Raw genomic sequence first — 1,153,433 nt, forward strand, 5'->3', positions numbered from 1 at the left:
AGTACATTAGGAGAAGTACAAGAAATTTATTCCTCAGAAAGTCACCAGATCAGCCCAAACTGACCTGTAGCTAAAGGCTGAGATACAGGTAATATTTTTAGCTTTCAGGCCAACTCATAGAGTCTTATTCGCTAAAAGAGGTGGTTCATGCTCCTCAACATGAGGAATGTGTGATTCATGGGTTCAGTCCTCTTGGGCTCCTTTACTATAATATCTACTGTACAGGACCATCATTTCTTGGTGTCATGAATTTCACCCTCTTCAGTAGTCTAGTTTGGTTGGTATAATTTGGCCGATAGGGCTGCTTTCTTTTTAGCCAAATAGAAGTACAGAACATACTTTATAGTAGTTCAGGGCATTTTTAAGTCCTATGTGGACTCTTTTGAGAAGCACTAAAACAAGTTATTATTGAGGTAAATAGTACATGGGGGAAAAAAGTAATGTTTTTAGATTAAAAGCTGAAACTGATGGGAAGGTGGAATTTTTCAGCTTAGTTGAAGAGCTGCACTGAATTCAGAATTTGATCAGACAAGCCATCCACATTCCTACAACAACGTCCCTATTCTCATTCATAATTTTGCCCTGTCCTCTCTCAGTCCTAATGGGCTCTTTTATAAACAGAACTTCTGTTTTAACCAAGAAAGGGGCATTTTCACAAGTCCAAGCAATAATTTTCCCTCTTGCAGTCTACAAGTTGTATTTTTCCTTATCATTGAATAATAAAAGAAAGTACCAACATTATTTCTTTCTGCAGTTTTGAAAAATTTGTTTCTTTGTGCAAAATAGCTGGCACCATCATAGTCTATGATACTCTGGGCCATATCCGAAACACCTGACAGGTTAGCTCCATTCAGTAGCTTACCCTTTCATAGTATTTTCACTTTGCTTTTGTGAAAGTAACTCAAGACTGTCCCCTGAAGCTTTTTTTCTTTACAGTGAATAAAACTGTATGATGGTCAGGGAGTACAGATTATTTATGTGATCTCTTTGAATATTTAATTATCCTGTATTTCTTCAGTAGGTTCCAATCAAGGCATGAACACTTTGTCTGGTTATCAAACAACAGGAGATAATCTATGAAAATATCATTCTTGATTATTGTTACACTTCAGTGATACAGTTGTTAAGATCGCTTCAGAAGGAAAATTTCCTCTGGGGATTTCAGAGTCAGCCAGCTGCCAGCCATTTCTTATAGTAATTTAAGACATAGAGTTAGTTTTAAAGGCTTGTATTTCATACTGATGTTTCTTTCAATTAGATATATCCATTCAAAACAAACAGTTGTCAGTTATTCAAATGCTGGAAAGTGTAATGCAGATCATGTTTCTGTTCAAATTAACATGGCTCAATATTTGCAATATTTTGTGATCAGATTATAAAGACAGCTGGAGGAGCTTATACCAGAATGCCTTCAGCTTTAGTTCTCTAATATAGTTTTTTCAATGACATAATTTCAATTTATTTTAGCTAGAAATAACCTTACACCATATGATACTGTGTTAAATGTTGGTCTCTATGTTTATCTTTAAAAATGCATCAAACATAAAACATATAAAACATTATGAAAGTGTAAAAGAGCATAATAGTTCACAAATTAGCAAGGTTTTGTAGTTAAGGCTATCTGGTTAGCTGTTTTACTATGCAGCCTACTAATCCCCAGCACAAAGCTCCTAAGTAGCATGTGGTTTTTTACACAATTTAAAGAGATTGGCCTAAGTTATGCAAAGACTTAGCCTATGTGTGGGTATGCAGCAAGCATGAAATGACATCTGAAACACTGCTATCATTAAGCTGCATGTTTTCTTTATTGTATTGCTTTTTATATTAATAGTGGAGACTTTTTGCATCACCTCCTCACCTTCACTGCATGGGTTGCCAGAGCAGCTTCTGGGCAGCCAGGCTGTTGTGCAGGAGTCAAGATTTCCCCTGGTAATGTGCATTTCCACTAGACCCTTCTAACCAGAAATCTCTGAAATATTGCAACCTTATTTGGTATGCAGAAGGAAGGCCTAAGATATCAATCATTTTATCAGTTACAGTAAATTTTTTGTGTCTTAGCTTGTGTTGCCCAACCCTATTTTCTGTCTCTGTGGAGAAGGCAACAGCAGCAATAGGAGCTGCCAGCCAGATTCTGCCTTTGGGGCAGAACCAGCCCTGTAGATGCTGAATTCTGCTCCTCACAAGAGAACATGCTTTGTAGCCTTTATTTCTCCTTGCCTTGTCTAAAGCAAAAAATTGTACAAGAATTTCTTTTTGTAAACAAAATGTTTGCTTATGTTCAGAAGGACTGAAACAATTCCTCCGTGATTCTTTTAGCTTCTGCCATTGAATTCAGCCTTGTTGTACAGCAGTGCCTATACAATGCCAGTATAACATACAACCCTGTGAACCCATTCAGGGAACATCTTGAACAAGCTGGGATGTTTCTTTCATTCTCCACTACAAGCCACTTGGAATAAATCCTATTAAAATAATGCAAATTGCTGTCATTAAGAAGATAATCCTGTTTGGCCTATATAGAGCTCATATTTTTCTCCAGTAAAACATCAGAAATTATTGGTTCATTCATCAAACAGCATATAGGCTATGCTACTGGAGCTGAAAAACAACGCAATATCCACTTTTCATTTTGTACCCACCCTCAAGTTATCATTGCTTTATGCAAAACCACTGTAAACCCTGGATTTAACCTAGCAGAGTTCGTGGGTGAGAGTTACCTGAAGCAGGGATCACTGTTGGTCTGACACTGACCTCAACAAACTTGTGCATATTCATTTTATTTCATAGTATTTAACACTAATATGTTAATCCTGGTAATATATTATACTACACATCATACAGTCATTCATAATGAAATTTTGTTGCTGGGGAAATGACAGCAGATCCTATGACAAAAGAATTTTAGCTTATAGGGCTTTGGTTTTTTTGGAAGATAGCACACTCTGTCCAAATGAAATCCAAAAGACTGGCACCCCATAAGAATAATTCACAGTCCTAAAAATACCGTGCTGTCCTTTCTGAAATAATGTAAACCATCACATTAACTCATTTCAGAAATTCCAATGAAGGGTTTGGCTCAGAGATGGAATAGATTAAGCAGGCAAATTGACTGCAAGTACTTCAAACATCAGTTTTATTTAGAAACAGGGGTTTTCAGCTGATGCTCAATGCATATTATTAAATGAAAACTTTAAAAAATACTTTAAATGACCTGCTTGTGACTCAAGATAGCTTTGTACATATTCTTCATTCAGAGCACCAAGAGTACCAAGTACTTTCTCAGAGTTCCTGGAAATTTGACTTATATGGAATTATTAAAAATTTTGTGCAAAAATATCTTATTGAATTAAACATGATATATTGTATTTATATATATGGATGGTAGCATAATGCTTTTCTAATTGTTTATTAATACCTTAAGATCCAGCTAATACAACAATGTTAATAGTAACTATCAAACTTGTTTACTAATTCTTTCATTTTCTTCAGGCTACAACAACTCTCTTCTTAGGAAAGTGCCTGAGCTACTGGCCATAGGCATTTTTAGAATAAAGGGATTATTAAAATTCCCTGTCATACCAGTGCACAAAGAACTGCAAAAGAGAGCACACAGGCAAAGCCAAACATGGATTCACAAACAGGAGGTAAAGCTTGAAAAACATGATGTTCCTCTATGAAATAGACTGGCTTGGTAGACAAGGGGAGAGCAGGTGGTTTTTTCACCTGGACTTTGATAAAGCTGTCTCCCACGGCTTCGTGATGAGTCAGATGGATTTCTGTGCTACACAGTCATTGTGCAGGCCAGCAGCTGGCAGTGTACCCAAGGGGTGACTCTGCATGTGTACAATTCTGCTCAGTATGGTCAGGGTGATCGGGGAGAGCGCGACCTCAGCAAGTTTGCACCAAACTGATAGCAGTGGCTGATACACCAGAGGGGTCCTGACTGCAGAAACGGGATAACAGGGACATCATCCTGGTGCTCAGCAAGGGGAAGTGCAAAGTCTTGTCCCTGGAGTAGAAAAAGCCCAGCACCAGAACTTGCTGGGACTGACAGGGTGGAAAGTAGAAAAGGATTTGGGTGTCCTGGTGGAGAACACATCAACCATGGGTCAACAACTGTCATTGTGGCAAAGAATAATTATGTATCCTGTGCTGCATTAGGAGTGCTGCCAGCAGGCTGAGGGAGGTAATCCTTCCCCTCTAATCAACACTGGAAGGGCCACCTATGAAGTATTGGGTCCAGTTCTGGTCTCTTCAGTATAAGAGAGACATGGACATGCTGGATGGAGTCCAACGAAGGGCTGTGAGTAAGATTAAGGAGCTGCAGTATCTTTCCCATGAGAAAAGGCTTGGAGTGCTGGAAAGGTTAAGCCTAGAGAAGAGATGGCTCCAGGAGATCTCATAAATAGATGAAAGGAGCATGCAAAAACAGAGCCAGACTCTTTTTAGTAGCATGCAGTGACAGAATCAGACTCAATGAGCACAAACTGAAACACAGGAGCTGCAGGCTGACCATCACCTTATGTGAAGGTGACTGAAGTTCAGCAGAGGTTGTGCAGGGAGACTGAGGGATTTTCATATTCAAAGACCACCTGGACACAGCACTGTGCAACATGCTCTATGTGGCCCTGCTTGAGGAGGGAAGTTGGACAAGGTGAACTCCAGAGGTCCCTTTGGACATCAGCCCTTCTGTGGCTCTGTGATTCTGTGAACCAGAACTCCATTGTTACGGTCAAAAAGAGTCAAGAGAGGAGTTTTCATGTCTTCTGCAAAGACTAACTCTTTTGCCCAGTGATGGTGATGCTGACAAAGTTGCCCCTCTCATTGGCCATACTGAGGCAGTCCCAGGAGCAGTGAAAAGCTCAGACTTTAGTGATCAGCCTCCTGATAAAGCCTACCCCATCCAGACCTCAGTACAGACCTCAGACAAAAGGCCAGGTAAAGATTTTTACTTGGAAGTTATTTATTTATCGAACTGTGATAAACATCTGAGGATAATAGACACAGATTCATTACCTTTCCATGCCATAATTTGTGTTTCTCAAATGTTATCAATTGTTACAAATGTTTTTTTTGTTTTCCTCACATTTGTTTAACAGATAATCACATCTTAAAGACCTGATCCTAAATGTTCCCTCCCACAGATGTAAGTTCCATCATCACAGACTTTCAGTCTGTTTTCAGACTCAGGATCTCTTCTTATCAGGTATTACATATTTTTATTATGTTTTAGAAAGAGAGAAAAAGTATTGTTTTTTTCACAGTTGGTAAAAATTAGTCAGTAAGTCAGATTTCAATGCAGCTTTCAAGTTTTCTACAGATTTCAAGTGCTAAGGGGATAACTCCCCATTAAAAGATTTTTGACATTGTTTCATATCCACAGTATTAATGTAGTATTTATTTCCATCAAGGAATATGGAACTTCCATTTCCTTTTTCAGTTACTACACTGACATGAAAAAGTATGAAGTTCCATCTTTATTCAAGATGACAGTAATATCAGTCCCTATAGCAAGGTTCTTTTGTCATTTTATGACTTTAAAAAATCCGTTTAAATAAACAGCAAGGAAGAAGTCTCTAGAAAAATTAGTAACTCACAAAAAAATAGCATATTTTCTGTGAACTGCCGTTTACAAGTCCCTAGGATGGTTGTCATCCAACTGTGATCATAACAAACCTTTCCATCTCTGTATTTTTCTATGAGAAATCTTCATCAGAATTATTCCCCAAAGGCCTTACAGGCTCAAAAATCTCAACATAGTTCCATCATTCTCACGGGAAAAGTGATAGTTGAAGAAAAAGTTAAGAGTTTCTTAGGCTTTCTCGGACATTCTAATGAGTAAATCAACTATATTTTTTCTTTGAAAACACTGATGTTATCAATACTATGTCTTGATGTTCTTCCAGGTTCTAAAATGTGTTTTCTTGCACACAATTTTTATGGAATATTTGTCACTTCAAATCTTCTAAATTTGACAAACTTTATAAACCAGGATGATTATTCTGAAAAATAATAGTTCTACATTTTTATTTGATTTCTGTTATATTTCCTGGAGGCTCCAAAAGTTCTCCCCAGAGAGTTGCAAATTAAACACATCAGTATTCCAGAAATACTGGAATATTGATGTAGGTAAAATGAGGCCATAAGAAAAAGCCTGCTGTTTCCTAAAGTATTTCTTGTTCATGTCAAATAGTTGCCTGTGGTGCTGGATACAAACATATTTGACAAGTGATTTATAGCAAAGTCCCAGAGAAAAAGAACTTATTAGAAGAAAAAGATCTAGATATACTGGATCTCAATTCTGTTTTAACCTTAAATGGATCATTTGACTTCTATTGATGAAGCTGGAACAGCTATAGTATATTGCAACAAAATTTTGTATATAAAGGAAAGTTATTACAGTTTCTTGAAACCAGGATCTCAGTGAAATGAAATTCAGGAAAGCACTTCAGTGCCACTTCATCTGAACCCATCCTTTTTTACAGAACTGATTTGCAAAAATGAGGTTTTGGTGTTTCCTGGTTCAGTGCACAGTTCCCCTCTGTTTCAGAAGCTTGCAAGTGAAGAGGGAAATGGAACTAAGGGAAAGAGAACCTTTCCAAGAAACAGGAAGACTGAGGAGGTGAATAAGCACTACCTGAAAAATGCATCACAGTTTCTTTTAAAATAAAACATATTTTAAAGTAGGCCATCCAATAAAAATATGCCTTTTCCTTCTTTCTACTGAAATAAACACACTGAAAGAAAAACATTTAGGTAAGTTTTAAACTTTAGGAGTGTGCCTAGGTGAGGCCCTGAGTAAAACAGACCAGCAGAATCAAAGCACGACACAAGTAGGGAATTGCTTTTGCAGGAAGTAGGGCTTAGTTGGAAGAACACAAAGACAAGCAATGTCTTTGAAAATTGAACAAGTGTCTGAACTGGACAGAAATATTAATCTAAATGAGATATCTGACTTAATGCTTTTATTTATCATTCTCTTTTAAGTCAGCCAAACAAACATTTTCATATTGGATCTACCCTGCAAATCCAGTAAGACACGTTTCTCATGTGAGGCACTTTGCCAACAATGGAGCACGAAATTGTGTGTCCTGTATCTAAGAGGTAAAAGAGGCACTCTACCAGGGGACATCAGTAGGAACCAATATCAAAGAAGGACATAAAGAGTCAATCAGCACAGGAAAAACAAAATCAGACACCACAGCACACAAGCAGCACTTAAACATTGGCCAGTGCATTCCAAGGACCAGAAACAAACCCCTAATTTAATGGGAGATGCTGTCATTTTCGCCACATGATAGAAGCACATCAGTCATGTGTTGATGAAGGGGCTGTGGAGGGAAGGAACGAAGCAAGCAGGGAACACATCAGAGGCTGGCAAACCGTGACTTCAATCTCCATCCCACTCCTCGCCTTGAGGGAACTTGGAGGAGAGGCAGCAGGAACAGGCTGTGGGCTAAGAAAACTGTTAGGCAGACTGTATCCAAATGATGGGTCATACTGTGGGCTAAATTATCAGAGTTTTAAAGAAACAAATTGAGAAGCCTACAGGTGCTGCTGAGAAGTTACATTTTTTTACAGTGCTGCTTGTCAAAGAGAATATAGCAGCACCTTCTTGTTCTAATAGACTGTATTGAAGTCGTATATTCAAGACAGTACTAAAGCAAATTGATAAAATAAAGGGAAACTAATTCCATATGAATGCATTTGCAGTGCAACTGAAATGGAATTTGAGATATAGTCTTACCCATGCACTGGGACATGTAAATCAGAGCTCTTAGCCCTCACACTGGTCTCCTGGCTGATTTTGAGACAATCCTTCCACCATCCCACACTTCAGTTTCTACAACTCCAAAACTCTCATACAAATTAAGTGATTTTGAGGTCTGATTTTATTAATAAAAATTGAGATGAACATTTAAAAGGAGATGCAAGCAGTTTATATGATCTGTTGCTAAAATCTTTATTGGAGGTTTAAATTTAAAAAGTGTTTTACTGCTCTTTTAAGAAAACATTCGAAGGGTGAACCCAAACTTACTGATCAAGAAGACTTGATCCAATTCAAGGTCATTCTAAATGCAAGAAAAAAGTAAAACCAAATAAAAAATAGCCCAACTATGGTTGTGACAACAGAGCTACATAATTTAAAATAAAAACTAACAAAACACAAATAAACAAGATCACGTGTCTTAAATCTATTGGAATTATTTTATTTACAGACAAAAGACAAAATAAAGGAGAAATTGTTTATATTTATATATTTACTAGTTTTACTGTGGTTCTGGACTACTGAACCTGGAACCTGTGAGAGAGAGATGGTTTTTGAAAGTTCAAGGCACTTTCAGATGGAATGCCACAGTGATGGATTCTAGGTTACCTGGAACCATACAAAAAATTATCTGGGGTTTGGAAAGCTGGAAAAAATAATAATAGTAACAATTAAAAAAAAAGGTAGGTTTCATTTTAAAAGGCTTAGAAAATAACCAATACTTCTAATCCACATCCTTTACTAGCCTTCACAAATTACTGTGTGGAGATTTGGAGGATCAGACAGAGGATGACTGTTGGAGAGAGGGAATGACAGCAGCTCTGAGCAGAGGCTGCTACAGAGAGAAAGGGTCTGGGCACAGGTCTTCTCCTGTGTGTTCATGAAAACCCCTTGCATGCTGCTAAATTGCAGTCCTTTGCTTCAGATAGCCTGCAGGCCCTACTAATGAACTGCAGCATGGAGAGAGCTATAATGTCATCACAGGCATTAACACCACAATTTCCCCTTCAACGCTGTCACAGAGCTCATGAGTAAAGCTGTTTAATTTCCAATAATTTTTGTGATCAGTCTGTAGTAAGAGGTACCTTTTTACACTCAAATTTTCATATTGCCACAATAAATAGGCTACAATTTTCTTTCAAGAGCTAATTTAATTATTTAGACTGGTAGAATTGCAAGTAGTGCTATGCCTATGAAATTTGGTGAGATACAGTTTTCGTTTCTGGAAGAAATATTTTAGGAGACTTTGCAAATACATTTCTGGGAGCTGTGATTTGATTTTAAAGATATTTTACAGAGAGTGGGATGGGGGAGTGTGTTGGACGAGATGAATAATATGGAAAAAAATTATATCACTGCACCAAAATGCAGTGGTTTCCAAAGAGGAAGGTGATCCTCTGTAATGTATTTTATAGGAACCCTGTACTCAGCTGAAAGTTTTTCTGATGTCTAGGGGGGTGCAGCAAGTAAACAAAAGTGTAACTTTGATGTTTGCTCAGCATTTATACAAGGGATTGTGCACTGTGATACACAGCAAGAAGGATTGGATTTCTGATTTCATATTGGTAGGTCATGAATACATAGAGCTCTTATGAGCAAGGAACCATGATGATTACCACCAGTTCCTAATGAATTCCTGAATTTTCTTTAATGCACAGATTTTTGTTTCCTTGATAGGAATGTTGTCAGACTAGGTTTCATTAACCATGTTTGCTTATTCGATATCTTTGCTCATTAAAAGCATGAGTTATTTAAATGAGTCCCAAATAGTGAAAAAATATTCTGTTGAAAACAACACAAAATGTCTGGCTGGAGAGCCCCTAACGAGCTAAGATATTGACAATAGAAAGAAAACCCTTGCCCCTGTGCAAGATTTTGAAAGGCATTTTTAAGGATGGTTTAATATTGCATTAAATAAAAGAAAGAGAGCAGCCTGAAAGCTCTTTGCTATGGTATTTTTTTAACAGCAGAATTTGCCATAATTTTGAGACAGTCAGGTTTCCCAAATTCCAAAAGGGACCTGAGTGTTTTCAGCCTAATCTTTTTGAGGTTCAAGACTCTGCCACAAAGCACAGGTCTGTATCATTAAGAGAGCAGTTCTCAGCAAGTGACAGAAGTATTTCCTTAAATACATCAGCAACAAAAGGAGGCCCAACGAGAATCTCCAGTTCTCACTGGGTTTGGGGGGAAGCATAGTGAGTGACAAAGGATGAGCTACTTAATGCTCTTCTTGCTTCAGTCTTTAAAGGTAAGACCATTGAAGTGTCCACCCTTCTGAGCTGGAAGACAGGGACAGAGCATCATGAGGCCCTCATGATCCAAGGGGAAATGGTCAGTGGCCTGCTGCATCACTTAGAAACAAACAAATCCATGGAGCTGGATGGGATCCACCTAAGGGTGCTGAGGAACTGGCAGAACAGCTCACAAAACCTCTTCAGCAGCAGCCCTAGGTAACTGGGGAAGTCCAAGTTGGGCAAGAGTGTTGATCTGCTGGAGGGCAGGAAGGATCTACAGAGGGATCAGGTCAGGCTGGACTGACGGGCCAAGGCCAGCTGTATGAGGTTCAACAAGGAGAAAGGCTGGGTCCTCCCCTTGTGTCACAACAACCCCAGGCAGTGCTTCAGGCTGGCAGCAGAGTGCCAGTGGAATTTGCTCAGTGGAAAAGGGCCTGGGGCTGCTGGTTTACAGCCAGCTGAGCAGGAGCCAGTGCGTGCCCAGTCCTGGCCTGGAACAGCAATAGTGTCACAGCAGGAGCACGGCTGTGACTGTCACCCTGTACTCACCCTGTACCCTGCACTGGTGGGGCTGCACCTCAGGTGCTCTGTCCAGTCCTGGGCCCCTCACTGCAGGAAAGGACAGTGGAGGGTGAAGGGTCTGGAAGGGTGAAGGGTCTGGAACACAAATCCTGTGAGGAGCGACTGAGGGAGCTGGGGGTGCTCAGCCTGGAGAAGAGGAGGCTCAGGGGCAACCTCATTGCTCCCTACATCTATCTGGTAGGAAGTTGCAGCAAGGTGGGGTTTGGCCTCTTCTTCCAATAGCAAGCAACAGGATGTGGCCACATTTCTCTTCACAGAGAAAAACAGGGCCCAGCTTCCCAAGGATATTTTCTGGGATTCACATTCTCTGAACCACAGAGAAAGAGGAAACAATTCTTATCTCATTTACTACTCCTATGTTTTAGAACAAGTAGAATGCATTGTAGAAGTTTGTTTACCTAAAGGGAATTAGTAATTAGATTCTGGTGTGAATGTTTTAATTCATTGACCAATTGAATCTATGTGTGTGTGTCGGGACTGTCAGCAGACAGTCACAACACTCTGTACAGTTGAGTAAAGTTGAGTGCTTGTGCAAGTTCAGTTTAGATGTAACACAGTATAGAATAATATAGTATGATAAAGTAATTCATTAGCCTTCTGATATAAAACCAGATAATTTCTCCCCTTGTTGGGTTGCCTTGTTTTTACCATAATAGGACAGGAGGAAATGGACTCAAGTTGTGCCAGGAGAGGTTTAGATTGCATATTAAGAACAATTTCTCCCCTGAAAGGGTGGTGAAGCACTGGAATAAGCTGCCCAGGGAAGTGGTTGAGTCACCATGCCTAGAGGTATTTAAAAGACATATAAATGTGGCACTCAGGAATAGGATTTAGAGGTGGACTTGGCAGTGCAGGGTTAGCAGTTAAACTCTATGATCTTAAAGGTCTTTTCCAACCTAAACAATTCTACAGTTCTATGATTCTGTGAAATAGCACCTGACTTTCTCAAAAGAAAGACAACCAGCATTTTCTCAACTATTTTAAAATGCCTTTAAAATAAATATATATTCCTATTTTTTCCAACTATAAAAAATGATGGTCATCTTCCCTTACACTTTTAGAAATAGTAGCATGAAATTCTATTCTATTTTAGAATAGTAGCAATAGAAATTCCAGCATGCCATGGCTAAAGCACACTGATGCTGTCAGAAATTATTAGATCAGTGAATTAAAGATGTCAAAAAGTATCTCTTAACTGAAGGGAAAGAAATTTAGTGTGAGATATTTTCAAGACAGGAAATGACCACCTTTTCCTTAAATGAAAAAATGCTGTTAACTTAGAAATCCTCAATTAAATTAGAAGCTTATTGCAACACAGCAAAGAGATGGGCTACAGAGAGACACCTTTGTTAAACAGATTTTATTCATACACATTGTGCCATGTACAAGAATGACACAAAGGAGATTTTTGTTAAGGTTTATTTAACATAACAGCAATTTACCCATGGGATCAGTGCTTATGTGAAAATCACATCCCCACCATTCCTTGGTGGGGGATTAATTCTCCCAGCAAAGTCAGGAGATGGCTCTGTCACTGCCCTCTGTGGGCAAAATCTGTATTTTACCCAGGTTGTGTAGGAGCCAATAGCACAGAGCATCTCAGCCTCTGTTCCTCCCTGAATGGACAGCACCCAGTAAAGGTAGGAAATGCAGACAACACTCTCAGGGTCCAAGATCTGGAACTCATCCATGCTTTTGTTCACAGTGCACCTTTCTGTCTTTCTCCAGACCAATTTAGTTTTGTATTATTCTGTATTCTGTCATCCTTATCTGAGAAAAATAATAGAAGCTAGTCTTTTCCAAAAATCCACCTCAGAGTCTTACATTTTTTCATTAAAACTGAGGCCTCTATTAAAAGGATGTTGATATTAAATTATAACTATGCTCCTAAGGAGTTACATACATTTGTTTGAGCACCCAGAGACAAGATTAATGCGATTTCAACCAACAACAAGGTAATCCAAAATGAGTATTACCCTCACATATGTTATTTTTAGAGTATCTACACCAGTAGCAAAAACATCATGGGGAACTGGGCACAACTTTCACAAACACAGCATAAGATGTGAAACCTAAGAAAAATATATTAAGTTACTGGCATCTGTTTGTCTAGAAATAGAATCATCTTACAGTATGCTCTGTATTGACAAGGAAAACACACACTTTTGAAAATGAATCAACATTTTCAAAAAAACCACACTGTTTCTGAGTGTGTGATGTTCTGGTTGTTCAGTGTGGATACATGGATGCTGCTTTGCTCCTTGAACATCCCCCCACATTTCCAGCCCTCCATCCATGTGTTTTCTGTCACATGTAAAATGGAAAGCATGACCTCATTTACTTGGAGGTCCCAGACACCAGACCCCATTTATTTCTCTCCCTGCTTGGTATCTGCCCAGTGCTGGCAGAAAATAACCATTTTGAAATTTGTTGATTTTAACTATTCATTTCTCTTAAATGTTGGAACTTTTACTTTACTCAAGAAAACTCCTATGAAGTGATACCTGAGACCTACAAAGTTTCCCAGGTTGCTGAAAGGCAAGCTGTCTTACAGACCACAGAAAAAAAATATTAGCATGATCTCCAGAAATTGCAACTACAGTCACAATATGAATATGCATATTACTAGTTTTCTTAAGGTTCACTAAAATTTTCAAATGCAAAACTTGTGTCATGGGGTAGGATACAACTGGTAAAATCTCAGGAAAATCCTTTTTTCATTTTTTTCATTTTCAAGGTTAGTTAAGTTTCTACAGAAAAGCATTTTGTCAGGATGTTAATGCCAACAGCTTACCCAACTCCACAAGACATGACAGTGTGAAGTTGTATTTTCAAAATAAAGGTAAAGACTGTATTCTGTGTTTCATGATATTACCAAAGGGCATAATTCTTTAATTCATGTTCCTGAGACTCTTTTGAAAAGTTCTGTGTGCACACATTACAGCTCCTATTAAAAATATCAAATTATTTGTATTTAAACAGAAAAAGAAGAAACCATGCATAATATTGGATATGAAGGTTAGGCAATAGATATTACAGATTTCTACTTATTTTATTTGCTTGTAATATTTTATCATGAAAATTCAACTGAAATTCTGGTAGCAGTATATTCTCATATATTGGCTTACATCTTCCCTCACACATTTCTTTACAGCTCCAGCCCAGGGAAGCATCAATGTGAAAAATTCCATTGAATTCAAAATGATGAAAACACAAGTTTAAATTAAAACATATGTATGAGTTTTTACCTAAAAAGAGATGGATTTGTTTACCTTTTTATATAATTTTAAAGGAAAAATTACATCTATTGCATTATTTTGTCTTATACCTTACTATCTGCTGAAGAAATAACTGCGTAGGGTCACAATACCCGTGCTAGGGTAGGACTCTGCAAAAGCCTGGAGATAAGCTGGCAAACTCAAGTTCAATTGTAAGTATATGGAGATGAAATTTGTAAGTAAAATTACAAATTTGTCAAATAAGATGAATTTTACTGTTTGTCTTTGCATCATATTAAGTTTCATCCTTTCACCCTAAATGCAATTCAGTCATGACAGAGGACAGCATGTGGATACTGTTCTGGAGCAAACATTAATGAGAACAGGGTTTTTCAAAAAGACTGTCCCATTGTCACAGTGGAGCTGGGTTTTGTCACTGAGAAGGGTTTTGTCACTTGACTTGCTGTCAAGTCCTGCAGCATTATAATTAGAGACCAAGGGGACCACTGATAATCAATATCACCAAATGAAATTATTCTAAAAGGTTTGGAATGTAATGGACTATGATAAATCATTGAAAATTCCATACACTGGGTTAGAACAAAGTCTGGAGGAATGCTCCAAATTAAATTCTGTAGAACTTTATCATTATGTGTGGATCATGTTTTACCTGTGGAATGTTTTAAATGTTGTCTCATAACTTTGATAGAATATTGCAAAAAGCAAGGTAACCCTGTTCTTTTGACTCAGCAATTTGTGTACCTTCTCCACATGTTTTTATGTAACTGTTAATCTATTTTCTGGACAGAGTTACACCTATGAATCTTTTTCTAGCAATTTTCTTCAGCTTCAAGTAAGTATCTCATGTTCAAGTCAAATTTGTATAACCGAACCGTGTTACATGCTCTGTTTGATTTGGTTTTCCTAATTGTTTCAGATCACTGTTGATTGGTTCGTAGGCCACAACCAGAAATATTGGATTATAAGTTCAAAATACTCATTTCTGCTCCTCAGCTGGAAATTAACTTGTGAGAGACAGCTCAGAATATGGAGTGTAACATCTTCTCAGAAATAATCAAAGTCCCAAAAAAGAGTCTGGAATAGGTTTTCATTCCATCTTCCATAAGTTGAAAGAGGTGTTAATGAAGGATTTTAATTTAATTTTCCTCTGCAATAGTTCCTGGGAGAGTTATGTTGATGATGTAAGGTAAGACAGCAAACTTCAGTCATGTTCAAATTATTGAAAAGTCAAAAGTAGTCCCAGAATTTTGTTTCTGTTATAATTTATTTTTATGAATGTTCTTCCATTACAGTGTCAAAACTGCACATTAATTCACAAATTAATTAATTCCCAAACACTAAACAGTTAAAACTTGGGCCAGGTCTTCTATTTGTATTAAACTCACATGCAAATTCATAGATTCATGTCAAGTCATTAAAATGTTGTGAACAACCAAAGACTATGTCTCTCACAATGCCTTTAGGCCTCCATCTTACTCTGCAAAATGTCATATTTAGGATTCATTTGTGGCCCACAGTTTTTCTGCATCAAATCTCAGCCTTACTGTTAAAGTAGGAGACGGATGGATGGATGGATGGATGGATGGATGGATGGATGGATGGATGGATATTATTCAAAAACGTGAAAGTTTCATCTCAAAGAATATCTGACATGAGCTATAAAGCTGATATGTCTAATCCTTTCTGATGCTCTGCCAAGTCATTCTTTATCAATTACATGGAGAGAGAGGTGCCACCCATTTTGCATGACTAAAAACTCTTCTAACAGCAGTTTGAACAACTGTAGAGGCCAGGGAAGAGGAGAGGGGGGAAAGCTGACTTGTGCACCTTCATCTGCTGCACTGCTACTGACACAGCAGAGGCAGTTCTTCATCTCAAAACTAAAGAGTACATTTCTCTACAACTGATGAGAGACAAGCATCTTCATGTTAAGCATTCTTCCATGAGCAATGTTAGACTGGGATCTCCAATCATCCATCCTTCATTCTATTACAAAGAAATCAATTTGGTTTGAATTGCATCATAATAAACTCAGTTTTGCTGTCCTTTCTCGGGCCTTTGTAAATAAGGTCCCTTTTTTGAGTAATCATATTTTAGACATAAATTTTAATATTTTTTTCTAACTCTGATGTCACTTAGCTCAGGTAAGAGAAAAATAAAGTGTAAGATGGATTGTCAGATTCATCTGACCTAGTAACCCTGGGAATGTTTATGTGTTAAAAGCTTTGAAATGTTTTATACCCTTCCAAAAAAACCCTCACAAAATGTAAACTTGGACTCTAAGTCAATTTTTATGGTGACTGATACAAATAAATGAAAACTCAATACTTTTTTCTCATCTGCTACACTTCTGTTCACTTTGTAAGTGAAATTCAGGCTGCACTGACACAACAGAAGATTTGTCATTGATTCACTAAGACCAAAACTCTTTGGATTTTTTGCAGCTTCAATGGCTGTTTTCTTAGTTACCTGGCTATGGTGAGAAAATCATATAAAGTCCACATGTGTATTAAAAATATGAGTTTTTGTACAATTAAATTTGGACCAACCTTCTGATTCAAGTATTCACTATTTGTTTGTTGGTTTATATAATCAAGTAGTCAAATTGCCATTGATACAGGATTTCCAGAAATTGAAAAAGTTGAAACTTGCCACCTTCCCTAGCAAATACTAGAGATTTCAATTTTAAAAACTTTGTTGCTGTTGTTGTTGTTGTATCAGATTTTTAACAGAACACTTTATTTTTAGACATTCTACTTTATGGGCCAAGTTACTGATATCTCAGTAGACCTTACAGCTCTAAGTAAGGGAGTAGTGTCATCCCTTTTTCCCAGGGATATAAAATTTTCTCACTCTAACCTCCCATATTTTCAGGCCATTCTGTTCCATTTAGTGACTCCCAGACTGAGTAGAACAACTTATGGCCTGAAAAGAAAACTAGAATGTTGTTCATCTCTCTTTCAGAAGAATTAAAAATGATGAACTGAAGCAGAAACAATGAACTGTCATCATGAAGATTATATTGGAGCTGAATATTGAACTTGGTTCTCCTGGGTCTGTGCTAACCATGCTAACACCTTACCCTCCAATGCACTCTACCCAAGGCAGCTTCCAACAAAAGAAAGACAAAACTTCTTGAGATTTTAGACAATGTTAGAGCTCATGAAATGCTCCAGACTAAATGCCACTTTCTCAAGCTTCGAACTTTGCAAAAGAATCACTCATGCTGAACTCCTGTTAAAATTCACCTAAACACAAGTGGTCTAATTAAGACACTGGTCAAGGGCTTTTCCCATGGATTGTTTACAAAATTATAAACTACAGGCAATCAAAGGTGTAGGTTCCTGATGATTATGAAAAATAGGTAATTTGTAGAATTTCTACTCGGGCGTCCTTTTCTTGTCATCTGACTTAGCAAATACAGCCTCGTGCTCCTCTTCTTTCACAGAATGTGTACAAAGAGTAGGCTTCCAACTCACCTTATGCCAAGACAAAATTCTGTCATACACCAAGTTGCTTCATTCCTGGAAAAATTCTGCTGGAGGGGGAAGGTAATCCCAAACACCCATCTATTCTCCATGCAATAACAATGCAGGAGCATCATGTTTGGGAGGTAGAATCTACATCAGATTGCCCAGTCTACTGTGTCTTTGCTTGGTGATCCTCAAAGGGCACAGTATTTGGTGCATATCTGAGAGGACATGAGAAGCTTGTTCATAGCTTAGCCTCTGTCTTTGTAAATCAAAGAGCAAACTTGCTCTGAAACACACACAATCTGAAAAATAACATTTTCTCAGGAAATGAAAAGGACTAAGTTTTTGTATTAGAAAACTATATCAGTCTTAACCTCTATATTCTACCAGCAAAATGTCTTCATCAGGCTAAAATATTCTCTGCATCCGGTTGAGGAATGTGGCTGGGCAATGGGGAACTCTGTAGGAGAAATAGAGAATGATATTTTCCTTTTTTCCTTCATATACCAGTTCATATTATCTGTTTCCATGCTCCCTTTCTCCAGAGCAGCAGGAGAAATAAACAAAACAAACAAAGAGAAGAAATGTAGCCCTTAGTAAATCTAGTGATACCTAACCAGAGAAAGGTTTTCATTCCAAGGAGGGATTGTAATTTCTCTCATATAAAGCCCTGAAGTGGTGCAGAGAAGATGTTGCCACTTCAGTTTAGTAAATAGACATATGGGCTTTTTTCTTCCTTAAGCCATCAAGGATAGGTACAGGTTTGTAAAACTTTGTCTTGTAATCTTTGCAAGTACACAGGCAAGACAAATTTTAAAAGCTGAGACTGCCTAGAGTCACTTCAGCAGACTGCAGCTTTCCACAAAGGTGTTATACATCAGCTGAATAATCCAAAGCCAGCAGGAGGTGATCTGCATTTTTCTACATTCAGAAAATAACTGCACAAAATGAACTTAATTGTTCTCACATTTGCCCAGTTTTCATATGAATTCCTGTATGATTTCTCTTAGAGCATCCTGAATGAGAATCAAACGCATGGTTTCACACAGCAGCAATGGATCCAAGTAAGCTGTTCTGCCTCTCAACAGTGGTGAAAATGGGCATACTATTTTGGAACATGCTATGCAGCTGCTATATATGTATTATATGTCTACATGTATAGCCTTCAGTCAGAATAAGGGAAGGTTATTTACAACAGGTGGTGCTTGTGAGAGGTATCAACTGTACCAGGTACACAAGCCCTTGTCCCACTCCCCCACTAGGCTGGGAATTACACAGAATGCCTCTGCAGGTCCATCCTGTCCTTCTCTTATTGTATTTGCTGGGAATGTCCCAATGAAGACAGGAATGATGAATCTGACTCCATGTTCTCAGAAGGCTAATTATTACTTTAGTATCATTACTATAGTATCATTATTACTTGATGATACTATACATATTAAAGAATACTATACTATACTAAAGAATACAGAAAGGATACTTACAGAAGGCTAAAAAATCTAATAATGAAAACTCGTGATTTTTTCCAGAATCTTGACACAGCTTGGCCCCAATTGGCCAATGAGTCAAAACAACTCACACCACAATCCAAATAAACAATCACCTGTAGATAAACAATCTCCAAACATATTCCAAAGGAGCAAAACACAGGAGAAGCAAATGAGATAAGAATTGTTTTGCTTTTCTCTGAGGCTCCTCAGCTTCCCAGGAGAAAAATCCTGGGTGGAGGGATTTTTCAGAGAATGTGAATGCCACACTTCTCTCAGTCCTTCTCATAGGAGGTGGGATCCAAAGCAGCACTCCAATGCAGCAGCTTAGGGTCCTGAGGAAGTCATCCATGGATGTCTGCCAGAACTGAGAGCAGCTCCTGTGCATGTTTGCAGCTGCACAAAATCCAGTTCCTATAGGAAACACCAGAAGCAATTGCCCTAAAAGCATCTTTATGGAGATTTTTTCCAGGCAGCCTTTTGGGTAGAAATGCTTCTGAAATACAGCAGAGGCTTTTCTTGCAAAGAATGCTCAACATATTCACCTCATTGCCACTGGAAACTGCTCTTTAGTACCCAAGAGCTGTTCATGAGTGGATCTGTAACTCTTTGCCTCTCTCCTCCCATGAGCATTTGTATTTCTTCTCAGCAGTTAACACCTTGCTTAATTTTCCAAGATTAGAAGCAATACCCTAAGAATGACAAATGACAAATGCTACTGAAAATAAAAAGGAAGAATTAAGAAGACAGACCTCGAAAACAACATCTGTTTTTCTGGGATTTGGTTCTGCTGAGGAATACTTTGTAGTGGATAAGAATAAAAGTCATCACCTTTTCCAGATGATAGGAATGCATAATAGCTAAACTCTTCTGAGTCTCTTCTGAGTATCTGCTCTTTACTTTTTTCCAAATGAGTTCCTTTTAAAAATGTCACATTGTAGTGCTGCTCAAGGGCTACTTAATATTCTTCTTTTCTTAAAAGAACTGTATATTCCCTGACATCTGAGATTTCTCTAATCAGCTCTGAAAATGGCCCTTCTTCTACATTGTTTTTCTTACTAAATTGGAAGGAAACACACAAAAAACCCTCTCTAATCTGTATATTTCCCATTTGATATGGGGAAATAATGAGCTTTGGAAGTAACATTTTAATTGTTGAAATTTTTGTGTTGACTAAAATATTACTAAAGGTAAAGGATTTGCTCTAGTCATGTTTTTAAAAAGTACTTACAAATCTAAGCACTGTACAGAATCTGACTCATGGTCTTCAAGCTTAGAAGCACCAAGCATATCATTATGAACTTCCTGCTCACGATATGGAACAGTATCAGGTTTGAACTGGTTTTAGTGGCATCTTTCAAACAGTGAAATAAAACATGTAAGAAAACAGAATGTGTAGATCAGTGGAAAACACTATATTTCACAGTCTTTTACTCTAAACAGGGATAAAGATGTAAAATCAGAATTATATTTATGCAGAAGTAATGATTCCTTAATATTGGAACACCTACTGTTTTACATAAGAACATTAGAAAATATTGATATGAAAAATATTACATTAAAATGGATATTTAGCATTCAAATCTACAGCGATTCAAAATTATAGTTGAACTGAGAATTTTATCCCATAAAGATGAGCCATTTTTCTTCACTTAGATTTAATTAAATTTAATAAATTTAAATAAATTTTCTGTTAAAAATAGTAAAATATACTTTACTAACACTTAAAAATTAATAAAACTATAGTCAGAAGACGTTTAACCAAAAATAATATGATCCATTTTAAAGTAAAATAATCCTTTAAATACCTGCACAGGTGCAAGTTTTGTTGTATATTTTGAACCTGTAAAACTGAAATGGGCCAGAATTTTGCATGTGTACAATTTGAAATAGTGTGAACATACCTCTTAATATCCAAAGCTGCAGGTTAGGACAATAACTGTATTTAACATTGCTTATGGAGGAACATTAGCACTGTTGAGTGTGCTGAACTAATTTTAAATGATTTTTTCCAAAAAAGTCAAGTCATTTTCCTTCCCTCCACAAGTATATCTAGAGCTCTGGAAGGCAAAAACTTCATTAGATATGTGCTACAAAAGCCCTGAAAACCACCAAGCGCAGAAGCTGTGATGTACAGATGCATCCCATGACAATCTGTTGGAGCAAAGAACAAAAAGCAGGAAAGTGAGGAATGTACAGGAGCATCACGGATCTTTGCAGATTCTGCTATTCTCCAGTACAAAGTTTGCTTGAGTTCTAAAATAAACAGCAAACTAGGTTCCCCTCTACTCCTGCAAACTGTGATGAAATTCCCTCCATGGATCCTAATGAAAAATTCCACATTGCTTCCCCAGAAAAATGAAGAAGGATTGTATCAATAGTCTCAAGTAATAATAATAACAGCATAGTTGAGACAAATTATAAATTCCATTTTAATATTTTATAATTTAAACTAATATATGTTTAATTATTTGTCAATTTTCTCACAAGTATGAAAATTGTAAAAATAAAACTTTTACAAATATCTTTTCCTTAATTATTACATTTGTGTTTATGAACAGGTGGTATTCTATAGCTGCCATAATTTCAAGAGTTACTTGGTTCCTACCAGAACAGCTCCATTCTGATAGGTATGAAAATCAAGGCAGGAAGTAAAATCTTTGTGGTTTATTTCAGTCTTTACAAGCCCTAGACATTGAATTTCTTGTAAGCTGAAGGGAAAAGGATGATGAAAATTGCAAAGATCATAAGGATGTTTGGTCTGTCTGAATGAAAATGTCACAATTCCCAAAAGACAGGAAATCTAAAGCTTATAAAGAATTCACCCTCAGTGAAAGAGATGAATACTTTAAAGACTCATCAGCACCTCTCCTGTGACATGCTCTAGCCTTGAAATGAACTTTGGTTTGGCTGAGCCGCAGAAAAATTGTGTAAGTACTAGAGGAGGAGCAGTGAGTGGGTTAGTAAAAGGGAGAATAGGCAGCAAGCAGGGAAAAGCAGAGGCATTTATACATATTATTTATTACATATATCTAAGATAACCTAATTCCACCCAGTACCTGCCACAAAGCACTGTGGGGGATCTGTGGGCACCCTCAGGGCTTGAAACTGATGTTTCTCTTTTATTGAGTTCATTCCCAGTCTGCTGTTTCTTCAATTTCTGATACACAGCACTTAACCATGTGCAGCAGTGGGAACCTGAGTTTAAGTGAGCAACGAATGGCTTCCTAAAATTGTGTTAGGTTTGTCACTTCAGGGAGGGGTGTACATACATTCCATACAAAAGCATTTATCAGAAGCACCAGGAGCTGAAGCATAGCACATTAGACCAAAGAGGGAACTAAAAGGATAAACTTCTCTGAAGACTTGTTTTTCTTTTGCTAAGCATCAGGTCATATAATTCTCTTTTTGCCTCTTGTAAGCACTTTCAAACCATATGGGCAGTATAAAGTGCTTCAGTATTATTTTGAATAGATTCTGTACCTCTTTAAACTTTGAATCTAGTCAAAAGAATAATTCTTCAATAACAGTGCTGCATTTCTTCCACCTTCTAATCATCTCCAGAGCCAGACTATTTGTTGCATGATGTTCTGTAGCTCAGTCAGAGCTATCAGCAATCTAGAACCATTACAGCAATCAGATGTGATCTGCTTTATCACCAGCAAAGGTGTTGCCAGAAAAATTTCAGATTACCACAATTTTTATACTAAGTCTGTGAAATTTTACATGGTATTTTAAATTATGTCTTTATTTTCAGTTCTGTTGTTGTACTTTCAAGCATGAAATCTGTGTGTCTTAATTAGCAATTTTGTTTTATTCAGTAAGTGCATATTTCACCCAAATTATGAAGGTTGAATACAAAACATCAAGGTTGCATTTTTAGCAAGAAAATTTCCCACATGTAGCCAAAAGCAAAAATTGTAAGCTGATTTTTACTGCATGATGAATTATTCAAAAATTAGCTGTGGCTAAAGAGAAAATTTTGATCATGCATCCTTTTGGCTGAAATGTCTACTGACCCCTCCTGTGCCAGAGCAGCCCCTTTTACTGTGTTCCCACGACTCCCTCTGGTGGCAAGCCTCTCATCCGAGCTGCAGGACAGCAGCTTCCCTTGGTTTTCTCCCTGATGTTTCACGTGGGCTCGGACACATGCTGGTGGATTCTCAACTCATTCAGGCACTGGAAATCCCATTAAAGTTTTTTTGCTTGAGCTTTAAGAACTGTGGTTTTTTCTTAATTCCTGTAAGAACTACCTCTTCAACCTAATAAAGAAACTACCATTAAATATGCATAATTTTGAGAAGGCTGTATAATAATGCTAATTTGAATAAAAAATTTGTAAATACAAATAAGATTTCTGGATTACATACTTCCCTTTCACGTAGCCCACCACTATATATACACCTCAGAAATGCTCCTGGTTTTTCTCAGGCCAGGCTGCTAAGGGCAAGAGCCTTATCACAAATGCAAAGACAGAACTTGCCATTCCCCGTTACTGTCATGCTAGGAAAATCAAACCTGTGTTTGCTTTCTAAGTGGGGAAATTTGCAGGACTCAGTTATAGAAAAGAACCTTAATGCCTATTAACTCACTTCTGCTTTAAAGGTTCTTCCTCCTCCTCCTCTGGAGACAGCACTGCCCACCTGCTGCAGCCCTTGCGGACCATCCATCCCACCTGCTGCATGGCAATGTGGCAGTGGAGCCTGGCAGCCTCTGTGTGTAAGAAATCCCAGAAACATGGGAGGAATCTGATGGCAGAACACCTGCCATAGCCTGGCTGGCCAACCAAACTGATTTGGTACCAAAATCATCTTACATAATTAGGTCACTCTAATGATGGCTAAAATAATTTGTTAATGTTGAATTTCAACTTCTTTTCACTTGTGGCTTGTTCTTTCTTGTGCCCATCTGACCTCATCAAGTGATCACCCTCAAACTTGCAGCTGAAAAGAAGATGAAAACACTTCTGTTTATCCTGCTGTCAAATCAAGTGTTTATTGGTTACATTACAGAGATCATTAACAGGGGCTTTTGCAAGGGCACTGTGTTGGCAAGTCACACTCCATACCCAAACCAAATATGTAATTCCTCCTCTCATCGTGAATAAATCCTCTTAGCTGAGAACAAAAGGATGATGTGCAAAAGCAGCATGACTGACCCAAAAGGCAGAATGGTAAGAGGTATGTCTGAGAAATGAGGGGAGAATGAGATAGGAAGCACTGTAATGCAGGGTGATGATGTACTGGTGCTCAAAACAGAGCAGGCTGCTGCTAAACCATAGTGTGCATTACTGGGAGCCTAAGGAGGTCTCTTTATGTTACCTCTGACAAACAGGCTCCTTCTATTTTTATCATTTTAATTCAGGTTATAATTCAGGTCTCTCTTGCAGACACACATGCATCCCTGCCGATATGTATGCCCACAATATGTGTGACAGAATTTTCCTTTGCCTAAAGTGGAAATTTTTATTCAGTGATTTCTTATTCCAAGGCTGTTGTTATTCTAAAGAAAGGTAATTCCAATTATGATCTTAGTGAATTCAATATAACTTAAACTCTGGTCTTTATTCTGTAAGTATCTATGCATGAGCTTTTATGCTTGAATTTTATTTATTATAAATGAATCATACCTATTGCAGCTCCCATGAAGCAGAAGCATGCCTCCTCCAGTGATGTGGAATGAGAATAATGGTGCAAATGGAACCTGAATACGAGTCCTGTACCCTGTCTGACAAACTAGAGTAAACCCTTGCAACATGTTTTGTCCTCTTCAGTTTGCCCTGTATTAGAGCTTCTTAGAGTAAATTGAGGACTGCCAACCATAAAAATAAAGATGGAAACCAGAGACTATTCCCAGAAGCCAGTCCCATACCAATGTCATAATAATTAGGTTGCATTTTTCCATCCTGAAACTTTTTTCTTTGTCCAAGTGGATGTTTTTCTAGCTGCAGAGTGATTCAACTACAGCTGAAGGCAGAGCTAACTGAACCAGCTGAAAAAAGAGCACTCTCCAGGTAGAGGGACAGTGTGGATCCAAACAGCTACAAATGCAGGAATGGGTAAAAATCAGAATTTCCTGTCCCTGGGTAAGTGCTTCCAAATGTCGCCTATAAGTATGACCATGTTGATAATGAATTAAATAACAATATTTTCTGTGAAGTCTCTGGATTTTGTCTCAAGCATTCAGTGCTGGGTTCTCAAAACTGAACTGCTCTGCTCAGTGTGGAGTTTTTGGCATCTCAGTCTGGGAATGGGAAGAACCGAACAGAGAAAACACTGTAACAGTGGGAATGATGCCATGGCTTAAATCCAGAATTTAGAAGGAAGGTTATGGAAGATCTGGGATTGTTGGTGGAAGTCATTATTAGAAATATGGGTATCTCAAACACTGCTGCTAAGTGGGTAGGATCTGTTATCAATATCTGGGGTGGTAAGACAAGAAATAGGAGGATTTAATCGGATAGTTGGGCTAGATAAAAGGCACATTTTCTTACAGCAAGGTAAATATGCACTGGAACAGCTCACCAGGGGAAACAATAAATTCTCCATCACCAGAATTCTTGAGCTACAGGTTGGATATAGATACAAACTCATCCAGCCTGGTGCTAGCAGAGGGTTTGATGACCCTCAGCTCCCATTTCTAATTATATTTTTCTAGGTGTTAGGATTTTCAGAGCACATCTGAGGGGTGAACTGAGGTGAGAAGTCCCCTTAACTCTGGATTGCAATAGATATTCTTCAGGGAATATATTTTGCACATGTCCAGGTGAAGTAGATGCCTGTATTTAGGTGCCTGAGGAACTCTCAGCCAGGATAAGGCAAAAATGCTCTTTGCAAAGATGATTTAGACACAATGTAAACTGAGCTGATCACAGTAATATCCATTCACAGTGTATTGGCATGTGCCAAGCAGAGAATTTCAGACTTCAGTGAAGCACGACTAGCTAATAATAACAGTTGCATAGTTTAGTTATGGATGTAAATTTTTGGCGTGGGTTCCTCAGGGCCAGTAAAGCCAAGAACCCAAAAAATTTTCTTTTCCCAAGTCTGCAACAAAATCATGCAATTATATACACAAAAACACACAGTTAATTCTAGATGGATAATTTCTTACCCAAGTGGTAAATGTGTACAACTCAGGCTTAAATATGGTATAATTTAGGCACAAACTCCTTTCCATACCTAAGTAAGACTAAGTAGCCACAGTCTGTCTGTTCCACTTTTTCTTCCTGTTCTGCTTCTTCATTAACCAGTCCAGCACTTACCCTGAGTGCTCCAGAGGCAGCTCATCTTTTAGATTCTTCATGAATTCAACTTTCTGAATGAACAGAAACCATAATTGCCTATTGTACATATCAGGATTTCCTTGAATATACCTGTTTTTAAGTACAACATTGATGGTACATCCTTAGGTAAAACTCCAGTGTTCAGGATTACATACACTTAACAATTTCTCAAAGGATAGTGTAAGTATAGATTCATGGTCTGAGACATCCAGGTATTTTTCTCTGCAACTCCCTGAGCCATTACCTGTCAACACACTCTTGGCAAAAGCGGATCTTGTTAGTGGATGCAATTTTTTGTACAAAAACACATATATCAGTGGCACCATATGTAATGAAGACACACAGAATATCATTTGAAGGATACTCTTGTTCTTCTGTGACTTTATTCATCCAAAAAGTCTTGTGGAAGAGACATAATTAGCATTGCTCAAGTACTTTATTTCTTCCCGCAATTAAAGCACTAATTGTCACATGACACCCCAGCCATTACTTCTAGCCCCAATCCAATCTCTCCTTACCCCTACATTCCTTCTCTTTCCCCAGCCAGAAGCTGCAGCCCAGCTGTAGAGATGGGAGAGCAGCTGGCTGAGGGGAAGGGCCTTGCTGCAGGTTTGCTGGCACTGTGGAAGGGGACTTAGCCAGGCCCTGGCCTCATTCAGTTCCTTTTGCCAAGCGCTTGGTCTCTGACCATGGCTCATTCTGCACCAGGATGCTGTTTCCCTCTGTGTGCCCTCTTCATGCCTGGGTTTTTACTCCCCAAGTCAGAGTTTATCCTGCACACATGGCCACGGGTTGCAGCTGTGTGTGGGTGGATGCTGGAGTGCCATGGCAAACCAAATCTCCGTCTCATTAAGACTTGTGGTCATTCCTCTAATGCAGCAATGTTACTGAGACACTTGGAGAAGGGTGGTTTGTTGACACATTGCAAAAGCATGTACTTTTGCTAACAGGTAGTTAAACTATTAAAGGCAATGTTCTCATTCCTGTAAATGAGCTCATTGCCTTAGTCTAGGAGAAACGATGCATGTAGACAGGAAATTGATTCAACAATTTCTCTTTCTTTTTATAAGGTCCTATTAGTTTGCCAAGGTTAAAGGATCATATTTATATGTGGGTTGGTTCTGGGAATAGACTTTGTTTGAGTTTGTGGCCAGATAGGACCAAAATCTGCTTCCCATAGGTATGTTTTCCTATCCATCGGGGTAACTTCTTTCCCTAAGTTACTTCTGAATAATCATTTTTCATCACCTTCTTTTCTCTATTTTTCTCCGGCCACTGGATACTTTATTTTTCACTTACTGCAATATTTTTCATGTGCATTTCGAATCTACTTCTTAAACTCCTTGGTGATTTAATGAAATTCATACGACTTTGATTTCTTTCCAGAATTGCAGCCTAAAACATATTTCCTATCCTCTCTTTGATGTTTTGCTTTAGGGGAATGTTCTTTAGATGGACTATTCTTAAATGACACCCTCTGTGGAGACTCCATTCCTTTCTGTAAGTATATTTTAAGTTCCTTCTTAATAGTGAACTCTAGTATTCACCTTTAATGTCACCCTGCTTATCACATCAAAGTAGCGTTTGTCCATAGCACTCCACTGAGGAGTAAGGAGCAGTATGTCAACAAACATCCAAAGATGTGCATGTGAGTACATGTCAGTGGGGTATCTCCTGAAATCACATCCTACCTGAAACAGAACTAACTGCTCTCCTTTCCAAATTGGAAAATTTGTGTCCAAGCTGAAATAACGGGATCTCTTACCAAATTCCTGTCCAGAGGAATAAAACTCCTCAGAATACCCTGTGGTGAGATACATGAAGCCCAGAGAGAAGTGAAGCCTTGTCGACTGTCTCCTGGGTGCGGATGGCAGGGTGGAGCAGCTCTGTTGGTCAGCACTGCCTCTCCAAGCACAGGTCATGGAGGCCCCGTGCTGCTGCTCGTGTGGTGACTGTCCTCTGTGCTGGAGCCTCGCTATTTTTGAATCATGGGAAGGTCAGATATTTCAGATCACAATCTTACTAGAGATGACTAAGTGTTTTCATAACATATGCATTCCTCAGTAGCCTGCTAGCACTGTAATTCATGCTGTTCAACCCCTAAAGACTGATTCTGAAATAGTCTCTTCCCCAGGCAGGAGTTCAGAGCGCGCGGGCAAGGGCAGAGCGACGAGCGCTGCTGCAAAGGCACCTTCAGGGATGATGTGTTTGACATTGCTTTGCTTACACTTGCTGCTGCAAATCAAAATGACACTTAGGAAAACAATATACAAAGCCCCTTTACTGACCCACTCCACCCCGTCAGCAGCTCAGAGACCAGCTGGGAACACTTGCTCGCCAAAGCTTCCCATTGGCATCATGGAAGCATGAAGCTTTTAATCAGATCACAAAGAGAGAATTTTTCAACCTCTTTTCCCCACACCTCCTCACTTTTCCCTCACCAGTGTTTCTGGCCTTGGTGTTTTGTAATCCAGTAAAGATGCATTCTTAGAAAAAATTGCCAAATCCATCAAATTCTAGTGCCCCATTTGAAACCATTCTAAAAACAGCATACACGAAATAAGGGTTTTCATTGTGATTTTCAGTGATTAAATATATATCAGAAGGATGCCACAGGGACACTGCACCAAAAATTTAATGTTTGGAGGGGAAAGTATATAATATATTCTTTAATAGAAGATTTTCCCTGCACTTTGACCATACTACACTTATTGGTAAAGATGATTTTTCAAAAATAATTGCTATTGGACCTGTTCATAGTATTAGTTTTCATAAATTCATCCAGTTATAATTAATATGTGGCTTTCAAGGACCTAAAAGGGAAGGCATTCAATATTTCTTGCCTCTAATTTTAGTATGATCTGATTTTCCTCTGGTTGCCTTTCCAAACACCTGGGGCCAGCCATATGAGTAAATTAGATTGTGCTAAAATGCATATTAATGAAGCTGAAGCAATGACTCCCTAAAGGGACAGTAAAACTATATATAGCTCCTTTTTTTCCCCTCTCTTGGTTAATGTGCCTTTCAACACATTTAGAACCAAGTAAGATCATGCCATTCTGGAATAGCCAAACAAAACAAAAAAACAAAAAAAAAAAATCCAAAACAAAAAACCAACAAAGAAACTGAGTTTTGTTTTAAAACAAAAACTGAAAAGCACGTTTATTTGAAGTGTCTAAATGATCACTCCTTTCAATACTTTCCTGTTAAAATTGTTTCCTATTAAAAATTAATTTTCTATTAATTGTTTTATTCTATGAGAAAAATAGAATCTCAATACTTTTAGGCTAATAAAAAGGGCCATACTTTTAAATCACCTATGGCAGCCTTTGCATTCTCTTTTCCATTAAAAAACCCAATTATTCATTATAATGGATAGCTGTGGAGGGCAACAAACAATTAGCACATGACAGAGACTGAAGAGTTTTGGAAAAGGACACAGTTCTAAATCCCAGTTCCTCGAGAAAGTCCAGTGGGGCTATCAGGGACTGTCAGCAACAGCATTTTGGCCTGGACAAGGTGGGTGTTTTTTAAGTGGATCATTGCTGACCTTGGTTCACACCACAGAGTGGTCAAAGAGCACATGGAGCTGATTCATGGAGGAGAAACTAAACTGGAAGATAGACTGAAAAGGCACATTGAAAATGCCCTGACTGCTAACAGGCATTCAGCTCACAGAAAGAGACTGAGTGAAGACTAAAATGGAAACCTCCTAAATGTGTGGCCACTGGGTCCTCTGAACCACCACTTTTCCACTTTTAAGCCAGGTAGATGCAGAGGAAACTGCTTGAATGACTAGGGATGCCCAGGTTATCATACCAGAAAAAAATTGTGTTGGCTGTTAAAAAGAAGGATTAGAAAGGATGTGACTCACTTATTAACTGCAGGAAGGGAAGAGAACTACCCAGTCACAAAACAAACTGACATGAAAACAAATATTAATTACTTACATCCTAGAAATTAGAAGGAAGATCTAAACATAGCTCTAAGGATTAGAAAGAATATCTAAACAAAAATGAACTTTTGCAACAACCTTTCAACTGGAATATCATGGCTCATGAGAGCTCCAAATGTTTTTAAAATGCAGTTTGTGGAAGGAATTGTATAATATTTTTTTATTTGTATAAGTGTAGGAGGCAGAATATGAGAGTTTAATCTGTTTGAAAGTGATGATTCATTTCTAAGCATTTTCAAAGCACTTGTCTAAGTTCTCCTTCTTTCCATAATCAAACCACTTTTTAAACACGTTCAAGTAATTTTAAATGACTTTCAGTGTAAAAAGAGAGGGAAAATAGAAGATAACTTACCACAAAAAAAAAAAATGGAGCAGATCTTTAGGATGAAGAATAATATCTCTGCTAAACTTCGTATTTGTTAATTGCTTACAGCAATATCTGCATTTCTCTCATTTTAGGGTACTGTAGTACCTGTATGTAATGGATAACAATTTCAAACATTGTCTTTACAAACAGTGCAATGGTCATGCAATTGCAGCCTGTGGATCTGCATGCCAGTAATTACCAGTCATCAGTCCTGCCCAGTTATGTATTTATTTTTATTGCACATTGTAAAGCATATCAGAAGAGGCAATCAGGAACAGTGACACTCAGATTCAGTTGCTACTTTTCCAAGAGTTGCCCGTCAGCCAGAGGCTTTGCCATGATGATTTTCAATTAGAAAGAGGAGATGTGTATTCAAGAACCTTCCACAGAGTTATTCAGGTTTTCATTTTCTTCTGAGCACCCCTTCAGTCAACAATTGAAAACACAGGCTAAAACCTCTCTCTGTATTTAATGAAATTTACTTCTTTCATTCCACTCCTCTCTCTCAGTGAAATGAAAGTTTTAACTGTACCAAAGCCTTACTTGTTACTTTAGGAACAGCATTCAATTTTACAACTATTGACATTTCATTTTGAGAGTTTTATTATTACCATTATTTGCTTTCTTCCCCCACAGCTTGTGCTGTTTCCTTCTCTCTCCTCAAACACCCACCCTCTTGCTTTTCTCTTTGAAGACAACCCCAGCCTTCCCTACCACTGTGGGTAACCTTTGGAGTCTGTTGGTTTCCAGCACCAAGAACTGCAGGAGCAGGAATCTGCTATCTGCCTCCCCTCTCCTCCTCACTCCTACTTATCTCTAGGAGCAGGCAAAACATGTCTGTCCTCTCCTGGGGCTGAGCAACAGCTCTTGGGGTAGGTGTCCTGGCAGGAAGGGATCATTTGTTTCCCCTGGACACCCAGGACACTGGCAAAATTTGACTCACTTACATGAACACTTCTGCGCTATCCATCACTGATCTGGATAAAACTGGACTTAACTCTGTCTCCTCCAAGAGGTAATGATTTTGCAAAGGTGTTGGCATTACTCATGATGAAATGGGAAAGGAAATGGTAGAACAAAGTCCACCCACTTATAAGTGCACAGGCAAAGAATTCTCTCACACAGTCCATGGGCACTATGAAGGAAAATATGCAATTTCAGTATGTTCTCCCAGGAGTGAAACATTAAATCAGAGCTCTCACAGAGTTTCCTGAGACTCTGCTCTTATTCTATAACCATAGGATGGTTTTATTAGGCTTTGTAAAATTAAAATGCCAAAAAATAATTTTGTGCATATATCAATAAATGTAGAATTTCAAACTGAAAATAGTGGAAAAGCAAGATTTAGCTAAGATTTTTTTACTACATCTGACAGCATCTTTCTATAAAAGTAACTTCAGGTCAGTTAAATTGCTCTTGGAAAAATTGAAACTTTTGCATAAATATGTAAGACCTTTAACTTCTCATCTTTTATGTTTTAATTGTATGGCAAAACATTTTGCTAAAGGAATTTTGTGCATTTAACTTTGAAGCAGTTTTAAAAAGTCAATGACATGGTTTTAAAAAATAGCACATGAAACGATATTTCCATCAACATGCAGCAGTTGCCATAAACAGCCTTAATTTCCAGTCTAAATTAGTGCTCTAAATATATTCAGACAAATTAATGCAATGGAAAATTATAGAACTCAAATTGTATATTAATTTATTGCAACATGTTTCACTTGCATCTCATCTGCCATTCATACAAGGTTACTTCAAGTTTAGTAATTTTTCCCCTTTTCATGCTCAAATTGAGAGGAAGACATGTCTCCAAATGTTCATAACTGAGTTGAAAAAGCATATTTTGGACTAATGTGGTCACTAATCAGCAATATTATTTCCTATATATCATACATTATAATTTAATTTAAATTGTTACTGCTGTGTTCAGCTGTTTAAGACTTTAAGTAAGTCAACAATAAGTAAAATTGCTTTTTCAGATTATGTGTGGGCTGGTTTTGAATCAGCCAGCTCTAGAAAGCGAAATGAGGTGCAGAGAATCACCAGTACATGTGCAGGGTTTTTTTCACTGTCTGTCTCCTGGTAACAGCTTTGCAATTGGTTTTGGAGTGGCACACAGTGCAGGCACTACTGACACTGGCTCCACTGAGAGAGGGTGGTATTCTTTGAGGACAGGATTCCTAACAGCAAAGAAAACCCTCTTAGATAATGATATACCATTGATCACCTCAGATTGGGACAATAGAAAGTAGATTACCTCCCCCAGCAATTGCAAATGATGAAAATCAAAAGTGGTGAGTGGTAAAATTTATTTCATTGTCCTAAAAAAAGGGAAGGCTTTTACTATATTACAAAGTAAGGCCTGGTTTCTATGAGACACCAGACTGTCCTCTGATTTTCCAGATTATTTTAAAATGAAGCCTCTTCTTTTAGACATTGAGCTTACTATAAACAGAAACCTTAATTGTTCAGTATGCCACCTATTTGACAGAAGGGAATGAGGATCAATTGCTGGCTGTGGATTTCACATGGAGCTGGAAAAGACAATGAAAAATGAAGCAAATTAGGTTTTATATGGGAAAATAAAAAGAAACCATTTATGAGCACCAGAATTAATAGCTCTCTTTGATATATATATATTTAATCATGTCTCACAATTGAATCACAGTAGCCTCACCTTCTTTCTGGTACTTCTCAAACCTCTCACTTGTCACACTCTGACATGGAGTGGGGAGCTGGGGTGGGAATGGGTACCAGCACACTGAGGATCTTCTGCCCCTGCATGTGCACGTGAGCCAAAGAGAGCTGCTCTGTTCATCCCAGGGAGGAGAAGGCTTTGTGAGCAAAATATGTTGTGTGCTGGTCCCTTATAGGAACCCCTTAAACATCATTAAACTGATTGCATTCCCAGACGTGGCTAATGCCAGTTGAACATGTCAAAGGCTGGTTGTGAGGAGCTGAAATAACCACAAATATGAAACTGGGATAAAAATGCAGATATAAGAGAATAAGATACATATAGTAATGATAAATTAATTACAAATACCATTGAGTCACTGCAAAATCTGCTGGCTCTTCCACATCATCTCTGTCCCTTCTTCCCATTACTTCAACAGTCCCTCTGCCTGATTAAAATACTCACTTTGTGTCATGTCTGACATCGAGTATGAGGAATTTGGAAAATCCCACCCAGGATTTTTTGGTCTTTTGTCAAGACCAGGTGCCTCCAAAATATCCATACTTGCCCTGGACACTAATTGGATTTTGAGATCCTCAAAACCACAGAAAACTTGTGGTGAATGACTTCAAGCTGGGAAACCAATGGCTGCCTTTCTCCAATCTCTTGGAGCAGTGAATTTATAGCAAATAAATAGCTGCTGTCTTGCAACTTTGATATTAATATCCCATCTGGGGAAGTCCTTATTGGTTGTGTGCTTTCCCACAAAAAGCTGGAAGAACCATTACTCCCAGCAGACAAGTCAATCATGGGCACAAAAAAAAATATTTTTATGGGCAGCATAGGGCCACCCAGCTTTAGATGTATAAAACCTCTTTTTTCAGATGCCTTGTATGCAAAAGCATAAGGAAAGCTATGTCCCATGGGCTTTTCATGCTGTGCATGGGATTAAATCTCACATTATCTCTGATATCTCTGATATATCCTAGCAGCAGCTGTGCTGCCTTGCAGGTCTGTCCAAACCAGTGCCCAGAGCCAGACTTTGCAGCCATGGTCTGGTCAAGAAGGTCTGAGTGAGACACAGTGAATCACACCTCACACCTCTGCCCAGGGTTACCCTTGCTTTGGCCAGCAGCAGCAGCAGCAGCAGGACAGGGGTTTGTGCCCAGGGAGGACTCCAATGCTCACCAAACCAGGGTAGCAGGGCCCTGACAAGAGCTGGAGAAACACACTTTCCTGTCCTTCACGTGTTCTTGTGCAGGTGGCACACTCGGGGAAATGAACTCCAATTTTAACCACCAACCATGGCAGTGAAGATGACAATGAATATCTTTCAATTGAATTTCCTCAGGAAGAAAAGTTGGCCATGGAGGAAAATAGAGCTGGGTTTAAGCCTGAAGAAATTATTTAAAGAATTTTTTTTTCAGGGTTTGCAAGAAGTCATAAAAGCAGGTACATAAGCAATGTACAGCAGCTGCCATAACATTTCAGTCTTTCACACATGCCATCCTAAAGTGCTCCAGAATGGTTTTTCCCCTTAGAAAGGTAAAACAAATGTACCAACATCTCTTAAATACAAAACACCTTTCCCCAAAACCCCATAAAGAAAACAAGCTTGAAAATGCTTTTGAGATGGAGCTCCACTCAAGTACACCACTGTGGTAGTGGGTTGATCCTGGCTGGACACCAGGTGTCCAGCAAAGCCTCTCCATCTTCCTCCCCCTCAGCTGGACAGGGGAGAGAAAAAAGAATGAAAGACTTGTGATGAAAAAATGAAAGATTTAAAAGAATGAAAGATTGTGATAAGCAGAAGGAGAGATCAGTCATCCACTACTTTTATGGGCAAAATCACTTGACTTGGGGAAATCAGCTTTATTTATTGGCAATCAAATCAGAGGAGGATAATGAGAAATAAAACCACATCTTTAACACCTCTCCCACATTCTTTTGTTTTTCCTAGGTTTAATTTCACTCACAATTTTTTCTCCATCCTCCTCCACAGCAGCACATTGTGACAGAGCATGGGTGCTGTGGTCAGTATTTCCAACATTGTCTCTGCTTCTCCTTCCTCCTCAGAGGGAGGACTCCTCACACTCTTTCCCTGCCCCAGGGTGGGATCCCTCCCATGGGAGACAGTTCTCCACATACTTCTCCACAGTGATTCCTTCCCACGGGCTGCAGCTCCTCACAAAATGGGTGCAGTCCTTCAGGAACAGACTGTTTCAGCTGGGGTCCCCCCCAAATCCCAAATCCTGCCAGGAGCCTACTCCAGCACGGGCTTCCCATGGACTCTCAGCCTCCTTGGGACATCCATCTGCTCCAGTGTGGGGTGCTCCACAGGCTGCAGCTGGCTCTCTGTGCCATCCTGGACCTCCATGGCTGCAGGGGGACAGCCGGACTCTGGGCTGTCCCCAAGGGCTGCAGGGGGATCTCAGCTCTGGTGCAGCTGCTGTTTGGGCAGGCTTTTTGTCCTCTTAAATACACTATCCTAGAGGCACTATCCCCATCACTGATGGGCCTGGCCTTGGCTAACAACAGGTGCGTCTTGGAGCCAGCTGGCTTTGGCTCTATCCAACACATGGGAAGCTTCTGGCAGCTTCTCGTAGAAGCCACCCCTGTAGACCCCAGCTACTGAAACCTGGCCCTGCAATCCCAATTCAGGCATCTTTCCTGCCTCCCACCTCCCTGCCCCTCTAGCTTACCCAAAAACAACATCCTGGGGAAATGAGTCGTTCCTGTAGCTGCTCTTGAAGATTGTTGTGTTTAGGTTTTTGGTGAAGTATGGCAGGAGACATAAGAACCACTGGATATTTGAATTAGTGTCAGCAGGTCAATTACTACAAAGATTTTCTGGTCTAGTTGCTTGCAGAAAGATGTGCACTTCTTAAAATCCCAGCTATTTCCTGTTTAATTTATTTGCAAAGCAAGACAGAACAGGGTAAAAAAAAATCAGTTGAGCACAACAATTTTATTGGAATTCACCTGCTACAACAATGTGTATGAACACAAGGCTTCTAGCAAGACAAACAAGCAATCCTGGAGCTGTTTTCAAGGATATCTGCTGTTTGCAGCAATGTAGGATGAGCACACAGTCAGTTTAATAGGTTTCCTTCTTGATCAATTATTTAGTCTTTCCTTTTATTTTCCTGAAACTTAGGGTTTGTTTGTTTGTTTGTTTTATTTAGTACAATCGCTGCCTTTAATAAAGGGTGTATCTCTGCACTTCTGCATGTTTGAGTTTGGAACACTATAAATCCCTGCTTTCTTATCCCTTTTGCAGGGTTCCTCTCTATCCCCAGTAGTTTGTCAGGGAGGAGAAGGATGAGAAGTCAATAGAAGTTCCAGCAGATCAAAAAATAAGCCATGTCAGGTCTCCACTGCCTCCACAGCCAATATTGTGCTGCAGTCCCCAGGGGCCAAAGCAGAACCTTTTATATGAGAACTTGCAGTGAAGAAGTTCCAGAATGCCAAAAAATGGATGAAAGCCAAATACAGTCTGTAGGCCTGGGATTCACAGGAATAAGGGGAGAATTGCACACAACCAGTGTTGCTATATTAAAAAAAGGATATAGAAAATAAGATGTCTGGGTAAAGTTAGCTAAAACTGCACTGTAATCTTCAAAAGAAAAATAGATCCTTTGAAAAAATTTCCTTTCATAAATCTTGTATTTATTTCCAGACTTTTTCTTTGCTTTTATTCAAATACTTTATATATACTTAAGATGCAATTGATATTTAAATTTTTTTAAATCCCTATGAGGTTCAGTAGACAGAAGCAATTCAATCAGAAACAGAGAATGATGTGAAAAGCAGTGAGGGAGTGCCTATTCATTCAGTGCACAAAAAAATTTACATCCACAGGACAGCTGTTAAATAGGGAAGATATTTTTTCATTGCTTCAATACTAAAAACCAGACCGATTTTGCATGAAGCAAGCATTATGTACTCAAGAAAGATGGGTGACAGCTGAAATTTGCTAAAAGGCGGTGCAGGGGAAAGTGTTCTACTTATTTGAAATTAAAAATACTACAGAAAAGGACTAAAGCTCTTACTTTACTCACATTAATAACTTTTGGTTTTTTATAAAAAGAAACAACATGATTTTGTCAATAGAACAATGCACAAATCTAGCTGCACGCTTGAAAAGTAGACAGCGCTGAGTAAGATGTAATAATTAGTCAAACTTACCAATTTATATCCCCAATTAGAAGGAACTTATAATTAATGATCAGCAATTAAGTAAATAACCCAGATACAGCCTTCCTTAAAGACCACAGGGCCAACACTAGTGGAGGGAATCAGGACAAGCAGAGTAGCAACAGAGACACAAGCACTCTGCAAAAGCTGCGAAGCCGCAGGAGCCCCCAAAGCCAAGCCAGGAGCTCCGAGCTGGGACAGCAGGGGCAGAGCACAGCAGGCACCAGCCCTGAGTCCCTTCCCTGCAGCTCCTCTAAGCTCAGCATGGCCAGGGCTGGGACTAAAACGCCAGAGAGTTACCTGCCACCTCATTTCTTGTCAGAGGAATTTCTTGTCAAGGTGCTGCAACAGCTAAAGCTGGAAAGTAGAAACAGGAGAAGCCCCAGGCTGGGGAGGACTTTTCCAACATGTTGAGCAGAAACATAGGTCTGGTTAAAGCAACTGGCTTCTTTGCAAACTCTGAATGGTGAGAAATAGCTGAAACCCAAACTATTCAAATATCTTCATCTTCTAATGCATCGCCATGGTATACCTTATTTTCAACAAGAAGATTCTGCATAATGAATTTATGCGCCTTAGTACAACTGTCTGAAAAGAGAATTTAGAAGGACGGGCTAGGAAAAATCCTCTCCACAGCTCCAACACAGACTGGGGCTAAACCACCTTTTTCCCATGGGTCCCAAAACTTCTCACAACATCGAGGCCACGGATCAGCCAATGCAACACCAGATCTGAACTCTCCTCCCTCAGAGGGAGGACAGCATTTTCAGGACAGTATAACAAGAAGTTTCATTACTAGTTTGAACTGGGAGGAGAAATATGGCCCATTGTTCCTCATCATCTAATCAGTGCTTCTGCCAGTTGAGGGCATTAAAATTACAATGTATCTGCCTCATACTTGCATCAAATATAAAGAAGACATCAGCAGAAAAAGCTTATATTCTTCTCCATACTACACTAGAGCAAATTTCCTATATTATGGAAAAAGAACCCATAATTGCCACATAATCCACAATAATGAAAAAATAAATTTAAAAAATAGATTTTCCTCCTAAGCCTAAAATGAAATATGGAAAAACAGTTGGGGTGAAGTTGGAAGGGAACATTTACATGAAGTACTTTTTCTCAGAAAAGTGACAGAAATTTAAAATAACATCTGAAATTCTGCTCTTAGAGTTGCATTTCAGTTTCTCACCCATTTTGACATACTAATTATAAAAAGACAAGTTATTTTAATTTAAGCTTGCGTATGAAACTTCCTATAAAATGTACAGATGTAACACCCTGATGTGTTACAATGGTTTATAGGATGGTTTGTTTTGTGTACAGTGATGACATTATATATGACATTTATATTCTAATAAAGTGGTTGGTAATAATAACAAAGCCTCTATAGCCTCAGTTTTAGGGTTGTTTGATAACATAGTGTTGTTTTGAAAGCTTTATAGCAAATCTTCATAGAGATAGTGTGCTGCCAAATGAAAATGGGTATGTGTTTTTGTTTTGTGGCAATGCTATAAAATTGGGGGCTTTTTAACATCCTATTTCTGGGCTACACAAGATTTTTACTTTTTACTTTCTGATTTTTTGTTTTGTTATTATAAGAATACATAAACAGGAAAAAACCTTTTTTTAAGTACATTGCTTTCATCAATTTGAAGATGCATATATCCTCAGTTAAGAATATACAGTGCTGATAATACTGATAAGTAAGTTATATGTATATTTCTTACTCTTCTACTAGAGATTAGTTTTCATGAACAAGAAACTATGGGAAAATTTTCAATTTTTCATATTTCCTAACCAGTTTGGAGAAGAATGCAGCCATGCTGCCACCTATTAATTTTTATACTGTGATGGAAACAGGAAAAAAGTTACAATTTTTAACAGGTAAGGAAAAAAACCGCAATAAAAACCAAATCTATAAAACCTAAAACCCTGAATGCAGCTACAACACTATGAAACACCAGCCTTTCCTGACAGTTTAACAGCTGAAACACAAGTGAGAAAAGAGAGCACGTCAGGCACAAGTAATCAAGGGAGATAATGTAAGGAAAGATAGCTGATGATTGCCATGTAATCATGGCTGGCAAAAGCCAGACAGCTTTCACATCCAGATTTCTGTTGACTGGAAGACCCAGTGAAGGCCCAATTCAGCCCAGCTGATGGGATCTGTAAGGAGGAAGAAACCATGCGCAACACTGACTGTGCTCCCTGCTAGGGCAGAATGGATGCGCAGCAGGAAAGGACAGAAAATCCCAGCCCGGCCCCCCAAACCCCATGCTGAGTGCAGGGCCAGCTGCTGCTCCACAGCTGCAGCACAGCTGGACCTGGAGGGCAGAAGGACATTGCTGCAGGGCACTCCTCACACACAGAGCAGGAGTGGCTCTGGGAAGCAGCTGCTTCTCCTTGCCAGGGAGGTGCCAGCATGGCTCAATCGACTCTGTGCTTCAGATGGTGGGTACCAGAGGGCTCTGGAGCCCAACACCCACCTAAACCAGGTACAGAGAGCTCTGGAGCCCAACACCCACCTAAACCAGGTACAGAGAGCTCTGGAGCCCAACACCCATCTAAACCACGTACCAGAGGGCTCTGGAGCCCAGTGCCCATCTAAACCAGGTACCACAGGGCTCTGGAGCCCAACACCCACCTAAACCACGTACCAGAGGGCTCTGGAGCCCAATGCCCATCTAAACGAGGTACCAGAGAGCTCTGGAGCCCAACACCCATCTAAACCTGGCACTAGAGAGCTCTGGAGCACAATGACCACCTAAACCAGGTACCAGAGAGCTCTGGAGTCCAACACCCATCTAAACTAGGTACCAGAGGGCTCTGGAGCCCAGTGCCCATCTAGACCAGGCCCCTGACACACAGAGCCCATATGGAGACGGCCCAGTGGAGCTGGAGGGAGCCAAACAGAGCAGCTAAGCCACCTCTCCAGAGACAACAAGTTATAACAATCTCTCTGTTCCCATAAATACATAATTTTTAACTTTCATTGGTGAGGTAAACTTAAAGATTTGCTTCATTTGCAAAAAAAACCAAAAAAAACCTAAACCAAAAAAACCTGACAAACTCTAAACTCTTTCCCAAAAATTCTGGGATGATTATTTGAAAATAAAGAAACTACAATTTTACTGCTCTTTTACCTTCTCTCTTTTGTGTCACACAAAAATTATCTCTGGAAAATTTTTATATAAGTTAAATAGAACCAGCTATATTCATATACGAAAATGTGTCCTTTTGATGCATCCCTTTTGAGTTTCACTGAACTTTTTCTTATGAGCTGGGAGAAGTTAGAAACAAGGATGTGTCCTTTTTAGAACAAGGATCAGCAGATTTATTATGACTCCATTGGAGTATTCAGAGTGCCTATTTCCCACTATATAACATTTAGTTTTAATAAAATATATGAGGTTACTCAAGTGCATTAAAAACCAACAACACAGATCCAAGAGTGGGAGAGGCCTGAGATGAGGAGGTACCACAACAGTTGTTTATTAATTAGTGAGAAAACAGAGCCATTGAACTCCAGCAAGCTCAGATTTCTGTGCCAATGAAACAAACCCAGACTGTAAGCCAGGAAAGTTCAGTTCACACTTGAGAAAAGTATTAAAAGTTCTAAAAACTGATTTCAGAAAATTTTACTGTTAGATGGGTGATGGCAAAAAAAATTAAATGTTTGAAGGGAGAGCCTGGCTGAACAGTCTTCTTCCAGTTACTTTTAGCTAGCAAGATATTCTGGCAAAATGGTGTCTGCTAGAATCAGATGTAAAATATGTTAATTCTTGAATTAATTTTCTACACAAGCTGAGTGGAATCTGAGGCATAAAATAAATGTTATACCACCCTTTATGAACAGTCATTCTTATTAGGGCACAAAGCAATTTAGGTGATAGGTTGAAAATTGACCAGAGCAGAATGCAGATAAGACCCAATTAAAACAAGAAGCAATTTGAGTTTACTGAATAATCTATAAGAGCAAATGACAAATTAAAAAAGGTAGAGAAAATTATATGTAGGTTTTGCTATCAGTGCACAACTTGAAGTGCTCAAAGAAAACAAACAAAACATGACCAAATAATTAGAGTGGGGTAACTTCAGTCTTCAATAGTGAAGGATAGAAAAGGTATCAGCAATTTAAATAGGTTTCTGCATTAACCCAGCTGGTTTTTGTTAAACACAAGAAAGCTAGGACAAACCAAAGGGCCCTGTCAGGTGGCACAGGTGGCACCTACACCTTGAGCAAGGGCAGATGAAGACAAACAATAACTCAAAGCTGTGACTGAGGCAGGCTCATGCTTCAAGATTCATTTTCCCTTTGCCACTTTGCTTGGAGACAAGGGAATTCCTGCCATGAGAGAAATAACTGATTTGAGTTCCCCCAAATCAAAAATTAACAAAAAAACCCTGCCATTTTCTTTTTTAACTGGAAGATTTAAGGCATGCCCACACTTGTGTGCCCTGACTCTTGTGTATTATCTCTGAGGCGGCTCCTGCATGTTCAAGAAACACAGACACTAAAATGAAGGTGGCTTCTACAAACTCACTGATTTCAAGTCTTTCTTGCCACCATCAGAGCCCATAAGTGTTTCATTAATGTGTGTCTTTGCTCCATCACTATTAATATTAGCAGGGCCAGTCTGAAATACAGTATCCCAATTCATCACCTATGTACAAAGCTACGAAAGCATAATAATATTATTTCTACTTTGGCATGCACATTTCACACCATTCTAAGTAAACTCTGAGTGCTCAGTGGGCACTTACTGGAATTCCCAAAGGCACTTTGGTGCTTTGGCTGTTAACTGAAAGGATAACTTCACAAGTTTGACTGCAAGTCAAGCCAGGAGTCATTCTTCAGACCTTTATAAAGTTTGCACCACCATAACACAAGCAAACATTTTCTCATGCAGCATAAAGTCTGCAGGCACAAATATAACCCAGAGGGTTCTTTTGAACTTGCAAGGCTGAAGCATGACTAGAGAGAAAACAGAATAGGTTTTTTCCTTCACAGTTCTGAAAATAAGTTCTAATAATTTAACTCCTAGGTAATAAATTGCTATAAGTGAGTAAAGATCAAACTGAAAAGACACAGAAAATGATAATTTGCAACAGGATTATCAGTTGCTGATTTATCTTTGAATATACTTTGAATAAAGTTACAACAAAGAACAGAAGTCTTTAATGTTAACATTTTGGTATCTATTTCTCATGGGAAAGAAGCCATATTATTATTGAAGTACTTAGTAGAATATTCACTGCAGTTGCTTATTTAATTTCTATTTTAGCTAGGTCTTCCTTTACCAGAAAAAAAAAAAAAAAAGGTCCAGTAAGAAATGCTTGTTAGGGCCAGGAGCTTTTTGGAAAGAAATATAATATGTGAAATTAATTTAGTCTCTTTCTGCTTTGAAATATGTTGCAAACAGATTGTGATTTTCTTCAACACATTACACAAAACTATTCAAGGATTCATTTCAACAATAATTGACATTGTGAACCTCATTAGTAAGTAGTTTGTTGCCAGTAGTCAGTATAAAAAATGAACTATTTCAATAGATTTGTCATGTTGCTTTGTTGGGCTTTTTTTTTGTACCTTTTATACATCTTGATTGCACTGATATAAATCAGACCATAAATTTACCCATGAGAAGACAGGAATTCAGTACTGGGTTTCGCTAATATTTTTCAATATTCAGTTATTCTCCATTTTGGCAATTACTCCTACTAGCTAACTTAATTGCCATCTCTGCAGAAAAACCACCAAGCCACTATGGAAATAGGCTGCATGAGTTTCTTAACTAAAGCATCAGCCAATCTTAAGTCACTGTGCAGTTAAATTAATTTTTGTTGGTTTTTTTTCCATATTGTGTATTCATTTCCATGAACATCATGGAGGTATCACTTTCTGCTTGTAGAAGTGACTGCAGTGGTAGAGGAGGCAACACCAGGTTTCTCCACTTGCAGCCCAGAGCAGTGTTATCAAAAGCAGAGCGGGGCTTTACAGTTAAAGCAGTGACAAATAAGGTAACTCAACAGAAACAGGAGCTCTCCAAGAGGGTATTCCATAAAATCCTATTCAGTTTCTTTACTTTTATACATGTAACTTCTGGAGAGCCATGCTGTGCTGGCTTTTCTTCAGAAGGAGGGAGGGAGCTGCAGCACTTCACCTTCTCTGCTGTTGAGGCTTCAAAGAGCCCATTAAGAGCCCACGCAGAGCTGTGCTTTGATAGCAGTGCCTGGCTCTTGAAGATGGGCAGACAATGGGCTGCCCTCCAGGTCACACAGGCAGAGTGCCTCTGGATCACACAGACACACCTGCCCTAGGTCACACTCTGGGAAGCTGAACTCTGCGGCTTCTATTATACATTGCAATTTTGCTCCTTATAAAGTTACTGCTACCTTACTAAAACCTCAGCATCCCAAAAGTCACTCCAGTAGCATGAGACTTACTGGGCTCAGTGAATGCACTGCCTGTACAGGAGCTGTTTATTGGGTGGCCAAACACAAATCTAAAATGTACCACAGGATTATGTTTTGGTCACAGTTTAAACAGGTAACAGTTTCCATCCTCTCTCTTATTAAAAAAATTAGGAGAGAAAAATAGGATTTTGCTTAATATTTAATTGTGCTGTTGTTTCATTGGGGTTTTTTTGCATTCTCACAAATATCTGGAGCAACCATTCAGTCATGAGGACTTAGTAATCTTCATCTGCACAGGGAGGGTTGCCACATTTTAGTATTCCTCCTTGTAGTACTGTAGTACTCTGTACTTCAGGTCAGTTGTGAGCTGAAGTTCACAAAAATTAACTGGATGGGGTCACCTAGCAAAAATTTCACATAACATTTCCCTTATAACTTCTAGGAGGCGGTTCATCTCTTCTCAACAAAACACTGTGAAGCTAAAAGAAATCTATCAGTCTTTACTGTTTCCTCCTGCTAAGATGTTTTCTTCTTCTGTTACTCTCTGTACTGGAAGACAGCAATTAGATGTTGAGCCATCTAAACACTGATGTAACACGAAGCAGCCACATGAATTACAGCTGTTCTGCAGGAGAGGGTGTCTCCCCATTCCTCTCCCAGCCCCTCATTGTGGAAAGTCAGAGCTGCAGACTGGATTTCAGCTTCTCGTGACATGACTGTGCCAGCCCCCTGCAGGCTGCACAAACCTGACCTTTCAAAAGCAAAATTAGAAAACTGAATTCCCTGAAGAGAGAATACAGCTAGAATTTGAGGCAGGAGGATATTTATTTTGTTTTCCTATCAATTAAATAGATTCCTTAGACTACATATGCCCTTCAAACTCTCTTAAATTAATTACATTAAAATCTTAATTGATAACCAGCCCTTTCTACTTCCCCCAGGCAATTACAACAACAGAATTAGACTCAGGTAACTCAATTAGACATTAGCCTAACCCAGCACTCTCCAGGAGGTCTCTAAGCAAAATTCTCCATGAGGCTGATGAAAACAGCATTAGGATTGCTTTGTTGAGGTCAAATAGCACATGCTCTCAATAATCACTGAAGGCAAAATGATGCCTCATTTTTTAGTCTATAAACCTCTCCACTTGGCACTTGAATCTCTCATCCCTTCTCACAGAGAAATTGTGCAGATCTGCTAGGTGCACTATGAGGCTGACCTTGTGCATTTTTCCCTTCAGTCCTGGTTCTTCCCCAGAGAACACTGCTTCATACACATAAATGAAGCACAAGGGGCCAAGTAGAGGCAATCCTGAGCCTTATTTCAGCAACCTGCCTTGCCTTTCCTCTTCTGCACATCCCCCTCTTGCCACTTGAATGCAGAAGCAGGGTTTACCTTACATATGAAAACACAACATGAGCATGAAGGAGATGTAAAAAAAGGGCAGCCTCAAACATCTGCAGAGGCAAGGCCTCAAACCTCAGTCTAAGCAAACTTTGGCCATTTTAAAATGAGTCCTTAGTCCCTTGCCTCTAAAGGAAGCTCAGATAAGGCACAGAACCATCAGTGCTATACATTGGGAGAGGCAGGTGCCTCCAACCAGACATCCTGTTCCCTGAAAACATCATGTGTTGCATGTTGGTTTACATTCACTAGCTAAAACCCTGTGACTTTCTATGGAACAAGAATTTTCTTGTCTTGGGGAACCTCCCCACCTCTGAGCTACCCCCCTAGACTCACAGCTATCTGCTCTCCAAACACCTCATGGCTGTGCTCCCTGCTCCCTGGCATGCCATACCTGCAGAAGGGGCAGGAGGTGCCTCCCCTGGTGAAACAGCAGTAACCAGCGCAGTTTTCCTGCCTGAGAAAGCTGATGCCCTGGGCTTGCTCCCAGTCCCTGGGCACTGCTCCATCTGCTCAGCTGTTATGCAGAAAGTAGAAAGCATGACCAGACAGAAGGCAAGGCTTCTAAAATTATGTGTGTTTGCAGACACCCAAAAATGGGTTGGAGTTCTTGATACAGGCTCACAACCTCTTTTTTGAGGCTAGGCATTAAAACTCCAAAAAGTTCAGACATAACTCTGTACTCAACATCCCCCATCACTAACTCAGAGGAGATTCCTGTTGCACAAGGGCTGGTTCAAACCCCATCTCAGGCACTTAATTCTTCCTGTTGCCTGTACTAGGAGCTTGGATGCTTGAATATATGATTGCAATTTACTCCAAGCTCTTAGAATTCAGGCACTGGAGCACCTAATTCATGGGTATTAAGGCCTTTATTATGACTGCACACCATCAGTAATTTATTGACACGAGCAAAATTGATATACACAAGGGTTAAAAGGATTGATAGAAACCTACACTACAGATTTGTGCCAGATGAACCAGATTGATTTTTAAATTCACTTGATTAAATGGATGTACTTTTTCAAGACTGATTCATTTAGCAGTTTCTCCCTTTAAGGCTTCACTGATATTTCACATACAGTGACTAATTACTTTTCAGAACACTGTGTACTTGTTCTCTGCTTCTGTGGAATTTAGTGATTTCTGCACAGTCACTATGTCTGGGTAAAGTGGGTATAAAGTACTATTCTGCTTGACAGTATTCCATAGCACTCTGCAGGGGTGTGTGAGGGATCACAAAAGGGGCAAGAGAGTGTCTGACAACTGCTGTTGGAGGTGGAGCTGCAAACAGTGGGAAAATACATTGCCAAAGCCACTCCAGTTGGTGGGGCTGTCATACTGGCTCTGTGGGGTGAAAAAAGCAAAGCCATGGTGGGAACAGAGCCTAGAGGTGGTTGAGCCCCGGCTGTGGAGAGCACAGAGGAGGAGGAAGAGGCGGAAGAGGAGGAAGAGGAGGAGAAGGTGGAGGAGGAGGAGGAAAGGGAAGAGGGAAGGGAAGGGAAAGCTCTTCACCACCTGCCCACTGCACCACCACTGTGCCATAGGGCACAAAGCTGTGTCCAGGATATCAGCAGGATTTGTGATGGACACAGATGACAAGTGATGATTAAATACCTGCTCTTCTCCTTTTCAGCATTCTATTTATGCTAAACTCAATAACTCTCTGCTCTACCACTATGTCTGGGGTTTATTTCTCCCCCTTTCTTAACTTCATAAGCAGTTTTTGTGCAGCTATGCCTAAGGTTTTCATAGCTTGCTTTTTTCCCCATACTTCCCTCATGTACAAGTGGATTTCATTATAGAAGTCCACCAAGTCTTCCAAAACTCTGCTGAACATTTCAGCAAGTGAACATCAGTGTAAAAGTTTACAATGTCTTCTAAAACCTTGTAAAACTCCTTCACAGCAATGCCCACAGAACCTGGGCAGGCAGCAGATTTGGCTAGCAGTTACACCGTTGTCCATTATGCTCACTGCCAGCTTGTGCTCCCCGCTAGTATTTTTTAATTTTATTTATTTTTATTTTTTTATTTTATTTCTGTGCTGTTCTTTAATTTACACATGAACTGTTTACTTCATGGGACAGAGGCTGAATTCATGTTCACAGAATTGTAATAGTTTTAAGGTACCTCAGCTATGAAATACCTGGTTTTACCCATCCACTGTTTCCTTATGCAAAAGGCATGTACTCAGATGTTCAGATGCTCCCCTTCAGAGGAAAACAGGGTTGTGGACCAGTGTCAAAGTGTGTTTGTAATGGACAGTTAGTCCAACTGAGAAGTCACTTAGGCTGTGCCTGCTTTGGCAGGCAGGGAGATTTGCCTTCACTCCCCTCATGCTTACCCCAGTGGCAGAAGCACATAGGATGCAGTTCTGGAAGAGCTGACACAGCTGGCCATGAGCCAACACAGGCTTTAGCCATCACTTTCTTGTCTGCCATGGGCACAGTAACTACCCCAGACAGGGCTCCAACAAAGACGTTCAGATCTCTGAATGCATCCAAGTTATGGTAGCCATGTGCTGCCTAAACTGATCATCTCATTAAAATTAATGCACCACCAATGTATTTATCTAACACAGTAGTCTTATGCTGCCCATGCTGTCATGAGCAGAAGGAAGAAAGCCCATGGTTGAAAGAAGCCCCATAGATACAGAAATGTGTACAGAGGGGATCTTATTTCTTAAACTCCATCACTTTGCTTACTGTAGTGGTTAACCTCACATGCCCCAGAATGACAAGAGAAGCAAAAGTGGGAGAAAACCTCCCCAGAGATATGTCTCCAAAGCACTGAGATACATTCTTTTGCACTCTGTTCAGTGTAAGAAACCTGGCTGATGTGCCTGACATCAGCACCAGCTCACCCAAGCTCACACAAGAGGGGCCTGGTGTCCCTAAGCCTTCCCAAGCCAGACTGCTCATTTCAGAGCTGATCTTTGAGGTCCAGCTACTCTCCTGCTTTGGAGTTCCTAGAAATGTTAAAATTCACTTCAGGTGGGTGCACAGATCTTCTCATAATGTTCTGTACTTGACAGACAGAACAGTTCTCTGAAAAATTCATTTTAGCTTTCTTCCATGTAGCCAGGCAGTATAGACCTACAACTCCTCTGTTACTTGAAGGCAGCTTGAAAACATTTTTGAAATTTCTAGGGCTGTTATGCTCCCTGCTAAAGATGCAGGAGCCATTTGCAAGTATATGTGACCTCTATTCTGACCAGCACGTGGCTCAGTCTACAGGAATAAACAGTAATAGTTCAGTGAAGGAGAGATACGTGCCAAGACCAGCTCCAACTGGACTCTGCTGCTGACTGAAGGAGTGAAGTTCCTGTTCCAGAGTCCTCAGCTACAGGAGGAGATATCTGCCCACACTGGGGTGATGTAATGCTTACAGAACAATGTAACAGTGTAAACCCTTGTCATACTCTAATAACTGACTTGAGCATTAGATGAATAACATGTGAATCATAGAGGAAATAAGCATTTCTGAATTGTTACAAACACTGAGCAATAGAAAGAAAGGTAAGAAAGGTCATGCCTGACCTCAAAGAGATGGAGCTACAGAGACAAGGACTTCTCAAGGTAATGTAGCTAGACAGGACTGGAAAGAGAGGATGTGGATAAGGGGGAAAAAGTATGAAAATTTAACAAAGAAAGGAAAAAAGCCAAGAATAGGAAAAAGTTTTCAGAGGGAAACTTACAAACTTTAAAAACCCCAAAATGTTGAGGAAAGTCAACATATGCCAGTTAAAAAAAAAAAGAAACCCAAAACCAAACAACAACAACGACAACACCAAAAAAACCAGCACAAATAAAAAGAACAGAAATAAAAAGCTCCACAAACATTTACAAGTGGTTTTCCCACAATTCTCTTGGTACTTCCTGTTAACACTTTGTACTCATTGCTAATGTACCTTTAAAATCACAAGATCTGGTTAATCAAATATGGATAATATAGATATCTTCCTTGCTAAAAATCCCAGGAAAAATACTACATAAGTTCTAGAATAGGACTGGTATCTGCTTTTCCCATTAGTCTCACAAATATGAAGAGTAAATGAATATGATTTCAATACATAATGATTTTATTCTCTTATTCCCAACCAACCATCCATTAGAATTCCTGATCTATTTTGTCAGACACCGCTCGTATGAGTTGAAAACACTTGATAAAAGAAGACACTCATAACATTTAAATAATCACTGTGTGAATAATCTCAATTTTGAGGTTGTTCTCCTTTATGATTGACAAGGTTAGCACTTCCAAGGTCCCTCCTCTTTGCATTCTGATTGGACTATTGACTTTGACATGACATAGATTTTGCTGTCCTACTTTCTACTTCAGCTAGGAACTCACCTCTTCCTCCAACAATTAAGATTTATCTTGGAAAATTACTAAACTATACACTACATTGAACATAAGTCAAAACAATTTTCCATTCAGTTTGCAGGCCCCAGAGGAAACTGCTAGCATGTGCATATTGCACTCTCCATAAATGAGTGCATGAATTATACATCAACATTATACATCTCAATTCTTTTTAGATTATGAGGTTTTTTATAGAGTACATTAAGATTATACAGAATTTAGCATGCAAAGTCACACAGCCTTGCTTACTGCATAATAAATGTACTGGATCATATCTTCAGAGAATGTCACTATACCATTTACACAAATAGAAACAATGGAAAGCTTCAAAAAGCAAAACACAAGGACTTCACCTGCATACCAGAAAAGCTCCAAGGCCTCACTGATCATCAACTGAAAACAGCAAACATAATTGCATCATCACAGGCCTAAAGTGTATGAGTGACTATCTAGTCTAGTCTATTAAACATCTAAACCTCACTCCTTTCCCTGAAAATCTGTGAATTCATGTTAGTAATGCTGGGCAAACAGAAAAGAGGATTATGAAGAGCTTTACCACATACATATGTGAAAGAGTAATAGGTTGAGGATTGGGGCAGAAATTACCAATGGTTGAGAAATTACTACAGTCATTTGATATTGAACAGGGTCATGAAATCCAAGCCTGTGTTAAGAGAAGATGAGCCATTAATATAAGTAGACAAATTCAAGTAAAAGAAAACATGAGGACAGTCACATTTAGATGACACACTGGGAAAAGAGAATTTGACTGCTTTTTCTGTATTTAGGGAGAGCAACCATTGAAAGAATGAATCTGAAAATAAGTCCCCCTCAAAAAAAAGGATTCAAAAATCAATGTCAGGTAGACAAAGACCCTTTCAAACTATGATCCCCAAATGTCTAATTTTAGCATTCATAAGAAGGACTGTCACTAATTTACGAATACCTTTAAAGTAAATAGATAAAGTGAACAGTAGAGATAGAAAACATTTTTAGAGATCAGAAATTACAAGTGGAAAGGCAAATCTTGAAAGGATTGCAATTGGTTTGAATTAAGTGAATAGTTTTAATGGTTTTTTAATTAAAACAATTGACATTCCAAAGTTACAGTCTCATTCCTAGTCAGAATGATACATTTAATGTAGAGTATATCCGAACAATTTTAAATGTGTTTTTATGCTTGCCCCACAATATCCATTACTCACAAAAGTCTAGTAAGTACCTTTCATTCAGAGGAAGGAAGGAGTAATTAAATATTCCCATGTATGATGACACCTGAAACAGAAACTCCTGCCTAAGGTTAAAGTCAGTATTGTAAGCAGCTAAGCCAGTTCAGTCAAAAGGCTTCTCTGATTTCTCAGTTGATTGCCAGGTAATGGGTAGAGGCATAGATGATTTAGTTCTGCATTATTAGAGGCTGAGGAAAACCAAAACACCAAAAGCAACTCAGCATACAGCACAAACTTTGTTCATTGGGAGCAAATGCAGGGCTTAGTGTTGTACAGAACCAGTTGCAAAGTCGTACTTGGCCACCATAAGTTAAAAAATTGTTTGTGGAAGTCTGTTTGTATACTGTGTTAGGGGAATTAAGCTAGCAGAGCTGCAAAAAGTAATTTCCAAGGATTATCAAAATCTGCTAATTATTGAAGGAAGCCAGAAGAGCTTCAATATTGGCAACCCATTTATGCCAAAGGACAAGGAATTACTATGAAGCCGTTGTTCAGAAAACGTTGTTCATTGCATCATATGAAAAGGCATAAACTCCAAGAAACAGAACCTTGCAGTCCTCCTCTGAACTGACCTCTTAGGTCACAAGGCCCCCATGAAAATGCACAGTGAAGGGGAGAAAGATGCATCTACATTTTTAGCAGATATTTATGTTTATGTCTGTGCAGGACCTTTGCTTCAGCCTTGGACCACGCCTTTGAGAAAAGACAACTGGAGCTAACAGTAGGCCTGGTTATTCAGCACCATTCAAGTTTTTATGTTTTTATTTTTTGTGCCATTCTTTCTTATCATAAGAAACAAGGAAAAAACAAAAAAAAAAAAAACAAAAACAAAACCAAAAAACCCCAAAAACCAAACAAACAAAAAAACAAAAACAAAACCAAAAAAAAAAACCACAACCAACCAACCAAACAAAAACCCAAAAACCCACAAACCACAGCATCTGTCATTTACAGTGTCCATCCCATTTTTTGCAATAAAAGTTGCATATGTGTTCATTCATAATCAGGTCCATGAGCTTTTATGCATGAAGGCAGGCCTCAAGCTCCTCTTCTGTCTCGCCCAGAGAGTAATGAGATCAGAAGTGATCCTGGATCAGTGTCCAGGAAAGTGCTGCCTCATCTCCTGACTTTTGTGTTTTGATAGTTAGATTCTTTGTACCCGAGTTGACAGCTGCTGTCTTAACCCAGATGTATACCATAAAATGTCTTTAAGGGCCTTATAGAAGAGAAAGGTTGCCTTGAACTTAATGTATTTATTTAGTGGAGAGAAGTAAAACTGTGAAGGTAAGACAGGTCACATGCCCATGGAAATTTCTGCACTTGATGAGATGCATTTTTGACAGCACTGAGGAAGTCAGGAGAACAACCCCCCTGTCTGGGATTCAGCCACCAGCAGTGATGCATAGGCCCTCAAGGACACAAAATACCAAACAGCAACAAGATTCTTACTTTCTGCAAGCTCCCACTTGTATCACCAGGAGTAAATCTTTCATGATATTATCCCTGCCTTTGTTGTAGCTTGTGTGGAATAGAGGAAGTGCTGGGAAAAGGATGTCATTAGAGTTTGAATGCATCTAACATAAATGTTACTTCTCTTTATAAATAAGATAAAAGAAAGCTTATGATTGATTATGTTCAATCATAATTGAAAAAATCAAAATATTTGTTTTCTTAGGAAAAATATCCTCCTCAAAAGGAGAAGTTAGTAATTGAAACTTTGTTCAGCTTTTCAACAGTGTTCTTTTCTAATGTAGAGACTTCTCACAAAAACAGAGTTTTTAATTCACCCATTGGATATTTAATAAGAGATTATTATTTACTAACTACTTAGGCCTAGAAGTAAAGATTTTTGCTTTCAGTTATCAATTCTTCTTTTGGCTTCTTCTCTTAGAATTCGGAGCAAAAGTCTGTAACAAGAGCATGCAATTTAAAGGCTGTATATTTTTCTTGGCATTAGCCACATAACCTGTACTTGCTCACTAAAGCAGCATCCAGATGTGCCTGGCATCCTGTTGGTATTTGGCATCTATGATGTTTTGATTTCCAGAAGACATATTAGAGATGTAAAATCAGACTAGGTAAGGGTCTGCTTTTCCCAAATTACTTGTAAAGCAATTGGACAAATACATAGCTTAGGTTTTTGGGGGGGGGGTTCGTCTCTTGTTATAGGCAGATCCAGTATTTTTATGCATTACATACTAAAACCACCATAAAGAGTGTAAATTCATGAAAACCTATGAAAACTTTGAAGCTGTTTGGAGTTAGTAGATGCATTCAGTCTGGCAGCTCCTAATTACATCATCAGCTCTTTGCCTGATTTTAATCCGTGATGTTAACATCTTACTACCCTAAGCAAATTGCTAGCAAACATATTGATCTTTAGTATTCTACCCATCTCCTATACTTAGTTCTAGACCTCTGTTTTTAGGTAAAGCACATTTCATGACTGATGTACTGCTATCTCTATGCATGGTTGTATGGAAATTGAAGGAAATATGCTTATAGATGGAAAGAAATATGCATTCTTCATTTAGGCTTGCTCAGTAGTAGTAACTCACATGTTGTAAAATTATGGAAAAGAATAACTTGTATTTTTAAGATCTGCCGTCAGACAAGCTGATATGGGGGAGTTTAGTGCCTACTACCATCCTGGTATTGATGCATCTGTGACAATTTTCTGTGATGCAGGAAACACTTCACGGGCCTAATATGGTACATAAAACCACTCTTGAAAGAAGGCAAAATCACCAAAGCTCATTTAGAATTAAATAGTGGGACAGTTGTTTTCATTTCAGAACATCCTCTTTGTTTTACATCAGCAACAGTCTCACATGACTGAAATATCATAGGTTATTCCAGGATAAGGAACCAGAGTAAAACCTCAGCTTTTTTCTTTTTAGACTTAAATTCCTTTTTAATTCCATAGGAATGATTCCCCAAACCCTCAGGATTACTGTCAGCTGTCCAGGATTCCATCAAATTTCAAAATCATTTTTAAGCTGGGACACAGCATTCCTAAGTGTAAGCAAAGTTGCATGAAGCAGAATTATTTTCCTGTCCTTAAAAGTCATGTTCTATTTATATATCTGGTACAATACTAATTTTTTGCAACTTCATCACATTGTGAACTCCTGTCTCATTTGCTCTCCATCACCCTCAGGTCTTCCTCTGCATTTCTGAAATTTATGATTAAGGAAATAGCCTTTAGTAAAAATAACCAACTCAGTCAACACTTACCCAGAATTTTGGGAATTCAGACAATCTAATAGAATATTACTCAACTCTCCCAACTCCATCTTCTCTAGTCACACTGCAAATAAGCACATTTACTCCCACCACACAGCAATCCTGTTATAATTACTTCTCAGAAAACCTTTGCTGTGGGTTTTTGCTATTAAAATAGTTTGCTATTTTCCTCTTTGTTGAGAGGAAATAGAGAAAGACATGTAAAAAAATGAGCCAGAGGCTCCAGTCCTGTTAGGGATAGGTTAAATGTTCCTCCAAGCACCTGCCACAATCCTGCCATTCTTAACACCTCAGAGTAGAAATAAGAACTACTGCATTATTATCCTTTGCTCCAGAACCTTTTCATTAACAACTCCTCTCTGAAGCATTTAGTTGCCATCTCTGGTTTCCCTCCAAGCCCCTCACAGCTGGAAAATTCCTGCTTGGTGGCAAGTGGACCGCTTTCTTCTGCTTGGCAAGGGCCCTACGCTATTAAATTTAGAGTATGTTGAAGTTATATTTTATATTGTATTTCTGCAATCAGCAACATCACAAACCTACATATAAAGCAGAGTAAGATGACATTTTCAGTTGACATGATTCTAAAAGTTGATGCTTCATGAAAATCAAGAAAATAAACACCAGTTTACAACAGGATTTACTTTTTATCAAGCTTAACTGCTGCACATTTAACTTCCTGATTGGAAAGGCAGTCTCTCTTCTGCTGATTGCATTCCTACCAAGCAGCAAACCTGTGAAAAAGGAAACACCATGGTCAGCTTGTTTCTACTCTTGGTACACTGCACATGCTGATAAAGGCAAAGGGATCCTCATCCCTGGAAGTTTTCCAGACTTGGCTAGACAAATCCATGGCTGATCTGATTTAGTTCCAAGGTAAGTTCTGCTTCAAGCAGGAGATGGAGTAGATGGCAGCCACAAGTTCTTTCCAAACATTCCTGGGAATCTGGTCTCTCTGTTAAAATGGTAGGAAAGTCAATTGTATCACAGTGCTTTACTGATGTCAAATACTGAATAAGGCAAGAGGAGAAAACTCATCTAAAAATAAAAACAGAGTCAAAGAATGTTTTGTTTTTCCTGTCTCACAACAGCAACAAGAGCCAGGAGAAGGCAGAAAATACAAAAGATCTTTTTCTCTCTGGCAGCTTGAGTGGGTGACTCACAGCAAGTAATGAACTCCTTGCATGCTGCTCCTGTCAGCATTGAGTGAATTCGCCTTTGAGCCCTGACCTGAGCCGTGTAACTGCAGACAGAGAGAGGGAGCTTGGCTTCTTCCTAGAAGTTTCATCAATAAGACAATGCCAAGGACAGCTGAGGACAGCAATCACCAAAACTTAGACTTTGCAAAGCAGCTAAAAACCAAGTGACGAGAAAGCAGGTTGAGAAAATTCCAGCATTCTCATCTCCCACAGCTGCTCTGAATTGCAGCATGCTGAGTCTCTCCCAAGACTTCTTCCCAGAACTCAGAGTGCCTTTGGATCCTTTTACACCTACCTACTTCAAGCCAGAAAAATATATGATGTGTGTGTTCTCATACTTCTCTAGCAGCTAAATTCCCCAAAATTTGCAACTTTCCTTGTGACTTCTAACTTAAAACCAAACCTAAAGACTGAACAAAGGCAGAGGTTGCTTGTAGGAAGCAGGACACAGGATTTGAGTATGATTTTGTAATTAACTCATTTTTGTCCAGCTACTATATAATGTAACTGCACACAATCACTGAGGCACTGATGGCACATTTCCCTGGAAGTGTCCTGCATTTTCACAGTGCTTACACACCTGGAGAAAGCTGCTCACATTCACACTTTTCCTCAGTAAAGGGAAGACAAGGTCTAGCTGTAAAGATTTGGGTTTAAATCTCCACTTGTGTCTTCCAGAACTGATGCACTTGTGTATCAGCTAAACTTGCTTTAGATTTACTAGACACACACAGTTTGATTGTATTTAATTTCACTCATTTCATCCATGAGTGCTGAGTCTCCATAGCTCAGACACCACCATACTAGTGTCTTGCTTCTCCATGTAAATAGGATTTTTTCATACATATGTAAAAGCAAGGAGCAGCATGGCTGTCACATCTGTTCCAGTGCAGCTGTGGCTCCAGCTGATTTTCTTCCCCCAGGTAAATGAACAGCACAATACTTAGATTCTGAGGAGGAGGTGGTGGGAGGGTGAGTTTACTGTAGACAGTATCTTCATAAAGACCAATCATATCACTTATGTGTTTTCAAACAAGTTGTTTCACAAGAAGTATAATTTAAGAAGCATTTACACAATTTCTCTAGCTTAAGAATGACAAATCTGGGTTTTCTAGTCTTTACTGCACCCAATGTGTTACTGCTTGCACACCAGGCAGAACAAGAGCATCTTTTGCCTGATTTGCACAGCTCAAGGCTAAACACAACCATCTCTACACTGTGCAGCTTTATAACTGGAAGTTTCCCTGATGAATTCACCAACACAAGGACCAAAGTGACTCTTGATATTAAATGCAGGGCTGGTGGAAGCTTTTAGGTTCGTACCCTGAAATGCATCCTTCTTTCCCACATTCTGAAAATGGCTCAGGAAGTGGCAGCACACTTTCCTCTTTCCTGAAGATTCCCTTCTTTATATTAAAGAATAAAATATTTTGTAAAAAGAGGTGCTTTTATTATGTGCTGAAACAGTCCTTCCTAAGAAGACCCTTCCTCACTTAGGCTAACTCCCTACTTCAAATCGACTTCAGTTCAGTTTTAAGAGCAGCAAACTTCAGAGTTGCACATAAGTAGGATGACCTGTGGATGCTGAGCAGAGCACACATATCCCAGGCTCTCCTGTGACGGAGGTGAATGAGTCCCACTGACACAGTGTCCCTCTTCAGCACCCCCAGACCAGCCTGCAGACACCAGTAGTGACCCAGCTGCCAGGCAGGCACTTGTCCATTTGAAACTGTCCCTGACAGATATGAAGCTACTGAAAACCACTAAGAAATTAATTCCTTTTTCATTCCAGTTAGGATAGGTCTGAATCTGTGACTCTGGCATGAAAGAGAATGAGTTCTGTGAACTTCCTACAGGAAGTTCTAAGGAAAGCTGCAGGATATCAGCGGTTGCCTCCTTTCTGGCAGCCAGTCCCTGTCCCTGCTCAAGGTCAGGTAAGGGCAAAATAAGTGAATACAAAAGTAATTGTTTAAGGGAAAAAAGAGGCAACACCAATGAGACTTGGAATTTTAACTGACGTGAAAGGAGTTTATGATTATCTTAAAGATGCAGATGTTGGTAAATAAACACATATGTTTGCATTTGAAGATAGAGCCATTGATCTGTTTGCCCTTGCTGTGTTGTCTGATTGACCACATCTGGATGATTGGATTTAATAGTATTCCTGGCATGGGATCTTTCCTCCTCTTGGTTTCCATTTCTCAAATTTTTACAGCATATTAGAAAACAGTTTGCAACTCTTTCTTTCTGATTGCAGACCACTCTTCCAATAATATCTCTTGTTATTTTAAACACATTTTGAGCTTTAGAAAAATGTTCTATTCCTCTGTTTTCTGTCTCTACTGTATTTTTTTGGTCACTTTCCATAAGCTGGTAAGAAATCTACAGTTTTTACTTACAGGAGATCTGCAAGTACTATAATTCAGCTTCACCAGTATAAATCAAAAAAATGCTTGTGAAACTACAGTCTCATAAGGATTATATTCACTTAGTCTATAAATTTAAAGTAAGTCTGGTGAAATCTAGAAAGACAGATATTTAATATAAGTTTTAATTTTTGCTCTTCTTCTGTGGTTCATTAGGTCACTTCCAGTCATGTCCCATTGTAAATTTTGGGTTTTTTTAAATAATACTAGGCTAAAGTTACCATTTCAAACTATGTACTCTTCAAAAATGAAGTATTACTTGCAATTAAAGTAGAAAATTGGGAGTCAGAAATTATTATAGAGTATCAAGACCAAAAAACTGATTTATGGTAAGTTGCTCTTGTAGCACTCATGACCGCATTAAACACAATTACAGGAAAGGTGAAAACAGTGTAAAGTGCCAATAATTTGTATATAAGATCAAAAAATTAGCTTGGTATTTTTTTGTTTGTTTTATTCTGTTTACAAATCTCTTCTGATTGCAATCTCTTCTGGTCTTCTTATTTAAGGGCACAACTCTATAAGTTTATAAATAAATTTGCACTTACTTCTACCAATGTGAAATTATAAAACCAGACAAGAAACAGTGAAGGACTTAAGTGAAAATATAGTTCCTCTGAACATACTGACTACTATTCCTGCAACCACAATTGCAGCCTCTTCCAAAACAGTGAAGCTATTTTGCCTATTTATCAATCAGGATTTACACATTTACACACCAGATGCCAGCATGTGATCTAATGGCCATTACCAGTTTTGTGCTAGAAAAAAGACTGATTACATTATTCTGGAGCCAACTGCTTGTAAAACTGTTGTAAAAAGAGTATATGCAGAATATATATATATATATATATATATATATATATATATATGTATGTATGTATATCTTATATTATTAGTATAATTAGTATATTGTATATATTAGTATGTTACATAATTGATGAGTAATATATAATTAATTATATTAATTATATATTATTTGTTACAATTACTAATTAATTAAGTTATTTGTATATTGGTATATATTTTAGTATATGCAGTGATCACAAGTCACCTATTAACCATATTGACCCAAGTCTTGCTCCTGACTTTGAGAGAATCAAATTTAGACCTGATAAGCACCTGCTGTCAGAAGTGGTGGCTGCAAATGTCAGTCATCTCCAAGACCCAGCAAGCACATGTGAATTCAGCAATCCCCAGCAGCAAAAGAAGACCTCAGACTATAGTCATTTGCTTGTCACCTTTATTTAGGTGCCAGGTTCTTCAGGAAGAGGAGTCTCAGAAACATTCACAGATGATCTGGCAACTCGATATATCAGAACAACAAGTATTACAGTCAGTGAGCACGTATCCCAGAGTGGAGAGAATTTAGAAGATAATTTGTTTAATATAAAATTCTATTAGAAATGTGACTCAGTGAATATTAGCCAAGTCTTTTGAAAGTCTCTTACCCTGTAACAGTAACAGGCATTTTGTAAAGTTTCTCTCTTCATAGATTCAAAAATCTCACAAAGTAGATCAGATTGCAAAAAGGAAATCCCAGCAATGAAATCTCAGCAACTAAGAGCTTTAAAAGTTCACCCTTGTGTTGGTATTTCTCTTGTTCAGGATAAAAGAGGAAATTGAAGAAATACAATTCAAAATAGTAACAGGATCAGCCTCTGTATTCCTTCCCAATAGCCCAAAGATTACATGTTCCTATTACCTTTAGGGTGTGTTAGAAAAATCCCTTCTTTGTAATTTCCAGCTAAGCTTCTTCAGAAAGAAGTCTAGTTCCTGTCCTCCAAAGGCCTTAAGTAATGTAACTTACAGAAGATCTAGTGTAGGAGATCCACAGGCAAGGGCAATTCACATCACAGAAACATTTATGTAGTGCTCTTAACTGCTAATGTTGGCAGACCCATTCTATCCCCAGAAGCAAACGTTTCTTCCAGCAAAACAAAATTGGCTAAGGTCCCATTCATGACCATCTGCACGAAACAGCTATTGCAAAACTAACAAGTCAGGTATGAATTTGAAGTACAATGGCCATTTGTCCTGTTTCTCTCACTGCTCGGTCTCCTGCAGGTTACACTGGGGTGGTTAGAGAAGCTGCTGTTCACAGCTGTCTCTCATTCAGAGGTTTCTCCTCCATTATTTGTGAAGTAACAGCTGGGCCACCACAAATTATGTACAAAAATTAAGGAAAAACTTCAGGCAGAAATCGTAACTGAGAATGCATTTTTGTCCTGGGTAATCCTAGGCATCCTAAGGAATGTTAAGACCATAGAATAAATTATATTTGTAGGTAGCCTGGAAAAAAAAACCTGCCAACAAGGATTCACAGGATGCCTAATGCTGGATCTGAAAACAAGGTGAAAATACAAGTGACCCCTTAAGTACTCGCCAAACATGATCTAAATATGACTGGTGTCCATACTAAATCCAATGTCTTTCACATTCCACCTCTTTTGAGATTCTTCTTTCATAAATGAGCCTTCACAGGCCAACAGAATTCTATTTGTCCTACACAGGCAACTTCTTTTGAAATAGCTGATTGTGTAGAAATAATTACTCACATGGACAACCCTCCAACAACTGTAAGGTCAGACAGATCTTCTGATATATCTGTTAGTCTTTAGACTTCAGTCTGAATGGTAAAAAAATGGATGTAGCCTTTTACCAAAGGAATGTACAATCGGCAATATTTTTAAAGCAAAAATTTCCTCCCACCTGTTCACACAGGAATGAAAAGAAAAAGAAAGAAAAGAAAAAGAAAGAAAAGAAAAAGAAAAAGAAAAAGAAAAAGAAAAAGAAAAAGAAAAAGAAAAAGAAAAAGAAAAAGAAGTTAAAAAAATACTGGCTTCAATATTATTTTTAAAATAGATTTTTGCTTCTGCTTCTAGTTCTGGTTCAGGGACCTTTTAGGTAATGATTGGTAAAATTCACCTTCTTGAGTACAAACAGAAATTGAAAGCTCACAAGTTATTTCAGAAGATTGGCCACAATTACTTTTTTTGCTGTTTCAAAAAAAGAATTATTTCTATGTCTCCTAAGAAAATACTGTTTCTATTTATGTAGAAAAGCCTGCAGGAAACCATTCTACCTTCTAAAAAAGCAAGGACATCAATGCTTCAAGTCCCTGTCAGGCAGTGTGATAAGCCACAGGCTGCATTTTGCTGATCATGTCAGGCTCTGAAAGAGGCAAATACTTTAACTTTATAATATGAAATTATGTTCCTGCTGAGAATACGTCCTGCTAGCTGACAGCTATTTCTCCTGGATTTAAAGGAGTAATTCAGCAAAAGTCCACCTGTCGTGTTTCAGCAAGCAGGAGGGCTGTCTCTGGTTCTTACAACCTTCTTACATTACCTCCCATGTTATAATTGTATCTGTTTTGTAGTATGTTGTCATAATGGCTTCCAAAATGAAGTTTTCTCCTTGACAACCAGTGCAGAGAAGTGAGTAGCCAAAACAGACATTTTTACTTTTCAAGCATTCTTTATAATATGTCCCTATAATGAAGTTCTCAACATTTGTAAGGAGCATTTGCACTGTTTTGGAACCGTTTCTGACAAAGAATGTTACATGCAATATGTTTTGAGCAACATGTGAAACAGCAAATGTGAGGACCTCAATACTGGATCCCCAGCAAAATTTAGCCTCTTTTGAAAAGCAGAACATATTTTCTGTAAAGACAAGGGATTCACTAGATAACCACAACTCTGAAGAAATCAAGATGTCCTGCCCCTGGAAGAGCTGAAAAAATATGTAGATGTGGTGCTTAGAGACATCACTAGGTGGTGGACATGGAAGTGCTGGGTTAATAGTTGGATTTGATGAAATAAGAGGTATTTTCCAATCTAAAGTTTTTCTAGGCATTAATAAGATGGGTAATGTCCAGGAACACCTTTACACATAGAGAGAGGATATCGACAGTTTTACCAGGCAGAAATCTGAAAGACTTTAAATGTTAACTAAAATCTGAGCACTTGTAAGAAATGTATGTCTTCAGTAACTGCTACAGTACTTTTCTGTTGTATTTCCTATCTTTTTAAATATAGCAGTCTATCATTGTATCCTCAATAAATTGAAATGGTTATTTAATTTTATCACTACTCTACCTAGCTTTAAATAAGCGTTTCAGAACTGCCATCTTCTTCTTCTACAGTTTGTAGTATAATTCATACCTCAGGGCAGCTGCTCTCAGATCATTCTTAAGCCATAGTAATGGAGATAAATTTTTGACAAAATCTAGTGTGGAGGATGCTCATTTCATGCTATTTGTGTCACAGACATTTTTTTAGATGTTCTGGAGAAATAAAAAGAAACTATTCTTCAAACAGATAATATTTATCTGTGGTGCTCATACGGGAAAATTACTGCAAACCTATGTGTTCTTCCAGTCAAAATTTCTGAAGCAGCGTTAATATTAATTACTTCATTTTTCCTACCACCATTCTTTAGACTCCTTCAAAATGATGAAGCGAATACTAGCCTTTTTAATTTTATTGATAACATCTTAGATACTACTGTCACTGAGGCCAGACTTAACCAAGCCTAGCACATGATCTGTGCGCAAACCAAATACCATGTGTGCAGGACAAGCTAGAGCTTTGTCATTCCTCGCTCTTCCTGAAGTGTATCATACTGCCTGCAATATGCTGTCCTGAAGATAAAGCTCTGTTTGATGTTGTATGAATAGACTTTGTTGTTGCTCTCTCATCTGCTTAGCAGAAAATTGACTTGAACTTAGTAGAGTCCCAAATAAGCCAAATGACAGCATTCAAGAGGCAGGAGAGATTTAAAGGAGTTGGGCAATCATTGGAACAGACAAGAACACTTTATTCATTCTAGAGATGTATTTCTTTTATAGGTCATATCTAAAGATACCTAAAATATCTTCTCCCACGCCCTCCCAGGACTTAGGAGGGGAAAGAAGGAGAAAAGTGAAATGACACAGCATACCCTGATCTGTATACAGCATCACAGAAATAGATTATTCCTCACAAATTTAGTTGTTTTCCTAACTCAAAAATTCATATGAACCTTAGCCTTTCCCTGTGCAATTTTTTAGCATACACTACTCCAATCAGACTTTGAGGTCATAGTTTATGAGTCAGGCTATCATACCTGCAATACAAGATTACAGGAAACTGCAGTATTTCCCAAGTTGAAAATGACCTACTGAACAGCTATATTGCTGTTGAGAGGTACTAAAAGTATACACACCTGACCCATATAGGAAGGCTGGAATTTTAATCCCAAAAATTGACTTTAGACTATCTAGTCTTGGTCTTTAAGACTATTAGGTGTCGCAGACACACAAACAATTGAACATAAAAGTTTTTGTACTAGTACCAAACTTTCTTAAAGTTACTATGTCTGAATTGATTATACTGCAAATTTATAGATAGCAGCTGACAGAAACATGAACCTGTGCTAAAACCACATACTATTTTGAATGACACTAGAAGAAAACCAGTTAGACCTGCTGGATGTTTTGACATCTCTTGCTAAATCGAAGTGATTTTCTGAGTTAATCCTTCATGGCAGCAAGAAACCAGCTAAGAAACTCGATCAAGATAGAGTGGCTAGTACTCTTTGTTAAAGTTATCATGATACCAGCTCTGGTTATTGAATAATTCATACATTCCAAATAACACAGGAATGTGCTCAGACTAAAATCTATTTTAAAAAACCAACCGATTTTTAAGGGAATTTAGGATTGATTTTCAAAAAATTATCATCATTATTAATCATCTTTGTTACTAGAGCATTAAGTATGTTTGTGATGCTCATGTTGAAAGGAGTTGCAATGAATACAGCAATTATCAAAAAGTGCATTGTCTGTTCTCAGCATTAGAGGCTTGTTTTACTTTTTACTCATGCACATAACATCCAGGATAATTTAGGTATAAAGTGCTTTGCTGCTTTTCAGTACACATTTCAGTAGTTGCCTGAAATTTAACTCCCACTTTACAATTACACAAGTAATAGTCTGAAGGGACTTACAAATTCATAACTTTTCCCTCCTGTGTCAAAAGAAACAGCTCCTTTCTGTGACAGTGGTCACAGGGGTTTTCAGGGGAGGGAAGAGACGAGAATGTTGACTCCATGTTCGTAAGGCTTGATTTATTATTTTATGATATACATTACATTAAAACTATACTAAAAAGAATAGAAGGAAAAGTTTTCCTCAGAAGGCTGGGCTAAGAATAGAATGAAATGAATAACAAAGGTCTGTGTCTCAGACAGAGAGTCCAAGCTAACTGGGCTGTGGTTGGCCATTAATTGTAAACATCCAAGGTGGGGCAATCACAGACACACCTGTGATAACCATTGTTTACATTTTGTTCCTGAGGCTTCTCAGCTTCTCTGGAAGAAAAATCCTAAGAAAGGATTTTTAATGAAAAGATGTCTGCGACACCTTTTCACGGACAAAGACAGACGCTACCGGCTGGCCAGAACAGAGATAGAGAATGTACTGTTCATCAGAAATGCTGGCTGCTGTTAAAACTATTCCTGTCATTTTGCAACACAAGCTAGCAAGTAAAAGACACAATTTCAATCAATAAAAACTTTTATCACCATCTAATTCTCATTATCTTAAAGATAGTTAATTAAATTCCAGAATGAGCCCCTATTTGGGAAGTATTTTAACCCTTCTACAAGCTGGGTGTCTCTAACCACTTGAGGAGCAACTTTAATTTGTCCTGCAGTAGAAAAATACTCTGCTTTCCAAGGCAAAATGTTTATTTATGTAAATATTGGGACTTCAGATGCAAACCAAAGTCAATATCACGCCTATTTTTTTCCAGTAAAATACACAGGGTACTAAGTAAAGGGACTACTAGGTGTGTACTTACTTTTAAAGGTGTCAGTCTCCAGAAATGGAATCCAAGATCTGTAGTTATAAAATTATTGTTATGGGGTAGCAGTTTTAATTACTATGTAACTTTAATTACTAAATTACTGCAGTGTGTAGTCTGGAGAATGCAATAATGGACCAATTCTAAATAACTGCATCAGTACAAATTCAGGGATGGGACTCCCACTTTTTAAACCATATTATGTTATTTTCATGGCTTATAAGACTCCACAGTTAATGAAGAAGAAAATCTTAATTTCAACCCAAACATTCTACTGCTGCCTGTCTGCCATTCAGATACATATAGCAAAACCATTTCCACATCTAACAAAGAACATTTTATTCCTTTTAAATCACACCGTGTTTCAGGTTCCATTAAAACAATCACATGCTTTCAGTAATATTTTTGCAGATTGCATTGCATTAGAGACTCTTATGATGATGTCATCACACAGGACAGAAGAGGCTGGGGAGACTTGATTGTCAAAACTGCCACTGAAAAAGATGGAAGCAAAGCGTTGCTGAGTCACAGCTCATAAAGTTTCCATATTACTTTTCCTCCTCAATTTCACTGGGAGAAAGACTGAAAATACAGGCTACTTTCACCCTTCCCTCAGGAAGGCAGAGCACTTCCACTTCATATAATCTCATGGGGAAGATGTGGGTTCAGATCCCTGTGGGCAGAGCAGAGATGTGAACTGGTTTTCCCACATCCTCTGTGAATATTCCAGCCACACAAGTACTGGAAAGTGCTGTCATTATTCCTCCTCCAAGTCTTTGAACCAAGACTTTTGATTCCAATGTTATTCATGAAAAGTGATGGGCATTAAAATATTTCAGAAATGTCAAAAGAAACTAGTTTTCCCTAAATTGGCTTTTAAAATTAATTAATTTATTTAGAAAGTAACTAACACATAGAGGGTCATTAATCCATTTTCTACATCCAAGGTAGTAAGTCCAGCTGCTCAAAACCATTCTTTCCCAGAGAATGAAACTCCATCACCTCTATCAGGACACGAGTAGTTTACTGCTTTTATCCCCTTGGAGTAATGCATGCATCCTTCTTGCTCATTCTATTCTTATGCCTCAGGGACAAATACATTTATGTTCATCTTAATTTGTTCCTTGAGTCTTCCTGTAATGTGTTCAAGAAATGTATAGATCACACATGTTTTTTTCTCCATCCTGTCAGAGCACTGGGACATCAGTTCCATCAGGTCTTAGAGAACCAGTCCTGCTTTAATTGTCCACTCCTTTGTCCACCAATATTTCCATGCAGCACTCCAGGGAAGCACCATCACTTATTCCAGGGAAAATATCTGTGTGTCTTGTGACTGCAATGGCTCTTCATCACATATTCTTTAATTCTCATGGCTGGAAAGACTTGACATGCTTATTGAAACTAAACTTCTGTGTTACTTCATTGTGAAAATTTAAAACTACTTTGTATTTAAACCCACTTTGCTAGTTTTAGAAAGAAACCTTGAGAACTGAAAAACAACAGTGATAACATAATTCAAATAATAACTTATTATTCTGAGAGAGTATATTTCACACAAGTATAATTTCAGTCCAGTTTTCCCATTCTGCAAGTAGATTTCCAATTCTTCAAATCACACACACACACTCATATTTTGACTGTGCAATCTACATTCCAAGTCTGGAGGCTCATGACTGGGAGTGTTGATGCCACAGCAGTATTTTTCAGGCATCCTCCAAATGCCTCCATCTCTCTTCTGTCACTCTGATACTCCCACTCTTCCAAGATGCCTCCCTCAGTGCTCTCCTGGTATGATGCCACACACAGAACACTGGCTCATGCTTTTCCTCCTCAGCCTGTGCTTCCCCAAATCCTACACAATGGAAAAATGTAAAGAACATTAACCACAATGTAGGCTCCCTGTCCCAGTAATTATCAATGTAATCTCTTTTTACATCATCTTAATCCTTCTTAGGTGGACTTGCATATAAAAGTAGACATAAAAATATTTCAGAAAGACATAATTAGCCCCAGCATGAAATTTTATTTCTGATTCAGATTTAACTTCCTGAACTAGTTTGGTATGGAATACAATAATCCACACTAGAAAATGACTCTTGGATGTTTTCAAAATCAAAGTAAAATTAATATACAGTGGTGTGTTTTTTTCATTAACACATGATCACTTACTTCAGTTTCAGAACTTAGGAAGGAAAACGTAACTAAAGGAAAAACTCAGTCACTACATTGATTTTTTTCTTTCTTATTGCTGATATTAGTTTAAATTCTCCTTCCATTATTCTCCTGTTTTTGAAGAAAAAAACCAAACCACCCAACAAAACAAAATGGAAATACTCATACAATAAAATACATAACACATAGTGATGAAAGATCCAAAATATAAAGAAGTTGTTTAAACACTCTCGAAAAAATATCAGCACAGAAAAAGTTGCACCTTTGAGCATTACATGGGCACTTCAAGGTGATGGGTGAAATCAGTATTTGTGTACCTCACTCAGAGTGAGTGAACAAGGGGTGAATTTGCAGTTAGTAACAATGCAAACCTGCTCTTTGGACATTAGCCTTTTGCCTTGATAATTGCACCTTCAAAAGAATTTTATCAGAAACGCAGAAAACCACTGTGTTCTGCGATTGGCTGTAATTTTTTTTCTGGCAGGAGCATCACGGTGCTGATAGGAACCTGTTATACATCCCACTGCTCAAAGTCGTGTGTCACAGACTCCTCGTCAGGATGAAATCTCACCCCTACCTACTGTCGGATTCGGCACAGATTTATTGTAGCCGCAACTTCGCCCTTCACGTTTTTTAACATCTTCAAAGAAAACAATTAGCGGCTTCTGGCCATGTCAAACAAGCAGCTTCATGCCATATTTCCCTGCCATGATCTCGTAAGGACTGGTTTTGTCCATCTATTTCCAACAGCTACCAACAGAGAGAACTGAAGTGCTTTGGGTTTGGGGAGGGGCAGCAGCCGGGCACAGAGAGCAGCATCCGGAGGTGCCCGCTGCGAGGGGCAGCTCTGCTGGCTGCAGGTGCTGCTCCTGCTCCGGCAGCGCCTTTCCACCCAAAGGATGCCAGAAACAGGGCTGCAAAGAGAAAAGGCCCAGCAGCTCCATGAACACATAAAATAGCTGAACAAAATTTGTGTTCTTCAAGCGCCCGCGCCCACACCACGGCCACGAAGCCGCCCAGGTTTGCTCGAGTATGTTCTGAATTCAGGTTTTTTCCGCAAGGTTGTTGGTAGGTGGGGGATGTGTTTTGCCACCCCGCGCCAGACGGGCTCCAGGCCGGCTCTCTCGGGGGTCTCTCGGGGAGGCTGCCAGCCGGGGCGAGGCACACAGCTACAGGGGAAGCCGCACTGCCCCGGACACTCGCTGTGTTTCCCGCCTCACTGTTTTGCTCGGCACGGCGGAGTGCCCCGCTGCAGACGCGCGGATGGGAAGCTCAGTGGGCAATAACCCGTCCCACAGCACGGGCCGCTGCCGGCGCAGCGCGGCGCCGAGCGCACACGGGAGCGCGGGGCGCGGCCACTGGGCGGCGGGCCCGCGCGCGGACTCCATGTCCCGGCGGCCCGCGCGGCGGGGGCGGAGCGCGCATGCCCGCCCCGCGCAGCCCCGGCCCGGCGCGCGCCTCCCCCTGGGCCGGGCGGTGCGCGGCGAGCAGCGGGAACACCATGGAGGCCGCTCCGCAGCCCCGGCCCGGCGGGGCCGCCGCCGCCCCGCCGCCACCCCCGGAGCAGGAGCGGAAGCTGGAGCAGGAGAAGCTGTCGGGGGTGGTGAAGAGCGTCCACCGGCGGCTGCGCAAGAAGTACCGGGAAGGTAACGCGGGGGAGGGGGCCGCCCCGGCCGGGCCGCCCCGCTGCCCCCGCCGGCCGGGGATCGCGGTGTCCCCCGCGGGCGGGCCGGCCGGTGTCGGGGCAGGGCGGCCGGCAGCAGCTCCGCGCTCGCTTCCTGCTCCTCCCGGCAGAGCGGGGTCGGCGCTGCCGTGGGCTGCCCGCAGCCCCGCCGAGGGCAGCCGGGCGGGTCTGCCGGGGCTGTGCCGCTTTCCGGGGCGGCTGGCAGCGGAGCCCCCTTCCCGGCCGTACAGCAGGGCTTTCCAAACTGAGGATCTGCGAGCGTGAGAACAGTGGATGATGAATGCCAGAAGAGATTGAATGGTGATGTGGGAAGGACAGGTCTTTGTGGATTATTTGTGCCTCCTGTCTTTCAGTCGTAGCGCACTAGTTCAGGCAGGAGCACTAACCGAAGGGCTTGGGGTAAAGCTGTTGTAATTACTCGTAGTCTTTGAAAAATCTACTTTGTCGTCAGTTTTAATGCCCTTATGCAAGGTTTTTATGGGTGGTATTGGAATGCTTTAAAACCTCCCTGAAGTGCTAGCGCAGGTCACAGGAAATTCATCCATCCTTTCTTTTGGTGAGCCTGCAGCTCACCTCCAGAAGAACGCACACATGAAGTGGGAGCTCTTCCTCTTGTAGGCACAAGTTCTTGCCTCTCCTCTGTGTTTGCATATGACACTTCTGTGAAAGAAACAAGGTCATCCTGCCTTCTGGACTCCCAAAATCTCCCCTGGAGCCAGTTCATGGGATTTGGGCACAAAAACCCACCTATCTAGATGCTGATCAAAAGTCGCTGTTTATTTTGGCCTTGGTCAGGCAGAGCTTAAGGGAGGATCTCCCTTTACTCAAATGTTGGGAGAATGAACATAGTATATTTAAACATTCCAGTCATGGCAAAGTAGCCCAGCTTTTAGCAGTACGTGTTTCTGTGTTATTTCAGAGCGCCTGTAGATTAAGATAGACAAGGATTGGCTTTGTTAACTTTTTTTTTTTTTAAGTGAGCAATCTCTGTAGCAACTGATTTTATTTTTTTTTAGATGAGAGCCTAAATAATGAGGAAGTTTTTGTAAGTCTGTTTCTTAGCAAAAAACAAGTTTGTGCTCAAGGGTAAGGTGTGTGCAGCTGGTTAAGTGAAAGAGCCAACAGCATTTTCATTTACTTCCTATGGCTTGTAAAGCATGTGTTAATGAAAACTTTACAATGGTTTTTCTAGTCACTCCAAAGTAGCAACATGATATGTAATTTCATTGAGGGTTAGAACCATTTCATTGAGTTAAAACCAAACAATTCATCACATCTGTGCAACAAGAAATGCTCTACCCATTTCCCACTCATCCAATAGCAGGTAGTACTTACAAGTTACTAGTGCTTAGTAGCCGGTAGTACTTCCTATGTTAGGTTCTTTCAGCTTGAGAATTTTAGTTTTGGAGTCTTTTCTACCTACATCTGCCTTTGCTTCTAAAGGCAGATTTGAGAATCTCCTTCTTAAATGCCTTTAATGTCATTCAGAAATTGTAATACTGGGACATGCTTGATCTCTGAAAGGTCTTTTCTTGGAATTTTGTTTTGTAATACTTAGGCTGACTGGCAAGTATGTTTTCCTGACAAAATTCAAGTTGAAAGTTAGTTAAATAGAAGTAAAAAATCAATAAGTCATCTGTAATTTTGCTGTACAATTTGAATTATAGCTTGAGTATAGAAAAGCAAAGAGCAAAATCCCTTCATCCTTGCTTATGTTTTTACAGCTTTTTACACTGGGAAAGCCTCTTGACTCCACATTTCAGTGTTCTCACCTGCATATGAAACAGAAACATAATTCTGCATTATTCTGCAATCTTTTATTTTTTTCTATTTTCTTCTTCTACTCTGTCTTCTCATGGTTTACTGGAGTTCTCTGAAGCTAATTTCCATTTTGTCTAAATAAGCAAACTGTGCTAGAAGTGCTGTTGCATGGATTTCAGTGCTTTGTCTGTAGAAGCTAAAGTAGAATCCCGTATTAATTTTGTTGGTAGATGAAAAGTCATGTTCATTATCCTAAAAGCTATATGGTTATTTTGTACAGGGTAGATAAGTCTAAGAAAGCCCTTTGTATTGTAATACGATCCTAAGTTACTGTCTTCTGTTAGAAGTGTTGAAAGGAAATAGATGCACCCTTGATACACTGAGATGTGTGCCGATAGATTTTATTGGGACTTGATTTTAATAAGCTGATTTCTTTGCTAATTCATTTGCCTTGCTGACGGTATCAAGGTTTGTGTTTTAATGGGCAATTGTAACAGGCACGCCAGTACTGAGGTGCTTATAACTGCACCATTGTTAAAATTTTATTTCATCTTCTGCAATGGTTCCCTTCTTTTTTGAAGATGAGCCAGTAAAAAAGTGACAATATGCTCCAAAATTGCAAGCCAACATGTTTTTGAAGAAGTTGCATACTTGTTAGAAGTGCAAGAGCAACATTTCTTAACTAGGGAAGCATTGCAGCAAATTTTTTGCAGTTACTAGGGAATTACTAGAATAAAGTTTAGCCATCATGTCATGTACAGGGTTTGATTTTGATTTTTTTCCCTGGTGAAAAACTGGAGATTAATCAAAGCTGAACCTTGGCTATTTTTCTAATTTCTGCACTTACTGAATCAGTTATACTTATAAGTATGGTGCATGGATTTTACATGCAGTTCTGTACTGTGCCTTATGTCATATCATAGCCCCATGCCATTCATGACAAGCACTTACCATCTTTTAAATGATGCAGCTGAAATGCTTTTGAGTTTGCACTGAAATACATTTTTTTGTTTTCTTCAACAATTTTAGGTTTTTTCCTGTGTGACTAGTACTTATCTTTTCTATTGTTTGAATATTCCCAGTATGACTTACAGTGGGAATATTTCAATTTTTTTCTCCTTTTTATTCTTCATTTCCTTTTCTTCCCCTTCCTTTCCCTTCCCCTCTTTGTTGTTTATAAGAAAATAAAGGGAATATCATGTCATCATAAATGCCATGGCAGATTTGGTTTTTTGAAATTGTAGGCTGCTTTTTTTTTCTACTGTGAGTTCTGCAGTAGTATTCTATGTGATATTTTGAAATTATTTAATGAAGTTTAGCAAATGAGTGTAGGTTTTAAATTAAAGTGGTTGGTTCTTATCCACACTGAGTGAATGTGTCAACTAAATCAGCAAACCATTAAGAAGTTGTTTCTTCTTAATAGTTATTGATAGAGAAACAGTACTTATATAGTAGTTCCTAAAAATAAACATAATTCCTGAGGTTAGCCTATAAACTTTCTCATAATAAAGAAAACATTAAGTGAGAATAGCTCTGAGATGTAACATGTTCACTTAGGAGTCTCTCTAATTAGTATAAAGCTCATGGGATTTTTTAGTTGTATTCCTGATTCCTATTCAAACAGAGTAATTTAATCTTTATTATTTTACACACCACAGTAAAATCCAAAAGCTGAAACTGCTCTCAAGTAGTGAGTTATTCACTTATCAGAGCTTCACAGTGGTTCTGGATGCTTGACACAAGCATTTAGAAAGTATAGAAATTAGGATTTTCCATAATGTTTGAATTTCTGTTACTACATGGAGATGGGGCAAAACCAATGTTTGATTTAGTTGCTTCCTGTTGGTTCTGTTGCTTGGTACCCCAGGTGACCCTGAGTTTCACAGAGCTTTCCTCAGTGCATCTTTGGGCACCTGCAGCCATGGGCTGGAGCGTGTTGCATGCGTTGCATGAATGTTTCATATGCTGCATGCAGGCTGATTGTGTTGAGCCTGACAGACAGACAGACCTGGAAAAGCTGATTTAGTGGTTCCTGAGGAGCTGCACAAGATCTGCTGAACATCTGCGATGTGATGTATGTTTGTTCGCTTCCAATTGCTTGTAGTAACTAAATAGGTTCAATTTTTGCTGGGATAAAAATCCCTTCCCCTGATACAGAGGCATCCTGTTTTTCTCTCAGTTGTTTATTACCTTTGTAGTCATGCAGAGCTGTATTTATCAAGTAAACGTTTTCTCTGTAGCACGAGCCTCAGTTATAGATGGTTGTGTGTGTAGTCTGAAAGATGATTTACAAGACTACTTTTCCCTTAAAACTCTATAAGAAGTACAAGTGAAAAAAATTGCTGAGGTATCTGTAAAGGTATTTTATGAAATGTTTTCCTGTGTGTTCACTAAAATAGTTCATTTCTCCTAACATATGCCTGCTAAGGATGCTGAGGCTTAGAGAATCACACAGAAATGTTGTTTGTCCTGTTACTAGTTACCACATCACAGAAGCTGACAAAAACACTTCTAGGTGGCAGTTTGATTCCTTAAAAGAAGTATTTGTTGGAACATCAAAGAAAGGGAACTTTTTAAAAGGTTTTTTCAGAAAATCAGGGAAAATTTACAGGACCCTGCCTGATGATAATAAGTAACCCAAGTAGGTAAGTGGTTCAGACATTTAGACAGAAGGGTTGTTCTGAACATGAGGTCTCTTCATCTCATGTTTTTCATGAAAAACCGTGAGAGAGCTTAAGTTCTTCCTAATGTGCAACAGGAAACATTTTGAAATGGTGTCATTTTTCACAGGACAGGAAAAACTTTGTCATTGAACTCTACACGATAAGTTAATAGTTGTTACTCCTTTTTGTTAAATATGACTGATTTACAGTAGAAATAAACTGAAGTTTTCAAGGTATTAATTTGTGTTTTACCACTTGAAATAATTTCTTGGAAGAGGAAGACTTTTGTAATAATAACTGTTGAATTTTCCAGCAATAGAAACTAAATTTTATTTAATTAAAATGAAAGCTGATTCTAGTTTATGACATGAGCATTGAGGTATAATTGGCCTTACAGTTTGCACACCACAGTTTTGCAACAAGTATTTCATTAGAAATCACATAAGATTTACATTTTGGAGAGTTTAATTAGTACTGTCATTTACTAGCTTGTAAATTTGAAAAGTTCTGGCTACAGCATTTGCTTGCACTCACTGAACAGACAGGTCTGTGACACCTTCCCTGCTCCTTTGCTGCTCTGGCAGGGAAGATGGTGTTCCTGTTACAGGGTCAGCATAATGAAATCTGTACCTATGCATCAGCATAAGTTTAGCTCCTGCATTTGCAAAAATTACCAAAATCAGTAGCTTCTGTTGACATGTTCATGTCTATGTTGGCTGTGTTAAGGTACAGCACATAGTCCATCCCAGAAAGTCAGGTTTGGGAAAGAGGAGAGGAATGAAGTTTCCAGAAGAGTAGATCCAACACCTGGGGGCAGTAATTGCTTAAACTGTCACATCCATGCTGTTTCTGTGATGGCCATCAGAGATTTATAGCAGATCAGAGACACAAATTATTCTTCAGAGTGATCTAAGCTGACCTCCAGTAGATGCTGAAATGTCAGCTGGGGCCTCAGAGTCTGTTTCATGGAAACAGATGGATAGGAAGTTTACCTGAGAGGCCAGATGTAGAAATCTGCATTTGGTCAAATAAATCCAAGTAAGTTGAAGGGAGGAGCATTGATACTGAGATAAAGTTAGATTCTTGCACTTGATTTTTTAAAAAATATTTTATTCTAAAATAGTTGAGGTAACTCCTAAGAAATGTGAAGCAAATACTAGTCAGACATGAGAAGGAAAATGCTATCTCTGCTTGAACTTTGTCCAAGATGAAGTTCATGTTCTGTATGTAGACATGTAAAATTGGAAAACAGAGAAGCCAAAAATACTCAATGTTGTTTGCAAGGAGTGCTGAATATGCTTTCAGTAAGACAGATGTTCAGTAATTTTATCTTGTATACAATGAAAATTATGAATTTCATAATATTTGCTGATATTCCTCATGTAATTAATTTTTCTTATCATTGCCACAGCATCCATACATTAGCAGGGCAGCTAAATCTCAATTACAGTGTTAATGAGGAAATTTTGTCAGATGTTAATAGGAATTTGGTTTCAGTTTTAGCCTAGTGAACAGTGTAGGACTGCTTTCCTCATTTACTGCTTAGCATGTTCTAGAAGCTAGTTTACTGTTTCCAGCAAGTGAGAGGTGATCTTAAGAGGATGAGAATGAGATAAATTCTTTTCATTCTGCAGTGCATTGCATCAACAAACTAAATAAACCCTCAATAATCTTGCTAGGCATTGCTATGGCTAGAAGCTGGTCATGTAAAGTTATCCAGCATTGTCATGGGCACTTTTTAATCGTGGGGATTTGTTTCCTTCTTACCATTAAGAAAATTTAGTAATTTTTATTAAGGTAGTGTTAATATTGTGCAAATACTAACATGTCTGTTTTGGTTTTGCCTTTTGTCGTTATTATATATATTGAGGTCATTTTCTCTTCTACCAGAGCCAAAGTTCTGGTAGAGGAGGAGATAGAAAGGCAGTGTATTGTTGAATGAAGGTATTGAAAAGGGAGTGGATTCAATCTGGCTTTCTACATTACTAAGTTATCTACCAGTATGTAGAAGACTTCAAACCCTTAAACACTTGGGGATGGGTTTTGGTGTGTTGGGGCATTTTGGGGGTTTTTGGAGGGTTATTTTTTGTTGTTGTTTTTGCTTGTTTATTTTTGTTGTGTTTTTTTTTTTTTTCCAATTAAAGCTGCCTTGAATTGAGAGAATTTTATTTTCCCAGAAGAAAATAATTACCCTTTTTCTCAAGGGTTTTGTTTTGTTTTTTGATGGATGAGGTTGGGGGGTTTTTGTTTGTTTGTTTGTTTCTGGGGTTTTTAGAGGTTTTTTAGATTATTGTTACTATTTTTTAATTTCTTTTTTTGGAGGAAGTTGTTGCTTAAGATCTAAACCTGCATTACTTGTACCTGAAGACTTAAATGCACAGTATCAGTGCCAATTAACTTTTGATATGCTAGGTCTTGTTTGTTGATGGATAAAGTATTCTGTAGTTAATTTTGAGATTGTAGAGATGACTGCACTGTTTTTCCAAAGAGCACCAGTGGACTCATGGAAAATAGTAATTACAAATCTCTTCTTGTAGGTGCAGATAGTATTTTTGCAACTCTATGTGATAACTTCTGTGTAGCTTGATAAAACAGAATTATTCAAATCAGCTGGTTTTGATTTCATCCCATTCCAAAATGAAAAATACTGCCTTTAGCAGAACTGTGCTCTATTTCTTTTATATTACAGAAGGTTGTGTTTTCTTAAAATACCAGTTGATGTGATTTGTTCTGTCAGAAGTTGAAGGAAAACTGCCTAATTATTTTTTGTTTATTTTATAAGCATATCTTAAATGACAGTTCAATTTAACACTCTACAAATAAATTACTTTTTAAAACAATTTTTTTAATGGGATGGAAGAAAGCTGAATTTTTTTCCTTAATAACAGACTACCTGGAGAGAAGAATTACAGTGTAGGTTTGGCTCACCAGGAATCGCAGACCTGATGTTCTGATGCTGCTCTGACAACCTCTGATAAGGACTTGTAAATAGATGCAGAGCTAGGGGAGTTCTTACTAATTTTGTATGATTCTTCTCTTTTAAAATATTTTTGGTTGTTAAAAGCTACAGCTGACATTTGGTCTCTATTGCTGTTACCCACAATTAAAATTATCTTGAATTAGGATCATTTAAAAATAACTTGTACATGCCTGACCTGTTCTCTGTGTGACAGTATTCAGCAACTGCTGATACATCTGTGGTTGAGTTCAGGGTTATGACTTGGATATTCTGTGGGCAATATTAATGTGGGTGGAAATTACTTAGAAGGATTCATCTGTTCTAGGTAAGCAGTGTTGGATTTTTGTTACTGCAAAGGCTGTGTTAGGAAGAACAAGTCTATCAGTCACTTGTTCAGTGACAGAATTCTAGGAAGCAGTGGGCTTTGACCTTTTTTGTTTTTAAAGGAATAGTTAACCTTCAAGGTGAAGAGTAGGTTATTTATTTGTTTTCTAGGTAATTCTGAATAAAACAGAACAAGCATTAATTAATTTTGAAATAGCATGGGTATAGTGCTTTGAGAGGTGTGTGGAACTCCCTGTTGTGAGCTAGTTTTGCCAGTCACACTTTTCAGCGGGACAGTGGCATATCTGGCTCCTTGCTGGAGATCTTAGGTCCATGAAGATCTCTGAAGGTTCAGCACTCAAAAGAGGTTTTAAACTGCATAAAAGGTAGTTGGTAAGTGTAACTTCTGCTTTATGTTATGGTATGGTCATGAGTATGAAAAGTTTAATCCACAAAATGAAATCTTGACTTTAGGATGTGGTCAAAGATCCAAAATTCTTTTCTTTTTATTCTACTAGATTTGCCTACCACAAACTGCTGTTTAATTTACAGTTACCGATTACTTAATAGAAGACTTTATGGATCTTATTTTTCTAGTAACTACTAGTTTTGTCATAAAATGTTCCTGCATATTTTACTGCCCATTTGGTTACATAAGCAAAAATTTATTGATTCACAAATAAATGTTTACCTCTAGAGTATAGTGTTAATGCCATATTTGCATTAACCTGGATTATAATGTATTGCTTGAAAAATTAGTGCACAGTGGATTATAATATACTGATCGAAAAAAAATTAATGCATAACTTCTCTGTTGTCTGGATATCATTTTGAAATTGAATGCTTCAAGACTGGTTGTAGTCACTATCTCAAAATCTCATAGGTATCAAAAGTCTCATAATCTCTTATAGATAGGAAGGACAGTTTGCATCTTCAGGTCAGTATTGGAGCATGATTGGAGCATGGATTTCAAGTTCCTATATCTGGTGTGCCTGTTTGTGTCTTCTCAAAGCTCGCTATGTTAAAGTATGGGGGAGCAAACACCACAGCAAAACAATGCACTGCCATGCTACTTACTCAAATGAAATTAGATGCCAGACTCTTTGAAAGGCCCTGCACAACAGTGCCAGTGCCTTAAGATGACCCATTATTTGCAGTTGTTTGTAGCTTGTATCCACGAAGAAGCAGAGGAATGGGCATCATATCAAAATCAGTATTGACAGTGGGTAAACAGCAGATGCTTAGACAAGAAAAAGTGAAAAATGCTGCTGGAGTATTGCTGTGCTTGCTTACCGTTCTGTCTTTTTGTGATTTTGTGGTCTAGGAGCTCCTGAGTTAGAAATCTTGTCTTTGAATATGGTGTCTGTCATGGATTTTCTTCCTGTAGTTTGCCCAGCTACATGAACTTCATGAACTTTAGGCTTAGTTATACATTTTATGAGGGAATAACTTTTTTTTTCTTTTAAGCAGCCCTTTCTGTCTCATATTATTGGAACAGCCAGAAGTTGTTCCATATTGTTCCATATTTACCTTCCCTCTGTCAGTTTTGATCTTGTGGAAGTCCTCTCCTTGTTTTATCTGCCTTCTTCTATTTCAGTGCTCCTCATACAAAAGCAGGGCTGCATCTGTCCCATGTAGACAATTTCTGTATCTCTGCATTAGTAAATGAAAATAAACCAGAAGTGCTCACAGAATTAACTTAATATAAGATGTGTGACAGAATTACTTTGTGATGAATTTTTCACTTTTGTTCTGCATCTCTCTCCTCATGGTCTGTATAATTCAATTTTATTTTCTTGTCAGCTCAGAGCCAAGATGCCGTTACTCTTATAGGCAGCTCTGTTGTAATCCAAAGTTCCCGTCCCAGTGTGCTGGTGGTCAGCTCTGGGTCTGTTGCTGTATGTCTCAGTTTAAGACCCCTCATCTGTGGATGCTTTTAACTCTCATCTGACTTCCAGGAACTGATGCAAATCTGATTTGTTCAGAAGGAAATCAGAGCAGCTGCTATGAGAGCAGGATTTGATCTTAGAAGGCATTTTCTGTTGCTAAGGGTAGGCTAGTTAAGAACATCTGGTCTTTGCATATGTCTTCTTTCCCATTCCCTTATTTCTTAAGCTTTAAGGAAAAGGGGTATTTGAAAATAGAATAATTGCTTCAGGACAGACCAGATGAAGTATTGAAATAAAAGAACAGTAATAAACTTCAGATTTTTTTTTTGTGATACTTTCCTTCAGTACGTGTTCATTGATTACTTTTTACCTTTGCCATCGGCCACGTGCTCAAACAAGTCTCTAGCAACTGCAAGTCACTGAAGCATTTCACAGCTGTCTGGAGCATGCACAGGACTCAGACTATTGTGTTGGAGAAACTGCAACACTCTGTCTAAGCTGCACCAGAATTAATTTGCTTTTGAGAATCACTTTGCTAGTGATCTTTGCTAGTGCTCCGATTGCTAGGACTTGTGTTTGTTTTGCCCTCTGTGCTGGTAGGTCACTGCTGCCATGTTCTGCACTGTTTTGTCAGTAGGGTATGTCCTGTTCTGCATGTTTGTTTCTACAGAAGGCTCTCCTGAAAGCTCTGGAAAAGTGCCCCACTGGTTTTAGCAGAACCCCCTGTGGGGATTTGCCTGCAACTTGGGTGTTTTCTCTGCTCTGGTGGTCAGCTGGTGACCTTGCTAATACCATTTCTTATAAAGCATACTCTCTGAACTTGGATCCTTTGGAAAATAATGAGGGATGTCATTCAGTATTATACCTTTTTTTTTTTTTTCCCAGTGTAATAACTTTCTCATCTATGCTTGTTGAATAGCAAGTAGAATGAATAATTTCTTGCACAGCTTCCCCATTTTGGTAACATTAAATTTCGGCCACTCCCATCTCAAATGCCATCTCAGACTAGGGAGTATAAACACCTAATTTTAAACATGACTCACTTTGATGATTGTACAAGTGTACTAGATGCTTATTTCTGAAAATTGCTATGACATCCCTAAACCAAACCTAAGTAGGGAGTAACCTGGATGGTTGATTTAAATCTTTTAAGTATACATCTATACTTGTCCGTCAGGGCCAGTCTTTCTGTAAGCAGAGGACAAATGAGGTGAGGATTGTCGCTGCTTTGCACAAGAGGGAACAAATAAAAAGGTTGTCACTGGAAAAAACCCTTGATTTACTGCTAATTGAAACAAAATACATCAAAGGAATTGCCATAAGTGTGTTAGAAACAGCAATCTCTTACTGGTGTGAGGACAGGTCATACTGTAAGCTACTTTCAGGCTTTAACAGACATTTATTATTAGGTTATGGCTGTTATGCTTTCAAAGTATTTCCTTCTCATACAAAGATGCTACAAGATGGAACCATGTTGTGAAAAGTGTGTTGTTTGTCCAAGTTAAAGCTTAAAATATAACTGTGTTCTTGAAAAGTTATTTTTAGCTGTATTAGCTTGTAAGTTCAAAGTCAGTACATATTTTTTATTCTGCAGATTGGCATATATTCTAGATATGTACCCACATTAGTGGTTAAGCAACACAAAATAAATTAGTGAACATCATACCAGGAAAGCATCTTTCTTTGGGCAGAAATATCCTTTCAGTAAGGTACACCAAGGGTTTGCATGCTGTATAGGAAATGGGGCTAGCCATGACTAGCGTTTATCTTGGGTTTTTTTAGCAGTGCATTATGTAAAGCAGGCTAGGAGAAGTGGATGCTTTAATAGCAAACAAGGAAAAACATAATGTGTAATTACTCTGAAGAGCCAGAGCTTAACCTGCGAGACTTCTTTTCAGTGAGGTGAGGAGCATGGAAATAGATCTGTCCCGAGAGATCAGCAAAGGAATTTGTCTGAGATTTCCTGATCATAGTTGATTTGATTCTTCAGTACTAGATGCTAATTTACTGGGCCTGGCTGGATTAGACAGCAATCAATGAGAGTTTGAATTTCTTTTTCAGTATACCCAAAGAAATCTATACTGTGGGTTTAACTTTCATGGCTTTTTCATGTAATGTCACCTACAGAACTTGCCATGGATGTGAATGCTAACAGAAACTTTTAAATCTTTCATTTCTAAAATTTTGTCGTGTTAAATGCTCATGCACAGAAACCTGAAAGCAAAACTTCCCAGGGACCTTAATGTCACAAACCAATGTACTGATATTTCTAGTTTCTCAAGTACCTGACAGCCCCTTCCTGCCCCAAAACTTGGAATTTTGTGTTTATGACTACAGAAAGGAGAATTTGTTTTTGTTATGTGCAGGTAAAGTAAGCTCTTGGTGCATTATGTAGGTTTAAACTGGACGGGGATTTTGCCATGGAGATAATGAGAGACTTTGTATCTGATGTGCAATTTTTTTATTTTGTTTTGTTTAGTGGGAGACTTTGATAAGATCTGGCGTGAGCACTGTGAGGATGAGGAAACGCTGTGTGAATATGCTGTGGCAATGAAAAACCTTGCAGATAATCACTGGGCAAAAACTTGTGAAGGGGAAGGCCGAATTGAATGGTGTTGCAGGTAAATAATGTATTTGAAACATGCAATTGCACACTTTTACTTGCAATTATTTATAATGCAAAGCTTAATTGTTTTTTACTTTTTGCCAATATTTAGCATTTGTCCTATAGCATATTAATAATTTATTGCTTTCTTAAAGAAATACCTTCTTAGTATTCCAGCTTACTAAGGAAATAGCTTTTTAAGTGTTTTGTTATTAGGTGATCCTGTTTTGAAGTATTTTCAGCAAACTATTTTTTCTCAAATACTGAAGCTGTTTGCAGATAAATCTATGAAGTAATTTTCCATGCTTCTGAACCTAAGCTGAATAAATGCAATGAGTGTAAGTGAAGTTTAATTTTCAGGGGTTTGGTTTGTTTTGTACATATAATAGTGTTTCATCTCTACATGCAGATCTCTGGTGCTTAATTTTCAGTTCTTAATCTCCTGTGACAGATTTTAACCCCTGTGAATATTGTTTTAAATGTGTTTGAAACTCTAAAATTCCTATTAGTCATAAACATCCAGTTTTTGTTGGGCTATCTGAATTGTCAAGTCATTAAATGAGGCACTAAACTATTTCAGTCCCTGAGGAAAATAAAAAGTAAAAAGAGGAGAGATGTTGGTCATTCAGAATTCCTGCATACAGTTGGCGTCCAAGACATACCACAGTATCTGTACAGCAGAATAAAACAAAATGCTGCTGAGATTTAAATGGGAAGAGAATGTATCAATGGTCTTGCCATTGGGAAGGGAATGACTTCAGAAAACCAGAAAGTAATCTTGTGTGCCAGTCTGTAGCTCCTGCAGGTGAGTGTTGCAAAGTGCTGAGCAAAGAGCAGTAGATGTGGTATTGCTAAATTTAAATTCTCTTGAGCCCATAAAACAAAAAAGAGAGGAGGGAATTGACTGTGAGACTGTTGATCTTGGTGGCAGCTTAAGCTCTTCTGTGGCTTCTGGAGATGGAGCAAGCTGAGGTTTTCTCCCTGTGATAGACTGGTAAATATTTGAAAACTATTCCTTTACTTACCAATGTTTTATTCTTTAGCTTAGAAAAAGAAGCCATAGCTAAGTGTTTCTTTCTAGACACCTTTGTGGATTGCTTTGTGTATCTGTATCCCAATTACATGAGAGGTGTCTCAGTTATAAAGAACTAAGCCCAAAAATGGACTGAGGGTTTCAATGGCTTTGCAGGGATAAATCAAATAGATTTTATTGAGATTGTAGTAGACTCTCATTTATGCTATTGACTTTGTTTGGTGGGGGTTTGATATTTTGTTGGTTTTGGGTCGTTTGGCTTTTTTTGTTTTGTTCTTTTGTTTGTGTGCTTGTATGGTTTTTTTGTAATTGGTATGGCGCTGACTTTTGCTCCTTTGTGATCCCCTGCTGCCTATTTCTGTGTTCCAGGCTTCCTGAGTTGCTAGTTGTTTACTTGTATTTGTGCTATTCTTTACTTCTGTGGAAATGCTGGTACTTATATTTCTCTTTACTACATTACACTCCCTTGAATGATATTGAATTCTAATAGTGCAATTTCTTGCAGCATCTTCCTCCCACCCTGCCCTGATTTGGCATCACTCTCAGATCATTTATGAGGAACTGAAACTGACCCACAGTTCAGGTTATCTGTAAAAAAATTAGTTGTACTGGACCCAGGGCATATTCCATTGAACATTGCTTGGTATTTTCTTACAATTTGATTGTCAGCTAATATTTGAAACATTTTAAATAGAGCTGTGTGTTACTTTTATTTCAGCTAAGCAGTAAGCATATAGCTTGTGGCAAGTTTGTCCATTATCCTGTAGGACAGGATAATGTTTCTTGTGGACAGTGATGACTTATATATAGAAGGTTTTGGGGCTCCCACTTGGTTTGTGTTATAGATCACTTACAGAGTAAACATTGAAGTAAATGTCCAATTTGGGCTTTGCAGCCTGAGCTCATATTAAGAAGAAAATCCACCCACTAAGAGATGCTAAGATGCTTTGTCTTGGTATAAAGCTTGAGATAAAGCACGTAGCTTTTCAGTTTGCAAACTCAAGGGATTGGGAGTCTTTACATTAGTAGAAAAAGAGAGAGTTCTTTTAACTTCTCAGATTATACAGAGGTCTGGATTGCTAAATACCAGAATATATCAGATTGACTTTGTGTTCTGCAATTTTTTGTTCCTTCTGACGGGGCCAAGATGTGTGCCACACAGGTGGCAGGTCCCATTGCTGTTACTCCGCCTTGTGCCCGGGTGCAGAATTGCATGCAAGAGAACTTGGCCTGAGACTTAGGTGAAAGCTTTTGCTCAATGCTTATTACTATGTTACCATGACAGCAGGAAGGTAGCTGTTTCATATTAGATGAATTTTAATTTGTGAGTGGAATGCTGAAAATAGATTGGAAGCACCCGTGTATGTCTCCTGAAGAAAGAAGAGACTGCGTTTTGTTTTAACTTGAAGGACGATCTTTTCAGTGATCTGAAACGGAGAAGTGTTTTTTCCACTAGTTAAAAGGAAAAAAAAGTACAAAAGACTTTGAGTTTTTGTTCTTTCCTTCATTTTCCTTGTATTCTCCTAGGAACTGATAAAATAAATCAGATAGCATAGAATAATCACTAGAGAAGCTATGCATGCTTCTCAGGATCAAGAATAACAATTTTGTTTTTCTTTCAAAAGCCTTTTTGTTAAAGACACTGGGAAAAAATCTGATATTAACTCTTAAACCGGATGACATAAAACTTACTGTTTTACTTCTTCATTAGTGTTGATTTAAAGAACATGTATCCAGACTCCAGAAACTGTAAAAAATGGAAAGCAGTACCTGATAGACTGTGCTGGTGGCCATATGCTGAGTTGTATAGAGCCAATTTTGTTTATTGTTTCAGGAACACATTACAGAACTTTTAAGTGGGGAGAGGGATGGGGGAAGAGGGGTTAAAACTTTATCTGCTTTCAGATCCACATTTGTGATCCCCTGAGTGGTGGTGTAAAAAGCCTGGGCAACACTCAGCTGTTTCTTCCTTCCTTCCTTTATATACATTTAGAAAATTGAAAGCGAGTAGCAAGTGATATTTGCAAATTAACACTTCTGGTTCTCTTTCATTTACACTACAACACAAAACTTAAAACATATTAGGGTAATGTTTACTCTGAATAATTGTTGTAACTCTTTGATTTTTGCTGGCATACATAGGCTGGTGAACCTTTGTACACACAATGAATGCCAGCCTGTTCTGGTTCTAGTTAGAACAGAGTAAGCCAGACCAGCAGGTTTGCTTCTTTCTGTTGCTTTTGCCTCAGTGTTAAGACTTGTGTTGACTTGACTGGTTTTTTTAAAGAGAAAAAAATAAAATCTTCTAATTATCATGACAAAACACTATCTAGACCTGCACTTTTTTAAAAAGTCTTTTGACTGTTTAATGAGTAAAGAAATACAGTTCTGATGAAATTAATGACAGGTGAGTACAGAACTGTTGGGAAACATTTGCCAAGAATAGATGTGAGAAGCTTATCTTAAAAATGTGATTTACTGAGAAGGATTCTGTCAGAGTGTGTTTCTGTATCCATAACTAATTAATACTTTTATTAGCAGTCTGCTAGAGTAAAGTGTATTTATTAAATTTGGAAATGAGACCAAAGAGAGAGGAACTGTCACTCTGAGAGCAGAATTAAAATCATTGCAGTTATAAACTATACTGGACATTATCTACTATATTAAATATCAGCTCTACAAATAAAGGCCAGGGAATAATTGATTGTGTCAATCTTTCAAAAAACTATTTGGATTCTGAGTATGAAGTGGTCATGGGATGCTTTTGCAGTAGAGGCAAATATCATACTTAAGTGTGTTAATGAGATTGTCCACAAGATATGTAAAGTACTACTCTGACTTAATTTAGCATTGCTCTTAGCCAAAATACCACCTTGGCCACTGCATTTAAAAAATAACAAACAGCAGCTCAACTCCAAGAAAGATAAAGAAATTATCAAAAGCCTTCTATTTTTTCCACAAAAGCCTTGGTGTTCTTTTCTAGAAACTGGAGCTGTCTGGTCAAAAGAAGAGAAGGCCAAGTAATCTGTTAGAGGATCTTTGAGAATAACAGATCTCTGCTAGAACTGGAAAGCTGATCCTGTTTAATAGGAAGATTAAATGAAGGAGTGTTTGCAAGTCCCTTCCACAGTGTTTTGCAGGTTTTTTTGATGATTGCAATTAGTTGAGCAATTCACTGCAAGGAGAATGGAACTGAGGAAGGTGGAAGAACCAGCAGGAGGGGAACCATTTTAAATGGGACAGGACAATGTTCAATGTTCACATTTATATGACAGTCTTAACTTTTTGCTGTTAAACACATTGTTTGCTAATGATAGTAAATTGTGAGGAGCTGTTAACTCCCTTGAATGCAGATAGGCTCTCCAGAGAAACCTCAACAAATTAGAGGGCTGGGCAATCACAAACTGTATGAATTTTAACAAACACAAGTGCCAGATTCTGCACCTGGGATGGGGCAACCCTGGATGTAAGGATGGACTGGGGAATGGCATCCTGGAAAGCAGCACCGTAATGGGAGCTGGGGCTCCTGGTCGATGGCCAGTTGAATGTTTGATTAACAAATCATATGTATCATATTGGCTTTTTCTGATTTTTGTGTCCAACCCAAATGGCAGACAGCGGGGGAGTCAACTGGAACTGGTTATTTATCATTTGATATTTGAAATACGGAAAATTAGTTTCACTGAGGAAATACAAAGATTTTATTTTTTTATTTCTTTTTTAAAGCAAAGACATTAACTTCACACTTCATCCAGAAACCTAATGTGTCACTCATCTAGGAAACTGAAACCGTTTAGACCTGAAATATTTATTTTGCAGTTTGTGTGAACTGTAGCAAGTGTCAGCTCAGATAGCATTTACATTGCACAATTCTTCACAAGCAGTTGTGTTAATTGTAGAGCTAATATTGTGTAATCACAGACTGAATGTTTGTCAGTTAAAAATGGAGCTGTGTCAGATTTTAGAATTATAGATTCCTTCATTTTTGCTTTGTAGATAATTGAGATGCTCTGTTTCTTACTTGAGACAGTTGTTAAATGTAGAGTCTTTTATAACTGCAGACTCAAAACCAGGGTGATCAGTGATGGCTTTAATGGCTGTGAAGTTCAACATCTGGCTGCATCAGCACATTACCTTGGGGTAAACTACAGAGTGCATTATTTCTGCTAGCTGCCAGTGCAGTGAGTGCCCATGTGCTTGCTGCTACCCCACAGGAAGTGTGAAGGTCACTTCTACAGGAGGAGTACATAGGCAACTCCTCTGAGAGCTCAGGAGCCAAAAGGGCAACAACATGTGGTAATCGTGCCAGAATGACTGTGACATCAGAAAAGTGTAAAGGGAGGATAACCCTCAGTGGCTATGAAGTGCAGTGTGATCTGAGGTTTTTTTTGGGATTTGGTGGATTTGGCTGGGGTTCCTTGGTACCCTGTGGTACTGCACCAGTATGCAGACCCTGGGATCTGAATGTGAAGAATGGTATCCATTCTTGGGCCTTCCTGTGGCATTGGCCAGTTGTCCACCAGGGAAAATGAAAAAGTAGGAGATGCTTCTCTTTGTTGTTAACTTGGTAGTGTCTTATGTGCAAATGAGGAAGGTCTGTTATGAAACATACAGAATCATGAGAACTCAGTTGACATGGTTAGAGGTAGAAAGATGGATGAAACACTCATTTGCATCAGTACCAAGAATGAGGAAGAAATGGCTTCTCAGTGACAAGATGAATTGGCACTTTACAAGTAGGTGGTTCTCCCGTGCTCATTAAGTGTTAAGCTGGGTAGCATACCAGATTCTAGGGAATTAAAAGGTTGATAACATGAATAGTTGAGAAGAAAAAGAAAACATTCCTCCAAGCTTGAGAATTCTCTCATGTCTTGCATGTCGGTGCAACACTACTTAAACTGCTGTTGATTCTGGATGTTTTAAGATGCATAATGAGAAAAAAAGACTTAGAATAAAAATAGAGACTACAGGGTGCTAACAAAGTGGTGCAGTAGCTGATAAATGGACAAAATTTTTTTTCTTTTCAAGCTTCATTTCTTGGACTAATTGATACACAGAACTAAATAGTTCTAAATTGATCATGTGCTTATAAATAAATAATACAATGTGTAAAATACACTTTAATTAGTATACCAGCAGTAATGCAAGTGTTTTTTTCTGGTGTTCTCATTTGTTTATTGATCTCCTTAAAATCTTTTTCCTGCTAAGTGACTGGCTTGTTATACTTAGTTTTAGAGTTGTTGTCTTTCCATATGTGCAGCCTCTAATGGGTGAAGTTGCTATAATTTTGCAGTCTGTATGTCTGGTAGTATTGCAACCTAGACTGAAGCATCTGTCTTATGAGGAAAGGCTGAGGGATTTGGGCCAGTTCAATCTCAAGAAGAGACAATGGAGAGGGGACCTCATCAGTGTCTATCAATATCTGAAGGGAGGGTGGATCCAGGCTCTGCTTGGTCATGCCAGCCAGTGGGACAAAAGGCAACAGGCAGAAACTAATACACAGAAGTTCTACCTGAAACAGAGGAAGAAGTTCTTTGTTCTGCAGGTGACTGAGCACTGGAACAAACTGCACAGAAAGGTAGAATCTTCCTCACTGAAAATATTCCAGAACCCTGTGGATGCAATCCTGTGCCATGTGCTCTGGGATGACACTAATTGAGCAGGAAGCTTGGATCAGATGACCCTCTGAGGTCCCTTCTAACCTGACCCATTCTGTGATTACACAGAATTTCTGACTCAAGGCACTTCTTTCCTACCTATCTTGGGGTAAAGTTATTTCTAACTGTGCCTGTTTGTGTATGTTTCCATCTAAGAAACTCAGTGCCACTCCAATGACTTTTTTTTTTGTTGTCCTTCACATCTTATGTGATGAAGAGACTGGGTATATTTGATGCCTAAAATATCACCAAACCTTAGATTAGCCGTGTGTATTCCAAGTCTTTGTCACTATTTGTGATTTAAATGCACCATTTTACCAATGTGTCCATCCTTAAATCTTTGATGTGGAGTGTCATTATCTTGTTCCTGCTTTGTATAAGATATTATTAAACTACACTTGAATTTACTTTTTGTGGAATGTTCCTTCAAACTTCTGCAGTTTTGGTAGAGGAAAATGGTGTGAATTTCAAGAAAGCACCATAAAAATGAGTTGTTCACAAAAGATTATTCAAACAAGGGTTATTTCTGTTGAAATTTTCTTGCAAATACTTGGATGGCAGATTTAATTTATCTGAATTGTGCAGGGTGAATCCGGCTTTTTAATTTCACAGCAACAATTTTTTCCAGTTATATTTTGTGGATGAAATTCAGTTTTTCTTAAACACAGTGCTTGCTTCTCATACACTAATGCTGACTACTGATTGAAGAATACAAGTGCTGTTTAACTTCTTTTGTAACATTAATTTCTTTAAACTGGCTAATATTTCTGTTCAAGTATGATTAATTATTTTGTTCTAGTTCCTCTAAGAAAAATAAGTAAATATGGGGAAAAACTGAAAGCTAAAATAAGTCTTTGACAGGAATACAGCTGCTGTCTGTTATTTAAAAAATGTCCAGTCAAACTCAATTAAAATGAAAATGTAAGTTTGGGCATAAATCTGGATTAGGTTTCTTTTCCCCTAGTTTATGTGCCAGCAAGAAACACATTTCAAAACCTTGTGTTGACAGGGAGCTAGTTCATAACTCTTTGCACTGTACTGGAGAACTGAGCTGAAGTTTACCTTCTGGTGATGTTCTGACAAGAATTCTGCTGTCTTACTCTAAATGTCTATCCAGATTAAAAAAACCTTAAATGTATACTCAGCTGTGACTTATGACATAATTTGGGGGGAAAAACCCACCAACCCACCACTCATACTGTTGGATGTATCACATCTTTTTTTAAAGTTGATTTACCAAATTTGAAATAAAACTTAGATTTGTTTAAAAGTTGACAGCACTTGATCTCTTAACCCTCTGGTATGTCTCTTAGCTGTAATAGTGACTAACAAGAGCATTCAGTTTTCCTGGGGAATTTTTCTTTTTGTCTTTTCAGTGTATGCCGAGAATATTTTCAGAATGGTGGAAAAAGAAAAGCACTTGAGAAAGATGAAAAAAGAGCACTTCTTGCTTCTAAAACCACTCCAGCTTTAAATGTTCCTCAGACTCCCAAGATTGAAGATCCTTTGCCAAACTTTGGCTTGACAAATCATGAAGCTGTGACAGAAGAGTAAGTTTTACATGTTTTGACTTTTTTTCCCCTTTTTTGAGTGTTAAAACTTACCCTGATGTCCTTTACCCAGAACATGTTCGATCAGTCTGATTTATTTTTAATAGCTAAGAAAGGCAATTTTCATGTGAATATATACATTTCAAGAGCTGTTTATGTTGTAGTATATTTTGGTGAATGCCATAAAAAATTGCTTGAGAATGACAACTTAGTCATCTTCATTTTAGTGCTAAAGCAATTTCACTTTAGTATGTCATTGGTGTGCAGTGCAATTTATATTAAACCTTGAGGTGAAATAAGGGAGATGTTAATTAAGTTAGAATCTAATGGCTGTTCAGCACTGTTGAAAAGTCAATTGCTTATGTAAGTACTAAGTGCCAAATGTAAATATCAGAGTACTTAAAACTTTCTCTTCATAAATAATTGCAGAGAAACTCTTGATTCCAATTACACACTTCAAAAGCAATTTGGAATTACAACCCTTAACTTTTAATGTACTAGCTTCCTGATGACTGGCTCTGCAGAACTTGTAGTATCCTTGAGGTATTTTCCAAACAACAGTTTTAATTTTGTTTGTGACCTTCACTCAAGCAAGAATTTTATTTTTGGTATCCAAGACCAACTTTATTATTTCTGAAGTCCCACCCTCCATTTTTTTTCCTAAATAATGTGTCATGTTTGTGACTATTCATGTGTGATGGAAAAAAAATCATATTTTGCAAGTACAGTGAAATAATGAATGCATAAGCATAGAATCTATAAAAGTTATACTTATTGTTTCATATTCTTTATAGTTTAGTTCTTAGAACTTCCTCCAGTAGTGTTTTTTCTATTGTGTAAAGAGGTTTTTTCCTTTATTGTAGAATGTCTGCTGTGATCAGCACTTACTTCAAGCTAGGTGTAGGATAAGTTAGGGAAAGAATGACATGTTACTAAATGTTATTAGTAGCTATGTCTGTCCTTAGGAGCTGGTGTCTTCTGTGTCTTTCATGTTTGTTTAAATCAATAGGTTTGATGATCATATTTACTTTAAAGCTCTCTAGCAGTGGGAGGCATTGTCAGGATAAAGCATTGGTTCTCTCTTTGCATCTCTTTGGTCTCTCTTTGATCTCTGTCTCCATACTTTCTGCAGGTAATAGTGGCTGTTGCAGAGCTAACTTCACCTGCTTTCTTGCTACCAGTTGTTTGTAGCCTTCCCTTTTGTTATAATGTGTACAGAAAGAAGTTAATAGACAAGTTTTATAAATTATTTTAAAGTATTTGTTAGTATAGTGAGTGCTGATGATTTTTATTTTCATTCTCAGAAGTTTAAAAATATACACACGTCGTAAGACATACCTGGCAAAGGCAGGTTTTATAATATCTACCTGAGTAAGCTACAAACGGTAGTAAGTTCTTAGTAGCCATATAGACTTTGAACAACAAGGCATAACTGGTCTAAGTTACTGCCCAGAGAAATCAAAATTCCTTTTTTTTTTTTCTTGATGCCTTGCAGAAGAAATTACAGAGTTTATCAGAAAGAAAATGGATTGTGTATTACATAAAACAGAGATCTCTCCTGAAATGCTTTAGCATGGAGCTTCACTGCTCTGTAGTGAAGTCTGAAAGTTGGTACAGGGGATACGGGGAACCCACAGAGTGTTCAAACACTGTCACTCCATTCTGGTCATGTAGCACTACAACAGTGTGGGGTTGTCTATCGGTATGACTAAGCCTGTGACTCTTTGTTTTACTCTGGTAGGTGTGAAGACAATAATTCTGTTCATCCCACATATAATCCTCTCTCAAGTAATTTATAAATATATATAAATAAGGCCGTTTTTGTAAATAGGAAGACAGAATGCATCATAGTGATCTTTTCTCTGTACCATAGGTGAAGTGACTGTCCTGGAAATTAGAGGCTTCTGGGATTTGCTGCTTCATTTCAATCTGTATAAGTATTTCATTGAACACTTTAAAGGGAACATGTTTAGATCTCTAGAGGCTCTCTCTTTTTCATGGGAAGTCCTGTCTGCACCGTAGTATCCAGTTTTCTCTTGTTATGCTTCCTGTGGTCCCATGTGTCCATTGATTTGATCTTACCATATTAGACTCTCATATAGAATGTAAGCATTCATGCAGGCATACATTTTTGTGTTTGAGTGAGGAGGGATCTGCCATTAGTGCCTCCATTTGCTAGACAAGGAAATACACTGGTCTGAGAAACCACAAACTACCCTTATGTGGGAAAAGATCTCTGATTTGACTTCCAGCCATGTTTGTGATTTATGGCTACTAGGATCTGCCTACACAGTGTCCAAATTCCTGTTCCAAGTCTGGAAAAATTGTTGCTTTCATCTTCATTCTGTACACTCAGTACTGATTGACTTAGGAGGCAGCTTGGTAATGTTTGCAGCTTTAGCTTAAAGGTAATTGTTGCACTCTTTGCCTTGGTCATGGTGGTATTTTGAGAGAAGTGTGCCCTGGATATCTTCTGTTCTATGCAAAAGCAAAATGTTTAAATTTGCCATTATTTTGCCAAATGCATCAAGATGTTTTATCTTGCTTTTCCAACATCCTCTCTCTGGTAGGTTACTGGGAATCTAGAAGGAGCCCAGATCTCTTACTGCTGCTGAGGCTTTTCTTTCCTTTCTGCTTTGTTGTTGCTATGAGTATAGCCATGGCTTGGTTTGACTGCATTGGCCCTGCACCTCTGTTTCTGAAAGTTTTTTGCAGTTATCTGTCTCTCCAGGGCTGAGCCTTTCCCAGAAACATGACAAGTTACATTTTGGAGATGCCAGTTGGTTTTGGCTACAGAAACTTGAAGCAAAAAACATTTTATTTTTGAAATGTTATTAGCATTCTCATCTTTGTGAAGTCCCTGTGAAAGCTGTGACTTTGTTTGCCTCTGTTAATGGATTTTGGATATTCCAAGATGTTACAAATCATCATGGAATTTTTTTAGATTGCAGCCCTGTAAATGGTGCTGTTTATGTAGTTGTTGTCTGTTTCCCTTTTCAACTCATGAAACTTTAATTCTGGTGTCCAGTGTGACTTCAAAATCAATAAATACTACAAAGTTAAGTGAGAAACACAAAACATTATGAGAGTCTGTCTAGTAGACACACAATTTGCCATTTTATTTACTTGCTACAAGTGCAAAAGTGCATAGTTTATTGCACCTTCTCTGAACAAAACTCTTCTGCTTGAGGACCACCTGCTTTTATTGATGGATCTTGGTTCTTTAGGTAACTCAGCAATTGAAGTAAGGCATTCACCTCTATCAGTCACTGCTGTGGTGTTCTCTGAGAATCTTTTGTATTAATTGCCTGAAATTGTAACTCAGAATACAGCTTTAAAAGTTACATTTGATAAAACTTAATTCTTGCTGCTTCTTAGGTTCCTTCACTCCCTGGGGAAGATCAGATTACTTGATGTTGGTAGCTGCTTTAATCCATTTCTGAAGTTTGAAGAATTTCTGACAGTTGGCATAGACATTGTTCCAGCTGTTGAGGTATGTAATGTATGCTGTATTTAGTATAAACTTGATCCTCAAATTTGTGGAATGCCTCAAAATAACTGTAAAAGAGTATGTTTAATACTTACACACTTTTTAAATATTTGCTTTAGTAGGAACTAAACACTACATCCTTTTCCATGAACAGGCTCTAAAGCCCTAGTTGTGTTTTCTTTTAAAAATACAATTTTTTCCCAGAACCATGCCTTTATAATGGCATTATTAATCTTTAAAATCTGAAAATTTTAGTAGCCATCTTTTAACGATATTTCAGATGACTCCTTGGATCTCAAAAGGTATAAATAACAATTAAGTAGGCTTGTGCTTAGACAAGAGCTTCTCAGAAGCTGCATTCACTGACAGAAGGAAGTGATCAGTGACTGTATTTGGTGAGATTTTCTGGGGAGATTTAGTATTCAGACGTGCACTATAAGGGAGCATTTATGTTTATTGCTAGAAATATTTTTGAGCTTCCAAAATCCAGAGGACAAATTTATCGGCATATTTGGGGTAAATTACTTCGTTTTCCCTAGGCAGTAAGGTTCTCAAATGCCTGAATTCTGCTGTAATTATATCTTCTTTCTGTCTTTTGCTCTTGACCCAATTTCTGTCAGCACTAATTGCATTTATCAACCATGCAAAAGGATAAAGTGGAATAAATATGTTTAAAAAAGACACAGAAATACATTCCTGAGAAAAAACAGAAAAGCATTTGACTATACACACCTTGACTACTTACAGTTAAAAATCAGGCTCTATTAAAATCTGTGGCTTAAGGTAACCCTCTTTAGAAGTGAAGAGGTGAAAAGAAGTATACAGGTGAAAAAATACAGTTAACTGGAAAGTAATGTTCTCTTATATGCTGCAGTGTGATTTACATGCTAAATGCCTGGTAGTTTGTTGTTGTTACCATATTTAGTCCATTAACACCTCATTTGTATTTATGCATATATGCTGAGAGATACTGAAAGATTCTTTAAAAATTTGAGCCTGATAAATTGCTTTTAAAAGCAATTCAATGTTAGTTCTGTCTAAAACACAAACTTTGAGTAGATTTTGTCTTGCCTAATTTGAAACACAGGCATCATGATTACTTTCCACCACTTTGGAGGCTGTAGGACTGTAAAGGGCTGTTGGGCATGACACAGGAGGTAAAAAAGACACATGCCACTGAAATAGGAGCCTGTGGCATTTAAAATGGTAATGCATGGCAAGTGAATTTCTAGCTATGATACATAGATCCTCAGTGTCTACATCTCAGGTTCTAAGTTCTAATTACAGTCAGTGAAGATCTACTAGAAATAGTCAAACCTAAATATCTGCTGTTCTTTGATGGTGAGGTGAATTGGGTCACTGTGTATTGACTAATTCTCCAGTGACTATAATGGCAGATACCTAACATTATATGAGTTGAACCTAAACATTATTTTTTGAGTATGCCTAGTTAATATTTTTCTGTCTACTAGTCTGTTGTTCTGCTTTCCTAAGAAAGCTACATGTCTTCTCATGAAAATCAATTTAAATGTGCAGTGACCAAAACCTTTATTGGGAAAAGTCCTGAATGCAATTTCTGTGTACTAACCAGTTCTTTAGATTCTCTCCCAGCAGAAGGGAACAGTAAGGTAATTGATTTCTGGTTGTCTGACATGGTTAGTACCACAGCTCCATGGGAGGAGCTCCCAGAGTGCTAATGTACAAGTGGTGACACACATGCTTGCTCTGGGCCTGTCTCAGGCTCACCAACATCTTTGATTATCTTGGATCCTTTGGTTTGCTCAGGGCACCTTGAAGCCTGGCTAGCGAGTGTTCTTGGAGGGACAGGGAGTACAGTGTGAGCAGTCAAATGCATCTGCTAGAATAAGCTTCGTCCTACCTCCAAAACAGAATTAATGAGCCCTGATGTACTGAAGATGACTCCTCTTTGAGCTGCATCAGCACCATAACCTTCTGAATAAATTTATCTCTTAAGGCCAGAAGTTGCCTGGGCTGATTTAAGGGTTTTGGAATAACAACCAGAGGTTAATTATGGTAGTTAATGTAATCTCCTGACTTGAAAAAAATTATTTTGAGAAGTTGTGGTAAAAGCTGAAAAGAAAATAAACTGGTAAAAATTTCTGATTTAGCAGATTTCTTAGGTGAGACCCTAAAGTACCTTTTAAAACAAATTGAAGCACAGAGGCTTCTTACAAAGCCAGTTTCTTAAATAATGTTGATCAGAGGGTTAAATAGTTCTTTCCTTAATAAAAAAATGTCATCCACCTTCATATAAAATGCTTTGGATATAGACTAAGTACCTGAGTAATACTTCAATTAATTTGGAGGAATAAGAAGGATATAATTGTGGAAATACAAGGAAGGGAACTGAAATGTTAGTTACGTAACTAAAGCATAAATGTCTTCAAAAGTTTTAGAATCTCTGTTTCACATACAGAGAATGCAAACTGTTGAATATGGAAATATATTTCCATTGATGGGTTTTGGGTTTTGAGAGAGAGGGAAAATGCTTACCAAGAAAAGATTAATATTTTCTTTAGTTAAGCAGCATGCACTCACTTTCTGGTGTCCTGGGGTAAAGTACACTGAGGGAAACATGCATTATTAGATGGTAGGAGGATAGAAACTGAGACTGGCATGTGCAGCAGATGCTGTCTTGGAGTAAATATAGTCTGAGACAAAAAAAAAAAAAGTAAAAAAGAGGTGGAAGGGTACTGGAGTTAAAAATTAGAATATATATATTGATACTTGAGCGTCCCTTCCAACTCAGAATATTGTGTGAAATATCTGTGCAAATTATCCACATAAGTAGGTTTGTGTTCTTAAATGTCAGTAGATGCACTGATAACTGTTCTTTTAGTGTCTGTGAGGACTTAAACATTAGTTCAAGACTTGTATATCAAAAGTTCAGTAGCAGATTTGTCCTAAGGTGATTACAGATTCCACTTGAAACATACCTTAGTCCTGAAATTGTCTTTAACATTATTTCTGCATTACTAATTTGTGTTTCTCCTCTACTCAGAAATGCAGCCTAAATTGTTTTTTTTCAACTGTATATGTGTGACCATTAACTTTTTAACTCTTTAAGTAAAGTTAGTAAAGTTTACTCTTGAGTAAAGTTAGCGCGTCACTCTGAACAATCAGTTTTAAGGGAATAATTTATTTTTCTGTGGATTTTGGTTGTATTTGCTCTTTAAACTAACCTTGATATTTGGTTTTCTGTTTTTGTCACTCCACCAGAGCGTATACAAATGTGACTTCCTAAATCTTCAAATTCAGCAACCTCTTCAACTGGCACAAGATGCTATAGATGCCTTTCTTAAGCAACTGAAAAATCCCATTGATTCTCTACCTGGAGAACTGTTCCATGTTGTCGTTTTCTCACTCCTTCTTTCTTACTTTCCATCACCCTATCAACGATGGATATGCTGCAAGAAGGCACATGAACTTCTGGTATTAAATGGCTTATTGCTTGTAATAACTCCTGATTCATCTCATCAGAATCGCCGGGCCATGATGATGAAAAGCTGGAAAATTGCCATAGAGTCCTTGGGTTTTAAACGCTTCAAGTATTCCAAGTTTTCTCACATGCACCTGATGGCATTTAGGAAAACTTCCCTGCAAACAACAAGTGACTTAGTTAGCAGGAACTACCCAGGGATGTTGTATATCCCACAGGATTTCAACAGTATAGAGGATGAGGAGTACTCCAGCACTGCCTGCTACGTTCGGTCAGACACAGAGGATGAACAGCTAGCTTACGGTTTTATGGAGCTGCCTGATGCTCCCTATGACTCAGACTCTGGAGAAAGCCAGTCTAGTTCTATTCCTTTCTATGAGCTAGAAGATCCTATATTGCTTCTGAGTTAATGTAGTCGATGAAATGCCCTTTCAGTCAAACTTCTTGCTTAACTAATTTTGCTATACTAACGTGGGCTCAACACAGAAAAAATGGTTTGCATAAAGAAAATGCAAAGGTTTACAGAGTTTGCTATTTTTTTCTACTTTTGAATTTTAAAATTTATTCTTGTATGAAAGTGAAAAAATACAAGTTTTATGCAAATGACTCATGTCATAGCATAAATTGCTGTTACTTTCTTTAGATTTGTATAACTATTTTTTTTTTCCAGAAAGGTACCATTCTTTTCTTTAGTGCTGTGAAGTGTGAATTCTATTTAATTTGTTAAATGTTGTTTCAGTATTTTAACTCAATGTGGTTGAGCTTAAGGCACTGGAGTTGGTGGGCTTCTGAGAAGTATATGTAGGAAGAAATAACTTGCACTTTAATTAAATGTGCAGATAGGTTAAGACACTTGGTTGCAAATGTCCTTTCTTAATTATGGAACAAAACTTTTTTTCTTCCAAAATTTGTTTCACTCTGGTTAAGCCTGGGCTGGAGAAACAATAATGCTTGCACATTTGACTTTGTTTATTGCAGCCCTTGTGACGTGACACCAAAACACTGGAATATATGCATCCATAGTTCTACATACTGTGTAATTTCATTGCATAACTAGCAATTTCTGAAGAGGCTTTTCCCCCAGAGGAGTATGGTACGTCTAGACAATTATGTTTCACTTCAAAGCTGGAATATGTTTTGCAGTTTTATGAGTATACAAGCACTAATGTGTATCAGTATTTGCCCAACTATGGTGTTCTGTATTCTTTTCCAACTGGGTTTTTTGGGGGACAGAGTGGGTTTTGTCTTTTTTTAAAAGTAAATTATTTATGCATTTTAAAAAGAAACAGCTTTTTCATGAACTGTCCTTATTTGTAGACAGGGTCTACAAACTGATTTTGTAAGAAGGAGCATAACTCTACAAGTTTTTCAAGGATACACATATTTGCATAAAGCCATGTAATTCAGACCACACACAAGAATTTAACACATGCTTTTTGTTTGCTTATTAGGACCCAGCTGACTTCTGTTCAGTTCAATAAAAACTCCATAGCTGACTGAAAATTGGTCTGCACTGTAAAGGGATTAAACATCCATTTTTAAATCTATTAAGTTTTTAACTTGTGTAGTGAACCTGTGAGTTTTTGCAGGAAAAATAAATTCTGTTCAGTGGTTAAAAAAGAGGATTCATTATTAGTTTAGCTTAGGTTTTCCTCCATTTAAAAATAATGGCCAGAATTTTCAGATTTGGATGTTAGGCTCTTAAATCTATATGTAAGTGCCTAGTTGTAAATTATTATAACTAGGTGCCAGATCATGATTTATTTTGGACTTCTGAAAATTGGTAAAAAAATACTAATACAGTTTCTCAGGCTATTATGATCTTACAAGATGAAATATCTTCCATTAAACTGCCACCTTGTATTTATAATATGAAAGTTGCTAGATAAATTGAAGTTGTAGTGTGGGGTTTACATTGCTTGCTACAAAAATGAAACTTACTCCTTCCATTGAAGTTTTGCACTGAATGTGTCACAGTTTGTCCTACCTGTTTTTCTTTTATAGTATTTCCTACATAGAGTAATCACATTGGTCCAGCTTACACTCAGTTGTGATCTGGACTGTGGTGCTGTATTCTTTAACATAAGCTTTTTGTCTCTTCTTAACTTTAAAGCATTCCCAAATTCCTAATTCAAATTTATTATTCAATCTGAATGATAGAGTTATACAAACCAAGCAGTTATACTGTGATGTGTAAAAAGAAAAAAAGAATTAAGGTTAGACATACAAGAGTCATGGTTCACTTGTTATTTTTTGTTACAGAGAATACTTCTCTAATGAAGTACACAATGGCTTCAAAATTGGCTTTTAGTATTTTCATTCAAATGTTTGTCATTGAAAGCCTTTCTTCCCAATTAACCACTGGTTCCAGCAGTGCTCATGTTAAAATATTGCTGCTGTAAATTCAGCTCTTTATCGGAGGTTAGTAAGTGCATTCTTCAAAGTATACATAATATTTTAACTGATACTCTGTTAGAAACAGTACACCATCAAACATATGTTGGCATTGATTAGTGTAAATTGGTTTGTGATTCATACACCAAGAAGTGCAATTCAGATGAAGATTTACCCCCCCCAAATAGCTTAAATACTAAGGTTTAAAGTTTAATCCTTTTTGAGAGGTTGGTGACAACATTGTGGTTTAGGGACCTGAGATTGATAACAGCTTGGTTTTCTTGCTGATCATTCTGAATGCCCAAAGTGGGTTTATTGGTTATTTGGTTTTGTGGGTTTGTGGGTTTGTTTTTTTTTTGGGTTTTTTTTTTTTTTTTTGTTTTGTTTTGTTGTTTTTTTTTTTTTTTTGGGTTGGGTTTTTTTGGGGTTTTTTTGGTTTTTTTTTTTGGTTTTTTTGGGGTTTTTTTTGTTTGGTTTGTATTGGTTTTTTTTTTCACAAGGGACAGTAGATGGTGGTGAAGGAGGAAAGTGTGATTTACATAAATACCTACATTTCCCTTAGTAATAAAGTGGTGATATCAGGAGTTGTTGTATATTTGGCTTTGGTGCAAGAATATTATTTCTAGGTTATGAAATATTTGAAAATTATGACTGTGCAAGGTGCTGGAGAAGAAAAAGAAGAAAACATGTGTTGGCATCTCTGTTGTCTTTTATGTCACTACTTTTGTGAACAAAGCACATTTATTAAAAAAAATTTGAAAAATCGAAAACATGTTTTAAAATTCTTGGGGATTCAGCTGTTGTCTTTTTCTCTTTCTGTGCAATCTGTTTATGCTGAAATTCAGTGAAATCGATGCAAAGCTGTTTTCTTTTTCAACTATCACATTTTCAAGGAGATAATTTATAACCCCTAAGGATGTTAAATTTGGTACTTGAGTTTCAGCTTCTACATCTCAGTGGTGGTCTTTGCTTTTCAGAAGGGTTTTTTAAGTTCCTCCAGTTGATTCTGTTACCACGCTGCTTTCCTGCCCACTTAGATGTGACCACTTTCTAAGCACTTCTTCTCATCTACCTCTACATGTTTTTAATTTCTTTTCTATCTCACTGAAATACTTTTACAGCTCCCATTTTATGTTGTCCCTTTAACATCATTATTGTACTTTTCTACATTGTGATTCTGAATACTGGAGGGTGTTGGGAAAAGGATGGCAATGGGAAAAGAAATCCAAAGAACTGAAAATGCAAGGCTCCTGCTCAGATACAAGTTGTAGGAAGACTGGATTTCAGCAGAACTGAAGTGTGTCCCTAGCACTGCACAGCCTACCTGGTACATTCTGATCTCTTAAATGAGAAGGAAGATGACTAAATAGCATTTCACATAGCTCAGTGTTGCTTCCTGCACATCCTTTCTGCCTCATTCTGTTTCAGGAGGACTGCCTGAGTGGCTTTATCAGTGTGATCATTCTAAGGCTTTTTAATCATATCTCCATGTGTCGGCAGCAGGTTTTCTGCTCGTTTTTCCTTCTCTTTCTGTTTCCCTCAATTGTTTTCAACCTGTAGAAGAGCAAGTTGTCTTTTTAGAAAGGGTTCATTTCACCAACTTGCCCAGAAACTTAGTTGGGTTATTTTACCCTCCAAGTAAAACATTCAAAAAGAAGTTTCCATAGTTGCTTGAGGAGTATAACAAGATAATAGTTGTATCAATACAGTACCAATCAATTGTTGTCCATAATGCTGGTGAAGCAGCTGAAGCATGTGACCCTGACTAGGCAACTGAGATTTCAGATCTCAGAAATATTTATTTATTAAAGGAAAACCTCTTAGCTTGTGGATTTTTTTGTTTTGTTGGGTTTTGTTTCTTTGGGGGGTTCATTGGTTTTGTTAGTTGTTTTTAACCCATGTAACTTTTAGGCCTTAGAGCTAGTTTTAGCTAATATTTCAAGAGGTGTAATAATTTGGGGGATGTCTGAGCTTCTTGTGACTCTGAATAATTGAGTCAGGAACGACAGAGGGGCAAGCTTAGATGTTTATGCTTCTTGACTAGGGGCAGAAGGTGCTGTTGGTGATGGAGGATTACAGGAACAAAGGCTTTCTCAGCCCATCTGCAGTTCAGAGAGTGCCTCAGCAGCACTGTCATCCAAGCTCCTGGCGTTTTGCCCCTCCCGGCCAGGCCGTGGGGTTCCTGTGATCCAGAACCTTCCCGCTATGTGCTCACCTGCCTGCGAGAGCCAGTGAAAAATGTGCATTTCCAACACCGAGTGCGGAGCAACGCACTCCGAGGCCGAGGAAGCCGGACCACAGGCTGGGGAGGGCTCAGTCTGCCTTGCAGTCCTGATTTAATCCTGATTTCCCGCTTGCGTGCCTAAGAACCCGAGTTTATGGGTTTGGTTTATGGGTTGCCTGGTTGGGCTTTTCCACAATTCCAACCGGCAGCGCCGTGGCGGCGCGGCGGTGTTTGAGCCTCGGCGCGGCCCGTAGCGGGAAGCGCCGCGCTCGGGCTCGACATGGCGGCGGGCGGCGCGGGGGGCGGGCAGGCTCCGGGCCGCCCGGTGAGGTGAGAGCGGGCCGGGCGGGGCGGGGGCGCCGCGGGCTCTCACCGAGCGCGGCCGGGCGGGCACCGCCAGCACCGATCGGCGTGGCGGGGAGGCGGCTGAGGGACCCCAGTGCCGGCACTGACCCTCCCTGGCCGGGCCGGCCCCGCAGCTGGAGCTCCCGCCGGGAACGCGCCCTTCCCCAGAGCGGCCATCCCCGCCGTGGGCGCGGGGTTAACATCTGACAACTAACGCTGCCCTTCACCGGGGGTCAACTCTGATGTGTTTATGTATTAGCTAAATAGGACTTTTTGTTTTAAAAAACCGTCTTGCAGAATTGCTGCAAAAAAAAAAAAAAAAAAAAAAAAAAAAAAAGAGAAGAGTGCTAAACTGGAAGAATAAAGGTGAAGGAAAGTGGATTCACTATTTTAGATAGATCTCACCTGGGCTTAACTACTGAACCAGCTTTGGGGTTTGGTTGTTTTTTCAACTTTCTTACACGAGTTAAGGTTAAAACTACATTGAGAGACATGTAAGATAATACATAATTTGGTCTCTAAATGTTAATGAGGCTCCAGGTTTTCCTTGAAATTATATTTGCAAAAGTTGACAAATAGTTAAAAGTGGGTGTCTACGTTCTGTTTGCAATCTAAATGTGGTTTGCTGAGATCTGTAAGTCGTGCCCAACCTTAAAGTCATTAGTTTAAAACAAACACAGCAGCGCTATCCCCTCCCCAGGACTTTGAGCACTCCCTGTGTAAACAAAGAATTGACAGAAATTACTAGCAAATAGGTGTGTTTTAGAAAACAAAACAGTTATTGATATTTCTCTTTAAAATTTAATTGCTATTGTCTTTTTGTTTGATAGTACCTGTGCGATGGGATACTTTAATCTTGAAAATGCACCTTTTCCACTTCACAAAAAGTCAACCATATATTTTGGTTAGGAAAATGCTAATGTTTAATAGTGTGGTTTAGTAGTGCACATTTTTGCTAATTGGCTGGAAGGTGGAGTGAGGAAGAAGAGATTGCATTCACAGACTGAGCCGTCATTTTGCAAATCCTTTTCACTCCTTGTGCCCAAGTAGATTTTGTGTCTCTGCAGTAGGAGCAGACACGTTGCCCCATTTGTTCCCCAGCACCTGGCAGGGGAGGGGCAGAGCAGTTTCTCTTTCATGTTTCTGTGCTGTGCTGGCAGCAAAACTCCACACGAGCTGAGGCAGTGAGAGTTGTGTTCTGTCAGTGGCTCGCTGCTTGCCTAGAGGGGAGTTTGCTGCTGTCAGTGATCCCACAGAAAACAGTTCCCTGATTGCAGCAAAATTTTAAGCCGGGTGTGAGGCAGGAGCTTTGCTGTTTGCTCGTATGCAAAGGGCTCATTCCTGCTGCTTTCTGGGGCTGCTGTCCCACTGAACGTTCATAGGGTTAGCCCGTCCACTTGGAGGGGTTCCAGAAAGGAATCCAGATTAAAAGGATGTCATGGCATATGTTCTTCAGAGCAGCCGTAGTCGCATGCTGGTGCTGTGGGTTGAAAGGAGATGGGAAGTAGTTTCTCTGTATTCATGGTTCGAACTAGAGAGAACAGGAGGCAGGGGGAGGGCATGTGTAGCAGCTGAAATAAATGGTTCAAGTTGTCCACAAAATGAATATTGATTGTAGTACAAGAAGCAGTGAGATGCAGTTCAGTGCTGTGAAACCTAAACCTGGAATATGAAAGCTAACTCACATTTGAGTTATCTGTATAATAGAAAAACAAAAGGGTGAGAGGAACAGAAAGTAAAGGAAGAGATATTGTGAGATGTTAAGCTTCCAGGCAACTCAGAATTTAGTCAATATCTGTAAAACACTACTAACAGTGAATACTGTGAAAATGCACAGTTGACATCCAAAGAACTTTTAACTTATAATAACTTCATGTAATAGCAATTTGCTTTAAATATATGGTGTGTATTCTGCTTCAGGTTAACAGATTTTTAATGCATAGATCTTCCAAGTAATATCTGCATTGTTGTTTGGTATATAGCATAATTTGAAAATATGTGTTACCAAATAGGTAATTTAAACAATAGGATTTCTTAGGCCTGGTTTCTCTCTCCAGCAATTACTGAAGCTGGTTTTACACTGTGTGTCAGTCTTTGAATCTGCCAAAACTTAGGGGCAAATCAGTCAGTTCACTTCATCATTTGTTGTTCTCTGGTTTAAAAAATAAAAATTTAAAAATCAAAAGAGAAAAAAGTCTAAATTCTGCATTTGAGTCAAGGTGTCTTTTAACACTTCCCCCACCAATATAAATAAAAGCAGTAAGCTATAACCTAGCACTGAGTGTTCTTGGCACGCTGGTTTCACTATCATACCAGTCACTCTTCAGAAATCTCTCTAAGATGGGCAATTAGTTAATTAATTAAAAAATTATAGAGGCTACATGTGTCTTTTTATGTTTTGGAAGCTCTGCCCATAACATTAGAAAATGCCCCTTAGAAATACTTCTGTCTGTTTGTAACTATATTAAAAAGAAAATCACATCAGTTAAATGGATCTGAGTAGGAGGTGCTTGTGTTCTAAATATAATATTTATCCTGATCAACTTGTTTGTTTTCTTGTTTTTGGAGGGGGGAAAACTGACTTGAAGGGGTGCAAATGAAGGCTTTGATTTTACATTATAAGAAATCTCTGAAAATCACACCAAATCAGTTTTTATATCTCTGTGTCCACTCTCCTTTTGTGAAATTTGGATAATATCTTTTTTACTCTGGGTTAAGCTCATTAACTGAGTGGGAAGTTCTTTTTGTGAATCATATACTTATTTGACTGCTAAAAGGACGTCTTGCAAAGCATGCTGAAAAGATTTAATAGAAAGTGAGAACTTATCAAATGTAATGGTGAAATAAAATAGTGTTTCAAAAATAATTATGAAATGTTCTAGAAGCAAGTGGTTATCATAGAAGGGTTTTGGATATCCACACATATCTAATATAGATACCTAATCAATGAGTTTTGTGGAAAACAGGCCAGGATTGTTTTCCTCTCATTCAATTTATAAACATTTATGCAGAACCCATTTTATATTGGTTTTCACACTTAATTGGTCTTTTTAATGTGTTCTTTTTACTCTAGATATTAAACTTCTTCATGTGACAGGATGGGTCATATTTATGTTCTGTAGGCTTACAAGGAATTATTTGGCACTGAAACTTTTCTTAATTCTCTTCCAGGGCTTCAAGGATTCTGGACCACTGTTACTGAAATGACATTACAGAAGGCAGCAGCTGCATTGTGTTTGTTGGATGAAACCCGAATATTTCCTGTCGCTCAAGTGGGTGAAAGCCCTGCCTGCAGCTTACATGTGTAGGTCACTGCGGTACTGTGTCAGTCACTGTCTCTATGCAGCAATGACAAGGCTGGAGGAGGCAAACAGAGAAGTGAACATGCACTCATCAGTCAGATACCTTGGCTATCTTGCCAGAATCAACCTACTGGTTGCCATTTGCATGGGCCTTTATGTCAGGTGGGAAAAAACTGCAGATGCACTGATTTTGGTAATATTTATTCTGGGGCTCTTTGTTCTTGGAATTGCCAGCATACTGTACTACTATTTTTCAATGGAAACAGCAAGTTTGAGTCTCTCCAATCTTTGGTTTGGTTTTTTGCTTGGCCTTCTCTGTTTTCTCAACAATTCTGCCTTCAAAATGGATGTGAAAGAAGAAGCTACAAAATATTTGCTTCTCTCTGCCATTGTTTTAAGGATATTATGTGCTTTAGTTGAAAGGATTTGTGGTTGTGTCCATCATCGACCAACTCTGCTGACAACAGTTGAGTTTTTGGAGCTAGTTGGATTTGCAATTGCCAGCACAACTATGCTGGTAGAAAAATCTCTAAGTATTATTCTGTTGGTCTTGGCTTTGGCCATGTTGATTATCGACTTACGTATGAAGTCTTTTTTGGCAATTCCAAATTTGGCAATTTTTGGAGCCATTGCATCCCTGCTCTTTTTTCCATCACTGCAGATCCCCACAAACCCTTTTGCCTTGGCGTGTTTCTTCAGCTGCCTCATTTCAGATCCCCTTCTTGACGTTTACTTCAGCGGACTTTCGGTTACTGAGCGATGGAAGCCGTACCTGTACCGTGGTAAAATCTGCAGGCGGCTTTCTGTCATCTCAGTTGGAGTCATTGAACTCATCTTTTTCATTCTTGCAGCCTTTAAACTACGTGATTTGGACCTCTGGTATTTTGTGATACCTGGTTTTTCTATTTTTGGGATTTTCTGGATGATCTGTCATGTGATTTTTTTTATAACTCTTTGGGGATTTCACACAAAACTCAATGACTGCCACAAGGTGTACTATACTCACCGAGCAGAAAACAACAGCCTGGACAGAGTCATGGCATCTAAAGGAATGCGTCACTTCTGTTTGATCTCAGAGCAGCTGGTGTTTTTCAGCATTGTTGCCACTGCTGTTTTGGGAGCAGTCTCTTGGCAGGTAAATAATAATCTCTTTATCTTGATCTCCCCTTGACAATAATCCTGAGAATTGCTGGATCCCTAAAATTCCTAAAATTTGATGGTATGCTGTGGGTTAAGTTGGAATGCGTGGTTTCACTGTCATGGGCTTTGCACTTAACATTTTAAGCTGCCTGGTCTGTGACCTGTTAGAGCAAGTGCAGCTTACCAGCTTCCTTATGTTGGCAGCATGGGAAAAGGTAAGTGCTTTCAGGGCTAAGGAGGTGAGCAAAGTGTTTTGCATTTATCTACATTAGAAATTGTTTTGCTTTTGAATTCATTGTGCCATAAAATTTGTTTTTAGAATAAATCACTGTGTTAAACCCTAGTAATGCTCACTAATTCTAGGGCTTTTGTTGTGGACTACTTTGATTAGATTGAAATGTATTAAATAGTGTAATTTTCAGTAATGTTGGTTTGTTTTTAATCAATTACATGGAATCCGAGATCAGCTGATAAACTGATAAATCGCTGGTATAACATGAGCTTTAAGTGTCTCACTTTCAAATCTGATTATGCACCCCAGGATAAGGTATCTGGAAGACCAGTCATTAAAATCACTCAGTGTCCTTTGACTTTTCTTCCCGTTTATGAGTTAAGGATGTTGTCTTTTCTTTAGCAGAAAACATACATTTCTTTCAACATGTTAGTTCAGTGCCCAAGTTAAGACACATGGTGTGTTGTCATAGTTGCAACAGGGCATTTCTTTTTCAAGTTGATACAAACCTCAATAACAAATTTGTGTCCATTCACCTCTTCTATAAATTACAAACATATAATAGTGTACATAAAATATTCTTTTACAGTAGATCAGGTTTACAGACATGTGTTTGTACTTTTTCCAGAGCATTTTCCTGCCTGCTCCTTTGGAATTTCTTATCCTGCAGATTTTCTCAGATTAATTACCTTTGTGGATGAATGGTATTTAAGAAATTGGTGGAAGATTAAATTAACAGTTACTTTGTAACTGTGTTGGGTTTGGGGTTTTGTTTTTTGTATGAAGAGCATGAGAGGTTAACAGATGAGTCCCCAAGGAACACTGGGCAGTTTTGCTTTTTTTTTTGGAAGATTATCAGCACTCACAGCTGTGGTGTTTGGACTTGCAGAAGGGACAGAAGGAAACAGAACCATACAATCGGTTCAGTGCAGAAGTTGAGGGGAATCAAGTTGGCAAGAAGCAGGTTGGAGCCAGGTAGGCAGGAATATTTCCTCATATGCTGCTGAGCTCTGGGGCTGTGTATCATGGCATGCCATGTGGGGTGCCCCATGATTGAAGAGGCCCAGGAGGAAGCTGGACAAAATTCACAGGGCTCTGTGTACTCTCTGGAAACCACATCTGGCTCAGGGAGTTGTTGTGCCACTAGTGGTTAAAGACTCAGGAAACACGTGTTTTTTCTGTCCTTACATCTCTCCTAGGCATGAATTTGGCCTCTTTGGAGACCAGACATTCTTCTGGATGGGCCTTTGGAGCAGATCAATACAGCCATTCATACATTCTTATCTTAAGGAATTTTTTTTATACTTTACATTTACATTTTTAGCGTATTTTTCCTTACAGTTTCTTAGGAATGCCAAGTATTCCTTGGTCTCCAGTTCCTGATAATGTGTTTGCTCTTCTAAAGATTATTTGAAACATTTTTTGCATATGTAAGATGTAAGAATTTTCAGTCTTTGCAACATTAGTTTGGGATTTCTGTAGCTATTTCAGTATGTGTGAATTATATTTGAAATCTGTTGAAAGTGACCTGAAAGATGAATCATTTTTTGTTTATACCTTTCCTCACTACTGAAAGCTTGTTTAATGATAGTGCATTTGATAAAAAAGGTGCCTTAAAATTACTTGTGGTCTGCCATTTCACCTCCTATGAATAGAATTGCTAAAAATCTGAGCCTTGGAAAGGTTCTTCCTAACAGTCAGCTATAATAATTAGCAATAGCTTATAAAAAGAGCTCAGTTATAGCCAGAAATGGAGTAGTGGGAAGAGGGGGATTCCCTTTCATGGAAAATGTTTTGCAGGCACATTATATATGCCCTTTTAACATTTCTAATAACTGTAATATCTATGCTTCGTGTGAATTTCATGTGTATGAAAAGTCAAGACCTAAAGCACCAGTTGTCTGTTAATTGGTGTCTAGAAATATCCTATTTTATTAAAATTGCCAGAAAAATATCAAATCTCCTTTTGTAGAAAGGTTTTTAAAGTAAGGTGAATTAACTTGCTGTAGCAGGGACAGTACTGATGCAGAGCTGTTGAGGCTAAAAGTCCTGTCAGTCAAGGACCTCCCTTGAAGGGGAGCATATCCTTTGTAATGAGACAAGGGTTTGAAGTCTCTGTCTGTGGTACTTGGGTATGTGCTTGGGGAGAGCTGTAAAAATAATGTGTTAAAGTTGGGTGCATTAAAAAATGGGGCGTGTTTCAGCAGACATGGTCTGCTCCTGAGAATAATCCTTGCTATAGCTGCAGAGGAACGATGTTTTGTGTTGTTGGTGAAAATGTACAGACATTTTCTTTGCAGAATCTGCAGGAAACGGTCAGCACCTGCCTTTACATTGGTGTGAGTAATTCCAGTCAGATCAGTAGACTCTTTATTGCCAGCTGATTTCAGCAATTAATCATGTGCCTGATCATAATTAAGCCCTTGGACTGGACAAGATCCAGAAGAAGTCATGCAAATGACTCAGATATTACTTCTTCAAGAATCCAGTAAAATGATGAAAATTTTGCAGATGAAGAGCTTTTAATTTTCAGACAAAGATCTTGGAAAGGTTTGGGGCACTGTTTTTCTCAAAAACTTAAAATCAAATTTTGTTAAGTGCTCCATGCCAAGGTATCTACAAGTTTTCTTACTTACTGGCCAAAGAGAATTTTTATTCCTGGAAGGCTTGTGTTTAGTATTACCAGGAGAAAGATTAACTATGTTAGAGCCAGTAAAGTAATGGAATGAAGTACATTATTCAGTACATTATTCTTGGTTTTAGTGAATTTTATGAGCTAGTAAAATAATAGTATTCCTTACATGCTTGAATACTCATACTTAAATGGACAGTACCATTTAACTTGAATTATTTATAGGAGACAAAATAAGTTTACTGTATGTATGAGTACTTTCCTCTTTTGGGGAGAGCTAATGATTTTGTAGTTTTTATTCTGGTGTGGTTGCCCATATATATAGCAACATCTATATTTACTTAGACATACTTTTATTAACATCACAGGTTGAATAACTTGTATGTAAATCATATCCAGTCTTTTTCCTTCTCTTTACCCCTGCTTTTCTTCCTGGCTTGTATTTTTAATCCAACCTCCTCAGGCTTTCCTTGTTTGGAACTATTTTTTGTTGTTTCTGTTATTCCCCCCAGAGTCTCTACTGCATCCTCTGGCCTCTTTCCATGTTTTGTCAAATGTGCATGCCATTCCTGCCTTTTTTCATCTGTCTGTCTGCTCATGTTTAGTTCCCCCCTTTCTTTTCATCACTGAGAGCTTTTCCTCTTCTTGCTGATTTGCCTTCAATACTTTTGCTTTGCTGTTACTATACTTTCCTGTTGAGTTTCTTTTCTAATACCTTTATTCCCTCTTTTCCTACTGTTCCATCAGCTCTTAAGCTGCATCCTAAGCCCCCTAAGTGCTCCTAAGTGAGCAGTTGCTCACTGCTCACCATTTCTTCTCAAGCTCACCCTCTATCATGTGTACTTTTGCTGCCTATCTTCCTCTCTCCAGTGTGTGCTCAGCCCTCCTTGGCTCTGTTCCTCTCCAGTCCCATCCCGAGGGCTCCCTCAGGTTGCCTGCTGAAACCCACAGTGGCAGCACACCTTGCTGCTGTCACCACCACTTGGAGAGCTCCTCAGTCCTGAAGGGGATCTCTGGTGACAAGTATTCATTGTGAGTCTGAAGAGTCTATTTTGTGTTTAGCTTGCTGTTAAAATTTTGTTAGTTTCAGGATTCACGTTTTTGTATTTAAAAACATCAGAGCTTTTAGCTTGCTTTTAAACTGATAACTGCACGTGGTTTTGCTGGAACAAATGCTAGATAAAAGCACAGGCTTTCCCATGGCTAGAACAGGAGTCAGGGATGGGAAACACAGCACATTAAATCTATCTGCCAGTGATTGTGACAACTGTTTTCTGCAAACTCTTTCCTAGATTTTCCCACTGCTCTTCTCATAGTCAGAAGTAAAGGATTATTTATTGATCTCCATAGACTGTCTGTTCAGTAACTTGTTATAAGACTGTTTCCTCTGGTAGCTGATGTACTTTGTAGCTTTACAAATTTTGTCTTTAAGCTTTTTTCTGTCTGTAATATAGATGGTATCCTCATTTGAAATAAGCTATTCATTGAATGTTAGCGTGTTACCCTTTTTCTCCTGAGCCTTCTCTGTCATAGAGGGTGTTCTTTTATTATACTTTGTTTGTTTGGGGAGTTTTGTGTATCTTTGTGTGTCTGTGTATAAAAACAGGTAAATATTCAGCTTGGATAGTGGAAAGCAGGACAGTATTTTTGCTTGGAAATGCACAAAGGCATCTTTGCAAGATTTCTCAGTTACTGCTCTGTTAGATATAATCCCAGGCACCTGCTGTGTGAGCAGTGGGTTGGACCAGACAATTTCCTGAGGCTCCTTCCAACCCCAAACATTCAGTGATCCTGTGGCCATCTTAGTTGACATATGTTTAGTGTTTCATTTCTGTTTTAAACAGAAGGGCTCTTCTATAGGTCTTTGTAATTGGCTTCCAATTTAAACTATCATTTTATGCATTTTGGGGTTTTTTCTTCAGTCACACATCCATAATTAAGTACAGTTCCAGAGTTATTCTGCTTCAAACAGTGGTTATTCTTTGGGATGGAAGTTGTCCTATCCATGAGTATAAAATGACATCTTGGCTGTAAAATACCTCTAAATTCTTCTGGTGTTCTAACAGTTACACTTAACAAGAAACAGTACTCAAAAAAAGAGAAAGTGGAAAGACACTACCACTAGTGAAATTTCACCACTCTTTTATTATTTATTGTCTGTCATTCCAGTCATCAGAGGCAAGAAATAGATTTTTTTCTTTTACCTTTTCTTTATTTGAAATGAGACTTAATTGTTAATTCCTTTAGAACAAGACAGAAAAAGGCAAAAAAAAACCCCAAAAAACCCGTGAAGATTAAGAGATAAAATGATTTCTCATGGGTTTTTTTCAGTAGGATTGCCTAGATGGTCCCTGTCTTCTGTTTGCTTTTTGAGCAGTCTGTCTGGAATCAATGGGCGCTGGGAGTTCAGGGACGTACTGCAGGTTCACATTGCTTGTGCAATTGAAAACAATGAAAATGGGTTGAACACATGAAAGAACAAAATCCCTTTCTGGCTCTGCCTGTGCATCCATGGCCATCTGCTCCATTAAGGACCATTCACCAAATCTTTGGGATTTAATAAAGCACTGACAGTTTCCATCTGGAATTTTAGCTGTTTATCTTAAGGGAGGAACGTGTCTTCAGTTTTACTGCAATAACTAAATCAGATATTTTTGCTATTTGAAGTTCTTCTTGTTTAGGTATTTTTAAATGCTACCAGTCATTTTTCTGCTGTGCTGGATTAAGATATTCTATTATCCTACTATAGGTTTGTTCTGATCATCATTAGGCATTTTTACATTTGTGTCATATTTCTTCTAAATCAAAACTGTTGAAAAAGTGCTGACAGCAAGTGCAAGCATCTTTACATTAGATGGATGTCTACAAATATAAAATATCCAACATTTTCCTATTCCATGGCATAAAATGGCCACTAAAAGACCAGACAGTTGAAATCTCAGATGGAGCTGAGTTGATTCGTAATGTTATAGAGCTTATTTCCCATTCCTCTTGTAATATTTGGTACAAACTCAAAGCAGGATAAGAGCAAGATGGATCACTGAGATGATCCTTAGTGCTTCTGTGTGAGACCCTTATTTCACAAGAACTTGGGGATTTTCTTTGCCAGTATCTTCATATTAGTAGAAGCATTTTCAATAATTAAATGTAAGTATTTTTTAGGAGTTAAACTCAATCAGAGTGAGTCTTTGTGATAATTTCGATTTGTGTTGTGGCAGAATGCTGTGGGCTTAATTAGTTGCATATGTTTAGGGGATTGGGCAAATGCTGGGAGTATTTAGAATGAGAGGGCATTGTTGTAATTGTACTACAGTAAAATTAATATAAGGTAATATTATAATAGTTTAATAATTATTTAGGATATTATGATTGCTCTTGTTTTTATGGGCAAATGTATTTTTTATTTTGTAATATGTTCACTGTTATCGAAACACTGATGCAATATAGGAGTAGTTTGCTTTAGCAAAGTCCAAGAAAATATATTTATATGTGGTGTAAAAGCTTAACTCATCACAAAAATACTTCCCTTTTTTTTGCATTACCCTTCTGGAATTTACAGTTGGAAAACTAAGTCTCCAAGACTTGAAATTAATTTAGCTAGAAAACTCCACTTTTTCAACAAAGTCTTATACTTCATAAGGTTTCTACAGAAAAAAAATATAACCAGAGCTTTATAAGTTTTTGTTATTGCCACTTTTCAGAGTGTGTTGGGAAAACAGAGCAACAAAAGGGAACACTTGCTGCTGATACATTTGAAACACAAATTATATTTCCTTAGTTAAAGGATTTTTTTCTCTGTATTAACAACAAAACAAATTGAGGTGTTAACCATAATACAGTGTTTTAAGCTTTCCTTTCTTCTGGTGATTTCAGGTAATTTATGCTATCAGTTGGTAATGCTGTCAGTTAGTTATTATTGAATATCAGATTCTGGTGTTTAATTGCTGTCACCATTTCAAGGAAACAGGTGAGATCCTTCCATCAGAAGTGTGATAGGACACTTTTTAAAACCAGGACAGGTAGCCAACTATTCTTTCTTAGTGCATTAGATGGGTAAAGCTCTTCTTTCAGGCTAAGTAATTGTGTTTAAAAACTGAATGTTGTTGTGCCATGTGCCAACAAGATCTGGGTTGGTTTAGGTGTCATTTTTTTCAGTATAATATCATTTCCAAATTACTAATAGTGTTGACTTTGTGTTAAGTTGAACTACCAGTGCCCATCAAGTCACTGAGTCTTACACAGTAAGGCAATATCCAGATTAAAAAGAAATAACAACATTAATATTGTAGATTAGTACAAAGAGCACAAATAAAACATAGAGGGGGTCAGAGACCACAGGATTCTTCTCAAGACAGAAATCTCTAGCTATGAGTTTCCTTCCTTTGCCACATAGCAAACATCAATATTTAGCAAATGCACCATGGATATTAAAGTTCTTGTTTAATTGTATATTATAATACTGTTTCTATCTATCCTGAAAAATTTAATACCTGATTAAACCCATTCACATCATGCTTAAATAACTAAAATGAATCCTTATCTGTTTTGCCTCTCAGAGATATCTGGCATTTCAGAAGTCCATTTTTATTTTACTAGTACTATTGATTGAGATGTAACTGTTGAAACTTCTTGTTTGATTGTTTTTTACAGAAATCAGCTATGTATTAGTAAGTGTAATATTTTCCAAAACTGCTTTTTTCCTTTGAAGCAGGAAAGCTTCATATATGGGGTATTGGCTCTGTGAATGCTGTGAAGTCCTGTAGAGGATGTTCCTTTACTCATGTGGTATTTATGTAACTGACAAAGAATTGTCTTTTTTACTGAAATAATCACAAATGATCTCAGAATTCATCTCTTGTGTGATACATAGTATTCCATAAGTTAAATGTATATTTTTAATGATCATAGAATGGCTTAGGTCGGAAAAGACTCTTCAATCATCACATCCAGCACTGTCAAGTCCAGCACTAAACCACCTCCCCAAGTGTCACATATACACATCTTTTAAATACCTCCAGGGATGGATGCAGTAAACCAGGGTGCTGTCATCTGATGCTAGACACATCATATCTGTGCTGTACCTCACTGATTAAGGCTGACCCTGCAGATGCTTACAGATCTTCTTATTTTATGCACATAGTTAGTTTTGTGGCATTTGATTTTCTTGCCTCAGTTAGTAAACTAAGATATGATCACAGTTTTTACAGCTAAATACTGTGCTATCAGTGTTTTTAAATGCATTCTTTTCAAAAGAGTGATCCTTGCTTACCAGCCACCTTCTCCCCAAGCTTTTCACTTGTCTTTATAGTAAATCACACTGTAATACATGGGAAAATAAATATACATTACCAGTAATACTTTGCATGTTTCAGGGCCCAGTTATGTGGGATCAAGCAAAGGGATTTTCATACAATGCCTACATGTCTTCATTTTATTTTTAGCCAACCAATGGGATCTTCATGAGTGCATTTCTGATTGTTCTGCCTTTGGAGTCCATGGCTCATGGGCTTTTCCATGAACTGGGAAACTGCTTGGGAGGAACGTGTGTCGGGTATGCTGTTGTGATTCCCACCAACTTTTGCAGGTATGGTTACTGTCCTTTCCAGCTTCACAGTGTGAATGTGTTGTTTGCTCATGGAGGCAACTTGGATTTTCAACAATGAAATACCAATTCAAATAATTAACAGATTTTCTATTTCTGCTCTTTCTCACCCTGGAATGAGTAACTCCAACTTTCTGTCTAGGTAATTTGCTTTTAGGAAGCTGATGAATACAGACCAGCTGTGCACAGGCAGATTTCACAGCCCATACCTCATGCAGAGGAGCATTGGGGCATTTGACTGAGACCAGGTACCTTACATGAGGAGATTGAATAAACCAAACAGATCAGTTCAAAATAATTTTGAATTCAATTAAATGAGGTAGTGTCTACATTTAAAGTTCATTAAAATTAGATTTTCAGATGAACTACATGTCATGTATTGGTGTTGAGAATTTTGAAGCTGTTTTTTGTTTCAACATAAATGTTACCATATGAGAAATGAATTACTGTAAAGGCATTATACTGTTATTATTTGCCCATTTGTGTGATTTTCTTAAAAGCTTTAAATTGCAAATGCTGCTTTTGCCATAAAATTAAAATCAGTGTGTGCACATTTTTTGTAAGTGATAAAGAAGAGCTATATAAATTATCTCTTCAAGTCACAAGAGAAATATAGTAAGTTGATATGAGAGGCTTCAAAATAGAACTGCCCAATTTATGAAAACTTCACAGCTTCAGTGTGTGTAATGGATTTAGTGGATAAGGAAGAACTTAACATCAAAGAAACCGAAAATAGTATGCTAATCTTAAATAACTGTATCTTAAATATTGTAAATAACACATTTTCTGAGCTTCTGATTTAGTCTTTCAGCTGTGCACCCTAAAAAAAATCCTTCTCAATTATTGTTACAGATTTGAAAAACAGATTTTCAGAATTTACATTACAATAAAAATAAATTAATTTTGTTTCTATGGTAACATTTTAATTCTTTCATTGTATTATATTATTCTGACACAGGCAATTCCCTCTAATTTTGAGCAAATGAGATACTCTTGAGCAACTGTTTAGGACCTGACAGAACTAAACTTCCTTATTAACAGAGCTTGACTGTTTCAGTGATCGACTCAGTCTTCACTTGCTCAGACAAATAGTAATGATGAGCTATTCAGTGTAGCTGTAACAGTGGAATAATAATTTTCATAAAAGCCCTAGACAGGTGAGAAGGTGCAAAATTTAATTAGCTAGACCAATAAGGAGACTAGGTAGCTTACACATTGGCTTGCAAACAAAATACATGAAGAATACACACATATATACATATATAGGGAAACAACAATAATGTCATGTTTTGTATTAGTAGAGTAAGTAAAGACTTATGTCCATATTTTCACTCCCAAACCCTCTCCATGTCTGTAACTGAGCATAAATGAGGCCAGTTTGGCCCAGCTGTCAGTCATGTTCCTTATCATTACCCTTGTTACATCAGCTGAAGAATGATGAATGCTTTTCTCTTTCTGAAAATATATTCTGAAGAGCACTCCCCTAGCTGGGTGTCTTGCAAGACCAAACTTCCTGTTATTATGATTAATGAATAGCTGTGTAGACCTAAAAAAAGTGTATTTTTATTCGATATTTTAGATACCATATATATTTGGGGTTATTTATTATATATTTATCTATATTTTATATAAAATATAGATAACAATGCAAATAAAATTAATTTTGGAGCCCAGGGACTCTTTTATTTTTCTTATATATCGAATTACTGTATTTGTGTGAGATCCATGTTTCAGAGTATCTGAGCAAAGTGTGTATGTGGATTTCTCTTTCATCCATTATTGGAAACTAGTTTGCATTATGGTTTGTGCAGATTGGCACTCATTTTCTCTGCACTTCTTCCCAGCAGTTCATGAAAACGTGCCTGTGTGAAGGCATGAAATTTTTGGTGCCTGCCTTCTTCCTATCACAGCTTCCTTCTCTCCCTCTATCTCTCAGTTGCAGGAATAACATAGGGCTGAGTAAGACTATGCTTGGAATTGAAGTGTGACAGAAGGGAGATACTGGTCCCTCACTCAAATGCAGTAATTTGAGTTGTTTATAAACTGTAAATTTGAAGTAAATTTGAATTTAGAACAGTGCTACGTCACAGCAGACAGAATATGCACAGGGGAAAATAGCAGCAGCTACTAGAAGTCCACTTAGCCTTAAATAATTATCAGCCGTAATCATTAGCTGTTCTCCTTCTCTTTAGTCCTGATGGCCAACCAACTCTTCTTCCACCTGACCATGTCCAGGAGTTAAATCTGAGGTCTACTGGCATGCTTAATGCCATCCAAAGATTTTTTGCTTATCACATGATTGAGACATACGGTTGTGACTACTCTACAAGTGGGCTGACCTTCGATACCCTTCACTCCAAGATCAAATCTTTCCTTGAGCTTCGGACTGCAGATGGACCCAGACACGATACCTACATCCTGTATTACAGTGGTCACTCTCATGGCACTGGTGAATGGGCACTGGCAGGTAAGTGAGCTGGGGACTTTTTTTTGTTAATTGTTTTGGATATTGATAACCTTTCACAGTCAACTCATTAATTCTGTAAAAAATCATACTGTATTGCAAAACTTTGAAGTTTTGAATGTGCTTACTACTGGATTGTTCAGAATGGCAAAGAACAATCAGTCTTTGGAGAACAGTTTGATACAGCTTCCTGGCAGGGAGGGAAGAAAGGAAAAGGTTGTAGTATTACAGAGCATGACTGTTAAGAGATTCAGAGGCTACAAGAAATTGAGAAAACAAGCCAAGTTGCAGGCTGACTACCTCTGCTAGTGGAGAGAATGGAGAAATGCAGAAGCCCCTTTGGTATGCAGGTAAGTTATTGTTAAGAGGTAGCTCTTTCCTTCCCTTGCATTGTATGGCAGTCAGGTATGTTACTTCATTAACTTGTCATTTTAGTATTTACTGACTTTGATAAAAATCATTTTACAGCAAACTAATCTTCCACTTATTCTCAAAATTGTCTAATGTTGTTGACTCCAAATATATTCTTTTAAGTTTAAACACAGTTTCATATTCCCCTGATTTTCCTTACACATGGATTTTGTATTCAACAAATTAACTTTAAAGATTGCTTTTTTCCATGCATGGAATTGAAAGTGGAAATTACACACTCCTGCTCTATAGACAGATTTCCCCCAGTATTTTGAGGAATATTTGTTCACTGTAATGAACAAGCGTAATCTATTTTCATTCCCTGGACATGACAGAAGGAATTACAGAGTGTTCTGTGACACTGTCAGTTGACTGTCATGAAGGACTGCATTTATGTCTTTAAGATATGCTTTGCTTTTTTTTGTAAAAGACAGAATCAGTAAAAGAAACAGGAGGCAGATACACAATTCACACTACAAAAGCAGGTCTTCAAACATATAACAAACCTTGTGTCATAAAAACAGGTATGATTTGGTGACACTGTGGACTTCGGGAGTGATTGTGGGCATAGTGTAGCCTCAAGATTGTAAACCTCTATTTAAAGTGCCAGTTTAATGCCTTGTCATATTCTTGGCATAGACTTCACTATTTCCCCCCTTCTTGACCCAGTTGTTTGGTAAACTTAATGAAGTTGTCAAATCATTGCAAGGTTTAGCCTTGCTCTGCTGCTGTATGGAGCTGAGGTCACTGTGTGCAGAACGGGAATCTCATAGTAAGTACATTTAAAATTTGTAGGTTTTTGCTTCCCGGGATAGAATTACTTCTGTTGGATAGCACTTTGCCTGTGAGCTCCAGGCTCTTTGTCAGCAGCGTCTCTCCAGGTTCATGTGCCCTTCAGTAGGGCATGCCCTTCCTTGTGTGCTCAGGCTGAGGTGGGTGTTCAGGCACAGATCAGTTTCCATCCTGAGGCTCTGTACCTGTTTTGGTGCAGCTCCATCCTTGAACTTTTAGACCTGCTGAAGAGCAGTGTGTATTTTCTCTCAAGGGCTTTATCTGTATCACAGATTTTTAAAAGCCACAGCTTTTACTGTGAACTTAGTGCAAGTGGTGAGCTACAGTGTATGTAGGGTGGCCAGATTACTTCTCTGAGAAGGGGATGGTTTGTCCATAAGAGCAGCTGCCACCCTGTGCAATTGCTGAGTGTGTCCTCACCTTGGGTGGAACAGAGTATCAGCAAAACTCCACCTCCCACCTGTGCTCCAGCCAGCAGCATAGACAAAGTCAGCTTCCTTGCATGTGTAGAGCCAAATGTTGCTGCAAAAATTGGACAGCTTTCACCCCAGACCTGGCTTACTACATCTAGCCACCCTGGAGTGTGACTGGGGCCTCAGGTCCCTCTGTAGCATGTAGGTAGCTGTAACCTAAATTGATATCTAGCCTTTAGGAGAAAGGCCAAGGAAACTGTTTAAACTTTGAGTGCTGAAAGATACAGTGTGTAAATACAGTGGTGTTCAACTTCCTCACAAAGCTCCTTTTCAGTTCTCTGTCCAAACACATCTTCAGCTTCTACATGGATACACATATAGTCACATAAAGGAGAACAGGCAGCTGTCAGAGGTCTTGCACACTTTGTTTGTGATTGATTTTAGTTAAATGCTGGAATGTAATGTGATCCTCCTTCCAGATATCACTGCTCCTGCATGGAACTTGAAAGTATAAACTGAAAATATAAAGGCTGTAATTGTGTCCCATGTATTGGACACTGGCATTTTGTGACAGATGGAGCCTTGGCCATCAGTTCCAGTAATGTGTACTGTCCTCTGACCTGTAAAGAGGATGAAAGGAGATGACAACAATGAAAAAAACCCATTCATCTGATTAAAAAAGTAGTTTCTCACTGCTGGCTTATGCCATGGTACAGCAGAGTAGTAGCAGCGTAGTCTTTGCTTTGTAATGACATATTGCAAAAGAGGCTTACTGAATTAATTAATTCAGTAATGATGCTTCTCTGTTGTTGGAAGCTGAGATAGAGCACAGTGCTGTATAAAAGAAACTTAACTAGTCATGCATGAAGTATGAGCAGTCAAATGACCTGGGGGTCATGTTGTCTGAGTGAAGGCAAAGGCATGAGCTGGGCTAATAAAGCTTTGTCTCTGTTCCTGAAGCTGTTGGCGTACCTGTTGTCCTGCTAAACCTGCCAGAGAGCCAGAGGTGGCCAGGTACCTGCATTTCTTACACAGCTTGGTGCCCAAACCTTGTGCTGCATGGCAAGCCCACGTGTTTAGGTCCATAGGGTTGGAAGCCAAGTCTGTCTTTGCTTGTATCTGTGAAGGATGAGATGGTTTTCTTTGGGTGATTCTATCCAATTCTCTTTTGAAATCACATGCACTCGTACACAGCTGCACTTTAATAAAGTTTATTGATAAGCCTTTAAAATGTGAACAAATAAAGAAAATTTTACAGATAATTCACAGAGAAGATGTACCTAGAAAAAGAAAACTACTTCTATATAATTTTCTCCTGCAAATAACTGCAGCAATTTGAGGATCATGTACCAAGACAAGTCATTACTTTTTGTTTGTATCCTAGAGATTTTCTTTGGTACTAAATTTTCCAGTTTTTTATTTTCTTGGAGAAAGGTGCAGCCCTGGAATTTTGCTTTTACTTTTAACTACAACAGCATGCACAACACTTTAATTCTGAGATATTAATTTGAAACATTTTTTGTCACCCCTTACAGATAGAACTGTAAGTGCTGAAATATGCAACTAACAACATTTTAAACACTGCTTCATTATAGTCACTAGTGAAAAATCACTCTGGAATTAAAATTCAGTTATTTTAAATACCTTTCTCCTTTTTCTTCTTTTTTTTAAGTTGATATTTGGAAACTTCAGTATTTTGTTGTAAACCTGTATCATAGCTTCAAGTAGCCAGAACTGAGGCATACCAGTTCCTTACTTTATTATCACTGGGGAGATGATGGAGAGTTGTTTGCAAGATGTTGTCCTTAGTAAGGTACCTGAGTATGTAGTCTGCCTTTCAAAGCTACATAGATCCTGCAGCATCCAGTACACTTAAGCAGAAAGACTTCCCACTATAGATAACATTCCAGGTTTAATTACAATCTCCTCTTTCAAAGTGCTGTTGGAACAGGAGCTCAGACAGAACACGAGAAGTTGGACACTAGTTGCAAGGGTCTTCTGACCTGACAAGAAAAAATATTGTGGAAAAATTCCAATGAGATTTTTGTTTCATTGAGTTGTAAATTGATACCAGTTTTCTTGAAGCTCTGAAAACAGCTATCTCTAGAGAGAATCTCTTCATTCCTGGTCATGTGAATTTTTGTGCTTGCTTTGATTCCCACGATTTGAAAATGTATTTTCTTCTAAATTCATCTCTTAGACGAGCCTTTTTTTAATATTCATAAAAACATACTAAAAAAGAGTCCTATTCCCATTCCTAAAATTATTACTTTATTTCAGATTTTTTCAGTTTATCTGTATTTTCCAGATTTCATCAGTTGGCTATAATTTCTTTCACTCTGTAAAGGAATTCCTTTTTTGTTATTGTTCATGGGTTTTCTTTCTAATCAAGAGTTAAGTTAATGGCTTTGTCTGCCACAGCAAGTCAGTTAATACCTCTGTGGAGATATGAAACATTTACAGATGGAAAGGATGAGTTGAAAACATCTGTTATATCTGCACATATTGTTCAAGTAAGGGATTCTCAGAACCAGTCAAAGCAGTTAAAGTTCTGCAGAAGTTTCTGTTTCTTCATCCTGATGCTAAATCTTTTTGTCCTTGTGGCAGGGGGTGATGCTTTACGACTGGACACGCTGTTGGAGTGGTGGAGAGAAAAGAACGGCACTTTTTGTTCTCGACTGATCATTGTTTTAGACTGTGAGAACTCTCAGCCTTGGGTGAAAGAAGTGAGAAAAGTAAATGACCAGTATGTGGCTGTGCAAGGAGCAGAAATGGCCAGAGTTGTAGACATCGAGGAAGCAGACCCTCCACAGCTTGGTGACTTCACCAGGCAGTGGGTGGAGTACAACTGTAACCCTGACAGCAACATCAGCTGGTCTGAGAAGGGCCGCACGGTGAGAGCCGTGTACGGCGTGTCAAAGCACTGGAGCGACTACACTTTGCATTTGCCAACGGGAAGTGATGTTGCCAAGCACTGGATGATGTACTTCCCACGCATCACCTATCCATTAGTACATTTGGCAAACTGGTTTTGTGGGCTCAATCTGTTCTGGGTCTGTAAAGCTTGCTTTAGGTGCTTAAAAAGATTGAAAATGAGTTGGTTTCTTCCCACAGTGCTGGATACAGGACAGGGCTTCAAACTCGTCAAATCCTAATCAGCAACCAAAGACAAAATGAAGTGAGAGCTTTGTGAACTTTCTCACTGTACCATATTTAAAACTTTTTCTATTACTATCTTTTTCTCTGAAAAAGTCTGCTCTACTCACTTCATTCAGCTTTTTGAGCAGCTACAGTATATGCAACAGTTAGAAATTGCAATCTTAAACAGAAGAGGGTAGAACTATGATATTTTAAATTTTGTTACATGTACATTTGTAAGAGACTTATTTAATATGACCATGCATTTTGGAGACAGGTCCCATGTTCATATGTCTTACTTAAGGCAGCCTTTGTTAAGAGACACCAGTTTGATGGACAGGAGTGCCTGTGAATGTCACACGATGCTGATCTGTCATTTATGTTCACTATACAGTTTAAATACAAGAAAGAAACCAACCTAATACCCCAATCAATTTATGTGTGCTTGAAATTATGTGGTGGGATCACTGAGCCAAAAAAAAAAACAGAATATATAGCTACTGTATGTAAGTAGCTACCAAAAAGCTTTAGTTTTATTTGCTTTTACATGTTGTGCCCTGCCTCAGTTCTCTACTGCCATCAGTGGAAATTTGCCACGGAAAACAAGAAAATCAAACAACCCCCTAATGCTCTGATACTTCTCAGACAGTTTTGAAGTGTGTTTTGAAGTGAGTTTTAAAAATATTCAGTGTTACTTTCAGCATAAAATATCTTGCTGGTGATCTTTAAGCATACATTCCCAGAATTTAATTTATATATGGAATAAAAACTGCAGTGAACATTTTTCCCTCACCTGTTAGGTGATTCTCAATTTTCCAGGCTCTTACTAGTTTGTATTTTGAAAAGCTAATCTGAAGAAACAAAGCAAAACAAAAGCCAAGGAATTTAACAAAGAAAATAATCCTTAGATTAAAAAATGGGAATATGAGTGTTGCCTTGCTTCCATGTTTATCTGAAGTCCTTGTTGTGGCTAAGGTCTTGATTCTGTGAAGTTCTGAGTACAAAGTTGGACCAGTGAGTTTGTTATCTATTAAAACCACAGGCAAAGTTTGTTTGAATTGATTATTCCCTTAGGAGAAGAGGGAATCCTCAGTATTCCTTAACTCTTTTCTCCCACCCACAAGGTCCTGATTTTAATCCTTCCAAAGCTGGATGGGACTCTAGAAATCCTTTCCTTCAGTCATAAAAGCTGCATGGCTTTTTTATGTCATTTTTTCAAGTTCAGAGAATTAGGGGTGAAACAAGTAAGTGGCTAAGACAGTACAATTTGTGGTCATTTATTTGCATATGTGTGTGCAATTCAGCAGACATACAGTTTACTTTTTCCTGTTTTCATCAGTATTTTAATAAAAGTGTTAAGAAAGCAGCTGATATTTGTCTAAAATATAACTTATTAAATTTTTTTTATTTAAATACATGCAAATAGTATGTAGCTCTATAAGTCTTTGCCATCACGGCTTTTTCTAATGCCATTTGAGGTTTTTAGCCAGCCAAGTTAAAAATCTGCTAACACTGATACCCATCAGTAGCTCCTGAAATAAATAATGAGAGCTACAACAGCCAAAGCAATTTGTACCCACCAGATTCAAAATGGTGATTTTCTCAGATCTACAAGTGGCAGCCACTAAGTTTCTTCATTAGTAAGTATTACACAATGTTGTTTAGCCAAGGCACCACCTCCCACACCGCTTTCCCTTTCTCCATCCCCTTCCATAGTGTGAGAAGGGGATTAAAAAATAAGAGTTACATCCTATGAAGACTAAATGCCTTTGGGTCTTCTCTGAATAAATGCTGTGATTGCAGCTCTGTCAGGGAATCGAGAGGTGGCAGTTTTCAGTGAGGACAGAGGGTTCTCACACCACCTGACTTCAGGTATGCAACTTCAGGTCCTAATGTGGGAGACAGAGGTAGGAGTCATCTCATTTAAATTCAGATGTTCAAAAACCAAACACCTAAATCCATGCTAGTGACCTGAAATGCTCCACTGCTCATTAGCAAGTAGAAGTAAATATTTCCAGAGGAAGACTGGTTTATTCTCTATTCTAGGATGACTTTTGAGGGCATTTTTTTTTTGTTTTGCTTTCCTGTGCCAAAGGTCAAGCAGACAAATCCCTTACATCTCTTGAATAACCTTAGAGCACCTCTAAGCCATCCTCTGGAGCCTGAGCTGGGTACCTAAGCTCCTTGTTCAAGCACATAAAGTGGATACTTGGAATTGGGTTGAACAAGGATCTGTCAGGTTGCAGAAAAGCAGTGCTGCCTTCTGCAGAAGTCACTGTCTTCCATCCCAGGTCATCAGCTCTTGAGTATAGATGCATAAAGACTCCTTTACACTTGGTTTGTAAAATCACCATTGTTTTGACTTCTCTTTCAGTAGAAGTTCACCTGATTGCATCATAAACTGTTAGAGCTTGAGCCTTAGAAATTTTAGTAAAGTCCCCATAAATACCTCATAGCAATCCTGTGAACATTTTGAACATTTGAAGTCAATAAGTTAGTTCTTTCTGTTCTGGAAAAGCTTTAAATATCAACCATAACGCCACTAATTATAATTGACAGATCTTAATGGGTAAGATTCTACCTGCCACTGTTACATTTTTATGAACATCACCTGTGTCTTTCTTTTTGTACATGAAAGGGAACAAGCAAAGTGTGGGATTCCTGACCTCTCCTGAATCTGTGAACAGGAATCTGCTGTGTAGTGCAGTGACAGACTTAGCTCTGGGCAGAATAAATGCAACAGTTTGTCCTGTTTTGCCTCTGGGTATTAAATGGTTTCCAGCTTACTTACCAAAGTTAGATTTTTCTCCTAGGATAGACTGGATGTTATTTAGCTGTTTGCTGAAAGGCACATAAAGAGCTGAAAAAGAGAGCAAAAATACTATTTGCAAAACTAATCATGTGTTTGCAGATTTGTTTCTATTTTCTCAATTATAGACCTCTGATTTTCTAAATTTGAAGTAGTTCTAACATGAGCTGAGGTGCTCCTACTTCTGATTTTGTTACTGCAAAGGCATGGTGAAAATGCTAACTTTAAATTAATGTTTACAGCTGTTCCTATTATGAGGCCTTTTTGGACAAAGAGACTGTCATGTGTTTCAAAACACTTACCAAACCAGGGCTATGGATGATGAGGAATTCAACATCATCAGTTCTTCACTTCTGCACTGACTTCTGTCAAAGCATCCTACAGTGACCCACGTTCCCAGGTGGAATTTTCCTCCAGCTCCTGGTGCTTATGCCTCTCCACAGGTCTCTGCCCAGCCTTGGGCACGTGCCTGAGGGACGAACACTGGGAGCTCCTGTGATCTACGTGAGTTCTTCTGCTATTCCTGTATGGAAGGCAGGGCCTGAAGGAAATTTCAATCTAATTCCAAAGAATGTTGCATATGCTATCAGTTATGTACATGTTGTTTAGTGGGGACGTGTACAGGTTTCTGGGTAGAGAGAAACATTTTTGCAAGGTTTGTCTCTGTACTGTATATTCAGACATTTTGCTATAAAGTTTGTTATAAACTTGTGTCACAGCATGATTTTATGTTGACTTTGTTTCATTTACCTCCTGTATAGTACCAGCCTTGCTGAAACATGCAAATGCACTGAGTCCTACAAAGGGGTTCAAATTGCATATTCACAGTGGTGTTTTTCTCTGAACAAGTATTGGGGAGGAAAAAAGCCATTATTCTTCATTTTTGCACTACTAGAGTGATGTACTTGCAGTTCCTTATGCTTTGTATGCCTTGTAGTTGTTGTCCAGTCTTCAGTTCAAGTTTCTCCCAAAATAATTTTGTATATTTTGTAAAAGCATAGTTAATGCTTTGCTAGCAGTAAAGCACCTCTGTTGCCAGCAGTACACAACAAAATCAGATTAATTTTCTTGTTTATAAATACCTTTTGTGAGAGGATTTTTACTGAATATACGGTTTTTAGATATGTAAATAGATTTTTTGGAGTGTATTTGTGATACTACTTAAATATATTTTGCTGTTTTGGATGCTCATTTCAGTTTCATCTTTTTGTTTGTGTCTTGATTGCTTTCCAGATTTCTGTGCTCCCTCTTGAATTACATGAGGGTTTGCTGTACAGCTTGCTTCACAAGAGGTTTTTTATAACTAGAAATTGCAACAGAGTTTATGGAAGATAGAGTATTTTGAAAATACTCTAAAGGAATATTTTTACTTTAATAATTTAATAGAAATGAGAAATACTAGCTTAAATTATTAATGCCTTTCACCTTGTCTTTTTTATCACTTATTCAACAAGCTAGTAAAAATGCTGTTTATACTTCAAGACATAATTTTATAGAGATATCATTGAAGACTTCCTTTACATGAGTGCTTGTAGTTAGTTACATTTCTTATCTCCAGTAAGATCAAGGTGATGGAGGGTTCCTGTGTGAGATCAAGCCTGGGAGAGGAAGTAGAAGGAAACTGTTGCTGCAGAATGGTGAGGAGGACAAATCCACACATCTGCTTCTCACAGAAATTACTGGGGAGGTTCCTGCACTTGGTCCTCATGGAACAGTCCCAGCATTCCTCTTAACAGGCCTGGACTTGTTAAGTGAGGATTTTGGCAGGCAGTGGAGAAGCAGAGTGGTGCTGTGGTAAGGGGTGATGGCTATCTCAGTGGTAATCCAGTGCCAGAGCTGCCAAGAAGGCATGACCAGTTCTTCTGGCACATTGACTGCCTCAGTACAAGGATAATTTAGTGGCACCTCTTGGGTGGTTGGAGTTTTTTAACAGGAGGAGTTTAATTTTGGCTGTTGTACTTTGTGATTTAATTCATTAATTTTGTAATTTACTACTCAGTGTTCTTTCCTTACTAAACTTGTGTAGATGCTTTCTGTTCAGTCACAAATCCAGAGGTGACCCTAGAGGACAGCACAGCTCACCCTCAGTGCTGCCCTGCAGATAATGCTAAGGCTCTTTGAACGGAGCCAGACAACCCAAGACATGTCTCCATCCATGGCACTGGGTTTGGGGGTTTTGCTAATTGTTTTTGGTTACCTAGGGAATAAAAGCAAATAGCTCTTTCAATGTTGAAAGAATGTTTCTCCTTAGATGTTGTTACAAAGATACATTATTATTGGAAAACAAGCGTAGCAAAAATTTCAACCCCTTGATTTGGGGCGAGGAAGGCGCCAAGGAGTTGATCACAGTTCCCTGCCACACCAGCACTGCCCTCAGCTGGTGTCTGTTGGCATTGAAAAGTCACAATAAAGCTCTTACTGCTGGATTATATTGGAGACCAGAAAGCTGGCTCAGTAAAGGCCCTCAGTATTACAGAGCTCACCTTTACAAACTCAGGCCTTGAAGGAGTCTAAGTTCCTCACACAATCACAGGCACACAGCTTAGGTGTTTGTGAGGGGTTGGTCACCCTGCAAGCAACAGTCTAAATATTTAGGATACTGAGGAGGAAGATGATATTCCCTAGAGGTGCCTGCAGCATCCAGCTCCTTACTAGCTCCAGCTAGTGACATGGAAATTTAAAATTTCCCTCCTTGCCAGCACTGAATTATTTTCCCTATGAAGTAATTATATAGTCACTTCAAGTGTAGTAAAACATTCTGGGCTCTTACCTCAGATACCACTCTGCACAGAGCTAAGGATGTGCCAGTGGACAAAAGCAGCCAGCTCTGCTTATTACTGTCAGTTTTGTAGTTAATAACTGCTAAAACAAATCCCAGTGAACCTGGTTTTACTATCCCAAATGCAAAGCCAGGATACTGTAAGACAGTCTGTGTCAAGAGTATGAAATGGGCAACTTGGCTTCCTATGCAAATCAAAGAGAACAGATTCAGAGATTGGCAACAGCCAGAAGAGAAGTAGAAACCTTTTGCAAAAAAAAAATGTTTGCTCTATAAATTCTTCATAAGGTCCCTAGGTACTGTGGTGCTGACTGCATTATAAATGCATAAGAGATCCATTAAGAAAGATGGGGGATGGGGGGAGAAGCTGACAAATTTGGTTTTTATAGCTGAAAACCCTAAAGATTTCTTCTGCCTTGCAGAAGAGTAGAAATGGTGTATTTCATATTGTTGTTGCTATCATATTTCTAGAGTCCCATACCTTCTGGGTGGTTTTCTCACACACAGCTCTTCACAGCAGTGTTGCTCCTGCTTCTTCATCAGGGCTCCTCCAAAGCTCTCCCTGACCAGCCAACCCACCCCCTTTTATCCCAGTTATCTTCATTAGCCACATCTGCTGCCCAATTAAGGACATCACAGCTGCAGCCCATTTAGAATAACTAGGATCAGGGCAAGGCCACTTATACAATACAGATATTTTACTAGGACTCCTACTATATAGAAAGATTTTTATCCTTTGATAAAGCTTACTTCTTTTCTCAGGAAGAAAGGAAGGGGCCAAAGAAAAGGAAGTTAAGAATGAAGAAAACAAAAAGCCTAGAGAAAAAGTAGTATTATCAGGTGGGTCATGGAAATCATGGAATCATGGAAACTAGAGAAAGGCTTCAGGACTAATCAGTTTAGTTTCTTGTGGAGGCAACCTGTGTAACCTCACACCAGAAGTATGCTGTGGCCCATCCTAACAAACTGACAGGATGGACAGACAAATTTCCATCTAGGCTCATGTCCTGGCGCCATTTAACATTCTGAGGATGGCTTCTAAAAATTATTATCTGTGGAATACACTGCCTGAAAACAGGTTTGGGTGAACAGCTACAGCTGGCTGAGCAGTGGGGCTTTTGTAGTACAAGGCTATAGTGGATGTTCCCTACTCCTGAGCACACTCCCCCAGTGATGTTTGTGCATGAAACATCTGCTGCAGCACTGAAGGAGGTTCCATCTTCTGCCATGCCTTGTGAGGAAGGTAGCTCAAACCACTTAAGCTGGGTCTTGGTTCTCTGTTTCTGTTTCATTTTAACTCTCAGGTGGGTCTCCAGATGCTTCTCTGGACGAGGAAACATGGTAATTCCAGCCTGAATTAGAACCTTATTAGGTTTCTAAGAAGAAAAAGTACTCACTAAACTAAATTGTTTAAAGACTGAGCGTGTTGTGGTAAAAGATTTGAGAAAGGAGACAGAATACAGTGCTGGCATCCATGGACAAGGTATGTGAACTGGAGAAGGACAGAAAGGAGGGCTGGGAAGAGAGCCCTATAAAGGAACAGCATCCTGCTTGTCTTGCATCCAGACATACCACAAGACTGCTTGAATCAGGAAGTTAAGTATTTTGTTATTCCTGCTTGTTTGGCATAGGTGTGTAAAAAGGCATAAAACTGAGTACCAGGAAGGATTCAGATGATGGACCTGCAGCCTACCTCAGCTACAAACACAAAAGGGCACAATGGGCCAGGGCCACTCAGGAGCTTGCCCTTATCTGAAAAAGCCAGAACAGACTGGTACCACCCACAGAGGAAAAAAGGAAGAGGAAGTTTTTGGACCAGCCTGCTCTTGATGCGCAAAAATGTGTACATGAACATGAAGATTAGGTGTTGGAGACTTGTAATAGATGTAGAGAGTCTTTCAGGCATCTTCACTTTGGGGCAAGCAATTTGGGGATGCTAGACTTAAGCTTAGTAAATGTGGGGCTCCTGAACATCTGCTCCAAAATGTCACTTGAATATTACAAAATTGTGTTATTTAGAGACAATTTCTGCAAAGGGGACAAAAAATACCCGAAACCAACCATCAGACCAAACCCAACCATTTTCTGCAATTCATTGCTGTGTGTCAGGTGCCCTGTGGCTCTTTTGAGGAAACAAAAGAAATTGATGGCAGCTGGGATGTTGCTACTCACAATTGCACAATGAACTGTTGCCAGAGAAAAGTAAACAGCTCTCACTTATACACACCCTGGGGAGAAGTTTTGTTGGTCATTGCATGATTCTGGATATCAAGTTGCAGCTGGAGTATTGTTACCGTCGTTCATTTTCCAACTTTTTTACCCAGCTGTTCACTAAATAACCTTAATAGGGTTAAATTATGAGTCCTGCCAGAGGATGGTGCAGATGCTTGTATTGATTTGAGAGATCTGGGACAGATTGATGGGGAGAAGCTGTACCCTGGGCTCTGAGACACAAAGCTAGTAACCTAAGATCAGGACTGTTTGAACCGTTCTTAAAGCTTGTCCCACTTTGGTCACTCTGAGAAACATGGTGCTGGGCTAGATGGGGCTCTGACCAGTTCCACTGCAGCTGCTCTCACTTTACATCATCCTTCCCCCCGGAAAGCCTGCTGCCCTCCTGTCTCCAGAGTGAGCAAAGTATGAAACAGCCCCCAAGACCAGCACACTGCTTGGTGGTTGCCAAATGGCATCTACAATGTGTCACCTCACAGCTGAGCTGCACTAGCACGTATCTGTTTGGGGATCCCAGGATCATTAAGATCCATCAGTAAAATATTTTCATCTCTAGGCCCATATGAGATTGTAGGACAGTCACTGTGTGACCCTAAATACCCAAAATTTGTCTGTGTGCTGGTTTGATCTGTAATGTCAAAACTGAAGTAAATACCCAAAACCAGCACTTTGAGAAATCATTCCCTTCTCACTGTCTCTTATCTTCTAGTTAGTTACTGCTCTTTGTATTTCCAGTGAAGCTAGGGTGGTTTTCATTGGGTTAGTTAGACTTTTGATGTCTTCAGAGTTTATGAGGCTTTAGGCCACAAAAAGAAAATAAGTCAAAACCAGTCACAAAGCTGTCAGATCACAGCTCATTCCAGCTCATCCATCTTTTGCTTCTCATTTATTTGTGTGGTAGTATTTCCCACAGCAGAAATTCCCAGTCTGAGTGCATGGCTTAGATGCAGCTCCTATTCAAGCTATCACAGACTAACCCCAAACCCCACTCAGACAAAACCATAATGAGAATGGCACCAGCAGAGTAACCACTGAGCTTGCAGGCAGCTGTGTGAAGCATCCCAGTGCTCTCCTGGGAGAATTCTGTATCTGTAAAGCTCTGGACACCCACATCAATGCTTTTGCCTACAGGTTGTACAGTCTTAAGAAGCACTGGTTTATTTATTGACAAGTCAAAAGGAAACATTACAGACTACAAAATCCCCCAATTTTGTAGGATACGTGGTAGGATTCAGCTAGCACTTTTCCACCAAATGTTATTCTGACACCTAAACAAATTCATCTCCACTTTCAGCCCTCCATTTGGGTTTTATTAGTGTATAGCAACATCCTCTTCCTTCACCTGAGCTGTGTACAGCCTCACATGCATTGCACAGCAAGGCTGCACCTTCAGAGCTAGAGAAGAGCTGCCCTCTGGAGAAACACTGCTGGCCATTTCCCCTCCTCCAGGAGAAGGGGGGCCCTGCCCCAGAGCCTCCACCTACTACCAGCACGTGGGTTGAAGGTGCAGTAGTGCTACCCACACCCAGCATTTCAGGAAGGCAAGGTGTGCAAGGATCTCTGAAGCCATCAGCAAGGCAGGACAAGGCTGATGGGCCCTGAATAGATAGAGTGGCTTTTGGTGGGCACTTGGCCTCCAGCTGGATTGTGTCAGCTGGATACAGTCTCCTTATAAAGCTCAAGCTTGTAGTTGTGATTAGATAAGACCTCCAAACGTGAGCTCTATAGGAGAGCTGTAAGAGGGGAAAGAGACTTTCCTGTTTAACTCAATAGTAGGTTCCTGTATCCACTGAGGGCACTGGAAACTGGCTTTGATTGCCAACACTCCAGTTAAATTCAACAGTATTTTAAGATACTTGTGATTAGGTTTCCCCACTCAGGAGAGTGTGATGCTCCTGAGTACAGCACATCACTGTCCTGGGTGAGCAGCCCACCACAGGGTGTGAGATGAAACACTTCTGCCATGAGGACTGGGAAGGTGCTCCACAGAGACTGCTGTAGCAGCAGGTAGGAGGTGCTGCTCTCACTGAGCAGCCTCAGGAAGTGAACTGTGACCACCCACACCACCAGGGATGAGCTGTAAATACCAAGTTTTGGGTAAAAAAGAAAGTTCCTGTCTCCTTGCCAAACAGCTGTTGCTTTAGTAGGACAAGGGTGTAAGATTCCAGAAGCAGCTTGTCCTTGTGTACAACAAAATCCCATCCTGTATGGCCTCACAGTGTTCACAGGAAAACTAGCAGTATTTACTTACCACCCTTCATTCAGGAAACCAAGCATGAATGCAAGCATGGGAAGCTGCATTTTAAATGCCAAAATGTGCTTTAAAAGCTATATCAGCTATACTTTTCCAAACTAGAAAAATACCAACAAGAATAATACAATGCAAGAAGAAATTAAATTACATTTTTCTCTTTTCCCTTCATAAGCCCTACTCTTCTGAAGTCCAGCACTAACATATTAAAATGTTTTTCACCAGTGGCATTTTGCACATCAGGAAGAACTCATAATTTTATTTTTAATTAGCATTTGCATATTCAGTTAGTCACATCTATTTCCTCTCATGATTAAGCATGGTGTATAATTGATATTCTTCTTCCCTGTAGTGTGACACAGCATGTGACTCAAAACTTGCCTTCACAAGGATACTCATGAATGCTAAAGCACAACACATGCAGAAAAACATATTGCATTCCCATATTCTCAGGCTGCAGGAAAATAGATGAAGTGCTCCCTGACTTAGCTTTCTTCAGAATGAAGCCTGGGTGGTGTCTTTGATCTTTGATCTGAGAGAAAAATATTTGCCAGGAAATACCAAGAAAGTTCTCTCCACTTGTAATTTTGTGAGTTTGAAGAATGTTGAGAGAAATGAGCTGATAAGACTGAGAATGTATCAATTTCTTGTAAGAAGGTCAGCAACACCAAAGACTGTTTTAGGCTTCTTTTTCATGGTTTTTGTTGGGGATGATTTTTAAATATTGAAGTTGCTTTAGGAAATGAGCCAAACTTATACTTAGAGAGTTGCTTCAAAAGTGCACAGCCCTCCCCATGGGGTTTTTGCCCTGTACAGAATATGGAAAACAAGAACAGAGCTCTCTACTTCATCAAGCATTTAGAGAGGTGTCACATGCCCAGCCACCTTCTCCCTGTATTTAAAACTTCTTCCACCCTAACCCAGACTTTTCAAACTTTTGCTAATTGAAAAGTAAGCCCCTGGCAAGTATAAATTTTTAATATTAACCCAACTGAGGCATCCAGTGAAGAAGAAAAGTTTTTAAAGAAATTGAATCTGAGGAAAGGATACTTGCTGAAGCAACCCCTGGAGTAAGTGAAAATATTTGCAAACCAGGACCCAGATGCTGGCCACAGGCTCAGAAGCAGCTCTGCAGTGCTGGGGCAGTGTGCAATGCAGTCTCCACAGGCCTATGCCTACCAGCCCTCAATGTCAGCTGTATGTGTTTCTCCACTTCTTAGCAAGCCTTAATTTCTTATTCAGATCAATTTCTCTAATTCTAAAATGATTCATAATACCAGGCAATGTCATTATATTACAAGACAGCTTAATTTACAAGTTCATTTCATGCCAAGAGCAGGGCAGTAGAATCCCTAAGTCTAAATAAGATCTATTTTATGCCAAATATCCTTGCCAAGGCACTCTAATGAGCTGGCACCAAATGGCTTCACAGGAACATCCTACTGTCAGCAGTGTTTTGTGTTTTCCAGGCATTGCTGGCACTGTATGCCAACTCTTCTTTTCCCTGCATGTGATTGTCAGTTTGTTCTACCCTTCTCCAAGTAGTGAGCATGTGAATTCCCTCTCTCAGCCACTACACACACTAAAAAAGCAGGTCACTTCAGTATGTTTTATTTCAGCTTTGTCATGTCTGGAAATATTTAACACTACAATTGAATATTTATATATTGGAGCAGTTCTGTGACTGATAGAGAAAGTGGTCAGTGCTGGAGTCTGAATCACAAATACCAACATGACAGCTCTCATTCCTACACAGACAAGAGAAAAACTGTGGGATTCAGTTGCTCCAGGTGCTTACATGAATTGTCCTGAAAGAACTTAGCCTGAATGCTCTTTGCCTGTGAAAAATCTGAAGATGGCCACTCCTTGGCCTAGTAGGAGCTGAGAATAGAATACTTTAAGGCCTCTCTGGACTAGTAAGTATTTTCCTTAAAAAAATTAAACCACAGCACTTCTTTATCTCTACTTATTTAGTCATAGTGAGACAGATTCTAAGCTACTTTCTTACAAAACTGCCATTAGGAGAAACTTTTCCTAAGAAGTAATAGAATAAACTCCAGAAAGAATCCCAGTGTCTCTCCCCATTGCCCAGCAAATACAACACATCCCTGCAGCAGCAAAACTTACTGCCCCAGTGTTTTAGCATTACAGGTATAGTACTGTTACTCTTGAGTGGTTGCACACATTAATTGATGCTTTGTTCTGCATTGCCATCCACAGGCATTGACAGCTGAGTATAACAAAACATTTAAAAAAGAGAAACAAGGAGAGAGAAATAATTTCTTTGGATGCAGGGTGGATGTGTTTCCCCACACCTGCCCCAACTGAGGAACCTCGTAATGGGACAGATCATGTCTCTAGAGATAGAATAAAAAGCCAGCAGAGCTGGGGAAGCAGCACACCAATTCCTGGTTCCTAAACTCTGCAAAAGCCAGTCACACCACCCAGAAACTTCTGCTCCTCAGCCAGCACCTGGGCAGGTTTCCTGCTGGCTGGGGGTGGGACTGGCCTCTGATAATGTAAAGAAAATTCAGCTGGTGCAGGTAGGACATGATGTGATTTCAAAAGGAGGGAAGCAATTAAAGAACCTTGTTTGCTCCTCCTTGCTGTTCCATTGTGTCTGTGTTTTAGTAGAGCCCCTTTCTCCAAAGGATTGTTTAGTGCAGTGATATGTTTGTGAGCATCAATGCCCTGTGCTGTAAAGCACCTACTTCTTCCCTCAGCTTCATTAATTGCTGTAATGGACAACTTTCCCCCTGAATATCCACCTTATCCTCCACTTCCCTGATCAACAAAGCCTTGTCCTGAATGGCTGATGAGCTAATGTCTAATTAGCTGCAAGGTAAAGATGAAGTATGAATTTAGATAACCAAAAGGTAAGTTGTATGGTGGAGACTTTTAGTTAACAGGCTTAAATATACATGAAGGCACAAAGGTAAAAGAGCAGCTAGAAAGTTGCTCTCTCCAGAAGAACTTTCTGCTGTCTCTGATCAAGGCTGTCAGATCCCTGCTATGATGAAAAGGGGTTATTTTTAATAATTAATAATTTAAAATAAATTCCACTGAAGCTGCAGCAATGCTGTCTTCATGCTTTCTGTAATTCTGAATGGCCAGCCTATAAACAGCTGGTGAGAATTTAAGACCTATTTTGTGAATCTTCTGCAAAACATTGCTAGTCTGCCTTTAACAAAATATAAGAAAAATTAAGGAAGATATCTGTTTTCTTGCAGATTGGAAGACAATTTATATTTCTGTGATTTATTAAGCTTGTGGCTTTGATGGGGTTTTATTATGCTTTAATGTTGTATGCACGTTGCTATTAAGTGAAACATAATGAATATTGTAAAATATGGGGTCTGAAGAATTCATGAAATGCAGCATACAATTTCATAAAAACTGGGCATGTGTTGTCTTGGAGTATGCCCAACCTAGAACATATTTCACTGAGATTTTAATTATTTTCATTATACACTGGCATCTATATTTTATGAAAACTTCAGGGAGTCTTTGTAAAATACTTTAGATATTTCATGAAAATTGCTGAATATGAGAAGAGAACTTCTTTGGCTGAAAGTTATGTTTTTATAGAACTTTTTTCAATTATACAGATGAAGAATCCTTCTTCATTTTAGAAAATGAAGCAATGGTGCTCACTCATCTTCTTTTTCCAATCCCATTTGTTTATGGTGAGATTTTCTTCAGTTGTAAGATGGTTAACCCTCGTCTTTCTCTTTCCTCCCTTGTGAGATCCTGAAAGCAACCTTGAAAACACTTGCTGTCAACACCTTGGAATCATGGAGTGGCTTGGGTTGAAGGGGACCTTAAAGATGATTTAGTTCCAACTCCTCTGCTGTGGACAGGGGTGCCTCTCCCTAGACCAGGTTGCTCAGTGATCCATCCAGTGGCCTTGAACACTGCCAGGAACGGGGCATCCACTGCTACTCTGGGTGACCTGGTCCAGTGCCTCAGGACCCTCACTGTAAAGAACTTCTTTCATAGATTTCTAGTCTCAATTTTCCCTCTTTCAGTGGGAACCCATTATTCCTTGCCCTATTACTTCAGTTCCTGATGAAGAGTTCTTCTCTGGCTCCCTGTAGGTCCCCTTCAGGTATTGGAAGGTTGCTATGAGGTGTCCATGCAACCTTCCCTTCTCCAGGCTGAACAGCCCCACCTCCCTTAGCCTGTCCTCATAGGGGAGTTGCCCCAGTCTCCTTATCAACTTCGTGGCCCACCTCTGGACTTCAACTACCTACTATGTGTTGTTCAATCTCTTCCCCGTTTGATTCTTCTCTCCTTCTTGTTCAGAATTGCCAAGGAGGAAATTGTGCTTGACAGCACAAATGGCTCACATTGCATTACTGTGAAAAGCAGGCAGACTAACATCAGCTTCTTATTTGGATGACTAAAAGATACAGTCTCCCTCACCTTTCAGTTAAGAGAAGTTTGCATCTTCCTAGACTGGAAACAAAATTTGTTTCCCCACTTTGTTTTCCACAAGTAAGCTGCCATATGGTCAGGAATCCTCTCTGTGTTCTCCCGTGGCATATGGCCAGAGGGGGCAGGTGGGTGATTTTTTGTTGAGGACCATTGGTCAAGAAGAGCTGACCATCAGCAGAAATAGCTCCCATCCCTTCAGCAGGAAAGGGAAGAAGGACTTTGAGAGGATGTTGGCAGGAGAATGCTTGGGAAGGCCATGGAAGAAATGTCATGCTTTGAATGCCTGCAGGAAATAAGCTAACAATTGTTGGGTGGTTTCCACTTGCAGACTGTGTCTAGTGTTAGAGAGCACAGATGTACTTGTTCAAGAAGACAAATGGAAACTCAGTGAGACACAAGGCAGATTGATTCCCTCACAGAATGCTGCTGGCATGAAAGGATATATCTTGATATAGCAGAGCAGATGAGAAGGGAATGATGCTTGGCAGTGTTACAGGTGTGCCTTCCGTGTATCCTGCAGATAGGTACAAAGTACATTCACCAGTTACAAGAACCCCTGTAGGATTCCCTTGTAGAATTACATTGTGAGGCAATTAAATGCTCTATCACTGTGGCATAATGCTTAGTCATCTGTCATAGGTGTCATTTCAACAACCTAATGAAAAAAGTGAATCAAACTGCTTTAAATGACACTTTGCTTCTAGACTGGTCCATAAAATTGCTTTCACTTGCTAAATCTGGCTAGTGGCTCTCTAAAAACACTGTTGGAGCAGATAGATTGGCTGCTGATCCAGTCTGATCTTGGACCTCTCTCTTGTCAGCCCTCTGCACAAGAAGCTGTCCTCAGCTCTGAGGGCCTGGCTTTGTCAGCAGCTGAGAGAGGCTCACTGTGGGCTGCTCTCTGATGAAATGCCACCCAGTTTGTCAAAACAACAGTAAAAGTACTGCTGGACATCTGGAGTCTGCCCAGTTTCCTATGGCAATGACAATTAGTAACTCTGTAGATGCACAAGTATGTTCTCAGTAATCAATATAAAAATTGTTTCATCAAGTTAGAGATGTTAGGTTCCTACAGGAAGTAGAATGCAGAGGAGATGGAGTGGAACCTTTAATGAGCACCCCTTCTTGAATGAAAGGCTGAGCCCACTTCGGGTGCTGGTTACTGAATAGAGGAGTAAATACATCCTGACTATCCTATTGCCATAGTGTAAAACATGGCTAGTGTCATCAAATCATTAGAGGGTCCAGCTAGGAGATTCAAATCTGCAGGTAACTAATTTCTTTTTGGTTTTGCTACTCATGAAACCTGCTACTTCTTCTTTAGAGATTCTACAATTTTCTTTTACTCACTGGTTAATACAATGGGCTAACCCAGATGCCTCTTGGTTCAGGTACCCCTTCATGGGATACTTGGGATACTTCATGGGATACTTCATGGGATACAAGTCTGTTTGCAATCTTGCTTTTTTCCCCAGAGTCACAGCAGTCTGACCCTTGCTGGCTGACACAGTGCTGCAGTACCACTGCTGTATTCTGCTGCTGAAGCCAATGATGTGCAGGTAAAAATGACCACAGTTTCTCCACAGCTGGATAAGGCCTGAAGGCAAAAGAACTACTTGGTCCTGTTGTGAAGCACAACAGAAGAGCTGCCATGCATTAAGGCTTATCTTTGCCGTACTACATCAAAAAGCAGTGAACTGAAAGTAGCTTCAAAAGAACAAACAATGCCTTGGCAGTCAGCACACTCTAACTGGTTTGCATTTTTAGTTCGCTGTGGCTTCTTTTATGAGCAGCGGCCGAACTTAATGCGAAATAAATACCCTTATAAAGACACATCTTTAGTTTTGGATTTGGCATCTCATCCAAAATGTTGCAGTGTCACAGGAAAATAGCCATTTTTAAACATTCATTCTCTATACCACTTTCTTGAACTGTTTTGTAAAGTAATCTTCAAGGCACATTTGTGCGGCTGTTAATGGTATCCAGAGGACTGACTTAGCCAAAGCAAAGCAGGTACCCTCAGATGGGTATTTTTACAGAGTGGGTAATGCAGTATCACAGCCCAGCTCAGGAGAGCCCAGAACAGCCCCCATAACCCAGCAGCAGCCCCCTGCCCTCTGCCCCCCCAGCTGGATGCTTTGTGCTGAGCACCTGCAAGGGAAGCAGGAAGCTGGAGCCTGCCAGCATTATTCTGTACTGACAAAACAAAAGTGGCTGGCAAAAGCTGAAGGTTGCTTTGTGGTGTCTGATGCCCTCCCCAGTTTGCTCAAGGTGGAGCCTGGGACATGGAGACCAAGGTGATCAGAGGGTAAGTTGAATTAAGAGCTCTGATGTCAGGTCTCACAGAAGGACACCAGGTTCACAGGCTCATGGTGGATGGGTTCTTCCAAGATCCTGGTACACAGTAAGAGGCAACAGACCTCTATCCCCTACAAATCCAGTTCCTCCTATTTCTCCAGTTTTACACAGCTGGTCATTCTCTCAGAGTTGTCCCAAACTTCACTTTTTTCCCATAATTTGTCTTTTTCTGCATTGCAACCCCAGGTTTTCTCTTCCTCAGCTTTTCATCCTGTAGTCTCTGCCTGTGGCAAACATTAACAGGTAGTTTCTTTTTGAACTATCTGACTTGTAACTCATATAAAGCAGATCATTTCATAGGGTATTTCCTTTAAATAAAAATAAGAGATGGACAGTTTCCTCCAACAGTCCTTTCTAAATTCAGCACTTTGAATTATTTCTGTCAATGAGAAGCATGAGCGTTACATGAACCCGATGGTGTTGCAGTTCAGTGGCCACCCTGTGTCACCACCAGAGTCATTGTCAAATGGAGATTCACAGGGCCACATTTTATTGACCCAAGAGGCCTCCTCCAACACCTCTAAAGAGAGGATTAAGCTCTCCATGCAGGTCCCTCAGAACTGCACAAGGTGCTTTGCTCTGGCTAGGATAAGTGCTGAGTAAAGAAGAATATTTAGGATATAAATAAATTAATGATTTTCAGTTCACATCTTCACAAAAGGTGGGACCTTCACTTGCACTAAAAAGTCCTGGTTTATGAAGTGGAAAAGGAATCTGAGGACTGCTGCCTGTATTAATTCACAAGTGCTATTCCACCTAAGTACAGGACATGCTAGATTTCAAGGTAGTCTTGAGTACATGTGTGTAATTTAGATTTCAAAAAACCTCACTTTTTGCATTTGAAGGGCATGCCAGCTTCATTCTAGCAGTCAGCACTGTAACATGATCTGCAGATGAAGCTGAAGACTAATTCATGAATGCACACCTTACCTATTATGGTGACTTAACCTCTTGGAAGCTTAAGATGACCTGCTTCACGTGTGCCTCAGCTGCTAAAATGTCAAAGATTTGCAGAGATTACCCATGAAGTGCAACCTTTCAGTTGCTGGAACAGACACATCTGAGACCACAATAAAAATGGAAGAAGCAGGGCAGAAAACAGGAGCATGACAAGTCTCTGCATTACAGCTACAAACTGGATTATACTGACCAAAAAGATTCATGCATTTCAAAGAGGTTTCCTTGTGCCTACAGAATCTCTGAAAACTAGGTCACATTTTAGTGGCTAAAGTTAAGAATTCAAATACCATCAGTTTAAATAAATTACACATGAAATTTGCCTTCTTATTCTGAACAAACCTAGCACAGACTTACTGTGTTTAGATCCCTTTCTCTGGCTGCATTTTCTGGGTGCAGGCTGACTTGGGAGTCTGTCCTAAATTGCTGCAATGTAGTTTAAAAATTCCCATCTGTATTTCTGGGATCCCATCTGGGACAGGTGAGGATGAGTACAAGGTTGTGTGTGCACCTTCAGGACACATCCTGGCGGAATGCTTAAGCATGAACCAACACATGCAGAAAGGCAGCCAGATTTAACTTCACACTGTGATATCCAAGATCATTGTGATGCTACAAGTTAGATTAAAACCTGAAACTTAACAATAAGATAAAATCCTTTTACTATAAATTTTACTGCTGCTTTAAAAGAAGCTAAATACCTGAAATTATTTGAGGTCTGGTAATTTTTTATGAGTATTCACAAAAGCATGGAAAAATATAGCTATGCCAAAATTCAATTTAACCTTTGTTTCTTTTTCTTTTCATTTACTGCAGGTTTCCCACATAAACAAAACTTATAGTCTGTGAAAAAAGGACAATAGAAGCTTTATAATATTCTCTGTCTGCTCCAGGGATATATTCCACCTGGAGCAGACAGAGATCTCCAGAGCAAGAACAGGGAGAGTGCAGAAGGTGGTCACTGAGTAGCCACAGTAGTTATCTGAGCTATTTCCACTGAGAAAATTAAAATAAAATACTCTGATGCTACAATAATATTTCTTTTCAGCAAACTTAAATAGCCATTAAGCATGTGATAGGTTAACAAGAAAAATAGGATACAGCCTTTGTAAATCTGTTTGCTTTTCATTATTTGTTCTCTGAATCAACAGAGGATCATGATTTTGCTGCATTATGGTCATAACTTTGCCTGTTAAAAATGAAGTATGTGCATCTAGGCTTGGATAAAAATAAGTGACTGAGATTATTTTCTTGTTTAGTATCATCATAGATGGATATCTATGTCACAGGAACAGTTAAATGCAGTTAAAGATTACGGAGGTTTTGGTTAAAAGTCTTCCATTTTCTACCAAAAAGGGAGATTTGCAAACATTCTGGTTTGGCTTCTTTTTTTATTAGCAGCAATTCTAAATACTCTAACGGTGCCACAAAAAGAAGTGAAATAAAAGGAGAAAACTATAATGTTTTAATGCTTTGAATATAATGATATAATGATTTTGAGACCAATTTTTCAAGACTGCTTAGCTTCCCCAAGGTGTGTATGAAAAAACAGCATTCAGTGCCTCCTTAGGAGGACAGGTCCCACAGCATAGAGTCTGGGAATAATGCAAAGCACTAGCACCTCCCAGAGGATGCTGATGCTACCAGCTCTGGAGCACCCCAAACACTGTTCTCCCAGGCAGTAATCTCATTTTAGGAGCTCAACTGCTGATGGAGGTGTGACGTATTGTCGCAGACATCTTTTGTGAAAAATCCTTTCTTGAGATTTTTCTCCCTTCTGGGAAGCTGTGGCCTCAACAACAAAATGTAAACAATGGTTATCTGCTGCTGTGGAATGCAACAGGTGGGTCCGTGATTGGTCTCGGGTGGATGTTTGGATTTGCTGACCACTCACGGCAGAGCTGGGTCTCACTCTCTGCTGAGACACAGATCTTTGTTATTCATTCCTTTTCTATTCTTAGCTTAGCTAGCCTTCTAAAAACTTTTCCTTCTATTTCTTTTTAGTATAGTTATAATGTAGTATACATATATCATAAAATAATAAATCAAGCCTTCTAGTCATAGAATCAACATTCTCGTCTCTGTCTTCACCTCAAAACCCTTGTGACCACGGTCACAACTTGTCTTGCAAATACTACACAGGAAGACCTCAGGTGGAGCCCTCCCACGAGGTACACTGCCTTCAGTCACACCCAGGGAAGAATGTTCTGGTGAAACAGGGATCTTCCCAATCCAGAAACAAGGTGTAAAAGCTTCAGAAACCCAGAGCATTCCGCTCATGTTGAATCAGGAGTGTAAAGCAGACGTTTCCATTTCTAAGTAGAAAATGTTTTAAAACAATTCAGTGCTGAGAAATTTCAGGGGAACTTTTGATGTTCCACCTTACTTGAGTTATAAGTTGTACCATTACTTTTGCAAGAGGATGAATATGTCAGAGGCTTAATCCTCAAATTTTTAAGGAATTAGGTTAATTAAATTGCATTCAGAACTGGTGTGTGAGTAAGAATAAAATATTCCCAGTCCAGAACTAAAATTGATATACATATTACTGCAGAAAACTTGTTTTATTTTCCTGGTAATGACTAGACTCAAAAAGTGCAATTATTTAGAGTGCTACAATTCTACAGTAGTAAAAAATCTTAAAATCTTCACCAGATTATCCGTGCCAATAATCCAGACATTTTTCCTTTTAAAATGCTCTATGATCATCTTACTTTAGCTGACTGCTGGCACTGTACCACACACATTTCAATATATTCTCCCCTTTCCTTTTTAATCAGATGGATCTAAATGAAAACATAGGCATGATGAGATTAATAGAGTATTTATTACCCAACCCTGAACTGCAGGAAGCATATTCCGTGGTGAGATAACAAATACTTCCTGTTAGAGGATGATACTTCTAAGAGTAAATCTAGTAATATTTAATTAAATGCTCTACGAGCTTTGAAAGCCAGCAAAATCCAGATGATCCAAAAGAGTTCAAAGGAATTTTTTCCTTCTTTAACATCAGAGAAACAAATTTCTTATCATTCAAACAAAACATGGGAACATTCCTATTCCCATAGCTGCTGATTTAAATAAAAATAAGACAGGAAATCTGAAATACGAGGTGTTATGTGCTGAAAGAGTAGGAGTTCACAAGAGCTGTCTCAAACTTGAAGTCAGGTAGAAGAATCAAGACATCTAATGCTAATTAATCAAATCACATGCTTGAGCTAAATTGAAAAAACAGTATAAGTTTATAAATAGCCACAAAGGCCATACATGTGTGCAATTGCAGAATTTCAGTATCTCCACTATGTGTCTTCAGTGCTGAGGCCCAGAATTTAAATTCCTAAACACTCATTCCGCTGTTGCCTCTGTCAGGAAGCATTAAACTCCTGTTTCATAGAAGAATGTAGGTGTCTAAAGTGGAATTTAAATCAAACACATCTACTTAAATCCAGCAGTTCCAGTCAAAACAAGAGACCCCCACATTTCTACCAGCACAGGAGCTACAGGAAACAGTGAAACAATCCAATCACAGGGCATTAAGCTCAAAGCCTTGCCTTGTAAAACACATTCTGTCCTTATGGCCCAAAAAATATTTAAGTATTTCATTTTTAAGTGGAACAATTTCGAGTTGAGATTCCAAGCACTCTTTCATTGAGAGTCACAGTGGGCTGTGACAGTTAACAATGCATTCTTAGACACAAAAAAGATGCAGAGAGAAGAGTGTATTTCAACACTTTTTATCTATCACTGAGCTAGTCTCCTGTAAGACTAATCTTGACTCACTAAGTGGAAGAACACATAAAGAACATACACCTGCAAAGACAGTCCAGAGAAGAAATGGAAAACAAAGCTGGGAGGGACATCTGTGTGAGAAGACAACCAAAGGATTGTAATAATTGGAATCAGAGAAGAATAAAAATACTGTAGAGGGACAAGAAATAATGACACAAAGGAGGAAAGTTTCTAGCCACTTGTTCTTAGAAATACAAGAAATAACATATAATATTTTTTATAAATATAATCATTAAGGTTTTCCATTCCAATGTAATAAACCCCAAGTGCTCGTCATCAAATTTTCTTTGATTTGCAGCCGTCATGAGGAACCCCAGCTGAATTCAAAATGTCCTGATGCCTCATGTTGGGGCAGTCCTGTTCCTCTTGCATTATATAATACTATACAAGATTGCAACAGGAAGCTGTTTTAGCCATGGAATCCATAGTGAATCATCTTCATTTCTGTAAAGTAAATACCTATTCTTTCTTTTTCAAGTATGTTTCTTCATGGATAATGAGATCAGTAAACAGCAGCTACAAAACTGCTATTCAGGTTGGAGATTTGTGGGGAAAAAATAAATTTCTTATATTAGTGAATATGAGCAAAGCAGTTCAAATTATAATGGAACAGGGTTGTTTCATAATAGTATTTATCACAGTAAGATAAACATTTAAACAGTATTAAATATTAAAATCTTGACCTCTAATGTGTTTGTAACAGGTCACAAAGCCAAAGTGAGTTCCAAAGGATTCTGTCCTATCCAGGTTGTCTTTAAGACCCGTGATCACATCACTGGCTAGAGTCTCTGCATTTTCCTAGATCAAATTGAACTTGTCTATGAGAAAGTTAATTAACAGTAAAAGCAAAGATTAAAATTAAAAATTATTAAAATTAAAATTTAATTATTAAAATTAAAAATTATCTTTGGTAGGATATAAAAATATTAAATTATTTAGGAAGAATCTGTTTTGCAACTAACAATGCCATTTTTCCATAAATTTACATTAATCGTAATTGTATTTTCCTCCTTCAATTGTGTAGTAATCCACACTTTTATCAGCATCCCTGGTTTTGCTCAGACCAATGTCAGAAAAGTCTTCATTGCTCTACAGAACGTTCCACCTAATAAAATAATTAACAGATATTACCTATACCTATAAACATTCATTCCCTTACAATCTCAGACTACCACTACCAGTTCAGTGTGACTATTACTAGATAAGAGTCTACAAAGTACACCATTATCTTTAAAGAGTATAAAGCTGTAGGGTCTGAAATGAAAAGAATCTTGGCAGAGTTGAGACATGTAGGACCTGGATATAAAAAGCCTGAATAGAGTAAGAGATGTTCTAACATCTCACTGGGGCAGCTGTGAGAGGGAATTGATGAAGCTTTAGACTTGATGCAACACAATCTCACCTGTATTTCAGAGATGCAAGTTGCAGCTTTAGAGCTGTTGCTCCAACAGAACAGAGTTCCTTCATTGCACTTTTTCACTGGAAAGAGAGAAGAAACCCACAGAGATCCAAGCATTTTGAGCTAACCAAATTTCAGGCATTATTTTTTGGCAGGTAGTTGTTGCATTTGTTATCTGGGTAAGCAGGTCTGTACCTACTGGGCTTGTTTATGTCTCCTCCACTGATCATTAGGTCTTGCCACTATTCCTGCACTGGCAGGGCAAACTGCAAACCAAAGAAACAGTTCTTGCCTGCAAAACCAAGATGGAGCAATAGAGTAACATGATTCTTCTTCCTATTTACTTTTGCCTTTTGAAACCTATGTATTTCTGTAAAGCAGCCTCAGTCAACATCCACACTCATGGTACAGGGGCCTCTGGAGAAGCCACATGCTCTGCAGTAAACCTGAATTGTCATGACTGATGTTTATGTCTAATCAGTCTAGCAGATGTGACAGGATAATTCAGCATGAATTGTTTACTTTCAGCAGTCTGAGTCATGTAAGGTGTCAATTTTACTGAAGTTAATAAAAAAGATATTTAATTCTCTAACAATTCATATAATGAATCAGACTGAAGAAACAGGATTAGTTAAAAAACAACAAGCAATAATTGCCTGTATTTAAAAAAAAACACTCTAACAATTTGAAATCTAGTTCAGTCTTATTTTCCACATGCTAGTCAGATTATTTAAATTCATGAATAATGGATATATCTCTTCTATGATGTCTTATTGCTTTCTATAATTTGAAAAGACAAATATTATGCAAATGTAGTGTCTTAAAAAGTCTCTTGTCAAATAGTCATCATTTTAATTTTCTGTTGCTAATATAATTGACAAAATACTTGATACTACTGATTATGGCTTTTCTTGTAAATCACTTATTTGATGGGCTTAAACAGCTGTGGGTTTGCTTCTATGAGTTTGAGAAGTTGTAACCAGGTTACAAAAGAGCAATAGGCAAAGTCTTAGGCATATCATCCTACCAGCTGGTAAACAGCCTTTCACAGCAGTAAAGGTGTAATTCAATAACATTGCTACATTTCCAAAAAAAGGGAGAAGGTTACTATTAGTCTCCCCTCCTCCTTCCCAAGCAGTCAAACCCACGTGAAATGAACAGAGATTTAATTTGCAAATCTGAATATAGATGTGCTTGATTTATATAGAATAACTTAAAGGATCTGCAAACATCTGTCACTATTAATCAATCTGCATCTCACCCTGGGACTCCTTCAGTCAATTTACCTCTTTTCAAAATTTCTTATAGGATCCCTCATATCTGATATAAAATTAGACTGAAGGCTAATGCAAACATAGTGTCTTTCAAGCTTAGAGAAAAGAAGGTTTGAGTTAAGACATGTCTTGCTCATCACTACATTACACCATTTCTGCAAGTGGAGCCTTCCCAAATTCTACTGCAATAAAATGATTACAACCAAGAGGAAAATTCTGGCCAAAGATTTTGTTCGGAAATGCTTACTACAAAGTTATTTGCCACTAGATTACTTCAAACTTTTCAAATACCACACCATATTAATTCTACATTATTTTAGACACTGAATGAAAAATTCTATTCTCAAAAATATCAGTTTCAGTTTGACAAGACATTGGGGATCAAGATAAAAGAAACATCTGTTCAGCGCCTGAGATAGAGAAATCAGACATCATGACAAATTGGAATCCAACTGGCTGAGGAGCAACCCTGCTGGAAAGCTTCTGGGGTCATCGTGGTGGGTCTCAGGCTGTACAGAAGACAGAAGAGTGCACTCACAGAAAGCAAAAAATGCACACCCTGGGGGGAGTACGGACACCAAACTGCAGTGGTGGCACCATCTCCCTGTGCTTGGCCCTGGTGAGACACATGGGGAATAGTGAATCTGCCTTTGTGCCGCCTGGCTTGTGCAGAAAATGAACATAACTGGAGAAGGGACAGGAGAGGGCTCATGAGGCAGAGGACACATGGGCTCTTCACAGAGGGCTGTGAAGAGAGGTTGAGAGAAAAGTTCTTATTTAGTCTGACAGGGAGGAGAGGAAGGCTGAGAGGACCTGACTGCAGCCTACAGGATGTATCTGAAAGGGGTCACCAAAATGGTGGTGTCAAAATTTTTTTAAATGGCCTCAATTTTACATTAACACTGGTCACTAAAAAATGCCAACACCGGTACATCAAAGTTATTTTGAATTTTGTCTGGGTTCCCAGACAAAACGACCCCTAATATCTACACAGCCATCTGTTGGCCTGAAAGTACTGGCATGGGTTATTATGGCCCAAAGCCATTTCTTTTATATTTCATGATGGCAAAATGCGGAGGAAATGTCAGGAAAGGAATTATATAAAACTGCTTAGTCAACTCTGCTGTTTTCTCCTTTGGAACAGCAAATTTTGATAAGCCTATTTTGGGCTCATGAAAACAGAAATATCATCTTACCTGCACGTTAGTGCTTAGAAAAACTAACAGCGCAAAACAATCTGCAGAGAAACAACAACAACCAGAAATGAGTTTACATTTGCACTTCAATTAGTTTACATTTTTTTCCTCTGTTATTTCACTCTTTGACCTACACATGCAAATGCATTCTGTATTTGGAAAAAAAATCTTTGAACCTTCCCCATGGTTATAGTACTTCTTCCTCATGCCTCTAACTAAAAGATGTTACTATTCTTTAACTGTTTTCATTCAACTTGACACATTCAAGGAAAAAAATCAATTTGACACATTCAAGGAAAAAAATCCTTCTCTGCAACTGAGCTTAAGAAAAAAACTCTACTCCTTCTAATCAGCAACAGTATTCCTGGTAAGTATCAATGAAAAGCATTAATTTAGGTGCCAGGATCTATGCCAGATTTTGAAAGTAATAACTTGGTCATTTGCCTGCAGTGATTTTATTTGTTTTATGCTTATTATATTTTACAGATTGATGGAAATGTAATCTATCTGTCTTGAAAAGCCACAGCCAGGAGCCTTTCATTTCCCACCTGTTCATTTTTTCCATATTGTCAATTTTTTAAAAACCCAACAAAATAAGCAAAGAAACTCCAATAAGAACAATAGTAAAAATTATAGTAATATTAGTAAAATAATCCCATCAATCAAAAATATTTCCAGCCCACACTTTGTGTAGGTGATAAGTAGAACTGTACTTTATTTTCCATAAAAGCATTACGTACTTCTGTATTTACCTAGAAATGCTTCTCAACAAAAATAACAGAACAGAAATTTCTAGGGGAAAAGAAACAGGCCTTTGGGAATAGGCCTTCTGGTGTTGCACCCAGTTCCTTCATTGCCTCCACATCCGATGCAGACAATCCTCCTTGAAAGCGCAGTGTTGTCTGGATATCTGGTTGGAGTGCTGCGCTTAAAGGCTGCACTTTTTAATGCAGAAGTGGTTCAGTTGCATGCTTTCTCCTTAATGCTGCACTGAAAGAAAACAGGCTTTCTCAAAAAAAGGAAGGATTTAAATATTTTAGTAGCATGTTTTACGATTCAGAAACACATTCCTTGAAAAAGTATGTAGTAAAATCTTCAGTGAATTCAGAGCTGTGGTGTGTAGGGAGCAGAGCTGAGAGTGTTAGCACACTGACATGTATGGAACATGTTAGTGACCAACAAACAAAACCATAATAGATCAAAGATTTTCCTCATGGGTCATTTCAGATAGCCTCTTTATTCTCTATACAATCAAATGAGTTCTCACTTAGCACAGAAATATGCCATTTTAAGACTAGAGGAGTCCTCATTATCAAAAATCGGGTAACTTTTTTGTTGAAAGGCCTGTTAAGGGAATAGAAATGAAATTTTACCTAGACTATCAACCACATAGGATTAAAGTTATAAGAACACAGTGATGATTCCTTGAGTAAGCTTGAGCACGTGGAGAAGCTATAGATACCAGATTCCAAAATCATCCCTCCTGATTCCTTGAGGGATTATTAATAATAACCTGTGTCCACCCAGGCAGCTTTAATACACATGATGTCAGTGTTGATCAAGAATCACTTACTCTGTGAAGACCAGCCAGTTACAAACTTTGCCAGTTACCTGAGCAAGTCTTAAAAACTGAAGGGGTCTTCCTACAGCACTGGAATCATGAGTCTCAACAGTTCCACTAAAAAACTTTTTATGGGTGGACCTTACATTTCCACATCCTCTGTCTCCAAAGCAAGGACAAACCCTATTGGAGAGGCATTTTTTGAAAGGCAGAACACATGCTCATTATGCTATATTCAGAAAAAACAGCAGCTTAGAAAAGTTATGAAAGTGCCTAAACTAAAGCTTAATTTCACCTTATGTTTTCTTTTTTTTTTTTAACGAAGCATAAGAAACAAAGCAAACTAAAATTCCTATACATTTTCATGGTCTTAAATGAAACGTTGTTTGTACCATGATTACTTACAGGATTTGCAGATTTCTGCTGTACAGTATCACAAACATCATGTCTTGCTTCTTTCCAATTTTTTATTACCAATGGAGAATATGCAACAGAGAGTAACAAATAAACTGTGGAGATTTTTCTTTTGAACAGAAATTTTTAATAATGACATCAGTGCATTTAATACATACAGTGTGACTATGCAATATTATAATTTTTAAAACATGTCCTTGATAGTTTCTAAAAGTCTTCTTTTAAAAATGTGAAGTTTGCTTTATTCGAAGTTGAAGATGCCATGAAGTCCCCAATGTGAGAAGCATTTCCCCCAGAAACTTCTATGCCTTGTACTGAGAGCACTCCTATCACTGAAAAGTAGTGCCATATTATACTTGAAGCACATAAATCTGTGTAACAGACTGCACAAGTCTAATCTTGCTCCAAGATTGGTTCTGAAATTCATTAAAAGTTAATACAATCAAATTTTCAAACAATGTGTTCTAAAGGCTGCGTTTATGCAGTGAACATTTTACATTCATTTTTGCATAAACAGAGGATGCTTTCAATTATATAAGTTGCTTTACATACAAGTTCCCTAGCATCTATAAAAGAAATCTCATGGAAGATCAATTACCTCTCAAAAATATATTGGCTTAATATTTTTACCATAATTTTATTCATATGATATTGCTGAGTTTATTCTAAGGGAATATATTTTCTATGAAAAAGTAATATTTTTGAAGTATTTTCTACTATGTCATTTGTACATGTTAAAAACAAAGATTGAGAAAAATCCCTAGAGTAGTCCTTTTTCAGATTAACTGTTTTCATTTTGTATTTTAAACCCACACTTTACTTTCCCTGCATGTCAAGGAGGGGAGAATAGCTTGGAGTATCTCTGGGAATTAAGTACTGGTGAAGAAGATACTGCAAGAGAAGAAAACCATCGGGCTGCCAAATTCACATTGTTCTCAAGCACAAAGCAGTGTAAGACCCCTTTTGCACCACCTGCACTACTGAATATGGATGACCAGCAAATGAACATATTTTCATTACCCAACTTCCATACCTTTTCTAACACTCTGATTATGGTAAGAAACAGAAAAATTAAAAAAAAAATATTATCCCCCAAAAAAATTTGCAAATTTTTGAACGTCAAATTCAATCTATGTCAACTAAATTGAACCAGAGTTCTAGAGGATCTCAACACATTTGACATGTGCTTTCCAGCCAAGTGCTGGAGTTTGGACAGATGTGGAAGCATGGCCAGCCTAGCACACCCTCTGAAGGAAAGACACAGCAGATCATGAACTATGAAGTTTTGATTTAAGCAGCAGCATTAGACTACATGAGTCTCATTACACCAAGTAAACAATTCCATTACAAACTTAATGATATTCTTGAGACACCCGCATTAGCACCACTGGTCTTTTATTTATTTCAAATTACTGTTCTTATTTACCTCAGCAGGGCTCTCTGTGATTAACTCCCCAGACTGCTCAGACTCCTATGGGGATGATTTATATTGTCATTCCAATATAATGTTTCCCATAATTGTACTGTGTTTAAAAAACATTAGAACCTGAGGGGCTAGACAAGGAGTTATAATATTAACAGCATGCTCATATAAATCAATTTATTCCCCTGGAGGGGAAAAAATTGAAAAAAAAACGTTAATAAGATTACAGAAGAAGTACAAAGCCAATGCAACTGCTTTAAGTGAGTTTAATCAATAACTGTAAAAGCATCCCAGATAGTGCCTGCAAACACAAGCAGGAATCCATTTCCACATGTGTAGTTCTATTCCACATCTGTAGTTCAGCAAACAGATCACAAGAATTAGAAAAGACAAAATTTCACAGAAAAGACTCAATCCCAGAAAGGAGTGAGCGCCCCCAGTACTTGCACAGTATTTTTAAGCACTCTCAGACTCTTGTAAGATCAGCCTGACATTAGTGGCAGACATAGATTTATAAATGCATCATTTTAAAAATTCCAAGTGCATTGCAGGTATCAAAAGGTAACCCATGATTTCAGAAAGTGACCATTAAGGATAAAACCTAATGATAAGTGTTATGTAGGTAGAAAAGCAGGGAACCTAAGTCTCTTTTCCATTACTCACTAAAATACCTCATTTTCTTTTAAAAAAATCTCACAATTCAATTTTTAATATGCTTAATGCTGTGTGCAAGCATAACTTAATACATTCAGAAGATGGATTACTTGTAGCTCAGTCTGACCTGAGCCTCTAGATGCAGTATTGTTTATTACATTCACTGATCTAATTTTGCTGTACTGTAGCTATATTCTGACACCGTTGCCAATCACTTTAGAATAAATAGAGTGTAATAAAAAACTACAAGCCTGAAACACGACAACAAATATTTAAAGAAACACTTTTCTGATCTAATCGCTGGTTGAAAATGTAGCAGCTCACTGAACCCAGGATGTTCTTCTCCCCACAAAAGAGCAGGCTATTATGCAATGAATATACCATAAATCCTGCTGCAGATGTACCTTTAGGATAGATGAAAGTTCTATTGCTTTAGTGAGTTCATCTAAAGCCTCTTTGTGATGATTCCATTTCTGTGAGGCTACAGCTAAGTGATCAGAATCATAACTAGTTTTTGCCTAAGTTTTCTTTACCCTAATGAAAACTACTTTTAATTTTTTTCCTGTGCAGCCTCTATATCCAAACATCTGTCTACTACAAATGCCTCCTCTGAGATGCTTTCAGGTGGTGTCAGTCTTAGGACAGACACTTGCTCTCTGTAAAGCCCTCTGCTCTATGGTATTAAATGGGAATATGCTGCTTCACAGCAACTGAAAACAAAATCCTTCGCTCATTAACTAGAACAATGAAACTTGCTGCTGATGTAAGATCTAAATTAGTATCTCACATTACAAAATCTTTGGAAATAAAGGTGATGGTTTTTAAATCTGACAAGTTAATTTAAATCTTGCAAACTTAGCATGGTACCAAGCCACACAAAAAATATTATTTACTTCAAGCTTGTAAAAAAAATTATTATTATGAACAGCAAAAGAAGGGACCACTGAAGAGATAATTCCAGACCTAATGTAAGAGATAAATGGAGGGGCACTAGAGCAGATCAGACAGAAGGGAGTAACAAATTAACTGAGTGTTGGTTGGTATCAGCCAGTAATAGGGGAAATTGGGGTTCCTTCCTCCTGCACAACTGCTTTCTGAAATCAGGTTAAAAATCTGGCTTGAAAAGGGGTGTCCTTCTGAGCAGCACTAAGACCTGTGCATTTTCAGCTTGGCACTGCCCCATCCTGAGAAAAATGAAAGCACAGCACAAGACTAATAATGGTCATAAAACTACCATCATATATGTTTCCTTCCTTAGGAATAAACCAGGTAAATCAGAATTAAACACACATAACACTTATCCCAGTCTTTTCATAGTAGGATTTTAATTTTTTTCCCAAACCAGTTTTAAAAGCCAAATCCATTTATAAGCATGGCACCATTCCTTGGAAAGTGCAGTTTTTCAGAGTCATCTGTGGATTTTGTGATTCCTGGCTTCTAGCTTTCATTAAAACAAGAAATTAAGAGCTCATCTTAGCATGGAGACCCACAACAAATAATTTAAATGTCTGAATAATTTAAAGGACATAGAGTATATTTTTAAATTTTAGATTGCTACAGTGTATTACAAGTGCTTAATCATAAAATCCTCAAAATTATTATCTTTTATTTTTAAAATGCTTCTCTAAAAGTATTTCTCTACAGTGAGGATGGCAAGAGGTTAGAAGGATGTAGGGAAATACCATTTTTCTGGGGTTTTTTTTCTAACCTATTTTGTCCTGAATCATGTACATGTTGTATGGTTAAGCATCAGGCTGCCATGGTTTTCCCAAGTGCAGCTGCACACTCCTACAACAAAGAGCTGCCACATTAAAAAACCCCAACAAAACAAGTCTTAGGAGGGAAATTATTCCTGTTTATTCGGGTTTTTTTGCATATTCATTAGCTCTGTCTAATGACAAGTCATGAATGCATAAGGTCCCTTGCCCCTGTCCATATTTAGTCAATGTAATGTGTCCTGGGCACACCAGAGCTGTGCAGAGGCTGTGACACATCCAGGTGTGCCAGTGCTTTTCACAGGAACCATCCTGGCTAAGATATCTGGATAATGCAAGAGGTTCTGCACTTTCTCATTAAACATAGGACTGCTGCAGTTGTCTCCAGTCTGGACAGTTAAAATTAGTGTTTGGCATGGCAGAAACATACTTCAAACCCCCCTGTGCACAAAAGGGCAATTTGGGAATACATCAAAGGGACCTCGTATGTACCTGCTGCCATATGTACCAGCAGTCCCAAGCATTTGACCCAAAGCTGTCATTTGTCTGATGCCAGGTAAGGCAGTCCATGGAACCAGCTCGGCAGCAGGGTGGAACTGCTTCTCTGCAGGACCACACACCAGTGCCAAATGAGAGACAGCTGCAGCACACAGAGTAAAGAAGGGAGCAGGGGTGAAAAACCAGAACTGTCTGGACTTGCAGCAGCTGCTTCAGTTTAGCCATACCACCCTGTAAGCAACAGAGTATCTAAAACTGACAAGAGAGATTAAATGCAGATTAGGAAATCCAATATCCTATTACCTCTGCAGAGATTATGCTCCTGAGCTAGCTTTCATCCACAGAGGCAGCAAAGACATTCTCTCAAGAGCTGGTACTCACAAATGCCATTACCAAGAACAGGGCAGGGCTTGCTATTCTTCTTTTTACATCACACTGAGATATATTTATTAGTGAAAGCAGGACAGTAGTATGTAAAAGACCAATATGGAAACCCCTTTTGCTCACGAAGACGTTCAGACCACATCTTCCATTTTCTTAAGTAGTGCCCTCTCCATCAGGCCCAATTCTGAGCAGAATAGTAGGCCTCTCTCTCAGTTCCCAGTGAATTGCAGGCTCTAATCCCAAGCACAATAAAAATAACATTTTCTTCAGCTGTCCAAAACAGCAACTATAGCACACAACAAGCCAGTTTGAAACTATCAGCCCATCTAGGTTCAGAATCATACCACTGAAATGACAAAATAGAAGTCCTTTTAAACTCAGGCTGTAGAATACATGTAAGTCCTAACTCATAACAAAATGACATTGTATGAAAAATAACCTTCATCACAGCTGTTATTTTACTGTTCATAGGTGCTAGAATTATCCACAAAAGAGGTAATTCAAGTAGAGTTACATAAAAGTGAACAGTTGTGTGCAGCAGCTACCTTTAAAGATGAAAATGCTTTGGCTTTTACCAAAGATGAGATCTGTAGGAGAGAGTCACATTTCCCCAAATTGTAATGTAGACCTTGAGAGCACAGAAACAGGTGCTGTGAAACATGGAAAGAATTTGCCCTGGAGCAAAAAAGGTAGACAGTAATGACAGCCCATTTTATGCCCCTGTGAATGAAGAGGCGATTAGGTTAAAAAAATTTTAAAAATTATATCATGGTTAGCAGAGGCTCTGAGACCTGAGCTTTACTTCAGGCTACTGAAAACACTCTTTGAATTATCCTTTGTCTAATCCATTCATATTGTTCCCACAGAGAACAAAGGGAAACAGGCAAGTAAACATTCCATGCTTTCTGCTCTATTCTGTGATCGATTCTCCCAGTACTTAAGAACTGATGTGGCTTAAATTCTCACTTCCAAGTGAGGGGGAGAAATATCAGACATATATTTTACTCTAAGAACAGAAGTTAATGGGGAAAAATCAGCTACCTTATATAAACAAGGAGAAAATTTTGATTGTTCCAATTCTGAATTGCTGATAGTTGATGAATCTGTAAGTGATTTTTAATTAAAGTTATCTGGTGAGATTTCAGGTAAATCCAGAAGGAGAATATAGGCACTAAAGTCTATGTATCACCAAGTGACAAAAGCAGTGGCAGGGTTGCTGTTTTCACCCCTCTTGAACCAGTATAAATGTGCAACAAATTCATGAAACTAGCACAGGAGGAGATGGGATGAGCTTGAGTCTCACGAACTGATGGTTAGCAAAGCCATTATGGAAGGAGACCTTGAAGCTCATTGCAACTAAAGCTCATATTTTATTGTCTGCATTTTATTTCACATAATTACATATAAGTGAAGAATACTAGGTGCAGAGACAAAAAATCTGGAGCATCACCTGTCAGGTCCCAACTTCAGAGCCTTTTCTTCAGTTGCACTTATGTGATCTCTCAGGGAGTTTGAATTTTTCTCTAGATGTCTGCAGTTTCAATGAACAAAACAGAGCCACATGCAGTAACCCACAGGCAACTGCACCTTTTGTTTTTTGGGGTTTTTTTTGTGGTGGGAGATAAAGTTTTAGCATCTCACAGGCCTCAGATTGGAGGGAGACATGGAATAGGTCTCAGCTGCCGAACAGATATTACCTGTGCTTCAAAATACAGCCACAGCCAGCTCCATGAGCACTAAGTGCTGTATTACACAGCCTTCTGAAGTCAGCCTCTCTTGGGAACAGAGGGGGAAAGCTCAGTTTCTGGTTAGGCTGAGGCTGGAGTTGCTCAAGGAACTTCAACAGCTGCATGGTTCTGACCAGCTCTGATGCCCAGGTGCTGGCATCCTCTTTAAGAAACACAAGCTTCTTCTTAATTGCCTAAACTCTCACTGAGCCTTACTTCCAACCCCTAATTCCTCTCTCAGATCAAGAAAATTGTTGTGCTATAGAGATATACAATTATTAAAATATATCTATAAAAAGCAAGGAATTTTTTATAAAACTGAGAGTAAAATGTTTTCTAAAATTAAAAATATAGTTCTAAAAATTATAGAATGCTTTTATTTACAAAATCAAATATTTAAAGTCCTAGAGTTGATCCCATAGTTCAAGTAAAATTTGAGCATCTCTAATTGGCTGTCTGCAACATTCTCCCTCTTCCTCTCCATGAAGAATTAAGAGAATCAGGCCTTTGACGCTGAATTCAACAGAGAATCTACTAAGAAAAAAATAAGCTCATTCATATTCCACTAGGAAAAAAATAAGTGCATTCATATTCTGCCTAAAAAACAGCATAATAAGGCCTTGTGCTCCTCTCTGTAGATCATCATGTTTTCCTATTAAATCTTAATACACTGAATAACTGCTTCTGTCATATAAAATAAACTAAAAGATTACAACTCATAGCAGAGAGAGTAGATGGCTAATTTAAAAAACTGAAAAACGGTACCTACATCATTTTGAGAGATGCTGTACTGTGCAATCCAATATTAAGCATTATATGCTTTTACTTTAAAAATATAAACACCTTCCACCACTTGTCAGTTTTCAAAATAGATTCACATAACATGTTCTATTGACTTATGGAATTCTGGTCTGGAGTGTGGGGAACATGATGTTTAGCCTATTTTCGGTATGAAACATAAATGCAAGAGCAGGGAAAAAGCTATCACAGCTTTCATCTGACAATACAGAATGAACTTAATTCTTTCACTTTCTGTGACAAAAAAGAAAAAAATTGCAGTTTCTAGATTTCCATTATCAACATAGATCTTGCAAATGCTGTCAGAGGCAAAGGCCATCTGTGCAGAGACCTTGTGCTCCCATACAGCTGCTCTGAACATGCTTTGTTAATGAGAATTAGAGGGCATGAAAGATACTGCTGTAGGTTCTAGGCTCCCTTGTCTTACAGCAAAGGAATCACATAACAGGATATATCTATACCTAATCCCATTATCAAGTAGCAAAAGCCTAGGACTGGACTAATAATCCTTTGTTGCCAGCGTTAATTACCAGTGGATGCTGGAATTTTGCTCCCCTAAAAGGATGCTGGTATTTTTCTCTCCTGATAGAGAAAGAATCAGGTTGTGAATCTGAGAGCCCTTTACAGACAACTTTCAGCTGGCAGGTGTTGGTGTTTTCAAACAAGTAATATTACACTGTTAGTGCTGTCGCTGCCGCAGTCATTCCAGGACCTCCAGTGCATAAGGACACAGAGAAAAATCCCAAGCTGACTCAGGAGCTCTTTGGCTCAAAGCCAATGTCTCAAACTGCATGGGAAAATAAACACACATTCCACATCATGAAATACTTGTGTTATATGCTCTTGGAAAATAATTAGGCTGCTCATTTCTCCACAGCATCACTTTCTTTTTAAAGACAGAACAGTAAAAAATATATCACAGGCCAGCATTTAACATAAGAGTTAGGCACCAAGGTCTTTCTCCAAAACAAATATTCATAGCTTACTGGGCAGCAGAAGCAGAAAATTCCTGCATAGATCCTGCCTTGCTTAGCTAAGAGCAGCAAGCAATATGCAATTTTCCATAAATCAGAACTTTAACCGCAGCTGTCAATCACACATCTTTAAAACACAGATGTTTTGTTTTCCATACCTTCCAGCAGGTCTCCTCACCTTGGTCCCATTGCCTCAGTCCCAAGTACTGAATTGCAGCCCCCCGCACCCCTGTCCTGGGCAGAACCTAGAACAGGGAAAGTGGTGAACAGCATCATTGTAGTAATACTATATAATGCCTTCTGGAGAGAACATTAACCACCCAACTCCATGGCTGTTTTCTCTAATGAAAAATGGAAGATTAACTATTTCAGCCACACTTACTGCAGTGGTTATTAGAGGGTTAAAATAGTTCAGCACAATTAGATGATGAAGCTAACAGAAAATGAAAAATCTATTGCTTGGACAGGAAGGAGAAAAGATATACATATTGGTATTGCATTCCAGTTAAAAAGTGATTAAGAAACATCACGATAGCAGTTATCTCCCACTGTGCCTCCTTCCTTTCAGGTCAGTTTCTGGTACTGGAGATCTTTTATTTCTTCTTGAAGTGTGTAAGACTGGAAAACTATATGCCAAATATGGGACTGAATTTCATAATGCTACATTGTAAAAAAGCTCTTGTCTCTCCAAAGCATTGGTATCTAATCAGATGTGGATCAGGTTAGATTACTTGTAGATTGGATTCCAAAGCGCTAAATACTCAAAATTCAGGTCAAGTGTAATGATCCATTTGTCTATTTTTTATGAGCTTGGTTATCTGCCATTTCAGACTGTTATCATCTCAAGGCACTACAGAGAAATTTCAAACTTTGATCAGCCATGAGCTCATGAGTGAACTCAGTCTCCTGAATTCTTATTCCTGCTTGCTTTCAGGTGCCATGTCCAGGTAAATATTTAGTCATGTACAACATTCCTTCTTCATGACACATCTCTACTATCATTTTCCCAATGACATTTTATCATGAGATTGTCTCTCTTAAAACTAATCTTCACCTCAAATTCTGAGAACCCCCACTTGGTCATTTTTGGTCTGTTTTGTCACCTAGATTAACAAGGCTCAAACTGAGAGATGCCTCTCAGAAATTTAGGTATTGAGAATTCTTCTTGAAGATGTAATGTCTGCCTAAGGAAGATTATCTCTAATAGACTTTCCCCAAAAGCATGAGGTCTCTGAGAGGAAAATCTACAGTGATGCACAGCACTTTTCTCTTAGTACCCTGATTGCCCCTATGTTCTTCTCTTCTCTTCTCTTCTCTTCTCTTCTCTTCTCTTCTCTTCTCTTCTCTTCTCTTCTCTTCTCTTCTCTTCTCTTCTCTTCTCTTCTCTTCTCTTCTCTTCTCTTCTCTTCTCTTCTCTTCTCTTCTCTTCTCTTCTCTTCTCTTCTCTTCTCTTCTCTTCTCTCCTCTCCTCTCCTCTCCTCTCCTCTCCTCTCCTCATTCCATTAAAATTTTGAAGCTGAGAGACTGCCACTCCTCAGGAGCAACCTATCCTTCAAAAGGTGAGTGAATCCAAATAAAAACCCACAAAAGAAATGTGTGAGTTATTCAAGCCATCATTCTCAATTCAGTGTTGGCAAGCATAAAGAAGCAAAAAAAATTTCAATTCCAACATCCTGAACGGAATATCTGCTTGTTTATAGCACACATCTGTTCTGAAAAAGATTTATATAAGCAAAAGGATCAACGTACCAGTCTCCTTATGGAGGCAATGCTGTGGAAAGGGTAGAAAGTCAGTGGCATGCTTCTACAGAAGATCAGTCTGTCCACCTGGGGAGCAGGAACACAGTGCAGTTTCAATCTCTGGAGGCGTAAATCATGGTAGAAGATGCATTTTTGAAGGTGGTTGTCTTTTTCTGGCACACAAGAAGAAAACTGAGCATTCAGGCATGAGCAGCAGTAGCAATAAATATTCAGCACTCCAATATTTTATTCCTAAGCATTTATAATCTAAAACAAAGTTTTTACCAACAATCTGTTTGGGCATGGTCCCAATTCTTATCAATGACTTCCAATTGCAGATGAACAACTAGAACACCAAACAGTGTATTACTTCTGGAATTATACCTTTGTCATTCTAAAAAAAATTAGTTATCCTTCACCATGAATAAACCAGTTTTCTAAATGTTTAAAAGTTGAGCAGGAATGATCCCAAATTCTCTAAGCCAATTCCACTTTTTTTTCTCCTCAGAAAAGACCAGTTACATGAAGCTAGCTTCGTCTCTTTCTTACTTTCCTCTATTTTTCTCTGTCTGTCTTTCTCTCTTTCTTTCCCACTTAATCTCTGTCTCCCATTACAACAATATTGTGTAATATGAGATTGGTAACACTCGAGCCTAGCTAAGGCCTAGCCAAGGCAATTCTACACGTGCTATCCCCCACTGGAACAGCCACTGTTGTTTTAAGGAAACCATTCTCCCAAGAGAAAAAAGTACTCTATCTTTTCATTACACTCACAATTTCTGTGGCAATTCACTGATCATCATCACTATTGTTTTCATCAGTGGGGTTATGTTTATAGGTCTGCTTTCACTGAATCATTTTCTTCCATTTAATCTCTCTCCAAGCTGCAATATCACTTGAGCTGTACAACAGAAAAAAGGATGGATGGTCAGCCAGTAAACCAGACATTCAGAGGTCTATATGCTCTTTCAGGAGTAGTCAACACATAACATGCATTCATAACTTAAAAAATGGTAGTTGTCTCCTTTTAAATTTCCTGCTTTTAAATGCAATAAGTTTAATAATGTTAGTCCCTCAAAATTACTTAAAATATAGGCAGCTCCACAGATGACATTGTATATAAGAAAGGTATCCTGGAAAATCCTTTTAAGCAGTACATAGAGTCTCTTTAAATATATGAGTTTACAGGGCCAGTAAGAAATTATGAAAACAGTAGGTAGGGTCTTGTATATGAACTGAAGTATCTCAGGCTATATTTCATGCTGTTTTCCAAGCAGAATTTAGATGAATGTAGAATCTGTCACTGAACAACTTTAGTTATTCCAGAACAAGAAACATCAACGTTTTAATAAATCGTATGGTGACCTGCAAAAAGACACTCTGCTAAGAACTAAATACAAATTGTGCTCTCACAATTGGGTTAGCCTTATCAAAACCTTTGGCCTTGGACTAAACATAGAAAAGCATTTAGGTAGAAAGCTTTGCAGAAGGAATGCAATTAGTAAAGTTAGATTTACCAAATAAAGGCTCAAAGCACATTTGGGGACCATAAAAAAAGGTAACTTAATTGATTGTATTATTTTCATGTTGTCATTTCTTCTTCAAAAGACAGTAAGTTATAAAGACTGCTATCCTTTTTGACAGATACATCATACAGAAAACACCTTAGACTCTAGCAGAGTCAAATTTAGATTTTGCATTAGACGATTTCCAGCAGTAGGTCTTATTAAAATAGGAACAAGAATAATTCACTTTAATAAAAATTAAATCCCAGGAAATGTCTTAAAAGGACACATATAATGGAACTTCACTATGCTGAGCACTTGGGACCTTTCACCATTTCAGATGATGGAAATTTTCTGGTGCTAAAATGTGATTGCTACTAGCATAAGTCTGTGTTCTTTTTTTAAAAAAGAATGTGAGGATTTTGAGCTAAGATATAATATGCAATAGCTTTAAAATGAGTGTACTGAATGCATACAAACACAGGGCTAGATTAGCAGCACCAAGGTAATGCTTAGCTGAAATTCAAAATTTGCTTTCCATGGCACATTCTAGAAATGGTTAAGACAGAAAATAAAAGGATTTCTCTCTTGCAGTTATGTAGCATGGACAGGCATTAGGAACGAGAAAGAAGTAGCAGAGGTGACAGGGAAGCAGAGCCCACAGCAGTGTGTTTTATCTTTCTCTGCACTGACCGGCCCAGAGCCCACAGCAGTATTCATGAGAAAAGGACATGACTTTTGGTTTTGACCTGATGCTCCAGTCATTACCCTGTACTTTCTGTAGCCATGTCTACATTTTTAACTCCCTTTGCAGAAGTTTTAATTAGGTTTTATTAGACTGAGTACTTTAGCCTTTCTGCATCCGCCAATTACACTGGTGGCACCAGAATTTGTACTCTGCTTGCACTGATCACCACACTTACTGGGTTTCTTATTCATAAAACAGAAATCCAAACATTTCCTTTTTTTAAAACACATAAGATGCAACACTTATTCCTCAAATCTACATCCCTTTTTTTCTTTACTTTTTTTTTTTTTTTCCACAGTTTCAATGCTTTTAGGATATAAAAATAAATCCATGAGTTGCTTCCTGACTGAGATGTAATTAAATCTGAGTTTTTTAAGACTGCTTTTATGTTGCATTAAACAGAGTATAACAAAGACACTGAGTTCACACAATTAGAATTTTTAAAAAAATGTGACTAGATCTTAGTTAAAAAAGTAAATTACAATAATTTATGTTATTAAGATTCTTTTTTAATTTTTGTGTGTTCCATATCAGGATAAATTGCTCAGCTCTACCAGTACTGAACTGTGTGTGTTTTTTCTTATCCTTTCAAGGATGTGGCTAGAAATGTATGTATATATATCTGTATGTTTGTTCACAAATAAAAGTGAAGATGTTACAAAATACTTTAATAGCTATATATAAAGTCTAGGACAAATAAATGCACAAGAAAATCTTCTTTGGACTGAATAGATGGGACCCCAGGTAGAGATGGTAGATCAGACTGTATATTTGCTAACACTTTTTCTCCACCAAGGCACAAGCAACTGTGTTAACAATTTTTTAAAGTGCAAAGAAAGCAACATGTTGCCTCATTACCAATTCTGATACAGAAGCATAACCTGATTCTGTTCTCATTTGGAGACAAAAGCTGTTTTTGGGTAAACCATGCATAACTTTCCTGAAATCAATAGGTTTAAAACAGCGCAAAATTGGGATGAAAGAGAAGACTTCTATCTTTCAGCTGCATAGAAAAACCATTTTCATTATGTATTCCATAAATTCCTAGGAAGCTTACATAAAATTTTCCATTTAGGCAATTTCCTGTAGCATAGCTAATTACTGTCATCTAACTAAGGGGAAACATGTAATTGCAATATGACTCACTAGAACATTAAACTACTCGGCAGAAGATACAGTTTGCATAAACAATCTCAGCAGCAAATTAATCTTTGAACAATACTGTCCTCTATTTATTTCAATATTTTGCAGAGATATTTAAAAACAGAAAAACTGCTCTATGGTTAAAGCTGAAGACCAGGAGAATGTGTAACAACTTATTTTCTCAATGTCAGTGCTGAGTTGCTGTAGTAGACCTAGGATTTTAAGTATAAGGTTTTCCATGATAATATCTCCTGCATCGCCTACTTCAATGCCTGTTTCTGGGCAGGCTGAGATATGTCTTAATTTTGATAGAACTCAGGAGCTCCACCTTTTAGGGACCCAGAGACAGGCATTTCCTCTATGCTGCCCATGGGATGAATGTTCTCACCACCACTGCCAAGTCAACACAAGGTAGGAGATAGAATCCTTCCCTGAGTTAGACACACACAGGGGATGCAGAACACCTACCTAGTGTTGGGAAGGATGAAAGTTTGACAAGAAAGTCTCACAGATATGTATGCTCTTACAACCTAGGCTTCTTCTCCATATGAAGAAAAGAATGTCATTGCAGAGCTCCAGCATGAAGTTCTTCTCTGTGTAGGTTAAAAGTGTTGGAGATCTTCACTCTAAAACCTTTCGGTGGATACTCAGTTTTACTTAAAGGTTAAGTCACATCTGTCAATTGAAATTTCCTCAGATCAGAACTCAGATTAAGTTGTGGCACTTTCAGGTATTCCAACTGTATTCAGCCTGTTGATAGAAGATGTCACCTTTCCCTGCCACCTCACATGCCTGTGTTCCCTGGCTGTAACAGTACTGCTGTGGTGCTGAGGTGTATGGGGAGCATAGGAGCACAGGACTGCAGAGCCTGTTTGGTGACAAAGCACTCAAAAAGTTTGGAGGTAGTCAGATAGATACAGTCAGAATATTACTGATGTCCACAGATTAGAATTCCTTTCAATACTGGAACAGAATGAACAGAATTGTCCTGTAAAGCTGCTGGAATCATTTTGATGCAGTGCACAGACTTTGAGGATTAAAACTGTTAACACAGCTCTGTCACAATATGAAATTCAATAGTTGCTTATAATCTGTCAGTTCTGCTCCTGAAGCCTGCTAACTGTCAACTACCATTAAAAACCTTTTGTTCTCTTTATCAAAGCACAGACAGCAAAAGGGAAAAATGAAAGCAGTAACAACTGAAAGTATTAAGCATTAATTATATGCTTTCTTTACAATTGCCTTTTAGAGGGCAGTGGTTATCCTATTCAAAGGGCAATAAGGAAACGTTACAAGGATTGCAACTGCAGCTGCAGTTATTGCTGTTGAAATCTAATTTTGTTTTGTGAAGATAAAACAAAACAAGCATGTATAAAGCAGGACAGAAAACCTAAGATAACCTGCAGCTTTTTTTTTCTGTTATTGATTGGTTTTCAGTGCTGGAGCACCTGGTCTATCAAACATTCCCTCAATATTAATTGCTTCTCTGGTAGCAGATCTGATATCTGCAGCCTCTTCCAATATCTGAACACAAATGCTCTTTTCGAACTCTGCTTTCTCAACTACCCAGGTGTGGTATTTTTGGTATTTTTCCTCCTCCCATCATGAGGAGGAAAGATGAATCTGACTCCATGTTCTTAGAAGGCTAACTTATTATTTTATGTTGCTATATTATATTAAAGAATGCTGTACTAAACTATGTTAAAGAATATAGAAAGGATACTTACAAATGCTGAACAAGATATTAATGAAAAACTTGTCACTCTCTCCATAGCCTTAATACAGCTGGCTGTGATTTGTCATTAAGTTAAAACAATTCCCATGAAACCAATGAAACAATGACCAGTTGGTAAACAATGTCCAAACCACATTCCACAGCAGCAAAAAGCAGGAGAAGCAAATCAGTTAATTATTGTTTTCATTTTTCTCTGAGGCTTCTCAGCTTCCCAAGAGAAGAAATCCTGGCAAAGGGATTTTTCAGAAAATATGACAGTGACACCCAGGTGTGTATGGTTCCTCATCTTCCACATGAGGACCAGAAGCATCCAACTTTGCCATGTGCCTTGTACTGAAGCTCTAAACAGGAGCTTCCTGTCCTCTTTTTCCTTGTATCAGTGCTCAGAAGGACACAAGCAGGGTAAAATGAAACCCAAAAGGCATTTCAGTTAGTAGGGACTGTCCTACATGTTCTTCAGTTAAGGGGCAATCTGCTGGTGCAAGTAGCCAAACAGACAAGTGAATTTGTCTTAAGCAGGGGACTAAAAAGGTATTTCTGAACAATTTGGATAATTATCCAAAAGGCCCAGCAAACAAAGGAACATCCAAAACTGCTAAGGGGATCCAGACCAAAAGGGGATTTATTTCACTGCACCATCCTGGGAAGCTGAGCCAGGACAACTAGACCGAATCCTTTCCAACATGGTGGGTACTTTTTTTATAGCATAACTTACAGACCAAAAGAGAGAAGATTCTTAAGCACTGCTTCAAAATAATGTTGCCAGAGCTTTTTGTTTTCCTATTTCAGTGCCAGATACGTGTCACGGGACACTTAAGGGTGTATCTAAAGATAAGAAGGCTCCAGTGCTCTGCCATCCAACTTTGGTCTGCTACATCTACTCGGGTACACAGGCTGAGCCTGGGCTGGTCTAACATGGCCCTCAAAAGCCATGGAGATGAGGGAATCCAACCTACTTGGGGCATGCCCTGGACACCACTTGATGCTGATTATCTCCAATTAGAATTAGTACTTGCTTATTTCTGTAGTTCTTGCATGCTTGTTTAATTTAGATCTGTATTGTTTTCGGAATGTAACTTGACATCTATAGGCTGACATTAAGAGGAAAGAAAAAAATATTAACTTAATACTATAATCAGAATTTAAAATAACTGTAAATTCATTCAGTATATTGACACCTCATTTTTTATCATTAAAAAGTTTGAGGGTTTTACTGAAAACTGTTTCCTTCTAACCCCCATGCAGATTTGCTCATCACAGACAAACTAGTGACTGCTTTGTTCTCTAGAATTACAAACATGGGAATGTTTAACCTGATTTATGGATATACTTTGAAGACACAACTGTTTTTCATGTATAAAAATAAGTAACAGAAAATAATTTCAAAAGAGTACCAATTTCTCAAGCATTCCTACAAATTTATCATTACTAAAGTTCACAAACAATACTAAATATAACCACAGAAAATGAATGCTCACATACAAATAGAAGAATGAGTTTCTAATTCTGCAGCTTCAGAAAGATTTTATTGGAAATAGAATGTAACTCTAAATAGAATAAGCCTCAGCATAATCACCATTAATTGCTACTAGATAGACTTACAGTTTTCTCACACAGCTCAAAGTGTGAGGGACAGCAGCTGTTATCTATGCATCTGCTAAGATTACCATGTATTTTAATGGATTTCCTAATGTGATTAAACACTGGAGACCTCCACCAGAAAAATACCAGATTTGTATTTTTTCCTGAATATCTTTGCTCTTTGAAGAGAGTTATATAAAGGACATTGGAAATGACCAGTGATCAGCTCCTAAGATTGCTGGTTATGTGTCCAATAAAATACAGAAAACACTATGAAGTGTTGTATTTTATTCTCCTTGCTTACAAAAATGTGTTTAAGTCAATGCTTTCCTGAGGAAGAATGGCACAACTGAACCTCAAGCTGATATATTGTAATATGAAGATATTTCCTCTATTGTAGGACATTCTCTTCTACCTAGCCCAAATGTAGTTTATGTTACTCACATTACCCTTTCCACCTCAGCATTTCCCGAGGTGACCTGCATGGTGTGAGCATGAAGGGGTAATGATCAACATCCATGTGTACTGACCAAATGACTACAACTTGCACAGGACACTGAAAAAAAAGGCCTTATTTTGTATTACACATAATTATGCCTTTCCCAAATGTTCTAAAGTAAAAGCAAGCACAGCACCACTCCTTAACAGACAGCAATCTCTTTTGGCTGTAGCCTCTCTGTTCAAATCTAGTCATTTCACAGACACACTAAAACCACAAAGCCCAGTTCACAGCTGTTACTTTCAGTGCAGCTCCAGTAATTCTGCACATAAAAGTGGAATTACACTGGATGTTGCTGCTGCAGAGTGAGCAGAGCCTGTTACTTGACACACCATCAGGGAACCTACTGATTGTAACTGATTGCACAGGCACCTCCTCTGCTGCTCTGCACAAACTGTGCTCAGTGCTAGGGTTTGAGGAACAACAACTTGGGCCTGGACAGCTGCCACCTAATTGTCACTGGAGTCAGAGGATCCATCAAAAAGGAAGAAGCTTTGCTATGTAAGGACAGCTTTTTCCTCACAACATTTGTCAGGAAGCAGGAATTGATACCAAAACTGGAATTTCAATTAAACTGTGCCATTTGTATTCAGCCTGAGGTCTCTCAGGATGTTTGCTATGCATGACATTTTTAGATCCTTCAAACTGCCAGATTAGAGATAGTTGGCATGGAGAAATAATAAAAATATAAAACTGAATCAGGTCTTTTCATTTGTTTGTTGTTTAAAATTCAGAAGGCATTACTAGGCTTAAAGCGATTGAGCTTCTAGGTTATTTCTACATAAAAGTCATAGATGGTAAAACATTGTAAAGCAATAACCTGCAGCTAAGTTGTTCTTCATGCTCATTTTCTCTCTTTTGTAACAGTTCACATACTGTGACTGATTCAACATCCCATTCTAATATAACTGCACTTCATCATTTTTAGCCAATAAGGTAGAATGCAGTTTTGGATAAAAATCCCATAATACCAAAATACCACTTTTTTAAAAGTAGATTTGAAAAAGGAGAATCAATCTCAGCCTGCCTTGATTCCTTTTTATTTAGATTTGAGTAACAGTACTTGATAAAATTTCCAGGACTTCCAATATATAATAAATTTACAATCATATATACAATCACTTCAAACCTTAAAAATCTTTATGAAATAATTTCTGGCAAGATATCAATAAAATGGAAGCCTGGAACTACAGTCCCAAGTGAGATTTCAGAATGCTAAAATATTCTCTTCAGCACTGAGCATTTTAATATATTTTTAACATGCTCTGAGTTTCAAAACAGCAGAAAATGGGCAAAGGTTCAAGTTTCAGATCTGAAGAATGATTTTATTTATATACTCAAAATATTTTTTATTATCAAAACTTTCCCAAAAATCACATCAAAGTGATTGGAGATCTTGCAGAATTTGAAGCTCTTGCAAAATATTTTTATCAGATGAGCAGGTGCACTGAGACAGTACTGCAAAAGTTTGGTTTAAGTCTGTTCACATGATGAACCTGCTGCTTACACCAGTTTTTCTTATAAAGAGTGAATGATGCTAATATCCAACATGAGACAGTGCATAAAACAATTTGGACTGCACTGAAGTTGCTCTGCTCCTCTGTTTCACACACCTGTCCCAGTAATACAGTCATATTCTTCATTTCACCTTTGCTGTTGGACCTTTTGTTTTCTCTTTCCCTCTAACACTGTTCTTTTCTGTAGCTCTCGTGCCATGGGGCATCTTAAGACACTGTAAATTCTGGACAGTGGTCCAGAATAGGATTCATCCTTTTCCTTGGTGGATCTGAGGGCAGTTTTGTGGGGTAAGCCTGGAACCCTCCCTCCCTCCCTGCTGCTGGTCTCAAGTTACATTCTGAAAACAATACAAGTTGCACTCAGCTGTGTGTGCGTTCCTGGCACCCTGAAGCCAAGGAGCTGAATTTGGGTTTGCCTGCCCTGTTCCTCAGTCCCTGGGGAGTGCAGAGTTTAAAATAACTGTAAATTCATTCAGTATACTGACACCAGCTGGGTGCTGTCTCTACAGGGCTACAAGCAATCCACACTGAGAGACATTCTCCATCCTAGCTGTGAAACTGGGCATTCATACCAAGAGTGAATATTTAATGGTTCATACACAAATTCAGAACACAAGGCTGAAAAAATGCACGCAATCATCAACCTAGAGCGTTGCTACCAGGATATGGAAGATCCAGCTCTTAGTCCATAGTCCTCCACAAGGAGTGGAGCAGTTTTTATGTACATTGCCTCACCTGACATTTTCCTGTATCATTTCAGGCAGAACTAACATTCCCAGGAGCCGCAGGGAGACAGATACAGCTTCAGCCACTTGTCAAGTTTCCAAGAGCTTCCAGGCACATATCTGCACCCAGTTCTAAACATGACTGGGTGAAAATCTCTGAAGTCAGGGGCAAAACTCCCATTTGTATCCATATGGGAAAAATATTACAGGAAATAAACTATGTGCTCAGATGAGTAGAAATTTTTTCTGGCTTGGACATAACAAAGGAAAAAAAGATAATTGTCACCACCGCAGCAATTTACAGAAGGCTTGATGCAAACTTTTCCTCACTCTTTAAGCAGCTGGTGCCAGTAGCCATGTCTGTCTGTCCTAGCTTTGTGATGGCTGGTGGCTGTGGCCTTACACATGACAGCAATCTGTACAAAAAAAGAGTTTCAAGTTATTGTTGGTATTTGTTGAGACTTCATAGAACAGGACTGAAAACCTGTGAACAGGTTAAAGTACTCTTGCTGTCTGTGGGCACAGGCTTTTCTCTTCATTCCTATGGTAAATTCAGTTCAGGAGGGCTATAAAATTGAAAAAAAATCATGAAATCAGATTCATGGTAGAAAGAAAAATGGTAGAAATTGGAAAAGAGGATATTTTCACTACAAGAGTATGTGATTCTGGACCTTGAAATATAGGAAAATTCCTCCTATAACATGTTCACTCTGCAATTTCCCATTATTTCAGTGTCAGACATAACACTTTACACTTGGAATTTGTCTCCTGATTACCAAGCAATCTTCCAGACTAGTGTAAAATTGCCCCATTGGATAGAAGTATTTTTTAAATTAACATTAAATGTGATCACTCTTCTTAAAAAAGTACATGTTAAGATGAAAAGTTATATCTGTGTGACCTTACATTTCTGGATTTTTAATCTGTTTTTGTAACTGTATCTGTAAGAACTAAAGCATCTAAGAGGAGCAATAACATTTTTTAAAATTTTCTATTTTATGTGTTTAGTTGTATGTGAATTTAATACAATTTGCATGTGTGCATTTGGGCACATCATACACATGCATATTTCTGTGTGTAATATAAAAAACTTATGGCAAAAAAAAATTCAGATTCCTATTTCAGGCATTCAGAAATCAGAAGATCCTAGAAGGGAAGCTGTTGGTGCATCAGCACTAGCTCCCTTATCCAGATGTAAGAATACTAATAGGTACTTTTTCACTTTTTAAATGTAATTTCTGTTTCTCCCCAAAGTGTGACAATACTCTTCACAGACACACAGAGATTTCTACTGGTTCCACTCATGAATAAAACACTCTTGTCAGCCTCTCAGAAAACACAAGCATGCACACAAATGATACAATTGTATTATTATGTTATGTTATGTTATATATAATAATTGTGTTATATTGTACATACAAGTGTATTATTATTATCCTTGTCATTAATAATAATAATAATAATAATAATAATAATAATAATAATAATAATAATAATAATAATAATTTCATAATTTTATCTTCAATTCCATATTCATACTTTTATTTAAACAAGTATTACTGTTTTCCTTTTCACACATGGACAGCCATGTAGAATATGGGAATTAGGAGAGTACAATTATTCCTCCATCAAGTTTCCTTCTCACTTTCTACCAGTCCTTGGTTGTCTTCCCAGTTCACAGCTCTGAAATTCCTCTTTTGCCATAGTGGTAAGAATTACAAAAATCACAGCTCTGAAGCAGCCAGGCAGAGGGATTGGCTTCATAGCACTCTAATATATGAAGTGCTCTGTCCTCCAGGCCTTGCTCTCTTTGTCCTTCTTGCACTAAGGGAATTACAATATCTTCCAATATTGATGGATGCTGATGCGTGGATGTGTTGTACATGTTTCTGAGTTGAATATCATTCATTTGGTTTATGATGATTCCTAAGACCACCTGAATTTGAATTTGCTTTGTTCTAGTCAAAATACAAGATAAAAATCTCAGCACCCACCACAAAGAGCTTACACTGAAAATAGACACAAAGAAAGGGAACATATGCACCACCTGTCCATAGCTTGAGCAAGTACTTAATGTTGGGAGCTACCTAATCACACCAGGCATACAAGAATGGATAAAAATCTCAGTTTCTTCAGATTGCTGTTGTGCTTATCTCTCTTCAGAGTTACAGCGCTGGTGCTAGAGAGATCCCTAAGAAGATTTTCCAACAAATCATCTCATGCCATGCTGAATTCAGTGATCCACAATCTCTTGGGAATATTTCATCCTGGCAAACTGACCTTGGGCCACCAGAGTTACTGGCAGCGGTGTTGCCTCTCAGAGTTGAGTCAAACTGAAGACTACTGCACTGAACACTTGTTTTGTGGTACATCTAGGAATTAATAATGACAACAATCGTGAACAAACAAAATCCTAGGATAACTAGGATTGGAAGATGTCTCAGGAGGTCTGTAGTCCAACCTTCTTCTCAAAGCAGGGTCACCAGTGAGCTCACAGCAAGTTCCTTAAGGATTTATCTAGACAGTTTTTGAAAAACTCCAAGGCTGAGATAGTGCAACCTTTCTAAGAAGCCCATACCAGTGCCTGACTGCTCTCATGAAAAAATTGCCCCTTACATCCAGTCAGAACCTCTCTCACCGCACTTCATGCTCCTTGTCTCAACATCCTGCCATGCACTGCTTTGTGGGGGCTGGCTCCCTCTCCTTGACACATTCCCCTCACATACTGGCAGGATGCTGTTAGGTGCCCCCAAAGAAGCCATCTCTCCTCCAAAAAAAGCTGAAGAAAAGTACTGCAACTCCTGCATTTTAATCATATTGTCCTGGCTGGAAGTCGCCACATAGAGAAGAAATGCTTTGGACTGCTAATGTGATGCTGTGTAATAGGAGCTTCTAAAATAACCTTTATGTAAGTGATACCAGATTTTTGAGGGTGAAGGATAACATTGCAAAATGAGAGACCTAAAATTAGGTGCAACATTTAATGAATAATAGATTTCTGGAAACTATTAGACAGTATCTGTGGAATGCGGAAATTCCTCTCCCTATATATAGGCAGAACAGAAAATAAGGCCATCTTGAGTTCTCCAAAAACTTAACTTTTTGAATGACACCCCAGAAATCAAATAAAAAGGGGATATCCATCTCCATTATTAGAATTTTCAATATAGTATCTTTTGCTGTGGTTATCAGTGGTCCATAAAAAACACTCTGAGAAAAAAATGACTTAAATTAATAGGAGAAAAATAATCTAGTTATGATCACACATGTCTACTTTTTGCTAGCTAACAGAGGTTTGGTGTCATTCATCACCATAGCACTGCATTTCAGGTCTGAGCTGGGCATACCATTTTAGTGTATATGTAGCCAGCACACTTGGATTAGACCTCAGATGAGCAGCAAAAGAGTATTTATCGAAAAAAAAAAAAAAAAAAAAAAAAAAAAACCCAAAAAACAACCAAACCTAAAAATCTCTCAGAAAAAGTAGATCAGGTTCAGTAACCACCCAAGTCCATGAATGATGAATTCACTGAGAAGTATGTTACACTGCTTTCAGAATAATCACTGTATGCTCCCCTCATATCTGGCAATCAGGTAGGAAATGTAGCCAGGTATCCTGGCACACCAATGTGAAGCTAGTCTAGCTCTGCACACACTCCCTGCTTGCAGCATCACTGCATAAACCACAGTCAGAAATCATGGTCTGACCCCGGGAGTGAAGGAAAGCAGCGTGGAAGAACAGTGCAGAGGCAGGAGCTTCAGAAGATGGCAGGGAAAATGGTGCTGGTCATACTGAGGAATGCAAGGTTTATTCAGCGGTAAGAGCAAGAACCACAGCCACTGCACACGTCAGTGGGTACCCATGGAACGTGGAGGCTGCTCAGGGATCAGACAGGCCAAGGACAGAGACCAAATGCATCAAAAATCATGTTCCCTGGCAATGCCATGGAGAAGCACAGCTGGTATGACCCTCACTGGCAGGACAAAAAGAGCACTCAATAACTGAAGGTATCTCATATTTTTAATTTTTTTTTTCTGAAATGGAGCTTTGATGACTTCACCTCTGGGATGTCTTGCTGAGATAAGAGCCATGAATTTCAGTGAAAACAGTACATCCTCAATGGCTTTGAAAACTCTGATAGTTGCTTTCATCTTAAAACATGAATCATATGTCAGGTATGTCTTGGGTGAAGCTTTGAAGGAAAATGCATGAAGTCAGCAAGAGTTGTATGCTGGTGCTCTACTGGAAGAGTTACCAAAGCCTTGCTCCTGCTGTGATGTTAGCACCAGAGCACATGCTTTGTCTCTGCTGTTCCAGCCATGAACCATGCCAAAACCAACACAAAATGGTGCAATTTTCAAATCTGTTGTTAAATAATTGATTGTTTGCCTGCCACCATGAGGACACCTTTAGAAACAGCGCTTACATGGCAGCAAGTCCTGAGCTGTGAGAGATCTATGATGCATGTTAATTAAAACTGCTAATTAAAAAAATTTATTTTGGCAGTTGAAGATAAATAAATGCATGAGAGATTTATTTCCTGAGTTCCTATGGTCTGAAATTACAGATGACAGTCCTTCTGTAGAGGGAGAGAGAATTCATTTCAATTAAATTATCCTTTCATTTCCTTTTCTAAAACATCAGAAAACCTCCCTAACTGACATTTTTGCCTTTGTGTCGGGGATAACATAAAGAATCATTTTCTGTGACTGTCTCTTCAACAGGCAGAGAACTCATTTTAATCGATACATCATAAGCTGTTATTACAGCTATTTTCTATCTTAATTCAGCCTGCCCTTCATAATTATGTGGGTTTTTTCCTGTTTTTCAAAGCTCTCGATGGTGGCAGATTTCCACCACCTAGTGGGAAAAGGATGTACTGTCTCCTAAAAAGCTTTGCTCAGATTTCCCCTTAATGCCTGTTTTAAACCTTCCATTGTAAGACCTTTTTACCAGCACTTATTGCCAAAGTATTTCTCTTAGGCTTTTTTTCACGAACTGGTGAATGTGTCAAGATGTACAAAACTCTCCTTGAAGGTTTCATACATTATATACTCCACAAAAAATATGTCTCAATATAGAGGAACCGTATGTCTGTGTTTTCAATTCAGTGATTTTTAAAGTGAAAGGAAAACTGAAAACATAAAAAAATTGAGGAAGAGCTGCCAATGAATGTCACTGCTTCCCTTCCTCTGCTTCACAGGAACCCCTCATTCCCACACAGGTGTATTGTCAAGTGCAAATTAATCCAAACCCCACTGTATTCATTCAGGCAGTCACCTGTGTCAGGATGCTCTGTGTTTTAGGTGCCAAGACTGAAATGCCAAATCAAGTCAGGGGAAACTTCCAGAAAGGAGAAGGTTAATGAAAGGCAAATGCAATTGCTACTATCCCCTCTTCCTCTTTGCTGCCAGGCAAGTCTTGCACACCTATGGAGTATCCTCTTCCTTCCCACCTCTTCCAAAGTGAGCAAGATGCTTCCTTTGGCCTTAGAAGAGAAAAAAATGGTTTTTGGATCCAGCTTTGATCAGCAGTAAGAGTAATAGGGTTAAGAAGCTCTCTTCCTTTTACATCATACAGATAGAATAATGACTGTGCCCATTGATCCTAGTAGGGTTTTTCCTTCTGTTTTCCCTGGGAAACCCAAGAAAGCAAACCCCAAAAAACCACAAACCAAAACAAAATAAAAAACCACCAACAACAAAACACCACCACAAAACCAAACCAAACAAAACTATGCCATTATCTGATTCTTATCACTAGAAGCCTCACACTATTTAGCTTATCCTGATAATGATTCTTTGAATGTTATCATCATGCAGCTTTTTGCCAGCACCTTATTTCCAGCTGTCACTTCATTCATCTATGTTCAAAATCCAGATCTTCAAAACTCCAGCTAATTTGTAATGGAACTTTGGAAATATGCAAACCCACCTTTGCAGTAGAAAATTTTCCTGAACATCTAAATAGCCTCTCCTGGCAATAGTGGTCAGTTGGCACCTAGTTCACAATCAGAAATTAGTTGTTTGTGCATCACTCTGTCCTACCCTACCCAGTCTGCTCAGGTGTTTAGAGCACTTCTGATGAATAGTGGTTTACACAGGACAAGAAAGGCAGTGGTAGTGTCATTGTCCCCTCTCCCACTTTGTCCACCAGCTCAACAGGAGGCTGCTCAGCTATCCTGTGGTAGCTGTAAGGAGATTTCAGCTATTGCTTCCTATTTCCCAGGTGAAAGCTCAAATCAGAGGGCATTTAAATGTTGCTCTCAGTGACAGCTATTAACCATGTACCATTTACACGGAAAAAATACATTTGAGAAAGGAACTGTTTAAAGTAGAAGTGTCAGCAGTTAGAACTGCAATGGGACAAGAGGCAATGGGCAGAACCTGATGGACAGAGAGTTCCACCTGAATATGAGGAAGAACTTTACTGTATGGGTGACTGAGCACTGGAACAGGTTGTCCAGAGAGGCTGTGGAGTCTCCCTGACTGGAGGTATTCCAGAACCATCTGGATGCAATCCTGTGCCATGTGCCCTGGGATGACCCTGCTGGAGCAAGGAGCTTGGGTCAGGTGACCCTCTGTGGCTGCTTCAAACCTGACCCAATCTGTGATTCTGTGACTTTCATATGATGTTTTTTGCAGAAGGAACAAGAAAATACAGTGCATGAATAGCTGGCAAGAAATTAACAGCAGGTGAGGAGTACAGTCTGTGGTACTCATAAAAGAATCCCCTGAGAAGAGGCAGCTTAATTAGAAATGAGAAACCCCATTGCTTTTTTAGATATCTCACAAAGAAGTGGAAGTAAGCTATGCAACATAAATTGTTGGAAACGACCATGAAGACTTTTTACTTGTCAAGGACACCTGGAGCTGGCAAGGAGAACCTGGATGGAAAGTTTTCCAAATAGTTATTTCATGCCAAGTAATGGTATTAGTACTTGCTATTCCTAAGTAAAGGATAGAAGATTATATCAACAGTTTGGGAAGGGTAAGTGTTCCTTCCAATTACACCGTGTAATACTTTTATGGTTGCAAAAATGTGAAATCTGCTGTCCTTTAAATGGAGAAAGAACTCTGCACTGAGATGCACAGAATCATCATGAAATCTCTCACAAATAAGGTGCTTCACTTCTGCCAAGATGGATAGCTAAACTGACTATAAATAGTAGTTACAATTCCTTATACACTAGGCTGACAGCTTTAAGGAGACAAGCAAGAGTTTATCTTGAAATATTTTAATCTGCAACAGGTTTCAATTGCTCAGAACAAAGAAATCAGTCAGATGGCAGTGATCCAGCAAGGACTGAGCCCAGACCAGAGGTCTCCTAGGAGGAAATCTGGATACAGAGGAAACTGCATCTCTCAGATATGAGAGGACTGGCCCCTTTTGAACAGACCCAGTTCCCTCTGTAGTGTTTAACTACGTCTTTCAAAAGCACTAAGAGGCAGTTTGTTGGCTATTTTGGGAAGGCAAATATTGTATAATATCATATTGAGACAGATAGTGCAGCTATTTCAGTAGGATGATAGAAATTCAAACTACAAATCCCAAATTCCTATAGAGGAAAAGGTCCATAAAGCAAAGTGGAGGACATTTATTGAAGGAAATGGATTCATCATTACTAGCCCTATAGTGTACTGGGAAGAGTTCTTAAAGTGGCATAAGAAATTCTACATCTCAAAATGAATGAATAGATCATGGATATAAAACTGCCTCTTGTATTATGATAATTTTCCAGAAGACCTACATCTCCCCCAAAATAATGCATATGCCTAAATGCATGTGCCAAAGTGTGTGCTTCTGTGATTGTGCAACAGGCTTAGCAGTACATTCTCCATCAGCCTGTGAATGGCCATTCCAGTCACTGGCAAAATGTCATTTTATCACAAATCTAAAGAAAGAAAAAATGGTGCTGAATAGACTAGTGCAGATCCAAGTGAAGCACCCCTCAGGAAACATAAGCCCAGCTCCCAGGCCTGGCCAACGCCACAGGCTGAGAACAGGGCTCCTGCTTTGCCCACTCCCAGACAGGGCAGCGTTTCACACGGGGGCCAGCACAGACCTTCCCCACGCACACAACAGGCTTCACTGGCCCAGCAATGCCCATTCCCCACCTCCAAAATGGAATGAGGTTCCTCCTATGACAGTCCCCACACCAGCTGTGCCCCATACATGGCCAAAGCAGATATTTGAGAGGTTCATGTTTTCCAGGATCATCAGACATGATCCCTCTGTCCAGCTTCATCTTCCAGCCTCACCTGCCTGCTTTCTTGCTTGCTTGCTTCTTTTCCTTCCTTCCCTCCTTCCTGCGAGGGGGAATGCTGAAAGGCTTGGGCACATTTCGAAGGTCACTTGCTTGTTTAATTACTTTCTAGACTTGATTTGATCATGACCCCCCTGGGTGCACTGCTGTAGGCCACAGCAGAGCAGCTTCACAGCCTCTGGTAATGGAGTCAGCTGAGACTGGATTGCAGATACTGAAAGGCACACTGACACTAGTACGTGTTCATGGTACACAGTACATGTGTACTAGATCATGTTTCTTGCTCTTCAAAGTAATGTTTTTGACCAGCTGCATTTTTGCCGAGCCTTCTTGCTCTTCATCTGCAAGTCTGGTGAGTACATGACAACTTCCATTAAATAGCAATGGGCATCTCAAAATTAATGAAAAAGGCATTAGGGCTGGTGGTGTGTCGGTATTGCTAAGGTGGTGCCTGAAATAAACACAGGCAGGAGACCTTTCTCCTTTTCAATGCCCTTATTAAAAGTGATCAGCTCGGATGGGGAGAACCGACAGGTCCGCACTCACGCTGCCACTGCTCCCAGGAGTGACTCAGACGAGGAGGAAGAGTGCAGCTTTGTCCACTGGTCTGTGGGCAGAGCTGGGGTTTCCATCCTCATAAAAGTGTCAGGAAATCCTTTACTCTTCTGGTTTGATCATCAGAGTCCTGGCTCTAGCCAAGGTCCTCCTTGGCTAGGGAGAGGGGCAAAAAAGGGTCTCAGCATTTCCGCAGGCTCTGGACTTTGTTCCTCACATCCAGACATCACTTTGATCTCTTAATTCTGTGTTAGCTCGCTGTTTTTGTGGTCTTTTTGGTAAGTTGGTGGGGTGGCTTTCCCGTGGCATGCCGGCTCTGAGATTGTTTGCATGCTCTCCGTTGTCTCCTCCTTTCACTGTCCAGAAGGGTCATCCACCTGGCAGCAGGCAGGCTGGTACTGACAAAAGGAGGAATTCTTAACCATCAATGACAGGTAGTAACCAAAACGACAGGTGATTACAATAACAAACAGCTAGAACTCCACTCTGGCAGCAACTGGTCCAACCTGTTCACTCTGCAACCTTTCAATAAAAAATTGGCAGCTTTTTCTACTCATAACAGTACCAAGGTGGTGCCAGGGTGGTACCAAGGTGTCCCTGGGGTCCCTCACCCCACCAGGGATAGCCAGCAGCGCTGCTGCCGGGCTCAGGCGGCTTTTCCAGCCGGGAATGCCCCACTGGCCACCCCCACTGCCCCGTGAACAAGGGCACAGAAGCATCTGTGCAGGCTGGAGGCTGCTTCTCGGGGAAGAACAAAAAATGTGAACAGTGTTTGGGAAGAGGTTTCAAACTCAGGAAGCTTTCCTCTTTTATCAATGTGTTGTCAGTACCACCCCTCCTCGAGGAGAAGGCCTTAAGTCCATCAGCATTTATTTATAGATGCTGAATCAGTTCCCTGGATTTCATTCCCTGCCTGTGCACTTCAGCGAGCTGACTCACAGCCCATAGCTGGGAATCCTCCTGCTGCAGATTTCTGCATGAAGCTGAATGTAGTCTCAAGCCAACTCCTAACCACTAGGGCCTCAGGGAGCTGGAGCATTGATTCATCATATGCCTGCAATAAGTGCAGCCTAAAAGCTGTTTCAGATCAAAATAGCAGCTCAAGCATACCAATCTGAATGCATGAAAAGACATAGAATCCATGTTCATACCTTCTGTTAAAAAATCACTGAAAATATTGTTGTTATTACCTACATACAGAATCATAGAATCATACCATGGCTTGAGATTTTACTGATCATCTAGTTCAGCCCCCTGCCATGGACAGAGACCCCTTGACCAGGTTGCTCAATACGTCATCCAACCTGGCCTTGAACTCTGCCAGGGATGGGGCATCCACAACTTTCCTGGGCAATCTGTTCCTTTGCCTCAACACCCTCACAGTAAAGGATTTCTTCTGTATATCTAATATAAATTTTCTCTCTTCAGTTTGAACCATTAGTCATTGGCCTATCACCTTAATTCATGATGAATATCCACCCATATAATTTTGAGTCCTCAGGGAGATTTCTTCTGAAGAAAATGTTTCAGTGTTGCTTTAAGAAAAAACTAAAGCTTAAAAAAAAAATAAAAACCAAAACCAAACAAACAAATGACACCCTCCCCCCCAAAACCACCAAAAATTCCAAAAAACCAAGAAAAACAATGAACAAAAATTCCAACCTAGAAATGGGAAGGTAATGAATTATCCATGAGCTTTTGCTGAGGAGTAAAGGGTGTCTGGGAGTTTCAGCATTTTGTGTCACCTTGTAGACAGACACTGTTTTCCAAAGTCAGTTATGTGATGAAGAAGATATTAAGATTAAATGAGCAGTGCAGAACTCAAAAGCAAACCCATAATTATTAATAGATATTGAAATTGGCAGGCAATCGATTTTTAAATTGTCCTTTCACCCTTGTGTGTAACGCGGTTTGCTCACAGTGACAAATTACAGCAGCACTGTGCTGTGACTGTTTCTGCTGGAAGGTTCTCATTACCATTCAGGGGTTTTGCTGGCTCACCAGTGAATCGTGGACAGCATTTCCATCACTGAAGTGTGGCCCAGAAACCAGAGAAAGGATCGGAAACAGAGTCTATAAAAGCCTTTTCTTAAATTCTAAGATGCATTGGGTTCTTGAATAGGACTAAGTTCTTTGGCCTCATTGTTATTATTTCTCATGTATCCCAGAGGAAGTGACAGTACACTCACCCCCTCCATCCCTCTCTTTAAATCTTAGTATTCTTGTTAATCCGTCAGGAAAATAAGAGCAGTAACATGTAATGGACTGAAGGTGCTTTTTTTTTTCTTAATTGAAAAGAACAATCCCCTTAATCCCAGTAGCACTGGGCTGGGATCGGAGGTTTCAATCCAACTTTCATTATTCACCAACATCTCCAAGATAATTATACTAGCAGCCTATAAGAGGACCAAGATAAGCATCTTCTCAGACAAATGATTTTCAGTTGCTAGTCAAAACATGAATCTATTTTGCAGTTGCTACTTGGCATTTGTTTTATAATTTCTTTTTCTTAATCAGAGTTCTAATTAGAACTAATTGCATTTTTGTCTGTCAAAATAGATATTTTTAAGACAGTAAAGCTTTCACGGAGCACATTGCTTTGCTACCATTTCCTATGGCGTAGGTTCAGTATCTCAAGAACACAAACTCCACTGAGACAGGGTGAAATCAATAAGAAAACTTAGAATTTTGGACCTTAAAATTCATATTTGTAGGCAGTCTTGTGTAATTTTACAAGATTCTGTTTGATAAAACAAAAGTAAATATGAGGTCTTCAAAGACTTCAAAACTCGATGCAGTGGGTTTTTGTTCTTCATATACTTCATGTTCTGACAATAGTTCTTGTCTTTGTTCAACACAATTCCACTCTGCTCATTTTTCAAATACCTTGACCATATTTAGGATTCCTGAACAGTTTGGATTTTGTGCCACACACAACAGATCACCTTTGAGAGCGTGTGTTCTAACAAACTTTTGCCGCTTCTGGTATTTTCTTTTTCCACGTTCAGAGTTCTCACATCATCGTTACTGTTTTTTATAACCTGTGTTCAGCTTTGTATTGTTACCAATGAACAAAGCATGTGAACTGAACTCATACTAGACTTTAAGAACAAATGCTAGCTTAAAATTCCAGGTATCTTGGAGGGCAAAAAGGCCTTCTTAAGGTTTTAACCTTTTTTTTTTTCAAGAAATTAGTATAATATCAAATAAGTGAAATTATGGAAGGTACAAACTGTTTTACATGTTCACAAGAAATTGGTTGGTTGATAAAGGGCTTAAATTTCATCAGGGAAAATTTTAGTTAGACTTCAGGAAAAATAGATTTAACCATGTTCATTTAGTTGCACATTAGAAGGGGAGGCCTGTGGACAGTCCACTATTTGAATATTTTACAATGTGAATAGGCAAGCCTCTGTCAGGAATTGTTGGAGTAAATTGAATGCTGCAGTCAAGCAGAGGGATGGATTTGATTGTCTCTCTGATTCCCTCTTTATTGTCTGTGCCTCATTTTCAGTTGAAGGTGCCCACTGTTCAGATTTGTGCAATCCTTGACATGGACATGTGTCCATAAAGGATATTTTGCCCTCAGTTCTTACATGCTGTTTGATGTTGAGCGTGAGCTGTTTCATTCTAGCGCAGCACAAGGCCAAGTACAAGCTGATATTCTCAAGGTAACATGACCCCAAGCAATGCTTACCCCAGCTGACCCTCTACTATTCAGTAATGCATATTCCCCCCAGAGATACTGTCAGACACTATTTTCTTGTCAGATGCTCTCTGATGGTTGGATGTTAACAAGAGCAAGGGCTGATGTGGATATCTGGAACAAAGGAGTGAATTTATCAGCAAGCTAACCAAGGTAAGAAAGTATTTTGTCTACTGATATTACCTAACAACCTGAAGATTCATCCAGCCCTTCAGGGATTGGCATGATGATGCCTTTGATGGGAGGTGGAGGTATATTATTCGTTAAATATTCCATTTTTTCTTCTTAGTTTACCAGCATTTTTCTAGCATTGTTCAGATTTATTCAGCAGAAAATTTCCTGAAACCATGTTGTCATTTCAGCAATGATGGTACTTGCAGCAGGTGAGTGTCAGGGGCATGTTGTGAAATCTATCCGAACCCTCTGTGCACTCTTTTCAATTACAGTGGAATTACTGAAAGGTGAATGAATTACTTTGGGTAGATACCTCTACAACTTGCAAATAAGAGAAAAAGGAAAGAAGCAGTTCTACCAAGAACAGCTGTGATTATTGTAAGATGAAGCTGTCAGATCACCTTCCTCTGGTTGTAACACCAGACATTGCAAAGGCCCTTGAGATGTGCAGCTCTGCAGGAGCAGATCTTACCCACATCTGCAGGAGACATCAAAACATCCATGTACAGCACAGAGGTTACATCACATGCAGCTGGAGCTTGGAGCGTACTTAGCTGCTTATTTGAGATAAGGATTATGGGCCTGTGAACTGAGCTGAAATTTGCTTCAGGGTCAGATTTGTAGGAGGTTTTGAGTCAAATATTGGTTTGTTTGGGACTACTCAAATGTCAGTAGATTAGACAAAGTTCCCTTGAAGGAGATTGCAGGGGGTCCTCCAGGAAGTGTTGAATGAGGGATTGTGGTACTCTGCTCTCAGCCCTTGCTCTGATGTCATAAGAAGCAGTTCTGACAGTAAATGGATATTGTTAAATATTGTTAAATTGAGCTGAGAAGCCAAAGGCAGCCTTAATCACTGCTACCGCGCACCCTCTGTGTCTGCAAGTATCTCCCAACACTGGGTGTGTTCTAGCAGCACTAGCAGGATCAGCATTTTACCTTTGCACCTCTTCAGTCACTGATCCTAATTGCTGATCACAGCATGTGAAGAAGCAATTAAATATGAAAAAGGTCATTTGAAGCCTCAGTCCTGTATGACACTGAGCATGCCTGTGCATTCCTCTGACTCAGCTGGTCACAGGTCTGGGCCAGTTGAGATCACTCACCATCTTGCAGGATGAAACCATGGAATCAAACAACAACACTTCTAATCAATAGCAGAGACAGAAAAAGTGGACTAATTCTGAGCACTGATTGAAAAACCAGATTAAGAATAATTGAGGACAACATCAAAGAGATGAGGAAACTTTTATACCTTTGGGACTGCTTCTCTAGCACACTTTTTTTTACAGTTTCGTGCCAGGAAAAAAAATCTATTGGCTTTTGGTATCAGTTTTAGCAGACCACAGACTGCTCTGATAACTGCTGTTGTAAAGAGGGATGTGACAAATCCACATTTGAGATACAGTGAGCGCCAAATACGGTGTTTCCCCCTGACTCACAAGTATGGATGTGTGTCAGTGCAAGGCAGAGCTCGAGAGCAGTTACAGTGGCTACAATGGGAGTGGGAGAGATGAGAAATTAATGCTGTCACTAAAAAGCAGGTCACAGCTCAGAGAAGAACAGAGAAGCAACACTGCAAGTGTCATTATTTTAGTCTTAAGATACCTTTTCTTTTATCACTTAATAGCATTTACAGAAAGATATTTGGGTTACACTTTCAGGGTTCCTTTCCTTACAAGTTTTTATACACTTATTTTTTCATTCTCTGATAGCTGTATTAGAGTCACCTTTGTAAAAATTACTTGTGATGTCCAGAGGAGATAACTAAAATTGCAGCTGGGAAGTAACAGTGGGAGTAATGAACTCTTGAAACCAATCTTCACCATTTTCATGTGAATAACTTGACAGTAACAGATCAGGAAAATAAAAATCAGGAAATAGAAAGAAGATGATGTAAAACATAAGTGTAAAGGAAATCACTCATAATAGCAGGAATAGAATTGGTGGGCCAATCCAGGTAGAGTGATACCAAGAAATTCTCCTGCACTTAGTTCTTCCCTTTGTTGCAGACAATGAAGTGGTCATCACAGAAAGGAATATAATGAATTCTGGAAGACTGCAATGCTAGCTGTTGAGTTTGGTGACTTTTTTTGTAAAACTGTCCAGAAGAAATAAGAAAGAATTGGATGAGAATGAGAACTTTAAGTGAAACAAAAGATGTTGGACATATTCCATAGTGTCAGCTGCCATTCCACTGCCATGTGAATTCAGAGAGGGTGGCTCCTTTTAGCCTATGAGGTATCACTCAACATTAAAACCATGAAGGTTCCAGCCATATTTTATCTGGCTCTTCTCTGACGGTGCCCAGCAGGAACTATAGGGAGGAGTACAAGGACAAGTAGTGCTTCCCCCACATCACTTTATAAAAACACTTGGGTTTCACCTGCAGATTGTGAGTACAGTGTATTGTCATTGCTATGAGATAGAGTGCTTGTGATGATGCTGTGGCATTACCAGACTGAGTCCTCTAAACACACTTTCCATGTAAAGCAATAGGACACTCACTCTGTCAATACAAATTTGGGCTGATTATGGCATCCTATGAAAGGGTTTGCTGTTATTCAAGTTTGGATGATTTTTCACAAAAAGAGTAGTATATCAGTATATTTATGTGCACAGAAGGGAAAACCACAAAACTCTAGAACAGAAATGGATTTATTTATAAGTTATGAAATCCAAAGTTATCCTTAATTACAAATAGCAATAGAAACAAACAGAAAGCTTGTACAAAGGTAACAGAAGAATGAACAAGTGAACAAGGTCATGCTGGAATCATGTGAATAGAACTCGTTATTTTCTGTGATCATTAACTTACAATTAAAGTGATTTACAATGCACAGGGAATCTGGAAGTTTTGCCCAGACTGACAATCCATTGTTTATTGTGAATCCTATGGGCTTGCTATTACAAATCTATGTTCACAAAAAACAGGGTAAAATACTAATTGCTAATGTTTTTCATTCAGCTGGCTTTTCCAGCAATGTTTCAGCAAGCATGTTTCAGCAGCTTGTGTGCCACATGTGAACATGTCTGAGCTATGAATATGCTGAATTTCTTTCCAAAGAAAATTTATTCTCCAGGGACTTTGAGCTCAGCATGGGTGAAAAAGTAAGCACGAAGATCAGAAGGCTTTTCCTTAATTCTGGATTGATTCAGATGCTTTAATATAATATTGTTAAGTTTCTTCAGCTCTTCTATGTTCTTCTTTTCAGATAGTAGTCTGCTTGATATTTGGTCCACCTCATTTCTAGTTTGAACTTGAAAAGGAGAATGTACCACATTAAATTAGCAACATTTAAGTCAAGAGCATGACTACTCTCACTTGTATTCCTGTGAGACTTTGTAAGGAATTATGATGACTGAAAATATTAAACAGGAAAATAACTACAAAACCTAATAATACGAAGTCATATATCTGGTAGGCTTACCTGCTCACTGCATTCTTTTTTGCTTATTTGCTAGATTCTTCTTTTAGTTTAGTGCAGAGTAATAAAATTATATATGGATCAGATAATTTTTGCAGTTTTCAGAAACATATCCATTAGCGTCAACAGGGAAATTTATCATTTTGGGGCTCAAGACCCAATTTGTGGCATGTATGTGCATCTATTTTATTTTAAATAAAATAAAAATTCTTGCAAATACTGGCATTTCGAGGCCAGCCTCCTCTGGCATGCCAATATGCACTCTTGGAGCTATTTTTATTTTGGCCTTCTGAAGTTAAAAATTTTACCCATGGGCTTTGAAGCTTAAGTGCAATAGTAGCAAGGCTAAATGAATCTATGCCTGTGGGTTGCAAACATCTCAGATTATAGAACACACTATATCTTTATGTATCTAATAAAACATTGTAACATAAACAGAAATACCACTGGAAATCAGTTTCAAAAACCCAGGCCTCCACCATCCTGAGTGGAAGCAAACTGCTTTAATTTTTTAAGTTTTTTTTTTTCACTTTAGTTTATAATTTTTCCACTAGAGCAACCCAGTACTAATTTTTCTATACCAAGGCTCTACTTTTAGCAGCTTCATGTTAAATAAATCTGAAATTCAAGTATGAGATATTTCAATTAGGCTTTTACAATCATATTACTTAAAATCTGCATTATGTTCTTTACTTGTCTGATATTCCTTTGAGAGCCTGTAAAAAAATTTAGTCAAGGGTTAAGATTTCCTGGCCTAAAAGAAAGATCAGGATTTTCGCTATCTTTCAGCAAATTCCCTACTACAGGATATAAGAAATCTTGATTTCATATGGGTTCCAACTCTTTCAAAATAGTCTTGTAAATTGAAATAATGCACCTCAGATTCTATTCAATATTCTTAGCTCAGAAAACCCCAAGATGAGAAGGGTTCCATTAACCAGCCATGTCTTCAGATAAACCTGTCTGAGCAGCCCTAAAAAACTGGAACAGTGATTGTGTTTATAGACCCAATGCTACATGCAAATCTTGATAAATATCTAATTCTTTTTCTTATGCTTAAGACTTTCTTAGTTCCAAATCAATTTCCAGGCAGTATTTTGATGACAAAGGGTCAGGTCTTCCTTCAGGTAGCCTGATTTAAGTGTTAGCCTGGGTGGAATTCCAGGTTCAGTGGAATGACCCCAATACTGAGTTTTATCTGGAAAGGAATGGGAGGCACATTGCCAAAGTATCTCACTGCCTTACAATTACCTTTAAATTTTAGTTTCATTTCCAGCCAGCATTTTTAGCAAGACAGTATAATGCTGCTGAGATAAATTCTTCACAGCTGTTGAAGCTCACAAATCCTTAGCACTAAGAATAAAATCATGCCTTTTAGCCCTGAGACAGTGTTATTTGCCTGTGCTTCTGCCCCAGCACCACGACCCAGTGCCCAGAACCAGCCAAAGCCTTTGACCACGCAAACACAGGAGCAGCATGTTACAGGGTAGCATGACACATTTCAGCAAAGTTATTTTCCCAATTGGCCCTACATTTTCAAGAACTACTCTTTGGTTTACTTACATATTAAGAATATTACAAATGAAACAAGCGCCAAACTGACGGTCAGAGTAAGAACAAAGGTGACGAAGAACAAACGCTGGTTTCCTGCGTTGCTCCCTGCCATACTTTCTCCAGCACCACCCGTGTTGTCTTCCTGGTCTGTTAAGAGATGGCAAACCATTTGGTGATACAGCTTTTTAAGGTTGGTTAGGGTAAGCATGACAAAATGCTTCTGGCATCACGAAATTATGCAGAATACATCGTATATTTGGCCAACAGGTTTTATTCTGTGATATTTCATGAAAGGGGAAGAAATTAGCTTTAACTCAGCTTGAATTTGGAAATGTAAAAAATTATACATCTGTTACAGCTGTTAGAATACATTCAACAAAAATGTTTCTGTGTTGAAATACAGTGTTTTGTTGAAGTTGACCTGTTTTACAGTTCAGAGTTTTACAGCTGTTGTACAAGTACAAAGGTTGCAATGAAGTTTTCTTCGGGCAGATTTGTAAGGGCTTGATTGTATTTAACCTTTTCAAAAGGGAAGAAAGCGAAATTCATATTGAAAACCAAGGTACAGATTCATCATACACATTCATCCTCTAGATATGCTTCTTTTTCTGTTTAATGAGAAGTATCCCTGGGATTATTAATCTCCCAAAGTACACACCTCAGTTAAGCCCCTAATGTTGGACAGAATGAATTTAGGTCTTGACTGTTTTATCTTAAAACAAATGTTTCCAATGTTCTTCTTCATCTTTAGGATCTGTTGGTTTCATTCCAGTAAAGAATGAGGCACCAATCCTCCCAATTGTCAGGAATGGAACAGACTCTCACATAGACTACAGATGTTGTCCTTAGAGCACAGGAAGGATGAGGGGAAAAAGAAAGGCACTTTCAGTGCTCACCTTGAATCAGCTCAACAAGCCAGTTCATTGCTTTTTAAAGAATGTGTTGCATATATAGGGAAATTCTGCAGTCAATGAGAGGTGGCAGTAAGCCCCAAAGATAAGTCAAGTGAACACCATGAGGAAATTCATGTGAATGTAAAAAATTTACACTTGAGCCATATTTGTTGAATCTTAAGTTTGTACACCGCTGTAATAACTTACAAAGATTTGGGTTTATTTTCTATTTTGGAGGGAGGAGAAAGCTAATGTAATTTCACTTTGGTGTCAGTCTCATACATATCAAAATTACATGCAAATTACTGTAATTTATCCTTCTGTAATTGCTCTCTTGCCATTCTGAAAGGGAGAGTAGAGTGTGCATCTGTGAAAAATGTATTTCTAGGTCATGTTCTTGTTTTAGCTGGTGGAATTCTCTGAGGTCTTTGCAACTGAGCTTGTAGTGACAAAGCTGAGGAAAGGCTGCATATGCCATTACAGGACTTTAATAATGACTCTACCTAGGGCTGAGCAATTCACTGAGCTGGTAGTTTTCTGGGAATATTTCTGGTTTTCCTTATTTTTGTATTTAACACACTCCTGTCTGTGAGTAAGCTGAAATATTTTCTTGTTTCTCCTTTGAGGTTCTATTCTTATTTGCTTAGCATTCATAACTAATGCACCATATAATAAGTGTCTGCACCAATATTGCTTTCTAATCAGAATAATAGGGATGGCCAGGGCCTGATTCTGCTGCCTGCCAAGCATCCTAAGTTATCAATAGTGGTCTCAAAAGTGGTCTGAGCTAGCTCTGCCTAATGAATACTTCTTACTATTTCATCAGGCTGAACGCGCCAGGCTACAGTGTTGTGAGGAATTGGTGAGCATACATTCTTGTCAAACTGCAAGCAGTGGGAATATTTTATCACCTAAAACATGAAATTACTGCATGGCTCCTACCGAAGAAACTAAACAGCAGATTCATTTCAAACAGCTTTGGATATGTCTCTGATTTTCTGGCAAGAGAACCAGAGTTTTATGCTGCTGGGTAAGTTAGCTGACAGGATGAGATATCTACAGACTTTCTAAGCTTAAAAGTTACATTAGAAGAATAATCTTAGAAGGAACCAAAGGATCTTACAAATTTATTAATAAAATACTTATTAAGCTACCATTTTTTACTGCTGAAATGTAGGGAGGGGCATGCATGTGATTATTCCAGAGAATCACATATGTTCCCACAGAACCTTGTATATTTACCCTAAAAGTAAATAATACTGTCTAATAAAATTGCAAAAGAAAGCAAAACAGTCACACTGAAAGGAGTTTCTTAAAATTAAAATTTATATATGCCATTGTCTCATTTTCCATGTGTAGAAGTGACAATATCAAGTTAATCTGTTTATGAGAAATTAGTGCTTTATGTCTAAAATATTTGCCTTAAATGCAGAAAACAGCACCACTCAGCTAGTTGGATTAGGAAAAGTTGGGGGACTTGGAAACAGAAGTAAGGAGAAAATATTTAAGACCCATAATGAGACGCATGATTAAATCATGGCCACATTTTAACATGGCTGCTGATCTATAAATTTCTTCACTCAAATTTGCCATTACAATAAGGGAAATAAAAGCAGACTCAAATATTGTTATGTGGAATGTTGCTGATGAGCTCCAGGTTTTAAGATATTTTCATGTCACAAAGAACTCAAATTGTAGCTATCACTGGGTGAAAATATTCTTGTTGCTGCGAGAAATCAAAGGCAAAAGCCTTAGCAAACCAGTAGAAATGTGAGAGCCATAACTGAAACTGTGAGTAAAGAAAGTTCAGAAAGTAAAATGCTTAAAGGTTTCACAGGATATTTCAGGTAACTGGTTTGAGTTCTTAGGAGATGAATCTTAAAGGAACGAGCAGAAATTCTCAGGTGCTTCTATTGCCATGTATGAATTTTAGTGCTTGGGAAGAGCTATGATGCTATTTATATAGTAGGTGTATATTGGGCATCACTAGACACATTATTCTGCAAGAGATCACCTCATAAATCCCAACTGAAATAGAAGATAAGATCAGGTTTGAAAGCAAATCCCTAACTAAATGCAAGGATTTTCAGGAACCTAAAGCGGAAATACTCAGCTAAATCATTGTCTGATCTGTCTAAATTATGCCATTTTCAATCTTTTCCTTTTCCTACATTTTTCAGTACAGAGCTTGGCATACCTATTGGCCTATTAGGCTGTTGACATCAGTGACACACGATATGGATTGTATGTACAGAAATCCACAGATCACCTATCATACACACCTAGTGAATGTTGGGACTCAGCTGGACAAACATTTAGCTTGTTTAGGTTGTTTAGGGAATCAACTACATAAAGTTTTCCTTCTCCATGAGTATCAGGCAGGTTAAATTCCAAGGAAGGCCTCTCCATTGTCTCTAAAAGAAACAATAATTTAAAAGGTAAATTAACATATGGCTGTGGGAAATAACTTGTAACAGCTGGTATCCTTTTCTAAGGAAATACTGAGCGGCCTAAACAATTCCTAAAATACAGAGACTTGAAGGACTAACACACTTATTAGATCTTGAAGGCAGGGACAACTCAATACATAGCACTTATTTATTCTTGAAAATCTTCAATAATTAAAACATTTTATTTTTGCATTGTATTTGTTCACATACATATGTGTATGGGGAAAGAGAGAGAAAGAGAAGTCAATTTGACTGGCTCCAGCATTGATTTGAATGGTACCTATTTAGTGTATTATCCTTTGGTTTGGCGAGTACGTGGTAAGAGGAGGTGTAAGATCCTGACCACAGTAAAAGCCAAACCTCCACTAACACCTCTAGGAAAGATGTCACTCAGGTCCTCTTCTTTCAGCATCAAGTAATTGAGACATAAAACAGGGAGAGCAGGTATGAATGTAGGAGATAAGCAACGAGAATATATATCTGTTTATACCTTAGAATATCACTGTGAAGAAAGTTTATATACCTTAGAATATCACTATTATCTGTGAAAAAATATAGTCTACTTTACACTTTTGGACAAATTTTAAAAGCTTTTTCTTCAGACTGGTACCCCTTGCTTTAAAAAAGGCACTGGAGGAAGTTCAATTAGTAAAAGCAATTTCTCTGCAGAGTCTAGGTGCATGAACTCAGTGAATGATTCTTAACATAAATACAGTTTTGAAAGAAGATTATATATAGAAAAAAAGCAATACATAGGGAGGCGGCTTCTATGTATTGCATATTATTCCTTATCAGTCTTTTGCTTTTCTTTACACTACTGTGATTGCAAAAATGTCTTCCAGAAACAACTTACACTTCTAGGCATAAGGAGATGCAGGCATTCTAAGTAGCCATGTTTGTCTACAATTGTCACTGAAAACTCCCTCTGTAATTATTAAAGAAAAATATATTGCTCCAGGTAATATCCCTCTTATTCTAAGATATTCCTTTCTCACCTTAGAATCACAGCCTAAATGTACATTTTTCTTGCTAGTGAATGTAAGGAGGGTGCCCCCACAGATAAGTTTAAATTTGGATTAGAATGCATCTTACCCATTTAGTATTTTATAAAGCTCCCAAGTTCAATTTCATCTGCCAACATAAATCAGCACTTTGTGGGATGCAAACCTCTCTTGATGACTCGTGTTAAGCACCTAAGGGTGATTTCTGAATCCTAGATGGGTTAACTGTCCTCTTGACATGCTTCTGAGCCTTTTCTTCCTCCCCACGGAACACAGAACACAGTGTGACCAGATTCCTAATAAAACACTTAAATTAAAAACCTAAAATTTGAACCCTAATTGTTTGCAGAAAATCCTCACTCCTTCCCTCATCAAACCAAATGCAGAAGATCGCTATAATTCCCCCAAATCTGAGCACACTGCGAAGCAGACACTCAATGAGCCTCTGCAGACTAAGCACTGAAAGCAATCCTGACAACAGGACTTGATCTCCTGCTAGTAGAGGCTGACAGGACTATAAGGATACTTTCATATTTCTCTTTAAAAGCCCATAAGAAAAGACTACAACTTTCTTCTTTCTCTGTTCAGAAGTGTTGCTTCAAAGTGCAAAGAAAACGTAGAAAAGCTGGCATGAGAGGGGTTAACCTTACCTAGTATATGATCTTTGGGTGTGCAGCAGTAACTTCAGGACAGATGGCTGTGTCCACTGTCCTTCCTCTAGAGCATGGCATGGCACCGGGCAGCAGAGTCTGAGCCACATCCCCACCAGAGCTGGCTCTGCCCTGCTGTGTCCCCACAGGCACATCCTCAGCCTACACAGTCATTTTGTGTTTGAGCAGTGTGCCAAAAGTCACCATTGCACGCACAAAAGCTGCCGGTTATTTTTAGATTCTGAAGAGCAGTTGTTTCTCTCTTTTGATTAATACCTCCCTGCAGCTCTAGGGAAGACTCTTCTTAACAGCTTGAGGTGTAATAAATGTGACTACCTTTGATTCATTAGTATTATGAATTCTGTTTTTCTGCACTTATTATTTAAGTATTTGCATATGTAGACACAGTGAGGACTACCATTATTAATTAAAGAAAGTTTATATTACATTTGTTTGATTCCATTGACGTGTCAAAGGAGAAAGGATACAAATATTAGTGCCACTGGACAAAAGTGTTGATTATATTCCCAACAAATCAATCTAAACATTGGGACCTTTGGATTCATTGTATCTTGTACTTTGACCTTGCCTGAAGACTTTTTTCCCCAATACAACTTTTAAATTTCTTCCTAAGAAAAAAAAAACTTGGAACGAAAACACACTGAGAATTCTTCACAGAAAGAAAAAGTAAATAAAGTCTAAAAGGTTAAAAAATATGAGAATGAAACATTACTTACAACATAATTACACTCAGGTAATGTGCCAGTATGGAAGAAATCAGCCAGTGAAAATCATGTGAAGAAAACTTGTTCTGCAGTTCCTCTCTCTACTTTTAGTCCCATAGGAACCTTTCAAGTCCTGCAGTACCCATAAAAGATAGCTGTGAAACAGACTGCCCCTCTCAGTCTATATTTAGAGTTCAGCTTGGCCAAGTATGCTCACTTCTCAATATTGATCTGCTAAACAGAAAACAGCACATACACAGCTCATTTTTATTATATTGGAATTGATAATATCCCACCATGGAGAATGAAGGTTGTTACTGATGATCAGTATTTCACTAATGTTTTGGTTAGTGCCAAACCTCTTGGCTTTAGTGCTTGTCTAAACTGCATTTGCTATGCAGAAGAGTCATATCTACAACACTGTAGCTATGAGTAACCAGTGTGCTATGCAGAAGAGTCATATCTACAGTATTGCAGTCATGAGTATTTTAAAGTCATAGACCAGAAAAACCAGGGTCCTTCCCCCTTCTCCTATACACTTCATGAAATCAAGTGGGACAGTATTATGTGGTAGACTAATTTGTCTGGCATCCTTGGCTGTTCAAAGATTAAATGCTGATGAACTGGTGGTGAGCAGTGCTCCTTTGCTGACAGTTCTTATGATCACTTTTTTCTTGCTGACATTGCAGAAGGCAGTGTTACAGCACATCATACTGACAGGCAGCTAACAGGCAGAGGGACTGCAGCTCAACACCACAAATCCTTTCTGAAGCTGTCCCCATGTCTAAAATTTTGAATCTCTTTAAACTGCCTATAAACATATTTCTCTCTGAGGAAACAAAAGAGAATAAATCACCTGACTCATATTTCTCACCCTAAGCTGACATGTTCTACTGCTCAGAATTGCTCCCTTTCTGCAGGAGTCTCCTGAAGTCCTCCCTCCAAATAAGGATGTGCAAGCCAGGAGAAAAAAAAAAAAAAATCTGTGTGGCATCCATGCCCAAAAACTCCTGACACCAAAGTACTTGTAAGACAAGGACCCAGACCTCTCCAGCTGAAAAGGTCTGCAAACCCAAGGGATGTCTGCAGGGCTGCAGAAGAGCCACGTGGGTCACTGTGGGTGGCAGCTGCAGGGTACCAGGGAAAAGGGCAACCTCCTGCTTGGCCCCCTGCCAGGAGGCGCTGCAGAAACGCTGGACAGGAAGCCACCAAAAGTGCCTGGCAAAGGACACCAAATGCGACTATGCAGCAGCTGCAGGAGACACCAACAGGCTCAAGGGAACAGTTTTGCTCAAAAGGAATGTCTTTGGCCAGGCAAGTACAGGCACACAGCTTCACCTCATTCAAGAATCAGTTTTTGCTCTACTTGGATGACACATAGTCCATCATCAGTTTTCAGTTCAAGGTTTTGTGTAGTCCAAGTGATCAGTTTTGCAAGCCAAACAAGTTCTTATATAGTGGATTTTTGGGGAAAAAAACCAGGTTCAAGCAGAAGGTATAGTATTCATTGACCTTCTTGAATAGGTTCAGCTGTAATCAGAAACTGGGAGGGTAAAAAAAAAAAAAAAACACCACAACCACTCCACCCCAAACTCAACTTTCCCTTATCAGAGCAGGCCACAGTTTCCAGAGGCAGTGTTGTTTTCAATGCAATGTTTGCTTCATCTGGTGACAAACATTTTAAGAATGTTTATTTAAACAAGCACTTTTACAGATCTTCAGGTTCAGAAGCTCCAGCTAGCCAGGTTTCAGTGCCTTTATTACATAACACCCCCCACCCTGCCCCCACTATTCCTAACTCAGTTCTCAGCTACTGGCAAATTTCACTCCTATAGAACCAGAAATTAAGGTTAGAAGAGTAGTTTTCAACATGATAAACACAGGGAAGCTGGAATGGTTCCTCTAAAATAAAGGACAACATGTTTTGCAGCACCAAAACTAGAAACCGTTTGACCATTAGAGAAACAATAGCAAATCAAGATTAGGTGGTTGTGCAGAGCACATGCAAGTATAAGACCCCTTTGAAACACAGCAAAGGTGACTTGCACGGAGCATCTACTAACACACGGAGAATACCCAAGCAGGTGTTTGAACCAGCAAATAAACCCATCCCTTTCAACCTTTAGTTTTGCCAATGTTACAGTGTTTCATTAATGGAGTAATTGCTTTTACACAGAGAGCAGGCAGTGAGAAACATTTTTATTCCAAAAATTAAATATTCAATTTCAGAACACAAGAATCTTACTTTTATTTTACATGGAAGCAAGTATTTGTCATTCACTACTTGACAGTCAGTGGAAGTTACTGAACTTCATAGTCCCTGTCAGGATAAAGTTATACTTACATAGGGATTTCTTGCCTACCACTAGAGAGTTTTAAAAAGTTACTAAAATAATTTCACACAAACATGGTCATCTTCTCATATTCTTACCAGAGCACTTAGTCAATGACTTTACCTTTATAAAGAATCCAATCTGACACAGCATTTGACTAGTTATCCACCCCATTTAATGTATCGGTTACTACATAATTGACTTGGAGCTAGTGGGGGGCTAATGCAGAGCATTACAATATATCCCTGCACCAAATGTTACATCAATCTATATACAATGTATATGAAACTAAGCAACAACATGCATTATATTTACAGACTATGTAACAAACCCGTGCACAACTGCAAACTGACTACAGAAGTTAAAAAATTCATTTAAAGGTTACAAATTTATTTGAATTATGAAAATTGAATCCCATTGAAAAGGGAATCTAAAAAAATTCCCCCACATCTGCTCTTTTATCACGACATTTACTTCTAGCCTTTGTCCGAGCCTTGAATGCTGCAGAGTTGTACAAGTGCTATAAAACAAAAAACAAAAAAAGAATTACATAGTGTCATAAGGTTTATGCCTTTCAGAGACTTTTCATGTTACAAAACAAATGAAAATATCCTTTTATTAATCTTTGAAGTTAACTGGTAGGCCTTCTGAAATTTATAGTATGTTATCTTTGCACCAAAGGCTCATCTGTGTGTGTGTATACATATATATACAGACAGATATTTAAAAGAAACTTGGCCTGTGTAAGAAGGCTGAACTAGGAGTAGTTCTGGAAGCCAGTCAGTCTTGAACATCCAGCAGGTATCATGTAGGTTACATTTACCCTCAGATTAAAGTTGACTGCACTGTTCCCCAAACTATATGCAGGTTTAATGCATTCACTATCAACAGACCAAGGCAAACCTCCTAGTGCGCACATCACATTGTTGAGTTTGGGACACTGTCTTTATAAAAACTCAAGTTTCCACAGCTTTCTGTAGGTCCCTCCCCAAAAAATATGTATCTCTCAGAAGAGACCAAGTTTCACATATGTGGAGCATGAATCTAGTACCCATCAGCAACCACATCAACCTTGAGACCCCTTGGAGAAAACACAGAAGCAGACACATGCCCAGTGGAAAATTTAAGGGTCCATAGATGCATATAAGTAAGCCTGGGTTTCATTCAGGACAATATGAGGCACTCTTAGAACTACAGTGTAACAATGACAGCTTCTGAAGTGCAGGAGTAATTAGAGTAGGAAGTAAAGAAAATTCATTTCAGTGCAATAACCTACCCTTTCAAAACGAGATATCTTCATGGTTTTAAGAGTTGCAGCATCCAGCATTACTGGTGGACCGAGCTCAAACACATTCCGAAGAAAGTCATTTGACTAAACAAGAAATGCACCAAATGATTAGCTTCCCTTCTAATTATCAAGTCTCTAAAGTTCACTACTGTAAAATATTAAGTATTCCAGTAAGAAATACTAAGATTTGTGTCAAATTGCTGCTATCTTTTGCAATTAAGTCAAGAACACTTCCTCCTTCAACCAGAGAAAAGCTAAAACAGCCACCTTGAAATGACAGACAGCTCCTCCTGCCTCCTTTGATATTTTTGTCCTAGAAAATGAGACACTCTTCTGTTCTACACAAAACCAGGCAGCTGAACAGACCTGTATGGTTTCACAACACACAAGTTTTAAAGTATCTGTCTGTGAAAGTAGTACTTGAAAAAACTGAAAAACCTGCTACATGTCTGAGCTGCCTTGGTCACACAGGAATTCATTAACACAGGACTGAAGATTTTAACCCCATGATTATCACAGCAATTTGGGAGCACATATTCCTAAACTACAGCTCCTGCTTCTGTTACATATGTAAACAGATGACTAGTAAACAAGCAGTTCCCAGAACAGAGATAAAGATTTATGCCTTCCCTTCTGGAATGCTGTCACCACTGGGCTGCAAGCTGTGTTCATTATTTTTGACTAAAACTTTGCCTTTCTTTTATAGGTTTGAACAGGAAGGGTGGAGGCATGCAGTTTCATAGCAGCCAGACAACTATACCACTCTGCTGAAAGAGAGCATAAGGATTCAGGAAAAACCCTGAAGCAAAAAACATATTCAGCCTAAATCTCTTACTTCTTGGAGAATTCGATTACTACGCTAGCACACCCAAGCACCAACTCAGAAGCAGCTTATCCAGACAGCTGTAGCTCACTGTAATTAATTTTTTAAGAGCTGTCTTTAACATCTCAAATACAAGGCTCATCACTAAGTTCTACTCAGGATTTTGTAATTCCATCAAAGAAGCCAGCCACAGAGGAACACAGTCTGAGCAAGTGTCAGAGCAGCTCACCTGCAAATGGTACTGCATCCCCGAGCCCAGAACCTCCTTGAAGGTCTCGTAAGTTTGTTTTTTAACCCAGCAGTCAATATACATGCGCTCAGGCCCAAACTTCACCATCTCTGTAGGGAAGTCACGCTCCTATGCAAAAGTCAAAGGAAACAACATGTATAATTTTAAATTAAACAGTCTTTTGTACTAGGAATTTTATACATCTTGGTGAACTTTATTCTGACTGACAAATTTGGCACATCAAAACCTTCCAAGTAACACAGTGTATGTATGCTAAAGATTGTATTTGTTCATAAAGCAGATGCACACCTACAGTCAAATCTCACGTAGAACTTTTAGCTAATATTCTTCATGATTACAAAGTTTTTAAAAAACAAACACTGAACTTTCATCTTTAAAATTACTTTAGGAATTGGACTTATCACCAGGAAAACCAGTTCCAAGTACAGAAGTCACCTTTACATCTGAATATAAACCTCATTTAGTCTCTACCTTACAGGTATTTGGGACAATGGAATGTAACAAGTGCTAATAGGTGACTCAGATCCTTCTACAGGCAGAATCCCAGAGGTGACTTCAAATTATGCCAATCCTTCTCCTTAGCTTCCACAATATTTAACTATTCCCAGTCTTCTATCAACATTCCTAAAAAAAGTTCTAGTCCACATATGTGATCTGACTACCAATTCTCACTTAAAATAGCTTTTTCCTGTTTCTTTCACTGAAACAGTAATTCTGTTTAATAATAAAATTGTTTTCACTGAATTGCACACTATATATTTTGAAGGTCTAGATTGTAACTAAGACAAAAGAATCACCTCAACAGCCCGCAGAACATCTCTGAAGACAGATCTCTGCTTTCTTTTATCCACTTTGGCCCGGTGCTTGTTTCCATCAGTAGCCAGAGCTCTTAGCTTCTCTGTTAGAAGGTCCATATCTTCATAAAAGAAATCCTAGGTTACCAGAAAAAAAAGGTTTTTAGATTTTAGTTTATTTGATGGCCTTAACCTTTTTCCCCACAGCTAGAAAATGGATCTCTTTAAATTTTGGGCATGTAGATCTCTACAACCTCTTACTTTATTTAAAAAGACAGAGAGTGCTTCTGCAGTTCCATTTGCCGCATGGAAACCAGCAAGAACAAAGTCACAGCACCCAGTTTACCAGGAAGGGCACTAACAAAGTCTGTTTGGTCAGCCATGTAACCCATACAGCTCCATCAGTGTGCATGTACACCTGCCAAGCTGTTCTACTCTAACTCCAGCAATTCCAAGGGACTCAAACTGCTAAACAGATTTGCTGAACCACTCCTGCCAACAAACTCAGGGCACTTTCATGTTGTTATCACAAAATTCCTGCTTCTGGAGGCAAACTGTGAGACACCACTGGACTGAGAGTATGGAATATTTAGCTATAAGTCTTGTATGAAATGGGAAATTAGGAAGCTTTTTTTTAATGCTTAACAAAACACTAAGTAAACTGTGATAAACAGCTTTGTGTTTTTCACTGGAATTAATTAATATGTGCTTTACATATATTGAAATATTTTCTCCACTGCACTTAATTCAGCAGTAGTTCACCTGGACTAGTAAGAATGCATGCAAACTTATGTAAAAACAAGTTTTGGTGGCTTCTAGGTTTTTTTTTAATCTGAATGTTTTGTCATTTCAAGTGACTAGAGTGAGCTTACTGCAAGCTTTCTGAAAGGAACTGGTCAAAGGCAAATACATCAAGTATTTTTAATTTGCACTGATTGTTAAGGATTCAATGAGAATCATCTGTAATGATTAAAGGGGCATTTCCTCAATGCAACAGCAGATATAGTGAAGTCTCATTTGTCAACATATTTTAACATTTTAGTTACTTGCAGTCAGCTTGACCAAATAAAGGATCAAGTTTTGCTTTCCATTTACTTTTTTTCCTTTCAAAGTTGACTTCCATAGCCAAGAGACTCAAATCCACACTGCTTGCATTTATACAGAAGCCTTAACATTGTTTCATATTATGCTGTGCTAGTGTGTCATGATTCCTGACTTAAGTGGAGTTATCCTTTCACTTTAGGCAGCATTCTGGCAAAGCGCAGCAGCCTTGATTGAGTTGGGAGCCCTTCAGGCAACTCTCCCAAATTGTGCCATGCGTAAGCAGAGGGAGGCTGTTTCCTTCAGTGCTGTCAAGAAAAAAGTCTGACAATTAATAAGGCATATTGAAGAACGTAAATGCAACTTTAGCTGTGGAAAGCTAATATCAAGCAGTTTGCACCTAACCAAACTCAAAAGCAAACTCCAAGAAATTTCACCAAATGAAGTATTACTGATATCTGTGTGAAATTTGTGCCAATTCTTTAAAAACCTCCCCCTTAAAATGACTGCCTAGTTCTTAACTCACTAAAATAGTCATGCTGCACAACCATCATGCAATACCAGTTATTCTTCTCAAGTTACCTAGGTAAAAATACTGAAAAAACAATACTTAAAGTCAACTTGTTTTCTACCGGATGATAGATTTTGGCTGAGAGCAGAATTGTGCAGGCTGTCAATTACTCAAACTTGTCTGCATAAGCATCTGATGAGTGATCCCACTACAGTAAACAATACTGTTTCATTCTGGAATCTCTCTACAAGTGTCTTTTTAAAATTTTATTTGAAAAGCGGGTGTTGGATTTAGATTTAAATCTTGCATTCCATATTTCTAGTTGCTATTAAGTAGCATTTGATGCATTTTGTTATATTGGCCCTGTTTTGCAATATAGAAATGAAGTGTAAAAAATGATAGCTATGAATTATTGCTGTACCCACTTAAGACTGGGGCAGACTCACTAGAAGGAACATAAACCATGGAATTTTTTGCTACTTGTTGAGATCCAGGGTGGAGTGCAACACAGGTTTAAGTAATTTGTCTCATCATTATCCCAATGAAAGAAGGTTTAGCTGCAGACATCTACTTACAGCATCTGTTTCACGTGCCAGTTCAAACAGAAGTGCTAGTGTTTCTCCAGCAGCTATTCTCATGTTGAGATCATCACAAGACAGCAGGCTTGGAAGTTTATGCAAGTGCCTAAGGAGTAAATCATAGTCCATTAAGACCTAAATTTTACTGACACTGTTTAATTGCATATAGAGTCATTACAAATTCTGCTTTCCAAGAAAGATACTCACATTTCAATTTTCTTCTTCACTTCATTCATTGGACAAATGGTCAACAACAATGTCCATGCCAAAAGAGCACTGACGTGAAGCACAGTATTATGGGTACTTGACACACCATTAGTGTCTCTATCCCGCTGATAGGCCTTCATGAAGATGTTTTCCAGGCATTCCATAGTAGAGTAAAGCTCCTGTACAAGTGAAAAATACAATGGAAGTGGTTTAGGAGTCACACATTTTCATCCTGTCAGTTTATTGCATTTGAAAGGTATCAATCATCCTCACCGTAATGTCATCAGTCACGATGAAACAGCAAATCCCTAAGCAGGTTGCACACTGGACACAAAAGAAAAAAAAAGTGTCAGTATTTGACAATAATGTTACAGTTTCAAAGTTGGGACCCTTGAAATTTAACATCTGGAGCAACAGAAACTTGAGATAAAAACCTGAACAGTCTAGAAGTCCCCAATTCTTAATTCACCTTCCTTTTAATACTTAGTTCCCAAATTCCCATCTACTCTCAGGATGCTTTTACAGCATTTGCTACTCACAAGCCTTCACCTTTCCATGTATTATTATTTTTAATAGCTTACAAAGCCCTTGAAAAAGCTCCATGTGGCACTGTTTTCACCCAATGATTTTAAATCTCACTAGGATTTACAAGCAGAAACTCTGCTGATAATTATATATTTATTAACAGCTGTGGGAAATAGTTTCTCCTTCTGATCTCTATTTCAATTAAATAGCATGGAAACTCTGTCCTTGAAAAGCTGCTCCTACAACTTTTCAACTTCTCCTGCAGATCTGTTTCCTATGCCCCATATTCTAGTCCAGTTTCTCTTACAAAGAATAAAGAGGAAACCATTTGAAAGTGATATTTGCACCAACCACACAGGACTCAAAACTACATTTGAACAGGACAAACTTCAGTAGCTTTTGTTTGTAGAAATAACTATTGTTGAACTAATACCACCTCCTTTTTGCAGCTGACAGTATTTGCTGTGCCATAGCTTGACTAAGAGTAGCCAGCCACATAACGATGAAGGAAAGGTAGAAAATGTTAGCTGAATCTCTGAAGTTTAAGCAAAAGTAAAACTTCTGGCAAGTGCTTTGGACAATCTTTCCTCACTATTTCATGCATACTGCTGATGTATAGGTGAGATGACCAGGCAAAAGTAACTTAAAAATACATTTGGTAGAATGGCTGTATTGTTTATGTAGTTTCCAGATGTGCTATATGTGATTTTACCAAAAATAAATGTAAATGCTTAAGCAACATTCCTGTGCTGTTTAAGAATAAAATTAAATTTCAAGAATAAAATAAAATTAATACAGGAAGGACATATCACTCAGTAGGAAAATGTTTCCTAGGACCCCGACATCAGTCCCCAGAAGTAAGGAAGCTTCAATACAGTGAGTTCAGACACTTGACAAAGCAGTACATGTAACAGCTGAAGAAGACAATCATGTTCAGCTTTCAGGTGGAACTTTTTAAGCCAGTGAAAACTGCTATGCATCATTGAGGGTGCATGTCAACATTATGAGTACACACTAGCGTGGTAACATTTCGTCCTGGATTACACAACAGTGAGCTGGCCAGAAGCAGCCCTCTGTCCCTGGCTGGCAAACAAACATGTCATACTTACAGCCTGTCTGGCCTGGATACTGGCTGTTCCATCACAGACAATCTTCTTCAGAACTGGACCAAGGGTCTTAAAAATCTCCTCGCTTTCAATTCCTGACCCCATCTGCACACACAGCAGACAAGCCAGCCCAGCAGCTGCACACTGTTCATCGCTCTTACCTACGGATTAATAAACACAGTGATGAGCAACCACCTTTTGCCCTGCCTGCTTCCTTTAATCTTTTAAAGATAATAGTCTGAAAGCATGTAAGTGGAAATTCAGAAACCAAGAGATAGAAGATAATTTCAGTTAATTTTCTAGGACAGTTAAAGTGTGACACCTGCATTTACAAAGTAACATTACCTAAATTATTAAGCACTCTGTAAAGTACTAGAGAACATTCACAATCTTAATTTCTTTTAAACAATGTGCTATTTCATAGGGATTATTGCTAATAGCATGCATGTTAATTACCTTTCTTTATGCAGCGCTCAATGCTATCAGTTAGGGTCATTCTCCTCTCCATGATAAATTCATATAGTATTTTAGAAGAAAATGCACTTTTCAGACTTTCAAGGGCTGCTTGTCTTGTCTTTGCACTGTTAGAAGAGAAAAGGAAGACCTGAAATCAGCACATATCAGCTAAACCCCACCCTTGCTTTATGGTGATTTATATTTGCCTACACCCAGTAGTAAGAGTAATCCACAGAAGTACTATGAAGAAATGAAATGCTCTGAATTGCCTTCTTACTCATGGACAGCAAAATTTTGTTTGGAGACAGAGTTCACAGCAGTATTGCTGGCCAGAAAGAAAGTCACTCTACTTCCATATATTAGGAAAGGAAAGCCTAACCCATCCTAAAAAATCAGTATAACAAAAAAGGGTTTTTTTAGATCCAGAAGTCCTCCCCAGAATAAAAATCTCAGTATTTTCCTTATTAAATCAAGCAAGAAAACAGTGAACGAATGTGTTTCTTCAAAGCAGACTATACCTCTTGTCCAATGTAAGATCAATAAATCCCTTCAACTTGTATTCTAAGTCTTCTTGAGTAGCTTCTTCATCAACTTCGGGCCCTAATCCAGAAGAAATAATTTAGTCACACTGATACACATTTCATTAGCAGACAGTAGTTCCAACACAATGCTTTTAACATTAATAAGGAAGCAGTCTAATATAGACAACACCTTCAGAATTGTTCAGTATCAGAGCAGCATAATGGTGTTAAACCTACTACATCAGACTGTGCCCTAAAATACTCCCATAAAAACTGGCCTATTGATACATTTGTGCAGCTCCTAGATCTGCTGCTTACACATGCCAGGAATGAATGAGGGAGAGAACCAGGTCTTGCATAAATGTTCTCCATCTGATGACCATCAGCCAATCCTGTCAACACATTGCCATCCAGTCCACTACATCTAGCCCTGGAGTACTGTGAGGTGCTCACAGCTGATGCAGTGAGTCAAAGCAGCCTGTCCCACAGAGCATCAATTCAGACACCTCTGCAACAGAGCTCAGTTAAGAGCAGCATGTACCCAAAGATGGCTCCCTGCTTATCCCCCTGCTTCAGGCTTCCAGGTCCCCTCCTCTCAACAAACTGACATTATAGTTGTCCAGGTTGCAAAGATGGGAAAGCAGACAACGCACAAATCTAGCTCAAAACAGGCAAATGTGACTCTTCCCATCTTAAACTCTTCTGCAGTTCTTACTGCTTCAACTACCTCTTATAAAAATACATGTCATACAACTCATCTTAAAATTTTTATTGTCTCTATAGCAGTACTCTGTATCTTATTGTCTCTATATCTATATTCTATTCTAGTAGAATAGAGCCTGATAGTTTCACAAGGCTCATGAAACCTGGAGTATATATTTATGTATATATAAACCAAACAAACAAAATGGCCACTGGATTAGCCATCACAGTGTTACTATAATGTCATTATTTCATTATTGCTACTTCCAGTCTTCTACTTAAAACTACTAAATCAGCTCAGGTTTTGTGTTTTTAAAAGATGAACAGATATAAATAAAAGAATTTACCATCCTCAGTGAAGCTAGCAGGATCACTGAAGCCACTGCAGTGGCTCATGGTTTCAATTGAAGCATCTTCATCACTAAAAGGCTGCACGTTTCTGGGCTGACCACCTTAAGCAAAGATGAATACAACAGTTTGGTCAGTTCTCTCATACAGAAAAGGAAGATCTGAGCACCAAAAGTAGAACTGATCCCTCTCAGAGCAGATTTGCTTTCCCTGACCCAACCACAGAAAGAACATTTCCATCTGCTGGTTCCTTTACTCCACCTACTCTGAAGACTGTCAGTTCTGTTCTGGAAGATCACTTGTGAGCAGCGAGGAAGGGCTCACCTAGTACTGGTCCAATTCCTACCCTAGAAATTGGATGAATTCCTACTGGAAAATTAGGATCTTTCTACAACTTCATGTTAATGCAGTTTTCTGTGACTATGCTTTAAAAATACGTTAATTTAACTGTTAGAATGAGTGCTTTAAAAAAACTGCCATGCAGTCTTTATTTTTTAATTTTGAGGAACTTCAAGACAGTGTAAGTCAAACCTTTGGGCAAACATACATCACCCAGTTCAATGCAGGATATATGGGATTAGATGGAGTATGTGCAGGATCAGCTATGTCTAATTTTTTTACTACTGAACTACATTTACATCAAATGCTTCAAAGGGGGACAGAAGTTTTTCCCTCTCAGGACAAAGAAGGCCTTGCTGCAGCAGCTTTCAGACTTTTTGATGAAAATAGTCTTTTTACCAGTGTTCACCTTACTTCTCCAACACTTCCGAAAGCATCATTTGCACAACTCTGAATTCTGTTCTTTCACCTATATTTTTTTCTAAATTATTTAGAAGCCTGCACACAGGGCTTACCAGCTTCAAGCAGGCTCCCTGACTACCAAGACCCCAAAAAACTATTTTTATCTAGGCAGAATCACCTTTCAGCTGGATCAGCGCCCAAATACTTTCCAATTATGTTAGTCACACTCCGGAAGTTTTGCTACTTTTAGCTGTATCCACTTGTATCATTAACCACAACCCAAAAAAACCCCACCAGACAATGCACGAGCGAACAAACTTGGAGGCCCGTAGCTCTCACATGGCCACCCACCGTCGTGCTGCTATCAAACAGGGATACAACAGAAGTGGCAAGAACAACAAGCCCCTCACAAACTAAAATACGAGCAGTTGCAGAAACACTCTACAAATTGCTCACTTCCTGAAAATTGGTATTAGAAACAAACGCTGCACACAGCTATGCTAGCTTGGAGGGCAACTTCTCACCAACCCACAAAATCTCCGTTCTGTCCCAAGCATGAACACCTCAGACACGCACATTCTGCATTTGTTTATTTTATAATATCCTATTTCAGGCTAGAAAAAGGATTTTTTTCTATAAAGACACAGCAGCCTTTCAGGCACGACACGGCGGCACCCAGCCGGCGGACCCGCGGCCGAGCCGCCGCTGCCCCGGGCCGCTCCCGCCGCCGCCGCCAGCGCGGCCGCGCCCGCCGGCCCCGGCTCCTCGGCGCATGCGCGCAGCGGCGTGAGGAGGCGGTTTCAGGGACGGCTCCTGTCACCCGCCCGGCCCGGCCAGCGAGAGCCCCGCGGCCGCGCCCGCCCGTCCTGCTGCCCACCCACCGCCCCGGGGAGGCGGGGCACCGCCGGACAGCGCGGCCCTGTTCCCGCGGCCACGGGAAACGCCGTCTGCACCGCGCGCTCCTTCCCGCCGGCCCGGCCGCACTCACCGGCTCCGCGCTGGTGGTTGCTCCCCCGCTTCTTAGGCTTGGGCATGGTCGCAGCGGCGCTCGGCTCGGCTCCCGCGGCCCCTCTCCGGGTCTCGGTCTCCCTGCTCCCCCCCGCCCGGGAATCAGCGACAATCACCCGATAGAAGAGCAGGAGCGCTTTTTACTCCAACGCCTCTGCGAGGCTGACTTCTCGGGCCGGGGCAGCGGGGGTGATTGGCGAGAGCAGGCGGAGGGCGAACCGGCGGCAAAGGCAGAAATCCCCGTGGAGGCCCGTGAGCGGAGTCGATGCATCTTTCTCCTCTCAGACACCCGGGGCTAAAGGCGCGGAGGGGGCGCCGGAGCCGCTTTTATAGTCCCACCGTGCTGCGGGGGCGGAGCTCCGCGCCGCTGCAGCCAATGGCCGGGCGTTGCGACGGTGGGCCGCCGACTCAGCGGCGCGAGCTCGTGACGCGCGAACGCCGCTGCCCAGTGGCGGGGCTAGGACGTCAGCGGCGCCTCGCGCGTCGCGCCGCGGTGCACGCCGGGAGCGGCGGCCCCGGCGCCAGCCCCAGCCCAGGGGCGGTGCTGGGGGCGCGTGAGGCCGCGCGGGGCGGCGGACAAAGCGCGCCCGCCGTGCCCGGGCGCTCCCTCCGTGCCCCTCCGTGCCCCTCCGTGTCTGTCCCTCCGTGCCGGCGGGGCTCGGCTTCCGGCCCGCGCCATGTGCGCCGCTGGCTGTGGGAAGGGCAGGCTCGGCTGGGCCGTGTGCAGCATTGTGGGTGTGCGGTGCCGCCGCCGGCACTGCTCGCCGTGTAGGCGGGGAATGCCGGAAGGGTTCACAGAATCACACAACGGTGTGGCTTGGAAGGGGCCTCTGGTGATCCTCCAGTCCAACCCCCTGCCAAGGCAGGGTCACCTGGAACAGGTGGCACAGGAACGTGTCCGGGGGCGTTTGAATGTCCCCAGAAGGGAGAATCCACAATCTCCCTCCGTGGGCAGCCTGTGCCAATGCTCTGCCACTGTAAAGTTCTTCCTCATGTTGAGGGGGAACTTCTTGTGTGTCGGTGCATGGTCACTGCTCATCATCCTGTCACTGGGCACCTCTGGAAAGAGTTTGACATAATGCTCTTGGCACCCACCTTTGAGATACTGACATGTGTTAGTGCGATCCCCTCACAGCGGTCTCTAGACTAAACAGGCCCAGCTGCTGCAGTCTCTCATAAAAGAGATGCTCCACACCCCAAATGGTCTCTGTGGGCCTCCACTGGACCCTCTGCAGTAGCTCCTTTCTTGTACTGAGGAGCCCAGAACCACAATGTGGTTTCTCACTTAAAAACAGATGTGCTGGATAGATGCCTTACTCCTTCATAGCAGGTTTTCTTCCAATGCAGAGAAGAGTTTTGTCAATTATATCTTCCAATGTAGAGACTTACATTTTTTAATCCAAATTTTTTTTTATGTTCTTTGCTAAACATCAAATAAATAAATTAATTAATCGGAATGCAATAGCCTTGCTGTCCACCAAACGGAGATTGGTTTATGTTTCTGAGCTCTGAATGTTTGCAAGTGTTCACTGATAGGCCATATCAGATCTGCAGTGTTTGAGGAAGGGAAGGCAGTTTTGCAGAACTTGCTGAAAGGTTACATAAGGCACAGTTGTGATTACACTGTTTAAATTCTGTTGTGTACAAAACGTATTCACACTGACTTCCAGAAAGGCACACTTCCATAACAATTACCTGTATATGCCACATGAAAAACAAAGGAGTTAGTGACCTTAGTGACCCATTTGTGCATGCTGGGTCAGGAAATGCTGGAAGTGTCTGTTTCTAGTAAATGGCAGCTGGCTGTACCTGAGCCCAATGTTTTCCATCGCTGTGCAGTGTGAGACTCCTGGTGAACAATTCCCTGGGCGTGGGAAGTTCAAATCCCTGGAAAGGCTTAAGTCAGATCTTTTAGCATCCCGTTTAAGAAGAGCAGACACAGACGTCACTATGTACTGCATCTGTACAGGACAGCACCTTAATGTCTCAAGGGCACTACTTTTTCTCCCTCAGGATGAAATGTTAGAGCAAAGGACAGCTTTACAGGTAAGTTGGCAAAGGAGTAGCAATTAAATGCAGAAGGCAAAGCTGCTCTTGGGTACGCAAGGCATTATTAGAACAAGGGAGCAGCGCTGGGCACACTACAACACCCAATAGGGGCCAAGCAAGTACGGTGGGAGTATTTGAGCTGTGAGATGCCAACACCACTCGAGTGAGAGCAGCCGTGTCCTGGCAATTTCCTGTATGTTGTATGTTCTCGTAATATGCAGATTGATTTTGGGGTGCAGGCTGACTGGCCTCAACAGAATTGAAATTTCTGCCATCCAGCTTATAGCCCTGTCTCACAACTGCTGTCTGAGGCTGCCAGCAAGGATTTAGTTTAATGCTGAAATCCTGGCAGGTGTGACAGTCTGAATAATATGCCGAACTGTGCATGTCTGTGTGGCAGCTCAGATCAACAACAGTGCTACCTCACAGTGGAGTTGGAAGAGTTAAGTGTTGTAGCCTTTGTATACTTGAAGATGGTCCTGCCAGGAGAGGTGTAGCTAGTGTCCTGGAGAGAGAGAGGAGAGAATGCTGCAGTTGAGGTGGGAAAATCAACAGCTAAAATATGAAATGCTAGTGCAGATTTAGACAACTAGAATAAAATACAAAAGGTGACAACTTGTGACTCCTTTGGGTTTGTGGTCATTTTGCATCTGCTTAGGCTGTTGAAATATGATGTCTTCAGGTTACTGAGATTCCCTGATTATTTGACTAAGAGTTAAGTGAGGCCACATAAGAGGAGTTGTGTATCACTGCTTAGTTTTGCTGTCTGTCTGTGACAGAACAGACTCTTTGTCTTGATTGCTGACTTCTTGCTCACTCTCCTGATTTATCCTATTGGCAGGAATGCATGGCGCCAGTAGGCTGGCTCAAGGCAGCTTTCTAACAAAAATCTTTGGCTAAAAGGAGAGTCACATGGTGTCTGCAATCCATGTTCCTATTGTCTGGCTTGTGCTAGAGCTACTGGTGTCAGGAGTGTCACAGTCCCAGTGGCACCAGTGATACCAGTGGTAGGTGAGAGGTGACATCCTTTGGAGAAAAGTGTTTCATGGAGTAGCAAGGCAAGCTGGGAGTGGAGGGTGACAGTAAGGCATGCATGACAGTGGCTTTACTAGCAAGTGCCATAGCACCCAAACAAGAATAGCAAAGCAATTCTGGTGGTGGCTAGAAGTTCAGCCAAGAGTACAGATCACCAGTAACCATCCCAGTGAACACAGTGACAAGGAGATCTGAGATCAAGCAGAAAAGCCAAGCCAGTGAGTCAGGGTCAGAATGAGGTTCAATGACAATAACCAGGACCAACCCACCACCAGTCTGGTCATCATTAGACAAGCCCACAGTGATGGGAGGGATCCTAGATCATCTCAGCTGGGTCAAGGTCTGGATCAGTGTGTGTGGCCAGACACAGTCATACCTGTAACATAGCTGAGGCAAGGACTGAGGGAGAGTGCTTCAATGTAGGCACAGCTCTTGAGCAAAGTAGGTGGCCCTCAATTCTTGTAGCTCTTTTTCACACAGCACTCTAATCCAAGGTCACTCAGCTGCACCACGACAGAGCTGCCTTTGAGCACAGGCAGCTTAATGCTGACTAGGGCCCCAAGAAAAGGTCTAATTAAGAACTTCACCCCAGCTGAGGGACATACATATGTGACTGACTCAGTTTATGTAGCTTAGTATTTGTGTGCCAGAGTTTATTTTGAAGACATGTAAACCATCATAATTTATGACCAGCTGGAGGCATGGCCAGGCATACTGTCTATACACTATGAAATGTTGTAAAGAATTCAGAATTGAGGGAATCATATGGATCCTTGATTCATATGGGTGTATTTTCCTCCTCTTTTGACACTATGCTCCTGTTATCTTGGCATACAAAATTCTTTGGATTTTCTTTTTCCTTTCTGCTGGGCCTTAAGACATGACTGTCTTTGAATTCAGAAGAGGATCCCAAGCTCATCCAAACCTGGAAAATGAGCCCTTCTAAGGCATTCCCTGAACAAATATTGCAAAATGCTTGTGGTTTTAGTGACCTACTAGGATTGACAGGCCTTCAGAGTGTGTGCCTCAAAGCAGTGCTGTGGTCCTCTCTCTGGAACACTTAATGCTACAAATGCTGTCAGCACTGACATGTAGTCACACTGCTGAAAATAAATTGCCTATGATAAATTACTGCCGCAGCCCCCTCAATTCTGGCTACAGTTGCTACAGTGAAACACTTGCTTGGGGGCTGACTTGACTGCAGGCAGAAGGAACTCATTCACCTCCTTTGCATGGGTAGGGTGCCCAGTCTTGTGTCTCGGGAGAAAAACTAAGACTTAGAAGGGAAAGCTCATGTCAGGTCTTCACTGGGAAGGTGCTCAGATGAATGCATGTACTTCCAGGTGTACATGCAAGACGTATCTGATCAATTCTCACAGAACTCCTCTTATTTCTGATATAGGGATTGCAAGTGACGTGAATTTTTAGCATGCAGCAGTAGCCAAGAGGTGCAGCTTTTTTCCCTTTGAATGCTGGAACACATATTGGAGGGTTAAGCAGCTCCTGATATAATACTTCAGGAGTATTACACTGTAGCAAAAAATACAAACCACCTGTGTTGGAGGTCCTTTCAGATTTACATTACTTACCTCTTGTCTTGCTTATATTTGGAAGCCTGACCAGTTGTGGTCCAAGCACATCCAAGAACCCCAAGAATAAAATAAATGTGGCAGCAGGCTCACTACTAGAGTTACTATTATTAGTTGCTGAGGGAGTTTTGATCTTAGCTGATGGATTAACTTCAGACTCTGAGGGAAGCTCGTGATGTCTATAGGTGGCTGAAGTCCAAAGCTGCAAGATGCAGGCACACAGTTTGTGGTGATTGGGAGTGGGGCTGCTGCCCAGCCCCATCCCCAATGGGCACAGCTGTGAAAAGCAGGTGAGCAGCACTGACAGCCATGAGCCATGGAGTGCCCAGGGGCACTGACCAACCACCAAAGGGAGCAGAGGGCACACAGGTGCAGTGCATGAACATGAGGGTATAAAAGGTTGGGCTAAAGAACAAGGAGGGCATCTGCTTGAAGCCTTCTGAAGTGGTGCTGCTCTGTATGGGCTGATGCTTAGAGCCTTCTGAAATTGTATGGTGTTACTCTGTGTATTGTGCTTCTCAACTGCAACATATGCTGTGATAGTAAGATGGCACAAAATCGGCTCATCCTTTTTTCCCTAATTTCAGCAGCACTGTGTGTATGGACACACAGAAGACATTTTGAAGGGAAAAGAAAACAGTCAGGAATGAAGTTCAGTTATTTATGATGAGCAGATGGATTTAAAAAGTCTGCCTGCTGAGACAGAGGCATGACTCTGCAAATCAGGTAAGTGCTTAGTGGTCACAGATAAATCCTCTCTCCACAGCCTTGGTAATATCCATACTATATGTATGGTGATAGAGATATATTGCACTCAAATTTACAATCCTTTTTAATTTAACAATTTCTGCAATAGGGTATGTGTATTCTTTATGAAACACTGGGTATTTATACAGCTGAGCACATCCTCAGTGGCACACTATCCTTTCTTTCCTGGCAGAGGGTTTTTAGCTGCCTTCATAATCCTGATATTTTGTCTCTTTTTATCTAGGTTATACTGATACCTCCATTTTCTGAGGCTCCATAGATATGATTTATTCATGCTAAGCTTTCTTGGACCTCAGTAAGAATTTTTCCCAGTAAGTCATGAAGAAACAATGCATACTTAGGCTCTCTGGTACATATGCTGTTATTATTTTCATGTCTAAATTTGGTTACCTGAACTTTGACTGTCACTGCTAATAGCAACTGACCATAAACATTATCCTTAACAGTGTTACAGAGTAACTGTGACCCCATGGAAAAAGAAAGATAAGACTGACAAACATAAAGCCCTTGCAAACATTTTGCAACAGCTAAGATTTTGTTGGAATAAGGATTACCACATTTTTTTCAACAGAAAATGTACATGACTCTATGTTTGTCTCTAGCTTATTGTTTCTTGTGGGGCAAGCTGTAAAAAACAAGTGACTTTGAATAATGAATGCAATTGCTGCTGTAAAACTGTTGTAAGGTTGTGTATTTCACGACTCTTAAGGCCTTGTGTGTTGTCAGTTTGTGTCTTGCTTCACTTGGTTCTCTGTCTTTTGCAAAACTTTGTTTCCTAATATCAACCACTAAATTCATGCTAAGAATTACCCAGGAAAACCAGCTACCTTCTGCTATTCTGAAATGAAATATATATGTAGTTTTAGACACAGGCTCAGGTTTAAACATAAATTTCAAAATTATTCCTTCCAAGTTATTTAATATACCAGGGTTGCACAGAATGAGGGGACTGTGACTCAGCTGTTCTGCAGCATGCAATACAATAATCAGGGGTGTGCATCTTGTTTCTTTTAGCACACATTACTATTGCATTACAATGCTGCTGCCCCAACTGGTTAGCCAATATCAGTGTAGGAGAATCTGATATTTCTCTGATTCTGCCACATTGTTAATTGTCAGTGTGCAGAGAGGGTCATTCCATTGGAAACCAGGAAGAATCAAATAACAGGAGACAATGCTTCAGTCTCATTTCTACCAACGCACCTGCCCAAATCCTTCTATGCTTACATTCCCATGTCCTCTTCTCTCTGTTTGCCAGGCCCTTGGCTGTGCTCTCCCACCCTGTTGGCAGTACACAGCTGTGATCAATACTCTGTGTTTGTATTTGCTGGGGCACTTTAACTGCATGGGTCAAGCACTTTAGGCTTGTGTGTGGAGCTGGTCCATGGACAACGAGTTTCCATTGCTGCAGTAGCCATAAACTGGAAAGATACTAACTTGCCATCAGTTGTACACCTTACTGCACATGCTGCCTATGCCAGTGACACCTGGGAGCATGCTGATAGCATTTCTGTTCCTTCCAAACAGCACCTTGCCATGCATTTGCCCATTACTTAGGAGATCTGGCCTCCCATGCCTTGGGCAGCAAGTATTTTGCTCAGTTTGCTGAGTGTAGGTCAGTTGCTCAGCTGTAGTTGTTTTTTGTTTTGGTCTGGTCCCAGGAAACAGATTTTTCTCTCCTTCCCCTTGATGCAGATGGAGAAAGACAAGGCAGCAACACCTTCCAATAATTCCTTTTCAAAACACATTTTTACAAGAAGTCCCTTTTATCCCAGCATAAAGGATTAGTCCTATTTGTATTCAGTAACAAAAAGTCCAAATAAAACAGCATAGCAAAACAGATGAGACAGGAACTTTTTGTGTCTGCCAGTCCAAATGTTTGCTCTTTCAGCTATGTCCACCATAGAACCTCTTAAATGAACACATTCAGCTGCATTTTGGTTCTAGGCAAGTATTTTATTCCCCCATCTACATATGGAAAGCTGTTTCCAAAGATCAACCTTCTATTTATCAGAAAAATTTGTTTGTGCCTAGCACATATCAGTTTGTCTTGCTGCTGAACCTCACCTTGACCTCTTCTGTGATGTTTACATTTCTGTGAGCAGCTGGTTGCTTTCTGACCCTCTGTTTTTCAGGGTGCTATACACATTCCCTGGAGCAATATGCTTCCTTTGTAGTTAGAGTATTTAAATAAATCATCTCATTTAGAAGCCAAGTCAGAACTTAGGTAGGCTGAATGACTGGAGGTGACCATCTCTTTCCATTGACTACAGGAGACCCTGGTGACTGGGCTCCAATTTTGTGTCTTTTGTGGAGTGCCTGAAGTTGGGCAGCATGAATCTGGGCTTTGGTGCTGTTATCTCCTGACTGGTCCTGAAGTCTTTCTGCACTGGTTCCCATGGCAATTCTTCTTTTTTGAACATGGATGGCCAGTATTCCAAATGAATTCTCCTAAGTGTCATTGATAGCTTTCAAATCTCTGTCAATTGGAAGTACCCTGTCTGAAATAGTTTGCCATTATGTTTATTTCAAACAGGTCTGAAATTTGTATTCTATTTCCTTCCTCCCTCCCCATGATATAGAGTTCATTATCACCCTAGCTGACACCTGAAATGCTTTTAAATCCTGAAATCTGTGATGTTTCACCATGGGTTATTAATTCTTACTTTATTTCCGTCATCCTGGACTTCATAGTCAAATCTTCCTAGGCAGTATTTAAAAGCTCCTTTGTAAAGGTACCACCTTCCAATTTACATGGCAATTTTAAGTTCCATTAACAACCCCTTGTTTCTGGTGTCCTGGTAATTAGTGGCAGCATTAGGGTGCTTCCCCTGAAGAGCAAGAAATTCCTGTCAGAAGTCCACATTTTTGCATAGTTGCATAGTCACCCACTTGTTGCTTATACATTTGCCATGCTGTTCAAATAATGAGTATTGAAAGGCGTTGTTTCTTAATCATATTTCTGTTCTTGAAATGGAGGGAAATGTAACAATAAGGCTGTTGCCATCTACCATGTAATTGCAGTTCTTTTTCCATTCCATCATTGGCAACTGCTGCTTGTTTGAAAGATTATTTAATTGCTACATATATGAAAGGTGATTTCTCACTGCAAGTCACACTGAAGCTGTGGGGACTTGCTGAAGCTTATGTTCCACACTCTGAATGATATGTAGACTTCATGCTTCTCTTTGCTCTGAAAATTGAATATATGAAGAGTGGTTTATTGTTGGAGACAAAAGGGTGTATCAGCTGCTAGCTTACAGAGTGCTGATTAAGCAAGATAGGGAGAGACTTGTCAAGGGTCATTTCCAAGGAAGGGAGAGCTGGTCTTTTTCTGTGGTATCAAAAGAGATGGGAGCTACATGACTTTTGTTCTACCAAAGTCAAACATGGAAGTACCAGGCTGTATGCCTTATGGTTACCTCAGGATCAAAATCCTGTCACATCCCATATACTTCTGCATTCCTGTCTTTCTCTTCCCTACAAGATGACTGTGTAACTCCCTTCTCATCTCTCTATTCACTGTATCCAAGCTCTCCCTCTCTCCAGGCCTTGTATCCCTTATGCATCTGGGTGCAGTTTTCCTTCTTCAAGTGATTCAGTGTTCCTTGTATCCTCTTCCCTCAGGATCAGGGAAGGACCACAAGTCTCCTTTCTTTCATCCTGCTCCCCTTCTCTTTCACAGAATTATTTGAATATTTGGAACTTAAACTGAGAAGATTGATATATTCTCAATGATTTCATCAACTTATTTTCTCAGAGGTGGCCTATTCCAACTGCTGTTGGAAGTGCTTACATGCTTACTAGAGGCTCCAACTACTGCTTTCTGGTTGAACTGGTCTCAGAACCAGGCAATTCCTGCCCAAGGATGTCTGTAATATTCTTTCAATACTCTGTAAATGATTGAATGCCAAGTTGTACAATGACCCTATTTCAGGCAAACATATATAAGCAGGCATGGCTGTGAAGGGATTTTGAGGGCCCTGGCTTCATCTCTCAAAGGTGCATTGCCATTTCAAACACTGATGTATAAAATTAAAAGAGCCAAATTGCCAATGCTAAGTAGTCACCATTTGCTCAAAGAGGAGCTATACAGAAGAGCTTTTACAGCAATAGGAGGAAAGTATGTATCCAGCAGGAGTTGGAGAGCTCTTTGCAAAAAAGAATGCTCTCAGATGCAAATAGAGAAAAGAGCAGAAATAGGATGCGACCTATACAAAAAACTACTGTGCAATCTATGCAGTGCAGAGGATGGACAGCGCAAGAATGTTTAGATTTCCCAGTTACCGTCAATGCTGGCCAAAAATAATGACTCATTCAAATGTGCTTAAGAGCTGCATTTTAAAATTAAGAATCTGGACAGACAGGTACTGACATGGAAATGTACACAACAGTTTGTTTAAACAGTGTCTTTCACAACTAGCTACGCAGTGCCACGTGACAAGCCACAATACTTTTGCCACGTCAGTTGCCTATGCCACACGTCCCAGCTTTGTCACCTTGGTGTGGGTCCATGCTCAGCATGGCCACTGCACTGATGTGCCTGTCTGCCACACAGATCTCATCTACACTGAAGCATTTTTCAGACCTGAGGACACAGAAGAACAAACTCTTAGGGCACCTGATGTCCCCGTTCTTTCCATGTTTTTCTATGGCATATGAGCAATTTTTTTAGGTTGCTTAAGAAAAGCAAAATTTTATTATGAGAAGTTTTGTGTAAATATCCATCTCCAAGAGAAACTTTTGGAGGATACATGTGTGTTTGCTGTCAGAAATACTGAATTTCATTTCAGGTCTATGGGTAAAAAAATGCTGTCTTCCTGATTATTCACAGCAAAAGAACCTTAAAACAGAAACAGAAAGAGGAAACTCTGTTTAAAAAAAAAAAAGACATAAAATGTGTCCCTGCATCAGTTTCATATTGAGTATTTGCACATGTGTACTCCACATGGGTAAGATCTTCTGCCTCCAGCAGCTTGCTTCCTCATATAAGAGAGAAAAAGACTGCACACAGAGCCTGCTGGACCCTCATCATACACTGAGGAACATGGATGTGGCATCTCTCAAACAATGTGCCTGCAGACTCAGAGATTCCTTTGGGGCCTCCACGCCACCACCTCTGATGAGTGTCCCTGCAGGCAGCAGCATGGAGGGATTGTACCCCCATCCCCGAGGGGGTTCAAAATGCCCAGTGCTGAGAGTGTCATGAATAGTGTAGCAGAGACACAGTGGAAATATCCAGAGATGAGTGCCTTGTGAGCTGCCTGGTTGAGGTGGTAATCACAGTGTGTATTGCCAGCAGCATTCCTCTGCCTTGAGGTCAGCACCCTAAACCCGTCAGACTGATGCCAACAGCTCACCACACCTGCCAGTAATGTCATTAAAAGCCACATCCTCATCTCCAAAAGATCAGCACTAAAGCTCTGTTCACATCTTGACTGCCTTTTGGCAGCCCTACTCCCAGCCATCAGGCACATCCATGGGGATGGGGACAGCCTAAGGCCAGGCTGGGACATCAGCCTGCCTGTGTGACAGGGTCAGGCCTGGTAAGGGGTGTCCTTACATCTAGCAGCTACACTCCACTGCTCTCCCTGCTATTTCTAGGACAGAGACAACGGGGTCAGGACTGAAAACAGTATGGACAAGGCTAGAATGGAAAAGATAAGATATTGCAAGATAAAATACAGTACAACGTAGTACTGTATTGTGTAAGAGATTACTGCTGTGGTTATGAAAGTTGATCAAGTGACAAGGCAGGACAAGGTCATGCTGTCAGGCTGTTTTCCATTTGTGTCATTTTTGTTGGGTTTTTCATGTGGTTTTTTTGGTTGGTGCTAGTTGGTTTTTTTGTTGTTGTTAGATTTCACTACTGAATTTAGAGAAAGCTCCCTTTTCCTGGTGACAGCCTATCACTATTCTAGCCTGTATAATAAATCTGCTTCTAAATACAGGCATCTCAGAGGGCATCTCATTTTTAAAGGAGGCTCACAGAAATGTTCTGTGTTGCTACTATTAAAGGCAGCCAGCACCTACACTGAAGCAGGGAGAGAGGTGGAGCTCACAAGCCTCCGAGGTCCTTTCCTCCTCCTGCAGGATGAAGCTGATGGAGCAAAAAAGCCAGAGCAGGCCCCTCGTGGTCCAGGACCTCCATGATTCTCTGTGATAGCACACCTCTCCAGGCCTTTTTGGTCAGCATGGAGAAAATCTCCTCAGAGGGCAGTTAGGCTCTGTTTTCCTCTTCCTGTATCACAGAATCGTTCTATTTATAATTGTACCTAGAATTATTTAATATCTTAAAATCTTACTAGTTTATTTATGTGTTATGTAATTAGGGCTGGAGGAATGAGGCCTATCCTATAGATCAACAACATACCAGTAATGCTACATGTACCTTCCCTTCCATTTTTTATTTAAAAGCACCTAAGACCTGTAGGATAACATGCTGAAAATATAAATCATGTTGCCTTTTGATGCAATTGAGGAGCTGGAAATAAGGAAGAGAAACACAGTATTGTAGACCCCCGTATGGTGAATACTCACTGTAGCTTGTAGTAAAATTTTTAACACAGGTAGTAATAGGACATAATTGCAATCGAGGTGTTTACAAAGGGTGCTTCTCATACAAACTAACCACAGGAACAATTAGAGGTGCAAAAGTCCACGTTCCTCATGTGCTCTTAGTCACATAGTATATTCAACTATGAACAAACCCAGAGGTTGTGATCTTCTGTTCTGAAAATCAACTAACCTCATAATTACAGGTTTTTATATAACTAAAGGAGGCTTCTTTTGATCTGCATTTCTTTTAGACAGTTTTGCTTTAGATCAGAATAATCACTGACCTGAGTTGCAGAGGGGACATCTCTGAGCAGTATAAGTGAGACTTTCTTGCAATAAAGCTCCCTTCACCCTGAGGGTTGTGGATTTTTAATTTGCAGAAGGCAAAATTGTTTGGAAGTCTCTACCATGATTGAAGTGGCTTGTAGTTTCAAAAACCATGTATTCCTCCTGGCAATATTGTCATTTTTTAACTCAAGCAAGCCCCATAAAACCTTAGAATATAATTTGTTTCCAGTAGTCACAACTAATTTCCCACTAATGGAAAGAGTGCAATGCAGGACAGATTGATTTCCATAAACATGATTTATTGTGTTATCTGTCTCATTAAAACAAGCAATTAGCCAAAGCTTGAAGTGTTACAGACTTTTCTGTGAGGATGCATTGATGATTAAAGCACGTTTGTTCAGGATGGGAGTTCCCTTTCATTCACAAAGGCAGCAAGATGACTTATAGCCCCAAATTTGACAGGAAACATGACAAGGAGCTTTGTGTTTTCTCACCACTTCAATTCTTTTTTCAGGAGAGCACATAACTAGCAACATTTTCCTCTTGACCTTTTGTGGGGACATGTGCCCATGGTTGTCCTAACTGTGCTGAAAGGCATGGGCCAGGGCAGAACTGGGACTTTGCCACAGTCCCCAGCTCCACTACTCCTTCTGCTCAGTGGCACACAAACATTACCCCCTGGTGGGGAAACTCATTTTACCCATATGTTCTTAATTTTGGGCAATAAATAAATAATATGCTTGGAACAAAAGCTTGTAGCTGAGGCTGAGACAGTTTTGCATTTATCATGCATGATAAATCCTGGCTGTAACACAGCCATCCATGCCAGTAAATTTAGCAGCTGTATTACCCTGAAGACTGGTCTGTATTTAGAAGGGTAAATAAGATTCTTTTTTTCCTCAGTGGTTGCTGACAAAGTTTGTAACAGGTCTAATAATGCTTGTGTCCTGTGGGAAATATGTATGGTAATTTGCCTGTGTAAACTCGCATTTCTCCTAAGTAGATGTTCTGTCTGGCTCTGCATGTCCCTTCACGTGTTTTATAAAAACAGTTAAATAAGCAGCTTGCTCCCTGTGCCTCTTCTCACCGTACCAGAGACATGGGGCAAAGTCCAGCAGCTCCAAACGCCATCTCTGACCTTTGTGATGTTTTTGCAGACTCTCCCCAGCCCTCTGCTGCTCTAGACTCAAATGCTTTCTCTGCTGTGCCGTGAAGAGCAGATGAATTAAAGCTACGTCAGACCTTTTTGCTCATGGTAGCCTGGCAAAGTCCTGCCTGCCAATGGTTTTATCTACTGACGTCTATCTGTGGCCTTTGGAACTTACGCGGTGAAAAAATGACCTTCAGATCCTGGGAAGGGATCCCATAGTTCCTTTCATGTTTCATAGCTCTTTTTAAAATATCTTTCGGTGTCTACAGCTGTGAAGACTGCTTTGCTTGATTTTTCAAAACAATTTTTAAACGTTACTTGATAATCATGCTGTGGTTGCTGTCGCTCAGCACGGGAAATCATTTCTGAATGGAGGGCACTAAGTGGTTTCCATTGCTGCCATCTCCTGGTACAGTTAATGAACTCCCCACAGCAATAACAAAGGCACATTAGCAGGGAAGAGAAATTAAACAAACTAAAATAGCATATAAATTTTCCTGAAGAGAGCTGGTAGATGCCAGGAAAGCATCTTAAAAGAGAATACACACCAGAAGGACCACTGCCAGATGGAAATTTCAATGTTCTCTGGAACTGCCTTTCTTGTTGTTGTAGTACCAATGTAACATCCATGATGATATTAGAAAACATATGGAAAAAAATTGTATTTCTCTGTGTTTTGGTAGGCATTTGACACAATGACTCTGCAATCAATTTTATGGTTTTGCTGAAGTAATTTCTCTGCTGTTTGAAGAGCTCTTTCAGAGTAGGAAAAAAAGAACATTTTGGGGTTTAAGCAGGTGAATGCTTAATGTTTTAACAATGGAAATTACGCATGAAAGTTCAAGGAGAGGTGCAAGGTTAGAAATATCTTTAATTAACACTTCTGGAATGGATCAGCTGACAGTGTCCCTATAATTGCTGCTGTTTGGTAACTGTGGCAAATGAAAGAAAAATTAATAAATCTCCTGGAGTTTAGTAAAGGCAAAATAAGAAATTCAGTGAGCAATAAATACATAAATAAATATCTTTAGGTGCTGTTTTTGCTGCATACTCAACACATTTCACTGCAAAAATGAATAGGCTGTGCTGTGCTTTGCAAAGAGAGCAACTCCATGAGGTGCACAGCTGAATCCAGCAGGAATCCATCATACCAATAGAAAATACAGTGAATTTCTGCCCTTCTTTTGTGAACAAAAGCACAGAATTCTGTCTGTATTCCCTTCATTCATGCCATATTTCAGATTTTTTAGAGTTTTCTCATTGCTTTGGCTTGCTTGCGAGTTCAAATAAATTTTTAATGATTTAAAAATGCAAAAAAACACTCAATATTTCCCGACATCACACCTATACAGTTCAACTGCAAGCTTCACTAATCCTCAGACATTCATTATGGGAGAGATGGAGCACTTGATAGCTTTTTGATCTCTTCCACAATCGTTAGTCCATTCATCAGCCAGCCAGCTGGCTGCATCAGCTCCCTTTGGAGCCCCTTTCCCTGACTAAGCAGTGCTGCCATAAAACTGCATTGTATCCCTGTTCTCTGCCCTTCCTCCACAGATGTTACTGTTTCAATGGGCATACACAGTCCCTCAGCAAAGCTAAAATACTGCTCTGCCAAGTTCCTCTTGGCCAGGATACTTCCTGATGCTGATTTTTTTTTTTTTTTTTTTTTTTGTTTCTAAGAGCTTCTGCAAACCATGTACCTTTCCCACTCCAAGGACAGAATATCTTTGATTTACCCTGGCTGGCAGCCTGCCAATATGGCATCCAGGTTTCTGGAGTTAGGAATGGTTTCCATACGATCAGACAAAATTATTTTGGGATCAAAAAAGTTTTGGCAGTGCACAGCACTCTTTGGAGCATAGTCATTTATACTCAACAAATATTTTCATCTATAAATGAATGTAAACCTCAGAAATGTAAAACTTAACCTTTTAGCTGAGCTATTTTCTTTGCATTGTGGAGTAAAGTAATATTCCTCAATAAAATGTTCTGTAGGAATCCCTACCCCATGCTATGAACTAAGTCATTTTACCTGCAAATCTCTATTTTTTTTGATCCCACTATCAATTGCCATGTGAAATACAACTGGCTCTCATGAAACTGCGCAGGAATAACCATGATCAGAATTTGGACTTTGTATATGATATCACTGCTGTTCAGAATAAGATAACCAAGGATGTGCTTCTCTTTGCTCTACTTATGGCCTTCCTAGTTCATGTGTCACAATAAGAAGGTGTGGACAAGAATAAGAATTAGCACACATTAGAGACAGGTGTGACCTAATGAAGAATTCATGGGGAGGCACAGGATGGGCAGGGACTGCACAGGAAGTGCGCTGTCACAGCCATGGTGGTGGGCGGGTGCCTGGTGTGATTCAAGGCTGCTTGCAGCAGTGAACATCAGATTTATTGCCTTCTCAAAGAACAGGTGAGAATGAAGGTGCACAGAAAATATAAAATATTTATTGTTTATTTGTTTTTTCATAACCACTATATATGGCAGGCATACCTGTGAGAAAACTGCCCCTACCTTTGTCATAGGCAGATGGCAGGGAACATTTGTGGGTGGATCACAGCCTGAACAGAGCATTTCAGTGAGCTCTGTGTGTGCATGTGGAACAGGAGGAATGCTGGAAGCACACACATTTAAGTGTAGTGGCGCTGCAAGTGAGAGTCAGAGCACATTCCAAAATGTTTCCACTGTGTCGCAGACATTTCTCCACAGAAATCCTTTCTTTGGATTTCTGCGTCTTCAGGAGGCCAGAGGCCCCCGAAGAGAAGGTAAACAATTATTATCAGCTGCTGTGGAATGCAACAGGGACACCTTGATTGGCTCATTTCCTATGTTTATAATTAAGGGCCAATCGCCAGGGCAAGTGAGGGGACTGAGTCCCTGGACACAACTTTGTTTGGGATTCTTTTCTATCTATTCTTAGCTTAGCTAGCAGCTCTGCAAACCTCTCTCTATATTCTTTTTAGTATAACTATAATGTATAATATCCTATATTAATAAATCAAGCCTTCTGATCAAGATACAAGATTCACCATCTCTCTCTCACCAGCAGCGGCCCACACAGGTCGTTGTAATACCACTGCACTTACACTGCTCAGTAATTTTAGCGTTGACCCCAGGATGGAAATGGGAAATAGGCTCAGTGAGCAACAGGCTCATCCTTCCCTGGGGGTATTTTGTACTGCTGGGGCAAGTGTTGACTCTGTGTTGCTGTTGACTCTGTTATACCTCTCCCCCATCTAAAGAAGGGACCAGGGTTGCCACGTTTTCCAGCCCAGCAGTATTCCCAGGCACTCAGTTTCATCAACACAAGAGTTAATTCCAAGTGTTGGTTCTATGCACAGAGTTCCCACAGATCATTTCAAATGATCCTCCCACCCATCCTGGTCACCTGCTCACCATCTCTGCACTCGCCCTCATGTAACACTGGCCAGATTTCTGCTGTATCTCTTACTCTTTCCCTCATTTCTGTACATCATGTTTTCACTAATTCCTCACTGGTGGTGGTGCTTTATCTTCCTCTCTTGCCTCTCTATTTTTGGCAGCCCAAGAGGCAACATATGCTCTGTGGGGTTCAGAGCTCCACGGGGGCTGCCCTTTGTGCCAGCGAGCTCATGCTGCTCTCGCAGCGGAGCTGTGCCTCCTGCAGTGCAGGAGGGCTGGGCTGCCCTTTCCTCTCCTCCTCCAGGGCACTTCCTCAGCCTCTCTACCAGTCACCTGCGTTTTTTGATCTTTGTAGGAACTAAATATCTTTGAGACTCCTACTTCTTTGGCAGATTTGGTAAAAATAGCAGGATGGCTTCAGGAGTCTGCACAGTGGGGAGGCAGATAGAAGGAGAGGCAGTCACTGCAATTATACTACTACAATTCCTTAGAAAATAGAGCTATAAAATAATTACTTTGAAAAATGGATCATAAGGGACTGGACTCAGTACCCTCTCCTTTTGTCTGCATACCACACTTCTTGTCTCTCATCCTGACTTTCTATCACAAGATCCACAAGCCAAGAAACATATTTTTGCTCTCTGTTTTCTCTATTACAGTAAAAAAATAAAAGTAGTAGCAGATAGAAATACACAGGACTTGGCTGTTTTTTTTTCTATATGGCAATTGCTTTTTACAACTGTTTTTAAAGCCCCAGCACATGGAGACAAGGAACTGAGAACTGCAATATGATGAAGATGCTGCAAGATGCCCCTTGATCTCTTCCCCAGCTGCTTCCCCCTCCCCCATACATTGTTGGTTTGGTTTGGTTTTGGTTGGGGTTTTTTTGCTGCAGTGACCTTCTGTCACTCAGCATGCCAGGTCTCCATTCCAAATCTGTTGTCATGGAGATTTGGGCCAGCACTCCTGGGGGACAGTGTGCCTCTCTCAGCCATCCCAGTGACAAGTCCTGAGCAAACCTGGAGCATGGTCCCCAGCAATATCTGCCTGCAACACGAAGCCTGCTGGCACCACCAGGGAAGCTCCTGGTGAGTGTAATGCAAGGAGACAAACCCTGAATTGTTAAAAACACAGGGTTTTTCCAGATTTCCCTGCAAATCTGCCAGCTAATCACAGGAGGTCACCCTCTGGCTGGCTGCACTGCTGCAGCATTGTTATACTGAAATAAAAAGCAAGAAGGGCTGTGTTCATAACAATAACATCTCTAGGGGGGCTTGAAGAAGATGAAATGGCTGAAACTTTGCCTTGATATTCTCATTGTCAAGGGACTGAGGATGAGTGACACCATAAAATAATGAGTCAGCTTAGAGTTAAATTTTCTTTCTTTTCAGTTTGAACAGTAGGATAAGCAATTGATAGTCTTACATGTTACAAGTGGGACAGAAAGACAGGGATTAGCTGACACGGGAAGAAAAGACAGTCTTAAATGTCTCATCAAGATGAATATATGAAGAACACTGAAAACAGATAAGCCTCTTCTCAGTGGTTTGAAATATGGCAATATTTATGACTGCTCTTCAGCAAATTTGCCTGTCTCAGGTAGCTTGTCAAATGGAAATTAAAATTTCTCTTTTTCAAAAGTAGTAGGCTAGAGCTATGATGCTGGATCACCATTCCCACTCTTCTGTTCCTGTGTTGAAGATCTTGCCTGCTCCTTGCATGTTAAACCATTCCTTAAATCCACAGAACTCATTATGTTCTGCCTGTAATCCAGCCCCGAGGCGACAGAGGATATTGCTGCTTGCACCTGCCAAAGCAGAAGTGAACTGGAGCTGGGGAGTTTCCCAGAAGCTTTGTTTCTGTTTTTATGCACTTTGGATACCTGCTGTTACCCTTAGATTGAACCCAATAACTGTGATGGTTGGCGAGAGGACAGATACAGATATCACACCAGAAAGGCCAAGGGCTCAGCCATCTAACTGCACGGTATTATTGGTGCTGGCCCTTGTAAAGTTACCCATCAAGACTCTCTGAATGCCAAAACTGCCCCAGGGGTAGCTGGAAGCCCCCAGACAAAGTACCATCTCCTGTGTGTGAGCCCAGCAGAGTGGCAACGCTCTGCCTCAAGCTAGCTCGTAGTATGGGAAGATGTAAAGTCCTGTCTGACTGTTAATTAGAGAGGGTGGGAGGAGCTGATGTGCTCTTTGTTCAGTGTGGACAAGGGGGACATCTCAAGGGACTTGCCGGGTGTGCTGCCCCTTCCCAGCCCTGGCTGGCTGGTGGATGCCACGGCAGGCAGTGCCCCGGTGAGCATGGCCTGGTGGCACAGAGACACATGGCCAAGGGCTGCAAAGGCACAGGGAACACCACAGGAAAATCCTGCTGGCTGCTCTGGGCTGGGCCTGGCAATGAGAGCTGCTTTTGCTTTCTGCCTCCAGCTGCAAGGCCAGCTGGAGTGCAGGCAGGAGGAGAAGGTTCCTGCTGTAGCTCCTGGGGTATTGCCTGGCAGGAAAACTCCTTATTTCTGTCACTTTGCAAGTCTAATCATCCAAGGACCTTGCCTTTGGAGAGGTGAAGAGGTGTAGGTTTGAATCAGGCTGGTGTGGGAGCTCAGCAGCCCCAGGGGCTGCCCAGAGACCCTGGTGTGCTGTGGCCACCCCTCTGCCTGCTCTCCTGCTGTCCCCATTCCCTCTGCCTGTCAGTCTCACTGGCAGCACACAGCCAGCCCTGCAGTGTCCAGCAGCTGCCAGCCTGTTCTGTTAGGGCAGGTGGGCTCCTGAGAGAGTTTATTTCTGTGACTGCAGCCTGCCTTGCTTCCCTGTGTGGCCGTGGTGCACATGTGAACCTCACTGCAGTTCGCTCTATCTCACACTGAATTTGCTTTTGCCCTGTGCAAGGTGGGGAGGTTCTGAAGGCTGCTCTAACACTGCAGCCTTCTCTCTGTCAGGGTACCAGTTGTCAGTTTCTCTGGGTCTGGATTGAAGGCACTTGAGACATTAGTTCATGTTTGGACTCAGGTATTTATTATTTCTTATCAGTAAAACAGTCTCACTACTGTGAGTGTGGCAGCTTTTCATTAGAAGGCACAAAATGGCTCACAATCTCTTGTTACAAAGTCTTTTAAGACTAAACTATCCAATTAAGAACTGACACCTAGATTATTTTCCCTTTTAACTCAATAACTGATCCCAAAGAGCCCACAATGCAGACTTTTCTGCCCAATTACAAGATGCCACCCAAACCCACAAAGAAGAAGGAAGAAGAAGCGTAAAGAAGAAACCCAGGATGACACCCTGTGCCCTCCATCTTGCTTCCATCCACAACATACTAAAAATCCCAAAACCTCAATTTTTCACCAAGTGACACACCTACACTACTGTCTATAATATATTTCACACTTTTGTGGATTCTAATATATCTTGAAGTCTGGGAAACTTTCTCCATTAATGAGGGTCAAAGGCAGTGCTCCCCTGGGGGTCAGGGCACCCCAGAGCAGACAGAGAAATATTCCCAGGGCTCTGGGTTTCCACACTTGCTGCATTGCCTTTTTTTGTGTACTGCTTGCAGTGCTCCTAGGAGAGTTGCTCTCAGTGGGTGCCTGAAGCCACAGCTGGGGTGGGTGTGTGGCTCTCACTGCCCTCCTTGCCTCTTGCCTGGCGTGGTGGCAGCTCTCTCTTTCACTGTGTGACAAATGGCTGCTGGGAGGAAGCTGTCTCCTGCTGGGGGCTACACACAAGTGCAAGAGAAAATGAGAGCAAGAAAATGCTGAGGTTTCTCATAGAAATTAGTAATTAAACATGCAGCCTTTGAGGCATGGCTCCTGGCTGTATGCATGTGTTGAGCTCTGTCAGCCTTTGGAGAATAGCAGATCACAGCTGCTGACACAAACACTCTTCCTGGCTGGTTTAAACACTGTGTAAAGCTGCCCAGAGCAAGGGCTGCTTTGCATTCAAAGGTGAGGAGAGAAACACGTGGGTCTGTGCTGGTAGGAACCCTGCCTGAAATGCAGGACCCAAGAAAAGTCACAGGAGATCATGTCAAGTCACATGCTTAAGTGACAAGTAGGTACTTGGATGCTCAGGCATGTACAGCTTATATTGCACCCTAGTTTAAATTGCAAGGAAGTAATGAGACAAAGAGTCACTGAAACCTGTGTCTTAAACAGAAAAAGCCCAATCCTATCTGCACATAATTTCTGATATTATTGCAATACATTGGATATAAAATACTACTGTCAACAACTATTAAAAGACTCTGAACATCCTATAACCCATTCCCTTAAGGTGCTAGTCCAGAAGTTACTGTAACCAGCTGCTTGTCTTTGGTGCTTATTTCTATCCTATTTAGCCTTAGGGTAAGTCATTCAGGCCAAGACTGATTAAAGGAAAGGCCAGGCAGCACCAGGAGCTCTCTGCATGTGGGAGGATGGGCAGTAGCATGGGAGCAAGCAAGGACAGAACAACCACTGGCTGATCTCTGCATTCACTGGGAAGTCCCCTCCAAAAAGGTGGTGGCACAACACAGGCAACCTGTAGGAATGGATGAAGAATGAACTGTTAAGACCTATGACATATGGGAAGTTACAGTCTTGTGTGAGCACTGAGTCAGTGGTTCAACAGGATTTTGCAGCCTGCTTGGGCAAAGACTGCCCGATGAGTGTGCACTGTTTCCTGGCTTAGCTATGAAACACTGCTAATGGCATAGGAACATATGACCAAATAATCAGCAGGGTGCACGGGCAAGGCTTCTCTGCAGAGGAGTGTCCTCACCAAGGATCTGCCTCTGAACCTCTCTGATTTATAAGACGTGATGTCCCTGATCCTGCTGTCTACTTCATGGTGGCATTGTGACCGCACATACACTGCCTCCTACAGCCTGCCAGACCCTTGGCTCTTGTGTCCTTTGCCTTGGCCCCCTTCCAGGATGCTTGCACTTCCTCCTCTGCTGGGAGGCCACCTTGATGTCATCTTTCTGAGCTAGAATGAGTTCAGTAGCCATGTACTTAGGAAATAAGGCTGAATCAGGCACATCCTTCCTCACCTTTTCTGGAATTTGAGTTTCGGCACCAAGTTCCCAAAATGTTGTTCTCCTGAACGGACTCTTTCGTAGACATCTGAACCACATGAGCCACACTTTTGAGTCACTCTTCTAATGATTTAAAACATCCTTCTTGCTTCTTTATAAGTAACATGAAAACCCGCTTTCCTTTTCCTTGCTTGTTGATTATTTTTTGTTGCTTCCATGCACTGCCTAGTGAGTGAGAACACTTCAATCACAGCTGCTTTTCTAACTTTTTCTTCTCACTTCTGTAGGTCACACTCTCTGTGCCAGAATGAGTTTCTTTTTTTATCTCACCTGTCTCTACATTGCATTTGGAACCAGCTTGCCTGAAATAAAGGTTTAATATAAAAGAAATTGCCTCACATTGTACTGAGAATGCAGCTGGGCTTTCATAACACCACAGACCAACAGGGTGCAGTACCACACTGCACGCTGTGCCTCGCAGACACAGTGCATACCTTGGCTTATTATATGGGCAGAAAGTAATTTTCCAGTTACAAAACATGAAATTCACTTGGTTCTCCCCAGCTTAACAGCTATTTCTCAAGCACATGCCAGCATTCTTAACTAAATGAATCTGAGTTGTGCATACATAAGAGTGGGCAGATGAAAAAATGGCTTCTTTTGTAAAGGCACCCACATACTTTTTACCTGTTCAGTGAAAACGCTCACAGCAGCAATTACCCACAGTGTGTTTTCCTGGCTATACAGCCTCAGCAAATAGGCATGAGTCTTGACACACCCGTGCTGACTGCAAAAGGGGTTTAAAGTGATCTCTTATAAATACTTAATACAGGGTAAATGGAGTATAAAGAAAAAGAATTGCTAAGCAGGAGAAGGAGAATGGTGTCTTACTTATGCATGGCACTTGAAGTCAGCCTGACTGCTTTTACTCTACCACAATACACTAATTTCACTCATGGCTTGCCATTTCAATCTTGCAGCTCAGCTAATACCACTGCCTGAAAATTAGAGGAGCTGCAAACCCATGTTTGCCATTTGCATCACAACATTCTGGGGAGCAGGCACTTGGGCTGCTGTGGAATGCATGGTTCCACTGAAAACCAGAGAAAACCTCTCTGGTAAGGCACTGCTCTCTGTTTATGGTCATGCCATAACCTGCTTGGCATGGCCAGATTCTTTAGTTTTCAGTCTGGAGGTATTTTAATTTCCCTTGACAATGAAAACAAAGAGCCAACAAGCCTGTGTGTGAGCTATCTAGAAACTAAATCCCATGATATTTTTTTTTTCCGTCTTCCAAATTCTGAAGGCTAAAGCTACCTATAAATCCCCTGCAAGTATATGCAGCAATACCATGTATTTGGGGGTTTCACTTTCACTCATCATTTCTGGGGCAAGCAGAGAGCCCTCCAGCAGCAGGAGCAGCAAGGCTGGGAGCACTGATGGGGAGCAGAGTTCCTGGCCACAGCACCTGTGTGGAAGAGATCTTCCTCCACTGTTCCACCAGCAGCTGGTGCATTTGGGTTGTGCACACATGCTGAAGTTCAGCCCTCTCCTTGCACAGCCCACTCGTGTCTCTGCTCACACCTGCAGAGAGGCTTGGGCAACCAGCCTGGGTGCAGCCACACAGGTACCACCACAGCCAAAGCAAGCTGCAGGAACCTGAGCAAACTGTCCTGAGTCAGTGCCTTCCATCCTGCTTGTGGCAGAGCCTGAAATGCATCTCTTTTGTGTGGAGGCAGCTCTAGCTAAATGATTGCTCTGCAATGAGTACTTATTGCTACTTTCAAACAACCACAAGAAACCTGCGTTCCTCAGATATTTCCTTCATTTTTAGGTTGGGCTGAGGAGATTTTTTGAAAACTTGTTAATGAATAAGGAAAATGGTGATTCCTACTAGCATTCTCAGATATTTGCAAATAACATTATCTCCCTAAAATTGTTTTGCCCTGTTTCCTTCCTGGCTTCCGTTCACCGACATTGGTAACAAGCGGAAGACAAAGGATGAGGAAGTGAGAGTTCAGTTGTTCAGATATGAGATCATCCCCAAGGAGAAACAGCCTTTATTTTTGTAATCTCCTTCCTTTTCTCCTCTAACTTATCTTCAGCTTCCCATTTGTTCAGTCACAGTGCACTGCCTGAAGCAGAAAGAAGCCTTTTAGTAGAGTCACTGTTGTGTCCTTCCATCTCTTGGAGCTCCTGACCTTTCCCACCATTTTTTGCCCTATTGTTAACATAGACTACAGTCAGCAAAACTTGCTGTGGGACCAAAAGGGGAAATAAAAGCACTTTAGGAAGAAAAGAAAAAAACCAAACAACTGTTAGGCACTTTCATATTGGCAGTATTAGAAAGTTTTAAAATAAAATTTTAGAGTGTAAGTACAGGTAGCAGTGAGCATTGTCTAGGCAGATACCAAAGGGGAAAAGGAGTGGGGAGACCAAAACCTACTGGAAAAATTACCCATGGGGAGTTCTGATGATTCAAAAAGCTAAGACAAACAAAAGCCAAGCCTGTTACTCATATCCCTCTCCCCTGCTGAGCAAACCTACAGGATTTGGCAGAGAATCTGTGCAAAGATGTGGGCAACACTCTGGTGGTTGTTGGAAGGAGAAGTGCCACAGAACTCTCCTGAGAGCACCAGTGACATCTTTGATGCTGAGGAAGTATTTAATTGAGGAAGATTGTCAGAATACCAAAGTAGGATTAAATGGTTCTGAAAAACTTTTGAAAGCCTTTGTACTGTTTCTAAAAAAAATATTGTGCCTTTTTTCCTTCTGTGCTGTCAAACCAACCCTTCAAAAGTCATAGTCACGGAGTAGAAGTGGATTAAAAAGCTACTTAAAATCCATTCTGTTTTCTGTTAACTTTTCTTAATTTATGTCTTAGGTGCATCCATGTTGTGTTTTTATGCCTTTGATCCCTAACACAGAGTGTAAAGTCACCCTCACAAAAAAGGAGATTTTAATTGCAAAAACATGCCACATTGAGACATGAGCAGAATATTTTCAAAATTTGTTAAGGGAATGGAAGTTCCTGTTGCTTTGTCCTTTAATATAATGCATTCATGCCTACCCTTGTGTCAGCTCCCTTTTTGCCAGTGGTGAGAGGGAGGCCAGCAGCAGGACCGAGTTCACACCGTGCTTTGCTGTACCCATGCAAGCAAGTGCTTCCCCCATCCCCTGGCTTTTAACCCAGCACAAAAACAGTACCCCAGAAAGACTCTGCCTTGCAACTTGGTCATTTCTCCATAACAGTGCACTGAATTTCACAATGAGACACAGATGCTGGCAAATATCAGTTTTAAGGTGCAGTTACATTTTCTTCATTACCTGTGGGTTTTTTTGTGCCTTGCAACCAGACACCAGCTTTTGTAAATAGGGGGAAGCCCTGTACCCCCAGCAAGCCCTGCAGCATCCTAGTTGCTGATGACAAACCACTCTGATCTCCTCTTTTTGCCGAGTTCTTCTCAAAACTTGTAAAAATATGATGGGGACTTTCAGGCCATCAATGGAAGAGAGTGACTGCAGCAGCAATACAAATGATTAGGTAGGGTAGGCAAAAAACTAGTGAGGTACCAAAAAGTACCAAGCTGAAATATTATATCTACTTCTTCTTCTACTTCTACTTCTTCTAATTCTCTTTGAGGTAAACTTGGCTCCTACCTAAACAGTGTCTGCAGCGCTGACACCTCCAGCCTGAAGGATTGTAATGCAGAAACAATAATTTATGAAGCACTGTGCTGTATTTGCTAAATCTTGCCCGTATCAAGGTATGTCACTCGTGCTACATACTAAGTAACCTGGATAAAATGTGGAAGCAGTGTCTTGGAAAGACATTTCCATTGGAAATAAAATACATGAAACTAGGATGAGCTTGTCACAGCAGAGAGATGAATTCTGCAGTATTCTGGATTTCCTGCATGAATCATTTTCTGTGTCTGTGTGTTCCTCTTTGGATGATGATGCGGCAGAACAGAAGGAATGAGTTGCACATATTTAAAGCTGGTTTGAATTCTGCTCTGGGTTTCCATCAGCATTACAGTTTGTGCAGTTTAGTTATTCAAGTGACAGTGGTTTACATGGAGGATTAGATTTTTTTTCTTTGATCTTAAGCTTTCTCAAGTGGCCTGTCCAGCATAAGGTAGTTGTGTCAGCAGAGAAATAGACAGATTATGGTCTTTTGATTTATTCTGATAGTAATTTTAGTGGTTATGAAATGCTGCAGACATGAAAATCATGATCTGTTGTTTGTGTGATCCTGTCCATGACCAGGGTTAAATTACCTCATTTTACAAAAAAACTGGACCACCTGAAAGGGCAAAACACACAGAAAGTAGATTGTTAAAGATACTATAGCAGATTATTAGGTCTGTCTTGTAATTGTTCACCCAAAGGGAAAATTATTTGGAACCACCTCTGCAGACACACTGATATGTTTTAAACCAGTTATCACTGTCCTGTCTTCTGAAGCTTGTATCAAGGAACAGAGATGAGACCAGCTTCTCCCTTGTTGCAGCCTGAGAAGACTTGGTTTAACACACCTAAATCTGAGCCAACTCTGAGTCTCTGTAGTTATGATGTACTTATTATATTTGACTGTCTATGTGTTTTTGCTGCCAGATTCCCAGAGATCTCCATGATACAGAGAAGTTTGCAGCAGCCTCAGTCCTGGTGCCTTGGTGTGGTTGCCTCATGCACTGCCTTGTGTGTGCAGCCTTCATCCTGACATTCAGCTTTGAACTGAGGAAGCTGATGGGGCAGTGGTCTCTGCTTGGCCATGAAGGACCATGTTCTCCTCCTCATATCCACCAAGCTCTTCCCCAGACATGACTTCCTGTGATTGCTCTGTTGGGAAATCTTGGTTTTGCACCCTCCACTCATGACAGCTGCAGTACCTTCCACTTTCCATGCAGTTTTTAACTCCTGAAAATGTGCTACAAAATACATACTAATTCCAAAGAAAGACACTTCTTTTGGTGTATAGTCTACTAAAGATGTATAGTCTTTTTATAACATTAGATATCTGAAAACACAAGCATCTTAGCACACAGCCATGGCTGCAGACAACCAGATGGAGATGGGGCATCTTCCACTGTGCTAGCTGGGAAGTGTCAGACTCTTCTTCTGAAGAAAACAAAGGAAAGCTCAAAGCTAGGCTTGGCTTTGGCACAGTCCTGAACAAAGCCTTTTGTGCTGTGTGTGGAAAAGCCCCTGACAGGGACTGGAGAGGTTCCCAAGCTTTGGTGCTACAAGGACGATGAGCTGATGCAGGGAGCTGCTGGGACAGGTGGCAGCAGCAGGTGGGTCTGTCTGGGCTGGCCAGTGGCACAGTGTGATGCTCTCCAGAGGGGAACTAGCTTAAGAAAGATTTTCATTTCCTTTTCTTTTCCTGGCGTGGATGTACAGCCTGAGACATGGCAAAGTTACTTAAAAAAAAAAAAAAAAAACAACAAAAAGCCAAACAAACAAACAAACAAAAGTGCTTCCTTCTAACACTAATGTGAGCACTTGGCTGTTTTGGGCTGTTACTTGAAGCATGAATGGGCAAGGCTAGGCTGTGTAACACAGCTTTACATCACCATGTTTTTCCAACAGTTTACCTGATCAATATTTCAGATTCAAGTAACTGCCTGTGGAGAATTTATTTTAGGCTTATCTATTTCAACCAGCTCAGCAAGTGTTTCAAAGCTTTCTTAGACATGATCAAGCTGAGATCCTATTTTTTAAGGAAAAAAGGAAAAATGTCTTTCCATCTTTTTAATGAAATTAGGTCCCAATTGCTACATAGGTTTCAAAGTAATTGCCTTCTCTTGCAGATATAGATGATGCCCTAAACAATACCTCCAACACTCAAAGAAATCTGCAACTGGCAAACCCACTGCTGCCAGCAGGGACTGAGGTTGTAGGGGGTTTAAATATGTGTGAAGATCCAAAAGCAAATTAAGTAAGAGGCCTGAACTCTGGATCCTTGAGCTACAAATGTGGGGTTGGTGTTTACTTTTTTGCTGATGCTCCCATGGCTCTGCTTCCCGTGAAGCAAGAACGCAATGTTCAAAGAAAAAAGAAATCTTCAAGTGGCAGAGGTAGACAGTGGACTCAAACCTGAAAGGGAAACGTCATAGAAAAGAAGAAGCTGGCATGGAGCCTGTTTCCAACAGAAGAGTTTCACAAGCAGTCAGCCAGGCTGCCCCTTGCCTCACTTGTTTTCTTGACTTACTTCTAGCCTTGTAGAGTCTGATTTGCAAAACAGCAGTCTGCAAAAGGCTGTGCAGAGCCCCTAACTTGCATGTCTGATAGCTGGAAATGCCAGATTTTCAGGGCATTCACAGTAATTGAGGATTTAACTGAGCCCTGCTGTTGTACATGAACTTTTGAGTGCAGCCCTGGGCAGTTATCAGGGCTTTTTCTCATGTCTGAGGATCATTTTGTGTCTCCAACCATAGCAGACTGCTCAATGGGATTAGTATATGAATGATTCTTAAAAAGGGCTTGACAAGTTAGGGTTTAACCTCTACCTCCCTGTCTGTAGGCAGAGATCACAGGCAGTATTTCTGGAATGGCCCTTTCACACCCTCTTACTGTGAGTGAAGATTTAAAGCAAGGATGTTTAGTCAGCACAAACTTCTAGCAGACCTTGCCTTGGCCTTTCCCTAACACAGACATCTTTTAATGGCCGTCCCAGTTTTAATATGCACAATTTTTGTAGCATGCAGGCACCATGAAACAATTGGCACAGCTTGAGGATTGTCTGCAAGGCATAATAGCATACCCAAAAGCTCTTATGTGGAGGTGACGTGGTGTTTCTCTACTGAATTGCCTCATGCTAGAGATGTACTCCCATATGTTTTGAGTTGGAAAGGTTTCCAAATTAAACTCAAAGCAGACTCAGGTCAAGTCAGAAAAAAAAATGTTTGGATAAAGAGACTAAAAATATAGCCATGGTTTCACAGCTGTCCTTGCAGAATAGCACAATTATTGTAAAGTAGCAAGCTTTTTTCCTCCTCAGATAATGGAAGATTCACATAAGACCCCATGTGTTTCAATGACAGATAGAAATTGCAGACGGAAGATTAGAAATGATTCCTCATTCCCACTGGGTAACTATGGATTTTCATTCAAATTCCTCAGCTCCTGTTGAGCAATACCTCTCTTTGGAAGAAGCTATTCAGTATCTAGTTAGTAACACTGCAGAGTATTATCCCATGTGAATGCAAATGAATGTGTATTGGAAATAGGAAAAGGTTTTCAGGATGATATCCTAAAATAATCACTGCAAGCAGACACACAGTGAGCAAAGATGGAGAGCAGGTTCCACCTGATCCTGAAGGATTGCCTGGGACTCTCACATCATAATGCACAGCGTCTTTCTCTGTTGCCCAAAGTTTATTACCATATACCTATGGTGCATATTGCTCTATTGTCACCATATTTGAGTATTTTAGCATATTTAATTCAAAGAGCTGAAGAAATGCAGTGTAATGCTTAGAAATGCTTTTCATCCTCACAGCCAGCACCGCTGTCTCAGCCCTTAGGTGGACCCAAGAACAAGTGCTGGAAATTGTGGGAACAGTGCTTGCCTCCCTCTCCAATTAACAGCCTTAATGACAAGTGCCTTGTTGACTTCCAAGGAATTCTGGAGAACTTTTCCTCCAAGGGCACAGCTTTGCACTTGTCTCCCGCATTTAAGGGTTACATCTTCATCTAACAGTTACAAAATTTGCTCTGCAAGAAAACATTCTTGGCAAATTGTTCCAATGCAGGAAGTACAGTCATACTGATAAATGATTGTCCACTACAGTGGATGGGGAACTGAAGTCCAGCATCTTTCTGTAAACTGTCCAGAAATTATCACAATGTTACCTAGGCTGCTTTTGCCCTTCTGTTTGCAGTTTTATCTAATACAACAGCACTTCTGTCTTCCTTTCCCCCTGTCGCAGACATTTTTTCACAGAAATCCTTTCTTTGGGATCTGTGCATCTTCTGGGAAGCAAGGGCCCCAGAAGAAGAATGTAAACAATTGTTATCAGCTGCTGTGAGATGCAATAGGATGCACCTGTGATTGGTTCATTTTCCATGTTTGCAATTAAGAGCCAATCACAGGGCAAGCTCTCTGGAACACAGGGACAGAGAATTCTCTTGTTTTTGGATTCATTCTAGTCTATTCTTAGCTTAGCAAGCCTCTGCAACTTCTCTCCTTATTCTTTTTAGTATAGTCATAATGTATCATATATCATATATCAATAAATCCAGCCTTCTGATCAAGAAAAAAGGTTCTCATCCTTATCTCACCCCAGTGACCTCCTCAGGTCGCTGTAATATCCCCCCCCAGTTTTTCACTAAAAAAAGCCAAATGCTAACACAGAAGTTTTGGGTAGCAAACTTCTGAGGCTGGAATAAACTGCCTTTCTAATACAAAGGCACAAGTATAATGAGAAATTTTCAATTCCTTTCAATTTCCCAGAAGAGCAAATGCAGCTGCTTGGCCTTGTATGCTCTTCTTAGATTGCCTGACCTGCATTAAATTGCATTGCACTCAAGCAAGTTGGAGAGAGACTGTCTGACATGTGTCCTCACAAAAATGAGCTGGAGCTGAGTGTTCTATGAGGCTGTTGAAGGAAAAACAACTACCAGCAGATAATGTATGTGCTTGATTTGCTACTCTGAGTACAAATACAAATATTTGCTAAAAGCATTCTCAAACCCTCAAACTGATTTCCTGTAAAAGAACCTCTGGAAAGTCAGAGAGACTAGAATTTATTCCCAGGAAATTAATTACAAAATATAAAAATGCTAGACACTAAGGGGAGAAGGGCTGAGGCCACAAGCTCCAAATGCCTCCTCCAGTAGGCCTACACTTGTGGTGAACCCCTACATACTCTCTCTGCACGTGTTGCCTGCAGAAACCATTGGGGTGGAGGTGGTTCAGATGCCACATCTTACCTCCTGGGTATTAGCAGAACACTAAAAAGCAGTGAATATGCACATGTTTAACATCTGAAATTAATCTCCTGGAAGCCAGGAGATGCCTCCAGACCAACCGTCAGATATTACAAACTTTCAGCTCCTGATATAAACTTTCAGCTCCTGAATGCAATTTAACTCCCCTTGAGCAAACAAGTGAGAGACAATCAATAATGCACAGAAAAGAATGAATAAAAGATCATCAGATGTATCATTGGTTCAAAACAATTTGAGCTCTTCTTTAGTATTACTGGGCTGAAGTGCTTGCAGAATGATCTGAGTTCAGTGACCCAGATTGCTATCTCTGAACATTTACTTCATTAAGAAAAGCAATGCAGCAGGAATGGTGAAATGAAGCACTGCACAGCTGGCTTTCAGCCCCACAGCTCTTCCTGCCCTTTCACCTCTGCCATTTACCTGTTGTAGTCTATAGGAAACTTTTATACCACTGAACGTATTTTCACACAAAACCCACTAATTCTCATTAACCAGAAAGTGGGACACACTTAGTCCTTTCATTTCTTCTGAGAGTTCTGTCTGTGGTTTCCAGCCAGGTGCTCCAGTGGCAGCTTCCAAAATGACAGGGAAAAGCAAATACTTATCCTTCATGTGTGACTCTGTGCATGTCACAAATTTCTAAGCTGAAATGAACAAACAGGGTTGAATATTCCTGCTCTGTACTATTCCTGTCAGCCCAGGAAGCTGGCATTTCAAGTTTTCTACTTCAGTGACAGCGGTTTTGTCCATCTCAGGTAGAACTTGCCTTGCATGCTAAGCAATATTAGCTGTCGAAACATCACATCTGATTTTTTCATAGGAAGTTGGTAGCATGTTGCATGGAAGCAGATGTTTCTACCTTTCTCTCAATGTGTTAAGTGACAGTAATGGATGCAGAGCCTAAAGCCTCAACTTTCTAAAGGTGAGGCAGTTCGCAATCTGTCACTGCTGACAAAACCAATTTCAAGTAAAAACAGCAAAGCTACACAGAAAAGGACAGGAGGGACCTCTGCAGCTTGTTAATCCAATAATGGCAAACTTGTGGCAGTTGTGTGCTTTTTACTTTTGCAACAACTACCTGCAGGACTTGGAGAATTTAAACAGCACTGAAACAAAAATGCTGCCTTGAGCCCCAGAGTGAGGCTTATTAACTCACTGTGCAGTGGCCCAGAGAGCCGAAGCAGGTGAGCCCTGCTGTGCCGCAGCGTCTCTGCTGCACACCCTTCTTCCACTCTGCTCATCTGGGGGGCTCTGGGGCCCTTATGAGCAGCTCAGATGCTGTGTAACAACCCTCAGGTACCTGGCCTTGCCACAAAATACAGATCTCCAGCTGCTACCTGCATTCCCTGCCCAGTCCATAGCGACACTAAAACAAAGCCCAAAGCAGTCAGCAAAGAGAGCCAGCAGAAAAGATGTTTGCATCCGCTACCATATAGTTACCTGTATGAGGGCTGCAGAAATTCCTTCTAGGTGAGATATGGAGCTCACAGTCTTCCCTGGAGGTTGTTTTCATCTGGTTTTAAATTATTGAAATATGTTCATTGATTGCTTTCATGCTGTGGGAGGAAATGCTATGTAAGAACCTAGTTAGTACAGATGCATAGGGAGTGGGGACTTGGTCTGGCACCTTCCGCTGCCTAAAAATGTTTAAAGTGGTTTTTTCACAGGCAGCCTTCTCTTATTTTCAAGTCTCATGGATGTTTTGTCACAAAAGAGATGTAAGATGAATTTGGCACCAAAACAGGCACAGATCTAAACCCCCATCCTGAGGGCAGTTGGTCTGGAGGGACAATTTCTGCTTCAGAGAATAGCATAAAATCCAGACAAACAGTCACTGTAGTAAAACCCAATAATTTGAATCTTGCTTACCTCAGTTTTAAAGCACCCAAAACCTTACTTGTATATAACCCTGAAATTCAGAGATTTCACTGAAAATAATCTGTGCATATGTGTGAACTTCCGTATCAGCAGTCATTGGGCAAAAAAAATATCAGTAAGTAGTGTGTTAGTCATGTTTTTAGCTGGCATATTAGTTATTGCCCTCAAAAGAAAGGAAGGATTAAAGAAATCTGGAGCCTGACAGTGAACCATCTGCCTGCAACCCCTACACCACCTGATGAGGCAGGGATAAAAATGTGTGCTCTGCCTCAAAACAGAGAAGGGTGAATATAAACAGTGTGCTCTTGGAAGAAGAGATCAGGAGGGTTTCTCATTCTTCTGGCTGTCCTTGGATGATGGGGAGCTCATTACCTTCCCCCACCACAGGCAAAGCTGTATTTTGGACAAGGCAAGTTGCCAGTTGGCTGCAGAACAGGACAGAAGTGGTGTCACTCACCTGCTGGAGATGGGAGGGGAGAAAATTAGTATCTTTCCCTTCCTTGGTGTCTTTGCAAGCACTTGTGTGGCTCTTTGTCATATAAACAGGCACTGCTCCCTAGAAAAATATCTTGTAGTGTGACATATTGCAGTTCCTGGCTGCAGCAGTCTGCAAAGGGAGTGAATACATTGGGTGGCTGAATGTGAAAGACACTCCTGGCAACTCCCATTGAAACCATGGGAAACCAAAGGCCCTCAAAACCTTCCAAGATTTGAGACATCAGGACTAATAGGAGGGTGGGAAGGGAAGGAGAATTTCTAGGAAGGACTCATGAGGTCTGGGAGGTTTTAATTCTGGTGGTCTGCCTATTCCTTGGTATTCAAATGTAAAGAAGCTACATCTACTTCCTAAATAGGCCTTCTAATAATTTCTGTGTGATAAATATTCTCAATGTCTCCCATTCCTGAGAATTAAAGTTAAAATTCAGAAAACAAAAAATTAATTTCAGATTTTTGCAAGATTTCTGATTATTCAGGAAAAAAAATGCATTTATTGGCATGCCTTCCACATTTTTGGAAATGCTGCATCTCAAGCTGTACCACTATTACATGGCTTCTGCCTTTTCTTAAATTTATATTTCCAGGCTCTAAGCCTCCTGTCTTCCATGTTATGTGATACAAAAATAAAGTAAATGAAAAATAATTAATAAAAAAATTAATAAAATGAATGGAGCTAAAGGGTATTTTAATTCAGTCACTGAAAATGAGATTTATTGGACCCCTTTTTAAACAGATGGCTGCCTTATCACCATGTGTCTCATCAAGGACCACTTCAATTTCTATCAAAATTCAGAGGGACAAGCAGTGTTTACCCTAAATACCTGGACAAAAACTTCAACTCTCTTGAATGGACATAGCCTTCTCACAGGAAGACATAAAATATTATTTGATTCTTTGAAATTAGAAAAAAACCCTAAAATCCAGATTTCTTTTTCTATTTGTAGTATATGCTCTTACCAGAGCATCAATTTACAGCCTGCACAGCAGATGACACCAGTCATCTGTTTATATGATGCTCCAATATTATGTCCAATAGATTAGTACATACTTTATCATTATTGATTTAATAAAAGCCCTTTTACAAGACAAGTAATGTTAACTACTGCTTTTTACAAAGACTATCCCATGTACATGCAGAAAACTTGTTCTTGCCTTTTACTTCATGACTAGAGAACTCCAAAACATTTAACTCATCTACCTTTCCTCTGCAAAGCCCTTAGTCTGCATAGGAGGCATTCTGCACATGTATGAAAATCTAAATCCTTAGCTTGGAATAATATTGGAATAAGATTTAGTCGAGCTTTCAGATGCAAGACTGCAAGGTAAACCTGACTGAGGAGTGGGAGGTGGCCAGTGGTAATGGGAGGGATGGTGGCAGAGATGAGGAATAAAGCAGTACAAACAAGAGAGGGCAGGCTCTAGAACTGTACTATTTTTAATCAGCACAAAGCCCCAAAAATTTAGTACATAAACACTGTCACATGTATTAAGGAATGTTTGTTTTGTTTTTTCCAACCAGAAACAAAACTAAACACCAGGAAATCTTTGCTCGGTAGGATGCTAACATTCATTTTAGGTATTGATTGGAATCCTATCTAACTGGCTTCAAATCAGTCTTTAGGGGCATTTAAACAACTCTCCCAGTGTCACCAAGTCTAGGAGGCAGAAGCAACAACGTCTTCTTCATCTTTAAAGATCTGTAGGGACAATCCAGCATAAATGGGAAAATGGTCCATGCTGTTGCATTGAAGCATGGATCCCAGCATGAGCCCTTTCACAGATTGCTAACTTGAAATGTAACTGTTTGCCTGAGTGGCTCAAGGCAAAATAAAAAACTCAAGCCTCTTGTAAAGATGGCAATATTAACAAAAGTACCATTGCAGCAACTTTTAAGAAGAAAACATCCAAATATCATCTCTAATAGTGAAAAGAAGTCCTGTTGTAATCAGAGACTTTCCTTCACTGAAGGAAAGGCGAGGCACATGCAATAACAAGCTTAAGAGAGTCTGAAAATTCTTACCTATCTTACATGTATACTTTTTGAGAAAAATACTAAACCACCTGAAACTTTTAAAGAGCTAGGATTTTAAATAGAGACTGCTTATAAAGAAATGGATCAATTGAATGAATCTAGGGATGCAGAGCATTTTGCAATAAATTTTCTTTCTTTAATCTCAGCAAACTCATGGGTTTATACCTTTTAAGGCTAGAGCAGACCAGCATGGACGACTTCTCTCATCTGTGCCAACCATGGGTACTCTATGCTATGCAGTCATTTTTCTCTTACAGGAAAACAATTTTCCTTAGAATGCAACTGAACACTTGGAGTATCTGTAACATGACTAAAAGCAGAGGACCTTCTAGAAAATATACATTCTCTACTTGAAAATCTCAATTGAAGGCAAATTGGAAATATTCTGAAGCTCTGATTTGGAAGTTAACCCTTCTTTAAAAAAAAGTCATTTTCAAAATGGCCAACATTTCTTTCCTGATGGGAATGTAATCCCAATATTAAGTTTCTTCTTTTTGAATGATTAAACCTTTTGACTGTGATCTAGTCACTTTCTAACTAAATATTTCAAATTTGAAAGCCTAACTAATGCAGATAAGCTGCATGCATACATTGGAATCCTGTCTTCTATGTGTGGTTTTCTTCCTAAAAGTTGTTATATAATCACAACCTTGCTGTTTAGGAAACTGAGGCAGAGGGAAGGAACAATATTTGTCAAAGAATGCATGGTAAATCACTGTTTGTAAAAATCCATTGCCACATACTCACAATCCTTCTTCACAAATGCTAAGCCCCATCTTTGCTTATCTGCTCTTCATTTCACCTTGATTCTAACAAAAAACAGTTTATTGCAACAGGTCAAATGTTTGTGAAGATCCATAGCAATACTTCCATTAGTGGTGTGAAGGCACAGATATGCATCAGAAAGTAACAAAATGACCTCAGTACAACTGGAAGCATAAATTTAAAACCACCTAAAGGTTAAAGCAGTGCTTGGCTCTGTAAAGCTGTGCAGGCAGTTTACAAAGACAGGCTCCCTAATGAGCAATTAGCAATTCCTGCATTATTTATTCCTAGATTGTTTTGCTATTTCCAGAAAGCATAGAAATAAAAAGTAAATCTCCTGACATTCAATGAAGCTGTGGCTGGAGGTGATACCAAAAATCTGCCTGCAGTTATTGTGAGGGATTTCACTACACACTCATAAGATGTGATGTGACAGACAAATGCTCTGTATGACCCCCACAAAATGCGAAATTTTGAAGCATTTGATTATACTGAGAATTACAATTGAAGCATATCAGTGTTCTAGCAGTAACACTAGAAATCTGCCACTGGCACTTCTTTAGGGTGAGCTGAATGACTCTAGGATCCACAGACTACATTTACTGATGATAACGCAAGGGTGGACATTAGACCCATATGTAATCTACACATAGCCACCTTTTCAGTCTCAAGATCATAAACCAGATAGAGAGAATTGTGTTCAAAGGTACATTTGTGGAAGAAAAAAAGCACTTTTATTTTTATCCAAATTTATGCAAACAAAACTGATGTATTTTTAGTTATAAAGATCCTTAATTCCCCCGCTCTTCTTATTATTATTTTAGAGAGTGAATTTATCAGGGATTTAAAAATAAAATGTGATTCAACTAAAGGGTTACATTTTAATCACAAAAATAGTTACTTTGTCTGCATCTTCATGACCAAGAGTTTGGCAAAAGATGTAAAATCCAATTCAAGAAGCAACTGAAAATTTCTTCCTGGTGCAAGAAGTCAAATTGAGCACAGCTTAGTAGGAGAAAACTTCCTACAGAAAGGAAAAAAACTGCACTCAAAAGAACAGAACATTGAATGCTCATGAAAAAAAGGAGTAATTTTACATGCAACCACTGCTGCATCTATTTCTACAGCAGCTGATTTTAAAGACTACTGCATGGAAGCAGTAACTCCTGCTAGGGCTATAAGTTACCTCTTGCATGTGACAATTGTTATCTAACCAATTTTGACATACCTGGCAGAGTAGACAAAGGCATAATTTGATAATTTGACAAACAGATGCTTCAGTTGTTGTTATTGTTACTAAGCCTCAGAAAGCATCCCGACTTAACAAAACCTCCTGGGGAAACGAAGTATTTTTCATGTTGCCAATGTGAATTACAGCTTTTCCCCAGGGATCATTGATTCTCTTCGGCCTCTGTATACATCTAAGTAAAATGCAAATAATGCAAGGACATTTAACACAGCATCAAGTCATGAGCAAAGCCAGGGAATTTGCTGCTGTTCATTGGCAGTAGACAGTAGATGATGCCAAGGCCTATGCCCACTGTCTGCTCTGGACCTGAATTTGAGAATGGACACTGGTAACCTTGTTTACTTCCCCTCAAAGTTCAGCGTCCCACCTCAGATTTAGGTCAAACACTGTTAAATGGAAGAAGGAGAGAGAGATAGATTGTGACAAACACCTCAGTCACTGGTAAAGATCTGACTGGAATTCAGAGGCAAAGATGACACTGAGAAAGGACAACAGCAGAGAGACTTCTCAGAGCCTTAGTCTGGTGTTTCTCACATCAGGTACCATTTAGGCAGCTAAGAGAAGATGCTGACAGCTCTCACAGCATGCCAGGCAAATGTAGACAGAAACAGAAAACAGTGTCTTAAATGGAAGCCAACAACCATTAACTCCTTAAGTCAGATTAAATCTGCACAGACTTGTCAGACTAAACTGAGTGTGGAGAAGCATCAAAGATATAATAAAGATATTTGTAAAAAGGGCAGGAAAGATTACCAGTCACCTGGACACAAACATTTTTCTTCCTTTAACCCAGATCCTTCTAAACATTGCTTTAGACACAGAAAAGTGAGTTGTGTATAAGGAGTCCAGGTCTAGACTAGGAAGAATTATTGTAAGAAATGTTCATTGGAGTTAAACTAGTGCAGATTTTTTCATACCAATTAGAAGTACTCATTCTCATGATCTGACTCTCTCAAGAGCATTTGCCAACCTGAACTCTGTCCACTCCAAGAATTAAGGCATTATTACTTTAGTTGCAATGCTTCCAAAACCACTCTTTTTTTAGAAGACCATATTTGCCCCTAATAACTGTATGCAGTCATTACTGTGTCCTCTATTTATGACAAAAAATAGCTGCAGTTTTAAAACAGATAAGAGGACAAGAATGCCTAGGGAAAATTGTGGGCATTATATGAAAAAATAAGTATGCTCCAGCAAAATGACAAGCATCATTGTGCTAAATGAAAGTGCTCGATTTTTACCCTAGAGTCCATAACTAACCCTCTCTGTGAACCTACAAAAGACTTAAACCTAGTTTGTTGCCTGTTCATAACTGAAGTAACAAGCTCAACCATAATCTGATTCCTCATGTTCCTGATATTTCAAGTAAACAGTTATACACTGCTTATGAATTCTTCCTAAATCCCTTTTTCTTTTCACTCAACATAGACAGCCAGTCTGTGTTATGTATGCAATTTCTCTTTAGATAGTCTCTTAATTGTACACTGAAACATTGCTTTTTCAAATTTCTCTTAGAACCAGAACAGCAGTCATTTCATACTGCTGACATTGTTTTAATTTGGTAGGGATTTGAATGACTCAGCACCACATTCCTTATGATTAGGAAATGTTTTGCCATTTCACTTTATTATATATCAGTAAAATTTTATGCTCCCCTTAATGTGCCCTCCTGAGATGGGCTTGCCATAAAACTCATTATGTGCTGTTGCCATAGTTCTTTTGCTGATTTTTTCCATTGCTCAACACACATCACTAATGTAAGCCCCATTAATTCTTATTCCCTCAGCTAAGAATCTGACTAAAAAGCAAAGACTGAAATCAACTTCTAATTTAGGAAGAAAATAAATGCTTGGAGAAAATTAGGGGGCAAAAAAAGCAGCAACACCCATTGCAATTGCTGTAGGAAATTAAGAATTTTATAAATGCAAGAAGTACAGATCGTAGCTCATTTAAGATGGTCAGGACATTTCAGTTCAAAAATATTTGGCTTGTGCTTGCTCCTCCCAGATTTTTGTATCAATGCAAACATATGACTATGACTGTTCCCTTTTTCTGTCTGTATTCTCAGCACCTGCTGCACTTCTTCCATCCCATTTCCCCTTGACAAAGTCAGATACTGCTTCTGTCTCTGTTTCACTCTGCAGTTATGTGATTGATCTTACTCAGTGCATTTTCAGTATCCTGTAGGTCTAATTTATTTCCAGAGCACCCACACCTAAGAAAAAGCAAAGAGAGGTGCTAGAGGGTGATGTGTAATAGTAGGAGAAAACCAGTCCAGTGCAAATGAAAAGAAACTGATGCAAACGAGAGTGCAGGGTGAATTAGGGGGACATAGAAGCTTAGCAGAACATGGCTAAAGATTTGCACTTTAGCCCCTGCTCTCAGGGACTGCTTTATAATTCACAATCACCATAAAAAGACAAACAACAACAACTCTTATTGATAGCAAGGAATTTCAGGTAATGAGGGCTGTGCAAAGGCAGGAAAGGGCACTGAGCCAAGACTTAATTCTTTCAGCCAGTGCTCTAACACTGACCTGAAGAAGAAACAAGAATGTACTGACACTTTTGAAAGAAGTTATACATATTATGGAAAGAGAAACCTGAATTCTGGAACTACTTAACATTTCAGGAATACTTAGTTTGGATCATCCTAGCAGGACCTATGCTCTGAGCAGCTTTACCCTTTCAAGATGGAGATTCTTTCTGGACATGCTGAAGACCTACTGCCCCTTTGAGAACTTGAAAAGGAAATACGGCAGCTTTTCTGGATTTGAGATTTTTAGCATTTAATTTGGATTATGTGTCTGCAATTCCCTAAGTCATTCTTTAACATCTCAGTTCATAATCATACCAGAAATATATTTTAAATAATTTTGATTTTTGATGCAACCAATATTGCAATTATTCCTATAATAATTAGACTTTAGATTGGCAACTTTTCATGCAGTCAGATATTCACGGGGCAGGCAAAGCTTTACTGATGTTTCTGAGCTAGTTTTGAGAACAGGCACCATGTGTCTTAAAAACTGATGATTAATAATAAAGATATACAGACATTTTTATTTTCCAAAAGTTTTAAGGTAAATATGAGCAGGATTTCCTCCACACACGTAATCAAGAATTGTATTTTCTGTCTGCTCTCTAACAGCAAAAGCACACAGAAGATTTACTCACTGGCTTTATGTATCATCTCAGTTCTTCTCAACTTTCACAAGGTGGCCTTAAAATAGAACTCGTATTCTGATTCATTCAGGACAAATTAAAAAAAGATGAAAAAATTGTAAATAACACTAATACACTAAGGGTATTTGAAGATCCTAGCAGAAAATCAAGCATTCAATTTTAAAATAAAGCTAAAATTTAAAGGAAGATACACCAACAAAGTTAACACTTAAATTTTTATTTAGGATTCATTCTTTAATATTTATGTTCTCATAATGTTATCATTTATGATATATAATGTTATCATAATATCCCATGATGATAACATTTGTGAGTTTAACTGTATTCCAATAGTCTTGAAAGGTTTTTTTTTCATCTTGCAGAAAAAGCACAAAAGCACTAAAGGACAGCCACTGTAGTTCCAAATCAAAATTTCTCCTGATTCTTGTTCTCTTTCCACAGAAGCTGGTTTAAAACACTGCTCTGTTTGAGAGCTTTTAGACTGGATATGTCTTCACTTACAACAGGCACTTCTTCACTTTGATCCTCAACTTTTGCATCTTCACTGTCTGACAGCGTACACAGGAGTGTATCATTTTCATAGGTAGGAAAATAATACCTGAAAGCAACAAAACACAATTACTAGACAGTCACACATTTTGTTTGAGAGGCTGAGACAAGAATTTTAGAAAGGAAAGATGAGCAAGTCTGGTTGTCTGGAATGAGAGTAAACAGCACACCCAAAAAATCAACTTCACAGTGCAGGTATCAACAGTGTAGAGGAGTCCTAGAGAAAGCTGACAACAGATGAGCCCTTCCTCCTATTTCTTCAACCATATGATACTACAAAAGAGACTGCAGATCCATATTTGTCCCCCAACAAAGGCTGAACTGAGGTGTTTGAGTTAGAACACTCCCTCTGCTCTACCACCTGGTAGAGAGCATCATTCCTGGACCCATACAGCCTACTTAGAGTCTGAACCAGTGCTTTGTTACACTGTCTCTCTATTTTCCATGGAAAAAACTATGGGTAAACTACCAATTGGTTTTGATGCCTCAAGTTAGGTGGACATCATGCATATATGTACATTAGACATGCAAAAGAAAGGGCCTGACTTGGTTCTAGAACAATTTTGCAACAACAAACTTCTCTAGGATAGTGAGTTGAAAGTGCAGATCCCATGTATATGAACACTGCATCCTGGATGCAACTAGAAGAGGAGTAACCTATGTTCATTTTATCTTCAGACTGTATAGAGATTTCTAATTCTGAGTAGTTCTGAGAGCATTTATTATTTTATCTGAGCCACTAGAGTTAGGGAGCTCAGGGCACTGTTGTATTTGTAAATCCCAGAACCTTCAACTTACTGTTTCACAGAAATTATCAAGTAAAAGTATAAATGCTGGAAGAAATGTATTTGCCCTTACTGTGGTTGATCCCATGTAGACCTGGCTGGCAGGAATGCAATGTGTTTGGTCTCTTCCATATGACTTATCAATCCTCCTTTGGATTCAAATTTCTCCTGGCAGTTGTAACAACGACAATGATGGATTTCTCTTCTGATGAAATTCACTAGCTTTACTTGCTGATAGAAGTTCAGACCTGGGAGAGATGGTAGTGAACAAGTAACATAAGTCTTAATTTAAAATGCTTGCTTGGATTAAGCATAAGGATTGATAAGAGTTTACCAAAGACACCACTGCCTGCATGCTGTATCTTCGCAAATTAACTGAATAAGTGTTTACTCCCAGCTGCTGGGAAACCAACCCTTCTTTTAGTGCAAGAACTACAAACACTTGGTTTCCTCTCAGTCTGTCTTTAGGCTTAGTGACAGAGGTTCAGGAGGAGGCAGGTAGGTTGAAGAATCTTGGGAAATGAGAGAGAGACTGACTATAGGCATTGTAGCCTGGCTTCCCTGGGCCAGCCTCAGCAGGCAGACAGGATGCACGGTTTGGAGCATCCCCTGCCCTCCCTGAGCACAGTGACTTCAGGGACAGGGGCAGTCCCTTTCAGCAGACCTGTCTCCTCTGTGACTGCCCCACGTCCCCAGGTGTGACAGTTGTGAGCCCCTGCAGTGGAACCCAGCAGTGATGAGGACAATGGCTCACCCAGCACAGACATGCCACCAGGGTTAACTCAGCCTGTGCCCTGCAAAACAGCTGCTCCCATAAGGAAAAAAAATACAGCTCATTGTCACAGAAGGTTCCCTGTTGGAGGGGATGAAGGCCAAAATGCCAACCAGGCTCACTTTTAGGGGAAGTCTGCTGCCTCCTTGGGGCTCAGGTTCAATGTGTGATGAGAAACCTTCCTGCCCTTATGGGTGTCTGTTAGTGATTTTTCAGGTGGGCAGTAATGAAGTTGAAACAAGAAATCCCAAGTCAATCAAGAGAGACTGCAGGGTCTTGGGAAGACTAGTTAAGGGATCAGGAACATAAGCAGTGTTTCCCTCTGTCCTTCCAGTTGCAAGGAATAATGAGGGAAAAGCAAAAAGAGCCAGCAGATCAATACCTGGTTCCAAGCCTGGTGTCACTGGAAGAATTTGGGGTATTTGGATCATGGGTGTGTGAACATGACCCCAGGCCTACTGGTGACAGGTGAGACACCTGAATCAGAGGGGGAAAGGGATCCTTGCACAGGAGTTCGCAGGGCTCATTGAGACAGTTTCAAACTAGATTTGAAGGGGGTAAGGGATCCTTGAGTCACCATGCCTAGAGATATTTCAAATAAGTGCAGATGTGGCACTCAGAGACATGGTTTAGTGGAGACTTGGCAGTGCTGGGTTAATAGCTGGCCTTAAGGATCTTAAAGGTCTTCCACAGCCTAAATGATTCTATTCTATAGCAGAAGGCAAACATTGGCCAAACAAAGCTCCTAGCTTGCAGGCAAGCATTAACAGGTATAACAATAATAACAACAACAATAATAGTAAAAATAGTAATACTTCCAAGTCTTCAGCAGCCAGACCTGGAACTCATAGAGCAGGTATTTGTAGAAGCTACTCTGCAAAAGAATCCAATGGGTCTAAAGAAAATAGCACACATCCTTGGCAGCAGCGACAGCTCCATAAAAATAAAGTGTTCTTGGCTTGCTTTTGTAAGCTGGCAGAAACAGTTTCCATTATGGAAAAGTTAAATGTCTCTACAAAAATAAAACAGATAAACTTGTTTTCCACTATTCTTATGATGTGGTTTTCTCCACACTAGTGGCAAATGCTGACAATTACAGCCCCTCTTACTCACCATGCTCTGACTTTATTTTAGGAAAGTGAAATCCATGTGATTTCTGGAGGAAAAAAAAAGGGAAGGAAAAAAAAAATCTTATTTCCACTACTTCTACTATTCCAAGTTAAAAACAGCTCAGCTTTTCATGGGCTGACACAGACATATACATGAATACACATACACAAAAGCGTGAATGCATGAAACAAACCCCAGAAGTCTTGGTTCATCAGAAACTTTTGCATTCATATTTAATACTGTTAAATAGTTTATTAAAACTGAAACACAGATGCTAACCATAAGATATATTAACATCTTTTACATCATAGTGGTTTCATGATTTATTTCTTTACTGCCTGTAGCAGTCTGTACACTTACAAGTAATAGCTAGTCATACTCTTAATGTAAAGCTTGACTTCTCCGCATGTTTTAAAGAATAGATGCTGGAGGTCCTTTAGTTCTGTGCTGAAGAGGGCATTTTAATGCAGCAGCTGATTTGACCTTAATAAAGATGTTACAACCACAATTTTTAATTCCACACTGATGAAAAAGCTGTTATTTAAAAGAACTCTTACCTGCATGTGAAGATAGAGTTTTTCTGTGGTGTCTGCTTGCTGTTCACAAAACAGGCAAACTGCACATACAGGATGCTCTTCCCAGTCAGACCAATCTCTTATGAATAAAAGTCAAAAAGATTCATTTAGTCTTAGGAAAGAGAAGAGACATTTTGAGAAGGGCAATTCAGATTCTGCTTTCACAACACTAGAAATAAATCCAGAGAAACTGAATATTTTAAAGGGGTGGAAAAGACAGCGTGGATTTATAGCTGGATACATGATTACAATCTGGTGTAGAGTCTAAAAAAATTAGAAATTTGAGAAAGACTGAGCAGTTAATATTGGGTAATTTCTATGCAGACAGTCATTTAATCCTACTTTAAACTGTCTGCACTAATAAACAGAATCCTAACTTCAATTTCTATCCAGTTTGGCAAGTCATTTAATATTGCCTTCAGTATTTATTTTTCTGAGGTCTTTTAAAATTGCTGTATACCTTTCTAATCTTTCAATACACCAGCCAAAGTAATAACCATCAGGCAGAGCTGACTCTAAGTGTTATTTACTTATGAAATATTAATTACTCACTTATGCTACATTTAGACAAGTACACAGAGAATACTTTACCAAAATATTTAAATCCTAATGCTGCTGAGAGATAGAACTATTACTGCACCAGGCAGAGTCAAGTAAAATTACCCTCAAGTCACAGAGAGAATCAGGAAGATCAGGGACCTTGATTCCCATAAATTACTCTCTGATTATTCAATTTGCTATGGCCAAGGAAATCACCTCTGCAGTGATCTGAGGGCCTGGACCACAGAAGAACGCAGAGGAGGTGGATGTTGCCCTGAATCAGCACTGCTGAGAGGCTTCCTTTGAAATCCTTCTTTAATCTCTAGTTATTACTTTTTTTATCAATTTTTAATACAATTTCTTCTTCATACTGACACTTCTGATGCTTACTTTTAATTTTTAAATTTGAGCAGAATCTGTTCAAATGTTTTCTGGTGCAAAATTAAACAACAATGCTTTTTGTCTACATCATTACAAAGACAGAAGGCTCTTGTTTGAGCTCTAAGGAAACAAAAAACAAGCTTGTGGTTGAAATATGGAAATTACAGCGCTCATTGCTGAAAAGTGTTTTTAATGAGGACAATTTGGAGCTGATTTGATTGGCTTAAATGAATTTAAACTGTGTACTAACTGTGCACAGCATTTTCCCTGCAACTACTTAAAAAAATAATGGTCCTGCAAGTCTGTGTAATGGATACATAAGTAACTCTTACTCTTCTAGGCTATCCAGTAATTCCCGGTCATCCTCTGACTGCACTTCCTCCCAGGACTTTCCAAATTCCTGGGGGGAAAAAACAAAAGAAAAGACAAAAACATCTCCTAATTCTCATCACACATTTTCACTGAACTGAATGAACATCTCAGAAGTCACAATCAATGTCTTATTTTGGATCACTTCAGTACTGCTGTGAGTAAAAGGTAGTCATACAACACTACTTTAGTAAGAATTTTTAAAGTAAGAATTATTTTCATCATTTAACAGGGCACTTCCCACACAGAGCTGAGAGGAAGATGATTCGGCACAGAGTTCTCAAGAAAACCAGCGGTGCAATGCTGTCATTATATTGCAAAGGTTTCATATTCTTGTCTCCTTATTGCAAGAGTTTCATACCTCCTTAATGTTTCTCATGGGCATCTCCTCTAAGCACTGCCTCTGTTCTTCCTGCAGTAGCTAACCAACTCCACTTCCCCTCAACCCACCAATCCACTCTTTTATAACACTCTTCTTCTTATTGGTGACAGCTGTGGCCTGTGAAAGTCAGGCCTGCTCCTAACCTCTAATAATTAACCCAGCTGCAATTCCTTGGGGGTAAGATTACTTTCTATACTACCTTTATTTTCTTATATTCTATCCCCCTACAGTGCAACACTTCCCAAGTGTTCCTGAGGCAGGTATGTTATCAATACCTCAAGTTTGCCCTCCCATCTGCCCACCTTGCCTTTCCAGCAGCAGGTGCTGCTCCATGCAGCTGCCCCACGTGGGGCTCCAGCTGCAGCACTCAGAGCTGTCCTTGCCAAGGCTGTGCCAGTGCAAACAAAAAACATTCCCTGCAACTACTTCAGCTTAGCTGAAGTGCTCCAGAAAGTGCTCCGGTGTCAGCTCAGCCAGTGTGCTCCAGAAAGCAGGACAGCCAGGGCACAGAGCTCCACTTTGTCTTCTCTCCTCTTCTCAGGCATGAACGTAAGCACATCTATTCATGGTGTTCTGTTCCTCCTTTTGCTTTCTGTGTTGTTTATTTATACCTTAAAGACCTTCAGCAAGAAGTATATCACAATACATTTGTGCAGCCTTCAGCACAATGGGAGCACTCTCAGCAGGACTGAGATGTAAATAACAGTCAATAAAAAGCTGAAGGGCTCTACTCAAATACCAGCAGTGATCTTTAGCTAGTGTTTTTCTTTCTTGGGATTCTTCTTGCCTTAACAAATAAACCCAAGTAAACTAACCAGTAATCAGAATAGTATTTTTGAACCTGATGGCTATGGAGGATTCACAAAGATTACAACTGATGATCTTGTCCCATAAAAAAAAAGACAGCTAATAAAAAGATAATACTTTAATTGATTTTATTGAAATATCCCTACTAATAAATATATTTAATAACATTCTTAGTAACAAGTGTGATTATTGCCTTCATGGGTGTTTGGAAAAAGAAGGAAAAGATATCCATCATTTAACAATTTAATGAGAATTTTTAAAGTTGTTAGTGTCTATCAGGAAAATGATAAACAATTGTCCCTAGACAGCTCTAAACATAATGTCATCATATATTACAGAATGAAAATTGTGTAATTAATTCAGTGATACTACATGGTAGTGTGTAAGCTCTCTGAGTGAGAGGGGAGACTCATTAACGTCACCATTACTGTGAGATATCATGAAGCCATTAACACCTCTCACCACATGTTCTCCCAGCTGCACACTCCTTTCCTATGTCTGCTAATGCTAGCACCTTAATGAGCACATAGTGGCTCACAACCACTGCAAAATGAAGAGGAATGCTCACCATGTTTCCCCTTACCAGCTCAAAGTGTATCAGCACAAGAGAGTATGTTCAAAACAGCAGCCTTAAGCTTCACCTTTTAATTGAAGGTGAAAGGGAAAAAACATGCCTGAGCTTTGTTATTGCTGATGTTTTTAATGGTGTTTCTGTGAAGAAGGCAGAGATGGAGCTTGTAAGATGTCTCTGTTTCCCTCATCTATTTATATTCAGAGGTGAAAAAAGAAAAGGAAAAAGCTAAAAGCTAACCAGGTCTTGTATCACTGGAAAATTGCATGGTGAATGGATAACTAGGAACACTGTGATGAAAGTGGCAGGAGACTGAATCTGAGCAATTGGGTGGAAAAGAGTTCTTTGAAACATTCCTAAAAATCCTTCAGGTTTTTCTTCTTTTTTTTTTAACACTTTTTCAGTTCTCCATCTTGATGGGCATCTGGGACCAAGGGTGCCTTTGTTAAGTATTCAATTTTCTTTGCTTTTTCATCCAAGATGCAAGAGCTGCCAGGAATGATCTCTAGAGATTCCCAAGAAATTCTTAACAAAACCAGAGAAAAAATGAGACTTGACATTGCTAATAGTTCAAACACTAGAAAATGCATAATTAAAAAAACCCTGCAGGCCTTGCTATATATTCAAGAAAAAACAACTTTTTCTTTTAAATACTTTCTGTGTGCCTCACAGAGAGGATGATGCTATAGAAAAATGAGAACATGCAAATGTGTGTGGTTTGATTAATTCCTCTTCCAAAATGTAGTCTAAATGCACAGAGATGAAATGCTTCACTGGCAATTTACCTTTGCAACTACAGTGCTGTTCTACAGGAAGAAAGTCTGTGTGCCTCACTGAGGCAACACATCCCATCTTGAAAAAAGTGCAGAGATGGGAGAAACTAGAAACAGCAGCTGGTATCTCAAGCAGTGTTCCCTAAAGAGCAGTTCCCAAACTACATGCAAATGGAGATCCAGGCCTGGGCAGCTCACAAACTCCAAACATATGCTGATTTCCCCTGCAAATTTTCCCTTTTTCTCACCTGCCTTGCTGTGATGATCTGAGTTATGTTATGTGGTTTATATTGCTGCAGGACTCGAGATGGTGCGTCAGGAAGAGGAGATGGCCTTACCCCAATGTTAGTTAATCCTCATTGGATGAATTTCAATATGAAGCATTCCCCAGTTGGGGGATTTTATTAAATCTTGAATCATCACCAACTTATGAAGAGTTTCCCTTTACTATTTTACAAAATAAACACTACAAATCAAAAGAGGTTAAATATAAAAAGTGATTCCCATAATAAAATATTCTTCCCCTGGCCCCCAGATAATAGTGATGACCTAGAGCTTGGCAATAAGGAGAAAATATCTTTTTGTTTTTGAGGAAAATAAAGGCTTTATGAAACAAGCTTTCTAGTAAGTAGCAGGTACCATTTCTCAGCTGCCTAGTTCAGTTGTAAGTGTATTAATTCACTGATGCTACATACTGTATATAGATACATGCCATTAGTCAATTTGAAAACAGACATCTGGCCTTCCTACAAAGGATACTCCATACCTAAAAGTGCTGCTGGTAACAATCAGGTGAATACAAAAAGGAAGGTCTTGTCAGTCTGGGTTTGCCTCTGTTCCTCTGGGAATAAGAGAGTTTTAATACTGCCTTCTGTTCTTTCATGGCCTCCAGCAGGCACCACATTACAAAGTTCTTCTCTCTCCATTTTTACTTGGCTCTTTGTGTAAGGTGTGCCATGGGGCCACAGGATAATACACACAGAGAAGCAAGGAAATTAGGTGTTTTTTTTTTTAAGAAAAGAAAATAAGGAATTCTACATCTGTATATCATAAATACGTTGTTGCTTAGTTCTTTGCACTCCAGTGCCAATTCATGTCTCTGAATTAACACTTCAAGCCATTCTGTAGGATTGGTATAATCTTCCACACTTACACAATACAGTCAAAAGACCTCCAAATCCACTGGGGAATCATTTCAGATGTGATATGTAAACCATGTTTGTGTCTTTGAAATTGTATAATCCCCTGGGCATTTACAGCAATGTGAAACACACACCTCTAACACTCATTGGGAAAAATGAGTAAATCTTGATAGTACACATTAAAAATCATTCTGGTAAGTTGTGAGGTGTTAGGGGAGAGAAAGAAAATCACTACATTGAGCCATTACAAAAAGCAGATCTTGTGTAACATCTAGAATTTACTGAATATAGCTGCAGCTTGAAAAAAATCCATCCTATCATATTTAATATAATCTACTGTAGAGCATGTATGTGCTCTACAGAATATCTCCTCCTTAAAATGTAAATGCCAATCTACTGAACTCCTAGTGAAGAAACTGAGGTTGTTCCTTTTAGTCTTCCTGTCTCTGTGCAGAAAAAAAAGGGTTATAAAAGGCTGTTTGGAAAGCAAACACTTTCCATTATGTAGGAACATTCCAAAAAATTTCCTGTGTGCAAACATGTATTTTATTAGTGAACCATCTTATAAGTGTTTAAGACAGAGTTTTTAGTCTGTTTTTGACCTTTAAAAAAAATTCTTCCTTTAAAAGAAGAAACGTCAGAAATTCTGATGTGGGTATAGTCAGAAGGATCAGAAAGGCTGAGCAGAAACAGTCCCCTGAGTAGACTGTAGTGGAGACAACTGAAAATGTGTGGAAAGACAATGTGGCTGTAGCAGAGCATGTAGAGCCAGACAAAGAATTGTGATCATTCAAGTATGTCCCAGAAGATGTACTGGCGCAGATCTTGCATATGCAGTACCCACTGCCCAATTTTAAACATTTTGGTGGTTTGACATAGCTTATCTGAGTCATATTTACTGTTGTCTGTAATTTCCAGAACATGAAGGAATGCATGTCTGAGTGATGCTACTCAGTGACCAGCACCTGAGCTGGATCAGGCTGGCACAGGAAGGCACCCTGCCAGGTGCTGGCCAGAATCCCAGCTGCAGGCAGAGGGGACCAAGGCCCTGACTGTCAAAGTCTGCATGGTCTGGGGCCACACAAGCAGCAGCATCACTCAGAGCACACCTGCATGTGGGTCAGCAAGCAAAGAACACAGACCATCCTCAGGTGATATGGGCAAGACCACCAGCTTTGGAGCAACTGGAAAAAACAGGTTAGGTATGTGAATATCAGCCTTGCTGTCATATTTACTTTGGCATATTCTGCTTATTAACATGGCACAGCCATTGTGTCTGTATCCATGTTATGACCTCCCTGTCTCTCCCATGTCTCTCAGATTTCTCAAGTAGTGCTTCATGGTTCTCAGAGATTCTGGGGAGTCACCCAGCTCAATTTCCTGATCTAAGATGGAACAGATTAAAATGTAAACAATGAATGCAAATGAGAGACAAAAGATCATTTAAAAAGATGCCAAGTTCTGAAAACATAATATTTCATGCAGGACAAGCAGAGAAGGTAGAAACTATTAAAATCACTTAAAACAATTATATGAAATTAAAATCTGTTAACTTCCAAAGGAGAAGTAAATGCTCAGTTCTGTGAAGGATCTAAGAACATCTACCCTACACAGCTTCACAACTTTTTCCTCACTGTGTAGCAAATACAGGTCAGTTTTCAACATTGAGACATTTGAATATCTAGGAAAAAACCTCCAGGTCTCAGATCACTGATCTTTGGAAGAAAAATATAAAATGTCACCAAGGGAAATCATTCTGTCTTGGTTAGAAGGGGCTTGGCAGAGCATTAAACATATAAATTTTTGTTCTCAGTATTAATATAACACCCATGGAGAGAAATTAAAAGGAAAGAGTAGGTAAAACAGTCATGAATGCCTATTTATAACCTGGATATTAGCACATGTAGAAGGCACAAAGACTACTTCAGGTGAACCACAGTTATTTCTGGGACAGAACATAGCAGCTTTTGAAGCAGCTCCTATATTCATAAGTTGAAGGCAGCAAATGAAAATCTGTTACATACACATGCACACTCTCTCAGAGGTCTGAGATAAAAAAATATTTAGCAACATACACCTACCTGGAGGCTAAAAACTAACTGTTTTTCTTTCATCTCTGTGTCTTTCATTTTCCTCCTCTTTGCATTTAATTTATCCTCTGAAGAGCACTTCCAGCTTCAGGTTTGTAGAAAATGAGCTCGAAGCCAACTTGCTTTAAGTTAGGCCTCCATTTACTTAATTGCTCAATCTCACCTTCCCTTCTGTTTTTAAAGCAGAGACTGAGCACTAATGACATGATGATTAGTGTCTCTTCAAGCTACACTCTTGCATCTCTCAAAATCAAGTCTCAAGAAAAAATGTTTACTAGTGCTTAAGTTTGACAATTATCCAGAATATCACACCATAAATGAGCATACTTCTTAAGAATACTTCACTTGATTTTTGACCTTTATACTAATTGCTAGTTTGGATTTATTCACTTTTAACCAGATAATGTCTGTATCTCTTTAGTCAATTTGCTAATTATTCACAGAACTACTTACCAAGTAATTAATGATATAGAATTTGTCATATTCTTTATTTTTGGCATTGATTCTGCGATGCTGCTTCTTTCTCATGTGATCTTTAAGTGTGTTTTTGTCTCTGAAGACTTTTTCACAGTATAAACACTGCAAGCTAAGATAAAAAGGTAAACAGGTTAAATTGTTAAACAGGTTAAACATGTTAAACTGAAAATAGTGTAAAATAATAAACTTAAATAAGCTGGAGTTATATATAATATGATTAACCTAAGCATGTCACAGCAAACTAAAAGAAACAGAAAGCTTATTTGAAAAAAAAATAATTACAAGATAATCTTAGATCACAGTAGAGTCAAACAGAAATAACAATCACAAAAAATGATAAATATAGATAACAAAAAATTTTACTATTTGCCCCATATGCAAAGTGGGAGAAAAGTCTGATTACCCAAAGCAGGCACAGAAAGGCTGCTGATTGCTCACTGTGTGAGCTCTGTAACTCAGCATGGACTTACACTAACATCCAATCCATCTGTAATTGCTCCTTTGTAATTCAGATTGAAAAGAAACAAACTGTGAACACACTACTTATCTTTTGAAACAATCTAAATTAGCTAAACAGAAAGTTTTTATAGTTGTACCTCAACAGGGAGGGCAAATGAAAGTTTGCCAGGATGGTCAATGGGTTTTGAAATCCTAAGTAAAATTCTGTAAGTAAATTCATATCCACACAGACAGAGTAGTAAATATAATTCACAGACAGACATACATACACATAGGTACCTGCATATATGTATGTACATAGACAGGAAAGTATTATTTAGGTGTATATACACATTACTTAAGAAGGTGAAAACATTCATTAACAAATGAGAATTTTACCACAGTATGTATTTCAGAGCAATTCAAACAAAACAGAACATGCATTGCCTTAAATCAGCATCATAAAACTGTTTTGTTTCCAGATTCCCCTCAGATATTTTGTGTGCAGCAGGAATTCAGGATTCTCAGTATCATTCTGCCTTTCAAGACATTTAAGAAGTTTTGAGCTCTCCCTATGCTTGCAGACTTCAAATCAAGATTGCCTTGCTGGGGAATCATAGGTCTGATGCCAGAATACATCTATGAATTTTAATATCTGCTTTGCTCCACCTGCTAACAGCAAAGTGTTTGCTCTACTTGAGAAAGGCATTCCCATGAAGAGTACAGAAGGCTTTCTGTCAGCATACATAATGCAGTTTTATTTGCCTGAAACAAGATTTTTCTCCTCTAGTAATTTATTCTCAGGTACTATTCTACTAGCATAGCTAATATGTTTATTCTCAGCTGTAGGGGGAGTGGCCTTTCACTCCTCTGGACACAATTTCAGCATGTGCATTAACTATAGAGAGGATCAGGTTTGAGAAAACCGCCTTGAACTGAAAGCTTCAGGTCCTACTGATGAACAGTAGAGCTGCAAATTATCAGTGAGCATGGTAATTCAGTGCATTCGGCAACACCAATGATAAAAGAGAAGGCATTCTTAAAATGTCTTCTTTTCTGGGAAAAGTTAACATGTATCTATCCCCTTCTGCTCTGGGTTGGCTCTCTAAGCAGTACAAAAGGGAGAGAGCAAACATCCCACAGCGATGGTAGATGGAGGCAAAAGAAGACTGGAACAAGGACTCTGTATTCAGCAGTTAAGGAGATGTTTAGCAAAAAGTTTGTCACGATGAGAAAGAACATTAATGCTAACAGTTATGAGAAAAAGGCATGTGCTATTATCGATGTCAAACTGTGCAACACCTAAGTGAAACATGGCACTTGACTTCATACTATTTATTAACTGTTTGGAACTGGCTTTCAATAAGGCAACAAAAAGACTTCTAAGAGGACTCATAATAAACTTACATGTTCTCTTTGCTTCTTCTTAACTAGTCACAAATGTGGAATTCATTTTTACTATTTCCAAGTTAAAAGAAATACAACCCAAGTTTATTGAAAACAAACAAAACTCTACTCACTTGTCAAGCTTTTCCTGTAATACAGCCAAAAACTCATAGCAGTTCACAATGTTATCTGGCAGCCCAATGTTAAAGGCATGCTCTCTTGCCATATGATTGAGAAGAACAGATCTACAAAAGACATTCAAATAGAATGTTACATATTCTTGCATATACATAAGAATAATTTAATTACTTATTTAAAATACACCAATGGCTCTAAAACTGCATAAAAGCCAATGTTAAATAAACAGTAATAGTCTTGCTGCCACTGCTAGGAAATAAGAATGCAATTTTATTGAAACAGGAAGCTTTTCATTTTCAGCTCTGCTGAATGTTCAGTAACATTTCAACTGCTCCATCCACATGCATGAAATATAATCCTTTAAATGAAAATTACAATATAGTTTATTTTGACCCTCGCTGTTAGCAAAGCTCATTCATTACTCTGTATAAGCAAATCACATTTCAAACAACCCCCTTGAGAAGCATTCCAAAAAGCCCTTCGTCAGACTTCTCTCTGCTGGTTAGCAGAGCAGAAATTCTTGGATGCAATGTGCTTTTACATCAATATTGCTTCACACCAGCAACATGAATGGCACTCAAAAGTGTACACAAAATAATGGATGTTTAAATAAGATATTCTTCTGACAGACATATACTGGTAAATTCCTTAGGTGCCCAACCTCTCTATATGCCTCAGCTTCTGCTTTTGAGGACTAAAGAAATATTTGAATATTGATGCTTGGTTTTACCTGGTCCAGGCATGATTTTCAAACATGCCCTCTGCCTGTCAGACTCAGGAGGAAGCAGAGGATGTCACCAGGCAGTAGAGAGGGACACTCACAGAACACTGGGATGACCTGCAGGAAAATGACCCCTGGTGCTTCTATCTGTCCAGATTTACCAGAACTACCCATGCAAGCAGACTTACCCTCCCCAACTGAAACTGATTTACTCTGAATAAACACAGTTCCTTTGGAGCATGCACTTCAGTGCAATTCTTGCTCACACTTGACTGATGTTGTAAAGCCCTCTGCTCTCACTCTAATTTTCCTCTCCTCTTTTTCATTTGATATTCAAATTCACACTAGTTAGGTGAGTTTTAAACAAGAAAGTATACAACTGGATGAAAAGTTTTTTTAGCCATCACACTAGCTTACACAGCTGTCCTTGTCACTAAAACAGTTGCAAAAAGAAGTTTCTCTTTAAAATGGTTTGTTCCCAACTCCAGCATACTGTGTAGTAGAAATAATTGCACTGGAATAAATAAAAAAGTTTGAGAAGACAGAATCTATTTAAAATGCCACTTCAATTGAAAGAAATACATAAACTATACCTTAAAGTTAATTCTAGCGTCTGAGTCCTACCATTATGCATTAACTGGTTCAATGACATTGAAAACATAAACAAAGATGCCGAGCAGGTATCAAAAAATAAAACAGAAGCAAACAGGGCAATAAACAAACCTGTTTCCTGTGAATTCTTGATCACAGAACATACACACACTATGAAAACTTGTGTCATATCTCTCTTGTTGTTGCTGTTCTAGAATTTCTCTCTATGAAAAGGAACAGATATAGTTATTCAGAGAAAACCATAATCATAAAATCATTCCATCACATAAGTTTATTATACATATTTATCCTTACTTGTAACAATGAACATATAAAATTGAAATGTACTGCTGGCACAAACCAGATGTTAGTATGTTTTGAGTGAGGGTTCTCACAGATATTCCAAATTTTTCCAAAGGCAGTATGTGTCCCAGCTAAGCTCCAGTAAAATTATCTTAACTTTATCTACATGGTGCATGGAAATAAATACAGTCCAGGGTGAGATCTTATGCAACTATTTAAATAGTTTTGTATAAAATGTATCAGTTTAATGTTTCTAGCTGTGATTCAGCTTCACCTCTGGTATCAATGAGCAGGTTTATGGGTAACCACCTAACACCCCATGGATTGGCAAATTCAGTCCTACACAGCTACTTGCAGGCGACCTAGAGGGCTTTTTCCTGGTAGAGGACACAGCCCTGGCAGTTTCTGTAAGAAGCTGTGGCACATGCCACAAGCACTCCTGATGTTGCATTACACTAAACTGGACTAACACCTTCTTCCCCTCCAGTGCATATCTTCAACCTCCTGAACCTTGTCTCAGCCTCAGATTGTGACAAACTGGGGATCATACACAAACAGCTCTTCCTGGGAAGCTGGGACAGCTTGCAGTCTTGGTGAAGACTCCTCTTTGGGGTCTTTACTTACTGGGAGAAAGAGAAGCTCCCACCTAAAACTACCAGTCAGACGATGGGTGAATATCTGTATGCATGACAGCAGGACAAGGTCAGTGCTGTTGTAGGAAGCATGTATTTTCAAAAAAATAGGTCTGGGGATGTTAGTTTTTTTATTTAAAGAAAACACCCAGGTGCCTTATTCTGACACTGCCCCTCCATGTATCCTCAGTTTTGCTGCCGGTACTTCCTTGCCTGGCAGTGCTTCACAACTAGGAAATCTTTGTCAAGACTGTGTTTTTCCAAAAGACTGTATCTGTTTTGTATTTCACAGCCTTGTCAGCTATTTCAGCAAGCTGTGCTCTCTAACCTACTTCAGGCTCATTCCTTGGACTCTCTCAATACATCACAATCACCATTATGTCTCTGCATGACATCCACCTTGGCTAGCTCCCTGCTGCAATACAGCCTGAAATATTCCTAAACTGCAGTTTCAAAACTGCAGAATGAAATGCTTCAGGCAGCACATTTTAAAGACAGCATTTGTCCTTGTTTGGGCTTGCTGTTGGAGACAGCAGTGAGGATTCAAAGGATGCAGAAAAATCACCAAAAGTTGTATAGTTCTGGTCTTTATTCTACGCAACTCACATGAGCCCATTTGCCAGCTCACTCTTAATTGCTGGACTTGTCTGGAGGTAAAGGCTTTACAAAGCAAAATATCTATTTAACTTGCAAGTCAACACTCAGATTGCAGCAAAGGGAAATGAAAAAATAAACAGACTTTATTGCTGTAACTAAAGAAGTGACTCCATTAGCCCCAACTACAGCTGCAGCTCGATTTCACAAAATCCTTCTGTAAAAACCGAGGATACAATTCTGAAATTCAAAACAGTGATAACTGCAAATGATTTTGCACCAAAATAAAAATGCATATTTCTTTCTTTCCTAATTTAATTACTCTGTAAACAAAACCAGCACTTGCTTTGGGTTAAATTCTCCACTCATTCCAGAGTTTGAGGAAATGTCTACTTGCAGAGCAGATGAGATTGCTCACCTGCCAACAGACTCCTCATGCCCTTGGCACTGCAGTGGAGAGAAGGCTTAGTTGGTACAGAACTGCATAGTAAGAAACACCACAAAATCAGAAACAAATGCCCTTTAAAAAGCAAAAAGGTACACTCCAATTTATAGCAGCTAGGAGATATTATTTGTAATAAGATGGTTCTATGTAAACATCAGCTGCACACAACCCTTTTTCCTCCCTGAAAGCCACAAACATGACATACACGTGGGAAACAAGTATCATTATGACACTGCATGCCCACATGTCTTTCACAAACCCAGAAGTTTTGTAGAAAACTGTTAAAGATACAGAGAAGTGCAGAAATTATGCACTGTGAAGAACCACTAAATAGCATTCCTCAACCTCAAATCACTTAATCATTGAGGTTGCAAGGATCTCTTGAGAGCAACAAGTCCAACCTCTGTGCCCAAGCAAGGTCATCTCTACCTGGCTACCCAGGAGTGTGTTGAGTTTTCTTTTGACTGTGCACAGGGGAAGAGTTTACAACCTCTCTGGGTAACTTGCTCTAGTGTTTGACCACCCTCCCAGTAAAAAAAAAAAGTGTTTCTTTGTTTTCAGGGGGAATTTCCTGGTTTTTAATTCATGCCCATTACCTTTTATCCTCAGGGCTCAGGTGAGAAGAATCTGTCTCCTTTTTCATTCGTCAAGTATTTATACACATCAGTAAGTTCCCCTTAGTGAGCCTTGTCTTCCAGACTCAACAGTCCAAGCTGTCTCAGCCTCTCCTCCTATGCAGGATGTCACAGTCCCTTGAGCATCTTTGTGCCCCTGCACCAGAGTTGCTCAAGGAAGTCCATATCTTTCTTGTACTGGAGAGCCCTGAGCTGGATCCAGCACTGCAGATGTGGTCTCAGCAGTGCTGAGTAGAGGGGAAGGACAATCTCCCTTGACCTGACTGCTACACTCTTCCTAAACCAGTCCAGGATGTTGTTATCCTTCTTCACCATGAGTGTGCCCTCCAGCACAGGACTAATGAAAGACAGAATGTAAGGCAGATAAATCAGGAGACAAGTCACGAATGGTTTGGATAATACTAAGGACAAATTCTTCACCATCTCTTCTAATACAAAAACCTGACAGGTGTGACATGACAGGTTCAAAATGACCAAATACAAGGCTCTCTCCCAGTGTGTGGTCAAGCTGCTGCACAGCTCACTCCTGCAAGTAGTGGGGATCCTGGAAGGTGTTGTGGGTTCAGAGTTGGAGGCTCATATTACTGAATTCAGAAATTTTTGAGCTGCCAATTGCAGGAGACAAAGTGAGTATTTTGGGAAAGGATCACTACTAGATCAGAAGACAGCAAATACCAGAGACACTTAGCTGCTGTCAAGGGTAAGATTTTGATCCAGACAAACCTTTTTTATTGATCCCAGACAGCTTTGGAAGGGAAGCATCCTAGGCATGACTGCATCAGCTGGTTTTTTGAATCCATGCTAATCCAGTGGGCCTATATAGAAAGGCAGGTTTCAGCTCAGATAACTCTTAATTCCATGGGAAATCTCCAGTTGAAGAACTACCACCAGAATTTCTCCTTTTCAGAAGCTGGGATCCTATGGAAAGCTGTGTAAGACTTGTATATATTCCTCGAATTCTGGGGATTCACTAGTCATTCACTACTTTAAGCTGAAGAATATTACTGTTGCCAGCAAGCAGGAATAGCACTCACAGAGTAGCTGAACCAACTGGATTTTGCCTGCCAATCCCAATTTCCCTAGGACTAGAACTTGGGTTTTGTAAGGTTCTCCTTCATTCTGAATGCACATCACTTACTGTGTCTTTATTTGCATGCTGTGTATGTACAAACTTGTAATATAAACATACCAGAAGAAACAGCACAACAAAGGGTTAAAAGGCCTGTGTTGACAGTTCTCTGGACATGGCTGCCAGCACTAAACTGAGGAATGTAAAGACCCCAAGGCCTGCACTCTCACATCTCACAGTGCAGACACAGGGTATTGTGCATCTCCAGTGGAATTCCCTGCATCCTAACATGAGGAGATGGTCAACAAGGCTGCCATGTACCATGTAACATTCATTTCTAAATCAGCCCAACAGCAAAACCTGACTCCAGATGTCTATTTCAAACAAGAAACCAGGAAAAACCCCACTGCCCAAAAATCTGGCCCAAGACTCCTGGAAGCTGCTCAGCAAGAGTTGAACTTGAAGAACTGACATACATTCAGAACTGACAATGCCTAACAGCTCAGCAAGGTCTGCCCACAGTACTAGGCTGGCATCAGGCAAGAAGAACCAGAATGGCTCATGTGGACCCAAGAGCTGGCATTTCATGTCCTTTGCATCTCACAGAAACAATACTGGCCAGACTTTCTCCACTCACACACCACGGTGCTTGTGAGTATGAGACTGTGAATTAATGAAATCTGGGAGAGAGAGAATGCACAAAAACAGCTTGCTCAAAGGTTTTGTAGGTAAATGTCACCTTCTCTGCTCACCGTATCTCACACCAAGTTCTAGTTTGCTTATTTCCCTAGATGTGTATTATTTCATGAAAGAGAGTGTGTCAATGCATTGCAGATCCTTGCAAGCAGAAAAATGTTCAGCACACTCAACCTTTTTCAGTGTTCTGGGTGTATCCTCCACTTGTGTGGAACACTGACACACAACCTGTACATTTATCCCAAGGAAAAATCTATAAACAGGAGATTTGTGTATGATTGTGCAGCAGCTAGAGAAATGAGCTTAAAAAAAATCAGAATTTTGCCATCTTGCAAAAAATGCTTTCACTTTAAAATGCCTGCTAAGTTATTATATATTATTTTATTGGAGTGTTTACCTTAAAAAATGAAACAATAACTTCTTACCAGTCTCTTTTGCTGAAGCTGTTCTCGAAGTAACCTGTCTTCTGGTAAAACATCACATAAAAGAAAATAATTGTCCTGTTCCTCTGTTAAGAGATTAGAAAGTGTGAGTAAGGAATGGGAAGTTGCAGCTGCTTTGGATACTACTGGCAGATAATTTGCTAAGACTTTGGAATACATTAACAATGTAAGGATGTGATTTTTAACCTACAAAAGTCAGTTAGTTTAATTTCATAACTTAATGAAACATGTTTAAATATTTGTGCATATTTATATTGGAGTATGAAGGCGAAAGTCCTGCACAGCTTTTCTCCACTACCAGCTTTATTCATTTTTGTGATGGTTCTTCTGGATACATAAAACAATTAGCATTTACATTGGTTACAGATTAAAGTCAGCATGAAAGAAATTTGAAATACCCTTTAATTTTATCTTAACAGTTATTTCCCTAAGTAACTGTCAGTTTTCAGAAGCTATCATAATTTGGTATATCCTCCTCTTGCTCTGATCTATCACATTACCTTTTACCATCAAATATTTTTCCACCTGTGGATATACACAACTGTTCAGTACCATACATTGAGACTTGCCTAATCTATATTTTTAATTATATATTTTATAGATATTTTATCTTTAGCAAACTTTTTACTATTTATGGTCACATCCAATTGAAGAATGCAACAAATTTTATTCAAAGGAATTACAATTACTCAGCATGTAGGAAAATACAAAAGAAAATGAGTTAAGATAAGAACAATTTTCTGGAGGGGGAGGGAGGGGTGATGAGGGGGAGAGAGGGAGAAGGCTCATTGATATTTCATAATTCTGCTCTCCAGGTGCTTGATTTGCAGTTTTCAAACTGAGTGGTAAGTGTTTGTAAAAGAAACAGAATTATGATTTTTGGAATGATTTTCATGTTTTCCAGAGCTACTTTTCTTTAAATTACTTTAAATAATTGAAAAAAATTACTTTCATCCATTTTGTACTCAGTTTCCACTTTCTAACTATCTCTCACACCATCTGTATGCAGTGTTTCCTCTCTTTTAAGGTCTCAGTTGAGAATTAAAGATGCAGAAAAGCTCTAAAGTTATCTATTTTAGGTAAACCGTGTTTTTCTGTTAGAAAAGGAAAGCCAAAGTAATGCATCAGAGCTGTTTCTGAGAAAAACACTTCCTTCACACAGCCAACACTGTCCCAAGGATGGAATATGCCACCCCACCAATGCAGCAGAACAGTGAACTGTGGTTTCAGACTTGTGCTGGAGCCCAGGAAACTGCACAATTGTGTGGCTCCTGTGAGGATGACATCTCCTGGCACAGGGAGCACTGTGGCAGGGGAAAGGAAGGGGGATGTGGCCCTGATGTCCAAGAAGAATTAGCAGCATCAGTGCAGGAGGTGGGCAGGGTGAAGTCAGCAAAGGCAGCTCACTGGGAATGCTTCTCATCTTTTTGGAAGGACATCGCTGATGTTTCATGGGTACCAAGGTCTCCCCAGGCACGATGTGAGCAGCTCTGCTTCCAGGCCTTGATTTGCAGCAGGCCCCAGTTCACAGCACATTTAAGCCTCTATTGATCTCATCCTCACTCAGCACAGTGCTGAAGCATGTGTTGCAATCCTTGGAAAAGGTAACTTTAGATATGTGCCTAAGAGTTAAACATTACTCCTGTGTTTTCTGCCCTAGTGTCAGACACACTTGGCTGATCAAAGCAGCAGTATATTATCCAGAAATTATGCCATGATCTGCCCATCAGAGAGTGAGCAAGCAGCATACTTACCTAGTGGAGCTTTTGAATTTGTTCTTATCACACTACAAAAGTCTGTGATGGGCTGTTCTGCAAACCTCCTCTTCCAGTACAGGATGTAGCTTTAAAAATAAGGGGGAGATGATCAGTGAAAAAGGAAACACTGAAAAACTTGTAATAAAAAATTGATTAGCTCTTGTTTTTCTCATGCTCTAAATTCTTATGTGTTTTTGTTTCTTTAACTCCTGTGTCCCTTTTTTCTTTCTTCACATTAGTTTTCAAATTTATGAAATTAATTCAGTTTCACTTAAACTGGGTTTAACCATGCTGACAAAGTGAAGAACTCAATAAGCAGATTTGCACCAAGCTTTGCATAAACACTGTGACCTATTCACATCTAAAGACAGAAGTGCCACTCAGATGCATCTTTACTGAAAAGCTATATTATAGAGCATTCTCAAATTCCCAAAATATTGTGCTCTGTGTTCTGCAAGACGCAGTCAGGAAGCTGAAACTCAATAAAAAACAACAACTTGACAAAAGTGAGGTTTTGGCAGGTCTCCTGTGGAGTTACAGTGAAAGCTGTAGCTTGGCAGACAACTAGAAAGACAGAAAAATGAAGTCCCTGAACACCTGGGGGTAAGACAGCAGGCAGAATAAGAAAAGATCTAAACATATCTTGAAAGTTTAACCCATCAACTACAGTGTTTTAAAAACCATTCTGTACTATCTTTGTTGGTATTACAGCTGCATCAACAGAACACAACTGAGATGAGATTTCCACTGAACTAGGAAGCTACTGTCGAACCAAGGAGAAATCATCACTTCATTTATATGATAAAGGGAACCAAGCAACTCTTGTGCTAACTAATCAGAATTTTACTCTAAAAAATAGTCTGAAAATGTTTAAATGCTTGCTTAAATTTGTACTCATGTATGATATAAATCATGTGAGAGTTGGTAAGGCAAAGGCTATTCAATGATTTCTTCTTATTTTGTGCCACCAAATTAGGAAAAAGATAATTAAAAAATCAGTTTTCATTATTATGAGAGCATTTTTAAATAGCTGCAGCTTTTAATACTTGTGCAATCTGTAAGTTTGCTTGCCACAGCTATCACACCCCATAGTGTTTCACGCTGCCTCTACCATTCTCACCTAATATATTTGAGGACTTCACCTGCAGCAGCCAAGGAATGAGCACATCTTTCTCTCTCTCTGCTGACTCTGACCTGCAGAGGACTGAGCGGTGGTACAGCAGACAGCTAAACACAGTGGAGCCAGCACACGTGGCTGGGGCTCCTTCAGCAGCATCTCAGATGTCAGTGAGTGAGAGGTGAGCCTTTCCTTCTCCCCTGCCTGCTCCTGTTTGCAGTGCTCACTGAAAGAGCTGCTACACAGAACTGCAGTTCTTCCAGACTAAGTCATCCTTGAGCTTTTAGGGCATAAATGTGCAAATGGAGAGATTTAATAAATGTCTCTATCTTGCTCTGACAGAAATGAACACAGGTACAAACTCACCTGCCCACAACTGTCTGTGTCACAGAAATTACAGTTAAGGGATTTCATGTCATAAGACTTAACCCAAATAATCAATGACCAGATAAAACCAATGGCTTGTGATACTTCCAGGGAGACAGAATGAGTGATCAGGTTGAGTCATGAAGCAGAAGCTTATTCTCCTTATCTCTTTTCCCTCTGCCCTTATGCCAACTTATCTTTATTCTTCAAAGTTAAAAAGAAAAGAAAAAAAAATTCCATTAGCATTCGTCCTTTATGGATTATCCACTTCTTGCAGTTCCGTCAAGAAATGTATTCCTAAGACTGGCTGTAACTCATTGCTAAATATAAAAATAATACTATCTTTACAGAGTTGATCCCTGTATTTTCTTCACCTCAGTTTAACACTTCAGAATATATTCTCTTTTTTGTGCATAGTATTAGACTATTTTACTAATACAGCAAATCAGAGAAAGCACACTTCAGAGCAACAATTCCATCATTTCATGTCCTGGGGCCACTTTCTGTAAGATTTGGCTACCTTCCAACTGCATTAGCAGCAAAAATAATCTAAATGGGCCCTTTTTGAAGGGGTGATTTTAAAATACATTTCTATTAATGCAAAATAATTCCCCCAAGCACGCTTAGACTGGTGGTCCATGACTGAGCAGCTCTGATTCCTTCACTTACCCAAAGATACTAGTACTATCTCCAAAGAACAGTACATTCTCCTTCTGCCTGCCTTCAGCAGAAAAGCTAACAAAAACTACCATCAGTTTTCAATTTTAAGCAACATTAAGCTCATACATTTGATTAAGGATTTAATTTATATGGCTTACATTTCTCTTCCTAAATTATATGGTATTATTTCTTTTTTTCTTTGAGTCTTGATAGAAACAAGGTCTTGATTTTGACTTAGTAACTAGTGAGAGAAGACCTACTAGAAAACCCATTTTAGTTGAGAATTTTCTGTCTAACACTTAAATACTACAGCAGAAGTATCTACAGACTGGCAGGTACTGTCTAGCCTTCCTCCTGGCCCACACATTACTGTGGAAAGCAAAATGCCAGGCAAGAACCCTGTCTCTGAAGTTCCAAGCCAGCTGGGGCCATGCCAGCTACTGGAGAAGTTAAGAGAGAGAAAGCCAAATGTGACCCTGATGAGATGATCAATGACACAGCTGTAGGAGTCACAGTTGTGTGTAGATCACAGTACTGTAAAGCATAGTTAAGGATTAAATGTGATTTTGATGGGGGAATACTGTCCTTAAAGTAGCACAAACAAATTTCATCCCAGAATGTGAGAGATCCTGTACTGAGCACCTTCTGTGTACAATACACAGCTTTAGGACATTGTACAGGGATAGAAAGAGTTTTGCCCTACACAAATAAAACCCCAGAGTAAGAAAGCTGATTGTCTGGAATGGGCTTTGCTAAAAACCAGCTTTCTAGTTTGCACACAACTTGTTGATCAGTGACAGGACCTGAGAAGACCCTTGGATATATTAAAAAATGCCAAACACAGGAATTGCCATGTATTCTAAAACTGAGCTCACTAGTCCCAGCAACATCTAGGCACTAGGGAGAGGAAAGGAAATAGGAAAACAACCTTAGAGCCCAGCAGCAAATTGCTCATAAGAAAAGTTAGCAGAAATCCTCCCACAATGTCTTTTTAAAAAGATGATCTCTACTTTTCCAAAGCTTTCAATAACATCTGCACACACACACACACACTCATTTAAAATGACATAACCCTTACCTTCTAAAATCTGCCACCAGTTTCACATCTGCTATGACGAGCTTGTGTTCAATAATCATGTGCTTCAGGAGCTGGTTTTGGTCTGCTAAGACATAGCATTCTGTGCAGAAAATACAAGGCACATAGGGAGAACTTTCTACTGCATCAACACCACCTGGACTTTCTGGCAGAGATAGAGGCTCCAAAATACACTCGGTATCTAAAATAAGAATAAAAAAATTAATTTTGACTAAGTAAATAAATGTACATCTCTTGGAGTACTTTTAGGTAGTACATGTAAAACCTGTTTGAGTCTTGGTTTTGTTCATGGATCACTTGAGGAGAAGATGCTTGTAAGCAGGTTGACTGCATTGATTCCAAGAGGGACAGTGGGAGGTCAGGACAGGACAGTTCTCAGGTGTCTTTCTCAAATGAAACTCCCAGCTGACACCAAGTCAGTCACATCCAAGTGGTCTGCTTACCACTAAAGAAATTTTATGATGGGAAACCTACTTTTCTTCTTCTCACTATCCAATCTACCTGTTGATATTAATGAAACCACTCTTTGTGGCTCCCTGATACTCTGAGCCACATTGCTCAGTGTCAGGAAGGATTTAGACTGCATACCACAAACTGTTTTGCATGTTAATTTTCCCAATTATACTTTTATTTTTTGCAGAATACTTCTATAATTTTCTGACTGACTCTTGAAGATATGTATTTGTCTTGCCTTTTTTTCACATTAACATCTAATTCCCTGTTCTATGACAAAAGACTTTCCTTGATCAAGATTACTGCCACCAGATGCCTCTGCCCACTGGAGCACTTTCTAAGTGTACAGATGCTGAGGAAGGGGCAGCCAGGCTCCATGTGGAAAGGTGAATGGCCCCTGTTTGTACCACACTGTACCAGCCAGACACAGGTTCCCCAGGTGACACCACACAGAGGTGACTCACTGCCACATGCTGTCCTGGGGTTACATGTGTGTGCTCCCCATTTCAACAACACTGGTCTAAACTCATAAGCTCTTCCATAAATTAGTATAATTCATTAAGACACACTGACCAAGAGAGTTAAACAGTTGGCCCCATTAGCCGAACCAAATTCCAGCTGTCCAGAAGTAAAATGTGGTGTTCATTTTCCAAATTAATCCTACCTCAGTCTTGGGTTAGGGTCTATCTTGGAAGCAAATGCCAATTTCAACAGGTATCTTCAGTTTTAGATACATCAATCTTGGATAGCAAAAAGCAAACAGAAAAAAGCTCCCATGTTCCTGCCCTCTTGAAGTTGAAAATTGAAAACATGGGTGTTCTGTATTATGAAGTTAGTTTGTGCAGCAGGAGAATAAGCTCTGTCTCTGGACTCCTGCAGTGCCATGAACACCTCTGTAGAAAAATGAAATTTCACAGAGTGACAGATTGGATGAGATTGGAAGGGACCTCTGGAGGTCAGCTGGTCAAGGAGGATCCTCTCACAGGACCATGCAAATGGCTTTGACTCCACAACCTCCCTGGGCAACCTGTGCCAGGCTCAGACACCCTCACAGTGCAAAACCATCTCCTGCTATTCTGAGAGCACCTCCTGGGCATCAGTTTCTGAAGATACCTGAAGAATTAAGAAAAAGGCCTTCTCTCAAGTCTGTTATTTTGTCACACATGAATTTTAACATACACGTGGTTAAAGGAACCTTAATTTTTACCAGATAACTTTCACCCAACAAAAATCACATATATATGTTATACATTAGCAAGTATACTAAATCTGACAGTCTGGTAACTTGCTTACATGGAAAATTTGAAAAATAATGAAAAAAATGACAGTAATTTAGCTTTCTTCCTAGGAGAATATGTTAATACATCAGGGCTCTACCCCCCATTCTACCAAGACACTGAAATAACTAAAGAAGGGCTGGAGAATCCCATTGAGAGGCAGACCTGGGAAGCCTGTGTGAGTTCTGTGACAGATCTGTGTTCAGGCAGAGGAACAGGAGCTCCACAGCAGCCACAGCACAGGCAGTGGCTCAATGGTGGGGCTGCCCCAGGGGGCTGAGGGCAAGCTGGAGCTGCTGGGAGCCACAGGTGGTAAAGGGGATAAAAGCAGAGGAACACAGCTTTAGCAGCTCTATACTGCTCCTGGAACAATATATATGTATTTTATATATATACATATGTCCTGCACAACTGTTGAGGCTTCTATTTAGGACTTCTGAAACATAGAACATCCTGGAAAGGCACTGCCTTGACTGTACACTGATGGCTGGGTTACACTGACTTCAATTTCTCACATAAAACCAAGCACTGAGGAAGGATGGCAGCACACAGAGCATGGTGTTACCTGGAGCAATGCAGCTGCTGTGCACAACCTAACATTTTTTTTTCTCATAATTTAGTCTACACTTCAGCTCATTCCCTTCCCTTAGCAATTTCTTTATTAAACTGGCATTGCAGAAATTGTTCCATTTTGCCCTATTTTAAGAACAGCAGTGGCTACACCATGTGCTAGAGCAATCCTCATGAAAGGGTCAAATCTCCCAAGCAAAATTGGTGGTACCTGCAAGAGTCCAGCTTTGTCCATTCTTACAGTCAGTCCTGTGGCCTGAAGAAGCATTACACCAAGTTTACTGAGAAAAGCAGAACTTAATTTCCTTTGCAATTGCTGATGCCAAGTGAACTAAGAAGACATTCTGTCAGCCAGTTCAACTTAACCCAGCAAAGAGCAACACTGCTTTTTGCTAATGTTTGGTATAGCTCTCTTGTAATAACCTATTTAAACCATTAGAAATCCAAATAAATAAGCACCTTTCTGCCTCAATAAATCAACTTTCAACAGATAGGTGTGTGCAGCAGGAACTGGTACAAAACTTGGGCAAGGAGCCTTGTTTAGTAAGGGTACTTGTGAATAGCAACTGCTTGGGCTGGAAAAACAGAACTGCTCAGTCTTTAACTGTAGTCACGAGTTGATGAAAGGAATAAACTGGGGTGAAGGGTTTTTTTGCTGCCCAAACAGAGTAGCTAATGCTACAAGAGAATAACTTTAGGCTATCAGAGCAGTTTGGCAAATGCAGAAGCTTATGCAATTTCTTTCGAAGGCACTCAAAAGAAGAGGCGAAGGAAAAAGGAATCCATGTAAATATCTTTATACTCATCTGCTACAAAAAACACTGAACAAGAGAATAAATGCACAGAGCTGAACAAATGTACAGCCTTTAGCACAGCACTTACTGGACTAATGTAGCACAAACCTCAAAACAGCACAAATAAATCCAAGCATAATATTGAAATCTCTGCAAAAGCAGCTAATTTTGTTTCTATATTTGGAGCAGAGTGGCTACAGGTACTGAATAAAAGCTGTTAACTATAGCACAGCTCAGGGCTAACAGGGAAATAAAAACTCTCAGATGTATTCTCAGACTCCAAGACTCCTACATGCAGAGACATTTGAAAATGAGGGAAAAGTAGCAAGCTTTTCTCTTAGAATCTATTGCAATGAGAATAACTTCACAGAGAAGGATTAAATACTCCCCTGGTGCATGTGCCCTGGCTGACAAGGGTGAGAAGCAATTACCTAGGAATGGCACAAAAATAGGGCAAACAAACAGAAATCACACTAACAGAATAGTCTTCCAGAAGTCTGACTAGGGAGAGTTTAAGTCAAAGGCTATATGAGCCCCTCAGAAAAGCAGCTTTTATTTTTTTTTCTCCATTGACATATTCCTGCACTATTTGAAATTCTTGTTTTTTTAACACCGACAAAAACTTGCATCAACTTTTCATATTTTTGTAATGATTTTATGAAATTTTTCCTTTATTCCTTGATGTCCTGGTTCAACTCAAGGCTAGTTCTACTCTACCCTTCATGTAACGTGGAAGAGGTAGCCTGAAAATGTCCAAGAGTGGAAGAAAATTTGTTTCTAAATCAGCACAGATTTTTTTCTTTTTTGATCTCTCTTCTATTTACCTTTTATTTCTGGTATTTCACTTGCTTTTAGGATCATTGAATTAACCACTGAATTCTCTTCTGATTCAGTCTCTTAAACTGTAAATCAGGTGTGAATGCACAAGACAGTGGTTATACTCTTTGTGTGTTCACTCCTGTGTTACTCTGCATTTGTTAACATTGCATAGCACTTTTTTGGGTGCAATTTGCTCAAATAACATGAGATTTCGTGCAATGCTTCAGCTGGCCCTCCTGCTTACCACTTAGGAAAATAAAAGGTGTATTAACAGCAAAATATATCACCTTTGCTTATTGTGTCTGTGATGAACAGCACAGGACACATGAGACTCTCTGTGAGAAGAGAGCCTTATAAAACCCATCCATTAAATTTTGGATGAATCATGTTGTTGCCCCTGAGTTTTTCCTCTCTGTCTAATAGAACAGCAGCATGACTGTTATGCAACGGGACATCCCAAAGGCTTCACAGAAAGCCCCCTGAACTCAGAAAATAAGAAAATCCCTTTCTCAGTCACAGAACTGGCAGCTGACACCACGTTGCTCAACCTTTAACAGGACAGATAAAACTATGGTCTTTAACACCTAATTCAGAGCTAAAAAAGGTAGATTAGTAGAATGAAGAGAACAGAGGAACACCTTCTTTGAAAACTAAAACTAAGAAGTATACCAAGTTCTTCAGGGGAAAATGCAATAAATACTTTGAAGGCATTTGGCTTTGAAATTATATGGCTTTATTTTATTTTATGAATTGTTACAATATAGACTAGTTAATCTTCACAGCTAGTGAACCAACAAGATGAAAATGGATTAATTTTCCTTACTGGAACATCTTTACTTTTGAATACAATTATTCTAAGCTCCAAACCAACGTTGGTTTGCACAATTAAGTAAATGTTCCACCCACACAGTTATAACACAGTTACAGCAGGGCAGGCAGTGCACTCCACCTGCACAATCACACATGCAATTATCACAAAGCAATATGCAAGGCAATGCTATGGCCAACACAACAGATATTATTATCAGGAAGAAAAGTAAGGAAAGATTTGGCTTTTGAATGGGAGCGTTGTAAGGCAAGGTCCCCAGAGATGGTCCCCAGTGTAACCACTTGGTGCCCTCAAGAAGCACAGGGATGTCTCATTATCCTGACTTTCTCCACCTTATCCCACCACTCCTACCCATCTGCCATTGCCCTTCTGCTTGTGCTGGCTCCCAGGCTTGCCAAATCCTTGGATGAGTCACTCCAGCTCTTTACCATTATGAACCATTCCTTCCTTCCTTTTTGCTCAAGAATGTTGAAAATGCTGCCACAAGAGTCCACCAAGGGCAAGAGCCAACTAAGGGGTGCATGGTGAGCAGCAGTAGGGTGAAGCAGAACCTCCTTAGCTTTACAGCCTCAGCTGTCTCACACAATTTTAGCATAAGCCTGCCACAGTGTGCGAGTCACAGGACCAGACGAAAAGGAGGTAAGTCCAAAGACAAGGGGTTTTAACTAGGGAAGAAGAAATCAAACTATTTTAAAACAGATTAATCGATTTATTATTAAATGAAGAATACTTTGAAAATTCAAGGCATTGCAAAGTCTGAGAATTGAAATTATGAAAAAGGAATTAATCAAAATTTGCTTAAGACATATTTATGGGTTTCCTGTCATTTTTTGTAGTCTATGGCACAGCAACAAGGCCTTAGGCTGAGGACTTTATGATGTAAATATCCCACTGTTGGTAACACAAGGATAATGAAACAAAATAAGAACATCTGCTGGAATGTTAAGTGTCTTTCTAATTAAATCCAATAGTTGAATGGATCAATTCATCACCAACAAATCTGGTTTATTATCTCATTAATACAGCTGGTTAATATTATGAGGAGATCAGCATAAGAACTTGAAATGATCCTAAAACAAAAATGAACATAACAAAGACATACTGGTGAACACAGGAGTCCAAATAACGAGCAAAAGACAGGTTTTTAGACACATAAAGAACAAAGGGAAGAAGGAATGACAGGAAAACAAAAGACACCTAGCAAACCTGGCACTGCACACTGGCAGCCCAACAGATGCTGAATGGAAAACAAAAAGGCTGAGCACCCTCCCCCAAATTCTCACTGACCACATGGCAAAACCATTTAGTTGCCAAAATGACCAAACCCCACTGGAGAGTACATTGGGGAAACTGGCTGTATTCCTATAGGTAATTCTGCACAAAAGAGTGCTGCATTTAAAACTCTTTAAGAAACGAGCAGTTTTAAAGCTTTGTCTTGGAATCAATTGTTTTTGAGATGGTGCAAGAGTATGGAGAAGGATGGGCTTGACACTTGAAATACATACATGACAGCTTCCCTGTTTTGCAGCCTTGGCACTGCAGCATCTATTTGCTGGCACAGCAGCATTCCCTAATTTGTGGTCATATTCTTGGAAGCAATTTTACACTGATTACAGGATATTTCCTTTGTTTTCCAGAGCACAAAAGATGGATGACTAATGACTTGCCAAATAAACAGTATTCAAAGCCAAAACTCAGAATAATGAAAATAAAACACCCTGTCATGGTCCTCACCAATACTACATGCAAATATGCTTCCTAATGAAAGAAGAATTGATGTACATAATCATCTCCTACCTCAATATATTAAAACCCTCAAGTACTTCTATTAAGTTGAATTAAGTCTGAGTTCATGAGGAATTATTTACCTATTACTTCTGCTTGTTAACACACTATGAATGACATTTAGTTAAAATGTCCATGTGCTCTAGGGGAGAACACATCCTGTAGCTTCCCCCAAGATCAATCAGTCCCAGCCCTGCCTGTTTTTTCATTGAATGCAAATGAGCACTTCAGAAGAACACTTAATCCTACAGCTAAAGCTTGTCAGTTCTACAGACACTGTACATATTCTGTAGCATTTGCTGTCTAGGAATATGAGAATTTGATTCCAGTTAAATGACAGCTTTAAGAAAAGCTGTAAGTTACCGAATCCTAATAACTCAGAACAGAGTTTCTGCAGAGCAGGTGTCTGCTGGGAGCTGGAACCAACAGAAATACAACTGTGCTTAATAGCCATATTTAACAGGGCTGCTCTGTCGGGGAGCTCAGGATGGTGCAGTTTCATTAGCATTAACAAGTGTTGCTATGGCACCGCAGCACAGGCACCAGAACACAACTGAATAGCACTGGGAAAGTGATTAATAAAAATGTGAAGTGCTGGAATTTTAATAAAACAAAACCAATGTGCTTGCCAATAAGATCATGTTTAAATAATAGACTAGATTATTGCCCAGTTCAGCAGCAGATACATGCCACTGCTTGTTGTCTTTCGGCTGGAGCCCAGACAAACCCCCACATCTGTAAAGACCAGAGCAAACCTACTGCTCTCACACAGAGGGACACACATGCCCACACACACACACTAATGGAAGTGACCCCAGTAAGTATTCATAACAGTATTTAAATGCTGATGTTAATATGCAATTTATAAATATTTAACACACTACAGCAGGTTCAGAGCTGTATAATGCCTCATTCCTGGGTAAATGACAGAGACTTACATTAGGGTAACTAAAATGAGGGTTTTATATTTTGGTCACAAATATGAAAGAACACTTATCTACTTCAGCATTATATACTGAATAATTGTATTATACTCTTTAGAGCTTCTGTGATTTCTTATGGCCATTGTTAAACAAATTTTCTGTTTACCTTTCCTTGTTTAGTGTGATCATGTGACTTGGTAGACATGGAGAGCTGAGATCCACATTATCTACTAAAATAAGGGATTAGAAGCAATGATTAAACCCTAGACTATTATCTGGAAAGATTAACACAGTAATTATGTAGCCTGAATCTCAGAATGTTGAGTTACAAGGAAGATGAAGAAAATATCCAACAGAAGAATCTGAAATGGAAGGACAAAAGGGACCATCCAGGTTCTTCTTTTGTACTTATCATCCAAATGTATCTAACAAAAATTAGCAGCTTTTTGCTGTTAAACTTGCTATTTAGTAAAAAGATATACCAGAGACATCATAATAAAGCATAAACAATGCTGTTTAAATTTAAGGTATAAAGATTGCATTTCTGCTATTTTCATATGAAAACTCCTGGGGAAAAAAAGAAGAGAAAAAAAATGCACAATTTTGTGTCAAGGTGCTCTAGACTATAATTAAAAACATGTTAAAAATACATACTGGAAGGCATCACAAGTAAAAAAATATATATGCAAATGTAGTACTTGTGTATGTTACCATTGCCACAGTTCTGCTTAACCCTCTGCAAAGAGCAGCAAGCTGGAACAAGGCATGTCTTACTTTACATATTCTGTGTCTGTGACCTCAGCTCTCCCAGAAAGGAGGGGTCTTAACAATGTGTTTAACATGGATAGTAATACTTCATTGCTATAATTTGTCTTTGCAGTGCCTTTAAAAATACTGTATTGAGCGTAGTAACTTCTATGCCAGCACTGCTATGTAAAGCAGGTTAATTACTTTACTCTTCTTTTTATTGTGATCATTTAGTAGTGATCAATAATGCTTTACTCCAAGGATTTTCCTTTTCTTGTCACATGTTCTTTTCCTCTAGGAGGATTCAATTTCCAAGCACGTTGATCCTTCTGATGTTAAAAGAATTGCCTCGTGGTCTTTTTAAACAATTACTTTACTCTCTGTAACTACAGGAAAGGCTGTGTGATTTGCCTTAAAAACATAAAGCCTACTTTAGCAGTTCCTGACACCCCCATGTCATTATGATGGCAATTTCTGCCATGCTCCTAACTAAAACATTTGCATTGCAGTGTTTACAACTTTTCCACTGGTAGACTTTCCTTGAAAAAGGCAACTATGTGAAAAAAACAACTGCAAATAGTGTGAAACTTTTATTTTAAATAGCACTTAAATTTTTTCAGACTCATACAAATTAGAACTAACCTCAAAATGCATCCTGAGAGGTCTCGTTTCTAGCATCCTCGGGTGTGTGGGTGTCATACTGACAGAACAGGCTGAAATCTCTCTCAGATATTCTGACTGAGCTTCCTGACACACAGAGAGCCTTCAAGGCTGAACGAAGTGAATTTTATACTTAATGAAGAATCTGTATGAAGAAGAGGCCCTGTGATGTTACAATCTCTGTGGTCTGTTGCTGCTTTCTCAGTGAACTGCAGCTTTTCCAGATGGAAAGTAGAAAAATAAGTTGTTTCTACTTTTAGAATCAAACCTCCATAAACTGGTATTCAAACTGGAAAAACAGTGGCTCAAAGGGAAAGTTCATTATAGTGTGCAGTGATGTGAATCAACATACTTTAGCCTGATATCATGATTCAGGAAAACAAAGCTTTGATTGTACTTCAAATAATCCACTATTTATACTCTTTGCACATACACTTTTGAAAATTATTTTGAGCGGAAAGTATTTTTAAGTCAGGGCTCAAATAATTATGTCGTATAGATCCCAGAGACATCTCACAGCAAGCTATATAAAATTTCTATGAGATTATTCCTTGTCCCACAGTTTGAAATAAATATTTTTGTGATACTGTCTCAGCGCATTTATTAAACATATAACACAAAACTTGACTTCCTAAGTATGATATTTGCTTGCTGATACTACTAATGCAGCTCGTGGACATGGATGATACAATAATTGAAATTAACTTTATCAAGAAACAGAATTAGAATGTTTGAATTAGTGATACAAGTTGTTCGTATTTTCCAGGCAACATTTTACTAATTGTATAAATACATGTAGGGTCCTGAATATTAAATTAGTACAGTAATAATAAATAATAAAAATACAGCACAGACTGCATGTTTTCATTCTGTATAAGACAAAATCAAATTAAAATCTCCAGTAGGATGTTTTTTTAACATACTGGTCTTTAGAGAAAAAGCTCTACCTCATTTATTCATGCATTACAGAGTCATAATAAAATTCGGCGCTGGCACACTGGTCAGGACAAATGCTAGCAAAATGCTCCTCTGGCAGCAGCATCCCTTAGAACTGCACACATTTGTTTCACGACCCGCTGTTTGTATTTTGTGAGCCTTGTGCACTTCCACCACGGGACTCACAGCCATACCCTGGGGCACATGCCAGGAACTTGGCACGAGGTTCTGGGTGGGAGGGTGCTGTGCCAGCTTCCCCATGCTGCCCACCAGCCCTGACTCTGCTCTCGCACCCCTGACCCTCACAGGAGTCCTGCAGCCCCCGTCACTCTCCAGCTGCTTTGTGCATTGGCTGGCTTTAGAGACCAGCTTCAGAGCATGTGAACAGGGTTTGTTTGGAGCCCAGGTATATGAAAAATGCATCCCAACCCTGAACAGAAATGCCTGGATCTAAACCAAGGGGCTGTTCCGTGTGGGAGCACTCACTTCACGTGAGCAGAAAAGCCAAACTGTGCAGTGTAGTTGCAGGGACTGTGGCACCTTCATCTACTGTGCCTTATCATTTGTTCAGGTAACAGAGCCACAACATACCACAAAAAAACATGAGGTAGAAACAGATGGAGTGTCAAGCTACAGAGCTTCTACACCAGAAGGATAAAGAGAAGGTGTTTAACTTGCTACAACCACACAGAGCAAGTGGCTACTCCTTGGGTACAGAGTCCCCAAAGACAAATGGGAAGATGACATCTCAATGAGCAAGAATCAAACAAAACCAGCTGGGCCATTTCACACTGGCCACTGCCTGTGAGTCGTAAAAATATAAGAGAAAAATACACAAAATTAAAAAAAAAGACCAATTGGGAGACAAGTGTCCAGTGAAAACAAGGGGCAAAAAAATCAAAAGGCAAGTTTCAAGAAACAAAGTGGAAATGTATTACAAAGGACAGGTGCCTGTGGACCACTGCAGCCACTGACAAAACACCTACTACAATTTCTAAGTTAAAGATCTACTACAGCAGCATATCAGGACAGAATGGCAAACAAGCAGTGATCATGGAAACGCCTGCTGGAAAATCAGGTCTTGGGATCAATGACTGGACCACTGCAGCTATACAATTTCCTATGGAAACATTAAAATTAACATGTACTGCTATTGTTTGGGTTGGAAGGGACCTACAAGAGCACCTAGTTCCAACCTGCCCCCCAGCACAGGCAGAGATGCCACAGCACAACTTTAGTCTGGTTTTGTGGTTTTAGTGGTACTGACTAATGCATTATTTAATACAACAATCATCAGGTCATTGAACACTAGTCTTTTCCTATTCAAGAGACTGTAATTAATTATTGACTGACAATAACTCTGCAAAGAACCCAGACTTTTACAAACACATTTCCCTGATTTCAGTGAGACACTGCTCAGGATGATGTGCCAAGCTCTTCAGAGGCACAGACCTGCTTTAAAGCTGTACAAAACTCACCACATTTTTTTTCTCCTGCTTCTTGAATGTCTTGTTCTTTCCTCCATTGTGTGAGGCTTTTATTGATGCAATATTTAAAGCTACTTTAAAAAGCCCACAGAAAGACATTCAAATGCTTTCAGGCTTTTCTCCCAGATTCAGCCTGCTGGGAGTTTGTGGATGAGAATGTGAAGCAAAAACCTCAGAGAGAGACTGGGAACAACTGCAGTTTTAGGATATAAATGGTCACACAAAGTTGCAGAGTTCTAGCAAAGGTTTCAGGACAGGACATGGTGGAAGGAAGCACACAGAGCTGGGAAAGGTTATGAAGGCTCTTTGGATAGACAAATTTACCCTATACTGAAGTTAAGATACTTAACGCTTGTAATTTCATAATTAATAATTTTTCATTTCATTCATCAATTCATTCAAATTCATTCAATTTCATAATAAAAAATTAAGTTTTTTCTTCCTTTCCTACTGTTTGTATATACAACCATGTGCTAGTTTAACCCCTACACCCCTTCATCAAGAAAGCAGGCTGAAGTCTCAAAGGGTGAACTCTAAGATCTGTTTATATGTCAGGCAGACCCTGTGGCAGTCATCATTGCTACAAGAATCTACAACTTTGTGCTCTTCCAGAAAACCAGCACTCGCCAGGAAAAACAAAGCAGTGAACAAGTTGTTTCAAGAGGCATAACAAATTATCCTGGCATCTGTGTTACCCTCAGAACATTCAGAACACTTGAAGCACCTCTCTAGCCTATACCTCTACATCTAAATAAAGCATGTCCACATCTATTATTTGTTCAAGTGATGAGAAACCCTTTTTTGGGGTAAGAACTAGATATTTTCCCATACAGAAACAGTTTAAAGGTCCTCATCAGTCTGAGGACTGATGGAACACCACTCATTCTTACTCCACTGCTGGTAGCTGCATGACTGAGCAGAGGTTTCAAAGAACTGGGAGGCTTTAACACAGTAAAAAGTAAACAAGTTACCATATTTGAGCTTGTACCTGCTCACCAGGCAGTCTGCAGCAGCTCACTTCTAAATGAGCTCTGGTTAGGGTATAGAGGAGCTGATACTCTCTAGTTTGTTCATGTATCAAAGCCTTTACCTGCTACTGAGAGGGCAAGAAGCAGCTTAGCACACCAGAATGAAAGATAAAGGCCATCCATCTTTGCTTTTAAGCTATGAAAGTCTTCTGAATTCAGAGAAAACCAAATAGCAAATCTTTATTGGGTGTTTTTGGGGAATACAACATATCCTATGCCTTGTGCTAACAGAAATTATGCGTTCATGCTGAGGTGTGGGGATGCCCCTTGTCTTCAGATAAAATACACTGCACATTTACAACACAATTATTTGTAAAATTATGGCAGCAATCATGGGCACTTCAGATCTCTATTACCAACCAATACAATCCATCACTTATTTTATTAAGCCATTATGACCTGTTTAATGAAATATTTAGTTTCACTTGTATATTCTTCCATCGTCAGTTATTTAAGAAATGTGATGTGAAGGCTAAAACCTCTAAAATATTACTGCAACAGTTACATGAAAGGATTCTGCCTTTTCAATTTTAAAATGGAAAAGCACATAAAAGGTGATTTTTGCAACAATAATTTATAATTTCCAGTCCTCCAAAAGATCCACTTGCTTATCAGGTAAATGTTTAAAATTACATTGAGATTGGATTTTTAATTAAAAATCACAAAAAAGGCTCTTTAAACATTTTTAAATAATACTGCTTTAGGAGATCCATTCTGGTAATCATATTAAAATAAATTGCGTTTCACTTCCAGAATTAATTAGTGAACCTATCCTCCAGGTGTAATTGCTAATTGTTCAGTTCACAATGATTAAACTGCATCCTTTACAGAGCTCATAATGCCTACTAGTAAAAGGACTCTCTTCTCTCTCTGTCCAAAATCTGCAGTATGGTGGAAGCCTCAGGTCTTGAAATCCTCTACTGCACACAAAGATTTAACCTGAGAAATCACCAGTGGTATTCTGGATGCTTCAAAGTGCCCTGGGGGAAAACAATGAGGATGCAACCCCATGTGTGATCATCTGGAACAGGTGGGGGTTTTCAAGGAAGGGTACTGAGAGGACATCAACCTCTAAGCCCATGAGACAGAAACGGGCGGATACACGTGGGCTGCTCATCGGGCCAAGCTCTGAGGGTCTCTTGAGAAAGAGGAGATGAGCAGGGGCAGCTCTGTGCCCAGGGGCAGCTCTGTGCTCAGGGGCAGCTCTGTGCTCGGGGCAATGGCTGCTCTGTGCTCAGGGGCTGCTCTGTGCCCAGGGGATGCTCTGTGCTCAGGGGCAGATCAGATCTGTGCTCAGGGGCAGATCAGATCTGTGCTCAGGGGCAGCTCTGTGCTCAGGGGCTGCTCTGTGCTCAGGGGCAGATCAGATCTGTGCTCAGGGGCAGCTCTGTGCTCAGGAGCACATCAGATCTGTGCTCAGGGGCAGCTCTGTGCTCGGGGCAATGGCTGCTCTGCGCTCAGGGGCTGCTCTGTGCTTGGGTCAGATCTGTGCTCAGGGGCAGCTCTGTGCTCAGGGGCTGCTCTGTGCTCAGGGGCAGCTCTGTGCTTGGGTCAGATCTGTGCTCAGGGGCAGCTCTGTGCTCAGGGGCTGCTCTGTGCTCGGGGCAATGGCTGCTCTGCGCTCAGGGGCAGCTCTGTGCTTGGGTCAGATCTGTGCTCAGGGGCAGCTCTGTGCTCGGGGCAATGGCTGCTCTGTGCCCAGGGGCTGCTCTGTGCTTGGGTCAGATCTGTGCTCAGGGGCTGCTCTGTGCTCAGGGGCTGCTCTGTGCTCGGGGGCAGCTCTGTGCTCAGGGGCTGCTCTGTGCTCGGGGCAATGGCTGCTCTGTGCCCAGGGGCTGCTCTGTGCTCGGGGCAATGGCTGCTCTGCCACCTTGCTGGAGGTTTCACCCACAGACACGAGCAGCCAGCAGCTCCCCACTCACCACCGTGCATTCTGTGGGTATTTTAGAGAGGAAAGAAGTAAAGCACTCAGCCTGATGTGAATAGGAGTGGTAGAGTAATGAAGCAGGGGCTGGGGAGGCATCTAGTCCATCAGTTATTTGGTTAAGGACTATTCAGTATAAAAGAAACAACAACTAACAAGAGACATGGTAGATTGCACACAAATGTTAATGAGCAGGTGAAAACAGACAGTAAGTTGTCTCTGCCAATATGGGAACTAATGGCATTAAAGGAACTACTCACACATACTTGAACAGGGTCAAGATGAACTTTTGTCACTGATAGGAAAGGGGAAATGTGTGACATATGTACTATGGTATTTTCGAGGGTGTTTGCGGATGAGATCAAAAGGTGATAGTGAAATTTTGTATACTTTATGAAATGGACTTAAACAGACTTAAGAACCCGCACTAATACATGAAGTGGCCTGTGAACATGGGAGTGCTCGTGAATCTAACAAGGAATGCATCCATTAACCTGTATGGAGAATTCTTTTCCATACATGGGACTGCCTCTCAGTGACCAGGAAAGAGAAAAGCCTGCATTCCAGAGCCGACTGCATTGAGCAGCTCTAATAGCATCCTTAACAGAACTTAGAGAGTTGAGCAAAAGAAGCAATGGCTGTACTTTCAGGAATGAACCAGCTTTCACTGGAGTATCCTCTAGGTAGAACAACAACAAAAAAAGCAGACATGTGCAAGACCAGTCAAACTTTTGTTTTCCAGAGCAAACTGAATATTCTTAAAAATGGAGTATGAGAGAGATACATGGAAGGAATCAAACATGTTGTGCTTGGACATGGTGCACCCCAGCAGCATGTGTTCAAAAGCACTTGAGCACAAGAAGAACTTGAGTAGGAAACTGTAACTGTCAGATTACTGATGCAACAATGAAAGACACACTTCCAGAAAAAATACTCATTTTAAAATCCTTTAACAGATGCTGAAAGAAGTGTTGATATGCAGACTGAACAAACTGTACTGCGGACAGCGATATATTTATTAAAAGCCACTTGGTGAAGGCTGCTGGAAGGAACTAACGAGAAAGCAACACTGTCATGGATTAGAATATAAAACCACAGGCTTTCCTGTAAATAGAATCAGCAAGCCAGGAAATAGTATATTATTTAATTTTCCTAGATGCTGCCTCCAAGTAAGTGACACACCTCAGGTGCACATGCAAGTACAAGATGTTGCTAGAGAGACCAGTTTTGTAGAAGTTAAACTTCTGAATGAATAAATATTTTGTTCAGAGGCAGAAAAATAATAAATATTAGGGTGGGGTATTTATTTGCCCATTGAAAATGTGATTTATACTCTTGAGATCTCTTGACCTTAAGTAAGTGTGTTGCAAACAAATAATTTTGAAAAGGCTGGTAGAGCTATTGGACATGCTTGCCTTTGTCCAAGGGAAGGTTGTTAATGCTGAAGTCAGTCATGGTTAACATGAGAGACAGCAGCTACAAGGCTGGAGCAAAATTTTATGACTCCCAGCCAGCATGCTGGCAGACCTGTTTTATGGGGAGATGAAGCACATGGATAGACATGAAAGTCTACAGACTGACATAAAAGTTAATTTAGCCTGACATCTATTATTTTGATTCTCAACAGTCATTTTTACATTTTTCATTACCTAGAGACTCCAAATGATCTGCCAGGAAATGCAAAGCAAGTTTGGGAGCAAAGACAGAGAAAGTCCACTAGTCATTTCAAAGAGTGTTTGTGCTCAATAAAAGGAAAACAGCACAGGCCTCTGAATTTCCATTTTCCTCAAAAAAAATTCCTTTTTTCCTTTGAACTGGTGCCAATATCTTTACAAGAGTTATCTAAAAAACCTCAGGGTAACCTCATCATCTCTAGCACACAGACCAATGTATACACAGAAGAGTTGCACAGACTCAGGCACATGTTCTTTCCAATAGTTAGAATAGCACAGCTTTGCCTCCGGGTGCAATTACACCAGTGTGGCAATGCTCTAAAAGGGTCTGGCTTTTCATGTATGACGTTCATGCCAACATACTCTTACACACAAAAAAGGCAAGAGTACTGCTCTAACTACTAGCATAAATTGATATTACTTTTATGAATAGAATAAGGACACACACTAAACAACACAAATGTCACTTGAAAGACCACTCACTATCAAAGGCCCAAACACAGAATAAAAGTGCTCTAACTCTAGATTTGAAACTGCCTCCTTGTACATGACTTCCTTTCACTGTGTCCTTCACACTATTAATGACTTGACAGTAGAAGTTAAAGTCAACTTAAACTGAAAGCTACTCTCTTCAAAAACATTAAACTACTTTTTTCATTTGGATCAAACCAAAGAAACCCATAAAACCTCTAGATACCACTTCAGAATATCGATTTCATTGGAGGACACTTTTCTAAAACCAGACACACTCATTTTAGAGATAACTTGTACCTGGTAAGCCCAGCAAAGCAGCATCATTGTCATTGTTTTTCTCCCTTTTTTCTGCGTGTGCCTTTCCACAGGATCAGAAGATACAACCCAAGCTGTTGCTCCTGCCTCAAAACACTCAGCTTTCTCTTAGAAGGACCAGTGTAGCCTGAGGATTTCTTGCGGTTTACCCACGGTGAGCTCTAGCTAAGCTCCTTCCAGGAGGGTGCAGACAGACATACAGACCTCTCGACAAGGACACAAACCCCAAACCCCGCTGTTCTGGCTGCTTACGGCACCTGGCTTATCCCTGCAGTAACTCCCCACGGATCATTTGTGCTCCTCGCTGTGCACCGCCGGCTTTGCACTATCTCTGTGCATGTATGCGGTGACAAACGGATTTATGTGAGGAGCCAAAATGCTCCCCGGACCATCAGCCCCGTGTCCCACCGCTCTCCCGCGCTGCCGGCACCAGCTCCCTCTCCACTCGGACTCGCTGTTGGAAACTCTCCTTGTCCCCTCAGTTCCGTGTGCCAAACGCGGAAGGACGGGCACCAGTAGGACCAGAGCGACTCAGGTCGCTGTAACCAGCGGCAGGAGGGCACGGGGCTGTCCGTGGCTCTCTGCGGAACGCCGCTCCGACGGGCGACGAGCGAGCCCCACCGCGCCGGGCCCTGGCGCTCCGGCTGCCGCACACGTGTCCGCCGCTCCCCATCCCAGGGAGGCGGCGCCAGCCCCGTCCCCCCGTCCGTGCGGGATCCCGGAACGGGGGAGCGCAGCGTGAGACCCGCACGCCTCCCGCAGGGCACTCACCTCCCCTTGCCGGCGGTCCCGCAGCCCCTCGGGACTCAGCCATGCCGCCACTGCCGCCACTGCCGCCGCTCGGCCCGCCCGGCACGGGGCGGCCCCGGGAGCCGCGCCCCGCCCCGCTCCGCTCCGCCCCGGCGGGGAGCGCGGGGCCAGACGGGGCTCGTAGTCTCTCCGCGGCCGCGGGCGGCGAGGGGCGCGGCCGCATCGAGGCACTACGTTCCCCGGCGTGCAGCGGGACGGGGAATATAAGTGGCTGGCGGCGAGCGCGCTTCAGTCAGTGCGCCCGCCCGAACAATGCCTTCGCCGCTGGGGCCGGGCAGCCGCGGCTGAGCGCGGCGGGAGCCCCGGGCAGCGGACGCGCTTGCCGGCCAGCGCCGCTCCCGGCGGAGGGGCTGGCGGGGGAGCGGGCCCTCGCACGCCGCGAGCATGTGGATACCCACGGAGCACGAGAAGTACGGCGTGGGTGAGTGCAAGAGAAGGCGAGCGGGGCAGCGCGGGGGCGAGGAGCGGCGCTGCCGGCGGGGAGCGCATCCCGGGCACAGCGGGCTCGCCCCGCGGGGCGCTGCTGCCGGCTCTCTCCCGCTGGAGCCAAGGCAGCGCCCTGCCCGTGTGGGCGCCCTGCGCTGGGAGCCCAGGTCCTGTCAGGGCACGGGGGTGCGGCCCCTTCCCGGGGGCACAACAAAGGGCGGCCGATGCCCGAGCCGCGGCTCCGGCGTCTCCCGCTGCTGCCAGGGGATGGGGCAGGGGCCGGTCCCCGGTCCCCCAGGCGGGCGCTCGGTTCTCCCCGCCGGCGCTGGGTGCAAAGGCTGGCGTTTCACGGGGAACAAAGCAGCCTAAAAACATCGCTGAGAGCGGAGACCCGGTGGGAGACGGTGTCCGCCGGCGGCCCGGCAAGGAGCGGCGACGGGGCCGCGGGCATTGTTCGCGCGTCGGGGGTTTTGTCGCTGCTTCGCTGGAAGCCAGACAAAGTGTCGCTTGTGGGAGCCGCGCTGCCTCGCCTGTTCGCTCCCCTCTGCCCGGTGCAGGGCTCTGAAGCCCGCGGGTTTGACTTGCGGAGCGATCGGAGAGGCTCGCAGTGATTTTATTTTTCTTGGCATCGCCTACGCCAACACCCGTGAGCGCCGGCCGCTGGTCCCGGAAAATAGCCCCCTCTGACACGGGTGTCGCTCAACTGTTGGACAGACCTGCCGGCGTAGTAGGCAGCTCTCCGTGTGTTTATTTGAACGCGGAGTTGTTCGTGTTGGAGAAAAGCGGGAGGAGCGCGGAGCTCTCCTTTGTGTGTGTGTGTGTGTATAGCAGCGCTGTGGCGAGCCGAGAGCGCGGGGCCGCTCCGTCCCATCTGGAGTTGAGCCCAGATGTTGCCGTCCTCCGAATGCTAAATGACACAGATCATCGATGAGATTTTTTTTTTTTCCTTGACTTCTTTATTTGTCAGGTCACAGCTGGGTTGCAAGATATTGATTAATCCTGCCACCCGCCTTTCTTTACAAGGATGGGCAAGAGGCTTAAAAATCACTCTGGGACTCCCTGGAATGGCATGCTGGATATTAGCAGTCAAGTATTTCAAGCTGCAGCCCTCCTCTCTGTCTGTTTCTTGTTTATTTTTATTTTTGATCCTAGTGTGCTATTTCACAACTGAAAGCATTCTCCCCCTGCCCCCCCATAAATGAGTTAAAAATCACTATCTTTCTTATACTGAAAAAAACAGATTAAACTGCCCCCCCTATTTGAATAACTATCCCATCGTTGCTAAACAATTAAGAGATATCCTTTAAGTAAGCTTTCCTACGTTTAGTAACCCTTTTCAGGCACTTAGAGGTGAATTGAATTGCCCTTCAGCTCTACCTTGCTTACCAGAGCTGGTGCCACTGAAATCTTACTCCTGCTAAAGAGATACAGTTGCAATTTCTCAACAGAGAGCTTCCTTTGCATCAACCAGAAAATGTGGCCCACTACAAAGATTGTCTTTCTTTGTGCAAATATAATATAGTCACCCAAACGATGCGTATTCTTATTTAAATTAATTTCCTGGTTTTCTGTGATTTGGCTTCCAAAGGCTATTCAAGATAGTAACAAAAAGCCACTGTTCAAATTGGTTTCTCTGTACCCCTTGAATGGGAATGATATTATAGTTCAATATGACTATTGCAAAATGTTGAAATACTAACCTAAAGAAATTTGATTTTTCTCTTGGACTGCTTTTTGTGCTGTGGGCTCACTCACCTGCATGATGAGTGCTGTCTGCAAAATTTTCACACCCAATTACCCTGTAAGCTATTGTACAACATAGCTGTGGAGGGGAGGCAGGAGGAAGGCTTGTATCTTGCTGCATAATTGTTTAAACTTTATATGAAGTGGACCTCATAAATCAAACTTGCATTTTGCACCTAGACCAACGTATGTGTTTTCTTTTTTTTTTCTTTGTTTTGCTGATAGAATTATTACATTTCCAAACAGCTATTTTCATACTTGTATGTTTATCTGCTCTGGAAAAATGGGTGTGTTAGGAAACACCTTTGAGAATCCTGATTAGTTGTAGCAAGCATATGCATCCTTTATGCAAAGAGCTCAGGACTTGCATCAACATCAGACCTCATCTGCATTTTCAGTCTGAATTCTGCAGCACATGCTGTGTGCTGCACATTTCTACTGTGATGCCAAAATGGATGAATAACCAGACAAGAGCCACCTGGTTGCACTGAAGGGCTGCTGGTACCAGGTGGCTGCTGCGCACTGGCACAGCCTGACTGATCCCACTTTGAGGGACAGGTAATACAAGTCACAGCATTCTCTTCTATATTTTTTTAACTTCTGCCTTCTAGCTATTGATAATATCTGATTGATTTCTTTCACTGACTGTGTTGCTTAACTCACAGTTCATTTACTAATAGGCAGACACATGCTTGTTCATTTCATGGTAGACATTCATGCTGCTATGAGGAAAACACTACTGCAAATTTGTGTGCCACCTTTTATACTACAGCTGTGTGTTTTTTATTTCCAAGGCTGAAGATTTTGTCAGTTATGTTGTATTATCCATCAGGATGCTAAAAGTGAAATAGGAATATTTCTCCAATATTGAGAACTTGCTTTGTTTGGGTTTGGATATCTGTATTTTCACAACAGAAGGTTAAGCCTGTATATTTCACTTTGAAATTGCATATGTTTTGAGTCACACCTTCAGCTGTGGTGGCATTGTACCAAGGATCCTGAGGTCAGTTATGTGGAGTATTTAGCACAGAGAATGCTGATTAAAGGGTAGGAGAGGTAAGATTTTTTGCTGTTAATAATGTTTAAATGTGGTAGATGTCAAATGGATTTGGCTTGCATGAATACCATATGCTGATCTATGTGAGTTCAGAACCCAAGAGAATCACAGACTCATTTAGGTTGGAAAAGACCTCCAATATCATAGAGTCCAACCAATGACCAATGTTGTTTAGAAAAATCATCAAATGCTTTGTTAATATGAATAATTTAAGATTGCCTAGCTTTGGATGCTCTGCAGGCAGCAAAGCAGTTAGTGTAGCTTTCAAAAGTGACTCTTACTGGTTGGTGTGTACTAGAAAATTTCAGCTGTAATAAATTATTTAGTTCATCACTGGACTAAGTAATTACTTTGTAGCTGCTGTTTGGAGAAAAGTAGAAGTTCTGTTTCATCCTTTATATTCAGGATATCTGTTTTTGTATCACCAGATCTGCATATTGCCAAATCATCTGATTTCTTTGGTTTACCTGAATCTGTAAGGGTGCAGTTGTTTTTTCTGCAAAGTAGGCCATTTACCCTTTTCACTGAGCACAAAGTTTCTCAGCATTTCTCTGCAAGGCATTTTTTGGATTAAGGTGGAAAGATTAATTAAGGAGACTAATTAAAAATGGTTGCTGAATGTATCACTCAATTTATAAGCAGAATGGTATTCCGGATGCTGTATGGCAAAATATACCATTTTAACTCTGCCAAGCTGAAATAGTGATTGATATTTTTAGTGTGGTTAAGCCATAAACGTGCTTTTCTGAGAGGGCCATGAAATTTGTGCATCTCCTAGTTTATAGATGGAGAAGTGTAAGGTTCAAATGGCTTTGTGCTGTAAGCTGAGGTTCAAAGGAGGAAAAAGAGGCCTATTAGTTGATCACGGGAGCAGTATTGACTTGCACATAGACAAAAGCCACATCAATTGGCTTGTGTCCTGTTCTGAGTTGCAGCCAAACTAGTCTTGCTAGCAGTCCTGTTGAAACATAGCAGAGATATCCTTATCTCCATGCTGCAATCCCCTTTCTGGCTGCACTAACTTTACTGTAAATGAACTTGGTATAATGTGTTTTGTTAAACATAAACACTTCATTTGCTTTTCCTGTGTGCCTCTTCAAACAATACAAATAAAGTCTTTAATCAAGCCTTATTTCCTCCATTCCTCTCCATTAATTGTGCCTCACATTTCTATGTGGAATTCACTTTGTATTTTTGTCTTAGACTAATACATTTACAGAAAATGGGCTATATCCAAAACTTCTATCAAGTTGTCTAAATAACTATTGAGAGTTGAGGCAGGGCAAAATATAATGTATTTGTGGGTTCATTTGAATGGGGGCAGTTGAAGGGTGATTTTTGCTTTCTAGTTACATCTTGTAACTGTTCGTATGGCTGGTGACTTGAAACCAAGTGAAGGTGTGAGGTACCATGGGGCTCCAAGAATGAGGCTGGCAGATACCAGTGCTCCCTTGGCCTCACTGGGACAGTGGGAGTCCATTATGAAATATTCCCCCATTTCCAGCTATCCGAGATCAGAGACCCACACACTTTCTATAGGAACTTTTTGACACATGACACATTTGTCATGGAGGCTTTTATATCAATTTAGTATGTCAGTCAAATAAAGGTGGTATTTTTTTCTAGTCTTTTATATAAGCAGTAACTTTCAATGTCTTTAAAAAAATGGAATTAACTTGCAGCTTTTGGACAAAAAAATCCACTGACTGTGTTCTGTTGGAGTACAGAACACAAAGTTGAGATTCTTAAGTAATTTTGGGTCATAAGAATAGTCTTAGACCAGGCAAATTAGGTGGTGAAATAAGGCTAAATCAAGGTTTTAAAATTAATTTTAAAAAGCTGCCTCCAAAAATCTGTAGACTTCCTTATGGCTTTGCAATGTTTTGAATGTCTTCACTATTTCCCAAGGACAGCTCAGAGCTGGCTGGCTTGTTAGCATGATATATAGTGCCCTTCAGAGACCAAATTTTTTCGTATTCTCTACATATCTGGAGCTACTGAGGAAAATTTCTGGTGGTTGTTTCATGGTTAGCTGTATACTGATGTCACTCTTTCTTCCTCTTTTGCTGTATTGAGGGTTTTTTACCACAGTTCTCACTGTTGGGCTTGTGAGGCTACTAGCTGGGCTGGATTTATCCAAAATGTGATAGAACGATGGTGAATTAAATGATGTAAGCCATGAAGGTGAGACTGTGTTCTCCCTGTGGAAAAGGAGATTTTGTTTGTTTTTTTTTTTAAATCTAACATAGGCTAATGTAATGTGTGATTGTTTCTGCACGCTCAGGCAGCATGAGATGGAGTCACTAACTTCTCTGTTAAGGCAGCTATAATTGGGTACTGGACTCCTACCATGCAGATCTCAGCAGCTTTTGCACTGCTGCAAGAGTGTCTGCCATTGACTCATCTCTCTGCTTCCCTAACCTGCACCCAGAAAGGAAACTTCAGAATAAAATTGGGTTTCATGTTTGCAGCCTGGTACAATGTTTTCTATGATGTTCCATAGTTCCCAGATAATTTCTGAGTGTAATTCAATATGTTTTGTACTATAAAGTTCTCTGTAATTTGAGTTTTGGGATTGGGGAAAATCCTGAGGAGAGCATTTGACTGCTTGGATCATTTGTGACACTTGAATGTATTCAGCAACTGAGACATGGCACTTTGAGCAGACAGTTTGCACCCTTGGGGAATGTGTTACTTCATTTCTTTGGCTTTTAAAGACTTTGTGTTGTGAGGGGTTTTTTTTGTGTGTGGTTTTTTTTTTCTTTTAACTGGATTTGTTGGTTCTGTGAAAGTACAGGGAAACAAACTTGATAACCCATCAAAGCCTGGTTCTTCACAGAAGGGTTGAAATGCAGAAGTTTTGCTTCAATTTCATGGAATTTCTTTTGTTACTGTGGCATTTTTTTTGCATGGAACTGTACATCATTGAGTAACCTTTTGCTTTTCTTTGTTTTCTTGCTATCTGTTTGTGAGGAGCTGGGCAGATTGACTTTGAGGTGACCATCATCCACTTCACAGTGATTTGGAAGCCAGGTGACTAACCTGGTGGGAAATGTCTCTATTTGTCACATGCATTTAATGTGTCTTAAAAGCTTCTAGCATAATGTAATACAGAGGATTGCTTTTCAAGTTTCTTTTTTCTTGAAGATGATCAATAGAAATATAGAAAAATGTTTAGGAAGAGTTTTGAGAGATTTAATTATACTGCTTTCTCAAGGCCAGGTCAATTCTAGCTGTCACTTCTGGAGTATGTTTGCCAATATGTTTTTTAAAATGCTGAAAGCAGAGGATCTGCAACTTCTGTAGTCAATACTTAGCAATTTCACTACCTAGTAAGTGTTGAGCACTCAGTTTTCCTCTTGAATGTAAAATTAGGTGTACATGAAGACTTGCCAGGACTTTTCTTTGTATGAAGTAGCTCCAGTCATTTCATTCTGTCCTTGTAAATGATATGTTCTTATCTATCACCAATTGATCCACGTTCAAAACTGGGCAGGGAAACTTTCTCAGGTAAAGCATGAGAATCTTAGTGTGTGCTTTAGGTGCTGTGTCCTGTGTGCTTGTCACTCTGGTGTGCCCTTTGTTTGATAACTGTGGCAGCGGCGCTGCACTGAGTCACGTTCTGTGGGGAGCTGCTGATCAATCCCTCAGATCCTTTTCCGGAACGCGCTTGTCTAGACGGCCCTCCTTCCATCCTGCACTTGTCAGCTGATGATTTCTGCTTCTGTCTCCTTACTGAATGGCACTTCTCTTTGATGCTATTTATTCCATTTGTCAGCCACACTGACTCCCAAATTTCCCTTCTCTCACATGCCTGTTGGAAGCGCCCTGCTTGACAGGTTTGAGAGATGACATTTAGGAACTGTAGTCACTAGCAGAAGCAGATCTTTTTATGAGAAGCACAGCATGATAAGCAACCAAAGATGCTTGGATGCCACAATGATTTGCCATTAGTTTGCATTTGTATGTTTAAAGGAATGTATTTTTCAGAGTTTTACAGTGACAAGACACCAAAGTCAGCTGCTTGCAGTTTCTCTTTATAATGCATTTTTCTGGTTACTCAGAATTTATGTTCCCAGTTACGTAGTTTAAAGATGATATGGTAACTTGTCAACTTTGCATTTTTAGGCACCTGAAATGTTTTGTTTAGAAATAATGCTGATCTAACTTCCAGATGCTCATGGGTGAATAGGAGAGCTGCAAACAGTGTAGCTGTGAAAGTCACCTATGCTATAGGGACAAAGAAACAAGCTTGGATTTTGCAATCTGTAATGCATTGTGCTTGCTCTTTTTTTGTTGTTGTTTGGAATAAGAAAGTAGGATAAAAATTAGTTTTGCAGTATTAAAAAATCAAAAGTCTTACTGTAGGAAAAAACCCCTTGATGATACTGATTGCATCTTTCATTTTTCTTCAGTTAAGGAACCAAGTCAACTGATTTTTTTGGGATTCAAATGCAATTATTTATCTACTTTAATAGTAACTACTGAAATCACTTCAACTAAAAGTGAGTAAGGTGTGTTTACTCAGTACAAAGAAATTTGTTTTCTTTATAGTTTTTGTGTACAAAACCACACTAGTAGATGAGGTAATAAAACTGAAAATGGAGTTGTTAATTACCAAGCCTTAGTTAAGGTGTTTGAGGAATAAATTTATTTCAGTTCTGCTTTTTGTGTTACTGGATTTCAAGTGTGTGTTTTTGTGCTTTCAAGGCTCTGGAAGGAGGTGGTGGCTGGTCTAATGCAGTCACTAGCTAAATCATGTGCTTGTTCAGTCCTTTCTGTAGCAGAGAAGAAATTTGGTGCCATTTGAAATCCGTTGCTTGGGATTTCTTGATTTGAATTTTGTTGTTGTTTGTACTGAAATTATGATTTCTGAGTTTTATTTGGAAGTGCAAAATAAGGGTCTATACTGAAGCATTGTCATGAATACTTACCATGTAGTAAGTGAGAATCTACGTACACTGTGGACAGGACATTATAACTGCGTAACAGGGACTCTTCAATAATAGAAATGATGGAATTCTCCTTCATTGTTTTTAGAGAAAGGCATTTTCTTTTATTATCATAAATAATTTACTACATAATAGGGTATTACATAAAAGAATATTGGTTTATTCTTTTGCAACTCTTTAATTACAGGTTACAGTGCAGAAATTAAATGATTACTCCATAAAGTCTTATTTTAGATTTTCTCCTGAGTAGTGTAGTGAGGTGAGTATGTACAAGATGTTGGACAGGTTGGAACAGGATACACCAATACTTGTGATGCTTTGTTTTGTTCCATGCCCTGAGTGCAATCTTCTATGATTTCATTGTTTTTGTTATAGAAACCTAATGGATAACAGCTATATCCTTGATCAAGCAGGAGTTGTGTTATAGACTATATAAGTGTGCAGTAGTTGTGTTTTTGTAAGGTAGCATTCATACTTCTGTAGGTGATGTTACCTATAAAATAAAGACTATTAACTTTTTTTCTTCTGAGAAAAGCCCTGTGTGAAGATGGCTATTGGGTTTTAAGTGCATTATCTATCTTTTGGAGAAAAATATAGCATGGGGTGACTTAAATGTCAGCAGAGGTATCACTATGAACCACAGAATCCATAGGTACAACTATGAGGAGCACTCTCAGACATATTGGTGCAGCTCTGAGGTATGCTGCTTGAAACTAAGCAGGATAGAGATGGGCCACAGGCTGTAAATGCTATTTTTTGGTAAGTGATAGTGGTAGCTTTGATAAGAAATAAAGTTGGATAATATTTTGTAACTTTGAGGAATATGCCTCTTTTCCTAGTCTGCATGGTTCCTTTCTTCGTGTCTGTACTAGGCCTGTCAGTACAAAGAGGATACAGAGCTTGACATGCAGTTTGTGTCTTTGCATGGGATTTAGAAGTGCTCCTTCTGGTGTTAAGATTGTTTCCTCTTAGTCTGATAAAGAAGAAATATGAGTCTGTATTTTTGAAACAATTTAATGGACAGCAGTTGGCAGAGCTGCTCTGTTATTCATGGTTAATAGTGGAAACTTCTTAAACATTCTTAACTTATCTGTTTCTTCCCTGTTCCTCTTTATTCGCCCCCTGCCCCCAGCTTCCTTCCTTTTTTTGGTCTGTAAAGCTTAGGACAAAAAAAGAGGAAATCCTAAGGTGGAAAACAGAAGATCCCTGTTGTTCTGTTTCAGTGTAAGAAGCACAAGTCACTTCTCTGTTGGGTTTGTAACCTCTATTCTTCCACCTACCCCGATCAGAAAAAAATTACTATCTGATTGTAAGTCAAACCATCATCATATTGATATCCTCTTTTCTCATTGGGCCATTAGTTCTAAGTTCTCAGTTGTGTTGAACAATGGGCTTATTCCTGTTGCTTGCCAGGTGAAATAGGTGAAGTAAGGGCAGATATATCTGCCTGCACATATTTTGCCATTTTGTTTGTCGTGGTGAAATGTGCCAGTGGTAATAGTAAGCATGTCAAATTACAGATTCTCTGATTGTTTTCATTACTGGAAAGCTCAATTAAATCATTTAAATTTTGATTAGGTTTTTTTTTCCCAGATTGAATTGGAAGACAAAAGACAGCAGACAAGTTAAGCTTTTCATAATGATTTAATTATCCAAAGACAATTTCTTTTCACCAATTAATTAAAAAAGCATTGTAAGAGATGCTGAAAATATGTAAAATACCAAATTAATGTGTTTTTCCAGGCAAATATGTGATGTTCTTGCTTGTGAGACAGCTGTTGGTTTAATCTTCTTTGGAGATAGTGTTTGGAAAGGTAACATGGTGAGCAGTATTCTGAGGAATCTGAGGTAATGGATTCTCCAGCCTCAGACATGGTGACATGGAAATCACTTATTCCATAACTGCCTGCAGTGTTACTTCTTTTAAGCTGCTGTCAGTGGTTGTTTCTAGAAAACACTATTGTTTTATTTTTTAAAAAATATGAATAGTGGCTTTATCTCAACCTGAGCAATTATAATGTGCTTCAAGAAGCAACACATCAAACTTGTTCTCTTGATGAAAAGCCTTGGCTTCCTGGTGGCATGAAGGATGAGCAGTGTCACTCGTGCTGTTCCTACCTCTCTGTTGCTCAGCGTTGGACTGAATCTATTGCTTTTGTATCTCCGAGCTTAAGTACTCTTGCTTGTTTACATTCAGAAAATTCCTGGGGAAGCCTTTAAGACTGAAAGTTGTTGATCTTTAATGTGTTTGCATGCAAAGAAAAGTATTCCTTTGTTTCACTTCTGCAAAGACTTGATTCTGCCAAATTGGCTGGGGTTGAATAGCAGTGCCTCTAAAACTGCTGCCATTTAATACACCTATTAAATATACATTTTTAATGGCTGAGATACACTTTATCTGTCAAGTAGGCACAAATTATGTTGGTCCCTGCTTTCCCAATCTAATCTGAAAAATGTAACCTAGTAAATAGGAAAAGTGCAGCTGCAACATTAGAAAAATTGCATTGGTTTTCATCATGATTCTTACAAAGATGTGTTTGGATTTATATTGATAAATATTGCCTCTAGCTCTTTTTGAGCAGTCAGCTAACAGCCTCATAATTGACATGCAAATATGGTTGTACAGATGATAGAAATCTGTGGTCATTATCAGTGTGCTTTGCCTCTTTTTGAGTTCCCCAGCAAAACAGTGACCAAATAGAAAGGGACTGGGCTGATGAGGAGATGCCTCTTTTCAAAGAGGAAAAGGTCCAGAATAAATCTATTTAGCTGATATGTACTGAATGGACTCTTAAACTAGCAAGTTAGGATCTTTTGATTAGTCTACGAAGTGGATTTATTGTTTGCTGAGCCATCATAAGTTTGGCTTGTTAATAACCTGTGTAAAATACCATTTATGTTTTTGTGTGCCTTATGCAAAACCTTGAAAAGCACTCTGCAGGCTACAAATAGCAGGTTTTGTGTAGGATATATGAGTATGCACAGCTACCCTACCAAATGTTAAAGTAATCCAGGAAACTCAGAATAGCATATTGAGCAGAATTTAATTGTCTGGGAGCCATGACCATGGCCAGGCCAGCTCTGGGGCTCACCCAGCTCTGGCCATGTGCTTCCCCCCATGTCTTTGTAACAGCCTCTCTGATGAGCAACTGAGAGAGCTGATCTGGCTGGAAGCTAATCACTTTTTTTGGCAGGGAGGTATTTACACTGCATTAGCTCCTCTAGCTGGGTTTGGATTGTCTGCCAGAGTGTGCCAGAGTGGGGGGAGTGAGAGGGGGTGCAGCTGGGAGCACAGGGGATGGCAGGACCCCAGCACTCTGCTTGTGCCTGCAGGCACATCAGATGAGGTGTAACAGAAAGCTACAGCCTAATGAGGAGTTTAGGTGGCCTATTGAGAATATATCACACTTTTCATGGGGCAGGAGCAAGTAACAAACTGATACATAAACTGTATGGCATCTTATCCAGCTGCTTGGTCTGGATTCATGCGTGGTTTGTTTACACAATCCACTGTTATTTATAAAACTCTTACACACTTTAAGTTTCTGCCAAGCACAGTAAGTGCTTTCTTATTCCAGAGGCTACCTTGTGAGCAACTACCTGTTTTTACAATCTCAAATTTTGTCTTCCTTGCAACAAGCAGGACTGTCCAAATATGTTTTGGACATGAAGTTGAGATTGATTTTTGTGAGCCCTTAGCAGGCTGCTAAAATAGTTTGAGTGTCACAAGATCAGAAAATAAAAACTCTAAAGATGTAATTTCAATTTTGTGGATGTAAGACTAGTCAAATTATGCCATGGAGCAGAACTTATGGAAAAAGGTAGAAAGTGACAGAACTGAGAACTGCTAAATGTACATCAGGAGTCCTGTGAGATGTAAATAACACAGTAAAATAAAATGAGCACAGATGTCATGCTTCTAACATAATTATGAGAAGTCTTTGTCCTACTGCTGCATTCAGAACTTAAGCAGGTAAACATAAGGTACTTTCAAAATCAAAATAAGCAAAAGAAAAAATTAACAGTTCTGCCTGGTGTAATAACAATATTTGATATTTGACAATTTCACAATAAAATGTTTGTTATACAAATACTTCATAATAAGTATTTTGTAATGATGACATATAATAATGTGGTTGTTATGAGAACTTGAATAAAAACTGCTGCTTCTCCAGAATGATGGCTCTTAAGCATTGCCATTGCCTCTTCAGTCAGCGTAGACTGGGGAATAAATTTGAGGAAGGAAATTTCTTCTTCCAACTATCTCTACTAGTCTTGTCCCATTTCTTCTTTGCTGTGGCTATTTCTGTGTTAGCTCTCCTGGAAACCATCAGTGGAGTGCCTGGGCCACAGTCACGTTCCCTTCTGGCTCTGCTGTCCCCCAGCTCATTTGTCTCACTTCTGGCTGTCTGAAAACTACAACTCAAGCTTAGAGAAAATACTCTTTGGTTAATTATGCATTGTTTGTTTTGTACCAAAATAAGTTTTGGATACATAACAAGAACCTTCAGCACAGGAGGAATTGTTTGATTTGGCTATGTTATATGGGTACCAGACTTCTCAGTGTCTGTTAAGTACAAAACAGCATCCTTATTTCTGGTATGGTAGCTGTAAAGCTGGGACATCACATATGTAGCATCATACTGGAGGCATTTTCTTCAGTGTTTTCTCCCCTTTTAAATTAGTCTAGTTATGAACTGGCTTTTACTGTGTTCAATGCATTTTTAAAATCTGAAATGCCCTCTGGGAGTGGGTGTGTTTAATGTACAGAAATGTATGAGAACAGGAACTGGAATGCCATACATAAACTGTGAATATTTTTTTCCTCAGTTTCCTCAAATTGTCAGTCACCTGGCTTGTGATACTGCAATTAAGTGTGCTTTTGACCAGTTGTCACACAAGGTTTTCAATGTGTGTGTCCCTACTGTCCAGCCCTACCACAATGAACTGGGAGGGGAGGAGGAGAAAAAAGGAGCTATCATATGTCCGATAATTGTTGTTTGGCTCATATCCAGGGTTCTGTTTATAAAGAGTTCTGTAGTGTGATCTTAAAATATGTAACTTGTCTGAAAATGTCAATATTTACTTTTGTCATGAAGTCTTGATTTGTTGAAGAACCTTTAAAATTCTAGGGGCAAATAGTTATCAGGCATTGGTGTTCCTTTTGCTTTTTGCAAAGAGAGTTTAGATAACCCTTAGCATTTTCATCTGTATGCATGTTACTTTTTTGGTTTTTTTAGACAACTCCTTCCTATCAGTTTGCAAAAGGAAGTGTTTGGTGAGTGATATCTTTATGGAAGAGTAGATACAAAGGATGCTTCATGATGAAATACACAAGTGGTTTTGAAAGGAATAGCTTGGTCTCCTCAGATCTATATTTAATAGGAAAGCTGTTTGGACAGGTCTGGTTCGGCTTCTTTTTAGTTACAAAGGCTGGATACTGTGTAATTCCATGATGCAGTCGTTTTTCTTCCTCTCTGGAGAACTTTACCTCCAGAAATTCATCAGTGTATAGTTCAGCATAAAACACTTCTACTTTTCCCTAGTATTAGTTATTTTGTGCTAGCTACAAAGAAATTTGTGTTCTGTGTGGATGTTGACTTAATGAATACATGAGGCATTCCTGCAGCCTGTGGTATGTCACAGGGGCCCTGGGGAGGTGAGAGGAATGCTGGAGCTTCAGATACGGCCCTGAAACGCTGCCACTGCTGCTGTGAAATGCTGCAGCACACAAACAGCGTGGCATACCTGATTTAAATACCTTGAATTCCTCAAGCTTACAGATGGAGCAGAATTTCATAGAATTTGCTTTGTAATCTCATGTCAAGCTCTCCTCAAGGCAGCATTATACACTCGTGTGTGAGTGGGTGAATAGCACTTGGCAGGCTTTGCTGGCACTTGGCTCTTCTAACATCTCCTACAATAATGACTTCAGCTGAACTTCTACCCTTCCCCCTGCTTAATTTACCCATGTGCTTCTCCCAAATACGATGTTTTTTGTACTTTCTGTACCAAGTCAATTTCAGGCACAATTGGCTAATGTTTCTCCTAATGGGAAAAAGAAATTTACCTGCACAGCTGTGTGGAGATGCAAAGACCTAATGCTAATTGTTTTGTGGTTGCTTGCAAACTGCTTTTGTCTAGAAACCTTTTGCATGTTAATCTTGCAAAGGTGAGCTGCTATAATTCATGAGGTGACCTGAAAAAAGTTATGTTAAGTGTGTATTTTATTTGTATTTTTGGAAGGGCTTTTTGGGTAAATATGGATGCAAGTTATTGTAGCAGTTTGAATTGGAAGTGAAGGGAGACTTGGACACATGTGCCTACAAATTTAGGCTTGGCAGACCCAGAAGAAAATTGAAGGTACTGGGTTTCAGAAGAGACTGAATGAGGGATTATGGAGTGCAAGTGAAGTGACAGGCAGGGGCAGAGAGGTCAGAACTGCCATGTGGTTTTATCAGGGTTTACTAATGAATTTACAGGAGAAAAAGCTGGTAGTCAGACACAGAGAGTAAGGAGGAGTTATGGCTATAGTGAAATGCAGAAAAATAAAGTGTGGAAAAGTTTGTAGGAAACTTTTTTTATGCTCCACTAATGGCCTGTTTTGTGGCATCTGCTGCCTGCCTTTCCAGTAGGGGAGTTGTAATTAAGGTTTGCTGCAAAACTTGCAGAATAAAGACAGTGGGAGAAGCAGATCTGGGGAGTGTTTCTGGATGATGTGTTTGTCAGGGATTATGGTTTGGAAACCATATACATAAGATTACTTCTGGTGCTAGCTGGATCCTGCTAAAGTACTCTTCAGAAACAAGACCGTGTCAGGATTCTGCAGTACTTGATTCAGCTTGAATTTTTCTGGGATCATGTTAGCTGTGTGATTTTAGGTAGATTTGAGCTTTCTGTAATCTCTTGTCTGTATCTTAGTTTGTAGGTCATGCAGGTTTTAGTTTGCTAGATAACGACTCTGAGAGATTCTTGAATGTTGCTAATGAGTTTTGGGCTAATCAAAGTCCTTGTCCTCTGTCTCAGGGCTCCCTGCTATCTGAGCAAACTGTTCCTGAAAATATGCAGTTTCTCATTTCCAGAAGGCTGCTTGGAAACTTTTGGCTCAATACTTAATTGTGACCAAAGAAGTGACTGAATTGAGAGCTCAGGGGTAATGCTGTTTGCTGTGTTATGTGCTCCAGCCACTGAGGTGCTGTTGAATTTGCTGGGAATAGGCAGCATGCAGCTGCAACTTGAGGATTCAGTCACTGTGTGACCGACAAATGACAGAGACAGTGACAGTGGTAGATGCTGAAAGAATTAGACACTGCAGATCTCATCTGTAAGATGTTCATGCTTTTTTACCAAGGTAGTGGATTCTGTCAGTGTCCTGTGTCTGCTGGGAATCGAGGCTGAATTAGTTTTTAAGTATGGTTTCGCCACTTGGAAGTTATCTTGGTTAAATTACACATTCACTTGGCTTTAAAAGAAATGCTTTGTTTGCTGTACAATACACTACCATTCCCTGTATTGTCACCTCGTTTAATAAGTGGTATTTTTTAGTACACAAGTTCTACTAGTCTGTATTTTACTGAGGTGTCAGTAAAGTACAGACCAGTAGAACTTGTGTACTAAAAAATACTATTTATTAAATAAAATGAAGAGTATGTATTTGTTCAGCAGTGTAGGAAGTGATGAGTGACAGTTTTTTTGTTAAAGTAAGATGGACTGCAGGATTTTTTTTTCTTTCAAATTCTTTTTCTTTAATTTTAATAGGTTTCCATGTAGAATGAGCCTTCAGTGTGCTGGCAGGCACTCTTGGTTAGAAAACACGGCAAGCATGTGTGAGTACATGTATACCAGTACTGCTCAAAATATCATCACAAGGGGCTGTGGCAGAGAGTGATAGGAGTTGAGTCTGTATCATCATGAACTGTGCAGCAGAAGTGTGATGAATGCCTATAGTGTTTGTCTGATGTCATACTGTCATACTTCTTATTGAAAATAATACATGTTTCATAAAAAATGAATAATTGTAGTTGAATGTTTTAGATGTCTGTTCTTACATAGTTCACTTCTAAAATCCTAAATACATGTTTGGAAGTGCTTTCTGTTTTCTTATCACAAATATGATTTAAGTTTTCAAATAGTGCAGCTGTGTGTGTGGTGGAAGACACTGGTGACCTTACTGACGACTGAATTCAGGCCATTCGGCTGCCATCCAAATGCTCTGCCAGCTTAGCTACTTGACCACCTGCTTCTGTTTTTCCATTCCCTTTGCAAATGTAGGTTTTGTTCGTTTTCTGGCATCTCATCATTGCCTTTCACAAAAAGAAATCAAATTGTGAGGTAAGGTCTGTACTGTAGACCACTTGGGTGTCTTTGTGACTCTTGTAGTCATTTCAGTTTTCATCAGCCATTCAAGCGTGGGCTTGTTGGAAAAGAACAGAGGATGGTGCCTTCTTGCAGCTCCATGCTTGCTTTCCCCAGCCATGCTCCCACACTTTGGATTGCAAGACTCAGTGGCAGCCATGTAATTGCGTTCAGTCTCGCTGTAGCTTTCCTGCTCTGCATGAGCCTGGTGGCTGTCCTCAGTGGAAAACATCCAGGTAATGTCAATGTGCTGTTGGAGTGTGTGGATATAGCTTTAATTCTCAGAACAAGCAGCTTAAATTCTTTGTCTTTGTTCATATCTTTTCAATATGTAAAACTGGATAAAAGGAAACACTAGTCATAAATATATCTTTGAGACCTAGTGGTAAATGCTTTTGAGTATGAATCCCTTAATAGCCCAATGTAACTGGAGTGCTGAATGGGGAATCTTCAGTAGTGAGTTACATTCCCACATCTACTGATCTGCTCATTGGCTACGTCCAAATGACCTCAGTGCCTGGTTTGTAAAGCAGCACTCTGAAAAGCAGGCTAGCACTGCTGACTGAAGGCTTGTGTACTTGTTTCATCTGGCATAGCTGAGATAGTTCAGGAGTTACGTCTGTGGTTAGTTGATGAAAACTAAAGGAAAAATGGATGGCTGTTCTGTGGCTTCTCATGCGTTAAATGCTGCTGGTGATTTCTAAAGTTTTTGCCCCATTTTTGTCAAGACATATAACCATGATGCAGTGATTTGGGTGCACTAAATTTTAAACTAGAAAAATCATAATTTACTTCTGGTTTCAGTGTAAATGCCAATGGTTTGTTTTTATCTTGCACCTTAAAAATGCATCAGTCAAGGGAAGAAGTTGTGTCCTGCTTTTTTCTATTGCATCTGAAGGCTGCATTTGGTGTTCCCACAGGCTTGGCCTAGTGGAGTGGATAGAGTGAAATAGGAAGGTACAGCAGAAGCTGTGAAAATGCTTGATGAACTCTCACTTCTATTTTTGTTCTTGTTTCCAATGCACTCTGTAATACCTACAATAGATGTCATTTTTCAAAAGGTGGCTTGACTACTTGGACTGTCTTTTGCTCATGGTTTAGGCAGGAGAAAAGAATGAACTGAGCAGGCACTGGCTGTGAATCTGATCTAAGTATAGTCAGCTACGCACACACTTGCAGCATTGTCTGAATGAGTGTGATTTTTGTAATCTGGCAGTATTAGTTGTTAGACAGATTAGTCACTTGGCAATGCTGAAGTGGGAACTTTGGTCTGGGAGGCAAAGAGCCTGGGTTGGGAAGTCTCCATGTTCTGCCATTTGGGAAGGTATTTGGTGTGCTAAACCAGGGGATCTGGCATCAGGATGTGGTTGTGCAGCCTCTGCTGTGAGATGCTGAGGGTCTGCATGAGCTCTGTGTAGGTGTGGGGCTGGATCCTAGAGGATTGTCAGGAGGGTCCTAGTTAAGGTGAGTCAGTGCTGTCAAGAAACTGAACTTCCTCTAAGCTGTCATGCTACAGAGGCTTCAACAGAAATATTAAGAATCCTTTGAGCATATTTCACTGGTTTTGATAATTTATTTAACCAAAGTGGAATAATTGAGCTCCCACTCTTAAGCTTTCTACAGTAAATATTTATTATCTCTTTTGATTTTTATCTCTTGGGTACCAAAGATGAACTTCAGAGACAGTGTTCATTCATTTCTTTGCTTTCCTGCCTTTCTTTGTAAAAGAATCTACCATTGAACAAGCAACATGATAAAACTTTGTAAAAAAAAAAAACCAGCAAACAAACAAAACCCAAACAAACAAAAAACTCACCAAAACCAAAAGCAAATCCAAACCAAAACTCCACAAAAGATTCCTACAACAAAATGCAAACCAGTTCAACATGTACCAGTTAGTATCTAGTATTCTGCTTTCAGCACATTAGAAAGACAGTGCAATTAAACAATACACATGGGAACAATTTTCTTTAGTTACTTGTGAGCATTCAGAACCAAGTGTAGGGATAAATGTCTAGCTTGGTGTCATCTAATACAGGGGAAGATTTCTGTGCATCCTGTTTATAGAGTTTTTGCTTCCCAAGTGGTAAAACACTGTGTATTATAAAGATGGGTTAAGGAAAGCATTACCTCTTTGACCATTTGCTGTTGTTGTTTTGTGCAAATCACATGCTGTCAGCTGTTTGGTTTTTTTGGGGTTTTTTGTGTTTTTTCTGTTCACAGTAGTGTCCAGACAAGTAGTGGATTGCTGTATGCCAGCAATGTGCCACTGCAAGTCTGCAGTGGTAGTATCTGGATTAGGATAATGAATAACAGCTCTTCTGGTGTATCTTAGGGAGTGTTGGTAGAGCATCCAAGCTCTCCAGAGATTTACTTCTTTTTTAACTGGCTTTGTGTTCACCATACTCAGGTTTTAGCCTGGATAGACTTCAATGCATATCTGCTAGTAAGAGTTAAAAAAGGTAATGAGGAAAAACGAACATTTTGTTTTCAATTGTAATTGTAAGTGATCAACATAAAGCCAAGTTATGTTTTTATGCCTGATTTAAGGCTTTGTTTCTCAAAATAAATGCACAGATCTGGAAATTCTGTGATGCAATGCCTGTTTTGTCTTTTTTTCTTTAACTATTTGTCATGTATTTGGATTAGAGATGCTATCAATGTCAAAAGCAATTAGGTGTAGTAGCATCAGGATTTGAGACCATTTTTACCTTGTTAGGTTATAGAAAGAAAAAACAGGGTCAATATTCTCTTTGGTGCTCTCCAGACAGTGCCACTGGAGAAAGAGACTGAGATTTAGCCTGGTTTAAAGATTTCACACCTGACTTTGTTGTGCCACATTAACTATGATGTGAATGTGCTATATATGAGCTACTGATAATTTTTGTGTCATCTGGAGAAAGAGTGGTCTTGGTTCTCAAGCTGCTCTCAAGACCCAGAAGAGTCTTCAGTGCATGACTAAATCATCAGTGAATTAGTTTTGCTGTGGCAGATGGTCTTCAGTGTGAATGGCCAACGTTTTGTTGAGGGCATGGTGGATTGGGTTTGCATGGTCAGGTTTTCCTAGCAGCACAGAGGTGGGACTTTGTGTTGCCTTGTCTGACACAGCCAACTTCACGCAGCTCCAAGACAGAGCCACTGCTGGCCAAGGCTGAACCCACCAGTGCTGGTTGGTGGTAGTGCTGCTGGGGTAATGTATTTAACACCAGAAGAGTTGCTACATGGCAGCAGCTGTAGCCTGAGAGAGGAGAGATTACATGAGAGGAATGGCTCTGCAGACTCCAGAGGCAGTGAAGGCAGGCTGCCCCAGGTGCCACAGCATTCCCATGCAGACCTGGTCAGTCAGGCTGTCCCCCTGCAGCCCATGGAGGTCCATGGTGGAGCAGAGATCCCCCTGCAGCCCATGGAGGTCCATGGTGGAGCAGAGATCCACCTGCAGCCCATGGAGGAGCCTGTGCCAGAGCAGGGGCATGCCCAAAGGTGGCTGTGACCCTGTGGGAAGCCCATGTGGGAGCATGGCTCCACAAGGCTCCTGGCAGGACTTGTGACCCTGTGGAGAGAGGAGCTGGAGCTCTGTGCTGGAGCAGGACTTGACACCCTCTGGGGGCCCCATTGCTGAATCAGTGTCTTCCTGAAGGACTGCACCCATGGAAGGGACCCACGCTGGAGCAGTTGGTGAAGAGTTACAGCCTCTGGAGAAGTTTGGGAAGGACTTGTAGGGGACCCCCATACTGGAACAGGGGAAGTGTGTGAGGGTCTCCTCCCTGAGGAGGAAGGAACAGCAGACACAACATGTGTTGAACTGACTGCAGCCTCCTTTCCCAGTCCTCATAAGCTGCTGGGGGAATGGATAGAGAAAACTTAGCGTGAAATTGAGCCTGGGAAGTGTGGGGAGGAAGGTGTTTAAGATTTAGTTTTGTTGTTATCCTACTCTGTTTAGATTGGTAATAATTTAAATGAATTTTTCTCCTGGCCAAGTCTGTTTTACCCATGATGGCAACTGGTGAGTGTTCTCTCCCTGTCCTTACTCTGACCTACAAGCCTTTTGTTCTATTTTCTCTGCACTGTCCATCTGAAAAGGGGAATGATAGAGTGGCTGAGGTGGACACTTGGTCTCCAGTCAGAGTCAACCCATCTCAGAGGGGAAGAGGGGCTGATGTGTTTGGAAATACTTATTGCAAAATAAAAGGAAATGGTGCTGTCAGGTCATTGATTTTGGGTCAGTATTTAAGGTTCTGTAAAGTGTGGACCTAGAAAGGCCTTGTTAACAAAGGCAGACTTCTTGACTGACAGATCTGTAGTTCCTGAAAGGACCCAAACTTTGATTACCCATTGCTATCAGTCAGACTAGAAGTTTCTTAGCTGCTGGAGGGGAGCAAGCAGATGTAGGAAAGGAAAAATGGACAAGGTAAAATTGGAATTTCTTCAAAAATGTCCACTTATTCTAAGGTATTTTTAAAATGTGTTTAGATCCTAATGGTATTTCTGCTGATATGAAGATTTTGATTGTATCAGTTATGCAGAATTGGGGTTAACGTTTTCAGCTTGACCAGAATTGTTTCCTGACAACAATACTTCCATATATTTCTAGATTTGTTACAGTAATCTTAGAAATCCTTTATAGGCTCAATGAGGTATATATCCCCTGAAGAAGCACCTGCATTTGTAAGAGTAATGGCTTACTTTAAATATTTTTAATTGCATGTTTTCCTTGGTTTTTTTTTAAGGTGCTTACACTATCCTGTGTTTCAGATAGCCCTGAGATTGTGTCCTTAAGTATTTATATGAAAAACCTGTTAGTTCTCCCATTTTACTTGGAAATGAGAGATTTTTCCCTGTAGTTAAAGGAATACAAAAAGGCTGTTGGTTTTGAGCAACACTCAACAGTTATCTTTAACATGAAACAGTTATTTCTGAAAGTGATAGATAAAAGGAGCCCTTGAAGTGCACCACTGTTGAAGTTCAGATGTTTCACCTTCCTTGAGACTTTATTAGCTACATCCATTATTTTGTTATACTCTGCACATAGTTTGGACATACAAAGCAGTAACAGACAGAAGAGGAAAAATGGTGGAAAACCTCTGAGTTTGGTAGGGTGAAGCCAGAGCACAGACATGTAAGAATGGGAGCTTGAAACCATCAGGGAAAGTATTTGAGAGAGAAGACCTTGGTGCAACAGAAGTAGGATTTGTGGGGAAGGACTGACTATGGGGGAGCTGTCTGCCTTTGGCTGTTTTCAAACTCTTCCTAAGCCCATGGATGTGGGAAGATAATTGAATTAGGAATGTCACCTGTTGTCTGTGATTTATCAGAAGCCTCATTATTAGCTATTTTAAAGTAGGGGACAGTGGGGATGTGATTGTGCAGCTGGCACTGCCAGGCTGAGAATGTGGGTGCTCTGATTTGTGCCCTGTGCAGGCATGTTGTGTTCTGCTGGATTGCTACTGCCTTTTGCAGCCTGGGCTGAGCAGGTGTGCTCAGCTCTTTTATAACATCTTCCTCAGTTGATTCCCAACTTATGTCCTTGTTTCCAGCTCTCCTCTTCAAGCTGCATGCCTTGCAGCAGGTTGCTGTGGAGAGAGCTGGTGACAAGAAGACAATGAGACTGATTTGAGGAATTAGAAAAGCAGAACTGTCACGGGCTGGAGCTTCAGGAGAGGAAGTGAAAACAGACAAATGGGCAGATGGCTGTCCAGGACTCCTTGTTCTAACCTGTTTGGTTATTTTTCATCCACATACTCTCATCCCTCTGGTGCATGTACAGGAGCCCAGGTCTGATGGAAACAGACTCCTGTTGCTTTTCCTCAGTTTCTGATTGCCTGGCAAGTGCTGAGGCATAGATGTACCTCTCATCCCTCAGGCCCTCTCTGTACCAGCTTGGAAGGTGGAAAAGAGAGGTGCAAAGACAGTTTTTCCTATTACCTGCATGTACTAAGAAAAGTGTTTCCAATGTCCTTTGATGCAAAAATGGAGAAGGCTTCAAATTAAGTATACCCTATTACTTTCATGTCATAGCTTTTAGAGTTCCTAGAGGACTTCAGTAGTGGTGGCTTAAAAGCTCTCATGAAATATATTTGGTACCTAGCATGCTAAAGTCCCAAGGACTTCAGGCTCCATTGTGACAGAAGTAATGGCCTTTATTGTGGTCTTGAGGTCTCCACCCCCATTCATACCCAGTTGTTATGCCTTAAAATGACCACACTTGTCTTCAATATGGATTCCCTTTGACCTGCAGTCACAAAATATTAGTGGATTGGTGTAAAGTGTACTTTGAGAGCTATCTGAGCTCTGTCAAGCAGTGGATAACTTGAGGCTGCACCAGGTAATTGCTGAGAATAAGTTCAGAAATGCAAACCTCCCAAGTCATGATGTGAGAACTCTAGACTTGAACTTGAGAATGCTTTAAATATGTCGTCAAAGCACTTTTATAAACTCCAAATAATTAATTCCGGGTTAACATTCACTGCATACTTGGCTAGACAATACACATGTATATGGGCAGAGGTTTTTGTGTGTCATGCAGTGTAAAATTTTGGAAAACTGCTATCCTGGGCTAGCAGGGAGTTTAGTAGGTTAGTGCCTTTGTCAAGCCTCAAGGCTGTCTGGCACATGAGGACAAAAAAGATTTCCAAGGGGCTGTCTCACCCTTGTGAGAAGCGGTCATCTTTCCATGCTTCACACGACACCAAAGACTGTGACAGTTTTCAGCTAGTCTCAATGCATCTGGGTGTGGAAGTAGTGGAGTGAATACCATTCTTTAATGTCAGCCTGAAGTAATACTAGTGAAGATATTTGACCTTACCTAAACCAGAGTAAAAGAAGGAAGGACTTGTCTTTTTTCCTTACACACCATGCCAAGTGCTTTTATTTTCATAAGCAATTGATTATTTTTAATAATTCATTTATATAAATGTATAGTAAAAACCGGATCTTTGGAAAAAATTATTGGCGTAACTTCAAGTAGATATATTATTTTAACAAGTAGTTTTGATGAAGTGTTATAATTTAATTGGCAGCTTCTCATAATTAGCAAATAATTTCATTCTTGCCTAAATAGATTTTTTTTATATTAATGAATGTAATGTTAATCAAAAACACTAACTCATAAAAGCAAGCTAGTGAAAAGAAATAATTACTGGAAGCTACAAAGATTCTGGCTCCTCAGTTAATTTTAATGACTGCTTCTGAAACTCCTGGAAGAAGAGCTTGGAGATCTTTTTTTATCATTAAACTGCCTCCATTTCTCTCTATACAGAGAATAGACAGCTATGTGATAATTTTCAAAACCAGTTGTAGTGATTTTTTTTTTCCAATGTGTCTAGCATTTCTTGCTGTGTCAATGTACATATAGTACAGTCATTTTTTTGTACTGGACTTGTTTGTGCTCATGATGATTCAAATGATTGACAAAATGAAGTAGGGCCTTTGTATTTTAAAAAGAGGAATTATGTTAGAGAGGAGCCTTGTTGAAGATCTATCCTGTCTGGATTTATTAATCTGTGCCAATATTTCTGCAAGATATCAGAGAGCCTTTATCTTACGGAGGAATAAATGCCAGTCTCTTTTTCTACAAATTCTTTGCAGAGAAAAATGGTTCTTTTAGAGTAGACAGTGCTTAATGTAATAATCTAAAACTCTTCTTATGAAAGGTGGAAGCGGTCTTAAATTTTTGATCTACTCTAGAAGCAAAGTGATGTTTGCTTTCCTTTTTTCCAGAATCATTGTAAAACTAAAATGTTTAAAGTATCTATTTACCTCAGCAAATATGTTGGATATAATTGAAGAAAAATTACTGCCCTGTACAGATTGAGAGAAGACATTCAGAGCAGCCCAAAAGAGAAGCACTTGGGATTCTCATGGCTGAAAATCTGAGATGAGCCAGCAGTGTGCACTCAGAGCTCAGAAAGCCCAAATGCGTCCTGGGCTGCATCAAAAGCATTGTGGGCAGCAGGTCAGGGGAGGGGATTTGGATGTTCTTCTCTGCTCTGCTGAGACCCCACCTGAAGTGCTGCAGCCAGCTCTGGCGTCTTCAGCACCAGACAGACCTGTTAGAGTGGGTCCTGGGGAGGGCCATGAATATGGATGGAGGGCTGGAGCGCCTCTCCTACATGGACAGGCAGGGAGAGCTGGGGGTGTTCAGCCTGGAGAAGACAGGGCTTTGGGGTCACTTTCACTACCTAAAGGGGGCTTAGAAAGAAGAGAGAGTGACTTTACACAAGTGGATAGTGTTAGGGCCAGGGGGAATGGCCTAAAGGTCTAAGAGATTTAGATTAGATGTTTTAAAATAATTTTTTTATTTAGAAGGTAGTGAGGCATTTGAACAGGTTGGCCAGTGAAGCTGTGGATTCCCCATCCCTGGAAGTTTTCAAGGCCCAGTTGGAGGGGACTTTGAGCAACCTGGTCTAGTGGGTGGCATGCCTACCTATGCTCTTGGGGTTGGAACTCTATGATCTTTAAGGTCCCTTCCAACCCAAGGACGTTGGATTCTGCTTCTATTATCCTATTTTTCCTCCTGCCACTTTCTGCAAAGAAGTGCCAGCATAGGTTGGAGTTCAGCAGACTTTCTATTTTCTTTCTTTTATTACATGTCATAAAAAGTTTTATGCTCAATGAATATTGGCAAGCATGTAATTATACAAATCTGTTAAACCATGCAGTTACTACACCTTGCATACTAGCATTTTTGCAGCAAGTTTTCTTCAACTCTTCATTGCAGTCCCTTCATCACCTTTCTGACCTTTTGTTGGGTGCTTTTCAATGTGTTCATGTCTGTTGCCCTGTGGAGCTCAGAAATAGGTATAGTTCATGTGTGGCCACCCCCAGTGCTGAAAGGGGGGAAGGATCACCACTCTTGCTGGCAATACTTGGCACCTCAGGGTATCATTGTGCCCACAAGGGCACACTGCTGGTGTGTGTTCAACTTGGTGTCCACTGAGACTCCCAGATACTTCTCTGCCAAGCTGCTTTCCAGATAGCTGCCACCACCCCCTGCATATACTGGTCCCTGGGTTTGTTCTCTCCCAGGTGCAGGGCTTTGCAGTTCCCATGGCTGAGTTTCAGGATGTTCCCATCAGCCCCCCCAGATGCACTGCCTCCAGTTTTGTGTCATCAGCCAACTTGCTGGGATTATGCTCAGCCCATGTTGAACAGGGTTCTGTGTAGTGTTGGCTCCTGGATACACCTCTAGTTAGCAACCTGGCTTTGTGCCACTGGTCACCTCTCTCTGACCACAACTCCAGGGCCTGGCCATCCATACAGCTTTCATCCACCTTGCCATTGGCTCATCCTGCACTTTATCAGCTTCTCTGGGACAGTCTTACAAGACGTGGTGTCCAAGGCCTTACTGAAGTCCAGGTGGACCTTGCCCACTGCTCTCCTCTTAGCTACCAGGCCAGTCACTGTGTTTTGTAGCAGGATGTTGTGTAGGTTTGTGCCTGTACACATGTGTGTTTGTAGTGTTGAACTTGTGACTCTTGAAGCATTGCTCTCACTAGGTTTGTTTCAGAATCTGCACTGTATAGACCATAAATCACTTCCTGGGCTTCTGCACTTGAAGCTATTAACTCTACGAGCTAGGATAAATGACTACTACTATGCTCAATGGGAATAAATATATTTTATTAAATCTGGAGTGCCTTGATGATAAATTTCAAGCTTTGGGACATCTTCAAGTATTTAAAATTATTTTTAAAAAAAATCATGAGAAGTACCTAAAGAGTGATCTGCCAAAGCTATTCTTGCTTAGTCCCATCATACATGATTAAGCTGATTTTAACAAGCCTTGCACTGTTCAATTAAAATATAAAATTTTAAAAAGTCCTACCACAGCTTTCTGCCTAAAGGCTTAATATTAGCAAATCTGAAATGAAACTGAAGCTTGAGAATAGCATTATATTTTTCCCCATCTGTTAAAAACAAATAACCTCCCCCCAAAGCATCCCACAGTTGCTATGTTGCCATGGAAACTAACTTCTTACTGTAGGGTTTCAGAAATGGATGTGGTTTATGTACACACTTGAACTGATTTAACTGCAGCAAAAGTAAAGGTAAATATACTGTGTGAAGATAACCTTAAACTCTTGCTTATGTGCTTTTTGTGTAAGTCTTAACAATGACAGAGTTTGTGCAGTAGTATTGTACATAATATGCAATTATGTTGTACTTGTCATACAGAACAAGGGTTTCTGTTCTGGTGACTGGCTACCTGCTTTTTCTGAAGTTTTAGAAATGACAGAAAGAAGGTGTTGCAGATGAGATTGCCCTTCTGTTTCTTCTGTGACCCATGACAGTGTTTGAAGCAACTAAGCTCTTACAATCTCCTCTTTTGCTGTCATTTGGCTCAGTTTTGGCTTTTTTATTCAGTAGTGCTCTCACTGAGTTTTCCTGGGTAATTTCATCTTATGGGCTTTATTTGAGGACATGTGTTTGTCTCTTCACTGAATTTGTAGGAGTAAAACTAAGGAAAACTTAGTTGACAAAGTACTTTTGTTTTAAGTATTTTAGGTAAGGTATCTTCACTTTGCCACAGTAGCGAGCTACTGAATTTATAAATAAGTTGAAGTATGTAAGGCATGACTGAAAGATAAGGAAATCTGGAATATTTGCATTACTATGTAGAAATGAATGCCCTTTACTCTTGTAGGGGAGTTTGCTAAGCTGTAGCTCGTGGTCTGTGGCACAGGGTTATGTCTTCCACAGCAGAGATACACCATCTCCTAAAGTCCTGCTTGTCAGATCTTGGACTTTAGAGGTGGCCATCAGGCACATGGGGATATCAGTGGGGATACCTCTCCCCACACTGCCTTGTCCCCAGGCTTTGAGTGTGTCCGTGGAAGGTGATGCATGCATCACCTTTTGAACATCTAATAATCCTGATTGCACACAAGGGAATAAACACCAGATTGTTATCTCAGCCACTGATGAACTTCAATGCCTTTTTTTCTGTTGGCACACTCAGCAAATAATTCAGACTTAGTAAAGAAGCTGTCCTTTGTAGCATCAGATTCAGAAAGGATCAAAAATTTTCATATTTATAAAAAGTGGTTTAAAGATCACTTTCATGTTGAAGTGGGGGAAGCATCTCTTTTTATCTTTGACTTAATGCCTTCAGTAGATGGTGCAGAAGATGTGATGGGCCAGCTGCTTGCTTCAGTTCTGCTTTAGCTGAGGTTAGCTGGCTCCAGGAGTGCCCTGGACAGCCCCGAGTGCTCGCATCTGTGCTGGGTGATGGGCCAAGAGCATGACTTCATTATGTACCCGTTCCCAGAGCTCCTAAAGAGCAGGTCTGAGGAAAAGGCTTTGGGCAGGGCCCTGTCAGGCGTTGTTGTAGCTCAAACAAAGGCCCAGGAATGGTGAGGGTTGCTGTGTCTGTGTCTAAGTATTTGTGCAATATTTAATGTGCAGGTTTTCCAGGGGATCGAAGTATTTCCCCTCTACAAATGAAATGTTTGTTTAGAGTTGGTCTGGCGGAGATTCTTAGAGTTGCTTTGGGACACCTGACAACTGTAGACCAAGTATAGAGTCAGATTTGTGATTAATCAGTTAAAACTAATCAGTTTGTGATTAGTATTTAAACCTTAAAGTCTTTATCACAGGCTTCTTATTTCAATATTTAATGGAGACAAAACCTCTAGTTGCCCTTTTCAATTTTGATAAAACCCAAATAAATTTCTTTAGGGATTAAAAAAGGTATTTTAGGGACTTCCACTGTGGGATTTGCATTGTTCATTTATGTCCTTTAATTACTGTCTGGCTGCTGTCAGCCACAAATTGCTTGCAGTATAGTTTTAGCCATAGTAATTATGCCATAATGTACAGGGCCTGGGGTGAGAATAAGGAAACTGTGCTCTATTTCTATCTGTTCCTCAGTTTAGTTTTATGACATACAGCAAATCACCAGATCCCTTTGGGTACTCATTTGTAAGCCTAGGAAAAAAATTCTATCCTTACATTTGTGAATTATTAAAATTTACCTCAGTTAATTGATATGTACTGTATGTATTTTTTACTCCTTCCAAATGTCTTTTTTTCTATTAAATAAACTTTGTTTCAGAGGAAAGTAATAAATTAAACTCCTAATTTTTAGATTTTTGTATGAAAGGGAGTTTCTGGATGTCATGGTTGAGATAAACTATAAATAATATGTAGTATGGTGTTTTGAAATGTAGTTGTGTGTAAAAGTACCTGCTTGCTAAATAATCAAGACAGTAAACAACATTTGGTATATTTTAGTTGTGTTCCTCTCTTTTTACAATGTATAAGTAGAAAAAAATTATCCTGGTATTAAGCTTGTGTAATTGTATGCACTTACGTATATAATTTTGGAATGTCTAGAAATGACATGCCTTCAAAAAAAAAAAAGAAATGTGATAGCTTGTTAAGTCATAATTAATAGAAAGATTTATATTTGACAAGATAGGTTGTATTCCCAAGATCAGTTGTAATTATTTTGAGACAAACTGCTAAATCCAGGGTTTTCTCTATTTTTTAACTTTAGAGTATAGGTTACTTGGGCAAATTGGAAGGAAGAAAGAATGATTCTTTGTTATTCAGTCCTATTTTAAGTGTACTTAGTCACTTTCAGTGCAAGGCTTTAATTTGGCTCTTGCTCAGAAGAAAGTGAATTATTTTGGTCAGAACAACAGAAGATTTGTGGTGCCATGGAACCTGACTCACAGGGATGAGCTCCCTTCTGTCTGAAGTACTTGATCACTGCATAAGATACACCATATTAACATTTACCCAGGGAGTCTATTATTCTGGAATGATTGCCATGAACAAACCCCAGCTGTATGTGGATGCAAGGAGCCATTGTATTTACATGGCAATTGTTCTTTCTGAAGGCGTATTTTGAAGTAGCAGAGTTAATGGAGGTCAACTGCTTGGCTGCTGGATACAGGCACAGTTCCATTAACTTGAGCTTCTCCTCTGGTAAACTTACCCTTGGATGATAAAAATTTATGGCCCTAAGGCTTTTTGTTTTTTAAAAGGATTGAGCGTGGACATTGATATGTGCTTCTTTGCATAGAACAGGGAATTTTCTTTCTTATTTGGAGCTGTTTGGTTGTTGCTTGATGGATGGAGTGGTGGGGAGAATTCTTAATGTGGTCACTTACGTCACAGGTAAATCGCATTTTAATTTATTAGCTGAATACGCTCTGCCTGACCTAGTCAGGCTTCACTGCCAGCCTCCATTTTTCTGTGGTGTACCCTTAAATGTGAGGAAGAATTAGAGCATTTTCTCAGTGCTCAATAGCGTTTTTGTATTTCCTGAGTCCTCCACAAGAAGTAGGGTTGAGGGGAACGTGCATCTCTGAATTTGAACTAATAGTGCCTGTGGCTTGGCTGAGTGGCAGATCTGTAGCTCCTCACAGGGTGGGCTGGGGCTGGGCAATGCGTCCTTGGCTCCACAAAGGCAAAGCAGCTTTTGCACTTGGGTGTTGGTGGCTAAGCCCTGAACTGTGACTGAATGTTTATTCATGTTAAAACAAATACATTTTATGCAGAGTATGAAGTCAGACATTTGTACTAGAATAAAGCAGGGAGGGTAAAGAGAATAAATCTTTCATTTTTATTGAATGGTATGCCATTAAATGTTTAAAAATTTCACTAGATCTGATAAGTCAGCATGTAAAAGTTATAAATGTACTGTTTAAAGGGGTATCTCCACTCTCTATATCTGCTTCTGCTGGCAAAGGAAAATGAGATGAAGGACAGAATGATGGATGCTTTAAAAGACTATATAACTTCAGGTGATAATATTTAAGCCATTTAGCAAACTTACCCATTCTATTTTTATTGTGCCTAGTCTTATTCTTTGAACAAAGCAATTCTTGAATCCCTTTGTAATACGTTTTGGAAAAAGAAGTTAGGGGTTTTGACTAAATTTCAATACTTGGGCCCATCCTGTCTGAAAGAAGAGCAGTAACTGTCAAGTGATAAGAACTGTACAGGAAGTATCACAATTAATTTTACTAATATTTAGCTGTGTTGGAAGCTATTTCCTTATTTCTGTAATGAATTCATGATATTCAGCAGAATTTTAGTTTTTTGAGTAAATTTCCATAGGTCAGGATGTCAGTAGATTGATATCAGTTGAATTCTTAATACAGCTTCTGTCCCTAAATTTTTATTTAATTTAGAAAGATGTACATGGCATTATTTTCTTGTGCTTTGTACTTTAAAGATGTTTATGTGCTACTTGGGTACAATTCAACAGTGCCTTACCTAGCCATTTAGGTTTCATTTTGTCCTTTGAAAATGAGAAATGCCTTTTTCCTAAGAAGGCTTTAATTTCAAATGTGGGAATTAGCATTTAGATAAATTTACTTAGGTTTATAACATACATTGAACTAATGTAGAACACTAAAAACTTCCTTTTGAATTGTAATAATTGTGTGTGTGTATTTTATGGTCTGGTCTTAAAGATCTGTTGTCTTCTTTGTAACATCAAATGTTTGGTGGTGATAATGAATTGAAAATGTATATGGAGGGAAGTATTACTTCTTGGTTTTTCTCTTGTTATTTTTCCTTTTAAGAATTGCTGTTGAAGATGTTCTTGGAAGGAAGATATTTTTGGGTTTTGTCACTGAGCAATTTCTAGGATATTGAGTAAGAGTAGAAGAAACCATTCAATCTTTTGACATGTTATAATGCAGAGAAAAACAATACCAGAATAGAAGAAAATACTAAAAGGAGACTTAAATATGTGATTTCATGCAAAGTGTGTGAACTAGGATGTGCTTTTTCAAAAGGTGCCAAACTTAATTAAAAGAAGTAACTTGGTAGACTAAGGCCCTTTGGGAAGTTATCCACTTCTTTTTTTGTATGACTCTTCTAGGTGACATTTCACTCTTTTGTTCCCATTATACTTATGTTTCCATGATTAAGCAATCACTTTGCATACAGCTTCTTTAATGTAGGTTTGCTTTTACATTCGCACACTCTGCACGCAAGGAAAAGAAAACAAATATTAAAGACTATAAACAGTAGCAGAAAGCTGAAATTACTTATTTGTTGCCATCTAGAATAGTGATTCTCAAATTAAGTTTTAGAGGCCTTACTGTTCTACTTCTCTATCAATTGCAGTCTCCATGTCTAACTGAACAAATTTGAATTCTGAATTCTGCAATAATGGGAGATTCTCAATGACACTTCTCAAGGTGGCAAATTTTCTGAATCATTGGGTGACCTGGGGATAATGGAGCTGTTTTTAATATTTATGTCATAGAAACTACAGAGTTGGTGTTCATGTGGATGAAATTTTTGAGTAAGGGCAGAATTTTTACTTCCTTTAGAGTTTTTCTTGAGTGTCTGTTCGTGAATGCAGCTTTTCTACTATTTTTTTCATTTTTCCTTACAATTGGGTGTGTCAAATGTATAAAAACAGACATTAAAAAAGCAGTTTGCAAGATGACAAAGACCAAGCCAGGCAATAAAAATGTAAGGAATGAAATCTGTGGAGTGAATAGCTGGTATTATTCATGGTGTTTTGGGATATAGGAAGTGAAAAATTCATGTTATGAATTTTGATGGAACTGATATTCATGACAATGGGGGCTAATACAGACTGGACTGCAATATAATAAATGGTAAAATGTATTGAGGAGGTAATTTTCTGGGGAGTTATTTCAAATTTTGCCACTGAACAGTTTGAGTTTTGTCACTTGAGATATGTAATTCTTGGTTTTGTGAAAATGCTAGCTTAGTGTAGTGCATAATAAATGAATTTCAGCACAAAACTCTCCCAAAGTAATTTCTTCTTTTAACACTCCTGCTGCTCAAGTTAATATCTTTCAACTGTTCAGTTTTTCTGTTTGATACGAGGACTTTAACCTTGCCATATGGAACAATCCCTTCCCCTTATTTTCCTGCAGTTCAGTAAAGTGTTGTGTGTGATCACTTTGAACTGTTCCCCGTACCTACTTTGTGTTCTTGGGCTAGAGATTTGGCTACTGGAACAGCAATAAATCACTTTAAATTAACAGAAATCAGGAGTGTTCAAGTAGGGTGTAGTAGGAGCTCAAGAAAGTAATTATCCATCAGAGTTTTATAGACTGCTTCACTTCTACATGTTAACATGTACAAAACTCGAAATGCTTCCATTTGTGACCTAAACATCAAGAGTATAAGGCTGAAAGCTTAGAGAGGTTGACTTGTTCAGCTGTGTTTATTCTGTTTTTCAGTGTCCTTGAAAGTTTGTACAGCTAATTATGAAACCACATTGCAAGTTAAGTTAATAAATTATGTAGGCATGGCAATGTTCACTTTTTAGTAAATGAAGTTATGTGGAATAGCCGGCAACTTTTCTTTTTATTGTGACCCCCACCACCAAAATAATAATCTATAATTAGAAAAAAATTGACTAAGTCATCACCAAAAATAAAACAAAATTCTCAACCTAGGTGCTGACAAGAAATGGAAATAGAAAAGTTGAGGTAGAATGTGTATATGACAAAATGCTTTATCATGGTTAATGCTATTATTGACTGAAAAAAAGACCTCTATTTCAGACATGCTAAAAAACAAATGAGCTTTTTTCTTTTTTGCACACAAGAAAATTTTAATATGGAAAATTATTTCTTACAGATGGATCATGTAGACTTTGTTTAAAGTATATGGAAACTGCATTTTTAATTGAAGGAGTGATTAATTTCCAATAAGCCAGGGTCTGTTTCAGTGGGAGGTGTGAAGAGAGCTCCCTGGGAAGAGACACACAACCTGCCAGTGGGGAAAGGCTCCTTGCTTGTTACAGGGTAATGGTTATCACCTAGAGCTGGGGGTTTGTGTTCTTTCAAAATACTTGTCATTTTAAATACTACATCTTATGCTGCTGAGGACCCTTGCAAATATCCAGTTTTTTGGGGTCAGTTTTATTAAGTGATTGCCTTCTGTTTCTTGTAATTAGAATAACTATTGTATAAACAAGTATTTCTATATAAAGAGAGTTTTTTTCTGTTACCAGTATTAATTTAGTTGCATTGTCTACTCTTAATTTAATGAGAAATGTTGAATAGATGTTCCTGACCTACTTTTCCTGTGCTGTTCATTACACTGTATATCTGTACCATGTTGCCTCTTTAGGGACTTTATTTTCAGTGCGAACAACTCCTTCTCTACCCCTTCATTGGATTACATTTCTACTGCCCTAATCTAAAATTTGCTTTGGCTAAACTAAGAAGCTGTGGTCTCCCTATTGTCAGTCCTCAGAGAACATTATTTTTCCTTTTTGGCTACTGGTAAGAAAGCTTTTGAAAGGAGATATTTTCTCCAGGGAAATATTCTCTTCTGCTTTTTTCATATTTCACTGATAAAACATGGTGCTGTTATGAGTGGGAATACCTTGCTGTAGGTGGATTCTCTCATTTCTAGATACTTTACCACTATTTCTCCTACCCTCTGGCAAGATAAAGATTTTTTTCCAGGACAGAGGAATGAGCTTTCCTGTATTTAGATACTGAATTACATGTGTGCAATTTTCCTTCTGCCCTCAAGGTAAGATCAGTCATAGCTAAAAATCACAGCATGCTGTGACTTTGACTATTTTCCTTATTTCACAAGTTTACTTCAGTAGAAGACTTATGGAAATGTGAACTTTTTTCTGCCTCTTAAGAGAGTTTGCTTACAGCTAGGAAAGCTGGCACTTAGATTGGACCTAAGCAGTGGCTGGTGTTGAATTTGGGGGTTCATCTGGAGGTACTATTTACAATGCTATTTCAGGTGCTACTTCAGTTCTCTAGACAAACCCTGTTCTGATAATGGCTTTCTCTGTCCCACAGATGCATTAGAATATATGGATGGTACTCATTCACCAACTCTCTCTACTCAAGGCACCCTTTCAGTGGATGTTTGGTAGGGATCTCAAATTCACATGGCTTAGTTTTGCACTGTCACTTCTTTGTGGCAGACAGTAGTTACTCTTTGCTACACATGGCTTAGTGAGAGCTGGTATGGGCAATAATTCTTTATTGGCAGTGTGGAATTTCTTTTGGCTTTTGTGTAAATTCGCTGTTCAGGACAAAAATTACTTATGGTCACAGGAATAGGCATGGATGCAATTAGGAAAAGGGACTTCTCTTTGTGTTTCTATGTATTGGGAAACTAAACTAATCATGTGGGTAATCTTTTTGCCTGATCATGGATTGGACCTGCTCATCTCTCAAAATCTCAATATGTAAGAGATTATAGATGTTAGATTAGGTGAAAAATTCAAGAATGAAATTTAAATATGAAAGCAAGCTACTTGCTTTTCAAAAGACAGTCCATAACAGGAAAAAAAAAATGTGTTTAACTTCCAATTCAGAAAATATTTGGAGAAGAGAGGGAGGAAGATACCCACTATACCTTAGTTTAGCTCCTTAATTATTTTCTGGCTGGTTGCATGTGTGAAATAAAATCAAAAGAGATGCTCAAGAAAATAGACGAAGAATTACTTTAAAAATACTCTCTAGAGCTCCTTCTGGGAAGCCATGGAAAAATGGCTTCCTGTCAGTAATCATGTAGTTTTGTTTTCTAAAACCAAAGTCTGAGATCACGAAAAATATTATGCTATTCAGAATTGCTGCCTGGAACAGATATTCTGAGATGGCAACACGTCTGTAAGCAGAGTGCAGCAGCTGCTGCATTACTTGGAAGTCAGCAGGGCAGGAGACAGGGCAGCACAACAGGGGCAGGGGCCAGCAGTGCCACTGCATGTCTGTCTGTGTTAATGTTGGCTGCCTGGCTTGGATAGCCACAGCCATGGAGAGAGAAGCTGAGGGACCAAGGGTCCCTTGTAGCCTTTCCTGCCTGGTGGTGCTGCTGCACTTGTGTGGCTGTGTGGAAAATTGACCTGGAAGCAGCTGTTTGTACTTGCTTTCGCAACACAGTAAGTGCAAGCCCTGAAAAACTGTCATCCAAACAGCAATTGCTGATGGCCTCTGAGTGGCAGTCATGTCCCCTGTCCCAGTTCATGTATGTTACTGGGTTCAGTCAGTTTTGTGTCTTGGGCCTGTGCCAAGTGGTAATGGTGAGCATCTCACCTTAGGAGGAGAGAGGCACACTAGAACCCTATCATGGTATGAGAGATTACAAGGCAGTTTAACTTATTTCCCCAGTAATCCTGGTGGGAGCTCAGAAGTGGGATGTCCTTCTGAAGAAATGTAGTTTGAAATCAGGTGAAATGTGAATTTTATGCTGTAGAGAATGCATCTATAGGGCTGTCATTTCAATGCAGTTCCATGGGGGAGCAGGGAGCTTGGGGGTGCAGCTCAGCCCCCAGCTGTAATGAGCTTCTGTAATGATTATGAAATACTTCTTCTGTCTTCCTACTCCCTCACAGGGAGTGATACTGACAGTGCTGGTTCCTTTTTTCCCATCATGGCACATTTGGAAACCAAAGTATTTTTAGAAACCATTTTTCTCTTGTTTTCTTCATCAATGTAGCCTATCCTTTTGGAACATGTAACCATGTTCATATGCACTGGAGTCCTTTGTTTTTTTTAAAGGGCTGTGGAAAATGAACTTTTAAGGGGGAAACAGAAAAACAGTAAATTTTAATTTTTGAAAACATTTCTTTTTGCTGCCTTCATTTTGTTTCCTGCAGAAGACAGGCTCTGAAATCTGAAAAAGCTGAAGCTGTTGGGACAGAACTCATTCTCCCACTACCAGGGTTGCTTTTTGCAATAAGGTTTATATGAATATGCAAATTCAGAATAAATGTGCATATGAAGAAGAAACAAGGCAAGATGTAAAGAGTGTGTAGATAAACACTAAATCAATCCACAGCTGAGTCAGTGGCTACAATCTAAAGAAAATCTCAGCAAAATGATATTGTTTACTCCTTCCATGCAGTTGACATGGAAGTACAGGAAATAACAAGATTGTTCAAGTTCATTGTGTCTATGATACCTCCTCTCTGTCCCCTTTAATGTTAATTTTCTCACTTAATATGGAGTTACTGTTACCACAGTGGTAATAGCATTCACAAAACAAATGCTAGTGAGACTTAAAATATGGAATGTCTGTGCACTTTCTCCCTTGTCTGTCTAGAATCTACCAGTCTCATTCATGAAACAATTTTTTTGCTGTATTTTCTGAGATAGGTTGGTGATGAGCTGTGTGTTTGAGTGTCAGTGGCCTTGTTGATGTGCCAGTTGGTGAGCAGTCAACAATGTGTGCAGTTCAAAGCAGCTCTGAACATTGCGCAAGGGGCAACATTGACATAATTGAGAAATCTGGTTGAGTGTTGTCTGACATACTTGGTTTCAGTCTCAGAATTTTGGTTTTTTTTTTTCCTTGAGTACTAATTTCATTTCAAGTATTCCAGAACTTAGTTCCTTCTGACCAGTTTCTGCTTATTCAGAAATGGGGGAAAGGCCAAACTAATTGTTGACGGGTGCAAAATGAGTTAAAATCTCTCATGTGGCTAACTGGAGACATAAGACTTGGGAGATGAACATATTAATAAAAATTGCTCTTGAGAAGAATTAGAGAAATTGATTCAAAGAATTGATGAGATGTAGACAGAACTCCAGCTTGAAGTCAAGTATTTGTTACTACACTTGAGCTAAATATAAATGCAAAAGAAAGATACTTCATCTGATATGGGAAGATAAAGATTTTGGAAAGAATGCCCCATAAACTTCTGGAATTATTAGTTTTTTTCAAATATCAAAGTACTGAATGAAATGTATGAGAAACATCTACTGTTTTTATGAAAAAAGTCAGTTATCAGTTATGCTCTAGAAATTAGAAGTTGTCTTTATAAGGTTGAAAAATACCTGTAAGACTCTCCTTGGCTTAAAGCTTCATTTGAGAATTAGGAGATGTGTTCCACACTACTGCACACTTGATGACATCAAGTGTCAAGTGGAAGATACCAAAACTGCTCTGGTAGAAAAGGAGGAACAAACAAAAAGACCAACTATGAAACAACACTTCCTATGATGCATACTTATTGCAATTCACTGTTTGTCAGTTGTTTCCAAGGTCTCTAGAATCATGCTTTAGAAATAGATTGCAGGACATCACGCTGATCTTTTTCTGACTGCTTGGGGGATAGTATGTGTGTGCATCAGGAACAATCAGAAATGCACAGCTGCTTCCAAGAGGATATTAAGGAGTTGCCTCAACATATTATTGTTTTGAATCAGTTTCTTCAGTAAGTAGTGATTTTGATCCTCACTAGAAACTCTTTTAAAACTAAAATAGTTGTTTTGGAAATGAAAGAAGCCATTGGTAGACAATGTCCTCTTGGTTATAAATGTGAACTAAGTGTTGTTACAATCGATAGCTGGCTATCCAAAAGCGCGCCCCCTCTATTTTGTGTCACAGTATTAACATTATGAAAGAACTAAATACCTCTTAATGTGTTAATTGTAAACAAATTTCTTTTGTTAAAGCTTGAGAAGACCTTCTTCCTGCTGTCCAGCTAGATTGAAAGTGTTAGAAATGCATTAGAAGGAAGCTTGGCTTCAAAGCAGAAATTTAATAAATAAAGGAAACACTGAACCACACACTTTTTCTTCTGCAAATTTTACACTTGTATAAAGTGTTCTTCTGCCTTCTGCAGTTTATCTTTCTGAATGAAACAATCTTCTGCACAAGTATTTTCTGTTGCTTGATGTGTGTGTGTGAATGCACAGGTACCCAAAATCCATTTCCCTGTCTCTTCTGCCTTTGAGTGTCGTTGCCTTGTGTGTCCACAAGCACAAGGGATGCTCACAAGAAGGTGCTGGCCAGAATACAGCAGGGTAAAGGCCAAAAAACTGCTTGGTGTAAAGGATTACTGAGACATTGAAAATGGTAATTTCAGAGAAGAAATGAGTCTCTAACTATGCTCTGTGTGTGTGTGTAAGAAGAGATTTGGTCTTTATGATAAAGTTCTGTACCAGTTTGAGCTAAAAAGATTTAAATGAATATTTAGTCATGGCTAACTTGTCTAAACTGACTGTTCAACATAATTTCCATAATGGAGAAATGATTCAAGAAAAGATAATTTGAAGTAAATAGCTTCTCCAAGTATATTAGGTGTACATTAAGTTCTATAAAAAGGTTAAATGATGGGTGTATTGAGACATTTATATGAAGTAAAAATTTAGCCTGGAACCCTGAATAATGCTTCCTATCATATTAAGTCGGTGTCCATTCCAATTCAGAATTGTTATTCTCTGCAGTAGGAAAATATTAACAAAATCTTAGTTGTTCTGTGTATATAGCAGATGAAAGCAGCTAAAACCTGGTTCAGGTAGGTCAGACAGAGGAATTAGTATTTCAAGAAAACTGGTACTAATGATGTATTGGTGTGGTGGATTGACCATGGATGGGTGCTGGATGCTTACCCAGCTGCTCTCACTCTTTGCCTCAAGCAGGCCCTGAGGAATGTAAGATGCAAAAGCTTTTGGATGAAGGCAAAGATGGAGCAGAATTACTGTTACAGGCAAAACAGGGTTGACTTGGAGAAAGCTACTTTATTGCTTATTGAAAATAGAGCAGGATAGTGAGAAACAGTGGCAAAAGTTTTACCACCTCTTGGCAGTTGTCCCTCTTTTCTTCTCAGGCTCAGCTGCATTCCTTCATTCCCAACTCCTGCATCTACCCAAGCAGTGCAGGGCAGTTGCTAACTGAATAACTCCATGACAGCTCCTTCCACATTTTCTCTGCTCCATTACGGGTTCCCTGCAGGGCACAGTCCTTCAAGAGCTGCTCCAATGTGCAGCTGACTACAAACAACCTGCTCCTGTGTGGTTTCTCCATGGGTAGAAGCCTCATTCGGGACACTTCTGCCTGCTCCAGTGTGGGGATTCTCCATGGGCTGCAGTGGTACAGCTGCCTCCCCATGGTCTTCTGCAGGGCAATACCTGCTCTGGTGTCTGGAGCATCTCCTCCCATTCCTTCACTGACTGGGGTGCTGCTTTCCTCCTCTTTTAGTTGCCCTCTCCTCTGTCCCTCAGGCATTTGGCCCTTTCTGAGGTGGCTTCCCTGAGTCACCCCGACCTTGGCCATACCCTGCCCAGGTGTGTTGGAGCTGTCCCTGGCTGTGCAGCCCAGGCCTCTCCTGGCTGAGGCTGCCCGACAGCCAGCTCTCACCTCGGGCACCCTTGGGGCTGTTGGGTGTCTCAAAAACTTCTGTCAGATTGCTTGGAAAAAACCCCAAATAAGCAACTATCTCTGGTATGTTAAACCACTGTTTAGCAAATCCTACAAATACCCTGCTGGGGCTTTTTAGGACACCTTGCTGGGCAGATGGGGTAGCTCTGGATTAAGGAGTAGTGAAATCTGGGTATGGAACCTGTCAGTGCATCTATGTGTATTTAAAACTCTGAGTGCTTAGTGTTCTTCATCTGGCTTTTTCAAATTTGATGAAAAAACTTGCTTAATGTGATCTAATAAGTAATAATTTTAGAGAGACCTTGCCTTGAAGAAGTGTGAAATATTTATGACCATGTACTCGCTTTCATGTGGGTATGAACACCTCTGAGCTTTTAACACAGCCTTTCCCAAGCAGACTGCAGTTGTGTGTCTCTTCCTATTGAAACATAAGGAAGACTTTGAACACCAAAAGGAGTGGAATTCATCACCCTCTGTCACAAACTTAAAAACCTGTCAAATTCTTATCTTCACCCAAAATAGAATTTGGACTTTGGAGTCTGTCTAGAGAGTCATTAAATTTGGGGTCTTGCTGATCAAAAATGGCATTAATTCAGGGGCAGATTTTCTGTAGGAAAAGGCTCATGGGCAGCCCATACGCAACACAATTGAGAGCAAGTGCTTGGGCTTGAGCAACTCTGCTGACTGTCTTTTGTGAAGCATGCAAAAAAAGGATTTAAAAAAAAATCTTTTTAGAGTAAAATACAATTTGTGGTAGGTATTTTAAAATGCAGGGCCCTAAAATAAAGACCATGCAGTTGCAACTACTGGTATTTCAATCTGAATCAGCTTTCCAGCAATGTAGGTACATGATGTCCCTTCCCCTTCTCTGAAATATTAATGTAGGACTTAGTGGATCTCTTAGCTTCAAATATTCTAGACTGCTCTGTCTACACTGGGAGCTATCTCAAAAATTATTGCTATTTATTGTTCCTCATATAAATATTTGGAACTATGCAAGAAGCAGAAACTTATTGTGCAAAATCCACTTTTTTTTTCCTCAAAGCTGTTTCTCCCTATGCCTCTGGAATCCAGACTGTGGATTCTGTGTGGTTAACTGTTGAGCTGCTTAAATACTTACTGTGTTACAATGAATACTTTAGTTTGTAGCCTTATTGTACCTGGTAGTGTGTGTCTGAAGTAGACTGCCTGAATGGAAGAGCCAAAGTTCCTGGAGAAATATTCCCCTGAATGCATATGTCTTATTTCTCATTATTTTCATAATCATCTTCTTTGCTGATACATGTAAATCTGTAGCAGATGTTGCAGTATGCATATATAGATATAGAGTAATGGAAACTAATTCTGCCTAGGCCCTTTGGACACTAATTCTTGTACATGCTCGTGTCTACAGCTGATAGGGAAGGCTTGAAAAGGAAAGCTTTTCTTAGACTTCTAATATATTGGATATGAAAAATCAAATCATGTTAATTTTCTCTTTATGGCTGAAACTTCTAATATGAATCTCAGACATGTCATGATGAAGACATTTTCTCTGAGTCAGAAGTTATTGACAGTGTATTGTAAATAACAATTTAAAAATCCTCAAACACAATTTTTTAATACGTTAAAGTATGTCAAAACTTCTTCCTTCACTTCATCTTTCAGGCAGGCTGTGTGCTGTAGCCCATGGCTATGGAAGCCAAGTTGCCCAACAGCAGTAATTGTTACATGTTGAGGGCAGGCTGTGAAATGATGTGAGCTAATGAGATGTGACTTCAGTGTAAAGATGCCACCTTCAGGAGACCAGCCCTGGATCTTGCACTGAAATACTATTGTTCCTCCTGAAGTGAAGTCTCCAGTCTGAACATGTTTCTCTAACTGTTTATTTTAACTGGACTGTGTAAAATGGGTGTACCCCATAGAAGCCAAGAAACTAGGGAGTGCTAGGAACATAACACAGAAACACCTAAGTGACTCTGCAATATTTGCCTCACGTTTAATGGGATTTATTCACCACCATTAACCACGCAGGACTCGAAGTGACTTTCAAATCAAACCAGTGTTGTTGCAGTGCTCAGGCTGTGCATGGGTGCAGCAGGAATACAGGGACAGCAGGGACCTGTCACGGTGCCCTGGCAAGCAAAGCTGAGCTGGAACTGGTGTGCCTTGGAGTTCACATGCCCTGGCTATGCTTGGACAGACCTGGAGAACTTGGGCATTCTGCAGCCTGGAGTCCATAGCAATTCAAGGATTATGTTCTTAGCACGCCTGAGCTGCTTCTGCATAAAACTAGCTCAGCTTTATAGTCCAAGTGGGTAGTAAATTTTCCAGATCCATGCTGGTACTAGAAGTGATACAGCTGTTAATCCAAGCCTGTGATCATTCTTCTCTCTGCCCCCCCTTGCCATTATCACTTTGTAACAGGGAAGTTAACTAGGATGCTTGAAAGCTGACTCTGTCTTTGAAAATGTTCTCTAGGTCTTCTATCAGCTTTCTTCTAAAATTCAGGAAAATGTTGAAATCATAATTGTCTCATCTTGCTATTTAGTTGTACATAGTGAATCCTACATAATTTAGCCTTATTTTTCTGGCTTGCTTACTGATGCTTTTTCTTTAAAAGAATTGTTCACACTCGTCTTAAAATCTGAGAGAATTAGGATTGCATTCTCTAAATTCTGTAAATGGCTGTTCTGCCACAAGAGCCCGTTAGAGCTTCCCACTATGTCCATGGAATTTGAACTTGAATTTAAAAGAGGAATCTTCTGTGCTAAATTAAGAGTAAAATACAAATTAAAACTTTAACACTTGTGTCCTGTTGGTCTCTCTCCATGTATTGAAATCTCAGTGATTAAAAAGGAATCCTAATAAACAGCTATGGCAATATATTTAAATCAGGTATTAAACCCCCCCTCTCCCTGTCAATCTTTTGATGCTTAGTGTTTAAAATAAAAACTGAGTGAACCCAGCCAAAACTAAGAGAAGTCCTGTAAGAAGTAGTCATTGGCTGTGCCTCTTTTCTTTCATCCCCACTGCTTCCCAGTTGCTGCCATTGTAAGGTCATTCTCTTCAGGATTTTCTACTTACTCCAGCAATTCATTATTCACTGCCTTTTTTAATTCCTGTTTTCTTTTTCTTGTCCCTTTTCTCTGTGCTTTCCCATCCCACTCCTTGTTTTGTTCACAAAGTATTTAATTTTGTAGACTATCAGAAGCACTCATATTTTAGACCAAATTCTTCTCTACAGGCTCAATCATATTTCATCAAATCTCAGCATCTGAGGATGTCTGGTTTTTATGGTTAGTTATGCAAATTGTGTGGATTGTACCCCTGACCTTTCATCCTTAATTGCAGCTTTTAGGGATGTGATTTGGCACAACATTTAAATAGCACTGGTACTCTTAAGGGCTTTGCTGAATTTTGACATGGAACAGAAACCACAAATGTGAGTGAATGAGAGAGAACAGCAGCAATTCCAACCTTGGAAATATGGGTAGATAACCTGGAAAACCCTAGTCTGGGTCTATTTCATGTTCCCTGCAAAAGGCCTTTTTTGGTGATAGATGGCTTTGCAAGGATTTAAGATTTATGATAGAGCTGTACTAGATGTGGTCTTCTTTTTCCACTTAGCAGCAGCTTCTGTTTATTTTGAAAGTACACTTTTGACACTGAAAGATTTTTTTTTTAACATGCAAAAAGCTTAATGGAAGCAATCAGTCTGGATTGGAAGCAATAAAGCCACTTCTTCCATTATAGTAAACTTTTCAAAAGCTCTCTAGTTTTCAGCTACAGGTCTAAGTTAACAGGCTTTTCAATTTCTTCTAAGACAAATTGCAGTCTCTTCAATATATATTTGCATGTTTTCCCTTTCTCAGTTATGTGAGAGCTGTAGGACTAGCCTCTGCCATCATCAGTTCTTTGTTAGAAATGAAGAAGCAGTTGATGGAGTGTATTGGGTTTAATTCCAACTTTTCTATGACAATAAGCCACTGTCTCGATAGTAAAATATGTGGCTGTACTGCCATTATTTATATTTTGAGGAAAGGAACAAAGAAATGCCATGTAAAGTATGTTCATTCTTTTAAGAATTTTTTCTGTCTTGTTTTCTGTGATCACAGCTGTAGCTGCATCTCTGCATGTGATGATGCACATAAAAACAAATCTTGTGGCATATTATAAACCACTATGAAACATTTAGAGAAAGTCATCTGGATCTCATTTGCTTGTTGAATTGCTGTTCCAGCCTGTGGTTCCTACTGTGAACTTCACTACTGTGAAGATGGATAAGAAGCAAAACAAAACAGTAATTTGTATGTCATCCAGAAGGAGCACTAAAAACAAATAGTTAAAGCATGCAATCTTTCTCATGTGGCTGATGTAAAAATCCTGCTGAATTAGCTCTCTATTACTGCTGGAAGTCTGAATGTAGCAATTTGTTGTATTTCTGTGAAGACATACAGTGTTATCTGCATTAGCTGATGTACTTTGTGTGTTTCATGTTCAGAAAAGTTCACGGTAAATTATTTTACTGTTCAGCAAATAGGAACTTAAAACTCAATTTTTTTATGGCATTTCTTTAGATCTGAATTTGTACTTGATGCAGTTTGCAAGTGTTTGAAGATGGAAAGATTTCGGTAAAACTACTAGATATTAAAATACCCAAATTCTTTAATACTGCATTCAGGTTATGTTTTTTAGTCTATGAGGAGTTCTCACAAGACTGACAGCATAAACTGGAATCAAAGGGTTAAGGTTAAATTGGTTCTAAAAGGAAGAAATGTTTGGTTCTATTTTGCATCCATGTCTGGATGACTTGTATAAATAATATTAAGAAATACAGACATCTGGCTTGATATCTTATGCTTTTCTGGAACTGTATATGTTTTATTAAACAGTTTTACTGCTTTAGTTCAGTCTGGAGGATCATAAGCAACATCAACAAAATTATTTCAAGTAAATACAGTTTCAAAAGCTACTGCTATTAAGCAGTGGGTTTTTTTCTGGTTGTGGTTTTATGTGCTGAAGACTTTTGAGCCACCATCTCAGTCTCTTATTTTGAGATCTGGAAAGGATGGTTTAAAATGTGACAAATCTGCTTTTGGCTCTCTTGAAACATCTTTTACGAGTCTTGTGCAAGAGTTCTTAGGAAACAGAATTGTTGGGTTACCTGTTAATGTTGCTGTAAATGTCTTGATGTCACATATTATCAGGTGAATGGTGATTAAATGGCGCGGCTGGGACTAGTACTTACATAATAAATATCAGATGTTGATATAACTTCCTTGATGTTAAAGCAATCATTTTAGTTTATAGGATGTTGAGCTAGCAGAAGAAGATAGGTATCTGAGTTAATGAAAAAGAAAGATTGCAGTGGAATTATAATCCATTTATTATTGCAGCATTTTGAAGATTCTCATAGAATGCTTTTAATACCTGCCCACAGCTTTGCTTGAAATTGTCATTAGAATTGCAATCAGCAGTTCCCAACATTACTTTCTGTAACTCTTGAGATGTTCAAAGCCTGCTAATGAGACTTGAGACTATTGTTTTCCCTCTAATAATTTCAACTTTGGTTACATCAGACTGAGAAAAAATGATCAATTTTCCTCAAATAACATCAGAGCCTGCATTGATAACATTTCATTCAAAGCACTTGTAAAAAATTTTGAGTTGTTTATGCCTACCAGTCTCTGTTAGTTATGCTCTGCCCTCGGCTTTTACTGTTTTCATCTTCCTACTTGTCCCTTTCTGTTAAACCTCCAGAAATCCTTCAAGTTCAATTCTCATGAAGTATGGAGAATTCATTTTTTCTTCTCCATCTCCCTGCACAGCCTGCCTTTATGAATTCCATTAATACTTGATGTAACACTTCCAGATGTATAAACTGAATAAAAGGTTTCCAATTTTAGTACAAAAAAAAGTGGTAGAATTACAGTTGAGAGGTGGAACCTTAGCTTTAAACTTGCTAGTGGCTGTATTGCTCTTCTGGAGATCTTGTGTTTATGACTAACTTCAAGTCAGCTTCATTGGATGCAACGAGCAACTGAACTAATGTCTCATTAAAGTTAGGTTTTCTTGATTGCCAGTGATAAGTAAACTTGTGCTTAGATGGGATTATAAGAAGGATCTACCAAAACATCTTTAAGTGCTAGATAAAGCCTTTGTTTGATCTGGCTGCCATGAACACAAACATGCACACATGAAATTTAAACAACTTGTGGGAGAGTGTTGAATTTATTCACGTTCGAACATCATCAGAATTGTTAAGACTTAATTATTTCTGCCTGTAAGTTAGCTTCTACACCTTCAAAGACTCTTCTAACTGATTCAACATGCTAATCTTCATTTTTGGCATGGAAGAAGAAAGGCAGAAAAATGCAGAGAGAAATGAATGGGAAAAGGGTATTTCCTGCTAAGCAAAATACTGTAGTGTAAATAATTCTGTTGCATTTTTTGAACTAATCTTTAAACCCACCCCCACTTTTTAATTGAACTACTTTCCCCTGACTTCTTTAAAGGCTTTCATGTGAATTTTTTTTGCTCCTGTAGGTTGCCAGTTTAATTCAAGCCTTAACATTACTCTTTGTTTCTCCTTACTCTGTTGTTGCAGAGGGAGCCACAACCCTGAGCTGTGCTGGCACAGTACATTAGCTGTAACATGACTGCTGCGCTCTCTTGCCTCTTAGAGCAGCACAATGCTTTCCAGTCTTTGCCAGTGCCTCTCAGAAAGGCTTACCAAGAAAATGCTTTCATCTTGCTGACTTGTGTTCTTTTTTGTCATATTCATGGAGAGGAAATGGAAAGGAAATTTTGGAGAGGAAATTTTGTCTCCTGGACCCAGACTGGGTGCAGCAAAACTGATCAACACAGATCCCTGTGTCCAGTCAATACTTCACTTTGCTCAGGGATCTCAAAGACAGTGTAGCCACATATAATAGTACTCTGCTTTAGCACTGATGGAGGCTAAAGCTGGCATCATGGAAAATAAAACATCATGCTTGGTACTATAGAAGACCTTTCAGCACAAAACAGTGTTAGAGTGCTCTGTGGTTCAGATTTGTAGTGAAGTAGTACAATGGTACAGCTTGTGGAGGAAGGCTCTATTTTGTCTGATATTTTGGTGTAACAATATTTGTCATGGATATGGTGTATGCTAACCTGAATTTTGTTTTAACTTATTATGTTTGAACATTCTGGTATGACTGCAAGTAATCAATAGATCATCAATAGAATGAGATGGTGTCTTTGTCTATCCCAGGCTGAAAGGTGATATGGAATTGTGCTCCTGCCTCTGTGTTTGAGAGGGGCCAGGAGTCCAGAGCTAGGATTGGACCCCAGAGGTGCCGAGATCAATGTTACACCTCTGGTCCATGGCAACAAGACCAAGTCAGTTCTGGATTGCTCTGCAGTCATGTTTGGACATTTGTGTTTGGATGGCTTCTGGGGCAACAGTGGGACTTGCTGTTCCCTGTTTACTAGAGGTAGATCTTTTTTCTGGAAAAACTTAGTGTGTTGTCTTTGGCTTTTTGTTTTTTGTTCGTCTTCCGGGATTTTAAAAACATCAGGGAGTTTATAAATCTGATTTGATATAATTTAATGTGCTGCAAATACTTGCAAAATAAATGTAGAGGTTTCTGGGCTTTGTTGTTGTTACTTTTATGTTTGATGTTTTATTTTTTGAAAATAACTTTCCTTTTTTGCAGGAGGGATTTCTACAGTTATAAATTTCAACCTGCAGCTTTCCTATTTACTATGACACTGGAATGCACATTGCTGCTGCTGAGTTTGAGAAGCTCTCTAGTGCTTTAAAATTTAGAATTAGGAGTTATTCTTATGTTAAATTTCTTTTGTGCATCCCAAACTAATTAAGAATCCATTAACATGAACTGTTTTACCACTTTTTATTGGTCATAGGCCTAGAGGTGTAGAATAAAAACCTCAAAGTGTATTTCACCTTCTAAATAGAGTCTTTAGGAAATAATTTCTGAAGTAATATTCCAATAATGGTAGCTCAGCACTTGGAGGCTGGGTACACACACATTTCAATATATTGTAATAATGTGGGAGCTCTGCATTAATGAGTTTACTTCTTCTTTGATCCCATGCTCTGGGTGTGTATACTTGTGTAAAGGCTTTTTCATACTAGGTGTGGCTTTCACTTGTTCCTTTTGCAATTAAACATCTAGAAATAAAACTCTCTTGATGATTTTAGTCCTCGCTCAGTGTTGTAAAAGGAAAAAGAAAATCTGTGTAGTCCTGCAAGTTCCACACAGAAAATACCCATAAATATAATTTAATTACTATATTCTGCAGGATATTAAAAATGTGCCTGTAATATAACCAGTGAGGGGAAATGGCAGTGATGTAGAAGGTGTGCTTTCTGCCCTTCCTACTGCATTATTACAGTAATGCTCAACATTCCTTAATACAACGTATATGTAGGTAATGAGCCCTGAGCCTTATGAGGCTTTTCAGTCAGTGTGGATTTGCATAGCAGTGTAGATAGCGGGTTCCTTGAGCATCAGGCTGAAAATCCCATAAATCCTTGAAGAAAACAAATTACTTCCATTATTGTCTCAATTTTTGGACACTAAGCAATTGAGATAGAGATCAGACATGAGATTAGTTTCAGAGAGTTGATATTGCTGTGTTAGACAATCAGTGTATCATTTTGACAAGTATTTTACTTTATTTAAACTTAAATCAGCTGAGTTCTTAGAGTTCTTGAAGCTTTTTAGTCAGATTTGAGGACAGGCTTCTTTCTTCCTCCTAGGTGCTTCCTGCTATAGTAGAAGACATTCTTTTGTTGGATGCTAGGATGCACTTGCACTAGCACACAGCAGCCATAAAGACTGCAGGCTCTTTTGCAGCTGAACTTAACCACCCCCCCCACAAACAAATAAAACCCCATCCTCAAAGAAAAGGCCAACAAACCCCCACAAACCTGAAGTAATTTATTGCTTTAAAGAAGCTGAAGCAACATCTGCAATGTAGGAATCATTCAAAAAACGTTTAGATACACATAGTAAATGTAGTTTTTGGAAATCATCCATTGATTGTAATTGAGCTTAATAGACATACTTTCCAATGGCCGCCTTGTTTCCTATTTTTAGATTAATTACCATAAAGTTAATTTTTTTTTTCACCTGAGGTGTATATGTTTAATAAGTTGGTATTTCTTGTTTGAGATATTTAATTTAATAGTATTGTATATGGGTTAAATATGGGTTATGGATTGAAAGGTTCCCAGAGTAGTGGGGAAAAGGCAGGAGGTGATCAGGATGCCTTGGCTCCCCAGCCACACCCATCCCAGTGAGTGGGAGAAGATGCTCTGCTGTCCCTGGGGCACCTCAGTCCATGCCTGGGGCTACAGAGTCAGGTGCTGTGGGCACCTTGTCCTGTGAAGACCACAAGCTCCTTATTCCTCTCTCACAGAACTTAGTGACACTTTTTGCATTTGCCTGATATTTGCTACTCCAACACACTGCAGATTTCTGGGTTTTTTTTTGCCAACTGAGCCAGACTTCTGGGGATGGGGAGGAAACTTAAAAGGAGGCTTGCATTGAGCACATGGCCTGTGACTGGTCATTGTGCTTTGGAAATCTGCAGTTTTTCAGAAGCTGGTGGGTGCTGTCAGCAGTATTCAGTGACCCTTTTTTGTTATACTTGTGGCTTCTTTTTCTTTAATAAAAACTCATGCCTTTTGAAAATTCGTTGGATCTGCTGCCCTCATTTTCCCTCCCCTTCCATTTGTTTGCACTACCTTTTCTCATTTCCATTCATTTACTCCCTGGCTCTGCAGATTGTGGCTCACTTCGCCTTCCCAGTAGAGCTTTTCATTTTATAGGGTAGGGTCTGGAGCAATCCTTGCTGCAGACTCCTGGGGGCAAAACCATTATGAACAGCATCATAAGCCTCCTGTTTGAAATGGGAATGAAGGGCTTTTCCCTCCTCTTACCTGTTTCCTTTCTGGAGGGAGAGGAGGAAAACAAAGAAAGGAGATTGCTGCCATGGCCCCAGCTGCTACTGCTGCTGTCATGATCATTTAATTGCTGCAGCCACTCTCACTGCTAGCACATGGGAGAAATTAACACTGATTAAAAAAGTGAAGCACACCCCACTTTACATATCTCCATGCACAGGCAGTAAATCAAAATGAGAACTCAGCAGAATTACACAAAAGCAACTTGCTGCTCTTGGCTTAGTTCTTGGAATGACAAGCTTGGGTGGTTTTTTGTTTGTTTTCAAACATTAATTGGTAATTGAAAGCACCATATACTGTATTACTACAGGAGTAAATTATTAATGTAAACAAGGCCCTCAGCTGCTTGTAAAGCATCTCTTATAAAACTGCACTGCTGGCTCTAAAGGCCAGTGAAGATACACTAATTCTACAACAAATTACTCTAATTTATAGAACTGCTGAATTATATCAAAGCTCCAATCAGAAGCCATCATTGTTCTGTAGCCCAATGTTAATATATCTGTTTTTCCATTAATTGCATAATGACTGTTAACTTCATCTACAACAGATCAATGGTAGTGAACTATGGAGTATGTTATTTCTATTGAGTAGTAAGTGAATGGGGTATTTGATCTAGCTTAGTGCTCTGTTGAAAAGAACAGCAATTGATTGATGTGGAAAAAATGAGAGTAGCACTACAGAACATGTGCAGATTTTTTAATGCTCTTGCTATGATTTTCTGAATTTTCATTAAAGCTTTGGGTACCTGTAGGTCTCATGCAGAGGTCTGTGAAATCATCCCTGTCAATCTACAAAAATTAGATGCTGTTTGCTATTTTTTAAAAGTGTGACATTTCCTCTGCTCAACTCTTGAGGCCAGCTCTCCCTTGTCCTATACAGAAAAAATAATGTAATTATCTTCCTATGACTCAAAATGCCAAGTAGCAAGAAGTTAGCTGAAAAATCCATTTAATTGAACTGGAGCTTAGTTGTTTGAACAGCCAGTTTCAGGCCCTTAAAATTATTTTTTTTTTCTGTGATTCCTTTTCTTTTTGGTTTTTTAGGAACCTTAGCACTAAAAATGCAAACAGTCTGAGATTAGGTGTGGGATTTAAGGACTGCTACCAAGAAGAGTTGCAGCTGATGAGTCCACTTCCTCTTTCTGTCAGAAGATTACTACTGCTTAAAATTAAAAATTACTTTATGGCACATCATCACCTAAGCTACGTGTGGCACTTAATGCAGTGGAGTTTTGAGCATGTCTTCCAACTTCTGCGCTAAAGAATTTTTTGTTTTATTTTATTAAAATACTACCTTTTCTTTACGTTCTTAAAGAGGCAGTTAGAGAAATTTACTGAGATTTCTGATCTGGAGCTGCTGAGCAGGAGTTGATGGTTAGCAGGGAGCAGGGAGCCTCTCCCACCGAGCCCTGGTGAGCTGCTGTGAGGAGTTACTGTGATAATGATAATGTGTTATCAAAACAAAGAGTTACTGTGATAGTGGTAACGATGGTGTCTGAGAGGGGAGCAGCTCCAGTGTACCTGGCTGGCCAGAGAGAGCAGAGCAGACTGCCAGCTGCCTCTTGGTACGAAGCAGCGGTAAGGTACAACAGTTCAAGGGCTGAAAAATATCTGTGGCATCTTTATATCTAAACTTACCCTCTTCAGCTGTCAACAGGAATTTTGATAAAGGGAGGTACAAGAACACAACATTCTTTTGACTAGTGTTGCTACAGTAGTTGGTAATTGTTCTTAAATTTTGTTTTGGTTTTCTTGAGTGATTTAAACATTGAAGGAATGCAAATGAGTACCAGTTTGAGAAAGCAGAAGGAATATGTAGGATATAGACTGTGACTGAAATATTTTGTTGTTTTATTTTATAAAAGCTTATACTAAATTTATAGATATGTTTGTAGGAGACCTGATACTCTTTTAATATTTTTCAAATATTATCTAATAGGAGTACAAAAGTCTTACAGTATGCTCATTTTCAGTAAGGTAATATTCTTTAAAACAGTCTGAAAGCCTGCATGCTTTGTTCTCAGAATTCACTGATTGTCAAACGTTATTGCTTTAAATTAGGCTCTTTTATCATTAAGAGGTTGATGTAAGGCAAGCAGCCTTTTTTACTATTAAGAAGCTTTTCAAGAATTCTGGAGCTAATAATTGTCATTGGCTGTATAAGGAGCATCTGATGTCTTAAGTGGGGTAAGAATTGCTATCACTCATTGCTAAGCAGTGGAAGCTGGTGCTAGTAAGGCACTGAAAATGCAGGTGCATCACACTACAGTGATAGGATGCATTTAACAAATGGTTTTGATGTTAACTTGAATTAAAAAAAATATTAAGCTCCCACTGGCTTCTAGTTGCTTATTCAGACTACTTGTTTTTGTCCTCCTTTGCCTTTCTATCTTAATGTGGTAAGAGAGAACATAACTTTCTGTGAAAAGCTTCTCAAAACAATGGCTTGGTTGATGCTTAAAGAGCAGTAGGTTTGGAAAAGTCTCCATGATATCCCATCCACAATCAACAGGAACATTGCCTTGCTATTTCTGACTTTGTTTTCTGTGGTTTGGAAACATTTAGCAGAGACAGAACACTGCTGACCTTGTGTAACTGTACAAAAGATGTAGGGAAAGGAGAGAATAAAGTCCTTTGGTATCATCACTAGATCCAGGAGCGCTGCTTAGAGTGGTTGGTAGTGGCAGCCTTCCAACTTATGTTTCAGATATCAAGCCCTTTGGGACACAAGAAGAAAATTTGCAGGACTATCTTGCTTTCTTTGTGGCAGTGTAGCTGCATTTGTGCTTATTCTGTGAGTTAATTAATCACAAGTCAAGAGTTTTTCCTCAGAGACTGACCAGCTATTCTGTTTGTCTAGATAGTGTTCTTTCATGAAAATTGGGTTTCTTCCAACTTTGAACCTGTGATAGCTGAACATTCTATTGTGGTTAGTACTTCAGGTTGATATACCTTATGTCAACAGGAAGAGATCATCTTTCCCTAGCTAGGGCTCTGATTGGATCAAAAGAATGGTATCCTTAGGAGCTACCATGCTGGGAATGCTGTAGCTTTGACCTGGATTCTTGTTATGCCATGATGAAATAAAATTGTGTCCTGCCATTTCCTTTCAACATCTGTTATTCATTCCACTCATAGCAAAGTCGCTCATGTTTATCTGGTTTTTGTTTGGTTTTGAATGGTAGAAGGAGCCCATCTGTACAGATGTGTACAGCTTTCTGACTCACAGCTGTGCTTTCTTCAGAGATCACAGAATCACAGGAGAGCAAAGGCTGGAAGACACCTGCAGATCATCTTGTCCAATCGCTCTGCTCAAAGGAGGCTCAGCTGTGGCACACTGCTCAGGGCTGCAGGCTGTTGGGTTTAAAAAGCATCAGTACTAGTTCAGATCGGGTTTTCTGTGAGCAGAATGGCAAATTGTGTTTAAGTCATGGTGAGATTTGAAGATTGAGGGAAGGCAGTTCGTTAATGCTGTACCTGCTTGTTGTTGCCAGTACCTGGTGTGGGGTAACACTTCACCAGCATTCCAGGAGCTGACAACTTTCTACTCTGGTAAAAGCTTTCTGCTAATAGAAAAAAAAAATTCCAGTCTTAAAGTATTTTTTCCTTTTGTGTCTGAAATACTTTTATTGAAATTAATTATTAAAAATTACATTTATTTTGTGCAACTTGATCTTTGCATTGGCATAAGATATTACTACACTTGGTTAGGAAGATGCTTCAAAATGCTATTCAAGTATTCTCATTAAATGATAGCAATATGAGTCATAGTATTAAAATACTATTTTTATATGAGTAATTTCTATAACTTGTGGATTTCTGTCTTTGCTTTTAAGTGCTGAAAACAGGTGAGGACCCCTTTGTGTGCCAAGCAGGCTCCCCGAAAGGGCCTGACGGTTTTGCTGACAGCTGAGCTAACCTACTTTAGCTGGAAAGTGGGACAGGGTTCAGTGGTGCAGATCGTTTCTCACACTGAGTTATTGACTGCATTCATCTCCTCTCTCTGGGAAGTTTCACATGAAACAGAATCAAGTGTATATGCAGTGTCCAAAACCCAAAAAAAAATCTGAAAAGTACCTGAGGTCTCAAAGTTTTGTTAAATATTGAGAAATAAAGTGGTAGCCAAATAATTTCAATACTAGATTTCCTGTACTAATTTTGATTACCATTCTTCAACTGCAGGAAACAATCTAATATCTGCTAGAAATAGTATGGTTAAATGTTAGCAATCAATGCATTTATTTGTAATGCTTTATCAGTTTATCTGATTATTGTTTTCCTAGGTATTTTGGAAGTTTATTCCGTTTTTGTTTTCCAGAGACTGAAATAACTGAAGATTTTATTTCACTGTGCACAGGGCAAGTTAAATTGCTCTCTCTCTAATTTAGGCCTTCATGATAGGCATGTCTGATGTCGGGAGTTCCCTGGGAATACAGAGAGCTTACTTGATCTGCATATATTTAATGGCTGAAAACAGAACTTCTTAGTGACACAGGCTCCCCTAAACATTGAAGAAGTCTGTGTTGCTAAGATTTTAATGTCATGGGGATAGAAAGGCACTCTCTATTAAGAGAAGCCCTGATTTATTATTCTTTGACTTACCATAACAGGAAATTTTTTAGTAGACTTTATATTTCTTCCTAGGGAGAACTTTTTCCATCAAATTTGTCCACATGAGGATGTGCAGTTAGAAGTAAGAATGGCTTTTCTTTTTACTTTGGGCCAGGTAGACTAAGTAGTCCAAAAATAAATACTAGGAATGCCTTTTGCTTGTGGCATTTGTTCAGACAGGACCAAGAGGAAGAGAAGTGCTTTCATTACTTAGTGACTTAGGGACTATTAGCAGCTGAAGATTCAGGTTCCATTCAGCCAAATGCTGTAACAGTACACAGAAATATATAACTGCAGTTAAGTAATCTCTTTCCACTCCACACTCTCTTGTCTTTACTTTTTTATTTCTTTTCTATGAGATAATGTCTGGGAATGTTAGACTTGCAATTCTGTGAAGCAATTGTAATTGGTACATTGGAGCTTACTGCACTAGAAAAATGAAATAAAAATGATTTGCTGCACAGATATTAATGTGAGCTATGAAAACCCTCTCCACAGAAATGTCTCTGAGGCAGGTGGCCATTAATAATGCTGAGTTTTGTGATGATTTGAAGAGAGCCTTTTCTCTGCCTGCCAGGGGAGACAGCATGAAGATTAAAGCATAAGTGCCAAATGTTTCATAGCTTTTCTCCCTCAGATTTTATGCAAATTCCATAATGGATCAATTTGCATAGTCCCAGGTAGTTTGCCTATCTTGTTTAAACGTGTGGGTTTGTTCTGAAAGTTAAGCTTAGTAAATTAGGTTTATTGTTTCAAAGTGAGATAGGGATTGGACAAGGCTATTACTCTGCTCATGCCTCACCTTGATCCCAAGGCCATGGGCTCTTTTTTGAACAAGCTGACAATTTGGGCTTTCATTATCTGGCTTATTTTTTGCAGTTCTGCTAAGCACTAGATGCTGCATGGAGTTTATGTGGTGGCAGTCATCTCTGCAATCATGTGCTTAGGAGGTGCCACCGAGCAGACAAATGACATCAACACCACCACTCACAACACACTGATGTGTGTGGGCCTGCAGTAAATGTTCAGCTGAAAGAAGTGACACTATAGCTGTAAAAATGCAAGTTAAGAATTGAGATCCACCTTTCCTGTCAACTGAGTTGAAAGCACAGTCTGCTACAGGTCTGAAACTGTGGCTCAGCAGATGCTTTTGATTTATGGGGGAGAGCAGTCTGAGCAGTCTGGTGAAAACCCAGCACAGCCACAGAAACATTGATGCACAGGTAATAAAAGCCTATGAGTTGAAGGTATGGGTAGGATTTATCTGAGTTATGTTTAGATGAGCTTTTTCAGGATTTATTATAAAGTTTGTAAACCCTATTTTGTTCTTTATCATTAGATTTTGTTTGGTTTTCTTTCTTGTCGCTGAGGGCTCCTGAGCTATTTGTTATCCCAGCTTTACATGCTATTTTCTCCCCATAATTGCTTGTAACTGGTGTTACCAGTCTCCCCAAGACTCCTTAATCCCATGAAATTATTGCCTCTAGAATCTTCCCTTGCATTCATTATCTGTATTGAATTGGTATTGGACAGAGCTGCTGTAGTGGAAAGTGTTGCATGAGCTGAGCAGCTTTTACAGCCCTGTCTCAATATACATAGTGAGAGGAAAAAACAATGGGATGAAGCAGTTTCACCTGAGGGATTGTGGAGGTTGGTGGAGGATGGCTGGCAGTGCAAAGCAGGAGGATACTACAAAGAACAAAACTCAAAGATGGAAATTTTTCCCTGTCACTGGTGTCTAGAAATTAAATACACAATATTTGGATTAAACAGCACAGCTTTTTCCAATGGAGTATATGCAATCAATCATCCCTGGAAAGTGCTATTGACTGGTGTCTAAATTAGATTGAATGAAACATTGTTGTGTACTGCAAGATATAGTATTTCATTGGTACAGGAATTCACTAGTGACCCCATAGATAACTTTTCTTCCTAACTATCATTCACTTCAAATAGAGGTGTAAAATGTAAATTCTTCATTGAGGAGTAATTTGGGTAGAAGAGAAGGTAAGACTTGCTTTTTTTCCCCACCTCTAGCTTGACTTCCTGGCAGTGTAACAGCCCACTCTGTATAGAACTGTAAGAATTTCAGATATGAAGTTCTTTGTATACAAACAGGATCACCTCGTCAATATCCAGCTTTTTGGGAAATACCTTGTTACCATATTTGATTTTTGTTTGTATGTTTTCATTGATGCAACTTGATGATTGTGTGATGGTGGGGTAGTGGGGTTATTGGGAATTAGAGTGGTTTTTCATGTTTGGGTTTGTTTGTTTGAAAGGGAGTCAAACTTGAATGCAAGATGTTACTTAATGGGCCTCTTTTTCATCAGTCTCCTAGTGAATAATTTTGTTGTGTTACCGTCTCAGTTTCCCAGACTCAGCCCATTACCAAAATTTTACATATATTTCTATGTAGTTTATAAGTGCAAAAGTGAAGGAACTTCTGCTTTTCAGGCATTATCTATTTGATACTTTGTTCTGTTGATGGTTTTTGAGGGATAGGTGTTCCTTTAATGCATTTTCCCCCATCCTCCCCTTTGAGGTGATAGATACAGTCTCTCCTTTTGTTACTTTTATTTTAGTACACTTTTAGCAACGCAAAGTGAGGTGAAAGGTGGTTCTGTTTCGTTGTCATGAAAAACTGAAATCTAAAGTCCAGATGTCTGGTTCTAGCTCTACTTGTTGGAATTTGCCATTCACTATTCTACTTTTAACACAGAAGTGATTTTATCCATTTCTCTGGTTTTTAGGGACTACTTTTTTCCACAATAAGACTGTGCTTATGCTTATTTTGTGCTAATTCAGGATGTACCATACTTTCTAAAAATGTTATTGTCACTATTTACTATTATAATTTTTATTTACATCTTCCTAATTTGTTGTTTAATGTATGCCTATTTTGTTGCAGTATGTGCAGTAAAGTGCAGATCCAAATAACTTGTATGTTGTCTTTAAGTCTTTCCCTCCACAAACCATTTATATTTTGATTTTACATGGAGGGAAAGGTGTTGTGTATTGCTTTGGATATATCTTGAAGATTTCCTAGGTGGCCTTCAGTAGTTAGACTGTTGTTACATCTTTGTCATTTTGGATATCAGTTCTGTCACTAACAGCAGTGTTTGCTACTCAGATAGATGTACATGAGCAAGACCTGGGAGTGCTGTTGATTCTAGTGGTTCATCAGAAATTCCCCTTTCCCTCTTTGAGAGCAGGGCTCAGGCAAACCACTGCTCTGAAGAGCTTCAGGCTTTATCTAGAGAAGTTTGTCTTCATTTAAGTACAAGTTATATTCACTGTAGTCTCATCTCAACTGGGTACAAAATGTATCCAGGAACAGCTTTTAAAGGATTTTGTGGGAATACTGAATAACAGTTTTTTCTTCCTTATTTTGAAGATCAAGCAGATTACTCTTAATGTTGCTTCTGAACATGACAGCAGCCAGGAAAGCTGTGATCATAGTAAAAGGATTCTTCAGAATTTACTTGCTTATTTGTTTCGGGTTTCTTTTATAATTTTCATGCATGATTTAGAAATGTATTCACAAACTCAGCTTGGGAGCTCAGAATAAATCACAGCATATTCAGGGTGGAAGGGACGTCAGAAAGTCTCTAGTCCATGTTTCTGCTTGAAGCAGCATCAGTTGTGAGATGAGACCAGGTTACTCAGCGCACTCTCTGGTTGGTACCCTTGAAAACTTAGAGTACAGGAGACTGCACAACCTTCCTGACAACCTCTTGCTCTGCTGTACTGTCTTATTGTGACAGTTTTTCCTTATATCCTTTCAAAAGTCAGATATAAAGAATCTAGAATTTCAAAAGGAGAAGGAATCTATCTCATGTTTCCTATCTCCATTCTTCTCCTTCATAACCTTTGCCCTCTTTAGCTTCTATTTTATCCTCCTCCCTCCTACCTCTCCTGGTGTCACTGATGTGATGTGTCCATAACCTTTGAATCTCCCACAAGCACTGCTCTTTAAAAGTTTGTAGAGATGATGACAAAAGGAACCAGAAAAGGAAACTAAGGTAAAGAATGCTTTCATGGTTGCATTATGTATAAAACCATAATGCTTCTTTGATACTCAAAGCCTGGTACAAATGGAAAGCAAAGGAAGATGTCATGGTTATTTTGTAGTTCTTTTCTGTTTAAGGATAGAATAACATGAGTTAAAAGTGTATTTGAAAGATTATACTGCCACAAGCAAATAGGCTTCTTCAGCTCTTCTGAAAACAGATAGGCAAAAGTGTGGAAAAGATATCCATTGACATGGTGATTTGCCTTCAGCCAGAGTAGTAGAGTTGAATTCTAATGTCACAACATAGACTGAAGCAGGCTTGATCAGTGAATTGAATCTATTTCTTGTCAGAAATCAAGTTAAAATGGTTGTTTATAGTTTTGTTATTGGGACAATATGAAATTAGAGATAAGCCAAGAACTAATTGGGAACTGAGAAGTAGTTTTTTTACCCAGATGTGTAGATGGTACTTCAGACAAGATGAAATTGGAGATTATCTAGAAATATTGAAAAAAATAAATTGGAAACCAGGTCATGTAATGCCATTCATCTCCAGGAATAATTTGAATTTCTTGTAAGAAGTGATTGGATAAATTAAAGAGATTTAAAAGTCCTTCAAAACAAATAAGCTCCCAGGTGATTTCATACCATTCAATGCACTATGGAAATCATTGTAACTGGTCTTGTAAAAGGCAAATTTAGTAAGTAACCTGCAATATTCATCATAGTGTACTAAATGGTGAGCAAATCTGCTACATGAATATCATTTTTTCTTTTCTATTTTTTCTTTCCTACAAATCTGTCGACATAGCAAAGGCCATTTCTAGGAATAAATGTGCTTTTCTTGATAAATGTGACCTACAGAAGAGGGTGAGAGCTTGAGACTTTGTTTGCAGGGTAACAGTATTTAATACAGGTAAAAATCTTTTTGAGGGTATGTATCTTATTAAAATTGGAGTAACCATGCATTTTTAAGAGATAAAAAGTACTGAACTCTAGAATAGCAAAAAGTTTTCATCAGAAAGCTAGAGTGGTAAGTGGGAAAAATGCATGCAACTCTGCTTACCAAGACATAGTTAATAAAATCAGAGAGGAGGTGTCAAGCTGTTTAAAAAAGAAATCTTTTGTTCTAACCTGCTGCTTGTATCTTTAAGCTGCAGATAAACATTTGCTGATCTGTATTTCTAGTTTTGTAACAGATTGTGCTATGTATGCAGTGAGTTCTGAGGTTTGAGCTAATTTGCTTATCCTCATTGCTGTTTTGCAGAAGCCTTTAATAAATTTTAAGAAGTGAAGAAAGTCCCTTTGTACTTCTGTGTGCTTTTGTGTTTTAAATAGGCAATGTCTGCTTTTGTTCCTTTGTTAATTGTTTGTCATAATTGCACAGTTTGATCTTCTAGTTTTTGAACCCTTGCTTTCTACCTCAGTGTTATTTCTTTATTCCTGAAGGTGTGTTTGGTGGGTGTGCTTGATAGGTGTTTGTACTACGTGTTTGTGTAGGTCTTGTGATAATCAAGATCAGCATGTGGAATGGATTGTGTGGTTCACAGGATATGTCATAGTTGCTGAATTTCATGCAATTATGATGCTTGTTAGTGACTCTTAATGGTGCTCTCTTGCCAGATCTCAAATCTCTGTATGTTCTTGGAGAAACTGGAGGACTTCAAGACCTCAAATCCTTAATATATTGAAATAGTTCAGGTTTATATCCATGCTTGATTTCTTGGTACTTTGTTATGCTGTGAGTGAACTCTGTGTTTCATGAATAAGGTAGTTTTTAAATGAAGGATTCCCCATTTTTTTGTAATGAGAGCATTAAATAGATTGTTATCTCAATATCTGAAACCTCATTTACTAGTAACTAAAGGGGATGTAAGATATTCAAGTAGGAACTTGCCAGAAATACTTATGTCAGTTTAGTAAGAAAGAATAAAAAGAGGCTTATTTAAAGTTGCATTTTATAAGAGCTTTAGTTCTGCAACATGTGAGCAGCAGTGGCTGCAATGCCAAGTGTGCCCAGCTCTGTTCCCTCCCAAGGTTTTGTGCACTCCCAGCCTCAAGGCCTTGATTCTGTGTAAGCTCTGCTCAGCAATTGCTGAAACATCCCTATGTTATCCACACAGTTTTCAGCACTAATCCAAAACACTGCCCCATATGAGCTGCTATGAAAAAAAATGAACTTTGTCCCAGTCAAAACCAGCACAAGATATAAGCAAATAACTTGCTAACTTCTCTTTTTGGGTGTGGAGGCTCACTTTCCATATTTCTCTTGGATCTGCAGGCTGGCAAGGTTGGTCCTGGATAAATAAATAATAAATTGAGTGACTAACAGTATGCCACAGCTGGAAATTAGGAAGCAAAATAACTTGTTTTGCCTATGGTAGCCTCATGTTTCTGTCTCTTACATTAAATTATTTGGCAGACTCCCAGAATGTTTGTTCAAAATAATACAGCTAGGTGAAAAACCATAGCCAAAACCATCATGTATGCCTAAGCAATAGTTATGAGAAAAAATACTGGAAAACTAATTCAAGAATACTAAAAGCTTTATCAATTTGCCACTTGGTAGCTGGATCTCACAAAGGCTGCTTTGGCTCTGACATGTGACCATGCCTTCTGTTTGTTCCAGGTATAGTAACTCAGAATGATGCTTTGTTGCAGGTCTGTCAGATGAATGAAACAGTATTAATTTTAGAGACTCACATTTTTGACAGTCCAAACACAGAATTTTAGGATCAGCAAACACTTTGAGCTCAATTGAAGTTAATGAGTTTGCTTCAGATTCCTGCTTTTCCTTGCTGAACTTTTAAAGATGTCTTATAATTAATCTCTTTAATGTATTTTATCTGTTTTAAATATTTTTATAAGCAAACCCAAATCTCTCTGGACTCCTGCACTATGCATATTGAGCTGTCGACTAGGGCCTTCTAGATGTTAGAACCATTTCTTTGGGCTTGTCTTAACTGAAGGCTTGTTGCATTATAAATACCTTTGTAGGTACTAGCTGATGTCCTTTTGTCCTTTAAAATGAAGTAGATAATTATTTTGTAATTGCTACTTCAGATTTTGCTGGAATGTTTAGTCTGGGATAAAGATATTTGCAATTTACTTGGACGTGTCTATCCTGATCTCTAGAATAAACTACAAATTTTTCAGTTTGGAAGAAAAAGCAGTTTGAGTTACCTAACTTTGACGGTTTTATTTATGGCAGTATAATTTTTTCAGTCATCTTGAGTTTAAAATATAGTGTAATGTGACAAACTTTTTTAACACATGCTTAGAAAAGGATATGGGGGAGGTAACTGAAGAAATGAATTGTCATCCTTTGGGACTGAGATACTAATGCAAATCTTGTGGGAAGGGTTGTGTTGGTTGCTGGGGTTTGTGGGGATTTTTTTGTGTGGGGTGGTTTTTTTTGATTGTTTGTGGGGTTGTTTTATTTTCTGTTATTACTTCCTTGTGTCCTAAAACAGCCTTTAAAATCACAGTTACCTCGGCTGTTTTTCTGAAATACTTGATTTGCCTTGTTTTTTAATTGCCTATTTTGAAAGGAGATGCTCAAGTTCCACCACGAGTAGGACAAAGGGCTGCTGACGAAGAGGGCAGGAGGTTCATCATGGTGGGCTCAAGCCATCAGAGTGAAGCCTTGTCCCATCTGCAGGCAGTTGTCCACCATGTCCTCAAAAAGCAGGAATTCACAGGGGTTAGCAAGATCTTCCCTGCTCATGGAGAGGAGGAGCTTAGCTACAACCTCTCTTCACATTTCTCACAGTATCTCTGAGGTTTTCCTCCAAAAGAACGCTTTTATTGCAGCTGTGTTGGGAGGATGTCTCTGGGGTTTTGGGGATGAGTCCTGGTGGGGTTTGTGCCCGTGGCAGCTGTGAGGCTGCAGTGCCTCTGCAGGGCTGCTCTCGGCACACTGACCTAGAATACTGCCCTAGATCTGCTGCGCAGCATTTCTCTAGCTTTCCCCTCCTAGCTTGGCAGAAACCCCCTCAGGATGGTAGGTGGTTGCAATGTGATAAATTAGCTGCTAATTAGTTTTCTTCTAGAAACATTATTTCTTACCTTTTAAATATCTTTTCTTCCCTTCGCATCTTGACACTTTAATTTCTCTGGCGCATCATAATGTTAATTAATCTCCTTAATTCATCTGTTTGTGTAAATACAGGTCCTTTAGGTTAGTTTGTTGCTTTCTATTAAATTTTAGCTTTGTACAACTATAAACCAACAATTCATTGTCTATAAGATGTTGCAGACTTTTGCAGTGTCCCTTCATCACCAATTTTTTTGTTTATTGCAGTGCTTTTGTCGTGATAAATTGCAACACTGAGGCTTTCATGCACAGTAATTACTATCAAATCGCTTCATACTGAAATCTGTCAAATATGAAATGGTGACTGCATGTTATTTTGGCCTCTGCCTAAATAAGAGACAATAAATAATGTTTTGAAACAGGAAGGGATGCTGGTGCCTAGTCAGAAGGGGCATTCACCTTTGAAATGGTCAATCTAGTCCAGAAATCATAACAATCTGCTCCTTGTTTAGTGGCTTACATGGAATGATTCTTCTGGTCTTAGTCCCATTCTCTGAGAACAAATGACAATATTATAAAAAAAGCAAAAACAAGACCCCCTCAAAACTCCCCAAACAGCATTTACACTTGCTGATTTTCTTTGGGGCAAAAAGTCTGAGAAGCCAAAACCAAAATGCTTTTTTTCCCAGCATTTCTTAATTTGGCACCTCTCTTTTTTATTCCAGTTTAGGGTCCTTTGCAGTTTCCTTTATAGTAGCAGTTAACTTTCTGTCTGAATAAATACCAAAATCCAGCTCTGTGAGAGTGTAGGCTTATGTTAACGTTTTTGGGTGTCACTTCAGAACGACAGCCTTAGAGTTTCTCAGGTTATGGTGGATTCATCCAGTGCTTCAGCTGTACTTGCCTAGGGTGGGTTATCTGTATTCTGCTTTTTCATGAAAGCAGGTCCTGGGACCATCTCTGATTTGATGGACCATTCACATTCTCAGAAGAATTCTGTCCTGAAAAGGTGCTGGTGTAGCCGTACTGTTGGCACTGAATGTTCATGGTTGTCTCTCTAGGCAAATGTTCTATTGAAAGGATACTAACAATATTTAAGAATATGTTCCCAAAAGATGTCTCACATAAATGTTCCATTTCTCACAGGTGACATATTTTAACATTTCCTCCCTGCCTCAGTTTTCTAACTTCTCTGATGCTGGCTTTCTTTTGCCTACATTGGAGTGTTTGAAAACCTCATGCCTATAGGCATCCATCATTCTCTCTCCTGCAGAACTTTTCTGCAACCTCTTCAGATTTCTCAGTTCTTCCACTTCCTTTTGTGCCTTCCTCCAAATCTCTCTACCTTGGCTCACCTGAGATCAAGATTTAGAAGAACTTGCGTTATTAATTTACAAAATTATTAATGTCTTGGAGTATTTTTCCTTTACAACAGACATAGTCTGGTTTTCACAGAAGTCATTGAAGTTTAATGTTGTTGATTCCCATTGGCCACCCAAAGGTCATTTGGCAGACACATGTCACCAACCTCTTAGCAATAGGAAAAGTACTTATGGCATCACCTGGGCAGGGATAGACAGATACTCTAAACTGTGGCAGTTGTTTTACTGAATATTTAGTCTTGTTAAGTGATTTTAGGAAGTTCTATTCCAGCACTTTAAATAAAATTTGGGTTTGAAAGATTTTCTTACTTACAATTACCTTGATTACAAAGCAGACATTTGAAAACATGACTGCATATTGACAATAAATGCAAGTATTGTACTGGAGCTCTTAAAATCTAGAGAACAAAACTCAAAATTGAACACACATGGTTTCACCTGGTCACTGTATTGTATCCAGCATAATTTTCCCTACTATCACCACTTATGTTTTGTCCTTTTTCTATCAGAGCCCTGCCCTGTAAAGTAATGAAGTCTGAAAACATTGTTTTTAAAACAGGGTGTAAAGAAATAAAGTGTTTTTTGGCAGGAGGAAGATGATTTCTTGGGTATAATAATGTAGAATAAGATTGATATGCTGTGTTGAATGCAGAGTTGGTGCAGTAGCATTTCACTGTTAAATGAATATATAATGAGTGCAATGCTTTATTCCCAGAGTGAAATCTGAAACCTTGAGCTGGAAACAAAATTTCTAGCTGCTAGTTGTCTATCAGAATATGTCTTTCAGATTTAAGAATGTGATTTTGGAGCTGCTTATAGGAATTTTACTTAAAACTGGAGAAGTTTATTATCAAGCGTTGATCTTTCCTTGGACCAAAGAAAACTGTTTTGAGCTTCTGATATCCTAAATTTAGTCCAAGTTAACTTGTTGGGCATAGGGAGGAGACAATTATCACCTAGTTACTAAGTGTTACTAAGTGTTAAGCATATTAAGTGCTGAAAATCATAATTACAGAATGTAATCAAGCCAGACACTTCGCAGACTTTTTCATTCCTGTTTAATTTTTCTTTGTTTTACCAAAAAATATATTTTTCAGGATGTGCTGAATGTTAAGATAAATTTGGTTGCACAATGTTTATTTACAATTGTTACTCTAAAAGAAATAACTGTTGTTTTCCTCTTTACTTTTCACAAGAGCATAATGTAATTGAAGTTTGTTTGGACATACTTCTGTGCAAAAGTAAGGTTAAATTCTCCTAAGTTGTGAGAGTATAATTTTGTGGGGGGCAAAAAAAGGTTTTTATAATTATGTGTGTATTTTTAACTAGGATTTCAATATCATGTGGCTGGTCTTTTTAATACCTTTTAATCACAATATTTAAGATAAAACTGACCAGATGTAAATCAGTAATTAAGGAAAAATAATTACTGAAGGAATTCTAGATCTATTAGACATGGTTTAAAAGCACATGATTTGTCATTAGTACCTGTTTTTCATGGTGTGTTCATAAATATTTTTCTGTTTTCAGAGACAATGAATCCTTTTGTATTTGAGGCTTTGTCAAAATCAAGGGGGGGAGGGGGAAGAAATATCAACTTTGCAAAGAAGGTGATTTGCATGCTATTACCCCTTATTCTTTGCTTTTTGTCAGTTTTTAAGCTTGCTGTGACCTACTTTAGAGTCTTATGATGAGATTAGGAATTTCAGTAAATTCCCTGTTGCAGGATACAGTAGTTTCAGCACTTGTGTTTGTTACCACTTTGTTTTACTGGGAATAATGCACAGTTTCTCATCGCAAGCTTCTGATGAATTCCTTGATACCTTTCCCTTGACTTTATTTTGATTTTCCGTGATTTTTTTGATTCTTGGTTTTTCATTTGTTTGTTGTTGTTTGAGGGTTTTTTATAATTTTTATTGTTCATTATGTAAGAGAATACTGTCTTGTTTTCATGTTTTTAAGTTTCTAACATATCAGACAAAATACAGCAGCTAAAGGCTTTGAACTGTCCTCCCAGTGTCAGCCTTATGAATTCCTGGGCAAACTCAACTGGAAACATTTGTCCTGTGCCAAAATGTTGTAGGTCATTGCCAGAATATTCTTCCTGTCACCACAGCTTTGTCAAAATCTGGTAGTTGTTTTCATTTTTGTCATTTAGGTACTCTGGAAATACAAGAAGAGTAAAACCCACATACATGAACCATAGCCTCTCTGGCATTTGGATTTTTTGTGACTCTATGGCAGAGTGTAGTGTCTTGCAGAGACACCAAAATTTCTCTGGAAGAACTTTCTTGATAACAAATTTAAGATTAGATATTTTTGTGTGATAAGTAGGCAGGAGTTAATGAGCCTGCTGAGAAATGGGTGCAGTGTAGCATATATGGATGCATTGCAGGGTATTTTATGTTTGGACTCAGTCCTAAGGGTCCCTTTCAAGCTAAGTGATTCTATGACTCTGATAGTGGCTATTTTGCCACTGGTGCTACTATTTCAAGCTACTTCAGTAGGAATCAGAATACATGATTCTACATGGGTCATGTCTTGTAGTTTATGAATAATTCATAGCTTTGAAAAGCATAAATTATTAGTTCCTTTTCATTATCAATTCTATAGTTATCAGTTATCTATAATTCTATAGTTATCAATTCTATAAAATTAAGTATGAAGTGCTAAATTGCAAAAGATACACTTCCAAAGGTAGAAAGCAGGGTTTTAATAAGGGAGGAGACAAAACTGGAGAGTTCTTTCTCATTAAGTACTACCCTGAATTAATGAGGAGTAAGATAAAATACGTCTATCTGAACTGTTCCAGTTTTTGCTCTGCCATACTTTGGTTAGCTTTTCTATTGCTAAAACCAGAGACCTTGTCTTTTTTAATAATTTTGGAACAAATTAGATATATTTTAAGCATTACTGAAGGAGAAAAACCTACCCCAAACCAGAAAACTCAAAACACCCTTGATCTGTCACCCAATTCCACTTCCTAGTCCTAGCTAGGCAAGTTTTAAATAGGGCTAACTTTGATGAAACTGGGTCAAGCCTGAATATTTAATGTAAATCCCTAGTCCTGGATGGAGTACATTCAAAACCCGAACAGTTTGGACAAAGCGAGTTGGAAGGTTAAATGGTTGAGATGGTCTTTGGCAGGTACTTGCCCTACATTACAATAATTCCATTGATCAATTTAGTATTTGTAGTGGTGACCAGTCTTCACAATTAAGGTCACGTCCTTTCTGTGTCCCAGGTACTACTTTGCTGATTTTACAAAGCCACAAATGAAAGATGTCTTCAATTTAATTTAATTTGTCGATCACAACCTGATCACTCTATGTGCCAGTGTTGGTGTTTTTTTCAGTCCTTAAAATGACTAAGGGAGGGTGAGGAATTGAAACAGTAAAATAGAAATTGTGGAGGGACAGAATGTAAGAAAATAAAGATAGTGCAGAAGGCAGTCTCACACCTGAGGAGTTGCAGCTGTACCAATCACCAAGGATTAGGAACAGGCCTGCCCTTAATGGGGCACAGCTGTGCCCAATGAGAAGACGAGTGCTGCAAAAGAGTGGGGTAGCTGGGTGAGGGGAGAGATGGGGTTTGTTGGTTGTTGTTTGTTTGCTGTGAAGAGAGCTGGAGTTTTGTTGGTTACTTTGTGACGGAGTGAATGCTGTGAGGAGCTGACCATGAGAAATCACCCAGAAGGTATGGAACCTTTGCAATAATATAACAAGAAATGATAGCGTTAAGATGAAAATAGACTTTCAGAAAAGGTGAAACATTGGTAGGGATATTTCCAATTAAAATTCATAGTGTGTCTTCTCACTTCTAATCCAGCTGAAATGTAAAGGCTGCAAATTCCTCAAGATGTACTTGAGCAAGAATGTTCTGTTTTGGCTCACTTGACATCTCCTATCCTTTTGGGATACTGAAAATATTAAAAAATCTAATTTCAATACATTTTAGAAAACAAGTGTGAAAAGTCATAACAATTCAGTGATTTTGCTCATATTTAATTTTATTTCTGTGACACCTCTGTGGTTTAAATGCCAGCCTTCAAGAATCAGATGGGATTATGTTTGTCACATAATGGTATCTCTTTCTGGCACAAGAAGTAACCAAATCACCAATGACTCTAATTATCACAGCCATTAACATTACTGCTAGCTGGAAATAATGAATTTCAGTCTGAGCCCAGCAGTGATTGTTGGCTGACCTTTCAAGCAATCCTACTGAAGTGGAAGAGAGGTTTCTTTTAATTTGGATGGTAATTTTAGAGTTAATAAATAACATGTTTTTAATAAGTGAGTTGGAATTGTCTAAGGAAGTTAAAAGCAAGCTGCAAGCCTTGGTGTGCCTCTTACTTTCCTTTTCTACCTCAAGTTTAACTGTGTAGGGTGCTGCAAATCCCTTCCTGCTCTTTTTTACTCCTGCTTTCTTTCTGCAAGGAAAAATGACATTTTTCTTTCATTTGGTCCTTTCAATTTGCTGTTAGGAAAAGTAAGCCCATTGCAGGCTAGGTCTGTTTTTGATTATTTACACATCTGTAATTGTTTTAATTACTGAGTGGAATTAGGATACGGATCAAATCCAACTGCTGAATCAAATCCAAACGGTGTTTGTTCATGTATAGTGCTCCAGGGGTTCAATATTTCATAGAATCACAGAATGTTAAGGATTGGAATGGACCTTAAAAATCAGGACCCGCAGATGAATGTCCTTGGGTCCCACGAACTTGTGCATAGTCTAGATGACTCTATCTGTCTGCCTGTCTATCTATCTCTTGACTAAAATTCAGAGTTCTTGGGCAAAAGATTTTTTGAGAGAGGGGAAGAGAATAATGCAGAAATACCAAATCATGCAGTTTTTCTAAAGTCGCTATGACTAAGGCAAGTTACTGTTTTTAAGTGTGTTTGTGCTTAACCATATTCAATTTCTCCATTTGATTTCCTTCTCAGCAAATAAATTTTTTTCAGTGCCTTTGGAAGTCTTTTCTTTAAAAAGAATTCTCCGTGTAGTAGAAATGCCACATAATGTTCATCTTATCAGTCCTAAGGACTTGTTTCATTTCCTTTCAAAACCAACCTTGCAGTAAACTGTTTGCCTAATTTACTAATGTTCAACACCTGTGTTTTGCTACTGAAGTTGAGATCAGAAACTGCTTGGTGGAGTACAGACACTGAAAAACTATCAAGCTGAACCAAGACACTAATATCTGCATGGGTTTCATATTCTTGTTTCAGAAGGTCTTTTCAAGCATGGGAGAAAAACACAATTTTGTCTTTCCCTTACTTTAGCTCCCGGATGAATTCCATGTGCTCTGTTATTCTATTTGGAGGCTATTAATTGTAGGGAAAATCCTACAGTGTTTATGAAAATGAATGATTTTAAATCAGTGTATTAATTCTGTCAGGTGTGTGATGTGATGGCTCTCTGAGGCCAAGTGCAACCCTGGAGCTGCAGTTTGTTTCTGTCCCTCCTAGGCAGCTCTGCATTCCTTGCTGAAGGTCTTGCCTTGACTTTTCATGTCCCCTCATTCCCTGCCTTGTCCATGCCACATCCAGGGAAGTTTGGCAGTGGCTTTTTCTTTAACTCTGTGAGTTTTGTAGCTTGATTCAGTGCAAAACAAGCACGTGGCGTCTGGCTTATAGGTGTGGACAGTGGCCAAGCGGATAGATTGCAAATCTCCTTAATTTGTGTTCGCTTATTTCAGTGTTGTTCCTAACCTGCTGGCAGACACTGCGTTGACACAAAAATCTTTTTACCTGTATTTGCCAATTTTTCTTAGGTACAAAAGGGAGGTTTTGTGTTTAAGTTTCAGGAAAGAGTCCTGTATGTACTTTCAACTGGAGAAAGGTTGAAAAATGCATTAATACTTAAATACAATAAGTCCCTGTGTCTGATTTGCCTGGAACTGCCCAATTGCTTGTCAAAACCATGATTAGTTTCCCTCAGGAAGTATTTTATGGTTCCAGATGATAGTGTGTGTCTTACAGTACTAATTTCTTAGAACAACATCATTGTTTTTCATGTTTTTCTGCACTTGTGGTATCTGAATGCATTCCTGGGCTTCTGTGGCAAATCTAGAGGAAAATTAGAACTGTTACAATCACAGGGATTTTTAGTGACTTTTCCAAGGTGTTAAAAAACAAAGGAACTATCTTGTCTCTTGAAATACTCTTACAGAAAAAAAAAAAAAAGATAAAAGTTCAGATGAATCAATGAATCATAAGATAAACCTTTAAAAAGGGCTGTTGGCTCATATACCTCCTTCTCCCATAGCATCAAACAGAATCTCCCCCTTGTCAGCAGCCTTCATTATCTTAGTTGGTTGCATATACTTTTCAGATACATTTTTCTTATGTTCTTTTGTGTGTTTATAAGCAGTTGCCAACTGAACCTAAACTCTCTTCACCCTTAATTTTGGAATAGTAGGTACGATTCTTAAACAAGAATGAGCAGAATGTGAAGGTTCTGACTTGCCAAGAAACCCTACGCTTGGAGTTTTGAAAGTGTACTGTGCCACAGAAACACTGTTAAAATACATTCAGGTAGTATTTTTGGAGCTTTGAGTAAGGAAAATAGTGTATGCACTTGTTATATTTCTATTTGGTCACACATTTTAAAATAATTGTAGGATTTCTTTAAATATACCTGAAGTTTTAAATTCACAGAGATTATGGATTAGTGATGAAATCCTGCAGGGCTAAATACACTGAATTCTGCTGGTTCAGCTGTTGAAATCAGGCAGTGGTTATTTCCAACCATTAAACCTAATAAACCAGCTTAAAGCCAGAGTGGGATGTTTAAACTTGCATTCAGCTGTCTCTGAGGATTTTCACAGGAGGAAGTAGTTTTGCTTTACTAGTCCTGATAGCTGTGTTCCAGTGTGTTTGAAATGCCTCTCAATTACACTGGATTAAGAAAGTTCTGCCTCATTTAAGATAAAAAAGCATATGCCAAGGTACTTGTAAGTGATTTGTAATCATCTTCCTTAGTTGCACTTAATTCCACACCTTGTAAAATTTTCTTTTCTTTAAGGAGATTTTCTGATATTTTTATCATCAGAGAATTGGCTGATCTGTGGGACAGGCTAGAGAAGCTCACAATTCCAGTTTATTTTTTGTGTTAGCTAAATTGCACAATTTGCATGTTGAATAAATTGGTAAGGTTTTTCTTTCGTTTCTGAAAAATACAATATCGCAATAATTTTTAAAGTGCAGCAAAAAATTCTATTTAATAAGTGTTCTTTGTAAGTAGCAATGTGGTTAAGGCTCATAGCTTAGAAAAGCAGGACAATTTATTTAGTTATAAAATGCCATAGAGAACATGGCATGAAGGCTAAAGACAAAGTAAACAGAAGTCTTATTGTTAAAAAGAAAGTACTTGAAATACATTTATAATTATATGGTTGAATATCAGAGAAATGCAGCTTAGCAGAAGGCTAAAACTCATCTGAAATACAATACCAGACAAGCTGAAAAACAATGCCATTGAAAATTGCAGGCTGTGTTGATTTTTTTGTATGTTTTGTGTTTGGTTTTGTGTGTATGTGAGGTTTCTAGTGTGTTTGGTTTTGGTTTTATTTGTCTTCCACTGATGGCAGGTCAAATATAGAATTAAACCCTGCTCTTCCAAAGGAAATACAAGACCGCATACAATACATGGAAAGTGTTTCATCTCAATTGACAGACCTGACTTGGTTGTGGAGGAAGGGTGTCCTGTCTCTTGTATTAGTGAAGAAAATTAAGCTCTGCTTTTCTTGGCATTCCTGGAATGCTATTTATTAATTGAATGGGAGCAAACAGTGCAATTTTAAGAGGAAGCCAGTCTCATTTACCAAAGTCTTTGATAGCAAGCATGTGGAGTTTGAGCTACTGCACTGTTGTCTACCCGTGTTCCTCTTGGGTGCCTCTCAGCTGGTGAAGAGTAATTCTTGCACAGTGGTTGTCCTTTTTTTTCCAGTCCATAAGACTACAGCCCTTCTGAGCCTGAGTTTGCATGGTGTTACCCAAAGTTTGTTCAGGGCTCTGAAATTATGTCCCCTGAGTTCAGAGAAGCACGTTGTGTTATAATGTTTTTGGGGAGGAAAGAGGAGAACAGAGAAATGTGTGGTTATTAGACTTTGGACCATACCAACTGCTCTGTCATTATTATTCAGCATTCAATTGTAAGCACATACTCTTGTATTCGAAGCCTTCTTTGAAATAATTGTTATCCTATTATTCTGGAAAATTTAATTGTTTCCTGGAAGATAACACCTGTGTTTATAATCATGTGAGGCTTTTAATTTTCTGCTTATTTCTGCTGGCTTTGTAGGGATATGACATGTAGCCAGCAAACCCTCTGGCAGATACAAAATTACACTATAGATCTGTATTTTAAACATTGTACAACTTTGTGTCTGAAGTTTTTGGAGGTTTTGGTGGGCTTTAATGAGGAACAAAATGTACTGAGGAGTTGCTGTGAGCTCTGGCATATGCAGCTTTGTTGGCTGTGGTAGGCCTCAGATGATGCACGTGTGCTGTGGATACATCACAGAATCATTTCAGTTGGAAAAGATCTGAGATTATCAAGTCCAACCTTTGTTCAATCACTCTCCTCTCAACTAGATCAGAGCAGTAAGTGCCATGTCCTGTAGTCTCTTGAATACCTCTAGGTATGGTGACTCTACCATCTCCCTGGGCAGTCTTTTTCAGTGTTTAACAGCCCTTTCTGTGAAGACATTCCTCTTGAATTGCAGCCTGAACCTCCCCTGATGCAGCTTGTGGCTATGTTCTCTCATCATCCCTTCTTTATCGTACCTGACACTTACATGAAGTTAGAAAACCCCTTGCTGGTTTATTTGATTTTGCTCAGAAACTGTTTCCTCAGAGGCTATGAATGAAGCATAAATACTTTTCCAAGTAAATAGTTGTAATTCTTTTCCTTGGTCATGATATTAAAAATTAAAGCAATTCCTTGAGAAAGTTTAAAAATTATTAAAACTTTGGAAGTACTTAGTCTTAATAAAAGACATTGTTATTTTAAGCTAAAAGAGGTTGTTCTTACAGATAATGTCATTTGAACATAGCCTACTTTTTTCACCTACTCCTTTCTACTAGCTGGATTTTTAAGTTGTTGCTATTTCCAAGTAATAAAAGAAAATCCGCATTTAATCCTTCCTATTTAACATGGCAGTCTTAATGCATCTCTAGCTCTACAGAAAAGAATTAAAGTGAGAGCAGCTGGTTGAACTGGCTGCAGACTAGTTCGTTTATCAGAATTTGATTAAATGCATGAAGACTACACCTGTTTGTATGGAGTCCACCTTGCCTTCTTCCATGTCTCTGGTGGGTTTTACATTGACATTCCTTCTCTGTAAAGGACATTCCTGACCAAGTTCGTGGGAAGAGTTGGGCCATTTATTCATAAACTCTTAAGTTGTACTAGATTTTCTTGACTTGTAAAGAGTTTTTTGTTTTATTTTCTTTTTACTTTTAAATTTCTTGTTCCAGAACTAATGGATAACAAGAAAATGCTCTTAGCAGAGACAAGACATAGACATAAAAATATATCAATCAGGATTTCAAGGAATATAAAGGGCTTAACTAGATGTTTGATAGAAGAAAGAAAACAATTAATGGCATCTCATACCTGCAAGGACAGGGACACTGGTGGTGCATGCTGAAATATTGCAAAAAATTCTGGTGTTCCAGATGGACAGCTATTCTCAAGAGCAAATAGGTATCACCAGCCCTTGTTACTTTTAGTGCTCTGGTTTTATATATAGTCCTAATACCTAAAGCAAAGAGTGAACAAAATAGTTTGCAGGTATTGAGAGAACCAATCAAGCTGTCATCAAAGAGATTATAACGTGCCTGCCTGTAGCTGAGATGCAGGATGAGGAGAGCTTGACACGCGTTCAGACATTCACACTAAACTGATTATCTGTGTTAGAATTGTCCTATGGTTTTTGGCAGCACTGTAATCAGGGATTTGAAAGTGATTACCTTGCTGAATTCAAATGTTGAGCCAGGCACAGGAGGGAATACAATCTGCTGCAGCTTCATGTCCTTTGTGTATTTCAGACTTGGTATTTACCTTATCTGTACAGGTAGTCGGTGATATTAGCAGTAGGAATTCCAAATTTTTGTTTCACAGCCATCTGAAGATTAGTTTTCTATATCTATTCTACTTTATATAGTATTTTCAGTATTATATAGAGCTTGGACATTGATGCGAAGTTTTTTGATTATTTTTCATGTGCCTAGACATATATTCATGAATAGCTGTTCAATAGATATCCATGTTAGGAAAATTCTGTGCAAGCCCTCATCTCTTAAGAAAATTCACATTTAGTCCTGACTGCTTCATGTGAGCAGCACTTGAGATATTCAAAAGTCACACTGAGCTGTCATTATCTGAACTATGCATTTGATCCTTTTAATTGTGGTGTACACAAACAAGAGAACTCACATTCTTTTCAGTACGAATTTAAAAATGTTTATCCTCAGTACAAATTTGAAAGTGTTTATCCTCGGGAATCTGCAAGAGATTTAAGGATCGCTTCTGTTATTGAAGCTAACATTTGTATATATTGTGTTTATTGAAAGGAGATTAAATTGATTCCCCACCCCGCTCCCTCTCTCTTTTCTGTCTCTGTCTTCATTAGCTTGTTGCTGGTCTGCAGCAGCCTCCTGGGGTGGCTGTAGGCAGCACAATGCATTATGAACAGATGCCCGAATTAACTCGTGTGTGAGAAGCACGAGTGTGTAGCTGTGCTGTGGTCCTGCTCCATCCAGATCAATTCATGTGTCGGCAAAGCTCAGTGCACGTGATGGCCTTTTACAGTCAGCTCTGCCCATTTGGCATTAGGAAAGCTGCATGCCTCCATGTGTTTCTGCTGCTGGAAATCCTACCTATTTTGAAACCTGGAAAGGTTCTTCAGCTTCTTTTGAGGAGGAAAAGGCTTCATCCTGAAAAAAGTACAGCAGAGAGGGTGCCAAGAGATTTTGTATTCAAACTCTCCCACAAGAACAAGGGCGCAATAAATTGCACTGTGAAATTAAAGGAAGACTTTTTGTTGCATGAGCATGCTTCAGCTGGAAAGCTTACTGTGAGTTTGTGGACACTGATATTATGATGCATGTAAATTCTAGTTAGGAAAATTCATAGAAGAAAAAGACATCCATGGTTGTTAAACACAGAAATACCATGTCTGGCTCAGGAGAACCCCGTGCCACAAAATGCTGACAGTTGTACTGCTGGATTCTTGCATTGCTTGCCTGTGGCCAGCAGCTTCAGGCATGAACTTACAAACAGTATGCTCGGGAGTGTTGTTGACAGATTATTATTCTTTTTGAATAATGGCTGTAGTGAAGATGATGTTGCACTTTCTGCAGCTGCTCACAGTGCCAGATGTCTGTTGTATTTACTATGCATAAGGCCATATCAAAGGATAGTTTTTATATTTCTGCAAAAAGACCACTGAATTTGAACCTTCCTCAAAGGTAACATATACATATCATTACTCATTAAAAAACTAAAAACTTGCATAAAAGCAAGGTCAGTTTTCCGTCATCAAGTCAAAATGCTATATTGACTGTTTTAACCAATATAATGACTTCGTAATGTTAGAAACATGCCAATTTCATTTGTTATAGATTTTTTTTTTTTCAACTGCTGAACAGAAGCAAAGCCCCTTGAAACAGTTGTTCCTGAAAGTCTCAATCTCTTAAGAGAATGGCACTTGGAAGTCCAGAATAAAAACTTTAAAAATTGCTTTTGCTACCAAGAGGACCAGATTTCAATTATAGCAGATAATATCTGGAATCAATAATAGCTTCTGGCCATCTGTTAGGAGGAAAAGAACAACAGTGTCTGCCTCATTAGTTCTTATATGCAGATCTCCAGTTATTTCAGGCATAAAAATTTTAAGAATATAACCCCAAGCAAAACTTTGATGTGGGCCAACCACCCCTGTTGCCAGCTAATCAATTCCTTTTCTATCAGAGCATCTTGTTCCCTGTCAAAGCCAGTCCCTCTGACACGGTGTTCCCATCCTCCAAATCTGATCATCTAGTGTGTACTTACCACATTTCTGTGTGATTTGTGTGCCTCTCTTAATTGGGGCATCATGACTTAGGGCATTGAACTAGAGTCTATTTTTTACTCAAGTATTTTGCATGTGGATATGGCCAAGCAATAATTAAAGTAATTTTTGGTCTTATACCTCACATCTTTTCCCCACTCTTCAGTTGAAAGACTGTTTTTTATTATGTGAAACCCAAATATGCTTTTTTCATACAAGTGCTAATTTTTGAGCATCAAGCAGTTACTGTAGATATCACTTCTTTTCATCCCCTTTTATATGGGGGTGTATGTCCTGCCACACAGCCCAGAACTGAATGTAATGTGTCTCCTTTTGTGGTGTTGGCCTTAATTCTAACTTGTGACGAGGTCATCTTGAGCACCATGTCAAGTCTGTACCCTTTGTGGGGAGACGTTTTCATCTTGTAAACATAAAGTTAAGCCAGCCTTGGAAACAGCTTGCTCTGGTTGTCTCAAATCCTCTTTATAATGCTAACTTGTAGGTAAGGCTTGTATCTACTAATTGCAAGCAGAAAATTATCTTGAGTTTTTAGAGCAGCAGTGCTATCAGCACTCTACATGAGCAGAAGCTGCACCCAAACCCCCCACTTAGTTTAGGCTTTAGTTAGGACCTTGGGCTTGGACAGATCTTCTCACACACCAGGCACTTCCATACGTAAAACTGTCCAGCAGTGAGCACGTCCAACCAGAAATTTTGAATGAGAGCACAAAGATGAATTTTGTTTTGAGAAGCTGAACTTCAGAGCAGACCAAAACTGAAGTTGCTTTAATGTTGCATGTGGCTATAGTTCTCACAGTATAGTTCTCACTGTATGATTTCACCTTCTGTATAGATTAGGTTTTTGTATCTTGTGTTGTTGTCTTGTTTTCTTATTCTCTGAGCACCCTTTGCAGCCAAAAAATATTTAATAATGCCAGCTGGCTGCAGTATTTGAACACAGTGTCTAAAATATTTGAGGACATATCCTGCTACAAACTTTTATTGTGGAGTTACAAATTTCTCCTGTGGCCAAGAGGTGATTGAAGAGGACATCAATCACTGTGTGCTTGAAAAGGACATTTATATGACCTTAAGCTACTACAATGACAAAAATATATCTAGATGTGATTTTGATACATAGCTTCCTGGGGACATGCATGTGACTGTCCATCTGTGAAGACTGCAGGTATTGGTAAATGATCTGTACTCAGAGCAGCTTTTTCTTCTCCTGTCCATCTTCCTTCTCAAGGTGTCTGGCATACACTTGCAATGAAGATAGAGAAAGTGATAGTCACAACAGCTGTTGTTGTTAGAAGAATTAAATTGGGACATATATAATGCAAATGTGACAGTGAATGCTCTATATAAAAAAAGTCTGGTTCTGTGAGTATGATAAATATGTACTGCTCCTAAGTTAGATTGAGCCACATCTTAAGCCATGGTCACTGCAGAGTGATTAATTATATAATTACTGTTACTAGAAGAAAGAATTAAGGAGCATCTGCTTTTGCAGAATGATGTGGTCATTGGAGAAAAAGGTGAGATGTTTAGGACATGAAATTTGTGCTATGGCTTGCTTAAGAGCTCTATGTCCTTGCTGAACCCTGGGATCTTCTCTGGTGGAACAGCAACTACCTCCTTCCATGCCTTAATTTTTATCCTGCCTGTATTCTACTTATGTATCTATAGCCCAGAAAAACTAAAAAGACATGAATCATAGAACAGATTAATCTATGGATTCTGTACAGTTCTATAGAATCTACAAAATCATAGGAGGAATGGAAGGGACCTTAAAAATCATCTTGTTTCAACTTCCCTGCTGTGGGCAGGGACACTTTCACTAGACCAAGTTGCTCAGAGCTCCATCCAAAACCTTAAGTGTTCACAGGAATCCACATCCACAATCTCTCTGGACAGCCTGTTCCAGTGCTTCACCACCCTCAGTAAAGAATTTTTTCTGTTGTAGACTAAACTTACCCTCCTTCAGTTTAAAGTCATTCCCCGTTGTCCTATGGCTACATGCTCTTGTATCTCATGTGAGATAATAATTTCAAGTATCTTGTTGGTTGCCCTTTAAGACCAAGGCGAAAAAGTTGTTGGGTACTTCATCCCTCATCTGTTGTTGCCAGTTGCTGTAACAGTTGTTGTGTTGGCCACTTTCTGTCTTGGTCCCAGTTCAGTTGCATGATTTGATTTATTACAAAGTTATCTGAGTCAACATTTGTAAGGTAAATGTATCTGTGGGTTCCTGTGCTTTTCATTAAATCCTCTGCTGCTCTGCAATGCTCTTTATTTTGCTTTGATTGACACTGCTGAACACCACAGGCTCCCTGTTTTGAGCCTGACCTTACACCACAAGAATCCAGGGAGTGTTTTTCAAGCGTATGAGGTGAATGTGCTTAGAGGTAAAGATGGTGCCCTCATTTCTTTTTGTCTTTTTCTGGTACTCTGCAGGCCATCTTTCTAGGAGATATTTCAGGGTATAATTTTGTTCTATACGTGCTCTAAAATGATTTCTAGCTATTTTCTACACTGTGTCAGATTTCAATCTCGTTTTATCCTGAAAGTTAAAAAAAATAAAACACCTAAAAAAGAGAAGAGAAAAAGATCTTTAACATCTCTAGTAACTAAGTAATAAAAACTGAATGTCACAGAAAAGTCAAATCATAACAATGTGACAGGATATATTGTCTCATAAGGACAAAATTACTGTCCCTTTTTTATTTCATGGAGTTTAAAAATAAGACATCTCATAACTGTAATAACAAATGAGGGTTTGGTTTGTTTTGCATACTTCTTCAGTTAATTCCTTAATTTTATTTTGGTTGCTGTGCATGCTGTTTTGGCAGGCTTCATATTTAAATTTTGAGTCTTTCAAACTAGAAAGGTGACCAGAGTGACTTCTGTCATTCCAGTGCCACACTAGAATATAGATGCACTTTGCATTGATATTCAGGGAGTTTGCTTCTTATTTTTATTTCTACATAGGTAATAAACTGTTTTAATTTTCAGCTCTTTGTAAAATAATTAATTAAAGAATTCTTGTTATTGTTTTGGGTTTTTTTTAACTCTTAGACAAATTTTCTCACTGTACTAATGCTGTCTTGTTACTGAGCTGCTGCAAATGATCATGGTGCACTTGATCATGGTGTGGAACCAAAGCAGCTTTTTATTTCTTGCTGCAAATCTCACAGTATTCAGTTCAGTGTAAAAAGCTTGAAGAGTGGGGATAGCCCCAAAACAAATAGAGGTTGATTCAATACACATTCTTGAGGAGGATCAATACTATAAATACTTGTCTCATGTTGTGTCAAACTTTTAGGGACTGTCCAGGGATATAATCTCACAGGGTTTTTTTAGGGATAAAGACTGTGGGTTAATCACAGTGATGATTTTCTCTTGAGTGAAATGATGAGGGAATACAATGAGTTTTTGAAGTCTTCAAATTCTGGAGAAGGATTTGGCAAAAAAGTACTTTTTGTGCATTTTTAAATGTGCTGTCGTATAGCATAAACCATATCCTGTAGGTTTACTCTTAAAATCCCAAACTTTCTTCTGAAGATTCACAAATAAATTTTCGGTTTCTGTGGTTGCTGCCAGCTAACCTCTCCTGCTGCCTTTGATGAACAATGTGGCAGGCACAGATGGTGGATGACAGGTTATGTTGTGTTTGAGCGTTGTGTCTGCTTGTGGCAGGGGACACCTCCAACAGAAGGCAAGAGCGTATATATGTCCTTGCATATATGCAATTCCTTTTGCATATTATTTTGAAATTTTCTTGTCATGCCTCTCACTTAGTGGGGTTTCCTTTTTTGCTATTACATTTGAGGTTTCCTGTCTGGATGGGTAGATATTTGGCAGCAGTAAGACTGCTGTTAGGCTGCAAAGTCTTTTTGTGCATCATGCCCTGGTGGATAGGCTGTTTTCCTCTTCCCCTTTAAAATTCAGCTCTGAAAGAGGATTACAATATAAAAAACCAAAAGCACTATTGCTTGGTCTCGTGGCTTGAATTAGGCAATATTTTAATTGAGCATTTCAAGTACAGAAAGAACAGGATTGAATAGCTGAATTGCTATCTAACATATTAATGGATTTTTAGCACTTTTAGGAGTGAGCTCTTTGAGTGGCTTTTGGGTATTCTGTTTTAATTCAGAGTGAAATAATAGCTGACTTATTGTTTTAGAACTAACAATTTAAGACTTACTATTTGGCCATTGTAAATATTTGGGACCATCACTGCTCTGGTGGATGTTTTGTTTTATCTCCAGCTCCATTTCTGTAGCTCTTGTCCCAGCCTGAGCTCATGACCTCCCTTCAATGGCTTTGGTGAAGCTGCAGGGGAAGCTTAGTGTGCCCTGGATGTATTGGAGTGAACAACATGCTTTAGTGGCCTCCACCCCCTAACCATTTCCTCACATTTGGGATTTTGTGGAGTGCTGGGTCTATAGCATCCATTAAGCAAATGTGAAATAAGGTTTTCTTTTCATGGTGTGTGAGTGGTATGGATGACAACAAAAATATTGGCACTTTCAGCTCACAAAATTCTGAGGTCTGATGCGTGTTAGTGTAAGCATTTGGAATAAAACACTTTCTGTCCTTCGGGGTACTTATACTAGCTAATAGTGTTCTCCAGTACAAGCTTTCCATTCATGTATCATAAGGCTGTGTTTAGGTTTATTTCTGAGTCCTGTGTTTTGAATTTTCTGCTCATAAAAGTGGCTTAATTATTCTTTTTTTTTTACTTTTTTCACACTTTATTAAATTTGAGTAAGCCTGTTTGTTCTAACATGTAACTTCTCATGATAATATACTATTTCGTTAACAATAGGAATAGTTTATATTTTAATGTTGTGAATAATTGAGGCATATTATATTTTTCAGTAATTGCTGGTTTTCGAGGGACAGTCCCACATGGCCTATCACTGGAGATTGGAGACACAGTTCAAATATTAGAGAAATGCGATGGTGAGTTCACAGGTGATTCCAGTGAGAATTTGTGTATTGATGGTTTGAACCCCATTAATATTAATTTATTTTCTTAAAGTAACACATTTTTGAAATCAATAATATAATATATTTTGGCCTCTTAATTTTTTTCCACAGTTCCAGTGAGCTCTAATCTCTATAATAAATTTGCAGTACATTAATTTTTATTTAATCTCTCTTTAATAAACATTTACAGAGGATAAGAATTGTAACAGAAAGAAAGTCTCTCATGATTCTTTTGCTTTCTTGGTATTTGTGAGGGAAACCTGGCTGCCATCAAGACATTTTCAAATTCATTCAAAGTCACAACTTAAAATCTTAAAGCAGTGTAAGCATTGTCATCTGCTTTGCATTAGAGAATGCAAATATAATTTTAACAAATGTCTGTTGCTCAGGTTAGAGAAATAAAGTTGCATTTTCTTTTTATAATCTGCCTCCCTAACATCTAAAAATCAACACATTGATTTTTTTTTTTTATCATTTGGGATCATATAGGGTTTGGGGATTTTTTTGTTGGTGACTTTTTTTTTTTTGTAATATCGTAGCAGGATTATATATGGTTAACCTTGTAAGAAATGTTCTTTTAGAAGGCATAGGATCTATTCTGTTGAATCAGGTATATTATTAGTTTTATATAGCATTCTAGTTGATAGATGTAGAACCTCAAGTCCAGAAGTGATTTGTAAATGTTTTGAGTTAGTAAGAAACTATTTCTGTTTTGACCGCTGTGGTGTCCAAGGCAGAATTTACCTAGGTTATATTGTTAGAAACATTTAGGGTTTAGAGTAATTCCTGAAATTGTGTGAATGAAGTCATCCAAATATGAACTAGTTTAAATGAAATACCTTTCACTGTATGGAAAATCTTTTAAATTAATATAGTCTGACAGCACTGTGAAATTGTCATATCTGTCCAAAATGGAAAGATGAAATCTGTATTACATATGTAAATGATTTGCACTCTTTAAAAACCAAAATGTGCTTTCTTCACAGGGTGGTACAGAGGATTTGCCTTAAAAAACCCCAATCTTAAGGTAAAGGTCAATTGCAATTTTGCATTCTTGGGCAAAAATATATATTTACTTTTTAAAAGTTGATAATCTGCTTGTAAGTGTATGATATTTACTCTTAAAAGAAAACCATAGCTTAATGTTAAGTATATTATTGGTACTACTTTAATTAGATTTGGACATGGATTACCCTTTTGAAATGCTTCTGTGTATTAGGATAATACACTTCACAAACCCAGGTCTGTGGTGAATTTTCTTTCATTTCCAAACTTTAGATTTTCCACTCAGAGGAAGCTGAGTTGAAGGGAAAAGACTATTGAGAATAAAAAATGTAAAAACTGTTGGAAAAGTTGGTTAAACTGTGCCTGTTTTTCTTGAAGCTACGAATGAATTTAGAGCAGCCAGTGGAGACAGCCAGTTTATAGGAGCCCCATGCCGGGTATCAATTGAATAAAACATATGTGCTGCCATGTAAAATAGATGCTCCATTTGGGTTTTCTTGGATGTGTAGTCTTTGGTTTCCATAGCAGCATAGTATTCTAAACCAGACTTCACTGATTTATTTCTTCTGCATTCAGACATGAAAACTTATGGAAATTTATATTTCAGTGTCTGTTCATGTTGTGTGTTTAAGCTTTAGTTGTCTTTTTTGTCTTTCTATTTTCTTAACCTCTCTTGTTGTCTTGCCTCTGGGATTGTACTGATATTTTTTTCATGAGAAAGAAAGATCCTAAATTACTGTTCATCCTTTAACCTGCATTATAAGCTGTGCTCTTTTTTCTGTCCTCATTTCCAAGATGATTCAGCTGCAAAAAAGGCACATACACAATAATTTTGAAAAGTTTCAAGGGCCTTATATCCAATTATTGGCCTTTTGTGCCAAGGCCTGTGGTCTCTAATCACATAAATTTCCTTTCTTTATACAGAAGGTCGATTCAAACAATAAATTTAGCCACAGAGTCTAATTTGATGTTTACTACTTTGACCTCATTGATGTATTTTACAGTTTGATTTATAAGACATGAGCAGTTGTGGTTTGTTATTGCATCTTCTGTGTCTTTTGTTGCAATTCTCACCACATGCTTGCTGTCAGTCTTGCTTTGTGGTCTGTCAGATGTGTGATGGAAGTTATGAATAGGTTTTCTAAACATGACTTGATGTGTGAAGAGATGAGATATATATTCTCTGTTTTCCTAGCGTGAATGCAAACAGTTTTTCTGACTTGGATTTTTGAAGGGAGTCTCTCCAAAAGTAAAATCAGAAGAGCACCTTGTACCTCCTCTTATTATTGGTAGTGCTCTGTAAATATTCTTGCCTTGTTATTGTGCCAGCTTTGACACTGGAAGCAGTAATGTGTGGCAGCTGGTGTGCAGTAAGGGTGCATCTGCATCCCTGACACATCCCTGTTGCACCTGCAGGGCTCTGTGCCCTACTGTCCTTGGGAGATGCTCCCCTCTACTGCTTTGCATTACAGAGGAGCAGGAGCATTTAAAAGGGTAGCTGTCTCTACACTGTAGATTTGGTTTTGAAGGTCTAATGGTTGTGTGAAAAGAAAATGGGACACCATCATCACAAAGGAAAGCTGTATGCAGCTGTGCTTATTATGAAGACACCATATATGTATTTTCTCTCACTGCATGAGCTGTAGTGTATTATCTTCCCAGCCAGAGGCTTGGAGCTTGCTTCATTTTGCTCATTGTGATTTGTGCAGGCCAGTGTGCTGTGGGAGCAGTGGCACTGTTGCAGCAATGCTGGGTGCTCGCCAGGATGGTGGGGAGCCTAAACAGCTGGGAAGGGGCTGCTCCTGGCAGGCACAGGCGCTGTCATAGGCATCTGCCACAACTTTCCTTGCACTGCAGGCAGAGCAGCCACCAAATTAGACTCTGTTTTTATTTCCTCTGTCTACTTGACTTTATTTTCATTGAACATTGTTAACTTCGTTTATTCTGCTTAATTTAAAAAATCCCTTTCTGAAAATGCTTATTTTTAAGATGCAGTTGATAAGACATTATCCCCCAACAGCTGGTCTGTTTCTTATCAAGGTGGAAATAATGAATAAAACAGTCTGCCATAAGGAAGCTCTCAAACAATCTCCTTGTTCTACATGAGTTTATCTTCTAATTGTCTGAAGTGTTGAAGATTTTAAACTCTACTAAATATGGCATTTTAGTTTCTGTTAGAGCTCTACTGAGTATTTGTTGCATTCTTTCCTTGTGTTTTTTGTTAATTATTTGGAGGACTTTGAATTCAGCATGTATTTGCTTATTGAATTATACTAAATGGAATGCCAAACTCATGTAAGCGGACTTTTTACCTAAACTCTTTTTATTTTTCAGGGCATATTTCCATCTAACTACATTCACTTGAAGAATGCATGTGTTAAGAACAAAGGGTATGTGTGAAATGTTCTGATTTCAAATATTTAAACACGGCCAGTTACTTGTACCAAATGTCTTTTGCTTATAAAGTAAATAATTTAGTTATGTTATGATGGCTCCAGCCTACTGCCAGAGGACTTGAAATGGTTGTCTTTACCTAACCTGATACTCCTGCATAGTCATAAAATTGGAATGCTGTATCCAGAAGAGGCACTGAATGCAATTGGGAATATCACTCTGTATTGCTTAGAGAAAAGGGGAAACAATTATGTTACGTTTGGCTTGAAAACGGCATTGCCTTATTTTGAAGAAATTGTTCTGTACATAAGCTGTCTTTCAACCTGCTGTTTAAGATTAGCTCTTTTCTTTGAGGGCTGTAGCTCTACCAGTTGCCATTTTACAAAAAAAAAGCGTAAAAAATGTATCAGTTTAATGGCAAAAAATTTTGCTAAACCTATAAATGATTAGAGAAAGGTTTTCCTTTTTTTCAGGTGATGGAGAGCCAGTATTTATTTTTGACAGCAGTTGATGTTTTTTCACATTTAGAAGAATAAAAACCAGATAAAAACCCGAGTCATTGGTTAATATTAGGCTTTAAATTTTGTTTTGGAATACAAGTTGTCTGACTTAAAGAAACAGTGATTTTTTTTTTAATGTATAAAACTTGATGCCTTGGTGGTATCACTTTAAAAAATTTAAAACTTAAAAATTGTCAGTGAATTTAACAGTTTTTTCACAGATTTACTTAATTTGTAATTGTTCATATTGTATCCTTCATTTGGATTTATTAGTAGAGAACTGATACAAAACAGTTTGAAAACTGTTTAGGTAAGGACATTTCTCATAATAGGTGGATGCCTGAACATGAAGTGACCCTTTTTTTTAGGAGCATAAATGAGTGTGTTGCAGATCCATTATTCATAATGGGCAGAAATAATAATGAAGACTGTAATAATATTAAAACAAGTTTCATTCTCACGGGTGAAAATGTCCCCATGTTACTGTTAAGCTCCCTGTTGTCCACTATGAAGTTACAGCCCCATGTGATTTGTCATGCCCTAGGATCCCTTTTTCCTTTTCAAGTTGTAACTAAAACTGAAGGCTCGGTGAAACAAAATTGTAAGCCATCACAATAAAATAAAATTTAAAGGCAGAATACTTTTTGTTAGTGGACACCATGAGAATGTTTGCATGGATTTCAATCTTTATTGCATCTATTTCCTTTGTTAGTTAGTTTCCCATTCAGGCCATGTTCCCTGCTGCACATCATGGCCAAGAGCTGTCACATTGTTACGTTACTTTAGCAAGAGAGACAAGATATCATGAAAAAAGTAATCCAGGCATGAAAAGCTGAAGTGTCAAGATCCCTCTGGAAACTATGGGATTTATTCTGCTATGAAAGTTGGTTTTTATATGCTTATCTCATAGTAGAAAAAACTCACCTTGACTTCTCTGGGGCCAAGACTTTGCATGGGGATTAAGCTATTTTCACCCAAAGTTTTTCCATGGGGATTCAATAAATGTACAAATAAAAAGTGTCATGGTCTGAAGGGAGCACTCATGTAGGTTGACAGATATCACTGTTGGCAGTAGGAAGTCTACATATTAGTAACTGCAATGGGATTAGTAATGCTTGTGCAATATCATGTGTTCTTCTGCATGTTACAGACAATTTGAAATGGTTATTCCAACAGAAGATTCTGTTATTACAGAAATGACATCCACTCTAAGAGACTGGGGAACAATGTGGAAACAACTCTATGTGGTAAGTATCCTGAATACTATTGCTTTGACTTAATAAATGTGATCTCAAAAGGTGTACTGTTTTTAGATGGTCTGGTTTAGTTGAGGTATATATTTCAGAAAAAATCCAAAACATTCAGGTTTTTTTTAAATTGTTTTACTAATGCCTTGAAATCTTATTTTATTGTTATTAGTGTGTCTCTTGTATTCATATGAATAATAATAATATACTTAAGTAGAACTTATCAGATACCAGGACCAAAGATGCACCTGAATTACTGTTTATCCAGTTTGGTTTTTTGACTGCAGAAATGAAAGCTCTATAGCTTTAAAGCTCTATAGTGTCTGATGGAAAATTGTGAAAACATACTGTCAGTATAGCTCTCTATAATGTTCCTACAAAGTCCTTTTTGTCTCCTGTTACTAATGCTATGACCTTTTTTCCCTTGGTTTTCTTTTACTTAGAACATTCATATTTCCCTGTTTTTGTTGCAGCAGTTGCACAGCTCTTTTTGGCAAAAATTTTCTTCACTGCTGTTGTTATTGCATGTTCAAAATTACCCTGCTTTTCTTCCTTTCCAGACAGAAAGCCAAGACAAATAATAAATTAATGCCCTTTTAGTAAGCTTATGAAGTGAAAGAATGTGAAGTAAAAAGAGCAGATCTATCAAATTGTGATTTTTCAGAGTGCTTGGAATATAAAAGTTGTTGATGGAGAGTAATGGTGCTTCTGAATGAATTTTAGGTTTAACTTATGCAGCAGAACTAGCTGAACTTTATTTTTATGCCTTTTATTCATAGGAAGAAAGCAAAGGGAAATAGACTTATGGTTTTTGGCGAGAATTAACAGAACAAATCTTAACAGGAGTGTTTCTTCAATTTTGTGTGATGAATCACTTAGATGAAGGTTGTAGTAATTTCTCAACCTAAAGGTTCTAAAAAAAAAATGTAAAATTACTTAGAATTAGTGAAGGAAGAGTTAATAGATTTTTCCAGAACAGAGGTGCATTTATGGGAAATTGTTATGCCCATAGCTGGTATATAATTAGAGTAGGAGGATGTGGTTTCAAAGCAATCATATTCACGTAATTTCTCCTACTTCACAGTTAGATAAAGAAGAACTGTGTGGACAAGATTCTGTCTGTGTGATACTATTTATTTATGATAAGGTGGTAGTATGTAAAGTTATACCAATGCAAGGGAAAGTTAAAATAAATTAACTCTGTGGTTCAGTGTTTGAATGCTCAGAGCTATTGCTTTTTCTATCCCTTATGCGTATGAGTTCAAGTAGTCTTGAAATATAGATGATGTTTTCAGTTTGGATGAGACAGCAGCACAGAGTGAACATACTCTTGGAATAAAACAATGCTGTGTCATGCAACACGTGAACGTTTTTTGTTGAATTTTTGTCATACCTGTCATGTACATTAGATTAGGTTAAATGTAAGGGAGACACAAGGAGTTGGACTGGAATATTGGGATGGGTGTGGTGCATAGACAAGGTCTGTGGCAGGTCTGAAATTATTTTATATGCACACGCTCACATGCAGGTAAAATGGTCACAGTGTGATGGGGAATAAAAGACTAAGTAAGGGGAAAAGGGGGTTTTCCTTGTTTCCTCATGTATATATTTATTAGGATTATCAGTCTATAAGCTGGTATCCTGATTATCAGGTCATGCAGAGGCAATCATGTTTGTGTCTCACAGAGGAATGAGGGGGATCTCTTCCACCGGCTGTGGCACATAATGAACGAGATCCTGGACCTGCGGAGGCAGGTCCTCGTTGGCCACCTCACCCACGACCGCATGAAGGACGTCAAGCGCCACATCACGGCTCGGCTGGACTGGGGCAACGAGTGAGTCAATGTACAGACATCAAATGTGGTCAAACTGCAAAGCCAGCTCTTTAGGCTGGTTGCCAAATGGTGAAATAAAGAACAAATTTCTAACAAGTGTTACTTTTTTTTCCAATGGACTTTCTCCTTCATTGTTTTTCTGTCCACTGTGTTTTAACAGCGAAAAGTGGATTATTTTGTTCTGCTTTTTTTACATCTGTGTAAGTTATGTAGCAGTAGTACTATCTATAAGATAGTACTTATTCCAATTCCAGTACTTATTCCAATCTGAAGCAGCATTTTACATCTTTCTAATACACATGATGCCTGGATGATGCATTCAGCAGAGCTTTGTGTTCTAACTGAAACTATGTTGGTTGACATTGCTTCTTTTCTAACTTGGTCACACAATTTAGTTCCTACTTGGGCATCTCTAACATACATTCAGCTACTGCGCTCTGCATCTTCCTTTAGTCTGAATAACTAAAATGAGCTTACACAAGTTTTATTGTCTTACTTTTTTTTTAAGCAAGAAAATGGTTAAAATGCCCTCTGGTATTTAGGTGCTGTTTCCAAAGTCTCTTCTTTAGCATATGTTTGTACAGATAAATGCTAACTAAAGGAAGCAATATTCAGTAGTAGGATTACCTCAATTTCCAGAGTTTCTACAGCTGTCTGACAGCATAAATATCTAACAGAGTGAAAGGGTTGTGAGTAAATGTGTATGATTACCTGTCTACTTAGAATTTTGCAGTAACTGAAAGAAATTAATTGTTAAGGTTTTTTACATGGAGAGTTCCTGCTCCTTAAAACATATGTTTGAAAAACTTTATAATCTTTTGAATTTTCCTAAATTGACTAAATTCCTAAATTCCTAAAATGACTGCCTCCGTGTCCTTATGCATTCTTAAACATTATTGCTTGCCTGCTCTGCTGGAAATAAATTGTGTTGCTGTTGATTCAAGCTCATTTCCCTATTTTGTTCAGGGGATACAGTCTAGCATTTTTGATACCATCCACTCCAAACTGAAAATAAGCTGATGTTTTAGTATTTGATGGATTTTCTTTTTATCTTCCTTTCCGTGGTTGTTATTCAAGTTGACGGTACTAGTGCATTCACACTGAAATGCTCACAATAGTACAAAGGACAATGTTGATTGCACATTGTCCACTCTGTGAAACAGATTTTAAAAATGTGGGAAAACATTGTATTAATGTTGCAAAGTGGAGAAAGGGAATGAGTCAAATGTGAATGGTGGTTACAGCCAAAATGCATCAAAATAAAACCAAAGTCAACTAATTCTAGAGTACAAATTAACGTGTGCATTGTTTATTCAAATAAACAACAAATGCATGCAGAGCTAATTTGTTTCTTTTGAAAGTAGAAGCTACTTACTGTTATTCCATTTCTCATACAGACAACTGGGACTTGACTTAGTTCCAAGAAAAGAATATGCTATGGTGGATCCTGAAGAGATCAGCATTACAGAGCTCTACAGGCTGGTAGGTGAATGTAATGTTTGATGCTTCTGCTCTCAAATTACGTATTGAAAGTCCACTCTTCTATTTAACTGAAACTACCTTTTTTGATCCAATATATTGGCATTTCATAATGCAATGAGTTTTACTATAAGGAAAGAAATTTTTTTAACAGCTATGTCATCCCTAAATATGTATGAAATTCTTTGATTTGATATTAAATTTGTCTTTGCATACATGCTTAAATATTATTTGTTAAAAGTTTTGGTTTCTCATATACCTTTAAAATTATGCTAATATGTTAATATGAATTTAATCATCAATAAAAGCTTATGGGACTCTTTATCATTAGAGCTTTACCTGGCTTATGACCCTGTCTAGATAAGCTTTGTGGAAATATAATAATGGTATAATATTGTCACAATTAATCATACTGGGCTCTTGGTACTTTCTAATATATTAATGTAAATAGCAGTTAAATTGCATAAGAAAGCTTTCCTTTGGGTCTAAAAGCCCATCTTGATCTACTAAAATCAGCACTGATATTTCTCATTCTGATTAAATCTCCAGCAAGGTCTAAGAAAACTTGCCAATTCATTTATGTTGGCTTTGGCTCATATTTAAGTACTGCAGCTGCTACAGATACAGAGTTCTGAGCTTTATGTGCTTAAGACTAAATTTGTATTTAAGCTGAATTTTATTTATTACAACTTTTGTATTTAAGTTCAAACCCCCCAAAACCATCAATTGCTACAACTTTTGTGGATCTGAAATAACGACGTATTTTTGTAATAATTTTTAATTTGTATTTTACTTGTATTGTTGACTTGTAGGGTCAAGACAAATAGTAAATTCTTTGTGCTGGAATCAGTATACCTTTGAGTAATTTCAAAGGGATTTGTGATATTATGGAATCCTGTTGAAGCACTAGATGAAATATGGTGAGGAACCATTAATCACAAGAGGAAACATACAGAGGAAAAATGACCCAGAAAACTAGTAATGGCACTCATGGAGTGTACTTGGGAAAAAGATAACCTCAGTATGAAGACTATGTAACTTAGAAAGATTGCTGTTTAAAATTATTTTTGTTATACTGGAAGAGAGGGATAGTACAACTTAATATTGTCCTTCATTTAATGGGTAACTAAAATGCAGAAGGTATAAACTGTGACATCAAATCAAGACAATTTATTAGCTTGTACAAAGCAGTTTGCCAGAGATCATAGAATGCAGGTATGATTGCTTTTCCCCAGTTTAAAATACTGGTATTTAGTGTTCTGCAAAAGCATTTTTTTAATGTGTTTGAATAGTGGAATATCAGATCATTAACTGCTTAAACCAGCTAAGAAATACTATGTTGTTATAGCACAAAGCTTTAAAGTGGCTCCACACTTTCAGAGGAAAAAGAAAAAAACCAAACTTCTAGAGATTACTGTTTTTCACCTAGAGATAACTATGATGAAATGTAACACTGGGAAAGTAAATTCCCTGTGTTTTCCTTCTCAGATGCAAAAGAAAAAAAAAAAGAGAAAGGAGAAAATACAAGTTAGTATTAATTTAAAAAAATACTAATTTGGAATAAGTAAGTAGTTCTACGTTACATATTTTACCGCTTTTTGTTTTGAGAATTTTGTAATTGACTCAAACTGGTCACTGTTTTTCTGGTGTTTTTAGATGGAACATCGCCATCGGAAAAAAGACACACCAGTACCAGCTAGCAGCCACCATCTTTTTGTTCAGATGAAGAGTTTAATGTGCTCCAATCTGGGAGAGGAACTGGAAGTAATCTTTTCACTCTTTGATAGTAAAGAAAATCGACCCATCAGGTACCATATGATTTCTATTTAAATACTGATTTTACATAAGTTTTACAATAAAACCTGTATATTTTGATACAGGTAACAAATTCCACATTTAGAAACAAAGGCAAGGTGGGTTTCTTTCATGAGAATATTTTGCCTCCTTCTGAAATTCAGTTGCTATGTCTAATGGTTTGTAGTGTTATTTAAGGTATTCAAAAATGTATGTATCTGTCTTGTTTACTTATTTCACTTTCCAGTTGTTTTTTTTCTTTGTAGAGAAGTTTATATACATATAGAGAATGGTAATTTTTAAGTATCCCTATTTTCATCTCTCCTAATCAGTGCACATTCAAAACTTTGAACTTTTGCTTTCTGTGTAATATTTATAAGAGAAATTCTCCTCGGTGCGTAAGATTGGAGGGCTCCAATAAATGCTTAGTCAGTGACTTATGCATATTTTTTGTAAAAGGGGACTTTGCTTCTATGAGAAGGTGCTGGTTCTTCAGTGAAACTGTCAAAATCAATCTGTCCTGGAGTTTAAATTCTGTGAGAGACCTGATAACCTTTGATTTTTAAAATATTCAATAGCTACTTCTATTTTCAGAATTCTGGCTAAGAGAGAGAACATGGGAGTGATTAGTAGTGAAGCCACTGTGCATTTAAGAAATATGAGCACAGGAGGAGAGTACAGTTAGTGCAAGAGCTCAGCGAGTTCCCTTTGAGGAATAGGCCAGGACGTCTGAACCATTGAGTGGCTGTGCAGTGGTGATGGGTGTGGTGGGTTGACCCTGGCCTGCAGCCAGCCACAGCCACCCTGTCACTCCCCTCCTCATCTGGACAGGGGACAGAAAATAGAACAAAAGGCTCACGGGTCAAGATAAGGACAGGGAGAGATCACTCACCAATTAACATCACAGATAGAACAGACCTGACATGGGGAAAATGAATTTATTACCAATCATATCATAGTAGGATAATGAGAAATAAACCCAAACCTTCAAACATCTTCCTTCCCACTTCTCCCTTCTTCCTGTGCTCAACTTCATTCCTGATTTTCTCTCCTTTGTCCACCCTGGCAGTACGGGGGACTGGAAACTGGAGCTGTGGTCAGTTGGTCACACATTGACTCTGCCACTCCTTCCTCCTCCAGGGGAGGACTCCTCACACTCTTCCTCTGCTCCAGCCTGGGGGCCCTCCCACAGGAGGCTGTTTTCCATGAGCTTCTCCAGTCTGAATCCTTTCCACAGCTGTTGTCTTAAATATGGCAATAGGAGTTTGGGGAACTGTGTGGAAGTTGGGCTGAATTTGACAAAATTATGTCTGTGCTTTGCAGTGCAGGCAAAATAAGTAACCAGTACTTAGAAGGAAGAGTATATTCAGTACATTAATTTTTATGGTTAGTGAGATCATGTATACTCAGCTAGTGTTACAGTGTTAGCTGTTAAATACTGACATTTCATTCTGGTCGGCATTTCAGACAGTCATCACGAAAATTCAGTTTCCTGTTGTTTCTGAGAATTAAAAGTGCATCAGGACATGTTGTTTGTGTTCACTCCAATGAATGCCACAGCAGGTGATAGATTTACAAGAGAGCTGCAGACTTTGATAGAAAACAATTTGGGGTGATATGGATTGCTGAAAACAAGGTTAAGGCAGTGGTGGTGGTGAAAGCAAATGGATTTGATTTCCTGTTACATGAAAGCACAAATTCTAGAGCTGTTTCTCACGTGCCTGCTGTGATCTGACCTTTAGCTATTGATTCCTGACTCCAGCATCTGTTTTCAGCTGCTGTAAACTTCCTCATCCCATTACTGGCAAACCTTGAAGAAATGTGTTGTTACAAATCCAAACTGCCTTCTCTAGGGTATGGGGGGAATGACAGGATAAGCTTTGTGAAGGTAGTTTGCACCATCTGCAATTCAAACAAACATACCAAACTCTAACAAAAAAACCCCAACAAGCATAACAAAAAAACCCTCCCAAGAAACAAACAAAAACTTCTTCACGTACTGGAAAAGCTAAACTTAAGAGAGCTTTCACAAGAACAAATTAAATGCAAGGTATATCTGTATCACAGAAAGAACTCTGGATTGCAGAGTTGTCCAAGATTGGTCCTTATATGATCTGTCTGGACTAGATGTGGAAGTGACTTAACTGGTTTATTACAGACTTAAACCAAAGCTGGTTGATTGTGGTGCACAACAGTATGGTACAATGTGTATTTTTTATTCAGTAGAAATGGGCGGGAGATCTTTAGGCCCTTGCTGATGCATGTTTGACATGAACAATCTCCTCAGAAGGATGCTGATGCATGAGAGGAGTCAGTGTCCTCAGCCCCCACAGTTCACACCCTGCAGTGATGCCAAAGCCTACGGGCAGCAGTGGAGCTGAGGAGGATGGACACTCGACTCTTCTGATCATTTCTAGCAAAAGGGCTGGTCAAAAGCTGGGTGTACTGTAGTACAGATCCTTACACCTTAGGATCTGTCAGAACCTAGCTGTGTCATTTGTCCATTGGTTTCCCAAGTCATTGTTTTTGGTCCTGTGGAATAATGTAATGAAAAGAACAGATGAAACTTTTTTACTAGCCCAGGTAAAGATATATGAATATAAATGACTTAAAATTTATTTCTCCAAATCATTGCTTATATTATTAGAATTGTTTGGACTTTATTTCTTTGGACTTTGCTACTTTATATGTTAAATTTTGCAACAACTGTATGTGTACCAAGCTTTCCTCAGGTGGGTAATCCTGTTTATTTTAATGAGACTGTTTGAATGCATAATAGAGTGTTCATGGTCTACCTCATATAAGTTGACATAAGTCAGCTTTGTAGCCTCTTAAAGAGTTCTGTTGGAGAGAGTACAGAATTCAAATTTAATAATACAATTTTTTAAAACTAACTTAGCTTCTTCTCAGGTGGACCTGCAATTGTAAGCTCTCTGTACATCAATATATCTATCTCTAATAAATCTATCTTATTTTTTCTATCCTCAGGTATATGCACTGAAAATAGCAGCTTTAAAAGATGGTTGGAAGACTAAAAAAACATTGTCTGTTTACTTCTTCCATTGATTGGATATCTTTTTCCACAGCTTTTTGTTGGTTTTATGTTATCAGTATCATATATTCAACTGTTCGAACAGCAATATTTGTTCAAGTATCACAGTAAACAGAATAGCAATTGTGGATACTGAGATGAGGAAAGTCTCTCCAAAAAGGAATAATATTTCCAGTCCAGACTAGTGCCAGAAAAAGCCCTGTGGAAAAGTCAATGCTTTGGAAAGTCAGGTGAAAGGAAGGTACTTCATAACGTAGGGAATGCATGGTTTGATAGCTGAGCTTTGTATTATAGCACAAGAATAGGATTTTACTTAGCCCATTTTAAACGATAATAAATATAATAAGCAATTTAAAACTATTTTCTTGTGCAATATTAAGAAATTATCAGACTTAGAAAATATCCACTGAGCAATGAAAGATAGTTAAATCTTTTCTTGTACAGTTATAGATTCTCTCTGAAAAAAAGCATTCTGTAACAACTGAGGCAAACCAAGGTATGAGGAGAAAGCACAGTGTGTTAACAGTTCTTGTGTTGGCTTAGTGGGACCAGAATTGAGTGTCTAATAAGGAAATATTGTATCATTACTTGCTAAAAACAGATTAAAAGAATACAGATGTATAAAGTGGAAAAAAACTAGATATCAAATTGAAAGCTATGCGCCTGAATGTCAGCACAAAACTTCTCTCTAATTCTTGTGACCCATATGTTTTGCCACAGGAGCTACATTTAGTAATTATTCTTGGCAGAAGTGTAATCTAACATGAAGCAATGTAGGTACTGTTTGTCATTGTAGAGACAAGCAGATCAGGAAAAGGAGAACAGTAGTAATTTTAATTCCTTTTATGGCTTGTAAAATATAATAATATAGATTACTGTGGCTTAAGAGTTCAGATTCTTTGGCAGATAGGAGGTGTAAGTTTGAATATTCAAAGGCAGAGTGAGAAATCGGGCATGCGTCTTTTTTCTCTTAAAGAAAGAACCACACCTACTAATATAAATCTATTCTTCACCTACACTGCACTTTTGTTCCTCTTTATTAAAAAAACAAAAAAGGAAAATCCCCGAAGTGCTTTATAATTAAATTCAGAATTTGCTCTTCTTCATCATCTTTTGTTCCCCTGAGTAGTTGTGCATCGCTAGACATGAATTAGTCCTGAAATGAAGTACAAGTATGTCTTCAGGTGGATGGCAGGGGGAGGAGCAGACCACCAGCATCACCTCTGGAATCTGTGTAGATGGATGTATCTTTCTGCAGTCACAAGTAAATGTCAAGATTAAGACATAGAACCAATGCTTTCCTTTTTGTCTGATTTCAGAATGATGAATCAGTGGACTTTAGGATTGGAATCCAGCCCCAAAGACGTCTAAACTTAAGATCTTTGTGTGAATTGCATCTCCAGTAACTAGTTGCTAGTTAGAGTCAGCAAAGCCTAGAAAGCAATTCAGCTGGTGAAATGTCTGCACCTTCTTTAGGACATTTTGGAAAGCTCCTTAGGATCCATAGATGGTAGTGATTAAGGAGCTGCTCAGTGTGTCCTGAAGTAATTTTGATCTGAATCTAGTCTACTACTTTTTGTTTTCTGTATCACTACTTTAGATCTCAGTAAAGTTTGAGGCTTCAAGTTCAGAAGAAGTTGATATTGAAATCATACAGGATATAAATTCTCAGTATTAGTTATCTGAGTTTTTGACATCAGCCCTCTAGAGTGTAATCTATAGGAAAAAACACCCTGAATTTGCTCTTAAATATATGCAAAGGATTTAGGATAGTCAGATCAAAAAAACCTGATAAAATATATATATGTATACAAAATTACTGTTTTCAGTATGTGGTGGTTTCTTTTTTTAGTTTAAGTAGAGCAGATATGTTGTGGTAGGCAATGTATATGGTTAAGGAATATTCTCCTAATTAAACATAAGCATTAGTGCTCTCATTGTGGGACCTACCAGTGCATCTTTGGGATACCAGCTCTTAAAATATGTAAAGAGATGGAAACTAAAGCCATAAAATCATTTCCTAGTTATTCTGGTTTTGATAATGCTTCTTAGTATTCCTTTAGTGTTTTGAATAGATCATTGTTAGATGATCTTTAAGGTGTGCTGTAACCCAAACCATTTTGTGATTCTATGAATAAAAAAAATAAATTAAGTATATTTATAGCTAGATAACTCTCTATTAAATATTTTTCATCTTTAACAGCATGTATAAATGCTCATAATTTTTGTAACATGTACTGAGAATTAGATAATAGGCTTTTCATGAGATGTGAAAAACTGATTTTGAAAGGCATTAGTAACTTCCCCAGAGCAGATATCTGGTATCAGATAGTGACAGAAAAAAATCAGAGATGCTTCAAGGTTTTTTTATTTTCAGACTTTGTGTCTAAAGATTTCTCTGGATTCATATGAGTTGTTATGCCTTGCTTACACCTAACTTAGTGAGATCAGCACCCACTTTGGGCCATAGGAATGGTTTTCTATACATTTTACTAATCTAGAGGTAAATACTCTTTTTGGATAATTTTCCATTTGTTTGGGACAGGATGAGACTGTACTTTTCTCCAGACTGTTCTTTTGTTGCTGGAAATAGCTGTTAAAAATAACTATTTCTAAATATGTTGGCATCCAAAATAATGGATTGTATTGTTAGGGGTAATAATAAAATTCAGATTTATCTGTGACTTTATTCTTCCTGTTAATAAACAATAATAATATTGTTTTCCAGACTGTTCCTATATTAAAATAATTGTCTAATATGGGCCTTCCCACTTTAAAAGACTTTGTTTGAATTTGACTATTTACTTCTATGGAAGCACAAAAACTGTCAGTATTTAAGTCAAGTAGTTAAATCTGACTCATGACATGCTTATGCTTGTTAAGGCTACAGTTGTAAGTCATTCATTTTCTACTTAATTGGTGCATGCTAATTTCACTTGATCTGTATGCATATGTATATATCCATATTTTCTGGCTAAACTAGCTGCTAGGAATAATTTTTGCTATTGCTTAAATTAGCAATAAACAGCTGAAGTCAGCCCCTGATGGTTCCTAGAGTTTTCCCTGGTGTGTTTTTGTATCATGTTCTATTTTTCTCCCCTTCCTGCTGCTTTGCTAGAACAGTAATTGCCCCTGAGTGGGGTAGAGCAAGTGTGAGTGGCACTGCTTTAACATGATACAACCGTTTGGCTTTTTCCAGTAAAATTCTTTGGCTTATGTGCTGTTTTATCTTCTAATCATGTGTTTCTGTTCCTCTTTTATTTCTGTTAAGTTCAGAAGCCCAGTTTTTGTGTTCCTTGGGTATTTTTGGTTCTTTAAGAACCAAAACACTTTTACTTTAAGAAAGTAAAATACTCTAATGATGACACCTAAATTTTATAAGTAATTTCACTAGTGTAGAATCCTAAAGGAAGCATTTTGGCATGTGCAGTTGTAGAGAGGTGCTGTTACTGTAGTTGGAAAATGAAAGAGATCCATGGTCACATCTCATGAGATTTGTCTTTTAGTTCAATCCTATTTTTCTGGCCACTGCTGAGCTTTTGCTGTCTACTTGAAGTGGTTCCTAAAGTATATGAGCTCAAACATACTCTGTGGGGGTCTGTACTGGTGCTTCACGCTGGTAAAGAAATGCTTTTATAAAATCTGTTCTGGAATCATGTATGTTGCACAAATGTTTGAGAAAAGCAAAATCAGAAGGACTTACCAATGTGGTAAAGAGCCTTGATGATTTGCTTTTATAGAATCTAATTTTGTTGTCAGCAAATCAACAATTTGCAAGTCCAAGACTGCTGTTTACTTATGCAAGTAGTGCCATCCTGTAGGAGTGGATTTGTAGAGCAGAACTTCATGCTAGACTCAATGTTAATGTGTAAATGTTTACTGTGGACTAAATCTGTGGTTGTGTGGACTGAGTGGCAGCAGCATATGTTCTAGTTTGGACTCATAGCTCTGGCTTGTGAATCAAAATGTGGAGATGATCAGAAGATTGTCTTCAAAAGCACCTAATTCAACTTGATCATGTAGATCATAAAATAGTGCTTGTAAGATGGATATTGCAGGATCATAGTTTGGATGGGGGAAAGTTCTGTAAAAGAGAGTAACTCAGCTGTGCTTTGGGACATAATTGTTTACAATCACATTGCAAAAACAATTTAGAGTTCAAAGGGATTAGGGAACTCTGAGTGCAAGCAATGAGAAACAATAACTTTAGGTAAGAGGTAGGCCATTGTTACAGCTCAAAAAAACTGGAAATCTGATTGCAACATTTCAGCACACTGCAACAATCCTGTGTTCTGATGTTTTTTATTAGCATCCCTTGTAGTGTGTGTGGTCACTTGTGAAGTTTTAGAAGTTTTTCTATTCCTTGGAATATGAAGGTGAATATACAGAGTCCCAGCTTTAAGAGTACTGAAGAGTGGGTGTGGTGATGATTGTTGGCTTTGGGGATATCTTTTTCTCTTACCCAAACAGAAGTTAGTGAAACAAACTTTTCTTTCAGCAGTAAGATCACACTTAAAAAGCCAGTGATAAATACTTCAAGCGGTTACACAGTTACAAATTTTGTAGCGGTACTTTTTCAAAGAAATTAAAGATTATGATGGCAGTCTGTGCTTTCTGTACAGATGTACTGTCAGCTACTCAATACAGCATTTTTTTTCAGCAATGATGACCTTAGTATAGCCAGGGGGCCCATTTACACTGGAGCTCTAAGAACACCAATCATTTAATCAAAAATATAGATTTTTTTTTTCTTATCAGATCCTGGAAATATCTCACTTATTAGCTTTTAATAGAATCAGTTTAACAAGTGGCAAGGGACAAAATAAGAGCTTAGCTGTTTTCTAGACAATGTACATTATTCACCAAGGCAGTGTTAACTTTATTTGTTGCTATAAGAATATTCTGCTGCTATAAAAAAACAAAGCCAAAAAGCCCAAGGATAATATTTACCAGATGACTGTGTTCAGAAAATCAAGTTATCCCCATGTCCTCTGAAATTCCCACCTTTCCAGTGCCGATGCCATAGGGCTGTATTAATATATGTAGCACATTACCATCTAGAGATCTTGCCGGGGTTTTTTTTCAGGAGAATTTTGAAAACACCAGCAAAACTGGGTAGTGTATTACAAAAAGGGAATGGAAGGTGTTAAGGCTGCTGCCTACATTTGTTCAGTTCAGGCTGTGGCCCCTGTTCCTGGCATTGAAGAGAATGCATAAAAATGCTGCATCATCTCCTGCTCAGAGTCCTGCTTGCTTTGCTGACCTTTACATTTATGTAGAGTTTGTGCCTCTGTCTTATGCCAACATACTGCTGCAGAAATTCTTAAATCTGTAATATGACCCATAGTTCTTAGATAGCATTCTAAAACATTTTCTTTTTTTCCAAATAGCAGTACTATTAGTGGGAAAATTTCAAGGCAGCACTTCAGTTAGATGGAGCCTGTTGAGATTTTCTTTCATTGATATACATTTTGTGTCTGTGTCAATATGATATGAACATCTTATCAGAAATGATTGATGCCTCTGGCCCCATCTGTGTGGGGAGCAGAGATAAGTTGGCATGCTAATCCTCCTTTTGCTATCACCTTGAACAACCTTGTTTGTAACTATCATATTGCCCTCAAATGAGAAGAGATTCTTAAACACCACAGAATAGGCTGTTTATCCAAGGCCAGTGAAAGCAAACTGTTTGGTTTTTTTTTTGTGAGCTTTTGATTATATCCTTAATGATTGTGTAAACTCCAGACCATACCAAAGGATAAGATTACCCTTCCTTTGTTGTACTCTCAATGTCACCCTTTTAGCGACACCCACATCATCAATCTTTTTAGCCCTTTCCTATTTCAGATTTTTTATTCATTTAATTCAGTGAAATCACTTGCCAAAAGCTAAAATCCACATTAATTAGTCAAAATATTCACTACTCGGTGTTCTAGTTTTTAAAACAGCATAACACAACTGTTTATAAAACAACATAACACAACTGTTTATTCAACGGTTTTTGAAAAAGCATACTGTCATTGTTCCCCCTCATTCCACAACAATGTTAAAAAGATTTTGGTATAGTAAGAGAATGTTTAAAGACATATTTTGCAATGTCCATCAGCATCTTCAGACCTGAGAGCTGCTCATCTCAAAGAACTGTTCTTTTAGCCATCACTGAGTAAAGTTTACTCAACTCACTATTACCATTCGCAACAGCAAAGACAGGGCTTGGATACCTCTAGAGTCAAGCTAATAATGCATTTTCTCTAGCCTGAAGGTTCACTACTAACAGCCCAAGATGTCTTAATATATCCCTATGATCTCTCTTCTAAAGGAGCTCAATGATTCAATATTATTTTAAGCACAGAAATGGGTTACACTTGACTTTCAGTACCTCGTTTACTTAGAATCAGTACTCCAGACATCAGCACTCTAAATGCAGGAGGCTCAAATAAATTCTTTGTTGCTTCTAAATAGTGTTGAACTCTAGACCACAAAGGAGATGGAGATCGTATTTGTGAAGCTGTAGCCTTGCAACTTCAGTGCAAGACTACAGAAGTTGATAAAAAGGTACAGTACCTTCAAGTTTGACCCTCTGGCTCACAAAAAACATGTCACATGTTGTTGTGAGGGATAGTTCATTAATTGTAGTTATTTGGAACTTCTGGGGAAGCGCACAAGTGGCAGAATGTTGCATCATGGCAGTTGCTAACTTTCAGAGGTGCAAGATGGAAAAGACTGTAGAAAAACATATTTCCATAAAGACCCAAATGACCTAGCTGGCTGTCTGGGCTGCCTGTATGTGGTACTTGCACATAATCACAAAATCATCGAATGGTTGAGCTCATAGGAAAGTCCAGAAGTCATCTGGTCTAACTACTCTAGAGCTGATTTCCCAGAGTCATGTCTGGATGGCTCTTGAGTATCTCCAAGGACAGAGATTTCACAACATCCCTGGGCAACCTGTGCCAGTGCTCAGACACCTCTGTCAGGGAAGAATTTGTTCCCTGATGCTTAATGGGGACCTCCTATGCTTCAGTTTATGTCCATTGCCTCACTTAGAACCACTGAAGTTTGCTTGACTGTCCTCTTTGCACCCTCTCTTTAGATATATTCCAATTTATTCATAAGATCCCCTCTGAGCTTTCTCTTCTCCAAACTGAACAGACCCAGCTGTCAGAGCATTCTATCCCGTCCTTAATCAAGTCCAAGTGGGGTATAACCAGTGCTGAGTAGAGAGGAAAAGGATCGCTTCCCTCATCCTGCTGCAATACTCTGTCTAATGCATCCCTGGGATATAACTGGCCTCCTCTACTGCAAGGGCACATTTCTGGTTTACGTTTGACTTGGTGTCTATCAAGATGCCCAGGTCTACAATGTGTGAGTCTGTTATCACTTTCCATCTTCTTTTACTGCTCTTGTTTCTTTATTTCATTCTGACATCAGAGATGAAAGCAAATTGTATGGAAAATAATTGTGAGGACACTTTAAGTCCAGACTTGGAAATAATTTCAAATGGTGCAATGTATCTCAAGTACAAAAGCTGGAGAGAGATGGTGAAAAAATTTTAATATATGAGCATACATGCATACACATTAGTTGGTATTAAGATTTTCTGCTTCTGCATATGGTTTCTTTTTCTATATTTGATTGTTTGATATTTAAGGTTGACGCAGCACCACATTGCGTCTCTGAATGTCATGGAAATTCAGGGGCTCTATTTTAATAAATAACCCTGCATAAAGACAGGGGTTTGTTTCTAGCATTATCTATGAGAATTAGTATCATTCTGGGGGGGGAAAAAAAAGTGTATGTGGTATTTTTGAGTTGTTTAAGAATGTGTTTTAAATGTGCCTCAGACATAATTAACTGGTACCAATAGCACAGAATTTCTGGGAGGTGTGAACAATGACTAAAGGCAGAGCTCACGCTGGACTTTGTTGTACTTTTTCAGCAATATGAATTCGTTATATTAGGAGCACAATCCCGGTGCTCCCTAGAATTTTTAATCTATCATTAGGTGATAATCTACTCCACTTATTTCCCATAAAATACTATTTTTAGTGTGTTTAACCTTCATTCATACTGTTCCTTAGAAATTATTCCTCAGATACTTCCACATTATCCACGGATGCTTTTTGCCTTGAGGTACTCTTGGATCCTTACTTTTTCCATGCAGGTGTGCCTGCTAAGCAGTGCAGGGATTTAAGATAAAGGAACTAGCAGCCTTTCTGATAAAGGGAACACCCCATGAATTAGCTCAGAGCTACTTTTCTGTTACAGTATTTCCACAAAAGCATGATTGCACTCCTAGTGGGTCACAGCTTAGGGTAGTTCAGTGTTGTTTTCAATTTCCTGTGCTGTGTTCACAAAAATATCTAATCTTGCACAGTATTAAAACTGCGCTACAGGGAATTACAGAAAATCAATGCATGTGCGTATTTATATATATGTATATATGCCTCATAGATGCAGGAGAGATGAAGCATCTTGGTTTTTCTGGCTAGCAGATGCTTAAAGGAGTCCTCCATTGTAGTTTAGTCACTTACTGCTCTTGTCACGTTGCTGCTCCTTAGAAGGAAAAATTGAACAAAACCAGCCCAGCTTTATTTGTGTCCTGCGAATTCAAGAGTTAGTCCGAATTTTAGCAGGAAGGTTAAAACACCTCAAGAATACGTAAAGCTCACTTTGACAAGAGAGCAGCCGCTACTCTTGTACCAATCTTTTATGCGTTTGGAATAAAAATACCCCTTTAGATGGCTTACTTGGTGTATACATTGCTGAATGTGGTTACTATTTTTTAAAATGATATCCTATATATTGATATATGCTTATATATACACAGTATTTAAGTAGGCTTAATTATTTTGTTACTAGCTTTAAGATATATGGTAATATGCACATTCTTGTGGACAAGAATATATTAGTACAGCTATAATTTGGCTTACAAAAAGCACCTTTAAAAAGAAGCTGAAGTTCCAGAAAGTTAAAAAGTTTCCCCTCAGAAAATATACTTATTTTTTCCAGTTACTCATTGTGAGCAGGAAATATAGTCAGGTCATATAGAAGCTGTTAACCATTTCTTGGGAGGAGTAGTGTAGTAGTAAAAGTCTTTCTGCATGGATCCTAGATGTGGTGATATTTTGGAGTGGGAATTACCAGTGGAGATTGGCAAAAAGATTGCTTCTTGGTCCCAGTCAAACTAGAAAAGTGAAGGATGTGCCTCAATTGAATTCTGCTTCTTTGCTTGAGAGAACTGTCTGTGCCTGCTGTGGAATTCCTCCACAGGCAGGAGCATGGAAGCACTGGCCCAGTCAGTCTGTGTGCCCTGTGTAGCACGTTGTCATTTGTTGTTTTACATGGCAAAACAGTTACTGTAGCTATTATACTGACCTGTAATGTAATCAGCATTCCATAATCAAACATAGGAATTGAGCTCTTACGTATCCCATGGGTATTCAAGCTTGCTTGTCTTTTCTTTCCCTAAGTCTGATTCCAGGTTTTGACCTGAAATCTGTTTTGGATTTAGAAACTCCTGACAGGAGCTACCAGGACCAATGAGAAATTTCAAAATCAATGGGTTGGTATGTTACAAATATTTCTACAGGTCTGTCCTGTTTCTCCTTTGTACTTATTGGTATTTTAATTTTTTAGTTTTCAGATACCATACAGTCATGGAAGGGTATCCAAAAGATCACATAGTTCCATCCTCTCTGCCATGGGCAGGGATACCAGTATCAGTAGCAAATATATGTTTTTTTTCTCCCTCACAATTGACTAATTCTACTCATAGCTCAGTTTTACATATTCATTAACAGCAATAGTATAAGTAGATAGGATTCATCTAGTGTGAAGGAGATGCCTGAAAGGAATGTTTATTGTATCCTCCTGCTAAATATTTGGCTTTATGGTAGTTTCTGTAAAAAGATATTTTCTACAGATTAAAATTAACCTTCATTGCTGGGTATCTTGGTTTAAGACAATCTAAGGTGTCCACTCTAAAATGAGTTTACCTCCCCTGAGTTTTAACCAATCCCTTTCCACCAATAAGGAGGAAGTGTGAGTTGGTATCAGTGATGAAGTAACAGTTTACTAACAAGTGGAACAGCAACAAAAAAAACCCTCAGTAAATAATCACTAGATACAAAATTGCTAAATCACAGAAGGGGGAATAAAGGGGGAATGAACCCAAACTGGTGGGGTACCACCGTCTCCTGAGATGGTGGCCCCCACTGCTGTCCGTGTAGGGACACAAAGGGAAAATGGCATCTGAGGCTTTCCAAATGGTGCCCACCCCAGGAATGCAATGATGGTTTGGGTTACCCACAACACCAGGAGATCAAACCTGCTTTGTAAGAGGTTCTAATAGTTTCAGTAATACTTATGTTTTGTGCTGGTTTGGCTGAAGTAACATTCATTTTCTTTACAGTAGCTGGTGTGGGGCTGTGTTTCGGATTGGTTCTGAGGACAGTGCTGGTAGCACAGGGATGTTTTAGCTATTCTGAGCAGAACTTATACAAGGTTGAGTCCTTTTCTGCTCCTCACCCTGCCAGTGAGGAGGCTGGGGGTGCACAAGGAGATGGGAAGGGTTACAACCAGGACAGCTGATCCCAGCTGACCCAGACACAGGGGTGGATATCTCACAGCATATGACATGGACACACCATTTCAGCGTAGAAAGCTGGGGGAAGAAGAGAAGAAAGGCAGTGGAGTAATGGTATTCATCCTCCTTACTCACTGTTACCTGTCATGGAGCCCTGTTTTTCTGGGAAAGGCTGGACACCTGCCTGCCCACGGGAAGTGGTGAATGAATCCCTGCTTTGTTTACTTGTATGTGTGGCTTCTGCTTTATGTGTTAGGCTGCCTTTACATTAACCCACAACTTTTGTGACTTTTACCCTTCCGATCCTGTCCCCCACCCCACTGTGGGGGAGTGAGCTGGTGATCGAGCTGCTGGCTGGGGTTAAACCACAGCACTTCTATGAACCATTCATTTTATCTGACTTTTTGCAGTGCTGTATAATTTGTTGTCATTAATGAGACAGTTTTGATAAATTGCCCTTTAAATACTGGCCATTCTTGAATTGCAAGAGAATTAACATTTTTATTCAGGCTAATTCAAGTATTTTTTGAGGAACTGATGTTTCAGCAAGTGTGTTTCTTTGGCCTGATGGCCTAAACTGTCCTATTCAGCCTGTGTATGGGAGCTGCTGCATGTGATTTTACAACAAATTGCATTTGTGAATAAATAAAATGAGGTAGATGTGGTATGAATAAGCTCCTAAAAAAACCCTACAAGTCTTGTCTAGCAAGAAAATGCTTCTGAGAAGGTTTGGTTTTGCATTTTATGGGTAGACAGAGCCCCATTTAATTACACCTTCCATAAGCCTTCCCAGGAGTGAGGGTGTGTTATAAATTAATTGTATTTCATGATGTAGTTCAGTTCCTCTCACAAAGAGCCATTTTCAGTGAAACAAATCCACCCTCTTATCCACTGTTTAAAGATTCTTTCTCAAATATCTTCTACTTGCTGTAGTTGGACTAAGGATGCTAGCTGATATAGATCTTTGATCTGAGCTTGTATATAGATAGACACATATTTAAAGTAGATAAACACAAAGAGGAACCCGTGGTATCAATTATGCTGCTCAAATGCGTTAACAAATAACCCTCTTACAGATTCTGTTGTAAAAATTGAAAGCTGTCAGGAGAAATAACTCTTTTTTAAATGTGATGATGAAAACCCTGGAAGAGGTGACCTGTCATGTGTCTGGTGGAGCTTAAACAATTAGCTACATTCAGAAATAATGTGGTGTTGGAGTAGGAACATGTGAACCAGCCATGACATGTGTGCACTAGATTTAAAGATCTAGATTTCAGTAACTGTGAGCTATTTTGAGCCCCAGTGGTGTGTGTGTATGTGTATATATGTGTGTGTGTATAGTTGGTTTAAAGATCATCTCATGAGGAACATATTGCAGTCGCACTGGCTACCAGCAAAAAGCATGTTAGGATTGACACAAAATACAGGCTTGCTCTTTGTAAACCTCCAAATGGTGTTGAATACATAGGAAGCCAGAAGGTGTTGGAGGAAGGGGAATTTTCCTAAATGTTGTTTTTTCCCTTCACTTTACCAACTTCTCCTGCTCCCTTCAGGCTTAATCTTTGGGGAAAGATACTGCAAATCTGCTTGTATCCATGCTGTTAGCTCAGTCATTGACTAGGATAATAATCAAGACTGTAATTCAGCTTAAAGGATCTGTAGGTCTGTGTGCTGGTAATGCTGTGATGCAAAATGTTTATCCCTGGTGGCAGACTAAGATCAGTGAAGGCTTCAGCTTCTGGTATATGTTTTTTCTTTAGTTGTAAATACATGCTGATAAATTCCTAAAAACACTTTTCTGTTTTAAAACTGTCATCTTCCTCTGGCTCCTGGTATGTCATGAAAAGTAATCTAAAGTTACTGCTGTCTAGCTCTTCTAAGAAATGTATGATGCCATCTTTCATTTAAAATACAGGTGCAAATATCTAAAATAATATAGGTTATGTTCATAAAATCTGTAAAAAAACTAATTTCTCTAGGCTATTTTCAGTTAATAAAGAGGTAAAAGAGGATGAGAGCATGAGCTTGATTTAACTATGTAAATCTGTTTTGCTTTTCCTCCAATCCCCTTTTCTGCTTTCTTTTTTCCTTGTTAACTGTACAGCTAGCCAAGGGAAATTAGGCTTCGCTGCATAAATCTATAAACATTCTTTGAATGCTTTTTTCTTCCCTCGTGTTGTCAGCATGGCTAGGGTACAGAAAGATAAGCTTCGACGTACCATAGTAAGATTTTTTTGTGGTTTTTTTGTTGGTATTTTTGCTTTGATCTTTATCTGAAATTGGCTGACATTTTTATAGTAGTCATTCTTCCTTTTCTGTCCCCCTTTGCTCATTGCCTTGTATTTTACAGTGAGAAATTTGAGAATGTTTTTTTAAGTACATAACAGATGCAATACAGGACCTGACTTACTGTGAATCAGCTGGTACTGCTAAGTCATGTTGGCACGTTTATCATTCAGTTATTCTCTGGTTAAGGATATACTTGAAGACTTTATGATCTTTCAGTAACTTAAGATATGTTGTACAACATTCTTCTGTATTTCACCACTAAATGTGAGGGTAACGTTTTGTGTCTGATCTGGGTTTTACGAAACCACTGAGCTTTTAGCTGTAAATGAAGTCAATTCAGATTCAAGTTCCTATTGAACATCCATTGACAGTGTTCTGGAATGTAATAAACTTGAGGTGGTGAATTATGTGGCAGAATTCTCTTATTGTTCCTCATTGTTTACTTTGGAAATCACTGTAACCTATTTTCAAGTAGAGAGCATTTATAAAGATGTCTGAAAGTGGAGCTGTACTGAGAATTATGACTATTTGATGTCATAGTTTTGCCACAAGAATATGCCATGTGGTATAAATCTGGCCAGATTTTTTATTTTTGATAGTGTGTTTATAAATCATAGAGCAAGCAATCTGTCTAGACTGGTACCATGTGACTGGTAATATTTTCCTGCTAATACTAAGGAAATAGGGGTCACATATGAAAATAGAACAGTTTTCAGCCATGTTCCTTTAAAATGCATCTGTTAAGCTTGCAGATTTGGAACATGTTGTTACTCTGCTAATGCATGAGAAGTTACAGTACAAAAATCCCTTGCTGACCTTCTTAAATTAATCTCTCCAGCATTAGTTATTTCCTTATTTTCAGTAGGAAGACAGCTGAGTTTAAATGTGTACGGCATGTTTAAGTGGCGAGATTGGTGCTCTTGAAAAGCTTGTTGTAGTCTAAATTGAAATCAAGTTGTCTTAATACAAAGAAGAGGTATTTCTGTTGTGTGGTACTGCTGTGTATATTTGCTGTATCTATGTATGTGTGACTGAGAAAACTGCTGTGCAGTAACATACTAGCTCTAGGTTTAACCCTCTGAGATTTTTACTGCTGTTTGATGCCAAGCTTTCAGATCCTGGGAAGTCTGTCTTCATTTTGTTTGATGAAGGCTGTTTGCTTTCTTTAGCACTTTTTCCAGCCTGCTGGTCTCTACAGAAATCCCTTGAAATGGTATATAAATGCCCATGCTCTATGTACGTAGATATAACACTGCCATTTTCGTCTTGTAATCTCGCAAGTCTAACTGCTTGCATTTGCTCCCTGGAAATGTTCAAAGATAACCATTTTAACCTGAGGTGTAACTGGTTCTGTCATATGTTTCTAGTGGAAAAAAAAAGCTATGATAAAGCACCAAGCAGGGATTAAGATTTGTTGTTGTTTTTGGTTTGCTTTTTTCATTGCTTCACTCTGCTTCAGTGAAAGAAAATTTCAATTGCAAATGAGGAAAGTAGATCTGCATAGCCATTACATATCTGTTGCAATCAGTGTATTTCTTTGTGGCATGACACAAGTCTTTGGCTTTTAGTTGTGTTGTGAATCATAATCTCATGATCTGTGAGTATAAGCAGAGCTTGAAAATTTTGTATTGTAGTAGATAGTGAATATGAAACCTTCAAAAGATATGCCTTTGTTTGTGTGGAATATAAACTTAAATACATTTAATTGGGAGTGCGTTCTGTATTTTCCAGTTAACAGGTAAACTATGAAGATGGCTTATGAATGGTATTTCTCTTTGAACTAACATATCTAACATTTGTTTTAAAGACAAAAACATAGTGAGATGTGATGTGTATGTATGTGCAAATTGCTTTCAAATTGCTATATAGCCTGAAGATAAAGTGGTGAAAATCGGAGTCACCTTTACTAGCCAAATTTTTATTGACACATACCAAGTGCACAGAAGCTCTGTTACTTCTGGAACAGACTTTTTCATTTCTATCCAGTCTGGAGTGGTGCCACACATAATGTGGTCCTAAAACTTTAGCTACTTTGACAATATAATTAATAATTCTTGTTCAGTGTACACTAATTTTGTGTGAGCCCTATAAACAAAGCTCTACACTTTTTTTTACTGTATTTTTCAATATTGCAAATTAACTCAATTCTAAATGAAAAGGCATAATTATTTTGAAACCAGTTGTAAATCAACAGCAAAATACCAGCTTGTTTTTCTGTAAAAATACACTTACATGAACAGACTTTAAAACTCAATTTTATTGTTCTGATGGAGACCTAAGCTGCAGAAGTTTGCTGTATCATAAAAAGGGAATGAGAAAAATAGCATTTTGTTGATAAAATACCATTTTCGTGTACTTTGGTATGTGAGCTCCACTCTACTGTTACTTAGGTTCTGCCTTTTATTGTGTTTGATAAAAAAGCTGTACTGATGGATTGCATAAAAGTTTTCAAAGAATCTGATTAGGAAAGTTTTAAATATGTAGTTGATCAGCCTGGATAGCTGGCACATAAAAGCATGGGGAGTTCTCCAGAAATAGCTCTCAAGAAGTGTGCTCTAGAGTGTTACAGCATCTTGGGTTGTGTCAACAAGAGCACAGCCAGTTGCTCATGGGAATTGATCATTCCCTGCTCAGTGTTGGTCAGACCATGCCAGTTCTGGGTCCTGCAAGACCAATATTGATGAGCTGATGTGAATTCAGCAGAAAGCCTCATGTTGTTTGTGGGCAGGAGCTCCTGCACTGGGAGGCCAGGTTGAGGCAGTGGAGCTTGTTCAGACTGGAGAAGAAACAGTTTAGAGGGGAGCTAAATCACATAATAATCTCAGATGCATAGAATGTTTTGGGTCAGAAAGGGCCTTTAAAGGTCATCTAATTCAGCCCCTCTGCAACAAGTGGAGACATCATCACAGGATCATTAAGGTTGGGAAAGTCCTCCAGGATCATTGAGCCTTGGAGTCCTGCTGGTCAGCACTCCATCCAACCTGACTATTTCAATGGTGGGACAGTGAGAGACAAGGGATACAGACTGAACAAGGTGTGCATCTGGATGTAAAGAGAAAGCTGAGGACAGTCAGGCACTGGGATGGGTTTTTTTCAGAGAGTCTTTGTGGTTTCCATAGCTGAAGGTTTCCATGGCCCAGCTAAAGCTCTGATAAGCTAACCTGTCCTGATAGCTGACCCCAGGCTGAGCAGGAGTTTGGACCTAGAAGCCCTTTGAGGTCCCTTTTAATGTGAATGACTGATTCTGTGAGTGATCAATGCAGATTTTCTACAAGGCAAATGCTGGTGAAATAAAGATTTAATTAGTCTATTGAGATGGATCTTATCCAACATATTCCTAGTGATTTTCCAGCTGCGTTTTGAAAAGCTATGCTTCATATAGAGCAGTGGTAAACCATGTTTAGCTTCTGGAATAAGGAGAAGATGTGGATACAGCTGAGAAAAAAATATATGTGGACTTATGAAATGTTATTTCTGATTGAGCATTACAGGACATCCAGACTCATGTGTCTGGCCTGCTGGGGGTGAGAGGCTGAAAGGAAATGTCTGTAACACTTACTTGCCTTTTCCATCTTCCACATCTTTCACTACAGAAATATGATTGTTACATTTCTTGTGAGGCTAATTTTCTTAGAGAAAATTTTCCAAAGCATGGAAGGTTGCCTTTTTCATAATATTACCATGCAAGAATTGCCAGGTTTGCATAGAGTTTAGAGTTTATCCCTAAATCCTACTATCTAATGGAAATATTTTAAAAAATAATTTCTCTTCCAGTGTGCTCTAGGGCCCTCTTCTATTTGGAAATAAGAATTCTCTGCATCTCCCTACTAGCAGTATTAATACTTGTATCAGCTGTAGCATTTAACAGCCCACAGGGTGGGGTGTTGATTGCAAAACAGGATTTCAAAAATGAAATTTGCCCTGCTGGAACTTTAAGACTCTTATAAAACTGTGAAAATCAGTGTTCTGTAGTAAGAGGTTTTAACAGAGCTGTGTAAGTAAAATGTGTCCTACAATCATCATCCTACATATGAAAAAGAATGTTGGTTGAATACAAACATGGCGATGTTGACATTTGTTTAACAAGAATCAATACCAACTTACTTCACATCTAATTTTAGTTCTAGGATAAATGGATTTTATTGCTTGTGTTTCTCTGTGTACTAGGATGTACAATATCATTCTTCCAAATGACAATCAGTCTTCTATTTTGTATTGAGTTTTTAGTAATTTTCTTAGGTGATTAAGTTAATCACCACCCTTCACTAGCATCTCCCTTTTTTTTCATTCATACATCTGAGACTTTCAGAAAGAAATTATTTCATTTGTTTTTATCTTGAGAAAGGTTGAATCTGGAAATAAGATCAAAATGAGATCTACTTTTGCTGTAGTGTTGTTCAACATATCTGTCATATTTGTTTTCTTACAGTGAAAGATTTTTTTTAAGACTGAATAGAAATGGTTTGCCAAAATGTCCAGAAAAGCCTGAAAGACACTGTTCTCTCTTTGTGGTGAGTTCTTCCTCATCTCAATCTTTTTTTTTTTTGTGCTGGATGTTGAGAATAGAAGTTGGATTAAATTGTTATTGTGTGGTTGACTCAGGGCTGCTCCCTAAGCTTGTACCTTGCTATGAACATCAAATCTAAAGGCTGGTTTGAGGGGCTGAAGGGCATGGGTGAACCCCCAGTTTGGATGTTTTATGGCAGTGTGTGGACACTCATTGAACTTCCATGTAGGCATATGTACCAGTCATTCTCTCTGCAACAAAGACCAGCTATGTTTCCTCCTTGTACTTTTTACACCCAAACAATTGCTTGTGCAGCACTCTCTGTACTTCCAGAATATTTGGAATTGCACAAATGCATCACTGCTCTTCAAGGCACACAGCAAGTCTGTGTGCCCTCCCACTGATTTTGCTACATTACAGCAAATCCTAACCAGGATATTTTAGGACACTCATTTTAAACACATGGCTGCCAATTTAAAGTGTTGAAGTGATTTGTTAATATTGTATAAATGAACTCACTGACAGTGAAAGCAGCGTGTACAGGTCTCTTTAAATGTTGCATTTTAATTAGGAGTCATAAATAATGAGGTTCTGATCTTGTGCAGGATTTGGGTAGCAGTGAACTCAGGAAGGACATCTATATCACTGTGCACATTATCCGAATAGGTAGGTATCATGTTTTATTTGTTAGACATTTGGCAGTAGATAAAAGAAAACTGCTTGGGGCTAGCTTTTGGATTTGCTATAATAGCTCGATTTTTGAATAAACTTTTGGAAAAGAAAATGCCTGTTGTTTGTTGGAAAAATTGCTTGGAATTCTCAGCCTTGTTTTACATTATTTATCAGGTATATTGCTAACTGAATGTAGATGCAGTGTACTTTGTCGCTATCACAAAACAAAATGAAAGGGTCAAAGATGAACTGTGTTAGGATGATGGAGTTGTCATTGGGGAGTCCATTCTTATTCTGAAGTGTAATTTCAAGCATCCTTTGAACATAGAAAAGCTTGTCTGGGCATTTAGTGTACCTCATTGTATCTAATATCTGATGTATATCTGATACTGTTCAGATGAATTTTGTCTTCTCCCTGACTCCTTGAAAAAGGAGGAGAGGGGAAAAATGGACAATATTTCATAAACATTTTAATCTCTAATGCTATAGACAGATATCAAGTCCTCTAGAGAAAAAGTGGAGAAGAAGAAAAGTGTATGCTTGTGTACTTATTTTAAGAAGTCCTCTGGGCTGTACTGATGTGAAGCAATAATCTTTGGGTCTGCTTCTGACCTCTTAGATATGTTTTCTTTGTAAACTGCCTCTAGTTGCTTCGGTGCTGTACTAAATATAACTTTTCTTCCTATTTTTGAAAGGCATTTTGGTTTGAGGTGTAGTCACTGTAACTTATGCTGAGTTCAGAAACAATTTGATATAAAGTAACAAATTGTTACTGAATTGTTTCTTTATTTTACAGCCGTGAGAAATAACTTTCCATGCATTTTTATGCTAATTTGGTATTTCATCAAAATACAGTGTTTTGGTTTTTTGACAAGATTTTAGAATATATATGGTAAATTCTGATGTAAGTACAGTTAGAAGAATAAATGTTTTAAAAATATTAAAGAGTAGGATTTTTCCAGTTGTATAAGTTTCAGATATATTCACAGTGAAGTTCATATGTGAACCACTGAAATATGAAAAAGTTGAAGCAACATTTATCTGCTTTGCGGTGGGAAAATGAACAATTACTCTTCAAGCTGCTGTGACGCATAGGGATATTTGGAGGAGGCATTGTCCTGCAGCAACTGCAGCCATAGGTGTTTTTGACAGAAATAAGGACTTGGTGGGAAAGATAAATAACTGCTAGTGCACAATTGAATAGAATTGATAGAAAGAGGGCAGCTTCAAATGCCAGAACACAGTGAGAAGATTGATAAATTGTATTCAAATCAAATAAAAAAGGCTAGAAAAAAAATTTTGTTTTGCATCTCTTTTCTTTGACTGCCTTCTTTCTTTCCTTGCCATGAATTGTTGTTCTGCCCTTTTTCATCTTTTCTCTCTGTGTTTCATCTCTTTATTTTTCTGCAACTGGTCAATTATCCCCATGCTTTCCAGTTGCCTGTAAGGAAAGAGCGTTTGATTACCAAATGGTAATGGTTCAATCACACTTCTGACATAAAGGATAGGTAGCAACAACCGCAGTAAAATAATTCTTACCAGACAGTGAATGTTGAACACTCTGTCATGTTTGAGCTCTAAATTTAATTTGATAGTGTCATGAGGATTCTATGACTGGGTGTTACAAAGTGGTGTTTGCTGAGTGAGGGTCATGAGAGGATGAGCAGAACCTCTGGTCTGAGACCTTTCAGGGTCACCACATGCTTAGTGGACTTGCTGTACCATTTGCTGTCTGAATCTAGCACAGAGATGGACCAGGTATTTTCCCAATGGGAGCACACTTGGCGTTGTCTGAGCTGGACTGCTTGCTGCCTCCCTCCTGTGGTTTGGAGAGACACAGTTCCATGGGTGATGCACCAAATGTCTGTTTTGTTTGGCAGGACGAATGGGAGCTGGAGAAAAGAAAAACGCCTGCAATGTCCAATACAGGCGGCCCTTTGGCTGTGCAGTCCTCAGTATTGCAGATTTGCTGGCAGGAGATTCAAAGGATGACCTTGTCTTAAAAGTATACATGTAAGAGATGTTTTTTCCTTAATTTTTGAAAGTACCTTCGAGTCATTTGCATCAGAATCAGTGGTGTTAAATGCAGTGTGACTGGACAGCTCTATCTCCTTTCTTTTCCAAAAATGCACAGTTGCTAGGTTTTTTGGCTTTTTTTCTATCACAGTGTGGAATTTTTGGCTAGTTCTAGAGGTATGCTTATAAAGTGGGATAATAGTAAAGGTAAAGGTCACATGCTTTGAGGTATTTGTGTATATATCAGCATTTTTCACATTATTCTGGAGCTCTCTTATTATGGCAACATAAAGTGCTTTTTGGACTAATTTTAATGCCTTGTGCTGCCAAGGGATCTAGTGGAAGTACTTTGTAGCTACAGAAAAGAAAAACAAAACAGCAGAGTATCTTTTTATGAAATGAAGCAACTATATAATAGGAATAACAAAAATTCTCCAGAAGACAGTGCTGGAGAATGAAAAATCAAAAGTAGATTTAGAATTGAGTGCTTGATTAGGTAATGGATTTTGGCTGATAGCAATTGGCAGAAAGTTCAGTTTTCTAGTAGTAACTTATTGCATGCAACTTCCTGCTGATCTTGGACTTTAGAGTAAGAACTGTTTTGTAGAGTGGTCTGGGACACGTATTGTCATGTGTGTGATAAAGCTCTGCCCTTCCCAGGGGTAGCACTGAAATCTTGAAGGCATGGGTGTCTTTCCTCTGTCTACATCTGTAGTGAATTAGAACTGCTGGAATCCGTGCTGCAGAAAAGCAGCTTAGTGCAACACTGGGCAGGTGGGCTGGCTCTTATTTAGACTCCCAGAACATTAAAGTCAGATAAATGTTCACTCTTGGTTAACAGATTGTTAGTTTTGTCTACCAAATATATTTTGGGTTTTTCACAAAATTTGCCTGTTAGATTTAAGATAACAAAAACAGTGGAAGAAGAATTATCACTAGAAATCAGATCATTAGAGTCAGGTTTTCATCACAGTCAGGTTTTCCTTATGGAAAACCAGCTATTTTCTAAATGTATACTGAAATGTAATTTGCTCTTTCATTCACTACCTCCTGAAGATAACAACCTTTTTAAGTAACTTTGAGGCACAGATTTTTCTGTTTACTAAGACCATCTCTGAGTCCTGTGTCTCCTTTGGAGTGTCACAAGACAGATTTCTGTGTGGGTTAGCCCTGAAGGATAGATCTATACAGAAATTAATTTGGTCATGGCTGAGCTCCTCAGCATAGCTGTTCCAATCTTTCTCCTATCCTTTGCCACAGGAAGCAGGTGTTTCATGGTGCCTCTCTCAAATGGCAAGGGCACTGTTTCCATTGAGACAGGCGGTTCCATGGGGCTTTGTTAGCTCCCACTGTGTTAGTTGATTCATGAGCTAAAGAGGATTTATTTAGGGATATGTTGGAAAGTCGGTCTGATGAACTTGTGTTCCCATTTCAGAATTTAAAAAGTTATAATTTTTCTAGGTGCAACACAGAGAGTGACTGGTATCAGATCCATGAAAATATCATTAAAAAGCTGAATGCACGTTACAACTTGACAGGCTCCAATGCAGGTGAGTCATTTGCTGCCTTTCTGTTTGCATTCTTAGGGGTTTTTTAGTTTGCAAATTAAATAGCTCTATTGTAGAAAGACTAACATCACTAACATCTATGAAAGAAACATTTTTGCACATAGAGAAAAATAGTCAGATGAAAATGTAAAATACTGCTGTTCATGTGTGCATTTAAAAATAACAAAAATAAGTTAATTTTTTTCAAGGAGCTATATAATATAAACTTTTATTCTGTGCTGAAGACCTACAGCTTGCTGGAGTTCTGTTTAGTTCTGGAGCTGATCAAATTATTGATCCATATTGCTTGACATTTCTTCTTCACATTTTCACCAGGAGTATAAAATTTGCCATGGACATTGCTGTCGTGTTTTAGGAATGGTATTCCCCAGTTTAGTATTCACACTAAAAAGCAAACCACTCTCCTGCCCCTTCTGGTGGGATATACGAAAGGCAGAGATCCTGAGGTGGCATAAAAACAATTCACTGGAAAGAGCAATGAGATAAGAGAAAGAAACAGAATCAGCAGCAATATTAGTAACAAAAGTGTACAAAAGAGGGTGATTCACATGCAAATGCTCACCAAGGACAACAATCAGCAATGGTGGATGAGTTTCCCCTCCCTCCAGGTTCTCTCTTGACCTCTCCTTCCTGGAAGCCAGAGTTCCTTACTTCCACACCATCCATGATGTAGCTGCTCTAGAACAGCAACCCAGACAAGCCCACAAGGCTCCAGACCTCACCCCTCATGGCCAAAACCAGAACAATCATCTATTACACTTCAGAAGAAAATGGAAGTGCAATTTGCATTCCTGCTGGTAGCTTTGCATTCCACCTGAGCAAATGCAAAGAGTCGTAATTTCAGAATTTACCAATAGTCCCCATGGTCAGCTGTATGTTACTGGAACTGTCTGAGATAAGTTGGGGTGTGAGACTTAAGGAATGGGACACGACTGACCTTTGCTATTAGGAGATGGTGGTTTGACTCACAGGAGATGATGAATTTGTGTTTTTTGTTTTCTTTTTTCAATATCAACTTGCTAACTTTTTCTGAATTCTGTCATTCAAAGGGGCCGTCAAACTTGAAATGAAACCTGAAATGTAGGCTTATGAGTCTATTGTCCCTGTATTCAAATGTTGGTTTTCCCTGTGAAATGTCAATTAGTTGAAATATGCCCATAGAGAAATCTCATTTTCAAGGTTTCAGTATATTGTATTTGTAATGCCTTTCCTGTAGCAGACTTCAGGCTTCTTTAACTGTATTGTGCATTGCAGGCTTCTTTAACTTGATTTCAAGCACAATGTTTGTCTTGAAAATGTATGTTAAGCTATCTTTAGAGCATAACCAAGAAGCACATAAAAGCTCATTTATCAAGACTGAAGTTATATATTTAGCCATTTCTAATTTGATTATTTTCTCATAATAGAATCTAGCCCAATATATGCATATATTTAAGGTTTAGAATATCATGGATCTTATTGGACAATAAGTATGAAAATCATGTACTGAAAATAGACACATTACTGAGTAAGTTTAATGTTTGGCTTCTTAAATGTGTGTTAATCATATTCATCAAGAAAAATTTATTCTTCATTGTTCTGACTGTCCATATAATGTGTGCTTACTCTGTGATACATTGCTAATCCTATTCTTCTCTCATGAAATTAAAGTTCACAGTTAAACGTGCAGTTCTTAGGAGACATTGGATACATTTGAATATTCTAAATTATGTGAATATTCAGCATGAAAGATGTGGCATGTGAATGTTTTTACATGTTGCAGGAGGCTGGAAACTAAAGGTAGCAAATGGAAGATTAGCTGCATTTTGAAAAGAATTTTCAGGGTAAGGGAGGCAAAGAGGGAAGAGCAGCACAGAACTCCAGCAGTGGATGTGAAGGCTGGAGAGAGAAGGAGGAAGTGAGCAGTAATGCCACTTCCAGCACTGAGCAAGTGAAAGATAAACTATGGAAGGTTATTTATAGCACACACATGAAATTCTTTCTCCTGTGACTCCTTAGCAGCCTGAAAAAGCACTTGCAAGGTTTTAGCAATATGTTCAGATACTTCTGCTGACACCTCATGGAAAATATTGTTGTTACACTACTTTTTATTTTTTATTTGCTGTCTTTTTCTGTGGTAGTGTTCTGTGGCTGGTTCTGAAGCCTCATTAGCTTTGGCTGCCACCTTGTTGTTGTCAAAAAAAGATAACACCTTGCATTACAGGAGAGAGATGTCTTTTCTCTCCCTTAGGAACTGTTGTAGGTATGTGCCAGATGTAGGAAAACTTGATGTTTTTGGGTTTATATTACACTTGCCCTTTTCAAATCACCTTAAATACTTAGAAAATACTTAAAAAGGAAGCATGGTAAAAACAACAGCAAAGATGCTTCAGACTATTGTCTGTTCTCCAAGCTTGTTCCCTCTTCATACTCCTGTACAGTTTCTTTCAAGTCAGGAGATTTTACATGTTTTAGTTCCCACAAATTGTTGTGTCCCCCTGCTAAAATAGTTTATCAGATAGTTCATAATATTCTTCAGGAAAAAAAAAATCTTCCATTTTTTGTGGCAATCTGAAAAGGAACTCAAAATGTACTTTGAGTGTCTTGCATGTAAAATGCATAGTGACATACTATAGCATTTGTGTTTGCCACTCAATCCCCCAGTGCCAAAAACTTACCTTTTCTGCTTGAACTCATGGCAGTTCTTAAGTACAGAATCCTCTCGCATCTTACTCTCAGCTTGTGTCTAAAAATGATCAAATAAAGTCAAATGAATGTCATTTTTTTTATAAAGTTCAAAAAGGAGCAGGGCACAGACGTTCATCCCCATTCCTCTTCTCAGTGGTGCAGGAATGGAAGGAAGGGTGCATTCTCATGGATAATTTAGTATCCTTTGCTGGAGTGGGAACAGGAATGTGTTTTCTGTAAGAATTTCCAATCTAACAGAGTGGAGCAGCAGGTAGTGGATGCAATTCCCATTCACCACTGGTCTTTGCAGCTGGTGTAAGGTATCATGTTGCTGGAAAACACCTGGGTGCCTGGTGTAAGGGATGAAATGAATATTGCAAAGGCCAAATTGTACAAGCTTTGCTGCAATTAGTAGCTTTGTTATTTCTTACATAGAGTTTCTGGTATTTGTGGAATGTCATTATTACACAAACCAGATTTCAGTAACATCTGGAGCAGAGTTGGCTGTAAAATCTATTTTCTGTAAAATATTTTTTCTTAGAATTAGAAGCTGGTTACTTTGTTTTAAATATTAAATTCAAAAACAGTGGAAAACCTAATATTCCTGCATAGACATCACACCTAATTGCATCAGTTTTATGAGGAAAATAGCACATTTCTATTTTTGTATCTGTGGAATCAGAGATCTGATTTGGAAAAGGATTTTCAGCCAGTCTTGCATGTCCCAGATGAGCACACTAATTGCTTGGCTTCTCCAACTTCCCTGCAGCAACTGTTCAACTTTGTATATGATCTGAAAATATTCATGATACCATGGGGAAAGTGGAAGTGGCTCTAAAGCTTTCTGAGTAGCACATAATTTTCTTAAGTGTGATCTATATTCATGTCCTCTTACCAGTCTCTCAGAGGAAAGATTTAAGCCTGGATCTCATGACATATATGAATGTTCTCCCCATTGAGTTACCTGATAAAAATCATATTTAAATGTCCATGAAATGCACTATGAATTTCTTTTTCTTCACACTCCTATGAAAAGAAAGACTGAATGACTTACTTTTAAGGGGAAGCAAGACATTCTGGTTTACTCTGCTTTTCCCTTTAGGCTCCTAATAGTTTCAAGTGTAAGCTTTTCTGTAAATGCTGATTGGGATTTCCTTATAACAAGTTTTGAAAAGTCTTGCCTCATGCAGTAATTCTTGGAAGCTGAGGAAGGGATACATGTGATTTTCAGTTGTGACAGCAAAGGAGGTAAAAATCCTTTTTAGTCCTATAGAGATTAAATTACTGATGTAAGAAATTATAAATACCTGTGGCTGCTCTGTAGCTTTGAACTCGTGTGAAGTCCATGGAAATAACTTATGTAGTGGGAAAGTATTTCCTTGTGCCATTATCTTGGAGTTTTCTGATGAACTAGACAAGACTGATGTAACCTAATTGCATTTGTACTGAGGACAGTGTGGTTTATTCTGTGGTACCAATGCCAAACTTACTTTGCAGCTCCACTGGGAACACTGTTAATTATACATTAATTGCTGTGAGTGCTTGAAACTAGAATTCCTTGGTTGAAGCAAGGAGGTCTTGAAGCCCATGTGTTGACAGATGTTTGCCAACACTACCACCATGAAGAAGGACAATCTGTCATCTCAAGGAGGAATGTTATTCATCAGATCACACAGTAAGCTGGGCTGGAAGGGTCCTCAGCAAGTTATGTGGTCCAACACCAGCAGAAACAGGAACCGACCTCAGAGTGAGATCAAACGTTTTTGAAGTTCAGTGAGGATGCTCATTCAAAGGCAAATAATTTTAACTTTATTTCAACCAACCTAAAGTAAGCTTCATAGAACATCCTTCAGTGTACAGCACTATTTTTACCTCATATGTGGGACTTTTTTTCCACCATATACCTGTCACTGAGTCTCTGTCTCAGTGGTCATATAAGGCTTGGTCAGAAAAGACACGAGGTAGACCAGCCCACTGCATGAGCTCATCTGACAAGATATAAGTTCTGGGGCAGGGATGACAATGGACACAGTTGGTTAGAAACAGTGATATGTGCTTTGGGGCTTTCTCATGCCTGTTCACCTGCATTCAGCAGCCCCTTGGCACTCTGATGATATAATTTCTCCATGGTTACTGTCAAACACTGAGAAATTTAAGGGAACAAGTACTTTGTTTCATTTCCTCTTTCACAAAAAGTAAGCTTTGGCTTACAAATTCCTTGGTTTGGGGCAGGAAGCCTCTAAGTGTCATTATTTACCTTGCAGGGGAGAAACTACAGAGTCCCCTTAATCAGGGAGCATCATTTTTTCACACTTGTGAAATGAAGAGCTACAAGAGATCAAATGCAGCAGGGAATTGCTTGCTCAGTATATGTCTACAATAAATAAATTAAAAAATAAATACAATGCATATAAAATAATATATATTTATATATGTTTTAAAATTTGTATATAATTAAAATAAAATACATATAAAATATAATGAATAAATTTTAAAAAAAGGAGTAGAGCTGTGGTGACTTTAAGTATTTTCTAGCTACCAGAAGTAATCTGTGTTTACGTGACACTACCCCAGCAGCTCACAGCATTACCACACTCAGAGTTGTTGCAAGGAGAGCTTTTTCCTGTGAACCACCACAAGAAATCTCAGATGGGAAACTAAATGTGCATTCCCTGCTAGGGAGAGCTATGGGTTTTAGCCAAAAAGAAAGCATAGGCTTACAGTGAAGAATTGACTGGAGCAATGACTGGGGAGCAATGAGGAGGAATGATAGCCGGAGAATGATAGCATGAACTTCACTGAGGAGGTAAAACAGAATGAAGTACATAGCTTTTAGGCAACTCCTGGGCATATAATTAATCACAGAAAAGATTTCTGATGTTTGCGTTTTATCAACAAGGTTCTCAGGTGTCAGCATTGCTTTGAAATGTATTTTTTATTTCACATCACTAACATTTAAACAGCAAGTGCATTTGCTTAGTTACTCTAGTTCTAGGAAAAGTTATAAATCTGTCATTTTTAATCTTTGTTTTGTGACAAGGAGATTGTGTATTCCAGTTTGATGTCTTTAAGAATTAGTTGTCACTGCAGGCAGCTGTTTGAAATACATTTAAAATAAGAATACTACTCTTATGTGCTTCACTATGTATACAATGAATTAAGGCATTCTTTTTTGTTCTCAAAAAATGCTAAAGCCAAAAGATTACTCATATAGAGAATTTTGCACATGAAGTGTTGTTCCAAGATCATTTGGCCCTGAAGAGATAAGGGTGTAATAGAGTCAAATTCATGTTGTTTTCAGGGAAGAATGAAAAATGTGCCATTGTGGTACTGCCAGGGAGATTATCTATTCAGTAGAAACTATGATTTGTTGTTCAATAATAGAATCATAGAATTGTTTAGGCTGAGAAAGGCCTTTTAGATCCTGGAGTCCAACCATTAACCCAGGGCTGCCAAGTGGGTCTTTTAAATATCTCCAGGGACAGTGAGCCAAGCACTTCTCTGGGCAGCCTTTTCCAATGCAACTTGTAACTTGAGAGTAGGGATGGACCCCCAGCTCACTGCAGCCTCCTTTCTGGTGGTTGTAGAGAGGGATAAGGTCTCCCCTTAGCTTCCTTTCCTCCACATTAAGCAACCCCAGCTCCCCAGCTGCTTCTCATAAAAACTGTGCTCCAAGACCCCTCGCCAGCCCTACTGCCCTACTCTGGACATGCTTCAGCACCTCAGCTTCCTTCCTGTGGTGAAGACCTCAAAACTGAACACAGGATTTGAGGTGAGGACAGGGGAACAAACCCTCCCCTGGTCCTGCTGGACACACTCTTGCTGCCTGTGGTTCAAGTGGCTCTCAATTTAAACCCAGAAATTCCTAGGTAAGGCTGCATAGTAACAATAGCTGGTTCATATTTCTATCTTGGAGTTGCATTATGTTTTTATAAGCCTTTTCCAAAAATTTCTTCTACTTGCTGGATATAGTGTTGACTTCCTTCATTTAATATACTAAAAGAATACAAAATCTTTATTTTTCAAAATAAAAATTTTTCAAAACAAAATTTTTCAAATTATTAATATAGCACATACACAAGATTTTAACTTCTTCAAAGAATATATTTATAAGTTGTTTACAATTGTTACCTAGGTTCTTATGTTGGTGGGGATTAGATTTTTAACATTTTGTTCAGATACCTATTAAACATCTGTTTCCTTTGAAATAAGACTCATAACTGGAATACAAATAGCTAAATTTCTAATACAATTCTGTTTCCATGAAGAACTGCACTTCATGAAGGAGAAAATAACAAGTGTTTCCTTGGAACCTTTTATTTGCACTAGAAGCAATATAAACCACTTATAATTGCAGAATTGTGTATTTTGCACACTCCATAATATTCTAGCTAACCATCTAGTTTGTATAAATGTAATTTAAAAAATCTTTGTGCAAGATGGTTCACCTTTGCAGTGTAACACTGTAGTGTGCAAATGGGTGCTGCCATGCCCAGTGACTTGTTAATAGAAAAGGGCAGCAGTGACGTTGTTAAGGCAAGAACTGGAGACAATATTTCTGAAATTTTTATTGTCTTTATAGGGTAGTTAGGCTAGATGCTTATAATAGTAACTTAGCCTTTTGGTCCTTCATCCTGTGGTAAGTCTGGCAAGAAATACTTGAGGTTCTCTCACCTACCTTGTAAAGAAATTCCAAGCCAGTTTTGAATGACAACTAAATCTCATTTGCATTTAAGTGTCTCTCTTCCCTTTGAGGAAGAAAAACATCCCTACTTTATACCCTTGAGGGCATTTCTGACAAAAATCCTGACAAAAGAGCTCCAAGAAAGCTGTCAAAGTGTTGCAATGGCATTGATGCGTTCTTTTTTTAGTGAGCTAAACCTCAGAATTTAAAACTGAGGAAAAGAGGAGTTTGAAGTTTAATTTGATAATTCCAATTAATCAGAATGAAATCTTCAAAAAGGCCATCAAGGACTGAATCTAGCTCTCCTTCTTTACCTCTCTATTCCCAGACTGTAATTTGTGGGATTTTCTACTCAGAGTTTTCTGTGGCCAAGATTTATACAACTGTTGGTCCCAGATCACATTAAATCAGTAAACCATTTGTTTGTGCAAATCTGCTGGTTTTACCTTTACCTTTTTACCTTGTTACTTAAAACACTACTGGAAATTGGAACACCTGTAAGCCCTCAAAAAGCTTTATCATCTTTCGGCAGTTTTGTTTGGACAGATGCCTTATTTTATTACTTTTCTTAAAATACAAACAGTGCTGAATAACATTCTGTCCGAGGTTGGTTTTTTTTTTCTTCTATCAGTTTTCTGAGCAGCTGCTAGGCATTTTCTTCTTAATATGATCAAGGACTCTCTGCTGCCAGTAGATAGAAGCTGACTGTAAATTATTTCCCCTGCCCCCAGAAGCCCAAATGCAAATAAAGTTGGTCTATAAGCATAATGAACAGATGCCTTTTGTCATAACTAAGTGCAGAAATAAATAATGCAGCACAAAAGCTGTTTGAAGGTAAAATGACAAATCTAACAAAAATCTGGTATTCTTATTCAGCAGATTGACAATTTTCTGCATTGCCTTTCATCTAAATAATAAAAATCTGTCTTGGGTTCAAATTTAGTACAAGTTAATAGTAAGAAATTTCATGTGCTTGCAAAAGAAATAAAAGCATATCTATTTGCAGTGCCTTACAGAGTATTGTTGTAGTGGTTTCAAAACTGGGGTAAATAAAGAGTAATAGCTAACACAAGATGTTTTAATTATCACTGGGGAGGTAATTGAAGCTTTTTTCTGAGGGGACAAAGCTAGGCTACAGACATTATTAAAAAAATGTGCCAGTCCTTCAGAGACTGGATAATAATTTTTGTTATGTTTTAGCTCCTAATATTCTAGAAGTGGAAAATGTATAGTTAGGAAGTTTTTGATGGCTCCCAGGTGTAATAAATGGTGTAGTGGTCCTATCAGCCACAGTCAGATAGAGTGTATGGTGACATGCTGCACATTTCTATTTTGCTTTGTCTGTGAACAGCTGTCCCATCAAAATGCTCTATGTTTTTCTAAAACTAATAATTTTGCTGTGTTTAACCTGGCCTAGAACACTTCCAGGAATGGGACATCCACAATTTCTCTAGGCATCTTTTTTCAGTGACTCGCCACCTTCACCATAAGGAATTTCTTCCTCACATTTGATCTGAAGCTCCTCTCTTTTAGTTTAAGGGTGATGTGTTTCAGCTTGTGAGTTCCTCTTCAATCTCCTTTGTTTTGCAATGTGCCTGAGGGAGTCCCTCTTAGGCTGAATCTGCACCCTTCTGAAAATCGGAATGTGATGTTTCAGTATGTTTTGAATTATGTTAGCTAATGCTTATTGATTCCGGTAGCTCAGTTTATAATAAGCATACAAACTCTAGACTCTGTGAGTTATTCCATCTTTTTTAAAGTACCTCTTCCCCATGATTTTTATTACATTTGCATGGTTCCTCAGTCATGATGGGTGTCTACTTTCTTCTGGAAGTGAATTGCAATTTTATAAACCCATGAATATGGGATTGCTGTGGCTTGCAACTGGCCAAAGGCTTTGTGTTTGGCTGACAGCAAGGTCCTCTTTAGCTATCTGGCTTTGACTGCCTGGACTTGTCTTACCCTGTGTTGTTCTGACAGGAGATTTGTTCTGACTTGTAAAAGCATATATCAAATTACAAAATAATCAATTTTATCTGCCCTATTATAGCTCTTGCTTAGTTTTGTGCAGTTGTGTGGTGGATGTATGCTTTGTATGTAACAAATACCTATGACATGTACTTAGTGTAGAGTTAACCAGCTCTAACCCTAGACTAACATGGAACACAGAAGAATAAAGACATGTGACCATAACACACCTTGGAAGTACTGGCACAGGATGGTACTAGAGGCCTGTGGACAGCTCACCAGTGGCCAATTATTGGTCATCAAATAGTGTGGGTTTGAGAGCAGAGTGAAAGCAGTTCTGGGGGCAACCCTTTGATATACAGTATGCTCCTATTGCCCCTCTCAACATCCTGAAAGTAATATATTGTGGGGAATTCAGGCAACCTGTTCTGTAATGTGGGCATCACACCTCAGTAACACTATGCCTCTTATGATTTTAGGCCCTTAATGGAGGGTAGCCTGGGTGTCTTCCAAAATTTGTGGAGCTTTGACAGAGCAATCTGAATGCTTACCTGGGAATTACGTTCTTTTCATTGATTAGGTAGAATACGTGTGCTCCCAACTTAAGCATTTTACCGAAATTATCAGTTCTACTTCTTGTCAATTCCCTTTTTTTGACAGCTGGGTCCTCAGTGGTAAAACTGTTCACTTGAAGACTTGATTTTTGGAGGTTGTTCAGATTTCCTTCTCTGTGCATCCTTGCTTTGTTTCCGTTCTGGCTGACTTTCACTCTTTCTTATTTACTAGCCTCTTTACACCATATAACCAAATTTTTTTAAGTAACTTTGCCATCTGTAATCCAGTGTTCTTCATTTTTCTGAAGAGCTGGGGAATGCATGCCATTTATATTCCAAAGATGTATTTAAACTATAAGTAAAATTACTAACCTGTGTTTCAGGTGTGTTCACCGAGAGATTTCTTGATACTTTTGGATGTATAAAGATGACTCTTCATTCTCCAACAATGAATGCCATGAAATGCAGAGCTCTATATCTTTCTTTCCTTGCATGAGCAAGTGCTTAAAATCCTTGACAGATAGTTTTTTTTCTCAAGTTAAAAGTGTTTAGCCATTGATGAGGTGTTTTTGACATCTGATTTTAAAGTTAAATAAAATTCTTCAAGGGAATGCCATGAAATTTATATTGAAAGAAAATTGAATTTGGAGTCTTCAACCTTTGTTTAGAAAACACAATAACTTTACACCAGGTGGTGTGCAATATCTGATCAATGCTGTTGTGGTTGATGTGATCTGTAACAATAGTAAATGGGTTTTTCAGGTTTCCAAGGAAACAGTGCAATGGGGGCATATGAGGGCATGATTATACATGTGTATGTATGACAATTTCTTAAAATATAAAAGCAGCAAGATTTGGGGTGGTCTAAATATCCATATTTATCAGGGAGCTATACCCAGCCGAGCTCTTCCCATACAGCAATGAAAAACCTTTCACCTGCTCTAACAGAGCCTGAATTTTGCTTTGTACCAAGCTTCTGTACTGTCAGCTAGCCATGGTGTGGTTTGTTTTCTCACCTGCCCAAATAATGATTGTCACTTCTTCCTAAAGGTCGTTCACTGTATAACCATAGAACAAATTCCCCTATAAAGATAATTAATATCCATGGCATTAAATACAGTCCTTAAAATAGAAAAGACTTTACTGAATGCTTTTTCTTGTAAGATTTCTTTATGCACCCAGTTGGAGATGCGTAGGCGAGCTGTTTTTATGAGAAGGAAGGTTTGGTCAGAGTATCACTTTCTCTGGAGTTGCCAAAATAAGAAAATGTAAACATAGGTAAGGGGAAAAATATAAAAGTTGTCATGGTGATTATAAATATGATCTGCTGGAGCCTGGACTGGCAGTACATAGTGCGGAGTTTTGAGCCCTGATTTTAGCAACTGCCAGACTTCAAGTAAATTTATTCAGTTGAACAGTAATATGGTTGTAGGGAAAATTTCTTTCAAAGCCAAAAGGACTGATGACCTTGTTGTTCAGTCTGTGTTGTACATGTTATTTGCTTCAGCTTAATCTCAAGTTCATTATGACTCTTCTTCTGAGTGGTCTGTTTATCTCCAGTTGTTGAGTGCATACAAAGCTTTTATCTTCTCCTTGATCTGTGTGTTGACACAGGATATGCCGTAGTAATGCTGAAGGTCAGGCAAGATTAATCTTTACAAGCTGTGTCATTCTGACACTTGCCTCAGTGATTATATTTGCAATAACCAAAAGGCATGCCTGTTGCTTTTGTTAATCTCAACTGTAATGAAGTATGCTCTTTGCAATTTATTTGTGTACTGCAGATGTAGTAGAAGGAGTTATGCTTCCTTGGTTCTAGAGGAATAAAAATTGGAAAATTATTATATGGCCACCCTTGCATTTGGCGTGTCTTCTAGCGAACATAATGAGTATGATTGATTAAATCTGGTAAATGTTGAACAAAAATTGTAATTTTAGTCCTTATGAAATTACTGTTCCTAAGACAGTAATTTTATTAGCTTACTAGAATTTTTTCTTCAAATTTTAGATGAATAAATTATATAACTCTGTATGAGTTGATACAAAGTGATACACTGTGATGAGACTTCTGTGTTTCACCCATAGCTCAGGGCAAAAATTGTATGTGCACTTTTTCTTGCATGTCAATAAAGGCAGGGTTGTGTTGAAGGAAGTGAAAAATTAAAATGATACCAAATGCCCTGATAGCAAAATTTCTCCAAATTGACCTCTTTCTAGTTCTCTTTCTAGTTCTCTTTTTAGTTAAAATTTTGTCTGTCCCTACTGATATAATTTTCGTTCATGTCATTGTGGTTCAATTACACATCAGTAATAATTTGCTAATGTTTTCATAGGTAGTTGTTTTCAAGTCTTTACTGATTTTTTGATGTTGATACCCTTCACAAATACACTTTAGAATTGAAGTAGGTTGGCTTCCCCTGAATTTCCTGTTCTCAAGAATGCATATATACTTGCAAATACATAAAATTTTTAAGTAGTACTGATAAACTGTTTGAATGTCTAAGTTTTCATTGCTTTTCTCTTCATTTTCAGGTCTTGCAGTTTCTCTTCAGTTGCTTCATGGAGACATAGAACAAATTAGGAGGGAGTATACATCCAGATTTACGCATGGAGTATCCATAACAAGGAAACTAGGTTTTTCCAATATTATAATGCCTGGTAAGTTAAAGAGAAAACTATCCTGCTAAGCAGTAAAAGAAAGAACTTATGAGAAATTACTTGATTTTCAAATGAATACTGCATTCTGAAACATCTTAAACAGTTCCTGAGATTTTTATATTACCATTTTTTCATAAAAATAGAAGAAACCGTGTCCCAGTGGCGCCATTACATTATATTGTATAGTTGTCATGCCAGTGTCAAAACAACTATGGCTATAGGAGCCTTTTTTGAGAGATGGAACCCCCCTTTACAGAGGTGAAGATGAGTGAATGCAAGCTGCAACTGCTGAGCTCTATGCAGGTAAAAAGATAACCAGCAGAACCAATTCATAGGAGCTGGTAGCTTTTTAAATAAAGACTCACAGAATTTCACTGATACTGTACAGCTTCTGCTTTCATGAGGTTTGTTTCTCCAAAATAGAGATGACTGGAAATGGACAATAATATAGATGTAGAGGCTTCATTTTGTGTATATTATATGACAAAATAGGCAAATACTTTAACCAATGCTAAAGAGTGTGGAAAGATTGTGTCAGTGTGATTGTGAAGAAGCAAATAGCGGAAGAAGATCATAGAACAATTTATAACTACATCCCTGAAATGAAATTTTGTAAACGTTCAGTGGGTTGCTGAAAATTAGGAAGCAAATGTCTCTTTAAAGGCAAAGCATACTTTCAAGCAGATCAGTTTGGCATGATTATGCTGTTATGTTGTTGCTGAGAAATGTTGCAGGGAGGAGCTCATATCTTAGTTTCAGCTGAGTCCACGCATAAAGAAAAGTCTTGACTTTCTCAAATGTAAATCATCCCCATGACTTTCAGATTTTTAATAGGGACTATCTTCTCCATATAAAGATCTGTCTTTGCATTCCTGTGGACCTAAATCAGAAGTAAACTAGGGTTCTGAGGCAAGAATAAATAAACTTTCATACTTCACTGATCGAGGAGGTCTTAAACAGGCATTTGAAACTCAGTAATGAGGCTCAGCTTTAGCTGTGGGCATGTCTTTCTCTTGAACTTCTGCCTGAAACTTGACAACTGAGAATTCACTCTTGTGTGCTTACTGCCAATTAAACATCTGTCCTTCTGCATCCTTGATCAGCACTACTGGTCACTTAAAACATGCACAATAGCACAAGTTAATAAAACAGTTTCAGCACTACAATGAAAATGGTGTAACTGCAGTATTTAGAATAATGAAATGCATAAGTCAGGTGCCATTTAAATTGAAGTTAGTTTCTATATATATGCCTAATGCAAGCAATTCAATTGACATTTTATGGCTTATTAGCTAGGCTTTATTTGTTGTCTTACTGTTGGATTTGAAATTTGAATAAAATGGGTGTTGTAGATAGTCTGTTAGATAGCAGTGGAAGCAGTTTTACTGAGCACACTGTAACTCCTATTAGGAATAATTTCCCCAGTTATCTATGATTTAGTGACCTGCTGCTCTGTGTTATCAAATTTGCTAAGTTCTATGAATAGATCTCTTATCCCTTCATTTTCCACTTGAGAAATAACACAATGTACTAAACTGCAAGAAACATGTTATAGCAGGGTAGTGTAATCAGCTGCTGGAGGAGTTTCTTGACTCAGTTTCAAAGAATTATGCAGGTTCACTTTGTCACTGTTTAAATTTAAAAAATAATGGGTTCTGGTATACTGCTGTCTCAGTCCAATTGTATGCATGCATGAGTTTAAATAATGTACAGTTTCTTTGTGTGCTGGCATAGAAGGGATTTCTCCTAAAGAGAAATAATCATCTCAGTCTTGCAATGATGAGTTTCAAGGACTAAGCAGAGTAGTATGCCCTAGGCCCTGAAATGCCCTCAGCAACCTAGCCTTTGAAATGCTTTTTTAATTTAAAGCTCCTCTTTCATTCTATTTATCTTCTGGTGGGTTTTTTTTTCTCACAGATAAATTAGAGAACTTCATCTTTTGCCACTAGAAATGGTCATTAATTAGATCTTATTTTATATTTTTGTTGAAACGGTGTTGCTGTGGCTAATTAACACTTAGGTTAGTGTTGTGAATAAGACTCTTGAATTATTCAATAAGAAATGCTTCATGCTGCTAAACTGCAGTATCTCTCTTAGAAATGCCATATTTTAAGTCTCTCTCCTATTCTGGTATATTTAAACTCTCTCTGACCTTCCTTTTTTGTCATACCAATCCTTTTCTCTGTGGAGGTTTTGCTGTGAAAAGTAACTGGGGTCAGCTTACATGCCAAAGCAGAACTGACAAAATAGTGCATGTTTTTATAGAGTAATGTGTTTTGTGTCACTGCAGCTTTGACAGACTGAAGCCACAAATACACTGTCCAGGACAGTTGGAATTTCTTAATGAAGAACTCCAAGTATTTTAGGAAATGAAGTAGATGGATGGAAAAAAGTATAGGGCTATGATTTTAAAAGTCTGTGAAATAGATAACTTATTTTATTCTAGCCAACAAAAGAAGGGCAGGCAGTGAAAGTGTCAACTTGTGAGGATAATCAATATGCTTTTTGTAGGTTTGACCAGGATTTCAGGGCAGACTCCATGCAAGCATTGGTAAATTCTCTTCCAGCATTCTAGTGTGGTTGTCTGCAGATATACAGCCAATATTCGCAGGAAGCTTTGTACAACATTGAAGGATACCTGTGCTTGCACACTGAGTTTCTGTGTTCACCACTTCCTGACAACTACATCATTATTAATATATAAAATTAAACATTTGGTATTTACAAATCTAGTATACTTTTGAGGAGCACTCTAAGTTAAATTTACATACAAAATAGGTAATGAAATATGAAAGTCCTTTTCCTATGCATACTTTTACCAGCGTTTTTTGCTATTTTATGTAGTTCAGTGTTATGGAATCTCTTTTCAAATTTGACTTAGAGCACCTGTATCAGTGCATGCCTTCAGTGCTGTTCATGCTCATGTGTTATACACGTGCATGTACACATTCTTTGGTCCCAGTGTGGAAAATATCTAATTCTCTAAATAAGGCTGATCACTAATATGTGTTGCCTGGAGTTTTTAGAATTGGAATAAACCCTAGCACAGCTGTTTGTCTAAATGAGGACTTAACTGGCTTTGCTAGATGCCCACTGCCTCCCAGTTGTAAATAGACTAAACTTTTGTGTGGTAAGCATACATACAGGTGCATGTCTCCTTTAGTTGTGCATTCCAGATCAGAACTGCATCTGCTTTGCTTCATTTAAGCTACACTGATCTTAACTGTGCTAAGTCTCTTACTGGTAGTTGTTGTCTTAACTGCTTGGTACATTCAAAGACAAAATCCATTCAGTGTGATACAAAAGCATTTAAAATAATCTCATCATCTTCCTGTAGAATACTTTTTTCACTAAGCAATTCAGTGAAGTCCAAGCCTTCCTTCCTGGAATTTTACCTACAAACTTCCTCTATACAGCTTTGTCTATAGTAATATGACAAGATAATTCTGACTTAAAACAGCTAGGGATTTGATTTTGAAAGGCTCAGTGACTTAGAGACTGCAGCTCAAAATGTCTTTATCCATAAAATGTACTTTGGTGTGTAAACCATTGGCCTGTTGGCTGACATCTCAAAAGAATTTCTCAGGTAGATATCAGTTAGCTATCCTTTTCTTCAGCTTATGATCTGAACTGGTGCCATTACTGCTGCTGCTGATCATGACATGCTTTGATTTAAGGATAAGAGTTAATATTTCTTCCTTTCCATCCAAATTATTAAAATCATATGCTGTTGTAAGAGGTTAAAGAATTGGTGCATCCCTACAATGGTTCTACATTGACCAGTGTTTACCTTGTACACAAGCTTAGTGTGGTATCTGTACTGGTATCTAGAGCTGGGCTAGTCAATCCTGACTGGAGAAGTCTTGGCTTGTAATAATTAACCTGGAATTTTTTGGTCCTTTTTTATTTCTGTGATAAATTTTGACAAATGTCATTGCTAAAAACTCTACATGCAGCTGTACTATTAAGCTTTGTAGAGGAACTTTCATTCTTTCGAACTTATTTGTCCAAGATTAAAAACTGCATTTTGTTTCAACATGGTCTTTTTCTTTTTTGCAATTTAGCAGATAAAATGAGGTGCCTGGGATATTGCTGTGCTTTTAAGTTTCCTATGTTAAGCTTTCATATGCTTAATTCAAGAAAAGTAACTGAATTTTTTTCCTATCACTCTGCATTGCTTTATGTTTGTCACCTTTTAACTTCATTAGATGTCCTTTTGCTGTCCAGTTAAATCTCATCAGATCCTGTCCTTCAAAGCTACTGAATGTACTAATCGTGCTTTCATCTGGATTATTAAAAGGCCTTTTCATGTCCAAGTACACACCAACCTTTCTTACTATTTTCAGAAGCTTTTTAAAATAAAGCTAGAAATAGAATCTTTGTCTTTTTATACAAATGGTCTCAAAAAATGCTATCTTTGTGATAACATTCATTATCAATTATGTGATTTTTGACTAGAGACAGTCATTCTTTCAAAGCATAGAAAAAGATTCTGCAAAAATGTAAAGGTGTTGTATTCATGTTGTCTTCATATTTCTCAAGTCCCATACTGTACCAAGCTGTTCTTCTCTGCAGCACAGTCCTTTGTGTCTCTTCTCAGGGGCTCCTCCTGGGCTCTTGACCCACCCCTTTTATCCCAGCTATCTTTACAAGCCACAGCTGCTGGCCAACTAAGGACTTCGCAGCTGTGACTCATTTAGAATAGCTAGGATCTGCTTATCTAATACATAGGACTCTCACTACATTTCAGTTGTTGTATTCTTATTTCTGTTACAACAATACATATATTCAGGGCTCCACATTTCCCCCCTTTTCTTTTAGCAATTACACAATTACAATACACATACAGTCCCAGCTCTCAGGCTGCCACAGCTCTCAGCTGTCTTAGATATATACATAGAATATACACATACCCCTATACAGTGTCAGCTCTCTGGTTGCCACAGCTCTCGGCTGTCCAGGGAATTCCATACCTTCTCTCGATGTTTGGCTGTGTGTTCTTCATCACGTCGGGGTCACCAGTTGTTGTATTCTTATTGCTGTTATAACAATACATATATTCAGGCCTCCACATAAAGAAAGCTATAGAATATGTTGTCTTCATCATGGTAAATGTCTGTATCTGCCAGTGAGCTTGGAGTTAGTAAAGAGCTGTAGATTCTAGGAGAAGAAATCTATATCTGACACACTTCAACATTTTTCTTCCTTTAGCAATGGAGTGAATTTTCCCAAACTTTTCTTTATACTATATGAAGTACAAACAATTAAAATTTAACTTCTGCCACTGGATATATTAGTTACACAAAATATGTTTGAGCAATATGGTGGAGTAAAGACAAACCCTGCATTTTGACCTTTCACAAAACTGTAGTACTGTAGGAGGAATATCCTCTGCTTTTCAAATCCTATTTTAATACTATTTAAAAACTTTAATCCTATCTGTTGAAGGAATTAACATTTATACAAGTCACTGGAGAAAAGAAGGGTATGATGCATTTCATTAGACAAGTGTAAGGAACTTGTATATTGTTTTTCTTCTCCTTTCTACTCCTCTATCTTATTTTTTTTGGTTCATTAGAAACTGAGGGAAAAAATAGAAGAGAACTCTGGAAAGGGAAGACAAGCCAGAATTTAATTGTACTTCCCTTGATTTAAAATTGCTGGAAATGAAGAATAGGGAAAAGAGTCTTCTGCAGTTTATGGTATTTGAAGAATAAGCTGGCTTTCTACTGAGTATAGAATAAGTAGCAGTGATGCATGGGAGGTGTATGCAAGGACAGTTATGGCTTGGAAGTTTTTTTTTTTTATAAACTGGGTAAGGAACACTGGCAAACTAACAAATGAATGTTTTAGCTCTGTTAAAGCAAACAGTCTTTCACAATTGTGTTGGAAATATTTTCTTCATTTTGAAGTTTGACAAAGTCAACAAGTCAAAGTTTTCTGTTGAAAAAAGCTTGCAATTTTTTTATTCCTCTCTTGTTTAAAGCAGCTTGTTTTTCATTTCATTGATAGAAGGAAGAGAAAAAGTCACGGAACAATTGGGTATTATGTGGTAAATGTACAATCCATTTGAGATATGAAAGTATTAGAGAATTCCTTGTAAAGGGCATTTCGTTTGCTTAATCAGATGTTTTCTGGTGAGTGTGTCTTAGAGTTTGTTGAGTGTTTCTGTAGTAAAGCTGAAAATGCAGATAATGTTTTATTAAAAAATAAAAGTAAAGTAACTGAGGGAAGTACTAAAAAAATCAGTTTATTCATCTCTGATTTAAATGTCCAAGTCTACTTAATCCAATAATAAAAAGGCAGTGATGTTACCAAAGTGACCAATGCTCCTAAAATCCTAACATATGCAGAGTTGTTTTAATTAAGTTTCCCATACATAAACAAGAATACTAGTCATAATATATAAAGTAGCTGCTAGTATATAAATAGTAGAAATTGCCTTAATTTTTTCTGCCTCTTCCCTATAATATACTTAAATACAGACATACAACCTGCCCCAAATAATTCTTTGTCAAATGTCACCCAGAAGGTCTCAGTCTGAGTTTTTCTTTGTATGTATGTATTTAAGCACTAAATAAAAGCTTTTCTCATTCTTGAGTCACGTGTGTATATTACTTATAAATATTTTGAATGTGTGCAAAACTTGCTTGGTTGTTCTTTGCCTCAGTGATGGAGAAGTGAAGATCTGCTCAGTGGGGAAAAAGCGCTGAACAGACAGCTGACTGGTGGCTGTCACAGTCTTTAAAACTCAAACGTGTTCACTGGCAGCTTCAAGCATGTCAATGAGATTTGCCCCCCTTTTTGAAAGTGCTGAATATATTCCCTGATAAGCAGCCAGTCAGTCTTTCAGTATCTTCTAAAAGGCAAAACAAAAAGGAAATTGTTTCAGTAATGGGATTTCATTTCCTACAGTGATGAAATTCTTTGTGAAATGCAGCATGCCTGTGTGTCCTACTAAGCTGCTGTCCTTAAGAATGCCCTTCTCTCAGATAACATTCTTCTGTATTACAATTTTCATAAATGATCCTAGATTGCTTAACTTGATTTTTTTAAAATTAATTTTTGTTTTTAAATTAAATGTGTAAGAAATCAGGAAGGGAAGAAAAAAGAATAGTTGAGTGAAGACCTGCTGGTCAAACTAAAGGACAACAAGGAAATGCAGAAGCAGTGAAAGTACTAATAGGTGTGCTGGAAAAAATATTGAAATATTGCCCAGTTGTGTAGTGATGGGGTCAGGCAAAGGCAAAGTTGGAGCTGAAATCAGCAAGGGAATGCAAAGAAAAATAAGAACTTCTGTAGGTATTTCAGCCAGAAAAGAAAATAAAAGCATACTCCTTGTGATCAGCATGACTGCTAAACTGGTCTCAGCAGATGAGAAGAAAAGGCTGAGGTACTCAGCAATATTTTTGCCTCAGTCTTCACCGTAAGTCTCTCTTCTCAACCTCTCAAATCTGTGGATCTCAAGGCAGGGACTGAAGGGAGCAAAGTTCCTCCCTCTGTAGGAAAACAGTAACACCTGAGGAATCTGAACATAATTAAGTCTGTGTGACCTGGCAAGATGCATCTCAGGGTCCCAAGGGAATTGGCTGATGTAGCTGCCAAGCCACTCTCCTTGATATTTGAAAAGTCATGGCAGTCATATGGAGTATCCAGTGACTGTAAAAAAGGAAACGTTGCATCATTTTACTTTTTTTAAAGGTAGGAATGCCAACACAGGGTGCCCAGAGAGAGTGTAGCTGTCCTATCCCTGGCAAGATTTAAGAAAAATTGGAGAGGGCTCTGAGCAACCTGCTCTAGTTGAAGATGTCCCAGCTCATTGCATGGAAGTTGGACTATGAAATCATCACCATTCAACTGCCAGAAGGGGATTAGCTAAGCTTCCTTAGCACTCTCCTCAAGTTAAAAGTTTAAATCACCTTCTGCTGCTTTTTTTTTTTTTTATATCCTCCCACTGGCAGTTGCTACACAACTCTTTTCCCATTCTACAAAGTATTCTAAGGATCTTTTTTCTAGAATGTTTTCATCCACAAGGTTTACCTTCTGGGTTAGTACCATTTTGTCTGTGCCACAGCCAGAGATCTTCAGTCCCTACAACTGAAAAATTGTAAGAGCTGTTCAAGATATATTTAGAGTATAAAGCATCTCGTTAGCCCCTATTTTACACAGATGAACAGGAACTTCCTTTAAATGAAATTAGGTTTTTTTGCTCTTCTGCAATTAATGGTTCTAAAGGTCCTACAGTTCTGAGCAAAGCTTTCAAAAAAGCAGTTCCAAACAAAAGCTCCTAGTGAGGTCTGTATACTTATTTTTAAATTATTGGCTGTTGTCAGTACAGCAGTAACTATCAGAGATGCTTGTTCAAATACACTCATGCTGTGTTTTGTTACCCTACTAAATAATAAAATTGAAATTTATTTCACTAGAAAGCTTTTTGAGGATAACTGGCAAACTAAACTCCTGTTTCTAACGAAGACACTACCTTTGATCTTTGACAGCTATCTTCTGCTTGAAAACCTTGTTTCATATTAATATGCTACAAGAGATTTTGCAGTTCTAAATAGGTTTGAAATACAAGAAAAGTCTTGTTATAATATCTGTGTTGCAGCTGCATCTCACAGGTTTGTCAGTGTAAGTTTAAAAGCAATTTTGTGATGAAAAATCATTGCTTTGATGCTTAGGTTAGGTGCAAATGTTTCTATAAAAATAGCAGTGCAAATGATGGATTCATACAAAGGCTCTCCTGAGGCTTGTACTGATCTGACTTTGTCCTGACTAGTGATTACCTGTGTTGTTCCTGTCACCTGAGATTCTGTGGGTGCAGTTAAGCCTCTCTGAGCTGGGGGCAGTTTACATGCAGGTCCAACTTGGGAGCAGCAGGAGACCAGAGCTTGTACACAGGTCCTTGATAGTGATGATGGAGCCTCCAACCTATGAAGGAAAGGGAGCCTGCAGAGGCATCCCATAATAAAACTCTGCAGTGGCCATAATAGGTCCCTGAACACACATTGTCATCTCCAGCCTGGAAATTACTCCTGGCTCTTTTCTCTTTACTGCTTATTTAATATTTGTAGTTTGTAGTTTGCAGGTTAAGAAAGGCTGACCCTATTCACTGCATCCTCCATCAGTCCTCTTGTGGTTGTTTTTGACTTTAATTGGCCTTTCCTCCTGTTCCTAATATTAGATTTTGCATGTAATTGATGCTGATCAGGTGTCTGTCCCTCGCCCCCATTCTGCCCTGGTACAATTCATTGCTAGTTGGATTGAAGTCATGAAGCTTTTGCTTCATAGGTCAGAATTTTTGAGCTATAATGTACCTGGTAAGCCCCTACAGCTGGGACAGGAGGGGTTTGGAGCTCTTCCTCTCTTAGCCCATGGAGAGTCCTTTCAAGATAATTTTGCCAGATTAAACCTGCGATGTATTGGCAGGACCATATGATGAGGCAGGTACTGCCAGTGCTGTGCTGTACACATTTCTATTTAGCAACTCAGACATTTCAATTCAACACATTTCATTTACAATTAAATTCACATGCCGGAGTGGCTGTCCATGCAGAATGTGCACTGAAAGCTTGTGCATGTTATGTCTGTATTCACACCACTGCAGCTTGACTTTGTTGTCGTTGTTAAATTCTGTGAAAATTCAGTTTCCATATGGCTTTAACCCTCACTTAATACTAGAAGCTCTTGTAGGAATTTGTCAGCCTGCTTTTGGTGAAAAGGTGAAATCATAGGGTGCTAACTAAGTCCCAAAGTGTTGGGCTTATTGGGTCACTTCTGTAATTAGGACAGAATATAACCCTTTTCAACACATTCAGTTGCATGATTGTCAGATGGACAACCAACTTCCCTAGATACACTCCTTGGTCCTCACAGTTCTGATTTTTCCAAAAACAGCTTATTACTTCCCCCTCTCATAGGGACCAACACCAACTTTTTTATGTCTTCTTTGTTGTTTACCATCTCACACCCAATGTACAACAATCCTCTGTCTTACCTATGCTGGTTGTAACATGTTAACCTCATTTTTTTTCTTGAAATAATGTCTAGAAAGTAGCTTTACCAAGATAAACAGCTTTTTAAGCAGTGAAATCATTCAAATAACACAGAAATGCTACAAAAGGCTTCTTTAATTTGCTTTTCTCCAGCATCTGCTGACTCAGTTCATAACCTACATGAAGTATCTTTGACTTCTAAGGAGACTTAGGTAGTTTAGCTTCACAGAAAATGTTTATTGATTTTAAACGTGTGTGATTCATTATTTGATAGTCATTTCTTACCCAGAAAGCTGACAGTCCTAGACAAAGCTGATTTGATGTGGGATTTGACTCTGGCTAAGAATGTTACTAACCGAGTATTGCTCGCCGCGTGTTCATTTCACAGTCTGGATGCCCTAAATTCAGACAGGTGAAAGTGACCTGTAATAACAGGGGCCAGGGAATGGAAATGCTCCATCAGAGCAGGGAGAAATGAGCTGCCCTTTGTTTTGAAACAAATACTTTCAAGTGCTCTAGATCTTGCGTACCACTCAGTATCATTATAGGCGGAGGTAGGTTTGTCACTTCAAAAGCTGAGCACGTTTTTTAATATTGTTTTCAGTTGCTTATTCCTGTACCAAACTTCATGCTGAAAACAGCCATTGGATGTTTTCTCTGAGACAAGCTTGGAGAAGGAGACACTGTATTTCTCAACACAGAAATGGGCTGGAATTAGTGTGTTGCTTGTTAAATCTCATCTAAAGCCTCTGTCTGATAGAGATTTAATTCTGTAGGTATGTTTCAACCAGTAATTAAAATCTGATGTACTGTGCTGTTTGAAATGTGCCCTTCCTATTTCTGTGTTGATTCCTCACATTTGGTGAAGTGTAACACTGTAAAGTCTCAGTACACATACACCTGTAAGATTTATTTCAGTCATGCAGATAAGTTCAGCTGAAGATACCTTTTGTACTCACCAAAGTCTACCTCAGAACTCTGATATTCAGCTGGACTTGGCCTTTCAGTGCTACTTATGGTGGTAATTGACTACCTTAGTGACAAGTTTATTTAATCTGTCTGGTTGACTGGTGAAGGCAAAGATCCCATAGAAAAATGATGCATATTCTTATAATCAAATGTGTAATTATAGTTACCCTAAATAAGAAAGATCAGTTAAAGGAATATAGATATATTCAGCAATGTGCTGATGTTTGAATGCTTTATAGAGGATTTTGAATGTTTTTTATGGGAAGTGGAACCACAAACTAATGCCCTAACTTAATTTAAACAGACAATTTCAATTTTTGGAGTGAGAATTTTTGTTAAGGAAGGTGGAAAAATGGCATTTTTGTAAAAGCTGAGTATGCACCTAAGAGTATGGTAATTACCCCCGGATGGTCTCCCAGCCTCCAGCTATTTTCAACTCAAGGGATTTCCTGAGTCCTTATGATTGCCATTTTCATATCCTGTAGCTGATTTTTTTTTCACAATTTCTCCATCTTTTCCTTTCATCATTTTACGTTACTTACATTCATAACATCCTTTGGAAAGCTTTGAGTTTGTGTTTGGGTTTTGTTTTGAGATTGCTTTTGTGTTTGGTGTTGGGTTTTTTGGTTTTTTTTCTTACAAGGCCATCACCTGAATAACCATCACCTTTTGCTTATTTTAATCCTGTTTCCCACCAGGAACCAGAGCCTGATCTGGTGGTTGCTCTCACTTATTAGTAATTCAGCTCTTTCATCCTTGACTTCAGACACTCTTAAGTGAATACTATTTGTATTTGTTCTGTTGATTCTGTCTAGCTGTATTCTAGCCTCTGCCCATGATTGTTTCAGCAGGTTACTGATAATAAGGTAATACAATGGCAGATTTCCCCCCTTGTTTGTGGGCATGGGTCTTGAGGCATCTGTGATATGGCAATTTCTTCTTTAAATCTTTTTATCATTTAGATTGTGCTTTGGAGGAATCATTTAATTATTTTGCATCCAGTGATGTAATAATATTATAAAAATATTAGATTAACTATAGCAAGATCATTGTTTCTGTTACTTAAAAATTACTAGAGAGTTGCATTAAAATGTAAGGAATGTGAAACATGAGAGTATTATGGAAAGTTCAAGCATGTCAAATTCTACTTGCAAATTAAAATGCAGCTAGAAATTGAACATGCATTAATTATTTATGTTACATATATTATAATTAATTTTACCCACAATACAAGTACACATCCCATGGTTGCCTTCCAAGTGGCACACCTATAAATATACCAAACTATCACACTTTCAGCAGTGCTGAGTGAAAATCTGCCTTATTAAAAGATGAAATTCCCTTTTCACTAAACTTGCATTTCTCTAGATGAAAACATATAATCTCAATTTCTGTTTCAACAAAGTCCAGAAATAAGAATTTTAGAAAATTCTTCTAATTATGATGCTGTTCATCCTTCATTGTTCTGCCTTTCACAAGGAATGTCCATTTGCTTCAAAGTAGTTCTGGTAACTTTGTTCAAGAGTTGGATTTGTTTGCACTCTTCACAAATAGGTTCAGCATCTTTAAACAGAACAGGGGTTTCCCTACTATGGCACTTGAGTCACTACCAGTACTGCTTTTACCCCTGCCAGGTCCCCACTGCAACCACTCTTTCCTCTTTTCATCAAACTTTGCAATTTGTGTCAACTGAAGCTAAAATAAAATTACTATTGATCTAGTCCATATGATCTGTTTGTGTTCTGACAGACTACTTAGTGTGATACTGCATGAACGTGAAAAGAATTTAAATTTAGATGTGCTAGCAGTCCTTGTGCATACCATATGGTACTTAGGTGGTGTCTGTATTGGATTTGTAGTTTAAATGTCCTGATGAAGAGTCTAATTTCTGAGAAGCCTTTCCAACAAGCAAAAAATAAGCTAACTAAGCAAACTTTTCCCTCAAAAGCTTTGGAACACCCTATTAATGTAAAATATATTGAGATTTTTTTAGATTACAAATTGTAATACTCATAATCCGGGAAGACTGCCCTTCTAATGGAAAGAGCACCAGTTCTTGGTTTTCCCTTTTGCAAAATAATACATTTCCTGTTAAGATTAAGCAGAAGAAAAGTCGTAATCAATTAAACAGAGATCTGTAACAGTTACAGATGAAAGGAAATACATTAATATTGCCTTAGATTAGAAGAAGAATTAAGTGAGGTGGAGCTAGACACTGGCTGCAGTATACCTCGAGGAGCCAATGAAAAGACCAAACAGACTCAACAGATGAGTAGAAGCCCCTAGAACTGCTTTTGTATGGCAAATAATCTTTGATTTTTGAGAGGGATGAAGATCTTTTGCTTTTCTTGGTTTATGAGCACAATTATTGTTTAAAATCCAAAAATGCGGATAAATTGTGGGTGCAGCACTGTCCTTTGTAAGATATCATGAAAATCTACTGAAGTACTGAAAGCAAAATTTAGCAAGTTGGACTGAATTTTGGACACATTGTTCTGTTTTTGCTTTTTTAATAGGTGAAATGAGGAATGATTTATATATCACTGTAGAAAGAGGAGAATTTGAGAAAGGAGGGAAAAGTGTGGCCAGAAATGTGGAAGTGACAATGCATGTGGTGGACAGCAGTGGTCAAATTTTAAAGGTATCCTTGTTTTATGTTTTTCCTTTCTGTAGTTAATTTTGATACACTTTTTCACGTGTAAATCCTCTTTTGTGGCACTGATTGAAGAATACAAAAATGCTTTGGAAAGGACATATTTATCTTTTGCTGTCTTTAGGTATTCAAAGTGTTTCCACTTTGCTTAAAAGATTTATAAAATGTCTATATTATTAAACCTTATTATATGTTTGTTTTATTTCTGTGATGAATTACATGATTGGGATAAACCTGTAAAATTGCCAACTAAATAACTGATGATTCCATTAAAATGTTGGAAAATGTTGAAGGAAGATCAAGTTTGGGAAACTTTGTATTTCCTAAAAATTATTCTTAGAAATATGCAATTTTTTTATGTTACACAGAATAACTTCTTGATAATTGTGAATTTTGTGTCTGATTTTAATAAATTAGAGATTCTTGCTGCAGAAGTCAGCACCATGTATCAGTAAAAAAAAGAAATTAATATTCCTTTTCATCTTCAAATTTTATTTTATGAGGCTGGTGATGGCTTACAAACAGGCAATGGTTTAAATTTTAATTATTAATAGATGACTGTTTCTCAACATTTTACTATACCAGAAAGATTTCTGTTCGCATTCAAACTTTTCCTCACATATTTCTATATGGTTTTTGTTTTGTTTTAAATTTGGAAGTAGTATTTTCATATATTCTGCATGATTTCATGGTTTGTGGGGTAACAAAATGAAGAAAGCCTGGCTCAAATTGTGTGCTTTTGTATCTGAAGTGAAATTGTGCTTATTGATCCGTGGCATCCAGTGTAGACCCATTTTATATATATAAACATAAGTGTGTGTGTATGTTAAACATAAACATGATATTGAGATTATAATTGTAAAAGCTGCACCTTACCTTTCCCACAGAGAATTAATAGATATCCCCAAGTCAGGACTTTAGACAAATCCATTTGTCTGCCTTGCTATGGGGAGTCCATCATGGGTGGTGTAAAGGCAGCCAACACTTTGCTTCCTCTTGATCACAGAATCCACATTTATTTTCTAATCCTGGGACATACCACTGATAGTGCCGGGGTTACAGGCTTATTTCAGATGATTGAAGATCTTGAGCTGGGCTATCCTGGTCTCAGTTCCATTCTTTGTTGCTGGGGCATAACATTGGCAGGATTGCGTTGTGTCATGGGAATCCACAACACGTGTGTTGCTTAAACCTCCCTGATCACCCAGTACACCCTGATAAACACTTCTGCTCTGAATTATGTGAATGATTCTTGCTGTTTCTAATTTTCTAATTGCAAGTATAAAAAACAGTGCTGCCTTTTTTGAGGGTTATAAGATACTGAACATTGTACCACATTTGGCATTTATGTTATGAATGTAAACATTAAATAGTCTTCCTTGGAAGAGCAGTCCTTGATGTCATTTTACCAGTGAATTGATCTATCCTTAATCGTGTTTTTCCTTCACTAGGATTTTATCTCATTTGGCTCTGGAGAGCCACCAGCCAGCGAGTACCATTCTTTTGTGCTTTATCACAACAATGGCCCCAGGTGGGCTGAGCTGCTGAAGCTTCCCATCCCTGTGGATAAGTTCCGAGGCGCTCACATCCGCTGTGAATTCCGGCACTGCTCCAGTGAGTGCTGCTCATGACTTCTGCTGGCCCTCCCCATTAGGGCTGCAGTCAGCACATGAGTTTCCATAACACCTCAGGGAAAAGACAGCTGCATGAGCTTTCTCTGTAATGCTTTTTTTGCTTACAAAATTCTAAAAACTTTAAAACATTATGAAACATTTTAGAGATGATTTTGAGGTAAAAACTGCTGACTGGTTCCACATTCTGCATTCCAAGGCATGAAAGAAAGGTTCCACAGAGGAGGATAAACTTCTATATGTTGCTAAGCTTGCATACTTGGTGGCTTACATTATTTGTTATTAATATATACTAAATTATTTCAGAATACTCCCTTCTGATTTAAAGATAAAAAAGGAGATGATGTGCAAATTGGAACAGCAATTCAAGATAATCTTCATCTGACTAGCTGCAGCTCCAGTGTACTTTCCTATGTTGCATTTATACATTTATTTTGTCTAAAAAGTATAATATTAACTGCTGCTATTTATACATGCATTTCAGCAAAAGAAAAGGGTGAGAAGAAGTTGTTTGGCTTTTCTTTCGTGCCCCTGATGCAGGAAAATGGGAGGACTCTGCCAGATGGCACCCATGAACTAATTGTACACAAGGTAATTTGAATTAGCAGTCATTAGCAGTAATGATTCCACTGGAACCTACTTTGAATGTCCAGAGACATTAAATTGAGAAAGTCTGTATTGATTATCAAATAAATGATAATCTTGTCACCATTAAAATATCCATTGCTGATTGTTTAATATTCACCTTCCTGATATAAACTGCAATTGAATCTAGGTATGTGTTTCAGTGCATTGGTTTTCCTAAGTCTTACTATTATATCACATTGTGTTACAATGAATTTCACAACGGTAAGTTATTTTAATTTTGTGGAATTCTCTTTCCACATATGAGAACTGTCACTTTGTTCAGCAGATTTTATGTGCTCCCAGATAAAGTTTAGATTTCAACATGAAAATTTGTAGCTATTAATTTAATGTAACCTGTGCAAATTTGTTAAATTTGAATGCTATGTTCTAAAACCAAAGCTGCAACAGGCAAATTGGAAATTCTTCAGTTTCTGACAGAGAAACAATGATTCATATAATTTAGAGATTTGGTCAATTGTTTTGTGCAGTACAGTTATTTTAACTGGTTTGTTTCCGCAGTGTGAAGAAAATGCAAACCTTCAGGATTCTGGTCGCTACCTCAAACTCCCCTTTTCAAAGGGAATATCCCTAGGAAACAACAGCCAAGCAGTAAAATCCACTAAGGAGTCCTTCTGGATTACATCCTTTCTCTGCTCCACCAAACTCACACAAAATGGTAGGATATGTTGATTATTTAAAACATGATGAGCTGAAATGAGTGTCATAGTCAGTCTTTTCCATGCCAAGCAAGCATGGATGTACTCAAAAATAGCTTATGTTCTATTTTGTGAACTGGTTTTCTTCATAATTTTTTTATATCCAGATGGAAACAAATGGATCATGATGAACCACTGTTTTTAAGTAGTTCAAGAATGCTTTTTAGATGATCATGATATTGGAATCAAATGCAGCACTTCTGGAATCAGTTATCAAAACCCAGCTGCTTTATAAAACCTCTTAATCTGTTTGTTGTAGATTTTTTATGAAATACTTATCGTCAGCTTTCGGCTGTAGCAGTTTGTTTCTAGTTAGGCATATATTGCTTTTTTGTTTCTCTTCAAGCCAACAAACATTTATTACTACTTAAAACAGTTTATACACTGGCTATAAGGAGCAGCAGATTTAAATACATGTGTTTACACACTCTACCAGTGCTCTGTGTAAAGTTTTTAACTAGTGTTATGTATAAAGTTCTTGAGGTTCTTGTTTACCTGCCATAACTGATCTACCTGTAACTAAAACAAAAAAACTGTGGAACAGTTTTCCAAAAATTTCTAAATATTGTGTATTTGCTTGGTAATGTGTTTCTGACCATTCTTTGATAGACCTACAATTATATATTGATTCTTTGATCTCTCTGGTGTGTGAATATCTGTGACTTTATTCATCTTGTGTGTATGATGGTAGAATTGCTAACTGCCTGCAAATTGGTTAAAGATGTTTAGCAAAAACAGAGCAGCTTTTAAAGTTGAAATAGCGCTCTTAATTTTCACCCTTTAATACCAAGTGTCCAAAATAGAACTGTGTGCAACCAGTAAGTGGCTTGTTTCCTTGCACACACCCATTTTGTATTTTCATAGCAATTACCATAGTAATGAAGTTACTCAATGAAAGATTTTCCCAAAGGTAGCTAATAGGGAATCAGAGACTAAATTTGCTTCAGTTAAAGGCCTTGATTTAGGAAATTACATTAATGTACTGGTACTTAGACATGCATAAAAGTGCTGCCTGGAACTTAGAAGTGTCTCACTGATAAATAGTTCCCTGCTGTCTGTGGTTCTAGTAATAATTTTTATTTACAGTACAGAAGTTATTTTGTACTTATTTTAAGTAGATGTGTGGCATAGGGCACAAAATTTCCTCCTATTTTTAACCATATTCTGAGTAAGAGGGTGTAGAATATCTGAATAATATTGATCCCCTTTTCAGCTCTGAAAGAGTTAACAATTATTTCAGCAGTACTTCAGAGGGTGGAAATATTTTCAATAGACAGGCTCATATTTTCTCCAAGGATCTTCTTTGGGAAGTTCATCTTGGTGAGTTTCCAAATCCCCATTCTTTTAAACAAAAATTTGCCAAAATCTATTGCATGCTCAGAAAATGAACATAGAGCAAAGCATGTGGATATTTGGTCATGTGAGCATTACTTCAGTTATCCCTGAGAGAATGTAGCTTATGTATTAAAAACCACAGGATTAAAAAGATCTGTGTATTTAATTTTTTTTGGTAAGCATTTGTATTGGTATTTTTGAAAATTGCTGGTTATTTTTTAATTTGTTTTTAAGTTTGGAGATTTTTTCTGAATGTCTCAGAGATTCACCTGTTGTTTACAAACAACAATGTTCAGTCTGAAAATGAATTAAAAATTATTCTGTTGTCTGGCTATGGGGTGGGGAAGGACCCCAAACCCAGACTTGTAAAGGGTGTGACTGAATTAGGCTGCAGCTTTACTCACTTGCTGGGAAATTTTACTCAGCTGTCATTCTCTCATTGATTGTTCCCACATGCCATCAGCTCTCATGCATATTAAAATTATGGGGACTGGGGGATGGAGGCTGACTCCTAGTTGTTGGGATCCATAACTTCCTTACCCTGGGCACTTTGGAGGGGTTGTTAGGATTATTTCCAAACCATTTTTAGAGACCTTCTAACCAGGGAAGTCTGTGCGTTCATCATGGCTGAGAACGCGTCCTTATCTAATCTTTCTGCTATTTAGTTTTTCCTTCTCTTTTCCTTTTGATCCTGGATAGCTAATCAGTTAATATTAGCAAAAAGTATACTAGCTTTTTTCTATTATATTCTTAGATGGGTAGTTATTTTTCATTACTCTATAAAACCCCAAAAGAGTGATTGAGAGCACAGTATTTTTCTACTGAGTAGTTACCAAAACAGTCTTTGTGTTTGACATATAGCAGGGATTGTTGGCTGCAAGAGAGTCGGGATCCTTCCAGTAAGTCTGAACATTTTAGCTGTTGGCATCCACTTGTTTGTCAGCACTGATTGGGACATCCCTGGTCAGCAGCTGTTCAGCAGCAGAGCAACAAACACACCATACAGCATGGCGGAGGTGAAATACTTCTAGCTGCATTAAAAAAAAAAAAAAAAAACCAAAAAAACCAGTGAATCAATAAAACACAAATAGCACTGGGCAGCTTTCCAAATAACTCTAGTTATGGAGGAAGTGTTGGTGACCACAGAAGCAGCCTGTTGGAAGAGACATGCTGACTGCCAGTTCTGAAATTCAGTCTTTTCCTCCTGAAGTGTAGTAGTGTCATAACAAGTCAATTTCTGATGTCTCAGGACTTATGTGAGAGAGATGGAAAATCATCCCAAACCACTTCCTTAAACTCATGATTCTAAACTTTCAATTAAATGTAGCTCTTTGGATTTAAATTGCATGCTTTGAGAGAGGACATGTTTTATTTGGTAGGGATAACAGGTCAGGTGTAGTCTGTTTTAAACATACAGGCCTTGATTATTTTGAAGATAATGCATTGGAAATATTTTTATTCTTCAGCAAAATTACTCATCACCAGTGACTTTTTCCCTTTTCCAAAACTATGATTTCCTAGTGGGCCTATTCTGGGAACAGTTTTATATTTTCATGTCTCTTACTACGTTACACACTGCTATCCATTCCCTTGTGACTCACGTCAGATTTTCTATTCATGTCATTTATGCTTAGGCTATTTGCTAATGTTATCTTAGAATGTCTTTCCTCCTTAGCACTTCCCTTGAAATAAATTCTTTGAAGTGAGTGTCTTACATTTGCTTTCTTTTTCTTTTTAAATCCCCCAACAAATCCCTAATATTGAGTGTTAACCATTTTCTACCAAGTTACTCCAGCAAACCTGTAAAGAAGTGTTTTTCCTGCTCTGAACTTATAGCTTGCTACTCGTCAGCTTGGGCTGAGGCTTAAAGTGTGGAAGGACATTTAATTATCTGAAAGACAAACGTAATTCGCTGGATTTGTAAATCTTGTTCCTTAAAAATTCCTGCCAGAAAGAATAATAAGAGCTATAATTTGTCCTTGATCTTTGGGATGTGTCTCTGATACATGTGTGGGACTCTTCAACATTCAGTGCAATTCAAGGATGTCTTTTTTCCATGCAACACAGCTTGAAGTAAAGCAAAAATATAACACATAAATGCATCAAAACAGTCTGTGTCCATCAAAAGCAATTAAGGCAGCAAAATATTTGTGGAATTTTATGTTGGTTGTTTGCCATTAACATCTATGGCAAAATCTGAATGTAAGTGGAGATTTTTTAGTGTTAATAAAGTAAAAATTATTACTTCATTTTTTTGTGGTATAGAGGAACTTCCCTGGAGCAAACCAGGAAAGAGATGACACAAACATGGGTGTTGAAAACAGTCTGTGGTAGAAAGCAGCCAAAAAGGTGCTGAACCAAAAGGAAAACTTGCTATTAACTTCTTACTTTAATAGCTACTGAGAACTCTTCAGAAACCCTGGCTCCTTCTGACACAGTGCAGGGCAGTGATCAGCTGGACTGTAGCTTAAACTGGTGGAAGGGTTGGATGGTGATTAAGGTTTTCTGCTTCAAACCACTAGGCACTGAGAATTTCTGAAAAGCTGGTCAGTGAAGTGTGGCAGTAGTAAACTTGAATATAAAAGAGATTTGGAATTTATTTAATTTAACAGTCAAAAATATGTGTAGCTTTTACTGAATACAGCTTGAAAGGAGCTCTGCAGATGTGTTTGAGTTCAGCAAGGAAAAACTGCTGAAAAACCAAGCCAAGTTTGCAAAACTATTTTAGGATATTGAATGGTATGGAACAAGAAATTCTCAATCTTATAGCAAGGTGGGCTTTTTAGTACCTCTGTGAAGCAATAACATGTGTTCAAAGACTACTAAATGTAGAACTTACATTTAAGATATGTGGAAGGGCAGATATAGTCATTGGGCCATCTGTCCATGATGAATTTTCTGGTAGTATTTACAAGAAACCGTGGATGAAAAAATCAATGTGTAACTAATTCAGATGTGCTGTAAGATGAGTTTATCAAACACAAATAATGCCAGAATGAACTTCTTAATCTTGCTTTTCCAATTTTTTTATTTACTGTCAGGAGGAAATGCAGCAGTTCAGCAATGCAGCACATAAGAAAACATATAGATTAGAAATAAGAATTTTCAAACAAGCAAGTAAAAGTTAAAATGGAAGCAGAAAGTTGCACTATAGTGAAAGGAATTTCCTTCCTGAGCAGATGGAAATTACTACTAGATATGAAGAAATCTCTGGGATTTATCTGTTTTAAAGCACTGGAAGGATGTGGAGATGAGAGTGACTTCACTAAAATATGAGACAATTTTCTGCTAATATGTTGTTGAAAGGTCTCATCAGTTGAGAGGGACTATGATACAGCAAAATATTGTAACTTTGATTTAAATAATAAGAAAGAGTAGAAATTAGATTGACTCTAATGGTGGAAAAGGCAGGATATCCTAGTGGAGACTCCTGGGGATTCTTCTTTATCCAGGGAGCTGAATAGTGCTAAACAGGAGAAGCATCATATTGGTGACATGAATATGTCTATCTAAAAGACACTCAAGTTCTAGAATGTACATGTCAGGTGTTTACAAGAGATGTATGAGCTTGCTAATGATGTAGAAAATGATGTAATCTTATCTATAATGTAGTTATCATTTTGGTTAAGGAAGCTGAAGGTTAAGGAATTAAAACTGGAGGAAGTTTGGACATACTCAGGTATTTTTTAGCTCAGAAGAGTTCATTTTCCAGAAGAGATTTTTTTCTTGTTAATCAAGTGGGATCTTAGAGGCATCATGTTTGAGCTCTACAAGGCCATAGAAACATGAGTGCTTCAAATACAGTCAAGGTAGCAATTAGGAGATTGTTTCTGGCTTCCAGAGTACCTCTGGAAGGCAGCCTTCAATGGGATGAGAGAGGGCAAATAACTGCTTTATTTAAGATAGTATCTGGATGAGATTGCATGATAGAGTGGCCACAGGAGAGTGATTTTAGTGACCCAGTAACATGTTCTTATGTTTGTATTGGTGGAGCAATTACAGAATGGAATGAAAATGTGTTCTTGGAAAGATCATATTATAGCAAATTTGAAGGTGTTTTGTTTTAATGATGCCAGATTTTGCTGAGTGAACTGTAATAGTAAAATTTAAAATAGGAAAAACTGCTTTGCTTCCAACTTTAATCTTGCATTTTGTTTTTGCAGGAGATATGCTTGACCTTCTGAAGTGGAGAACCCACCCAGACAAAATTGCAGGTTGCCTCTCAAAATTAAAAGAAATTGATGGTTCAGAAATAGTGAAGGTATATATGTTTTCATCCTTTTAGATGATACGAAGGAAATAATGTATTTCTATGTCACAGAAGCATCTTGTTAATAACACTCTTATTCTCTCCATAAAGTTTCTTCAAGATACGCTAGACACTTTATTTGGTATTTTAGATGAAAATTCTCAAAAATATGGATCAAAAGTATTTGATTGCTTGGTAAGTTTCATTTTGTGATCATGCTTAGCACTAGCTAAAAGCCAAGTAAAACAAAAAAAAAAGGTGGTTTTTTTTTTTTCCTTTTTCTCTCACATTTAGGTTCATATAATAAATTTGCTGCAGGACAGCAAGTTTCACCACTTTAAGCCAGTAATGGACACTTACATTGAAAGTCATTTTGCAGGAGCACTTGCATACAGGTGAAGTCTGTACTTTTTCTATCTGATTTAATACTGACAGTTTTACTATACTAAAAGAATCAATCATTAGGTTAAGCAAATAGTGTATCCTTGTTAAAATCATTCTACTGTTTACTTAGTGCTGGTATTGGCCATTCATCAGAGATCTATTAGGTGCTGCTCTTCAGCAGACTTAAAACTAAGTGTACTATTGAGTCTGTGGTGATCAGTGAAATCTAGTGATCTATTTTTTATTTTGCCAGTGTTTCTCATATGACAGCTTTTGGTTTGCATTTTATGTGCAAAGTTAACCCTTCTCCCACCTCTGTGTTGTAATGCTTTCTGATGTGCTATTATAGAGATCTTATAAAAGTACTGAAGTGGCATATTGATCGAGTCACTGAGGTGGAGCTTCATGATCACATACAGCAAGTACTAAAGGTAATAAATATTATTGAATTATATATTTGAATGGTGTATTCATACAGTACATGTGGGTTTAACTTAGGGAATGAAGCGGAATATATATAAATGATGGAAGAGTAGTACTAATTCTATGGAGCTGCAGATTTTCAGTTTATGTCAGCAAGCTGACCATTGAGGCTCACTACCATTAGTCTGTGGAGCTCTATGTTCCTTACTGAATGAGGCAGAGGAATCAAATATAGGTTACACTGGTAACCCATGGCATGAATCTAAATGCTGACTTAGTGGTTCAGTCCTGACCCCAGGGAATTCTGCTGATTGTGGTGGTTGTGGTTGTTCTTGTTGCCTTGGTTTGTGCTATCAGAAGAGCATAACGTGCCATCAGGCTGAGTTATACAACACAATAATCCCATGTGGGACACGTACTACAATTTGGAAATAAAGTATCAATGTGGTACCCTTCTGTGTTTTTCTATGCTGCTGTGAACTTTGGTGTCTTGCCACTAAGAGAGGGCAGTGTTTTGAATTTGCATTCCAACAGTTTTGCAACTTAATTTAAGCTTTTTTTGGAGGGGGGGCAGGGTGGGAGGAGAAAGTGGTGTTGAGTTTTTACTTGTTTGTTTTGGTTTGGTTTTTTAAATTAAAATTTTGTTGGTGTTCCAATAGAGAGATTTATCACAATTAACTAATGGCCTCCTGTTTCAGATTCTTTTCTTTATTTGAATGATATAATCATTACATGTACTCTGTTTGGAGATAAGCATGTTAATTTTTGTGAGTTACCTCTGATTTTGGCATTTATAGGCACAGGAATATATCTTTAAATACATAGTTCAATCAAGAAGATTATTCTCTATTGCTACTGGTGGACAAAATGAGGAGGAATTTCGCTGCTGTATTCAAGAGCTCCTTATGTCAGTGCGCTTCTTCCTGTCCCAGGAGAGCAAAGGAACCAGTGCTTTATCCCAGCTACAAGTAAGTGTTATGGCTTCTTGGCATTTTCCACATCCAGTGTGAAAAATGTGTGCCTGCTCAGAAAGAAAATGCATTTTTGCTAGAACAAAGTGACATTTTCAACTTTCCATCCTACAGTGTGAAATTTTCATACCAGCACCTTCTAAATATGCTTGGAATAGATAATCCTAAAGCTGACATTTATACTGAATTTTATTATAATTATATTGATGGATACAAATAAAACATTTTATCTGTTTTGGTTTTTACCAAAGAATTTGAGCCATACCAAAGACTACTATCAGAGTTGTCATGCTTTACAGAAAGTTTTTAATTCTTGATGAACCATATGGTTTAATACTCACATGATATTTTTATTTCACTTGTGACTACAAAAATGGGCTCCTGCTGCAGTGTAGAGGCAAAACACAGGAGACAGCGCTGTATATTAAATATATAAATATATAAATATACCATCCTCTTCCCACGTTTCTGTAAACAGAGATGGTTAAGATCCTGTTAAGAATTAATGTTTTCCAAATTTCTGTAGAAAACTCTTCCACCAAGAAAATGACAAATCAGAGAGAACAGACTTAGAAAGGTAGTTCTTCCACGTCATATCATGTAAGCAGCTGGAGTCAAAAGACAACAAAAGAATACAAATAACCACATTTAGAATTGTTTTTAACTCATGTTAGCCTGTTCTGCCACCAGTGTGAGTGTGTAACTTTTCACAAACAGGAGGATTTAGAGTAGTAGAAGGGAATGTCAGTTTTAGCTTCTTTCCTCTGGCATTGTTCTCCTTATTTTTACAATGTTTTGTTTTTAAATTCATCAATGACTTTCTGACCCATTTTAAAGATTGTTGAAGGGAACCAGGACTACCAGTGCTGCCTCACTCCAAATTAAAAATGTTCAGTATTTGAAAAATGGAAGATACAGAGGCTGCTATACTACTTACCTTAAAACAAAGTAAACCAACCGACACAAATATTTTTTGTATCACATCAGCTATATTCTGCCATTCTTTTAAAAATTTTCTCTCATAGAGGCAAAAGTGTATTTAAAGAATAAATATTTTTGCTCTGAGTTGAACTTGCACTTTGTCCTGGGAGGAATTAACAATCATTAAATATTACTTAAAGGAAGTAGTCACAAGTGTAAGTCTGTTAATGAATGTGAGCCTATTAATTCTGAAAATAAAACAATTTTAAAGCTATTACCTACCCTGGAAGCCAGGCATTTCTCTAGAGTTACTTAAATTTCTATAGTTTATTAAATTCTATAAATGTCAAAACTGTTCTGACTGTCCATTTTCACCCTAGGCTGTGTTTCTCAGCTCATTCCCATCAGTGTACTCAGAACTTCTGAAGCTCTTTGATGTGAGAGAAGTGGCAAATTTGGTTCACGATGCCTTGGGCAGCCTGCCAACAGTCATGCATGGGGATGAGTCCCTTCAAACTGTTAAACTGCAGAGCATTGGGAAAACTGTGGAGAGTCACCTGTACACTAACCCAGGTGAGGTTATCTGGGCTGCCTGCAGAGGAGGAGCTCACACTGTGTGCTTTGTACCTGGGCCAGCAGGTGCTGAGGGAAATAGTGTAGGGAAATGTTTCCAAGCAGGCTGAAGCTTTGACCATCTCTTTAGGTACAGTAATTGAAATTAATATCATCCTTCTGAAAGTAATCTTTAAAATATACAAGACTGAAGAAAGTATTTCTCTGCAGAGGCATTACCACTATATGGAAATTAGGGAGGAAAGATGTGTTGTGTATTAAATGTTAATGTTGCATAGGGAAGTCACAAGGATTGCCCAGAGTCTAAGATTGCCCTCTTTCTAATTATGCCAAGCACATACTTGAAAAGCTCTGTGTCATGATTTTTTCCTTGTCTTTCTGTATAGTATTTGTAAAGGGCAAATATTAGCATTTAAAACAGTCAGCTAATTTGACTTCCTGCATAGAACAAAAATTAGGACAGTGAGTGATGGCTCAGAGTTCTGATTATTGCACCATTCCTTGCACTCGTTATTTTTTCTATATCCAGTGGCGAACACTGCAGCTGACAATTAGCAGGAAAAAGAGTAACTCAGACAAATATTCTTCAAACTTTCTCACCCAGTCCTTGGTGAATCCAGAGGTGAATGAGCCAGCTCTCCTTTTCTGTAATACCACTACATCTCTCCAGCTAAACAGATCACGACAGTGGGGTATTTAGATTCTGGGCTTGCAAGGAATATATCTAAAGCTGTGATATATGTGGTGGTTGTTTGAATAACTGGCACTATTGCCTCCCTTATATAGTTGCAAGTCATTGTAAGATGCTTTTTGCTAGTCCATTTGGTCTGGTTAACCAGAGTTTCTGATCATTTTATAAAGCTTTTCAAAAATGAGATACTTGAAACAGTTGAATGAGGATGCTCAGTTTTGCCTGAGATGCCTCAGGTCATGTTGTGTATAAAAGCTGCTTATTTACAAGTCAAGTGTTGCTACATGTAGACTTTTGGGACCTTTTCAAAATGTAGTTCATGATGCTGCACTTATGTGTAAGCAGTTCACAGAGTAGATGGCACCTCAGGTGAGGTACCAAATGCTGTGTGGGCTCATCAGGAAACTATCTAGTTAACCAAGAAGAAAAACCTTGGCACAGGGCTACTCCTGGTTTCTTCTGACCTTCTGGACTGAGGGATTTGAGTTGTAGCTGGAAGAGAGGATCTGTGGCCCAAACCATAATGCTCATAACACGAAATGTGTGAAAGAGCCACTACTACTGCTCTGTGAGAGATGTGGAGTTGAGTAGTGATTGGATTGAGCTTTCTGTCACCTGCTTGCCAGCACAGTACCCCAGCCACAGAGTCACAGACTGGTTTACAGTGAACCCTTGATGATGGATTGCCAGATAGTCAAGAATTCCATATGTGTAAGGCCTAAGAGAATGCAGGGAAAAGGAGCCATCCCCTCTAATCCAGGGGCTCAGTCTTTTTTATACAAATATGAAAATCCTGCTTCAGCTGAAGGCATTAGCTCTCTTTTTTCATCCAATAGGAATCAATAAGCAGATTTAGCAGTGGGGATCAGAAGGTGGCACTTTTACAACCGCAGGTCTGCACATTGGCAATTTCCCTGCCCAGTTACCCTTTGAACCCTAGAAGTCTTGCAGCGGATCGGTCAGTGGCAGCTGTGCACATTTGACATCTCAGAACACCAGGAACAACCCTTGGCTAAGCCACGTTCCGAGGAAGAGAAAAAGAATATGCTGCCTTGGTTTCTCTGAGAAACTTCCCCCATTTGTGGTGCTGCAGGTAGATGGGAACTCTCAGGGCAGTCCTGATGAAAACCTGCTGAGGCACTTGCAGAAATAAGCTGTCACTGGAGAAAGGCTATTTATTGCCAAGTGTTGGGCTTCTCTACCACTGGTTTTCAACTGTTTGATGGTCATTTACTTACTGCCTTACAGCCTTTGATCATTATTTTCTTTAGCAGGAAGATACAGAGGGATATCTGAATAAATAATAAGCATGAAACACCCATTTAGAAAGAGCAAACAAGCTTTTATTTCAAAAATACAGGTATACTTAAATAGTGTGTACAAATGGGCTTGTCCATGTGATTTGTCTTTTATTATAAAGATGACTAGACAATGAAAAGAAGGGGATAGTCAGGCATAACAAGATTAGTGCTGTGTTTCAGTAAGCAAGAGAAACATTAAAGAAATAAAATCTCAGAATAAACATATCTTCTTCTTCCTCATCGAAAAAGTAGAGGAAATAATTGAGGGGGTGGAAAGTGTTTATAGAAAGTGTAATCCACAAACAATAACTGCATGGCAAAATTGTTTTAAAAGAGTAATTTTCCAGCTAGAGAAATCAATTTTTAGCATATAATTGCATTAATGAACAAAGAGAGTAGATGAATATATATCTATAATGCAGCTTATAATCATTAAAATTTTAATAGAGGAAATTATTCAAGTACATTTCTATGGGAATAGAATTTCTTAATTATGGAAAATATTTTAAAACAACAACAAAATGAAAACAGGTAATATCCTTCCTATTTATCAAGTTGTGAATAGGTGTTAAAGTGTTATCACAAGTATAAGTATTAGGGTTCTTCCCATTTAATATTTTCTTTAATCATAATAAAAAGAGGCAGAAATAAGTAGCATGTTAATTATGTTCTTGCATAATTTTCAGCAAAATCAGGACAGCAAATAACACCAAAGAGCTATGTTTAGAAAATGAAAGAGTGGAAAAGCAAATTATTTTATGTAAAAATCAATAGTCTAAGTTGCTCATACTCAGTAGGAGTGAGGAATCTGTAAAAGTAAAAATTCTGAAAGAAATCTGAAAATCCTGCTGCTGGCTGTAAAGTAGAACTTTTTTGTAGAGTAACATAAGTTCCTGCTGAAGTCTGTCAGAACCTTGGCGTGCAAATGGATCCTGTCACATGGCAGGAACACTAGAGCATAATTTCTCATTGTTATGATTAGAGACATTACTGTTCTACTTTTTGTTTTTTAAATTAAGTTTGGATGACAGTTCAAGAAATACTTGAAATTTATTTTATATGTAGTATATTCCACACAGTGGTGTTCTTCTTCATCCATGATATAACAGAGTGACTTTGAGCATATTGTTTACTCTTCAAACATTTGCTCATGATTGTGAAGTAAAAGCTTCTGCTTCTCAAACCTTTTTGTTAAAGCTAGCAAAAGCTTCTGCTTATCAGAAATAAGACTGAAGACATATTTGATAGATGTATTAAAATTAAATTACTCTATGAGAAGCTCCTATTCATGAAATTTTTCATTTTTTCCAGATTCTCGATGCATTCTTCTTCCAGTAGTTTTACATCATCTCCACATGCATTTACAAGAGCAGAAGGACCTTATAATGTGTGCCCGTATCCTCAGCAACATATTTTGCCTCATCAAGAAGAACAGCTCAGTGAGTAAACACCGTGTCACATCCACTTGAACTTCTTTATATGGCTCAGTGACATTTAATGACACAAGCTGGACCTTACCCAAGAGCATTTTAAGGGATTCTCTGTGTAATGAATCTACATAAACCTGCCATTTTGACTTTTTCATGACCCTTTTCATTCCATGCACGAGTATTTTAATTTTATCACATAGTGTTCTGACAAGCTTTTGCGCTTCTTGAGCGTTGTGTTGGAAAGAAAGAAATGTCTGCTTTCTTTAGGGGCATTTTTTATTGTGGGCGGTGTATTCTTAGGGGACACTGGGCTGATCCAGATAAAGAGATTGATATGAGCATTGCAAGGGAGATTGCACTTGGTGCTAGGTTGATAAACTTCATGGCCAGTTTCTGAAGTTTGTGAATTAATGTGTGAAAGCTGCATATGAGAGCTCGCTCAGACAGGTGTATTGCAAATGGGAAGGTGATGATATGTTCTGACATACAGCAGGATATAAGGCAATTAAAACCAAGTATTTCCTGTAATGAGTGCATTACTTGCATGTCAAGGGCAGCATACATTACCTTGTAATGCTTAGTGCGAGCTCCTTTATGTGCTTCTTCATTTCATACCTCTTTCAGCAATTAAAGTTGCTCTGCCAGGGATTTCATAAGGATGTGGCTTGCACCTTTGGCATTGCAACAACATCTTCCTTCCAGTTGCTCCTGGATAAGTATAAAATCTCATCACAAGACAAAGTGATAGATACTAAAGCAGAGTTGTGGTTTTGGCCTGGGACAAAACTTTACATAACTTGTCTGCATTTCACGAGATCTTCCATTTGGAGTCACCAAACCAGAGATGTACACAATTACAAGTGGATATCTACATAAGACTCTCCCAAATATTCAGGATATACAGATACTATTTTTAGTATTCTTTGAGTAATTGAAATTGTTAAGAACTTGGTGACTTCGGCATGTTTTCTTGGTACATCAGTACAGAATTTCAGTCCTTCCATTATAATTAAGATGATTTTGAGATTGAGGGAACAAGTGAATTTGCAGTAAGGCAGCTTTGAAAATTAAGGCTGTTGCTCATTCCAAAAGTAGTTTGTAGTAGTAAAGAGAAGGGTCCCCATGGTGGATGCAGTTCCTAAATATACTGTGTACTGTCTGTTGTCATAAGAAGCCAGTTTAACAGTTCTTTGATGCTAGATGAAGGGATAGAGAACATGGCTTGATACTAGATTCAACTTAAGTCTAAAAAGGAATTTTGAGTGTTGTTACAAATCATATGCTTTAGGGTGTCTAGGAAGCAAAACTAAACAAAAGAAAACCCCAAATCACTCCTACACCTCAATGTCAGTAAAGCTGATCTATTTGTTTGTCAGTTGAGTTTTAGCTTGGTTGTGTGCATTTGATTATTTAGTGTTTCTTTCTGTGAAGAAGGGTCATGGTAAACAATGGATAAAATTGCTCAGATTAAGATGTTGGTTTCTGCTGCAGTGGAGACTTTAAACATTGAAGGAGGGAAAGCATATTTCCATCTGAATTAAAAAGGAGATGTAACTACAACTTGGCTTTATCTAGTGTTTTCATGCTGGTAACTGAGGTATTCACGAACTGATTTGTTTGTGCTGCTCAGCTGCTGGGGAGCAGCATAGCTGGGCCTTACTGATGAAGCATGTCCTGAAGGTTGAGCACCATCTGCTTATTTCTGCTGATAGTTTCAAAGTGTAAAACAGGATTTTGCTTTTTTGGATTTCAAGCCTTTCTTGGCAATTTCCCCAGAAGATATATAAGCGTTACCTATAAAAATCTTGCCCGAAAAGTTTTTGTATATTATTTACTGCTTTCTTCTAAATGTCAAGTGAAGAAAATAGAGCTATGGTAATTTAATGAATATTTACATATTCAAAATCATCCCTGTAACTGTGATGCAATTAATGGAAAACTGTTAGGAAAAAAAAGAATAGAATTAAACAATATCTAACAACAATTAGACAATAGTCCTTGTTTCTTGAATGTAGCATTCATAGTGAAAGTGTAATTGGTTTCTACGACTCCATCAGAGGAATTGTAATTGTGGTCATATTTCTGTTTTAAAATCTTAAATGTTTTATTTCTTATTTAAGGAAAAATCAGTCCTGGAAGAAATTGATGTGATTGTAAACAGTCTGCTAGATATTCTGTTAAGGACCATACTAGAGATCACCAGCCGACCACAACCATCAGGCTCTGCTATGCGCCTCCAGTTTCAAGATGTGACTGTAAGTTTCTTGCAATGAAAGAGCTCACAATTGTCACTGGTTGGATTACTAGACTTGTGAATATATTGTCTTTATGTTGCAATTCTCAGTGTTAGATTTGTGTATAAAAGAGAGAATGAGGAGAACAATGAAAACCTTTCTTGCATTCTATTACTTTTTAGTGAATATAGTAATTTTTTCATTGTTTATTTATAGATTGTGACCAAAAAAAAACCAAAGCAAAGCAAAAAAACAAGCCCAAAAGATAACACTTCTTCTGAAACTTTCAGGTTGATAATGATTTCAGTATGTTCCTTTTGTTTGCAATATAATAACTTTCTGAAACTCTCCTTAAGTTTGAATTCCTGAAAATAGAAGAGTACCAATCAATAATAGTTCCTAAAATGCATACATTTTTTCATGATGAAACAACTCTAAAGATGCCTGCAGAATCTGTGATAACTTGTACTAATCTAAATTTATTACTTGAGAGGCATTTTGTTTTTCTCTGGGCTGAGCATTTGAGCTTTGTTTTTGTCACATGAAGCTGAGCATACAGGATAGATTTAGAAGATTAGCAAATGATGTTTTGGTGAACCTGCTATAACAACTCATGGAAATTAGAAGATTGAAATACAGGCATTTACAGAAAGTTTTGTGATGAGCGTTGATCAAATAAAATGAAATGTTATTTTGCTTTGTTTGCAGCAAGGTTTTCACTTTGCTTTTTAAAGGAAAATTGGTTCTAATATAGCCAGGGATGTGACCCCAAGAAAATGTGAGGGGTTAGCATTTAGTGCAGAAAACATACTATGCTGAGTGATTTATCATCTCATACATTTATTAATTAGTTGCTCAGTGTTTACACTGTAATAGTTTTTGTTAATGAATAGAGGGTTGCTTTTCAAACCAGAATTTCCTCTGAGATCAAACATTTCAAAAGCATTTAATAACTGCAGAAAAAAAAAGTGTTGCCACGTTGTTTTGGGTTTTTTTTTGCTTGTTTTCTCTTTTACTTTAGACCCACAGAGAACAAAATGTACATGGAGTATTTTATGGAGCTGACCAAGCTCTGTAATGCTTAATCACTGTGGTTCAACAGTAATAAGCATATAAGAGTTTGGGAGGTTTTTTCTTTAAATTACAAAAATTGCAAATGTATGCCATGTGGCATATCAGGCCACCACAAGGAAATCTAAGCTAAAGAAAGGGTGATAATGTTAGACTGTTAGTGTAGCAAAGCTCTGATTTTATTGGCTTGTTATGAGATATCCCCTTGCTTGCAGATTAAGTTTTCATTAAACAACATGACTGGGTAATTCTTTTACACCATCAAAAAATTAGGCTCTGAAAGTGCTTTCAAGTTGCAAAATTTTCTTTTATGCATGAGAAAAGTCATGTTATTGTCACTGCAAGCTCTCAAAGAATACTTAAGATGGAAGTGACTCACAGCACAGCATAAGGCAATTATATACATTTATGTAGAAATATCATGCAGTATGGGCTTCTGGCAGCACATGGAGCCAGATTCTTGGAACTATTTGTAGAGCATGTATGATAAAGTACTCAATGTGAGTACAGAAGTAGAGTCTGTTCCAGTATATTGCTATTATTTCAAACTGCATGTGTCATAAAAAATTCCTTGTGTGACGTGCCATGGGAGCACGCTTAATAAAATACCCTAGGTTTGAATGAGACATAGTCTTCCTTGTGGAAGTAGTCCCATGTGTCACTGTTTTTCTTCACCAAGAAACAGCATCAGATCAGGCAGCTCTGGGCTTTGTGCTGCTGTGACTCCACCACTTGTTTCAAGCAGCTGTGGTAGCTGGATACCATTTAATTTTCAGTCAGCAGCCTTGTTCAGTGGTAACCTGCAAGGTGGGTGTGATGCTTTAAACTGAGCACGAAGCAGACGCGGCTTCAGGGTGACAGTGTTGCGGATGTTGCGTTGGCAAACGTGGAATTTAATGCAATGGTGAAAGGGAAATTTCTGCTTTGTTTTGTCACTGAATTAGACCTCTGAACTTCCTTCAGAAAAAATGCATTTGCATATAAAGAATTAGCAGAAAGCACTCCAATTAAAGTGAACTTTAATTGATTTTACATCTTGAAAGTTCAGTCCCTCAGAGCCTAAATGAGCTGCAATTTAATTGAAAGCTCCATGGCTTTTAATAATTGTGCTCCTGAAATAAGACACAAAAAATTACTTAAGGAATCTACCTAAGTGGTTTTAATATACTGCTTGGCTTGACTTTTGACACTGGAATTGAACCCTAAATTTTTTTTAGCAAAGTTGTTATGTGTGTGGAATTTGCTTTTGTGCATGATTTGAAAGTTAATCTGTGGCCAACACTGACAGAAATCCTACAACGTGCATTTATGTTGAGCTCAACAAGTGAGGCTGAATGTGCATTGCTATTTTAAAAATCAGCCTTTATAGCTACCTACATTCAAATTAAAAGCTCAAATTTAGAAGTCAGTTAACAATAAGCTTAAGTTTATACTTTTATAACACTAATCTGTCTGTCAACTATAATAGTACAGCTCTCTATAATAGGTTGTGATTTTTAATATACTACTATATAAGTTGAAACAAATGTAGGAACACAGAAAAAAGGTGACTAAAAAGGACTGCTTAAAATGCCTAGGCAGGGAAGGAGTTTTGTAACTCAAGCTAGCAATTGGATATACAGATATTTACAAGACAGCAGCTGTAACCTTTATGTTTATGCCCGGAGCATGAATATTGAGAGATGTTGTAGCCTTAGGGTATTGTTTTGAGATTGTGATTCTATGTTTCTATGAATGCTGTGTTTACTGTAAAACAAAGGGAAGTGAGAAATTTAGAATCATTACTTCAGTGTAGAAATATCACCATGTTGCCAGTGAAAGCCATCACCTCACACATGATTACCAGGTATAATCACAAATGAATTAGGCCTTCCAATGTAAACTCTAGAACAGTCATTCCTGTGAAAACACATTGCTTCTTTTGAATATCATCTTCTGTTTTTAATGAAGGATAGAGGGAAATATTCCCAAAATTTCACTTGGTGAGCTAATGAAAGGCACAATTTTAAAGTACCGTTATCACCTGTCTGTTCTCTCAGTCTCATTCTCCAATCCTGGTACAGGCAAAAATATATTTCCCATTCTTTAGCAAGCTTGTGAGACTTCAGAATTGTTCTTTCTAAGCATTGGGATGCAAACCAAACCTTTGACTCTTCCCTGTCCTCATCAATTCTGCAGGCAGACCTGACTGAAACCATTCAGTGTTTCTTCCCAGTCCAAAACTGAATAAGCAGACAGGAAAGGGTGAAGGGAAGAGCCTCTTCCTTCCTATAATATCTTAGTGGTTTGTCTGCTCACTGGAGATACCCCGTGCAGTACTCTGCTCTTTCAATGAGAAATTCTACTGTAAGCCCAAAGAAATTTCTGATCAAAACTTTTTTGAAGTTTGTTCAGTCCTACGAATGAGTTTTCTTTTTGACAAATCTTGGGGGTTTGAAATGACAGAATGTTTTTAATAATTCCCAGCTAATTCTTCCCTAAAGGAAAACAATTGCATTCTTCCCAGAATTCTTGCAAAATATATTTGTTTATGTTTGTTTCAAAGCTGAGTTGACTAAAGAGGTTGTAATTCTAGAAATCTAAGTAATTTGTTTAAAAACAGATACAAGGAAAACAAATAAATAACAAATAAAAATTTTACTGGTTTAACCCTGCTGGAACTAATTAAAATAGATTTTTCCCAGCAAATAAACTCCATTTAGGAAAAAATATTTCCTTAAATGGGAAGGAAGTGCAATCAATGTATTTTCACAAAATATGGAGTTGAAGCCTAATTGTAGAATAATTTCCCTTGCATTTGTTAATTATTTTCAAGTGCTTATAATATAAGAGTTTAAGCTCAAGTGCAGAAAACATTCTAAAATTTCTCCTCTTGGCTTATCTGAACAGGGGGAATTTGTCTCCTGCTTATTGTCACTCTTGCGACAAATGACTGATAGACATTATCAGCAGCTTCTGGATAGCTTCAGCACAAAGGAAGATCTGAGGGTGAGTAACAGAATTGTGTTTCCACTTGCTTAGGCCTTTTTATTTCTCTTTTTGATTTATCTCCCTTTAAGATGTCCCTGTGCTTTGACAAATCACTTCAGTATTTAAATGCAATGTATTTTACAGATTAGCTGACTATTGCACAGCTTTTATTGGGAACTTGTGTCCACTCTCACAGGGGGCAAGGCTGTTATTGCTTCTGCAATGATAGCAGAGAGAATTTGGATGGAGGAAACTGTAAATTTTCTTTAAAGCCATGAACTTAGCCTCTAAACCTCTCCTAAAGATTGTGTCAGTCTAAGGTTACACTGCTCTTGTTAGATTCTTACTGTCAGGCAATTGGGGGATTTTATGTTTGGCTTATTATACTTGCTTATTTTTTTCATTCAATTAATTATGTATGGCAATAGCAAACATGCAGCTTGAGAAATGCATAATCAACTAACTCTTCATTTTTCTTAGCTGTGCAGCATGTCCATTGGCAGGAGGATGTGTCAGACTTCTAATGTCTGTCTGCTCATTTCAATCATAGAAAAGAGTAGCTGCAGAGGTCTCTTAAGACAACTTCTACCAGTTTCAGGAATTGAGTTACTGGGTTTGTGGACATAAAACAGTTTTAATTCCTTTATGGAGGAGGGGTGGGATTAAAAAAAATTTATTGAAGTTAAGATTTCCTGCATAAACGTAACCACTAAGATTTCCATTCTACTGGACCCTGGAAAGTTACATAATACCAAATTTGATCCACACAAAAAATCTTGAGTAATCATTTATGCACATTATTTAGCCAGTAATCATGTCCTAATGTGATAATATATTTTAGGTGTCACTCCTTAATTACCATTTGATATACTCGAGTGCTGCCAGAAAGGGGAGTCTTGTCATGGTGCAATTTCAGATTTACTTAAATTCCTGATAGCTGCTTAGAGCTGAAGAGAGCATATCATTTATGAGTGCCTTTTCTTTGAGTGAGGTGGTCATATAGAGCTTGGCAGATAGAAAATGCTGCTAAGAGGTTATAAGAAATCAAGAGCACTACCTAGGAGGTGTATGGGGTGAATTATTGTTATATAAGCAATACAGCATCTATTTTCACCTAGCATAGTTGCTATCCTTAGGCAATTTTTAGTAAATATTATGAAACCTAGGCATTTTTAGTTGAAATATTTTACCTTTTGTGTGAGTTCTGAACCTCTAGGTATTCCTAGAGGTTTCAGGCTTTATTTCTGTTTGATATATCTGTGAAATACAGTGTTGAGTTTATTCAGACTTTTCTTCCTTCTAGAATTTTTCATAAAAATCTTTGGAATTAATGCTTGAATGGTGTTTGATTTGACACATTGAAATTCCCCCCACGCACATACTCTGCTATTACACAGAGACATATGGAAAGCAGCTGTAGCTGGTGCCATCAGCTATCACAACAGAGGTCTTAAGAACTCAAGTCCAGAATTTCTTATTTCCATTCAGATCTCATCGAATCAGCATCAGCTCAACCTGTGATTCAGTGGTAGGAGTCTGATCATCATCATTGCAGCATTCCTTCTCTTCTGCATCTTAAATAATATATTGTTTTTTCCCCTCACTTGGAAATATCAAATATCACTGAGAGCAAGAGGGAAAGATGAGAGTTAGTGTGCGAGACCACCACTGCTGTTAATCATGAGGTGATTATGTATGACTGGGCTATCAAAACCATCTTGCTACTTCCCTTTTTACTTTTCAGCTTTGATTGCTAAGTGTGGAATTTTCTTTGCTTTGAGATATCTTAGGAAACTATATCAGTATGGATAAATGAAAATTCAAAAGCTGTTAATATCAGAGATAAGGCATTTTTTTTCCCTGAGATGCTTTAGAAGCTAAAATGGTAGCCTCAGTTAATCTAGTGGCTAGTTGGGATTTAAGCTTCAGTGATAACTACCATCAGCTAGCTGGATTTCTGACTACTCATTTTGTCCCTAGTCAGTAGTATCAAAGTGAGCTGGGTCTTCCTGAAGCCACATTATGAGTTACAGATCTGATAGGATATGTCCAAGGGAAACCTTATCTTATTTACAAGGGAGTATAACCTAGGCTTTTGAATTACTTTGTGCTCTGCTTTTTGGCTTTAGCTACCTCTGGTTATAATAACCATCTATACTAAAGAATTGGACACTGGTACCACATGGCATTTCATCTTTCTTCCAGACTAATTCTCAGGGTGACCATGTCAGTACTTGCATGAATGTATGTTTGCACAGCATTTGTGATACTGTTGATAAAAATACCCCCAGCAAATGACTTCTCCAAACAAATACTCACTCATGAAGGTACTTGCAAAGAAGGAAAGAAAGTTTTGCAGTTCTCTTTTGTTGTTTAGCAGTGTATATCAAACTTACTAAAGGCTGTTTCCATCTTGCTAAACAAAGAGAAGCAAAATGGAGAGTTTAAAGGAATGACACGTACACATATTTATATGACATGCATCTGAGTGATGCCTTAAATGAGCAGTTGCTTATACAAATATTCTCTTTTTTTCTTGTAAATATATTTATCTAAAGTAATTGACATGGTGACTGGTTTTATGAGCTTCTTAAGAGAGTTTTTTTCCAGTAAAAGCAGAAGATAGGGAAAATATTATATTTGAAAAGATGCAAATAAAGTATAAAAGAACTGACAGGGGTTTCATGACTGAGTGGTAGAACCAGATGCTATACTTCACTCTCTTTTTTGAAACCCTGACTTTAACAAGACAGCAATTTTAAATGCTTCCCTTTATCTTTCAATATTATTTTAAAGTTATGATCTTTTTTCTTACCACAAAATGCTTTCTACTCCTAGTATATATATTTTACAGTAATTTATAGAACCAGAGGCAACCTTCTAGGCAGATTATTTGCTGCTGTGGAAAATCTCAAATATAATTTATGACATAAGGTAACAGTGGAAGCTATGAATAGCAAGAGATCAGAGGGAAAGTGAATGTAAAAACTTATGTTAGCACAATGCAGCTTTGACCAAAGCATGGTGGCATTGATCAATATGTTTGGGGTTTTTAATTAATAGATTAGAAGAAGACAAAACAAGTAAGCACCTACCAGAAGGCCTAGTTTTTATTCATTGGCAGTGTACCGACATAGTGTGACAGAATAGAGATTTGATGAAGGAAAAGATAATATTTGATAGGGATGGGTGTAAATCTTACTAGTTCTGTCATCCCTGTCTTCCAGCTCCAGGGCCTGAGCAGGGTAAGGTGGGTGCCATCCCCTAACACCAAGTGGATTTATTCCCCTGCTCTCTAATGGCCCCTGGGACACAGGCTGTGTGAGATCCCTGGGCATGGGGAGTGTCTCTGGTGGAGAAGCACAGTTCCAGCCACCATCCTTCCCCTGCTCTGCAGGGACATCCACTCACATGTGGGACTTCTGAAAGGATGAGTTTTGGGGCAGAGAGGTGGGTCTAAAGCCACTCATTTAGGTGGCTTCTGATGTAGATTAAGAAAGCAATGAAGCAGAGAAGATCTTGAAAAGGAACTGGCCAAGGGATGGATGAGTTGCCCAGGACCAGCCAGCTCACTGTGGAACCACCCTCTTTCTTACTGGCTTTTGGCACTCAGGACGCTCTACAAAGCCTTGATATCATGTAGCCCGGTAATCCTACAGCATGAACCAAAGCAGTGGAACATGATGCAATTAGCTTCAAAGTGGACTCTTGACCCAAATGAAAATGCTTTATAGGTGTACCCCAAGAGATCAATGAAGCCTCAGAGCTGGATGCAGCACTCCAGGTGGGTCTCACCAGAGTGGAGAAGGGGCAGAATCCCCTCCCTTGCCCAGCTGGCCACGCTCTCTTGGTGCAGCCCAGGCTGCAATTGGCTTTCTGGGCTGGGAGGGCACTTTGCCTGCTCAGTGCAGCCTCTCATGCACCCCAAGTCCTTCTTGGCAGGGCTGCTCTGCATCTGTTCATCCCCCAGCCTGTGGTGATACAGGGGTTGCCCTGACCAAGCTGCAGCACCTTGCCCTTGGTCCTGTTAAAACTCATGGCATTCCCATGGGCCCACTTCTTGAGCTTGTCCAGGTCCCTCTGGATGACATCCCATCCTTCAGGTGTGAAGTTGTTTAAATGGCAGGAATTAGTAGTAAACCTTATAGTTTATTACCAATTTAGTACTACTAATAAGATAATATATAGTATTATCTTACAAATAGAACTCGACCTTATGAACGCTAAGTAGAAATATTAAGAGATGGTATTTAGAGTATGTAAAAGACAAAATTACTTCCTTTGTGTCTTTTAAGATAGAAGACATATGAGACATTAATTCTATCTGTACTCAACCAACCAAATGTTAGCTGACTTAAACTGCCGGCAGAAATGTTTTTTAAATGTTAAAATCTGTTACTAAATCTATGTTTTGCAGCTAATATTGCTACATTGATGACACAATTTTCTATTTTTTCAGTGAAAATTAGAAATAATTAGCCTGGTATTAATGATTCAAAATGTAATGCCAGTGTCTACATTTACTTTGTTTTTAAAGTTTGCTTGGAATAAAAGATGTATTCTGATTCTAGCCTAGTTACCCAAAGGATTGAAGTTCATATGATCTTTCTAACTGTTATTCTTAATGACTTTTCAACAAGCTATCTCAAAGGTGCTATGTTTCCACCTCACACAGACCTTGGGTTTTAAATCTTCACACCACTGCATGGTTTTATGGTTTCCCAATAACATCCATTTGGCCTCTTCAGTTCAGCAGTCCATTGGTGAGATCCCTAATGGCAGAAACATGTATTGTGCCTGGACAGGAGATAAAAAGGGAATATGAAAGAATCTGGGATGTTATTGGGAGATGATATGCAGCAATGTTCAAGCTATTGCCTCATTGTTGGGATTATGGCACAGAGCTGTGGGATTACTCACAGGGGAGGGAGGTAACCTCTGCAAAATAAAAAGGCACTTAAATACAAAGTGCAAACCTATAAAAAAATGGCCTGGCATAGCTGTGTTGTTTGTAGAGGTAGGTACTTGTTTATCTGTAAAGCTGGTCACCTGCCTTCAAACAGTACGTTATCTGCAGTGAGTATTATTTATACTCCTTAATACAGATAATTTTTTGGCATTTTGCTCAGAAAACAGGTTGTCTCTTTTATGTAATCTTCTGTGGTGGGTGGGTGTGGGGATCTCATCTGCCTTACCCAGTGCCTGTGTTCATCCCCCTTTACAGTGATTCTCTAATGAAAGGCATCTGTTGTGCAGTGCCTGTCATCTACACTTTGGTAAATGCACTCCAGAATATATTTTGGTGTTCAAAATTATTTGTATCTTCATCTCATCTGTGTTTTGAGGTAACTCTCTACAAATGATGTGGGCAGAATGAATACCAAACATTTCAAGGTCAGGTACTGCACTGGTTCTGTTAGATGTGTTTATATCACTTGCCTCATGCTCTTCATGTTGTCAACAGCTCGATTTTCATACTAAAAGAATACTGCCAGTACCATACATAATCAAGATGGTTCCTTGTTGTTAGTTTTATTTGTGAAAAGAAAAACTGAATAAACCCATGTGCTGAGAGGAATAGTTTAGTTACTTATTAGTGAGTTACATGACAAAGGAAATGATAATGTTAAAAGCTTTCAGGCAGTGCTTTCTCCATTCAAAGTAGCTCACAGGTGTTGATTGTTTTATTTAAATCCAGCAAATGAAGCAGAAAGGTTAAGTGACCTGCACACAGCCAGCCAGCTGCACTACCACTTATGGGGCCTGGGCATCTCGACTGGAGTCACTGGTCTTTGTCAAGTCAATGACAAAATTGTCCTTACACTCTCTCTGCTGCTTTTAGAATGAATCTTGAAAGTGATGAAAACCTGGCATGATTAAGGAGATATTCTGAACTCTCTGGTGTTTGTAAAGTGCTTTTTTGATTTGCAAATTGTTCTCAACATCGCATTTGTGGAAGTGTATGGGTGGAAACCAAATGCATCTTTGACATTTCTTTTATGCATTGCTGTCAATCAAATGGAACATTATATTATTTTCATCACTTTAAGAAGAAAGGATTAAATCACTATTTGAAAATTCTTGGGAAGTAATAAAAAAAAGGCTTTCAGAGGTTTATCTATGGTGAAAATAAGTGGAATTCTGCTATTTCTATAATGATTTTTTTTCTCTCTGATTAAAATACTTTTAAAGCTCACTGCTCTTTTTAAAGCAGCAAAGACATATGACTACTTCTTTTCCTTCCAAAGGATTTCCTGCTGCAGATTTTCACAGTGTTTCGGATACTAATACGACCAGAGATGTTTCCAAAAGACTGGACAGTCATGCGTTTGGTTGCAAACAAGTAAGGCATTTTTAATGTTACTAAAAAGTATGAATAGTATTCCCAGATCATGATAAAAATAAAGTTATATGGTGTTTGTAATAAAAATTTAATGTGTTTTTAAATGCTGGCTGCAATTTTTCTTCTTTTAATTTAAGATTTCAAATCTCTGCACTTCTTTTATACCACAAATTTATGATATAATCTATACCTCTTTCTGTTCTGAATTTTAGTAAGCACATATAACTGGAAAGTCAGAAACACTTTTACAGAATAAAGCTGCAAAGCATCAACAGCTTTGTTTTCCAAGTAACAAATGACAAGTCTCTAAGGAACTTCTTTTCAAATCTGCTTCTTGAAACTCTGAGTTGGTAAAGATCTGTTTGCTCTCAAGAAGAAATTATTAACTGTAATATTGTTAAAGATGCTTTTGCATGTTTTTTCATTTAGTATTTGTCAGAAAAATCACAAATCAGGAAATGCGGTACAGCACAAGGCAACAGTCATGTAAGGCTCTAAGCACTGCTGAGTGAGATTTTCAGAGGAATCCTGCCCATCAGCCATTCTTTCTCTGCTCAGGCCTTATTTTTAAAGAAACGAGTTCCCAGCATTTTTAAGAAGTAACTACAACAGGTCTGAAACAATATATTAAGTTTTATTTAATGTCTATTACCACCTATCCTTTTTTTGCAGTCTTAGCTTTAGATCAGATAACCCAGCTGAGCAGTCAGCACAGTTATGCAAAGAGTGTCAGCAGAGGAAGGATGCTGTGTTGGGAGACCTAGGAATCCAGAATGAAGGATCATTAAACTTTCGTGACACATATTGCAATGCCTGATTAAAATTCAGTTTTAGTCTGCATTGTGCCTGCTAGCTTCAAGGCCAATTTAAATTTGTGGTGCTATACATACTACTAGTAGCAATATAATTGATACAATTAAATTTAACAACACTTGGGTTTATGATCTTTATTTGTTATGTGTGTGTATGGGTATTTAAGCATAACAGTACTCATTCAAACTTTGTCATGACTTGAAACAATTTTTTGTTAATTTTTATTACCTCAGTGCTGCTAATCTTTTAAAGTTTGAATTCCAGAAAAAAAAAGTTATTAATTAAAGAATGGATATGATCGTTTGTTTCTGTGTATGATATTAAATAAGGTATGACTGATACCAGTCTACATTTAGTAATTATGTTTAAGAAATAAACAGTGAAACACAAGAAAGAAGGAAGGAAAAAAAAAGATAGGAACTTTCAGACAAAATGAATAATCTTAGAAATTTTTATGTATTCCAGTAACAGCTGGCTTGGCAGATGGCTTTGCAACAGCTGACATGTACAGAACTAAGGTTTAGGAATGACCTTGGCATGAGCTACATAGCTGGTGATACTCAGATGATACCAAGTTCTGCAAAAGGAGCACTTTTCTTTTCCAGTGTTTCAGTAACCATAACACATCTCCCTTTATTAATGCATGTCATGTTGTTTCTGAGCATCTAGGAGTCTCTGCCCAGTTCTGTCAGGCCAAGAAGATAGGCAGAAGCTGACAGTAACTGCTGGTGGGAATTGGCCACGAGGAGCTCATCAGACCAGCTAACTGATCCTGATAACACAATTCCATAAGCACTTCTGCCCACTATAGCAAGTGGGCTATGAGCACATCTTTACCAATTCAGCTTTGAATAATTGCTTGGCTAGGAATTTGTTCCTATGTGGAGGAAGAGCTAGTTTGCTGTGAAAAAGAGGGTTGACCAGGTGTATTTAAATGTGTGGTGAAGGCTGAAGCCTCGTTATTCCTATGTTCCTATTCTGCTCCTTTTTGAGGCAGCAGAAAGGAAAATCTGCTTCTGTTCTCTCGTCAGCTGCAGAGAGTTTTTCCAGAGCTGTTTCTGAATGGGAGCTTCTTCCTTTACCTCGTGTTCCTCACTGCAATGGCAGTGACTGCCTTCCTTCAGCTTCCTCAAAGTGTTCAAAAGCACAGAGTAGTAGCTTTGCTAGAATTGTTCCAGCCCAAAACATTTAAGTGCAAAGGAAATAGCCTAAAGGCAGGATGTGAAATCAGGCACTGCTTGCCCCACGGAGAGAAGTGAGCTGCTCTGCCTGAGCATAGGAAGAGCATGGCTTTGAAGAATGCATGGGTTGAGATGCAGAGGAAGGCTAGTTTGGGGAGGTTTAGTCTGATTGTGGCTATTATTAGTCCTAGTTGGCTTGAAGTAGACTTCATCAGCCAGAGCACTTCCAGGGATCTGAGACTCTTCAGGACTGAAAGCAGAACTTCTTGAACTCTCTGCTCCATTCATGTCTAAAAGAAAAAGCTAGAAGTTCTAGCCCATCTTTTTAAGAGCAGAATTGAGTGATCCAATAACAGTCTAGGTCTTTTCAAACTTCTGCTTCCCAGGAATAAAGCAGGTGCTGTATTTCCTATATCCCATGGCTGCCTTCTATCTGTCTGGCCTCTCACTCACTGTAGCTCACCTGAAGGCAGTGTGTGTGTGGTCACATCACCCATCACTGCCATCACATCAACAGCTGCACTGCTTTCCTCCCTGTCCCTAGAGTGATATACGAATTCACACTGTCTGATATTTACAGGAAGAAAGATTTAGCCTGTCTGAGCCTAGGGAAGAAATAAGTCTTAGCAAGGCTATAATCAAGGAGTAAGCTTTTCCTGAGAGAGAAATTACTTTTTTTTTTTCTCTTATGTATGCAGAACTAGATTTACATGAAATATTTTTAAGTCTTAAAATGCCATAATTTGTACACTATACAGTATTTACATATAAAAATCTCACTGCCCCCTGGTTCCTAAGGGCTTTTCTTCTTTCTAGTTGCAATATTTTCAGTAATTATGTAGCATCTGATACTTGGATGCTGTCTGGGAAATTTTTAAAAAACCCACCAAAACCAGAAGATACTATGAGCTCAAGAAGTCAAATCTGTAACTGTTCAGAAATTAAGATGTTTCAAGATGACACATACATGATCTATAGTTCTGGATGTTCTGATGCCCAATGTGTGAAAGTATTAATGGCTAGCATTATAAACTGCCAATTGACTTCTAAAATTTGGGAAATAAAGTAACATTTAAAAAGGCAAATTTAGCACTAAAGCAGAGAAATACATTTTTGAGTTGTATTTTGTAATGGAAAGAGAACATGCAAAAACATCCTTAGCTCCTAACAGTTGAGCAAAGAGAAAGAAATAACTGTTAAAAGTTTCATAACTGTGTAATATCTGAGATAATCAGCCCACATGCAGGAAAGCAAAATAATTACTTATGGTCATTTAATATTTCTAACATGAATGTTACTACTAAGTGAAAAATATGACTTTATGTTTACGATTAAAATGATGATTTTAATTTCTTTCTAAGTTCTAGAAGTAGACTTTCTACATCAGCTAGGTAGTATCTAGCTTCTATTTGTAACTGCAGAGGAGCACCACATAATATAGGAAGACGTCAGAATCAGTTGCCTAGTGCCAGAGAGAAATACCAAATTTTATAGCAAAATATGCCTGACTAAAAATGAAACTTCTGGAGAAGATCTTCACAGTTTCACCTGGAAATCTCTGTGTAATGGTCACTGGCTTCAGTTACCTTAAAGTTAGGAGAAGAATGACCTGTCTAATCCTAATGCCTGGCTTCTTTTGAGAGCAGTTAACACACACAGCTGAGCTTTTCAGATATGTTGTATTATTAACAGCTGAGGAGGGACTTGGAGAGCAAAGGAGCTTCAACTACTTGCTGAGCAAATCTTTGGTATTCAGAATATACTATGCCTATGTATCATAGGCAAATGCACAAAGAACTATTTTTCTGCTTCTTGGTATACAAGAGGCTTTAATTTTCAAGATCTCTGTGTAATTACTTAATTATTATTACTTAATTACTTAAATTATTATTACTTAATTACTTAAAAATGTATAGCCTATCAGCGTTCTGCGTAATGGTAGAGATGCTAGGTCATCGAATCCTCAATTTGAATATTATAAGCATGCAAATAGATGTACAGATAGTATTACTTATAGTAAAATAATTTATCTGTAAAGTAAGGTTTACATGATATGTTGCTTACACTGAAATTTCAAATCTATCTACTGACAGTTGGGCATAAGTACTTTAAGCAGAGGATCCTTTTGGTTATAAAAATCAGTAATGGCTAAAATACATTGTTATTATTATTATTATTATTATTATTATTATTATTATTATTATTATTATTATTATTATTATTATTATTATTATTATTATTATAAAAGTAACTCAAATGGAATACACAGTAAGGGAAGGTATCAAATCAGCATTAGTGTCATCATAATGGCTGCTCTAAAGAATCCTGTTAGCTCCCATGGTGTGGGAGTCTGAGACTCCTACAATGAACAAAAATTCTTGCTTTTATGTAATACATAGTGTTGCTAACAAATTTTTGCTTTTATGTAATGCAAAATGTTGCTAGCAACTGAACCTGGCATTCTGTCCTTCACAAAAAAACATATATGCATAGGCATGCATATATAAATAAGCTCATAAACCTATAACAATAGATAAATACACATTTATGTGATTCAAGATTTATTTCATTTCTTTATGAAATATGAAAGAAATTTCTGTTTGAATACCTTTGTGTTTGGGATTATTTCACTCTGATAGAAAAGAATGGAATGAGAAGCTAATGCTACACATTTGTCCTATATCACCATGGAAAAGGAAATTTTCATTTTCTGCCACTGGCTGCCCAGGCAAAAGCCAAGTTGCCAGAGCATAGCCCAGGCAGTAAGCAGTTGTTGAACTTCTGGGTTTTTCAAAGAGCTTATTGCAGAAAGGTTTGCCCTGAAAATTTGATGGAAAAGCCATTCCATCAACAATGGCCTTACCAGACATTGGGTTAGCATCCTGTGTATGAGTCCAGAATAACTTAGTCGCTAAAAGTAGAGGGTTTTCTCCTGTAAAACAGGTATTCTGAACAAATATGTGGCAGGTGGTAAGAGGAAGAAAAGCAAGTTTTGTCACAAGCTCAGTAGTTTATAGTTTGATACTCAGATGGATTTCAAATGAATGTTGTTGTTGTTTGGCAATCACTGGCCGGGAATCAACTTGGAATGTGAGTACTGTACCGAACCAGGCAGCTGTCCTCTGGCTGCTGCCTCTGCTTTGTGCATTTCTGCTTTTTTTGTCTATGAGCATCCCTAGCGCTAGCTTGCTTTCTGTTCTACCTGATTTTAGACTGCTGTAGATTCAGAATAACAGATGGTAGGTCGAAAACAATGTCTTCAACCTTGTGTGTTGCATCTGGTGTTTTGAGGTTTTTTTAATCTACAACGTATCCCCTCATGTTAGACATCCACATTTTATCAACTAATCCATACCATAACTTTGACTTACCAAATAAATGAAACCTGAGCTAAGTTCCCTGCAGGAAGAAATACTTGCATTGCAATTATTCTGTTATCTCAGGAACATTCTTCAAAAAATATTCTGAAAGCTGCATTTGTCTACTTTATTCACTTCATAAGACTCGAAGCAGATCTTTCTCTTCAATTTCACCTGCCATGGAAGGAATGTAGCAAGAAAGGAATTGTCTCAGACATAAATAGAACTATGTCATGTAAACTTGGCAGTATGGTTATGGATCTTGTGGAATTTTCTCTTGAGCACTGTTTTCAGGGATTTATTACTTTGGACTTAGATGGAAATTTCATATAGCAAAAATTCAGATGAACTGACTTTTTCTACCAGAATGTCGTCCTGAAATATACCAACTATTTCCATTCTGTGAAGCATATGGACCTTGAATTAAATCATGCACAACAACAAGAATGACAGGGCTCTGTTCTTATCCATGCCTCCATTATTAACTTTGCTTATACTGCATTTTACTAACATTTCACTTTGTGTTCCATGCTGCAAGAGCAAGTGCTGTACACAGGCTGTAACTCTCCATTGGTGAAAAAGTGGGGCTAACTTACTGATGAATGCTAAGCATGGAACACTACTTGGATAGAAAAGTTACAGAGTAATCCTTGAGAAAATAATATCTATGAAAATACACTTGAGCAGTGGAATAGGAATAAATAAAACTTGAGACTCAAGACCTGTTCTAAAAACAGTCTCAGAACTGGCTGGTGCAGGTGTTCAGGCATATCAAATGCAAAGGTAAAGTTTGGCAGGGACAGTAATTTTAAAAATAGGAGGATGGAAGTAAACATTTAAACTACTAATATGTGAAATTACAGATAGCCAGTTTTTATTTATAAATGCGAAAACTGTCCAAAGTTCTAGAAGAAAAATATAGTCTATATTCTAGGTGGATTGGCTTACATTTAATTCTCCAGTGTTGTAAAATGAAAAATATTGTAACCTTGAAATATATATACTGCTGTTGTTATTTTTAAGTCTTTTTGTCTTGAAAGCATTGCAAAAAAATAGTAGAACAGATTAAGTCCAAAATATAGAAATGGAAACACATTTTAGCATTGTAACAACATGCTGGTCAAGATCTCTGTTCAAAGAAGAACTAAATGTATTAATAATAGACAGATGGTAATTAAATGAAATGTGTAGATATAACCCTTTTTCTCAGAAGATCTTTAAACAGTTGATTGTTGTAAAATACATAACAGCAAAAATATTGTCTCTCTGTGTTTATCTTTTTTTCTCTCCATAAGTATTCACTTCTGACTATTTTCAAAAGTAATGTAATGCTTTACATGGATTTCTAGCTTGACTAAATATGTTGGAAGACAAGAGGTTAGCTTAAAGTTTGAACCACTGAATTAGGTGTATTTAAATAATCTCAAAGAATGTTCTGTTTCCGTAGATTACCAAAGTTGGTTGCTACAATAAAGAAAGCCATCATTGATCTCTGGTGACAACCACTGTGAGAGGATCTTGGTCATATATATTTATTTAAGATAATCATAATTCATGCAGGTGTAAATGTAGGGTAATATATGACTTTTTGCAACATACATTTACAGCATAGAGATCTTTAGAAGCAGATCCTTCTCTCAGAGCTCACACAGTTCTGCATTTATCTGTTGTCATTAAAGACACTTTTTGTCCATAAGGGTGTCAGTGTTGAATATTAGCATTTACTAAATATTTTATATTTATAATCTGTATGCACACATTTTCAATACCAAGAAAGCTGAAAACAAATTGTACAACTGTGGGTATTAATACTATTAAGGTGTATAATAAATCTGAAATCATAATTATTTTCAGAACAAAGTTTATGATCAGTCTTGATAAATTATGTTCTATATAGAATGTCTGGTTTTGGTGCACCTTCTTTCAGCGCTCATTATCTTAATGAGCATGTTTTCTGTTAATAGATGTTGTTAGGTATTTATATGATATGTTGAAAATGTATTATTTAATGCCACCAGACACGCTACATCTATTTCTTCACTGGAAAATTGTCCTGCTTTGAGCATTAAATATGAATTTCCATATAATGAAAATTCCTGTATTTTTCATTCTTTTCTTCCCAGCGTGATCATTACTACAGTCCTGTACCTTTCAGATGCACTTCGTAAAAACTTCTTGAATGAAAACTTTGATTACAAGGTAAACAATAGATGCAATAGCTGCTATATCATCCTGGGGCTTGGTGGTTATTACACTTAGCTCCAGCGTCTAAATAGCTAGAATATGTACAAAATCAGCAATTTCAACTGCTCAGGGATGTTTTTTCCTAAATACAGGACTATCTTATAAATGAGTGCTGCGAGGTTTTTTTTTTAATTTCATCTAATTTTTCATTTTGTTATTTGAGCCTCTTTGTTAGACTGCTTACTTAGGATTTTTGTGTAGCAATTTTTTGGTTCTTAAAAACTAATGAAGTTATTTAGCTGGGTTTTTGAGTTATTGCAGAGGGGAAAGTATTTCAGATTTTTAATCAATGCAGATTATATAAAATGCAGATTTATATTTTTGTAGTTTCTCTCAGACCAATTAACATGCTGCATAATTAAAATTAGAAAATTATGACACTTCACAGTGAATGTAGTTAAAGATGTTAGTGCATACCTCATACAGTGAGATACTGCATTTATAATAAATTGTGAATTACAGATTATGCTTTTAGGATTCAGATGAGAAGATCTAGGAATGTGTCTGGAAAGACACATTTCCATGGGAACAAACCTGAATGAATATTCTGCCCAACCAAGAGATGTTAGTCCAACTGCTGCATCATGAAAAGTGCAAAATGTCCTTCCTAGAGAAGACCCTGAGCTCCTGTTGACTTCCAGCAGGGTTGTGGATGCTTCTCTGAAAATCCAGACTCCTGTTAGATAGATAGGCGGAAATGCAGATTTATCTGCTTAACTGAACATGAGGAAGCCTATTCTTTATGAATTTATGTAAATTCAGAGCTAAAACTGCTGAAAGAATTTCCTTTAGACAAGGCCTCTATATTGCTTAGACTTGATTAGCAATGTTATTTGCTGTCCTGCTGAACTGCAGGGCCTGGAATAGGGCTCCCTTTACACTTCCAGTCATGGAGCATCTATAATTGGGTCATAGTAATTAGTATTTCATTTTATCTTTAATTTTATCGCTAAGTTTTCTAAGTAGAATATTCAACATCTATTTCATAAAGCATGAGCACAAAAAAATCTGTATATTTGCAACATCTTAAGAAAACTTGGCTTTAGTTTTGTCCAGTGAAGCTTGCAGCAAGTGAGACTTGCAAATAGTATTATAAAATCTGATGGACAGAGAATGTCAGTCCTGTTATGTGATAACTTCTGAGGTGTCAGAATTTTTTGGGTTTTGGACTTATGGACATAACTCTTATAGTTTTATATTTGAATAAAACCAACAGAAACTTTCAAAAGTAAGGCTTCTTGATTTGGAGGGATGAAAAAGTCCAATCTGTAACTTTGAAACTTTTGCATTTTGAGATGTAGAATATGTAAAAGATGCATTTCTGCTGAACATCTTGGGGCTGGTGAAAAGTATATTTCGAGTCAAAGAAATTTAGTCTAAAGCAGGTGGACTAATTTAGCAGTTGAAACTGAAACAAGGGCTGTGATTGGAAATTTTGCTTCTTGGGTGATCATAGATCGTACTGAGAAAATGAAATGACCACATGCCATGTGCTTATTGTAGATATGGGATTCCTACTTTTTCCTTGCTGTCATTTTTATAAACCAGTTATGTCTGCAACTGGAGATGTTCACACCTTCCAAGAAGAAAAAGGTTTTAGAAAAGTAAGTATTGCTATCAGCTTGTAGAAAACTGTAATAGATTTAAAATTTCTCAAAATGCAAGACATTGGAGGTTGCAAAAGGACCCACCAAAAGAAAAACGTAATGGTATGTCCACTGACTAGAACAAGAGTTGGTTCTGGCCCTTTGTACAGGTCTTTGAGCCAGTAACCTTCATAAGTGCCTAAACTGGGAGTTTCAGACACTGGGAGGAAAAGAGCCACTCATTGCCAGTGAAAGCATTAGTCACTCAGACTTGTTCAGGTGCTTCTGCCATGCTATTGTATGTATGAGTTAATTGTATGTCTTGAAGCTACAGCAAAACCATTTGCTCTCAGAGAGAGAACTGGAGCATGTTGTGGCAAAAATAGGTTTTGCTTTGCAGCTGTGTTACTGATGTGTAGCATTTTGACAATATTTCAAATAAACCTGGGTTCAAAAATCCAGTTTTAACGGGGTACAATCAAAAGAGCAAAACACTTGGGAGAAGGCAGCAAAGGATTTTTTTTTGGAGATGACAAATGAGACATTTCATTTATTAATGTCACAGAATGGCATATAAACTTGATTTTCTTAAATTATCTTTTGCTTTCTTGCTTTATTTTTTAATACACTGCAGATATGGTGACATGCGGGTAACAATGGGATGTGAAATCTTCAGTATGTGGCAAAATTTAGGTAAGTGATTAAATACATCATCAGTAACTCTTAAAATGAAAACAAATTATTAGTTCTTTGCCTATTATTTTTACTTCCCAGTGATAGATGAGTTGTTGATAATTACATTCAAGACATGAAGTCTTGATTCAAGTTTAGCAAAACGTTTGCCATTTATAATTCCCTTCTTTATAGCTAAACTCAGCTTTCTGTGCCTTGATACTGTAGCTGACCCATCCTCTTTTCTTCCCTGACAACTGAGAAAATACCATCAGAGAAAATTGAGAAAGAAAGTACTACTCTTTTTGGGAAGAATTATTATGCCTTGAAATATACTTAGGTTCTTATTTTTAGTCCTGTTGTCAAATTGTTGTTTAAGGACAAGACATGTCTTAATTCTGAAGGTCTCCTGAGATCCTGGATTTGCATCAAGTCTTCTCTGAAGTCTTAGTTGCACTAAAATATAAAGGCATAAACAAGTCAGTGACTAATGTATAAATGAGAATTTGGACAACATGGGAGAAATGCCTGCTTGAATATAAACTTAGGAACACATTTATATTTTTAGGCAATAATTGTACAAACTGTTTGAAATTATGAGTGTCAGAGAAATGCAGTTGAACATTGTTTGGGAAAAAAATATTTTACTTATTTACAATATTTAGTATTGCTGACTTGCTGAGACATCCCTCTATATTACATGGATACGTGGTGGGTATTTCAGAACTGGTGTATCAAGGATATTTTCCCAAGGATATTCTCCTGCTCATACATCTTAGTGTGCATCACCTCCCCACTCATATTGTTCTCTGCTCAATAGAAGCTTGGGATGCAGGCAAATGACGCCTTTCAGTAGGGGTGAGTTTTGTGGAGCTCATCTCCACAAAACTCACCCCTGTAATAAGGAACTCATCTGGTAATATGTCCAACTAAATGCTAGGATATTTATTTCAATTGGTGTTGTGCTGGTCAATATTTTACAGTTCTTGTAGCAGTAAGAGTCATGGTAACCAAAGCCTTGATCCTTGTACAGTCACCTTGCTTTCATAGGGATAAGCATCCTAGGATGTTTCCAGAAAAGGGAGTTGTTGTTTTCCTTTGCGCAAACTCAAACACTGAACACACAGCAACCAGGGGTAAATGCCCACTGGAATATCCAGAGGTAGGCTGGATGTAAATGAATTCCTAGCTTGGAAAAATCAATGCATCCTGATTCATAATCTCTTAATTTTGAGGATGTCAGAAGTCTCACTTGTGGAAAACTGAAACTGAATGGTCAGTGTTTACTGTATGCCATTTCTGCCATTTCTAGCTTTTCTGGCAAGAACTTAATTTTCCTTTAAGTGGAATGTGGTAAGATTTAGAACTGGTTTTAAAGCAAGTTGTTTTGAGAACAGCTGTGTCATATTTTTATTCTCCTGCTATTGAAACACATATTTCCATTTCTATACTTGCAAAACTAAAGATGGGTAAAAAACAAAGTACTTACCTCTTTCTGATGAGCACAGAATACCAGACAGTTAACCATTTTGTAAACACAAGGATGTAGAGATTAGAAACCAAATTATTCTCGTGAAATATAATATTTATAATATTATAATAATATAATAATATTTAGGAGGGACGTTGAGTTGCTTAAGCGTGTCCAGAGGAGAGCAACGAGGCTGGTAAGGGGCTTGGAGCACAAGCCATATGAAGAGCGACTGAGGGAGCTGGGGTTGTTCAGCCTGGAGAAAAGGAGACTCAGGGGTGACCTCATCGCTCTCTACAACTTCCTGAAGGGTGGCTGTGGTGAGCTGGGGGTCGGTCTCTTTCTCCGGGCGACAACAGATAGAACAAGAGGACACAGTCTCAAGCTGCGTCAAGGGAGATGCAGGCTAGAATTAAGGAGGAAGTATTTTACAGAAAGAGTGGTCAGATACTGGAATCATCTACCCAGTGAGGTGGTGGAGTCATCATCCCTCGAAGAGTTCAAAAAAAGACTGGATGTGGCACTTGCTGCCATGATCTAGTTGAATTGTTAGAACATGCGTTGGACTTGATGATCTTATAGGTCTCTTCCAGCCTTGAATTTCTGTGATTCTGTGAAATGCAGAGACAGTACTTTGTCTGTCTTTGTTAACTTGCTGGAGGATTAATTTCAGATATGGCTAACCCACTGACACTTCTGAACTCAGTAGTGCATAATAAAATCTCATAAATTATGTTTGCCTTATATTCTTCATTTGTCTATAGCTTTCACTTTTTGGGCTTAAGAAATAGCCCATGCTATGATATATGTGTGATTAATAAAAAAACTATAGGCATTTAAAATGCTATTTTTTCATTCTTCAGACAGCATTTGGATTGCTTGATAACTCACAGGACACCCAATTCACATTCAGGTTTATGTTCATTTTCATTTTAGGGGAACACAAGCTTCACTTTATTCCAGCATTGATTGGCCCTTTCCTGGAAGTGACCTTGATCCCTCAGCCAGACCTGAGGAATGTAATGATTCCTATTTTCCATGACATGATGGACTGGGAGCAAAGGCGAAGCGGCAACTTCAAACAGGTACTTTGTGTGAAGCTCTTTATAGAACAGCACTGAATATAAAGCACTTCATAGAGTCCTAGCAGACTTGAACCTGGAGTTCCATTGGTGGTTCAGGGTGGAGAAGGTACCCACAAGGGCTTTCCCTTTTTTCTTTTTGCAGGGCTGGTAAGATTCACCTGTTAATACTATCATGTTAGTTATGTGAGATGTTAATACTATCATGTTACTTATGTGAGATGAGGAAAAAATCCATGGCCTCATGAAGTGAAGAACAAAACTGGAGCTGTTTTTAACAAGATTGCTGTGGTGGATTTTCACCTCTGCTTTACAGTGGTACAGACTGCTGGTTAGATAGATTCAACCAGCTTCCCTCTTGGTTACTATGGAAAAAGACCAGATGTTCTTCAGTAAAGATCCAAGAATGCTTGTTGCTCAAACACATTCTTAATGGGCTAGGAAGGAACTACCAAGAATGCCATCTGCTCCCTCAGCTCCCACTCAGTTATTTAAGACTGCCTCAAACCATTCTCAGTGCCCTCCTTCCTGCTGCTTCAAATTGAAGGAAAGTAGAAGTATTTTAATTACTCCCAGGCAATCATAACGCTTAGGGTGGGAGTTGCATCTAAAGCACAAACCAAACTATTGAAAACAAGAGTAGTGCAGGTGATGTGAGTAGGTAGCTTTTCAATGTCAATATATAAGTTTATTGTTAAAAATCACCACAGAAATGTTAACAAGTAATGAGAAGGAAGAAAATCCACTTGTTCTGCTACTCTGTCTTTTAAGTTTGGTTTCAAGTGTAAGTTGTAATAGATTTATTCTGTAATAAAATAATTATAATAGCTTGGTTTCTCCCCTAGACTTGTGATTGTTAATATATTACTGATAAGAAGGAGGTTTGAAATATAAATACACAGTGTACCATCAGCTCTATATTTTTTATAATCAATGCACTTAAAAACATGCATTGAAGGAATCATTAGCACTGGATATTCTTAACCACCAAGTTTCCTTGATAGCTAATATGTAAGTCCAGGAAATTTGCTTTCTAATGAAATACGGGCAGGTAAGAATGTTGGGAGAGTCTGAGCTCCCAAGTATTCTGAACAGTGCAGACATTTATGTATATTAAATTATAATGAATGAGGTGCAGGTAGGAAAAGATTATATTCTTACTTCAGCCTAAGAAAATATCTTGTGCTTACAGCCTTGCAATGAGAATTCAGGCAATTTATTTGGGCTGTGTGCTTTTCCTCCGACTCCATAAATAGATAGCTGCCTTAGCAGCAGCAAATGCTACTCAGCCTGTAGTTTTAAAGTCACGTTGCTCAATTTAAATTAGCTCCCTCCCTCCAAAAAAAAACTCAAAAAACCACCACCACAAAAAAAAAAAAAAAGAAAGCCCTACAAACCTCGGGAATTATAACAGCTTCAAAGAGATGAAGTGGCTTATCACATGATTGACCAATAATTCTAAAATATGCATTTAGCAAAGTCTCTTACATAAAACCAGATCTTCCCTCCGTTTTCTCTAATCTCATTAAAGGAAAAAGAAGCTGTTTACACCACACTTATATGTTGCAGGTGGAAGCAAAGCTGATTGACAAACTGGACAGCCTAATGTCAGAAGGTAAAGGTGATGAAACATACCGAGAGCTCTTCAACAGTATGTGAGTAATATGTTTATCTTACCATTCCTTGAGTTCAGTTGGTTGTATCACAGGCTAATGTCATTGTAGAAATGTAATGCTTAAACCAGTTGGGATGCTCATTTTTTCTTTTTCTTTTTTTATTTCCTTAAAATCTGAAGAATAAAATGTTTCATGGTGTTGCATAGCATCTGTAAAGTCTGGCAGTACTTGCATACAGCTATAATTGGGAAAGGCTAAATCTGTTATATCACAGAGCATTCTCTTTCTCTACCTACTAATTTTAAAATCAGAAAAGCAAGAAATGCTTCATAATTGCATAGGGTGCAGGTAGAGCTCAGATGGAGCATTTGAAAACAAGGCATGACAATTCAACAAAGCATTTAATAAGTGATTTTCTATTGCTACTTGTAGTCCTCTGAGTAATGTCACTTGTTGATTTCTTGTTTGATGTAAACAATTGTATTTATTCTGATAAGATTATTTCTTTCTAATTTTTTTGATAAATTACTGGCTAAGCTTTTAGTGCTTTTTAATAAATGACATGTCACTTAAATTTAATAGGAACAGCTAATGATAATGCTGAAGTCCCTAAAGTTGTGCATAAATTGTTTCACTGACTGAAATAAATGACTGTCACAGAGTACAGATGCAAAATAACTAACAGGGCTCCGTCTCTCTCGTTCCTCAGAGCTCAATTCCACGAAAGTGAAAGATTTCACATATTTCTGATGTGTTTATTTCAGTAGGAGATGTATTGTTCATCTTCAGGATTCCAGGCTGCTGTGTTTTCTTCAGTAATACTAAAAACATGACTTTTTTTTCCCTGTTTGTATTGTTTCTTAATAATTCTTTCTTCCTTAAGTATTGTTTTTGGCTCTCTTGTCTTTGGTTAAAGAACAAGAGTCAGGTCTTGGTGTCTGAAAATAGCAAACACTTCATAATCTGTAATTGTACCGAGTTTAAAAAAGAGTTTTTAAATATTTATCATGTACGGAAGCAAAGGTGAAAATTAGGCAGAATAGTATGGAATTGAATGAATAATAGTGAACAGCAGTACAGTATGCTTAAGCAGAACTTTCCTGTAATTATTCATGACATTTTCCCAATCTGAGTAAAGAAAATAAAGGGTAAGATATTTTCAATGTTTTAGTAATACAGTATTCTAACTGTAAAATTAAGTCATTTAAGGAAAAGCTCTAATTATAAAATGAAGCTTATGTAAAATACATCAGTGTGCCTATCCCTGAAATAACTTAAAATTCTATAAGAAAGCTTACTGGTATCAAATACAATTCCTAATTTTTTATGATTTTGAGTTAGATTTCAACTGGAGAATGTTAAACATGATACAGTGAAAAATGCTGACAGCTTTTTATAAATCTAAATGCTGAAAACATAGTCATGGTAATTTAAATTGCAAAATGTCTCACAGCATCATTATACTTGTGGTTTCTATCATGGTATAACAGAAGTTAAAACTAAACTCTGTGAAATTTCAAAGTGCTCAAGTTCACTCCCAGCTAATGAAAAAGGTAGTATTTATTATTAGTTTGTTCTTTTTTTTTTACTTTGATTGTCTGTATGCATTACCAGCTCTCAAGAGGAGAGCCTGTAGAAGATACTAATGATCTGAAATGGAGAATGTCATATTGTTCTAGGGCATGTGAAGACAAATTATGAAAATCAGATGGACAGTTTGGGGAGTTGACTGCAAGAGACAGGGTTGGTTGGTTAGCCTGAGATTCTGGGGTTTCTTTATTTCTTCCATGGGCAATTTAAGCTAAGCAATATTAGGGTGTCTTTACAAAGTGCACGAAAACAGACTTGTTTAGGCTGAAGTGGCAGAGATGTAGCAGGTACCCAAAAGCTGGAATAGTAATACAGTTTTGCAGCAGGCTGTGGTTTCATGGTCTTCAATGACAGAAAATACTACAATGTTACCTGATCTTTCTGAAGATTAGGCGTGGTTACTTTTGATAGGTATCACTGGGAACCAAGGGGATGCACACACCTACAGCCTGGGAACTGCAGTGGGTGGGAGACTTTCAGGTTTTGTCATGCTGTTTATTTTGCCTGATTTGGAAAATGAATTTAAATCTCTTAACTCCCCCATTAACTGCTTTTTTTTTCCCCAGAGACAATCACTGCTTCTTTCCTTTGAACATCTATTTTCAAGGATAAATTATAAGCATCTCTGGAGATAGATAAGATATGTGCTTAGAATTTGTTGCCTACAATGGAATTATCTATATCAAATAAAAAGAGAAAGTAGGGGGAAGGTGACTGCTGTTTGTTTTGAATCAATGTCTTTCTAGGGACTTGAATGTGACCATTCACTGATTAGCTCCTGATGTCATTTGAAGGAAATGCAAAGCATGAAGTAGTGAACATTTTGTTATAATGAGAAACTAGATGTTGCAATTGCTATCCATTGTAAATATGGTATGAAAGCTGTTCTGATCTACATTTACACTGTAATACTGCAATTGAATTCCTGAATTTATTAGTACAGGGAAAAGAATGATTTTGCTTTATTTTTGGTGGTTAAAATAAAATCCTCAGAAGTAGGTCTTTCTTCTGAATCAGATGGATGCTGGCAGTTTATTACTTCTGCAGCTGTATTTCAGTTTGGCCTAAGACAGGGCATTTCAGATTTGGAAGTTAGGTGGCCCCATTGAAGCACAAAACCTGGGCTAATGGGTTCTGCTTGGGGGCCTGGCAGTGAGGCTTCTCTTTGAAGAGATTGTAGCTGACATTCAGCTGAGCAGGGACTTATAACTGAGTTCTGCCAGTTTCTGGATGAATTTTTGAACCATGAATCTATTATATAAAAAGTGATGGCTGCTACCTTTCTTCTGCTGTCTTCAGTCATCTTAATTTCTTCTCCAAATGCATGACTGAATTCATCACTGCCCAGTCCATTAGAATCTGTCTGGAGTGAGCCTTTTGAGAGCCTTTATGACTCGTTCAGGGAACCTCTGGCTATAGTGAAGTCTTTGAACTCTAAAAGAAGCATCCAGATGTTTTAAAGCACCTCTAGGATTAGCTGCCTGTGTGCTAAAAGTCTGAATAATGCATACAAAATCCATTTACTACATGATTGAGTTAGCCTGAACATTGTTCTAAGCCTGCTGTTTGTCCCTGGAGAACTCTGGTCCTCTGGATCACTATTCTTTTACTCCTGGGGTACCCAAGATTAAAAATAATTAAATATACCTCCTTTTCCCTCCACCAAACAAAACAAAGCAAACCATAATTGTTCAGGTGAGTTCAGGTGTTAGGCTATATTAGCATGCATAGACAGAAACATTTTTATAGTTTCCCTTTGTTGTTTAACCCCCTTAGTGCTTTGTACAAATAGCCAAGCATCTCGGCTATGCTTTGGGATCTGTAAGAACAGGGATTCAGGTCTATCTAGATTTAGGCAGAATGGATGTGAGTAGCTTTTTCATTCTGAGTTTGTTCTGTGCATTGTGCTGGAAATCTGGGGGGGGGGGGGGGGGGGGGGGAGGGAGGAATGCATCAGAAGGCAAGTCTTTAATTTTTTCAACTGACCACATTGATGTCAGTTTGTATAAGTACTCTGAATGTACCAACTCAACTCATTATTACAAATTGTGTGTTTATAAGGAACGTGCCAATGCAATTTTAAAGAAAATGTATAAGTCGAAGGCAGATAAGAACAATCTGTTTTGAAAGAGAAGTCATGCTTCTGTTGTTTTTCTAGAGGATCTAGAGGAGCTATCAGTAATTATTTTGTTGAATCTAAGTTGAAATGTTCCTTTTTAACATAGGGTTAAAACACAGTAGAAATGAAAAATCCCTGTGGTAATCAAGATTCAATAACATGACAGGATCTACTCTTATTTCTTACTAGACACAAAAGCTTCTATTAGAAGGAACATAAGGGGTTCAAAAATTAATTAAGGTATTCTGTATGGAAAACAGAGGTGCCAGCTTAATGCTTCAGCATTTCCTGATTAAGGATGGCCTTATCATCTGCCTGCTAGCAATGAAAAAGAGTCAGCCTCTGATTGTGAGGGAAAGACATCTGACTGCCTCCTTAAGAGAAGAAGTGAGTTTAAGATTCATATAAGAGTGCAGAATGAAGATCAGTATTTGCTCCTCGGTTCCAGCAGAGCACAGCTTCATTTAGGTCAAATTTGCTTGGAGAATTGCATCTGTGCCATCCCTGAGGCTGTGAGGAGCAGAGCTGGAGTGTACAGCTAGTGCAGTTGGCAGGTAGGAGTTCCTGAGCGCTGTTACAGGTTTGAGGTTGGGATGTAGGAGGTTTTTGGGACTGAGCATGCTCAGGGTGGATGAAGGTCAGTGGAGCTGACAGACAGAAGGTTCAGAGGTGCTCTAAAAGCTCTTAAGGATATGATTGTGGGAATTTTCAGATCCTTCTAAATAAACCATAACTGAGTACATTTTCAGGGAGTCTGCTGAAATATCTCCATGGACATGTCATCCACCCGAGCTCCTGTACCAAAGTATAAAAGCAACACAGCTCTGTAGATAAATATTTCCTTGCTCACTCTTATAGAGAAAATGTGGAAATTCATGCCTAAATGACAAATATTTGATAAACTTAAGCAATGAAAAACAGAGGCCTGTAGCAGAATGATATAAAGAACAATAATAATAAAGAGAATTATATTGTACAGTTTTACTGACATTTTGAAATCTTTCCACTTCAATGCATGGTATGCATTTACATCGCACAACAGTTTTTAACAAAATAATCTTATGACACTTTAAGGTACTGGAATTTTACATGTACAGTATAGTGTGTTCTCAGAAAGAAACATTAAGTGAAGTGGGGGAATCATCTTGTTCAAATCCCTACTCTATTCTTAAATATCATGCTTACTGAAATATTAGAGAAGAGAGGAGAGAAAGAAAAATCTTTTTAAAAAATTTAGAAGGTATATTAAGCTGATGAATATTCTTTTCTAAGAACACTTTTAAATTCCTCATTTTCTGACATATCAGCATGAAGTGAATATAAAAATTTTATGGAAGAATTGTGTTTTAGTCTTTGGGATATGAATATGTTCTGAAAATTAGGTATTTGACATATTTTTAACCTTATGCAGCTAATATAAAAATCATTTGTTTTGTCAATGCTTCCTGGACTAGAATTCCACTTTTTGGTCCTTATCCTAGGTAAGACATTGTTTGCAAATTGCACTTCTTGGGAGGGTGTTTGTGAAAAAAAAAAAATCTAACTATCAGAGATGTTGCTAAGGTATTAAGGTAGTGGTAAAAGCAGAGAGGTTGTCATAGTGACAGTTAAAAATAAACAGTGACATTTTTCTGGCTTGTTTTTTTCCAGTCTGCTGAAGAAAATTGAGCGGGAAACATGGAGGGAAAGTGGTGTTTCATTAATTGCCACTGTGACTCGCCTCATGGAGAGGCTCCTGGACTACAGGTGAGTGGTTATCGCAGTTTAGAGGTAGGGTTGTCGTCTTTGAAATATTAGGAAACAAATACAGTTATCTTGCTCAATGCTGACTGCACATGGATATGTGGATAGAGCAGCTGTAAGTGCTCAGGATCTCTGACAGCAGCTGCTTAGCCAACAGGAAAATGCAACTGGCAGGATGAAAACAACCAAGGAGGCTCCCCATGGTGCAAAAAATCCAGTGGTGGGCTTGAGTTTGCTGTCAGGCAATGTAGTAACTTTTGGCAGCAGGTTGGTGACTCAAGTCTGTCTGAAGACACAGAGCTCAGTACTAATCACCTGACAGTTGTTTTACACAATATGTAAAATTCTTATTACTGTGTCAATCATGCTTAGTTGTGGTGTCAGCTGGCACAGTAAGTGTGTATACAAAGACATGATCTCTGGATGAACACCTCGCATCTGACTCTACCATGTGATCAAAGGAGAGGGAAATGAGAGGCAGGTACTCTCTCTTTCAGGAGTGCGAGACTAAAAGCAATTTTCCCAGTCAATTATGAGCCTGTGTAGAGGCTTCACGTTTCAGCTCAGTCCTCCTTATTGCCACCAACTATAGCACTGTCCAGAGCTTAATTGTAAGGTTTTCTCCCTCATTCCGTAGGGACACATGGTGAGACCTAGTACTGCACTTGCTGTCATCACTGATAGCTTGGAAAGAAAGCTATTTCATCAACAAAGAGACCGAGCTCTTAATTTCTAGAAGTATGGCACTGCTATTTCTCTTCAGGGACCAGCTGGATTACAACCTCTAGGACTCCCAGTCTTTCAAAGCAGTGGTGTGCTGTTAGTTATGAGAGTATTTGGGAAAATTGTTTGGCTCATGTATGCAAGAATGTTTTAAAGTCATGTTAAATTTCTTTTACTGATTATGTGGTGATGCCTGCCTGTTATTCTTTTACTTCAGCATGGTTATACTGGCTACTTTTTTTCCCTATGTGATAAAAAAAGGTCACATAATAATGACAGAGCCAAAAAGAAAACATTGACTTTCTTGACAATTGAGGTATTCAATGTACTATAAAAGGAGGCACGAAATCTCTTAGCTACTTGGGTCAGCTCTTCAGCTAAATGCAATCCTTTCAGTCAGCTTGCTAAGTGAAATGTATCTGTTTTCTGAGGTGTCCTTCACTGTAAGAGGATAAACTTTTGACTTTCATTACTTTCTGCTTTAGGGACTGCATGAAAATGGGAGAAGTGGATGGCAAAAAGATTGGCTGCACCGTTAGCCTTTTGGTTTGTATGATACTTTCTCTTTCCCTTTTCGATTTCAGTTGAACAAATGCACATTGGAATAGGATATACTTTGCTTCTTGTTGCAATTTGAGTAGAATTTGACAGAGTAACACTACACTTATGATCACTGATTATTTTTTCCAGGCTGAGATTGGTGCAGTAGGGAGATAGTCTTCCTTGGCATTTCCTAGCTTGGTTCTGAAAGGTCTCCAAAACTGCATTATTCAGTTTTAAGTCTCTTCCTACTGGATAAACTTTACCAAAGTACTTTCCAAGTTTAATTAGTCTCTGAGTTTGTAGAAACAAACACGCCTTTCCTCCTCTCCCAAACCAAACAAACCCTACATGATTTCTCTTGTTCCTTTTCTTCCAATAACTGATGCAAGTTTGTTAATATAGCATATAGTATGGGATATCTTGTGAAAACTGCAGGCTGACTATTCTCTCCCTAGTAAAAGAGACAGAAATGCTGCTCAAGACCTCCTGTTGTCGTGCTATCTTTATTGCCACAAACCAACAGTGCTAAACCATAGTATGAAAAAGATGTCATTTTTGTTTACAAGACGCATTTTGATTCTAGGCCAGTTTCCACTGACAAGTTTGTTGACTTCTGTTAACCTTGGAAAGTTTCCATTTTCATGGTGAATTTTTTGAAAAGCTGTATTTTTAGCCAGAGGGGAAAAAAACAAAATAAGCTGACTTGTAATTCTGCGTTTTTGACGTCAGTGAAACAATTTGGGATCACTTCTAAGTAGCAGTCATACATAAGAGAACAAAGGATTTCTTCAGTAGAAAAATAGTGCTCTAAATAAGGATGATATTTACTATGAAGCTATAAAGCAGCTGGCTTGCTGTCAAAATATCTTGCATGATCTGAATTCTTTAAAGTACCTGGATTATTTTCATCCCTAAGGAGGTTTTAATCTATTATTAGCAAAGTGTCCAAGATTTGTATGAAAAGAAAATGAAAATATTTTAAAATCTAAAAACACCATATTACTTTTTAAGACGATTTTCAATGACTCATATGGGCTAAGGTGGATTTCATACCCTAATCATTTTCAAAGAAATTTTTAATACTCTTGCACAACAGAGAGACAATGAATGCTAAATTTTCTCAAATCAGTTTAAAAATATTTTCTCTATAAAGTTTTTATTTTTTTGTTTTCATAGTGTTTCTCCCACCTTTTTCCTTGATAATAACTCAATTTAGGAAACAGTGGCACAGAATATGAATACTGTACACTAGAAGAAAAACTGCATCGTTTAAAATAGTGATTTAAATAATAAAACAGAAATTGTTAATTGCTAATGAGAACCAGTGCTTAGACTTTTCTAGCCTATAAATTTTTATTAACCAAAGCAGATTATCCTGAACATGGAGTATGTCTAGCAGGAGGACTTAAGCTGCATGACCATTGTGAATGTGGCAGTACTTGTGAACAGCACTATAGGCTTGCACTCCTCTTCCTGTAACTTTTTCATACCTTGCTTTAGGGCTTGTAAACAGATAAAGAAGGTTTTGAACTAAGATTTATGATATTGTAGTCCATATTTTATCCATGTAACAACAAATAGCAGGTTTATGTTCAGAAATGTAATCTGTGCATATATTTCTAGAAGATTATGTTTGAAGTCTTTTATTTACAACCATTATCATAAATTTATTAGCTACTACATTTTATTACAAAACTCAATTTTATTTCAGAATTTTTACAAGACTGAACTGAACAAGGAAGAGATGTATATTCGCTATATTCACAAGCTCTATGACCTACATCTGAAAGCACAAAACTTCACAGGTAACTGAATACAAACTAGAAAAAGATATTTAGGACTGGTCTGTGGTTTGCAGTCTTTTGCAAGCCTGTAAGCTGTATCCTCAGTGCAGAACATAGCAACCCAGGCAACAGCTGAGTTTCCTTGCCTAATTGATGTCTCAAAATACTGCTTTTTTCAGCCCCACGGCACTATTATTTGCTGAGCCATGGTGAATGTAAATTACTTCTGTTGATACCCACTAGCAATAAATGTGTGATACGGTCATTTTTCACCCAAAAGGACTGAAGTTTGGAAGAAGTTTTTATGAGTTCATTCAGTGGTATCTGAGCCTATACATTTTTTTGTCATGCTCCTCGCTATCTGTTTGGTGAAGTGTTTCAACACAGCTGTGTTTCAGAACCTCATTTTTGGTTTAAAAAAAGAAATAAAAGAAAGGAAGACCCATATAACTTACTCATAATGAGGTAGATATCCTAAAACCTATGACAAGTACTGCAATTTCATGATGTCTTTCTAAATCTTCACATACCACATTTGCAGTACTATTGTCCAAGATTTCTCTAATTTTGTGCCAAGGATGTTATTTTTTACATGAAGAAATAAGAAAATATTGTGCATGGCTGTTGTTTATACAGCTAAACACACATTTCATTTGGGGAACTATTTGCCATCAGTGAGTGCTGGAGGAGATAAAATCAGTACCCTTTTAAATCACACTGTCTTTGTCATAATATTTTACTGACCTTGTAATACCTCCAGCTTTTCCCCAGTCTTTGCAATTGCATATGTTCAAAATTTCTAGATTTTGAATTTTCTTACAAGCAGGTTAGTTGGCTGGGAGTCTCCAGTAAACAGCTTACAGGTACCTGGTATCACAGCAACTTTCCTTATGCTTTTCTGCTGTCCATAAGAAACATTGTTCACTTGGAATTTCCACACTCCCTTTGCAGTTCATGCATTTAAATGTGGACTAGATAGCAGGATCTGTTAAGAAGAGACTTTAGTTTCCTCATGTGACCTGGCAATAGTGAGTCACGAGAGAATTTTGATTATTAAGAAGTCTCTTTGCCACAGCTGGCTTTTGTATAAAGCTATTATTTTGCATAGTAGATCTTAGTAACTCTTTGAGGAGTATTGAGTTTCTTTTTTGCACTGGGTACTATTATGTGTCCAGTTTACCTTCAACTGTGATATGAACCTAATTTTTTTAGGCAATTGGATGGCAATTGTTTTGCCATCCATTCTGATTTTAAACAGTATTTTCCTCAAAATTTTTTTCCAGGACTTTGTTATATTTCCCATGTGGTTGTTATTCATCTGTGTGATTTTTGCATTCTTTGCTGTGGTAGATTTTACTGCTTCCTTTTTTTAAAATTTATTATTATTTTTAATTTTTTTAAGAGCCTTAATAAGACTTGTCTCACTCCCATAATTAGAAAACAGACTTTTGTAGTTCATTGCCTTGCCCTATGAGAGACAATACAGATTTTTGTAAATCAGCTGGTCTAGAGAATTTGGAATTAGGAAAATAAGCTTGATACTTCAGCAGCATTCCTACATGTTGCAGCACTAGTTTGCTAATGGCATTGTTTCATCCTAGGGATGAAATGGTTTTTCTCTCATTTCCATAGTATGATTTACTGGACTTTTTCTAAAAATGCTCTGTTAAAAAAAAGTAATTTTTACACAAAACATTATTTCAAATCTTTCTTTACACAGCACTCAGTTGGGGCTATAAATATACCACTCTTGAGGCTGAATCACATAAATGCACTGATTCCTCCTGAGAACTATAATGAGACTTTTTACCTATCCACCTTAGAAAAATCTAGTGTTTTCAATATTTCCTGTATAAATTGAATTTTCCACATCATGAGTCAACCCTATTTATCTCTCCTTAGTGCTTTGATGCAAGTCAGTAGTTACAGTCCTCTCCCTGAGGTATCAGTATTTTATTTGTTGTGTTGGCCACTGCAAGACATGCTGGGTGGAGGAAACCTTCAGACTTGTAATCCAGTATGGTCATTCTTATTTTAGAAACCTTCTGTATAAATTTATTATAATTTAAGAAAACTACATTGTTAGAGCAGACAAAATTTTGTTAAGGACTTAGATGCCAAGTTTAGAAAGGAAAGGTCACAGTGAGCTATCCTGAGCAGCTCCTTGTGTTCTGCTATCTTTTGCTTCCTTATGATTTTGAATAATTTATTATCAGCTTCATGGATTTTTTAAATTGTCATATAGATGTGCTTCATTTCTTGAGTAGAAAAATGTAGCTTGAAGCTATGACAAAGGTGGTTACCAGTCAAGCAGCCTGAGAGCTGCTGAGTGTGATGCAGAATTAAGGTTGTCTGTGGAACTCGAGCTGGTTTTCCTTGCATGGGTGTACCACAGCACAGCACCACTTTGCACCACACTTAGCATTTTGCAATACTGGGGTTCAAGGCACTCTCTCACACAATTGTCTGCTGCAGTGATGTTTTTTCCTCCACAGGTTCTCAGTTGGACGTGTAGAGGAACACTACTGCTAGAAAAAATCCCGTAAAATTTGGCTTAAATCGCCTGTCTTATGGGAGCTCATATGGCAGAGGCAGAAGTAGGATGTGGCTGTCTGGGGCAAACTTAGCTTAGCACAAAAAGAACTTTAGTACTTTATTGTTATTTTTTTTGCTTTATGTACAACCTATAAAATCTGCAATAAAATAAGTCAGTAGGGAACTTCTTTCTCCAATGAAGTCATCTCCAGAACATGGCCCATCTTTGTGCTGACTCACTCATGCAAAGTGGTCCTGTGAGTGGCAACATAAACTGTGAATATTAGCTTGGAAATCAATAATACATATACTCAGTTAGCCAAATTGAATTGTTGTAGCCAGTAGTAATTCTGGTGTTTTGTAATTTGCTGAAGTCTGACTTTCCAATAAAAATATTAATTTTATATTATATTAGTGTACTGTTTCTGAGGAATCTCTGAAATCAATGTAAAAAAAATAATAATTTTTATATTCCAGATAATTTATACTGATTAATATAAAGATTACTACACACTTCTCTGAGTAGAGACTGACAACCAGTTTGATTCCTGCCGAACCAAAAACTAAATAAAATTTTAAAAATTAAAAAGAGAAAAATATTACACTTCTAAATTTCTTGTTATGGCCAGCTGGTAAGGCTCAGCTATCAGGAATTTATTTCTCTGTGGAAGGAGTGGATTCTATTAAGCACACATCTGCCTCCCTGTTTTCCTCCCAGCCCTCTCTTTTGGACTGTGTCCACAGTCTTGTTGTCTTTCCTCTTTCACTACTGATGTTCCTCATCCTCCAGTCCTTGTTCCTTTTTTCAGACAGCAGAGTTATTGAGGGTTTCTCCTTAGCATTAGGGAAGACTGGGGCTATGCAGGAAATGCTTACTTAATTTCTGTCTCCTTTGTATTTTAAGACTCCAGAAGAAGTGCCCCAGTGACTCTAAATAGTGTATGAAAATTTTAAGCTATTTTTATTATAGCTGTAATAGTAACTCTGTCCAAAAAATACCAATACCATCTGGCTAATACTCAAAATAAATCAATTACCCATTAGAAAGGTGGCTCTCAAGAAAAGCATTCACATCTCTGTGTACTTTGTTTGTGTGTGTAATGTGTTTGGAGTTGGTGAGTGCCGTGCTGTGGTTTGTCTTGCAGAGGCTGCCTACACTCTCCTGCTGTACGACGAGCTGCTGGAGTGGTCAGACCGGCCGCTCAGGGAATTTCTCAACTACCCCATGCAAACAGAGTGGCAGCGCAAGGAGTGTCTCCATCTGACCATCATTCAAAACTTCGATAGGGGAAAGGTAAAATAGTCCTCTTTTACTGAGTGGATCTGGGAAGGGTAGTTTATTCATTTTAGGATGTTAGTTCCAGGGTTGCACTCTTTTCTTGTATTGAGGCGAAGTGTTTGTTCTTGCTTGATTAAGCAGTTACTTACCGATGCAGTACATTTCGTTTAATTCTGTGTTTGCATCCTAGAAATCCCCCACTTACATATAAGAATAATTTTCATGTGCATAGCAGTTGGCTTTGTAACTGTCAAATCACTTTATAAAAGGTGGTATCATTTTCCCCCATTTAAAAGGTGGTGAAAGTGAGCCTTATAAAGCTAATGAAATTCACTAAGTGACCAAGTGAGGATTGTAAAGGCTATGTTTACACCTTACAATGCCATGTTGTATCTCTTAAAAACTAAAAATGAATTTGTTTGAGGGAATCACAGTTCGTTGTCATTACTGCAAATGCCTATTCTGAATTAAGCAAGTGTAATTATCCTGTAGTCTAAAATTTTATATCCACATAGTGCTCTGATTCATCTTACTGACAAACATGCAATGCATTACAATTTTGTGTAGCTAGTGTAAAATTCATGTAAGCCTAAAACAAGTAATCAAATGGATGTTGATCATCATGTTTTTCAAACAACGCTGTAATTATATAGTTTAACTTACATGGTGCAATGAAGTACTGTACAACCTAAAAAAATTAGGGTAGATGTATTAAAAGTACAATTTTAAAATGTAAAAATCATACTGTGTTGAATCCATCTCATGTAGCGTCAAAATAGTCATCCATCACTCTTGCAATGACTTACGTTTTGTGCATAGTGCAGAAAGAATAATTAATTAAATAAGTCTCTAAATATATTTTTAATTCTTCAAAGAATTCATGAGTATTACTCAGAAGCTATCAGCATGTTTAGGAGACAGTGGGTTCAAATATTTTCAGTAGCAACAAGGCTTAGTATATATAGAACGGACCACTAATAAATCACAAATTGTCAAACAGTTGCTTTGAATTACTGAGCACCTTTTATTTGCTTGCAGTGTTGGGAAAATGGCATTATCTTATGCAGGAAAATTGCAGAACAATATGAGAGCTACTATGACTACAGAAACCTCAGCAAGATGAGGGTAATGTACTTGAACACTTTTCATCAATCATGAATCCAAATGCTTTTTAATTTAGGTTATAAAATATTACTGAGGAAATTAAATTTACCGCAGAATGGTTCTTAGGTTTGGTTTGCACTCTTATTTTTTACCCTGAGGCATCTTTTCTACAATAAGGATTATAAAAAAGGAGTGTGAGCTTTTTGAAGAAAAATGAGAAAATCCTATCTTCATAGAGCAGTTTGGGTTGGAAGCCTTAAAGATGATCTAGCTCCAGCCCCCCTGCTTGACACCTTCCACCAGACCAGGTTGCTTTATTTTATTATTGTTCTTAATTATAAATTAATGTTCTTAAAATATTTGTACCTGTACAGCATCCTTTTTGTATGCATGCTTATGCAGAAAAATAACAATACAAACTAAGTTTCATTAGTTTCCTACAGTTTATCCATGAAATGTGCTGTGTGCAGTCCTTCACTAGGAGTAGCAGCATGACTTTGCAGTTGTAATTGCAAGCAAAGCCACAGGCAATGCACACATTTTTTTTTTAATTTACTGTTTAAAAATATGATCTGTTTAATAATAAATAGTAAAAATGAATGTTTCTTGTGTTTCTTGGTACAGTCTTCTTGTATCTTTCATTTTAGAACTCTAAACATTGTTTCTCATTTATTCAGATAGTATTTTTTAAAAATTATTGAGTCTTCTTTTCTTACCTCCTTCTGATGGATTCAATTTTGTATTACAACATGCCTTATAAACTCCCTATACATATAGGATACTTGCTGCTAGGACTGACTGAAGTCCCTTTAATTCAGAGCTGCTTAACAACATTATGCAAAATTATGCAAGTGGCAGGACTCTCTGTTATCTGCTTATTCCATATATAATTTGATATGTCAATGGCAGAATCCTGTAAGCAAAAGCAAATTGACTATTGTCATGTGAATAAAATGATTAGTTTATGCATGTTTAATTAATTGTACTGAATGTGTTTTGTGTTTGAAATATTCTTTTGCTGTATCTGTGCCACCAATGTTAATCCAAAAATGGAGGTGTGGGGATTTCTCATAGCATTATAATTAGGCAGCTATTGATATCATATGCATACTAAATAGCTGTCTGTGATACCTGAAATAGGGCTAAGACTGTTTGGCTTTTTCCACAGTATTGAAAACTTTGCTGAAAATATCATCAGAGAAAGGGAACTTGGGTATTAAGTTCCCCTTGTGTCAGTGTTATGAGTGAAATAAAAAACAGATGTATTGATCAAACGTTATGCTAATTGCTATTGGGACATTTTAAAGGAGCTCATATTTGATGCTTAAATCATTGGAATCTGGTGTGATTTGGACACAATTGCCTTGAATATGTAAATTAGACTTTGCTGATTTAACTGACCACATTAGTGCCATGTGTTTGGGTGATTAGCAGATTACTGGGTCATATGTTTCAAACTGTCTTTCTATTTTACCCCTTTAATATTAGTACTTCATATTTTAAAGGATTTAGTTTTTAATTCTTGGAAACCTTCAGATCCCTAAGAGGTATAATTACTTAATCTGATGCATTCAGAAACTTCTGGGTGTCCTAGTTGTTGCTCAGAGATATATTGCAATTCCATTACTCCAGAGGTGAAAGACATTCCCTTTTGTGATAATTTATGGTAAAAACACACTTTCAAAAAAGACTAATTGCATTTCTTCCCAATCTCACACAGATGATGGAAGCATCTCTGTATGACAAAATTATGGATCAACAGCGCTTGGAGCCAGAATTTTTCAGAGTTGGTTTCTATGGGAAAAAGTTCCCATTCTTCTTGAGGGTAAGTGAAATGAAAATAAACAGAATGGAGTAATGCTGTCATTCACAATCACTTTCACTGTGTTAAAATTTGTTCATACCATGTGCAAGTACTTATCCTGTGAGAAATTCTTTACCTTCATGTTTCATGGCTAAGAAAAGTTCCTGACTAATGAAAAGCCAAATTCTAGGCTTCTAGTCACACAGAAACACAATATTCACATTTCTATTGGAAACCATGCACCTACACTGTTCCACAGACCAGTGGTTCATGGTAGTTTGTTCCCTTTCTCCTGTTCTGTTCCTGCTGGAAGGTACTCAGGCAAAGTCTGTCAGAAGTAGTATCCATTGGTGGTGGGATAATCAGCAATTTAGCATTTAAGCAATTAGCAATTTAAGCAATTACCAAGTTCCTTTTTGTAAAAATGACTTAGAAATTCTATATGCTGAATTTAATTGATTATTAATGTACTAAAACTGACAAATAAAAAGGTTAATAATCTTGATCATTAATCCGGAATCTCAAGTTACTGAAGTGCCCTTGAAAATGTCAGTGGTGTTTACACTGTCCCCTCTTCCACAGTCTGCAGTAGTTTAGCTGCATTGACTGTCAGCTTGGGAAGAGAACAGAATTTGTCTTATTCATGGAGCAGCTGCAATCATAATCCAAGTTCCTCTTCCTGTGGTAATTAAAATAAATGATGAAGGAGCCTCCCATGTGGTGGAGGCCTAAAAAGCCTGATTAGTCTTTACCTTAGTGGTGGGGAAAATGACTATTTCTAACTGGCAAGTATAGCATGAAGCTCTGCCTTTTAAAATAATGCTCAAAAAGAGTCTGATGGAAAGATACTTCTTGAGATTACCTAATATTCATCTGAATATAACTTCTATATAAACCAGTTTGAAAATACTAATCCGAAAGACTTTAACTGATAGAGTAAAAGTAATGGAAAGAGTTGCACAACAGTGCAGTACTTTCAAACCTTAAGTCTTTCACTGCTTATGCATCCTCTTATGAATTTTTGAAGTTAAACATACACAGCACGTATTTATGCTTGCAACACCAACAAGGACAGGCATAATACATTTGATTTAAATTTTTTATGGCAAAGCAGCTTGTAAATCTGACTGTGTTTGCTGTAGAAGAAATAAAGACTAAACTTCGTAATAAAGCTTTCGCATTTTAATTCGTAGTTGAACAATAATATGGTTACAGGGGTTTTTTTGTAGCAATTCCCATGAAAGTCTCAGTTCTGAGAATTCAATGCCAGGAGCATCCTTTTACTTTGTGTTGTAAAAACTAGATCATTTTAATTTTCCAAGCTGATAATTAATCAACATTTACAGGGTAAGGCAAGTTGAATGCCTTTATAATTTTCTTATGCAATATTTTTCTTCAGAATTATACAACATCAGAACAAAGTTTCTTAGCTCCTCATGGAATTGACTTCGAACCCATTTCATTGTCTTAAATGTTTGTTGGGTTATATTTCTGTTACATATTTTATGCAGTCTGATATATCACGTTAATTGCATTCTTTGATCCACTAAGAAAAATTTCTCCCTTTAGATTTTTATTAAATTTTGAAGTGTAATTATTACATTTTTCCAGACTTTTGAATAAAACATAACTTATGTGATAAAACGTCCTTCTTCTAAGTAACCTGTTCTTTCTGTATTCCTTATTTTTTGCCTTTTGTTTCTTTTCTTTTTCCCTTCTTTCAATGATGCAAAAGTTGTCTGGAAAATCAATATTTAAGTGCGTGTTGGATCCCACTTATTTTCATGCAACTTGCTCTTGCTTTTTGTTTTCTTATTCCTCTCAGAATAAGGAATTTGTTTGCCGAGGACATGACTATGAAAGGCTGGAGGCCTTCCAGCAGCGAATGTTGAATGAGTTCCCACATGCCATTGCTATGCAACATGCTAATCAGCCAGATGAGACCATCTTTCAGGCAGAAGCACAGTGTATCCACATAATCACAAAGCCATACTCTGCACTTACATTTTCTATGCTTGTAAAAAATGTCGGTACACCTATAGCCAATTTCGATCACACGGTGCCTCCACTGAAATAAATGGCAGGTGAGAATTTCCCTGCATTTTGTCCCAGTTCACTCTATTATGTTGAGAAGTTCCTTCTGTAATTTTGGTTCTATTTAAGAATTCCTTGACATGTTATTGACATTATTTGTTTAGCTAAAAATACCTACAGAGCTATCACCACTGTGATAATGGTGTAGCAGTTCAAGGTACAGTAATTTAACTTCTTACAATACAACATTATTTTAGCATAGCATGACATATTATATAAGAATATATTTAACTAAATCCCTTTATGTACTATTCCTTGTAAGTAGCTCTATTTCAAAAATAAAGATGAAAATTTCAACAAAACAGTACAAAGAAATCTCAATCAAAAAATCTCTCTGGTTCCTTTCCCAAACCATTAACAGTATAAAAGCATTTTATGAGGCACACTTTTTAAAGAATTTTTCTTCTGTAATGCTTCAGGAGTCAATATGCTTTGCTAATTTGAATAAAGTGGGATAGCCTTAACTCCTTACACATAGATTTGCAGATTTATGCAGTGACACCAATTCCAGAAAACCAGGAAGTTTTGCAGAGAGATGGCATTCCTGATAATATCAAGAGCTTTTACAAAGTAAATCACATCTGGCGATTCCGATATGACAGACCATTTCACAAAGGGACCAAGGACAAGGAAAACGAATTCAAGGTAAAGTATCATGCCCTTTCCTGATCTAGTGGACCTATGGATTTGTTTGTAACATCAACAAAAGTGCCTTATTTAAAAATCATCTGCATTTGCATTATTCAGCTGAGTGTGGTACATCAAATTCTCTAGAGGAGATGGTATCTCAGGTTTGAGTATTTCACTTCGTATTTTTAATAAAATAGTATCAAAAATATATGGGAGATGCAGAGGTTTTGCTGTAAATGTGACTAAAATTGAAAAAATTACCTCTTTTTTTTGCGTTGTTTTGTATAGAAGGCAGAACTGGACAGAGCAGTCTCAGAAAAGTTTCTCAGGCAGATGGGAAAACATTAAGGATGTAGTCTGGGGTATGGATAGGATTGCCTAAAGCTATCTCTCTCTAGAGCAAGGGAGAGACAGTTTAGACTGAACTGCAGCATCATGACCTCTTCCTGTGATATCAAGACTAAAAACTACCTCTGAACTTAGAGGAAATGCAATGTCTCAGGGAAATGCAATAGTACCTTCCCTAATAGGTAAATCACTTCTGTTCCTTCTACTAAAAATGTCACAGTGAAAATTCATCTTTTGGTGTAATGTTAATTCTTACCCACTAGAAGAACATCCTGATGCTGAATATGTTCTGGTATTCAGTCTGACAAAAAGAGTTATCCCATAATAATTTTGTTATAAATTTAGAAGAAAAAACTGTAAAGATAATAAATTAGCTAAATTGAGTCACTGTTGTCTTCTGATATATGTTTGAGCTTTGTTTTAACTGTACAGCTTACATATATTTTTTCTGTAAGCACTATCCTCTGTGTTGATTTGTCATTTGACAAACCTCTGGCACAAAATGTTTACCACTATGATATTTGAGTCTCCCATCAGCTATGCATTCTGGAATCTTGAATAGGGCTTCTCAAAGGAAACCTAATCATGCTCTCTGATCTGTAAGTTATTCTGCTTCAGAACTCTTGTTCTTCTCAGATGTTAGATCAGAAAAGAAATATTAAAATACCAATGCAGTTGTGGGTGACTTTTGGGGATTTGTGGACAATATATAATAAAGTTTAAGAGTGAAGAATGAGCAGAAATTATTGCTTAGTAGTAGGACCTAGAAAGTAAGAAAAAAGCAAGTGTCATTGACTTATTCTACATTTCAGTAGAATTTGGATGTTAGTATTTTTTTTAATGTATACTGTTACTTTAGTGAAGGTGTTCATAAAGGAAACTGGTAATAATTAAGGAAGATACAAAGTCAAATAGGGAAATAAATTGCTTTTGTATATTTCAGAGTCTATGGGTAGAGAGAACCACACTGATCTTGGTGCAGAGTTTACCTGGAATATCTCGTTGGTTTGAAGTAGAAAAACGTGAAGTGGTGAGTATGAGACTCATGTCAATACATATTGTGGCTTGGTTTACTTCCTTAATCATATGTTGGTGAATGAACTGCTTTAAGATTTATTACACATATGTAATTTCTTTGACCAAGTTCTCAAGGTGGCTACAACAAAATTATTTACAAAGTGTATTGAGTTGTCTGCTTTCTCTTGTCTTGAAAAGTATTTTTAAGAACTACCCTTAGGATTCATTTAAACAGCTGAGGAAAAAGAAGTTGAGAACAATAATGGACACCCAAAGGCAACATTTAATGTCAGTAAATTACTTAAAACTCAGCAAATGTACCGGTCTGTTATTGACACACTGGAATTTCCTCTTCCTTCCTTGTTCTATTACTTAAAAAATCCTCAAATAGATTCTAGATATATTTGGAGGAGGGCTCCTCCTATAAAGATCTCTAAATAACTGGTCAATTGCTGAGCCCTGGAGTATACATAGCATCTGTAACTTTCTTCCTTCTTGTCAAAGCTAGTCTTAGAATAATCCCATTAAATATAAGGATACCATAGTACCATCGATTTTCTCTAAAACTCTGCTGTGTTTTACTTTTATCGTAGCAGGAAAATGTCACCATCTTGATATTCTCCTATAGAAAACCAAAGGTGGAGTTTAGTAAAATCAAAATGTATGTCACATGAAAAATTTTGTTAGTTGACTCCTGCTCAGTCTTTACTAGGTTAATATGACCACTGATATGAAGACCTTCAGTTTACTAGCATTTTACCCTTACAGTCACCATTTACAAAAGTAAACTGCAAGAACTTTTCCTGGGCATGTATGAGGTCATGACTCAGATTTACATTTGTGTATTTTGGTAAATTATAGGCAGCTGCAAGCCTGTACTCTTCCCAACACTCAGCATTTGTTTTTTCTGGCAGTTCACATTACCTGTTGAAAGAACTTCCCCACCCTTGAGAGTTGAGGGGCACATCCTGCTCAAGGCTGCCTTTGACTGTAACTTGATCATTATTTTAGCTCAAAGCTTGCATTCAAATTCCTGATCCATAAAGTCTCATTGGTAACTTCACTTTGGATGAGGAAACTAACTCACCAATACTTCAGCTCTGCTCTCTACCTTTAAAGTGATTAAGCTCCCTGACCCCAAGCCTCTTTTAGGTAATTACCAAGGAAGGTTTAATCATGAATTCTAAGAGTTCTACCACTGGCTGAAAGTATGTTAATGTTTGGCAACAAGGGCTGGGTCATCTCTCAAGGACAGATAATGAATCTACAAAAGAGTGACAGTTGATTATTTTGATCATTAATTGCATGATAAAATCAAATCTTTCCCCCAGCTGAGAAGTACTTTGTCTCTGAAACTACTCTACGACATGGAATAATATTGTTTTATGTTAAGAAATCAAAAATTACCTGCAATATATTTCATCTTTCAACTGAAGATTAAGTTGTTTGCAATGCTTCTCACTCATGTTTCAGGTGGAAATGAGCCCCCTTGAGAATGCTATTGAAGTTTTAGAAAATAAAAACCAGCAGTTAAGAACACTGATTAGTCAGTGTCAAACTCGACAGATGCAGAACATTAACCCTCTCACAATGTGTCTAAATGGGGTCATTGATGCAGCAGTTAATGGTGGAGTTGCTAGATACCAAGAGGTAAGCAATTTACTTTCTGTTTATTAAAAATCCTATTTCTTTCCCTGTACAGATGCAGCTCCTCTGTATGAATTAAGGACAGAAAGTGCTGTATGAATAATTGTTGTAATTATACCTATATTGCACTTTTGGGTTAGGTAATGTTAAGTGACGTGGTTTATTGAAATAACCATTTTGCATTAGGTAGTACCATAAACTTACTCCAAAGATGACTCAATTCACAATTAACCCTGCATTCTTCAGTGATTTTTTTTGAAATTTTCAATTAACCAGTCAATTGTAGGTAAATTATTATAATACACTGCTTTTCTGGCTTAGGAGTTACTTCTGGCCAACTAACAAATTTTATTTTTTGTGCTAACCTTCTAGTTTTTATATGCATGTATATATATATGTATATATATTTTATTTTATATATACACACACACACACATACACATAAATTCTCAACAAGTAGTTCATTATCTTAAAGAATCATAATTTTCTTGATCTTTCTTGTATCTCTTTTCCAAGTTTTAAGAAAAGCTATTTTGGGGGGAGGGGGGAAAGGCATTTAAAAAAATAAATACAATTTAGAAATGTCTAGCACTGGATTTGTTTCTAACAGTTGTTCCTCATTATTATAATTTCTGAATCCCAATAGGAAAGCCTTAAATGTTTGGGATGCTGTATTTATACAAAATTCAGTGGAATTATGAAACTTCAGTAAAAAAAAGAGTTACTGTTTTTTTGCAGCCCAACTTGATATTTCTCTTTCTCCAAATAGTGTTATGAGATATTTGGGTCTGCTGGTTTTTCCCTTGAAAATGTCAATTTGAATAGCATTCTGTCCACTTGTCTCAAAGGCTGAGGGATTCAGTGTTCACTCAACAGTGTTAAATTTGGTAAAACTGCATCTTAATTAAACTACAAGAAATTGAGTCCAGCAAAGTGTTAGAATCTGTCATCAAAACTGCAGTGTTATGAAAATTGTGAGACCGAAGCAAAGCAGTAACATTTTTTATGTTTCCAAACTGCCTTTAAACAACAACAAAACTGTTTAGCATAGTGAAGCACGATGAAGGGAGTCCCTGGAGAAATACAGTCATGTCAGAACTATGTCTGGTTTGAATTAGCAGTGTCAGAGCTAGCTCAGTGACTGCACAGCTTCCATTCCTCACAAGCATATCAAAGGTTCTAGCTTGCTCCTCATTATTGTCCTTGGCTGTAATTCTTGATCTCTTAGACAATGTTCATGTTTCGATTCCCTTCTGCCCTCTGTCTCTCACTGTATTGAAATAGGACTTTTTAGCAGTTTGTTTTGTAAACATCAAAACTGTTAGCAATAATTGTGAGGCTTTTTTTCTCTTCCATTTCTCTCCAATTCTTCTCATTGCATGTCCATTTTTCAGTCTTTATATGTCTACCTGTTGTTTTGCCAGTTCTATCTTCTACCTTTCTTGCTGTCCTGTTTTCTGTAAATGCTTTTCCATTTCACCTGCTTTTCCCTTCTGCCCTGTACAAAGCTCAAAGTTCAGTCACTGGGAGCATTTGCTCTCAAGGAAAGAGTGACCATGTCTTTACCATTATCTTCCTTCCCTTAAGGCAACTTCCAACTTTTAAAAAGTGTCCTTTGACTATCTGCTGCCTTCTTGATTCTGTCTTCCTTCTTCCCTCTTTTTCCTCTTTAAATGAGTTCCTGTATTTTTTTTTTATTTTCTGATGAGGAAGAAGCTTCATATTTCAGCACCTTCATATTTCAAATGTTGAACCTATCCATTCACTAGTGGCTACATTTTTTTGCCAATGGTCTCCACCAATGACTATATGATTAATTACTTATTTAACATGCATTATCAATTATTGCAGTTCAAAGGAACTTAGAAAACATTTGAAAATGTTATCAAGAAACTTGATTTCAAAAAAAAAGAAATAAAAGTGGTGTGTTTTTACTCACTTTGTTTTACTTTGTCATTTTATTGTGCTTAGGCGTTCTTTGTCAAAGAATACATCTTGAACCATCCAGAAGATGGAGATAAGATCACACGCTTAAGGGAACTTACACTTGAGCAGGTAAAGTGGGGAAAAGACTGACGTGATGGCCTGTTCAGCTGTTCTACCAAAAAATGTCCCCAGATAAAATAAAAAATATCAGAGGTTATTAATTGCCCTGTTGTCTTCAATGTTTTCTGAGTTAGATTCCAAGAACAGAGTAACTTTCTATACAAGCAGGTTTCTGGGCCATGCTAATATATTTTCCCTAGTCCTTTCCATTATCAACTTAATAATTTCAAACTGGTTTGTGTAAAATAAAGGTTGAGTGAGAGGCCTGTCTTGTCATGCTCGTATACAAATATTTGCACAAAATATTTTATCACTATGACAGAATAAACATTATTTCATTGAAAAATTTGATGCTTTGGCATATATTTTTATTTTACCAATATTACAGAAAGTATTTTCACTACAAGGTTTGCTTTAAGAGCAAAAAAGCATTCAAAATCTTATTGCAATGAAAGATAAATAGTACTAATTGGAAAAGTGGGTAGGCAGTAAGATAAACACAAATTGATCAAATTAAATGTATGAGTATTCTATGTGTTATATGTTTTTTGCATTATTTCTCCATTCATTTATAAGCCAATCACCTACCAGCCTCAAAGGTGAAGTTTTTCCATTTGAAAATGCTGAATATTTTAAAATCAAAGATCTTACTAATACTTCAGTTTTTTTAACTGGCATTTATCTATTTTTGTTCTATGCAGCATGTTGAAGTTTCAAATTTTATTGCCAGCTTAGACTTTGGCAAGATGGAAATTCCATTTTTCATCAGCATTGTCGGATCTTTTGGTCAGATCAGCCAAGTGACAGGTCCTCAGACAGTATAAATCACAACAGATTCACTGACCTTGCTTTAGTTTCACTGAGAGAATGTATAGTAATTGACATTATAATCTAACTTTTTCAAGCTATGGTTAATCTCACTAAGTTTACAATATAAAACTGGAGTTAGTAACTTCCTGTAAGAAAAATGTGGGTTCCAAGCAACAGCAGCTCAACCCTCTCTGGCACCCAGAGCTGATTTAGCACAGAGCATTTGGAAGGGCTGGCATGGCTCTGTGTGTGGATGGATGTGCTGCAGTCCTGACCCCAGGTCAGGGATGCTGTACAGCTGCGTGCCTGATCACAGGCTGCCTGAAAACATCAGCCAGGAGCTCTCATCCAAAGATATTACAGCACTCCCTAGCTATTTTGTTTTTAAATCTGAGTTTCTCTGACTCCTCATGTAACCAGTTCAATATTTTGAATGCACGTGACCAAATTTGAGCAAGATTAAGGTTTTAGCACTAATTCTGAAGCATGTCATACCTTGTGTCAAGGATATACATCAGGCCACCACTTATGGAGGTCTCTGGGGAGTTGAAATAAGATAGGGGACCATGGACTTCATTGCCAATATATTACAGAGGATTTGAAAATTGCTGTTGTTTCATGCTTTTTATAGCTGTTCTTGTAGAAAATGGCTTTTATTTAGGGTTTAGAACTACTCCTTTGTAAAGTTCCCATTAAGTCAGATTTTTCACTATGTTATCCATAGTGTTTTTTAGTATTACAGTTGAATTTGCATAAGTGAAACCTTTGAGAAAGTTGAACGGGAAGAGGCTTGCTTTTGGTCCTAGCCTTTTTTTGGTTACTGGTCTTTCAGAGATTTAGGTAGGTTTTGGATATTTTTTTTTTTTTTGGTATCCTAATTGATGATGAGAGCTTAAAGAAAATGGATCAAAAATATTTTTTTCCTTTCTGCAGGCCCAGATTCTAGAATTTGGCTTGGCAGTGCACGAGAAGGTGGTGCCACAGGACATGAGGCCGTTGCACAAAAAGCTGGTGGATCAGTTCTTTGTGATGAAGTCAAGTTTGGGAATACAGGTACTCACATGAGCAGGTGCAAGGATAGAACAGAAGGCTGTTCAGCTGCATTAAGGGCTGGTACATTTTCCCAAGCAATAAACAGTGACATCTTTTGGTTGTTTGTCCCTATTACAGCTTGTAGCCTTTTTGCAGTACTGCAAAGAGAAACATAAACTTCCCATACTATGCAGAGAAAAGTAGTCATGTTTTACTAATAGTAATGTTTAACTATCATTATTGAAAATTTAAAATATTCTTCTTATTAATGATTAAGCTGATCCAAAATACCATGTAACTACATTTATATGTAGTTATCTACATATCTCTATTTTATGAAATGCTTAAAATATTATGTTAATTTTAATTAATCTTCTTTTATTGGCTCACCAGGACTTTTCTGCCTGTGTACAAGCTAGCCCTGTTCATTTCCCAAATGGAAGTCCTCGTGTATGCCGGAATTCCATACCTGTTTCTATGAGCCCTGATGCTGCCAGGGTAATACCACGACGCAGGCAAGTTAAATATTAGTAATCACATATTTTTGCTACTCATGGAAGATGACCCATAAATACTTCTGTTATGTGCATGCTTTCTTGTATGGTCTGGCTGAAGTGTGTTCAGCCTTGAATAGCTGGTAGATGTATTCTTTCTCCTTCTTTCTTTGTTTTCCCACCCCCAAGTAAAGATTAATAAACATGTGCTGTTCTCACATGAAAAATTATGACTGACAATTAGAGTTAACCATTTTATATTTCACTATTCTTATCATAGCCCCCTGAGTTACCCAGCTGTCAATCGCTATTCTTCCTCATCGCTGTCATCCCAAGCTTCTGCTGAAGTCAGCAACATCACTGGGCAGTCAGAAAGCTCAGATGAAGTTTTTAACATGCAGGTATAATTTATTGTCATTCTTCAAACTGTACAGAATCTTTCTCAAAAGGCTATTTACTAAATTAATTCTTCTATTATTTCATTCAGAAATCTCATAACTATTGCTGATGTTTCTTTTAAAAACCAAATCTTTAAGTGAGGTGTTAAACTCATTCACTTAGAAATATTTTTTTATGTAACTGTTTTCTCTCGTTTAAATTAGAGCATTAGTTTTTTTACAAATGTAGTAAGTAGCAATGGACTATGATACAAAGTGATCTGACAGTGCATAGACTTTTCTGTACAGTTGCTACATTGTGATGTAATTATTTTACTGCATTAATTACATTTCTATTTATTTAGTATTTGGTTACATCTTTGTGTAGTTAGATTAAGGGTTTTTATACTGATTTGCTATTTTGAATTACTGATAAGAAGTTAAAGGTTTTTGTTCTAGTGAAAAGTATGCTATAAATTTTTGTTTTCCAAACCAGTAAAAGTGATCTGGTAACAATGACATCTCTTCTATGCACAGCCTAGTCCATCTACCTCAAGCCTGAGTTCTACTCATTCTGCTTCACCTAATGTGACCAGTTCTGCTCCATCCAGTGCCAGAGGTCAGTGCTTCTCTGCTGCGGTAAACTGTATTAAAAGACTCTTGATATGTTACACAGCTGAATTTCTGCATGATGTTACTGGTCAGACATGGTATTTAGCCAATTACTTGGGGAATCTGAATTATTAGAGACAGAGCATTTTTTTGTCATAAGCATAGAATTGAAATGTCTTGAGTTTCACTGCATGAATTTAATCACTAGACACATTTATATTCTAGCTTCTCCTCTGCTGTCTGACAAACATAAGCATTCCCGAGAAAACTCTTGCCTGTCTCCCAGAGAGAGGCCCTGCAGTGCCATCTACCCGACTCCTTTGGAAACTTCTCAGGTAAGAAGTTTGTTGGGAATCCTTGGAGCACAGATAGCTAGGAAGACAATAAAGGTGCATACTGAACTTCGAGCAGATTCAGTGCCTGTTCACTGTTGTAACTTCTCAAGGGATTTTTTTAATAACTTTATAAGCAAATACTCTAAAATATTTTAGATGTAAGAGATGTGAAGAGTACATAGTGCTTGGTCATATTTCTGCTTGATTTTTTTAAGTGTAGGTCTGTTTCTTTACATTTACTTACTGAAGTGAGAGAGAGATGCAGAGACTTACCAGATGACACAGCCTGCTTGTTGGAACAACAAGCATTTGTTCAATCTAGGGAAGAAGACAAAGAACGAAAAGCTCTTATCATGTCAATTGTCCTTGTTGAGCTCCCCTTTCTTTCCTTCTGAGAAATCTAATCGTAGCCACTGTGAGATAATAACCCATTCCATGTGGCAATTCCTATTTTCCAATGTAGTTTCAGAAAAAAATGATAGACATTTTGTTACACCAGAGAAAACAATGTATTGTGTTCTTGCCTTAAAATATTGTTAGACAGGTCTGTATGTATGAAATGTGTGGGTTTTGAGTATTCTGAAATTCAACATGAACTTGGTAAGCTGGCCAATACTGAGTCCTTATTTCATCTTTTCTTCTTAATGGACCTATTTTCCCAAAGTGCTTTTCTTTAACACAGCTGCTGTTTTAATCCCTGCCATCACACAATGCACCTTTTGCTGAAGCTGAAAAAGATGAGAACATACATACAGTGTTAAAAGCTGTCCTTTCAACACTCTCATGTCTTTCAGAAGTTTTACCACTGACAAAAACCAGCTCCAGGAGTCTTTATTTTAGAAATTATTTATGGGTTTCTAACTAGCTCTTTTCTTGTCCCTTGTTTCTTTGGTTGTTGAATTGGCTCTTGATTTACTTTTTAATCTCTTTTCTGTTTAAGTCCTCATGCTATTACCTGAGAGCTTAAGAAGTAATACTGAGGCTTAGCCAGACTTAAGGACACTTCTCAGGAACTACTTAGAGCAGATAGATCTACTGGGCACTTTGTCAGTGGTAGTGGAGCCAAAACAACAGACAGGAAAGATCAGGAGATGCTCTTTTTATATAAAGCGGTTTTACAGTTTGCCGCAAAGAAAAATTATCCCGTTTTTGCTCCCAGACTACAAACTCTTGCTTTGCCAAGTGGAATGCGACTTCTGTCCCCCACTCTATCCGAGATTGCATAAGGGAGGCTGAGGAGCTCGTAGTCCCAGTCTCCGCTCTCTCTGAGACTCGCCCAGCAGGAAAGTCTCCCAATCTGTCTCTACCCTCAGTGTCCCATGAGAGGGTAAGTAGAAAATCTCCTTGCTCATACAGTGAAGTACATTTCAAAGATGAGAAAGTCTGACGGTTTCTTTCTGCCCTTATAACTGTAAATAAGGATATATCTTTCCAGGGAAAGGTGAAATTTCTTTCTCTGCTGTTCCCTCAGCAGTAAAAATGGACTGTGATCAGAAACAAAATCCTGATTCTCTGCCTTCTGATAAAGAAGGGGAAAAGAATTCCTCAGGACAATTGTAAGGAGCTATCTTATCTATCTGCAACTCTCATTTAAATTTAGCTGCTCAAACTGTTCCTTGTCCTTCCTCCTTTCATTCTAACACCACTTCAACAGCGTTGGTTGGAGCTTCACACTGAGAGGAAAGGACCACCCGTTTATGAATTACTTTGTTACATACATCTTGATGAAGGCAATTTTCACATTAGTGTTTCAGCCAGGAGATGTGAGATTCATGGGCAAAGTCCTGAACTTCAAGTCTTTCAAGCCATAGCTCCCTTATTTAAGGAAGTTTGATGGATTTCACAGAACAAGACCACAGCAGTATTTCATCCGCTTCCTCATTGAAATTGATGCTCAAGGTTATGTACAGCTGTTTTCAGTCAACATCCATTTGTGCTTGCTTTGTGATCTCTGGCTGAATGGTTGTACAGTGTCTCTCCAGCTCTTCCTGTACTCTGAAGAGGAATGGCTGCTGTTATTGACTGGTCAACAAGCCTCCTTAGTTTTTTGCGCAATTATTCTTCCTACTGAAGCTTTTTGAATTTCACATTTTTGGGGTTTTTATTTGTGTGTCATTAAACATCCTGTGATTGTTCTTGTTCTTCCATATGGTTTTTTTATCTCATTCTTTTTAGTATGTCTTTGTTTCTTTATATTTCATTCAGCTTTTGTCTCTTTATCTCCTCCAATTTCAGTTGCTATTTCAGCCATTGCTCTTTACCCTTGCAACAGAAAATGGACTTCAACACTTGTCCATCACATCCTCGTGCACTGCAGGCTCACTAGGCAGTGGTCACTCAATCCAGACCAAGCAGGAACATATGGTCACGCTCTCTGTCACATCAGAGTACATATGTAGGTTTAACACCTCAGTTTAATGGTAACTCCAGGAAAATAGATATTGCCTGACCTAGAATGATTCTCATATGATATACAGCACACCTACAGTAGCTCAAAGTGTGCCAAAAGCATTCTGTCTCTGAGATGTTTAAAGTGAAGTTGAATTGAGTCTAAGTATTTGTTCCTCACTTTTTGACACAAAGCTGCAACATATTAGATCAATGATGATTGCTTTGCAGCTGGGTTTGCCATCTTGTGGAACCCCAGCATAGTGCCTCACCAGCTTGGCACAGTGCTCTGTGAGCCCTGGAAAGAGACACAAGAATAGGATTTTATTTGGATTTCACTGATAATCTGATCTTGCTTTTAAAGAAAAAAAAAAGTAAGAAAACCCCCGCATGTTTATCTGTTGCCATTTCCTCTGGAAAGTATGTCTGAATTACTTGTAGGATTAACTGTATGCTGTTTATATATGTTTTCAAGACAAACTAGTGATCCATGGATTATTTGAATGCTCCAAATTAAATCAATGGTAGAATTTCTTTTCCATACATTTACTGTGATTTGTAAACAAAATGGATATTAAGAAAATTAAAGACAAACGTGCTTTATGGGTCAGCTCTTATCCACAAGAGAAGTAAGAAGGTTGCTACCAAAAAAAAGTCAGGGTTGGAAAACAATACATATTGCTTTTCTTAGGTAACAGCCATAACTTGAATATTATCTTGTTCAGATCCTAATTCTGTAATGAATTTATTGCAATTATTTTAATTAATCTATTAAGATATCTCTTTAGGAATTAGCTTTTTATGTTTTTTAAGGTGCTGGAAACTGTCAGAACTCAGTACATAATAATCCTCCCTCCAATTTCTGCGTGTGCAATCTTCAGAAAACTAGTCTACTCCCTATCTGTATACACATACTTTAATTAAACTGTTTATGTTCTTATGTGATGTTTATCACTCTGCCTCCTAAGCAGACCTGGGCATGAGAGGGGATAATAAAAAAATATATTTGTTTTCTGAAAGGCTACTGAAATATAGCAGGAGCTATGTGTAAACCATGCTGTTCTCAATTTACAGAGAATGCTCTTTAATCATATTGGAGATGGTGCTTTGCCACGAAGTGATTCCAATCTGCCTGGCTCTGACAAAGGTAAGCAGACGTGCTACAACATGCCAATCTTTGAAGAATGAAAACTTAATTACTCCGTCATGTTCCTGTAGAGTGCCTGTTCTTTTGAGTGCATACTGTCATCTCCAAGTGTCAAAACATTCTAAGGAAATAAATAAATTATGCTAATAGATCTAAGCGTCAAAACACTTTGCCAAAGAGGAGAGGACTGTATTTTGCACTCAAATTAGGCCCAGAAGTTTGCAGGAGGGAGTGATGGAGCAGCAGGTTTCATCGGGCTGCCTGTGAGACCTGTTCTTTCTGCTTCTCAAGAGAGACGTATGTGGGGAAAAGCCAGATCTGGAGAATGGAGCAAAGGGAAGGTAAAGAGATGGACAGAATCCTGAAGTTTGGTTCCTGCAAGTCCTGTTTATCAAATAGAACTCAGTGTGCTTCTGATTACACTTGGATTGAAAACACCAATTTGCTGCTTCTTGCATTATGGGGTTTTTGTTTTTAATTAGCGTAAATGGGAAATATATGTATTTCCATAGAAAAAAGATTGCCTCTTATAATTTTGAACATGGGGAAATCAAATATTGCTAGCATAGTAATTTTTTGCCATGATTTCATTTTGTGCCTTACATCAATAATATGCTCCATCATTTCATATTGGTACCTTTGTGGTATGCTGAATAAAGGATACAGTAAAATAAATGTATAGAAAGTAACTTTTAATAATATACTGTAATAAGTACTGACCAGGAATCAGATTTGCTTTAATAAAAGCTGGGGTTTGTAGTTAATTTTGGGTTTACATTGTTATGAAAACACAGGTGGAATTTTTTCACATGGCAGAAAAACATATGAAATAATTTAACATGGAAATAGCAAAACTTTTCCACTGGCCCGTGCAGCCAAGTACATCACAGAATTGTTAAAATGAAGTATTCTCTCCTGAAGGCTTTAGCAGTCCAAAAAATGGACTGCTTGGATGACTTAAAAGAAAAAAAATTGGCTTGTCAAGAGATTCAGGCATTTGAAGTACCTAGGTCTGGTGCCAGGTGATTTTTAGGATGAGGGCAAAGCCATGCTGGGTGACAGCTTGCATTGAAAAGCAAATACTGTATTGCATATTTTGGCAATAACAAAGCAAAATGATCCTCTGGAAAATAGATTATTCTGTTCATTGGTCACAGGGTCAACTAAAGTGTAATTATACTGTAACAATATTGTTTCAGATATGAGATTAGTGTTATTTTTACTGTACTTATTGTATTAAGTCTGGTGTGTAGTGGGGTTGCAGTCTGAGAGCTTTCAGAGTTGCTACAATAGTGATAATTGATGCCATCAGTTAGCAGCAATACTTTGCTTTTTCATTTCATCTTTGTAAATAAACACAGGGTCCTTGCATGTGATTCTCTACTCACAATTGAAATAAGTAAACAAGAAGGAAAGTGTCATGACAAAGCAAGAGGTTTGAGGTTTTAAGGTGGGGGATTTTTTTGGTGGAGTATTTAGGAAAAAAATGGAAGGTTGAAGTGGTTATTTTCAACTCCTTTTTTTTGTTTTTAAGAAGTGTAATGAGAGTTGTATTTTTCAAATTAGCTTTTGTCCTGCCCATGTTAAATGCCCTCTCCTTCTGTCTGACTTCTTTCCAATATTGGTGACATCTTGATGACATGAGATAATCCAGTTCTATCAAGGAAGATGTTCCAGACCTTATGGGATCATTTAGTTAAAATCATAGAATTTGATCAGGGTAACAGATAAAGAAAACAGCCACTTTTATGCATGTCAAGGTGGTAGTCAATTTACATAATCAAGCAGAGATCCTTGACCACAGATATAAAGTGTACAGAAATTTTCTCAGTCCATAATAATTTCTTAATTTGATTTTTTTTGCAGTCAGACACTTTTAATTTCTTCCAATTTTTACTCCCTACATTTTGCACCCTTCTTTCCATCTTCTCTCAATTCTGGATTGGTAGTCTATGCAGGTAACACAGGAATGTTAGCACAGAAAGCTTTATGAAGGAGGTCGATATGAATTTGGAGAGTTTCTTTCTCTAGTCCCTTTTGTATATAAAATGAGTTAATGGGAACAGTTTATGAATAGTCTATTCCCTCCTGCCTGGAAACCTCTAAATAGGAGTCTGGTGCAAAGATAAACTGATTATATTAAAAGGCTTCAAGCTTATCTCCCTTTGTGGCTGGATTTGCAGCGCACAGAGTGCAATCTCTGCTGCTGTTGATGGCTGCCACTGCTGGTCACAAACTGACCTGAGGGCCAGGTGCATCCATCAGGCATCCATGGCATTGATGGCTGCTCTTCAAGAGCTTTGTAAGTGCAGATGTTGTTAGGCGCTTGTATTCTGACTGTTTTTACAGCCATGGATAAAAGCAAGTCAGAGAACTGGAAGTGTTGATGCCTATGACAGTTTGTTCATTCTCTTCCAGCTGTGAACACCACCCCCAGCAGCTGGAGCCTGGACAGTGGGAAGGAAGCCAGAAACACATCAGAAAGTGGAAAGCTTATATCTCCTCCTGTACCACCAAGACCTGCACAGACTGGTGAGTTCATGGACATCTCAGGTAAAGCTCCAGTACTTGAGGGCTTAGATTCTTTCCACTCTGTTTGATGTTTAACTTCTTGGGCAGGTTAACTTATTATTTGATTTCTTACATGAAAGGCTGTAGAACTGCCTCTGTGGGTATTTTCATCTCATTAATGTTCTCTGCAGTTTCCAATACTCTGCCCCTTCACTAATGAATGAGCAGTTTCAGACAGTTCATGTTAGTATGAGGAAGGATGATCAAATTTAGTCTTTTGATTTTATGATAATTGGAGGTTAGCAATCAGAAATGATCGTTAACCACAAAGAATCTTACTGGCCAGAAAATGCACAGCATTCATGAAAGTACATCAGTTACTATAATCATTTTGGCTTTCAAAAGATTAATTTCCTTTTAAAGGAAAGGCTGCTCAAGTGATACTATAAATATAATTGTTTTAAAAGAAGTGAGTAAACATTTTTTGTATTATACTTAAGCCTCTGAGTTTGTCCAGTCATGTTTCTAGTAGATTTGGAGGTAAATGTTTGATATAAGTATATTATGTATTTTCTATTTTCCTTATTTGACTTACAAATACATAAGATATTTCTTAAGAACAAAAAGGGAAAAGTTGTTATACTGACTCTTTTTTTAACTTTTTATCATTTAGTAGATTATAAATCAATTTAAAGTGATATAAAATTTGTCAGAAAAGGCAGATGCAGAAATTTTTTGTACTTGGTTGCACTGCAAGATAACCCAGAGAACAAATCAAAATAAACAAAATCTCTAAAACTGTTTACAGCCGTCAACCAAGAGAACTAGATTATGTTTATGTATCAAATGATCGACTATCCACTTAAAAAGATTTCTTAGTGAAAATTGTAATGCCACAAGTGCACTGAAATCTTTCTACCTTTACAGCATCACCAGCAAGACACATAGCCTCCGTTTCCCCTTCTCCTGCTGGAAGATCACCAATGAAGGTACTGTCTTACTGCAGTGAATTGCCTTTGTGAGACAGGTCTCATGTGTGGTGGGGTAGATGGTGTATATTTAATGTGCATTATTTGGGATTATATTATGTTTTCTTTTTCTTATCAAATACTGTACAAAAACCAGCATTCTGTCTCCAGCATGGAAGAGGGGGAGGTGCCAGGAAAACCTGTTGTGCAACCCATTGGTTTTATTCTTCCAGCATTCAGAGCTGTAAGATTAGAGGCTCATTAGACAGTATTTCCTGCTTCAATCATTTTAATACCCATTTTCCTCTGCAGGATGATCCAGAGCAGTTAGAAGAAGATGCAAGTAGTTTGACATCTGCCAGTAGGACACATTAAGCATAGGCTGTGACTAAACACTGGTTCCTCTCTGGTAGTTAAACATCCAAAGTAATTTAAGATCCAGGCTAAACTGAGCAGATTTCATTTCTATTTCAAGATGTTTGCATATGTTGGTACCCACATATTGGTACCAGCTTTTTTCTGGAAAACTTGACTGGGAAATCTGTGTTTTCCGCAGCATTGGAGCATACAAACATGCAGCCTGCTTCTTCCAGGCAAACCCTAGTGCTGGCAGAGTACATGTCATTGGTCTTGGAGATAGCCTTTGCCACCCCATTGAAGCAGAGATGATTCTGCAGGTAGAAATATAAGAGTCAACAATATGGAAGGAGAGCAAATAGAAAGGAGCATGACTGGTGTTTCAGGCACTCAGGTGCAAGGAGAGAGGGAAGCAGCCCTGCCAAAGTAACTCCTCAGCAACCCAATGCCTAACTAATACTGCAGAGATACACGCTGCCTGAGGAGGAAACCAGCACCCCAAAGTATCTCCCTTCCCCTTGAGGTCCCTAATTGCAAGTCTACACTCATTGTCCTGATTGCCTTCCCATAAGCCTGTAACATTACAACTTGTGTCTGCACAGTGGTCCAAATTCATAACAAAGCAATTCTGCTGACCATCAGAGTGCCCCATAGTCCTATTACCATTCTGCTGAAGTGAGTACCGATCCCAAGTTTCACCCTAATTGCTTCCTAGGAAGCTCTTTAGAACATTCGGATCTTGTCCAAAGAGGAGTGACCCTTCCTTTTCATCTTAATGAACACATACTGCTGTGACCACTGATGATTCTTAGGGATGTTTGAAGCTTGTCCTAACATTCTTCTTCTATAGGTCTGGACAGAATGTAAGCATTTTACAAGGTCTGGTTTGCTGCTTGGAAGAGCAATGCTGCCCCAAAATACTTCTGAGAACTGCTGGATCTCACTTTGAGACTGTTTTAGTGTCTAGACTGTTACTTGCTACTGGTAAAAGTGGTCTATGCTGCTATACCAGAACTAAGTGGTTACCCATGCAGGCTTTACATATTTGCCATTGTTGTGAAAGACAAAAGCAAAAGTCCTAAATATTATATATCATCACTTACTCCAAGTGTCCAGTGTTCTTGGAACTGGAGCCAAATACATGATTTATTTGAAAGCCTTGACGGTGGGTGTTTGTGGGAGTAGGAGTGCAGTTGGAGCTTCCTCGCATACAGAGGAATGGAACATGAAATGAGTAGTTAAACAGGCTCCAGAGAAAGTCTGAAATGTCTTCACCAGGTGTTGAGCTTTAAATAAAACTTGCTTTGCTTTTCCAGTCATACACAGGGCTCAGATTTTAGCCTTTCTTCTAACAGCGAGCTACCAGAGAAAACCATCGTAGAACAAAATCCACTGATATAAATGAAGTTTTTTTTCTCCATTGATTTCAGTGCTCTGTGGATCCAGTCCTAGATGGATAACTAAAATTATCTCAACAGCATAAAGTCAGTGCAGCCAGCTCTGTACACCCCTGCCCCTCTCTTCCTCCACTCCCATCCCTTGTTGCATGGCTCCCACTCTCACCTCAAGCTGAGCAACTGAGCATCAACCAGTCTAACAAGAACGGGAGTGAGAAATTTGTCTTTATTTTTATTTCTCCATCCCTTTTTTAGCCTGAGGCTTGAGGCCAATAAGTTGGGATTGTCTCAGATTACTCCAGTCATAATTAAATATGTTGCAAAAAAATTTTAACTTGGAAAGCATGAGCTAACCTTTGACAGTTTTCAGTTGAAGTTGCTTCAGTGGACTGAACTGCTCAGTGGTTTTAGGAATGCCTTTATTGTCCATGCCTTTTATTTGTCATCAGCACTGTTGTTGCTGCTTGGGCCCTCAGCTCCTGGTCCCTCACCTTCCCTCACTGACCTGTGAGGCTGCTGGTGCAGCCTCTGGCCACCTGTGCCCTCCATATGGCCCTGTTCCCTGAGGCACACGTGATGTGTTGTGTTTGTATGTCAAAGGAACACCTGGGAGATGGGGGAGAGGAAGGGTGGTGATACTGTCATCTCCTGCCATTCTGCTGCTGCCCCAAATGGGAGCAGGAACAGCAGACAAGGGGGCTGGCACCCAGTAGTGGCTCTTACCTTGATACCTGCTTTGTGCTACTCCCCCAACACTGGTTTTACAGTACCCTCAGAAACGATGCCATGATGTAAGTGCACTTTTCACTGCATGGCAATGCACTAAAAGATGTGAGGAAAAGCTTTGGAAACTGAATTTGGGATATGAGAGCCTGCGGTAGCAGCAGTGGCTGAGCTTTGGCGTTAGGGGGCAGGATACCCCCAGGTATGCCCTGTGCCCAGTGATGCGTTCCACTTCCAGCTGGGAAAACTAAGGCTGTATTCTAAAGACTTCCAGATTTTTCCAGGGTATTATGATAGTAAGATAACATTTAAAAGCACTTTTATTTCCACTTATAAGAATTACTGGCATGTCCACTATCTAAGGTGTACCCAGGCACTACTGAAATGAGCTTTTTATCAGTTTCTTACCAGGTCTTGATTAAACAGGGGCACAACCATTTCTGTTTATCAAAGCTCAGAGTTATGTGCACTGTGTTTGTGTATATTTTCAGTCTGAGCAGAGAAATACTCTCCCTCCTGGGTGCCAGGTAAATTCTTCTTCTGCCCTTTCTTTTGAGCAGGGGTCTGTGCAATCATTCACACCGTCTCCAGTGGAGTATCATTCCTCGGGGCTCATATCCAACTCCCCAGCGCTGTCAGGGAGTTACAGCAGCGGCATCTCTTCACTCAGCCGATGTAGCACATCAGAAATATCAGGCTTTGAAAGCCAAGGCAGCGAACCAGCAGTGACTGTCCCAAGCTACAGCATTTCTGAGGAACCTGTGAGAAAAGAAAGCAAAACCCCACCACCTTACAGCGTGTATGAGCGGACTTTGAAACGCCCTGTTCCTCTACCTCACAGCCTCTCCATCCCGCCCACCGCAGACCCCCCGGCACTGCCGCCCAAGCCACAGCTGGTTCGGCCAAACAACCTGGAAAACAGCAGCAGGAGGACTGAGCAGGTTCCCCGGCCCAGGCCTCTGCCCCGCAAAGTCTCTCAGCTATGAGAAGCCACTTTTATATTTAATTGCTACACATTCGTTACTGTTTAAGAAATAATATTTTTTAAAAATGGTAAAAGTCATTTAGTTAGGCACTTTAATATTTTGTCCACCTTTTCTTTTGAGTAATTTCAAAATGCTTATTAATATTATGTTGCACATTTGAAATGAAATTACTAATTTAGGTTGCCAGATATTACAGGAAGCATGAATGAGAGGATTTTTTTTTTTAAATTTCATGGTGGTGAATACTGATAAATGCTTTTATTTGTACTTTATTTTTATTTGAAAAATCTAAAACCCTACAACTCTCATCGGAGTTAGCTGAATGCTTCTTACAAAATGCAGAATATACTGACTGGATCTTTACTACTAGAGATAAATGCACGCTTTCTAACAAAGTAGTCTGTAGACTAGGATGTTTCTGCAAGTAGGCTGAAAGTTGTTTCTCTTACCTGATGAACAGGTTGGTCATTTCAAATGTATGTGGCAAAACTGAGATAAAATGCAAGTTATACAGCAGAGGACTGTTCTAAGAATGTGGTTTGGAAATTTTGAAACACACACTTGGCTTATGTTACTTTTAAGATGGAAAAATACCTGTATCTCATTCAGCGTACAGCACCATTCTGGTGAATCCTGAAAAAGTTTTGTGCCATTCATGTATGTGACACATCCCTTTTCTTTTTGAGGTGCAATTTACTTTTATTCTTCCACTTAATGTATTTTTTGTTGTTGTTGTTTTAGTTTTAGGGTTTTTTTTTTTAAAGCTAGGAGTTTTCTAGTGAATGCTCTCTGCTGTTCTTGAAAGTTCACCCTAAAATACAATCTGTGTATGAAATAGGTACAACTCAATTGCTCCTTTAACTTGTTACAAGAGTCAGTACTGACTATTATCAAGGCAATTCACTAAATGAGCCAATTTTTAAAAATACAAATGGCTGGTTTACAATCCATATATTTCAAAAGCTAATTGCAAAAGTCATTAATAATTTTGCAAAAATTTTGAACAGTTTCTTGGATGTGTATGAGCCATTGGAGCCAAGCTTTTGATTTGCTTTTTAGCTCGAGTTCATCACCATCATCTTTATTGTTGAAAATGGTGTTTGGCCTTAGGTTGTATTTTAGTGACTGGCATCTGAAGAGCTCTGGAAAGCTAATGCCAAGACATAGGAATGTGGAGTGAAAAGAAAAAAAAAGCACCTTCTGTATGTATGTTTTGTATCCTCTTTCTTTTATTGACTGTTTAAATGTGCTTGGGAACAGATGTGTGAACTGCATTTTAAATCACATTGTTAAAAATATTCTCCCTCTTTTGTTGGGAAGCTCATGTTGATCTTAGCTGTGTTTGATTTGTTGATAGCTTAACTGGAAGAAAGTGACCACTTTTTTATATTCTCTCAATTAAACCTTCAGCAGTTACAAGCTGTTGACAGTAGTTATAGAAGTTTTCTATAATAAATGTTCAAGTATTTTTGTACATAATTGGTAAATTTTAATAAGGAGTGTACCATTATGTGAAAAAGAAGCAAACAGTTGTGTATGCAGTAAGATTGTTATAATTATGCCAAATACTTTATGTATGGAAAAAAGAATATTTGTAAATATGTGCTTTTAACAATAATTCTGCCATATTGACTTTACAATTTTGAATGTCAGAAAAAATAATATATGTTAAAATATTTATGTTTTAGTGAAAGTATTCATAACTTGAAAAGGAACATATGAATTTTAGCTTTGTATCTTGCTGATTTCAAAGTCTGGAATTCCTTGAAGTAGCTCTTGCTTTCTACTATAACATTTTTATGTCTGTAACCACATCATAAAACCTGTAAAAGGCTACATATTTATGCTGATATAAAGAAGTAATGCCTGAAATTTAAATAAGGTGTCACAACTAAGATAACAAAGCTGCTCTGGATTTTTTTTCCACCCATGTAATTTAATAGATTTTGTTTACTAGTGCTTGAGCACAGTACAGTATGAATCAGTGTTATTTGCTCCTGAAGCCTTTTTTTTTTATTTCTGGCAATAAGCAGAGTTGATGACTTTATCATTTGTGTGCATTACTGGTCAGCTTTGCAGCAAAACATTTCACAAAGTCTCTGTTTACCTAGACACTCATATTGGTTGCTGCGTAATGCTAGTATGAAATAAAAGAACTTGCTTAATCTTTACAGTACAACTTTTTTCTACAGAATGAAAGATTCTAATTCACTTAGTCACAGAATGAAAGTTCTGACTCCTTGTCTTGCTAAATCTTTTTTTGTTTTGTTTTGTTTTTTTTTTTCTTTTGTTAAAAATATCCTGAGTTTTCTCCCTATTTGGACTCATACTTGCTTTGTGAGACAAGGCGGGGAGAGTATTGGTATGCTCTTCTGAACAAGTGAAGAACGTAAAATTTATAGAGAGTTCACTGTAAATTAACCTGCATGAGCATTCTGTTTTTATAACCAGGACATCAGAAATACTCTGAACGATAGAAAATTATGTAAAATTGACAGAGTACTCTTAAGCCGAGTTAACACATTTTTTGCTTAGCCAGTTTTGACAAATTGATTCTGTAGATCAGTTTTTCAACCTGAATACCTATAAAAAATGTAGTATGAAATTTTGTTATGTATGTTGCAACACCCACTGCTTGAAAACCTAATGTAAATAAAGGTCTTGTTTGAATTTTACGTAGTAGTCATAAATATAATTTTACCACTTTCTGGATGATGGTGAGTAATTCAGAAGCTCATACAGGAAGACCAATGGGAACAAGTTGCTCTTACTTCTCAACAGCTTGAACGTTAGCCAATGTGTCTGTAATAGGTGACATAATCTTGTATTCAGATACCATATTTGAGATGCTGGAGTCTGTGGGATGCCAGAGAAACCTCCTCTAACTCGGCTGGCTGGCTTCAAAATGATGCAGTTCAGATTGGTTCTCATGATGGCATAATAGCTCTGTGGTGTGAGTGAACTCAGTTATGATGTCCCAGGCCAATTGCTGTGCCCTGAAAGAAGCACAAAAGCTGAAATTACCCCTCTTAGTAAAGGTTTCAGGGCAGTGCAGTTATGGCCCTGCTCATGTAGAACAGGGTATAGTGAAAATCTTCTATACGAAAGTAGCACCTTGCCCACCTGCCTGACCATCCTTCCTGTTCATTGATTGTCCAACAGCACCTGCAAAAAGAACAGTGACAGAGCAAAAACATACCAATTGGCAGGAGTCAGTGCCTGAGGTATAAATGATGAAAAGCTTCTTGTTTTGAATGTAACTGTGGTCAGTGAGGCATGTAGCAGCATTGTCTCAGTAAACCCAGGAGCTGACAGATTCAGATCTTTGCTCCAGAACTCTGCTGGTTGCTGGCATTTCTGATGATGCACACAGAGCCCTGACATATGCTGGCCAAAGGGCAAAGTCCTATCTGGTGGGATATTGTGGAAGGATGGTTGCCACTGGATCCCTTGAGATTCTCACCTTGAACTAGATTATTGTAGGAGAAAGCCCTTTTCATATTAATTTGTCTTTACCTTCTCTTTGGCATTTTAATTCAGCTTTTTACATATACTTCATAGAAGAAACTAGAATGATTAGTTTAGATAACATTAACAATTAAATAGCTAAACTATTCAAATCTCAGGAATAGCAAAGTTTTAGAGCTGCATATCTCATGTGCAATAAGCACCAGGTTAGGGACTCTTCCTGGGTGGTAAAATAAGGCTGCTGAAGAAATAACATTAATTTTTTTTTTTTTTTAAATGATTGCTCAGTAAGGAACTTGGTGTGTCTATTTTTACAGGCTGAGGGCTGTCAGACTTCAGTGGGGATGCAGCCTTCCAGGCAGAGCTGGGCAAACCTACCTAGGATAGAACTTGTGCTATGGACACAGTTCAGATCTCTTTAGTCTACTGATATTCATGCCAGGAGGATTGTTAGAAGAAGGGAAAAGAAGGTCAAGAGTTGAGGGGGGAAAAAAAAAAGTGCAAATAAAACCTAGGCAAAATCTTTGATGGCCTGACAATTATCCAAGTGTGTTTTGACTCAGCCATGAGACGTGATGGGAGAAACTGAAATGCTACCTGAAACTGAAGCACCAAATACATTTCTTTAGGCTATTTTGTAGTGTGATGCTATACCAGCTTAACTACTGGTTGAGCTGAAGGGAGTGGAAGGGAAGCTAGAAGTCCTGACAAAACAGAGGGTGTTTTTATTTTACAAAGGTTCTTGCAGTGGGGGTTTTTCTCTTTTGCTGTGGCTTACCAGAGGATAGAGAAGACTGACTGTCATGAGTTGCAAAGGCAGAGTTTCTAAATAGCAAAGACCTACAAAATATTCAAATGTTTCTCTGCCAAACAGTTACTTTCTTAACTCATGATGTGTAACTGATGCAGTGCATTTTGCAATTAACATCTCAGTATTTTAACGAGCAAATTAATGTCAAAATTTCATAGTAAATAGCTTCTTTGATAGTTCATAAGCTGCTGAAATTTTGGTTAAATATTTAAATGGTTCACATCATTGATTTGCTATGGGAACTACATCCACTTCTGTATTCCAATTTATTTTACTTCTGGAAAATTCTGCTGAAGAACTCTCTGCATTGCATTCTTGATTATTTGTGAGACACTACTATTCCTGCTGGTTTTTGTTGACCTCACTGACTTCCCTTGAAGTGTTTCCTCTTGCTTTTCAAAAGAAAGACCATCAGCAAGGAGCTACTTCTGACTTTCCTGTGGGGAATATTTCAAAAGCACAGCCTGAATGGGATGCAGCACAGCAACTGTTCCCAGGGGGGACTTATAAGCAAGAGCTTTGGGAACAAAAGCTGAGGGGGAAGTTTACCCATAGAGCTATTCCCGTAGGAGTTTGTGTTCACAGATAGAGCAATAGCTCAAGGACAGGGACTAAACTAATTTACTAAAATCAGGAGGTGGGATGTAGGCAATGTCTGAAGGCTCTGCTAAAGGGGGATGCTCAGTCCTAGCATGTCCTATAAAAGGGAATCCTTTGCCTTGGTTCCTGATCTTTTCACGGAGAAAGTAATGCCAGGTAGACAGACAGGGTGGTGGGAGGGTGTAAGTTTTATTTTAGGATTGCTGAGCATGGGTAGGGGCAGGGAAGAAATGCTGAATCTACACTTTAAGCCTAAGTTAATTGAGAGACCATTCCTCTGGTCTTTGGTCCACATTACATTCAAGGGATGTAATGTGTGCAATGATTTGCCCTTACTCTGAATGTGCCCTGGAGAGGCAGCTGTCCATCTGAACTCCCATGCCAGTCTCTTTTTGCCTTGTATTGTGAGAGGAGGTCTTGCTGCAGGTGTGCTGGAGCAGAGTGTGATACAGCCTGATCTCTGTGCTTCTTTTTGAGATATTCAGTTCACCTTTGTAAGTACAGTGCTGTGGTAAATCCAAGGATGTGATACAACACCCAGTAGAATTAATCTGAAGATTCATACCAAGGTTTTAGAAATGGCATGTGTCCAAGAGGAGTTGGGTGAAAGCAGCTGGAACCTAATGAATTTGGTCCCATCTGAAAAAAATAAAACTTTCCAACATGAGCACAAAATACTTTACAAGGAACAAAACATATCAATAAACTCATTTTTTTTTTGAGCTAGTGTATTAGGAGTTGAAGCAACAAAATATTACTGTGCTGTGCTCTTCTCAGGCCATTAAGTTCAGCAAGAAAAGATTGTGCACACTGGACAGAGGCTTTTTATGTTGCCAAGGAGAGTTTTCCTGCATCTACAGTTCCCCCTCCAAGCTCTGTCTCAGAACTAAAGCACATCTTGTCAATCCCCCTGAAGCTATAATTCAGTGGACTTTTTATAGCTGTAAAACCTGAGCTGCATGATGATAAGCAAGCAAAATCAAAGCAAGTCATAACCCGCTACTTTGAACATGCAGACAGGGGCTACAGGGGAGCAAGCAGGGAGAAAAAAAGAGAGAAAATTGGTTTTCAGACCATAAAGATCAATTTTGACTTCTGGAATCTTTGCTGCATTTTGAGAAGTACTGTATTTTCACCACATGCTTTACTGGGTTTTCCCCTCTGTGTGAGATAATGCTGGGAAATGGTTTTCTCTGGAGTTTGTGTAGATTTGAATTACGATATTTGTCTTGTACTCAAAGAAAATGGTTTTCAGGGTTTTCTTTGTTTTTCTTCAGTCCTGTGACAGGGTAGGACAGCAGAAATAAGACAAGACTGGTCAGTGTACCACCAGAGGTGGTCATGGACAAGGGGCGATGGCTTCCAACTGAAAAAGAGTAGGTTTAGATTACATGTCAGGAAGAAATTCTTTACTGTGAGGGTGGTGAGGCACTGGAGTAGGTTGCTCTGAGAATTTGTGGATGCCCCATCCCTGGAAGTGTTCAAGGCCAGGTTGGACGGGGCTTAGAGAAACGTGATCTAGTGGAAGGTGTGCGTGCCCACAGCATGGGAGGTTGTAACAAGGCAATTACAGTCCCTTCCAACCCAGGCCATTCTGTGTTCCATGTTCAGAGAAGAACATCTATATTCTCTGGGTAGTTCTTTAACTCATACCTTCAAAGGCCAAAATTCAGTTCACTGTGGGCCCCTCACACCTATGCACAAGGTCAAAAAATGGGTGAGTTCCATCTTGTTGTGGAAAGTGTGCTTCTGTATGTGCCTCAGGCTTGGTGAGAAATGGGCATGGATGGGCACCATGGAATGCTGCCCTCTCTTTGGTGTCCATATTGCTGCAGCAGTGATGTACTTGTGGTGCATTGAGTATCCTAACTAGCTGTCACAGTATGGCACACAATTGTCTTACCTGCAACAGCTGCAGCTGTGTAAAGTACACAAAAACAATCAAAATGTCAAATTGAAAGACAAATTGCTGTTTGTCATTCTCACCAACTCTACACTTATTTATCTTGATAACTGGGAAACTTGGTGGATTTTGCAAATTCTCTCAGTGAGCCTTTTCTGGTTCAGTGCTATTTTTACTGAAGATAACACCAGCCCATCTTGCAAGTGAAGCTTTCAGCAGTTGTGCTACATGAAACCAGGCACAGCATGAATGACAAATCCTCAACACTGTGTGGGCTCATTAGAAAGACTTGTATTCCATGCTGAGCTGAAGGAGAGGGAGTGACCTGGGAGACTCTGAGCAGGCACTAAACCATGGAAGCAGCAGCAGAAATGACAGCAGATGGCAGGGTCAGCTCATTAACTGCATTTATCTAATCAGAGACTTCCCATATATTATCAAGCAACAATAACAAAAAAAAAAAAAAGTCAGAAATTCCACCTGGTCATAATTGATCATTGTTAATAAATCTGTACCAGAACAGGCTGCCAAAATCTCAGCTATGATTGCATAACTGAAACTAATCAGCAAATGATAATTGCTGAGGTGAGTTGCTTTGGTTGGGTGACAAAAGGAACCAAAAGCTGTGGCTGCTGGCAAAATGGAAAGCTGTTCTGTGAAGGTATGCTGGGCTGACAAAACATCTGGTGAGTCTGCTGTTTCGGTCTAGCTCTGTGTGTTGTGAGACACAGGACTGTAACACTTTGTTCTAGAAACCCTGATTATACATAAATGAATAAATATTGCAGCTATATTAACACAAATTTGCCCTGTAAACCACAGGTTTATTCCTGATTTCTACCTTGGTTTTTATTAAAAAAAAAAAAAAAAAAAAAAAAAGTCAAGAGACAGGAATCTACCTGAACTAGAGAAAAAACTTCATTTAAACTGTATTATGAATTTATTGTTGACTTAATGCTGACAAGTTTCAAACTATAACTTAACCTTTTATGTAGCTATCCATGCAGCACTCCTGAAGGGAGGCTCAGGGTGGGGCCAGGTCCCAACCCGAGCAGGTGGGGCCCACTGGAAGTCTGATGATCACTCCAAGAATGCTGTGCTGGACTTCCAGGGCAATTCCCCAGCTACTCCACCTTGTCCCTTTGGAAAAGCAGCCAACTCACCCCCCTATGCCATCAGAACTGTTGGCACCTGCTACTGTCCCAGATGCCAAAATGGACTTTCTGTTCTGCTGCTCCACCAGTCAACCGGCAACACACAGCACAGTGTGAACATGCTTTAAAACACGTCTCGTCCACTTTGTCCCAGTCTCTTCAGGTGCCAGCACTACGGCCTCAGCCAGGCCTGCTCGCCGCGGTGCAGCCTGCCCTGGACCTTCTCACTGAGCTCCGAGGAGCCGGCGGAGGCAGTACGGGGCTGCCCTGAAAGCACCGGCGGAGGCAGTACGGGGCTGCCCTGAAAGCACCGGCGGAGGCAGTACGGGGCTGCCCTGAAAGCACCGGCGGAGGCAGTACGGGGCTGCCCTGAAGGCACCGGCGGTGGCAGTACGGGGCTGCCCTGAAGGCACCGGCGGTGGCAGTACGGGGCTGCCCTGAAAGCACCGGCGGTGGCAGTACGGGGCTGCCCTGAAGGCACCGGCGGAGGCAGTACGGGGCTGCCCTGAAAGCACCGGCAGAGGCAGTACGGGGCTGCCCTGAAAGCACCGGCGGAGGCAGTACGGGGCTGCCCTGAAAGCACCGGCGGAGGCAGTACGGGGCTGCCCTGAAAGCACCGGCGGAGGCAGTATGGGGCTGCCCTGAAGAGCTGCTGCCGCCTGGCCGCTGCCGCCGCTCCCGGCTGCAGCGTGTGCCCTGACACGGCCTGCTGGGCGCGGGCAGCAGCAGGAAGCGCCCGGCGGGCTCCGGGCCCCGGCTGTGGATGAGCGTGAGGGCAAGGACCTGGGCAAGGGAAACAATGAGGACAGGCGCTCGGCACACGGCAGACAAGGTCGCCCCGCGCAGTGGCGGCGGTCCGGATCCCCCCAGAGGGCGGCAGGGACGGGCAGTGCTGCCAGCGTGGGATGCGCTGCGGCTCCCCAGCGGCTTGGGCAGCTCTGAGCGCCGGCTCCGGGCGCCCACAGAACCTGCGGCGCCGTAAGGGCCGGCGGCACGCACGGCACAGGCACAAGCACAGGCACAGGCACATGTAGGCACACAGTTTGTGGTGATTGGGAGTGGGGCTGCAGCCAAGCCTTGTCCCCAGTGGGCTACAGCTATGCAGGACAGGTGAACAGCATTGTTAGTAATGGCACATGGAGTGCCGAGGTGCACTGACCAATCACCAAAGGATACAGAGGGCACACAGGTGTAAGGCATGTAAGACGAAGGGTATAAAAGGTTGGACTGAAGAGTAATAAAGAATAGACACTCGAAGCCTTCTGGTGAGGTATGGTGTTGCTCTGTATGGGGATGCTTACAGCTTTCTGATATTGTACGGTGATATTCTGTGTATCGTGGCCATCTCAACTCTCAGTACATGCTGCGACAGGCACTGGCACGGCACGGCCCAAGCACGGGCGCCCGGGAAGGAGGCGGCCCGCGGCTTGTGCGGCTCTCTCGGGCAGCTCCCGCCTCACCACCCTGGGTTCTGTCCTCAGAGAATGCCCAGAGGGTGCCTCTGGGCACCGCACTCCCCAGCAGGCTCATTTTGCCTACCTCCCCATCTTTTTTTTGAGGAGCCAGTTTAGAAGTGGTGCCTTGAAATGTGTTTTTAGTTCAGGCAGGATCTTATGGGCAAGAAAGCATGATGCCGTGCTGTCCTTGTATAATGTGTTTAGCAGCACTAAAAGTAATTTACTTAACAATGGCAGAAAATGACAGTTATTTAATCTCGCTGCTGAATCCTCAGCCTGGCTCCAAATCAGTCAATAGCACTTCACAAAGGGTATTGCTGCGGTTGTTTTTATTTTTATCTGGAGCAGACAAACTGCTGTGGCTCCTTCTTGGGTGTTCTGTACGTGTCTTGTACTTTCTGCCTGTATTGATGAGGTCAAACAGCAGGCAAGGGAAGACTGAACATTCTGCCTGCTTTGCCTGCATTTCCCTACATGCCTATTAAATGATGCTTCAGGACATCACAATGCAAGGAAAAGGGCAGGTTCCTACCCTTAAGCATATTTCCAGCTGGAAATCATGGCATAGTAGAGTCAGAAAATAGGTGAATAAACAACATATCAGAAATATTGACTCCACAGCAGAGGCTGCTCTTGGGCAAACAGGTTATTGAGTACACTGCTGTGTGAGTTCTCAGCACCCAAATAAAAATATTGCAGGTAATATTCAGGTCAAAAAGATGTTGAGTTCTTCAAAAGGGATATGTTTTTGCACAAATGAATTGTAAAGGAACTCTTTTCTAATTTTTTTCTAAATATGTTCAGAATAAATAGAAGACTGGTGGTAGATAATGAAGGTATTAAGAGGATGTGTCAAAGAATAGATGATGATGAATTTAATGACCTTATAAAATTATTTAATCAAAAATAAATTTGAAGCTTTGTTTTCCAGATCTTATGTTCTCACCTTTTGCTTTGGTTTATCTCTTCAGACTAAAGGCTAATTTAAAGATAGTGGTTTATTGATAAGAGGGGTTTTGGGTAGGCTTATGTGTTATGCAATTTGGCATACCCCCTAAGTTCTGTGTATAATTAAAATTCTTCATAGAATGGTAGCAAAAGTATTTTAACTTCAAGACTAAAATATTTTTGCTTTAGACAGATTACAACCAACATAATTTTATTTAAGCTCCTTCCTGCAAGATTAATGTATCTAACAAGTGTATGAAAAAAGTGTATAAGATCAGGTAAATACTTGCGGTGAAAGTGAAAGCTCTGTAAACCATCTACAATCAGATAGTTCAGAGGCAATCATCTTCAATAGACCAATCTTGAAATGCTTGGATGTGGTAGAGAATTGAAGCATAAAATTGCAATTACTACATAGCTGTGTTGTACTTCTATAATGTGTTTTGAAATCAAGTGATGCTACATATTAGAATTTCAAAAACACGTGCTAATATACATCATACAATTAGGAAAAAAAAGCAAAATAAAGGAATTCACATTCTTTCTAAGCTGTCAGAAATAAACGAGATCAATGTGGCATGTAATAATCTACACATTTCTCACGTGTTTGGAAAAAGCCCATCAAATATAAAATCTTAAGTAAATTGATAAATTTAAAAGCACAATTAGTTTACTAAATTCATCAAATTCAATAAATTACAACTGAATATTACACAAAATTACTGGAAAAACATGTTTTACGTCACTGAATGATTATCACAGTAGCTTTGTGAAAGCAAAAATTTGGAATAATCTGTATTCTGTTGCACAGATTTCAGAGTACTTACTTCCAGTTTGGAAGAACCAAATAGTCTTTTACCTCTTCAATCCCAAACTGAGAAAACTTACATTCCCATGCAATGCAACACCAATCTACAAAGAAAGAGGAGAAAAAGCCCAACACAAAAACACACCCCTAAATTTTCAAACCTATATATTCTAATGCCTAAAAGACCAACCTTTTAGAATTATTACCTTTAATGATACATTTTAATTACATATTTTGTCCTCACACACAGAATTTTCCCTAGCAGAGCTGCTCCCTTCTATTTTAGAGTCTCCCAACTGAAGTTGTAATGGGGCTCAGTGCATATGATTTACAGTGTTATCCAGAAAATACAGGAATTTTATTCTGATATTTAATCTTAGTTCATGCTATGATCTCTGTGAATCTTATGAAAAAGTGTTTCATACCTGACACAAAACAAGTGGATATGTTGTCTCACTTTTCAACCAAGATGCATAAAGATGCTTTACCATCATCATACTAACTGCACAAAATATTCATGGTATTTTGATAATCTGTAGTGATATTTATGGAAGATATGTTTTTCTAGGCTTTTGACTTTTTAGTATTTGCAAATTATTTTAGGCCACAATACATGCGCTATTCTTTTTTAAGAATAAATATTTTATTGTATGTTATAAGCTTGAAAGTTCAGATTTAATGTTTCACAGGTAGGTATTTCCCCCTTTCTTCTTAAAACCTAGATCTCAGGCACCTGGAATATCTGTAAAATTATGCATTCCTTATGCAAACTACCTCTTTAGAAGAAATAGTCCATGCTGTGGCTTAGATACAAAACTGGGGTCAGTTATCGCGATCTGATTTTTAAGAAGAGGTTTGACAAGCAGATTCAGTGCAGTTACTTGTATTTACAGTAACTGCACTGCAATTTGGAACAGAACAGTCTAACCTGGAGAGAGCTATTGAATTTACCCTATTATACGCACTATATTGAAGGCAATACATTTGAAGGGATATATGCATTCTACTAGCTCCTGGTATATGTAGTCATTGAAAGTTTTCAAACACGAAATCCAAAAGTACAAGGCCTGACCTCACCCTTCTTTGTTGATACTTAAAAGTCTGTATGAACGTGCACCTTTACACTTTGCATTCTCTAAGTTTTCAAACTTCTGTGGCCAAGGCATGTTTGTGTCAGCACTATGCAAGTAGCTTAGCATGCTAGCTCACGTGCAGGTCTGCAGTGCTCAACCTAATAGCTCCCATGGCATTCCTCCTAGAATGGAGACACCAACCAAATGTCACCAGGAGAGACAGTACCTCCTCTTTCACACAGTAGTCCCATGGTTAAAGCACTCAGCTGGTCAGGGGTCCATCCACATGCAGTTTCCAGGAAAATCTTTGAACGTTGTTGACACTATCATAATGTCGTTAAGGTTGTGGAGACCATATGACTACTTGGGGCAAACCTGCAGTAGTAGTCCCTTCCCAAATTTTATGTCAAATATTATTTATTTATTATTACACTTAATTATGTTGAGGTTAGTAAACATGTATTAATGTTATATGCTATATACTTTAAATGTGGCAAATATTAGTTAATGAGCCTGGGACACATTTCCAGTTAAACCCATATGAATATCAAACCCAAATGAATGATGTGCATTTGTTCTTCCTTGTCACATCTTGTTTCATCTCAGTCGTTCTATGTGTGGTATGCTAATTGCTCTCATTGGAAAAAACTCTGCTGCACTCTGTCATCTACAGCTTCCCCAGCACATGAAAATGCTCTCCTTAACAGGTTCCCAGCACAGGGTGAAGCACCCCTTGTACAGCTCTCTCCATTGAGGTGACACAATCAGCAGTTTGCCATATTGTCAAACACAGCATAATTCAATTCGTGTGTTTCTGGGGGGAGCAGGACACTGTGATTACATACCTGCCTGCATTCTGCCTAGATAATTTCATTCTTCATTTAAAAGTTGCCTGCTGAAGCAGAGTCAGAGAGCAGCTCTCACAACTGGTTTATCTCCCTGGGTGAACATTTCGGTGAATTAGACATCGTCTGTATCACCCCCAGCAGTAAAGTACCACAGCACACAGCTCATTAAAAGAGCTCATGCAGGAGGTGCCTGTCCTCGGTGCCGGATTTAGCACAGCACTTGGGACCCTTTCACCTGAGTGCACTGAGGCACACAAGCCTTAGCAATGGTGCTGCTCCAACCACAGCAGCTTTAGTATTGGCTGAGGAAACTGAGCAGCTCCGAGTGCCAACTCTGAGGACCAGCTGCCCCTTGGTGCATCCATCAGGCCAAGGCATTCCTGTGGCTGGGAAGGAGATAAGGCAGAAACATAAAGGCTAGGTACTTGTAGTTGGTACTAGAGCTAGCCCTAAGTACATAAACCCAGAGTATATTACAACATTTGTTTCCCTGCAAGGGATTTACATCCTTTTATTGGCAGCTTTGCTGAGAATTCACCTGGCCACAGAGGAACATATTTTACCAGTTTTCTAGGATGCTAACCAGTAGACACTATATTCAGATGATGATCTTTTGATCTTGAAGTTCCAAATTATTTTTTGCCTAGCCTAAAAGTTTCAATGTGTATGAACTTTAATGGATATCTGCGATGAGTTTTGCAAAAGAAAATGGGCCCTGTAAGCTTACTTGTGAATGTACAAATATAAACAAATTAAAAACATGACTGTTTTTAAGGGGATTCTATCACTGAGATTCCTTTTAATGAGAGACCCAAATACCTATGCTGCAATGCCTTCAGGTAAGAGGATACATGCAGGCATGTAACTGAAGTCAGGGAAAAGCTTCAGAATAATTTCCATTGCTTTCCCTAATTACTACCATGAAATTTCGTATTTTTAGCTCCTGATGAGGCTGTTTTTTGTGAGTTTCAGCTTTTGTGGTTCATGTGGGAATGTCAAGGTTGTGGCCTGAAAAATTGAGTCTCTAAAATGTTTTAAAATGATCAAGTATGCAATTAACAAGAGACCTTTTCTCATTGAAAGAAAAATCTTACATCAGGTCTCAAGTAAGTGGCTCCAAGGCCAACTGATGGGAACTGAAATACACTATAGTAAAAAATGGCTACATTAGATTTTACTAATTTATGTGCTCCTGAAAACTGCAGTGTGTTTTACTGGTGTGACCAACAGACAAATAGTGACAAGTGAGCCAGAGCCATAACTCTGTCATGTCTTCTTTGCCTGTTGCTGTCCTGTAGCTTAGGTGGGTCTGGCACAAAGGAGTTTGTCTGTCCAGGGTACAGAATCCCAGCAGAACGGACAAACTGAGATGTGTTGTGTGGATAGAAGTGGGCAGGCAGATGAATAGCTGGGTAAATTACACCCAGAAATTTTACTGGCAAAAATGTGTGTGTGTGTGTGTGTATGTACAGAGATACTGAAAGAATAGGTGGCAAGAAGCAACCCAGCTCCACTCAGTCATATAATTGTTGTTATTTCAGGTGTCCTTATATAAACTCATTAACCTTCAGACTGAGTGTTTTACAAAGGAGGTCCTTAATAACTCAAAATTTCTATCCAAACAACTTGAATATGACTCAGAGATATGAAATTAAGCTATACAGCTGAGAATTGTCTCCTACAAAGTACCACAGCTAAACTTTATGCCAACCTGATCAGGTTTTGGAAATTACTCATTTTGTCTTCAACCCTTGAGGTCCAGCAGGAAATTTTAGAATTGGCATTGAGCACTCTGAAAGAATAAGGATCTGTTTAAATTACAGTATTAAGTTACCATTTTCTTTTACCTTTTAGCAATAGCAGTCAATATCTTTCTTGTGCACGGAGTCAATCTGGGATGTATGGATTAACCCTAAAAACTCCTGAGCTTCAGAAAGAAACCAAAGATTTGAGCGAGGAAACTGGGATCAAAATCCCTTTCCCTGCAGACTTCACTAACTACACTGGTGTTTGTATACTAAATGCTGCTATTTTAAAGCAACTTAGATGTTTTGACAATTTTGATTCTTAGGGATAAATGTAAGTCATGCTCTGGTAATTCATATCAGATTTAAAAGCCTTGTCCGTTCAGTGCTCTGATTTAGGTGTGTGCAAGTGTAGCTTGCAGAAAAGGAGGATTTCACAAAGAACTTGCAGGTCAAATGAGGAATTATCCACAAGGTTATACAACAGCTAAGCAGCAGTGTTTGGACAATAACTCTGGATTTAAGTGTCTCAATTCTGCATCTGATGCCTTAGTCGTTTATTGGCTCTAATTTCATGTTTGGAAGGAATTTTTCCCATGGGAAATTTCAAAAGGACTGCAGCTAGTTGTTCTTTGGAGATTCTGGATTCAGATGGTGCTTATGTAATTTAGAAAACATTTTAACTCAGCCCAGGCTATACTATTAGAAGTAAAAATTGTTTTAGCAAACAAGATGTGCTCAGAACATGGTGGCCTAACAACCTGTAATAAGGTCCTCAAAATACATACTGAATAGAGGGAAATAGAGATGCCAATTGCCCCTAGCAGTGACGCCCACTATTCTCCTGTAACATTGTGTCACATACTTGTGTTAAATATATTAGAAAAGAATGTATTATACTTTCTAAAGTAACAATAGATGGGGGAAAATTGAACAAAATTATGTGTAGCATTACTGAAGAAAACCTTTTGAGAACGATTTGATGGTGCCCCTAGGAACTAATGGTGCTGACTAGGAACTAATTACAGCTGCCCCTCCGGCCTCGAGTTTGCTCACAGGGAGGTTCTGCCTACTGGGTTCTCGTGCAGAAAACAGATACCACACAAGCTGCTGCTGACGGATGTCGGGGAAGGGGGTGAGTTGGAAACAAGACACACAAAGTGTTGCCATACTCTTCAAAGTGCTGTGCTTGGGGTATGTGTCCATTCAGTAATTGCACAGGAGTTCGGTCGCAGCAGGATTTTGTGATTACACAGCTTAATTGTTTCTGCCTATTATAAAGGGCTCTTTGTTTTTGCCATTTGTCTTTCATATTCATCCACACTTTGTATTATATTTCTGCTTGCTTGTCCCCCGCTTGTCTCCTACCAATTCCTCCAGACTATTATTTGCCATTTCAATACACTCCACCATACACGCCTCGGTTTAATTTTTTCATGCCTCTGCTCTTTCAGTTGTTTCTGTCTTGGTAGCTCTCAGCCTGCTCCCCTACTTCTAATTCAGCTCCCACTCACTGAAAACCTCTCATGCTGATTTTTACTTAGTACACTATAATTAAGGGTGGGGTTTTTCAGAGAGGTTTCCAGAGACGTTTTCAGAGGTACCTGCATAAGGGGATGGACTTTTCATGGTGCAACCTATTTATTATGCTTGTTAGACACAATGTTAAAATAAAAGTGGCTATAAACACTCCACGATAGACACCTTTGACAAAGAGTAGACAATAGGGGCCTTTGTGAGACCCCAGCAATGAAACTGTCTTAAAATGTGTCCCTCCCTACTGCATGGTTGAAAGGTGGGTTGCCCCACACAATTATTATTCTCTCTGGTTAAATGCTAAAAGGTAGGGGAGGACTGAGTAATAAACAAGGTACAGGTCCTGAATTGTCTAGGTCTTCAAAACCAGCATATTATTAAACAACAAGCTCAGAGTGGTCAGATACACTGCTATAGTTAGAAAAAAAGTACTTCCTTAACCTGGTTATTTGTGTCAGGGACAGCAATGCTTGTTCATACGGCACTTACTGTGTTTTTGATTTAGGCTTACCTGGACACTAATGTTTAATGGAATTTGAGGAATTCCAAATGGTTTCACATACCACTTCTTACTTGATGAAACAAAGAATAATACAAAGGGTAAAAATGCTTTCACATCCTGCTCTCATCAGAGTATTATGGGAAACATGTAAATAAAGAAAACAAATCAGCACCTCATTCACCCTTCATCAACTGCCTAATGACTTGCAACCAGTTAATTACATACCTTTAAAGTGCACGTTCAGGAGAAGGAAAAAAAAGCTTCTGTAATGAGAAAAGACAGCACAGAAATACTGACTCAATACAGACCCAATACAGGTGAATGTAAGCCTTTAAATCTGACAACACTGAAAGAATGTACTGCAAGTAATAGTAAGCTAAATGTTGTCTGCTTTATGCTAAGCATTTAATAATCATTAATCTACAATGATTGCTCTACATTTGGATTTTGCTACTGACCTTTGTGACCTCCGCGCTTAAAAGCAAGATAAGGATTTACACATTACATAGGAGAATTGAATGCTAAAGTGGTTAAATATGTTGAAGAATATTAAGCAATGAGTAATATTAGGATGAGTTACTTTCACATTTCTAAATACTTAGGACCCATGTAGGCAAGTAGCTTAGGCTCAGTAAATACATTATTGCTATGGCTAGCAGCAGAACATGGATTTTATTCAGATTTTGCAAATTTTATGGACTTGTCAGGCTTTGTTGAGCTTGCTTTAGTATTCCTGCAACAAACTGTTTTACTTTGCTTACCTATAACAACAATCTTAAAATGATCAGGAGGGACTTCTCTAATGTACTGATTTCCACACTGTGACCAGTGCTAGGCAGAAGGACGTGAGGAAATTGAATGAATCTGGATAAGGGGAAGTTCAGATTGGACATAAGGAAAAGGTTCTTCACAGAAAGGCTGGTCAGTCACTGGAACAGGCTCTCCAGGGAAGTGGTCACAGCCACAAACCTGCCAATGTTCAAGGGCATCTAAACAACTTAGCCACATGCTTTAGATTAGGTAGTCCTTGGGGACTGGGGAGCTGGACTCAAAGATTTTTATGGAACCCTTTCAAATGGAGATATTCTATGCTTCTGTGTTTTTCTTTTTGGTAATTTTATATAATTTTGGGATATAATGCAATGCAGGGGACTACAGTGCTGAAATGACAGGAGTGGGGAGAGTTGCAAGATGACACTGGAAACTTCAGGGTTGTAAACAAGTCAGTGTTGGTCAGCTAAAAATACACTGACCTGGGAGGTTGGGAAAACCAGTTGCAGGGGTAACAAAGCAAACAAACAACTCCCATCACAGCGAACCAAACCATCTAAAGATCTCTGGAAAACACCAAAGGGTGAGCAAAACACCAGGGAGGTGAACGTTAGGAATCGTTATAAGAACTTTGGCTGTCTATAATAGACGTGGGTTTTTTTCCTTGTAATGGCATTGTTTTCTTTTTTTTTTTTTTTGTTTTTGTAATTATTAAATCTGGCCTGAAAAATCTTTAATGAGCCTGTCAAGAATTTACCTATGTTGACAACAGACTCTTGACTTTGCAAATCATGTTTGTTTCCTTCTTTCCTAAGCAAAAATATGAGTGTAATAACTGTTCCTTGAGGAACACAAGACGATTAGCTTGACTATCATAAGCTATTGATATATTTTCTGGCCTTCAAAGATTATGCTATTTTCACTGACCTGTGATAGCATTTCAGGAATAAATTTCTTGCATTTTAATTCTTCTCTTTTTCCCTAACGTAGAGATCACTAGAGACCTCTTTAGTGCTCTGTGTCTTGCCTGACTAACTGTAAGCAAAATCTACTTTATTCTGACCAGACTGTGTTTCAGTGTGTATGAGGCATAACATGAATAATATGTGATTGTCAAAGGTAGCAGGAGTTAGGTTCCCAGTCATGTAATGAAATGGAGATGTGCAATAATACGATACTGAAGATGCTGCAATCATATTTTTTCAGTACAATAGCAAGTTTAAGATTTATTGCCCTCTTTTGTGCCACACCATTGATTGCTGCCCTTAGGCCATCAGTTCTTCAAGCTGCAGCTGGACTATATGAAGTGTTCATCTGCAATATCCATTAAGCAATCAGACTTTTTGATCCTGTGCCCTTTTTTCACTGCACCTTTCCTGTGCTCTGAGGCAGCTGGATCTGGCCCAGTATTTTCCTCCAAAATGCACTCCCTCAGAGCAATACACTCAACACCACTCAAACATTCCATCCTTTGGAGGAAGACAAAAATGCCTTAATTACCCTGCACATAGTTGTATTTGCAAATGTAAGGACTTTAACTCAAAGCGGGTCTTGAATATTTCCCATGCATTTTCTGTACTCTTAAAATGTAAAATGAAATTAACCTGGAGGAAACAAAAGTAAATTTGTTTTTAGCTTAAAGCTTGCTGTTTGAGAGTCTGTTGAGAGTCTTTTAAAAGGATATTGTAGTGCAAAAGTTTTGTGTATTGCCAAGAATGTTTTAGCGGTACTCTCAACTGAAAAGTAATTGAAGAGATGGGTAAAAAGGGCTCGTTTTTTCTTTATTTCAGTCACAGATGCACCAAAGCATAGACGCAGCAAAACATTTTCAGTACCTCCTTGTTAAGAGTTGAAAGCAAAAAACCATGCCATTTACTTCTGGGTACCAATGCAGTTGTCATAGAATACTTATTAAAAAAAAAAAAATGGTGCAAACATTGGTAATTCATCATTTGCAGCTCATAGTTTTAGTATCAGCTTTGATAAATTTCACTTTATCCACAACTAAATAAAGAGGAAGAATGGACATTTCCTGCTAGTTGCTTAGCACACAGCTGATTTCAAAATGAAGAGAACTGATAAACCATTATTTGATTTTGAGAGGTTTATAGCAAAAATCTTTCACATGAAAAGAGCTTCAGATCAGGAGTTTTAGAGTAAATTACTTCATACCGTCAGCTTCAAGTGCATGGAAACATTGAGGCACATTCCTGTAAGGTGTTTCTCTTATGTTACAAAGACATTATTGTGTTTTGCAGCAATATTTGTAAACAATTAGTGAAGGTTTCACAGTAAAATATTTACATGAAATGGAGATGGTGGACAGCAGTGGCCAAATACTCTATTGATTTCTACACAGTGCACCGATAACCTACCTGTAGAATCTTAACGACAGCACAATATTCAAATGTGTTAAAGAATGCATTAAATAAAGGTTAACCAACAACAAAGTTAGTAAGACTTATTTGATTGTAAAGGTAATGCTTATTTAAAAGTGTGTCAAAGGAAAACAAAAACTGAAATAGGGTAACAATCATTTGTTTTCCCTGAGTAGCATATATGTTGGCATCAAGTGATATATATCAGATAACGTATTTCAGAAAACAAAATCACACCAAAGCCAATTATGTTTCTTTCATAAAAATGTTTTAAGCATGTTCTGGTTTAAAAGACAGGTGTCTGCAAAGGAAGGCAGGAACCTCCCTGGAATGGAAAACATGACTGTCTCCCAATCCCTATGGCACCCCACACATTGGCCCTGGACCCTCAAATGGCCGGGAAACGGAGAAGGCCAGCAGGCGTGTGTGTAGAGTCGGCGGCGAACAGGAGTCTCGGAGCCGAACGCACAGGGGGCCGGCCGGAGGCACTCCCGGTCCTGGGTTTTGGCACCACACCGCCGGCTCTGAGCTCCCGAGTGGCAGGGAAACAGGCGAGCAAACCGGCAGACCGTGGTTGCAGTGCTGAAGGAAAAAAAGAAAACCAAGAAAAAAGCCCTACAGAGCAATAGGATCTCAGATCAAATCCACTCGCTATGCTGCGTGGATGCTGCCCCTATGCCTCACTGGAAGGAAGGACCAGTTCCAGCTCCAACCCCTGCAGGATCCCAGGCCCCCCTTCACCCACCATGGTATCCCCCGAGCCGTGGCAGAGAAGGGGACGAGGAGGTGAGGAGAAAGGCCGGTTAGGGCAGTGACAATTCTGGGCACAAAATGACTGTGGGATAACCCCATCACCATGAGCCACCCTCTGTGCCAGCCCCACGAAACAGAGCATTAAAAGCAGTAAGCATTGCTGAAAGGTTCACATTTTACAAGATGCTGGGCATGTTGTGTTTGGAACAAGTATGAAACAAGAAATTTTATAGACTATGTGTACATAATTCATATATCTTGTACTGAATTGGTCTTCAAGTGTGCCTTCCAATTCAATTTATTAATAAGTACTCTACTGCAGTGTCTTTTAAGATAGTTAACTCCTATCTCAACAACTGTGGAAATATATAGAAAAGACATGGTCAGATTACAGACAACTATGCATTCATACTTTGATAGCTCAGCCTTAAAGTCAAGATCAGTTCAATTATGGACAATTTTATATTTGAGCTTAAAAATAACATTTTAGCAATAAATTGCAAATATCTGACTTCACAGACACAGGCAGAGGTGTCATCTTACATTGGTTTCCAACAATGGCCTGACTAGTAGAAGTGTCTTCCAGCATCTAGTTAGGAACGCCCTGGGCCAGAGGTAGTGGTCTATGTGAGTGATAATCTGTAATGGATTTCCCCCCCAGGAACTTGCTCACTGACTCTTGAAGGTACATGAGCTAGGTGGAAAAACCTTCTTCAGACTATACTGGCACCCACACTTGTTACAGCAACTGATAAAAACAACTAATCACTGAATGAAAGCACAAGCCCAAGTGTATTCATGGGCACCAGCCAGGAAAACACAGCCACCCTCCATGAAGCCAGTACAATGCAGCCAGCTCTAAATGCACCAGATGTGGCTGACATCGGTGCCCATCACACCTGGGGTGCTCTAGGGGAAGTCATCGGCTGGACAAAAATCCTGCACTTTTCTGCGGGTTACACTGTATGCAAGATCAGAACAGTTTTGTACAGAAATATTAAGAACTCCCAATATTACATTTTGTGAAAAACACCAATCACTTGGGTTTTTTTTAAATTTTAAAAGTTTAATAGTAATAAAATGGTTATAAAAATAGCAATACAATTAGAGTAATAATAATTTGGACAATTTGAATTAGGACAATATGAGACAATAGAGACAAAGAGTTACAGATGTTCGGGTAGCTTTTTCTGGGCAGCACGAGCCCAAAAAAGGACACACGTTGACAAAAGATTAACCCTTAAGAGCTATAGCCTGTTGCATATCCATATGCTCCTTACATGATGCATAAATTCCATTCAATCAAAGGATTCAGTCTGGTCATCGTCAACTTCCTCCTAATCCTAAGGCGCCTTCGATCTTTAGCTAGGCAGGAAGAATTTAGTTTCTTCTGATAAGAGAACAATAAATTCCTTTTCTCTGAACGATTTAGGTGTCTTGTGGCTGCCATCTGGTGTGAGTGCCTCATTCCTTTCTTCAAAAAATACCCACTTACATAGCTCTTATTTTAACTACAAAAGTTACCTTTTAACTACAAGACTACATTTATATTATTAAAATGTTAATATAGCACTACTAATCAATACATCAAAATACATATAGTAAATATCTGCGTAGAGCCATATAATATGCACTTTTCACACATATGAATATCCAAAGCGATTTATTGCTGTCCAATTGCCAAAAAATGGCCACAAGAGTATATCCTTATGTATATGAATATCTATCCTCCCTGAAGGAAAACAGCCACTGCAATGCAGCATCCTCAATGTTTTGGGGACTCAAACTGTAACTACGGTGCTGAAAAAGGACCAGGCCGAGTACGTTACACAGCGCAGGGCCCGCCTGGCCCCGTGTACGGCACAGGGCGAGCCCGTCAGGCCGCGCGGTGCAGCCGCGGCCCCTCAGGCGGCCCGCCCGGGGCGGCCGTTCCGGGAGCACCGCGGGCCCCGCGCCCGCGCGTCACGTGACGCGGCCGGCTGCGGCCCGCCCCCCGCGGAACGGAGCAAAGGGTAAGCGGCGGGAGCGGCCGGGAGCCGGGCGGAGCCACGGGAGCCGGGCGGGCTCGGAGGGCCGGGGCGGGGAAGGGGCCGGGGAGCCCGCTGGTGGAGGAGGGAGCGGGGACGGGCGTGAGCAGAGGGGGCTCCAGGCGCGGTTGCGGGTACAGGCAGGCGCCGCGCGGCGGGCCCGGCCGCGAGCTCGCGCCCGCAGCCGGTGCCGCCCCTGCCCCGCCCCCGCCCCCGCCCCCGGCCGGCGCCTCCCCCGGGGCGGGCCCTGTGGGGCCGGCGGAAGCGCCGCTCGCCGATGGCGGCTGCTCCCTGCCCGCCTCCAGTCGCGTGTGCGATCCCTCCGTTCTTCGCCGCTCAGATTACCGGATAGCCATTTCCCGTGGGGAGGGGCTGGATTGAACAGAACCGGCCGAGTCAATAGCGAGAAGCACCGCTGCTCTGTGCGCCCTCCGCCTGGCAGAGGCGGTGCGTGCCCTGCTGCCGGTGGGAGGCGGCGAGCTTGGGCGGGGGAATGGGCTTGGAAGCGATTCCGGGGTGCTGCTGCCCTTCCTGGGCATCGTGTCTGCAGCTGGGACTTGTGCTGTGCACGGCGCTTGGCCCTGGACTCAATGCAGCTCTTACTTACCGTATTTTTCTGCTTTATTAAACTTTATCACATCTTGTATTTGTCCTATGAGGACTTCTGTTAATGGCTGTTCTCCGGCATCCGATGGAGTGGCTTTACTGCTACCCTACAACCCGGACATCTGAGAGAGAATTTTTTTGTTTTTTTTTTGTTTGTTTGCATATAATGTAGAACTTTTCCTAAAGTGGCTGCTTTTCCGCGTCTGGCGCTTGTCCTGCAATCAGTTCTTAGTTAAATGCTTCTGTGTATAAAGACTGCAATGCTTGAAGCTGGAGAGATTCAGCCAGTTCCTAGACATGTCTCTCTGGTGTTCCTACTTTTTTAAAGTTGCCAAAAACCTTAGATAGAAAAAGTGCAGTTAAACAAGTAGACTCTAACTTTGTAAAATCTTTTAATTAGCCAGTATTCCATTGCAGAAGTTTTACTTTTTTTTTTTTTTTTTTTTTTTTTTTTTTTTTTTTTTTTTTTTTTTTTAATTACCATTCTGGTTCTGTGGAACTGGAATTCACTGAGCACACCAAGAGACCAGAATAGGCAAAGCTGCTTTACATATCCCTCTAAATAATTAAACAATTTTCTTGTACCACTACGTTTTTATTTTCTTTTTCTCCCCTAAAAGCAGATGCCCCACATACTTGTTCACTGTTCATCTAGGAAGAAAATCAAAATTGTCAACAAAATATATTAGGAAGACAGAACTTCTTGAGGATTTTCAGGTTAAGTGAAATAATTCCTCTAGAAAACTTCAGAATTTGACTTTCTTTTTCCAATATGCGGCTTTGTAACTGAATACATATGCATTTTGTAAAAAACTTAACATTTTTAATTACAGTATTTGGAAGATTTTCAGGAGTCTTTAATTTAATTTACTTTTAAAATTACAGGCTCTTTTATTTAACTTGTATGATGTTACCGAAATAAATTTTCTCCTGGAACCAGTGGTAAATAACTATATACATGATATAGTAGGGGTGATATCCAGATCCCTGAAAATAGTATTTTAAGCATGCTATCAATAATTTGAAGATTCAAATGGTTTCACAGTCACAGTTGTAATTTTGTGGTGAGATCTTTATAAGATGACTAGGGTGCCAGAGATTTAATCTGTTTCTGGAAATTCATATCCTCATGCTTGTTAAGCTGTTTTGCTTATTCTTGGGACCTGAGAAACTTACACAGCAGTTTAAGTTATCCAGAATCCCAGACTCAAAATCATTATGGTGGGGAAGGATGGAGTACACAAGGTCTGCTCTTAACAACTCCCACAGTGACCTCTAGAGTTCAAGGATAAAACATGAGTTGTTAAAATAAAGGCAATTATTTTTGAAGGCATAATTTTCTGTGTTAGTTTATACATGTAGTTTATTACTATTCCCCAGACAGTAGGTGGTAAGTAGATGGTTCATTGGGTTTTACTGCTGGCTTTCATGGGAATGTTCTGTCGAGGAGTCAGTCCCAGTTTCCCTGCTTTGAACAAGGATACACAAAGCTGCTTTTACAGTAGTTGTGGGAGAACTTGTTATTTTTGTGAAGTATGCTGAAAATGGAAAATACCTTTCAAATAGTAAAATAATTTTCTATTCTTTCTCTTGGCATCATTTTTTCATACCATAATAAATATTATTTTCAGTCATTATTCTGTCCTTGTGTACTCAGTGTATACTGGCATGCTTTAAAGATTCATAGCTGAGACTCTTCTTTCTTCTATTAATTTGTTTTTGTATGCATTTGACTTTCTATTAGGCTAGAAGAACCTTCCCTGTTCCATATGAAACTTCTTCTTAATCCAAAAGCAAAATGATTTAGAAGAATTTGTTTCTGATGATGTTAATGCTTGAAGCTGAGTGCTGTTATTCTTACTTTTAGGCTGTTCATTGAATGTTATCTGAATACTTGAAGTTATATATTTTGGTGAAAAATGAATATTTCCTCTTTTTTGTTGTCTTTGTTTTTGCCTAAATTTGGTTCTGGATAACCACAATTAACATCACAGTTCAATGGTGCTTGAAAGAATCCATAGAGTTGTCTAGATGAATGCACAAATTCATTGAAATTCAAAGGTTATACTATTGTTTACTGTAAATATAATTTACAAATTTGGTAAGTTTCAAAGCAACTCCTCATTTATGCACTCTACTTGAGAGTAAAACATAGCAGCAGCTGGTAGTTATTTGCAAAGGACACTAATTTAAACAGTTTACTTTGGTTGCAGGCATTGAATCCTTAGGCTGAAAGCAGCACAGAACTTTCAGTTGTAGGAAACTGAACACGTGTTCTGTTGCTCTCTTAAGTGAGTTCCAAAAATTAATGGCATTTAGTACTTTTCTTTATCTACAGTATATATTGATGATCTTTAGTTTCTTTGAAGGTGCAGGAACATGAATAAACCCAAATATTGTAACTTATATGTTAGAAGGACTGGTGCTCTGCCAGTCACCTGCGTGCTAGCACTTGGAAGATATTTCATTACATCTGAAGTGCTGGGAAAAAATCTGATTTGTAACAATTACTAATGTTTTTAATTGTAATTCCTATCCTTGATGCTTGTGTGTATAAAATGGAATCCTGAATAACTTGTCAGAGCTAAGGGATGGCTGATTACTTGCCATCCTAAGCTAGTTGTTGATTTGATTGCTGAGAGTAACTTTGATCTACAGTTGTGTTTTCTTCTAGTTTTGCTTATATTTGAACAATAAAATGTTCTGTTTGGAAGTACAAGATTGTCCATTACGGTAAAATCTGTGTACTTGAAACACAAAATTAATTTCTAAGAATAAGCAATATGAATTTCTTTCCAGTTACAACCAACACATCAACTAAGCCTTTGACATGGCATAGATCCCAGTGATGGGATATAGTAATATTGTGTTAAAAGAAAAATCAGTTTCACATTAGACTGACTTTTTTTCCCCCAGCAATAAATCTATGGCTGATTATGTTCATGATTGTTGTGTTTTAAGCTTTTCTATTTGGTTTGTGAGCTGAAAGCTCATTATGGTTGATCTGGTTTTGTCTGCTTCTGGGAACTTCTCTGTATGTTACAGCACTGAAAAGATTAGAAAAATGGATTTTTATTATTGTTTTTCTTTAGTGTGGTATACTGGAAAAAATTCTACATATTTCATAGGGCTGGGAGCTATTACATGGAAATTGTAATTGCTTAAATTCAAGCAAAGGCATAAGAAAATGGTACAAAATGGAGTTGAAACTAACAAAATCTGCTGCTTTATATTTGGAACAAGCAAAGCATCTGGGTGTCAGAACAAAAAGAGTAATTTAGAGAAAAGAGAACAGCAGAGCATACGTGTGCAGTTGCTGAAACTGCAGATTAGGTTATGATTTTCTTCTTCAGTAACACAGCAGTTGTTTCCATGACCTGAGATATTTCCAAACTCAAAATAGAGGGATGTTCTTTCATGTCTGTGAGCTAGGGGATAGACAGAGAGTAATATGATGGAGGAATAGGATGAGTAAAAGCTGTGCAGAATATAAATACATTAATTGAATAGACATGTTACCTCTATAGTGGAATAATACCAGGATAGAGTTGGCTTTATTGAAGGATAAATGAGAGCTTCTTCTGGAATTAGATAGGATTTTTATATGAAAACTTAAATGCACTGATCTATATTGATTATTCTAACTGGAAACTTATGGGCTAGTCTATTTTGATTCTTCTGTGGCATTCATCAGCATCGTGTCCAAGCCTGTACTTGGATAAATATATATGAGTTAAATAAGCCTACTAAAAACTCTGCATACTTGTACAGTAATCACTGTAATATAAAAATTATAGAAATTGAAAACTAAAATGGGAAATTAGGCTCAGGCTGCACTGCATGGCAATATTTAGCTCTGGCCTTGTATCATGAAAGATTGTAGAAAAAGAGTGTGTTAAAAAGATCACACAAATTCTTCTACTGAAGAAGAAGAAGATTTTCGGTATCCTGTTAATCATGGTTGTTAAGCCAGGTATAACCTCATCTTCAAATTAGACCAGTCTTAAAACAAAAGCTTTTGTCCTCAGTTTTATGTTTTATAGGACACAATAAAATTGGGCTTATTCATGTGTTGTGAAGTTTTTTGTTTTGAAAGTCTTTTTTATTTTCAAACCATATCTCCTGAATTCTAGTGTGGTGCAATTGATTTATTTAAAGACACATATTTTGATTGGCAGAGAAGTTGGTTGTTTCAATGGATTCTTGAACTATATATCATATAGTTACTAATTCCTGAACAAGATCAAATAGATAATTTCACACGAATGTAGCAGTCTTGGTGGGGTAGTTGCTTTGCATATAGGTTGTAATTCCCTCCTTCCGGTTCCCTCACGTCTTCTTGTAGAAGCACATCAGGGGCCATTCTGTTTCATTTGCGGATGACTGCTAATGCCTTGTTTTTACAGCTATTTTTCCTATCATACTTCTGTGGGTAATTTTTAAGTACCTAGGTTTGCAAATATATTGTAACCTGGGGCTTTCTGAATTACTTGATGATTTTCTGCAGGCTATGTGATAAACAGTGTCTTCTAATGTGCAGGCAAGTGTAAGAAAAAATAAACATTTTATACATAGAGAGCTATCTAAATAGCATCTCTGCTCCATATGTTGTAGTACCCATGAGGGGCTCATTATAATCCCTGGACCTTTTGTGCACCAAATACTTCAGTCCGGATAATGCTGTGCTCCATCTGCCTTAATCTCTGAGCTGCACAATGTGAAATTCTTAATGCTTTGACCTGCTGTATGCTAGCATTTTTGATCTTGGATTTTTCTTGTCCGTGTTTCCATTTCAAACAAGTCTTCAAGGTTGTTGGTTTGAAGTTTGTCAGTTCTACTGAGTTATTCTGTGGGGTTTTTTCTTTCTCTAAACCAAGTGTAACGTAGAGGTGCTGAAAAGTGTATGCATCTCTAAAGTATTTTATTGGGTTTTTTTGTATTTGGTTATGTTTCTTCTTTTTTTTCCCTCACGTCTTTTAAGTGTTGTGGTTTGTTGATCTTATTCAAGGTGTCAAATTGGTCAGAGATCCAAAAATATGTGGTAGGGAAATTATTTTTTTCAGAAAACAATACTTGGCTTAACTCACTGACATGCATTTAAACCTGTCATAGTAAATCTGACACTGCACTGTATTTCAGAATTTCACTCCAGAAATATGATGCTTTTAAAATCTACAGATGTTTTAGAAATCTCTAAGAGCAGAATATTATCTTCAATAATGATGACTATCTTATGTTTTCTTTATAAAAAAAAACTCCAACCAGAATTTTTTTCTTTTAAGGGTTGTTTTTGTGTCCAGCCTTTACTGCTCTAAATTCTCTTTTGTGACTGCAGTAAATGCTTATCATTACTTTTTCCCCTTCTTTTCTCCTACGACCATCAAAGTTTAAGAAAAAATAACACTGAACATTTTAATCCAGCAGTATTTATCAGTTGAGGATTATCCATTCACATGTCCAGTTACTGGTAGAAGGTAATGCTGCAAATTGCCTTTCTGCTGCCTTTCCCCTGTGGCAGTGCAGGACAACTTGAAGCTCCTTGTATGGAAAGAGTGAGGGGAAACCTCCCATTTACTGGCAGTTGGATGGTGAACTATTTTGTCAACAGTTGCATGGGAGCTCTGCATGTGTATTATTTACTCATTTGTGCTTTTTAGAGGGGAAAGTTTATGAAGCAGACCTGGCAAAAATGTGGGCACTGTTAAGTCAGATACTGACATGTAGTAATTTAGCTATGTATTGAAAATGTTTTGCTGTATGAAAGGACTTAAGGTTGTAGATGGATTGTTTTTAAATAGTTCTTCTCAAATTGTTTAGAATGTGTGTGCAAATGTTTGCTGTCTTTTGGGAAGAAAGGCTTCTGCTGAGCAGCTCAGTTTGTGTTATGGGGAAAAGCTGTCCTTTGCTGTGGGAGGTGGGGAACCAGGAAAAGTTCAGAATGTAGCTCATCATTATAAATGAAGGACTCATCATTTTGGTGTAGAGGGAAGATGAAACCAATGATTTGATCTCTTACCAAGAGGAGAGGGGAGGAGAGGAAAAAAATTGGGACAAGTAGAGAAGTCCTTGAGCACATAAGTTGTTGGTTTTGGTGGCTTTGCAAATTGATTGCTTGTAGGGGTGCTTTTCCCCTATGTTTTTTTATATTGTGCCATGTAATGCTACATGTGTTCAAACCCACAAAAGTAAGACTTTAATTCCCAGTGTTGTCCACAGCTGCTTAATACTGCTGGTGTTGCCTTGTCCAAGTGGTGTACTGAGAATGAAGCATTTTGCCTTAGCAGTTTCAACTTGACTGCTAGATTCTCTGTCACTATTAATTAGCTTGTAGTTCTAGGAAGCATATGGTGGGTCTCCTGTGGATTGTCTGGCCAATTACTTCTCTTCAGATTCTGGATTTTTCTGTAGATACTAGCATGGGGCTTCTGCAGGAAGTTTCTAACAATATCTGTCCATGGATTCAGTAGACAGGATGGGATGAATATTCATGTTTCATTATTAATGAAAAAGATGTTTGAGGAATTTTAAGAGAAGTTGTTTGATTTCTGAATGTTTAAAAACTATTCTTAAATCAGCCATATTGTGATACATGTGTCAGACAATGTTTTCCTGCTCAAGTTACTCTAGAGAACATGGTGAATATATTTGTGTAAGGTCTCAAAGTGGGGTTTTGTGGCTGGCATTGCAATTAGAGCAGAGGAGGTCTGAGATGCCAAACCTCATAGCAGAGAAGTAGAGTTCCAGCCACAAAACTCAAGATGCATAGTTCAAAATAAATAGGTTGAGAGAAGAGTATTAAGGTGTAGACAATAATGTAGTCAAAAGATTTTTTGATACATTGATAATGTAGTAAAAATCTGATTTTTAGAGATTGTATTTAAAGAGGCATATTTTCCAAAGGTAAAGCTTTACTGATTGAGGCAATAGTCTCTTTTGGTGGATTGAGTCTAATAATCAGATTTTAAATGATAAGCTGAGAGTAAATCCTTATAGCTTTTGTCTTGAAATGTTTTGTTCTGTTTCACAACCTATTACAAATTACTTGTATAAGTGGTTGATGTCAATTGAAAATGTTTTCATGAAATGTTCAGAAAGAAAATTACTGAATTATAAGCAGTGTGAAAATTTAAACTTGTGAGCAAGTTACAGATGATGAAATATTTCCACTTAAAAAAAATTAAAACCTTTTGAAGGTGAATGTCACAAGTAATAGTCTCAGAAGACAGATCTTATTGCAAAGCTGTTAATGTCTATAAAGAATTCTAGTGATGAATATGCAGGTGGCTTATTTTGTAGAACCGAGTTTTCTGAGTTTTATGGTTGTTTGGAATTAAGCTCTATCTGTGACAGAAATACTACCTTCAGTACTATTTCATCAGAGTGATATCAGTTTATATTCTGCATACAAATAGTTAATCACTTCCATGTTTCTGAAAATGCAACAAAGAAAAAAGGATTATATTGTGAAATTTTAAGTACTTTGTAAGGGGATTGAATGAAACAGTATATGTTTATACTTTTCATTACTTTAATTGAAAAATAACTGTATATTCTTGGATATAAACACAAGCAGCAGTTTAAAAGGGAGTTGCCAATAGGTGAAAGACAGCATTTCTCATACTCCAACTGCAGTTATGTAAATTAGGCTTGGGTCTATGCAGCGGTACCTGGATATTCAGCTTGCTTTTCAGAGGTATGACTAATGCAAACAAACAGCTGGTGTTTCAGTACACTTTGTAGGTATTTTCCAAGCATGTTCAGGGCTAAATAAAAGAGTTGAGAGGTAGTATAATACATGGAGTTGGAGTGGAATCATCCCATGTGTCATTACGTAGCTGCCTAGTCTGCCAGCATGCTTTTAACCTTATGATGGAGTGGTGAACAAGGAGTCATCATGTTATGGTGTGTCCCTATGATATGTGTGACAATTTGAATTGATTTTATGTTTGCAGTACCACCAGTGTGGAAATGATGCATTTGTGCATTTTCATTTGTGAAAATATTTAATAAAGAAAAGGTGATGTGTTGCAAATAGCTTTCCTTTGCTTAACACAATCCACCTGTGGGGGTGAAAAATGAATAAATACCAGTGTGTGGAGAGAAAATTATTTGCAATGCTTCTTTCTTCCAAAATGCATTATTAAATTTTGTCTGCTTGCATCACTTTGCTTCTTGCTTACCTGCCACCTTGAATAATTTTTATCAAGTACTTCTGCTGGCACAGGATCACCAAAAATGTTCAGATTAGCTAAAGAGTAAATGTGAAGTATCAAGCTCTGTTCTGTAGAATAGACATTTAAAATCTGATTAAGATTTCTGGTTTGTTGGTTTGGGGTTTTTTCCATTGTCATGTACACACTCTCTTTTTTTCACTCTTGAATATTGTGAACCTCTAACAGATAATAAATTTATTATTAATAATTCTGTGTTAAATTGCAACATGTTGATGTTACTTCAAATTTTTTCTATAACGACTTTTTTCTTTCCTTCATGTTTTTCAGAGTATGGCACAGGCTCAGAGGTTGGGGAGGAGATACATTAAAGCCTTTTTTAAAGGTTTCTTTGTTGCCGTTCCTGTAACTGTGACTTTTCTGGATAGAGTTGCCTGTGTCGCAAGGGTGGAAGGAGCATCAATGCAGGTATTGCTGGAAATATCTTTTGTCTTTCAGGAGATTAAAAGGTTGCTCTCCACTTATAATAGCAAGGTGAAAAAAATCTTTTTCTCAATTGTTATTAAATGACGTTCTGGTATTGAATAGTTTAATTTCTACTTTGTTAAATATTTTATGATGTGAAAAAAAAAGATTTTGAGAACAAAACTTCCCAAAATTCTGTGTCAGTAAAAAGAAAATGTATGGAGAAATAGTGATATCTTCCTAGACATTTAGAAATATTTGGAGCAATATATTTTGTTACTTGGGATTGAATTGATGACTCACAAAGAGGCTTTATTAATTTTTAGTAGCTACATTATAGTAACTGTGTGGTAAAACTGTTTCTTGCTGTACTTGTTCTTACTATTGAACACATGGTACGATTGCAGGGGAGAATACTGAAAGTGGCATGAACCTACTGTCATTGCTTATGTTTATCATGAAATAGGCAGCAGTTCACTGTTTTTACTCTGGTTATATTGAATGCTTATACAGCATAAGCAAGTAAATATAATGTGTAACATTTAGATGATAAATACTCATGAATACTATTTTTTTCACCGTTTATTTGATCTTGAAAAAGCTATATGTTAACATAGATAGAAAATTTCCATGTTATTACTTTGCATTTTAAATCATATGCACTGCACTTTGGTATGCATCACCACTGATAACAATGATGTATTTTGTTCCAATGTTACAACATTCCAATTAGCAGAGAGTAAGGATTTGATTTTTGGATGTCAAGCTCTCTTTTCTGATTGTCTTAATAAGCTCAGAACCTTGAAGAGAGATTTCACAGCAATCAAGACCAGCTGCTGGTGTTTGAATTATGCAGAATTTATGCATGGGCTAGAAAACTTAGGATTGATCCTGCACTTGGCTGATTTATGTTTAATGTTCTAAAAAGTATGTGGAGGGGAGGAGGGAATGGCAAGGTGGCATTGTGTCTTTTGTGGCAGTCTGTAATCTGATGTTTAAACTCTGTCCAGAAACCTCAGCAGGCAGCTCTCACATCAAGAACAGGGATGGAAATAAAATTGTGTTACTCCAGTAATTCTACAATCCAAGGCCAAAAGCTAGGTGTAGCCTAAGTTATTATTGCCCTTTTCACAGATGTTTTTCTGAATATCATTGATGACAAGTGAAAGTGACGACAATCTGAGGGCTTGCAGTTGAAGAGCCAGAAATTCACACTAAAAAGGAGAGGAAGGGAAAACTGTGAAAAAAACTGTTCTGTTATCTTTTTGCTATCTTCAGGCAGGAGGACTTTAAATATATAGCACAGCATCTGGAGAAGTACAAAATTAGCCAGATGAGTACAACTCCTCTGTTTTCCATCTTCCCATTTTCTCCTCTGTTGCAGGTCTAGAGCCACATGGAATGTTTTAAGATTCAGATCATGTTGGATTTTTTGTTTTAGCTTTCTGCCTTTGGTTGTTTCTGTTTTTTGGCTTTTTTTTGGTAATAGTGGGTGGGACCTGAGCATTTAAATGTTTAAATGCTTTTTTAAGCACACCACTTTGCCATTTATTGTTTCATCTTTTTCTGCCTCTGATGTAGTGTTCTGTTTGACATCCATTATTGTGCAATAGTTTTGCTTCAGTAGCTGGAAAGAAATTTCTTACATTTCCCTCTTCATAAGTCTGTTGTGCTTCTGGTTAGTACCTCAGTTTAATGTTTTCTCTGAAGTCAGTCCCAAGTGTTTGAGAGTGCTCTGGTATTGTTTTGGAGTGCTGCTTTGCTACTCACTTGAAGAGCACATAGTTGACTGTGGTTTATCCATGGAAGATTTGAAGAACACTACAGTCATTTGCTTAGATTTATTCAATCTGACAAAGGGAAAGCAATATATATTCACTGGATTATTAAAATTGAAGCTTTTCCCTTGCTGTATCTGTTAACTAAACATTCCCTCTGTTGACTGAAAAATGGATAGCTTGAAAGCTGACATTTATAATTTTACTGACACTTCAGTGTCTGTAAAAATCTCTGGTTGTATTCTGAAACAGAACTGAAATAGAGGTTTGTTTTAAACTTCTATCGATATGGCTATTTTTCAGATTGAAAAAAAAAATCCTAGCTTTTTTAATAAGATACTAATCTCCTTGCCAAGATTTATTAGCCATCTAAACAAGTCTGACAGGGACACAATTATAAGGAATGTATCTCTCTCTTTAATAGTAGCTTGAGGGAGCACTGGTCATATTGCAATTCTGTCTGTTAACTGTGTTCTTTGGAGAGTGATGTATGTCAAACATATCTTAAAGCCATAGGTATGAGGAAGACTGAGGTTCAGTTGGTTTGAAGTCAGATTGTATCCTTCAATCACATGCTTCCAGTGATACCTTATTGTCTCAATTTGATACCATGGTAAGATTCTAAAGAATCTGTTTGTAATAGACCTCTAAATTGTCTAGCTGCCTTTGTATACTCATAATTCTGGCTCCTGATGAGCTTGAAATTAAAAGTTTTGATAAGAAGAAAGAAATAAATTTCTATGTGTCATGCTTGCTCACCTACTCCTGTTCTCTGCTGTGTGCTTTCTCTCCCCCTACACTTTCTCCTTTTGTTCTGGACCAGCCTTACTGCTGCTTCACAGTACTGATAATGGGAACACTTTTTGACACCCTGGCAAGCATATGAATAAAGCTTCTAATGAAAATTAAATTTTTCTGACCCAGCCAATTAAGAAAGACTTCATGCATTCCATTGTCTCCAGCTGATTTTGTATTTTTCAGTGCTTTCAGCCACCTGTCATAATTTCACTTGTGCTGACTTCAGTGTATATGTGTATTAACTCTAACCTATAGAGAATAAGTGTGAGCTATTGCAGTTTATAATTTTAACAGTTTAATAGTTTCATTACCTTCTCTTTTATTTCCAAATTTACTGAGTTTTTTAATCATCACATGAGGTAGTTTTGTTGCTTAGATTGATATGCTCATCTAGCATTCTATTAATAGTGTGTTTCTAGTGAGTTGCAATCTGTTTACAATATTAAATGTAAGTGAAAAAAATAACTGGTAGTAAGATTTCTTAATTGACTGTTGCGAATTTTTTTGTGTGACTTCTTGTAGTGTCTTTAAAATGTTTGTTGTCATATGGACAGCTTGATATTGATTTATTTTTTTATTGAGTTTCATTGCTTGTCCAGTATTACAGACTCTTCATACATAAAGATGTGGAAAAGGAACCCCTCATGGATATATAAATTTGTAAATTCACTAAATCAAATTGACTGTTTTAAAGTGGGATAGAGAATGACAGCGTATGTGCAGCTTTATATGCAAGTTCTATTGCAAACAGTTCAACACCAAGGATTATAGGAAGTGGTGAGCAGTGATCTCTGATGAAGCACTCATGTTTCTGCAGCAAACATTATTGAATGTTCTATTCCATTATGCATAATAGCAGTTGTAATTATTCTGTGGCAGTTTCTCCTAACTTTATTATTAGGATTACTGTACCTAAGCTGTAAGCTCATGTGAATATTCTTTGTGTTCCCCAAGCTTCAAGCAAATAAGTTGTGACCTTCACTAGCAGCATAACAACTATCAAGTTAATCATTATTTATAGCAAAAGGGCATGTTTTTACCCTCCTACTTATGGAACCTCATGTCCTATGAGGCTTCATCATATGGCTGGGGATCTCAATTTGCATGCTTTTAGCATTAGATTAGTTAGTAATTGGAAAGAGTAATGTTTTGTGGCTTCTGCACCACAGTTTAAATTAAGACCTGTGTGCCTTATTTGTAGCAGGCTTTTATGCCAAAAACTTGAGCAAAGAAGTTATAATACTTCAGACTAGAAGGAAGAAACCTCTGTGTCATTTTGTTTCTTATGAAAAGTCCTTGTGTCCCTATTTGTTGACTCCTTTTGCAGAAGCTGTATTTTGATTTTCCTAGACCTGAAACCTTACTAGTAGTTAAAATATCATGAGGAATAAGTAGTATTGTTTCTATACTTGTTGGGGAATCTCAGTTAGTTACAATAGAAAATAATATACAATAGTTATTTACAATAGAGAGGCTTGCTGAAGGATTTATCCTTTGTTTTTTTAATAGACAATAGTGATGATGTAAATGAATAGTTGTCCCCTTGTTTTCCTTCACTTTCTTTTAATAAAATAGTATTATTGTCTGCACGTTTGTCAGGTGGTTTTTTTTGTGAGAGAGAAGAAAAAAGCCTATACTGTTGTATTTTTCTCAAACACCATTCTAATGTATGAGTTGAATATCTACTCTGTATGTCAAAATGAGGTCAGGTATTGTTAAAAATGCATTTAGAGTGCTTTAAGTTAAAAAAGCTTATGCAATATCCAAATGTATTTGAATTCTAAGGTATTGCCTTTGTTTAAATGCATAAAAAATAGGAGTCAACTGGGATAGTGCAACTAGGGCAATACTGTAACTACCTGGTGTATTTCTCTGTAAGATGTAGTTGATGTAAGTTTATGTGATACAAAAAGTGTGTAAGCACTTATTTAGATATATTCTAAATATCAGCTGTTAGATACGTTATCTTTTGGAACAATGGTTTCAAGGTTTCTATTAAAGGTTTCATCCTCCTCTTTTAGCCTTTTAAGGTGGATACCTTTGAGTACTAAGGAGTTTACTTTGTGAGACTATGTCTTATGTATGACTCCTGCTTTGTAAGTTTGGCCTCTGCCTTATACTAAGTAGTGTTGAAAGATTCTGGCCCCTATGTACCTGCATTTGGCAAAGTGAGTATGACTGAATTGTTTCTGAGTTTGTATGTAAGTCACTTGTATGTAAATATTTGATCCTTTGGTGGAAAATGCTGTAACGGTGATAAATAATTCTGAAACTCTTAATTAAAAACTACTAATAAAATAACTGCTAATTAGCTCCTGTTTTTTATTTCTCTGGTCCTTGCAGTGCATTGAGTCTAGTAAATAAAACAGCAATGAGTACTAATATATTTATAGCTTAGACTCAGACCATATCTCTATGGATATTAAAGTGATCTGCTTTGATCCCCTGATTTACCTTACTGGAAATTTGCCTGTACCCCAAAATGTAACTAGCCTTGTTTGCTCTTTAACTAAACATATGATGTTATATCCCTCCCCCTCTCTCTACCATGTTTATTCTTTTGATCTAGCTTATTGCATACTGTTCATGTGAATTACACCTGGGGGTCCTACTGAGGACCCTTCCTCTTTCACCTTGAAAAACTAATTTTTCACAAATCCCCTTTGAAGCATGTCTTTGTGAACTAATCATTCAACCAATAAGGAATGAAGAAACTGTAATAAAGAGAAATTGCTTTTGAAGTTAAAAATAAATACTAAATAACCTTTTCATTTGAGAGCAGTTTTCTGAATAGTGACGGAATGAAATTTGACTCTGTGTAATTACTAGGGTTGAGAAGAGTTAATTTCAGTCCTTCTGTTGGTTTACTCATCAAAGGTACCATCAGTTTGGAGAGGAGAATATCAGCAGCGAAAGTCCAGTGGTTTATGTGGTGGTGCAAGTTATAGTTCAAGTGCCTTTTCTACAGCAACAGCAACAATAACAAAATTTTTAGCTAATATTGCAATTACCATACAAAGGAGGGGTAGCTTAGTTGCAACACTATGTGCTTTATTGCATATATCACCTAACTCTAATTAGTGATTATCTCTTGGCCAACTTGAGAGATACTGTAATTTTGTTTGAAGACCCTGAAAAAGCTTTCTGAGAAATAAATAAAACTTCAGTCTGGAATACTCTTAAATAATTTCTGTCTAGTAAAATGAGTCTCTGTTTTAAAGTAAACCTTGCAAAAATAAATGAAGACAGTATTGTGATGGGCTTCTTCCTCGGCCCTTTCCCAAGAGTTAACTCAGAGGCAGCATTGATCAGGTACACCGGTTTTGTATCATATCACACAAAATAATTTTGGGGGATTTGATGTGCCTCCTAATTATGCATTAATTACTTGGCTATTTTGATTCATGCCCTTTTGTGTCCTGTTATGGAAGGCCCACATTTGTTGCCAGCGTCAGTGTGCGCTGTAGATACAGGGCTTGTTTTTCCCCTTTGCAAAGGATGCTGAGATTACTATTGCTACAAGTCCATTTTTCATTTTTAGTGCATTATGCTTTTATAAATAGTAACATACCTGCAAAAAGCTTGGGTGTTTTTTGTTGTTTTTTTTTTTTTTTTTTTTTTTTTTTTGCTTTTTTTTCCCCTGGGAATTAGTGTACTTGGTTCTCCTTTGATTTTAATCTTAAATGATAAGGAGCAACAGCAATCCCTTCTTTTCATCAGGTTTGCTGGAAGTATGTAGGGGGATAGAATATAAGAAAATAAAGGTAGTATAGAAAGTAATCTTACCCCTAAGGAGTTGCAGCTGGGCTAATTATTAAAGATTAGGAGCAGGCCTGACTTTCACAGGCCACAGTTGTCACCAATAAAAAGAAGAGTGTTATAAAAGAGTGGATGGGTTGGTTGAGGGGAGCTGGAGTCAGTTGGCTGGTGTAAGAAGAAGGAAGAGTCCATGCTTAGAGGAGCTGCCTATGAGAAGCATCAAGGAGGTATGAAACTCTTGCAATAAGGAGAACAACAATATGGAACCTTTGCAATATAATGACAACATAAGTATGTATCCTATGTAATCTGATTTGCATGCAGTAGTGCATTAAAAGATGTGAACTAGAGTTTGTCATAAATTAATTATCTTTAACGTGTCACTTAATAAAGAAGTGTATTTCAAATGTATTTCCTGTAATAGAACATGTTCTTGGCCTCTTATGGTGAGTATTGGTATGTTTTTTTACCAATTTTAATGTGTTTTACCTGTTGATGGAAAGGTAATTAGGGGGAAGATTGAAAAAGAAAATGTATATCTAAATGTAGGTCTGTTTTTCTTCCCTTCTCTCAGCCTTCTTTGAATCCTGGGGGAAGACAAGCATCTGATGTAGTACTCTTGAACCACTGGAGCATTAGAAATTATGATGTACAACGTGGGGACATTGTGTCACTGGTGTAAGTAATTTTGCATACATTTCAATATATGCTTATGTAGATGTTGAACTATCAGTGTTTTGTCTACAATAACGTAGGTATATACATGAGCAAGGAACCTAACATTTTAAATAATGCATTATTGTTACTTTTATTGTCTGTTTTCAAAACTCAGATGTTCAAAGAATGCATTACCAGGTTTTTACTTGAAAGGAATGCAATGCAAGGTATCATGTGATACAGCATGTATGTGTACCAAAACTGCCAAGACCAAAGAGTTGTGAGATGGAAAATAGATAAAACATTATGTGGCCTAAAGGAGTATAGTTTGAGTTGCTTGGCTATATACTTATGAGAAAAAAAATGCCTTATTGACTAGTACTGGATGTTTTTCTTCCTGGTGAATATGTCTACTGAATAAAATTTTAGATAAGACCTCAAGGATTCACCCAGCTCCATAAGGACAAATGGAGCAAAAGACAGAATTCTACATTTAAAATTGGGAGGTCTATGTATCAAGACAAAAGGTGGCAGTGTTTCACTGTTCAAAATACTCAAGACTAACAGGACAGAAACTCCATTTCAGCCTTAATATAATATAGAAATAGAATGTCAAAGTGCTCATAACTGGTGCAGGGATATAATACATACTCATATTATATGCTTGGAGAGTTTAAGCTTAAGGTTTTAGTTTTGTAAGTGAAATGCACAACATGGAAATTGTAACAAAAATGTCTTTGGAAGCCATATTATCTAACTGCCTTTTTGTCATATATCTTTTCTAATTGTCCCATTTTTTTGCTTTCCTCTTCGCTGTAGTGGTAATTTGTAAGACAATTTTCTTCTTTTGCTAGATATTTAAAATTTGCACTGTGATCTGTCTCATTTTCTGTCATGTAAAATTTTCTGTAAATAGTCTAGCTGCAAATATGAATTTATTCATATTTGCTGGAGATAATATTGCAAAAGGGCTTCAATTTCAGGTCACTCAATGGATGCTGTAAAATGATGTGATTCTGCCTGTGTGTGCATCCCTCTGCCCAAGTCATGCTCTGGTGATTGTTTAAAAGAATCAGGATAACTGATTAGTAATTAATAGACTAAACAGAAAATGAGCACATTGTCTGATCAGAAAACAAAATTAATAGTTTCATCCTTATTATACTCCTTGAACGTTTGTAATTTTGTCTGAGCCATCTGCATTGGTTATTTTCATTTTGCTGTATGTTTGAGCAGGATAACTAGTATTTTAGATGCAGTGGAGATTTTTCTATGTTTGGAAGCTTTTCCCTAATCTTGGTAGAGTTTATGTAGACCCACATAGAAGAAGTTGTATTTATGCACTTTATGGAAGCTTTTCTTAGTCTTTGGGAAGTCCTGTGGATAATCAGATGAGAGCATTCCCAAAGCATTTTAAGATCAATACAAAGGAAGTTAAACAATGTAAAAATAATTTATTGGATAGTTTTAGTATAAAATATCATTAAATGTTTACATTTTCAATAACAACTTTTAAGTACCTCATGATATGGGTTTGTTAGAAGTTTTGGCCTGCTTCCTTATTGTATTGTTAAGTTTTTAATTGTGTGGTAAAGTCTTGCAGGATATAGTATCTGGATGTGATTTTGTACCTGTCAGTTTTAGAGAATTTTGCTGTACAGTGCTTCTGTTGTGTAAATGAGTTAATACTTTTAATATTTTTCATTTTGGTTTTTTACTTATTGTTTCTATAACTCACATATATCCATGGATTTTACTTGCTGGTCATCAGATCCTGATTTAGGTAAGGCATGAACAGGGAAGGCAGATGTCCTATCAGGTTCTCCTTTACTGATCCTCTCAGAAATTCAGTTGAGAAAATATTGTTTTGACTGAGATATGCAAAACAAAGGCTTACATATTCATTTGCCTCTTTGTTGGCTGCTTGACATTTGTCCACTGTCTCCTCTTTGCCCAAGTTGTAGTAGAAGATATTTTAGAGGTTCTGCAAGGGTGGTCATTTGTAGAACAGGAGCTGAGGTAAAATATGATTTCATGGCAGCATGACCAGGGCCATTCAAACTCCTCTCTTTGCTCCAAGTTTTGCCTGTTGACCTTCTACTTACAGTGGACTTTTGCTAGCTGGGATCTCAACAATCTCTTTAGGAATTGTGGTAGAAACAGCAGCCATCCAGAATGACATGGTATCTCTGGTATGAAGAGAGCAAAGAGTGGTCCTGGATGCCCCAGAAGAGAATCAGTGAGCCTGTGGTCATGATTCTGATACTGCTTGTAGATCCGAAAGCTTTTCCTCTATTGTCCGATCTAGTTCTTGATAAACACACGTGTATATATATATATATATATATATATATACACATTTATTTTATTACTTTGATTGCAAATGAGCACCCAAGTACTCAAGTATGTGGTGATGTTTATACCTAGTAAAGGTACTGAATGAAGACTGCATGTCTCTCTGTCATCTTGGTCTCTTTATCTGATGTAGGTGAACCACTCATTTCAATCATAGCTGTCATAGCTTAACCACTGTATGCGCACATGTTTTAGACAAAATATTTACAACAACGTTAGTCTTTAAAAATATTAAATTAGAGTCAGGTAAAACCAATGGAGATAATAAGTTGGTAGCAAAAAATTATTTCTTTAATTGCAGTATATTATTTTACAGATAGTTATATCTTACTTCAGCCTTTAGAATATTTTTTCCCTTTAGTTTGAACTCATTTTTATTGATACCAGAATTAGGAGAGCTCAATGCAACATGCTGTAACTTTTGAACTCACAATTTTAAGTTCATTCAGAACTGAGGAAAATGTTATCATCCTTAACTTGATCACTTGCTACATGCCTAATTTAGGTAGTGCTGTATTACTGGGACTTAATACATTGAAAATCAAAACAGGAATAATTTTTAAATAAATGAAGTAATTTCAGGTATTCTGTGTTTCAGATTACTGCCTTTCCATCTCTTAAATGGATTTAAAAAAAATTAAAAAATGTGTTATATTTTTAGTTTGGAAAATGCATTTATTTGTCTTTGAAGAGGAAAAATAGTCATGTAGCACATGACGTCATCTTTCAAAGACAAATGCTTGCTTTTGCCAGGCAGACCTTGATTTTTCAGTAAGTTTTGTGTTGAAACAAGCATCTACTTTGTAAGAGCTCAGTTGAGGTAGATCTCAACAGTTGTGTAGAACTTTATTAGCTATTGCAGAATGAGTTATAAGACACGTAGTGTTCTCTCAGCTGGTCTCACTCTGTAACGTTTGAGTGCCAGCAGCATTGTAGCTGGAGCTGTTTGTATCACAGTGCGGGGTGTACAGCTCATGCATTTCCCTGGGAATACATGCTGCAGCTGCACTTCCCAGCACTTAGAGATACTGCTCTTCTACTGCGGATTAAGGGATATTTTTGCCAATGTTACCTGTATGTAATTTGTTTTTTACTGTGTGCAAATGCAGGCATTGCTATAAAAAGGTGTTCCCAAAGAGTGATTTTTAGGTCTAGAATTCATTTTGGTTGCCTATATGGAAACCCTCCCGTCCTGATTGTACAATCATACCATCTTTTTATTCCAAAATTCCTGTCTTAATGTAGGAAACGTTCGTGCTTAAATTTTCAAATGATGAAATCTTAAAGTTGTAAATATTCACAGACATTAATTTTAACCTTGAGGTCAAAAATTAGAGGTTAATTTGGAGGTTGTGCTATGTCTGTAATAGAGAGAACACCTTCTGCAATGTTTGACTGAGAGCAGGAGCTTACTTGCTGAATAGGTTGCCAGGTGTCCCTCCATTGCTAATTTAGAATGTGTTCTTATGTGTCAAATAAAAATAGCTATGCTAAATTAATCTGAGGGAGAAGAAAAGGGAACCATGCTGTTTGTTCTGTATATCCTGAATGGTAACATGCTTTTAAAATTATGAACTATAATAGCTAAATGGGCAGTATGTTTAAAAACATGTTTTTAAAGGTCAGCTACAAAAATAAGGAAATAAGTGTTGTATATTTTGTCAGCTCCTTTTGAGTTCTCATACAGGAGCATAACTTAAATACAAACCCAACTTTCTACATAGAAAATTCCTTGACATAAAAAAAAAAAAAAGCCAAATCATGCTTTTTGTCTTCTATCCTTCGTATCCTTGTGAGGGATATTAAGTGGCTTCCGTCACTTCTTCATCTGAGCCTAAGATTACTTGGACCTTTCCATAAACTCCTTTATTTTGGGCAAACTGCTAAGCATTTATTTGAGCTTGATCTTTGAAAAATCCAGTGCAGATAACCATTCTGGAGGAAGAATCAAAGTACTGCACTTAAGGTTGTTTCTGCTGCTGTGTCCCTCACTGGTGTCTGTTCAGAAATGAGAACTGGAAAAGATAATTGCAGTTGATTTTATGTGATGGTTCAACAAGTTTCAGCCTACACATGCAAATCTGAATAATGCAATTTTTGAAGGAATATAATCTTGTTTAGTTGATGAAAACAAGAGAGTTCTCAAATTGTGCAAACTGAATATATGCTATTCATAGAAGATCACTAATTGGAATTTCATTATTGCGACTAGCTTAGTAAAATAAATATCAGTAAGAAGGTACTTACTGAAGGAACTCCCTTGAATTTGAATTAGTTGTAATTATGAAATGATTTTCTACTAAATTCTGGTAGATATAATGTGAATGGATATCTAATGGTTCTTGCATTATGTTTAAAAAAGCTTCTTTCTGACTGAAATACTGGACGAACTTTTACAAATACCTCTGCTTGGCCTTCTTAAGTCTTCCAATTTCTGTTCTATTTTTGTTTGTACTTAGGTCTCTGTATCAAGTCATCTGTCTTCTGGCAGGTAGGACACTGCAAAAGAGGTTGTGCTGACACAGACGCTAAATAATCACTTTAGTTTCTGTGCCTCAATGACCTCAGAAAATCTTTTCCTATTCTGTTCTTTTAGCTGGGAAAAAACCAAACAAAACCTCTCATGTCTTTTCTTGATAAAAATCAAATATGTAGTTTTACTTTATTATCCGTGTTACGATCTATTCCTAGTGTGCGTATCATACTATATATATAAGTGTGTTAATGCTGTTGGTGGAAGAAAGCCTTGTGTGTTCTATTTATAAAGCAAAATCCTTTTTCTAAGGAGACTTTTCAGATACTGTACATGATTCTTGGTTGTATTATGAAGTGCTCAGGAGGAGTTTAATAGGCAGTGATTGCATTACTGTGGAAAATGAGCAGTTGAGGAGGAAAGAAGTTGTTGCAGTTGAAGTTAGGGTTGTTATACTTAAAGTCTATGAATATGATAGGAAGTTGACAAGACTTGACTGCAAGAATCACTGCTGGAAAGAGCCTGGCTAGACTCTTTAGGCCAAAAAGTCACATAAATTAATTATGTTATAGCTTACAGTGATTAAATTGAAAGTTGGGGATTTAAAAATAACAATATCCATTTTTAAAAAGAGGAAGTCAGATGGCCTTTGCTGTTTGTGGAAGAGGCGTCAGTTGATTGATTGAGAAGACCACTGTAGTATTGTAAGTGGTGCTGTGTAAACTTTGTATTCTGGTTGATTTTGATTTTATTGGCCTTTATATCGAATTAAGTACCTTGCTATTGAATTAAGAAACAAATTGCTTGCTGAACATTTATTAGAGTATCTATTAGAATACTACATTGCAAGTTTACTGAATCCACTTCACTGATTACCAAGTTACTTTAGGTTTTGGGCTAGGTTTGTTTGTTAGTTTTACATTTTCTTGCATATAATTTGGTCTTTGTGTTTAATGTAAAATGCAGCATTCAGAGACTTGACAAAAATAATTAAAGTCAGATGCACAGTCTGTGGTATTGTCTCAGTTTGAAAAGGACAGTTGTCTGCTAAGGAAGGCAGGAGCCTCCCCTGAAATGGAAAATGTAAACCTTCTTTCTCTGAATTGTTATAAATTTGAAATTAAGGGGATTTCAGGCAAAGATATGAGAGCAGGAATAACAGCTCTTTATTAGGGAAGAAAATTAAAACATCACAACAAAACAATGCAGTAATATAAAACAACACTGTCAAGTCAGAATAAGACCTAACACCCTGTGGGTCTGTTGGGAATATTGGTAGCAGTCTGATTAAATGGGGGCTGCAGTCTTCCTGGAGCGGCAGGTGTGGTTCTGAAGCAGTGATCCTGTAGAAGAGTGTAGTCTTCCTCTGAATATCCAGTGGAGGTGTAGATGGACCTGGTCTTTCCCTGGGAATCCAGTGGCTAAGATAGCTGCTCCTCTGGGAATCCACTGGAAAAGGCTGGCTGTGGTCTTTCAAACCTCTGATTATATCCAATTAGGAATGCTTGGTTTCTCCCTCTGGGTGGAGCATCTCACAATGGGATAATGTAATTTTATCAGTCATGCAGTGACAGTCAATGGCTCATTAGCAGAAGGTATTTCCCCAGGCAGAGGATTGGTTGTGGAAGAGATAAAGAAAGCTGCCCTCTTAACAGAAGATAACTGCCCCATCAGATAGGAATAGAATACACACACCCATATCCAACCTGACATATTAAGACAGGTATTTGGTTGAATTTACTTCTGAGGTAAATGTCATAAAATTTCTTTAAGACCCATTGTAGTGAAAGTGAAGGGATATTAGAGTCTTGCCCACCTCAAAGGCAAAATACTTAAAAATACAGATCTGTAGATTATCCTGTGTAGAACAGCTTTAATTTTGATGCTACTGGATTGGGTTTATACTGGAAGAACTGTGAGTTGAGGTAGTATTGCAACTCAGCTAGATTGGGATATAAATAAGAAAAACAGGTTAATTTGTAGTTACACACAAATATATGTCTGATTCTTTGGCAAGTGAGAAAGATGTGAAAAAAAATTGTTGTGATCTTCAAATTCTAGGATGATCAGGTGTTAATAGCTAATTGTTACATAAGGAGGGCTTATGTTCTGCTGTTGGAGGAGTCTTAACAGTAATTGTTAATCTCAAAATTAACTGACTAATTCAATTTAATTAATTTTACTTCACCTTTTAGTGATCAGGCAAATGAAGAGAAAAAAACTATTTTATCAAATGACATAATTTTTACCTTTTCAATAAAAATTTTAAAAGGTGGAAAAGTAGAATAGATTTTTATACTCTTTAAGATGATGAGCAGTCACAGTATGTTGGAGGTCCTGGGTCTAAGTGGACAGCTGCTTGGAATGTTGCAGTAATTGCAATGGTGATTTGGTTGGTTGGAAAGCTGTCTGATCCTGTAACTCTGCCTTACAATCGGATGGCTGACTGTTCTGTGACGGTCGTGTTGAGCAAAAGGAAAAATGTCATTTTAATATATATATATAAAAATGGTTTAGAAAAATGTCACTTATACCTTTTGAAATAGCTATAATTTAGATGCTAGGAATATGATTTCCTGTAGCAGAATCTGCTGTCATGTATGTACAGAAAGGTGTATGTTTCCTAAATATTTTTTCCTTGAATCTGAAGAAACTTTGACAACTCTTGTAGGAAAATATTTGATACCTTTTTTTCTCTGTACATTTCCAACTGCTGCAAAGTAATTGCTGGTTATTTATGACTGGCATTGCTTGTAGGTACTTGGAACTAGGAAAGGTTTTACAAGTCAGTGAAATAAGCTACACAATCTCATTGCTGGAAGTGGCAGGCAATAAGATTGTTCAGCAACTAATGTGAAATTCCAGTGCTTATTCTCTGCAGGGTATTCAGATTAGACACCACCTCCTTATGTAAATTCCGGCTGAAAATCTGTCATGATATAGGATAAAAAAAATAATGGCTATTCACATGGTTTTTCTTGCACTTTAGCTCAAGTCTGTTCTGTTTTTGATTATGATAAATATAGATGGACCATAATTTTAAAATATATGCTCTGAATACATATTCTGTTTAATTTGATGATCAGATACCTTGACACTCCACTATAGAGGAGTGTTAAAATGGTACTTTGAAAGTAATTTCCTTCCCTTGAAAGTGAAGACAACATTTCAACTGGTACTTAGAGAAGATAACAAATGTTATGTTTCACTGCACTTATGAAGTGTTGAATTTGTGAGATGCTAGATTCTGTTTAAGATGAACTCACTATTTTAAGTGTTTGCCTTTCATAATTTTTTACTTGAATTGTGAACAGTACAAATTTTGGACCTAAAGATGCTATATCATCAATTATGAAGAAATTGTTGTATACCTATGAGGAGATGGAGTAATAGATCTTATTTTTTCCTAGAATAACTCTGGAAATCAGCTTACTCTCTCTTTTCCATGTGAAACCATTATCTTTCAAAGAGATCCAGTTCCTTGGCATCAAGGCTTTTATATTCCAATGCTAAGTTCTGCTATCTGCAGTAGTATAAAAGCTATAACAGAGAAATATGTGTAGGATGTTACAGTATGATTCAGCAGTTCTTGAGTCCTAGAATACAATAATTTTTCTTAAGATATAAAGCCTGATTATTTATATTATACATTCTGGATGTAAGCAATTAACTAAATTAAATTGGTTCTTCTTATGCAAAAAGATACCTAAATGCATTTTATCCTCTTTTTTTTTTTTTGTTTTGGCAGTTAGCCTGTTTTCATTTTGTGTACAATTTAGGAAATACTGAGGTGATATTTTGTTTTACAGGATATTTCAGACTTTGTGTTCTTGGACAAATTATTGCCACAGCTGACTTGGTATATTTCAGTAATAACTTCCCTTAAGCCAGTTTAGTCAGTTGTATTATAAGCAGCCATAAATATTAACTACAGAATATTTCTTCTAGGAATCTTTCAATTAACTACACATATGCTGAAAAAGTGAATTTTGCTTACACATGAAAAATATTTATTTCCTATCTAATTGGTGAAGTTAGAAGAAAAAACATGGGTCTTGACCTGTGCTGAGTATATTGTGGACATGAATATTTTTGCATGTAATAAGCAGTCTTGGCCTTGTTTTTGGTTTTTTCAACCTGTTAGCAAAGGTAAAGGCAAGGGAATGGCAAATTATCAGGTTTAAAATGATAATTAACCTTATAATCACTGTATTTTCTAGGGACCTTATATTGATGAAAGTAACATGAGTTTTTTATGGGCAATCAGCTGTTCCTGAAAAGCAGAATTGAACAGCATTTAGCTTTAAAAATAAGCATGTGTATTTGTATTTGGGACTTATCATTATTGCCAACCGTCTATATGATGATTAGCTACAGAGAAAAGTCCTCAGAGATGCACAGTAGAAGGATGTGACAGGGGCTGCAATTGCAGAAAGGGGCATTCTGACTATACATATGGGGAAGAAAAAAAGAAGGATTAGAATCACCTCATAGCCAGAGAGGCTATGAAGCCTCCAGCCTTAATTGAAACTGGACTGGCAAAACCCAAACATCCTCATCTTCCTTTCCAGTTGCATCTGTTTTGCTTATAAGCTGAAGTAGATAACTTCCAGAGGTCCTTTCCAAGCTGAATGATTCTGTTTTGTTTACATCAAATGGAATTTCAGTAATGGAAGTTTTAAAATGTGAGCCATAATAGCTATACACTATCACGGTTTACATTACTAATAAATTCATGTTTACAATAAGCATTATGATATTTTAAATTTGTTTTATAGCATGGAAGTGGAGTTTCTAAAAACCTCTTTTTCTGTGTATGTGGTTGTGATATTTGTCTTAAAACTGCTTCTACAAGACCCAGCCATGCATTGAAAACCTGTTTTGTTAATAGCTGAACCATACAGAGAATGGTCAGATTGCATTTAGGTTTTATAACTAGATTGTAAATCCTCTGAAGGAGAAACAATGAGTAGGTTTAGGCAGATGTGTGTGGTGCAACAATCAGTGGGGTGGGAAGGCTGCAAGCAGACATCTGAAAACTGGGATGTGTTTGATGTACTATAGTAAAGGGAAATGGTTTGACAATATATGAGGGCATGGTTCCCAAGTGAGAAGTGGAGCCTTGCTAAAGTACACAAGCAGTTGTTTGCTCACTTGTTAAATTTTCAATGAAGTCTGACTGGATTCATTCATAAAGGACTGAAAATCAGAGAAAAATGTGTCAGTAATAAAGTATAAAAGGCAACTAAAATGAAGGCAAAAAAGTTGATTTGATAGAACACTGGAAGCGAAGACAGGGGTTACCTACAAATTTTCATGTCATGTCTGTAATTTAATGACTTTATGTAGGAAGAATTGACAAATATCTTTGTCATTTATTTCATAAATAGACCTTAAATTGATTTGAACTTGACCTGTGTCTTCTGCCAATATGGAGAAGAACACTCTAGCCAGCCTATTCTCTTGCCACTCAGCTCTGATTTTTCCCTGCTATTTTAGGTGTCTTTTTTGCTGCTACCTTTGTGAAATGTAAAAAATTAGTATATAAAGAAAATTTTGGACTAGGGAAGGGAAAAGGCATGAGTAAAAACTTAAAATTATTGCTCTCATAAACTCATCATCCATTATGTCATTTAGAGTTTCAGTAATTAAAAGTGTATATCTTAAGGCAAAAAAGAGACAGCTAGTGAGCACATTTCTTGTGTTATGTGTTGTTTTATATGTTTGCTTTAAGGGATAAATTAGTGGCATTCTCAGAACAATAACTTTGATGTTTCCAGAACTAGGGCAAGTGTAGTGACAGAAGTGTGGTCTTGCCATATAAAGGAAGTATGTTGTCAGCAAGCAAAGGATAATAGCATCCTGTACACCCAGAAGGCCTGCTGTGATGTTTGCGTCTGCATAAGATCCCCTTCGCCCTCAGAACAGGCTATTTTTAAACTGGTGCTGAGTTTGACCTTAGTGAAGAAATACTGTTGTAACATTTCTAAATGCGTGTTCATGCACAGCGTGTCCCTCAGTCATCTAGGACGCTGATGATAGTATTTTTTTCACAAAAAACTTGTTTTAGTTTCTACTTTACTTGAGTTCAAAGGCTTACCTGTTTAACATTACCAGGGAAAGCCTGATTACAAATTATTTCCTGTATCCTTAATTGATATAGCTTACCTGAATCCATAGACAGAATTGGAGATTTAAATTCATTGTTCCATGCAGCTTATGATGAGGTGGTGTCACATTTCTGATTAAAATAGAAATAGCTTCCATAGACTCTCTTGTTAACTACGTTTTCTTCACTGTGAATGGTGATGTCATTGCAAAACTTGTGAAGAATATGAATTGTTCCAGGCCCATACTACTACTACTTGATAGGAACAGCATGCACACCTTTGATAAGTGAAGGAGAATGTTGATGTAGTTGACATATGTTTATTGCAACATCTTTTAAATACCTTGAGATGCCAGGAAATTTTAAGAACATTCTTTCTTGGGCCTTCTAAGACCCTTATGTTATTGCATGATATCTAGAGACAGGTTTTAAAACTGACAGTGATGGGAAAGTGCAATATTGGAGTGATTCCTTACTGGGAGAAATTGCTAATGTGAGTATGTGTTAACTAACATTAAGTTAAGCCTGACATAGCAAAACCAAGGTCTTAATGTATCTGAACCCAAATTTAGCAGAAAAAAGTGAATCTTAATTTCTGAAACTGTTTCTAGACGCTTCCTTAGTTTTTATAATTAAAACAGGTAAGCATGTTCATATAGAATATTTTCTACTCCTTATTTCCCTCTTTGCCTGTCCTTTTTTGAGACATTATAACAGTGATTATCTTTGAGAGAGTTTTGAGTAGCTGGCCTTCCAATTTTCCTTTTTTTCAGATCTCTTTTGTAATCCTGTGGCCATTTTTGGTATTAAAAAGTCTACAGGGTTTGTAAGTGTATAAAGTAGGTTGGGATTTATATAAGTATTTACATTAAGTCTGTGAGACTGCAGCTTTGGAGCTGTTGTCTCTCACTCTTCTAAAGTCTGCTGCTGTTTTTTCAGCTAATTCTAAATTACACTTTTCTCCTTTAAAATATGTGAAAGTTTTTTTGTGCGTGTTTGCTATGTATGTTTTAACCAGCTGTTACCTGAGGTTTGTGAACAGGTATAACATACTGTAACTCTAATAGATCTATGATTGAATTGATAGATTTGAAAATACTTTGAAAAGATTGCAAAGACTCTTAGCACTTGTATTTCACATTTCAACGGTGTAACTATATGTGAGATGAGACAGCTCAGCAAGGTTTTCCAGTTCACAAGATTTGCTAATACAGCATCAGTTAACCACCAAGGGAAATTTACATTTGAAGGGACTCTTCAAGTCCTGATTTGTAAAAGCCCTCCTGGACTATTCTAGAAATTTCTGCTAGCAACTGCATTTAGTTCTTCTGTGCGGCTTGTTTCAATTCCTGCGTGTAGCTGTATGTACTATTTGCTGAAGCTCACGAGGTGTGACATGGCAGCAACAAGTGCATTCTCTAGGTGGCTGCAGCAGGGCTGGCAAACGGGTTAGCTCCTGGTATACAGAGAACATGAACAGAGCATTTGCTCTTTTTAGCACAGAGAATTACTTCAGGCTAGAAGAAATCAATCTTGGTATATCTAATCTACCAGTTATACTCCTGCTTCATAATATATTAATAGTAATATGACTGCTACTGGAATGGGCTGAGTAAAGGTTTTATTATTTTGCTGTTTTTTCTTTGTCTCATACTTGCAGTTGATAAAGTGAACAAATAAAACACATCAATACTGCTTTTATCATGAGCTTCATCTGCAGGAAGCTAGAAGTTGTACAGTATTTAATGATATCTCATGAAGAACCCTTTTGAACACAACAGGGTTATGATGGCTGTATTCATATATTGCTGATTGGTCTCCCATGTGTTGTCTAAGAATAAACCGATTTGGAGATTGTTATGGAAATTTGATCCAATTACAAAAGGCACGCTAACATGGACTCATATGACTAGCTGATATTCAAAATGATCTTTGACTTAGGAAGAAAATAAATCACACTCAGAATTTGAGAACTATTATAGCAAAAATGTCAACAAATATGAATTGGTGAGATTATATTTTTAAAAAGTATCTCTGATGGACAAACTGGCAAATAAGCATCTTGCATAATAATTCAATAATTATTATGTGTATGTAATACTAGTAGAACAATCTCATATTACATGATTCATTTGGGAAGTATCCTGACACACAAGAGGTCAGATTTTGAACCAGCTGGCATGCAGTAGCGGAATGACTGCAGCATATTACTCATACACCCCGCAAAAGTTCTTATATGCGTATGTTCTTTATTAAAATCAGTAATTTTTCCTTTCCCCCAGTGACCTGGAACAAAAGCAATGGTTGGTGCTGCTGGGAGCCCAGAATCTGAAAGGATTTGTAATTCCTTAGGGTGAATGATGTTTGCATTGCCTGTGAGAAGAGAGAATGTAATCCCCATTTTGCTCTTGCAAGTCCAGAATATATTGATAACTTTTTCTCCTTAGGATCCAAATCCAATATATATTTTAAAACAGTTCAGAAAATCCGAAGCTTAGAGCAAGAGGGAAAATTTTAAATGGATGTATTTTACACCTTATTAAAAAACCAAATATATAATATTGTATTTACGTTCTTCTAATATATTAATTTATGGATGTGTTTATGGTCTATATAAATGTTTTAGATCCTAGAGTGACACTATTTTTTTTGAAAATAAAATCCATGTTCATCAGTTTGTGTGTGGAGTGTGCATGCAGCAGTTGAAGGTCCTCTCTCTAGAATGGTAATCCTCTAGTTGGATATGAGGATAATTCACTATTTTAGTCATGTATATGATGAATCCATGTAGGGATTTGTTCTATTTAGGATCCATTAAAAAAAACCCCAAAAAAATAATTCTGACCTGTGTATTCTTGCCCATGGCAGAATGGATGGTCACGTTGGACTGTGTGACCTTTCAAGGTCTCCTTCAACCCAACCCATTGCATGGCAATAAGATCCCTTCCTGAAGTTTTCTTGCTGGTTTTGGGTTGTTATATTCAGGTTCATACTAATAAGGTGAAAGGAATTTTTACCACTTTAGCTAATGTAACTGGTATTTATATGGAAGTTACATGCTTAAGAAACACATTTAGGTTTGTCTTTAGGGGTTTTGATGCTTAGATTGTTATCTGTATCCAAGGTCAGGCCCAAGCCATAGATAATGTGCTACTGAAAAATGAACTGTTTTGCATCCCCCACTTCATTTGGGATGTCAGTCATGCCTCTTTCAACCAGTTGTGATAAATACATTCAGAGACATCAGAGAGTAAACAAGGAAGATGAGAACAGGCCTTGATGAGGGTGAAGTTATATTATTGACTGTTCTTCTGTTGATCCTTGCTGCCCTTCGGTGGAGTGTCTATTCAGTAGCAATTGTAGAGAGTTAATTGTGACAACTTTATTTTACTTCTTGTTTGTTTTGCTTTATCATTGCAGACTTCCTTAAACAGATTACAACAGACTAGTTCACCTGTTAAAGTTTGGCCAGTGAGCAAGCCTGTTTCCATCCTTCAGAGCATCTTATGTCTTGTTTGTGTTTCAGAAGTCTCTAATGAAGGCTTAAGGATGAAGCCTCTAACATTATTTTACTCTTATTTATATTCTGTCATGCCTAGGATGCTGATTTTGGACAAAAGCATCATTATTCAAGAAACTCTACATAGATTTCTTTGTCGCCTCAAGGGGGGTTTCTGCATTAAACCTACTCCAATTATCTCTATTGTTATAATAGTCAGATATCATAAATCAAGCCTACTCACCAGAATTTCTCTCTAGTCAGTGAAGAAAAACGAGCACTTACAGAAATGAGTTTTTATCAATTGTCCTTAGACATTTTATGTTACATGATGGGCCAAATAAATGATATGTAATCTAATTAGAATAAAAACACATTTTTATATAAATTTTCCACTTTTGTCCCTAATCTAGGTGATTAAATAATAATGAAATTATTTTAGTATGTTTCACCATATAGTTTTAAGGATTATTTATGTGCAATTTACTACTGCCCAGAAAAAAGTATTTTCCATGTTATATCTTAAATTCCAGGGTGACATTTCCTACTTTTCACTGTACCTATTTGGACTCTCCTATTGGGAGACTGTGGTATCTGACCAACAAGGGGCTTCAGTTTTACTGTCAAACTGAACAGTCAATGGTTTTTCATCCTCTTGAGATCAAGCATCTATTAAATGAGCTGTAGGTGCAGATAACTAAATAATATTGGGGAGCTTCCATACTGTTCTTGTGTTTACAATGTTATTTTCTTTTTTTCTCTTCCTTCCTCTGTCTCTTAAACCACACAGAAGAAATAAGGTCATAATTTAATGAATGACCCCTTGGATCACAGATGCTGACAAAATGAAGCCTGAACATTTTAAATTGGCTAGCTGCTGTTATCCTAACAGAGCCCATTAAAGTCACACAAGAGAGCATAACTTATTATGTAGTGAAACTGTGACTTTTTCATGGTTTCTTTGTAAATGTGACAAAATTTATGGATGGCATTAGTGATACTAAGTTGACAGAATTAAAACCACTGTTTATGGACACAGTTCAGTAACTTGATTTAATTAGTTTCTCACTGCATTGATCTAAGAGGATTTTCAGGCAGTATTTTATGATGATGGTTTGGAAGAGAGTGCTGAAACTCTCACAGAAGTGAAGAATTAAAAGCAATATTTTCATTTAAATACATACATGTTTAGCTAATTACTTAATTACACTCTTGCACTTTGAAACAGTAGACAGTGTTTTGTATATGGGCTTCAGCCACTGTCCAGCCTGAAAATTCATCTTAAGCTAATGATTTACTGTGCTGAGATTGGCTCAGATGGATAGAGCATGATGCTGATAACATCAGCATGGTGTGGGCCACTCACTTAAATGTCCTTGTGGGTCCTTTCCAACTCAGAATATTCTGTAAATATAAGGCTGCTTACTGTAACTGTCTGACAAAGGAAACATTTACTTCACAATCTCTTTTCAAAACTGGCAAAAGAAGGTGAGTTGTCAGTTGGATTCCCTACCTGTGTGCCCTTCCCTTTGTAGTTCAACAGCATTGAGAGGCATTGGATATGTTTCTTTCCATTAAATAGTACCTGAATGTCTACAGCATCTTTTTAAACAAATTCAAGGACTGTTGATCTATAAAAAGCTAAATATTACTTCCTCTACAACTTCCTGTGGCAACAAACAGCAAAAATTATCAGGTATTTTTTGCTCTTCTTTTGTTCTTCATCCAGGGAATGTCACAAATCCATACATCTGATTAGTAATTTTAACTAATAATTTCAGATTTAGCTGAAAATTGCGCCAGTGTTACAACTCTCAGTAGCTCTTTCTGTAAAATTCAGGATGGCTTGGATGGGAGTCTCAACACAGTCTTCAGAACATTGTTTATAAATGAAGAATCTCTTCAGATTGTATTTCTCAAAAATAAGAAATAGCAATTTATGTGAAAACTGTGTGTTTCTTTCTCATATTTCACCTTCCTTTGCATCAATATTGTAAAAAAAAAAAGAAAAATCCTCAAAGATGATCTCTGTTTCAGTACTTTATGTACTGTAGGAAGGTATCCATGAGTCCTGACATTGTGTCTTCCATTATTAATATTACCTCAAAGCTATTACTAAGTTTGTATGTTAGTGATGTCAACATGCATATGAAGAAATATTTCTGGAACAGGAAAATGAATGCCATCACAATTTTTCTGTATATCCTTGACTATGTAGTGATGATAATCTTAAAATGACATATGTTTATTTAACTTTTAGTTATTTTTCTTTTGCCATGTTTTTCATATTGCTAACTTGTATCTATGAACTTCACTTGGATTGTGAAACTTGAGGCAATAAAAGAAAGCAGGGGGAAGATTCACATAACTCCAAAATTAAACTTCACTTCTATATAATAGTGAGAAATATGCCTGTAGACAAATGCATTGGCTATATGTAGGTTTTTTTCATAATTTCAAATTCTGCTGTGAAACATCTAAGGTTACTATGAAATTCTCACAAAATATTTTTTCCCAAATGACAGAACAAAAATAAAAAACCCCACACCTGTGCTTTTTTTGTTTAATTTTTTAAATTTGTCATGCTAATACTTTTATTTGTTGTTGAGAAAAATGCTGCTTTGATACCTTTCTGATGTCTATTAAATTTAGTGGAAGCAGTAATGATTCTGGGAGGAGACCAAGGTGTATTGAAGAAAATGGTGGTTTTTAAAGTTAAGTAAACCTGGTTTTGTATTTTTTATTGCACAGTGGATTTCTCTTTTTACAGATACTGGTTTAACTTTAGAAATTCTCAGCCTCTCAAATATTTTCCTTTTACTGAAAAAATTGTCATGGTAATAGTTAAGGCTGCTGAACAAGAGGAACAAAAATTTTGTTTTGCTAAATATACCCAGCTGGCCAACACTGATGTACTCACTTCATTGCTTTCTACTTCAGTTGTAAAAATAACCCAACTTCCTTCTTTTAAAGGATTATTCTAGGGAACATTTGCTTTACAAAGAATAAAATATACTTGGTTTTACTACATTTGACAGAAGACATGCACAATTCTTATCCTGTATTTACTATGAAGTGATGTTCTTTCTTTATTACTAGGATTCAGAGATTATTTTCTTAGAGTGATATAAAAACCTATTCCTTAAGGAATGTCATGGTACATTTTAGAAATGCTTTCTTTTTATAATGTTCTTCATAGTAAAATAAGTAATGGAATCTCTACGGCATAATGGAAGGTGTATGGGAAGAACTGCTACAGCAATGAAAGCCAGTGAAGTTTGAGGGGATTATACAGTAAAACAAGGCTAATTTAAGAAAACACAGCTCTAATATTGCTGAATGTTTTTCCTTTCATACATTTTACAGAATGTTGATGTAGACAATAAAAGGGCACATTCATCAAAGTACTTAATTTAATTTAAACATCCCACACCCCCCTTCACCCCCTCACTCCTCAGCTCAGTTTAAACATACTCAGATTAAGTACTCAGATTTCACATGATGGTGAAGAAAAGAACCCGTAGGACATGTAAAATTTATGAGGAGTCTTGAGATTTCATTCATTATATTGACAATATGCGCAGCTTCTTTTCAAAATGGATTGGACCAAAAATAGGTGAACAGACGTGGTTGAAAGGCTTCTTCCTGTAGTGTGTGCTGAATTATGTGAGTTACTTCTGCTTATATGTTACCCTGGAGGACTGCTTAATGTGCTTGCTTATACAGAGCAGCAAATTTTTAGCTGTGGGCTGGTATCCATATTGAGCCATAAATTTATAGTTGATCTATTGCTTTGTGGGCAGACCAGTCATACTCAGATGGAATTAAGGGCAGTAATTGATTTCCTGCTAAATAAGACTCATATCAGGTTAAAACATAAAAAATGAGAACTATAGTCTCTGTATGAAACAAATACATATTCTAAATGTTATTTGTAGATATGAAAACCTTTTTATAATTATAAATCTGCGTATAGATCTGTAGAGATACCTTCTGAATGGAAAGCAGTATCTATAATTTTTTTACTATTTGAATTTTGATTGACAAAAAATTTTCTGCCAAGAAATATTTTGCTGCTGTGGCTACATCATTGTTCTAACAATATACCATACCAACAGAATGCATTTTAGCTTGTGTTAAGTATATCAAGGTGAATATTGCATGAGTTAGGGGTTTCATCTGCTCATATGTACCATAACAAAAACTGCTTTATAGAAAAAAAAAATTAAGCAGTGATTGCTTATCAGCTGTGTATCAGCATTGCGAAATTTAGAATGAGGCTAATTCACTGAGATGCAGAGGAAAATCTTTTATTAACTGAAGCTGTCTCTTTCTGATCAGCAATTAAGCTGCCAAGTAAGTCTGCTTAATTTTACTTCCATCCTGTGAAAATCAGCTGCTGTTTTCATGATACTGATATAACAAGTAAGGGAGGAAAGAAATTACCTCCGTTGACTTAATAAGTAAAACTTTGTTGTGTTATTTCAACTTAATTTATATTTGAAATTACATACTGCTTCAGAATGTAAAAAACATCAGTCTCCCTTTCTGCCTTCTCTCTCTCTGTGTACTCTTTTTCTCTCTTTTCTCTTTACTTTCTCTGCCTTGTTTTTGCAGTGAAGAATGTGGTGTGTAAAGTTGAACCAATTTGGATTGTTTCTCATCAGAGAGACATTTATCCTGGAGGGTTTCAGCCCACATTTTCCCTTTACTATCAACTTTTTCAATTGACATGAAGTAATATGTATCCTTTGTGAGGATAAAGGAAGTTTTTCTTTAAATATTATTTGCCTGTTGGAACATGATTTTGGGTTGAAGCTGTTTTGCTATCTAAAAGAAAAACCTCATCGATCTAGTTTATTTTCCAGGTGAGTTCTTTAATTAGTTTGTTATTGTATACACATATGGCTGAAATTACGTATTAAATCTGAAGCAAAAGAAGCAGTGTCCTTATTACAGTGTTTTGGCTACTTGGTTAAAGATAAATGCCCATTGTTTTTCTAGCAAATGCTAAAAAACTTGTTCCATAATTTGGTCTTTTTGAGGAAGAATTTCCTTCATTATAGCTTTTAAAATTATTCCAGGTCTCCCATTTTTCCTAGCCAGTGTTTTATTCCTATGGGCACATAAATAGTTTTGTCTTTGGCACTTGAAGTTTAGGAAGAAGAATCTTCCTCTTGTCTCTACCGGTTTCTTTTCTAAAGCCTTGATCCTGGTACCCTGGCTGCTCCTTGTGCTAACCTGGGCTTGATCTGCAAGAAGGAGGGGCTGTGTCTGTGCAGCTCTGGTGACTCATTGCTCAGGGCTTTCTCAGCTCTCATATTTCCCAGAGCAAGACTGTGCATTGGGGATGATGCCTTGAGAAGGCTGACCTGGAGCAGAGGCTAGGTAGAGTTAAAGAATAAAGTAGGTATTTATTAAAAGGCCTCAATGGATACACCTTGGGCAATACAAGAGCCCAGCCAGGGCCACACCCCAGATGAACCCAAAATGGTGGCAAAATGGATGACTGGTCATGGGGTCTCTCACGTTTATAAGTTCTGGTCCGTTTGCATATTGGAGTTAATTATCCAATTATAGCTTCAGGTTATGAAGTTCCATCCTCCTTGTCTTTTTCTCTTCAATTCACCCTTGTTTATGCTCTTGGGCCTGAAATTTGGATCAGTTGTCCTTGGACCCCAGCTAGAGAAGGAATTGTTTTGTGTAGCTACTCTGTGAAGAGAGCTTACCAGCACTTAATATGAAGCTATGAAGCTCAGAACTACACACTAAAGCACAGCAGAAACTGAAAAATATAAAATCTAAAATTTAAGGCATCAGGAGCAGCCCAGCCTGGGTTAAATGGGATGGACAATGGAAGAAGAGGTTGTAATTTCTACTCATACTTGCATTATATACATTGATTAAAATACTTACAACTTTACTCCTCTGGAAAGAGAAGACATTTTTTCTGAAGCTCTTTTCTTAGCATTCAACTCATCTTGATATACTTCAATCCAATTTACCCTTTTTTTTCTTGAGCTGGAAGTAGTAGAGGGTATAATACCATTTTTGAGAAAACATATTTTAGAAATAAAGTGTCACTATACTCTTGATATTTCAATATAGGTTTCTACTTCTATATTTTTCTGTATTTTTATTAAACGAGATGTAAAACTTTCAGATTTTTAAAAGATTGTATTACTGCTGTTGATCATGACAGCTAAAAAAGAAAAGAAAAAGCTTGTCTAGTTTAGGTTTTGCTGCCTTAGTTCGGAGTCATCTAAGACTGAAAATTACTTGTTTACTCTAAGCTCTCAATTTTAGTTGTCTTCTATATCAAGCTTTGAGTCTAGTAATTTTTTAAAGCATTTACCAGAAATGACATTTATCTAAGATTGTCTGAATTCCACTCTGAATTCACAAAGCTTGCTTGTTTTGAAGAGGTACTGCTTTCCAGGTTGGATCTTGTAAGTGGGACCTCTAAGCAGGCTTGCAGTGCTATGTCTGTTGCTTTTTAAGCACACTGTACATCCATCTGCTTGCTGGATGTGAGTTGGCAGGTCTTGGCTGCATTGCCTGCAGCTGTATGTTGTTTAGCAAATACTGTGTATGGCCCTACATCCCATATGCTTGTCTTATGCTCTGTCTAGCAGTATTCCCTTTGTGAAAGTTTCCCTAAGTTTTTACTTTGTATTCTTTAATTTCTTTTTATTTTATTCTGTCCCTAAAATAAGTATATTTGTTTTTTTGTTTGTTTGCTTTTCCCCCTTCCTTTCTTTTGGGCATTTTATTTTTGTCCTGAGGGATTTCTGCAGCCTTCTACATCACATACAACTCTTCTCCAAGTGTGAAGTCAGAGCTTTTGTTAGTTACTTGTGTCTTGCCCTCCACCCTCCAGCTTTGGCTAACTGAACTGCGTTAGTATCTATCTACTATAATGAGATCTGCCAGCTGCCTTAATTATAGGTCTGACTCATTGGTTTAAAATTATTAAAAGTTTCTTCAAGGAATTATTTCACTTTTTCTTGAGTTGCATTTGCAATTTTTCACAAGTGTCTCCTTTTTTTTCAGCATTTTTGCAATTTCAGTTCAGAGCTTGCACTTTCGGTCTTGCTCTCTAAACTGGTTTTCATCAGTAGGTGCAAATTCAGCAAAAATAAAAATGTAGCTATTAGTGAAATCTGTTTCACTTAATGTGGATTCCAGCTTTACTTCTACAGATGTCAGATACTTACTTGACTGACTTCTTACCATCCATCAGTGTAAGACTAGTTTCAGCTTGTTAGTGGCTGTTAGTTCCTGCACTGCTGTTATTCCCTTATTCTTAGGTATCTGTCTTCCTAATCTGTCTGATAATCATAAAGTAGTTTAGTTCCTAACTGTGAATATATAGACTTACAACTTTGGAGTCCAAACACATGCCTAAAGTAGAGCTAATGTTGGATCAGGTTGTGAAGGCACTTAAACAGGCATTTTGAGTATCTCCAGTACTGAAGTCTTGTGTGACTTCCACTTTTGTGTTATGCGGCACTGAGGAGGACAAAAATGTATTAAAAGAGCAAGTGTTACTGAAGTTCAAGCACTAGATTTGAGAGTCAGCCATGTAGGGAGATCCTAATTTTCTTGCCCATTTGCATAAGAAATTTTAGTACTTATTTCTGAAGATGCTTACACTGATGTCAGTTCAGAGAACATGACAGTAGTTCTGATGGAACTGTGACTGTGGCTGATGAGTGAAACAAACTCTACAACCAGAACCTAACCATTAAGTAAAGAACATATTTAAAAACCCCAAAAAGTGAAAACCAAAGCAAACCAAATCAAAAACCCCACCAAACTCCCCACAAACTAATCCTGTGCAGGAACGTAATCTGTTTGTATGATTTTTGTCTTACTATGTTATTAGATTTCTGTTTAATTTCTTTATTCTGTGACAGTGGCCATTGTGCTGTTTGATCATATATTAAAATACTTCCATGTTACTGAGAATGTTATTTTTCAGATTATCAGTCAGATGTTATGTATTTGACTAAAAGAATATTGCTGTTATGCAGAGATATGTTGTGCTGTGGCAAAGGCTTCTAGTTTCAAAGTTTATTGTAGTCCAGAAAAACATGGACAATCGTACTTGAGTGAGGAAGTTTTGTAGTTACCTGCTTGAGGAAGAAAATGTAATATTTATCCAGGGCTAAGTATGGAGAGTTAATAAATGCTCTGTAGAAATTGAGAATAATTCTTGTTCACTATATCGAATATTTTTACTACTACGTGGAAATGGAAACTATCCTTGAAGGACAGATGGCAATTAATCACATGCATTTTCTGAACTGTTTGCTGTCTCAGATTCCATGAAAACTTAGGAAATTTGACGATATATACTGTAGTATCATTTAATGAATCATAATCACTTCTTGCAGTTTTCTTCTATAGGTACTTCATTTTAAATAGATAGTTCAGATGTAAACTATTATGCTTTTGTAACAAAACTCTCTGGTTCTTGTCTGTGTCATTTAAATTTTGAGAGCAGCTTCATAAGCAGGATTTTGAAGTTAAAAGTTGAAACTTTTTCCTTAAGTAGTGACTACTCTGCTTCTATCTTCATGTGACTATATTTTGTTTTCTTTGTATATGTTTAATATATTGAATAGTCTATTTATTTGAGTGTATTGTAATAGTATGGGTGTCTCATCCTTGCTTAGAATACTCTCTGTTTTCATGTACAGTGACACCTAAACCCTAATTCTGGCAACTCCATCCCAATTTCTGTTATTGATAAACCAAACTCATGTGCACAGTGTAACATACTTCCTGAAACAATGGGAATAAATTGAAAAAAGCTGTTTCTAAAGACATCTTGTACTTACTAGAGCAAACTGTGGAAAATGATATGCAGCCCTGTGCAGGGTTCATTTACACAAACCATTCAGTGAACTGCTGCTCTGACATTTCACTGACATGTAAGATCAGAAGGAGGAGTGCTGATATAATTAGATATTAAGCCTTTTTAGATGGGGTCTTCTGCCCCAAAGTCCTGCTTATGGTTGCAAATTTTCTTTATAGTGACTAAAAATGATCTGTGCAAGCACATATAAGCTGTATATAGCATCATGCTGTAGTTTTCAGAAGATTTGCAAAATTTCCACAAGCTCTGAATGTCTCACCAGGTCCATACTGTAGCTGGCTGGGCATATATTGACAAAAGTTTTAGTTCCTTTTTCTTTTCTGTTTTAAATATTAACCACACTGCATGTAGATCCCTGTCATATATTCAGTTTTTCCTTGCTCTTACATTACAAACATTCACCAGAAGACACCAAGTTAGAAGAAGCAATTCAAGAATATTTTTGTTTGCCTTTATAAAGCTTTGGCTCTCTAAATGAATTCAGAACTTCTCACATTGCCTACTGACAAATATTATGCATAAGAAACTCATATTATTGTAGGTCACTGAATTAATTTTTAAAATGCCAATTGACATGATTCCCTTAGGGACTAGTAAGTTGCTGCTATATATTATGTTCCCACACAAATGTGGAAATTCAGAGTTTTAGAAGGGAAGTTTTTGTAGTACAGAAACAGCTTAGCATGAATCAGGTAGTGCTTTTCTAACGTTTAAATTCTAATAAATGGAAATAGACAGACTTACTAGAGATTTTTCCTTGTCATTGCATGTTTAGCTTTCCAGAAAATATTGAGATTGGTGTCCTTTCTTCTGGCACCAAACTTCACAACCTCACTGTATTTTGTCTATAACCAGAAATAGGAGTTACAAGTGCAAATAATGGTTACAGCTGGGTTCAGTCCATAGTGATACCAGATGCTGGAAGTGAAATAACCAAAGAATGATAAGCAAGCCAGAGCTATTTGACTGAGTGATTTTTGATTGAAAAAGATCTTAGAGGTGGCACTAGTATTTGTTATATCTTGCTGATGTATGTGTGTTCTGGTTTTGTCAAATGGTCGAAAATAAAATGCTGTAGATGAGAGATGGTAATGAACCAGTAAGAAGTCTGTTCACTTAAATATAACATTGCTCAGTAGCAGTGCTACACTTAATGGCTTGCCAGGGAGTTTGGTGTTTCCCTTGTGCACTGAAATTTATAAACATGGTAATTTTGAATTTGTAGAATTCTGGAATGTGATATTCAGCATATGCCAGTGAAAGCAGGGTTGCTACCTTTGGCCCATCTTCCATTACATAAACTCCCTAACACAATCTTGTCAATGTGAAAATTAAAAACTGTTTGGGACTAGTACAGATTGACCAGAACTTCCAAATCACCTCTATAAAAATGCTGTAAATTTCTACAAGCACAATTGTATGCCAGCATATATTTCTCATCTTTTCAATATGAAGTAATTTTTCTTTTAAATTTGCTTTTCTGTTTTCAGTAGGACTTTTTTCCCCCTTGAAATAACAGTAATTGTGAACTTCTGAAATTTGTCAGTGATGATTTTGAGCCATGACTTTTGAATTGGGAATTCTCACCTTAATCATAGGAAAACCACTAAGAAAACATTTAATGTACTTTGAACTGGCTAGAATAAAATGCTGGGTAGTACATGGTATAGAATATGATTTTTGGCAATGGGAAGAAAGGCTTGATGGGTAATTTTCCACTTCATGTCTCTTGCATAATTGTGTCCTTGAATAAGTATAATTCTTTTTGGTATTGTCTACTGAGCAGGAACAGATATATTAACAGGTATATTAACAGATGTATTAATGTGCCTTTGATTTGAATTTTACATTGTGTAAAAGAGAATTCAATATTTTTTAAGAATTATTTGGCTTCATAGCTTTCATTTTCATGCAAAGTTTTTAATGGCACCACAGCATGCCAAGATACTATAAACTACTTTATGCTGATCTTTAGCAAATATTTTAGATTCTTTTTTTGGGTTACATGGCTAATGAAGAGTTAAAAAGTAACACCAGTGGAAGGAAGAAGAGGCAGGAGGAAAATGCTTTCTTTGTATTAAGAGAGAACAGTGAATTTACATGACAATTTTATCAGCATTCTTAGTGATATGCCTACTCTGAATTAATTCCCCACAGATGCGTTTTTTTTGGACTGGCTTCTTTATTCTATCTTTCTTCTTTTGAGATACTAGCTTAAAAGGATGTATCTGCCTTTTATGTCCAGAGAATGAAGCCTTGAGACTTACTTGCCATATATTTCAGACAGCCTATCTAGTTGTTGGAAGTAAAGAGCCATTTTGCAAATAGGTTTGACTTGTACCAGGGGTGAGGTCAAAGCAAAGAATTAGGGAGGGCAGCCACTTCTTTGGCCATCATTTTTACTACAGTTAGTGGAAATTACTCAAAATCTTCTGAGCTTGTCTGCCTGTGTATAAGAAATGTAAAAAAACTGGACACTTTTTAAAGACAAGTGTGCGTGTCTTTATATCTTCACTAAACAGGGAGACCTAGATCATAGGATCACATCCCTAATCATAGGGTAATTGAAGTTGTGACCTCAGGGGGTTCAATCTCTTATTCAAGCAGAGGCAGCTATGATGTCAGGCCAGATTCTGCTAGGCTTTATGCAGTTGAGTCTTGAAGGCTTTCAGACACAGAGACTGTATAACCTCTCTGGGCAGCTCTGTGCAGTACTCCACTTATTGCTGGCGCTCAGGCAGTGAGCCATCCATGAACCACTACCCTTTGAGCCTGATAATACAGACTTTTTATTTTTCATCTTTTGTTTTCAATCCGTGCCCTGCAATGTCCTGACACAGGTACAAGAATATTGTGAAAGACTGTGTTCCTTGTGAGAATCAAAAAAAATTGCATGGTCATGATCAACTTTCATTTTCTTTTTCAAAGTTGGAAAAAAAATCAGTTAATATTATTATAGTAAGACTTGCAGGTATAGTACAATAGCTGAACATATTTTGTAGTGCAATTTATTTAGCTCTCCTGCGTAGATTACTAAGTTCCAAGTTATTAACGTGAACTCAGTGAAGTCAGATAAACTGCTGCTTTGACTCAGATACTTGTGTTTGTTAATTTTTTTTTCCTTTATAGATCTTTGCTTAAATTTTCAACTCTTAGCAGAAGATTTGTAAAAGGAATTTTTTACAAAATTGATGCTTGCAGATGATCTGGTAAAAAACCAAACTGAAATATATGTTTATTTAAAATGAAATCAAGAAAGAAGACTTGAAAGACTGGTAATGGGTGCATAATGCAATAGTGTGGTGTCATTTGTTTTTCTAAATTGAGAACAATTATCTGTTCTACTTAAAAGCCATTAATCAGTATCTATATGGATCTCTGCTGTTTTTGATGTGAGTAGAACATGAGACTCTCAACATAACTTTGACTAATTAGTGGCATGGGGTTTTTTCCCAGCATGTCAGAAAGAATCAAATGATTGCATTAGGATGCAATTGCATGGTTCTTAGAAGGCTTTTTTTGATGTGTGTTGGGTCTTTTTCTTGTGAGTTTTTTAATTTTGTGGATTTCTTCTTTTCTTTTCCCCTTCAGATGGAACTGCTGTAGGAGGTAGCATGGTTTCATGGCTTGATTCATTTTGTTCTTTTTGGAGGAAATGCTGAGGACTACATTAGGAGGTGTAGAAATGATCTTGTATAATGTTATGAAATCTGAAGCCTGACATTTTAAGGTATGAGGTTGATCAGAATCTAGAAAATAGTGATTCTGCTGGATGCAGCCTGGAATTTTATGCATTACCTAGTGCTTCACAAAAAACAAAATCATGGTTTGCCAATCTAAGTGAAAAATTGCTATTACTTGAAGGCAGTGGAGTGTCAGATAGCTCTTGCACTATTACATGGTACTTGGAGTTCTCAGGCTAGGGCGGAGTAGTGACAAGTATTGGGATATTGCATCTTTATTATGCAAAAGAGGCTGGTGTTTTCTTTCTTGAGGTTTCAGCATCATGAGGATGACCTAGGGCTGCTCTCTGTTTTGGAAAATTATATGAGTTGCAACTTGGTACATTTTGTCTCTCTTTTTTGTTATAGAAGTGACACTAGAAGGGTGTCAGAATGACACCAGAATGACTGTTCTGGGCAAGAACATGAAAAAGAAAATTCTAAATAATAAATTAGGGTGTAGTTAGCATGTGTTATCATGTGCCTAGAAGATAACCTGAGGATTTGAGTCTTGAAGTAACTTTTGATTGTGTATATCATATACAAAGAGAACTATCTCCCATGGAAGGGTCCCCATGCTGGATCAGGGGAGAAGTGGGAGGAGTCCTCTCCCAGTGGCAGAGACATGTGATGAACTGACCACAACCCCTCTCCCTGTGTCTTTGTGCCCTGGGGAGGAGGTGGTAGAGAAAATCAGTAGTGAAGTTAAACACAGGAAGAAAGGAGGAGTGGGATAAAAATGTGTTTTTAAGTTTTGCGTTTATTTCTCATTATCCTGCTCAGATCTTATTAGTAGTAAATGGAATTTATTTTTCCACAAGTTCAGTTTATTTTACTTGTGGCGGTAAGTGGCGAGTTCTCTCCCTGTCCTTATCCCAACCCACAAGCCTTTCATTCTATTTTGTCTTCCTTGTCCAGCCGAGGAGGGGAATGACAGAGTGGCTTTGGTGGGCAGCTGGTGTTCAGCCAGGGTCAACCCACCACAGGTGTATTATAAGGAGTCTCATCAGTACAAAGTTTTGTCCTTCTTTGAAGGATGTCATACCTGACAGATTGGGTTCAAGGCTATGGTGTCTCAGTTTTGCGAACTTGTCAGTGGTTGAGTTCACTTTCTTTCCTCCTCTGCTTCCTTCTTTACTTCTTCTAGAAATTATTAAAATAATGGTTTATCACAGTCTAAAGGGAGATCTGACTTCCAGATTTTATTATGATCATTAAAACCATAATCCTTCTCTCTTATGCTCCTTAACGCTGACATATATATTGTTGAAATATTCAGTCGCTATTGAAGATAAATTGTTACAGAAGATCACCTACTGAGGCAATAAATTGGGTATTTTCCATTTTTGCTTTGTAACGAACAAGAAATGTAACATTTTGACATGCCTTTTGAACCACCTGCTTTTTGTTTATGAAAATTATAATAAAAGTAATTTCTTTGCTGGGCTTTGCATTTCTGCCTTTGCTCTTTGGATTCTGTTGTCTGACCAAGGCATCTTAAAAGTAGTCACTATTCTACTCATTATAACAGGCTTAATTCCTTTTATTGTCTTTCCATACTTATGTTTAAAAAACACAGGCAAACATCTGTTTGCAATGATAATAGTGGCAACTCTTCTGTCTTCTTCAATATGTTGAAGAACAGTTAAATTACATTTCGGTAAACTCAAAGTTAGAAAAGGGGGGGAAAGTTTATCTGAAGAATGTTTCACTCTTATTTTTGTAACAGGATTCTTATTTAATTCTTTGACATCTAATCCTGTCATAGAGTCATATAATGCTTTGGGTGTTATATAAGAGACCCTGAAGATAATTTACTCCACCCTCCCCTGTCATAAGCTGGGAACCTTCCACTAGACCAGGTTGCTCAGACCTCCATCCAACCTGACCTTGAACAGAGATGGAGCAACTGCATTTCTGGAAAACCTGTTCAAATGCTACACCACCCTCACAGTAAAGAATTTCTTCTTAAAATCCAATCTAAACCTCCCCTCTTTCAGCATAAAACCACTTTCTCTTGTCCCCTCTAAAAATTACCTCCCCACCTTTTTTGCAGGCTCCCTTCAGTTACTTGAAGTTTGCTCAAAGGTCTCCCCAGAGTCTTCTCTTCTCCAGGTACAACAGCTACAGCTCTCTCAGCTTGTGTTTGTCAGAGAGATGCTTCAGCCTTCTGATTGTTTTCCCAACCCTCCTGAGCAGGTCCATGTCTCTCTTGTGCTGGGAGCCCCGGAGATGGATGCAATGCTTCAGGTGGGGTCTCACCAGAGTGGAGTAGAGGGGTAGAGTCACCTCCCCTGTCCTGCTGGCCATGATGCTTTTGATGCAGCCCAGGATACAGTCAGCTTTCTGGGCTGCCAGTGCCATATCCTAGCTATAATTCAGTTTTACATGCACCACCATCTTCAAGTCCTTCTCTGTCTTGCTTTTTGCTGTCCAGTCATTGCCCAACCTCTATTCACGTTTGGGATTTCCCCAACCCAGTGCAGGACCTTGCACTTGCCTTTGAGTCTCACAAGGTTTGTACATCATTCAGTGGGAGCTCACAAAAATACTCTGGTTGCAGCCTGACACTCAGTTACTCCTTAGCTGCAAAGATACATCAGAAAGAAAGGGACTAACTTTCCTAATAGTTTGCATCATTCTTATGATGTATTTATTAAGCATTGTATTCATTGCATGAACAACAAACCCTTTAACAGTTTAAAGTAATTTTAACTAGCATTTTGTCTGACGAGTAAATTTAGCTGACTTTTCAGAAGATTTTAATATTTTCTCTGATTTGTCCAATTCTTTGATGTTTATACATTTTAGCCTGAAATTACTTTTTGGGATTTGTTATGTAATTTTGTCAGTGGGGAACACATTTAAAGTCTGCATTTTATATCAATATGCATCCTTAAATCACTTCAATCCCTTGGTTTCTGCATGAAAGATGAAGTGTTAGGCTTGCTGAGCTTTATTGATACCTGCTTTCATTCAGATTTTTAAGCAGATAGGGTTTTGCAGTGTGACTGTTTCAGGTTCTCTCTGTGAAACATTTCTTCTGGGTGCTGAACATTTGGAGTGGAATCCTTGGCAGCGCATCCAAAATTTGCTCCCATTTTACTTTAAAAGAAACAGAAGAATGGTTACAGATAAATATCTTGCATGAGGAGAAAGTGAGAGTTATAGCAAATTGCTTTCTCCACTTTCTGTCTCCCTCTGTATTCAGCCATGATTAAGGAACCATACCTCATTCTTGATATGGTGTAACCATGGCTTAGATTTCTGAGGAGACTTCTATATTAATAAAACTGAGATAATGTCTACAGAGTAGAATGAAGCAAGCTAAGGAGGGCAAAATAGGAGATGTGGGTTTTGTTGTTGAGATGGAAATAAGCAATAATACCAGTTAGAAAACAGCAGCATGAAAAATCATACAAACCTAAAATCAAAAATGGATTGTTTCCACAAACCAGTGAAAGACGGCCCTTTACAATGTGAATGATAACACTTAAGACTCTGTGTCTTGACTGGATGGTGATAATACTAATGTTTACTTGCCTAAAAATTGAAGGTCTATTTTGTGGGCATTAGGCAATGTTTTACATAACATATTTATTGTTCAGTAAATGCTGTCTGTTAATGGTATTCTAAGGTTTATTCTGTTTTCAGTGATGTTGGGCATATAGCTGATGATACTATAAAAAAGTGACTCAAAGAAGGAGAGCTGCTAAACTTGTTAAAGACTTAAAATGAGTTTATCTTCAAAATCTGCAACTCTTTTGCAGCCAGTATTGTATGCCATCTGAGCTGACTGGGGAGTTTGTGTTCATACAAGCTTTGTATAAATCATTCTGCCAGTTTTAAGCATTTAATAAATTGGAGTTGTATCATTTACTATGTTTTTTTTTTCTCCTAGGGGTAATTTGCTATCTATTATTGTGTAATGTATATTGTTCTAGTTTAGTCCCCATATTGAAAACTGCTTTATTAGCCATTTTGTAAGCAATAGTGTACATTAAAGTGAAATTGAGTCATAATATTACTGCATTATCATGGCAATGTGATCATATTCTTTCTACAGTAGGAGGTAGACATAAATCTGTCAATAGCAAAACCTGGAAAATAAAAATAAAAATCCACACCATTGTATTGATGGGTTTTTTAAGATCTCAGGTCTATCAACCATCTAGCCTGCATATATTGAACTTATCTTTGCTGCAGCAATGAAGAAATCAATTCTGTAGTTTTGCACATAAGTGTCATAAAAATCAGATCCAGGATGTCATTGTGGTCATTTAGAAAGAATTGATTTATTTACATTGAAGTTGAAAAAATATGTGAATGTAAAAACCAGTTGAAGTAATGAAGAAGATAATTTGGAATTCCACAAAGCCATGTGGGCATGGTGCAGGACAACTGGGTGTAGGTTGCCCTGCTTGAGTAGGGTTGTTGTGGCAGATGGCCTTCAGATGTCGCTTACAAACATTCTGATTCTGTGAAAATAAAATGTAGACTAAACCAAGGTGCCTCCTATCATTACAAATGGAGAATTGATTTACTTTATCATCCTTGCACATGTTTTAGTAAGGATGTGGGAAACTCATACTATGTAACATTGCTAGACTGAAGAGATTTTGGAGGAACAAAAGGAAAAACAGTTTGTTTGTTTTGAAAAAAAAGCTGTTTGAAGCAAGACCGAAACCCTGAGTTTAAGTGTCAAAGAAATAAAGAAGATGGGGAAAAAATGTAGAATTCTTGATGTAAAGAGTAAATTAGACAAAGTTCTGCCAGGGATAAATCAAATATTATTGATTGCACCTCAATGCAAAAAGACTCAACTATATAATCTCCCTCTTTTTCAGACCTGATTTTAACTCCTTGCCTTGCTCTTCTATACAAAAGAACTGCCTTATTGTTAAGATCAAAACTGTTTTCTGACAATAGAGCCTTAAATCTTGCTCTTGTTAATAATGATAATAGTTCCCCTAAGTTAATGTGGAGATTAGCAACAGGACACAAGTGCATGTTGGTCACTGCATTATGGGTTTCTGTCACTGCTGATATCTAGTATCAGTATATCTGTTCTCTATTTCTGTGCTACTTATATGATATGTAGTCTCTTAGCACTGTCACTACTAATATGGAGCAGGGTGTCTCAAAGCCATTGTAGCTGTATTTTCTCACTGAATCCTCCAAAACATTCTACTTCCCGCTCAATCTTTATTTTCCAGACAGAAACATATATTGCTTAAAAAACATGATTTAATGATTTAATAAAAATAGTGATGCTAATTACACAGCAACAGTTTTGTTTCATTGCAGTTTTCTTTTGTTTTCTGTCTTTAGACTTAAATTTATTTTTGCCAAAAGTTTCTATCTTTTGATCACAGATTTGAGAGGAGGCAAGAAAAAGCATACTTGTGAGTTCAGTAGGCATAGCAGAACATAAGTTTATTACTATCTTTTCTTGCTATGTCTGCATATATCAGGTTTAAATAAAACTTTTGTATTTGCTATTTTGGTTTCAACAGATTAGTTTCCTTTTAAAAGGCCTGAATATACTTATTATGATCTTTATTCTACGTTTAATAAGGACAAAGCTTCTAATGTATGGAAACACAAACAGGTGGTTAAACCAACACTGAAATCTGTTTTCCTTGTGTTTACTTCAGAATCAAAGTTTTGGGTTTTTACAATCTGAGCTGTTTCAGTTCCCAAGAAAATTTACTGTGCTGGTACTGGGCCACCACACAATCCAAACCCAAGGGATGATATTTGTGTGCAGGTTTAGAAATGTGGGTTTTTTCCAGCACATACTGCTCTGTATATATTTCTTGGAATACTCCTTAGCATTTGCTGTGAACTGCACTTCTGATTCTCATTTAAATAAGATTATAAGCCATGAATGCATAGAATAAGCACTAATATCCAGCAGAATTCTTTTGCATTTCAGCAACCATACTTAGCTATGAAGTTTCTAAATATTCAACTAATATGTTTATTAAATAATTTTTCAGCTTTCTCATAGTTGCATTCTAGGCAAACCTTATAATGATGGAATTTTGCCAGCGTAGCAGTGCTGGGTCATTGTAGAGGAGCAGCACACCAGCTAAAGGTGCTGTGCAGACACTTTTAGTCTGAATTCTTCTCTGCTGACAGCAAATACCCTTTTATGGCTTAGTCTGTATCATTCTGCAGAGGTGATGTAACTATACTATCAGAAATAATCCTGTGGCCATGTCATGGCTGGATTATGTCTTGTTTAAATATATCTGTCTCAAAATGAGATTTTTAATAGAGCATAGATAGTTAGACTTCCTCTATAATTAACTGTGCAAGCAGGCACCCCAAGAGAGCAGTATATCCCTTTTTAAAGGACATCTGATATAAATGGAATGAATTGTCTTCTTTTCATGCTTGTCTGTTTGGATGAATTGGATGGAGGATCTGGGTGATTAGACTAGACAAACCTATGTTTTGGATTGGTGAAGTTAAGCATGATGAGTTTGACATGTAGAATGCCATACAAGCAGGCAAACTTACAGTGAATAAATGTGAGTCATTCTGATGGATAATAATTGCACCAGGAATAAATTTTTTAAGACAAAGTAATGAATTTAGTTATTAGTTAGAAAATAGGAGTGAGCTGTATGTAGGCAGTTGTATGCAAATTCCACATAGACAGTTATATGGAAAATAGATTAGGCATTTCAGAAAAAATCATCAAAGTGTAAGAATGACATATTAACTTGAAAGGACTTGTTGATTTATTTCATAATAAGGTACACAAGGAAGGAACATTTGAATTGCTGGTGTGTAGTAAAGAAAAAACAAGCATCTCTCCTGGATCATAGCTTCGAGTCATTTTTTGAACAGTAACTTTAAGTAGGCTTCACTGTTTGTAGGAATAATGTAACTATGTAGAATGTAAGTAATTAAATCGAATGAGGGCTTATTAGTGGGAGAATAGAATCAAAAAGGCTTTAAGCCCTCATTTAATTTTAAAGAGAAGGGATGAAAATTTTAGAGAGTAGATGACCGCATCTGGCAGTATTACTACAACATGACCTTTTAGTCTGTTGTGATAAATTTTATTGTGCATTATATTTGCGCAGATTTGAGCTATATACCAGTTTACAAACAACTGTAATAGTGTACAGTTTATCTGGTTTTGTGTTACCTTTTAATGATTAAGTATTTAGTCTGCTTAGTACAAGGTGATTGGGTTAACAGGTTGGCAAAAATTTCTGTTTCAGAACAATCTCCAGTTGGTTTTGTTGATACATTGGTTTGAGTTTCACGCAATGGGTTAGATCTGTTCAATTGGTGGAACATATATAGAACAGATAAATGAGGTAAAGGAGCAGAGTGAGATTTTTTTTTTCTTGCTTTATTTCAAGCTTATATTATCATCCTAAAATCATAGAAATTTTTTGACTGGAGGGGACTTGAAAGATTACCTAGTTCAAGCCCCACTACAACAGGCAAGACCACCTTCCCCTAGACCAGGTTGCTCAATGCTCCATTCAACATGACCTTGAACACTCCCAGGGATATTTTTTTATAGCTATTGATATTTTACTTCCTTATGTAAGAAGATAAAGAAATCATAGAATGCATGCATTTCTGTAAAAGTTGATCTATTAATAATTTTGCAGCATTTTTAGTAGTCAGTTCTTTACTATCTGTAGACTTTATAAGCCAAATAAATCCAAATAATATAATAATAAAAATAGGAAAAATGAACAGGACTGCAGAGGTTCATTGTTGTGCTGACTCCTAGTTTCTGTCAATATTTCTGTTTTCATTCATATTTGTGTTTTAAGCATTCTACTTCTCTTGCAGTTTTGATTTCTTTTGCCTGCTGGAGTGGCTTAATATCTTTGTAGAGGTCTATAAGAAGATAGGTTTCTGCCTTGTGTTACTGCAAATGAGTAAGATGGGAAGTTATGCAAGGGAAAGGAGAAGCAGATGGACAATAAAAATGGAAGGTGAGAAAGCATAATGAAAAGGGGAAAATAGAATAATGAAACTGTGTGAGAATAGAACCTGTATTGATGGTAAAGGCATTGACTAAACCCTTCCCTTTACACATATTGTTTCTTAGTTATAAATTGTGAGTAAGCCACATGCAGAGTTTCTATTAAGGTTTTCATTGCTTACTGTAATGATTTTTTAAGGTGTATGTAGAGAAGACTTGATAAGTAGTTCATAAGGCTATGCCTTGGCTGTATACAAAGGAATATTAAACAGGTAGGAGGAAAGAATACATGAGTCTCTAGATTTGTGATACACATATGCTTTTCAAAAACCTTATTTGAATGAGAAATGTGAAAATAGGTTAATAAAAGTTTATGCTCTGGAAATTCTTAGCTTACCCTTTCAGGTATCTACACATATTTCTACTTTCACTTACTCATCAGGTATAGGACACCTCAAATTATTTCATGGAATAGTAATTTTTTTCTGCAGTGTCCCACATTTAGAAAAAATTTCAGTGACACATCTTATGTGGACTTGAAATTTGAGCAGATGAGACCTGTCATATCTTTCATTATGTTTTACTAATTGTGCTGTCTTATTTTGTGTTTCACTACTCTTTTCTTATGTTGTCCCACTGTACACAGTGGGGTGAGACACAGATTTAGGGTCAGATATCCTGCATGTTTTGACTGCTTCCTGCTTCATTTTTTCAGACTGTTTAAGAAAAAAATAGCATAAAGAACAGAATACTCTGCAGGTGACATTAATTTTCAGTCTTTGACTCTATTTAGAGTCTTAAAACTTGAAAGTTGTCTACAGCTGTGTTTGTGGTTTGTTTTCGTGGTCTGTAATCTTGTTTCTTGAGTTTAAATTTATGAAACTTTTTCACTCACCTCTCAATTTCATGTGCTTTGTTGCCTAAGATCTGTATTTCTCTAGCTCATTTATTCATATAGTGTCAGGGGAGGTTTGGTTTAGATATATAGGAAATGCAGAGAGTGTTTGGGCACTGGAACAGGCTCCCCAGGGAAGTGGTGGCAGCACTAGCCTGACAGGGTTCAAGCAGCATTTGGACAATGCCCTCAGGTACATGGTGAGATTGTTGTGTCTGTCCTGTGCAGGGCTAGGAGTTGAACTTTGATGATCCTTGTGGCTCCTTTCCAACTCAGGATTATTCTATTATTATCAGACTGCAGCTTCCAAACATTTTGGTGTTTTCAAAGGTGATGCTTGCCTTTGTGAGTTTCCTCCTCCCTTTCTTTCAGGAATGTATAAATACCTGTATCTATGCTTCATTTAAGAGGGGCTTGGGGATGAGTTCTTGGTCTTGCTCAGATTTTTTTCACTTCCTTATTAGTTAAATAGTTTGGCTGTTGGCTTGTCTGTCAGAATGCTATAAGCATTAATATCTGCATTAATTTTGACCCTAATTGTAAAAGCTGTTTAAACTTTCTGTTTTCTTCTATTAAGAGAAATTTCATACAGCCTTCTTGGCAGTTGACCCAGCACTTTGAATATTGTCAATATTAAACTTTCAGATTGGGTGAAAAGCCTAAAAATAGTTTCCTTGGTCTGAGAGGAAATAAGTCTGAAGTAAGACAGAGTTAGCAAAAATATGGCTAGGAGTTAGCAAAACAGTTTGCTTATTCTTTTAAGTAGTAAACATTAATACAGCAAGATATCTTGGAAGATATTTTTAGAACATAATTTCTTCATGAGAAAGCAAAAATGGGCTTAAGTGAAATGATGCAGGAGCTTTCTGAGCTGAATATATGACAAAGATACTACAAGATAGATTACAGTTATTTCACACTCTTACATTGGCAATGTCATTATAATGTGGCACAAGTTTAAGGTGATAATTGAATTAATGGTACAGGAGTGTGGGGAAGAAATGCAGGTAGGTTTTTGGAAGACGGATTATAAAAAAGCCTACTTAGGCAAAGTAGAGTACATATAGGTAGAAGTGGCTTACCTTCATATAAGGCTTTCCTCAAATGTGGGTTGTTTTATTTTTTTTAACATAGTCATCTGCTGCACTATGAGACGAATGTCAGCTTTTATAATTGCACGTTTGTTTCTTTACATTCAGAGTGCTTGTTCCTGCAATATTGTTAATTGTATCTGCTGGTAAAATAAAATTGTTAGGCATGTTGCTTCTGGAGCTGGTCTCTAGGCTTCTCTAATTTCCATGGTGACTTGATTTAGTAATTCAGATGAATTCACTGAAGTAGCTGTTATACTGTGACAATGACAATGAGAGTCAAGAGAACTTATTAAAGTGAGGAAAATCAGACTTGTGTGGTAGCAATCCATCTTTTACATCATAGAAAATTCCTAGACTAACTTCAAAGAAACCATCAAGTATCTTTCTTTTAAGAATTTTATCTCAGAGTTACTACTGGTGCTGGCAATCATTTGTAGTTTAAGCAAAACCTGGTTTTGTTCTGTAATTAAAGATTAGAATTCTATTGAGAGATTGATGGTTACATTTAAGTGTCCACTTGGGGATATCTAGGATGTCAGGTGTTTAAAGTCCTGTAATGTACAGCAGAGGTCTAGTTAAAACCATCAGTAGAGGCTAGAAGGCAAATGGATGCTTACCTGTTAACAGCTGAAGATTACTTTCTGAGCTCAGCTTAAGTGTCCTACTCCTTCTCTCAAAAAATGCCTGTGCCAAATATGATGATTCTTTTGTTGAAAAGTTATGTAGTATGTAATTGAATTTGTCTTTGAGAGAGGATGTTGAACCTTCTACTTGTATTAGAGTACTGCCAAAGTAGCTAACTTAAATGTATTCTGACAGCTTTGTTTCAAGAGGGATTGTTTGAGTTTTCTATAGCACTTCTCATTTATGCAGCTGTAATCCAAAATGACCGGACAACAAGTTGAAGAGGGAACATCTCTGGTTACTTAATCAAATAACTTTCATTTATATCAATAGAGCTCAAGAGCAACAAAAGCAATATTACTTCAGAATGTGAAGTGCAAAGGAATGGGAATTATATGAAATGTAAGAACTGTTGAGTGATGGGGAAAATATGTATTTCTAATATTTTATATATCTTTGTGTACTAAACATGGTTCCAGGGTTGACCAGGATTTTAATTTCAGTGAGAGAGCTCATAGTAAATTCTTGACTTTTTTTATTTTTGCTTTCACATGTTGAGAGTTGAGAAAGTTACATAGCCTTCAGTTTTCTCACTTTATCTGCAAGACCTCCATGCCATTTTTGAAAGTTATGTGTTTACAACATCAATAAAACCAGCTTTCTTTGCACTGTTCCAAGTATTTTTGTGTATAAATATGGGTATAATGTTTTAATCCAAAACTATCTAAGCATCTTTTTTTTTCAGTTAAAATCCCCTAAAATTCATCCACTTGCCTTCAAATAATCTTTATTCAGAATAATTTTTTTTCCTGTTTCAAGAACTTATATTTATGTAGAAAGTGGTGAGTGAAGCAGGAACTGCTAGCATATGATCCACTGCCATCCCATACCTGTATAAGTCTACTAGCAAAATGTTTTGGTATAGTTGATTTGATATAGTTGGATTTCTTGCTTGAGACTTTTTGATATTAATTACAAGAAATGCAATGGATTATCTTTGAGAAAATATTGTTCATTTTCTCTCTGTGATTAACTTGGATTAGTAGCTAATCTTTCTTCTGGAGAATACATCCTGCAGTTTAGATATGGTTCATGTGACTCAGTAGCCAAAAATTTCCACCTTGATTTATGTCGCCAGTAAAGTTTTTGAAAGTTTTTCCTTTAAAAGCATCAGCTTACTGTATTTCCTAATTAGAAACTCTTTCCTCTTGGAGTTTTTATAATTTACAGGGTTTAAATAACAAATTATAATCTGTAAAATTTCGTGTTCCCCTACTGCTAACAGAGAAATGAGAAGTACACTAACAAAATACATACAGAATTGTTAATGTTTTTAGTAAAGTATTAATTTCAGGAAGGTTAGAAACTCTCTGATATTTTGAATCTTACTATCTTATAGATTTTTTCCCAGCTGATGTATTTATTTTGCTGTGTCATCATCAATTTATAAGAAAAAAATTGATCTTTTGCAAAGTATTACTTGCAATGTAATGCCAAGGTTTCTGCTCTCACTGTACTTTTTTCTTTAGACTTACTGAATTTGATTTCAACTTTTGTATCATGTTGCATTCAGTTTTTTGAAACTTCTCTTGTCAGAAAACATGCTTTTTTTTTTTGCATTAGTTTTTTTGGTCTTTCTTTTGGTCTTTTTTGAAGACAAATTATTTTAAAATTTTTTTTAATTTTTAAAATTTTTTTACATTCATGAACTCAAGAGCTGATACACTTAACTTTCTTCTTCTTGGTTCATGACTAATCACTCTCTCTCATGGCCAGTAACAATAATTATAATTTCCTAGTGCCCATGGTGATTCATTGGGAAAGAGATGATATTTCACATGGTTTTTACTGTTGTGGGTTGTGGGATCTCAGCACCTCAGGACGGAGGTGCAGAGTGGCCGAGACCACCCTTGGGGGGCTCGGGAGTCCTGGAATGTTGCCAGAAGTGTCTGGTGGCTGGACTTTGATCCTGCACGGGAGACGACACCTGTATGAGGATGGGAGGATTTCACTGGGTGAATGGTGAAGGGATAAGTTAATTAGAGTGTAAAACACAGGGTTTAGGATTTCTGTACAGGGGGGTCTAAAGAAGTAAGATGGAGGAATTGGGGCGTGTCCTGTCCTTCTTCTTCTTCTTCTTGGCCTCCATCTTCTGTGGTGGTGGTGGCACTTTGGGATTGGTTATTACTAAAAGTGCACTGGTTAATAAGGGTAGAAGGTATTGGGGAAAAATGATAAATATTGTACATGTAACTTAGGGTATAAAGATAAGTGACCGCCCGGGGGCTTGGGGAGTGTGCCCATGGCTGACTTGCTGCGCAGACCTCTGTCGGGCTGAAAGAAAATCTTTTAGATAAACAACTAATAAACACCGAGACCGAGAAAAGATCAGAAGTCTCTCCTCGTCCTTTGAAGCGTCGGCTCTTCAAGGCCATCCCTGGGCCTTTCCAGAACACCTAAACAGCCGAGAAACCGACAGTGGGTAGTACTAATTTTTGCTATGAATATTTCTGCTCTCTGTGTCACCATTGCAGGAAAGGAAAAGGTGAGGTTATTATCTTGCTTATAGACATATGGAATAATAGGAATTGAAGAATAAAGTTATCTGGTGAAAAAAAGGAGACAGGGTAGCTTACTTGTATAATCTGTGTGTGCAAGAAGGGCCAAAAATTTCATGAGTTTAATCTCGCTCAAAAAATGTTTGGTTAGAATTCCCTGAATGAGACTGTTGATGATGAGCATAACAATACTAACTTAAACTTTCATTTCTTTTATTTTTTATGAAAACTTTGGATAGGCTATACAACTTTATCCCGATACATATTTTTGAGACAGATATCAAAACATTTAAGCAATCAGTACTGAAATAAAACTAAGAGTTTATTAAGGTTCAAAATAGGACAAAGTGATGAAAGTGTCTACAGTAATAATCAAATGGAATTCATCTGAGATTTCTCATGCTTTTTTCCTGGAATGCCTGGTACTAATCACCCTGTGAGAAGGGATTAGGGCTAGGCCTGGCACAGCTACTTAAATGCTGGCTACAAGATGCTCTTCACATGAAAAGTACAAGTCTTTGTGCATTTAAGGTACATATTTACACTAAATAAATTTTAACAGAACCGTTGCTTGTTCAGAAATGTGACTTTGTAAGCTGTATTTATGGTCATTCCTAATTCAGTGGAGTAGTCAGAACTCTAAATTTTATTTTGCACTGTATTTGTTTTGCTCCTCACAATAGCTCAAGGGTAAGCTAAAAGAAAAGACATAATTCATCTTGGTGGCAAACACTTGGTAGGACTTGATTATGCAAATTGATTTAAATTTTGTAGTGCCAGTGTACAAATGAGCCTCTGGTACTAAACTATTTAAGTCTCTCACAGATAAAATGTGTTTTAAAAACATGTTTTGAGAAAATGGGCTTAAATAGATAAGTTGGTGTTTTGTGTTGTTCTATCTGAAGGGAAGGCATTTTACTGTTCCAGTGTTTCAATTAAACATGGTTAGAAACTACACAAATGACCAAGTTTTAATGGCTCTTATGGTCACCACAGTTCAATATGGATGACTGAATTTTACTGTCAATTATGGACAGATAGTTCTGTATTGTTGTTTACTGGGAATTTATGCTTCATGCTGTGTCAGCTTTCACTGAAATAAATGAAGAATTCCCTAAAAATACTATAAACAAATGGCAGAGCTTTTTCAAAGGACATTTCCCAAGTGTTCTGTGCAGGACAGAGTTAAAAACCAGTCTGTTTTGCCAGAAATCAGTTTTTCAGAGTTTAAACACTTTTTAGTAATTTTCAGTGAGATATCAAGGTAATAAATGCTAAGTCTTAGAATGTATTCATTTTCTAATGTCTTTTTGCATTATTTAAAGAAATGGAGGATGTGCTATACTTTGTTTTGTTTTCCATTTCTGTTATTTTCTAGGCAGACATCTTGCCCTTTAAGGCCTGTTATTTGATCACTTACTTTAATGCAGAAAACTTGAAAATAGGTTTCTCAAATGTGTATTGTATTATCTCCAGCTTCTATGCCAGGATTCAGTTAATTTAGCCCTCTTCTTCAAAACGTATCTATTCACATTAGTGTGCTTGACAATACATGTTAGCTACAGTTTGCAGTAGCAATTCAAACCTGAACTTTAGAGAATACATTATGTTTCTAGTCCTCTCCATTTAAACTTGTCATAGCTCAATTATAGAATGTATCAGAATGTACAGAATTATTAATTACTCTCTAAACATACTCTAAAAATTTTTTTTGCAGTAATGATAATTACTGTTGTGACAGTTTTCTGTTGTGGGTTGGTTGGTTGTTGGCTGGTTGGTTTTTTTTGGTGGATTTTTGTTTGTTGATTTGTTTCTTATTACTGCAGAATTGTTAATTGATTCTTTATCAAAAAACTATGAAGTGTTTGAGAAGTAAATCAATAGCAAATGCAAAGAACTAACAGGAGCTTTAGGCAAAGCTCAGAGTGCATAGATACTGTATTACCTCAGGGTAATAGGAGGCAGAACAAAGTCCTTACTTAGAGGCTCTCCCAGGATAATAATCTGCTGCAGAATTTGGAGATTCATTTATACACGTGACTGAGGGATAGCTCCAGGAATGGAATATTTATTAAGGGTATGAGAGATTCATTAGAATTAAGAGAAGTAGCTTTTATCAAAAGAAGTGATGTGGGATATGCTGACCTGAAAGTACAGAAACAAGAAACAGGACAGATGAGTGATGGAGTCACTCATTCTATTATAGAAGGTCCATAGAATTACATTCCATTCTAGTATGTGCAATTAATCCTTTTATATAAATTTTGGTCTTCTCTGGTCCTGCTTAATATCCTGAAATGTTAGCAGCATTTTGAATACTCTGGAGATTTGTTAACAAGTCAGAAACTACCCACGATTGACATTTCTCCTCAGATGAAAGTTAAAGGTCTCATTTGATATGACAATTCTGGTTGAACCAAAATCTCAAAAAAGCCTTAGAGGGTTGGCTAAAAGCAGTTCAGAAGGGCAGACTTAACCATCAGCTTGAAGCAATAGCTCACCTTTAGTCAGAAAATAACTAAACAGCATTTTAATGTGTGTTCTTTAGTCTGTAAACAAGCTGTAAATTCTTTGTGGCTCTAAAACACAATCTTGGGTGACAAAGAGAGTGAGTGGGTGAAGTGGTCCATATCTGAATTTCAGTTGTCTTGTTCCATGGAAATAGTTAAAACAATTTTGTACTGAATGCTTAGGAGAGAGCCAGGAGATAGCTTTTTACGGACTGACATCTACAATTGACAAGAGGAGTAAAGCAGGCAAACACCTGTCAGAACTGCCATTTTATCTAACAAAACGTTTTGTTATCTACAAACTCAGTTAATATGCCTACAAAAAGAATATTTCCATCCTCAGCTACTATGAGTTATCCTTCGTCTGTTTACTATAGTCATGCTGATATATTTGTATATGTTTTCAAAAGTTTTCAGTCTGCCACATTTAAAGGAAGTTATCTGGCCTCGAACAAGGCAGGACTCTCCTGTCTCTTGCCAGTGACTCAGAAGGGCTGTGAACATTACTCCAAGATCAGAGATTCACTTACTTTCTTACGAAACACAGTCTTAGCAGGACCTTGTTCTCATCTATTCCTGCTGCAAGACTTAATTTTCTTATTTATGATCCTCTTACCTATATCTAAATGTAACTTTATAGCCATAAAATGAATTTCATGCTTAATTTACTTTTTTTTCTCTAAAGAAAATAAAAATTTTAGAATAGCCAGCGTATATTGTTTTGCTTTATACATATCTAGTGGTCTACAATGCATAACAGTAAGACACACAGTGTAATACCTCCTTCTTGGTATTGTTTCAGTCTGTAGCAAATATTAAGTATAGTTAAAGATGCATGGATAAAAATAGACTTTTGCATTATTTTCTGTGTGTTATCTCACACATTCTGTATCTTGCCACTGTATTAAATTTGCTCATTAAGAACCAATGTCCTGTAAATCCCAGGAGGCAAATTTAATGTTATCCATAGCATAGGGTGTATTCAAACATCTGTTTATTGCAGAGCAGTGGACCACAGAATATGCTTCTGATGTCCAAATGTAAAATGATCCTCACTAGGCTGAAACATGCTTCAGTCTGAACTTGACTTTAAATGAACTGCAACCAAAATACTTTTATAGTCAGTCTCATCAGTGCTTTCTTTTTATGCCTGTGTACACAAATTATTTATGTTATGGTTACAATTACTGTCAGCTGTGCCAAGGAGGTGATTAAATCCTGAGTATTCCTTAATTTTTGCATTTATTTTGATCAACTATTGAAAAATAGAACTGCTTCAGATTTTATTTTCCAATGGAAACTGCTAATTTTATGTCAAGTTAATGCTAAATAAAGCTGTTAATTCTTGCAATTAAAATCCTCACTCATTACATGAAAATTGCTGTTGAGAATATACAGAAACACCATCAGTAAATAACTTTTCTCGTTTCACTGGTTGTTAGATTTAAGACAGAGAAAGTATTCCATCCTCTGAGATTGAAGATGAAGTCAAGTGTGACAAAACATCAGTGTGATGAAGCACTAGACTTGGTTTATATTTTACACTAAATGGAATTCTAGGAAAACAACACCAGGCTACAAATTTCATTGAGATAAAAAATAGTTGGAGGCTGGGGAAATATGGGGTCAAGGGAGAAGGAAGCATGATACAGGCTCTTCCTTCTTAAACACTTTTAAAGGCAGGTCTTTTTCTCACTGGTGTCAGAGATGAGATGTGAAGACAGATGAGATCTTTGATCAAGTTCAGCATGACTGTCCTTAGGTTTTAAAGTATTTAGGAGAAAAAAGAATGTTTGAAGAATGATACCTTCCTTGTTTTACTTATTTGCAAAAAAAAAAAATCTTATTTTGAGTATTTTAAAGATGCTGGACAACAGATGCACTAAAACACTTACATTCCAGGCAGGAAAATCTCTTATCTACTCTTGTGTTTAGGCGGTGTATGCTTGTACAACTTGTCTGCAGAGTGGGGTTTTTACTTCTAATCAGGTATTGGGGGGAAGAAACAAGTATTATTGCCACTATTCACTTCATTACAGCATGGCAAGGCAAGGGGTTCAATGGGGTGCCCTTGTTCCAGTGGGTAATTCCTGTCAGAGGAAATGCAAATGAAAAGGGTCAGAAAATGGTTTGTATTCACTTCCTGATTTGAAATGTAAATGTACTGCTGAAAATCTACCACTGGAGACAGGAATCAAACAGCTTTATGAAGTGCAGGCTAACAACACAAAGTATCTTTTGAGAGACTGATTTGTACACTGGAAATGCTGTTTGAGAGCAACAGGCAAATGCAGTTTGTCTTCTCTGGAACTGTATGGCACGGTGAGTCAGCTGAAAAGGAATCTACAAACTTGTAAAGAAGTGCAAAAGTTAAGGTTAAATATCATCTGTTATCTTAATCATTTTTTCTTTTTGCTGTATTAGAAATACAAAAGAAATAAAGGTTTCTTTTAAATCCACACCTGTTCTCTGTCACAGACATTTGAAAGCATTCTCCATCTCCTGGAATGGAGTTGGAGAAATTGGAAAATAGCTAATTCAGTGAATAGGGATATTACCATCTGGGAGTGCAGACTCCCTGCAAAGAGGGATAGAGCAAAATAGTTCCCATGGAAAGCCTGAAAGGAGAATGGGCAGTGTGGGTTGCTTTGGAACTGTGAAAAATGCCAACCCATAAGCAAACCCCAAAACTGACTGTGCATTGTTTCTTTCTTTTCTTTCAACCAGCCATCTACCAACTTTCAAACTAAAATTTTAGATGAAATAGAATATGACAACTTTGATCTTTTACTGCAAAGATACCTTAACCTTACAGGTTTTAAAATTAATAGGGGAGTTGTCCAGAGATATTCTAATAGCTCTTTAAAATTATATATATTTTATATATATATAAAATTATAATATATTATATATTAATACAATGCAGTAACATAGAAGATGTTCAGCACAGCAGAATTCAACCTGAAGGTTTTGTATCAAGTTATATGATTTATATGTAATCTGTACACCAGCAGCAATGTCTGTATACTTCTTTGAAAGGAGTATACACTACATGCTGTTTTAAAAGGTCAGCCATAAAGGCACAAGAAAATAAAGATGAATATCGTGAATGTGCATACATGAGCCATTAGTCACTCTGATAGAAACAGTGAAAAGATATTGTAATCTATAAATATAATTTCATGATTTAATATCTTTCAATTGTGCTATGGTACACCTGTACTGTAGTCATATTTATAATAACACGGACTAAAATTTCTGACTACAAGTTCTTATCATCCTCACTCCTTCTTCTTAGGTTGGTGACCATGTATTGATTTGGGATTTGTCTTTCAAGGAGCTGACAGTGATTATGATCTTTTATCTTTCCATCCTATGCCCCTTCTCTGATTCCTTAGGATGTACTCACTATCTCTTGTCTCCTTACCTGGGTCATTCAACCCTGTTCTTTACTTTTCTGTAGATTTTTGGTTTATCTGCAGTACACTGGTCCCCCTTTTAGCTTGTTCTTTTAGCTTGTTTTACTAATTGGTATGTGCTATGAAGGTGTGTGTGGAGGGCCTTTAAGGCTGATTAATGTAATTTTCACTAGTATATCCATTTATATAGCCCTTTTGTAATTCCTTTTTGTTATTTCCTTCCCCTCCCCTGTATTCCCATTTATTCTGCAGTCATATCAGTATTAACATTTCTATTACAAATCTCTGCTGCTCTGTGTTTTCCTAGGTGTTTACTTTAACTCTTTTTATATCACTGTACCTGTAGATCAACCAGGATACTAAAATTTAGGAAATGATGTTGCAGTTGGTGGTGAATGACTCAGCTGTTAACATAAGTGAAATGCTCCCATAGTGGGTCAATCAATGTGATATTTTCTCTAAGGCAAATATTTGGGTCATCGGTACCTGTAAAATCAATGAAATTTTGAGGGAAAAAAGATAAAAGATTCCCATCTCCTAAAAAGGTGTGTAATATAATGGCATATCAATTTTAGAATGATGCTAGAACAGTCCTAATTTTTTATCTGTAACAAACTTCCTTTTGATCCTTGATGAATCTTTGGGTCTTGATTAGGATGGAAAGATATACTGAATCTCTGAATGTTCTTTGTTTTTTGCTTTTTCCCCCACTTCTACCAGTGTGTGAAACTAGTCCTCCATGATACAGAAGACTGTTGAAAAGAGAAAATTTGTTGGGTTATGAATTGCTCCAGGAGCTGATAGACTCATCCAGAGATTCCTGAGTGGAATGGATCTCAAACCCATGTCCCTCCCTTGGTGGGTGTTGAATATGTCCTTGCAGGAATAGCTGTGCTTTGAAGCACTGATTCATCATAATCTCATACAGCTGGCTGTGTTGCTGGCAATACAGGAACAACTGGTTAGGATAGAGGGCAAGGCAGGTGTTCTTTACTTGAAGGTCTTTGGCTTTTCTGTTTGAAGGTGCAAACACAGGCATGTGCTTAATCAGTGTAAAAGCTTTTTAGCCTGACAGATGGGATGTGGAAAGGAGGAATATGCCTTTTCAGTTATATTTTTATTTTTGAGACAAAACTAAGGTGGTTTCAATTTGGAGCAGCAATTGCTGCTTATTTTTTTCTTTGATAATACTCTGATTGACTTATTATTCTCTTTTGTAAAAGATACCATAGACTACTGAAAGTATCAAACTTCTCTGCATTAGCAGATCTATTTTAATAGTAAGCGTATTACATACTTGTCATTATATTTCTTAATTTTAAATAGAGGCAAGAAGTAGTAGAAAATTACAATGATGTTTTCAACTGGATTGAGCAGACTGCCTGAGGAAAAGTCAGAATTAAAAAGTGCATTCTGTGACTTGAACTTCAGCAGAGGGATCATGTTTTCCCCCAATTTCCACTCCACTAGTTGAATTGTATCCACAAAGAGCAACATTTTTTGTTGTTCTTGTTCAGCTTCTAATCTTCAATTAGCTATCATCATATCCTGGATTCTGACCTACCTATAACCACTTAACACACTGTAAACTGATAACCTTGAAAACAGTTGCATGGGTACAGGGAGCATAAGCAATTCTTTGTTACTGAACTGCAACAAAGTAGATCTGTTTAAGGGAAACTCCTGAATTGGTGATTCTGAGTGCAGGAAGTTTTGAATTTGAGGAGCGATTACTGCATGAGCTGCTACCACTTTTTAACTTCAAAGTATATCCAAGAAAAAAATTGCCCAATATCATCCCTATAAAGTACAGAATTGAGAGGCCATGATAGAACCTCTGAATCAGTTAATTGAAGCAGTACTGTTGTTTTCTTTCATAATTGACTCATGTGTAGCATTATGTAAATCTCAATATGCAATAAGAAGTATTGTATATATATTTGTGAATATATAGCACATAATTATTCAGCTGCGAGGAAAGAAGCATTTTTAAAGAGTTTTTTGTTTGTTTTTTCATCATGGTCATTGCCTGCTAAGAATGGATAAGGGTGGCAAATCTTCATAACTTCAAAGCTTTTACTTGGCCGATTCCAGAAGATGTCTTTCAGCTTGGAAACTATAAGATTCCTTGTATTAATCTCACAAATTTATACCACAGAGTTTTTTTTTTTTAATATGTTAGTGTTAATATATCTCAAAAATTCACTGTTATATTTTAGAAAATATTGAATAGATAATGTGAAGTGAGTGTGTATATTTCTTGCAATTCATATTTGCTGTAAAAAAATAATACAAAGCTTTTGCAATTACATCTTAGTAATTATTTGTTGATTTGTAAAATTCTTCTTTCTATATGCTCAGTTTGCAGAAAATACCAGCATTTCTAGAATTTTTTTGCATATCTTATCAATATGTCCTTTCTGGTAATAAAATGAATTAAAAATATGGCTATTTAGATGCTTCTGGAGTTAGGTATTTGCTTCATATAATCGATTGGTTCACAATTAAGGATATGCATCAGTGAAGACAAGCACATAATGAAGATAAAGAATGGCTTTGAAGGCTTCCCAATCCTAATATGAAATAATTAATTTAATTAACCCAAATATAGGAAGCTCTGGCAGTTATTAAAAGGCTTGTAAATCTGAGCAGACTTTTGTATATGGATGGCCTCAAGAGGCCTGAAATTTTGTATGACATTACAGATGCTTTCAGATTTTTTACAGAAGGTTTGGATATACAATTCAGCAGATCATCTGCTATCAATCAAATATATTGATGCATGTTTGAAGAAAATATTTTTCCTTCAACTTCCAGCCACATGGAGGCTTTGTGAAGAAAGTCTACCCCATTGGTAGAATTGTATTAATAGATTTTTAGCAAAATATAACTGGGGAGAGAGAACATGTAATTAAGCTTTACTGAAATTGTGAGTCCAAAGGACTACTTATATATTGAGCTGTGTACACTGATGAGACATAAAGGGCACTAATTCTTTTTGAAAGAGAGGTAGAAGAAAAAATAAGCATCTATGGACAGAGATCACTCTAGAAGATGTGGTGCCTGACACAATATTTGAGAAAGGATCTGGAATGAAACTGGAGAGGTAGAACTAGTAATTTCTCACTGGATGGTGTAGGGAGCAGCAAATGATATAAGGTCATGATGTGAAGTGATGAGATGGAACTATGCAGGTTGATCTGACCTGGACAGTGTTTATGCTGGTTTGTAAAGTACTGTTTTAAATTAAACGACTAAATTAAACAACTAAATTATACTACTGTTTTAAATGAAAATTCACTGTTTTGATGATCCCTTAGTTACCTAGGCATGCTGTTTCAAATCTTACTTCTTGCTACAAATATGGGTTTTTTTCTTATTTTCTTGTCTATTGTACACTGATGCCATTTCAGCCCATTGCCTTTAATCCTGCCTACAGTAGACACAAAGAACTGTTTATTGCCTTCCTCTTTACAGTTCCTTTGTGTTTATTTGAAGACTTCAGGTGTTTAAGTCTTCAATCATCTTGTTTTATTGTACAAAACCAGCTGACTGTATTTTTCCTGTAGACCTTTACATTTTTCCTGTGTTTTTAGACTGCTGTTTGTACTTTCTGCTCTTCTCTGTCTTCTGGATCCTCTGCAGTTTGTAAAATTTTCCCACAATATTAGCATTCTAAATGGGACAGAATATTTTACCTAAGAATAGTACTTGCTAGTGCTGAATGCAATACAAAAATTGCTTAATGCGTTATAGAATTATTGAATGATTTGGCAGTTGGAAGGGATATGAAAGATAAACTACTTTCCAGAGTTTAAATGAGAGCGGTACCTTCATTCTAACAAGCATGACAATGTCTAACAAGACTGTTACAGCACAGTATATTCTGGAGAGGTTTCTTCACTTCTTTCTTTGATTGTCACTATCTTCCTTGATATTTCACATAGTTTACCCCTTTATTTAGGATGTCTGTCACTTCTGTAGGCAGTTAGATCCCAGGATCTTGTTTTTCCCCAGCGTGTCTCAAAATATCCCTATTAAGAGATCAAACATACTTCTTTTTAAAAACAACGTTGCAGTGCTGACTTATGTTCAGTTCATAGACCTCTTTGCCACAAATACCTTTTCCCCATTGCAGAGAGGAAAAATATCTCTATCCAAATGGAAGGTGGCAATTATAATCTCTGATGGTAGGCACCCACTCCTTTATAAATGGAATTTCACATATGTGCAATAACATAATGAAGAAGAGATACAGATATCAAAGTAAGTATGATACTTTCAGAAAGGATGGTCTGAAGGAAACAAAGACATTAACATATTTCTTACAATGTAAATTGTGTGTTTCCAGGCATTATCAGGAGCACAAGTTAAATCATTCTGTTATCTTATTTAGCAAATCTTGCCAGAGACAGTCAATATTAAAATAATGTTTGTCTTAGTTGATGTATTAGAGGCAATGATATTCTGATCATAAAAGATGAGATCAATTGTGGCTTGCTCTAGACAAGTAGACGTTATTGTGGCTCCTGTAATGCTCAACAGGCAGAGAACACTATCTTCATGGCTTAGTTCACTACCCTGTAACATTAAGTAAAACTTCATGAATAATTTCAAAGGTATTTCTAATTTTCTTCACTGACTGAAGAGAAGATTTAGATCTCTAGCATAAACCATGTGTCAACTTCAAATGCTTAAGGTCACTTGATGTCAATCCCCATGTAGTTTAGAAATAGTTGTCTACAACACATCCATGAAGCCAGAGTAACTATAGTATAAACGTTTATATTGTGATGAAGTTTATATTAATATTTTTGTAAGAGAGACTATGCATTCATATATATATAGTAATGTTAAATGCAAAGAGATTCTCTAAATATTTTTTTTACTGATACCATTAAAAAGTTAACTTCCAAAGAATATGCATTTTTGTATGTTTGCGGATAATTTCAGTATCATCTCTGCATACTTGGGAAACATTCTGACCATGAATGTTTTGAGTATTTGTTCACAAAATTCTCCACAACTAAAGAATAATATTATATCCAGTTTTAGACTTGCATTAGCTGATACTATTTTTTTCAGAAATTCATTGTGTTAAACAAGTTATTATGATGGATTTGAAATAACTGTTCTTCAGATATGTTTCTAACAATTAAAACAGCTGTCAGCTTCATAAAAGAAAATTTCAGATAGTCAGGCTAATTCTGCAGCCAATGCATGTTCATTCTAGAGAACTTACACATAATGAGGAAGGAGAGAGAAACAGGAACTTGTACTCAAGGGAACTTATGAGGAGGTGATACTTATTTACTATTGCTCCTACCATGATGTCTTTTATCTTTAGCTGCTTTGCTTGCCGGTAAGGAGTGATAATGAAGGCTGTTTTAAGTTCTTACTGCATATCTTGAAAAGTGTGAGGATAAAAGATTGCAGATAGAACTATTACATTAGTCCTTTTGTAAATGCACTCTCCTCATTATCTTAGGAGCATAATGAAATGGAAATCAGAGAAAATTAAATAAGTCATAGCTAAACATTTACTAGAGCCAAGATGTGAATCAGTATGTTTTAGAGTTTTATTTCTGGCCAGCATACCACATCCTTCCTGTGGTTCTGTTTAAAATGTCACCTGGGTTATAATTTTGACTAGATTTGTGCTGCCTCATAAGCAGGACATGAAACACATTGTGCATGTCAAATTAGTAGGAAAAAAATATGGATTTCTTTTATTTGAAAAAGAGGCTGAAAATATAATGTGCTGTATTGCCATAGGTAATTAAGGAATTTTGTACCTTCTGACTTCCTTTCATAATAATCTCTATTTCAATGTTTGTAACACATTGGGTAATTTCTGAACTTCTTTCTGCTATCTAGTTGAGATATAGCCTGCCCTACCACTTGGAACACCTCTGAATCTGTCAGGCAGAATCAGTGGCTATATTTTTGCTCACCATTGTATTTCATTGTGGAGAGTTCATCTTGGATAAATCTAGAAGTAAAACAAGTTGGAAAGGTATGTTGAAGTTGCATATGAGACAGATGTGGGAATTTGTTGCAGTAATTTCTCCACTGTTTAATGATAAGCAGTTACACACATCACTTCCCAAGCTATATATCTTGTTCTGGCCATTCGGTATTGTATACAAGTCACCCCCCCCAGACATTAATTCTGTCCAAAATCGAAATATTACCTGATCCAAGAAGCAATGTATTTCTAATTTATCGGTATCGATTCAAGTCACAGGTCATGGATACATGCAGTACTGCTTGTAGTTTTATTTGGGTTTTTTGTTTGCTTAGCAATTTAGGGATGACTGGGGGTTGGGAAGACTTTGTCTTGTTCTCGAAGCCTTGAGTTTTGAATTACTTTTGAGACATGTAAATACTTTAGCAATTTTGCTGCTTGAGATAGGAAGCTCAGTCTGGGACTTCAACATGTCAGAAAAACCATGAGGTATTGCTTTCTGATTAGTATTTTAGGCTAATTATCTAGTCAGCAGTGTAAGGCGTAAAAATGTGCATTGTGATTAAACTTCGTTTCAGTATCAGAAATATCAGAATATTTCAGATATATTTTTTAAAAGGCCAGGGGAGCATGTCAACAAAAAAAAGATAATAGAATATATTCCGTAATGTTCAAGTCTGTATTGAGACCTTTGCATGACTTAGATTCAGACAATGACTGAAGCATTATAATGTGCATTTAAATTGCAATCTTTAGATATCCTTTGTTAAGTGAAATTAGCCTTGCCTCTTTCATATACGGTGCATGTGAAGAAGGGCCACGATTGAGATGTGAAGTTCTGGCAGGGTACTTAGGGCATGAATTTAAATGGGTCAGTAGTGGTGTAAGCCTTTAATTCCTAGGAGTTCAGGTATCTAGTCTAAAACAACAAGGCAGTATCTGTGTCTTCTCAAAATCCTAAAATTCAGCCTTAGATTTTTTTTAAAGTCCGTCTTTCAAAAATGGAAGCAGGATGAGTGAAGAGGGAGCAAAGTAGTACATCTTTTCTTTTTCAGCAGTGGCCCCTGCCCTGGGGCTCACCTTTCCCCTGCCAGAGGAAATTTGTTGCCCAGGACCACACCATGACTGTGCTGCCATAGGGTATGCTGAGGTGAAGGTTTCTTCTCTTCAGCAAACTTTAGCAGTGGAATTTTTAGCACTGAGTCAACTGAGATGGGCTGCTGGGCTTTGAGAACCTCAAAAATGTTTAAATATTGTATTTTAAATTATTCAGGTGCCTGGTCTTCTGTGTTCTTACTTGAAATTTTTCCCCCTCTAAGTACACAAGGAAACATGAAATTACATGCATATAAATTGCTGTTAGATTAAAAACAATTGCATTTTTTATATTGTTCCGTTTGTATTTTCTTAGAAGTAATTCATGTATTGCCTTTAATCTGTAGATTTTAGAACCTTAGTACTTGAACTAGTTTTTCAGATCTGCATGCTTATAGTGAACATCTACCATTACAAATGCCTTGTTGGAGTCAAGTCCCATGTCATCTGTTCTGAGAACTGGTTATATGTCAAAAACTAAAGCTTGAAAACCTTAATAGATTTGTGTCAGCTGTCAGGTTATGCAAATCAGCCTATTATCACTGAAATTAATGGAGCTGTACTGATTCATACAAACTGTAGATTTGGTTTATTGCTTCTAGGTATATCAAGGGTATTGTAAATTGTGTTCACAAATGCTCACTTCCTCTTGTCCAAATTGCTGATGCGCTAGGTAGTGTTCTTTGAACTATATTCCTGAATATGTATTTCCTTTTTAATTTGCTGAATGTTTTCTTTAAATCACATTTAAAGTCAGAAATTCACAGACAAAATATTTTAAGTTACACACACTGTTAAGATCCCCACTAGCTAGAAAAGGTTAGTGCTGCTACTGATTAGAGCAAAAGAGATCCTTTTGTCCTCTTGGTTCAAGAAAACTAAGTTCTGTCTCAAGAACCTTTCATGATATGATAGTTTCTTGAAAATGATAACTTCTTAATTTGCTTTCTCTTGCTTTATCCAGGAGTTACCAGAAAGAGGTGATAATGTTAAATAATATGAAAAAATTATGTATTACTAACACTTTAAGTTGTCCTATAATTTCTTCAAAACTTGTTTTTGCTTAGTTTCCCTGTTGGAAATAGGAATATTTTCCTAATAAATATAACATAGTAGGGAAGAAAGAAATATAAAATAATTTATAATGTTTTAAATACAGTATTTTCAACATAAGAAATTGTATTTTAGGTATAACTCAGTTTAGATACATTTGTGTTGATATAGCTAAAGAAAGTGACTGAGAAGTGAGAAATTCCAACAGTTTTTGTCTTTGGGTGTATTGAAACGTAATTGAAATAGCTACTCCTTTCACTTGGTCTATATTCAGATGATAAGGAAAACTCATTTAAGACTGATATATTATCTTGCTTTGATTCTTGTTGAAAACTGCATGGATTTTCTATTTAAATATTTTATTTCCTGAGAAAAATTACTTTTTTAATCCACATATTTAGAAAAGCATTGTAGAGTTTTGTTTGAAACTCCCCATTATCTCTTAATGTGGTAATGCCATATATAATTAATCAAATCCATTAAAATTGTTCTTTAATTTGTAGACCACCTAAAAAAAAAGCCCAAGCCACATTCAAATTGTATGGTCCCTGGTAGAAATTTTAAAAAATCTGTACTCTAACTAGTAGTCTTCAATAATGTATAAAGTATGGTTTAAAAGTCTTAGGGAAATCAGCCTTTTTTAAATGGCAACTTTAAATACTGCTGCTGGAAGAATGTTTCTTTTGGAAAAGCAAATTGGCTTTTTTACTAAGTAAGAATATTGTGACTAAGTATTAAATGTTGCTAGATTGCATTATTCAGCATTCCTCTAATAGTTAAAAGCAGAATTTCAGATAAATATTTTTATTTTCTGCAAAATATTTGGAATGTCAAGATCATTGTTACCACAGCCTTGGATAGATCCTGGTGTTGTAATCTCTGTCAAGAAACTCTTTTGACATATGAAAACAGCTGCTGATTATTTACAGAGAAGAAAAGGGCTGTGTGAAGGCTGTGTGAGGTACTATGCTGGGTGTAATTTGAAGAGAACGAATAGGGAATTGTTGGAGAAGGATGGAGCCTGAGCTGCCCTTTTCAGCTGTGAGACTCTGCTGCAGCTCAAAATGATGTGATGCTTCCAGAAGTGACAGTATATAACATATGCCTCTTCTGTGCTAACTTTGGTGGACTCCAGGCTTAAACATAATTAGAAAATTACCTTGCATCTATTCTGTAACCCAAACAACTTGGAAATCATGTGGTAGAGATCTCTTATGCGAAAACCAGACAGTTTAGTAAGCTTGTTTTTTAATTGGTTCTGTCCTTGTAAACTATCGAATGAAAATTATTAATGTATAAACAACATTGCTTGCTTGCATAATGCAATAAATATAGTGTGAGTTTAATATCCCTATGCAAAACTACAGACATTATTAACAAGCTAATCTCAGTAGTTTTTTACCTTACTTGCTTACTAAGAGCTTGGCTTGCTGACTTAATGAAAGCAAGTATAGAAACCAGTAACAGATCACATTTCTAAAATGCAGTTCTCCTTGTAACTGAACCACTCTAAGAATTGCTTATATACCTCTATACGGTGTAATTTACATACATATGTAAATTATAGCTAATAATTGCATGACTCTCAGTATACTTCCTGGGCTTGTTAAATGCTGGTTAACATAATTTTTATACTGCCGTACCCATAAAGTTTCAGCACGTTTAAAATTAAATTTGCAGATGCATAAAAAGGACACTGCTTGAATTTTTTATAGTGTAAACTGCTGTTAAAACATTATTATGCTTAGTTTGAAAACATTCCAAATCTAATATTTAACTTACCACAAAAGTAATTGCTTTTGTTACTGCAGTAAGAGGCATGCATGCTTTTCCTTAAATTAAACTAGTAGATAATTATCTTAATTTTATGTGCAGCATAGAATAATTTTTCTGCTGTAGACAAAAGAACATTGTAATCAGGTTTCTTGAAGCTCTACATGATTTGGTTTATTTATCTCTGTTAACATGAGCACTTGGAAGTCTTTATGTTAGCAACAAGTACTTCAATACACTCATAGCATTGTAATTGTGATTTTATTTTTAAAGAATAAAAGCTTTACAGATTTTGTAAGGAGATGGTAATATTATAGAATTATTGCAATAATTGGAAAAGGTGCCTCCTTTTGACCATGTGAGCCTCTTAAAATCTGTAATAGCAGGAGAGATCTCAAAGAACAACTGTAAATTGTTATGAGTTTAACCTATTCACTTACCTGCATCATTTGAAAGAAAAAAAATAGTGGACACCTGTGGAGTGGGGGCGGAGGAAGGAGAAAGGATGTTATCCAGAGAATACACAGTAGAGTCATTAAGTCCTTTCAGGCACTGAGTCAGAGATGAATATGGAGCTTTTTGTTAGGGATGAGTGAGAATTATAGAGCATTAGAATCCTAATGTTCTCGGTTGTGTTGCTTAGCATCCTTTGAAGTTTATGTTTGAGCTCTCAGAATCATCTGGGTTTTATGAGTTTCCCTCAGAGTCAGAACTGAGAGGTTTAGAAGACTTGGGGAAGACTTGATGGATTTCTCTAGAGTGGTGTGTTTATTTAGTTAAGGGTCTGAGATTGCTGAGCAGGGCTTTGTGAGAGAATGATACACAATGGATGTTAGTGGTGCTGAGGGCTTTCTGTATATTATAGCTTTCTTGGGGTGTTTCAAGAAGCATCTGCTTTATAATGATGTATGTAATACTTTGCATGCTTTTCATGTATAGTAGTTTGTATGCTTTCTGTTTTATGTTGAGCAGAGTGGCTAATAATAGGATACTGCTGGGAGTGTATTTGAAATGCGTTTTGATGTAGAAATGGTGATTATGAAATTTTATTGTAGTAATTTGAGGGAGTCCAGAAGATAAGTATGTTATCTGTGTACTTTACATGAATAGTAAAATTGTGCTGCATTTAGTGTTTCATTTGTAACTTGCCATGCTGTAGATCAGTCAGCACTGGCAGACAAGGTAGCTGTGAGTGAGAATGGAATCAGTTGGTGTTTAGGCAGGAAATCTGAGTATTAGACTTCTTCTTACTGAAGGCAGACAGTGATTTGTGTTTTGAACTGGCCAAGGTGATGGTGGTTGTGGAAGAAATCTATTGTGTTTCCCAGAAAATTAAACTCCTGAACAGCTGGAGGCTAGATGGTTTTTCTAAATTCCACTGATTCTTCAGAGAGAGTATTCTTTAGTCTGTAGTATACATGTGGTAGGATTTTCTTCCATTTGTTTTCTTTAATTTGCTTGGTCTGTGAGTGAGAGAACAGATTGTACATTATTTTTAGGAGGTGGTGAGGATGGGGTTTGCTGTCACTGAAAATATTTTGAAGCAGGATGCAGAGTCTCTAAGGCCTGGAACCAGCTAGGGTTAATTGATCATTACTGTGGCTTGTGGTATAATATCACATATTTCTTTTGATTTTAACAGAAGAATGAATGATGAAGTCATGAGCAAAACCAGCCATCACTACAACTTTTCTCCGACTGAAAAAAATCTATAAAGTCCTTGGCTGTGCTTCTTAAATCAGCAGAGAAAATATAAGCTTAGAAGAAGAGGGATCAAATATGAAGATGGACTTGTGTATCTGAAAGATTAGTTGTTCATCTCATAACTCCTCATCTTTCCCTCTCAGATTCCAGCTGAGAGGGAAAGAAAGTGTGAGACTGAGCAAACTAAGTAATTAATGAGATTGATTTTATTTTTTTTCCTCATCCCTTCCTTTTCTGAGAAGAAGGATAACTTTTGAATTACATTTCAGAAAATTATAGAGGGAATTTTTACAAGCTGTGATACTTTAAATGAAAAGTATGTACAGATTATTGAGAGCAAAATTGGCTGGTGACTACAGAATGAGGACTATAAGGGTTCTTGAGAAAGAGCTGACATTGAACATACTTTTACTTTTTCGTGAAATAACTCCACTTTGTGAAGCTTGTGCCTAGGTATCCCTGGTAGGTCAATTTTGGAGACAAGACAGCTAGCTGTGGGAGCAAGTCTTCAGATGCCACTTTGCAGAGGTAAAGCATCTTAGAGTCGCAGCAGTCAATACCCATCACAATTGCTCCTCTGTAATGACTTCCGATTCTGCGCTCTTAACTCTGGCTGCTATTGACTATCAGTAGCGTAGAGCTAATGAACTGCTCGCAGTGCTGTGAGAACAGGCAAATGTTCACACAATGCTGGGGAAGGTTTAGCAGATTTTTATGTTTGAGTTATGATTTTAGCTGTGTTCTGACTGAGACGGGGATGCATGTGTTTATTTCTTTTTCAATAGAAAGCAATTTTTCAGCCTATGCAGAATCATGCAATGCTTACGGAATTTCAGAGGCGGCAGATTTACAAGAACCACGATGAGTGGGACTTTACACAGACTTTTGCAGTGACGAATGGAATTTTTCTATGAGGGACAGCAGTACCATCACCATTACTTTGAGCATTTGAAGAGTAATTTGAATCATTTCTCTTTTCTGACCTATAAAATCTGTTTTTCCCTTTGTGGATAGGAGGAAAAGACAGTTTAACTTGACATAGTAAAAAGGAAACGTTTCTCTCAAAGACCTGAATTTAGGATGAGGTGTCCAATATGTAGGTTGAGTGCTGTTGAGGAATGTGTGTCTCCTGACAATTGCTTACTATATTTTCTAAGACTTAGGGTAGAAAAATTATAGTTACAGATATGAACAGAAGGATTCAATCTCAGAACAACTGGAGGATATGATTCTAACATTACAGTTACTTGGGGGAAAAGAACAGTTATGTATTACATTCCTTTAATGCCAAGGTTAAGGCAAAACAGAGCCTCCTGCAGTAGTTCTTACTTTTTGTAACTGCCACCTTAATGCAGGTCCATGGGTATGTAATGGTTGCTTAATTTATATGTTTATTTAATATTATGAAAAATACAGCAATTTTTAAAGTCTCTGCATGAACCAGCTTCCTAAATAGCAAGTAGTTGGAAACATTTTAGGAGGCAAAAAAAGATGATGTTTTAACTATGAAATGTATCTCTTGAAAAAGAATAAAAAGAAAAAGGATTCCTTTAGTAGATCTGTGCAAAGAAACCTGTGGAAATGCTCTCTTCATGTAAGTGATATATAAATAAATGAACTGTAGCCATTCCATCTAAGAGACACTTATTTCTGTACATGCTTCTTTGGGTCACATCTTTACTTGCTTCTTTGCTAGTCAGATAAACTAATTTCAAGGTTCTGATTTACAAAATCATGCCAATTCACAAAGTATAATTACCCAGTAATCAGTTATAAGTAAAATAACAGGGACAACAAAATCTCTTGCAAGATGATACTGAAATCCTAATGGTGCATGAGCACGTTCACTGCAATGTGACATTGAATCAGTGACCTTGGAGCAGACAGGTGTTCTGGTAGTCAGCAGAGCTGCAGGGGATGCTGACAGGAGGATCTGACAAGTGTGAAAGATTCGTTGCTGGTTGGGAATATATTCTTCTTTGTGTCATGTTTAAACAAATCTGATACCAAATTGTCTCTTTCCCTGCCCCTAGATCCCCATTTCAAAGCAGTTTTCTTCATTCAAATAATTGATGATACTTAAAAAGTAATTTTGTTTATAGATACATGTCTGTGTGTGAAAAAGACTGAAATGTGTAGGGGTATAACTGCACCATAGGCACTCCTAGATAAATACTTTGTTTTTATGCCTTAGTAAAAAACGTTTAAGCCCTAGTAATGAAACAATCCTGTTGCTTAACAAAATTGCATTTTGCAAAATAATGAACCTGGTAGTGCATCCCACCAGCAAGTAGGTCATATCAAAATATTTAGAATCACAGTGGGGGCAAACCCCACTTTACAATGCTGTCAATAATTGAAAATAAAACCTTTTTATCATAATAATATTTTTTAACCTTCATATTTTTGTCCTTTTAAAATTAGTTCTTCACAAGTGAGTAAATGTTTTGTTCTATCTTTTCTGTTGTATTTCGTCTTGTCTTCAGAAAGCATGTTGACATGTTATTTTCAGTATTTTCTTGAGAACATTTTGATAGTATCATGTTATTTGGATACCTGTTTTACATCTAGAAACCTAGAGGATATTAAGGCCAATGTTATGCAAAGCATTTGCTTTCTTTGCCTCCAGATATTAGTTAGTGTTGAATGGTAAGGAATTTTATTATTTCTTTTTTTGCTTCTATTTTCCAAAACTCGGTATTGAAGATTTAACCTTCAAGCTGGCCTATGTATTGACAAACCTTCTTGTTCAGATTTGCATGTGATTTATTCTGTGCCTTTTTTCTTCAACTTGAGTCCTACGCATCATAAAGCCCACATATTAACAAGAAGAAGATTTGCATTTGTTTCAACAAAATAATTAAGAGCAATATTTATTTCACTAAGAACTCCAAAAACTTTTTGTTCCTTCTTCCAGTAATTTGTTTTCATTGCTGTCCACAAATGTTTTAAAAGGAAATATTAAGTGCCTTTTCTTTTTTTTTTTGGCACTGCAGGTTATATATCTTACAGGCAAAATGCCTGGTATATATTATATAAATTAAACTCCAAGCCATTCATGTACATTACTGCTCTGCAAGTATTATTTAATGCACAAAATACTTTTAAAGCAAAATTCAATAAATGTGGAATTCTCCATGGAGTGGCAGTTGAAAACCTCATAAATTTAGATTACACAGTCATGTCAGTGAATTCAAATTAATGAAATGGATTCCCACACAAGTACTACAGTAATTTACATATTAATTTCTGCTAATTTTTTATGGCTGTAAAAGACTTGTACTAGTCACTTTCTATAAAATACAACAGATTGTGAAACAACAAACAGTGAGCAGTTGGGCATGATTTATCTGTTGTTCCATTGGATCTTCATTTTCCCAGGAAAATGCTCTGTCTACATTATTAATGTCTGACAATTTTCTTGTATTCATGCCCTGAAGCAGAATATGTCTGTTAATTTTGTGTATCAGCTGCTTTCCTAACAAATAGTATTTGTTTTTCATATTATGACAATACTAATAAATAGAAAATAAAGCTAGCTTTCTGGAGTTGGGCACTAAATGTGAAACAGTTCTGTGTGTACGTGTGTATATTTTAGGTTACAGAGATGTTAATATGTTCTTCACTGGATTTTTGTATGTTTTCATCCTATACCATTATCCCCAATTTGATGTTGAATGTTTTCTTTTTCTCTTTTTTTTTTTGATTGTATCCTACAAAAGTGAGCAAAGTACATGCTGTTGGAGAAAGTCCTAGCAAGGTGCTTCTCTCCAGAAAACTGCCTGTGCCAGCGCAGTTGCAGTAACCTCCTCCAGAACTCAGGTTTTCTTATCACAAGGTTTTCTTGTGTGCATTGTCTTAGCCTGTCCTCTGATTAAGTGGAGTATAGTGCAGGATACATAGTGGGTGAAGGGAATACTGGTTCTGGAAATTCTAGCACTTCACTCACTGTCTGGAAGGTGAAGTCATATACAAGGTCTCTAGAAAATCTCAAAAACTTTTACTAGATTGAAAAATTAACACTTGACATTAATTTAAATGGTATCTAAATATCAGGGAACTTTGAAATCAATCTTTCATTCCTTATATTATTGACATTACATAACTAGTCAAAGATATAATGTAATGTATTCCTAGATTCTAGAAAATAAATATCCTGCTTGAATAGAGTTGTGAGCTTTTGTGGGAGAAACATTGCATGAAATGTCTGAAGTTGACAGGATAAGTAGGGATAGTGAGAATGTGTTTTGAATCGATATTTTTAAGGAAGAGCCTACAATGCCTGTATCTCTATACCTGAATACAAACTATCATGCTCTTTTTCTTTCTTTTCTTCCTTTTAATTTTGATAATAAGTGTCTCCCTGTGGAATCTCAGAAGACTTAATTTTTCTTTTTACTACGTATCATGTGAATTATTCTGTGCCTTATTTTATCATTGACTTTGACTTTAGAACTTCAAAAAAGAAATATCAGATGATTTTCATATCTAGATCAAAATAAAAGTAAATTAAAAACTAGTCATTTTGCAAGTTTTAGGCAAGGGAGTGTGTTAGAAAAACTTAGGTGGACTTTATAATAATGCTCTAATACTGATACAAACCAAAGTGGTGTCCTGAAGTTATGTAATGCAATGCTTCAGGACATGTTTTATGAAAAAAGGATATCTGGCTCTGGTCTACTCCAGCCACTACCTTTGATAATTATTTACAGGTATTACCAATTGCTGGCTCTGCAGACTCACGGTCTCAGCTTCAGATAGGTGTTTGCGGTGCCACTCCATACTTATTTGAGTGGGATGGTTGTTAGCTGATTGTTGTGCCTTTCACTAGCTCCAATTGTTTACATGTCTAAGCATTTTTAGCAGTTTCCAAGCTAAATAAAACCTTGGTTCAGTGCCACCTGAACGTTCAGATGTAAATTAGACAAAGTTTTGGTGACAAAATGTTTCCAAGTTAGACTTCTTTTTCTTTCTGCACAGATAAAATAAAACAAGATGGCTTTCCCCAAATTTTTCTGGCTACTTTTATTTAATGATAATGAATTTTTTTCCTAGTTTCATATCCCAGTCACTGCCTGGCCATGTTTTTCACTTAGGCCTGTCCCATGGCAGATAATGTACATCTCTAAATGCTGCTGCATCATCTTCAGTACAACTGTTATGGATTGAGTGAGAGCTTTAGACAAGCCCTGCCTTAGGCTCAGATTTTTGGCAGCAACTCTACACAGCTGACATGCACCTAAGTTGCTCTGGCTTGTATGTTCTCAAGAGTAGCAGATCGGGTCTATTACAAAATGAGTCTATAGAATAGACAGGAAATTAGCAAACAAACGACCTTATACAGAGCTACTTACTACACAGGATAAAACAAAAGAACTACTAGTAGATTGCATAAAACAGTGAATGACATAAAAGCACCCATATTATAACTAGGAAAGAAATAGTACAGCTTAGGAGTCAATCTTACCACCAAATTAATGATGGAGTTCACAGAGTCATTTCACTCAACCCTCGAGAGAGTAACCATCAAAGCTGGCATCCCAACTTTGGGGAAAGACTCCACACATTTCCAGGGAATGTGCAGAAGACTTCTGCTATGTGCAAGTTTGTTGTAAGTTTTATAGTTTGTGAAGTGTCTGTCATTCAAAAATTCAAGCTTATCTTCCTACATCCTCCCTTTTGAGGCAAAGTGTTTATTGTCAGCTGGGAATGTCACCTACATAGCACCAAAATAACTCACTGCCAGCAAGCTGTCCTGATGGAGTTATTTTACCAATTAACAGAATCATGTGAGGGGGAAGATGCCTTGAGCTATTGCACCAGCTATTAGGCAGAACAGGTAAGTCCTTCTGTGACAGGGGAACGTCCTGCTACATTAACATGTAACAAAGAAATGTAGGCATCAGGATCAGAGCTGTATGACTATACAACTCTGATCCTGATGCCTACATTTCTTTGGTTTTGGAAATGAAGGAGCAGAAGCTCTTTATGTATTCCCATGTATTTTTACCAGAGTGGAAAGTTTCTGGAGTATCTTCTGAATGCTTAGAGTGATTCACTGCTAGGAAGAGAGGCAAAGGGAACAGAAAGTGAAATCCTGTGACAATACACCTACAAATGCCTTTCCTTCAGCATGCTTGTTTTCAGGGTATGCTAGATTTGCAGTGTGCTGACGACTGTAGCATCCTCATATGGCTGTGATCTTATTATAGTATTTGAATTATTGCAGCATTTGTAAAAAGAGATTATTTAAGAAATGTTATGTACAGAGCTATTTGAAATGGTCTTTGAAATAGCCATAATGACTCGGGAAAATAAGATACAATTTGTAGTATGTACTTCTGTATTTTCCTTTGCACTACACATAGCTTAGATTTTAATTTTTTTTCCTTTCCAAGTATGCTTTCTTACTTTGTCATTTCAGTATTTTTTTCATGTACATACAGAACTGACCTTTTTCCAAAGCGACGTTAACTAAGAATACAGGAATGATGATGCTGGCTCACAGCAAGGTCTGCTTAGCTCAGCAACCTCTTCTCATAAGTATGATGTAGTCTTTGTGTTGTGCTCTTTCTATTATTACAGAGAGGGAATATTTTCTTGTGTAAAAGTTACATTATGTGGTGAGACACAATCTATGCCAAAATATGTATTTACAGCTGTAAAATTATTTATCTGTACTGGTTGATTCTATATCAGGCACTTGGAAATTTCCCCTCCTTTTCCCACATGATATCGGTATACAAGAAGCTGTGCAAACAGATAAATATATTGAGCAAGATTACTTGTCCACAGAAGTCTATCTGAATTAATCAAACTTGATAGAACCCTGTGCATGTACAAGTTTCAAGTGTTTGGGGGAAAATGTAAGGGCAAATTTAAGTAAAACAGACTTGATGGAAATAAATAAGTCACAAATGCTTTTGCTAATAAACAGAACAAGTTTTGAAGGACATTTTTTCCTACTGCATTGAAAGTGGATTCTGAGGAAAAGATTTTAATAATGAGAGGTCACTTCCAACCCAAATCATTTTGGTCCTGTGAACTGTGCATTTCTCCATGCAAATATATGTTTTGCATCTCTTATGAGATTTAACATTACTCTTGCAACAAAGGGAAAATGCCTCAGCTGGTATGGATTGTACATGTTAGCAATATCATACTAGTAAATCAAATAATATTAATTGATAACATTTTACAGACTTCTGGCTAAAATGGTGCAGAGAATTGCTAAGTGACCTGTTGTTTCTAAGACATTTCTTAAGAATATAGTTTGAATTACTGTGAAATGGTAAAATTTACTTGCTTATCTTGTCAGTAGTTAAATAACAAATCTGTATTTAGTGATAGATTTTCTTAAAAATCAGGTTTTCAATTTGTACATTAAGCAACTCATTTATGAGATAATATTAAAAAATGCTTTGAAAGAATTGTTTTAGTTGTCTCAGAGCAATTTTCATAATGTCTATTCCTATGTTTATTCAACTGACATTCAATAACAAAAGTGGGCAAGAAATTGGACCTTAGGGATCTGTAATGTTAGTCTTCCCTTAGATGTTGTAATCCGGAAACAGGCTGTTTTATGGGATGTTTAGAATTCTTTGAACCTTAATATCAGTAAAGTGTGTGGATAGTTGTTTTGATTGTCAGAGTTATGCTGGTGATCCTAATGTGAGATATTAGAGATTCTCAGAAAAAATTAGAGGTTTTAACTACTGGAAGTATTCCTGCAGCTGTAGAAATGATTCACAGCATGTATTTATACAAAGATTAGATTAGATTTATAGAATTGTCAGTAAACAGAGAACTTAAATTTATGCAAATGTTTTTTTTAAAATTAATTTGTCCTTTAAATGAGTGCTTTCTAGTGTAATGTTTTGCTACCTATTCTAATATGAACATTTGCTATTTGTTACTTGCAAGTTTCACCTCATGGCTTCTTCTTTGGGTGGATAAACTAAGCTTTTCAAAGTGGAGATGAACCTGAAAAATTTAATTAGTGCTTATATCTTTTTGACAACTAAGTGAAGCATTTCATTATCTGTTTTTATCCCACAAAAATAGACAGAAGGGGGGAGAGAATGGAGGAAGAGGGGAAGGGGCAAAAGAAATAGTGGAAAAAAGAGTAGGGGCAAGAGATCAGAAAGCAAGAAGTCCTAGAAATGTTTGAAATTCTCAGTTCTAGCTTTTTTTTCCCCCTGGAGCTTTTCAGATTTTTTTGTTTTAAGATCAGTACATTTGTTATAATTTTCTGAGTTTTTTTTTCCTTTGTGTTTGTTATTCTGCATAGGAACTGGAATTAGAGTAAAATCTTCCTTCTCTTTCAGTCTAGCACTGGTCAGCTGGATTTGTAGCCCTTTGCTTACAGAACATTTTCTCATAGGATCCCTCTGTGGCATCAGGCTTGTTATTTGCCAAAACATTTTTCCAAAGAGACAAAACTCTTTTCCTTCACTTTCTTGTACTTATGAATCTTTTCCTTTTGCCTGTGGAAAAGGTAGAAGAGAGGAGGTAGAAATATCCTCCTCTCCCCTTATTCTTTGGATACAGCCTGAGAGACAGAAGTCTCTGGGGAAGTAAAAGCCAAGTAAGAAGATAAACTTTTTCTTCCAAGTTTATTCTTATCTATAATTTGTATTCTGGGGTGGTTTTGGTACTGCATGAACAATGGAAATATGGACCAGGACAAATGGGCCCTGACATGATGCACTAGAACTCCCTGTAAAGCCAATGTTCTCAGAAAGTTTGAAGTATGAGCAGGAAGATCAGATAAGAGCCAGCATATAAATGTTACTTTGTATGGATCATGGATGATGGAATTACTGGTATGGAAGCTCATGCAAAGGCTATTCTGCAGCCTGAGGCAAAATTCTATTTGAAGCTTTCAAGTTGTATGTACTTTGTAAAGTGTATTTTCCTTTTTAATCTTAAGGAAGGAGGATTACTTTTTCCATGTTGCATGGGAAAAGTACATACTTTTTTTTTTGGAAGAGTCAGTACAATTTTGTGCAGTTTCAAATCGGTCAGTGTTCATTTTACAAACTGTTTTTCTGATGGTGAAAATTCTATGTTCTCTTTACTAATTTATTCATATGTTAAATACAAGCACTGATGTGCAATTATGATAGCAAATAATAACAAACTTCTGGATTTGGAACAAGACTTGACATGTATCAGTGATGTATCTGGTGTCTGTGGTTATGAGTTTAATTCTTATTTGGTAGTAATTTGCTGTCCCAGATAGCAAGAAAACATTTCTGAAATGTTACAAAATATACTGCTCTGAAGTTGCAGTGTCTGTAAAAACCTTTTACAATTAAAATTGCAGCACCCTCTAGTGTGGATTCAGTTATACTGGTTAAAATCCTTCACATAAGTGTAGGTTTTTGAATTAACAATAAATCCTTATAGAAAAAAGAATTTTATACTGGCATAAATGTGTTGAAAGTAGAGGTTGTACTGTAGGTTGTACTGTGGCTCTGCTGAGAGAGATGTACAAACACCTGGTGGGTAGTCACATCTCAAACATATAAAGCTATTTGGAAAGTTGGTCCTTGTCTTTGCCCTTCTAGAGATGGTAAACTCTAGGTCAGGGAAAAAAAATGGATCGATTTGAGTAATTTTAAAGTTAAGCAATTGCATTAAGACAATGCAAAATGACACCATAGTATGATAGAATTGAAATGCTCTTTACTTTATTTACCATGATTGTTTCTCATAAAAACAAATTTATTTTTCAAAAGGTTAAGGAAGGATGATAAATTGGCTTGCACTTTCCTGTGTCATTAAGCTGTACTTCTAAGCCAAAGAACATATGGACATTTATGAGAACTGATGGGGATCTGAAAGTAATGCTGACAATTAGTGCTTCAATAAATGTTCATCCAAATGAATCCAGCAGGAAGACCTATTCATTAAAAAGTATTTTGTGGTTTTTAAAGTTTATTGCAAAGCTTTTAAATAAAAACTTTTATAAATTTTGAATATATTGTTCTCTTACAGTTGTGAGATAGTACCCAAAGCCTGTCACCAGGTAGACAAATTGATCCAATTAGTTATGCATGTCTTGTGTACCATCGTGTTTATTTCCGACTGCTGTAATCCAAGTCTTCATTCTTTAAATACAATAACAAACCAACAATTGTTCTACTTCTGACCTCATCTAAACCTCTTTTTTAGCTTCTCAACCTTGTAAGTGATCTCAGCCTTGCCCTTGTAAGTGATCCTCTTATATTTTTTCTTATGAGCTCCTGTGACCTTCACAAGCTTTGCTTTAAATCCTGTGCTGGTCTCCAAAACGTCCATGGAATAATTGGATGCTTCTAGGAATAATTATACCATTTGAATCTCCTCCTTGCTCCTAATTTAACATTTTTTGTGGTTTAGATTTTTTGAATTTTAAAATGTTAGTGGTTTTTTTTTTTTTTCCCTTGAGCTACAGAACACCAGATTTGGACACACAGAGAAAATAATTTTCTGAATTTTATTTTTCCCTCTTTCAAAAGGTTAACTTCTGTTTACTTTTTTTGAAGTTTAACATTTATTCTTTTTGTGATGGAGATGTTAATTCTGTAATTTTGGTAGGTACTGTTCTATTAGACTTGTATATATTAGATGTGTATATATACTCAGGGAATGTTACAAATTGGAAACATTTTTTAATATTTTCCTTGAATATTTTGGGGTTCAATTTAGAGAATCTCATAAATAACCTTGAAGTACAATCTAGGATGATTTGCAGTAGAACTAGAATCAGCTGTAAAATTAACAATGCACCCATTTATAATCAGTTAACTCAAGCATAATGATACCAGTTGGGGATTTCTGACTTGCCTTTCAAATGTGTATTTAGAGAAGAGTGAGGGATTTTTAGGTTGGATATTAGGGAGACAAAACAACAACACATGAGACGGCCACTTTTGATAATAAGGTAAAAGCACTGGTTTATATTGCCAAAAGAAGTTGCAGATGTTCAGACTTTGGTTGGTGCATAGGAAGAGACTTGAAAAGCACCTGGTGTGCAGCATAAGGACAAATTTGGAGACCTCTGATTCTGTTTAAGAATTAGGCTTTCTCTGGAATGATGTTCCATAGTCTTTACAAAACAATTTGCTGAAATTAAGGATATATTTCTTAGGAGTACTTTGTGGTATTATTGAGGAACTTGTATTGACTCTGTAAAGCTCTTTTATGAAATGATAATATGATGTATCGTGTTAATGAATTTTTTTTCATGACTACTGAGTACTTTTCTCTCTTTGTGGGATGATGTTATAAGACGATTAGTTGGGAGAAATCAGAAGTAGTTCATTCATTCTCCATACTGGTGATGCATAATATTGAGTTTTTTGCACAGAGGAGATGATCAAGACAGTGAATATTTCAAACTCTTTTCATATGTTCTTTAACAAATCCTTTGCCTTTCTTTACAGCTTAACATAAAATTTTATCTTTTTTGCCTCTAGTGTTTAATTTTCTATAATGTTTTTTAGAATTCTATGTGTTGGAGTTTGGTTTGGGGAAAAGGAGGTTATAACTGAAGTTTCATTCTCAAAGAATTTATGTTCATGAGTAATGAAATACTAAATTTTTTTTTTAATTGATTTTTCATCTCAAAGGATCTTATTGTATGAAAAAATATTTGAAACAATTGGCTGCAGAAACTTCAAACTGCTTCCAATGAAAAGTGCACCATTCTGAAATGGTACGTTTGAGCCCTGTTATAGTCTTTCATTTCTGGCCAAATAGGAGAAAGTAAGCTCAAAGAACATCGCTTATGTAAGAGATGAGAATTTTGATTTTTACTGTTTTTTTTTTTTTTTGCTTTCTCTACTAAAATTTTATCTGCTATATAGAGATTTTGCCAGGAGTTCTGGTGTTAAAAATCTGCAGAACTCCAGAAAGCTCTGGGCCATGTTCCTGCCAAAAACATAATTAGATTCTGGAAAAATATATCTTCAAATTGAAAGAGAGTATAAATATAGAAAAGTTTGACATTTGGATGCTGAAATTCAGATTCAGACATTTGGACTTTAAATTCAGATTTACAGAAATTTTGACCTATAAATCATTGGCTTTCCTTTTGTCTAAATTTGGAAGAGCATTCTGATTAATGTAAAACAGCAGTCAAGAATTTTGGACCTAAAGGTAAGTAATTTTTCTGTCTCCAGAGATGACATTGACCCTCCTATGAGGTACGTTTCAGTTTGTTTTTTTTTTTAAATGAGGTTTTGGAGTGCCAGCAGTGCTACATTAGTCTTATAAAACATCATACACAAGTGATTCACCTCTGTGTAAATTGATCTTTGTGAGAAGCATTTTTTTTTTTTCATGATCCTGTTTAGATGGTGATCTTAGGAAACATGTCAAGTCTGCATGCTGCCCTACACCAACTGAATGAATAAGATGCTGTGATAATTTAAGAATTTTTTTGTAGTCAATTGTCAGAATAGGTGTTGTCAGAGAAGAGGCACTTGAAGTTGAATTTTGATATTACTTTACAATTTAAATTTTAAAAGTTATGGAAATATTTTGTTCAGCAAATAAGAAGCATTTTGGAATTACATACTTCCTAATGTTTAAAGTTGTAAGAATTTATATTTACTTTTAAGATTGTAAAACATGTTTTTATTTTGGGTCTTTGGTGTGTGAGGATGGATATGGACTCCCTGAGTGAGATAGAGCTTATTTCTACATTCTCTTCTTCTGTAGGTTATTTTTTTTCCTGTTTCCTCCAGGAAAGAAATTCTCCCTCTAGTAAATCTGGGTCTCTGATTTCACTTGGAATTTTCTTTGATATTTCTTAAATTAGAGAGTAAGCAATTTTGTAGTCAACGTTTCCAATGCCATTTTTAAACTTTTTCTTAAACTTTTTTTACTTGAAAGTTTACTTTGTTGAAAAGTGTTTTTAATCTTTTCATTTTTACTCATTCAAAATATGACATGTTTTTCTTGACTTATCCTGGTGAGATTTAGAATTCAAGTAGCTATTTCTTAGTTTCCTGCTGGAAAGGATACAGTTAGTAAGAACACTTCAGCTAATACCTTTTCGTTATTATGGACTGTCACACCATATAATATTTTTTATAAGTTTGTGTACTCAGCGCTTTAATTGGAAGATTGCTTCAGCAGATCTTATTGCCAGATCAGATACTAACATTTTCACCAGAGTTTATTGATGATTGGTTGAATATTATACATGCATGCATAGAGTGTGTTTATATTTTTTAGTTTATTTGTTCTGCTGTTACTACTGTCTTTCACCTGAAATACTTCTTAATTCTTTGTATATTCCTTCTTAATACATTTTAACATGCTGTGAAATCCTTCCAGCTCTTCATTTGATGAGGGCCAAAGGTCTTACAATTAACATATAAGACTAACAATGTGATGCATTGTTGCACTTTTGTTTTTCTAAATACCATAGAAGCCATAGGACAATGAACAGTTGTTAGCAATATAGAAACATCATTCCAGTTTCTGGGGATTAATGCCAATCTCAAATTTCTCTGAAGTCTGTAAAAATAAAATACGTCTTTATGTCCTCACAAAGAAGAAACTCACTTTGTTTACGTTCTTTTTAAAAATAATGGGGAGAAAATTAATGGTATGGCTCTTTATAATAACCCAGAATTTCTGGCTTTTACTTCTTAAAAGGAAATAGTTGCAAGGAAAAACTTTCTTAGAGTTACTTTCCACTTCTTTCTTTGAGCTCAGTCATACACAGATTTCTGCCTGACAGCTAAATCTGCATTTTGCCAGCTGCTTTGTCACATGAACTGTGGGGTTTTTCATTTATTGGAAAACTGAAGAAGCCACAGGAAGGTTCTGTGTTAATCTGGTCCCACTGATTCAATAACTTGTTAGGCTTTTTCTGCAATATGGTATTTAGTTTTAGTCTACATTTCCAAAATAATACTAATAGAAAATTTAGTACCTGTTACTTAAAGCATATTCATAAAATAATTCAGACTGAAACATCAGAGCTTGTTGTTGTCAAATATTTCAAATTACTTTTTATATGCAGCATGTGTTTTGCAGAGATATTGAAATCCGGAAATGGCCATGCTAATCACATAGATATCAAAGTAAGACATGCCCTTGTAAGAGGGGAAACACCTTAAGCTGCCTTTGTGGTAGTTTGGATAAGAAGGATACAATTTACAGTAACTACTGCCCAAATGCATTCAAGTTGGTAGAAGAAAGCAATACACTATGAAGGTGCCTCCAGGGTGGTAGGCAGCCTTTTCCTTTGCTCCTTTTTGATATCTGAAATAAAATTTTGTCCTTTCAAGAATGATAATGAGCAGCAAACTGGAATAGCCTCCCTATATTTACATCACTCATCTCCATGTAGGTAGATAAAAACATGACACTTTATCTTGTCGGTTTCAAAATACCAAAGTTTTTACACAGATTTAACTTCATGCCTTTCTATTAGGTCAATATTTGAAGATTATTAAAAAGCAGGACTAGATGATTCCTTGTTTATTACTTTTATTGATGCTTTTGTAATTGGTATAGTGGTTTGAAATAGGGAAGCATTTTGAAACCTGTACATTATTCAGATCTTTATTTTTAATTTAAAATACAATTCTGTGAAATAGCTGTGATCATTTCGGTGTTCTATACCCTAATAAGATAAAGCTGCTGTTGATTTCTTTTCATTTTTGAAATGAAATACTGTCTCTTAAAGTCACAAACCAATAGGGAATTTTCTAGGATGACCTGCAGAAGTTCTGGTTTTGAAACTGTATGTCTTTTTCTCGGAGAATTGATTGCCGTAGTACATTTTTTTTCTTGAAAGACAATAATTTTTGAGCATAATAAACAATTACACAACATATTAGATACACAATCAAGAGCTAAGTTCCTTTACTTGTAATTAAAATGGAAAAGTCCACTCATTGGCTCCCTGGTGAGTAGAACTCCTTATTCAATAAGTGCTACTTAAGAAATAGCTCCTTATGCTTTTGTAATAATTTTTTTTTTTTCTTGCAAAGGATATCTGCTGATATCTACAGCTGATTTAACAGCTGATGCCACCATTTTCTCTCTGCAAAGATATTTTATAATGATGAAATTAAATAATGATTTAAAATATTACTAATATAACTATGACAATGTACTTCTAAAAGGTAACACTAAATATGTTGTCTTTATCAAATTACTTTATCAGCTTAATTTCTCTCATGTACAATCTTAAGTGAAGTCTATAATCTGATTCAACAAGTTATTTTTAGAAATGCCTGATCATCAGACATGACTCCATTCACTAGTGCATAGATTCTGCTTTTGCTTTGTGAGCTGTTTCCACTGCATATTTGTCTTGCTATGCATATTTTCAATTTTATTCAAAATGTCACACTGTTAGATAACAAAGATGTTACTTGCTCTGTGAGTGCTATATTTGCTCTATATTCATAGACAGGGGATGAGAACATTTCCCAGAATTAGGAAATATTACAAGACAAGTTGCCAAAAAGCATATTTCTTAGTTCTTATGGATTTTTAAAAATTTGATTCTGATTTGATTTTGATAAAAACCAAACAATAAAATGACAACCAGAACAGAAGTCAAAAAACTGTTACCACTTTGCATCTTGTCATTTTAGAGCACATGAATAAAAGTTTAAATTTATTGATTTACTGCAGTCTGAAATGTAACATTGAATTTGGTTCACCAGTGCTGCATTTAATCATTCATGAAAACAGGAGATGAAACAAAGAAGTTAAAAACTACACACAAATAACCACACCAAATATTTAACTACAAAAAGAAGTTACACAAGAAAACACTTGAGTCAAACACATTATTTTCAAGAATGAGTTTATTTTCAAAATTATTAAAGGACAGTCATCTAGGATCACTTGTTATTTTAAAAGAAGTTAGAATGATTTTATACTTATGAAAAAGTGATTTAGCTTTTGACAATAATATGAAAGAAGATATGTCTGCAATAAGATAGAGACAGTAGAAATGTAGGGATAGTTGGCAAGCAGTAATTATGTTCTTCTTACTCTTTTACAACAACAGAAAACACTGCAGTATCCTGACTTGCTCAGTGTGGGATTAAATTCTCAAAAATAGGATGCTTTTGGCCATATATGACAGAAGGTCTCAGTTTAAAAAGTGAAATTACTTTTTAATCTTACCATTTTGTTCACTCTTATCCATAAACCTAGATCCTGCTATGTGCTTGGCAAACCTTCTAATTTGTTAATTTAATTATTACACTTTTGCAGTGCTTCTCAGTAGTGAAAGATAGACACATATTTTGCAAGCTACCACAATTCAATTCATCTCAGAGGAGCTATTGTATTGTATAATTAATACTGGCATAATCAAAGTAGGGGTTTCTTTTGTATGTCACTAGAGCCCATTCCTACTCTACATGCTATAAAGGGACAGGACTGCTTACAGAAACCAGGTCTGCAAAATAGGTCTGTTGGATTTTACTCATCTGTTTGCTTGGTGCTGGAGCCAGGCACCCATCATGGTTTTATAGTTAAATACACACTTTCTTATAATAAATGAGAAAGCCTGCAGGGATTCAAAATATATGAAATTATAAAATCATTATATCATAAATGAAGCTTTTGGAACAGTAAATTATACTGAGTGATAAAGTGGCATGAGTATAATGTATCTGAAAAACATACTGCCTCAGACAAAATTTAACTGATTTTCTTTTTTTTTCTTCTCTGACTGGAAAATACTTCCTACTAGCTTCTTTATTCAGTTGCATAGTTTCCATTTTGTTTTGTAACTTCTTTTTAGCAAAACCAAGCAGCCCTCAATGCTTGCTCTCCTGAATGCCATAATTTTCTAGGCATTCATTCTCAGAGTTGGCATTTATTTATTAGTCCTAATGTCCCATATCTTACCTCCTACTCAATTGTACATACCTTTCTCAGTCTATCTGCAAAGCATTTTTGTTCTGTACTTTCAAATCCTTTCTGTAAATTTTCTGACGCATATAAAAATTTACTAAATTGTAACATGTGGGTATAAATTTTAGGTCCATTTATGTGTCTGAGTTGACATGCCTTTGTATTCTTTCCTTCACTATGAACACTGTCTGTTATTAGGCTGGCAGGTTTTAGGTGTTTTTCAGCCAGTAAAATTCCAGGTATACCAATGATATTTAAAGAAATAACTATTTCATAACTATTTCATCACTATTTCTTTGTGGTGAAAGGTTTTCTACACCCACCATGATTTCTAAAAAAGGCAACAAAGGGATCACTTTTTCCTAATCTTCAATCTTTGTTTAACAAATACTTTTCATTCCTTCTAAGCAACAGCCAGGAAACATGTTCAGATGTGTGCCACTAGTTTGTAAAAACTTCCAAAACTAAGCTCTTCTTCAGAACTATGCTCCCTTGTTTTGATCTTTTTTCCATATCAGTAAGACAAGATTTACAGAGAATGGTAGTGATTTTTACCAGTTCAGAAAAAAACCCCACATGCTTTTGGGAACACAGACCCAATACAAGATATTAATTGCAGGCAGTCCAGCTGTATGACTTAATTAAATAAAAGACTGTACTACTTCTTCCAAATCTTCTCCTTAAATCCTCACAGCTATAACAGCACTATGGCTTTTGACCCTACTGGCATTAATTTGGCCTACAGAGAAACACCATATAGGCAGCAGCACATGTGAGGATATTTATTAAATTCTGTTTTCAGCTATGAAAAATTAAGATTCTGCGTGAGAGTGCTAATAAAGAATATGTTAGCAATGAATAATACTGCTTATGTAAATCCATGATGAGATTAGTCCTTGTCCTGGGGATGGTTACATTTACATTTCAATAGTTTTCAAAGCATTCTTAAAAATATTCACTCTCTCCTTAAATTCTGGAACTGTAGGCAGATTCCAAATCTTCAGGTCTTCTCTTGAACTTTTTCCCAGTTTTAAACATGCATGCTCTATCTCAGTATTGTAGGAATCAATCTAAGCAGGAGAATTTTTTGCTGTATGCAGGTTCAAGTAGTGAGAAACACTTAACCCCTAATCCAAGAAAAATCAAGCTGTTCTGTAATAATTAAGCTGTCAATAGTATTTCTTACATTTACTGCTATAGTAGGCGGAAAAATTATGAGATGAGGAAATTTACCTGAAGGATATGTGTTACTTTCATTTAGTATTTTTCCAGCTTTTCTGTAGAAAAGCCTAGGAAAAACAAAAGATGTTGAAGGTAGAAGGAAGGTTTCTCAAATGGAGTGTCTGACAGAAGGAAAGTAGTCAATTTGTATGTTCAAGTTTTATATTAATAGTGCAGTGTAGTTCAGTTCTTTGCTAGGACTCATGTTAGCACTTAATGTGCTATTATTAGCCAGCAAATGGAAGATGAACAGAGAAGTAGCAAATTTTGTAGAAGACACAACATTATTTCAGCAACTTAAATGGGGAAGATTGTCAAGTGCTCTAGCAGACTGACTTAGTGAGTTGAGCTGCATGGCATGATTGCAGTAGAATTTCATCCAGACAGCTGCAGGGTAAGACATCAGCGGCAATTATTAAAAACTGTCTCTAAGTCCTAAAGTTGCAACCACTCAAAATGTTGGAATCAGTCCACACTCAGGAATGAGTACTAATACATGAAACTGGGTAGCTGTAATTACACAATGTTGTATAACTGAATTCATGTTGTTGCAGTTGTTTTCCCTTCTGTGACCCTATCTGCAGTTCTAAAAACAAACAAAAAACCTAAAGAAGATGTAAGATATAACTGATACTGAACAATGAGGAACACTAGAGGAAATAAAAAATTGGAACTACCACACTACATTAAATTAAAAATTAACTTATCATAAGAAAGGCAGAGACTTTGGAAAGAGAGTGGCAGGAAATTACAGAAAGCTAATGAATTATTTGAAATGTTGAGCAAGTTTACTTCATGTGGAGATCATTATCACTGGATGATATAACTTTATTTTGCAAAGATCATTAAATCTGTGATAATATGTAGCTGGAGGATTAGTTAATTTCTACTTCAGCATAGCAGGGTATTAATTTGTATAGTTGCCCTGGAGGCAAACTACTTTAGCCAAAGTGGCTTTGTGTAGTTCACCCTAGTGCTCTAAGCACCATTTTGGATCAAAGAATACTTCTTCTGAGCAATGAAACTGTCCATTGCATGCTCAGTGCAAGATAGCTGCCTGCAGAAGGGAGGACAAGCAATCTGCAGCTTTGTGTCCAGTGTGATGAACAGAGGAATCAAAACTCTTTGTCCACTGTGTGTTTCTGGACTTCTGTTAGTCTTACCCACCCACACGTGCACATTAATGGATGTGTGCTGGATTTTGGCTTCCTGTCTGCAGTGATAACCTCTTGCCCACCTGCCCCTCAGATATTTCTCCAAGTAAAATTAACACACTGTCAGGATTGATTTAACCTATCCTTAAAAGCTTCCAGTGATAGAGACTCTGTAGGCTCCCAGAGCAGTGTGTTTTCTTTTTGATGACTGTGATATGATATGGTATTTGTAAAAGTAGATATATTTCAATAATTTGTTCTTGTAACAGTGGAAGCACTGGAATGCTCTGATTGAATCCCACCATCACAGTATTAGCCAACATAAATTAATTTTCATCACAAATTTCTGGAACACCACCAAATGAAGTGCCTCTGATACGAGCAGTGGTTTTTCCTACTCTGAGATCTGATTACTGTTTTCCTTATATCAGGAAACAACTTCCTGTCAATCAAAGCTGCAAGCTAGAAAGTGTGATAGTGTGATCTTTCCAAGATAGTAAAATCCTTTACAGGTGATGTGTGTACTTAGTTTTATGGCCATGGATTAATCTTGACATGCTGTCATCCTATACAGATATATCCTGAGAGTTTAGGTCCTAAAACAGCCTGGGAACAAATGTAAAGGGAAATGGTTAGAAATGTGGGAAAAGTTAATCAAAATGAAACTTATGGGTCAATGCTTTTTTCAGTAACCAAGGACTTGTGAATTGATGGAGAGATATAAGATATTATGAAAAGACATAAGTTTCAAATTGGTCTGGGGAAGAAAGAAAGAAATCCTGATCCAGAGACTGACATTTCAGCAAAATTGGGTGCTAAGATTAAAATGAGCTGAATGTGGTTAAGAAAGAGACTCAAAATAACAACGCTTTCATTATTTAAGACTCACATGAACAATGCATTCTTCTAAAAGAATTATGCTAATATGATAGTTGTCTAAACAAGCAGGCCAATCAAATTGACATTAGTGTTTGAAATAATAGGAAGATACTGTGTTTTTTTTATTTTTTTCTTTTCAGACCAGTTAAATATTGAGAAGAGCAAAATAACCATTGAAATTAAAGAAGTTGACTTTTTTCACCAAGAAAAGTTATTGCTTATGAAACAAATACAGAAAAACAAGAGATACATGCAAATACAAGCTTGTGTTTTAGTTGCTGTCTATTATTATGTTGAAAGAATATTGAGCTACTATTTAGTAGTTGCAAGCTAGTGTTGGGCTAGATAAAAGCAGTATGGAAAGATGAGGCATTAACTTTGGTAGTGGCTTTTGCTAGTAATTACTGCCATAGGACTAATTTTCATACATGGCAAACGAAAATTGTGTCCTGAAAAGGAGTATGTGTACTTGTCAAGACAATTTTCTGTGTCTTTCTATCCTGTGTTTCTGTTGGGTCCCCACGTTTGCGTCAGGTTATTGTCTGGTCTACTTCTGTTTCTGGCTCCCAACAAGACTGGCTACTGTTACTCTGGCATTCCTAGGTGCCCATGGTAGAGCAAAGGCAGGACAGACGTTCTCCTTGATTTTGGTTTTCGTGGTGAACCTCTGCATCATCACGTGCCAGGCATGGGGAGCAATTGCGCAAACAAGACTGAATGCTTGATAGCCCTGAAGTAGATCATGATGATAGTAATAACCTAGCATGATGCACATAGTCTTCAGTGTATTATTTACAGAAAATATTGAATCAAGGACTGGTTTCTGGCATGATTAGTTTAATTTGGAAAGCCAATAAAGCTGGTGAACATGCCCAGTTTTCCTTTGGGAGTAGATGAACCATGCTGGCTTTACATGGGGATTGAATGTGTTCAATATAAACAAGGTTGTCTTAGGCTAAAGTAGGTGACCTCAAAAGAGTATAAGCAAAAAGCAGTCTGTAAAGGCTTGCTACTTTACAGGATGTAAATAGGGTCTTGTGAGCTCAGAAGACATAAATTTATAGGAATTTAATCTCTGGACAGATTTGAAGATCTGGTTCAAAAGAAAAGGTCATTTAAATTTCTCAGTGAAATCATTGTATTGGTAGAATAATATATTCTACCTCTACCTGGATTCCAATAATAGTTGAGCAATTTTAATTGGAAAGTTAAAGAAAAAAAAACAGCTTTTAATAGATGCTCAGCAGGGAAAATTCTGGTCTGAATAGCAGGCACTGTAAAAACTGACTTACAACTAAGGTGTCACTGTACATGCTGTCTGTAATGATCCCAAGGAAAAAGTAATTTAGGTATCAAAACAGAAGAAATATCTTCAGATGACTTGTTTTTTGTAGAGGCTAATCAAACAAATTAAAACAATTTACAAGCTAATTATAGTCCTTTCACAGCAGCAAATTTCACTGTAGTAGTGCTTCAGATAACTCCTCTCATTAGTTTTGAGCAGGATATTTAAAAGAGACAGTGACAATTCTAAGTTGAATTCACTGTGGTTAATCACATGCCTGCTGCCTGATGGGCTTAAAGAGCATCAACCACACATACATTTGGACAGAGTTTGGCACACAGTTCAAACAAATATTTGATTCACGTTAGTCTGCTTAATAGAATCAGGGGTGAAATACTTTCATTGGCAAGTGCTACATTGCATCAATTTGAGTTCAGCATTTCAGGAAAATAGCACAGGATATTTAAAGCCCCTTTAATTGAGAGTGCTTCTTATCAATCTAAATACCTCCTTTGTTTCTATTATTTTCTATATTTCATTTGCAAAGAATATTATCATTTGCATTGTAAGCTCTCTGGGCAGACACAGATCTGCCATTGTTTGGAGTTTTGCACAGTAACCATTTGGAGCCTGGTCCTGCTCATTATCATTATACTTCTATTCATGCAATTTGATATATTGAGAAAAGCTATCACAAATACTTCACATCTACTTTACTCTCTTCTCTGGAAATGTAGCATTATAAATCCTATGAAATACTAATTGGCATCTGACCTTTATTTTATTAAATAGATTATTTTCTAAAATGGATTGGAGTGAGTACTATCTCTAAATGAAATATTTTAAGTCATCATCCTTCGGAATTGCATTTGAATTTGCTGGCCAAATGGATAAAGATAAATGATATGGAAGATGATGTTTTACTGTGGCCTTGCTTTTTGACCTATTTGATGTCTGTGAAATAGGTATAGGCCCAGTTTAGAAATATGTTATGCAACATTCATTTCGTGAGTGTGGGTTAGAGAGTTTTGTTCAGGACAGTATGGTGCCTCAAATATGTCAGGGAGTGAGATCATAATTTTTGATATGGCTGTATGGCTATGCAATGAAATACAAGACTTTCTTTTATAAAAAATAAAATTTTTAAACCTGTTGATTGTAGTACAAACTAGTATTGCTGTTTGAGGAAGAGAAATAGATGAATGTAAATGTGGTGTTTGTGATTCCTTTACTTTCTATTGTGACTCATGTTGTCTTGTAATTAGAAAATTAACATGATATGAAGTTTTAGAATTCATCAGAACCAAATAAGTTTCACTATCAATTTTAGTAAACACAGAAACTCGTTTTTTGAACTAAAAAACGAGAGAGATACTGATATATACTTGTGTTTGTGTGACCTCTAAATGTGTCTTTGGTCTTATATTGCCCTGCTTTCTAATCTGCACCTGCTTGTGTTCACCCACCTGGCTAGGTGCAAGGTGCTGAAATTTATGGCTGTACCAAATATAGCTGATGTTCAACACATGTTTGTGCCCTTCTGTGGGTCTCTGCTTAGTCATTTTTTTCTACCATATGTCTTAGTCTTCAATGAAAAAGCACTTTACCAGTTTGTTGTGGTTTTTTTTAGCAGCTAATAGATGAAAACTTTGATAAGTTACATGAAGAATGAACCTACTTTCCCTGAGCTTTTCAGTTCCTGCTTATCTTCCAACTTCTATATATTAAATTTTCTCTTTCTTCTAATTTTAGCCTCTGTAACCACAATTTTTATAACCTTTGAATTTATATAATTAGAAGTGAGTCAAGACTTTTGAGAGAAAGAAATTTCAGTTTCGTAATCATTACCAAGTGCATTTTGGACAGGAGAGAGAGCTAGGAAGGTTAATTTAAGATGGTTCAGGGTACAGGAAAGGCTGTATATTCTAAAGGACTGGGAGTAACCCTATTTTTTTCTGGCTTCCTGTCTTTCCTGCTGCTGAAATTAATTTTTCTTGCTCAGTCTTCATTCCTGGTCTGCATCAGAAGCATGACCAGCAGGTTGAGGGAGGTGATTTTGTCCCTCTATTCTGCCCTGGTGAGACCTCAGCTGAAGTGCCACATCCATCTGTGGTGCACCCAGTGTAAGATGAACATGTAATTGTTGGAGTGAGTTCTGAGGAGGGCCACAAAGATGATCAGAGGCTGCAGCACCTCTCCTATGAAGACAGTCTGAAAGAGTTGGGGTCAGAGCTTGGAGAAAGCTCCAGTCCAGGGAGATCTTTTTGCAGCCTTTCAATGCCTAAAGGGGATCTCTTAAGATGAGAAAAAACCTTTTAGCAGGGTGTGTTACAATAGGGTAAGATGTAAGTTTTTAACTCAAGGAGGGTTGATTTAGATTACATATAAGAAGGAAGTTTTTTACAATGAGGCTGATGAAACACTTGCCCAGTTTGCCCAGAGGGGTGATAAATGCTTAATCCCTGGAAACATTCAAGGTCAGTTTGGGTGGGGTTCTGAGCAACCTGATCTGGTTGAAGATGTCCCTGCTCATTGCAGGGCAATAGGACTAGAAGAGCTTTTGGTCCCTTCCAAATCAAACAACTCAATGATTCTATGATCTTTTTGCTGTTGAGAATCTGTGACATTCCCTGTGTTGTTTTCAGCAGTATTCATTAAGTAATAACATTTTATTGCTCTTTCCAAAGACATAGGTGTTTTTGTTAGTCTGCTATAGTGGGTGATAAGGAGAAGGAAATAGAGAGACAAAGTCATGCTCTTTCCCTGTAGAGTCACTTGTTCATTAAAGCTACAGAGCTAATATAGTAGCCTGATTATCTTGTCAAGTGGGTGTTTTCAAAAGAAGAAAACCTGTCAGTTGTGGTAGTGCGAGCTTAAAGGTGAACAACTAAAGATGTACATAGGACTTCACTACTTCTACTGACCCAGTGCTCCTTTCTGCCTTTAATTACAAATATTTTTTACCATAAATCTGTTTATATTTGGCATCCTTTAGAGTGGATTCATTTGAGAGATTAATGTGAACAGATGGTAAGGTGAGCATCACAGAAAGCACCTAAAAAATGGACCATGGTTTCAAGGTCTCTTTTGTGCCAGTAAAGGACAATACTGGAGCTGTATAACTGTGATACAGAACACAATAGTATGCAGATTTCTTTAGAAAAGGAAAAACCCTGGTTTGTGCAGCTGTTTGAAGTTGAATGGCTGTGGTGGAAATTAGTTTAATTTATGTAATTATTTCATAGGCTAAAATATTAGCAGTCTTATAAATGACTGAAATGTCTGTTAATTATTGCAGACCATTTATGCAGTTATTACAAATGTCTAACATAGTCTTTAGAAGAAATTGTGTGTAAAAATAAAGCACTTTTTGATATAACTGTGCTGTTTCTGTTATTCAAAGGAAAACATTCAATTGCCACTGTGATTTTGTGTAAATGATCATTGCAAAACAAAGCCTCTTCTTACCACCATCTGAATACATTTGAAGTCATGATTTTTCCTTTTTATTATTGATTACTCAGTGGATAATAGAATTAATGAATGAATGGGTAAATATCATATGCTTTTGGACAAGCAAACGTGGCTGTTGTAAAAGGAAATTTTTCATTTTGAATATATGGTGCTGCTTAGAGACAACTGGTTGTTATGTGTATCCTGTTAACTAATACATTTGGCCAGAATTTATAAAATGTATTAACTCTGGTACTTTACCAGATGTTATAGAAGAAAATAAATAGTTATTGTATTTAAGTTTGCAAGGATAAATACTTGATTTAAATGTATGCTGCTTCGATCAGTGGAGAATGGTTTACTGTGAAATTTGCAATATCTTTATTGAACACAGGCTTTTATATATTAATAAATAGTATGGAAAAAACCCAATAAGCAGTGATATGTTTCAATTTGGTGTTGACTTACTAAATTACTCTGGGTAGGTATGGTAGCACCAACAATGAGAATTTGCCAGGGGACTTTATTCAATTGAGTGTTTGGCAAATAGAATGAAAATCAGTATAGTTAAATTTAAGGTGGTGCACATGGAAGAAAAAAGGAATCCTGGCTCTGCATCTAAAATGATGGCATTCAGTTGACAGTTATCATATGGTAATGAAAACATGAGATTATGACGTGCAATTCTTTGAAAACTAGATTTTAACTAGCAAACAAAAAGAAGAGCAGCTGGTATGAATTCACAAGAAAATAAAGTATAAATCAGAGTATGTGACATTGTATATATCCATATATATATATGTCCATATATATATATATATCTCCATATTCCTACAGTTTGATAAATGCTGGTGGCTTTAGGTACTGTATTCGAAAGCATGTGGTAAAATATCTAAAATGCTTACATTGGGCTAGACTAGTGGCCAAAAACATATTGGCATGAATTATGTTTCACTTTTTCTTACAGTTTTGTGTAAGCACCTAGGGAAACTAGATATGTACTTTTTTGGTGCTAAGCAATGTGAAGTGAGTAAGATCTGCCAAGAATACTTCAGGCTTAGGAAGTTAGCAAATTGTACCAATCAGGCAGTATAAAGGGAGTGAAAGTTTATTGCAAATGCCTGTCACAGGGTTTTAGTAGAAATCTGTTGAAAATTAAGGGAAAAGTTTGGGAGTTAGACAGTCTTTTTTGACGACAAAAACTACAGGGACTGCATATTTTACAAAGATTTTTACCTCTCTTGTGCCTAATACAGTTGTATGAAAGATCCAAATGTAGATAGACTCATAGAATGGTTTGGGTTTTAAGGGACCTTAAGGAAACTCTAGTTCCAATCCCCCTGCAATGAGCAGGGACACCATGCTGCTCAAAACCCCATCCTGCCTGGCCTTGAAACTTCCAGGCATTCACAATTTCCCTGGGCAACTTGTTCCAGTGTCTCACATCCTCGCAGTCAAAGACTTCCTCCTCATATCTGCTCTGATCTTTCAGTTTAAAGCCATTAACCCTTGTCCTCTCTCTATGTGCTGCCAAAAAAAGTTTCTCCCCAGCTTTCCATAGCCCCCCTTCAGATACTGGAAAGCACAGAATCTTCCCCAAGTCTTCTCTTCTCCAAACTGAATAACCTCTCAGCCTGTCTTCATAGGAGAGCTGCTCCAGACCTCTGGTCATCCTTGTAGCCCTTCTCTGGAATTGCTCCAACAGTGACAATGGTACTTGGTGAGACTTGACAGTACTGGCAACACTATTGTAAGTGCAGTAGTATGATTTAGATAACATGGAAGAGAATTTCTTGGCCACTTTTTATTGTAAACTTAGTTTCTGTCACATATAAAAGTTTTTCCAAACTTCACAGTCTTGGGCTGTAAATAATATTGCTTCAATACAAAGTTTACTAACAGACAAATAGTTTAGTCATTAGACTTGCATCTTTTAAGGAAATGATACTATGTGTGAATGCTTCTGTAAGAGGTTCTGAAAAAATGAAACACTGGAAAATGAAACATTTAGATTTTTGTATCCAAACAATTTAGCTAAAATTACTCTAAGTGTAAAAACAAGTCCAAATTAAGCCCATCAGCCAATCTTCACTTTCCTGCACTCTACAAATTACTCCGCTCTGCTAGATGCCAGACATAAACATTCATGCTAATTCCTTCATTACTCTATTTGCTTTCCAAAGAAAAGAAATAATGGGTAGAAATCCTATTTCTAATTGTGAATAGTCTGAGCTCAACATTGCTGTAGATTTTTATCTGTTGATCTTGCTGGGAGGCAATAAAAAGATTCATTCTAACCTTTTCCATCTTGCCAAACAACTTCAAATGAGACCAGAATTTCTTGGTCTCTGATGGCTGTATTCCTGGAATATACAGTTTGTAAAAAAAAAACATAATTAAAAACACATGCCTAAAATATTTTGCTGTGTCATATTTGATTCTGAAGGATAGGGGATGGATTCTGTCACAGTGAGTAATGACTAATTAGACACACACATAAAGTTAGCAGAGTACAATTATAGTTAAAGACTGACAAGGACTTTTAGTACAACATATGTTGGGTTTTAAGAAAATTAAATTTATGCTTCACATTAGGCACATTGCACTGTAGCCTGGAAATATTCATAATGGTTTTTCCATCTTGTTGCATTTTCCATAGCATAAGAAGTAACAAAACTATGAAGAAATGTAAAGAAATTCTCTAGAAAACTAGAGAGTAGAACATCATATTTTAACTCATGAATTCTAAATTAAGTATTGAAGATGAGCTTAAAATGTGTGTCCAAATCATATCCAGCCATCATAACAAGTTATGAGCTATTTTTAGATCAAGTGGCATCAGTTCATGTAGCACTGCTGGTTCTTCAGATTTTTTAGTGTTAAATTAGAAGAGAGATAGTTCTCCAACAAAAGTCTTTTACATTTTTTGCTCACAGGACAGTTGCATTTTGTAGATAAATGTAAGCTTTACTGCTTTTTGAATGTACTGCCTTCTCAGTGCTGGCACCATAAGTTTACTTTTTAGAAGGTATTTAGCAGGACTGTGTAGCCACATGCAAGTGTCTGTTCCTTGGAAAATAAAGAGATAGTGTGATGCTCATTGATACTTTTGTATATACTGTGAGTTTTTGAAAGACCTGGCAGTTTTGGAAGCAAAATCACCATCATTAGTTTCTCAAGAAGGAATTGCAGAATGGGAAGTGCTTTCTCATGATTTCCAGTGGGTAAGTGGGCAGTTACAGCTTCCAATGCCTGCTTTATTTTCAATTTACCAAGGGTTTGGCTAATGGATGTAGTAGGGCTCACATCCTCTTTTTCTGTCTCATTTCCATAGTCATCTGCCTGCAAACATGGTTGATTTTGGATGTGCCTCTTTCACCTTGCTTGCCATCTTAAAGCCAATGTCATTAAAGTAAAATGTGTTTAAGTTCACTAAAATTTGTGAATGTTTTCTAAACAACTTTTTCAGGCAGGGAAGCGCTGTGATATTGCACAAGTGTTACTGAGATATGGGATTGGAAAAATATTCCTAGGTTACAAAAGAGACAAGTTTGAGACAGCTCTCAAAGTCCACCTGCAATCCCAGCATACCTAGCACCCTTACTTATGGGCTTCAATTACCTTGTTTCAAAATTGTGTATGACAGATGAACTATCATTGTATAAATAACCAAATTGTGCCTAACCTCGCGTTGGAATATGCCTGAAAATTTATATATAGAAATCAATATTATTGATTGAATATCAATTAGAGATTGGTAATGATGGTAGGTAAAGCTGCTGACATTATACTGGTGCGAATAGGTTATCACAGTCATTCTGTCAGGCTTGTTTCTGCATGCAAGGTTTATGCACCTTCTGGACCTGTGATGTTGAGTGTCTCCACAGAGAAGCTGAGCTTTCTTTCCAGGAAATCTTAGTGTTGTCTCTAATAAAGTTCATGATACGAACTTACCCAGCAAGAAAGTGATATAGTCCCTTCCTTCCACTTGTCACTTTGTAGTCAAGAAAGGTAGCAGCAGAATTAATGTAGATAAATTAGGCTTGAAATACAAGGCTCTAAGTAGGGAAAAAACTATCAGATGATTTGCTCCATACAACATGGCTGAATCAATGCAGTTTGCTTATTATATCTGTGCAGGTAATGTAATTGTAAATATTAAGTGTCTGATCTTCCAAAGGGGATTTATCAAAGCATGTAAATGAAAAATATCAATGTCTTTGCTCATGAGCTTTCTTAAAAACTTTTCATATGCAGTCAGCAATATTTTTTGACCTTGGACAGTGTATTTTATTGCTAACAAATCATTTGGAGAGATAGCTTTGATTCTTGTGAGAATTATTGGGAGGCTGAAACCAGAGCATATTTTTCCTAGTGGGACCAGATTCAAATAAACTGGAAGAATGCCAGTAAATTTGAGGTACATCTGATGTACCTCAAATTTAGAATATCAACGCACAAGAACAATTTTGTCCCTTGGTTTTTGTGTATGAAACTAAATGTCAAGCAAAGCTACAAATGATACAGTGCAAGTGGTTTATATATTGATGGGGTCTTTAATGTGCCTCTGAAGAACTAATACTTTAAACAATAAGTGGCTGTAGTGCTTCTCTTGGGAATCAAGAAAGAAAAAACTTTCTGTTTTGTTCCTAGGCCTTAAATTAAATGTTTGTTTATTTTAAAACTGTTTTTTGACTCCAGTGTTTTTGAAGAGCTGTTAAGAAAATGAGAGCTGTGGTGTACTTGAACAACCTTATCTTGGGTTACTGAGATTTAGCTGTATCAGTGACTTACTTCTGTTTGTTAATTGCAGCATAAAAGCAGTTTTAATTAAAAATGCTTGTTAATAACAGTCTGTCAGTCCTTTGAGGGACAGTAGATAGTCTGTGTCCTCCAAAGGGATTAGGTAATGCCATTCTGGGAACTTAATAATAGTTTTAGTGTAAATGAGTCCAAAAGAAACCTGTCCAAAATCCAAAATAGGTTAGAAATATGAAAACAAATCCAAAGCTTTTGGCTATTAGCTCTGCTCATCAACTCAGTGTTTAGACCTCAGAAGCTCCTCTGTAAAGGTTTTTTGTGGAAGAAATATCATGTGGAGGACTTTTTCAAAAAAAGAGCTCCTATGTAAGAGAGAGTAATCTCATCTAGAACCAAACTGTTGACACTTAACATCAAGAAGATTGCAAGAAAAATTTTAAATTGAGGAGCTGTAAGAAAGCTGTGAGTATAGAAGATAATGTGGTTTAGGATGGCATCCTTACAATTGAAGACTAAAATTATCCTAAGCACAGTATAGTTCAGAGAATGAAAGTAATTAAAAAGGAAATAGAACCTAATGTGTTGCCCTTTAAAAAGGGTGTCAAAAAAACCCCAGACCAAGGCATGGAATCAATGGAACACCAACTTCCATACAAATTTAGGAAACTGAAAAAATGAGGGAAAATGGCTAGCTCTAGATCTGCCCAAATTTTAGTGGACGTTAAGCTACATGATGCTGCAATAGCGGAATCAAAAACATACAGACAAGAGAAATCAAACCATGGCACTGTTGGAATAATGCTGTCCTTTACAGAGTTTACAAGAAAATTACTAGTGACTGGCTCAGGGAGTAGCACAGTGGAACTTTATCAGGAAACAAGGTTTTATTATACAGGATTTAAAGGCAAAAGGCCCATTGGACATGTGAAATAGAGATTGTATCTGGAAGGACTATAAGCCTGGGTTCCATCTGGCCAAATGAAGGTGTCTAAATTTAGGTTCATTGTTTAGACTTCTCTCCCTTTCAGTCAGTGGAGATAAATGAGCATTCCCAGGTGAGTAAACAATCTAATTTTGAAAGAGACATCTAAAATAAGTTACATAAATTGGATACTAAAAGTGACCAGTTGCTCTCTATTCACTATAATACATAAGGGAACAAGCTGAGATGCAGACACTTCCAGAATGGATGACATGAATCCTTCCTGAAGTGGCAGTGAAAGTAGGCCATGCAGATCTCAAAGTCTTCTTAAGTGCCAGGAGAAAAACTGAGGAAAAAAGTCATGCAAATTAACAGGAAACACAAATAAGTTAATTTTGCTTTTCAGGTCTTATTTTATTTTGTGTTGTTGGTTTTAATTTTTTTGTTTGTTTGTTTTGCTTCTTTGTTCATTTTCTTTCCTTTTAAGTTAGGAAAAGCTGTATGAGCAAATGAAGAATTTTTAAGAAACTGAAAACTGGGAAATATTTTCTGTTCCATATTTTTAATGGAATATTCTGTTCAGTCCTTTTTGTATTTGATTTATATTGCAGCTGGAGCAGTCCATTTATTCACATTATTTTAAATACTTGAAGTTTTTTAATATGTTAGAAAAATTGAGAGAAGGTGCAGTTTCAATAACAGGAAGATGATCTTAAAAAGCAAGTACTCATGCTTTTTTCTTTTTTTTTCTTACTGTATTAATTCAGTGTTTTGTGGAAATATTTAATACAGACTTGCATAAAAAGACATGAAGAGGTTTTAATTTAGAATGAAGTTAATCACTGGGCTCAAAAAGAGATACAAAACTTGAAAGAATTTGCCTTATAGAAAAACTTGAGAATTGCTTCAGTAAAATCCCCAAATGAACAAGCTTTTGTTGGACAAAAGATTGTGATAATATTAAAATTGAGTATTTCTTCACCCTTTGAAATCCATGCTGCTTGAACTATTGTTCAGTAAGGCATTGGCTTATTTAAATTGGCATTATTACATGTAGTGAGACACTGTGAAAGAGTACTGTGTAATTTACACATAACTTAAATCAGTCTATTTTGCAAAATGACAAGTCCTTTTTTTTTTTTTTTGCATGATAAGAATTTACTGCTTTTTATAGCGAGCAAATTCCTTTCACTTTATTTTGTTCAGTGAAAAACTGCACATCTCAGTGGGTATTACTTTGATTTTTAGGTCATGCTTGTGTAATCATGAGAAGAGTTTTTAAACCCTCCTGTAGTCTCTGGATACTTTTCTGGTTACTGCATAGCAATCAAAGTGCTTTACAGTGAACAACAACAGTTGATGTGAGAACGCTCACATCAGCCTGAACTTTCCTCACTCATTGATGCCTTCTTTGTGTGTGGGCTACAGTTTTGGCCATAATGAGGCCATTTTCCTACACTATGACTACTTTTGTCAGTTCTTGTAAATAAGATGAGCTGTCTAGAGAGGAACTCTTTAAGTACCTGGTAGTAGGAAAGACAGACATATTGACTAATTTTGAACTCTCATATAAAATTGAAGCATATTTCTTTTACAAAACTGTTGGAAAAAAATGTCACTTAGATTATTTTTGCTTTTCATTGAATGGAAGATATATCTTTTTATTTGAAGAATCCACAACAAATTTAGAAAATGCCAGATGAGAAGAGAACTCCTCATTGATAGAGAACTAGCCAATTTCTAGAGAAGCATAGTGAGTGATTTGCGTGGTTGCAACAAAGTGTCAATATGTGAGACTCATCCTTTATTTAGCCAGGAAGTTACTGTGTATTCTGACAGTCCTCCATAAAGACATAAAGACAGATTTGTTTTACTTTGATACAATAAGTTGTTTCCATAACTGTTACTTCTGAGAATTTTGTCGTGCAGTCATTTTTTCATGTAGTTTTTGCTGTATATTTCCTGATTCAAACTGTATAGAGGATACAATTGATAAGACTATTATAAGCAGAATATATACATGAAGAAGAAAATTACAGTCTTTTAAGTTGTGGTTTCCAAAAAGAATATTTTCTACACTGCAGTTAAATGTTGTGAGCCGTTTAAATGTTTTAACCTGAAAAGATGCTAAAAGCAGTCTGTCAGAAAGTTCAGTGAAACACTAATTCTACAACACCCTATTCAATGCTGTCCTGCAGTACATTTCATCTGTACATGCATTTGGTCTGCAGTAATGAATGCAAATATGAACTAAAGAGAAAATATTTAGGCTAACCATTAAATCCCCCATTCTCCCTGTATTGTTAAATATTATTGCAGGTTAAAATATTTGTTGTTGATCTGAAATAGCAGTTCTACAAGAAAAAAGATAACGTTATATAACCTCTACCTTTAAAGGTAGAGGCAGGAGATAAAAACCTGAGAGCCAATGTATTTAGTCACATACATGTAAATTGTTCCAGATCTGTTAATTACTGCTAATTGTGGGATTTTTGTTAAAGATACGGGTTTTTATGTGCATTATTTTTTAAGTTAGGGTTGCTGAAAGATGTTACATACTACAAATTTTTATTTGTGATATAATTTATATTCTTCTGTTATATTATGTCAGCTGTATGAGTGCTACCAAAGCTAAAATAAATCCTGAGATTAGCAGTCCAGACACTGACTCAAATCTGCACAGATTATGGCTAGAAATGAACTTTCTTGGGAAATAGCTCAGAACCAACACATTTGATGCACCAAGAAAAAAACAACAGTTAATTAGGTGTGTCTAAAATGCTGCTGAACAGCAAAGAATCCTGGTGAAAAGTAATGTAAAGTGAAGTAAAAAGCTTTTCTGTTAGATGAACATAGATCAAAACCAGAATTGTTTAATTGTAGCTTTATGCTATTTCCTTGGGTCCTGTCAGTGGTCAGGAAAAGTGACCAGTGAAAGGGAAAGCAAGTAAAAAGTTTGGTACCTGACTCGCTCCCACTTACCTTTGAGGAAATTGTAGCCTACAATGAGTTTCCCCCTCAGTCTCCTCTTCTCCAGGCTGAACAGACCAAGTGACCTCAGCCACTCCTCAAAAGGAGGTTTCCCTCAAGGCCCTTCACCATCTCGATTGCCTTCCTCTGAACACTCTCTCACAGTTTTATATCTTTCTCGTATTGTGGCACCCAAAGTTGCCCCCAGCACTCGAGGTGAGGCTGCCCCAGCTCAGAGCAGAGCAGGACAATCCCCTCCCTTGCCTGGCTGGTGATGCTGGGCCTGATGCATGACAGGACAGGGTTGGGCCTCCTGGCTGCCAGGGCACTGCTGATTCACATTCAACTGGCCATAGACCAGAACCCAATGTCCCTTTCCACAGCACTGCTCTTCAGCTTCTTGTTCCTCTATTTGTCCAAGCATCCAGGGTTTCCCCATTCTAGGAGAAGACTGGCATTTCCCCCTGTTGAATTTCATATGGTTTGTGATTGCCCTGTTCTTTCCTGGGGTCTCTGCAGGGCCTCCCTGCCTTTCAGAGTCAACAGCTCCTTCCAGTTTTGTGTCATCTGCAAACTTGCTCAGTATCCCTTCCTGTCCTGTGTACAAATCTTATATGAAGATTCGGAAAGAGCACAGGGACAAGGATGGAGCCCTGTGGAGCCCCACTAGTGACAGGTCACCAGCCTTATGTCACCCCATTCACTGTAACTCTTTTTGCCTGACCCATGAACCAGCTGCTCACCCATCATGTAACACAGTTATTCAGATGAGTACTGGGCATTTTCTCCAGAAGGAAGCAAGTTTTTCCAAATATTAATCAATTAATCAATATGTATAGTAGTAAGATTCAAAACAATATACACTAAGTTTCTACATATTTTAAAACAGAGCTTTTTTGTAAAAGTATCCTGTTATAGCTAATTTAAACCCTAAACAGGGTTTCATTTCTTCAGTATTCATGTAAATTATATACTGTAGTGTAGTTTATGACAACTTTAAGTTTCATTCTTCTACTGAAATCCTCCAGTGAGTCTCACATTACTAATTAGACATGTGTACATAAACCAAAGGCAAATGTACATTGTTTTGGCAAATATATTCCTCCATTTAAACTGTCCTGGCACATTCATTGACATTTCCATTACAGCTAATATGTATTGCTTATCAGTCTATAGTGTGTCTAGGAAATCCCATTTCATACATAATTTCTTACAATAATCACAGAGTCAAAAAATTTGCATAATTGATGAAATAAGAAATTCTTAATTTAAACCATCTTCTGTAGTGTTGCTAAAATTTGTTGTCAAGTTCTTCTTCTTTACCTTTCCTGACATTAGCTGCTCCATTTTACGTACTTTTATCCTTAGTTAAGTATAGTGGTGTTAGTACTACTGGTTTTATTTGCATAGCATATAAAGTAGATATTTTTCAAAGCATCAAAATAAAATATTAGGTAGCTACTTGCAAACATAGATATATGTTTCTCATATGCAACTTATGCCAGTCTTAGGAGTTCCATCTCTCTACTTTGGCTTCATTTAACTGCGTTCTTTCCACACAATTTTCCGCTTTCATTGTTGTTTCATTAGTATGGAAAATTCCTTCCCTTTTGCAAAGTTCGGTTATCTTTTTATGTCTTTTAAAGTTTTGAAGCTCTCAATTAAAAATACAATGCACCTCTTTTAATTCTCTTATAGAAAATTTTTTTTAATGCTTGATGGAGGCTCTTCTTTTTATCTTCAGCTTTTGGACAAGCAGTTTGGTTACTCCCTTTTAATGTCTTGTTTATGGTGAGTTTGTTTTGTAAATAATTCTGCACTTCAGTAGGTGCTCATTTATCCTATTGCAAATACACGTTCTTTAAATTGTTTTGTTCTCTAGTCTTGGCGTTTTGCCTTCCTTCTGTTTGAATGTTTGTAATAGCTGTTGTCTCTTCTGCTTGGAAATATCTATTGAATTATATTCTCAGTAGTTTTGGGTTTTTTTAAATTTAAGAATTAATTTTTCAGTACCTGAAAAGCAAATGCCACTTTTCAAAAGCATTGTTGCTTTGCCATTTTTGTTAGTATTTAGAACTGGAATTTACACCTTTGCTTTTAATTAGCGGACAATGGCTATTTTCTCTCATTTTCTTTGGACCTGTGGCATTTTTCTGGAACCACTGGTTACTATGCTTGAACAATTTCAGATTTTTCCTACTCTAATTCCAGGTCTGAAGCAATGCCTCTCTTGTAATCTTGTCCAGTCTGCCCCTGAATATTTTTGTTCACTATTTGATATGCACTCTTTTTTGTTGACTGTGTTCATGCTTATATGATCTTTGCATAGAGAAATGAAAAGTCTTGCCCTATATACAGACTAGTCAAGTAGCAGAAATTGACCCAAAATTGTAAATAGTGACCAAAATTCCTTTCTAGTTTTTAATTTTCAGTGAATGTACTTAATGTTAATTTTGAGTAAAATCAAGCCAAGTGATAAAATATTGATTGGTATGTTAGCCAGGGTTACATGATTTTAATGTTTTCACAGTAAATCCAATTTAAAATGTAAGCACTTTCAAACAGACTTCTTTAACATAACACACATAATGAAAGTTAAATATGAATAATTAGAAAAGGACCTTTCCAGGGAAGTGCCTTGATACAAGGGCTGCCTGAGCTGCCCCCTGGATGCTCCCTGGCCAGAGATAGTGGGAAGAACCATGGCTACCAGGATGGATACCTGGCTTCCTCTAGAAACCCCCACTTCTTCTGGTATCCTTGCTCTCAGGAAGCTGCTAGGACACACTGTGTTCTGGTACTTTAAAAAATTTAATCTTAGAGTGTGATTCACTTTTATATAAAACAAGAATCATGTTAGTTCTCTGAGTTCAACAAAATTTGCAATTTAAGCATCTGAAGTAAATTGGGAAACAGTAATATAATGAGAGGAAGTATGGATTCTAAGCCAACAAGTATACATTTATAAATCTGAAATTTATATAAAGTGCTCACTTTACAGATGTGATTCAAAGGCCTTCTCTCTCAGATAGTTCTCTGCTTTCAAAAATTGCTTTATCAATCATTTCTGTAAGTTAGCCTGTAAATCGGTGTGTAAATGAAGTGTGGTATCTGTTTCTCTCTTTTGTTTTCTTTTATACCCTGAATGAATCCTCTGCAAGGCAGATTCATTTGATGTTTAGTTGCAATGGAATGACTACAATTCCACAAACAAATTGGGCCTTAGTTAGGTCTACTTTGTCATAAATAATCTCTGAGGAGATTGGATTCCTCTCCTTGCCAAGGTGCTTCAGCTGTACTTTAAGCTCATAGCTTCTTAAAGGGACTGAGTTATTGCTCAGTTGAACACCCACAGAGGAGCCCACACTTGTCCTTATTCTCCTGTGTTGTAGCTGTCTCTATTTCCCTAAAGCATATTTAGGAAGGTTTATGGTAAAAGACACTACTAGTCCATTTTTTTTTTTCTTTGTCCCATTTTTTTCTTATTCTACTCCATGATACACAGCTCTTTCAGTGTATATTTCTTCATGATCTGGAGAGAAAAGCCATTTCCTAGATTGGTTAAGGGCATTTTCCATGCTCCGGTCACCTAATACTCATATTTCACATTCAGCACTAGGCCTTTTAAAATTTAATGTGGTGTCAGTACCAGCTGCAGGAAATGTCCTTTTCATTTTCATTTATAAATTTTACAGTTATTTCTTTTGCTTTGTTATAGTAATTCCCTCTTCATTTCAGTGTAGGTTTTTCACTGTTTTTTGAAAAACAAATTGAAACTATGTGGTTCTGTAGTGGAGACTGCTGAGGTGCTGACAGCATGATAATGTAATTTCTGCCTTTTCCCAAGCTACCTTCTGCAGGTTGTGTAATGGGTTGAGAAACATCTGCAAAAGTATGGTAGCTCTGTTCTAGAACTACCTACTTCCAATCTGTGTCATTTCTGTACACAGCAAAGCCTACTGAGCAGTCAGAATAAGACTTTGTTTAGATGGGATTATATAACTGTCCCAATGATAAACATTGAACTGAATTATTCCCACAGTGTAGCAAGCTCTAAATCTTTTCATATAAGTAGAGAATTGTGCATGTTTGATAGATGGCATGTTTATATTTTGAGTTGCTTTGTATTTGATCTATTTTTCATTGGGAAAAAATTCCAAACAATATATAGAAGGATAGCAAACAATAGTATTCAGTCTAATTCTTGTATAAAATCCTAGAGAAATGGAATAGCAGAACCCTCTATTGATGAATGAGCTAATGTTTGATGCATATAATGAGTATGGGGCTCATTTAGAAAACAAATGAGACACAGTTCTTGTCTCAAATCTGATCAGGTGAACAGATGCAAGTGTGGGGACAATATCGAATTCACTGCAGACAATATCAATATCAAATTCACTGCAGAACAGCATTTAAGAAAAAATAATCGAGAAAGTCATTAATTTTGTTAAACTGAGGATGAGTATCAGGTGGGGCAGACAGAGTAGTATCTAGTCAGACTATGCAGTCCTTTAACCATATTACCTAGTGATCATAGACATTACTTGTTAGATGTACCTAGTTTATAATACATTATTTCAGTAGTTCAGAAGCAATGAAATTCTGTCATGCATCATATATGAACATGTTGAACATGGGTACAAGAGTGGACAAATACTAGAATCACTACAAACAGTTATGAGTATACCGTAAATGAGCTAAAAAGAGCAATATATATAAGTTTATTTTCTTTCTTCTGCTGTATTGCACTTCATGTAGCTCAGGTTGCATTCCTGCTATAAAGCACCTCAGCAGCCATGTCAGATTGCACATGGGTGTGAGTAAGTAGAGCTGGATGTAAATGCATATAATTGTCAGAATGAATCACCTGGCTGGTTTCATGTAGGATGAAGGTAGGTGTTAACAAAAGAGGCCTTTGATGGAGGACCTTAACAAAAGGGATTTGAAGAATATGTGGACAACCTATGGTGGATTGGATGGTGAGGAATTGGGCTCAGGAAAGCAAACTAAACACAGCGTTTTCAAAAATTTTATGACCGTGTTCTTAACCTAAATTTTAGAATGGCAGCAGAGAAAGTCTCACCAAAAAGAGTCAAAGCCATGTGGTTTGACAACAATGTCCTTACATAAAAATTCTCACCCAGACAGAAAGGATTGGTGAGAGAATAGCTCAGGGCCAGAACAAGGCCCTATTAATGGAATTGATGAGTTAGTGAATGTCAGTGCTAGCTGAAATGTGTATGGAAATAAAATGATAGGTACTAAAGTGATACTTTTGGATAACTAATGAGGGGAGAGAGAGGGAAAAATATAGTCTATAGTCTTGAAAGATTAAGATAACAATAGTTGTAATAGTAATGGGGGAAAGGGCAGAAAATTTGAAAGTGAAGATGGGAGTATTTGAAGTGTTTAAAGTGACAGTGGCATGCCTAAGGAGAGATATTAACCAGGTATGGGAGATCAGTCAGGTAGGTTTTTGAGTCATCAGTAGATAGCGTTATAAGTTCTGTGTGGAGGAAAATGTTTGCAGTCACTGCAAAGTGAGAAGAGCAAGGTTTAGGGACCGGGCTCTAATTTATCATCATCATATCAGAGGACAAAATGTTTTTTGTAACAGCGTACCAGTAACTTTTCTGTATTTATGGCTCCCTTACTAAAGCTTGTGTTTTCTGATTTGAAGCATGAGAGAAAACAGATGGGGATTTCTTTTGTCTAAGCCCACATACACATCTCTTTCTTCAGTGGTAGTATAAGAAATGTTATAAATTAAGTTTCTTTCTTCTTAATTGATGGAAGAATGCCTTTTAAAGTTGTTCTTATTAGATGTTTGAATTGATCCAGAGCTCTAAAAAATGCAAAATTATTGAATTATTCCTTCCTGAAAAGCGGACTTAATGATGAGATCCAGTCAGGGTGCTTTAGAGAAATTAGCAAACAGCCATAGCTTGTCTGGCAGTGGGATGTAAAATTTAAATGGAAAATACACAGTCCAGTGTAGAGGATTTCAGAGGAATTGTGTCATGGATTTTTCACAGACTCACAGCATGATCCTTTTTATTAATTAAGCAAATATGTCACATAGAGAAAAATCTATTATTGTGAATAAAGAAGCAGGATGATTTTAAAAAACCTGCTATGAACTTTTAAAATGAAATTGCTCTGTTATTTATGTGATAATAAAAGGAGTTTTCCCTATTTAAATTACACATTGCGGATATTATTTTAATTTTATTAGTTTTAATACCTTGCAAAATATTTATATGTGGTTATGAATAATCATTATGTATATTAACAAACTAGGAATTCATTCTGAATATTATATACTCCTATTTTATCCATGTAGTCTGTGATTTTCATGGTGCTCATTGAAGGTAACAATTATTTACTTTTTACTGAATATCATAGATACTAAATATCCATGATATTTAGGTATCAGACTTATGTTCATAATTTTAAAATGTGTTTTTATATACAGTAAAGGTGGTTGTCTCTTATATGGTAAGATGAGATGGGTAGGATGATTTGGGTGAGTGGGGTTTGAGATGAGCAAGTTCTGAATGATGTTTTCTTTTCTTCCTTAATGTCATTATGAAACTCCATACACAACTCATATTTCTCTTCATTTTCTTCACTGCACAATATGGATAGTGACAGCTGAGTAAGAGCAACTTGATTTTAACAGGCCTTTGAATCTGTTGAGGGGAAAAGTTTACTACCTTTTCTCAGGTTTATATTATTATACTTTTTTCAAATTTCCTGATGTTGAAATGAAGGACAGGGGCATACTCATTTCTCTTGCTGTGATATGGAACTTTGGTGTGATTACTGCTCTCTTTTATCATATGTATCTATTTTTTCAACAGAAAAAAAAAATACCTGGGATCAGTTCTGTCAATTTCTCCAATTTAATTAGTGAGAAAAGGCAAAATTTGGTTCCAAAGTTTTTGACAGTGAATTTTTTAGGACTGTATTTTCTTTGTACTATGGAATATAACTTACATGCTGTCCAGCCACTCTAACTTTCTGCTCTATAGGTCTCTAGAAACTATATGTAAGATAAGTTTAAATATATTTGCAAAATTCTCAGTTCTTTTCCCATTATTTTAATTTTTCGTGTTTTTTTGCTAGGCTCCTATAGGGAGTTAATATAAATTGACAGATGAAGAATTCACATTGTATACATTTTTTTAAAGCAGATTTAGTCTTCTAATAATTTTGTAAGGATGTGAACAGTGGAGAGCCATGGTTATTTAAGCATTAATGTTATTTTAATGGTAGATTTTTCTTCTCAGTACAGTAAAGAAATATGGAAATAGTAGCAATAATTCTTTGACTGTCTCACACAGAACTTGTGTTAGTGAATGGGTTTATGGTGACACAAATAGCATTCTTATATTTATTGTCATAAATACGTTCTTGAACTGTACCATCATGTTCCATATAATTCCATTCTATTTGAGGCATGTTTATGTTCTTTACATGGGGATCTGTATTCTTTGCTTTAGTACAAATTTAAACTCAGATTTTTGAAATTGTTTGGTAATCACAGTGGGGCCACAATTATGGAAACTCCATCATCTGTCTAATTTTCTAAGCCCAGTTACAAAACCAGTCAGGCCTGGAAAGTTTGTACTGAGACATCACCATTATTGATGACTCTCACTGCCCTAGTAACTTCTCAATACACTGACTGATGCTCATCAGCTAAACTCAACCTCCATGCTGAAAATGTTTCATCTTTTTAGCCATTTGGAGGCTTCCAAAGTGTAAAACACAGACCTGTCACGGTGGCAGATTGAACTTCGGGCACGTCTTAGGCTCTCACTTGGCCATTTAAGACTTTTCATGCCTATATCTGAATTAGGTACATGGTTACATTATGCAAATGTGCTGAATGTTTTAAAGAGCCTTATCCTTAATTACCTTGGTTATTGTGAAAATTTATTCAGGGTCATAATTATTAGACTTCTATAATCACAGCAGAAACTGATCCATGAGACCTCTTAATAGCTATTAAGACTATTTCTTGTCTCAGTTGATTCCCATGATACCTTACATTTCCTGGATAATATAATCTCCTGGATCCTATATTTATAATATTTAAATATTGCACCAATAATACAGTGATATATGTAGGAACCTCTCTGTGCCGTGTTCTGTCTGAGCATCCTCATATGGTTCCTCCTTGTGTGTAACTTCAATTAGTGCTGATTTCTGTCCTATGTGGGGTACCAGTTTGACTTTTTCTTTTTTTCATCTAGAGCTCTTACAGTTGACCACATGTGGTTTCTGTTTATAATAGAAAGTATTATATCATGTCAATGTCAGACATGCACAATTAGTTGAATTCATCTCTTTTGATGATATTATTAAAGCCATTGTTAAACAGAAAACAACTTAAAAGAAGAGAATATATTTTGCTTGTGCCTGTAGTTGCATGGATTTCTGAATTTATTTTCATGATTTTATTTTTATAATCTTTAGCATTTAAACTAAAACAAATAATAATGTCACATGCTGGAACAGTCTTTGCAAAAATAGTACATTTTCAGATAGAAAGATAATGAAATGTCTACATCTTGAAGCATTTTTTATCTATATTATATTAGTTTGGAAGAACAGCACTTCTACATAGTATAACCTTTAAGAGTTTCAGTTTCAAAGTTTTGTCTTGACTTTTCATACACCTTTTCCTATTTAATAATTTATTTTCCATTTTTGCATTTTAGGAAACATAACATGAATATATTTCAAGATAAAATAAAATCCAAGAAACTTCTTTCTTTTCTGTGTTATTATCACTTTTAGTTTATAAGAACAGGAGTGAACTAATTTCTAGGCTTTACAAGCAGGTTGAATCTTCTCTGGTGTGTGGGTGTTATCAGTATTTTTAACAGTCTCAACAGTTACTAGAGTTGTTTTAATGCCACAGAACAGGGCTTGTAAGACTCCTACATTGCTATGAAATAAGCGGTAAAAATGTCTAGATTACTTAGAAAAGTTACAATTGCATAGGCAGAGCTTAACATTAATTTGTCTTCAGTCTTTCTGGTTTTGCTAGAATTAACAGTATGGTTTTTAATGCCTAAATTATGGAGATTCAGACTACTCTACTTTAGTACCAGGCAATATCTTATTTGGGAACATTCTCTAGCATTTCAGTTTCTAAAACCTAATTTTTGTTGAGTATTTCTTTATCTTGCCATGCTGCTTGTCATTGTGTGGAGATGCTGCTGCAAGTTTGCTGCCTTCTGCTGTTACTTTAGTGTCTCCGAGTGTCCTGGGTTGACTATATGATGCTTTTATCCCCAATCGTCTCATTCTGTTTATGTTGAATAATAATAAGTTTTGTACCTTTAAGAGTGTTCCGGAGAGTGAAGGGGGGGAGAGAAGAAGCGCGCGGTTTGTTTTCAGACTCTGCACTCAATCCTCCACATTCCTGCTCCTGGACTGTGTTGTCTGTGGATGAACAGACAGCGGGACAGAGCTCTTCTTTTGCTTTTAGTTAGTTTAGCTAGCTGAGGCAGAGAAGTTCCCTGGACTGTTTTTCTTTTCCTTTTTCTTTGGACCTCTTGAAACTGCTCTGGACTGAACACCCAGGAGAGCACCGGCAGCTGCAGCTGTGGCCCACCAGGCCGGGCCTGGCCTGCGACAATTCCAGCACTGGAGGGACTGATCAGAGACTGAGTGAGCTGAGCTTCAACCCGGGGTTTTCTCAGCTTGTCATCTTTTCTAGAGTGGCAAGGGGTCTCATTGTTTTGATACATGAATTGGAGAGCATGAGACTCTTAATCTCAGGGTCGTGGGTTCGAGCCCCACATTGGGCGCCAATTCATGTATTTATCCAGGTTTAGAACAAATTTGGGGAAGAATCCCCCAGAGGAGCTCCGATGGGAAAAGCAGATCCAATCGGCCCCTCCCCCCAACTGGTCCGGGAGGAAAAAACACCTCCTTGGAGAAAGGGGGAAAAAACATGTTTATTAAACAATAAAACCAAAACAATATCAAACAATGAGACCCCTTGCCACTCTAGAAAAGATGACAAGCTGAGAAAACCCCGGGTTGAAGCTCAGCTCACTCAGTCTCTGATCAGTCCCTCCGGTGCTGGAATTGTCGCAGGCCAGGCCCGGCCTGGTGGGCCACAGCTGCAGCTGCCGGTGCTCTCCTGGGTGTTCAGTCCAGAGCAGTTTCAAGAGGTCCAAAGAAAAAGGAAAAGAAAAACAGTCCAGGGAACTTCTCTGCCTCAGCTAGCTAAACTAACTAAAAGCAAAAGAAGAGCTCTGTCCCGCTGTCTGTTCATCCACAGACAACACAGTCCAGGAGCAGGAATGTGGAGGATTGAGTGCAGAGTCTGAAAACAAACCGCGCGCTTCTTCTCTCCCCCCCTTCACTCTCCGGAACACTCTTAAAGGTACAAAACTTATTATTATTCAACATAAACAGAATGAGACGATTGGGGATAAAAGCATCATATAGTCAACCCAGGACACTGAGGCAATACCATTTGACCATTGTGCTCACTTTTAGAACTCACTTTTAGAGTTCTTCCTGTTTTCATGTAAAGGCCAAATGCATTTGGCTTGATAATAAATGTGACTGTATTGCTTAAAACAGAAGGAACTGTGCTTCAGTGGCTATATAAGAAGCCAGGGATATGTATGCAAATGAAGCATATAAAGTAGGTGGTGTGAATCATCCCCAATTTGAAATTTTCAAAGGTCAAACCCTTAATATGTTGTCACCTTCAATTAAAGTACATACTGATGTGTTGAAACAACAGTAACACAGCATGCTATTGTTTTGAAAGAAAAAATATAGCAGTTCATGCTTCTTTGAAGTTTTGAGTGAAACCACCAGTCCTTCATGTGTATTTTCTTTTGCAGTGCACACTAGGAGAATCTGTAGTTGAGCATCTGGAGAGACAAGTGAGATATATGTCTCTGATTTTCAAGATTCTGTTGGAAATCAATTGCTGCTGATTTTTATCTAGCATCTTGCCCTTGGCTCTCTCAAGGATGTCCCAAATGATCCATCAGGACAATCCCAGATGATCCATCAGGAGAGTGCTTGTGGTGGTTGTCTGCTTGCACAGGTGACACAAATAGCCCACAGCTTGTAGATAACTTCAGTGAGATAGATAAGGACTATCTCCATAAAATATAAAGTTTACAGAAGGACAAACAGTATGGAAAAAAGCTGTCAATTAGTTATGACTACTTTGACTAATAGGAGGGAGTGGGATAATTGGATATTTTGTGTGGATTTAATGAAAATGGAACAAACCACTGAATTACAATGGCAAGTTTTTATGAAAGACTTTATACTGAAAGTGATAGGGGAGAAAAACTGCTAAAAATATTAAACACCTCCAACCATTAGTTTTGTGGTTTAATGAGTTGTAGGTTAAATGGCAACCTCAAACATTGCTTGAACTTAGTTGCGGGAGTGCATATCCAGTATAACTCCAAACTGATGCATAAATGTAAACATGTCATGCATCCCACTGAAAGCATATACATTCTTCTGGTTAATGGTCAAAGTAGGCCACCTTAGCCATCTAAAGAGAGCCCTGTGGGGCAAGCTGGTAGCCATGAATGAGCTGCAGCCAGCACAAGGGCAGACAAGGGAGGACCCCCCTCTGCTGCAGGACCCATGGTGACACAGACTCCATCAGAGCTGGCTGTGTCCATGGACATGCTTCTGGAAGGTCAAACCCATATGAAGGAGACAGGAGTAGCAAGAACTTGTGAGTCTGCTTGTTGCTTGTCTGACATTTTAACAAAAATAGCTTGCATTTCTCAGTAACCAAATAATTCTGTCATCTCTATTCCTTTTCCAGTTGAATATGTACTTTGGTCACCAAAGTAGTCTAGGAAAATCATTCTGGTTTACTTTAAAAAGAGGAAGGACTCACTCAAAAGTCAATTTATCTCATCTTGGAATAGATAGTTAGCATAGCTGGTTTTAAAGCCCCTGAGATGTACTGCCTTTCCCAGTTCAATTTGTCAAGAAAACCACGCATGGCTGTAAAAAGAGCTAGCGTTCAGTCACAAGATTCTCATCAGTCCAGGCAAACCCAGGATTAACTGTGGCATTTGTATTCTCTCCAGATGTTTCAGTTACCTGTAGTTTAACTTTAGGAACAAAGTAAACTCTTCACTAGGCATTACATAGGAATCATACAATGAGATTTAGAAAAATAATTCAGGAAATTTTATTTTTGTATTCATATACCTTTTGAATACTTATTTAAAAGTATGAATTAAAAAAGACTTCTTAATCTTCAATCTTCTGTCTATATGAACACAACTTAGGAAATTAAAATAAACACATCTAATCTTGCATTCACATCTCATACAGCTAAGAAAGGACTTTTGTTTTCTGTTCCATGTACCTTGGCCAGCGAAATTTGAAAGTTTTCAGGCATTTATATGTAGAAGATTTTAACTCCAAATGAAATTGTTTAATTTTAGGTTTTTGTCCTCATTCATGGGTTGGAATGTGTATTGGAAGTCTAGCTGAATAGAGATACAGTGGTTTGTCAATTGTTGTAAGATTTTGGAAAAAAGCTTTCCATTTTGTTTTCAAAAGGGAGTTGCTTTTCAGCTTCTGATAATTATTGGTGTGTTGATGGAAGAACCACCTCTCATTGTTTCTCAGAAAATAGGAAGGTCCATAGGAAATACAGTAGAGCATATAAGCCTTACAGACACAGTCTGAACAGATCTGCATTCCTCTTATGAGGAATACATTTATTTTCATGCACCACATTGACAGGTAGATAGATTGAATCTAAATGGATGTGCATATTAGCTTTTCTGTCTCAGCTGGGCAATTAAAACATAAGACAGAATATTGGATTCTTTAAAATTCTTTATTAAAATAGAGAAGTGGCAGAACATTGACAGATTTTTGCTTTTGATTGCTTTTGATTTCATTAAGAGATGAAACTGTGGAGACCAAAACTTTGGTTTGCTTCCTTATCTGGAGTAAATATCACTAAATTTTTTTTTTTTTTTTTTTTGCTAGTGATATTGCCTACAACCAGGGCTCTTTAGAAAATGTAGTTTATTATTGATTTTATTTTGTTATTCTGTTTGAAAATCCAGAGACAGAATGTGGCAACAACTTGTTCCTGCTACATCAAAACAACCTCTTTTTGAAGATATTGTCAAATCAAGAAAAGACTCGTATGTTCATGGAATAGGTCCAGATTAGATTTTCAGGTGTTAGGATAAATTGGCGAGGAAGTGTTTTTATTGATTGCTCTAATACTTTGAAATGCTCTGCATGTTTGCCCTACTTATTGCTTTAACTTAATCTAAAAATTTCATAAGTAACATACGAGAATCATATTTCATACCTTTGTCATTTTGATTTGCTTTACTTGGATCTCAGTTGCCATTTACCAAAATTACAAGAGCTTTATGTAAATAACAATGACAGAAGATTGGACCCTATTAAGGTAAAAGTACATATATTTCTATTAAAATAACAAGACAGAAAATCATATTACTTCGTGGACTCCATACCTATTTTCAGATTTCCTTTTTAAGTATTTGGGTACCAGGCATTTCAGTTACGCCTTTTGAAGTTGAATTGTCTTGTCCTCTGAGTAACTTTTTTCTCATAGGCCTTTTTAAAATGTCAGATGTTATTTGATTACAGTGAAATGTTTGCCTTCCTTTAAGTAGCATATATACAATAAGTAAAATTGAATTAGGTAGAAAAGGCATTTATAGCAAAGATGTGTTATAGTGGAATTTCAAAATCAGCTGCATTATAAGCTGTCCGCAAGTCACAATTCTGTCTCTTCCTTCTAGTGCTGTTACACATCAGCTAATAAAACTTGGATTATTCTTCTGTCCTCACAGTTAAATTTCAGAAGTATAGCGGATAAGACATTATTAAGCATTAATTTTTTCCTTACGGTCTTCTAAACCTGATAGTACTGAGATTTTTAGGATATGTCTTTTGGACCAGATATTTTCTGGGGAGGGCCTTCTACTAGAACAGCCGGTAAAGAAAAAATACCTACCTGGTTTTGATTACCAGCATGTTGGAGTTTTAAGGTTTATCTGGTTCTCACTAAAGTTCTTAAAATACACTGTTAGCATCAAGGCTAACAAGAGTGGTGCAGATATAAAATATAAAATGCAGACAAGGCAGTTTTATTTAAAAATAATGGGGATTTCAGAATCAGGAATGAAGTCTGTCAAAATTTTAGGAATGGGGAAGTAATGGTCATTAGGAGGATTTTGATGAAAATTAAAGAATAAAAAAAAGGACATTTGTTGAGCAAAGTTCAAGTCTGATATAATGAGAGTGGTCTGAGAAGAAGAAAAAAGTCTGTCCTAAAATATCTGTTAGGAACATTTGCCTAGTTTTATCTACCAGTTAAGAAGAAAGTACTTAAACCAAAGCTAATTCTCATTTGGATGGCATTTCAATAAAAAATAGTTATAGTGAATCTAATTATTAAACTTAAATCATAATATTTAAATTATTCTAGCCTCTATTGGTATCTCACTTCCAGCAGTATTTAAAATTTATGAAAAAGCCCCCCAGAAATAGATTTAATATAGAAAAATTATCATGCTGTGTAAAATTATAGGATCATAAAAATATTATTTGATGTACTCTTTAGAAAGAGAAACAGACTACTAAGCTACTTATTTGAATATATTTGTTTGTTTCTTAGTTTGAAACATATGCCAGCTGCATGTTAATCCATGGAAAACTATGGATGTACCTAAAATGTTAGGTCTCCATCAAGCCAAATGAGGTTATTTAAAACTTGCCCTCTTAGGACATGAGATCCTATGAACGTCTGATTGCTGCACTGATGAAAAGATTTTGTTCAGGCTCTCCTGGATCTGCTGAAAGTAGCAATATTAATAAAAACATGCTGGCACATGTTTTGGTTTTGGCCAGCATCCTTGCTGGGTACTGAGTCTGCAGCAGGCTTGCTGCTAATGTGTTCTGCGTTTTCACTGCTGATACCCTTTGATGGCTGTGCTGTCTCACACTGCAGCCCAGCATTCTTTTGCCTGGGGAGATATACCAACAATTCTAAAAAACTGCTAAAAGTCTTTTAAAAAAGTGGTTTTGCTGAAGGACTGATTTATTAAATATAAGACAAATCACAAAATTCAAATCCACTCATTAACAGTTTTATAGCTTAATCATTACTTGAGAGGTGGTGTTATGCTAGGCTCTAAGAGTCAGGTGTAGACAGTATAAATTGCATAAACCCATAAAAAGAGCTATTTTAAAAATATCTAATTTAAATGGACAAGCTGGTTTATTTCTTTAAGTCTTGCTCTATAAGGTATTGAAGAAAAACATAGACTTAAAATTGCAGCATTCAGCATTCTGACATTTTCTGTTCACACATGTTCTTCAGTGCATAACAGTGACTTTATTTTCTTGCAGAGTGTATAAAGTGAGGCATAGCCCCCAGTAATAAGGCAATGAATGTTTATAGAATTTATGAATAAAACTACATCAAAGGGTAATTAGGTAATTATAATGGTACTTTCTTTTAGAGAGCTAATTTAAAAAACTCTATTGCTCCCAAGCTTAATTATTTTAGTAATGCTAACATGTAAGCAAGCTCAGATTTGATGCAGCCAGCTACAGTTAAAAAAAAAAAATGAAGTATGAAATTTGAGATTTCTGTCACATCCAAAAGGAAACTTTACTAAATTTTGATCTTAATAATTTTTTTATGTACTTTTTAGCTCATAACCAGATACTGTGAATTTTTTTAATGATTATCTGCTCTTGTACCATATGTGATTTCCAGAGTGTTTTGATGTGTTGTATGGTAGTTGCACTAGCTGCTGCTCACTGTTATTTCAGAGGTGACAGGGAGTGATGTATCAGCTTCCATTGACAAATTCTGTTATAACTTGTGTGGTTGTGAGGGCAGTTCTTATTTTTGTCTTTAGCTAGCCAGTCTATTGCCACCTCAGTGCTGCAGAAATAGTGGCATGCGTGCAGTTGTTGCAAGTTGATGTTTCTTTGTGACATCACCCCTTTAGTTATAACTAAATTAATAAAATAAGTTTTTGTTTATTTTTTTACAGTTAAAGTTTCAGCTCTTTGTAAACGTTTCTTCATCTTATTATAAACACTTTGCTGATATCAGGTCACTCTGATAATCAGGAAAGTGCAAGAGAAAAAAGTTTTCATAATTTCTATACCAGGACAGTTTTGTCATCTTTACCTCATCTAAATTAATAAGTAGAATTTTAGGTTGCCAATCTACTTTGTTCAGTTTTTGTTGGTGGTGCCAGAATGTCATTACATGGTTCTAGAAGCACTTATGTTTTCTCATTTTCCCAGTCACAGATAAAATCAGAGAAGATCAAAACACAATTTTGTGATATCAGAGTATGTTTTTCCTGTCTGCTCTAAAACTATAGAAAAAAAAATTATACAGCATTTCAGGAATGACATTTTTAAATTTCTGATGCTTAACTATTTAAGCCACGGTTATAGAAAAAATAAAACATAGAACAAAACATTAATTTTTTTCTTCCCCTTGAAATCAGTATCAGCCTCTTGGCTCACCCTACAGAAAAATGTTGATGTCCCATCTTTCTGTTCTGTGATCTGATGATAACACTCTCACTGATGTCAGTTAGGGCCATGATATTAATATGTAGAGAACATATTTGAATTCTTTTTCCATGTAAATTCAAGGAGTGAGAGAAGCACTGAAATCAATGTGTAGCAGTATGTATTACTTAACTCAATGTGATCACTCATAACCATTTTATAGTGCTTACATTCATCCATTTTCAAAAATGCTGTTAGCTGTATCAGCCTAGAAGAGTGATTGTCTTTTTTTTCTTTTCCTATAATTTTCACCATCCTAGATTGTATATATCAGTGAAAAGGACTTCATATCTGTATTAAAACCTTAGTATCTGCATTATTTATAATGTTAGAAACATAACATTGAAACCTGCAAGTTGTGAAGGATAAAAAGTCATGTTTAAATAGAAAAACTAAATTACTCCTTCGAAGAGCCGATAAAATTGGGAAGCATTCACTGTAAAAGTAATAAAAACTTATGAGTCCCATTTTATTAAAACTACTATCCTCTTTCCTGGTGGAGCTGGATTACTCAAAGGATAGACTAGTGACATTTTATGTCTTGCAGGGGTTTATGTCTAAAGTGAGGTCTCCTGAAATTAATATAATCATTAATACTACTAGCTGAATTAATCTATTAAATATTTTTAACTCTTTGAGTGCCCATGTACCTTGACTGCGCTATAATGAAGATGTGTTGACAGACAAGGAAAGAAACAGGCCAGTGATGTGTAGGTGGACACTAACTTAGATGGAACAGATAATGGAAAAGAGTCAACCATTGTGTACAAGCTGCCCACTATTGGCATGAAAGGAAGGAGAATGAGGTCCAGAGGACAAATGTTTCTCTTGGTTTGAAAGAGAGAAAAGCACAGGAAGTTAAGAATAAAAGCATGTGTCATCTGTCACCAGTAAGAGTTCTTTTTGACACCGGTGATCAGACACCTACCACTCAATTAGGTTTGCATGACCAGGTTTCGGTGGCAGGGGGGCTACAGGCATAGCTTCCGAGAAAAGGTGCAAGAAGCTCCCTCCATATCCCACAGGGTCAATGCCAGCTGACTCCAAGATGGACCTGCTGCTGGCCAGGGCTCAGTCCATCCATGGTGGTGGTAGTGCTTCTGGGATAACAGGTTTGAAGGGAAAAAACTTAAGCTGGAGAAAGTAGCAAGATTGTGTGAGAGAAACAACTCTGCAGAAACCCCGGTAAATGAAGGAGGAGGAGGAGGTGCTCAGGGTGTCAGAGCAGAGGTTCCCCTGCAGCTCATGGTGCACACCCTGGTGAGTCAGGCTGTGTCTCTGCAGCCCACGGAGGGCCATGGTGGAGCAGAGATCCACCTGCAGCCCATGGAGGAGCCCCCACTGGAACAGGTGGATGCCTGAAGGAGTCTATGACCCTCTGGGAAGCCTGTGCTGGAGGAGGTTGCTGGTTAGATCCACGGAGAGGAGCCCATGCTGGATCAGGTGTTCTGGGAGGCCTTGTGACCCCATGGGGGACCCACAGTGTTCCTGAAGGACTGCACTCCATGGAAGGGACACACACTGGTGCAGGGGAAGAGTGTGAGGAGTCATCTCCCTGAAGAGGAAGGAGTGGCAGAGACAATGTCTGTCTGATAAACTGACTGCAGCTTCCATTTGTTGTCCCCCTGCACCACTGGAGAGGAGTTGATAGAGAATATGGGCCCAGGAAGTTGGTAGTGAAAGTCTAGTAATATGGGAGATGTAGGATAAAGGTGTTTTAAGATTTGGTTTTACTTCTCATGATTCTACTTTGATTTGATTGGTAACAAACTAAACTAATTTCCCCATGTTGAGTCTGTTTTGCCTGTGATGGTATTTGGTGAGTGATCTCTCCCTGTCCTTATCTCAACCCCTGAGCCTGTATTTGTATTTTCTCTCCCCTGTTCAGCTGAGGAGGGGAGTGATAGGGTGGCTCTTGTGGCCACCTGGTAATTCAGCCAGGGTCAGCCCAACAAGACTGTTAGAGAAGTTAGAAGTCTTCTCTTACAGGCATTCAAATAATTTCATTGAAAGCTACACATTATGAAATATTCTGGTGTATATAAAATGACCAAAGGAAAACCGCAAAATTCTTTTTGATCTGCTTGTGTACCACATAACATGAAAAGCAGAAAGGGTTCATTTTTCTAATGAACAGAACTGCATTACCAGTTTTTCTTCAATGGGACCTTATTCTTTGGCTTAGGGTAAAACATACAAGCACCTTCTTTTAAAAACTCTTATTATCTGTAAATAGCAATATAGGAAGACAAACTCAAAGAAAACTGTTCTGAATGTGCAGCAATTACCCAGAAACTGGAAGTTTCTGCACTATATTGAATTTCTTTGCTGTTCATTATAAAATCTAGCAAATAACTGTCTATGATATTAATATTGTTTTTTGAATAAAATTGCTTTTCTTTTAATACAACAAGAAAGCATACAAAAGAGAGGTATCATTTAAAACCAACTAAGTAATGGCTTGAATTATGTAAAGGTGCTTTTTTATTTGGCTAAAGATGAAGAAAAAGCTCATCAAAAATCTGGTAAATTGAGTCTCTTATCATTGATTAGGATTCATTTTGTGTTATCAGAAGATATTAGAAACTGTCTTCTGTGTCTTTTAACATGTAAAAACATGATGTCATGAAATTAATCTTTAGAATCAGTTGATTTTCTGTCAGCCCAGTTTGTACAAGTTGAGCAGTAGGAGCTGTCAAAGACAGAGTTCCAAAATGCAGGAGATATTCCATAGGTAATAATGAGATTTCAGTTCCTCCTGTCTGTATCACTTAAAACCACAGTAAATAAGCTCAAGCAGGCAGTTGTAAAAAAAGCACCTTTGATGTACATGTCATAGCAAGTTTAAAATTTTGCATTATTTACTCTGTGCGTTTAAAAATATTTTAACCCATGAAAAATATTAAATACTCTTTTGTATTAAGAAGTACTGTCTAGGAAAATAGCCTCTTTCTGATAAAAGAACATTTATATTTAAATTATTTCAGTACTTAAAAACTCATGGTTCATTAAAGAGGGAGCAAAGATATCTAGAATTTGTCATCTGTATCTATTGAACCTCAAAAACTTGTGGCTAAAGTGTTCTGTCAGATTTCCTAATATGAATCATTAGATGTGTCATCATGAAATCTGTGATATTTAATGTTACTATGTAAAATTCACAAGCATTTTCATTAGCTGATGTTTCAAATTTGAGTTGCTTTTTATTGGAACACATGGCTTTCTGATTGCCACTAAAGTCCTTGACTAAACTAGATATAACACTATGAATAGGTCAAAATATAACTTATGACTAGTAAAAAGCAAAGTAAGTACCTCATTAGGTACAGAATGTTATCTATGAAGTGAGAAATTTGTGATTTCCAATCCATATGAAGGATTATGGGCATGCTTGACTATGAAAGCAGCATTTTCTGAAAATTAGGCACCTTTAAGGGGAGTCAGATTATACTCTCAAAATTCTGTCTTTCTTGGCTTTTGGATATATGCTGCTAATGGTAGAAACCCACCACAGTTTAAAGTGATTAAAAAAAATTGGTATTAAAAAGACTAGTGCAGGTTCTTATGGCTTAATACTTTGTGTATTTTCTTGATGAGTTTAAAGGTCAGTACAGGTTGGCATGAAATGAAATGAAATAGCAGGCTGAAAACAATGGTCAAAATATAAAAATCATATGGAACAGTTTGGGCTACAAGGTGTGGAATCAATTGTTGGCTAAGGAGCTATGACAACAATAATAACAGGGCTATGGATAATACCTACAGTTGTGCAGCATATGAGAATAAATTTAGACATTAGTAGAGCTGGAAAATATTGTATGTTCTCAGGAATTCTGTTCACATCTAAGGGACAAGACCTCCTATGGTAATGACAGCAAAGTTTGATTCTTTGTGTCTTAAGAGACAGGATGAGTATCCTTTCCTTCAAGGTGCTTTTTCAAGTAATTCATTGTCCGTTTCTTAGCCTGTTTTTATGAATGCTCTAGAAGAAGCACTGTGACATGCATAACTTTCTGTTTTTCAAATCAGGAGGTCTGTGCTCTCTTTTTTTCAGCTGCAAGCTTCTCATGCCTTTGAAAGGCAATTCCCATCAAGGAGTTTCTATCCAAATTCTTTTGGAGTGAACAACATTTTTTGCTTCCACTTCAACCTTGGGTTTCCCAGGTTCTCTATAGTACTGAAAACTGGTAATAAATATGTTCCAGTATCTTCTGGCAGTATGTTAGAGCCACACAGTTTCCAGGAGTGGGAAGAAGAGCCAGTTAGGGCTACGGTTGTGTTTTATGCTGGGGAAGACAGGAAGCTATCTTGAACAACATAAGGGGAAAAATAGTTCTATTAGCTGGTATTTAAGGCTTTTGATATTTGGTTATTCTGAAAATTGTCAGCATGTAGGGCTAAAACTTGAACTTGAAGAATGTGCCTTTTAAGTACTTTTGCCTCTACTTAAATTTGTGAACTTTTTGGTCAAATAGTAGAGGAATGTGTCTTTCAAACTGTCCTACTGTATAGACTTGCCTCTTCCATTTTGCCATTGCTACATTGTATTTTGCTCTCCTTCCCTTCTTCTTTCAACACTGATATCTTATACTTTTCCACTTTGAACTAAATGGAAGATCATTGGGGTTTTTTGCACTCAGATGTTGCCCAGAGCTAGAAGCCAGGTTTCCTGCAAAGTTACAATATACCCCTCTAGGCATCTCAGCTTCCTCCCTGTTTTCCCACATTATCCTTCTCCTTGGCTATTCTAAATTCTTTTCTCTGCAATCTCCCACAGCAGTAACTCCATGTCTTCCCCTGGTTGCCAATGCTTTGTAACCATTATAATACTTCTAGTTTCCATGTAACACCTTGCATAATACCCACCACCATGCTGGGAGGTCCAACCAAAGGGAAGGAGCTATGATGTGGCTCCTCCAGCCCCAGCAAAATTCATGTGGAACATAGAATGGTTCTAGTTATTCCATAGTCTTCTCCCATGAGGATATTTAATTTCAGTATTGTTTATTTCAGTGTCTCCCCTGCTGCTGATTTTCCTACATGTGCAAAAGATTTACGCTGTGAAACTTAATACAATGACATTTCATACTCCTCTGCTAAATTAGGTGAAAATTGTTAAACAAACTAAAAGAAAATTTTCAGACACGTAGATCTGTCAAGGTAGGCAATGCAATCATATAAGAGTTGATTCCTTTTTTACTTCATAATCAAATGCTATCTATCTATTGATATGTCATTTTTGGCATAGGTTTTTTCAGGCTGAAAATTGCCCCAAGGTACAAAAAATTTCGAGGATAGTTTGAATACACAGCTTTTCAATAAACATTTTTGGCTATTGTTCACCTAGTTTAGGTGAACAATCCTTATTTGCTTAAGCTAAACTACAATAGACTTTGTGGGGCAATTTTTTTCCTTACAAATTGGATAGGGGACTGGTGGACAGATAGGAAAAACGATGCAACTGTGTGATAACTTACTCTGTTAGAGCTGGATACCAAATCAGGTGAATTAAACAACTATTAGGAAAATACAAGCATTAGAGGGATGAAAAAAATCAGGACTAGAACAAAAATCTACAGATAAATGCATGAGGCTGACCACAAAGCTAGAAGGTCTGGTCATCTGACTGGAGAGCCTTCAAAACTATTTTGTCATTTCAGTCTGTTAAAAGCATTTTAATAACTGTAAATGTATAGGCAGCTGTTTTTCAATTTTGCGCATTTTGTGAACAATAAACAGTTCACAAAACTTTGGTGTGATAGGTAAATTGTTCCCTTTTTCAGCACTTTCTACTATTAATGGAAATGATGGGAAAAAAAAGATTATTTGTCCTTCTAACTTATGGAGTAGAGTATTCTGTTAGAGAAGTAATTTTTAGAGCTTTATCGTTCTAGTTCTCAGTCGTTTCACCTGACAAAAGCCATTTATTCTGTGTGTTCATTCACTTTTATTTTATTTTTTGATGTTGGTCTCTGTTGTGATTCACATGTGTGCATATTCTTAGATTTCCTTTGTGCCTAAATATAGTAATACCACCTGTTCTTAACCTATTTTCTCAGGTTATGCCCTTGAAGATTCCCTTTGAAGATTCCTAGAGTAAACTCTTCCTTCAGAGCTAAAAAGTTGACCTGTACTCCTACTTTGCTCTAGTTGTCACTAGTATCTAGTGAACACCAGACGGGAATACTTTATAGTAATTTGGAGGTGCTGTCATTTGCTCTACACTTTTCAGTGATATGTGTAGGTGACTGTTGTCACTCTCTTTAGCTTTCAAGTGACATTTGTATTATGTCTTCTCTATCTGAATGCAGTCTTGTCTGGGAAGAGTAATCATAATCTTACTCATAGTAATAACTTTTTATAATACTTCATTTGAATATAATAGAACTTTGGATGGATATATGTTGTCTTTCCTTGTAATTCAGCTATGATACAATCAACCAGATAGAGACAATCTCTACTGGACAAATTCTGCACAAAGAGAAAATTTAATACAAACTGAAAATCATGCTCCCTGGTAAGTAGCTGGCACAAATATTAGGTATCAAATAAATTAAAAAGTCTTTTCTCATCTACCTCAGGACTTTTACAGACCTATAAAATTATCTTTATATATTTTTCTAAATCACTATATAAAGCACATCTCCATAAATTGTGTAAATCTAGTAACTGTAAATCTACAAAAGGTATAAAAATATAATATTGAAATATTAATGAAATGAGGCTTGATGCAGAATTATAGTGAGCTCTTGTACTTCCCTGAAGAGGCAAGAGCTTTGAAGAGGATCTGCCTTGACCTTCTTTTTCTAAGGTGCTCCTGAAAAAGACCAAAAGGTTTTTAAACTCATAAATCCAGCATATACTGGGTAAATATTTTATTGATAGAGGAAAAAATAACCCAAACACACCACATAGCTGGCTTAGGCAAAACAATGTAAACAAGGATTCAATATTACTCTTTCCCCGTACAGCAAGTAGGTCCTTTATTCATGGTTGGTTTCAACACTCCTTGACTTTCTGGGATTAGGATCATTTTGAATCAATGTCTCTGATCCTTACTAATTTTCTTTTTTCTCTGATGCCTGGTTGCATGTGCCCTGCTCCCTTGACATGCTGTGCTCTGCCTTGGGACCTTCTGTCCCTTAATGCTCACTTGGCCACTATGATGGCACACTATTCTCCTAGCTCCATATAATTTTATCTGACTCACTCTGCTTGAAGAGACAAAGTAGACAATTAAGAACACACAATATATTAGGTCATGGCCATCACAGAAGCCATAATTTAAATGAAAAGTAATTTAAAAGTATAAACTTTATATTATAGATCAGGAGTAAAGTCCTGAGAAATTAATCCCAATATGTTTTCTTGGAACACAAGAAATATAGTTCCATAGACGTTAAATAGATATATAGTTTAGCATAAAGTTGCTGATTCTAGTGTAATTATTTATTTTGGCATATTAGCAATAAGTGAATTAAAATAAATTCAGGGGTAATTACAAGGAAAAAAATTATCAGCACATACATCACTGAAAGTTGATATTCAGAAATGTCCATTATATGGCCTAATGATTCATCTATATACCTTGACATATTGAGATTAATCTACCACAGCAGTTGATATCTCTGCAAAATATGGGTTGAGAGCAATAGCCTTTGATGTTTGAGTATAATTCTTTGATACAATGTTACAACAGATGACGAGATCCAGTGCTTTCGGTGTCACAATATGTGGAATGTTATTTACTGAATCTGTTACGAGGAAAAAAAGTCTACTGCTAGCAGAATGCTCCATGATTTGTACCATATCACTAACAATCAATGAAAACCCAACATAAAATAACCAGAGAGCATTGCAGATGTTGCATTTTATGGGGTTTTCTTTTTTTCCCCCTCAAGTAAATGAATTTTAAGAAATAAAGAATTTTTTTAACAGAATAAAGAAATAAACAGTATTTAAGAACAAAAAAAATTCTCATCAATCTGCCCAAACTGCAGCATATGGAAGAAGCATCGTGTGTTTCTTCCTCTGGAGAATCTCACTTCCAAGAGATAGGCTTTCAGGGACTGAGTCACAAGTTACATTTGTATTGTTTTGTTTAATACCTCCAAATAATTCATTATCCACCCTCCAACAATTCTGGTGACCACTTTACTACCTTTTAAGATTTTTGGTCTATAAAACACCCTGAGGCAATGAGCCTCTCAAGGTAATAACAGTTCTACTACTGATGTTGACAGTAGTTCAAAGTTGTTTTGAAGTGTGTTTGTAGCAGACATGTCTAAATTTAAATATTGTGAGATTTTTTTTTCCTTGACTTTGCTGGGTATTTGTGTTTTCTGTCCTCTGTATCAGGTCTTTTTACATTTTATTTATTGGTTTAGTCAAATGTCTATGCAGCACAGTAGAAAAGCAATAAGCAAAACTCAGAAAATAGCTATGTTCTTTTTAGTAAGTGTTCGTGCAATTTTCCTTGTCCTTAGTGTTTTTAGAGCTAATTTCCTGTCTGGCAGGCACTAGCAGTATTTCACTTTTTTATTAAAAATAGAGAGAAGGAGAGAGAGATATAAAAAAAAAGTAAGTGAGGAAGATGAAGTAGATGATATAGATTACAATACTAATTGATGCAGTGCTGTAACATGCCACTGGGATACTGGATAAAGCCTTCTGCCTTTGAAAACTGCAGCTCAGCTACTGCTGTTTGGGCACATGAACAGTGATAGAATTTACTTTTTTCATAAGTTATTTGATGGAATTAAGATGAGAGGAAATGATCTTTCAGATGTATGAACTGCTCACTGAAACTACCAAATGTCAGTATGTGATTCCTTCCTCGTGATTTTCCACTATAAAACTGGAAGCAAAATGAATTCTAGTCTTAGATGGAAATCCACAATGCTCCTCCCAGTCCCACTCCCTTCCAGCAAGTCACATTTATAAATCATTCCTCTCATATAAATTGCCATTCTCAAGTTTTTCCATCATCATGTTTTGCTTTCAGGAAGAGCTATTAATGAGGTGTATTTGTTTTTTTTACGTTATGTGTTTGCATAAGTGTTTCTGAAGTAATTTTATTTAAGGATGAAAATTTCATGTAAAGCTGGGGATTTTTCACTTCTGTGGGAATGAAATGTGTTCAGGAAGTGCATTTCATTGTCTAAATAAGTGTTGAAGCAGTCAAACCCCTATAACTGCTGGCCACTCCCTTCCTTCACCCTATCCACTGCACTTACTACTCCCTTTCAAATGCTTCAGTTCACATCAGGTGCTGAATGAGCTCTTGCACTAAGGCATCAAGAAGCTAACCTGGTCACTGAAATAAAAGTGCCTTTGATAAATTAGCATGCTGAAATTTCTCAGTAATGGGCATGATGGGCATCAAAACCAGAAAAAGAGTAGGCAAGGGCCATAACTAAGCTCCAGCAAAGCTGGCTTTGAGGCTTATTTTTGATATGTATTTGCTATGTTCAGTTTAGATCTGCACCCAAAATGCAGATCTTGGCCTCATCCAGGAGGTAGTACTATTCAAGAAATATTTTTACCTGGCAATGGATAGCACTGTCCAAAAAAAATTCATTGATAAAGCATGACCTGCCTGAATGAGTTGATGGTAATGAGAAACCCAAGAGTTAGTTTACCTCATCAGAAGAAGAAATGCAACTGAGAATGGATGACCCACAGCAAGCTTGTACCAGAAATCAGTGTTCATTTTGTGGAAGAATTGGGCCCTTTTTGAAGAAATTAATCTAATTTCTGAGTATTTATTTAAATTGCATTAGAAACTTCCCAGTAACTGGAACAGAAAAATCACTTTGAACTGGGATCAGACTGCAAGATAGGTATCAGATAGGCTATTGCTTTGTATTTCTGTCACTAAATTTAGAAAATAGTGCATTTGGCAGAATGAATTAATATTTTTCACTTGATAATTTATCAAGTATTAAGGGCTCACAGATCCTACTCATGTCTTTACCCAAGGGTTGGCTATTCAGAAATGGAGATGAGGGACTTCCTACCTTGAAGACCTTCACCGTTTGGTGAAGCGGTCCTTGGCTGAAGTCCAGTGCCTGGCTTGGAAACTTGTGTGAGGTACTGGTTAGTGACAATTGTCTCCTGCTGGCAATTTTTAACCACAACTTTACAGGTATCCATGTTGAAAATTTGAATTTTTGCACAGTGTGATTTAAATAAATGTTATAAAAGATAAGTGGCAGCTTGGAAATAAGCTGTATAAAATTTGTGTATTTCCTTCATGCCAGATTGCTTTCATTACAGACTTTGGTCAGATACCCATTCTCTTCTATGTGCCTAAGTATCTTGAATCCAGCCAGTTTTTGCTAATTAATAATTCCTTAAAGTATGTTTTCTTCTATCAGGAAAACCATATGTTTAGGGACAGTTTTGTAGTCTTGAAAACTGTATGTGTTCTCCAAGTGCTTCTGGACCCTGGGCATGATTATCGAAGCATTTATGTGTGGTGGTGTTTTCTGTTGTCAACCCTTTCTGGCTAATGGCTGTATATCAGTAAATGAGGATAGTATTTGCATTATTCTACCTCTTTTGCTTCTAGTTAATGAATTCAAGAAGTATAGATTTGAAAAGGTGAATTATAGGTGATTGCTTTTATGTATTAATGCTGCCTATGAAGGGTCTCATTAACACTCACAGCATGGAAAGTTCCTGCAGCTACCCTACAGAGCACTGGAAAACATGACTGCTGAGCAGGCTTTATTGTTTATGCTTCATTTCTAATTTATTCTCTTAAAGGATATTTTTGCATCCTCCATATGACAAATGAGATACCATATGGGAAAAAGAAGAACTGGACAAAGGCAGCAGGAATACTATTTTCTTCTATTTATCACAGGGGTGTTTTTTTATGATGTATTTTGGGAGTGAGGGTTTCATTTTAATTGTATTCTTGTGAATATTTAATTTCCAAGCTGGCATTTGGTATATTATTAGAGCAGCAATCAGTGATAAAACATCTTGTTGCAATACTTGCACTTGGGAAACTGAATTATATATGTGCAATGAATATATATATTTTATTGCAGAATTGTTTTTTAAATTATAGCATGTTTTATACATGTTCTTGTGAAGTTATTAAATCTAATTCTACTACTTCTTTTGAAGTATTTGAGGGCAATTTTTAAAATTTAAACTATTTTACTTGAATTAAAAATTACTCCTTTTTAGAACAAGAAGGAAAAATATTTTTATACTAAAAAAGGCTTATTTCCTTCTCCTATCAGTAAGAAGCAGGATATACCCTGCAATTCAGTGGTTCAATGAGTATACATTAAGTGGCAAGGAAGGTACTTTCTTCAGTACATATCATAGTGCCCTGGATTGTTATCTCTAATAGTGTCTACCCCTTTCTGTCTTGCAATTGCACTCCTCGATGTTTAGCTGGAAGAGCTAAACGGTTTTCTTGTGCTAGAAGTGAAACTTTTGTTGCCTTGTGAAATGGGCAGCTCAGTGGTACAGCAGTGTTTGGGCACACATTACCCTGGAGGCATCGGTGTTCTGTGACCGACTTCCAGTGCATCCATTTGTGAACTGGGGAGCTGGGGCTGGCAGCTGAGCCTGTGGCTGGCACCCACTGCATCAGACACAGCTCTTTAGGCTGCTGAAAAGCTCTGTGGCACAACGTACACTGACTTCAGCTGTAACCTTATCTTTTGTAAAGATTGACTACTAGAATATATTGGGACTTTTTGAGTAACAGTTTCTTTACTTTCTTGTAAGAGAAGGGGCAGAAAGAAGGGTGGAGACAGCTATGTCCTTGGAGATGGTCATATCCCCTCTCAAGAAAACTGGAAAGTCTTGTGTTGACTCTAGCCTAAATCTTTCTTATTTTATTTTCATGTTGGAATTTTCTGTTTTAAATTCTAATATTTGCATTTATACTTTTGTCTCTCTCAAATACGTCCCCTTTTCCAGCTTGTGAAATATACCAGTTGTTTAACTGATTGGTTTTCCCTCCATGCATTTCATAAAACAACGTAACTAAATTGTTTGTGAATATTTCCTTGTGAAGGAAATTCAGTGTTTAATATCATGATTTTGCAGATATATTGTTACTGGATAAAGTCACAGGCCCTTTACTGATTGAATGTGTGCTTCTGCAAATAATTACGTATCTTGATACATTTACAATTAATATCTTTACCTATGGTTTTGCTTTGATTTTTAAATGTCATGTTATTTTGCTTAAAAAAAAAGTAAAATCACTCCTCAAATTTCATATAAGTGAGAATTTGGAAACTAGATGTTGCCATCTGTTGTTGATACCATTAAAATGTATAGGAGGAGCCTTTTGATTCCAGGTATTCCCTTTGCACTAACTCTTAATGTTCCATCCTGTATGTCTTGAATATTTTAAGGGAGACAGCATATCAGAGAAAGATCTGCCAGAATTTTTAAATTCTGTATCTTGTGTCTGTGGTACAATGAAGATGAGTCCATGGACTTAACATCCTCCGGGAAATTAAAACATCTGTCTCTCTCTGTTCAAGATAAGTACAAAACCAAAGGTTTGCTGTGTCCCAATCACAAAAAAAAAAAAAAAAAAAAAAAAAAAAAAGAAAAAAAAAAAAAAAAAAGAAAAAAAAAAAAAAAAAAGAAAAAAAAAAGAAAAAAAAAGAAAAAAAAAAAGAAAGAAAGAAAAAAAAGAAAAAAAAAAGAAAGAAAAAGAAAAAAGAGAAAACCAACTTAGACAGGTCTCCTAAGTCCTCCAGTCCTCTTTGTTCTTACTATTTTACAGCTAGCAGCACTCTAAATGGATCATTGTGCTTGTCATAAGGCCTTTTTTCAGCATAGAGCAATTAAAAGATAAGGTTCCATGGTCTGTAATGCAGAAGAGACTGCGAAAGATGTGACACTTGCAAATGATCCCTGTCATTGATCAGGACCTTCCAGGAACATTTAAAATATTCATTGCTTTAGGAAACAGGCATTTTGGTGCTTATTTAGAAAAGACTTTCTTAAAGTCAGTGTTTTGTGGTTAGAGGAAAGGTGTAAAGCAATTCTAAAGAAAAATTTATCCCCTCCAAAAGGTCTATCCTAAACCCATAATTTTGAGGGTTTTTTTTGCTTTTCATTTATTTTCTAGTCTGTATTGGTATCCGTAGAGCAATGACTGTAGTTTCTCTCTTTATATCTCGCTGTAGCTGATGTAAAACTAGCAAGCTTATAAAGCCCAAGGCAATATACACTAAAATGAAGGTGGGTTGCTGCCCTAAATACCTAAAATACATTTGTTTAATATATTTTTAATTGATTCTGCCATCATTTTTCCTTTATTGGTCTGAGGCAATTAAACACCCTCTTTCTTCGATTCTTGTGGAATTACTACTCTTTTGTAATCTAATTTACTGAATATATTTCTAATATTTGTGATGAACGCTGAAAATACCATCCATCAAAAAGCCTTATTTCCCTCAGTTCAAAGAAATGTTTACTGGTGTGAATTTATTGGTGATTTTATAGGTCTGTAATTATGCAGTGATACAAAGTATCACTAACCAAGTGTAGATAATGTGGTTTTTAAAAAATGCAACAGTTTTGTTGACTTCATTAGTTTAGGTGTGCCACATCTTAGAGCTACTCAGCAGTGTTGGAAAAATTAAATTTTGCACCCTTGAGAGCAAAGATAAAATGCTTTTTTTTTGCATTCATCTAATGAATTGTAAAATTTTGCTGAAGCAGAACAGCTGCTGTTCCCTGTCCTCCCTCCCCTACCCACTGGCACGATGACCTCTTTCATGTGAGCTCACTGCCCCAGCAACAAGCCAGCTGTGCTTGCCAGTATACCAGCCTCTGCAAATGTCAGATGTTTGTACCCCACACCTTTGCACAATGTAAGGACATTGATAAGAAAAGAATACAAGAAGCGCTTCACTTTGTCCCTGATCACCAGGCAACTCACTGTCTGCTCAGCATCTCTCTCCATGGACTGTGGCTAGACTGGAGGAAAACAGCTCCAAAAGCCTGTGCCCCGTGATGTGCCAGCCCATTTCATTACACACAGCTCTGCTCTTGTTAGGGAGGGTGATGTTTCCATGCTCTCCTCCTCCACGTTTTGTTGCCTTTACTAGCCTGACAGTCCAGGTAATGGCCTTCTTTGATGATAGCTAAGAATAACTCTGGGAAAATATACAGCTCCACTCTGATTCCCTTAGAATTTATTGACAACATAGCAACTGTGGATACTTATTTGGAATGACTTAAATCACTCAATTTTACATTTGCCAGGACAATGTTTTTTCATGGCTAGGTGGATAATTTACTGCTACCTTAAGTTAGACAAATGTCACTCTTAGTAGACAGGTTCCTATTTTACTTCTTTCGTACTTAGATTTAGGTCAGAATAAATTTTGTGGTCTCCAATGAAGAAATACTCAGTGTATTTAATTTTTTTTTTTTAACGATGTAAGGTTTGTGTGAGATCAGTTTTAAAATACAAATTTAAACTTAATTTGTGTGGTATAGATTGGCTCTTTTAGGAAGATGCTGCCAGTTAGGGCTTGGAAGAGTGAGGCTGGAGAGTGTGAAGAATTGGCCGGGTTTGGAAATAGAGAAACGGTTTGTACTTTTTGGCAAACTAAGTAAAGTATTTCAGACATTTTTACTGGTGGCTTGGCTAGGAGGCATGTCTAACAGGGAATGGTAGCCAAAGGGGAATTGGTCTTTGATAGAGCTTGGGCTACCTAACCAGTGAAGTGTATATTCCTCCAATGTTAATTTTTCAGGATGAAATGCTGTCCCACTGAAGTCAGTGAAAAACGTTGACCTAGTAGAATTTTTTTCCTTACATATTGTAAAGATCTTCTGTGGTTGGCTATGATCTAACCTGAGAGTACCTTTGATATTTTACTGTTTCTGTCTAGCTGTTAGTTTCCAGCTGTGTGTCTTGGACTTCTTGAACCATGCAAGGATTAAATATACTGCTTGAATAGTAAAAGTACATAGAAAGGACCCTGAATCAAATTGCATGCTATCCTTCTCATCAATAGTGAAAGGCATTTCATCTTCTTTGGAATTCATGCTTCAGTCATATGTAAGTAACACTGATTTTAGTGTAGTGAACCACACACTTACCCATGTAGTTATTTCTACCTGGGAGAGTCGTTACTTATTGATGTTTCCCAGCATTAGGTCTGAAAAATGAGTAGGACAATATTTGGTATCCAGAAATGAAGGCATGTATTCCAAAATGCTAATTAAATTTAGGACTTCATTAAATATTTTTAGCAGTTTACTTGTGGACTACTTTTTCTTTTTGAATGTGTGTTTTCATTCTTTATCCAGACAGTTTTAAAGGAGCTATATAAATTCTTAGATTTATTAATCATTAATTACTTGGTAATTTTCAGGCAGTGAGTAGGCTTTCTTGTTTTTTTTTCATATCTGCTAAATAAAAAAAGACAGGAAACTATGGGTGAAATAGCATTTGAAATAGTTCTAGCATTCGCATTTAACAGGACTTATGAAATGAATTGATTCTTGGAACATTCTGATCTGCAACCATAGCTACTAGTTCCTGGTGTCTCTCCCAGTATTAGTGAAAAAAATAATATGATGCCATAAATACCAAAGGCTCTTGTTTCCTTCAACTAACTATATATATGTTAAAAATACAACTTAAAAACTGAAGAAGTCTGAAGTTTGGATAAGAATAATGAATGCCTGAGAAAACCTTGGAGTACCTTCTTCCTGGAGCTTGAGATAAATAGTGGATGTGTATATTAAAAATGTCTGTGCTACACTGACAAGTTAAAAGAGCTTTTAATGGCACAGAAGTTTAACTTCCATCTTTATAGACTAAAGTCTTTCAGTGATGCAGAACTGGAAATGAGGTATCATGTGATGTTGAGTTCTTGAGCATAGCAACCCAGGAGCATCTGTCAGCATTTAATGGCTGTACATTCTCTCTGCTACCTCTCTGCTTCCATTTGTTTGCTAGAAAGATTAGATGCTTTTTAGAGATTCTTAACTAAGTTAGAAGCCTTTTAGGCTTTTGTCTACTCTGTCTCCTCAGTGATGGTGCCACTCAGTCTGCTTTCATGTAGGCTGAAATCTACATGGTAACAGCTTTCAGAACCACTCAGTCCAAGCCAGCAGTGCTCCGTGAGGGTGGCAACTCTTGTAAAATAGCCTAATGCTTTCAGGCCAAAAGAGTTCTTTAAGCTATGTGATATTATTATTCTTTCTTTCCCCCACCCCTTTTTCTGCATTTCCTCTAAGTATAAATTATCCAACATAGGCTCAGCTATGAGAGGAAAAGGTTACATTTTTTAATTTAAAAAAAATGTGAGCAAGAGAATGGCATCCTGTTGTCAGATTTGACATCTGTGCCTATTGCATATTATAGTACTGTTTGTTATGATATTCAGTGGTCCTCTGATCAACAAATTTAGTTACAAATATTCTGTAAAGAGAGCTTGAAGTACCACCATTATCTTTTGAATCTGTGGCAGGCATTTTATACCTGCAGGCTGCTTGCTCATGTGAAAGCGAGCACATTTTACATTTAAAAGCACTTCAGCTTTTTGCCTGGAGTGAGTTTCTCTTGCAGCTGGCAAAGTCAGGAAGACCTCAAGGCTTTAGGAATAAATATGTTTGCTATGTTTTCATTTTACTAAGTACGGGAATTGATAAACATAAAAAATTGTCTTCTAAAAACTAAAACACCAAATATGCCCAGAAATGAAAACAACCACAGATTAAAAATAACTTCTGTCTGATACGCCATCTTTATAATGTGTGACATATATAATTTTTAAAAAATCTAATTTATGCTTATAAAACATGGTTGCAAGTCTCCAACTGTTAACTCAGCTGAATTTCTCTGTTTTGTAGAGCTGCATCTATAAGCAAAAGCACTCTGGGGTGGGTTTATCCTTTCATGGAATGCATGGCCAACATTTATTAGGTTAAGATTTTAATCTGGCCTGTTATGAAGAAGAGCAAGATAAAATATAACTGTTCAGTCAGCAGTGAGTGATGTTTATGTAGTCAAGTTTGCTACTTTGTTGGGCAGACACAGTAATCAAATAATTGTTTTTTCTTGATTTAATTGTGATGGAGGAAATGTCAAAAAATGCAATTAAGGAAGAGAGGCTGTTATATTCTTTAGAACATGAAGCACAATGTTAATGTAGTTCATATTTTCCAACAAAAGAATGTGTAGTGTAGATTCCTAGTCTTTAAATTTCCATTAAATGCCATTGATGTAATTGTGTTACATAAAACTTGTATTTCATTCAAATATTTTTAGTGTGTTGTTTTTGTTTGAATGCATTTTCAGTCTTCCCATCTATTTTTTTAAATAATAAATTGTGGTTTGATTTAAAGTGTATAATGATTTTAAACTTTCACAAAGACCATTTTAGGAATCTGAGCTACATAGTAATTCAATTACTTCTGATATTGATTAGGTGGGTGTGTTTGACTGTTAGAAAGCTGTTTTTCCTCTAAATTCTACTGATTTAGGCAGCATACCCTAGACAGTAGCAGTGGACTCCAGTTAGTGCTGCAACATGTAAAGATTCTCGTGTATTATGTTTTATTAAATAATGTTTTACTTACTAACATTTTTGTCTAGAAAAAAATATTGGTTTTTTGTTTGTTTTTTTTTTAATAGGAGTCCAAATCATATTCCTTCCTGTCTTCTTGGGTTCTGAAATGGGACTGCCTAGTTTCTTTAGGTTTCTTTAGGTTCATATAGCTTATCAAAAATAATTTCTAAATATACCACTATCTTCAAAAATATGTTACAGCTAGTGGTCTGAAGTACATTTTGCAGTGCCTGTGCTAACATGACTATGCTATCTCAGCAACTGAGCACATTTAGAACTATTTTAGGCCCTGTCAGAAGAAAATTACTTGCAGAAAATTAATGTTACAGGTTTCGTTTATCCATATTAAATATGTACTAAAAAAAGTAAACTGTATCTACAGAAAGGAATTAATTACTTATTCATTGCTATTGTTTTCAACAATTCATATATTTCTCAGGCTATTCACGTTCTGATTAAATGGACTGCCTCAGTACAACTTCAAACTTCTGTTCATGAATTCATGTTTATGAATTTTTGTTTTGTTTTTGTTTGTCTGGTTTTCTTAATTCAGGAAAAGTAGAGACAAGAATATTAATGAAACAAGAAAGTATCTCTGCAAACTTAAAAAATTTGTCAAGAAGACAGCCAAATTGATTGTTTAATATAATTTAGATAGTTAAAAATATGAATTAGCAAAACATTGATGGCCAGGTTTAAGAAGATATTTCTGCGCCTAAATGTATGAATAGGAAAGTGACATCTGGTTCAGTTCTAGACAGGCACCTGTTTGCTGTTTGCATATGAACTTTCTCTGGTTCCACTGTGTCCAGGGATGACCTACTCCATGTCTAGGCTTGAGAGCAAAGCCTTCATCATTCCTGTAAGACAATGAACTAACACAAGCCTATTGCTGTATCTGCTGTCAGAGAGAAGCAAGAACAGAGCAGATTTTTGAGGGGGACAAGCTAACAGCTCCCTGTGCCCTCACTGAGATGTGCAGAGCCAAGATCAGGTATCATGGTCTATTGGCAGCACCAGCACAGCGAGGGATGGGCCAGGGCCCATCACAGAGTGCTCCCGTCAGCAGCAAAAGCTGATGGGAGCAGAGACTGGTGCAGACAGGCTACAGTGGGAGTGTCCATAGCCCGTGCTTTGAGAGGGCTTGGGACAAGAGTCCCCGGCATGGGGGGCAGGGACTGCAGTAAAATGGGGCTGGCACTGAGTAAGGGAAAACTTGGGAAGTCAAGCAGGGAAACGGGGACTGTTGTGTGCGCTCAGGGCCCAGACGTTTGTCTACAAAAAACGTCACTGCACCACTAACAGTCCGATGGCTGTATTTTTTAAGTGTACATTTAGAGCCAAATGGCATCTTGCTTTTTTATCTCAACATGTAAATTAGGTTTCTTAACAAAATTCCCATAAAACTGGCAAATGTGAGGTACCAGTTTTTGCCCTTCAGTTCAACAATTTGCTAGTCATTCTGAGGCATATATACAGAATTTAGTAGTATCTGGTACCTAATCTTTGTGTTCTGAACACAAATTATAATGCCAAGTTTTTAAAAGCAGTGGAAAAACAGGTTGTTATTCCCAAAAGGCTTTTTTTAAGCACTTAGGGTTTTGTAAAAGGGGGGTTCTTTAATGAGCCCTTCTGGCATCTTTGTTTATGTACATAGATTAGATGGATTTAAGAATTTGCTTGAGCAGAATCAGAGAGAAGTCATGAGCTATTCTGCTGGTCTTTGTTTCCAAAATAGCCCAAATAACACACAGAAATTGTAAAGCTAAAAACATACGTTACCATCTTACTTGTTCTAGTCACAACAGATATACACCAGAGATTTTAAATAATGCTGATAGCTTTGTCTGATGACAGTTTTGTTCAGGAGCTGACAAGATAAGTAGATAGATTCTAAACCTTCTTTCAAGATTTTCGTCATGTTATAACAATCAATTTCTTGCTTCAAATTTTTTGCACTTGTGGAGAAGTAAATATATATGAAGGATTGTTTTAAGACTGAAAAATTTGTACAAGGACCATTAAATTAGGCCGTACAGAAGATTATCTAGGGCTTAATTGGAAAAATGTCACTCTTTTCCTTTCACCTGATAGTGATGAGAAATCTGGCATTACTGTTGCTGCTTAGATCTCTGTACCTTTGGCAGTGGTGATCTTTCAGCTTGTGCATTTCCATTTCTCATACTTAAATCCATTTTTCATTTTCTCATACGTGGAAGCATAAAGGTTAGGGATTATTTATGTAGTTCTATTACCATAAAAGTTAAAATTTTGCTGATAATGAACAAATAAGGACACAGAAGCTGAAGAGCTAATTGATATAATGAGTGTTTTGCTTTCTCAATGAATTTTTATCACTATTATTCATTTCAACAATATATATTTTAAAACAATCCCTGTGTATATAAAATTCACAGAGGAAATCTTTTTATTTTGCTCTGCTTCACTTTCTTCAGCTGAGAAGTGCACTGATGTCAAACTACTAACTAAAGAAACCCAAACATGTTCATGCCCAAACTATGCATTTTTCTTCTCTATCTTCATTCATTTTGCAATTTCATTGTGCTGATTTCACTGCTGTGTTTCCAGCCTGTAAAAACAATGATATGAAAATGTTCTTGTTTCTGAGATCATATTTATTTCATAGAATCGTAGATTCATAGAATGGTTTGGGTTGGAAGGGTCTTTAAAGATCATCAAGTTCCAGCTGCCCCACCATAGGCAGGGAACCTTCCACTTCCATTTATTTCTGAACTTATTAACTGTAGCAGCAGGTCTTCCACTGGGTAATGCAGTGTGGTCACATCAGCAGGACTGTGCAGTTTGCTATTCTCAGCTAGAGTTCTGATTGAATTAATGTAAAGATCACACTGAAGGGCTTATATGCTCATTTTCGAGATAATGCTACATTACAGCAAAGATACAATACTTTAGTCAAAGAAAAGGAATCTTCCTGAATCAGATAATATGATGGCTGGGTAGTTTTGTGTGAATAGTCTAGTTTTTCTTATAGTTGTTACAACAAAGAAAGGAAATAAAAAAAATACTGCTTCCTTAAGGTTAAGTCCTCTTTTATATATATCTGCTCTTTGAATTTGTAAGATAAAGGTTTGTCCCATGGTAATTGTACATCTCTAACATGGCTATTACTATTATTTCTAAACACAGGGTGAGATAGCATTAAAACATTGAATAAGTGGAGAATTTACCCTACTAGTATATGGAAAAGTACTATCCTTGTCAATGCCTTTGATTTGGAAATACCCATTATTGAAAAGGTGTAGTATGAATGACTGCCTTCTCAGAGAAAAGAAAGAATATCACTAGTAATGGCTGCAGTTTGCAAGACTAGTTTCCACTCTAATGATGTGAAGGTTTACAGTGTAGTGACCTATAAAACTGGCTCCCATCCAAACCTCCTGTTTCACAGTTGCTACTGGACTGTTTGCCTAGCAACATACTTAATGGACCCGTAGGGAATTTAGACTTAGAGCTAAATGAGTGTAGAATGCTGAAGAGAAAGACCAATAGTTTAGGTATAGGAAAAAAGAAGAAAAGAAAACATTTTGTCTGACAGAATCCTGAAACTGAGTAATTTTGTACAGAAACATCTCCTTTCACTTGGTTTCCAGATATGTATTAAAATGTTTTTACTATAAAGGTAGGAAGGTAAGCATCTCTTAATTTTATTATCCTAAAGTCTTTATCTTATTTTTCTAATATTTTACTTTTTATCCCCCCCTTATTCTCTCAAATTTAATGAAATATTGGATGAAAAGAACATTTGAAAGTAAAATGAGTGAGACAAATAGATTAAAAAGGCCTGGCAGAAATAAGCAAGGGTATTTCTGTTGATAATGGATGTCCTTGATTCTGTTTGTCAGTCTTTCAAGAAAACTGCTATCTAATAAAGTTTTCTATGAGCCTGACCACTAAATTAAAAAGGAAGGAAAATGTCTTAAAATGTTTTATGTGGTGTCTTAGGTGATGTCTTAGACACAAATCAAAATGGAAAGCAATTATTTATATGGGGAGGTAGTCCTTTTAGACAGCTGAAATCTAAATTAAGTTTTAGTTAATCTTTTTTCTAAATCTCCCTCCTAGATACAAATCTCAGTTTGTTTTTCAAAAGGCATGATCTCTAATTTTTTTTCAAACTTATTAAATGAGAGGTTTTGCAGAGTTTCAATTGACAGTGGCAGATGTTGTTTGGAGGTCACTTTCATTGTTGTATTTTTTATAAATTATATTAATCAGTAAAACTAAAAATACAACACCTATTTTATTGTGACCTTTTGACACTGCATTAGAACACTGAAACAAAAGGTTCTCCATATTTTATTTTTTAATTAAAAAATGCTGTACTGTTTGAACTATATGCTATAGTTCAACAGTAATTTGAGCTCAGGGACTGAAGCTGTGTTATTTGTAGGATGTGAGACTAGATTGTGGCAGTAACTTAGCATCACTTTGAAAATCTATTAGTACTGTTGTAAGATAATCATCAAGCTCATTCCATGCAGAAAAAACTCAGTTACAGGGCAATATTATTTTACATGCAGTGCTGAAAACACATGAATGTAGTCCTTCAAAGTTTGGCTTGGATTTGAAAATGGGATGCTTTCATTAGGCATGGAGTCAAAAGGCAAAAATGCCTACCCCTTTTGTATCTTAGTGTCCTCTCTGCAGGTTCTGTTCACTGCCCTTTTTAATGCCTAGATTTTCTTGTGAGGAAGCTGGAATGAATAACTGGGGAATTTGAACAGATTATCCAGATTAGATGTTGGATTATCCAATTTGATTTTTTTAATTTTTATTTTTTTGGGTTTTTTTTTTTTTTTTTTTGTTTTTTTTTTTTTGTTTTGTTTTTTTAAATGCATAGTTGAGAACTGACTATGACTGAGAAAGGTTTGTCCTTCAAGAGTTATTCCCAGCAGTTTTGGATCCTGGCTGTCATAAATGTGGAAGTTATCCCTTAGATTTGGCTTGTTTTATTTGCCCCCCTGTAGCCTCTCCCCAAAAGTTTGCTATGTTTGTTTCTATTGATTTGTCTTCAAGTGGAACTGAAGTGGAGCACATAAACATTCTGTTGGTTTTATTTTTTTAATTACTGTTATCTGAGAAGGGTTACCTAATTTAGTATTAAGAATACACCTATTGTTGAATCTATTTAGCTAAAATATCTTTCTAGACGAAAAACATTCCCTGAAATAGTAGAATCATACAATCATATAAGTAGGAAATGACCTTTCAGATCACGGATTCCAGCCATTAACCCAGCACTGACAAGTTCACCACTAAACCATGACTCTAAGTGCAATGTGTCTTCTGCATACCCTCAGGGATGGTGACTCAACCACTATCCTAGGTTCCAGTGCTTGACAATCTTTTCAATAAAAAATTTTTTTTCCTAATACCCAATTTAAACCTTTCCTGGTGCTACTAGAGATCACTTCTTGTCCTATTGTTGTTTGGTAGAAGAGACCAACACCCACATTGCTGCAACGTCCTCTCAGAGCTGTAAAGTCTGCTCTGAGACTCCATTTTTGCATGCTAAACACCCTTCAGCTGTTCTCATAAGACTTGAATTTGAGACCCTTCACAATTTTTCTTCTCTTCTCTGGGCACACTCCAGCACCTCAGTGTCCTTCTTGTAGTGAGGGGCCCAGAGCTGGACACAGCACTGGAGGTGTGGCTCACCAGTGCTGAGGACAGGGGGACAATCTCTGCCCTGGCCCTGCTGGCCACACCATTGCTGATACAGGCCAGGTGCCATTGGCCTTCTTGGCCACCTGGGCACACGTGCTGGCTGTCAAACAGTATTCCCAGATCCTTTTCCATTGGGCAGCTTTCCAGCCATCTGCCCCCAGCCTGTAGGGTTGCATGGGGTTGTTATGGGGCAGGACCCAGCACTTCTCCTTGTTGAACCTCATGCAGTTGGCCTCGGCCCATTGATCCAGCCTGTCCAGATCCCTCTGCAGGGCCTTCCTGCCCTCCAGCTGATCAACACTCCCACCCAGCTTGGTGTCAGCTGCAAACTCACTGAGGGTGCACTTGATCCCTTTGTCCAGGTGATTGATAAAGGTGGTGTTGTGAGATTCATTATAAAAATACCCACGTTAGTTTGCAGCACTTGATGACCTAAATAAATAAATTAATAAATTTTTCCTCTGCTCTTTTGAAAAGTTAGTCCATGCTTTCTAATATTTTTATATTCTCACCATCATGGAGAAAAATCCTTTTTTGTTTTCTATAAATATTGGCAACTAGCAATATACTTTGGAAAAATGTACACTGAATTCTGAATTTTCTGGTATTTTCAAACAGAAAGAGGTTTCATATCCATATACAGAAAAATGTATTATTGTGACTGACTGACAGTTAGTGTGTCTGCAATTGTTTTCTTCAGAACAATATATATATATTAAAGAATCAATTTGTAGGCTGGTACAATAGAAAGTGACTGGTAGGCTGGTACAAAGAAAAGTGCCATGATTGATAGTCCAAGGTAGTCTGAAGAATTTAAAAATGGACATAAAGAATTCAAAGAAGACATGTAATACAATAAATTAATAATTTTTTTAGAGTTGTTCTAGGGAAAGCCAAGAGAAGCAAATCAAAATTATCCTGTGATTAATTTCCAGTAAATTTATGTTAAAAAATATGGATTTTGTTTCTCTAATGCAGCATCCATTTTAGTGATTGAATTTATTTGTATTTAGGTTAATTTACCCATACATAATCCCATAAGAAAAATAGGTCATTCATGAAAAATTTGCAGGAAATTAAGCTAGAAAATTTCTACAAGAGTTGAAATTTAGTAGCATACAGAAAGGTTTTTTTGCATATCTTGGCTTAATCAAAATGGGACAGCTGTAAACTGGGGTCGCCTTTTGCTTCTGTAGTTGGTCAGTCTGCTTAGAAATAAAATATTTAATGAAAACAGATTGTTTCTCATGAGAATTTCACCTGATGTTTCCTTCATCAGATGCCTTTTCTCATTTAGCTGTTCTATATACTGCAAGAGATATATAAATAAATTACAATTCTAAAATTTATTGCTCTAATCATGATACTGGTGTATGACAATTCTACATCTTATTTTGTATTGTATATTGCTGTGCCCAGGAGTTACAGAATAGAACAATAGTGATGGCTTTAGTTTATAATTACAGCACTAATTTCATGTTACTGTTGCAGAATAGTTTTTGTCATAACTTCTTGTTTCTTTTTCATAAGCTTTTCTTCTTTTGATATTCTAAATCTACTTCCTTGTTAAAAGGACAGACAGGTTCTTTGAATAACTGCAGTTGTTGGAGCAGAAAAACAAGATTTGGCCTTTTGCTAGATGCAGCTAGGAGACCGGCACAAATTGTACGGATACAAACATTTCAAATATATAAAATTATGAAATTTTGAAGATTATGAGAACAGTTCAAATAAAGATAAAATAAATAATGATTTTATTATCTCAGAAGAGTCAGACTAGACCTAAATTTTTACATTATTTAAGAAAAAAAATCCATACTCATTGCTACAGTAAAACTTTCTCAAGATCAAGTGACACCTTAATTATTCCCAAGGAAATGTGACAGGCTCCATTAAAATTGCCTTATTGCTATTAGTTTTGTACAGATGTTACTCATATACTGGGATAGTAATTCTAAGGTTAGACTGGAGAGATCATATAAATGAATGAATAAGGTGAGAGATCTTTTACTTAGTATAGAAATTCAGTACATAAATTAATAACTTATTATAATGTTTGGGCTGTGTAGGAATGACACTATTGAAGAAGAGAAAACATTTATATGTGATATAAAATTATTTTAATGAGAAAGTGTCATGGAAGGTGGAAGAACTCCAGAAAAACAGCCAAGCTGAATAGGCAGACTAATGGAATGTAAAAATTCATTAGTAACAGATGAATTAAGAAGTAGTAAGCTGAGTTACTCTAAGAATTCCTAAGTGAATTAATTAAATTTATTATTGCCATATAGTCAGGTAGAATGATGAATACAGAGAGATTTTCTTGAGAATAGAGATTAAAAAACTGTAACTATTTCATTTGGTCAGTAGATGAATAAAAGTATTCTCTGGAGAAGTGTTAAAAATAATGATTGTTACACAGAAGGTAGTGGAATTGTGCTGGTTGCTGCTTCTGGAAACACAAGATGAAAGACAACTTTGAGCAATTCAAAAGCCACAAAATTCTACACTCCATAATTAATTAAGTTTGTCTTTTCAAATATGTTCTTAACTTCTGGAATACAGAGCACCACTGATGCTGAGGAGAATTACTCAGATATAAAATGCTGTCATTATTTGCTTATTCTACCTGCCTTCTGTTCCAGGACAAATTCTGTCAAGTGCAGATATACTGGCAGCTGTAAATAAGTGGCCTTTAGCAGACATGTTGTTCCTGTGTGGCTCCCTGGTCAATTTGAAGCTGTATCTGAGTCTGTGTGTGCTTAACCATACATAGGAGGAATTGATAAATATGCATTTAATGCACCATAAATGCCATTCCTTAGAGGAAAGCAAGAACAAATAAAATGTATACTAGGTGGTAAATATGGGGGTGTTTAGCACGTGCTGTTTATTAATATAACTACTAAGCAATAATTTTTCTTTTAAAAAAGTGATTTAAAATAAAATATTTTGATTGGATTAGCTAGAAATTCAATTAATTTTCCTTGTACAAAAGGTAGTAATTTGATTGAATAGTAAGAGTAGTGTTTATGTAGTCATTCTGCACTAAAGTAGTCATTTTGTGAATAGAAATAAATTAAATATAGCTAAAGATGCAGTGGGATAATTAAGACCCATTCCCAAGATAAAAACCAAGTATTACCATCTTTTTGTGTCATTTTGATAATAGGGGACACCAGGGTTTTTGAAATTTCCCTCTGTTGTCTTATGTAGCATGTCACTTTATCAGAATAAGAGAGAAAAGATTGAGCGAGATTTGTAAAACACTGCTGGACTTGAGTCTCATTCTTTTTGAAGTAATATCTTCCTCTGGATTAGTTAATTTTGATTCATAGTCTGAAAAATTTTAATGAAATTTCTTCTTCATTTTTTAATGTATCTGTGTTGCTTAGCTTGCATATTGACAGCTAAACTGATACCACTGAATTCATACCTTGATGGCGTCAAATTTCAGTGAAATAGTTTTCCTAGGCTAATTTCATTTTTGTAGCATCCTTGTAGGTGGTATAGAATGTAAGGCTTTCTGAGGCATCAATTTTAGGCTAGTAATTAAAGCAATTATTACTGTAAGCCATGTTACTAACCTTTTCAGACTCTGTAATGCAAAAAAATCCAACTCTATTCTTCAATGTAATTATAGTTATTTGATTTCTAATATGGCCATTTTTACCTTTTCTGCTCTTGTTCTCTTGCTTGTAGAAAAATCTGACATGCTATGATATTAATATCTTGGGAAAAAAGGTGTTGCATGGCAGCTTAACTGACTGTAAATCTAAGAGCTATCATAGACACTTTTAGCCAAAGTACATCAGTTTTTTTGGTGTGTGTGAAATTTACCATTTCCTGATTTTTAGGAATAAGACATTTATTTAGTAAGGTTTTCCGTCGATAACGCTGCTGGTGCATTTATGTACTCAGAATCTTCTGAACACTACACCATTTCATGTTGAATATAGTGGTGCTTGATTCCTACTCTGAATAGAAGTTGATGGAGCAAATGGTGCAGCCACCACACCCTCCAGTTCTGAGTTTATAGGCATTTACATGCCTAAGTATGTGCTAAACTTTATTCTAGTATCTAGTCTTAAAGTCAGTGGTTGCTAGATTTAAAAAGTGTGAACATGTTCTTACAAATATTAACTTAAAGCATAATTTAAATGCTGATCTTTGTTGATTTTATTGTTTTAAATGAGGGAATCAAAGTTTTAAGTTCTATTGTTTGCAGTAGTTACTTTATTCTAAGTAACAATAATGTATGCTACAGGAAATATGCATGTGTAATTTTTCATACGTAATAAGTAGGGAAGAGGGAATAGAAATGACTCATTCTCCTATGAAATGATCAGGAATCAATCCTTTGGCTTTGAATAAAAGGAAAAAACCAAGTATGAGCTAACTAGTAGCTCATAAAAATTGAGAGAACTGTTCAGTGTAACATCTTGAGGCAATTAAAGAAATGACATATCTAGTACACAAAATTTGAATAAACAGCAGAAAATATGGATTTCTCTCTCCTGTTTTTAACTAGATACACTATATTGCATTGCACACAAGGGAAAAATATCTATCTAGTTTATAAAGCAGTAATTCATGCTGAGTGGATATGAACAGTCATTCAGTGAACAATTGATTTTACAGAAACTGGGTTGGAAACTTGGGCATTCATTGCATTATACACAATTAAGATTTGTATGTAACATTCAATTTAAAGTGGCTGTTTTATTAGGAAAATATTTTCAAAGTGGCACTAGGCCATCTTAACTGAGGAAGAGGTTCTTTTAACAGTATCTACAAAGCAGTTGAAATGTGGAATCAGTGCAAGAGTGAACTATATAGAAAAATAATTTTTAAAAATTACCAAATATTTTGACTTTCTGTGTTTAAGTAATTTGTTAAGAACTATGAAAAAATCTTTAAAAGCATTGATATTTCTTGGAGTAAAAATTTGAAGCATTTAATAAATACTCTTTATAGTTATTTTGACAAAATATCGAAGTCTCAAGGTTTCATAGAGTTAAAAAAGAAGAATTTTAGAAGAATTTTGGTTTGAAGGGAGATTTAAAGGACATTTAGTTTAAGCCGTCTGCAATGAGCTGGGACATCTTCAACTAGATTAGGCTGCTCAGAGCTATGAAATTACATTAAATAAGTTGAATTACTGGTCTGACTAGTATGGACCAGGAAGAGCCTGAATCTGCAAGAGAGTGGAGATTTCCTTGTCACTCACCTATCTGATGCTTTATTTTGGAATTTAAAAGTAGATTCTGTGGAGGAAAATACACAAGTCAAAAATTTTGAATAAACATGGACTTAAATGTTGTAAGTTCTTCCATCATTAGCAATTTGATAAAAGGAAGGAATTATTGCTGCTGTAGCATGATCCATTTGTTAGTTTGAGAAACAAAGAATAATGGAGACCTAAATGACTCAAGATTTTAAGGAACACATGCTTTAAATATAATTAAGTCATTGCCTCTCATATTTTCCATTCAGTTTCTGAGGGGAGCTAAGAAAATACCAGCAATAGAGATGAAGGTAGAGTTTAGACTGTCTGTAACTGTTTAAAATTTGGCAAGTGCTTTAGGAAAAGATGTCAAGATCATGGGCATCAGCTGTATATGTAAGCTACAGAAGTAGTCAAACAAACTTACTAAACTGGCTTTTTGTGAGAGGAAGATGCCAAACTGAAGTTGATGTGTTTAATTAATTTCAAATGAAAGAGCATATTAATATCAGAAGGTAAAATGAAAATAGCTGCTATTTTAAAAAAGCTAATTAAGGTGTGGATCTCCTGAATTGGTTCCTCAGGACATTTTGACCCTGGGTGGTGCTGTCAATTTGAATGATTATTAGGATCTCAAAGGTAGAAGCACAGGTTGTTCACTTTAGTAATAGGCAGTTCTTTTGCCTGTGGTCAAAAAGCAAATTATTTCAGTGGTGTAGTGTTTGAAGTCCTAGAGAAAACTAGTCAGAGTGTTTGTCAGCATACATCAGATCCAATAAGCCTACCCCTGATCAATTCTTATTGCCTGTGGTGGTGATGTTGTGGTGAGAGTTTATTTTGTGCTGTATAGGGGAAAAAACTGTGATTAAGTTTGGGAATGTTCTCTAATTAATATTTGTAACTAGAAGCTATTTTTTAACTAAAAAAGCACTTATTTACATATATAATGATTGTTGGATTAAACCAGTCATCACCTCAGATATTGCTACTTATAATGGTTTTATTGATAGGATAACCTTAGAAATTGTGTTAGAGATGCTGGATCCTCTGGACTTCATGTTGCTGGCAGGATTTCTTTCTTTAGCCTGCTAGTACCAACTTTGGTGCATGTTGGGCTCATGGAGGCTCCTGTCCTGATGCCATAAATGAGCAGTTGCTGTGGGTCTGTCTGCCAGGGCCCAGCAGTGGTTAAGGCTAAGCATACATCCTGCACAGGCAGAAGCGCACACATGCAGGACACACACTTAACTGACCACACAGACAACACAGAGGGAAAACACTTTCTGTGGCAGCACCAGCATGAGCACAGAAACATGAACAGCATGGATAGCCAGCTGATGAGGGCTAGAGTTTGTTACTGCTCACATTCAGACTCATTCACAACATATGGGTTTTATACAAATTATTCTACACAGAACTGTGTCTCAGTGTCATACAGTTACTGGCAATAAGAGCTATTGGTCCCCCAGACCTGCAGTCCTTCTGGAATGTCTCATCCAACAGAGGCTTCAGTTCAGCCTGGTGTTCTGTAGTAGATTTTACATACAGACACACACACGCACATTAGACAGCATACTTACACAGCAAATAGTTGAGACTGGAGTTTAGCAAAACAGACAATTTGTGGTGGTCAGGTAGTCAGGTACAACATTTTGCCAGGCAAGTGTACAGACCAGCCACTGGCTTACATGTGAGTGGCCCCTCTTTGTTTTCCTCACTTAGAATCATAAAGTGGTTCAAGTCAGAAGGGCTGTTTAGGGGTCTCTTACTTCAATCCCTGTGGTCAGGGTTTCACTAGATTAGGCTGCCCAGAGCAGTATCCAACTTCAGCTCATTTGCTTCCAAAGATGGATGATACAGAACTTGTCCTGGCAACATGTTCCAAATAACTTTCTGAGCCAGATAAGAGACAGCCCTAGCAGAGGGAATGTGTTCCTGGATCTGATGGTCACCAAGGTACACAAGCTAAGTGGGACATGCAGGTTGGAGGCAGCCTGAGTGGCAGTGATCATGCATTGATGTAGTAGTCAATTTGTAGTCCTGAGGGATATGGATCAGGTATACAGTACTGTTAGGCCTCTGAACTTTAGGAAAGCGAACTCCCAGCTCTTCAAGAAGATAGTCAACAGGATCCCCTGGTAGACTGACCTCTGGGACAAAGGGGCAGATCAGAGCTGGCAGGTCTTTAAGAAAGTCTTACATAGAGCACAAGAGGTAGAAATGCCCAGGAGCATGAAATAAGGCAAGGAGAGCAAAACACTGGCATGGCTGAGTATAGACCTGCTTGTCAAACTAAAGGCAAAAAAGCAAATCTACAGGGAGTGGAAACAAGGACAGGTAACCCGAGAAGAACACAGAGGTGAAGGTCGTTTGTGCAAGGATGGGATGAGGAAGGCCAAGGAGAAGCTGGAACTGAACAAGGTACACAAAGAATAACAGGAAGGGCTCCTACAGGTATGTCAACCAGAAAAGGAATGTCCAAGATGGTGTAAACCCCCTGATAAAAAATGCTGATAAACTGGTAACAACAGAGCAAGAGAAAGCTGAGGTACTGAACAACTTTTTTTGCCTCAGTCTTCAATAACAGCCTCTCTTCCCATGCTTCTGGAGTGGATGGACAGTGGGATGGGGACTGGGGGAGTAAAGTCGCTCTCTGTAAGTAAATATCAGGTCCATGTCCCCCTGAAGAACCTGAATGTGCATAAGTCTATAGGATCTTCTGAGATGCGTCCCAGAGTCCTGAAGGAATTGACTGATGTGGTTGCAAAGCCACAAATTATATGATGGTATGGAACAAAACCATACCCCAAAGAAATGAAATTTCATAATTGACAGTACATGAGGAAAGATTTTCTGTTTCATGAGGTTCATCCTTTTTTGAAAGAGAAATTACGTTGTTTAGGGCATGGTTCTTGCAATGGTAAGGTCGTGGGTTCAATTCCAGCAGGCAACATTCATTTCAGTTGGACTTGGTGATCCTTGTGGGTCTCATCCAACTCTGAATATTTTTTGGCTTTGTGACTTTGAATATTTTTCTCATGTTCATGGATTTATTCAAAATTTTTTACAGTTCAGAAAAATATATGCTAGTTATAGCTGGTTACTCATGTCTGTGTTGGTAAAAAAAAGAAGGAAAAACTTATATATTCGGTTTCACCGTCTGCTGCTCACCATTTATGCAAAATCGTGCCATTTAGATATGTCAAAGAGCATCATAATGAAAATGGTAGAGCATGAGAAAAGGTATGTAAGAAATTCCTAAGGATTTTGTTCAAAAAATTAGAGTAAATATATTTGAAATAAAGTATGGCCACATGTTGAAAGAAAATGGAAATATCTGTCTGCATTAGGAATATATTTTAAAATCTGGACATTTAAGAATCCTAAACACCTACTGAAATTGTTGCATCTCTTTAAGAACTCTTGGAATAATTTTAAAAAAAGAGTGAGAGGATATTCCTGTGCAAACTTTGGAGTAATTTGAGCTAAATTTTTTTTGCTTCTCTGAAGAGGTTACATTGCATGTATAGTCTCTGGGGATAAAGTTACTCTGCACAATGATTCAGGTTGGAAGATAAGTCATCTATGCTCAAAACAGGGTCAATTGTGAATCAGTTAAATTTGCTTATAATTGTGTACCGTATATCTGCAACCTATTCCCATTTTTGAGGAATGAGGATTTTTTTTCCTCATAATTAATTTTTTTTTCCTATATCTAGTTAAGTCCCATTCCCTTTAACTTCTGTTGTAGGTGGTTGTCACTCATTTTCCTGCTGTGCACCTCAGTAATGAGCCTGATTCTGTCTTCTCAGTAGCCACCTCTTAGATATGGGACTGTGGCTACTCATTCATCTTAAACCTTCTTTTTTCCCAGGCTGAACAAGCCCAGCTGCCTCAGAATTTCTTCTTGGGAGTAGAGCTCTGGCTCTTGACACTTTGAGAACCTCCTGCCAAGCTTGCTACAGTTCATCAATGTCTCATATGGGGCCGGGCAATTAGGGATCCAAAATTAGACACAGTATTACAGAGGTAGTCTAACAAGTGCTGAATGAAGGGCCATTCTCTTCCTCAGTCTTCTATTAGTTTCATGTTAATACAACCCAGTATCCTGTTAGCCAGCTGTGCTTAGGAGCCCCAGGTCATTTTTAGGAGAGCTGCTATCCAGTGGGCAGTGACAGGTTGGTGCTCATTGGGGTGTTAGTCCACTCTAGGTGCAGGACTTTATACGTGTCTTTGCTGAATTTCACATTAGCCTGTTGGCCTAATTCTCCAGCATTTTAGATTCCTCTAAACAGCAGCCCTAGGCTGCCACCAGCAGTGGTTAAATGTATTGCTGCATTCTCCAAATTAGTATTGTCAGATTGATAAGGATTTTGTCTTCTCCTTCAGGTCATTAATAAGCAAGTTAAATCCCAGAGTAAAACCCCGAGGAAGATCACTTCCAACTGGTCTCAAACCAGTACAAATATTGACCTCTACCCCTTGAGTGTGGAGTGGTGTTGTCCAGACTACCATGGCTAGTACTGTGTATTTTAGCACCTTTGTGTATACAGTCTACATGGGAGTGATATTAGTGTGCCTTTCTGTCAAACTAATAATTCCTACTGCCCTTGGAGCTGAGCTAGAAAACCCTTGAAGGGCTTCACAGCACTGTATGGACTTCATAATTCAGATCTCTCCACATTGCACTGGAGAGGCAGATTGACTTGTAGATATATCATCAGAGATTCAGCAGATCAGCTCTGTTTTAGATACAGACACCTAGTTGGCTTATTCAGTCTCTCTTACTTCCACAATTTCACTGATTTTTCAGTTACTTTGCTATGAATTTTAAAAGAAGTCTTAAAAATAATTTTTAAAAATCTAGGTTTCTGTTACTGCATTCTGACTGACTCTTTTGCATCAGTCATTATTTTAGTATATAACTTAAATATATTAACTTGACTTTTATAGCTTAATTTTAAACAGGATCATTCTTGTCTTCCCTCTTTTCTCCTCTTAATTTAATTGATTTTGTTATCTTTGTTTTCCCCCTGCTCTTGGTTTTCCCTTTTATTTTTCTTCAAGCTTTTATTCTATGTAACTATGATTGGCTTCTTTTTGCTGGAATACACTTGCTTTCAACATCATTTAAAACAAACTGAAATACCTTTTAGTGTCTTTCATTGATGCCTTTAAATGGATTTTGTAGTTAATCCTTCAGAATTAATTATTTTTAAATAACTTTGAGGCTTCTTAAAAGCAATATTTGATATTGCTTTGGCTCTGGTAATATTTAGAAAAATCACAAACCTTAATTGGTTATTACTGACATTATAATTGATACTGTTAAGCAGCCCCTGGACCTTGAGCTCTCTCTTTAATTAGAGGCGGTAGTGTCTCCTTCCCTCTGAGATTTCCTTATGAAAGTATTTTGCTTAATAATGCAGGGTTATCAGCTTTCAGTTGTCTTCTGAATGAAACCTCCCAAATGAGACTACCTGTCACTGCCTTCTGCATATGAGCCAGAATTCCCCAAAACGCTCTGTGTCATTGCTTAAGCACTTCTTTTCACTTTCTAATAAATATTTTTACTCTTGTTTTAGAATTAGTATTGTAAATTTTCCCTTGGCACATGATCATAAAGGGTGGAAGTTATAGTTGTCTCCTTGGCATTATTTCAGAATTATCTGAAATTTATTTAAAAATAAAACAGCAACAACAACAATGAAATTTAAAAAAAGGTAAATCTTCTTTACAGCTTTTTGCTGTAATAAATATTGTTTTGGCCAAATCAAAAGCACATAGGCCTGCTGTCCTCTCTTTCTTCCCCATTTTGTTAAGTCTTGTCTTAATTTGAACCTTTTATATGTATATATATTTCATGGTATCTTCAAGCTCACTTGTTTTCCTTGAGTCTTTCTTTATGTCTTTATTCTTAATTTTTCTTAACTTCTGATAGTATTGTCTGATAATTCTTCTTGTTTAAAATTTGCTTGACTACTGACCAGTCTATTGCTATTGTGTTTCCAGGATGGGCTGTTAGATGCAGTGCCTTCACCTGTTCCTTTTTTATACCTTTTGTTCATCCTATTTTTCTCCTTCACTGTCTTTAAACCTACTTGTAGCGCTTCTTTGTTCATTCAGCTTATTTTTCTCTTATTTATTGATTTGATCATGTTGCAAACTTGTTCTTTCAGCAGTTTTGGCCCCTTTGGCCACATTTTTACAGCTCTTTTCTGGTTTATTCTAAAGTATTTTTTCCATTCTGTGTTACAATTGGTTTTAACCATTCACTTATCTCCCTTTGAGTACCTAAAGTTTCTCATTTTTCCTCACTTTTAACTGTAATACTTACATGGTCTGAACTTTATTTTTTTAGCAACATAAAAGGTTTCTGATTTACCATTTCTAAAAGTATTTTTTTCTTTCTTATATTTTGTCAATTTTCTAAACATTTTTGAGAAAGTTTTCACATGCTTGTTTAAGGTAAACACCTTAAAGTCATCACATTATACATAAAATTTGTCATATTAATAAAAGTGTTCCAGCAAGAAGCATTTATACACAACCAGGGTGGTGGGATATAAATTTTGGCAAGAGAAAAGTAGAGTTGTTTGCTAGAATGTTAAAAAAGAAATGCTAATAGTGGGATTACAATGTTGCATAACATACAAGAACAGACAATTTTCATGTGTAAGATAATTGAAGCCAAAAACTTTCAAATGAAAAAGACAAAAGGAAGAAGACAAGTTGAAGCCTAAGAAATTCTGTAGGAATAAAATTTATAGTTAGAGATGAATAGCAGGAGCAGACTCTTGAAAACCTTTTAGGTCAAGAGGAGTAAGAATCTGAGGTAAACCTATATATTGTTTGTGATATCTTAAAATGCATTCATTTAGAATATACTGTATGGCATATTATTTTGTTTGTAGCTAGATAATATCTGAACATATAGAGAATTTCCTTGCTGGTGTTTTATTGAAAAGATTTACAACCCTTTGACAATACATTTCTATTTCTTTTGTTCTAAACCTTTAGTTAATTGCAGAGGTGTTTAATCCTTGGTTTGTGTGCTTTGGTGTGATGTGTTTATTGATATATACGTGTAAATTGTTGTATGCTTTTGAAAGGCTGGATGAATAATCAGATTATTCTCTTTCTGTTTTTTTTTAATAATCCAGATATGGTAAAAGTTACAAATAACTTCAAATTACTCTACCTCTAGTAGACATCCTCCATTTTAGTCAGCTTTCCTAAGACCAAGGGGAAGAAAGGGAGCTTTACCTAGCATAATACTGTTAAAGCAGAGCTGGCTGCTGAAGAAGGTTGGCGATTAGACTGCAGAGTTTTCAGGGTTACATTTTTCCTCTGGCTGCTCTTGAAATTTGCCTTCAAATCCATAGAGCAATTCAGCTTTTTTCTTATTGCTGTTTTTTGGCATTTTTTTCCTCCCATGTCATTGATAATTACAAAATGATTACAAATGTCATAGAGAAGAATACTCTAAAAGTACTGTAGGAGGAAGGATACTCTGTAAGTAGTCTAGTTCGTAGGAGGCTGGGAAAAATATGAAGTATTAATGAAGAAGAAAATGGTTTAAAAGAAGGGCTGCTGCTGGTGTAATTTTGTGTAAGCAAACAGTAGATGATTGCTGAGTGAAGGAATAAAATGTGAAGGGTACAAGAGAGGTTGAATTTCTTGGAAGGTAGAAAAGGAAGTAATTTTAAATTGGACTTCAACAGCCTGAAAGGCTGAATTGGACATGATAGATTTATAAGTGTTGTGACATTGGTCTGTACTATTGTGAACTTCTCAAACGAAAAGTCTGGGAGTCCTCGGGATACAGTTCATCCTAGCTTGAGTAAAGAAATCCTTTTACATTCCTGCAGAATAAATGGAATTGGGATAGTGCAATATATTTTAGGTACTGATAGTTTAAATTGTGCAAGCGGGTGTTTTAGGAGAAAGCATCATTTCATATTTTGAAATACGTGGTGTAACACATGAATATTCAGTATAGCAGTTAGTTTGCTAAAAATGGGCATGCACTTATCATGAATACCTTCAGAGCATTTATGAAATAAATTATGTAAGAATTTAACATCCCATTTTATATTAATTTAAGGTAAGATTAATCTAAGAGACTATAATTAATAGTAACAATTTAAATTTATCCTTTTATTACCTGGAACATAAAGAAAAACATACTGATTACTTCTAATTTAATTATGTTTTTTGCTTTACTATAGTGAGACTACCTCTAAATGGTTCAGGTTTTTTATTTGGCATGGTTATTGGGCACTTTGCATTTAATTGAAAGTGATAATTCTGACTTTATTTTTAGCACCTTTATATTCCATTTAAGTGTTGGATATTTAGGAATAGATGATTTTTATAATCGGTTTCTGTGTCCTATGAAATCCTTCTACCATTACGCCTGAGGTGTGTTTTAGCTGTCTTTAGCAGACTTCAGACAGTAACTGACTTTCTCTGGTATTGTAATGTATTCAGCTACATGTTTTTAAGTTTAGCTGACATTCACATTAGAGACAAAAACAAAAAAGTTATAAGCATTAACAGCACATAGTAAAATTTCATAGAAAAAAATAAGAATGTATGACAAGATTCTGCCCTCAGAAGTTCTTCTCAACAGCCATCTGACGGACTCTGACTTGTGCTCACATGCTAAATGACAAAACTGTACACTCTTTGACCTGTAAAGTGTAGTATATGAATGCTGAAAGGCTTTCTTTATAGAATCTGGGTCTGGTCTGTAAGAAATGTGTATAGATGAAGACACCAGCACTGATTTTGATGTACTTTTCTGATAAAAGCATTATGGCTTTTTGGAGAACAGTGTGAAATTGTCATTAACGTGGATAACAAACAATGGCTATGTAAGGGTGAGGCAGATGGGGTTGTTTTCCACTTATCTAAACTGTAATGTTAAAAAGAACATCAGCTATTTTAGGATCAGGAATAGGCCATCTGCCCAAATTGCATGCCCTTCCAGCTTTATCTAACTCCCATATTATTATTGTCATTGGAATGTTGTTATATTATTTCTTTTTGTTTCCTTGAGATATGCCTAATCTCATTACCTGATAAGTTTTACAACTGGGTTTTTCTCTAAAAATGCCAGTTCTTTTTTAATAATTGTATTTATCTATTCAAATATTTTGCCTCCAAGTATTATGTTTCATTGATAATTTTTTTAGTAACTCAGACAGCATCTGTCCTTACTGGGAAGTGTTGGAAATGATGCGACAGTCTGGCAACAATAGTAGCAGGAAATAAGCAAAGAACCCACAGGGAGCATGGAAGGGAACAGAGAATTTGCATCAAGGCAAAGAAAAGGGCTTTGGGAAAAAGGGTCTAAAAAGAATTGAAGCTGAGAGACAGAAAGATAAGTGAGAGACATTTGTAAAAAGCATTTTTTAGCTGAAAGAGGAATTTAATTTGTAGCTTTCAGCTTGTTCTGAAGGAAAGAAGGAATGAATTAATAGAAGATTCAGTTGCTTTGAAGGCACTTCAATGTATCTGCAGCTTTATATCTCTGTGAGAATATTGTAGTTGAGTAGGTAGATGTACAACACATTTATTTAAAGTTTTTCCTGATTGTTCAAAAGAACAAGTCTTTTAAACATGATGTCCAGTTGGTTTAGCCTTCTATCTCTTTTTGGTCACCCTAGCTGTAGAAATGAAACACTACTTAAAGTAGCCTGAAAAATAATATAACCATAGTCATTTGCACACCATAGGGTGTGTTTTCATTACTCATTACTAGTTTTACTGTATGCCTATGTTATTTACAAAGGCTGCTTGGACATTTTGTCTCAGAATACTGAGGTGCAGCTAAATATGGACAGAATATAGTTTGGTACTTCATTTTCACACTGCCCTATAATGGAAACATTGAAGACATAACTCCTTTAGAATTTTTATTGAAGGTGAAGTGAATAGCTCAAGTCTCAGTTTCAAAGCACAGTTCTGACTAGACAGGTTATGATTGTGTATTTTAACATTCCAATCATGCAAAGTTTGCCAAGTTTCAGTGATATATTGAATTTATCCATATAAATGAGTAATTGCAATTCTCTTGTTAGATATCTAACTTATATAGTTGTCCTATGTGGAAATGAAGCTTGGTGTTTTTTCCTTTAATTTTCACAAACTTTGTAGCTTCTTTTGTTCTCTGTCTTGATTTCATGTTTACTTAATGTTTAGATTATCCTTCTCTTGTTTGATAATCCTTCTCTCTTTTTTTTTGTTGCTGTTTAGCATTATCCCTGAGTACCTATGTAGTCTTTTCCTGAGAAAATTGGTTCCAATTATTTCCAATGGTATTAAATGAAAAGCTATGCAAATTACCCATTTGGAACATCAGTCAAGTGACCTACCAAAACAATAGGTTTGGAAGGTCAACCTGTATTTCAGAACGATGTGGGGGAGTTTTTTCCCTACCTAGCAGGAAGTACCAGGTTTTTGTTTTTTTTTCTTTTTGCTCTGGATATATTTCTAGTCATCTGTTTTCTAACTTCTACAAAAGCTACATGCAACTGTTATTATTTTTGTCAAGTATGTTTTCTTATCTTTAGCATGAGATGAACTCAGTCTTTTTAGTTCTTTTAGGTTGTGTTCAATGGCTGTCTCCTCTATTCCATTTAGCTATTTCCTTCAAAATGTCTTCTGAAGTTTTAATAATGAACTTCTCATAATTACTGTATACTTTCTTCCATATAAAATTTCTTGTTTTGTCAGTGCCACACATCTACCCTATTCAGTTCAATAATAAGAATTATTTTTTTCCTTATGTCTGACACAGTGTTGCTTTTCAATTTTTTTTTTCTTGCAACTCTTCTAGAGTTGTCTGGTATGTGAACTTATTTTCTGTGCTATATAGCAACATTTTACAGAAGAGTCTCTTCTGGCTTCAGATAAAAAAGGATCTCTTATAAGATTATTGTTGACCATTATGTCTTACTGGCCAGCACAACATTATGGGAAGAATCCCAATTTCTATTTTAAGTTATCTTGAGGTCATTACTTCAGGATACACAAGCAGAATAGGATTATTAGAGAATTTTGGAAGTGGAAATTTCCTTTTAGGATATAAATCAAGATATTTTTCTCCAATCTCTTATCTTGGTTTTATGGGTACTTTTTGGAGTTATGATTTCACAGCATTTTAACTAAACTAGAAACTGAAATGTTCCTATTTAAGATAGTGTTTGACCTTGTTAGCTGATGAAATATTGCAATTTATTTTTTAAAATGGCAGCAAAATTTTTACCAAAAAGTAAATGCTTCATCTTTTTATTAATAAAATATTATCCTTCAGTCCAGTAACTGATAGAAAAAAGTAATATAAGTTAATTTTTTTTTAGTATTGTATTGTGGGTATTTCCTAGCCAGATATTTCAAATACTTATGTTTGCTTCCTCTCTTTTATTAGTGGTACATCTCAGAATGAGGTTTGCTGTCAAATGCCAAAGAAAAATTAATCTATTTCTACTCTTCTGGTTTGAATAACCAGTAAGTACTGCTTTTAATGCATTAATGCATTAAAGCATTTTAATGCATTCCTGAGAGAAAACTATGAAATAAATGGAAACAAAAGTGTGTAGCAATACTTTTCTGTTTCTGAGGAAATTAAATATAATTCTTTATCAATTTCTTCCTCCATTAAAGAAAGTAAACATCCCAATTAATGAAATATATGAAAATTTTAGCCCTATGCCTTGTGTAGAAAAAACCAGCCTTTTTATAAATGAGATTATGAAAAAGCATAATTCAACTCAACTGAGTTATTTCTATGACTTTTAAGAGATTTTACTTTGCTGAAAAAACTGCTGTTACTTTTTTTTTTCCTGCATGTTTGTGCAAAAATGCAAGGTAATATGCATTATGCTATTAAATCTACTAGGTGGATTTATTACTTCCTAGGGATTTCAGGCCTACAGATATGTAGGATATCTGTAGAAGGAATAGCTGTCCATTATTATATACAGCTGCACAAGAATTCCACTGCTTATTTGTTGCTTGTATGGGGATTTTGACATAAAGAATGTCTTTGGTCATGGAAAATGGCTAATACCATGGAGAAGTTTCTGTGAAGAGATCAAAGATGTTATGTTTATCTGATGGTGGTTCACAGTACTACCATGGAAAGCATTGCCATGTATTCTAGAAGAGATTACTTTTGTCAAGTAATAAAATTATGTAATACAGATATAATGAAATAAAGATCTGCAGGCTCACATGTTGCTAAGAGAACAGAAGTATTTCACACAGATACATAAAAGTGTATAAAATAAAAGGATCAAAGAACTATTCATTAACCAATATCCATGCTGAAATCTAATTCAAGTGGGTTTAAGTGGCCTCATCTCCAACACCTCTTTTGGCTTTATAATGCTCTTAGAGTAAATAAAATTTGGTAAAAAACTATCACTAAACTTACATTTCTGTTAGAAACGTTGTACAGCTGAAAATCAGCAAAAATATCGTTTGTGCTCAGATTAGCATTTTCAGGAGAGAGGAGAATATGTAAAGAGATATTTTATCAGACTTTGGATTGTGTTTGTTATTGTCAGACAAGAACTCCCAGAAAGGTGAGGTGTTGTCTTTAGAAACAAACAAGACAAAAAGTATTTTGATTTTAATCAAAAATGTATTTTCTCATTAAAAAAAATTCACATACTCACTGTGTCTACTCTACAGAATTTGTCCATTTCATTACACCATATGTCAATCCTAGTATATCTGTTCACTGCAAAAACTCGTGGCTATTTTGTGTAATACAGCACAGGAGGAGGTATTGCTCAGTTCCACTACTTTTATATAATAATTTAAAAAAAATACAGAAAATGTTCTTGGCTACTTCCACTGTATTCCAGACTTAAAAGTCCCATGAAAGTTCTAGAATATGAAGTTAATTTTATTTGGTTGGTAGAATACCCTTAGAAGCCAGTTAATTAAAATTCTTCTCTCATACTGAATCATATATATTCCATTTGTTGGCAGCAACAAAGTCCAGCCATATAGTTCCTAAGAGAAATATGTTTTTCTTGTTGCCTTTTTATTCAGCACAAATACAGTCATGTGCTTTTTATTTCAGAAAGTAAGTGATATACTGACATATTTATGACATATTTGTTGGTACACCTATTACAGTTGCTTTTACTTCCATTGCTGTGCTTTTTTCTTTGCCCATGTCCCAAAGAGTGATTAGAGGAGGATAAAGCTCATTGAGTGAAAAGGATTGTTTCTTCAGGTAATTCCTTAGATAGCTGTGTCCAATGCCATAGTTCATATCTTGAGAGATGCAGCTGTAGAGATATATCACAGATATGATTCCCAAAAGAGCACCAAGGCTGGCAAGGAATCCTATTATGTTGTTCTTTTCATAGCCTTTCACTTCCAAGTCCAGTCCTTTTGTGGTTACATTGACACACTGTTTCTTATTCTGAGAATAGATAGTGGGAATGTCTATACAAATTTTGTATTCAGTTGATGGATTTAGATGTGTAAGATTATATACCTTTATATCAGACGGTATTCGAGCACTCTGTGCAGCCCGGGAGTCTTCAGCTTTCGGAAAGGCTGTCCATCTGACACTGGACTTCAGAATTTTAGAATTTGCTGTCCATGAAACCAAAACAGAATTAGATTTTATGTCTTTTACTTTAATATTTACAGATCCATTGTGTTCCTGAGGGAAAGAGCCGTCCACTTTAATCATGACTGACTTTAGGTCTGCCCCAACTAAATTTGATGCTATACATGTGTATAAGCCACTTTCTCTCTGTGTTACATCACTTATGTCTAGTGTTCCTTCAGAATGAATGTAGTATTTATCAGAGATAGTATTAGGCAAAAGTTTGTGTCCTGATGGTGTTATCCAGTAGATTTCAGGCTCTGGTTCTGCTGTTGCTCTGCAATGCAAAGAAATATGGCTGCCAGCTTTTAAATCCAATGTAGATGGAAAACTTTCAGGAGCTATCAGAGGAAGACAGATTTCCATCATTTCCCGAAAGTGTACCTGTCTCACATTCTGACCTTGGAATTCAGGAGGGTCTACACAAAACAGGGACTCCGGCTCCATGAACCGAACGTTTGTTTTGTTCATGTTAATCCAGCGGATGACACAGTCACACCTGATGGGATTGCTGTGGATGCTGACTTCCTTGAGGTTCGGCAGGGACTCCACTGTACTGCGGTACAGCGCGCTCAGCGCGTTGCTGTTGAGCATCAGCGACTCCAGCTTGGGAAGTCTGTAGAATGCATTGGGGTGAATGTATGATAATCTGGGGTTATTGGTTGCTTCTATTTTTCTTAAATCTGGCAAATTGTCAACAGCAAGACTATCTATAGAAATCAGTTCAGGCATGTTATTAATTCCTAACTCTTTTAGATGCAGCATATTGCTAAAATCTCCTCGTCGAATTCTGTTAATGGGATTCTTATTTAGATCCAGAAATTTGAGATTTGTAGCCTTTTGAAGAGCGATGTGGGGCACTCTAACAAATCTGTTGTCATAAAAGGAAATGCTTTCTAAGTTGTCAAGGCCAGCCAAAGCATTATCTGGTATTTCAGTGAGATTTATACCTGCTAAAACTAGGCTGCGCAGATTGCTAAGAGGCTTGAAGTTCATGTCTTCAATTCTGATTATTGGATTTTCTCCAATCATGAGAATTTCAAGATTAGGAGTAGCTTCAAACCACTTTCTGTTGATCACTTGCAGACCATTTGAATTGAGATGAAGTCTGAGAAGATTATTGAGGCCTATGAAAGCTCCTGGTGCAATCACAGAAAGCAGATTATGATTAATATAAAGCTCTTGTAAATTGTTGAGTCCAGAGAGACATTCTTCAGGCAGCTCAGTAAGTTTGTTTTCTTCAAGGTACATTGACAGTAACTGTGGTATCTTTCTAAGATTAATACTGGTCACTGAGGATAAATTGTTCTGAGATAAATCTAGACCAGTTAAATTCACTGGGAAGTCTACTGAGTGTTCAATTTTTGCAATATTATTAGTTTGTAGAAGTAGAACTTGTGTGTCAGCAGGCAGTGTGGCTGGAAAATGAAAAAGGCCTAAATCATTACAGTCCACTGTTGGAGCTTCCATGTAGACAGACCTGGGGGTGAACCATGGTCTGATTTCACATATACAGGACTCCGGGCAGTCTGCTTTTTTTCCTACGGCTTGTAGTAGAGCAGTGGTAACTAGACCAAGCAGTAAATTAATTTTGAGTTGCAGGTCCTTCATCTTAGCCCAAATGTTCAGGAAAGTAACAGACCCTTTAGTATTCCACAATTATAGTCCTAGAATTCAGTATGACTGGTCAATTAATACAGCACAGTCTTGCATTTATCAAATGATGATCATGAAGGACTTCCTTCCTGAGGATGTGATAAATTTGTAGCCAACTTGTCCAGTAGTAAGAAGCATTTTGTGGAAATGAAGGTCACTTTGTCCTTGATGACGTAAAATTGATGAGCTTTGTGAAGATGAAGTATGTATAGATGGTCATAGGAGATGAAACAATTCATTTATTTAGTAGTATTAACTTCAAATCCCATGATTGATTAGTGTTTGCAGGAACGACAAGATGACCTAAAATACAAGAAGAGGAAATAATTAGTATAAGAAGCTATAAAGTTATAAATTAATTTAGCCATCTTTTGCTCTCTACTGTTAATTATTGCAAGTAAGAAAGGAAAATGATTGTGGTGTCTGGAGTATTATAGTGGTATCCAGATAGCATAAATTAAGTTAATATAGTAATATGTCTTTAGACTTTTAGCTTGTCATACATCCAGGGGAGTATTGTTCTACAGAAAGATGAAGATCCACAGAGTTTAAAGTAAAATATATCAGTGAGATTTTTCTACATATTTTATCCTCCTTTAAAATACTTTCTTTTCTCTTTCAGTTATCTCTAGAAGCAGACTAATTTCTGTTGGCTTTGAAAATGTAAACACTGAGAAAAATCCTACAGAGCATGAATACTTAACTTTTTTTACATAAAGTTTGTAACTATAAAGAATGTAATTTATCTATAATGAAAGGGAAATGGAATGGTTGGATTAATGCACATTCCTAATGACATTCTTAGGCAAGCCTGTGAGATATTTATACAGAAATATATGAAACTGAAAATCCACAGGTTTTATAATTTTTAATTCTTTTTGTAGCTGCTGTCTAGAAAGAAAACTTTTTTTCTTTTCCTTAAAGTGTTATTTAGAAGGAAATTTGTACCCTATAATAAATAGCTTGTCATCTTGGCAAATTCAGGCTAATCACTGACTTTCTTATTTTGACTTCAATAACATCAATTGCAAGGAGTATTAGCAAAAAAGTGTCTTCAGAGTGATAAGGGAAGAAAAAATTACACTAGCAATTGCTTCTTTTCCCTGTAGTTGCTTCTGTAGTTTTGCAAGAATCTGAAGTCTGTAGACTGCCTTCAGGTCCCAAATTATAGTAAAGACTGAAACCTTGTAGCATCAATGCCACTTGTGGCATCAGTTGTGTGCTTTCCAGATTTCTGGTATGTACTTTCTTTTTGAAGAGTAAAATAAATTTGACTTTGAGTGTACATTTTGTTCCAATCCATGTAAAACAAAAGCTTCTGTATTTTCTTATATAAAGTAGTACACATTCAAGAGCTTCTTTGTTTTCTTATATAAAGTAGTACATATTCACTGCTAAATTTACTTCAGAATATAGACTTTACACTTCCCCCAGGCTTTGTTTCTGAAGACTGCTGTGCTATACACATTTATGCCCTTTCTCCCCTTGCCTTTAGTGCTAAAATTCACATTGACATTGTTTACAAACCTTAAGATCAATGCTTAATTGACATTGATAAATAACTTTGAAGGGGTTGCTGGTATAGATAGGCAGAATTGCAAAAGTTAGGTGTCAAGCATTTGGATTTATGTGTCCTTTCCAGGCCCAGGGGGATTTGGCACAGTGACCACCCAGGCATTCCATAGCAGTGTAGAAGAATGGTGTTGGACTGTGTAAAGTAATATGAGCATTGGGACAATTTGAAGTACATTTGGCAAGTCTTTGAGGCGGTTCTTTGTGTTATGTGCATTTAAGGACATTTAATATTTTATTTCAACATGTAAGTTTATTAATAGAGTGAACAGACAATGTGTGAGATAAACATACAGAAAACATTCTGCTGTTTTGAGGATCAATAGTATGTTTTTATGCACATTGCCCAGTTTATACTAAAATACTAAGACATACTGACTGAAATAGTAAAAATATAATCTGTTCCTTTCTTTCGAGAAATGAGATGAACTTGAGGCTTGCAGAAAAATAAAGGTTTGTGTTGAAAAGTTAATGCCTGCAACTTGCTCTTAATTTTGCCACCAGGAGGCAAGGCAATACCCCTAAGTGGAGTACTGTCACATTTACTAAAGATCTTAGTAGAAATCCTTCTATGCCAAATGCACAGATGTAATTTTCTGTGTAAGGGGAAAAGAGGATGGCCACGTGGTGGAGAATCTTCTGGTCATGTTCTTCATACATACTCTTGAAGCACATTTTGTGCTGACTATTGTATTTTCAATTGGACTGTATATGAAAAATGTATTTCTAGCATGAAAAATACAAAATGTATGTTTCAAAATTTAAAAGATCATTGAAAATCTTAACTGAATTGTAAATTAATTGAGATTCAACAGACTACTACTGCAAATGTCTTATCTCAGCCTTTTGTTCCCACTGTGATTCTCAGGGACTTCTGCTCAGTAGAGATACTTGTGAAAGCAATCTGGGGAAGCAAAACCATGCAGCTGACCTGATTATCTGTCCCTCCCTAAAAATTTGCTATTGGCCACTGTGAAACATAAAATAAGGACCAAGATGAAGTTTTCATGTGTGTCCCAGACACCTGAAAGGCTGTACCATTTAAAGTACATAAACTACATTTTCATATACTTTTGAGCCAACACGCTCCTGTATTTGCATTTATACTCCTGATTTTAAATTCTAGTTTCTTTGGGATTCTCAAACCAAAAGTAAGGGCATCAGTGGATATTTCCATGTCATATATATCAGATAGGTTTTCTGCAAAAGGCAGCAGAAAAAAGAAGAGCTGAGATCTAGGTTGAAATTCGGCTTCGTTATGATTTAATCTGATGTCCTTTCTCTTTCTGGTGAATGCTTTAGCTAATATGTCACCAGCTCAAGCTCATATGGTGTTCTAGCATAAATCATTCTTATTTCTTTGGTTAAAGTGCGTCTGTCTTGTGTAAAATATTCACTGAGGTTGAGTGGCTTGAATAACAGATTGTAGAATAATTTTGACACTTCCAGCCTGCAGCCATCATTCCAAAATACACTGTTTCAATGGAGAAAGATTTTTTTGTTTAAATAGTAGCATATCTATATAAAAAAATGATTTGTTTTTAACTGTCATTCAAGGTGTGGTATAAAATAATGTTTCTAATAGAATGGGCACCACCCATGGTGGCTTATGACATCATACAATCATAGAATAGGATGTGCCAAGTTGGAAGGGACCCATAAGGATCACCTGCTTCTGGCAGGACAGCCTGAAACTAAATCCTATGACAGTAGTACTCTTTTATGACAGAGTACATAAAAAAGTGATACATTGCAACAGCAAAAATTGTATATAATGCTTGGAGTGGCAAAATCTTTTTTTTTTGTTTATAGCAATATTATATTGTGACTCCAATATACATCTTGACTAAGAATTTAAGAAAAAATGGATTGCTGGTGTAAGTTCTCCTGTCCCACTTGAAGTGATCAAAGCCCAGAATCAAGTTAAGCAGTATAACTGCTTAACTGGTTGCAGTGATTGTGTGAGTGTGTCTGTATGTATGTAACTAATTTCCAACCTTGAGATGCCTTCAAATCATTTTGGAGTGAAAAGTGAGCAGTCATTCACTGTAACAAAATAACCTCATGTAAACTGCACTCAGCAGCATAAACTGTATCTGAAGTTCAGTTTCCTTGAAGAATGTGGTGTTACAGAGATAAGTGTTTGTATTGGGAAAAAAAGAATTTAACTTCATGTTACTTTCAACTTCTGGAACGCATTGATTCCTTTTCTTCATTAATGTACTAGTAATAGTAAATACTGAATAAAATTGAATGTAAGTGCTCTTATTAGCAGATTTTCAGAGTTTTTTTTAATGTGTTCTGGTACTTTAAAGCTGAGTGCTTAGTACCATCTAGAGTTTTATGTGAAATTTTAGTAATTTGAATGTTTAGTTTTAAAGGTTCTATTATAAGAAGGGCACGGAGAACCTGAAAGTTATTTGTTCTGTTTCTTTGAGTAGTGTTTAAAGTAACTGAGGTTTACACATAAAAGTTTCTGTGCCAAGAATTCATTTTCTTCCTTATTTTAAAAAAGAAGTTTTTTCAAATAATGCAAGTATGTCAGCAATACCTCTTTGTTAGTGGATTTTGGTGACTTCTCAAGATTATGGAAGTGATGTTTTAAGCAATTCTTAAAAGTCTACTCTGACTTTCTGAGAGTAGAGAACCTTGTACAGGTAAGGCTCCAGAGCAGATTACGACCAGTAAGCTGAGGTGCAGGATAGATGTTTCCACACAAGCAGCAAGAACTGTGCATCATAGTTTTGGAGTCTTTGATGTAGTTCTTTACTCAACTGCACTTATAGATCTTTGTGGGTACTCTGATTGTACTTGTATTTCCACATCCAGATGAAATAGTATGGTTTGCTTCCTAATGTCTGCAAATAAAAAGGCTAAATATTTTATATCTAACAAATTAGTATTCCTTATTAGTGCTTCAGGATTTTTGTTATTGCTTTGTACACTAGAATTTATGTACTAGATGCTTATGCTTAAATCCTTGTGAACAGATTATCTGTTTTTTTCTGGAGGTCAATCCCTGTTGCTGCCCCTACTTGGTGTCCTACTAAACACGGTGTGTCTCTTCCTTTAAGGTATTATCTCTTGTTTTTGGAAAAATGTACCCTGATGTGTGTGACTTTTTGCAGCCTAATTATTTCTTGTGGAAACAATGATTGTTATATCTTAATTAGATTTCTCTGATTTACCACTATTGACAGCTGGAGACTTGATTTACAAGAGGGTATCACCGTTATTTGAGCTGGAAAAGACATTCTGTGAATGAATAAACTGAGCAACATTTGTCATCACTGGAGCAACAGACAGCTAAGAACCAAGTCAGAGTGGGCAGAAAGGAAAAGAAACACGTCAGATTTTGGCAATCATTCTTTTCCACTTCAGCAGTTAGAGAGACAGCGATAAAACCTAAAAATGCAGCAGTGACAGTGCACTGTGCCCTGCTGGCAATAAGGCAAACAGTGCACTTCACAAGGACCAATTTAGGGGTGGCAAGCATTTTGGAAACACAGCTGTTCATACAAAGCTACCTTTCAAACACATCAACTCAGAGAGCACTTCTCAGTTCTTGTCATTATAACCGCTTTGAGCAGTTCCATGGACAGAAATCTGGAAATGTCACTAACCAAAATTGGGTGTGAGACATTCCAAAACTTACTTGGTTTTAGTTATGGCACACAGAGGTTTTTTGGGTTTTCTGAATGTTGATTATTAATATATATATAGACTGGAGTTTGAACATTTAATATCTTTCTATTTATAAAGTTTTTTTTCCTTGTTTGTTTCGCGGCCAAAACAAACAAAAAATGCTTCCTTGGGGATTTTCTTATTACACTACAATTAATAAAAAGATGCAACATCTTATATATTTGACATATTTCATTAAGGCACAAAAAGTTAGTATTGTAGGTATAATAGACTTTCATACAGAATTGGTTTTGACATAATATTTATAGAAGTAAGCTATAATAACTCATCTGAGAGGATTCCTGAAAATTATATAGGCAGTGTAAAAATGGAAAGCATTTCTGCTAGCCTATGCAGACTTGCTTTCATTCCACTCTCTGGTGTTTCGTTCTGTTTCTCTTTACAGAAGAGAATATGCTCACTGTAATATGCTCTTAATATTTTATATTCCTACGTGTAGCTAAGATATAGCCTCACATTGAAAGACAAATGAGGATTTTCTAGAAATTTTGTGTTTCTGAGATGTTCTTGAGAGTGTCAAATGTCTTAAGTTGAAAATCTCTAAAGTGAGTACCTGAAATATCTGGACATTTGTGAAAAATTTGGATAGGGCTCTGCTAGGACCTTGACTAATTTTAAAAATTCTCTTTACTTTTTTTCTAATGTTTGATTTTTAGAATTTCAGACTGGCCCTGAATAGCATTACATGCAAGATGTAAAAGAAATGGTAAAGGTGGTATTCAACCCTAGAAGCAATTGGAACTATCTGAATAACTATTTCAGCATGTGTATTTTTATTCATTTTGTGAACTTGTTACAACTCCTTTTAATTTTTCTCCTTAAGTGGAATAAATTTGCTTGAGGAAAAGCCACAATCTTGGAATGTTTAATATGCCTGTAAAACATGACACGTTCTCATACCTTAGACCATTGCAAGAATGACAAGATTTTATAAATAAGGAAATTTTTTTTATATCAATGGACATTTTGTGATTTGAGGTGACTTTAATCTACAAATACAGATAGGGTCAGAAAAACATTATGATCAGCTGCATTTACATGAGCTTTAACCTTTGTCTCTCACTAATTGGCTTACTATTCTTTTGTTCTTGTTTACAGTCTCTTAGTGGAGTTTAGCAGATATAAGAGGAATTATCACCACACACAATTCATTCAGATCTTACTATAGTTCTCATTCCTGTATCAATCAAAAATTACATTCCAGTATTTTGAAAAATATTGCAATATATTGAATCTTACAGCTTAGAAAACACAGTATTCAAAGTAGATGTAATGAAAGCAAAAGGTTAAATGAAATCCAAAGGAATAGGTATATATATATTAATTTATTGTATATGCCATTCTAGAATAACTTTTCAATGGATATAAATGAAATTTCACTAAAATATGTTCTAAAAAATGGAGGATAGAAAAATATTAGTATGTTGACTAGCCTGTTTTAAATGGAATTACCATCACTGACGATGGGATGGCAGACAGCTTTGGGAGTACCTGTGTGTGCAGTAAGATGTTTGTCAATCAAATTCAAAAAGCTTAATAGAAGTTGTATTTTTGTTACCATTATTAATATGGTGTCAGCACCATTGTACATTGGAGCTAAAGCAGTGGATCAGGACCATCACCTAGTGTGTTCACTTGCTGCTAAACATAACCCTGATCTTTACTCCATGGAGCTTAAAAATGAAATGCAAGATAAGAAACAACTGATAATAGAGATGGGTAAGAGAAAAAAGTCAGGGTGGCAATTTCTGAATATCCTTGGGTTTATTCTTCTCCTTTAGCAGTAGTCTACTAGTTTACTATCATGATCCTGCATTACTTTTCTAGTCTTTAATTTTAGATTTTCCTTCTATTGTTCTGTCTCTCATGTGCTTTTAACTTTTAATCATACACTACCTAGCCATTGAATACATCTCTCGTTTCCACAAATGTCACAGCAAAAGGTGATGAAAAGTTACTTTGATCTCACAAAGGAATTAATCATTTCAGTAATTACAGTTACCACCTATTTTTTTGCTTCTCTTAATTTAAAGAGCACAAAATAATTTTTTTTGGTGAGTGGAGGTTTTAGAAAATTGTATTTATATGACAAGAGTGAATTTCAATGACAGCCACACACTTCTTTACCATTTGTATTTTAACTTGTCATTTGTGATTTGAGGTGACTTTAATCTACAAATACATATAGGGTCAAAAACATTATGATCAGCTACATGTACATGAGATTTTTCATATGGCTTTACAAATGTTCTAATTTGTAGTATGGCTTTACAAATCCTCTTGCAATATATTCAATGCTTGTCCATTAAACTATGCATAATTTTATTTACTTGGATCAAGAAAAAACAACTAAAAAGAACCTGAACTGATTTTATTTCTTCTTCCTCAATCAGATATTTCATGTATAATTCTGATGTTTTTATATAGAGATGTATCACATTGCGAGTATTACATATACATTTTCTAGTTGTCAGAGAAAACAGACTAAAATGTTACCAAAAACTTTTCAAAATACCTTGGTATCCTTGGTGTAGTTCTTAGCCTTCAACAGATTACACTGTGTGACTTAATTATCATTGCCATTATTGAGCAATTATGTACAAAAATGATGGCTGTAACTTAAGAAAGTAATATGTTAGTTTAATTTAGATTTATTCGTACATGTTCAGCTTCCTTTGACAGTTGTCATGTTAGCAGTGGAGAAGCACACATTGGCAGTTACCTAGGCACATAGTTGGCAAGAGAGCAGTCACGTTCTGGATGTGGGTGCATGTACCCAGCTACCAGATGCTTCTAGCAGATGGCCAGAACTAAAGATTTCAGACCAGTTTTGGCTTGATTTTCTAGAAAGCTACCATACAGATTCTGCAAGTCTGTAGTACATTTGACTAGTAAAAAAGCCTAGCCAAAATCCAGCAAAGCTACTGGCAAAATCTGCATGTGTTTTGCCTCTGGAGCTCTCAAAATGTAAATATTAAAAATGCCTAAACCATAGAAATAGGTGTTTTCAGATATGTATAATAAAGGCAGAAGCAGGTACTGGCTGTACTTAGCACATGATATTTTCCATGAGAATTGATTTGTCTTTTTCTTTCTTTTTTTCCTTTTTTTATCAGGGGGAAAAAGGTCACTGTAATAAATTAGCATAACAATAAACATGGTAACTTTAGGAGTTATAATTTCTATTCTATAATTTGTCAATAACAGTAATTTAGGCTTGGAAGTCCTAAATTACTTTAAGTTGTCAGTCTTTAATGGCAGCCTCTGAATATTTAGTGAATTTACCTTTTAGTTTATTGGTAAATTTATGGTTTGTCTGGGACATAGTCACGTCAAGGGAAATGCTCTTATAATAATAATATTAAAAAATGTCCACTGTGCATTGTATTGAATATCAACTATAATAATCCAAAAATTTAAATGGGTTTAATGAATGCGCCTATATCAGCAACATTCTGCTACAATCACATCCAGTAATTGATGTATGTTTAGAACAGATTGCATGAATTTTGCTTTGAGATACATGATAGAAAAGTATTTATTGCTTATCATTATAGTAAACAAAAACTAAAAACCAAAAAATGGCTTATTTTTTAGCAGCCAGTAGTGGATGAGAGATCTCTTATGTATATTCCTACCAAATTAGGCTGACTTGCTTTTTTATAATTGTGACTACATTTGGTGATTACTTTCATTCAGAGCCACCTGGGGAATGAGGTTCACAATATATTGTTCAATAAAAAATGATATTTTTTGGATGTTTTTTGTAATTTATATAGTGCTTTTGTAATTTTTTTGTCATTTTCTTGTAATTTTTTGGTAATTTTTTGGTTTTTTTTTCCTTGAGGCAGTGTATAGAAATGGATCGCTAAGAAATAATACTTCAGGATGCAAGAACTGACAATGCATAAACCAGAATAATATTGTAAAGATCAGGAAATAAAAGTTCTCTTTTCTGCTGTGTTTTATAACAGTTGGAGTAATTTAGGCATACTCATAACTCACAGAGATACTGTAATGTACTGTTTTGATTACAGAAAGTATTAGGGTTTTTATTTTGCTTTAATTACAGTTTTTGCTCAACTGAGCATGTAAATAATAATATTACATGTTATGGGTTTTTTTCATGTGATTCTCAAAACAAATGTTATATTTAGACCTCAAATTATGGGTTTTTTAGCTTTTATAACCTATTTGTTTGCTCTAATCCAAACTATATGTTTACCATGGTTCACTTTTTATTTCCCCAGAAATACATACATAAAAATGATGATATAATCTTCTCAAGATTTTCTTTTAAAAATAAGACGAGAAGAAAGATATAAACAGCAATACTTACAGTTAATAATAATATTCCTTCTCCTTCCTAGTTTATGTCACTACAGCAAAATAATCTTATAGTTCCTGGAACATTAACTGAATCCTCTTTCAAGTGTTTTTGTTTCCTTTCAGAATTGGAAGTTTATTTAAACCCATTGATCTCACTCCATTATTTCCCAATGTATAACTCTTCTGGTGTTTTACCGTTATTTTAAAATATTCTTTTAAATTTTGTCTGAAGTGAAAGATTGACTCAATTCCTTAATGTCAGATGATTTGGCTCATTAGCATTGAACAGGATTACTTCAGCTATGAAACTTATCTTGATTTTGTATTTCTTTCTTAGCTTTTCAGAATCTATCTTTGCATCCTGAATTTTGGATGCCAAATTTGACATCAACACAAAATCTGAGATTCTGATCTTCCAAAGAATTTTGATCAGTGTTTATTGTTCAAGAATTCATACCAATCAACCAGATTGCAATCACTGTAATCAAAAGTTTGCATTAGATTTTCCATGCATCCTCTTTCTTGCATTTTTTTGTGATTCCTGCTTATGATTCCAAAACTTTGGATAGACATATCTGCTGTGTAGAGAGTGCTTATATAGAGGCATGTAGGAACACTACCTCACACATTATGATCAGAACGATGGAGATGCACGGATATATTTGTGCCATGAAATGTCTCTTGCTATGGAAAATTGCTCTTCAGGCCGAAGAAAAGGAAAGTTTGAATTAAGATACTGAAAAGATGCTATTAGTGGTGATTATGGAACAGCTTTCTTTACCAGATGTATTAAAGTGGGACAGATAAACCATTTCAAACTATCCTCCTAAAGATTGGATTGGATTCCAAAGAAGGCATAATTTTATGCCAAATCAACCCCCATCTTTACTCTAAGGCATTTTTTAAAGCCTAACATCAGCTTTTGTGCTTTCAGATAATGGCATGGTTGTCTTTTTCAGCTGTAAAACAACTTGAGTAAGTAAAGATGGATCTTACAATAGTGTGATATTTCAACGATATTTCAACAAGTTATGCTTTTGGAGTCTAGTTCTAATTTCTGATTCAAAGGTGGAAGTCATCCGAGTGATTATCAGAAGTAAGGAGAAAGACATGGTATGCTTGATTACTCATAGAGGGACCACTGGCACCAGAATGCCTGTGAAAAAAAAACTATGACCCCAGCAGATGCCAAAAGTCATGTTAGCTTTTTGGCTACAGGTAAGAACCCTCGTGAAATGCTGTATATGGTGCCGATCACAGAGGTTCAATACAACAAATTGCAATTAGGGCAGAATCAGTTGGTATGAGGAAAATGATAATAAATATTCTGAAAGAGGATGAAGGTGCTTTCTCTGTAAAACAGTTTTAGATTTGTTGACAACAGAGGAGAAAGAGTTGTTAGTTCTTTGTACAAATATTTAGTACAGTGACAAATCATTTACAGCTAGATGAAGAGTAGTTATATTTATTGAATAAACATGGAGTAGTTTTTCTTCCTCTATGTGCATTATAATTCTAGAAAAGTATGTCAGCTATGAGGGGCCATATGAAGATTAATTGCTGGTGGTCTTTGTTGAATTAATAAATGGTTCTCCCCAGTTAACTAGGAGTATGTATGAAAACTAACTGGAACTAATTGAAAATACATACTGCCACGTATGAAAAATAATTGAGAGTATATACAGAGAAAACATTGTGGGCAAACATAATGGAAGAATACTTAGTGTCCTAGGTAAATTCTTTGGAGGCATAGAAAATACATAGGAAATCTCTGGATGCATGCTGAAGGTGATGACTTCGGTATTGTTTTTGCATACATGTAATGGGCAGTATTTAAAACTATATATGCTGCTATAATTGAGAAGAAAAATACACATACACCATGGAAGACTTTAAAGCAGCAAACATAGATATTTGGAAGGGTGTATTGACTTAAGTTGTCCTTCCTTAGCTCGTATGGTAAAACCAGGCAGACAGCATCCCTATCCTATAGCGTTTGATTGACCATCTGAAAAAAGAGGTTAAAATGTGGAGGTGTTTCTCTAAAAATATTAATAGGTCTTCTGTGTTGCAGCAGTGCATAACAGGTAGTGCACATAATTTGAAAATAATTCACTTGATGGAGTTAGCTGATGCAGTACACAAACCAATACCAATTAAAAAGAATTGAGGGCTAATATGGTTAATCATAATATAAACAGGTAAATGAGGATAATCCAGCTTTGGTGTGTGACTTTGTTCTGCCAGTGCTTATACATGTGAACTAAATATATAGTTTAGTTCTCTTGCAGTATAATTATCCTTCCTTCAGGCAATAGTTGTCTCCTTGTTTGATATTATAATGATATATAAACCACCTGTCTGTCTCCTTGAAAATGACTTTGTGTCCTCTGTTAATGAGCTAGGAAATGTCACCTCGAGTTGCTTTAACATTCCTAATACAAAGAAAATAAAACATGGAAAGGATTTGAAGATCAAAATCCATAGCAGTCCTTAGGTTTCTTTAAGTATGCTTTAAACTGTCCTTATCATCCTATCCTGTTGCATGTGGGAAATGCAAATTTTGAAAGTAAATCCAAATTTGGAAAATGGCATGCAGAACACTGACTTGTCTAATTCCTATATTTTCAAACCTTGACCAATCAGGTTCACTTTCCATTACTGGTTGAGGAGAATGATCCTGGTGTATTTCTGAGATTTCAGCTCTGAATCTCTGGTAATCCAGTAATCTGCAGTTGGTAAAAGGTTGAGATTATCCTATGATTAAATGAATAGACAAAGCATCATATATGAATGGCTGAGAACTTGAAAAGTCCTGAAAACATTCCCTTGAAGGTGAAGAATGTTTTTTTCTGTCTCTTGGTATTCATGAGCAATAATGTGAGCAACATCCAGGGAAGATGAAATAGCATTTGAAACTTACAGAAGTAATGAGTAGAAAGTCGAGCTGTTATGAGGTAGAATAGCTTTGTTTGGCAGCCCTTCAGGAGCAGGCTTTTAGGACTTGCATTTCAAGCAGTAAGGAAAATACCCTAAAGGTCATAAAAATGTTTGGCTTGAAAATCAGGTTTTAGTTTCATTATAATTCCCAGGTTGCTGTTAAAAATTAGAATTGAATGTAAATTGATAAGATACAAAGAATTTTGCTGCTTGGTTGCCTTTTTTGTACAAATACTTATTTTTCAAGCCTCAATTTTAAAAACATTTTAAATATTTTTTTATTGGAACAAAAATACTTAAGATTTATTGAGATATGTTCTCTCCAAAGTCAAGATGTCTCAATCCTTTTTAATATCCTTGTAGTTTATATCATCTGGACACAGAAAACTGATATTCACTAGCCTAATGTTTTAATGAAAGATGGCATTTCCAATGCAGGTGGAGACATAGATACTCAGTAAAAAACCACTATAATTAGCTTGAAAGAAATAAAAATGGAAAATTACAGTTACATGTTGACAAAGGTAAGGCAAGGCTTGAAATTCCTTTGAACACTGTTGTGTAGTGATCTGCACCAGCCCAAAAATTTTTAGCAGGTTATGTTCTTAGTAGCTTGATCTATTACCAAACCCTTTTTTATCAAGGGAACTCGTGCTTTGAAGTAAATTTTTGTTCTGTTGACAGTGAGAAAAACATCTGAATGTTTCTCTGGATTAGATATCCTTTTCCTTATCATGACTGTCCAGGATGATAACCTAATAAGATGGTACCAAGGACGTTCTGGTTATAGCTAATGCTCAATGTTTGTGAATTAAAGGCTAATTATTAGCTATGCTTAATTGATAAGCATTCATAAATGTTTTTTGCTTAGGCTGAATAATCTCATTTTAATGCTCTGTAGCTACCAAACTAACAACTAAGGAAATGTTAAAATGAAGATGTCTTGATAAGCTTTCTTGTCTTTCTGGTTTTCCAAGCTATTTTCAGGGTTTTAATCCTTTCAGGAATTGCTATTAGACTTCCCCTATGTTAGAGAAGTAAGAATTCTATTCTGTTAAAGCAGAAATGCTGCTATTCATGTCCCCAAATGCTTCCCTTATATAAACTCAATTTCTAGAACTGTTAAGGGGAAGGAGGCAGCATTTCTCTCCACTGAATTTGTATTATAATGTAAAAGAAACTTACAGCAAACTTTTTTGATGAATGGGAAGGTTTGTTTTGATTTATTTTGTTTTACTCTATAAAGTAGTACATTATACACAAATGTCATCCTTGAAATCCAATGGAAAGATAAATCAGCACATTCTAGTAAAAAAATCTTTCTGGTTCATTTGCTTAATTGTGAAATAGCATATTTTTCAAGCTGTTATTAAGGTCTGAAATGATTAACCTTCATTAGTTTGGTAATTAGTTTAGGCAGATTGTTTTGGAACAGGCTCATTCCTATCTTACTGCTATTGAGTCTGTAATACTTTTGTTATGAAAGTTGCTCTCGGTGAATTTTTCACCATGGTTTTAATTGCTTTCTCTTTTAAAAATAATAATAGCTAAGCAGCATGAAACAGAATTTGTTTCACTGGAAGAAAAATCCTTAGTTCCAGAGGCTACCCGTGCTAGTTTGATATTTTAATGTTTACAAGTGTTAGGTTTCTGCGTGTCAGAGAAAGAACTTCCCAGGGTTACAAAACCATAGGGGACAGATACAGGTAATTCTTTGGGTCTATCAGGCAACATACATCTAATGCAACAGTTCCAATAGTCTTTATTATTTATCTTTTTTATTTAAATATTCAAAATTATTAGCATCAGATTTCAGTGACTTCTGTCTGATGTGACAATATTCATGGGAGTACTGACATTTCGCTGCAAAATTGCATCTATTTCTTCATAAAGTAAGCATTGTCAGTAGAGTTATAAATAAAATTTCAATGTCTGGCTGCAGGAAAGGAGGATACAGACAGAGCATTCTGCAGTATGGGCATGTGTCAGAATCCAGCTGAGGTTAATTGTGGTCTCATTTAATTTTGTGCCTGCAAAATATTTGTAATACTTATTGACTGGAAATCAACTTAAAGTAGTTCTATGCCTTTCACATCCTGATTTGTGGGATGCTGTTATGTACCATTATTATATTCACAGTCTTCCTGCCAGCCAGGTTCAGAATTTAAAAGAAATATATTTGGCTAAAAAAATTGTCAAAGTATTCAGAATGACTATGATTTTCTTTAATAGATATTTCTTCAATTTGATCATCTCAGCTGCTCCTTATGTTTGTAAAATATTACATTTAATTGTTGATTTATGCTGAAAGGATTAGGTACAAACAGGTTTTGGTCTGCTAGAGGCAAATGGGAGAGTAAGATGAGGGCAATGAGAAGGGCTGAGTTTTTTTTCCTACTTTCCATTCTCTTAGTCACCATCTTTGGAAGTTAACGGAGTTGGAAGTTAAACCAAATTGAAGTTAATTCTAATTCTACTCCATGCAGTGATTTCCAGCCCTTCTCATAAAAAGAAAAAAATTTAAACATTTGTTGCTTTGTCCTTTGAGGGCTTTTTTTCCACTCAGACTTAGGCTCTCTTCCTAATGGCTGTTTGGGGACCCATGAGGTAAGAATTAGACTTCTCAATCCTTTAGGCCTAAAAGAGATGAATGAAACCAGCATTCACAATGCCATCAACCTGTTACGAGAGCTCAGTGTTTGCCACACATAATCTGAAAAGTCTCAAATTCTAAGCCAAGCTCCATGTCTCTTTGAGTTACTGATGTTTCCTACTTTCTGCACTGTGCTGTCATGTGTGCTAGATTCTATTTACCACTTCTTGGTTACAGTAGTTAACTGTATGTTTAACGCTTTTTCTTTTTTCCATGTAACCAGTCTGAAAAATACACAATAATTCATATTTGTTATTTGATGTGCTGAGTTTACTGTTACCTCTGTGTAATACTTTATGTTAGAGGTGCTTTAAAAGCAAATGACTCACTTTTCATCAACTGTTGCTTATGAACTTTGTTGAATCCAAGCCAGAATATGCTTTACAGCTGAACAATTTCAAGTAATAGACTCAGAATTCAATTTGCACAGCTTTTTGTGTGCACACAGATTTATTCCTGCAAACAAATTTGAAAAGCAGAAAAAAAGCAAATATGATTCAGAATGTCTGGATTCTGAATGCAATGTAACTTTTGCAAAAATGCTTAGCAATTTTTTAGACTTTTTATTTCTATGTAATAGACATAAGTTCTAAATATACCAGGAATACTTCTAGAACTACTTGTAAACTATTTACTGTATTCTTAGATGCAAGGAATTTGAACAGAATTATCCAGTGCAGTGTTTTCTTTCTGCTGAGGGATGTTTTTTATGCCATTTAGGAAACTCCATTAATTCCTGAGGGCTCAATTGTGTCTGGTTAGGCAGAGATTGTAGAATTGTGTGGTGATGAGCTTCATTTTCTGAGATAACCACATGGACATAGAGTGCCTCTGGGGCTTAGGCTTGTACAGTCACAAAAACCTTATCTTTCTGAGATAACCACATTGACCTACAATGCCTCTGGCTGTGGAAATGGTGGATATGAGGACAGGAACTTCAAAAAGGAGGTCTCAAACATCATTAATGGTATGGAAAGCAAAAATCATCACGACCCACTCTTTTCTATATAGACAATAAGATTTCTGACTGCTCTTTGCTCTCTGCCTTCTGTCAGAGATCTAGTCAACAACCAGGTCAAATTTGCATCAGTTTGTTTCCAGCGTTAAAAATAAAAATGAATTTCCCTTAAACCAAAGCATATCATAATACAGCATGTACTCTGTGATGTTTCATTGATAAGAAAAGTATTGCATAGACAAATCATCAGGAGGGTTCATTATAGACACAAAATTGTTGCTCTCTCGTCTTGAAACAACAGGCCTGTGGCCTGACATTTAATCAGAGCAAGAATGGCAGTTATTGAATCTCACATTCACTGAGTCTCAAATTAAGGTGACTTACTTATTAAGGCAAATAAACTGCAAAATACTATTTTTTAAACATATTTTTCTTTTATAAGTTTCTGTGCTTGTGCTTTCACATGAAGGTGTGCTTTGCGACTTTAACCATACAGTGACTTTAAAAAAATGTATTTCTGTCCCTTTATCAAGTATATTTAATATACTTATTTTATCTGTTTATCTACCTAGACCAATATAAGACAAACCAAATGCAGGATTTTGTTTAAAAATAAAGAGAATTATTTTTAGACTTATACCAATAATAGCTTAGTATTTGTTTCTCTTGAAAGTGTCCTTAGAGCCAGTATTGTTTATATAAGACGTAAAGTAAGTAACAGATGGAGAGTTAGCAGTGACTCAAATGCTTACATGCAGATAGATTGTACAATATGAAACCTCTGTGATGTTGAGTGGCTTTGCAATTCTCTACCCAGTGTGCCTAAATGTAATGAAGTGTTTGTAAATTCTCACAAGTTGATGGAAGATTTGATGCACTCAAATAACTAATCTGAATATTTCTTGGTAGAAATTAAATTTTATGTAGTATTTTGACTCTACTTTTACTTGTAATAGAGGTATAGATTACAGTTTATTGGTATTTACATCATTGATAATTGTTTTGCATCTCACTATAAAAAACAAGGTTGAATACATGCATAGCATATTAGAATTGCCATTAAGCAAATGATTCCAAATTAATGTTTTGCCTCTCTATGCTATGCAAAACAAATTTTCTCCAATTAATTTACAATTGATTACTCTATAGTATGTCCCAAGGGAACACAAAAACGCTCTGTTTATATGTTCCCTGCTATTGTTTCTGTAGTTTGATTAAACCAAACATCACAAGAATCCAAAGGGAAGCATATGCTCATAGCAGTAATGTCTGAGGCACTTTTAGTTTGAATGCTTCCCAAAGCCTAAATACAGAATTAGCCTCTATTAGTTTACCCTTCCAATCCAAGATAATGCTGCCAGATCTGTTCAAAACTTCTAACCTGTTCAGGAGTTATGCTTGTGCTCTTGTTTTGCTTGTCAATCTAAGGCTATAATTTGTAGTTTTAGCTACATGCCAAAATCCTCATCCCTGATAACCACAGGAAAAATGTATCTGGGCTTATTTTCTTCTGCCAAGATGTTCCTTAGCTTTTGTCTTCTTTTCAGGTATGTGATGATATAGAAGTCAGCAGAGATAAGTAAAACAGGCAGAGCAGCATTTACTGGTTAGAGCTTGTGAAAATAGCTAGCAGGAAGAATATTTAAACATACAAATGCTTATGTAAATCCAAAGACTTTTTAATTTTTTATTATTCTGTTTCAAGTACAAATTTAGAAATATTTTTACTGTCTTCATGGGCAAAGTTGTGTATTTGGAATGAGAAGTGAGGAAATAACCAAGTGTTTTCCTCTATTCTAGTAAAAAATATTTTTGGGTGGAAACCAGAAAAAAAATCACTGGAAGATGGGAAAAAATGCTTAACATTGACCTATAAACTATAAATTATGAGCTGTGGCTTAGTTCCTGAGCAGACTGCTTGGATAAAGGCCTGTCTCTAGGACCAGGGGCTGTGGATCTCCTGTGGACAGAGACTCATTTCCAGGCTTCAAAAGTGAGAGTGACAGAGTTTTCCTTAAGATATGTTCATTAATGGCTGACTTCAGTTGACTCCTTTTTTATTATTCTGGTTATTTTGTACTACATTCCATGACATCTCATAAATTACATAGGGCCTAGACATGTAAAAAAGAGTTCTGCATTTTGGGGAGGGAGGACATATAATTAATGAGCAACTGCAAAATCCTTTAATTCTTACTTTGAACTAAGTCTTAACCTTTAACAGATTATGAGAATTTGAGATCTTCAGAATGATTGCCACAGAATTATTACAGAATCATAGAATTATTTGGGTTGAAAGGGACAATAAATATCATCTTATTTCCAACCCCTCCCACCATGGGAAGAGACACCTTCCACTGTACCAGGTTGCTCAGGTCCCTATTACACTTTGGAAGATGATATACTATAAATCATTGAAGAACTTTTGAAGTCTTTGCTTATTTTCTACTAGAACTGTACTAAAAAATGCAGAAAACAACTATCAGGTTGGACAGAGAATACATTTTTCTCCATACAGCTCCTAATCTTTGTTTTTAATTCACACATAAACCAAAAAGAAAATGAGTTTACAAAAAACATACAATACTCATTCTTTAATATGCTTTCTTAAAACTTTCAGAAAATACATGGACATGCTGGCACATGAAGTTCTGAATTCTCTGTGGTGCTGAGAGATCCTAATAGAAGTGCACAATATTATTCTTTTGCAGGCTGCTCTGTACCTCAGAAATAAACTGAGTAACATGTGGCAGTTGCTAGGGTAACCAGTTTTCTGCATTTTGCAGAAAAAGTCCAAGAATAAAACACATGTAAATTGGCAGTGTGGAAAGCAGTATCATATACAGTCTCATATCTCAATTTCTTCTTTATGGTTTTCCTCTATACTATTTACATAACAATGAATTAGATCTGCTTCATCTTTTACTTTGAATCTTCCATACACTTGTATTTTGCATGGCTATGAAAGGCATTTAAGCTTTCAACTGCTAAGCTTAAACTGGTTTTTGCCCTGTCAAACTATCTAGATTTACTGTCAATAAGATATAGCTGTGGTTGCTGTAAGTGCTGATCATGTTTGCCGTGTGTGATTATCAGGGCATGTAAACAGATATTAAATTGAATTTTAAAAGTTGTCCTTTGCACTTAAATATGATTTCCTGTAATTGTTCAAATTATTCAAATTCCATTAAGCATCTATCTTGACTATGAGAGTCTGAGTTAAAAGCCAGCAGGCATTTAGAAAGACAAGATTTTCTTGTTCTCACAAGGGTCCCATTTAGGACTGAACTGGAATTCCTTTTAAAGCAAACCTATCTGTGCTTGTTTTGGAAAATGTTTGTTAATAAATTCTGCAAATTACTGCATAATGAGAAATGCATCCTTGTTACAAGAAGAAATTATTTTATAATGAATCATTAACATTTTGATTTGAGTTACATTCAAATACTTAACCCTAGTGAATGCCAACAAGCAGACTTTGCCTGGAAGATGTAATGGTCATAGGTAAACATAGACTATATAGCCTATTATTTTGTTGAAATTGTTCTTCTAAAACTTTTTTATTCTTCATACTTTTGAGTTCAGAGTATTCCAGTGCTAGAATATTTACTTAGGGAGTTGCTACAATACCAGTGATATATATTAGCAATAAAATTTACTTTTTTTCAGAAACATTCTTCTTTAAAAACATTATCAAATTATAGGTTTTACCCATCTTAAAGAATAGAAATGCAATCTGTCTGCATGGGATGGTTCTAATATGAGAAAAATGCTTTAAAGGCCTTCTAACCCTCCCTTTAAACAGTACTAAGTAAATCTCATGACAGTGATTTTATGCACGTGCAGAACTAAGAACAGAAAGAACTGTCTAATGTTATCTATTGATAAGATCAGAGCAGAGGCTGGAATTTAGTGCTGCAGGTTATTTCTGTCCTGCTTTACACTCCATGGCTTCCATGAGGTTACAGCTATTAGTATTATGTGGTTCTAGTTTGTTGTCCTTTCCACATTGCTTTTTTCAAAATTAGGACTTACATGGTGTCCATTTAATCATCTGTAAAAGGGTACTCTAAATTTTAGGCAAATTTAATTGAGCAATTTGTGTTTTTTAAATTAGTCTGGTAGAGTATCTTGATAATCTTGATAATGGAGTAAGTAATCTTGATATTGGTGATAACTGTGGAAACTCAGCATAAATAACACCTTCAAACTAACAGGTTTTCTCAGTAGAACCACTTCTCATGAAACTCACTGCAGGTTTATACCATGTAAAGAGTGAAAGAGTTTAAAATTCACTACATGAGGTAAAATACCATGCTAGGAAGTTAAAGCCAAAGTTTAGCACTTAATATGAAGTGCTCTAATTCATGATCGCTAAAGCTGTATTTTTGAAGCTGTGTATAAAGCTGTAGTGTATTCAGTCCCAGATCTGTGGAAAACACTGAACACCTGGCTGAGCAGAAATACAGAGATTACAAATTAAGATGGTAATGTTTCAGGGAATCATGCTTCAACTAGAAAATAGTTGCTTTCTGTTAACTGAATAAATATAGTGTGTTATTTTAAATTTTTTAAACAACCTAGTAGGACATTTAAAGCATTTTTAGTGTTCTGCTGGGATTTCACTGGAGTACTCTTTGCTGTTACCTACTCTTGTAGGTAACAGCAAAGCAAATATTGCCTCATGTCCAAATGGGGTTTTATTTCCTTCAGCAGTCCAGCAGACTGTCTGCCTTTTCAGAATTTTCAGCTCCATACAACTAGCTCAGAGACAGATTGAACAGTGCCCTTCACCTCTAGTAACATCTAAATTGCCCTCATGTGATGCAGTCACACCAAGACATCTGAGCAGGCTCCGATGACAGCGGTGCTGTGCATGGTTTCCCAAGGCAGGGACGGCAGAGAAGAAAGCCTTTCTATTGAGAGGGTCATCTTGGCAGAGTCAAGTGGAAGGGACCTCAGGAGCTCTTTAGTCCATCCTCCCACTCAAAGCAAAGTCTGCTCTTATGCCAGACAAACTCATGGAAGGTAAAAATCAAACTGGAGTTTCTTAATTCTTGCAAATCTTGTTCTTTGGCCATTCCATTGCAAACAGATCGTGGTGGATTCAATATTGTACTTTGACATACCAAACAAGATTTATTTCAAAGCAATGCTAATGCAAATTTATTTTTTATGGAAGTGAACATTTTCCTCAGCCTTGAGCATTGATTACTCTTTATTGAAAAAATAAATATCTACACTGTAATTAATGATGGAGTAGATGGCTTTAACAAAATTTTTTCAGACTTTCTGAAAGTTTGGCCAACCTCTATGCGAGAGATTAAATAGTAGTAAAGTGTATTTATACCACAACTTTTAATGTGCTTATAGTAACATTAAATCCATTTACTACAATTAGAGCAGCTGTAAATGGGTAGTCTACAATCTCAACATAACCATTATAGTTGGTTATAGTTTTGTGGACATATTTGTGTCAGGCACAGATATTGTGTGTTTATTTATACACACAGTTATAGTTTTGCTGACATATTTGTGTCAGGCACAGATATTGTGTTTATTTAAACTTTTTATAATTTTTTCATAATTTTTAATGGTTTCTACACTTGTTGCTAGGATTGACATAATGGCATCCCAACATAAGATGCTTTTTGAAGAACTGATATATAAACCAAATTTAAAACAAAGTAAAGATTACAAATACTAAATCCACATTCACTTAAGATAGAGATTTTTTTGCTCCTTTTTGTGAATTTTTAGTAAACCTCAGAAGCTGTCAGAGCAGTAATGAGAATAACATTTGAAAATCAGCAAGTTTATGGATTTTCCAACCCTTAAAAGAGGAAAGGGTATTTCAGTATGGAGCAGAAGGCCAGGACCTCCAATATGCAAATTCCAGATATGTGACTCTATATACTTTAATTGAACTGAAATGACCAAAGGTCCTAAATGTACTTAACAATTTTGACAATTTATAGGTAATTTAATATTTCAGCATTTATATATTTTAATATATTTTAGTATATAATTTTAGTTATCTATTCTAGTTACAGTTTACTGTTAAATGATACCTGCTGAAGGCAGTATTTAAATGCCTAATGAAGGCACTTGCATCTGCCTTGCCTTGAGTAGCCTCATTAAAATGACTCTATGCACTAATATCCAAGGTGATTGCTTCCTATCAGTGGGGTTTGTATAATGCATGTTCAAACATGCATATCATCCTTGGGAGGAAGTGAGAAATGCAGAAATATTTCTGGGCAGTTCCTCTGATTGGCTCTTCTTTCTGCCCAGGAAAGAGCTCAGCAGTTTGGCTGCTGCTGTTGGAGGACAGGGTACTTTTCCTTATTTTCTGGAGCTTAGAGTTTGGAGTCTAACCCTGGAATAGTATGCTGAATATCCTTTTTGCCTCTTATTTTACAATAAAAATAAAATGACTGAAATTGTGTTTGTCTGACAAAATATTGATGACTGGATAATCTATATCAAAGCAACATTCAGAAGAATATGTTATGTGAATTATACATGCTGGGTGAAATTGCTATTCAGACAAACATTTCTAGCTTAACAGATCATTATATTTGCAATTACCTCATTTTGTCTTCTCTCACCTCATAAGGATACCTCTATAAACTGGTATAATCATTGTTAATTATTCAATTTCTCGCAAGTGCAGTTGAGTTTTAGCCTTGTATTGGGCTTGCCAGCAAGTAACTGGCCAAAATCAAAAAGTAAAATTACTGCATTGTGAGAGTGAAATGAAATAGTGGCTCTACAGTCTCAGCTATCATTTCAGAAAGTTAACATGGTGCATCTTGTGTAAAAAAGAAGTATATGTTCAAAATGTTGTAATACACACAATATCTAGGATAATCTTATAGTGTTATATTTAGGAGGATAACTAAGTAACTATGTTTTGTTATAAAATGGTATGAAATAGGAGTTGTGCAGATAACATCCCTCAAGCTACAGTGGTAATGAAGCACCACTTGGCTGTAATTATAGTTTTCATATTGAAAGGCTTTTTTTTTGTTTAGAGTTTGACAAGAGAAAATACTTCATAAATTGATTAATTGTTTCAGAACATCCTTTTGCAGTGCAGAGGGAGGAAGAATTTTTACAGCACTCCTTGATCTCTGTATGGAGCACACAAAACAGAGCGGTTTAGTATTATGTTGTGGGTTTGGAGCTGTTGTTGCAGAGAACAGAGATTTTTCTGGAAGACTCAGCTCCCATGTGAGCCTTGGCCAGTGTGGTCTCTCAGCTCCTTCCATGGCCTGGAACACGGAGCCAGCTGGGGTGGGCAGCTCAGCAGGTAATTCTGCACTCTGGTGGAAGCGCTGCACTGCACTGCACTGGGTGAATTAGCTCACTGCTAAGTGTCATCTGCAAAAACTGCTGATGCTTGACATGACCTCTAGAGAAAGCGGCTTTCCAGAGGGGAGAGGAAGTTCAGTGACTTGAGAGAACTTGGCAACAGCAATGAGCTTGGGGTGAAGAAACAAATGTGCCTCTATAGTCTTTCTATTTATAGCTACTGTGACACTAGCTAAAATCTTTGAGAAAAGTTTCTGTCTTCACATAAAAATTATTCCTGTCAAGATGGAAAATTTTATTAGGCCTTTAGGTACCGAATAAATCACATAAATATGATATAAATAACGACACATATATATCTGTTTTCAGCAGAAATATGCTACTATTGTAAAGTAGGAGACATTTGTATTGATCCTTATTCAGGGAATGAGTCCCATAATTGTACTTATTTAAATACCTCCCAAATCTGGCATATTTTGCTCATTCTATTTCAAATAAGAATGACTTCTTGTTTTAGCACCACGGTAAAAAACTAACCAACCCAGTTTCCTTTAACCTCTCAACACCACACTAGAAGAGCGCTAGTAATGTCTGACCATCATGTTGCCTTTTTAGAGACAATCTGAGAGTCATCTTTTCTTATCCAGGATGATGGTATAATAGCATAGGACTATGGCAGTTTTAAAAAATGTCTCAATGCACAACTTTGCTCTTCATTGTGTGTTCTATTACAGCCCAGGTTTGTTTTTGTTTGTTTTGGGTTTTTTTTTTTTTGTTTTTTTTTTTTTTTTTTTTTTTTTTTTGTTATTCCATAATTTATTAGCTAGGTAATTTCTTAAGCTGTCTGATCCCTAGACATGTAATTGTATAAAAAGTTTTTTTTCTTGTTTTTTTTCATACTAGTAGCTGGATGCCCAGGGATTTTTGGTGCAGCTGAACTTATAACTTGTACCTTTTTTATGCAAAATGTTATAGAGAATTTAAAGTATTTCCTGGCAGACTGGTTGCTATTTGCATAACAAGAAATGTCTATTAAAAGACTCTTGGGGTAATATTAATAATCAGCAGACATTTTGAAAAAATATTCCCTGTAGCATTTTATTTTGCTTTGCAGTGTTTACCTCTAAGTACAGATGCTTATTCAGGAAAGAGAAAAGCTAAATGATTTCCTTTGTGCCAGTGTTGTCAAAAAGCATGTCCCAGTTTGACTGAAACTGTGGGAGCTGCAAGCACAAAAGAGGCAAAATTCTTTTCTACTTTAATACAGAGATCAGTAGAGTTAAACTACCATTAAATTTGGGGCAAATATTTTAATGATTTCCAGAAATACAACAACTGAATAGAAATAATGTGAATACAGAGATCTTATTTCTTATTTCCTTTCAATTAGACCACTGCTGCTTGTGGCCAAGCTGAAAGAGACTTGAGATAAATCTTTTGTGAAAAAGAAGTATTTCAAAATGAAGGATAATGGTCTTGAGGATATGCTGTATAAATTTGTGTTTATAAAATGAAACTTCCCCTTTGTTTTAATGTCTGCATTTGTTTTTGCTTTGAAGAAAAGTAAGCAGTTTGGTAAATGCTAGGGGTGAGAGCATGTCTGTAGCATTGATGTTCCATGCATAAAGAATATGAAATCCTGGTTGCAGAGAATTGGATCAAGGAAAATTGTGAATGTAGTTTGTATTTGGCCCTCATGAAAATACTCTTTTTCACAAGGTGCCATATTGAGCTACTCCATGAAGAACCCAATGTAAAATAATCTTACTGACATCCATATTGGATCTTTCTCTGGTGCAGATGAATATAGCTCCATGTGCTGTGCTAATAAACATTTTTCAGTTCAGTTCAGTTGAGGATATGACTTTACTGAGGAAAAATTGATGAAATCATTTATAGATTTTTTGTATAACACTGAAGGTCATACTGTTGATTTAAATAAGTTCTTTATGAACTACACCATTTCACAATAATGGCTTTTAATAGTTTGTGGACTGGTCAGTTGAATAAGTAAAAGGCACAGTAATTCCTTTTTACAGTTACATTACAGTTTTAATGAGAAGCATTGATTTTTCTCTTAATACTAATATGTTTAATGACCTTTCTAATGACATCTGTCACTACTGTTTCTTCTCAAATTCTACTGGCATTTTCTTCCAGTGAAGCAAAGGATTTTAATTGCTTGTTGTGTTGTTAAAATGAGAATTAGTATTCTTTTAAAGTAATATGAAGGCTTGTAGAAGTCATATTCTGTTAAAAAATAATTAGAAACTATCTGATGTTTTTGATCTTCAGAAAAATTTTAGGAACTCTCCATTCCTTTGTCTTCAGAAAATAGTTCCTTGAGTGCTACATGTGAAATTGGTTTTTCATTGTCAGTTTTTGCTTCTTGATATGAAGCTGAGTTTGTGGAATTTGACATGGAAGAGTATGTTAAGGTAGTTTCTGACAATGTCTCCCTCAAGAGTTTTGTTTTCCTTCAGCTTTTAATGGTACTATCTGAAGAAAGGACATATGAATTAACTAAAACAGTAATGTACCATGAAACACTAAAACTATCCATATATAGTTCAAAAAGGTATATTTTTTCTCTCTGGTGACTTTTCTGTCAATTGAAGAGAGAGCTGGTCTTGAAAAAGTCTTTTTGTTTTCTACTGCTTGTCTTATTCTATTAATACTCTAAAACTTGGCTATTAAATACCAGTCTAACTTTAATTAAGAGTGATTGTCAGCAAGCAGCAAAGCTTTTGGCTAGCTTTTAATTGTTAATACAATAAAGGTTATAGGTGAGAGTCAAAGAAAGTGGCTCCAAGACTCCTAAATGGTTTGCTCTCTCTTGCAAATACTTAGTTTTGTTTTCTAGTGACAAAGGACAAGTGATTACAAGTGAAAAGCAGGATGTGAATATTTTCATAAGCTGCTCAGTCTTGAATATTTAAAAAAGATTGTACATTATATTTTTGGATCTGCATTCCAGCTAGCAATGTTGCTGAGTTGATCTGGTCTAATTCAGGTGCAAAAATGAAGTACTCACCCACTTCAGGGTACTCCGAGCAGGCATGCTCTGATGTCATGCTCAGAGCTGCCACCCTAAAAGACGGCACTTTGGGGTTACCATAACAACATCAGCCAGTCGTTGGCTGACACTACAACATTATTGCAGGAGCTTGGAGGGAGTATTAACCAAAATACAGTCACCACACATTTTGCCTGCTTTGCTGGTTAAGAATGTCTGAGCTGTGTAGAGAAGCTTCATCTACAGCATGTTTTCTGTACATGTATGATTGAAATGGCCACATTTTTCTGAAGCTCTTTGGCATATCTGTATTATATTTTGAAGTAGCACATTAGAGTATATGTGGCAAAACCCAAGATGCATTTCTGTAAAGTTACTAATATTTACTTATTTTCTACATTAAAAATGAATGAGGATTAACATTCAGAATAGCTGAGAAGATAGTGAGGCATGTAGAAAAAGTTTCCTGAGTAGTCCTTTGCAGATAGCATGAAGAGATCAGAATCAGGTTTTCTCTACTTATTTTATAGCATATTTTGTAAAAATCCAAACTGAGAGCTGGAAATGCTTGTTGTGCACATGCAGTGTGAATGAAAACAGGATATTTAATTAATTAGACCAGAGATTGTGTTTCATGTAATAAAATAAGTCAGCTTGCTTGAAACAGGTTTCACAGACCACCTAATATAGAGGAAGCAAGCTTGCCAATAGCTGGAGCTAATGCTTCAGTACCTTTCATTTTGTACTCTGAAAAGAAAACCTCTTCTTAAGCTCATTCATTTTCCAGAGGGAATGTCGAACGCCGTGGCATATTGTCAGAGCTGCTTTATTGTCACCATTTACAAAGGTCACCTGAATTAATTGACTTCTTACCATACGTATTGTTAAGCTACCCATTTCCTGACATTTTTGGAAAGGTGACAGTCTTAAAGCCAGTGGCTATCTGTTGATGGTTCTTTCACAGTTTGATTCTCAAAACACAGTAGTTCTAAAATTACAAACAAATAATTACATTGGTGCAAAGGAACAGAATCTTTATGATGTTCTCCAGAGTTCACAGGAGTGAGGGGGCTGAAGGGAGAAAAAGGGGTAGGAGAAATAATCAAAATACTGAGATGTTTTTAATTCAGATGTAGTACTCTAAAAAGCAAACAAAAGCATACAGGAAGATGCAGATGGCATTTTTTTCACTTTGAAGCATACAGTAGAGGGCTAACCTGTCTTTTTCATGGTTTAAAGTAAAATCTAGCTCTTTCACTGATGCATGAATCACAGATCCATGCTGATGCACTTTACCAAATGTGTTTTCATCTAAAGGATACTGAGGTACTCTGATACTGCATGGAAGAAATGACAGACACATGCATAAGCACAAGCACATTAGGCAACTGTAGTGCTAGCCTGGAATTTTAAGTTGATGAGATTGGTTAAATAGAAAATCACTGATATTTTTCTAGCTCCCTGCATTTGCTGCCTTCTCCTTCCCCCTTGTTGGGTTCTCTTTCTCATCGGCAGTGCTGGGCAAAAACTCCAGCTAGACATGTGAAAACAAAGACATGGAAAGCAAAGGCAAACAGTTCTGAACCTTGCTATACTAGAACAGGCGAAGCTTTTATCGTGATGGATTTAAACACTCTCCTTCCATGTAAACAGAGACACCCTGCTGAGATCCTGTTAATTACCAAAGAAGATTAGAACTCCTCCGCTTAATGTGATCCTTTTTACCTAACGTCAGTTCCAGCTGCATCGGTAATCAGACATTCACAGTGTCCCTTCTGACTGGAAAGGGGATGTTTTTAGGCGAAGTCATTTGCCACAATCCTTAAGATGTAGCCTGGCAGAAATTCAATAACTGTTTGTGATATGCTCATTCAGCCTCATTGCTCAGTGGTTTTTAGGTCTTGACATAAACAGCATTTCCCTTAATCCTAGCGCTGGAGAGAGGAAAGGAGGCTGTCCTGTGTTTTGTTTTATTGGTTTCAAAGCACAGAGCAAGTGTTTAATTTAATATTGCCTCTGAAACATTAGTGGAAACATCCTTCTTTTATATTTTTTTTATCCTTTGATGTTCTTTCAAGCTAACAAATGCACAGATCTAATGCTATTGCAAGCATGTTTAGATTATCTCTGGCATAAAAAGCATATTGCGTTTGCATTTCTGTTCAGGAAGTAATACGTGAAAATACACTAAAAAAATAACTTTACAAAAAGAAGAAAGGGTAAAGAGTCTAGAAGTTAGATAAAAGTCAGGATAAAATTGAAAATAAAGAGGAACTTACCCTATAATAAGAGTAGTTTCAGAGCTGGAGGAGTTCTTGCATCTCAGTAATTTTGAATCCTTAGTTCAGGTAGCGACGTACTTGTATTGAAGCCAGAGTCTGTATAGGCGAGCACACACGTACGTGTGGGTGCGAGTCGGTGTGCATGCGTGTGTCTAACAGTCTATAATACAGAGATGTATCTATTGATATCCTGCAACATGAGAGACTCTCGGTGCTGCCAGCTGAGATCCCTTGCGTTTGCCAGGCGCTGTTGCTGCCTGGCTGTCTGAGGCTCGCAATCCAGCGGAGAGAGGAAGGCGGGGGAGAGAGCAGCTCGCTAGCTGCTCCTGTTTCTCCTTGTTTCCATGGCGGTTAGCGGCGCCCGGCCGCGGCGCTGGGCTGTCACTGCACGGCGCTGCTGCTGGGCGCTCGTTCCCAGCGGGGCCGCGGCTCCGCGCGGCGTGCCCGCGGGAGGGGCCTGGGCCGCCACAGCGCTGCTGCTCGGCCCCGGAGCCCGCGCTGCCCGGGAGCGCGCCCGGAGCTCCGCCGGCAGCGGCGGGCATGCCGTGCGCCTGGGCACAGCGCGCTGCGAGGGCCGCGGTTTCTACCCCCACCCCCTCTTTTATTTAATCTTTTTTTCCCTTTAAGGGATGTTATCTGTACTCAGAACAACTTATTAGAGATCACTGAAGTTCTGCAAAGGCTGCTGTAGTTCAGAGGATACTGTGTGATGAAACCATTCAAGAAAAATGTGCTGTGCCTTCCTCCAAGTTTTGGTGCCTTTTTTAAAAAAATTTTTTTAAGCTTAAGATAGGAAAAGATTTTACACATTCTTCCTCTTCCAAATTTTGTAAACATTACATTTTACTATCTGTGCTTATCAGTAGAAGGTAAGAGCAGTAATACATCTTCCTGAGAAATAAAATTTCTAAATGAACTCTGAAAGGGGTTGGTTAAATAAGAAGTCAGTTTTTCTCAATCTCTCTCTGCTTGAGTCTGTCTTTTGTGGCCATCCAATTATATAAACAATAGGATGCCCGGATTTTTCCTCCCCTTTCTTTCTTCTTTCTCCCTTTATGCTCTCCTCTTTGGTGAATGATTTATTTTTCCCCTGTTTATTCTGTGTCTATGACCAAAGGGCATACAAACTATGAAGGTTTTAAAAACTAGAATAATTTCCGATTATCATCACACCTTCTCCGAAATATATAAAACAATAAATGAGATAGCTGTTGAGAGGAAAAGGTTTTTTATCGTAGATACTGTTTATATGAAAGAAATTATGATATAATATGATTAATAATGAAGCACAAAGAATTGGTTAGCAACAGGTCAAAAAGAAGAAAATGTTGGATCTCTTGCGTGAATTCAGTCCCACAGCCCTGAGCAAGTCAGGCCACCCTCTAGTGGACTGAAGTGAGATGTAGTTCTCATTTCACGCTCATCTGCTTTGAAGAAAGGCTCACAATCTTGTCTAATAACAGTATGAATATTTTCTGAAGATTAGAAAGAATGGTGTGAATTAGTACACTTTTTGCTACAGCAATAGCACCAGAATTTTACAACAAAATGGTTGCTATTTTATGAATACTGAGTCTCATCTCAATTCACTTTGGATCAGATCTTGGACTGCATTATTTTTGTTTTTATTTAGTAAGAAAATAATTTTATTATTCATAAAATCACTTATTATGAAAATTGAATTAAATGAATGACACCATTCTAAATAAATTTCAGGTTGTTACAAGTGGTTAGGGCAAATTTTACAAATCTACTCCTGTTAGACTCACTTACACTGTGGCTATATTAAAGCAGTCTTTTCCTTCTGCCTCAAATTTTTGAATGCTGCATTTAAGCTAGCTACAGTGAACAAAGATTTAAATTTTTTCAAAGATGTGTGCTGTTCATTTTTCACTCATCCAACTGAATGGGACTGTTTCATAGATGAAATAATAGCATTTATGCGACCGATTAGCTGAAAATAGGTGAGATACTCTAGGCCAGGGAAAGACCAAGTGGTCTTTTTATTTTCTCTCATTCTTTGTTATGGATATTCAAATTTTTTCTAATGTTAGCTAAAGCATTATAATGAAAAAGTTGGGGCAAACCCATCTTTGGTTACCTTTCAGGTCTTCTTGCCTGAGGTTGGGTCAGGGAAAATTAAGATCAGAAAGATGTCACATCATTTTTCTGTAGCCTCAGGGCTCACTGGTGAAACCTTGTTTTTCCTTTGCCCCCACGAGGTGGCTCTTGGAGCCTCTGATCTATGTGATGTTCACCACCATGAGCTGCAAATTCAACCCATTTTAAACTTCCAAGTCAGCCTTTAAGCTTTCCCTGCTGCACAACATAATGTCCTGTGTTGGATGGGATAATGCTCAGGATGTTTTAAGTAAGCACAACCCAAAGACCTCTTGCCATGGTAGCTCCCACAAAAAATAAAAGGCAATCCTTCCTCATCTCAGCCCTCTCCTACCTTGCCCCCACAAAAGATAGTAACCTGTGCTAGAGGGGTGGGGTTTTGGGGGCAGTAAGAGACAAGAATATTTCAAAAAGTTTGGACAAAGTTGAAAATGTTCCTTTAAAGATGACTAAAAACTCCTAGATTTCATATCTCATCCAGTGGAGAAACAGATGATCTGGAGGAAGGTAAATAGATAGGGACTAGCATTGCCCTATGTGAAATCATTCTTGGGTTTTGCCCCTAGCCTCTTCATGAACTCGCTGTCATTCATTCAAAATTTGGCTTTCTAATTAACATGAGAATCATGCAAAAACATATTCAGTGATTTGACATGTGAAATTAAGATTAGACAAGTGCTTCATTTTGGTTGATTGGTATGGACTGTGTAATTAGAGGGCTAGATAATTAAATCAACTAAAGTATACTTGCATAAAGAAAGTGAGTTCTTATGATAGACTATATATGCAATTAAAGTACTTCCTTGATAGGCATACATTTACATATTAGTTAAAATGTTATTAAATCATACTAAAATTCTGTTTTGTAAAAAAAAGTGAAGTAATTGAATTTTATTATTTAGGTAATGCTAAAGAATATTTTTTAAAACTAACTGCAGGAGAAAAGTATCTTTTATAACCAAAACAATTATGATTATTAAAGTTCATTAAGTTATTTTTCTGCTAATTTCACTGTGATGCTTGATGGTTTTAAAATAGCAATGTAATCAATTTTATGAAAATCATATATATAGCTTAATAGGTAACAGGATAGGAAAAAATTCTCTCAGACTGATAGAGAGACAATGAAATTAATGCAGACTAACTCCAGCAATTTATTTAGCATGCATTTTATCTGATTACTGAGTTCACGTTAAATAAACTAAGTAATTATTTGTTTTTAATGGACAATAAACACAATCCATAAATCCCTTCATTATTTAAATACAATGATTCTGTGTCTGCATTTTTTTTCAAAATTGGAAAATGATTTCAAAACTTTTCCCCCTTTTTCATTAAGTAGAAAGGCATATCCTTGGGCTTCCATATCCTTTTTTTCTGGTTCAGGATTACCCATGACCATTTCTAGTGTTTTCAGTCTGTGAGAACACAGCTCTGTTTAGAATGCAGCAAGTGTAGTTAAAAACTGTAATAAATACTGTGCAGTTACAGTAAAAATACCACAACTATTTGATTTAAAATCTAAGATGACACACTTTATATCAGAAATTGGAAATAATTTTTCAAGCATGTAGTCATACAGATTATGGCCATGTGTAAAAGAGACAACACTTTTGGAACAGCTTTATCACTTATGACTACATGTGCTCCTATCCTGGTTTCTGAGGCATCATGACTACAAGGAAGAGGCTCAGTTGTGGCTTTTCTCACTTTCTTCTTGTAGCCCATTGAATAAAAAAGAGGTGAGCTGGTGGGGTGTTGTTTGACAGATTAATTCTCACCAGTTCTGCAAAGCACGCCTTTTTATATCTTCCATGTGGGTTGTGGAGTATTTTTTTCTGAGTGAAGGTCAGTTTCAAAGAAATCTGTGTTGTGGCATCATCTGTTAATTTATTAATTGACTTACAATTTAGAGCTGGTTGTCATTGTATGATTTGCCTGGAAGACCACCCCTTCATGTAACCCTGTTCTGCCAGCATTTTCAGTGCAATGTTATCAATCTGACATTGTCATGTGCATTTGACAACCTTGCATTGTCATGGCAAGACTACTGATGTTTTCCTAAAAGGATTATGCTGCCATAAAGACTAATTTTTATTAATATGTATCTTTCCAAAATTGAATCTTTTTTTTTTAGTGATAAACAGAAGAAACATTTCTGGCTCTTGTTCTTTGTCTTTTTGGAGATGAAAGGCTTGTTGCCAACAATGAATTCAAATTTCTAGAGTTTCACTTCGTAATGAAAAATGCTGTATCAGATTACTTAACCTGCTATGAAATTTCTTTTATCAGATCAGAGAGTTAGTGTTGATACAATGGAGCAAAAGTGGATGGAAACAAATCTGGAAAGAATTTCACACAAGGAAAAATTCACTTATGCACAAAGCCCCAGTTACTTCTTTAAATGCTATGTCGGTAGTAGGTGCAATATGACTTGGCAAAATCTGGAACTCCATAGTAAAGAGCCTTATACTACAGGCAAATTCAGTCATGTGTGATGGGGTTGAATGAAAGCAGGGGTGAGGAGCTGATCTTGGTGATCAAGGAAATATTTCCTCTTCCAGAAAACTTGCCTATTTATGCAGTAACTATTTTCTATGAAACAAAAACTATGAGATCCCAGGCAAAAGCTATAGTCTCTTTCCTCATTATAGGTCCCAGAGCCATAGTCAGCCTTCTGCAGGAGTGGCTTCAGGTCTGAAAAATCTTAACAAGTTTTATCCCTACTGGGTCCAGCACAGGGGCATATCTGAGTTCTAATTTTCATCCTTGACCCCGTTCTAATAGGCGAGAATCCCTGGCATACCAGTATCTGCGGAAGGCTGGAAGTGAGTCACACATAGCAACCACAACCTTGCTGCGTCACATGGGATTCTTAATGAAGACACAGTAGTAAAAAGCAGCTAGAGAATCTTTATATGCAGCTGGATAAGGCTGATGAAATATCTGTAAAGCAATTTTCTAGCTCAGTGTATATGTTTAAAAATTGATTTTATCTCACAAAGTTTATGTCTTGTGGTGGCATCTCAGGTTTTGTAGCCTTCATTAATTGGATATAACCTACTGAGATCTTCTCTGTGGTGGATCTTTAGGACTGAGATACCCTTGTAGATTTCTTAAGTATCTGCTTGTTTGTGATCCTTGTTTGTAGGAGCCAGAATGTACATGGAATATAGCAGTCAGTGTCGTAGCTCTTGGGGAAAATCTGGATCTAAGGCTGAGGAAGAAAATAGTGGCAGTAATGATTTGAATGTAAGGCCTAGAATTTCCATCCTGCTGTCAATTTGTTGTAATTGGATGGTGATAGGTCTGGAAATTTCTCTCCTTAACAGGGAAACCATTTTCCTTTCCTTTGCTCGTATCTTTTTGCCTTTCTATGGAACATTAACTGATATTTTGTCTGAAACAGGTTTGTACTTTTTTCTGTTGACACTGTGATGTGGCAAATAGTATGTGATCGGTGAAAGGGAACCTCCTTCTCCCAGTAAAAAAATTATTTTAAATTTAGCCATCTTCCCTGGTAATGCCACATTTGTGGCAATAAATGTGATATATAGTGTGTGTTTCTCAAGGGCAGATCTTCAGACTTGAATTTTTTAACTTTTTTGATGAAACTAAAAAAACTATTCTTGTTACATTTTATTGTGGTTTAATATTAAAATGGGTGGATAACAATAGAAATTCTAAATTATCTACTTTTCATAACTATTTGCACAAGAGCTGTATTGGTGACTTAGAAAACTTTAGAGTCACTAAGCTAAATATTAGAACTAGAATGTCATTTTGCTTTTAGTTACTGTGAGACTGAGAGAGTTATCAGTTATTTTCCCATGCCATCAACAGCATGAATTTGTTGTGGTGATGACAAGAAAGACCACGAGTAAGTGCAATGTGTGCTCAAAATATGGTTACCTAATGTTAATTTGCGTAAAGTACACTAAACTATGGGAGTGTAATGAGCACCTAAGTGAAGCCCTCAGTTATACAATTTCATTTTTTTAAAATTGCAGATCTAGAAAATTAATTAAAAGGTCACTGTAACATAGAACATCCATACTGATTAAAACCCAAACAGTGTAACTAGGAATGCAGTAAATGTTTTCCCTCTCATCTCTAGTTTCACTTCCTAATACTGTACACATTAAATATTTTTATTTAAATGTAAAGCTATCTTTTAATCAATAAGCTGGGGGTAGAAAGGATCATGTACACCATGACTTACTCTGGAGGAGGAGTTGTTTCAGAGGCTTTCACATAGTTTCCATTACTAAGGAAACCACTTATTTTGTCTGTGCATGTTTTGAATAGATCTCTCATTTGAAGTCCGGTGCTCAGACACAGGATTGCATTGTAGCACTGAGAAAGAGGTAAAGGAAACAAAAGAGGCATAAAACCACTCCATCTTTAGGGAATATAGCATATTGTATTACATGCTTATGAAAGTGTATATATCTATGTATGCTTATGAAAGTATAGATATCTATATCTGAGAAATCTGTCGATATATGTATGCATTTTGATTATTTTGATCCTACAAAAAGCAACATGAAAATATTAATAAATTAGGCAGGGAAAGCAGATCTTATTACTCCTGTTCTTTGTATGCCTCTTTTGTAAGGACAGTTGAAAAATCCGGTGCACCATTTCGGTAGCCACAAATATGAGTCCTGATTTTAAATTCCTGAAACAAAACATGGTGTGAGATCAAAGTAGAAAGAAATTCCTATCCATGGTTTTGGATAAAAAAAAGCTGCAAGGATAGCTCTGCATTCAACAGCTGATCAAAGCTTTGCTTGCAAAATGAGTCTGTTTTGGCAAAATTCTTGATGAAATGCAAGACCTGACTGCAAATACGCACCAAACCATATTTATACATATGTTAGAGTTGTGTCAGCACGTTTTCCCTACATGAATAGCACATATATTCTGTGCTGACCAAACCCTTAACCAGCAATTGAATTAATTACCCTCTATTACCAATTATGTATGCTCAGTTGATATGCTCAGAATCAAAAATGTTGTCATAGTACAGTCAGATGAATCTGGCTTGATATGTTTAAAGTATAAGCATTTAAATAACTTGTAACTGATTTCAAAGTATCCTCAAAGTTGAGAATTGTTCACAAAGAAGTTCAAAGTGTCAGAGAAATGTAGAAATCCAGAAGATTACCAGAGATCTGTAGCGAAGTCAAGTTTCTGGCTAATAAATGTTCTTATTCATCATGTTCTGCTATATGGGTTAGTTTATCATATAGTTATCATATAATAATTAGGTTATCATATTTTTTTCTGTAAAATCATATAATTTTTTTGCAAAACAGTAGAGAAAATTGAAGACAAAGATGGAAATTCTCATTTTCAAGGGCTACAGAGCCCTGGACTCTGTAGGATCATGTGACTATAAAACTCATGCTATAGAAAATTAATTTCCCCTATGTTTTGTGTGTGTTTTAATGCCATATTTTGAAATTAAGGAACTTAAGTCATCAGTTATTACTATCTGATATGTCTGATGAATAATTATTTGTAATATATGTTGCATATTTCATGAGCCACTTTGGGTGACAAAAGTTTACTTTTAAAGCTAATATGCCTCAAAGGGATTTATGTGTGTGTTTGTGTGCACAATTAATAATCAGCCTGTCCCTATAGATTTTTTTGCAGTAACTCATTGACTGTTAAAAGCATGGGAAAATGACAGTTGTGGTAAAGCTCACAAGTCCTTGTCTTGACTTAGGTGAATACTTTTGGATGAAGCAAAATAAATTAGATTACATAGAGATATAAGGACTCATTTGCCTTGGCTAAGAAATATCAATTTTTAATATTTCAGAATATTTGTGTTATTTCAATACTGTAGAGGTTATGTTTACTTTCTACTGTTGAATTGTAAGAATTCACAACACATCTCAAGGAACACTAAAAACATTGCTATTCATTATCCTTTAGTATATGTCTGCAGCAAGAAATAAAATCTTCAGCGTTTGGTAATGCTGATCATTTCCTTCATGGTGTAACTGGTGTGTTTCCAAGGGAGTGCATTCAGCCTGTAACTCTCATCAGTATTATCATAAAAGAGACGAAATAAAAAAAATTTAAAATAACAGGGATCGGTACTTTCAGAGAAAGTTAGCATCTGCTTTCTTACAAGACTGTTACCTGGTGTGGAGCAGGACCATTTGATACTGAGAAATAATTAAGAGTTAATAATTTAATTGGAAGTTCTAATTACCACAGAAGAGGAGCTAAAATTTTGGTAAAATTTAACTATTTGGTAATTTTGTAAAAGTGTCATATAAAATGCAGTAGATCATATAACTTATTGCCAAGTCAATATTTTGATGACATCATGGGACAAGAAGGCAAAGGACAGGTTGAATGGGAGAAGGAGGGTGGTTTTCCCACAATAAGCAGCTCAGAGGGACATAGGAGTATATTTCAGAAAGACTGCTTGGACTTTAATAATAGAAATGGGATTACACTCTAAGTAGTTGATGATGGAAGGTCGATTGGAACCAATAAAATGGAATTCTGCTTTAAATTGTGAGCATATTAGAAATAATTGAGAGGGAGAACATATCTCTGTATTACTGGTTAACCAAGAGGTAAGAGCTCACAGCTCTGAAAAGAAGCAAATATGTCTGAGGATGCACCAGGATTGTGCATCGGAGTTGTTCCAGGAGCAGTAAGTAACTGGACATTTCACTTAGAATAATTAATTCAGTTATGATTTTTTTGTGCTTGAAAATCATTTGAACTCAAAGTGGAACACATGCAATTAAATACTATTCAGGTGACAGCAGAGCCCACATTACAGAGGGGTTTATAAAACCTTGTCTTGTGAAGTGTAGGAGAGTCAGGGGAAAATAAGATTCCTGCTGATAAATACATCCTGCTGGTACATAATGAGGAAAAGGTAGCAAAAGAACAAAATTTGTGTGTGACTGTGATTAAATTTAAGTCTGTTTTTTTTGGTTTTTTTTTTTTTTTTTCCCTGTGAGTCATCGCATCCTGGGATAAATTTCCAGTGGAAATAGTTTGGGTAGAAAATCAAAGCAAGAGCAATCCAAACCAACCACGAAATAAATCACTAGCAAAAGAAAAAAACCCAAACCCTCTTCAGAGATACTGATTGGCATAGTTATAAAAGAGGTGTGTTTACAAGTAGCTGACTTCATGCCTACAGAAGAAGCAGCTAAATTTAACATTTTCAGAAGATCTTTCCAGTCCTTTTTTGCTTATAAAAGAATAAGCCTACTTATCAGATTTCTATATAAATCCAGTCCTTACCTGTGTGTTCTAAGCTCTTTTTGATAATTTTGATTTTTGTGACAATGGGAATTTCTGACTCCTCAACTGGTGGGAATACTCATTTTTCAGTGTTAAAAACAGCTTTTCTCAGTATTTACTCAGGTAAGAATAAATAAAGAAAATATGAATTTAGTATTTTGCATTTACTTGCAATTATATAGTAGTGGGTTACCTGTCTCTGCATGAAAACAGTTCAGTGGCGCTACAGAAAGTTCAGAAGTAAAAAAGGAAACTAATATCCATATTTGAGTCTTTTATTTCCACTTTTCTAGATAGTTCTGGAAACAATAATCCTTTTGATAATACTCTCTAAAACAAATTGTCAGGCTTTTAATTATCCAAATTATCCAAAATTTTGTTCCAATCTGCCACTTTGATTACTAAATAGAAGCCTCCCTCAGCTGGTCAAGTACTCTTGTAAGTTTCTTCCTCTGTTTTTTTGTTTGTTCATTTGGGTTTTTTATTGTGACAGATAATCTTAGTTCAGCCAGAAAGAAGTAGCAAAAAAGCCTTAAATGCACAAAAAAATTCATATAAGGCTGACTGTTTTGTATGCAAAGTCCTACAGCCCCAAAATTGTCTAACTTTTTTTAGTGTGATCTTTTAGCACTCCTAATTTTGCTGACATCTACTTTTTCTTTGAGTACTGTAAGAAATAGCTGTAATAAATCCACTTTTTAGATACAGCTGTATTTCTTCCTTGGGCCTTAGGTTGAATTTTTCTTTAGCTAATAGGCCATTCATACGTTCAGCCATCTCCCGAAGTGGCTTTAATAGGCAGGTGCATTAACTCATTTCATATTTTTCTACAGAGAGAAATTCATCAAGGTAACAAACTTGATGATGGAAGAGCGTATTCCTCTCATTATTGCTAATTCGAATGTTATGCCAAATAGGCTTTCAGGAACCAGAACACAGATAGTTATGGCCTTAATGAAATAGTAATAACATTCAAACTGGAAACCCAAGAAGTTAAAATGCATGGGTCGAAGAGGGAGAAATCAAACTGCTGATACATATTTCCTAACTGTACTCTCAGGACACATATTTTTGTCGTGGCTTCTGTTATGTCACATGGAGAATATTGAACTAAACATAAAGGAGACTCAATATTGCTATTTAAAAATGTGCCCCAGGAGTAGCCTAAATGGGGAATAATTTCGTGCATCAGGCAGGAGCACTAACTTTTGACCAGGAGAGGAAATTCTAGTAATTCCATTAATTTCACTAATCTCTCCTGAGACCATCCTGGTTCTGGGTATGAGTGCAGCTACTTTTGGAGAGAAGCCAAACTTCGTTGCTGCCTACACTGCATTTAAAAGCCTTTAATTGAATATTCCTAACTGAGCTAATTATAAACTACCTTAGGCTTTTAATCTCACTTTCCACAGATTCATCTTTCCTGTACCCAGTTTTTTCCTCCTCTTTGCGATTGTGCAAAGAACATGCAATTGCTTTCTCACACCCTGCCCCTAATTTTTAGAAAAAGCAGTTCACCTTTCTTTTCTCTGAAGTCTTCCCTACTGACTCTTTTGGTCTTTGTCTTTGCTAGCTTCAGTCCAGACGGACGCAGATTTCAATCCTCTACTTCCTCTTTCAAGGTGTCTTATGCATCACACACTTTCAAGGATGTCAGAGGCAGACCTTTGTGTAATCTATTCCTTCCTTTGTCTGTGGCGGAAAGATTCCTGTAAGCTTGGCTTAAACGCTGGTCTGAGGTGGTCTGACCTAGTAGGGCTCAACACATGGCCAGTCTGACCCCAGGACATTGCTGTCAGCCTGAGACCTGCTTAATGGGCTCTGTTTCTGTGGATTTCTCTTTGAAGGAAAGTATGTGCATGGGACAAACTTGAGAAGCACTTATGGATAGGTGCTGCCTAAGCAATAGCTGCCCCTCACTCTCCTGGAGTCAGCAGCTACACCCCCATTTCTCAGTTTAAATCATGGAAAGGTAAAATTGTGGATGCAGTCCATTCTTCTTCTTTTTGGTCAAAAATAGTTGAAGCAAGGTATGTAAATTTTTCACAGGTGAATGTTTTGGAAGACTGTAAGGCAAATTGATTGAAATGTCTGTATCCTGGCTTGGATGAGGAGAACTTTTACATGGTATGTACCAGTATGGCTTTTTCTTTGTCCAAGATAAGCACAACTGTACTCCAAGGGTTCTAGGGTGCTGATGGCACCAAATATTCATTGCCACTCTAGAGAAGCCTTGACTAAGTCTCTGCCTTGACTGAATTTTTGTTCCATAGAGCTTGAAGGCCTATGTTCATAATTTACTAAAAACTACTTTAATATTTATTTAAAACTGGTCTGACATCTTCAGTATATTTATGATCAACACCTATTTCTGTGCTTTAAATAAATGTTCTGCAGCTTGCTTTTTTAAAAAAGTGAATCTAAAGTTTATCATCTTGACTAAGGAGGAATATGAATTATTATCTCTATTCTTTAGTTTTAATTGTTCTTCTGTGTCAGCCTTAGTGGCAAAGGATTTTAAAAGCAAATCAAATACCAACAATATTTTTTCCCCCTCTTCATATGCAGGAGAGTTAAGGTATGCCAATTAAGTGAGTTCAATGCCAGAAATGGGCAGGGTCCAAAAAGGTCTGGAATTTAAAACCAAGTGTCCCAGCACATAACCTGTCTCTTGCACAGGTATGTAACTGAGAATTACTAGCTTTGCCTGCATTAGTTTGGGCATAAATGTGTCACAACCTTTAAATAGTATGATTCATCAACCCTTTCAGAAGAGCTCTAGTATTCCAGAGCTCTACAATGCGTGGAAAATATTTTTGTTCTGAGAACCATACTTCTATTGTTTTACCTCTGTGTAGTTCCTGTGAATATTAAAATTTTCATAGCCTTTTAAAAGGGTTTAAAGAAGGAGAGAAACTGCTTTTAAATAATGAAATACTATAGGTCTTTTTTTTTTGGAAAGCATTCAATAGGCTCTATAAACACATACATTTAATACTATATAATTCTGTAGTTCAGTGGGATAATGCACTGGCTCTCTGAAGAGCTTGTGGAAAAGAGACATTTAGCATCAGCATCATGGAGCTTAATTGGAAGTTCATTTGCAGTTATTTGTTGATAACATCTCAAGGAATCATAGAATCATTCTCATATTCATTGACAAATCATTCCCAAACATACTTGTAGGGAATGAGACAGATGTTGTAGTAAAATGTTTTACATGATTGGGTTCAGAATTAAAAATGTAGAAAGAAAAGTTTACTACTGGTTTACATGAAAAATCTGAAATGGAGGCTTTCAGGATACCAATTTCTGCATATGCTGTGGTCATTTTTCCTAGGCCTATTGTAAAATCAATTTATATTGCTTGGAAACCAAATTACCCATAAGCAAAAAAAAAAAAAAAAAAAAAACCCCAAAAAAAAGGAGGTACATATAAAACTGAAGGGCATATATAAGTAGTACAAGTAGAAAGCCAGGCAAACTGTTGGTTTTGTTGAAGAGAAGTTGCGAATTACTGATTTTAGTGTGATCAGAAGTTCACCTGTAAGTTTAAGAAATATTTATACAAAGGTGTTTTAGAAAGAGGAATAGGATAACTACAATCATTAACACTTAATTTTCTGCATATCATACTGAATGGAATTTACTGTAATCCTGTTTCTGTCCTGCTATTTTTTGTCGGTGTGCATCCATGTGTGTGTGTGTGATATGAATTTCTACTGAACTTTGTTTTAGATACCATAAGTGTATCTGCAGATGACATGATCCCAGTACTTAGCTAGAGTGTTAAATCAGCAAAATCACTGAAAATTGTATTTTAAATTGTAATGGAATTTATCTCTTCATGAGCCACCTTATATCCTTATGAAAATATAGTTTTTATTTCTATTTTAATGGCATGCACCCTACTATTGCTGTTGCAGGTAATTGTACAAATAGTAATCAAGGGCAGTCTTACTGACCAAAATTACCTGCAACAGCAATAGTAGGGTGCATGCCATTAAAATAGAAATAAAAACTATATTTTCATAAGGATATAAGGTGGCTCATGAAGAGATAAATTTGTTAAGTCTTAATCCTGGAATCCATTTCACACATTCACAACAGTACTTTACATGTAACAGGAGACTTGATTAGGAGCACAATAAATTTATCTGCTGGGTACTGTTACATTGTTATGCTTAGAAGTTGTGTCCTTTACCTTCCCCTTTATTACTGTTTCATTTGTTTGTTTCCTATGTTAGTATTTGGCAGTATTGCCTGTTGTTTTAATTTATTCCAAACAAAGAAAATTGACATCCAGAGTAAGAACATGTTCTGGTACCTCTATTACTTCTTTTGAAAAGAGAAGTTAATTATAACTGCTCCTTGTGTGTTTATCAGTTTTGAAGTAGTGCTGAGTTTGAGTGGGTTTGCAAGTTGTACAAATTTTGGCCTTCAAGTAAACACCACTTAGTCTTTTTAATAACTTTTCTGTATTGCCAAAAGGTTAATTGTGTCAGAACCTGTTTTCCATTCTCAAGTCATGTAATAACGGTGGAACAGTTTCTCAGCTGCCACCTTGGAGGTGGAGTTTGTTTCACAAGTCTCACTCTATTGCCTTCTGTCCTCATTAAACTTTCATGATTTTTTAAAGCAGAAGTTTTTCTTTGTACGAGTAACTAATTAAGTCATAAATATTTGGACAGGAGATTTATTGAATGATATATTTCTATATGAGCAAGTATGCCTACACTCTAATGCGACAAGATGGTCAATGCCTATTTCAGTGCTGCAGAGTGATGTTGCAGTATATTTCTTCCTTTCTGCTTAAGGAAGGAAATATTTTTTTCCCTGAACTTTCCTAATTGACCCACTGGGCAATCACAATTACCATAAGCTCATATTGTGGAGTCTGGCTGAGTGAATGATTTAGATCTTCCCAACTCCTAAATACCTTTTGGACAATTAAATTGGTATATTGTTTTTAACACTGAGTAGCAGTAACTTGGTATATGAAAAGCAACTCAAATTTGTTGCTTAGTTGTTCATTATTGATACTTTATATTCTAAGTTTGTATGACAATCCATTGATAAAACAACTGAAAGGAGAAGAGATGGAAAAGAGCTGCATGGTTCTGCCTCTGTGTCTCTCTCCTGCTGAGTGTTCCTGTCGGACTGCATACATGCATGCAGTCACTCCCAGTGTCTCAGGCAGTCCTTGGCTCTGAGGTGGGTGCAGGTGGCAGTTCACAAAGGACTGAGCAATGCCCAGAGCAGGAGTGCACTGCTGGAAGCAGGGAGGAGGAGCAGTAATAATACAGAAAGGAAAAAGTGATGAAAATGATCCAGTCCTTTGAAAGCAGCCAGCTCTTACCAGTCTGGTACTGAGCTGTAAAACAACCTTTGCAGATTAACTTCCTGGTTGCACTTTTTCCAACCTTTTGGCACTGTTAGCTGCGTTCCCACCCCCTCCACAGGCTCTCCTGTCTGACCCTTTGCTTAGCCCTGTCAGGATTATGGCAGCAGGTGAATGATGATCTACATTCTCAGCATCCTGAAGCAGTGCAATGAGTGATGGATCGAACAAGTGCTGCAGCCAGGAGAAGATAAAGGCTAATAGCGAAGAGAAGATTATGGCAGGCAGCTGTTAGACAGGCTGAGGCTAGGGAAGGACTACTGGGTAATGCCTCTGGAGCAGGCTGATGTGTCTGTGTGTTGAAAGAAGCACATCCTCCCTTCTGGGCTTCTTTTCGCCCTCATGTTCACTGTTTGCAGAAATTGTATGATAAACTGGATAAGGGAGCCAATATAGAGCCACACTTTTTCTACTCTTAGATTAGTTTAATTCAGATAAGTGCTACTGAAATTCATATTGAACTGAGGCCTAACTTGGAGACAATAGGAAATATTTCTCTGAATGCAAAAATTAAGGCTGGAAAATGAGCTGATAGAAAATGAAGTGTAAATCAGATTAAAAAGTGAGAGAAGGAAGGGTGAGCGAAACAAAAAGTGTGTAGTACAAAGTCTAATTAGGAAATAATATGATTTTTCTGTTGTAAGCTGGGAGTTATAATTGAAAGTGTCAGAGGAAAAGAGAAATCTGGCTTTATAGGTCTCAGAGTGACTAAAGCCATAAGTGTGACTTTGCAATGAAAAGAGATAAGTGTAAAGACATATCAGGATGTATTACAGCATTTTTAGAAGTGGAAAGAAAATATTAAAGCAATGTACCTGGTACTGGTGGGATTTCATCTGAAATTCTGTTTGTAGTTTGGGTCACATATGATCGAAATGAATTCTGAAAGTAAGAAGTTCAAGATCGGTAGCTAGAGTTGAGGAAATAGAGATTCTGTCTTGGGTATTATTAGGAATTATTATGTCCCCTTGTAGAATGAAAAAATGCACTCTTTTTAGTCTACTCAAAGAGAAATGCACTGGCAAAGCAAGAATGTGTTTAAGCTGTAGAACAATGTTAGCAGAAGAGCAAATGTGTATTTTCTGGCAATGATGCCTTGTTTCGTAGAAATGAGGGACAATAACCATCTGGGAGTAAAATTCTAGATTGATCAGTAAGTGCTGGGTGGCTTCTTTCTCCTAGTACTGTGAAACAGCTTGATATTTTTATCATGTAGAATATATAAAATACACAATTCTAAAAAAGCTGGAAATTAGAAAATAAAGACCCTTTCTGACTTAAAAAAATTTTAATCTCTGCCCACTCTATACTAGAAATGTTAGAGGATAGAAGTAAATTGAGAGGAGCTAGGAACATGCCTCTTTCATGGAGGAAAGAAATAGGATATAATTGCTAATATTTAGTGAGGCTGAGGTTTATTTCCTAAGACATAAAAGACAGATGTTCTGAGTGCAAGTTGTGTATTGCAGTAATTCCTGGAGCTTTCAAAGCCCCAAAAGTCAGGCTGAGAGGATATCTCTATAATGGGAAATGCAGTTTGCTTTTAGGGCTGTAAACTAAAAGCATTCAATTTGTTCAGTAGTTCATAGCATTTATACAACTTATAACACAGACAATACATGTGTTTTCTTTAATAATTAATAACACTAAGTAATGAATTACACTAATAATAGATGGGAGAGCATATTCCTTTGGATATCTTCTGCTTTTTTGATTTGGGTATATATCTATACACAAAAATAAGTATTTTCTATAGATATTTTTCCATAAATATTTTTTACCCTTGGTGATAGAGATATTGGCATTTCTCTTTTAGAAGAAAGATGACATAGTATTGTTTACTAAATGGCTTGCTCCCATGGACATGTGGACTGTTACTTTCAGAGAAATTGTCAGCTTAAAGAATATATATATATATGAAATACATAAACTCCTCTAAAAATTTCCTTAAAAATAAAGATGCTTTGCATGCTTTTCTAAATTTCAAAATTTCAGCCAAAGCATACATACTCTAATGTTTTCTTTATAATAAAAATATGCTTCTCACACCCATTTTTGTAACCATACACTCATTCCAATAAGCTTCATTGTGTCTTTATCACTCCAGCTTTGCAGAGAAAAGTGTATAAAATAGGTTTATAGTCAACTTCAGATATGACTGACAATACACATGAAAATTGTATATTTCCATAGCTAATAATCACATCCTGTTTTATTTCTGTCAAATATCAAGGGAGTTGAATGCATCAGTTCTCTGAGCACTCTCTAATTGAATAGTTTTGTGCACAAGAAAGGAATAATGCCTGTTTTTATTTGGCCCTAACTCCTCAAGCCCCTTAAGCTCAATTCAAGAAGGTTTTCTAGCCAAGAGAGCCCTTTAGCACCATCCTTAAATGCTTTGCTGAAGCATGGCCAGTTAGAGCAGCTTGCTAACATTTCCTGTCATGGGCAATAGCTGACTCTCACACTCATCTGCTTTCTCTGCAGCTGATGGGTTTGCTTAATGCAGTTACTGCTACAAATCTAGATGCATTTAGGAGACTTTTGCAAAGCACATCCTTTATCTCATAGCCTTTCATGCTTGGAAGGTTCTTGATTCAGGGGCCCCAGTTTTCATTCTGGACCTCATGGTTGCAGAGTAATAACCATCCATTACTAGGTAGTAATTCAAAGTAAGAGTGTGTAGGTATAATGGAACTGGGTGATCAAGGCTGTTTTAATTTTTTTCCTCTTGCTAATTTAGTGCATTTAAATTTGTAAAACTAGTATTTCAGTAAAGCTGTCTTTCTGTATTCAACATATATCTTGGCAGCACAGTGAAGTTAGTTTATGATGAGCATTAGTTTATGTTAAGCATTCAAAACCTTTGAGCTAATAGTTTAATTAAACATTAATGCTGGCCAATATTGAGCTTCTGGAGGTTAGACAGAGAAGTGGGTCTATTCTAGAGTGAGGTCTTAACTCTCAATTCCATAGTGAGGATAAAAAATAATATTGATTTGAATGTTTGCGTATAGTATAATAAACCCTTTGTAGGTATTGTAAGGGTTTTTTTTATAAGCAAAGAAGTGATAATATAACTCTCTGTGGACAGAGAATTGAGGTCTGGTCTTGGTAAAAGTTTAACCTGAATAATGTTTGTGTAGTGTTGAGGCTTTGTTTTGTAAGTGTTGTCAGTACTGTGCCTCTCACTATTGATTGTTAAAGAAATTTTGGTTCATTAGATTAAAACTGTGTAATGCCACAAATGAAATTAAAATTTTGATATTAACATTTCGTTTTAATCCTGTTTTTCACTTGTGAACATTCTCTCTTTTTTCTCTTCTAAAGAGTATTATGCTGAAATGGGTGAGAAAATGAATGTTAACAATGTTTTTTTTAAACTTTCTGTCTGGTCACAAATGTTCTATGATGTGTAAGTGGCAATTAATGGTAACTGTAGTATTTTCATTAATGTTAAGTAAGAAATAAAGGCAGTTATATGGATTTCAATACAGTGGAAGAGATAGGGCTTTATTAGAACACGTGGGTTCAGTCTCTTGACAATGGACTTGCCATGTTCTTTGTCCTTTTCCTTTATGTCCTCATCTATTGCAACACTGTAGACATAGGTGTATTGACTGTTGTTGTAGCAATAAAATAATTAAATTTTGCCATTATTTTCTAATATGAGATCTTATAATTTTACTAATTTTTCCCCTTCTAGTATTTATATTGCTCTTCAGATTGAGAAATTTTCATTCTCAGTCTCTGAAAGGCCCTTTTGGCCATCACATCCACCCATTTACTTTATTCCATAAATTCATGTGATGCTTTGAATATGATACACTTCCATAAAGTGTTCTGTTAGTACTGATCATCCCTATCAGAAAAGGTAAAGCCCCTGAGATTTGGCTTATCCTTAAGTGTTACGCTGTAAATTAATTTTGCTATGTGTTTGTGTCATTATAACCCCAGAGGACAGCCCAGCCCCACAGAACTGCTTGCTCACTTGCCTTGCAGTGGGATGAGGGAGAGAATCAGATGGGTAAAGGTGAGAAAACTCATGAGATGAGATGAAGGCAGTTTTACAGGTAAAGGGAAAACCATGCACACAAGCAAAAAAACAAAGGGATCACATCACCACTACTCATTGGTGGGCAGGTGTTCAGGCATCCGCAGGAAAGCAGAGCTCCAACATGCATGACAGTGACTGGGGAAGACAAACTCCATCACTCTGAATGTTCCCACTTTCCTTCTTCTCCCCCCAGCACTATGTGCTGAGCACAGCCCTGCACGGTCTGGGACATCCCTGTGGTCACCTGCAGTCAGCTCTCCTGGCTGTGTCTCACCATGGGCACCCCCAGCCTCCTCACTGGTGGGGTGGGGTGAGAGGCAGACAAAGCCTTGACTCTCACCAAGAGGCAAGCTCTGCTCAGCAACAGCTGGAGCATCCCCGTGTTATCAGCACTCTTTGCAGCATAAATCCAGAACACAGCTCCATACCAGCTACTGTGGAGAAAGTTAACTCTATCCCAGGCAAAACCAGCAGAGTATTTGAGAAAGCAACATTCTAATAGAAGGACAAGCTCTCAGCTTCTGTCATAATAACTGCTTATTTTATTGGAAGTGAAGTTTGATTTGGCTTCAGGAATGCTGGCCTATATATCTGTGTTCATTGCTATGGGAAAGAGGTCTCAAATGAATACTAATTTTTTTGTAGAATGTTTGCACAACCTCCCCATGTAAAATTTTGTAGTGGTGTTTTCATTAGTTGTATTTCCTTTGAAAGTAAAGCTACTGAAAATTGCTTGTGACTGGGGTGACATCATGAATTAGAAAGGACATGAATTTAATCTTTTGTAGAGACAGCTGTGTCTGGTATTTTAATATGGTTTTGAAGAGAAACAAAGGAAAGCTAATTAATGTGTTTATGTAAATTCTACAGATGACAGTGTTTAGCCACAGCCAGTTCTTTACCATGGAAGCAAACAATGGTTGTCCTGTCCATGTCTGTTGTGATGATTTAGGGCCTACCCAAACATATAATTAAAAAACTGATTGCTGTGGTTGTTAAAGACAAAAGCAATTAAAAAGAGACCGATGAGAAGAAGCTTTGGACAAAATAATTTTATACTAAACAAAGAATGAGAGATTTCTGTTCAGATGGTACTACTAAGTAATTGAATTGCAAAACACAGTGCCACATTATTTATGACCATGAAAAAATAAATTTTGTTCTATGGCAACTGAACAAAATTCTTAAGTTTGATAACACTGATAAATACAAATGTGCCACTAAGAAACATATTTTGCTTTATGGAAGGGGTGAAAAGCCTTGTCTACTTTTACAAAGGTCTTACCGTACTATTTTGATTTCATATTTGTAGTGGAGGTAGTAACAGAAGCTGAGCCAGGGGGAATAAGAACTCAGTAGCCACCTACATTATTGGTACCATGCTTGGCAGACTTAGAGCCAAAGTTCTTTATACTCATTGTGTGATGGTCCAGCTATTGTTCATGTCTTAATTAATTTTTACATTTAAATTTTGAATCTGTAACAAAGAAATTATAATTTCTTCCAGTTTGCTCTGCAAATTGGTTTTAAGATGCCTATAATTTTAAGCATTCCAAATTATATTATTATTAGTCTAGCTTTTATAAATATCAATGCCAAATTCTTTCTCATAAGCAGTGGAAGAAAAATATGATATCTGATGTGAAATCGAATATGAAATCTAAAATATGAAATCTAGGTAGGTTCACCTTGTACTAGGATTCAAACGGAAAAAAGGGTTTTTTCCACAGAAACTCAGTAAAGTCAAGCAAATGCTTAAAAAAATGGAGTTTCACAAAGATAGTAAGATAAATTATATTATGGATTTCTTTGCAGAATATTTATACCATAAAAATAAATATATAAAAGATTGAGAGAGAGGCAATAATTTTAATACACATTGTTTGGGGAAAGTATGATAAAATTCATACCACTTAAATATTTTTTTTATGTTTTTCTAATGGCTAAATTTCATTGCAAAGCAGCTTGTCTTTGAAGATAGCAAAGTGAGATCGGTGCCTCACCATGTCTCTTACAATAGAGGTAGAGATCACTAGGTCTTATTTTGGTCCTAGATGTACTGTCCACTTAAGAAATCTTTCTGAGAATGATGTCAACTACTGATATTTAGTTGTGGGATGTCTTTCATCTCAAGGCATGAGATGATATCTGAATTTATTGCAGTTATTTGGTTTCTTTGCAAATACTTCAGACTTAATATCCTATTTTTACTTTCTTACCTTATTTTACATTCCAAAATTCTTCAAAACAGATAGAATAATTCAGTGTTGTTTAAGACAAAAACCCACTTTTCCATCTGGATGAATTAGAATTTTTTCCTTGAGAACTGAAAAACATTGCTATTAAACTGGTGTGGAGAACCCCTGACTTAAAAATGTTTTACTGGAGGCCAGTGAAGCTATCCACTGTCTATAGTTAAATGTACATTTAGGCTCACTTTGTGTTGCTACAAGTAGGAGTTTTGATGTGGGGATTTTCTTGTGACAGTGACGTGGCAGCTGCAATGCCTTTCTTTTTCTGGACAGAGGGATCAGTGACATTGGGACAGCCTTGGGTGTGAAGCACTTCGGTTGCCAGTTGAAATTAGGCCAAAGAAAGAAACAAATACGAAAACTTGCAAAGAGATGAAATTTTCTTTCGCAGAGTGTTACATTTTTATGAAGTGAAAAATCAATATGTAGAGGAACATTAATTTTATTGCATGCTAAAACTTTAAAGGAGTGAGAGAGCTTGGCTTAATGCAGCCTTTGTTGGAATAAAGACAGTTAGGATGAGTCTGCTCTACTCCTCGGAGCTGCTCCTTTCCCAGGTGTGCCATATTTAGGTTTTGCCTATTACTGCAAATTACCACTTCATTGATTCTTGCTGATACTAAAGATCTATAGATGACATCTCATTTCACTCTAAAATTGAAATGCCTTTAGATCACTTTACATCAGAAGCTGTAAAGATAAGTTTTGGATATTAAATGTGACATTATAAAGTGGAATTTAAGGGTTTTAAATGTCTTTAGATTTTTATAATGTAATTATTCACTTTTCTTATTGCTTGAAATCCAAAATTCTTTAACTAGGTGTCTATCATATAGTGAATCAATGTGTGGTAATTGTCATTTTTGAGTAAACCATGTGTTTTCTGTCTGCTAGACTGTGTTGCTTAGACCTGGCTTTGTAACAGATAATTTGTAATTTATCTGCTGTTCAGGGTGTGGCCCATAGGTAATTGCTATTGTGCAATTTTTCATTCCTATGTGCTACGAGAAACCTCTAGAATTCCACACAAGATTAGAAATGTTTCTGATACTTTTAGCAGCTTGAACTATTACATAGAACAGTGAAATGGCAATTTTAAGACTTTAGTTGACAAAGAAGATTGATAAAATATTTAAACGAAAAAGATATGCTAATTTGGCCTTATGTGTCCAACAGTTTCTCCTTTAGGAGGAAAAAATAGTAGTTAAATTATTAATTGTGTCAAAGAATTCTCATCTCCTTATTTTGTATGAATTCACTTAATTTGAGTTTCCTTAGATAAGTAGTAAAAGTACATAGAAACTGTATAAAAGGTTTGTCCTTGTGCTATTTCCAAAGCAAATATTCCTGTGTAATATCAGATGTCCATTTGTATGTATAGAAGAGAAAGGTAGGTCTTGATTTCTGCAGTTGTATGTCTAGTAATTCTGTATTTATTCTTTAAATTAGCATGTATATACTTGCTAATACATAACAAAACTAAGTCATCAACTTTTTAATGATTCAGGATTAATTGCTACAGTTGTTATAATTTCATTAAATGAACCATAGAAAACAGGACTGCCTGATGCCTGAGTTGCTTCTAATATAGCTACCTCTCATCAGTGAAGAATCAGCTTTATCTAAATTATATCTGACAGTTTTCTGCCTAACCCAGACTTAATAGCATTCAGTTACTGAGTGGTTTAAGCTAGAACATATTTCCTGAATTAACTTCTGTGATAGCAGAGGAATCAGTAGCAAAAGTCTAATGTCATTAGGTTGTGGAAATTTTTTTAACTTTTTTTTTTTTAACCACAGAATCTCATTTCTACTGACATTTAGGACTAAGATTGCACTTTTTTGGCAATAAGACTTAAAGAAAAAAAGAAAAAACTTTCTTACAAAATCTGTTATGATTACAGACTACCATATAAGGGAGATAGTTTATAACTTAGTATTTTTTAGATGCTTCATTGTTATATAGATCTATTAGACACAGATTTTCACTGTTGTGTGGTAGAAAAAAAGACATTCCTTACCAGACTGTAGATGCAATGCCATCCAAACATACATAAATCAATATCCCAAAATGTTGTTGAAGATGATTCTATGATGAGCAAAATTGAGGATAATGGAAGTTTTGCTTTAAGAGGGAAACTTTAAATACATATTTATATTATACATATATATGCTTCTCTATGTGTGTTTATGGATTGCATATATATACATATATAGAGTTCAAATTTTGTGTTCAGATTTTACCTGTGGCCAAGTTATAGTTCATTGGGTTTTAAAAAAAAATGTTTACATATAAACGAACAGATTAGAAGAGGATTGATGAAATATCGGTGAAGTATTTTGTAGGTATTAAGACCAAAGACAGGAAGGAATATGTAGGGTGCCCCCACACAGATATTGTATGGTAAAATTAAAAGAGAAAATATGGATAGAATCTTGAAGAAAATGTCCTTAGAAATATGTATTAAGTGGAAATTATCTCCAAGATGAATGATAAAAGTCATGTTGTTTAGCACATTAAAAATTTCACCAGTGGAACACTAGAAAATGTACCACGGAGAACAATCTTGCTTTAGTGCAGAGAGAGCTTAGGTAGCCTCCTAGGCAATTTTATCTGTAATACATATGATTCTATTTTTTCTGTTCACATTTTAAGCACCTCTTTTCAAAAGTGCCTGTTCTGTAGGCACTATTCTAAAAGAGTATACTGGGGAAAACAAGAGGTGTAGAAAAAAGACAGCACTCATTTCATGTGCATTAATCAAATATGCACCCAGTATGCTAGTACTTTCCTAACAATGAAAAACACTGCTGCCTCCCTGCACTGAGGCAGAGGTTATAAAGGTTATAAAATTGGTAATAGGAAGAAAACGATTTATGTACAGAATACATTGCTTTGCTTTAAATGGAGTGAGATGTTTAGGAAGAATTTTCATGTAGGTTTTATACAGCTATTTTAATATGAGCTAATGGAAGCCACCAGGACTGCAGATGAAAATAAAAGAGACTAAAGGGGGTGTATAAAAAATATCATGTTTGAAATTTTGATTTTTTAAGGGATTAAACCAATTAATCTACCCTTAAGCACATGACCATTTAAAATTACTTCAGTAGGTCAATAAATTGTTGATGTAAGGCAAGTAATTGGGTATATTGTGGCCCACTGGCTTTTGTTGAGATCAAGTAAGATGTTTACCTAACATCACAACACGCTACTGGTACCTTCTTTATATTTGGGAAAGATGCAAAAATGTGTTTGCAGCAGGCATCTCACCTTTGTCAGAAGACTGTCTTCATAGTTCTTTGTAAGAGGAGTAGTATTCCTCTTTGTTGCATTTACCCTGGCAAATCAATTGAACCTTTGCCTTTCAGTTTTCTTGTTAGATCTTAAGTACCCAGCTGTGCTATCTGGTACATTCTAAGTGAGAGGAAAAAATAAAGCTTGAAGTCAGAGTACAGGTAGTTTGAAAAAAAAGTATAGACCACTTATGCTTGCCACATAATTTGATTGAGCCATTTGATCCAATAATTCATTCTCTGTAGAGAATGATTTCATGATATATTTTAGAATGTCTGGTCAGTGAGAACTGCCTTGGAAAATGGAATAAGAATCACTGGGAAATTTTAGCTCTCTGTTGCTCCTAATAGAATTCCATGAGAGTAACTCTGTTAGATTCAGCTTCTGAACCTCAGAGGGTATTTCTTTAAGCTGATCAATGGAGCTGATTCTGTGTCTACTGCAGAGTTTCAAGTAGAATAACACTTGTAAAAATTGGGTTTGTTTGGCAAGTGGTCCACCTTAATTCAACAATAATTAATCAAATCTGCATTGAGAAATGACAAAGGCACTGTTAAAAGTGGAACTCTGGGTTTAAGAATTTATCTGTTTTTTAAAATTGTTTTATATTACCCAGAAAACAACTACAGCTGAATTAACATAATTAGTAATCAACAGTAGACTAGGAACTCAAAGGTTACCACCTTTCTTCCACATAAATAGAAAGAAAGAGGAGATTAGCATGTTCTTTTCTCTGTAGTGTCTGTTCTGTCACTGATGAGTTGCTTTTCCTTTTACATTGGGCTTATGTTTTTCTTAAGCATAAGTGTTTTAACAAGTGAATAGCACATCTGAGCCCTTGAATGTTAAGAATTGTAAATGCAGCTACCCTGGTTCAAAAATTTATTTGATTAGCATCAATTCCACATTAGCACACATGACTATTCGTGCCAGTGCTGTCTTTGACTTGTTCCCTAGGCTTACAAGGAAAACTTGTAGGGAAAACTTTATTGGAAGTTGCATGTGTTTTTCTATAGTCAAGTGAAATGACTTAAAGAATTCCAGAGCATAAATCAAGATTAATTTCCAGGCATGCACAGCAAGGTGATCTTGAGATCAAAACATTAAAAAATGAGAATCTAGTGCTCCTGATAACAGAGATTTTTTTAAAGATAATGGATGAATTCTATTAAAAGTATAATTTAAACTATGAAAAGTTCTTTCTATTATTTAGGTATTTATGATGGAGTGCTTATTTCGACATACAAATTAAAACTGGATTAGAGTAGAAATTTCATTTAAAAATCTGCACGAAAGCATTGGAAAAATATTACAAGACAGCGATATAGTAAATCACCACAAAGAGAACTAAAAAGGTTGAAGAGTCTTTAGAGTGGCATTAAAATATACGTGGACTATTTTAAAGGAAGACATAAGCATCTCTATGGACACATGCAGAAAAGCAGGAAACAAGAATTATTATTTCAAAGTTTGGTATTATGTTTGAAGAGAATAAAGATTTCAGACCAATAGTATGCTAATAATGTGATCAGGATTAGCCACAATACTCTTGAAGTGTAGGCGGTGATTATATGTGGAATATAATCAGAGTTGTTTATAAGAATTCTTTCCTTGGGTGAAAAACTGATTATGTATAGTTCTTTATATCTTAAAGAACAATTGTGAAGTTGTATAAATATTATGTGATTGAAGAAATTTAAATACTGTTAGTCACAGATACTCAAGTCTATGGGAAATTTAATTAAAATCTAGACATATTTACCATTATTGCTAGTCTTGTGATTGAAACGCAACAGCTGATCTACATACTGCAGTGTTATGCCTAGACTGAAAACTTTGAGCTGCCTCTTTGTTCTTCTTTACCATACTAATAGCAATATATCAACTAAGTCTTGTGTTCTCAGTACTTTATTTTTACATTTCTCACTTGATAGTAACTGTCTCTCAACTGTAAAATAAAGGTATTCCTTGTTCCATTAGTTGTAAGTACTTATGGTAACAGTAAAATGTATTTAACCTCATTGCTACAATCTGCTATTCTTACAGTAGACAAATCTATTCCTTAGTCAGTGGAGGTTTGGTACTGAGGGTGAGGTGTGAACGAATCTATGAGTAAAGATGAGGTTACTTGGATTCAGAATATTCAGTTCAGCCAACTCGCGTTACTCAAAGTTGCAATGGGTAAGTTTGAACTGACAGCTGCAACTTTACATTTCATTTCATGTTTATGTATTTTCCTGAGGGTATTTTTGGTAGCTTGTAAATAAAAGTGTTAGGTTGTTTCTTGCTAAGCACATTCAGAGCTGTGAAGGTGCTGGTGTAAAGTGTTGTGTCCCGGCACATATTCATGCATTAATAGATAATTTTTTGAGAGAGGTGTTGCACATACTTGGCTAAGACCTTAAAATAAAAACAATAGAGTATGTTTTATGCATTGAGATTTTCATCAAAGTTTCCATAAAGTGAAATATCTGTCTGAAATACCTGGCATCAGTATTCTAGGTCAGACTAATGGGGTTGTAGCTGGAGGGAGTTGGAGCCTCACTGATTCTAAGCCATTACAGTACACACTAATTTCTGTCATTATCATAATATGACAAGCTTGTGAGATTTTCCAAAAACCTTTGTATTGTCTTCAGGTGAATTGTAAATTTACAGGCAGGAACTTGAGAGTCTGTGAAGCGACTCTTTAGTTTTCCTTTTAGTGTGAGTAAGTATCATATCATCTACTCAATTTCATAAAAAGCTCTGAGTGTAATGCACAATCTAGTCAGAATGAGAGTAACATCAACACACACTTCAGATTTTTTCTGAATGAATGCTGGTTTAGTTGAACTTAGTATCTTTGAGTTCTTTAGGATCATTGCATGTTTTAAACACTAAAGCATCTATGCTTACCAAAATCCTCTTTGTGAGTTACTTAGTGCAAGTTACATGTTAAGTTGAAGCTACTTGCCTGATTTTTAGAAACTCTACTCTTCTGCAGGTACCAGCCTGTTTTTCTGTTGACAGTAGGTCCTCTGAAGGCTGTAAGAAGTATAAATTCCTTTTCGAGTCATTTGCACTGTAATAGAAACACCCACCATTTTCCACTTTCTTGCTTTGAATTACAACAATATTTTGCTCTAGAAAAAGGCTCCCAAAAATAAGAAAAAATGTAATAGGCTTATAGGAAACAATTTCACTTTTGGTCAAGAGCTTTGAACCCTTGAAACTATTACATCATCACAGCCCTTAAAAAAGTTAATTTCATAATTAGGGCAAAATTTAGCAGTGGCAGCAGATTTACCAACAGTGTGGTCTTCATATAAATATGTTGTAGCTATGAAAGGGAATTGAAGATTCATCATAATTCCTGCAAGTAAAAATATCTCTGTAATTTCTAAATGCATTTAAGAGAGGACATCAGAATATATTTATGCTGTTAATGCTATTTCACAGTTCAATCAGTTATCTTGCTGTGTAATAAAAGACCCTGAAATTAAAATGACCCCTCTTTTCAGAGTGTAACTGTAGGATTTTACTATAAGGCTGCCTTGATTTGATCTTACTCTTACTGAAACGGAAAATGATATCCAACTAATGCATCTGAAGTGGGTTGTTATACCATCCAAACCTCTCTTGTGAAATTAATGGCTTCTGCTTCTTGCCTCGATTTCATCTTATAATTCTCCAATTTCTTCTCTTTTCTCTTTTCTCTTTTCTCTTTTCTCTTTTCTCTCTTCTCTTCTCTCTTCTCTCTTTTCTCTCTTCTCTTCTCTTCTCTTCTCTTCTCTTCTCTTCTCTTCTCTTCTCTTCTCTTCTCTTCTCTTCTCTTCTCTCTTCTCTTCTCTTCTCTTCTCTTCTCTTCTCTTCTCTTCTCTTCTCTTCTCTTCTCTTCTCTTCTCTTCTCTTCTCTTCTCTTCTCTTCTCTTCTCTTCTCTTCTCTTCTCTTCTCTTCTCTTCTCTTCTCTTCTCTTCTCTTCTCTTCTCTTCTCTTCTCCTCTCTTCTCCTCTCTTCTCCTCTCCTCTCCTCTCCTCTCCTCTCCTCTCCTCTCCTCTCCTCTCCTCTCCTCTCCTCTCCCCTCCCCTCCCCTCCCCTCCCCTCCCCTCCCCTCTCCTCTTTTCAATGATATTCTAAGTCAGTCTGAATCACCTGCTTTAGCTACAGCACAGATTTACAAAACAAAACAGACACACCCAGATTTGAAAAGGTCAGGAATATGATTAATGTTCTGTGGGGATCTTGGTCTTTTAAATCAGCTAACAGCTTGATCAAGGCTTGATCAAGAGAACCAACAGCAGTACAGCATAATGATTGTAAAATATTAATTTTTCCACTGTTGACTCCCTGCATTTTGAGTCTGATGAACCTGACAACAGTGTTCATATATGGAAGCTAAATATCTTCCTATCTGTAAGTAGTCATTAATGGTACCTCTTACTAATCTACATGTGTACTTTTTCCTCTGCAAAACACTGTCATGCAAATAAAATTTAAAAATAGGTCGTTCTTTCTAGCTGCAAAGCCTACACTTGTATTTCTTAGTAAAATGTAACCAATGTATAATGCAGACTGTTTGTTTATACATATTGTAAATTAATAATGAGCTTCTTTTTGACCTTTATTCTTTATAAAATTTATGAAAATATGTTCTATTTCTCCTAATGTAAAACTTGCTGCTTTTAATAATTAAAAAAAATGAGAGCAATATTTATAGTGTAATTTCATTCACTAAACAAACACAAAGTCTTTGCAGTATCATGTGCAGTAGCCAACATGATACATTTCTGATTGTGGTCTTGTAACAGAAAATCCTTTTATATTTGAGAATTCCCTGCAAAACTTGTGTGTGCAATGTTCATATTCACAGCTCTTTCCTGAGGAGACTGAGCTCTTGTCTTGAGGTTTGAGTATTTATGCTTCATTGTTCTGTCAGATTTCAGAGTCAGACCTAACTCTTGTGTTTAGTTGGGTGTATTTACCTCTAAAGTCTTTTCCCTCATATCTTCTTGCTCTGAAGAGTAAAGAGAATGGAGATTTAGACCACTGCTACAAGTATTTACAAGAATGGTTTATTCATTGGGTCCCATGATCCTAGGTATCTTCAGATTGATTTCATTTTGTCCAGACTATGTCAGTTGTGTTATAATGTATATGTGGACATCCTGCAATAAAGAACTTGGAAGAAACAAGAAAAAGAAATCATGGTAAAAATTGAATAGTGAAACCAAATAATTGTTCTGTACAGAGTTTTTCTGCTTATGCTATTTGAGGTAGATAAATAATATTTTTTCTTACATTGTAGCATCTGCTGGCTTTTAGTGAGAAGAAACATAATAATTTTATTTCAATTATGAGTTAGATGAATCCAGTTTAGCTCAATTGACAGTTTCTGTACTGGCAAAAAAGTGGTTCTGGTGAACTGCTGCTTGTCACTGAAGTTTTAGAATAGCTCAACTCTGCTTCAATGCCCTATTTTTGATTTGGACACTAGTCTGTTATTAATTACTACATAAACAAAAAAATACTTCTACCCAGTACTCATCCTTGAATCATGACTGCACTGCCCATTCAATGCTTTCATTCAAATTTGCTAATGGCTTTTATGTCCCTCACCTTCCTTTTTTAGGCAGGTGATTGATTGCAAAGATTGGCACGACAGTCATGATTCTAGCCCATATCTTCAGGTCAACTTAATCAGAGCTAAGAATTGAGCTCTGCTTGGTAGAAAACAGGTTGGCCATTTGCTTGCAAATGAGTGGTTTAGTGACAATTGGTGGAAAAGGTTATTAAATCCTTTGGCCCCTTCTCTGCACTCTGTCCATATCCTTGCCTCTCTTTTGAATGGCAGGTAAATATTTTATTTTTTGTTCTTTCACTGCCAGTGTATTTATAGTGGTTTGTGTTCATATTAATCTTGTTCCATTCTTATTTATATTCCATAATGTGTGTTGGATTTTCTTATTTTTCACTGTGTCTTTTTGTGCTCGTCATACTTTATGCTTGTTGAAGATCTGTGAAATATCTGATTTTATGCAATTCCCGCCTTTGTCCCTATTGGAAAAAATTACTCTTTTAACTTTTCACTGATTCATCTGAATTTGTTTGCCTTCTTGAAGTCAGCTGTTCTATTTTGCTGTTTATTTCTTCCCTTTTAAAGGAATATGAACTCTTTAAATTATTCATCAATGTCACCCAAGTTGACTTCCACCCACTGTGATGTTCTCAACCAGCTCATTCCTTGGGGTTAGTATCCACCTCTAGAGCAGCCATTCCTACATTTTTTATTTCTAGCTCTTCTCCAGTTGTAAATATAAAATATATGTGAACCTTTAAAAAAATTACAGTATTTTTTAAAACTGATCAGCATTTTTGAAAACTGCTGGCCATTATACCTTTTCCTGTATTTCTTTTCCAACGTCTTTCTTTTTAGTTAGGATGCCATTTTCCCACCAAAACTTGCGCTTTGCTTGGTTTGGCTAGCGGCTGTCTGGCAAAAATATTCATAAACTTCATCTCACCATTGCTAAGATTCATTTATTTTTTAAATGTTTATTATCATGACCTGTCAAAAGTGTTCTGGTGTGTACTAAGAGCAGGGCAATACACTTGCCTGTCAAAGATTCTCTTAATGAGGGATGTAGTGCCACTGAACATTACAGCAGTTAACAGTCTTAGTAGCAATGGTGGTAACAACAGCTGTCAGGTGATGCTGGATCATGAATCCTGTTTTATGAAACTCTGGCCAGTATAACTTGTTTAGAAACCACCAGAAATGCTCTTTAAGAATTTTGATAGTAGTGGAAAAGTTATTTTCTGTGGTATCTATAACATATTTTATAGAGGTCTTTCTAGTACCTCTCAGGGACATATTTTAGTGTCAAGATCAGTAGACAATTTTGTGAGAATTCTTATGTATGAAATGAGTTGCTTTCTCCTGTAATTTGAATGTGAAGGTTGTTTGTAATCGCATCCAGTGACTGGCATTGACACAGAGATATCACAACAGTGTTGTCTTTGGTGACAGTTCATGTGTCTATTCTGTATTCCAGTAACATCTCTCAACTCTTAGGTGCTGTGAGAAAGGCAGAATTTTTCATTCTTTTTGGCTCTACTACCAAGGTCACTGATTTCCTTGGGTATTGCTTCTTGTCGGTCCTTCGGGAACCAGGGAAAAGTGAGTCAAGCGCTCATTTCACATGGGGCACCAGACAGCCATCAGATGGCCTGGGAGAATCTCCATTACTCATTTCAGCAGCTGTTTCATACCTGCTCTAACATTTATAGATGGTCCCTGTACCCTTAGCTAGTGGTTGGTTTTCGAACATGATGGAAACCATTTGGCCTGCGCTGTGATTTCCTGGCGATGCTGTGAGAAATGAAAGGGGTGAGTTTTATCACCAACGTCCCTCATGAGCCTTTAACCAGCAGCTCTGATGTCTGGCTATGCAAGCAGTGGATCATTGCATAAAAGAAGAATGATCTGAGCCCATGCCAGGCTCTGACCTAAAGCTGAAGAGCACAGTATGCCATTATCTTCCCCTGGAGCTATGTAGTCCTGCTCAAGAATTTACTCTGACATTTGTCCTGTCTCTATAGATTAAGCAGTTTGCAGTTTGCTGCAGTCTCACTATCAGAGAGTAATGTGCTTTGTTGTTTTTTTTTTCTTCTTTGCTTTCAACCTTTATTGCTATCTAGTAATGTAGCAATAATTTATTTACAATATATTTCCTCATGTGCTTTGTATATCTCATAATATAAACACAATTGAAAATATACTTTAAATGACTGATGTCGCGGTACAAATAGAAAAATAAAATGGTTTTGGTCTCAAAAAGTAATGAAGTAGCTGATTTAATACAGTGTAAGTTTTCAGTGGGATTATATGGTATGGTAAGCCTTGTAGTATCAAGGAAAACAATACAAAACCATTATAAATATAAAAACTCCACAACTATTGTAGGTGTTCAAGTGTTAAAAATAAAGACACTGCAATTTGGTTTATTTCCTTGATAAATAATGTTTATGTGGGTGCAAAATCATAGCTTCAAAACAGTAGTCTCACCTGTGAATGAAGGTATTTTCACAGTATGATTAAAACTTTTAGTTTGGAATTGTAGTGCCCAAGTAGCTAAAGACATTATAGTTTGAATATTGACATTTACTGTATCAGTGGTTTTTAAAACCATACGTTCATTGCACATGGACTCTGTCTCACATCTTACAGAATTAAAAACAAAAAATAAATGGGCTAGACCATGGAATTCTCAGTTGTGATATGGTATCTCCATAACATCATACCCTGCTTTCTATTTTTAGCTGTTTCATTATCACCTGTTGAATATATTTACATATAATTCTTTCCTGGTAAAACATATGCAGCAGAAACAGTCTTTAGATCCATGGAGTATCTATAGAATGGGGAAAAAAGGGAAACAAGTGTTTCTTCCTTTTGAGCAGGTTGCTATTTCAGTAGAATCTAGGAGTCTTCATGAAGGTCTTCATTATCTATCATAAGATTTTTTTAAGTGTCCCACATGTTCTTTCTCAGGTCAAGAGAAAAATGCATGAAAAGCTTTGATTTTTCTCCCTCCTTCCCACCTCAACCCAAAATTAGTTTTCACTGAGTCAGGCTATTGTCACTGACATCCCATTTTAGACCATTCTTTGTCTTTCATGTTGGACATTCCTTTTAAAACCTTTGTATTCACAGCTTTTGCCACAGCAGTGTGTCATATAAAAGGTGCAGTTCAAAACTAAAGAAAAAGAAATATTTCTAAATTGAGAAAAGGAAAGATTTCTATTACTGATATATAGAATTTTGCAATCTTTCCCTCAAAAGGGAAAAAAACTGAAGAAAATTTTCTAAGAGAATGAGATGCATGTGGGAAATTTGAGATAATTATTTAATGTTTTCATTTTGGAGAACCTCTGTTCAGTCAGTAGTTACAGCCATGCTTGCAGAACATGCTAGCTTCATATTGCAATGCTCTCTTTCTATGTGGATTTTATAGTTAATTTCTTGCATTGGTTTGTGTATTCTTTAGAGGATAATTATTGAGCAGATTCAAAGGTGGTGACAGCTGCGTTGCCTCTCTGCTGATTGCAACACCTAGCTTGTGAAATTTGCAGACCAAATATGTTCTGAAAATATTGTTTGCTTGCTGCAATATAACTTGCTGCTAGTATTTGTTATTGGAACTATATGCAAAGTAGGGAGTGACTAGAGAGCAACTATTATAATAGTAGAAATACCACAGGTATTCTAGCTGGCAAAGCATTTTTAATGTGTATAATTGTACTTCAAGAGTCATATTCAGAAATTTATTATCCAATGATATTCAACATTATTTTTTCCCTTTGTATTTGTCCAATCATGAATGAAAGAAGATTATAGGAGATTAGAGAGTAGCTGAACAGAATACTTTGTCAGGTATTTGCTATTTCATACTAGTAGCTATTTGGGTTTTGTCATATGATTTGTCAAAGTTTTCAAATTCCTGATCTTGGAATTTTTTCTCAATTTAAATTTCATTAGCTATTAAAGAAGATGTCTTTAAGCATTCCATTGACTGAAGAACTCTCTATACTTTCTCTATTTGTTACAGGTCTGCTATGTGAACTGACACTTAATGTAATCTAAATAAGCATTCTCAAAGCTTTCAAAAAAGATGATACATTTAATTCATTTCATATTGGGACAAAAGAAAAGGCTGATAAAATCAGAAGCTGCATTTTAAAATCTTTTTGCAATTTTGGTCTCTGAAATTACCATCTTGTATTTGCAGTTTTTTCATTTGGTAATAGTGCAAGTACTTACCAATCCTTTTATCTGACTAGGTATTTGAAGTTAGGGGAAGGAAAAAGAGCAGAGATGTTCTGTTCTTTGCTATTTCTTTTGAATTTCCTTCTTGTACTTGGTCAGTGGAAGAATGCCTATGCCCTTAGTCTTGCTGTAGTAATATAGCTCTGTAAAAGAAGTGCAAAATTGCCCTCTTTGTCTGGGAATCCCCGTTAGGCACTTTTCTTACATTGCCTTTTTGTGATTGAAAGTTTTGTATCTGTGGGACAACCTGGATGAAATTTTCCCTAAAAAGTCTGAGACTCAAGTGGTCTAATTAAAACCAGGATTTATTAAAAGCACAGAAGCTGCTCAAGATTAGAAGAAATGTTTTGCATAGCATATGTAGCCTGACACTCTCCGAAGTTCATCTTGATAGGTCTCCCTAGAGTTTTGTTACAAAGAGTAAAAATACTTTACATTTATAGAAAACCATTTTTTCTTTTGCTTCTCAGACTTTTTTTTAAGGCAGTTTAGTGCAGAAATCTTTCTTTTCAAGAGACTCAGCCTTTCTTTTTCTTCCTTATATTCCACTCATTTGCATTTTCTGTTGTTATTCTCTTTCAGATTGTTGTATCAAGTCACTATGATTGTATTTATGCCTTCCAAAGAGAGGTCACCCTGTTCCTAATGACAGAATTCAGCATCTTTAAGAGACACTTGTTCAAAGTAATTGAACAACAGCTATGAGCTGGCATCTGGTCATGACTGAAGTTAGGGTTGTCTCTGACAGCTCAGTGGTTTTGATCAGTGAGGGAGAGAATCATGTGGCAGAGTCAGCTGTGGATCAAACTCTTGTTGCCAAATGACAGCATTTTTAATCCCATTATTCACTATTGCCAGTAGGACTATTTTCCTTTGGTAGCAGGAAGTCACTGATAAAAACATGTCCATAAGAATTATTGCTATTTTATGCATTCCAAAATTGGTTAAAGGAATCTAGATATAGTGGGATGTTTCAAGATCCTTTTTTCCCCTATTTCAACCACAATGGCTTCAGAAAAACTATGAAGTGATGCTGTTTGACTAAAAGCATGAAACTGTATGAATCTGGAGAACAGGATATGGATTTTTTTTTAATCAAAATTTATTCACTTTGAAAACATTTTTCTTCCTGGCTTTGTGGGGAAATGTTCATTCTGATTGTTCATAGAACATATACCCAAAATGGTTTTTCCTGGTCTCAGGGCTATTTTTTATAGGAAAGAAGTATTGTTTCTTAAACTGCAAATCTCAGAACTCAGTAGACAAAACAAAATCCACAATTTGTCTTGAAAAATTAGTCCAGTTTTAATAAAATTAAATGAAAACACGCAAACAGCAATACCATAATGGCAGCATTAGTGTCTCATTTTGGATTGAGTATCTTTGAGTAATTTTTCATATGTAAAGCAAGGTATCATCTCTTAGCCCTTTCTCACATAGCACTGTTAAATATATTTAGCATTTACATACAGTATCTGTGAGCTCAGTAGTTCATAATTGGTGGTGGGTTCATCTTAATGGCATGGAATAAATCCATAGGACAGTGTGGATTCCACATATATAAATACTGCTGGATCTACCCTGTGCACAGTACTGCTTGTGCTGGGATCAAGAGGAACCAAGGCAGCTGCAGGAACGGTCAACAAAAAGGAAATAAGCTGATCCTGGTGAGGTTCAGATTATTGCCATCTTTCTCAAGAGAATATACAAAAAGTTAGGGACTGCTGACTTAACTCAGGTATCCAGCTGACTGAGCCCTGGGCTATAATTAAAGTACTCCTAGGCAGAAGGGGAGGTGCAGTGTTGTTCAACCTATGTTCTCAGTACTGTTCTCCCAATAAGAATGATTGTCTGACATTAGAACTGAAATTTTTAAAAAAAACCAATTGAATCGAAAGTCAGTTGTTCATGGTAGTAGAGCTCTGATTGTTGTAGGAGTTACTTTTTAAAAAAAATCCATCGTTCTTTCTCTTCATTTTATAATGACTTTCTATCTGTCTTTTGTTTTTTACATGTATGGCTCTGGTAATCACTTTACTAAGCACTGAGCTGCCCCTAAGCCTCGTTTTACTGAACTTCTAATTTTATGTCTTAGGGTAGATCTTATTTTGAAACTTCTTGGCTATTTTTAAACAAGTAAGTAACTTTTCTGTAATTGCCACTATAATAATTTGCTTTCAGCTCCGTAATCTAGTCTAGGTTGCAACTTTTTTTTACATGATCCACTCATAATGGCATTTCTGGGTGAACAGTTTGATACACCTGTCCACATTACTTTTTTATATAATTATAGATTAGAAAAGAAACTTTGTTTTGAGGACTAGATACAGCTATTTTTTAAAAGTATACAGTGTTAGACATGCCACAATAACTGAACCAGAAGCAGAAAATAGTAAGTGCAAAGGTAAAAAAGAGGCTTTAAATAGTTTTCTTCAAATGGGCATGGGAAGTGGAAAGAAAGATAAGTGGAATTTATTTGAGCTGAGAGACCAAGAACGGGGGAGTGTACATTAGACAGATAAGTGACTTCAGAATGTAATATTTTTTATTTAGTTCTTAAAGGCATACCTTCCACCGTGGAATTAATTCAGTACTGTTCAGAGTCAGTGGACAGTTTCAACTACTTTGAATGAGTTAAACAAAACCTAAGGTTATCTGTGCTGCTACCAAAAGGAAAGTCATATGTTCCATCCAGAGAATTCCTATATTGAATGGAAAGAAATGCCTGTTTAAGACTTCCTGAAAAAGAGATACTGATCAAATTCAAATTACATTGATATTTAAATAAATTTAATTCTATTGGTGCAAGTTTCTCCACGTATACATCTCACTCTATTGCAACTGTTCTAAAGGAAATAAGTTTACAATGTGGTCACTTGCCTATTTAATGTCATTTATTTATAGACACCACAATGTGGTTTTGTATGTACAGTGAGGAAGTGATAGACAAGTCTATTATATTGCTCTAGGAAGAGGATGAAGGAGGCATGAAAAATAATTTTCAGAGGGTAAATTCAAGTTGTCTTATTGGTCATGTCTAACAACTCTCACTTAGAAGTGTTACTGGATTTGGATTTTTTCAATGTCCTAAGAGGAGGGAGTGCTGGATTGAGGGAACAGCCCTGAGAGCAGTCTGCAAAAATCAGCAGCAAGCTAGAGGCTGAGGTGGAGGGAGCACAAATCTTATGAAGACTGAGTGAACTGGGATTGTTTGGCCTGGGTTAAAGGAGGAAACCTGATTGCTCTCTACAACTACCTGAAGGGAGGCTGTAGTGAGATGGGGATCAGTCTCTTCCCCAGGTAGTAAGTGACAGGACAAGAGGAAATGCCCTCAAGTTGCATCAGGGAACTTTAGATTAGATACTGGGAAAATTTCTTTATTGAAAAAATTTTCAAGCACTGGAACAGGCAGTTTAGAGAAGTGGTAGAGCCATCATGCCTGGAAGTGTTCAGAAATCATGTGAATAGGGCACTTGAGGACATGGGTTAATGTTGAACATGGTGGTGATACTACATTGATGGTTGGACTTGATGATTTTTGAGATCTTTTCCAACCTTAACTATTCTGTGATTCTATGTATATGCTATAACAGGGTGGGACTAGCATGTAATTCCTAATAGTGGAGCCTTAGTTATATTTTGAAATGTGGGAAAGTTGAACTTTTCACAGAATACTGAGAATGTTCTTCTCATTCTCAGTATTCTGTGAAAATGTGAAGTATTTTGTGAAGCATGTGAGAGAATGGGAGTTTTTGAAGAATGATTGCCTGAAGGTTAAATAGAAGGATGATACCCAGTACCAGTGCATGTATGTAATTTTGTGTTGAGGTTAACCTATTATGAGCTTGTAACTTTGATATTGCATGTTGACTTTACATCCTGTTAAGACACAATAGAGTTTCCTGCAGAGGGTGATTCAGAACTTCGAAGGTAGATATTGAAGAATCTGACAGTGAGATAGGATCTCTGAAGGTCTAGATGTCACATATCAAAAAGTGATACACAATGTCTCATCTGATGTTCATTGTCATTCATGAAATTTTGATGACCTCTTTCATGAACTCTTACATATTTTAGTGAATGTTCATGTAGTGTGGTCAGTGGAGAAGTGTGAAGTATTCATGAATATACATGCATATTTAATAACTACTTCCAAAGGTATCTTCCTCTTCTGGCAATTTGTACATTCTAGCTCCCATACTTGTGAAACAAATTGTTTAAAATTTGGCAGAGAGACTTGCACAGGAGACAGTTCTGGAGGCTGGATAGGATATTTTATGTTTGCAATGCACAAACATGCATGCTCCACTCTGAATAAGGCACAGTCAAAATTTCTTTAGACTCATCCATGGGAAATTTTTCTTTTCTGTCATCAATCTGGTAATTACCTTCTGTTCTTTTTCCCACAGAAGCCTCCTTAGCTAGACCCTGTGGAGTAACTGTTTTGTGCCAAGCTCCTGTACAGCGGGGCCCTAAAGCTAGTTAATGAGTCCAAAAAGATCTCTTTTAGGTCAAGAAGTAATTTTCTCGTGGTATAAAGTCAAATCTGTTGCCCTGAAATTGTCACTATTTTTTGTTTAATAAGAAAGTAATGCCATCAAGAAGAGTAGAAAATGTTCTTTGACACTATTTTTCTACTTCAGATACTTTTGTTGTATAAAATAAATTAAAGCTGCATGGGCTGATGAAGAGAATGCAAAGCTAATTTTCTGCATTTCAATTTTCTCACATTTTAGCTTACCCTTTCCATAAGAAATTAAATGAAAACTGAGCTTATATACAGGTTATTGCAGTATTATTATTATTATAAGGATCTATCAAAATCACTTGTCTCAAAGATGTGTCATTATAGCAGCAGTTCACATGCAACTATTTGCCAAAACAAACTTGAAAACATTATTCTGACTAGGAAAATTTGGTTCATAATAGTGGCAATTGGAGGCATTTTCTGTAATTATTTCTCCTCCAATGATGTTTAAGTTCCAAAGAGAGACTTGCAATGCTTGATAAACCTTAAAGAGAAATGACAACATGGTTTCAAATTGTACCTTGAAGAAAAAGCTGCTAGAACATGTCTTAAGATCATAGATCAGAAATCTTTTGTTTTCCTTCACTGTGTTGCTTAAGATGGCTAGAAAGTGGACAAACAAAGCTTACAGAATTCTATTGATTGTGTTAAATGTTTGGGACGTTTAAGAATAAATATGTATTTTAAAATATCAGAACCAGGATTCTGCATTAAACACTTGATATTAAATGACTTTGGTTTTTTTTGTCAAGTCTGTGCATGACAGAGAAAGTGAGAAATGGAACTAATATTTTTCATTTAGTATGATGTGCTCATTTACTAGGACAAATCCTCTTTTCTCTATAGATGCACATATGGCAGAAGGAAGCAAAATAAATCTGGTTCCTCTTTGTATAACGGAACAGGATGTGGAAAGCTTATGGTAGAGTGTTAGAGGACTGAGCCTTTCACATTAGGGACATATGCTTGAAGGGGATCCATCTGTACTTGGTGCAGACGTGTTATCAGGGCTCTGTGACTGCACTGGGCAGGAGCCAAGGCTGCTGCTGCTGTCAGGGGCTCCAGCCTCCTCCCAGCGGGGGCTTGGAGTGAGTGAGGCTTCTGCAGCCCCTTCAGGGCTCCTTTGTCAGACTGACCTTCTTCAAATCGATGTTTAGCTCACTCTGTGTTTTCAGAAAGAGATTTTTTAAAAATTGGTCCTCAGATACTTGCTGTGAAAAAAATCAAAATATCCATTCTTGACATGAGATCAAATGCCTCCTAGGAATATATTTTCATGGCTGAATTTTGAACCTCTTCATAGGAGAGAATTTTAATGGAAAATAAGAACAGAACTGTTAGCTTAGTGTGCAGTTGTAATGTGTTTTCTCAACTGAATAGCACTCACAGTGCAGAGCTTTAAACTTAAGTGATAGGTAAATAGGAAAAGAGGAACATTTCTTACTCTTGAACTGCTCTGTCCTTAAGCCTTTACTTAGCATGATGTTATTAACACTTTATTTTAATGGAGAATTGTTAGACTCTGGGTGAATAGAAAAGTGATTCAAATTCAATAATACGGAATTGCATAAAATATCTACTATTCACTGACTGTAAATGTCTTTGGTCAAGGGTCTTTTGAGGTAGTTTGAATCAAATTCAAAGCACACAGTTGCTGATTAAATATAATCTTTTCATTATGGGGGAAAGGAATGTTTCTTGTTACTAGGTCATCTTGCCTTTATTTCATTTCCTTTCGTTTTGCTTGCCCATGTTGTCATTGTCAGACCCAAGCAATTGCTGTAGCAGAGCAGTTATAATAACACAGGAAAAGAAATTCAATCATATTTGTATGTAAACTGCAGAACTGACATGGTTTATTTTGACTAGCTGCTTCCCTGCTGCTTTCTGGGCATTGATAATACACTTCCATGTATTATCAGAACTGCCACAGCTGAGGTCAGTATGGATTAAACTTCACTACAGTATAGTAATAGTATGAGATTGCTCTTTCAGTGCACTGAAATAAATGTTTTCATTACTTCCTTAAAATAAATGCATTTGGTGCCTTGAAGGTAAGCAAACCCATAAAACTATTGTTAGAAGTCTTTACTGCAAGTAAATATTTTCTTCTTCCTAGTGAAATATTTTTGCCCTTTTATTTGCCACAGTTTCTGTCCTATTCTACTCTTAATGCTAGTAAGCATAATTTTTCTCAGGGCCAAAATCATATTTCAAAATCAGTTTCTTGCTGTAGACTCAACAGCTCACTCTTTGTGTAGTCACAAACTGTCCTACTTTCCATGCGCTGTGCTCCTAGTCCAGCCTTGTTCTTTGGCTAGAGTTATGGGGACTGTCTCCCACTGTAGAGTGTGGAACATAGACACATTCCAGCCCCATCTCCATTCTATTCTAGTCCTAATTGCCCAAGAAATGAAACCTGGGTGCCTGTGCCAGAGAAGACATCTGCATGTCTCCAGCTGTAGATGGTCAGGAGAGCAGAACTTCAGGACCGCTGCAGAGGCCACTTCTTCTGTTCTAGATGTGGTGGTCAGGTTGTGTCAGTCTTAATCAGAATATAAGAAGGAATAATGAGCACACCAAATATATCTCTGTGTCTGATAATAAACCAGTTAGTAATAAACCCTTCAAATACTGACTAGAAATAGGATACACATGGATCTACATCTGTAGTGTAGGCTGAGAAGATTGTTTCCCAACCTGATCTCAGAAAAAAAGAAAGCAGATTATTATATTCAAACATGCCCTCAATTCCTTCTTCCAGCATTGTCTGGAATTCTATGTTGTAGTAGGCATAGCTACTCTACTTGAGGCAGAAAGTATTTTTCCCAGTGGTTTCATTAAGTAAAAAGCATCTTGGCCTTTTTCTGTGTTTCTGGCACAAAAAAAATTGGTTTTGTAGTATTCACAAGAAATGTGTGTGTGTCTGTGTTGGTGTGGTGGTGGTGCTAATCATTGTTCAATTTTCTTTTGGTGTCCTGCACAGTCAAGTCACTCTAGTAAGAGACTATAAGCCCTTCAAGCAGGTAAAAGCCTTTGCTTTCTGTGTTGAATGGTTTATACAGTGTTGGCAAACATTGCAAATAAGGAATAACTAAGTACATTATAAAAGGAAATGGATTTTTGCGATAATTTAATTTTACATGGGCAATACAGAAGTGGCTAACTGGGTGTAAGTCAGTTTAATGGAGAAAATGTATAAAAGGTATGTTGGAATAAAAATAGTGAAGTTATTTTCTCTTTAGAATAATAATAAAGAAGATAAAATATATATGTAGTTTAAAGATTATAAAGTGATAAACCACAGAAGTGATAGAAACAAAATCTTAATACTTTATTTTTAAGTTCTTTGGTTAATAATATTTTGTCTATTTTAGTCCTATGAAGTCTTTAATATATCTTGGGAACCCTGCAATTACAGTTGAACAAAACATTCAGTCACTATCTGACTCTTATTATATATCATTACTAAGAGTTTAATACCTAACTCTTATTCATAGTGACGATGAGAGGAAAAATGCCAACCGGTTTTGGTCTTGTGATTTGAAAGGAATTGTAATTTGTTTAGATGAACAGTTCCATGAGCTGGCCTTCATGAATCATCAGGTTTTTAGTCTGTTTGCATGGCTGCAGCAAATTCCTGATTTTTCTTTTTGCCTTTTTTTCGTTGTTTCCTTTTTCTCTTCCTTGCCCTTGCCCTTATCCTTTTCTTGTCGCATGAGGTGACAAAGCATCTTTAAGCTTATTTTCTTTTACATGAAAATTATTCAGTTTAGCCTAAAATTTAATAGGAGCTTTATAGGATCCTGAGAAGGTTCTACTTTCCTATACAAGTTTGCCATCTCAAAAGGAATTCAAACAGAAACTGAAATACAATTGTCTTTATATCTATATATTTATTAAACTAATGTAATGTGTACATATATATGTATATGTAATGTGATATGGCATTCATACATTTGCTGAACATTTCTAGGAATAATGGGGTATATCTCTCAGGTCATCCTGTGGTTTTGCACAGTGCAGCCTACAGCTGCCCAAACAAAGCAGCTCAGATTTTGCCTGGGTCGGGATCTTTTCTAGAGAGATGAGGAAAATATCATTATTCCCTTTCCCTTAGCAAAGGGTGTCTCTTAAGAGCTGACTAGAGAGTACCAACATGCTGGGTTTTTTTGCTAATCTAAAGACCCACTTAAAAATCTCTGTGGGTTATAAAAGCAGATTGCTTGACCTCTTGGTGAGGTAGTTGAATCCATGACTTCCTGAATGTTTAGAGAAAAGGAGAATGTGACAGAGAGCCATTGATTTAGGTATAGATAGGTATTGAGTCTATCGAGTTAAATAAAGTGTCATGCAAGTCATCTATAAGATCTGTTTATAAATGGAGGAATGATTCTGGAAACCACTCAAGTACTGTCACTACTGAAACATGTTATATTTACCTCAGTACTCCAAGCTACTAAAATTGTTGTAGTGCTATAATGATGCAGTGGGGTAATAGGCTATATGCTTATTTTCCAAACCTTTGGGAATGGTAGTTAACATGCAGATAGAAGAGTCAAGTTCTTTATTGCCCTTTATTTAAAATCTAGCAAAAATTAAATAAATTTCAATGAGTTTTTTTTATCTTACACAGACATTCACTTAGAAATACATAACAAGTTATCTCAGGAAAAGCACTTAGTATTCCTTATTCCTTAGTATAGGAATATAATTAATAGAACTAAGCAAGTGAAAAAAATGACATTTCAATAACTGTCCAATGCACCATGGATTTACTAGTCTTATTTGCAGCTATTTTGATCAAACTTGGATCCAATAAAGCGTAAAAATAAATTAAGTCTATAAGTAGGAATGGTTGTTATTTTTATGTTTGGATGCAAAGTGGTCTTGTAATAGTTGCAGTCACTTAGAACTGTAGAAGTGTAGAATATCCTGAGCTGGAAGGGACCCACAAGTATCATCAAATCCAACTCCTGGTTCTGCACAAGGCACCTCAAGAGTCACAACATGTGCCTTGGGCCTTGCCCAAACTCTTCTTAAACTGTGTCAGACTGCTGCTGTAACCATTTCCCTGGGGAATCTGTTCCAGTGCCCAAACACCCTCTGGGTGAAAATAATTTTCTTAATATCCAACTTGAGCCTTTCCTGACACAACTTCAGGCCATTCCCTTGGGTCCTGTCGCTGGTAACCACAGGGAAGGGTTCAGTGCCTGCCCCTCCTCTTCCTCTCACGAGGAAGCTGTAACTGCAATGAGGTCTCCCCTCAGTCTCCTCCAGGCTGAACAGACCAAGGGACCTCAGCTGCTCCTCCTACAGCTTACCCTCAAGGCCCTTCACTGTCTTTGTAGCCTTCCTTTGGACTCTTCAATAGCTTAATATCTTATATTGTGGCTCCAAAAACTGCAAGCAGCATTCAAGATGGGAGCCACACCACAGCAGAGTACAGTGGGACAACGAAAACCACTTTTGTGTGTTGAGGTTGGCTATGCTTTTAATTTGTTGTATTAATCTAGTTGAAAGTTGCAACTCATATTTTACCCTTTAACTATTTATACATGCTTTTTTCATAATTTCTGTGTGTATGTAAATGTAATATTTGTAAAGGAATACTGGTGTCAGTGGAGGCTGTATTTATTTATTCACAGCATCACCAGTGTTAGATTGTGTGTATGTCTGTATGTTTGATCCATTGGGCGCATCCTTGAGGGTGGTTTAATTTTTGCAAGTGCTGTATTAGTAGCCTTTCTGATAGAGCAAAGAGCCCAAATATTGCCTGATCTTGATAAGGAACCATATGCATTAATAACAACTTTATTCCCTTATGCAATCAGTGGGCATCTGTCAGTTATTAATAACTTGCCAAAGAGAACATAATGGCAGAGGTTGTGTTTGTGTGTCCATGTGTCATCCCACTGTAATTGTGAGATTTAAGCTTTTCTAACCCTTGTGTAGTGCTGGCCAAGGAATAAAAAGGTTGTCAGTCTTGTGTGTCACATTAATTTGTGATAGATTAAATTAAAATAGCTGACCCATGGTAGCACATGTGTGACTCCTTAAAACATATGCTACATTTGCCTAATCCTGGAAAGAAAAGTATGTTAATTGGAGTATGCACTGTAGAAAGAGAACAGGGATGTAATAAAGAGGTAGCTGGAGTAGGGTTAAAGATGGTAAAAAATATCTACACTGACAAGTGTGAGCATATCAATAGGTGATGTTGATTAGAATAAACAATGTGCCCTGTGAGATTAATGTCTGCATATATTACATTTGTATAATTCATGTCAATTTCCTTCAGATTGAAAACTGAAATGGCACATGGTGAAATGTGGACATTTCAACATTAATATTGAACATTAGAATCTTCAATATCCAGTCAAATCACACTGAAGATAGTATCAAAAAGGAAACTGCTTAAATCAAAGTAATTTTAGAAATTATCTCTGCTAGGTCACTAAAAACATTATTTTAAATAATGTTAATGGTTTCCTTTAGAAGAGTCATAATCATAAATGTTTACTTGTCAAGAAATAAGCAGAAATCATGACTTTCCTTGACAAACTCCAAAGGGATGTCCTCACTGATTTAAAAATGAGTGATTGCAAGAGGAAATGGTCACTAATGAAAGTAGTGGATTAACAGTCTATTTTCTCAGTAGATACTATTTTTTTCCTACAAGTCTAAGTTCAAAGTCAGGACCAGAAGAGCACCCCTGCTGTCACACACTATGTTATTTTTAATTCAGTTGATGGTAATTAAAATTTTAAAAAAAGGCAAAAACATTAGAGGTTCAGTGAAAGCTATTATTATATTGCTGTTTATTTGTTTGCTTGAAAGCACAGGACAGGTCAGTGCCGCTTTTGCAGGACCATGTTCAGATGTACAGTGTTTGTACTACTGGTGAGTGCTCATTCTCAGCAGAGATTGATTTCACTGGGCAGACAAGTACGACTGCTCATCAGTGATGATAAAGGTTTTGCAGTTTGCCAATGTGATTAGATTACAGGAAGATACTACAGCTACCTCTGTGACTTGCAGTATGTAAGTGTCTAAAAATACATGGGACGTGTACAGTGGTGACTCAGGAGTGACAGTTGTATCTAGTTCATTATTTGTGTGTTTGCTACATGAGATGCCAGCTGTATAAAACTCACTTCCACTTCTCAAAATGGAGAATATTTCAGCTGATTTTCTCTTATCTGAGAATCTAGCAGATGAACTACTATTTGATGAAATAACCAGATATTCTTCCTTAAGTTCCTGTCTGAATAGAGCATTTAGAGAAGCTGAAACTGTGCTCATCAAATAACACTATCTGCATTTCTGAGGAAGTGATGAGAATGAACACAATTTGGTACTATCACAAAGTGTGTTGATCAGTAATGTTCTGGCATTTCTAGGGCAATAGTACAAAGTTTGCTCCCCACACATGTGGGAAAAGGAGGCTAAATAAACACTTTGCTTCACAAAAATCTGTCTCTGGCTATGTCTAGGATCAACATCATATACTTCAAAAAATTCTCAAGTTTTCTCCTGTAACAGGTTAGGTTTTTGGGGTGTTTTTGTCTTGTTGTATATGAGGACTCTTCTTTGGAAATTAATGCAACGTTAATTTAATCCTAGGCTAAATATCTTTTCTGTAATTTCTGACATCTTCTATCCTAACAGTGCTAAACTAAAGCAATAAACACTTTCCACTTTTTGCTTCAATTTCTGCCCCCTAGTGTATATAATGTCATATAGTCTTCTGTTTTTGCTTTGTCAGTCAAACCTAATTCCGTCAGCTGTTATTCGTGAAATGCGTGTAACTTTCAGTCTCACTATTACCTTTCCTTGCCATGTGTTCTGAATTGCCTCAGAATGGATGTCTGGATGTGTGTGTGGTATCAGAGTGGTTTCTGTTCTTTACTGCAAATAGATTACACAGGTGTCTTTCACAGCTGCAACATGGTGATGACTTGTAGTCACCTTGACAGACAATTATGCCACATTTTATTCTGCTGCTTTGTTCTTTTGGGATGTATGTTCATCTTGCATAGGTGTGAAAAAAGAATTTAATTTTTTGCTGTGTTTGTTAGGACAAGACTGCAAATGTGTAGTTTATAAACTGTTATAAAAAAGCCTGGTACATCTTTAAGTGCAAACAAGCTGGTGATTACTGATGAGGTTTTAAACCAAAATATTTTAATAATTTGTATAATATTTTTAAGGACATGTATTTTAGCAATGTGGACTTTTAACAGTAGTAATTTTTCCATTGAAAAATTCTTAAGGGTACAGGTGTACCTTTTTTTCTCTATTGAAAGAAACACTTGTGGTAGGCTCTTGTTTTTATATGAATTATTTTATATTGTACTGGAGCTAGCCTTCCTCAAAAAGTACATATAGTTTTTCTCTTTGCCATTCACATCTGTGGAAGATGTCTTGAATACTCATCTACAGAAGCTAGGGCCGTGACAATATGGTTAAATCTATAACTGACCAATTAGAGATAAATTGCCAGTCAGTCTATGGCTAGTTGGCTTAATAAAGGGCATGATAACACAGAGATTTTATTTCTTAATTTTCTAGAAAAATAAAAGAATATTTTTAAAAAATAAGTATTGCCTTAAAGCAGTAACACAGTACACAAATGTAATCCAGAATTTATTTTTTAATATCTCTTCAGTGCCTGTTGACTTGCACACAAATAACATAATTTTCAGTTTGCATTGAGAGTGCTATATGTATGTAGAACAGATTTTCCTTAAGTTATTTTTGAAGTTTGCCTGACTTTGACTGAACAATGCTATTTTACTTCAAATGTTCCCTTGGACCCTGTCGACTGCAACCGGAACACTTAGATGTCGCACATGGACTGAAACTCATGACTCATCTTAGAATTGGTTAGCTCAGTAACTTCCTGCTTTTTAAAAATGTGAAAGCCTTTTACAATTTTCTGATGGCATGCAGATGCTGAAATATGCTGATGCTTTTCAATAGACTGAGCCTGTGCTCTCAGTCTATTGTAAATAGTCTTGCATTTCACCATCACCTCGTGCAGGCTCCTCAAAGTAACCTGCAGCTCTAACTCCTCTCCCTCTCAGTTCCTGCACCCCTGTTGCTGCCCCAGCTGAGCCCCAAGGTTTCATAAGTGACTTGCATGTGCCCTCTGTATCTTTAACAGTTTCATTTCTTATTGTTCATGTCTGAGGTTTGTGTGTTAGAGAGAGTGGCTGTAGTAAGGACCCCATTCAGGATTCCAGAAGTTTCTCTTCCTTGTATATCAGTTGTTTTTGGGGAGGGAAAATCTTTGAGTTTCAGAGAATTCAAACTGAGTCAGCATGCAGCCACCCAGGTCACAAAAATCAGAAGGTTTTCCCCTCCTGTTCAGCCTATACCCCTTCAGTACCACAAACATGCTAACCTGATGATTCTTGTATCTATTTTGAGGAGCTATAAAATGTAGAGAAGTAGTCTGCTTGCTGCAATATAGCAAGGACAGTATTGACATGATCTAAGTGACAAAGTAGGATCACTTTGTCCTACTTTGTGACATCATTTTGGGAGCAACGTTCTGAGTGGGTATGAGAGGAACAAGATTGCATTTGCTAAGGGCAGAGAAACTGATGCTGCAGCAAATGAGACATGCGATGCTGAGTGTGCAGTTGGGAGTTTTAAATGTGTGAATTTCCAGAGATAACAGAAGTAGAGAACAGAATATCTCAAAAGGAGAAGTAGTTTTGAAGAAAATACCCAAACGTTACCCCACTTGAGGGAGAAGGAGGTAATAGACAAGGGCTGTACGATCTTGTGTTGAAACAAGCGAACAGGGCACAGCAGCATAACTGGAGAAGCAAAGGTGTCTTGAGAAGATCAAGTCTGTTGAACATTTTTGAGAAAGTGGTGGATTTGGAGAGGAGCTGCAGTGTGGGTCAGCAAGGAAATGACAAATATGTGAGGAGGTTAGGAAGAAGATTATTCAATTAATGTAGAAATTATAGCTAAGGCAATAGAAGAAGAGTATATAGAAACCAGAACTGAAAAGGGAGCTGATAGTGAACACTTGAACATAAGTACATGGGTGTAAGTACATGGAAGAGACAGGAAAAAGAAAGGAAGTTACTGCTCTGCCATTCCAGAAGAAGAGATAATCGGTATAAGAAGCGATTTAGAGAAGGAGAAGATCAACATGTCTTCCTCACCATCTGTTCTGACAGTAGTAAGGCAAGTAAAGAAGTTATATCTCACTGTAAGGTCCCTGTCTTTATAATTGGTAGGGATTTGGGAAAAAAAATAATGTAAATGCTCTGGATAGCTGTTAGGTAGCACAACTGCAGCAGAGATGTTATTCAGAGGTATTATGGTATCAGGAATAAGTTGGATGAAGAAAGGCATGTTTAGAGGAGGTATTACTGGAGCTTGAAGGAGAACAAGAGATCTAGATGTGTTCTGAAGGAAGATTTAGAGAATGGATCACAGTGTCATGGTGGAAAAGTGGTGGAAACCATGCACATGTGAGGGTACTTTAGGGAAATAGAAGGTCAGTGGGTAGAAAGGAGAATATAAAGGAGTAGAAAGGAGAATATAGAGTGAGTCTCAGTAAAGGCATGTGATTTGTGCTTTTTGCTGAGTGGTTATATGTTCTGTTTAGCAAGAAACTTGTAGATACTTTGAGGTTTCCAGAAAACAGTGATACTCCATCATATTTGCATGCATGATTTAAAATAATAATGAAAGGTATAAAACAATATATAAAATGAGCACTATGCATTGATTGGTTTTGATAATGTCAGCCTAGTCTTCTGCCCTATGAAAATGTGAAATTTGATATATGCTACCTATGCTACCTTTATTTTGTGCCCTCAGAGTAGGTTTTTTGCTAAAAAAAAAAATTACTTCAAACTTGTCTGGGAGCATTGATTAAGAAGTCAGTTCAATTTTACAAAATTGAAAATAAAACATATTGTTTACTTTATTTTAAGCAAACCCAATTACAATATTTCTGATTGTATAATTGCATTATTACCTTTGGTCAGTATTATGTGTTCGTCTTTTGCATTTGTTTATTCATTCATTCACTCATACAAAATCCTGCAAGAACAAGATCTTTAACATATTTGTGTGTCAAAAATTTATGAATGCTACCAGCTTTCAATTTTCATCCTTAAAAAAAAAAAACATATCCTGAGAGATACGTAGCAATCAGGGTATGGTAGAAAAAAGGATGTAACATTTTTCTCCCTGTGTTAGCTGGACAAGCAGAATTTTTAGTTTTTATCAACAGAAAAATAGATGTTTCATTAGAATGTGGGGTTTCCATTGAGCTACATACACAAATGTGGGGACTTGTGTGTTGTAGGTTAGTGTATTTTAACTTCTGCCCCCCCTCTGAGAGAGATTGCAAAGGGCACCCAGTCTATCTCCTAGCCTGGCAAATGACATAGGAAAGTTGTTATCTGTGTCCACAAAGAATGCCTCTTCATTCACATCAGAAGTCAGAATGAAGACAGAGAGAAAGGGATTTTAGACACCGGAATAAAATGGAGTTCCTATGTAAATAAAGAGACTGATGAATCAGTAACACATGAAGCCAAACTGATTGAAGCCAAATTAAATGCGGCCAACTCACTTTCCTTGATTAACCATCAGAGAATTTAACAAAAAATATATTTAAACCTGTAATCATCTATAAATGACAGTCAGAGTTATACTTAGAAAATGTTAAAACCAGGAAATTGTTATAAATAGAAATATTTAGTACATTTGGACTCCTCTTATGAAGGCTACATTTGAAATAGCACTACTAGAATCACTAGATCATAAACTCTATGATCTCTACTTCGGAGTGCCCACTAATTTGACAGTTCTATTATATGAAATATGTAGTATTAGATGATATCTATCAGAATTGGAACAGGTAAATGCTGCTTGTGAACTGATGTACTTACTAAATGTGATGAGCAGTTCAGGTAATAAATTGCATTGTAATAGCTAATATGGTATTAATGCTGAATATTCCTAAAGCATCGCAAGTGGAAGAAAAAGTAGTAAATTAAGCACATTAGATAAAAATACAATAATACTCCCTTTACAAACCTATAATAATGATAAATGCTGAGTCTCAAGCCAAGCAGATTTTTGTTAGAAATGTTTATGACAGACTAATTTTTTATGACATCTTAGAATATCCTGAGTCAGAAGGGACTCACAAGAATCATCAAAGGCCAACTCATTTGTTCCCTTGAACATCACAGTATCACAAGTGTGGGTTTTCTGATTAAAATGTTGCTGTTTTGGTATTTAGGACTTAATCCTTTTCTCTTGTTTTACAAGGCAAAGAGATCAAGATGCTGAGAAAGGGAAGAATAGTACTTAGATGTAATTACTCAAGAAAATTAATTTAAATTGTGTAGGAGGTAATCCTTGAGTCATCACTGTCTTGTTTTGATAAAGATGTTGGTTCTGTGCCTAGATACCACTTTTAGATTTTTCACTTATTTTTACTATAATAAATACAAGCCTTTGAAAGCATCCAGAAATATTATACACTGTGGTAAAAAAATTAGAATTATTTTTCTTTATTTGCAACCTTTAAGTGTTTATTCCCTAATCACCAGTGTGATTAATAGAGACTTACATTAAATTCATTGTCATAAATTAGATGAGTAAACTGAAGAAGCCATATGTTTTCCTCAATCCTTCAGCAATATACACTGTTATTAAAATAATAAAAAAATTAATCAACACAATGAACAATGCACAAATACTAGCTATAAAAAATAAAGGAATATGTGTGGAGTTTTAATCTGCTAAATGTGATATTTTAAAGTTGGTGAAATGGTGAAAACACCAGTGATGTTTCTTAGTTGTAGCAGTCCTTACATTTCTTTCACGAGAAGAGCACTGCATATAAAAGTAACCAGAGATATTCAGGATAAAATTTTTTTTGAACTCTTTGTTTAAGAAGCTTAAATATAGGAAAAATTGATGGCATTCTCTTTCTTTGGGTTGTGTTTTTTAGGAGATGGCCTTAGGCCTGAGTCCAAAGCAACTCACATTTAATATGTTGTTGGAATCAAATGTCTTACCAGTAGTGGTGATGGTATTCCATCAGACCCTTTAATATGATTTTATCTGAAACAGACACTGTATTTGGCGTTCTTGTATTCAAAATTCTAGCCCCTGCAATGTACCCAATCTCAAGGGTATCCAAGGAACAAATAAGAAGTTACATTTCCTTTACTTCTCTGTCTGAATATCACTAATATTTCTTCTTTTTAGTAAATTCACACATTAATAAATTTCAAAGATTTGAATTAGGTACAGAATTGGCTAACAGAATTTATTGTTGTTTTCCTTGGTCACTATTATATATATTATGCATTTAACTGACAAAGTATTTATTGAGAACCTTTTTGGTTTTCCTCAGAGTTTATGAGAGACTGTTTCTTTGTTCTGACTTTCTTCTTCCTGGTCACAGTGTTTTCACCTTGTTTTTTGACTGTCTTAAAAATTATTTCAATGATTTTTCATTGATTTAATCTTAAAAATTCCCTTACAGCTTTTAGTGAGCATGGCCTGCAATCTATGATTCATTTGGTTTATTTTCATTTTGTTTATGTATTAATTGCTATTAGTGCAGTGATTATTACCCATGAATAGAAAAAAAGTAATTTTTGGATAACACCAAGGTTAGGTTAAAGCTCAAGTAGCAACAAGTTTCTTATAGTTATCTTTCATTTTTTATTTCCTTTCTGATCTGTTGAATATTCACCAAGAGAGTAATAATTTAAACTATGTAATATGTAGCTGGATGTTAGCCAAATTAGTTTAACTCTGAGTATTGTATGCAAGTGACATACAAGGACAATACCAATATATTCACTGTGAAATTGGTAATCTGATAAATATAAAAAGTAGTAGTAAGCCTGAATGTTTGACTTAATCATTAGTCTCTTGATATTATCTTAGAATTTTGATGCTTTTGAATGAACTTTTCATATATACAAATACATGACTGATCTTATTAGAGCTGCCTCATGAATCTGCTGTATACTATGAAATTCGTGCCAAGACATTTAGAAACTCAATTAACTAATAGAAAGGTGTGATGACAGAAGTTATTTTGCAGAAGAAGACTATATTTGTTTTATTCAAATTTATTCTTAAAGGCATTGGTGAAAACAGGTTTTCTTTAAGATGATTTATTTGATATTTTTTGGACGGCAATAAAACATCCACCACACTTACTGTAATAGTGAAGAAATAATTCCTCTACTTATTAATAACATGCAAGTCTGTGGTTTCAAATGCTATAATATATTGCTGTATTTCAATTATGTTTCAAAAGTTTATCAGTTGCCATTTACTTGCCCATGGATTTTTCAGGTAGATCCCCACGAGGTCTAAAACTGTCTTCTTTTGGAACAGACAGCATTTAAAAGTATCTCTATGTCCTTTCATGGAAGTCTGCATCAGGACTGATAAGATTTATTTTTCTCAAAATTTGTCTTGCAAGGTGCCTTTCAGTTTCTGAATACAAAGGTAAAAATCCTAGGAAAAAAAAATCCCTATACCATAATCTTTACAATTCATGAATTGTTGGTTAAACTTCAAATCTTGAGCCGCATATGAAGACAAGGCTATAGGTTATAGTTTGATAGTTATTTACAGTTTTTCTTCTTATAGTCATTAGGATTTCAAATGAGAACTACAGGCTTAGTTTTGGCTTGGCTTAATGAGTGGAAGTTTTTCCAGCATTTATTTCCATGGTAGCTAAACCAACTACTGTAACTTATTTTGTATTATCTTGCTCTGTCCAATGAAAGAATGCCATCTGAGTTTGATTTTTTGTTGAAGAAGCAAATTGTCCTTGATACGTAGCATTAACAGTAGAAACCTGCCTATTTGGAATTGAGTAGCCAAAGTTTACAATAGGTAAGGAGTCTATAATTTCATGCTGTTTGACTTTTGGGTTTTTTTAAGAGTAGCTGATTTCTCAAGAATAGAAGCAAAATTCCCATTTTCATTCTTCTCGATCCCTTTATAATTAACGAAACAGAAGACATTAATTTTTCTCTTTATTATTGCTAATTATGTTTTTCTGTGCATTCTGGTAATTTTACATGCTGTTGAAAATATTTTAAGTTGAAAATTCAGTTTTTAGTATTTTCAGTATTACAAAATAATTTTTTGATGTCTGTTAATTTCTGGTGTGTCCTTTTGTTTCCCATTCTACCTAACAGATTCTCATTGTACCTCAAAATTAGAAAAAAGCTAAATTGAATGTAGGTTCTCAGTAAATTGCATCTTTATGAAAAGGAAAAATATAGGTAGTTGCCAGTATGTAAAAAGAAATAGACCTACTGCAGTGAAACTGGAGAAACAAAGAATTACATTGAAAAAGAAAAATATTTTGCCAGAAGCATTGTAATAAGCCTCATTGAGAAAGGAGAGGTGATATGATTTCTTTTGAGATATCACTTCACACTTTTCCTTTAAAGGGAAGGGTTAGAGTTGGTTAGGATTCAATATTTTCCTCATCCAGAGTAGGAATGGGTTGGTGTGCTGGTACTCCTACCTTCATGCTTGCTTTGGGGATCACATAGGTAATTCCACAGAGACAATTGGCAGGACAGGGTATAATCTGTTCTTGAATAGGGAGATCATTCCTCAGCCTTAGATGTCAGTGTGCCTATTTACTTGGTTGTACCTTTTCTGGAAGAGAGACAGAGTTATTGGCACTTGCACAGTTGAACACATTGTGAAAAGTGTCTGTAATACCTTGGTCTATAATAGCTGGCAAGTCACTTTGACAAGTGAGCTCCTGTGTAAACAGTGATTAATTGCTGACATGTCTGACATTTCCATTTCAATGATACATAATTTTTTTAAATGAGGTGATTACTTCCTTTAAGTATTTAAATATAGCTTGATAGCCTGTATTTTACAAGAACTTGAAGACAGTAAATATCTTTATGTGATTTTTCAACTTTCAGAAAATCCATTGTGAAGTTACTTGTGTAAACAACAGGTTTGTGCAGTAGGATATTGTATATATGTTATCTGTCAAAACTGTTTGTTCCTGCAGGATTTTATTTCAGCAACTATAATTCAAAGTGAGAAAATGTGTTTAGAAGTGTCTCATTGCCTTCTGTAATCTGCTAAATCACCTGTGGCTGCACTAGCCATTTAGTGGTGCAGTAAATACTGTAAAAATATTCCCACTCCCACTTATAAGGGCAGATGGAACCCAATCTGAATGTCTGCTCAAGTTAAAGAAGCCATTAATTGCTCTTCCTCTTAGAAAAAAAGTAAATCGAAATGGTACTACTTTGGAAACGTGAGAGTAAGATTCTGCAGACTTGTATTAATTACAGAGGGGAAAAAAAAGAGTGTAACGACTTCCCAACTGTGGCTTGCAATCAGAGTCCTTTTAAGGTTTAATGAAGCAGAGTACTTGAAAATAGCAGGAATGTAGCTGAGGGAGTGAGTGGTTTGGTGATCTGAGGCAGTGTTGTTAAGCTCTACCCATATGACAATGAACTCAGAGGCATTGGTGCAGGAGGCTATCAGGACCCATTCCTTCCCCTGCTGTTACCAAAATTACCATGCCTTGTGATGACCATGTAGGAAATTACACTTGGTGTGTAATTTCAGGCTCGTGGTTCTAGTAAAGTTGTTCGCTTTTAACTTTGCTCACCAACTGAAGTAAACCAAACCTTAGAATTGCTTAAACTGATTTAACCAAAGACTGTGTTTTTCTCAGTGTAATCAGAAAGATACAAGGATTTTAGTTCTAGCAATTAAAAGAATTACTATTGCTCTACAGTAGTTGCTGGTCAGCGTTAATTAAAGACAAAACAAAACACTAATACTCAAAACAAAACACAACCTGCCCCTAACGCCCCAAAATCTTTGTTGCTTTTTGTTACTGGTTTTGTGAATGCTGTTAGTTACTGATTTCCAGCCTAAGCTTGTAAATTCTCCCAGAAGTTTGGTGACTTCATAAGCCACCCCTGTTGTAATTGTCTAGCCATGACATTGCCAGTTTCTGCCCTTCAGTCCTGCTCATCATCCACCCATTCCATCCCACTGTTTTGTGAAGCTTAGTCTCCTGCTCACTGACAGTGTCGATTTTAGCATGTGGTTGCTCATTGCCCTGAAGAGATGTCAAAACCTGTGAAACTTCCTCTTTTCTGCTCAAAGTAGCAATTTTCTTTCTTGCCCTGAGCTGCACATCTAGTTTTTGGAATGATATTACGGAACCAATTGTTTTGCTCAACACATGAAAGCTTTCATTTTTTTGCCATCCTCAAGGGATAGCAAAGAAGAAGAAGAATTGAGAACATGCATGGAAATGAACTAGATCTTTGTTAAACTGGTTTAAACTCATCTGCATTGGGGAATTTGCATTTGTTTAATTAAAGTAATTAAAAATTTATTTCAGTTATGTTGCAGCCACTTTGTCATTGCTAATCAGGTCCTTGTAGTGCTTTAGAAATATATGAATTAAGACAAAGGCATTCTGGCTTAGTGGGTGGCCTGACAGCATAGAGCTGGAACTGCAAACCCTCAGGGAAATAGGAACAGGCAAGAACAGAAGGGACACAGGAGCAGTGGACAGCTGGGTGGCAGTGCAGTCCCTCAGACCCTGGGGACAGGCCTGCAGCCCCTGCAAAAAGTATTGTATGTTGCAGCTGCTCCTTTTAAAAGGGTATGTAAGGCCTTTCTCTGTCCCCTCTAAAAAATGTATGTTTCTTGTACAGAAATATGTAGTGCTGCAACCTGGAGGATCTCTCCAGGGGGCTCTCTCTGGGGTGAGGAGGCCTTATAGAGACCTGGATAGCCAGGGAGCAAGGTGGTAACTCACTGCCAGATTTGCCACCTGGGACGGGGTAATCCTGGTCTTTGTACAAACAAGAAGATGGAGAGGAACACACAGAAAGAGATCTGTGGGTCCTGGCAAGTTGGCTATGAGGCAGCAGTGCCCTGGCAGCCAGGAGAGCCACCCCTGTCCTGGGGTGCATCAGGCCCAGCATCACCAGCCAGGCAAGGGAGGGGATTGTCCTGCTCTGCTCTGAGCTGGGGCAGCCTCACCTCGAGTGCTGGGGGCAGTTTTGGCTACCACCATTTAAGAGAGATATGAAGCTATGAGAGAGTCCAAAGGAGGGCAACCAAGATGGTAAAGGGCCTTTAGGTGAAGCTGTGTGAGGAATGGCTGAGGTCACTTGGGCTGTTCAGCCTGGAGAAGGGAACAGGGAAGGCAGAGGGGAGTCATTGCAGTCGACAACTTCCTCAAGGTGGGCAGCAGAAGGGCTGGTGCTGATCTCTCTGATCACCTGTGATAGGACACAAGGATATGGAATGAAGCTGTATCAGGGGAAGTTCAGGTTGAACTGATTGATTGATTAGGAAAAGTTTTTTCACTCAGAGGGTGCTTAGGCACTGGAACAGGCTCCCTGAGGAAGTAGTCATAGCACTAAGCCTGAGAGAATTCAAGGAGCATTAGGGCATGACTCTTAGTCATGTAACTTAGTTTCAGATGCTCCTGCAAGAAGCAGGGATTTGGACTAGATGATCCTTCCAACTTGAGATTCTATGAAAAGCAGTGTGGGACAAGGCCAGAGATGTGTTTGGAGAAGCTGGGTGTCCAGCCTGCCAGACAAGTCTTAAGCATGAAGCCTGAAGGTCCTATAAGGTCAAGCCAGGAAGTCAAATTTGTGGATCAGGACTAGCAACATCCTATAAGAAAATAATGTATTTGCTGGTTAAGTGTTACAAGAAGGTTCTACCTTTTATAGAGGGCAGAAGTGATGATATCTGGGTAATTGGAAGTCTAATAATTATCTCATCCTTGTTTTGATGCTGAATGCACAAATTCACAGATCATGCCACCAATGCAAGACCGAGTGATATAGGCTCCTACAAGTTATGTATAACTCACCATTAGTGATCCTTCAGATAGGGACCAGTTGACAAAATAATTTTTTTCTATATATCTTATGATTTTTGGACCCACTTTAAGTAAAATCAGCTCTTAACCAAAAAAACAACAAGGCCCTCAAGCATCTTAAGTTGGGCATCTAGTACCACTGCTCATTTTATAACATTTCACTTGAATTATGCTAGTACTTTCTAATTTTTGTATGATTATAACCTGATCAATTGAGTAGAGCACTGCATTTCCACACATGATAAAAACTATTAAATACACAGTGCACATTAGTGTTTATATGGCTAATTTTCTTTCCAAAATTTATTATGCATTTAAGGGCTTGTTATATTCAAATGGAGAAGGTTTTTCTAATTTGATTCGAACATTTTCTGCTCCACTACATGAGTGATGAAATTGTTATTCAACAGTTGGGGAGAAGACTGCATCTGTTTCATTAAGATACTTACAGTCTAAAATTCTTCTGGAATGTATGCAATCTCATTGAACTGCTGCAAGCAATATACAACACATTCACAAATTAACTTTGTGTTAAAAATTCTAGTTTACACAAGTTTCTATTCTCTCTTTTCTCCTTATCTCCAAAACCAACTTCTTGGTATCATTAATTTTTTAAGAAAAGAAATAATGCATTTTTGTTCAGAGTACGATTAGGAGCTGCTACTGTAGCTTACAAAATTTTTCTTGAAGGAACTGTTGAATGTAATCCATAAACTTTCTGTTTCTTTGTATTTAGATTTTTTTGAAGATAGATTGTGACTTTTCATAAGATTTGAAATATTTTTTTTACCTTTTTGAGTATAGTTGCAATTCTATTGACTTTTGCAAACACTGAACTACAGATCATCCAACCAAAGTTGAGAATGTGTTTAAAAGACTCAATGTGATCTCAGATCTGGCAAACAAGAATGCTGCAGATATTTATTTACTCAACTAGCTATCTGCTGGATAAACCAGAACTCAGCTGTTAGGGGTCTAAAAACTATTTTTATGTATCTCCTTTCATGTGACCGTTCAAATGAGACAAACAGTTTTTACTTTACGCTTATTTATTGTTTTTTGGGTCATATGCTGTTAGTCAGGCTTCCTATTATTCTATCTGACCTTTTAAAATTTTTCTACTTAGATGTCTATGTTCTTAATTCAAACAAGTTAACCATTTCAATTCACCAAAACATTAAAGTCAAGAAGAAAGAAATCTGTTACTTATTCCTCAATTTCCCACTCTCACTAACACAAACAGAAGCTACACCATTCTTTTAGGTTGCACTGTGATTTTTTTTGCACTTTTTAAAAAATTCATTTTTTAAATGAGGTTTTCCTTTGGCTCCATTCCTTCTAGTTCATCCAAAGTTTGCACCAGCTAATGGAAGCCAGTGGAGCAGAAGTGGGTACAATGTTTAAAGAAATGAAGATGAATGACTACAGGAAATAATGTGAGGGGACTGCAAGGCTTATTTTCCCCTGTTTAATTGTTTTCAAACAGGCAGCATTAAATTATTCATAAAGAAGTAATGGTGAAAGCAGAGTAAGTTTATAAAAGAAAAAAGATCTTGCATCTGTCTTTGAATTGGCTAACAACTCTCAGGATGTAAAATAGTTTTAAATGTTTCTTATCTGTGTCTTGAGAGAGAGAAGCTTTTCTAAAATTGCACAGAATTTGTCATGCATAAAAATGGCATTGGAAGTTTTTCTGTTTGACCCTATTCTGCACATCAAACTTAATTTTGAGAAAACATTTAAAGGATGTTGGACAACTTCAAATGTGAAAATATTATTAACAGTCAGAGGATAATTGTGATTAAGCAGAGAAACAAAAATGCAATAGAAAGTGACCATTTATCAGAATCTTCAAATGAAAGTAGAATGCCAAATTGTGTTTTAACCAATCACAAGTTATTAGGCTCAATATCAAGTTATGTGAGTGAAATCTCATGACCTGAAATCTCAGGCCTACCTATACATTATCAACATGACTGTTTCATGGTGGCTACCCATGTTTTCCTTTTTAGCTCCTGACAGAGAAAAAATAATTTGATCCTTCTTTTACTGGAAGTTAGAGTGAATTTGTATTATAGTTGGTGCTGATTAGTAGGAAGTCTAAGGATAATTGCCATCACCCAGATAACAGACTTTTGTATATATCCCATTTTTGTAGGGATGTAAGAAGAAGCTTCATATGATGGGGGCATTGCTAGCATGTATATACTAACCCTGCACATGTGAGAAGTCAGGCTCAAGGTTTTTTCCCTTCCTTATTGACCCTAAAGTATATAGAACAAAGAAAGAATGAACTCTGGTGAATTAGCTATGAAGTCCATCCTTTGAGCCAACATGCCGCCATATGTATTATCATAATGTTGAAGTTTAGCCACTAACAGCTTGCTTAAATTACAGAAGTTCAGCCCAGGCTGTGTCAGGTTTCTTTGAGATGCCTCTCCTTAAATATTCTTTAGATCTTGCCTTCAGATTCACAACAGGTATTCATGCTATATTTTGTATCATTGCGGATACCACGTGAAAATCCTGAAATAATGCAGAGTTTTCTTTCTAAAGCATAGGAACTGAAAAAGTGCACAAGTTAGCTACATCATTCTCCATATTTTTTCATCCAACACTGATTTTGTTACAGTCACAGTTAATCTGTTATCTAATTATCAATAGGTAAAGAGGTCTGTGTAGAATGTTGTGTAATGTAGATTCCTCTCTCAATTGAAGACAACATATAACGATGGTGGGGAGGTATTTCAACTATTTCTTTTATCTATAATTCCCCATACTTTCTTTATGAAACAGAAGTGTAATAAAGTTAGTTCAAACAAATATTTATTGTTTCATGATTGACTGCATTGACTGGAGTGACCCCTCTGTGAGCGTTGCCCTTTGTGGAAGCTCGTGTGCGAGTGTACCAGCGGTACAGAATCCCCCACTCCCATGAATGAATTGTCTTGTCGTTGTGGGAGATCAAGGGCTCCTCTCTACATTCAAAGAATTAATGCTGCCTAATGCTAGCACAGACATGCTTGTGAACATCTAATGGAAGAACAGATTTCATTGTTTTTCCTCCTCCAAGCTGATAAACAGTCAGGAATTTGAGGGATTCCCATTATGTTTTATATGACAGATTTGTACCACAAACATCCTTGCCTGCTGAGAGCTCCTTGCCTGTCACTAGTTGTTTTGCTGCTGGTGACTCATCTTGACAACTTGAACTGATCACAAAGCATAGAAACATCTAGTGTTTCAAATGTGACAACTATTTTTAATAACATTTTGATTATGTTCCAATTAATCATTTGTAAAGCTTAGTTCCATTGCATACCGTCTGCACAGCAAACTTGAATAGCATAGTTGAGTACCCTGGTAGCTTTTTATCAAACACCATAAATCATGAATGTCAGTCACTGCTTTGAATGTACAGAGAGTTACATAAGTAGGAAGGTTTAGTATTGCTATTCAGTTAAAAAGAAACTTAACCTAATCTAACTGGTTTTGAATTATGTAAATCCTTCAAACAAATCTCACAGACGCTTTTTTTACTCTTGCACAGCTTCTTTCAGAGAAGTAAGGTTATACTTCTACCATTATGGCTCTGACAGCCTTACCATTACCCTACTTTCGAAACGTATTGCCAGCTTGAATTTTAAGCAAGTGTGTTAGTAACCATTTCTGTAGTGATGCGTCATTTGAAGCACATATGCAAAAGCTATCTTTAGATTTTGAGCCAGAAGTATACAGCTAGTGCCTCAAAACACTACATCATACAGCTTAAATATATTCCAGTATATATTTTATGCTTTTTGACTGCAGTAAATACTGATCAGGAATGTGTAGTAGAATAACATTTGGAGAATCAAAATTATAAGGTTAGACTGTTCTAAATAATTAATTTTGTGATGCAGTAGTCACCAGTGTTGAAAAGAACTACAATTTCCCAATTTTTACTCTTACTTTTTGGCCGTTTGTAACCCAAATAATTTGTATTGTTCTTGCTTTCTTAAAATAAGAAAGCAATGCCAGATGCATGAAAGTCTGTGTTCCAAACTTGTTGCAGATATTCATCTTCAATGAAAAGGTAAAGACTTTAAAATCACAAAGGCAACAATGCCTAGTTTGCATTGGCTGAATTAACCTTTTTGTGTTTCTAATTGAGATTCTCTGTCAACAGAGACAGTTAACACATTTAAGAATTTGTCAAGACTGTCTGAAATACAGAATAATATGTAAGCTACATATATAAAATATTTTGCAATAGAGCCAGTAGAATTTCTGAAAAGTTTTGGTAATCCCAGGCCATATCTTGCCTTTTTTCCTCCCAATTGCTAATACTGCTAGTACTTCCAGTCACTAAAAAGCAAATAATTATTCTTCCACACTAATGTCTCATACAAGCTTGTGTTGTTAGTCCTTCTGGCTTGCATTTTACTTTGCTATCTTTCTGACTGTTTTCTGTGAGAGGACATTCTCCTTTTTTTTCTTCTATAAAACTTTTAGAAATAAGAATTTTCTTTAAAAAAACCCTAACCCATGGATCAATGGGTTAAAAGAAACTTAAGACTGGCCCAAAATTTTCAAATTTTAGTAATACTGGAATTCACCTTGTTCTTAATTGATCCAGTTAAAAAAGATGAATAGAAAAAAATATAAACTGTTTGTTTGAAATATGGATATATTTCTATCCACCCATGGATAGAGGGTGAAGAGGAATTAGTCCTCAGAATGTGAAAAAAGTTTCTACAAAATTAAGTCTATTTTTTCCCTCTCCCTTCTTATCTCTTCTGCCAGTCTCTCCCTTATCTAGCAATATTCTGAGCAGCATGTCACTTTCTTAGAGAAAATGGAGACAGGGACCTTCTGTGGGAAACTGTCACCTAGGTTTGGGTTTGACAGGCTGGATGGAGCTAGGATGGGGTTTGCTGCTGCCTGAGACTGAAGAATTTGTGTTGGATGGAATAACCAGAGCGGACTGAAGCGTGGGAAGAGCTGGGAAGCGAGTGTGCAGACCAAACCCTGGGGCTGTGTGCACAGCTGGGGCAGAGACAGAGCAGATTGGCCCTCCCAGCAAAGGGGAGCACTGTCTAAAAAGCTTGTAAACTCCTATGGATGAAGGGGAAAAAGCATCTGTAGATATAAATATTTTACTCATTTATGCTGTTCACTGTTGATGATAGTTCTATCTCTTTAATCTTCCTTTCTTAATATTTTAAATAAATACATTTGCCATCATACAAGAGAAGAAATGTCTTACAGCTCAGAATCTTAAAAATCTCATGGCGAAAACCAACATGGGGCACTGTTTTATTCTTGACAAATTCCTCAAAGTTCTTTATGCATGCTCAAGTGATCAAAGTCTCTTAAAACAGTATCCTTAGCTATTGTGAAGGGTTGTCTTCTTCTTTCTGTGGAAGCACATAAGTAGAGGATACTGCAATTATTACCAAAAAGAGCAAAATGTTTGATGACCTGCTGACACAGAAGATTGTGTTTTGAGACAGAATATAATGTGGAAAATCACTCCCTATTCAATTTGCCATTGCCTCTTTTTCCTAAATCCTCATAAGCAGGTGATAAATTGTAGTACTACAAGGATTTCTGTCACATCAGCCAATCTAAGGTTAGTTCAGCTTGACGTCATCTGCATCCGCGCCACCTGCAGATAATTCTGTAGCTAATATAAAAGTGGAAGCTGTGAAGCAAAAAAATTCCAACTTTAGGTTGGTTTCTTTTTATTGTCAGTGGTTTTACCTGTGTCCAGTAATCTTATGACTGTACTTTTTTTAAAGCATGTCTTGTAACTTCTGTAAATGACATTTTGTAACTGTGGCTGTGTTTTGCTAATGCTGGTTCTCACTTTTTTCTGTATTCTATTACAAAAAATACTAAATGTTCAGCTATATAAATCAGTTATTCTTTAGCAGCATTCTCTATTTCTGAAATGTTATTTTATGATATAATTGTATACAAGTTCCAGTGACGTTAATGCTTCACACTCTGAAAATAATTTATATATTCATGTGCTTAGTGAGAACATAGAGACGTTTAGTATTCTATCTTATGGACAGTTTTTTTAATGATCATGAATAGAGACACAAAATTTTTTCTTAGTTAAACTTCCATCTTTACGCTTTACTAGTTGGAAGATAATTGATTTTCATTTTATTTGTCATAAATATGCAAAAAGGTATTAGTATTGCATGCAACACTACTTAAATAAAGAAAAAAAGATAAATGATCCCGAAGTCAGGACTTCTATTGACCTCTGTAGGGAACTTTAAATTGGTGGGTTTTTTTAGTTTTCTGTGAATTGACATTGACATGTCTTGATTCTTAAACATTTTTTTACTAAGAAGGTATATTACAACTATATAAAAAGTACACATTATATTTTTATCTTTACCTCTCTGTTAATACTTGCTTTCTCGTGTTATTTGAAAAACAAAATCTGCTATAGATATTTATGAGGTAGATGAAACAATATTTTTAAGCAGTTTATCTTTAATCATTTACTGTCAAGATGGCTAGACTGAGCTAATGTCTGTCTTCTTTTGTAGTCATTGAGGAGAGAGATACTCCTCCAAAGACTGATTCATCCCACTTTAATTGTTACACTCTTTGTACTGACTATAACAGACTTGACTCATCTGAAAGGCTTAGTTTCTTGATTATAGCTGAGATTACATTTGAGAAAATATATCCAGCTACTTAGAATTATCAAGAAAGAGATTTTCACAACAGGTGCTTGAAAGAGCATTAGAAAAATTTAAAAAGCAGTGTGCTGATAGAGTTTAGGTGATTTCAAAATAGGTTAAAACTTTGGCTTCTTTAGAGTCATATTTTTTTTAACTAAATATAATGTTAATCCTATCTGACATGGTAAAATTAGTCTCCAGGAGAGACAATATAAGAACCAGACTTCTTAATGTTTATTATCTCAAAATAAATAATGTTTTGATTCCTAGGTCACTGATGTTTGTAACACCTAAATGTGCATCTAGTACTTTTTTTAATAGTTGTGGTGGTTTTCTATAACTAGAAAAGTTTTCTGGTGCCCCATTAGAAAGGAATAATGATTGAAAATTGCTGCACAATGTGTGGTGTGTAGATACAATTGCCATTTTAAGGTGAGAAACTGATTACTTGATTTTGTATGCATGGAAGAAGTCTAAAGCCAGAATGGAAGAAGGTATAGAAATGCATATTTCAGCATAATTTTTTGATCATTTTTATAGGTAATGTGTAGATGATTTAGGTTATTTCCATCTAATATCCCATATGGCAGTGTAAGAATTATTTACAAGCAATTGATTACATTTTGCAGTGTTCTGTGCATTTCCCTCTGTTGTCTACTGCAATGGAAGTAAGTAATATTTTATTTCCATTACAGAGTAGAATGTTTGGGCAGCTGTAGAAAAGATGAAGTGTGGCTCCTACATTACAGCATAGTGGTTAATGAAACAGTGCATATATTACTGTTTTTTCTTAAGCATAGAAACCCAGGTATTCTCCTTCCTAGATCAGGCTAACTTCCTATTTTGTAGATAAATATTTCTATGTATGCTTCCAAAGTCAAAGGTTAAGTTAGAGTTACTCAACCCTTTTGAAAAAGGTGAAGATAAGGTGAAATGGCCGGTTAAAACAGCAAGTAATTAATTGAGTCTCTCTGTTAACAGGAAGAAGGTCAAGTGCACATAACTATTGTGATTACACAGCCTGCATTACAAGCAGCTGAGTCATTTAACCTGAAAGTGGTTAGATTGGAAGGCTGAGAAACAATTAAATGTGATTTTACTTCAAATTAGTAGTTATACTTCCAAGTTACTGTAGTATTTTGAGGTTTTTTCAGATTCCCTTGTCATGTTGTTTTGCAGTACCAATTAGTTTTATTGCTGTGAAGCATTTTATTTAGAGTTTTTAATTGTCCTCTTTTTTTTTTGCTTGCCTTACTATAGTTAAATAGATGTAATTTAAAAATGGCAATTTCTAATGGAGATGTATTTAATTTTTTATTATTAATTTTTTACTTTATCCTTTAAATAATTCTGAAATTTTTTCAGATGCACAATTTTAATTGCCTGATCCAAAGTGTAGAAAAGATTGCTTAGTTTTCTCATGTAGGAATCATACATCTAGTTAGTACTGGGGAGAATCCATAGTTATCTGCTGCTGAAGACTAATTTATTTGCGATATCCTTCCAACACCTTTGAAAAACACTGAAAAGCTGATGCTGCTGATGTCTCATCATAGAGCGAGGCTGCAATTATATAGCGTGCTGTAGATTTACCAGGGGTAACTCAGTTGTTTTGAAATTGCAGATTTCAAATACGCAGACCTTTATTAATTTCCCTCCAACTCCATCCTTAGTGTAGGAGATCTGTGCTAAATAATGTCTGGTACTGGGAGATAACATTGTGGATGTTTATTTCCATGGTAGCTACTTTTTCACTTTAGAGAGTTACTTCCCGCTCTGCTTGAAAGCTCAAGACTAAACCAGATTGCAGAGAGAAGGGAAGGGATGGAAGCCCATTAGAAAGGGAAAGGAGCAAAAAGCATGCAAGAAACAGAGAAACATGATTGGAAAAGACCTCCAAGATGATTGAGTCCAATCCTTGACTGAACACCACTTTACTGACTAGGCCATAGCACTAAGTGCCACATCCACTTGTTTCTTGAACCATTCTAAGTGCAGAGCTTGAGAGAATTGTTTACTTGCTCTAACTATGGCAACAAAGTGTATTACTCCTTTTCTGAGGCTTCATGCAGGTGTTCTATTCAGATTGTTATTTTTGTTTAGAGGTTGCTCAGAATTCACCAAGACATTTCAGGTAAGCATTGTTCTAGGTTATACACAAATAGTTTGAAATGTAAGAAAAAGAAAACACTACTTTTCCACCAGTGCATGCTTGGAATCTATAATTATTATAAGTAACTACTTTCAGCAAAAACAAAATGGTTTTTTTGGCAGTGAATGATTTTGCTTTAACAGAGTTTTGACTAAGAAGTGTTAATATAGTATGGAGTTAGGAGTTACAGGATGTTTCTAGAAGCAGTTTTTCTCATATTTTTAATGATGTTTTTATACATGTTTTGCATTGGACATGCTGAGCAAATCAAACATTACCAGAACTTATGCCTAACCAGTTGGTGTGATTGCTGTCTTTTAAGTACTTTTTAAATTATGAGTGAAAAATTGTGAATATTCAAAATGTTTCACTAAACTAGTATTTATTAAGTCTGGGCCTGCTTCCTAAAATTTAGCCCAAAGGAAGTCTAGGAGAATCTGAGGAACTGTTTTTGATGCTCTTGTTGTCTGCTAACATTCTCAAAATTTCATATAAGTTCTGCATAATATTTCTGTTTTAAATAATCGCTAATCTAATCTATTTCACTTCCTCTAAAAGCATAACAGAGTTTTAGACCTGAAAGGGGTTCAAACATTGATACTGACAGGCAAGAATGGTCTCAAACAGTTTTTGTAGTATGGAATACCATTTGAGAAATGAAGAGGCTGGAAGACAAAGGAGAAAATGCAAATGACTTCATGACCTGCAATAAATTTCCAGCATTCAAACAAAGTGAAGGTCCTTAGGAATGTCTTATCTGAGAAAAATAATCACATGGTTTATTTCTTATTCTATTTATAGAAGCTAAAATACACTTAAAGGCATTAATTCAGGAATAGGTTTTGTCAAGCAAACCTGGTGTGTTTTAAACGTAAAATTATAAAACAGCTAAGTAAATATAATTTTGATACAGGCTATAATATAGGGATTTATTTTCTTCAAACTTTTTTTTAGTTCCACATTATATTTTGATCATGAAATTTTCCTTTTGTGGAGTTAATAGGGGACATTAGACAGATAACAAACAGGCTCTGTTCAGCTGTGAAGGTGTAGATATGGTTGGAGGCACATTTGTGAACAGTAATATTTCCAGCAGATTCCTGTGTCATCCAAAGACAGGTGCTGGTTTTGTCAATTGTCTTCGTAAATCATTGGCCAAGTGTGCAAGCAGTGCAGGCAAAGACAGGGTAGCATGATGTGAATCACTTGGTTGGTGTTCACAAACATGCTCTATTGAATCTGAAGTGCAAGTAGTGATCTAAAATTTATTGTTTAATTGTTTAGCTAGCAATTTAGTCAGAGAAGGCTTAATTGCCACTTTTGGTGTCTTTTCAACATCAGGTCCTAGGATTAAAAGGATGAGCTTTATGTCTGACTATACAAAAATAAATGGAATGTTAAGAAACAGGAAATAAATTTTTTGATTGAGCCAGCAAATAAGGGCATGTTGCGCTACTTAGTTGAATACTAAATGTACTAATAATCCAAGATGAATAATGCTAGATTCCTATATATACTAAGAAGAAAATTAAAACCTTGGAGGAGTTTGAAAAATAGTTACAAAAAGAGGTCCCAGAATTGGAAAATGATGTGCTAAGAATTTTAGGCAATTCTGGCTGATGAATCCAAGAGAAATTTAAGAAGTAATGTACCCAAATCTTTCTTCATCAAGAAGAAATAAGATGTTGAGGAGTTTTCTGCCTTGGAGGAGAAGGCATGAAATTGAAATTGAACTGGGATAAATTCAATTTTGAATGCAGATGCAATTTCCTAATAGCAAGGATAATTAAACTGTAGAGTAATTTCTCTGGATGTTAGTCTCATTGCAACTCAGAATGTTGAGACATGATATCATAAGGTTCTTTAAAAATGCTTTCTAATAGAATTAGATGCTGTAAGAAAAACACAAAAAAATTATCTGTGGGCTACAGCAGATAAATTCAGTGATCAGTGTGGTCTCTTCTAGCATTAGAGCTTGCATCTGTGAGAAAATGTTTTGTAATTTAAGATATTACATCCTGATTCTTCATACACTTGAATAAGACTAAAGACTGTAGAAGTTAAAAGTAATTTATGTCTTAAGGCACCTCTAGTGGCTGTCTAATCTCACCACCCACTTAAGGCAGATGAGACTCTGAATTTGGGTCAGACTGCCCAGACCTGTGTCCCATTGAGCTCTAAGTATGGCTGTGGTTCTCAGCCTCTCAGGTCAAACTGCACCACTGAAATTTCCCTTGCTGCAGCTCATGTTGTTTGCTAATCGCTTTTGCTGCATAGCTTTCCAAAATTTCTGAACTCCCAATCAACAGTTAGATAGATGACAATGGCAATTGAACCTTTTGCCTAATCTCTAATCTGCACAAACCTGATTTCCTTAGCCACTGTGTTACATTGCTCTTCTGTTACCATTATTTTGGTGCTACTTTTTCCAGTTGTGAATGCCTTTCTTGTACTGGTGGGTCCAAACTGAACACAAATACTAAACCTGGTACTGGATACATTTATTGCGGTAGTTCTGTACAAGAGAAACTGATAACAGGAATGAGAAAAAAAGCAAGAATAAAATTTATAATTATTTTTCTCTTCACTGTTAAATTGCATTCTATTTGCCACAATAAAGAAATTGTGTCATAACCTTGGAGGTTTTCTTCACTGTTAAATTGCATACTAGTTGCCACAATATAGAAATTGTGTCATAACCTATGATGTAATTAGATATTACATTTATTATGAGATTCTGTATCTGCATAAAGAAGCATGGAATATAGATGAAAGGGACTGAGAAAAAAGTTAAGCAGATTAAAAATATTTTGGATTAGAAAATATGTGCATATATTAAGTAAATTTCCATTCTTATACAGTATTTAGAATTGTCTATGTTGGATCTGTTCTATCGTAGCTATGGGGCTAGAAGAATGAAAGAGTGGGTATTGCTACATATTTACTTCTGTACAGAGTTTGAGCATCAGCTACTATACTGGCAACAGGAAGCAAGGATAAGCAACAGAAAATAATAATGAGGTAGCTCCACTGCTTCTCTTTCCTCCTCCTTCAAGCATATTTTTTAGGTAGAGCCAGCAAAACCATACTGTGAGATTCTCAGTTCTTTAGATATATTAATGCTGCTTATTCTGGACTCCATCTACATTTCAGTTACTCCTCTAGCTATTTATTGGATCCCCAAATGGGTTGAGAAAGAGACAAACAGCATATTTTCCCTCTGGCATTAATCCTGGAAATTCCCAGAAGTGTAGACTCCAGCTATGCTAGAATTTTTGATGAGAGAGGAATTAGTTTTGAGAAATGAAGAGCTCACTGAGTGAATGGCTTTGGATCACAATGTTAGGCTTGAGATCTCAAAAATTCTCTCTTATCCTATTTTATGGAGTTAAATCCATTTATGTATCTGGCATTAAAAGCATAAATAGAAGCAGAAATTTTAATTTTGAAGAAGATGGTCTTTATTTCAGTCTGTTTATACTACAACAACACAGTCCTAATTTCTTCCATTGCTACCATGTAAATGATGATCAAGTCACATGAAACTCAATCTGAAGTAAACTGAGAATAATCTAAAGACAAACTTTGAGGCTGCTGCCTAAACCTCTTGCTTCTATCTCATAAAAAGTTAAACAATTTTCTAACAGTAATATACATACTTATGCATATACATGAATAAATAGATATATTCATATAAAAATTGAAAACTTTAGGCACTTTTCTCTGCAACTTTTCAATAAATGCCTGCTATTATTTCTGTTCTAGAAGATTCTAAATTGCTATAAAAATTCCAACAATTTTCAAACAGTGAGCACAGACTTTTTCCAGGTTGTCTGTGATAATGGATGGGTAACATTAAACACATGTAGATCATTAAAGTATCTAATTGAAGCTATCCCTTTGAAATATATTGTCTGCTTTTTCATTGAGTTCACAGAATCAGGTCTCTTTCTAAGAGGTACCAAAAAAAACCTCTGAGTGTTTATTCAAAGAAAAAAGAATTATTGTGTGTTGCAGTATTTATTTATTTAGACAGTGCTTCTGTTATTTTGCTAGGATCTTAGGACATTTTCTAAAAACATTGTCTCTAGAAAAGTCAGCAGAAATGGAAGTTTAGGATGATTTGCTGTGGAGGTTCTTGAGAAGAATGTACTTAGAAAATTCAAAGAACGAAAGAAAACTCAAATGACATATACAAAACCAAGAAATGTTATGAAAATTTTTTGTTTGATCAAATGTTAATTAGCTCATCGAGCAATTATTTAAAGTTTGGCAGTATCCACTAGAATAAGTAAATAATCCAAGTGGTTGAAAGGGAGAGGTTTAGGAGTAATATTGACTGAAATACTCAGTTGCTAAATATGTAAAGAGAAATCTTTCAGGGAATTGTCACCATTTCTATCTGACAATCACTTGCTAAAGAGTGGATTTTTCTGCTGGCTATGTAATTTCCTGCATTTCCTGGGAAATGTGCTTTGTGGCAGTGTGATCCGACACTGTTCTCTGCAGGATTGAATGTAGAAGACAGAAATGGCCTGTGTGTTTTTGTCATTTCAATATTCAGTGAAATCCCAGGGTTATGCTATACACCATTCAGGAAGGCATCGACATCCATCACTTCAGAACCAGCCTCCCTTACCTCCTGGCTCTTGGAAAAAAAACATTCTGCTCAGCTCCTGAAAATCCTTGGTCTAAAAGTGCCTGTATTATTGGTCACTTTGAGCCTGCTCATCTGTCCTTTACCAGTCCTTTGCCATTTTAATGAATTATAATCAGAATGTTAGTATGAAATTTATTTTAAAAATGTTTTGGTTCTAGTATTAAAAATATTACTCTTTCATAATAATATCTGCAAGAAATTCCTTGAAGTTTTTCTGATGAATTGTATTTGATTTAAATATGTCATTGCTAGCCATGTAACCAAGTCACTTATCTTAGAATAACTACCCATACCTCAAATTTAGAGAGATGTTTTTCCAAGGTCAGTAGAAATTTTTTCATGAGAATAGAAAATTAAGGGAGATCAATAATTGCAGTACAATATATATATTCTAATCAAGTGGAGATGCCTTCTGGGAAGTTGCTGAGAACCTTTCTTTGAAAGTGAGGTGTCAAAACAGAACAGAATTTTGAAAGAGAAAACATAAAATCTGTTTTCATTCAATCTTTAAGAAATGTACATTTCATCACATACATTATGTATTATCATTTCCATTACTTAAATTTTATATGGGAAATATTACAGCTTGAGCTTAAATAGATTGATGTTTAAATCAGTTAGAAGTAAAATAAAGATGTGTTGTCTTTTCATAGACTGTGCTTTGGTTGAGAATAGGACATGGTCAATGCTCAAATGAGTGCTCAATGAAGTAAATGTTGCTTGCAAGGAGCAGCATCAGAAAGTGCTGTGGATATTCCATATATTTAAATCATACAAACATCTAAAACTTGATTAATTCCTCCCAAGACTGACATATAAAATATGATGAAACTGTGTGCTCCTGCCTTAAGAAGGAACATGAAATGCAAGGCTGAGCTGGAATATGCAACTATTCATGCAAAATTGATGCTAAATAAAATATTACTGTAAATTACATAATGATTTGAAAATCTGAGTGATGACGTGGGAATAAATATATGGCCTTTATTCATGTTCAGTGTTTCTCATTGCTTGTTGAAAATAGGTTTCCAGGCTTGGTAAAATGTAAAGGGAAGCTATTTGACATTTTCAAATTCAAAAGTAGGCTTCTTGAATTTTATTTCATTACTTTGAAAGAGAAATTTATTTCAAATGTATTGACATGCGCACACAGGAACAAATATTAAAACCTCAAACTAAATTTAAAATATTTGGGTTAAGAATAATATTTTAAAAAAACAAATATGAACTCATTTTTTATTTTAACTATTGGAACTCGAAGTGAACCTCAAATGCCTTTAGTCATGCAGCAGTGTGGGCAAGCTTTTCATCCAGACTTAGCTCAGCTTTGCTTTTTAAAGAAGTGTAATCTTACCATTTGACCAGAGATGAGCTCAAAGATGGTTTTAGCCATGAAAACTGTAATATACACCTCTGTAAGTGGTGTGTCTAGCAGATTGTACTTGAAATCTTAATTGGGAGAACCCAAGCATCAACAGAAAAGAAAAAGTTTGTTTCTTCCCTGACTTTTCTGTGTACAAGCAGCAAATAAAAAGAATATTTTTTTAATAACATGAAGATATTCTTCTAAGTTTGCATAGTTAGATAATTAAAAGTGAAGAGTAAAAGAAAAAAGGTAAAGTATAAAGAAAATGAAAATTTATGGTGAATATATATCTACATAAACCTGTCAAAACTACAGCAGAATAACACTTTTAATAGTCTATCTAATAATATGCATCCAGGAAGTTGGGATATTCAGGCTGTACATGCAAGTTCTTCTTTGCTTTCTCATATTATTATGTAATGTATGATCAGAATCTACTCAATTAAAGATGCTGTGGAGAAATAACTTTAAATGAAAAACAATGCATTCAGAAGCTGCAACTTTCAGAAATTTTTGCAACTTTTATTTTTAAACTTCCACAATTCCCTAGGCAAGGCTTACCTAAATTAATGATAGATATTAATATAACATAGGAAGATTTTTTCTCCCAAACTGATTGAAAGACATAAATGTTTAACACATTTTCCCAACAAATGGTGGGGGATTCAGGTTTTAATACATGAATCTATTTGCAAAGGTACCTTCCCCATTGGTTCACGGGATGCTTTACTTTTAGTGTTGTGGAGTGTATTTTTCATGATCAAAGGTGTGTTGATCATTGTGCTGTTTGCAAGGAAGTCATCAACTGCTTTCAGTGATGGTTTGCAGTGACAGGGACTGCAGTAGCTTCACTTCCCTTTGGAACAGTGTGACTGATGCTAACTCAAGGAGACCATGGAATCATCTAATGACTTCCATAGTGTCTATTTATTTCATCTTCTTAAAACAATGGGAATGGTACTGATTGTGTAACCTTATCTCCTGTCTCAGGTCTCCTAGAAATCCTGAACAGAAGATCATTAAACGAGTGATTGCTCTTGAAGGAGACATTATTAAGTAAGTATTTTAAACCTTAGTCTCAGAGTCTTTATAGGAATGGTGCAGCTTTTTTAATGTATTTTAAGTCAGTATCCTAGACAACGAGTAATTTCTAGCATTTTCTGTCTGTTATTAACAAGGATGTCAGCATTGTACCTGTCTGTTTTTTAATGAGAGGAGAAATGTTACACAAAACTACTCACTCTCTTGTGAAATGTGCATGGATACAAATAATGCTTGTTACTGAGAATATCTCTGCCACAAATCAAGGCAGGTAATTGTACAGCAGTTTTCAATGAGATTATAGGGCTATGATTTTTCATTTAGAAACTCCAGCTGCTGTTTTGCATTGTGGTGGGCAAGTAGGTTGCTTTTAGGCTTTTGTTTATTTATTTGTCTGTTTGTGGATCTCATCTTTGATATTTTATTTTATTTTATTTTATTTTATTTTATTTTATTTTATTTTATTTTATTTTATTTTATTTTATTTTATTTTATTTTACAGAAAAAGGAACCCTCATAGATTACTGTCTTCATTGTAGTTTGTAGGCATCTTTAGGGAATATGGTGCAACTGATTTTGAGTAAATTATTCTATCAGGAAAAAAACCCATTGTAGCAGGAGTAGACTCTAGAGTACTTCAAGATTTGGTATACTCTGACAGATAGAGCTTCCTACTGGGTCTGGGTGGAAATAAATTATCACTAGACGTAAATAAAAAGTTTTTGTGGGAACAGCATTACTTTGAAGAAAATGCTTGCTTGAAAAGGTTTCTTTTTCTCAGGTACAGAGTGGAATAGGCATACAGGTGGGAGGGTAAATCCCTGGTTTCCCATTCTAAGATGTGAATGACCCTGGGAGATCTCAGACAATATGGCAGACTGTGACTCAATTCATTTAGATAATGATTCTTGCTTTGGTGTAGTGACTGCTTGAGAAGTACTTGACAGCTGCAATTCAAATTAAAGGTTTGAATTTCATCTCAGTGGGCTCTAGTTAATAGCATGGGCACTGTGAAATATGTCTACGTATTTTTTTTTCTCTTGCAGTCAATATAGTTCCTGTTTTATTGAAAAAATCTGAATTATGTCGGTTTGAGAAACCAAAACAAATTGTTGTGTCTCTGTTGGAGCAAAATATCTAGAACAAAGGAGACAATTTGATGTCCAAAAACTATAGACATCTACAGCTAAAACCAGCTATCACTTTCAGGTGCTAAAGACAGAGTAGTGTGTGTACTGTCTTTTATTGACCTGTGTCCTTAAGAAGGTACTTACATTGCTGATATTAGTGCTGTGAATCATATAATGATAAGAATGTTATCCATGTTTCAGTATTCCTCATTCATTTCTGTGGCAATATCAGAAAGAGATTGCAATAAAAGGTAACTTCAACGGCTTCTTTACATTGTTCTATGTTATTAACATATTTGCCTTAATTTTTGAAACTGAGTGTAGATTTTGATAAAAAAAAGGAAATTTAATAACATAAGTTCTAGCTTTAGGAAATTCACTCTGCTATACATTCAAACTCTTTAAGACTTGGAACTTTTCTTTAACATTAGTGGGTGTTCCTGGCCAAATGGACAAATGTGTGTGGCTCAAGTGCATTCAGAATACTGATGAGCCTACAGGTTAGTGAATCACTCATGGACACAGAAGACTGTACAATGATCCTCAGTTGTCTGTGGTAAATCTGGTTAGATTACTTTATTGATAGAAATACTGATAAAAATCTCAGTAATTCAGATGTGCTTTTTTTTTTATTTGAAGATGTGACAATTGTCCCAGAGCTTTTTGCTGTGTGTCATGGTCTTGGCTGGAATAGAGTTAATTTGCTTCCTGTAGCTGGTACAGTGCTGTGGTTTTTTGCTTTAGAATGAGAATTATGTTGATAACAAAGTGATGCTTCAGTTTTCTCTGGGTAGCGCTTACCCCATGTCAAGGACTTTCCCATTTCCCATGCTTTGCCAGTGAGAAGGAGCACAACAATCCAGGAAGGAGCATGACCAGGACAGCTGACCCAACTGGCCAAAGGGATATTCCATGCCACAGAATGTCAAACTCAGTGTGTAAAGTGCAGGGAGCTGGCTGGAGAGCACTGATCACTGCTTGGGGACAGGTGGTGAGCAATTTTATTGTGCATCACTCGCCATTCTGGAGTTTTATTCCTCTCTTTCTCTTTTCAGTAATAACAACAACGATAACAATAACAAAGATGGTAGAGTGAATATTATTGTATTAATTTCTGTTATTGCTATTAGCATTACATTTTATTTCCTCTCCATTACTAAGCTGCTCTTTCTCAACCTGTGAATTTTACCTTTTGTTTCTAATTCCTCTCCCTGACCCTGGCAGGGAAGGCTGGAGTGAACAAGTGGCTGTGTGGTATTTCCTTTCCAGCTGCAATTAAATCAGACAAGCAGTATTGCCATGGGCTGAGATAAGACGAGTGATAGGCAATGTGTTCTGTGATTCTGTAGTTGTGCTTTCATAGCTGAATGAATTATCTTTATTTGATCCATTTGGAGCATGATAAGGGATAATACTAGAAAGCTGTGTTTTCTCATGTTATCAATTAAAGTAAGTTAATTAGCATTTTACTGTTTCTTAATTACTGAAAGTGATGAAAGATCAAACAGGCAGAGCCATTAGTGCCATAGAAAAGGTCCCTTATATTTTGACTTGACTTCAGGAGTTGACTCCATGGCAGAAAAATCCTGTTTTTCAAATCCTAATTCTACAATATCTAATGAAATTAAAATTGTGGCATTTTAAAAGTAACAATAACTGACTTAGAGTTTTTGAAAAGGTGTGTAGGTGAAAAATCTATAATAGGTCCATTTTCACCTTTTATTTTCTATTTTTCAGGTAGTCAGACATTATACTACATAATAATTTACCTTTTGAAATATAATTTGAGGCATTGCAAAGTGGTACAAATGCACTGAAATAAAAACACTGTCATTACAGTTTTCTATTCTTTTTTCCAGTCTAGTTGCTAGTGCAGCTGAAGTGAGTTTGGTAGTGTCTTGTAAATTACTAGAAGCATACAGTACATGCCACAAACCTGTAAAATATAATTTAATTTAGATAAGCTGGTACAACTTCCTCTTCAAAAGAATTCAAAGAATGGACAAAAAAATCCCCAGTTAGTCCTTGCGAATGAGTCTATAGGTCAGCTTGTATACAGACAATATTGCAAAGTGTAACTCCCATAGATCAGAATTTGTTTTGTTTTCCATGGACTCACAGGAGAATTAACTTTAAGTAGAAAATCGGTTCCTGAAAATTGTTTAAATGATAAGTCTTCCAGAGGAGGCCTTATTTTAAAAGTCAATATAATCTAATTTGTTAAAAATTAATGTTGGTATTATAAAACACTTGAAAAAACTTGAAATTAAACTTATTTATCTTAAATGCATTACTGGTAATTCAAAAATCTATAGTAATCTTTCACAGATGAGTTATGGTTTGTTTTCAGTAACAAAAATAAATGACGGTTAATGCAAAGGAAATCAAAATTGGTATTAAGCTAGTAAAATTTGAAATTAAGTCTATTCAGTACCTTGCTGAACTAATTTGTTTTCCTCCTGTCTGTCATAGTTCCACAGATCTTCAGGAGCTTTGTGTGCCTGTTATGTTCTTTTCATCTATTTTTTTGCTTCTTAATACTGTACTTGAGTTAAGAATGATTAGTGAGCCTTTAGGAAGAGTAATTTTTTTTAAAAAAGGTTATGTCTGGCAATGTTGTTAGGCTCTTCAGGAGTTAGTGTTCTGAGCTGAATGCTTCAGGAAAATGTTATGTTTGTTTATATGTTGCATCTTGCAAAATTGCTCTGAAGATGTGAAAAAGGAAATACTCCTTGTTTCTCAAAGCATGACAATGCAGACATAGATCATTGCATTATTAAACTGTAGGTCTAAACCAACTTTTCAACAATAACTTTTCAACTTGCATTACAGGGTTTATAACTAAATTGTAGAAACTATTGCCACAGGAAGTTAGGAAGGAAAGAAGTATAATGGGATTTGTAAAAGGGTAGAGAATTAATAGAAATAAAGCCCATCCATCAGTAGCTATTAAATGCAGCAATTATTTTATTAACATTATGTACTCCTGTTGACAAATTCATGCAGGCTGTTATATTTTTTCCAATCAAAGATCCCATACTTCCTTAAATTATAAGCAAAATTTGGTCATTTTGTCTACTTATTGGAGAAAGCTTTCAGCTTCAAACTGTCATTGCTCATTGCAGGTGTTTGGTTGCTTTTTTTTTATTCTCAGAGAGTTGGTGTCAGTAGCATCACCCTTTAATGTGAACAAGACAATCATTAAGGAGTTTTTATTGTTTTGGAGCTTTTTTGTTTTATTGAATCAACTCAATTTTGTCACATATTTGGCTGCCATTTTTTTTTCTCTGAGGTCCAGGGATCATTTTCCCACAAAATAGCTGTCTCCACACAGAGACCATACTGCTGGATAACAGCTTGTATTAGATTACACCAAAAATCTGTGCCTGCCTCTAGAAAGCAGAGCAGCCTTCAGAAAAACTCAGACTTTGCCAGTGGTGGAGCCCAAGAATATCTCTGTACATAACACCTTCAGGGCAATCACCTGGCAGGAATTACGTACAAACTTTTGCTATTTAATTATACAGAAGCAATTTATGTTCACTAGTGCTGTAGCAAGATCTATTTGTTCGCTCTTTGCTTGCTGGCCCCACCACATAGGCCCCTGGTAAGTATTCTGGGGTACTGCTTATGTGATAAGGTACTGCTTGCAATGACTCATAGCTAGAAAATCCATTTTCCTGTTTTCATAGGAAAATGGATTTTCAGTAAAACATATTAAAATCTAGAACTCACAGTAGGTGATGACACACAGGGTATGTTTAGGGCTGTGTTCTATTCTCTTTGCCAAAGTCTGCTTTGTCTGTCTGGGTTATGCGTATAAATCTGTGAGTGGTCAGATCCACATTGACAGGAGTGGCAGATCTGCAGAAGTGAGAACAGGTTGTACTCTACAGAGACACAGCAATATCCTCATAGATTACAAATTTTGCAATATCTTTTATATTGACTGTCTTCTTCATATTGTTCTGTCTTGGTTCTTTATGTATCTAAAGGACATAGTAGCAGTTAAATTACCTTAGATGAAGTCTCTGCATCCTCTAAAATATTCTTATTCTGTGTCTGTGTGCACAGAATATATATGTCACCAGTTTATATATCTCTGCAATTTATTTGGTAGTACTTACTGTTAGGTACTGATGGGATTTTTTTTAGCCAATGAAAGGTTTCTTTTAGGTTCAGCTGTACTGCTCTGTTGTGACTCTTTATCATTGATTGTATTCTTGCAAGTCTCCTAAATACAGTTTCCATTGATTTTTATTCTATTTCTGTACACGCAGTCCTTGCATGACTGGACTCCATTTCTGTAAATGCAAATGATGGAAATGTATATTGGTGCAGCATCTTTAACTCAGAAAAAACAAATTGAGAAACGCACAATGAAGATTTTCTGTATCCATAATGAATTTTAAAGGTTCTGTAAATCTGTAGACCCAATAGTAAAGGTACAAAAAGCTGGATTTCTGAAATTTGGCATTATGACCAGGGCTGTGATGCATACAAGTGTTTTAGGAAAAGAAAAATACTGTTGTGTCCTAGACCACACATAGATTTCAGTGCGCATTTTGGGGCAGAAAGACAAAAGTAACACATAACAAGTAGAGCAGAGGGCCCCATGCCCTCAAACTCAGCATGGGCAGCAGCAGTTGCCTTGCCAGGAGATGTTGGCCCAACGGGGCTTGTTCAGCCTGAAGAAGAGAAAGCTTTGGGGTGACCTAACGGAAAGCCCCCAGTATCCATGGGGAAGTTAGCAAGAAGGTAGAGCTAGGCCTAGCGGTGCACTGGCCATGGAAGTTCAGACCAGATTAAAAACCCTTCTCTTTGAGGATGGCCAGGCAATGGGGCTATTGCCACAAGAGCTGTGCCCTCCATCCCTGGAGGTGTGCCAGGCCTGACTGAATAAAGCCCTCAATAATGGACCTCATAGCTCACCCTGGTTTGGCAGGGGCTTGGATTGTGACCTCCTGATGAGCCCTGCAACCTGAACTATCCTATGATTCTACAACAGCAAATGCTAATTTTCAAATGTATGACTTCACATTTAGATGAATGTTTTCTCTGTTGGAAGCTTAAAAAATGCAGTGTAGTCATCTCATTTAAGACAGCGTATCTTTCATAGATATTTTTCTTTAAAGAAACACATTTGATTTCTGTTTCACTGAAAGTTGATTTGCTGCCAAGGCATCAGATGGTTAGGAAAGACATTCATAAAACTAGAATCATCCCAATGGGAAGCTCAATAGCTTGTCTTTATAAAGGTTTTTAAAAAGTGAGCAGTGAGAGACTAAAATGCATTAACACTAAAAATCCAGTAGTTAATAAAATGCCATCATGTATTTCAACTTTTAAAAAATTACTTTTTTTTGCAACCTATGGGTACAAATGTCATTGGTCACCTGAAATTCGGCCTTGAAATCCATACTTAGACATCAGAATAAAGGGTGTGTTTAGTAAAAATGTTCTTTGTTCTGAACTGCTTAGAAGTGCATCTTCTCAGTGTTTAGATGTCTGGTTAAGCAGTTTGTGGATATAAGCTTAGCTTCATTTCAACTCTGGTGCTGTTCTACGTGTATTGCATTAAAAGCTCACTGTGACAAGAACAAAGATGAGGGTAGGAGGAAGGAAAGAGTATTAAACCCATTTTATAGATGAGAAAGTCAGGATGAAAGATGTTGTTGTAGGCTTATGCTTATATAAGAAGCTTGTGGAACAGATATTAACTGAGCTCCCTGGGCTCCTCATCTCAGAAAATGAACAATAAGTTCATGTATTTGTCAGCACAGATTTTTCTAGGTGTACTGGAAGGCAAATAGGTGCAAAACCTGGAAATTCATGCACTTTCCTCCTGTAAATAGAAGCAACAATTTTTATTAACTCAAGCAGTATTAGAACCAGACATATTCTTATGTTTGCAATTTGAGGAAAAACATGCTGAAACAAAATAATCTGCTCTGAATAACATAAATAAATCTTACTGGTTATTTCATTTTAAAGCAATGCAAAAGTCCTCTTTCCATCTTAGTTGAATATATTTTGTGTGCTGAACCCAGCCAGTGACACTGTGAAAGAGTTGTACCTACGTACCATAATGCGTAGAAAACCATCTTGCAAGATAGTATGTGGTTGTTTTATTATCTGCATCCTTATTCTGGCTTCAGAGTCCCAAATGATGACTTTTTTGGTGGGGGGGGGGGGGGGGTGGGGGGGTGTATGCAAGTTTCCATCTGAATTTCTTTGTCTCCTTTGAAGAAAGATTTAAGCAGTGTTTCTGTTCATTTAGAATTGAGTGATGGTCGGGTAACTGCAAATGACTGAGGTGGTGTTTTTTAAAAGGTTTCTTGATCCCATTACATTTCTACACACAGACACACAAGCCCACTCTTCCCTCCTGCCTTCCGTTTCCCAGAACTGGAGATACTACTCGCTCATGTGATTGATTTAAGCTGATCACATGCATTATACTACTCCAGTCTAATGATAAAGCTAATTTCCATCTCTACTCATGAGCAAGAAAACAACAACAGCTGCATCACTTTTGATGCTGCATATAGAAAAAGAGCAAAGCTTGCCTCCAGTGCTCTTCCTAAATGCTCATATTTCCATTGCTTTCACCTGGGCTCCCTTTTGGAGCTGCTGAAAGCAGCTTAAGTGAGCACCATGTACTTGTCATTGCAATGAGCTGACAGGGACCACATGTCTGCTGACCAACTCCAGCTGAAGCACAGTAACTCCTTCAAATGCACCGGCACTGCCGTGTGGGATCACTGAGCAGACTCAGAGGATCAGAGCCTCAGCTGCTGTGATGACTCTCAGCACTGCTAATGTTGAGAGAAATAGGCCAATTTGGTCTAAATGAAAATCTGGTTAAAACATTTTTTAAGGATAAGAGCATATGTAAAGAAAACATTTTTTGGGATTAGACAATATGTAAAGAATACAAGAAAATGTCATCTCTTTAAAGTTGATTTTGTGAATTTAATATTTTTCCATGAAGTGGAGTAATGAATAAACAATTCTACACAGAATGAACTGATGATGCTTTAGCTATTATTTTTTCAACTTAGAAAAATAGTGTGAATTTTCTCCTTTGTTTGTTTCATTTCTTCATGAGATTTATAGCCTGACAGTTTTTTATTGCTCCTGCCTATTTTACTGCACTGTTTGTCAGCCATATGAAAGAATTTGCCATATTTTAATTTGAAAATTTTGACATAGTGTTTTATATTAAGGAAAATTTACAAATATATGCTGGCAGAAATATTAATTGCAAATTGTTAATTTAAAAAGATTGCCTCTATAATTTTGTGCTGCACACCAATCTGATGTCCTGAATAGTTCACAACAGCAGAACAAATAAGGTTTTGAAATTGATCACCACAGTGGTTATGAGATTCAAATGAGAACAGGAGGGAAAGTGACTATTATATTTTTAAATTATTGTAGAACTGACTGTTGTTGACATTCTGCTTCTGTGGAGTAAATTGTGTGATGAAACTGTAGTGTATTTTTGGTATAATGGGTGACAAGTCATTAACTAGAGTCTCCAGCATCCATGCAGAGGGAGATAAAAAATATTTTTTGCTTTGCTGTAGTCTGTAGGCAGTGATTGCACAAATAATTGTTCACTGACCATTATGCCAGGAGGTTTTTAATGTGCAGGCAAAAAAAGGTTATGATCAACTGTATGTCATGCATTTCTAGAACTTCAGATAGATCCAGCTAGCATGGGATCAATTTTGTATGTATAACAATTTATGTTGTATGCATAACAATGCATGTTTCAATTTTGTATGTATAACAAAATTAAATAAATATTTAATAATTTATAATAGCATCAGTGGGAGGAAGTGATAAATGCTGAAAAAGACTGTGATAGGCTTTGCTGTAGTTGAAAATTGAAATAGTCACCTGCTAGTAGAAGTGGGTGTCTAATAAGTGATGGACCTATGAAAGAGATAAAATAGAATAATGGATGAGGAAATCACTGAAACAGGCTAGAAATGGGTATATGCCAAAACGAGGAAGGTGAGTTGTAATGGATTTAGGAGAACTGTCTTGTTGATTGGCTAAATTAATCACAATCCAACTGTTTGTGCAAAACCCCCAAAATTACCTAGGTGCAGCATAATGGAAATAGAGGGCACATATAATGAAAAGGACCAGTATACACAGGAGTATTATGGAGCATGTATTAATCTATTCTGATACAATATATGTAGATATGATCGTATTTAAAAGAAGATTTAGGCTTATAGTAATAAAAGTCATTGTACTGTTTCTAAAACTTATGCAGTAGTTAAAACTTTAATTAAACAGGTTTTCAAGAATGGGAAGTAGAGACTGAGTTCATAAACCAGACAGATATGCTTTGTAAATGAAGAAGAGAGCTAATTAAGCCAAGCGTAGCAGCATAATATTAATTTTTAAAAACACTTCAAGTATATTTGTAGTAAATCTTGCCACAGCTACTGCATATTTCCTAATGAATTATTCTACAGTTTAGATTCATTGTCTATGCTGCCAATACTCCATGGCCAGGTAAAAATTTGTATCCTCAGGCAGTGCATTAATGTTTATTTCAGCACAATTAACTCCTTGAGCTGAATTTATGGAAAGGTCAAAAATGAAATGAGGAATCTTTGAGCACTAAAATATTTTTAATCTGTGCAAGTTTTATTCAACTGATGTTTATTCCTTTTCTTTGCTAGGATGCAGATGTGAATACGGAGTTCTTGCTGATCTCTACCAAGACCTCTGTCATGTAGGATAGAGGAGGCCTCAGTTTGTTATATGTATGGCAGGCAATTAAAGGAGTTAGTGAACTGCTACATTTCCTTCCATATCAAAAAAGGATTCAACTCTGTGTTTATACGTTGTCAGATAGTTAAGTTGAAAGCACTTGCTGATATTAGGCTGCAGTTTTTCTTTGTGTTTCTGTGTTTCCTCAAACTATTCATCTAAAAATGTTGAACATTTTAAATTACTTGAAAGATGTAATAAACCCGTTATGATGTTAATTGTTTGGTTTAGTTTCTGTATTTCTTTAAAGGAAGCTTTAGTTTCCTGGTAGATTGCAGAGAGGTCCTTAATTTTTTCTTCTTTTGCTGGGCAATATTGATGCTAGAACAGGTGCATTTAGGTCAGCTTTAGGTATGTTCTTTTGAGATCTCTAGTACATAGAATATGAAAATTTGGATTAGTTTCTGAAGCTGTAACAAATACCTGACGACTTTTTAACCAAATTATTTCCCTCTGTCCTCCGTCAATTCAAATCCTCGTCTCTTTCTTTTTGGTTTTTTTTTGGTTTTTTTTTTTTTTCATAATTACTTTCCATCTTTCTAGGCCACATGATCTTAAACTGTTTCACCATTTTATTACATGGGCAAAAAATAGCAGACATACCAGGAATACTACATATATGTCTACTGAGTTTTCTAGAAAGTTTCTTAAAATCTGGAGTATTCTCTGTGTTTCTGAGTGTTCACTGGCTAATGAGCAGATAGGTTTTCCAGGGAGCTCCTTAAGTGATGGCGTGTACAGTCTTAGTGAAGAAAACCCAAACTTTTATTAAAAATGAAATTTTAAAATATTTTTTAAAAGAACATGTGACACAAAGAAAAGAGGAAAACTATACCACAGCCAACTGGAAAGGAAGAGACTGGAATATCACCAGGCAAGATTCTCTTCCCCATCATTTCTCCAGCACCACAGATATTCCATTGAACACTTCCCACCATGATTATTTGGTTAAGGCAGGATCAGATTGGTGCCCCAGCTGGATTCCTTTACATACTAGTGCTGAAATTTCTGGCTGCAGCAACTGGTCAGGTACAGATGTTGCACTCATGTAACTGTGAAGTTCTGTGCATGTATATTTCTGGAAGTTTTGATTAGGTTATTTATTGTGGTAAATAACCCATAAAAAAAACCCCAAAACATAATTGTCTGCTAATGTTGTCTACTGAGCTCTACATATTCCTGACCATAAAGTTATAAACCTCAAGCTAGAAAATAAAAGGTGAAAGAAGGGTGGGAGGTGAAAGGATGAGTTAAAATCAGTCATACTATTCCTGTGAGAAACCCCGCATCAGAAACCTATCCAAATCCTGCAGTTCAGTGACACGACACCATGAGGGCAAGAGCATTTGGGAGTAAGAGGTAAAAGTATTGCCACAGCAAGACAACAAAGTCAAAAGCAGACTTCAGTTCTACGAGAGAAATGTTACGGGTCTGTAAAGGGAAAGCCTCTAATGTTAAAACCTTAAAGCACAGGGCATCTCCCTCACCTTTCATTTCTCTGTGGATGGTATGATTTTTCTTATGATTCTGAAGAACAAGAGAAGTCAGGCCTTTTTGTAGCTAATTTGACACTTGTTATTTTATGTAGAGACTTAAAAATTCTGCCTGGACAGAAATAACCATTTACTGTAGAAATATTTGCATCAACAGTTAATCAGCTGATGCAGTGCAGTATAGTTTAACTCATCCTATAACCCCCCTCCTTTTCTTTTAATTTTTAGGGAATGTGTAGGAAATTGTGTTTCTGTTCTGCCTGCCCTGTCCTCAACATCATGCTCATGTATTCCCCATGTATCTCCGTACCAGTGCTTAAGTCAGTCTGTAAAACCCTTTGCAGAGGTAATTAAGTTCAGTTTTTACCTGCTCATTTTTTTTCTGCTGTATTTCACTGTTAGGTGCTGACTTGCTGCCAGAAGAAGGACAAGAGATTAGGATATGTTAATGAAGAATGGTTTTTCCTTCGTCTCTTAGTGATTACTTTCTTAGGTGTCTTTTCTGCTATGAGCGCTTTCCATGCTGTATATTCAGCATACTGAAAGATCATCCAATTCATATTTGAAATTGTTGCATCAAAGGTCTTCTATAATTGACTGTTGAAAATTGAGTGATAAATTTAAAAATTCTTTTGGTACAACTGTTAATTTCCAGAGGAAAACTCTTGAGTTTCACAGGCTTAATGGGTGGGATTTGGCTGCTTTAAACATACCTGTCCAGTGCCATTTGAGATGTCCTAGTTATCCTGTCTGGTTTTATAAGCTACAGTTTCAGAAAGGCACAATTCTCTTGAACATTGTGTTATCACTGCCCTTGTCATGAGGATGTCTCAGCAGACTACCCAAAATAGCACCAGTCATTTATGTGTAGGCATACAAGTCACTCTTCATAACAAATTAGATGGTTCATGAAAAGCAATTAAAAATAACATGCTGAAGTTTTGGCAAACACTCAGCAACCTTTTGGGCTTAAATCTTTGACTCATTTACTGTATGAAAATTGTTCTTTGAAGTGTCTTACATGTACATAAAGTTAGCTTGGGGATGGTGGGCCCCTTTGTGGTGCAAGTAGACAACTTTTACAGCAATGAATGAAAACTATTCAACTTTGGCCCATTGTTTGTCTCCCAAGTATACACACAGGTCGGTATTTGAAGGATGATCAATAATAGAAGAGCATCCCTGATGTTAAGGTGTGTGACAAGCTTCCAGTGTGATTGTTTTGTAGTCATTATTGGGTGTGTGATTACTGGGACAGCTGCTTTATTCTGGAGAAGAAATTCTGACTATGTTGTATTACTGTGACAGCCTACAGTAATTTACATTTATAATACAGTAATTTAAAATCCAAAATTTATAAGCAAGCCTTTCTAAATATTTCCTATAATGTACTTGGATTTTCAAATTGAATATATGGAAATGCATTTTATAAATATGTATATGTGAGGTATACATAAATGAAAAATAACCCTGCCAAATTTTTTGGAATTAAAAGGTATATGATAGGTCTGCTGAGAAAAGAACTGAAAAATAGATTGAAATTAATCATGATTCAGCTTTTCAAACGTTGTTTCTGTGTTTTCTGACTGAAACCTTCAGTCTAAATAGAACTTAAATGTGTAATATATGCTTAAACACCCTGTCTTTAATTACGAGAAATTCAAAACATCCTTACTCACTGGAGACAAATTCTGCTTAGAATAAATAGAAGCAGATTGGAGGAATAAACCTCATGTCTCTTATAGCAAGGAAAGATTGCTAAGCTGGTGTTCTCAAGTACCTGAAATGCTCTGACAGTGACAGTGGCTGGCAATAAGTATAAACTTGAAAACAAATGAAATTGCTTTTCCTCTTGTTGGACTTTGCTTACTAATATATGCCTTGAACAGGGCATCTCTGAAAACAGGGCTTGCGTCCCTGTAGATCTGCCGAGAGAATAAAATGTTTCACTTATTCTGAAAATGAGAAATTTACCAAAAATTGCCCCTTAAATTTAGATTAAATTGAACATAGTTGTTTTATTTTTAACTTTTACTTCAGTTTTAAAGTACTGCAGAGATACAAGTGTGATTTGCTACAATAGTTATTTCTAATGTCAGACATGTAAACATCATCAATTGTGATCACCCTGCAAGGCTCTGTGCAGAGAGATTGCTGGATAGGTGAGCAGTTGAGAGAAAATCAGAATCATTAGTCATGTTTATTCCCTGTCAGCTTTTCAGATACTGTAATTAAGTTAGGGCTAAAGATCTTATTACTGAATGGAGTTTGTAGTCCCCAGTGGAAGATGCATTACAGGGTGAATCTCAAATTCCAAACTAAAACCTGTGATTGAAATTAGAGCTTCACAAAAGAAATCTTGTTTACAAAAGAATGGAGTTCCAGCTTCATGCAGATGTGTCACTGCTCCATCTCAGCCATGTTCTGATCATACCTCTCTGGTGATATTTAAAATAAAATGAGTCTCAATTTCTGACCAAATCACCATCAGGTACTTTTAATGTTGTTTTAAAAGTTTCTGTAGATCTTGACTACATAAGTCTCCAAGCCATATTTACATCAGCATAATATCAAAATCCCATTAGTTTTGCATTATTTGCTACAGCAGATCAAGTCCCTGGGTAAATTTAAAACCAGATAAGTTCAGACACACAAAATCCAGTCACAAATTGCTTTATCATGAAACTGGGTCTGGCTGAGCTGCAGCACAGACCTTCAGACTGTCAAAAGGAACAAGGCAAGCCATTAACAAAAATTAAAGAAAGACAAATGTATATAGCAGGAAAATATTTTTGTGTTACAGTATTTAATGAGGATTAAAGCTAATGAGAATTCCTGAGAACACTGGGTGATAGAAAAATTAATGACCTTGTGTTTTGCAATTTTCTCCAAGCTTGTTTAGTAGTTAAGTGTCATGGTGATTTTTAATGAAAACATAATGTTGATTATTTATTTATTTATTTAAAAACCTTCAGTGGATTTCTGATCATCTGATCAGAACTGGTCATAACAAGTACTCTGACCTAGAAAGTTATGAAAGCAAATAAACTGTCTAGTTTAGCGAGAGATAGTTTCTCCTCATTTCAGCAGTGAAATAATTAATTCCTTCTTTACTACATCCAGTCACTATGGCCTAAGTGAAAAAAACTGTGTGGTTATTGTCTGAGTCCCGTGGCAATCACAGATTCATCTCTGCTCCCAGGAACAGTGCTTGTCATTTTGTCCTTGTGAAAATGGAAAAGCTCAACAACGATGACAGTATGAGGAACTGAAAACCTGACACATTTCCTCAACTCGCTACAAATGATAGGAGCAGATGTCATTTTTTCTTTGCACATCTCTGGAAGTGACTCTGGAGGTCTGTCACAGTGTGGAACATCTCCACATCCACTGTGTTACAACTTTTGGGCAATGCCTGTAGCAGAAGCAGTAGTAAATTTTCTCATGAGTGTTGGCAACATGCTTTGATTTATGTAGATATTATGAAACAGTAGTTTCAGGATTTTGATATATTATTGGATACATGATTGTATAATATACAGCTAATATGGCTGTAAACCTAATAAATCCATGTCTAACCCTAACCCTAATCCTAATCCTTCTGTATTTTGTGGCCATCATTTCAAAAAAAGTGGAGCATTAATCTTGAAAAAATAAAATCTGTAAAACTTGAAAATCTTCAAATACGTCATAGATTTTTTTTCTTAGTATAATATTCAAGTTATTTTTACATTACTTGTCTGCTTTATTACAGTGAAACTTCACGAAAATAAATTAAAGCAGAGAGTTCTAGAATTTCTAGCCCAGGAAAAGTCAATGTTAAGTATCTAATTTGTGTTTGTTTCAGTTCATTTAGAGCTATTGTCTAAAAGAAATATTCAGATGCCAGATTTTTCTCTTATAGATTTGATTCCCAAACTAGGGGACTTGTCAGTTAGATGATGAATATATGGCACTTTATCAGAATAAGGTAGAACTTGCTATCCCTTGCAATGCATATCTGTTATCAGTAATCCTCTTAGAATTGGAGGTGCTAAATTCAGTGTAATACCTATGTGTTGGTATTCAAAGCACATCAAAATATAATAGTATCTGCCAATACAAAAAGTAGGAATATAATTTTTTCCCCCAGTCAGTAGCATGCAATACAGCAAACTTTTTGTCCATGGGACTTCCATTACAAAAAAATATCAGTCAAAGAATTCATCCCCTCTTAAAGCAAATAAATAAATAAATTAAAATTCATACTAGACCATGTCTTTCCTGTACTGATGCATCAGTATAGGCAGCCTGATGGAAGTGATAAAGTAGTTTGTCATGTGCTTTTTACTTAAAAAGCAGCATCATTCTTGTCATCACATTTATCATGAAAATTGCAAGGTGTGAGATATTTGCTGTAAGATGTTATAAATGAGATTAGAGTTGGGGGGGATTTCTGCACCATAAAGTGAATGAAAAGCAAGAATATGCTAGTTCTACAGAAGCTAAATTTAATTACTTAGCAGAAACATCATTTTAGGACATAGTAGATAATTATTCTATTCAGTATGGAAATGGAGAAGCTTTAACAGCTACTGCAGTTTGATTTTTGAGTGCACCTGCAAGTTGTACACAGTGTGAGTAGATGAGGGAATGCGAAAGGAATAGGAAGATTCAGAAATATAAGATTGATAGAGGAGATCTAATAAAAAAATTCAATATGTAAGGGCTTCCTACATGATTGATATGATTAACCACTCCCTATAGCTTTAGAAATCATACAAAATTAGAATTACTGTTTGGCTTAAAGTGTTAAGAGCTGCGCATTAAATATTATGAATAACTTTATAACTAAAGGATTTTTATGTACTAGATATTGTTTATATAGAAATTTGTAGCATTTCTGTCTCTAGAAGGTTTTAATTCCAGGTTAAACTAACTTTTGAAGAGATGGTTAAATTTCCTTAACTCTGGAAATTATATGAATAGAGTTAGAAAAGCAATGGTGTCTAATCTACATAGCATTTATTTACCAAAATACACCCATTGTTTTTGCTTCTGTGCTGCTTATGCTGTGTCCCTTTCTAGCCTCTATATTTGTTTTTCCTTTCCAAGTGAAGAAGGGAAGGAGAAAATGGGATGTGCTTGTGGGTGTCATACAAACAGAGGACAAGGAATGATCTGGACAGCCAGGAAATATCCCTGAGCCCTGCAGTTTAGTGGTAGGCTGAGTATCTTAATTATAATAGACTAAAGGGCTGCTTAGAAGCCAAGAACTTAAAATACTGTGCACCACAGGGGAAACAGAGCTGAATCAGTTATAGGCTCCCATAGTAAAGCGATAAAATGAAAACAGAATGTATAAGGTAATTTCCTTCCACAATCACAGGTTTTCAATGTGGAATGGTTTTAAAGAAATTTTCTTCCATTTTCAGAGATTGCAGCTGGCAATGCAGGGAGAGCCAGTTGAAGAGGGTCTGGATCTAAGCTTGGGAAGTATGCTACTAACTTAAACTCCAGTTTCCCCTATTTGTTTTCTACTCAAAACATATGGAGATTTTGTTGTATAAAAGCATATAGATGTACCCAGAAATATATATTGAGAATGTAAAGATAAAATTATAATTTTTATAATTTATATTAAAAATATTATTAGATGTGCTTTTATATGTATATGATATATATAGAATTTTATATTTATATTGTGTTCTCAGTTATCTGGTGGTACATGTGGCTAGAAGAGCAGGGTTCTCTGCTGTCATCACTGCCATTTTAAAGAGTCCAAAAGGAGTCCAGTTTCACTGCAGACAAAGATGCAGCAACTACTGCAGTCAAAATTATGAGACAGAATGGAATTAAAGTCTGTTGCAGACATTAAGTTTTATCTTACTAGCTGGGAGGAGGAGGGAGCACAGCTATTTAGAAGACTTTTGGTAGTTTTACATGCATATATGAAAAGCACTTCAACAGGGAAGACAGAGAAGAGAAAAAATTGAGCTATTTGGATATTTTCTGAACACTCTTCCCTCTTAACTTCCCTGTTTCCCTAGAGATTCTGTGTACCAGTTGTTTCTTTTGGCACTGCCCTTCTTCTTTGTCCTGGGTGCTGCTGGAGGAGGTCTAATTCCTTTTGGACAAAAAGTATTGTAATAAGTAATAGTGTTAATGGGAAAGGACACATTGTGCATTGAAAGGAAGGTCTGGCTAAGCATGCTTTTGCATCACGTAGCATCTTTTTTTTTTTATTGTGCTGCTAGTAACTTCTAGCACTCTACCCTCCCATTTTTTACAGCACTTTTAAAGGAGATGATGATAAACCTTTGGGAGACAACTGTATGTCAAGTTTTTGCCATCATTAAAGCTTTCACCAAATAAAACATAAAGATTTCCAAAATTCTATAGGTGTGCATGAATCTTCTCTCTATAAGTTTGTATGCAAATACAGTGATTTCCTTTGGCTAAAGGTAATTCCTGGTTGCTTTGTTCTCTCTCTTATTATTTCTCAGTCTTTTTCTAGAACTTTCTCTCTTGTCTTCTATCACAGATGCAATAGATTTTATCAACTTTATTTTTATGTTCTTTGTGCTCTTTAGTGAATTTTTATACTTTATCCAATTTTACTTAGTCTTTTGAATTTTTAATAATTCCTTTATGTGTTACCTACAGCTTATATTTTTACTTGCTTTCAAAGCTTGTATCTGGTATTAAATCCAGAATTTTTTGTTTGTTTTTTTGTTCACTTTTTTCCATCACTGAATCAGATTTATGTTGTGACCCTATACTTTACAAAAATTATTTTCTTGAATGTCTGTCCCTGATTTTGACTATATATTGTGCTGTCACCAAATCTGCTGTCAACTGCCCAAAGTTAAATCTTGTACTGCCACTCTGACTGTTTCTTGTAAATCTGCAATCAACAGCTCCTGTTTGTCTATTCCAGGACTCTTCTTTTCTCTACATCCAGGCTGGTCTTGCTGATTCTTTCCTCAGTGTGTGTCTCTTTTCTTGTGTTTCAGCTCACTTGAGGAACTGTGCCAAAATCCTCTGCATGATTTTGTCAGGCTCCAATTGCACCTCCTATCTTCTCATCATAAAGAATATTTCATAGTTCTAAAATGTGTGTGGGTTCCTGTTTCTCTTCAGAAGTAAATGCAAAAGGCTGAGTATGTTTAGACTTGAGTATTGTAAGTGACTTCTCTGGTCTAGTGAATATTGGGAGACTTTGGTTCTCTTCTTCCTCATGGCTTTGTCTTTATCTTGGCCCCTGGATTTGTGGGTTCATCCATAAATCATTGTGTAAATTATCATTCTTGACACTCAGCTTTTCCTTTGTTTTCCATCCTTTATCATTTGAATTTGACTCCTGCCTCTTCTCAGCCTGAGGAATGGCATTGCAAACACCATCTACTTTCTTTGGTGTTTCTGACCAAAAAACAAAGATTCCTTCATTTCCTTCGTTTAACTGTTTATAAAAAGTGTTTGTTATAAATATTTTTAATATTTGTGACTTCACAGAAAATAGTTTTGTATTTCTTTTTTAGGATGATCTCATTGTTTCCTTGTATTCCTGTATATATACCCTGATTTGTGTCCAATGCAACTTCTATACCTCTTGGGACACAACGACAAAAAGCTGTCATATTAATTCCTAATCAGTATGGCACAGATTAGAGACACCAATAAATAAAGGTTTTATTAGGTCAAAATTCCCTGTTTGCATGGGGTTTACAATGTGAATCTGACCTGTGTAATTGATATTCTGTTCATATAAAAAGCTTAAAGAGTCTTTTTAACACATAGCTGTTAGGATTTAGATATATTGAAGATGCATATTGAAATAGTTAAAATAGCTTTAGACCAAAAAAGGAAGTGTGTCTGAAATTCTGGATAGCAATAGTGGTGTATTGCCCTGTAGTGCTTTCTTTTACTAATGCCCTTCTTAATTTTATGTGTTTGTCTCTTTTTGTTTTTGAAAATCAAATCAATGCTGTGGTAATGTGACAAAGGAAGGAAATGAAGAATAAAGTACTACAAATGAAGTGCTTTTAAACAAACTAATTAATTACATGTACAAATGCATTGACTAAGTTTGGGTTTTCAGTTAGGTAACTAATTATGTTGAAAATGGCATAGCATATTTAAATAATGCCAGTGCCTCTGGCTCATCCAGTTCTTTCCAGGCTGTTATTTAAGCACACAGCTAATTCTCTTGCTTTTTGGTATTACCTGTTATAATTCGAAAGCATAGTTGCATGCCTAATTAGACATAAAATCTTGATGTTTACATAAGCAAAGTATAATTTCTTTGTATTCATTCAAGGTTCATTTTTCTACTTCACAGAAAAGCCGTCCATCAAATGCTGTGCAAAATACCTGTTTATTACTGCAGCATTCTTTAGAAAACCCCCAGAATTTCTTACTATAAAGTACAGAATTCAAACTGGGTTTGCTTGTATAATGTCTTGCAGCTATCTAGTAATCACTTTGTAATTAGTCTTTTGGTTAGCTGCTTAAATCTGGGTCCAGCTTCATGTGATCTTTTGATGTCTTTGTTTATACAAAAATTTTTGACCTTACCATATAAAGAAAACTTAGAGGTTTTTTAAGAAGACAGAAAATTGGGAAATTTAGTGACTACAAGCAAATGGACCGGGATGAAATGAGGTGCAGTGCAAAGGACCAAAACATGATTTTGGTTTTTGAAAGCTTTTTAAGCATAGACAGTTATCTCTGAGAAATAGTGTGAATCCAGCCTAATTGCCAAAGGTAAAATGAGATGATTCATGTCACCAGCATATGCTTATGAATCATGCCACCAGTTTCTTAGACCTTTTTCAAATTACTAGATACATTTTGCATGGGATCATAAAATTAATTACTGGGCTTTTTTTAAAATTTGATTGTTGACTTCTAAGACAAGAGAACTATGTTTCTGGTAAAGAATATCAGAGTTGTCAGATCAGAATTAAAGGGATTCAGGGATTTTTTAGCAGAATTTTTCATATATTAGTGGCCAGATAAACTGGATTCTAAATAATAAATATCCCTTTTGATAGCCATTTATTTGAGAAGTCTTCCAAAAGAAAATTCAGTTTGCTTACATTCACACTAGCAGGAGATACTTGTAGCATTCAGTTAAAGGAACCCATTTATGATACTGCGTACACATGCAGATGTGGGAATTATTTTATCAAAATACAAAGTAGTGATTGCTTGTACAGTAGATGGTATTTTTATTGTTTTAAAATGAAGACAGGTGCTCATTTAACATTGGGTTTTTTGTAGCATTATATATAGGAGAGAGGCTGAGGACAATATTTGGATTTTAAAGTGGTTCTATAATTAAATTGGAACACCTTCTATATGAATTGCATAAGAATGTTTAAAAAGCTATCATTACCTTTATCAATTCACAGATGGTGCTGAAAGAGTAGGCATCTGGTGCAGATTCCTGTCTGTAAAACCCAGCCTTTTTTTGGTGAAATCTCTTTGCTTTCACATTTACCAATCTGGGGAATATCAAAAATTAGTGAAGATAACTTTGGTCAGAACACACACCCTTCAGTAAAAATGAATTGCATCTTAGTATTTAAAAAAGATGCAGTTATAATTTACTAATATTTAATATAGTTTTGATAAATGCAGCCTTGGAGTTCAAATGGAGTGCTCATTCTGTTTATGATTTTGTCCCTAGAGAATAGCTCCAGAGCAGCTCCTTTGTTTTTTGGTGAACAGCACAAAGCAAACAAAGATCATAAATCATACTGACTGAAAACATCAGTTCTGCTTAATGAGGCTTTAATCTGTTTTGAACAGCTGAGGTTTTTTTTGATTTTTGCATTTCTTTTTTTTAATGTAATTTCCTTTTTCTAAAATTCTTAGGGCAGGGAAAGAGGAAATATGGGCAGAACACTAGCATGTCTTTTATCTAGTTTTTAGAAGAAGTAGAGATCAGGGCATTTTTTTTCCACAAGATTTTTCAAATATTGATTTATTTTTAATAAACCTTTTCTGAGCTCATTCGTGATCTCATAGAGCTGGACAATCACAGAATCACAATTATGGCTGAGGTCAGAAGTGACCTCTAGAAATCACCTAGTCCAGCCTCCCTGCCCAAACAGTGCCAGCTGCAGCAGGTTGCCCATCCCTATAAGCAAAGAAATATTTGTGGAGCAGCCACAGTATCATGTGAGAATGAACAATTCTGTGGAGTCTCTGTAAAAGTTAACAGGTACGAGGAATTGGCACAGTGCAACTCCACAGGGTTATGAAATAAGAAGTAGAAATCCTCTGGTGGGGTGTGTTGGGGGGGATGGGAGCCCTGGAAAATGCTCAGCTGTCTGGCTTTTAGTAATTGCCGTCCAGAAAAATGCTATTTTTTAATCAGGTATTGCACTTGTTGAATATTTGTTGTGTTACATAAGGCACTAGTACAGAAAATGTGTACAGAAAATCTTCCTATGTCCTTTTCAGACAAATTTCATGAGATGGTTATGACTGAGCTGTGTAAACCAGAGATTATAAGGACAGCTCTCCTCCCACAACAAGTTCAATGTTTAGTACTACATTTTGCTTTATTATTTTGTGAGTTTTTACACATACATACATATATATATATACACATACATGCATATGTATATATTCCCCAGAAAATATTATCTTCCTAGGATAAAACCACCATGAAGATGATGTATTGAATTAAAAAAATGGTTAACCAAAACTTTTTTTTTATTACTGTTTTCTGCAGGAAATCTTTCTCCGTGGGATTTTCAGAAAAATTTTCTTTAACTCTCTCAATTTACTATAAGTCTTCTCTCAACTCCTTTTTAGAGCAAAAGCATTTACCTTCCTTTCCTTCCTCCTTTCCTCATCTTTTGGTAACAATCTGCACAGAAAATAATACATAACTTAGGCCTTCTTGATAGATTGTTTTAGTATGTAAAAATATTGCTGCTTGAGATACACTGTCAATTATCTGTGGTGACTTTTCTAGAAATGCTACAATTACATTTGTACAGGGAAAAAAATCACATAAACATCAGTATTTTTTAACGAATTTTTCTCTAAAAAACCTAGATTGGTTTGGTTTTATGAATGCATCTCTCATGGTTGACTGGCTTAATATTCATTGTGTCAGCTGCAATTTGAAGGTTATTAAGCCTGACCTAGATTTCATTGCTGTATAGGTTAATCTACTCCATTATCTTTTTGTGTATTTATGTGTTTTAGCTCACACCAATTTCTACTTTCAAGTTAGTGATTTGGAAATTCTAAGACCAGCACAGTCATGATAAGGAAGACAATTATTCTTTCTAAAATTTAATTTCATACCTTTTTGTCCTTTGTTTTGTATCCTACTTGAAAACGGGTATCCACGGATAAACAGGGTAAAAATAGTGATGTAACATATCCTGGCATCATGCTTCACTAGTTTGCTACAGAAGCAGTCACCAGAGGAAGTCAGATCTTTATCTTTCATCCCACCCCATGCAGAGAAGACAAACTGGGATGAAAAGGGTAAATAAAGAGAGTTAATAGACAAAAAATTGAGATAACAGTCAGATGACAGGAGGACGTTGTTGAAAATGCATCTATTCCCACTCAGATTGTAAACAATCCTTTTTCTGGAGGAAACACATCCTGCCTTCTGTTTTGAAGCTTTATTCTAAATAAAATTGAAGATTTTTATCTTAATGTCTTTGTGAACAAAACTGATATTTATTTTCTCTCATTGAAAATTTAGATTTTATTAATTAAAAAAAATGCTTTCACATTTAATTTTTTGGTGTTTTGAGTAATTTTCAACTGAAAAGGACTGCCTGTGTAGCCCTAGAGTCTGAACTATACTATATTTATCAAAAAACCTGACTTTGTGCATGATTCTACTGGGATTTATGTATGGGATAATACTCCCTTTATTCAACAGATGACCCTTCTGCTAAAATCCATCCACTGAGGTTCAGTTCCATGTTCACATCTAATTTTCAATCATGCAGGATTTCTTCCTCTTTGTATCTAGTAGATTTTAAATGATAAAAAAGTGCCAGAACATTTTTATTCTGAAACATTCAGTTCTGCTCACCACATCCTTTGAAAGAATTAAGTAACGTATGTGTTGTCTCAAACCTTTATTTAATTAATTTATTTAACTTTGTAACTTTTTAAGGGTGCACTTTTTATTGAAGTACATTTTCATTTTTCATCTCTTCTTTTGGAAATTGTAGCCATAAAATGCAAATGAAGCTGGAAGAATGGGCTAGTCAGTTCTCTGGCAAAGAAGAAAGGTCAAGTATATTCTAACAAATGTTTGTCTGTCTTATTCTTTTAAATCTAGCAGAAAGTTATTCTACAACCTCCACAGAAATACAATTCTAGTGCTTTGCTATCTATGTAGCCAGAATATTTTTCATAGTAATTCATAATAGTAAATTATGTTAGTGTAAATTAAGCAATTATTTTCTTTTGTGTCCAAAGTTATTGAAAAAATTTATCATTGTTCCTTCTAAAGAATTTCATACAGCACTATAGTTTATATGAGCTGTTTCTTGCACTTAGTTTAATTTTTCCAGGAGTAAGAAAATATAAAGGCTTTCCATTTTTCCTGACAGATCTTATTTTTCACAGAATAACCCTGCTTCTTCAGAGGGGAATTTGAAGAGAAGGCAGGTGCATAGGGACACTTTTCCATGATATCAAACCAGCTTTGAACAGCATCCTACTGGGGCTGAAGATAACTTTGAATAAACCTTTCACTGGACTCTTCCTCCATGGGTTCGATCATGTTTCAAGCCTTTCAAAATCTCCATCATCTAAAACTTTGGGTGTGCTGTGTCACATCTTTGTCAGTGACATGGACAGTGGCACCCAGTGCCCCTGAGCGGGTTTGCTGGTGACACCAAGCTGTGTGCTGTGGTCAACACGCTGCAGGGAAGGGCTGACCCCCAGAGGGACCCGCACGGGATTGAGGGGGGGTCTGTGCACACCTCATGAAGCTCCACAAGGCCAAGTGCAAGGTCCTGCAGCTCAGACATAGTGATCCAATTGACACTATTCAAGATGACACACATCACAGTTTTTTACAATAACAAAAGGGCGGTTCCTGGGATTTTTTTTTTTCTGACATTCTTTACTATAAATTACAAGAGATTTAGCTGCTAATAGACATTAAGCTAACCTTTGTTCAAACCTGGCAATAATTTTCCCAATTATACCTTTACTGTGTGATAACACTTAGATCAGAGCCCATCCCTGTGCGCATAAAATTAGGACATGGCTTTATTTAACTTTTCCCAGAAGCATTGTTTTACCTGCACTGACATCTACATCTTTTTTAGACTATCCCTTCTTTGCTGTAACCTGGACTGTCTCCATTAGATTTCACTTTTTATTAAGTTGTGGCACTCTTGCTGGGCCTCAGCAACTGATAGAAGATCAAATTAATTGTCCCTTTACTTCATGTTTTATATAAAACACATCTCTTAATACATCTCTGTATTACATCTCTCATGTGTACTTGTCTTTCTTTTTCACAAACATTCTTTTATATTTTGTTTTTGATTAGATGTAATCCTGAAATCTTTACTGCAAAATGATTGCAGAAATGTTGTTCAGTTCCTTACTATTTAAGATTCTTGCATACGATCAGAGTCTATCATATATAGCACATTCCCTCTTTATTCTGGTTTGTGATCCTAGCCCATCATTAAAATTCTTTTACCTAAGTGTTTGATCATGATTTTTTTTTTGTGAATGCTGAGGCTAATAAAGTATTGAGATCATCAGCCTTCTGTCTGCCCTGTGAACAAAAAATCATAGCTAGCTTACTGTGCGGTGTAAATACAATGACTGTTGAGTAACTGGAGTACACTTTTTACTATGTTACTGTCACAGCTATGGATTGAGGACTAAGAATTTCTTGTTCCAATTGCTTTTCCCACAAACTGTTTCTTCTAAAAATCACTAGTCTTCCTCCTACTTTTGATATGTAAAATTATATTGCATAAAATAGATTGCTAAGATAGATGCAATGAATGATAATGCATCTGAATGTGTTTCCTTTGATAGTAATGAATTTAAAATAGATTTATAGCTTTTAAATTTAGCTAAGTGGAATCCCAATTAATGGGTTTTATAAAATATCTAACAATGGGACTCAAATCTTGATTGCTGCTTTCAACATCTTGGAGAAGAAGAATCACAGTGGAATCAAATTATTTGGAGTGTTATGACCCTTCTTCTAAGATGTTACCTAAAATGATATTTGCAATAATTAAAGGGATTTTTTGAGAATATTTACATAAATGCTTAAAAAACTATAAGGCTATGATCTTTATCAAACACACAGCAATGGAAAAAGATTTTGTTGGTGTTTGATCTACTGGTTAGCAATTGATGCTGCTACTAATACAATGAACAAAATGAAGGAAATAACACTGGAAAAATGCTGAAAAATTTTAAAAAATATTTATTAGAGATTTTGATTAAATAAAATGCACATCAAACACCATGGTGCAATGAAAATAAATCTGTTAATATATATTTTGTATATGCCTTATATATAATATTCACATTTTAGTGAGCTGTGACCAAAATATGAATTGTGATAATGTTTAAGGAACAGTCAGACATGTACTGAAAATATATGTATATATAGGTGCAATGTGACAAGATGAGTTGGGCTGTAATAGATTAAATTGTATCAGCAGAGACATTCATCTGCAGCCAGACTTCAAAACTTATCTACCAGTTTCCAAGACTAGATATAAATTCTGAGGAGGTAATTATTTTGAAAAATCTTGAATGCAGAGAGATATCACCAGTACACTTTCTCATAGCAAACTGTAGAAAACAGTAGTCTGAATGCATGCAGAATTTCTAAGGGTTGTATAAACAATATTACACAATTAAACATTGACTTTCTAATTGGGAAAAAACTCTTATTCAAAACAAATTATGCTAACATGTATTTTTATTAAAGGCTTTACTATGGCCTTCAATCCATTGGTTCATATACTGGTTTAGGAGCCCAGATCTTCCTGCTGTAGAACCCAGCCTTCCTTCCAATAAAGGCAAGAGAAGATGAGATCTAACTTAACATTCAGCTGTGCCTGTGCTAAAGCTGTGTGTGACCACTTTATCGAGTGTACAATAGAAAACTACAGACACTGAGGTTTTAAAATACCCACATGACATATGTTAAATAATGTAGTCTTGTCAGCTTTTTTTTGAACCATTGATGTTTTTCCCTGCTCTCTTCAAGCAGCTTTAATGGCAGTGAGTTATGTATAAAAGGAGTGGATATTTGAAGCTGGAGAGAATTTTATTGTCACGAGCAGCAAAGTTTAAAAAGAGTTGGCTTCCATTATGGATTGTATAGGTTCAGTTATAGTATTTCAGTATTTCTAATCTCTGTTTTGTTTTTTTAAAGACTTTGTGCATTATAAACATTATGGAAGAATAAAATCAATTTAATGTATAAAGTTATTTCTTTGAGACCACTTTAGTTTACTTTTATTTCTGTACTGTATACATTTCACTAAATTGTTCCAAAAACATAAAAATATATCACTTGTGCAAGATGCTACTCAATTGTTTGTTGAAGATTTCACCAAAGAGTTTACCACCCAAGGTAAACTGAGGTGTTTTACTATGTGTTTTGCAGGCACACTGATATTCTAGTAGGATGTTTACTGAAATACTATCTCTTAAGAATGTCAGATAAGTCTGAGGGAGTAGGAGTTTTATCATTCACATTTATCCATTTATTTAACCCCATCACTCATCTTCCTCCTTTTAAAAGATATATAAATACCAAATTAATGGAAAAGAAACCTGACATTTGGAGATTGACATAATCTTCAGCTTTCAAAGATGATGAATATCTGGAGCTTCTGCTGACTGTGGAGTGAGCAGAGTTCAGTTTTCTAAGAGTCAGTCAAAGGAATTTACAAAATAAATACTTTTATTAATTCCTGGTAAAAGTCACTGTTTTTAAATACTGTATACCAAAATCTGAAACCTCTGTCCTATTACTTACTATGTAGGGAACTTTCTGTTAGCTGGGGACTGAGCTAGCCAAGGAATACATGGTTCCTGTGCATCACACAGGAGTTCCTGTGTAGAAATACACACACACCCACACACACACATATACATTTGTAGGGCTAGAGAACTTCTGAGCTGAGTGGGCCTTCAGGAAGCTACAGTGCATCTCCATTTGTACAGCTCTAACAGATAACTGAAAGCCCCTTAAAATGCTCTGGTACGGAAAAGCCATGTCAGAGTTTGTAAATGGCAGGGTAAAGCAGAGAGGCCCATAAATTTTGATGTCAAAATATTGCCATAAATGCTTCCTCTCTGGACACTGTTTCCTCTAGATAGGCCCAGCTATCCCAGCATATCTGAATTTATTATTAGGGCTGTAATAAATGTCTGACTTCATTTTTAAAAAGAGCAGACAAGAGGTCATTGACAGAAACCACACCGGTTAGTTCCTGAGACATAAGAACTGTTCTGATTATATTACATTTGGATTTATACTGTTAAGCTGAATGATGAGAAAATTGCTAAAGAAATCATATAAAGCATTTAAATCTGACATGGAACAGAAGACTTGCTTGTTTCCTTGATTTCTTGCTTTGTGACTTTGTCTTGCTTTCTTGTTTTGTCTTGCTTTCTTGCATTCATGCTTTTTCTGTTTCTCTCTCTCTCTCTCTCTCTCGCCCTCTCCTTTTTTGTTCTGCATAAGTGAAACCAGAATCATATCTTCAGGGCATATTCCTAAGCAAATACATTTGGAGCAGAGGCCTGGAATGAAATTATGCCCCCCTACTGAAGCTGACAGTAGAGCTGCTTACTTTAAAAAGGGCAAAAATTCAACTGGGAGGGCAGTCTATCTCTTGTAAGAATGTAGTGCATTGAAGTGGGCAAAGAGAAAATTTATTACTAAACAGTACATGAAAGCAGCATTATATCTGAGAACATGTGTGCAAAACTCACAAAATTTAATATTATTGTTCCCATAGCAACAATAACTGTGCCACATTGCATACTTCTAAGGTGTAATTTCTACAAAAGCATATCATATAATAAAAAAGTATTTGATATGCAATGTATGAGAAAAAGGAACTGTATGGTCTATAAAATTGAGTTTCTTTATGTTGGTGTATTTAAATCATTAGGTATTTTTTCAATAGATTGAATAATTGCTATCTTGTTTAATTTTTATGTCCCGTATTGCATGACCATTAGTGCCATGAAGATAAGACAATGAGCATTGTTTTAGACTTTGTGCTTGTTCTGCTTGTTCTGATTTTGGTAGCTGATAAGACATTTGACTGAGTACATACCATGGCAGTAGCTTTGTTGGGGAGAAAAAAATATCCAAAAATATTTTCTGATCTATAGGTGAGATTTAAGTTTTAAATCTCAGTAGAAATTTGAACCAGTGACCTCATGGCAGGGGGATTGGAGCTAGATGATCTTTAAAGTTCCTTCCAACTCAATTCATTATATGATTTTTAAATTAGAAAGTTCTCTATTCTGAGATATCTAGGTTTTCAAGGAAGGTATATTATTTACAAGATTCAAGCCCTGTGAGGTAATAGCACCATGGTTCACAGGAATGCCCCTGTTGGGACTCCCACCTGTAAAAGCAGCATGTCAGAAAATAGCTTGCTTGTTTTCTTGCTGTCTTATAAGGAGTGGTTGTAAATAGTTCCCAAGTACTCCCTGGTTGTTATGAAAGAAATTATTTTCCCATTATTTTAATTCCACATTTTTGGAAAGATAAAGTAATGTTTAGTATTCATTCCATATGTTGTATTTACTGAATAGAGACTGGAGTCTTTTATATGATTCATCTTTCAAACATGCAGCAGTCAAACTCTCACATTCTCTCAGACTGAGCACTGAGTTTCATAATTGCCATAAATGCTTTAAATTGAAATATGAGACTGAAGTGATTCAATACATTAAGAAAATTTGGTGTTATGGAAATCTACAGAAAACTGAGAATTGTACCTCTTGTATCAGGTGTATATCAACTGAATACAAATGATCTGGACATCAGAACATTATGTACTTGTCCATTCCTATTACTGACCTGTCTATAAAATATCCTGTCTCTTACAATTAAGCTGGAGATAGGTTTCACTCTAAAGTATTTCGTTTTCTTCTCTTTCTGCTGTCTATCTTCCTCAGCTTTTGTGCATTCTTTTTTATGGTGTGATATAGTAGTGGTAATAAATGCTAATGCTAATGTTATGGAGGCAGGAAAGGCTCCTTTACTGGTCATTATTGCTTTAATTTACCCATTCCAGATGTTTAATAGTGTTTTCATGATTTTTTCAGTGTGTTCAAAAGTTGCTACCCATGTTTTTGTATTTGAAGTCTATTTATGGTATATGTATTATTCACACATATATATTGTTTCCTAATTATCTCTAACCACAGGATTATCAAGTAAGTCTGGAGTTGTAGTTTCCTGCATAGAAAAAAAAAAAGTATTAATTTTATTTATATCTTCAGCCTGAAAAATCTGATACTTTCACCAATTAAATGCCTTATCACGTACCTTTCACTGGATTGGTGCTTGTATTAATGTGCTCTCAGAGGATATTTTTTATCACAAAGATTGTCATTCTTGAGAAGCAAGTATGGACCACAGCAGAGCTGTGTTGACAGAGGAATTTGCAGATAAAGGATATGCTTTAATGTGCTTTTCACAAAGCTACACTTTGTAACCCAGTTTGTGAAATGGCTGCATCTCAGACGTGTGGAGGAATCTTGCTGGCTGTTGTGAGTAAATGAGATCCTATGAAGAGAGTAGAGATCACAGAATCACAGAATTAACTAGGCTGGAAAGACATTTGCGATCATCAAGTCCAACCTATGACCTTACACCGCTTTATCAACTAAACCATGCCATTAAGTGCCACATCCAATCTCTCTTTAAACACTTGAAGGGACAGTGGCTCCACCACCCTCCTGGGAATCTTAAGAGCTTCCAGCTCTACAGAAGGGCTGTATCACAGTGAAACAGCACTGAAGGTTTTGTGATGTGTTCAATCGGAAAGGACACCAAGAATGTATTGGACAGACCAATCAGGCCTTGCTAGGTGCATCTGTCAGTTGCTGCTTGGGTTCTTAGGGTTGTTTCTTGTTCTTAGGGTTGCTGAGAAAAGTTGTGGAACTGGTCTAATATATATCAGCCTTTCCTTTGAGGAAGCAAAAGGGAAGGGGTAAGTGTATAAAAGACAATATAAAGGCCTGTAGAAATATAAGAAAAAAAAGAACCCAAAAAAAAAAACCCAAAAACCAAAAAAAAAACCAAAAAAGAAAACCCAAAAAAACCCCCAGCCCTACAAAAGTCTGAAATAGAAGTTACTTTTTTGACTCCTGTGAATCTAGTCTTTTTTATTTTCAGGTTGCCTCATAGCTGTCTTTAAGCTGTTATTGATATAACTGGGAAGTTGCTTAGTGCTGGCAGTGTGCAAGACTGTGTTAGAAATCCTGCTTTGTTCTTCCTTCTCAGTGTCTCTGCTGGTAGTTTTGATAGTAGTTTTGATACTGCTAATACTTTTTTTTTTAGTGCAGCAAGCGCTGTAGTATTTCCACAGGCAGATTTTTAGATTTGAGGGTTATTTCAGATCTACCAGCTGTTTTGCTGGTTGTTGCTTTCTACTGACTTTCCATACCGAGGTACTTGTTGTAACTCATCAGCTCAGAAGCTGAAAAATGAACTGGTTGTGCACTGGAGAAAAGCGCATATTGTGCTTTTATGTCTTAGGATTTTGCCAATAGGACATAACAAAGTATGACTGTCCCTCTTCTAAACTAGGTGTTAACTAATTCATTGAATGGGAAGAGCTGGGAATTGCCTGGCAATGACTCTTTCTTTCCTATGCAGCATTTCCCTACTTGCTCTCTCTCAAGGCCTGGTGAAATATAATAGAGCTCTAAAGGCATCGTCTCAAGAAATTCATGTGTTAGTTTTTTGCTTTGAATCAAATGTTTGAAGGGTCTTTTGAGCTGTCACATGTCTGTCAGATTATTCCTTTTTCTGTTGTAAAGATTCTCTGCTATGACAGAGAGAACGACTTGCTGAGGATTATGCAGTACTGCTTCCTTGCATAGCTGGGCATGAGGAATTAATTACAATCTTAAAGCTCAGCAGAAGTGACAGATTATGACTGATGGGGAATTGTGCTGGAGCAGCTCATCTGAAAGAAAGGCAGGGAAAGCTGGCTCCCTTGGCTCCCCTTGCACAGTTGGGAAGTATGTGTGTTTTAAAGCATGGCAAATGCAGTAGGAGTCTCTTCAGCCCAGCTCTACACTCCAGTGAAATATGCAGACCTTTGATTGCTTCTCTGCTATATGCCAGTACTTTATCCTTCACACAGACCCACTTCCAGTGGCCACAATACATCTCTGTCTGGCCACTGAAGAGGTGAGCAAGGTCCAAAATCTGAGTTAGCAGCTCTTGCTGCTGGTAGTTGTGACTGACTTGGCACATGTGGTACCAAAAACATGTTATTTTATTCCTACCTTTTTTTCTGTCATGATGTACTTCATCCCTGTGGGGAAAACCCTTGCAAATCCACTCATCTATGGACTTGAAGGAAGAAGCTGGCAGAAACATGCTAATATCAGTATTTTTGCTTTTCTATTTGTGGCCCATTGCCCCCGGTTCAGAAAAAATTGTTGTTTTTTTCTAGTGCTGAAGAACAAACATGAGGAACATGAGGAGATGCGACTGGGTTGTGAATGCCTAAGTTATTAGAACAGTGCACACAAATTATTTTCTCTTAATATACTAGAGTACCTACAATTGCTGGGAAAAAAATCGACAAAAATTGCAGTTAAAATCAATCCTTACAAATAAAGCCACACAAGTGGTCAAATAATGAAAATAGGGTCCTGTCTGTCACTTAGAAAATCTGAGTTTTGTTGAACAGCCCACACAAACCTATTATTCTTCATTACAAATTATTCTAATAAATGTGGATAGTCATGCTAAATCTTCTGTCTTTTACTGGCTTCTCTATATGGATAGTAAAGTCTTGTATGAAGAAGTTATATATAGCTATGCTGTGTTCTTTCAAGAAAAAATGATAAGTGTGTGACGAGCTTTGTTTTGGTTAGGACAACATTGCAAAGTTCTGTGAAAACATGCAAACAATTTCTGCTGGTTTGAGTCACCAGCCTTTGAAAACTGATTTAATAATCTGGAACTGAAGTTTTAATCTTTAAGTAGTTTAATTCTATAAGGCATTAGACTGAAGTCTTATTCTTGATCCTTTTGCTTTTCATTATACCTGTAAAATTTCAGCTTTAAAATGTATACTGACAGAAGGCAATGAAAATTTTCAGAGTAATATTCAAGTAGTGATACATTTCATGTTTATCATTTTTTTCTTCTTTCTCACACCTCAGATTCAGCTTCTGGCTAAATTACTGAGTCTTACACTTTGCTAAAGCAAGTGGAGCCTCATATTCATTATTTCAAAATACATTTAGCAACATATACTTTTTGTGTTTTGATCCTAAATTTATGAATTTTTTCTGCCCATCATTAGTAGCAATATTTTTGACTTTTATTGATATTTTTCTTCTTTTCTGTTGTTTGTAAATAAGAATTTGGAGTTGGTGTCTGTCTCAGACTATTTTGACTAGGAGGCTTCCCATCATCGTACTCTCACTTATTTAGCACCATCTGATCATGCTGATAACACTTTTCTTTCTAGAAATACCAGCATGCTGGGATTTTCTGTTGCTATACAAAAATATCTATTTTTTCCCAGTCTCATGATGTAAGACTGTAAAGCAAAGTCAGAAATGCTTCCTTTGTAGCACTTTGTGTCTTAAAAGAAATACAAAAATTCCCTTCTTGACAAGTATTTCTTAGCACTGCAAGACTCAGTAGACTGTTCAGCATACTTGTGTTCCTGCTAATGCAAGGGAATGACAAGGAAGTTATTGTTATGGCCAGATGCAGAATTAGATTTTCTCTTGATATTTAAAATGATCAAAGAATAATTCTGAGGACTTTTTCAAGAATTACTATTGAATGAGCATTTTCTTGGTTCAGTAACATTAAATGGGAAAATGTATTTGAGAAGGAGAATGTGAGAAATACAGCAATTTAATGAAATATCAATTGACTCAGTGATGTGAGGTTATTGAATGCAGTGGAAGTATTAATGAGGGCAGTGCCCTTTTCTTTTGCAGGTAATTCAGATTATCTTTTTGATGATCTTTGGTACGAAAAGTTTACTGCTTTTGCCGGCTTTTCATTTTTACAAAACAATATGAAATTTCATTGGTTTGAGAAAAAAGAAAACTGGTATTAACATCTACTCTTACTAGCAAAGATCACCTATATAAATCTTTTTAGGCTCCAGGAAGCATTTCTTTACTATTTCCCAGCACTGGGCTGCATATAACTGGGCTCTTCCAGAAAAAATGTTTATACATGAGCTCATGTGGCAAACAGAAGGCTGCTCTGAAAAGTATCAGACTTTTCCTAAATTAAGGGTTTCTCTTTATTAGATTTCTGCTGATCTAAATGTGTAATTCCAAAGCTGAAAAACTAAGAAAATATTCAAAATGTAGAACAGCCTTAACAGTGTAGGAGTGCAATACCCCTAAATGATGCAGTCAGTTCTTGCTTCTTGAGATATGATTTTAAAGATGGGCATAGAAAGAGGTTAAAAACAACAAAAGCAATGCTAGTGGACCAGTTGAGCTATTAATCAAATCCCACAGTACAGAAGCAGAGGCATTTTACGTGGGAGATTGGTCTATAAAAGACAGAAGAAAGACTTTGTGCAGCAGATAGTTAACTTCTAGAATTTGTTGCCTCAGGATGCTTTAAAGGCAGACAATATAACAGATCAGTAAGCAGATACTGAAACAAATGGACAACCATGTACAATCAAACATCTGTGATAGATTAAATCTCAATGTTCATGGAGATTAGTCAAGCTAATGTGTTTTACCTGGGCACTGTCTGCTTTTCCAGTTGTCTGGAGACAGACTATTGGCCTATATGGACTGCTGCTCAGACACAGAAATAATGCATTTCTTGTAATCTTCATAATGATGAGTAATGATTTTTGGATGTACCACAACACTATCTTATACACCAAGAAAAATAGCATCTATGATGCTATTAGATTTGCATCTAATAACACAAAAAAGATTTTTTTTGCTTCTTATTCAAATTGCAATTGTTTATTTCCATAATTTGAAAGTTCAGTCTGAAAGACCACCACCAGTTCAAAAGTAGGTATCTGCAGTCTTCTACATATATATGTTCATATCTTGTAGGAGAAGACATATGAAACCTATTACTTTTTAGGATTTTTTACTGAATTGAAATATTTATATTTCTCAATATTTTTATTATTTTTATTAAACTTCTCAATTATCTCTTTGATAGTAGTGTTCTTTAAAAAAGAAAGTACACTTCTAAAGGAAAAGTAATAAAAGACCTTTTTAAATATTATTCCCTAACAAACATAAATAGAAGGAGATGTGACATTCCAGGCTTCCATTGTAAAAAGAATAACATCTCTCTCCCTTCCATAAATTAAAAAAAAAAAAATCAAAACAAAATAAACAAACAAAAACCGCCTTGAAAACACGTAGGGTTCCTCATTTTGCATAGGCTACCTAAAGCAGATTAGAAAATTTTAATACCTATGATTATTTGTCCTAGGCAATAAAGAAAGTATAGCAATTAGCTCCTTTGTGAGAGGTGTGTGGCTGGGGAATTATTTCTAACCATTGGACCTAGGCAGAGGTATTGCCAGACTCTTTTAGCTGTCACAGGCCTCCAAGAGTTTAGCCCAGTAAGCTGTAACAGTGATGAGGAGGCAAGGCTGCTGTGACCATCTCTGTCACCACTTTTTGAAAATAAGAGCATTATTCCTCATTCAGAATTTCCCTAGGATAGGAACAGGCCAACAGGGTTGTCCAAGGTGGTCAATGCTGTAATTTCCCCCTCTGGGAAACAAAGAATTTTAAAACTTTTTGTTTTCTCCTCTGCTCCTGTGCACTTCTTCCTCCTCTCACAGAACCTGTTTGTTGGAAGACTGGCCTGGCCAGCAAAGGCTGAGTAAATACTCAGAGTAGGTAACCAAAGGTCAGCCTGCAACTTCTCCCACAGAAGCTTGTGATAGTTTCTGTCACAAAAGTAATGGCAGAACAGCTAAGGGAGATGATTTGGGTGAGTAGAAAAAGTGAGTTCAAAGAGGAAGAATTTTGTAGAGAGAGAGCTGTGTTTAATAATTGCAGATTCTGCAGGCTAGAGTTTTGCTGCTGAGTCAAATTTTAAAATCCACAACTTAAAATCTGGAAAAAAGTTTGATCATGTCTTTTCTTAGGCTGGCAAAGGCATTACTGAAAGGAGCATTTCTACATGTGTTGCAGAAAGAGAGAAAATAGAAACCATTACATATCAGGTGAAGTTTTCATCTTAGTAGTGTAACACATTTGAAATTCACTTCAAAACCATTGTCGTTGACTCCTTAAAATGTGCTTAAAACTAAAACCTTCTCATTTAGTTCAATATTAATAAAAAGAGGGTGTAGGGTGAAGGAATTAATATTTTTGATTGCAATACCTCTTTGGGCCGTATGTGTCCTCCCATTACTACAGGTATAATTTCCAATCTGACAATGATGTCAGGGTTTGGTAATTCACTTAGATTACTATTCTAGCTAGTAAGTTTTTACCTTGGTAAAATGATGAAGCTAATAATAATGAATTTAACAAATTATTCCCATCTAATATATGATTTAATATGATACTGTAATATCTGCTAATGATATTAGCAAAAACCTCTCATATTAATTATCAATATAATCTAATAGAGAAATGTGAGAAGGTAATGAAATTATACACTTATGTGGTTAATGGGATTTTTATCAAAAGTACCAAAGTGAATAATTTTCATAATCTTAACTTGAAAGGGCATAGTGTTGGAATGAGACCGATTCACAAGTGAAAGATTTGTAGAGAAAAATGAAATATTTTATGTTTTCTTTCTCCTGAATCAATAAGCTGGTTAGCCATCTAAATGAAAGTTATGCAACTGATAAGGATTGCTCTGTTTTTCAACACAAAGTCACTGTTTTGTATTTGCTGCAAATTTTATCCTGAAAATAATTATAGTTCTTCTGATTAAGAGAATATGGTGAGCAAAAAATGAAGTAGTTTCAGTATTCCAAATGGCAGTGACAGATTTGTGTAAAAGTGTGTAGTAATTTCTATTGCCATACATCTAGTATATGCAGTTATCTTTAGATAGTATCTATTTTTAATAAATTGAGAAATACATATTGATTTTAAATACAGAATTTTCTAATACTCATTTTAAATAATAGTGCTCTCAATATTGTTGGAGATAGTAATGTAAGTTATAAATGGAGCTTGTAAAAAATATGGTCCTTGAACAGATTTTCCTCAGTACCTTCGCAGTATTTTGCTTTAGATTTAATCAATCTGGGGGAAAAAACCCAAACAAAACAAAACCCAAAACCAACAACCAACTAACAACAACCCTCCCCCACCAAGAAAAGAAAAACTAAACAGAACACCCCAAACCCAACCCTGATTCTGGAATTACCTCTATTATTTCAAAAACAGGTTTGCAAAAGTCATCCATAGCTTCATTAAAATTCAACAAAATTGTATTTTCCTGAACGGGTTGAGGAGATCTGCTGTGGAAAGGATCATAAAATAAGAATGTTGCTAGAGCTAGAACAGATGGAAGGGAAAAGAAAGGGGCACACAATATAAAGGTTATAGGGTGGAAGGCCCAAGTACAAAACCATTCACGGATGTTGCAGGAGAAATGATGAAGTCGTCTCTGTGAGGGAAGCTACTGTTAGTTGATATTCTTAGCAGTGGGAGTAAATGAGTTCTGCTTTGCTGGGACAAACAATATTAAATGCTTCATGCCTCCTGACTAGGTAAGCAAAACTCTCAGGAACAGAGGGAAATTCCTGTGCTGCTGAGTGTTATGTGCATGGGGATGTGCAGTGGCCTTTTACAGTTCCTGAAGGGAGGTAGTATGAATTGAAAAAAAATACAGAAAAACAATGTGAGGCTGGAAATAGGAATCATAAAAAGTGACTGCAAATGAATGAAAAGAAATTTTACCCAAGGAGAAATTATTTCCTTAAAATCCAGATCCCTTGGCATTGCTGGTAAGTACAACCTCTAGAACTCTACAGTTCATAAGACATAGAAAAGAGCTTCTGTCAGCTGTAGTTTCTTTTGAATCAGCGTACAGAATGCTTGCCAGCACCAGGGTAACATGCCTTTGTGATGCAAACATCTACATATTGGTAAAAGTATTAAGAGGGGCAAAACCTAGGCCCTAGGTATATACTGTACCTTTAAAGCACAGGAAAATAAATTCTAGAAATGTTATCAACTCATATCATTATCCAAGATCAAATTAAATTATAGCTTTGGGAAACATTCTTAGTAAATGGCAGAAATCATGAAAATCTTCTCCAGAAAGAGATATATGAAGGTAAAGAGCCCTGAGACAAAGAATTTATTTTATCATGTGTATTGGTCATACAGAACAGCAGTAGCTGCTTCCTCATTAAAAAGCATAAGAGTATTTTGAGGATATTTTGAAAATTCAGGAAAGAAGGAGGAAAGAAACAACAGGAAAATTAATTGCATTGACATATACCTTGAACATAAACTGGAACGATTATCTGGGAAATTATGTGATATTAAGGGAGTTAAGAGACAAATTTCTCCTTCTAAGTCTGGTATATTTTGGTCAAACATATCTGGATTCATAAGTATGATTAGTATCCTTTTCTGGTAAATTGATCTGTGAAAGATACTTTTTGCTCATAGCAATGATGTCATAAATTTTGTGAATCTCACAATCAATGATCTCATATCTTTTCACTCCTATAATTATTTCTAGTCTCTTTCTTGTTACATTGCCCTCTCATACAAATGAGGTGTTAACAAGGCTTGAAATGAATCTAATCTCTCTAGTAGATGAACTGGCTCATTCTTTGTCCTTTCAATCGTATTATGATTTTAGATAAATATGCCCAAATCTAGTAATTTTCCTGAATATCATGTGTTTTAAAGGTTGTTGACTGCATTATGCTGATGCTGGTGAAGCAAGTAATGGGTAAATCACTATTTTTTTAAGAATGATATGCTTTGTGAGAAATTATCTAATTAATGAAGCAGAACTACAACATCTCCTGTACTTTCCATATCAGATTTCTACTTATTTGTAGCCCTGTTGAGATACAGGAACCTGCACTGGTGCACTTTGGTAGGAATGCTGTGGCTGGGAAAAAAAGAGATAGCATTTGTAGTTCAGTTTTCTTTAACTGCTTTGTGTAAAGGGGGTGTTTTTTAATCTTAATTCTGTTCCAAATGAGGAAACCAGTAAATTAGTGTTCCTTTTTCCTGAGACTTCAAAATATTTCATGGCAAAAAGTACAACAGTTTATACAACCAAAAAATTACCCAATTTGTAGGCAGAGGGAATCTCTGCCTCTATAATGGCTATTCTTAATATCACTGAGTGGATTATTTTGTTTCGGATTGTGTCATCTCTGTCATTTACATGCCTTCCTTTGTGGGTTCCCTTCTCAATATAGCAGGTCTGGCAATGCTTACAAAGGAATACTCGAAGCATTAAGAATCCTCCAGCACTTTCCAGGTTCTGAGTTTGGATGCATTTTTTATAGTCAGGCCTGTCAATAGCTGGTGGATCTGTAGGTTCCACCAGCTATTGACAGGCCTGACTATATGGAAAACATTTCAGCTCTGAGGCAAAAGCTAAGAGCTGCACACAGCTGAAGAATATTCCCTAATCTATTTGCTTACTCTCATGCATAGTCTGTAGGTGTCCTTCACAAAAAAAAAAAAATTAGTTGCTTCATAAATATAACACTGCCTTTATATCTTTATGTATGTGTAAGGGAAGAGTTAAAGTAGGGAGGCACAGATGGCTGTATGTGTGTGTTGGAAGTGAAAAAGGAGATTTCTTAGGAGCTGGAAGGTGTTTAGTGTCATGTGTAAGATTCCCTGCAGTGATACTAATATAACTTACATGTTATATTGCAGTAAGGTTCATGTTTTGGGAGCTGGGTGTCACTTGAAATTGAATATCTTAGCATTTGTTCATTCTGTGGATTTGATTAAGATGGATGTATGTGGAAAAAGTTCCACATTATGGTGTGTTGAACCTGGCTTAATGCCCACCAAAGCTGCTTATCACTCTCCTCCTCAGACATGAGAGAAAAAGTGGAACAAAAGTCCTGGAGGTGGGGATAAGGGCAAGCAGAGATCACTCACCAGTTACCATTTTGGGCAAAATGGACTCAGCATACACTAATTTCCAGGGAAATTAGTGCATTTTATTACCAAGCAAATCAGAGTAGGGTGATGAGAAATAAACCCAAATCTTTAAAACGCCTTCTTCCATCATTCCCTTCTTCCTTGACTCAAGTTTACTCTCCATTTTTTCTCCCTCTTCCCTTGCAGTGGTGCAGGGGAACTTGAAATGGGTGCTGTGATCATTGCACCACATCTATGCTGCTCCTTTCCCCTCAGGGAGAGGATTCCTCACATTCTTTTGCTTGATCTTGGTGTTTCTCTGATGGGACAGTCCCCAACATGAACTTTTCCAGCATGACACCTTCTCACACTTTGCAGTTCATGAACTCCAGCAGGTGTCCCTTCCATTCAGTGCATTCCTTCAGGAGCAGACTGCTCTAGTGTAGGTCCTCTGTGGGGTAACAAGTCCTGCAGGGAAACCTACTCCAGCATGGACTCGTCTCTCCATGGGGCCATATGACTGCCAGGACCCTGCTCCAGAGTGGGCTTCCCTTGGGGTCACAGTGTCCTTCCAAGCATCTGCTTGATCCATTGTGGGGTCCTCCGTGGGCTGCAAGTGGAACTCTGCTCCACCATGGACCTCCATGGGCTGCAGAGGCACAGCCTGACTCATCATGGTCTGCACCAGGATCTGGAAGGGAATTTCTGCTCTGGTACCTGGGCCACCTCCTCCTCCTTTGTCACTAACCCTGGTGTGTACAGAGCTAAAATATAATATCACTCTCTTGATGAAATTACCATTGTAGAGCAACTTTTCCCCCTTTACTCCATTATCCCACAGGCCCTATCACTGCTGCAGAGGGGCTTGGCCACGGCCAGCAGTGGGTCCATCTTGGAGCTGGCCAGCATTGGCCTTTTTGGACATGGAAAAAGCTTGGGACAGCTTCTCACAGAGCCACCCCTGTAGACCTCATGCTACCAAAACCTGGCCATGCAAGCCCAATAAACATGTACAGCAATTCATGTTGCGTGGAGAAAGTTGTTCTCAAGTGTGATAGAGACTACCTATTTTACAAGAGTTTGTATTTTTGTTTCATCTCCTCTGCAACAGGACATTATCTACAGTGTTCGTTCCCTGTTGACACCCAAAGATATGCAGATTGCGGAGACCTTTGGATTTCTCAAGGTCAAATCAAACTGAAGGGAATCATTCCTCATCCAACTTAACCGAGCCAAGTTGCTTGCTTTGGCACTGCTGCAGCATCCTAAAAAAGCAGATTTTTCTTGCTTGTGGGCAGGTGGTTAGAATACCATATAGAGCTCATTTTTGACTGTCAAGATTGAAATTATTCCTCAGCCAAGGATAGCTATAAGTACATCTGTTAGCTATTAAATTGTGGAGAAAAAAAACCAAAAAACTTTGCAAAGGTTCAAAATGTACCTCATATGTAAGAAAAAAGTAAATCAGAATTTCAGACCAACTTCTGTAAAAATGTCTAAAAAGATAAATGCAATTCCATTATGCTCTGAACAAGAAAACTGCAGCTCTGGTAGACCCTGTTCTTAAGGCAATGAGACTACAACTGCATTTTGAGCAACAGCAGCACAGGTGATTATTACTAATGTCTCGAAGACTTCCGTAAAACCTGAAATTATTCTTTTGCTCACACCAGTATGGTTTTTGACATATGTTTGTGTTCTATATATCAAAATCTGGGTAGTTTGATGTCTTTGCCTGTAATATTGCTAAAGCAAACCATTTAAATGGGAAGAATAAGAGGTGTGAAATATTTTTTATTTTTTATTCTAAGATAATAAATTTAAGAAAATGAAAGACTACTCTTCATTAGTAGAGGCTTTATGAAGTTCAAGAGATTGTTCAGTAATTATAACTCATCCTAATGAACTAGATATGAAATTAACAAATACTAAGCTAATTATTACTTACAGCAATTTTTCTCTTAAGAATTCATCCAGATATCTTCTAAATTTAATTAAAAACTTCATGTGTGAGAGCTAACAGAGGTCATGGTTACAGTCAGTCAGAGAAATGAGTCTAAGGATGTTCAACTAAGAAAGAAAAAGAGAAGTTTGTAATGCTTTCAAAATATATTATTGCGTGCAAGTCCTTTGTAGCAAAGACCTCTCACAAGGAATTTATGTAAAATTCCTGATGAGTTAGTCGTGCTTTTAAATTGGTATTTGCTTTTAGTTTTGCAGCCATTGTTGAAGAGTGCTAGAAGCATTCTAAAGTATTTTTTCACTTTGAATTGTATTTATTTTTCACTGAACTATTGATCATTACACTTACAACTGTTATTCATTCACACAGATATAAACCCTCAAATGTGATAGCAGTCTGCAAGGCTCTCCTAAGAAAAAGGGTGGAGTCAACACTTCTCAAAAATGCTTGTGTTAGTAAATTGGCCTTGTAAAATTGCACAAAGTGATGGACAATAGTTTTATTTCAGAATGCCCAGCTAAAATGTTTAACTAGTGAAACAAATAAATGGTAGCTTGTACATTTAGACCAGGAGCCATGTGGCCACTGCAACACACACATGTGGTCTTTTCCTTGCAATTTTGGTCAGAGATTAAAATTTCTGCAGGATTCATGGAAGAGAGGGACTATGACTAATTCTGACTATGAATCAATTTGGATTCTCTTCTTAGGAAAGAAAACCAAGTTTGTGTTTTTTTATTTTAAAAATATTAGCATAGTCTCTGCAAGAGTAGTTAAAAATAACCTACCATAATGAACCAAACATGACTTTCTAAAGCCTATAGCCTGGTTTGTTTGCAGCAATACTTTATTGCTCTATTCTGGAGTAACTCAAAAATGAAATTATTTTAAAAATTAAAACCAATATCGAGAAACAGATGGTCCAGCTCACTGTAACATGAGCCTTTGCTGTAGTTTGTTATCAATGCATGCAGTAAAAATCTTGAATAGAAGTTTGTTTTCAAATTCCAGAGTGTTCCACAGGACAGTGTTTGCAATAGGATTTCTAGAAAGAATACAGAGTGCCCAGATAACTGCCCTATGCAAATGCTGCAGTAAGATTTTGAAGCAATTGCTCTAGGAAAATAGATTTTCTTGCCTTTCTTCTGTTCACAGGTATGAGGGCCCTTATTTTTTACAATATATCTTCTTTATTTTTTTAGCCTACACATAGGCAAAATTTGATGATTTATATAACCAATACATGAAATGGCAGTATGTTTTACATTTAACTGCTGAGTTTAAGGGATTTACTCATGAAGTATCACTCCTATCTACTAAAGTAAACAATTACAACTGCTGCTTTTGTTTCTTTTCCGTTTCTTTTTTTCTCCCCTATTCCCTTAATATGTTTATTAACATTGTAAATTTTAATTCTATTTCCTCTAAGTGAAAACTACTTGTATACAATAATCCGCTTTTTCAGTATGAGAATTTATATATAATTCCTCTTTAATCACTACAAGAGACATTATTTTTTCACAATTGTAGAAAAATATTCTGGTTTATGATGCTTATCTCAAGAGAAGAAAATAAATGTGTATTTACCATGTTTTAGAAATAATAAAAAGAACCAATTATAGTTAATTGCACACTGCAATCTTTCTCTTTTTGCCTTAGGCCTTAAAGAACACACCATACACCTGTGTTAAACCCTTTGATTTTCACAGGATCTCTTTTACTAGAGACCTATCCATGCAGATAATTTTTTTCCTCCAATTTTATTTCTCAGTACTTTTTACAAAACTTTTTTTTCCTTCCTCTTAGTGATTTCCCAATCATAATAAAGGAGGAGATTATTTAGGGATAAGAGATTGTGTCAGGTCTGAAATTGAGTCACTGACTGGCCTTTGCCATATTATTTTCCTGACATTTGTGAGGTAAACATGCCAGTAGAATTAACTTTCAAATCCTTTCCCCTTCTGAGTGAAATTTAGTCTTGTGCATGAAGTCTGTAAGGGTACAAAACTTTATCACAATATACTCTTGTGCATTCAAGAGGATGAATGGAAGAGAAAATTAAATAGTTTTTTTAGCTATTGTTTGCCTTTATCACTGATGGAAGAGACCCATTTAATAATTTTTAGAAGTGTCTAATCAAACAGCTGAATTAATGAACAACTCTCAACCTATACTTTAAACTTTGTAAAAGAAACAATCAATGAGATGAAGCATTATGAAATCTGAAAATGTAAATAATTTTATTGTCCAAACTGCATGCCATATCTCTTAAAAACAAAAAGGATTTGCATAGTAATAAATGGCTTTTTTTAGCATAATTGAATTATTATAATGTACTCATTGTATTTAGGAAATCATATATTTACCAACTAGGACAGTTTTGTATTTTTGTTTTGAATGGTTTAGGAATTCAGTCTTGAATAATGTGTAATATGGAACTGTTCTAGAAAAAAAATGAAGCTCAGTCTTTTTCTTTTCTGCAAATAGGCTATTATTGTTTCAGCTTTCAATGAAAGTACATGTAGAATTCCATTAGAACATAGTACTGGAATGCTCATCCTTTTAGCTGCCAAAAAATAGCCGTTTGAAAAAGGATTAGTCAGATTGTGTGACTTACAAATAAAGTAATTATTATTTTTATTTGATTAATATAGTCAAAGTTAATAAAATGCACTTTTGAGGATTCCTTATTCAGCTAATATTCCATGGCCTCTAGGTTATTGATTAGCTCATCCTTTTAACATACTCACCCTTCCCCCCAGCCAAAACAAGCCTTCCCAAACCCAATATTTTTCATTTTGACTTGTGAATATCCCTGACTAGTGCTGTTGCACAGTTCAGCTCAATCTCCTGGTGAAGATGCTTTTCTGTCTTCAATTGAATTTTTTTTAGTTTTAGAGTAGCTCCTTCTGCCTTCTGCTCCCAGGGCATATCTTCCAGACAGTGAAAAGCAATGAGCAGCTGGAGGCAACAAGCTAGATCAAAAGTCTGTTTCTGTAGATGGACAGATTTGTTTATTCAAAACTAAATAAGAGGTATCACTATTCATAGTCCCATCTGTAAATACTTTATCCTGGTAATAATTCAGTGTGCATGACAATTGCTGTCTGTGGTTAAAGCACAACATCACCGCATGAATGATTGCAGAATAAGAGGTCCCATCTGAAAGAAAGCAGAAGTGTGCGGTAGAAGGCAGACTGGCATTGTGAAAATGACAGCTACTTGGGGAACTAAATACGGGAATTTTGCATCCTCTGCACCTCAGCTTTAGTACTAATCTGTAGTTTGTCATTTTGTAATACTGGGACATGCTGCAGCAGTATGATTTTCTGTAGAGGATGGCATCAATGTCATTTTTCTTCATCACTTGGTCTTCTCTTAAAGGTTTTTTCTAAGTTTATCCTGTTTAGCTTGTGGCAGCTGAACAAATCCTACCCCCAGGACAGAATAATTGCAGGAATCTGAGGCCAGTTCAGATACAACAGTATATTTTTGATGAAGAAAAACAGTCTTAACCTTTTCATTACGTGACTGAAAGATATGAATGTTAACTGGTATTTACCTGAGATAAAATCTGATGATTCAAAATTTTGTTACTACAGAAGTGAAGTTAATAACCTGTGATTTATATTTAACTGAAAAGTCTCTTCCTTTCTTGTGTTGTGATTTCTGACAAAACGATGTCGGAAACAGTTGATAATGCAACCAGCTCATACAAAAATTTGTATATATTTTGACTCGAGTAACACTCTTGAAGTCCAAAGGAATTCAGTGCAGGCAGTTTAAACTAATGGTGAGTTGTATGCAAGGTCAAATTCCATACTGAGAAATATGTGAATTTTTCCTAACAAAACGTTGTTGGGTTTGGAGGGGGGTTGTTTATGTTTTGTTTTTTGAGTTTTTGCGGAGTTGTTTGTTTGTTTTTAACATCTTTTAAACTAACCATTTTTTTCATTTCTGCTTAGAACCATTGGATACAAAAAGAAGTATGTGAAAGTTCCACACGGTCATATTTGGGTGGAAGGGGATCACCATGGACACAGCTTTGACAGCAACGCTTTTGGTCCTGTAAGTAAATTCTCTGTATGTCACACTTTGCAACTGAAAAACTGTGCATATGTGAAACACAGTGAGTATGAATTGATTGTGAGTGTAGTTTTGTTATTTTGGTGAGAATTATTAAACTTTATAAAATATCTTGGTCAGCAGATACTGAGTTTTTTCTTAGCTATAAGAAGAATAAGGACTTCTTTCAATTCCCCACATGGAAGGGGATGTGGTAGAGATTTTAAATTTGGAGGAATATGCTGGAGTTGTAGCCAGAGGGTGAGCCAGCTCCCTGTAGCTGACAGATGCTCCCTGAGGACATTTTGCCAGCTGATACAATTTGGAATGATTCCCTCCTGGGAACTTTGTCCTGCTTTAGTGCCAGTGCTGGGATAAAGAATTGGGGAACTGTAACCATGCTTAACAAGCGTGAACTGGTAAATTGGTCAGTGGACAGTAGTAGAGATATTTAAAACTTTTCCCAAAGTAAATATTAAAATTTTCTTTGCATATTGAAGGAAAAGAAAATGCAATCCATAAAATCTCTTTCTTTATGGGTAAAAGGGTGCATCTTTTTGTCAGGACCACAGTCAATTCTTTCTCTGAACTCTAGTTCAGGTTTGGTTTTGGCTTTGTTACGCTTTGTATAGATTCTTGTTCTTGTTTTAACTTAATCTAGCATGCAGGAAATAGTTGCATAAACTGTGTATCCTGCTGTGGAAATACAAACTCTTTTAGCCCTATTCCACATGCAGGATTTTTCTCTCTTTTTAAGAGAGAATATTCCTCTAAAGTTATTTAAAAGCCCACTGTTTGTTATAGGGAAGCTGTCAAGACTGAATTTTTCCACCCTTACTCATTTCACGTCTATTTCATATAGAAGTCATCCCACTAACTAATTGAATTAATGACAAGAAGGACCTTATGAGTTTATCTGGCTTCTTGAAGTTTAGCCCAATTATTAAATTGAAATAATTTGTTCTCAAGAAATAATACAAAATAGGCCCACTGTCTGATTTGGAGTATGTAATGGTGATGCCTTCTTTTAGTTTGTCACTTTTTGTGTGCTTGTATTTCCTGCTGTTTTTCATTATTATTTTCCTTCTACTATCTTCCAAGATTTCTAACATCTAGTTTTAGAGGTTCTTTCTGACAGAATTAAGTCAGTCTATCCTGTGCAGGTATCTCTTTCCTCCCTTAGTAAGCTTTTCTCTGTCACTCTCTGTTCCCAACATAAATCTTAGTCATAAAGCCACTAATCTTCTTTTCACTTACAAATATATTGCCAATGTAGGCTCAGAGCATAAAGAACCTTTAGCAGTTGGACATTGGTTTCAGATTTACAGCAGCTCACACAGAAATTCATACAAGGTAAAATCCTCAAGGTAGGCACAATGCAGCTTTCATGCAAGATAGAATGCTGGGGTAAATCTAAATACCCTCAGATTTTTGCTCCATTCACTGATGTTTATAAATATTAGTAAATCCCCTTCACTAGCCTTTAGCTCACATTAATCATCAATTGTTAGCTAACATCAGATAGTATATCACTTTTCTTACAGCAATGGCACTTTTGAGAGCTGGCAGGACAGGATTTGACAGTGAATTCTTTATCTTTCTTCAGGAAGAATGACCTTTGTATTGCTTTGATGAATACATTATGGGCAAGTCAGCTGTAAATAGGTATTTTCCTCTCAAATTAAATTAGAACAGCAATCGCTGAATGCAAGCAGAAGGAACAGAAGAGATCACAGGGTCTGAAACTAGCTCCAGAATGCTAAAATACAGAATTTTTCTGTCTGTAAAAGGAAATGGAAAGTGCGTTTAGAAGGACTCACTGCACTCTAGGTTCTTTGCATCCTACACATATAAGATTTTAGGTTAGTGCGACATTTTTACTGCTCTTCTGTACTCTGGAGATTATTTGCACAAGTAAATTAAAATATTGAAATCACTGTTTCAAGCCATTCAGAAGGTATGCACTCTTTGAAAAAAAAATAAATTCTCTCCTAAGACTGCAGCAGTGGTAAGGAACAGACATGGTAAGACATGGAAATGTTTTTCTCTCTTTCTTAGCAAAAAGGTCACTTAAGATATGGGGTTAAATGTGTGTCACATTAGGACATGTGTGTCACAATTCTGACTTTCAAAATGATGATTTCTTTAATCAAAAGATGCAGTAGAAATAGTGGGGGGCTTAAGTGGGCAGTGTTGTAGGCTGCCATTTCCTCTACTTTCATGTGACTGTATAGTAGAAAGGCATTTATAGTGCAGAGAGACTCAGTAATGTCTTCCAGATGAACTTAATGGGCTACATGGGGCATAAAAGGAAATTGTAGAAAAACAGATTGAGAACAGATGTCAGAATATTTTTTTTCTCTTGGAGAATAAATCTGTGTAATGGCCTAATGGGTTAGGTTGATAAAGCATAAACCCTGATACCAATCAAGTTCTGAATTAGATGCACCTTTGAAGAGATAGCAATTTCTAAGCTACAAAACTTGGCCTGATTAAATTGTCTTTATTTAGTTCAGAAAGATGTTATAAAATAAATAATATCTTGTTATTGCATGGTTTTACAAGGCTGAAATTGGATTTTTAAAGAATAGACACATATTTTCCTGAAGTGTGTAAATGAAATCAAAGTATTTAAACTAAGATTTTGAAAGTTTACTATTTTCATTTTTAATTTTGTCTTTGAATAAAATTAATACCTTAACTGATAGTAGAAAAATAACAGGGTATCTATGGTTAGTGCTGAATTAGAAATGCTATTAGCTTTGTATGTGATCAAAACTTAGATATTCATTCCCTTTTCTTACTACGGGACTAAATTAATTAATTGATGGCTTCTGTACATTGTCTTTTAAAAAATGCTTTGTGTAATACTGAATAGCAGGTGATACAGAATACTATTGCTGTAATACTGATGTGTTTCAGGTTTGGAAATCTGCCAGCCATTCTTAACAGTGAAAATAGCTGTTTTGAATAGAAGCCAATAAACATCTAGAGAACTTGCATATTTTTACTATCATTTAAGGGGTAAAAAATTGCATATTATTGGATTTTTTTTTTCAGTTACTTGGACTAGGATAGAGATTTCTCTTAAATTGAATGTTGCTTTTTCTAAATTCTGAGTGAAGTTTTATAATATTAGGGTAGCATTCCTTATTTGGCATACTACAGAAATGTGATAATGCGTACCCAATATAATAAAGGTACCACTTATTAAAGTTTCTTTTATTTTGTTTTCAGTTCTGGTAGTTTTCCTATTTGATGGACCTTTTTACTATGGGTTATAGTTCAACAGCATAGGAAATATAAAAGTAATGTTCCTGGCAATGGTTTTGCTTTCTTAGATCAGAAATGCAGAAGATATTATAAAAAACTGATGAAGTTTTAGATTCCTCTGCTGCTTCAAATTCCTTAACAATTTTAAAGGGTTAACTTTATGCCAGATCAGGTATTGTCTTTGCTTGCATAGTCAGGATAATATCAGCATAAAAGCAAGGTGACAATTTATATTCTGTGTTCAATATTCTGGCTAACTCAAGGGAAAAGTCATTATAAACTGTACTTTGTGTAGATTAAATGTTTAGAGCTGGCAGCCAGCAGTACAGAGATGGTTATCCAAGCAATATGTGAGGGTATCTAAGAAACAGTTATGAATAAGTGCATGGTATAACTGATGTATTCCTGGATGTACACATGTGCAATGAGAAGCTCTCTCATCATTTTTAAAGTAAAACAGGCAAATTTTAGCCTATAATGCTCTTATTTATACATTTACATGTTTCCAAATGCCTCCAACCTGGGGATATGAAGGACCTTTATAAAATTAGGGCTTGCAATCACTGGCAGTCTTTCAGCTGTCATGTGTAAGACCTGAACAAAAGCTCATTAAAGTCAATGAGAGCTTTCTATTGCCTTTAATGGCTTTGGAGAAAGTTCTTTCTGAATTAAGCTGTACAATCCAGTGTAAGGGCAAAAAACAAAAGCTATTATCCTCCTTACCTTCCTTGGAAACTTGTGACACAGGTAGGTTCAGTATCCTGTCAAAAGTGTCTCTTTTTGCCTATCCAGGTCCCTATCTCAGCTCTTATCCTAAAAATGCATCTTTAATGTGTTTATTTTCAAAACTAAATCTTGTTGAACCTGAGCCAAAATTTTTTGACAGAAGTTTTACATTTATAAGCTTCAAATGAGTAAATTGCTTTTAGTTAGCATTACTGTAGAGGCCAATTTTTATGATTGCCTATTCTGTACTGTACATTCATGGAATAAGATATCTGAAAAACCTTTCTATCTGTTTAACCACATTTTCATTTAAAAGCACAAACCTGTAGACTGTGGCTAGGAAACGATAAACTAGGATGACACTGAACAGAATATCCTGGATTTATTAGGTATTTTGATTTGATTTTCAAAGGCAATCATCATCCCTTTCAGCTATAAGATAGGAATGGTTTAACTGTTAACCCTCAACAGGCAAATTAAATTACTTACAGAAGCCGAATGTGGCCTCTTATGATTTTTTCTAGGCTGATCTAGTCTTTCTCTCTGTCATTACTGTTAGTGAATACAAGCAGTCAAAAGCAGAAAATAAGAAAATTACATTAGAGAGTAAGTTGAATGGAAATATGACACTTCTAGTGGAGCGCAGAGGTTACTGCTGGTAAAGGAAATACTTAAATCAAGATGTCTGCTGCTGGTGAGAGTACCTCTGCTTCATTTTCTGAGGGCAATTGAAGGAGGAAGCAGATCTCTTTGTGCTGTTTTGAATTACTTACATAACAGCAAAGGAAGAATGCCACATGTCCTAAGAGTGCACATCATCTTGGTGATGATCTTGCCATCTTGAGAAACTTCCATATGTGACCTGTAGACTGGTGCAGGGATTACATATCTCCCTGAAATGGAGCAGCCTCTAAGACAAGAGGTGGGAAGAGTTTAACAGCTCCCAGCAGTGCACTGAGCATCACTGCATTGAATTGCACAATAAGGCTCATAGCTAGGGCGCGCTTCCCACAGAGAGCTCTGCCAGCTCTTGAAATACCTGCTGACTCCAAAATGCCATTCAAAGAGGCTTAAGACAAATATGTCAATGGCAGAGTACCAAACCCTGTTTTAGTTTAGAGCAGTCAAGAAGAGATAGTCAAGGGTGGCAATACAAAAGTGTGATTTTAACAAGAAAACACTTATCTGTGCTTACTCTCCTAAAGTTTATGTAGGTGAGAAGAGTGATGACAAAGGAGTCAGTGGAGGCTGGGAATAACCTACTGGGGACTTGTCTGCATTAACTTGCTAACAGATGTTGCAGATTCTTCTCTTAACTTTTTGCTATCACGGCCACCAGTGCACCTTCACTCTGCTATATAGATGTACCTTGGAGAGTGGCGTGACTCTTGTGGGATCAGTGACATTTCTAGTTCTCTCTTGGGTATTAAAGAAGAAATGAAGGCTGTGTTTAAACAGGATGTGTAATGCAAATATGCAATCAATGCCATTCCATATTATTTATCTCTGGCTACTGGCAAAAATGAAACAGGTGAAACTGTTTACAATCAGAAAAAAGACTTGGCATATGGAGCATGAAGTTACCAGTAGTAAATGGCATGGATGCAGAGCTTGAACTTGTAAAAATCTATGGTGAATAAAAAAGATAGGACATTATGTGTTATGACTGATGACAAATGAAGCTTGCAGGGTAAATATGCTTGTCCCTTTGAGAGAATACTGTATGTGAGATGCAAATTGGGATGGTGGCATTTCTGTGAAGAATGACAATTCACTCCAGGAGCTGCTGAAGGGGAGTCTTGCTAATAAGATTGTGTGGCCTGACTGTCCATTAAATTATCATGGCTAACTGAATTTGCACTATAGGGAATAAAAAGTCCCCTATAGCTGTCCTAATTATTTTGAAAAGTAAAATATTTAGCTTGACTATTTTAAACCAATGCATATGGCTATTATCATGTGACTAAAAGCTCTCAGTTAAGGCTATTCTATTTCTTAGCAATAGAAAGTTTGCTTTTCATCTTAGTTATGTCAAATCTTATTTTATGCATTCTAGCTAATTTTCTCTATTACCTGTAAATGTAATTTATTTAGCATTGATAAAGCTTCAGTCATTCTGCTTATGGACCAGGATTTATGTAACAAATTCAAGCACAATGAATTATTAATGCAAATATTTAATATTTCTGAATGCAAAAACCTTTAAAGAATGTTTCAACCACATTGGAAATAATGGTAGTCTGAGCTGCGTTTGGCATCACTTATATTGAAATAAACTAGGAAAAATGTTGAAACAGTATTGGATCTATTTAATGAAATATTAGAAGAGATCAGAGAGGCTATCAGAATCATTCAATCATTTTTAATTATCTAATTTGAACAGCTCTGCATTCAAATATAATAATTTGTGAAACCCTGTGTACTCCTTCATCAGTTTCCTTACAACTATTTCTCTCAAGTTACTGCTTGAAATACCCTTATATTTGATAATCTTTCTGCAGGATTTGCAACATTATAATGTCTATATTGAATTAAAAAATTTGCTTGTTTTAATGCATACGAGGCTCAAAGGAATCTTTGATGACTTCTGTATAGTTTAACCATGTAGGGAATTTTGATTCATGCTGGCGTTCATCTTAAAGTTTCCCAGGACATAATTGAAAGAAAAAGAACACAATGTATTTATTTCTTTATAATTTTACCTCCTTGGACATGGGTTACTGTCAAATCTCAGACAGTGATTACTGAAAAAAGTTCTAAATTTTAGTTTGCAGAATTGTAGGAAATTTTTATTTACCTGATTCCATTTTTGGATATGATAGAAGCTTTGGTGTAATAAGTACTCATGTCATTAAAAGTCCCAAGCCTAAAATAAGACTATTTAATTCTAGCACCTTCTTTACATGATTGCACATCATATTGGAAGGTTAAAAATGTGTATTTGTATGGCAGTGAACGTGCAAACCAATGTGTATGTATTTATTTAGGAGGATATGTTTTTTCCATTTAGAAGCAAAACACTGTAGAACCATCATGAAAACTACAGCGGTACTTCTATGAATTATTAGAGGGAAGTGATGTTTCCCATGCCCTTGGTGCAGTCAGGGCAGTGTGCTTTGGGGATTCCCTGGGAAGGGTTGGTAAATCAGCCCTGAGAAAGGCGCCTGTGGCAGAGCTGTAGCTCACCACGCAGAGGTTCAAGGGCAGGCTTTGCTCCTGCCTGCCTGGGGAGGCTGCACGGGGGGGTCAGAGCTGCTCGCGGATCCTCGGCTGCTGCACAGCGAGCCAGGGAGGCAGGGCCAGACCCCTCTGAGACGCGGAGTCGTGGGACAGGGACAGCAGCCACAGCACCCAAAGTTCTGAACTGACATTAAGTTATTTAAGTTTGGGGGTTTTTTCATCATGGCAAAGTCTTGCATTGGTTGCTGAAAAAGTTAGGAAGACCTCAATTTTCAAAGATAGATAAAAGGTCTGTCTGGAGAGCCCTGAGCAACTTGAGCTGGCTGAGCCCTCCCATATAGGAGGCTGGACAAGGTAATCTCCAGATTTCCTTTCCTACCAGTATGTCTGTGCATATAGGAAAATTGTTTTTATTTTGTCAGTACTCTTTTATTTAGCATTTAGACAGTATACTGACAAAAGTTATGTGTTAACACTGATGGAATCACATTTATCAAGAGAGAGAAAATAGTAAATTTACTTTTCCATTGCTGCAGTCTCTCAGAGGATTATCAAGGGCATCAAATTGCATTTTAGATTGTACAAACGGTTCTTTGCAAACCTTTATTTGTATTCCCTCTGTTCTAAAATGAATAGTTTAGAAAATATACTAGATATCATGAATTTTCCTAACCTGGCCATATTTAAAATCCAGCCTGAGCAGAGAAGAAAAATTTTCCTCAAATATTGCAAACACTTTTTTTTTTTTTTTAAGCAGTACTTCAGACTTTATAGTTATGTTATGGAGCAAATAACAATATTTACTTGTAGCTAAATCTGATTTGGACTAGAATCCTGATCTCTCAAACATTTGTTTTTATATATTTAATGTCTATAGGATCTTCTTAATAAAGTCCAGGCCCTGAATGTTTCAGACTGCTTCTCTTGCTTATGTTATGTCTTTTCTCCATCTCTTATTTTGAAAGACTTAATAAATGAAGCATCCTATTTCAAACTGAATAATTTTGCTGGTTGTGGTGATGACAGATAATTCAGTAAAAACTTAATTGTTTAATTAAGCAGAACTTTTGCTGTTAACTAATTTAGTTCCTGATTGTTATCCAAGCAATCAAAGCATTTTCCAAACTGTGAGGGCTTTTTTTGAAAAATACAATTGTAATGGACATATTTATTTATTTATTTATTTAATTTCAGAATATAAAAGTATAGAAATAGTTTTTTGGTGAAAAAATCATGATCTTGTCAGAGAAATGTTCAGATTGATAGCAGAATTTTCAAATTATTATTTCTCTTTCACTGCAGAAGAGACAAATAAGAATACTTCAGAGGTAATTCCTATAGAATGTTACATTTGGTGAGAGGGATAATGCCTACTAACAGAGTAGCAAATAGGTTTGCAAAACAAATAATAAAATATATTCCTCTTCCCTTGATTGTTATTTGAGATAATGTTACTTAATTAAAGTTGTGTGTAGTTCTTTTCATTTACTTGTTCTGAGGATTTGGGCACTGCAGATTAACATCTATTAAGGTTTGAAATTTTATGTAGATTTTAATTAAGAGCTCCTGCAACTCAGTGTCAGATTCAGGAACTAGCACAGGTTTTGTTTTTCTCTTGTCAGTCTGGAGATTTAGAAGAGTTGTGTATAATAGGAAAACTGGTATTTCCTCTTTCACATGTGCACCATTTATGTAACTGTAATTTATGTCCTGATGGAATGATTGAAAATGTGTTTAATTGTGTTTGATGCAAACCAGAAATCTCTTATCATGTGATCATCAGCCCTCTGTGCTCATGAGGACAAGGCCCATGTAAACTTTTTATTGTGAACCTTGATAACAATGCCTGCAAGCTGCAAGATCAGTATTATATTTTCTAATTGCAACATTTTATTTTTACCCCAGGTAATCTATCCCAATATAATTGTAAGGAGTGCTATTCTGAAATATGTATGTATTAGAGCTTATACCAATGCAGTCTCTTCTTGCCTGCAATACATCTTCCTGAAGCTGGGAGACCAGGTGACAAGCTTTGGGGGTTGTTAACTTGTACACCTCATATTTGTGAGATATCACTTTTTGCAATGGGAACAGAAGGAAACCATAGTAGTAGTTAACATGATGTGATGACAAGATCTGACATTTCTTTCCTAGCAAAGGTATAAATCTGAAGATGATGAACAATTTTCACTCTAAATCATGGGTCTTGGATCAAGAATTGATCAATTATTAGAAAGAATGAGGAAGAAAGAAAGAAAGAAAAGACAAATTTTCAACTCCATAAAACACTTCCACTTCTGGTGGAAGTCATGCAATTTTAGTAACAAAAATCTGTGCAGCATCAGTTAAACTGATTTTAAAAAAAGCTTCTTAGTATTCTATGATGGTAAAATGAATTATCAGGTATTTTCTGGATGAGTCCCTTCATGATCTTTCTTGACAGCATAGTAAATGGTCCCCACAATGACTGCTACAGCCATTGGATTAATGTATATGATGGGGTGCTTAAGCAAAGGAGGTAACTTGTTAAAACCTTTAGTCAACACTGCCAGAGTTATTATTTGTAGAATATAGCTTTGACTTGGTACTCAACCAAGACAGGCAAGCAAAGAGCTACAAACCTTCCCAATTTTTCTTTTGGATCACCTTAGCAGGATTCAGGTTTTTTGTAGTTTAGCCAGTCAGAAATTTTAAAGCCAAAATCTCATCTGCCTTCCACTAAAAATGCACAAAAGAAATAACAGAAAGCTTAAATGTACTATCATCTTAGGAGTTTAGTGTTTTTAATTCTGTATTATGCCCAATCATATTCACATATTTTCACATTATGAAAATTAAAATTCAGGTTTAATTTGCAACTTATTAAAACCCAGGATTTGTATCATTTAGATGCCAAAATAACAGACTCTGGACTACTCTGTAACAGATGTGAAATTGGTATCCAACGCTGAATTTTGGCCATATACACACTACCTCTAATGAAAGCCAGGGGAAGCCTATGACCAAAACAAGATGTAATACACTGAAAAAGGAGAGGGATCAGAAGAAGCGACTACCTACAAAATTCTCCATGACTGCTCCTTGGCAGGTTATAGCTCCACCTAATATAATGCTCACCTTCACATTTCAGAGGCTTTGGCAGGTAGAAAGAGCTTGCCAGATGATGTTTTTTACAATTTCAGAGATTGCACACAGGCATTCCAGAATCCAATTTTTTTTCAAGACTCTTATAATTCTGTCACAATTATGAGACACTAATTGAAATTTTTTCTTCAAAATGCTGCCAATGCAGGTTACCACACATAGGATAAGTCAGAAATACCTATGTTACTCTTTCAGACTGAAGAGTAAAAAAATGAACATGCACTATGGAGTGAAAATAGACATGCCTCTCTAAAGTTCTGGTTTTGTTACAACTGTTGTGTTTTCAGTATCCTCAAGCTGTGAAGAGATATAACACTCCCCTTTGACAAGCTCAATACACTGTTTTCTCTGAGGTTTGTATTGTTTTCTGGTAAGTCCTGTGATGCAGAACTTAAGAACTACTACTACAGGACTTTAGAAACGGTTTCATGTTCATAATATCTGTGCTGAAATATGCTGTTAAATCTTATGTATTGTCAGAGGAATTTTGGAGGCCCTTAGAGTTCTGCATACATCAATGAAAGCATAAGGTCTCAATTCAAAGCATTGCTTAGTTAATATAGGCTCTGATTATACTTAGTGAGTGGAGCCATGTAAAGAATAAATCTAATTTTCACAGTTATTAAAATGTTCGTAATATCAGAGTGAACTTTTGTTCATATAAATTTTCAAAGAAACCATTGTATTTTCAATTAAACAATTTGATAGTATTACAAAGCAATTAGCTTTTAAATGAAAAATATTTAGATTGAACAAGACAAAAATACTAATGGAATATAAAGTCTTCATGTTTACACTTAATGATGTTGAGTTAGGAAGAAATGTCCTTTAGTCACTTTGGATCCCATTCAGATCTCTCTTACATCTTCTTGCTGTTAGGTTCTCTGAGAGAGTTTTCCTGTAAATCTTTCGTAAGTACTGTTCTGTTGTCACAGTATCTAAGCTTCAAGAAGCAGAATGGTAAATGCATTTGTTAAAAATCCACAGTTCACTGTTTCCTTATACTGCTGAGTGTTCTACTAGCCCCACTAGTTATACACATACCAGTGCAAATCAGGTATGTTTGTACAATAGAAACTTGTTCAAGAAATGGATTTTAGTACATAAATTAGAAACCGAGTTCATATCACAAAGCTCATATCTCTTCCCTTCTCTAATATTCATTCTTCTCTTCCAAATTTATTCAAAACTCTGTACTTTTTGCATTGTGCATAGGAAAAGATGCAACTCACATAACAGTAGAAGAAAATCTTGTATTTCTGTTGTAGCATTCATCTCATGTTTGAACTATATTCTTAGAAAAGAAAATAATAAAGATACTGTCTTGATCATTTATATTTGCATTTGCATGCAGTGTGGTTTGCTTGGAAGTCTTATTTTACATCTATGTTTTAGTTTGAAGTTTCAGGAAGTACTGCAGCCTGAAGTAAGTCATGCACTAAAATAGAAGATTATAATGGGATATCTTTCTTCCCTGGTTTGCTTTTAGAGTTCTCTCCTGGCACATTTTACACAAATTAATTTGACAGTAACAAAAACTAAAAAGCTATTTGGATTACTTCAGCAGTAAACTAGCAACAGAGCCATGTCATTTCAATTTATCACTTGTCTTTAAGTGTGTGAAACCTTAGTGCTTCATCACATTCAAATAGATTGCTTATATATAGAAAAAAGCTGCAGACTTCACAGAGAGGGAAAAAAACTATCAACTGCCAGCTGAGCTTTCACATTCTCCCTGACTTGCAAATTTTTTTAGTGAATCTCACACTACCTGAAGTAGAACAGCATAGTAACCTTGGTTTTACCGTTGTTACTATGTCTCAGGCTATTAGGGATTTATTCATCAAAAAGAGCTCTGGCCCTAACAGCACACTGGGCCTTTGTAATTATAACCTGGGAGGCAAATCCTGTGAAACCAAACTTAACCTCTACAGTTAGTTTGTGTCCTACTAGCATAAATCTGTGTTTCTTGGTACACTGAAGACATCTACTATTTTCCCAGGGTTATACAGGAAAAGGGAACATGCACTTATTCAATGATGCTTGCACGAACATATTGAAAACAAAAGGAAAACAATTAAAATACAAAAAAAAAGATAATTAGAAGTTGGTATCTTTTCCTGTGATAAATTCTACAGAGACTGAAAAGTGAAGATAGGCTAGACAGATAATGCATTATAAAGTAATTGCTAAAAAAAGTGAAAATATTCTCTGAGTAATCTTACCTCCAGTATCTCATGTTTGTAAGCTCAGGAAGGAAGAAATGCAATTTGTTCTGGTATTTCAAGTCTGAAGTTTTTCCTTTGTTTGGTCAAAAAAAGTGAGGTCAGAGCACACATACTATTTTTACACAATCCAAGATTTAAAGTGAATGATTGATCTATTGAAAATCCAATGTGATTTATTATGCATAATTAAAAAACTAGAACACTTATAATCTAAAAAGCCTCAGTGAATGAATTCCTCCAACTCAATGATAAATATCTATGTAAAATGAACATCAGTATAATATCTATTTCAAACTATATTCCTTTTTTCAATGGGGCTTAATAATATGCTGCTACATGTGCAAGTTTTGTTATGGTTCATTATGGTCTTGCGCTCTTGATAGCGGCTTGCTGCAGAAACCAAGACTAGTGAAAAAAAGTAGTAACAGTACAACACCTTTAGTTTCAACAAAGCATTGATAAGGTGGGTAAAAATAAGGTTTGATTACTCTTCAGAGGCTTTTTCCTTGTCAGAATACCTGGGTGCTTTCTCTGAAAAGTAAACTGTATAATCTAAGGAGAAATAGCTCTGTTTACCAGAAGTAGTCAAAGTAGCAGATACCTGTAATACCTGGAAAATATTCAGTTACCTTGGGAATAAAAACATTAACTTTATTCTTCTTTCTGAATTCCACTTTAAAACCTTTATTCTTAGCTCTCTAGAGAAAGTCCCAATTGGCCTTTAAATGCATTTATTTTTAAATGAGATTCATAAGGGACTAAACCTATCAAAGTTTTCTATGAAAAAAAAATTAATAGAGAGATGCTTCTTATAGGTTTTGAAGTAAAGAATTAAATTTTATCTTGAAAATGGAATGATGCCAGCTTTCTTGGAGACTAATTTAAACTTTTCATAGAATAAGCATTACATAGCATTAAGACAGGTCGCTTTAGATTTGATGCCTTCTCTGCAACAAAGGGTAGCATTTTTTCATTGCGTTTGGAACAGGACAAAAAATTCATCATCTTTTCATCATGTTGAAATTTCAGTAAAAGTGCAAATTAGGCTCCAGTATTAACAGGCCTTTCAGTGACAGCACAGCAATCTCTTAGAGAGTATTGCATTCATTGTTCTGTATAAAGATACATTCCACTTTCAATAATTACATGCCTACTCGAGGTCTGGGACATTTGCAATAGCTTTATTACCTAAGTCAGGTAAAAAAATCCCCAAACCTTTTGTAAGGTAGAATAGGTTTATCTTGTATCTGGTTTGTACAGTATGTTAGAGTATTTAAAACTTGGGAAAAATCTTGTGTCTGGGAGTTTTGCCAGGGTCAGTGATGTCAGGACTTCATCCCCAGCAGGATTTTCCTGCTGCTGCTGTGCTGCAGACGTGTGGCCACAGACTGTCCCCAGCAAGGGACAGCACATGGCTCTCCCAGCAATGCCCTGCTCCAGCCCCTGCCACGCTCCATCTGTCCAGGGCTGGCAATGTTTGCAGAGAAAAGGATCATGTCTTTGTCATGCAACCATGCACCAGGAGATTCTTATTCCTGTGTCATATTTAGAGATTTCCTCTGTTATGCTGATATTTTAGGGCATGTAAATGGTAAATACAGGTAACAGAGCCAATCTTTGCATTTGTATAGTAAGAACCGACCTGTCCTTCAAACCACCATAGTCAGAGGAAGCACTTTGCCAGTGAGGAACACCTCCCAGTAACTGGGGCTTATTCTAAAATTTATAATTGATCTCATGTTGTAACACTAACAAGAGGATTGCATACCATGAATGGAATACTTTTTTCTTAGCTGTGTATGTGAAAAATGCTTGTAGTTTCTGAGCTGTTTCTTATAATTCATGGCCTCTGTGTATCACAAGCTAAAATTGAAAATAGCCAGCAAATTGCAAATACATTTACTTGATAGGTACAATTTGAAGTATGAAACAATAAACTGGAAAGTCTCTTGGGGTTCTGGGTAATTCACTAGAAATAGACTTAGTGTGGCATTGCTAATTCAGTTATATAAAGAAGAAAAGTAATTGCTAAAAGTAACAACTTTTATTAGGCTACCTGAATAAAATGCACAGAGTTCCTCTTATGAAAAATGCTCTTTTTTGTTTGTTTGTTTTTAAATTTAAAAATTTTAAATGTCATAAAGCAAATTCTTTTTGTTTTTGTTATATTTTCACTCTTAATGTGTCCTATCATTACACACTTTTTCACACTTAGTCACAGACTGGGGTGAGGTTTGCTGAATTGTTTGGTATTAAGTACAAAAATGTGTTTCAGGCATGTAGAATCTCATCTAGTTTAATATTTTACTGATCCTAACTTTTTTTTTTAATAATGTATGAATACTCATGACCTTGTATTTTCTTGATCATCTGAACAATCCTAGATGCATTTGAAAGGATTAATCTCATGGTGGGTCTCCTGAATTGCATTTCATCTGTCATGCAGCAGCCTTTGTTAGTTCACAGCAGAAGACAGCATAGATTCCTGTTTACATGGATAAAATAGAAAAGAGTTTGCTTTTCTGTAATACCTTCTCTATCTCAAGGTATTTGAAAGCACTTGAAAGAACATCCTGGCTGAGTTCAATGCTGCTGCAGTGTTTGAGTAGGCAGCTGCAGCAGCCCTTCAGGACTGTGTATTTAGCAGCAGCACAAAGCCAGACATTTCAGATAGGAGAACGAAAGAAGCTACGTTGAAAGGACGGTGAGAATGAGTGCAAGGGATTTCACTGCAGGAAAACAAGCAAACTGACAAAACCATCAAAAAACTATATGAGAGGCATAGCATGTTTTAAAACATTTTCCTCATATATAAAAGATGTAAAAGATTATATGATTGCAAGATGTTTCGTGCTGATGATATTTTCTTGTTTAATAATCTCTGTTCTTTGAACTGAGTTCATATAAAACTTTCAAAATCATCAAAAATATAAAACTAGCATCATGTTGTGCTTTAAGCCTTTTCTGCAGAAAAGACAAAGAAGCAAAGCACTGCAAATATTGAATTATATTTCATTACTGAATTTAGCAATTCCTGTGTGCTCTAGAAAGTGTAAACTTTATGTAGATTTGGCATTCCTAATGTGTGTTCTCTACCATTTTATGGAGCTGAGATGTGTCAACTCTCAAATTAACACCTTTCCTCCACACTAATCTTGCAGTAAATATATAGGTACCTGTATTTGTAATGATTTCAGTCTTGCTTGTTTTGACACGTTTGTCAAATTTCCAGTGTTTGCTTTCAAGTGGAGGCTAATAGAGTGTCCCAAGACAAGCATCTGAAATGTGTATGTGCTATTTTTGTAGTAGGGAAGAAAATATTGATAAACTAAAAATGCTTGAAAAGGCCTAACCAAAATATCAAAATATTCTGTTTCAAAAAATATTGTGCACATTTTTTTAATAAATAATGGAAGTATAAAATAAGATGTGCGTTAAACTCTGTAATTTTTCAAAATATCACTTAATGAGAGTCTAGCTTTCAGTAATATGCTGCATATATGATGCTGTCAGTTCATGAATCTTTCAAAGAGGATCATGATATTTACAGAAGTCAGGTGAACTTTGAATGTAAACCCATATCAAGACCTGCATTTATGAAAAAATATCTAACCCACTCTTTACTTTTTTCCTCTGTGTTTCTGCTTCCTTCTCTTCCCTGTTTTTATCTGTCCTTTTTTTTTCCAAAACAAAACTTTTTTTTTTTTTTTTTACAGTGAACTTCATGCATTGCTGAAATAGAAGCACAGACAGTTTTCAGTCTCATATCTTTAAGCACAGAAATTCTCAACCTCAGTTGTCTAACCATGTCTTGAGGAATAGTTCTTATTCTTCCTAACGGAAGTAGCACTTCTCAGACCTTGAGATTAGGAATTCACTATGGGCTTTTAGAAGGTTGGGGGGCCTGTGGGCTAACTTTCAAATACTGCCTATGGTTCTCAGTTTATTCCCCTAAATTCTGTCTGAATAATCACTTTTTGTCTGTGCATCATGACTTCATACTACAGATATTTATACTACTTTTACATTTCCTCTTTATTGTATCATTTACATTTGATTCCCTGAGTGTGAGTCAGTCTGTGAGATGTCATGAAAAGAGAGTGTGTGTCATACATCTGCTAAAGCTTCAAACACCTTGGGCACTCTGTAAGAATTAAGAAAATAAGTCTTCTAAAATGATGAAACATGACATTAATATAGAAAATGTCAGTCACTTGTTATATTTTTTCAGATAAATATTATTTGCTGTGGCAGAGTTCAATGCTTAATAATACATTGTTCTTGTCAGTACTGTTTAAAGTGCACATGATTCATACTAAACCTTTATCTTAGCTGATAGTGAAAGTAGGAACTTAGCATTTTCCAAAACCAAATCTCAGTTCAGAAGTTTAATACACTTCCATATTTCCTGCAGTAGGAAAGGATATTCTGCCTTCTCCATAGATTTATTTATCTCAGTAGTATAGAAGAGGTTTATGGTGCCAGTGCTGTGGTTTTACAAGATCTACTGAAACAGTATTTAATTAAACAGCACGATTTGATAATGTAGGATTTCCATATATTGGAAAATATTTTTTAGTGAAATTTAGTTTGGAATTAAAGAGTATACTTCCTAGCAGAATGAAAATGAGAGGCAATTTTGCTTGGTAAAAAACTTAAGAAGCTTTGCAAAAAATCTGTTATTAGAAGATAAGTAGTCACAAAATTTTAGACAAATGTATAAAGTGCTATATTTCCAGCTTTTTGGTTTTTATGTTCAAAAATTTTATAAAGAAAGATAACAGTTTTTAAATTTTATTGCAATATCGGTCATTTTCATTTATTTATCTCTAAACATAAGTGTGAGAATGTTCTGATAGAAAAGACATTTTATCTAGGACTGTGTGAATACCTGGATATGTTTTTCAGATTTGACCAAACTCAATTAGGTTTGCAAATGTTTGCAGATAGCCAGTTTTTCCCAGATTTCCTTTCACCATATGAGGTTACAATGGAGAAGTATAACTTCTAATCTTCTCCATTCTATTTAGCAAACTTCAAAACACTGTTATTGTTACACAAATAATGGATGTGAGGGAATGGCTCAAAGTTGCACCAGGTGAAGGTTACACTTGATATGAGGAAATGATTCCTCATTGAGAGGGTGGTCAGTTGCTGGAACCTGCAACCAAGAAAAAGTGGCCATGGCCACAAGCCTGTAGGTGTTCAGCCATTTGGACAATGCTCTTGGTTTATGTGGTTTAACTTTGAGGTGGTCCTGTGTGGATTCAGGAAAAATATCCCTGTGGGTACCTTCCAAATGGAAATTTTATATGATTCTATGGTTAATTTTGTCGCAGAATGAAATTTGGTACACTGATCTAATCTGGCTGCTGTATAAAAATTATAAATGTAAGATAGGTCTCAGATCTTAGACCATGAGTTTTAAAGGTTTTTGAATACTTAAAGTTATATATTGATATTAAAAAATATCAAATCTTTTAATAAGGCAAGCTTGCAGAAATTTTCTTGTCAAGAACTGCTGCAACTTAATATGTGTCCACATTAAAATACAGGTATGTATGTTGATATTTTCCAGGGAATTGGAGATTGTTGTATTTTAAAGACTGACACATCAGGATAGTTTCTAACTTTAAACAAAAATGTTACTAAACTCATTCATTAACAGCACACTTCATGCTAATGAAGTTCATTTTACATTTTACTAACCATCAGCAATAAGTATACAAAACAGTTAGCGTTTCTACTTATTTAATGGGCTTTTCTTCCTTCTTCTCCATATTTCCTCCTTGTTCTTGATGCTTTTATGCTATTTGAGGGTTACATCTGTCAGTATTTGAGACATTTGTAGAATCTTCTCAATAATATTTGGTCAGCCATTAAGTGGTCAGTCAATATGACTAGATAGTATTTATAGCTCCATTCTAACTGCAATATTCTATTCTATTCTATTCTATTCTATTCTATTCTATTCTATTCTATTCTATTCTATTCTAATTGCAATCTTGATTTTAATCCAGATGATGTTGCACAATACTCTATTATTCCCAGTAAATATTTGACTAGTTTTAGTCATATTTCTCAATCAGATTGTCCTTGGTATCTCTGATTTTTGATGTCCCCTGTTTGCACTTTTGGTAGCCATGTTGCTGACATATTTATGTGAAATGCATGGACATTATGTCTGGCTACACATTCTTAGAACTGCCAAAGACAGACTATTGCTGCTTACAATTTTTATTTGAATTACTCTTGTTTTGAAGACAAGCAGAATAATTATATCTTGGTTTCTATTTTATAATTTATGAGTGTCACATTCTTCTGCTTTGGCTACTGTATGTTGATTTGCCTGCCATGCTAAGTTCAGCTAATCATCTACAATCATTTTTTTACCTATGACACATCTAGAAGGGAATTTATGCCTTTGGAAAACAGGGATTTTAGATGGCTGGATGAGTAATCCCCCAAAAGTGCCTAGAAGAATCCAGGACACTCAGTGACTAATATAGGTTAAACAGGGCCCATCAGATGAGAGGAATTACACCTCTATGGCACTGTCAGCCTTTCCACTGACAAGCTGTTCATACATGCAGGAAATTTTCCAGCATTACTTGTACTGGTGCTAAGTAGGGAAGATCTATCCCTGTTAAGTGTTGCAAAGGTAGACATTTATGCACACATACAATTGCAAAATTGTATTGCCACTGTTGCATTTCAAGTAACTCAGTATAATTTACTGACAGAAGTGAATTCTAGGTTATTTTCTAGATTAGCACTTTGGTAGTTATTCTCAGAAAGTATATTTATCTGTTTTTCAGAGTAAATGTAATGCACTTTTAAGGTTGGATTCACTCTTTTGTTGTACTAGACCTATTCTCTTAGATAAGTCAGGGCTCTGAACTTGCAAATCTTAGCTGAACTAATTCAGGTAATATTATTTGCAGTCTAAGTCATGGTTAACCTTTTTAGTAATACCAAATGTCAAAGGTCAGGGAAAGGTATCCTATCCTGAGTCTGGTCAAGACACTGCTTTGGTTTGACAAATATTACAAAATAATAACAAAAGCCTACATCATACAGAATGAATACTCTTGATGTCCAGTTGTCTGTATTTTTTCCCTTTGTCAAGTCAGAGCTCCTTAACTTTCAGTGCAAAACTCTCTATAGCATCTCTGCTCTTGCTGCAGGTACTTTTCACAGTTCTGCAGCTCCATTTTTTGATTTTACTCCTCCCCCTTTACTGCTATGCCTTTGTTTCTGCCTTGAGAGCTCTTGTTTCTCTGAAAAAATCTTTGCCTTGTCTGTTCAGATGCCTCATCAAAGCATGTTACTTTGTGCTTTGCCTAACAAAAATGGGATCCTTTTTTAATTTTTTATTTAGGGAACAATAAAATACAAAACAAAGAAATAAGTTGATGCCTTCTTTTATAAGTTTTACACATCTTCTATGCATTATAAAACTTATAATAACTAATATTAGGCATAAATTCTAATAGTGATGTGTAGTTTGGATCACAAAATTTTAATTAATGGCTTCTGCCATGTTTTATAAGCAGTGACCACACTTGAATTCTGTATAATCAATAAACCACAAAGTAGTTTGAGACTTGATCTTAATCATGACTCTTCAGGCTTTTAGGTGTGCTGTGACCTGAGGTTGCAGCTGGAATTTGAGTACTCCCAGTCTCCCAATTGTTCACTGTGGAAGTCTTGGAGTTTCCTTGTGGTCTATATACCCATGTCTGTAAGAATGGGCTTTTGCATATCTTGCACTTGCCTTGAAAAAGCAGGCTGGAAAGTGCCCAGATCTCCCTGCTGAGACACAGACTCAAAATTGACTTTCTTCCCCTAGCTGTTGCTTGTCACTTGGCCTGGGATTGATATTAATGTTGGTATACTGAAGCAGCTACTTCTTAACTAACTAGGATTCATTAGTAACAATTTCTCAGTTTTCCCTATTAGTGCTACAGCAGCCAAAGTGCTTGGGATTTCTCAGTAATTTTTAAGTGTTCTTCATCTCTCTACTGTACACAGATGCTTTTTTCAGCCTGTGCTTGTCAGTTGTAGCTGACAGATTCCCCTTTTCTCTTTGAAGGGCAGACCTTTTAAAAGATCAGATGTCCTTTGATCTCGGGTTTGATAATTTTCCATATCCTCAGCAGTCAGTTGAGAGACTCCTCCTTGATTAGAGTCTTAGCTGCTATTTTGAAGGAAAGTTCTAATCTGGGATGTGGTTTATTTTTGCCAAGTAATTATTGTTTTTGTTTATAAAGGAATTATTATCAAAGTGCATATATGATATTTGAACAAGCAATTAAAGATGACTTTATAACTAATGATCGTAAATGTAAATACAATGGCAATCGGCATTTGTATGAGGTAGAAATCCTCTTCTCCACACAAATTTCACTGAATTTCCCAGCAGCAGAAGCCAGAGAAGCATCCCACAGAAACCCCCTTGGTTCCTTTAGCAACATTTCCCACTGGGGTATGCTGACATCTAATAAAACAGTTTGTCTGTGATTTTTTAGACAGCTTTCAAATCATGTTTTCAAGAAAATCTGAAATAGTTTTAGTGTGATGCTTTGCAAACATCTTACAGCTCTATCCACCCACTTTTAATTCTGTGAGATGTCATTGCTGTACTATGTCCTGTAAAAAGATAAAGAAAATGATGGTCCCCTTAAGGAAAATTTCAGTTTAATCAATCATAAAAGAAGTAAATTTGTGTATATAGGGATCACTTTATCGAAATCTCCATAAATAACTATCCATAATTTCAGGAAATTTGCCATCATTGCTACCTTTTATTCTGATTACAGTTCCTTGTAAATTGCAAAAATAAGCTAACCTCCCTGTTTGGAAGGAGAAATACTGTGACAGTCCCATTAATTCTCATGAGAAAAATTAACAACATATTAGCAACAACTATTTAACAGGAAAATGCACTTTAATATTTTCTATATAATGCATTTTGAAAAGTTATTTTTGGGGGAGAAGGGTAGATGGGTGGTTGGATGAATAGTTGTAGCCTTTTTATAAACAGCCAATCTCCAAAAACCAAAAAATTCTGCAAGATTATCTTGAAAAAGCAATACATATATACTGAGTAGAATGCTTTAAAAATAATGAAAAGGGGATTTGTATGCAGGAGCAGAATTTTGCAGCCCTTGCTGGTGTAGGACTGAGAGCATTTTTTCACACTTTCCCTTAGTGGTTTGTGAAGTGTAGCTGGGAATAAAGGCGTATGGGTTGGAAGACTACATGTGTGTAGAATGGCCATCTGTTATGGTATCCCTTGGGAATAATACATCAAAGGAGGTTTCAAAATGGAAATGCTATATGACCATTGCAGTGATGTCTTAGTTCCCAGAAAGACTTAAATCATGACATGAGAAAGTGGGAATTGCTTCTACTCTTCTTTTAGGTGTTAGTCTTGTAGCCCAGCGTTCACAGATTAAATGTCAACGCTGTAAGCTATCATCCTGCTTATCAAAGTACCAATATTTCCAAAATGTGTGTATCCCCAAACCCCAAGCAGTCTCCTTTGCAAGATCCCTAATGCTCTCTGCTCAGCTCCAAAGCCATTTCTCTTACAGAGTCCTACTGTGTCTTTGATATGAAAACCTTACCACCCTGGAAATTGAGCTGCAGTCAAATTAATTTAATAAAATAAATAATGTAAATATTACAGAACGGATTGCATTAGCCAGTTTCATATTTAATTCATAAAACTTTCCATGTTTTAATTTACTTGCTGCTGCTACTGCAAAATTTACATTCTTCTTCACCACAGGTTTGCTGGAGAAAAAAACATTTTTCAGTAACAGAATACAAAATAGTCAGACTAGATAAAGGATTAAATGTGGAAGTGAGTTAAATTGTATGACTGTGTTAAAAACAGATGAAGTACTGCTGCTTGTTAGCAAAACTTATTTCTCTAGCAAGGTTCTTGTAGTTTTGTGATAGTTTTTGTGATAAAATGAAGATTGGCCTTATCTCTATTTTTATTAGCAGTATTGTTGCTGTTGTTCTTCTGATGATTACACCACTGATGCAATAAACCCTTCACAGACAGACAGACACAGCAAGGCCACAGTTTGGCCCAGGCTTGGGACAGGTGTCCCTCCATGCTGGTGGTGTGCTGTGCACCTGTAGGCCAGGACTCAAAGGTGCAAACTTCCTCAGCTCTGAGGGAACACCACAATTAAGCCTGGGCAAGGAGATTTGCTGACTTTCTATTCAGAATTTTTGCAGCTCATTGCACTGCATGTTTTTTCAAACTAATATTTTTTGGATCATATTGATAAGAAGCCCTTTGAGATCTCTTTTTCTATTTGGTTTAAAGGGCTTGTTTGTTTGTTTCCATCTGCGATTAAAATTATATTTAAGTGAAGAGGCATATATAGATCTTATGCTGCTCTTTATACTTCTGGGTTTTCTGCTCCCTCTGTGCACTTTCTGGCCCAGGGCATCCTCTCCGTGACAGCCAGCCAGGTGCTGCCTTCCTCAGCTTCCAGCTCTCTTGCCCTTTAGAGGCAGCTGGCCTCTCTGTTCCCTCATGGAGCTTTTTTACCTTTCTTAAAGAGGCAGTTTTATTCCCACTTGCTTTAAAAATTAACATGCAACTTATATTAAAATGGTAGAAGGATTTTCAGAGAAATTTTCAACCTGACTCAGCCCTCCTGATTTAGGTCTTATAATTTCTGGCTGCAGAATGAAGTTAAGACATCTAAAGCTCAATGTCCTGCTTAGACAGGAATTTTAATTTGCAGGACAAGTACATTGATTTTTGATTATTTTTTCTTCCCTCATCCACCTCAGCTAGAGCTGCCTTCCCTTAAGCACTGCACAGAACCTCAGCTACAAGGATACATGATGAAATGGCTCACAGAGTTTCTCCTTTTGTTTTGAAAAGCATAACACAAAGTTGTTAATGAACAAATACACAGAACAATCTATTCTCTTCTGTTGAGCACTGCTATTTTAGCAGATTTTGCATATTTCCTTTTGTGTGTGTGTGTTTTGTTTGGTTTTCTGTACATCTAGGTGAGCCCTCCTTCATTCAGCTTTCTCTTTGCTGTCCACAGCAGCAGCAGAGAGGCTAACCAGGCAGAGGATGGGGGAAGCAAAGGGAGGAAAGCAAGAGTGGAGGAAAGAACTGCACCATGTGAGCTGGGTGCAGTTAGACTGATCTCTTCTTTTGCTGTATGCCTTTGCTTTTGTCTTCTACCCCACTGCCTTCCTTATGTTAAAAATCTTACTTTGAGAGAGGCAAGAATCATATCTTGTTCAGGAACAGCCTGGCAGTCTTCCCTCTCTACCCTTGGGGGCTCCCTGTATCCTTTCATCATTGTTGTTCCGTGGCCTGTGAACCTGAACTCCGATTTCCCAGTTGGTGAGGTAGCATGATGTTCCTTACCATCTGGCAAGTCAGTATTTTCATACAAAAAATTTTGGATTAGTAGTACAAAGGAGCTGATTATGTTCAGTGAGTGTTTCATGGCATGTAATTATGCCCAAACAAACACGAGATTAATTGTGGAAATGTTTTCTCCAGCAAGTCCCTACTCAACTGATCCAAAGATAAAACAGTGTGCATAAAGAAATAGGGGTTTGAAAAGCAATGAAATGCTGTTTAGCACCTACAGCATAGCTTATTTCTCTATATGTCCTGAATTGCAATTCTTTTGAGATTATAGATTGGCAAGTATAGCTTGGTTCATTTACGGAGAATTCCACAGCAGGACCTTTAGCATAGTCCTGTGGCAGTAGGGTTTTACTTTTTGCTCTGAGGTTTCATAGTGAGTTTCCCAGACAAAAGAGTTCATTTGCTATTTTTATAAAACCTTATATAAATGCTTGTTTACTATCTAAATTTTATTTTTCATTCATTTAAAACTGTACTACACAAGGTGATAATGTATATTTTTAGAAAATATGCAGGTAAAATTGCATACTACAAAACATAATTTGTCATGAGTCGAAGTTTAGTAATTCCTCAAGCTGAAATTATTTTTTTGTGTTACCATTTATGGTATTTTGTTTCTGGTAAGTTCCTATTTCTTTTTTCTTCTCAATAAATATGTGGTTCTCCTCTAAAAAGTTGAAACGTAGGTATGTATTTCTGCTTCAAATTTGTGATATCAAAGAATTACTTAAGAAATTATCATTTGTGATCATCTACTCTGTATTTCTTTCACAAATATGTATCTTTCTTAGTAGCACACATAGCCATAGCACTTCTGTGGGGAAAGCCTCATGAATGCTGCATAGAGGAAAATTACTGGCTTCTGTGTGTCATGCACAATTCCATTTTTAAAACAGACAAGAACAAGATTTGCTGTTTTGCAAGTGTTACAGTGTAGACTTGTCATTGACTGCCACCCTCAGACATCCCCTTTCCTGGGGATTTTAATGATTTTCTCTTTCATGACAAACTTTAATGTATATGTCTTATGTACATTAAAGACTCGTTTTTAAGTTCAGACTATGCAGGAAAGTTCAGACTATGAAGGAAAGATTCTGGATGATTATGAAGGAAATACTTGTAAGGCAGATGAATACATGGGGTTTTCCTATTTTTACTGATATTTGCATGTGCTGTATCTGAAATGTGCCTGAGACTAATGTACTATTTATTCTAAATTATCAAAGTGCAAGACAAGCTAAAATGTTCTGTACATTTTGTGCTTAATTTAAAACAAATTTTCGCTACTTATTTATGATAAACCTGATAACCTGGTGTTAAACCTTGTGCTTGTCAATTTTTTTTGTCAAATTTTTCTTGTCAAATGTTCTTGTCAAATAGTTTCCACTGTCAGAGCCTTGCATATGCATATGTTATTCCTCCTCTGTTTTCAAATGACTGTGGGAAAAGATAATGCACCCCGTGTTTGCTTTGATATGAGAAATATTTGTAAACAAGTAGCAAACAATATTATTTTTAATAATTAGGATTGTTGAAATATATAGGTAACAGCTGTAACCTCCTGGTATTTAAGCCAAGCCTACTCTCCTTCTTTTGACATCTAAGCAATGCTCACATGGTGATTCCACATTGAAGGAAATGGGAGAGTCCTTTGTGTTGGGCTCTTGGTGGGGGAGAAGACAGCGCTGGCAGGATGGTGACTGCCTGAGACCCAGCCCAGCTCAGCATAGGCTGAAGTGGCTGAACAACAGCCTCAATGTGCAATACTAATTCTAAATTACCTTTCAGTGTATAGTAGCAAAGTAAATATCTGATTACTGCAGGAAGATCTGTAGCAGAATGGGGAGCTATGAGACCATGACTATATTTTTTACAGTCTGACCTTTGTACAATAGTTCAGGATGAAGAGCTCTAATACAAGTGTTAGGCTGTGACTGTTCACACACACTGTACTCTGTGAACAGCCCAGTGCCAAGGTATTCCACACAAATAGCAGATATTAATTTGCATGTTTGAATTTTAAAGATGACACTGGAATTTGCAATAAATTTGAATAAACTCTAATGGAAGAAAGTACTACTTCTACTTGAAATTGCAGCAAAACACAAAGAGAATCTTTAAGTTTTCCTGATTTCTGCAGCCAGCTGTTAGATGAGTGCGTTTGCTCCAGGCATGGGATATACCTGTGGTTTCCACCAAAGGACAACACCAGAGAAGAATGAGGGCAGCAACAATGCATTGGGGAATTTGTCTTGTGGTAGCACATTCCCTGCCAGGCTCCAGTGCCCTAAACCCTCTCCTGCCATAGACTCTGGCATAATTGGGACATATTGCTGTGGAGGCGATGTGGGGATGTGTCTGCTGTGGGCCCACAGATGCAAGGCATCTTCTTCTGTGAGTCTGATGGCTTGTGAGGCCTGAGCAGGACAAAAACATGACAGAAGAAGCCATAAGCAAATGTGACCCACCTTACTGTGCTAATTTATAGGAAGTAACAAGTCTTAGCGTTCAGTTTCTCAGACTGCCAAACCACCATGGTGTCTTAAATGGAAGTTTTTATACCTTGTAGAACAGAACGCTCAAAATTAGTGAACCCGGAACATCTATGAGTTTCTGTTGCTATGCTAAGTATGAAAAGGCAAAGGATTAATGAATCAACCATAATTTATGTTTCTAGGTGTGTACAGGTATATATGACTGTTTGGAAACCTGCCATTTTAAGATAAAATGGGTCATCTCTTTTTTCTCTTTTTCTTTATTCTAAAAATACTTTTTTGCTGCAGCAATATCTTGTATTCACTGTTGCAAACAAGAAGTCAGTGCTATATATTCTTTAATACAGGAGGACTTATCAAATTAGCTTGGAGATATATTTTAAGAAATCACAAAAGTAGAATCTCTAGCACAGACTTCACAGGTAAAAATGGCTGAGGAAGAGATGAAATATAATGTAGCGATAGTATAACACTTGGTCTCAAAAGTACAATAAGAATTTTTTTTGTTTAAAAATCTCTGCAACCATGCTGAAGTCCGTGCTGCTTCACATTTATCTCATATTTACCTCTACCTGAATTAAGAATTTCTGTTTAAATATGCAAAAATATCCAGATTTTTTAGAATGTTGCGTCTTTAAAAAAAAGGAAGAAAATATTTGATGTGAAGAAGAAAAACATCTTGGAATTTGCTAGCTTCGTTGGTGTGTTTCCAGAGGGGCATGAGGTTGACCAGGGAGACTGTGGTGTTGCCATTCCTGGATATATTGAAAACTGATTTGGATGTGACCCTTTGCAGCTGGGTGTAGGTGGCCCTGCTTCAGCAGGGTGATTGAACCTCTAGATGACTTCCAGAGGTCCCTTCCAGCCTCAGCCATTCCCTGATTCTGTGATATACAAAGGAAAAATATTTGGACTATTAAAGTCAAGAGATGCAATATTTAGCATATTAACTTCAGGTATCCTGCCTCAATAGTACCCCTGAATACTGCAAGAATGTTGCTGTTTCCTTATAAACCCATTATTGTTTCAGCTTCAAAGATAGGTCAAGATTTGGAATGGAGTTTGTTGTCAGTTGAACGATTTTGCTACGCTGAACTTTTCTAGTTATATCCAGCAAGGCCTCATTTCCCCATAGCTCTCATTTGCATGAGTCAGTATTTCATATTGCAAGTATAATACGGTTTTTAAAACAGAGTAAAAGTTTCTCCAGGCTGTACAGTTCCAGATCTCTCACCCTTTCCTCTTAGGAGAAATTCTTCAATCTCTTAATTATCCTCATGGCATTCCCTTGGACTCCAGTATGTCCATGTGCCTTGTACTGAGGAGGAGCCCCTCACTGCAGGTGTCTCTCCAGGTGCTGAGCACAGGGAAAGGATCACCTCCTGTCACCTCCTGGGACAGGCTGGCAGGGCATTGCCTAATGCAGCCCAGGTTACCAACGAATTAATTGAATGAACTGAATCCACTGTGTAATGAAGTAAGCACAATAAAATCTGAAATAGCTACTAAGTTAAAAAGAGTCCTGAGACATTCTCTGAAGGATATTATCAGAAATACTAACTTTGTGTGATAGAAATGCAAAATTCATGCTTCTGTAGTTCAATTTTGCCTTTCTCAGTTTAGGAAATTTTAGCTGTGTGTCCAAATTGATTTGAAGTGCAAAGTCTTTGTTGGCAGATAGCCTAATCAACTTGTTTTGGCTTTATATGTTGACATGCCTGCACTTTACTATCAATGAATTCCTGAAAATAAATGTGATCATGTCACATAAGAAAGCAAATGAATCACTCAGTTCTGTTAAAGTCTTGTCCTGTGAACACTCCCAGCAGCATACACTGGCCACTCTGCTGTAATTCAGCTGTCACCTAGAGCAGAGCCTCAAAAAGTTTCTTCACATTTTTGCAGGGGTGAATACTGTACAATGCTGTGAATCTGTCTTTTAAAGTAAAGAAAATTTTGGCACAAAAATTTAAAATAGGCAAACATAAAAGGAATTCTTTTTTGATTTAGATTGAAAATTTATGAGGGGAGTAAGCTGGGTACAACCGTAGTCTCATTCTCTCCTTTTGACATCCTATTGGTTAGGTCCATAAACATCCTAGTGTTTAGAAAAACACTTAAAATAAATAATGAAAAAGGAGGCAAAATATAGAATATGAAAGCCTTTTCTTCTTTATACAGAATTTATTATGTTCAAAGTTACAACTTGATAAAAGGCAAGCATAACTTGAATTAAAATATTAATCCATCCATGCCATTAAGTTCTTTGAAATATTCATAGCTTTTTTAGTGGTCATGGTTTGCGTTGAGGGGGCAGTAAAGTGGGGGAGGCTTTGATGAAAAAAACCTTTCATTGAAACCAACACAGTCAAACTGGCAGGAATGTAAATGAATTTAGAAAATTGGTCCAGTTGGAAGTCATGTTATTGTAGAAAATCCTCTTTAAACTTCATAGTCCATATTCATAAAACACTTAGAACACCATCAATATATTCCTGCAAAATCCATTTCCTTCTCTCTGTTTCTAATGCAGACTTCCAGCTTGGTCTTATTTACTCTCCCATTTGTTCTCTTTTTCAAGTACTATCAGTACTATTCAGCTGCCAAAAAAATATGTCTCGTATTTTCCCTGTGTGTTTAATTCTTATTTTGCCTGCTCTTTCCCCTCATCCTGCTTTCTTTTTTTTTCTTTCTTTTCTATTTCTCACTGTATGATCTTCAAGGCAGAAATCCTGTATTTTAAAATTTTTGCATTTATAAAGCACTACATTGACTCTTCTCAGATTAAAAAGGGACAGCTGACAGTCTGATTTTATTTGTGACAGTATAAGTTCGTGCATGATGGATAGGAGAATGAAATATGCAGCAATACTGCTTTGTAATTACATTGTTTGATTATATCTTCTGTTATAACAATTCTAATTTTTAAGTCTGTCTATAAAACATACCTTGCATCCTATTTCAAGGTCCTTTTTTTGTATTATATGCACACATTTTAAAAATGGAAATTCAAAGATAGAAAAAATAAATGTGGGCAAAAGATGTCTGAAGAAGGTAACTGAGAGAAGGATGCTGAGTACCCCGAACTGGGCAAGTGAAAAGCAAGTGACAGGCAAGGAGTCAAAACAGGTGAATAGAGGAGGGAAAGAAAAGTAATGGAGGGTGACATAAGGTTAATTGCACAGATGAATTAATCTGGTGGCCGAAGAGAAACAGTCAGTAGAAACAGTCAGTTGTAGTGACTTGAAGCACAGGTAGAGTGGCTCCAGATTCTGCTTGCCCTTTTATTCTATATCCTAATTATTATATTCCCTCACTGAGTCATTCATACTCTTTTCTAATAAGCAAAGGTAATATAAGAGGCAAAGGAAAGATCTGTAAGATATGATATGGAAGAGAATGCACTGAGCCTTTGTCCTCTTAAAATAGAAGGCTTGAATTTTTTTTAAGCAACAAATGTGTTGAAAACAGTTGATTTAGAGGCATTTGCAAAATTCACCCCAAATGTATGGTTTTATCTGTGTGTGACTACTGCTAAATGAGGAACAAAGAATGTTTTTTCTGCCTCTTCTTGTTTTTGGTGGGGTGAGGGTGTGACAAATACATAGCAGTCTAGGTAAAATACAATGATCTCTCCTTACAGCTAAAATAACTGTAAGGAAACCCAACAATAAAAATAAAAACAATAATAAAAAAAGTTAAAAATATTGTTCCTGCAGGCATACTAAAAAACCCTTTAGAAAAGTGTCAATTTAGTTCAAGGTGATAAGAGTATCAGGCTTATCTTTTTTAAAGCCTGTTGGGTTGAGCTTTGTTCCTTGTGTATTAAAATAAAGCCATATTTTTCTCTCTGTGGTTTCCCTTTTTGAACTGTAAAAGGAAATATTTTCCAGAGTTCACACAATAATTAGATAGTACAGACATTTTCACTAACGTTTGAGTTGGAGTTCTTTAAGTGACCTTTTCCAGTTGTAGAAACAGCCCTCAATTTATCTTGCTGAAATTCCAGAAAATATGGGGCTTCTTTAGACATTTTATAAAGTAACCTCAAGGAAAGAAAGAAAGAAAGAAATTGAAAGAAATTGGAAACAAAAAGAATTGATTATATTTTTAATAATTTGTTGTAAACATTCATAGGGAATTATATTCTTTACCATTACTTTTCAAATAATGTGGGATGTTTGCTGAAAAAGGAGCATTTCCTTACCTTCATTGTAATTTGAAACTGTTTTGCTGTGACATCATATGAATTTTGGCTGACTACTACTTAAATTTTAGGAAATCCAATCTATAATTAACCAGAAAATTGTCTTGTAGAAGGAATTCGCAAGAAATATCCTTATATTGAATTTTAATTAGTTGTGATCAAAGTTGAAAGGAAACAGAATATTCTAATTGATGACATACCTATATAATCGTAATGTCTGGACTTCATGTTTATACTATAAACATGTTTCATAATTATATAAGGGAATTAACTTCTGGGCATTCTTCCCTAGCAATATATGCAAAGGTGACAGGCTGTAAAAGTCCCTGTATGCAGAGTTCAAGATGAACTATTTCAAAACAACTAGGACTTCCCTTCTCTAGTGCTTTTTATAAGGAACAAAGCCAACTGCAAATGTATTCATCACTGATATTCTGAAAGACTTCAGAGTTTGAGGTTTTATACAAGGTGATAATGTCATTGTTGTAGCCTTTTCACATTGTTTGGAAACAGGCATATAAAGTCCTGAAAAATTCTTGCAGTCACAGTTAAGGATGGAGTCGTGGACTACTTTCCTGTACACAGGTCAAGGAGTACATGTTGCCTGTACCTTGGCACTCTATTAAGGTGAGATCAAGATTCTTTCCCCCATGTCTACTATAGAAAAAACCCAAAGCATGCATAAAAACCAGGATTTGTGCTACTCCATGAGAATAAATTTCATGATCTGAACAACTGGGGTACCAAATCAGGCTGCAGCTTTTTTGTGCAGGTAGTTGTATGAATTGTAATGCAATGCTTACTAAAAATACAGCAGCAAATAGGAAGCTACAGACGTTGCAGTTCTACCCAAGTAGACAACACAAACAAGGTCAAGTGTTGCAGTAAAAGGGAAAAATTCTGCAATAAAATTTCTATGCGTTCCAGGACAGTTGAAAAGACAGAAAGCTGTTTTTTACAATTTGCCACCTCTTATTTTAATTTATTAATAAATTACCCTCTAACACATTTCTCACAAAAAATAATGCTTTGCAATTTAACCCTGTAGATCTAAGTTCCAGGTTTTTCTGGAACACTCTCTATTAGACATAAAAGCCATGCAAATATTTGCAAATTGACAATTGGTGTTTATACAGCCTTTATGCACTTGAAGAGAGTCCAGGAAGAATTTGTAGTACTTTCCTCTGTATTTTGAAAAGACCATAATTCATATATCTGAAATAGGTAATTTTAGTTATTATGTCATGCTGTGAAGTTCATTTCCCCTGTTTCTAGTTGTTAACAGGATATAAAGATGTTCCATGTTCAAGAAAAGAAGAATATTGTTTGAATGGAAATGTGAAAGGGAAGCATATAGATAGACCATAAAGGTCTTGATAATTTAAAATAATTTAAGGATTGAAAGAAAAAGAACTGCAAAATTCTTTATTTTTTTATCATGTTTTTTTTTCCTAGACCACACTTACTAGGTATTTATACAATGTGAAGTAATAGAAGCAAAAGGGCTACATGTATTATTATCAGATGTAATATATATTATGAACACCCCTGAAATCTGCCAAAGCCTTGCCTTTGGGGAGATATTTCAGATAGAAAGAACTCTTCAACATCACCCCTGACCCTGACTATGTTTGAAGGCCATTTTCTGCCTGTACAGGAAAGTCAGTGTTGGGCCTTTTAACTTTGCTTTACAGAATGATTCATTCATAGTCTGTGGTACTTCAGGAGTCCCTCTGGGGTCAGGTAATCTTCTTGTGCAGATGTGTGGAGTGTGTGAACCTGGTTTAGCCTCGTTCAGGCAACTGAAAGTATAACCACGGTAGAACAGAGAGGAAAATAAATTCTCTTTAGTATAGGGATCAGGTAGGTTACATCTGCATTTATGCTGGGAGTAAGGAGGCTTTAAAGAGTTTGCCCTTTTTTGATCTCTTCTAAGACAGGATGGCTTCAAGGTCCCTTTTATTCAAGGCTTTTTGAATTCTACTGGCTCTTGTTGTTAGTTTCTTTGGATGTTATCAATATGTCTCAAAAGAAACATTTTTTCACAATGGAAAATCATTTACAAGTTTATCTGGCAAATTTTATGTTTTTCTTTTTCTGTAAATTTATAGGGAAAAATCTTCCACCATGCTTTATGAGCTCAAAGCTGTATTTTTAAGACAGGAAACGCTCTGTGAATTTCCTAGCTTTGTTTACATAATATGGAACATAATATGTAAACAAATGCTATTATGATTATCACGTATTATGATAATATGCATAATATGTATATTATCATAATTTGTGATGATAATCTTCAGATTTTCCTGTGCTCCAAGCACTGGCTGCAAGAAAAAGGCAGAAAGCCTTTTGTGCTACTTGTGCAAAGCCTTAAGAAAAAGGAGCAGCAAAACCCAGTCTGTTGTCTATCAAAGCACCAGCAAAGTGCTAGCACTGTTAAGAAAGTGAATGATCTTTAATTCCCCTGAAAGAAATTATCCCCATTCAGCTTGCTCAGGATTTGTAACTCCTTGTGAGCAAAAGAATCCCAAAAGAAATTAAAGCTTCCCTATTTCAGTGGCTAAAAGACTAAATATTTTGAGATCATTCATGTCCACAAGATGTATCCTTTCACTGGTGAAAGGAGGAAGAATACATCAGAAGACTGTACAAAAGTATAGTAGTTACAAGTGCTACTTGAGGAAATTATACTGAGGCAGTCTTAAGGAAAACCAAAACTATTTAACTAAAAATCCTTTAATTTATTAAGAGAGAGTGGAATTTTTTACTTCAAGAGAAATAATTTACATTTGGTATAACACCATGATTTGATTTCTTCTGAACGCTGAAAAAGTGAAGGTCAAGGAAGAGTTAAATTTGAAATGTTGAAAAGCATTGTAAGATAACTAATGGCCATGGCTGTGTAATGTCATAGATGCTCACTTGCCAGAAGCATGGAACTGCATTTGCTTGCTGATTCTGTCACATCATATATGTATGGTTTGAATGACAAATTTTGAGTAAATTGTGGTTCTCTAGTCCATTCCTTCTGACAGCCGGAGTGAGCTGAGTGAGGCTGAGTGAGCTTTGGACCAGGTTTTTCTTATAAGTGCATGCTTGTGAGTGGCTGTACTTTAAAAGCTTTAAAGGGTTATGAGAAGTCGGATGTGGGATCCCATTGCACCCTCCAGTGCCTCCATGTGCTGCTTTGTGTCACAGTATCATACCGAGTTAAATGTCTGGAACTGATTGAGTTTCACTTTGTTCTGCATAACCTAGGAAACCCTTTCACTAGTATGCAGAAATGTGTGTTCCTTGCATTCCCCATCCCGCAGAGGTTTCCATCACTCTTGCCTTTTTTATTAATCATGGTAAGAATGTAAATATGTAATTATGTGTAATTTCAAAATAATTATTTTCAGTGTTTTCCTGAGTATAGCTTTGTCGTTTCTTCATCTTTTAAAATCTCATAGGCATCCATTTATTTTGAATGTGTCTGTTTGATAAATGCAGAGGGCTTTTAGACTCAGTTGTTTGTTTATTATGCTTTCAAACATTTTGAGTATCTGTTTAGTATTCGGTGAAATAGTGTAGGAAAAAAACATCAGTACTGCAGCTGCAATGACACCACCTTTATGTTTGATCTTCAGGGAATCCAATGTATTGGAGTATTTATATTTTTCCAAGGTTTTAGTGGTTTAGGGCTTTAGAAATAATAAAAAAGTGCAGAAATTGTAAACTTTTAACCATATTTAAGTGAAGCAGCTCAATAATATAAGTGCTGTACTCACTTTAGTCTCCTCATCTGCCCTCTTGAGTGCACCTCAAAAGTTTGAGTTGTAAGAAAACACTTAAAAAATTTATTATTTTTTATTTTCTTTTTTTTTTCTTCCTCACAAGTACTAATCCACAGGAAAAGTACTCAAATTATCTCAGGTGTTTCCAGTGTCTTTAATGAGGATTCTTAACATAGAAAATACCTTTATTAATGATTTGTTAATTAAGAATTGGCACTTCACAGAGGCTCTTCACCATGTTAAGTGATTAAAATACACAGAACATTGTATGATCTTCTTAAATCTGTTTTAAGAAAGTATTTCTTTTTATGTACTGTATAAATAATAATGACATTTTTTCCACAAGGCTTCAATCTCTCATTTATGTTTAGATTGGAGAAGTGTTCCTGTTCATCAAAATATTTTCTAAGGAGTATATAGAGAAATGCAAACCCAAATATTATCCATCTAAAAATTGTTCCTGTTAAAAGTTTCATCATAATCACTGAAGCTAGGTCAGGAACAAATGTACTCTATTGATCCTAAATTCTAAAAATGAGTTTATCCATAATGCTTCAGAAGAAAATAAAATTTCACTTTAATTTATGTAAGAAAAGTAAACCACATTGGAGCTGCCATTTTAGTGTTTTGAAATTTATTTTTTCAAACTTGTTTTTTCTTGAATGAGGTTTCTTATAAAACATTTTTTATCTGGTCTTGTTCTTAGAAGACATTAATTAGCATTCAAATGGGGTTTTTGTTTGTTTTTTCCTTAACAAAAAGTACATATTTTTTTATGTAGTTGAAGTCTGAGGGCAGAACCTGAATATTAATATTTTCATGCACAAACTCTGATATCGAATTTGTTGAAGCTATTCTTAGCAAGAGAGGTTAGTAGATTCACAGTGTTCTGCAACTATCTGAAATAATTATGAGACATCTACCCCATAAGAGCTGTATATCTAGAGCAAGCCTTGAAGAGCAAAACAGAGGAGGTTTTCCAGTAGAATGATGCATTTTAAAATATTCTCATTCTCAATTCTGGTCTTGATAAAAAAATAAAAATATTCTACCCAAAGGGCAACCATACCCATTTTAGTTTAGAAGGTTCCCAGTGAAATTCAGGAACTTTGAAAGGAAACCTAGAGGAAAATTCTTATTTCTCTCAATTTAGAACGGTTTAGAAGTGCAGGAGGCCAAAAGAGAAGGAAAATGCTATTTGTTGTGGATATAGCTATGTCAATTCTATATCCTGTAGTTAGAAAGGAGACATTTTGAAAGAGGAGGTCTGATCATGAAGCCAAAGTATGAGCTGTCCTTGGTAGGAAGAGTATCTTGAGAAAGCTGAGGTTGCTGAAACCTCACTTTCTTATAAGCGTACTAAGAAGTAGAATTGAGTTTGGATGTTTCATATATAATTCCCATCACATATGAATTTTCCATTTCCTATTCTCTGTGCTCCTCACTGACTGAACAGTAAATAAAATCTCAGTTGGCATTTCTGCACTGATCTCTTTCTTGAGACTGTATTTTAATATGAGCACCTCATCCATCTGCTTGCTCTCAGATTTCCTCTTGGGCTTAGAACACAGGTGCTGCTGAAAGAGAATTTGTTGAATATTTGATAAAGTTTGCCTTATGTTTACAAGTAACAAAAGGTCACCACCCTTGTTTATTGGGATTTCAGCTATCCTGTGCTGACTGCGTGGAACTATTGATGTAAAAGGTATCAAGCAAATAGGTGAGCACAACCTTTAAGGCCAATAGTTTTTAAAGACAAAATTTGCTACAGTACAACTTTAATAATATAAAACCACAAGCATTTATTGGTTGCAAGAGGATCAAGAACTGTACTGCAGTGAATGGTATCTTGAAGACTAAGAGTATTCCTGGAGTGAACCCAATCTGATGTGTCTGAATAGGCTCTATTTTACAAAACATTTCAGAATATCATTTCACATTATTTGCTTTCTATTCCAATAGATTGTTGTGTGTATTCAATATTGCAACTAGACAGCCCTTTTAAGACAAGCCCAACTGAGTAGTACAAAGCAGGATTTCCTTTCCATCAGCCCCTTTAAGTGACATGCCCAGTTTCACCTGAATTTATAAAGATCTATTGAATCTGTGTTATTGCAATGAAGGATATTGAAGATCCAGACAAAAAGAACACTCTGCTGTAAATCATACTAAATTGATGAGCATAGAATTACTTGGTATTTAACTAAAAAAGAATATTTGATACTGTCTTTGGCTTAAACTCTAAAGGTTTGTAAATTGTTAAAGTGAAAATGTACAGCTGCATCTGATCAAATGACAAATTGAAAATTAAACTTTTAGACAGCTATGGTTAGCACAGGGAGGATTCTTTTCATTTTAGAAAACAAATCTTATTTATGGAATAGGTGGTTCTCTTAAAATAGTCAGTGGGAATATTGTCAAATACCAAGTAGCTGTCATTCTTTTGAGTATTTAAAAATCTGTCATGTGTTTTTTCCAGGATTTTTTGCAGTGTAATTTTAGGAACAGTTCCTTCAATTTTTCTTTAAAAGTATAATCTTCAAAGCAAGTCACATTAAATCTATTTTGATTTCAAGAAAACTGAAATTTTATCTTGGTCTGAGAGCTGGTATTAAGATCTCTGAAAGTGGATCCATTTACCATTACAGTAGTGGAGAGATAAACTCATAATTTGTGTCTTTGGCATTGTAGAGTTAATTACCTTACACACACTGAAATGTTCCTTCAACCTTAGACTTAATGAACTCAAAAAGAAAACACAGCTTCTTTTTTGTATGTCAGTCACAACTGAACATGAAATTAATGCTTTTAGTTAAAAGCCTGCTTTCAGTATGAATCTTACTGCTGTGTTCTGCATGTTTTATGCTCTTCCTGTCCAGCAACAGGCCAGTTTTCCAGATCATCATTGAATTGAAGCTTATAATGCCTTTTCCTGAGCGAAGTAGAGTTTAAGAGGCTTTACTGAGAAAATGGAATAAGGATCAAAAGAGCTGAGTACATTTCAATCAGCACTTTAGGTGGAATATCCAAAGTTATGTATGGTAGCAAGCCCAATATGCTTTTTATCTCACAAGATCATCTTTGTTTCCATGAAAGGCTTTTAAAGGTGTGAATGTTTTTATTTTAGGTTTGATAGAAGAGATTTTATTAGATTTCAAGGGAAGATGGTTTTCTATTCTCTGCAATTTCTTTATTCTAAGAAAAAGGGGACCCTTGAAAAAGTCTTAATAAAGATCTGTTTCAGGTACAAAATGATGGCAATTTTCTTCCATGCTGCTACTGGCAATAATCTTCTCAAGAGTTTTACATCTGCTGAGTTGCAGGACTAGCATTCTATCCTAAAGTTTTTCAGCCAACTTAGGGAAGAAGCCAGCTGATGGATACCTATGGATTGTGATATGGCAGCTTTATTACCACTTTTGATGAATGAAGGAATCATGTCTGCCTGAATCAGATGTAGGACTTGAAAGAAGATTTAGATAGCTTTACATTACATTTTTCTATTATCTCGGTGACAATTGCAAGGATATATATGAACTATATAAAATAGTTCCCTCAGCATGGCAGACACTTAACTAGAAGTATGATCACTATCCTGCTGGCAGGAACCTGCCAGCTAAAAAACAGCTCCTCTCTAGTTTTTTGCAATTGACCTAAGATCAGATGCCACCAGAGTGAGGTAAGTGCATCTGGGACTATTTGCTTTATCTGAGATAAAAAGAAAGTGTTTGAAATCTGTGTCTTCTTACAATGTGTCTTCTGTGGGGGGATTGATCCCAATAAATGACCCAGTTAAGGCACTGAAAGAGTCTATCTTCTCAACCACTGCATCAGTGGTGATATTTCTGGAACAAGCCAAGAATACCTAAATTAGCTGTAGATGCCAGGAGGACAGGCTAACTCAATATGCCATGCAGCTATATACACACACATCTTGAAAGTCTCAGGTGTCTAACCTGGGTTGTAATCCTCTTGCTTTTGCTGAAGTCTTCATTGTAGGTCCTGCAAATGCATCTCATAAACTTGCAAAGGTTACAATTAATCATCTACTCCTTGTAGGTTCATTAACTAATGAAAAGGACTTAGGAACTAATATATCATATCCAAGAAAAGTATTACCCAGGCTTCTTTTCACTCAGTGTTACTGAAAAGTACATAGCACACCAGATCTTTTCTATTCAAATATTGGCCATTTGGACCAAATGGAGTCTATGTCAGTAAATGATAAAACTCATTTATCACAAAATACTGAGGCCCAAATCTTGTATTCCAAAGAAGGTCAGGAACAATTTCCTAGATATGCTCCATTTTTTAAGAGTTTTTTCTTAGTCCTGTTGATCAAGAAGGATATTCTTTAATCTAATGTATCCTTGTTCATCCACTGGGGATCGACACTGGCACATTTCTCAAAGATAGAATGGTATATTAATTTGGCTAACTAATTCTTTCTCATGGTGGGGGCTAGATTATTGTCCTCTCTTTTTTACTGGTGGTATACTCTCAGGACTGTCAGGTTCATGACATGCAGCAACCTTCCCTCCTATACCTTTCTAGAAGATGATAACAGCTGCACAAAGACCATATTTACCGTTCATGTTCTTAAGGTTTCCTTATCCTGATTGTCTTGTTTTCACTTTTTTATTGGTATTAAGCTACCAAAAATAAAGCAATTTTAGAAGGGAAAATATGTACTTATTCTGATTTTTAATTAGGAAATTAAAAATTCATGTTTTATACACATATCAATTCATGAAAGTGTTCTGCATCCCACCTGACCTGGTCATGACTGTTTTAACCTGACTGAGTACATATATTTCAAAGCAGTCTGTCCCAGGTTAGGAATATAAATTTCTCAAGATACAAATAGTCCAAAATATTCTCAATTTTTAAAAAGTGGATATTTTAAAGCAAAATTTAAATCACTTTGTTTGTACTTAGCATATTACTTATTAATTGCTGTCTTGACATAAAAATTTGCTAATGGTCCTGAGTTAATGTTTTAAATCCACCAGTGTTATTTAGGGTCTTGTTAGAGTTGATTTTTGCAATCATGTGATTTGTGAAATTCCATCTTCTCCACCCCTAGCACAGACTAAAGAATTTTCTATTATTTTCCCTGTGCCTTTCAAAAAAAAAAAAAGGTTTCTAGCATCCTTTATTGAGTCGTTTTCTGCATATAGTTTTCCACCCTCTGGGATGATATCTGCTTCTGTGCTGTTCTTATTTCTTTTGTCTACAAATTGAGCTGTTCAAGGTACCTGTACGTTGAACTGTGAGGGTGACAGTAGCAGACTAAGACAGAGGGGTAGTGCTGTGCTGTAAAATCATCCAAATGTCAGGCTTGGATCTGCTGGACACATGAATTCATTCCTTGTAACTCAATTTTTATAATAAATGGAATAATTTCTTATTTTTGAGTAAATTCTTCAGCTTTCCTGCCAACCATTCCTATGAGACAAGGCTTGGTATCTGACTTGTCATGATCCTGCATTTCATCTTTCAATTGTGCTCTGAATCAGTGTATGGACCATTCACAGGTTTCTAACTTTAGGCAAGTTAATTTTGATGTAAATATCTAGGAAGATTGAAGTTTAAAAATGTAGAGCAGCTATTAAGAATACTGTGATCCCGTTCTCTTACAAGCTTCATTGCTGAGTCAATAAATCCTAGTGACACAACTTTTTTTGTTGCAGATATTTTTTCCCCATCAATTTTTTATAGTTAGCAAAATTCTATATATTGTCTAACAGAAAATAGTGAATTGAAGCAACAGATGGAAAAAATGTATGAGTGTCATAAAGGAAAATTTCTTAAAGAAACATAAATCACAGACAATAAATTTCAAAGGGTATAGTCAATATAACAATTTTGATTTTACAAGTTGGCTTGCACATTCAAAATAATACATATTAATTAATCTTAATGTTGCAATTTAATTTTTTTCCTTGGGCATGAGACTTTGCCTTTGAAACATTTGCTAAAGAGACTTGTACTTGAATATAAGAACATTCTGACACTACATTGGAATTTAAAATTGGAAACAGTTCATAGTTACAGGGCATTTAGAAAGATTTATTGAAAGGATTTGCTAATACCATTTTACTGTGTACAATACACATAAACTTATGAAGTGAATGGTAAATTACATAGAAATTGAAAAGGAAAGATAAGCTTTCATTAATTCGGTTTCATTTCCAAATAAATGAAATGTGCTTATTTAGAGATAATGCTAATGTAAGGTCCCAATTGCAAGTGTGATGCTTCTGTTATCTGTCCAGAAATTCAACTTGGTAAATATTCACTGTGGACAACTGTTTTGGTAAGTCTTGGGTATGACTGAGGTTAATTCATGTTCAGATTCACTTAAGAAGGAAAGAAATACTTCTTAATCCTAGGATTTATTTAGTTTAGTTAGAAATCTAGTTCTGTAGGTATTTACCAACATAGTGAGAACTGGAACCAAATGAAACTTCATCCAGATGAGATATAAAATTTTAAGGAATCTTTTTGTGTATTCCAAAAGCATTTGGCCACATTCATGTTGTTTTTTTTACTTTTTCTGATTCAGTTTTGACTAGTACTAAAAGTTCTAGAGTCCTGCATGAGGCTGTTCTCAGTTTTTATTGCTGTACTGCAACAAGCCAACTCATACAGCTTTCACAGGCTGTGTATCCCTGTGAGATTTCCACTCCAGAATTAGGTTCCATAGACTCATTTGCTGTTAAGTTGCAGGGGCGCAGTGAAGTTGTATATACATCCAATTCTATCCAAATCTCTAAAATTGGAAATTTGCTTATCACAAATTCTTTCTTATATTACACCCTGCTGAACAAAGTGGAATATATTTTTTATGCCATAGTTAGGTTGTCCAGGCCCAACTGAGGATCCTTTGCTTACATTTATATGTCTGCAGGAGAACACTGCATACAAATGCTCCTGCAATATTGACTGATAAATTGTGTTTAAATCAATAATCTGTAAAATCTTTGTTACTGTTGTTGTTGTCATTGTTCTCTATTAGAATACACTCTACTTGACAGGTAACTAAAACAGGCTTTATGTCTTAATAGCAATTGAAGAGGTATGGCATCTGATGCTCCTGTAATAGCTCATTGTTAATTTATAAAGGACAGATTTTTGCTTGAAAGAGAGCTAGTTAGCTATATGGAAGGGTATGAGATAATTCAGTATTTTCCCAATCAAAGAGATTAAAAGGAAAACAAAGTTTGAAAAATGCATAAACAGGAGTCACAAGAAGTGTGATTAAGCTTAAAAAAATTAGGAAATTTAAATCTAGCCCATATTACTGCACAGAAACTCTGCAAGTCTTCAACTTTTATGACTGCATATTTGGCAAGCTTGCATTTGTTAGATGAAAGATCTGCCTTACTCTACAATCCACAGAAGCCATATATTATCCCTGGGGATTTGGCAGTGCAGTAGCTTGGATTTCACAAGTGAACTGTGGACATTATAATATCCTTTGCTCTATTAGAAAACAATACCAAGAAAGAAACAAACAAAAAACCAACCAACCAACAACACAAACAAAAAAACCACACAAAACCTTCCCAAACACACAAACAAACAAAAACACACCAAGAAAACCACCCAAAAAAGGTAAATTAAAAACACTAGATGAGAAGAATGTACTTTAATATTTATTTCAAACATAGCCCAGAGACAGAAAAGTTTTTTTAGATAAGATTTGATAAAAAGTATGTCTAAAATATGTAATCTGTATTCAGAATGTTTTGCTTAGACATGCAGATATTTTTTAAGTGCCGAGGTAGCTGTGAGGAAAAAAAAAAGCTACTGTTTTCCTGTCTTCTTATTTTTATTTGTTTGCTTGTTTGTTATTTTTAATTTCTTTACAAGTGGTAGGACGTTTTGTTAATCTTGTCAGAATTTTTTCATCTCGGCAAGGATGTAATTTCGTATCTATCTTCATTTTAACCTGAATTTCTGAATAAAACTACAGATCTCCCAGTAGATTATCACTGTGCTATTATTTTTTAAACCTAAAGGCACTTTAGAAGCCTTTTATAGCATCATTGCAATGAAATGAAAATGGTGGCTACTTGGTAAGGAGACCAGACAGGAGATGACACCATTCTGTGAGACTCACCCTTTTATTATGCAGTTACTTTTACACCTATAACATTTTGACACTGATTAGGTAATACTTGAGCTAAGAAAAGATTTTTTGCTGTAGATATGAATGTCTAAAGTTGTGTCTTCCATGTTTGGTACTGTATAGTGATTTTGAAATCAAATGAATTCACCCATAATATTAAAAACTCAGTTTATTTTTAAGTACAGTGACTGAAATTATTCTCTGAAGACATACAGACATACAGGCTTGTTTCCTTCTACTTTCTTGTCAGCACTTAAGAGTTCAACAGATCAATATTTTTACTTTTTATTACATTACAATTGTGTTGTCTTTTCTGTGACTAATTAGAGTTGCTAGATCTAGGCACTAAATGTAAGTAATTTACATTGTTCCTTCAAATAGACAACATTATACCTGTGTCAATATTGAATTTTATCTGTTGTCATGTTTCCTGTTCACCTCCCTTTATTAGATTCCTCTGGGTTTTTTCCCCCATTATCAGTTTCCCTCATTTCAGTCATTAGTTTCCGTAGTTGTGAAACAACTCAGTAGAATTAGCACCAGCATGACATCACTCCTGTTGCCACTGGCGTCATAAGCACCACATGGGAAAGATACAATGTGCACAGGTTTGGACAACACAAGGGCTGAATTCTGGCAGCCAGTTAATGTGTGTGCATGCCAGCTATTTCCAGGTGACAGGGTTGGGAACGTGCCCAGCTGCATCGCAGCAGGATGTTTGGATGAGACTTGCACGTGCACCATCATCCTCAGCCCTCCTGCCCCATCTTCCATTGACAAAAAGTGTGGCAATTGGGCTAGATACAACTCCTGCTCTTCTCAAAGTCCCAATATGCTCTGCCACTGTGAAACCTGGGATTTCCAAATGTCCACAGTGCCTGTATTCTGAAATGTCTTTAGTGTCTTCTTAGTACCAGTGCTTGCACTGTGGTTACTAGGAAAGCAGCAGCAAAGTTGCCCGTGAGGACCAACAGTATTTGGGGAAAAACCTCTCACTTTGAGTGCAGTCTAGAGATGTATGTCCTCCCAGCATATTTCAAAAAGAGTTTTACTTCATAATCAAATTCTTAATTAAAGTTGTGTGTGTGAAATACATGCATATGGATTGCACATCCTTGAAGAAAACAAAAGATTTCTTCATATATGAGAAATTGCCTGCATGAAAAAGGAAGGCAGAAATTTGTACTGTAGAACAAGAATGCCCAACACAAAATAGAAGGCTTTAGGTAATTACAAGTTGTGATACATTTCATGTTCCCTGGTGCCATGTTATTTTAAGGTCCTTGGTGTAATTACATACAGGGAAGACCTGTCTCAGTTATGGTGTCTCCTACCTGCTTGTCTTATTGCAGCTCTAGTGACATATGTCCTTTCACTCTCTGCTCCATGATCTCTTTGAGGGATATTGTGCCTCCCTCTTGGCTGTATAAATTTCTCCTTTAGAACAGGCACTTTAAGTACTTTAAACTTGTGTAGATTGCTTAAATGAAGGTAAGCGCTGACTCCTTATTTGTATGAATATTTTAAATTAAGCCTTTAGTTCCTAAAATCAATAATTTCTCTTTAAATTCTAACCCCTCAACTTTCAAGCACAACTTTCTCCTAGAGGCTACTAATCATTAATTAATGAACTTAGTATGTTCACAACAATGCAGTTACTTTAGATGTTGATGTTTCATTTAGGCTCATGAATTGATACATACTTAAAAAAAAACTGACAATGTGTTCATAGGTCTGTATCTATGAACAAGGAAATAAGAGTTAATGAAATGAACTGTTCTACTTAGAAAAAATAAGCCTTAACAGGATATCTAAATGCGTACTTTAGCTAGAATTATCTCTGTGGCTTTTAGTAGTTCAAATATTTTTAGTGTACTAGTGTATTTAGGCCTAATCTTATATATAGAATACATAAGACAGAAAATATGTAAACTGTCGAGTATAGAAATATTAGTTATCAAAGCTTGTAGTTTATCTGAAATTACATTATTTTTTCTATGAAGTCTGAAAATATTCTGCCCTACTTATTTGCAGTTTCTGGATGTTCCTTAGGAAAACTCAGGCTATAAACCTTAGGTATAAGAAAGGTAGCAAATCTGACTATACATGCCAGCAGAAAACTCCCTCACATATTTGCCAATGCTTTATCAGCCCACATGTTTGAAACTGCAATAAACTATGAAACTGATAACCAGGAATGATAGTATATAATAATATATTAGTTTTAAAACCTCTTCTAGAACACAATGGATCAGAATATAGCTCATCATTGTCCAGACAGCTGTAGAGATTCTCCATTTCCTGCCCTGAAGTGAAAAATTCAGAATGTGGTCTGGCTTCAGTACAGCTGATAAAATTGAATTTGACAGTGACTGCAGAACATTTCATACAAAGAATGATTAATTGCATTTCTTTTCTTAATGTCAACATGCAATTCTTTTAATGAAATATTATTTTGCACAGAGAATGCCATATGATGTTGATGAAAATTCAAATTATTTGGGACATTGAAGTTTGGTTGCTGTTTTTATGGTCATTAAGAAAGAGCTAATAGGCCCTAAATATTTCACCTTTTTTAAACAGAGTTTTAGTCTAAAGTGTTGAAGGTACCTCTTATTGTGTGAAATTCAGAGGGAGAACAGCTTCAATATTTGAATTTCTAAGTTGTGAAGCTGGTTGCAATAATTTCAGACAATTTTATCTTTTTACAATTGCTTTCAAAGAAAGGTACATCCAAAGATGAAAGGTAAGAAGTGGGAAAATGAGACAAGTAACAAACAGTAAAGTTAGGTAAAAGAAAGCTCCAAAATACACTTTGGAAGAGCTGCACTCAGTGTCCTGATTTGTTTTAGATTTTCCATTTAACCTTTGGAAGGTAAGTTAATGGATATACATGTCCATTTTTTCATATGTCTTCTCTACAAGTATGTTTAAAATATTGAAATGCTTTAAAGTCCCATGAAAGTTCGATTTAAGCACCCTCTCTTATTAGAAATAGCAGTCCCTGAAAAGGCCTTCATATATTATTGACAAGTGCAGGACAAAACAGAATAGACTGGAACTTTTTGAAATTTAAAATACTACTAATATATCTTTTATTTGTTGTTGTCATCATTTATCCTTTATGTGGCATGTATCACATTTTTCTTTTGAAGCAAGCGCTATGAAATTGCTGCAAAGCAATAATTCTAAACTGCTAGCTAATATATTATGTACTGTGAGTATTAACTGTGGCAAAGTGATGAGAACAGTAAACAATTTTTAGGTACCCCCTGAAGGAGCTATTCATTTTTCTTAAGACATAAAGTAGAATTTCAGCCTGTAGGTTAAAAATAAGAAGTGCCTGACCCTGAATTATGATTTATCAGTTTTCAACTCTCTCACCTCTTCAAACCTAATACCATTTTTTGTAATTTCAGTATTTGACTTCCCTGAGCTTTGTGCCTCTTGCTGCTGTAGATCAGCTCTGTGCAATGCACCAGCATTCTAATGCTTTGTCAGAGGTTGTTAAGGGGGAATCTAGTCAGTCCATATCAACCTCTCAAAAGAGCATGCAAGTTCTGCTTAATGATAACATCTCTTTACTGGTACAAATCCTAAATTATTCCTAATCACAAATGTTCTACAAGGTTAGTAGTACTTTGGTGTGGTGGTGTTTGCAGGTCCCCAGGATGAGGGAAGAGATGAGAATCTTGACTCCATGTTTCAGAAGGCTGATTTATTTTTTTACGATATATATTAAAGAAAATTATATACTAAAACTATACTAAAGAATAGAGAGAAAATGATTTCATCACGAGGCTAGCAAGGAAAAGAACGCCATGATAATAAAATCTTGTGGCTTCTCACAGCCTTGACACAGGCGGCTGTCATTCGTCATCAAGTAAAAACAAATTCACATGGACCAATCAAAGGTGCACCTGTTGCATTTCACAGCAGCAGATAATTATTGTTTTTCTTTTCATCTGAGGCTTCTCAGTTTCTCAGGAGAAAAAATCCTGGCAAAATGATTTTTCATAAAATATGTCTGTGACACTTTGGTGCTTATTCTTTTATCTCTGGCAGCATCTGTTCCCTTGACAAACTAAATGGTAAAATAATTTATAATGGCGAGCATTAGGCTTTTTCTGAGGGTATTTAATAGACACCACCAATACTCAATGTGTTTAGATGCTGGAAGAGTGGAGGGGAGCTGTTTGGATGCCTAAGACCCTACTGGTGCCCGGTTTTTTCATGCAAAATGTTCCTTGGATAAATTTAGATGTGCTCCTTTTGTCTAGGTCTCTAAGTATTTTAAGTTTCCTGATTTTTGAAATGTTCAAGCATGTGTAGGAGAAACATTTATCAATGGTTTCAAGGCTTTCTTCAGCCTGAAGAGATTTGAATACTTTGCTTCCACATCTTATGAGTATCTTAATTGCTGAGCTGTGTACTAATCTGATCTGTCCCTCTTGTTAGAACTGGGTCCCTGGCCAGTCAGAAGAATAGTATTTGGCATTAAAATTAGCTAAAACTGAGCTTTAAAACACAGGAATTCAGGCATAGAGTCTTAGATGTGTGACATGGCATGCCTGCCACCCTTCAGAGCTTCCATCAATCCTTCTTTTCCTTTTCCTGCATCCATTTCACTGATTTAAACAGTCAGTGCTCAACACACTGAGCTTTGGGAACTACAGTCCAGGAGCCCAGCTCTCTTCTGTACCTTCAAGAGGAATTTGAGTGACTACTGTGAAATTTGCTGGGAGTACCCTATGTATTTAAGTCACATCTGTGAGTGACTGAATAAATGTAGAGTATTCTTATGTTTTTTGAGTGGGATTGCTAAATAAATTTGTTTGACCCACTTTTACTTTTGCTTTTGTTTTGTTACAGATAAGATTTTATGAAGAAGCTCTGACATATCCAGAATCTGGTGTTTTATTACTTTTTGGTTGCATAGCAGCAAAATAAATGGTCACTCCTATATGCCTATCTGAGCAGTATGTCTAACTATGGAAATATTCAGATAGGGTAATCTTCCAGGGCATCTAAATTATCTTTTTTAAGATTCTCTGAGTCTGTCTAGTACAAACTGTCTTGGGGAAGACAGTCATTGACTTCAGCAAGTATTTTATCAGGAGACTATGCCAAGGTAAAAAATGACACTTTTAATGCAGGAATTTGAAAACAGTATGTGTAAGGAATGAACTCAACATTCACAGAGGAAATTGTGTTTTGATTCAGGAAAAGAGGACGGTTATATTCCTATTCAAATTCCTCTGCAGGTGATACTTCCCACCTACAGAACAGTGTGATGTTTATGACAAATAAGGCTATGGGCTTATCAGAAAAAAATACTGTATACATGAACAAATATGAGGCATAAAACCTGGGCTGTGCACTGTTGAAACATACAGCAGCATTCCTGTTAAACTTGAGAGGTTGTTTGGATGAGGAACTTTAGCAGTGAAAATGACTTTGTTGTAGCTGTTAAAGTATTTGTGGCCACTTCAGCAAGGAGAGGCAGATATAAACAGGCTTTGACGGGTTGCTGCAAAACATCACTATGGCTTTTCTTGCCACTAATCATAACCTGAAAGGGTTGTTATCTTGCTATTTTCTATCATGCAAAGTGCTTGTAGGATGATTCTTCTTTTGCTAAGGCAGTTCTATATATGATGATAAACAGTTTGACAAACTATCAAATGTGACACTAAGGACATAGAAGAAAATTTATGACAGTGTACTGGATCTTACCTTTTTATTGGCAGTTTATTAGGGGGAAAGGGAACCCTCAAGCACAAAGATAACAAAAGTATCCCTCAAAACCTGCCTTATGCACTGTTGCCCAAAGCTACATTTCCTCTGCACTTCTATGGACAAGTTCATATCTGCTTCTCAAACTGTATGGTTTTTAGCTCTTTAAATGTCTTTCCTCTTTCACTGACGTCCTTACAGTCTCACATTTTGGGAAGGGAAAGTTTGCGTATAGACCTTGAACTTAAACCCAGCTAAAATCAGAGAAGCCTTCATTTATAAATGTTTGTTTATCTTCACTGTCCTTGTCAGAATGCCGTGTGGGCATTTATCTGGTATGTCTGCTTGAAGTAATTGGTGACCCACCCTGCAACTGAAGGAAAATAGTAAGGAAAAAAATGTATTAAGTCAGACATCACAATGAGGGTTTGAAATTGAATTGCAGACGTATACTATGGCGCTTTTCATCCCATGAGATTGTTGGCTTCTAATGTTATGGAGGAATGCCTGATTAAAGAAAAGGTTAAAAGTTAATACCCAACATGCTATTTGGCAGCTTTTTCATTTCACTTATAGGTAAGAGCAGGTGGTGTCATTTAAAATTAAGTACTTCATGTCTACGTTGGCAGGAAAGCAGCATTTAGAGATTGAATACCCTTGAAACTAATATCATTAATTGTTCTCCAATTTTATTAATATTTGCATAAAAATGCATACAAGTACAATGAAGCACAATCTATTTAAATTGCATGTAACATGGAGTTTAATTATAGGCAGTAAAAGGACCATAATAATTTCAGAAACAAAGATTTTATACAGATCCTGTGTCCTTGTACTGAAATGAGAAAGCAATATTTACTGTTTCATTAAGATGAGATTTAAAGGGAAGATCTTTAGAGCGTCATAATTTGTCATATTATTTTACAACCAGTTTGCTTGTGTTGTAGTGTTTATCTGAAAATGTGTATACATGCAATGTAGGTGGTTTCCATTGTATTGGATAAAAAGGTTTTTATATTAGATTTATATGCTGAAAGTTGATCTCAGTATTGCACTATAGGTATGGTTACTGGATATTCCTGTGGCAAAAAACCAACCAAACAAACAAACAAAAAAAACACACCAAAAAACCCCCAAAACCCTTAAAAATTATTAAATAAAATTGATCAGTTAAAGAATACTTAAGAAAAGAAATAATACCAAGAATAGGCAGAAGGTATTTTGTCTTAAAAGATATAGCAAGTCAAGTTATCTGATCTCTTCTCTATATCCTGTTCTAGACATTCAAGGGGTGTTGCAATATTTCCATTTGGAGTAGTTTAGACCAATCTTATCACTTCAACCAGTTGTTTTTGACATATCTGGTAACTAGATTTTTTTTGTCTGTTGCTGTCTCAGCTGGATTTACCTCATAAAGCTTCATTATGTTACTCAAAGAAAATTTCTGTGTTCTATAAAAGCAATTAGCTTAAAGAGCACCTTAGTACCCTTATTTCCTAAACAAATATGTTGCATAATGAGACTTAAATTAGGCTGAGCAGCTCAGAGTCTCTGGACATGATAGCTACAGCTTGGAAAAGTTTCTCTCATATTTCTTTTTCAAAATAACTAACTAAGTTACAAAAAGCTCAGGAAATACCTACCAGTTACTGTTCACCTCCAGCTACCTGCTAATCGAAAACCATTTTATGTGCATAAGAGATGCTCTTTCACTGTTGCTTTCCACAGCTTTAAATTTCATGTTACAAAGACTTCAGCAAGAGAATAAAGCTGACCTCAATCTGGTAACATTTTAATGCCATTGCATGATGTTAATACTGACAGACACAATGATTATAATAATTAATGTTATCATAATGACTTTCCTGTTATTATTATTGTGATCCATTTTTTCATTATCAGCTAATATTAAGATCTAATTTAACTTACAAGATACATATCAAGCAATTAATGTTGAACTAAAAACATCCTTACAGTTTCATTAAAACTCATCAGCGTTTTAGTTAAATAAACTGAACAACTTGGCAAATTTAAGAAAAATTGATTACATATTTTATTTATTTAATAGCTGTTTTTCGAAGAGAAATATTGGCACATGAGAGCACTGATGCAATTTTTTTTAAAAGAAAAAGTCATATATATATATATATATATATATATATATATATATATATATATATATATATATATTCCAGGAAGTAATTGAGTTTTGGTATTTCTGGTTGTGATAACCCAGCTGATTAATATAAAGGAATTGTAGCTCAGAGGTGTGTGTTTGCTTGAATGCAGTTCCCCATATATAGTTATATTGGTATAGTGTTCAGCAGTTCAGAAATGAAGCACCTAAAATCATTGTTGTGTTTATGAATGTAGGCTGATGTCAACACTCTTTCTTTGCTCCTTGAGATATATACTTTGAAAATTATTTGCCAAATTTCTTTTCACGCCATAAAACTGTGAAATAATTTAATTGAGAGTCATCTAGAATTTCTTTCTGAAACCTTTAAACATCCAGTCCTTTCACTCTCATAAAGATTTTTCCATTATCATGCCCCATTTTTTCCTTTATACATGCCATCATTTTAGCACTACATTAAAAAAAGACAGTAATGACAAAGCTTTCCAGAATTTTGCTCAGAGCTACCTATTTCTTACTATTAATCTGTGTGAGAAAATGTCAGCTTTAGAGGGACAGAATGGCAGAGAGACACCTGCTGTTGACAGGTAGCAAGCTGGCAGAGAGATGGGACAGTGGCTTCTACTGTCTGGCCTGAATGAAGTATGTGCAATTTAGAACTGAAACTGTCTGTGAGTGGAAGGGCAGGAATGGCTAGCCTAGAATAAAGAACATAATAAAAAGTTGAAAAGAAAAAGAATTTAAATGGTGGTCAAAGAGGTATAAAATACAAGGGACTTGGTGAAGTATTTTATGTCGTGATTTTGAATAATAAATTTACAAAAACTTGCCATCGAGTTGTACCATTTCCTTTTGTTCTAATCAAACTGTGGGATTGAGAGATATTACTCTCTTCTCCAGAGAAGCTGTATCAATGCCTGAAACACCTGCACATGCCTGCATCACCAATCTGAATCCAGCATGCTTCCCACGCAACAGGCTTTCAATTTCCAAATCCCTTTATTCTGTTCTCCAAAAAGATTGTCTCCCTAAGCTCTGTGCTGGCTGTACTCATGCTTCACATATCCATTTGCTTGCTGGGTCTTAATCCTTAATTCCTTTCTGTTTCATGTGTGCAAACTCACACAGTGCTAATTCTCATCTTAACCTGCTAGTTCTATGAACTGAATCTGCTAGTTTAAGCTGAACCACTCTCTTATAAATTAATCTTTCCAGCTTCACTAAGAATTTTGTTGATTCCTTTGGTCTTCTGTTCTGTGTGTTTTAGATAAAAAGAGGCAGAAGCAGGGGCCAGATGAAAGGAAGGTGTAACACAGATACAGAATAATTTTAGGAAAAAATGCCATGAGGAGAAAAGCAAAGGAGGAAGAAACAAAGAAAGAAAAAATTGGGAAACATGAAAGGAGCATTTGAATGAAATGTAAAAGAATAATTCTTATGAAAACTGGATTATAGGTGCATGTTGACCAGCTTTTGCTTGCTCCAGAGAGAGGTGTGTTTACCATCAGCATTCAGCATTGCCTCCACAGATCATTGTGGTGAGATTGCAATTACACACCTATGAACTTCCTGTTATTACTTGCCATTAATGTGAAAATGAGCCTCCAAGGATGCTGATTGCACACACCTCTCTGCCCATTTAAAGGGTTCAATGAACTTCTGAGTGGTGTAAGGAGTGTTGTTACTCCCTCCCATTCTCATTATTTGATTGAGCAATACATAAAATGGTACACTTCTTGAAGTAAAACCCTCTGTAAGTCTTCTCCTTTTTCTTTTAAGCATACATTATTAAGAAAAAAATAGTTTTATATTCAAGCAAATCAGTTTCAAATCCTGATTTCCAATACAGCAAGTAAATCTGCTCTACCAACTCTATTTTTCGTTTTTCCATTTAAAAAAACAGAGTTATCATTAAATTGATATGTATAAGTAGGATGTTTGCAAGAAGTTCCTTTTGAAAGAGCAGTATTAAATATAAACGACCTTTAATACACATAGCCTCACTGAATTAGTTTTGCATTTCTTATCTTATTTTCAAACCTGTCTCAAAGGTAAAAATCAATATTAATATGTTCAGAATTTGTAGTGTGGTGTAGAGAGTAATCTTTTATATTCTCTGAAAGACCTGGTAAGGAACATATTTTACATCTGCAGTTTAAGAATACTTAAACATTGAAGAAATCTATACAAGAAAATGCAGAGAATTTTCACCCACTTTGAAACTCCAAATGAATATAGAAGTTGTATGCTCTTAGAAAAAGATGTCCTTAAATGTTTTCTACAACCTTCAAGTTAATAAATGAATTACTTGAATTCATTAGGAATATAAAATCAAATACATTAATGAGGAAAAATCCAACCTTTATTCTTATTCTTATTCTTATTCTTATTCTTATTCTTATTCTTATTCTTATTCTTATTCTTATTCTTATTCTTATTATTGTTACAGATACTGCAATGTATACAGTTTTCTGTAAAGAGATGCAAACCTGCAAACAATAACTAAAAGCAGGTATTTGAAATGCGTTTTAAAAAATTATTGCATAAATAAATACATAAATATATGTAAGCTGATAATTTTTTAGACACCGTCATCATGAATGGCTACTGTAGGGATGGTATTCAGAATGTACTTCTTTTTCTTTAGACCAAAATAATTAGGATTATAAAGTAGTGTAAGGAAAGAAGAAAAAAAATGTAAGCTCTTATGTTAGGTGTCATCTTATCTAAAAATTAGAGATGTATGTCTGAGCTGTGACTCAAGGTTGTCTGTTCAAACAGTGAGGAAGAGAAGCATCACAGATGAAAATTCATAATTAATGAAATGACACAACTCAGGGTAAAGTAACTTTTGGTTGGGCTAAATAGCTATAACAGAAGCCAAGACTATGTGTCTCCATCCTTTAAGTCCAGGTTTTAATAACTTAAACATAGGTTGGATGTATAGAACCATTAAGCAAAACTCTAAGCTTCCTACTCAGTTTGATGAAGTCCTCAGATTTCCTAAGTTTTACCAAATTCCCAGTGCTGGGCTAACAAATCTTGCATAGAAATTTTGTCCCTTTTCTTCCCAATACTTATCTATAGTCTACAATTTTATTCTTGGTTTCACTAGAAAACTATATAAATCTATTTTCATTTATTTTGGCATCAAATGAAATAAATAAAATAAAAAAAACCTAATTAAAAAAAAGAAAGAGCAGCACTATTCACTGTACCTTGCTACTTCCATTAAACTAGTCCCAACTTTGGGAAAATAATGGAATAGCTGTTCAGAGCTTGGTAAATAAAACTTAACCTAGTCTGCCTGAACCAATGTAAATCAGCTAGGAATTATATAAAATATAATAGATTTTACAGAATCAAAAATTTGTAAAGAACTTGCAAGTGCAGGTGTAAGAATAACTGATATTTAGTTCAGATGATGAACTAAAAAGCATATGGGAAAAGGAAATAGAATTTATTTTTTATATTTCTTTTATTATACCAAAATACTGAAATGTGCTTTAGAACAACATGAAACTTCAAATTTGATGGGAAACTGAAGTTTTCATTTGGGACATACGAAGTCCCCAGGCATTTATTTCAATGCAGTCTTGCAGTGCCGCAGCTTGCCTCCCCATGCTCAGAATTCCCTGTGTCATTATCTGCCCCCAAAGAACCTTTTCAAGGCTGAGGCCACAGAGGTGTTCTGAACCACTGTTGTGCTGCTCTCCAGCAGCTTCGGTCCTGGGTCTTTTCCATTCCCATTGATCAATGAAGAAATCTCAATCCATTGTGCTGAAAATTATTTTTCAGAAAAAAGTAGAAAAGAAACCATTGGAACATTTTAATTACAAAGATGTTAAAAATGGAACCGTGTGTGTTCTAAAATGATGCACATACACAATCAGAAACTTTCAGAACTATTTTCTGCTGTACCAAGATTTCCATGGCAAGGTCTCCCAAGTCTGAGAAACGATTGATGCTTGGCTAGATGTTATCTTACAAAGGAATCAGGAGACAATCAAGTGCACAGCTTTCATCTCAAAAGAAACCAGGATGCAACTTTGGGTTTAGAAATAGACATAGTCTAAATCTTCTTACTTAAAAATTGGGGTTTTTTTCAAGGTAGCAGTGATTTCACTTGAGAAAATTAGGTTTTACTGATTTTTTAAATTGATCTAAACAGTTGATCTAGTTGGATGCAGCTGGACTTTTCAAAAGATATGTAATTTGTATATGACTATGTACCATAACATAATAGATAGTGCCATTTTTCAGAACAGACTTAACAGTAACTTTACTCCCTCTTTTTTAAAGCAGTATGTCACTCAGAGTTTTATGTCTATTGTGTAAGAAGTATTAAGAAGTATTTTGATAATAAAATAATGTTTTTGAAAAAAATGTTAAATCACTTGTTAAATATTTTATCAACATTGTTTTCAGTTACAAGAAAAACCCAAACAACCCAGTCTTCAATGGTTAACATTCATAGGAATATTTTAATATGCAGTTATAAGTGACACTACTTTGAGGGACATATTGCACTTGGAAGAATGTGTTTGTGCAGTCATGAATTTACATAAAATCAGGTGCCCTCCCATGAAACATTTGGCAAAGCCGAAAACACTGGTTTTCATCATTGTGTCTATAAATCTGTGCCATATGTATGACAACAGCATTTTTTACATTTGTGTGGAATAGGGGTACACATACCCCTCCACATACCTCTGGAATAGGTTCTAGGCAATATGCACCTGCTAATAATTACTAGAATTCTGAAAAATAAACAAGTGTTTTTCAGGTTTAGAGGGTAAATGTTTTGACCTGCCATCTTTTTAGCAGCGATTCTGCAGTCGTGCAAAGAGCTGGGTGGGTGAATAATGTCAGTCAGGCTCTGCACAGTCCTTGAGGCATGGTTATGGGCTCTTGTGGGCTCTTCCCTGTTCCCTGGTGATTTTGGATGCTTCTGCAGGGTCATGAAGTTTCCCTCCCAGAAGCCTTTACAGAAACTGTAGACAAACTGCAACATTCCCCAACTACGTGTCCTCAGTTATAGGATTGGGTAGAGAAAAACTTGTTGATGGCTAGTCTGTTCAAAATGTGAATTTTTTTCTTATTGGCTGGCATTTCTGGCAGTTCTCACAGTTTGAACATTTCATTCATGCTTTTGTACTTTTTCATGGTCAGCAAATTGCTGGCATAGCTTGTCTCTGTGCTTAATTGGGCCCACAAAACCTATTTAAGATGCAGGCTGTTATTTGGGACAGGTGATTGATCACGTTTTGTCTGTTTTTATTTATACAAAACATTTCCTAAACCCTGCTACTTTTTTTGGCAGGAAAATCTGGCTTTAGCTCACGTGGTTATGCTGACAGCTATGCTAACCAGGCACAACTCATGCTAACTGCTGTGCTCAGACATGCTGGAAAAATACTGTGGCAATGCCAACTCTTCTCTTCATTGTTGGACTCTTCGTTTGTCTCTTCTTTTTTTTTTTTTCCAAATTGGGTACATCAAGCATTTCTCATATGGTTGCAGATGATGACAGTACAGTGAGGTGTCACAGTGATGTGATCCTCTGCATAAAGTTTTTTACTTAAAATTTTTTATCACTCAGCTTTGAAACCTTCAATTCTATTAAGCTCTTTACTTAAAAATAAGGCAAAAAAAAAGGTAAGCAAGCAATGTCAGATTCTTTTCATAGTGCATTGTTCAGTCCAGATGAATGTTTGAATTTCAGGGGAGACAGTAAGTGTCCTTCAGTGTGGCAGCTGTGATATAATGTAAAGGTGGGAATAAAGTGAATGAAAAATAAGATGAAAGCTAAAATAAAGCTTCCTTACAAGTAAGCCTTCATTTAAACTGCTGTGACTTCAGCCTCAAAAACCTAGTAGAGAAACAACAGTTATGGCTTCTCCCTGATAAGAGATGTGGTGACCTTTCCACATTTGCACTGCTGATTCACAAATTTGAGGCTTTTGGTGGTAATTGACATAACATGTCAAACAAGTGGTATGGCTTTCTGTTTTGAATAATAAAATATAAAAGTCAATGCCTTTGAAGTATTCAAAACACCAATAGTCTCCAGGAAAAATACTCTTATGTACTCAGCTGTACAAAACATGAAAGAACTTTGTGTTACAGCTTCAAAATCTTACATTGTACAAGAACCATGCTGAGCTGCTGAAGTCTTTCTGCTCCGTCTTCCTGTCACTTCATCAGTGACAGTGTAATCCTGGTGATGGGTCAAAGGACAAAAAATCTGGATTTAAGATGCAATATGGGCTAATTGGCCAATGTGAATATTAACAAAATATATTTTAATTAATCTTTCAAAACTAAAAATAGGTTTGCTCCAAAGGATGTCAATATTATTTCAAAAGTTATTTTCCTTTTTGAGAGAACTAAGAGTTAAGGCAGGCAAAATGGCATGACTGCTGAACATAGTAAGTCTCCTACCACATCTGTATGTAAGTCTGGAAACAAAACAAAATTTTAAATAGAATTTTTAGAGGTTTACGTACAATGTAAATTACAGTGGAATTCAGAAAGTGACTTCAGCAAGTTGTATGTACCAACAGAAGTGGATCTGAACAATAATAAAGAAAACCCTAATGAGCTGTCAATCATATGATACACAGTACAGTGCTTTTTTCTTGGAATTAACACTAGTGTGATCCCAAAGACCATCTGCAAATGTAGAACTTTAAGTACGTATTACAGTTCGGTTTCATTACTTCTAGAAATAATTGTATGGCCATTTTCTAGATTTATTTCTTTGCACATCCTTAAATGTGTGCAAGGAGATCCTGCAAGCAGAACATAGACAAATATATGTGTGTGTAAAGCACATACACATATATGCCTGTATACAGGTTCATAGTGTATAAAACAAAGTAAAAGGAAAAACATCTATATAAAGGAATGAGCTATTTCAAACAGAATCACCAGAGAACTAGTGGGTGAATAGTGACTTGAATTTGTGACTTTGTTTTTAAGAAGGATATGTTAGCTTGTAATTTTCAGAAAAACACCAAGTATGACTAATGTTTCCTTTGTAGGAGGAGTTTGAGGAATTGCTGTCTAATAACAAAATATTAGTATGTGACGTCATTGAACAGCATGAGTGTGGTAGGTGCTTATTTAGGATATATTTTTATTTACAGATTTTTTGACAAAAGGAAGGGTTTAAGAAACATTGGCTAAATTGGACAAAGTGATTAGAGTCTCAATTTGGCATAATTAAAATAATAAATAAATAAAATAATAACGATGAAGGGTAGTAACCTCCAGGACAGTTTGCCTGAGCGTACTGGATTTGTATCACTTGCAGTCTTAAAATCTATATTTTCTCTTAGTAAGATATTTTTTTATACCTCATTAAGTTAAAGTTTTGATAAGTGCTTACTCTGGAAGTTCATAGCAAATTAACATAATGATCTTTAAAATATATGGCTCTGTTAAAGAGTATTTAATGTATACACTTGCACTCATTAAGGTCTTGTAGTTTCTGTAAGTTTCATGGAGGCATCCTTGGATGATTTAGATTGATCTCTGGAATAATGAAGTTCATAGAATTTTGCCCAAGTACCTTTTGCTTCCAGGCAGGTTATTTCCAAGCTTTTTAGAGAGAAGAAAAAATATTTAAATATATTGAGAATTTCACCTGTGCACAATGCAGTCCATGGTAATATTTCTACTGTTTTTTGAACCCAACAAAATTTCCCTAACATTACTACTCATAATATAACCATCATTTTAGAAGAAATTGCTTTTTTTGGTAATTAGAGATTTTAAATCAATGCTGCCCCTCGACCTTTGATGCATGTTTAGGATGATATGAAAATGGCTGAAAGGATAACTCACTAAGGGAGCTCAGAATAAGCTAAGATGGAAATCTAGTTACACACAGTACAGGAAGCTCTCGCTGTTTGTTACTTCCACTATTTGTCTCAATAAGCTTAAAAGCTCCACAGACACACTTGCATGGACATAATGAGCATGCTGTGTGGAAATTTAGCTGAAGGACTTTCACAAGTAATGCAAATAAACTACTACTTGCAACTGTGCATCTTTCAAACTGCTTCTATTCCTAGCAGGCTACAGCAAGAAAAATGCCATGTAGGTGTGCTGTCTGCACTTTGGTCAATGATTATATACTTCTGGCTCTGTGTGGAAATAGATAGACCAGGAACAAAATAGCAGATATTTAGACACAAACCTGCTCAGTGACAAAGTGCCCAGAGAGAAATGCATCTTCTGCAAGCCAGTCACTTTTATTTGTAAATAAATAAAACACTGAACTGCAGCTGGGGTCGGAATTTATGACATGTAACTTTAACTTTGTAAAATTAGCTGGTTATGTTGGCTCCCTCTGCCACCATTGCAGAGAAATATTCACTCCTGAAGGTAAATCATCTTTGCCTTGGACACATCCTGGCAGGGTATGGATGGTTAGGTATTTAGGCTCAGCTTCCCACTCAGCGTGCATAAAATGTAATAATATACATAATATAATAATAATTATATATTTAAATAATTTTTCCCTAAAAGTCAACCAAACTGGCAAAATGCTTAGTTTCTTGCTGCAAGTTCTTCTTGCAGCAAACACATCTAAATAATTATTTTTGTAGTTCTTGTAATCTGTGTTCCCCAAAAGCAAGGGCACTAGATATCACTGCTCAAATGAGTAGATTTATAGTTAGGAAAAGATGATAGGTTCTTTCCACAGAGGAAAAGATGAAATGCAACAAATTGAAGAGAAAGTTTTGACACCTTTCTTTTGTCCTACTTAAATATGCTCTAAATGCATGTTATTTATCCTTAAAGGCAATTTTCCTAAAAGTCTGCTGAAATCATATTGTGCTCATTCTCTTCCTATTAATAGTCCATAACTGTAACTAAGGAAATGTCTGATCAGATCCTTTCCTTTGCTCAGGCATTCTCACAAAGCTAAGTGGATTGAGGTACCTCTGCTACTTTCTTTTGTATGGCTATACTTTAGATCAAAAAACAATATGCAGAACATTTTAAAGCATGCATACTGTAAAATAAGTGCTGCCCCTTAAGAGTATAAATAGTCCCACAGACAATTTGACTTCAATGGAAATATTGTTTGCAAGAGTTTACTCATGGTGAGCCATAAGTAAGATTACCTTAAAAAAATAATATGATTGAAAATATCTATCTGTCTGTCTGTCTGTCTATCTATCTATTTTCCTAGTATAAATATATAAATTCTCTAATTAATATGACACTAACTGAAACTTGGAGATTGCAGCATGGGTCATTCCCATCCTTTAATGTCATTGCTGAAATCCTAAGGAAATGGAAGTATTTGAGACTGGAATTTCCTCATGTTCAATTGCCTCATTTTCTAAATAGTGATCATAATACTGTACTTATATTTTATAATCGGTTACCATGGAGATATTACCATACACACAGGATGGTGGCTCCATTGTGTACAATGCAGTAGGATAAGAGAGTTGATTAAAATGGTTCCAAAACTCTTCCTAATTGTCATAAAATATTCCTTGCTTTGGCTCTCACTCTCTCTTTGTTTCTCACTGTAAAGGGCAGTCAAGATAAACAAAAAATCTTGAAAGAACTGAGTTGAGCTTCCTACATAAATTATTATTTAATGCTTTTGAATATTTCCAGTTGTTTCTTATAATTTTTTTCACCTTTCATCTAATGTTGGCGTGTACTAAACTTCTCAGGACTGTGTGTCAGATGATGTGAGCCCTTGTAAAGAATGCAAAGTCAGGAAATCATCTGTACCCATATTGCGGGAGATCAGATAGAGCAGAATTATCAGTGAGAGAAGGACGCGTGACTGTCCTTGACAGAAACCAAAAGAAAGACCTAAGATGGCTAGAATGAGGATATGTGTATGTAGGCAGTCCTTATAATTGTATCTGTTGTTGATAAAATACTTACTGCTTGAATCCTTCATATGTCCTGAAAAAAAAAACAAAACAAAACCAAAAACCCTTTTACAGGAATTCTCCATCTATGTTTTAGGTGTTTGCGGTAAGAATGTTTGAATAACTGTTATGAGTCTTAGGTCTCAAATAATGGCAGCAGTATATACGGATGCCCTTCATTTACTCCTTAGAGGAAACCCAGTTTGTGGAGGCATATGTTGTGCAAACTGAGCCCACATCCTTTGGTAGCAATGTATACAGTCCAAATCTGTCAGCAAATCACAACAAAACTGTGTGTATCTAACTAACATGCTGACAGGAATACCAATAGACACAAACAGGAGGCCAGAATTCTCACTTGTGTTTAAGCTCCATTAATTACATTATGGACAGCTTTTCAGCCTTTTGTTTGGATGGAGTAAAATCCTACAACTGTGATGCATTTGTTTGTGTTCTATCTCTAAATCAAATTTCCTTCCTTAATGGTAGTTTGTTTTCTATTACTACTGAAAAATGAGAGGTTTACATCTTCCGTAATGTTTAAAATTTTCATTCCTATTTGTCAATGCATACTGTCTGTACTGAAAATGGAAGTGTACCCACTAGAGTCTGCAAAAATGTAGGATGCTGTTAAATTAACTGATTGATTTTCTTTGTTGCTATAAAGAGTTTTAGTGGAAAAAGGCCTGTATAGCCTATTTGAATAAAATTAATTTTTTTAGTTACATATCTTAACCTGCTCAATATAAATACCATTCATAAACTACCTTTATTGGTACAATTTCTTCATAGACAGTCATTGTGATATTCAATAAAGAATAGAAATTATTAGTGTTGTACTAGTATTACTAGTATTTAAATAGTACAGAAATATTTCACACAGATATTTCTATTCACTATCTGTGCCTGCAAAGCACATTGATGTTTGTCTCAGCATTTTCAGAAGCATTTATTTCCTTTATCTAATTGAACTTTAAAGTAGCTTTTCTGAAGACTGGTGTGAGAATCTAGAAGTGGCTGTTGCTATGGCAGATTCAGAAAGCAGATGATAACCTTGATGTTTGTGCCAGCATTACTTTTTACAGGAAAATAGGTTTGGTTGTAAAAAACTGGAAATATTTGAAATTTAATTGGGTATGTTTCAGTTTAGAATTTTCTTTTTGCATGCCTCTGTTTACTGATACTAATGGGATTACTCTGCTTTTCATAGTGACATGTTCTGGAGAAAGTAATATAGAATATTAAACCATCTTTAACATTGATTATGAATCGGTGCTGAACACGCTGATAAAAGGCACTTGGAAGCTAAATATTTAGGTAAATAAATGACTGGTTTTGAGCTACTACTTTGTCTATCTTTATCTTTTTCTTTACAGACTACTCCAAATTCTGATAGCCTTAAAATAAATGTCTGAAAAGCCCCCAGATGACCTTCTTTATCATATTCACAGCATGTTTCCTTGATATAAAACTCAAGTTGACAGCATTGTGAATAGAAAAGTTAGCTGTAGATTCTGTGTGATTCACATGTTACCTTGCGAATGTGCTCACATTAGATTCCAGAAATAGACATTACTATATGATGAGATAGACCCTGGTGGGCAACAAATCAGATGAGTTTACCAAGTGTTTGAAAAGAAGAGCTTACACTTTAAAATGTAACAAACTTTGTGATGAGCAAGGGAAAATCTCCAGATTGTCTCAAAATTGAGCATTTTGTTGCCACTTGGCTGAGTGGGTGTTTGAAAGGTGTTGGAAAAATTCAAACACTATAGGGTGCAAAAAAGCAGAAATCTCTAGCTAAAAGCCAAAATGGTTCGAAGGGTGTTTTTGGTTTCTAATACCCTCTGGCCTGAAGGGTATTGGATAGGTTTAGGTAGAGAGACCATTTTCCCCAAAATTATTAGAATGGTTGTGGGTTATTTTGTCTACCAACTTGGGAGTGGATAGACAGAAAGAAAGAAAGAAAGAGAGGAAGAAAGAAAGAGGGGGAGTGAGGGAGGGAGGACTCTTGTAGCTCTTGTAGCTCTTGTTAAGTGCAATAGAAGGTTCAGGAAAACCCTGTGGAAGGAAGGGCTGCTTTTACTTGAGATCTTTAAATTATTTATACGTTCATTGCTTAATGCTGAGATATTTTTTATGAAACTTATCCTTATCCTTGAAAGTACTTTGTATTCCCTAGAAATCAAACATGTTTTCACTGTTTTGTGGTTTGGTTTTTCTCCATCATTTCCAACTTTAAGTTTTAGTCACACATATTGCTGCTAAACTTGGGGTCAAAGAGGAAAGGATGGGTGGAGTCTGTTTTGTACTGCACTCTCAGTATACCATGTGTTTCAAAACTAAAGGTGGAAATATATTTTAAATGTAAACTGCATTTATGCCTATAACACTGCTGGAAGTAATTTCCACACGATGGGAACCTCTTCTGAAGGAAGCAGGGTGCAGCTGCAGCAGGGTTTTCTTGCAGCTGTGTACCCAGTAAGAATTTTCCTTCTAGGGAATGTGCAATTTCTAATTATGAGAGAATCCTTATTTGGAATAGGAATGGCAAACTCATCTGCTTGTTAATAAAAGCATTTATTGTCCACATTATGATATAGTGTGTACTGGAGAAGAGCTGTCTAAAATCATTATGCAAACTTCATTTATAGCTCTCTATAGTCTGGAAATGAAATATCTTCCTTAAAATGCTAGTCTTAGTCTGTATTTAAGATTAGCAGAAAAAAAATAGCTTGTTTTCTTCCACTTTTTTTGTTTGTGCTTATGTTTGCCATTTGTAAGTAATTAGCTAATCTGTTTTGATGGTTAGATCTTGCCCTGTAATTTACTCTAAGTGAAAGGATAACTGCCACTATGGGAAGCCCTACTGAAATTGGTGAGGATCTGCACAAATTACACTTTTGTTCCCTGGTTTTAGATAATAAAATAATTTTTCCCCCCTGCTGACAATTTCATTGGGAAAATTAAATTACTGTGTATTTATTAGATTCACAACAAGCATAAAATGTGTTTACTCATTGCGATCCTAGGAAAGATTCCTAAGGTGGAAATTCAATGACCTTCAGGCATCTAAACTTGAGATTTTAATATAAACCCCTCTGACTAGTCCTTACCTAACTCTCAAAATCCTAAGCTTTCAAGATGTCTTCCCATCTCACACCAAAATTCCCTAGTTTCCTGTAGTGTGCCATGTATGTGATTCTGTGGGTACTACGCTTTAGGAAGTGCCTCCACCCACCCTTTCTTCTTGGAATCCAGAAGACAGAGTAAGATTATGACCTCTTAGGCATGTTCTGGCGGGCCAGACTCCCAAAACCTTTTGTGGAGAAGCATGTGGATGTGTGCATCTCTGTGCCTGGATATAACCTGGTTTACTGTCTCTTCTTCAGAGGGTCATGAGGCTGCCTTCCTTTGGGCATGGGAATTTTTTCTTTCAACAGTTCTGTGCACTTTCGGTGGGTTATCACAGTGCATAGCAGCCCATTGGAGAAGAAATTCCTTGAGAAGTGCTTTATACAGCTTGAATCTCCTCTAATTGTATGAAGGCGTCTTCCCAGGCTTGTATTCTCAACACAGCCAGAACATGTCTACTTGGCTCTTTGAATCTCTTTCCAGATATCTTTATGACATCACGTATTAAAGTTTTTCCCCATATATGAAGGTCTCTAATAAACATGGGGTACAGGGTCTTCTGGGCTTAGCATTTCTTTTAGGCTATCTTTATTTGCTGCCTATTCTGAGAAGGGAATCTGGCCCTTTGAAATATTAATGAGATTATTTTCTTAATAACATTCACTATGCAATCCTTCAATTCTGCTTTGAGTTATATATGTATGCAGTAGTCAAATGCACTGCTTATGTATGTAAAAACCCTTCAGGTGTTTGTGGCAGTTCTGGAATTTTAATATTCAAGTGAGTGGGAGGTCAGTAAGAAGGCACTGAGCAATCAATTTTTCTGGTCTCTCATATCAGAAGAGACTAATTTGGAGCCAATCTTTTCTATACGGCAGTACAACAGTTAGAGTAATTTGTGCTAAGTAAAGGTCAGTCAGAGCCACAGCTGAGGGGCTGCAAATACTTAACAAAGCACAGAAGCTTTTGCTGAGATACTTTTTGATCAGAATAACTTGGCAATCATGGAAAAAGGTGAACTCTTATGGGTCCTTGTCCTCACTTTTCATGTTCCTTAAATGGGTAGTGTCAATTGCTTTACCCCTTCTAAAACTGGCTGATGCCATACAAGTTAACAAGACTCTTTACATTGTCACAGTCCAGTCAAAATGATTGCCTCCTTTGAACCTTAAACCCTGGCCTTACTGAAATTGCTCAGCTTTTCTATAGATACCACTGGAAAAAGGATTGACACTTTTGTGCTTTTAATTCTGAGAAGTTTTCTCTAAATGATTTTCTTTATGATAAAGATCTGATTATATATTACTTGTATATATTTATATATAAATACAAATAGAATACATTGTATACAAATACATTTATAAAGCATTGAAATGTGTTAGGAATATTGTAGTAACATCAAATATTATACAGAGTATACAGGGATGAGTTTTGTAATCAAATAATTGCTAAGAGTGCTAGATACTCTGCTTCCAAGAATCTACTTTTAATTTTCTGGATACCTTGTCTTCTTTCCTGAAAGTCTCCTAATCTTTCATGACTATGGAATTTGAGGAAAGGAGTTGGTCTCTTAGAGAGCTTAGTCAAAAAGGACAAGACAAGCCAAATACGTATTAAAAAAAAAATCATAGATATGAACTTTTTCTTGCTCTTGTGAGGACAGACCATGAGAATGCCATAAGTTCTTTTAACAATAAATAGTAAAAAATGAAAATACCAGTCCAATTTTTTTTTGTCCGTGCTTATGTGACATTTCAAAGCAATTTAGGAGAAGCTATCTTTTACTTAGGCAAGTGTAGCCCTCAGCACACAGAATTTTAGGTTCAGGCATCAAAGGTATAAAAGTTTAACCAACAGAGAGATATCATTGAAATAATTAATTTGTTCTCTGGCTGCCCTTAAGCTGAAAGTCATAAATGAAGAGACAATTTTGTCTGAAACCAAGCTAGTGTGACAAATTAACAGACATGGTTTCTATATAGCAGTCAGTGTTTTCTGATCATTAGTTGTATTTGCTTAAAGCTCAGGAGAGTCTTGTTATGCTTATTTCTGCACCTCTGATGTGAGCCTAATGGTACCATATTATGAATTTTACTGTGACTCACTGAGGAGTAGCTCTATAAAAATGTTGGAATAATCAGTATATTTAATATATGCTGCATCAGAATGCCCATTTTTTGTTTGAGATATGGCCTGTACTTTAGAAAAAGGCCAGTATTAAAGCTTATAATTTTCTTCCTGCTGTTGTATTTAGAGTAGCTCTAGATTTTATTTGCATGTTGAACCTCAAGCCTGAAACAATTTTAGATTTCAAAGTGATTCCAAGTTGCTTAACAGTCTGTGAGAATTTTTTGTTTTTCTTTGCATAGAGTCAGTTAAAATAACCCTTCTATGCAGTTATAGAAGAGTTAGTGAAGTAATCCAACTGAGACATCAGTTCTCTTGTGGTCTGAGATAGTTTTGCTTGACAAACATGCTCTTGCAAATGGTTGTGATAAGCTGAATATGTTGATGTTCGTCTCAGTGCACACAGATCAATAGGCATCAGCTGTAACTGCGTCTCCATTTTTTTAAAGTGTGAAGAATGTGCGTGTTATAGAGGGAAATATGCCTGAAAATCATAACTGTCATTTCAGATTTGATATCACCCTCAGAGTCCTAAATGAAGTGGTCCTTGAAAAGTTTGAATACTGAACACTTTTATTTTAGAGGTGTACATGTAATTCTGCAATTAAAAGCATGCCAGACTTACTCAGAATGTCTATTCATCAAAAGGTGGAATTTGGATGTTATGGAATTTTTCTGAGCTGAAATATGGCATAAAATGTTATTTTTGAAGCAATTTATTGTAAAATTGAGTTTAATGTATTTTTGTCATTTTCATGCAGGAATTTAGATTACATTTCTGTGTTGCCAGAACAAGATCACTTTAAAAAGGTATAGATCTTTTCCACAAAGTGTTATTCCTCTTTTTTTTTTTTTTTGTTTGGCATACTACATCACTATTGCCCATCATGGGGCACTAGGATGCATAAAATTTATTTAAGCTTTAATCCCCAGTGTTACACTGAAAATTTGCACAAAAAGAGTTGCAAGAGAAAAGAAACACTTAGGGATCTTTGCAGCTTAGCATGTTCCTTTGATTTATTTTCTGATTATTTTTACCTGACTTAAAAGCATGACTATCATGTTTTCGATAATAGAGATATTGCATTGCCCAGATCTTGTCTGCAACGAATAGGAATAAGAATGTAATGGCAAGGGTTCATTTAATTTAACAGACCTTCCCAGCTTGTCTTTGAAATGTCTCAATGACATGTACCAACAAGTAAGGCAGTTCATTTGATGCAACCTTAACACAATCCAGGAGGTATTTTGTATTAATTTGCACTGCCATGACAAAGCCTAGATGAGGCCATTCTGGTGACAAGCCCATTCTAGTCTCACAATTGTTAACAGGTAGAACTGCAAAAGTGCTGGGAAGTTTTAAGCTTGTGTTTACAGATTGCGAGATGCCTTTGCATGTAACAATGGAGTTGCCTGTCTGCCTTTTATGCATTTAAACCAAGTATTTTAGCCTTTGAGACCAATGGTAAAATCATCAATGAATTGCAACAGTTGTGAGAAGTGCAGGAAGAGGCAGCAGCTAAAATTGCTGCATCCTAAGATTTTTTCTAGGTTTATGAGTTCTAACCCACACTTTGCTACAAACACGTCTGATTTACTTACAACTGGTTATCTAGTTCTTTGTGATCACAGTCATTGTTTAGGAATACTTCAGGTAGTTTTCAATCTGATCTTTCAACAATATATATTTTTGTCTTCCTACGTTTGCATAGCAATGTATAGGAACATCTGAACCTCTGGGGTCAACTGCATGGGAAATAGGCTAAAAATGGCATTGGTTTGTAATTCCAAAAGCTGACTTTAGCATGATCTGTTTAAGGTGCATCTGTGGTCAATGCAAAACCAGAAAGATAAATTAATTCTGTAGAAAGTGGTTCAGCAGGGTCTTAACGTCTGTCACCATTAAGAGTGAAGACTAAGTAGTTAGTTCTTAGATTTAGCTACAACACACATGTGCTTTCTTGCATGTATTTTTGTCAGATTATGAAACTATATTACTGACTGCTTTATTGGAATTAGCCTGTTGTTCCAGGTTGCACAGCTTATGCTTTGTTGTGATGCTGCTAATATAAAATACCAAGTATTCAACCTTGTTAATTAAATGCAGAATGTCATTGTGGAAAAGGCTCTAAATTTGGGTTCTGATGATTAACCTTGTATCATTTTAATCCCATACAAGTTGCCAATTATTTACATTTTAAATAACTTTCAAGATTTTTTTAGTATTTTGAATTGAATCTGCTCTCTAGGATATACAAGATTTATTTCCAAATTGAACAGGACAAGAAAGTATCTTCCCAAATAGGAGAAATAATAATTGACTTGCCATGCTGATGCCCTAGCTTTAAAGAGTCTTGAAAACCTAAATCTGTGTCACACTAAACCTGTTAATGTTGCTTTTCTTTAGAGCACACAAAAATTTGTGGAATTTATTATGAAGAATGAGAAAAGGGAGGAATGTCTGACAGTAAATGGGTTTGTTCATAAGCTCAAAGATATTAAGATCCTTTTCCTCAAGGCGCAAATGATAGCAGCAGAAAATGTCTCCTTAGAAGTAATATTATTTATTTGCTGTATGCTATGGGGAATAAAACAAATAAATGAAGGAAGGAATGTGCTTGCCCATTCAGAGCCATAAATTACTCATTGTTCAAAATAATTTGAGTTGTCAAGTGTACAGGATTGCATACTGTTACTTGAGAAATTATCTTCTTTCATATGTTACTGTATTCTCCTTTGTTCATGCCCTTTTTCTGGTTGATCTAGTTTATTATTTTCACTGGTTCATGCAGAGAAAAATATGTTCTTTCTATTTTATTACAGCATAGACTCTTCAGCACACATATTAGAGGTCACTAAATGGGGACTATATAAATTTTTCATAGTCTTGCTTATATGTATTATCTGGTATTGATTTATCATAGAATCATAGAACCATAGAATGGCCTGGGTTGGAAGAGTCCCAGGTGGAACTGCCCATTCAGTTCCATGGGCAGAGACACCTTCTACTAGAACAGGTTGCTGGCCATCCAGTCTGGCCTTGAACACCTCCAGGGATGGGGCATCCACATCATCTCTAGGCAACCTCTTCTTTTCTCTCAGCACCCTCACACTAAAGAATTTGTTGAAGATATTTAATTTAAATCAACCCTTTTTTTTAGTTTAAGGTCGTTACTCTTTGTTCTGTCACTACCTACCCTTGTACACAGTCCCTCACCAGCTTTCTTCTATGCCCCTTTAAGTGCTGGGTAACTGCTCTGAGGCCTCCTCAGAGCCTTCTCTTCTCCAGTCTGAGCAATCACAACTCTCCCAGGCTGCCTTTCATAGGACAGGTGCTCCAGCCCTGTGATCAATTTAGTGGCTCTCTTTGAACTCCCTCTAGCCAGGTCCATGACCTTTTCATGCTGGGAGTCTACTGCATGGCTCTCTGGTTTGGGTTTGTTTTTTTTTTTTTTTTGTTCCTGAAACATGTTATTAGTGTAAATAACATGCAAATTTATCCAAACTACTTTTTTTCCCCCCACTTTGGTTTCTATACAAATAATTCAGGAAACTGGAGAAGGTTTCAGTCCTTTTTAGGCATATTGCAACTGGCTTCATGTCAGCAGTCAGATGGCCACAAGTTATGTGTAAACTAACAACACCAGAATTAAGATTTCAGTATTGCATTGCTATTTAAAAGAGCTTTGCTTCAGGCAGAGAAAGGATTCTCTCTTGCAGTTTAAAAAAAAAAAGCAGCTTTTAACTTTGCATGATAGTTTAAAAAAAATAAAATTGAAATAGTAATGGTTGCTATAGTTCTTAATATAGTGCATTTCATAATACTTTATGACTTACCCAGTATAAAAGCTACTTTTTGCTGCCTCAGGTAAAACCATGAGAGATGTCATATTCTAGGTATTTTAAGCACACATTTCTAATGGAGCATCTTTTTACACATAGAACATCCTTATCATTTTATCATAAAGATGTTGAATTTAACTTTAGCAAATTTATTTATAGCTTTATTTATAAAATTTAAAATTGCTTTGGAAAGGTACATTGTACAATGACTCAGATAAAAGAAAAATAGTAGATAAATGGAAATCCAATTTTTTTTCATATCCTAGCTTTAGTTTATATCTTAAGGAATGACATCAGTAATGCCTTGTCATTGTTTACTAGAAATTAATGATTTTACTAGTGTTTAGGGGACATTTGGAATTTCCATGAAACTGAAGGTTTGTTTAATCCAGTCATACAAAATTTTCTAGGGTTCGTCTTGGAGAGGTGATATGTAAAGGTGTTTAACCACATTTTTGCCTCAACAGCATATTATGTCCACTTTCATTTTTAATATTCATGCAATGATTTATGCATTCGTGTGCTCTGTAATTTGTTGTTAAATTTTCCTGCCTATGAGAGCAAACCTGTGTTGCCAGTGAAGATACAAGCTGGGACAATATGAAAATGGGAGATATGGATTTACACAGAAAATTATAGTGTTCAAAGTCATACATTTTGTTAAGTTGGGGTTTGTTGAGTCTAGAGATATCAGTCATTTTTACCCTGAGTAATTGGACTTTATAGACTGATTATTACAGTATATTAAAAAGGATCAAAAATTTAAATGGCCAGGCACAACAAGAAAGCTGTGGATTACATGCCTCTTGCAGCAAAATTAACATTAAATAGAAAGAGAAAAAGTGAAGGTGACTTCTACTTAGTTCTTGGTGTTTGTGAGATATGAAGTGCAATTTAATTCACAGATGGAACAGCATTTCTAAAGTATCCTAAAATTAGTGTCTCCTTGAAGAGATGAATAACACTGTTAAGCACAGTACTCCCTGATGCATGAGCGGTGAGAAATGCCTTGCTGTGCAGTCTAATCTTTGAAAAAGTTGCAGCTTCTCCAGCTGAGAAGCTCTGAGGCCCTGCACTGGATCCTCTGAACAGTGCCAGCATGCCAGCCTGTCTACAGGCTTTACTGTCTTAGTTCTCAATACTTTTCAAAAAATGCTACAATTTCTGTAGATATCAAGCTTTGTGATTTATTAGACGGATTGTTTTTTAAATTTTAGTTTTGGGAAGTGGGGTGTGAATTTTAAGGTATGTTATTGACTTGGAACAAAAATAAACTCATGACATTCCTTGATCTTCAGTTGGAAAGGCTACATTATTCTAGGAACTTCATAATTTGTTCCAGTTATCTGTAAAAGTCTCAATTGTTGATCTGCTTGATCATTGGCATTTTCATAGAAATAATGACCTCATTATTTTTAACCTGCTTTATCTCTCAAAATAATTTTCATGTTGACTTTCTTTTTTACTTTGGGCAAGTCTATGATGGCACCAAGTGACTGCTTGGATGATTCAATTTTTCTTACTTCAGTCTGCTTCTAAAAAGAGTAGTAGCTCTTGCAAAATAACATAGGCAGCCAGTGTGGATTCTTCTATAATTCATAGAACAGCATAAAATGCAAGAAAATTATCTCAGAGTTACTGCTTTTCAGAGAAAATATTAATCAACTACCTGCAGAAACAAAGCTCCAGCACAAATCCTTCAGTGTAAACTTATTTTTTTCTTTCTTTTTCTTTTTTTCCTATTTCAGACTAAAATTATAGACCTCAAGTTTATTTAAACATGAAAAAATGGGGAAAATTAAAGCTATAATCCCTATTATCTTAATAGAAACTTATGCAATATTTATAACCATAAATTACTATAAGCATTACCTGTTAATTAGACAGTTGTAAAACTAGGCTCAATTGTCATCTAGGAACTGGACATTGACTTTATCTTGAATGTAAAAATGAAATAAAAATAGATCAATATTAGCCCTATCTTTTTTGTTAAAACTTAGCTATTTTTATGTTGGAACAGTTCTTGATTAATTTTGTATATGATACTTCTTTTACTCTCCATGCACTCTGGACAGTAAAGTAAGTATGTAGGCTGGATACACAGAGTCCTCTAAAAGCAGACAAAACACAAATTTTCACTAGCACACCATCTTCTGATATTTTCCAGCAATTATTTCTGCATCTCCCGATTGCATCTCTGGCAGTGAGTCCTCAATATATTTTTATTCTTCGCTGGCTGCAGATTGCTCAGGCTTCACACAAAAGATTCAATCTGAAGGTACTTTTAGATGAATTTCTTTCGACTGTGAGTAGTATAGAGTGACTGACTCATTTCAGATGTAGTCCCATAGAAAAAACATGGCACATCTACTGCACTGGAAGTGGAATCTAAAAAAGAAAACCTGGGAACTGAGGTTAAATTGGGAGCTTTTAAAAAGAAAAAATGTGTGATTAAATGCTGGCCAAGAAATCTTCGGGTTATGCTTTAATTCTAAAATGAATATTTTTAATCTAGTTTCGCATCACTGATTTTAAATTATTTTTAAATTTTTTTTTGGTGGCAGTGTGGTGCCATGGTTAGGACAGAGGCAGTATACAGCAATGCCTCTGCGATGGCTGAGATGAGGCGATTTCTTCCTCTGAGCTGAGCAGCTTCCCGAGCAAACCATTTTAAAGCAACAAAACTAGATATAACAAATGTGTTATTTATACAGGTATTGCTACATTTTATCAGGCTGCCCCAAGGGACCTTGGCTCTACTATTCTCTCATTCCCTGACTCCCAGAGTTGTCATGTAACATAATGGTATTTAACAAATTTCATTTGGAACCTGATTCCACTCAAGGTCACTAAGATTTCAAAGCCTGTAACCTATGCTCAGTAATTGACCTGCACTTATTACTACTCTCCTTTAGCATTGCAGTATAAATAGAAGGACTTCTGAGAATTTTCTAAGGAAGGGAAAACCTCACAAATTATTTGTTGAACTGGGAAATGCAGTATCAGTGTATGCAGGTTTTGTGCCAGTGAAGGGAGCTTTGCTGTTGTCCTCTCTAAATTTACTACCAAGTAATTTAGAAAGCTAATTTAACATCAGATGATGTCTTGCATTTATTTCAAGGATACCTTTTGAACAGATAGATTTTAATGGAGAACATTACATGATTTTTTAAGTCAATATAGAAGTCCAGATTCTTTTAAATAATCATAAGCCCTGAGCAGAGACACCCAAATTAATAGCACAGTCTAGCTTTCCTCTAAAACCAAGGGAGAGAAATGGGGGAAACTAACACAATTTACTACTGATCTACATCCAGTGGCAAGGTCTCTTTCCACTGGTTGTATACAGAGCTTAGCATGATTTCCATTTTAGGCTACTGATTTAGATGAGAGAATCCAAGTTTGCTGAATATCTCATGGGATTTCAGGAGAATGTTGAGAGAACGTCTAGTAAACAAACAATTCAATCAGTCTTCATTTAACCTCAGTTCTTAGATCTAAATGTTTTCTCAAACTCAATTTTATAACGTTAAATTTCTGACTTTAATATGCATTTTAAACTTTTCCAAATAAGGCTAATACCTCAACAGTAATCACTGCTTTCTCTATTTGGGAATCAGAGCACTTCAGCAAAAAGTATTAATTGCCAGCTTGAATCAATCGTTTTCTGATGTCTCATTCTAGTACATGTAGTTAATTTAGGGCTATCAATACACCTAAGGTATTTCATTTATTATTCCTCCTGCATGTAATAACCTCTTTTTCGGCCAGAGAGATGTTTGTGTAGGAAATCTCTAAAGAAAACAAGATTGCAACAGGTATTCCAAATACAGAGGAATGACTCGAGATCATTCTCTGGTGATGACTAGGGAACTTTTCTTATGTAAAGTATGCTTGAATTAGGAAAATTTGCAGCAGTGTAAGCCAAGGATGATAGGGCTAAAAATCTTTGAATCTATAACTTCATCCACTCAAAGAACCCTGAATAAGGGTCTGAATATAATTCCTTTTGTGGGTATTTGTCCATATGCTTCAGTAGACATTGGAACATACCAGTGAGGTTAAATGCAATGTCTATTGAATCAAATGCAATTAAATCTCTTAAATCTAATCAGCTCTGTGTCAGTCTTGTAAATTTTACAGTAGTCTGCACTATATTCTAATAGCTGTCTGAGTGTAATACCTGCAAGGCAATTCACTGCTCACTGTTTGCATCTTGTCTTCATAAATGGACAGGAGATTCAGAAATTTTGGAGGGAGCAAGCATTCCTTCTTGTTTTCATAAGGCTTTGTTCTGTTAGATAAACAAGTTCTCTAAACAAGTTCTTTAAGTCAGTGGCACTTTTTAATGGTGAAAATAATTTTTTTTAGTAGCATTCACACTTCTGTAATAGAAAACAAAATATTAGCAGGTTTATAAAAGCACTTCAGTAAGTACTATGAAAAACAGTGCCTGTGTAATAGTGACATTCATAACTCCTTGTATTTCTTGCATGCTTTCATGTTTTTCAGATAAGTCATGACAAGCTATGGCATTGTTACATATTATGACTGTTGGAAATTATAATCCTCATCAAAAGCAAAATGTAGTGCAATTGACTAAATTGACTAGACTGTCATCTACTTATAGCAGAATAATAATAATTTTAAGCCTTGTTGCTCACACTTTTCTATAAATTAATATTTGAAACCTGTAAGATTCAAGAGGTGAAGTTTGACATACATGTTTTACAATCTTCTATAAATCTGTTGTTGCTTTCTTTCCTTTTTTTTAATCTCTCATTTTGCAGAGGAAATTAAATAAATCTTAGGGTCAGACTCAGGTGTCCTTAAACATGAGCAATAGCCCTGGTTTACAGGAATAGTCCTCTAAATTATGGCAACAAGCTTTCAAGTAAGTTACTAATCAGTTTGAGGACAGGTTCCAGGCTCCAGTCAATGTTCAAAGTATACCTGAAAATAAGACATTAAGAAATTCACAGTTGACTGTGGCTTTTTATATGCAACATGTATCATTATTTAAAAAGAAAATAAATACAAACGTGCATACACACACATATATACACATAATTAGTCCTGGACAGCTTTGTTTTCTGTAGGAAACACCAATGAACTGAGAACTAATCTCTTAAAAAGCCTTAAACATTAGTATCATAATCAAGAAATTACAAAAAAAAAAAAATCTAGGTTTTACTTCTACCACTGACCCTGGTTTTTTGAATAAAGATACTCTTATTTTTAATTTGACTTTTAATTTATTTTATTATCATCTAATTGGCTTCCTGTAGAATAGCAAAGAAATACTGTTAGCAAAAATGATTTCTATGTTTTTGTTGGCCAGCACATTTTCAAACACTCTGCACTTCAAGTGGCTTATTTATGAAAAATAAAGGGCACTTCATATTTAAGAATATCTTTTTAAAGACAATTTTTGTACTGCACTTTGAAGGCTTAGAAGTTTTCAGAATCTTTACAGTATCCTTGCCAAACTCTTAAAGTAGCAAAAGAAAACAAAAGCTCACACCCAAGCTTTCCCTGTGGGTGCAATGTCATGAGCAAAATGTTGACTCCTGAGTGATAGAATGTGACACACTCCAAATCCAGAAAGGATTTTACACAAAAATGCCATGGCTCATCATGTTAGTGTCTTTGTCAAACAGAAAAATTGCATTTTCATGAGCAGTTGGTTACCTTTTCTGTTCAATTTATGTCTCTCATACATTATTACATTGGCATTTGATAGCAGAAAAATTGGAGGACGCAGACTAAACAATTAATGATTTTCTAGTGTTCAGCAAGATAATATCAGTGACCTAGGTGCCATGAAGTAGGAGGGAAAAGGAAGGAAAAAGTAACTGCGAAATTTTAACTTCTTTTTTTTTCAAGAGAATAATAAAATCTTTACTATTTAGTGATCAACAGGGCACATGGATCAAGGATAAATTAATGTGACAGGCTGTCATCTGAGCACATTTCTGACATGGCTTTAGGATCGAATCACAAGTTATTTAAAAGCTATAATTTTTAATTACTTACAAATAGTTCTAATGATCATCTTTCAGAATTTCGCTATTTTACACACTTTTCAAAAACCTCATTAAATAAGAATTAATTTTGACATATTTCTAAGTAAGAAATCTAAAATTATAATCATCAAATAGGCTCAACATTGTTTCTGTAGGAGCAATAAATTTTGTTAAAGTAAGATGCAATCTGAATTAATAAAGGTTCCGGCATCTTTTTCTTAGTAGCTTCATGTCTATGGTTCTCAAGAAAAGGAGTATTTTTCAGGTGTTTTTTTCATTATGTAAATGAGTACTAAAAAATGGTAAGTAGAGATTCAACTTTTTGATTATTACACCTTTGAGCAAGTTGTTGATTTGAAAGAGAATGTCTCAATTTCTGTGTATGTATATTTTGAAGAACAGCCTGTCTAGCATTTTCATTAGCTTGAGGGCTTGGTTTAGCATTTTCAGAAATGAATTTAAGGGATTAAATAGTGTTAATAGCAATGCCATGATACATGCTAGCAAAAACTTTAAATAAACATAGAGTTGTAGAGAATGGGTTTTACTTATGTAAAATGTCTTATAACTGCAGCATTTGAAAGCCAAAAAGGTATTGAAATTTTTTTAATAGTTAAACCTAAAAACTGAGGCCAGCTGAAATATTACCTCTGTGAATATACTGCTTTTAATATTTTCTGCTTCTGCTATGTTTTCTGAATAGCAGCTATAGCATACAAAAAATTTATTGTACAAATTTCATATTTATTTTACCTTTCTTTAGAGGAGAATCTCAAGTTCTCTTTAAAAAGATTAACTCTTTATGATTTAAAAGGTGACCATAACAATTTGCTTTCATTGCAATCAGACAGGTGAGATGGCTTCCCTGATTCTAGATGAGGTTTAAAAAACAAGAGAGATAGACTATGCCTCATTAATCTCAATTAAGGCCTAATCTAAGGTGATGTTGTGTGGTCAGAGAATTAAGTATTTGTTCAGATGCCATGGGATTTAGCATTTCTGTAGAAGAATTTACCTTTTGTCTGAACTTGGAAATTAATTTGTCTTGGAAATTGTTTCTTTATTCCATGTCATCCACATTCTGCTTGCGATTATGCCTTGCTCTCCAGCCCTCCTCATCAAACGGCATTTGGGGCTTTCTGGTGGATTCCCTTGCCATTGTGTAAGGGCGTGCGGCAGCAGAGGCTCGGGCAGCTGGAGCTGGCTCCTGCTCTGCGCAGCAGTCGATGGAGCTTGCTGGTTCCTCGTGCCTGGGGAACGCTGCCAGCCAGCAACAGGAGGCCTTGCAGATAAATAATTGAGTCAGGCTGGCACACACATGGGAAAGATAACAAGCCTGCCAGAATGACACCGTAGGAGAGGTCACTCAGGAGTTGTGGCCGGACTTAAGAGGGAGGAAAATATCAGGATTCTATCCAGATACGATCTGTACATTAAGATTCCCTTACATAAATGTGTACTAAAGGGCTTTGGACTATCTGGGAATTAATTTCAGCTGAGTTCTTGCAGAGACTATGAAGAAAAATGATATAAGGTAGTATTTTGAGATTGAAGAGAAAGCTGCCTTGCTGCAGAACACGGCCGGTGCTGCACTGGACTCTGCTGTTACCATGGATGCTCAAGGTTAATCTTGTTCAGTCTAAGTTTGAAGCTCTTGATTTCTTATTTAATGTGTTAGTATTAACTGGGAATGTTTCCCAGTTGCAGCTAATACTGATTTTATATAATTTCTGATGTTTGGGAAGGAAATATTCTAATTTCAGGATGTAGGTTGTTCAAGCATCTCTAAACTCCTACTAAAAGGCTCTAGATGCTATTTACATATTCCTTTTTATTTATTTATTTTTTTAAAATCCAGCTCTTAAGAATCTGGCCCTACATTTGTCCATATTTAATATGAACTACACTTTACCTTATTATTAGCTACTAATTTTCATCTTCTTACTTTCTTCATTTAGAGAATCATGACTTTGACCAATGTATTTCACGCATGCTTAGAATCACATCCTCCATTCTACAAGCACACAGTGTGGCTGACTCCAGTTTAAGACTGATTCTCTCTTCAAATGTGCTAATGGTGCATACCACCAGGCTCCTGAGGTCAAGGCAGCTTCTGATTCACTTCTGCCTTTGTGTGACTCCAGTCAGCATGGAAATTTAGGTTGCTGTGAGAAAGTTGGAGTAAATCAAACAAGGGAGCTTCTTTTTTTGGTTTTTTGTAGGTTTGGTGGTTTTCCTGTTCAAGAAAAACATGCATTAGATTAATTGAACAAGAAAATACACAAAATGTTTTGGAAATGGGAATCTAGGGTCCTTACCAAGCTCAGAGTGGGTTGCTTAAGCTGTGCAGACACGGGAGAACAAAGATGCTGAGGGGAGGTTGCCAGAATCCATTGCAAAGCAATTGTAATAGTCATCTTCCCATTGCCTTTGCCCAGAGCTGAGGGAAATTTTATACTCTAGCAAGCGAGAAGATGAACTATTAATAATGATCTCATTAAAATATGGAGCATTTTTTAATCTGCTTTGAATGCTAAGATCCTGAAGCAGAAAAAACAGCTCAGTAAACATACAGGAATATATTTTCTCTGCAGCAGACTGATGAAAATGTATCAGATTGTGCTGTCTGTAATTTCATTGCTGCTGTCTCCTCAGCTAATTTGAGAGACTTGGATCTTCAGGCATTATAGCAATGGTGATGGCTGCACAGTCTGTTGCTGACAAAAATGTGGTTTTTGTCCCCCAAAACACTGGGATACAAAATAAGCATAGGATTTATAGCATGTTTTTTATGTGATTTTGTTATAAAGGTAAGCACTTAAAAGGAATTTTAATCACATTGATTTTCTTACTGGAAGTGAAAGTGCTCCATGTAAAAAATTAGTATTAATGGTGTTAAGTTTTAACATGTATATCTTTGAAATCCTAAATGTGCTAATCCTTTTCCTGTACTGATGACCTGGCAGTTCTGTGTGGTTATATCTTGCTAAAATAGCTTAATAGCTACCTATAATCAGAAAAATTGAGTCATTTAAAGAGTTAATAAATCTAGATCATCAAGTCCCTGGAAATTTATTCATTTTATTTTATTTTACTTAATTTTAATAATGTGCTCAAGTGTATTATTTGAATATTTAAAGTTCAGCACATGCTTTGCTGAACTATGGCTTGATTATGACTATGAGAGAATTTTTTATTACATATGCAGAGAACTGAATTCATTTGTCTTCAGTACTTTCTTGCTTATCATGTAGAGCTTAGGAAAAGTTTTAGTTTCTCCTTGAGATAAATGTAAATCTTGATAGTAAAGCTGTGCATCAAACCTTCTCTGCTGGGTTTGTGCGGCCAGGTGTTGCTGTGACTGGGGGGCAGAGACAGGGCTGTGGCTTCTGTGGGAAGCTGTGTGTGCTAGAAGCTTTCCCTGTGTCCAACAGAGCCAGTGCCTCTCCAACATGGACCTGTCTCACATTGGAGAAGTTCATGGAGGATTGTCTTCCATGGGAGGGACTGCACACTGGAGTAAGGGTGTGAGCAGTTTTCCCCTTGAGCAGGAAGGAACAGCAGAGACCATGTGTGATAAACTGACCACGGCCCCATTCCCAGTCCTGTGTGTGCTGCTGGGGTGGGAGAGGGAGAATTTGGGAGTGAAGTTGAACCAGAGAAAAAAGGAGGGTTGGGGGAAAGGCATTTTTAAGTTTTGCTGTGATCTCTCAATTCCCTGCCCTGATTTGATTGGAAATAAATTAAATTAATTTCCTCAAGTCAAATCTGTTTTGGTCATGGTGGTAACTGGTGAGTGTGATCTCCTTGTCCTTATTCTCAGCCACGAGTCTCTTGTTACCTTAGGCCAATTAACTGAACCTCAAATATAATGATCAAGAAACTCATATGTGGGCTTCTCCCATTCTTCTCTGTTTTCCTGATGTCCTCATAACTAGAGGGAGCTGACTGCTGGTCCCCTGCCCCTCCTCTTGTTGAGTCTGCCGGGGCTGCTGGCGCACAAGCCATGCCTGGGCCCTGATCTGTCATGCCACTGCTCTATACAACTGGCTTCTCCATAAGGACTGTTGTTCCCTCACTGAGGGACTTTTCTGTGGAGAACTGAGCAGTCATCTCACATCTAAGATGTGCAGTCCTTGTAGACTCAGGACTGTGAGAAACAGTATTTGATAACTGTTATATCTTGATAAGGATGTGTATCTTATATTTCTGCTGTATTTTTGTGAAACTTTTTTTCTCTGCAGAACCTCTTATGCCATTATCCTAAGCTAATCAGAAGTGAAATAAAAAAAAAAATTGAAGAGGATTACTTAGGTAGGCTAGAGAAAATATATTCATAAGTACATAGTGTCAATTATTTAATCATGAATTCCATTATGAAGTGAAAGGATAGCTATATGATTGAAATTATACAAAGAAGCCTTCTATTTTGACAAATGTCACAGTATTATATAAACACAAAATGCTAAATAATAGTAAGATTGGATAAGAAAACAATGTTTTCAACATTTTTTTTTCCAAGTGAAGACTAGGTTTAGTAAATTTAATCTTCTTCTCTACAGTTTTAGCAAAAATACAGAATAAATCAGATAAAGAAAAGAGAGAAAATATTCAGTATTCTTGAATTCATAGCTATTATTATAGCTTTAAGGAAGAGAAAAATATTTATATATATTTGAAGTATTTCTGTGGGGTTTTTTCCCCCCAGAAATCAACCTGGGGAGCTTACGTATACAGAACTCTCTTGATGAAATTTACCAATTTAGATGAGCTCTAGCTGTCCTCACACAAAGAGGTCTATTAAAAAGTCTTTTATATTTTTAATAACATATCATGCAGCTATTTAATGACATTTTGATATCCTAACTGCTCATTGAATATTTACTCCCTGTTGCTTTTCATGGCTCGAATTACCAAGAGCATGTTTTCTATAAGTCAAACTCTTTCTGTCACCATTTTGAAAGAAAATATGGGCAAGTCTCACAGTAGGGCATTTTGAAATATTTAGTTAAGTGGAATAGTCTATTGAACAGTTGTTTTTTTAAGGTAAGAGAAAATTAAAAGTATTTTATGAAGTGTATTGCAACAAATTAATTTGTATCAGACTAAATCTAAAAGATGTAATAAAAACCACAGAAACTCTGAGCCAGTTGACAGATGTGTTTGCTGTACATACAAGGTATTGTTGCTGAAAATCTCTGACAAATTTAGCTTTAGAAAAGGCTTGCTTTGCCCAGTAACAGTTGTAATATCATAAGGTCTTGTACAATTTTGTTTTAATTAAGAGGCAATTTTTCACTGATTCCCTTAAATTAATTTTCCTGTCTACTGCTGGCCTTTCTTTTTTTTCTTTCTTCCCTCACCATTTGATAATTACTGTAGCACATCTGCCAAGGAAAATTTACAATTACGAACTTTCCCAAATACTCACAATGCTGTCCCATCACAGCGATGGGTCTGTTCAGGCTGGAGCTATTCCTACAGACAGAAAAGGCATCAGTGGGTTGAGATGTTGTCCATGGCATTCTTTAATTTTGGTACTTCTCTAAATCCAGAAATTACCCTGATTTTTGACCCATGAGATCAGGTACTTTTCTGAGCTTTTAGAAAATATATGAAGAATAGAAATTAGCTGCAACCAGCATGTGGGAGGGTTTCGTATCACTTGTCTTGAAGAAGAATTTGAGTGTATCTAGAGATTAAAGCCTACTGCTTTCTTCTACAGTAGGACTCCTTCCCTTCTTTTCAGTTCTCCTGAATGAGTCTGAAATGTCATCTCTGCCAGCTTGCAGGCATATGATCCCTGGCACAGCTGTGCATTTCCACAGATATTTGATGGAATTTCACCTGTCATCTTAGCTTGTTTGCTCAGCTTTGAATAGTAGCCTCTCATCATCAGGGCCTGATTGATCTGTGAGCGTGCAGTTGCAGCAGAGCAGGATCCCACCAGGGCTCTCACCTGTATTGCACGGAGCATCCTGGTAATTCTCCGTGGCCAGGGCAGTGCCAGGATGCAGAATTTGGTTCTCCTGGAAGCACAAAGGACTGCAGAGAAGGGGCCATAGAGCAGAGGACATGGTCCTCGGCTGGAGGGCCAGCCTGTGGGGATGAGTTGTGTCTGTGGAGGAGCAGCACAGTGAGAGTTGAGCTCCTGGGTAGTGTGTGAGCTCTTGGGACCACTCGGTCCCTGCCGTGCTTGAATGCCTTGCACTGAGCCACTGTGTTTACCAAAGCTTCAGCCTGAAACTGAATTAATGGCATGCTATGACACCAAACTGGAAATCGACTCAATTTGTAATGTACAGCAGTTGTAAGTTGTAATGTGTCAGTGTTGTAAGCTGAAAAATATCACTAAGCCTGACATTGTTCTGACTGGTGGCACTGATACAATACATTCCTGAGCAGGAATTCACACTAAAGTCTTTTATGTATTAGTAAATAATTAATATGCAGAGATTTTGGAATTAGCTAATACTTTCTAAGTGAAGATAATAAATGTGGTTTAGTAATTCTTTTCTTCCTGCCACTTGATTTATCAGTTCTTAAAGTATTGAATTGCAAATGTATTATGGCTTTTTTATGTGTGTCTCTTTCATGAGAGCTGCTAGTACATGTTGTTTTTCTGTTGAGTTACATGACTTAGTGACAATCCTATTTAGTCAGGAACTTTGTGCATCATCCTGAGAAATATTAAAAGGTTTTAACTATTAAATGATTTTTATGTATATACAGCATGCAAAGCACATCATACTGTGCACTAAGCAAATTCCTTTACCAGTTTTATTACTAGAAATCTAAAATAAATAATGGATTGGTTTATAAATCCTTTTGTAGACCTATTTATCATAATGGCTCTGTAAATCATAAACAAGAAAGAGTATTTGCTAAGACTGCTATGCTTATTGAAGAAAAAAGAAAAGTAGTGCTGTGTTATATGCTAACCTCTATTTAAAAAATACGTCTTTAGAGAACAGAAAACACAGAAAAATTTGTGAAAGGATGAAGTTATTTAGTTATAGTGGCCTTTTCAATAATATATCCATGACAATTCCAATAAAAGGCATTGAAATGGAATTCAGTTCATGGAATTCTTGTACTAAGCCTGTTACTGTGTTTAATGTGGGAAATGGCATTGACAGTTGATTACTTCAAGAGATGGATAAGTGATGCACTACTTTATACTGAATTCCTTTACATCTGCACTACTTTGAATTTCAATTATGGTTCAATGCTAACTAGTTTTTTTTCTACACATTTCACTGTAAAGAAATCTCATATGTGAAATACATTCTGTTTTCAGTGACCTTTTCTTTCCTTTTCCTCTTTTGTAACTTTAGGTTTATATAAGCATGTATATATGATAGAAAAATGAGAGTGCAATCCAGTTATTTTGATATTTAGTACCTTTTTTCAATTCAATCAATAACCTGAGTTATCATTACAATGCTGTTCTCACCTCTTCTTTTGTGAATAGCTTATATTGCAAAACTGTGCTGGATGGGTGCAATCACAATTGTTATAGTAATGTCACACAGCTATTCCATGCTAAAATTTTATTTATTCTGAGAATTTTATTAATTCTGGGCAGGTAATCAACCACAGCATTTGAAATACATCTCTCTCTTGTACATGATCATTTGTGTTTTTTTCTGTGCATATATGTGATAGGTGTATCATTTTTAAGTGTAGATTTTCACTATTTAAGATTTTCTTAAAATAAAATAGTTGTCATTTTTATTTTTTCATATTTTAAAAATATATTTTCTATCTAAATGAGCGCTTATAAATTTGATAACTATTACAGACCTTGACTGATTATATACTAGTTCTGTGAAAGAAAACACATATGGGATGTTTTATCTATATCTGGAGCTGCTGTTTCAGCTATCAAACTAATGGAACTGTAATGGAACACTTAGTAGCAAAATTAATGGGCTGCATTCTTTTCTTTGTCACTAGATCTGTGTGGCTCCATTAGGTCTGATTTCTCCAGTCACTAGAAGAAAGAACAATGAATATGCTGGCACTATGCTATGTATTAGAAAGGAATCTATCACTTTTTGTATTCATGAACTAATTGGCACCTTGTTACCTCAAACTTTGGTGAGCTAATAGAAGATAAAGAACTTCTTTTCTGGTATCGGTTTATTTACGAAATAATTTATTGATTCTAATATGTGTGTTGTTCTTGGATTCATAAAAGAAGGAGGTGAACGATATTTATTTCATCTGTCACTGTTCATTATCGCAGATATTTCTACTAGAGAAAGTGGTTTCTCTGGGATTTAACTGTAATCCACAAGATTTTATTTTTATTGTGCTCTTTTCCTACTACTGCACTTGATAGTGCTTGTTTCAAGGTTCAACCATGTACAAAAGATGAAAAGTAATAGCAATCATGTTTTCTTTCTATTAAAGTATGGATTTTTTTTGAAAGATTAATTTACTGGGGCAATTCTCTGTGAGACCATTTTACAGCTACCATCTAATATCAAAGCCCAGTGCCACAACCTTTCTTAAAGACATGCAATCTAATTTGACACAGATAGCTGTTCCAAACTTCATATTTTTCTTAGGGTTATAGCTGAAATGTTGGGTAGTTGCATAGGTGTTTCTATCTTAAGGATTTCTTTGGATTTTGAGGGCTGAAATATTTTTGAACTTCTTCTCACCTTTTTCATTAGCCTGGTCCCTTTACACAGTTTTCAACATTGATGCAAATTTGTCAGTCTTTAAAGATACCAGTATCATCAAGCTGATTGGCTGATGGAATATGGGTAGTGGGGCAATGATCTGGAAAAATTTATTGAAACTCTATGCCTGCTCTAATGGGGCCATTTCTAAATCACCCAGGGTTTTGCCATATTAGAGGAATTTTCACCTTATGTGTATTGACACATTTCAGAGCCTCTCTCTGAACTGGCAAGTATCCAGCCAGCAAAATATAGTCTGAATAGACCTCTGCTGCTCCAGAATTACTCCTAACCACCCGCAATGAGTTTGTGTCATGAAACCGAAAATTTGAGAAGAAAATTTTGTATATGATGCTCCATATTGCCATGGGAAAGCCTATTATAAAGCTTCTTAGCTAACCTGCATGTGAAAGGAAAAAATATGAGACTATATTGCATCAGAGAATAGAAAACACAATTTGAAACACTGTGATTGTTTCTACTGCTTTATCTTTGTTTGATTTGAGAAAATGTTAGGATTTTTGTGTTTGAATGTTTATAATTGGACATGACATTTGAGAGGCCTGTGCAATATTGCTAGAATATAAAAGACTAAAGCAAAAGTGACTACAAAACCAGAAACTGGCCTTTTAAATTGTAGTTTTGTCACTTTTGATGAAATTTCTCAAATACATCTGTAGTGTGGCACTTGTAGTTTCTAGTTTGTTGGGTAGCTATTACTGTTCTCTTTCAGTGGTATTTTAGGGGGTTTGCACAATTTAGACATTTATTATTGAGACCGGAAGATAGGAGTGTTGACTTTTTACTAGGCTGAAATAGGATGAAACAAGACCATCTTTCTTCTTCAGAAATGTATTCATACCCGAGTTCTTTTCCAAGTACACCCTCAGAGAGGATTTTTGCACGGACTCAATGTTAAATGCTATGCTTTATTATGTTCTTCATATTGACTTTGCTTATTCTGTGACTGATCTAGATATTCCAAGATTTCTAATTTTGCACTTTGTAATGTGATTATTGCATCACCTGTTACAAAATGTGTTTTGTGTATGTTTAATGTTTTTATTGAAATAACTAAAATTTCAGTCACAATTCCCCTAAGTCAAGATACATTGTGGGGAAATCATGAAACAGTCCATCTAATTTTTTAATTTTGATTGTTTTGGAAGTTTTTTTAATGAAAGAAATAATTAAATGTGTTTATAAACATTTCATCAAAATCACCATTTTGGTGTCAGAAAAGCATGAAAAGAAATACCAAGTGAAGAAAAGAAAGATAGCTTCTCTTTAATGTGCAACACTTAATGAGAATTTATGTAGCCTTAGAAAACAAAATTAAAATTAACATAATGTTACAGTCAAAACTTTGCTGGGAGCAAACCAGGAAAATTCCAAGATAGGAGAAGCCACTGAGTCACAGCTGCAATAAAATCACACTTTACAGCATTTAACTCTATTTAATGGAGTTCGTTCAGAGAATGATTGTACCCTTTACACTACAAATTATCAAATTAATACACAAGTCTCGTCAAAACAGTTTAAAAATCTCACACAACCACTTTCAAGTGTCTATCTCAGCGGTTATGCTGCCCCTTTGGGTCCCAAGGTTGGCAGTATCCATCCTCCTAAAAAGACATGAAAACGGTGCTTTCATGAGTTGCTGGCACCCTGAATTCTTCACTAGGAAAATTGTGATGTCAATGATTTCCTCTTCCTCAATTTCCACTAATTTAGCACTTTTAAAAACTTTTTTCCCTTATACTTTATTGCTTTTCAATTTGTGTCTCTATTTATTATCTATTTTATTTTGTGCTAGTATAGTTCTTGTTATTCTCCACTGTTTTTTCTCTTTGTGCACCTTAAAAACTTTCTGACAGTCATTTCTTTGTTTTAATTACCATTGCTAGGTTTTATCAGTCTGTTTAATTATCCTATGCCTATGGTCCTGTATAGCTCATTATTATTTGCAAATCACAAATATATCATCCTATATAGAATATTTACTTTTTAATGTATATCCAAAAACTCTGATTTTACCACAAAGCTATGCAAATATAAGCAAATATAAGTGCAAATATAAGCAAATTTACAGTTTTGCTTATACCTATGCAGGTATAAGCAAAACTGTAACAAATTAGTCAATAGTCACCTGATGATTAGAAAATTTGTTACATCTAAATAAGCTGAACCAAAACTCCAGGCAGGAGAGGTAAGTTCAGACAAATCCTGAGAAATTGATCTTGAGGCCTTGCAGAGCCAACACAAGGTCTACAGCTTGTTACTGGTAGTGGTAATATGAATTGTAGGGCTATGATACAGCTGTAGTCACATCCTTGCATTTTTGTTCTGTCTCTTTGTCTTATTACATGTCTAGAATTGTTCAAAGTGCATGTAAATATGGTTTAGTGGTGAATCGTGACTTAATGGTTGGAGTAAATGGTCTTAGAGGTCTTTGTCAGTCTAAGTGATCTTTAGTTCTATGATTCTATGGTTATTACTTCCAAATAGAAAACTGACAAATTAGTAAGTCTAGTTTTTTCAAAAGTTTTAAAGGTTTGGATTTTTTGATTCTGCAGTGTTGTTTTTCAGGGTATATTTAGTGGTGTTCTTCATTGTTTTCAGAGTTGTTACAGGATTTGAAATCTTGGCTGTTTAAGGTGCAAAAAAATAAAGAAGGCTTAAGTAAAAAAGAAGCAAGGGAGAATCTGTGGGGAATGTTCCTAAACCAAAGTGAACTCATGACTAGGAGCTACAGTACTTGAATTTAGCTGTTTGGGTAGATTTTACATTCTCTGGGGAAGTTGAGCATACCCTTGTTAGGGTGTGGTGGTTTCACACCAGCCAGCAGCCCAGCTCCATACAACTGCTTGTCCACTCCCCCACCAGCAGAATCTGGGAGAGACTTGGAAGGGTAAAAGACAGAAAAATTATGGATTGAGATAAAGACAGTTTAATAGTAGAAGCAAAAGCCACGCACACAAGTTAAGCCAAACAAGGAATTAATTCACTGCTTCCCTCTGCCATCTCAGGGAGAGCAGGGCCCCATCACATGCAATGGTGACTTGGAAACTCAAACATCATCATTCCAAACCTTTCCTTCTTCCTACTTTTCCCAACTTTACACATTGAGCATGATGTCATATGGTCTGGAATATACCTTTGGTCAGTAGGGGGGGACCTGTCCTGGCTGCACATCCTTCCAACATCTCAGGCATCCCCAGTCTCCTTGCCAGTAGCAGTGGCAGTGCAAAAAACAGAAAAGGCCTTGAGTCTCTGTAAACACTGCTCAGCAGTAACAAAAACATTTCTATTTTATCAATGCTGTGTTCAGCACAAGTCCAAAACACAGTCTAGTACGAGCCAAGGTGAAGAAAATTAACTCTACCCCAGCCAAAACCAGCACATAGGATCAGACCACTATCTGGACTTTCCTTTTCTCGAGATCCAAATGAATACCTGTCATTTCCATAGAAATTTTGATGTGCTCCAGTGTATGCTGCATATATACAGACTCACTACAGCCTGAATACTACTTTTCCCACTTTCATGATGTATTTTAGAACCAGAGGATGTGATATTATTGTAAGACTTCATACTAATAAAGGTGGTTTATCCAAGCCTATTAGGACAAAATGAGCAAGATTATTGTAAGTACCACAACAGATAACACTATCAGTCTTAGGCTTATCTTTTCCTTATGCAGTGCCAAAACTAATCAGTTTCCATACAACTAACATACTCACAACGAGCAGACACTGAGGAAATATGCTTTTAGCACAGTAACAGTGTCAAAACAGTATTATTAATTCAAAACTTACCTTGCAGATAAAATTGCTGTGTTAATGAAGTGACTTCTTAGTTGTTCAACTTAATAGTCAAAGATTTAAAAATAGTTTAAACAGCTCAGCTGAGGCGCAGTAATATTGATTCAATTCAATGTAATGGCTGTTTTTGCCACAGCAAGAACAACAAATAGGTCATAATGTTGACATTGCCCCCAACTATTTAATTGCTGGCATCTCTGTGATGGAAAGGGAATACATTCCTCAAAGAGTTTATGTCTGTTAAGTACTGATTTTTTTCATAGTTAAGACAATGTTTCAAGGGAATAAACTTATTTTCTTATGTAAAGGTAGAAAATAATGTCTATAAGTGAGGTGATTAATTAATAGATTATCTCAGTATTTCACTGTTACAACAGAAAGTGTAGCCTTTTAGTTCACTCTTCTGAGTTCATTCATATCTAACCTTGATGAGGGTAAATCCATTTGCAAGGGCAGGTTATTCTCTGCGAACAATTTTGTTCTTCCTCAGTGAAATTCATGGCTGCTGTGGTAAGTACAGAATAATAATAGGCAATGGAAAAAAGTTATTGTGGTTGTTTGCAGAAGTCAAACATCAAGGTGCTTTTAAAGTGAACCTTTAAGTTATTATAAAAGAAGTCCTATAGAATCAGTGTACTGGTATTTAGTAAAGGCTTCCATCACCCAACAATATCTGTTTTTCCTTTTTAACTCTAGTCATGTTGTAAATCATGTTTATAGGAAGAAGACTTCTTTATTAGTTTCAAGGCAGATGATGGTCAGTAGAAATAATCCTCTGGGTAAAATTATTCCCAACCTCGTCTTAAAACATGCTTTGATTAATTTATTATATTCTCAGTCTGTTTGCAGACCTCCTGCTGATATCAGTAGCAAGCAATGTACTGAGAAAAACACAGAGCTTTGAAAATGAGATGTTATTTGTGTTTGGAAAGAGTATTCTAACATTTTTTTCTCTGTACTAATGCTGTCACATTTTATATGCAGCTGTGGGATTTGCTGTGGTTTTATATTTTGGCACCAGCCTGTAATGTGTGTGCTATCGTGCTGTATGCTCAGGGAAAAAACCCAACATGGTAATATTGCATTTGCAGCCCACTTTATGGGCTAATTAAGATACAGGATGTTGTGAATTCCATAAATATCAACCAAACTGCACAAAAGTGTGTCAAGACATTAAAAAATGTTGCTCAATTCTATTTAAAAAGAGTTGTCACTTAGCAGCCCATACTTTGCTTAAATGTAAGGAAAAGAACTGCTACGGATCTGGAGAAAAAGTGGTCTCTGCAAAGGATCAAGCAAGTGAAATATAATACTAGACTTCAATTCAGTGATCCACTTCAAATTCTTTTAGATATCAGGGGTTATTAAGTAACCAAATTATATTCAAGTAATTCAGCACCTGCTTCATCAAGCTACAGAATATGGAATTAGATATATACCACTTCAGCTTCACTGATTTGATTATGTAGTAGAAAGAGACTGGTGAATATATATTAATCCTATGAAATTAAATCAAGAAAATTAGCTGAAGATATTCCTAGGGGCCTATTTGGTGTCTGTTTGCATGAAATGCTGAATTACCGGCTTACTAAAATCACTTTTTCTTTTTTTTTTAATGAGAAATGGAATGGAACTGAGTTTACGTAGGAATTTAAGCAGCAAAGTAAAAGTTCAAACCAGAAATCCATTTAATTCCTGGCTCTTAAAACAGCCAATACCAGATCATTGAAATATAAGAATAAAGCATGTATACATTTTTTCTCTCAGTGGTTCCTAAGATGGAGTATAGAGACTTTGTTTATGTTGAATTACCTGTGCTGGACTTTGCTTCCATCATTATTTTTTAAACCAGTTTTCTATTTTTTTTCTGGTCACTTCTCTATCTTGCATAATGTATGCAAGTATGATGCAATGCTGTACATTCTGAAAAGCATTTCCTTTTTATTGGCTTAAAAAACTCTTTAGGATAATATCATAGATGTTTCCTTGTTCTTATGAAAAATAATGACATGAGTCAAATAAAGCCTATGCAATTTTTAATCCATGCCATTGCTAATTCTGTAGCCATTATAACACTGTTGTCTGTTTAGGAGTCTGAATCGTTCAATCTTTTCACAGACATTCCAGTATTTCTAACCATGATTTTGTCCTGTTTAAAACTTCTGTTGGTGCTGGATGCTTACTACATGCAATTTTCTCTGCAAGTCTAAACAAATAATTTAAAATGCAGAAGTTTATGCTGCAGGCTTTTCAAATTAACTGAGATTAACTCCATAAAAAATGACTTAATTTCAGTGTTAAGTATGGACTGTCTTATCTCAGTCTGAAATTGTGACTGTTCTATTCTTACTTAGTCTAGCTATTTTCACACCATATATGAAAAGGATCTTGTTTATAATTTACTTAAGATTTTCTAAGCAATTGTGTTTTCTATACTATGTTATCTCTGATCCATTTATAAGCAGTATCAGAATTGAATTTTATTTTAATTTATTGAAGTAAAATATGAGTGAAGTAAAATTACTGAAGTAAACATTAATAAATAATAAGATGCTAAAACATGTTTGCAAAACATATTAATCAGGTTTAAGTAGTTCTAGCACTTCAAAAGTTTTTCATCTGTAGAGAAATACATAGAGATTTCTACAATTCACAGTAATTTTCATTTTTGGTTGAAGACAAAATGGAGTTTTGAAGGAGAGTGATAAATAGTAAACAGAACATGTTTAGAAAACCCACTATTCTGGTGTGGTTAGTACACAGGGATCAAATCCAAGACACAGATTCTGGTGAAATTATTTAAAATAGATACTTAAAATTTTTTCTCAGGATCTAGAATAAAGAATAACCAAAAAGCTTTATGTGGATTATAGAATGCCTCTCCTATTTTGAGGAGCTTTTTTTTCTTGAAAATGAAAAAAAACCCATTCCTAGTTCTGTATTACAGACAGTGCATTTCAGCAAGCTGTTTTGAGTTCCAAAAAATGTTTTATCAAAAAAAGAAAAAGAAATTGTTACCAAAGACATTTTCTTCTCCCCTCATTACATGCATGAGAGACTACTCACTCTTCTGCTTTGTATCCTCGCACTGCTCTAACAATCATCACATGCTTTGTATTTTTCACATACTGATTTATTTGCATTACCTAACAACACCTCTGGTTTATATTTTGGTTGCAGGTTTCTCTTGGACTTCTCCATGGCCGAGCCACTCATATTCTCTGGCCCCCACAGCGCTGGCAGAAGCTGCAGCCGATGCTTCCTCCGGAGCGCAAACCGCTCCACAGGGAGCAGGAGTGACCTGAGCCTTCGGGCAGGAAAGCACTGACATGAAATTCAACCAGAAAGAGTTCCAGTGGTCTTACCATCACCTGTAAGAGCTTTGCCATGTGCTCTGACATCAGTGTCAACAAATACATGTGACATCTAAATGTTACAATGCCGCCAGAAATTCTTTGTGTTTCTTTTGTTTGCTTGTTCTATTGTTTGGTGGGTTTTAAAAATTTCCAACATTAGGGCATTGTATATTAATTCAGTTTGAAATAATTGGTTGTAAAAAATGAATGTTCATTTTTTTTTCCTGGAAGCAGTAACGTGCTTGGCTTATGTCTGTACCTGTGCTTCTCTGGACAAGAAACTATTAAAACTTTCGATAAACTATTTTGATCTTTTATATCCACCTTGTTTCTTTTGTAACTGCATGGAAATTATTAATATTGATTGCATGTGAAAAAAGAAAAAAACATCCAAAACATATATACTTTGGATTGTCCTATCATTACTAGTAATGAGGAATCAGTACTTCTGTCAGTGAAAAGCTTTTAATGCAGCTTATTTCTACTTTTAAACTGAGTGCATATTACTTATTTCTATTTTCTTCTTGAGGATAAAAATAGTTTGTTTATATAAATATTCCCTGTTTATCTTTCTGAATTAGGTATTCAGTCAAATTGTGCCAATGATATTACATTATCTGAAGGCAGTGTTTAATTATTTTTTTGTAGTAGATTAAATCTTTGTTAGTACTGATTGCCACATTTCTTTGAAATGATGTAATTAGATAAGAAATATGTGGTTAATATTCTAGTATATAGTTAATATTTTAAATATACTCTGTGAATAGGCACTAAAGCTGCACACATTGAAAAGAACTTGGAAAATTACACATTTTCAATGACAAATCAATATGACCCAGCCTTTGTTCATATTTATTGAATTTTACTTCACATAGGCTAGTACTAGAAAAATTTAACAAACCACACCAAAGATCTTTAAATGTTTTCAGCTAAAAACATGCAGAACTTCAGGCAAGATTAATGTCAGTCTACAGTTCTTCGAACATGCACATCTGCCTTGTGAGTTAGATGATAGCTTCAATCACTGTAAAAATTATCTATTACTATCTAACTTCTTAAATGCTCCAGCCCTTGTAGACTCTCTGAATACTTTATGTGTCAGGATCTTTCTTTGTTCCAAAAAGGTGTTCTGCAGGTCTCTGAATTCTCTTAGTTAAACTAATGCAGTTTGTTTGGATGTTATTGAAGTAAATTCAGAATTATTCAGGGACAGAAGGAGAATCCAGGGAAATACATGCCTGTGAGCCTGCCCTCGTGCTGGGGAATATTATGGAACAGATTACCTGGAATGTGATCACATGGCCAACCAGGGGGTCAGGCTGAGCCAGCATGAATTTAGGAACAGCAGGTCCTGTTTGACCAACCTGATCTCATTTTATGACAAGGTGACCCTCCTGGTGGATGAAAAAATTGTGACAGAAAAATTGTGGATATTTACATGAACTTCAGTAGAATCTTTGACACTCTCTCCCACAGCATTCTCATGGGCAAGCTGGCAGCCCACAGCTCAGACAAGTGCTCTCTTCTCTGGGTTAAAAATTGTTTACTTTTGTCTATATTTTTCCATACTTGATCTTCCCTAAACCATTCCCATTTCACTGACTTTGATCTCCTAAACACCTCAGAAGTGTTGTGCAGTACTGAAGTGCTCTGCCCTGCACTCCACAGCAAAACCTGTACCCATGGGGCAAGCCTGCCAGGCGAGCCAGCCAGCCTCCCCTCTGTTCCCCAGGGTTAGATGTACCCCGTGGGGTGGGCCCAGGGGCCTCAGTGCTCCTTCATTGCTGTAAGGTGGGGCTTTCACAGTTTGATGACTCCTGAAACAGACACAAAGGAGTTCAATCGTGGTCTAATTTGGGTTCTCACAGCTTCCATTGTTCTCTTGGGCTCCTTTGTCTTTGTGAAGACCATCTCATTATCTTGTAACCTATACAGGCTATGAAAGTTTCAATGTCCCAAGTATTCAACTGTGACATGCCTCAAGGAATATTTTTTCATCTATATTTGCATACATATATTTATAAATATCCATGCATTTATATGTATGTAGGATATACATGATGAAATGATGGAATAGAGAATATGCCTATTAAGTCTGGAGATGGTTGTAAAGACTGATGTAACTTTGGAGAATGGTATTAGAGCACAGTGATCTGAATTTGAAAATGATGAGCAGAGAGTCTGGTGCAATAATTACCCATATACACGCTGGATTATGTTAAAAGAAAATTTGGATATTACAGTGGATTGTAGTTGAGCATGAGGCAACAATATGCTGAACAAGGAAAATGCACACTTTGTAAAGAGCAGTACAAGCTGCAAACACAGCAAACAACATTCTTTCTACATTCATGTAGGGTGTAATTTTAGGTGCCAGATACAAAAAAAAAGAGAGGACAACTGGAATATTTAGCAAGACACAAGAAAAATAGATAAGAACTAAAAAAAATTATCATCCATGAGAAATGTTGGAAGGACTTGGGTTTATCATTTAGCCTTCAGAGTCTGAGACAGTCTTCAAAATGATGAAAGATTGCTGTGAAATGCAAGACAAACATCTAAGTTCTAAGTTCTAAGGTTTTCTAAGTTCATCATGTGTAGGAGCAGAACGAATAAACTTACAATGCAACATCTAGATTGTTAGATTAGACATAAAGAAATATTTTGATTATAAAAAAATAATGAAATGCTTGGATAGATTACTTTCTTATTGCAAGACTTTAATTTTTTTTTATCAGGTCTGTTGGAGACAGAAGGATGGATGAACTAGACCTGAGTTCTGCATCAGCTATTTTATTCATTCTCTGATTAGGACTTCTGTACTTGGGAAAATTTGTGGTGCCTTTGATGCTGGGCAGGCAGTTGCATCAGTATCTAATTCCTTTAGACTTATAACTGTGATTCTTTAGATTAGATTCTTTAGCCTAACAGTATTACAGTACTCTTACATACCATTTTCCTCTAATAAACATCTAAGGAACCAGTTTCCTGTAAAAGAAGCTATTTTCTTCATACTGTCATCATATTAATGTGCATGACATTTTACATTATCATGCAGGTTGGTGAATAGAAATAGCTTAATGAAATCATAACAGATAATTCACCATCCAGAGCATGAAGGGCAAAACTTTCCTTTCAAAGCAGAAAGGACCAAGATTGGCACACATGAGCACATATTTAAAGGTGTTGTTATTTAATTGATACATTTGGGTTTCAACCTTCAAATGTGAAGCACATAATGAGAAGCCTGTTCTGGAAGTAATGAAATCAGTAACAAAATTTTCATGGCTATCATGATTAGCATTCTAAGGCCTCTTCACAGGCCTTCTGGTTTTTGGTGCTGGCTTATATCTGTAATGCAATAAGGTATGATTTGATGGGAGTTAAATAAGAATGAGCACAAGTAACCAGTAGGATGACAGGATATTTTAAAGCTTGATTTTTTTTTAATGTTTTAGGCATCCCATAAATACCTTCCTATGGCCCAAGAGAGGGAGACTAGACTGCCAGACTGCACTTGTAGAGCAAGGAGAGATGTTGCAAAAAAATCAGGACTTGGTACTCTTAGCAGACATGCACAACAACCCCTGAAAGAGTGACAGAGCAAAGCTGTGTATCTCAGCAGAAAACCAAAACACTGACTGAGAAAGTGGAAAGCTGGTGTAAGTAAAGAATGATCATCTAATGATCTAAGGATCTTCAATTAGGTTGTCAGGATTTCCCATGACAAGGGAGCATCATAGCGTAGAAGATGTGCTGAGCTTTGCTTCTTCCATCTATTCATCCTTTAGGATAACATACCTAGATGATGCAACATGAATACTGGCAATCTGTCATTGCATGCACCAAGCACTAGCTGTTCAGTTCTGAAGCAATTGCAAAATGGATAATTTAGTGCAGAACTATCCATGGAGAAAAAGGTGAAGCCAAGAAAATAAATTACATTTTAGTAAACAGTTTACAGTGCCTGGATCCTCAAGTATTGACACCGATGAAATAAAACACCAGACATTACAAGCACAACTGAGACATATGAACTCAAAGTGCCACAGTATAGTCAAGTGATGACAGATATGAGCTCTTCCTATGCAGAATTTCGTTTTCACATATCTTTTTCATTCCTTTAGATTTGTTTACTATGCAAATCAGACAGAGCTCTGAACAATTCCAGCATATTGCAAGTAAGCCACCTGTCAGAAGTGTCTCTCTGTAGTTGTATTGCTCATGTTTCTAGCAGCTGATGAACCTGCATGCTCTCTTGTGAGTTTGGTTATCCTTTGGTATTTTACTATAAGGTGGAGTAATTCTCTCACTTTAGAATATTTTAATATCATTACTGTTATGATCAACAGAATTATTACTTTCTTCCTTTCCATGTTGACATGGTCTATTTAGCATCTTATCCAAGATTATAAAATACATAGGATAGATTTGGAAAAAAATCCCAGAATTTCCTAGATCACAGTCTATCTGTTTATTGTCTGTCATTTACTGTCAGTCATTACCTTGCAGAGTTAGTGAAAAAACATACAATTTGTGATATAAAATACAAATCTTAATGAATTTAAAAGATCCGTGAAAACCAAAATTCTGAGTCGACAGCATAGCCTTCCACAATTGTATGGCGAGAGGGAAGGATGAGTCTTTAGAGCTAAAGTTTCCTGGAGCATTATGGACTCATAGAATATGTAATGTGGCCATAATAGTGGCAAAAATCTTATGATATGTCCTTCCAAAAATACCCAGTTTCACCCCAAACCACTGGATTTGTGCAAATAGCATGCAGCAGCCCTTTGTCATCATCCTATAGAAGGTACGCTTTTGTGAAAAAAAAAAATTAAAGTTATTGCAAGAAACCAGAGGACAAAGGGTGCAAGAAACTCCATGGCAGTGGCTTAAGGGTTAGACTGGGAATCCCAGAGCTGAAGTTCTCATCACTACATCTGTACTCCTTTTCAGTGACTCCTTTGTGTGAATTAAATGCTCAGACTATTACATCTGGTACCACAACTACGAATTTAATTTCTGCCAGTGTTTTCAAGTGTTTTTTAATTAAAAAATGTTGTGTATCCTATTGTGGAAGTTTTAGCAGTACATGTTATGACCCTGAATGCTGTGGGGTTATTTTCTTGGTTTTTAGTTTGGGAAATAAAAGATAAACCAGAAGCTGTTTATGCGACTGCATCTCAAGAGACTTTTAAGCAGAACATTACACAGAAAAGATTATCAATGCTTAAACTATGTCATCATCCAAATATTTTCTTGATTGAAATTCATTAATTGTGTTATTGGACGAGATTTACTAGTGTTAACTATTATAGTTATTAACTAGTAAATTAAGAAGATTTACTAGTTAACACTCCAAAGGTGTAGACTATTTTAAAAATGCAGCAGCTGTAGCTGAATAGCACGTTACCCCAAACATACAGTGAGGAAAGGTTTAATTTAAAAAAATATTTAATTTGTGATAACTTATTGGAACTATATTAACCCACCATATTATGTACTATCTTCCTCTTCCATCCCACTCACAAATGTCTCAGCATTTTATTTAACATCTAACCTTTTCTCATATCCTCCTATTAAATGTCAGAATTGAATTTTACATCCTTTGGGAGCTAAACATACCATACCCATATTTTTTTCTTACACGCAATTCAATTAATAAATGAAACGTAGAACAGCAATTTTTCTTTAGCAATCCCCACAATTTTATCCATTTGATTACAAGTATTAATCACACAAATGGTTCTGTTTTCTGTGGGACTTGATTGCCTCAGGATCTAAGATCAGGCTATAGTACTTAACTTTCTAACCTGCTTTTGATGAGCCTGTAATTAAAGAAATGCATTTCCTTTATTCTCCTTTCTTCCCTCATTATGAATGGATGGTTTCTAAATCTGACATGAAATATCTTAAGGGTTTAGATAAGTAGTCTATTTGTCCAGTAACCTGTTCCTGACAGAGGTTAGTAAGTTATACTTCCTATAATGAAGAGTTTGGAATAACCTGCCAAAAGGGAAATTATGTTTCAGCTCCGGGCAGTTAGTGTTATGCCCTGGGGCATGAAAGTTTAAATTTCTTACTTATCTTATATCCTTTCTTACGTAACTGAACATTCCTCTATCTATATGAAAGTTCAGTGCTCTCTTTAACAGCAGTACTTTAAAAGTCTGTTTCTAAACAGAAAACAGCTGAGTAAAGTCTGAATTTTTTTCTTTAACTTCTGTTGACTTGTGCTATCCCCTATGTTAAATTGGGAGCAATTATTGTTCTTGGTATTGTAGCCATATGACAATGGGCGCAACTAAATTTAAAATCAATTGCAATTGAAGTCTTATTATAATATGGGCTAAATACAGTAGAACCTAGCAAGTTCAGCAAAAATAGGGGTTAAGGGTTTTAGTTCTCTCTCTACAATTGGTTAAACTTATTTGGGTCACCAACTGGCACAATTCCAAATCTTACATTGAATCTTCAATAATCAGGCATCACAAGTGAAAGTGCCTGTTCTTCAGTGGTTTACTTTTTAAATAATTTTGAAAATCAGATGGTTTTCATTTTAAGTCATCTGAAATGAAATGCCTGACTTGCAAAATCAGCACTCAATATTGAAAATCAGTGCAAAGTCATAATAGTAAATTTGAATATATTTGCTCTTTTGATAACAGACTAAAAAGAAGAAAAATATTTCCTCCACCTTTTCTCTATTAATAACCTGTATTTTAAAGAGACTCTTCTCAGTAACAAGACAGAAAAAAAATTTTAAAGACCCAGGAAACTTCTGATGGGATTCTCTAAAAATACTTAAGATACTTTATGGCACAAGTAGATAGATCGCCTTGATTGAAAGGTAATGGAACTTTTTACGCTAAATAATTTTGTGATAAATTCATAGAATGATTTAGTCATCTAATAGTCAGCACAAGTTCTTTTAGCCTATTATGTGGGTGTGGCAAGTCTAATCTCTGTTGTGTATTTATTTCTCTCTCATTGTCTCTCTTTCACACACACACACCACACATACCCATGATACTTAATCTTGTAGGTATCTAAGGAATGAAAAGCTATGTTCACAAAAAGTTTTAAGTGGTACAATACTTTTAGCTAATTAGCACCTTCATTATGAATAGCCAGTGTCCCTATTTAGCATAAGAAGAATTAGCGATGGAAGAATGATTTTCAAAGTGCACTGAACAGGGCAATGTCCAAATTGTCCAAAGGTTAGTTAGTGTCTAAGATTGCATTGGTCCTAGTTAATTAAAACTGCCTGGGAAGAGTCTCTGGAAAATTAGCACTTTTTCAAAAGCAATAAAGGGTTGGAAGTAGTTCTCAATTCAGGTGGCACTTAATTTTTCTTCTGATGACACAAATCATATCATGAAAACTGGCAGGGAAAGAGTTTGTAGAAGTGTGCCAGGAAGCATAAGCATCAGGAGGGTAGCTACTGTTATGAGTGATTCATCTAAGTTTGTTTGGAATACACTGTTCCAATAATTCAATTATCTATTTGGAAAGAACACAATATGGCAATTTGATCAGCAAACGCTTTTTAGTAACTTAAAGCTTTTGAACTTACACTCATGTTTAGCTTGTATTTGTTTTATTTTAGTAGTCTTTCTGTTAGTTTTTTCTTTTTCTATTCGCGGTCCAAAATTCTTATTTTCACGCTACTGATAAGTTTGATCATCATAAACTTTCCCTCTCACTGGCAATGGCGAAAAATCCTCTATTTAAAAAAAAATTAATTCTCACTTTTCTTAGTTTTCACTCTGTGCTTAGCTACTCACCTAGAGTATTTCCTTTTTCATATGTGCTCCTTTTCTTCATAGCCTTCAAACATTTCTTTTGATTTTTCCAAGAGCTCTATTATGCAATTCAACTTTGTAGAAATAATAATTACCCTTATATATAATATAATATAATATAATATAATATAATATAATATAATATAATATAATATAATATAATATATAATCCTTAACAAAATAAAAATATAAACCATTGTTTCAGGATTTTCTTCTCACAATATATTTGAATCCTGCATTATAAAATTTAATTCTTGGGTATCCATATAAGATATATGGATATAAGAGAGCATAATTATCTAGTTACATGATGGACCTAAACTGACATTCTTCATCTCAGTATTGATGTATCATGAAAGAAAATGCTGCAAAGTTGAAATCCATATGGTGCATGCAGCAAATCAAGCTGAGATTTAAAGCACAGTTGGAACCTAATGGGGAATAAAAAGGCCGTTGGTGAATACCTTGCTTAATCAAGGTGGTCCTTGTCTTCAAGTGAATCTACTATTTCAGCTCAAGATTCCTTGTCTTGTTTTTTTTATATGTCACAATTTCTTGCCTTTACCTATACAAAATGATTCAGAAAAGTGCAACAGGTTTGCTTGGTTTTTCTAAAAGCAAATTAAGTTGTTTGACATATTTTGCTTTTCATGGTTGGAATTAGATAGTTACCAGATGGAATGTCATAAGGTCATTTAAATTCTGAGAGAAAGAGAACAGGGTGGTCAGAAAGGCAGAGTTTAAAACAGTGGCTAAATCAAAAGCAAAACATTCTCTAAATGTGGTTAAATAGGACATTGACCTGTAAGTCAGTCTGTAAACATATTGTTGATATATAGAACATGCCAAGGATTTGAACTCTAACAAGAAGTTTGAATTAACTGAAGAGTCATATGGGTACATTTCTGAAGAAAGAATTAATTGGAGGGCAGACTGAGACAAGGGTTAAGAGAAGTCTTGTATGGATTGGTTTGATTTTTTCTAGATGAAAATAAATTAAGTTAAAAACCTCAACCTGAACGATAAAAAGATTTAAGACTCAGTGTATAACAGTGTTTCATGCCTTATGTATTCCTATGGTGTGGTCCTAATCAATCTCAGTTTTACTGACAGAGTTGTAAGTGCCTCTAAAGCAAATCAGATAGTGTAGGTAGAATGGAAATTATTCAATGTGACCAAGTAGTTTCTTTGAAGAATATGTATCCCTGAGCTACAAGTGCTCAAAATCAATGTTCAATGCTCTATTATGGATGGCAGACAATATTGAGTAGCATATAAAAAATATTCATGATGTTAACTTCCTTTGTCACTGGAATGTCACTGGGTTGTCAAAATGAATAAATGAAAATGTATGTATTTAGTTTAAAAATCTCTCTATGGAGAAATGATGTCTGGTATATTAAACAATGACATTCCTGTATGAATTAATGTAGTTTAAGAAAAAAATAATAAATTGAATACTCATATATGGAATAAATATTGTATGAGCTAAGAATTCTAATGAAAAATAATAATTGAAATTAAAAAAAAAAATATTCATTGTGATTATGTCCATGAAATAAGCTACAGGGGAAAAAAAAATCCAAAACATTGCTAAATTAGTGGTATGAAACTATTTGTAGGTAAAAAACTCATGAGAAGAGTTATGTTCAAGAGGCCACTCTCTGGGGGCCTTTCTGACAAACTATATAAGAAAGATTTCTTATATGGTAACACAGAAAAGTGGAATTGGAGATTAATGAACAAGCAATATATCTTGTTCTGGAGGACATTGTTGGTGTCTGAATTCCTATTTGTAGGTGTGTAACCACTCATCTCTTTACAAGAAAATTGTGTTCTTTTAAGTAGCATTACACAAATTTCTGGATAGAAGAAACTTTATGATCAGTAAAAGACTTTGCACCATACTTTGATTGCTGGCTAAACTCTGTTCCCAAGTCATAATTTACCCACTGAGGCTAAGTCAGATAGAAATGTTTTGCTTTGATTTCTGAAAGAGGATTACTTGAGTGCTGCTCCTTTCCATTTCTGTTCTAGGGCTTGTATAAAAGTGTTACACATGAAAAAAACACCAAAACCCTGTCAGTATTTTTTTCTTTATTGAGAATTTGACCTGCAAGATGTTGAACATCTGTTATTAGTGTTTATCTGGGATTTAGAATTGGATGGTGAGTTAATATAAGAATAGACAAATGCAATTAAATATAAAATGCAGAGAAGATTAAGAAACATAAGCAAATTGCTTGTGTATTACTGCTTTTACATACATGCACCTCTCTGCTTTAAAGCAATTTGACTATAATTGGTCAGATAAAACTGAAATGATAAATATATATAATTTATATATTATATATAATATATTATATATATAAATTTTTCTTGCCAAGTATGTGTGCCTCTTTCCTCCTACAGTGTGCCACTTTACCTGTCTCCTTATACTGACAAGACTGCCCTATGGTACTGCTTTTAGAAACAGAACTATAAGCTTGTAACTTTTCATATTTTTGCATTAATTATGTTGAACTCTTTACTCCACTGTGAGATTAAAATGCAAAAAAAAAACCCCGGTTATTAATGACATATTTATTTTTAAGAGAAATGTATTTTTAAATAGCTTTCTGAAAGCACTCCATTATACAATGAAGTTTTATTTAGAACACAAAAATATAATTCCACACTCTCACTGACATTCATGCATGGGAAGAAAAACACATGTTGAGAATGGGATTAAGGCATTAAGGTGATTTCACTCTGAACATTTTTTCATCCTAATTCAGCAGGACAGGAAGTTATTCTTTTATTTCTAGTGCTTGAATTCCATAGAATAAAGCTCAATCAGAAACATATAATCATCTGAGACAGAAGGTATTGCAAACTATATCTTTTGCAAACATCCCTTTACTTTAGAGGAAATATGAATACTGACCTTGTAGTTTTTATATATATATATATATCTGATTAGATTTTTCTCCCAATGCAAATAGGGTAGATTAATGGCCCTGCCCACTATAGGATAGATAACTCAAGTCTGAGGGCTGTGTGACTCTGAAAAAAGGATCTAGAACCTGTATGTACACCAGGTCATTACACGTTTTGAAACACTGGTAGCAAGATAAAGTCACTGTTTTGACAAAAAATCAAACTGGACTAGTTTGGAATGACTAAGCAGATACCCTCTCTGTCCCTTCCGTGGCCTTACCAAAAAACAGCCAATCTGACTGGTTAGTTCATGAAAGAGGGAGATTATTAGTTTCAGATGAATGATAGAATTCAGCAGCTGTTGGAATTGTGCATGCCAAGTCTGTCAAATTGTTTTCTTAGTAACATTGCAGAGGTGAAAAACATGTAGAAGTTAACATGGATTCCATTCTGACTATACCATGACTGTCTGGTTTTGCTACCTGGATCTTGAGGAAAGCCAAATTTTTTACCTGATCTTTCATAATTCTGCTAAAGTCAGATTCTATGAATTGCTGTGCTTTGTGAACAGGTTTTTTTTCTGCCCTGATTAGATCATTAGCAATATCCAGTGCCATTATATGAGAATGAAGGTTTTGTCTCATCAGTCAAAGATGTTTGCTGAAATATTTTGTGTTTTCTCAAATAAGTTAAACTAACTTTATAATGGCCCTAGCATAGCAGTGTGAGTGATGCCGTGTTGATGGACAAATTTAAGTTATCAGTAAGTGTTATTCCATACACTTGAAACCTGTAAATGCAAAAAAATCTGCAGAAATCACGTTGACCACTGATCGCCTTTCTACAAAGCACAGTGACCTCACAGTCTACGGAAAAAGCCCAAGGCCAAGAAATTGTGCATCTCACAGGTCAGACTAACTTCGTAAAAATCCCTCATAGTGTCTACTGATAATATGTGATACAGGCTGCCAACAAGTTTTGTTATCTTGGTAATGAAATGTGGTGATTGCTGATGATATCACAAAGTGTATCAACTTGGCTAGTAACATTTTGGTAAATTATGGTTCCAGCCACTGAGTTCAAAATTGGTTTTTGAATGGGAATATTATGCTGCTGTTGTCATAGTTTTATGGCTTCAAGATTTGGACAAATTGCTATGTAAATGCCTCATTCATTTTCACCTATGCTGTTTTCAGCAAATTCCCGATGTCAAGTGGCAAAATAAATAGAACTGAAGCTGTGCAGTTTGTAAAAGCGTTGACATTGACACTCTAATCATATCTCAGATGAGAAAGCAATGTCAGGGAGTTCATGTGCCTGAGGGAAGCATCCCATTGTTTTGATAGAAAGACAAAGATGCAGAACTGGGTGGCTGAAACATTGGGAAGATTATCTCAAGGATAATCTTAAAGTATGTGAAGTAAACATATCTAAAGACAAACTTTGATGGCATCAAGTTCTGTAATTCTAACGACCTTGAGGAACATATTGCTGCTCTTCTGCTGAACTAAAAAGTCTTCAGTGTGGGGCAGCAGAAGAAAATAAGAACACAATTTAAAAAATAAGATCAGAAAACCCACAATTCAGAGATGCCTTCAGGCTGTCACAGGTTTTGCCTGTGACACATCCACAGGGTACTAAGCCTTCCAACTGGTCTCACTGTCATCCCAAAATTCATGAGTGAACTTTGGAAGGCAGATGCAGTTTCATGTGTTGATGACAAGGGAAAGTTTGTTTCCCCTGCAATAGTATGAAATGGGATGTTCTCAGGTCCCTCTTGGATGACTCTGAACTGCTCCAGAGGGTTGATTGCCTGCTATTTCTCTCTTGCCTGCTTGCTTTGAGTATGAAAGGCAGAAAGGTCAAATTTACTTCTGAAGCAGAATTCACATGAGTGAACTTTAATGAGAGGGTGTTAGTATCTAAAGAAATTTTACTTGAGTATTGTGTTATTTGGGAGCTTCACATATTCAAAGGCAAGAACAAAACCTTTAAGAAATTTAAGTCTATAAGAATAATTATAAAATGCATAGCTACAACACACTTTAATGCAAACTTTCTATAATTAAAAAGATGAGTTGCTGTATTTTCATGTAATAGAAATGTTCAAGTGCCCTACAATATAATTACAATTTGAAGCGTTCCTTAGTCTTGAACCAATGAGGAAAAAAAAATCAAAAGACATCAAGATTTCACCTTTCCTTGAATTTTCATCTCATATTAAAGAAATTATAATTGCAGTTTAAATTATAAAACTACGTTCTCGATGCAGTGCTGTACCACTGAAACTATTAAACTTATTCATGTTAAAATAGAGAACAATTTATTCAGCATAATCTGGTGCAAAGATAAGCATCCTGTGACTTAAAGGGGTCATAAGAATTTCCCCTCTGTCCACATGAAGCCTATTGTGGGACCTTAGAGATAGCTGAAAAATTTAGATATATTAATCTACCCATTTGAAGGTTAAATTAAGAGAATGAAACATGTTCATGTTAAGTGATGCTATTAATGCTATGACTTCACATACAGTCTTCCTAAAGCATTAATGCATGATCACGTAGTTACACATGCTTTCCTATCCCTTTAACTTCTACCTCTGTTATATGCGACAGAATTTGTAGAAAATGGAACATACACCTTTGAAACAGTGCATAAATATAATAAACAGATCTTTTCTCCTGTGTCTAATCTTGGAGGCTAGAGGTGTGATATTTTGAGTTGCTCTCTTCATTCTCTCCCTCCATCCTGCAGCACTTCATGGGGACATGGAGTAAGGACTGCAGTCAGTTCACCACTCGCTGTTGCTGTCACTCCTTCCTCCTCAGGGGAGCACTCCTTACACCATTCCCCTGCTCCAGGGGTCCCTTCCATGCAATGCAGCCCTTCAGGAACAGGCCCTTCCAGTCTGGGTCCTCTGTGAGGTCACAAGTCCTGGCAGCAAAGCTGCCCAGCCTGAGCTCCTCTTTCCTCTGTGGGGCTACAGGTCCTGCCAGGAGCCTCCCCCAGTGAGGGGTTCCCATGGGATCACAGCTTCCTTCAGGACAGGCTGCAGGTGGATCTCTGCTGCCCCATGGATTTCCATGGGCTGCAGAGGGACACCCTTCCTCACCAAGGCCATCACCAGGGGCTGAAGAAGAGTTTCAGCTCTGGCTCCTCCTCCTCCTCCTTTTTCACTGACTCTGGCGTCTTCAGAGCTGCTCCTCTCACATATTTTCACCCCTCTCTCCCAGCTGCTGCTGTCTAGTGGCTTTTTTCCCTTCTTAAATCTATCATCCCAGAGGCCCTATCACTTTTGCTGATGGGCTCAGCTTTGGGCAATGGTGGGTCTTTCTTGAAGCTGGCTGGAATTGACTCCATCAGACATACAGTAACTTCTCACAGATGCCACCTTTGTAGGCCCTCTAATGTACCAAAACATTACCAAGAAAACCTAATATTGTATTCAGAATAGAGGAGGGTGAGGTTAAATGGGCTAAAAGTCTGTGCTTCTGAGTTCAGAAAGCCTTTCATTTGCTTTGAGGGATGATGCTCTGATTTTCATAGGTAGGGATATCACACAGCTGGTTTTTTTCCCATTCTGTTCTTTGTAGATAGAAGAGGTCTTTAAAGCTTCAGAAGTTGACACTGACATAGAAGATAACACAACTTGTTGTCTTTTGCTTATATCTGAAAATAGACCTTCTTTAATCCACCAGCACTAATATTTTCTTTTTTATTTCCCTTTTTTTAATTTTGGGGAGTGGGCATGACAGCTGTTTAATCTTCAGCAGAGTAACATTCAGCAGATGGATTAGAAATCTTATCTTGCTAAACCAGCAACATCAGAAATCAATATATGAGTGACTTTCTGAAGTAATATTTCAAAGCAGAGCACAGTTTTCATAAGTTTATAGAAATAATCCTAACTCTTGAAGATGTATCTGTGAGGTGGTACAGAAAAAATTAATACAGTTCAGGCTTACATTAAGTCAGGAGGGCCCAGGCACCTCTGCAAATAGCCTTTTGCTTACAAACTTTGACTGCCATAACTAAATTTCATTTTGACAAATGGGCTGTTATCTTTTTTCCTTTCTTTTATTCTACATCAGGCACAATGAATTAAATGCAATTAACACCTCCTTCAATAATCAGGGCATTCCAGATGGAAGGGATACATTTACATTGGTAAATAAAAACATCTCTTCTATACCAAATTTCCATTAAAATCCTAAAATGCCTTTTGTAGACAAACTCAAGCCCTTTGCATGTAGGAAGCCCAGCTCCTGGAAGTACTTAATGGAATGAGAGTGCATATGTAGGGAAGCTGAGGCACAAAAGCTCAGTAAGCACTCAGTGAATGTTCTTGGGTATAGTTGAGCCTGACCTTTGTCTGTTGTAGTTCCATTGATATAAAGGGTACTTTAACAATTTATTCAGGGTGAGAATGCAATCCATGTGTTTATTGAGCCTTTCTTCTACTGTAGAAACAACTAGGCACCCAACAGAGGTAAATCAATATAGTTTCACTGAAATCTATGGGGACATGATGATTTTAAGAAGTAAAGGCCTCTCAGATATAAATGCTCTCTTTTTGTTGCTATTGTCTTCATCTATTTATGAAGTTCTTATATTTTAAATTAGCTTTTCTCTCTTTGTCTTTCTGCGATAACAGTTTCAAAATGTGTGCATCTCTCACCCTCTCTGACTGTCACCATTACAGCACTGCTAGGTCTGCCACCTTCCAGGCTAGAGGCTTCTTCCATTGCTTCCTGTGGACCCTTTCACCATTGCCACACATCTGCTGGAGCACTGCTGACAGTTCTGAGCATGGCTGTGGTGTAAACACAACATCAGATCTGGCATGAGCTGCCTGGTGAGGCCTCCTGTCTTTGTCAGGCGTAGCAGAGGACTCAGTCAAGGGAGTACATGGCAAAAAAGCCTTTGAAGCCTTATTAGAAGGCTACTACTACAAAGCTCTGCACTGAAACAGTAAAGATGTGTTAATCACCACGGACCTCCTAAGGCACTGCAAGGTTGTACTGAAAACAGTCTCAGTATCTCTGTGCTGGTTTGTGAAGCGCCTCATCTTTAAGGGGCTGTTTGCATCCATTTTCTTGACAATCTGCACTGCTCCATCTTTGGGACGTGGAGTGGATGCAGAATATGCCAAAAGGCTAAAGAGTTCCTGCCTTTTGATTTTGCAACCAGAAGATCTCTTTACTTTCTCTTGCAGGTGCTCTTCACTCCAGTGTCTAAGCTCTAGAGGAAAGGGATGGAGAAGGGATGGCTCTTCCTGGGGTTTCTGCTGAGCTTCTCACTCATGTTCTCACTCCCTTGTGAAGGCAAAGGCACTGATCCTGACTGTGCATGTGCTGATGTGCCAGAATTAGGTGTCTTTGGGATGAAGTGCTGCTGCCTGGAGCAGAGACTTACAGTCAGTTATGTGGTGAGAGAAAGCTGCACGCTTGAAAAGCTGGACCCTAGCTACTGATCCCTTCCAGGCTCTGTTGGCAGTGGTAAAGTAATGGGTGAAGAACTAGCCATCTTGGACCTGGAAGGAGAGAAAACTGGATCCAGAGACATTTGAGACAGTCTCTGTCTTCTCTTTCTTGGACCTCAATGATAGAAATAATTCCATCCTACCAAAGACCTCAGTCCTCATTTTGCTCTGATGATATTCCTGCTCTGTGTTTGTGTCTGAAGAAAACTCACATTCTCCTTTGTAACAGGGTCCCCATGCTCTGAAGTTGCTGAAGGAGATACTCTCCTGAAACTAATATATATTTTGCTTCTAAGTCTCAAAACACATTGTGCTGAAGAGGGTGCAGCTGCATAGAGAATTGAACTGAAAAGTTGTATGCCAGGCTTGAAAAGTCCACTGCACTGGTTAGAGATCAACAAACAATTTTTACATTTGCCTCTGTCTCTTATAAATTTGCATATGGTTGAAAGTGAGCAAGATCAAAGGTATTAAATTTTAAAGGTGCAGAATGAGCAAAGAAAAATATTGACCAATAGGACTGCTAGCTTTATTCTTTTTTCACCTTCTGTTTCTATGACTCTCTTCTCTGTGAACAGAAAATGAGGAATATGTATTGCCATAAAAAGTACCTTTAACACAAGCAACTGTCACAGCAGCACACAACTTGAGATCTTCCTGACCTTGCAAGTTTGTACAAGGTGTTGGGAATTGAGTTGTTTTATCTCATCTTGGAACATAAAGCTTGAGAGGGTGCTTCTGGCTCCATCTCCTAAGTGCCCGTGGCATGAGCACAATATATACACAGCAACTTTATATGTATCAGAAGTAGAAGTATCAGGAAGGTCTGCAAACACAGACCATTCTGGAACACTTTCCTTCTATCAGCTGCTGAGCATTGCATAGAGATGGAGTCTGTTTTGCTTTTATTAAATCCTACACAAAGCTCTCAGCAGACATTATGCAGTAGATCATTCTTCTTAAAGAGTGAGAAAATTCTTGTCTACTATAAGAAACCTCAATGTTGAAAGGTTTGTTTACAGTTAGACCAGATATTTGGAGGTCTCTTATGTTATGTCTTTATTTCACACATCTTCAGGAAATATCTATATCTCAGACACGTTAATCCACAGCTAGAGCCTTATCTACTGGAAAGCTCTGAAGCAATCTAGTTTATCATAATTGCTGCATGAAGTGAGGTAGTTGGGAGTGTCCTCTCAGTATAAGGCAGAATTAAGCAGTAAACCGTTTACAAACCAACAGCTCTTCAGAGAGGGAAATATTTTGTAAAGAAGAATAAATCTTTTTTTTTTTTCCTCTACAGGTATTTCAACAATTTTACATGCAAAATGCTAAAATCCCAGTTTTTTGTCACAAGTTAAGGATTTTAGATGTCTACCAGACAAATATAAATGGCATAGGAATTTGAGAGTCCCAGGCTACAAGATGACTCTGCTAATAAGATCCAAAATAATGATTACATATGTAGATGTGCCTAAAGCTAACAGGAACAATAAAAGGAAGCCATGGAAACTGGGTTGTAGTGGCTAAGCTGAAAGCAATGTTGTCTTATACACAGACTCAAAAGGGCTCAGATGGAAGATTCAATCATCCATTTGAAAGCTGTGAGTGAGCATTGTACTTTGAGGTCAGTACTGGACCTCATGCTGTACCTCATACATCTTCATTGATGACCACATTGATGAAGAGGAGTGCAACATCAGCAAATTTGTAGGTGGTTCTAAATGAGAGAAGATTTATTGACATAGAAAATAGCTCCAGTTTGAAGGTGTCTCCATAAGCCTGAGGACAGCTGACAGCAGTGCCAGGAAGGACAGCATGGAGAAATGCAGAACTGAGCACCTGGAGCAGAAAGTCTGCACTTTGTGGCGGTATAGATGGGGAGCAAGTGACTAAACATCAGTTACAACTCCCATCACCTGGATATGCTGCCATCATGGGACAGCTGAACAGCCAGGTGCTCTATCCTCACAAACCCTGCTCAGTCACACATTTTGCTTGTTGAAGGCCTGGTGCAGCTAGCCTAATTCATGTAGACAGAGTACAGAGTTGATTCAACCAGCATTGTGGGGAGAAAAAGTTACGCTTTTAATCCTTTTTTTCAGTAGTAGAACATGTTTTGTTTTGTTTAGACGTATAATGAATGTTCTGCATAAAAATTCATGACCTGTCTGGCTTCCTCAATATGTCCAGTTTATGTCCATGGCTTCTAGGCCCCAATATATGCCAGCAAGACTCATTATATTGATCTTGAAGTGGAATAAATTGGTAAGTAGAAATTTTAGACTTGTCTGTTGTCTGTGGCACAGGAAAACACTGAGTTGGCATATTGCTGTGCACAGAAAATTCTAAGGTGTCCAAAACTGCATCTGGTTCAACTTCAGCATTCAGGATTTTATCCTAGTATCAAAGACCACTGCTAGAAAAGCTCAGTTACTCAGTACTTTTTTTTCCCAACACATTTTAATTTTTTTTAGTGAGGTTCTGTGCTAAGGTTAGAACCAAGTGTTGTGTCATATGAAATCAAATTTGCATTAGGAATTATTTTCAGCAATCCCACTGAAGAAATAACCTCCTTTGGTTATGTAGCTACATATCTGCTGTCAATTGTTTTCCATAATGTATATTTTGAATTACTCATATTAGCAATAAATAGCTCCAGGTGAACACAATAGTATTGTCATTCCTACCTACTCTTTTTTATTCTCTCATAATTCTTGGAATATTATTTCTAAATGTTTACATGTCATGCTAATAAATCTAAAATTTTCTAGTATTGTCACATGCTCTTTGGAACACTTTTATTTCTTGAAATGTTTCAAAAATGGGGGAATTTAAATACATTTCTGTAGTGATATACATATACACTTATACTTATTACAAAAGATGTTTTTCGTTAGAAGACATATTAGAAATACAATAAAAAAACCCAAAACAGATGGAATCTTATACACTTTAAAGTACAAGAAGAATTTTCTGGTCTCTCTTTGATAGCTGTAGCTATCATGTAATACAGCAGCAGAAAAATAAATTACACAAAAAATCCATTTCCATGCTAATGGAGTGTGTTCTCTAAGACTGTTAGCATGCTTTCAGAGAGCAAATAGATGTTATTTAAGAAATTCACTTTTTAGAATAAAGATATACATTAAAATTGCTGTATGAAAGATTCCAGTCAGCTAAAAAAAATCTATTTCTTCTTAATGAAAGCATTTATTTCTAAGTAGAAAATGCCGATGAGAGTAATGACTGGATAAAAAACAGTGAAGAATTGCAAAGCCTGGGATTTTCCATTTCAAAGTTCTTTAACTGGTTTCACAATAATGGTTTAAAAATGAATAATGTAAGATCAGGAAATTCTGTGGTTGTCAACTGACAAAGGTTTCTTCCAGTTTTCAGCCTGTACAAATGAAATTCCTCCTGAAAAGCCTTTAACTGAAAAAATAAAAAAAAAAGAAAAAACCAAAACTGCAGAGAATGTAGCTGATAACCGTCATAATCAAAGCTGAACAAAGAAAGAAATGCTCTATGTCTGTGCCTGTGCATTTGCATGTGTATTTGACTGATTGAGACTGAGAAAGAGAAGGAAATTGTGTGTATACACTAACAGTCCTTTGCTTACATTTTTTCACGTTACATAAAAAGATTAGCAGACTTCAAAGCAGACAGGTAAATGACACAGTCACGGCTGCCTGTTGATAAGTTCTGCCCTCCAGTAGTTCTACTCAATCAGCCTCCTTCACTGCAGTACACAGTCTATAATATTTTTTTTGTTAGAAGAGAGAGAACACTTATGTCTGTAAAATCCAAAGTGGAAGAGGGCCAGAAAATGCAACAGCAGAGTGATTTCTTCCACAGGCAAGCTGGTAATTTGCTTTGCTGGAGGTATTGTCCACCACCATTTTTATTGCAATCATTTAGGGAGATAAATGCGTGCTCCAATGAATGTTCAAAGAGAGCAAAGCTGTAAAAAAATTGAAAGTATTTCCATCTGAAGTGCTCACAAAACTATTTTAAAAATCTATGTTTTATCTTTCATACACAGTACTAGCAGCTGCATATGTTTGTTGAGAAAATTTTTTTCCTTGTAGCTTGAGTGTTATGAAATCCAGAAGATCCAGTGCAATTCCTTGCTCTTTTTGATTTTTAGCAATGGTTAGACTCAAATTTTCCATCTAAATAGTGAGTCGATGAAACAATTTGTATGAATCTTCTCTGTTGCAGTTCTGATTCACGCGTGCATATTAAATACCATTTGGAAAAGATGGGAAGCCTTTATCTTTCAGCCAAATCCCATAACAATGTTTACTTTGTATATGAATGAGTTTCCTTCACCCCATAACATATTCTTATAGTTACCAGATTAGGCTCTACAGACTTAAAATTGGAAGAAAGGAAAAAATCTAGGCCCATGGAATGACATTCCATGTAAGCTAGATATCTAACCTGTAAAAGATAAATAGGTGAATGGGCAACAGCAGAAATGGTATGGAGTCAACAGAGGAGTGTAGGCAACCATCAAGTCCTTATATACAAAAGATGTTTTTCCAAGGCCTTGAATATTGGTCTTTGAGAGGGCAAGTGTTTAGGCTTGTGAGTTTTCTATGTGTGTGCATCTAATTTGCTTGTGAGTTAGGAAGCAGCTGTTCATGTTTGTTTCCCTTAGTTCCCATTCCAGTCTCATGGGTGGAACTGTGGGGGTTTTATTCAAGTTGCTGCAAAGCAGGATATGTTCCAGTCTGTAATCCTCTTACTGGATACTCCTGATAGTCACTCAAAAGTCTGACTATCCCATGGAAGAGAAAAAAGTATAGACAGTGCGGTGTCTCCCTGGGAGATGTTCAATATACCAGCCCTTCTCACCTAGACAGCATTGGTTAGTTTCTCCTTGTCTTGGCTGCAACAGCCACAGTAGACCATGGTGAGTATGTCTATACTTGGCAGAAGGATGGATTTATGCCAGGTTACAGTGACTGTGCATAGACATTGAGTTTAGTGAAGGAATTGGCTGTCCCTAAAAGCAATGTTCTATTTTTACATTGCCCAGACACCCACAAAATGGTGTGGCAACAAGTGGCAGGAGAACAGATGCATCAAGGAAAAGAGTTAAGTGTGTATTTTTAGGCTAGGACACTCTTTCAACAGTCAGATTTCAAGCTGGTTAAGAGACCTGATGTACTATTAGAAGACCTCAAAACCAGATTGGAGTGACTGGTTTTTTTTTGCCCTGAGCTGAAAACTCAGGAAAGACTCCAACACTATTGTCAATTTTAACCCAGCATTTAGGACTTGAAAAAAGGTTGTGGGAGCAAATTATAATTCCAAACCCCTTAAATCAGAAGTTTTGAGCTTCTGATTTAGTTCTTCAAATTAGTTCTCCAAGCATTAAGTAAATGGTTATATGAAAGGATTTGTCTTTCTTTTGCTTTGTTTTGTTTAAGAGAAAAAGGAATAAGAATAATTGGCTTGGGATATTTTTATACCAAAGGGTAGCAAATGTGCAAAGCTAGTGCCAATGGAACTAGCTGCTGAAGTTGAAGAAATATATGCATATGAAGACAATGTGGCACCTGAGCCACTTAATTGTAGAGTTTTCAAGCTTTTGTTGGCTGCTGCTTAAATTGTTCATGAAGCTCTTGAGATAAAGCTGTTATCTCTGCGTAGCATTGCTCTCCACCATATATTCATGCCAGCTTGACTTGAACTTGCACAAGGGTTTTTAAAACATATTTTACTTCATAGAATAAACACCCTATTTGATTCCTCTCTCAAAATTGTGGAGTGTTACTAGAGGGGATATTTAAATCTTTGCCTTGGAGTTAGAAATCCTAGACCTAACTTTCCTCTTGGCATCTCCTGCTATCACGTAGCAGCATACAAGAAGTGGAAGTGGGGTGAGATAACTCAGGTATGTAGAGATGCCACGCAAGTGAAAAGGGATGGAGTTAAGAAAGCCAAAGATCATCTAGAATTTAATATGCTAAGGGTCATAAAGAGAAGAGTTCTCCAGGCATATAAGAAGAAAATGAAGGCTAGGAGAAACAAGACCACAGCACTGATAGGATTGGGTGACAAAAGACATGGAAAAGCCTGAGGTACCCAGTGCTTTCTTCTATTCTAACTAGAATGATTTGTTTACAGGAACCACAGATCCCTAAGATGAGATGGAAGGCCTGGAGAAAGGAAGCCTTACCTATGGTATGGGAAGGCCCAGGCTGTGGAATGTTTAAAGAACCTGCACGTGCGCAAGTCCATGGAATCTTATTCTTATTAAAATGCAGTTTGGGCAGTCCTTTCTGAATTCACAGGTGCTACTAAATATGATATCATAAGATACAAATATCCTTTCCTTGCAATAGTTACCTAATTTGAAGAGAACTCCTAGCTTTGTTTTTATAATTCTCTACACATTTACACAGTCTGACCTGGTAGTCAATTGACATCCAATAAGCAAAGAATAAAGAGAACTGCATTCACCCTTATTTATAACCTTTAAAATTTGGTGTGCATTAGATTTCTTCCCTCTTTTTATCTTCATTTCTTTCTGTCCAACCTTTGAAATTGGTAACAGCTCCTGAGTATTACATCTGTCTCTTAAAACACATTGTCTGAGGTTGTTGTTACTGTTTACGCTAGTGGAAAAAATTCTGATAAATGATTTTTCACTGTTTCTTGTTTAAAAAATGCTAACAATGTTAATTACTCTACTCTTAGAAATTTTACATATGAATTATGTCAGCAATAGAGTGAGCTTTTTGTTATTACTTGATATCTTGTTTGCTGATGTGAAAATGATTATTATCTAAATTAGACATCCTGAGGTATTTTCCTGATCCAGTGGGAAACTGTTTTATAGAAATAACATACACACTGTCTACTCCCTCCCTAGAATCAAATGGACTTATATTTTGGTTGTGTTTTTTCCCTTGCTAAGGTATGTCATTACATGCTAGAATGACAAGGATCTAAACAAAACACACTGAGAGCATAACAATCTGTCCCAAAATTTTTTGTAACATTCTGTTTGAAAGTCAAGGTGACATTAATATTGTTAACAGTCATCTAATTCACGCTGATTTCTTTCAGCTTTCATTGAGATCTATCTTCTCAAATTAGACTTTATTCTCTTCTTGCACTTTGTTGATTTTCACCTAGCTTTCAGTGAAAAACCCCAAACTTTTGATAGATTGTTTAGTCACTTCCATATTGCTGAATGAAGCTGTCAATATCCCCAGAAACTTCTTGTGTTCTGTCCCAAAATGCCCTTCCTAGTTCGTTTACTCCAATGGAGTGTGTAACACAAATGCATTGAAGTATAAGTGTTATAAGACATAAAATTCAAATTGCAAAAGTCAGAAAATATTTTTATCTTTATAAGGTGCTTTCAGAGCTGCTTTGGGGAAAAATATTGCATCACTGTCATTTGTCAATCCTAAAGCAGTACACCTATCTTGAGTGAAGTTGATGTCCTCTGCAGTTTAATCTATGGTAGACTTACAGAAATTTATATCAGGTGCGCAACAAATTTATTTTCTTTTTTTTCATTTGTTTGTTTGTTTGTTTTTTTGGAGCTTTCCCCTCTTTAATTTTAATATATTTATACATTAAATGATCTGCTGAATAATGTATACTCATTCAGACGCATATGGAAAAACCTTGTCATTTGTGATGGATAGAAAGTTTTGGAAGGTCATCACACACATTTTACAAGCACAGAACATGAAAAAATTACATCCATTTTCTTGAGGAGCAGGCAGAAATTCTTGGATGAATGGTGAAGTTACTTTTTCTATACTTGTAAGAGAATTGTCTGTGTCTATGTTTAAAACTAGTTAGTAAAAATGATGTCATTAATTACTCCTTAGTGTTATCTAAGAAGATGATGTATTCAATTCTGATCATTATAAAATTTCTTGAAAAAATACTGCTACTTCCATTATGTTTTGGAATTACCAGACTTCTGAGATTTTTCCTAAAGAGATTCAGTATTACATAATGGCACCCTTAATACTATTATTTGAAACACTGGTGAAAAGCAAAGGCGTCCCATACCACAAACAAAAATCATTGTGTTTTTTTTTTTAAACTAAGAAAGAAAGAGCAACAATATTTGCTTGTGTTTTTAGCATAATGTCTATCTATTACTCTTACTGTGTTTTCAAAAACTCACTCCATTTTAAACCTCTATTGAAGATAATAGGATCACAGGATTATAGACAAGTATGGGTGGGAAGAGACGTTAAAACACCATCTGGTCCAACATTTTGTTAGGAAAAGGAGTCTAGATAAGATTATCTACCACCCAGTTCAATCACATCCTGAAAACCTCCAGTGATTGGGACTCTACCATGTGCCAGGGGAGGCTGTGGCGGGGAATGGTTGTTCTTACAGTAAAACCATGACTTTCTTATTGAGAAGAAAGCTCTCCTGGTACCCATCACCTCTTGTCTTCTCCATGTAGATCTTGTCAAGGGAGAGCCTCTGTCCTCCTTCTAACTGTCCATCCATCTACAGTGATGAGGTTCCTCAAGCCTTCCCTTCTCCTGGCAAAAGAGACCTTTTTCAGTTTTTCTTCATTTCAGTCTTTCTTCACATAGCAGGTTCTTCAGCCCTTCAATCTTCTATTACACTTAGAAATTGCAACATATGCTTATGGATTAAAAATGGTTAATAAATGGGAAATTTGAATTAATGTCCTGCAGTTAGAGTGAGGGCTGTTGAACATGAGCACGGCCTTGACAGAGGTCTCGGTGGAAACTGAAGGGGTTTAGGAGGGGCAGTAAGATCACTTTACATGATTAGCCTTTTCACATGATAATCATGGATAATTTGAATAAAGTAAATGTATGAAATGGAAAAGACTAAGACAACATCAACAGAGAGCCCTTCAACAGATAGACACAGATAAGAGAATAATTTAAAGGAAAAGCTATTCTTGATACTATTTCTGCTGTAATAATTGTGATCTAATGGAAATAGGTCCCTTATATAGTGTCTTTTTCCTTTACCCAGTACAGTGTTTGCAGTCATCCTGAGGATGTTGAAAAACTCATCCTGCCCGGAATAAAAACAATTAAAATTGGCCATGGAATGTTATCTGTGAATTCTTGGGATGTTTTCCCATCTTTTACTGATGTTTCTTTCTGATGGAATTGTTATGTGCAGCATGAAGAGATGCATAGTTAGGTGAGTAAGTAGATGGTCTTTTAGGAATTTTATCCTAGCTGCAAGTGTTGAACATACAAGGTACTCAGAACTTGTTTCCTCACCTGCTCTCTTTTTCTTTCTTTATTGTAGCATCCTATGTCCCCTTTGAATGCAAAGAGAGATCGTCACCAGAAAAAAAAAATTGCTCTTACATATTTTATTTACCTATTATGAGTCTTTAGTAAGACCTCTGAAGTCGATTTATTTTCTCTGCTACCTGGATGCTGTTGTCAAAGACTTGTTATGACTGTCTTCATCTTGCCAAGCTCTGTTATGTTGTTTTGTTGTCATTAACACATCTGAAATCTAATGCATTTTAGTCTACCATAAATGATGTTTTCATGACATGTTTAATGCTTTCATGCTTCTCCTAGATAGAGGCAGGTTTTTGAAATAATTCAGTATCTATAGTATTGAGAAAAAGGAATTTATTCTTGTGGAACAAAGAAAACTTGAATTTCATGAATCTGACTAAATCTTAACATGACTGAAGTGTTAACTTCAAAATGTCATTTCAGGTTGATCAAGGTGCTGAAGCATTTTTTCCTTCCAAGGCCTTATGTTGCTATTTCCTTGTATTAATATTCTCTCATATCAGTTCAGATCACTTAGATGCTCTTATTTAAATGGAAAGAACATTTCAAAGATCACCTCAGTCAAGCACTATCCTGCTCCTTAACAGAATGGGAAACTGCAAATATCAATGCTGCCAATAGAAGAAAATTATTGTTCTAAGTTCACTCAAAATAATGAAGCAATAAATAAGTATTCTACAGGCCATTCCCTTAAGGATCCCCAAAGGTTTAATGATTTCATTGGTATTGCAAGCATGTCAGGGCAGTCTGGGTAGCAGCTAAGCACACCAACTTTTCTGCCACTTTCACCTGCATAACACAGTCCAAGGTAAGATCCATGATTGCCAAGCCTCTTCGAGGGCTTCAGAGAGCTGAATGTTCCTCAGCTTGGAAGCTCAGTAGGCAGAAACCATCATGGTATGTATGCATGTGAAATTCAAACTGTTGAATCCCTTTTGCACTTATTTAATTGAATTCTGTATCTTTGCATCACAGGACAAAACAATTTCAATTCGGTGGTGATATGCAAAACCAGGAAAATACAAGAGAGATCTGTTTTTGCCTTTTTTTGAATACATCCTCCCTCTGACAAAATTAGAAAGACAGACCTTACACACAGTCTTTGTCATGGTGTTTTCCCATCCTGGTCTCCACTCCCAGAGAGGTAAAGGCTATGTGAAAGCAATTTGAGTAACATTCTTGTGTATGAGATGAAGTTGTGTAGATCTACATGACTCACAGAAGAATGGCTTGATTCAATCCAGAGACTAGGCAAAAATGTTTGTTATGTCCTCCATTAGACAAAGTGATTAAAATTGTAATTGGAAATTGCTTTGAACAGGCTTAACAGGGAGAATCAATGAACCCCCCTTCCAACGAGCTCATCTCTTTCTGCTGGTATATCTGGCTTCTGCAGTGTCACAGCTTCCTCTCAACACAAGCTGGGAGAGCCAGATCTTCTTGCCTCGGGTTGCTCTTCTGCCTAATGTAGTTAGAAAGGTTCAAGTTGTACCAATTTGCAATGACACTTATTGGCTTAGACAAGGGCGGGCTTTGATTATTCATCTTCTCCTTATTCTTGCCAAGGCAAAGGAGGAGCAGATGTCAATGTTCCAAAAATCTCCCTTTTTCATGGATGTATGATTTTTTTTTTTTAAGAAGGAAACAGCCCCAAAGTAAGTTAAGCTGCCTGTTATTTTGCACTTTAAAAATTTAATTTAAAATTATCCTATATCTTCTGCAAATGCAGGACATGATTTGATGCTCCCTCATACAATTCTTCTTTAGGAATTATTTTTTCTTTTAAAGAGACAAAACCAAAAAGAATTACTTATTTTCCAGATTTTAGACAGCTTCCACATCTTCAAATCACCTTTTTTAACCATGGAAAACATTGTGAACTGACAGGCAAAACACAAAATCAGATGTTTAGTCTTGGGACATTTCCTTTGGTTTGTCATTTCTAGACTCTTTCAATTATAAACTAGAAGACAACATTATTTTTTAAGCTACACGTACTCCATTTCAGAAGAATTCTTTACAATAGAAACTGCATACTTTACAACTTCATAAACATTTTTCTTATCAAAGAAACAGATCAGAACTGGTAAGTGACCTATTTAGCATAGTAATATACAAAACAAACCACCTTCTTCAAAAATAACAGATTTTTTACTGTACAATTTTGCAGATCCATAGGAAATTCATTAGGACCTTACACCAGACAAGGCTTTAACCAAGGCTTGCTAAATCCTTGTGAATCTTTTGATGGTCATCTTCTCCACATCCTGAGACATGGCTTCTAGAAATGGTCACCCTGAACTGGCTTTTCCTTCAGTTCAATTTCCCATCCCCAGCTTTAAGTGTGTTTTATTGATAGTGGCCCTTTTTATAGAGGTCAATTTTGTGATGAAAAGGCAGCAGTGACCATTTGAACTTTTCACTGGGGAGGTTGCAGTCCAGGAACAAACCAAATTTTTGAAAGCCTTTGACCATTTCTTCTACTTAATTCACCAAATCCATCTGGAAGAATTACATTAAAAACTACAGAGGATTTTCTCTGTTTTGGAGTGCACTGTACCTTTCATGTCTGCAGTGTGGGGTTTAGTTGACAGGTTTAATTGTTCCCAGATTCAGCAATCCTCATTAGTTTGCATTTAGTGCTGTGTCTTTTACAGATGGTAGATTATTTGACATGACTTGCTATTGCAGAAATAGTTATTTCCAAGCTGCTGCCAAGAAACTGCAAATTATTTTCATCTAAATCTCACAAGTTTATACTTTCATGTTCTTGTGCCCAATTCTAATGAACCTGACTTAAAAAGGAAAAATTAGGCAATGACTATCTCCTCATTGTAATTTCACACAGATTATCTTAAACAAATGGGAGTGTCTTGAGACTTGCACAGTGCAGATGCCAGGGAGTGCCCAATGCTCATTGATTACATTAGCAGTTTTGGTCACGGATGGTGTAATTCTCCCCTATGACACTTCCTAACAGAAATATAAAAGGCTTGGTTGCTGGATTACTTAAATTGAATGTTAAAATACTTTGCTGTTAGACCAGGTGAATTTTAGCATTCTGGTAATGATGCTTTTCCTTTCTGATAGCCACAGGAACCAGTAAGTATCTTTGTGGCATAATTATAAATAGCAACAATTATTATGCTTCAACAATAGCTTACCTATAAACTGAGTTAAGCTTGCTTCATGTCATGTTTGTGTTCATATCATTCATAATAATACATTCAGAATCCCTTTAAGGTTTAGGATTAATTTTAATTTACTGGTTTATTTATTTTTTACAGACATCCAGTACTGACCTGTGTCCTGCCTCATGTTTCTATACTATTTCTAGAATTGTATACTCTCTCTATAAAAGAACCTTCTTTAGAGAGGTTAAAATTGCAGCTAACGCAGGCTGTGTGGATACAAAGCTGATTTCTTGGCTGCCTTTCATTCTAAATTCTTTCTTCCGAGTTATATTCAGGTACCTACTCCTTCCTTGAGCAATGTCTGTAGTTGAATTTTTTGGGACTAATGCCTGAACTGATGGGGCAAGAACTGATTAGTAAAAATGGTGTCAAAGAAATATAGTCTTTATTAAGAGCTCATTTAGTTTTGTCTACCAGATCTTCATATTTACTGAACAACTTACTGTTAATTCCCGAAACTTAAGTTTGAGTTAAAGCCCCTGATTTCACTCTGGCTTTTGACTTGCCTTTGCTCTGCAGGTGTCCTTGATTTCACTTTTACTGCCCTGATTTCTAGTTACATTATACACCCAGGATTAATCTTTCATCATTTGCTTTGTGTGAGTGGTTTGGTTGCATATCTATCTTACAGCCTATAAATTTCCATTTTCTTCTGTACTTGATGTCTAAACCAAATATTTGAAAAATATGCCTGAAGTTTTCCAGTTGGTTCTCAACTTAAAATCCATGACGATTTTTCAGGAATCACTAAATGGAGATCAGAAATGTAGTCCTGCCTGTAAAAATTATATCTGCCTTAGTTGTTTCAACACCAAGTTGTGATTTAAGGATGTTGGGGAGTTTTATAATGTCTGAACAGTTGTGCATTTCATGCTGTTCAAAGTACATGTTCAACAAATTCATGGCCTGTAGTTATGACTTTTGGCTTGCTCTGTGCATATTGGTTTACATTAAGTATGAAATGTTTGCTCAGCTAAGTGTCAGCTCCTACAACACCGATTAAGTTTATCTTGCACTCCCAGCTCATCCACAAATAATCTGGCAGTAGGTAGTAACTGCCGTTAGCATTGGATCCTAAATTCTAGAGTATGCACTGTTTTAATGGATGAAACAGCTCACATCAAAGTCTTCTTGGGTTGTTTGAGGCCTTCTGGAGAGATGTACAGCTACGGTATCACATGGATTACGCTTGTCTCCTGTGCTACAGAACTGCTGTCTGGAAAGCGTCTGAATTTTGGTCTGCATTGTGCTTTCTGCTCAAAGCACTTTTCTCTGGCTTACCTTCTCATTGTATCACTGTAGGCTGAGCTAGAGGATTCAGAACTGGCCTTTTTGCTTTTTTATATGATGGATGTTTAGACTATGGAAAACTAGTTTACCATCCCCATAAATTGTTAAATCTTATTTATTTATTATGATGTGTCTCAGCTTTCAGCCTTTCTGTTTCCCTAGGTGTCAATATAACCAAAACAGAATAGTTCAAGTGTCTTCAGATTCAGCTTGCCAGCACACAGCCATTAGTAAGACCTGCTAGGTTGTCAGTTCAAATTGGTGCTGTGGATCTAGATTGCTTTTTCCTTGACCTCTATTTCTATCTCAACAAAAAATGCCATCAGAAATTTTATTCCTGGGAGATCCTCACTGCCTGGTTATAACAGCCCCATTTTTGGCCACAAATTTATCTGATTGTACCATTCAACAAGACCTTGGAATTTGAAGTCAATGCCTTTGCTCTGAGTAAATGTGGTCTGATATTTTTGGCTATTGTTAGTACATAGTGAAAATGCATCATGTCTAGACTCCCATTCATCTGTGTCTTGTATACAGTTATAGTTGGGTAGCTTGCATTCTTCTTCAATGTATCTCATAGGATATCTTGGATTTTCTTAACTCACTCTTGACATTCACTTCACTGCATCTCCAGTGATGACAGATACTTCTGCTTTTAAATCTTTCATCATAGCATAGCACAAGAATTGTTTTCAGACTGTATTTGGTGATGGACTAATACAGCTGCACACTATATTGGCAAACCTTGAGTGTTGGTCTGGAGATGAATTCACTGGTAATCTAGAGGAGAAAAGACACAATTTCTGGCATGACATGGAATCTGCACTTGAAGATTGCATCAACACTTTACCTGCTTTAGTTGCTTCTGTGAACTTCAGTTAACCACAGGGCCAAGTCAAAGTCAGGTGGAAAAAATAACTGTAACTTTTTTTTAGAGGGTTCCAAATTGCTTCACAAAAAATGCCCTGACATTAGTTTTTATGTGTCACCTTCAGGCAGCCTGAACTCAGTGTGAGCTCAGACTGCTGACAAGAGCATTGTGACTGTATAGATCCATGTTTATTGCGAAGGGATGGCCAAAGTTTTGTAGTGTTCCTTCCCCAAGATATCATTCATACACCACTGGTGTATGAATTTGCTCTTGCCACTCCATGCTATAACCAAGTATTTGTCTATGGCTAAATCGATTTTTTTCAAAAATTTGTCTAAAAAAATTGTGGCTAGTCCATAGCATGTAAACGCGCATGTCTCTGGAGTTAAACAGAAGCTCATACTCGCAGTGTACGCTCCTCCTGCACCCAAGGAGCGTCCTGCCCCATGTCAGCTCTAGCTCAAAGCTTGGAGACCTTGGCATTTCTATGGCAGGATGGATATATGGCAGGGTAGCCTTTCCAGAGATCTGAGTGGGACAGTCAGATTTATTGACTTGGATGCATACAATAAGTATTGTAGTATCTCTTTGAGTTTCTGTTGCTATATCTCGTAACTATGGTTGATATTTGCTACAGGAATAAATGAATGTTTGTAATGAGCAACTAATCCTCTATCATATTAGTGATGTCAGACATAAAATGTAGCAGTTAAAGTATTTCTAAAAATCTAAATGTATCAGAAACATCTATTGTTGTAATATAAAGGGAACACTTCAGCATTTTATTAAGAAACTTTGCTGGGTGAAATTAATTGCATTTAGCATAGTGTATTTAATCAACATAAAAATTTATGGATAATTTTTTTTTCTCATTCAAGTTTTATTTTAAATATTCTTCACTAAACTGTTGCATTTTAAAATTACGATATTTGAAGTGCCAAACCAAATAAGTGCTTTGTTAAACTGTAACATTATGGATATTGACTTTTCTTAAAAGAAGATTAATTTTGGAAGAGAAAATTTGCTCTACATAAAAGATGACTTTAAAAAAAAATCTGTTGTACAATTTTAAAGTAACAGGATAAGTCTTTAATTCCTGGTTTTGTTTGTTTCCTGAAGTGTCAAGAAGACTGTCAGTGAAAATTTTCTAAAAGTTCATTTTTTTGTACTATGAACTTTGAAATATTCTGTGTAATATTTTTCAGTTTTCAATGTACTCTAACGAAAAAATCATATTACAAGCCTTTTAATATTTCTGGACCTATGGAACATTTAACCTTCAATAATTTCATAAGGCCAAATAAAGCCTGAAAAAGAAGAAAAGGACAGGAACATTGTTTGTGTGCTGGTGGCTTGTCCATGACAACTGTTGAGAAATTATCATAAGGCAGGTTCTAGGATCACACCAGTTTCACTGTAAAACTAGCACAGAGAAGAAAAAGCAGTAGAGAGATGAAATACATATCTCCTTGGATGAAATGGGTACTTGGGATAGGCAAAGAACAACAGCCACTATTTCCACTCAGCTAAACAGAGAGATAAATTTGATTATTTTATTTACTACAGTTTGGGCTCTTTTGCCCTTTGAGATTTCTAACATTGCCCTCCCCAAAGTCTGCAGTTTTTCACCACTCTTATCTCCAGGGCCATTACCAAAGATGTAAAGACACAGTGTCCTGTGGGTCTGCAGTGGTGTGTCTTGGCCTGGTTTTTGTCTTTCTAATCTCTTCAGGATTGATTGGCTAAGTGGAGATTGAGTCCTTCAAAACTCATTCATAATGCTAAATAGGGTAGCTAGGCCTCCTTCCAAATTGTGGGTGTTAAGAATTTGGTCTCCTTTACAGTGAGGAGAGAAAAATTAGGTCTTTAGGTCTATAGCGAGCATAGAGAATCCTCAACAACTGTCATGTTGAGAGGTGTTAACAGGTTGAAAGTGACAAGGACAATTATGACTTTTAGCACACAGGGATATGCTGCCAGCTGGCATTTTGGAGTTACATACAGCATACTCAGCAAAGCAACGACTTTGACTTAGGTTTTCTCTTCATAGCGAGGCTATTACCGCCCAGATATGAAATAACTTTCTCATGAGATCTTGTATTTTGATGTATCCTTCTTGTCAGGTGAATCACCCACAGCAGGAATGAGAGAGTCCCACTTGTACAGGTCACCCAGTTGCTGATGAGGCAATTTCTTGGAGTGAGAGTTCAAACTCCTTTTGACAGGGGTGATTTGGACACATGCATGATGAATGTTATAACCCTTAAATTCATGGATTAAATGAGGCTGGAACATCATAGCACCATTGCCAACTCCACCTTCCCAGCTATATTTTCTAGTCATTTCTGCCAGGAGGTAATGTGAATAAATGAAGCACTCTTGCATACTGCATAAGGTTAGACAGAAGACAAGTGTTAACAGGTAAGTGCAGTAGAGATAATGATGTAAAGTTCACCTCTGAGCCTAAAAGTTTTGTGGGAATTTTCAATTGAAAGACTAAGTATCTACAAAATTGGGCAGGGAGTTTGAGACTATCACTGATGCCAAAAATAGCTGATGTGATTATAGCTTTCCATAGCATGATTTCATCATTAATGAAATAAATAACAAATGCAAGGTTGTTATCTGAGTTATCTCTAGTTTTATTGCACAGCTTTCTGCTTATGTATTTTGAGTATAGGTTAAAAATAAAGACTTTGGTAGATTTTTGAACTTAACAAATGGAGAACTTCCATTTTTAGGAACCTGCTAGTCATTGCATCTGAAAAAATTCTATGAAATATGATTAAACCTAGCTCCAACATACACTCTAAAAGAGATATCTTGGTATTTGTATTTACTATCCAATCCGATGCCTGACATTTTACCAGTTCTTGCTATAAAAAAAAAAGCCCTAAGTGAAAACCAAAAGGATATACAAAACAAATCATGTCTCTGAATGCAAAAGAATTGCAATTGGCTTTGAATGCTGTTTCACAGCGCTAACATTTTCCTAGAATTGTTGAAAATTTAGAACATTTTATTCTGTAGAGAGATAATACTTGCAGACTGCCAATCAGTCAATGTAGTGATGGTTTATGTTTTAATTTAGATTGCTTTTGTGGCACTGCACCATAACTCATATAGATTAAGCTTAAAAAGCTCATGTACTGAAGGTGGATCTCTGGCAATCTTCAGCCTAAATGCTGCATCTGTACCCTTGGTTAAAAATACCCAACACAGTATAATGAAACTTCCTTACTTCAGAGGAGAGCATTTTAGTATCTTTCAGCTGTGTGTCTTTGAATATATGTTTGTGTATATGTATAGTGTTAAAAAGTAACCCCTCTACATTTCCCTGGTAAGCCAGGGCCTGATTAGTTTACAGACTCACCATTTCTGGCCTTCTAATTAACCCTCTTACCTTTAGTCAATTAGGAGAGTTGTTTGTTTGTTTACTTTTAAATTATATAAAATTGAGCACATAATGCTGTGAAACTTAATGCTTTAAATGTAATATACTGCAGCTGGATATTGAATAAGTAATCAACTAGTTGAGTAGCTGAAAAAAGTTTCTTTATTTCTAAGTCTCCCAAGGCACCCACTTCTCTTCGCAAGTGCTGTAGATGTTTTTTTGCATATGTGTTTTATTTTCTATTTATATCTTATAACAGAGGAGGCAAAAGCCTAATCAAACTCCAGCTATGGTCTGCCAAAGTTGGAACAATCTTTTGAGTGCTATAAACAAAGATGATGGCATAATGAGAAATAAATATGGTGTGATAGTGCACTTTTATTTTGGAGGGTATAATAAGAGTATGTTCCCAAAATCAAGTCTTAGGTGAGCCAACTTCTGACCCCTGCCTCCTTGAAATGCATCTGGACTTCAGAGATCTAAAAAAATTATTCAGAATTAAGCTTCTCAGTAATGAAAACAACAAACAGAAAATATGTAGCATCACAGCACCATTCCCACCACCCTAAAAAAAAGACAAAAAAACCCCCCAAAAATAAGGATGGAAATTTTCAGACTGTTTTTTTTTGTATAATAGAAACTAAATAGAAGGATCTTCTAACCAACCAAAAAATTCTTGATTATTGACTGAGACTGCTAGTAATTTTAAAATTATATAAATTAGGCTTTATGAGGACATGACTCTGTATTCGGAAGTTTGGTGTAATTTTCCCAATTAGCAAAACCCCAACTTCCTAGATTTACATATTAAAATAAAAATGTTTCAGGTAGTTCAGTGTTTGAAGTTAAATGTTAGAAACTTAAAACAAAAACAAACTAGTTTTAAAACAATTTAAACTATCCTATGGTATCACTGAATTTGTTTTCATATGGGTTTCAATAATATGTGAAATTATTAACTGCATGACTTCACACAGCTATATCTCTGCTAAATAGCAGTTGATCGTTAGTCTTCACTTTTTTTTCTCTTTGATAGCTTTTTGGCAATGTACTGAATTAAGAGATTTTGTTATCAATGGGAACCTCTTCTACTCTGCAGTAGAGCATGTCACACAATAACACACTGGAACCATGAAATTTGATAGCATTTTAAAGTTTGCCTCCTTCACTATCTCTTATTGCATACAAAACCCCACAAAATAAACTTCTGTGGCTGTAAACCAGAGATATATTTTTTAAATTGTCCTGCTGGAAAAAGTCCACTTTGGAAATGCTTGCATTTTTCAACATAGTTTCTTGGATTCAGATTTAATTCTTTCTAATTATAGCTAAAGTGTAATGTTTGTTAATCTGTTACAGAATTTGTAAGAGGATAAGATTTTTATACATGTGTGAAAATCTTAATTCTTAAGCTGACATAAGAATATGTTTTCACTTAGAGCTGATTTTAGAGAAAAATCCTGAAGGAGAAGATGGTGTGAGAAAAACTATGTCAAAACCAATCTTTTTTTTTAGAATAATGACCTGAATTTTAATGGACAGTTGAATATTCAACTATGTTCAATAGTGATAATGCAAAATTACAAGGGAAGGAGAAATTGTCCAATATTTCTATGTAGGTGTTAATTTGCATTCTGGCAGCTGGCCAGTATTAGATGACTAGTATATGACAGGTTTACAGAAAACAAAGCACTGGTGTTAAAGCCTAGCAAAGTATCAAAATAAATTAATAACACTAGAAGTCTAAGCAATAATTTTCCCACTCATGGAGATCAAAATTCAGAGCCTTACCATTAACTTATATCCGTTTATATTAATGAATATTCTATGTAACATCAATCTTTAAGTTCATATTTGTCTTGTTACTATTATGGGGAATTGTCTAATATTTCTTTGTAGGTGTTAATTTACATTTTGGTATCTGGCCTTCAGTAAAAATTTTAGTGTTCTTTCATTCGATATGACTTTGACATTTATTCTTAGAAAGGTAAATAGTGTTCTAATGTCTTTCATTTTTTAGAGTATACTTACAAAAAGAAAGATGAAGCAGACACAGAAATGATTTGACCTTTCAAAAAATATTTTCAGCAATTTGTTGCTCTGTTAAACTGCTTTGCATAATTCAAAACATGGATTCCAAGAGCTAATTATCACCTCTATATTTAAATCAGTGTTCACTGAAAACTTACAAAATCTTGTCACAAACATTTTTGAACAATTTGAAGATGAGGCAGGGTACATGTGGCTGTGAAAGGAGACTGCTGATATAACATAACATAGAAATTTATGATATAGCATAGAAATTTACTGAAGTGAACAATTCTACACGTTTACTTACTTTATTTGCATCATAGGTGGGTGTAGAACTAAGGCTGTTTTACAAATAATTTCAGTTAATATCATGTCTTTTTACTTTACAAAAGTATATTGGCAGCTAACTCAGAGCACTGTTTCCATGACCTGGTGAGAATTTCATAGTTTCAGTTCAGTGACCTTAATTTACTTGAGTATTACAATATTTTCATAAAACCATAGAGATCTTCAGTCTCATGAGAGTCATAGCGTCCAACTCCTTACTCCTCCCAGGATGACCTAAAGCTGAACCATACTAATAAAAGCATCACCCAGATGCTCCTTGAACTCTGGCAGGCTTCTTGCCATTACCATTTCCTTGGGGAGCCTGTCCTATGCCCAAACACCCTCTCAGTTAAGAGAGGACATTTGCCTAACGTCCTGAAACTCACCTGATGCAGCTTCACTCCATTTCCTTGAGTCCTGTCACTGGTCACCTGAGAGGAGAGATCTGTGCCTGCCCCTCTGCTGCAGACTTTGATGAAGTTGTGGACAGCAATGAGGCCTTCCCTCAGGTTCTGAACTGAGGGAAGTGACCTCAGATAATCCTGGCTTGTCTTGCCCTCGAGGCCTTTCACAGTCTTGAATTGTCCTCCTCTGGATATATTTATAATTTTATGTCCTTCTTATATTGAAGTGCCCAAAATTGCACACTGTATTCATGGTAAGGTTGCACCTGCATAGATTTGAGAGGCAAAACCACGTCTCAACCAGCCAGTGATACTATACCTGATGGCCTTCTGGGGCCAGGGCACACTGCAGGCTCACGTCCAACCAGAATCCCCACATATTGTTCCACAGAGCCCTTCTCCAACTTCTCATAACAGAATGTTTTATTTCAATTACAGTTACTTCATCTTACTGAACCAGACTGTGCATATTTTGACTGGTTTTTTTTTTTTTCTAAGTTTGTTTGTTTGCTTATTTGTTTGGATTTTTTTTGAGGGGGGAAGGGGCTGCATTTGGGCAGTTATTTAGTGATTTTTGTTTGTTTCATTTTTTTACCTACATGGTTGATCCAAAAGAAGGAGTGATCCACAGCAGTGAACCTCTGCCCAAACTTCATTGAGTAAAAAAGCTGAAACAACAAAACCACCAACACATTTTCTCATAAGAACACATTACAGTCATCTGTAGTAGTCAGTCCAAGGAAGTCTGACCATACACTGTCATCAGACACAAAGTAATATTTAGAGGTTTTGTTAAATTCAAGTTTTTAAAAAATTATCTCTTCTACAAAGAAAGAAAACATTACTTATTTGATTACTACCTGGTACTTGAAGCGTGGGGGAGGCCTGTGAAAATTAGAGTTTATATGTGTCTCATTTTCTTTTAATGAAAATAAAATGTTTTTATTCATGTCTATAATTTGAGAAGCAATAGGCATTTCTACTGTCTAGAAATTTGCAATTTAAGGAAGGAAAGCTTAAAAAATTAATCCTATTGTGACACAAAGAATTCAAATAGGAACAGTTTTCTCATTCGGAAATAATAGAATGGAGCTCTTGCACACCAGAAGATAAAAAAGCATGCAAGAGGTATGTAGAATATCTAATCTTTATCCAGCACAGGTCAAATTAATGTTGTAAAATCCATCTCTGTGGGGTTTTATTAACCCCAATATTAGCTTCTATTGTTGCTGTTATATGTATTTGAAAGAATGACACCAATGAGGTACTCTCCACATAGCTAAGAGTTAAGAATAACCTTTTTTTAAATATTTAGTTGATGTTGTTAATGTATAATGTGTACTGCACTTTGTGGGGGTTATTCAGAGATACAAGAAGTGTTATTCATAATGCCTCTTTTTACTGGAAAATGTATGCTCACTAACTTAGTTTCAAATGCTGCTAAAAGAAAATCTGCAGACAGAGCAAAAGGGCAAAAGGGTGACATCTGGCATAGCAGACTTTCTAAGATCGTTTTGGCACACAGCCTGCATTAAACGGCAGACACTTAGGAAAAAAAAATGGAATCAAAAGAAAAGAGAATACAAGGAAAAATTTATTTCTAATCTTTAGCTATTGCAAACCACTCAAAACTAGTCAAAGCACTTTAGTTTATTGTCTGCATACCTTGCACTGGGCAATACTGTGATCTCTAAATTACTCAAAAGCAGGTCTGAGGTGTGACATTTTATCAGCCTGATTACAGCTACTCTCTCAAGTGTTTTCTAATCACTATACACTTGATTTCACCTTTCCAATTTTCACCTGAATGAGTGATACACAAAAACATCCTCACCATTACCAGACCCTCATGCACTTCATTTTTCAGAATGGCAGAAAGATGATACACATGCCACGCTGTTTGTAGTGTGGCAATATGCATTTTATACTTTAAACAAACATCGCCGTGGAAAGGATGAGATGTCCTTGGAGAAAAGCAGTACATGCATTTCATCTACTCTGGGAAAGAACATAAAAAGAAATGTGTAGCTGTTATAACTCTTAAACCTACCTTGAGGCAGGGACATTTTTTTAGAGACCATGTCTGACTGAGCAAAAAAAATAGAATTAGTGATATCATTGGCACTTTTTGTTTCACTGAGTTCCTTACTGGACTTATTTGTTTCAGATGTAACTAAGAAGGAGTGGAAAGGAGGGCATTATTTTTGAGTGATCAATAACTCATTGCTTTGCAATTCAAAGAGTTAATTCTGCCAAATCTCTGAGTTACTGATTCTGTGTAGAGTCTTTTGTGCATCTGAGAGTCTTTGTTGCCTTTCAAAACAATAAGCACACATACACATTAGGGTGGTGCTCCTCTGCTTTCTGAGGTGCTGTTGAGAAGCCACATTGCAAATTAGCTTTTAGAAATGTGTTTGCATTTATGTATGTGCAAACCTGAAACCATAGTGCCTCCCTGTTTTTTTGATCTGTCTCTTCCTGTCTCCTTAAATGAATCTGGAAATGCAACACTAGACAAAGTGTAATATAATAATAGTTGTATGATAGCTAATATACATAATAGCTAAAACAACAACAACAGCAATAATAATAATAATAATAATAATAATAACACCACCAACAACAATTTTGCATGGCCTTGGGCTTTTTAAGCTATTTTACTCCACTGCTTTGCTTGAACCCTTGCCTCACCATCTCCATTCCTCTAGTTTGTCAGGCAAAAAAATATTAAGGCTTTTTAACCTCTTCGTTTGGAATCAGCTTGGACTGATTACGCACTTGAGGAGTGAATATTTGTTTTATGGTGCCTGGTATACTGTGAATTTAACTAGATGCTATGGAAGTAGTATTCGTAGGTCAGGGGATTTTATATTTTTGCTAACAGGAAATAAATTTTGATTCTGAGCTCCTCCAGTAGATTTAAAAGAGTTTCCTAAAATGCAGCAAAAGGCATGGAGTAACACAAGCAGTGCATTTGGATAAAACTAGACAACCAAACAAGCAATCAACAAATGTAGTACATTCCCTTTTCACAGAGGCTGTAAAGAAATCTGGAAAAGCAAGTTCATTTCTACAGCTCTGTGATAAGCTGTCAGAAAAACATGCATACATGCTAGATATTTATCTTAGTTCAAATTTCTTTACTCAGTTCTTGATGACATGAATCATCACTGAGATAAATTTTGCACTCCTGCATTAAAGCATCACCAAGAAGAGTCATATTTTATAAAATGGATAGGGAAACATTATAGATTGGACTGTTGCAGTGAACCATTGTTTTGGGGAAAAAATGAGAATGAAATTAATTCTCCATTGAAATAAAGCTTGAAGTCTCAACTTATTTTCCCAAGGGCATCTGCCTTTCATCTGATATAAACATAAGATTTGGCAGAGTTTACTCATCCTTGCTCAGATGAAGCCAAGAACCAAAATAAACATGAAGAATAATTCAGTGTTGAATGCTGATGGCAGAGTTGGGCATAAATTTTACAGTGATTTTAGCTAGTGCTATTAATTCTTCATGTTTAACAAAATAACGTGAGCTGAGGAAAAACTAATACAAAATAGCATTTGAAAAATGCATTCTTTTTTGGAATCCAACCCTTTTAGTTCAGAAAGTACATAAAAAACTTCTTCCTTCCCCTAAATAGAATACAGATATCTCAATGAATTTTCAATTTTTTTTCCACAGATATTATTTTCACCTATATTTATCTTGTAGAATACTAGTTGCTAAATTGGTTCCTAGACCTTCTTGAAAGAACTCACAGCTATACAAAGTGACTGAAAGTTAATAAAGTTTCTTCCTTTTTCCTTTCAGTGAATTATAACTGCATAAAAGTAATTCCAATAAGGTATGTCTAGGAAAGTTACAAATAAGAGGATTTTTGAAATTGCTTCAAATTGCTTTATATCTGGCTAGGCACAGATTTTCATCCTCCTCCTCCCATGCTACAAGAAACTACTACAAGTAAAGCATACACTAATATGGAAGAAATTTCTGAACATAAATTTATTTAATTTTAGTTATTAAAAAAATTGTACTTGGTATTAGTCTATAAATTGTTCTGAATTGGTAGTGAGATATAATTGTCTAAAATGAAAGGCAGGCAAAACTGCTCTACACGCATGAAAGAAGGACATATTTCAGGAATACAGAATGCATTTTTCATGGGCTTTCTCACCACTTATTAGTGTTCATAAAAGCATCCATTTTCAATCTTGCATCAACTGTTCTGTCAACAATTATGTTTGATGGAGGGAAATTATATACCTGCATCATACTTGTGCTAGTGGAAGTATGAAGCTAATTTTTTCCAATCTCAACTGCAACAAATCAATCTTTTGAAAATTTTCAGCTTTATTATCCTTCTAGCTGTGATATAAAATCTGCCTAATACTGGTTAATAGAGCATGCTGTAAGGACATGTTCCTAGGTGAAAAGATGTGGGGGAACATTGTTTGCCAGTTTGAATTCAGACATCATCTTTGCTGACAAAGGAAATTGCTTGTGTTCTCCAGGAAATAAAGACTATGCAAGACAAAATTCTTTGCCTGAAAGAAGATGGCACAAATGTCAGCACGTCAACACTATCATAGGAATATATTATATGTTTAGTGTATTCATTTGGATTGCATTTCATGTTACTTCCCATTCTTTATTCAGCTTAATGTAAGAAAGAGACAATCCCATGATCAATTCATCAATCCAATTACTGCAAAACTTGGACCATGCTTCCATTATCTAGTGATCCAGTGCAGTTCACTGGATATATATAATCAATTTGTTGATGCTAAAGACCACCACTTACATTTGCTTAATATTTGATTTGGGTATTGTGCTCTTCTTAGGCTTGGGTTGGCCTCATCAGCTGAGATCCTCACTGCATGTATGCTCATTTTTTGTCACCTTGTGTCATGGTTTATGCCAAATCAGTGGCTCAGCTCCATGTTGCTACTCAGTCAATCCCCCCAGCTTCTTTTCTCCCATCTTGGTTGAATGGAGGAGAGAATTAGGAAAGGTAAAAGTGAGAAAACTTGGAGGTTGAGATAAAGACAGTTTATCAGGCCAAGCAAAAGCTGTGCATATAAGTAAAGCAAGAAAAAGGAATTAATTCACCACTTCCCAGGGGCAGGCAGGTGTTCTGCCATCCCCCAGGAGAGAAGGGCTCCATAACACGTGTTGGGGAGTTGGGAAGAAAAACACTATCACTCCAAACATTCTCCTCTCCCTTCCCCTTCCCCAGCTCGATGTGCTGAGCACAGCCCCACGTGGTCTGGGGCATCCCTGTGTCAGCTGGGGTCAGCTCTCCTGGCTGTGTCCCCTCAGAGCTCCTTGGGCACCCCCAGCCTCCTCACTGGTGGGGTGAGAGCTGGAAAAGGCCTTGACTGTGGGTGAGCTCTGCTCAGCTACAGCTGAAATATCGCTGTGTTTTCAACAGTGTTTCCAGTACAAATCTAAAACACAGCTCCATGCCAGCTACTGTGAAGAAAATTATGTTTATCTTGGACAAAATCAGCACACCTTGCCTCTTAATCAAAGCTGTCCAAAGGCCATAATTTTTTATTTAGAATACTTATGTTTCCATCAGGAGTTTTAAAGCATTTAGTGTATTTCAGGATTTTAGTTTAGAGTCCACTGAAAAGGAATCCAGGAAAAGAAAAAGAATCCAGGCCACGCACTCCAGAACCACCCTTCAAAGTGAATCTGCTCACAGGGAATGAATGCAGAGTTTATTCACACCAGCAGTGCTCCAAGACAGTGATAAAGACTCAGGCTTTAATAATTCCAGTTGCATTCAAAACATAGCATAGAAATTGATGGCCCCTAAAAAAGTCAGAAACACTGCTTTCTTTACCTCCAAACCAACGTATTTAGCAAACAGCAAATTTTGGGTTTAGGTTCTTGCCACTGGTTGTGTAGGGAAAGTTGCTTGCTTTACATCCAGCTACCAGGGAATATGGTTTCACCTCTAAGTTACATTAAACTCACAGGATTTCCCTCTCTGAATTGAGCTGGCTGTGTATTCCCAGCATTCCTTGACACTGGCGTGTGCTGAAGTTGGAAACTGGACTGAAATCTACAGACTTGATTGCAGTCTGTAAATAAGGATACACTAATTTGATTAACTTTGGAAGTTGTTTTCTTTTTTTTTCTTGTTGTTATTCACCTAATTAAAGTAATTGTAGTTAATTGAAAAGGCATGATTGCCTTAATTAGATCTGAAGATGCAACAAGAAAATCACTAACGATGAAGATGGAATTGATTTGATGGAAAACTACTCCAAACAAAAGTGTGGTCTGAGTGTGGTCTGATCTCCTTAGAGAAAAGCATTCAAGAAGCAGTCATTTTTTTCTTTGCAGAAGCAACGAACAGATGTAGCACTGCTGTACTGAAAAAAAGTTGAAATAGTGTTGATTTGATAAATCTGTCCAGCTTTGCCATCTCATATAATGAGTCTCATCTTTCTAATTGCATGGCCAGCTGCTTTAGTTTTCAAGAGTTGATGGAAATAGAAATTTTATATTGTTTAGGGAAGTAGGCTGTACCCAACACTGGTCTTAAGGAGGATTAGGGTATACTGGGGAAAAGTTCAAACCACATTAAAACTTACTGGATTTTCAGATAGCATGCTGTCCCTTGATTTGATAAGGTACCTTTATAATAAATTTATATAGAGAAAAAGAGTGAATTAAAATGTTCTGATTGTGTCCCACAATAAATTAGGCAATAGGGCTTTGTTCTTTGGTACCCATCAGAAAAAGGTCCAGACTTCCTCCATGGGGCTCATAGAAGGAGACTTTGAAGACTTTTGGAGGAGAAGCAGCAATGAAATTAGCATAATTGTTACTCAGACAAGTTAGTCAGGGATCACATTGTCTGAGAAAACATTATAGCAGCGTGACTTTGAAAGTGCATGGCTTTGCTGAAGAGTCAGTTTTATGATTAATGATCTACAATCTGTTTCTGAGGGATTAAAGACATTTCTCAGTGGAAATGAAGTAAAAATGCAGATGTTAGCCATTGTCCACTCCAAATAATGTTACAAACTATACAGGGTCTGGTTTGTGCAAACTCTCACAGGAACACAAAAGAAAAATGGGAATAATTGTCACAAGATTATATTAAAAACTTCATTTTTATTAAGTAATTCAGCATAAGATGTGCAAAAAAAATATTTTTTCATTGGCTGAGAACTGTTTTTTCTCTCTAGTTGACTGAACCAAAGAACAACACAAAACACTGCAATAAAAAATAATATATTTAAGCATAAGAATTATTATAAAAGCACTGGAAAACATAGGTTAAAAATAAAAAGCAATATTGCCTAGCTGTAGTTCAAAGAAAGGCTTTGGGACCAGTGAAATTTAAATTTTGAGCTACCTGGAGAAATAATGAAGACATTTATTAGTTGCAATTAAAAGCATGCAAAGTAGAAATGAAATTGATGGAAGTGCCTGACCATACTAGATAGAGCATTACAGGTGTAAACTGATGCAATTCCTTTGAATCAATGAAGTGATACCATTTTCATCAGCTGAGCAATAATTAATTCTTAGGGAAGGAATATTTTCTCTTCTTGCCTACTTGGAAATTGCATCAGTAATGACATTATTCTGAGACGGTATTTCAAAATTAAAAAAAAATAACTCCAAAAATATATTTGACCACAGATGGCTTTTGGAAGGATTGAGAAAGACCTGTTTTTCTTCAGAAGACCTCTTTGTGAATGAGGAACACACTGTTATGAGGAGAGCTCATTGGCTATGGTTTATCTCATGTAGCTGCACTACTGAGAGCTGTGCTGGCTCACGTGCATCAGACATGGACCTCTCCACACAACAGTTCCATGGGCATTTTCCTGGGTTAGCTTGAACCAGTCTGCACCCCTGCATTTTGATAGGTGCTGTGTGGTAGCTAGGGAAGAGGCGCTGCGGAAGATTGCCGCGATGTCACGGAAAGCCAGGACCCTCTGTTCCCCATAGATAAGACCCTCAGTTACTCATAGATAAGAAATTAACATAGGAATGTGACCCCACTAACAGTAGGAATGTTGCCCCACTGAAACCAGTAACTTTCCAATCCTTACCCAGTACTTTTCCATTCCCTACTAACCATAGGTAAGAAGGACAAACCCCTTTTTGACGTAGAGACCCCCAAGACTATAAGACCCCAGAAGAAGAAGTAATAAACGCCTTTTGACCATCCACCACATTGGTGTCTGCGAGTGTCATTGGCCCGAACGGCCCTGGAGAGTGGGCTGTCGAGCTGTACCTCAGAACCAGGTCGCCTGCCTTGACATAGAAGGCAACAGTGCTGTCCTAAATAGAGGTGAAAAAATTTGCCTTTCAAATGGTTCATTTTTGTTTGCTTGACTTGAGGGATCAATCTTACGTCTCTCCAGTGTTCCATGGAAGGGCTGTGATACAAAGGATTCTTGCTTGGTTTGTTCTACCAGCTTACTATTATTTATTATTAAACTAATTGTTAAAACATTTATTTTATAACTATGTATAAGTGAGGGATAATAGGAGGATATGATTCAAAATAGGCATCTTCTTTAGAAAAAATTTTTTTAGAGAAAGATGGGAATTTTGAATCAACACATTCCTTTACTGAAAAATAGCAGCCACAACTAATAGCAAGTAGCAAGAAACATAAAATGCTTGCTTTATTTTAGATCCCTATATTGATATCTTCAGTATTTAGCATCCGCACACAAAGCCTACAAAAAAGTCAAAAATTTAACCTATAAAAGCTGAATTCCCATCTTTATGGCATAATGTCAAAGAACCTCATCAAAGTGCAAACATAAAAAAAGTACAAAAATAAAAAAAATGTCTTCAGGTCAGTGAATTATAGAACCTGCTAATTTGTCTCACAGTTCAATCTCTGACACTTTCCTCCCTCAGTAAGTTCCTACATGAAAATTTTAAAAATATATTTAGGGTGGAGGAAATTGGAGAAAGTGAAATATGTTAAGTTAAATGTAAGGGCCTGAATTTCAGAATGACATTTTATAATAGTGAGCATAATTTTTTTCTACTTATAGGTGAAAATTGATGTTCTAGATTACCCCCCAGATTCCCAGGCGGTGGTAGAGTTGTTAAATACTATGAATAATGTGGTGTTTCCTGTACTGGGGTTACAGAGAGTAATTTTTCCGCTGTATAAAAATGTATAGCAGCACAGAATTTCTAGGAATAACTACTTTTTTATTATGATCATATAGCACCTTGCCTGGTGTAAAGTTCATGGACTGTGGATGCATTTTTGAGTTACAAAGTTGCACTGATGTCAGTTTTTTGTAATAGCAATATATTTTGTGTGACAGCTCCTGAACCTGTCTCCAGACTGAAATCTCCAGTTCATTTGGATAGCTGAATCCTGAGAAGTTGATGTTGAACAGGGCAAGGCTATCACTCTTTTTGAGGTACATAAAATTTTTACTGAACTTTAACTTGAAAGCTAGTTGCAACAACATACTTGAGAAATGAAAACAGAGTGTGATACCATACCATACTATATTTTCTACAAAATAAAATTGCTTTTTGACACATGGTAATTACTACCTGATAACTGTACACAAGCCATTTTAATGCCACAACGCCATATTTTAACAACACGATAAAAATGTTCAGTCCTGTTTTTGTCTCATAGTAACAAGAAATTTAAGTAATATCACAATTTTTTTCCTTTATTGAGAGAGCAAATATTTCTTAAAAGGTTTTAAAACTGCACGACTGTATGTACATACCCAAATGTATTTATGTGCTTCAAAACAAAGAGAAAGAAAATACAAGGTGATGTGAAAAAGGTTTTAATGACTTTCAGTCATAGATGCAATATTTACAGTGGCAATATTTCCTCTGTTTTTTTCTGGAAAACACAGGTGTCTAGCAGCTAGACCAGGAAAGTTCTCATACATAAGGACCAAGCTCATAGGTCATTTATTGGTGGTTTTTTAACTGTGCTATCTGTGATTTTTCTCTTCCATGGTAAACTCTCCAGGAAAATATTGCTAACATTTTCACAAATGCTAAAACACACAAAAATTTCGAAGTTGCCAAATATCTGGCACACTGCTTGCCTTAGAAAGGATCAAACACAAGATACTAAAGTTCCCATGACAATCTAAAATAAACAAGTGAAAAACAGGTGACCAAATTTCTGTATACAGCAGCCTGAGGCATCATCTTGTCTTGTTCCCAAATCCTTAGATCAGTCCTTAGAGGGAAACTTTATTGAATTTATCCCCTGTCTAGAGCAGTGGTAGTATCAAAGTAGGTGTGCACTGTATGTGTGTACTTATATATGTGTGTGTGTGTGTGTGTACATTTATTCTAGTAAAGTAAAAGAAATACTCTTCCATACACATTTAAAACTTCTGAAAGAAAACCAGGGGGTTTTTAGTAAATATTTAGTACTGTTCTGTTTACAAAGCTGAAATTCAGCTCATTCTAGTACATAAATCTCCAGGAGTGCTGTTAGAAATCTCTGAAAGATGTATCTGTAACCTTTGGCTGGCACAGTCAAAGTCACAGATAAATCTAATGGCTCAGGTTACTCCTTAAAATTAGTGACAATATGTGCAGTGACTAGCTTGTTTCTAATAGGAAGCACTGAACAGTGTAATACACATCACGTCAGTAGACATGTAGTAGCATGTCTTATAAGGAACTTATTTCATCAAATGGTGAATAAATCACAAGTCTTTTCAGTCACTTGATGTTTCTGTGTTTGACCTTAACCAAAACAAGACAAAAATCAAAACTTTAAATTACCTGATGTTTTAATGCTTTTTAGAATACCCATTTAGTTTGAATTGTGATCAAAGACTCGAGAGAGCTTTTCATAATCCCGCATGATTTATGTAAGGCTTTGCAGTTAAGTCACTCTGCCTTAAAAAATGGTTAGTTCATTAATGTTTGAGAAATTATCTGACACACCAGAGGTGTAGGTGTATAAAGAAGGCTTACAACTGTGATTTGGTTGGAACAAATTCCTGCAATGTTCTGTCCAAATCAAGATCTCTTCAGAGGGTTAAAAATTTATTTGTGCAGGAACTCCACATTTGCACATGTAAGAAGCTCTTAAATATGTATATAATGCCATCCCAAACAAGGTAATAAAGTAGAGGTCACTGATAGTCATGAATAGAAGTACTGTATATAATTTTATTTCTTATGACAATTTGAATTTTACTTTAATGTGAAATAAACAAATTATATGTGGGATCAACAAATTGTCTCAAATTTAATACCTCTATGTGCTCTCTTAGATATATCTTCTATAGCCATGCAGAATTTCTCCTCCCAATCTATCTTGCTAATTTCTTTATTTCTTACAGGTGAAAATGTCAGTGACAGCTTGATGAATGGACATGGAACTGTGATGAGTTTCCTATGCTCCATTGCTCTGTGTCCAATCTCTATGTTTTCCACTGTAAGGCTGAGATCCAGGGACTTAGCTCTGTTTAGTAAGGTAGTGTTGCTGTAGTTCACAGCTTGCCAGAGACTGCTGGGGATCCTGTGCTGGAACAGCACAGAACAGTTCAGTGTGTGACAGACTGCAAAAAGCAGTTAATTGCTACCCTCCAATGAGACAGTCGAGACAATTGAGGTAGCAGGATTGAAGTCCAAGAAACCAGCAGTGGAATAAACAGGGTAAAAATTGAATAGGGGTTTTACTGTGGCAAAGCTGTGACTTCTGAAAATACAATGAGATTAGGATTTGAGTGCAAAACAAATGAAAGTGTCAGAGGAGAATGCCAGTAACTAAGATTCAATATTAGACAGATATTATTAGATGCATTGAGGTAAACTAGTTAGGGCAGTGAACTGAATAGAGGATGTGAGAGCCTGTTTATTTAAGGAACATCAACTTTGTAAGGAGGTATGCAGAACCTAGAGATGGAAACATTTCCTTGAGACTGAAGACAAGAAGGGAGTCCTGCAATGGAAAGAATTCATGTTGGAGAAAGCAGTGTCTGGACTCTAGCAAACAATAAAATCCCAACACCCAAAAGTCAGAAGAAAAAGTTCAATATGTTATCATGATAAAAGAAATTTGCATACAGTGATTCTTCTGTATTTAACTCTGGGTTTATACCACCTTTAGATGTAGAAGCTTTTGGATGAGATAACAGAATCCTCCATCTGCTTGCAGTTGTGTGTATAAAATAAAGGAATCATCCATATCTCAGGGTTTTTTTGGGTCTAGATATCACTGATGTCTGACAGTATTCTTGTAGGCTGATTTTGTCTGCTTGCTGAATCAACCTAATGCTTTGGGTAACAAAAAGAATTTTTCCTAGGAGATACTCCATCTGTGAAGTGACTAGTGGTAATAGCTAACGACAGGATTACAGAATGGCTACCTCCTATCACAGAGAAAATTCAGTGGTGATTCTAGTGTATCTAAAGAGGTTTTCCCAGGAGAAGAATTGGCATTTTAAAGGCCCATATGAGATTTCAAATGTAATATGATGTTCCATTTTTGTCAACATACTACAGAAAAATGAACTGAAATAATATCTGAAGATGTAGAGTATTTTAAGGAGATGAAGAACCTTAATCTCAGGATGAGAGATTAATCCTGCAAAAATTAAATATGAGGGAAGATATTAGTGTATGAGTATGCCATGGTGGCAAGCATATGAGAGAGAACTGTTTTTAAAGATAAAACATCTGACTGCCTTGGGAACAGGTGACTATCAACCCCTATGAATAAGTTGAAGTTGGAATGGAAGATAGGTTCTAACTCTCAGAGCAGAGTTCTGGGCCAGTCTTCCAGGCGCAAGTACTGGGGGCAATTCACCCCAAAATGCTTTAAAGATAGAACTTGGAGGGTTTATGAAAGTGGTTTCAATTTGATTTGTCTGCAGGGAGCTGACCCAAGAGGTCTCTGGCAGCCCTGTGAACAGACCATATACCTTTATCTCCTCCTTCAAACCCCTTTGGAGAACTCGTTTATTCTAGGCAATCTTCCCTGTATTACTTACTACTATTCTCTCTCTGCAGTTTCCCATGTGTCCCATGCTTTGTCTTTGTTTCTTTTGTATGGTTTGTTATTATGAACTCCACAGCTCACTGAAGTTATTTTTCATAAAATGCCACTGATGTTCATAGTACTATATAGATGATTGATTAATTAATTAATAGTACCATCTGGGGTAACAAGCAGTAACAACTATTTAATCATCAGACTTTCACAAAATATTCTTACTTGTAAGGGATCCACAAGGTTCATCAAGTCCAACTCTGAAAAGAATGGTCCATACAGGGATCCCATGACCTTGGGGTTATTAGCACTGTGCTCTAACTTAGCTAATGCTCCTTTCATCTCAGTCTTCTAGGCAGCTATTCCATTAACTCTAAGTTTTCAAAATATAATTAAATTTTAAAATTTCCTCAAATAAAATATGCATACTGAGTAGAATGAAAATCTTAAACTACTTCTGTATATGAATTATTATATGCATAATATAAATTCTATATGTAATACAAATGAAATATATATATAAAAATATATATTAAGTGAAAAATCCAAAGTCATTGAAATAATGGGACATGATGAATCTAGTATACTCTATTACTCTATATCATTAATGAAAAGAGCCTTATGAAAATTTGGTTATAGTGGGTTGACCCTGGCTGGATTCCAGGCACCCACCAAAGCCACTGTATCACTCCCCTCTGCAACTGGAGAGGGGAAAGAAAACATAATTAAAGGTTCAGGACTTGAGATAAGGACTGAGAGAGATTGCTCATCAAATACTGTCACAGGCAAAACCGGCTGGAATTAGAGACATTACTTGTATTTACTATGAGCAGAATCAGAGCAAGAAAATGAGAGATAAAACAAGACCCTAAAAACGCATTCTCCCCATCCCTTCCTCCTTCCCGCTCCGTCTCTTTGCCCCAGAAGCACAGGGAAACCGTCAGTGGGGGTTACCGTCATCTCAGGTTGTTTCTGCCTCTGCTCAGGAAGAGGAGTCCTTCCCCTGCCCCACTGTGGGGTCCCACCTATGAGAGATAGTTCTCCATGAACTTCTCCAACATGAGCCCATCCCACAGGGAGCACTCCTCCCAAAACCGCTGCAATGTGGGTCACTCTTCCATGGGGTGCTGTTCTTCAAAGATGGGTTGCTCCAGTGTGGTTTCCCCATGGGGTGACAAATACTACTGGGAAACCTGCTGCAGCACGGGCTCCTCTCTCCTGCGTCTGCCAGGATTCTGTTCCAGCACAGGCCCCCCATAGATTCACAGCCTCCCCTCCCTCACCCACCTGCTCTGGCATGAGTCTCCTTCAGGGGCTGCAGGTCTCCGCATCCCTCTGGATCTCCGTGGGCTGCAGGGGACAGCCTGAGTCACCATTGTCTTCCCCACAGGGTGCAGGGGAATCTCAGCTCTGGTGCCTGGAGTGCCTTCTTTCCCTCTGTGGTTGACCTTGGTGTCTGCAGACTTGTTCCTGTCATGTGTTCTCACTCTTCTATTCTACGCTGCAATTACATTTGCACAATAAATTCTTTTCCTTCTTCTTCATGACTATGTTATCACAGAGGTATTACCATAGTTTCTGACTGGCCCAGCCTTGGCCAGTGGCACATCTGTCTTGAAGCCACCTGACATTGGCTCTACAGGATGTGGAGGAAACTTCTGGCAGCTTCTCACAGAAGCCACCTCTGTATCCCCTCTGCTACCAAAACCTGGCCACCCAAACCCAATATATTGGTTTAGAATGGAAGTGTTCATAGCTAATTTAATTTGGAACTGTTATGATTATGCCAAAGCCAATGACCTTCAGAGGAAATCAAGCAGGCTATAATTTGGAAGTGCACACTTAACTAATGCCTCTGGTATTAACAAAAAAACTCACCAGTTTCTGTTATTGTTTATAGCTCCAAGTGGAATTAATCTGACTTTCATTTTTATTGTCTGCATTTCATTTATCCTGGGTTTTGGGGTAGTCTGCTGTCTAATAGTGAAGGGCAAACACAATTCTGATGTCTCTGCAGATAGGTGTTTTGGCCTGGTTTTTCCTGTCCTTCTGTATCCTGTATCACTTCCTTCCCTAATGTTGAGTACTTTAAGCAGTATTGACAAGGCAACAGTGCTTTAAAGTGCTGTTCATGCCCAAGAGCCCCAAAAGCAATTTTCCACAGAACCTTTAAAAAACAGCAAGAGTTGAATGAAAAACCTAAAAATCAGAATTCTTGGCACATTAATAGTAGCCATTCATTGAAGCAAATTGAATTGCTTCATGCAAATTAGTTTTAAAGAGGGTAAGGGTGGGTAGGTATCACCTCTGTTTGTCACAGTACTCACACTGATGATCTTCACATACTGTTCCCCTGACCTGTCTGTAGTTTATGTAATCATAACAATTAGAGAGATGCTAAACTAAAACCTAATTTCTTCAAAGAGAGTTTATGAACAAAATTTCAATGAATGTTAATGACAGATAGAGTAAACATAAAGTTTATTCCATTTCTATGATCATTTGGGACAAAATCAAGACTGACACTGTTGCCAAAATTCTTAAATGCCCTGAGTTTTTACCTGATTTTAAATAATAAACTAATTGATCTGTATGCTGTTAAATTAAAAAATATGTAGTAGGAATATGAAGTAGCATACCTGATACAGTTTCTGTCTAACAAAAAGTGAATTTTTGCTCTATATAACAGACATATTTGAGTGACTTGACAACACTTGGAATTGAAAATCTTGTCACACAGTAGTGTGAATTGCAAGATGGCACATCGTCTTGCAAAGGAAATTTTCCTGATTGAAAGCTATTTAAAAGTCAGTGCGTGAACCACGATGTCTAATGTTGCCACTAAATAATTTATTGAGTATTTCAGAATAATTTTCTCTGCAATGTTATAATAGGTATAATTTATTCAGAAGCCTACTTCTAGGAATCATTATTAATCTGATGCTTATAAATGTTATCTTAGTTTAAGGAATGATAATAGAAAAGGTACTTTAGAAATTGCTATTGAGCAGCATCTTTTCCATTTATTAATGAAGTAGCTTTGTTTCATAGAAAAATTTTCTAAAGTTCTCAATAAATTTTCCTGTCAAAGACATTGAGAAAAAGATCAGCTCTGATGCCAGTTTCATGTAACATATTCTTGTACTACTTAGCTTATGCTTTTCAGAAGAAACAGAAACTCACCAGGTAGATGTACTGATAAAACTGGAGGAGAAAGGAGAAAAACCTGTCTATATATCACAATAACTGGACAGAATATTTCTTTGTGCTTTACAGAAACACTTGATGAAATTATTATTATATTTCTTTTCAGTTTCCATTATTTTTGACATTTACCACAGCCTCATATGTTGCTATATAGTTGCATATATATTCTTCAGTCTTTGTTAGACAAACTCTAATACTCACACAACCACTAGAAACACAGGGTCAGGCTTATCACTTGCCTTCAGCAGTGCAAAAGCAGCAAACCTGACAAAATTTGACACAAACTAAGTTTTTGTCTGTTTGTCATCAATGCAGATGATTTCAGAGTAACTTTGTGTCACTGCAGAAACAAGAAAAAACCAAAACATGCCAGTGAATTTACCTTCCAATTACAAATTAAACTTTAAAAAAAAAAGGTGGAGAGAGCTTGCTAGCTTATCCCTATGGTCCATACATTGAAGCCTGAGCTTTTGCCATTGATTTTAATATCTGAGAGAAAGCTGATGCCAGGTTGTTGCTAAAGCAAGTAGACATTTCAGACCTAATAGAATTCCATCCCACTAACACTTTTCTCCATGGACCAAGATTTTGGAGCCTTTTATTTTCTGAAAATGGATATATGAATCATATTTCATTCAAACCAAGTAAAGTGATATGTTCAAGTTTTTCCCACAGATCTCAGTTTCTTATGTTGGGGAGTTCACCACTCTATTCCTCAGCTCAGAACTCAGTGAAACTTGACATTTTGCTTTACAACTTGGACTTACAGTTTTAGATCCTAGAGAGATTTACAAGAGTGAATTTACTGCTTACACATTCTAGCAGTAGATATCATTTATGACTATATACTGAGTAGCATTTCTTATAATGCTACCAGTATGTTACTGGATTAAATTCAAACTGATCTTCACCTTCCAATGTCCTTTCTAAGCAATGACTAAGGTGATCTTTACCCCTTTATCTGGATATTTTTAAAAATATATTTCCACAAGCACAAATAATGTCTCTAATTTTGTGGCTTTATATCTCTAATGTGATTTAGACATAGGCAGTCTTTAGTGGTGAAAACTATGAACTGAAGAATTTTGTGCAATATTTCCAGCAGTGCACGAAACAGCACCTGTCTAGTAATAGTTTCTGTAGAGGGTACTCTTGTGCTGAACTCTGTGGCTCTTCTGATGAGAAAACCTCTCCTGTTCATTAAACAGTAAGGACTTTTATCCTTTGATTTCTTTTGGAACAGGATCTGACCCAACCTATCACTTGCAAAAATAGCCTTAGGAAAATGAAAGGCCCAGCTTGCCAGTCCATGTTGAACCTCTTCCCTTGCGTATGTTCTCTGCCAGGTCCTCCAGATGAATATTTTGGGTTGCCTATGTTGCTACTGTTGAAAAATGTGCAGCCAAGGCACTCAATCTGCCATATCGAGTATCATGCAAAAAATGAAAATAGTTAAAGTATTTATGACCAGGCAGAGCCCTTGGGATATTTTCCTGGTCAAAACCTGTTTATTTGCTGATATTGGTTTGTAACATTTTATTTATAATGAATTTGCTGTTTTCTTTTTTCAATATATTATTTTTTTATATTAAGTTTATATTTACACATTTTGACATAGGTCCTCTAAAATTCTTCCATTTGTTGAAAATTTGCTCTGTGGTGGGGAAATTCTGAGTTTCTTGATGAATTGCATTAGGTACAGAAACTTAAAGTTGATGTTCTTAGACTACTCTTGCCAATCTTGGAGAAGGAGGAATTTAGGTTTCCTGACATTACCATGCTGATCATTTCATATTGATTTTTTTCTTTAATATTCTTTTTCCATATGCAAAGGAAATATTTTTTCCTTTTAATGGTTCTATATTATTTTCAAGATGCATATTTTTTAAATAAATCCTTGAAACGAAGCAATATATTTTATGGATATAAATTTACAGGAGAGGGAAGGGCAGCTGTCAACCTACACCTGTACTGTCAGGATGCCAGGTCCTGTGCATCTCTTGGTGGTGAAAATGTTGCTTTTTTAATACATCCACATTATTTCCATGTCACGGCCTGAGTCCACTGTAGGTAATGGAACTCAACTGACCTACTAAAAATCTAATGGAATACACTCAATCTACAATAGCAACTTGCTCCTCATTTTAGAGGTTTATTTATTTTGTTCTTCTCTATTTAGACGTATATTTTTATTAATTAACTCGCATGCTCTTCCTACGCCATATCCAAATATTAATCCATATAAGAAGTTCTTATTTAGCTTATGTGTGGAGAGAATAGTATTTAGTTTTGTTTTCCTTATCCTTGTGAACTTACAACTGCCAACTACTCACATTATACAATGGCTTTACTTGCTCTGCTTCTTTTAAAGATCTGTACATTCTTCTGTTTATGCTACCATATCTGCATTTGAAATCACTGCCATCTGCCTTTTGACTTTTGCTTAATCTCATTGATTTCTATGCTGCTTTCTGACACTTAGATTTTATGAGTATTAATAAAGATTTTACTCTTTCTATCTATTCCTGAAATATATTCTGATTTTTTCATTACACATGTTCTGTACAATAGTTGGCTGCAATCATCTTTCTTGAACTCATTACATATTCTCTGCAAATGTGCCTTTTAAATTTTAATATCTTCAGCTCCTGTCTTTCCCAGATAAAGTCTGATGATATGAACTATGCAACTGTATGAGCGCTACATAGGATAATTCAGAATGCATTTTCAATACTGCTTCCTCATGTAGATCACACAGCATTCTCATTTCATTAGAACATCAATGTGGTTTATTTTCTCCAATAATTTTATTGCTGCATGGGATGAAAAGGAGTGACTATATTCCCAAACAGACCTTCAGTCACATTTAGCAAATAAAAAAAACTTCAAATGTCAAAGCATTATTTGACAACAATATAGCATATTACACATAAACACCCTAAAAATGATACCAAAGCATGGATTGCATGTACTGTTTGTACTGTTTCTGTGGAGAGTATATTTTAGAGATTGAAATGTACACATTTCACCTTTAAACCTGACTCTCTGGGAGTAATACTCTAAAATACAAAACAAATTTCTTAATTGAAATTTCTAATTTCTAACACAACTTTGATAACCAAAAACCTTTTATAGCTTAATGAGGGCTCTGGGCTCCAAGAAGTCTTTGAGATAGTAGAATATCTCTAAATATACCTGGAGTAGAAGTAATGGTCCTTTTATATTTTCTCCACATACTTCATACATTCCTTAGATGCATCTCCTTCTCAGGAGCCCACAAAACACATAAACCTGCCTGTGAATGCATTTTAGCCAGTACTACATTTTGTTTCACCTTTTTAAAATGATACCTTTCTTTTTGTTCAACCATTTTTATTTAATTTGCATTGCCAGGTGTGACTGCTAGGCTTCCAAATCTTCTTAACAGCCTAGAGGAGGGACTTCTCAGCACTTCTGGAAACGGATTCAATACTGACTGATACTGAAATTAGTGACTGAATCAATCCAAAAGGTGATAACTTTTGGATTAAAAGTTCCATAACTGAATATAAAGCAGACTGAAGAGGATCCATATCAAAATATAGTTAGAAAATAATTCAATATATATGTGGCCTCTTTTGGTTTTTCCCCAAGTCACTCCTGGCTTACCTTAAAGCTATGTTGCTAACATAATTTTCTTTACAGTATTATCTGTCATGTACAAAACCCCATTTTGTGCATATCCATGACAACTTTAAATAATTTATCCCTCACATATAATACTTATTTTGCACTCAAACTTTCTGATTTAGGCTGTCTCAGTTGTCTCCTTATATACTTTTATTGATTCTTGTGGTTTTGCAGCAAAGTAACACTATCAGCTCAACAAACCACATATTATCATACAGTAAATGACAAAATAGAGGAAGAAGAAATAAAATATAGAAATAAAAATCCAGATGATAAAATCTTTCAGTAACCATGGCCAATATATGCCTATTTTTTATTATATGACTCTAGATACCAAATAATATATTACACAATATAAAATAGACTTTAACTCTTGTCTCAGTTGTAGCAATGGTGGGATTTCATATGACTGACCTAAAACATCGGTCAGTTAATATAAAAGATGTATCATTATAGATTTTAGGTCTTATTTGATGCTGTATATTATTGAAGGAGACAAATGATAGTAGATAAAGTTTAACTTTAGCTGTATATCTTTCCACACCAACAAAACAAAGCCATTATGATGTGGCTAGATCCTCCAGGGTGCTCCTCCTCTATGTTTGGCACTGGTTAGGTATCAGCTCACAATATCAATGCCTTGACCTTGTTTTCTATACACAGAACTAGGAACAACTCTGCATTTGACATGACACTAGAGAACTATTCTAAACCCCAATGTGACACACTGGAGCCCTAGCATGAGAGTTACTGGGCTAAAATACTTTTTCAATCATTGAGGATGTATTCAAACATCATCTCTTAGAGCCAGCCACAGAAAAAAAACCAACTTTAAATCTTCCAGTGATCAATGAAAGACAGACATATATATTTTTTTTTATTTATATATATATATATATATATATATATATATATATATATATATATATATATATATATGTAATTTATTTTCCCCTGGCAAAATTAATTTATTCACAGATAAGAATTTTGTGCTATTTTTGGTACACTTGAAAATTTTACCCGGTCTTTATTTGCCATAGTGTCTCCTGTAAACTCCATGTTTTACATGGATATAATGGGTTTAGATGCCTCTGTCAAGGTGACTTCTAAACTAAACACAGAGGGAGATGAAGAAATAAGGGATCTCCACACAAACTAGGAGAAAAATTAGTTTGGCTAAACTGATATATTTATATCTGAAAGAACTGAAAGAACTGAAAGAACTGCTTTGGATTATCAGATACACTAATGCATGCATGGGTAACACAAGATGCTTCTAGAGGCATAACTGTAAGCCAAGTGCAGTCACCAAAGGAAATCAACTTGGCTCTGTGTTCAGAGAATTAAATCCTACCTCAGCTGTCTCCCTTTCAGTGCTAATGAGCAGTACTCTGAAATTGTTGTTGCTTAGGCAAAAGAGTTTAGTGTAATCTGAGATACTTGATAATCTGAACTATTTTTTTTTTCATTTTTATGTTCTTTTATGAGAAAATTTCAAGTTACTGTAGAGAAGCTTGGGGGAAAGGGGGGAAAGGCCAGACTTATGACTTGTCCATTATTGTAAAATATTGCAGCTAAAAAGATTATTAAGGGACTGAAACAACTTTTGTACAATGATATCCTGAGCGAGCTGGAAGTTTTTAGCCTGTGTACAGAAAGTTCAGGGAGGGGCAGCAGTTCTTTTCCAAATGCATTTATATAAATACATCATGAGAGGATGTGAAGAAGAGGGAGCCAGACTTGCCCCAGTAATGCTCACCAACAGGACAAGAGGTAATGGCACAAACTGAAAAACATGAAACTCTGTCTGATAACATAGAATACTATTTTGCTTGTTTGTCTTGGAAGTCATCTAACAGTTTAAGAGATTTCTTGATAGGCTGTGGAGTCTCCATCTGTGGAGCTATTCAAAGTCCAGCTGGATGTGGTCCTTGGCAACCAGTTTTAGCTGACCCTACCTGAAGAGGGAGTGGGACTAAATGTTCTCAACCAGTTCCTTCCAATCTCAAACGTTCTGTCATTTTGTGACATCTGCCATGCTCTGTCATCACAGTGGCATCTGTAGATTGTCAGCAGTGGATCAAATTACAGTAAAGTCTATGTCTGGGCCACAGAATACAGTGGCCACTAAAGATGTATCCCTAGAAAATAGATAGATCCTATAAGCCAGGGAGATTGGGGTCGAGTGACAAAATGCTTCTGTCATGAAGGCTTCTAGGTCTTTATGGTCTGTCAGGATGGCTCAGGGCATCCTGCTGCTCAACAGCTGCTGTGCCAGAGGGATGTGGGAACCCTGTAGGGCCTCTGCCATGGCTGGCAGAGTCATGAGGGAGCTTCACTTCTGTTAGGGCACCTCAGACAGCACTATGAGCATTTTCCATACCTATAGACAGCTTAGCAGGGCCTGAATCTACCTCTTGGCTCTATTACATGTATTGACTAGATTATTAAGATTATTAAGGGTTCTTAAACCTCTCTCATCTCTCCTGTCTCTCTAAGACATCTAACGGGCATATTTAAATTTAGATCACCTATTACGGGCACACCCTCTTCCTGTTCTCTACATTGGTATGCTGATGTTGTTAAACTAGCTAATTTCATAGAAGACTGTAAAAAAGTGTAATTAAAGCCATAGTTTATGGAAGTCTGCAACTGGAAAGAGAGCAGAGACTGGAGAATTCATCTGGGAAAAAAGGTATATGATGAGTATTTAATAGAAGACTTGAAGTTATTTGCTTAGAGAAAATAGTTTTTTCCCTTTTTTTATTTTTTAGAAGTACAGGCAATTCTTCATAAGTGCAGATAATTCAGAACCCTCCAATACTAACCCCTTTTCATTGAAATGGAAATCCATAATGATTAACAACAATTATTAGTAATAATAATAATGATAGTAGCAACAATAAAAAAACCAATCATCATTATCATCAATATCAGTAAAGAAATAAAATATGCCAACACAAGCCGATGGAAAATAAAAGGAGCAGTTCTTGAATGTACCTCGGAGATTTAAGTAACTGATAGCTGGAATTTTTAAATGTATGTTGTATAAAATATAACTTAGGAAAACTTTTACAAAGGCCTATGAAATTACTGAAGTTATCAGATCACACTGCTGCAGATATTAGAAAAATAATGGTAAATTAACAAAGAAGGCCATTTGTTAAAAATTTATATCATTTAGGAGTTGACTGGGTAACAGAAATTATGTTATTTATTTCAAAGCAAACAAAGCGATTAGATTAAATGCAAAGTAATTAATAAGGATATGTCAGCATCTATTTCAGTTTGTATCTGGGTACATAGAAATTTCCATATGAAGTGTTTAGTACTATAATTTCCATATAAAAAAGTAGCTTGAATAAAGAGGTCTATTATTATATACTCTTCATAGTAATAGGAGTTGATGTTTTTCATTATAACCAAAAGCACCAGTATGGCCTTCTCACCCAGATTTTCTTAGTCTTCACCTTTGACAGTACATTGGTTAAACTGAAGAATACTGGTTTACCATAAAGAACCTTCTCTGTCCTAGCCCAGAGTTTTCTTCCATTACTCTTATCCATCAAAGAGCCTCTGTTTCTACTTCAGGCTTACACATTTAAGGTTAAAGATGCTTTGAATAATTAACAAAAGCCAAGTTATAAATGTCTATAAATTAATCGGAGCCATCATTATTCACTAGTTATCCGGCTGACTGTGCTTTCAAGACACATCTACACATTTTTTCTTACACTAGACAATGAAGACTGTACAACATTGGGCTGTCCAAGATAACAAAAAATTTTAGCAAGCTATTAAGTAAAGGATTATTCTCTGAGTGGAGATACAGTGCAAGCAATAGAATTCTAAACCTGTTGGGTGAATAATAGTCCAGATTTCCAAAACTAGCTTGATACTATTTATTAAAAACTTAAGAAAAAGGTAAAAATATGTTACTGCATATACACATGCACAGAAATAGTAAAGTGCTTTTTATTAACTAAAATAAAATAATGTTTGCTGTGAATTATTTTCAAGATGGTAACAAGTATTTGACTAAAATTTGCTGAAAATAGTTAATGTCACATCTGTTTCAATACTGCAAGATACTGAAACATTATTCTTTCTTGGAAAATTTCTAAGTGGTTTTACAGGATTATTGCATGTTTTATACTTGGTAGACATAATTTCTATTTTTCAATTAGAAGCTTTAAATAAATAGTTCACATATTATAACTAATTTTTTTTGGGAAGACATAATTGCCAATATCATAGCAGGTGCCTATGCATAGAAAAGTCAAATACCTTAATTAAAGTGAGTTGAAACAGAAGGAAGTTATTGTTTTCTTTTTTATCAAAAATTTTCCTATCACACAGAGAAGACCAAAGAGGGGATTCTTAAGATTTAAAGCAAAGATTTCTTTGAGACTTAGTGGATTTGTGATTTTTCAAATGACAGAACAAGCCTGATGAAATGGACAGCTTTCTGTGATGAAGCAGGGGACTTTGTGGAACATAAATGGTGTTAACCTTGCTTTTTAGCAAGACATCCAACCTGTTATCTCATAGTGTGCTTAGGACTACACAGATTAAGTATTGACTGGGTGACTAGCTGGAAAACTGGTTGGACTTCTGGGATCAAAATAGTGAGACAGGGGATCCAAATCCTTGCCTGATAGGTGGTCATGAGTCCCCTTCAGGGAGTGATATAATGTTTGATGACAAGTAACATATTTTTGAGTGGCCTGGACCATGGGATGGGGTGTTAACAATTTGTAGGTTATACCAGTGAAGAGCAGGTCTTCTATGTACTGAAAGACTTATATAGGCTGGAGAAACAGCCTGGCAGGTGTCTCAGAAAATTCATCAAAGGCCAAGTCCTGCACTCTGTTTGCAGCTGGGAGTTGATGGAACAGAGAGCAACTGCAGGAAGTCCTTGTGGAGTGCTGACAGCAAACAACCTTCATCAGCAGGGTGCCCCTGAGGTGACAGAGGCCAGCTGCACACTGGGCTGTATGGATGAGAGGGTTGCCACAGGACCTTTGGCCACATGGAGAGAGGAGCTCAGGGCAGAGCAGGTTTTCTCAAGGATTTGTGACACTGCAGAGGGACCCACACTGGGGCATCTGCTCCTGAAGAACTGCACCCCATGGAAGGGACCCACAGTCAAGTAGTTTGTGAAGAACTGCAGCCCATGGGGAGGACTGAGGCTAGAGAGGGTTGTGGAAGATTCTCTCCGGTGGGACTGACCCCATGCTGGAGTAGAGGAAAAGTGTGAGGAGTCCTCCTCCTGAGGAGAAAGGAGCAGCAGAGACAATGCAATAACCTGACTGCAGATCCCATTCCTCTACCCCTGTGCCTCTGGGAGGGAGAGAATTCAGAATTAAAGTTGAGTCCAGTTGGAAGGGAGAGGTGGGGGAAAGATTCTTTTCAAGATTTGGCTTTATATATCATATCCTTCCCTGATTTGATGGTCATTAAATTAATTTCCCCAAGTTGGGTCTGTTTTGCCTGTGATGGTAACAGGTGCGATCTCTCCCTGTCCTTATCCCAACCCATGAGACTTTCATTCTATTTTCTCTCCCCTGTCCAGACAACCGTAAATGATGAAACAGTTTTGGTGGGCAGTGGTATCCAGCCAGGGTCAATACACCACAAACATCCTTAAGCATCCTTCTCTGTCTGGAACTGCTCTTAAAATGAGATTGGACTGTACAGTCCTCAGAAGTCCCTTCTAACTGTCATGAGCCTATGCTTCTATGGAAGCTATTTTTGTCTTGTATACAATTTGGATGACACAAGTGTGACAAGACCAGTAGAATTTAAGTTATATGTATGAAAACAATCTAGCTGTGTATCAGCAGCTTTAGTTTGTTAATTCCTAATGTGATTCATGATCTCCCCAACCAGTCTGCTGGCAGGTAGACTGTGGTATTTAGTTGTCTACTGGAATGAACCCACAACAATTAGATTTTCAGCTTTTAACAAACTCGGTGTGTCTGTGCACCACAATTTCCCATCCTATTTGTAAACATAAATGGAAACACAATCAAAAGGAGAAAACCAGTAAGATTATGCATTGTAGAGGGATATTTCTATTACTGAATTCTCCCTAGGGATTATAACATGAAGCATAAAATTACACTTCAAATTGCCCAAGTGCTTAAAGTTATTTGTCGGCTTTTGTTTAATTCTAAAAGGAAAGGGCTTAGAGAGTAATTAGGTGGCATGGGTGAGCTGACTTCCTAAACACAAGTAACATCTGTGAGCATTTAGAAGTGGTAGAAACTGGAGTGACATTTCAAATTTTTTTTCTCACTTTCACTATTTCCCTTTAGGTTGTGAACTTATTCAAGTGAGTTTACAAGCATTTTATTGTTCTCCAGAGTTCAGATAGCTGCTAAAATGCCCTCTGCAGCTTTACATTTAAAACAGGTGTTATAACTCCCTACAGAGTAGTAAAACATTATGCCTTTCCCCCATTTGAGCATACAGAAGAATTCTTTTAACACCTTTGTTATTGCTGCTATTCAAACTAATACATTTACTAGTCAAAATCAATTGCTGTCCGTTTGTAATTAGAAAACAATGGAGGAAAGAAAGCCCTCCATAACAAATGGGTGTTATGATTTTCTTCCTTGTGTGAATATGCACAAAGGACAATTCTGCAAAAAAAATGTACAAATTGACTCAGAAATTTTCAAATAATCACATTCTTATGAACCAGCAAAACCACTAGTGCTACTTTACAGAGGTAGAAGAGCTTTGGATTCCAATAATACTTCAGAAGTTATTTTCAAGTCCAGTCAATTGGAAAGCCTTTAGCGCTTCACACTACTCTGATTTCTACAGAAATCTTCTTGTAAGGACAAGCAAAGCACACAGACACAATGCATGAATGAGGAAATTACAAGGATAAAAATACACTAGCTGGGGGAATAAACAATGTTAGCTTAAAAAACATCACTGCCATTAATCTGAAATAATTGAGTGCTCTAAATTAATTTTCTGTTTCTGTACCTAACATATAAAATGAAGTTAAAAGAAAAGCTTGCAGTGTTTACAGTCTAGCTTGTGACACTTATGAAAACACAATGACAATTCAACTTTAAATTGAGTAAAAGTCAATATTCTGACTAAAGAAGAATGTTCTGAATTAATGATTCCAACCACAAGAAAACATACAGAGATATGACTTGCAATAAGAATTATAGAATGATAATAAATTTTGGTAAAGAGAAAGGAATGACAAAAACCAGATCAAATAACAGGGTTGTCACTTTGAGTACCTCTTTGGTCAAAGTCATGATCAATGAATTTGTCTTTGCATTGAAAGTGAAAAAAGAGATGATGTGAGGAGTAGAAGTTGGCTACTCTTGCAAAAAGCATATTCCACGCTAGATGAGGTACATTTGTGTCACAGGAAAGTGCATTAAGAAATATGCCATACATTATTAAATGCTATGCATGTTTTCTTCTTCTGTATGTCTGTCAAAGTTGGATGCTTCAAAATTCCCATAATGCAAGACTCAACACACACATAAACTTCACCAGGTTAGGTGATTAATTTAAATTGGTTGTCTAAGCTTATTATTCAGGTAGTGATAGGCACCTCCAGAAGGCAACTTTTTCTTTCATAGTTTTTGGGACAATAATATTAAAGTCTAGTGGATTATCTTATTAAAAAACTAGTTGGGCAACTAGAATATTTTGGCATTAATATTATGCACACAATGGAAAGAATTTAGATTGCAATTTTAAAAATGTCAAAGACATCCGAGGGAAGTTTATATTAAAGACTGAACCATAATATAATAAAAGGAAAGAATGTACATTTTTGGGCATTTAATAGACACAATTTGTCATAGCTGGGAATTTGTACTATCCCACAGAAATAAATGGGAAGTCTAATTATACTGGATCTGAATCAATCCCTTTGAAAACCTTCATATCTCATTTGGATGCTCCTGTTGTATACAGGATCAGTGATCTCCTATACATGCCTAAATTTTAATAGAAATAACCTGGTCCATAATTTTCACGATTTTACATCAAAGTACACCAGTATCTCTTTGTACAAAAATGTTCTGGCTAGTTTGGGAGCATAATTCATGAATACTCTTCTGTATTATATTTAGGACCTTGAGTGGATGGACAGTCAAAAACATTTGGTCAGGTCTGAACTTCAAAGAGTGGCGTTTTACTTGCAGACTTTTCTCCTTGAAACCAGTGTGACTACTCAATGAGTTAGGAATGGCTACTCAGCATGTGCAGTGAAATGGAATCTGACCTGTGATATATCACTTCTGATGAAAAAACAGGATATTAAAAAAGGTGCATTAGATGACTGTAATACCCAGAATGCTCTTTTAAAATTAGCTTTCTTGAGTGACGGATTATTCTCTGTTGCAGACTCCAAGATAAAAAGGTCATCTGAAATATATTATAAATTCCTGCTTATGTTTCCTGTTACCTTCACATTTTCATATTCATCTTGTTATAATCCCCTGCTTTACAATACAGAATCTAAAAAGTAATCTTATTTATTCATCTTTTCCTGAAAGCTGCTGTTTCATTTCCTTTTATTTTTCTTCTCCTTGCTTCTGCATTCCTATTCTTTCCTAGTTGCTAGTCTCACTTAATTAAAATATAAAAATGTCACTCACTTCTTTACAACATGAAACTAATTTAATCTACCTCATTCTCCTACTGGCTGCAGGCAAATTCCTTGTCTAAATACCAGTTGAACATTGCATATAAATCTGTGTTCCCATCCCCTCCCCAGCTGCACTCTTCTGCTCTTTGAAGCTGTAATGTTAAGGGATTGAAGGAGCCTGGAAGGACAGATGGGGCAAGGTTTTGGGGATAACTGACCAAAGGCAAAATGTAAGGATTAAAAGAAAAGGGCAGCTTTACAACTGGAAGAATGGGATTTGCATGGCGTTGGATAAAATAAAGTGGTTAACCAGTAGAATCTATTTATTCACTTTTTTTTTTTCTTCAGAGGGGGGAAGTATGCAATTACATGAGAAAAGAAAGAAAGGTTATTTTGTAAAGAAATTGCTTTGTAAAACATTCCCCCTTGTTACAGAAATTTGTTCAGAGAATGCAATGATAAATAAATACCTTTCTACCCCAAGAAGCAAATCACTGAAGATGTTTTGCCTTAGGCAAACAATGTTACTTCCCCTGCTTGTGACCTGGAAGCAGAGTCAGTGGGCCCCTACTAACAAGGCATACCCAGTACAACACATGCAGTACATAATCTCTGCATGACCAGGGCTGCTGTTCCCCTGCTGATGCAAAAAGGGGAAGGGCAGCACACCCTTGCAGTAGTGCAACCCCAGGAAAAGCAAAGCAGATCAGGTATTCAGTGGGTGCAGAATGTCCACAGGGTGACATGGTCTCTATGAAAAGAGTTATAGAGAAGGTAGTCATTGGGGGAATTTGTTCATTTTGCTTGATTTTACTTTTAAATTTACCTTTGTTTTTAAAATTACCTTAGAAAGTATTAGAGGCTCTTGTTTTCTTCTCTGTCCCCATTGACCCACTTTCATCTTTTGCTTCATTTAACTACAGTGTCTTTGTGTAGCAGTCAATAAAGACATGCTTCATCTCACCTAAATTCAGATATCTAAAAGCTAGAGGCAGGTAATTTCCTTAGGCTACCAGTGTAATTGTTTCAGAGGAATGGATACCACAAACTGAGTTTGAGCTGCTCTTTGTCAGATACCCACCACAGCCAAGACAACAGTTTCCTGATAATTCCTGCTTCTTTCCTTAACAACATGCTCCTAGCTGGGATCCAGTTGTACCTTTACATACTGACATTAGAGCAATAAGTCCTATCTCATGTCTATAATAATTCTTATTTGTTTTATTTCAGCTATTTTACATGAGAAAAAAACATATCACTTGCATATGAATTGAACCTTGGATTTTCAGATGAGAAGTAGATCAGATAGAAGTAATTTATTCTGATAATTTTGGATTTCCAGAAAATTGTATGAGATCTGAGAGAAAAAATTCATGTGGAATTGAGTATTGTGATGGCTCTGAGTTGATTGTGCTGTAAAATGACACATGAACATATTTAAAACCCCTTGTGCTTAGAAGGATGATATGCTCCTTTCAATTTCCAATTAGGGCATAATTTACTGCTTATAGCACAGCTGGTTCAAGGAAAATAAGATTTAAAACTTAAAAAGTGTTTGGAGACCAATTTCCAATATCAGACTGCTTGTTAAAACATGTAATAAAGAACAGGATAAAAAAAAATCATGGGAAAATGTTCCACAATATGGAACAGGTGATTTGGAAGGACGATGCTGCTCAGGTGTAGGGGAGGAATCAGAAACTCATTCATGTGAGATACTTGGGTTTTGAAAAACCTCAAAAAGCATTAGAGGGAAGAGAGGTCCTCTTATAAGGATTAGGAAATGACTGAAGAGTAGAAATCATAAGGTGAGGGTTGGTGTACAGATTCCCTACTAGTAGAAAAGTTACTCCCATGATTTTGTGCTTAGTTTTTTGCTGTTCCGTACCTCGTTAAATCATAAGGAAGAAGAATAACAAAGTGAAAATTCTCATATCCAATTCATAAAAGCTGAAGAAAACTTACAAGGCATTTGCAGGGTCCAGTCAGAGTGCCAGTATGGAAAACCAACCTGATTGCCAATAGTTACAGGAAATAGTTACCGAAATTAGAAAACTAATCACCCTCACTATCACTCTCCCTCCCCACATTCTATCCAATTCCAGCTCACTCTGCTCCAGGTGCGACTCCTCTAACTGCTTGAAGTAGATGAAGATATGCACACCCTTTTATGCTTTGTATACTCAGAAATTTATCCTGGGAATCTGAGTTCTGTCATGGGCATCTTAGGAAACTGTATTCATTCCAGTTTTGGGTGAGGAATGTTTTACTGTTAAGACATATCAGATGTGCTTCATGTACCATATATCTAACTCCATGGTAAGTAAAATGCAGAATAAATTATTTTTCTTAGAACATGCAAAAGAGGAAAAACAGCTACAGAAGTTTAAAGGATGGTGGGTGGTGAAAGTAAAACTCTGCTTAACCTGCTTAAGATGAGAAAGAACAATCTTTTTCGTCCTTTATCTCATGTTTAGGTGATTTGTGATAAGTTGTCCAGACAAGGTGATTGTCAGGTGTTTTCTATTTTTGCTTATCATGCTGTTCATGTTGGATTACTAGAGAGCACCCTGTCTTGGTGATACATGTTAGCTTTTATGGCCAATCTCTTCTTTGAAATCCTCCAAGGTTCCAGACATATAATCCCTTACCTCAAAAAATTTTATGTCTTTCTTCTGCAAGAGATGGACAGTTTGTCATGTTTCTTAAACCAAAGAAGTGGATTAACCCAAATCCTTGGAAATGTTAATGTGTCTTTGTTAAATCAAATTTTATCTACTTTGCTAGCTAATAAACAACTTTTGCCTTGTCAAGAAGTAAATCATCCCTCCTCACCCCAGCTCTCTAAACCCATTGTGTACATTTCATTATAAAATATAATTAGAATTAAAATTTATATTTTAAATAAACCCTGATTTTATATCAGTCTGCCTATGAAGATACACCTGAAGTAGATAAATATATGTACCTTCCCATTGGTTCTTGAATACAGGTCAGAAAAGACAATAACTATTTTCTCTCACATGACAATAGGTCTGCATGATTTACTACTGTTAGCAGCCTCTGAAACAATATTCTTATAGTAGAAACTCCAACTGGTTGCCTAGAGAGACAGCACAGTTTCACAATACTAAATTATTAGGTGAAAAAATGACAAATGAAATTCAGTGTAGGCAAGTGAGAAGCAATGCACATGGAGAAAAATATATCCATAATGATAGACTTGAAATGACTTAAAATAACTCAGAAAAATCAGGATCTTAGTTTTCTGAAAAGTTTATCACGTGCTCCATAATGGTCAGAAAAGCAAATATACCATTTAGGATCATTTCAAAAGGAATGAGAAACAAATGGAGCAATCATTATGCTACTGAGAATCCATGATGTGCCTTTAACTTAAAAACTTCTGCAAGTTGTGATCTTCCTTTATCAAAAAGAAATAATGAACTCAGGCACAGGGAAGTATAACAGAGCTTATTAAAGGTTTGATTCAACCTCCTATTAAAAAGTGAAGACTACTCATAAAATGGACCAGATTTCTTCAGATTAGAAATACTTAAAGAAGATAGCATAATAGTTTGTACCATTGTAAATAATGTGGGACTTTATTTTCCTCATTTATTTAACTCTGGAATTTATTGCCACAGGGTGTTGTAAAAGCAGAAGTGTAAAGGCAGACCAAGCAGTCTACAACGATTCAGAATGGAAAGAGAGATGAAGGGAAAGACAATGGAAGTTCATAAAAGCATATATTGTGTGGAGAAGGTAAACTGGGAACAGTTTTCATTGTGTCTCCATTATTAAACTCTAGATCTCATTGCCACAAGTCTCATGGAGGTTAAAGTATAAGCAGGTTCAAGAAGAAATTAATAAAGTTGAGCTCCACCAGAGAATATTTAACATTATAGTTCAACTACCACCTCTGGTTAGAGGTACTAAATTGCACTTTTCTAGAAATTATCACTCGGTACAGGCCATGCTTCTTGTACTCTTCCACAAAAATGCCTGTCAGTGGGAGAGCACTGAGACAGACTAACATTTTGTTCTTGTGCTCCTACGATTGTTTTAATTAATATTAGAACTTTGGGAGCCACAGCTGCTGTCTTACACATTTATTTATTCCCAGATTAGGGAAGTATTAGAGAAATGAGACCCACATATACTGTTTTTCTGTCAATATTCTTTGCCATTGTTACTGTCCACTTATTAAAATTTTTAGAAATGCCCGAATTAAAGCACAAACAAGACCATATGCCAAAATCAATAGCATTAATTTTATTTGATAGTAAATATGATAGAGAGAGAAAGAAACAGAAAAGAGGTGGGGGGGTAGGGGGACAGAAAGATAATGACAGAAACAGATAAAAGAAAATAGCACAACTCTGTGGATCCCACTGGTGTCCCAATGATCCTCTCCAGCTGGTCTTGATGGTGAGGGTGTCCCCAAAAACCAGAATCCAATGGATTACTCTGTGCTAGGTGGGATTGTCCAGGTACCTTCCCTGCAGGGGGAGTTTGACATAGCAGACTCTGGATCCATTGCATCACTTTGCATTGTGTGCAGTCCTGTGATGCAAAGCCTCAGGGAGTGCTTTGGGGGATCTTTGATGGATTATGACATTTCCTCAGCCGCTCCTGACGTGATCATCCCATGGATGTGATCTGTGGGGTGCGGCTTCCACAGCTGGGCTGGTTTGTGTAAGGGAGGTGAAGGGTGCTCAGTGCCCCGACCAGAGGTTACACCCCTCATCCCAGCCTCCTCCTCCTCCTCCCCTGTGAGGGGGGAGTCTGCGTCAGCCTGGCTTCTGGGGGCTGTGGTCTGCCCCAGCCCAAACCAGCCAGGCATGATTCTCTGAGGCATTTGGCTTTCTTGTGGATGAAAAGCCTTTCCCTCAACCCTGTTTGTTTCTCCCCAGACCTGAGATGATTGAACCGTAGTGTCCACCAGTCTTCTCCACCCAAGTTCCACTCAGGCCTCTTCAGGGAGGTGTGGCCTATGGTGTTGTAACTTATTTATACAGTTTTTGCTATAGTGGGCAAAACTCCTTCATGACAATGATAAAGGCATGAACCATTTCAGTCTCTGACAGCCATTAAGCAGAGCAGGAATATGCAATCAGACCTTTTCTCCCTGATCACTTGCATGGATCGTGTTACGTGTAATATAAGGATCTGCTTGGCTTACTCTAAAAACATTGGGGTTTTTCTTATACTGAAACGCTTATCTTTGGGAAGTTTAGATAATGAAACATTTTTACTTAGCTACAACTTTTATAAATGAAATCTGTGATTTGATGAGCCCCCCCTCCCCCCCTCCCCCTTTTATTTGGAAATAGGGAAAAGGCAGAAAATGTCCTTAGGAAAGAGATTATTTCATTCCAAGGCATGAACTTGTCACTGGATACAGTTTTGAAGTATAGTCATTGCCACTTTTCCTCAAAAATATTTGTTTAAGAAAAGCATCACTAGGGTAGGATACAAGCTGGGAAGATGTCAAAACAAGAGAAGTAAATTAAATGCTCCACATCTACAACATTAAAAAAAGATAAAATGAAAAAGTGATAATTATTATAAACATTGGGCACTTTATTTCAGGGTCTTATAGGCCATGCAGTAAGTAAGTATGCAATTTAAGGCACAAGGTATGTGCCTCACAACAAAGGTCTGTGCTTTTGCAGTGTAATGAGTTTTGAGCATGATGCAGAAATCTCTACAAACTTAAAATGGTGAGGCAAGTTCTTGCAATAGTATCATAAAATGCAATGAAGTTGCAGGTCACAGTGAAGTAACAAAATGTTTCTGCTATCCATCTTCTCTGTTGTTAGGCTAATATTACTTTAACTGCTGATATTCACAGTATTTATAATTTAGATGTAATTTAAATAGATAAAGTGCCAGAAAAAATCCATGATGTGTTGCAGATCATGATTGATATGATGCTCTTTTCATTTGAATACATTTGTATGTGAACAGTCATCCAAATATATCTATTATAACTACAGCAGTATGACAGAATCATCATTTCTTAAAATCTCTATTACTAGACTGTAAGTGGACTGTTAAACTTTGGCTCAAGGGCACAATAACCCTCACATCAGCATAATTTAATCATAAGTTAATGGAAAGTTAAATTCAATGTTCAAGACAGTGTAATTCTTTTCTGTTTCATATATTCCACGCCTATAGATTTTCCAAAATGGATGAGATTTTTATATTGAAATGCATTTCCAGACATAAATACTCTAATGCATTTTTATTCTCTTATTTTTTGATGGAAAGAAAATTAACTTATTTCTTGTCTATCTGCCTTAAGAATGATGTTTTCTTTCTTCTGGAAAATATTATCTGATACACAACTTTCAAGAAATTGAAGTATAAATTTATCTGTACTGGGTACTCTGACAATAGTTCCCTTTAACTGACAAAAGCTTTTTCTGGGATGCTGTTGACAACTGTATAAAATATGCTAGTTGGCCTACAAAAGATTGTGGACATTTATTTATGAAGGGAAATGACCTAACAGAAGTTCATAAATATCTTCTTGCCTTATATATGAACCTGCCCCAAAGATTTTCTCTGACATGTTATCACCAAGGGGCACAGAGCAAAACAAGGACACGTCATGTGGGAAGACAGAGCAAAGACTGTACATCATCCTGATAATGTAGATTGAGGTAGATCACAGCTGCTCCACACATTTTAGGGCATGGCTGATGAGTACTGAAACATTGCCCCATTTTCTGGGGACAGCTGAAGCATACAGAGCTTTCCTGGCACATCTTCCTTCCTGCTTTTATTCTCTATGTCAGCAATATTAAAGTAGCTGTGTACAGGCAATAAACAGCCTCCACTTGTGGCTGAATCGATTGTGCCAGGCAGGTGAGCACTGAGTGCTTTGCTGCACTAACCTGACATAAACCAAGCTAAATCAGGAGGGTGATTGGGAGCAATAGCTCTGTGACATTCAGTGGGGTTGATATGAAGAAAGTAATGATGGTTTTGTTGCAGTGGCCTCATTAAATGATTTTTTTATGTTTCTCAAATAGTGACTTAATTTCTTCAAATTGTAGCACAGTGTAAACTGACTCTATTCTTTCAAAAATTCTCTCACTCTAAAATTCCCTCTTCTGTGTCCATCAATGATGTTACCATAGCTTTCATCATAGACACTAAATTCATGAATACTGAATATGTCCATTCAGTAAAAAGGTAAACCACAGATTCTCATCTTTAGTCTTTTTTTCCAGGCTCTTTTAAATTTTCCTTTTCACTGAGTGATTGCTTGGCCTCTTGTGATTTCCTTTATCCTTAAAACCAGCTGTGTATGCAGCACTGATGGAGTAGCCTTGCATGAGTCTGATTTAGATTCTGCATGTGAATGTGGAAATTAAATATAACTGAATGGAGTTTGACCCCCAAAAATATCTGGTTAAATAAGAAGTCATGCCATCTAAGCTCTTTGCAATTATTTTTCTCCCTTAAAGAATGCAGTTTATTAATTTATATATATTACATGATAATCCATATGCATCTCCAAAGTTTAAAAGATCTAGACAATCCTCGAGTACTTGCATGGAATGCTGTCCCCATGTTGCCTTGTCAAAGCATTTATCAGTGAATATTTTAATTTATACCTAATATTATCTTGTTATTATTGATCATATTTATTACTACAGTTGATATGAAAAAGAAACAATCAATCTTTTTTGGTGCACTACAAATGGAATTTTAGCACAAATGTAGTCAATTTTATTGGCTTTTTTTGTTATATACTCAGATCTTATGAGTTTTGGAATTATCTTTTAAATCACAAGACAGAAGGGTACTGAATGACTGAGAAAGATAAAGTCACATTGACTAAAATATTTGGAGTTTAGCTAATACCTATTTACTTCTAGCAGTCTATACCTTTGCCTGACAAAAAGCCTTTGTCAAAATGTCAACAATGGAGCATTTCCAGCTGAAGAATGATCCTGAACATTTTTGAGAAGTTTAATATGATATTCTCACAAAGCCAAAGAAGAAAAACTTTATTTCCTTATCATTTATAAATAGGGAAAAGAAAGCAGAAATAATGTCTTCATGAAAAAAATAAACAAACAAAAAATCCAAACAAAGACCAACTTATTGTCACTAGATATGTCCATGAAGAACATCACTTCAATAGTTTTGTGTCATAGTGTGGCAGATAACAAAACAGGTATTGAAAGGGTAATTCATTAAAGCGATGCATAATGGAAACTGAGTAAAGGGCAATTGGATTCCCAGGTTAGAAGTGCCAAATTAGTCTTCTATACTTCTTTATAAAACACCTGATCTTGGAGGATAAAAACAAATTAATAAATATATCTGTGCAATGTTGTGGAAATATTGTTAAATTAGGGTTGATAGTTGTTTACCAAAATAGCTGAATGAACATGAAACTTATTAAAGATTAGAAGGTAGCTGGTTGTCAAGAAAAGAGAATGTAAAGCAGGGAGATCTAAGTACTGCATTCCCCAGCTCATGTTGGTGGCAGGAAAACTGGCTTGCATTACTGACATTTGACAAAGACACAAGTTCAAGGACATTTTCAAGGAGTAAGATATTGAGTGAGTAAAGTTAGATGTTATTGATATAATAGAACAGAGCAAAAAATAATCAATAAAAATTAAAATCTCTGACTTTTTGTATCTAGCTATTATGTCACTAAGCAGAAGAAATATGCAGTACATTACATAGCCCAAAATACTTATGAACAACCCATATACTTTAATACTGAAAGATTTAATTCATCAGAAGTTGCTTTAGTAATGATATCTTAACACATGTGAGGATCATAATAATTCCTTTAAAAGACCCTACTGAAACTTCACTGGTAATAATGTACACCCTGCACGTGTGTTCCAGGCAAATGAGCTTGGAATGTAATGTGAGGAATGTCTATTAGTTCTATCAGAGGAGGGAATCTTGCTTCTTCCCCCCAGTGATGAAGGTAAGCTAACTCACTCTATTCCATGAAAGGTAACTGGGCTTTTCTCCCCCACATACCAAAAGGTTAGTCACTCCATCACTCATGGGGTCTGCCCACATGTAGAGTCACTCTCTGGCATAATCAAGAAAAAGTGAGGCAGCTTTTAATTCAGTGGAAGAAGGGTTAGCTGCCTCTTACTGCAGGGCATTTCAGTGACCTCTACACAGAGGACAGTGGAGCTGTAGTTTACCATTGCAGGATGAATCCCTAATGGGCAAATCCAAAATAACCCCTGGATATTGCATCCCTAATGGATGCAAAAATGTCATGTTACATATAGATAACTCTAGAATATGGCATGACATAATTGCCTGCAGCACTAAATGACTGGACTGAATGATCCAAGAGGTTCATATTCATATATATTACATGTGCCTTTAAAGTGCAACATTTATTGTAGGATTCAGGATGTCAAACATTTGAAACTGTGCAACACCCAGCTCTTCCTAGTCTGAACTAAATTCAGTCTTTTTTCTAGAATAAGTCGTTTGAGTACTTCCTGCCTGTTGTTATTGCCAAGGAATATGAAAATGTTGAAGGACAGGATGACACTAGGGCTAAATCTTTACACATAGCAAATAGTTGCCTAGAAAATATAAATTATTTTTAAATATTAAAGGTCAAGATTTTGTAATCAAAAAGGACTGTAACATACCTATTCAGTTCCAAGAACAACTTTCAATATTTGTTTCCTGTGGTCATAAGCACAATGCCATTCTTTAGGCAAGCTTTTTATATAGAGGTAATGTTCACTGAGGTCTACTGGAATAGAAAATCTCAGTAGGATCTTAAAGAAATTATATGCCTTAGACAACAAATTATACTTGAATGTATGAATGTTCACTACCAAATTTAAATAGGACCTTGTGAGTAAAATACAGGCTATAAGGTGCTGAAACAAGATTAGAGTTGTCAGGGAGCCTATTACAGAATTCATTGCTCTAGCTCATTTGTTTCTTTCAGATGAAAACCAATGATGGGGACCACCCAGCCCTCCTCCATGCCAGAGACCATATATGTGCAAGTGCTAAGGGACTTAAGCAAAACAAGAAGAAGCCCAGTCAAAATAGCTGTTCTGACTGTGAAAACAAATGGCAAGTATCAGAGAATGAGCACCAACTTTTCCTCTGACAAAACCAGAGAACAAATTCTTTAATGCAGCCTGTTCAGAAGTGACAAAATTAATAAACATTCTAGGGAATATCAGAACAAAAGTGAAAGAAATCCAATTAACTTCATCTCAGAAGGCAGACAAATACTTTGGGTTGACTACTTTTTAGTGAGTTTCACAGATAAACCATGATTGTGCCTTGACACTCTTTCTATTTAAAGTTTTCAGTACTTTCACTTAAATGAATGACTTAGAAAATCACCTTGTTGAAGAGTATTTCTTTAGTGATTAATGAGATTCATTTATAGGTAGCCTATGGGTTAGGATAGAAGGGCAGACAGGGTGACAGCTGTGGGTGTTTGCTACAGGCTACCTGCCCAGAAGGAAATGGATGACACCTATGAGAGGCTGCTGAAAGCAGCCTAAAAGTCACAGGTGCTGGCTCTTGTGTGGAACATTAACTACTCTGACATCTACTGGAGAAGCAACACAGTGGAACACAAACAGCCCAAACAGTGATTATTTGGTCAGCCTTTGTCCTTATTCTCCATTCATTGCTTTTGATTAAAAAGTTTTCATTTTTTGGGGTTCTTTCCCCCACAGGTTAGCAGCAATCTGATATTTTGGATGAGTAATAAAAGAGGCTTCATTTGTGATTTCCCTTTCCCACTGGAATTTTTATTTCAATTGCACTGGAGAAAGTATCACTCTTAGAATAGCAGTTTCCCAGAGAAGAACTGAAAGTATTTGAGATTCTTGCCTGTAAAATAACATTAATTCCCTAGGGAATGAGCAGATCCTAAAAGAACACATGAGTTATAGCCTATTATTTTTGTGAACAGCATACTCTATACATCTCAAAATGTTTGACCCAGTTTGTTTGAAAAGTAAGCACAGACAGGTTATGTTCCATTCCTCTAAATGTAAAAATAAATTCAAGCAAGTAAGTGGATATAATGGAGTAATTTCCCAGACAGAATGAACTACTGATAATGCTTTGTGCTGATGAAATATGATGATAAAGGAAAATTCGTCTTTCTACTCTATGGTCATTTCATAGTGTCAAGCAAGTTTCGATTCAACATTACCAGTATTACAATACTACCATTGCTGGGCACAGAAAGATGTGTTCCTTTTTTCTACCTCTATCTCTTAGCCTTAGCTTACCTTGGAGCTGATATAACTAGAATAATTGAGAGCCTCCCTCAGGCAAAATCTGCCTTGAAAGTGTGAAAGGAGATACTACATGGATGTTCCTATGTAGCTGTAGTGTCTGTCCTATTATCTCTTGACTGTTGAGATATGAAAAAAATAATTTAAAATGCATTGAAATTCTTGTAATTTTCACACAAGGCAGTTTCAGTTTTACAAAGGAAATGCATCCCTTCATGTTTGGTTTTGGTGGACACACTTTCTGGTGTCTCAGAAGTATATTTTTTTTATTAGAGCTTCTGGAGTTTCAAAACACCGTGCCAGACACACTACAACTTCAGAACTCCATAAGGAGCAGGTGGGCCAACTGGAATAAGAACCATTCTGTCTGATAAATGCTTTCAAAATAAAGATAACTCTACACAGATGCAACATATATTTTTAGGCATATGGGCACATGGCTCTACAGATTTTCTTTTTTTAATAGGTCTAAAAAGTGTACTGCCTTATGTTAGTTGCATGTGAGGGTCTCTCTCCTCTCAAAGAATTTAATCTGTTCTGTATTCCTGAATATGAGTGGGTTTGTTTGCTGTAGGTGAATCCTGTCTTCACTAAACATTAAGCACTGAGACTTAAGCAATAAATTTCACAGCAGATATGTCATGTGTTACCATTTCTTCATGCCAGGCTCTGGGTATGGAAGTCACAAGTCAGCATGAAATATGTGATTATCCAGGACAAATGCAGTAGTCCAGAGGGTGTTTACATCCATTTTTCTGCTGAAAAAGCAATCATTGATCTAGCAGGAAACTGTTACATTTGACAAAACTTCAGAAACTAAAGAAGTTTTCACTTCCCATGTAACTTATCTGTGTCTTGGAATTTGAATGATCCCACACAGGTTTCTGCCCTCAGCAATGTGGTCTTTGTTGTCACACAAGCATAGCTGGTTTCAGACTGTGCTAGCAGATTATCAGAAGATTTAGGTCTAGTGTTGAATCAGAAATAAGTGAGGCACTCAAAAGCTGCTGAACCACCCTGTGAAGGCAAACCTGGGCACACAAAATAGGCAACACACTGAGTTTTGAAATAAAAATATAAACCTGTTAGAGTGTGAGTCATCTGAATAAATATGAATGCATACTAAGTAGACTTCTCATGGTCAGTGAGTGGGTGCTTCTATGGTATAATTTCATCCTAATATTAATGGCTAAAATAGAACTGAAATGTACCTTTGTATTTGTGGTCATTCATTATAATGAGCTTTGAATGACCAGCTCAGACATAAATGCTTACTTGAACTGTAGGTTCAAGATATGTGAGAGGAAATTCTCATGGACTCTGTACATATCTAGGTGTCTAGGTCATTAATCCCATATGGCTACTGAACATTTAAATTGTTCTTAAGTTAAACAGTATTCTTACAGATTGTTCTTTTGGATGTAGATTACTAAATTTTGCTTAAAACATAGTGTAGATACTGAATATTTTTTTATAGCTTGGTTAAATATAGGGAGCTTTATAAAGGACTAGAGGGAAATTGTATTGTAATTTCTCCTAAGAAATTGTAGACTAAAAATAGAGACCTAGGACACCGTATCCATGTTCTGATTTAAGTTTCATTATCCTCATTATACTGAGAGAAGGAATTGAAATATATTCTGTTGGAGATGAAGAAAAATGTATGCTACAAATCTCACTGAAAGTTAAGCCTAGTTCATAAAGTGCCTGTTTATCACATTGCTCATATTCTTCAAAATAGGTTAAACATTAAATACGAGTACCTGCTTGAAGGTGGTGCTCCTGGTTAAATATAGCATTTCAAAGATTTGAGTTCTGCCTATATTCAAGAGAAGTTTTAGGTAGCTAGATATGATTATAAGAGATGTCTCTGCCCAAATTAAGGTGGAAACATGACCATATGTCAAAGTCAATAGCACAGATATTCTTTAACAGCAAATGGGAGGTAGAAAGATGGAAAGAAACTGGAAAGGCATAGGCAGCCGAGAGTGAAGGGAGGAAAGAGAAAGCGTGAGAGAGAGAGAAATTAGGCAAAATATATTATCAACACATGGGCATCCTACTGGTCCTTCTTCACCCTGGTTTTCGGTGGTGGGGGTCCCAGAGTCATTCTCCTGGAGGAAATACTTTTATAAAGTTCAGGTCATGGGTATCCACGGGGCATAGATGCTGTTGCACAGCTTGGACTGGCGTCTGTATCCTTTCACACAGTTTTGCCATTGTGCTACTTTTCATGTCCAGATAAATGTTATCTTAAATTCCCACAGTCTGCACAATAGAATTTTGTCTGTGGTTCTAATTCCAAATCATTACCTTCATTAGGCCTGGGATTTCTGGTTTGTCATGTGTGCTTATTCCTGTTATGGTGGCTTGTTTTGGGAACTTGCTTCTCTGATCCATGTTTTGAGACATGCAACAGCATTCTCTAAGTCTTCACAGGTGGTGAAAGTTTTTTTTAATATTTCTAGAAGTCAAGCGACACCTTCATATCTATATCTTTCTCTGTCTACAGCACTTTACTCCATTTAAGTGCTGAATTTACCACTTCTTCTTTATGGTTTTAATCTGCCTTACTGATCTAGTGCCTTCTTCCCATCCTGGATTTAACAATTCCAGAAAGCGACCAAAGACTACAGAACATCCTCATTCATATTACTTTGTTGACAGTCAGATGCACCATTGCCAAAGAAATAAGAGGAAGGTATAACACATAAAGAAGCATACTGACCTTCTGGAGCTATGTATTCTCTGCTCTAGTTTGCTTTCTAGTGTAAGGCTCTCTCTCCAGCTCATCATTCCATCCCAGCACAGGGCCTGGCTGCAGTGTCTGCACACAAGATCAGTGTGACTCAGAGAGGACTACCTGAAGAATGTATATAATTCATACTGGTTTCATTGCATTTATGTAAGTGCCAAAAATTTAAATGAATTTTTTTCATAAAGTGACTCTGGATAAGACATAATACCTTGCACTGGACCAGAATCTGAACTAATTTGGTGATACATATGTTGAAAACTGAAGAGACAGCAGAGTTTGCTGTAAAGGAAAAGAGAGCAAGAAGTTAATTCCTTTTTTTTTTTTTTTTGGAATCCAGTCATTAGAGCATTCTGTGCATGATCATTTCCCAGAGTAAGTTGCTGATGTTGTTACTGTCATTATCTATATTAGCATCAGTCCTGCTCATGGGTTAGTAAGACACTGTATTAGAAAGTAATACCAACAATAACAAAATGTCTCTTCTGCAGACAATCAATATTCTAAACATAAGGGATGAAACATCAGATAGACACAAGCACTGCAAAAAGACCACGCACATCAATATAACAGCTAGTAGCACTGTTACTATATCTGTTGCTTGATTTTTTCTTTTTTTCCCCTAGGAAATTTAATAAAAGTGACTTTACTTGAAAAGGATAAAGACCAACACAATTGTGTACAAGTAGCTCCTCTCAAGTGGCAAAGAGGAGTGTTAAGCATGCAGGTTTTTGGTTGAAAATTTTTCCAAGTGGAAAGAATTTTTTTTCCAGATGGAAAGAGAATCTTTCCAAGGTGACAGAGAATAAAATTTTGGTCCTGTGAAGGAATAATTACTGCCAAGACTGGATAGAAACTGGATACAGAGAAGGGAACTATATTTAACAGAGTATAGAAGGGACAGGCAGAGGGAGAAGAGAGGAAGAGATGGATAATGGCTAAAATTTGATGGTGTAGAAACAAAATCTTTGTAGCAGCATCTCTGTGGTTATTACTAGGAGGAATGTCCTCTCTAATCTGAAATAAAAAAAAAATACTTTCAGCTGTTGGCATGCAAGGTAGTGAAAGTTTTATCTGTGTGAATTGACAGGATAGGCTGTCTCTTAGATCTGTCACTCAGGCTACATGTCTTAAGAAAATCCTTTATATGAAATGAGGGAATGTTTTTAGCCAAAGATTAAATACAGGGTGAAGATGAAATACAGGGTGAAGATGCTGACCTGCACTTCTTGATATAAGAGCAAGCAAGAAACGTTTTTCAATAGAAATGAAATAAGGCAATTTAGCTATAATGCTTAGACATTCCTAAAATAAAGTTGGAGAAATCACTAATATTTTGGATTGGATGAAAAAGCAACAGTGGAAAAATTAATAATGCCCTTAATAATGCACACCCCAAAATTCTACCTTTATGGAATCACTCTTCAGACACATTCCAGAAGATGATGTCAGTATAGATGAATGTTTAAGGATTTTTATGCTGACTTTTAGCAATTAAACCACCCCTCTGTTTTGTATAAAAATTTTGGGTTTGTATAGTCATACCAGATTTAGAATGGAATATTTAAGTGATCACATTGCAAAAGAATACCAAAACACCGCACCAAGAATCCTGACAAACAGAATCTGAATAAAGAAACAAGGTCTTATGCACTTATCCCTGAAGTCCATAACAGCCATTTCCATAAATATTGGTTGATAATAAAGAAGAAAAATTTATTGAGAGACAATATTTGTGTTCATTGTAATTTTTTGTTGAAGTTCTCACTCATACATGTTTTCCAGGCAAAAAAGGATCCTGCTAGTAGAAATGCATTTTTTTCTTTGTTTAGGAAACATAGAATTTTCAAAAGACAATCAATTAAGCTCCACTAAGATGAGTTGCTAAGTATCAGCTGTCTGTATACAGTGACCTAGAGCTCACCATTATATGAATAATAGAGGCTGAAGTGGAAGAAATTACTGAAGTGGAAGAAAAGAGCAAATTACATTTTAATTTATCTGTACTTTGAGTAGATATGCTTGAAGAATTTTTGAGCTTAGGATAAAATGAAAATTCATTCACTTATCTGCTTTGTTCTACTTCTCTGCATGGTGGCAATCAGATGTATTGAGACTGGTTAAAGCTAACAAAAAATGTATTTGACAGAGACAAATAATCTGTGCTATGTAATAACCTGCAAATAATTGTATTGTTTGAAAAAAACCTTTTCAAATCCAGGTTAATTACTTAAGATGTCTGGTATTATAATAGTCAAATTAATATTTAGGTTTACTGAACACTGCAGTTTTAAATTGTGTAGCAGCATAAACAGATTTTATTTTCCAAGCTGTACTGGGTAGGACTTAAGGAAAATGGAGATAGTGACCTGAAAGATTAACTTCGCCTTATGTTGTTAATTTATCCTAAAACAGCAAGGACTAGTAGTAGGACAGGGACAGAATTTATATGGTTAAGCCTTGATTGGGAAAATCTGTAAAAAAAGTGACAGAAAACTGACCAAAATATACTGATGGAAATATATTTTCACGAGAACTGTGGAAAAAAATTACTGCATCAAGTGAAATATGACAGTACCAAGGTACACAGGTACTTGTGCAAGACAGGGAACCACAGGGACCAATATTCTGGATATAAATGTGTGTGCTGTGCTCTTGAAGGAAGTACGTGTTGGAGCCCTGGAACCAGGGGAAACACAGGGGTTGTGCCAAACTGCTGTGAAACACACAGACATAGATGAGGCTGACAGCACTGGAGTGCAGGGAGCTGGCAAGAGGTCAGAGTGGAGATGGGAAAGAGATAAGGCTACAAGCAGATGCAGGCATGGCCTGTCTGCTTCTCCCCATCACTTGGCATGCACAGGTGGAGGGGGTTCTGTGGCTGATTTACAGCAGCCCCCCTGAGCAGTACTAAGAAGCGCTGCCAGGCAAAAGCAGGTGAGAGAGGTATGAAGGAAGCAGAGCTGGTACAACAGACACTAGCCTACTTCATCTTGGATGCTCATGAAAAGGTGAGTGTTCAGAAGTATTTTTAAAATTGATGTACATGTGGCCTTTATGGTCCAGAAAAAAATTCTGAAATTGCCAATGGAACATAACTTGGGAAATGTTCATGGTGGGTGTGTGTGTGCACATGCATCTCTAGACAGGTTGGTAAAAATGGCTCTGATGAGATAAACATCTCATTTGGTGCCTTACAAAGGAAACTAAATTGGTAAGATCTCAAGTGTGAACTAACAAACAGCATGCAGTTCTGTGCCATAGTTAAAGTAAGAGGAATGGAATAAAATAAATGTATTTTATTTTTTAAAAAGTACTGTGGAGGCTGATGTGTTGTGATGCATTGACAGTTTTATTAATTTCAAGATGTAACTTAACAGAGAACTTGAGTATGATTTTATTTTTTGTTTTGAAACGAAAAGCAGACTGTCCAAATGAGGCCCTAACATGCAAGGACTGTGAGATCACATCCAGGTCTCACAGAATGGATGAAGAGTTGCTTGTAGGATGTTGGACATGCACAGTCCTGGCGAGGGCAGTGCTCAGTACCCAGCTCTTGCGTAAATGAAATCCCACTCTTGTGCATGCACACACACACACACACACACACACACCCTCTGCTGTAAAATGATTCCGCTAGGAGTTGGATGGATCCTCAAACTTTATCAGAACAGGGATAAGCCCTGGTGAGGACACCTTAACAAGCTGTACTGCTTCAGCTTTTAGGAAAGTAAGATTTCTGTCCCTTGTATTCCATCAATGAAACACTAAATTTAATAAATGCTTTTTAAATAACGATAAATTTAATAAATGCTCTGAAGCGATGCAATCCACATTAAAACATTCTTCCAACATCTAAACATGCTACAGGGCATAAGAAGGATCATCTGTGAAGTGTTACTTTTGTAAATTAATTCCCAGCAGTAAAAAAATCCTGGATACACAGCTAATGAAAAAATATTATACTTAGGCTATAAACCTTAAGGATGTTACTTACTGAAGTCTAAAAAATAACACATTAAGGAATATATTTTCAGCAGTTATTGGAGTTGTAGAGCTAAATGTCCATAAGAACATCTGTGAAAATATAAATGCAAGACCATACACAAACAAGCATTTAATAACATTTTAAAGAAGATTGTAATTAATTTAACAGTCTTTTCATTTAAGTTCCAGGTTTATTTTACTGGAATCAAAACTTATTTGTCTATTGGCAGAGGTCACCTGCCAATAGACAAATGGGGCTTTTTTAAGGCAAAAAAATATCTGGGTGCCTTATGGAAAACTGATCATTTGGAATTCAGAAACTATCTGAATGACTCAGAGTTAACAGTTAATAAATAACATCAAACAATCACTGTGCTTGTGACCATGATTCTACAAAAAAGACTTACAAATTTTAATGATCAAAATGATGTGACAATATCATTAAACATAATATTATTCCTACATAATTACTGAAACTAGTGGAAGTATTATCACAAGAAAACTTGTCACTTCACCATGATAAGACTATTTCTTTATGATTTCATCATCTCTCATTTATACTATGAATCATTTTAGTTTGCTCTGAATAATGTCTTGCATCAACCTCATGTGCTGTAAATAATAGCAGATCTATCTACACATATATATACAATTTTTCATAGTTTAATGATTTCACATTGTTAACAAGAAACTTGTGCTGAAATTCTGACATTTCCAAAGAAATACTTCCCTAGAACTGTATCATAGAAAATGTTGACATTTGGATTTTTCATTTTAATCATAATAAGAGCAGATTCCAAAATGTCAGGTTTTCCTACAGAATGGTAATTCTCTTTTTGACCACCTCTAATATGTCTACCAAAAAATCTGGTAGTGATTCAGTGGGTAATGTCCTGTAATTTTGACTTATTTTGCTGAACTGCCATGACAAATTTGTACCTTTTGCTTTTTCTCCAGTACTATTTCAAACCCTCTCTTTATCCTTATTTGCATTATTACCATTATAACAGAAAGCTCACCGGATTATTTTTTTTATATAATCTTTTTAAATATAGTCTTCCATACTGGAGCCTTCATCTGCAGCTGCTGTGTCTGAGTCAATTTATGGTGACCAGAGTTATGTCTTCTCCGGACACCAAATTCCCTTTTTGGCACAAGATGTCACTGCTGGTCAGTGACCTCTGTTTGAAGCCAGGAACATCATCTTCCCCAGACAGGGGCACCCAGTCACAATCTACTGTTGAATGTACTCTGCAGACTTCTGGCATGAGCATTGTGGTGCAAGGGGTAATTATTGACAGGTTTATCTCTAGAAGGACATGTGGGTGGTGAATAAAATGTCCAACAAATGATGTAAAGGGCAATATAAAAGGTAGACACAAATTTATAATGTATTTTCCTATGATCTTGTTCTCCAGGAACAGTATTAAAATTAAAAGTCCCTTACAAGAACTAAGGAACAAAATCTGATATCCAAAGACATGCACTAGCAGACCCAGCTCCATAGTGCCAGTGCATTTCTGTGATGTGCAGAAGATTCCATATGATCAGGAATTTCCATGTTCAGTCCCCTTGCTGTTTTCTTCTCTGGTAGAACTGGTGAACATTGTCGGTGACTCAGAACTTACCTTGATCTTGTACAACATGAGTTAATAACACCTGAAGAGAACAAGAGCAGGAACTTAAAAAGAGGTCATAAAAGAAAAGACCTTTGAATTACCCACAGCAGTTTTAGATCTCTATTACAAAAAGATAAGCCATCCTTAATATGCAGAGCACTTCTTTACAGTATTATCTTGATAAAATCTGGATAGTTGGATACTTGCAGAAATGTTAGTCTTCAATCACTCCTCAATTTGACCTACTTCTGTGAAATATGTAATTTGGAAGGATATTGAATATCTGTAGAAAATGTTCTCTGTGATCACAGAGCTATAATGAGTCATCATATAATAATGACTTTTTCTGCCCGTGATGGTGGGGTGAATGTACATGGGACCAGAATAAATCATTGGGCCTCTCTGAAGTACTTAGTACAATAGTTCATCATTTCAGGCAACAGTACCATTTAATCTCATTTTCACATTCAGTAACTTGTGTCTTTTTTCAAAGCAAAATGTTAAATTAACAAAAGCAGACTTAAAACAGATATCAAACAAAAATATCCCAGGTAATTGAACAATGAAGTCATATGGTGTTGGCCATGAACACACATGATGATAAACAAAATTTTATTTATATCTGATAAAATATCCCTTGGTGCAACTGGTTATATGTTTTATACCGGTTGGTTGAAAGGATACATGTCTCCTGGAATGCTACCTCATACCTTTTAAAATCAGGCAAAACAACTGGTTAAATTATTATTATGCCTATAGAAATCATAGGTATGGATGCAGTGCTGAAAACAATTACCAGAAAGAGAAGTGATAACTGCCTATTTTATAGCACAAACTGTTTAAAAAAAAATAATTCCAAGACAATGTGACCAAGACCAGCAGTATGAGGTACAACAAAGCCAAGTGTTGGGTCTTGCCCTTGGGTAACAACAACCCCATTCAACAGTACAGTCTGGGGGAAGAGTGGCTAGAAAGCTGCCCATGACAAAAGGACCTGGGGATGCTGGTTGGCATCTGGCTGAGCCCAGCTGGCCAAAAAGACCAATGGCATCTTCACTTGTATCAGAAATAGTGTTGCCAGCAGAACCAGGGAGGTTTTTGATTTTTTCCTCTGTACTCGGCACTGGTGAGGTGACACCTTGAGTTGTCTGTCCAGTTCTGGGTCCCTCAATTCAGAAAATACATTGAGGTGCTGGAGTATGTCCAGAAAAAGGCAGTGAAGCTAGTGAAGGATCTGGAGAGTGAGTCATATAAGGAGTGGCTGAGGGAGCTGGAGTTGTTCAGCCTGAGGAAAAGGAGGATCAGGGGAGATTTTATTACTCTCTGAAACTACCTGAAAGGAGGCTGTGGCCAGGCAGGGGGTTGGCCTCTTTTGCCAGGCAACTAATGACAGGGTGAGAGGATTTAACCTCAAGCTGCACCTGGCTCCACGTTGATCTTGGAGCTCACTAGGGCTAATTGGCACGAGTGTTGTTACCAGCCCTGCCAGAGCCAGGCTTGAGGTGTCACCATGCTCTGCGGGTTTCTCCAGTGGCTAAACTATAGCAGCACTTTGTCTCCTTTCACCACATAATCAGTCATTCCTAGCCCTGTACCCTCAGCTGCTTGTGAAGCTGGTGCTGTAAACCGGCCCATAGAAAAGAGAGAAACAAACAGAAATTGCTAATAACCACAAAGGGGCCTTATTAGTTTTTAATACTGACGGTTTCATTAACTGGCTCACAGCATGAATGCACATGCAGAGTTGAATCAGCTTAACTGAGTAGGTAGTAAAATGTGTTACAGAGGAAGTTTCAAATAATCAGAAAAAAGGTAAGTCAGGGACCTCAATTAACCAGCTTTGCTATTGCACACAGAGAAACTTGAAGGTCTTCTCTAAGCAAGTCATCTCAGATACAAAATTTGACCCGACTCATCAGAGCTCTTCATAGAGCAGGATTACCTTGGACTTCGTCACAGTTGTGAGAGCTGAGTACTTTGAATCTGATTTTCAATTCAAACCTCTTGAAAAGGAGACTGAGTATTTATTATGTAGCTGATAAAAGTTTAGCAAGAACTGTTCAGTTGCCCTAATCATGGAGAGATCTTTTCTACTGCTACAGTACAGGTCCTTGCACAGTTATCACTTTATGTACTATTTATATTGAATATAAATATCTCAAAGGTGGGTGCCAAGAGCATTATGTCAAACTCTTTCCAGAGGTGCCCAGTGACAGGATGATGAGCAGTGACCATGCACCGACACACAAGAAGTTCCCCCTCAACACAAGGAAGAACTTTACAGTGGCAGAGCACTGGCACAGGCTGCCCACGGAGGGAGATTGTGGATTCTCCCTTCTGGGGACATTCAAACGCCCCCGGACACGTTCCTGTGCCACCTGTTCCAGGTGACCCTGCCTAGGCAGGGGGTTGGACTGGAGGATCACCAGAGGTCCCTTCCAAGCCAAACCGTTGTGTGATTCTGTGATAAACAGGATTCATCTCCAGAGATTTTTTCTAATTATTTCAGAAAAACAAGATGTGCAATTAACTCATCATATTATTCTAAATATCTTTACATCTGAGTGTTTGCCTTTGTTATCTTAATAACATTATTTCAGTACCTTTCTCTGTGTAACTGTGTGGGTAGAGGGTGGGGCAATAGGTATTATAATATTGTCATCAAGATGGGGCCCAACACTTCCTTAGTTCCTGCGACCTTTTACCATGATATCCCAGCATTTGTTTTCCTCTTCTGTGTTATATATATGTGCATATTCATTTAAAAGTCTGAAATCTAAAATCTCATAGATACATATTTTTCAGTATTTATGCTCAGAACATTCTTGTGTTGTGGGGGCAAATTACTAATGCCACTATAATAATTTCAAAAATAACTTTAAATCAATTTTTTCCTCCTGTCACAGTACAGTGTATTAATAAAGACAATGAGAGGAATTATGTTGTATTAAGTAAGTAGCATAAAATGACACATAACATTCTGTCTAATTAGTTGTACAATTATAAATTCAGCAAACAAAGACTTGGGGATAAAAAATTACAATTACAAAACCCAAACCTTTTCTGGTGTTACTTCTCTAAGGTATTTTCTTTGGAAATTATTTATTACATGCAGAAATTTCTTACAATTTTTTCTCCTAGTCTTTACTAAGTATCCTCATTTCAGGATCACTTTACTGACTGTGTAATTTTGGAAACATGACATTATTATATTATGCACAGGCTGGAACAACAATAGTATTTGATTCCACCCCCAAAAGGGTTCGTTCATGGAAGAAAAAAATTCTATCAATGTCTTTTTATATAAACATACACAGCAACAAACATACAAGCTTGGACTCAGGAAGTCCCTAAGATTTAAATTGTTGAAAATGAGGACTGTGCACTGGAACTGTCGTTTGTTTGTGCTGTTTTCATACTTATTTTGCAAAAGCAGCCATCATTTGTCTGTTAGTAAAAATTTGAGTTGACCAGATTTTTAGTCTGTCCCAGCATGGCTGTTGTGTTATTTTGGTAAGTGCATGGTATTGCCATATAATGTCATCTTCTTTTTCAAGGCAAGGTAGTAAAAAAAGAATTATTTGATTCTTTCAAGAATATTTTTATTATTTTCTTTCAGTGAAGTCTGCTTCTATGAAACATGTTTTCTTAAAATTGATTGCTATGTTAGAACATTAGCTTGTTTTCTTTATCATGATATGAATGCAATTGACTTGTGTACCATACTAACAGTAGCACCGTAGACAAATACATATTTCAGTACAAATAAAAAACTCTCAGTAGCCCCTATATTCTAATTTATCCTGAATTTTCTTTCAGCTGATGTAATGAAAGCAATAAACATAAAACAGGATTACAAACAAGTTTACTGATGACACAAAGCTGAGAGGAGTGGATGATACCTGAGTGCTGCGAGTCCTTCAGAAGGACCCAGACAGATTGGAGAGATGAGCAGAGAAGAACCATCCAAAAGTCAACAAAGGCAGTGCAGAGTCCTACATCTGGGGAAGAATAACCTCCAGCTGAAGAATAACTGCACCAGCAAAAGCTGGAGGCTGACCTGCTGGAAAGCAGCTCTGTGGAAAAGAACCTGGGCCATCCTGGTGGGCAAAGGCTGTCCCTGGGCCAGCAGTACCCTGGGAGCCAAGAGGTCAGTGGGGTCCTGGGGAGTGTCAGGAAGGGCATTGGCAGCAGGACAAGGGTGGGGCTCCTTCCCTCCACTCAGCCCTGGTGAGCCACATCTAGAACTCTGTGTCCACTTCTGGGCTCCTGGAGGGCAACAAAGAGGAGCAGGGGGCTGGAGCATCTCTCATAAGGAATGGCTGAGGGGACTGGGTGTGTTCAGCCTTCAGCAGTGACAGCTGAGGGGGAACCTTATCAATCAATGTCAGTGTCTGAAGGGAGGGTGTCAAAAGGATGGAGCCAGGCTTTTCTTGGTGGTGCCAGGCAATGGGACAAAAGGCAACAGGCAGAAATTGATGTACAGAAAATTCCACCTGAATACAAAGATCTTTACTGTGCAGGTGACTGAGCACTGGAACAGATTGTCCAGGGAGGATTCTCCCTGACTGGAGATATTCAAGAACCATCTAGGCCCAATCCTGTGCCATGTGCTCAGGGATGATCCTGCTCGAGCAGGAAGGATGGATCAGATGATCCACTGTGGGCCCTTCCAACCTCATCCATTCTGTGATTCAGTGGAATTCAGTGCTCTACACAGTGGAGGAGTTTGAGATCCTCTGCAGACAGAAATGCATTGTGCAGTATATATATATATATATACACACAACAGAGATTATATATTTTTACAGGTAATTCTTTTAAATATCTACAAATAAATTATTAGGCCGCTAATTGGGCCTAATGGCTGAGATAACACCGTGGGATGGAGAAGATCACTGGACAAAATGTGAGAAATAACTGCCTGTGGCAGTGGCACAGCAAAGAGCTGAAAAACATACAGGTAGTGTCATGAGACTGTCTGTGTCAACAGGTGTTTAACCAAGTTTGCAGACAAGGGAGAGTCCAGTGGTGTTTTGGGGATTGAAGTCCTCAAGGGTCAGCAATGCCTTCTGCAAAGGTACCAGGGCTAACACATAAGGCAGGGAGTGCCTAGGTAAAGGCATAGTGAAACTGGAACTGATGGTGGTAAAGTGTCAGCAGGCTGTTCCTTTGGGACTGAGGGTGGAAAAAGGGAAGTACATAGGTGGTGAAAAAGAGGCTCAAAACCCAGGAAAGCAGAACACAAAGTTTTCACATCACACAGCTGTTACTGCCGTCAGGGTCACGTGAACATTTCTGCAGAAGGATGGGAATGGTGGCCCTGGCTTGTGAGGTTAAAACCTGGACTTGATGGAATATGGTATCTGATGCCATTGCATCAGGGCTTGTTTGAGCCTGGCATCAGTATCTCCCCAGTAATTGCCTAATAGAAGCAAATGAAAAGTATTCATCCTCTTTGGAGCCAGTGGGAAGTGGAAAGTAGAGGCAACAATGTCTGCTTCCACTTGCTAAATAAATGACCTTGCTAAATTACCTTTTTATTTACCACTTGCTTAATGGTGCCTTCAGTTAATTTTTCTGGCATTGCTTTCCACAGAAATTCATTACAGTAAATAACGTTGTGAATTTTATCCAGGTTCTAAATTATAGCCCAGGTCGCTTTCTAAAAGTCACATCTCATAAATTAAAGTCAAATAAAATAGTATGTTCATATACCCAATTTTCATATGCTCCCAGAAAACTATCATATTCAGTAGTTTTTGAAAAGGTTCTCAAAACTGAGATTTATAGTATATCTTGTGCTTACATATAGTGATGTGAACAAATATAAATTTGTCTATGTATACCAGGTTATACCACCTTAAAATAACCTACAATCCAATCCCTGTTCTCAAAGTAAGAGAGAAGAACCTGCATTTCTCCACCATTATCTGGACTCCCACTATTTTCCTGATTTATCATTCCCATAAAAAAATCAGTACTTCAAACTTTCAGAGTTCAAAAGTTACATAGAAACCACCACTTGAAAGACTACTAAAATATAATCATACCTCTACTCAATAATTGCTACTTTATGTCAATTAACAAATGAAGATTACAGGTATTTCCATAGGAAAATAGAGTAGGGTCACAGACTTGTGCTCTGAACAGTCAGACTCTAAAATGCATCAGTACACGTGAATGCCTTTTTCCACAGGCTTTTCTTCTCTGATTTAATTGAAAAGGCTCGGATAAAGTTTGTTATGCATGTAAATTGTGATGGTAGTGATAGAATATCAGTGACATTTTTACACTGAGCATGGCAATGATTTTTTCACTGACCAGCTGCATGGCATTTTTTTCTCCAGGCTCTGCAGAGTGCCTGCAAAGCACAGCTGATAGCCTTTTCAGCTCCATCTGGGGTCTGTTCTGATACTACAGTTCTTTGTCACACTTTGGGGGCTTTTCACAGCAAAACTAGGACCCAAAATGGTCTTACTGTTGTTCAGTGTCTCTTAAAGTTCTGTTTCTTCTCTTCCTTCCTTCACTCTTTATTACAGAAATACTTGACATCCTCTCTGTAGCTGCTCTTTTTATGCCAACAGAGCAAATAGACTTGGCAGGTAGTTTGGCAATAATTGATCATATCCAAACAGTAATTGAATTTTGTTTGCTCTCATAATGGAAGAACCAACACCATGCTGTCCGTTCTGTGATGATGGGCACCAAATTACATTACTCATATCTTTGCTCATGCTACAATCCACATAGCTGGATATGAAACTGTACAAGTTACATAGGCTGGAAAGAGAGAGAAGAGGAAAAGACTGAAGACAGTGTGGCTTGGAGCAGTCACATTAAAGAGACTGGAGCTGTCACATCCTCGCCCAAGAAAATACATTGTGCTTTTGTTTCAGACAAGGATTTTTGTTCATTTCACATTATCAACTCCACAATTTTTCAAGGCAATAATTCCAGATTACTAGCTGGGGAAACTATCTGCAATATTTATTTATCAGTGGGCCAGATAATCCACTTTGGCAACTGTGTCAAACACCAGCTGGGGCTTGGGCTCAGCTTTTCTTAATTACAAACCCTGTAACTTCCTGTGTATGTAACACAAGAGATGCTTTTGTGTCTGCTACAATACAAAACTAAGCACCAAGATTTTGAGATTTTATTTACTGACACTTCTTTCAGATGTGAATAAGAATAAAGTAAGGAGACTGGCAGTCCTGTTCCCCCACCCCTAGTCTCTGTAGTATGCTAAATCTCTCCTAGTGTTTTGTAATTGATAGTGTTTTGTTTTTGTAATTGTTTTAATAAATTAACAGGTATTATCTGAGAAAAGCTAGAAGGAGGAGAACAGAATAAAGTCAGCACACACATTCACGTGCCATTAAGTGGATGTGAGCAGGCCCTATCAACATCCATGGGTGAGAACAGAGCAGCCTGAAGACAGAAGATGAGAGGAAAGGTGAAAATCTCCCAAATGCTGACAGATCAAAAACTTGTCATCCTGTTGTATCTTCATGAAATGAGGCCCAGAGCATGTGGCAGGTGTGTGAGGCCCCCAGGCCGGGTCAGTGCCAGCCAGGGCTGTGCAGCTCCGTCCCCGTCCCAGGTGCCCGTGGCAGCTGCGCACCCGCAGGGACACCGGGACTGCCCCTGCTGCTGGGGGAGCTCAGGGACCCTGTGACACCTGCCCAGGGCCACTGCCACACCAGAGAGGCTCCCTGGGAGCCAACAGCCGGGCTGGGCTGCACACGGGTCACTGGGAGTGATAGTGCGTGTGACAGGATCTGTGTGTGCGTGTGACAGCGTATGTGTGTGTGACAGCGTGTGTGTATGTGTGACAGTGTGTGTGTGTGTGTGTGTGACAGCGTGTGTGTGTGTGACAGGGTGTGTGTGTGTGACAGGGTGTGTGTGTGTAACAGTGTGTGTGTGACAGTGTGTGTGACAGTGTGTGTGTGTGTGTGTGTGACAGCGTGTGTGTGACAGCGTGTGTGTGACAGTGTGTGTGACAGGGTGTGAGTGTGTAACAGTGTGTGTGTGACAGTGTGTGTGTGTGTGTGACAGTGTGTGTGTGTGTGACAGCGTGTGTGTGACAGTGTGTGTGACAGTGTGTGTGTGTGTGACAGCGTGTGTGTGACAGCGTGTGTGTGACAGTGTGTGTGACAGGGTGTGAGTGTGTAACAGTGTGTGTGTGACAGGGTGTGTGTGTGGGAGTGGGAACAGCAGCACAAGAAAAGCAAATGTATCATGCAAGTATCTGCTTTTAATAATGCTTGATAATGCTGTCTCACTTCCTGTAATAGCAACAGTCTAATGAAATATATTTCAATAAACATTATTGTGATCTATATCTCTGCCAACACATTTCCCTATCAAAGAAGGGAAAATTTGAAGCATACATGTTCTGTGTGTGTACAAAGGCCAAGAGTTATTTGCTACCATAGGCTCGACTGCAAGAAAAGAGTTCTGGCATTTTTGGAGAGTTTTCCAATGCTTTGTAGAAGCAATTACACTATTGAAAGGAAAAGTCTCAGATTAGCATTATACCTGACTTAATATTGTGAGTTAGAATTTAATTGACTTCATCAACATTCATTTAGGACAAGAATTGCTGGACAAGAGTACAATTGCTGGAAAATTAGGACAGGAATAACAGATACATTACAAGCTAGTTTCCATTTCCTTTATTGAAGAAGTTGTAAAAGAAATGCCATTTCAAAGTAGACTTTTTGCATTTGGACAAAATCAAGAGGTCATCCTATGTTTTCTTCTAACATATCAGCACTTGATCACTTCTGAAATAATTTGGCCTTTGTAGCTGCCAGTAGTAGGACAAAAAGGACAGTTACTAGTGAATAAAGCAGTGGGCTTTTTTTTGAAAGTACCATATGCCAAGTCTATCTTTTTTTTGGAAGAAAATGTCTTAGTTATGTTTGAAGATGAAACTGTGACTTCTGTGTGATAACACAGGATTAAAGAGTGCTGTTTTTCTTATTATCTTTAGTCTACAGGGCTCCTAAACTGTGGGTGAGAATGAAGTTGACTTATAAAGCCAATCTATTATCCCAGTAATTCAGGGAAACCTCTGAGAAAACTTGAAAAATATTGGTAATCCTGATTCTCTTTGAGACACAGAAAAGACAAAGGCCTCAAAAGAACAGAAAATCCTTTTTGTTTTTTCAGCTGTCAGGGCAGTAAATTTACCAGAATTCTGGAGAAAATTGTTGCAAAATAAAATCCATGAATTTAAGAGAACTTGCCAAAACCCTCCAGATGAATCAGATCCCCTTTTAACTGTAGAAACATCTGTATCATTTGTGAAGTTTTGTAAAATATGCAAAGCAGTTTATGAATTTATTTTGCTTTGCTTCTTTTTGTCTTTAAGTCTTCTCTCTTTCTCTCTCTTTTTTTTTTTTTCCTTAATCAAACTGTATTTGATCTTATTCTGGAGAGACATTGTCAGAGGCACTCACCTACTCCCTTGAATTCTGCTGCTGAATTCTGGCAGCTTTGGAGGAGAGGAAATATTCCAGAATTTTTCTGAAAAGGAAACATAAATGTCAGATGATGAAATTTCCCTAGAACTTGAAACTAACATACAGCAATTGAGAGTGGGTAGGAATACAGTACCTCAAAAACCTGTAGATCTAAGATGCTCTTACTGGAGGGTACTGGAAATTTTGGGGGGGGGGGGGGGGGGGAATGCAGTAGATCCTGATATTCTTTCCATTAAGATTAGTCCAATACACAGATACAGCTCTTATCTTCCTGGGATCTTCTCTCATGGCAATTTCTTCTCATCCTTCTCCTGAGTTCTTCTCGTTTCTCTCCTCAGCAGTAGCTGCTGGCCTGGCCTCCAGTTTTCTCTCCTTCTGTGTCCCTGGTGCTGTGCAGCTACTCAGTTCCTGGGTAGCGTTCCACCTTCACTTGGTTTAGCTATTTTTATTTTTAATTAGGCAAAATTAGTTTATATGATCATGATTTCTGACACACTGCTACCAAAGTAGGGAAAACAATTTGTATTTCAACAAAACCACACCATTCTGCTGATTGAAAAATCTTGTTGTGTAAGAACTCATGGAAAAGCTGTGCTGTGACCTTGTGCATATCACTCTCCTCTCCAGGTGTGGGAGAAGGTATTAGGAGCAGATAACTCATAGCCTGGCTATACTTGGACTTGGTAATTATGAATACTTTGCCTAATTTAATGCAAACATATCAGTGAATCTAATCAGGAATGGAAAAATGTGCAAAATGGCTAATATTTTCTAGCTCTCAATGCGTTTCAGTTAGATAAGTAAGGTGTTGTTTATTATTAAGTTGGTTTTCTGTTAAATGTGTCAAAAAATACCTTGGACCTGGATCTACAAATGAAGCTCCATCTGATTTCAGAATGAATTAGGTATCTCAGTACCTGTGAGGAGCTGGGCTTGAATTCTTGTTATATATTAAATATAATAAAACAGAATAAAAATAAAATTAGTTATTTTTTAACCTCTTAAAAACCATGCTAATTATGGTAGATTGAAAAGGGTTTAATTCTAATTCAGGAAAAGCAGATAGCCATTCCTTATTTACAAGTCTATCTCTACTTAGCTGTGCAATTTATTTTTGTTATTTTATATTTTCATAAAATTTGGTTTTTCTTTCTTTACAAAATTATTCTCAAAGTCTTCCGAGAGGTAGAGAGGTGCACTATTTTAAACATGAGGAACTGAGGAGTGTAGAAACAAAGAGGCAGATCTAAGTATTTTAGCTGCAGTGTTTTAACACCTGCCTTTATGATACAGAGCTAGCTTTTCATCCTCAGCACTATATTCAGCACCTTTGTTGCCTGTCTGCAGTTAGCTTGGCACTGAAGAATAAATGTATTTGACATTTGCATGTTGAACAGAAAAACCACTTTAACTGTCTAGTAGAAACACTAAAATTATATTTTAATGCTCACAACTCAGATGGCTATAGCTAAACATCTTATGGTAGTCACTGGAGGGAAATGGGGACTTAAAAAATATGTTTCACTGTAGATGTCTTCTGTCTGCTTCTTGCCAGTCATTGTAAAGGGCCTGAGAATGACCAACTAAGATGTGGACAACTACTTAGTAAATACCACAGTGAAGCCTGTCAAAGTGCAGCAGTTAAACTGGGATGCTCAGCTTATCAGAGTTTGAACTGGTGAGTCTGCAGGGAAAGATAGACGGAGTTTGGGCACCTGTACAGTTTTGTGCATTTACCCCATTGAAATGCCAAAAGCACACAGAGCATGGAGATGAGAAGGTTTTATGACTTGATTTCATCACTTTTTTGCTGAATGGCAAGTTTGAGGCAGCATATTTTCTACAGTGATTAAAGGAGATATGGTCAGTTAAGCAGAATGTAACCCATTGCAATGTTGGATTAGGTCTCCTGTGACTCCTTAATCTTGTTTCTGTCTCCTACAAGCAACAGGGTGGGATTTTCTTCCTTCGTCTTGGCTCTGGGCCTCTGTTCACTAAGGGTCAAAAGAAGGTTTCTTTTTGGGCTGAGTCACTGCCTCAGGAGATGCAGATCTCATCTCTCTCTCTGTTTTACTTGCTCATCAGCCATTACTTACTTCTCTGGTGTCTGGAGAGATTGGCATGGTGGCTGTTCAAGCAGATCACAGCAGTCACTGACACACAACCTAAAGTAAATTTCTTGGCAGGACAAATAAAACCTGTGGCCACTGATTCCTGCCCTGCAAACACAGACCTCACACAAATCACAGCACAGCCCTGCTCATCCAGCCAGTTCAGATGACCCCTGGGAATGGAAAGCTCACTGTGATCATTGCTCAGATCCTACATCCAGCAATTCCTCTCCCCAGCCTGCAGCTTCCACATGGCATTGCAGATCAGAGCACAGTGATGTCATTAGGGGGGTTGCTATTTATTGCTTTCTGAGTTAGGTGTTACCTTATCATCCAGGTCCTAATGGATTTAGATAGCCAGGTCCAGCTGGGGACATCCTTTGTCCAGCTGGGTTGGTTTTTGGTTGCTGCTGCAGGGACTCACTCAGAGCTTGGGTGATGGTTGCAGTTTTTCAGACAAAAAAAATAATTAAAAATCTGTAGGTGGGTCCATCATTAGCGAATTTTTTGAGTGTTTTGCTTTAACAAAATTTGGTACAGTCTGTCCACTAGGTTTATATGGATAGAATAATTTAGAGTGATTGGCATAATATGAAAAGAGAAAGTTCTAGATTTCCTCTCTGACTGTGCAGAATTACAAACTGGTTATTCTAATAGAATCCTGAAAGTCTTCCCATGAATCTTCCATCCAGTACAAGGTATTTATTCAGGCCTTGAATAGAAAACGTACATGGATCCACAAAGAACTTCTGCAGCAAATTTCACAGCTAGAATACTAATGGAAAGCAGGGTGGAAAAGGATATGAAACTATGTGGAATAATTTTAAAAATCAATTAATGTTCAGAGATAACATCTTGCAATACATAAAGAACCTTATTCCTGACTTTGTAACAGTTCCTCTATTCCTTTTTGCCATGCAAATTGACATAATATGGCATTATATTTATGTTTACAATAATTCTTTTAATTTTGGTTTACAATTATTATTTCTCTGTTAGATACAGTGGTTGGTTTGAAATATAAAAGGCAAATTAATGAATATCATGAAGCAGTAGGATGTCACTTTTATTGGAATTTAGGCAGCCTTTTCTTGAATGCTGATTAAACTCCCTAATACTAAGGTAGATTTAAAAAAAAAGGATTGTATCAGATCTATATAAGATGATACTCAGAAATAAAACTTACACAAGAGTGCAAATCTACTTCAATCAAACACATCTTTACCTCTTTTAAGCTTACAAATTAACCTTAAGATTAGAAAAAAATTTCAGAGATCAGAAGTTGTGAACATATGTCCCTGCAAGGCCTGGCTTGTAATTTACCTTTGGAAACAATTACATTGTTGTGGCAAGATCTCTACTGTAGCTGTCAGTCTGGGAGAAGCTCCTCTCTATTAAAGGAAAATGTATTTTAAGTGCAGATGGATAATAATGACATCATCTCTGTCTGTGCGATAGGTACAGAGGCTGTTACCACTGTGTATGCTCCTATGCATGAGTGCACATGCTTATATATTTACATAAAAGCAATCATTAAATTGGTGGCTTGCTGGTTTTGTTCCTCTCTTTTTCTTCTTACACAGAAGAGGTGATATCCCACTTAGACGTTGACAGCATAAAAGATGCACGGAAGCATACTTTAGGAGGTGTAATTTTAATTTTTGACAGTTTGATTTAACTTCAGTTTTGCCTATCACAAATGAAGCAATATAACATTTATTTCTTGTGCCTCACTGCACACACTACATATTAAGAGATGTATTTTTGTCCAGCTTCAGATAGCCTTTTTTAAAATTTAAGTTATTTCTATAGAATGGGTTAGAGTACTTTTTTTAATGGAAGATTGGCTAAGTGTGAAAATTATGGTTTCTCATACACATTGTAAAAATCTAAGTTTGGAACAGAAACTCCTGTCATATGGTATGATAAAACCCGATTGCTCTTGTCGTGTTGAGTAATACTTTCATGTGAATTCTTGAGAGGAAACCAGTGTATATACAGATTATATATAGCATTAAAAATAGGGATGGAGCAGCCAGTGGTTCACATAGTAGCCATTCTTGTCAGTTTCTGGGCAAAGTGTAGCCATTATCTGGTTTCCCATTCTAAACCAGTTTCTGTAGAAAACCAGCCATGGAAGAAAGGAAAAAGTGTCTGTGCCCAAGAGAAACTATAAGAAAAGCAGTGATGTGTGCTCTACCCAAGTTCTCCTTTAGGCATGTTTCCTCTGCTTCCACCAGCAGAAGAAACCATCTTCAGCAGTGGCGACTGAGGAAACCCCAACCACACTTACAAGTATTTATGTGGAAATGCTGAAGACTGAAATACGTTAAGTCTTTAAAAACCACAGAAATTACATTTCCCCAAAGTACTGCAGTAAACTCAGACTAATTATTTAAAATATTTCATCAAACACCAGAAACATCTTTTTTGTCTTTTTGGAAGTCAAAAATCTGCTCTCATTTTGAAAACGGAACAGGGCTATGTGAAGCAGAGCTTTGTTTTCTGGATTCTTTGGAATGAAAAAATTGAGAAAAAAAATTATTTTCACTACCTAACATTTATGGACGGGTAGGATTTCAACCATGCCAACACTCTCAGCATTCTGATGTGCTAATTTGGACTCCTGTATTCAAGATACAGATCTTTTATAGCCTTGTTCTGAGATAAGGTTGTTGCTCCACTGAAACACTGAGATACTAAAACTTCAGGGCTGGCCTCTGAACATTAGAACATTGACGTATATTTGGACACATATGTAGTATATGGTAGAGATAATTCATGCTATTAATGTATAAAATATTGTAAAATCCAAACTATGTCTTTTGACCATCCTGGCCGGGAGCAGTGTCTTATTCATATACCTCCAGTTCCCGGACGCATGTTAAGATAAACATCGAAGTTTTTAATATAAGAACAGAAGCTTCCAGGCCAATAATCGCTGGCTTCCCCGGGTCGCCGGGCCCACCTGAGAGTGATTATCACCTTGCCGATTACATCTGTCAAGGTAACCAGCGGTGCCACCCTGATACATGAGAATACACGGCTTCCCAGAAGCCAATTGATGTTGGTGGCGCACCTGGACACCTTTGTCCAGCTATGCATGTGAAGAGACACAGAGGAAATTTGGCCATCTTTGCATTGGGTAAAATAAACTGCATAAAACCCCTCTGAAGAGGCAGCATTGGTGAACCGAGGTGGAGACTCTGACATTCTGGAGGTCAGATCCAGGTTCACCCAGCGCCGATCCCGGGCTCGACGCTGAACTTTTTGGCTGGTTTCAATGACCGAGCTTTGGTCTTGCAGACAAATTAATAAATCTTTGCTAAATTTTCTTATAAGTTTGGCTCTCAATTTGATCATTTATAACACATGTATTTGAGATTTTCAGGACATAAATGGAATACGTAGAAGAGAAGAATGGGACAGACTGAAAAAACATAGTTGAAGATTAACAAAGAGAATAAAGATAAGGGAAAATATAGAAACAAACAAATGAGGGTGCCTTTTCTTGAAAGATGAAGAAACAATCTGTTGCATTCCTAATAGCTATGAAAACATGTAGGCATGAAGGACTGAGCATGAAATTTCTCTTGTTTGCCATTACAAAATTTTTGTGTGTGTGTGTGTTGTTGCTTTTTGGTTTTTGTTGGGTTGAGTTGGGTTGGGGTTCTTTTGGGTGGGCCAGGGTACACACAACCTCCTTTTGTGTTAGGTTAATTTTTCTTTCCCCTCATGATTATCTGTTCCATAAAATTTTGGCTACTGAGTAACTTCACTATATCTTAGAAGCTTTTATGGGCTAAGACACTTGGCTGCTTTCTCTCTTTCCAGGTGAGCCTAGGCTGCATCAGCATTTCTCTTCCCTCATCATTTATGTTCAGGCTGCAAGGAGAATGAAAATTGAAGGTGGGAACACCTCCACTTCATATTATGAATTTCCAATGTGCCTGGGGACGTGGCGGCAGGAAAAGAGAGGGGAACATAAAAAAAGTAAGAAAATCTTTAAGGAGAAGATGTGGTCTCTTGCCTAAAAGTAAGAATTTCGTTTTCCATAGGATCAAAGTCCTTGGAATTTCAGTCTTTGGGAGCTGTAAAATACAGGAAAGAGATTGGTACAGTCGCCAACACTGGCAAGAATGGGGGTCCTGGCTGTTTGTCTGTGTTTTGAAGATGTCTGGAAATCTGCTGCATTTCTGCTAATTGTGATGATCTGTTAAGTGGTGGTGTGAGCAGGAAGATAAAGGAGTTGATGATTACTGGAACAACTGGCAGTGCCCAAAGAATTGTGTACATTTGGGACCCAAAAGGAGATGGAAATGCTGTACACAAAGCGTGAAAGGCTCAGTTGAAATTTCCCTGATACTGACAAGTATCTATTTAGTCTGTAGTGTTGCTCTCCTGTGCAAGGTCATGGACTAAAATCCTCTTCAAGCAGGGCACAGTCATGCACTGGCAGTGCAGGACAACAAATAAAACAGAACCTCTTTCACTTGTAGAAGAAATTACTGACTTATTTTTTCTGCAGCAAAATTGCTGCAGATTTGTAGGTGTTCTTTTAGACGTTCTTTCTGTAAACTTCAGATAGGTTTTTCACCGTTAGAACAAAGTTTCAAGCTTCAGTAATTTTCTGTTTTTTTGAGATCTGAGACAGAGGCAAGAGACCTTCATTCTTAAATAATGTAAAGATTGGTAAAGTAATAAATGTAAAAATTGGTAAAGCAGTTTTATAATTTTAGATTTCTGGGGTTTTTTCTTTAACAAAGAAACTCAGTAATGTTCCCAATATATTTCTTGTAGTCTCACTGATGAATATCAGCTACTGCTGCATCTCTCAGGCAACACCTAGACTTCACATTATTTTGAGTGAAGGAGCAGGGAAAAATTGGAATCCATAACAGCATGGTCCAAAATTAAAGATATCACAGAAATTTTTTATGTGAACAACGTATTATATTCTTTAACAAACTAAAAAACATTCTGCTGATGTAAATATGTACAATATCCCCCATGTTACAATTCAATGAAATACTTATTAGAAAATATTTCTTCAATAGAAATACTTCTATTGAAATTCTTCAGCAAGTGGCAGATGGTGAGACCCAGTAAACTACAGCCTGTAAAGTCTTGAAGGACTTAAATATGTTGCATTATGAGGGAAATAGAAACTTAAAGTATTTTGTGTTTCATTTTTTTGTACAGTATGTCATGGGCCACCCTCAGTTCCCAATTGCCACTCTTATCCTAAGTGGTGTTCTTTGACTATCTCATGTCTGAATATGTTATTATATACAATTAGCTGATTTCTTTTTTTCTACTCAAAAGAAAATAATTTACAAAAGGTTAAATTATTTACCAAAACAAATTACTGTTTTCATAGTTCAGTAAAAGCACACTCTAGGGCAAATGGACCCATTAGGAGGAGGATGAAAAATACTTTTGTAGTATAATTCCACATGAATTCAACAAGAGAGAGAGTCAAAGATGTTTTATATCTCCCAGCTACAGGCAAAGTCCAAAGCTGTGCAGTCCTTCCTAGCTCCTCATGCAAGATCGAATTTAGGATTCTGTTATCCTTCTGAGAACTACAAATATTTTCTTCTGTTTTAATTCATGCATATTTTTGTATTTTCAGCTTCAATCTTTGCAAAAAAAAAAAAAAAAAAAAAAAAAAAAAAAAAAAAAAAAAAAAAGAAAAAATCCCTCAAGAATGTGTTTGTATTCCACTGAATCTATTAGACTTTGGCACCGATTTGAATGATTGTAAAGGGAGGCCTCCAACTGGGAACATTTTATGCCTATTTAGAAGGCAGTTTCACACTGGTAGAACAGTGATCATTAAGGGACCTAAGCGAGACAGCACACAATGCTCCTAAACTTGGCATGAAATAACAGGACAGCCAAGATTTAAATCCTAGCAAGTCCCTTTCAGGCATTTACCCTTATGATCTTTGATTCCAATTTTATGATAATTATGATAAGTACTCCCTGCAGTGTAGGAACATTAAATGCAGAAAAAGATAAGTTTCAAAACAGAATTATCAGCATAAAACAGAGAACAATATAGGGGCAATGAGTTAAACCTGGGAAATCTAGGCTTGTGTTGATTTACAAGCTAAAATTGTGTCCATCTGGAACTGAAAATCTGTAACATTTGTATTCAAAAGACAGAAAAAATAGCTTAAAAAAGATACTTTTGAATGCCTGAGATGCTTCAGTAATTTAATTTTGAAAAATTATCTATCATTTAAGAAATGTATTAATTGTATACCTTTTTATTCAATAATTCATTTAATTGATCCATATAGGGTGATGCTGGTTCCCCCTTGTCTAATTACCTAATGCTGAGAGTGATTAGTAATGGAAAATGATGGAGACAGCGTAAGATACGATTTCTACAAAACAAACCTTTCCCTTGTGCTCTTCTGCTTAGCAATAACCAGAAATCTCTCCTACTTTGCTGAAAGTCTGGGTCTCATGTAAGCCTGATTATCCCTTAAGGCTCATCCCTCCTAGCCAGTACAAATGTACATTTCCCAGGAGAATTTTAAAGAAAAGCACCCCCCCCCACCAATTTGCAAGTGCTTCCACTTAAAAATTATTGATTGTCTGATTTGCTATATTTTCCTCTGTCTTTATTAATTGCTGTGTTAAGTCTTCTCATGAAAAATATTTTTTAAGGACTTCTACTTTTCCTTGCTACCAGAAAATGATTAATCTGCCATTGCCTGTACTAACAAGTTGTGATCGGTGATACATGGACAATTACGTACCATTAGCACTTTAAAGGTTTGTCTCTTAAAAAGAAATGTTTGTTTTCATTTGATGAAATTTTGAGTAACTGGGATTGCTTGTTGCTTCTTAAAAATGCCATAAAGCCTAAAATCTGCCAGGCAGAGATTTATTGGCTGAGCGGGGGCAGAGGTGGTGTAGCCATGTCCATTATTACTGATTACATGCTCATCTTGCCTGACCTGATGGCTGAGCAGCTCCCCAGAGCCACCAGGGCTTTTTATCCACAGCAGCGATGGTGCCAGGCAGGCTTTCTGTCTGCAGTGAGTTTGCATTGTGGCTTCTTCCTCTCTGCAAAACACATTTTCTTTTGGGAGCAGAGGATTAAATCAGGATTGGAAAAGCAGTCTTCTAGTATTACAGGCCTTTTAACAACCTACTCATAATCTCCACCTTAAATATGAGTAGTGTTTGGTTTTAGTTTTGGCTTGGGTTTTTTTGTTTGTTTTTTTCTGGTTGTTTTTATTTGGTGGGGGTTGTTTGTTTGTTTTTGTTGTTGTTTTGGTATGTGTTTTGATCCTGTTGCTCTTACCATTAGGTTCTATGAGAAAAAAATCTCTAACCTCTGAGGTCTAGACTTTATTTTGCATTTGCATATGGTCATTCTGTTCCCAGCATTCTGCAGGGTTGTTTAATTTACATGGCGATCACACTCTTTAATATGCATAACATACTTTATGTATTTCCATATTTGGCTAAGTTTAAAAAAAATCCATTGCTTTCCTTCCCTCAGGGGGAAAGGGGGGCTTTTTGGCCCCTTGATTGTCCTAATAACTATGCCTCTTACACTTTGGATTTCTCTTTCTAAACAATTTTACATACCTTTCATTGAGACAGCTGATATACCTTAGCTGCACAGGTGTAATTATTGGTTTGCAGAACAGACATCAAAAAGGAATGCAAAAAGAGACCCCTTCCAAACACTACCTTTTCAAATCCTCTGGTAGTGCTAGAGGGAAAAAATGGACAACTGTCTTCAAGATTTGGTCTTTATGAATCCAACTAGCCAGTCTACTCCCTCCTCCCTACTTTAAGATCATTTGCATGTTCAAAGAAGCAAAATGGCAATATGGGCTCTGAGCAAGGTCCTTCATGTAGATCAAGGAACCTATGTGGAGAAATTATTCTGGAACACTCCTCTCCGTCATAGTGTTTGCAGTAGCAGGACCTGGTTTAAGTTCAACCCTGTAAAAAAATTAGTACTACAAGCTAATGCCTCAATTTTATACTTTATTGTGGAGTTTGATGCTGACCATCCATAAGCTTTGAAACAAAACCAAAACTTTTGTGGTTGAAACACTTCAGCCTTTCCACTCCTTTGAGAAGGACTGAAAGGAATAGCAGTAATTTCACTGTTTTCTGTTCTCTAATTACAGATTTTGGACACAGTTCAGTCCTTTTTGTTTCGAAGATTTTATTTGTTTCTTTCATTTAATATTACCATACTATTCATCAGTGTTTGCATACCAATAAATTTAACAAAAGAAGAGGTTCTAGCCTTTTATTCTCTAAAAGCTCAACATTTTCATCACATATTTGTGTTCAGCAAAAAGTGATAGAACATTTTATCTCTCTAAAATGCATCTGTAATTTAGATGCAAAATTTAAGATTCAAGGCACAAAGAACTTCAGGCCTAATCAAGAAATTACTATGATGGCATGTGAATGAAGATTGCTGGGAAGCAGCTAGTACAAGAACTGAAAAGTTTGAACATCTTTTCCATTAAAATCATTGCATTATCTCAGTATTGTACAAACCCAACAAAGGAAGTTACTCAGCAATTCTAAGGAAGGAGAGCCATGATCCAGTGCTTTACTAAGTTCCTGCATAAAACTTGTCTGTAAAGCTCTGTCAAATTTCCTACTTTTTTCTTTCACTCCTTTGGCAGAAGCACATTAACTTAAAACCAAAGCAGGAATACTGCCAGCAAATCTTTTAAAGTGAAATGAGCTTGAGACTAAAAGCTAAAATCATTAGAGTGTGGAGCTTAATGCAAATTATACACATTAGTTTGGATGTCTGATGAACCACTAAATGTTTTACATAATAATTTTGTTACACCTGTACCATTTAATTACCACTTTCTTATCAATAGTCTGCTCAGGGTATATGTTTAGCTGCTTGTCAGACAAGGTCCTTCTATACAGAAAGACTTTAAGACAAGGGTTTCCAGATGTGCCCAAGGGAACAAGAAATCTGGCTTCAAATGAACATGAATCTTAAAGAACTAAAATGTTTCTGTAAAGGACTGCAGAATCCACTTTCATTTTTATTCTAGTAGTGCTTAGAAACCTCACTTTTGCTGGCTGTTAAGCCCATAAAATTATACTAAAAAGCCTTAACTACAACTGCAATTAAATGCTTTTTTTTTTTTTTTTTTTTTAATGAAGAAGTGTGTGACAAGACTGTCCCTTTAGTTCAGATGTGGTTTAATCTCTTGGGTGAGAGTGGAGTATCTTATGAGTGCTTGGTGAACCACAACTGGCCATGCATGCAGTACAGAGCAAGACAAAGGCTATACTAAGGCAGGGAGAGACTAATGGAGGAGAAAGTGGAAAGTGGTAAGAAAGCAGTGAAAGGAAATTAATTTTCTCATTCAGTATCCGAGAGAAACTGTTGCTTTCATTTGTTGGTGGCAGCTGTGTAGGGAGCATAGGAAACCACATGAGACCTGAATGCTCCTGCTGCTCCTGCTAGTTCCAGCTACTGTTGGAGAGCACTTCCAACCCCTAAATGCTGACTTCTGCCTCTCCATGCATGTTTCCAGGGGAAAATCTTAAGGGGAAATTTTTATCATTTTTTACTCTGCTATCTTCTGAAGAGGAAGCTTGTTTAACCCCTGGCAGTCAATTTACACCAGAAGAAATTACCATTTCATACAGTTCATAATAATTGTTTTAGTATAATTTATGAATAATTAAATAAAGATCTTGCAATTTAGAAGACAGAAACCAGACACAGAAAGGATTAATGCATGTTGTGAGTTCTACATCTTGGGGAAAATGCTGTCTTCTATAAATTCAATATGTATTTTCAATTAAGAAATAAATTTTAATTATTTCTGTTAAAAGCATTTGTAGTCTCAAATCTATTATGTAAAGTAATTTTTAGTAGTTAAAAAAGTGCCCATGAAAGACTAGTATTTTCAAACCAACTTAGATAAAATTGTATAATGTAGAAGCAATTTACACTTAATAAGTACATTGTTCTTGCAGAAAGAGATTGTCATATTCCCTGACAGCCAATTTTCTAATGATGAATTTTCTAAACCCCATTCTTTCTGATAGTTTTAGTAAGTAGATGAATAAGTGGTAAACCAATTTTTCTGCTTTTCTTTACAGATCAAAGCATTCTTTTAATTATATTTCACACTAGTGTTACAGATAAGCATATGACTGCAAGAAACAATAGCCATGTTATACTGTTAGAGCAGTAAATCTGTCTCTTGTTGTTTAGAGTGATCGCTCTCTATTGGTTAAATTCTGTTATTTGTTCATCCAAGGCATGGACCAATGACCACAGAAATCCATGAGAAAATCCCTGCCAATTTCATAGATTTTGTAACAAAACATAATGCCAAAACTTTTTTCCCTACGTATAAGTACTTTGGGTTTTTTTGTTAATTTTAAAATACTTTTTGTTCCATTCTGCCCCAAGGATAAAGCATCTATAAAAGCCTTGTTACAGGGAAATGGTTTCTTTCAGGAGAAAATTTTAATCTATGGATGTCATCTCACTGTTGATATATGCTGTTCATGCTAACTCCTTTTTCAGTCAAGTCCTGTTAAGTAAAGTATTGGCCAAATCTATACAGAAGGAGTAACAAATATATATGACACTGACTTCTGTCCTGAGACATTTAAATTGTAAAGAGAAAACTTATGTTGTTTTTATTTCCTATCTCTATCTCCTGGAGGTACAGCAATTACGAATGCAAGAAACCAAACACAATCCTTGCCTGTTGAAAGTATTGAATGGCCTTTTCTCAGCATCTGCATACTTGCAGACCTGCAGAGAGCTGAAGTACACACCTGCTCCATGACTCTCCTTGAAATACTTTGGTTAATTGTGGACCCATTGGTGCCAGTCACCTGCTGAGGAGCACTCTATGTAATTTCTGCTGCTCTTTTTCTTCCAGGCTCTTCTAGGCAACATGGAAAGCTACTTTTTTCCTTCCTGCTTCAGGTGGTGTGATGAAAGTAACTTGTATTCCATGGTCAAAAAAGAGATAATTGGGTGGCAAACCTGACTCCATTATCTGCTACTTTTGAAACAAATTATCACTTTCTGGCAGTCTTGGACATTTCTGAACAATAGGGCCCTGGAAGGATGGAAAAAATATCTAGTTTGGAAGGTGGAGCAGTAACTGAGAAGTGAATATGACACCTGTGTGTCCCCTCAGGATTTAATAAAAGAGAATCTGGGGGCACCCTGCAGCTGGGAGGTTCTTGTGCTTGTAGCATGAATACATGACTTTTGTAGGAGTCCCATCTTTATTCCAAATTTTCCCTGTTGGCTCTGGCCAGTGTGACTTCAAACTGTGCAAAATATGACTATATAGGAAATGAATAATAGAGATTCTGGCTCCCTTTTTTTTCCTCCTCTGTCAGTTAATTAAAGGACACCTGTGTTGAAAAATGAGGCAGTCTACCTGATTAGAGTATGGACAGCTACATTTGGCATAGCATCACAATACAGAAAACTATAAGCATCTGTTGAATGGTAACATTAGGATTTTGTTTATAGGCATTATAGAACAGTATTAAGTGCATTTCTTTAAACAGCAGACTGTCTACATGCATAAAATTTTTTAAGGGACATGTTGAGAAAATTCAACCAACTTCATCTCAAAATATGTAGATATTGTGATAACTATGTACAGGCTACTAGATCATACATTCTGATTTACAGCCAAGACATAGACCTCAAATTTAGGTTTCATCCAAAAAGCTGACAACAACACATATTTTTGTCTCATTAAACCACGAAAATGCCCTCATTAAGGTCATCTTATGTATCAGCATCATTCTGTGGGTAACAAGGAGCTATTTGTAGGGATTAAACATCAAAGTCTGTGTTTCACAAATAAATCTGCCCAGAATTAAATTTTATTCCTGCATCAGAGCACCTCTGGGGTATTACAACACTCTCCTGCACTGTGAAGTTTATTTATATTTCAAATATAGTGGTTTTTTTAAGGATGCTTATTTAGAGTGATCCTTTTTATTTGGAGCATTAAAATATTCATTGGCCAAAGGATCAGTATGTGGCTTTGAAACAGGTCTATCAAAAGCTTTTTTGTACAAAACACTGAATAGACAGAATTTGCTGTCTATTGAAATGCTACACCAGTAAACTACATTCCAAGCAAAGAGAAATCAACGGCACTTCCAAATTTTTCACCTATCTTAATTTTTTACTTGAACTTATTAATCTTGACTATAGTTGAGGAGAACAGTTGAACCTTCTTGTAATCAGAACCTACTTTCCTGCATGTTGAACATCACAGTATTTGCTCCACCAGTGCAGTGCCTGGTAATTACATTTATTCTGCCTTTCACTGTTGTGTGTCAGACTAAGCCAATGACTGTTGGAGTCAGCCACTCAAAAAATAATAAAGGTCTCAATCATGATGACAGATCTACATGTGAATGGAAAATGCATAACTATTTTGCCAAGTGGAGATAAAAAAATATATATTTACGATCACTGTTGCCACCTAATTGCCCTGGTAAACATTGATTTGAAGAGCTCTCCATGGCTGTACATCCAGCCATCAGTCAATGTGATCCACCAGTGGAATAATAATATATCACATTACCAGTACATTGCACACTTTTGAAGAATGTAACACGCCACACACATGTCAATTAATTAATTCCCCAACTGCACTCTCAAGCACTATACCCTGGGAACTAACCATTATTCCCCTGGTTTAGGGTTAAATAAACTGAACAAAACCAAACAGCACCTCATGCAAAGTCAGTGCGCTAGCCATGAACTGAGGCTTAGAATCTAGATTTTTAATCATACTTCACTAATCAAAACATAGTAATGCCAGTTATTAGTCTTAATTACCAGTGTGTTTAATTAGTTACTTACATTTTCAGAAGCACAGAGTTAACAAACCATGTGTAGATGACTATCAAACACCTCTTAGAGCATAAACACTTTCCAGTTATATTTTTTTTTACCGCTTCATGGTGTCTAGAGTACGCTAGAGCTTTGTTTCAATCTGAAATCACTGGGAATTTTCAGGCTTCTACTGTATTGCCCAGCATCTTGTATTTGTTGACCATATTTCAGCTAAGACCAACATAATTTAAACTATTTTAGAACATTCATGTTTAGTATGAATTGATATGCAATAGTGTTTGTAGTTTATGACTGAGTCCTTAATGTGAGCAGTGATGCCATATAGTTCTTATAATGAAAGAAATTATACACACACTGAAGACAATTGTTACATAGTCTCTGAAACAAAACTGAGGGAGACAAAATAATTAAAATGAAATAAAATCTAAAACTATAAATAAAATAAAATAAAATAAAATGAAATAAAAGTGGAGTTATTGGCATATGTATAAACCTTAAGAGGTCTTTTATAAGTGAGAGACATTTTCATCTTTCATCATTAGATCCAAGCTTATGTTTCGTCGGACCATGTCTTATCTTCTGGGCCTTATGCAAAGCCTGCAGTGGTTAACGAGTGTGTGGAAGTTTTGACAATTGAAATGAGGGATTGAAATTTGAGGAAATATCTGTTTCCTCTTTATGCGGTCCAGTTGATGTTATGAAAATTCTGAAGATGCTGAAGTCAACTGAACACCACAGTTCAGTTGACTTCAGACAGAAGTCTTGACTTCACAGACAATCTGATATAGGCAGGGAGAAGCAGGGAAAGCCATGTCCAAAAACCTCAGTTTTGTAAATACTAGGCTTTGTACTTGAGCATTGGAAATCTGTGTTGATTGGGAAGTAATCAGCTTTTTCACAGAACATTTCCTCCCTAAAGACGGGGGAAAAAACATAGTCTGAAGACACTTCTTCATATTTAGTACAGAGGCACAGCAAACCACCTTCTTTCATGACACATCATATCTAGACTCCTAAGTGGAGGAGATGAATTGATTAGTTTTTTCATTGTCTTCAATGGCTTTCAGATTCCAAAATAAAACCAAGTAAATGGTAAAAGAAGAATTTTTCTCTGTTTTGGTCCCAAGACTCAAACTCTGGATTCTCAAAATGTTTGTATTGGTATAAAATAACATAAAACTAAATGCTTGCATATTTCTATAAAAGATTGTGTTGTTTCTGTCACACTCAGAAAACTGAAATAAGTATTCTTTTACTGTGATTTAATCTCTGACTGAATACATGAATGTTAAAGAGATATTTAGAAATTTTCCCATTCACTTGAAGAGGATTTTGGCCGGTCATAGAAAAAGGTCATGGAAACCAAAAGTTATGTTTTCGTGAGCAGACAAAAAAACTTAAGGCTCTGACACCAAGAGGGAAGATTTTGCATCTCTTCCCTTCAAAAGGCATACCTTTCTGCACCCCAAAAAGTCCCATTCATGCTGTCCTGTCACCTTCCTGAAACAAACTGAGAAGTGTTACAAGCCTCAATGACCTTCATCTCTCCTTCTCTTTTCTCTTTTTCAATAGATTTGCTCTAAGGGGAGACTAACAGGCACAAAATTCATAAAATAAGACCAGAGGAATGGAACAAGAAGAAGAAGAGAGAGGAGAAAAGAGAAAAATAAAATCTAGTTTAGGTAGTTGCAAACTCTTAAACCAGCTTGCTGTCCAAGTACTGGTGCTGGTAACCATGGATTTCTACTTGTAGATAAAACAGCTCTGAATGTGAAAAGATAAGAGGAATATGCTTACAGAGTATTGGGGAGACTTCTAATTTGAAAAATCATCTTTTTATATAATAAGATGAAGACAGAACTTTATTTTAAACACAATGCGAAGCTTTTGTCATACTGAGTTGGGAAAAGCCCACACTTTACTTGTAAAAATGAATAAAGTTACCAGAAGTGATATGAATTCCAGGCTAATACTTTAAAGACACTTCTCTTTTCAGTATTATGACACTATTTGACCAGGGGCAATAACACTCAAACTGTTTTCAATCTCTGGTTGTACTTTAATACGACTGTTGCAGTCAGTGAACACTTCAAAGAGCTTTACAGGCATTAGAAGCCTAATTCTGCTCTTTAATTGTAGTCTGTGATCACTTCCTTATGCTGGGGGTCAGGGCAGAAAAATCACCCTCTGGGTCCACTGCCATTGTTCACACTGAGCAGCCCCATTCTCCACCTTTTGACTTCTGCACCACCACTAGGAAGTGGGCATGAGGTGCAGTAAAAGAGTTTTGATGTATTTCCTTATACTGTTCTATTGTTGTGATGTTGAAGATGATTTAAAGGCATTTTCTCCACAAGAAATTATCAGAATTCAAAAATGGTTTTGATCTTTCTGGAGTGCAACTAACAAATAAGGGCAGGAGCTTTTAGCTGCTCACCTTATTGGCAGTGCAATTAAAGACATTTATTTAATACTTTCTACAATTCAGAACAGTGTATATAAAAAAACCCCACTATAACCCCCCCAACCATTCTCTCTAAAGCTTATGATAGATTGCTAGAATTATACTTCAGTGCTGTTTTAGCATCCAATTTATAATGTTCAAAGTAAATTAAATTAAACTTATTGATGTCACCACCTTTTGCTTATAATCAGTATATTTTATTCCCAACCAAACATATGAGTCTCCCGTCTGAAGACAAACTTGTATTATCTAGCTGAGGGATTTACTCAAAAAGCAGGAGTTTGGGGAGATAGTGAGATAAGTGCATTATCTTTAGAAATCATATATTACCACCTAATAACTGCAAAAAAGCATTTTTTTTAGAGTTCTCATATCTTTTCTCTATTCATATTTGTGAAAGGGGTTATTTATTTATTTTTAGAGGGTATTTATGTAGTCTGCTGCTGCAAATAGGATAAAGTTTGGTTTCTTATCTATGATTACATTTTTGTGTGTTGAGTTTGCAAGCTGTAGGGTGATATCTGCTGCCTTATCACTAATATTTTATTTATGTTATTGAAATGAAGGTTATCATCAAATCTGTTAAAAATTTCATACACATGTAAATAGTTGGCAGAGGGAAAAGAATTCATTCACAGGAAATATGTACTGAAAAAGAGCATAAAAGGAAGAGAACTCCTAGTCTAATGCTATCCCATATATTTCGAATTTTAGAATAAGAAAAGAGAGACAGCAAATTCTGTGCATCAGTTTTTCCTCTCTTTATTGTCTGATTTTAGAGAGAAAAAATGAAGGTATTTCTTTAAATATAGTGAGAGAAAAAGGATTTCACCATAGTAGTCTTACATGCTTATCATTAAAATTACCATGGAAAAATCTAAGTAGAAGGTAGATTTGCACAACTGACCAGAAGATGTTATGAAAGCAGAACCATTAACATGGAAAGGCAGAGGCATAAGAAAACTAATTTATTGCCTTGAGTGGTAGATGATACTGTAATAATTTTTAAAAAATTTTTGGTAATGAAGAGGTTCTAGAAAGGCTTCAAAACTTTTTATATGTGGTCTAGTCAATATTTATTTTGAAAATACCTGAGGCTTTCCCACTAACTTAACTCAAATATGCAGACTATCACAATAATTACTACTTGCCATGAGCAGAAATTTGACTGAAAAATGCATTAGGGAGAAATAGAAAATAAATTTCTAGTTCCCATCCTCATTTTTCTCAAACCCTCAGGTATTTGAATTTCACAGGAAGAAAAGCTAGATCTCATTACATCTAGTTTTGATATTTGTCATCCAGTTAGGGGAATAAACATGTACCCTGGATTAGGAGGGGCCATCAATGTAGCGAGTAGGTGGAACTGTTAATTCCCCTGTGCCTTCCCTTCCAGCAGTTCTAAGCAGTGTCACATCACTTCGCTAAGCAGCTTTAGGAGGTTTGTGTACTCAGCAAAGCCAAGGCATATTACTCTGAATTGCTAAAGAAGTTCTTTTACTCAGTAAGTCTAAGTATCCCTTTGTCTTATAACTATAGCAGGAATGTGCCTTTCTTTGTAGGAGCTGACTTTTATTTCCTAATGCTCACTCGTAGCAGGTTTAGCACACAGCAGTTATACACCCATCTCTCTGCGCTCAGGGACAGCTCTGCACACAGTGGGAAAGGTCACCAGGAGCAGTTTACAATAGAGCTCTCTTGCTGTCTTTGCTGACACAAATATTGAAGATGTATTAGCACTACTTCTTCCCTAGGAAATCTAAACCCCTTCTTTTTTATTAGAGCCTCAACAACTTCAGTACTCTAGAACTATAGCAAGAAGGATATATTTTCCCCAGAATGTTAAAGACACAATTCTTGTTTTCTGTTGATGGCTCCCTCTACATTTCTCTGGGTTTCACATCACCCTGAACATAATAACAATACCTTTCTCCTCACATTGTTCTCACTATTAGCTCTTAGTGAGATGGGTGCAACCCCTGCTTAATCAGTTGGATAGCATACAGCTGATGCTCTGATAGAGCCCACTGCAAACAGCACTAAATTGCTAGCTTGGTACATGTTCAGTATTCCAAGGATCAAATTCTCACCATCTCAGCAGTTGCCAAAAGAAAAATAGGTCACATAGAGGTGTCTGATGAAGAGGTAAACTGTTTTGAAATACATCTAAACAACATATTTACACAAATGTACACACAGAGTTACATGTACTATTAGTAAACAAAGAATCAGCAGAACCAAGAACTGATTATACTTTTTAATGCAGGAATGCTGAATTAAATGGCTTTATTTGGCTTGACAGTTTTAGCTTGAGGTAGGTCTGTAGTTCACACAAGTTGATTCATCAATATTTATGTTAAAAGGGGAAAGGGGTAAAATTATAAAGTTACCTAGAGTATTTGAGAAAAATTGACTGCATCATTCAGTATGAAGTAGATACATTATCTGGATGTATTATTAGAAAATGGGAAGAATTTATTTGTTGCCACAGAGACAGAAATAATCAGCTTGATATAAAAGCTCTCTTCAATCTCTTCTGAAGAGGTATCTGACTCCCATGCATCTGATTTATTAAACATATATAAATCATAGTACATCATAAGAAATTTGAGAATGAAATGAATGAGATGGGTTGACAGTTTTCTAACAGAAAGATTCAATAGAGAGGAAATCATGGAAGCAAATATTAAACATTAAAGAAACCACATAAATCTCTGTTAAAGAAATCTCTATGCCTAGCTCATAGCACTAGTCAATGAGTTAAAAAAAAATACAGGGAAACAATGCATAGGGAAAAGTTATGACATAGCCTGACAAATGATTGTCTATTCTCACCAATTTTTAGAAAATTTACCAGGAATTAGAATAGCAATTTTCACATACCTTAGTGCTAGAACATGATATAATTTTAGTAAATCTGTTATACAGAGCCTGTCACATGAATACCATGCTCTCCTTTGATCTGGTTCACCATCCAGCAGAAAACTAGCAGAAGAGAGTTGTTTCATAATAGGTACTGAAATTTCTGGCCTCTTTGTAGGACCCCCTCAAAAATTTTTATATCCTACCTAGCATAGCTATGCAAAGCTTGAGTCATTATCCTTCCCAGAAAGACACTGTGCAAATTAATTTATCAAATCTTCCTTCTAATGGGTCAGGGGATAGTTTTCACATCTTCAAGTGTCCCAGATGAAGCTGGAGTTTGTTTGCCTACCTACCATGTGGATTGCTGGGGTTTTTGGATTGTTTTGGGAGGGAGCTTGTTTTGATGGAAGCAAACACTGAAATAGATCACAAGTTTAAAGGATTTTAATTCAGACACAGACTGTGTGGACAGTGAAAAATTGCTGGTGTTGTCTGGCTGAATTTCCTAGGAAGTATTCCAAGAGTAGATGAAGCCTGCGTTTATAGTTTCATCATAGCATTTAATCTTAATATATTGTGCTGGGGACAGTACCACCCAATAAACTATAGTACAGTGAGGTTATGCTAATTAAGTGGAAGTGGATTTCTTGTTTGATTAGACTGTATCTGGTTGATCTGTGATGGGGATGACAGCAACAGTAATCTAATCTCATCCACCAACCCATCTGGTATTTCTAATGTGTTTATTGTGCTGCTGTATATACATCATCAATCATGGATGTAAAATATGTAAATACTGGAAACATAAATAAGGGATGACATATTAATTGAGCAACATGCAAATTGCTCCATTTACAATGCTGGGAAGTGGGCGCTCCAGGGAGCTTCTCATTACAGATCAGCTGCTGATATGCAGCTATTAACACCCAGCTGCTTGCTTCTGCCACGGAGAGCTTTGTGGTGATACCAACTGCTGCTTAGCACCGCACAAGAAACGGCTTAGTACTGCACAGTGACTGCTCTGAAAAAATATTTGCTGGACTCTTAAATATGGCTCTGGAAAAAAGTTGCAAGAAGAGGAATTAAACAGGGTCCAGTACTATTTCCTACACATTAAGCTAATTTACTCTCTTGAAACTTGCTTTTGCAGAGAACCCTCAGTTACAAAGCTGGTCAATGCATCACTACTTTCTCTAGCTTTATTCTTTGTTACTGCCTGCTTTGGGGCATCTGCATACCCACTCAGTCTTTCTTTTCAGATAATTAGTCTTCCAAATAAGCGCTGTACTGTCCCTCAGGCTTTAACTATTAAATTCTCCTTATTGCTCTTCAGCCTTATCACCATGTCTTATTTAGCTTTATGCACTTATCTCCCTGCTCCAGCCTTATCAGGCAATTCTTTTGTGACAAGAATTCAGGGACAGTTCTATTGTAGTTGCATTATTTTTAGCCTCTATATAATGTTATCAGCCTAATGAAATCAGACGTTTGCTAGAAAGGACATCTGTATTCCTTTTTCAGGTGCTTAGATATTTTGCAAACACTCTCATTTCTTCAGCTTCCTAATTAAAAGTATTTGTTTTGTATCTTGCTTCAAATTACATCTTCATTTTCTGTTCATTTCACTCCCTGTCAAACACTGACATGACCAGAAGTTTTTATTTTGTACATCCTTTATATTTTAAAACTTAAACCAGCAGGTTAAAACTATCTGATGCATGAAAATGAGAATTGCTTTAATTTATGTTTGCTTTTTATGATTCAAGTATCTCAATAACATGAAAGAATATTTTTGACATTAAAAGATAAAATGCCCTTTAAATGAACTGAATTCTTTAAAAAAAGTACATTCTAGAAGAAAAAAAAATCTCAATATGCAAAACATTATGTTTAATTGGATTATTTAAAAGCATAATATGTGTAAAAATAATTAAGATATGTTCTGAAAGAAGTATTACTTAAGTATTTTTTAAAACATGTCAGAAGCACATTTTACCTGCTCTGCACATCAGTAGAAACAGAGCGTTTACTTTGGTGATCTGGTAGTGATCAGGGAAAGTTATTGTACCATGGGGAATTTGTATGAAATATTCATTCAATTAAGTTTTCAAAACCCTCTGAGCCATTCAGCTATTGATTAAAAATGAGAATATCATAGGAGTAGAGACATTGTTTTTATGACGATGCATGCAAACATATTTCTAAAACAAATGCACTTTTTGATTCAGAGATTAACCTAAAAACAATATGATGATATAGGCTTTTTCCTCAGCCAGGAATTCCACAAATCTTTCTGTTGCCTCTGCTGTACTATAAATGCAATTTACTTTTCCTTCACTAAAGCTGTTAAGATGTTACGTGGCCAAATTAGGGTGCTGTGGTTTGCTGGGTGCTCAAACTTGTGCTGGAATGCACAACCTTCCAATTTGGCCATTTCTCACTCTACTTAGCATACTTTTAATTTTGTTTTAAACTAAGTTTAGTACCATTGTGATGCTCTATACTGAGGCTTTTATCTTCTTTCTTTCATTTTCTTGATTCCAATGAAGCATAGAGATGTAGCTTTTCTTCTGGAGCAGGTTTCAAGGCTGTATTAAGACCTTTTCCCCATATTGATATAATACAGCTCTCAGATTCAAAACTTACCATTAACCACCTGGTTAAAAGTCCACTTAGTCAGATTTTTCGGTATACAAGTTAGGACATTTGCAAATACTTCAGACAAGAAAGGAAAAAATAGAGGACATAGAGATCACTTTTCTTTAAGATCTCATTTTATATCTTAATAATAATTTTATTATAAAAGAGCATTTTATTGTAAAAGTTTATTGTGTAGCCTTTAGCTTTTAGTTGCTTCTCAAAGAAATTTTGACATGCTTTAGTAATTCATTTGCACTAGTTTGCACATAAATTTTTGTTTTTCTCATTTGAATGGGAAAAGGTTTTTAAGTTGGTTTTGGATTTTTTTTTTTTAACCAGTAAAATCAGTTGCATGTTTTACTCTATTTATTCTTGACCATGCTGGAATTTTTTTTGGTGAACCTTTGTAAATCTTTGTGTAATTTAACATCTTAGTACCTGTCCTCCAACTTGAAATGTGTCCTTCCTCTTGAAATGTTTAAATACTCTCTCTGTTGACACTTACAGTATGATTACTCTATTACAAAGTGGCTATTCTGGAAGCATGAAATATGAACTACTGACAACTAAGTAATTTTTTTTTCTTTTTGGTGATCTCCACTTTGAGAATGAAAGAAAGTGAAAATATTAAAAGACAGAGAAACAATATTAAATATTGAGACAAATACCTTAATGCTAAGTTATGTATATATCTCTAGTTGAAAAATTAACAATAAATTCATTAGTATTTATACTTCACAACAGTGAAGCAAGAGGTCTCGCGGTTGATTCAACGCATACATTCAATGCTGGACTTTGCAGAGAAAGAACTGGTGTTTGATTTCTGTGCTCCTGCGTGATTCCAGGGCCATGGGTGTACATTGCACATTTGCCAGCAAAGAAGCTCCCATCTCTGGCTGGCTCCAGGCATTCACTCCCCGTGCCCTGGGGGTGACTGCAGAGTGCCTGACCCAGGGGCTGTGCCTGGGCTGTCTCGGTGCCTCCTCAGTGTGTGATTCCCACCATGGCACTGCCAGGAGTTAACAATTCTTGAAACCACCAGTGCTGTCCCTGTAGGTGCACTGCTGTCCCAATCTGGACTGATCAGGACAAGCCACAAGCAACCTGCAAAAGTCCAAAATGGCTTTGGCAAAGATAGCAGTCTTCTGTCGCTTGTACAACCATCTGTACTTCCTCCAGCAGCTTCCCTCAGGTGCAAAGGTTCTTCAATGTTCATTCTGCCATTGCATTGCAACTGCTACATTTTTATAATATTTTATGCCTGACTAGTTCAATATTTTTTAATATAAAACTATTTTTTCTGAGCAAAATGTTTTACAAGGCTATTCAAGCTGTATATAGAATTTATTCTGAAGATGCTATTTTTGCTATATTTTGACCCTTATTTAAACAGGATATCTGTTAAATGCAACAAAGGATAGTAATGAGAAATATAATGACATAAATTTCTTGTTTATCATCTAAACACTGACCATCTGACTGTAAAAGTATTAACATCACTGGTACAGAAATCTTATTTACATATGATCCTATCTTTTTCTTTTTTTGTACTTTGACTAGGTTACAAGTTCAAAATAGTACTTTAAAATGGCAAAAATTAACAAAATACTTTGGACAGCTGGAGTCACTATCTGTATTTGCTTATTATCTCTCTAAAATCTCTCTTCTTAGCTCTGGATTTATGCCACATAAGCTTACATAATCAACCATAGTGACTGAATTAAGAACATATTCTCTCTAGTGTCCTTACACAGTCAACAAAACAGTCTTATCACCTTCAGAAGTGTAATCAAAGAACTTAACTTGGTAATTTCCTTAGAAGTTGGCCCTTGGTAACTATTGATCACTGAGGAGACTGTGACTTCCAGAGAAGGCCATACTGTAGTCAAGGCATCACAGGATAATGTCTGTTCCTAAATAGGAAGAATGGAACAATGAAGTCTAAAATAATATTGAAAGGTTTGTCACTAAACTTATTTATTTTAAATGGCTTTGAACAATTTACTTACATTTCTCCAATGCAGTATATTTCCACTCTGATTATTTCAGAGAACTAAAAGTGATTAAATAATAGTTTTAGTCCTAATGTAGGGGTATTCAAACTCAAAATCCTTATAGCAGAGAACAGCTTTTACTGTATCTTCAAACTGTAGAAAATGAAAATGACACAAAAATGAGGATGGTACTGAAAAGAAAACTGAAAGTGTAAGTTGAATTTCTAGCATATAAGCACTGGAAACTGTTTAAAATAACAGTAATATTAGCAAACAGAAATCATCAAAGGAAAAAGTCACTGGAAGGGAAAAATAAACAGTCAAGATGATTAAATGCCTCAGTAACAAAAGGTGAATAGAGGCAAAAAGATACGCTTCAACAAATGGAAACTGTGTTCAAACAAAGAAAACATGATAGACGAGGTATTCTGGAAAAGTAGCCAAAAAACTAGTTTAATAAAAAATATAATTAAAAATATTTGCAGAAAATAATTTTAAAGGTTGAAAAAATAAAAGTATTTTATATATTTCTGACTGCAGTAAATGCAGGGAAACAGGTGCCTCTGAAGAACAATCCAGAAAAGACACATCTTCAGAGTGCTTTGAGAATGGGACAAGAGTAGTATCCTTCTCTGGGACTGACATGCCTGAACCGTCTATTAGAAATCCTGTCTATGATGAAAAACAGCAAGGAGTCAATTGCTTTAGAGATGACAGCTGGTGCAGAGCGTTCCTCTGTCAGGAGTGGAAGAAGGTTTTGCTTTTACTCTTTTCTGAGTAATCTCATGATTATTGCACCTGCTTAAAACATGAGATTTGAATTTAAAGGCTTTTCCATACCGCAGACTGAAATCCATAGAGGGTTTTCTCTCCTGGCTTGTAGTCAGGGCATTTGAAGATCAGGGGAAAGAGAGTGGTTTCTGGCAACTCTCTTGGGTGTCTCCTGCCTCTCAACTTCCCCACCTGAAGAACTCCATTTGCCATCCTGGGACCCAGCGTCACCCGCACGTCCCCTCAGGGCAGTGAGAAGGAAAGGAGAAAGGAAGAAGTGTGACAAGGGGGAAGAACTGGAAGATCCTTTCAGAGGTGAAGGCTTTCAGTCATGCAGCTGTTAGGGTAAGATTCTAGGGGAATCATAATTCCTTGCTGCTATATATGTCTGTGCACTGTCTGCAGTAAGTACCCAGTGGAGATCAGTTACTGCCTTTTCTTGGCTGTCAACCAAAATTTCACACATTCACAAATGTATAATTCTTTTTTTTTTCATCATATGTATAGTAAATTTAGTATTTGAATTCTTGCTAGAATAGAGTTTGAAGTTTCTCAGTGACTGGATTATTCTGACAATATTTGTTCGGACTGGTATCAATGACTCCTGTATTGAAGCTAAAAGCGGCTGCCCTAACAATGTTTCAAACACAGCTCAGCTAGCAGATTGCTGTTGCAATAGCTTTATAACTATTATAAATAAATCTCCCAATTAATGTAATTTACATCCTTATTACAATAGAATATTGCACTGCACCTATCTCAAAGCACTTAAATACCAAACATGGAGGTCCGTACTTCCACTGTAACGATTTGATTTTTCTTTTTTTTTCTCCTGACACTCAAATGTCTATTTTTAATTCCTTTTTATTTTCTCCTCACACTTGAAAGCATGGAAGATTCTTCTTTGATGTTCATGTTTCTATATTTAGGAATATTAATTTCTCAGAAGTTATTGGAAGTTACAGAAATTAATCTTTCTCATGGTATCACTGTCTCCTTGAGCCTACATCCATTCATCCATTCAAAGAAATAAGAAATAACCTTTTTAATATAATGTGTCATTACATTTTTATTATCTCCCTTCTATTGAGCTTGAAATTTGCTGTATTTTTCTTTTTTTGAAATTGGGCTGAAAAGCGCCACTCAGCTACTACAGAAATTAAAGTCACTAGGTATGCATGTGCAAGCTGACTAAAATTTACTTCAGGTAATGGGTGTGCTAGTAATAAAAATAGAAGACATTTAGAAAAACAGGCTTACCACATCCATTTACTCCAAGAATTAAAAGTTTACAATTTCTAGATCATATTTTTCTACTTTTGTCACTTAAGGTATTCCTAGAAAAGGCAAGGCTTTATCTGAAGAATCAATGTCTCTTCAGCTCTAAGTGTGACTCATGATATAATATCAGACTCTATCTGAGCATTATTTAAATGACTTCTCTTCCCCATCCATATTTGATGACTGTTACCCACTGTTATGTCTGCTTCTTCCAGGGTAACATTATGCATGGAAAGACATTGTGACTTGTTGAAATGCAGCAGTGCCAGAGTTGCAGTGCTAGAGTTGATTTTAAGCATCCTCGAGGTGTAACAAAAGATAATTTCTGCTCTCCTAGTATTTGTCACAGTTGTAAGAAAAATGTCCAGAACAATGACTAGGAAAAGGCCTGAGATTAAGATAATTGACAAGGATGTGAAAAACTACTGGGGTGATATAGAGGAGGTTATATGACAAGTAGGCGAACGTCATCGATGATTGGAAGGAAATGTTATCATTTTTTGAAAAGCTAAGTCTTGCAAAACCAACTCAGCCTAAATAACAGTATCAGTGATGTCATCTTGGGGAACTTCATTACTGGGAACAGAAATATCACAGTTTGGAACAGATGCATACCCAGGAACCAATGGTGAGGAGAAAGGAAGGGTGGAAAGCAGGGTCATATCAAAAACATGTGGCTGCTCCTCTTTGGACAATCTGCTGGACTGCCCTGAATCTGCTGATTAATGAAGACTAAATGGGGGAAAACTGTCCAGTTGTTCTGACCATATCATATGAGATGAACTCACTTCTGTAGTCAAGAAGACAGGGGTGGTGGGATGCTGGCATTCTGGACAGATGGACTGAGCACCTGGTGTCACCAACCTGTACGCCCGCTGGCATCAGCACTTTCTGATAGTAACCAAGTCAGACTTTGAGTTTCTCTGTAATCCTTTGTTTAATTTTGTTTTGTTTTAATTTCGCATTCTTACTAGCCATTCCCAATCTTTTTTCTTTCCCATTTTGTTCACATGAATCCTTTTTTAACTGTATGTTATCTGATACTTAGATAATAAGTTTTCTAGTATTTGCCTAATATTTCTTATTCAATCACATCTTGATTTAGATTCAGCTGCGCAACAAAACCAGTCCATACAATCCCAGGTCAGACTGATTCATTCACATTTATTTTATGTAGGAAGGAATGAAATATTGCTATACTTCTTTTCTGATGTGTGAAACAAATGATATTTTACATATTTTGCTTTTTTAAAGGCTTTTAAGATCACTGTGCTACTGTGAATATGTATAAGAATTTTATAATAACTATAAGTAAAGAACACTTCATTTTTTTAAGGAGAAAATAAATGGCAAATAATTAAAATAAATTTGAAATGTACAGCTATCAGCAGTTGACAACAATGCTTGTAAATCTATATTGAGATTATACCTAATAGGTTTAGAGAATGCTGCTTATTGTTTGTGAAATGTAAAAGTTGTATAAACACAAAAATTAAAACAGAATGTGTAATTTTGTTCTAATGTTTCTTTGTCCATGAGAATTATATTAGTATCTGAATTTTTAATATATCTAGATATAATAATTTTACATTTTAAAATAAATATATTTCAATTGAAATATTGCTGAAATTCTTTATGGCCAAAAGAATATCAGTATTTAATATTGCTTCTTCTCAGAGAAAAGTCTGAAGAGGTCAGCTGCTGGCCAGGTTCTCAGAACGTCTCAATCATTTTAGCTCTTTCATTTTGCAGAGTTATACAGAATCACACTGGATGAAGATGCAAGAAAACATCACACGGTTTAACTGTGCTAGTTCAGAGTGCAGAGCTCAAATTTCTACATTTCCTTAAAAGGAAAAAGTGTGAATTAGGTGTACCATTACAATGAGATGAAATAACATTGCAGCGTGCCCCCAGCCAGGTAATGTGTTACATAGACTCCATGTATTACAGGAAGCTGATCAAAAATCTTTATTAAAAAAACCCATTGCTCTTTTATAGACAGTTATCATACAGGTGGACTTGATTGGTCCTCCAGTCCAAACACCATCACCACTGGCCAATTAAGAAACCACCCTTTAGTAAACAAATCTCCATAACACATTCCACATGTTCACAATACCAGGTGTAGCAAGTTAAGCTAAGAATTGTTTCTCATCCTTTTCTCTGATCTTCTCACAGACTTTTCCTAGAACAATGCCTGGCAAAGTTATGTTTCTTGCTGTGGCCAGAGAGCTGCTGCACAAGGAAATGTAAATCTAATTGTAGGAAATGAGAGGATATTGAGGACAAACGGCAGTGGCAGATAGTACACATGAATGGCATGCATTGAATGCTGTAAAGCATTTATCTGGCCAATTTCCATTAGGCTGCAAGCTAAAAATTTTTCATATAAAGATAGAACAGCTCTGTAGATCCATTGTATGTTATGCTTCACAGTGACACAGTCAGTTGTGCCGCTACGCTGGCACAGGTTAAAGGCAGAGCAAATTGTCATTTGTATTGTAAGTATGAAGTTTAGCTTTTTTAAGGCAGGACTCGTAGAAGACAGATGTTTCCTGTGAATAAGCAGAAATCTGATGATGAGTCTTGTGTTGCAGAATCTGAGCATTCTAGCCAAACATTTAGCCTTGTACAGGCTTTCCCTATAGTCAATGAGACAATGGCCAGGGAAATGGTCCCCCTGAGGAGGCAAACCATCTTCCCTGCAGAGATGGAGTTGGCATGAGGGTCTCCCAGAGGGCACACTTTCTCTTCCTGTCTTTATAGCTGCATTTCCAAAGTTGTATGTTTACGCAACTACCTACAGTGATGTAGTAACATGTATATCTTACGTATAAGATACAGGATATATAAAGCATAGCATTTGTGAATTTTTATTTGTATACCTTTAAGCCTTATAAAACCTGATAAATAATTACATTAAATTACAATCTATTTTCTTCCTCCAGTTACAGCAGATGGAGCCTTTTTGATTACTTAGATTAGATGCCCAGTTACATGACTGAGGTTATGTAAAGGAACTTCAGCAAAATTTAGACTTATTATCTTGAAGAGGACAAGAGTACATTAAATACAGGGAGAAAATCTCTTACATGATCTATGTATTAATAATGAGCATACATATTTAGATTAAAATTATTTTCATAACCTTTATTACTAATACATAATTCAAAAGAATATATTATCTCACTCTTTTCCAAATCACAAGATAAAGACATAACATATTCATGCACTGGATAACTGCTACATAAAATCAGAGCAGATAGCATACAGGAAAAGTGGTCATATGAAAGTTTATCCACAATGTGCATTTATTTACATATTTGGCTTATATAATTATTTAAATGGATGTATGGGACTTCAGAATGAACAGTGGTTGCTCTGGCAGATAAACATTGTAGTAACAAATGCGTCCTTTCCTTGTCCTTTCTCTGAACTTTTATGTGTGAGTAGGCCTCATATGGTATGGAATAACCCTTTGGTCAGTTTGGATCAGCTGTCTTTGCTATGTCCTCTGCCAGGATCTTGCCCACCACCAGCCTACTGCTGTGTGTGTGGAGATGTGGAAGACAGAACATTTCCAGTTACAAGTGCAAAACACAGCACTGTGAACATTCTATGGGAAAACTGAATTCTATCTCAGCCAGGCCCCATACATACCTTACATTGCAGAAAATTCTCTCCTATAGGTTGCCTATGAATTAAGGAAAAAAGACCATGTTTTAGGCATTAAAGCAGTATATATATCATTGAAGTGAGAAAAACACAGAGCATAATGTTGCCAGGAGCTGTCAGATTCATTAGGTCCAGTTTCCCTGTATTCACAAGCAATCAGGTTATGTAGTACTACTGATATGAGTATGAAGCTTCTCTCCATCTCTTGTATTGTACTGGGAAAAAGTTGCATTATCAATAAAAAGAAAATGCATAAACCAAGCATGTAGAAAAAATTTATTTAAACACTGAGAACACACAGCAAGTGAAAGGTAAGACAAATGGCTTGCTTGGGTACATGAATGAAAATAACCTGCTCTCTGATGCACAGTTTCATTCCAGACAAGACTGGTATGACAACTGGTATGTGTATTGAAGTGGTGAAACTGGAAGAAAACTGCTGCCATTCACTCAGTTTCAAGAAAACAGCATGTTGTCCCTTCTATTTATTGCTTATTTCATGGACAATCTCATAGCTGTTTTATAATGGAACATTGTATCAGTAATTACTCCTCCACACAGTTTCAGGAGCAGAAAGGAAGTATCAAGCTCCCTGCAGTTGACAGTTATGAACATAAAGGACTGAAAAATAATATAACTCATTATACCTCTGTTAAGATTTAGTAGAACCTGGTGAAATTCAGTTTCCTGAGGTCGATCTACCGGTGATTTCTGTGATTTCTTGAAATGATCACACTAAAACCATGAAAAGCATGTTCAAACTCTAATTGTAAATTTTAGTATAACATAAAAACTGGGGCGGGGGTGGCAGGGGGGAAGGGTTTTAAAGAGAAAAATTCAGGTTTGGTAAGTAAGACAGGTTAAAAGAAGAAATATCTTTTTTCCCAATCCACAGAAACAGATATGTTTTTTTCCAATCCATGCTGGTAATTTTGCTTTTCTACACAGCAACTTTCAGTGACTCCTTGAGTTGTTATAGTCTCTGTAGATTAGCAATTTCACCAGACAATTTGGGCTGGAAATGGTCTCACAAGGTCTCAGATTCGACTTGCAGCTCAAAACAGGGTTAGTTACTATATCTCTCAAAGTTTTATCCAGTCAGGTCTTAGCAATCTCCAAGGACGTGTTCACACTCAGCTGTGTGAACAGTTTAGGCAGCACTCATAACAGTCCTCATGTGGAAACAGTTTCTCTTTCCTTTCAGTCAGAATCTTTTTTTGTTTCAAAATATGTCCCTTGCCCCTCATCATCCTGTCATGCACCAATCCCCTGTCTTCTTACAGGGAAGTTGGCGAGAATTATTCTTGCCAACATCCCTATAGGTTCTAGAAAGGCAGCTGCCAGGTCACCCCACCCAAAGCCACCCCTTTTCCAAGCCCAGCTCCCTCAGCATCTCTCAACAGGCAGGTGTCCCTTCTGCATTGGCAGCCCTCTACTGAACTCGCTCCAAGTTATCAATGCCTCGCACGTCCTAGAGGATAGAAAACTGGACATAGAACTCTAGATGCATTTCAACAAGTCCAAAGTCAAAGAGTATCATCCTCTCCCTCATCCCAGAAGCTGTACTCGCATTTGTACAGCCTCTCTGCTGCTGAGGCTCACTGCTGGCTTCGCCTTCAGTTTGTTGCTCATCAGGATCCCCAGGTTCTTTTCACAAGAGCTGCCACAGTTATTCAGCCCATCCCCATTCTGTGCTGCAGTGGATGATTAGTCCATATTTGTAGCAGGACTTTGAAATTGTCTTTGTTGATTTTAAAATGGATCTCTTGGGTAATCCCTACAGCTCTGAATACCTGCCCTTGCCCTCAAGCATATTAATTGCACTCTGCAATTGGTTGCCATCTCTAGGCCTGATGAGTGTGCACCCCTTATCTCCCCCAGATCATTGACAAAGACATTAAATAGGGCAAGCTCCATATAGACTCTTGCAGAACCCTGCCTCTGGGTAGATTAGACTTCATTAATCAGTGACTTCTGAGCTCAAGCACTTACCCAGTTTTTAATCCCTCTACTTTTCTACCTATACTGTAACCCTCCAACTCAAATGCAAGAATATAAGCATATTGTGTCAAAAGCCTTGCTACAATCGAAATTGTCAAACATTCTCTACCTTTGTCAATCCTCAAATCCCATCAAGGCAATCAGGCTGGTCAGGAGTGATTTGCCCATTGTAAATTTGTGCTATGCCATTGCTCAGAGACTGGATGGACATCAGTCTATTGGTAGGAGGTGATGAGTGATTGTCTTTCAATCTCTTTGTTATTTTTTCTTTCTCCTTTACACATGAAACTGTCTTTTTCTCAACCCATGAGTTTTCTTGCTGTTGTCCTTCCAACTCTCCTCCCATCCCACAAGGGGAGAGTGAGCAAGTGATAAAGCAGGGGTTAGCTACCCTGGAGTTTGATGGTGCCAGGGTCAAGCCATCAAACTCCATCCATCCCACATAGGCACAGAAAGCATTATGTTGCACTGATTACTTGTAATGGCTTGTACTGTCATCTTCATTCAGAGTGACTGAGTTTATAATCTATATGTTATTTAAATTTTGCTGTTTCCTGGCCAATGTGTGCTTAGTTACTCTGCTTTAGGAATATTCATTAAAAGTGTGTATTTGAGTACATGCCGACTTTAAAATACTTTTTTAAGAGATGTCTCTCTGTGGTTTTGTGTTTAATACATTTACTGGTGGATATGCAATAATGATCAAAATCTTTCCAGAATTAAATGATTTGAGGGATTATTTCAGAGTTTATACCATTGACATTGAGAACATTTGCAAAGCAGTTGTGCATTGCTCCTTGCATCTCTGCTGTGCTAATCTGGGCATGGTATCTACTACTTAAGGTGGAGTAGGAGAGAGAGAGGATCTTAACATGCAGCAAAGTGCTGCCAGGTACTGCTGTTATTAGTAATTTCAGTGAGAATACAGAGTTTAGCACAATTGATACCTTGTTAGAAATATGGGTCTCTAGGTGCTGAAGCAATACAGCCATAAAAGGATGTTTTTCTGTACAGATGCGCAGACAAAGAAGAAAAACAAATTGATTAAAGCATCCTGCTAAAGAACACAAAGCTCTCTCTGTGGTCTCTTCTGTCAGTCTTTGGAACTTTTGTCCCATTTTTCGTTGTATTAACATACCAAACAGACAAATATTCCCTGAATGCAACCTGTGTTTATAAATACTGTCAGCTTTATTGACATCTCACCACTTTCAACCTTTCATGAAATAATGAGTAGGTACACCAGATTCTATCCTAGGAAACTAAATTAACAGATTCCAGGCCACTCCAGAGCTGTACAGGCCATACATTCACCCAGCATGCCTAATCAAGGGCACAGGTGAGTTATGCAGACCTGTTGCTCAGCCCCTAGGGATCTATTCAATTGCAGCCAGCAGCACAGTGATATTCTTAGATCACAGAGCTGTTTTCTCTAGCTGAGCCAATGCAGCAGAAGTTGGAACTCTCCTTTCTGACCACATCTCTGATTGAATTACGGGGAGGAAAAAAAAAAAAAAAGGAACTGTATGCCAATAATTTCAAATAGAAGATAATTCAAAGCAAATTTTATTCAGTAGGGCAATGAATTGGAGCAAGCCTGAAGCAGCCAAACTGCAGGTACTGCATATGGCAGGCCCATCAGCAATTTCTAAACCACCAGCACAGCTGCCTGAGGAACCTGCCAAGAGGCCAGATGTCACTTTTGGAAAGCTACATAACACAGCTTGAAGTGTGAATCCTTTGATGGCAAACCATTTTCACCGGGTCACATTCTGATCTCATTTACATTGTTTCAAAGCTGAGATTTCAAACAAAATAAATGAGAACAGAATTTCTGAAATGAAAATATAAATGGCAAAATCAACTGATTTTCTTAAAAGAGAATTAGTGAGACAGAAAAAGCGTTTAAAATTAGATTTCAAGTTTGCACGAATACTGCTTTCCAATAAAAACAAACATCTATATGTTTAATTTAAATAATGAAAGCAATAAAAGTAATTAAAATTACTGCACATATTTTCCTAACAGGGTTTTAAAAATCTTATTGCAGATCCACGTAAATTACCTTTTATTACCATTTGATGATAGCAAATAGGTGTGTTACTGAAAATCTAATGAGTATGAAGTGCTTAGCCCTGAATACTTCTTAAGTAATTTTTTTAATAGTCTGTTTATGAAGAAGCTGTCAAGTTCCAACTAAAGGGGAAGTATAAAGGAGTACGCCTAGTAAAAACAAATTCAGACTCCCAGCAGCAAAGTTTAACCCCAGTATGTAAGCCTGGTGTTGTCTTTCATATATGTATAATAAACCATGCAGTAAATGTAAAAAATTAATGACACATCAGCATTATTACAAGACTCCACACTATGGAAGACCTAATGAGAGAAATCATGCTGTTTGATTTCTAAGAAGGTAAAGGACCTGTAAAATTTTTTAAGATTATTTAAAAATTATTTTTTACAGAAATTAAGCTTCTTTTCCAGAGATAGTGCCTATTTATAAATCTTCTTATAGGGGAATATTTCTTTCATTTTTGTCTGGTTTTGTGTGGAAATATAAACAGCCCTGCAATGCTGCCTTAACCTCCCCGATGTGCTCTGAGATAACCAAAACACATTATCTTTGTCATTCTAAATACCCCTTTGCCCACAGATACTCATAAGGCTTCAAAGCTTATGTGGAGAGCACCACAGCCCAGCTTTGATGACACAGCACTAACAGGTTTTCTTTCTGTGCCTCTCTCCATGTCTGCCAGCCAAAGGCCTCTAACAAGATGACATTATGTTTTCTGGAGTGACAAGATCCAGAGAGCAGGGGAAAGACTCTGATGCTTATTAACATTATTTTCTTCAAGAGGAAAACATGTTATGCATTTGGCTTCTTTAAGGTCAGTGGGCCTATATTATTGCCAAACCTATGTTATGGGAGCTAGGACCAATTCTTTCCTGGATAAATGAAAAATAGAGGATTTTTGTTGCTTAGCCAGATACTTTAATATTTTAATTTTTTCTACACTTTCTAAGACAAAAAAATTACAGTCATTACACTATTGCCAAAAGTCTGTGCAAAATTCATTAATACAATTCAATAAACATTATTTTAATGCCAAATGTTAGAATTCATTATATGTATTGAGTGTAAAACCTGTAGTGTAGTATTAAAAAACATGAGGGAAGAAAAAGAAGGTCCAGCGTCATATCCTGTTAAGTAATTAAGAAAATGCAGCCTCAGATAAATAGCAATTGCTATTGAAAACCCATACACAGGAAGTACAAGCTGAATTTGTTATTTTTCACATGTAAAATTGATCCATTGTTTCCATTCAGCTCTTGGTGGCAATTGAAAGGACTTTTAATTTGATAACAACCCTTTTTTATTAAATAGAAGTTTATTTGAAATCCCATGGTTTTAAAGATAATTTTTAAAACAAAATATTGATGGAAAAACTAGAACAGAATCTAATTTCTGCCAAAAATACTTTTTGAAATTATTTTTGCCAACTGATACTGTGTCTGGTTTGTCTGCATCAGTATCGCTCCCAAAACTGGATATATTATTTCAGATGAGGTTTTCCCATTACTTAGGGCAATAATTTCTTGAGTTTTACAGAATTCTTCTTGGAGAATCACTCTGAAATTGTATGATACCCTTGAGTTCAATTAGCTTTATCCTGGAGAACCTTTGTGTACATATGACAGCCTAAAGCCAGGTTGTCTCTATGCTGCATAGATGACAGATTTCTTCCTGGGAATGGTGCTTTGCTGTTTTCTTAATTGAATTGCCTCCTGCTGATTTTTTGCTATAGCTACAATTTGCAAAGACTGTCCTGAAGTCTGGTCTTCTAGCCAAGGATATTTTTTTCCTATTTTGAGGTGCACATATTCTCTTATTTAAGTTAGTGTAAATATGGTATAAAATCACACTGAAACAGCCCCACATAAGAGTCCTTTTGGATTAATCTGCTTTTAGATAAAGAATTGAGAAAAAGTCCCTTTTTTTTCCTCAGAAAAAAAATTATTTTAATTTGAGCTGTATTTTCCTCACTTTCTTATAAGAATATTCTCTATAACCTATTTGTAAGAAATGCAATAAATCATTAATTATTTTCCATTGTCCACTAAAGCATCCATTCTCACAAATAAGGAAATTACGTCATTATTGACATAAGGATGCTGACTATTTTTTTCAGATCTTATGATGTCCTAAGAGTTTACAAAATGTTTGCTTTAAAAAGAAAATTAGACCTTTTCTATGTACTGAAATCAGACTGATAGCTATAACTTTCTGGTTCTTCTTTCACCTTCCTTTTAAGAATAAATACTGTGTTTGGCCTTCTTCAATACTCTGGGACTTTTCTCATGCTCAGTAGTTTGTCTAAGGGAATGACTAATGATTATAAGATTGTATTAGCTAGTTCCTTAAGTACCTTGGGGAGAATTTTATCTGAGCTTGTGGATTTGAATGCATCTGATCTATGTACACTTTTAAAGCTATTTTTTTACACATTGTGCCTGTGTCTGTCTCTATGTTAAAATTAATTTTCCTCAGAGTCTGGTGATAATTGATCTTGGTTTTTCTTTTTTTTTTTTTCTTTTTGGAAAGAATGAAGTGAGGCAGCATTGACTACTTCAGCTTTCCCTGAAACATCCATTATGTTTACTTTTCTCTCAAATAAATAATAGGACTAAGCTGTCTTATTCTTAGTTCTAATGTGTATGTGGAACTAGATTTGTTGCTTTGCTTGATGTCGTGGTAGCTTTAACATGTTTTCTTTCCTGGACTCTTTTCATACTGTCTTTCCAAACTGTACTCTTTTTTAATGCATTCATATTCTTTTCTAATGCATTTGCTACTTAGCTCAGTTTTGTACAACTACTTGCAGATTTAAAAGCCTTTCAAGACTCTGGAGGTCACCCAAAGGACACAGTTCTAGGTGGATTTCTTGTGTCTTTATATTACATATATTCACAGTGGCATATGTACATGTATTTATATTTGTTTGCCAAATATTTATTCTAAACATATTTAGCAGTTTCTAGTAGATGTAGAGGAGACTTAGGTCACTGAAGAAGTGTACATTTCAAATGCTTCATCCTTGCTGTTCACTCTTATTGAAAACTGTGCATGTGCTGGAGACCGTTATGTAGGGTAGAGACCAGTCCCTGCAGTGATATAAACAAATGTGACCCATTGTGTGGGTCAAAATGCCAGAAAACAGAGGCAACAACCCAACGTGCACAAATATGCCTTTGTGATAGGAGCTGATGCAATCCATTAAGCTGTGATTTTCTTTGAATTCGTAATAAAAAGCTCTTTAAAGTTTCTTGGAATAAAAAATTATTTGCAGTCACCTACTGACTCACCCACTCAGCAAACCAAAATTACATTTCAATATAACTTTTGAGGGTAAAGAAGGTGAGGTGGCTAACATTTTGACTGTAGCAGTGAGAACATGCATCTGCTCCGAAGAAAAAATCTCTGAAAGAGGTAACTATAAAATGATCTTCCAGAAGGATGGTTAGAAAATGTCCTGATTTTGCTAAAAAATCACAGAGAAAGAAGTTGAGGAAGATGACACTGCATTTGAAATGCACTTGAATGTGTATTTGGACAAGTGATTGGACTCAAAGTTTTCCTCGCCCACATTTTTGATAAAAAAAAATATTTAATTCTTGAATTGGGCGGGTTTAGACAAAGGGTTCTGTCATGAAAACCCTTTCCTTCTTCTTTTTTCTCTCATGAATATTAGCTGAAAAAAGGTGGTCTTACTAAAAATATATGTGTTTTACCATATTCTAATACTCATTGTTTATTTACTTAATGCATGTTAACTTATTAATTTCACAATTACAATGTAGAATTACCTGCTTGGATATGAATCAACAAATCTCTGTAAATCATGTTAGCAGAAGATATTTTAATTCTGAGAAAACATTTTAAAAAGCCCCTAGAAATGCTATATACAATTGTTTTCTAGGTTTTTCTTTCCATTCGTTATCTTTGTGACATGCACTTTATTTTCTTTTTGTCAGTCATGCACATAATCAAATAGCAAACCACTGATGGGACCCTGTCTGTTACAGGCTTTCATGTATAATAAAACAATTGCATACTATATTGTAATAAATTGCTTTAAGGAGTGACAACTTAATTATCAAGACAGAGCAATGGGCTAGAATTGAAATACCTCATACCTATGGATAATGACACAGTTAATCTTATCAGAATAGTATCTAGAAGACAGCAGTCTGATTTTTGACACCCAAATTAATCACCCCAAAATATCTACCTGAAAATGCAGACAAATGTTGATACACCATTAAGAATGCGGGTACATGGCCACGAGCAGGAGCAGCGTTAGTGCTGTAGCATAGCAGATACAATGTAAAACCAAGAACAAGGGAAATGACAAATGATATCTTAATATACACTTTCTGGACTCAGCTCCCTCTCTTTTTTTATCCAATGCCCTCCTACATCATATCTGAGATTCTTGGAAATAATTTGTCTATTGAATCCACTAAAATTTCCATGGAACGAAAACCATTAGGAGTGAGACATCATTGCATACATAATGCATATGAGAAAAAATAGTTGTCCTGTATCTACATTGACACATGGTTTTCCAAAGCAGTGACAGAACCAATATTGCTTCTCTCCCTATAACCAGTGATGAGGGTATCCTTGAGCTTCAAACTCCTATCTGCTAGCACCTGAAATTTGAACTTGAGATTTGAAATAACATTGTTTACTTGTGTGCTTTGCTTAAATGACTACAACATGTTCTGCACCTTCTCTCTTTTGTTCTTACTCTGCAGCAGCCATAAGAGATGTATTGCTCAGATCAAGCCCAGACCATCATAATGGATTTGATAGTGTAGCCCAATTGGTGTGAGACAATAAAGGGCAAGAAATAACTGATGCTATGAAAAATGAGTCAAAGGCATGCCAGATGGAAAATTTCTTGAGTAAGAAGTTAAAAAGTAAACAGCTACTATGTTTATTCAGGCTATTGTTTGATAGGACATTTAAACACAGACAATTTCATATAAAAAGTAGCCTACTCTGATTAGGTAACACACTGTTGGTGGATTGAAAATGGAATACTTCACCATCTTCAAAGACTTTCAGATTAACATATTTCAGGTTCAGAATTAAGTACTTTACTCTCATAGTATATAACTAAATAAAACTTTTTTTTTGTTTTCTAGATTATGCTTTCTTGAATACCACAGGCCATATGCCCTAATTCCAGATTTTTGGTCTTTGGAGTCTCTTTGGAGGACTATTATCTAAAAGACAGCAAACCCTGAATTAAAAACTCAGAGAAGAGGAATACACTGAAAGTGTTAGCAGAAGTGTCAAGGTAATGGGAAATTCTGTGGGTAAGTCTTTACTTATCTGTAATTTAGTGATAGCTGTTACACAAAGGCATCCATCAGGAATTGTGGGAGAATGTTACTCCATTTTTTTTAGTTGTTGCTTTTTAAGCATTAACTAACTATTGGTAATATTAACTGCTAAAAATTATTTTTCATGTAGATAGACAGTTTCCATAAAATGGTAAAATATTTATTGACTATATTATAGAATGACATTTCAAAAGACAGAAGCATGAGATAAAAGAACAACTTCTAATTCTTAATCTAATTTTCTGGATAGAATAACATAATTCTAAAGTCTTATTCTAATACATTGAAGCAGTTGCATATCATTTTCTATTAAAGTAATTTCAGCCAGCCCATTTGAAAACTTTTGTTGATAACACTACAATTAATTGCATTAAGAAATAGTCTTAGATTGTTGCAGAGTACATGTTAATATTTAATAATTATATCTTATTATTTAATTCTGCCTGAACAAGTTAAAACAATCTTAGAATAGTTCTGCAATTTAGGAGGAATATTTTAGGAGGCTAAAATAACCTTAGAATGTTAAATTCCAATTTCACAGCATGGAAGATCAAAAGAAAAATCCTAGATTTTTCGAGGAAAAAAAAAAAGTACAAAAGAAAATTTTTGTCACATTTTGGAAAGTCCAAAATAACATTTGTCTTTTGCTCACTATGATTATTATGGAGCAAGTTGTTAAAACTAGTTTCTCAGTAGTAAGTTATAGTCACTACCTATCACATCACAAACTAAACAAAATATTATTGTGGCATAAATTTATGACAACTGCATTTCATTACAAAGCTCCCAGCTTATAAACAAGAGATCTGCTCTCACAGAAATACATTACCTGGTAGAGATGTCAACCTTACAGGCTACTTGTGATAATATCCTACTACATTGATTAATTCACGTAACTCAGAGCAGAATCAGATCCAGACAGTGGATTTTTCTTTTAGTTTAGCAATGAAGGCACATGTCATATGGAACTACCACTGAAGGAATATCAAAAGCTCATTTAAAATATCCCAAGCCCTATGATTCTGTTTTTCAGAGAAAAGCTTTTGAGTCTTGGCTAAAACTATCTAGTTCAGATATCCAGTAATTATTCTAGCTACCACAGTGATTTCGGCCAGCTGGGCAAATAATTTCCTGTGAATATCCACTGTTAAATGAATCCTTTCACTTGTACTGACGGCTTTATGTTCGCCTTCTTGTGAATATTCTAGCAAATGGGTTGTTGGAAGGAAGATGTGCCAATGAGAATAATTTTCTATAGCAATGACAGATTATTCAAATAAAATGAATAGTTAATTGAACAACTTAAATATTTATACTTTCAATTCTGGGCTTCTCAGGCCCTGGAAATAACTTGTGTTTCAGAGAATTCCTAGTGTGCCCCAATTGCTTCAGTTGTTTTGTGTTCTGCTCATTGATGCAAGAGGAATTCTTTTTCCTATGAATTTGTACCCATATAAATTAGAACAGAATTGTAATTTTATCTTTAAAATACTTTCACAATCCTTATTTTGTGAACATGTTATTCAGCACTCACTACAGAAAATAGTCTTTGAATAATTACTATATTTGAGAAATATGGCTGTGGATAATTCATAGAGAAGAAGGAAAATAAATTGGCCCAGGTCTAATACAAATAACTAATACCTGACTCTGAGTTTTCTGCCTGATTAAAAAAAAGATTGAAGACAGCATGATAGTAACCATTGGTCAACAAGAACCATACAAGGAGATTCACAGCTGGTCTGAACTCTGTGGCTGTATTTGCATATGTAAATGTCAATGTTTTTATTACTATCTCAACTCTTCTAAATGAAATAATACATTTTTACATTATCTTTATGTTTTCTCCTTTTGAGAATTTTTTGTTTAGAACTGAGTTTTTCTTTGTTTACAGGAACACTAATAGTAATAAACCAACAATTGTTAGCTTGAGCTTAGGGAAAATATTAATTGCTTATTAAGGTCACCTTTTTGAAAAATTTCTCGTGGTGATTACAAGATTAAAGAAAGAAAATAAATATGGAGGGATATGTAAATTAAATTTACATTAGTTACATTTCTCTGCATGACAAGGACTAATGATATTATTTTAAAATGAGACAGTTACTCTTGAACTAGTATTTCACAGCTGACTTTAATTATTGTGATAATTTCATAATGAAACTTAATAATGTTATATTCACAATATCAGCATGTCTTTCATGTATAAGTGCAAAAATAATTTGCTATCAGTCTCATGACTGTGTTACTTTTTTATATACAAAAAGAAGAAGACAAAAAACAAAAAGCCCTTATTTTTCTTAGAAACCAGATATACGCAGAGGCACTTTGTAGAAAAGAATGTTTAAAATGTTGTATCCTGTCTTTGTTAGTCTTGCAACTTTTCTCACTCACATTTCCAATAAGGATGCTATCACAAAACCCTACCTTAAAATAATGCAAAATTATCTGATTTTTCCTTCATTTCTTCTGATTTGAGTAAAGGCACAGCCAAAATTACAAGAAAAAAAATCACAGCACTGGACATATGTAAAACCAATTTTAAAAAATTTATCTATCAAATATAAAGTCTTAATTTAAATGCAACCTCCATTGATTGGGAGAATGTGCAACTCTCCCAGCTGCAGAACAGAAAGTCCAGTTTTAAAGCCTATGGACATAAGTGGTTTTTGTATCCCCTAAAAATGAAACAACACTGTCTGAGCATAAGAAAGTGTATATGTTGGATGACAAAGAAGTCCTGTGAAAAGTAAATCTGCATTTAAACTGAGATGTTCACAGATGTGGAGCCAGCCATTAGTGACTGTACATGTAAGACCTTTTACCTTAAATTTTAACACAAACTCTGGTATTTGCAGATTTTTGCAAGAAAAGAGTTTTTAGTTTGTTTTTTGGTGCTAATTACACATGAAAACACTGGTCAGGACTGGAAAACTAGTCCCTTAATTCAGGTGGGCAACTATGATGGTTTTTTAGAAAGTTAACCCTTACAATATTTGTGAAAAGAAAGGACCTATCACAAAAGGTTAAAAAATTATGTATTCAAATAATTTCCCCCTTAATTAATTCATAAACATATATAAATACAAACCGTTCAGGTAAGCCAAAGCTTCCTATAACTTTAAATGTAAAGTTGGTCTTTAAACTAACTTTTTTCCCTTAAACATTGCATTCTTAATTTTGCTGAACAGATGTAATTGACAGACATGCTAAATGTTGTCAAATTGAGGCATTAAGGTTACAGGCATCCATAACTCTCTCTGTTTTGATTAACCTGATCTTTAGAAATGTTCTAGAGAAAACCTTATAGCATAAGATTTCATTATTATATAAATATAGGAGAACTACTCTTTTTTCCTTTCTTTAATTTACATCTCTTCTACTTCCAGCCCTTAGGCTTAAGGAACATCTCTTGAAAAAGATGATGAAGTTATCGTATTCATGTCCCCTTTTCACAGAAATGTCTTGTTTAAACAAGCTGAGAACTTACTAAATAAAATGAATCTGTTCACAATAACAGATGAATTTAAACTGAACACTTGAGACTACCTTCTCTGCAAGAGACACTGCTGGCAGCAACACCCTTCTCACTTACAGCTCTGCATCCTCCTGTGATCATAGGAAATAAATAGGATTGCAAAACTAGATTAATTTTCAGAGCCAATTTAGGCAGAAAAAGATAAGCAAGCTTCAAGGATATCAAAGTTCCTCAGTCTAGTCATCTATGAAAGAATTCACTTGAAGCAAAACAAAAACATCTCTAAAATCCCTTTACATGACCACCCTACGTACTCATCCAGTCACTGATGCAATTTACAACTTGTGTGGACGAAGAGAACACAAAAATTATCACTGTAAGCACACATGGGAATCAGTGTGTAGAGAGATATAATAAATCCTAAATTCTATTTCTGAGAAGGTTTACTTCTTAAAACATTAGTTGATTATGGATGATTCCCAGTTCTTCTACTTAATGCATTTTCACAGTTTTCAGGTTGATACAGATACCAAATGTCATGCAGCAGCAAGAACAGTGTTGCTCTACCCATGGGAACAAGCCACAAGGATGACCCCAGCCTAGTGGTAGCCTCATCAAAAAGCACAATTCCCCAGGGTCAGAACCTTGTGGCGGTAAAGGAGTCCATTAAAATCCAAAGCTGCTGCTTTGGATGGAGCTGGCTCTAGCACAGAGTTCCAGTGGGGTCACCGCCTCCTTCAGGCATCTCCAGGAGGTCTCCAGGAGCTGCAGGTGGATCTCTTTTCCAATGTGGATATCTATGGGCTGCAGAGGGACTGCTGACTCATCATGTGCTTCAGGGGAAACTCTGCTCCAGTGCATGAAGCACCTCCTCCCTCTCCTTCACTGACCTGGGTGTCTTTGACGTTCTTTCACATATTCCCATTCCTCTCTAAATTGCTGTTGCTGTTGTGAAGCAAATTTTCCCCCTAAATCTGTTATGCCAGAGTCACTACTACTGTTACTGATGGGCTTGGCCTTGACCAGTGGTGGGCATGGCATGAAGTTGGTTGGAACTGGCTCTGTTGGACATGGGGGAATCTTTGGGCAAGCTTCTCACAGAAGCCACCCCAATACCTTCCCTGGACCAAAACTGTTCATGCAAACTTGGCACAGAAGGCTGGGCATCTGGTAAAGCTTTCCGACTTTCTTTTTGTTTTAATCTTTTGTGTAACTGAAATATACTGTGTTATAGACTTAGAAATTTATTTTTTCTTTTAGGTCCCTTCAGGAACTTATTTCAAAATTGTTTTCTAAACTTTTATGATACCTTATTTTTCTCAATACATTTCCCACATAGCGTACTAGGTTTATTCTGATTCCATGCATCTCTTGGGCCTATTTCAATTTCCTCTTCTATCTGAGAGGTCTTTAGCCTTTCAAGGGTTTAATCATGTCCAAGGAAGACATAAGACCTTTTCATTGCTTTTACGGACTAAGGAGTCAGTTTGAATTTGCTTTTGGCCGTAGCACACAAAATAAGACTAGGCATCTCTCTACCTGCTATGTAAATATGTTTCTAGGACAAAAAATTGGCAGCCATCAGCATAATTTAAGAACCTTAGAACTGGTAATGAGTATACTATTAAATTCAAGCAGAAACAAAATTAAATTTGAGTTTTATAGGGAACTGCATTACTTACTCAGGGACTGTGGCCAAATTTGTATGAAGGTTCTAAAAATTGGAGTATATGAGAAAATGATTTTATAATATCCTGAAATCAAAATTGATGTAATCAAAAGATTAGTAATTGAACTAAACACCATAATATATTCTCCTAAGACATCCCAGCTCAAAAAAACAGAACTTTGATCTTGACAACAACTTCACAAAGCTCTAGAATCATCTGCAACCTCATAATCCCAAATGCAAGTAAGAGAACACAGTTTTGCAAGAGCAGAAAAAGTCTCAGGATCTATAAACTTAACACACTTGGAAAATGACCAGATGGCCATTAGATATTTAGCTTAGCTGTAAATCATCACCTCACACCCAGTGGTGTGAGGTGATGCCTTCTGTTGCCATAGTGTTGATATATTTATGTAACTAATGGATTGTTGCAGTCTAACCCCAGCCAGCAGTTCAGCCTTGTGCAGCAACTTAGTTCTCTGGGGGAAAGGAAAGACAAGTAAAAGGGTAAAAGTGAGAAAACTTGTGGTTGAGATAAACACAGTTTAATAGGTAAAGGAAAAGCCATGCACACATACAAAGCAAGACAAGGGGGTTGTTCACTATTTCCCACGGGCAGGCCAGTGTTGAGCCATACCCAGGAAAGCAGTGCTTTATCACAGGTAAGGGTGACTGAGGAAAAAAAATGCCATCACTCCCAAATGTATTCCCCTTTTCCTTCTTCTTCCCCTACTTTACATGCTGAGCATGACACCACATGGTCTGGCATAAACCTGTGGTCAGGTGGGGTCAGCTGTCCTGGCTTTGCCCCCTTCCAACACCTTTGTGCAACCACAGCCTCCTGGTGGGGTGGGGTGGGGTGAGAGCTGGAAAAGGCCTTGACTGTGGGTGAGCTCTGCTCAGCAACAGCTGAACACCCCTGTGTTATCAGCACTGTTTTTGTCACAAATCCTAAACACAGCTCCACACCGGCTACTGTGGAGAAAGTTAACTCTATTGCAGCCAAAACCAGAACATACCTAAAAGCAACTGTAGCTGTGGTGCGCATCAGAACAAGGTGTCCTTATCTGTGACACCAGAAAAGGATTGTAACATAGCTGAGTGGAGCCAGGGGTAACCACAGGGGCTTTCAAAGATCAGACCCAGATCCTCAAATGGTCAGCAGATGATAAAACCAGCTGTAGGGTATCAAAGACAATAAAGAAATTATCAATGTATGATTACATAATATAATTGAGGACATATCAAGAACAAGAAAGTAATCTGATGGTTTTGGCAAGCATATAAAAATAGTCTCACATAGATGCAAAAGCAAGTTGGCATCCAAACATACATCATACTCTTTTTGGATTTGTGATACTGATATCTGGCTTTATTAACACACTGGAGGAGTGAGAATAAAATAAACTAGGATGATTAACTGTATTATTAGTGTGAATTAGCTGTAATTAATGTATAATTTGGCATATTAGTATTAGCATTAGAGTAACTGGACTAATAATTTGATTAAATTATCAATAATTTCTTCACTCTTCCTTCTAGAGTCTGTCAACTGCAAGTGGTGTAGTGCAGCATAAAAAAGAAGTATCTTTAAAAAACAAAAACCCCAACCCTGTTGAAAAAGAAGGGAACATAAATTAAGTACTATACACAAGGACTAAAAAGAAATCACAGAGGTATAGGAATAAATCTGCTTCCAAATTTATAATTCTGATATTCTGGCTAGGACTATAGGAAGTGGATAAAATAGACTTAATAGGATTTAATAAATATAGCTGCCATCAAAAGGCATAAAAACTACCACATGTATAGATGAACATATGTGAAAGTTTCACATGAGAGAAAATCTCAACTAAGTAACATAAAAATAATAATTAAACCAAATTACAGGTTTGATTGAACCTGGAATTAGAATTTTAGTATGATGATCCTTTACATTAAAAAAAAAAAAGTGAATTTTAAAGAAAAAAACATTTGGGAAGTAATATTTTGGTAGATAACTTAAATATATAGATAAGGCTATGTTTATTTGCATTTAATTAACTCCCCTAGACCTCAATGATAGTGTTTGTGCTTAAAATTTGGCTGATTGAATTAGCATTTTCACATGTCACCACATGATAGTATATGTGGTTTCATCAGAAAAATTCCAAGCATATAAATAAATAAAATTAATCCAGAAATAAGTGTATTGTAATCTTTGAGGAGAAAGAAGTGTCATTTAATTAGCACAATGAAAATGCCTGCTTAATGTACAAAAGAAGAAGGACAATACCTAGATTTAAAGAGAAACTAATATAAAACAATTATGGCAATATTATATTGCCATTGTGGAACATAAAAGGCGGGTTTTGCTTTTTAACCTTCTCAGTCAGCATGTGTGCATATATCTTTTCCAGCCTTCATAAGTTTAAGAGTAGATCACAATAATACTACAAAAAACAGAATATAATGTATTTTATTTGTGTGTTAGAATGGGCACTCCCTTTTAGCATCACCAGCTCTGGTATAGCTGGTCAGAAAAATAAACTAAAACAATTTTTGTAATTTTTATTTCTGTTATTTCTCAAGCCCGTAACACAGCAAACCTAGTCTCCAGTCACCTATAGCATAAAAATGAAAGTGTACAGCTTTTTATATTTAAAAACTTTTAAGAAACGGTAAATGGTAAAATATTTTTCCACCAAGCTGTTCACAGACTTCTGCAGTGTCTCTGCCCGTTGTGATTGTGCAGCATTATCTGACTACAACAGGCCTGAGAAGCTGCAGCATCGTCTACCTGGGTGTAATCCTGTCTCACTGGGCTGCCATATGCCAAAACCTCTCTCCTTGAAGAAGAGAAGAAACAGGTTCCATCCTTCCTGGTAAAACCAGCTGAGGCATATACTCTTATTTTCCTTTGTGAATTTCTCGTTTTCATTGATGTCAAAGACTACTCCTTCTCAAAAGATTAACATCATATGAATTTTCCACTTGTCCAGGCTTAACACAATTTAACTTGAATTTCTATAATTTATTTAGAAAAAATCTCTTTATGTTTTTCAGTCTTTAACTTCAAGCAAGTTATTCTAAAGGATTTGACACTCGGTCCATGCTCAAGGTTGTTTCTGCCCTGTAGTTTTATTGGATTCTGATTCTACAGATCTTGGGTTTTTTGTGCATGTTTTCTTAAGCACAGGAAAAGAAATTTCACAGCCTTCCAGCCAGAAAACATGGAAATTTTAGCTTAAAGTATTTTCTGGTATTTTAACACAAAAATGTTAATTTTCTTGATCAGATATTGCATTAGACACTATCAAGATTAGCAACAAACCTGCCCCTCAGTCAGTTCTATGAAAATGCTTCATTATACTCAATTTATCTGCTTTTGCTTCCAAATATTCATAAAAATAAATCCAAGAGCCTTCCAGGACTTTTGAAGTGATACAATAAAAGAAACTTTTAAGGTGAGACAAGCTGGAAGTTGGTGTAACTGATAAGAAGAGCAGCAGCCAAATGAGGGTTGCTGTCTTATCATTCACAGTGACAGTGCATTTTACTAATAGTTCCCTCTTTATCTGTGGCAAAGCAATATTATCAGAAGAAAAATAACAGTTGTCAGAGCATGGAATAATGGAATAGCCTTTCAACCAAAAAGTTTAATTGAGGTAACTAGCTGATTTTTAAGTGGGTCTTGACAAAGAGATGCATGGGACTAAAATGATATAACTTCATATAAGGGCTGGTCAAGGAGATCTTGTCTAGTTCTTTGTTCCTTGTAGCATTTTTGGACAAGTGGAATATCATCAGTAATTAAAAAATTAGGAAAACTTAATCTCATATAAGCAGTTTACTTGTCATTGTAAATGTGGTATTATTAAGTTCTGGAGTATGAATCACAAGAATTTTTAGGGGTTTCTACATTCTTCCATCATTCAGGCATTTAGTGAAAGCCTCTACAAGGTTTCGAAGACACTTACACCTTGTCTATAAATTAACATTGATGGTCAGGCTATAAATATCTGTCTCTTTCTTCTGCTCTGCAATGAACTGACATGGAGAACTAATTTTTCCTAAAGACTCCCTCAAACAAAACACAAGCTGTTTCCCTTGCAGAGGGAATAACTGGACCGAAACATGCTCTTAGGAAAATGCAGGGTCAAGACCCTCTATAATGCATCAGTTAGGGCAGAAATTGAATTGAATAGTCTTTTGCCACAAAGTCATGCAAGTCAAAGACTAATGTTCTGGGATGAGAATTACCAGAGTTGTTGAAATACTTTATTATTTGTTTGCTAAATAAATACTGTGTGTGTGTGTGTGTGTGTGTGTGTGTGTGTGTGTGTCCCCTTGCTAAATAAACAATAAAAAATGCTGCTATTAGGTAAATCAGAATATTTTCATCTTTTTCAGGCTGAAAAGAGGAAAAGATAATTCTCTGATAACTGGGTAGCTATGGCAATCAGCTGATAAGTAGCATATATTGAACTCCCTCTCTTCTCCACAATACATGAAATTATTTTAAAAAGAACTGTGACAGGAAAGCAAATCACCTCTGCAGACCCTGAAGCATAGGGAATTCTCTTGGGAAGTGAGATAATTGGTTATTCCCTAACAAGATTAGATGGGAGGGAGAAGGAGGACAGGTCAGCGAAGAAGGAAAAAAGATAAATAGAAAAAGAAAAAACAAAGTACTTACTATGGATATTTTTTTAGTTTAAATATTTTCTGATTTTTTAAAACATTTTTACATTATTTTCCAAGAGTACAATTTCAGTGAATGCACTACTAAGTATAAATAAGTCTATTGAAGAAAAATTGCTACTTCTCATGATTAGAACTTATGCATTTAAACCTGAGAGGAGCTGAGATCCACTGACAGGAACAACAAAATTACAAATTAAATATTCTGAGTGTGAACTTTGCCTGAGTAGTTTTAAATTGGTTAGCATAAAGTAAAAAACATTTAATAGTCATAATACTTTTCAAATATACACTCATAAAACTCTAAATAGAGTATTGTCTTGTAATAAAATATTTGTCATATATTATTTTGATATTATTAAAAAAATCAGGAATATATTTTATTACCATTTATGATAATCACTCCTACCTTAAGCATCAGCAGCATCAGGACAATGGACTCCATTCTGCTCTGGAGTAGCAATTATGAACACAGCCAGTAATTTCTGATTGTCAGAGTCTAATAACAGATATTATATTTTAATTAAGAGGCAGCATAAGTTAAATATATCAATTATCCAATACAAAAAGGGAGTACACTTGAGATAGAAATTATATAAATATATTAGGAATAGCCTAATTTCCTGGCAATATAATTTTTCCTCAATAGCAATCAATACTAAGAATATCACTGAAGACCATATTTTCCTCCTTTCCCCCCCCTTTTTTTAAAGTATAAACTCTATATATTTCAAATCTATTAGCCTTTTCATGTATTACGTGTATATACAATAGAAATCTTCCAGGGACTGTGTGTGGAATATGGCTTGGCATATGGCTATTGTCTGCATTTCCCCATTTTTTCTCTATAATTTCTTAAAGAATTTTTGGAACAAAGTCTTTGATTTTTCTGTGAGCCAGTGACTTGCCCCATAGGGATAAAGGCTACCTCTTCATTGCCAGCATTATCAAGAATATTTAGCATAAATTTTATACAACATATGCATATTTTATTTAAAAAATCTTTGTATTAAAGTAATTTAAAAACAGTTCATCTATGTGTATTCTACAAAGGCCTCAAATTATCCTGCTTGAATTCTAAAGAGAATTAAATTTAGTCTTCTAATATATTGGTTCTCAACCAACTGTCAGCTCTGCATCTGTCAATTGCTCATTTGACTTTATATGAATAACCAAGCAGTCAATTTGTACCGTAACTCAAAGGTAACTCCCTGAGAAGGCTGCAATTCTTTTTCCTGTGAAGAGGTTTTTGATACCACTGAAATCTATTGTGAGTTTATCAGCTAAGCTCTTACACAGTAAAATTAGCAAACTATGTAACCACCTAGATACGTACCTAAGACGATATGGTGCTTGCTGCTACACTTCAGAATTCTGAATCATAAATCAGTTAAAAACACACACTTCAACCCTGGTTTTGGGGTTTTTTCATGAAAGATTTCTGCTGGGTGAAGTTTTATGTGCAAATGCTCAAAGTACCACATGTCTTGGTACTGCCTCACACTCTGTTATGCCCTAGACTTTCAGAAAACTTGATTTACTGGTTAATAGCACATCAGATATTCTGATTTAGGGTACTTTGTTGTAAACAGGCATTAGGGCGGAATGACATGAATGAATAATTACTACAAACCTGGTCAAATTTGTATGTTTGCCATTTCAGCTGGTGTTCTGGTTTCAGAATGGAGTAGGTGATACTGTATGACTATTGTAGGTCCTCTTCTTTTGCATCTATCTTTCCTTCTTCGTCCATGCTGCCATCCTGAGGTGCCTTAGTCTGCTCAGTTATGTACCTCATTAACCGTATTTTCATATCTAGTCACGATGGCAATTCTATCACTCTTGGCCTATCTCATTTTCTAATGTGTAATATTACATTTGAATGTGGACATACAGGACCCTCTGTCAGCTGGCATCTGTTAAGCTAAGGACAAAATAAAAGGGTGGGGAAGGTCTTGTCCTGTTACTGCAGAGCCCATATATTCAGTTGGTTATATTTATGCTCGTTAGCTTTCCAAAATCCAAAGCTGTGCTTTCAGACATACTTTATCCTTGATCACAACTATGTGGGCAGTGTGTTCTCTCCTTCCTCCTACTATATTATTCAGACTTCTGTGATTAATACATGAAACAATAGTGTTCTAGTCTGTATCAGCTTACCTCATTTCAATGTTGAAATGACTGAGTGACTTTATTGGACTTTACAAGTGTGTAATACTGTTGCTCTATAGATACAATAAGATATAGATACAGAAAAATGTAAGTGTAGGGCATCTAAACCTGAGAATAACTATATTGACAGATATAATTATCTGTTGCCACTTGAGGACTTTCAGGGCATCATATCTGGGCTCATATCACACTGTATAGAAGAGATAGACCATTTTTAGGTTGTTTGTTCTATCTGAAGGAAAAGAATTATATTACACCTGAAGATGTATTAGATAATGTAAATTACCTATATCTAGGTAACTTAACTGTGTAGGTGTCAACATCTGAGTTAATGTCTAAATTTCCATAGTGATCAGTGGTTTTGTGAATATAGACCTCCAGAGATACCTGCATGAAGTTGGCAGATAGGAAAAAGGATTAAAAGGAGTCTTGGGGTTTTCTGATGTAGCTGAAGAGCAGGAAGAATCTATTATGTCATCCTAAACGTCTATCTTAGACAACTAAATTGCTTCCTTGGTCTATTCAATCATTTCAGCTAGGAAGGTTTGCCTCATCCTAAAGAAAAGATCTGGTGATCAATCAACTCAGCATTTGTCTGTGGTTCCCTGACAGAACTGACTGGAATGGGAGTCCATAGATTGTGATGTCATCTAACTTACCCCTACATTCTAGAAAGGAAATTGGAGTTTACATGTCAGAATCTTAAACAGAATCACAGCATGCGTTACTGTCCTAGATACTGGAAAGCAGGTTTTAAAAATATATATGCAATATTTTTATATTTGAGAATCTGTTGTGGATTTGAACATCTATGAGTTTAATGCCGTGACAGAAAATGCACTTTATCTGTTAAAAGGCAGAATTATTATTGAGTTAGGAATGGATGACCTCTACAAGGACAGATGCGAAAAGGTACTGGACCTTTTGTCATAACAGTATCTAACTTGTATTCCTTGTGATGCAGTGCATAAAACCAGAACAAAACAAAACACTTAGCACATCTTCAGCTTTTTGCGAGTAGAAATTTCACTCGGAACCAACTTAACACTGTTTATCATGACACAAAGTTAATATTTTCCCACTATATGAGCCTTATGCTACAGTGTTCAGTATAAGGCTACTAACTGCTTCAACATCTCCCTAAATTTATGCACATGAGTGATCTTAGCCTAACTGCACTTCAAGTGACTGCACTTATATGCAAAATCAAGCATGCCAGCTTTAGGTTCATTTCACCTAATTTCATCATTCCAATATCTGTAGCAGCTCCAGAAGGGCCCCAAATCAGGACACCAGCATGACCACAACTTCTGTCACCAGCTGGTGACATGTACTAGTTGTCTACATTTGATCTGCTTATGCTACTGAATGAGGAATATCTAATAAATAAAAAGCAACAACTTCAGTTTCTGTACTGAATGAATTACATGTTCAATAATGCAACAATACTACTGCTGTTTGATAATATTCTAAAATAAAAGTCAGAATTTCTACAATAGCTAAAATATGTCATATCTCTGTAATAACTAAAATATTTCATGCCAGTATCTGCACTTCTAAGTGTTGGTTTCACATAAATAAACTTTAAACTGTTTTAATGTAATTCACCTTGACATTTTTTCATAGGAGAGTTTGAACATACAAACCTGCATTCAAGTAAAGCAAAGGAATACCTGGGTTACTTATTCCAGTGGAATGAAAACAGACTTTACCCATCACAGTATATGACTGGGAAATTCGAATACAGAAAGAGCTTGCATATGGTGGGGTACCCAGAATAAGAATGTCACTACAGATTGTAAACTCCAAAAGAGTAAATCAGAACTAAAACAGAGATAGCTGATTTTATCAAGCTCTTAATATAAAAATAAGATGCTGTGTAACTAAAATTTATTATTTTATGCTTCTGTTACTATTAAGACATACTCTGAAAGAAAAGGTGTGCTAATTTATTATGCCACAATAGAGTAAAGGGTGTTCTCATGGAGGCACCTGAAATGGTTTCTTAGGAAGCAGTTACCATTTATGGAATGGTATAGAATAAAAAATAAGGAGACTTGAGAATCATAGAAAATATGCTATAAATGAATAGGTATATATTACTCCATTTCCACTATTCATATAATATATTTATGTGAAGAAACTAATAAAATATACATGCCACTCCCCCCATAGACATTCTAATTACCTACACAGCCTTGTAGCAGGCAACATATTGCTGATCAAATAATTTCTGTAAATGAAAACAGCCAGTCACAATTGGTACTTGAGACCCTGCCTCTTAGAAAATAAATTCAGCAGCATCTGAATATAGCATAACAGAAAAATGATTGAATGAGACCTGTGGGGCATAAGTCTACTCAAGTTCCAATGGGATTATTGCTTCCTAGGCTGCTGTTGGATATAAAGGTGCAGAATATCTCAAGTCATCTCATGATTTAGTTTTGGAGACACCAATTTATCCACATTGCTGGGCAATGAACAAGAAAATATCTTAGAGCATCCTTCTGATTCAAATTCCAGGGTCTTTTGTGCTTGGAATTGACAACATTTCAACATATAAAGGGCATTCTTAGAGCAACATAATATGGCATTTTAGACCAATTGATTATATTCTTTATCCTCTTCTGCTTTTCCCCAACAGACATAACAAAGTTTATGCTGGTACATTATTTCAAAGTGTGTGGCCAATTGTAACAGAAAAAAAGCAAAAAATACTTTTCTCACATTTTTCTATATGTCATCATATTCCTACTGTATTAAATCTTGGTTTAGTTACAGACATCCATGAGAGATTTTCCAGAGATTTTTGCTGAGTTTAGATAAGACTGGACATGATTAATGTCACTCTTCAGCTGGATACTCAGTGTAGGAGTATACTGTCTGCATCAGATTCCAAGCCCACACAAAGAATTTTCCTCCCGTCTTCTTTGCTGTCATCCAAGAAGATAAAGAACTACTTCTGTTAACTCCCTCCCTGATAGCTAAAAAGATCTTTTGCTTGCCTAAGGAATTAAAAAATGCATCTCAAGGAGTGAAAACAGAAAACAAGACCTGAATATCTAAGTGTTTCCACTCAATCTGATCTGGGCTGCATCTAACTCTGTGTTCTGACAAATTAGCAGATAAGCTAATTGAACCTTTTATACCTGAATGGAAGGTATAAAAAAGCAGCCCTTTTATAGGTAAATATTGACTAAAATAATAAGTGATATCCTTGTATCCAAAAAATAGCATTGAATACTATGGGAGTTTTGTTGGCTTTCTTTCATTATTTTAAGTTCTTTTTTTTTTAAGATTTTATCTTGGTTACCACCTTCAGTGACCTCTGGCATATGGATCTTTGGTATTAAGTGCCATTTCTGGTATGCTGGAGACAAATATTTGCAGCAGGGATCCACAAAAAAGGGGACTCTTCCCTTTTTTTTTAGAGTTCAGTTGATCTCCCCAGAAGTTTCTCCATTATTCATGGAAAATTTCATGTTATATATGTCATACAACATTTTATATATTTCTTACATATAAAAGAGCCATGATTTATGTTAAAATATTGCCTCTATCTTTTTCTATCCTATTTCTTGATCACTCTACTTCACCTTCTGGCCACAGCTGTGTGGAGGATGTTTACACTGTTAACTACAAAATGTTAACAATCTTAACCGCATAAATGTTTCAATAAATGTATTATTGCTGTTGATCCCAGTAGTAAAGGTAAATATTAAGATCACTACCTAAGACAAGTTCAGGTACCTGTTTCACATATTTTCCAGGAGTTCAAGTGACTGCGTTAATGACTATGTTAATTATTTTTTCTAAGGTCATTACTTGATATTTTTAAACCATAAGACTCAATATGTTTTCTTTAATAATATTGCTGCTGGTTTTAAATGCTACACAAAGCCCCAGAGAATAAGTAAGCATGTATAATTCAAAGACAAATAAGTACATAATTCCTTTAGTATGAGGTAAAATTATCACAGTGAAGTGTGACATTCTTTGCATGAAAATTGGTCATGCAAGTTGGTCAATACACTAATAGCTTATTCAGTATATATTTCAAATGTAACCTGATAGGTCAAAATGAGTAGTAGGTATGCAATGCAATCTTTCCAGATTTTCCAGCAACTTTTCCAGTATAATGCAGAAACATATGATACACATGACTTCAAAGGAAGTAAGCTGCATATTCCCCAAACATAATTAGAGAATCCAGTGAAAATTTGCAATGACTTATGGCACTGAAAATATTCAATATACATTAACTTTTACTTCTGTGGAATGCAATCACAGAATGTGGAGATTTTAGCAAAGATGGACTTAGAACAACATAGTCAAAGAAATAAATAAATGATGCAGCTGTATGGTATTGTTATCACACTTGTGAGAAGGAGTTGTGGGAGGCAGAGGCTCCCTACCTCTGCCCAGGAGCAGAATCCTAGTCCTACTATAAGGTATTACATAGCCATGTGTGTGCCTAGACCTGTACCTTCAGATCTGTGTATTGGATTTGCCAACATAACCCCAGGAAATGCCTGTGCTCTGCTGTTCTGTGTGCCGTGTGGCTGCACCAGGTCATGCGGGCATTGCCTCTGCCACACTTGCTCACAGGGGAGGGCTGTAAGCAGCAGCTTTCCCTTGCTTCTCCCTGACATATTATCAATGAAACAGGATTTTTAGTTATGGTTATTTTTATTTGGGAGATGAAGAAAATTAAATTTTGAGGACACACTGACTTTTTCAAGGTGAAAGAAGCCACCATAGCTAAAATAAGTCTTTAAAGCATATGACTTTTAAAAGATTAAACTGAAGTCTGCAAACCATGCATTTATTACTGGTATTGTTTGCTGAAGACTTCAGGTAAATTTTGTTACAAGAAAAATAAAGTTGGCTGAGAAATCTCAACTGTGAGGTTCAAAAAGGACAATGCTAACAATGGATAACATGGATTGGAAAGAAAAGGTTTTGCTAAGTCTTTTGGGTTTGTCCTACTTGGTTATGAAGCAAGCAGAAAGGCAACACAAAATATGAGAGAGAAAAATATGTTTGTTGTTTTATTTTTTTTTTGTTGGGGGTTTGTTTTGGTTTTGATCTCTTTTCTTGGAACCTACACAGGAGAAAGGTAATTGTGCAATTAATTTTCATTTGTGTTATAAAGCTCTTTTGATTTTATAGACTGCAAATAAAAGACCATAAAGATATTTATGCTCTTGGTATTTGCATGCGATGGGGCTGGCAATGACTATGTTCCTGGACAATATTTTAGCTCATAAAGTTTGCAGTATGCTGAGCAGACCAGACACTGTATGTAATAATCAGCTAGGATTGACCATGGCATTTGGATCTGGAATTTGAATAGCTATGCAGGTTCAGTCTTTCTTGATTAATTCCCTAATTAAAACTAGAGAATACTTTCCAGTTCTGAAAGTAGTTTAGGATTTCAATTTTGAATTATTGGATTTCTCTTAAGGTTTGGGCCTATTCATTTTCTTATTTATACCTATCTCACCATTCACTGAGGAATATTTCTGGTCTTCACCTATTTAAAACACAATGTGGTGGATCCAAAGAGCTCCTTCTGAGACATAATGAGGTGAACAGAGAAAACAACCACTTGGTGTGCAGCAGCAGTTCAGCCTTTGTTGACTTTTCATTTGTTTGCCTCTTACCAAGGTTATGGGGAGGGATATAGAGAGAATAAACTTGCAAGCTTCAAAAACCATGTTAATATTCAAGAGGGAAGCTCATTTGTCACTAATGCCCAGGCTAATCAACTGTGAGGTGAAGTGCTGAAAGTACTAGTTGTGATCTTTTTAACTTTTTTTTCTTTACCTGTAAATTAGACCCAAGACAGAAAGAAAGAAGCCTTTTTTTCCCTATCCATCTCACTTCTGTAATGGGAAAATTTCTGAATACACTGGATACAAAAGTTAAACTTCATGTACATATGTATTTGTTTCAAATCTCACAATAATCCTGATGAAAAATTGTTCCTTGTTATTCCTGATGCATGCTTCTAAAAAGACATTTGTTGCAAAAAAAGATTAAGAGAAAGAATACAAAAAAATTCTATGACTTGTATCTAGCTTGGTGCAAGACTAAATGAGGATGACAAGTACCTTTATCCTACTTTTTTTTTCCTTTCCATTTAATTTGATAGAACAGTATCTGCAGCACCCTGCTACACCTTAAACAGCCTCAGAGCAAACCACAGAAAATAGACTGAATCTACTAAGCACCATATAGAAGTCTCCTGGCTAATCCACTTGCCATGAGTAACACATTACTTATTTTACCACATAATGTTACGTATATGGTCCCCAGGGCTCACTTATTGGGGCCAGTTCTGCTTCATACCTTTAACAATGATCTGCACAAGGTCCCCAGGGCTCACTTATTGGGGCCAGTTCTGCTTCATACCTTTAACAATGATCTGCACAAGGTCATCAAGTGCACCTCTGGTGAGTTTGTAGAAAACACTGAGTTGGGTGGGAGTGTTGATCTCGTGGAAAGTAGGAAGGCTCTGGAGAAGAATTTGGACAGACCAATCGCATGAGGTTCAACAAGAAGTGCTGAGACCTGCTTTTTGGTCACAATCATATGCAGCATTACAGACTGAGGCAAAAGTGGCTGGAAAGAGGTGTGACAGGAAAGGATCTGCTTGGCGGACATGAGCCATCAGTGTGCCCAGGTGCACAAGAAGACCAATGACATCATGGTCTGTATCAGCAATAGTGTGGCCAGCAGGACCAGGGCAGTGATTGTCCCTCTGCACTTAAGGATGTACCTTGACTTCTGTGTTTAGTTCTGGGCCCCTTACTACAAGCAAGACATTGAGGTGCTGGAGTGTGTCCACAGAAGGGTAACACAGCTGGGGAGGGGTCTGAAGCACAAGTAGAGGAGTGGCCAAGAGAGCTGGGGTTGTTTAGCCTGGAGGAAAGCAGGCTGAGGGGAAACCTTATTGCACTTACAAATACTCAAAAGGAGGTTATGAAGTGGTGGAGGTTGGTCTCCTCCCTGCATAGTTAGGACAAAATAAAGCAGCCTCCAGATTTACCAGTGGAGGTTGAGATTGGATATTAGGAAAAATTTCCTCACCAAAAGGGTTGTCAAATATTGGCACAGGCTGCCAGGGAAGCGGATGAGTCACCATCCCCAAAGGTGTTTAAAAGATGTGGCACTTGGGGACATAGTTTAGTGGTGGACTTGGCAGTGCTGGGTTAAAGGCTGGACTTGAACTTCAGGGACTTTTCCAACCTATTCTATGATTCTAGACTCAGGAATTTTGTCCGGGAAGTCTTACAAGTTCTTCTTGCCTAGGTAGCTTTGGCACTGCTAAAATTAGCCCTTATGATAAAGTACTTGCACTATCAGGAGGTCAAATTTTTTAAAAAGAGGTCTTCACAGTCCATTCTTAGTGTCATTGCTAATTCATGATATAACTCCTACAACTGTGCTTCTTTCAGAAGTCCCCATTTTGATTGCATTTGGTATATGAACCAGAAATACAAATGCTAAACGCTTCTGGTATGTGCAAGTTAAATTTTAATGAGATCTCAATGCTTCCAATCTTTAAGGATAATCCTGAAATAATCAGTGAATTAGTGAATTCTTGAGGCAGGACCTACCTGTGGGGTGGGCAAGGAAGGTCCTCCTTGGCCAAACCTGGCAGATGGCAGTAAAGAGCAGATCTGCCCTGTTCACCCCCAGCCTGGGACTGATGGCCTCAAACTGGGCTGAAATGGGGTATTGGGCCATGGACAAATGAGGAGGGAGGCTCCAGCAGAGCTAAGAGACAAATCTTTCAAAAATCCTGTAAATTCTAAACTAACATTAGATTTACTTATACTTGTGACTTGTTTGTTTAGTGTTACAGGTCATGTTGAAGAAGTGTGTTCAAATTTTTTTAACTTCTGTATGTAATTGAATTAAGGCAATAAATGCTTTGTTCCTTTATCTTAATGGGTGATTTCTTTGCTTGGTTTGATTTCTTTTTCTTTTTTTTCAACATGAGTTGCACTGCAGTGAGATGAAAACTAACATCATAAATGTCACCATAGAAATGAAGTATGGATTACAATTCTAGGATATATTAGAAAATTAGATTATCCAGATTCTTTCTTGTAAGAGACAGACAATATTTATATTTTCAGACTTAACTTAGCAGAAAACAAGAAATTATACTGTAGCTTAAATGAACACTGGATTTGGGCCTGTTAAATATTTGGGGGAGAACATTAAAAGAAAGGATTTTTTTTCCCAGCTAAATTGATATTAGAAAGTCAAACCCACCAGATTTAAGATTTTATCTTATTTTATGTAGAGAAAGAGACACAGGCAGAATAATTTGTCAAGCTAAGGTTCAGATGGCTGTATAAAGTTGAAATCATAAATATATTTTGCTGACAAAAAGCAACTGTAATTTTCTTTCCCCACTTTGTTTCTAAAAAAGTAAAAATATGAACCTTCACACTGCACTCTAGACTGATGCTTGTCACTGCACAGCAGTCTGTGCTAAAAAACAATTGCAATAATAAATCATTAAATCTATCAACCCTTGGTAGGGAAAAAAGCTAATGGATCCTGGACTGTTTCAGGAAATCTAAAAGAATATTGAATGAAACTTGGAAAGAAAACTTCTAAGAAAAGTAACCTGACACATTTTATTCAATCTATTAGGCCATTGTTTGACCTCAGAAGTACTGGATTTTCAAAATATTTACTTTTTTGTGCCCAGCAAATTTTTATAGCCTATTAACTCACATATATTATCTGTGCTGGTTCTAATTTTCCTCTGATCTTAGTTCAAGGTCACATTAGGACAGAAAGCTTTCCTAAAGTATTGTTTCCAGGGTATAGAGTAGCATAAGATGAATATTAGAATATATGCCAGACAGTGTACAGAAAAATATCATGACACTTTACTTCCAAGAGGACATACAGTCCATATATACAATTTAATAATATATACATATACAATTTACAATGTTTTACACTTGCATAGGAACTCTGAAGGATGGTTGCTATACATGTTTACTGCTGTGTGCAAAAGCTAATTCACAGTGTGTTCAAATGAAAACATATGGACCAAGTTTTCTTCTGGATAAAATTAGAACAAAGTCTTTTATTCCATTTGACATGCAGCATAGCTCATTCCTGTTGTTCAAGGACAGTTCTGAGGAAGTTGTTACACTTTAGAATAGAAAATGCTTGAAAGATTTTTCAGAGTACTTTATTTATCTTAATTTTACTTTATATTAAAACTTCACTTTATATTAAAATTACTGAAAATATGAGACATCCATAACTGAAAATCGAATTCCTGTATTAAGAAGAGATGTTTTTTCTTCATGACAGTTTGGATTTTTCTTGGAAACATGAACCAGTGCTTTGAATCTTCAGCCAGATGACTCACTAATTCCATAAAATTTAATACTATTTAATTTTATTTTATTTTTGTTACCCTATTCTTTGGCAGATTGCAAATTCAATTTGTAGGAGTTTGGAAGCCTATTGAATTTGTGATAAAACTTAAGAGAAAGGAGACCACATTTTCCCTCTTATAGTAAAGAAAATAGTTTAGCATCAGATCCTTTTGAAAGGAAATTGAAAGACTAAGATTTCTCAGATCTAATTAGTAAAACAAATTTAAATAGCCCACCAGTCATTATTCACTTGCCATCAAATTAGAGGGTCCCCAACAGGGAGTATTACAAACGGTAGGATTCTGCCTGCGTGTGAGTTCCACAGAACCGCTGCCACAGGTGGTAAGGGTTGAGGTGATGGAGCACAGAGAAAATGTGCATGAGTACTGCAGGTTACATAATAAGAACCTTGATGATCCTTTAGTAAACATTAACATATGTAAGACTGCATTTAGATCACCATAAACTGGATTGGAGACAGACAATGCCAGAAACCTCACCCTGTACCACAATTAAAGAAAATATGCTTTGGATAAACTGGACATTTTAAATTACTGATAGATTTTTGTATTGTTATTATTTAAAATAAAATATTATTGATTCATTGTCATTTATTATATTATTATAGTATTCTTCTTCAATTTTCCTGAAGGAAGAAATAAAGCTAGAAAATATGCAGAATTAATTCCTCATCTAGAGGAATTTTAGGGTATTGGAGAAGGGAAAATGAAAGAAAAAAGAACTGTTCAGAAAACCCACAAGGTTTTCTAAACTAAACTAAACTAAAAAGGAGGGCTCTGATGATTTAGCTAAAGAGATCAAGGACAAAAAGGTAACTAGGTGCTCCAGTTGCCAGATATTCAGTAGTTAGGCTGGTTGGATGTAGCAGAATGAAAGAGCTGAACCATTCCACTGTCTGACAGAGCTACAAATAGGATGAAGTATGTACAGTACCACATCTTTTCCTTTACTCTGGAAATGTCAGACAGTGCTAAGGTATTGGCTTAACGAAAGCACACTCTATGGAGAACGTGTGAATTCAGAGTGTTGCAATGGGGAAGAAACAAGCGGAGGTGCATGAAGAAGGGCAAAGCACTTTTAGATGTTCCCTCAATCACCAGATCCAGACCCTCTTCATTGGCAAGGAGTCTTTCCAGTTACTTAGGAGATTCAGATTTGACAAACATGCCTGTTGTGAAAAATGTTTGTAGAGTTGGACAGGGATCTTCACACACATATTCCAAGAATGAATTATGTTAGAAGACCTACTGTTAAAAAGTGTGACTGGGTGGCTTGAGGATCTGGCTGTGGGGCTGTTGGTTCCCTTCAGGCACAGAAGCTGGATCTTTTCAGGCCTGAGTTTGTCATCCACTGGCAGAAGCCATGGGATGCCGAGGAAAGAGTGAGCAGAGGAGAGAAGCGTCTTGGAGCTCAAGAGTGGAACGGTGAGGCAAGAGTGAGCCAGAAGAGCAGCAGCTTGGAGCTGAAAAGGGAGCATGAGAAGCCCTCTGGCAAAGTGTATTGCTGGCAGGGCACCTTCTTGGTGCCACAGCTGGCTTTGCGGTGGGCGACCGCCCCATAAGCAGAGCTGGATCTTCACTATCATAGGCCTTTTGCCCTTGTGGTCTTTGGCTACCTGGAGAGAAAGGGCAACCCTGTAAGGAGGGTGAGAGCCCCTGTCTCCACACCTGAGGGGGGGAAATGGAGTTCTCCTGGCCACTAGCCCAGCCTGTAAGCAGGCCAGGGCTTTTTCCCAGCCCAGTGTATTTCTGCCTGGTGCTGGGCAGTGTGACCCCCTGTACTGGAGCCTTTGTCTCTGTGCCACCACTGGAGCGCCTCAGTCTGTTGAGGCCCCTGTGTCCGTCCTGCAGTGCAGGGGCAGGTCTGAGGCTTTCCTCTCCTACTCAGCAGGAGGGATGGCTCCCCAGCATGTTGGCTGCTCCCTCTTCTGGGACTGTGTTCCCCTCCCCTGTGTTCCCCTTAGTTGGTGCGGTGTGTGAGTTTATGCATTAGGCCTCCTTTAGAAATAGAGCTGTGTATCTTAGATGTCCCAGGAGGAAGAAAAGAGGAGCTCTGTGCAGCCACAGGGAGGTCCCCAAAAATGCACGGGTGGAGAAACAGTCCAGCCTTGCCCCTGCTTTTTGAAGACAGAGTGAAGCCACTTAGTCATAGCGTGGGCACCATGACCCGTCTGCAGCCAGAGCCTGGGTCTCTGCCTATGTTGTGTGGCTACCAGGGCTGTTGGTGATCTGCCAGTGTGCAGGCCCTGTACTCAGGGCAGGTGTCACAACTTTGTGGAACTCTTTGTCCCCAGGAGCAGGCCCAAGTCCCTGTAAACTGGGCTGGGGAGGTTTCTTTAGCCAGGTGACAGGAATGAGCACACTGGCCCTTCTGAACGAGGGGTTGAGCCATTGCAGGCTGAAGAAATGCTGTGCTGCAGGGCGCAACCCCACCTTTGGCACTGCTTTGGGCTGGTGTGACCACCCTGTCGCCATTTCTCCCTGGGCCTGGGCTCCTGTAGATGGATGTGTTGCAGTGCTGCACTGAGATGGGGCCAAGCTCCAGATGGCCCGTAAGTGGGGCACAGGCCAGAGCCTGTGCTCCATGGCGCTTTCTGGGAGTGCCCGGCTGTGGGGGCAGCCCTGTAAGTGGGGTTGTGTGCATCCCCTGCCCTTGGCAGGTGGTTGGAGGGACCCTCTGTAATCAGGCAGTATCCCTGGCCTTGGCCTGTCAGAGGTGTGGGGCCAGGAGTCGGGGGACACGTGTCCTCCCTGTTCTCAGGCCTGCCCCGGCCCCTTGGCCTTAGACTGTGAGCTGGACCGCCTGGTCTTTTTCTGTTGCTGTGGGGGAAGGCCAAGCTCTGTGGCTCCCTGGACCTGGTAACCAGGCTGTGGGTTGTGGAGCCTTTGTGTTCCCTCAGCTGGAAGCCTCCATGGGGTGACCACCCCGTCAGTGGGGTGTGCCCTGGAACTGGAGAGATGGAGCCTCTGCAGGCTTTGGGGACCAGGGCCTCCCTGTAAGTCAGGGCCAGTGCACTGGAACCCCAGGCACTTTTGCAGTTTAGGAAAATTAATTTTTTTTTACACTATTTTATACATTTTATGGAAAAAGGTATCTCCATATTTATTGGTTACAGATTAGATAACGATTTCTTAATTAATACTCAAACTCATATTTTCTAGTTTTCTCTCTCATCTGTCATGCTAATAAGTCTGCATTAGCCGTTCTTTCTTTTGTGTCTGGGGTTCCTTCTGAAGAATTGGTGAATGAGTTGATGATCATTATCTCCCACTGCTAATAATACCTTTCCTGAATTTTTTTTCAGTTTTTCTGACTTCAGTCCTGGTGGCTATCATCCAAAGAACTCGTATTTCTTGGCATTGTCTTCCCCTTTCTTTGTAATAAAAGATTAGCTAAGCATCCAATGTTCACTATGCAATTGTTTAGTCCTAAGTGTCTAGCTGTAGCTGCATTTAGAATGATAAAAAATTTCAAAGTTTGATTCTTAGAACTTCAGGTGATCAGACCTTAAGGGGGTTAATATCACTCATATATGATCAGTAATAAACCTATTTCCCCACATTAGGTCTTTTTTGCTGGTGATGCAATTAGTGAGTGATCTCTCCCTGTCTGTATCCTGACCCATGAGCCTTGTATTTTATCTCTGCTGTCCAGTGAGAGAGAGGCTTTGGTGGTCACCTGAGTTCTAGTTCAGGACATCCTCCATTCAAAGAGTTGGAGTTTGTCATTCAGTTGTATAGAAATACTCCATTAAATTGAGTTTTTAGTCTTTTTGCTATATAATAATTCTTTTTAAAAAATAGAGACTGAGAGAGAGAGAATTGGATAGTGAACTTCTGACAATTTTTTCCCATAATAAAGTATTGAGAAAATAGTTAAGAAGATCTATATTATGAAAGAAGGTGTTAAACTGTATAATAAAGTTTTAAACTGTAAACTGTATAGTTAATCTGTATAATGAAGCCCCTTGCTTTCTTCACAGAGGCCTACCCCAGAAAATCCCCAGGAACTCTGAAGCTACAGGTAAAGGAGATTTTAATATATTGTGGATGCACCTAGCTACTCACATGGCCATGTGTCCAACAACTGGGTTGCTGCACAACATGCAACAGAAGAAACTTTTATACTCATTAGAAGAATGAAAAGAGTAACACATTGAATGATTCTACAAATATTTTAAAAGTTGAATGGCAAACGACTTGAAATCAGTGTTCTTTATTTCTCTATGGCACAAACTCCACATTGCAGATGTCTTGTATATATATGTACTGACACTATTTGATGGTAAATGTTTTTTTATAAATTTGAAAAATCGTCTTTGATGGAAATAAAAAGTGTTTTTTCTTTATCACCTTAAGTTTCATAGTGCTGCAAGTTCCAACATTATTATTTTTTCAGAAGAGTTTATGTTCTTTTAATTACAGGTTGCAAACTTCTAATTGAATTGCACTGATCAGCACTGATTAGCAGCACGGCAAAATACAGCGTGCAACTCATAAAATTACCTTTTTTCCTACAACCCTTGTAGATTAATTAAATGTCTAAAAGAAGAAAAGATGATGTAGTATATGTCAACAAATTCAAGGGTTACTTCTCAAAATATTTTGATTTAGTGGCCCATTATTAAGTTAAGTATTTATTCTTTTGTATTAAATGGTTATTAGAAAAGGTATTTTGTTGATTTCATTAGCTATTTACACACTGCTATATTCATTTGATGTTATCACGGAATTCTATATTTTTCCTGGGCATTTGTGAAACTTCTCTGTCGTTTTTCAAAAACCGATCATATTTCACCATATAGCTTTAGGCAGAGCAGTAGAAGCATCCTCCTAGAGAAGAGTCACTTTTACCTCAGTTTTGTTTCAGTATGGAGGTAATGAATTACAGACCACGAATATAAAAATCCTGGCTTTTTGTAAATATGCAAGTTTAAAATATAACTTTATGATTGGATTTACATTCAAATGAAATTTTTATTAATGGAAAAACAGCAGATAAAAAATTGCTTTTTAGGATTATTGGGGATTTTTTCTTCTAATAGATGACTGCATCACCTATAAGAGAAAGCTGTGTGAAGTCAGGAGAGACAGGAGGAATTTTGCAATCATGTGATATAAAATGCTTTAATATTTAGAAAGGAACTTAGCAAGTTTCCTTCTCCTTGCAAAAATTACTTTGGACTGTAATGATTGGTCTCTACTTATCTACATGGTACATTTATATCAAAGCTCATCTCACACTTTTAAAAATGAAATGTTTTACTCTTTCTGAATAAAAAGATTTTACAAACCCTTACCTTTTCAACTCTAGACACATAGAGCTTTTGATGATATTTTGAACTAAAATTCTAATATCCATATGATTTAAATATTATCATTTCTTATGTAATCACACTTCACATTTTTTTAAAAAACTGCATGGTTTTATATTTCTAATTTCCTCTTCCTCTCTTTTGCAAGAGAGTATTCTGTGATGTAAGATGCCTGAGGATAGCAAGTATAATTTCAGAGAATTTAAAACCTACTTTAAACCTACTCCAAGTTTTGAGCCAAATGCAAATGAGAGATTACAAGGAAACCTGTCTTCCAATTAACCTGGTGTTCAATTAAAAAGTGGGTTACCAAGATAAATGCGTGTTCTTGTGTATCTGTGTATATGTGTATCAGCACATATATGTATATTTTAGCATTTGAAAGCCAGTAACTGACAATTAATAGGCCTACTTTACAGTTTTGTAATACTAACTGGAGTTCAAAGCCAGAAAATATTTTAGGAGTATTTATGCCTTGTGAAGAAGCCAAATATTTTTCTGGTACTTTGGTTGCCCTAATGAACTGGAAGTTACTGAGGCTTATTTTAATCATTTGTGACCTACAACTGCAGTTATTAACCAGAATAAAATGTGCATAATGCGAGTTTCAAGGGATTGAGGCTGTCTAAAATGGAAAGGAAATTTTGTTACTTAAAACTTTGGCTCAGTGATGTTTAAAATGTATTTATCTCTGCACACAGATATTAAATGGCCCATGAATGAAGTTGGATTTTTATACGAATGGTGGAGGAGGATCTTGCTGTGCTAGTCATGCATTCCACACTATCTTGTATTGCCTGAGGAGATAGGTGTCTGTTGCATACACAGTCTTGAATATCCAGCTATGAATCGCTTAAATGATCAAAAAGATAAGCCTCAACATTTAAATGTCTAATGGCTCAAGACAAGTTTTTAAAGCCACTAAGTGTTTAAAATACTTTCACAAAGAGGCTGTCTCATTCTTTAACAGATCCTGAAAACAGCAGGTAGACTGGTAAATGGGAAACAAGTTTCTATTTGCCAGGATGGTAACAAAACTCAGTTTTCTAAAGGAACTGTCAGGTGTGGTCATGTGACAGCAGTTCTAAGGGAATAAGGAGCCCAACATGGTATGTGTTAAAGTGCAACCTCCTCCAACACTTGCATCTCAATGCTCAGGAAAACAAGTGACCAAAGTTTGATGCAAAGTGGCAGTATAGAAGAGCTGGAAGCAAGATGGGTTTGACACTAATTACTTGACATTGTACTTGGCATTACCTCTGGGATACTGTGTCCAGTTTTGGTCTCCACAATTGAAGAAAGACTGGCGCAATTTCAGTGCAGGGTCCCAAGTTGCTTGAAAGCTGAAGCAGTCACCAGAGAGGCTGAGATTCTAGCCTTGTTCAGTATGAAAAGAGGGAGCTTCAGGGATACATAACAGCAGTCTGCTAGTACATAGTGGATGGTATTAAGAAGAGGGGACCAGAAACCACACGCCTACTGAAGCAGGAAAACAAGACACTGTTTTGTCTTGTTACAGTCATAAATTACAAAAACAAAGGTACTAAAGGATACTAAAAAAAAAAAAAACAAAAAAAACACTAACATGATAATTAAACATTGTGACAGAGTACCCTGGGAGGTTGTTCTTGGAGTTTACAAAAACTGATTGGAGGAAGTCCTACACAGTCTGGTCTGAATTCAAGGTTGGTTCTGAAATGGAAGTTTTAGGAGTTTGCTTCAGTTAGCAATATGAATTAAGCATTTAAATTTTAGCTTGTAGAACTGTATGTTGAATTTTAACCTTTTACTTAAGAAACCTCTGCCATGGTACAAAGGGCATAGGAAAATGCAAATTTCTGAAGCTTCTTGCAATAAAGAACAATACTGGGAGAAGACTAAGGAATTCAAGAAACCTAGATAAAGGGTTTCCTCTGTGTCCAAGCTGATCAAAATCAACAGACATACTGAGATAAGCACCAAGGGACCAAAGCTCACGCACAAAGGAGAGAAGTTCAAAAGCTCAGTCATGAGGAAGACCACAGCCTTCAGCCTCAGAGACCATCAAAAGACCCCCATGCACCACCACCGCAAACAACGCATGCTCAGAAGGGCGTGGATCTAATTGCCATGCGAGGCGAGGACAGGCAGGGCCAGGGATTGAATATGCATAGAAAAGTTGGGCAATGTAATGTATATGGAACACCTTTGTGAATAAAGATGTGGCTCAAACCAGGGCTCAGGGCACAAGTTTTCACAAGAGCTATCTCGCTTGTGCTGGGCACTGTCATACATGCACACTTCATAACTACATCATGTTGTGGAGTCTATTTATTCCATATATCGCTTCAGTTCTGCTCTGATCAGGTGGATGTACTGGAGTACCCCCATGTTGCCTTCCAAAATAATGACTGTGATTTCATAATTGAAGATCTGTTTACACATAACCTAAAGGTAACCCAAGAAATGGGTGACAGATTTCAAATGTCATTTATAAAATCAGCAGATTAAGTTCCATGTAAATAATCACCTGTTAATCCATGCCCATACTTCTGCTAATGACATTCTGCACTGCTTTTGTCTGTGTTTTCTTGGTTTGTGTTTTGAAAGAAAGAATCAAGATTAACATCCTAATGCTAACAGGCAGGCACTCCCAACAGATGTGTTCATTAAACTGAGAGCACTTGGCCACCTATGGCATCAAGTTAGGAGTAGGAAACATTTTAATACTTTTCATTTTCTTATACACTATAGTCTATATGGTGTCATACCTCAGTTTTCCTGAATTAAGAAGGCAGAAGACTTTGTCTTTGCTCGCTTCCTGAAATTTTCTTTCTTGAGGGAAAAATAAAAAAATTAGGGCATAAAAAGAGACATTTACTTTTTTTTCTGCCCCTACAGAATATGAGGATCTCATTCCTTTATTTGTGCAGAGATGTGAGGGTGGAGAAAGAACCGAGACCTTACCTCGACTGGGATAGTGATTTTGAGGACAGCGGGAATTAGCCAGTATTTTGCACAGACATAATGTTTCAATATATAATTAAAACAAACTTTCAGCTACAGTAGAGTACAAATGAGAGTTTTTATTATATTGCTTGTTTGATTCTTGTGGGTTGTTGTTTTGTGTTTGGTTTGTTGTTTTGTTTTTTTTTTTTTTCAGTTTAGATCTGCTCATTTGTTGGTTGCTCGTGTATTTAAAGCTCCTGGTTCTATTTTTGCTTTAATTTCAAGTTAATACAAAATTAACATGCTGGGTGTATAGTTCCACATCCAAACACTTTAATTTGGGCTAGAATTTAACTTTTTGAATGTAAAGACAAAAGTAATTTCACCTAAGAACTGTCCCACTTCCAACTTGTTCACACAACAAGGACAGTGAAGAGCACAAGTGAAAATGGACTTTGAGAGTTTGTAATTACTAACAATTTAATGACTAGGTTAGTCACTGGAAAGCTTGACCAGGAGCTAAATTGTCTTGTGTTTCAGTGTCAAGCGTCAATGGCCCAGACTAGTTATGCAATCGAGTTGACTGCAGATAACTAAAGTCTTGAACAAAAACTCATTAACCAATGCTGAACTATTCAGGCTGAATCTCTATGAATGAATGCCAGTTTAAACAGAGAAGAGATCTGTCTTCCCCTTCTTAACTGTTTTAGCTGTTTCTGAGATAAAATTTTAAATTGTTTGGACATAGCTTCCCAAAATATAAAAAAACACCCCACAACTAAAGAATCAGAAAATATCTTGGGTAAAACAAATTCTTAAAACTCAATCTTTAAGTTTTTAGCCCACATATCTCTCAGTAATTTCCCATCACTAATGCTCAGTCATTGAAATAAAGAAGACTAACTAAGGCAAGACCAAAACTACCCAGTTTATAAAATACAGTGTAGGGGGCAATGCTTTATGGGAAATACAATTATAGGAACTTTGTAATGTTTCAGAGAATTACTTATGACTATGTGGTCAGATGCTGCTGACGTGTTAACCAAAACCATTAACTCCTCAAATCTAAGGAACTTTAAGTAGCATGATAGGCCAAACAAAACTTGATGAATAATAAGGTGAATTCCAACACTGACACAAGATCAGCAAATACCAATGCTGTTATCCAGTGTGGTAAATTGTCAAAATTGTACAGTGTTGCTTCAAGATGGTGAAAAATTGATGAAACTTGTTGAGAAAAACATGAGATGAGCCTCTTTCTTATCTTGCACCTGCCTGGATTAGGGCCTAACAACTGACTGTTGTCTGGAGTGAAGTGGAGGTCTGGCAGTCTGGTGCTGTTTCAGGAGGCACAGAATAGCACCTGGACTCTGCACCACCTAATAGCCACATTTACTTTGCTGAGAAAAGCAAGCCTTGTTATGAATCTGCTTCATTAAGGAGATAAGGATGAACTCAAAGAACCTGAGGAAGGCCTAATAGCCTTTACTGTCACCTCAGTAGTGGAGGGCCAAAGTGTTTACCTTTTCTGTCAGCTATAAATTCTGACCCAAAGTAACTGATATCCTCATTAAGCTTCTTTAACATGTTCACTTGCACACTCTTCAGGATGCAAATGAAGGAGAACATGGATGTGTAATGCATGTATGACCAAAGTCACCCAACTCCACTTATAACATGTAATTGTTCCCCTCCCTCGGGAGAGGCCAAAATTTATAGTATGAAAGAGGAATTTCAGGGTGGAAAAGGTGGGTGCAGAAAAACCCCTCTGGAGGGAGAAAACATCTCTACCTGCTCAGTATGTGTCAATAGGCTGTGTCTTTCTGGAGGGTACACCTGTTGGTGAGCTTTGCACCTGCAAGGGCATTGGAACACATGCCAGAATTCATTTATATGTCTAGGGAACTATTAGAATCTCTCTTGCTATACTTTCTGTTGTGACACACATTACTGTTCTGTACTTAGTGTATTTATCACCAGCAATCCTGAACCTGTTTTCCTGGTGTTTCAATAAGCTGTACTAGTCATGAATCTAGATCATGCAAAGTCCTTGTTGAACATGATCATATGTATAGTACAGGATTGGTAAACTGCACTGTTTGTGCATCTGTCCTCATGCAAGTTTTTCTTTTGAACTCAACCAGATTTACAGAGCTTAATTTGGCTATAAACAGAAATTAAGCTCAGCAGCATCCAGTTCCTTTGATCTCTGAGAATCAGCTGGAGTGCAAGGGGGTTTATTTTCTGCTGAATTCTTATACCCATAATGAAACACCCTGAAACTTTTAATCTTCCTTATCAGAAGCTGTTGAACACCTTATTTGATAGAATTTACCAGTGTCCTTAAAAATGACAAAAGCTTTTCCAACCTTTCAAATTTCATACATCTTTTATATATGATAGTCTGAGAAGCAGTAGCTGTTCTCATTTCATTCACCAGATGTGAATGTCATACTTTAAAAAGTTTTGCCTTACCTAGGTTCTTATGTGACTACTTTTTGTTGAGTTTTAGTTTATTATCTGTTGTTGCTCATGATATTCCAATGACTTTAATATGTGCATTCCCCACTTTCTGTGTTTAGCTTGAGCCTTTATTTGAGTGTACTGGTATGAAATAATGAATTCTCTGTTCATTTTTTGTGAGAAACAACTGCTCACTTTGAAAATTTAACAAGGTTTATTAAACCTTAATAAAAATACTACAGCAGGATTACATAAGGAAAAAGTTGCAGCACTGAGAACAGCCCATGCACATATCACATGGCTGGTTTGTCTCCAAGCTGGATGCTCAGTCCTTTATACCCCTGGGGGCTGCATCAGCCAGCCCTGGCCCCACCCAAAGTCTGTCAGTCAGCTCTTCTTTGCCATTTATTGGTGGAAACTGCTTTCTTGTAACTTGATTGGAGATCAGGTGTTGCCATGCCGCACCCCTTAAGCCCCAAGCTTTTCTATTCCCGGCTGCCCTAGCTAAGGGATGCCTGCGCACTTTCTTTTTTACCTGTCCTGGACAACCCCGGCTGTCTGATGGTCCCAATATGGTGGTGGGGGCGGGGCAGGGAACTATGGGGAGAACAGAGGACATCTAAACTACAATAACATAACTATACATCGCTAAAGCTTTTATTAATATTCACACAGTAGTTATCTTTTAATTTTGAGAGCCAATCATCTCATTATCTATCTATAATATTTTTCATGAAGTAAACCAACCCTTATTCTTATGATTTCTTTTTAAATATGTTTTTATGCTTTGAAAACATATGCACACTCTGTCTTTAAAACTTAAATTTTATGTTTGTATTTATTTTCATGTCTCTTTTTTATAACATTTTGCCATTGAGCGAAAAAACAAATTTTCCAGGAAGTCTCATTCTTTTCAAATTAATCACCAAGTGCTGTTTTCTGTCACAGTGCAGTGCAAACCAAAATAAACAGCAGGAGCACATAACTCTCTTTTTTATACTTCTGTGATGTTAGCAGTTGCTCTTTGAAGTGTTTTTCCTTGTTTATAAAATCTGTGACACTAATAAAGCATTGCACTATGACTGTACTGTGAGCTATGAATCCCACTGAAACAGAGGGATAAAAACCACAAGAGTACATTTAAACAAGAACATATCTGAATATTTATAGAAATTACTTTAAGTGTATTTGAGATAGAAACATGGTGACTCAGTTTATTCTTTAAAATAAAGGCAGACTCCCAAGCATGTTCTGCTGTAAATTCTTGCCCAGAATTGTTGAAGCCAGACATGATGCTTCTTTATTGTCTTTTCTCACATTCAAGATGAGGAGAGGAAAAAAAGTAGTAAAGTTAAGTACTAAATGCTTATCTTTGTGGTGATTTAATGGTAGGGGGAGCTTTCAGAAGAGAAAGATGTGTATTTGTGGGTTGGCAAATAGCCAAAGTGTCACAAGGAGACACTAGGCAATCATGTACCATTGATGTGGAATTTCTTTTACAGTCTGACTCCAGGGTAATTTTGCTCCCTCTGTTACCCTTACAAAGTGTAGCTATATACCAGTATCTACTCTAAAATTAATGTGGTATTTTCTTTTCAGTTAGTTCAAAGATATTCTTTCCTTAATAACATAAATTTGTAACTGTATTTTGAGTTTCCAACATAGAACCCAAAGACCAATTTTGCTAGCCAAGTTTGCCCCTCTGTCAAATCCTGTTTCCAAGCATAAATAGAGGGGGTTTTTTAAGCTAGGTCCCCAGATTCTCCAGTTTTAATTAAGCCTATTATAAAAGGTATTTTTAATTATGTGCTATTATACTTGTCTCATAATATCCATATATTTATACTCACATACCTAAACAGTAATAAAGCTGGAGCTAAAGTTAAAATTAGTTAACTTATAAATAGTATTTGTTTTAAAATGTTAACCATTGCTGAGTAGATTGCATTTCCATAATGTCTCAGAGGCAACATTATGTGAACACTGTACTCATATCCCAAACAGACAAAATAATCTCCAAATGACAACACATGCTTTGATGTCCCATTGATGCTATTGTCCCACTTTGACCAGGAAACATTAAATAAAATCAAGCCTAAGAAACAGAAGATGATTCACAAGTGACAAAATAAATACCATATGTTATTAGCCAATTGATGAATAAAATGTGTCCAGATATGTTTCTGTAGTGGTGTGTTCACATCATCAGTTTCTGCTGGAGAGGTGGGTTCTTTTCAGCTGCAAGTTCATTTTTCCTCCAGGAGTCACTATCAGATCCAGCTCTGAGAAACTGCATATATAAGGAAATTCTAAAAAAAAAAGGAATTTTTTTCTTGCAAAAGTTTCATACAGCATACAGATTTTATAGCATTTCAAATAAAAACTTATACTTTTTTTAAAAGTTGAAGATATTTTTGCAGTGGAAAATATGTCCAAAGTTAGAAAAATTTTAAAACGTTCAAGAATTACGTTTTTTTTCATTATCATGCAAATAATTGTAAAATTAGACATCTTTTCATGAATTTTCATAAATTTTGCTGTTAATAGTTAAATGGTAGCTTAGCAGTTTTTGCAGCTGATGCTCTGAAGTGCATAATAAATCTCACAAGAGACAGACGTGCCTTGGTGGTATTTGGGAGACACAAGATTTTTAAACTGATTTGTGTTTCTTTATTCATGGGGTGATTCCAGCATGCACAGTGTCTGATTCAATGGTGTTTCTTACCTGCATGTCAGAAATCTGTTTTCAACAGAGCTGACTTCAAATTTTCACTTTTGCAAACTACGTATGTAGTGAAACCTCAGTTCACTGCCAAGACAATACCAGTTTTTTTCAGAAACTGTTGCTCTAAAAAGGTGTATTGATTTCAGAGGTATTTAAGAGGCATAGAACATTTATCCTTGATCAAACCAGTAGCTTAAATTTAATTACTGTCTTCCTGCTGAAAACGTGTAACGTAAAAGTTAAATACCCAATTCTCCTCTTTTCTTTTTTGTTAAATGCAATCAATACTGTTGAACCCATCTTCTGCATGTTTGATCTATAAACAGATGAATATAAAATTGACTTAATAAATCACTAGTGACAGGTTCAAGAGAACTCTGCAGTTCTTATGAACTGAATGCTAAATTAATATGGCTAAACATATAAAAGGAATTTGTTAATGATGTTGTATTATTGCTCTGAACTGCTTGTAACCTTTGCCATTCTTTTGTAAATTTTAATAAAAACATAGTACTGGCTGTGTCACATTAAAATCAAAACAATCAAACTGTAGTCAGTTTACCTTTTTGGTGGTGTTTACCTGGTTTGTATGTGCTTCTTTTTTTCTTGAGTAAAACTGAACTTCAAAACTTCCATGTTTCTTTTGAGACACAGCAACTTCTGCTGCAAACAGGCAGAATGAGATTTAGCCTCAGTTTTAAGTACACAAATTTGACATACCCTACAGGGTAAAATGCCCAAGTTCCCTCCATAAATGGAGATGTGGACTCAGTCACACAGCCTCAATCTTTCCATAAAGCTGTGGGTCTTTTGTTCACCCTGTCTTTTTTTTTTTTTTTTTTTTTTTTTTTTTTTTTTTTTTTTTTTTTTTTTCCCTCCAGTTCTGTGCAAATGTCTCAGATATCATGAGGGCATTTCACAAACCTTTAGATGATAGCATTTAGGCAAACATCTCAACCTAATGTAAAGAGAGTTTGAGCATTGGGCAAATGTGCAATCATCTTCACACAAACACCTTGATTTTATGTCATTCACATGAACTGATTCTCCCTTCTTGAGGTCAAAGCTGTTTTGCCTTGGATATCTGTTCTTAAAGCCCAGGATGTGTTTTATCATGAGGTCTATCAACTTAGAGCAACTTATAAAAATGATAAAAATTTTTGGGCCAAAATTTCTGTTCAAAGAAATAAACAGTGGCAGGTAAAGATCATCCTGCCCAAAGTCAATTCCTTTTCAAGATTTGTAGTTTTTTTCATATTTCAAATGTTGGAAAAAAGAATCTGTGTTTTTTTCAGGTATCATTTACATCCTAATTTATCCTATTTTTTTTCTCCTGTTTTGAGTATGGGCAAGTAGGATAGGAGAGAGCAAGTAATTCCTTGATTAGAAAAATGACTCTACAAACAACACATTCATCAAACAGGGACCTGCACTTCCACCTCTACAGAGTGTCCCAATGATAGGGCATCAAGTAGGAAAGTAAAATTTATTGTGATTAATGTCCAGGAAATTTTCTTAAAGGCAGAGATATTCTCACTGAACTTTCTTATCAGTGCATTAAGTTCCTTTCAAACTTAATTCCTTCTTATTAACACACTGCTCCTGGGTAGTTCCAAGGAGGGTTCTTTGGCTAATGTTGAAAAGTGTTTCAGCATTGGACAAAATCTCTGCAAGTTGAATTCGGATTCTTCTGTATTAATCTGCCTCATATTTTCTTTTTCTGACTAGAAATTCACTTTAAACAAGTCTCATACAAACATTTTTTTACTGATATTAAGTCACAACCAGCTATTTAACAAGTTATTGCAGTTGTAGGATTAAACCGTATTTCACATATCCAGAAAGATGCCTCTTTTTCTAAACACTGGAAGTTGACATAAAAGCTTCTCATATGTAACCTCCCTGTATTACAGGCAGAAAATAGGCTTTGAAAACTGAACAAGAAGTTTTTCAATAGAGGCAGTAATGAAGCATATCTTTCTCTGACTGTCCATTTCATATCTGAATTGTGATGTTACATTGTCCTCTGTCAAGTTTCTTATATTATTCTGTTACAGCATTTTAAGCTATCTTCTGTATTCCTTTCTGGGATTCTGCCGGGTTTGTATGCAGTAATTTGGCCAGTTAATAAGAAGTGCTGATTACCTGTCTGTCCTCTGCTCTTGGCCTCTGTGTAAACTCCACAAAACACTTCACCTCACAGCAGCTGATAAGTCAAACCAATGACTGTGACCCTGTACAGGCTCTGTGGAAATTCAATATTTTACAGTAGTTCTTCTCTGACCAATCTTGTAAATGTTCAGTAGCTTTCCAAATTTTGAGGGGGAGAAAAGGAATGGAGCAAATGGATAATAATGTATCTTTATGTTCTGATACATAATAATTATGGGTGCATACATTTTTTTCTTTGAATTGAAGACCTAATCTTACAAAATCAAATGTGTAGTAACACATTTTAAAATTGTACTCTGTATTGGACCAGCTAATAGCTCTGAGGAAATTTATTTTCCTTACGTCACTTTTTTAGGCTCCTACTATCTGCTCAGCTTTCAGTTTTAATTATGAATATACTTATTTCTTTCAGATTACATAAACATGTGCAAGAATCCTAACCAAACACGCATGGAATCCAGTATTCTTTAACTATGACTTAATATTTTTGACCTTTATAAAACTGATCTAAAATTCCAGAAATCACAATCTTAGTCCTGGAGATTAAATTTGTTTTTATTTTTACTCAATTACATATTTTCTTGACTCATCTATGTGGAAAAAGGTATTCACATGTCTTGCAACAGGCATGTATTTGTCTTTCAGCAATTTGCATCAACCTGTTGAATATTTGAGAGCAGCAGAACACATAAATATAGACTGAAACATCTTAGCTTTACGTCCTACCACCTTCTTCAGAGTCATTTGTTGAGTTAGGAAGCAGGGACAATGCCCTGAGACTCACATCACTAGCCACTCCATGTAAAACATTAACAGTAAATGGCTGAAGCAAACAGTTGGCAAGCACTCATATGCTAAAAGGCAGAAATGTTCAGCTGGGGTAGGCTTTTGCAGTTAGAGTACTGCAAGCAAGCAAAATGACAGAAAGCAGCATTATGCCAATGGATGCAATGCTAATTAACTCTTTTGGAAGAATTTCCAAACCAAAATGGTCATACTTCCAGCATTCATCAGGTGAGGTGTCTGCTCTTGCACAGAAAACTCAGCTTTAATTTCTAGGTAACTGTTGGTGTTGGGTACAATCTGAATCAATAAAAATTAACAGCAAGATTATTTAGATAATCCTCAGTTCCTGGAAAAGGCAAATTATTTTCACCAGCAATAATTATTTTCACCAGCAATAATCACTAGCAATGTTTCTGCAAATTTACTTTTCTCACTAGTATCTCTTGCAGACATTTAACAGTTATTTGGGTTTCACATAATGAAATAGAGTAAGTAATTCTTTAATAATTATTCAACCTACTGGAGATGAAACTGCTGAAATATTCAGTCAGCACAGTGTTAAAATGGGACACAAATTTATTGTAAGCTCCAAATCTGTCATTTCGTTACATGACTAAAGGACTCATAGATTGAAGACATAATAGCAATAAAGACTTTGATAAATGTGGTTTGGGGTAAGGGAAAATTATTCCCTTTAAGGGAAGTTTGTTTGCTCAGAGAATATGTCAGCTATTGTGAACAAAGGTGGCAATTATCTATCTTAGCCTTTTATAAAGTTTTGCATTACTCTCACATTTCAGAAATTAAATAATTAAATCAACAGCAGTCACTAAAAGTCTTTAGAGCGTTTCTAATACTCTTGGTCTGAGGAAGGAGCAGGAAAACCAAGATCTTCCAATAAATTCCTAGATTACTGTCACCTCATCTCTAAAAAAATGAAAATATTTTGTTCCAATTCATTCTCCTATCATCCCTTTTACTGTGTCCTAAATTTCAAAAATAACAAATTAAAACTTTTGCAAATTTCAACAAAGCTGAATGGAGGAACAAAAAAGAGCAGGTGTGACTGATAGAACAGTCAAAGGAAGACTTCATATCCTCTTCTGCAGAATAATCCATACAGAGGGTAAATTTTTCAGCAACAGGCAAACCTAAGGTTGTATCTATCTTAGATACAAGCCTGTGCAAGTCAATCACAAGCCACAGCACTATTGGAAATCAAGTCAGTTTCTGAAATGCTGCAATTTCTGGTTTATGCCTCTTACCAAACAAACTCCCTTCCCTTTCCTGAATTGGTAATTAAGTGTCTGCAATTTGAAACCCAGAAAGAGAAGAACAGTTATGAGCCTGTTCTCTTTTTAAGTTTTTCTAGAAGCTGCATGTATTTAAGAAGCTCCAACATTTAGACTGCTCTTCAAAAAGTCCATATGCTGGTGTGTCTGTGACATCTATTCTTACATAAATTACTCTTAGTGCTTTAAAATTAATTTCCCAAGCTTGAAACTTAATCCACGTTCATCTTTCAAGTGTTGGAGACTCTTATGTTTGTCTGCAATTCTGAGCACTCCCACTATCAGATCTCTTTTACTTGAATGAGGATATGCACTCTGGTTAAATCACCTTTTAACCTTCTCTGCAGATCTGCTAAATTGATTGAATTATTTAAACCTCAGATAATAAGACTTTTTCTGATTCCCAGATACCTTTTATGTCCATTCTTTGAACTATCTTCAGTATTTTCATATTTGTCTGGAAGTAAACACTAGCAGCAGACATATCCTGGCAGAAGTCTGTTTCTTGCATACTAAGTAAAAATTATTTCCTTACTTTAACTTGACAGTCTTCTGTCACATAGATAATGTTAGGCCTTTTGCTCCAGTATGAGATTGAAATGTCACACTAAGGAGCTTCTCTGATGATTTCAAGTAGGTTTCTGAATAATTACTTTCTGAGGTAGTGTCCTCTTCTGTAGGTATAGATGTAGTTACTTGTTTCCTTTGTTACTACCCATAATGAAGTGTGTTAAAATACATTTTGGGAGGTTGTGACCATTTGGTTTCAGACTGACTCAGGTAACTGATCACTTGTCCTCCTCATTAGTTGCAACTCCACACCTGAGTATGTCCAGCTCAAAATAAGGTCTAATACAGACACTTCATAAACATTTCTGTGTGTGGAATCCCAGTCAAAACAGCTCCACTTACTGATCCCTGTGCACTTAGAAATACTAGGTTTAACCAGACTTTAAGGTGGTTTTAAGCTATTTATTATGTGCTATCTTTATTTTCTACAAGTTTTTAATCAAGATATTATAAGATTCAATGACAAAGACCACTTTATTAAGGTAGAAATTTCTCAGACTGAGCTGCATTCTTTATAAAAAATATACAATTAATACAGGCATTGTTATGAAAACTGAATCCAATGTAATTTGTTACATGTGTGATCTATTTTCAGTTACCAGTATGAATGCATACTTTGCATTGTATTTCTCTGATATCTTTGTTGATAAAAGGATAATTTAATCCAGCTGAATTTAACTGGGAAAAAAGGTAATTAGTTTTATTGGAAAGAACTTCCCTGATGCCTTGTAAATTTATTTTTCCAGGTAGTCAAACTTGAAGTTATAGTGGATCTAGTGCAGTGCTACTGTCATACAGGCTTGGGAAGAAAAAGCCAATAGCAGCATATCTCTTGCAGGGGAAAGCAGGCTGGAGGAACAGGCAAGGCAGCTTGGCAGCTCAGGAAGTGTGTAAATTAGCCCCATAGTAACTCGAGCTCTGAGAGTCTGTAAGCGTAAATGCCTCCTGGAGTTTTAGGTGCCAAACTGTTTGTGACTAGATGCTAAAAAATAGCCCACATCATGTCAAAACAAGATCAGCCTACTCTTCACAAAGTATTCTTACACACACAAACATGCAAATATCCAAACACCCACAACCTGCTGGAGAGTTTCTGAACAAAACAATGCACATAAGTCCATGTAGATACTGTGGTCATCCCAGGTTTTCTCATGGATTGAGCCTTGTTTGCTGTCTGAGCTAGAGGCATACGGATCAAATATGTAGGTTCCAGTTACTTGTTCTCTGTCTATTCAGGATGTGACTTTCAAGTATTATATAGCAGATAATGAAAAGGCAGAAGGATTTAACTCACTTGAGTAATCCTATTTCCTAACATTCATTATCAGTAACTTCACAGCTGCTGTATGGCTTACTTATTAAAATAAAAATTAGGAGGAGAAATCTGTTGGTGTCAGATTTATTCTGAGTGGCAAGACTTACCACCTGACATATCTAGGTAATTAAAGGGGGCCTTTAACAGAAGGTTAGGACTCAAATATTATACAGAGTTTATTGCTTGTCATGCTGAAATGAGTCTTGGCCAGTGCAAGGAATTTTCTCAGTAGTATTCTGCACCGATATTATGCAGAGATGTTTGAAGAGTTTCTCTCTTTGGAGTCCTTTTCTCCAGATAATTATCTTCCTTTATTCTGTCTGTCCCTGAAATGCCAGTTCAGTGATTGATCCTTAACTAAGAATAAGCACATGGATGGTTAGACAGAACCACACTTTTTTCAGGGGAAACATGTAGATGAGCACAAATTTCTGAATAGGGATTATATCAAACACATAAATTTTACTGATTTGGAAGTAGCATCATCAGTTATGTATTTTTTTCTTCTTTCATTATTCTGTTTTACCTTTTTCTGAGAAAAAAATGGATTTAAAAAAAATATATACTCTGTAGTCCTAGCTAGTTGTCCTTCTGGAAAGAAGAAGAAATCTGAATTGATTCAGCATAAGTTTCTTTGCTGTGTATTACTCACTCTTCTGAGAGTGAAGAAGAATATAGGTCTTCAAGATCCTTCAATCTTATACAGACATAGTAACAAAATATGGGTGGTATAAACAAAGTACTTGCAGGAAGAACAATCTCCAGTCATTCTAGAGGTGATGCCTTGTCCAAACACAGTCCTATGCATGGCTTTGTGGAAAGGCTATTTGGGCTCAAGCGTTTGTCACTGGTATTTGCATTAGCCCAGAAAACATTAAAGTGTGTACAACAAAGCCTGCTCCATCCCCCCCGTGGTGCCAGATTTACATTTCAATCATATCTGACAAGCAGGTGTCATTCTATCTGTTTATATTAAACTCTGTCACTTACTGATGTTTACAAAATAAAGTGTATAGATGACAAGAAGAACATCTTTTTTATTTAGGTAATCAAAAAACTGCATGATAATGCTTTCTTGCTGATTTCCTTCCTCCAGGATAGCAGAACATTTGTCATCAGCAGGATTGAGACAGGTTTTTATAAAAAAATACAAAACTTACAATTTAATCGTCTTTCTTCAGTAAGCATTTAATTCCTACTGCAAAAGAGAAGAAAATTATAAACCAGCAAAATACTTTGTTGTTTTCCTGGAGGGAACAGTATAATAGAGTGGACTGGGTATGGTAATAGACTTTTCCCCAATATATAACTCCAGCATGTCCCCTGTGGTTCTATAAAAACATTCTAAAGAATGTTTCAGTAAACAAAATAAGAGAGTGATAATGAAAACTGAATTAGCAATCATTTGGACAGCCAGCTGTTTTGGGTTAATGTGCATGCCAGTTTTTGGAGATATTCCTTCTGGTTTATTTGAACATACTTAGTTTGCCATCCTGTCAGATGTTTGCAGTCTAGCATACAACAAAAGCCAGCAGAATTCTGTGAGTGTTTTTGGGCTTCAGTTCAGCATCCTCCCAGCTGACCCACAGTGTGCAATATCTAATAATGACTGATTTGTCTTAAACGTGTTCATTAAAATGAAGGAATTTATCTCTTATTAGCCTTTTCATTGATGCTGCTGTTTGGCAAAAGGAAATTTAGTATTTTGGATTAGCAAGGTTTGGGGTAGTGAACTGTTGGAAGTAATGTTTTTTTTGGTATTAATCTTCTGGTTGGATTAATTTGGGCTTATTTTCAAATAGCATAAATAAAAGTTACACGGAAATATTTCTTAACATGACATTTTTTCTGATCCAAACAGAAATGTGTACCATTTGTCATAGCAGAGAAAAAAGCCTGATGTTGAAGAGGCATTGGGGTTTTTTAACTGTAAATGTTCACGACTTTTACGGGTTCATTTAGTACTTCCCATGTAGAAAAGTGCTTTTAACTCAGAAACAGTGATATGGTTCCTTACATGAAGTAAGGGATACAAAAATAAAAATTTGAGTGATGGGCCGAAGAGGGACAACATTTCACTGGTAATTTCCCTTTCCTCTCCACGTGATATGTCAGAAACTACACACAACCACAAAAAATAGACATGCAAAAATAAATATGTTAATAAACTCATCTTTTATACATTTAGATTTATGAACATTAAGAATCAGGTTGGTTGCAAAATATTAAAGTTGGATAGCTTCAAGTTCAGTAGTATCCTTTATTACTAGTGGCACAGGAGTTGAGTTTTCAAGTATAATGCAAATATATTCCAGAGCTGAACACATAACTGCCAATAAAGAAATAAGATCTTAAAAGATCTGTGCTGAAACTTGTTCTCTGTGTTGTCCTGGTTAAGATGTCCAACTCCTAGAGTTGCCAAAAACTGTATGTATATTCATGTTCTCTCTACAAAGACAGAAATTGGATCCTTTTTGTACTTAGGGATATTCATTAAAAGAGCTCCTTCTTACTTCATGATGAGCTGTGGTTTAGAGATAATATTTGCCCTGCAAAAGAAACAGGATATTTTTCTACAGCAACAGAGAGAATATTACACAAAATGGTCCACTATGTACCAACACAGGAGAACATAGCATAAACTGCAATATGAGGAGTATCTCTACACCTTAATTAATCAATGCATCAAAAGAGATGATGGATGGGAAGTATCATCAATTCCACATCTCTAATGTCTTTCCATATATGTATTTATTTTTTTTAATTTAAGTAAGGTATATACACCCTACAGCATTAAACTTACACATTAGAGCAGAGATTTAACAATGACAAAGGAGCATAAAAGGTGAACAAAAAGATATTGAAAACATCTTCCTAATTAGGAAGGATAGACTGACTTCAGGAAAAAGCAAAATCCAACACAAAATAACCCAAATAATTAATGAGTTATGTTCTGTGAAAAAGGGAAACTTGGAAATAATTCTTATCAGCAACATTAAAATTTATATTAAATTAAGCTTTAATGTTTACTGTAAAATTTCAAGTAAAACAATAAAATCCACAATGCAATATTAACTTCTGTATGTTGTTGCATTATTTTCCAGAAGAAAAGGCAATGATTCCTTTGGCAATTTTGACTGGAACAGTGAAGCTATTTGTGGGCTTGTCCTTAATAGAGCAATGAAGTGTATAAAATCTACTCCCCTGAATTACAAAACACTGGTACATGTGCCAGCAAACAGACTTCACATATGTACTGATCCAGTGATCTATGTTGAGCAATGAGCATATTCTCATGGATCATTGGAGGGAAATCACTGCAGAACGGCCTTTCTGGGCCATGGCCATGAAGTAGGGTGTGTTGACATGTGACATTCTGAGGGATAGGTCTACCCTTCCTGTTAACCCATACCCACCTGTTAGCTCACTCACTATCTACAGCAAGTGGAAGACACAGCTGACAAAGCCGCTTTGGAATCTTGTTTCTGACAAGGGGCACATCTTTCATCAGGCTCTTTATCGGCCACTTTGAAATCCTTAGGATGATCCCTAGCATTGCTTTGAATCAGGCCAAATCACAGGTTTTCTGGGCAGTTCCTCAGCACCAATCAGGCATTACCACTGATCATGCTATTGTGCACATGACTGCTCTCTGCTGCAGCTTGTGAAATGTTAATGATATAAACACAGGCCATGTGCTGCTACTTGTTCCAGTGTCAAAGACTGCCAAAGCCTTCAGGGCTGTTTGGGATCACTAATGTGTCTCAAATGAGGTGCATATGGCCTGATATCAAGTAAGAATTTAATAATTTCTACTTGAATCTGATGCTGCTTTCTTATGTAGTTGTATGTGGCTTCAAGTAAAGTCAGTAGGGACTGACAAGCAAGCAGGCATCTGTCTAACCTGAGACAGGAATGTCTTTAGGCAAGAAAATGAAATAGAGGAAGAATTCTTCCATAATCCCATTTATGGGCATCATGGAGGCCCAAAACTGGTGAATTCTCAAACTGCCAGACAGACACTGGTATTTTATTGCCCAGTGGCTAGCCTCATTGCACTCCATTTCTGTAGGGGATTATTTCATTTCACATGGTTCCCTGGAACACACACTCTCACTCATATGCTCTTGAAGAGTGAAAATGGTAGCCAGATGAAAGGGGACTCTCCTGGGGCCCTTGCCACCTGCTACGCTGTCCCAAATTTAGCCTCTTTTTTCAGCTGTAATAATTAACCAGGGACATTTCAGTGCCTTTTCATCACAAAGGTGCTTATATGTACCTTATATCACTGAGTAATTCTATACTGAGAAACAAATAAATAAAAATTTTTCTGTGATACGTTATACTACTATCTGAGGGATTTGGTTCAGAACAGATTTCACAATACAGTAATGCTCATGTGGATTTTAAATCTGAGTGTTTTGGAGATACAGGATGCAGCATCTTACTGTAGACTAAGGATATAAGCATCATATAACCCAAAATAGTCTGGCTACAAATCTTATAATTTTAAGGTGTTTTACTTAAGTATTTCAGAGAAACAAGCAACAGAAATTAGTATTTCTGGATCCCAGAGTTAGGGCAAGAGTCCCCCTTGCAGGCAGGGTGAACTGGGAGTTTGAAAGAATGTGGGTGTGGATCTCCAGGGGAGGCTGATTAGGATCACTGGGGCCTCTTGTTCTTAGGGTGCTGACATTTTATACCTCAATGTATATAGGGAATTTCTCTCACATATATAAATCTAAAGAAGAGATTTTCACCTCTGGTATACTGGAGCAAGACTCAATTGTTTATAGCAACACTTATTGACAAACTTTCAGTGCTATTGACATCTAAGGAAAAAATTGAAGTAAATTGAAAATAGGTCTCACAAAGCAATTAATTCACCCCAGGGTTTAAAAGCAAATTTGTGCTTTCTGTATTTTCTTATGTAACAGAACACATCAGTTGTGGTACACACTACTAAATCTCTTTACTTCTGATAGATGTATTATAGTTTCCTCTCCTCCATCCACCACAAGCTGCCTTGTGGGATGGTGGGATTCAATCAGTGTATATACAGCTACTTGAAAATAGGTTTCTAGTTTTGGGCAGCCCACTAGGCTCTCCTTATATGGGGACTGATCATATAACCAAAAAAATAGTTTGTGTTGGAAGGGACCTTTAAAAGTCATCTCATCCAACTCTCCCTGCAATAATACAGGAACGTCTTCAGCTGGATCAGGTTGCTGAAAGTTCTGTCCAGCCTTGAAAGTTTCCATGGATGGAGCATAATTTCTTTTATAAAAGAGTGAGATTTTCCATGTAAGCTTATTCTAAGGGAGATATTCAAAAGAAACACAAAAATGCAGTCTAATTCTGCCTTGCCTCACTTTTGCAGCCACTCAAGGCACACACTAACTAGCTTTGTAGATCACTAAAGTTATCTGCCAAAAGCCTTTTGTCAGTAAGGGGAATGCTCTCTCTGCTCAGTAAATGTTACCGCTTGTCAACAGTTTATTTCATGAGAGAGAATCTTTCCCCTCATAGTATTATACTTTCAACATATCTCAGTCTTCATTAATGTTTTAAAAGAGTTATATTTTTCTTTTGCTTTGGACCAGTCACTTTTTAAATATTTTTTCCACCATAAATTTCTACTGGAAAGAATAAAAAAAAAGTTTCTTATCATTTTACTAGTGAGGATCGATCTGTAATAGCCAAAATACAAATTAGAAGCAGAGCAGTGTAGATATTTATACCAAAAGTATTACATGATATGGTTGTATTTGATGGGAAATAGCTGGATTGACAATCCAGGAGGGCCTAGGTCACTTCTTCTAATTTTATGAACACATAGTATTAGGAGAGGTATTTATACTTACTATATTTATTATACTGTACCACTAGGTAGAACATGTCTTAGCATTGTCTTACAGAGGTAACAGAATAAAGTATCTCCCAGAAGAACTTAATTTATGACTTCAGAACACTCCTTTGCCACAAGATTCCCTTTTTTAATATAAATATAAGCAAGTCAGTCCATGGTTACTGTACAATGTAAAACCTTACAATTAGGTGGTGTGGAATCCTCACTAAAAAATAATGGTTCACTACTTTTCACAGAAGCTGATACAAAAACAAGATGCTGATAAGAGCATCATGGTTCTTGTGAGATTATAGAGCAAACAAACTTTTAAATTGAGACATCCTGTGAGAATCAGGTGCATGGTACGCTGGTCTGTAGAAAACTAACTTAATTACTTCATTGAAGTTTAAGGAGTTTTAACTTCTTTTTTTTTTTCCTGATTTTCTCTCCTGGCCTTCTCCCAGTAAACAATTTTAATATGCTATTAGACTGATGATCAAGTCAGATTTACTCATAAGCTTCTTAATCCTATTTAATCCCACGGAATTGTTTTCCTATAATAAAGAAAAGACAGTGCTTTTCCAAGCATGTCGTGGTTTTAAATGCAGATATGATTTGCCCTGTAGTGAAGATATGATAAAGAACTGACATTTTCTGGCATTGTATTTAAGAACCTACTACGTAGTTTGATTTTAGTATTCTGTTTTTGTTATTTGGACTAATCTTTTGTTAGTTTGCTTACAAATTTTTGCTTGTACAGAGAGGCCAGTAGGGCTGCAGTGTCATTTCCTTAATTACAGCACTGGATTTTTTCACTGGATAGCTTATGAAGTCATTATCAGGCCAATGAACTCATTGTTCAAAGCAAACAGGATTAAAGCTCCACTGTGCTTCAATAATAAGAGACTTCCTAACCTCCCTTCAGAACCCACAGTTTTGCCTATCTTCACTGGGATTTTGCAAATTAAATTTTGATTCTGACCTTGTGTAAGACCAACATTTCCTCTAGGAAAGTTTCAACAAATCCATCTCAACATTTCAGCTCTGACCTTCTCTCTCAGTGGAAGAAAGAACATTTCAAAAAATGTTAAGCAAATACCATGTGAAAATATGGGTGGTTTTTTACCTTCAAATCAGGCAGAAAGTTGGAGCTTTGACTTTATGGGATGACTTTCTGTAGGACAGATAATGAAACTCAGATAAGGCTCTCCAGCTGCTTGCAATACAAAGGTAAGAACTTAAAACCTTTTTTTTTTCTTTTTTTTTTTTTGCTTGACAACATGCCTGTAAAACAGAAAAAAACCCATTTGCTCTTTATCCATGCTCAAAGGCACTGTTGTGAGTATCTTATTACAGATACTAAACCATATGATTGTAGTCAAGATGAGTGTATTCTTCGAACAGAAAAGACCAATGGACATGACAGTGTTGGAAAAAATATTCTGTCAAAGGAATTAAAGAGAGAAATAAAAACCTTAAACATTTTGCTTTTGAAAATTGGCATGATGAATCTCAGTAAAACTTTCTTTTATATCTCATGATTTTGATTTGGGGACTTAAAATTTTTTAGACTTGAAGATTTAACAACTTACTTTACAAACTCACATGACTACTGTCACATTTAAATGCCACTGATTTTCAGCATACTGTCAGAGACTACTATACCTAGAGGATCAGAATCTGTTTTACCTGTGATATCAGTCCTCGTTCACTTGGGCATGTCACTTAGGCATGAGCTAAGAGATTGTCTTGCTACTGAACAAACAGTCCATGTTCACTGTAATTGCAAATAAGATGAGAGTGTCTGTGTTTGGGAGGAGAGTTAAAACTATTGCAGCTTTTCATGCCAAAAAAAATCTCCCTGTGTGTGAATTCAGTGTTGCTGGCAAAACCCCAGTCTGAAATGGGTTTTCTTACTCACTTAACATATTCTTCTGGTGTGAAGGAATAATTTCCAACTAAACATCTTACAGAAAGCTGCTTGCTGATTTTGCTAAGCACACTTACTGAAAATTAGTTCTTCTAATTGCCAAAAATACTTCTTTTCCAAATGTTTCTTACCTCGATTCTAGCCAGCAGGCAAGACATACTCTGATGGGTAGAGGAGGTATGAATCAAGTCATGAGGTGAGTTACTACCTTTTATATTGCTTCTGAAATGAATAGATCCTCACGGGTATCAAATTAAATTAAAAATATAATTCTGTATAAATAATCTGTTAATGAGATTTCTGTTTCTGTTAATTTCCATCAGAATGGAATGTAATGATGAGGTAAAAACTAATTACATTATATATGTAGTCTTTCACTTCTGATTGCGCCTCAAATTATTGTTTTAGTAATGTACAGAATACATGCTTAAAAACTAGTTTTTCAAAAGCAGAACTTACCTGAACTATGTCATGCTTGAGTTCCAATGCTTCTGAGAGTTATTGAAAAGTATAATACCTCATAACTACATTCTATAGTCTTCTCTTGGAACTATTTTCTTTCCATAAGTGTATGACATTTTTCTCAGATTTTATTAATATCTTTATAACTACTAGAAGGGAGAAAGTAGCTGAGATTACAGTGCCTCTGACAACTTAAGTTCTCCTCCCCAGAAAAGTTTTATACCTGTTAAAATCACATTACACTTAAGTAACAGGGGAAAAAAAAGAAAAAGCCTTCTCTGTTTTTACTCTGCTATCTTTTGGTGTTGTGGATACCTGGTAACACTTCAGCAGATGAAAGATCAATGGAAACATACACTTTGACTGTGACAGGGTTCGGATCCAGCCCTATGTGTATGATTGATTTTATTACCCAATTAATCTACTCCTCCTCTTTGAAAAGGATGACATCCCAGACATAGATTTGGTTTAAAGAAATAAAAATAATGATAAAATCTCAAAACTCAGTAAATACAATACTTTGGTAATTTTATTCTTAACATTAAGGAGATCAATTTTATAATGGATATCAAATGTTAGCTAAAGTCTATGAATATATATATAGAAATATATAAATACCTGTGATAGGCATGTATGAATACATATATATACACACAAAGATTTCATTTGGATTGAATTTCATTTTGTGATGCTTTGCCTACCATTGTTAAAAGTTTGCTTTTTAATCAGCACTTCCAATACTAAAACAACTATTTTAAGAAACATAGAGATGAATGACAGATTTTCCATGGCCAGACTGTGTATTAGTTAGCATTCAGATAAAAGCTGATGGTTGCTGGACTTTTGATTTTGAGATGTAATTGTCATGTTTCAAGAAATTCAAAATTAAAGGAAAAGGATGATTAAAGATCTCCAGCTAAATTAAGCTTTGTTAAGATGTTTAAACTAAAATGTATATACAGAAAAAATAAGAATGCAGCCCTGAAAGTTGTTGTGTAAAACCTGTTTCAGTGACTGCACTCAAATTATATGTCAGAATTACTGGAATAGAACTCTATAGGTAAAGAAATCTTCTCTTTGCTTCTTTGTTTGCTTGGTTGTTGTTGAATGCAACAACAAAGCAAACTTTTTATGCAAACTTTAAATTTGCATAAATGTTTCAATCCAAAACATTTGGGTAAACTACCAAATATCCTTAATTTCCCAATTTTTTCTAAACATCTCTGTTGATCCCCTGACCAGCTACATTAATGAAGTTTGAATATGTGCCTGGTTACTGTTACCAGTCATTTTGATGAATAATATGGCTGCAAGAAATTAAAATTTTCATATAAAAAGGAGTTGGCTTAGAATTTCAACTTTCAAATGACTACCAACCAAGTTAAGAAGAAAATTTCTTCTTTAGTACAACAGTATGGTTATACAGGTATGTGAAATTGTGTAAAAAGTACTTAAAACAGGGAGTTAGATGACAGTGTTTCCAATTATTATCTTTTCTCTTCAGAGGTGTCTGCTGGAAAGGGAAGGTGATGATGCTCACTGATGATACTGGCAGTGACCTAAGGAAGGACAAAAAGCAACAGAAATAAACTCTTGTAAAAAACCAGCCTGACTTGAGAGTCTTTATTCAGAGAGCACATAAAGACTTGTTGTATTTTAGTATCATCTGGCAGAGGTTAGCAAAGTAAAGATTCAGGAAGTAAAGATGTAGGAATGCTGGTTTGGGCTGGAGTGAATTTCTTCCCAGTGGCTCGTATGGGGCTGTGTTTTAGATTTGTGCTGAACACAGGATTGATAATAAAGAGATAGGGTTTTTTATTGCTGGGAAGGGCTTACACAGAGCCAAGAGCTTTTCTGTCACACTGTGGGGGAGACTGGGGCTCACAGGATGCTGAGAGGAGACACAGTCTGGACAGGTGACCCAAACTGACCTCAGGGATATTCTGTATGACATCATACCCAGTATATAAAGTGGGGGGAAGAATGAGGAAGGGAGGGGACAGCCAGAGTGAAGGCATTTGTCTTTCCCAGTAACCATTATATGTGACAGGACTCTGCTCTCCTGGGGATGGCTGAACACCTGCCTGCCCATGGGAAGTGAATTAATTCCTTGTTTTGTTTTGCTTGTGTGCATGGCTGTACTCCCTATTAAACTGCCTTTATCTCAGCCCACAAGTTTTCTACCTTTTACCCTTATGATTCAATTCTCTCCTTGGTGCTGCTGGTTGTGTGAGTGGCTGCATGGTACTTGGCTCCTGTCTGGCATTAAACCATAACAGAAGGTAAAAAGGAGTGTGGAGCACATTGACATTTAAAGATATCAAGAATACAAGGGTGCAGAATAATACCTAGAGCACAGACTTTTGGACTTTGATATTTACCATGCATGCATTGCAGAGGCAGAGATAGTTGCAACTAACAGTTCAAGAGCAAATTTGCTGGACAGCAGTGATAGAACAAGAAGAAAAAAAAAAAAAGAAGACAAGAAGGAAAGAAACATAGGGAGGAAAGATCAAATGGCAGAATCATTTGCAGGCAGAAAGAGAGAGGGATGAGAGATAATTATGCCAGAAAATGGCAGACATTTGTGACCACGAAAGAAGAAAATCAAAAGGCACGTTGCCAAAGCATATTCAGGAAATAGAAAGGTTTTGCTATCTGTCAGGTGCTATCTGAGAATAGTTCAGTCAAAACAAAATGTCTCACAGACAATTTTTCCTCTTATAAAGCTTTGGTTCAATTGCTAAATATATAGTTTACATCAGTATTAATGTCTCTCGTAGATTTCTGTTGAAATAGGTGAAAAGAATGAAGTTCATGTATTCAAATGGAAAAATACAGTAGAATGGAGCATGCATAGAAGCCTACACCACATATTTTTAGCAAATCGGTGCAGTAAATGCCAGTGAAATCGATCCTACAAACATAGAAAAAACTTACAAAATTTCAGATAGTCATGCACTGATTTTATGGATCTCTGGAAAAAGACTGCTGAAGTCACCAAGGATTAATAGCAATTCAAAAAGCAAAAGAACTAGTCTCACATGGAGGGCTTTATGATAGGAATATGCTGTGGCATCCACAGAAAAGGAACTTCTCAATAGACAAATATCATATCACCCAGCTTCAGGATTATGTGTTGTTCACAGATGAGAAGAATTCTAAACTAAGTAATTATGTAAAATTGTATGAAGTCATGTAGAATCTGATGCTGATTTCCCAGGTGGTTTTGCTTTCCTCATACTTCTCATTACCTTTAAGTTTTGCCTCCTGCTAGAGGTAAACAGGATAAGAGTAATCAGCCACTAGTCAAATCCAGAATGGCAAACAGCCATATTCCTACTACAGAATTTTTTACTAAAGAAGGTAACAGATTTGTTCAAGTTGCTACATAAAATATGAGTTGATGAAATATTTTCTTCTTTTAAATGTTCACTACAAAAGGGATCAGAACAAATGTCTGTAAGCTGAATGATCTGCACCTCATCTTTCATTTTAAGATTTAACAACCTTGCACAGTTGAATCCATCTAACCAACAAAAAAACAAGGCCTCTAACAAAATCTTTCTTTTAAAGTGTGCTTTCAAGTTTCCTATTTTCACTTGGACACTGAAATAAAACCAATAGTTTTAGTGCTAGTCATTTCCTCCCCACCTAGAAAAACCCACGGCATAACTCCTTCATGGACTATATGGAATATTGAAATATTTCTGTATTCATAATCCTACAATATATGCTAATTGAATAATACCACAATGAACACTACAATGATTTGTCTAAATTCTGTTTTTCTTTAGACAATATTGAAGACTTCTATGAATTTGAACAGAAAAATACAGACAGCAAGTTTGCAAGGCTTAAGCTTAGTGCAGAGAATTTTGCTTCAACAAGCCTTCTAAAATTGACAAAATATATAACATCACATTTCTTAGAGCAGTTTACACAGAGAAAGATATCCAAAAAAACGTACTTCTGATGAAGGTGACAAGTAATCTAATGAGCTTCCTTAGAAAGAAAAGAAAGTCCTTCAAGGATGACTGAACCAGCCTAACTTAGATATTTTCTAAGCTCTTTCTGAAAGAGGCTTTGTTTCTGTGTTGAGTGTAAAGAAAACACAGTGGGAGAAACAAACCAAGAAAAGCAGCCTCTGTGACTAATCTCCTTTGAGTTAAAACATATTGATTCAAAACTTTGTGGTGCAGTGTTTGTTCACTGGTCAAAGCCTGAAATGAGTACCAGAGCAATTCAGCTACAGAATACACATGACTTTGATTAACCATCAAGCTAACAGAGAGAACAATCCCATCCCCTCTAGAGAAGGGGAAAAGAAAAAAATTTCTAGAACGTTTCAAATCAGGCAGTTAGTCTCTTCTGTCCTCTAGCTAATAAGCTACTCTCTGCATGAATCCTCTTTTTGACTGGAAGCCTTTTAAATCTGCCAGCTGGAAAGCAGGCTTCCATGTGGCTTCTCATCTCTGGCACCTATTTGTCTTGACAAACAGGGCTAGCTGCACTTCTGGGTCTTTAAAGAACTATGTGGCCTCATATATTTGCCCCACATATGTCCCTGCAGTTAAAGAAGATGCTTTAACATCCCAGCAGAGGATTCACCTAGTGCAGAAACTACCCTGTACTTGCACAGGCCTTTCTATAGCTCTCCTCCATGCAGAGTGTAACAAGGAGATTTACCTTAAACTTTCAAACCTGTAGACATTCAGCTCGTTTGAAAAGATAGTTACAACATACCATCTGTTCTCAGTCAAAGCAAAATCTAAACAGAATAAAAATAACTTTAAAATCATCTTTCTGCTCCTTCTGACATCTCTTGAGGTTGAGCACAGAATTAGACCTCCATGTTATTTATACAGCATTCTGAGGCATGCTGGATGCTTTGTAGATCAAATGCAATGACATATTCTCAGACTTTAGAAGGTAGTTTAATTTTAAACTAACTGCAAGTTATAAAAACTGAATAAGGGAGGAGTGAAGGAGGAAAAATGTTACACTAATATTAAGAAAATTTAAACAGACCCGTGCTTTGTAATTATCCTGTAATAATTCTGCTCACAATTCTTGTTGTAGTTTATTTTTAACACGCTCTCTTCTAGGCTGAAGGTTAAAAAATTGCCCTCTATATTATCTCCGTCCATGATTTTGTGGCATCCTGAGCTGTCATTTCTCTCCCTTTTATTAAATTACCCATAACAGAAGCCTATCAGTCTCTACTTATATAGCTTTACAAAGCAGACCACTCAAAAACAAATTTGTGGTGTGCATATAGTGATACAAAAAGGGAGAAGCATGCCATATGGGGGAACGTACTCACTGTTTATCTTAGGTTGAGTTTCTTAGTAAATGGCAAGACCAGTTTAATGAAAAACCCATACTGGAAACACACACAAAGCCATAAAGACTCAGATTGTCCTTTTTTTAATTAGTATTTTCTGTGATTTACTGTTCTCACAAGTATTGTTACAATGTGCATCATCACCCTACCAGAGCAAAAGCTGGACAGATGGGACTAGATATGGACTTTTTTCTTAATCTGTTAAAAAACTTAGAAAATAAAGGAAAAAAAAAGTTTGAGTGTAATCTATTACACTCAGCATTCAGCAAACTCAGTTGCCAAAGTAGTCAGTCTAAGTCACTTGGCAACTCCTTTTTTTTTCATAGTTGAGAAGGTATGATGCAGAGGATCAGCTCACTTGCTCTCTCTCTTTGGCAGAGGCTTGTGTTCTTTGCTGCATCTTGGTCTACATATCTGGTTATTTGCTTTCTTCAAAGATCTGCAGTTTTCATTTGTCCATACCAATTGGGTATGAGTCTTATGTTTCATAGGGCAGAGGCATTTTACTTGTACAAATATTGTTTCTAATGCACATTGGACTTACATAATTTGTAGTATATTTGTGTAAAGTTATGAAAAATACAATGGATTTATTGAGGTAATTGAAACAATGAAAGTTTCTACTTTATACTATTTTTTTCTACTGTTAAAATATTTTACCACTGTACAACTAGTGATACTTCAATGTGTAATCTGTATTCAAAATCTCAACATATGCACAGTTAGCATGAATCTATTTACTAATGTGCTCACATTAGAACTCACAAGATTTAACATCACATTTGTGTTGATCTTTATACAACATTCCTCCCTTGGCTTGTAATAAGGGTTCAATCCATCAGACATTTCAAAGTGTGTGACAACTGAGCAAAACAGATTGGTTATGCTGGATTGGCTGCCAATAAGAAGGACATGACCACCATGAAGCTCTGATAGATGTTTGATGCTGGTAGATATATACCCCAGTGCTTGCTGTGCGCTCAGACGTAGTGACCATCATTGCCAGCTTGATCAAATTCCCATCACAGAAGAAAGTGTAGGACTGCAGCACAATTCCATTAATGTGTGTGAAAAGATTTGTGAGTCATGAACCAGTGTCTTGAGTCTTACATCATGTATGACACCTGGCACGCCTGTAGTGTTACAGTGCACGTTTATAGCAAGTTATGGAAGACTGGATCGCCAAAGGACCAACCATGCATACATGATATACCAACCTGCAATGTAGCAATAATTTCTAACAACCTATATTTACATATCTTCTGCATAATTGGAGAGCAGTTGACCACATGACAATAAAAAAGTTGTATACTTATAAGATGGGAACTTGTTGAAAACTTCTTTTCTAAAGCAGTTTAACAGACTGTGATGAGAAAGTACCTCTTCAATATTGTTTTCTGCATAACTTGGTTCAAAATCTCAGTTAATAGAGTATTCTTGACCTGGACAGAACTTCTTCAAAAATTAAATACGTCTGAGATGTTGTAGAGATTCCGTAATAAAAATACCAGCAATCCTATGGCACAGACTCTTCTTTTTCTAAAATACCATGATATATGCCGAACAAAGAACAATCAAAGGCAAAATACAGAATTTTTTATGCATTTACATGCACACTTAATGTGTAAGCCAGATGGAAAATTTCACTTCCCACATTTTAATATCTTAAAAATGGCTTCTTTTCTTCCACATAGTCCCATCCCTTTCACCATCACCACCATCCCGCACCCTGGCCCAGGGAAGTATTTCCAAGTCTTTTACAAAGAACTGAACGCTAAAATACTTTGATCTAGAAATTCCACAGCTGTATTCTCTGGAACTTTTTGTTTGAAATACCCCATGTCTGAATTTCCATTTTAGACCCCTAGTCAGGCTACTGTCTGTAATGCTTTTGTGTGTTTTCTCTTCATTGAGTGTAACAGGTGACATGACCTTACCTATATCACAGGAAAGGAAATCTGGTGGAGTAGAGTTTATCTACTATTACTTATATTTGAAGGTTCCCTTCTCCTCCAGCACGGCTCTAAACATTTCTCATGACTCAGCTGCAGAAGAAAGATAGAAAAGAGAGTGCGACATTTTCCCTTAGTATAAAAAAATTGACATTAAAATAAAGAAAGGAAAAACACTTCCTTTAACTATGAGGTTAGGCTATGAGAAGAGAATTTATTAATTTTTTTTCTTTTATCTCTCAATGCATTTCAGCTAAGAGAAAAGTTGAATCTTTCCAGACTTTTTTCTAACATAGACATAATTTTTATGAATCTTGAAGGTTACAGTGGCCTTTGACCACAGAACTATGATAAAATAAGTGACTAATCAGTATTCATTCAACTTTGTTATACTTACTAATTGTTATGATACTACTTGCTATTTCAGTATTGATATTCATGCAATGCAATTTACAAGTTATTTATTTCACACACAGTGTTTGCAGCATTACCCAGAACACAGTGACTTTAATTGAACTGTTTCCAAATGTCACCACTTACTAAGGACATGTCAAGAGATAAAGGTGAATGCATGATAGATGAGCAGGTATAAAGGTGCTTAATTTCCTGTCAAGCTGCACTAAAAAGTCCATACAACAAAAGTCCATACCCACTCACCACTTCTGTCTCAGTTTACAGAAATTATAAAGGTCTGCCTCTTCATTCAAAAATATATCCTGTTTCTTTTCAAATTTGTTTTTGTTTCTCTTTTTGATATTCACATTTTTACAAAAAGACAGGTATCAACCTTTTGAGAAAAGATCTTAACACTAGTCAAAGATGTTTAAAAATGGAAAACATTCTTTGGGTGAGAAAGACACTAATTTATACCAGTTTTATTGCTGTGAGACAAGACAAATCTTGTGAAATTCATATTTGCTATGAACTTAGAAATCTGACATGTAACTTAAAGCACTTTTCTCGAAACAAAGACAAGACATATTTGAACTGTAGGCAACATGCCCTTAACAGTGGATAGTAATAGAATTTTCTAAGTATTGTAGTACCAAAAGAATCAGCTTGCTCTCAAATGGAAAAAAATACCCCTAGGAAAAGGAAACATTTCCTTATTTTTCTGTAGGATTACAGTTGTTGTTGTTTTAACTGGAGAAAAAGATTTTATCAATTGCAGTGAAATATAGCAATCAAACTGTCAATATATGGCTTTCTGTGATCTTCTCACAGATAATATTATTACTAAAACACATTTGATAGTTGAAGTTATTCACCAGCTGAAATCCCAATTTATATCTTCATTGTCATAATTTGTATTTTAGTAATCCCATAATGGAGCAAACATATTTGCTTGGAAATATCTTTTTAAAAAATTAAAACTTCCACCATACAAAATATGGTTTTTTAACTGAAAACTCCATTAGAAACCACAATCCCCAATGTGAGAAGCAGGAGTAATTTGCTCCACGTGTTGATCTGTGACATATCGGTTCAGTTCTTCAGGAGTGAGTCAAGTTCCCTAACCTATCAAGAAAAAATTATTTCTGTAGTTTTCTATTTAATCAACCAATAATTGTTAAAAAAAACCCAAGAAAATGTGATGTGTTTTTTTTATTTTCCTTGTGATATTGCTGCAGAGTGCAAGAAGCTATATATGGGCAAACAGTGAAAGTCAGTTCAAGTCCTAAAGAGCTCTCAGTCAAACACTACTCTTCTGTGACAGCAAAAGAAGGTTCTGTCTGAAGCCATTTAGTTCCTCAGCTTTAGTTAGATGAGAAAGTAACCATTAGTCTATTTTCTGGTGTGGTAAATTTAGACAAGAAGGAGAAATGAGTGACTTCATGAGGCTGAGGAAAGTTGATGAAATCAAGTGGGAGCATATAGTTAATTTGGCTTAACAAAGAGGTCAGTGCTGTAAACATCATTCTGTACATTGTACATAACTGAGTTATGGGAGTATTTTGTATCCAAAGTTCAAACTGCTTTATTCAGACAAGAAGCTTTTGTTTGAGAGGTTTCTCTTTCTGACTAAATGAACACAAATTACATTACAAGTAATTGCCATTAAGAATTTTGAAATCACCTTCTATGTGTTGTCTTTAACATTTGCAGAAAATATTATTTTTCTTTCTGTCAACATTTGTAGTGGTGTATTCAGCTGAAAGAGTATCCACTGACATGAACTAATGGAGGTGAGAACACAGCTTTCAAATTCATTTTAATCTCGAGACTTTCCCTCTCTGAGTAATTGATTTGAGTGAAACTTTGATTGTAATGTTTCAGATTAAATGAAAATTTTTTTGCTCTTGGAAAATATTAGTGGCACACAAAGACATACCTTTTTATGGATTGCAGCTTCACCTATATGAGCATTGCTACAATGTGTTTGATCTCTTTACATTATTTTAGGTAAATAGTGGAGGAGCATTTAATTTATTTCCAAGTGCTAAAACCAGGAACACTGATCAAATATATGCAAAAGCATGTCCATTTCTGTATAAGAATAAGGCTTGCAAGTTGCTACTCAAAATTTGCCTTTTGCCCATGTAATTTGCATTCTTAGTGCAGGTCATAGGTGTCCTGTAAATTTGTCAGTATTTTCATGGATGCACATGTAACAAGTGTGGCAACTGAATGGTTAAATACATGTCAGATACAAATTTTTAATTGAATACAAATGAGGGAAAGAATCCCTCTATATGTCTAGCTCTTTGGTATAATTAGGAACATGATTCAGTGGTAAATTAAGCTGCAAGAGGAATAGAAAACTTTCAGGCTTTCCAAATTTAAGTTCCTATGAACACCCATTCTTCTGGACATGTAAGAAAGATTAGAAGCCACAAGCAAACAAAATCCAGTGATTACATAGAAAGAAAACAGCCATTAGTAATGCCTTTTGGGAAAAGGTCTATGGCATCTTGTACAGATATTATACTGTGGAATGACACCGGGGAAAGTAATGCTCATTTCTATTCAGTTCTGTATTTAAAAGCTGTGGTTTGATGCTTGCCAGTAATCCATACATTTATGTCCATGGTACTGTATTAATGAATAGACCCTGGGAATTTAACTTCTTTTGTTCATGTAGTCATAAACTTTAAAACAGATACTAAAGATGTTTCGTATTTAAAATATTACATATTTGCCTGAGATTTTAAGCAAGGGTCTTGTTTGAACAGGATAATTATCATACAATCATAGTTTGGAAGGGAGGGGACCTTAAAAAGATTGCCTTGTTCCAATCTCCCTGTCATGGGCAGAGACACCTTCCACTAGACAGGTTGCTCAGAGCCCCGTTAAAACTGGTCTTGAGCACTTCCAGGGATGGAGCATCCACAGCGTGTCTGGGAAACTTGTTTCAGTGCCTCACCACCCTCACAGTCAAGAATTTCTTCCCTAATGCCTAATCTAAACCTACTCTCTCTTGGTTTGAAACCATGCCCCCTTATCCTATTACTGAATGCCCTTATAAAAAGCCCTTCTTCAGCTCTCTCAAAACCCTCCTTCAGGTACTAGAAAGCTGCTCTAAGAGCCTTTTCTCCTCCACATTGAATATCCCAACTCTCAGTCTGATTTCAGAGGAGATGTTGTCCAGCCCTCTGACCATCTTGGTGCCACTCCTCTGGACTCACTCCAGCAGGTCCTTGTCCTTCTCATGTTGGAGGCCCCAAAGCTGGATGCACGTGGGATCTCTCCAGAGCAGAGCAGAGGTACAGAATCACATCCCTCAATTTGCTAGTCATGGTTCTTTTGATGCAGCTGAGGACACATTTGGCTTTCTGGGCTGTGAGTGCACATTGCTGGGTCACATTGAGCATCTTGTCAACCAACATCCCCAAGTCTCTTTCCTCAGAGCTTCTTTCAATCCATCCTTAATTCCCATAATTATATGGGGAACAATTTAGCCTAATACCCTTCTAAGACTATTCATAATGGATTAATTGGAAATGCTATTCAAGAGAGTCTGCTTTGAGATTTGCCAAAAGTGAATTTTAATCCAAAATGTGTGGGTGTTACTTTTCTTTGATTGTTTAAATCCCCCATCACATGCCACTGCATAGCATTATTACTGCTTCTTGCTTCCCAGCAGCAACTTGATGCCATCCAAGTCTCCAAGAGAATTTTAAATATTTAGAATAGTGTCCAAGTATGAACTCATCTGGAACACCAAGAACTACAATTAAACTAATTAAACTCTTGCAATCTGGCATTTCAAATTAGTGCAAATAGGTAGAAACCTTTAGCTGAATGACAAAGTCTGTAACACACTGCATTCTCTTTTGTTAATTGCAGTTTATATTGTCAAGATTTTAATGAGCTGATAAACTTGTTCTCCAGCACTATTCAACAAATTATGTTGTGTTTATAAGTCCATAAATTAGTATATTGAGTAAAAAAAAAGCCATTAAATTCATTGCATACTTTTGTTCTATATGTATTGCATGCAAATAAGACCAGCTAGAGGAGATTCTGTTGAACAGTCATATCTACTGGGGCAAAATTATAATTATTTTTCTCACTTCCATATCTCCTTTAAGTCATATATGTAGGAAAATTATTGAGATGCTAGTTTGCTATTTAGGACTTGAATAAACAACAGCTAATTTTCTAATGGTTAGAAAGTAAAAGAATGCAAAAAACAGACAAGGTAAAATCAAAGACAGTACCAGTCATACGTAGCACCAGTACAGGATTGGGCTCTTTGTCATTCAGCTCTATACACTCTGTCAAAGTCATCCAATATTTATAATTTTTTTCCTCTTTAAAATGGTCACCAATACTATCTCACTTGCACCCAATATATTCACATCTCATAGCTGAACAGGCTTATTGCTCTCAGTTTCTGACTACTTTGAAAGTGTGAACTGTTTAGCGAGACATAAGTGGTGTGCCAAGAGCCTGGAGCATCAGCTCTGAAAGCACAGGCTGCTTCACTGATCGCCTGCAGAGTCCCAGATGCTGGGTCTCTGTTACTGTGTAGAGCAGCCCTCAGGGTAGCCTCAAGGCCAGAAGAGCTTGCCATCTACCTTGATTGCTTGTTCAGTCATCCCAAAGGCGAGCTCTGGGGCAAACCTGCTGATACTCCTGGACGGCACTGGGAATTGGTGATGTACCCAACCCATCAGCAATATTTGCACATATCCTTTAGATAGTCTATTTGCCATTTCATTTGACATCAAGTAGGGGAAAAAAGAAAATAGTCTGGGGATTATTCCTTGAAGATGCCCTCAGGTTCTTCCCAAAAGGACTCAAAATGTTTGCTCTCATAAGGGCAACAGGGACCTTAGACAGCCTTAATTTCTACCGCTTATAAAAGATAAAATGAATGCAAAATATGTACCTCTTATTTACAGGAAATCTGAAGTCTTCACCTTTAACTACAGCATGGAGGTATCCACAGAAGAGATGAGTCTAAAATAATGAAATTATTCTATATAATTTAAAAATATTATCTTTCTGAAAAGCATGGTGCCATGATTCAAAGGGAGTTATACTCAACCCATTGATGATGCATGTATTCCTGGCCTGATAAAAGCACAGTGCATAAGTTAATGTCAACCATTAACTACTGATGAGGGTGACATGGTGAAGATACTCTAAGCATACACATTTTATTTCATAACTGAGATAAGATAGGGACAGTCATGAATAACTGCTGCAGCTCATACAGTTCACTTAAGTCTAGCAACATCCTTTTATTGCCTGCTCAGATGTGAATTTACCAGAGCAAGGAACCTGCAGCAGTTGGGCTTTGGTTTTGCCTCTCTGTGCCCTGAAGTTATACCCTTGCAGTTCCTTTTCTTGCTGTCTCCCCTTGTATCTTCTTTCACAGAAAAAAGCAATGGGATTAGAGTACATTTTTTCCTCTGGAATCAGACAAGATCATGAGTGCATATGAGCTTGAAACAAAAAAAAAGAAAAAACAACCAACCAAAAAAACCCCACAAAAAAAACCCAACCAAACAAAAAAACCCCCCACACATAAAATAAATAAACAAAATAAAGGGGTCTATGTAGATATGCCACTAAAGGCAACAACTAATTCAAAAAGACAGTTGATTAAGTTGATCACTGCACTGGTTCCATTGTTTCCATTCCTTCCTTTGTCCTACCTTGTGATAAGCATCATGCTAGAAGAGAGTTCTGTATTCAATCAAAGCACAACTTCAAGAGACAGTCCTCAGGCTGGACCTTTTGAGAAAATAAAAATCCATACCTCAAACCCAATAATTTATAACCAGAATAGGAATATAATATTTTTTAATGAAAGATCATTTTGGAACACCCATAACCACAATGAGAATATTCTATGGTTAGTTTGCATTATGAGACAATAACATGCTGCTTTCTTTTTCTTTTTTCACTTTTACTAAATGCTATTATTGTGGTGCATAATATTTTGGCATCTCTAGGGTATCTGACTAAACACAAAATGGCACTTGATTTAAACTCAGAATATTTGAATTTAGGAAGGCGTAAATAATATATCTTAAAAATTACTTACTGGAGGATCCAATGCTTTAAGTGTTGCAAGAGAGCTCTTCATAAATACTTCTGGTTAAGTGTCCTCTGCTATATTAAAAAAATCCTCTTTAAAAAAATCTTCTGTTAGGAAGAGTCTTGTTACATTGTATCTGGTAGCTTATTAAAGAGTCCATATTTACAAAACTGAATGTGCAGACTTTTAAAGGAGTGAGTTTAATTATTTGATGATTCTGTTAGATGATTGTCTCATGTATTCTTAATGTAATGCTCGGTGAAATTTACCACTGAAAATCTTTCAAAAGTTGAATTGTCTTGCTCCATGGTTAAAGTAAGCAAGTCTTGTGGTGGAATATCATTTATTCTTATGATATCCACCATTCAGCAAATCATTAGCAAAAATTCAAATTAATTCTAAAATGATCGAGAAACTGTGAGAAAGACTTTGACTGTATGGCTTCATAAACTAATACAGCAATCTATGAGAAAAGAGATTAAGAAATTAACTGGATCAAAGAGTGCAGGTGCTTAAATATGGAGCAAATATTTAGATGGAAGGAGAAAGGTTTTCAACATTACTAAAAAAGGAATAAAAAGTTCAGTAGTTGGAAAAGAAATTTAGAAAATTCAACTCTAAAGTGAAAAGCTCCTAATAGTAATGATACAGCTTATTTCTGAAGATTGTATCTTCAGTATTGCTTGCACTCTCTAAAGCAAAACTTGTGACTCTCTGATGAGAGTTTGAGAGGCATTCTTCAGCCCAAAAAGCAGAAGCAGTGCTCTTTTTAGCTCTGAAGGGCTGTAAATATGGGCATTTCTTCTAATTCTTGTTCTTCTGCTCAGTATATATTCTGAGTGATTTCTCCAAGTACATTTAATTGCTGGTGTTTCATCACAATTTGTAAGGAAAATGGCTTTAATCAAATTTCTTGCTTTATGCCTGTTCTGGTTGTGCATTTTGGCTTCTGATTTTATGAGGGTTTTTATTTGGGTGAGTTTTAATATCATAGAAGGTGTCCTGTTTGTAAATGTCCAGACAAGCTTCTATTTGGCTCATTTAATTGTCTCTTTATTGGCCTCACTTATCAGATCTGACTTCTTTTACAAGCAGTGTCTGTGTCCAAGAAGCAACCAATGCTATTTCATTTACTTGTGCATAATTTTTTGTCATCCTCACATCAGTGAAATCATGTCTGCACAGCTGGTATTAGCTGGATCTGTTCTGGTCACTCTTCTGTCTTGTTTTTCTTTGAACCAGACACAAGTTGATGTCCTGAGAAACTCATGTCCCTTTCTCCAGCAAAAGGTGTTCTATTCCCATTGTTTTATACTGCCAGAATCTCTACACAGATATTCAGATTTAAAATCCTATTTGCTTTGAACTCAAGGACAACAATTTATTTCCTCAATTGGCCTCATGCAAGTAAAATTCAGAAATATTCTACTAAGGTGCATAGCTAGAAGTCATGTATCACATAAGCATAAACACATTAGATGTTCAGACATTTTAACTAGACATGCTTGCAGCTGCACTTGCATTTGCATGTGTTCTGACACTTTGCTTGTATTTACCACTCAAACATGGTTTCCCTCAAGGTTTGGAGACAATCAGGACTGACTTTCAAACAAAATTGTATGTGTACCCCTGATAGACATATAGCATTAATAAAGGGATTATTTTGCTCTGAAAGAAGTTTATACAGTAGGCAAAGTCCTTAAGCCAGTCCTTAGCTTGCTGAGCATTAATATATAATGTAACAGGACCAGTATCAAATATAAAGTTAATTATGCATGCAGATGAACTTTTAATTTTGTTACCCTGGATTACAGCAATGTTAACAGAATTAAAATGAAGCTATTACAACTGAAATGAAAATAAGATGCATTTTCATGTTGCTGGTTTAGAGACCTGGCTTTAGCAGTATTCAAATCCTGCTCCAACTTATTCATTCACAGAAAATGAGTTCAAAGTAACACCATAAAATGTGTTTGCACTCTCTCTGGGCTTTACACAGCTACTTTATGGTTTGTTTTAATAACAAACATTTTTACTGTTGTGATGTGTAATAAGTATGAGAGACCACACTCTGCAGCCTGCAAGGCATGAGGATGAAGAGGTTCTGTATGAACTGAGGAGATGAGGTAGCCTGTGTAAGACAGGAACTCTGAGGCCCATTTGTCTCCATATAGAGCTTGTTTCTGTGTGACAATCAATAGATAATTTGCTTTAGCGGCAAATATTCCTTTATGAACAGTGCCAAGCTTTTATCATAGGATTCATTTCACCTGATTAATTTCTTTTCCACTGCTAACATAATTCTATTACTTTGGTAAAATCCGATACATTTGCGGCCTACATTATGTCAAAAGCTGAATTTTTCTTCCTACAAGGACATTAGAGGAAGATGTAGGTTAGGATAAATATATGAGCCATACTATGAAAAGTTTTATTTTCTTAACTGGGGTGTTGAAGATCCTTACTATTAAGCAGACCTCCATTTCTACATAGGGATTTAAGCAAACAGAGCATATTGCCTTTGCATGACAAAGTCTTGGCAGCAGGGCAGATTGCAGAGTGGCGTTTGTGAGAAGACTCCAGAAGCTGTCCCTGTGTTGGAAGAAGACCATTCCAATAGGGTCTAAGATGAGGAGGTAGAAGAGTTAAGAATTGAGTTGAGCCCAGGAAGAAAGGAGGGGTCAGGGAAAGATGTTTTTAGTTTAATTATTATTTTTTATCCTACTCTGTTTACCAATAATTTGCAATAAATTGAATTCATCTCCCCGAGACAAATTTGTTTTGCCTGTGACACTAATGGATGTCAACTCACTAGCGTATCACTGCATTTTCTCCCTCTGTCTTGTTGATGGAAGAGGAGTGCACCTGATGTCCAGTCAAGAACAATCAACCACAGAAAGGTCTCTCGCTCTCCTTTAGAAATGTCTGATCTCTTCATTACTGATTACATATACATCCAGAGAGTGAGGCAGATTTGGCTTTAATGCCCTTTATACCATAAAGAAAGTTCAGTTCACGTTTGTCTTCCTAGAAGAACGTGTTGTGTACAAGCATACAGAAAAAATTGTTTTCCAAATTTCCAATTTTATCACTTTCCTCTGACATCAGGATCCCAGAACAGAATTTGGAATTCACTGAGTAAGAGAAAACAAAACAAAAGAACATGCTATAACCCAATAACTGAAGAACTTAACTGGCTTCTGTCTACTCCATCTTACTTAAAGACATTTGGAGATTAGAAGTCAGAATCCTTTTTGCAAGGTGAAGGTTAAATTCCTTGAAATGTTTCGTAAAATGCTATGTTGAGATCCCTAAATATATTTTATCTTTTCTACAGGAAATTTAGAGGTTTTAGATTCCATTTCAAAATACAAGACTGGCATTCAACAAATCAGTTAAGCAGAGCTTAAGAGCCTAATTCGAGACTGATTTGAGAAAATACTAGCTAACCTACCATGTAGCCTGAGATACTTTGGATGCTTGAAATAGGATTTATTTGCCTGTCTCTTTGTATTTAGTGCCAATTTAGATATGCAAAAGTGTCCTATTTGGTTTCTGTTCGCCTTTCTAAAACTCTCTTGAGCCTTTGTGTCTGATACCATGTATCAAATTTGCCAGCCCTAAGAGAACAATGGGAGATGAATAAACTGAATCCAGCCTTTAGGACCAAGGAGAGAAATTTCTCTGAGTACAGGTACTTGTGTTTGTAGGATCCTAAAGGTAAGTGGTAGATCATTTGGTTTATAATTATCCAAGGATCTAAGCCCAAAGAAACAGACTTCCTTAAATCATGCCTACCTCACTAATGCTTAAAAACACTTGAACTGAGTGCAAATTTTCAGCAGGTTTCTGCTAAAGTGTTTCATGTATTAGAAAGTCTAGCTTTAATATTCACCTTCAGCCAGTTTATAGATGAAAATAAAATTTCAAGGAGAAGCTCAGACAATAGGACTGCCATTCAGAGGAATCTTAACAAGCTGAAGAAAGGGGAGAAGATGAACCTCATGAAGATGACGAAAGAAAAGTTTTAGGTCCCGTATCTGAAGAGGAATAAATCCACACACCAGTAAACAGTGGAGGGTGATTGTCTGCAAAGGAGCTTTACGAAAAAGAGTCTAGTGTTTCTGGTGGGCCATGAATTGACCATGAATCACAAGTGTCCTAGGAGTGGAAAGAAAGGGCTAGAGCATCCTAAGCAGGAAAAGCATTTCTAGCAGATAGAAAGGGGAGATCCTTCTCCTCTGCTCAGCACTATTGAGTGTGTCCATCTGTGGGCTCTCCAGCAGAAGAGTCCTGTACTTACTGGGGACAATCTAGTGCAGGACCACAAAGACATTTATGGGACTGGAGCACCTTTCATGCAAAGGCAGACATGTAGGACAGTTCACTTTGCAGAAGAAGGTTTGGGGCAAGGGGCTGGTGCAGGTCTTGCCAATGTTTATAAATATTTGATGGGATTGAATGAAGAAGTGGGAGCCAGATCCTTCTCAGTGGTGCCCACTCACTGGCAGTACAGAAGGCGAGATAGAAATTGAAAAGCAGTAAAATTTCATATTATCATAAGAATAAACAAGTCCAATGCTGGAAGACATTGTCCAGAGGCTGTGCAGTTTGCACCCCTCAAGATATTCAAAACCTGAGAGGACAGAGACTGGGCACCCTGCTGTGGTTGATAGTACACTATGCCAGGGTGTTGGACTCCCTCCATGGTGTCCAAAGGCCCATTAGGACTTCAATCAGTGGACTTTTTGAACTGAGCCAAATGAAGCCTTAATGGAGAATGCACATTCTCTTATCACCAGCTGAACTATACTAGATTAGCGAATATGTCCTGCTGTTTGATCAGTCATCTGTGTTTTAAAATGTTTCTGTGGGAATTAGAGCAATATTTCAAGAACTTTCATCATTTAAATTGCACAGAAAAAATTCTGTAGAGAACAATCTTTCATTGGCAGATGTTGGACCTTGTGACTTATGGAATAATTTTTAAGCCAAATTTATTATTATATCAACAAAAGATAAACACAAACAACAACTTGCTCCAGTAATTTGTTATATCATGGAGTGAATCTCTTTAATATTGAAAAACTGTATAAGTAATGACATCTTGTATTAATACTAGATCTGCATTTATAGTACCATTTCTGTTACTGCTGTTATGTTTTATGCTTTACTTGTCTATGAAAGTTGGGAGGTGTTAATCAACTGAACAATGCTGGTTTAGCAGGCATGAGAATAAAAGTACAGGTTAATAACAATCATTACTTTAGAACTAATAAAATCTGTTGTGTGTAATTTACCTATAAAAGTTAAAGCTCACTGTAATAGGTCTGCCATTTTTTATTACTGCAAAATATGCTCCTGTTCTCACTATAAGAGTTGTTGTAAGGCAGTTTGTAGGTGCCATAGTCTGGCTCAGTTTGACCTCTCAGAAAAATTATAGATGTCATCTCTAGGAGAAGAAAGCCAGAATGGGCCATATATGCTCTTTGTGCAATATCTTCAGGAGGAGGCACACAGTAGAGAGGATATCAGCCCAAAGTTTCTTAGCTGTGAAAAAGGTTAAGGCCATTTCATTGCATATCATTAAGCTGAAATGTTGATATATGAAAGTTTTAAAGCTAGTTCTTGAGGAACATATGACAGATGGTTATGGTGAGATGAGGGTAATGATGTGAAGTATGTCCTTGGACAAGTCTTCCATTGTATTTCAAGGCTGAGATATTACCATTATGTCCTTGTCCTTTCCATTTTTCTCACTTCTGCCTGTGATTTTTGGAAACCATTTCCTTTCTTTTAGTACTTTACTGTACAAAAGAAGTCAGAAGAAGCTTCCAGGAGGATGAAGTGAAGGCTAATTATGTGCTGAAAAGAGTGCCACCATAACTAACAAAATAATACAAGGTCTGCTGTTAATAAAATGAGGTCAATTCAACTGAGGTCAAGACTCACCGTTGAATTGGATTAAAACTTCATCACACTCTGGTCAGTTTAAGATGTAGTTGTGAAATAAGAAAATAATTGTTGCAGTAAAATGAAAACACAAGGAAGGAAGTAAAAAAAATTGCCTTTGGATTCAGAGAAGTTATTAAAAAATTGGAAAACAAAACACTAATTTTGTAAGTATTGCAAATATTTTTTTCTATCTTGGGGTTATTAAACTCCAGCACTGATTGCTTGAGACAGTTCAGTAATCATCTGACCAGTGATAAAAATGATAAAAAGAATAAGACATTCCTGTTTTCCTACAAAAAAAGGGGCTGATAGACCAAGAAAATAAGGGAATATAATTAGCTGCCTGATCCGACGCTACATCTCTTATTTTATGAAGCAGCACACTAAGCAATTATCTAGTTTGTGGTTTTAATCCAGTCAGTACAAGATAAGTAAGTTTTAAAACAAAATGGGCATATTTCATATGACTATTTTTACTGTCGCAAAGAATTGATTACAGAATTCTAGGATCATTTCAGTTGGACCAGACATTTAAGATTATTGAGTCAAACTGCCACCTAATACTGCTGTGTCTGCCACTAAATCATGTGTTTAAGTACTGCATTTACACTTCTTTTAAATACCTCCAGGACTGGGACTGGGACTCAAGTGTGCAAAAGGTTCAAATTGCAGAAAAAAAATTGCTTTCTCACAACTCAGAATTTAACTGTGAAATTTCTTCACAAAAAAAAAAAAAAAAAAAAAAGCTAGAACAAATTCATAAAACTAAAAACAATTGAGTCAAATTAGAATAATTAACGTATATTTGAAGGGCTTTTTGTCCAGGTATGACCTGGACAAAAGCAATTCCTACGGTGGTGGCTGACAAACACTAGAAAATAAAATTGACTTATGCATGACCTTTCCCTCATGCTTCTACTCCTGGCATGCAAGTCTATCTTGAAGAAAAATACCAGAGGAAGCATTTTGATGAAAAGTACCAGAGGAATCAGAGGTCCTTTTGGTCCAGCAAGGTCTTTGCTAATTCCTACATCCCTGGGAATGTAGGAATTTTAATCTTACCTTCAGATTATGAACTCTTTTATTCTATTTTTTACAATAGTTTTTGGATTAGATGTAAATTGCATTTTAACTTTGATTTTTATTTATAGAATGCTAAAAATTAACTAATTACTTAATAGAATTTTTTACTTCTTTGTTATAAGTTTTCACTTTTCCATATAATCACAAAACTTAATATTAAATATGAAATTTTGTTACGCTATTTTGCACATCACTTTTGTTCTTCCTAAATTCTAGTTCAATTTCATGTTACACGTTTCAGCTGTACTTCAGGTATTGATACCTAATAGTCTTTTTCAGTTTCCATTCTTTTGAGGCTTTAATAGCAAGTATGTATCTTTCTGCTTGAAGCCAAAGTGGCATTACTCCATTATTGTTTATTGAACATGTTATATTGAAAACAGCAAATATAATTTTCATTTCTGTGAACTCTGTAAGTGAATGTTAAAGACCCAAGGGCCTAGTAAAATTCTTACATGAATCAATGACTTGAGGTTACTTTGGAGAAAAAGGTCTTTTCCAACCTAAATAATTCTATCATTCATTGATTTACAGTAACACCAAACAGTTTTTCAGCCTTCTTGGATGCTCTCAGAAATATTTTACCTTTCTTAAATAACACCAAATAGCATCAAATATTTCTATATCAGTTGCAGTGAAATGAAATTCTTTTATTATGAGTGTAGAGTTAGCACCAGTGCTCTTCTCCCATCCTTTCTACTCTCTGTAGGTATGGGTTTTAATTTTTAGATTTGGTACTATTTCTGTAGGGTACTCTGATGGAAAACCTTATTAAGCCTCAGTAAATATATGCACTTCTAACAATTAGATCTTCATTATTCACAAAGTTTAGGGATGTATTAATACCAACATATTTAATGTGCTTACAGCTGTTCTCTGACACTTGAGCTCAGAAAAGGGCACAGTTTTAGTTTCATATTCTCCAAATCACGTGGCTCCATGTTGAGAATGCTCTTTGGGGATTGTGTTAGTTTTTGAATTGTGAACAGGACAGTGATAGTTGGCATGAGTCACTAGCCTTCCGTAGAGTATTCTCACAGTTTATTGGTAAATAGAATCAAGCTCCACTGCCTGGGAATGTTCCCAGAGTAGCCACTGGATTTTTTAGAGTATCATATTGATTTTAGATGGAAAGTATGCTCTCTATAGAATCTCCATTGATTCTTTTCCCTTTTCCATCTCCCTCTCTGTCTCTCTCTATCTCCTCTCTCTCTCTCTTCTTTCTCCCCCACCACCCCCACCAGTCTTAGACTTCCAGTCTTTACAGTTTGCCTGAAGTTAAATCAGATTTGTCAGTTCATTTTCCTGGTTCTGTCCTGGAGTCTTTTAAAATTGATGTCCTATTTGATCCTTTCCATCCTTCTGATTTTAACTGGAAGTTAGCAATGTCATATTTGATTACCTTTAGTGTTCCTGGCTGAATACCATCTCTTCACGTCAATGTCCTATTAATCTTTTATTGGTGTCTTAATAGTCATTTACTGACAATTTAATTTGAGACAGTTCCTAAAGTCTTCTCTGATTAAAAAAATAGAAAACCACTATGGAGACACATTAGGAGAACAAATACACTACATTTTTAGCTGTTCTGATAGACATATTTCTTCCTTGAGTGTTTCTTTAGCACTTGTATCATCTTTTGAACCTCATTAAATCTTTGACAGTCTTCCTGTGCTTAAAAATCCTCTATTAAAAATTTTAATGATGTTAGTAATTCCCTCCTAAACACTTTAAAATGGCAACATTTAGCTCAGAATCATATATTCTCTTTTCGTCTGCTTTCTTTATTTAGACTCAAACTTTATCTTTTGAATAATTCCTGGGGATTTTTCTTTGGTTGTTTGATTTTGTGTATTTTTTCCATTATTATTCATTTTGGATGTTATTTTTAAAATTTTTCTAAGAATCCCCTACATTTAGCTGTTTACTAGCACCTTTTAGCCTTTTAAATCAGTATTCATAGAGTTTGCCTCATGTAAGGTTTTTATTTTTCTATACTGTCTCTCTGAGAGAATTTAGACATTGACTCACTTCAGTTTCTTTCTGACTTTAATTGTAAGTTTTTTTTTTTCCATATGTAGCTTATTTTTCTGAAGTGAAAAATTATAGAGGTAGCTTTTTGTTCCAATTTTATACCGCAAATCTTTTTATCATGTTTAATTCTTATATTTTTTTAAAGGTGATCTATTTAGTTCTTTGCTGGACACTTTGCACTGGTAAGGCACTGTAACACCTCAGTCTAAGGAGCCCAGCAGGGATATTACACAGGAGTTTAGACTCATAATTCAATGCTTGACTTCTTTTACAACAGCTCAAGAACTAAGCATCTCACAAAATTAATGCTAAAACTCCTATGATCAAAAAAGGTAATTAAAAATTCCAAACAAATCAAACTAAAGAAGAAGGCTTAATATGGTTGCCTGGCTTAACTTCCCATTTTCTCCTTGCCTGCAGGAGGAATGTGAAGATGATCTATCAGCCTACTTAAGTTCCTCTACATTATGTTCTAAAACCAGGGAAACACTAATATTCTTGGATAGACTTTATTAAGTATTTTGGGCTTAAAATAGCAATAAAGGTAATGGTACTGTCTGTAAAGCAGCTTGGCATCCAAGCAGACTTCAGCTCTTGGCCTTTATCCTGTGGGATTTCAAACATTTATGAAGTCAGTTGAATATCTTCATCATGAAGTTAACATAGTACATTCTACTCTGTCTCAGAGACGAGCATGTAAAACACTATTAGAGCTAGACAAGCAAGAAAAAGCATGTGTATCTGTAGAGGAGAGAGCCCACTGTGAGTCAGGAGTTCTGCTTCTTGATCTGTTTACACATTTAGGTGCTGCAAGTTAGACCCATATAAGGAATTCTTTTTAGAGCTAAAAATTCTCCCTGCTTCTGACCTACTGCAGGGATTTCTGATGTCTGAAACACAGAAACAGGTAACAACAGTAGCTCCCTTTGAAGCAGCAGCATTTGAAAAGGAGGTTCTTTGAAACAGACTGTTGACAGTAAAAGAGAAAAGATTTAAAGAAGACATAATGATGAGCTGATTCCTCTTTTTTCTGTCCTCTGCACCCCCACTCCAAGCACAGTTCTTTCTGGCCTACCATCTGAGTGACTGTCCCAGTTCCTACTTTCATGTTCATCCCTCCAGAGGAGCCTGGTTCTTTGCACAGATTCTTTACAAGGCAGTCTTCTGTTTCACACCATCTTGTTCAAAAGTGTTCACTAAGCTAGTATACTAATTTCTTTATCTATATTCTTGGCCCAACCTTCCAGAAGCCATTGCGAAATCAGTGTTTGTCTGTAAGTGTAATTAAAACATTTTTTAAAAGGCAAAATCTCTAATATTTCAGGGAATTTGATTGTACTTGTTGTTTACTTGTCATTTACTTGAGAAAACTTTTAATTTTCTCGAGAGGGAAACAATGTAAAATGGTTACTCTTTTCTTGCTTAAACATCAAGTTTATTATGGATTATGAGCTAGTACATAAATAAGGAAAGAAACAATCATGGCTCTCAATTTTGAAACAGCTATTTACTTCGATAGGTGTTAAATTTAGACATAATCATCATCCTATTGTTTCAAGAAGTTTTGGGGTTATGTCATAAACTCCATGCAAGTTTGTTACTAAATCAGTTCATGACACCCAGCTGTAGGATAAAACCAAACATTGAGACTGAGCAAAAAAATTCTGATTTGCTTCAAACTTCTTCTTCCAGTATAAAATTTATTGAAACAGAACTTACCATGCTACCATGAAGCATGAATCAAAACTCTGTATTAGATGAAGGATAAAAGAAGCTTGGAGCTTTAGTATATCAGCTAGTGGAATAATCCAATGAGTTTTTTATATATGAAAAATTTATATGAGTCTTGAGAAACATAAAATTTGTGCTTGAAGTACACCAAACAACTCTAAAATAAAGAGCAAATATACAGCAATGGAGTGTTCAGTGTGTTAAGTAATAATTTCATTTGCCATTCTGAAGCACAATTTGGTTTATTTTTTGTTGCTTCCAAATGCTATTAGGACAAATACTTTTTATTGATGTTTATGAATAGTAACTGACATTTCAAACTAAACCTTAACTCTGCAGATTGTTCTTTGTTAGATTTGTACATGACTGAAGGCACACAAAAATGTCCTGTAATGAAAGCATTTTACAGTGGTTGAATATCAATGTGGAGTATGCAAAGTTCATGCTGAGCATACTAGGAAAGGTGTCAATTTGTTGTGTTTATGGCTGATAATGTCATCAGAATAAGTTCTGATTTGTTGCCACATACACAACAACAAGAAGATGACACTTAAAATTAGTGTTTTCATATTTCTTTTTACTGGTTCGCTACATAGCAGAAACAAACACTTATCATTAAGAAGGTTGAATTAAAATTTAGTGCAATAACCATGAAAATATTGTCATTCACAGCATACCTGTAATGTAATACATCCTGTGCAGTATGACTCTGGAGAAATTCTCCTTAACTTCTTTTGTTCATTCACTTCTATTTCAGAGTGCACTCTATTACAGTATCTTTATTTAGGACAGTAGTGTGGCTACCAACTCCAGCTGTGTTTTGAGAATGACTCAGAGAATTTTAGGGTCTTAGATGTTCAAAACAGATATCCCTATTGAGTAGCTACCCAGAAAAGCATTAAGGAATTTGACAACATGTTGCAGTGCAAGAAGTTATTAGAATTGATACGTGGGAAAGGAGATAAGAAGCAACTCTAACAACAGGTGAAGAGACTCAGCTGTTAAAAAAAAATGCCAAAATCACAATGCTAATTTGCTTTGTGGCAGATAGACATAATTTGCTTATTTTCCAAAGAGGAAAGGAATGCCTTTGTTACCCTTTACTCAAATCAAACTTGAAGTATATCCAAGGTACCTCTATGCATTTTTGATAACAGAAAAGAACCCACAATTTATATAGTTTGAGAGTTTTCCCATTACTGTCATAACCAAGCTGCGTTTTCAAAACTAGCTTCAGTAGTTTTGAAATATTTTCTTTCTGTACCAAAGTAAAGTTTAAAAATATGGTCTAAATGTTGGGACTATGTATAAATAATCACATTCACCATCCTAAAGCTTGGATTCCTATTCTTTCCTCCCTTTTTGTTCTCAGGTAACAAAACACAAGAATGATTTTTTGAAACTAATTGGGATATGCTTCTGCATTATATAAAAAAAATTTACTTATGAAAATAGCAAGGTTTGACATCATGAAAACAGCATTATTTTTGAAGAATAATCTAAGGAGGACACCCTCAAGACCTCATACTGAATCTACCATCTTAGGTCTGAGTCCCGTGTTAAGGTTTCTGATTGTCATTATCCATTTCAGCTTAGTTTATCCTTTCACGGAAGTTTTTAAAGCTTCTGCTTATGTGCAGAGATGACCTAGCCAGAACAAGAGCTTAATTCTCAGCTGCTGCTCTCACAATTTAGAGTTAGGTTCAGATATATTTAATAGAAGTGTCTCCTCTGAGATACTTGACATACAGAAGTTGCCAAATACAAGGTTAAGAATTGTTCAAACCCCCAATATTGTAGCTGCAGTTCGAAGAGGGTTTTGCTGCTTGGTCAATACAATGGGACAGAACTGACTTCAGCTCTGTAAAGCTGAAGAAATCACCTCTCTGTCAGTGACACTTTTCCTGTGCTTTCCATTACGTTACAAAGACAAGTAGAAAGGATCAGATTAAATGTTAAAAATTTTTACTGAAAACTTTTTCCTTTCATTTCCTTTTTTTTTTGGAAAGGAAGACATAGCTGGAAATAGCTGGAGATTCATATGTTAGTGATTAGTAACAATTGCTAATTAACATCCATTCTTAAAATGAAGAAAAATCTAAGACGCTTCTTTGAAAAAAAAAGATTCCATCAACACATCATGTGATACAGATTCCTCCATCATTATGGCTGTAAAGTTGAAAGAATTGATGAGTTGTTTCTGCACGAGGAGATGGTTCCTGCAGATTCGAAGATCTGCCCTGGGATGTACTTTGTAAGATATTGCTCATCCTTAATCCTGTAATAGTTATGATGGGGTCAAAGTACTCTGTGTCCTTGCTCTACAAAGAGATGTGGATAATCTGTCTTGACTGCAGGGTATGTTGTACACCACTCTCTTCCTTAGAGTCTGGAAGTAAAGGAATGAAGGATGTAAATACTTTTATCTCTCTCAAGGCTGAAAGATAAAGAAGCATCCTCAGACACGGAAAACGCAACTAATTGGTGGACAGTATGCACTACATGTTTTATTTACACTCCTTATCAATTTCTTAAGAACCAAAAATTAATGAGAGCTAAAGCTGGCTGCTCTCAAATCCTCTGTGGCCAGAGAGCAAGTTCACTTTTCAGGCTGCAGCAGTGGTACAGGATTGTTCATGTAGGCAACAGCTGTCCAAGGGTAGAGAAAGGAGCCTGCATGAGGATTTCTGGTCTGCTACCTCAGGTTGCTTGCCAGCACATCTGTGTCAGTTCTTGATTACTACTGGCATACAGCACTTGGGGGAGAGCTGAGCAGGGAAATCTCATGAAATCTAAAATAACCTTGATCAAAATAAGTAGGTTGTTTTGGACTGCTTACTTTAAATGTCTAAGAAACAGTTCAGGATATATCTACAACCTCCTTCCTTCTCTGAAATTTAATCTGACTCAGATATTCCACATGATCAATCCTTCCTCTCAGATATCCAGAAGAGATTTGTTGTTGTGTGTGCTTGGGGCAGGAAGAGGCCTCTGTTTTGCTTTGGGCACAGTGAGCTCCTGTGCATGCAGCAAACAACCCTCAGCGTGTTTTTTGGCAAGGGTTAGCACTACAGGACTATGACTGCTGTCCAGGATTTTGTTTTCCTAGATGAGAAATGTTGGAGCAAAGCAATGTGATTTAACCTATCTGCTCAGAGCAAAGGCAATTATTTCTTTCTCTCCCTCTCAATCCTTCATGGCTTTGGAAAATCTATTAAAGTAAACTTTACCTTTGCTGTTGCCACCTGGCCTTCTCCCGCAGGAACACTGTCTTATTCTATTTCCATCTTCACTATCAGGGAATTCCAAAATATTTGACCACTTGCATAGTTTTCAAGAACACAGAAAAAAATATCAAAGGTCAAGTGAGAAAGAGGAAGGACTGAATCAGTAAAAGTCAAACCTACCCAGAAGACCAACTGTTCCCACTCTGTGGTATTTTTGGCAATATGTAGCAGGTGCAGGTTTGCAATGTTATTTCAGCAACAGCCACGGTTTTAAAGCATTACCAACCATGTCTGGAAAACACGTGCTCTGGCAAAATTCATCCATCACAGCATCTTCAGCTGTGAAGCTTTCCTAGCAAACTGTCCTGTAAACCAAAGTTATTCCTCTGAACGGGAGAAAGATTTGTTAACCTGAAGGCATCTGCTTAGAGAAAAACTGTGATGGCTATTTTGGGAAGTGTGTCTAACAAATGTTAAACTCAAAACTTTGACCTTTTAGACACTTGCAGTATATGGTGCAATTTCTTCAGGCTAAAACTATCTAGATGTATAAAGCTAAAATAAAGCCAGTTAAAGCAAGTTAAACTCTAGTCACCTAACTATTGTCCAAATTTCTACTTCAACCAAGATTAGCTACATTAAGATCAGACAAGTCTAGAAATGGCCAAGCAAATGCTTAGGCCTTTATATACCTCTCATGAATGAGTGTTTTAAGGTTGTTTAAAGAATCACCTTTAAAGGCATCAGCAAAAACAGGTTTAATATCAAAGAGGCAGCATGACAAACTTTGCTGGCAAGATTCAGTCTACTTTTTACTAGATGGTTAAAGCACACCAAGAAAAAGGAAGCAAAAATCTCAAATCAATCAATTAAAACCCAAAACCATGTATGCGGAGACTTGAGGGGGGTGTTGGGGGTGGTAGGGTGGGACAGGAAGAAAATTATAGGAAAGGATAATGGAAAAAATGTACAGAAGCCCCTTCTGTTGAGTCACAAGTTTCAGAGTAGATGCCTGTGCTAACTGAGCCAAGGCTTGACTCATTATGCCCTAAGGCTCAACAGCACTTAACACCATTTAAACTTAACCACAGCTGGTACAAGGCTGTGGTCCATTAATAGCAATGGGATCAGCACAATAAGAGCTACACCACCTTGAACCTTCTTCTGAAAAGGGAGTACATGTCTCTCATAAAGTGTTGGATTTTACAAAAAACACTTGTTGATTCCAGGATTTAATGTGTTTACTAAAAACTGTGCTAAGCATCACACACCTTCACTGTCACAATTTATTGCAAAATAAATCATATTCAGTAAATCAACTGCTAAATCATAGCACTTGTATATAAGAGAAATAATTTTAAGCATTCTAGATCAATGAATGTGTTCATTTGTGTTTTTCATAAACAAAGTCAAATAACAGGATTGTGAGGCTTAGTTGGTAAATATTTTTACCAACTAAGAAGTGTTATTTTCATGCCACTAACAGGCTTAGCTAAAGACAGTACACCATTTATAACACCTTAACCACAAAGCTTGTGTTTTCATGAACTGTGTTAATTTAAAATAAATCCTCTGCTGAGCTGATTAAGAAGGTGTATTAATCCCAAATAATTCCATGTTGAGCTCACTTCTTCTTAGATGAAGGGCCTAAATTCCCATTGTTCTGAATCTTTTGTGCTTGTTAATATGATAATGATGGAAATACTACTAGAAAGATTACACCAAAAGTTGCTGTGATTACTAACACATGTCATATTATACAGCTAGATTCTTCCTCCAAATCCTCAATATGTGGTAATGTGTATGTAATAGGTGCTGTGTACACAACCCTGATTCTCTGCCTCAAAAGAGAAGGGTCAGGAATAGTAATGCTCCTGAACAATACCCTGAGGAAAGCCAAGTCACAAGTTAGTTTGGAAATCTTAATTTATGAAATCTTAAATAAAAAACCCCTCTCTATTTACAAGGAACACTGAAGAAATTCTCTCTAGGATAAAAGAAAACTAGAGCACTTCAGTAATGTAAGCCTTATTATTATAATACGTTTCTGTTATACTAGAACACCTCTGTAATGCCACTAAAAAACCAAGTTAGTGTCAGTAAGTGTGTGTGCTATTTAGCTTGGTTGTTTTACTAACAGATACTGATATTTTCTCCCAGGCATGATTGAGGAATAAGGAAGGTTGAAACTTCCTATAAATGCATAATGCCTGAATGTCCTCTCAGGTAATGTTTGTCTAAATGTGAAATGCTAAATTATTTTCTCATACCAAAGTTTCCCATACAGCCTAAAAGATAAAAAGCAGGACATAAATGTTTAGTCATGGTCTGGAAAAAACCTATTCCTCTCCCTGAAGAGGAACCCTGATTTTCATGTCAGATCATAAATGGTTTTCCACCCTCATAAGGCTAAACAAAATATAATCCTAACTGAATCAAGCTTTACAAAGTCACTTTCCAATGTTGTTGACATGGCCTCACTCAAAGAGGCCATTTACTATGTAGAAAGACAACCCTTCTGAAGGCTCCCCAGCTGGCTCAGGGCCCTTCTGTTTGACCTGGGAGTAGTCTATCACACAAAGCTCTGAAAGAAAGAGAGGCTTCAGTCTTCACTATTCCAGGTAATCTAGTCAGATTGTCCATAGGGAAAGCTGGTTGAATATCCATTTACTGTAGCTCATTCACATGAATTTGTCACCAGTTCAGGTGCCAATAGCTGGTCATGGCAGTCCCTCCTTTCATAAGCAGTCTCATTCCAGACACCCTCACTGCCTGACTTTCCAAGAATTTTGACTACTCAGAATTCAACTCCGAATTTAGGACTAAAAAAGTATCTTAACCTATCCAACTCCAGGTGAATATTCTGAGACTAATTTTCCCCTCAGACAAACAGCATGAAGACAATATATACCAAAAAGTTTACTTACAAAGAAGGCATAACAAAGTTTTTTTATAAATATATGTGCAATCATATTTGTTTGCAAATAAGATCTTTAAGATTTTAATCTTATAGTACTTCTTTGAAGTTTGTAGAAAATTCTTTAGAATTATTTTTTGCTTTCCATTGCTGACATACCACTGTAATGTGTAATTGCGAGTATAGGAAGGCACAGTGCTGCTCTTAGGCCATATAGTACTGCCTTAGAGGAGTTCCAAAGAAGTGTATACACCATTTGACCCAACCTACAGTGCCTACAGAATCCCAGGGAATGATTTTCTAAGTACCAGTTAGAGTTCAACTTCTACAATCAATTCATATAGGCAACTGTCACAATCAAGTCTTATTGTGTCTACAGATGTGCATCCACTGACGAGAACACCTGTTTTAATACCAGATCTTCAGCAGTCAGGCTACCAGATCATATTTCAAGTTGAGTTTTCAAATATGCAAAAGCAATGCTAGCAGAACCAACATGGTAAATTAGTTAAAATCTTACTTTAGCATTGTCTTATGCATCCTTTTTCTGCATCCTTGCATCTTCCATGTCACTTTTTGGTTATGTATCAAAAGTTACCTTAGGAACAAAAGCAAGCTTTAAACAACTGTTCCAAGATCAACTGTTTAAAACCACTGCATTCTGGGCATGCTAGTCTAAATTTTGCTTACAGAGGCTGAGTATATTTAGGGCAAGAAATGAGCATGTATCATCTATTAATCAAAATATTATTAAGCCATACAGTGTCTTTACCAGTTATGGAGGAAAACACCTATAAATATCATTTTATGTTTAATCATTATAATGAGGTTTTGGCATATTTTTCAAAACACCTGCTAGCAATACTGCAACATCCTTTCTAAGAAAGTGAATTGCTACTAGATTACTTCTGATTTTGTAGATAATATTGGATTGTCAATAGGCTTGAACTCCTTAGGGTGCAATAGTTTTTCATTACCATGTCTAGACTAGTTTATAATTTGTTAGAATGGGATAGTTTCTGAAGCTATATCATCATACAGGAAGTAAACATGAAA

General features: G+C 37.0%; 8 protein-coding genes and 2 long non-coding RNA genes across 14 annotated transcripts; 6 read left to right on the top strand and 4 right to left on the bottom strand.

Annotated features, from left to right (window-relative positions):
* The first annotated feature begins 68,022 nt into the window (after positions 1 to 68,022).
* Positions 68,023 to 97,531, top strand: BMT2 (base methyltransferase of 25S rRNA 2 homolog). The gene is made up of 5 exons (XM_059473233.1): positions 68,023 to 68,225; positions 80,339 to 80,480; positions 88,531 to 88,704; positions 92,083 to 92,197; positions 95,435 to 97,531. The coding sequence occupies exons 1-5, from the start codon at positions 68,081 to 68,083 to the stop codon at positions 96,062 to 96,064; spliced, it is 1,206 nt and encodes a 401-aa protein (XP_059329216.1). The 5' UTR covers positions 68,023 to 68,080; the 3' UTR covers positions 96,065 to 97,531.
* Positions 97,532 to 100,542: 3,011 nt separating this feature from the next.
* TMEM168 (transmembrane protein 168) lies at positions 100,543 to 124,743 on the top strand. The gene is made up of 5 exons (XM_059472674.1): positions 100,543 to 100,602; positions 103,789 to 105,054; positions 113,365 to 113,507; positions 115,718 to 115,992; positions 120,213 to 124,743. The coding sequence occupies exons 2-5, from the start codon at positions 103,861 to 103,863 to the stop codon at positions 120,758 to 120,760; spliced, it is 2,160 nt and encodes a 719-aa protein (XP_059328657.1). The 5' UTR covers positions 100,543 to 100,602; positions 103,789 to 103,860; the 3' UTR covers positions 120,761 to 124,743.
* A 58,161-nt stretch (positions 124,744 to 182,904) lies between these two features.
* Positions 182,905 to 191,932, bottom strand: LSMEM1 (leucine rich single-pass membrane protein 1). 2 transcript variants are annotated; one of them, XM_059472375.1, is made up of 4 exons: positions 190,978 to 191,932; positions 188,422 to 188,553; positions 185,256 to 185,393; positions 182,905 to 183,524 (listed from the first exon to the last, which is right to left on the bottom strand). In XM_059472375.1, exons 2-4 carry the CDS (start codon positions 188,546 to 188,548, stop codon positions 183,337 to 183,339), a joined length of 453 nt encoding a protein of 150 aa, XP_059328358.1. In that variant the 5' UTR covers positions 188,549 to 188,553; positions 190,978 to 191,932; the 3' UTR covers positions 182,905 to 183,336. The 2 variants fall into 2 exon arrangements, with proteins under 2 accessions (XP_059328358.1, XP_059328360.1); XM_059472377.1 differs by lacking the exon at positions 190,978 to 191,932 and adding an exon at positions 190,241 to 190,279.
* A 1,215-nt stretch (positions 191,933 to 193,147) lies between these two features.
* On the bottom strand, positions 193,148 to 204,485 carry IFRD1 (interferon related developmental regulator 1). Its single transcript, XM_059471913.1, has 12 exons — positions 204,178 to 204,485; positions 202,448 to 202,552; positions 201,396 to 201,477; positions 200,878 to 201,002; positions 200,425 to 200,582; positions 199,064 to 199,114; positions 198,791 to 198,969; positions 198,581 to 198,689; positions 196,457 to 196,591; positions 195,639 to 195,767; positions 194,575 to 194,670; positions 193,148 to 193,818 (listed from the first exon to the last, which is right to left on the bottom strand). The coding sequence occupies exons 1-12, from the start codon at positions 204,221 to 204,223 to the stop codon at positions 193,729 to 193,731; spliced, it is 1,305 nt and encodes a 434-aa protein (XP_059327896.1). The 5' UTR covers positions 204,224 to 204,485; the 3' UTR covers positions 193,148 to 193,728.
* Positions 204,486 to 209,298: 4,813 nt separating this feature from the next.
* On the top strand, positions 209,299 to 210,813 carry LOC132073794 (uncharacterized). 2 transcript variants are annotated; one of them, XR_009418527.1, is made up of 3 exons: positions 209,299 to 209,359; positions 209,461 to 209,596; positions 209,862 to 210,813. It is a non-coding gene; the product is annotated as an uncharacterized LOC132073794 (long non-coding RNA). The 2 variants fall into 2 exon arrangements; XR_009418526.1 differs by having other exon boundaries at positions 209,308 to 209,359; positions 209,458 to 209,596.
* Positions 210,814 to 244,821: 34,008 nt separating this feature from the next.
* ZNF277 (zinc finger protein 277) lies at positions 244,822 to 286,604 on the bottom strand. Its single transcript, XM_059472381.1, has 12 exons — positions 286,496 to 286,604; positions 269,013 to 269,211; positions 265,789 to 265,877; positions 264,017 to 264,099; positions 259,350 to 259,441; positions 257,902 to 258,012; positions 255,920 to 256,052; positions 249,665 to 249,732; positions 248,394 to 248,490; positions 247,840 to 247,882; positions 246,028 to 246,202; positions 244,822 to 245,218 (listed from the first exon to the last, which is right to left on the bottom strand). The coding sequence occupies exons 1-12, from the start codon at positions 286,536 to 286,538 to the stop codon at positions 245,026 to 245,028; spliced, it is 1,326 nt and encodes a 441-aa protein (XP_059328364.1). The 5' UTR covers positions 286,539 to 286,604; the 3' UTR covers positions 244,822 to 245,025.
* A 127-nt stretch (positions 286,605 to 286,731) lies between these two features.
* DOCK4 (dedicator of cytokinesis 4) lies at positions 286,732 to 510,024 on the top strand. The gene is made up of 54 exons (XM_059471869.1): positions 286,732 to 286,955; positions 367,108 to 367,191; positions 368,205 to 368,245; positions 370,558 to 370,613; positions 372,268 to 372,364; positions 374,051 to 374,199; positions 375,597 to 375,681; positions 377,335 to 377,486; positions 397,831 to 397,912; positions 398,514 to 398,574; positions 400,461 to 400,593; positions 402,058 to 402,146; positions 414,570 to 414,695; positions 428,176 to 428,300; positions 429,764 to 429,926; positions 430,428 to 430,534; positions 431,090 to 431,246; positions 436,785 to 436,882; positions 436,982 to 437,065; positions 437,165 to 437,265; positions 437,604 to 437,685; positions 438,475 to 438,645; positions 439,950 to 440,142; positions 443,446 to 443,573; positions 445,685 to 445,819; positions 449,759 to 449,857; positions 456,088 to 456,182; positions 463,659 to 463,734; positions 465,283 to 465,383; positions 466,000 to 466,058; positions 468,445 to 468,593; positions 470,160 to 470,245; positions 475,370 to 475,396; positions 475,566 to 475,661; positions 476,867 to 476,927; positions 478,636 to 478,729; positions 482,389 to 482,537; positions 483,561 to 483,647; positions 485,347 to 485,451; positions 487,256 to 487,397; positions 488,003 to 488,169; positions 489,446 to 489,532; positions 490,993 to 491,169; positions 493,138 to 493,221; positions 494,956 to 495,075; positions 495,448 to 495,569; positions 495,829 to 495,949; positions 496,463 to 496,544; positions 496,763 to 496,872; positions 498,032 to 498,199; positions 500,335 to 500,407; positions 502,826 to 502,939; positions 503,846 to 503,907; positions 506,924 to 510,024. The coding sequence occupies exons 1-54, from the start codon at positions 286,919 to 286,921 to the stop codon at positions 507,347 to 507,349; spliced, it is 6,075 nt and encodes a 2,024-aa protein (XP_059327852.1). The 5' UTR covers positions 286,732 to 286,918; the 3' UTR covers positions 507,350 to 510,024.
* Positions 510,025 to 525,481: 15,457 nt separating this feature from the next.
* Positions 525,482 to 529,528, top strand: LOC132073645 (uncharacterized). Its single transcript, XR_009418514.1, has 2 exons — positions 525,482 to 525,556; positions 527,645 to 529,528. It is a non-coding gene; the product is annotated as an uncharacterized LOC132073645 (long non-coding RNA).
* Positions 529,529 to 530,095: 567 nt separating this feature from the next.
* Positions 530,096 to 942,755, top strand: IMMP2L (inner mitochondrial membrane peptidase subunit 2). 3 transcript variants are annotated; one of them, XM_059473165.1, is made up of 6 exons: positions 530,096 to 530,116; positions 539,239 to 539,376; positions 546,283 to 546,386; positions 800,381 to 800,446; positions 846,102 to 846,204; positions 937,414 to 942,755. In XM_059473165.1, the coding sequence occupies exons 2-6, from the start codon at positions 539,242 to 539,244 to the stop codon at positions 937,531 to 937,533; spliced, it is 528 nt and encodes a 175-aa protein (XP_059329148.1). In that variant the 5' UTR covers positions 530,096 to 530,116; positions 539,239 to 539,241; the 3' UTR covers positions 937,534 to 942,755. The 3 variants fall into 3 exon arrangements, with proteins under 3 accessions (XP_059329148.1, XP_059329150.1, XP_059329149.1); XM_059473166.1 differs by lacking the exon at positions 530,096 to 530,116 and adding an exon at positions 530,453 to 530,578; XM_059473167.1 differs by lacking the exons at positions 800,381 to 800,446; positions 846,102 to 846,204; positions 937,414 to 942,755 and adding exons at positions 575,464 to 575,522; positions 575,607 to 577,524.
* LRRN3 (leucine rich repeat neuronal 3) lies at positions 695,440 to 727,031 on the bottom strand. Its single transcript, XM_059473363.1, has 2 exons — positions 726,825 to 727,031; positions 695,440 to 698,358 (listed from the first exon to the last, which is right to left on the bottom strand). The coding sequence occupies exon 2, from the start codon at positions 698,008 to 698,010 to the stop codon at positions 695,884 to 695,886; it is 2,127 nt and encodes a 708-aa protein (XP_059329346.1). The 5' UTR covers positions 698,011 to 698,358; positions 726,825 to 727,031; the 3' UTR covers positions 695,440 to 695,883.
* Positions 942,756 to 1,153,433: the final 210,678 nt, after the last annotated feature.

This window comes from Ammospiza nelsoni, chromosome 5 (assembly GCF_027579445.1).
Source record: "Ammospiza nelsoni isolate bAmmNel1 chromosome 5, bAmmNel1.pri, whole genome shotgun sequence".
In the NCBI taxonomy this organism is placed as follows: domain Eukaryota; kingdom Metazoa; phylum Chordata; class Aves; order Passeriformes; family Passerellidae; genus Ammospiza; species Ammospiza nelsoni.

What these genes read in the sequence shown, in the direction of transcription:
- TMEM168 (XM_059472674.1), top strand. Translation starts at nt 103,861, where the DNA reads ATGAAACCCGAATATTTCCTGTCGCTCAAGTGGGTGAAAGCCCTGCCT. An exon ending in TGGGAGCAGTCTCTTGGCAG is followed by an intron (nt 105,055 to 113,364) that starts GTAAATAATAAT and finishes TTTTATTTTTAG; the next exon opens with CCAACCAATGGGATCTTCAT. An exon ending in TGGTGAATGGGCACTGGCAG is followed by an intron (nt 115,993 to 120,212) that starts GTAAGTGAGCTG and finishes TCCTTGTGGCAG; the next exon opens with GGGGTGATGCTTTACGACTG.
- ZNF277 (XM_059472381.1), bottom strand. Translation starts at nt 286,538, where the DNA reads ATGGCTGAGTCCCGAGGGGCTGCGGGACCGCCGGCAAGGGGAG. An exon ending in CTGGTGGCAGATTTTAGAAG is followed by an intron (nt 265,878 to 269,012) that starts GTAAGGGTTATG and finishes TTATTTTTAAAG; the next exon opens with CTACATCCTGTACTGGAAGA. An exon ending in TCTACATGGGATCAACCACA is followed by an intron (nt 245,219 to 246,027) that starts GTAAGGGCAAAT and finishes TGTTGCTTTCAG; the next exon opens with GTATTATTTTCCTACCTATG.
- BMT2 (XM_059473233.1), top strand. Translation starts at nt 68,081, where the DNA reads ATGGAGGCCGCTCCGCAGCCCCGGCCCGGCGGGGCCGCCGCCGCCCCG. An exon ending in GCGCAAGAAGTACCGGGAAG is followed by an intron (nt 68,226 to 80,338) that starts GTAACGCGGGGG and finishes TGTTTTGTTTAG; the next exon opens with TGGGAGACTTTGATAAGATC. An exon ending in ACATTGTTCCAGCTGTTGAG is followed by an intron (nt 92,198 to 95,434) that starts GTATGTAATGTA and finishes TCACTCCACCAG; the next exon opens with AGCGTATACAAATGTGACTT.
- LSMEM1 (XM_059472375.1), bottom strand. Translation starts at nt 188,548, where the DNA reads ATGGAGAGGCCTTCCTTGGAATTTAACCTGCCTGATACTCATGGAGAA. An exon ending in TGAGTCCCAACATTCACTAG is followed by an intron (nt 185,394 to 188,421) that starts GTGTGTATGATA and finishes ATCTCTTAACAG; the next exon opens with ACCAGGAAGACAACACGGGT. An exon ending in ATTTGTAATATTCTTAATAT is followed by an intron (nt 183,525 to 185,255) that starts GTAAGTAAACCA and finishes CTCCTTTTCAAG; the next exon opens with TTCAAACTAGAAATGAGGTG.
- IMMP2L (XM_059473165.1), top strand. Translation starts at nt 539,242, where the DNA reads ATGGCACAGGCTCAGAGGTTGGGGAGGAGATACATTAAAGCCTTTTTT. An exon ending in CTTGAAGGAGACATTATTAA is followed by an intron (nt 800,447 to 846,101) that starts GTAAGTATTTTA and finishes ATTTCTGCTTAG; the next exon opens with AACCATTGGATACAAAAAGA. An exon ending in ACAGCAACGCTTTTGGTCCT is followed by an intron (nt 846,205 to 937,413) that starts GTAAGTAAATTC and finishes TTTTGGTTGCAG; the next exon opens with GTTTCTCTTGGACTTCTCCA.
- DOCK4 (XM_059471869.1), top strand. Translation starts at nt 286,919, where the DNA reads ATGTGGATACCCACGGAGCACGAGAAGTACGGCGTGG. An exon ending in CGAGAGCTCTTCAACAGTAT is followed by an intron (nt 470,246 to 475,369) that starts GTGAGTAATATG and finishes TTCCTGGACTAG; the next exon opens with AATTCCACTTTTTGGTCCTT. An exon ending in TGCTCCATCCAGTGCCAGAG is followed by an intron (nt 496,545 to 496,762) that starts GTCAGTGCTTCT and finishes TTTATATTCTAG; the next exon opens with CTTCTCCTCTGCTGTCTGAC.
- IFRD1 (XM_059471913.1), bottom strand. Translation starts at nt 204,223, where the DNA reads ATGCCCAAGCCTAAGAAGCGGGGGAGCAACCACCAGCGCGGAGCCG. An exon ending in CAACCACCAGCGCGGAGCCG is followed by an intron (nt 202,553 to 204,177) that starts GTGAGTGCGGCC and finishes TCTTTGCTTAAG; the next exon opens with GTGGTCAGCCCAGAAACGTG. An exon ending in GTGAAGAAGAAAATTGAAAT is followed by an intron (nt 198,690 to 198,790) that starts GTGAGTATCTTT and finishes TTTACTCCTTAG; the next exon opens with GCACTTGCATAAACTTCCAA.
- LRRN3 (XM_059473363.1), bottom strand. Translation starts at nt 698,010, where the DNA reads ATGAAGGACCTGCAACTCAAAATTAATTTACTGCTTGGTCTAGTTACC.